Source organism: Tachyglossus aculeatus, chromosome 1 (genome assembly GCF_015852505.1).
Source record: "Tachyglossus aculeatus isolate mTacAcu1 chromosome 1, mTacAcu1.pri, whole genome shotgun sequence".
NCBI lineage: Eukaryota > Metazoa > Chordata > Mammalia > Monotremata > Tachyglossidae > Tachyglossus > Tachyglossus aculeatus.
The window spans coordinates 89,012,728-89,860,227 of NC_052066.1; the positions used below are offsets into that span (position 1 = coordinate 89,012,728).

The 847,500-nt window shown below is 44.5% G+C and overlaps 5 protein-coding genes and 4 non-coding genes across 10 annotated transcripts; 3 read left to right on the forward strand and 6 right to left on the reverse strand.

Annotated features, from left to right (window-relative positions):
* Positions 1-22,334: 22,334 nt before the first annotated feature.
* Positions 22,335-517,642, reverse strand: LOC119927003 (voltage-gated potassium channel subunit beta-1-like). The gene is made up of 10 exons (XM_038745523.1): positions 517,365-517,642; positions 131,081-131,124; positions 80,648-80,685; positions 75,208-75,287; positions 71,888-71,932; positions 69,607-69,651; positions 67,624-67,667; positions 39,443-39,529; positions 27,104-27,129; positions 22,335-22,358 (listed from the first exon to the last, which is right to left on the reverse strand). The coding sequence occupies exons 1-10, from the start codon at positions 517,640-517,642 to the stop codon at positions 22,335-22,337; spliced, it is 711 nt and encodes a 236-aa protein (XP_038601451.1).
* LOC119936557 lies at positions 350,161-350,298 on the reverse strand. The gene has a single exon (XR_005453803.1). It is a non-coding gene; the product is annotated as a small nucleolar RNA SNORA7 (small nucleolar RNA).
* On the forward strand, positions 371,223-371,360 carry LOC119936307. The gene has a single exon (XR_005453700.1). It is a non-coding gene; the product is annotated as a small nucleolar RNA SNORA7 (small nucleolar RNA).
* On the reverse strand, positions 495,814-495,951 carry LOC119935803. The gene has a single exon (XR_005453448.1). It is a non-coding gene; the product is annotated as a small nucleolar RNA SNORA7 (small nucleolar RNA).
* Positions 517,643-567,750: 50,108 nt separating the features above from the next.
* Positions 567,751-567,890, reverse strand: LOC119937950. The gene has a single exon (XR_005454298.1). It is a non-coding gene; the product is annotated as a small nucleolar RNA SNORA7 (small nucleolar RNA).
* Positions 567,891-599,008: 31,118 nt separating this feature from the next.
* LOC119927009 (vomeronasal type-2 receptor 1-like) lies at positions 599,009-653,942 on the reverse strand. The gene is made up of 9 exons (XM_038745533.1): positions 653,913-653,942; positions 650,809-650,915; positions 650,399-650,441; positions 635,785-635,954; positions 626,779-627,070; positions 614,095-614,970; positions 610,982-611,206; positions 608,345-608,468; positions 599,009-599,994 (listed from the first exon to the last, which is right to left on the reverse strand). The coding sequence occupies exons 1-9, from the start codon at positions 653,940-653,942 to the stop codon at positions 599,009-599,011; spliced, it is 2,853 nt and encodes a 950-aa protein (XP_038601461.1).
* Positions 653,943-680,776: 26,834 nt separating this feature from the next.
* Positions 680,777-755,417, reverse strand: GMPS (guanine monophosphate synthase). The gene is made up of 16 exons (XM_038752736.1): positions 755,351-755,417; positions 739,472-739,653; positions 728,462-728,576; positions 724,508-724,605; positions 714,343-714,446; positions 713,067-713,260; positions 712,579-712,744; positions 711,898-712,049; positions 707,500-707,673; positions 705,749-705,854; positions 704,588-704,703; positions 703,719-703,844; positions 698,020-698,135; positions 694,304-694,434; positions 689,044-689,216; positions 680,777-687,698 (listed from the first exon to the last, which is right to left on the reverse strand). Exons 1-16 carry the CDS (start codon positions 755,375-755,377, stop codon positions 687,597-687,599), a joined length of 2,082 nt encoding a protein of 693 aa, XP_038608664.1. The 5' UTR covers positions 755,378-755,417; the 3' UTR covers positions 680,777-687,596.
* LOC119927017 (basic proline-rich protein-like) lies at positions 755,376-780,557 on the forward strand. Its single transcript, XM_038745546.1, has 3 exons — positions 755,376-756,933; positions 757,499-758,180; positions 780,500-780,557. Exons 1-3 carry the CDS (start codon positions 755,376-755,378, stop codon positions 780,555-780,557), a joined length of 2,298 nt encoding a protein of 765 aa, XP_038601474.1.
* A 32,614-nt stretch (positions 780,558-813,171) lies between these two features.
* On the forward strand, positions 813,172-837,196 carry SLC33A1 (solute carrier family 33 member 1). Of its 2 annotated transcripts, XM_038765706.1 has the most exons (7): positions 814,079-814,092; positions 814,148-815,098; positions 822,198-822,388; positions 828,800-828,984; positions 829,516-829,633; positions 834,553-834,768; positions 836,299-837,196. In XM_038765706.1, exons 2-7 carry the CDS (start codon positions 814,390-814,392, stop codon positions 836,464-836,466), a joined length of 1,587 nt encoding a protein of 528 aa, XP_038621634.1. In that variant the 5' UTR covers positions 814,079-814,092; positions 814,148-814,389; the 3' UTR covers positions 836,467-837,196. The 2 variants fall into 2 exon arrangements, with proteins under 2 accessions (XP_038621716.1, XP_038621634.1); XM_038765788.1 differs by lacking the exons at positions 822,198-822,388; positions 829,516-829,633 and having other exon boundaries at positions 813,172-815,098.
* Positions 837,197-847,500: the final 10,304 nt, after the last annotated feature.

The window sequence follows — 847,500 nt, forward strand, 5'->3', positions numbered from 1 at the left end:
AGGGCTCATGATCTAATAATGGTGTTTTCTTAAGTACTTGCAATGTACCGGGCACTGTCCTAAGCGCTGGGGTCGATACGAGATAATCCAGTTGGACACGATTCCTGTCCCACACAGGGTCCACGGTTCCTGTCCCCATTTTCCAGATGAGGGAACTAAGGCCCAGGGAAGGGACAGGACTTGCCCAAGGTCACAGAAAATAAGTGGTGGAGCCGGGATTAGAACCCAGGTCCTCCTGGCTCCCAAGCCTGTGCTCTATCTACTAGACCATGCTAAGATCAAGAACACTGCGTCTCATATCTGTCCACAGACTTTCATTTGTTAGTACGTTAACATGTCGGTATGTTAGTATGTTGTGTGAAGTTAGCATTTAAAATAATTTCTGTGATACTTGGTGTCTGTCACCTGGACATCTCAAAGTACTAAATTAGATTAGGGAGCAAATTCTTACCGCCCTCCACTGAGACACTCAGGCAACAAATATTACTGTCCCCAAATCACCCAGGATGGAATCACCTCCTCCAGGAGGCCTTCCCAGACTGAGCCCCCTCCTTCCTCTTCCCCTCCTCCCCCTCCATATCTCCCCCGTCTTACCTCCTTCCCCTCCCCACAGCACCTGTATATATGTATATATGTTTGTACATATTTATTACTCTATTTTATTTGTACATATTTATTCTATTTAGTTTATTTTGTTAATATGTTTTGTTTTGTTGTCTGTCTCCCCCTTTTAGACTGTGAGCCCGCTATCGGGTAGGGACCGTCTCTAGATGTTGCTAATGTGGACTTCCCAAGCGCTTAGTACAGTCATCCCCCGGGGCCTGGAATGCCCTCCCTCTGCCCATCCGCCAAGCTCGCTCTCTTCCTCCCTTCAAGGCCCTGCTGAGAGCTCACCTCCTCCAGGAGGCCTTCCCAGACTGAGCCCCTTCCTTCCTCTCCCCCTCGTCCCCCTCTCCATCCCCCCATCTTACCTCCTTCCCTTCCCCACAGCACCTGTATATATGTATATATGTTTGCACATATTTATTACTCTATTTATTTATTTATTTTACTTGTACATATCTATTCTATTTATTTTATTTTGTTAGTATGTTTGGTTTTGTTCTCTGTCTCCCCCTTTTAGACTGTGAGCCCACTGTTGGGTAGGGACTGTCTCTATATGTTGCCAACTTGTACTTCCCAAGTGCTCAGTACAGTGCTCTGCACACAGTAAGCGCTCAATAAATACAATTGATGATGATGATGATGATGACTCAGGCCCGTGCTCTTTCCAGGCCATGCCGCTGCTTCTCTCTCTTTTTCTCTCAGGGAACGTGTCATTTATTTTAACTGACTTCTCCCAAGCTTTAAATGCACTGCACACAGCGGTGTTTCATAAATACCATTACCACTTTTTCTCCCTCTTCCCCTCTCTCCTTCCCTTCCCACTTCCCTACTTATCAGCCATGCCATAGTCCCATCCAGTAGTAAACCAAGCCATAAGCCTCTGAGGGACCACTATGTCCTTCTCAACCTAGTGACTTGGAAAGCTCAGCGCAATCCTGTCACAGGGTTTAGAGTTCATTCATTCATTCATTCATTCAATTGTATTTATTGAGCGCTTACTGTGTGCAGAGCACTGTACTAAGTGCTTGGGAAGTACAAGTCGGCAACATAGAGAGACGGTCCCTACCCAACAACGGGCTCACAGTCTAGAAGTACAGCCGCCCCCGTGACTCCAGGGGGGATTAGGAGGGATTTGGGGGATTTCTGTCCAGATTTGATACACTCTTACCCGCTCACATACCTCCTTTTATGCCCACCTCTACACAACCACACCCCCTTTCAATAATAATAATAATAATGGCATTTGTTGAGCACTTACTATGCGCAAAGCACTGTTCTAAGCACTGGGGAGGATACAAGGTGATCAGGCTGTCCCACGGGGGGCTCACAGTCTTCATCCAATTGTCAGCTGCGTGACTTTGGGCAAATCACTTAACTTCTCTAAGTCGACGGGACTAAGACAGATGGTGTATTCCAGGTTCTTTGCGAACTAATGAAAAACCAACCCCAACCCCCAAATCCCACCTGCTAACAGAAATCAGCGAATTATAACTATGTTGGCTCTTAAATCTGAGACTTTAGTAGGCAAGAGGGGTTTCAAAGTTAGATGGGCGAAACAGCATTTGACTTAACCTGACTTCCAGCCAACTCGGAGGTTCTTTGAGATCTTGGCTTTCTAGAGTGAGCCCGTTGTTGAGTAGGGACCATCTCTATAGGTTGCCAACTTGTACTTCCCAAGCGCTTAGTACAGTGCTCTGCACACAGTAAGCGCTCAATAAATACGACTGCATGAATGAAATGAATGATGATGATGAAGGTAAACCCTCAAGCTGCCCTGAGCAGACATTGCCAGCCAAGATTCGTTCATTCATACAAGTACCAAACGTACTTCCCAAGCACTTAGTACAGTGCTCTGCACACAGTAAGCGCTCAATAAATATGACTGAATGAATGAAATGAATGATGATGATGAAGGTAAACCCTCAAGCTGCCCTGAGCAGACATTGCCAGCCAAGATTCATTCATTCATACAAGTACCAAACTTGTACTTCCCAAGCACTTAGTCCAGTGCTCTGCACACAGTAAGCGCTCAATAAATATGATTGAATGAATGAAATGAATGATGATGATGAAGGTAAACCCTCAAGCTGCCCTGAGCAGACATTGCCAGCCAAGATTCATTCATTCATTCAATCGTATTTATTGAGCGCTTACTGTGTGCAGAGCACTATACTAAGTGCTTGGGAAGTACAAGTTTGGTCATCCTTCTCTTCAGTCTCCTGCAATCCCAAGGCTTTGGAATGGAGTTCTGCTAAAATCATATCTTCTCCAGGAGACCACCCCGGACTAATTTCTCGTCTCCCCAATTTATCTCCCCCTCCCCACACTGAGCCCCCTTTTTCCTCTCCCCCTCCCCATCCCCCCTGCCCTACCTCCTTCCCCTCCCCACAGCACCTGTATATGTTTGTACAGATTTATTTTTACTTGTACATATTTACTATTCTATTTATTTTGTCAATGATGTGCATCTAGATTAACTTCTATTTATTCTGATGACTTGACACCTGTCCCCATGTTTTGTTTTGTGGTCTGTCTCCCCCTTCTAGACTGTGAGCCCGCTGTTGGGTAGGGACCGTCTCTAGATGTTGCCAACCTGTACTTCCCAAGACAGTGTTCTGCACACAGTAAGCGCTCAATAAATACGACTGAATGAATGAATGCTGCAGCACTTGCATCCTTACCCATGTGGAACTTAGATACTCCCCTCTGCCCACTATTTATACACATAGCTTTAAATTAAGCTCATCTTCTAGACTCTCCCAAGCACTTAGTACGGTGTTCTGCACACAGTAAGCACTCAATAAGTACCAGAGATTGATTGACTGGTGCTTCCCCCTCTCCTTCCCTCCCCATTAGCCCACCTTTCCCGCAAGATGGTAAATTCCTTGAGGGCAGGGATCTTGCCAAATGATACTTCCCAAGCGCTTAGTACAGTGCTCTGCACACAGTAAGCACTCAATAAATACGACTGAATGAATGAATGAATAATTCTACTAAACTCTCTCAAGGACCTAGTACAGTGCTCTGCACAGAGTAAGTGCTCAATATATACCACTGATTAATCATAGACATTGACCAGACCTTAATAGCCTGTCATTTTCTTGTTGGTGCATCCAGGTTATGATAATGATGGTAATAATAATTATATAAACTATACATAACATACAAAAATAATAATAACAATAATAAGCACTTAGTTCAGTGCTCTGCACGCAGCAGCATGGCATAGTGGATAGAGCCCGGTCTTGGGAGTCAGAGGGTCATGGGTTCCAATCCCGGCTTGGCCGCTTGTCTGCTGTGTGACCTTGGGCAAGTCACTTCACTTCTCTGGGCCTCAGTTACCTCATCTGTAAAATGGGGATAGAGACTGTGAGCCCCACATGGGACAGGGACTGTGTCCAACCTGATTTGCTTGTATTCATTCACTCATTCAATTGTATTTATTGAGCGCTTACTGTGTGCACAGCACTGTACTAAGCACTTAGTATAATTCAGCAACAAATAGAGACAATCCCTGCCCAACAACGGGTTCACAGTCTAGAAGGGGGGAGACAGACATCCAAACAAGTAAACAGGCATCAATATAAATAAATAGAATTATAGATATAACATTTCAAGACTTTGTCCTTTGATTTGCTTTCTGTTTACCAGTCACCGTAATTTCAAGCTTTTTTCTTGCTTTTTTATGTAATATCATGGCACACTCACTCAAATATTTTAGCAGCTTCATCCAGGTCATCACAAGCAAGAATTTTAAGACCACTAGCTGTAGTCAGGGCTTTGGCATCATCAACTCGAGTACCTTGTAACCCTACCACAATAGGTATTGTAATATCCAAATCTTTCACTGCCATGATTATACCTTGGGCAACAACATCACATCGCATGATCCCACCAGAAATGCTTACCAATCAATAATAATAATAATAATAATAATGGCATTTATTAAGCGCTTACTATGTGCAAAGCACTGTTCTAAGCGCTGGAGAGTTTACAAGGTGATCAGGTTGTCCTGATCAATCAATCAATCATTCGTATTTATTGAGCACTTACTGTGTGCAGAGAACTGTACTAAGCGCTGCTTACCAGAATAGCCAGCACCTTTTTATCTGAAGTGATCAACTTTTGTATCAACCCCAGCACTTAGTACAGTGCCTGGCACAAAGTTAAGCGTTTAACAAATACCATCATCATTATTGTTATTAATAAATGATTAAAATGATAATAATGGCATTTGGTAAGTACTTACTATGTGCTAAGCACTGTTCTAAGCACGGGGGTAGATTCAAGGTAATCAGGTTGTCCCACATGGGGTTCCTAGACTTAATCCCCATTCCACAGATGAGGTAAATGAGGCACAGAGAAGTTAAGTGTCTTGTGCAAGGTCACACAGCTGGTACATGGCAGAGCTAGGATTAGAACCCATGACCTTTGACTCCTAAACCCGTGCTCTTTCATTCATTCATTCATTCATTCATTCATTCATTCATTCATTTCATTCATTCATTCAATCGTTCATTCATTCATTCAATCGTATTTATTGAGCGCTTCATTCATTCATTCAATCGTATTTATTGAGCGCTTACAGTGTGCTGAGCACTATACTAAGCGCTTGGGAAGTACAAGGTGGCAACATATAGAGACGGTCCCTACCCAAAAGTGGGTTCACAGTCTAGAAGCGCTTACTGTGTACAGAGCACTGTACTAAGCGCTTGGGAAATACAAGTTGGCAACATATAGAGACGGTCCCTACCCAACAACGGGCTCACAGTCTAGAAGGGGGAGACAGACAACAAAACAAAACACGTGGACAGGTGTCAAGTCATCAGAACACATAGAAATAAAGCTAGATGCACATCATTAACAAAATAAATAGAATAGTAAATATGTACAAGTAAAATAAATAGAGTAATAAATCTGTACCATTAAGTCTTTCCATTAAGCCACGCTAAAATTAAGGGAGCAGCATGGCCTAGTGGAAAGAGCATAGGACTGTCAGTCAGAGGCCCTGGGTTCTAATCCCTGCTCTGTCAGCCATCTTCTGGGTGATTTTGGGCAAGTCACTTCACTTCTCTGTGCCTCAGTTACCTCACCTGTACAATGGGGATTAAGACTCTGAGCTCTATGTGGGCCAGGGAATGGGACCAACCTGACTAGCTTGTATCTACCCTAGTGCTTAGTACAGTGTCTGGCACATAGTGAGTTCTTAACAAATATAATAAAAAAGTGCTGAGAGTATAATGAGTATCAAAGCACTACAGGGGTGCAGACCCTAGTGCTTAGGCGATGCGGAAGAGAGGATAAATGAGAGTTTAGTCAGAGGAGATGTAATTTCTGGAGAAATTTGTTCTCTGTCTCCCTCTTCTAGACTGTGAGCCCACTGTTGGGTAGGGACCATCTCTATATGTTGCCAACTTGTACTTCCCAAGCGTTTAGTACAGTGCTCTGCACACAGTAAGTGCTCAATAAACACGATTGAATGAATGAATGAATGCGTGGCAGGATTTTCACCTGTACATATTTATTACTCTATTTATTTATTTATTTTACTTGTACATATCTATTCTATTTATTTTCTGTTGTTAATATGTTTGGTTTTCTTCTCTGTCTCCTCCTTCTAGACTGTGAGCCCACTGTTGGGTAGGGACCGTCTCTATATGTTGCCAACTTGTACTTCCCAAGCGCTTAGGACAGTGCTCTGCACACAGTAAGTGCTCAATAAACACGATTGAATGAATGAATGAATGCGTGGCAGGATTTTCACCTGTACATATTTATTACTCTATTTATTTATTTATTTATTTTACTTGTACATATCTATTCTATTTATTTTCTGTTGTTAGTATGTTTGGTTTTGTTCTCTGTCTCCCCCTTCTAGACTGTGAGCCCACTGTTGGGTAGGGACCGTCTCTGTATGTTGCCAACTTGTACTTCCCAAGCGCTTAGTACAGTGCTCTGCACACAGTAAGCGCTCAATAAACACGATTGAATGAATGCGTGGCAGGATTTTCACCTGTACATATTTATTACTCTATTTATTTATTTATTTATTTTACTTGTACATATCTATTTATTTTCTGCTGTTAGTATGTTTGGTTTTGTTGTCTGTCTCCCCCTTCTAGACTGTGAGCCCGCTGTTGGGTAGGGACCGTCTCTATATGTTGCCAACTTGTACTTCCCAAGCGCTTAGGACAGTGCTCTGCACACAGTAAGCGCTCAATAAATATGATTGATTGATTGATTGATTGATTGGAGAAGGGTGGTCTCTAGGGGATGAAGTGGGAAGGGCTTCCAGGCTGGAGGGAGAACATGAGAAAGCCACATTGCCACACACAGGAAATAAATACTCCACCGAGGGGGAGGCAAGGGGGGTGTGATGGGTTTATTGTCACAGATGCCCAAATCCACTGCTACATTAGCGGCCTTACCACTCCCAGGCCCTTGTCCCTTCTGTTGGTCAGTAAGTAGCCTCAGGAGCAGAGGCCAAAAGCAAGCAGACAAACAGGGGAGGAAGGGTATGTTGACGGGGAAAGGGGAAATGTTAGCGAAGGGGGAGAGACTTTGCCCCAGTTGCGGGTAGGATGGGGCTCATCCCTGTGAGAAACTCTCCCTATCATCTCGACTGTTTCGATCTTCGTTATCGGTAACACGCTGGGCGCTTCGCACTCCATAAGAGCTGTCATCTTCCTGTAGATACTTGCAGGTGGAAAGAAGCTGTCTGACAAGTTTACACTTGCACTGATTTTGTGACTTATTAAACTGCAATCAACTTAATGAGAACCATCAATCATTTAGATGGACTTAGACCACCATTCAGCCACTTATTCACTCAGGAGAAGCAGCGGGGCTCGGTGGAAAGAGCCTGGGCTTCGGAGTCAGAGGTCATGGGTTCTAATCCTGGCTCTGCCACTTGTCAGCTGTGTGCTTTTGGGCAAGTCACTTCACTTCTCTGTGCCCCAGTTCCCTCATCTGTAAAATGGGGATTAAGACTGTGAGCCCACCATGTAACAACCTGATTACCTTGTAACCTCCCCAGCACTTCGAACAGTGCTTTGCACATAGTAAGCGCTTAAGAAATACCATTATTATTACTTATTCAATTATGCAGCCTAGTTTTTGTTACATGGGGAACTGCCTGTGGTATCAACTCTTCTGGTCGGGCTTTTCTTTAGATGATGAAGGAGTTTAGACTCTGCCTTGACGGATAAAGAAAGCAGCTTGGAGGAGGGTAGGTGAAAATGACCATCAGGAGATATTTCTGTAGGTGAACTCATCATCATCATCATCATCAATCGTATTTATTGAGCACTTACTATGTGCAGAGCACTGTACTAAGCGCTTGGGAAGTACAAATTGGCAACTCCCTTCCAGGCTTTCTACAGGAAGAGACAATTGCTATTTTTTCTTAAACTCCAGTCTATTTTATTTCCTATTTATCTGGGGGAGTAGACCTTTTTATTTCACCTTAGCATCTCCGTGGGCAAGGACCACGTCCACCAACTCTGTTGTAGAAAACCCTCCCAAGCACTCAATTCAGTGCTCTGCAATCAATCAATTGATCAATTAATCCTATTTATTGAGTGCTTACTGTGTGCAGAGCACTGTACTAAGCACTTGGGAGAGTATGCTATAAAAGAGTAGGTGGACACATAGAGAAGCAGCGTGGCACAATGGAAAGAGCCCGGGCTTTGGAGTCAGAGGTCATGGGTTCAAAACCTGGCTCCGCCAATTGTCAGCTGTGTGACTCTGGGCAAGTCACTTAATTTCTCTGTGCCTCAGTTATCAGCGCTTAGAACAGTGCTTTGCACATAGTAAGTGCTTAATAAATGCCATTATTATTATTTCCTGACACATTGAGCTTACAGTCTAGAGGGAGAGACAGACATTAATGTGAAAAATTAATAACAGATATGTACATAAAGCACTGTGATGCTGAGGGAGGGTGAATAAAGGGTGCAAATCCCAGTGCCAAATTGTACTTTCCAATCAATCAATCAATCAATCATATTTATTGAGCGCTTACTATGTGCAGAGCACTGTACTAAGCACTTGGGAAGTGCTCTGCACACAGTAAGCGCTCAATAAATACGATTGAATGAATGAATAATGTACAATAATAATAATAATAATAATGGCATTTGTTAAATGCTTACTATGTGCAGAGCACTGTTCTAAGCGTTGAGGGGGAATACAAGGTGATCAAGTTGTCCCACGTGGGGCTCACAGTCTTAATCCTCATTTTACAGATGAGGTAACTGAGGCTCAGAGAAGTTAAATGACTTGCCCAAGGTCACACAGCAGACATGTGGCGGAGTCGTCGAGGGTGCTGCGGTACGAAGGAGTGGGAGAAGAGAAAATGAGGGCTTCGTTGGGGAAGGCCTCTTGGAGAAGATGTGCTTTTCTTATGGCTTTGAAGGTAGAGAGTGTGATCATTCATTCAATCATATTTATTGAGCACTTACTGTGTGCAGAGCACTGTACTAAGCGCTTGGGAAGTACAAGTTGGCAACATATAGAGACGATCCCTACCCAACAGCGGGCTCACAGTCGAGAAGGGGGAGACAGAGAACAAAACTAAACATATTAACAAAATAAAATGAATAGAATATGTACAAGTAAAATAAATAGAGTAATAAATACGTACAAACATAAATACATGTTTATTTATTATTTATTTAAATAATAAATTATTTATTTAACATCCATCATCTATTGGATATGAAGAAGGAGGGGGAGAAGGAGGAGGATATGAAGAAGTTTTCTAGACTGTGAGCCCACTGTTGAGTTGGGACCGTCTCTGTATGTTGTCAGCTTGTACTTCCCAAGCGCTTAGTACAGTGCTCTGCACACAGTAAGTGCTCAATAAATACGATTGATTGATTGAAGGAGGGTGTCCCAGGCCAGAGGCAGGACATGGGAGATGGGTCAGAAGGGAGATAGATGATATCAAAGTCAGAGAGTAGGTTGGCATTGGCGGAGCAAAGTGTGCAGGCTGGTTTGTTGGAGGAAAATAGCAAAGTAAGGTAGAAAGGGGTACGGGGTACCTCTGTTTGATGCAGAGGTGGATGGGCAACCACTGGAGGTTCTCGAGGAGTGGGGAAATACGGACTGAATGGTTTTATGGAAAAGTGATACGGGCAGCAAAGGAAAGTATGGACTGAAGTGGGGAGAGCCAGGAGACGGGGAGGTCAGCAAGGAGGCTGATGCAGTAATCGAGGTGGGCTAGGGTAATTACTTGGATTAACATGGTAGCAGTTTGGGTGGAGAGAAAAGGGTGGATTTTACACACGTTGTAGAGGTTTAACCCAGCAGGATTTGGTGACAGACTGAGTGGGTGTGTTGAATGAGAGATGAGTGGAGGATATTACCAAAGTTATCTGCACACAGAAGTACTCAATCCATTCATTCATTCATTCATTCATTCATTCATTCAATCGTATTTATTGAGCGCTTACTGTGTACAGAGCACTATACTAAGTGTTTGGGAAGTACAAGTCGGCAACATGGAGAGACGGTCCCTACCCAACAGCGGGCTCACAGTCTAGAAGGGGGAGACAGACAACAAAACATATTAACAAAATAAAATCAAGTAAATATGTACAAGTAAAATAGAGTAATAAATACGTACAATCCACTAATCAATCCAATTTATTGGTGCTCACTGCATGCAGAGCATTGTACTACCGTGGCTCAGTGGAAAGAGCCCGGGCTTTGGAGTCAGAGGTCATGGGTTCAAACCCCGGCTCCGCCAATTGTCAGCTGTGTGACTTTGGGCAAGTCACTTCACTTCTCTGGGCCTCAGTTACCTCATCTGTAAAATGGGGATTAAGACTGTGAGCCCCCCGAGGGACAACCTGATCACCTTGTAACCTCCCCAGCACTTAGAACAGTGCTTTGCAGATAGTAAGCACTTAATAAATGCCATTATTATTATTATTATTACTAAGCACTTTGGAGAGTACAATACAACACATTCCCTGCCCATAGCAAATTTACAATATAGACGGGGAGACAGATATTAATATGGATAAATAAGTAATCATATACCATTGATTGAGTGATTGATTGAAATGTTATAGATTGTAAGCTGTACACTAGGATTGTAGTCTTCTAGACTGTGAGCCCGCTGTGGGGTAGGGACCGTCTCGATATGTTGCCAACTTGTACTTCCCAAGCGCTTAGTTCAGTGCTCTGCACACGGTAAGCACTCAGTAAATACGATTGAATGATTTGTAAGATCCCTGAGGGCAGGGATCATGTCAGCCAACTCTAGTATTGTACTCTCCCAAATGCTTAGTACAGTGCTCTGCAGGGCTGGGTTATCATTCATTCATTCAATCGTATTTATTGAGCGCTTACTGTGTGCAGAGCAGGGCTCAGGATTGTTTGATTTTATGGGGCTCCCACATGATGAATAGCATCATTATGTCACTTGGAACGTGGCCTAATATGATGATGTTTCTGTGCTGTGCAGTTGCTGCTAATGAGAGGGAGAGGGGAGGGAGAGGGATGAGGAGGGAAGGGAAGGGAAGGGATAGGAAGGAAACGGGACAAGGGAGGGAAGTTGGGGAGGAGAGGAGGGGAAGATGAGGTCGATGGGGAGAGGAGGAGAGGAGTCAATAAGGAGAGGAAAAAATGGAAGAGAGGAGGAAAAGTGAAGGGAATGGGGAGAGAAGAAGAGGAAAAACAGGAAGGGGAGAAAGGAGGGGAAGGGAAGGAAAAAGAAGAGAAGGGAGTGAAGAGGGGGGAGAGGTGGTCAATAGGCTGGCACTGGCAGAGGTTAGTTTCTTTCCCCTTTCCTCTCCTCCTCTCCCTTCCTCTCCCTCTCCCTGCCTCAAGGTTCAAGGGGGAGATGCCCACACAGTCAGGCATAGACTGTACTGTTGTGATCCTTCAACTTTCCGAGGAGGAAAGGAGTCCCTCTCCTCCCTCCCCTCACACTTGGGGGCTACAGCAAGGTCTTGGGGGATGGCAGGGTCCTGCCTGATCTCCCCCAGCTTAGACCTGACATCAGCCCCGCCTACCCCATGGCCAGTGAGAGGGTGGGCTTCCTGGGGCTGGGTGGCAGGACTCTAAGCCCTTGCTGCTGCTCTGAGTCATCATCGTCATCATCATCAATCGTATTTATTGAGCGCTTACTGTGTGCAGAGCACTATACTAAGCGCTTGGGAAGTACAAGTTGGCAACATATAGAGACGGTCCCTACCCAACAGTGGGGCCCACTGAGTCCTGCCTGTCATCCCTGCCCGAGTCCTTCCCTCCCGGCTCTGCTAGTTTTTCCAAGACTGAAGTAGTCCCTGAAAGCTCACCTCCTCCAGGAGGCCTTCCCAGACTAAGCCCCCTTTCCCCTGCTTCTCCTCCCCTCCCCATCGCCCCGACTCCCGCCCTCTGCTCTACACCCCTCCCCACCCCACAACACTTGTGTATATATGTACATATTTATTATTCTATTTATTTTCTTAATATATATATCATTCTATTTCTTTATGTCGATGCTACTGATTCCTGTTTACTTGTTTTGTTTTGTTTTGGTGTCTGTTTCCCCCCCTTCTAGACTATGAGCCTGTTGTTGGGTAGGGATTGCCTTTATTTATCATTGAATTGTACTTTCCAGGTGCTTAGTACAGTGCTCTGCACACAGTAAGTGCTCGATAAATACAACTGAATGAATGAATGAATGGGTGAGGGTCGCTGTTCACAGAGGGGAGGGAATCCCTTCCCTGGGTGGAGACAAGGACAAGGATTCCCCAGCTTGAACAGTGCAGGGAGGGCCAACTCAAGGGTGAGTGAGTCCATCTTCACTGGGATGGCCTTCTAGACTGTGAGCCCACTGTTGGGTAGGGACCGTCTCTATATGTTGCCAACTTGTACTTCCCAAGCACTTAGTACAGTGCTCTGCACACAGGAAGTGCTCAATAAATACGATTGAATGAATGAATGAGTGGCCCAGTGGGTCTGGAAAGGGTCCAGAGCTTTCTGGGGCCTGGTGCCACCTGGAGATTAGGAGGTCGGGGGGCTTCCTGTTACTGACTCTCCATGCCCCCAGCAGCAATTGGATGAATGGGATTCATTAGTACTATGTTGGTCAGTCAGTTAGTCAGTGATGCTTATTAATAATAATAATAATAATAATAATAATAATAATGGCATTTATTAAACACTTACTATGTGCAAAGCACTGTTCTAAGCACTCGGGAGGTTACAAGGTGATCAGGCTGTCCCACAGGGGGCTCACAGTCTTAATCCTCATTTTATAGATGAGGGAACTGAGGCACAGAGAAGAGACCTGCCCAAAGTCACACAGCTGACAATCGGCAGAGCCGGGATTTGAACCCATGACCTCTGACTCCAAAGCCCGGGCTCTTTCCACTGAGCCACGCTGCTTCTCTATTGAGCATCTGTTGCGTGCAGAGTGCTTTACTAAGCGCTTGGGAGAGTACAGTATCATGGCTTTTTAGATAGGTGGTGGTAACAGGATTGGGCCCAACAGTAGAATCACCCATTGTTGTGATAGGGCTCACAGCTCCCCCTTTTAGACTGTGAGCCCACTGTTGGGTAGGGACTGTCTCTATATGTTGCCAACTTGTACTTCCCAAGTGCTTAGTACAGTGCTCTGCACACAGTAAGCGCTCAATAAATACGATTGATGATGATGATGATAGGGGGGCGGTTAGGTGGGGGTCCCCTCCTTAGCCCAAGGCCCCGGTCTGCGGTTTTAAATGCTTCCTCCTCCCCATCTCGGGAGGGAGAAGTGGAGGTAGCCCCTGACCCTGCACACAAGTAGTTGTGTCAACGGACAAATGTGCAATGTGGCCATCAATCAATCAATCAATCGTATTTATTGAGCACTTACTGTGTGCAGAGCACCGTACTAAGCGCTTGGGAAGTACAAGTTGGCAACATATAGAGACAGTCCCACTGTGTCAAGTCTGCCAGTCTACCGGGAGCTACGGACTGATTGAATGAAAACCGAATTGATATGGTGGGCTACGCCCAGGAAATGTTACTCACACTCAAAGATTTACATGAGCAACACAGAGCAAGATGCTGACAGAGAACTCTGGTCTCTGGCAGGACACTTTGCAAAGGTGCCACGATAGACAAGAAAGTCAAACGGCAAGTCCGGAAGGCCGGCACGATGTTTGGGAGACTGTGATACAGAGTTATTTTATTTTGTTAGTATGTTTGGTTTTGTTCTCTGTCTCCCCCATTTAGACTGTGAGCCCACTGTTGGGTAGGGACTGTCTCTAGATGTTGCCATCTTGTACTTCCCAAGCGCTTAGTACAGTGCTCTGCAGACAGTAAGCGCTCAATAAATACGATTGATTGATACAGAGTGCGGTGGCAGTGAGGTATTAGGCTTCTCGCTAAGGTGAGATGATATTCAATGATATTTGTTAAGTACTTATTATATGCCAGTCTATAGAGCTGTAATACTGTGAAACAAGGACTTCAACCGTGACCTCTTGAACAGTTCCATCAGCACCACTACAGGACCATAATTAACATAAGATGGCAAGTCGGGTTTGAAAAAAAAGAAAGAAAATCTGTGTCCTAATCTCCTGGGTTGCTCAGTGGCACTGGATGGAACATGTATGGAGAATGGGAGAGGACAGGATTCCCAAACAGCTATTTTAAGGTTAACTGAAATCTGATCAAAAATAAGGGGACTGTACTAATTTCAAACAAAATTATAACACAACTGAACCTTTCCTCATTGAGGATATTTTAAAGGCTTTCCCCTCATAGCCAGATCCGTCTGAGGCAGTAAAGGTGAAGGGCCGTTTGGTCTAATATTAACAATTGTTACCGTTAAATGCTTACTGTGTGCTAATCTAATCTCCTGGGTTGTTCAGTGGCACTGGATGGAACGTGTATGGAGAATGGGAGAGGACAGGATTCCCAAACAGCTATTTTAAGGTTAACTGAAATCTGATCAAAAACGAGGCGACCAAGGAAACATTTGAAAGGTGCAATAAAACAGTCTCAGACAATACTACATCCCAGCGGAAACCTGGGAGACACCTGTGGGGAGCTGGCCCACAGACCAACGGGGCACACTGCAGTTCAACAAAGAAATGTCTCCTTTTGAGCTTCGAGAGAACCAGGAGACAAAGAAGTAAAAGCCAAAAGAGAACTAGCCATCGCAAACAACAAATGTGGCAGCACAAAGAAGGATGGTCTTTGTATGCCTGAATGGTGGGTTTGGGAATGAGGGGGCCACGTTGGCCTATTTAGCCTTTTGCATATCCGTTTAACCATTAGAGGCATCTTTGAGTCCTAAGGACACCTATATATACATTTCTATACCTATAGATCTATACATAATTATATATAAATATGGGCACATATATAGGCAACACGTAACAGCCACATAATAATAATAATGATATGGCATTTGTTAAGCGCTTACTATGTGCAAAGCACTGTTCTAAGCGCTGGGGGGGGGATACAAGGTGATCAAGTTGTCCCACGTGGGGCTCACAGTCTTAATCTTCATTTTACAGAAGAGGGAACTGAGGCTCAGAGAAGTTAAGTGACTTGTCCAAGGTCACACAGCAGACATGTGGGGGAGCCGGGATTAGAACCCATGACCTCTGGCTCCCAAGCCCGTGCTCTTTTGTTATATATGTGCCCTCCGTGCCTTTCATTCGGTTGCATTTACTGAGCGCTTTCTGCGCACAGAGCATAGTGTGGTGCTCTGCACACAGTAAGCGCTCAATAAATACGATTGAATGAATGAATGAATGGTTGCCGATAGGGGGGTGGTCATCATCAATATCATCATCATAATAAATGATAATCATAATCCAATGGGGTATTTGTTAAGGGCTTGGTTTCCAATAGGGGGGTGGTCATCATCATCATCATAAATAATAATCATAATCCAATGGGGTATTTGGTAATCGCTTGATTATGTTGCCAAATTGTAATAATAATCATAATCAAACGGGGTATTTGTTAAGTGCTTGGTTTCCATTAGGGGGATGGTCATCATCATCATCATCATTATCATAAATAATAATCATAATCCAATGGGATATTTGGTAATCGCTTGGTTATGTTGCCAAATTGTAATAATAATCATAATCAAACGGGGTATTTGTTAAGTGCTTGGTTTCCATTAGGGGGATGGTCATCATCATCATCATCATTATCATAAATAATAATCATAATCCAATGGGATATTTGGTAATCGCTTGGTTATGTTGCCAAATTGTAATAATAATCATAATCCAATGGGGTATTTGTTAAGCGCTTGGTTTCCGTTAGGGGGATGGTCATCATCCTCATCATTATCATTATCGTAAATACTAATCATAATCCAATGGGGCATTTGGTAATCGCTTGGTTATGTTGCCAAATTGTAATAATAATCATAATCCAATGGGGTATTTGTTAAGCGCTTGGTTTCCGTTAGGGGGATGGTCATCATCCTCATCATTATCATTATCGTAAATAATAATCATAACCCAATGGGGTATTTGGTAAACGCTTGGTTATGTTGCCAAATTGTACTTTCCCAAGCGCTTAGTACAGTGCTCTGCACACAGTAAGCACTCAATAAATACAATTGAATGAATTGAATGAATATGTGCATATGTATTTTTAGTGGTATTTGTTAAGTACTTATTATATGCCAGGCACTGTACCTTGCGCTGGGGTAGATATTAGCTAATCAGGTTAGTTGCAGTCCCTATTCCATATGTGGCTCACCGTCTTCATGCCCATTTGACAGATGAGGTAACAGAGGCACAGAGAAATGAGGTGACTTGTCCAAGGTCACACAGCAGAAAAGCAATGGAACTGGGATTAGAACCCAGGCCCTTCTGACTCCCACACTGCTTCTTAGATATGCATCATATATAAATTTGAACTCTCATGGGCAGAAAGTGAAATTTCAAACAAAATTATAACACAACTGAACCTTTCCTCACCTCCTTCCTTTCCCCACAGCACCTGTATATATATATATGTTTGTACATATATATTACTCTATTTATTTATTTATTTTACTTGTATATATTCATTCTATTTATTTTATTTTGTTAATATGTTTGGTTTTGTTCTCTGTCTCCCCCTTCTAGACTGTGAGCCCACTGTTGGGTAGGGACCGTCTCTATATGTTGCCAACTTGTACTTCCCAAGCGCTTAGTACAGTGCTCTGCACACAGTAAGCGCTCAATAAATATGATTGAATGAATGAATGAGGATATTTTAAAAGGCTTTCCCTCATAGCCAGATCTGTCTGTGGCAGTAAAGGTGAGGGGCCATTTGGTCTAATATAAACAATTGTTACTGTTAAATGCTTACTATGTGCTAAGCACTGCGCTAAACACTGGGGTCGACACAAGATGATCAGACCGGACAGTTTCCAATCCTCAAGGGTCTCACAGACTAAGTAGGAGGGAGAACAGATGTTAAAGTGTGGCTCAGTGGAAAAGAGCCCGGGCTTTGGAGTCAGAGGTCAAGGGTTCATCATCATCATCATCATCATCATCATCAATCGTATTTATTGAGCGCTTACTATGTGCAGAGCACTGTACTAAGCGCTTGGGAAGTACAAATTGGCAACATATAGAGACAGTCCCTACCCACCAGTGGGCTCACAGTCTAAAAGGGGGAAACAGAGAACAAAACCAAACATACTAACAAAATAAAATAAATAGAATGGATATGTACAAATAAAACAAATAAATAAATAAATAGAGTAAAAAAATATGTACAAACATATATACATATATACAGGTGCTGTGGGGAAGGGAAGGAGGTAAGATGGGGGGGATGGAGAGGAAGGAAATCCCGGCTCTGCCAAAATGTCAGCTGTGTGACTTTGGGCAAGTCACTTGACTTCTCTGGGCCTCAGTGACCTCATCTGTAAAATGGGGATGAAGACTGTGAGCCCCCCGTGGGACAACCTGATCACCTTGTAACCTCCCCAGTGCTTTGCACATAGTAAGTGCTTAATAAATGCCATTATTATTTTACAGCTGAGGAAACGGTGGTTCAGAGAATTTAAGTGACTTGTCCAAGGTCACATTCCTGGCTAGCAAGGAATCTTTTGGTCAAACTGAAATAACGTTTCTCGATGTGTGATGATCCGGGGTCACCTTAAGGAGAAACTCCGGCCCGGTGACCAGCCTTCCTTCAGGGCCAGTTGACCCAACAGTACTGTTGGCCCCTGAAATGCCCCAAGCCCACAGTCATCTTGATGTTAGCCTCATTTTGGGGGCAGCGGTACCATCTGTTCTGCTCTTCTGGGAAACCCCAAAGCTTATTCCTCCTGTGACATAAGGAGGATTTTAGTCTGGGCCTCAAGAGCTGGCGGTCATTCTAGGTACGAACATCACCTCTCCGATCTATATTTAGCATTGCTAATCTTACTATTTCAGTCTTGGGGGGAAGGAGGGAGAGAGAAGCTACTTACCTTGAAAACAGGCCAGAGGATTATTCACTAGGGTCCGTGGGAGAGTTTCTTACATTCAAAGTGTGAAACAGAGATAAGCTTCAACCTGAAAAGTGATTCATTCGGGCTCAAGTGCCAACAACAAATCCCAGAGTTAGATACAGCTGGAGCAGGATCCCAGCTGGCTGGGATGGCCATCTCCATGCCGGAAACAGGTTGGCTGAGGGCACCGTGGTGCTTTTTTTGTTTTTTTCAGTGGTATTTGTTAAGCTCTTACTATGTACTGGGTTAGATACAAGAGGTTGGACACAATCTGTGTCCCACGTGGGGCTCACAGTCTTAATCCCCATTTTACACATTACGGTAACTGAGACCCAGAGAAGTGAAGTGACTTCCCCAAGATCATTCATTCATTCAATCGTAGTTATTGAGCGCTTACTGTGTGCAGAGCACTGTAATAAGCGCTTGGGAAGTCCAAGTTGGCAACATACAGAGACGGTCCCTACCCAACAGCGGGCTCACAGTCTAGAAGCGGGACACAGACAACAAAACAAAGCATATTAGCAAAATAAAATAGAGTAATAAATCTGTACAAACATATATACAGGTGCTGTGGGGAGGAGAATCAATCAATCAATCAATAGTATTTATTAAGCGCTTACTGTGTGCAGAGCACTGTGCTAAGCTCTTGGGAAGTACAAGTTGGCAACATACAGAGACAGTCCCTACCCAACAGTGGGCTCACAGTCTAGAAGGGGGAGACAGAGAACAAAACCAAACATACTAACAAAATAAAATAAATAGAATAGATATGTACAGGTAAAATAAATAAACAAATAGAGTAATAAATACGCACAAACATATATACATATATACAGGTGCTGTGGGGAAGGGAAGGAGGTAAGATGGGGGGATGGAGAGGGGGACGAGGGGGAGAGGAAGGAAGGGGCTCAGTCTGGGAAGCCCTCCTGGAGGAGGTGAGCTCTCAGTAGGGCCTTGAGAGCTAGCTTGGCGGATAGGCAGAAGGGGCAGATGGGGAAGGCACTAGGCCCAGCTGCTTCTCTATGCGTCTCTGAGGGGAAGCAGCGTGGCTCAGTGGAAAAGAGCCTGGGTTTTGCAGTCAGAGGTCATGGGTCCAAATCCCAGCTCCGCCAATTGCCAGCTGTGTGACTATGGGCAAGTCACTTCACTTCTCTGGGCCTCAGTTCCCTCATCTGTAAAATGGGGATGAAGACTGTGAGCCCCACATGGGACAACCTGATCACCTTGTATCTACCCCAGCGCTTAGAACGGTGCTTTGCACATAGTAAGCGCTTAACAGATACCAACATTATTATTATTATTATTATTATTACCTCAGCGCTTAACAATCAATCAATCAATCGTATTTATTGAGCGCTTACTGTGTGCAGAGCACTGTACTAAAGACCATCATCATTATTATTATTATGTAGGTAGTGCTCAGGATGGAGCGGGGCCCGCCATTCAGCTTGGAGGGGCTTCCACAGGCTTTCGCACAGCAGACAAGTGGCCAAGCCGGAATTAGAACCCAGGTCCTTCTGACTCCCGGGCCCCCTGTTCCACTAAGCCACGATGCTTCCCACACACAGGCACATGAGCAGAAGCAGCGTGGCTCAGTGGAAAGAGCCCGGGCTTTGGAGTCAGAGGTCATGGGTTCAAATTCCGGCTCCGCCAACTGTCAGCTGTGTGACTTTGGGCAAGTCACTTCACTTCTCTGGGCCTCAGTTTCCTCATCTGTAAAATGGGGATTAACACTGCGAGCCACCCTGTGGGACAACCTGATCACCTTGTAAGCTCCCCAGCGCTTAGAACAGTGCTTTGCACATAGTAAGCGCTTAACAAATACCATCATCATTATTATTATTATGTGCAAAAAGCGAATTCCCCTGATGCCGAGTCATCACCTTAGGAAGTGACGTTCACAGGTCGTCACCACCGGAGCTACAAGGGTACTTGACAACACACACACAGCCTGCCATGGTTCAGAACACCACCATCCCACAAAACTCATAATAATAATAATTATTATTATTATGGTATTTGTTAAGTGTTTACTCTATGCCAGGCACTGTACTAAGCGCTGGGGTGGATACAAGCAAATCGGGTTAGACACAGTCCCTGTCCCATGTGGGGCTCACAGTCTCAATCCCTATTTTAAAGATGAGGTAACTGAGACAAAGGGAAGTAAAGTGACTCGCCCAGAGTCACACAGTAGATAAGTGTAAAACAGTTACCTCATCTGTCAAATGGGGATTAAGACTGTGAGCCCCACGTGGGACAACCTGATCACCCTGTATCCTCCCCAGCGCTTAGAACAGTGCTTTGCACATAGTAAGCGCTTAACAAATGCCAGTTATTATTATTATTATTATTATTATTATTATTATTATTAAGTGGCAGAGCTGGGGGATTAGAAACCATGACCTTCGGACTCCCAGCCCCATAGAGAAGCAGTGTGGCTCAGTGGAAAGAGCCCGGGCTTTGGAGTCAGAGGTCATGGGTTCAAATCCCGGCTCTGCCAATTGTCAGCTGTGTGACTGTGGGCAAGTCACTTCACTTCTCTAGGCCTCAGTTCCCTCATCTGTCAAATGGGGATTAAGACTGTGAGCCCCCCCGTGGGACAACCTGATCACCTTGTAACCTCCCCAGCGCTTAGAACAATCAATCAATCAATCAATCGTATTTATTGAGCGCTTACTATGTGCAGAGCACTGTACTAAGCGCTTGGGAAGTACAAATTGGCATCACATAGAGACAGTCCCTACCCAACAGTGGGCTCACAGTCTAAAAGGGGGAGACAGAGAACAGAACCAAACATACCAACAAAATAAAATAAGTAGGATAGAAATGTACAAGTAAAATAAATAAATAAATAGATAGAGTAATAAATATGTACAACCATATATACATATATACAGGTGCTGTGGGGAAGGGAAGGAGGTAAGACGGGAGGATGGAGAGGGGGACGAGGGGGAGAGGAAAGAAGGGGCTCAGTCTGGGAAGGCCTCCTGGAGGAGGTGAGCTCTCAGCAGGGCCTTGAAGGGAGGAAGAGAGCTAGCTTGGCGGAGGGGCAGAGGGAGGGCATTCCAGGCCCGGGGGAGGACGTGGGCCGGGGGTCGATGGCGGGACAGGCGAGAGCGAGGTACAGTGAGGAGATTAGTGGTGGAGGAGCGGAGGGTGCGGGCTGGGCAGTAGAAGGAGAGAAGGGAGGTGAGGTAGGAGGGGGCGAGGTGATGGACAGCCTTGAAGCCCAGGGTGAGGAGTTTCTGCTTGATGCGCAGATTGATCGGTAGCCATTGGAGGTTTTTTGAGGAGGGGAGTAATATGTCCAGGGCGTTTCTGGACAAAGATAAGCCGGGCAGCAGCATGAAGTATGGATTGAAGTGGAGAGAGACACGAGGATGGGAGATCAGAGAGAAGGCTAGTGCAGTAGTCCAGACGGGATAGGATGAGAGCTTGAATTAGCAGGGGTAGCGGTTTGGATGGAGAGGAAAGGGCGGATCTTGGCAATGTTGCGGAGCTGAGACCGGCAGGTTTTGGTGACGGCTTGGATGTGAGGGGTGAATGAGAGAGCGGAGTCGAGGATGACACCAAGGTTGCGGGCTTGTGAGACGGGAAGGATGGTAGTGCCGTCAACAGAGATGGGAAAGTCAGGGAGAGGACAAGGTTTGGGAGGGAAGACAAGGAGCTCAGTCTTCGACATGTTGAGCTTTAGGTGGCGGGCGGACATCCAGATGGAGATGTCCTGAAGGCAGGAGGAGATGCGAGCCTGGAGGGAAGGGGAGAGAGCAGGGGCAGAGATGTAGATCTGCATGTCATCAGCGTAGAGATGATAGTTGAAGCCGTGGGAGCGAATGAGGTCACCAAGGGAGTGAGTGTAGATTGAGAACAGAAGGGGACCAAGCACTGAACCTTGGGGAACCCCCACAGTAAGAGGATGGGAGGGGGAGGAGGAGCCTGCAAAAGAGACTGAGAAAGAACGACCGGAGAGATAAGAGGAGAACCAGGAGAGGACGGAGTCTGTGAAGCCAAGGTCAGATAACGTGTTGAGGAGAAGGGGGTGGTCCACAGTGTCAAAGGCAGCTGAGAGGTCGAGGAGGATTAGGACAGAGTATGAGCCGTTGGATTTGGCAAGCAGGAGGTCATTGGTGACCAGCAGGAGGTGGAGGTGACCAGCAGGGGAACAGTGCTTTGCACATAGTAAGCACTTAATAAATGCCCTCATTATAATTATTATGCTCTATCCACTGAGCGCTGTTTTCATCTGGCAGCCAGGCTGAGCCAAAGGACTTGCCTATCTTTACTTCTCGTCAACTGGAAACAACTTAAAAAACAAACAAAAAAAGAAACGTCTTTTCTGCCGTTTGGGAAGAACAGGAACTGCGCTGGAAAAACAATGGGTTCGGGGATATAATAAGGATAAAAAAAAGCCCACGTGGTGGGGTTGCTCCGCTTCCTCTTTTGTGTGGACTAATGATAGGGGATGTATTTCCAGAACCCCTGCTCTTGACTCCCTGAAGATGTGCAAATAAAGGGAGGAAAGAGGAGCAATGCTGAGAAAGATTAACTGTGAGCCACCCCCATTTTATTAATGCGGCCCTGTGGTTCTTGTCCCAGACCATCTCCTCTATCTTCTCCTTCTTTCGAGCTAGGGAGTTTCGAGAATGTGGCTGGAAATATTCAAACTGTAAAGCAAGTCCATAAAAATGAAAGATCAGATGAATGCCTTGGGTTGAGTTTGTTTTTTCTGCTTTAAAAGATTCATTGTCCTTCTTTCGTGTCTACTCACTGAGTTGCTCCAGGGGTCCAAGGTGCTTTGGTACCCAATGCTCTAAAGTTTCAATTTCCCCATAATGGATCCTTTGTGTAGAGTGCGATTACGTTGACACCAATCAATCATTTCAGGACTAGGTCGGGTCATAAGATTACACATGCCATTGAGTCAGAGGTCAGAGGTTCAAATCCCGGCTCCGCCAATTGTCAGCTGGGTGACTTTGGGCAAGTCACTTCACTTCTCTGGGCCTCAGTGACCTCATCTGTAAAATGGGGATTAAGACTGTGAAACCCCCTGTGGGACAACCTAATCACCTTGTAACCTCCCCAGCGCTTAGAACAGTGCTTTTCCGTGGTCACCTGCTTCACCAGGAAGCAGCCTGGCCTAGTGGAAAGAGCACGGGAGTGGGAATCAGAGGACCTGGGTTCTAATGCCAGTGCATACACACATTTCCAGAATCCCAGCTCCTCTTTGGGATGCCGCAGGAATCAAGCTGTCCAGGATTCCTCAGCTTGAGCGCAGTCCCGCAGAGGAGCGGGAATCTGAGGGACCTGAAGACAGCTCACAGTCTTGGCAGAATTGGCACAACCTCCGGGGGAAGGAAGCTCTTCAGGGGCTTCATCCATACATTCATTCGTTCAATCGTATTTACTCAGTGCTTACTGTGTGCAGAGCACTGTACTAAGCGCTTGGAAAGTACAATACAGCAATAAAGAGAGACAATCCCAGCCCATAATGGGCTTACAGTCCTTATCCCACATTACCGTCTCAATCCCCATTTTACAGATGAGGTAACCGAGACACAGAGAAGTGAGGCGACTTGCCCAAGGTCACACGACAGACAAATGGCAGAACCAGGATTAGAATCCATGACCTAACTACTCCCAGGCCCGTGCTCTATCCAACCACGTCATCTTGCTTCTCGAGTTAAGTGACTTTCCCAGGCCCCACATCAGGTAATGATGGAGGCAGCATTAGAACCTCTGACTCCAAAGCCCGGGCTCTTTCCATTGAGCCAGCGGGATGGCAGCACGGAGGAGGTGTTAATAAGCATTATTAAGGCCACATCTTCCAGAGGCCTTCCCCAATTAAGCCCTCTTTCCCCCAGCTCTCTCTCCCTTCTGCATTTTCTAAACACTTAAATCCGTGACTTCTGGGCATTTGATATTTGCTCCACCCTCTACCCCACAGCACTTTCATTCATTCAATCGTATTTATTGAACGCTTACTGTGTGCAGAGCACTGTACTAAGCACTTGGGAAGTACAAGTTGGCAACATATAGAGACGGTCCCCTACCCAGCAGTGGGCTTATGTACATAGAAGCAGAGTGGCTCAGTGGAAAGAGCCCGGGCTTAGGAGTCAGAGGTCATGGGTTCTAATCCCGGCTCTGCCACATGTCTGCCGCATATGTTGCCCACTTGTACTTCCCAAGCACTTACTACAGTGCTCTGCACACAGTAAACTCTTAATAAATATGATTGAATGAATCATCATCATCATCAATCGTATTTATTGAGCGCTTACTGTGTGCAGAGCACTGTACTAAGCACTTGGGAAGTACAAATTGGCAACATATAGAGACAGTCCCTACCCAACAGAGGGCTCACAGTCTAAAAGGGGGAGACAAAACCAAACATACTAACAAAATAAAATAAATAGAATAGATATATACAAGTAAAATAAATAAATAAATAAATAAACACTTAAATAAATAAATAAATAGAGTAATAAATATGTACAAACATATATACATATATACAGGTGCTGTGGGGAAGGGAAGGAGGTAAGATGGGGGGATGGAGAGGGGGACGAGGGGGAGAGGAAGGAAGGGGCTCAGTCTGGGAAGGCCTCCTGGAGGAGGTGAGCTCTCAGCTGTGTGACCTTGGGCAAGTCACTTAACTTCTCTGAGCCTCAGTTACCTCATCTGTAAAATGAGGATGAAGACTGTGAGTCCCACGTGGGGCAACCTGATCACCTTGTATCCCCCCAGCGCTTAGAACACATAGTAAGCACTTAACAAATGCCATCATTATTATTATTACGAATCTTTTAATTATATACTATAAATTATTTATTCAGACGAACGTCTGCCTCCCCGTTTACATTGTAAACTCATTGCATTCTGTTGTATTGTTCCCTCCCAAATGCTTAGCACAGTGCTCTGCACATAATAAACCCTCAATAAATACCATCGATTGATTGATTGAATGAGGCTATGCAGTCTCCTTTTTCTCCTCGTCTCCCAACTGTCCTCTTCCTTCCTCTTCTGTCCTCTTCCTTTGTCCTTCTCCTCTTTAGCAGCAACAGACACCACCAATGCTAACCCACCTTTATTGGTTTAGTTTTCTTTGGAAAAAGTTCAGGCCTGGGAGATGGAAGAATTGGCCTCTAATCCCAGCTCTGTCTGCTATGTGACCTTGGGCAAGTCCCTTAGGCTCTCCGTGCCTCTGTTCCCACAAATGTGAAATGGAGAGAAATGATCACATCTCCCTCCCTCTTAAATGGTAAACTCTACGTAGGACAGAGAGAGTATTTGATCTGATTATCTTGTACCTATCCCAGAACTTAGCACAGTATTCAGCACATAGTAAGCCCTTAATAAATTCCATGAATGAAACCCCAAACCCTGTGTAATGGGAGATTCTGGCATGGCCAGGACTTTACATTTCTTATATCAATCAAATAATAAAAATATTAATAATAATAATGGCATGTATTAAGCACTTATTATGTGCAAAGCTCTGTTCTAAGCACTGGGAAGGTTACAAGGTGATCAGGTTGTCCCTCGGGGGGGCTCACAGTCTTAATCTCCATTTTACAAATGAGGTAACTGAGGTACAGAGAAGTTAAGTGAATTGCCCAAAGTCACACAGCTGACAATTGGCGGAGCCGGGATTTGAACCCATGACCTCTGACTCCAAAGCCTGGGCTCTTTTCCACTGAGCCACACTACTTCTATCCCAGCACTGAGCACAGTATTCAGCACATGGTAAGTCCTTAATAAATACCATGAATGAAACCCCAAACCCTGTGTAATGGGAGATACTGGCATGGCCAGGACTGCATATTTCGTATAGCAATCGAATGTATTTATTGAGTGCTTACTGTGTGCAGAGCACTGTGCAGAGCACTGTACAGAGCACTTGGGAGAGTACGATGTAACAAAGTTGGTAGACCTGTTTCTTGTCTTTAGAGGCAGGTTATAAGATGTCTGTAAAACGGGGATTGAGACTGTGAACCCCACGTGCGACAGGGACTGTGTCCAACCGATTTGCTTGTATCCACCCAAGCGGTCAGTACAGTGCCTGGCACATAATAAGTGCTTAACAAATACCACGATGATTATTATTCCGAACCAGACTGCCGCCACTTGGGTGGTGACAGCAGTGGCTGTACTTCAGCAGCAAGGGCTCGCAGTCTAAAAGGGCTGAGCCGCTTACATTTTTCAGATTTTGCCTGTTACAAAAACCATTTTACAGATGAGGAAACTGAGGCCTAGAGAGGTTGAGTGACTAGTACGGGATTACCCAGCAAGTCAGTGGCAGAACTGGGAATAATCTCTTACTCCCGGGCCCACGTCATTATTTAATAATAATAATAGTAATAATAATAATAATCATGGCATTTGTTAAGGGCTTACTATGTGTGAAGCACTGTTCTAAGCGCTGGGGGAGAATAAAAGGTGATCAGGTCATCCCACGTGGGGCTCACAGTCTTAATCCCCATTTTACAGATGAGGTAACTGAGGCTCAGAGAAGTTAAGTGACTTGCCCAAGGTCACTCAGTAGACATGTGGCGGAGCAGGGATTAGAACCCATGACCTCTGACTCCCAAGCCCGGGCTCCTTCCACTGAGCCACGCTGCTTCTCATATTATTTGTATTAATGATTTATTTATTTGCATTTTTATACAAATGCATCATTTATTATTTGTTATGATGCATTAAAATGCAAATACATTGTTATAATGCAAATATATTATTTATACAAATAAATACAAATTTATTTGTATTAATATCTGTCTCTCCCTCTAGATTGTAAGCTTGCTGTTGACAGTGTGTGTCTCTGTTCATTCATTCAATCATATTTACTGAGCGCTTACTGTGTGCAGAGCACTGTACTAAGCGCTTGGGAAGTACAAGTTGGCAACACACAGAGACAGTCCCTACCCAACAGCGGGCTCACAGTCTAGAAGGGGGAGACAGAGAACAAAACATATTAACAAAATAAAATAAATAGAATATGTACAAGTAAAATAAATACATTGTTATATTGTACTCACCCAAGCTCTCAGTACACTGCTCTGCACACGGTAAGCGCTCTGTAAATACGATTGAATGAATGAAGAATGAATGCACTCTCCACTAGGGCCACACTACTTCTCTGTCCCTTGATAGAAGAGGCTCTTAACGTTTGTGAATAACAATTAGGATAATTATTATTATAAAAGTATTTGTTAAGTGCCTCCTATGTGCCAATCAAATCAGACACAGTCCTTATCCCATATGGGGCTCACAGTCTAAGACGGAGGGAGAATCCCCAGTTTTACAGATGAGGAAACTGGGGCACAGGGAGGTGAAGTGATTTGCCCAAGGCCTCCCAACAGACAAGTGGAGGAGCCGGGATGAGAACCCAGGTTTCCTCCCTTCCCATCCTGTGCTCTTTCTTCTGGATCATGATGGAAACCCACCAAGTCCCCTATGGCAGCCCCTCACTTGCGAAAGAGAACCGTGACATTCCTGATTTTTTGGAGCGAGTCTGTCAACAGGGGACTGGGAACCAGGAACGTCACCTGAACAAGAAACCGATGGAGAAATAAATTGAATATAGATTTTTTTTTTAAGAGTTTTGGCTACAGGCACTTCTCATTAGAGGTCGAAACAATCTTTCCAACTAATTGTTCTCGAAATTCATCCATCCCGGCTTTCTAAGCAAAGAGGTTAAATTGATCCGATCGATGTTAGAGGGCCTGGGGATGAAACCAATTAGATCTTCCTAATGTACTTTAATCTTCAGAGGACACTGCAGCAATGATACTCTCCCTGCATTTCGGCCCACAGATTTATTAATTACTCTCCTGCGAGAAACTCCAGTACCTGGATAACCCTCAGGCAGCAGGGTAGGAGGGAGGAGATGAAGAAGCTCGGGTTAGATTGGGGAGGGCTTCTCACAGATAGAGTTACCATTTTACCTTGAACCTGTTAGGGGGAAACCCAGACACAAGGATTATCATAATAATCGTGAGCACCGGGAAAGGCACAGTCAGATCCAAACTTCTTCATTCATTCAATGGGGGAGTCTCCCACAAACCTTATTTCAGAGATTTCCCCCATCCAGTCCTCACCCGTTTTCCATGGTCACCTGCTTCACTGGGAAGCAGCCTGGCCTAGTGGAAAGAGCACGGGAGTGGGAATCAGAGGCTCTGGGTTCTAATGCTGCCTCCACCATTACCTGATGTGGGGCCTGGGGAAAGTCACTTAACTCGAGAAGCAAGATGACGTGGTTGGATAGAGCACGGGCCTGGGAGTAGTTAGGTCATGGATTCTAATCCTGGTTCTGCCATTCGTCTGTCGTGTGAACTTGGGCAAGTCGCCTCACTTCTCTGTGTCTCGGTTACCTCATCTGTAAAATGGGGATTGAGACGGTAATGTGGGATAAGGACTGTGTCCAATCCGATTTGCTAGTACCCATCCCAGCACTAAGTATAGTGCCCGGCTCAAAGTAAGCACTTAACAAGTACCAAAATTATTATGATTATCCTTGCCTCAGTTTTCTACATTCTGTAAAACGAGGATGAAATTTCCTGTTCTCCTATCCTCTTAGACCATAAGCCCCACATGGAAGGGGGACTGTGTCTGAACTGCTTGGGTGATATTACCCCAGCGTTTAGTACAGTGCTTGGCACATAGGAGGTGCTTCGCAAATACCACTATTATAAGAAGTTTCAGGAAAAGGGGTAGTGTAAGGTGAGAGGAACATAAGGACACAACCTCAAGGAATAATCTCTTCCAGATGCCTCCACCAGTCAAACTAAGGCTTCTGAGCTTGGCTGTGTTGAAAGTACTAGCCCCAAATCTTCCAACATGTGGGATAAACAGGCTACATCACTGGGTCATTCAGACGCACTTGGGGCTCCATAAAATGGTTTCAAACCGCCATTAGGCTTGCCCTGCTCAGTCACGACCGCATCATTTTCTGGGCTTCTTGCCCACACTCTTATCTCCTTCCAAACTCCCCCCAAAACACAGAATGAAGCGGAGCAAATCAGAGCGAGCCCGAAGAAAGGCAGCAGAAAAGCCAGGAACAAATATCCCTGAAAGGGAACATGACAGGAGACAAAACGAGCTTTGTGAAGTTGGCTTTCCTTGTGCTGCATTTTACCATGCCTTTCCAAACTTCGTTAATTTAAAGAGGAGGGTTGACACTTCGGTCATTCCATTTGACAGATTCTACTGGCAGTGCCCTCTCATTCAACTCGTCCCCACAGCACTTATGTACATATCTGCAATTTATTAATTTATATTTCTGTTGGCCTCCCCCTCTAGACCGTGAGCTCCGCGTGGGCAGATAATGTGTCTGTTATATTTTTATATTATACTCTCGCAAGAGTTTAGTACAGTACTCCGCTCAACATCTATGACTGATTGATTGATTATTGCTCCTGCATCATCATCATTGTCGTGACAATCAATGCCACTACCATTAACATCATTCTTCTCAACTCCCCTCCCCATATCACCTTCATCACCAACATCATCATCATCATGAGTGCTTACAAGGTGGGAAGTGCAAAACCACTACTTTTCCTCTCCTCCCTTTCTCTAGCCACCATGAAAGTAATAGTGATGATAAGGACATTTAATTTAGTGCTTGTTAATTATAATAATAATGGCATCTATTAATTGCTTACTATGTGCAAAGCACTGTTCTAAGTGCTGGTGAGGTTACAAGGTGATCAGGTTGTCCCACGGGGGGCTCATAGTCTTAATCCCAATTTTACAGATGAGGTAACTGAGGTACAGAGAAGTTAAGTGACTTGCCCAAAGTCACACAGCTGACGTGTCAGAGCGGGGATTTGAACCCATGACCTCTTACTCCAAAGCCCGTGCTCTTTTCCACTGAGCCACGCTGCTTCTCTTATGTCTCAAATATTGTGATAAAAAATGATGGTATTTGTTCAGCACTTGCTATGTATTCTAAGTGCTGGGGAAGATACAAGGTTATGGGTATTTTATCCCCATTCTGCAGATGAGGAAACTGAGGCACAGAGAAGCTAGGTGACTTGTCTAAGGTCACACAGAGGCAAGAGGCAGAGCTGGGATGAGAAACAATCCCACGTTCTTTCCACTAGTCCAAGCTGCCCTCATAAACTGCCATGCTGTCCAGCCCTCTCTCCTCCTCAACCCACAGTTCCTCTCATTTTTACGTTTTCATTTCATTCATTCATTCAATCATATTTATTGAGTGTTTACTGTGTGCAGAGCACTGTACTAAGCGCTTGGGAAGTACAAGTTGGCAACATATAGAGACGGTCCCTACCCAACAATGGGCTCACAGTCTAGAAGGGGGAGACAGACAACAAAACAAAACATGTGGACAGGTGTCAAGTCGTCAGAACAAATAGAATTAAAGCTAAATGCACATCATTAACAAAATAAATAGAATAGTAAATATGTACAAGTAAAATAGAGTAATAAATCTGTACAAACATATCTACAGGTGCTGTGTGGAGGGGAAGAAGGTAGGGCCGGGGGGATGGGGAGGGGGAGAGGAAAAAGGGGGCTCAGTCTGGGAAGGCCTCTTGGAGGAGGTGAGCTCTCAGTAGGGCTTTGAAGGGAGGAAGAGAACTAAATAGGTGGAGGTGTGGAGGGAGGGTATTCCAGGCCAATGGAAGGACATGGGCCTCATTGTCGTAGTCATTACAAGCTCACAGAGGAATCTGGGCAGGATTTTGGAATGATGGAGAAAACCAAATTCAATATCTGAGATAGTTCCCTCAGGGCAATTCAGGCCATGTGAAGCAGCCTGGCCTAGTGGACAGAGAACAGGCCTGGGAGTAAGAAGGACCGGGGTCCTAACCTCAGCTCTGCCACTTGTGTGCCAAGTGACCTTGGGCAAGTCACTTCACTTCTCAGGGCCTCAGTTACCTCGTCTATAAAATGGGGATTAAGACTGTGAGCCCCAGGTGGGGAAGTGGACTTTGTCCAACATGATAATTTACACCAGTGACTGGCACATAGTAAGCACTTAACAAATACCATTAAAAAAACCCAAAAAACTCATGCCACACACCCTGACATCCCTCTTGACACCCACCCCGCTGAAATTTTTATAAAGGGTTCCTTTGTCACTGAAAGAAGCTGTGTGTATGTGTGTGATCCCATGGAAACTAGCTGAAAAAGAATGATAGCACTGTACAGCAGGAGGTACAGTCATTGGCTCAACCCAGAGGAGCATGACCTCGAAAGGAATAAGAAACGGAATGTGGGTTGATTTTTTCCAGAGAGTTTGAAAACATTTTGTGGATGCCAGATAGTGTAGGACTGGCAGATGGCATGACAGATGCTGTGAGATAAAAGTGACTTACTACTAGGTGAACCATAAAAAAACAAACAAGAGGACAGGGAAAAAGAAAACACTCCATCCGTTGTGGTGGCCATTTCTCTTTGACGCTAAAATTCTGCTATAGCAGAATTCCAAAGGATTATGGGATGCAATTGAAGTTTGCCAATTCCTTTTCACTGATCATTGGCATTCTAAATTTAATGAGCAGAGTGGATACACTTTTCTGTTTGTCAATGGACCAGAAACTCTAAGTTAAATTAAAAACTAAAGTGAAGAAAAAAACATCAAAGCTGTGCTGCTATACTGCAGGCTACGATGATTCGCATCCGCTGGCCAAGTTCTCTGCTGAATAGCGAGCATAAGCTAATTGGAATCTGACCTCTAATTTTAGAAACACTTCCAAAATAATTTTAAAAGGCAATTACAAGAACATCCAACGTTTACACAGCACCTTATCCATGTTGCTAAGAAGGCTTTCAACCTTTCAATAATTCAGCATTCTATCACCACTAGGTATTGGGGCAGGGGACCGATATTGTCACCTCATTTTAGGGGACAGTGGGGGGACTGAGGAATATGAGAATTAAGTGACTTGCTCAAGACTTCACAGCAGAGCATTCAGCTCAGTGAGTGTCTAATTGGACTCGAGAGCTGTGTATGAAATGAAAGAGGTTAATTGACGAAAAGCAGCATGACCTAATGAATAGAGCATGGGCCTGGGACTCAGAAGAACCTGAGTTCTAATCCCAGCTCCACCGCTTGTCTTCTGTGTGACCTTGGGCAAGTCACTTCACTTCTCTGAGCCTCATCTGTAAAATGGGGTTTAAGACCGGAGCCCCATGAGGGACACGCTTCTCACCCTGCCTTGATCTCAGCTATCTCACCACCAACCCCAGGCTTACGTCCTGCCTCTGTCCTGGAATGCCCTCCTTCTTCAAATCCGACAGACAATTACTCTCCCCCCACCTCAAAAGCCTTATTGTGCTTTGCACATAGTAAGCGCTTAATAAATGCCATCATTATTATTGAAGGCCCATCTCCTCCAAGAGGCCTTGCCTGACTAAGCCCCTCTTTCCTCTTCTCTCACTCCCTTCTGCGTCACCCTGACTTGCTCCCTTTGGTCATCCCCCCTTCCAGCCCTCCAGCACCTAGGTACATATCTGTAATTTATTTATTTATATTAATGTCTGCCTCCCCTCCATAGATGGTAAGCTTGTTGTGGGCGGGGAATGTGTCTGTTTATTGTTGTACTCTCCCAAACAATAGAGTACAGTTTATTGCTGTACTCTCCCAAACACTTAGTACAGTGCTCGCCACAGAGTTAATGCTCAATAATTACAACTGAATGAATGAATATGGACGGCGTTGAACCTGATTACTTTATACCTGCTCCACTGCTTAGAACAGGTCCTGGCACATAGTAAGTGCTTAACAAATACCATAAAAACAAAAACAAAAACAGAGGAACTAGAAAGTGGGCTTACAAGTGCTGGCTTTCATCTCCAGTGCCTCGCTAGTTCAACGTGGGACCAGTGAGCTCAACAGTATTAGGTGCGTAGTGTGGAAAGCAGAGGGGATCACCAATGTATAAACTAGGTTTGGTAAATCTGAAAGGGTCACAACAGATCAGCTGCAGAGTGGGTAAGCAGAGCAGTTGTTCTTTCTTTGACTACCACCATGCTGAGCCAACCTCCAAGGCTGGTGGCCTCTTCAGCCAGTAAGCGACTCATGTTTCCCTCTCAGGATGGGTTTCCTTTTGAGAAGATCCAAGAAAATCTCTATTTTAGCCTTTTCCCCTGCCTCCTTCTCAGTCAGTCTGTCAATCGTTCTTATTGAGCGCTTACTGTGCTTAGTACTTGGGAGAATACGTTATAACAGACACATTCCCTGCCCACATCGAGCTTACGGTTTAGAGGGGGTGGCAGATATTAATGTAAATCAGTATGTTACAGATATGTATGTAAGTGTCGTGGGGTTGGGAGGGGGGAGAAATAAAGGGAGCAAGTCAGGGTGACACAGAAGAGAGAGGGAGAAGAGGAAAGGAAGGCTTAGTTAGGGAAGGCCTCTTGGAGATGTGCCTTCAAGGCTGCGAAGCAGGGGAAATATGAGGAGGGAGGACCTTTCAGGTCAGAGGCCTCCTCACATCTCCTATTTCCACATACCTCCTCTGATCCCAGTGGTAAAGGAGCACGCTGAGGCCAGGGCCGGTTTCAGACACTGGGACTGTCTGGAGGAGGAAAATTTACCCTCCCCATCTCTAGAGTGGCCAGCCCACTGACCACGGCCTTGCATGCTTTACACTAGGTACTCAAGGTAATCTTACCTTCAAGACATGTTTTCTTGGGTGTCCCACCCACACCTCATACTTAACATGTCCAAAAGCAAACTCCTTATTTTCCCACCCAAACCTTGTCCTCCTGGTGATTTTCCCATCACTGTTGACAGCACCACTATCCTTCCTGTTTCACAAGCCAGGATAACCTTGGTGTTATCCTTGACTCATCTTTCTCAATCAACCCGCATTTTCAATTTGTCACTGAATCCTGTTGGTTCAACCTTCATAACATCATTAATATCCATCATTTCCTATCCATCCAAACTGCTACCACATTAATCCAAGGATTTATCCTATTCCGCCTTGATTAATGCGCCAGCCTCCTTGGGGATCTCCGTGCCTCTGTCTCTCCCCTCTCTAGTCCATACTTCACTCTGCTGCCAGACTATTTTCCTAAAAAAACGTTCAGACCTTGTTTCCCCACTCTTCAAAAACCTTCCGTGGTTGCCCAGCAACTTCCACATTCATTCATTCATTCATTCATTCAATCATATTTACTGAGCGCTTACTGTGTGCAGAGCACTGTACTAAGCACTTGGGAAGTACAAGTTGGCAACATATAGAGACGGTCCCTACCCAACAACGGGCTCACAGTCTAGAAGGGGGAGACAGACAACAAAACAAAACAAGCGGACAGGTGTCAAGTCATCAGAATAAATAGAAATAAAGCTAGATGCACATCATTAACAAAATAAAGAGAATAGTGAATATGTACAAGTATAATAGAGTAATAAATCTGTACAAACATATATACAGGTGCTGTGGGGAGGGGAAGGAGGTAGGGCAGGGGGGATGGGGAGGAGGTGAGGAAAAAGGGGGCTCAGTCTGGGAAGGCCTCCTACAACATTGGCTTTAAAGCAGTCAATCACCTTGCCCCTCCTACCTCACCTCACTGTTCTCCTCCTACAACTCAGCCCGCATACTTCACTCCTCTAATGCCAAACTACTCACTGTACCTCAAGCTCGTCTATCTCACTCCCGACCTCTCAACCACATTCTGGCCTGGAAAACCATCCCTCTTCATATCCAACCGACAATCACTCTCCCCACTTTTAAAGCCTCACTGAAGGCACATCTCCAAGAAACCTTCCCAGTCTAAGCCCTCATTTCTTCTTCTTCTCCCATTCCCTTCTATGTTGTCCTTCCACTTGGATTCACTCCTTTTATTCAATTGTATTTATTGAGCTCTTACTGTGTGCAGAGCACTGTACTAAGCACTAGGAAAGTACAAGTTGGCAACATGTAGAGACGGTCCCTACCCAACAGCCGGCTCACAGTCTAGAAATCATCCCTCCCTCAGCCCCACAGCACTTATATACATATCCACAATTTATTTATTTATATTAATGTCTGTCTCCCCCACTAGACGTTAAGCCCACTGTGGGCAGGGAGCATGTCTACCAACTCTGTTACATTGTACCCTCCCAAGAGCTTAATACAAGGCTCTGCCCACAATAAATGCTCAATATTTACTATTCTATTTATTTTATTTTGTTACAATATTTTGTTTTGTTGTCTGTCTCCCCCTTCTAGACTGTGAGCCCGTTGTTGGGTAGGGACTGTCTCTCTATGTTGCCAACTTGTACTTCCCAAGCGCTTAGTACAGTGCACTGCACACAGTAAGTGCTCAATAAATATGATTGAATGAATATGTTGCTAACTTGTACTTCCCAAGGGCTTAGTACAGTGCACTGCACACAGTAAGTGCTCAATAAATACGATTGAATGAAATGAGTGAAGAAGTACAACTGGCTAATTGATTGATGTAATGATGTCATATGGAACAGTATGCACAAGTCTACCTGAGCTAGTTTGATTGATTGAAACTTTATGAATATAATAATGGTAAAAAGCAATGGTAAGGTAATCTACTAACCATTTTAATCTTTAATTAGTGAATCATAAGCAGCATGGCCTGGATAGAGCATGGGATTGGGAGTCAGAAGGATCTGGGTTTTAATTCTGGTTCTGCCAGTTGTCTGCTGCATGACCTTGAGAATATCATTTCCCTTCTCTGTGACTCAGTTATTTTCTCTCAAAAATGGGGATGAAGACTGTGAACCGTGTAGGACCTGATTAGCTATGTGCAAAGGACTGTTCTAAGAACTGGGGTTGATCCAGGATATGCAGGGCAAACATTGTCCGTGACGTGACCTATGAAGGACTCATCTCCTAAGGGGAAGAGAGAATGGGTATTGAGCCCCCATTTTGCTGAAATGTAGAGCAGTTAAGTGACTTTATTTCTATTTATTCTGATGACTTGACACCTGTCCACATGTTTTGTTTTGTTTGTCTCCCCCTTCTAGACTGTAAGCCCGTTGTTGGGTGGGGACCGTCTCTATATGTTGCCAACTTGTACTTCTCAAGCGCTTAGTACAGTGCTCTGCACACAGTAAGCACTCAATAAATACGATTGAATGAATGAATGAATCTATTCTAGTGCTTGTAACAGTGCCTGGAACATAGTAAGTGCTTAACAAACACCATAAAAGATTTGCCGAGCTTTCTAATTTAGGAATAGAAAATCCTTGCAGAGTTGCCAGGCTGCCCTGCTGCCATGCCAACTGCTGCTAGCCCTTTTGACGTTTGCCTGGAATTAACTGTCTTCACTGTCTGAAGCCACCCCTGAATGCTGCCCGTTTGGTAATGACTAGTTTGTGAGGCGTGTTTCTGACAAAATCCCTCTCTCCTACACTTATTCCTCTAGCGGGACGCCATCCCATGGTCTTGTTTCCCCTGACCTGGATCTTAAAAGCACATCACTGCCTTCCTGGGCTTGCAGACCATTTTAGATTAGTAAATCCACTGGTTACAAATCCCAGACACTCAAAACAGCCCCAGAGACCCACGATCCAGGACACAGAGTAACTGGGCCAGGGACAAGTCCCAACTGAAATTCTGATTTCCCTCATAATAATAATAATAATAGTATTTGTTAAGCACTTACTATGTGCAAAGCACTGTTCTAAGCACTGGGGAGGTTACAAGGTGATCAGGTTGTCCCATGTGTGGGGGGGCTCACAGTTTTAATCCCCATTTTACAGATGAGGTAACTGAGGCCCAGAGAAGTTAAGTGACTTGCCCAAAGTCACACAGCTGACAGTTGGCAGAGGCAGGATTTGAACCCATGACCTCTGACTCCAAAGCCCATGCTCTTTCCACTGAGACACGCTGCTTCTCATTGGACATCAAAAGAATAGGGAGACCCTTCAAGGTGATGTTTTATTTGGCTTTTCTGTTGACTAGATTGCTTTAGGTGTACTATTTTTATACGTGTTTGAGAATAGTGTGACATTGGTCACACCTGAAACTAACACCTCTGGCATTTCTGAAGTGTCTAAAATTTGCTTTCACCACATAACCATCCTCAATATTTGCCTTTCCTTCTCACCCTCCTCCTCACCTCATACTGTCATTTCAACTCCATAAAGCTTTAGACTCCATGAAACTTTAGAGAAGCAGCGTGGCTCAGTGGAAAGAGCCTGGGCTTTGGAGTCAGAGGTCACGGGTTCAAATCCTGACTCCGCCAATTGTCAGCTATGTGGCTTTGTGCAAGTCACTTCACTTCTCTGGGCCTCAGTTCCCTCATCTGGAAAATGGGGATGAAGACTGTGAGCCCCCCGTGAGACAACCTGATCACCTTGTAACCTCCCCAGTGCTTAGAATAGTGCTTTGCACATAATAAGTGCTTAATAAATGCCATTATTATTATGAAGATTATCTCATTACATTTCGATCTTATGGATCTGCTGTCTCAACGCAATAGGGCACATCTTGTGAATAAATATTAATTGGAGAAACCTCACCTTTGATTCTCCTGTCTCCATCCTCTTGCTCAGGATGTTTCTTAAAATGGGTACACCTTCCCTCCCTACATCAGGCCACAGCCCTCCCTACATTCAAAACCCTCCTAAAATTCCACATTCCAGAACCAGGACCGTCTCTATATGTTGCCGACTTGTACTTCCCAAGCGCTTAGTACAGTGCTCTGCACACAGTAAGTGCTCAATAAATGCGATTGAATGAATGAATGAACCTTACGCTGTGTAATTACATCAACCACCTTTAGTACATATGCAGTCATTTACACCAATCCTCAGCATTCATAAGCAGTATAGTATAGTGGGAAGCAGTATGGCATAATGGATAGAGTGTGAGCCGGGAGCCAGAAGGTCATGGATTCTAATCCCGATTCTGCCACTTATCTGCCGTATGTCCTTGGGCAAGTCACTTCATTTCTCTGGGCCTCAGTTACCTAATCTGTAAAGTGGGGATTGAGACTGTGAGCCCCACGTGGGACAGTACTTTTTTACTTCTATTTATTCTGATGACGACACCTGTCCACATGTTTCGTTTTGTTGTCTGTCTCCCCCCTCTAAACTGTGAGCCTGTTGTTGTAGGGACCGCCTCTATATGTTGCCAACTTGTACTTCCCAAGTGCTTAGTACAGTGCTCTGCACACAGTAAGCGCTCAATAAATACGATTGAATGAATGAATGAATGAATGACAGGGACTGTGTCCAACCTGATTTCCTTGTATCCACCTCTGTGCTTAGTACAGTGCCTGGAACTTAGTAAGTGCTTAAGAAATACCATTATCATTATTATTATTATTATTATATGTGGACACGTTAATTTCTATTCAACACTAATTGGAAAGTTAGTCTTCCCTATGAGAAAGTAAACTTCTTGTGGGCAGGCATCATGTCACTTCTTCATTCTGTACTTCCTTCAGGTGCCTAGTACAGTGCACTGCACCAAGTGAGTGGTCAAGGCAACAGACTACCTTAAAAAACCAGATAAATAATTTCCCTGAGTTATCCCTTGGAACAAAAATCTCTTTACAAGTTTGTCCTACTGTTGTGAGAGAACTTCTGGCTATAGGAAAACAAATGCCATTCTTGCATTCCGACAACAACCAAAGAAACCGTGAAGAAGGGTAAAACATTTTCTCAGCTTTCATTCATTCATTCCTTCAATTGTATCGAGTGATTACTGTGTGCAGAATACTGTACTAAGCGCTTGGAAAGTACAATTCAGCAATAGAGAGAGACAATCCCGGCCCATACCGGCTTACAGTCTAGAAGGGGGAAGACAGACATCGAAATAAGTAAACAGGCATCAATACAAATAAATAGAAGTATAGATATATACATATCAAAACAAGTAAACAGGCATTAATTTAAATAAATAGAATTATAGATATGTACATATATATGCAAGTGCTGTGGGGCAGGGGGTAAAGAAAAGGGAGTGAGTCAGGGAGAAGCAGAGGGGAGGAGGAGCTGAGGAAAGGGGGGGCTTTCTGTCCTGATTAAAGCTTGATATTGTACACAGATATCCTAACAGATTAGATGATGTAGTATACTAAGAAGATTGTCAAAAGATTACATTGGACATCATGAGAACTCTATTGTAAAGACATCTCACCAATTGATGCAAATGTTTGCTTGAACAGTATCCAAAATTGAAATGAACTTAGTAAACCTAACACTGTCAGGTGAAACTCTAAGCTATTTTCTTAGTTTTTTCCTCCCAAATTCATTTTCTTTTAGGGAAACTTCCAAGGATTTCAAGTTTTTCTTTAGAGTGCTAAAAATATAATACATATATGTACATTCAATGCTTCCCTTCCAAATACACTTGAGTAGGTTTTGATTTCCCACAGGGAGTAAGATAAGTCTGTGAGCCAAAATCAATAACTTGAAAGTTTTTCATTAAAGCTCTCACTAACCTTCCATGGGGGTATTGTTGTCTGGTCGATTTGCAAAGACAACATCCACGTACTCAAGCTGCAGTCTCTGGAGGGAACTCTTTAATCCTAGAAGCAGGAGCAGGAAAAAGACAAGGAAGGAGAAAATCATTAGAAACAACTGGGGTGAAGATTGGATCACAACTGGAAATACACTGTTATCCTGTGGACTTGCTTAACATTAAGAGGAGACAATTAATCTCATTTCCACAGGTCTCCTGGCTTCTCCCAAATGAGCCCCACTTGGATGATATGCAACTTGGATTTGTACCTCTTAAGCACTTGATCTTCACCCCACTGCCAGCTCCACAGCACATAATAATAATAATAATAATAACGTTGGTATTTGTTGAGCGCTTACTATGTGCAAAGCACTATTCTAAGTGCCGGGGAGGATACAAGGTGATCAGGTTGTCCCACGTGGGGCTCACAGTCTTAATCCCCATTTTACAGATGAGGTAACTGAGGCACAGAGAAGTTAAGTGGCTTGCCCAAGGTCACACTGCTGACAGGTGGCTGAGTGGGGATTCGAACCCATGATCTCTGACTCTGAAGCCCGCGCTCTTTACACTGAGCCACGCTGCTTCTCATGTATACATCTTTGCAATTCACCACTTATCACATCTGTAATTTTATTTTAACATCTCTTCCTCTAACATGTAAGCTCCTTGTGGGCAGGGATCGTGCCCACCAACTCTACTGAATTGTACTTTCCCAAGAGCTTAGTACAGTGCTCTGCACATAGTAAGTGCTCAATAAATAAAATTGATCGATTGATTGTCATCATAACAGCTTTTATTGAATTCTGCTCTTTGCATTTCACTACAATTGGCATTTAAGAACAAGCAGTAGAAGGGAAAAATGTGCTTCCTCACTTTGTAGAAACATTCATTCATTCATTCAATCGTATTTATTGAGCGCTTACTGTGTGCAGAGCACTGTACTAAGCGCTTGGGAAGTACAAGTTGGCAACATATAGAGACGGTCCCTACCCAACAGCGGGCTCACAGTCTAGAAACAGGTGAATATAAAGAGAAAAATATACAAAAAGAAGTAACTATCATTCATTCGATCATATTTATTGAGTGCCCACTGTGTGCAAAGCACTATATTAAGCACTTGGGAAAGTACACTATAACAACAAACGGACACATTCCCTGTCCCCAAGAAGCTCACAGCCTAGAGGGTGAGACAGACATTAATACAAATAAACAAGCAGATAAGTAAAATCATTAAATGAACAGGTCTATACCTCCAAGGCTAAGGTGGCTAAAAGGATGACATGATCAGGAAGGTGGGGATTAGTAGTAGTAGCAGTCTTTACTAAGTGCCTATTGTGTGCAGAGCACTGTACTAAGCACTGGATTAGTCAAGGAAAGCCTTTGGAAAGAGGTGACTTTTTAGTAAGGGGAAATGAGAGGGGAGAGAGGCCCCGGCTGGTGAAAGGTCAGAGATAATAATAATAATAATAATGGCATTTATTAAGCGCTTACTACATGCAAAGCACTGTTGTAAGTGCTGGGGAGGTTACAAGTGATCAGGTTGTCCCTCGTGGGGCTCACAGTATTAATCCCCATTTTACAGATGAGGGAACTGAGGCCTCACCTGCTCCAGGAGGCCTTCCCAGACTGAGCCCCTTCCTTCCTCTCGCCCTCGTCCCCCTCTCCATCCCCCCATCTTACCTCCTTCCCTTCCCCACAGCACCTGTATATAAGTATACATGTTTGTACATATTTATTACTCTATTTATTTATTTATTTTACTTGTACATATCTATTCTATTTATTTTATTTTGTTAGTATGTTTGTTTTTATTCTCCGTCTCCCCCTTTTAGACTGTGAGCCCACTGTTGGGTAGGGACTGCCTCTATAGGTTGCCAACTTGTACTTCCCAAGCGCTTAGTACAGTGCTCTGCACACAGTAAGCGCTCAATAAATACGATTGATGATGATGATAGAGAAGTTAAGTGACTTGCCCAAAGTCACACAGCTGACAATTGGTGGAGTCGGGATTTGAACCCATGACCTCTGACTCCAAAGCCCGTGCTCTTTCCACTGAGCCGCGCTGCTTCTCTGTCAGTGAGGTGTAGATAGAAGGTTAACCACAGTTATCTCCTCTCCACAATAAGCAGGGACCCCTGACCACTGAATTTAAAGAACTTCATTTCTTTTCTCCCTCCTACTTACTCTACTCCTCTCCCACTACAACTCAACTCATGCACTGGTCTCCTCTCCAGCCAACTTACTCACTGTGCCTTGTTCTTGCTTTTCTCACTGTTGACGTCTTGTTCACAGCCTCCCATCTGCCTGAAACTCCCTTCCCCTTCCCATCTGGCAGATCATTGCTCTCCCCATCTTCCAAGCCCTTCCAAAAATCACACCTCCTCCAGGAGGTCTTCTCGGATTACTCATCTCCCCAGCCTATTTCCCCCTCTACTTCCACTCCAGTATTTCCCTGTCCTCCTTGCTTACTCACTCCTCCTACGCCATCCACAGAAGTTATATATTTGACCTTTATTTTTAATTCATTTACAATGTATTTTAGCGTATGTCTCCCCTGTTAGAGTGTAAGTTCCTTGAGGACAGGATTGTGTCTACTAAATCGATTGTACCGTTCCAAACACTTAGTACAGTACTCTGCAAAGAGTAAGTGCTCAATAAATACTATTGATCGATCGATTGATTACATGAAGAGCACAAATTGGGATCTGCTTCTCTCCCTTCTCTCCTTCTCCAGCCCAGCCCGCACCCTCCGCTCCTCTGTCGCTAGCCTCCTCACCGTGCCTCGTTCTCGCCTGTCCCGCCATCGACTCCTGGCCAACGTCCTCCCCCTGGCCTGGAATGTCCTCCCTCCTCACATCCGCCAAACTAACTCTCTTCCTCCCTTCAAAGCCCTACTGAGAGCTCACCCCCTCCAGGAGGCCTTCCCAGACTGAGCCCCCTTTTTCCTCTCCTCCTTCGTACAGTGCCTGGCACATAGTAAGTGTGTAACAAATACCGTAATAAAAAAACTCATTAGTAATAGCATTAAAGAGTCACTCAGAGAAGCACAAGCCTAGTGAAGGCAGAATACACAGGGCCCTTCCTCTCTCCTCCACAATGAAACTTAGTTTTTCTTTGGAAAATGAAAATTTTAACCCCAAAGAATAATAATCTTGGCTCACAAGGAGTTGAGATGTGCTTAGTATAGCACTCTGCACACTTTATGTGCTCAGTAAATACCCCATTGATTTATTGATTGATTGATCAGGAATGTTCTGAGTGGATGGCCTGGGAATTGGGAGCCAAATTGGAGGGGAGGAAATTACAAAATGGTTTAGGGGAAAGACAAGGGCCTCCCATGGTAAGTGTTATCCATTCCCAATCCAATTGGGCACCCATATATGAAGGCCAGGATTGAGTAAAATATGATCTCAAATCTCCACCTCCACCCTGTCTCTGGCTTGTGTTTGAATATATCTACCCCGGTGTTTAAGTAGAGTGCCTGGCACATAGAAAGCACTTAACAAATACCATTATTATTATTATTATTAATAAGTACTGAAAACCAAGTTTGCTCCAAGACTTATTTTTCTTTTGAATCTCATCTGCTTCATGTTGATCACTTCTTGGCCAGATGATAGAAAGCAATTTTCGTTTTGTTCCACAATAGCTCACTTCTCTCTTCCCTGGAGAATTGAACACCATTTCAGATTTAATTGCAGTATTAAATACAATGCTCCATCTTTTCCATGGCTTTCCTTCAGCTTAGAAAATTATCTTTCCTGAGAAGTGAAGAGGGAAACCAGGTCTAAGTCTCTGCCTCTTTACCATGTGTCAGAAGAGGTTTGCTCATTCAGCAGTTTGAATCGACAGGTACTGCTTAAACACACTTGGGAGAATAAATCCAAATTAAAACAGTCCAGGGTTAATGGGTTAATAAATAACGGTCATGGCAAATCCTGGTTTAGGTCTTTCAGGAAGAAATCCCCCTGAGCTAAGAGCTTATTTGTCAAATATCACCTGATATTCTAATTTATGGTTCATCTCATAAATTACATACAAATGCTACAAATTCAAAGGCACACAGTGCCATAAACATCTTATTCTACAAAAGAACCTAGGTTTATCCTTCAAATATGGGAAAAATTCAAGCAATTGCATTTTCCCTTAAGATCTGGAAGTTCAGCAAGCATCCCAAAGTGTCTTGTTTCGCTGAAAGATAGTATTGTACCGCATACTTTGTATTTAAAAGTATTGACAATGTTTGTAGCTGAATGTAATAAGCTATAGATTGCTACCTTTAAGTATGCTGGGTCAACTCTTCATGGCTGTGAATTTCCACCAAGGAAATCTGCCAGGATACTCATCACTCTGCTACTGCATCAGCCTCCTTGTTGACATCCCTACCTCATGAATCTCCCCTCTCCAGTCTTTACTTCACTCTTTCAGAAAAATGATCCAGGATCATTTTTCTAAAAAAAAGTTCGGCCCACGTCCCCCCATTCCTCAAAACCCATCTCCACTTCAAACAGAAACTCCTCAGTGTCGACTTTAAGGCACTCGATCAGCTCTCCCACTCCTACCTTTATCTCGCTTACTATGTGGCAGGGACTGTTTTAAATGCTGGAAGAGTTACAGGCAAATCGGATTGAACACAGTCCCTGTCCCACAAGGGGCTCACAGTCTCAGTCCCCATTTTACAGATAAGGTAACAGAGGCACAGAGAAAGTAAGCGACTTGCCCAAGGTCACACAGCAGACAAGTTGCAGAGCTGGGATTGGAACCTAGATCCTTCTGACTATCCATTAGGCCACACTACTTCTCTGCCTCCTTAAGTACTAAACACATGGGAAAGAACAATTCCTGCCCTCAAGTAGCTTACAGTCTACAGGGGGAGACAGACATTAAAATAAATTATAATAAAATAAATAGGGGAATAATAATAATAATGATGGCATTTATTAAGCGCTTACTATGTGCAAAGCACTGTTCTAAGCGCTGGGGTAGATACAAGGTAATCAAGTTGTCCCACGTGGGGCTCACAGACTTAGTCCCCATTTTCCAGATGAGGTAACTGAGGCACAGAGACGTGAAGCAACTTGCCCAAAGTCACACAGCTGACAAGTGGCGGAGTCCGGATTTGAACCTGTGACCTCTGACTCCAAAGCCGGGGCTCTTTCCACTGAGCCATTCTGCTTCTCTGGGAATTAACAGAGATAAGGATTTTCAGCATGGCGTAGTGGATACAGCATGGGATTGGGAGTCAGAAGGTCATGGGTTCTAATCCCGGCTCCGCCACTTGTCTGCTGTGTGACCTTGGACAAGTCACTTCACTTCTCTGTGCTTCAGCTACCTCATCTGCAAAATGGGGATTGAGACTCTGAGCCCCACATGGGACAGGAGCTGTGTACAACCCAATCTGCCTGTATCCACCCCCTCGGGCTTAGTACAGTGCCTGGCACATAGTTAAGCGCTTAACAAATACTATAATTATCATAATTATTATCATTATTATTATTATTACAAGTGCTGTGGGGCTGGGTTTGGGCAAGTATCAAAGCACTTAAGGGGAACAGTACAGTACAGTGCTAAGCGCTTAGTACAGTGCTCTGCACACAGTAAGCGTTCAATAAATATGATTGAATGAATGAATGAACAGATCCAAGTGCATAGGCAATTCATTCATTCATGTTTATTGAGCACTTACTGTGTGCAGAGCACTGTACTAAGCGCTTGGGAAGTACAAGTTGGCAACATATAGAGATGGTCCCTACCCAACAGTGGGCTAGGCAATGCATAAGGAAGGGCAAATGGGGTGGGAAATGAGGGATTAGTCAGGGAAGGCCTTTTGGAGGAGACAGGATTTTCGTAGGTTTTGAAGCAGGGGAGAGTGGTGGTCCAACACATATGAAGAGGGAGGGAGTTCCAGGTCAGAGGGAATATGTGGACAAGGGATCGGTAGTGAGATAGACGAGATCGAGGTACAGTAAGTTGGTGTGATAAGTGAAATGTGTGGGCTGGGTTGTAGTAGGAGAAAAGCGAGATGAGGTAGGAGGGGGCAAGGTGGTTGAATGCTTTAAAGTTTCTGTTTGATACAGAAGTGAATGGGCAACTATTGGAGAGAGCAAAAACTCCTCACCCTGGGCTTCAAGGCTGTCCATCACCTTGCCCCCTCCCACCTCACCTCCCTTCTCTCCTTCTCCAGCCCAGCCCGCACCCTCCGCTCCCCTGCCACTAACCTCCTCACCGTGCCTCATTCTCGCCTGTCCCACCGTCAACCCCCGGCCCACGTCCTTCCCCTATCCTGGAATGCCCTCCCTCCACACATCCACCAAACTAGCTCTCTTCCTCCCTTCAAAGCCCTACTGAAAGGACATTTCCTGTTGTGTGTTCTTGGGCAAGTCACTTCACTTCTCTGTGCCTCAGTTACCTCATCTGTAAAATGGGGATTGAGACTGGGAGCCCCACCAAAGCCAAGGACTGCTATTATTATTATCAAGTGGCGTCGAGTCGTTTCCGATTAATAGCAACTCTATGGATCTATTTTCTCCAGAACATCCTGTCTTCTGCTGTAATCCGTAACCTTGCTAACGGTTCTTCCTTTGTCGTTGTTATGGTTTCTATCTATCTAGCTCCTGGTCTGCCTCTTCCACATTTTCCCTGGAATGTTCCTAGCATCAGTCTTCTCCAGAGAATTAGTCCTCTTGATTATGTGTCCAAAATATACTAATCTAAATCGACAAGGATTGTGTCCAACCCAATTTGCTTGTATTCACCCTAGTGCTTGGATCATAGTAAGCGCTTAACAAAATGCCGTTATTATTATTATTATTAAATACTATTATTATTATTATTATTAATTAAGAAAACAGTAAGGAACTGGCTTAAGCGCAATAGCCAACAGACAGGGAGGGGCTGCTTTGTCTCCCCTCTCCCCTTTCCTCCCAGAATTGAGGCAGAGCAGGGGTAGGGTTAGTTGGGCAATGAAGAACACAAGCAGGAGGGAGTGGGGAATTCACAATCTTTTTATCTGCAAAGGTTTCTCATCCTTTCTTGCTGTGTGTCTGAACATTCACCCCCACCACACAACCTTTCAGTGACCGAAGGCAGAAAACTTTCATCAGCCTCACATCCTAGCTCACTCTTTCTCCCTTATCAGCTCTGCTTTGCTCAGCAGTTCTCACTTCCCAAATATACTCTCCCAAGTGCTTAAGACAGGGTTCTACACACAGTAAATGCTCAATAAATACCATTGATTAGTTGATGGACCTCCAGTTGACATTCATAATATAAAATAAAGAATAAATATTTTCACCTTCAGCCCCACTTCTGTTTTGCCTGCCCTGCCGCATTCCCCCACCATCCTATATCTCTCCCCTCTCCTCCCCAGCGGCAGTTATTTTCTTTGGATGTAAGCACTGCATTAAAAGTATTATGCCATTAAATTGATTGGGATTATTGGGCAGCCTGAATTGACATCCAAATTTGTGAGGTTTTACTGAATTTTCATATACAGCACAGTATTGCAGTCATGTGTACACTGCCATGCTGCTTTAAAATTCCATTAGATGATTTTCCAGCTAAAAATAATGGAGAAGATTCATGTTTTCATTACACAGTGAGCATATTGGGTTATTGAAAAGTGGGGAAAAAAAGGGATTAAATGCCTTTGCATTGTTGATGAAAATGTCAATCAATTCCCCTTTATACTTTACATTACTAAATTATTCATATTCTTTTATGTTAGGAACACATTGGGGCAGACCTCAAAATTCCACTATTGGGCTAAGAATGTCTCTGAACTAGTGTAATGAAAATGTTTATGAAGATTTGTTTTTTTATTTATAAATCAAGCTGTATCAAAGGAAGATACCTTTATGTATACCTATATATATGTATGTATATATATGTATATGTATATATATTCCTATATATATATATGTATATATACCTGCATATGTGTATATAAGTTTGTGCATATTTATTACTCTATTTATTTATTTTATTTGTACATATCTATTCTATTTATTTTATTTTGTTCGTAAGTTTGGTTTTGTTCTCTGTCTCCCCCTTTTAGACTGTGAGCCCACTGTTGGGTAGGGACTGTCTCTATATGTTGCCAACTTGTACTTCCCAAGCGCTTAGTACAGTGCTCTGCACACAGTAAGCGCTCAATAAATACGATTGATTGATTGATTGATTGATTGATTGAAGAAGGTTTTGTACATTCAGGATGGGTGTGACCAGATAAGGCCTGCATATTCCTTTTGAGCTATAATTTTTCTTCAGCCTCTGAAATAGTTGTTTCTAACTGTGCAATGAAATTGAAGCAAGATAGAAACAGTTTGCTTGATTTGGCCATTTTTCCTTCCTAAACAGGTCTGTGACATTTGCACAAAACTCATCCAGTGTTGTTACAACTGGGATCTGTGACCTGACTGATTAAGTTTTGGGGTCCTCTTTGCCAGACAAATGGATGAAATCACAGAATCCTGGAATCATAGAAATGATGTGGCCTAGTGGAAAAAGCACAGAATTGAGTGTCAAGAGACCCGGATTTTAATCCTGGCTCTGCCATTTGCCTGCTGTGTGACCTTCAGCAAGTCACAACTTCTTTGTGCCTCAGTTTCCTCATCTTTTAAATGGGGATTAAATACCTGTTCGCTGTCCTTGCTAGACTGGAATCCTCGTGTGACACAGGGACGGTCTCCGATCTGATTTTATTGTCTCTACTCCAGTGCTTAAAGGATATCACAGTTACTATTATTATTACGTACATATCTGTAATTTATTTATTTATATGAATTTATGTCTCCCCTTTAGACTGTAAGCTCAATGTGGGAAGGGAATGTGTCCATTTATATAATAATAATACTAATAATGATGGTATTTGTTAAGCGCTTACTATATGCCAAGCCCTGTTCTAAGCACTGAAATTAACTGTTATACTGTTTAAGTTTATTGTTATACCATACTCTCCCAAGTGTTCTGCACACAGTGAGCACTCAATAAATATGATTGAATGAAGTAATAATAATAATATCTTTACTATTATTATTATCATTGGGCTGGAAGGGACCTTGATGTCCAAACTCCTCCTGCAGGAGATGAATAACTAAATTATTCAAGACAACTGGATGCTTATCTTGTCAGGACGGCGGCTCCACAGTTACCTCAGTAGTCTGTTCCAGTCAAGAAGATTTTCCTTATGACCAGCCAAACTCTGCTGCTGCAATATACGTGAACCAGTTTTCTCCTATACTAGAATACTTGCTGGAGAGGCAAGGCGCTACCCTTCCCGAATCGGATCATGGAAGAGCGACTGAACATCCACAAGTGCTTCTAAAACACACTGTTCCCAAAGAACTGGAGTTGTAATTTCAGAATCACTTACAGAGAACCAAGATAATAATGACAACAATAATAATAATGGTATTTGTTAAGCGCTTACTTTGTGCACTGGGGAGGTTACAAGGTGATCAGGTTGTTCCACGGGGGCTCACAGTTTTAATCCCCATTTTACAGATGAGGTAACTGAGGCCCAGAGAAGTTAAATTACTTGCCCAAAGTCACACAGCTGACAGTGGAGGAGCCGGGATTTGAACCCACGACCTCTGACTCCAAAGCCCATCCTCTTTCCACTGAGCCAAATGAGCATTTACTATATACAGAGCCTGGAAGAGTGCAATACAATGGAGTTGGGAGTCGTGTTCCCTGCCCACAAGGAGGTTACCATGTAGAGGGCAAGACAGACATTAATATAAATTTTGGATATGCACAATAGTTCTGTGGAGTTGAGAGAGGGGTAAATACAGGGTGAAAACGCAAGTGTGACACAGAAGGGAGAAGAGGAAATGAAGGGGAAGGCTCCTAGGAGATATACCTTAAATAACACTTTGAAAGTGGGTAGAGCAATGGTCTGTTTGATATGAATGGGGCAGGACGTCCAGGCCAGAGGAAGGATGGGGAAAAGGGGTTGGAGGTGAGATAGATGCCAAGCACTGTTCTAAGCACGGGAATAATATTTTTTCTTATGCATCTTTCACGTGCGAGGCAGTGTACTAAGCCCTGGAAAGAATACAAGGAAATCAGGTTGGACACAGTCCATGTTCCACATGGGGCTCACAGTCTTAGTCCCCATTTTACAGATGAGGTAACTGAGACACAGAGAAATCAGTGGACTTGCCCGGGTCACACAGCAGACAAGTGGTGGAGCTGGAATTAGAACCTGGGACCTTCTGCCTCCAAGCTCTTTCCACTAGGCAACACCGCTTCTCTATGGCCCCTGTGCATTTCTTGGCACTTTCAGAGTCCATTCTGGACTACGTTTGCAAGAGACCCTTGCTCTTCAAAGCAATCAGTAACACTAATCAGAGTCATATTTGGAATATTCAGAAAGCACTCATTTTGGGGACTCTCCTGGGAAATCTTGATCAACGCTTTCATCATTTTTCTTTCTTTTGTCTGGATACTGGAGTGTTCCGAAATTATAATAATTCCCTGTTAAAGGTCAAACCAGTGCTGAGTTTGAGAAGGATTATTTGCTTGTTCTTTTTTATGGTGTCTTTTAAGCACTTACTACATGCCAGGCACTGTTCTAAGCATTTGAGTAGACACGGTCCCTGTCCCACATAGGGCTCACAGTCTTCATCCCCATTTTGCAGGTGAGATAACTGAGGCACAGAGAAGTTAAGTGACTTGCCCAAGGTCACACAACAGACAAGTTATGGAGCCAGAATTAGAACCCAGATCTTCTGGCCCTCAGACAGTGCTCTTCCCACTAGACCACACTGCTACTCCCTTTAATAGTACCACGTTAGCTTTGACTCACTCAATTTGTGGCTGACTGTGACCCCTAGGCCGTTTCCTACTGTTCTCATTCCTAGATGGCATTACCATTGCTGGATTTAGTCGTTCCTACTGTTTTTAAATGAAACCCCTTCTAGACTTTTAAGCTCATTGTGGATAGGGAACACGCCTACCAACTCTGTTATATTGTACTCTCCCAAGTGCTTTGTACAGTGCTCTGCATACAGTAAGTGCTCAATAAATCTGATTGATTGATTGATTACTTTCACTGTCACTGTCCTCTCCTGGTTCTCCTCCTATCTCCCCGGCAGCTCATTCTCAGTCTCTTTTGTGGGCTCCTCCTCTGCCTCCCATCCCCTAACTGTAGAGGGTCCCTCAAGGTTCAGTTCTCGGTCCCCTTCTATTCTCCATCTATGCTCCTTCCCTTGGAGAACTCATTTCCCTCCTATGGCTTCAACTACCACTTCTGTGCTCATGAAACTCAAAGCTGGACATGATCCATGTCCCACAAGGGGCTCACAGTAATAATAATAATGATGGCATTTATTATGCGCTTACTATGCGCAAAGCACCATTCTAAGCGCTGGGGAAGTTACAAGGTGATCAGGTTGTCCCTCGTGGGGCTCACAGTCTTAATCCCCATTTTACAGATGAGGTAACTGAGGCCCAGAGAAGTGAAGTGACTTGCCCAAAGTCACACAGCTGACAAGTGTCGGAGCCTGGATTTGAACCCGTGACCTCTGACTCCAAAGCCCGGGCTCTTTCCACTGAGCCACGCTGCATTAATTCTCATTTTACAGATGAGGTAACTGAGGCACAGAGAAGGCAAGTGACTTACCCAAGGTCACACAGCCGACAAGTGGCAGAACCAGTCCATGCTCTATCCACTAGATCACACTGCTTTATATCTTCTGGCCAAATCCAATGGTCTGTACTGCATCCTAATCATCCTCCACCTCTCTGTTGCCTTTGACACTGTTGACCACCTCCTTCTCCTAGAAACATTATCCAGCCTCAGCTTCACTGACACTGTCCTCTCCTGGTTCTCCTATCTCTCTGGTCTCTCATTCTCAGTCTCTTTAGCGGGCTCCTCCTCTGCCTTCCATCCTCTAACTGTAGGGATCCCTCAGTGTTCAGTTCTGGATCCCCGTCTATTCTCCACCCACACCTATTCCCTTGGAGAACTCATTTCCTCACACGGCTTCAACTACCACCAATATGCTGGTGATGCCCAAATCTCCATCTCCAGCCCTGATCACTCTCCCTCTCTGCAATCTCACATTTCCTCCTGCCTTCAAGACATCTCTACTTGGATGTCCTCCCTTCACCTCCAACTTAATATGGCTAAAACTGAGCTTAATTATCTTCCCACCCAAACCCTGTCTTCCTGCTCACTTTCCTATCACTGTTGATGACATCACCACATCCTGCCTGTCTCACAAGCCTGTAACCTTGGCATTATCCTTGACTTCTCATAGTCATTCGACCTACATATTCAAGCCATCACTAAATCCTGTCAGTTCTGCCTTCACAACATAGCTAAAACCTGCCCTTTCCTCTCCATCCAAACTGCTATCACATTAATGCAAGTACTTATCCTATCCCACCTTGATTATTCTATCAGCCTCCTCGCTGACCTTCCCGCCTCCTCCCTCTCCCCACTCCAGTCCATACTCTACTCTGCTGCCAGGATCATTTTCCTTCAAAAACATTCAGATCATGTTTCCCCATTCCTTAGGAAACTCCAGTGGTTGCCCATCCACCTCCACATCAAATAAAAACTCCTCACCATTGGCTTTAAAGCAGTCCACCACCTTGCCCCCTCCTATTTCACCTCGCTACTCTCCTACTACAACCTGGCCTACAAACTTCGTTCTTCTAACGCCAACCTTCACTGTACCTTGATCTCCTCCACCTCACTGCCAACCTTTTGCCCCCATCCTATTTCTGTCCTGGAATGCCGTCCCTCCTCTTACCAGGGAAATAATTGTTCTCCCCCACTTTAAAGCCTTATTAAAGGCACAGCTCCTCCAAGAAGCCTTCCCTAAGCCCTACCCTTCTCTCACTCCCTTCTGCATTGCCCTGACTTGCTTCCTTCATTCAATCTCCCTCCCATCCCCATAGTACATATAATATATGTATCATAAAATATATCACATATATATATTTATTTATTTATGTCTATTAATGTCTGTCTCTCCCTCTAGATTGAGCTCTTTGTGGGTGGGGAATGTGTCTATTGTTGCACTGTACTCTCCCCAGAGCTTAGAACAGTGCTTTGCACACAGTAAGCTTCAATAAATATGATTGAATAAATAAATGAATTTTACAACCCTGTCTGATGATGGACTGACGGATGAACCTCCAGATTTGTGACCACAGGACTGAGAACCTGTGTGAAGGAGTTGATTCCAGTGCTAGTTGCTGAAGTGGTTCCATTCAACTTTCCCGCTTCTTAAGAGAAGCAGCATGGCTCAGTGGAAAGAGCATGGACTTGGGAGCCAGAGGTCATGAGTTCTAATCCCAACTCTGCCACTTGTCAGATGGATGACTTTGGGCAGGCCACTTAGCTTCTCTGTGCCTCAGTTACCTCATCTGTAAATTGGGGATTAAGACTGCGAGCCCCACATGTGAAAACCTGATCACCTTGTATCCCCCCAGTGCTTAGCTTCACATATAGTAAATGCTTAACAAATGTCGTGATTATTATTATTCCCTCTTGTTCCTGTCTCATCACTTGATAGTCTCCCCAGCCCTAACCCCACAACACTTAAGTACCTATCTTTAAATTATATATTATAAATCATTTATTTATTCATATTAATCTCTAGACTGTAAACTCGTTATGGACAGGGTACGTGTCTGCTAATTCTGTTGTACTCTCCCAAGCACTTAGTACAGGGCTCTGTATATAGTAAGTGCTAAATAAATACAATTGATTGATTGGTTAATAATAATAATTGAGGCATTTAATAATTATGGTATTTGTTAAGTGCTTACTATGTGCCACACACTGTACCAAGTACTGGGGTGGATACAAGCAAATCAGGTTGGATACAGTCCCTGTCCCATGTATTCATTAACTGCTTACTGTATGCACACAGAAGTGCTTATGTTGCCGACTTGTATTTCCCAAGTGCTTAGTACAGTGCTCTGCACACAGTAAGCGCTCAATAAATACGATTGAATGAATGAATATATGCCACTGTACTAAACACTGGGGTAGACAAGAAAGTCAGGTCCAACATGAGGCTCACAGTCCAAGTAGGAGGGAGCACGTACTCCCCAGTTCTGTGCAAAATCCCCATTTTTCAGATGAGGAAACTGAGGCCCAGAGACATTAAGTGATTTATCCAAGGTCACACAGCAGAGGTGAGATTAGAATCCAGATCCTCTTACTCCCAGGTCTATGCTCTTTCCATTAGGCCATGTTGTTTCCCTATGGCACAGAGTACCTCCTTCTTCTCCAAAATGCAGTGGACCAGGCAGACTGTGAAATGCACAAAATAAATGCCATTGATTGTTTGATTGCTTCCCCTAAACTTTCAACCTTTTTAATCCCTTATTCCAGTGACAATATATGGACCCAAAAGCTGTGCAGTGAAAAAACAGGATAGAAGGAGTATCAGTTTCTTTTGAAATGTGGTGTTGGAAATGGCTTTTGTGAATACAATGATCTGCCTGAAAAACAAGCAAATAGATTTTGGAGAAAATTAAACCAAAGTGGTCTTTGGAAGGACAAATGACTTGACTTGGATTAGCACATTTTGGACACATAATCAGGAGGACTAGTTCTCTGGAAAAGACACTAATGCTAAGAAAAGTCCAGGGAAAATGTGGAAGAGGCAGACCAGCAGCCAGGTTGATAGCAACCATAACAACGATAACAGAAGAACCATTAGAAAGGTTGCAGATTATGGCAGAGGACAGGACCTTCTGGAGAAAATATATCCATGGAGTCGCTGTGAATCAGAAACGACTCAATGGCACTTAATAAAAATCTGCACACTACTTTAAACCTGGCCTTTAGGGGTACTTGGACAAAACATGGGGGGCCAGGGAGGGGATAGAAGAGTGATCCTGAGGTCAGCAATGGAGATCTCTGGTCTCTGCTTTGGAATGGCCTGTACTTTTAACCATCATTACATACAAACTGGTTAGAGGTGACAGTTTTGAGGCAGGTGAGATTCTCTCAAGCTGCTGGCCAAAAGGAACAAACATAGCCAGGAGTGGAAGTCTCAGAAAATAAGCTATTGCGGCTGTCCTGATTCACCACTGAGGTTGGAAACATTTGTCAAATTCTGTGCAGAACAGTCAGCCGTAAGTAAATGCTTTCCTTGAGTCGATCCAGCTTGGCTGTTCGGAAATCCCTGTCTTAGACCACGTTCGTTGGTTTATTACTTCTTGCTGTCATCCTTGACTCCGCTCTCTCGCTCACCCCTCACATCCAATCCGTCACCAAAACCTGCCGGTCTCACCTCCACAACATCGGCAAGATCCACCGTTTCCTCTCCATCCAAACCGCTACCTTGCTGGTTCAATCTCTCATCCTATCCCGACTGGATTACTGCATCAGTCTGCTCTCTGATCTCCCATCCTCCTGTCTCTCCCCACTTCAGTCTATATTTCACTCTGCTGCCCGGATCATCTTAGTGAAGAAACACTATGGGCATGTTACTCACCTCCTCAAAAATCTCCAGTGGCTGCCTGTCAACCTATGAATCAAGCAAAAACTCCTCGGTCTTGGCTTCAAGGCTCTCCATCACTTCGCCCCCTCCTACCTCACCTCCCTTCTTTTCTTCTCCAGCCCAGCCCGCACCCTCCACTCCTCTGCCGCTAACCTCCTCACTGGGCCTCATTCTCGTCTGTCTGGCCATCGACACCCGGCCAACGTCCTCCCCCTAGCCTGGAATGTCCTCCCTCTCCACATCTGCCAAGCTAGCTCTCTTTCTCCCTTCAAAGCCCTACTGAGAGCTCACCTCCTCCAGGAGGCCTTCCCAGACTGAGCCCCCCTTTTCCTCTCCTCCTCCCCATCCCCCCGCCCTTCCTCCTTCCCCTCCCCACAGCACTTGTACATATTTGTACAGATTTATTACTCTATTTATTTTACTTGTACATGTTTACTATTCTATTTTGTTAATAAAGTAAATACCATTGTATTTTGTGAAGCAGCCTGGCTTAATGTGAAGCAACCTGGCTCAATGGAAAAGGCACGGGCTTTGGAGTCATATGTCATGGGTTCAAATCCCTGCTCCGCCAATTGTCAGCTGTGTGACTTTGGGTAAGTCACTTAACTTCTCTGGGCCTCAGTTACCTCATCTGTAAAATGCGGATTAAGACTGCGAGGCCCCCGTGGGACAACCTGATCACCTTGTAACCTCCCCAGCTCTCAGAGCAGTGCTTTGCACATAGTAAGTGCTTAATAAATGTCATAATAATAATTATTATTAATGATGTTCATATAGCTTTAATTCTTTAATTCTATTTGTTCTGACGATTTTGACACCTGTCTACATGTTTTGTTTTGTTGTCTGTCTCCCCCTTCTAGACTGTGAGCCTGTTCTTGGGTAGGGACCGTCTCTGTATGTTGCTGACTTGTACTTCCCAAGTGCTTAGTACAGTGCTCTGCACACAGTAAGTGCTCAATAAATATGATTGAATGAATGAATGAAAAATGTCCTATGTCTTTGTTGCTGGTGACCCACAGTCTCTGTTATACCTCCTGCCTCAGAAAACAAAAATGCACTGTGGCCATATTGCCAATGTCAATTTAACAGATTCACCCAAGGTGGTAAAGAGCCACACACCTGACTCCAGGACACTTTTTCACCCTCTAAAAATAACTCCTCTCCTTTGGGGGATTTATGCAGAATAGGTGAGGTGACTTAGAAATGTAAATGTGGATGTTAGGATGGGAAAAAATAAACTTGAAGAGAAAATTCCTTGAGGAAATCAATAGGGACAGGGAAGCTGTGGGAAATTTGGAGATTTTATTTGACTGAGGACCCAAACATAGTAAAAAAAAATACATTAAGGCTGGTTGGGTTATTCTAGTAGATGAATCGGTGCAAATCGAATAGAATCATGAGAAAAGGAAGCAAAGGGGATTGGGAACAACACTAAGCCTCCAGAATTTTTACTTGGGTTTGGTTAAAGCAAAAGACTTTATTCATCATCTATTTTCAGAGATAATTTCCAAAATCCAGGCATTGTTACTTCCAATACTGACACAGAGCCAGGGGCAGGGAGAAGTCAGAATGCTTGTCTTGAAATCCTTCCAAACCTCTTTTACTCTAAATATCCTATGATTTAGTTTTCCTGCGAGGTTTCCATTCTTTTCATTCAGGAATATTCTTAGAATTGCCTCTTTTTTTTTTGATACTTTACACTCCTGCCCTTGCCTGGATCTGCTGTCTGCAAAGGAACAAAAATAAATGAAACCAATTTTTCTTGAATCTGGAAAGTTCTAAGGTTTTGTGTGAAAGTTTGGATCTGGGTCAGTTCTCATTTCAACTAACCTGATTTACTTTTCCTGAGAGATTAGCTCCTAAGAGAAAAACACATGTATCAAGGGAAGAGTTTTGAGGTATTTCTGTCTAGCTGCATGAATCCTGAAAAAGAAAGACTCCAAAATTAAGGGCAAAACGTGCTAGAGAAAATTAAAGGAAGGAAAATTCAATATAATTTTGTCTCCAGCATCCTGTTCATTTTTTTTCTTTCACTTCAACTTCTTGTTTTCCTGCTGATTTCCAATCAATTATTTTTCCTGAAATATGTTTCTTTTTTCTTGGTATATAGCTTCAATAACACAACTTACCCTGTTCTTTTTTTGGGGATATCTGGGCCCCTTCTTCACAATCTTAATTTACAGATTAAAGCAAAGTGCAATGGAGGTTTGAGAGATCAGTGACAAATGGTGAGAGTGAGAGATTGAGTCCACCAGCAAGTTACGCTCTGTATCACTGGTCATTAAGATCTTATATAATTCATTCCTTCCTTCAATCATATTTATTGAGCGCTTACTGTGTTCAGAGCACTGTACTAAGCACTTGGGAAGTACAAATCGGCAACATGTAGAGACATTCCCTACCCAACAACAGGCTCACAGTCTAGAAGGGGAACAAGTAAATACCAAGCTAACACAGTGAAAACTGAAAGACGGCCAAATAATTTACAGTGCTAATTTAATAATAATAATAATGATAATAGTGCTATTTATTAACTGCTTGCTACGTCCACAGTCCAGGGATAAATATAGCAAAATCAGATCAGGCATAAGGCTCCAGTCAACAGAGTGAGGGAGAACTGGTATTTAATTCCTATTTAACAGATGAGGAAACTACAGTCCAGAAATGCCTAATACCTTCAGTGGCTCAGTAGAAAGAACACAGGCTTTGGAGTCAGAGGTCATGGGTTCAAATCCCGTCTCTGCCAATTGTCAGCTGTGTGACTTGGGACAAGTCACTTCACTTCTCTGGGCCTCAGTTACCTCATCTGTAAAATGGGGATTAAGACTGTGAGCCCCCCGTGGGACAACCTGATCACCTTGTAACCTCCCCAGTGCCTAGAACAGTGCTTTACACATAGTAAGTGCTTAATAAATGCCATCATCATTATTATTATTATTACCTTGACCGAGGTCACACAGCAGGCAAAATTGATTCATTTTATTCATAGTGCACTTACTGTGTGCAGAGCATTGTACTAAGCATTTGGGAGAGAGCAATAATAATAATAATAATAATAAAGGCATTTATTAAGCGCTTACTATGTGCAAAGCACTGTTCTAAGCACTGGGGGGAAAATACAAGGTGATCAGGTTGTCCCACGTGGGGCTCACAGTCGTCATCCCCATTTTACAGATGAGGTAACGGAGGCCCAGAGAAGTTAAGTGGCTTGCCCAAGGTCACACAGCAGACATGTGGCGGAGCCGGGATTCGAACCCATGACCTCTGACTCCAAAGCCCGGGCTTTTTCTGCTGAGCAACGCTGCTTCATGAGCTAGCTGTGGGTAGAACAGAAGGTCGAATGGGAGGTGTTGGAGAAGAGACACCTGGAAAGAGACAGCAGACCAGCAAGGAAGTGAAGAGACATGTAACCCAGTGGAGATTTTAAAGGCAAAAAAGTGAATATGTGAAATATTAAAAATGAATTACCTGGCAGATTTAGAGACAGATTGAAAGTGGGAGATAAATTTATTCATTTAATTTAATCATATTTACTACGCACTTACTGTGTGCAGAGCACTGTAGTAAGCTCTTGGGAGAGTACAATACAAGAATAAACACATTCCCTGCCCACAGTGAGCTTGAGATGGGGAGACAGACATTAATATAAATGTAAATAAATCAATTACAGATGAGTGCTGTGGGGCTGGGAGGCGGGGTGGGTTGGGGGGGGACAAAGGGAGCAAGCCAGGGCAATGCAGAAGGGAGTAGGAGAAGAGGAAAGGAGGGCTTAGTCAGGGAAGGCTTCTCAGAGGAGGTGTGTCTTCAATAAGGCTTTGAAGGATGGGAAAGTGTCAGATTTGAGGAGGCAAAATGAGGGATCGGCGGCAAAGATGAGATCGAGGGACAGTGCAAAGGTTGGCATTAGAGAAGTGTCTAGAACTCCTTATATATTCAATATATATATTTGAATTCTTTAGCCAGTGTTGTTCTTCGAACTCCTCATGGTGATTTGGGAGTATCCATACAGTCAACTTGGATTCTTTGGTAGACATGAGTGGAAGAATAGGAGTTAGAACCCAGGTTTCCTGGCTCTCAGTCCCCATGCTCTTTTCACTAAGCTATGGTGCTTCTCCGCATTTGAAAATCGAGCTTCTATAGGTAAAGAATAAGTAGGATGATTTTAACCCATCTTTTCCTCTCATCTCAAGGTTAACCATTATCTTGTGTTGGTCCAGGATCATTCAGTCATTCATTCAATCGTATTTGAAGCCAATAGTGAGGAGTTTTTGCTTGATATGGTGGTTGCTAGGCAACCAGGGGAGAGTTCCATCCCTCCCAAACCACCGAGTCTGTGTTTTGATGCTCTATCACTCAATCAATCAATCATATTTATTGAGCACTTACTGTGTGCAGAGCACTGTGCTAAGTGCTTGGGAAGTACAAGTTGGCAACATATAGAGACAGTCCCTACCCAACAGTGGGTTCACAGTCTAGAAGGGGGAGACAGAGAACAAAACCAAACATACTAACAAAATAAAATAAATAGAATAGATATGTACAAGTAAAATAAATAAATAAATAAATAGAGTAACTGATACTTTAGTTAACTCTGCAGGGATACTCCGCCTCACATAATCCTAATGCATCCTACGGTACATTAAATTTACATCTCATTAAGTTGAAGCGCATGAGAAGGAAATGTACGTAGCACAGCTACATGAAGGGACAGCAATTATTCGGGAATTAAAGCCATACAAGCCAGACTGGACCAAAAAAAGCCACTTGTGTCCAAGCTATCCAAATTATTCCTTTTCTATTATTTGCTAAGCACTTATTGCATGGCAGCTACTAAGCTAATCAGGTTGGACACAGTCCATTGTCTTACATGGGACTGCCTTAATCCCCATTTTATAGATGAGGAAACTGAGGTATAGAAAAGTTAAATTACTTGCCCACGGTCACACAGCAGAGAAATGGCAAGCCAGGATTAGAACCCAGGTCCTCTGACTCCTAAGCCAATCGATCAGTCAGTGATATATAGTGAGTGCTCACTGGGTACAGAGCACTGTACTTCACTGTTAGAGAAGCAGGTTGGCTCAGTGGAAAGAGTCCAGGTTTTTGAGTCATAGGTCATGGGTTCAAATCCCATCTCTGCCAATTGTCAGCTGTGTGACTTTGGGCAACTCACTTTTTCACTTCTCTGGGCCTCAGTTACCTCATCTGGAAAATGGGGATTAAGACTGTGAGCCCCCCCGGAACAGCCTGATCACCTTGTAACCTCCCCAGTGCTTAGAACAGTGCTCTGCACATAGTAAGTGCTTAATAAATGCCATCATTATTATTATTAATATTACTAAGTGCTTAGGAAAGTATTATAAAAGAGAGGTGGTAGACCCATTCCCTTGGCATGGCCAAGTGGGTAGAGCACAGGTCTAGGACTCAGCAGGACCTGGGTTCTAATCCTGGCTCTACCATTTCTCTGTTGTGTGACCTTGGGCAAGTTACTTCACTTCTCTGTGTCTCAGTTCCCTTATCTGTAAAATAGGGATGAAGACTGTCAGCTCTACGTGGGACAGGGATTGTATTCAACCCACTTACCTTGTCTCTACCTCAGTGCTTAGTACAGTGGCTGGCACATAGTAAGCTCTTAACAAATACCACACATTATTATTATTACTAGTATTACACACAAGGAGCTTAAAGTCGAGAGGCGCTTACAGCCTAGAACAGAGCAGAAACAGGAGATTGACTCGGGAGGACACATTGTCAAATTCAATAAGACAAGTGAACCAAATTTTCCCATATAACTGGGATTTCTTCAATTTTTAAGATGTACCATCATTGAGAACAGTGATACAGTGATACTTACTCCTTGTATACTATTTCCAGTGCCCCCTGCTTTGTATGCCATAGGTCAATCAATCAACATGTGACTCAGTGGCATTTATTGAGCACTCACTATGTGCAGAACACTGTCCTAAGCACTTGGGAGAGTAGAATACAATAGAATTGATAGACACTATCCCTGCCCTCAAGGAGCTTACGTATATTGGTATGCAAACATTAAAATAAATTACAGGGAGGGTAAGTTACATGGCATAAGAATTTATAGGCACTCAAAAATTCTGCAACTGCTAGATGTAAGTAAACAATTACAAACTCCTGGGGAAAAAGCCTGTGTTGTGTACTTAGACTGCTTTTACACAGTACTCTGTTCTAGACTGTTGAGCCAGCTGTTGGGTAGGGACCATCTCAATATGTTGCCAACTTGTACTTCCCAAGCACTTAGTACAGTGCTCTGCACACAGTAAGAGCTCAATAAATACGATTGAATGGATGAATGAATGCACAAAGTAGGTACTGAAAAATCTGACTGAAGAAAGACCTTCTGAAGCTCAAATAGTTTATCACTAATGAAATTTCATCGTTACCAACTGAAAACATTTTAACAGTGATTTTGTCTCTTTGTAAGAGACACAGGGCACACACATCTTGCTATGAATGAGCAGGCTAAATTTCTACTTGGAAATCTACTTCTGAAATCTTTCAAAAGCCCTTCCCAATCAAAGACCAATGAAGAAATTTCTTCCAGCTTCCAAATTTGAAAGCACATTCATTTGAAAATGTTTCCAATTCTAGTATTCTCTCTCAGTGTTCATTCATATTAATAATTTGGTAGACTATATGATCCAGATCTATCCACTGAAAATCCTTGGCAAACTGTGATGGCAAGAAACAACTGAATTGATTTTTTTATGAATTTACGAATTTCAGTGATCTAAGCACACATAATCAATTAATCGTATTGAGCGTTTACTGTGCACGGAGCACTGTACTAAATGCTTGGGAGAGTTCATTCATTCATTCAATCATATTTATTGAGCGCTTATTGTGTGCAGAGCACTGTACTAAGAGTTCAATATAACAGAGTTGGTAGACATGTTCTCTGCTCACAAGGACTTACAGTCTAGAAGGGGAGACTGACATTAATATAAATAACTAAATTATGGAAATGGACCTAAGTGCTATGGGGCTGAGAGTGAATAAACGGTACCAATCAAAGTGGAAGGACAACACAGTTGGAGAAGAGTAAATGAAGGCTTGGTTGGGGAAAGCCTCTTGGAGATGTGCTTTTAATAGGGCTTTGAAAGTGGGGAGAGTCATAGTCTGTCAAGCGCTTAGTACAGTGCTCTGCACACAGTAAGTGCTCAATAAATACGATTGATGATATGAAGGGGGAGGGAGATCCAGGCCAGAGGCAGGAAGAGGGTGATCGGCCGGTGGCAAGAGAAATGAGACTGAGGCATAGTGAGTAGGTTGGTATCAGAGGAGTGAAGTGTATAATCAGGGAGGTAAGATGATTAGTTGCTTTAAAGTCTATGGTAAAGAGTTTCTGTTTGATGCAGAGGAGGTTGGACAACCACTGGAGGTTCTTGAGGAGTGGGGAAACATGAAATGGAACGGTTTTTATAGCAAAATGATCTGGTGAACAGAATGAAGTACAGACTGGAGTGGGACAGATGGGAGGTGAGAAAAGGGGCTGATGCAGTCATCGAGGTGGGATAGAATAAGTGCTTGGATTAACATGGTAGCAGTTTGGACATGCTGTGAAGGTTGAATTGATAGGATCTGGTCACAGATTGAATATGTGGGTTGAATGAGAGAGACGAGTCAAGGTTGTGGGCTTGCGAGACAGGGAAGATGGTGGTGCTGTCAACAGTGATGGGAAAGGCAGGGGGAAGGTGGGTTTGGGTGGGAATAGGAGGAGTTTATGAGGAGTCCTGTTTTGGATGTGATAATTTTGAGGTGTTGGCTGAACAATGTTAGAGAAGCAGCGTGGCTCAGTGGAAAGAGACCAGGCTTTAGAGTCAGAGGTCATGGGTTCAAATCCCAGCTCCAACAATTGTCAGCTGTGTGACTTTGGGCAAGTCACTTAACTTCTCTGGGTCTCAGTTACTTCATCTGTAAAACGGGGACTGAGACTGTGAGCCCCCTGTGGGACAACCTGATCACTTTGTAACCTCCCCGATGCTTAGAACAGTGCTTTGCACATAGTAAGCACTTAATAAATGCTATTATTATGATTATTATTAACACCATAGTAGAAATGTCCTGAAGGCAGAAGGAAGAAAGAAACTGAAGAGAAGGAGAGAGACCAGGCCTGGAGATGTTGGGAATCATCTTAATAGAGATGATAGTTGAAGCCATGGGAACCAGTGAATTCTATCTGTGAACCAATCTTGGAAATTTACAGAGCAAAGATGCTACTATCCCTAGAGTGCACTGAAATGGATCAGATAAACTACAGAAGTTTAATGATTCCATCATTAGGGAACAGTTCACACCAAGATGTGTAATCTTGCTTAACTTAACCTTGTCATAAACTTCAAAAAGGTTGTTAGGAAATACTGGATGTATGTATGAGTGGGTTTTTTATGGTATTTGTTAAGCACTTACTATGTGTCTAACACTTTTCTAAGCACTGGTGTTGGTACAAGTTAATTAGGTTGGACATAGTCCCTGTCCCACATAATAATAATAACAATAATAGTATTTGTTAAGCACTTACTATGTGCCGAGCACTGTTCTAAGCCCTGATGGGTCTCACAGCCTAAGTAGGAGGGAGGACAGGTATTTAATCCCTAATTTACGATTGAGGAAATTGAGGCACAAAGAAGTGAAGTGATTTGCCCAAGGTCATGCAGCAAACAATTGGCAGAACAATTGGAAGAGCTGGGATTAGAACCCATGCCCCTTGATTCCCAGGCCCCTGCTCTTTCCACTAGGCCATGCTGCTTCTCAGCGTATATTGAAGAAAATGACTGTGCTCTTGATAAAATGGGGCAGAAAACTACGGAAAGGACTGGAAAGAAACCCAGGGATACATCTCACTTATGGAACTGTATGTGCTGCCTGGAGTGTCCCTGGATAATAATAACAATAATAATAATAATAATGGCATTAATTAAGCACTTACTATGTGCAAAGCACTGTTCTAAGCACTGATATGCACCCAGAGAAGCAATTTGGATAATGGGATGGTCTGGGTAGCATTCCCGGATATTTGGAGACTGGCAAACTCCCAGAAGAGATGACAGTATCTGCAGGTCAGCAGAATCTGTGCCAGGCAGTTCCAGAGAAAGATTAGAAAAGAAAAGATAGATAGATGGCCCAGTGGGAAGAGCATAAACCTGGGAGTCAGAGGACAACTCTCTCCTCGACCCCCTCCAGTCTGGCTTCCGTCACCTACATTCCACGGAAACTGCCCTCTCAAAGGTCACCAATGACTCTATCCTCATCCTCCTCAACCTCTCAGCTGCCTTCGACACTGTGGACCACCCCCTTCTCCTCAACACGCTACCCAACCTTGACTTCACAGACTCCATCCTCTCCTGGTTCTCCTCTTAGGTCTCCGGTCATTCATTCTCAGTCTCTTTTGCAGGCTCCTCCTCCCCCTCCCATCCTCTTACTGTGGGGGTTCCCCAAGGTTCAGTTCTTGGTCCCCTTCTGTTCTCATTCTACACTCATTCCCTTGGTGACCTCATTCGCTCCCACGGCTTCAACTATCATCTCTATGCTGATGACACCCAGATCTACATCTCTGCCCCTGCTCTCTCCCCCTCTCTCCAGGCTCGCATCTCCTCCTGCCTTCAGGACATCTCCATCTGGATGTCTGCCTGCCACCTAAAGCTCAGCATGTCGAAGACTGAACTCCTTGTCTTCCCTCCCAAACCCTGCCCTCTCCCTGACTTTCCCATCACTGTTGACAGCACTACCATCCTTTCCATCTCACAAGCCCGCAATCTTGGTGTCATCCTCGATTCCGCTCTCTCATTCACCCCTCACATCCAAGCCATCACCAAAACCTGCTGATCTCAGCTCCGCAACATTGCCAAGATCCGCCCTTTCCTCTCCATCCAAACCACTACCCTGCTTATTCAAGCTCTCCTCCTATCCCGTCTGGACTACTGCATCAGCCTCCTCTCTGATCTCCCATCCTCATGTCTCTCCCCACTTCAATCCATACTTCAAGCCGCTGCCCGGATTGTCTTTGTCCAGAAACGCTCTGGGCATGTTACTCCCCTCCTCAAAAATCTCTAGTGGCTACCAATCAACCTGTGCATCAGGCAGAAAATCCTCACCCCTCCTACCTCACCTCTCTTCTCTCCTTCTCCAGCCCAGCCCATAACCTCCGCTCCTCTGCCACTAATCTCCTCACCATGCCTCATTCTCGTCTGTCCCTCCGTCGACCCCCGGCCCACATCCTCCCCCTGGCCTGGAATGCCCTCCCTCTGCCCATCCGCCAAGCTAGCTCTCTTCCTCCCTTCAAGGCCCTACTGAGAACTCTCCTCCTCCAGGAGGCCTTCCCAGACTGAGGCCCCTCCTTCCTCTCCCCTCGTCCCCCTTTCCATCCCCACCATCTTACCTCCTTCCCTTCCCCACAGCACCTGTATATATGTATATATGTTTGTACATATTTATTACTCTATTTATTTATTTATTTGACTTGTACATATCTATTCTATTTATTTTATTTTGTTAATATGTTTGGTTTTGTTCTCTGTCTCCCCCTTCTAGACTGTGAGCCCACTGTTGGGTAGGGACTGTCTCTATATGTTGCCAACTTGTACTTCCCAAGTGCTTAGTACAGTGCTCTGTACACAGTAAGCGCTCAATAAATACGATTGATTGATTGATTCACCTTGGTTCTAATCCCAGCTCCAGCATTTATCTCCCGTGTGATCTTGGGCAAGCCACTTAACATTTCTGGGACTCAGTTTCCTAACCTGTAAAATGGGGATTAAATGCCCGTTCTCCCTTTTACTTAAGAACAATAATGATAATAATTATGGTATTTGCTAAGTACTTATGGTGTATCAGGCACTGTACTAAGCACTGGGGTGGGTACAAGAAAATCTGGTTGGACACAGTCTCCTTCCCACATGGAGCTCAGAGTCTTAATCCCCATTTTACAGGAAACTGAGGCACGGAGAGATGAAGTGACTTGCTCAAGTTCTTATAGCAGACAAGTGGCACAGCCAGGATTAGAACCCATGACCTTCTGACTCCTGGGCCCGTGCTCTATCCACTTCGCCATGCTGCTTCCCACTATGTCATGGTGCTTCCCGAGACTGTGCTTCCCATGTGGAAGGGACTCTGCCCAACTTGATTAACTTAGAACGGTGCTTGACACATAGTAATCAATTAACCAATACCATTATTATTATCATATCTGGTACAGAAGCAACGTGAATGTTCACCGACAAGAACAGTATAAAAAGAGTGCATTTCTAGACTGTAAACTCACTGTGGGCAAGGATCGCGTCTACCAACTTTGTTGCATCATATTCTCCCAAATGCTTAGTACAGTGCTCTGCACACAGTAAGTGCTCAATATATGCGATTGGTTGATTGATAGATATGGGCTGAGACTTTCAAACTGCTCCATTGTCTGAAGTTCTGTGCACGGTGGTTTTCTACCCAGTTTTGGATCAACATCTTGCTCTTACCCTGGCCAGGCTGAAGTGTGAGGATGTATGTTTGTGTGAATGAGAGTGAGGAGGTACGTATGTATGCTTGGGTATGAATACGAGGAGATATTTTTGGGTGTGTGTGTTGGGGAACCATATGTCAGTAGATAAGAATGATGCAATAAAGTGATGACTTGCTTACAGAAACATGGGTGAGTTCCTTGACACTATTAGGCTTAGCTCACTGTAGGCAAGGAATGTGTCTGTTATAGTGTTGTATTGTACTCTCCCAAGCACTTAGTACAGTGCTCTGCACACATTAAGCTCTCATTAAATACGATTGATTGACTGACTGACTAATATACCTGATTCTGCATAAATCTCTGAGTGCCACAAGATCCAAATGGCAGTACTGGAAAACTGTAACAGTCTTGACCATAAACCTTTATTAATAATAAATGTTGAATGCAAGTTTCTAGCCTGAAAGTTCCTTGTGGGGAAGGAATGTGTCCATCAACTCAGTTATATTGTACTCTCCCAAGAACTTAGTGCAGAGGACAAGGTGAGCGCTCAGTAATACCACTGATTGATTGCTTGATCGACCTGTTTGAGGAGAAGAGGTGATGATGCTTTTGGCATTGTTTCTGTTACATCAGGAGGAAACCGTGATGAGAAGTCGAGCCACACACAACGTGAGTATTTATGATATGATTCAGTTCTTTTCACACAGATGCAGACGTGGGTATAATTGAAGCTTTCCTCACTACGCTTTATGTTTACTCATTTTTTTCTTTTTTAGGAACCGTCTCTAGATGTTGCCGACTCGTACTTCCCAAGTGTTTAGTACAGTGCTCTGCACACAGTAACCGCTCAATAAATACGATTGAATGAATGAATTGGAATGTGTCAGGCTCACTCTTAGCTAGGTGTCTGGCCAAACCCTCTTTTGAATCCCCAATTCGCTCTTGTCTTGTCTTATGCCGTCGAGTCGTCTCTGACCCACGGCAACGCCATGGACACATCTCTCCCAGGATGCCCCACCTCCATCTGCAATCGTTCTAGTAGTGTATCCATAGAGTTTTCTTGGCAAAAATATGGAAATAGTTTACCACTGTCTCCTTCCACGCAGTAAACTTTCTTCTCCACCCTCGACCTCTCCCACGCTGCTGCTGCCCAGCACGGGTGAGTTTTGACTAGAGGAAGTGAAATGAGAAGAAACAGTACACACCTACCTTCAATGATATGTTTTCTTGACAGTCCTCTTTCTGTTTCAGCTCTGCAAAGATAAAAGAGGTAAAAGATTTTGAGAGGGGCAGTTTTCTCTGCTGTTCCAAGAGCGTAGAAGAATAGCATTTTCCCTTTGATGTTGTTGCTAATTTTATCCTGTGTTCTCAGTAAGCACTGTGCTGCAGAGAGTCAGGTAACTCAAGCCCCTTAGAAAGATCTGGGAAGCAGACTCAAATATGGTGAGTCACAAGAAAAACACCAACTGGTCACCCCAGTGCTCACGTAAATGACAATCTTAATGTGGTTGATGCTCATGGCAATAATTGAATGCACATTTTGTTTTTTTCAGCACATTCTTCTCACAATGAGTGAATGAAGGGCCTACTTCCTGGCAAATGAATGCACAAGACCCAAACAGTGACTTCCATGGGCTCACCAGTCCTAAACTGTCCAAAACTTTGGGGGTTTCAGAGGAAAATGACTTTTGAAATCCCTCCCCCCTCAACCAAAGGGAGAAATTAGAAATACATTTCCTGGTAAAGTAAGGGAAGACATGTCTGCCTTAATTAGCCTACTGCAACAGATTGTGAGCCCATTGTTGGGTAGGGATTGTCTCTATTCGTTGCCAAATTGTACTTTCCAAGCACTTAGTACAGTGCTGTGCACACAGTAAGTGCTCAATAAATACGATTGAATGAACAGGACTAATTACAATAGGTTCTCAATGAGGGTTTTCTCCTGTTCATGAAGTGTCTAGCTCTGGTGCGTTAGTAAGGAATTTGGTTTGTAAATTGAGGAAGTGATTTAATCGGCTTTCCCCATTCATTTTTTTTTTCCCCTTTGGGAAGTCTTTACTGCAAGGCACAACAAGAAACTCGGCAGCTTCTATTGTCCTACATAATTCATATTTAAACTAGCTCATTTTGAAATTTCCTTCATAAACATTCTTTGGACTGGTTGATTTTTCTATGCACTACTAAAATAGAAGCTTGGTTCTGAATATACAATAGAAGATAAAACAATGGCCCAAGGAAATAAAACAAAAAAAACAGCCACGATAAATCTGTGCTCTTCATATGCCCGACACGGCCTAATTTATGATTCGGACCCTTCTCAGGGGCAATATTCCAAATCCCATCATCCCAGCTTTTCACCCATTTTAGCAGCTTCAAAGAATCGACAGAAATAATTTCATTTTTTAAATGCAACGTGTTAGAGCAAAACCTACTTTCTAGAGTTCCATACATATTCATCATCATCAGTTATACAAAGGGAATTTGGGTCTTTTTTCAGATTCTCCGGTAGTGTCTGACTAGGGCCACCACTTGTACTGGCAGATGGAGTAGTTTACCCAATTCTTACACATTTTTCAAAAAGCCAAACCTGCTAAATCCTGTTGAATAATGTAGCCACTTGTTCAAAGGCAGGCAACGCTCATCAGAAGTCAATTCACCCTGGGAAATTTGTACCATGTCCCCACAACAAAGAGAAGAATTATCTTTCATTCAGTCTGACAGTGAGAGCTACAGATATGCTCATTTTTACGGCCACTGAGATGGTCTTTTTATTGGAGCTGAGTGTAGGAAGTGATCACAGCTCAAACCTATGGGCCGGGCGAGATATTTTTACATTGTTCATTTTGGCAGGTTTGAAGTTTCCTTTCTCCTGTGGAGTCCTATGCTCCTCTGATTTCACTGAAATATGAACACAGTTTTGGAACTTGGACTATGGGAGAAATGTCAGGTTGAAAATCTATGCATAAGTGGGACATCCTCAGTCTCATTTCTTTTGAGGTTTGTGGCCAGATTTCAAGGCTTATTTTACTTTCCCAACATCTCCTTAGAATGAAAAGATAAAATCACCCCCTGGATTTCATTAACTCAGACGTATCTTGGCTGAGGTGAGTAGAAAAGAATATGCTGCTAACGATAGTTGCTGCAGGAGCAGGAAAATTGTACATAAAATTGAATATTTGATATAAAACTTACTTTCCACCCCAGTAGAGTTTGGTAGTGATGACCAGGCTGGACCTCCTATATAAGCACACAGACACACAGACACACACACAGACACACACAACACACAATACATTAGTTAGTTAACAGGATTCAGAATTTGATGCTTAGAGCCTTATTAGAGACACGAAGCTCACTGCTCCACACGACTGAAATTTGAAGATAAAGGAAACATTAATATGAGAATCAGCGTGGCCTAGTGAATAGAGCATGCTCTGGGAGTCAGAAGGTCATGGGTTCTAATCCTGGCCCCGGCATTTGTCTTCTGTGTGACCTTGGGTAAGTCATTTCACTTTTCTGCGCCTCAGTTACCTCATCTGTAAAATGGGGATTAAGACTGTGAGCCCCATATGGGTAAGGGACTGTGTCTAACCTGATTAGCTTGGATCTACCCCAGTGCTTAGTACAGTGTCTAGCGCATAGTAAGTGCTCAAAAAATACAAGTTTTTATAAAAAGTCTTCCAGGAAATCAAATAATAATAATGGCATTTATTAAGCGCTTACTATGTGCAAAGCACTGTTCTAAGCGCTGGGGAGTTTACAAAGTGATCGGGGTGTCCCACATGGGGCTCACAGTCTTAATCCCCATTTTACAGATGAGGGAACTGAGGCCCAGAGAAGTTAAGTGACCTGCCCAAAGCTGACAAGCGGTGGAGCCGAGATTTGAACAGATGACCTCTGACTCCAAAGCCCGTGCCCTTTCCACTGAGCCACGCTGCTTCCCCATGAAGCATGATTCATGAAATCATGAATCATGGTTAAAAAGAATTCAAATTGAATTCACAGATGTTCGAAGTTGGGATATTTAAGATTCTATCTGCAATGCGAGGATGGCACACAGGCAGTTTGGGATTAACGTACTTTAGGAGCCCATTCTCGTTGGTGATAACAAACAGTGAACTACACTGACACTTCGGACAATTCAGCTGCATCAAGCAAAAGGGGGAAAACATTTCACAGTCTGATCCTACAGAAACTGAGAATTGCTCATGAATCACCGTTGCCTGGAGCACTTGTAAACATTAGGTAAGCAAAAGAATTATGCATTTTCTAAGGGACTCCATCAAAGTTGGTATAGTATTCAAATTGTGACATATCTGGTGAAAAATAGGCCTCTGTTTGGACCATCTTTGCCACAGATATCTTTTCAAAAATCATTTTCTTTGCACCTCAATAAAGGTATAACTGAAAAGCAGTGTGGCCTAGTGAAAAGACCATAGGCTTATGAGTCAGAGGATCAGGGTTTTAAATCCCAGCTCTGCCATTTATCCGTCGTGTGACCTTGGATAAGTCACTCAACTTCTCTGTGCCTCAGTTACTTCACCTGTAAAACGGGGATTAACCCACGTGGGACATGGACTGTGTCCAACCCGATTATCTTATATCTACCCCAGGACATAGTACAGTGCCTGGCATATAATAAGCCCTTAAGAAATACTGTTTAAATAAAAAGGATGCAGTTCTCAGGATTTCTTAGAACTTCACCTATTTTTTTAATGGAATGTTTTAAGTGCTTACTAGGTGTCAAGCACTGTTCTAAGCACTGGGGTAGACACAAATTTATTTGTCTGGACACAGTCCCTGTCCCACATAAGCCTCGCAGTCTAAGTAGCCGGGAGTAGGATTTACTCCCCATATTACAGTTGAGGAAAATAAGGCACAGAGAAGGTAAGTGATTTGCCCAAGTTCACACAGCAAGCAATTGGCAGAACTGTTATTAGAACCCAGGTCCTCTGACTCCCAAACCCGTATTCTTTTCATTAGGCCACGATGCTTTTCATGGTGTCTAAAACCCATGAACTAATAGTTTGAAACTTTGAAAAGTTCCTTGACTCTGTGAATCCTTGACTTTCTTCCCTATGTTTCTGAATAAGGTTCCCATGTAACTTTTTTCCCTTCAAAGTACTGAAAAGTGCCATGACTCATATGTGATTATCTACCGCAGTGCTGCAAATTGCTCTTCACCCAGGGTGAAAATGAGGGAAATGTTGATTTGACTTATTTTGTTATTTTACCAGTAATTCTCCTGAGACAAAGATGGGCTGGCCACTTGCACATACTTTTTGGTAAAATGGATATATGGTATACAAATGATGAATCATTAGGTGCATCAATTAATTCCAAAATCCAGACATGGAGAAACTGAGAAATTATTAGCCACCTAATGGTTGACCATTGAAATCAGCTTTTCTTCTAGCTGCCGTGCTATGCTCTCTAGCCCCTTTTAAAAGAAGTAAAGTTCCTGAGCACTTACCTCCAACCTTTCTTTTTGATGATGTTTCCAAGAATCACCTCTGCTCTAAGGTGGAAAAAAACAGTTGTTATTATAAGCAGCAACAGTGAACCCCCTTGGTGGAATGAGGATGCGTTTTATTCAGATGAAGACCACTTGTGTGTTTGCATCTGTGTCCCATGTGTTCTGTTAGAACTTGGAGCAAGCATTTCTATGGGAAGAGGGAGGAACACTGGTTCCTGATTTCCCAATTCATTCATTCATTCATTCATTCAATTGTATTTATTGAGCGCTTACTGTGAGAAGAGCACCGTACTAAGCACTTGGGAAGTACAAGTTGGCAACATATAGAGATGGTCCCTACCCAACAGCGGGCTCACAGTCTAGAAAGGGGAGAAAGACAACAAAAGCAGCATGAGAAGCCACATGGATCAGTGGAAAGAGCCCGGGCTTTGGAGTCAGAGGTAATGGGTTCAAACCCCGGCTCCGCCAATTGTCAGCTGTGTGACTTTGGGCAAGTCACTTCACTTCTCTGGGCCTCAGTTACCTCATCTGTGAAACGGGGATGAAGACTGTGAGTCCCCCGTGGGACAACCTGATCACCTTGTAACCTCCCCAGCGCTTAGAACAGTGCTTTGCACATAGTAAGCCCTTAATAAATGCCATCATTATTATTATTATTAACAAAACAAAACATATTAACAAAATAAAATAAATAGAATATATACAATAAAATAGAGTAATAAATACGTACAAACTCTACCCCATCATTCATTCATTCAGCCACATTTATTGGGTGCTCACTGTGTGCGGAGCACCATACTAAGTGTTTGGGAGAGTACAACACCACAACAAACAGACATATTCCCTGTCCACAATCAATGAGCTTAAAATCCAGAGGATAAGCTTACATTCTTCGGTAGTGGGAGGTTTAAAGGAGTTGGGCTTTCTGAGTTTCCTACCTCCTCCAGGGAAACTGGGCTTGGATTCCCAAGATACCCTGTGCACTTTGTATTTTTCAACATTAGATCCAAGGACATCCCTAAAATGTTTCTGTAGTCCCCCTCTCGGCCGCCTCCGTAGGGTTAATTGGAGGGGAGGGGAGCATTAGGTCATTAGCAATGCATACTCGGTCAGCCCCGTGATCCATCTGTCCTCCAAATGGTAACAGGATGCTCAGAGAACCGTGTGATGGCCGTCCTTCCTGACAGCCACCCTGATGGTTTGGGCTGGACTGGTTTGCACACCTAATATTCCCCTCCACATCCCTAACTTTCCCTCTCATAACCTATTCCAGATTTCAAGTCCGTGAATTTATTCAAATTCCCCCTGAACCTGCCGATATTTTTAGCCCGCGGAAGCATATTCCATGTGCTTGCCACCTGCGGGGGGAAAGGAACAGCATTGTGGTAGGAATGCTGGAAAGGGAAGAGTCTATCTAAATTCAAATCAAATTGCACACCCACTACTTTTTGCAGTGCCCGGTTGGAAATTTCCAAAAGGGCCTTCCGCTCAGTTTGATTCCCGCATTTCCACTGTTTCTGCTTTGTGCCTGGAAATCCTTACGATGGATTTGCTGCCTGTTTTCACAAACTCCATAGATCCCGGGGATGCCAGTTGCCATTTGACAGTACGGCACTTCTGCGGAACAGATCCCACAGAAACATCGTGCTTTTGAGACCAAGGGAAGGCAGCAACCTTCTTTTTCAATTGTAGCATTCCTGTGGACACAAAATGTTAATACCACCAGAGAGGAAGGGAGGGGGTCTTGGTAGACTTTAACAGATTCTGGGCTTGGAGAGGAAGGGGAAGGAAGAAGAGGTGACAATAAAGGAGGAGAATATCCAGAAGAAGTCAGTCTGTATCAGCTTTGTGCCTTCGGAAATCTCTGGGAAGGGAAGACCCAGCTGTTATACTATTATTTTCTCCTTGTGAACACGAATGTATCCCAACAGGGGAAATAATTAGGCAAATCTATTCACAGCACCCTTCCTGGCTCTTTGCAAGAGCCCAAGCCCTCCAACAAAAAGCAGAACAAACGAAATGAAAAGGCAATTCGAGTAGGCACTGATGAATCTGAAATAGTTTGACTGTGTTTTCCATTCTCTCCTAGGAATTAGAACTGCATCAGTGATGCAGTACAGCAAAGAGGATGCTAAATAGCCTTTTTCTGTCCAGCGTCTTTCATTCCAGACAACCAGAAAACCCAGTCTGAAGAAAGCGCTTAGTACAGTGCTCTGCACACAGTAAGTGCTCAATAAATACGATTGATTGATTGATTGATTGAAGAAAAAGCACGTGGCCACCGGGGCGGTTGTTCTTGGGGCTGGACCAATGTGAACCACCCTAACCATCTCACCAGGTGCAGGTTTCAGGTAATACTAATGATAATACTGATGGTATTTGTTAAGCGCTTACTATGTGCCAAGCCCTGTTCGAAGCACTGGGGTAGATACTAGGTAATCAGGTTGTCCCACGTGGGGCTCACAGTTTTCATCCCCATTTTACAGATGAGGTAACTGAGGCACGGAGAAGTTGAGTGACTTGCCCAAGGTCACACAGCTGACAAGTGGCAGGGCTGGAATTAGAACCCACGGCCTCTGAATCCCAAGCACACTCTTTCCACTGAGCCACGCTGCTTCAACTGTATGTACTGAATCTCCACCTTCGCACATGGAACGACACGGACAAGAGCTGTGCCCTGGTGGCTGGGTGTCCCGAGGTGGACCCACCCAGATGGAATTTAGGAATCTGTCCAGGGGCTGTAGGATTAGTTGTAATTTTCCAGACCTTTGCCTGACCAGTTTGCAGTAAGCGGTCCATCCCTCCCTGCCTGTCCCTATTGGGAGACAAAGAGGAGGAGCTCTCTGTGAATCCTTTGCTCTCCGTTTGTCCCCCTACCCCTCTTGCCATAAGAAGTGTTGTAAATGAAGTGTTATAAATGAAATAAAAAAGTGTTGTAAATAAGAAGAATATGGTAAAAACTATCTTACCATAAAGATTCCAGCCTTACACTGATCCTGAGAAATGCCCAACACTCTATTCATCCATCCACACGTGTACTCACTGGGGTTGTGGTGAAGACACCAACAAGCACACGTGTTTTCTCTTGCACTACCCCACTTGGGGTACAGCCACTGACCATGCCCTGGCACCGTAGGGTGACAGAAAAGAGGCCCAGACCGGACCCCTTTGGGCAGAAGACTAAGCCTGATCATTGCTCCTGTGTATTAAACCCTGGGGTGTAGGCTAACCTTATCCCCCTCCCAGAGTCTGCAAAAGATAACAAGGAAGCTTTGGTTCCTCTCAATATTTCTCGGCAGGCATCTAAAGATACTTACTTCCCAGCTGCATATACCTCTGCAGTATCAAAGAGATTCACTCCGCTCTCATAGGCGATTGTCATCAGTTGTTCCGCAACCTTCAAGGAACAAAGACACAGATCAGAGGAGGGAACTTGAGTCACGCTTCCTCCTACAAAATTCTCCATTGTAAATTCCGCTGTGGATTTTCAGAACTTTGGGATTTCACTGGCGCCTCACTCTAATAGTCTTAATTAGGGGAAATAGAGGTGGAATAACTATTTCTTATCCAGTGGAGTAGAGGATGAACACCATGGCTTCTTTGGGTGTTTTTGGAGTCAATGAAGCTACTTAAGCTCGACTCTCTTGCAAACTTTCCAATGCGGAGAGTGGGTAGATCTAAGTGAAAAACCTATGCGCTGTACTAAGTGGTTGGGAGAATACAGTACAACTGAGTCGGTAGACAAGGAGCTTACATTCTAGAGAGGGAGGTATGTTTGCACATTTTTCTCTTACTGGTGCTCTGTTTCTATTTCTGCACTTATATGGTCAAGAAATTCTTAAGGTTTCGTGAAATTCTAGATGAATCAGTCCATGTTTCCCCACTCCTCAAGGACCACTAGTGGTTGCCTATCCACCTCTGCATCAAATAGTAACTCTTCTTTCACTTTAAAGCCTTTAACCACCTTTCCCACTCCCATCTTATGTCACTGATTTCCTACTACAACCCAGCACACTCACTTACCTCCCGTAATACCAACCTACTCACTGAACCTCAGTCTCGCCTGTCTCGCCACCAATCTCCTGCCCATGTCCTGCCTCTGGTCTGAAGTCCCCCTCGTCCTCATCCCCCTCTCCATCCCCCCCATCTTACCTCCTTCCCTTCCCCTCAGCACCTGTATATATGTATATATGTTTGTACATATTTATTTATTTATTTTATTTGTACCTACCTATTCTATTTATTTTATTTTGTTAGTATGTTTGGTTTTGTTCTCTGTCTCCCCCTTTTAGACTGTGAGCCCACTGTTGGGTAGGGACTGTCTCTATATGTTGCCAATTTGTACTTCCCAAGCGCTTAGTACAGTGCTCTGCACATAGTAAGCGCTCAATAAATACAATTGATGATGATAATGGGATACTCAGATTTTCCATTTCTAAGAACTCTTCGAGGCTTTCAGAAACAAGATTCCCCTAGGGGCTACAAAACGGGGGCTGGGGGGGGGGCGGGGGGTGCATACACTTGTTTTCCTTTTTCTGCAAGACACCTCACTCCTCAGTTAACGTGGCTAATTTCCACTTCATTTGCGGCAAAATCCAGATCATCACTGCTATTTACAATAGTTTCTCAACAGATGCCATGTGGTGTGCGTGTTCAGTTGCTTTGCCAGAAGGGAGCATTTGCTGCAGGGATGAACTCCATGCTGCCCATCGGTCCTTTCCCCAGTAGGGTCCGGGACTGTGGCTCCGGGCTGCCTGGGCTTTTGGGACGGCTCGTTTCAGATGAAGGCTCTAGAGAGGATCTGGGAATCGAGTGACGCTGGGCTAGAGAAGAGGACATCTTTTCAGAGTCTGCTTCTGGGGCCACGAGCCTGGCGGCGGTTCTGCCACAGTCTTGGGGTGAGAGACAGATCGGCCTCCAGAGACCACTCGGATGGTCTGAAAAGATTTCTTGTGGGCCTGCTGCTCTAGCTTGGCTGAAGTCCTGAGCATGCTGTGCTCACTGGAATGGGGCACAGCCATAACAGAACAGAAAGCCCAGGGGAGAGAAGCCAGGCAAGCTGACCCCTGCTGATTCCGTGTTCCTACAGAAAGTCAGTCAGTCAATCAACCATACTTATTTAGGGCTTACTGTGTGCCGGGCATTTGGGAGAGTACAGAATAACAATAAACAGATACATTCCCTGCCCACAATGTGCTTACAGTCTAGAAGGGGAGACGGACATTAATATAAGTAAATCAATGAATTACAGATATGTAAATAAGTGTTGTTGGGAGTGAATGAAGGGAGCAAATCAAGGAGATGCGGAGGGGAGAGGGAGAAGAGGAAAGGAGGTTTTAGTTAGGGAAAGCCTCTTGAAGGAGATGCGCCTTCAATAAAGTTTTGAAGGGGGTTGGGGGGCGGGGGAGTAGTTGCTTGTCAGATATGAGGAGGAGGGCAATATAGGCCAGAGATGGGATGTGGGCTAGAGGTTGGCAGTGAGATAGACAGGATCAAGGAACAGTGAGAAGGTTAGCATTAGAGTAGTGAAGTGTGTGTCCTGGGTTATAATAGGAGAGTAGTGAGGTGAGGTAGGAGGGGGCAAGATGATTTAGACATCTCACCAAACCCATCCTCTCACCTCACCTTCATTTCCAGTCTCCTGGACCCTTTTAAACCCATTCGGCACCTGACCCTAGATTATTACTCGTGTTCACGTGACTTAGTAGTCTGGGGTCCACCAGGGGACTCCTGGCTCTTGGAAGCTCTCCATAACGTCCAAGATTTGAGCCTCCAGGAAGACAGTTTTCTATGTGGTTAGCAGAGCATTTGCCCTTTCCCCTCTAAGTGGTGGGGTGCCAGAGGGAGGTCGAAGGGGAGGAAGGATGGGGAGGGGCATATACTGCTGTTTCTCTTCCTCAAGGAGAGGAAGAATGAGGCAGGGCATATTCTGCTGTCTCTCTTCCTCTCCTGAAATCCCCCATCTTCCACCTGTCAGGCTGCAATGGCAGAACAGGAGGATTTCTCAAACCTCACTCTGGCTCCTGACCTGAGTGGCCAAAGGGGCCTCCAGCCAGGATCTAGTATTCAGGAAGAGCAACAGGCCAACTGGTTTGTCAGTCAGCTCTTCTGGCTCTTCCATCTCTGATCACCCATGAGCCTATTATTGATGAGTCCCTCCCTCTCACACTCTGCCAGGCGGGACTACCTCAACTGTTCTCATAACGGCCTGCTGGCTTCCAACCGTCTTCTTTCATCTTAAATCCACATTGTCTGCCCACCTGCCCTCCCTAGGGCTGAAAAACAGGTGTGAATTTGAATCAAAAAGAACACCAATGACAGCTGTTGGCTTGGCAGCTCGGGGAGATTGGTCTGTTTGGTCTGGAACAGGAGTCAGAAACAGCAAGTTTCATTCTTTTCCCTCAATAAATTCCCAAGTGGCCACAGAGAATGACTTAACTGGCCAAGCCTCAGTTTCCCTAATTGTAGGGTTCCACCACCATGTCCCCACCCCGCCTCACAGGAAGACAGGAAGAGCAATTAGAATTTGTGAAACCCCTTGAGCTCTTTAGAGAGGTGCTTTCAGAGTGTTGTGAATTGTTCCGCTTATTATCTAGAAGGGGAACATAACCACTCACTAAAAATGTGGTTTTAATTATTCTCTGAAGACTTAGCCTAAAGGTGTCCAGTGAACAATTATAGGAGATCAAAATGAACATTACTTTTTCTGCTTCCAATATCCTTAGCTGAATGTTCCAGAATAATTCTGAAACCAGGCATGTGGTCTGTCAAACGGTGGGAGGAGGGAGAGGTGGAATGGGTGGGTGGGTAGTGGAGGCAACCCCAGGAGAGCTTAATGTAGGGCTGCTCTAAAGGACTGTGGGGGAGTGAGGAGGAGTGTGCTCCCTTTTTCTCATCCTCCTCGCTCAATTTTATTTAATGGTATTTGTTAAGCACTTACTACATGTCAAACATTGTTCTAAGCACTGGGGCAGGTACAAATCAATCGGGTTGGACACAGTCCCTGTCCCACATGGGATTTACAGTCTAAGTATGAGGGAGAACTCATACTGAATCCCCATTTTACATCGAGGAAACTGAGGCACAGAGAAGTGAAGTAACTTGCCCCAGATCACACAGTAGGCAAAAGTTAGAGACAGGATTAGAACCCAGGTCCTCTGACCCCCAAGTTCGCGCTCTTTCCACTAGGTCATGATTCTTCCCAGTTGGGGAGAGACCAAACTGGGTAGATTTGATGGGAAGCTAGCAACTAACTGAGGGTTTGTTTCTACTACTTGGGTCTTTACCTGGCTAGATCAGACTCCTGCTTGCTTGTGGCTTCTCCCCTAGACTCCTCCAGCTGATGCACTTCCATGATTCTAGGCAGGGAGGATGTAGACTGAGCCCCAGACTGAGCTCCCTCCTTCCTCTCCCCCTCCTCCCCATCCCCATCCCCTCCGCCTTACCTCCTTCCCCTCCTCACAGCACCAATATATATGTATATATGTATATAATAATAATACTAATGATGTTATTTGTTAAGCGCTTACTACATGCAAAGCACTGTTCTAAGCGCTGGGGAGGTTATAAGGTGATCAGGTTGTCCCACGGGGGGCTCACAGTTTTAATCCCCATTTTACAGATGAGGGAACTGAGGCCCAAAGAACTTAAGTGAGTTGCCCAGAGTCACACAGCTGACAGTTGGCAGAGCCGGAATTTGAACCTATGACCGCTGACTCCAAAGCCCGGGCTCTTTCCACTGAGCCACGCTGCTTCTCCTAAGTTTGTACATATTTATTACTCTATTTATTTATTTATTTTACTTGTACATATTTATTCTATTTATTTTATTTTGTTAATATGTTTTGTTTTGTTGTCTGTCTCCCCCTTATAGACTGTGAACCCGCTGTTGGGTAGGGACCGTCTCTATATGTTGCCAGCTCATACTTCCCAAGCGCTTAGTACAGTGCTCTGCACACAGTAAGCGTTCAATAAATACGATTGAATGAATGAATGAATGAATTGGTGAGAAACTTTTGAGGCAGGCCATGGGAGTTTCTGATAACCAGCGAACGACCTTGCTGCGGTCATAGAGCAGACGTCAATGGGACTACTGAGCTACGCTCTCATTTATTGCCATATTTCCCTCTTCACGCCTCTTTAGAAATGAAGCACTCGACATCACTGCCTTTGCCATTGAATTGCAAGTGGGGCTGCTGAAAGGATGACTCATGTCTGTGAAATTCATAAATGCTTAGTTAAAAAAGAAAAGAAAATAGAAAAAGAATAACCCAATATCCCCCAGGGGCTAGTAGTGATGAAACATTATCACGAATACCCAAGATTCACATTCGAATGTGTCAAAACCAAGGATAATTTCACTTGTTTCATCTCTATTTCTTATGTCAGAAATCACTAGGAGCTCATTAAAAGATAGGACTCTCACGATTTCTAACTGTAGCAGTCTTCATAAATTATACATAAAAATCTCCAAACTTCAGCACGGTTGTCAGTGCCCAGGACTGAATCCCTGGATTGTGTTATTTCTGCAACTTTGTGAAATGTCATGGGGAAGGGTAGTCTAATGCTGAAAAATTAATGAAAGTTTTCTCACTATCCTTGGCTCCACCTGAGTCAGTTTCCCGTTTATTAAAACCTTTTCAGACTTTGGAGTTCCGGCACCAGAAAAGTCATACTTGACTGAAGTTTAATGGACATTTAATACTCAACAGATGGTCTTCGGATTTATCTCATGAAAGGAAAGCAGAAGTGACTTACCTCATCTGAAATTTGACCTCCAAATGTGACCCATGTCCCTAGAAAAGAAGTTAATTGTATGTTAATTTTCAAACCATTCTTTGCCCTCCTGCTTGCACAGTGTAATGGGAAAATGTACTCTCCCCACACAAGGTTTGGATGATGTTGACAGTGATTGACAGTGATTGTTATGCTCAGCTCAGTATGCAGAGCCCTGCAACCCATTTTTGTTTCCTTTGATTGGATAATGAGGAGCTAAGCCTGAAAAGGGCATCAAGAACCCAGTGGCTCAGTGGAAAGAGCACGGTCATGGGTTCAAATCCCAGCTTCGCCAGCTCTCAACTGTGTGACTTTGGGCAAGTTACTTAACTTCTCTGGGCCTCAGTTCCCTCATCTGTAAAATGGGGATTAAAACTGTGAGCCCCCCGTGGGACAACCTGATCACCTTGTAACCTCCCCAGCGCCGAGAACAGTGCTTTACACATAGTAAGCGCTAAACAAATACCATTATTATTATGTTTGTGCCATCTTGTTGCTCTCTCTTGGCCCATACTGAGTGCTCCATTCTCATTTCTCCCTTCTCTGAAAATCCTGCCACAGGATCAAAGTTCAGGCTTAGGGTATACAAAGGCTTTGGTGGTTGGCACTGAGTGATTTAAGATGGCAGAGCTGCACACTTCTCTTCATGACGGTCTGGGGAGGAAGGGGAGTTGAGGGAAATAGGGGAATGGTGATATCACCAGGGCAAAATGGCTAGTGGGAGGCATTAATTTTCAGAGAAAGGTCTAGAAATACAAGGGGCTGTGGATGTGCTGGAAGGAGGGGCCCCAAGGGGCAGGGGAAATGACTGAGTTGATGTAACTAGTCGCATGGTATAGTTCATAGAGCACAAGCTTGGGAGTCAGAGGGTCATGGGTTCCAGTCCCGGCTCCACCACCAGCGTCGGCTCTGTGACCCTGGGGAAGACACTTCATTTATCCGTGCCTCAGTTAAAACTCATCTGTAAAATGGGGATTAAGATTGTGAGCTCCATATGGGACACAGACTGCATCCAACCTTATTTGCCTGTATCCATTCATTCATTCAATCATATTTATTGAGTGCTTACTGAATGCAGAGCACTGTACTAAGCACTTGGGAAGTACAAATCGGCAACATATAGAGACTGTCCCTACCCAACAGCGGGGCTCACAGTCTAGAAGGGGGAGACAGACAACAAAACAAAACAAGTAGACAGGTGTCAATACCATCAGAATAAATAGAATTATAGCTGTACACACATCATTAATAAAATATAGTAATAAATATGTACAAATATACGGAAGTGTTGTGGGGAGGGGAAGGGGATAGGACGGGGGGGTGATAGGGAGGGGAGGAGGAGGAGAGGGAAAGGGGGGCTCAATCTGGGAAGACCTCCTGGAGGAGATGAGCTCTCAGTAGGGCTTTGAAGGGAGGAAGAGAGCTAGCTTGGCGGATGTGCGGAGGGAGGGCATTCCAGGCCAGGGGAAGGACGTGGGCCGGGGGATGATGGCGGGACAGGTGAGAACGAGGCACAGTGTGGAGGTTAGCGGCGGCAGAGGAGCAGAGGGTGAGGGCTGGGCTGGAGAAGGAGAGAAGGGAGGTGAGGTAGGAGCGGGTGAGGTGATGGACAGCCTTGAAGCCAAGAGTGAGGAGATCAAGGAGATCCCATCTGGACCTGCTTTCCACCACCCCAGTGGGAAAGAGAAGATCACCCACAGCATGAGGGCTCCTTAAAGCCTCCGGAAGACTAGTGGCTGTCATAGCCGACACTGTGGCTGGCTACCCCCTCTGGACCATAAGCTCATTGTGGGTAGGGAATGTGTCCGTTTATTGTTATTTTGGACTCTTCCAAGTGCTTAGAATGGTGCTCAGCACACAATAAGTGTATGATTGATTGACTGTGGCTTCAAATATGAGGTGGGCTCTGAATTGTGAAGAGCCTGAAATCCTGCTCCTCCGGGCACAGCTCCCTACTAACCTGGGCTTTTTGTTGTGTGTGGGTATTAATAATGATGGCATTTATTAAGCGCTTACTATGTGCAAAGCACTGTTCTAAGCACTGGGGAGGTTCCAAGGTGATCAGATTGTCCCACGGGGGGCTCACAGTTTTAATTCCCATTTTACAGCTGAGGTAACTGAGGCCCAGAGAAGTTAAGTGACTTGCCCAAAGTCACACAGCTGACAATTGGCGGAGCCGGGATTTGGACCTGTGACCTCCGACTCCAAAGCCCGGGCTCTTTTCACTGAGCCATGCTGGGTATTGTGTATTTGAGTTGTCTCTTAGGTTGCTTTAAAGTTCTATTGTTATATTGCTCCCAACAAATCCTGCCCCATTTGGTCTCCGTACCCAAGCTACCATCTTCTGATGCCCAAATCAATGAATTCAACTCCACCCCTTCACTGCACTCAACTCCCTTGCTCCTCTGCCCCTAATGTGCAATTCTGGGTCAGTCTGCTTCCTATGCTTCCTCTATTCCTGTGCTCGAGCTGCGGAGCGCTGTTGGGGGAAATCCAGATATCTCTCTGGCATTGTCCCCTTAAATTCATTCTTATCAGCTTCAATTCAGCCCACTCCACTGTCTGATAACAATATTTTTCCTTCCTAATCCACTCCCATTCCCACTGCTGCCACCAGGTTTCAAACATTTAACTCCTTCCTCAAACCTCTTACGCCCCACCCCCACTCTTCCTTTCCCCTAATGACCTGGCCAAATATTTCAGCAACAAAATTGAAAACATCAGGTTGATCTACCCACCTCCTCCCCCACCCTCATTGACTCTCCCTATTCCCTGCAGTAACTCAAGATGAGATCTCTCACCTTCTTTCTTAGTCTACTCCTCCATCTGTGCTTCTGACCCCATCCCTTCTAACCTTTTTAAAACACGCCTCCCTTCCCTTCTTCCCTCATTGACTGCCATCTTCAACAGGTCAGCTTCCAACAGCTTCTTCCCCACTGCTTTCAAACATGCTGACGTAACCCCAATTCTAAAAACAAACCTCCTTGACCCCATGGCTTCCTCAAGTTATTACCTCATCTCCCTCCTACCATCTCTCTCCAAACTTTTTGAGAGTTGTTGACACCCTGCTGTCTCCACTTCTCCAATTTCTGTCCATATTCCCTCGAATCTGGCTTCCACTCCCTTCACTCCACAGAATCAGCCTTCTCTGAGGTAACCAATGACTTTCTCACCAAATCTGATGGCATCTATTCTTTCCTAATCCTCCTAGACCTTTCAGCTGGCTTCAGCAATGTATGCACCCCCTTCTCCTAGAAACTTTAACCAATCTTGGCTTCACTGATATTGCCCACCCTTGGTTCTCCTCTTATCTCTCTAACCGTTCATTTCCAGTCTCCTTCGTGGGTTCCTCCTCTCCCTCCCATCCCCTAACTGTGGGTGTCTCTCAAGGTTCAGTTCTGGGTCCCCTTCTACTCTCCATCTACACCCACTCCCTTGGACAACTCATTTTATCTCATGGCTGCAAATACCACCTCTGTGCAGATGATTCAGAAATCTATATCTCCAGTCCTGATCTCTAACCCTCTCTGCAGACTCCTATTTCCTCCTGCCTTCAAGACATCTCTACTTGGATGTCCTCCGAAAACCCTGCCCTCTCCATGACTTTCCCCAAACTGTAGACAGCACCGTGATCCATCCTGTCTCACAAGCTGGTATTCTTTGCATTATCCTTGACTCCTCTCTCTCATTCAACCCACATATTCAATCTATTACTAAATCCTGTCTGTTCAACCTTCACAGCATCGCTAAAAATCTGCCCTTTCCTCTCCATCCAAACTGCAACCATGTTAAACCAAGCACTTATCTTAGTCCTCTTTGATTACAGCATCAGCCTCCTTACCTCATTCAATCGTATTTATTGAGCACTTACTGTGTTCAGAGCCCTGTACTAAGCACTTGGGAACTACAAGTCGGCAACATATAGAGACGGTCCCTACCCAACAATGGGCTTACAGTCTAGAAGGGGGAGACAGACAATAAAACAAAACATGGAGACAGGTGTCAAAACTGACATCTCTCCTCACTCCAGTCCATACTTCTTTCTGCTGGCCAGATCATTTTTCTACAAAAACGTTCAGTCCACGTTTCCCCACACCTCAAGAACCTCCATTGGTTGACCACCCACCTCCAGATCAAACAGAAACTCCTTACTTTAAAGCACTAAATCACCTTGTTCCCTCCTACCTCACCTCGCTACTCACCTACTAAAACCCAATCCACGCACTTCACTCGTCTGATGTTAACCTACTCACTGTACCTTGATCTCATCTATCTCACTGCCCACCTCTCGCTCATGTCCAGTCTCTGACCTGAAACACCCTCCCTCTTCCTATCAGACAGAAAATTACTCTCCCTACCTTCAAAGCCTGATTAAAGGCCTTCCCTGACTAAGCCCTCATGTCTTTTTCTTCCACTCCCTGCTCCCTCCATTCATCCCCCCTCTCAGCCCCACAGCACTTGTGTACATATTCGTAATTTATTTATTTATATTAATGTCTTTCTCCCCCTCTGGACTGTAAACTTGTTGTGGGCAGGGAATGGGTCTGTTACACTTTTGTATTGTCTTCTCCCCGGCGCTTAATACAGTATACTGCACACAGTAAGGGCTCAATAAATATAATTGAATGATTGATAACTACCAGTCAATCATATTTATTGAGTGCTTACTGTATGCAGAGCACTGTGCTAAGCATATGGGAGAGTACAATATAACACTGATTGATTGATTAATGAAGGAATTTTACTGGGTGACGTAGGAATCCTGTGATTAGAAAGTACCTGGGAATATCTCAATCAATCAATCAACCAGTTGTATTTACTGAGGTCTACTGTGTGCAGAACACTGAACTAAGTATTTGTAAAAGCACAGTAGAGGAAGAACCCACACTTCCTGCACATAAGGAGCTTACAATGTTGCAGGGGAAGCAATCATAAAATAATTTTAAATAGGAGAAAGTCCTCAAATAGTAATAATAATGATGGTATTTGTTAAGCACCTACTATGTGTCAAGCACTGTTCTAAGCACTGGGGTAGATACAAGGTACTTGGGTCCCACATGGGGCTCACAGTCTCAATCATCATTTTCAAAATGAGGGTACTGAGACCCGGACAAGTTAAGTGACTTGCCCGAAGTCGCGGAGCAGACAACTGGCAGAGCTGGGATTAGAACCCATGACCTTCTGACTCCCAGGTTAAAGCTCTATCCACTAGACGTTGCTGCTTCTCAATGGAAAGCAATAGGTAGAAAAGCACACCAGAAGCAGGGAATACATAAGTGCTAAGACTGTAGTAAGGAGAACGTGACCCAAGGAGAGGAAAAATTCAACAGGGAAAGCCTCTGAGAGTAGGTAGGATAGGGAATGGTTCCATCTCACTACCGACCCCTCACCCTCATCCTGCCTCTGACCTGGAACTCCCTCCCTCTTTCATTCATTCAATCGTATTTATTGAGCGCTTACTGTGTGCAGAGCACTGTACTAACCGCTTGGGAAGTACAAGTCCCTCTTCAGATCTGGCTTACGATTTCTTATCCCACATCTCCAAGCACTTCTCCAAAAGGTCTTCCCCAACTAAACTCTTACTTCCACCTCTTCCGTTCCCTTCTGCATTGCCCTGCATGGGAATTTGCACCCTTTGTTCATCCCAACCTCAGTCACACAACACATCAATCGGTCAATGGTATTTATTGAGTTCTTACGATGTGCTTAACACTACACTAAGTTCTTGGGAGAGTACAATCCAAAAGAGTTGGTAGATACATTCCCTGGTGACAGTGAGTTTACAGACTAGAGAGGGATAAGATTCCAGAACACTTATATCCATATTTGTAATTTACTTATTTATATTATCATCTATCTCCCCGTCTAGACTGTAAACTCCTTTTGGGCAGGGAACATGCTTATTAGCTCTGTTATATTGTACTCTCCCAAGTGCTTAGTGCTTAGTAAGCACCCTATAAATACAATTGATTAACTGAAATGGGGGAGAGCTGAATAAATGATAATGTTTGAATCTCCTGCTGCATCTAAGTACCGGGAAAGAGATCTTACATGCTCGCAACCAGAGGAGTTTCATTCATTTTAAAGTCAGTGGCAGCCTTCCAGACGTTAGGTAATTTGGTGAGCAAAAACACTTTTGACAATTTTCTTAATCATTTCTCTGACGCTAATGAGGATGTGCTTCAGGGAAAATAGACATTCTTTACATTTATTTGGCAGTTAAAATTCAAATCTGGGCAGCGTTGCTCGGGAGATCGCTCCATGATCGAAGACTTGTTATTTCCAAATTCTCTCAAGTCTAACATTTAATGAGCTCTAAGGGGTTACAGTGCCTGGGGAAAGACTGCCCACCTTGGTTGGCAAAGGCTTTTAATTAAACAACCGGTACATGATTCGACATTCTCAGCCCTTAATATTCGAACCCACACAACAGGGCCCTGAGAAGTAAGCGGCGAAACAGGGAAAAATGCAGAGCTGCACGAAACCACCTTTTGTTCTTTGTTACCTAGTTACCATGTCTTAGGAGTACATGCAATTAATTTTTTGGTGTGTGAAGTCATTCAGAGAGCTCATGTTTATTGTTCAAAGAAATTACTTGCTAAATCTTGCCCCACTCTCCCTACCCCCGGGCCCCAAACTGGGAATGGAAACAGTTTAAATGTAATTTTTTTATTTTTTTTTACTCAAGTCACTTTCAGGTTAAGGATTGTGTCATCCTGTTAACCAGATCAGGAGAAAATTTGCTTAGAGTTTTAATATTCCTTTACCAAAGCCTGCTGCCGGTAAGTGAAGCTATTGAAAAACTCTTCACCCAGAAAGGCTGCAGATCCACAAGGGGCCAAGAGTGTTCTGGCAGGAGACGAGCCTACCAACTGCATTGTACTCTACTCTCCCCAGTGCTTAGTACAGTGTTACTGCGCACAATAAGCGCTCAATTAATACCACTGATCAAAAGAATGTACTGTGTGCTCAGAAATAGGGCTTCATTAAAAGTGGGGAGACTTGGATTCCCATCCCGGCTCTGCCGCTTGCCTATTATGTGAACTTGGGCAAATCACTTAACTTCTCTGGGCCCCAGTTTCCTCATCTGTAAAGTGAGGATTAAATTTCTTCCCCTCAGGTCTCACGTGGAACAGGGACTGTACCTAATTGGACTGGATTGTAACTGTGAGCCCGCTGTTGGGTAGGGACCGTCTCTGTATGTTGCCAACTTGTACTTCCCAAGCGCTTAGTACAGTGCTCTGCACACAGTAAGTGCTCAATAGATACGATTGAATAATAATAATAATAATGGCATTTATTAAGCGCTTACTATGTGCAAAGCACTGTTCTAAGCACTGGGGAGGTTACAAGGTGATCAGGTTGTCCCACATGGGGCTCACAGTCTTCATCCCCATTTTACAGATGAGGTAACTGAGGCCCAGAGAAGTGAAGTGACTTGCCCAAAGTCACACAGCTGACAATTGGTGGAGCTGGGATTCGAACCCGTGACCTCTGACTCCAAAGCCCGGTCTCTTTCCACTGAGCCACGCTGCTTCTCTAACAAGTTGTTGCCAACTTGTACTTCCCAAGCGCTTAGTACTGTGTTCTGCACACAGTAAGTGCTCAATAAATACAATTGAATGAATGAATGAATGAATGAAACAGTATATAGGTGGAAATTAGAAATGTACTCTGTCCTTCAAGGGACTCACAATCTATGAATGATAATGATGATGATGATAAACAACAATAATAATAATTCATTAATTCAATCATATTTATTGAGTGCTTACTGTGGGCAGAGCACAGTACTAAGCACTTGGAAAGTACAATTTAGCAGCAGATAGAGACACTCCCTACCCAACAATGAGCTCACAATAATGATAATGATAAAATGTCCCAGGCTAAAGGAGTCTGCATCTACATATAAGGGGGCTACTCTGGCCTCAAACTTCTGCCATCAATCTAATGCTAGTATGTGGAAGGTACAGTGAGTGCATAGTAATAATGATAATAATAATGATGCTATTTACAATGTGCTTACTATTTGCCAGACACTGTACTAAGCATTGAGGTAGATAGAAGCTCTGGAGTGGGTACAAGCGCTGGGGTGGATACAAGTAAGTCTCTGTCCCAAGTGGGGCTCACAGTCTCAATCTCCATTTTACACATGGGGTAACTGAGGCACAGAGAAGTGAAGTGCCTTTCCCAAGGTCACACAGCAGACAAGTGGAGGATCTGGATTAGAACTCATGACCTTCTGTCTTTCAGGCTGTGCTCTATCCACTATGCCATTCAGTGGGATGGGAGCCTGTTCCCTCCTTCCGGGAACTGGAAATATGGTCTCAACAGCCCCAAATCAAGACATTGCTCATGCTTATATATAAAGCGATTGTCTCTGGGAGAAGCAATTCTATCTATTATGGTATTTATTAAATATTTAATAAGTACCAGGAACTATGCTAAGCACAGGAGCAGATACAACACTACAGAATCAGCATGGGAAGCAGCCTGGTTTAGTGAGTAGGGCATGAACCTGGGAATCATAAGGTCCTGGGTTCCAATCCTGTCTGCTGTGTGACTTTGGGCAAGTCACTACACTTCTGTGTCTCAGATCCCTCGTCTGTAAGCTGGGGATCAAGATCATGAGCCCCATGTGGGACATGGACTATGTCAAACCTGATTATCTTGTTTCTAAACCAGTTGCTACAACAGTGCTTGGCACATAGCAAATGCTTAACAAACACCATAAAAACACATGAACGAACAAACAAGAAAACTCCTAATCCACCATGAAGCATGACCTTGGATCAGGCGGGGATTGTGGGATTAGATTTCCCAATTTGGCTCCCCTTGTTTACAGATGGAGCCCTGATGTTGGAAATTAGCTCTCTGTCCTCTTTTTGCATCTCCCTGTGTTTCCACTAGCAGCAGTTCTTTCATTTGGGAAGTCAAGCTATCAGGGTTGGAGGCTTTTTCATGTTTTCTTTCGCTTCCAGTTCACTGCTAACGAGCATCTGGCCAGAGTTAACAAAGGAGATAACAACTCCAAGGAGTGTGAGGCTGGGGTGGTTTGGCCGGGCAGTTCATCTACTCTGGGGTCTGTGTCTTTTAGGGAGCGTGGAATTACAAACCCCGAGTTCTAACTGGCCTTTGTCCTTGACTCTCCCGTCTCTGATCTCCTTACCACCTTTCCGCTATCTCCCCTATCCAAGAAGTCCGTCCTTGTGTTTGGTCACGGTTTGTACTGATGCCTAAAGGAGGAAATGAGGCAGAATATGCTCTATAATTCCCTCCCTTCCCAGGCTGGTAGCCAAAGCTAGAAGTTTTTCTGCCTCTAGAGTAGCAAAACTTAACCACATCTTAATTTTGAGAGCTTGAAGAAAATACATTCTGATGACATGTCACTTAGGTTTAGATCAGCATGGCATAGTGGATAGAGCTGTCAGAAGGTCATGGGTTCTAATCCACCACTTGTCTGCTCTGTGACCTTGGGCAAGTCACTTCACTTCTCTGGGCCTCAGTTACCTCATCTGTAAAATGGGGATTGAGATTGTGAGCCCCACATAGGACAAGGACTGTGTCCAACACAATTTGCCTGGAACCACACCGGCATTTAGTACAGTGCTTGGCACATAGTAGCAGACTGTGAGCCCGTTGTTGGGTAGGGACTGTCTCTATAAGTTGCTAACTTGCACTTCTCAAGTGCTTAGTACAGTGCTCTGCACACAGTAAGTGCTCAATAAATACAATTGAATGAATGAATGAATAGTAAGCCCTTAACAAATACCATTATTATGATTATTAGTATGATAAAAAAGTAAAGCAGAGTGAACCCTTAGATTGGCACTATGGAACTGCAAACACATGATGGTTGGATTTGGTGAGTTATGTGGGCAGAGTAAGCTGCTTTCTCCAGCTCCTGGATCTTCCTTCAATCCTTTAAAATCCAGGGTTAAGCTGGAGGGAGACCAGTGGTGCGCTGCTTCATATTAATTCAGAAAAGTTCCTTCAGAGAAGCAGTGTGGTCTAGTGGAAAGAGCACAGATCTGGGAATCAGAGGACTGGGGTTCCGATGCCACCGCCGCCACTTGCCTTCTTTGTGACCTTGGGCTAGTCACTTTAGTTCTCTGTGCATCCGTTTCTTCATCAGATTCATTCTCCTTCCTACCTAGACGGTGAGCTCCAAGTGGGACCTAATGATCTTCTATCTACCCCAGTGTTCGGAACAGTGCTGGGCACATGGAAAGCATTTAACAAATACCACGGTTATTATCCACCAAGCCACATTCCTCCCTGCCTTTTGAAAAGCCACCTCCTCCTGGAAGCATTCCCTGACTAATCTTGTCCCCGGTCATATGATTCCATCAACCCCTTTGGCAGTCCTCTAGACTGTAAGCTTGTTGTGGACAGGGAATGTGTCTGCTTATTGTCGTATTGTACTCCCCAAGTGCTTAGTACAGTGCTCTGCTCGCAGTAAGTGGTCAATAAATGCGATTGAGTGAATGAATTTATGTGTATCTCTGTTTATTCAATCCATGTCTTTCATTTTAGGATGCTTTGGTTTTTATCTACTGGATCTATGCTCTTACTCTTATTTGCATGTATATCTGTTTATCTCCCCTCAAAAGACTGCCAGCTTCTCAAGGATAGGAACTGAATCTTTTATTCTGTAGCATGTTGCATTATCTCCCTACCTCCTCTTTATCCCCATTCCTTACTTTATTCTGCTGCACAGATTTTTTTTTTTTATAATGCTTGCTATGCTCCTAGCATTGGAACTGATGCAAGATAATCAGGTTAGACACAGTCCCTGTCCTTGTCCCATGGGGCTCACAATCTAAGTAGGAGCGGGTAAGATTTAATCCCCTTTTACAGATGAGGAAAATGGACACAGAGAAGTTGAGTGACTTGCCCAAGATCACCCAGATAATGGCTGGTGGAACCAAGACTAAAACCTGGGTCCCATGCTCTTTCTTTTAGTCCACGGTGCTTCTAAAAAGACATTCATTCCATGTCTTCCCTCTCCTCAAAAGCCTCCAGTGGTTGCCCATCCACCTCTGCACCAAACAGAAACCCCTTATTTTAGGCCCTTATTTTATCTTATTTTATTTTAAGCACTCAATCAGTTTGCCCATTCCTTCCTTACCTCACTGATTTCCTTCTACAACACACTTCACCACTCTGACATCAATTTACTCACTGTACCTCAAGCTTGCTGAGCTCATCTCTTGCCCATATCCTCCCTCTGACCTTCATAAATGACAGATCAGCGTGGCTCAGTGGAAAGAGCCCGGGCTTGGGAGTCAGAGATCCTGGGTTCTAATCCTGGCTCCGCCACTTGTCTGCTGTGTGACTTTGGGCAAGTCACTTCACTTCTCTGGGCCTCAGTTTCCTTATCTGTAAAACGGGGATTAAGTCTGTTAGCCCCACGTGGGACAACCTGATTACCTTGGGCCTACCCCAGCGCTTAGGACAGTGCTTAGCACTTAGTAAGTGCTTAGCAAATACCATTATTATTATTATTCAATTCATTCAATCATTCATTCATTCATTCAATCGTATTTATTGAGCGCTTACTGTGTGCAGAGCACTGTACTAAGCACTTGGGAAGTACAAGTTGGCAACATACAGAGACGGTCCCTACCCAACAACGGGCTCACAGTCTAGAAGAGGGAGACAGACAACAAAACAAAACATGTGGACAGGGGTCAAGTCATCAGAATAAATAGAAGTAAAGCTAGATGCACATCATTAACAAAATAAATGGAATAGTAAATACGTACAAGTAAAATAAATAGAGTAATAAATCTGCACAAACATATCTACAGGTGCTGTGGGGAGGGGAAGGAGGTAGGGCGGGGGGAATGGGGAGGAGGAGAGGAAGGAGGGGCTCAGTCTGGGAAGGCCTCCTGGAGGAGGTGAGCTCTCAGTAGGGATTTGAAGGGAGGAAGAGAGTTAGCTGGGTGGGATGTGAGGAGGGAGGGCATTCCAGGCCAGGGGGAGGACGTGGTTGGGGGTCGACAGCGGCAAGAACGAGGCATATGTACAGAGCACTGTACTAAGCCCTTGAGAGAGCACAAAATAACAATGAACAGACAAATTCCCTTCCCACAACTAGCTTACAAGCTTACAGTCTAGAAGAGACGACAGACACTAATATAAATAAATTACAGATACGGACGTAAGTGCTCACTTTTGAAGGCTTATTAAAATCACATTTCCTCCAAGAGCAGAATGACCTAGTGGAAAGCACACAGGGCTGGGAGTCAGAGGAACGGGGTTCAAATCCCAGCTCTAATACCTGCGAGCTGTGTGACCTTGGGCAAGTAGCTTCACTGCTCTGGGCCTCACTTTCCTCACTGGTAAAATGGGCATTCAATAACTCTTCTGCCACCTACTTAGGCGGTGTGGAAGTATGGTGGTCAGAGCCTTACATTCTTTTTTCCTTTCTCTCTATAACCTTTCCCTCTGAGCTGTTTGATTTTAGGCCCGCTTGACTGTCTCATAACAAGAAAACCAAGTAGTTCGGAGTATGCCACGCAAAGCAAGTACATTGCATACCCTCCCCTTCTTGACTAGCCTTTCTGTCTTATCAGAGAGATTGGCATATTAAAAATTAAGGTAGGATGGAGCTATTCCGTCTTTGCCGAGGCCGATTTACTCTTTGTCTACCCCCAGTCAATCAGAAGCAGTGGCCTCCCCTGTCTCAGCCTTCCTTTCCTCTTCTCCCTTCCTCTTCCTCCTTTCTGAGTCCCCCTGACTTGCTTCCTTTATTCATAATAATAATAATAATAACAATAATGGCATTTGTTAAGTGCTTACTATGTGCCAAGCACTGTTGTGAGCGCTGGGGGGGATACAAGGTAATCAGGTTGTCCCACATGGGCTTCACAGTCTTCATCCCCATTTTACAGATGAGGTAACTGAGGCACAGAGAAATTAAGTGACTTGCCCAAAGTCACACAGCTGACAAGTGGCAGAGCGGGATTAGAACCCCTGACCTCCGACTCACAAGCCCGTGCTCTTTCCACTGAGCATGCTGCTTCTGTAATCCCCCCCCAGCCCCACAGCACTTATGTACATATCTGTAATTTATTCACTCATGTAAGATCATTGAGGGCAGGGAATATGTCTGCTTATTCAATCAATCGTATTTATTGAGCGTTTACTGTGTGCAGAGCACTGTACTAAGCGCTTGGGAAGTACAAGTTGGCAACATAATTGTTGTATTGTACTCTTATTGTTACTGTACTCTTATTGTTGTATTGTACTCTCCCAAGCACTTAATACAGTGCTCCACACATAGTAAGCACTCAATTACATATGAATGAATGAATTATTTTTAAATACAAGAGAATGTTGGTTCTGAGGTAAAATTCCCAGGCACACATTAACTCTGCGGTGAGGTGAGGGTAAAGAGGTTGGGGCTTTTTCCTTTTAATCAATTCTCCGTTCAGTAGACTAAAGAAGCAGTGTAGCCTAATGGAAAGACCACGGGCCCAAGAGTCAGACAGCCTAGGTTCTAATCCCCGCTGTGCCATGTATTATTCTATTTATTTTATTTTGTTAATATCCTTTGTTTTGTTGTCTGTCTCCCCCTTCTAGACTGTGAGCCCACTGTTGGGTAGGGACCATCTCTATTTGTTGCCAACTTGTACTTCCCAAGCGCTTAGTACAGTGCTCTGCACACAGTAAGCGCTCAATAAATACGATTGAATGAATGAATGAATCTGTCACTTAACTTCTTTTGTCTCAGTTACCTTATCTATAAAGTGGGGAATAAATCCTACTCCCTCCTACTTTGACTGTAAACCCTGTGTAGGACAGGGACTGTGGCCAGCCAGAGTAACTTGTATCTACCCCAGCCGTTCGAACAGTGCTTGACACATAGTAAGTGCTTAACAAGTACCACAATTATTAATTATAGTAATTAATCATGATTATTGAAAAGCTCTGGCAAAAAAGCTTCTCCTCAACAGCTCAGCTACTCAAACACTCTCCTGTAGTGCAGATGAATATCCTAGAACCCAAATCACCCTCTAAATGTGGGTGAAAAGTTCTGCATTCTTTTGAGTACTTTAATCATTTAGTCTGAATTAGGACTAATTCTCAGTTTCCTCAGCTGTAAAATGGGGAGGCAATACCTGTTCTCCCTCCTATTTATACTGTGAGCCCCATGTGGGACAGGGACTTCATTAAGTGAGTCCGTTGTTGGGTAGGGATCGTCTCTATATGTTGCCGACTTGTACTTCCCAAGTGCTTAGTACAGTGCTCTGCACACAGTAAGAGCCCGTTGTTGGGTTGGGACCGTCTCTATATGTTGCCAACGTGTACTTCCCAAGCGCTTAGTACAGTGCTCTGCACACAGTAAGCGTTCAATAAATATGATTGAATGAATGAATGAAATACGATTGAATGAATGAATGAATGAAATACGATTGAATGAATGAATTAACCTGTTTCAACCCCAGCCCTTAGAACAGAGTTTGACACACAGTAAGCACCTAAATACCATAATAACCATCATGCAGACTCAGAACAGGATGGGAAAGGAAGGTAATCTCAAAAGAAGTGTGAACAGCCTGATTTGTAGAAGTATTTTTTTTTTTAAATCCCAAAGGGGTCTCCACTCGTGTTCTGAGCTAAACCTTTCATTCTTGGTGTTGTCACCTTTCTGCCTCTTTCTCTGATTATATTTTCAAATCAGTCTATACAGAAGCTGGGCTGACTACCTATATACAGGTATATATACCTGTATATATGTTGGCATGCATTTATTACTTTATTACTGCATCAGCCTATTTATTTTATTTTGTTAGTATGTTTGGTTTCGTTCTCTGTCTCCCCCTTCTAGACTGTGAGCCCGCTCTTGGGTAGGGACTGTCTCTATGTGTTGCCGACTTGTACTTCCCAAGCGCTTAGTACAGTGCTCTGCACACAGTAAGCGCTCAATAAATACGATTGATTGATTGATTTTATTTGTACATATTTATTTCATTTATTTTATTTTGTCAATATGTTTTGTTTTGTTGTCTGTCTCCCCCTTCTAGACTGTGAGCCCGCTGTTGGGTAGGGACCGTCTCTATATGTTGCCAACTTGTACTTCCCAAGCGCTTAGTACAGTGCTCCGCACACAGTAAGTGCTCAATAAATACGATTGAATGAATGAATGAATGAATGGTAGCATTCTCAGCCTCTATTTGCTTCTGCCCCTGCCTCTGCTCTTGACACGGATTAACCGAGTTTTAAGAGTCCCTACTCCAGCACCTAGCCTATCTGCTTGCCTGTCTGCCTGTCTGTGGCAGGGTTAGAGAAGGTGAAAGGATGAAATACCTTGAATCTGGATAACACATTTAGTTTTCAAAGCCCTTGATCATTAGTGGTGACATTCCCCTCATATCATCACCGTGAGGTACAAAGGAGAGGAGATTTTACGTGCCCTTGTTTATCCTAAAATGTTGGGACTGCATTCTTATAAAACCACGTGGTAACAAAAGCTCATGGTGTAATACTAACCCATCCTGATGTCATGCACATCTGCATGAATGATTTCTTCCTACCCAGCAGGGTGCTGTATCCAAACAAGTTTATAGTGCCAGTCGTGTGGGGATTGTATTTTGGAGAAACCCTGCTATGGAAAACTTGTTTTGCAGTACGTGCACCTCAACTGACACTGTAAACATTAGCATAACGCTGTCTTCTGTCATTGTATCAAGTCTTGTAGGGGTGAAAGACTCCATGGCATCACCAGGGCTGATCTTCCGCTTAATGACCAAGGAGCAGAAAGGTCTCAGCATGGTGCCACCCCCCCACCCAAAACTGTAGTAGGGAGAAGCGGGCATTACTAACCCCAGTTTAAAGATTAGTAAAGTGAGGCCCAAAGCGTTAGGTGATTTGCCTTAATTCACAAAGCGGGTCAGAGACAGAATGGGAACTGGAAGCCAGGTATCCTGAATCCTAGAGCCCCATTCTTTCTACTAGACTATATGCATTGGCTCCCACATTCTGGAGCCCTCATGATCAAGGGACATACTACTACTACTACTACTACTACTACTACTACTACTACTACTACTACTACTACTACTAATAATAATAACATTTATTAAGCGCTTACTATGTGCAAAGCACTGTGAGCCCACTTTTAGACTGTGAGCCCACTGTTGGGTAGGGACTGTCTCTATATGTTGCCAACTTGTACTTCCCAAGTGCTTAGTACAGTGCTCTGCACACAGTAAGCGCTCAATAAATACGATTGATGATGTTCTAAGCATTGGGGAGGTTACAAGGTGATCAGGTTGTCCCACGTGGGGCTCACGGTCTTAATCCCCATTTTGCAGATGAGGGAACTGAGGCACAGAGAAGTGAAGTGACTTACCCAAAATCCCACTGCTGACAAGTGGCGGAGCAGGGATTTGAACCCGTGACCTCTGACTCTAAAGCCAGGGCTCCTTCCACTGAGCCACGACATCTATCTTTGCCCATTTCCTCCGGAAAATCTCTTTTCTCAGACGGTGTCCTTCTGTACTGCCCAGAACCAGCTGAAGTCCTACCACTAATGATGGGGATTCTGGGATTCTTAGACTGTGAGCCCACTGTTGGGTAGGGATGTCTCTAAATGTTGCCAACTTGTACTTCCCAAGCGCTTAGTACAGTGCTCTGCACACAGTAAGCGCTCAATAAATACGATTGATTGATTGATTGATTGGGTATCATGCAACTGACCCGGAGAAAAGAGACTCGGATAAATCAAATAATAATAATAATAATAATGGCATTTATTAAGTGTTTACTAGAAGCAGTGTGGCTCAGTGGAAAAAGCCAGGCTTGGGAGTCAGAGGTCATGGGTTCTAGTCCAGGCTCCACCACTGGTCAGCTATGTGACCTTGGGCAAGTCACTTAACTTCTCTGTGCCTCAATTACCTCATCTGTAAAATGGGGATTAAGACTGTGAGCCCCGAGTGGGGCAACCTGATTACCTTGTATCTCCCCAGTGCTTAGAACAGTGCTTGGCACATAGTAAGTGCTTAACAAAGACCATTATTGTTATTATTACATGACAGGAAATGTACCAAGGTGAGCCCACTGTTGGGTAGGGACCGTCTCTATATGTTGCCAACTTGTACTTCCCAAGCGCTTAGTACAGTGCTCTGCACACAGTAAGTGCTCAATAAATGCGATTTAATGAATGAATGAAAGGGCTGGAGCGGATACTAGCAAATCCAGTTAGACACAGTCCCTGTCCCATGTGGGACTCAACTTTTCAATCCCCATTTTCCAGATGAAGTAATAATAATAGTGATAATTATTATTCTTACTATTGTACTTGTTAAGTGCTTATTTTGTGCCAAGCACTGTTCTAAACTCTGGGGTAGATTCAAGTTAATCAGGTTGGACACAGACCCTGTCCCACATGGGGCTCGCACTCTTAATTCCCATTTTACAGATGAGGTAACTGAGGCCCAGAGAAGTGAAGTGACTTGCTCAAGGTCACACAGCAGACATGCGGCAGAGCCAGGATTAGAACCCAGGCCCTTCTTACTCCCAGATTCATGTTATATCCACAATGGTATGGTGCTTCTCAATCGCTCAGTGATATTTACTGAACATTGCACTAAGGACTTGGGAGAGGACAATCTGGGTTCTGGTTGTACAAACTGCACAATCATTCCATCACTCACTGTGTGCAAAGTACTAGACTGAGTGTTTAAGAGAACATAATAGAAGTAAAAGTCAAATTCACGGCCTTCTAGGAGCTCACAGTCTCACAGCTGAGTCAGTTACAAAAATATTTACAATTAGGAGGGAAAGGAGGAAAGACAGAAGAATAACTCATCACTAGTGTTTTTTACTCAGTGCTGACTGTGCGAAGAACACTGTGCTAAGTACCGCTAAGTACAAAGAGTTTGCAGTCTAGAGGGGGTGAAAGAAGGATAAATGGATCAGTAAGTGCCTAGAGAGCAGAGCATATAAACCGGCGTGTTCAAAAGTGCTCTGGGTGACAGTGAGTGCATAGGCGGAAGTGATAATTGGGAAGAAATGTCCCAGGGAGAAGAAAATTAATTAGAAAATGCTTTCTGGAGAAGGTGGGCTTTCAGAATGGTTTGAAGAAGGAGAGAAGATGGAGTTGAAGTGGGAGGGAGTTTTAGGTGGGGAGCATAGAGGTAGAGGTAGGAGAAGTGATGACTGACAATAGTGAGGAATAATAATAATAATAATTATAGTAATAATAATAGTATAGTATAATAATATACTATAATATATATATAATATAATATATATAATAGTATAATAATAATAGTATGTGTTAAGCACTCACTAGCTGCCAAGAAATGTACTAAGTGCTGGGGTAGAAATGAGATAATCATTAATTATAGTAATAATAATAATAGTATAGTATAATAATATACTATAATATATAATAACATAATATATATAATAGTATAATAATAATAGTATGTGTTAAGCACTCACTAGCTGCCAAGAAATGTACTAAGTGCTGGGGTAGAAATGAGATAATCAGGTCAGGCACAGTTCCTGTCCCATTTGGGGCTCACGGCATCTGTAGGAGAGAGTAGGAGTTAATCCCCATTTTATAGAAGGGGAAATGGAGGCACAGAGATGTCAAGTGACTTTCCCAATGTCACAAAGCAGACAAGTGGCAGAGCTGGGATTAGAAACCAGGTTGTCTGACACTCTGGCCCATTCCGTTAGGTCTCGCTGCTTTTAGAACACCTCAGGAAGGTGATCTGGTTTGCCAAGAAAGACTGAAAAGCAGACAGGTTTAGAAGCAGGGTGGCAAATAAGGACCCTGATATAATAATCTGATCAGGAGTTGGCAAGGGGGTTGAACCAGTGTGATAATAATCATAATAACAATAATGATGATGGTATTTGTTAAGCACTTACTCTGTGCCAAGCAGTCTTAATTCCCATTTTACAGATGAGGTGACTGAGGCACAGAGAAGTTAAGTGACTTGCCCAAAGTCAAAAAACTGATAAGTGGCAGGGCCAGGATTAGAACCCACATCCTCTGACTCCCAAGCCTGTGCTCTTTCCCTAAGCCATTTGAGTGAAAATCAAGGGCAGGATCTGCTGGAAGGGCAGAATTAACTGCTCGGAGACTCAGTATCCCACTCTCGCTCTCAGGCAAGGGAGGCTAAATGTATAGTCCATTCTATACTATACTATAAATTATATATATATGTATGTATGTATGTATGTATGTATATAGATGTATATACTATATATACTATATATAGTGTAATATATATAGTATACATACGTATATGCTATATATACTATATACTATAAATATATAGTCTTTCATCCATAGATGCCAGACCTCAACATAAGTATTTCCCTTATTCTACTGATTTTACCTACTCAACTATCTTATCTGATTTTCTGGAATGAGATCGTTTTATTGAGTTCTTCTTCCAGAAAGGGCTCATTGGATTAAGAATGAAGCATTCTGATGGGTATTTTCCAGAAGGGAATCAGCGTTTATATTACGAGGGCTCAGGGAGACAATGAGAACGTGGCATTTTTCCATATTGTCCGAAAAAATATGGCAGATCTTCCTCTCCTTTCAGATCTGAAGATGTTTTTGGAGTTGGTTGAATTGGTGACTTGGGTTAATGACATCTCTTTGTGCCAAGATGATTCTGTGGTTGTTTCAAGAACATCTGGTACCATCTAATTCAGTTTTTCTGTGCATCAGATGGGTGATATTTGAAGACAAAGGACCAGTGCTGTAAGGCGTGAGGAAAATGCTAATATGTCATCTGGAAGTAGAGTGACTTGAATAAAAAATTTGGCAGGCTGGCTCAGAGAAAGAAACAACAATTCACTATTATGCTCCTTACTTTTGCGCATGTGGCATTCTCCCCCATTCAATTATGTTCCTTGAAGGCAGAAATTCTATCTTTACTTCTTTTGAATGCTCTCCAAGAGTCTAAATTAGTGCTCTGAGCATAGTCAGCCCTTGACAGATGCTACTCATCAATCACTCAATCACTGGTATTTATTGAGCACTTACTGTGCGCAGAGCACTACACTGAGCACTTGGGAAGGTACGACACAATAAAGTTGGTAGACACAGTTCCAGCCCATGAGGAGCCTACAATCTACAGGACTATTGACACGGGTACATCCTTGGCCCAAAATTGTAATGTACCACAATAGGAAGACTCCTTTCAGTTGAGATAGAAACATAAGCTCATCCTCAGTGCCATACTAGGTCAATCATTCATTCATTCAATCGTATTTATTGAGCGCTTACTGTGTGCAGAGCACTGTACTAAGCGCTTGGGAAGTACAAGTTGGCAACATATAGAGGCAACATGAATGAATGAATCAATCAATCTACTGTGTGCAGAGAACAGTACTAAGCGCTTGGGAGAGCAAAATATAACAGTTTGTAGGCACATTTCCTGTCCGCAACATACCATTTCTCCATCAGGTTCAGAAATCCGTCTCTGACAATAACAACAAGGGTAATTAGTGGAAGAGTAAGAGAATTTTTCTCTTTGACATCTTCACGGTTAGGGTGGTACCTTCTCAACCCCCTCACTTTTTTCTATGGATTTACCTAAACCCTTGAGTCTACTGAACTGAACTCCTTACCTTCCAACTCAAACTTTGTCCTCCCCATATTTTTCCATCACTGTAGACAGCACCACCCTCCTTCCTGTCTCGCAAGCCATAACCTTGAAATGATCCTTGACTCATCCCTCGTACTCAGCCCACATATTCAATCTATCAGCAAATCTTGTCAGTTCAACCTTCCCTCAATCACCTTTCCACTAGGCAATACTCCTTTCTCTGACAATGAGCCATATTGGCACCTCCTCCATGTAATTACATTTACTCTGGCTCAGTGGAAAGAGCACGGGCTTGGGAGTCAGAGGTCATGGGTTCTAATCCCGACTCCCCCGCTGCTGCGTGACTTTGGGCCACTTAACTTCTCTGTTATTTCATCTGTAAAATGGGGATTGAGACTGGGAGCCCCACGTGGGACAACCTAATCACCTTGTATCCCCCCCAATGCTTTGAACAGTGCTTTGCACATAGTAAGCACTTAACAAATACCATTACTATTACTATTATTATTATTTACTGAGTGCCTACTTGTTGGGAAACCCTATACTAGACATTTAGGAAGTACAGAATAACCAAGCGCTACAGAATAAGCATGTGATAGGTGCCCTATCCACAAGGAGCTGACAATCCACTGGAGGAGACAAACATCATTAACTCATTAAGTCAGTAATATTTATTGAGGGCTTACTGTGTGCAGAGCACTGTACTTGGGAAATAATATGATAGAAAGTATAATAAAGAAATAAAGAGAAACAATCCCTGCCCACAGTGAGCTCACAGTCTAGAGTGGGAGAGGCAGACATCAATACAAGGGAACAGACATCACAGCATTTATCACTAGGGTAGTTAAAAGAAATGATTGAGGACATATATCTATAATTATTTCTATCTCTATATCTAGCATGGCTCAGTGGAAAGAGCAGGGGCTCAGGAGCCAGAGGTCATGGGTTCTAATCCCGGCTCCACCACTTGTCAGCTGTGTGACTTTGGGCAAGTCACTTAACTTCTCTGGGCCTCAGTTACCTCAACTTGTACTTCCCAAGCGCTTAGTACAGTGCTCTGAACACAGTCAGTGCTCAATAAATACAAATGAATGAATGAATGAATGAATGAAAGTCACTTCACTTCTGTGTGCCTCAGTTACCTCATCTGGAAAATGGGGATTAAGACTGTAAGCCCCACGTGGGACAACCTGATCACCTTGTATCACCCCCAGCACTTAGAACAGTGCTTTGCACAGAGTAAGCACTTAACAAATGCCATTGTTATTATTATTATTATTATAACTACATCTCTATCTAGAGATATTCTTTATCTATACGTTGATGATAATAATAATAATAATGATGGCATTTATTAAGCACTTACTATGTGCAAAGCACTGTTTGAAGCGCTGGGGTAGATACAAGGTAATCACATTGTCCCACGTGGGGCTCACAGACTTAATCCCCATTTTACAGATGAGGTAACTGAGGCACAGAGAAGTGAAGTGACTTCCCCAAAGTCACACAGCTGACAAGTGGCGGAGCTGGGATAAATAGTTATATAGATATCTGTCTTCACTATATATCTAGATCTATAGATACTTAGATCTATAGATACTTAGATACTATAGATCTATATACTATAGATCTAGATATATTCCTGAGTACTGAAAATGAGTATCAATAAGTTCCTAAGGGCTCCAGGAGTCAGTGGTGGCAACATAAATGCAGCATTGAAAGGGACGGTGGGTAAAGATTTCAAATTGGCCCATCCTGATCAGAAGTGGCTCCTGGGTTAGTGTGGACGGGGAAGGGCAATGCAGTGACTCTGGAGCCAGGGTGGGGATTCAGGAATTCCTCTGCCTGCACCCCAGAGAATCCACTTAAAATGCCTACAGACAGCTGTGCGATGTCACTGTGTGTCATTTCATGCACACGCAGACATAATAACATCATGGGGAATGGGAGGGGAGGGCTAATTTTTCCCTGGGTCAGAGGGTCTAGAGGTCTGAGACCGTCTCTGGGCCCACCCCCTCCACTCCCAATTATGAGTCCCTGATCTCGGTTTACAGACTCCAAGTTTTCTGGAAAGGTAGACGATCCCTCTGGTTTGAGTTCCACGCCTTTTTTTAGGCTGTAGGGTTGCCTACAAGTTTTTTAGGCAGAGAAAAATATCACTAATACCATATAAAAGTACTGGCAAAGCTATCTGTTTTTTGAGAGAGAGAGACACTGTGGCCTACTAGAAAAAGCATGGGCCTGGAAATCAGGAGATCTAGGTTCTAATCCCGGCTCGCCACTTGTCTGCTGGGTGACCTTGGGCAAGTCATTTAATCCCTCTGTGCCTCAGTTTTTTTACCAGAAAAATAAGAACAAAATATCTATTCTCCCTCTCTTTTAGGTGGCGAGTCCAGTAGTGTGGGACAGGGTCTGTGTCCGATCTGATGTACTTGAATCCACCTCAGTGTTTAACATGTAATAAGCACTTAATGCCATCATCGTTTTTAGAGATTTGGTGACTAAAGGTGAAGACTAACCAGAGGGAACCTAGAAGACTGGCTCACCAACCTCGTTTTTACAGGATAATTACCAAATAGATTCACAACCAGCGAGTATGACCCAGGGTGAAATGAACTTCTTTTTATAATTGAGGTAAATTAAACTTCTAACCTGGGGTTCTCTTCTGATCTTAAATGGTGGAAGTTCAGCCAAGATCGGGTACAGAACCTACTTCCAGAATCTGATCTGGAATAAACGTCAAAAATACTGTTTCTCGCTCATGAGAGGGGGCTACTTTGGTCTCTGACCTTCCTACAGTGCTAAAGCATAGGAATTTGGCTCTCAACTCAGGATAAGAACACTTTCAAGATATTTGGCAGGGAATGTGACCTCTTTTACACCTTCATCTCTTTTAAAAAAATGCATGTCAACTTTTTTTTGTTCTTGCGCAGGCACTGTTTTCTTTTTGATGGTTCGGTGATCTGTTTTCGACAAAACAATAATCTGTGCCAGTCACTTGTGTGCAGTGGTACATAAAAAACACCGCACGTGTTCATGATGCAGTCAGAGTCGGCCGGGAAACGGATTTCGGCTTCAAGCAAGAACGAGGCGCTGTTATTCTTAGCAAGAGCGGAGGAAAGGATAACATTTAGGAAAAACAAAAAACGATGAAAATACCTTGGGACAGCTCTTTGACGCTGAAGGTTCTAAAGAGAGAATTTCTGTGTTGTAATTTCAGAGGAGGACAAAAATTACCTGTGTGGGAGAAATGAGCCTAGAAACTAAAGATGTGCACAGAGCTCATACTACCAACTCTTAAGTATTTAGAACTGTGGAGATTGACTTGAGTGATAAATGTTTCCTGTGAATGGTTCTAACAATAATGATAATAATGGTATTTGTTAAGCGCTTACTGTGTGTCAAGCATGTTCTAAGCACTGGAATGAACCCTGCCCTTCTCCCTGCCCTTGATGGTGAACATCTACTCTAGAAATGGAGGCTACCTTGAGGGGACATTCATAGCACTGAAATGCATATATACATTTGCTTCCTCCGATATTTCAGGAAGATTCTGGGCTTCAAAAGCATAAAAATCAAAATTCACAAATTGTTTCTGCATCTTTTAGGCCTTTCTCTTTGTGTATGTTCTGTGCACATCTCCCCATTCCTCAGTAACCTCGAATGGTTGCCCATCCATCTCCACATCAAAGAGAAAATATTATCCCTTTAAGGCACTCGATCAGTTTTCCTGCGTATCCCTGTTCCTCTCCCACCATAATCCAACCCACACACTTCACTCCTCAGACACCAACCCACTCACTGTACCTTGATCTCATCTCTTCTCTCCGCTGATTCCTTGCTCGCATCCTCCCTCCTGGAACTTCCTCCCATTTCATATCAGACAGAGAACCCCTCTCTCCAGAGGCCTACTAAGCCCTATCTCCTCCAGGAAGCCTTCCCTGACTAACCTCTTATCTCCCCATCATCAATCAATTAATCAGTTGTATTTATTGAGTGCATACTATGGGCAGAGCACTGCATTAAGCACTTGGGAGAGTACAATACAACAAAATTAGCAGACATGTTCCCTGTCCTTTACGAGTTTACAGTCCATCATCAATCATACTCTCCCAAGCACTTCATACAGTGCTTTGCACATAGTAAGCACTCAATAAATATGATTGAATGAATGAATCATCAGTGGTATTTATTGAGTGCTTACAGTGTGTAGAGCCCTGTCCCTACACTAGTCTCCCCAACTTCTGTGTTGTCTATGCAGTTGCATTCAGATCTCCAAGCACTTTAATTTTCACCCCACTCCTACCCTTAGAGCATTTATGTAGTATCCTTAAACTTTGTTGCTTCCCTTAACTGTAATTTATTTTAATGCCTGCATCCCCCAGTAGATCTTAAGTGACTTGCAGGCAGGGATTGTGTCTACCAACCGTATTATACCGGACTCTCACAAGTGCTTAGTACAGTCTTCTGCACACAGTAAGCACTCAATAAGTGCAACTGATTGATTGATTGATTTGTGCCTCAGATCTAAACCAAGAGAACCAGTTCTGCAGAAGGAAGGGTCTAGATCTGACCTTTGAAGTCCATGGCTAAAGCAAGACTGTTTCTCATCCAAACTTCGAACTGAACTGGCCAATTTGCCAAGCTGCAGATACCCCTTAAACTTAGAGACTCAGGACCATTACCAATAGACCATTCCCACTGGACAGAGCAGGAGATGGGGTGGTGAGGCACTTGTAGTTAAGGAGAGCAACTTTAGGAAGGTCTGTGCCTAATAATAATAATAGTGGCATTTGTTAAGTGCTTACTAGTTAAGTGTTCAAGTGCTTAGTACAGTGTAAGTGCTTAGTACAGTGCTCTGCACACAGTAAGTGCTCAATAAATACGATTGAAAGAATACTATGTGCCAGGTACAGCCCTAAGCAATGGGGTGGATATGAGGAAATTGGGTTGGACACAGTCTCTGCCCCAAATGGGGCTCACAGCGTCAATCCCCATTTTACAGATTAGGGAACTGAGGGCCAGAGAAGTGTAGTGACTTGTCCAAGGTCATGCAGCAGACAAGTGGAGAGGCAGGGATTAGAATCCAGGAACATTTAATTCCCAGACCCGTGCTCTATCCACTAAACCATGCTGCTAAGTTTCCCCAGTGGTAGAAAGGGGAAAGAAAGAGAGTGATGGAGAGGGAGAGAAAGACAAAGAGAGAAAGAGAGAAAGAGGGTGCGCATGTGACTGTGTGTGTGTGTGTGTGGGGGGGTGTATGTATGTGTAGAGCTAGGAAGTAAAGACTCAGCAGCTAAAGTATTGTCTTGTCTTATCCTGTCAAGTCATCTCTGACCCACAGTGATGCCGTGACACATCTCTCCCAGAATGCCCAATCTCCATCTGGAATCGTTGTGGTAGCATATCCACAATTTTTGCTATGTCAAAAATGGATAGCGAGTTCTCCCATAGCTCCAGGGGATGAGAGTGAAAAGAGGGCTCCACAAATTGTTATCTTTCGAACCAGTTCCTCTCAGCGGGTCCTGAAATCTCAGCATTTAGGGTGAGCTGCCAGTCTCAGTGGGAATGATGAGAAGCAGCATGGCCTAATGGATTAGAGGTCAGAGCTAGCAGGCAGGAGGACTGAGGCAGAGAGCCTAGGTTGAATTCAGTCAGATCTGCCATCACAAGGGGCTGCACTATAACCTTTGGCTAGAAGCAGCATGGCCTAGTGGAAAAAGCACGGCCTTGGGACCCAGAAGGACCTGGATTCTAATTCCGGCACTACCATTTGTCTACTATGGGACCTTGGTCAAGTCACTTCATTTTTCTGTGCCTCAGTTACCTCATCTGTAAAATGGGGATTAAGATTGTGAGCCCCATGCAGGACAGGGACTGTGACCAACCCAATATCCTTGTATCTACCTTGGTACTTAGTACAGTGTCTGGCACTTAGTAAGCACTTAGCAAATGCCATTAAAAAAAAATGTGAGGCTCTCCCCACCACCACCGTCAGTTACATATGCAACCACAGCACAGGTGCACAAACCATTCCTTCTAATAATAATGATAATAATAATAATAATGAGGATGGTATTTGTTAAGTGCTTACTCTATGCCAAGCACTGCTTTAAGTGCTGGGGTAGATAGAAGGTAAACAGGTTGTCCCACGTGGGGCTCACAGTCTTAATCCTCATTTTACAGATGAAGTAACTGAGGCACAGAGAAGTCAACTGACTTGCCCAAAGTCACACAGCTGATAAGTGGTGGAGCCTGGAGCAGAACCCACGACCTCTGACGCCCAAGCCCGGGCTCTTTCCACTAAACCAGGCTGCTCCTTCGGCCTCCACATACTCTGTGTCTTAACAGACTCACCTGTTGTCAGATGAAGGTTCGTTAATTCCTGAACAATGATGATGATGACTGTGGTATTTTTTAAACGTTTACTACGTGCCAGGCACTGTACTAAGCGCTGGGGTGGATACAAGTATATAGGGTTGGACACAGTCCCTGTCCCACATGGGGCTCACGGTCTTAATCCCAACTTTATAGTTGAGGGAACTGAGGCACGAAGAAGTCAGGTGACTTGCCCAAGGTCACACAGCAGACACGTGACAGAGTTGGGATTAGAATCCAGGTCCTTCTGTCTCCCACGCCCGTGCTTTTTCCACTAAGCCATGCTGCTTCTAGCCAAAGGTTATAACGCAGCCCCTCGTGACGGCAGAGCTGACTGTGTTCAACCTAGGCTCTCTCACAAGAGAAAGATAATATGACCCTGGAGACTCTGAATATGACGGCCTGTCATTTAATCTCATCTCTGTTACTGAAGAGCTTTTTGACCCTGGGCAAAGCACTTAGCCTCAAATCTTCGGCAAGAACAGGGTATTGATTCGTCATTGTACTTCAAGTTTACCCAGGAGAGCCTGGCCCTGAGACTGAAAGAACGGCAAAATTCTCACCTCCAGTCAATTCTTGATCTTTATAATTAGTTTCTGTCTCCCACTCTATATTTTCAGATGTTTGAGGGCAGGGTTCAAGTTTACCAATTCTACTCTACCTTCGCAAGAGCGTTCTGCCTCCTCCTTAGACTGTGAGCCCCATGAGGGACAGGGACTGTGTCCAACCTAATTAACTTGTATCTATCCCAGGACTTAGAACAGTGTTTGAAACATAGCAAACACTTAAAAGAATCATTTTAAAAAAGCAGAGTGCTCTGTTCTCAGCAAGAGCTCAATAAACACCACTAATTGATCGATTGATTAATGAGGGGGATGGCCTCTCTGGGAAGATCCCAGGCTTTGGAGTCAGAGGTCATGGGTTCGTATCCCGACTCCGCCACTTGTCAGCTGTGTGACTTTGGGCAAGTCACTTCACTTCTCTGTGCCTCAGTTTCCTCATCTGTAAAATGGGGATTAAGACTGTGAGACCCCTGTGGGACGACCTGATTGCCTTGTAACCTCCCCAGCACTTAGAACAGTGTTTTGTACATAGTAAGTGCTTAATAAATGCTATCATTAAGATCAACTTTGAGATACAATGTCTTCCTCTGCCCTAGGCACCCAAGAGCCATAGAGTAGCCCCGGCCTTTCTGCAGAAGAGACGGGATGCGGAAGCCCAGTGGGGAATTTTGTGGGGGATCGCATTGAATTGTCGGTTAAAAAATCAAGGGCAGGACAGCCAGTAACTTGTATATGTGGTGAAAGGGCTGGGAAGCCATTAACTTGTGCCATCCACCCCAAACTACATGGAGTAAAGAGAAGGGCAATGAAGTCAGGCAAAGAGACACTTCATCTAAGTCCAATTCTCAATTTTTTTTATCTTTCTCCCAGACTGCAGTAATTACAAGCATCATTGCCAAAGCAACTGAGTCTGTGCCCGGCAAAAACGTCTGCATAACAAAGAGGAAAGCAGAGGATAACCTGCAGGAGGAGGGAAATAGACGCATTCTATAAGAATAATGAAGCACATTCAGACGTGTCTTCGGCTGCAGGAAAACGAAACAAGGTCAGAAAACAGAGCAAAGTCACGTTAGTTCCCCTTGTTCTTTTCTGCCCTGCAGTTAAAAGGTAATCTTCTGTCTGAAATGGCACATCGAATCTCATCTCCTGAGTCTGCCACTCATTACCGTGTCCCCCATTTTTGCTAATTATACGCTTATTCACCTTTCCTAATTAGTTATCAGAAATGAGATTTTGATAATATTTCTGCTTTGTTCTCCCCCAGTCATCCCATTACCTAGTGTACTGTTACAAATGTTAGAAGTTCCGGAATTGATCACTATTGTTATTTGGGGCTGGAAAATATATCTCCAGTAGAAATTGATCTTTGGAAGTTGCGGAAAATCTTCTGAAGAGGCTTCATGAAGGAAAGAGCTTCCTGTTAGTCCTGACCTGTTTTCTTGCCACTCAGCCGGCAGTGTGGAAGTACTGTGGCCTGGAGGAGATCAATCAATCATAATTATTGAGCATTTATTGTGTGCAGAACACTGTACTAAGCACTCAGAAGAGTAAAATGCAACAGAATTAGCACTAACATTCCCTGCCCCTAACGAGCTTACGGTCTCTAGGGAAGAGCACACAACTGGGGTTAGAGGACCTTGGTTTTCATTCTGCCTTTGCCACTTGCCTGATGAGTGACCCTGGACAAGTCATTTAACTTCTCTGTGCCTCAGTTTCCTCATCTGTAAAATGGGGATGAAATACTTGTCTCTTTACCCATTAGACTGTGAGCCCCATACAGGACAGGATCTATGTTAAAGAAATAGCATGGCTTAGTTACAAAAGCATGGGCTTTTCAAAGCCCTGCTGAAAGCTCACCTCCTCCAGGAGGCCTTCCCAGATTGATCCCCCTCTTTCCTCTCCCTTTTCCCATCCCCCCACCTCCTTCCCCTCCCCATAGCACCTGTATATGTGTTTGTACAGACTTCTTACTCTATTTCAGTTGTACATATTTACTATTCTATTTATTTTGTTAATGATGTGCATCTATCATCAGCTATCATCTCTACGCTGATGACACCCAAATCTTCATCTCTGCCCCTGCTCTCTCCCCCTCCCTCCAGGCTCGCATCTCCTCCTGCCTTCAGGACATCTCCATCTGGATTTCTGCCCGCCACCTAAAATTCAACATGTCCAAGACAACTCCTTGTCTTTCCTCCCAAACCCTGCCCTCTCCCTGACTTTCCCATCACTGTTGACAGCACTACTACCCTTCCCGTCTCACAAGCCCGCAACCGTGGTGTCATCCTCGACTCCACTCTCTCGTTCACCCCTCACATCCAAGCCGTCACCAAAACCTGCCGGTCTCAACTCCGTAACATTGCCAAGATCTGCCCTTTCCTCTCCATCCAAACCGCTACCCTGCTCATTCAAGCTCTCATCCTATCCCGTCTGGACTACTGCACTAGCCTTCTCTCTGATCTCCCATCCTCCTGTCTCTCCCCTCTTCAATCCATACTTCATGCTGCTGCCCAGATTATCTTTGTCCAGAAACGCTCTGGGCATATCACTCCCCTCCTCAAAAATCTTGGGAGTCAGAAGACGTGAGTTCTAAACCCACTTCCGCAACGTGTCTCCTGTGTGACCTTGGGCAAGCCACTTAACTTCTCTGTGCCTCAGTTACCTCATCTGTAAAATGGGGATTAAGACTGAGAGCCCCACGTGGGACAACCTGATTACCTGGTATCTACCCCAGTGCTTAGAACAGTGCTTGGCACATAGTAAATGCTTAACAAATACCATTATTATTATTATTATCATTATTATTATTATGTCTGACCTGATTATTTTGTATCTACTACAGTGCTTGGCACATAGTAGCAAACACCACAATTATTATTATTAGCCAAACAAGCTGAAGTGGTTCTGGAGGACTCCCAAATAAAGCAGTGGGTCTTGGTGGATAAAGCCCAGGTCTGAGGGTCAGAGGACCTAGGTTCTAATCCCAGCTCCACTACTTGTCTTCTTTGTGACCCAGGGCAAATCGCTTAACTTCTCTGTGCCTCAGTTACATCATCTCTAAAACGGGGATTAAGGCTGTGAGCTCCACGTGGGACAGGGACTGTGTCTAGCCTAATTAGCCTGTTTCTACACCAGAGCTTAGAACGGTGACTGGCGTGTAGTAAATGCTTAACAAAAAGCCCCCCAAAAGAGAACAGGATAAAACAGGGTAGTTTCTATTTAGGGAATCCTTTCAAGGAAAAGAGAAAACTGACATATACCCTCACTGATCCTCTAGGCCTCAGGACACCCTACTCCTCTCTCTGACTCACTCATGGCAAATACTGAAATGGAGCTGGGCTTTGGGCCCTCTCCCAACTGAAAAGTATTGCTGATTAGCAACTTTCCCAGCTGAACCACAAACATAGGTGACAACAATAATAATAATAATATAATAATGGCATTTATTAAGAGCTTACTATGTGCAAAGCACTGTTCTAAGTGCTGGGGAGGCTACAGGGTGCTCAGGTTGTCCCACGGTGGGCTCACAGTCTTAATCCCCATTTTACAGATGAGATAACCGAGGCACAGAGAAGTTAAGTGACTTGCCCAAAGTCACACAGCTGACAATTGGCGGAGCCGGGATTTGAACCTGTGACCACTGACTCCAAAGCCTGTGCTCTTTCCACTGAGCCACGCTGCTTCAAGAGAAGCAGAGTGGTACTTCATGACGGGCCAGGGCAGAGAAATCAATCAATCAATCAATTGTATTTATTGAGTGCTTACTGTGTGCAGAGCACTGTACTAAGCGCTTGGGAAGTACTAGTTGGCAACATATAGAGACAGTCCCTACCCAACAGTGGGCTCACAGTCTAGAAGAGGGAGACAGAGAACAAAACCAAACATATTAACAAAATAAAATAAATAGAATAGGTATGTACAAGTAAAATAAATGAATAGAGTAATAAATATGTACAAACATATATACATACGATTGATTGATTGATTGAAGTGACTTGCCCAACGTCACCCAGCTGACAAGTGGTGGAATCGGGATTAGAACCCACGTCCTCTGACTTCCAAGCCCGAGCTCTTTCCACTAAGCTACGCTGCTCTTCACTTGTCTGATGTGTGACCCTGGGCAAGTCACTTCATTCATTTATTCATTCAATCGTATTTATTGAGCGCTTACTGTGTGCAGAGCACTGGACTAAGTGCTTGGAAAGTACAATTTGGCAACAGAGAGGGTCTCTACCCAACAACGGGCTCATGGACCGTCTCTATATGTTGCCAACTTGTACTTCCCAAGCACTTAGTACAGTGCTCTGCACACAGGAAGCGCTCAATAAATGCGATTGAATGAATGAATGGTTTGTTTTGTTGTCTATCTCCCCCTTCTAGACTGTGAGCCCGCTGTTGGGTAGGGACAGTCTCTGTATGTTGCCAACTTGTACTTCCCAAGCGCTTAGTACAGTGCTCTGCACACAGTAAGCGCTCAATAAACATGATTGAATGGTCTAGAGGTGGGAGACAGACGACAAAACCAAACAAGTAGACAGGTGGCAGAGGGAGGGAGACGGGATGATGGGGAGGGGAGGAGGAGCAGAGGAAAATGGGGTGCTCAGTCTGGGAAGGCCTCCGGTGGAGGGAGAGAATGAGCACCAGGAAGAAGCCAGTTGAGGATAATAATAATAATAACCATGGTATTTGTTAAGCTTTTACTGTGTACTGTTCTAAGCGCTGGGGTAGATACAAGGTAATCAGATTGTCCCACAGGGGCCTCACAGTCTTAATCTCCATTTTACAGATGAGGCAACTGAGGCACAGAGAAGTGAAGAGACTTACCCAAGGTCACACAGCAGACAAGTGACAGAGCCAGAATTAGAACCCCCGACCTCTGACTCCTCTGCCTGGGAGATGTGGTCAATCAGTCAATCAACCACATTTATTGAGCACTTAATGTGTTCAGAGCACTGTATTAAGTGCTTGGGAGAGTACAATGTAACAGAGTTGGTAGACACATTCCCAGCCCACACGAACAGAGACGGTTTTCCAAACTGGCTGAAAAGAAGCAGGCCCAGTGTAATTTTCTCTCATTGTTCAGGATAGCGCTCTACACACAGTAAGCACTTAATAAATACTATTACTATTCATTCATTCAATCGTGTTTATTGAGTGCTTACTGTGTGCAGAACACTGTACTAAGTGCTTGGGAAGTACAAGCTGGCAACATATAGAGATGGTCCCTACCCAACAGTGGGCTCACAGTCTAGAAGGATACTACTATAAGGTGATCATTGATGACAGTCACACCCCTTTGAGGCTGAAAATTGGACTGTCTACTTCCCAAGTGCTTAGTACAGTGCTCTGCACACAGTAAGCACTCAATAAATATGATTGAATGAATGAATGAATGATCTCCCTACGGTTACTCAACGATTGACTCCTCACCATTATGCCTGGCAAGTTTTGGTACATAGGAGGGAGCTACAGCTGAAGTAATATGAATGAATGAATGAATGAACGAATGAACGAATGAACGAATGAACAAATGAACTACAGCTCGGGCTCTGTGATGGGAGAGGGTTTGGCATGACTGATTCTCAGACACCAGGCCAGTTAGCATCATTTTCCATCCTTACCCAGACAAGGTTCTGGATGACATGACAAGTAGGTCGGCCTAGTGAGAAGCAGAGTGGCCTAATGGAAAGATCCCTTGTCTGGGAATTAGAGGACTTGGGTTCTAATCCGGGCTCTTCCGCTTGCCTGCTGCATGACTGTGGACAAGTCACTTAAGCTCTATGTGCTTCAGTTCCCTCATCTATAAAATGGGGATTCAATACCTGTTCTCCCTCTTTCTTCGACTCTGAGTCCCAAGACGGATCTGATTATCTTGTATCTACCCTAGTGTTTAGTACAATGGTTAACACATACTGAGCACTTAAATATAATTATGATCATTTTTATATTATTAATAATTATTATGATGATGAAACTTTAGGACGGAGCATAAGATGCAGCAGTGAAATGACTCAGAGTGGGCTGAGAAGGGGATCTGAACCTTTAGAAAAAGCATATCTACGGAACCCCAGGGCCTCCTACATACTCCCTCTTCCTTTCCCATTCACTCAATCAATTAATTATATTGATTGAGTGCTTACTGTGTGCAGAGCACTGTACTAAGCACTTGGGAGAGTGTAATATAACAGAGTTGGTAGATGTGTTCCCTGCTCACGGCGAGCTTACAGTCCAGAGGGGGAAACAAACATTAATATAAATAAATTAATATTGATATGTACATATTTGTATATCCCTATATACGTTTGCCTTTTCCCCTAAGCGACCTGAGAGATGACTTTGCCTTTTGAAACGTCATGAGATTCTGAATTGGATTTCAATAGGACCAAGAGTTTAGGTAAAATCTTGTTTCCTTCTGAAATGACAAAGTGCTGATGGTAAAGCCCCCAAGAAAGCTAGTTGAGCACTCTCAGCCCAAGTGGCCAGCAAGCTAGTCTCTTTACCCTCTATGCTTGCCACCCCCAATAGTGGACAGATGCTGCTGATGTTTTGTTTTCCCATTCATCAGAAAGATGAAACTATCTGTTAAATTGTTGTTTCCAACAAGAGAAGGCTTGAGGCGGCCAATGTAAGGGCTTGGAGACTCATAGGTGAGATTCACTGTAATGATGATGATGATGGTATTAAGTGCTTACTATGTGTCAATCACTGATTTAAGCACTCGGGTAGATACAAGCTAATCAGGTTGGGCACCTTCCCTGTCCCGCATGGTGCTCACAGTCTTAATCCCCGTTTACAGATGAGGTAACTGAGGCACAGAGAAATCAAGTGACTTGCTCAAGGTCACATAGCAAACAAGTGGTGGAGCTGGGATTAGAACCCAGGTCTTTCTCCTAGGCCTGTGTTCTATCCACTGGGCTATGCTGCTTCCTTACTAGGCCACGCTGCTTTCCTGTGGTGTCTTCAAACACAAAGGACAACTACATGTAGTTTGTAGGGCACAAAGTGCCACTGAACAGGGCTCATCTAGGTTCCTTATGTTATTAACATCACAGTATTTTCTTGTTTTTTTTCTCCAGCTGAAGAGTTGCCACCCGCCCAAGAAAATATTTGTCACTCCAGACCAGGGCCACTAAGACTTCTTGGGAAATCTGCTGTGGGTGAATGACAGAGGGGAAGAAAAATCTCATCTGTAGTGGAAAGGATCACTTCCAGGGGAATTGAAGCCTTTCAGATCCCTCCTGTCCCTCAGAGCTCTGAAATGATATCCAAGAAGGCATGTTTCTAGAGAGCCTTGTGTGTAGTTTGGCTTACAGATAGATCACCAAGAGGCAGGAAGAGGTAGGTTCTTTTTCTTATTCCCACTAGCCCTGGCCACGTCACTTCCCGCTCTTCATTTCCCTTCGGTTTCACCATCTGCAGTGGCCTAATGGAAAGGTCCCAAGGCTGGGCGTCACAGGATCTGGGTTCAAATCTCAGCTCTGCCACCAGCCTGCATGACCGTGGGCCCATCACCTATCTTCTCTGTACCTCAGTTTTGTCACTGGTAAAATGGGGATTCATTTTGTGTTCTCTTTCTTACTTAGACTATAAGCCCCAAGTGGGACAGGGGCCTTATAATAATAATAATGGCATTTATTAAGCGCTTACTATGTGCAAAGCACTGTTCTAAGCAACGGGGAGGTTACAAGGTGATCAGATTGTTCCATGGGGGGGCTCACAGTCTTAGTCCCCATTTTACAGAAGAGGTAACTGAGGCACAGAGAAGTGAAGTGATTTGCCCAAAGTCACACAGCTGACAATTGGTGGAGCAGGGATTTGAACCCATGACCTCTGACTCCAAAGCCCGTGCTCTTTTCCACTGAGCCACGCTGCCTCTCTGATATCAGACCTGATTATCTAGGGCAGTTCTTGGCACATAGTGAGCACTTAATAAATGCCACTATTTTTTGTAGCTGAATTCACGAAATGGAAACCATGATAACGCAAGAGCTTCCGTCATTCTAGGTGTTTGGGCTGAACTAGAAATGTTTCCCTTGCTGATGGCTACATTCTGGCCAATTACTTCTCATGACACCAGACTTGCTAATAGCATGAGCACCTGTCTGCACTTTCCAACTTTATCCAGCCTCATAATGGGACCGATTTCAAAGACTAATGGGTCAGAGACCAAGCAGTCTGGAATTCATGGGAAGAGATTCTTTTGAGAGAACAGGGACGTGGTAGGAATTCCGAATTTTCTTCAGATACTTATGGTTTTCACTGAGACCTGCACCAGCGGAATCTATTCAGATCAAATGGAAACCAAGAGAAGGGATTAGAATTTTTTTCTTTTTTAATGTTCACAAAATATTAAGCTACAGTGAGTGCTCTCGTCTTAAAGCATTGAAGAGACAGATTCCACTAGACTTCGCTTGTGCTGGATTAAAAGAGATGGAAACTCTCTGAGGGAAGGAAATACGTGCTTTCTTAGATTGACCAATCAATCAAACAGTGGTATTTACTGAGCACTTACTGTGCACAGAGCACTGTACTAAGTGCTCGGGAGACTATAACAGAGTCGATAGACATGAATACTATTTACAAGTTCTGATTATTATTATTATCATTATTATTAGATTTGTACAGCAATTATTTTGTTTCAAGCACTATTCTAAGTGCCGGGGTAGGTACAAGTTAATCAGAAAGGACACAGTCCCTGTCCTACCTGGGGCTCACCTGTATATATGTATATCACCTGTATATATGTATATATGTTCGTACGTATTTATTACTCTATTTATTTTATTTGTACACGTTTATTCTATTTATTTTATTTTGTTAATATGTTTTGTTTTATTGTCTGTCTCCCCTTTCTAGACTGTGAGCCCACTGTTGGGTAGGGACCGTCTCTATATGTTGCCAATTTATACTTCCCAAGTGCTTAGTACAGTGTTCTGCACACAGTAAGTGCTCAATAAATACGGTTGAATGAATGAATGAATGAACAGACTCTGAATCCCTATTTTACAGAGGAGGAAACAGGCCCAGAGAAGTTAAGCGACTTGCTCAAGGTCACCCAGCAGACAAGTGGCAGGCCTGGAATTAGAACCCAGGTCCTCTGACTTCCAGACTTCTGTTCTTTCCACTAGGCCACACTGCTTCCCCACAGAGTCTAAAATAGTGTCTAGCTTCCTGCGACTGTAGAATAAAGGCTCGTTGCTGTTGTCGGGCATAAGCGTAATTAACAATAAAGCTTCCTTGCCGGCTCCATAATACCCAGAATCCCAGTTAGTGCGGGTGATTCACAAACTTTGTGGCATTTGTTTGACATAAGGGCTGCCTCACATCCTCGGTGCCCTGGGACACAGTGCAGGTTAATAATCGTGGCAGCAGAGCGAGGAGAACCAGGATTACATTCAGCACATGTTCCCAAAGCCCATTTAAAATGAGGTCCGCTTGCTCTTTACAGGTAATTCAAGTTCACGTCATCATCATCATCATCAATCGTATTTATTGAGCGCTTACTGTGTGTAGAGCACTGTACTAAGCGCTTGGGAAGTACAAGTTGGCAACATATAGAGACAGTCCCCACCCAACAGTGGGCTCACAGTCTAAAATGGGGAGACAGAGAACAAAACCAAACATATTAACAAAATAAAATCAGTGAACGGCTGTCCAGAACCTGTAGGCGAGAGACCCTCCATCAGCAGAGGCTCTGGGGAGGGAATGTCATGTTTTTCTGCTGTCATCTTACCACCATAGAGTGCTTGGGGGGTCGGGGAACATTTTAGGGATCAGGTTCTAGCAAGGGCAGGTATGGGGGAATCAGAGCACCTGGATTTTAATCCTGTCACTTGCCTGCTGGCATGCCACTTAAATCCCTGATGCCTCAGTATCCTCATAAATTAAAGGAGGATTAAATACCTGTTCTCCTTCCCCCTTAGACTGTGAGCCCCTTGTGGGACAGGGACTGGGTCTGACCTTCATTCAATCAATCTGATTATCTTGTATCTCTCCCAGCACTTAATCAATCAATCAATCATATTTATTGAGTGCTTACTGTGTGCAGAGCACTGTACTAAGCCCTTGGGAAGTACAAGTCGGCAACATATAGAGACAGTCCCTACCCAACAGTGGGCTCACAGTCTAAAAAGGGGAGACAGAGAACAAAACCAAACATACTAACAGAATAAAATAAATAGAATAGATATGTACAAGTAAAATAAATAAATAGAGTAATAAATATGTACAAAGATATATACATATATGCAGGTGCTGTGGGGAAGGGAAGGAGGTAAGATGGGGGGATGGAAAAGGGGACGAGGGGGAGAGGAAAGAAGGGGCTCAGTCTGGGAAGGCCTCCTGGAGGAGGTGAGCTCTCAGTAGGGCCTTGAAGGGAGGAAGAGAGGTAGCTAGTATATAGTACTGGGTACATAGTAAGCGTTTAACGATTACCACAATTGTCATTATTACTACTATTAAAAGAGAAATGAATTCTGGAGAAGGTACAGACAACAGGGGAACCTAAATAGCAAAAATCAGAAGCAAGGGGAATAGCAAGGTAGATGAAGCACTCAAGCAGTCCTCAGAGGGAGCAGTTCTGATGATCCTTCCTGACTGCAGCCGTAGTCCTAGGCTTGATTGACTCGTTTGTGTGTTTGTGAGCTGTATATCAATCAATTGTATTTATTGAGCACTTACTGTGTGCAGAGCACTGTACTAAGCGCTTGGGAAGTACAAGTTGGCAAGATATAGAGACGGTCCCTACCCAACAGTGGGCTCACAGTCTAGAACGGGGAGACAGAGAACAAAACCAAACATATTAACAAAATAAAATAAATAGAATAGATATGTACAAGTAAAATAAATAGAGTAATAAATATGTACAAACATATACACATATATACATGTATATGCATTTGTGTGTGTGAGGGGGGGTATCTGTATACATGTGTGGTTCACAAACCTATACGGCCGCCCTTTGCGTTTGGAGGCGATGCTATCCAAAAAAGGATTTTGTCAGTATGCTGACTATGTGCATGGGATTGCAAACACCAACTCGATTGCGTTGTATTCTCCCAAACGCTTAGTCCAGTACTAAGGATAGAGCCTGGGGCTGGGAGGCATGTGGTCACGGGTTCTAATTCCAGCTCAGCCATTTCATTCATTCATTCATTCATTCAATGGTATTTATTAAGCGCTTGTCTGCTGTGGCTGCTTGAACTTGGGCAGGCCACTTCACTTCTCTGTGCCTCAGTTGCCTCATCTGTAAAATGGGGATTGAGGCTGTGAGCCTCACGTTGTACAGGCATCGTGTCCAACCTGATTTGCCCGTATCCACCCCAGTGCTTAGTGTAGTGCCTGGCACATGGTAAGCACATAATAAATACCATTATTATTATTTATTATTATTACAGTGCTCTGAAAACAATAAGTGCTCAATAAATACTACTGTCTCTATATAAAGACTGTCTCTATTTGTGACTGTCTCTATATGTTGCCAGATTGTACTTCCCAAGCGCTTAGTACAGTGCTCTGCACACAGTAAGTGCTCAATAAATACGATTGATGATGATGATGAAATACCACTGAATGATTGACAATGCTTTGCATATCCTGTGCATGGGAGATGGCCCCTTGCAACACTGTTGCATTGTTTACTCATGTTGCCCGGCAATATTTTCTTTCATTCATTCATTCATTCAAAGGTATTTATTGAGCGCTTCTTGTGTACAGAGCACTGTACTAAGCGCTTGGGAAGTACAAGTTGGCAACATATAGAGCGGTCCCTACCCAACAGCGGGCTTCCTTCCTCAGGCAGGAAAGCCTTCGCTTTGTGTCAATCATTCCATCTCTGCTTATCAAACACCAGGCTGTCTCCAAGCTGGCCACTCCTCAGCCACATTATTTAAAGTTTCTCTTTGCTGGGTCTTCAGAGTGTTTCTTTTCATTCAATCGTATTTATTGAGCGCTTACTGTGTGCAGAGCACATTTCAACTCACCGAAGAGCAGTTGTTTGAGTGTTCTGTAGTCTGGTCTCCTTGTGTCCAGCCCAGCATCAGGATCATCATCAGGGGTATTTATTGAGCACTTACTATGTGCAGACCACTGTACTGGGCACTTGGGAGAGTACAGTATAAAGTTGGCAGACACATTCCCTGCCCACAACAACCTTATAGCCTACAGCATGGCTTAGTGGAAAGAGCCTGGGTTTAGGAGTCAGAGGTCGTGGGTTCTAATCCCTCCTCCGCCACTTGTCAGCAGTGTGACTTTGGGCAAGTCACTTACCTTCTTGGTGCCTCAGTTACCTCATCTGTAAAATGGGGATTGAGACTGTGAGCCCTACGTGAGACAATCTGGTTACCCTGTATCTACCCCAGTGCTTAGAACAGTGCTCAGCACATAGTAAGCGCTTAAATACCAACATTACTGTTAATGTTATCACAAGAGGAGACAGACATTAAAATAAATAAATAATTTATAATATATAATTTAAAGATAGTCATTCAATCGTATTTATTGAGCACTTACTGTGTGCAGAGCACTGTATTAAGTGCTTGGGAAGTACAAGTCAGCAGCATATAGAGATGGTCCCTACCCAACAATGGGCTATGAACATAAGCACTGTGGCATTGAGGATGGGGAGAATATCAAGTGCCCAAATAATAATGATGGCATTTATTAAGCGGTTACTATGTGCAAAGCACTGTTCTAAGTGCTGGGGAGGTTACAAGGTGATCAGGCTGCCCCATGGGGGCTCACAGTCTTAATCCCCATTTTATAGATGAGGGAACTGAGGCACAGAGAAGTGAAATGACTTGCCCAAAGTCACACAGCTGACAATTGGCAGAGCTGGGATTCGAACCCATGACCTCGAACTCCAAAGCCCAGGCTCTTTCCACTGAGCTATGGGCTGTCACAGATCCAAATGCACAGATGAGAGGGAGCTGGGGAAAAGAGGGTTTAATCAGGAAAGGCCTCTTGGAGGCCAGGTGGCCTCAGTAATGCTGCTGGCAGTCTGATTGTATTAATAATAATAATGAATAATGATGGCATTTGTCAAGCGCTTACTGTGTGCCAGGCACTGTACTAAGTCCTGGGGGGGATACAAGCAAATTCATTCATTCAATCATATTTATTGAGCGCTTACTGTGTGCAGAGCACCGTACTAAGCGCTTGGGAAGTCCAAGTTGGCAACATCTAGAGACGGTCCCTACCCAACAGCGGGCAAGCAAATCAAGTTGGACACAGTCCCTGTCCTATGTGGGGCTCACAATCTCAACCCCCATTTTACAGATAAGGTAACCAAGGCCCTGAGAAGTGAAGTGACTTGCCCAAGGTCACACAAGTGGAGGAGCCACGTTTAGAACCCATTACCTTCTTACACCCAGGCCTGTTCTCTTTCCACTAGGCCACACTGGTTCAGGATCCAATTGTTTTTGATCCTGTCTTGTCACTTTACGCTAATTATTCTATTGAGGTGTTGTTGGGTGGATTGCTCTAGATGTCAAATGTGGCGCCCTGGAATCCCAGTCTCACGGCCATACTGATGGCTGGTTATTACAACTGACCTGTAAAACTCTGCTATTTCCCCTATTCCTAATCTATTTTAATGTCTGTCTCCCCCTCTTGACTCTAAGCTCCTTTTTTCTAATGGTGTTTTTTCAGCCCTTACTGTGTGCCAGACATTGGAACTAAAGTGTTGGGGTAGATACAATGTACTCAGGTTGGACGCAGTCCATGTCCCATGTAGGGCTCATGGATTTAGACTCCATTTTGCAGATGAGGTAACTGAGGCCCAGAGAAGTTAAGGGACTTGTCCAAGGTCATACAGCAGACATGTGGTGGAGCTGGGGTTAATAATAATAATAATAATATAATAGCATTTGTTAAGTGCTTACTATGTGCAAAGCACTGTTCTAAGCGCTGGGGGGATACAAGGCGATCAGGTTGTCCCACATGGGGCTCACAATCTTAATCCCCATTTTACAGATGAGGTAACTGAGGCCCAGAGAAGTGAGTGACTTGCCCATACAGCAGACATGTGGCAGAGTCAGGATTCGAACCCATGACCTCTGACTCCAAAGGCTGGGCTTTTTCCACTGAGCCATGCTGCTTCTACTTGTGGGGAAGGATCGCATTTATCACCTCTGTTATATTGTATTCTCCAAAGTGCTTAGTACAGTATTCTGCACACAGTAAGCGTTCAATAAATACCATTGATTGACTGCACACAGTATGTGTTCTATAAATAAAATTGAGTGACCTGAACACCTCTGACTTGTCTAAAAGCTGGCATCATATTCTCCCAGAGGTCACGTTCACCATCTTTATTCGGGTTACTAGCTCCTTACCCACCCTTGCACGACTGGATAGTATTTTAAAAGACGTCAGTAAGCACATTCAAGCACCGTGGCCTTGTGGAAAGAGCTCAGGCCTGGGAATCAGAAGACCTGGGTTCTAATCCAGACTCTGACATTTGCCTGCAGTATGATCCGGGGCAAATCATTTCACTTCTTCATACCTCACTTTCCTCATTTGTAAAGCGGGAATTCATTGCCCGTTCTCCCTCCTACTTAGACTGCGAGCCCCATGTGAGTCAGGGACTGGCTCTGACCTGATTATAGCATCATCATCATCAGTCGTATTTATTGAGCGCTTACTGTGTGCAGAGCACTGTACTAAGCACTTGGGAAGTACAAGTTGGCAACATATAGAGACAGTCCCTACCCAACAGTGGGCTCACAGTCTCCTTGCACTTAATATATTGCTTAGCACATAGTAAGTGCTTAGTGAACATCACAACTGTTAGTACTGATATTGATGGTTGAGAAGCAGCGTGGCTCAGTGGAAAGAGCCCGGGCTTTGGAGTCAGAGGACATGGGCTCAAATCCCGGCTCCGCCAGTTGTCAGCTGTGTGACTTTGAGCAAGTCACTTCACTTCTCTGAGCCTCAGTTACCTCATCTGTAAAATGGGGATGAAGACCGTGAGCCCCCCATGGGACAACCTGATCAGCTTGTAACCTCCCCAGCACTTAGAACAGTGCTTTACACATAGTAAGCGCTTAAATGCCATTATTATTATTTTATTATTATTATTATGTTGTATAAACAGTTGGCCAGGTGCAGGCTGGCAAATCACCTTAATCTTTTCAGACTGAAAGATCACAGTACGGTGGTGAGCCCACAACAAGCTGCCTTGTTGGTGACTTTTGGTGACCCTGAGAACAACAACAAGGAAGAGACATCGCAAAGTCACCGATCAATCAATTAATCAATCACATTTATTGAGCGCTTACTGTGTGCAGAGCACTGTACTAAGCACTGATGGGCTCTACCTGAGGCAGGTGATTGTCGGCCTGTTCGGGGCAGAGCACGGAGGGAGCTGGGGGTTTCTCTCCCTGCTCTACCTAGTACTGGGCCTGGACCAGTCAATAACTGCCACATAGAGCCACAGCTGCCATGCCTTAGGCAGGGTTTTTTTTTGAGGGTCATGAGGAGCCATGTAGAGGAGCAGAAGCATGCAGAGAAGCAAGCAGGAAGCACGCTGAGAGCAGCAGAAGCAGCAGGAGAGCAGCACTTGAAAGCAGAAAGAAGAAGCATCGGCAGAACGGGCTCCTTTGACCACAGACTGGTGTTGGACCCTTGGTGGAGTGGAGGGAGTGAGTGTGTGGATGTGTCAGTCCCTTGCACGGTGGTAAAACTAAGTAAAAATTTTACTTAGCAACCTTGGTGATCACATGTGTGATCTGAACTCTTCACTGAGGTTCCCCCGGTCCTGGAAGGTCCTGGTTGGTACTAACCGGGGGGCTGGCGACAAGATAAGAGAAGCAGTGTGGCTCAGTGGAAAGAGCAAGGGCTTGGGAGCCAGAGGTCATGGGTTCTAATCCTGACTCTGCCGCTTGTCAGCTGTGTGACTTTGGGTAATTCACTCAACTTCTCTGTGCCTCAGTTACCTCATCTGTAAAATGGGGATTAAGACTGTGAGCCCCACGTGGGACAACCTGATCACCTTGTATCCCGCTCAGCACTTAGAACAGTGCTTCACAAATAGTAAGCGCTTAACAAACACCATTATCATCATCAGCAGCAGCATCATCAAGTTCCTTGCTGATCCTGAGAAGCACTTCGTAATCATCTGTCTGTCTTTTTGTGTATGAGCTTTCCAAAGTATAGCACTCAGAACAGTGCTCCAGTGCTTAGAACAGTGCTTTGCACATAGTAAGCGCTTAATAAATGTCATTAAAAAAACTGTTAATGTATAGGAGCAACAGTGCCCTAGTGGAAAGAACATGGGCCTAGGATCTAGGTTCTAATCCTGGCTCTGACACTTGTCTGCTCTGTTATCTTGGGCAAGTCACTTTATTTTGCTGTGCCTGTTATCTCACTGATAAAATGGGGACTCAGCACCACATTAATCCAATCACTCATCCTATCCTGTCTTGATTACTGTGTCAGCCTCCTCACTGACCCCCCCAGCCTGCTCTCTCTCCCCCCTCCAGTTCATACTTCATTCTGCTGCCCGGATCATTTTTCTACAAAAAAGTTCAGGTTGTGTTTCCCAATTCCTCGAGAGCCTCCAGTGGTTGCCCATCCACCTCCATAACAAACAGAAACTCTTCACCATTGGCTTTAAAGCACTTAATCATCTTTCCCCTCCTACTTCACCTCGCTACTTTCCTACTACAACCCAGCCTGCGCACTTGGCTCCTCTAATGCTTACCTTCTCACTGTGCCTCAATCTCACCTGTCTCACCACCAACCCCTAGCTCATGTCCTGCCTCTGGCCTGGGGTGTCCTCCCTCCTCATATTCATTCATTCAATCCATTCAATTGTATTTATTGAGTGCTTACTGTGTGCAGAGCACTGTACTAAGCACTTGGGAAGTACAAGTCGGCAACATATAGAGACGGTCCTTACCCAACAATGGGCTTACAGTCTAGAAGGGGGAGATGGACAACAAAACAAAACATGTAGACAGGTGTCAAAACCATCAGAATAAATAGAATTACAGCTATATGCACATCATTAACAAAATAGAGTAGTAAATACGTACAAGTATAATAAATAGAGTAATAAATTTGTACAAATAGAGACAAGTGCTGTGGGGAGGGGAAGTGGGTAGGGCGGGGGGGGTGGGGAGGAGGAGAGGAAAAAGGGGGCTCAGTCTGGGAAGGCTTCCTGGAGGAGGTGAGCTCTCAGTAGGGCTTTGAAGGGAGGAAGAGAGCTGGCTTGGCGGATGTGCGGAGGGAGGGCATTCCAGGCCAGGGGAAGGACGTGGGCCAGGGGTTGATGGCAGGACAGGCAAGAATGAGGCACAGTGAGGAGGTTAGCGGCAGAGGAGCGGAGGGTGCGGGCTGGGCTGTAGAGGGAGAGAAGGGAGGTGAGGTAGAAGGGGGTGAGGTGATGAACAGCCTTGAAGCCCAGAGTGAGGAGCTTTTGCCTGATGCATAGGTTGACTGGAAGCCACTGGAGATTTTTGAGGAGGGGAGTAACAAGCCCAGTGCGTTTCTGCACAAAGATGATCTGGGCAGCAGCGTGAAGTATAGACTGAAGTGGGGAGAGACAGGAGGATGGGAGATTAGAGAGGAGGCTGATGCAGTAATCCAGTCAGGATAGGATGAGAGATTGAACCAGCAAGGTAGTGGTTTGGATGGAGAGGAAAGGGCGGATCTTGGTGATGTTGCAGAGGTGAGACCAGTTTTGATGTGAGGGGTGAACGAGAGAGTGGAGTCAAGGATAACACCAAGGTTGCAGGCTTGTGAGACAGGAAGGATAGTAGTGCTGTCTACAGTGATGGGAAAGTCAGGGAGAGAGCAGAGTTTGGGAGGGAAGATAAGGAATTCAGTCTTGGACATACTGAGTTTTATATGGCGGGCAGACACCCAGATGGAGATGTCCTGAAGGCAGGGGAGGCCCAAGACTGAAGGGAGGGAGAGAGAGCAGGGGCAGAGATGTAGACTTGGTGTCTTCAGCATAGAGATGAGAGTTGAAGCCATGGGAGCGAATCAGTTCACCAAGGGAGTGAGTGTAGATAGAGAACAGAAGGGGACCAAGAACTGACCCCCGAGGAACCCCTACAGTTAGGGGATGGGAGGGGGAGGAAAAGCCGGCAAAGGAGAATGAGAATGAATGGCCGGAGAGATGAGAAAAACTAGGAGAAGATGGAGTCTGTGAAGCCAAGGTGGGATAGCATGTTGTACCAGAGACCAGATGTACTCTGCTGTTGAGAGAGAAATGATCTGATATCACCACACCAAATTATAGCCACCCATGTCATAAGAGGACCTTAGGACCTAGATAAAGTTTTCAGGCCAGACAAATTTTTCCAGTGATTGCCAGAGAACAGTTCTGATGGTGTCGAGTGGTTTGGTAAAGTGTCTAGTACCATGGGGAGGTCTGGGTGACATCCCCTGTATTTCTCCTGAATCTGAGGTTCAGTGAAATGCCTAAAGAGCCCCTAAAAGGGGTTTATTGACAATCATCTAGTGTAATAGGCCTGGCCTGGCTTGAACAGAAAACAGGGGTGTTCTTACAGCTACTAGGTTGAACCCAGTGGAGGTTCCATTCAATTCAGAGTTTTGGAAAGCAGTGCAGGTAGGAGCTAATGACCTGTTATCTGACTACAAATTGTCTCACAATGATAACAATGATAATGATAGTATTTGTTAAACACTATGTGCCAGGCCCTGATGATAGAAAATTATCAGGTCAGACACACTCCCTATTTCACATCAAGTTATTCATTCATGTAGGAAGGAGGACAGGTATTTAGTCCCCATTTCACAGACAAGGAAACTGAAGCACAGAGAAGTTAAGTGACTTGTTCAATATCACACATCAGGCAAGTGACAGAGCCAGGATTAGAAGTCAAGTCCTCTGATTCCCACAATACATAAGTATTGTGGGGCTCGAGCGAATTGCAAAGTGCTTAAGTGCTTTATCGACAGGGCTTTTCTCTTCCCATTAGGCCACACTGTTTCTCAAAGGATTGGTTTCCCCAGCCACTGGTTTCCATTACTCAAATGGGATCCCTGTTCCTCCTTAAGAGTCTATCCATCTGTTGAAGAACAGGGACAGAGGCACTGGGGATGGGAGGGTTTTGAAGTGAGTCAGGTGGAAGTTAGATTTTGTAGGGAGAATAATAGAACCTAAGGGAGAGGAGACACAGAAATACTGCCTTGCAAGGACAAATAAATGCCTGGCCCAGGCCCTGGAGCAATGGCATTAAATGTTCCATTTTATAACAGCTCAGGAGACTCTAATATGTGACTTGGGTGTTCCACTCCAGGATCCTGCTTTCCCCATTATATCTCCCCAAACATCTAATAGTTCATCTTCACCCCGCAGCAGATGTTCTTGCATTGAAAAAGCAGCCAAAAGTTTTTTTTTTTTTTCCCTGGAGGGCAGGGACAGTAATCCATTAAGCAATCAATCAACCAGTGGTATTTAATGAGCACTTACTAAGTGAAGAACTCTGTACTAAATGCTTGGGAAAGCACAATGTAACAGAGTGGGCAGACACAATCCCTGCTCATAAGGCACTTACAGACATTTAAAGAGGATTAGATAGGGGAAATAGTAGAGTATAAGAATATTTCCTAAGTATTGTGGGACAGGAGTGAATAGCAAAGTGTTTAAGTGCTTTATCTATTGGGCTTTCTCACTGATTATTGAAGCAAGCCTGACCTGTTAAGGATGCTTGGGGCGCAAAGAGAAAGAGCCCAGAGCAACTGAATGACTAGTTGTATCGACATGCTTCTTTCTTTGGGAGTAAGTCCTCCAATACCAGCCCCTTTGTCACATTAATTGCTCTGGGATCGTTTTGATAGCTTCTAGCTCAGCACGCTAAAAGCAGCATCAAAAGTCTTTGAGACGGTCATTCAGGAACTGCTGTATGCAGACAACTGTGCCCCTGAGGTATACTCATAAGAAGACACGCCAACAATTATGAAATCGCTTTGCAGATTTGGCGCAGTGCTACAGACGAGCAATGAAACGGAAGAAAATCAAAGTTAGGTGCTAATCAACAATCCCTCAGCAACCATGGCTGCAAGAAGAAAAGGGAGGAAGGGGGTATAGAGTAGCAGAGGTGGGGGTGGCAGTGTTGTCAGGATGGTTGCGGGAAACCCACAGATCATGAGTTCTAATCCCGGCTCTGCTACTAGTCTCTTATGTGACTTTGGGCAAGTTACTTAACTTCTCTGTGCCTCAGTTAGTTCATCTGTAAAATGGAGATTAAGCCTGTGAGCCCCAGGTGGGGCAATCTGATCACCTTGTATCTACCCCAGTGCTTAGAACAGGGCTTGGTATTTAGAAAGAGCTTAACAAATACCATCATTATTATTATCATAAGGTGTGGGGCTGGCTAAAAGATATGTGCTTCAGAAAACTATCCCTTCTGCGCCAAGGTTAAAATGACCTGCCTGCTCTTTATTAACTCTCCTCTTTCCACTTCCCTCTCAGTGGCATTGGGTTAGCTATTCTAGGCCCTTCCCTTTGGTTTTGGTTACTGTTGACATTTATTGAGTGCCTACTGGATGCTTACAATCAACTGCAGCATAAAAGAAGGTCCACTGTTCTGGGCAGCCTGACTGCCTGCTGGAAAGCTCCCAGAAAAAGACATATGCGTTTCTTTTTTTTTTTATGGTATTTGTTAAGTGCTTACTATGTGCCAGGCACTGTTCTAAGTGCTGGGTTATATATGACGTAATCAGATTGGATACCGTCCATGTCCCACAGTCTTAATTCCCATTTAACAAATGAGGTAAATGAGGCACAAATGAGGAAGTGAAGTGACTTGCCCAAGGTCACCCAGCAGACAAATGATAGAGCCGGAAGCAGAACCCAGGTCCTTTTAACTCCCAGGCACAGAGAAGTTAAGTGACTTGCCCAAAGTCACACAAGGGGACTAGTAGCGGAGCCGGGATTAGAACCCATGATCTGCGGGTTCCCTGCAACCATCCATTAGGCCATGCTGCTTCCCTTCTTGATGACCTTAATGCTTTTAATTCTTCTTTCCTGAAACTCCAACCTGAATAGAATATAAATGGGATGAAGCTAGCACTCCATGCCTACAGCAGTTAGAACAGTGCTTTGCACATGGTAAGCACTTAATAAATACCATAAAAAACAATTGTACTAAGAGTAGTAGTAGTATTAATAATAATAATAATAATAATGGCATTTATTAAGCGCTTACTATGTGCAAAGCACTGTTCTGAAAATATCATTTTTCAGCAGTTGACTGTGTGCACAGCACTATAGTAAATGCTGGGAAAGAGTTCACAGCTGAGAAATAGATATGGTCCCTGACCCTTGGGGTGGGGGGCTAACAATCTAAGAGATTGTGTCTGCACTGGACTCTGGGTTCGGGTGCCTAGATAGATAAAATTCCCCAAGATTGGTGAATTCCTTTCACTCAGTTTCTCTTCTCTGGCTCACAGAGACAACTCAAAACTTAGTTCTGAAGAAAAACTGTAAGCTGGATGACTTAGTTCTGCATGAACCCAGGGAGCTGGGTGAACTTGCGTCTTTCTTCCTGGTCTTTCTCCAAGCCTTATCACGAGTTTTCAAATGTGCAGAAACCCAGAATTCAGGGCTCATGAGACTTTCTGAATCAAACCTGCTTTGGATGTTTCTGGACTGTTCCTGGAGGAGAGGTATGCGGAGAGGAATAAAGATGACATTCACATGTAGCACTGCACCATTCATTCATTCATTCATTCAATCGTATTTATTGAGCGCTTACTGTGTGCAGAGCACTGTACTAAGGGTTTAGGAAGTACAAGTTGGCAACATATAGAGATTCCTACCCAACAGGGGTCTCACAGTGTAGAAGAGGGAGACAGACGACAAAACAAAACATATTAACAAAATAAAATAAATAAATAGTAAATATGTACAGGTAAAATAGAGTAATAAATCTGTACAAACATATATACAGGTGCTGTGGGGAGGGGAAAGAGGTAGGGCCGGGGGGATGGGGAGGGGAAGAGGAAGGAGGGGGCTCAGTCTGGCAAGGCCTCCTGGAGGAGTTGAGCTCTCAATAGGGCTTTGAAGGGAGGAAGAGAGCTAGCTTGGCAGATGTGCAGAGGGAGGGCATTCCAGGACAGGGGGAGGATGTGGGCTGGGGGTCGACGGCGGGACAGGGAACAAGACACAGTGAGGAGGTTTGCGGCAGAGGAGCGGAAGGTATGGGCTGGGCTGGAGAAGGAAAGAAGGGAGGTGAGATAGGAGGGGGCGAGGTGATGGACAGCCTTGAAGCCGAGAGAAGGGGTAGTCTGAATGGAGCTTATTTGCTTGGTATCTTCAGGAAAGATTGTGAATTTGCTTTTACTTATGGACCCTTGTGACTACTGACTTTCAGTGTGGCTGACCCAATGGCTATATTCACTTCCTTTCCTACCTGTAATTGGCAGCAAGTACTTATTCAGTAAGTACTTACTCTCCATCCTTTCCATCCCCCCGGACTTACCTCCTTCCCTTGCCCACAGCACCTGTATATATGTTTGTATGTATTTATTACTCTATTTTTTTACTTGTACATTTTTATTCTACTTATTTTATTTTGTTTATATGTTTTGTTTTGTTCTCTGTCTCCCCCTTCTAGACTGTGAGCCCACTGTTGGGTAGGGACCGTCTCTATATGTTGCCAACTTGTACTTCCCAAGCACTTAGTACAGTGCTCTGCACACAGTAAGCACTCAATAAATACGATTGAATGAATGAAGTCTGTTTTTGCCTATTTTTGTTTACTGTTGGCAAACCTTTGAATAATTCAGTTTTCATAGGTGAATGAAAATTTTCCAATAAGCAATTTTGTAAAGCCTTGTTCTTGGTGAATATTGAAGAGCAGAGAGCCACACATCCAACTACATTTAAACGAACACAAAGTACTTACCAAGACCCAAGCAAGAGACTCTGAGTCCTGATTTTCCAAGATTCCTGAAATGGAAAAAAATACGATTTAGTAAACACATTTCCAAATGAAATTCAGGTAATTATTATACTAGGAAAATAGCCAATCGAGAATACCAAGATTAGCCCAAACCATGCTTCACAAGGATCGAAAAATCTTGTTGACCTGTGCCTCTCAGTTTTGCCTCTTGGCTTTAAGTCAGTAGGTAAGAGACCACTGAGCAGTGAATGAGATTTCATGGAAGCCTCTCTGGTTCTCACTGTCAGAATCTGGTCCCGTTAAAAACACTTCTACCCCAGATTAAGTAAAATGGTGCCAAACCTTAAAATTAGAATAATAATGATAATAATTCTATTTGTTAAGTGCTTATTATGTGCCAGACACTGTACTAGAAGCTGGGGTAGGTACAAGCAAATATGGTTGGACACAGTCCCTGTCACGCATAGGGCTCGCAGACTTAATCCCCATTTTACAGATGAAGTAACTGAGGTACAGAGAAGTGAAGTGACTTGCCCAAGACCATGCAGCAGACAAGTGGCAGAGCTGGGATTAGAATCCATGACCTTCGGACTCCAAAGCCATGCTCTATCCATTACACTTGTGCTGCTTCCCAAATATCCACCCCTCACATGGGGCATGGGGCCATTTATATTTTGGCCATTACAGCTTAGAAATCTTTAGTCTTAAACCAGAGGGTGAAAATTAAATAGAATTTTTAGGAGAGGGATTGAAATGTTCAGCACTCCAGGAGATTCTCAGCACTTGCTTTTAGCTCTGAAAGGTATTTTGTTGGTTGGACCTGCACTGGTGTGGTTATAATTGTGGTGTGAATTGGTAAAGTGAATGTCAAAAGTATTATGCAATTCCCAAGGCTTTTCTAGAGGAGAAATCTCATCTTTTTCAGTCAAAGACACGATGAAAGAATTGAAACCAGGTGTCAGTTAGTCAAGCTTGAATTGAACCCCAATGTTTTGTTTTGTTGTCTGTCTCCCTTCTAGGCTGTGAGCCCATTGTTGGGTAGGGACCGTCTCTATATGTTGCCAACTTGTACTTCCCAAGCGCTTAGTACAGTGCTCTGCACACAGTAAGCGCTCAATAAATATGATTGAATGAATGAATGAATGAATCGATGTTGCTTTAGAAGCAGAAAGATATTGGGAACCTCAAACAACTGGCTCACACTGTTGTGTTTAAATTGCTTGCTTCCTGGCTGCACATATTAGATTAGATTAACACATTTCTGCTTTCAGCCTCTGTGGGTAACTCTCAGGGGAAAGAATCAAACTGTTAGTATAAATAAACTCGTTTTTTAAAAAATGCACAGTGTACGGGACACACTCCACAATATGCACGCTTACAAGGAAATTAGAATGAAAAGTGCATGAAGATCTCAGGTCAGAATTTCCAGCTCTGGATCTCTATCAAAGCTGAAAGTCTTGAACTATTAACTAACTCTTCATTTTTACCCATCCATTCCCTTTTTACATCGTACCCCAGTTCCCATGTTTTTCTCCTCTCAACCTGCTCTTGTGCCTCGTTTTTGTCTTTTCCTCTGCTAACCCCTTGCCCACCCTTTCCATCTGCCTAGAGGTCCCTTTGCCTTCAAATCCAATAGACCACTGCTCTCCCCATCCCCAAAACCCTTTTGAAGTCTCATCTTTTCAAGAAGGCCTTCTGGATTAATGTTGAATCTCCCCTGTTTCTGTCTCCCAACTGCCTGTTTCATACTTCAGAATGGTGCAAGTAAGCACTCAAGCTGTTACTTGGACTCAGTATGTCCAAGACTGAGCTCCTTATCTTCCCTCCCAAACCCTGCCTGCTCCCTGACTTTCCCATCACTGTTGACGGCACTACCATCCTTCCCGTTTCACAAGCCCGCAACCTTGGTGTCATCCTCGACTCTGCTCTCTCGTTCACCCCTCACATCCAATCTGTCACCAAAAACTGCCAGTCTCACCTCCGCAACATTGCCAAGATCCGCCCTTTCCTCTCCATCCAAACCACTACCCTGCTCGTTCAAGCGCTCATCCTATCCCGTCTGGACTACTGCATCAGCCTTCTCTCTGATCTCCCATCCTCCTGTCTCTCCCCACTTCAATCCATACTTCATGCTGCTGCCCGGATTATCTTTGTCCAGAAACTCTCTGGGCATGTTACTCCCCTCCTCAAAAATCTCCAGTGGCTACCAGTCAACCTGCGCATCAGGCAGAAACTCCTCACCCTGGGCTTCCAGGCTGTCCATCCCCTCGCCCCCTCCTACCTCACCTCCCTTCTCTCCTTCTCCAGCCCAGCCCCTCCGCTCCTCTGCCGCTAATCTCCTCACCATGCCTCGTTCTCGCCTGTCCCGCCGTCGACCCCGGCCCACGTCCTTCCCCTGGCCTGGAATGCCCTCCCTCCGCACATCCACCAAGCCAGCTCTCTTCCTCCCTTCAAAGCCCTACTGAGAGCTCACCTCCTCCAGGAGGCCTTCCCAGACTGAGCCCCCTCCTTCCTCTCCCCCTCCCCATCCCTCCCCACCCTACCTCCTTCCCCTCCCCACAGCAGCTGTATATATGTTTGTACAGATTTATTACTCTATTTATTTACTTGTACATATTTACATATTCTATTTCTTTTATTTTGTTAATATGTTTTGTTTTGTTTTCTGTCTCCCCCTTCTAGACTGTGAGCTTGCTGTTGGGTAGGGACCATCTCTATATGTTGCCAACTTGTACTTCCCAAGCGCTTAGTACAGGGCTCTGCACACAGTAAGCACTCAATAAATATGATTGAATGAATGAATGAATGCAAGCACTGAAGTACTAGAACCTCTTGAAGTACTTCTCTATAATGCACGCACTGATTTAGGTACCTAGCTCCCTTTTTCTTATTCCTCCTATGTATAATTTCAGTGTTTGTACCCCTGACTAGAACGCAAACTCCTTGAGTCCACTAACTCTTCTGCACTCTCCCAAGCCTTTAATACAATGCTCTGCCTGCAGTAAATTGGTTGATCAATACTATGCTTTGTACACCTACTATTACTACTCCTACCACTAAACATGATATTAAGTGCTTACTCTCTGCAATGCTCTGGTCTAAGTTCTGGGGTAGGTACAAGATAATCAGGTTGGAGACAGTCCCTGTCCCACATTGGACTCACATGAAATGGAGAACAGGCATGTCATCCCCTCTTTTATAGATGAGGAAACTGAGGCACAGACAAGTTCATTCATTCATTCATTCATTCAATCCTATTCATTGAATGCTTACTGTGGGCAGAGCACTGTACTAAGTGCTTGGAAAGTACAATTTGGCAACAGAGACAATCCCTACCCAACAATGGGCTCACAGTCTGGAAGTTAAGTGACTTGCCCAAGGTCACATGGCAGACAAGTGGCAGGACTGAGATTAGAACCCAGGTCTCCCAACTTCCCAGTCTGAGCTCTTTTCTCATGGCTACACTACTCATCAGTTGATTGACTGATTGATTGGGCTCTAGACTGTGAGCCCGTTGTTGGGTAGGGATCGTCTCTATATGTTGCCAACTTGTACTTCCCAAGCGCTTAGTACAGTGCTCTGCACACAGTAAGCTCTCAATAAATATGATTGAATGGATGAATGACTGGGTTTGAATTCAGTTTGGCATTATTTTATGATCTTGTCTTCCTGGTAACTTCCCGGATACATCTAAATTGCACTCTACAGAGATTCCCTTCTCAGCAGGGAATAGCTATCCAAATTTCTGGCATTTAGAATATTAAAAGTTGTACCCACTGAATGTTTTTTAAACTCTTTTTACCTTTGTTGCTTCCACCTTTCATGGCTGTTTTGACAAGCCTGAAGGTGACTACAGATGATAAGAACATTTTCCTATGAGGGACCATTAATCAGTATTAATATAATGAAGCCTGGATCATTTGGAAACATATTTTGGAAACATTTGATCAGGAAAATTAAGAGAAGCAGTGCGGCTTAGTGGAAAGAGCCCGGGCTTGGGAGTCAGCGAACATGGGATCTAATCCCGGTTCCGCCACTTGTCTGCTGTGTGACCTTGGGCCAGCTACTTAATTTCTCTGTGCCTTAGTTACCTCATCTGTAAAATGGGGATTAAGACTGTGAGCCCCATGTGGGACAACCTGCTTACCTTGTCTCTATCCCAGTGCTTAGAATAGTGCTTGGCATTCATTCATTCAATCATATTTATTGAGCGCTTACTGTGTGCCTCCCCCTCCTCCCCCGCCTTACCTCCCTCCCTTCCCCACAGCTCCTGTATATATGTTTGTACGTATTTATTACTCTATTTATTTATTTCACTTGTACATATCTATCCTATTTATTTTATTTTGTTAATATGTTTTGTTTTGTTCTCTGTCTCCCCCTTCTAGACTGTGAGCCCACTGTTGGGTACGGACCATCTCTATATGTTGCCAACTTGTACTTCCCAAGCGCTTAGTACTGTGCTCCGCACATAGTAAACGCTCAATAAATACGATTGAATGAATAATGTGCAGAGCACTGTACTAAGCACTTGGGAAGTACAGGTTGGCAACATATAGAGACGGTCCCTACCCAACAGTGGGCTCAATAACAAATACTGTAATAATAATAACTATTATTTTTGATTATTATACATTCTTAACAAGAGGCTCAGTGTTCTTTCAGAATATATATGTATATATATGTATGTATGTATATATATATACATATATATGGAATGAGGTGTTGAAGTTTCATACACACACACACACACACACACACACACGTATATATATATATATATATATATATATATATATATATATATATATATATATACATGAAACTTCATGAGTTAGGGTCCTGACCCAACAGTGGGGAAATGATGGGTGAATTGGCTGATGGGAGTAATAATAATAATGGCATTTATTAGGTGCTTACTATGTGCAAAGCACTGTTCTATGCGCTGAGCACCATTCTAAGCGCTAGTGGCAGCAAACGCAAAGGTAAGTAGGGGAGTGAAAGAGGGATGATCAAACTTTCTTTTCCTGTGCTGATGCTGCTGCAGTTGTGGCAGTGCTGACCCTTTCTGAGTTATTTTCTAGAAGTTTCCGATGAGACCTGAACTGCCTCAAGACGATCCTGAATGAAACCTCCAGGAAGTCATCCACGGCCGATGCAGCGGAAACTATGGTGGTGGTATGCGTTAAGTGCTTACTATGTGCCAAGCACTGAGCTAAATCCTGAGGGTAAATGCAAGATAATTAGGTTGCATATAGTCCCTGACTCTCATCAGGATCACAGGATACAGGAGGTGATGAGCCAGGGACTGATAAGTCAGGGGCAATAATAGCAGAAGCAGTGGCTGGTTGCTTGTGTATTTTTGAGTTTGAGTATATGTATGTATGTGTAGGTTTGCATGTGTTCTGTCACTTCTCTCTCCCTTTTCCTTTTCTTTCTCTGCCTTTCTTTTTCTTCCCTTTTTGGTTGGTCTCCATCTCTGTCTCCCGACTCTGCCACTTCTCAGCTGGGTGACTTTGGGGAAGTCACTTGCCTTCTCTGTGCTTCAGCTACCTCATCTGGAAAATGGGGATTAAGACTGTGAGCCCCACTTGGGTCAACCTAATCACCCCCAGTGCATAGAACAGTGCTTCACACATAGTAAGTGCTTAACAAATACCATCATCATCATCCTTCTAAGAGTTTGTCTCTGCTTCTGCATTACCCCCCTGGTTCTTTCTTTTTGTATCTTGCTGGCTTTCTTTGGGTTTTGGTCTTCTTTGCCTGCCCTCCTTGAGGAAAACATGGTGACTTATTGAAGCTGGAAATCCCCATACTATCTCTTTGAATGACTAGCAACAAGTGAGATGGCTAATGAATATCTGGATCATCTTACAAAACAGGACAGGGAAGGCAAACCTGCACTGCACACCTTTTCTTTCTTGGCTACCTCAGGATCTGTGCAGTATGGTGGATCTGCACCATATTAGGATGGTAGTTTGAACCTGTTTATTATTATTAATATTTTCTTTAGGAAGAAATGTACCATATATTGAGAATGTGTCTAAACAGGGCAAGAGTGTTTTAACCATATTTTTTTTGTTAGAAAAATTCGTTTGCAACCCAAAGTTCTCCAGAGCAAGTCTGAAATTAAGTGAGGATGATGGAATCTCCAATTAGGAACAACAAAAGAGGCTCAGTCCTGGGACTTCAGAACCAAGAATCTAAGCAGAAGAATTGATTGCAATGGTAGTTCTTTGATCAGCAATATTATCACTGTCTGTCAGTCCCATTTTTATAATCTTGAGGTATTGTGTGTTTACTCATCCTCCCTGTGTTGAATAGCAGCTACAGCAATAGTAGCAAATCCCCCCTAATAAATCAGGTACATTTGCGGATACTGCGAACTTGGGTACACTAGAGTGTAAACTCCTTGAGACCAGGGATTGTGTCTATCAACTCTACTGTTCTCTCCTAAGAAATTAGTAAAGTGATCTGCACATAGTAAGTGCCCAATAAATACCAGTGATTGATTGTTTGACTTATTGATTGGGCAATGCTAGATTTCACTAGATTGTACAAGTATTTCCATGTCTGATACACATTTGCCATATTAACAACCATGAGTTTTTGTGGCTGAGCAACTTGTTTCTGAGGAAGATAGATTTTTTTTATGGCATTGGTTAAGCACTTACTACGTGTCAAGCACTATACTAAGTCCTGGGGTAGACACGAGCTAATCAGGTTAGACAGAGTCCATGGGGCTCAGAGAAGCAGCGTGGCTCAGTGGAAAGAGCACGGGCTTGGGAGTCAGAGGTCATGGGTTCGAATCCCAGCACTGCCACTTGTCAGCTGTGTGATCTTGGGCAAGTCACTTAACTTCTTGGTGCCTCAGTTTCCTCATCTGTAAAACGGGGATTAAGACTGTGAGCCCCACGTGGGACAACCTGATCACCCTGTATCCCTCCCCTGCACTTAGAACAGTGCTTTCCACATAGAAAGCACTTAACAAATACCAACAAAAAAGTCTTAATACCCATTTTACAGATGAGGAAACTGTAGCACAAACAAGTTAAGTGACCCGTTCAAGATCACATAGCAAAGTGGAAGAGCCAGAATTAGACTCAGCTTCTCTGACTTCCAGGACCATGCTCAATAAACTGGACCCCACTGCTTCAGCACTGGAGAAGGGGTGGGCTTTATTTCATTTTTTTTACTCATGACACAGAGGAGTATGCCACAGTGCTTGCTGGGAGGTGTGATACTAAAAAGATGAAGGCTCCTCTGGCTGAAGACTACACTGGGGAAAGAGTGGAGAAGTTTGAGGGAAGGATTTTATAATTACGAGGAGTAACCTACTTTACAACCAGATTACTTTCTTTAGAAATGTGATTGCATTCTGGAGTACTTTTTTCCCACAGACTTATCTATAACGAATTAGGACGCATTCCAGAACTAATCTGAACTCCTTTCTCCCTCCTGTTTCTCCAGCCCTCCTCACAGTAGCATTTGTATTTTATAATAAAATTTACTCAGACCCCACTGACAACTCCTTATGTTTCCCCATGCCATCCCTTCATACCTCACTGGGCTCTCCTAGCTTACATAACCAGGCTCCCTTCTTTTATTTTTCCATTTTTAACTTTAACTTTTACCTTAATGCCAGAAGCCACTGCCATTCCCCTTTCCCAGCTGGCAACCTCTCTTCCCCAACTCATCCAAAGCCGCAGGGGCAGTGAGGGACCAGAGCTGGATGAGGAAAGTGAAGGAAGAAAAGTGGGGTGGCTTTAGGAAAAACCATGGCCCTAACTCACCCGGGGTACTTTGTAGGTGGCAGCTGATGCTTTTTCACAGTAATAATAATAATGATGATGGTCTTATTATGTACCAGGCACTGTACTAAGCGCTGGGGTGGATACAAGCAAATCAAGTTGGACACAGTCCCTATCCCGTGTGGGGCTCACAGTCTCAATCCCCATTTTACACATGAGATAGCTGAGGCATAGAGAGGTAAAGTGACTTGCCCAAGGCCACACAGCAGACAAGTGGTGGAGCTGGGATTAGAACTCATGACCTTCTGATTCCCAGGCCTATTCATTCTCTATCCACTATGCCACTGAACACAGCTGACCTTACCCGTTTCACACCTGGCACCAGGAAGACTGTAATCTCACCATAGGCAGGGAATGGGTCTGTTTCTTGTTATATTGTACTCTCCCAAGCACTTAGTACAGTGCTTTGCACACAGTAAGCACTCAGTAGATACGACTGAATGGATAAATGAGCCTGATGTCCCTGGCTCCTGGAACCGAAGGATACAGTTGGTTGAAGTAAGGAGGGGCAGATATCCAGTTTAACTTGCTTACCTACCCCTTTCTTCTTATTCCTCCTATCTGTAATTTATTTCAGTGTCTGTCTCCCTTACTAGAGTATAAACTCCTTGAGGAAAGGGACTACCATGTTTCCTAACCTTTTTGTACGCCTCTAAGCATTTAGCACAGTGCTCTGCCCAGAGTAGGCACTCAATCAATGTTTCCTTAGTCGATTAGACAGTTCCATTGCAACTCTCTAAAGCAGCCAGCGAGTAGGAACTCAGCACAGAGTAGGTTTTCGATACACAGCAGTGACTCAATGAGTGAATGAATGAATGATTTTGTCACCATTTAGCCACATTTGAAAAACCTGGTATCCCTTGAAAACCAGACACTTACTTACTCTGTCCGCCACTTGAGAGTAAGAACCATTATCAGCTATCATAGGAATGATTTGTGATGTTTGCAAAGGCAAAATAAAAATAAAAGGGGTCCAAATAGAAGTTTCATGCTTCACATCTTTCCAATTTCATTTACTTTGGGCGATGCGTGTACTTTCCTCCTCTGACTGCTTAGTCAGCAGCCTGTCAGGAAACTGAGGAATGGGTCTACATACATTCTTGAATTTACATTCTGCATCCGGAGTAAATCCCTGCTGCAAGATTCAGCATCTGCTTTTGTACTGCCCTTGAGAGGCCACTTGATGAGCAAGGCTAAAAAAGTCCGCTTTCCTGGTCCTTACTGGTGAAGGGAGATTTTGTGCTGGCAGCAGAAAAGACCGCTGGATGGGATTCTCTTCATCCTGGGCTCTGCTCCTCCCAAAAAGAAATGGCTCAAAATGGTTCCCAGGGGTTACTTGGCTTTGTGCAACAGATCAGCTTATCCTCTCCCCATGAATCATTGGAGAAGTTTGCTGGGGTTTGTAAGCCAGAAGGAAAATCATTTGGTTCCTTGTTCTTCTCACCCAAGCCCCAATCAGATGTCTTTCCTTACAATGCCCTGTACAGGGGACAATATATATATATATATATATATATATATATATATATATATATAAATTTAAAAAAACTCAATTTTTCTAATGCTGCCAATATTATCAGCCTTAATTTCAGCCTAGTGAAAGGGACTTGGGAACTAGAACATTACAATAAAATCATTTATTTATTCATATTACTGTCCATCTCCCCCTCTGTAAGCTCATTATGAGCAGGGAACATGTCTGCTAATTCTGTTGTACTCTGCCAAGTGCTTTGACAATGCTCTGCACATAGTACTTGCTCAATAAATACCATTAATTGATTGATTGATTTGTGACCATCTTGTACGGTAGAACTAGAGAGCCCTAGGCTGGGCTTCCACAGGCAGAGTAATAAACCTTGTGAGATTACCTTCTCACAGGATTAGGATTCAGAGGACCTGGATTCTAATCCCACCTGCCTGTAATGTGACTTTGGGCAAGTCATCTAACATTTCTGTGCCTCAGTTTTCTCATCTGTAAAAATTGGAATTCAATCCCATGCTCCCCCACATCCCTCCTCCAAGGAGAGGGACTGGGTCTAACTTGTGCTTAGTTCACTACTAGGCACATACTAAGCATATGACGGCTAGCATATGATGACTACCACCATAATGATGCATGTTTCCCAACTGGTCCAGAGTAGGCACGATTTGCAGCTGATTCCAAGAGATTGAGACTGCCCTGTCCTTCTCTCTCTTCTCCCTCGGGTTGCAACCTGGACACTGGGGACTGCCCTAATGCCACACATCCAGGCTGTGGGAAAGGCTTGTGAGCAGATGGAAAAGCCCAAGTTGCTCCCTAAAAATCAGGTCATTGTGCTGACAATATTCAAGGGAGGCTTGATATGTAGCTCTATTAATGAAAGTTTTGTTTATCTGGCTCAGGCCCTGGGGGCATTTGTTAGAGATTACATAGATGCTGGGGATCTTGAAGGGATCTGTTAACTGTATAAAGATTGCTTTGTCATTCCTCTGCTTGGAAACGGGAGATTGGGACTCTTGGGGTCCCTTTCTACGCTATGATGCATATGGGGATCAATAAATCAAACATTTATTGAGTACTTGCTGTGTGCAGAGCACTGTACTAAGCACTTGGGAGAGTACAATATAGCAGAATTGGCAGGCACGGTCCCTGCCCACAAAGACTTTACGGTCCAGAGAGGGACACGAACATTAAAATACATTACGGACATGTACATAAATGCTGAGGGGTTGATGGTGGGGTGAATAAAAGGTACAAATTCTAGTGTAAGGGTGATGCAGAAGGGAGAGGGAGTTACAAAGTCAAGGTTAAGGGAAAGGTGAATAGGGGAAACGAGGGCTTAGATGGGAAGACCTTTTGGAGATGTGATTTTTTAATGGTTTTGAAAGTGGGAAGAGTGATGGTCTGTCAGATATGAAGAGGGGAGGGAATTCCACGCCAGAGGCATGATGTGGGAGAGAGGTCAGCAGTGAGACAGATAATAATAATAACAATAATAATGACATTTATTAAGCGCTTACTGTGTGCCAAGCACTGTTCAAAGTGCTGGGGAGTTTACAAGGTGATCAGGTTGTCCCACGGGGGCTCACAGTCTTAATCCCTACTTGACAGATGCGGGAACTGGGGCACAGAGAAGTGAAGTGACTTGCCCAAAGTCACACAGCTGACAATTGGCAGCGGGATTTGAACCCATGACCTCTGACTCCAAAGCCCGGGCTCTTTCCACTGAGCCACGCTGCTTCCCCTAGGTACAGTGAGTAGGTTGGGGATGACGTCTAGCTACCCCAAAATATCTGTTGCAAGCTATTTCCCCTTCTAGACTCCAATCTATCAGTGGTATTTATTGAGTGCTTATTGTGAGCAGAACACAGTACTAAGTGCCTAGAAGAGTACAGTACAATGGAGTTTAAACACCTTCCCTGCCCACATGAAACATTGTTTCTGTCAAACACTCATATCCACCCTAGAATTTTAGTCATCTTCTGTTCTCCCAGGCTGTACCTCTTTGGACCACGGACCTGACCGCTCCATCTTGATGCTGTGCAAATTACTTAAAATGATCTGTAGCAACTCCCACTCCCAAATGCACAAACCCAGCCCTAGCCAGAATATAGAGGTCAAAGAGAAGGAAATTGGCCATTTCTCCTGTCACTGATGCCTTAATGAAAGCTACGTTTCACACAGCTTACTAGAAAAAAATTTCACTGGTCCTCAGCTCTTTAAAAACTGTTTTTTCCCCCCAGCAGGATCTAAACCTGTAAATGGGCTCAGTCTAGAATCTTGATTTTAACTTTCTTCCACAGCCATATTTCATGTTTGTCTTGGCTTCTCGTCTTGTCTGTTCTTTGACTCAGGTTCCTAACAAAGATAATAAAAATATTGTTCTAGAAGAGGGTGGAAAGATTTGTAGAGAGTGACTATGAGGGAGGTAGAAGAGAGAAAAAGAGAGTGGAAAGGCTAGAAGGTGCTGAAGGGATCTCCTCGGGCTTGACTGAGTCCTTAGCTCACCACCACTACCACCTCCTCCTCCTGCTCAATCAATCAATCAAGGCATTTACTGAGCACTTACTAAATGCAGAGAACTGTATTAACCACTCAGAAGGGTGCAATAGAGTTTATAGACACAAACCCAGCCAATATGGAGCTTACAGTCAGATACTTAAATAAATTACACATAGAGGAAATGGCCGAGTATAAGGATATGTACACCAGTGCTGTTGGGTTGGGGACGGGGTAAATATTAAGTACTTAGGGTTACAGATTCAAGTGCAGAGGTTCTAGTTCCAGTTTGTCCACTTGGTCTGCTGTGTGATCTTGGGCAAGTAACTTAAATTATCTGGGCCTCGGTTACCTCATCTGTAAAATGGGATTAAGACTGGGAGCCCCCTGGGGGATAGGGACTGTGTTCAACCTGACTACAGAGAAGCAGCATGGCTCGGTGGAAAGAACCCTTGCTTTGGAGTCACAGGTCATGGGTTCAAATCCCGGCTCTGCCACTTGTCAGCTGTGTGACTTCAGGCAAGTCACTTAACTTATCTGTACCTCAGTTCCCTCATCTGTCAAATGGGGATTAAGACTGTGAGCCCCACGTGGGACAACCTGATTCATTCACTCATTCAATCGTATTTATTGAGTGCTTACTGTGTGCAGAGCACTGTACTAAGCACTTGGGAAGTATAAGTTTGATCACCTTGTAACCTCCCCAGTGCTTAAAACAGTACTTTGCACATAGAAACCGCTTAATAAATGCCATTATTATTATTATTATTATTACTACTTTGCATCTACTCCAGCACTTAGAACAGTTCCTGGCACATAGTAATCGCTTAACAAATACCATATTTTTTTAAAGTGTGTAGGCAATGCAGACAGGAGAGTGAAAAGGGGAAATAACAGCTTAGTCAGGAAAGGCCTCTTGGAGGAGATATGATTTTAAGAGGATATTGAAGGTGGGGAGAGTGATGTTCTGTAGTATGTTAAGGAAGAGGTAGTCCCAGGCCAGAGGGGGGGACACAGGAAAGAGGTCAGCAGAGAGATAGACAAGATCCATCGCTTAGAACAGTGCTTTGCACATAGTAAGCGTTAAATAAATGCCATTATTATTATTATTATTATTATTATTATTATTATTATTATCGAGGTACAGTGCAGATGTTGGTATTAGAAGAACGAAGCACACCGAGTGGGTTGTAGTAAGAAATCAGAGAAGGGGAGGGAAGAGGGATCAGGAGTGCAAATTGAGAAGCACTAAGGTGTAATGGATAGAGCACTGCTCTGGGAATCAGATGGTCATGGGTTCTAATCCCAGCTCTGCCACCTGTCTGCTGTGTGATCTTGGGCAAGTCACTTCACTTCTCTGGGCCTCAGTTACCTCACTTGGAAAATGGGGATTGAGACTGTGAGCTCCACATGGGACAGGGACTATGTCCAACCTGATTTGCTTGTATCCACCCCAGCTCTTAGTACGGTGCCTAGAACATAGTAATCACTTAACAAATGCCAGTATTGTCATTGTTATTATTAATGTCTTAAAGCTTAAAGCTGACAGTAAGAAGTTTCATTTGATGCCAAGTGGATGGGCAACCATTGGAGGGTTTTGGGGAGGGGCAGAAGGTGAAGATAATTTTTTTCTTTTTCAGAAAAATAACTTGGATAGCTGAGTGAAGGACTGAAATGGGGAGAGACAGGAGGCAGGGAGTTCAGCGAGGAGGAGGATGCAATAGTCAAGTATTCTGATAACCACTGATGTAAGCATTTATCAGTGTTGTAGCAGTTTTGTTCTCCATGAGAACAGATCAGGGATGATAAATAGTCACAAATGTAAGCCCCAGAAAAAGAGAGATTGGAATTTTACAAAGCTGTATCTGGAAACTTCTCTGGCTAAATTTTGTTAATTTACTACTCAAAATTAAAAGCTTCAAACATTTTATCGATATGAATCCAAACAGGGGTCCAGAGAGAGGTTTCTCTTCCTCGGGGGTCAACTGTCTTGGTTTTATTCGGACTGAAGGAAAAATGAATATTTAGCACTGATAAATCAGGGAAGAGAGAAATAACCCTGACCTAGCCCAGAAGCAAATCACAGGACTTTAGAATATTCTTGACTAATATAATGAATTTTAAACCTGGATGCAAAAGTGACCCAACTGTGCTCTTTGTGCCTGCATGAAGCATTAATACTGTACATCCAACTGAGGCTGCAAAGTTTCATCATCTGGGGCTTTGGCAGGTGGTGTCAGAGGTAAAAAGGGATTGGGAAAGAGAGGGAGAGAAGGGAAGGATAAAAGGGAAAGGGAAAAAGGTGTGTTTTTCCTAGGGGAATCTTATTTGCTTTTAATTGAAAGTTGTTTATTTGGGATTTCTGAATAGATTTTTCCGGGGGCAATAGTTCTTTCGGGTAAATCTCCAAGAAGCAACTTTTGCTTTTCCAGTGAACCACAGAATGGCATTTTTTTAAGTGCCTAGTTCAGTGCTCTGCATAAGAGCTCAATAAATATGATTAACTGACTGACTGACTGCTCCCCTCTGTTCCCGGGCTGCCCTGGTTTTCCTTCTGCCTGCAGAAAATGGAGACCAGGCTGCTGTACTCCCAGCAGTGAGTTGACAGGGAACCAATCCAACAGTTCAAAAATTGGCTCCTGGCATTTAAAATTAATTACCACTGGGGCACCGTATGCCAACTTCAGAGCCTCTGTAAAACAACATTTTTTATGCTCTCATGTGTTACTTCATCCCCCCCAAATTAAAGCTATTAATTTCAGTCAATATCACCACTAGTATTTACAAACAAGGCAGGATTAACGACTTCCAGCTAATATACAAATTACCTGATCACTGGCTAGGCCTTGGTTGATGTTGTGTTGTTAGGAATAGAAAAGCTGACTCGTTGAGTTCCACTTTTCATTTGTGTTTGACCTTGAAGAAGCCACTTGATTTAGTGTTGTCATTGGCCATGGTTCTTCCAGCATCCAAGCACTTAGTACAGTACCAGAGTAGCTACAAGCTAACCAGCTGGACACAGTCTCTTTCATTCATTCATTCAATCACATTTATTGAGTGCTTACTGTGTGCAGAGCACTGTACTAAGCACTTGGGAGAATACTATACAACAATAAACAGATACATTCCCTGCCCTCAGTGAGCTTGTCTAGAGCGGGGGAACAGACATCAATACAAATAAATAAATTACAGATATGTACATAAGTGTCGTGGGGCTGGTAGAGGGGAAGGACAAAGGGAGAAAGTCAGGACAATGCAGAAGAGAGCGGGAGAAGAGGAAAGGGTGGAGTGCTTAGTCTAGGAAGGCCTCTTGGAGGAGAAATCAATCAATCGTATTTATTGAGCGCTTACTGTGTGCAGAGCACTGTACTAAGTGCTTGAAATTGAAGAAATGTCTTCAATAAGACTTTGGAGTAGGGAAGAATTACTGTCTGTTGGATTTGAGGAGGGAGGTTGTTCCAGGCCAGAGGCAGGATATGGGCTAGGGTTTTGCGGTGAGCATGAGATGGAGTCACAGTGAGAAGATTAGCACTAGAGAAGCAGCGTGGCTCAGTGGAAAGAGCCCGGGCTTTGGAGTCAGAGGTCATGGGTTCGAATCCTGGCTCCACCTCATGTCTGCTGTGTGACCTTGGGCAAGTCACTTCTCTGAGCCTCAGTTACCTCATCTGTAAAATGGGGATTAAGACTGTGAGCCCTACGTAGGACAACTTGATCACCTTGTATCCCCCCAGCGCTTAGAACAGTGCTCTGCACATAGTAAGCGCTTAACAAATGCCATTATTATTATTATTATCATTATTATTATTAGAGGTGCTAAGTGTGTGGGCTGAGTTGTAGAAGGAGAGTAGTGAGGTAAGGTAGGAGGAGGCAAGGTGTTGGAGTGATTTAAAGCCAGTGGTGAGTTTTTGTTTGTGGAGGTGGCTGGGAAACCACTGTGGTGTTTTGAAGAATGAGGGGACATGTCCTGAATGTTTCTGTAGAAAAATGATCTGGACAGCAGAATGAAGTATGGACTGGAGTGGGGAGAGATAGGATGCTGGGAGGTCAGCAAGGAGGCTGATGCAGTAATCCAGTTGGGATAGGATGAGTGATTGCAGTAACGTGGTAGCAGTTTGGATGTGAGCCCGTTGTTGGGTAGGGACCGTCTCTATATGTTGCTGACTTGTACTTCCCAAGTGCTTAGTACAGTGCTCTGCACACTGTAAGCGCTCAATAAATGCAATTGAACGAATGAATGAATGGAGAGAAAAGGGTGGATTTTAGCGATGTTGTGAAGGTGGGACTGACAGGATTTAGTGAAGGGTTGAATTTGCTCGTACGGCTTCAACTATCATCTCTATGCAGATGACACCCAAATCTATATCTCTTCCCCGTTCTCTCTCCCTCCCTCCGGGCTCGCATCTCCTGCCTTCAGGACACCTCTGCTTGAATATCCTCCTGCCAAGATCTGCCCTTTCCTCTCCATCCAAACCGCTACCACACTTCTAGACTGTGAGCCCGCTGTTGGGTAGGGACCGTCTCTATATGTTGCCAACTTGTACTTCCCAAGTGCTTAGCTCAGTGCTCTGCACACAGTAAGCACTCAATAAATACGATTGAATGAATAAATACGATTGAATGAATTAGTAGCTATCACTCATCCTATCCCAACTGGATTACTGCATCAGCCTCCGTTGCAACCTCCTAACCTCCTGACTCTCCGCACTCCATTCACTCTGCTGCCTGGATTATCTTTCTACAGAAACGTTCAGGGCATATCACCCGCCTTCCTCAAAAATCTCCAGTGATTGCCTATCCACCTCCGTATCAAACAAAAACTCCTCACTATTGGCTTTAAAGCTCTCCATCATCTTGCTCCTTCCTACCTCACCTCCCTTCTCTCCTTCTACAACCCAGCCTGCACAATTAGGTCCTCTGGTGCTAACCTTCTCATTGTGCCTCGATTTCACCCGCCTCACTGCTGATCCTTGGCCCAAGTTCTACCTCTGGCTTGGAATGCCCTCCCTCCTCAAATCTGCCAGACAATTACTCTCCTTCCCTTCAAACCCTTACTAAAGGCCCGTCTACTCCCAGAAGCCTTCCCAGACTAAGCTCCACTTTTCCTCATCTCCCACTCCCTTCCATGTCCCTCTGACTCTCTCCCTTTGCTCTTCCCCCATCTCCCCACCCCACAGCTCTTATGTATATATATAATATATATATGTAATTTTATTTATTTATACTGTTGTCCGTTTACTAGTACTGATGTCTGTCTCCCCCTTCTAGACTATGAGTTCCCTGTGGGCAGAGATTGTCTCTCTTTATTGCTGTACTGTACTTTCCCAAGCACTTGGTACACTGCTCTGAACATAGTAAGTGATCAATAAATATGATTGATGTGTCAAACACTGTTCTAACCACTGGAGTACAAATAAATGAATTAGTTTAGACACAGTCCCTGTCCCCCATGGGGCTCACAGTCTAATTAGAGGAAGAAAAGGTATTTAATCCACATTTTGCAGCTGAGGAAACTGAAGCACAGGGAAGTGAAGTGACTTGCCCAAAGTTACACAGCAAGCAATTGGCAGAGCTGGGATTAGAACCCAGGAACTCTGATTCCCAGGCCCATGCTTTTTCCACTAGACTACACTGCTTCTCCGAGGCTAGAGGCTGTGTTGGTCCCATGTTGACATACATCTTATTACAGCCAAGAGGCAAAAAACCTCTGAAATCATTCAAGCTTCCTTATTTCTTATACCTAGCGGGAAGCAGCATGGCCTAGTGGATAAAATACAGTCCTGGGACCGTTCGAATCCCTGTTCTGCCATTCGTCTGCTATGTGACCTTGGGCAAGTCACTTCACTTCTCTAGGCCTCAGTTACCTCATTTGTCAAATGGGGATTAAGACTGTGAGCCCCATGTGGGACGGGGACTGTATCCAACTTGATTAGCTTGTATTTACTTCAGGGCTTGGAACAATGCTTGACACATAGTAAGCACTTAACAAATACCTTATTACTATTATAGGAAAGTACACTGTAGTTTCCCTGATAAGAAAAGGGGAGGGAATGTACCATGGTCATTCTAATTAATGATCGGGGTCAGTCTTGGGCTAAATCGGGGCCTGTGCAAACTCATTTTCTCTCCCTAAGAAAACCACCAACCCCCAGTTCTCTTGGCTACCTCCCATCAGCTTAATGACATGACTGAGACTTCCTGAAACATGGACCCAACTTCCAAGTGCTTGAGGAAACAACTTGAAACAGTCAGGAAAACAAATAATTTGTCTCCAAGGCTTCCCAAGAGAATTCTGGAACTGCAAACGTAGCCAGTCAATCCCATTACTACCTGGAAATCTAGTACCTCCTTCCTTTTTGCAATTCTCTCTCCAACTTTCGACACTGCGCTGATTGCATGATTTAAAGACAATGCTTTCAAAGACAAACCATAAGACAGCACAGTCTAATAATGGAAATGAATGCGAAATACCACAAATTTACTTTTGTGTCTGTAAGTGGTTCATTGTGGGTAGGGACTGTGTCTATTATTTTAAAGAATAAAATAAGATAGAATAAAATAAAATTAGAGAAGCAGTGTGGCTCAGTGGAAAGAGCACAGGCTTTGGAGTCAGAGGTCATGGGTTCAAATCCAGGCTCCACCACTTGTCAGCTATGTGACTTTGGGCAAGTCACTTAACTTCTCTGTGCCTCAGTTACCTCATCTGTAAAATGGGGATTAAGACTGTGAGCCCCAGGTGGGACAACCTGATCACCTTGTACCCTCCCCAGTGCTTAGAACAGTGCTTTGCACATAGTAAGTGCTTAATAAGTGCCATTATTATTATTATTAATAAAGGTCATACATGATGCACAATAAACATCTCACCATTGTCCCCAGACAAATGCCTCATCTGCTCAGAAGTAGCCAGCGTTTTATTTTATTTTTTTTTATTTTTGAGGAAAAAAATATCTAGGACTATAATATGCCTACTACAGGATAATAGAGTACAGGGATCATCGTCTAATGATAATAATAATAATGGTGGTATTTGTTAAGCACTTATTATGTGCCAAGAACTGTTCTAAACTCTGGGGTAGATACAAGGTAATCAGGTTGTCCCACATGGGGCTCACAGTCTTAATCCCCGTTTTACAGATGAGGGAACTGAGGCACAGAGAATTTAAGTGATTTTCCCAAGGTCACACAGCAGACAAGTGGCAGAGCGAGGATTAGAACCCACGACCTCTGACTCCTAAACCCGTGCTCTTTCCACTAATGAAAAGAGCATGCAACCAGGACACCTGGGTTCTAAGCCTAGCTGTGCTACTTGTACCTGTTGTGTGACCTTGGGCAAGCCATTTAACTGTTCTGGGCCTCAATCCCCTCATCTGTAGAATGGGGATAAAACTCATTTGCCTTCCCTGTTATATTGTGAGCCCTATATGACACAGTTAAATGAAATTACCTCGTGTCTACCATTGCTTTTGGGAAATAGTAAACACTTAATGTAAACACTTGATCACCTTGTATCCCCCTCAGTGCTTAAAACAGTGCTTTGCACATTGTAAGGGCTTAACAAATGCCATCATTATTATTATTATTATTACTTAATGAATATAATAATAATATTTGTTAGCAGTGTTTGCCAAGCACTGTTCTTAGCGCTGGAGTAGATACAAGGTTATCAGTTTGTCCCATGTGGGGCTCACAGTCTTAATCCCCACTTTGCAGATGAAGTAACTAAAGCACAGAGAAGCTAAGTGGATTGTCCAAGGTCACACAGGAGACAAGTGGCAGAGCGGGGATTAGAACCCACATCCTCTGATTCCCAAGCCTGTGCTCTTTCCACTAAGCCATGCTGTGTTAAGTGCTTATTATGTGCCAAGCAGTGTACTAAGCGCTGGGGTGAATACAAACGTATCAGGTTGGACACAGTCCCTGTCCCACGTGGGGCTCACAGTCTAAATCCTATTTTACAGATGAGGTTACTGAGGGCCAGAGAAGTGAAGTGACTTGCCTAAGGTCACACGGCAGAGACGGGATTAGAACTAGTGACCTTTTGATTCCCAGGCCTGTGCTCTCTCCACTAAGCCATGCTGATTCTCTTCATCATTGTTATTATTCATTCAACCTAAACATAATTTCCCCTCCAAAATGGAAATGGGAAATGACCTAACTGCTAAATCAGTTTGGTATCCTAGGGACCCATGAATATAATCAACAGCATTCCTTGAGCACCTACTGGATGCAGAGCAATCAATCCATCGAGCGCTGGACTAGGCTCTTGGGAATAATAATAATAATAATGGCATTTGTTAAGCGCTTACTATGTGCAAAGCACTGTTCTAAGTGCTGGGAGGGATACAAGATGATTAGGTTGTCCCACTTGGTAGCTCAATGGAAAGAGCACGGGCTTGGGAGTCAGAGGTCATGGGTTCTAATCCCGGCTTCCGCACATGTCTGCTGTGTGTCTTTGGGCAAGTAACTTCACTTCTCTGTGCCTCAGTTCCCTCATCTGTAAAATGGGGATTAAGACTGTGAGCCCCACATGGGACAACCTGATCACCTTGTATCCCTCCCCAGCGCTTAGAACAGGGCTTTGCACATAGTAAGTGCTTAACAAATAGCCATCATTATTACTATTATCCCCATTTTCCAGATGAGGTAGCTGAGGCATAGAGAAGTGAAGTGACTTGCCCAAAGCCACACAGCCGACAAACGGTGGAGCCGGGATTAGAACCCACGACCTCCGACTCCCGAGCCCAGGCTCTTTCCACTGAGCCACGCCGCTTCTCAGTAGACAATAGATGTAAAAGATGGCACCTACCCTTGAGGAGTCTACACCCTAATGGAAGCTGCCCTCTTCAGAAATTTGATCTACCCCTTCTGCCCACCTCAGATTACCTGGGCAGACACATCGCCCCACTGACATTTACCCTCCCCACTTTTCAAAGCCTTATTGAAAGCATATAATAATAATAATGATGGCATTTGTTAAGCACTTACTATGTGCAAAGCACTGTTCTAAGCACTGGGGGGGGGAAACAAGGTGATCAGGTTGTCCAGCATGGGGCTCACAGGCTTCATCCCCATTTTACAGATGAGATAACTGATGAAAGAAATCATATCTCCTCCAAGAGGCCTTCCCTGGCTAAGCCCTCCTTTCTTCTTCTCCCACTCCCTTCTGCATCACCCTGACTTGCTCCCTTTATTCATCCCCCATCCCGGCCCCTCAGCATTTATATATATATATATATATATATATATATATATATATATATATATATATATATAACAAATATATAATACATATAACAAATTGCAGATCTATCTATCTATCTATATATATATATATATATCTGCAATTTGTTTATTTATATTAATGTCTACCTCCCTCTCTAGACTGGGGTAGGCTTAGTACAGTGCTCTGCACACAGTAAGTGCTCAATAAATTGATTGTCTACCTCCCTCTTTAGACTGGGGTAGGCTTAGTACAGTGCTCTGCACACAGTAAGCACTCAATAAATACGACTGAATGAATGAATGAGCTCAGAAATCAATGTTTACTGTGGAAACATAGGGAAGTCACAAGACCTAGTGGAAAGAGCATGGGCTTGCGAGTCAGAGGACCTGGATTCTAATCTTGGCTCTGCCACGTGTCTGCTGTGCGACTGAACTCCTCTGCGCCTCAGTTACCTCATCTATAAAATGGAGATTAAGATTGTTAGCCCCCGTGGGACCGGGACTGTGTCCAACCTTATGATGCTGTGCCTATCCTACAGAGCCTGGAACGTGGTCAGCACTTAATAAATACCATTACAAAAAAGTTACTCGTGGCCAGACGGAATAAATTCAGAAAGAGCACCACTGAAGTGAACTTTGAAGAGACTGTTTCTGCTTTTTTTTTTGAGCAGATAATGTGCCCCTTACAATTAAAATGTAAATACACTATCTCTATATATAGATAAATAAAAGATTTCTAGTAGCAGTGCTTAATATTGGCCTCAGGGGATTATAAAACACTATGATTACTGCATTTCTTCCCAACAGGTTCCACCCACAGGAGATTTTTCTTTCTTTCTTTCTTCTTTATTTGAGAAAGTCAAACTAGACTTTGCCTTTACAAATACATCCCCCGGCAAGCGTTGAAAAGAAAGGGAAAATCACTTTCTCCTTGCCTTGCAACCTTTTAAAAAACATCAGGAGAACAAATCTTCTGAAATAACTTCACATTTAATTTGGCCCATCTTTGAGAATGGCTTTGAAAAGCTCGCTGCCTGCTTCTCTTGCCGTTACCCAAACAAAGCAGATGTCGTGGGCTGTGGGGGAACTTTATGTGTCTCATCGCCTTGCGATCAGCCTGCCCTGGTGGAAAGACCTCAGTCAACAAGTCCTTGGCATTTATTGGGAAAATAGAACCCAGGTCCTCTGACTCCCCTGCATATAAGTTATAAAAGTTCCTTTTCTGTTGGACACCGCAACTTCGACCGTCCACTCGCGGTTCTCTGAAGTTGTTTTCTGGTTGCCCAAGGCTTAAGGCAGAAGAATGACGTATCCAGCCGGATCTTAAATCCAGAAGGACTCCAATTGCTAGGATCAGGGCTGGGAACACACCCACACCCTCTGTTAGCCAGGAGAAAGTGGTACCTTTTTAATCCTCGAAGTCCTTTCTCAGATCTAGTAAGCAATCAGCTGACATTCGCCTGGAGCCAATTGAAAACCCACAAATTTGTCTCCCACTTATGGATAACTAGGATGGCCTAGTTATTGCCAGAACTAGCTGCTTGAAGTGGACCATTTCCCCTTTCGCTAAAGTTTGTGAACTTTGTCCATGAGTTCACATTGCAGGCCCCACACTGCATAGTCGTCCTGGCCATGCTGGGAAAAATCTCACTCTTGTGGAACTGACGGGAGGCCCACATAAAGTGGCCTTTCCACCAATTTCTTCCCTTCAACTTGGGGCACTCTCAAAGAGGGCAAATTGAAAACTAAGTCCTCATTTCCCCAATTCGCTCTCCCTTCCGCTTCAACTTTCTCAGTCTCCTTTGCGGGATCCTCTTCTGTCTCCTACCCCTTTATTGTAGGGGTTCCTCAAGGGTCAGTTCTCGGTCCCCTTCTGTTCTCTATCTACACTCACTCCCTTGGTGAACTCATTTGCTTCCACGGCTTCAACTCTCATCTCTACGCTGATGACACCCAAATCTATATCACTGCCTCTGCTCTCTCTCCCTCTCTTCAGGCTCGTGCCTCCTCCTGCCTTCAGGACATTTCCATTTGGATGTCTGCCCGCCATCTAAAACTCAATATGTCCAAGACTGAACTCCTTATCCTCCCTCCCAAACCCTGCCCTCTCCCTGAATTCCCATCACTGTAGACAGCACTATCATCCTCTCTGTCTCACAAGCCCGCAACCTTGGTGTCATCCTTGACTCTACTCTCTCGTTCACCCCTCACATCCAATCCACCACCAAAACCTGCCGGTCTCACCTCCACAACATCTCCAAGATCCGCTCTTTCCTCTCCATCCAAACCGCTACCTTGCTGGTTCAGTCTCTCATTTTATCCCGACTGGATTACGGCATCAGCCTCCTCTCTGACCTCCCATCCTCCTGTCTCTCCCCACTTCAGTCTATACTTCACACTACTGCCCGGATCATCTTTGTGCAGAAACATTCTGGGCATGTTACTCCCCTCCTCAAAAATCTCCAGTGGCTGCCTGTCAACCTATGCATCAAGCAAAAACTCCTCACTCTTGGCTTCAAGGTTGTCCATCACCTCGCCCCATCGTACCTCACCTCCCTTCTCTCTTTCTACAGCCCAGCCCACACCCACCGCTCCTCTGCCACTAACCTCCTCACTGTACCTCATTCTCGCCTGTCCCGCCGTTGATCCCCAGCCCACATCCCCCCCTGACCTGGAATGCCCTCCCTCCACGCATCCGCCAGGCTAGCTCTCTTCCTCCCTTCAAAGCCCTACTGAGAGCTCACCTCCTCCAAGAGGCCTTCTCAGACTGAGCCCCCCCTTTTCCTCTCCTCCTCCCCATCCACCCCATCTGCCCTACCTGCTTCCCCTCCCCACAGCACCTGTACATATGTTTGTACAGATTTATCACTCTATTTATTTTACTTGTACATATTTACTATTCTATTTATTTTGTTAATGATGTGCATTTAGCTTTAATTCTATTTGTTCTGATGACTTGACACCTGTCTACATGCTTTGTTTTGTTGTCTGTCTCCCCCTTCTAGACTGAGAGCCCATTGTTAGGTAGGGACCATCTCTATATGTCACTAATTTCTCTAATTTCTGTCTTCCCCTCTAGATTGTAAGTTCCTTGTGGGCCAGGAACTTATTTACCAACTCTGTTGCATTATACTCTCCCAAGCATTTAGTACTGTGCTCTGCACATACTGAGCACTCAAATACCACTAATTGATTTCCATTATGTATTTTAATGTCTGTCTTCCCCTCTGGACTGTAAACCCCTTGTGGGCAGGGAGCGTTTCTGCTAATTCGGTTGTACTGTACTCTCCTAAACAGTACAGTGCTCTGCACACAGTAAGACTTCAATAAATAAGATCGATAGATTGACTGAGTGGTGGTGGTTCTTAGCTAATGTAAGCCTCCCCCAGCATAAGCGTTTATTCTCCAGGATTTCTGATATTTTCCAGTGCAGCTATTTTGCATTTTTTATTGTATTTGTTAAGTGGTTACAATGTTCCAGGCACTACACTGCACTATAATGAGTGCTGGTGGAAGGTACAAGATAACCAGGATGGACACAGTCCACAGTCTTAATCCCCATTTTACAGACGAAGTAACTGAGGTACAGAGAATTTAAGTGACTTTCCCAAAGTCACCCAACAGACAAGTGGCACAGCTGTAATTAGAACCCAGGAGCTTCTTTCAGTCCACAATTATTTTTATTATTATGATAATATGAAAGAGTTGGAAGACACATTCCCTGCCCACAACAAACTTAAGGCAGTCTAGTTCTGTTTTTGAAACCAAAGATTTTCTTCACCAGCCCGTTGGTCAGGCATCTCAGTTATTTTCTGAAAGGTGACCAAACTCTTGGACAGCTTCTGTCCCCTTAACACTCATTAGCCTTGGTACGTCACCTACTTAAAAAGAGAATGGTGGGGGAAAAGAAAGGGAAGCAGAAAAGTGCACCTTTTCATCCAGAAAATATAATAATAGAAAGTGAGAGCAGGTGAAAAAGTCAGTGAAAGAAATTAGTAACCAAAATCTTCCGGAGTCAACTGGAAAGCCCTCATATGCCTGAGGGTGGAAAGTACTGTGGCCCAGTGGAGAGAAAACAGGACAAGGAATCAGGGAACCTGGGTTTTAGTCCCCACACTTGCCTATGTGTGCCTTGGGGAAGACACACTTAACTTTTCTGTGCCTCAGTTTTCCCATCTGTAAAATGGGAATTAAATGGGGACTATAAACCCCACATGCAACAAGGACTGTGTTTGTTCCAATTGCATCCATCCATTCATTCATCCATTCATTCAATCACATTTATTGAGTGCTTACTGTGTGCAAGAGCACTGTACTAAGTACTCGGGAGACTACAGTACAACAATAAACAGACACATTCCCTGTCCACAATGAGCTCACAGTCTAGAAGGGATAATAATAATGGTATTTGTTAAGTGCTTACTTTGTGCCAGTCGCTGTGTTAAGTGCTGGGGTTGGACAGAGTCCCTGTCCCACCTTGTGGCCCCCAGTCTTAATTCCATTTTACAGATGAGGTAACTGAGGCCCAGAGAGGTGAAGTGACTTGCATCTACCCCGGTATTAAAAAAAATATGACTAACACTGATATTATCTTACTGTGGAGCTGAAAGAGAGGTCAGGCAGGACATATAGGTCTGGTTTCTGACTGAGTAGGATGATACCGGCCAGGGCAGTGAAGACTCAAACCAAACAAAGGGGGAATAGGGGACTGTAGAAAGAAGATTTAAGAGCCACCATCAGTGCTGCCATTTTTTTCTGTTTCATAAGATGATGGATTCCTGGGCGTGGAGGCTGTTATTCAGTGAGTGGGCGAGTTTCTTAGCACAGCTAGGAGGGAGTTGTTTTTCAAGACTTTGTGAAGGGAATTATGAAGGCAACACAGCCATCTTCATTTCATTTGTCACGAATGAGGCAATGGCCCATTCTAGAAAGGCAGGGAATATTGCAGGAGGTGTCTCAGGCTGTGTGGAGACAAAGAGCTAAATTGTTGCAGAGATCCCCCACCCACTCGTGAATCTATATGTGGGCTTAAAATGTTTAGTAAAAGTCTCCCCCATGGTCAGTGGAAAAGTTTTCAGGCAGTTTGACAATTTTCACAACACAGAAGAAGTTAATGGTGTTTGAAAATGCATCCAAATGTTTGCTTGTGATTATCCAGGCCAATTTCCAGGAGTCAGAATTTTTTTTTTCTTTTGCCTCGAGCCACAGTGGCGCTTCCTGCAGCCTGGCACAATATTTTTACATGTGCACATAAATACACTCTAGTAAATACCACAAGATCAGCAGCCAGCAGCCATTCCAAATGTTTTATAATTCTACCATATGTGTTTGATTATGTCACTACATCGCCTGTCCTAATTAAGACGAAACTAATACGAACTGAAGTGGCTGAGCATAAGAACCTCAGAATCATAGAAACAGAACCCAACAAAACTGTGTCTGTGAGCATGATCACGTTAACGCTGAATTGTTTCCTTGTTTAATGGTTCCCATACTTTCCGTGTGGGCTTCTTGCCCCTTTCTTAGAGCTGTGCTTTGTCCTGAACATGGAGCCCTAAGTCTTCCTGTAAAACACATTCACACAAACGCATGCACGCAGTCCAAAATAAGACAACTTGAGGAAACAGAATCCATCTGCTAAAATAAACTGTGTGCTTTAGGCGGTTGAAACGTATGCCATCCATAAGGTACCTAAGAGGCTGCAGGATAAGGAAATGCTGAGGAGGCCATAGAGAAATCAGAGGATATAAGAGAAGGCTTCCTGGATGTCATCTTATGCCATCGAGTCATCTCCGACCCATAGTGACATCAGGGACACATCTCTCCCAGAACGCCCCACCTCCATCTGCAATCGTTCTGGTAGTGAATCCGTAGAATTTTCTTGGTAAAAATCCAGAAATGGTTTACCACTGCCTCCTTCAGCAGAGTCAACTTGAGTCTCCGCCCTCAACTCTCTCCCATTCTGCTGCTGCCCAGATGAGTTTTGACTTGTAGAAGATTGCCTTCCACTCTCTAGCCACTGCCCAAGCTAGGAACAGAATGGACAGACCTCTGTTTGACTCTCCCTCCCATAGTCGAGGCTGGTAGAGTACTGGAAACTCTCCAGGTGAAATCTGAGACGGGACTATGCTATTAGAAGAGCCTTAAAGATGGAGAGAGTCAGTCAGTCAATCGTACGTATTGAGTGCTTACTGCGAGCACAGCACTATACTGAGCACTTGGGAGAGTGCAACGTAACAATAAACCGATATGTTCCCTGCCCATAACGAGCTTATAGTCTAGAGAGAGTTGTGGCCTGATGGAAATGAAGAGAGGAGGTCTCTCACAGCTTTGCAGGGACTAGAAATGAACCACAACAAAAATTAAATAATCATTTCAGGCCCTCAGTGATCAGCTTCAGTGATGTTTCTGGGATTACATGGGATTGTGATCCAGGCTCTTTGGCTACTGATGGAAACCTTTATTCAAATCATGTCTCCTCTAAGAGGCCTCCCCTGATTAAGATCTATTTTCCCCTAGTCCCTTCTGCATTACCTATGCTTTTGGAACCCAAAAGTATTCGATATTCACTCCTCCCTCAGCCCCACAGCATTAACGTACATGTTAGACTTGGGAATCAGAGGACATGGGTTATAATCCCAGCTCTGCCACTTGTCTGCTGTGTGACCTTGGGTGAGTCTTTTAACTTCTCTGTGCCTCAGTTACCTCATCTGTAAAATGGGGATTAAGACTGTGAGCCCAAGTGGGACAGGGAATGTGTCCAACCTGAATACCTCATATCTACCTCAGCACTTAGAACAGGGCTTGGCACATAGTAAGCACTTAATACCATAATTATTCTCTCCTGTATTGTACACTCCCCAGAGTTTAGTATAGTGCTATACTTATTTAAGTGAAATAAGTGATTATTTATTTATTTTTAATTAATTATTTATAAATAATATAATTATTATTAATTATTTATTTATATTACTGCCTGTCTCCCTCTCTGAGTTCCTTGTGTGTGGGGAACATGTCTACTAATTCTGTTTTATTGCACTGTCCCAAGCACTTAATATCGTGTGCTGCCCATGGTAAGCATTCAATAAATACAATTGATTGATCGAATGATGGATAGAGAGGAACATTACAATATCACAAATGGAACTTGCTGATGAGGAATGTTTAACCTACCTAGGGTGAAGGTATACTCTTCAAATATGCTAATATCAAAGACTTAGCACCACCCTAACTAGGGTCATTAATTTTGATTGCTTTAAAGAGGAATCTGACAGAACGCAATATTAATATGCATTTTCAGTTTTTTCTTTAGAGTTGCTTGTGTGTACTTTTATAGCTGCTGAATATAGATATTCACCCAGATTAAAAGATCTTGTATAGTGTTAGCAATTGAGAAACACAGAGAGAGCTGCATCTAGTAAACACTCTAATAATGATAATAATAATAATAACAGTGATTATATTTGTTAAGCACTTACTATGCACTAAGACTGTATTAAGTGCTGGGGTAGATACAAAATAATCCCATCCCATGTGGGGCTCACAGTTTAAGCAAGAGGAAAATGAGTATTGAATCCTCATTTTGCAGATGAGGGAACTGAGGAACAGAGAAGTGAAGTGACTTGCCCAAGGTCACACAGCAGGTACACAGCGAAGCTGGGATTAGAACCCAGGTCCTCAGATTCCCAGACCCGTGCTCTTTCCACTAAGCCATGGCACTTCCTTAGGCCACGCTCTAGGAACATTCATTGTAAATCAACATTTATCCTCTAATGCAAGTTTTATACTGTGTCCTAGGAGAGGAGATTAATAAACATAATAAGTCATGCTTGCCTTTTGAAAAAAAAAAGTTAAAAGTTGGGCTTTGAGCATTCGGGTCTACAGCCTCAGAGGTTTATAACTGTTTGTTAGTCTAATATTAAAGATATTTTCATGTATCACAATCTTTAGTTATTTAAGAACATCCTCCTTTTGGCAATAAACCGCTTTCTATAACACCAGGCGATAGACATTTGATTATTACATTCATTTATTGCCTCAGCCATTTCCAAGTTTCATTTGAACCCTGAATCAGCAATTCCTACTGCATCCCTTCAGTTCATGCCCTTGAACAAAAAAAAGAAATAAATAAAAATATCAAGCAAGAAATTAGCAGGTGCCTGCAAAAAAATATAGTGTTCATAGCAAGCAAGAAATTAGCAGGTGCCTGCAAAAAATATAGTGTTCATACTTCTTAGCAAAGTAGTGAAACCCCATTATCACTCTGTGAAACACTTACCCAACAAAAAGCCTATTCATATAATGCTGATTTTACTTTTGAAATGAACAGTAATGTCAGCTGGTTGTGTTAGTATTCATATATAAATGGGCAGAGATCCCCCCGGCCAAGCAACAGATCGGGAGTAAGAGGACCGTATGTCCCGATTTGAGTGTGATGATCACAATTTCGGTACTGCCCTGCCACCCAAAAGACTTAAGGCAGGATTCACTGTTACGGTCCTGCTTTGATTCGGGGATGAGAAAGAGAACTTTTTATCAGCGGCAGCCATAGGAACGGCAGGGCAGTAGAGAAAGAGTGGATTGCCTGATTTCCTCATCTTCTTCCTCCTACTTCTTTATAATGAAAGAAATGACAAATCCTGTTGCCATTCCCACTGCCACCATTGCTGCTGAAGCTGAACTGGAAGTTTGAACTGGAACTTGGATGGAAGTTTCTGTGGGTCTAGAACACATCATCAAACCTCGTTGGAAACTCCCATTGATGGTTTCAGAAGGCCTGATTCCGGGGTGTCACTGTCTATCGCTCACTGCTCTGGCTCCTTAATAATAATTATTGCATTTATTAAGCGCTTACTATGTGAAAAGCACTGTTGCAAGCGCTGGCACTGTTCTAAGTGCTCTCCTTAGCTCTAGCAAAACTACTAGGGAAGCGGTGAAGGGCTGTGGGGAACAGCAGAAGTGGTAGTGAAGGAAGAAGATGGCAGTAGATTGGAATCTCCATCCCCTCCCTGTCTCTCTCTCTCTCCATGTTTTTCTTCTCTTTCCCTATCTCCATCTATCCCTCTTTTCCCCTCTTTCTCCTTTTGTTCATTCATTCATTCAATCATATTTTTTGAGTGCTTACTGTGGGCAGAGCACTGTACTAGCCTCTACAGCTTCTATAGCTATCATCTTTCCCTGCCTCGATTAATCAATGGTATTTATTGGGCACTTACTATGTGCAGAGCACTATACTAAACTCTGGGGAGTGTACAGTACAAGAGAGAATAATTATGGTATTAAGTGTTACTATGTGCCAAGCCCTGTTCTAAGTGCTGAGGTAGATATGAGGTATTCAGGTTGGACACATTCCCTGTCCCACTTGGGCTCACAGTCTTATTCCCCATTTTACAGATGAGGTAACTGAGGCACAGAGAAGTTAAAAGACTCATCCAAGGTCACACAGCAGACAAGTGGCAGAGCTGGGATTATAACCCATGTCCTCTGATTCCCAAGTCTAAGCTCTTGCCACTAGGCTACACCCTCTCTGTCCTAGTGGAGGAGTTCTCTCTGATGCTATCTTTTCTAATCAATCAACCACATTTTAATCAATCAATCATATTTATTGATGATGGCAATTTTTAAATGCTCACTATGTGCGAAGCCCTGTTCTAAGCACTGGGGGGATACAAGGTGATCAGGTTGTCCCACGTGGGGCTCGCAGTCTTAATCCCCATTTAACAGATGAGGTAACTGCGGCACAGAGAAGTTAAGTGACTTGCCCAAAGTCACACAGCTGACAAGTGACGGAGTCGGGATTAGAACCCATTAAATCTGCCTCCCAAGCCCGTGCTCTTTCCACTGAGCCACGCTGCTTCTCTTATTGCGCACTTACTGTGTGCAGAACACTCTACTAAGCACTTGAAATAGTGCAATATCGCAGAATTGGTAGACATGTTCCCAGCCCATAAAGAGCTTACTGTCTAGAGGGGGAGACTGTCGTTAATACAAATAAAAAAATTACAGATCTGGGCGTATGCGCTTTGGGGCTGAGGGAGGGGTGAATACAGGGAACAAATGTAAGTTCAAGAGTGACTCAGAAGGGAGTGGGAGAAGAGGAAATGAGGGCTTAGTCTGGGAAGGTGTCTTGGAGGAGATGTGCCTTCAATAAAGCTTTGGAAGTGGGGAGAGTGATCGTTTGTTGGATGTAAAGAGGTAGGTCATTCCAGGCCAGAGACAGGATGTAGTCAAGGGGTTAGTGGGGAGATAAATGAGATTGAAGTACAGCAAGTAGGATGGTAGTAGAGGAGCAAAGTGTGCAGACTGTATTGTAGTAATAAAGCAATGAGGTGAGGTAAGAGGGGACAAGGTGATTGACAGCTTTAAAGTCTACATTAAGGAGTTTCTGTTTGATGTGGAGGTGGGTGGACAACCACCAGAAGTTCTTGAGGAGTAAACAATAATAATAATAATGGCATTTGGTAAGCGCTTACTATGTGCAAAGCACTGTTCTAAGTGCTGGGGAGCTTACAAGGTGATTAGTTGTCCCACGGGGGGGCTCACAGTCTTCATCCCCATTTTACAGATGAGGTAACTGAGGCACAGAGAAGTTAAGTGACTTCCCCAAAGTCACATAGCTGACAAGTGGTGGAGCCGGGATTTGAACCTATGACCTCTGACTCCAAAGCCCAGGTTCTTTCCACTGAGCCATGCATGCACAGAATTTCTGTGTAGAAAAATGATCCAGGCAGCAGAGTGAAGTATGGACTGGAGTGGGGAGAGACAGGAGGCCGGGAGGTCAGCAAGGAGGCTGATGCAGTAATCCAGGTGGGATCAGGTAAATGCTTGGATTAATACGGTAGCGGCTTGGTTGGAGAGGAAAGGGTGGATTGTAGTGAAGTTTTGAAGGTTGAACCGACGGAATCCCCACCCTCTTTCCTCTTTCTGCCTCATCTCTTTCTCTGTATCTCTTTTCTCTGTTTCTCTTCCTAGACTGTGAGCCCACTGTTGGGTAGGGACCGTCTCTATATGTTGCCAACTTGTACTTCCCAAGCGCTTAGTACAGTGCTCTGCACACAGTAAGCGCTCAATAAATACGATTGATTGATTGATTTCTTCATTTTGTTGGCCTCCTATCATCCTATTTCCTTCCCACCTCCTAGACCCTAGAAAACCTGACCACCTTAAATGGGAAGACAGACGTTTATCAATCGATTGTTATTGAGCACTTACTAGTCATTCATTCATTCATTCAATAGTACTTATTGAGCGCTTACTGTGTGCAGAGCACTGTACTAAGCACTTGGGAAGTACAAGTTGGCAACATATAGAGACAGTCCCTACCCAACAGTGGGCTCACAGTCTAGAAGGGGGAGACAGAGAACAAAACAAAACATATTAACAAAATAAAATAAATAAATAAATAAACAAATAAATAAATAAATAAATAAATAGAGTAATAAATATGTACAAACATATATACATATATACAGGTGTTGTGGGGAGGGGAAGGAGGTAAAGCGAGGGGATGGGGAGGGGGAAGAGGGGGAGAGGAAGGAAGGGGCTCAGTCTGGGAAGGCCTCCTAATGTAGAGCACTGTACTAAGTGTTTGGGAGACTAAAATACTAGCAGACACTTTCCCTGCCCCTAATGAGCTTACAGTCTAGGGATGAATTTACAGTCTAGCAATATCTTCCTGTCTAAAGAGACTTGTCCATCCGTCTGTCCATAACTGTAGACTACAAAATACCAGGATCTTTCATGGCTGTGGAAACTTTGAGAGGAGGTGAGCTGAATTTAATGCGAGCTTAGCCAATCACAGAACAGCTAGAAACTAGAATTTTAAGATTTTTGAGGAACATTTTGGAGTTCTTTTTAGGTCTTGCTTTCTTGTCTCTGTCCTCACCATATGGCCTGGACAAGCAGTATTTGGGCCAAGACTTGAGAACCCCTGTAATTCATTAAATTTAGCATTTCTGCTGGGATGACTTACATGTAGGGTCATTTAGTACGGTGCTCAGTACATAGTAAGCACTCAATGAATACAATTGATTGATTTAATCCAAGACAGTTACAATTTGGGGCAGGGAAGGTGGCTGATCTGGCACCCCAGAAATTACATCAAATGTTTCATTCACTCATTCATTCAATCATATTTATTGAGCACTCACTGTGTGCAGAACACTGTACCAAGTGCTTGGGAAGTACAAGTTGGCAACATATAGAGACGGTCCCTACCCAACAACGGGCTCACAGTCTAGAAGGGGGAGACAGATAACAAAACAAAACATGTGGACAGGTATCAAGTCATCAGAATAAATAGAAGTAAAGCTAGAATAGCCAATAGAAAGTTTCAGAATAGCCAAGACCGTAGTCCCAGAAATATTTCCTTGTTTTTAAATGATATTTGTTAAGCACCTACTATATGCCCGACACTGTACTAAGGGATGGGAGAGGTAAAAGCTAATCAAATTGGAAACAGTCCAGGTCCCAGATAGGACTCACAGTCTTTATCCCCATTTTACAGATGAGGTAACTGAGGCACAGAGAGGTGAAGGTCACAAGCAGACAAGAGGCAGAACTGGAATTAGAACTCAGGCCCTTTTAACTCCCAGGCTGATGCTCTTTCCACTAGGTTAAACTCCTTGCCTTGCGCTCTGAGCTTTCTCAGGGTCCTGGGGTCTTCTAGACTGTGAGCCCACTGTTGGGTAGGGACTGTCTCTATATGTTGCCAAATTGTCCTTCCCAAGCGCTTAGTACAGTGCTCTGCACACAGTAAGCGCTCAATAAATACGATTGATTGATTATGGTACGAAGTTCCATTATTATCACTTGCCTACTTGAAAGGAAGAAGCATTGATTTTGGGATGCTGAGTTGCTCAGTGTACCATTAAGATAAGATCTTTTATTAATCTCAGCTTTGGCTCTTTAACTACTTGGTTCCATGAAAAATGGTGTACAATGCTGTATGATTAGATATTTCCTCTTTCTAAAAGAGAAAAAGTTTAGTTGGAATATCAGTGTAAGTGCAAAACCATGAAGCTAGAATCCTCCCCACCCCCCCGCCCTACCTCCTTCCCATCCCACAGCACTTGTATATATTTGTATAAATTTATTACTCTATTTATTTTACCTATTAACTATTCTATTTATTTTGTTAATGATGTGCATATAGCTTTAATTCTATTTGTTCTGACGATTTTGACACCTGTCTACATGTTTTGTTTTGTGGTCTGCCTGCCCCTTCTAGACTGTGAGTACTTCCCAAGTGCTTAGTACAGTGCTCTGCACACAGTAAGTGCTCAATACATACAATTGAATGAATGAATGAATGTGAGCCCGTTGTTGGATAGGGACCATCTTCATATGTTGCTAACTTGTACTTCCCAAGCGCTTAGTACAGTGCTCTGCACACAGTAAGCCCTCAATAAATACAATTGAATGAATGAATGAATGAATGTGAGCCCGTTGTTGGGTAGGGACCGTCTCTATATGTTGCCAACTTGTACTTCCCAAGCGCTTAGTAGAGGGCTCTGCACACAGTAAGTGCTCAATAAATACAATTGAATGAATGAATGAATGAATGTGAGCCCGTTGTTGGGTAGGGACCGTCTCTATATGTTGCCGACTTGTACTTCCCAAGCGCTTAGTACAGTGCTCTGCACACAGTAAGCACACAATAAATACGATTGAAAGAATGAATGAATGAATATGTATATGCGTGTGTGTGGTGGGGGCGGGGGGAATGATCACTCTACATTTTTAACCTTTCCAGATTTTTCTTGTCCTAGAGGAATTTTCATCTGGGAAGTTGAAAGAGAATGCTTTCAATCATTGCCGAGTATCCGATCCTGAGAAATGGTTTTGCAGCTGTCGAGAAGTGTTCAGATGCTGCGTTTTGGGGCCTGAAAGCAAACCACTTATGGCTCTGATCTAAATTGCTGCCCTGTGTGTGATCCCCGTTGATCACAGCAGCAGCAGGATGGCTCAGTGGAAAGAGCCCGGGCTTGGGAGTCCGAGGTCATGCGTTCTAATCCTGACTCCGCCACTTATCAGCTGTGTGACTTTGGGCAAGTCGCTTAACTTCTCTGGGCCTCACAGTTACCTCATCTGTAAAATAGAGATTAAGACTGTGACCTCCATGTGGGAACAGTATGTGCTTAACAAATGCCATTATTATTATTATTATTATTATTATCCAAATGAGGAATGTATGTTAAGTTGTTCTTAATGGTTTTCAAACAAAGATCATGGACATCAGGGGCACATAGTAAGTGCTCAATAAATACCACTGACTGATTAAATACTACTTATTGATACAGTATCACCTACTGAACTCACCCAGCCAGGGCTCGGGGGCAATCAGCCCTGCCATTGACCAACAGGTCTTGTACATGTCCAGTGTTGGGGCTGAAAAGCAGAATGGACGGCCTTCCCTGAGTTTGTTTTGGGACTACAAAGGCAGGTTGATTTTGCAGGCTGAGAGGAAACAGCACATGTGTCTAGTACTTCTCTAGGGGCTTAAAGATGAGCCGGGACTTTAGGACAAGAGGAAAAGGAAACGGCTGAAATCCCCATCATGGATCTTCAAAATCCTGGGAGACAGGGAAGTGCTCAAAGGTAGGGGAGAACTAAACCAACAGCATCTTTGGGAAATGGGGAAAGGAGACAAGGCGATAAAGGCAAAAAAGACAATAGTACCAAGAACTGCAGACAGCAAACGTATCGACACAGCACAACATGTGACAATATTTTTCTGTGTGCAATAATAATAATAATAACAGTTATTAAGTGCTTACTATGTGCAAAGCACTGTTCTAAGCACTGGGGAGGTTACAAGGTGATCAGGTTGTCCCACAGGGGGCTTGCAGTCTTAATCCCCCATTTTACAGATGAGGTAACTGAGGCTCAGAGAAGTGAAGTGACTTGCCCAAAGTCACACAGCTGACAATTGGTGGAGTCGGGATTTGAACCCATGACCACTGACTCCAAAGCCCGGGCTCTTTCCACAGAGCCATGCTGCAATGTGGCTGGGCCTGTCCATCTCTATTTGCTACTTCAGCTTCATATGTGCTCATAGGTGAATTTCACTGAGAGCGGTCTCGTCTTTGAATATGAAAGCAATTATACATATATGTATAATATAATAATGATAATAATTATGGTATTTGTTAAGCACTTATTATGATCCAAGCACTGTTCTAAGCACTGGGATAGACCCAAGGTAATCAGGTTGTCCCATGTGGGGCTCACGGTCTTAATCCCCATTTTACGGATGAGGTAACAGAGGCACAGAGAAGGTAAGTGACTTGCCCATAGTCACACAGCTGACAAGTGACGGAGCCTTATATATCATAGTACGGTATATATACATACGCCAGTCAATCACTCATTTGTACTTGCTGAGCGCTTACTGTGTTCAGAGCACTGTCCTGAGCACTTGGGAGAGTACAACACAATGATATAACAGTCACATTCCCTGCCCACAGTGACAGTTTAGAGGGGAAGACAGATAGTAAGACAGGTCGTTTATACTTAAACCGTATGACGGAAGTTTCTCAAATGCTGATTGCTGACGGTTAGGAGCTGATGGAGATTTGGATCAAGGCATATGCTCTTCAGAGGGAATTAAACCCAATTATGTTGGTGCCCTTGGTAATCAGACAGAAACTGAGCTTGTACACTCATTCCCATTAACAGCGTAGCCAAGAAATAGCTTTTCTCGGCATCGAACTTTGCTGTCACCAAAGATTCTTTTATATTTAATTTGCACCAAACAAATACAGTTTCAGTTCAATCTTTTCATTGGGAAGACTTGACACGGCATCCCAAGGGGTAATAGTTTCAAAGTGAAGTAAAAGTAGCTGGCTAGATTCTCACTGTCTCTTCTGTAAAACATAGAAAGAATGTGTTTCTCTAACACTCCAGTGCTGATACAATTCTGTAAGATTTCTGTTTCTCAGCATAGAAATAGACAAGTCCGTGAAGTAATTCCTGACAGCTACTGTCACTCCTCCGCTCCCTTTGCTCAAGTCCTGCTATTTTCCTCCTCCATGACCCTCATTCAATCATATTTATTGAGCACTTCCTACATATAGAGCACTGTTCTAAGAGCTTGGGAGAGTACATTATAACAATAAACAGGTGCATCCCCTTAGCACAGTGAGCTTGGCGTTTAGAGGGGGAGACAGAAGCAGTGTGGCCAAATGGAAAGAACAGGGCACAGCAGTCAGATGACCTGGGTTCTCATCTCAGCTCTAACACAGGTCTGCTGTGTGACCTTGGGCAAGTCGCTTAAGTTCTCTGTGACTCAGTTTCCTCATTTGTAAAATGGGGATTCAATATCATTTTTCTCTCCTTCTTAGACTGTGAGCCCCATGTGGGGCAGAGACACTGTCCAACTGGATTATTTTGTATTTCCCACAGTGCTTGACACATAGTTCCTTCTACAGCCCAGCCCACACCCTCCGTTCCTCTGCCGCTAACCTCCTCACTATGCCTCATTCTCACCTGTCCCGCCGTCATCCCCCGACCCACATCCTCCCCCTGTCCTGGAATGCCCTCCCTCCGCACATCCGCCAAGCTAGCTCTCTTCCTCCCTTCAAAGCCCTACTGAGAGCTCACCTCCTCCAGGAGGCCTTCCCACACTGAGCCCCCTCCTTCCTCTCCCCGCCCCATCCCCCCATCCTACCTCCTTCCCCTCCCCACAGCACCTGTATATATGTTTGTACAGATTTATTACTCTATTTTTCTTGTACAAATTTACTATTCTATTTATTTTATTTTGTTAATATATTTTGTTTTGTTGTCTGTCTCCCCCTTCAAGACGGTGAGCCCATTGTTGGGTAGGGATCGTCTCTATATGTTGCCAACTTGTACTTCCCAAGTGCTTAGTACAGTACTCTGCACACAGTAAGCGCTCAATAAATACGATTGAATGAATGAATGAATGGTTAATGCTTAACAGGTACCGTTATTATTAAAATTCCATCACCTGCTGGAGCCTTTCACAGTCATCATCATTAACATCACCATCAAATCTTTTTGATGCATACAATGCAAATAATACATCGTACTACCTACTAGTCAACTTTCTGGTTGCGTACCTTTCAAGCACGCTCAGCCCCTCCAGCACTTACATAGCCATAATTTATTTTAATACCTCTTTTCCTCTAGACTGTAAGCTCCATGTGGGCAGGGCGCATGTCTACCAACTCTGCCATATTGTACTCTCCCAAGCACTCAATAGAGTGCTCCTCACACAGTAATTGCTCAATAAATATCATTTATTGATTGATTAATAATGTAATAGCAGGTGCTTGGACATATATCCCGATACACCAGAGGAGGAGGAGTTAGTTTGCCCCTTGCCCCGACTCACAGGGCTTCCCAATGCTGCAGACCTCCTACTTTACCCCACCTCACCCACTCCCCAACCTGGATCTCATCATTGCTTGTCATTGTACCATCTCTATCCTCACCAAATCTGAAATCTCTGACCGCAACCTCCTAACCAGCCTTCTCTCCCACCTTCCCCGCCTCCCCACAGACCTGTTCTCTCCCACACAGGGACTTCTCATCTCCATATCACCTGCCCCACTTCACTTATCCCAGACAATGATACCCCATTTGGTCTTGACCCTTCTCTGGTTGCAGAAATCCACCTTCTCAATATTGCCCTCCAACCCCACTCCACTCCCTCCTCATCCTGTCTCTGCATTGATTTCACACCTCCAAGCCCAAATACTAGGTGACCTCCACAGTATGCTCCCTCTGTTTGTACCACAGGAGCACTGTCGGTATGCACATAATCCATAATTTATTTATACTACTGCCCGTCTCCCCCTCTAGAACCCTAGGCTTGCTGTGGCCAGGGAATGTGTCTGTTATATGGTTGTATCATACTCTTCCAAGCCCTTAGTGCAAGGCTCTGCACACAGTAAGCACTCAATAAATATGATCGATCGATTGATTGTTGGTGGAAATAGAGGCCCCAGGGCAAACTTGGCCACTTCAAATTCATCCTTACTGTCACTCTGCCCCCCCTTCCTCTCAGCAGCATTACTTCTCTTCCCTCATCTACTCTCCTGCCTACTTTTTAAAATGGTATTCGTTAAGCATTTAATATGTGCCAGGGGCTGTACTAAATGCTGAGGTAGATAGATCCAAGCTAATCAGGCTGGACGCAGCCCAATTCCTACCTGGGGTTCATGGTCTTCATCCTCATTTTACAGATGAGGTAACTCAGGCACAGAGAAGTTAAGTGACTTGGCGAAGATCACAAAGCAGAAAAGTGGCAGAACAGGGGTCCTCCAATCCCTGCTGTGCTTTTTCCACTAGGCTACATTTTTCCCCTATTGCCCTCACAAAACCTTTAACTTCTGAAAGCCCCTGGGCCCTCATCTCTCCCCTCTCTCACTCAGATGACCTTCTGAATACTTTGTTAACGAAAGCAAAACCATGCAGTGTGAGCTCCATAAATTATTCCCTCCCATTCCATCATCCACCCTCTCAATCGACTAGGTCACTTCCCAAAAGGAGATGTGCCTGCCTGCTTTCAAAATCTACTCTCTCTACCTGTGACTCCAAATCCACTGATCAAGGATACTCACTGAGTCTTCATTGTGTGCAGGGCATTGAACCAAGTGCTTGGTTGAAAACAATACAATGGAGTTGGTAGATATGATCCCTGTCTTCAAGGAGCTTACAATCTAGTGGGGGAGGCCGAAATTAAAATAAATTACAGGTAATAATAATAATAATGGCATTTATTAAGTGCTTCCTATGTGCAAAGCACTGTTCTAAGTGCTGGGTAGGGGAAATGGCAGGAAATATGGATATGTACATAAGTGCTGCGGGGTTGGGAGTGGGGTGAATATCAAATAATAATAACAATGAGAATGATAATGATGCTATTTGCTAAGCACTTACTATGTGCCAAGCACTGTTCTAAGCATTCATTCATTCAATCGTATTTATTGAGCACTTACTGTGTGCAGAGCACTGTACTAAGCGCTTGGGAAGAACAAGTCGGCAACATATAGAGACGGTCCCTACCCAACAACAGGCTCACAGTCTAGAAGGGGGAGACAGACAACAAATCAAAATGTGGACAGGTGTCAAGTCATCAGAACAAATAGAATTAAAGCTAAATTCATTCATTCAATCGTATTTATTGAGCGCTTACTGTGTGCAGAGCACTGTACTAAGCACTTGGGAAGTACAAGTTGACAACATATCGAGACGGTCCCTACCCAACAACGGGCTCTTGGTCAGTCAGATATGAATGGAATAGGAGTTCCTTATCTGTAAAATGGGGATCTAGACTGTGAGCCCCACATGGAACAGGGACTGTGTCCAACTTGATTTGCTTGTATCCATCCCAGCGATTAAGTACAGTGTCTAGAACATAGTGAGCACTTAACAAATACTATTATGTATTCCAGGCTAGAGGGAGGAAGTGAGCAAGGGGTGGGTGGAAAGACATGTGAGATGGAGGTAGAATGAGTAATTTAGTGTTAGAGGAGGGAAGTGTACAGACTGGGTTGTAGTAATAATAATAAAAATGATGGCATTTATTAAGCGCTTACTACATGCAAATCACTGTTCTAAGTACTGGGGCGGTTACAAGGTGATCAGGTTGTCCCACAGGGGGCTCACAGTCTTAATCCCCATTTTACAGATGAGGTCACTGAGGCCCAGAGAAGTGAAGTGACTTGCCCAAAGTCACACACCTGAGAATTGGCAGAGCTGGGATTTGAACCCATGACCTCTGACTCCAAAGCCCGGGCTCTTTCCACTGAGCCACGCTGCTTCTCCTTAGTAAGAGATAAGCAAGGCAAGGTAGGAGGAGAGAGATGAATGAATGCATTAAAACTGATGGTAAGAAGTTTTTGTTTGTTGTGGAGAGGGATAGGTAAAGATTGGAGGTTTTTAAGGAGTGGCAAGGCATGTTCAGAAAACTGTTTTTCGAAGCTGGCAGGGAAGGTGTCCACTTATTCTGCTGCATTGTACTCCCCCAAACACTTAGTACAGTGCTCTGCATGTAGTATGAGCTCAGTAAATACAATTGATTGACAAACATTGGAGGCAGGGTGGTCAGCGATGTGGCTGATGTGTAGTCAAAGTGATATATGATAAGTCCTCAGATCAGAGCGTTAGCAGTTTTAGGGGGTTGGGGGTGGCAAATTCTAGAGATGTTCACACATTCATTCAATCGTATTTATTGAGCTCTTACTGTATGCAGAGCACTATACTAAGTGCTTGGAAAGTACAATTGTGAAGGACGAACCAAGAGGATTTGAAGACAGGCTGAATATACAAATTGAATGAGAAAGATGAGTCAAGGATAATGCCAAGGTTATAGACTGGTGTTGCCTTCTACAGTCAAGGGAAAGCCAGTGGGAGGGCAGGGCTTGGGTGGGAGGATGAGGAGTTCTGTTTTGGACATTTTAAGCTTGAGTTGTTGGTGGGATAAGCAAATAGAGATGTGCTGAAGGCAGCGTGGCTCAGTGGAAAGAGACCGGGCTTTGGAGTCAGAGGTCATGGGCTCAAATCCCGGCTCTGCCAATTGTCAGCTGTGTGACTTTGGGCAAGTCACTTCACTTCTCGGTGCCTCGGTTACCTCATGACTGTGAGCCCGTTGTTGGGTAGGGACCGTCTCTATATGTTGCCAACTTGTACTTCCCAAGTGCTTAGTACAGTGTTCTGCACACAATAAGCGCTCAATAAATACGATTGAATGAATGAATGAATAAAATGGAGATGAAGACTGTGAGCCCCCCTGTGGGACAACCTGATCAATCAATCAATCAATCAATCAATCGTATTTATTGAGCGCTTACTATGTGCAGAGCACTGTACTAAGCGCTTGGGAAGTACAAATTGGCAACACATAGAGACAGTCCCTACCCAACAGTGGGCTCACAGTCTAAAAGGGGGAGACAGAGAACAGAACCAAACATACCAACAGAATAAAATAAATAGGATAGAAATGTACAAGTAAAATAAATAAATAAATAAATAAATAGAGTAATAAATATGTACAACCATATATACATATATGCAGGTGCTGTGGGGAAGGGAAGGAGGTAAGATGGGGGGATGGAGAGGGGGACGAGGGGGAGAGGAAGGAAGGGGCTCAGTCTGGGAAGGCCTCCTGGAGGAGGTGAGCTCTCAGCAGGGCCTTGAAGGGAGGAAGTGAGCTAGCTTGGTGGAGGGGCAGATCACCTTGTAACCCCCCCCGGTGCTTAGAACAGTGCTAGACTGTGAGCCCACTGTTGGGTAGGGACCGTCTCTATATGTTGCCAACCTGTACTTCCCAAGCACTTAGTACAGTGGTCTGCACACAGTAAGCGCTCAATAAATATGATTGATTGATTAATAAATGCCATTATTATTATTATTATATTATTACACGTCATGTGAGACTACAGAGAAGGAGATATCAGGGCTGAGAGGTGGAATTAGGAACTATCTACGTCGGGCTGGTAGTTGAAACTATGAGAGCAAAAGAGTTCTCCAAGAGAGTGGGAGTTTCAGGGCCAAAGGAGAACTTGATTTATTTTGTTAATATGTTTTGTTTTGTTGTCCGTCTCCCCCTTCTAGACCGTGAGCCTGCTTTTGGGTAGGGACTGTCTCTCTATGTTGCCAACTTGTACTTCCCAAGTGCTTAGTACAGTGCTCTGCACACAGTAAGCACTCAGTAAATGCGATTGATTGATTGATTGATTAGACAAGAGTGAGGTACAGAGAGTAGGGTGTTTTTAGATGAACAGCGTGAGTGAGATGGATTTTAATAGGAGATTATCAAGGTTAGGTAGAAGGGAGACTTTGAGTGTCTTAAAGCTGATGGCAAGGGGTTTTCTTTGATGCGGAGAGGGATAACCAACCATTGGAGACCCTTGAGGAGTGAGGAGGGGTGTATAGAATATTTTTCTAGAAAAATGATCTGGCAGCAGAGTGAAGTAGAGACTGGAGTGGGGAGAGACAGGAGGCAGGGACGTCACCAATTTGGTAAATAGGAGGTCATTGGTGACCTTGGCAAACGTAGTCCCTATAGAGTGCAGGTGTCAAGGAGAAAATTAGAGGAGAGGAAATGGAGGCAGAGCATGTGAAGCACTCACTCGAGGAGTTTGGAGAGGAATGGTAGGTGACCCCATCCCTTCTCACCTTCTAAAAATACTTGTACCCATACTTCCTTCACTTGAACCACGCACTCTCTGATGCCTCTTTCTCCTCTCCCTCCAAACACTGCCATTTCTCCCTTTAGTGAGAGATTTTTTTTCTGGTACTGGTTCATCTCCCTCCTCCCATTCGTGTCAACTTCTCAGGGGGATTGGTTACACCCACTGTGTCCACTTCCACTCCTTTAAGTGACCTTTCTTATTCTCTTCTGGCTCTTGGACTCTGCAGTTTAAGATGGAAGATTCAGGAAAACAGGAAGCTCGCCTTGGCAGGCATGACTTTTGGGAAGCAAATAAATGTTATAGAGGTAATGAGATGTGCAGTTAGTTCAATACTGTAGCTGAAGGCAACCAAGTTAATAAGTGTTATTCATTATAGGGCAGTTTCTGCTCACACAAACACATTTTGATCAGTGTTACTCTGAAACTCTCCAAGCCTTCAATTTTCTTGCAATTTCAACAAAATGTTATACACAGTCATATTAATTTTGTGTTGTAAGTATTTCTCTTCAGTCTTCTTCTTTGTCCTGGCAGTTATATCTTTATCTTGCTTGACAGGGAAATTTTACAAGAAAAACAAGCCTTTATCGTACTCTTACTTAGGCTTTTGGGTTCTGGCATTAAATCGTCAGCTTTGTGTAGTTTCCTCTACTTTCAATCATTGTTTCTATCTGTTCAAGGAGGACTGAGGTAGAATTCCAGAGAATGCAAGAGGCACTATTTCATTCATTCATTCATTCAATCGTATTTATTGAGCGCTTACTGTGTGCAGAGCACTGTACTAAGCGCTTGGGAGGTACAAGTTGGCAACATATAGAAACAGTCCCTACCCAACAGTGGGCTCACAGTCAAGAAGGGGGAGACAGAGAACAAAATAAAACATATTAACAAAATAAGTAGAATAAATATGTACAAGTAAAATAAATAAATTTTATTTATTTGGGACAGGACTGTGTCCAACCTGATTCTCGTGCATCTAACCCAATGCTTAGTATGGTTCTTGGCACATAGTAAGGGATTTAAAAATATCACATTTATTATAACCTACCTATTGTGACTCAATCTCACCTGTCCCACTGCCAACCCATTGTTCGCATCCTCCCTCTGACCTGGAACTCCCTCCCATTTCATATCCAACAGATTACCACTCTCTCCATTTCCAAAACCCTCCTAAAATCACATCTCCTCTAAGAGGTCTTCCCAGACTAACCTCTCTTTCCCCACCCTGTTTGCTATTCTGTCTGTGTCACCTATGAATTTGGGTCTAAGCACTTTGCTATTCATCCCACCCCAGTCCCACAGCACTTACAGTGCTTAGAACAGTGCCCAGCACTTAGAACAGTTCTTTGCACATCGTGAGCACTTAATAAATGCCATTCTTATTATATTATTATTAAGTACATATCCTTATAAGGTGCCACTTCCTCAATCTAACATCCTTCAATGTGTGTCTCCCCTACCTAGATTCCTCCAGGGCAGGAATTATGTCTACCAGCCCTATTTTATGTGCCCAAGCGCCTAACAGAGTGCTCTGCACACAGCAAGTACTCGATAAATACCATTGATTGATTGAAGGAATAATTCAGCCCATATCCATCACTTTCAGATCATTCTGCTATTTTTTCATCACTTTCCTCTCCTCCCAAATTAGGTTGTCTCCACACCTATCATCTCAAATCTTTTCAAGATACCCAGGATTTTAATCAATCAATCAATCATTCATTCATTCAATCGTATTTATTGATCACTTAGCGTGTGCAGAGCACTACACTAAGAGCATATTTATTGAGTGCTTACTGTGTGCACATCACTATACTAAGAGCTTGGGAGAGTACATTATAATAATATAACAGATACGTCCTCTGCTCACAACGAGCGAACAGTCTAGAGGACTTTGTAACTTTCCAGTCATACAATATCTATTCTTCACCGTGATTTTTCAGGGAAAAATTGAGGAACGTGTTCAACTAGAGTCCTGAAAGAGCTTCAGCATCAGAGGCTGTCAAAACACCATCTAGAGACTGGGCACATCACCTCTAATCATCCATCAGGAGCCAAAGCTTTCAACCCAGGCTATTCGACTGTGAAAAACAAGCACGCGGCGGCTCGAGTCCCCAACCAAAGCCGTCTTGTTTAGCTGTCAGGAACAGGAAAAGTCAAAGCGGTCTGAGGATGACTGACTGCGGTGTCACCGCAGGCGTCCAGCAGTATGACTCCTGCCAATCAAAACAGCCGGCGGGATTGAAACCCACGCCCGGGTTGCGACACGCTGTTGGAAACCTCTTGCCCGTCAGCTGGTGACTGAATAAGGGTGAGCCGTTTCTGACTGATGGATTCAAATCGGTAAACGCTTATGCTGCTAAAAGCAGTGTGGCTTAGTGCAGAGAGCACAGGCCTGGGTGCCAGAGGACCCGGGTTCTAATTCCAGCTCTGCCACTTGCCTGCTGAGTGACCTTGGGCAAATCGCTTCACTTCTCTGTGCTTCAGTTCTCTCATCTGCAAGATGGGGATTCAATACCTGTTCTCCCTCCTACATAGACTGTGAGTCCCATGTCGGACCTGATGATCATGTATCCACCCCAGCACTTCATACAGCCTCCAATGGCTACCGATCAATCTGCGCATCAAGCAGAAACTCCTCACCCTGGGCTTCAAGGCTCTCCATCACCTCGCCCCCTCCTACCTCACCTCCCTTCTCTCCTTCTACTGCCCAGCCCGCACCCTCCGCTCCTCCACCACTAATCTCCTCACTGTACCTCGCTCTCGCCTGTCCCGCCATCGACCCCCGGCCCACGTCATCCCCCGGGCCTGGAATGCCCTCCCTCTGCCCATCCGCCAAGCTAGCTCTCTTCCTCCCTTCAAGGCCCTGCTGAGAGCTCACCTCCTCCAGGAGGCCTTCCCAGACTGAGCCCCTTCTTTCCTCTCCCCCTCGTCCCCCTCTCCATCCCCCCGTCTTACCTCCTTCCCTTCCCCACAGCACCTGTATATATGTATATATGGTTGTACATATTTATTACTCTATTTATCTATTTATTTATTTATTTTACTTGTACATTTCTATCCTACTTATTTTATTTTGTTGGTATGTTTGGTTCTGTTCTCTGTCTCCCCCTTTTAGACTGTGAGCCCACTGTTGGGTAGGGACTGTCTCTATGTGATGCCAATTTGTACTTCCCAAGCGCTTAGTACAGTGCTCTGCACATAGTAAGCGCTCAATAAATACGATTGATTGATTGATTGATTGATAGTACTTTCGTTCATTCAATCGTATTTATTGAGCACTTACTGTGTGCAGAGCACTGTACTAAGCACTTGGGAAACACAAATTGGCAACATATGGAGACGGTCCCTACCCAACAATGGGCTCACAGTCTAGAAAGGGGAGACAGACAACAAAACAAGTAGACAGGTGTCAATACCATCAGAATACAGTGCTCTGCACACAGTAAGCACTCAATAAATGCGACTGAATGAAAATAAATAGAATTTGTAGCTACTGTGACATAACCTGGATCCATACCTAATCAGAATAAACAATTCCTTTTTTGTACGGAATAGCATAAACTAATCATGTTACATTAATTTGGGGAGAACGTCATTACATTTAAAAACGCACAACTTGGAGTAAAATTGAAATTTTGACTAGCAGGAACAACTAAGCTTAGGCAGACCTAGCTCTGTCCACTAAAGTTAACAAAAAATAATCAAAGGTTCCATAAGGAGCAATTTGAAAAAGTCCAAGCATTTGCTTCAACTACTTACATCCTACAATTTAACTGGATAGTACTCACCTATCCATTGAGTAGAGGTTGTGGTGTGGAGAAGCACTACAGAGGGAAGAGGCATTGCACAGTGCCCTTTCCCCTTCTCCCACCGGCCCCACGTCCAATCCAGCTTGCTCCAGGTGGGAGGCTATTCCGACAACGACGGCAATGAACACCTGCTCTCCCACACTTCTCTCCAATCACCACTGATTCACTTTCCCTGAGCCCAGGGTCCTCCTTTGTTTTTCTTTATGGTATTTGTTAAGCGCTCGCTACGTGCTAGGCACTGTGCTATAAGCTGGGGTACAATCGAGCTAGTCACATTGGACACAGTCCATGTCCCACATGGCACTCACCATATTAATCCCCATTTTGCAGATGAGGTAACTGAGGCACAGAAAAGTTAAGTGACTTGCCTAAAGACACAGCAGACATGTGGCAGAGATGGGATTAGAACCCAGGTCCTTCTGATTCCCAGGGCTGTTCTCTGTCCACTGGCCATGTTGCTTCTCTATTTCCCACAGTTCAGGACTGGCCAAGCTGGTAATTACCTTCTGTTTCTCAGAACTGTTTGAGCAAGATGAGTAATTCTTTAATTTTCCCTCACAAACACCACTGGGGGTAATTGTGATTTTTCCTCAAGATGTGTTTCCTTGGTGCTCTCTGTGAAGAATGACATGGGCCCTCTGGATGGAAAGTTCCCCTCTTAAAGCTAAGAGAATTGGGAAAGGGAATTCTTCTCAACAGGATGAGCAGTTTAGTTACCTCAGAGATGGCAGTTATATGGCTACCCACAGGCACTGTTTTCCACATCTCCTGCCGAATTACAACAGACTAGGGACTGTCTGGGGGAGATGAATGCCATCCTCTGCAGACTTCTCTCGGGTTTGGGGGCTCTCCATTAGTGGATTTCATCATTATTCTGGTAATCATTAAATGTGTACTTTGCGCCAAGCAATATACTAAGCTCTGGTGTAGGAACGAGTTAATCATTTGGGGCAAAGTCCCTGTACCACATGGTGCCGACAATCTAAGTAGAAGGGAGTAGGATTTAATGTACATTTTACAGATGAGGTTACTGAGGAATGGAAAAGTGAAGTGACTTGTCCAAGGTCACACAGCAGGCAGGTGATAGAGCCAGGTTTAGAATCCAGCTCTTCTGATTCCCGGAACCAAGCTCTTTCAATCAATCAATCAATCAATCGTATTTATTGAACACTTACTGTGTGCAGAGCACTGTACTAAGCGCTTGGGAAGTACAAGTTGGCAACATATAGAGACAGTCCCTACAGGACTTCATTCATTCATTCATTCATTCATTCAGTTGTATTTATTGAGTGCTTACAGTGTGCAGAGCACTGTACTAAGCACTTGGTAGAGTACAATATAACAACAAACAGCCATATCCCTTACCAAAATTTAAGCCTGTTCACCTGGCCAACCGAGGCTTCCTGTTTCTGGGGGAAAGAGTGGCTCCCGGCCAACAAATGAGCCTTGCTGGTCACTAAAGATCTTTCCTCTTACATCCTTTAGAGAGTGATGGGTACTGAATCCTAAAGGCAGGGGTCACATTTTCTGTATCGTGTGACCTGAGATTACAAATTAAAGGGAAAAAGGCTCAGGGCCAATGCCACCTGCATTTTTACAACCTTAACATGTTTGAATATGTGTTTATTGTGTTTAAAGGACTATTTTATTCATTAATTGCTAGTCTAATTCCAAGAACTGGATTGATCAGTCAATCAACTGAGTACTGACTGTGGGCAGAATGCCGTACTAAGTGCTTGGGAGAGTTGGTAGACTCAATCCCTGTCCACAAGGCCCTTACAGACTAGATGAGGAGACAGGCATTAAAATACATTCCAGATGGATATGGGGCTGGGGTGAATAAAGGCTACATACTTGAGTTCATATGTGACACAGAAAGGAAGGCTTAGATAGGGAAGTGAGGGTTTAGTCAGGGAAAGTTTCTTGGAGGAGGTGTGATTTTAGGAGGGTTTTGAAGGTGGGGAGAGTGGTGGTCTGTAGGATATGAAAGGGAAGGGAGTTTCAGGCCAGAAGGAGGATGGAGTTAGGGGGTCAGCAGCAAAAAAGTGAGATTGAGTTAAAGGGATTATGTTGGTGTTAGAGGAATGAAGTGTGAGGGTTGGGCTATAATAAGAAGTCAGGAGTAGTAGAAATATAGGAGGGAGAGAGCTTAGAGACTGCCTTAAAGCCACTTATTGGGAGGGAGTTTCTAGAGGTGGATGGGCAATGACTGGAGGTTTTTGAGGAGGGGAAAGGCATGGACTGAGAATGGACTGGAGTCAGCAATCCTTGCATACTGGCTTCATTGCTTGGGAGTTGAGACCTACTGAAATGTTATACAGCAAATATTCCTGAAACTGCAAACCTCTAAAAGCTACAGCAAGTCAAGTGAAATCCCCTTTTGGATCCTTACTTTCTAAATTCCATTACTATGCGCAGAGTGAGACTTTGGAGAACTGGAGAGGACAGCTTTGCTTCTTCGATCATCAGGTGGGAGTTTACTGAGTTGCCCATTTTTCATTTTCTCTCGGATGTGATGTCTTCTTCACTCCATCAACTTATTTACTTTGGTGGTGGTGATCAACAGGCACATCAAAACTTAAAACTGTGTTTCTTTAAGACTGTATAAACAACCACATCCAGTTTAATGAAATAGGAGAACACATTTTAATTTAAGAATTCCCAAGCTGGGTTTATGTGGAGTGATAGACTTGGGTGTGCCATCTACTGGGTAATTTTCAAGGAGGTTTTTTATTGTTACCTTGAACTGTATCCCTTTTTGATGTTTCTATTTCTTCTCTTTCTTTTTATTTCTCCCATTGTCTTCTGTCATCCTTCCCGCCCTTTCCTCTCTTACTATCACTGGCCCAGCTCTCCCTTACAGCAGAAGTGAATAGCAGCAATCGAGGCTAAACTAGAGCCAGAGGAAGAGTAAAGAGGGGAGAAAGATCAGCCACAAACTTTATCGAGCCGAATGATATTATTAAAATAATTCTTCTGAGCTTAAAATAACAAGGCCAACTCAAACACTTATAAGACCAGAAAGGCTGTCTGAAGCCCCATGCATTATCCTGAAAGGAGGTTCAGGGGAGAAAAAGATCAAACATGATCTCTGAAAATAAATAGTAGAGAGCCACACAAATGTCTATTAAAAAGATACCACTGGGAAAACCACAGGGGGTTATTTCTATAGGAATAAGTAGGTCAAGACCTTAAGCCATCATATATATATTGTCAAACTGTTCGTTCTTGCAATATCTAAGGTCATATGGGACAATGCTGGAGAATGTGAAAAGAGAGGTTTGGTTTTTTATGTCTCATCTGACCCAAGTAATTTCCTAATGTGGGAATCCCCAAATCCAGTCCACTTCGCAGCTTTTACAAACTAGCTGTTGGCACTGCTCTATGACTGATTCTTGTGGTGAAAAGTGACTTGCCATGAAAGAGCGGAACTCCACCATGGGCAATTAAGAAAGAGCATTCCTCAGCACAATTACTCAAAGTTCTTATATGATGACCATGGTTGAAGACTCCAGAAGACATTCATAGTCTCTTTTCTGTAGGTGTTCAGGGAAGAATTAGCATTTTTTTAATTATTTGTGCTCATTCTTACTTTAGAACAGTGTCTGACCTAATTATATTCTATCTAACCCAGTGCTTAGTGCCGGACTAAACACGCATCATCCAATCTCTCTCCTACTATTCTTCTCCAAACTCCTTGAGATGGTTTTCTATGCCTGCTGCCTCCACTTACTGTTCTCCAATTCTCTCCCTGAGGCTCCCCAGTCTGGTTTCTGCCTCCTTCACTCCACAGAAACTACCCTCTCCAAGGTCACCTTTTTTTTTTTTTGTCAAATCTGACAACCTCTACTTCATCCTTGTCCTCGTCGGTCTCTCAGATGTTTCAATACTGTGGACTGCCACCTTCTCCTTGAAACATTACCCAACTTTAGCTTCACTGATACTGTCCTCTCTTGGTTCTCCTCCTATCTCTCTGACCATTCCTTCCTAGTCTCGTTGCTGGCTCAATCAGTCAGTTGTCTTTATTGAGCACTTACCATGTGGCAGAGCACTGTACTAAATGCTTGGGAGAGTAGAATATAATGATATAATAGAGACATTCCCTGCTCTCAACGATTTTACAAACTGGAGGTGGAGGGAGACATTAATATAAGTAAACAAATTACAAATATGTACATATGTACATAAGTGCTATTGGGTTGGAAAGGTGGATGAATAAAGGGAGCAAGTAAGGGCAACGCAGAAGGGATTGGAAGAAAAAGAAAAGAGGGCTTATTCAGGGAAGACCTCTTGGAGGAGATGTGCCTTCAGAAAGGCTTTGAAGAGGAGGAGAGGATCATCTGTAGGATATAAAGAGGGAGGGAGTTCCAGGCCAGAGGCAAGATGTGGGCGAGAGGTCAGCAGTGAGATAGAAGAGATTGAGGTGGAAGAGATTGGGATTGAGTAGGTTGGAATTAGAGCAGCAAAGTATGTGGGCTGGGTTTTACTAGGAGATTAACTAGATGAGGTAGAAGGGAGCAAGGGGATTGAGTGGTTTACGACTGATGGTAAGGAGTTTCTGTTTGATGTGGGGATGGATGGGAGACCACTGGAGCTTCTTGAGGAGTGGGAAAACATGGACTGAAAGCTTTTGTAGAAAAATGATCCGGGTAAGCAGAGTGAAGTATGGACTGGAGTGGGGAGAGACAGGAGGCAGGGAGATCAGCAATGAGGCTGATACAGTAACCAAGGAGGGAAACAATACATGCTTGGATTAATGTGGTGGCAGTTTGGATGGAGAGGAGAGGACAGATTTTAGTGGTATTGTGGAGGTTGAACTGATAGGATTTAGTGAGAGATTAAACATGCAAGTTGAATGAGAGAGAGGAGTCAAGGTTAATGCCAAGGTTACGGGCTTGTGAGACAGGGAGGATGGTGGTGCAGTCTACAGTGATTGGAAAGTCCAGAGAAGGACAGGGCTTGTGTGGGCAGTGTTGCTCAGTGGAAAGAGCCTGGGCTTGCGAGTCAGAGGTCTTGAGTTCTAATCCCGGGTCCACCAATTGTCAGCTGTGTGACTTTGGGCAAGTCACTTCACTTCTCTAGGCCTCAGTTACCTCATCTGTAAAATGGGGATTAAGATTCTGAGCTCCCCGTGGGACAGCCAAATCACCTTGTAACCTCTCAGCACTTAGCACAGTGCTTTGCACATAGTAAGAACTTAATAAATGCCATTATTATTATTATTCTTATTACTATTATTATTATTATTATGAGTTCTGTTTTAGACATGTTAAATTTGAGGTGACAGCGGTACATTCAGCGCTTATAACAGTGCTTTGCACATAGTAAGCGCTTAACAAATACCATCATTATTAGGGATGTCTTGAAGGTAGGAGGAAATGTGAGACTGGAGAGAGGGAGAGAGATCAGGACTGGAGATGAAGATTTGGGAATCATCTGCATAGTGGTTGAAGTCGCGTGACCAAATGAGCTCTCCAAGGGAGTGGGTGAAGATGGAGAATAGAAGGAGACCTAGAACTGATATTTGAGGGACACCCATAGTTGGGGGCTGGGAGGCAGAAGAGGAACCCGCAAAACAGTTTGAAAAGGAGGGGTCAGAAGGATAGGAGGAGAACCAGGAGAGGATAGTAACAGTGAAGCCAAGTTTGGATAATATTTTCAGGAGAAGGAGGTGGGTGATGGTGTGGATGTCAGCTGAGAGGTAGAGGAGGATTAGGATGGAGTAGAGGCCATTGGATTGGCCAAAAAGAAGAGCATATGCGATTTTTGAGAAGGCGGTTTCTGTGGAGTAATGGGGATGGAAGCCAGATTGGAAGAGGTCAAGAAGAGAATTGAAGGAGAGGAATTTGAGACAAACTCTCTCAAAGAGTTTGGAGAGGAATGGTAGTAGGGGAAATGGGGAGATAACTGGAAGGAAAGGTGGGGTCAAGGGAGGGTTTCTTTTTAGGGCAGGGGAGACATGTGAATGTTTGAAAGTAGCTGGGAAAAAGTGTTTGGAGAGCAAACAATTGAAGATGGCATTTAGGGAAGGAAGAAAAGAAGGGATGGGGTCAGATGTGCTGGTGGAGGGGGTGAATTTTGAGAGAAGGCAGGAAATCTCCTATTGAGATACTGCTGGGAAAGTCGAAGGAGAGGCAAGGGAGATTTTAGGAAGATCATGCCTGACAGTTTCAATTTTCTCAGGAAAGCAGGTGTCCAGGTCATTAGGAGCAAGAGATGGGGGAGGTGGGGAGTTAAATGTCTGGAACAACTAGAGAGGGTGATGAGTATGGGTGTCAATAAGGGTGGAGAAATAATTTTTCCGGGTAGATGAGAGGTCCGAGTTAAAGCATGTAAGGATAAACTTACAGTGGACCAAGCTAATCTGATGTCTAGATTTCTGACAGCAGTGCCTTGCAGCTCATACACAAGAGTGAAGGATGCGGAATGTAGAGGTCATCTATGTTGATCTTATCCTTTCCTGCTTTGACTACTGCATCTGTCTCCTCGTTGACCTCCCTCATTCTTCTATCTCCCCACTTCAGTCCATAGTTCACTCTGCTGCTAGGATAATTTTTCTTGAAAAATGCACCGTCCATGCCGCCCACTTTTCAAGAACCCCCAGTGGTTTCCCACCCTCTTCTGCATCAAATAGAAACTCCTTTCCCTTAAAGTACTCAATCAGCTCCATCTCCACTACCTTAACCCACCTGATTTTCTACTACAGCCCAGCCCACAAACTTCACTTCTCTAGTGCCAGCCTACTCACTGTACCTCCAGCTCATCTATATCGCCATCCACCCCTTTCCCACATCCTCCCTCTGGCCTGGACCTCCCTTCCTCTCCATAAAACCCAGGCCACCACCCTCCCCACATTCCAAGCCTCATTCACTTCACATCTCCTCCAAAAAGCCTCCCCGATAAGCCCTCTTTCCCCGTCTCTCCTTATTATGTCACCTATGCACTGGTATTTATATACCCTTTAAGCACTTGATATTCACCCCACCTTCAACCCCACAGTACTTATGTACATATCATTAATATATTGATTTATATTAATGTCTGTCTCCACCTCTAGACTGTGAGCTTGTTGTGGGAAGGGAACATTTCTACCAACTCTGTTGTATTGTTCCCTTCTAAGTGCTTAGCATAGTGCTCTGTTGGCTTCTTCCCTATGGCTTGCCAACATGCTAGGCCTCTATCTTAAAAAATACCCTCCCTTATTCCCATGACTTCATCCAGTTATCCCATCTCCCTCCTACCTTTTCCTCCAAGCCTCTTGAGGGAGTTGTTTACACTTGCTGCCTCTGTTTCCTCACTTCTGATTCTGTTTTTGTCCCTCTCCAATCTGGCTTCTGCCCCCCTTCACTCCACAGAAACATCCTTCTCTAAGGTAACCGATGATCTTCTTCTCACCAAATATGATGGCCTCTTACACAGCTGATAAGTGGCAGAGCCAGGATTAGAACACATGACCTCTGACTCCCAACCCGTTCTCTTTCTAGGAAGCAGCGTGGCTCAGTGGAAAGAGCCCAGGCTTTGGAGTCAGAGGTCAGGGGTTCAAATCCCGGCTCCGCCAATTGTCAGCTGTGTGACTTTGGGCAAGTCACTTCACTTCTCTGGGCCTCAGTTATCTCATCTGTAAAATGGGGATTAAGACTGTGAGCCCCCCGAGGGACAACCTGATCACCTTGTAACCTCCCCAGCGCTTAGAACAGTGTTTTGCACATAGTAAGTGCTTAATAAATGCCATTATTACTATTATTATTTCCACTAAGCCATGCTGTTTCTCTCAGTCAGACAGATATTAATGTCTGTCTCCCCCACTCTAGACTGTAAGCTCATTGTGGACAGGGAATGCGTCTGCTTATTGTTCGATTGCACTCTCCCAAGTGCTTAGCATAGTGCTCTGCACACAGTAAGCACTCAATAAATATGATTAAATTAATGAATAATAATAATAATAATGGTATTTATTCAGTATACTTACTATGTGCCAGGCACTGTCTAAGCACTGGGGTGGATACAAGCAAATCAGAATGGACACAGACCCTGTCCCACACTGGGCTAACAGTCTCAATCCCCATTTTACAGATTAGGTAACTAAGTAAAATGACTTGCCCAAGGACACATCGCATGGCCCATTCTCTCTCCACCAGGCCATGCTGCTTCTTCCTTCCTTCTGTTCTGCATTTTGTGGCAGTTGAGACCCAAACCCTGGCCTTGTAAGATCTGAAATCATTGACCAAGTTATTTAGTTGTCCAGGTTTACACAGCTAACTAAACTCATCCTAGTCAGATTGTTTTTTAGTGCACTTACTCATATCTTTCCCTGTTCTTATTGTTGGCTAATCGTAAAGAATCCCCACAACTTAGTTACTTAGACAAAACCAGAAGACTTAATTTCTCTTTAGCTTCAGACATATGTTCTGCTTGAAAGGAACTTTCCTTGAATGTGTTCACACAAATTCATCATTTTGTTGAAATGTTTAGACAGGCTAATTTTATTTTTACCTCATAGTCATACTTTTTAGCAGTCTGTCCCCATAATGATGAACTTTTACGAGGAAAATTTGTATCTCCATTTATCCTCCTTGGCACTTCTACTGTTTGTGGCATGGCGGTTTAAGTTATAAAAACCGGGGAGAAACCTTGAAAGTAAATCAATACCTTTCTTGAGGTCACACTGTCCTCCTGGAGCCTTACCAGAAACTTTTTTTTTTCCCCAAATGAAAGCCATTTCCTAAGCAGCCCTCCCAGAACCCCTTTCTGGAATAAAATCAGAGGTTTCTCTTTCCATCAGGTTATGTACCTAGAACTGGCAGTTTAAATTAAGATCATTATTTTGGTTTCTGGCTCTGCCACCTTCCAGTGGTCTTAACTTCCTGAGGATAAAGATAATGTTGGGCAGGGCAATCTGCTGAAATGACAGTTTTTTCAGCAGGGAGAATGAACTAGATTCAGCCACTGGCAATGAAAAGGGACACTTTTTCTTTCTCTGAGTCCCAGAGCCAAAGGGCCAAAAGAAATGCCTGTGTTCTGGACTCTGGCTACCAAAAGTCTCCCTCCAGTTAGCTTCCATAACTCTCTCGGCCCGACTCTATCCCTTGTGTACTGCCAGAGTTTTTTCCCAAGAGACCTAATTTATTATCATTATTATTATTTTTAATGGCACTTGTTAAGTCCCTACTTTGTGTCAAGTTTGTGCTACGTACTGGAGTAATAATAATAATAATAATGATGATATTTGTTAAGCATTTACTATGTGCAAAGCACCGTTGTAAGCACTGGGGGGATACAAGGTGATCAGGTTGTCCCACGTGGGGCTCACAGTCTTAATCCCCACTTTACAGATGAGGTAACTGAGGCACAGAGAAGTTAAGTGACTTGCCCAAGCTAGTCAGGTTGGACACAGTCCATGTCCCGATTTGGGGCTCCCTGTCAATTCCCATTTTACAAATGAGGCAACTGAGGCACAGAAAAGTTAAGTAACTTGCCCAAGGTCACCTGGCAGACAAGTGGCAGAGCCGAGATTAGAACCCAGGTCCTTCTGACTCCCAGCTCATTATCATAATAATAATAATAATTATTATTATTATTATTAGCCAGACAGTCTTACAGGGGATATGGGATTAGTGATTTTAGTTGTGGATCAATACTACAGATAATAATATAATAATGATGGCATTTATTATTATTATTAATAATAATAATAAGGCCCTTAATTAATAATAATTAAGTAATACTTCTAGATTGTGAGCCCACTGTTGGGTAGGGACTGTCTCTATATGTTGCCTACTTGTACTTCCCAAGCACTTAGTACATGCTTTGCACACAGTAAGCGCTCAATAAATACGATTGATGATGATGAGGTCACGCTGCTCCTCTCAGGATTAGGTATTTCATTCATTCATTCCATCGTATTTATTGAGCACTTGTTGTGTGCACAGCACTGTATTAAGTGCTTGGGAAGTACAAGTCGGCAACATATAGAGACGGTCCCTACCCAACAACGGGCTCACAGTCTAGAGAAGGGAGACAGACAACAAAACATGTAGACAGGTGTCAAAACTGTCAGAATAAATAGAATGCCTTGCAGGTTGGGGTAATAGAGGAGCGATCGATGCCTCCTGGAGAGTGTGAAGACCAGACTAAAGGGAACACAGGGACCAAGCAGGGTTAGTGTTGGCCTGAGCCTAACTTGGCACATATCTCACAGCTCTTACATGGAAATGATAATAATAATAATAATAACAATAATAATAATAATAATAATAATAATAATTGTAGAATTTGCTAAGCACAGGCATTGTACTAAGAGCTGGGGTAGATACAAGTCAGTTGGATCGGACACAGCCCCTGCCCCCCATGGGGCTCACAGTCTTCATCCCCATTTTGCAGATGAAGTAACTGAGGCACAGAGAAGTGAAGTGATTTGCCCAAGGTCACACAGCAGACAAGTGGCAGAGCCGGGATTAGGACCTATGACTTTCTGACTCCTGGGTTCATGCTCTAAGCATTAGGTCATGCTGCTTCACTAATGATGCTCCCTGAGACTTTGGGAGAAGCTAAATTTATAATAATAATAATGATGATGCTATTTGTTAAGCACTTACTATGTGCAAAGCACTGTTCTAAGTGCTGGGGGGATACAAGGTGATCAGATTGTCCCATGTGGGGCTCACAGTCTTCATCCCCACTTTACAGATGAGGGAACTGAGGCCCAGAGAAGTTAAGTGACTTGCCCAAAGTCACACAGCTGACATTTGGCAGAGCTGGAATTTGAACCCGTGACCTCTGACTCCAAAGCCCGGGCTCTTTCCACTGAGCCACGCTGCTTCTCTGAGCAGCTGCGACTTGTTATCTGTGGGGTCTATTTTCAAAGGATTCAGTGGGCGCTTCCTAGGGAAAGTTTATAAGCACAATCCCACTCATCCTAACCGAGAAGAAGAAGACCTATGGGACTTCAGTGTTATCGATCAGGAAGTCGATGCTTAGAAGAGCAAAAAGTTTGCCTCAACCTTCTGAGCTCATTTTGAGCTTCTAGACTGTGAGCCCGCTGTTGGGTAGGGACCGTCTCTATATGTTGCCAGCTTGTACTTCCCAAGCGCTTAGTACAGTGCTCTGCACACAGTAAGCACTCAATAAATGCGATTGAATGAATGAATGAATTGTGAGTGGGGGAACATTTCTTTCATTCAATCTTATTTATTGAGTGCTTACTGTATGCAAAGCACTGTACTAAGCACTTGGGAGAGTACAATATAACAATTAACAGACACATTCCGTGCCCGCAATGAGCTTACAGTCTAGAGGAGGAGACAGACATTAATATCAATAAATTACACAAACTCTGTTACACTGTACTCTTCCAGGCACTTAGTACAGTGCTCTGCACACAATAATCACTCAGTAAGTATCACTCAAATCTGCTTGGCCAAGTGTTTGGAAGGCCAGGTAAAGCAGAGGTTGGAGAGAGGTAAATACAAAAGTTGGGGACAGTGCTATCTACCCTACTCTTCAATTCATTGATTCAGTCGTATTTATTGAGCGCTTACTGTGTGCAGAGCACTGTACTAAGCGCTTGGGAAGTACAAGTTGGTAACATATAGAGACGGTCCCTACCCGACAATGGACTCACAATCTAGAAGGGGGAGACAGACAATGAAACAAAACATGTGGACAGGTGTCAAGTTATCAGAATAAATAGAAGTAAAGCTAGATGTACATCATTAACAAAATCAATCAATCAATTGTATTTACTGAGCACTTACTGTGTGCAGAGCACTGTACTAAGCATTTGGGAAGTACAAGTTGGCAACATATAGAGACGGTCCCTACCCAACAGTGGGCTCACAGTCTAGAAGGGGGAGACAGAGAACAAAACAAAACATATTAACAAAATAAAATAAATAGAATAGATATGTACAAGTAAAATAAATAGAGTAATAAATTTTTACAAACATATATACATATAAACAGGTGCTGAGGGGAAGGGAAGTAGTTAAGGTGGGGGGAATAAATAAAAATAAATAGAATAAAATAAATAGAATAGTAAATATGCACAGGTAAAATAAATAGAGTAATAAATCTATACAAACATATATAGAAAAGCAGCATGGCTCAATGGAAAGAGCCCGGGCTTAGGAGTCAGAAGTCATGGGTTCTAATCCCAGCTCCGCCACTTGTCAGCTGTGAGACTTTGGGCAAGTCCCTTAACTTCTCTGGGCCTCAGTTCCCTCATCTGTAAAATGAAGTTTGAGACTGTGAGCCCCACGTGGGACAATCTGATTACCTTGTATCCCCCCAGTGCATTGAACAGTGCTTTGCACATAGTAAGTGCTTAGCAAATACCATTACTTAAAACAGTGTGCTGTTCAGAGTAAGCACTCAATAAATATGACTGATTGATGGAATGACTGATTGAGAAGGTTAATTCCTGGAACTTCAGGGCCATGAACCGACACAGAGGAATTTGTTTGTATTCTAGTGGTTGTGCAGTATGTGTTGCACACTCTCTTCCCAGCCTGGCATGTCCCCCTTAAGACACTGTGAGCAACTAGATCGGCAGGGATGCAACACACCACAAAGGTATGCAAAGGTCTTTTACATGCAGGACCATCTTAGGATCCAAGAGACTACAACATCCTGCTGATCCTGTGCCAAAAGGGAATGTCACTGTTTACTGTCATTTTGTACTTTCCCAAGCACTTAGTACAGTGCTCTGCACACAGGAAGCTCTTAATAAATGCAATTGAATGAATAAATGAATGAATGAAAATTCATTCAATCGTATTTATCGAGCGCTTACTGTGTGCAGAGCACTGTACTAAGCGCTTAATGAATGAAAATGTCACGAGCTGGCCCGGTAACTGCTCTGGACTGTAAACTCATAAGCGCTTAGTACAGTGCTTTGCACAGAGGAAGCGCTCAATTAATATGATTGAATGAATGAGAGAATTATGGGCAGGGAACACGTCTGCTCATTTTTCTTTGTGGTACTCCCCCAAGCACTGAGAACAGTGCTATGCTCATAATAAGCACTTAATAAATATCACTGATTGAGTACTCCAGTCTTCCATGACCACATTAGCTGTCATTTTTCAGGATTCCTGCTGGGCCTATCCACTGTACTGAATGCCCTCCACGGTTCTTCACTCGGCAATCTTCCCCACTGCATGATAGGGCTCCGATAAGCAGAACCGGGGCTAGAAACCAGATCGCTTGAGTTGTCGAGCCTTGCTCTTTCCATTTCCACTGGGCTAACAATAGCCTTCAACTGTTTAGCTGGAGTTCCAGGACAAGCAGACAGAGAAGGGGCTGATTTAACACTTCCCACAACTGAAAATCCTTTGAACTATGTAGGGCAATGGGTGAATGGGAAGAGGCTCAACAAAGAGCACAAGCAGCCACTAGAAATATCTGTTTTTCACAGACAAGAAATCCTCCTTTCTTTCTCCGAGGCACAGTGAAAGGGCAGAAAACATCATGCAAAAATACAGAAAAGGAGAAACAAGGTGGTAGATACCATTCCGGTATTTCACATTTCGTCATTTTCTTCCTTTTTTCTCTTCTTTTGAAAGGTATTTAAGACAGTCCTTGGGTATGGGCTTTTGAAGGAGAAACATTTCTCAAGTCGGGAGAGTCAAAGGTGGATTTCATGAAGAGTGATTCAGTGACAATCGAAGGGAGTGAAGGACGGGGGAACAAAATGCAACGATCATGTTTACAGTCCTTGGACGGCACACCCCACACTTCTCCTACACGATGGCGAATATCTCAGCATGGTGATCCAACTGACCTGTGTAATTTAGTACATTCAGCAGCAGCTACTAATCACCTGCTTTTTACCTACCACCCACAGCATCATATTGGCAGGCCAGGTGGGTGGAGATTTATATGCAACATTGCTTTGGACTCATTTAATCATTCTGTCATACGACCTTGGATGTGGCTATTAATCCTTAGAGTCTGGCTCCTTTTTGGAGAAACTGGAAGGAGAAAACACTCATGCTCTCAAGTAAGAGATTTCTTGATGAAGCAGCTAGTACTGTTAGCTGAAAAACAAAAAAGTTCTAAACCAACTCATCATTAGAATCTGATTTTATTTGCAAAGAATGGGGTAACCTTTCTAAGAGAAAATTAACATACGCATCAGCTACAGAATGTACAATATACGATCCTGGATTCTGACATCTATGAATTTAAACAATCCATTCTGCTTCCTCAGGGCAGTGTTATCATGCACTGAGCAGAAGACCAAGACTCAGAATGTCACCAAGCTATCTCTACACCTAAATTAAATGCTTTCATGAATTTCCTTAAAAAATGGTAAAGTCTAATTCATTTATTTACGGCCCTTCCACTCTTCTCTGCCTCCTTAACGTGGGTAAGCCTAATGAGAACAAAAATCCAGAAAGGTGTTAAAAGATGAAAATGATCTAAGGCTGAATCCTCTATTAGATGAAGTGTTTTCTGTCCTTTAGAGTTGGATTCTACTCTTGATAATAATAATAATAATAATGATGGGATTTCTTAAGTGCTTACTATGTGCAAAGCACTGTTCTAAGCACTGGGGAGGTTACAAGCTGATCAGGATGTCCCACGGGGGGCTCACAGTCTTAATCCCTATTTTACAGATGAGGTAACTGAGGCACAGAGAAGTTAAGTGACTTGCCCAAAGTCACACAGCTGACAACTGGCAGTCAGGATTTGAACCCATGACCTCTGACTCCAAAGCCCGTGCTCTTTCCACTGAGCCACGCTGCTTCTCTTACTGAATCATATTGCAATGCCACAGGTAGCCAATGTTTAGAGAACAAAAGCAGCATTTCAGAGACCCTGCACTCAAACGTGAATGCAGTTTGAATTTAATAGTACTTCTTTCCTCACAAAATTAGTTCTCCTGAATAGCATTATTCCTTCACACAACCAATTGCCCTACAATCAACTCATCAGTGGCATTTTTTGAGCACTACTGAGTGCAGAAGCACTCTACTAAGTTCTTGAGAAAATACATAATCTCTGCCCTCAAGGAGCTGAAAATCTAGTTGAACTCAAAACAAAATTCATTCTGAACAATCTTAGTTCCCCTGCACATAGTGCTGTACAAAACTTGTTCCCCTGAACATTAAGGAAAAACGATTTGTTCCACATTAGTTGCAACTGTTTCCTCAGTTATCTGCTAATAGTACTATTTCACCGATCATGGAAATTTGCTGGAATTGACCTGGCAAGGTTTATGGCTATATTTTACTGTCCCCTTCCAAGGGGACTGAGAATGTGAGCTCTGATCCCTATTTTGTTAGTGAGTTTTGCGAGGCACTGACTCCCATTTTGTTCTCTGCATTTTCTCAACTGGAAAAGGAGACAGGGAAGGAAGTCTGTAGAGGAACTCTCATCCCAGAAGTTTAATGATGAATTTGATTCTATTGTGGTTTGATGGATGATATTCTAAGCCCTCCTTTCCTCTTCTCCCACTCCCTTCTGCATCACCCTGACTTGCTCCCTTTATTTATTTCCCCTCCCAGTCCCACAGCCCTTATATATGTATCTGTAATTTATTTATTAATGTCTGACTCCCCCTCCAAACTGTAAGCTCACTGTGGGCAGGGAATGTGTCTGTTGTTATACTGTACTCTCCCAATCGCTTAGTACAGGCCTCTGCACACATAAGTGCTCAATAAATGTGATTGAATAAATATTATTTCTTAGGAGGGTCTTCCACATTCTCTTCTGCCCTCAGGCTTGTGAAAGTTAGACATGGGTCCAGGGCAAGCAAACCATAGAGAAAATGTAGCGAGGTGCATGAATTCTCCATAGATAGCACTCTTGGAACTTGAAACTACAAGTCATTTGCTAAATGACACAGTTCCATGATTGACTGGCGAATTTTGAGCTATGATATGTTAATCAGGCAAAATCATTCAAGATGATCCAATGAGTGGGTGGTTTATGGTGGCTTCTGATCGATCATCTTCAGAGTTTAAAATATGAAGTCCCGATCTTCTGGCCCCGGGAAAGAGGAAGGTGGAAATCTCCTTGAAACTCTGAGGAAGGAGCCCAGGCCAACCGTGGGTGCACGGATTTGGGGGTGCTCTGTATCTGGAAGGGGCTGTGCATGGGGAGAGGGGTTCCACGAGGTACATGCATGCACGATTCCTTCAGATAACTGGTGAGCGCTTAGAACAGTGCTTTGCACATAGTAAGTGCTTAACAAATGCCATCATTATTCGTTCATTCAATCATATTTGTTGAGCGCTTACTGTGTGCAGAGCACAGTACTAAGTGCTTGGGAAGTATAAGTTGGCAATTATTATTATTATTCCGGAGGTGCACAAATGCCATCATTATTCATTCATTCAGTCATATTTATTGAGCGCTTACTGTGTGCAGAGCACAGTACTAAGCGCTTGGGAAGTATAAGTTGGCAATTATTATTATTATTATTATTATTATTATTATTTTACTGTTATTCTGGAGGTGCACAAATGCCATCATTATTCATTCATTCAATCGTATTTACTGAGCGCTTACTGTGTGCAGAGCACAGTACTAAGTGCTTGGGAAGTATAAGATGGCAATTATTATTATTATTATTATTATTTTATTCCAGAGGTGCACAAATGCCATCATTATTCATTCATTCAATCACATTTATTGAGCACTTACTGTGTGCAGAGCACAGTACTACGCGCTTGGGAAGTACAAGTTGGCAATTATTATTATTATTATTATTATTATTCCGGGGTTGGTGTGGAAAGCACAGGGGCCAGGCTGCCCACCAGGGACACACGTGTCTGATTCCTCCTGGGCAGAATGGGAAGCCCTCCGCATCTGGGTGGGATTGTATGCAGAGAGAGCGGACTGTCCACTCAGGATATTCATTCAATCATATTTATTGAGCGCTTACTGTGTGCAGAGCACTGTACTAAGAACTTGGAGAGTACAATGGGATATGCCACACTGGTCTCCTCTCCTGGACCAGGGGGTGGGCGCCAACCAAAGTGACTTTGTCTCGGTTCGGTGGGAGGGATCGTGTCCAGCTGGGGGCATTTCCCTCTGGATCCCCTAGCCCCGGGGGGAAGAGAGGGGAATTCTGACAGGGGCAAGGGGATGGAGTCTCTGGTGTGGAGCGGACCACAGGCTGGGCCCGTGCCCAGAGAAGGGTGCCAGGCCAGAGTCAGGTTGTGACTGGTCGATATCAATCACAGGGGAGGCGGGCTAGGTTGGGTTGTACTTCAACCCCTTCTACTAAGGATGGTGGATTTTTTAGCCCCATGTGGGACGTGGACTCTGTCCCTTTTAGACTGTGAGCCCACTGTTGGGTAGGGACTGTCTCCATATGTTACCAATATGTACTTCCCAAGCGCTTAGTACAGTGCTCTGCACATAGTAAGCGCTCAATAAATACGATTGATGATGATGATGATTAGTTTGTACCAACCCCAGTGCTTAGTACGGTGCCTGGCACATAGTAAGCACTTAAAAAAATACTATCAACAAACAACAAATGTGTAATCCAAACAAACTCCTCCTATGCACACGGCACCCTCATGTTGGCCCCAATATCGCTATAATGTCATGGAAGACCGTCTTCACCTCTGAATGTTCCCAACTTTCAACCCAGGATTCGTTTCCTCTCATAGCCTGGTCTGAACACTCCTACTATTGAACTTGACTTTTCAATCCAGGTGCTTTTTTTCCTGTTAAAAAGCAGAGATTTCCCATTTTGTTTGTTGTTGCTCAGATTGAGCAAGATCATTTTGAATTCTGGCTTAATTAACCAAGATGATAATAATAATAATAATAAAGCATTTGTTAAGTGCTTACTATGTGCCAAGCACTGTTCTAAGCGCTGGGGGGATACAAAGTAATCAGATTGTCCCAGATAGGGCTCACAGTCTTAATCCCCATTTTCCAGATGAGGGAATTGAGGCACAGAGAAGTGAAGTGACTAGCCCAAAGTCACACAGCTGACAAGTGGCGGAGCCAGGATTAGAACCCATGACCTCTGATTCCCAAGCCCGGGCTCGTTCCACTGAGCTACGCTGCTTTTCCAGTAATGGCTTTGGCCAGTACCAGATGTGCTTCTGCCATCCCAAATTGGCAGACACAGGCCATGCCCTGGGCTTTCCGTGGGTTTTGCAACGTAAGCCAATGTTGTCACCTGGACTCTTTTATGGAAATCAGCAGACCCCAGAGTGGATCCCCAGGAGATTCCCAATCTCCTTCCCATTCCAGAAACAATGCATTCCCTTCCTAAGTACCCTATTAACCCAGGAGCTGCTTCTCAGCAGTAAGAGCCCTGGTGGTGTGAGCCAAATATTGAAGAAAAAATACCACACATGAAGGCATCCATGCTGTATTAGTTTCAGGAAGGGAAAAGCTAGTTGAAAAAATTGACCAATGACCACCCTATTAACCATCACATACTTCCCAAGCATCTCTCTATTACATGATCCAAGGATGGGAGGGTGTGAGGCCTTGGGGCCCACTGACATAACTCTGTATATGTATATATGTTTGTACATATTTATTACTCTATTTATTTATTTATTTATTTATTTTACTTGTACATATCTATTCTATTTATTTTATTTTGTTAGTATGTTTGGTTTTGTTCTCTGTCTCCCCCTTTTAGACTGTGAGCCCACTGTTGGGTAGGGACTGTCTCTATATGTTGCCAATTTGTACTTCCCAAGCGCTTAGTACAGTGCTCTGCACATAGTAAGCGCTCAATAAATACGATTGATGATGACGATGATAACTCATGGGTTTTAATCCCAGCTCCACCACTTGTCTGCTGGGTGACCCTGGGCAAGTCATTTCACTTCTCTGGGCCTCAGTTACCCGGTCTGTAAAAGGGGGATCGAGACTGTGAGCCCCACGTGGGACAGGGATTGGGTCCAACCCGATTTGCTTGTACCCACTCCAGTGCTTAGTACAGGACCTGGCACATGGTAAGAGCTTAATAAATACCATAATCATTATTATTATTAAGTCCCCTCTGAAAAAGGGCCCCTAACATGGTCAGGGAATTACGGACTGTCAAGTTTCGCTTTTATACTTGGCAATTTTGAAGAGTCAACATTCATTCATTCAATCGTATTTATTGAGCACTTACTGTGTGAAAAGCACTGTACTAAGCACTTGGAAGAGTACAATATAATATAATATAATATAATATAATTAGAATAGAATAGAATAGAATAGAATATTCTATGAGTCAATCCATTCAATACACTTCTATTCTATTCTATTCTATTCTATTCTATTCTATTAATAATAATATGATAATAATATAACAGTAATAATATAATAATAAACAGGCACATTCCCTGCCCACAGTGAGCTTAAAGTCTAGAATTTACAGTCTAAACAATTAAATTAAGGTTCAGTGACCTCTTGGAAAAACCCTGCCTAACCAGAAGAGATGACACGTTTTCTGTAAGGGGAAAGCGTGCCTCAGTAATCAGTTGGCGCTCACTGTTAAGGTCAACAGGCATGTGAATAGACGGGCAGAATATATTTTGATCGTAGAAAAAGGCTTTACAAGGTTCCATAACAAAGACATTTAAAAAAGCCAAATAATCAAAGGATTGATGGGAATGTTCTATCATGAATGGAAAACTGGCTGAAAAATAGGAGGAAACCGAAGGTCAGGCTAAATGGCCATCTTGCCGGATAGAGAAGTATAAATAATGGGGTCTCCCAGGGATCTGTTTTAAGTCTGGTTTTCCTTAACATTTTCATAAACACTATGGATGAGGGAGTTTGGGCTGAAAAATCCAAACTTGCAGATGACACTGGGTTCTTCTGGATAATGAAATGCCAAGGCAGCAGAGAAAAACTGCAGGAAGACTGCATAAAACTGAATGAGTGGGCTGAAGAGTGGCAGATGAGCTTCAGTGTAGGCAAGAACCTGGGGAAAAATAATTACAGCTATATAATAATGACCTTGGAGCCATCACTCAAAACTTAAGAGTTATTAGAGTCATTGGTGACTATTCTTTGGCTAAAGAGGTCAACAGAATGCAGGTATGATCAGCAAGGGCCAGGGAAATAAACCAGAGCTATATTGCTGCCACTCTGTAATACTATCAATCAATCAATCAATCAGTCACATTTATTGGGTACTTACCATGTGCAGAGCACTGTACCAAGTAATAATAATAATAATAGTAATTATGGTATTTGTTAAGCACTTATTATGTGCTGAGTACTGTTCTGAGGGGAAACAAGGTAATCAGGTTATCCCACATGGGGCTCACAGTCTTAATCCCCATTTTACAGCTGAGGTAACTGAGGCACAGAGAAGTTAAGTGACTTTGCAAAGGTCACACAGCTGATGGCTGGCGGAGCCGGGATTAGAACCCATGACCTCTGCCTCTCAAGCCCAGGCTCTTGCCACTGTTTCCTGCCTACAAAGGGCTTACTGTCTACAACATATGTGTACTGGGAGGAGCAGGGGGAGGGGTGGCTTGCACAGTTGGGAGGCTCAGTGGAAAGTGCATGGGCTTTGGAGTCAGAGGTCATGGGTTCAAATCCCGGCTCTGCCAACTGTCAGCTGTGTGACTTTGGGAAAGTCACTTAACTTCTCTGGGCCTCAGTTACCTCATCTGTAAAATGGGGATTAAAAAAAACTGTGAGCTCCCCATGGGACAACCTGATCACCTTGTAGCCACCCCAGCCCTTAGAACAGTGTTTTGCACATAGTAAGGGCTTAGCAAATACCATCCTCATCATCATCATCACAGTCCTCTTTTTCCATTTGTAAATGTGTGAATAAATGAGTATATTTTCTCCTGGCAGCTTTTTTGGCCTCTCCCCTTTAGACCACAGTGTCTGCCTTCAGGGGCTTCTCCCATTGTAGATCTCCTTAGAGCTCCTTGAATAGCACTAGAGATTCAAGACATATTTTCTTATAGTGGTAATAATGGTTAAAAATATTAATGTATACTGGGCTCATGACAGTCTACTGTGGAATGTTACTTAGTAAATTTCTCTAGGTTGCCACTGATAAGACTGTCGAGGAAAAAGAGAAATCATTAATGCTCATTGTGGTACAGTAATAATAATAATTGTGGTATAATAAAGTGGTATTTGTTAAGCGCTTACTATATGTACAATTCCCCTCTCAGTAATGGAGAGTTTCCAGTACTCTACCAGTCTTGGCGACGGGACGGAGAGTCAAACGGAGTCAATCCATTCAATTCTTAGCTTGGCCAGTGGCTAGCGAGTGGAAAACAATCTGCTACAAGTCAAAACTCACCCATGCTGGGCTGCAGGAGCATGGGAGAGAGTCGAGGACGGAGACTCGAGTTTACTGCGTGGAAGGAGGCAATGGTAAACCACTTCCTTATTTTTAAAAAGAAAACTCTATGGATCCACTGCCAGAACGATTGCAGATGGAGAGAGGGGCGTTCTGGGAGTGATGTGTCCTTAGTGTTGTTATGGGTCAGAAATGACTCGACAGCCTAAGACAAGATACGTACAATACTGAAGTCAATCAATCAATCAATCAATTGTATTTACTGAGCACTTACTGTGTACAGAGTACTGTACTAAGCGCTTGGGAAGTACAAGTTGGCAACATATAGAGACAGTCCCTACCCAAGTCTTCCTTCAGGGAATTAAAATGAGTAAACATCTTAACAGAAAAGCAGAGAAGGTGGGCAACGCTAACCAACCTCAGACAAAGGACCAATTGGTCAATTACCAAAGGAATCAGGGCGATAGAGCTTCATCTGTGTAAGGAAAATTCATTCATTCATTCATTCATTCAATCGTATTTATTGAGCGCTTACTGTGTGCAGAGCACCGTACTAAGTTCTTGGGAAGTACAAGTTGGAAAATTGCCCATATGCCCTCCCCTGCAGAAGACACCTATGTGTAACGTGTTTGAACTTCTTAAAGTTTCTTTGGTTTCCCCTAAAATTCATGCTCCCCAACGTTAGGTTTCTTTAAAACATGTCTATAGAGGCAGTTAATGGAAATAACCATTCTTTCTCATTCTGAAAGTCATGGAAAAATGATGAAACCTTAAGTTTTCTCCTCTCTTGAGTTAAAAGCAGCCAAATCCATCAAGGCAATGAATATATTGTCTCCTCTTAGTTATTAAAGAATGTTCAAATATTGAAGGGAAGGTTCGAGTTTAATTGCAGACTCAAATTCATTGAAGAAGACATTTCCTAGCCCTGAGCTTCAATAACAATTGGGTCTGTGATGGGGGGAAGGGATTTTACTAGTTTTCAGGTATCTGTCTCTACCATCTAGTACTTTGGGGGTCCTTTGGGAGATAGCAAAGGGAAGTCCAGTATTCCCAGACTGAGCCCCCTCCTTCCTCTCCCCCTCCTCCCCCTCCCCATCCCTCCGGCCTTACCTCCTTTCCTTCCCCACAGCACCTGTATATATGTATATATGTTTGCATGTATTTATTACTCTATTTATTTTACTTGTACATATTCTATTTATTTTATTCTGTTAATATGTTTTGTTTTGTTCTCTGTCTCCCCTTCTAGACTGTGAGCCCACTGTTGGGTAGAGACCATCTCTATGTGTTGCCACTTGTACTTCCCAAGCACTTAGTACAGTGTTCTGCACACAGTAAGCACTCAATAAATACGATTGAATAAATGAATGAATGAATGAATGGTTCCCCTTTGATTCTCCATCTTCATTCACTGCCTTAGAGAACTCATTCACTTCCACACTTCAACTACCCTCTCTATACAGGTGATTCCCAAATCCATCTGTCCAGCTCTGACCTCTCTCTTTTTATTTTATTTCAATTTACTACTACTAATAATAATGATGGCATTTATTAAGCGCTCACTATGTGCAAAGCACTGTACTAAGCGCTGCGGTAACTGAGGCACAGAGAAGTGAAGTCACTTGTCCAAAGTCACACAGCTGACAATTGGCGGAGCCGGGGTTTGAACCCATGACCTCTGACTCCAAAGCCCGGGCTCTTTTCCACTGAGCCACTTCCTTTGGATTCATGTGCCGGACACTGTACTAAGCACTGGGTTAGACGCAAGATAATCTGCATGGATGCAGTTCATGTCCCACATGGGGCTCAAAGTCTTAATCCCCATTTTACAAATGAGACATGAGGCACAGAGAAGGTAAGTGATTTGCCCAAGGTCATGCAGCAGACAAGTGGCAGAGCCGGAAATGGAACCCAGGTCTACTGATTCCCAGGCCCGTGCTCTATCCACCAGGCTGCAATGCTTCTCAAACTGACATTTCTGTTTGATGCAGAGGTAGAACTCTTGGGGAGTGGGGACATGTGGACTGAACGTCTTTTTTTAGGAAATTGGTTCAGATGGCAAAGTATCGACCTGAGTGGGGAGAGGCAGGAAGTGGGGAGGGAGGTGACTAATGTAACTAGCACAGTCTAATCCCGGCTCTGCCTCTTGTCTGCTCTGTGACCTTGGGCAAGTCGCTGAAGTCCTTCGGGCCTCAGGTTCCCTCATCTGTAAAATGGGGATTAAGACTGTGAGCCCCAAATGGGACAGGGACTGTGTCCAACCCGATTAGCTTGATTCCACCCCAGCACTTAATACAGTGCCTGTCATATCGTAAGCACTTAACAAATACCAAAATTATTATTATTATTTGTCTTACCATTGGCTATAAAGCACTTAATCAGCTCACCTCCTCCTACCTTACCTCCCTGATTTCTTACTACAATCCCGTCCACTCACTTTGCTTCTCTAATACCAACTTACATGACATACCTCAGCTTCATCTATCTCACCACCAACTCCTTGACTATGTCCTTCCTCCGGCCTGTAACTCCCTCCCCCACTAAATATGACAGACCACCATTCTCCCAACTTTCAAAACTTTACTGAAATCACATTGCCTCCAAGAAGTCTTCTCTGACTAAGCCCGACAAAGCCCTCTTTTCCCTCACTCCTTCTCCCTTCTGCCTCACTTATGTATTTGAATCTGTACCCCCCCTTCTCCCCCCTATTCCCCCGCCTTACCTCCTTCCCCTCCCTACAGCACCTGTATATATGTATATATGTTTGTACGTATTTATTACTTTTTTTATTTATTTATTTTGTACAAATTTATTCTAATTATTTTATTTTGTTAATATGTTTTGTTTTGTTCTCTGTCTCCCCCTTCTAGACTGTGAGCCCACTGTTGGGTAGGGACCGTCTCTATATGTTGCCAACTTGTACTTCCCAAGTGCTTAGTACAGTGCTCTGCACACAGTAAGCGCTCAATAAATACAATTGAATGAATGAATGAATGAATGAATACCCCTTAATTACTTGATATTCACCCCATCCTCAGCCCTACAACACTTATGTACAAGTCCAGAATGTATTTATTCATATTTATTTATATTAATATCTGTCTCCCCCTCTAGTCTTTAAGCTCTCTGTAGGCAGGGATCACGTCTACCTAGTCTACTGTACCAACCAGTTGATATAGTGCCCTGCATACATTAAGGGCTCAAGAAATACCACTGAGGCATTTTTCTTTCCTTTGACATTACTACGCTCTTTGCCAGAGACCGTCTTGGTCTACTAGAAGTGAGAAATGAGAAATCTGGGTCTAGTGGCTGAAGTTAACCTTGGATATCAGAGACAGACCCCTCTCAGGGTCACACCTGGGGAGTTACCCGTACTCTACCAGTCTCGACTACAGGAGGGAGAGCCGGGCAGAGGCCTAACCATCATCATCATCAATCGCATTTATTGAGTGCTTACTATGTGCAGAGCACTGTACTAAGAGCTTGGGAAGTACAAATTGGTAACATATAGAGACAGTCCCTACCCAACAGTGGGTTCACAGTCTAAAAGGGGGAGACAGAGAACAAAACCAAACATACTAACAAAATAAAATAAACAGAATAGATATGTACAAGTAAAATAAATAAATAAATAAATAAATAGAGTAACCATTCCTAGCTTGGACAGTGGTTAGCGAGTGGAAGGCCATCCACTACAAGTCAAAAGTCACCCATGCTGGGCAGCAGGAGCACGGGAGAGAGTCGAGGCGGAGGCTCAAGTTTACTACACGGAAGGAGGCAATGGTAAACCACTTCTGCATTTTTACCAAGAAAACTCTATGGCTACACTACCAGAATAACTGCAGATAGAAGTGGGGTGTTTGGGGAAAAATGCGTCCATGGCGTCGCTATGGGTCGAATACGACAAAACGGCAACAGACATCAGAGACGGAAGTGAGAACAGAACACTAAGTTCTCCCCACTAAGCAAGTCGGAGACAATCCATCCAGGAGATTTACCAAGGAGTAAACACTGACCCAGCATCGTTACTCTTGAGCCTTCCAGTTGCAGAGAATATAATTCTTGTCTTGAGGGAATCAGAAACAGATCGGATTAGTGTTTTCTCCATCACTAGCAAATGTGAATTTCAAAATATTTTGAAGGCCAAATATCTTCCAGTGCATTCGCTGAGTGCCTCAGGACAAATTATATCATTATTATTATTATTAATCAGCGGGATGGGTCCACAGCCAGAAAGGTCGCTTGCCAATTTCTGGCCAGCCGCCTCTCCCTTCGGTCTGAAATTTCAGGATCAGAAAAGTGTGTCTGTGTATGTCCTGCCCGTGGCCGTAAGGCCCTTTTCCTGTTACCGGCTAGCGCCCAGAGACCATAGAGTCTGTGGGCGGGGATGGGTTGCAGTAGCATGTGAGTTTAAAGAAAGGTTGCTTTGCTGCAAAGTTTACTGTTGTACCCTCAATTTGGGGGGGAAAAAATCCACTCAGTGTACTGTCTCTTCACAACGGAGCTAGTGGACAATGTGGCTTGGCGCAATGTTACCTCATCTGTAAAATGGGGATTAAGACTGTGAGCCCCCTATGGGACAACCTGATTGCCTTGTAACCTGCTCAGCGCTTAGAACACTGCTCTGCACATAGTAAGTGCTTAATAAATGCCATTATTATTATTATTATTATTAAATTGGTCACTTGGTCTCCCTGTTCTTAAATGGAGGTAATAACAGCTTCTGCCTTCTTCTTTTCCATGGATGGTTGGAGTGTTAATTAGCTCATTTGCCAACTACTTGGACCACATTCCTCTTGCATCTCCCTCTCCATTGCCTAGAGACCCAGGGCAATAAATCTCAGTATTTCAAAACTCCTGATATGTTAATTAACCATTAAAGCATGTATCATTGATTTCCTCAGTGGAACTGGTTGGAAATGATTGATCTGAGTGTAGTTTACAGCCACACAGGTCTTTAGTATCAGTTTGTTGGCTCGAGAAGATGGAAATTAGCTTTGAACCATCATGAGACGCCATGGGAGAGGGACAAAAGGAGCCTCCGTATGAAACCTCCACACAACTCAGGATGTTGCAAAGGTGGCCCAGGTTGAAGAGAATGGGCCTGGGACTCTGAAGAACCAGGGCTCCAATCCGGGCTCCACTGCCTGTCTGCTGTGTGACGCTGGACAAGTCACGTCACTTCTCTGTGCCTCACTTACCTCATCTGTAAAATGAGGATTAAGACTGTGAGCCCGATGTGGAAGAGAGATTGTGTACCACAACTCAATTAATTTATATCTACCCCAGTGTTTAATGACGTGGCTGTAGAAGCAGCATGGCTTAGTGGAAGGAACATGGGCTTGCGAGTCAGAGATCGTAGGTTCTAATCCCGGCTCTGCTATTTGTCTGCTGTTTGACCTTCGGCAAGTCACTTCACTTCTCTGTGCCTCAGTTAACTCATCTGTAAAATGGGGATTGAGGCTGTGAGCCCCCCGTAGGACAACCCAATTACCTTGTATCTCCACCAGTGCTTAGAACAGTGCTTGGCATATAGTAAGCACTTAACAAATACCATAATTATAGAGAAGCAGAGAGACTTAGTGGAAAGAGCATGGGCTTGGGAGTCAGAGTTTGTGATTTCTAATCCCAGCTCTGCAACTTGTCAGCTGTGTGACTTTAGGCAAGTCACTTCACTTCTCTGTGCCTCAGTGATCTCATCTTTAAAACGGGGATGAAAACTGTGAACCCCACGTGGGACAACCTGATAGCCTTGTATCTATCCCAGCTCTTAGAACAGAGCTTGGCACATAGTAAGCACTTAACAAATACCATGCCCATTGTTGGGTAGGGACTGTCTCTATATGTTGCCAACTTGTACTTCCCAAGCACTTAGTACAGTGCTCTGCACACAGTAAGCGCTCAATAAATACGATTGATTGACTGATTGATTAATACAGTGCTTGGCACATAGAAAGTGCTCAACAAATAGCATTAAAACAGTAGGTCATGGCACTTCTGCTACAGTTATGTCACTAACTGTAGCTTTGGTTGAGTCTGTTGGACTTTAAGCTGCGAGGAACACAAGTTCTGCTCCTATGGACACAGTGTCCTATTGCTTTTTTAATTTTTACTGCATTTTTCCTTGTTCTTGTGTTTTAGACTGTCTGGCTATTTTTACTGTTTCAGGTTTTGTTATCTGTCTATTTGCCAATCCCTCTCCCCTGTTTTTTTTTTCTTAAATAGGGAGCCTGCCTTGGAAGCCACAGACCATGAGTAATAATAATAATAATAACAATTGAAATAATAATAACAGTATTTTTTCAGTGCTTACTATGCAACAAGAGCTGGAGTACATGCAAGTTTGTGGTTTAATGGAAAGAGCATGGGCTTGGGAGTCAAAAGGTCGTGGGTTCTAATCCCAGCTCTGCCACATCAGCTGTGTGACTTTGGGCAAGTCACTTAACTTCTCTGTGTCTCAATTCCCTCGTCTGTAAACTGGAGATGAATACTGGGAGTCCCAACGTGGGTCAACCTGATTACCTTGTATCTCCTCCAGTGCTTAGAACAGTGCTTGGCACATGGTAAGTGCTTAACAAACACCATCATTTTTAAAAAAAAAATCAGATGAGACACAGTCCCTGTCTCACATAGGGCTCACAATCTAAGTAGGAAGGAGAACGGGTATTTAATCCCCATTAAATGAGTTGCCCAAGGTCACAGGGCAGGAATGTTGTGAGGCTGTTGTTGGGTAGGGACCGTCTCTATATGTTGTCGATTTGTAATAATAATAATAATAATGGTTTTTGTTAAGTGCTTACTATGTGCCAAGCACTGTTCTAAGCGCTGAAGTAGATACAAGGTAATCAAGTTGTCCCACATGGGGCTCGCAGCCTTAATCCCCATTTTACAGATGAGGTAACTGAGGCACAGAGAAGTTAAGTGACTTGCCCAAAGTCACACAGCTGACAAGTGGCAGAGGCAGGATTAGAACTCATGACCTCTGACTCCTAAGCCTGTGTTCTTTCCTCTAAGCCATGCTGCTTCTCTTGTACTTCCCAAGCGCTTAGTACAATGTTCTGCACACAGTAAGCACTCAATAAATATGATTGAATGAATGAAGGAGTGGTGTTAAGATTTGAACCCAGGTCTGAGTAGGTTTAAGTAGGCCAAGGGGGAAAACGGAGGCTTTCAGCACATAACCTGACCAAACAAGGCTCCAACTAATGCTGAGGACACTGAATCAGACATCCAGTAGCCCACTGGGCTTCTGGTCTCTCCTCCATTGGAATCAGACACCTTCATTCATTCATTCATTCAATCACATTTATTGATGCTTACTGTGTGCAGAGCACTGTACTAAGCGCTTGGGAAGAACAAGTTGGCAACATATAGAGACGGTCCCCACCCAACAGTGGGCTCACAGTCTAGAAGGGGGAGACAGAGAACAAAACAAAACATATTAACGGAATAAAATAAATAGAATAAATATGTACAAGTAAAATAAATAGAGTAATAAATACATACATACATGTATACATATATACAGGAATGAATCAGCTATGAGTCAATCAATCAATCATTTACTATGTGCAGAGCACTGTACTAAGCACTTGGGAGAGTAAAATGCAACAGAATTAGCAGAAACTTTCCCTGCCCACAACGAACTTACTGTTTAGAGGGGGAGACAGACATTAATGTGAATAAATAATCTCTAATTATCACTGCTATCCTGTCTTTTCAGGCACCTCTGGCTCAGACCCGGATCTAACCTTTCTTGGAACTTCTCTCTAAGCAGTCAACGCCTGCTCCCATCTCTTGCCGAAGTCAGGGAGTTTGGGGAGCTAGCTGGGTGGGGGCTACGGCTTGCAAAAGTGAGTCGATTAGGGAGGAATACTGGGAAAGCTTGGAAGAAAAATATATACTTTGCCTCTTCCAAGTCCCATCCCCTCAAAGCTCAAACTTCTCTTAAAACATCACCTCCATAAAGCCCATTCCTAACCTTCTCAGCTCTCATTGGCACCATTTCTCCATCTTTGCTCCAAGAAAGCTGTATGATCCCGGTGCTGAGCCTGATTGGAACCTAATTCTGGAGCTTTGTTTTGAATTCAGTGATTAGAACATCTTACAAAATCTGATGTTCGCTCTAGATTGCCTAGTTTTGAGAGCCTTCCCGATGGATTGCATCAGTCATTTTCAGCAGAAACTGCACCTGGCGTTCATCGTCCAAGCATTAAAGGGAAGCACCCCTGGCCAGGCTGTGTGCTGAATCCTCACTCTCTTAATCCTTTGTACCAGACTGCAGCAAAACCCAGTGAAAGCCCTGAAACTCTTGAGGGTCTTATAGTTTTCCACCCTCATTTTCAGGAATAATAATAATAATATATTAATTATATGCTAATATTATTATATTGTAACAATAATAATAATAATAATGAATATGGTACTTGTTAAGCTCTTACTATGTGCCAACCGCTATTCAAAGTGCTGGGGTAGATACAAGTTAATCAGGCTGGACACAGTCCCTGTGCCACATAGGTCTCGCACCCTTAATCCCTATTTTACAGATAAGATAACTGAGGCCCAGAGATGTTAAATGACTTTCTCAAGGTCACCCAGCAGACGGGTGGCAGAGCTGGGATTAGAAACCAGGTCCTTCTGACCCCCAGGCCTATACTTTAATCATTAATTCATTCAGTCGCATTTATTGTGCGCTTACTTTGTGCAGAACACCATACTACTACTACTGCTACTAATAACGATGACATTTATTAAGTGCTAACTATGTGCAAAGCACTGTTCTAAGAGCTGGGGAGGTTACAAGGTGATCAGGCTGTCCTACATGGGGCTCACAGTCTTAATCCCCATTTTACAGATGAGGGAACTGAGGCACAGAGAAGTTAAGTGACTTGCCCAATGTCACACAGCTGACAATGATGATGACGGCATTTATTAAGTGCCTACTATGTGCAAAGCACTGTTCTAAGTGCTGGGGAAGTTACAAGGTGATCAGGTTGTCCCATGGGGGGCTTACATTCTTAATCCCCATTTTACAGATGAGGGAACTGAGGCCCAGAGAAGTTAAGTGACTCGCCCAAAGTCACACAGCTGACGATTGGCGGGGCTGGGATTTGAACCCATAACCTCTGACTCCAAAGCCTGGGCTCTTTCCACTGAGCCACGCTGCTTTATACTAAGCACTTGGAAAGTGCAATTCACTAATATAGACAATCCCTCCCCACAGAGGGTCACAGTCTAGAGAGGGGGAGGCAGACATCAATACAAGTAAACAGGCATCAATAGAAATAAACAGAATTATAGATGTATACATATATATGTAAGTGCTATGGGGTGGGGAGAAGTGGGAAGGGCAAAGCCACCCAGCCACGCTGCTTCATGAGTAAAATGATGATAGGGAATTTTTTTTTTCTTGCATCACAACATGTCCAAAGATAATTTTTTAAAGGATTCTCCATTCTAAAGAAGGTTTCATTTCTTTCTATAATCAGAGCTTGCTTTCCTAAGCAACTGAATTAGTCTTTGCTTTCTAAAGCCGACGGAGTTATGGAGCGTTTATTTCTTCTTCTTCGTGTTTTAAATAGTAATCCTCTCTGAAGAGATAAATAGCAAACTTAACGGTGACATGTAAATGCTCCCCAGATCAATATCAGGTAAATGAATGAGGTGGTTTGATTATAAATACAAAATGAAAATAAACCACCCTCTCCTTTCTCCTCCTTTCGATTTTCGGTACTGGCAGCTGATAGTACCAAGGGCCACAAGGCTGGTCCTTTTCCTATTTATTTAGTAATATCGATCTAGAGTCTGCCATTCCAGGAAATCAAAACGGCTGAGCCCATAAGCTCCCACCCGCTAGTGGAAGGGTCCCTTTAACCACAGGACAAAAGAGTTCACTGCCCCAGACCCATCATCATCATCAATCATCTTCAATCATATTTATTGAGTGCTTACTGTGTGCAGAGCACTGTACTAAGCGCTTGGGAAGTTCAAGTTGGCAACATATAGAGACAGTCCCTACCCAACAGTGGGCTCACAGTCTAAAAGGGGGAGACAGAGAACAAAACCAAACATACTAACAAAATAAAATAAATAGAATAGATATGTACAAGTAAAATAAATAAATAAATAGAGTAACAAATATGTACAAACATATACACATATATACAGTTGCTGTGGGGAAGGGAAGGAGGTAAGATGGGGGTAGAGAGGGGGATGAGGGGGAGAGGAAGGAAGGGGCTCAGTCTGGGAAGGCCTCCTGGAGTAGGTGAGCTCTCAGTAGGGCCTTGAAGGGCCCATCACTCCCAGGGAGAGGCCCACAGCCTTCAAAGGAGTCACCCAGCTGCCTTAGATCAGGGCTGATCAGGGCTATCAGTCAGTCATATTTACTAAGTGCTTACTATGTGCAGAGCACTGTACTAAGCACTTGGGAGAGTGCGATGCAACAATAAACAGACACATTAATAATAATAATTATGGTCGCATTAGGCACTTACTATGTGCCAAACACTGTTCTAAGCACTGGGGGGAGATACAAGGTAATCAGGTTTTCCCACATGGGGCTCACAGTCTCAATCCCCATTTTACAGATGAGGGAACTGAGGCCCAGAGAAATGAAGTGACTTGCCCAAGGTCACACAGAAGACAAGTGGCGGAGCTGGAATTAGAACCCATGCTCCTTCTGCTAAGCCACGCTGCTTTTCTGCTCACATAACCTGCCCACAAGGAGTTCACAGTCTAGAGGGACCCACCCTAGCCAGTGTTAGCTCGTCGTGGGCAGAGAGCATGTCTACCAACTCTGTTGCACTGTACTCTCTCAAGCGCTTAGTGTTCTGTACATGGTAAGCACTTAATAAATACCATTTATTGATTGAATCCAAAAGCATGCTGAACCTCTTTCTGCTATAACCTCTAAATGGATAAAAATAGCCCTGGCAGGAATAATAATAATAATGGCATTTGTTAAGTGCTTACTATGTGCCAAGCACTGTTCTAAGCACTGAAGGCATGAGTCTGGCTGCAGGGCCTCCACTTGGCTTCTGGTTCATTCATTCATTCATTCATTCATTCATTCATTCATTCAATCGTATTAATTGAGTGCTTACTGTGAGCCTCGGAAGTACAAGTTGGCAACATATAGAGACGGTCCCTACCCAACAGTGGGCTCACAGTCTAGAAGGGGGAGACAGAGAACAAAACAAAACATATTAACAAAATAAAATAAATAGAATAAATATGTACAAATAAAATAAATAGAGTAATAAATCTGTACAAACATATATACATATATACAGGTGCTGTGGGGAGGGGAAGGAGGTAAGGTGGGGCGGATGGAGAGGGGGAGGAGGGGGAGAGGAAGAAGGGGGACATGGGGGACCACCTCGCTTCTACCTTAAGTCCCCCAAATTCAATATGGTCCCACAGAAAGAACACAGGGGTGGGAGTCAGAGGCCCAGTGCTCTAACCATGGCTAACTTGTGTGACCCTGTGTGACTCTGTGCTTCAATTTCCTCATCTGTAAAATGGAGTTTCGATGCCAGTTTTCCCTCCTACTTAGACTATGAGCCCATGTGGAACAGGGACTGTGTCCAACCTGAATGTTTTATATTTAATACCGCTTATTAAAGTGTTTGGCACATGGCAAGCTCTTGAAAGAACACCACAATTATTCGTAATTATTATCTCCACTTGAGGTTCCACATAAAATTGGCACATTTTGCATTCCAGGTTAATCAGGTGAAATCCTTCAAGTTGATCCAATGAACGAGTGGCTTATTTCAACTCCTGATCAATTGTTTTCATAGTTTAAATGATGAAGTTGCCAGATCTTGTGATCAGGGGCAAAGCTGGGGGAAGAGAGAGGTGGGTCTTTTTGTGATCCTGGGCGGCCAGTGAATTGAAGGTGGGGTGGATGGGAGGGGGTGGCCAGGGAAGAGAAGTAGCATGTCCTGGAAGTCAAAAGGAGCTGGGTTCTAATCTGAGTTCCTGCACTTGTCTGCTGGGTGACCTTGCTCAAGTCACTTTGCTTCTCTGTGCCTCAGTTCCCTCATCTGTCAAATGGGGATTAATACTGTGAGCCCCATGTTAGGTATGGACTGTGCCCAACCTGATTATCTTGTACCTACCCCAGCATTTAGTACAGTGCCTAGCACATTGTAGGCACTGAACAAACACCATTAACAACAACAAAGAGAATCGAAGAATATCTAAATTATATTCTTCTCCCATTTTCAATGGCTTAGTAATTAATAGGAAGCTGCCCTCCTTTTTGATTATGTTTTTCATCTCTCTTGAGAGTCCCTTCCTATTATGCTGACCAGGGAGCAGATTTCCCACCGGGAAAACAACTATGTGGTTTTCTTCACCGGACTGAGGGATGTACATAAGACAAAGCAGCTCTGGCCCTGCTACTTGGGAGGGATCGTGCCCACCTGGGGCCACTCGTTGTGGTCAGGGAATGTGACCTTTAATTGTTATATTCTCCTCTCCCAAATGCTTGGTACAGTGCTTTGCAGAGAGTAAACACTCTATAAATACAATTGAATGAATAAATTTCCCTCTGTGTTCCCCAGCCTCCAGGGCTGCCACCCTGCCAGGGAACAAAGAAGAGGCACAGGGGAAATGTGGGGGAAGAGGGGCACACGTGAACACAATGCTTTTTCTGCTGGACCAGGGGGCAGGAGTAAACTGAAGTGACTCTGTCATGCTACAACTTGTATCATCAATCGTATTTATTGAGCGCTTACTGTGTGCAGAGCACTGTACTAAGCACTTGGGAAGTACAAGTTGGCAACATATAGAGACAGTCCCTACCCAACAGTGGGCTCACAGTCTAAAAGGGGGAGACAGAGAACAAAACCAAACATACTAACAAAATAAAATAAATAGAATAGATATGTACAAGTAAAATAAATAAATAAATAAATAGAGTAACAAATATGTACAAACATATATACATATAAACAGGTGCTGTGGGGAAGGGAAGGAGGTAAGATGGGGGGATGGAGAGGCGGACAAGGGGGAGAGGAAGGAAGGGGCTCAGTCTGGGAAGGCCTCCTGGAGTAGGTGAGCTCTCATTAGGGCCAAGAACTTGTACTTCCCAAGTGCTTAGTACAGTGCTCTGCACACAGTAAGTGCTCAATAAATACGATTGAATAAATGAATGAAATCTTCCTCAGTTTTGTTTTGTTGTCTTTCTCCCCCTTCTAGACTGTGAGCCCATTGTTGGGTAGGGACTGTCTCTATACGTTGCCAACTTATGTTGCCCAAGCCCTTAGTACAATGCTATGCACACAATAAGCGCTCAATAAATACAACTGAATGAATGAATGAGGCACTGTATCCAACCTGGGCATTTCCTTCCACATCCCCCTCCAGGGGAAAAAGGAGGCTGCCATGTCTTGGGAGTGGATTGCCTGCTGGGAACTTGCGCGGGGTAAAATAGCATTATATTAGTCAGTCATATTTATTGAGCACTTACTGTGTGGAGGGCATTGTACTAAGTGCTTGGGAGAGTGCAACACAATAATATAACGGACACATCTGTTGCCCACAGTGAACTTGCAGTCTAGAGAGGGAGGCAGACATTAATATAAATAAATTGCAGATATGTACTGGGGCACTGAGAGGGTGGGTGGTGAATTCATTCATTCAATCGTATTTATTGAGCACTTACTGTGTGCAGAGCACTTTACTAAGCGCTTGGGAAGTACAGTCAGCAACATACAGAGACGGTCCCTACCCAACAACGGACTCACAGTCTAGAAGGGGGAGACAGACAGCGAAACAAAACATGTAGACAGGTGTCAAAATCGTCAGAACAAATAGAATTAAAGCTATATGCACATCATTGACAAAATAAATAGAATAGTAAAGAGCGAGTTATGGTGATGCAGAGGGAGTAGGAAAAGAAGAAATGAGGGTTTAGTCAGGGAAGGCCTCTTGGAAGAGACGTGCCTTCAGTAAGTCTTTTGAGGGGGGGAGAGTAATTTTCTGTCGAATATGAGGAGCGGGGGCATTCCAGGCCAGAGGCAGAATGTGAGTGAGCGGTCAGCGGCAAGACAGGCGAGATCGAGGTACAGTGAGAAGGTTAGCATGAGAGGAGTGAAGTGTGCAGGCTGAATAGTAGTAGGAGGGTAGTGAAGTGAGGTAGGAGAGGGCAAGGTGATTGAGTGCTTTAAAGCCCAAGGTGAGAAGTTTCTGTTTGATGCGGAGGTGGGTGGGCAACCACTAGAGGCTCTTGAGGAGTGGGGAAACACGGACTGAACGTTTTTGTAGAAAAATGATTCCGGCAGCTGAGTGAACTATGGACTGGAGTGCGGAGAGAAAGGCTAATGTTAATCGTGTTATTGGTGGGTCATGCTGGGTCATAGTTCTACCCCTCGTGCTAAGGATTGGTAGATTTGTTAGGATGCCCAGACCCATCTGTAGCCCACTGTTGGGTAGGGACTGTCTCTATATGTTGCCAATTTGTACTTCCCAAGCGCTTAGTACAGTGCTCTGCACATAGTAAGCACTCAATAAATACGATTGATGATGATGATGATCTGTAATCCAAACAAATGCCTTTATGAAATTGCAAACCCATGGCCCCCGATTGGGGAAGGGGATCCATCCATTCTCCTTAATGGGAGTAAGAGACTGTGCTTCACTTATTTGGACCTGTCTCTACTCCTACATAAAATGGGGAAGATACTGAGAGTCGTTGAGGACAAGATGTGTAGCACCTATAGACCTACAAGATTTGAACATAGGACATTTAGGCTGTCGTTGGTCCAGAAAGATGCCATTGTCTCCTCTGCCACTGTGTCCTCTCAGTGACTGGAATATACATTACTTTTCTCCAGAGGCCAAGGCACAGGCTTCGCCACTCCTAAATCATTCTTGATTTTCACTTTCAATTTCCTTTTTTTTTAATACCATCTTTTCCCTGCGATAATTTACTAGGGCACTTTTAATTTAATTCCTGTTTCTTCGTTGCCTCCTTTCCATTCAAACCTTTAATGCCTACTTATGAAGCTTTTTAAAGTAACCCTGAGACATCACTTTTTCAGTGAAGACATACCATCTGTTTCTCTGATTAACTCATAACGTGCAATATCGGGAGCTAGTAATCATTTGCAGTTCATTAAAGGTCCCTTGTTCGGGCTCAGGAAAGAATTTTAGAGAAAATTTCTGACAAGAAAAATGGACTACTCAACCAAAATTAAAGGCTTTTACCCTGGTGTTCCCACAAACTTCATTTATCACAGAGGCATTACTGAATACCGTTAAGACCTTATAAGAATGTCTGCCTTGGCAGAAACTGCCCCCAGTGTGTTTTGGGCTAAGCCTTAGAATATCAAATTAGTTAAGAAAACAATTTTGTGACGTCTCAGGAATGGTTTCCTATAGAACATTAAAATGATGGAGTATGGTCATATCTTTACAGGGAAAACGCATTTTGGGATGGGTGTTTTCTAGTAGAAAATGAACAAGCCAAAGTAAAACTTACTGTGTGTTGAGCACTGTATTGAGCTTGTGACTTGCCCAAGATCACACAGCAGCTAGGGGGAATACAATAAAATGGAGTTGACAGAGGTGCTCCCTGCGCACAAGTCTAGAGGAGGAGTGGACATTAAAATGACCTGTCCTGCCTCAAAGCCCACCCTAGGAACCCTGCCATCTGTACAGCTGCCTGATGGACAGATGGTATTTTGGGCTTGTCTAGCCTAAAACCTGTGCCTCTCTACCCTGGTTGCCACCCTAGGAGAGTTCAGATTTTAAAAAAAGGTACTTGTTAAGCATTTACTGTATGCCAAGCACTGTTCTAAGCACTGGGGTAGATACAAATTAGTGAGGTCGGACACAGTCCCTGTCCCACAAAGGGCTCACCCTCTTAATTCCCATTTTACAGATGAGGTAACTGAGTCCCAGAGAAGTGAAGTGACTTGCCTGAGGTCACGCAGGAGACAAGTGGAAGAGCCAGGATTAGAACCCATGACCTTCTGATTCCCAGGTCCACGCTTTATCCATTAAGGCATATTGCTTCTCCAAAGTGAGGTAACTGAGGCACAGAGAAGTTAAGTTCATTCATTCATTCATTTAATCATATTTATTGAGCACTTACTGTGTGCAGAGCACTGTGCTAAGCACTTGGGAAGTATAAGTTGGCAATATGTAGAGGCAGTCCCTACCCAACAATGGGCTCAAAGTCTAGAAGTGACTTGCCCAAGGTCGCACAGCAGCTACGTGGTGGAGGTGGGATTAGACCCCCTCCAGTCTGGCTTCTGGATTAGAGCCCCCTCCAGTCTGGCTTCTGTCCCCTACATTCCACGGAAACTGCCCTCTCAAAGGTCACCAATGACCTCCTGCTTGCCAAATCCAATGGCTCATACTCTGTCCTAATCCTCCTCGACCTCTCAGCTGCCTTTGACACTGTGGACCACCCCCTTCTCCTCAACACGCTATCTGACCTTGGCTTCACAGACTCCGTCCTCTCCTGGTTCCCCTCTTATCTCTCCGGTCGTTCTTTCTCAGTCTCTTTTGCAGGCTCCTCCTCCCCCTCCCATCCTCTTATTGTGGGGGTTCCCCAAGGTTCAGTGCTTGGTACCTTCTGTTCTCAATCTACACGCACTCCTTCGGTGACCTCATTCGCTCCCACGGCTTCAACTATCATCTCTACGCTGATGACACCCAGATCTACATCTCTGCCCCTGCTCTCTCCCCCTCTCTCCAGGCTTGCATCTCCTCCTGCCTTCAGGACATCTCCATCTGAATGTCTGCCTGCCACCTAAAGCTCAACTTGTCGAAGACTGAACTCCTTGTCTTCCCTCCCAAACCTTGCCCTCTCCCTGACTTTCCCATCTCTGTTGATGGCACTACCATCCTTCCCATCTCACAAGCCCGCAACCTTGGTGTCATCCTCGACTCTGCTCTCTCATTCACCCCTCACATCCAAGCCGTCACCAAAACCTGCCGGTCTCAGCTCCGCAACATTGCCAAGATCCGCCCTTTCCTCTCCATCCCAACCGCTCCCCTGCTCATTCAAGCTCTCATCCTATCCCGTCTGGACTACTGCATCAGCCTTCTCTCTGATCTCCCATCCTCGTGTCTCTCTCCACTTCAATCCATACTTCATGCTGCTGCCCAGATTATCTTTGTCCAGAAACGCTCTGGGCATGTTACTCCCCTCCTCAAAAATCTCCAGTGGCTACCAATCAATCTGCGCATCAGGCAGAAACTCCTCACCCTGGGCTTCAAGGCTGTCCATCACCTTGCCCCCTCCTACCTCCCCTCCCTTCTCTCCTTCTCCAACCCAGCCCGCACCCTCCGCTCCTCCGCCGCTAATCTCCTCACCGTGCCTCGTTCTCGCCGATCCCACCATCGACCCCCTGCCCACGTCATCCCCCGGGCCTGGAATGGCCTCCCTCTGCCCATCCACCAAGCTAGCTCTCTTCCTCCCTTCAAGGCCCTGCTGAGAGCTCACCTCCTCCAGGAGGCCTTCCCAGACTGAGCCCCTTCCTTTCTCTCCCCCTCGTCCCCCTCTCCATCCCCCCCATCTTACCTCCTTCCCTTCCCCACAGCACCTGTATATATGTATATATGTTTGTACATATTTATTACTCTATTTATTTATTTATTTATTTATTTTACTTGTACATATCTATTCTGTTTATTTTATTTTGTTAGTATGTTTGGTTTTGTTCTCTGTCTCCCCCTTTTAGACTGTGAGCCCACTGTTGGGTAGGGACTGTCTCTATATGTTGCCAATTTGTACTTCCCAAGCGCTTAGTACAGTGCTCTGCACATAGTAAGTGCTCAATAAATACGATTGATGATGATTAGAACGCAGGTCTTTCTGACTCCCGGGCCTGTACTCTATCCATTAGGTCATGAGATTTCCAAGTGCTTAGTACAGTGCTCTGCACACAGTAAGTGCTCAATAAATACGATTGAATGAATGAGATCAGTCCCAAGTCAAGACAGGCTGGCAGAACGGAGTGGAAAGTAGTGCTAACTGCTCAACAACCTGGGACAGCACCTGTCAACTGGTGAACTCTTGAATCAATGGAGCGGCCTGTGTGAGGATATATAATTGAGGACATATACTCTTAGAGGGAAAAAAAAAACCTGTCTATTCCACGTCCTCAACTTATCCTATTGCTTTTCAGACCCGGGCTGAATGATACGCAAAATGCCAATAGCCCATCCTTCTTTTATTAACGTGCTTACAAATCAGAAGTTGCAACCTCCCTAGGAAATGTGTGAATCCTGTAGGATTGTAGGTGGATAGATTTTCCCTGGCCTTGGTATGAAGGAAGGACTGAGCTTTCTTCTGATCTGATGATTCAGTGATTACCTTCTTCGACACTAGAAGCAGGATGGTGAATAATTAAGGATCGACCTCGTTCATTAGGGGAATTTTAGGAGACTGACTGAGTTTGGCCCATTAACTTAAAGACCTGCCTCTGGTCAAATCTGCAGAGTTGGTAGGCGCTCTACAGCTCCTACTGATTCCTGAGGCCAGATTCTTTGTGGAGAGAAACTTTTTTGGAGAGAAAAAAAACTTGCCCTTTCCAGATATACTGGTCCTCTAAATGTAGGACACCGAATAGGCCATAGCCCAGCATAAGGAGATTGAGTATCTTTTTGGATATGCCTTTTACGCTTGGGGCCAATGGATTGATGAAGGATTTACAAAGTTTGCTTTACCTCCGAAGCCATTTCATGGAATTTCATTAATGATACTCCCTAATGTTACCTGCTCTATTATTAGACTTGTGTGTAACATGGCTTACCCCAGCAAGGATCACTAACTACTGTCCCATCTGTTTGAGGGACACCCAAGGACAGAGAGGAAGGAAAGCTGTGAATTTGTAGATGGATGTTTGCTTACTTTTGTGGTTTTGTTATGAATGAACTCTAATTATAAACCTTTATAATTAATATTTTCATCACTGCTTTCGAGGAGTGACAATAGAGCCAGAGATGGAACACAATGTGATAAGGGAGACACTGTGTGAGATTCATTTTTACAGCTACAAAACCTAAATGAGTGTTTCAGACACCCAAACGGATTTACCTAATAAATAATGGCTTTATCATGTCCAACTGTGAGCTTAGGCGAAATGAAGTAGTTTGGTGAGACCCTGAAATTTAGTCTTCTCTCTAGTTGGAAAATTATTAAGCTCCTATATAGCCTAAAGCATTCAACTAGAGGGTCAATTAGATGGATTAATTTTGATCGCTCTTTCTGCACTGTCTTTATGCAACACTTTCCTGATCTGTTGGAAGAACTCTGACTTGAGAAATGATGTCTGACGAAATCCTGGAACATGTTTCATTTGTGCAATTCCTGCCTATCAGGTTTGCCAGTCAAAATTTTCCAATTGTACTTGGGTTGCTAGAAAAACTTAACAAAAGATGACGTACTGTAAATGGAGTGTCCCATTGTGTGACAAAGAGTGCAAAATTACAAGTAGAATTAGGTCTTATAACCCTGTAGAACATGTAATTAAAAAGAACAAGCAGCAGAAACATGAGCTTTTCCTTTCTCCCTTCTATGACATCTGGAAAGCAGAAACTGAGTGCATTTCATAGTTAATTGTACATCTTGGGATGATTGTGCATCTACACCAAATGAGTCCAAATATGGGCCAAATTTCTCCTTTCATTGTGTCAAATTTCTTCACAGCTGCTTTTCCTACAGATTATCAAGAAAACTTACTCAAACTTCCTGCTCCACTGAACTGGGGTTATAGCAAATCTATAGAAAATGCAGTATGATTTCATGCCAGTTAAGTACCTCTTTTTATGTGAAAAACACCTATAAATCACATTTTCTTCGTGAGACTTCAGCACAGTCTGTACACATTGCCATGAATAGCAACAATGAGTACCCTTTCTCTCTTTTGCCCATCTGCAGATCCAAAAAATTCAAAAAGCACTGTGTAGCACATTTTTTCCTCATTATATATCACTTCAATTCCCCTCTTTTCTCATACCTCTTGGACCCTGCATTCCAATTATCTTTAGAGCACCTGACTTCATAACCCATGGGGACAAAATCGAATCTCAGTTAATGAACTGGAACTAAATCCCCACCTGCTTATTTCTGATTATTTCTGATTTGTTTCTGCTTATTTCTGATATGATTTAATGAATAAATGAACGAATGAAGCCCCTCGAAATCCAGTTCCTATGGGAGGTGAGGATGAGAAGAGAAGCAAGCCAGATGTACTTTTATCCATAATCTCTCTGGAAGCAGATTCAGTTCTCAACTGAACACATAAGGCAATAAGCATCTTGTCCAGGGGAACTGCCCAAACTTTCTTAATGAAGCAGGGCCAGGAATCTCTCCCAGTCCAAGATCTGGCCATTCTTCTCCTACCCATGGCATTTAACAGGACTATTTTGAGCTCTTCGGCAGCACTGGTGGAGCTCTTGAAATTGTGGAGACTGAAATTACTGACCTTTCTGACCTCTGTCTTTTGACCTGTGGCCCCTGTTGCGAATTGGGACGTTTGGGGAGACTGTAGGGTTAAAAAGAACAGGGAAAATAGGTTTATGGAGAATGTAGGTCAGTCTCTCACACACACAGCCTTTGTGTTTTAATTGTTAGATCTTTCCTTGTATGTCTGCTGCCAACTCTCGCTCCTTCCATTATTCTTAGATCATGAGCCCCTTAGAAGCTAGGAACTGTGTCTGATTTTCTTCTGCATTACCCACACTGACATACACATACCTGGCTGGAAGGGCTTGCTCGAAGCATCCACTGGACTGTAAGCTCCTTTTTTATGGTATTTGTTACGCACTTTTAAGTCAGGCACTGTTCTAAGCACCGGGGTCAATACAAGATAATCAGGTTGTACACAGATAACTGGATGTTGTATCGTCCTTGGGTGGGGCGCACTTCTACCAAACAAAAAGGCCATTTTTTTCCAGCACGCTGCATTGGGTTTCAAACAGAATCAATCCCAATTTACATTCAGTAGACAGGACTGCATTGATCCTCCCAGGACACATCTCACAATCATCCTTTCAAATTTGCACTATTGCTTCTTCCTACCTGTAATTTATTTTTGTGTCTATCTCCCCTGCTAGATTCTTGCCAAATTTAATGGCCTCTACTCCTAATCCTCCTTGACCTCTCAGCTGCCTTCAACACTGCTGACTACCCATGTATACTGGAAGCATTATCCAATCTCAGCTTCACTGACACTGTCCTCTCCCAGTTCTCCTCATCCCTCTGACTTCTCCTTCTCAGTTTCTCTTGAGGGCTCCTCCTCTGCCTGTCACCCCCTAAATTTGGGGGTTCCCTCAAGGTTCAGTTCTGGATCCCCTTCTCCATCTCCACCAGTCCCTTGGAGAACTCAGTTGCTCCCATTGCTTCAACTATGACCTCTCTGCATATGATCCCCAGATCTAAATCTCCAGCCCTGCTCTTGCTCCCTCTCTGCAGTCTTGCATTTCCTCCTGCTTTCAAGACATCACTACTTGGATGTCCTCACATCACCTCAAATTTAACATGTCTAAATAGAACTCCTTATCTTCCCACCCAAACCCTGTGCTCCCCTGACTTTCCCATCACTGTAGATGGCACCACCATCCTTCCTGTCTCACAAACCCATAACCTTAGTGTTATTCTTGACTCCTCTCTCTCATTCAACTCACATATTCAATCTATCACTAAATCCCGTCGGTTCAACCTTCACGACATCACTAAAATCCACCCTTTCCTCTCCATCCACACTGCTACTTAGAACAGTGCTTGGCACATAGTAAGCGCCTAACAAAAGTGCTTAGTACAGTGCTCTGCACACAGTAAGTGCTCAATAAATATGATTGTTGATGATGATGATAACAAATGCCATCATTATTATTATTATGCTACCACACTAATACAGTCATTTATCCTATCTATCCTTGATTATTGTCTCAGCCTCCTTGTTGACCTCTCAACTTCCCATTTCTCCCCACACAAGTCCATACTTCACTCTGTTGCCTGGATCATTTTTCTATATAAACATTCAGTCCATGTTTCCCCACTTCTCAAGAAATTCCAGCTGTTGCCCATCCACCTCTTCATCAAAAAAAAACTCCTCACCATTGGCTTAAAAGCAGTCAATCACCTTGCCGCCTCCTATCTCACCTCACTACTCTCCTACTACAACCCAGCCTGCACGCTTCAATCCTCCAATGCTAACTTTCTCACTGTACCTCAATCTCACCTATCTTGCCACTGACCTCTCGCCCACATCGTGCCTCTGGCCTAGAATGCCCTCTCTCCTCATTTTCAACAGACAGTTACTTTCCCCCACCTGCCCACCCTTCAAAGCCTTATTGAAGGCACATTTCCTCCAAGAGGCCTTCCCTGACTAAGCCCTCTTTTTTTCCTTTTCTTCAACTCCCTGCTATGTCACCTTGACTTGCACCCTTTATTCATCCCCCCTCCCAGACCCACAGCACTTATGTACATATCTGCAAATTTTTTATTTATATTAATGTCTAGCTCCCTCTCTAAACTGTAGACTCACTGTGGGCAGGGAATGTGTCCATTAGATTGCTGCACTGTACTCTCCCAAGTGCTTAGTACAGTACTCTGCACACAGTAAATGCTCAACAAATACTATTGACTGATTGATTGGCTGTTCTCCAACCTCCTTAGACTGAGCCCCTGTGGGACAGGGACTGCATCCAACCTGATTAACTTGTATCTACCTCAGCGCTTAGATCAGTGCTTGACACAGAAAGTGCTTAACAAATACCAAAGTAATAATAATGACAGTTATTATTGTTGTTGTTATTACTGATATTATTATTATTATTAAGCTCTTGTAGGAATGGTTCAAAGACTTTTGATGATGCTCTCAGCTCTCAGGGGGAAAACCCTGTGCTACAGAACCATTCCCCCCCTAGACTGTCAGCTCACTGTGGGCGGGAAAATTATCGTACAAATATGATTGAATGAATGAATAAATGAATCTACCAACTCAGTTATATTGTGCTCCCAAATACTTACTACAGTGCTTGGGAGATTTATTGATTGATTGATTGATTGATTGTTCTCTCTCACCTCTTCACCCCCCCAAAAATCCCTGCAAACCCAGATGCTGCTTCTGATTTGACAGAAAGAGAGACTGGTCACATTCACATACAGAAGCAGTGTGGCTTAGTGGAAAATGGTAATTAAAACTGTGAGCTCCAAATGGGACAACCTCATTACTTTGTATCTCCCTCAGTGCTTAGAAGTGCTTGGCACATAGTAAGTGCTTAACAAATACCATGAGAAGCAGCACAGCTTAGTGGAAAGAGCACAGACTCGGGAGTCAGAGGTCATAGGTTCTAATCCTGACTCCACCACTTGTCTGCTGTGTCACCTTGGGCAAACCACTTACCTTCTCTGGGCTTCGGTTCCCTTATCTGCAAAATAGGGATTGAGACTTTGAGCCCCATGTGGAACAACCTGCTGACCTTGTATCTACCCCAGCACTTGGAACAGTGCTTGGCACTTAGTAAGCACTTAACAAATACCATAATCATCAATCATCATCACTCAAATTTTCACCTGCTTCCACCCTGACTGACAGAGTGCCCTGAGGCACTCCTTTGCTCGTTGTCTGAAGAGTGTCTGGCTGATTCTAAGGAACACAGGTATTTGTTGCCAAATTGTACTTCCCAAGCACTTAGTACAGTGTTCTGCACACAGTAAGCGCTCAATAAATGCGATTGAATGAAAGGTATCCATTGAGGATATGTCAACATTTCAGAGGGGCCCGACCATTGAGCCAGGAGCAATGACTGCTGAATGCTTAGCCTCTTCCTGTCCATTGAGGAGATGAAAACTCCTGGGATCAATCAATCAATCAATCAATCAATGGGATGGCGGAACTGAGGCAGCAGCAGCAGCCGGTAAGAAGAGGTTGCCACCTGCTTCTCAGAGTTGGAGCCTCCAACATAGCAAGAAGCAGACCAGGAGGCCCGGAAGCTGGAATTCTTGGGAGTCTCCATCCAGAAGCAGCAGTTTCCCTTCCCATTTGCCCTGGTTGCCTTCCACTCTGGGGCATATTCCTTGATGGGTGTGGCAGAGGGTGGCCGTGAGAAGAGAGTGATGGGGGTCTGAAAGATGCCTCAGAGTTGCAGTTGGCAAAAATAGTTGAAAACCCCTGGGCTAACATATTGGGGATGAAGACTGTGAGCCCCACGTGGGACAACCAGATCACCTTTTATCCCCCCGGCGCTTAGAACAGTGCACATAGTAACTTCTAAACAAATTATTATTATTATTATTATTATTATTATTATTATTATTATTATTATTATTATTATTATTAGCTCTTTCATCTGGAAAAATGAGCCATTACAGTTTTTTTGGTTTGGAGGTGGGGGATTAATTGCATTTTTAAGCACTTACTATGTACCAGGCACTATTCTAAGTGCTGGGATAGATACAAAGCAATCAGGTTGGACACAGTCCATGTCCCACATAGGGCTCACAGTCTCAATCCCCAATTTACAAATGAGGTCACTGAGGCACAGAAAAAGGAAGTGACTTGCCTGAGGTTACACAGCAGACCACAGCAGATACATGCATTCATTCATTCAATTATATTTATAGAGCACTTACTGTGTGCAGAGCACTGTACTAAGTGCTTGGGAAGTACAAGTTGGCAACACATAGAGACGGTCCCTACCCAACAGCGGGCTCACAGTCTAGAAGGGGGAGACAGACAACAAAACAAAACATATAAACCAAATCATCAATCATATTTATTGAGCGCTTACTGTGTGCAAAGCACTGTACTAAGCGCTTGCACTGTACTAAGCGCTTGCACTGTATGTACAAAATAAATAAATAGAGTAATAAATATGTACAAACATATATACATATATACAGGTGCTGTGGGGAGGGGAAGGAGGTAAGGTAGGGGGATGGGAAGGGGAGGAGGGGGAGAGGAAGGGGGGCTCAGTTCGGGAAGGCCTCCTGGAGGAGGTGAGCTCTCAGTAGGGATTTGAAGGGAGTAAGAGAGCTAGCTTGGTGGATGTGCAGAGGGAGGGCATTCCAGGCCCGGGGGAGGACGTGGGCCGGGGGTCGACAACGGGACAGGAGAGAACAAGGCACGGTGAGGAGATTAGCGGCAGAGGAGCAGAGGGTGCAGGCTAGGCTGGAGAAGGAGAGAAGGGAGGTGAGGTAGGAGGGGGCGAGGTGATGGACAGCCTTGAAGTCGAGGGTGAGGAGTTTTTGCTTGATGTGTAGGTTGATTGGTAGCCACTGGAGATTTTTGAGGAGGGGAGTAACATGCCCAGAGCATTTCTGCACAAAGACGACCTGGGCAGCGGCATGAAGTATGGATAGAAGTGGGGAGAGACAGGAGGATGGGAGAATGGAGAGGAGGCTGATACAGTAATCTAGTCGGGATAGGATGAGAGATTGAATGAGTAGGGTAGCAGTTTGGATGGAGAGGAAATGGTGGATCTTGGCAATGTTGCAGAGGTGAGACTGGCAGGTTTTGGTAACGGATTGGATATGGGGGTGGATGAGAGAGTGGAGTCGAGGATGACACCAAGGTTGTGGGCTTGGGAGAAGGGAAGGATGGTAGTGCCGTCAACAGTGATGGGAAAGTCAGGGAGCGGGCAGGGTTTGGGAGGGAAGATAAGGAGTTCAGTCGGGACTGGAACCCAAGTACTTTTGACTCTCACACCCATGCTCTACCTACTAGTCCATTTTGCAGATGAAGGAGCTGAGGCACGGACAAGTTAAGTGACTTGCCCAAGGTTACACAGCAGGTAGGTGGCAGAGTCAAAATTAGAACCCAGGTCATCTGTCTCCCAGGCTCTTGTGCCGGCCAATAGGCAATGATATGTCTCAAAAATTACTGAGGGTATGGGTTGCGACTGCATTCCAGAAGCCAAAAAGCCACAGTGATTTTCTTGGTCTCTGTAACAACAGACCTCTTTTCTCCAATTTGGTCTCCCTTCTGCCTCATCTACGCACTTGAATCTTTAGAGAAGTAGCAGGGCCTAGTGGATAGAGCAGGGGACAGGCAATCAGAGGTCATAGGTTCTAATCCTGACTCTGCCACTTGTCTGCTGGGTGACCTTAGGCAAATCACTTAACTTCTCTGTACCTCAGTTACCTCCTATGTACAATGGGGAGTGAGATTGTGAGCCCCACATGGGACAGAAACTGGGCCCATCCCAATTTACTTTTGTCCACCCCAGTTTTACAGTGCCTCGCACATAATAAGTACTTAAATACCATAATAATAATAATAACTATTACTATTATTACTATTATTAATAATAATCTCTGGGCATTTAATAATCACCCCACCCCAATCCCACAGCATGTAAGGACAGATCTTTAAATTATATATCATAATTTGTTGCCGACTTGTAATAATGATGATAATAATAATAATAATAATAATAATAATAATAATAATAATGGCATTTGTTAAGCACTTACTATGCACAGAGCACTGTTCTAAGCACTGGGGAGGATGCAAGGTGATCAGATTGTCCCACGTGGGGCTCAAAGTATTCATCCCCATTTTACGGATGAGGGAATTGAGGGTCAAAGAAGTTAAGTGACTTGGCCAAAGTCACACAGCTGACAAGTGGCGGAGCTGGGATTAGAACCCATGACCCCTGACTCCAAAGCCCGGCCTCTTTCCACTGAGCCACGCTGCTTCTCAGTGTGGCTCAGTGGAAAGAGCCCCCAGGAGCTTAGTACAGTGCTCTGCACACAGTAAGCGCTCAATAAATACGATTGAATGAATGAATACATTACTTATTCATATTATTTTTTGTCTACCCCTTCAGACTGTAAGCTTATTATGGGGAGGGAATTTGCTAATTTTTGTTGTATTGTAGTCCTCCCAAGCCCCTAGTACAGTGCTCTGCACATAGTAAGTGCTCAAATATCATTGATTTAATGAATGATTCTTTATCATGATAAAGGTAGTATGGCAGTAGGTAGTATGATCACTAACTAGCAAAATCAGCCTGGAAGAGAAACACTTAGAAAAAAAATCTTGCTCTGAGAACAATGCTAGATGGATACAGACAATAACAATGATAACGGAAGAACTGTTAGAAAGGTTACTGATTATGAAAGAAGTCAGGATGTTCTAGAGAAAATATGTGCATAGAGTTGCTATGAATAGGAAATGATTCAACGGCACTTGATAATAATAATAAGTACAATGCATAATCATTAAGATTATGAAACATTATGCTGTTATTAAAAGCAATACATATTCCACAGTGTCACCAAGGAAGAAATTACTTTTTTCTACAGACAAAGCTCATATATTACGAGTTCCCTTTTCTCTGGGCTGACTCAGTCAAAAGGTCTCTAGATGTCAAGCTTTGACCGAAGCAGCAAAACTGAACCACACCAATGCTCAGGACATGATGATAATTAATATTACTACTACTAATAATAATGATTGTGGAATTTGTTACTACTTACTATGTGCCAGGCACCATAGAAGAAAATTGTGTTGGACACCGTCCCTGTCCCATGTGGGGCTCACAGTCTCGAGCCCCATCATTTTTAAATGTGAAGGACAATGCATATAAACACACAAGAAGGAAGATACAATGGTCATCGTCGTCATCATCAATCGTATTTATTGAGCGCTTACTGTGTGCAGAGCACTGTACTAAGCGCTTGGGAAGTACAAGTTGGCAACACATAGAGACAGTCCCTACCCAACAGTGGGCTCACGGTCTAAAAGGGGGAGACAGAGAACAAAACCAAACATACTAACAAAATAAAATAAATAGAATAGATATGTACAAGTAAAATAAATAAATAAATAGAGTAATAAATATGTACAAACATATATACATATATACAGGTTCTGTGGGGAAGGGAAGGAGGTAAGATGGGGGGGATGGAGAGGGGGACGAAGGGGAGAGGAAGGAAGGGGCTCAGTATGGGAAGGCCTCCTGGAGGAGGTGAGCTCTCAGTAGGACATTTTACTATACAATTCTGTTTCTTTTTGTCCAAATCTATAATGTTATAATAAAATCAAGACTTCACTGAACATCTTAGTTCAGCTGTGGCTAGTGCCTAGGGCGTGGGATTTGACGGTAGGAGACTTGGATTTTAGCCCCAGTTCTACCACTAAAGTGCTGAATGATCCTTGGCAAGTCATTTAACTTCTCAGTGCCACAGTTTCCACATCTGTAAAATGTGTAGAAAATTCCCGTATTTCCCTCTGTAGGCAATGAGTCCTGTGAGAGATTCAGACTGTGTTTGATCTGAAGACCTTGTACCAATCCCAGCACTTGAGAAAAAACCATCATCACCATCAACTTCAAGCATCTCCTGATGCGTTTCTTCTGAAAATACTTCTCTGTGGTGTTATCGAAGTTCTCTCTCTCTGTCTCACACACCAGCGCACCTTCATACACTCTTACTCCACAGGTAATCAAGGCAGGCTTTTCCCGTATAACCCTAGGTGACCTACTTTAAGCATCTAAATAGTCAATGCTCTGAAATTCCAGCCCACAGACAGAATGGCTGTCTGAGTCGATGCTGCGAACTAAAGGAGCTGAGATTCCGTTTCTGAAGGCTAGAGATGTAAAACTAGATTCCCTAGACATGAGCAGGAAGAGGATGTCTAGCAAATATGTCACTGTTTATTATTATACCTTACTTTCCCAAGTGCTCAGTATAGCGCTCTGTACACAGTAACCGCCTAATAAATATGACTGAATGATATACACACCCTGAATGAGGGGACAATTATCTCACAGATTAATGTATTTCATTCATTCATTCATTCAATCGTATTTATTGAGCGCTTACTGTGTGCAAAGCACTGTACTAAGCACTTGGGAAGTACACGTTGGCAACATATAGAGACGGTCCCTACCCAACAGTGGACTTACAGTCTAGAAGGCGGAGACAAAGAACAAAACAAAACATATTAACAAAATAAAATAAATAGAATAAATATGTTCAAATAAAATAAACAGAGTAATAAAGAGCAGCCTCTCCCACCCCTTGCACCAGGTACAGGGCTACTGGTCCAAGACGTGACTGCAGGACTAATAGCCAAGGGGTGGGTTTGTGGGTGTAGCCTTTAAATAGCTGAATGTGAGGGAAAGGAGCCCAGACTGGAGGAGAGCAGAGCTGAAGATTAATTAGTGACCGATGATCATCAATAAATTGTAAATTCATCAAGGGGAAGGACCACAGATTGAAAGGCAAGGATTGTGTTTACATTTTTGTCGCAATTATCATTGTTATTTATATTAATGTCTGTCTCCCTCTTTAGACTGTAGCTCATTGTATTCATTCATTCATTCAATCGTATTTATGGAGCACTTACTGTGTGCAGAGCACTGTACTAAGCGCTTGGGAAGTACAAGTTGGCGACATATAGAGATGGATTGTAGGCAGGGAACGTGTCTGTTATTAGTTGTGGTATTTGTTAAACGCTTACTATGTGGTAAGCACTGTCCTAAACGCTAGGGTAGATACAAGGTAATCGGGTTGGACCCAGTCCCTGTCCCACATGGGCTCAGAATCTTAATCCCCATTTTACAGATAAGGTAACCGAGGCACAGAGAAGTTAAGTGACTTGCCCAAGGTCACACAGCAGACATACGGCAGATCTGGGATTAGAACTCCTGTCCTCTCACTCCAGGCCCATGCTCCTTTCACTAGACCATGCTGCTTCCTCTAATCTTGTTGAATTGTACTCTCTCAAGTGCTTACAGTGCTCTGCATACAGTAAGCACTCAATAAACATGATTGACCGACTGACTGACTACCGTTTATGGTATTAGTTCCTTCCTTCAATCATATTTATTGAGCACTTCCTGTGCATAGAGCACTGTTAAGTGCTTACTATGTGCCTGTCCCTGTTTTATGCCCTGGGGTAGATCCAAGTTCATTCATCCATTCAATCATATTTATTGAGCACTTACTGTGTACAGAGCACTGTGCTAAGTGCCTGGGAGAGTACAATACAACAATAAACTGACACATTCCCTGCTCACTGTTAGGTAGGGACCGTCTCTAGATGTTGCCAACTTGTACTTCCCAAGAGCTTAGTACAGTGCTCTGCACACAGTAAGTGCTCAATAAATACGATTGATTGAATGAATGAATGAATGAATGAAAGCTCACAACGTGCTTCAGGTTGGACACAGTCCCTGTCCCACGTGGGACTCACAGGCTTAATCCCCATTTTCAAGATGACATAACTGAGGCACAGAGAAGCTAAGTGACTTGCCCAAGGTTACACATCAGATAAGTGGCGGTGCTGGGATTAGAACCCAGGTCCTTCTGACTCCCAAACCCATGTTCTATCCACTAGGCCACACTGCTTCTCTACTAACTCTATTGAACTCTGCCAAGAATTAGTAAAGCGCTCTGAAAACAGCAAACCCTCAATAAATGCCATTGATTAATTGGAGATACGTGTGGCCTAGTGGAAAGAGTGTAGGACTGGAAGTCCAGAGACCCAGATCCTCAACCCATCTCTTCCATTTGCCTGCTGTGCAACCTTGGGCAAGTCGCCTAACTGCTCTGGGCCCCAGTTTCCTCATCTACACAGTGAGGCTTAATCTCAATCAATCAATCAGTGCCATCATTTATTGAGTGCTTGCTGTGTGCAGAACACTGAACTAAGCACTTTGAGAAAGTATCAGAAAGTAGAGCTGGTAGACATGAGTGAAGTGCCTGGCACAGAGTAAGGACTTTTAACCAATGCCATAAAAAAGGATCATGCAGTGCACAGAAGACAGACGCTAGAATAAATTAAATGTGGGGGAAATAATAGTATATGTAGTAGTATATGTACATTCATTCATTCAATTGTATTTATTGAGCGCTTACTGTGTGCAAAGCACTGTACTAAGTGCTTGGGAAGTACATACATGCTATGCAGTTGCTATTCATTCAATCGTATTTATTAAGCGCTTACTGTGTGCAGAGCACTGTACTAAGTGCTGGTTGCTATGCAGTATCGAAGTGTTTAAGGAATACACAGCCTGTTCTCTCTGTCCCCCTTACACTGGAAACATGTGGGATAGGGACTTTTTGATTATAGTTTATCTACCCAGTAAGCATTTAATAAATACTACTGAATGAATGAATAATGCCAGGATTTGGCTTATAGAAAGCACTTACAAAAATTATTATTATTATTATTATTATTATATCACTTTGGTGTTCCCAAGTGCCTAGTACAGTGCTCTATACACAGTGGTACTCAGTAAATGTTCTTGGCAAGTTCTTGCCAACTTGTACTTCCCAAGCCCTTAGTACAGTGCTCTGCACGCAGTAAGCACTCAATAAATATGATTGAATGAATGAATGAATGAATTGATGATAGTGTTGGCAAATTTGCACCACAGAATGGTCAAATTCAAATATGCTGAACCCCAGGTGGAGGATAGGGAATGGATATTGGATTAGATAGAACTGATGGCTTGCTTTCAATTTGGTTCCAAAAAAATAAAATCCATCAAGGAGTCATGAGACATAGTCATTCAGTTTAACAATACCTTTTAAAGAGGATTAATGCTCAGGGCTAATTGTCTTGCCAAAGGAAAGGTGGTGGATGGAACTGGGAGTGTTTGGAGCCAGGTATTTAACAACAGGTATGTCATACCTCCTCTGGGATCTTAAACCACCTCTCTGTCCCCACCCAACTCCATTTGCTCCACAGGTGAAATGCCTTTGCTTGCCTGACGTTTCAGCTCCTGGGATTCTCTGAGGAGATCAATAACTATCAAAATCACAAACTTTAAATTGAAAAAAAAATCTCTTTGGGTCATATCACTCCCCAGTCTACAAATGACGACATAATTGCCTCTTAGTCCTATCACATAAATTTGTTTTCTTCAAAATAATGGCACAACATGAGTCTTTCCCCTGAAAAAATCCAATTAAACAAATTGTAATTTGAAGTTCGTTTAGATGATGCTTTCTTAATTCCTCAACATGAGACATGAGCTCCCTATAAATCACTTTTAGCTTTGACCTTCTCCAGTAACTGAAATACCAATAAAGTTCTTTAAAAATGAGCTATCCAAGGGTGGCCAATTAAGCATACTCTCATTTTCTTGCTTACTGACATTATGAATGCATAATGATCAGTTTGTAGAATATTCTTGGACAAACTCCTCTTATCTGGACATTAGGAGATTTCTATCCTGGTTTTCAGAAATATAATCAAAATAATTACTGTGTGCCAAGCACTGTACTAAGTGCTTGGGTAGATAGGGAAGCAGCGTAGCTCAGTGGAAAGAGCACGGGCTTTGGAGTCAGAGGTCATGGATTCAAATCCTGCCTCCGCCAATTGTCAGCTGTGTGACTTTGGGCAAGTCACTTAACTTCTCTGGGCCTCAGTTACCTCATCTGCAAAATGGGGATTAAGACTGTGAGCCCTCCGTGGCACAACCTGATCACCTTGTAACCTCCCCAGTGCTTAGAACAGTGTGGTTTGTGCATAGTAAGTACTTAACAAATGCCATCATTATTGTTATTATTATTATAGAAAATAATCTGGCTGGACACAATCTCTATCCCCCATGGAAATCATAGTCACAGCCCTAAAGAGGAATAACAGGTATTGTTCCCCTTTTAATAATAATAATAATAACAATAATAATAATAACAGCATTTATTAAGTGCTTGCTATATGCAATGCACTGTTCTAAGCACTGGTAGATGAAGAAACTGAGGCACAGATATGTTAAGTGGCTTGTCCAAGGTCACACAGCAGACAGGTAGCCAAGCTAGAACTAGAACCCAAGTCCTCTTACTCCCTGACCCATGGTCTTTCCACTAGGCCATGCTGCCTCTCCCTTATGTTTCAATCAATCGATCATACTATTGAGTGCTGTGTGCAGAGCACTGTACTAAGTGCTTGGGAGAGTACAATATAGCAAAGTTGATAGACAAGTTCCTTAATGACTTGGTTTTTAATCCCAGCTCTGCCACTTTTCAGCTGTGTGACCTTGGGCAAGTCACTCGACTTCTCTGTGCCTCTCTTCCGTCACCTGAAAAATGGGGATTTGACAGCTGTTCTCCCTCCTATTTAGACTGTGAGCCCAACGTGGGACCTGTTTCTACCCCAGCATTTAGTACAGTGCTTGGCACATAGTAAGTGCTTAACGAATACCACAATTATTATTCTTATGGTTAAATGGAAGCAGGGTGATAACCTTATTAACATTTCTCTGAGTGAATTTGCAAGTTGGGGAATTGGAGGGGTGCAAAATTCTAGTCTCCTTCCCTTTGGGCTTTACACCAAACATCATTCAGACACAAGTGACAGTGCGTGTGTTATGTCAAGCAGGGAGTGTAAGCAACCCTGGATCGCTGGGCCTCAATACCGAGGTGGGTCCCATTGCTCTCCCACAACATCATCCTGGGCTCCACGCCTATCCTGCCTTGCCTGAGCAGGGTGGGAAAGACCCCAGCTTTGCCTGAGCAGGATGAGGAAGACCCCAGCTAATAATAATAACAATAATAATAATGATAATTTCTTAAGCACTTACCATGTGCCAGGCACTGTGGTGGGCACAAGCAAATAGGGTTGGACACAGTCCCTGTCCCGTATGGGGCTCACAGTCTCAATCCCCATTTTACAGATGAGGTAAATGAGGCACAGAGATGTTAAGTGACTTTCCCAAGGTCACAAAGCAGATCTTCACTGACTCCGTCCTCTTCTGTTCTCCTCATCCCTTTGTCCATTTATTCTCAGTCTCCTTCATGGGCTCATCTATCTCCTCCCAACCTCTAAATATAGGAGTTCCTCAAGCATCAGTTCTTGGTCCCCTTCTATTCTCCATCTATACTCACTCTCTTGGTGAACTCATTCGCTCCCATGGCTTCAACTATCATCTCTACGCTGATGATACCCAAATCTATATCTCCTCCCCTGTTCTCTCTCTCTCTCACTCCAGGCTCACATCTCCTCCTGCCTTCAGGACAGCTCCACCTGGATGTCTGCCCGCCACCCAAAACTCAACATGTCGAAGACTGAGCTCCTTATCTTCCCTCCCAAACCCTGCCCTCTCCCTGACTTTCCCATCACTGTAGATGGCACTACCATCCTTCCTGTCTCACAGGCCCGCAACCTTGGTGCATTGCTTGACTCTGATCTCTCATTCACCCCACATATCCAATCCGTCACCAAAACCTGCCAGTCTCACCTTCATGACATTGCCAAGATCTGCCTTTTCTTCTCCATCCAAACTAATACCACGTTAGCACAATCACTCATTCTATTCTGACTGGATTACTTCATTAGCCTTTCTGATCTCCCAACTTCCTGTCTCTCCCCTCTTCAGTCTATACTTCACTTGCTGCCCATATTATCTTTCTACAGAAATTTTCTGGGCATATCACCCCCCTCCTCAAAAATCTCCAGTGTTACCTATCAACCTCCGTATCAAGCAAAAACTCCTCACTATTGGCTTCAAAGCTCTCCATCACCCTGCTCCTTCCTACCTCACCTCCCTTCTCTCCTTCTCCAGCCCAGCCTGCACACTCCACTCCTCTGCCATCACTAACCTGCTCACTGGGCCTCGTTCTCGCCTGTCCCACCTTCGACCCCTGGTTCACGTGCTACCTCTGGCCTGGAATGCCCTCCCTCCACACATCTGCCAATCATACTTCTCCCATTCAAAGCCCTACTGAAGGCTCACCTCCTCCAGCAGGCCTTCCCAGACAAAGCCTCTCTTTTCCTCAGCTCCCTCTCCCCTCTCCATCGCCCAAACTCACTCCCTTTGCTCTACCCCCCTCCCACCCCACAGCACTTGTATATATATATGTACATATCTATAATTCTATTTATTTATATTAATGCCTGTTTACTTGTTTTGATGTGTATATATCTATAATTCTATTTATTTATATTGATGCTATTGATGCCTGTTTACTTGTTTCAATGTCTGTCTCCCCCCTTCTCGACTGTGAGCCTGTTGTGGGTAGGGATCATCTCTCTTTGTTACTGAATAGTACTTTCCAAGCACTTAGTACAGTGCTCTGCACACAGTATGTGTTCAATAAATACAATTGAAGTAATGGATGAATGAATGAAAGTGATGGAACTGGGATTAGAACCCGTGATCTTGTGATGACCAGGCCCATGCTCTATCCATTACGCCATGATGCTTCCCACAACTTTCCACAGCTTTCCCTGAGCAGGGAGAGGAAGACCCCAGCTTTTCCTGAGGAAGGAGAGGAAGACCCCGGCTTTGCCTTAACAGGGTGGGGAAGAACTCAGCTTTTCCTGAGCAGGGCAGAGAAGAACCCAGCTTCTCTTCCTGAGAAGAACTGGGAAGAAGGCTTCTAGACTGTGAGCCCGCTGTTGGGTAGGGACCGTCTCTACGTGTTGCCAACTTGTACTTCCCAAGCGCTTAGAACAGTGCTCTGCACACAGTAAGTGCTCAATAAATACAATTGAATGAATGAAAGAAGCCCCCTTTACTTGAATAGGGAGGGGAAGGCCCCAGCTTTGCCTTAACAGGGCGAGAAAGAATCCAGCTTTGCCTGAATCAGATGGGGAAGAACCAAGCTTTGGTGGGCTGGCTGTCACAAGATTTAGAGAATTAGGGTTGTGGCTGTTGGAATGATTTGGATTCTGGACAGCCTTGCCTGTTCACTAAGGATCCTGAAAGAGACTCCTCCAACCAAAATGTTCATAAGCAATTACTGTGTTCATTGCGGTTCTTGTGTCCTTTGCTGGTTTGGTTTAACACATTTGCACTTGAATTCTGCACTTGAATCTGTGACCTTTGGACATGTGACATTTGTCCCACCTCCAACCCCATAGCACTGTTGCATATGTCTTTGAATTATTTATTACAAATTATTTAGTAATATTAATGTCTGTCTTCCTCTCTAGTTTGTAAACTCATTATGAACAGGGACAATGTCTGTTAATTCTCTTGTATCGTACTCTCCTAAGCACTTAGAACAGTGCTCCACATATAGTAAGTGCTCAATAAATACCATTGATTGATTTGTTGCTTGACTTCCAATTCTCTCCACTTGCCTTTCACCAGCCCCTTCCAACCCCCACTCCTCTATGGTGAGCCTCCTGAGGGCCAGGGGCCGAGTCTTATTTATTCTTTTCTGTATTCTTCCCTAGTACTTAGTACAGTGTGTAGCCCACATTAGCTGTGTAATAAATGCCACTGAATGAATGAATGATGACATCATGTAGAGTGTGCTAAAGCCTCCCAGAATCTAGTGCATTCCTTTAGGGAGACTTTTGACCTACACATTACCCCAAGCCATTTCTCCCTACGTTCCCCCATGATCTAGTTCCCTGTGAATATTGATGTCCCTTCCGAGCCATAGTAACAATCATAATCATATTTATTAAGTGCTTAGTAGGTGCCAAGCTTTGTGCCAAGTTATGGTGTAAATACAATACAATCAGGTCAGACACAGTCCATAACCGTCATGGAACTAATGATCTAAGCGGGATGGCGAACAGAGAAGAAACTGAGGCACAGAGCACTGAAGGGTCCCATCCAAGATAGCACAGCCTGAAACTCAGTGGAATGAGTTGAAACAGAGGAAGGCTAGCTGCTAATAATAAAAATAGTGGACATAAAGGTGTTGGGTCGGCAATCTGGTATTTTTAAGTGCAGTCTGTAATCACTGCAGACACAAGGTGGGAGACATGGTAGTGGGAAGAAGGCAGAATGGGAAACCGGGAGAAGAAGGAAAACAGAATCGGATTTAGGTTCCCACTTCCCTTCCTGGGGCACTGAAGGGGAGAAAAAGGGACACAGCCCATCTGCTGGCAAGTGACAAAGGAAACTACTAAAAACAGCATGGTGTAGTGGATAGAGCATGCGCCTGGGATGCAGAAGGTCATGAGTTCTCATCCTGGCTCTGCCACTTGTCTGTTGTGTAACCTTGGGCAAGTCATGTATATATGTTTGTACATATTTATTACTCTATTTATTTATTTATTTATTTTACTTGTACATATCTATTCTATTTATTTCATTTTGTTAATAAGTTTGGTTTTGTTCTCTGTCTACCCCTTCTAGACTGTGAGCCCACTGTTGGGTAGGGACTGTCTCTATATGTTGCCGACTTGTACTTCCCAAGCGCTTAGTACAGTGCTCTGCATACAGTAAGCACTCAATAAATACAATTGATTGATTGATTGATTGATTTCAATTTTCTGCGCCTCAGTTCCCTCATCTGTAAAATGGGGATTAAGACCGTGAGTCCTATGTGGGACAGGGACTGTGTCCAACCCAATTTGTTTGTATCACCCCAGCACTTATTGCAGTACCTGGCACATAGTAAGCACTTAACAAATACCATAATTACTATTATTATTATTATTACAAAGAAGGAACCAGTTGTCTGCCTAACTCTGCACGCCTTATACAGATCATATTGCCTCACATCAGATTAAACCAGAGCCTCATGGAGCACTGAGGGCTGGACTTGGAAAATTAAACATTTTTGGTGGAAAGGGAGGCTTTGTCTCCATGCCACTCGCCTCCCTCCAAGCTGACTGGTTTATCATTTGGGTCCTGTTATTGGGCACCTCAAAACCAAACTTAGAACTGAACTTTCTCCCCCTCTAGGCTGTAAACTCCTCGTAGGCAGGGAATGTATCTACCAACTCCGTCGTATTGTTATCATGGCCTAGTGGATGGACCATGGTCCTGGGAGCCAGAAGGACCTGGGTTCTAATCCCGGCTCCACCACTTGACTGCTGTGTGACCTTGGGCAACTCACTTAACTTCTCTGGCCCTCAGTTCCCTCATCTGTAAAATGGGGATTGAGACTGAGCCCCATGTGGACAGGGACTGTGTCCAACCTGATTAGCTTATATCTACCCCAGAGTTTAGAACAGTGCTTGACACGTAGTAAGCATTTACCAAATACCGTCATTATTAATATTATTATTGTACTCTTCCAAGTTCTTAATATAATAATAATAATGGCAATTATTAAGCGCTTACTATGTGCAAAGCACTGTTATAAGTGCTGCAGAGGTTACAAAGTGATCAATTTGTCCAACGGGGGTCTCACACTCTTAATCCCCATTTTACAGATGAGGTAACTGAGGCACAGAGAAGTGAAGTGACTTGCCCAAAGTCACCCAGCTGACAATTGGCAGAGCCGGGATTTGAACTCCTGACCTCTAACTCCAAAGCCCGTGCTCTTTCCACTGAGCGACACTGCTTGCCATATGCTCTCACGTAGTAAGTGCTCAATAAATATGATTGATTGATTGATTGACTGAAGGGTCACAGACTAGAGAATGGTAAGGAGGCCAGGTTGTCCCGGGGGGGCTCACAGTCAATCCCCATTTTACAGATGAGGTAACTGAGGCACAGAGAAGTGAAGTGACTTGCCCAAAGTCACACAGCTGACAATTGGTGGAGCCGGGATTTGAACCCCTGATCTCTGACTCCAAAGCCCGGGCTCTTTCCACTGAGCCACGCTGCTTCTCATACGCTCCCACACAGTAAGTACTCAATAAATATGATTGATTGATTGATTTACTGAAGGGTCACAGACTAGAGAATGGTAAGGAGGCAGTAAATTAGGGACAAATTGGGGTTTTAATTAACCCAGCGAATGATCATTCCAGATTACACCTGAGACTAATGCCAAGTGCCAGGTAGCCTATCTCGACATTACAATTCCTCAGACTGCCTTTTGCTTGTTTGCTTCTTTGTTAGATGTCCCGTTAGAGGAGCAGCATGGCCTAGTGGCAAGAGCCCAGTCTTGTGAGTCAGAGGTCACGGGTTCTAATCCCGGCTCTACCACTTGTCTGCTGTGTGACCTTGGGTAAGTCACTTAACTTCTCTGGACCTCAGTTCCCTCATCTGTAAAATGGGGATTGAGACTCTGAGCCCCACGTGGGGCAATCCGATTACCTTGTATTTACCCCAGCGCTTAGAACAGTGGTTGGCACATAGTAAGTGCTTAACAAATACCATAATTATTATTATTTTTATTACCACATTAGCCTCCTCGCTAACCTCACTGCTTCCCATACATCCCCTCTCCAGTTCAGAATTCATTCTGCTGCCCAAATCATTTTTCTTAAGTGTCACTCCGCACCGATCTCTCCACACCTCAAAACACACCAAGTTGTCTATGCCTCTCTGCATCAAACAGAAACTACTGACCTTTGGCTTTAAAGCTCGCAATCAGCTCTCTCCATTCTTTTTATTTGCTACTCTCGTCCCTCAATACATCCTAGATAATAATAATAATAATGGCATTTATTAAGCGCTTACTATGTGCAAAGCACTGTTCTAAGCACTAGGGAGGTTACAAGGTGATCAGGTTGTCCCACAGGGGGCTCACAGTCAATCCCCATTTTACAGATGAGGGAACTGAGGTCCAGAGAAGTGAAGTGACTTGCCCAAAGTCACACAGCTGACAATTGGTGGAGCCTGGATTTGAACCCATGACCACTGACTCCAAAGCCCGGGCTCTTTCCACTAAGCCACGTTGCTTCTCACAGATGCATAGATGGCACTCTTCATTCCTTTCAATCTATCCTATTTGCTGTGCCTCATTCTCCTTGCTCCCACCAACAACCTCAAACTCAAACTCCCTCCCTGCTTATATCCAACAGAGCACAGCTCTCCTTATCTTCAAAGCCCTTCTAAAATCATATCTCCTCCAAAAGATGTTCCCCAATTAATCTTTAAGCTCATCTCTTTGCGTTCCCCCACAACCATTTTCAGGCTTTCCAAGTTACTTAAGTGATGAAGTACTCATAGCCCCCATCTCAACAACTACGTACTACTACTACTACAAAAGCAGCATAACCTAATGGAAAGACACAGTCCCGGGACCTGCATTCTAATTCTGCCTCTGCCATTTACCTGCTCTTTGACCTCGGGCAAATAACTTCTCGGTCCTAATTTCCCTCATCTGCAAAATGGGCATTCAATACCTGTTCTTCCTCCACTTAGAATGAGAGCCCCATGTGAGACATTATTAGTATTATTAATTATAATAAATGTACTCATTCATTCATTCATTCAATCGTATTTATTGAATGCTTACTCCATGCAGAGCACTTACTAAGGGCTTGGGAGAGTACATTATATCATCAGAAGCATTCCCTGCCCACAGTGAGCTTAGAGTTTAGAGGAGGAGACAGGCATTAATATAAATAAATAAATTACAGATATATACATATGTGTTTAGGGGAGGGAGGGAGGTTGAATGAAGGAGCAAGTAAGAGTGGCCCAGAAGGGAGTGGGAGAAGAGGAGAAGAGGGCTCAGACAGGGAAGGCTTTCTGGAGATAATGTGCCTTCAGTAAGGCTTTGAAGTGAGGGGAGAGCAATTATCTGTCTGATATGAGGAAGGAGGGCATTCCAGTACAGAGAGGTAGGATGAGGGCATGATTTTGGCAGTGAGATAGATGAGATCAAGAAACAGTAAGAAGGTTAGGACCAGAGGAACAAAGTGTGCTGGCTGGGTTGTAGTAGGAGAGTAGTAAACTGAGGTAGGAGGGGGCAAGGTGATGAAGTGCTTTAAAGCCAATGGTGAGGAGTTTTTGTTTGATACGGAGGCAGCTTCGTATGGAATGGGGAAACATGATCTGAACATTTTTAAAGGAAAATGATTCAAGAAGCAGAGTGGAGTAGACACCATGGTGGGGCCGGGAAACCCAGGACCAGAGGAAGAAGCCTCTGCCCAGCCGCCAGTATCCATTCATCCTCCTCTTGCATCGCCGCTGCTGTGGCACCACAATCTCAGTTGAAATGGCCAAGCCATTTCCTAATAGGTTCCAACGTGATTATTCTGGTGGATTTTCTTCAGAAAACCTCCAGGATAGCAAGGGTGGCCTCTGATATACCTCAAGGATAATGATAATAATAATTGCGGCATTTGTTGATCACTTACTGTGTGCCAGGCACTGTACTGAGTGCGGGAGGAGAATAAAAGAAAATAGGGTTGGGCACAGTACCTGCCCCACATGGGGCTCACAATCTTAATCCCCATTTTGCAGATGAGGTAACTGAGGCCCAGAGAAGTGAAGTGGCTTGCCCAAGTTCACACAGCGGATGAGTGGCAGAGCTGGGATTAGAACATATGGTCTTTTGACTCCCAAGTGCATCCACTAGGCCAAGTTGTTTCTTATACCAGACACATAGCACAGCATGCAACATTTTATGCTCTTCCCTGGGTCTGTTGGGTGTATGCTGGTATCACCAGCACCATTCTGTGGAAATCCACCCGAGACCACCCCAATTTAACATATTTCTCTTGATCTCCTAACCTACTCCAGGGCCTTTGCTTTCTCTTTCTTGGTCCTTCTCTACACGGTTGCTGCTTTCAAGCTACAGAATCTGGCATCAGGAGCTAAGGAGTGAGGCTGGACATTTACATGAAAATACAGGCCATCATGTTGTCAATGCTATAGCTCTCTCAGACTGTCCAGTATAAAACAAGACAAATGGCCACCCTAAGAATATCCCAGGAGAGAGCCACTTGGAGGGGAAGTACCATGAACTATTTTATTGCAAGTTCCCGGGTGCCTAGGTCACTGCTTTGTGTGATGATCTTTTTGTGACGGTGGGAAGGAGAGGAAGAGCAATCCAATGGCATTTATTAAGCGCTTACTATGTGCAAAGCACTGTTCTAAGCTCTGGGGAGGTTACATGGTGATCAGGTTGTCCCACAGGGTGTTCGCAGTTTTAATCCCCATTTTACAGATGAGGTAACTGAGGCACAGAGAAGTTAAGTGACTTGCCCAAAGTCACACAGCTGACAATTGGCAGAGCTGGGATTTGAACCCATGACCTCTGACTCCAAAGCCCGTGCTCTTTCCACTGGGCCACGCTGCTTCTCAGCCACGCTGCTTCACAAATAGCTCAGAAGTGGCTATGGGGGTCTTATCTGCATCCCCTCTGTTTCTGAATAATAATGAATAATAATGGTATTTGTTAAGCCCTTGTTATATGCCAGGCACTGTACTAAGTACTGGGGTGGATACAAGCAAATCAGGTTGCGCACAGTCCCTGTCCCACATGGGGCTCACAGTCTCAATCCCTATTTTACTGGTCTGGTAACTGAGGCCCAGAGTGGTGAAGTGACTTGTCCAAGGTCACACAGCAGACAAGTGGCAGAGCCAGGATTAGGGCCCATGACTTTCTGAATCCCAAGCCCATGCTGTTTCCCCTTTACCATGCTGCTTTCTGAAGCTGCAGTCGCAGGGGTGATCTGTCTTCCATATTCTCCATCCTAGGCAGCAATGACACTCCAAAACACCGGACCCTGGGGTACATGTGATGTCTCGTGACTGTCATTTTTCAGAAGTAAACCCAAACAGGCTTAGACCTAGAATGTTTCTCTTTTTTAATCAATGGGATTTACTGAGGGTTTACTATATGCAGAGCATCGGACTAAGTACTTTCTCTGCAGATCCCTGACCCTGCCAATTGCTTTAGAGCCTTTTTGTTCCCCTCTCATGTCCTTGTGATGTCTGATGCACCATCTGTAGAACTTGGCTGTACTAAGCGCTTAGTACAGTGCTCTGCACACAGTAAGTGCTCAATAAATACGATTGAATGAATGAATGAATGCAACAGGTGGGAGGGTCTCGATGCCAAACCCCCCTCCCCAAATAAAAAACAACCCAAAACAGACTCTAAAGTATCTGGTGCCATTTCAGAACTGGTCAGGAGACAGGCTTGCTGAAAGCCAGGCAGTCTGATAGTAATAACAATAATAATAATAATAATAATAATAGTAATAATAATAATAACAACGTGATAATAACAATGATAATAATAATAATAATAATAATAATAGTGTTTATTAAGCGCTTACTATGTGACCAGCACTGTTCTAAGCACTGGGGTAGATACAAGGTAATCAGGTTGTCCCATATGGGGCTCAAAATCTTAATCCCCATTTTACAGATGAGGTAATTGAATCCCAGAGAAGTGAAGTGACTTGCCCAAAGTCACACATCTGACAAGTGCCGGAGCCAGGATTAGAACCCACGACTTCTGACTCCTTAGCCCATGCTTTTTCCACTAAGCCATGCTGCTTCTCCTAGCCATGCTGATACAATGCATTGCACCGTATATATGTATATATAATATATAATGTATATAATACATATAATGTATATAATGTATATAAAACATATAATGTATATATGTTTGTACATATTTATTACTGTATTTATTTATTTATTTATTTTGCTTGTACCTATCTATTCTATTTATTTTATTTTGTTAGTATGTTTGGTTTTGTTCTCTGTCTCCCCCTTCTAGACTGTGAGCCCACTGTTGGGTAGGGACTGTCTCTATATATTGCCAGCTTGTACTTCCCAAGTGCTTAGTACAATGCTCTGCACACAGTAAGCGCTCAATAAATGCGATTGATTGATTGATTGATTGCACCCAATATTTTGTCAGTGGTATTTATTGAGTACTTACTGGGTGCAGAGCAGTGTAATATAGTGAACTGCCTCCATATTTTATCAGTGGTAGTTATTGAGTGCTTACTGGGTGCAGAGCACTGTAATATAGTGAACTGCATCTGTATTTTATCAGTGGTAGTTATTGAGCTCTTACTGTGTGCGGAGCACTGTACTAAGCTCTCCAGAGAGTTCACAAGAGTTGCTAGATATGGTCCCTGCCTACAAGGAGCTTACAGTAGGAGCTCAATAAATACTATTAAGTGGAGGCCCCGCCTTGCCTCAAGTCTGCCTCCTATTCCTGAAATAGCAATCAATGGTATTTACTGAGCACATACTTTGTGAAGAGCATCGCACTAAACACTTGAGAGAGTCCAATTCATTCAGTCATTCAATCCTGTAATCATATTACTTGAGCATTTACTGTGTGCAGAGCACTGTACTAAGCACTTAGGAGAGTACAATACAACAGCAGACGCATGCCCTGTCTTCAACAAGCTTACAGTCGGGAGCCGGGGAAATACAAAAGAGTTGGTAGACATGTTCCCTTTCCACAAAGATCTTTCAGTGGGGCTCAATAAATACTATTGATTGATTGGCGGCCCCACCCTGCTTCAATCCTTCCTCCTATTCCTGCAATATCAATCAATGGTATTTATTGAGCACTTTCTGCATGCAGAGCAGTGTACTAAGCACTGGGAGAATACAGTACAACAGAAATTAAGTTAGCAGAGACAGAAGAGGAAGGAGGGTGATGATGCTGGGATGATGACCCCTTTGGTGAAAGTGTCCTGGTTACCCAGCATCTCCTACAAATTCATTCATTCAATCGTATTTATTGAGCGTTTACTGTGTGCAGAGCACTGTACTAAGCGCCTGGGAAGTACAAGTTGGCAACATCTAGAGACGGTCCCTCAATTTGGTATAGTGGTTAGAGCACAGGCCCGGGAGTCAGAAGGTCATGGGTTCTAATCCTGCCTCTGCCACTTCCATGCTGGGTGAACTTGGGCAAGTCACTTCACTTCTCTAGACCTCAGTTACCTCATCTCTAAATGGGAATTGAAACTATAAGCCCAGTGTGGGACAGGGACTGCAGCCAACCCAGTTTGCTTGTATCCCCCCCAGTGCTTACTACAGTGACCGGCACATAGAAAGTGCTTAAAAAATACCAGAGCTATCATTATTATTACCCTTATTAATGTGATTTTCCATGAAAAACTCCCAGTGAGATCAGTGAGATCAGTTCTTTAGCCAAATTCTCATCCAAGGTAAGCTCATGGGTGAATGTGGAACTGGCCCCATATTTCCTAGCTCAAAAAGGGTTCAGTGAAGGCTTTATGTGAGGAAGATTACTCTCTGCTCAATATAACTGGTGAGAGTGTCATCCCTTTTTCATTAAGGACAGTCTCCCTCTTTCCAGTTCTGGCCTCAGGCAGACTCTTCCACAGTTATCATTGAAACATATTTCTCCAGAAGCTAATTTAAATGTGTCCATTTTCCCCTCAAGTTCCTTAACTCTTGTCTTCAATCACTGCTGAGGGTGCATAGCTCCTTTTCCTTTTCTGGGCCATTTCCCTGGACGCAGGGAGACCAGTTTTTGAGGGTAACCAGATGATTTCCTCAGTCCTTCCTGGTCTATTAGGCCTGCAATCAATTTTCCTCAAGGTGCAGAAATAGTAACAATTTTGGCATTCTTTCCTTTCATTTTTTTCCCTCCCAGATACTATATTTTGTTAATATGTTTTGTTTTGTTGTCTGTCTCCCCCTTCTAGACTGTGAGCCCGTTGTTGGGTAGGGACCATCTCTATATGTTGCCAACTTGTACTTCCCAAGCGCTTAGTACAATGCTCTGCACACAGTAAGTGCTCAATAAATGCAACTGAATGAATGAATGAATAAGTAGACATTATTTAGGATGCAAATATTGACCCTTGTAAAGAGAAATTGATAACCAGTTTAGCTATCGTAGCTCTGGCCTTAATGTGCTACCCAGAAGGTCCTGTATCTGAAACTCAGTACCCAAAATATAAAACCACAATTTAAGCTAGCTAGGAGAACAGGTCCAGCTCTTTGTTTTGAAGTCCATTGCCTTATTTAAAAACCATCAGAAAACCATCTTTCATGCAACAGTAACCATTTTTTGTTTAATCTTCATGAATCCGTATGATTAGGGTGAAATCTGTGAAATTAGTCTTCTAGACTGTGAGCCCACTGTTGGGTAGGGACTGACTATATGTTGCCAACTTGTACTTCCCAAGCGCTTAGTACAGTGCTCTGAATACAGTAAGCGCTCAATAAATATGAATGAATGAATGAAAATGCAGCTTTTCATTCTTACTAAGGTTCTTGCTTATTCTTTTCCTAAATACATTAACTGGTGGGTAGGGTAGCGCATATAAACATTTGATCCCATCCATAGTGTATTTTAATGTATGTCTCTTCCTCTAGGTTGCAACCTCCTTTTGTCTACCAACAATATTGCACTGTACTCTCCCAAACAGTACAGTGCTCTGCACAAAATAAACTCCCCATAAATGCAATTGATTTGACTGATCATTGAACAGTCATTGATCGATAGTATTTCTTGAGCCGTGCTGATTCTGTGTGTAGCATTGTATTAGTGCTTAGGAAAGTACAATAGTATAATAGACACTGCCCTCAAGGAATTTACAATCTAGAGGGGGAGATAGATATTAAAATAAATTACAGGATAGGGAAGCCACTGCAAATAAAGTTATATGCATAAGCGTTGTGAGGAGGGGGTGCAGTGAGGGCAAAGTGACTGGGAGTTCAGACTGAAGTGCAGAAATGCTGCAAAAGGGAGGAAAAATAGGGTGGGGAGATGAGAGCTATATAATAATTACATTTGTATCAGATTACAAACATGATTACTGATACTGAACCACTCTGAAGGAAAGAATGTTTGAGGAGTTAGTTGAGAAGGGAAAGGAAAATGGAGAGGGAAGGAATGGGAAATAAATTATATCCAATTGTTTTCTTTATTTACTTCCCTGGATCTCATTTCCTCTTCTGAAAAATAGGGATTCAATACCTTTTGTCCCTTCTCTTAAACTGTGAGCCCTGTGTGGTACAGTGACTCTGATCTGACTGTTTTGTATCTACCCCAATACTTAGCACAATACTCAGCACATAGCAAGTGCTGAATAATAACAGTAATTACTATTATTAGGTACAGATTACCCCTAATCTCACACAAAATGCACATACATGTATATATATATATATATATCTATATATATACATATGTGTATATATATATATATATAGCATTCTTTTTTATTAAATGAGTTAAAAGCTTTCAAAGAAATCCTAACTAAATTTTCATTTTGATTTCATTTCAAGTCATCCCCCTGCTTGCTTAGGGAACAAAATGTCTGTTCCAAAGGGCAGACTCAATAAAATTGGATTTCTCTCGATTCATTGAGCTTTGTGGCAAGCGGCCCTAGGTACACACCACACAATATTGCCCTCATCCACATTCTTTATCTTTTCAAACAAAGACCAGTTTCTCTGATTACATTACCCTCTTCTCCCGTTCCCACTTTCGGTGGAATCTGTCTCACCCAATATCATGACTTTCCACTTCTCTTCTGCTTTAGTTCCAGGAATCTCAAACAGCCTGCCGAGCAAATTGGCCAATCTTACTTTACAGATTGGCGCTTCTCATTTAACTACCACTTCCCTGGTTCAAGTCCTCTCACTTCATTGATTTGATATAGTTTCCTTCTGATTCAAAGAAGGCACCACTGAAGGAGAATTTCATGTAGGAAGAGTGTGTGTTAAACTTAACGCTCTTTGCAGAACCCTAGAAAATCTCTATTACATAGCAAACTCCTCGAGGCCAGGGTTTGCGTCTACTAACTCTATTCTACTCTCCCATTATACCTCCTTCAGGAAGCCTTCCCTGACTAACCTCATCTCTCCATTTTATTCTCCCTCCCCTCTTCTTCGCCTGTACCCTTGGTCTATATTAAGCACTTTGGTACTCACCTTACTGCCACACACCCCACAGCATTTATGTCCTTATCCTCCGCTAGACTGTAAGGTCCTTCTCCCAAGCGTTTAGTACAGTACTCCGCCCACAGTAAGCACTCAGTAAATACCATTAAATACTAGCTCCTTTCCCCCCTTCAAAGCCCTACTGAGAGCTCACCTCCTCCAGGAGGCCTTCCCAGGCTGAGACCCCTTTTTCCTCTGCTCCTCCTCCACCCCCCAAAGACCCTACTCCCTCATTCTGCTTTACCCCCTTCCCTGCCCCACAGCACTTGTGCATATTTGTACATATTTATTATTCTATTTATTTTATTCATGATGTGTATACATCTACAATTTTATTTATCTATTTTGATGCTATGATATGATATGTATACATCTATAATTTTATTTATCTATTTTGTTTTGTTGTCTGTCTCCCCCCTTCTAGACTGTGAGCCCCTTGTTGGGTAGGGACTGTCTCTACCTGTTGCCGAATTGTACTTTCCATGTGCTTATTACAGTGCTCTGCACACAGTAAGCACTCCACAAACACGATTGAATGAATGAATGAAAGAATCGATTCTTATGCTCCACTGCTTCCCTTATTTGTAATTCATTTTAATGCCTGTCTTCTGCTACTAGATTGCAAGCTCCTTGATGGCAGGAGTGTGTCAACCAACTTTATCGAACTTCCCCAAGAGCTTAGTCCAGTGCTCTGTGCAAAGGATGTTGTCAATAAGTACTGCTGATTGATTGATCCCAAGCACTTAGTACAGTTCTCTTTACAAAGTAAATGCTCATTCAATAACACTGATTTACCCACAATCCTGGCCATGTGCTGTGCACAAAAAGTTGCCCCTTGTGTTGTCATGTTTAATGTTGGCAGCACCTGTTTTTGTTTCTGTCTTCGTGTCTCATCCCTTTTTAGGCTTTTGCTTCTTAAGAACTATTCCTTTCTTGATAGCTCCTACCCTGCTTGCTGATCCTCTGTCACAACTCCGATTTTCGGCTGGGATGCAGCACTGGCTGAGTCTCTGTTTTATCGTTTCCTTCAAATATTCCCCCTGTCTTGCTTGTTTTCAGTTTAATAATAATTATTATGGTATTTGTTAAGTGCTTACTATGTGCTCAGCACTGTTGTAAGCGCTGGGGTAGATACAGGGTAATCAGGTTGTCCCACTTGGGGCTCATACTTTTAATCCCCATTTTACAGATGAGGTAACTGAGGCACAGAGAAGTTAAGTGACTTGCCCAAGGCCACACAGCAGGCAAGTGGCAGAGGAGAGACGACTCCAAATCCCGTGCTCTTGCTACTAAGCCACACTGCTTCTCTGTTAATTCAACAGTTGCTCTCCATTCAACAGTTGCGCTGTTGCTCATTCTCTTCTCATGTCCACTTGCTTTGTTTTGTTCTGTTGCCTATCTCCCCCCATCTAAACTGTGAACCTTTTGTTGGGTAGGGATTGTTTCTATCTGTTGCTGAATTGTACTTTCCAAGCGCTTAGTACAGTGCTCTGCACACAGTAAGTGCTCAATGAATACTATTGAATGAATGAATGAATGAATGTCCCACTTGGCTCCATCATAGTGACTACCTTCCAGAAATCCATTGTTTTTTATACTGATTTGCTTGTGGATGTTGAGTGTAGGCTGGGAATGACACAGATGGAGCTGCTCAGGGAACTAGATATGGTACCTTTGTGGGGTGCGGGTCTTACAACTGAAAAAAAAGGCAGACTGAGCCCCCTCTTTCCTCTCCTCCTCCCCATCCCCCCTCCCTACCTCCTTCCCTTCCCCACAGCACCTGTATATATGTTTGTACAGATTTATTACTCTATTTAGTTTACTTGTACATATTTACTATTCTATTTATTTTGTTAATGATGTGCATCTAGCTTTACTTCTATTTATTCTGATGACTTGACACTTGTCCACACGTTTTGTTTTGTTGTCTGTCTCCTCCTTCTAGTCTGTGAGCCTGCTGTTGGGTAGGGACCGTCTCTACATGTTGCCAGCTTGTACTTCCCAAGCGCTCAGTCTAGTGCTCTGCACACAGTAAGCGCTCAATAAATACAACTGAATGAATGAATGAATGAACAGCTCTGTAGATATTTAGGTTGGTGTGAATCAATCATATTTGTTGAGCGCTTACTGTGTGCAGAGCACTGTACTAAGCACTTGGGAAGTACAAGTTGGCAACATATAGAGATGGTCCCTACCCAACAGTGGGCTCACAGTCTAGAACACAGGTCCTTTTGACTCCCAGGACTGTGCTCTATCCTTTGGGCCATGCTGCTTCCTGTGGCCTAGTGGATAGAGCTCCACTACTGCACCACACTCTGTTTGACAGTCTCCCAAAAGGATGCACTGACTTTCTTGATGTAGTTTCCTCCTTCCTTGTCCATCATTGCATCTTTGATCATCATCATCATCATCAATCGTATTTATTGAGCGCTAACTGTGTGCAGAGATAAAACTGCTTCCTAGGTAACAGGATTAGGTGCTGCGTCTGACTTCTCTGTTGCAGACTGAGCCATCGTATTGATTTGCTTTACACTTATCAGCCCATAATGCCTAGGTGATTCATTGAACTGGCTGTGTAGTAGTAAGAGTATTTCGTAGGTGCTTACTGTGTTCAGAGCACTGTGTTAAGTGCCAGGAGAGACTACATAGGTGGGAACTGGATGGCCCACCCTCTCTGAGCCCACCCATGGAGATATCCCAAGGGGACGCATAGAGAGATGACCAGAATCCCAAACAAGTACCCCACAGCTCACCGACTTGTACTTCCCAAGCGCTTAGTACAGTGCTCTGCACACAGTAAGCGCTCAATAAATACGATTGATTGATTGATTGATTGATCTGCCCATCCTCTGCAGGGGAGCAGCTAACACGGTCAGTGGAGGGCGGACAAGGAGATCGTGGGCCAGGAGATGAGCTTTAGTCCAGGCATCATCACTCCAATGGGTGGCCTGTAGAAGGCTGCCAATGGAGACTTCGAGATGTGCCTGGAGCCAGGGACTGCCAGGTGTGTCCCTCCAGGGTGTCACAGTGTATTCACAACCATTCTTGAATGACTGTTTAGGTCTTCAGGTGATGCTCCAAGACGCTGATTTGTAAATAAATTCCCAAAGGGGCATGTTTTGTTTTGTCGTCTGTCTCCCCTTTCTAGACTGTGAGCCCATTGTTGGGTAGGGACCGTCTCTATATGTCACCGACTTGTACTTCCCAAGCACTTAGTACAGTGCTCTGCAAACAGTAAGGACTCAATAAATACAATTGAATGAATGAATGAATGAATCCCGATCTTTTCCTGCATCTTCCAGCATGGTGGCATAGAAGGCATCAATCAGTAGAGTCTACTGAACACTATACTAATAGCTTGGGAGAGTACAAGATGAGAGAAGTAGCAGACACATTCCCTGCCTATAATGAGCTTACAATCTAGAGGGGGAGGCTGACATTATAATGAATAGATAAGTAATTTATAATATATAATTTAAAGATATGTACAGAAGTGCTGTGGGGGGTGGGGTAAATATCAAATGGCCAAAGGTCACAGACTCAAGTGTATAGATAACGGAGATGGGAGAGCAAGCAGGGCAAAAGAAAGCTTAATCAGGGAAGGCCTCTTGGAGGAGATGTGACCTTAATTATGCTTGAAGGTGGAGAGAATGGTGGTCTGGAGTATATTGAGGGGGAGGGAGTTACAGGCTAGGGCAGGGACTTGGGAAAGGGATCGGCAATGAGCTAGATGAGATGGGGGCAGAGTGAAAATGACATATGAAATAACTACATAAATATCTAGATAAAGGTAACTGTACCTCACGTTTTTGTCCAGCTCGGACCTCTGGTCAGTCTAGCTGATGCATCCTTACAAATGTAGGTACACACACATAGACGACTTTTGCTTTTGAAGCTGATGCTACTGAAATGAGAGCAATGAGAGCCTTTTCAGGCGTGGGAGGTGAAAAAGGCTGATGACCGTCTAACACTCTCTTATGCACTGTTTGCACTTAAAGATAGATTCTCGCTGCACGTAGCTTCTTAAATTAGCATTTGGAACAAATCACTCTTGGAGGAACCTCCACTAACTATCCATTTCTTCTTGCATAAAACAAAAACTCTCAGTTATTCATAAGACGCTTCTTCTCTCTTAGCCACTCTCTTCTCCTCCTAAATCCCTACTTATATTCTTTCCTCCTCCCTAGTAAATCTTCTCCTACCTTGTTTGTAATTCTCCCATCTCTGTCCCACAGTACCCACTTTCCCTCTCCATCAATCCCCTCCTGACCCCAAGTCTCTGCCTCCAAAATGTGTGTCCTAACTTCATCAATCATATTTATTGAGCGCTTACTGCGTGCAGAGCACTGTACTAAGTGCTTGGGAAGTACAAGCCCTCCGTGGGACAACCTGATCACCTTGTAACCTCCCCAGCACTTAGAACGGTGCTTTGCACACAGTAACATATAGAGCAACATATAGAGACGGTCCCTACCCAACAGTGGGCTCACAGTCTAGAATCAATCATTCAATGGTATTTATTTTGTGCTTACTGTGTGCCGAGCACTGTGGTGAGCCTTGGGAAAGTACAATCCAGTGGAGTTGGTAGACAAGATCCTTACCCACAAAGAGCTTACAGTCTAACAGGAGAGCCAGACAATAAAAGTGTTTAGGGGGTTGGGGAAATGGTAGAGTTTAAGAATATTTACTGCTGATCATGACCCCCACACACACCCTTAACACTTGGACTTATAGCTGTTTTATTGATTTATTTATCAAACTTCTTATTTGTAGCTTTTATCACTTGAATTTATTCTCTTCCTCCTTTATAATAATAATAATAACAATGGCATTTATTAAGCGCTTACTATGTGCAAAGCATTATACAAAGCACTGGGGAGGTTCCAAGGCAATCAGTCTTAATCTCCATTTTACAGATGAGGTAACTGAGGCACAGAGAAGCTAAGTGACTTGCCCAAAGTCACACGCTGACAATTGGCGGAGCCGGGATTTGAACCCATGACCTCTGACTCCAAAGCCCATGCTCTTTCCACTGAGCCATGCTGCTTCTCTATTTATTACTTTACTTATTGCATATTTGTTTTTTTGTTTACTGCTTGCTGCCTTAACTCCTCCTCAGCAGGGATCCTCTTACCTAGTAAGATGCTCTTCACACAATAGGCAACATGGCCTAGTGAAACGAGTACAGGTCTAGGAGTTACGGGACCTTGGTCCTAATCCCAGCTCTGCCATTTGCCAGCTGTGTGACACTGGGCTAGTCATTTAACTTCTCTGGGCCTCAGTTCCCTCATCTGCAAAATGGGAATTTAATTTGCCTTTGTCTCTCCTACTTAGACTGCGAGCCTCATACGGGATAGGGTCTGTGCCCTTCCTGGTTCACTCATATCTACCCCAGTGCTTAGAACAGTGCTCAACACATAGGAAGCACTTAACAAATACCAAAATCATTTTTATAATTATTATTAGTAGTAGGCACTTAATGCGAGAATGAGGGTTATGAAAAGAAGGCTCTACATTGTAGAAGCTAAGAATCTGGCATAAGAGTTTGATACAGATAGGTGGGTATCGACTCTTCTCACACATCCCGGCCCTGCCAATTGCCAGCTGTGTGACTTTGGGCAAGTCACTTCACTTCTCTGGGCCTCAGTTCCCTCATCTGTAATATGGGGATGAAGACTGGGAGCCCCCCGTGGGACAACCTGATCACCTTGTAACCTTCCCAGTGCTTAGAACGGTGCTTTGCACACAGTAAGCACTTAATAAATGCTAACATTATTATGATTATTATGTCCCATTCATCCAGAGTGATGTGGCCAGAGGATACCTGAATGATGCTTACTGATGGAGGTATAGAAAAGAAAACCTAGATCCCAATTCAACATCCTCCTGAGGATACTCAAAAAGTATCAGTTTAATCCCAATTCAACATGCAGGAATTCCTTTCATTCATTCAATTGTATTTATTGAGCACTTACAGTGTGCAGAGCACTGTACTAAGTGCTTGGAAAGTACAATTCAGCAACAGAGACAATCCCTACCCAACAACAGGCTCACAGTCTAGAAGGGGGATAATGATGGCATTTATGAAGTGCTTACTATGTGCCAAGCGCTGTTCTAAGTGCTGGGGTAATTACAAGGTAATCAAGTTGTCCTTCGTGGGGCTGATAGTCAGTGCTCTGCACACAGTAAGCGCTCAATAAATACGATTGATTGATTGATTGAATCCCCATTTTACAGATGAGGTAACTGAGGCACAGAGAAGTCAAGTGACTTGCCCAGAGTCACACAGCTGATCAGTGGTGGAACTGGGAATAGAATCGATGACCTCTTACTCCCAAGTCTATGCTCTTTCCACTAAGCCAAACTGCTTTCTTGGATAATGCTGAAATTGCTCAGATTATGTTTTCCTTTTTTCCAAAAAAAGGTGCTACAAGGAGGGTGATGCAGGTGGCACCAAACATCAAGCCAACGATCGGACTGGCAAAAACGAAACACAGAGTCCTGTTATTAAGAACTAGGAAACGTGCAAAGATCGTGTTGCCAGCAGCGGAGGCAAAGATGGCCGATACAGAAATAGCAAGAGGGGCCTGGGCGGGTACTCAAATGATAAAAGCATAAAATGATGAGAAGCAGCATGGCTTAATAGAAAGAACACTGGTTTGGGAGTCAGAGGTCATGGGTTCTAATCCTAATCTAATTCTAATCCTGGCTCCACTGCTTGTCAGCTGTGTGACCTTGGGCAAGTCACTTAACTTCTCTGGGCCTCAGTTCCCTCATCTGTACAATGGGGAGGAAGACTGTGGGCCCCACATGGGACAGCCTGATTACCTTGTACCTACCCCAGTGCTTAGAACAGTGCTTGGCACATTGGTTTTGTTCTCTGTCTCCCCCTTTCAGACCGTGAGCCCAATGTTGGGTAGGGACTATATATGTTGCCAATTTGTACTTCCCAAGCGCTTAGTACAGTGCTCTGCACATAGTAAGCGCTCAATAAATATGATTGATTGATTGATTGATAGTAAGCGCTTACCAAATACCAACACTGTTATTATTATTATAAAAGCCACTTCCACCCGGCACACAACTTCCTGATCGGCTGGGAAAATCATGGGGCTCCCTGGGGATGGAGCGCCAATTCTGCCCGCCCCATCCTAGGGTTTTGTGTTGAGGGCAAGGACGGATGAGTCACAGGAGATGGTTCAGAATGGAGTAGAAAAGGCAATGCAGAAGGAACCGGCGAAAGCAACGGAAGCACGGGGAGAGACAGCTCTGCCGTCGCACCGGAGTTTTTCATCAGAGTCCACGTCAGGGCAAGATTAATGTTGGTGCAGCACTGCGTCCAGCATAACAACTCAGTTGTAGACTGCTTTTATCTCAGCTGATGCTTGCTTTTGCAGCAAGCACCACATATTTTCAAACTCACCGGGAAGTGATTATAAATGGAGAAAGCTGGGATTAGGACTGGTCCCGGAATATCATGGACCTGGACATTTTCCCGGGGGAATCTAAATAGTTATCCACCAATTTTTCTTCTTTCTTTTTATTCCACTGGATTTCTTTTCCTGCTGTTTAGAAGAACCTGATTCCAGCCAAACTGATCTGGCTTCTCCAGTGTGGGGAACAGAGTATTAAGATGCAGTCTCCGGGCAAGGGACCATGGGCCTCATGCTGTATTATTCATTCATTCAATCGTATTTATTGAGCACTCACGGTGTGCAGAGCTCTGTACTAAGCGCTTGGGAAGTACAAGTTGGCAACATATAGAGATGGTTCCTACCCAACAGCAGGCTCACAGTCTAGTATTATACCGCTCAGGGGTCAGTAGACCAACTTCAGAGCCAATGGTTGAACAATACTACTACTAATAATAATAATAATGGCATTTATTAAGCACTTAAGCACTGTTCTAAGCACTGGGGAGGTTACAAGGTGATCAGGTTGTCCCATGGGGGGCTCACAGTCTTCATCCCCATTTTACAGATGAGGGAACTGAGGCCCAGAGAAGTGAAGTGACTTGCCCAAAGTCACACAGCTGACAAGTGGCAGAGCCGGCATTTGAACCCATGTCCTCTGACTCCAAAGCTGGGGCTCTTTCCACTGAGCCACGCTGCTGAAGAGAAGGGAGGTTCTCTCAGGACTCTATCTTGGACACAGGTGAGCAGGCTGAAACCACAGCCAGCTAGGATGGTCGTAGAATAGACCGAATTTGTTTGTCGAGACAACTGGGCTGGAAGCAACGGTCATAGGAGCTATTTTAGCCTGTGTGTTGCTTACCTGCTTTTCTTTACCCATTCCTCTACAGCATTTCTCCTCTGAAACTTCTGGATTCCCACTCTATGCATCTGTTCCCAAGTGGAAAACCTAATAGTAAATTGAGGAGAGTTCACACAGTTCTGCTTCTGCATAGCATTAATGGTTTCTGACTCGGCTGCCCTCCGGAATTTCTTCTGCTTGGCCTTCAGCTAAACAACAACAGGCTAGAACTGCGCAGAAAGGGCAGGTCGGTGTGGGACTGAATCCTCCTGATTGTCCCAGGAGTCTGCTGATTAACGGCTACTACCCAAGGGTGATGAAGACTGTTTTCTTCCTTTCACCTCACCGCCTGCCTACCTAGATCGTAAAAACACAGGGTGACCCGGAGACAGGCTGCGAGGCAGCAAAGAGGCAGGACTAGGGAGCATGAAAAGCTTGAAAGGTTCTGCCATTAGGATGAATATTCCATCTGAAAGTCTAAACGTTTTTCAGAATGATCTTCCCAAGAAGGCTTGTGAATGCAGATACGTCCAACAAGTTAGCTCTCTTCCTCCCTTCAAAGCCCTACTGAGAGCTCACCTCCTCCAGGAGGCCTTCCCAGACTGAGCCCCCTCCTTCCCCTCCCCATCCCCCAGCCTTACCTCCTTTCCCTCCCCACAGCACATGTATATATGTTTGGACATATTTATTACTCATATTTATTTTACTTGTACATATTTATTCTATTTATTTTATTTTGTTAAAATGTTTAGCTTTGCTGTCCATCTCCCCCTTCTAGACTGTGAGCCCGCTGTTGGGTAGGGACCATCTCTATATGCTGCCAACTTGTACTTCCCAAGCGCTTACTACAGTGCTCTGCACGCAGTAAGTGCTCAATAAATACGATTGAATGAATGAGTGAATGAATCCCCTGGAGGACAGGAAAAAAATACCACATTCTGGAAGTAATACCTGTTCCCCTAGTTTGCTTGGCCAGCGTTTTCTATGGGATACGCTTGGATCTGTGACCTTTGGGCATTTGATATTCTCTCCAGTTTCAGCTCCATACCACTTAGGTATATATCTATAAATCATGTTATAAATCATTTATTTATATTAATGTCTGCCTCCCCATACATACTTCAAGCTCCTTGTGGGCAGGGAATATGTCTCATTCATTCATTCAATAATATTTATTGAGCACTTACTGTGTGCAGAGCACTGTACTAGGCGCTTGGGAAGTACAAGTTGGCAACATATAGAGATGGTCCCTACCCAACAGTGGGCTCACAGTCTAGAAGGGGGAGACAGACAACAAAACAAAACATATTAACAAAATAAAATAAATAGAATAAATATGTACAAATAAAATAAATAGAGTAATTAATACGTACAAACATATATACATATATACAGGTCTCCCAACTCTGTTGTATTGTACTCCTCTCAAGCACTTAGTACAGTGCTCTGCACACAGTGAGCACTCACTAAGTACCATGGATGATGATGCATTCAACTTCCTCAGTGTACTTGGTTTTCATTATTTTGCCCATCTTCAATTGTTTTGGGGAAAACGTGCCTGCCTCATTACACAGACTAAATCAGAGCAGCAGAACGAAATTTAGACATTGTCTCAGAGTTCCTTGCTGCTACCCAGTGCCATCTAGAAGAGCCAGCCAGAAGAGGCCCTGAAAATGACCAGCAGGCACTGCCAAAATCATTTAATCATATTTATTGGGCACTTACTGTGTGTAGAACACTGTACTAAGCACTTGGGAGGGTACAATATAACAGACTTGGTAGATACATTCTCTACCCACAACAAGATTAAAGCCTAGAGTGGAAGATAGCCATTAATATGAATAAATTACTGATAGGTACATAAATGCTGTGGGGCTGAGGAAGGGGTGAATAAAGGGTGCAAATCCAAGTGCAAGGATGATGTAGAAGGGAGTGGGAGAAGAAGAAATGATGGCCTATTTGGGGAAGGCCTCTTGGAGGAGACGTGCCTTCAGTAAAGCCTTGAGAGTGGGTAGAGTTATCGTCTGTTGGCTATGAGGGCATTCCAGGCCAGAGGCAGGATGTGGGCAGGTGGTGGGTGGCGAGATAAAGATCCAGGTACAGTGAGTAGGTTGGCATTAGAGGGAAGCCTGTGTGCTGGGTTGTAGTACAACAGCAGAGAGATAAGATACGAAGGGTCAAGGTGATTGATCCAGGCCTTTCTGTAGGAACGGTTTTTCCCCTAAGCCTCTTCTAGTTTTCAAAATCACATTAGACAAACACTCATGGTTCCTTAAGATGGTAAGTAATGCTTCTGTCACTTTCTCCCCACAAAAGACGCCTGCAAAATTAGTCTTACCAAAAGTGACATCTCCCAGTAGAATGCGAGCATGTAAAGTGCCTGCCAAGAGGAAATTAAACTGTTATTTTCATATCTGTGGGAGGCAACAAAGCTCCTCGGCATACAGAGTTTGACAGACTTTGCTCTATCTGGTTTTCTTTAGAGGCATTTGTGCTCTTTTCATGTCTAAACCTGGATTCCATCCATTAGCTAATGTTTCCTAATGGACTCGGTACTTACAAGACAGAACAAAGGGTGCAACTGAGAAAGGGGGAAGGGGAAAAAAAGCACTTCTTCTTTAGCGGTCTCTCAGAGGTAGCTGAAAGGAAAGGATGCGCTTAAAATAGAGGAAAACAATAGATCCACCGTTGTCATATAGCAGAGCACAACTCAAAGCCCCCTATGGCATTTGGGAAGAAACTGGTGATGGAACTGTCCTTTGGCCTCCTGATTTTCTCTTTGGTCTGGTGCCCCTTCCTTCATCTCCCCCTCATCCCCCTCTCCATCCCCCCCATCTTACCTCCTTCCCTTCCCCACAGCACCTGTATATATGTATATATGTTTGTACATATTTATTATTCTATTTATTTATTTATTTTACTTGTACGTAGCTATTCTATTTATTTCATTTTGTTAGTATGTTTGGTTTTGTTCTCTGTCTCCCCCTTTTAGACCGTGAGCCCACTGTTGGGTAGGGACTGTCTCTATCTGTTGCCAATTTGTACTTCCCAAGCGCTTAGTACAGTGCTCTGCACACAGTAAGCGCTCAATAAATACGATTGATGATGATGATGATGGTGATCTCAGATGAGGGCAAAACAGTTTCCTGGCAGTGTTTCAAACCTAACTCAGTAAAGCTGGGGGTTTAACACTAAGCTTGTTGTGGACAGGGAAAGTGTCTGTTAACCCCACTGTGCAGTACTCTCCCCCAAATGCTTAGTACAGTGCTCTGCATCTAGGACACGGCCAATAAATTCCATCAGTTGGAGGGTGTTGTGTGGGGACATGGCGGGGATGAGGGGTTAGCCCTATGGTGACTGCAATGGGAATTAGAAATTTCTGCTTACACCTATTTCTGCTCCTTCCCCCCTAAATATTATACTGTTTAGGGTCTAGGGGGCTGAAGAAGGCCTTGCATGGGGTCGTGAGCAGTTTTCCCCAGACGCCCAATATGTAACCCCACATCCGCCACCCAGCATGGGGCCAAACAGGTTGAACCCCCTATCCTTGCAAGAAGAGAATTGGCTGGAACTTACTGAGCATAATAATAATACATGATAATTAAGGTACTTGTTAAGCGCTCACTGTGTGCCAAGCACTGTTCTAAATGCTGGTTCATCAGGTTGGACACAGTCCCTGTCCCACACGGGGCTCACACTCTAAACCCCCATTTTACAGATGAGGTAACTGAGGCCCAGAGAGGTGAAATGACTTGTCCAAGATCACACAGCAGACATGTGGCAAGGCTGGGATTAGAACCCAGGTCCTTCGTACTCCCAGGCCTGGAGCTCTATCCATTAAGCCTACATGTTTTGTTTTGTTCCTTGTCTCCCCCTTCTAGACTGTGAACTCACTGTTGGGTAGGGACCATCTCTATATGTTGCCAACTTGTACTTCCCAAGTGCTTAGTACAGTGCTCTGCACACAGTAAGCGCTCAATAAATATGATTGAATGAATGAATGAGCTCATTGTTGGGTAGGGACCATCTCTATATATTGCCGACTTGTACTTCCCAAGCGCTTAGTACAGTGCTCTGCACACGGTAAGTGCTCAATAAATACGATTGAATGAATGAATGAATGAAGCCACACTGCTTCAGTGCTTATGAACACTTACAATGTTCGGAGCACTGTGCCAAGCACAGGAGGAAATATAGGATTCTGAGATCAGACATGGTCACTGTCCTACATGAGGCTCCCAGACTTTGTAGGGATAGTCAACCTAGTCACTGGATCTTGATGTCGTTTAGCCCACTATTTATTCCTTTCCCACACCCTCCCTCTGCTCTGGAACTCTCTCCCCCTTCATATCTGACAGACCACCACTCTCCCCACCGTCACAATCTTATTAAAATCACATCTCCTCCAGGATGCCTCCCTGCCACTAAGCCTTCATTTCCCCTACTCCCTCTCCCTTCTTCTCCCTTGGATTTGTACCCTTTTTTTGCCCCTCTGTCAGCCCAACACATACAACACTTATGTACCTATATGCAATTTAATGTCTGTCTTCTCTATTAGACTGTAAGCTCTTTGTGGGCAGGGGACCTATCTACCAAATCGGCTGTATTGAACTCTCCCAAGTGCTTCATATGGTGCTCTGCACACAGTGCTCAGTTAATAATAATAATAATGATGGCATTTATTAAGCACTTACTATGTGCAGAGCACTGTTCTAAGCACTGGGGAGGTTACAAAGTGATCAGGTTGTCCCACGGGGGGCTCACAGTCTTAATTCCCATTTTACAGATGAGGTAATTGAGGTCCAGAGAAGTTAAGTGACTTGGCCAAAGTCACACAGCTGGCAATTGGCGGAGCGGGATTTGAACCTGTGACCTCTGACTCCAATGCCCATGCTCTTTCCACTAGACTGTGAGCTCACTGTTGGGTAGGGACTGTCTCTATATGTTGCCAACTTGTACTTCCCAAGCACTTAGTACAGTGCTCTGCACACAGTAAGCGCTCAATAAATACGATTGATTGATTGATTGATTGACTGAGCCATGCTGCTTCTCTTAAATCATTGATTTAAGTATCATTGATTGACTGACCCTTAGATACACACACAGATTCTGGAAAACTACAACCTAAAAAACCAAGTTTGGGGCTAGGTTTCCAATAGTTCATACTCAAAGAAGCCAATACAGAACACAATAAATTTTAACATAATGGTTGCATAATGAAGAAGCAGAATGGCCTAATGGCAAGAGAACGGGCTTGCGAGCCAGAGGATACGGGCTTGCGAGCCAGAGGATGCGGGTTCAAATTCTAGCTCTACTGCTTGTCGGTTGTGTGATTTTGGGTAAGTCACTTCACTCCTCTGGGCCTCAGTTACCTCATCTGTAAACTGGGAATTGAGACAGGGGGCCTCATGTGGGACATGAACTGTGTCCAACCTGATTACCTTGTATCTAAATCAGCACTTAGTGTCTGGCACGTAGTAAGTGCTTAACAAATGCCATTATTATTATTGTTGTTATTATTTACTAAACCTTCCACTTGAGTGTCTGATTTCAGGTGAAGCTATATAAGGTCAGGCAGCAAGCAGCAGCAAAATAGAACCTGGAAATACTACACTGTTATTTAGTGAGGGATCAGTCTGTTCTTATCCTTTCGGTAGATCTTCTGGCCTCTGCTATTCAGTGGACCAAATCCGTCTAGTTAAGGGCCTAGCTAGACTAAATATCAGGCTGAAGGGCTGAAGGGGAGGGCTGGATTCAAGCTTTCTCTCTGCAACAGAGAGAAGAACGAGAAAGCAAAGATCGGGAGAGGAGATCTCTCCTGTTAAAAATAGGGACAGTCAAGCCAACTAGCTAGCTCCAGAAATACATATTTTATACCGCATTAGTCCTTCCTTTAAGCCTAGGTTAGAGTCATTTGATTTCACACAGTGCTCCTCAACCGCTTAATTATTTGTTGCTGAAATTTCTAGATCAGGGTCACAAGGAGTGTGTTGTGTCACAGGGGTGGACAGTTGCAGCACTCGTGGCTACCATCCAGCTAGACGTGCTTCATGTTACTGACTTTGTGCTGGACTCACAGCACAATAGAACTTGGGGGAAGTCTTGACAGAATCTACAGTGCTCTCCAACGGGGAGCCCTGACTAAGGGGAGCTACTGATGAACTTCCCAAATAATCAACCAGTGCATCACTATCAACCTAGTGGATTGAGCCTAGTGGGCTGAACATGGATTTAGAAGTCAGAGGAATTGGGTTCCAATCCCAGCTCCTCCATTTGTCCGCTGTATGACCTTGGGCCACTCCACTTCTCTAAGCCTCGGTTACCTTATCTGTAAAATGGGGATTAAGACTGTGAGCCCTATATGGGATAGGGACTGTTTACAACCTGATTAGCTTGTAACTACCCCTGCACTTAGTACTGTGCCTGGCACATAGTAAACACCTACCATAAAAAAACCCACAATTGTATTTATTGTGCACTCACTGTCTGCAGAGCACTGTACTTGGGAGAGTACAATAAAATAGAGTTGGTAGACATATTTCCTGTCCACAAGGAGCTTAACAATCTAGAGGGGGAAGACAGGCATTAAAATAAATTACGTATAGGTACATAAGTGCTGTTTTGCTGAAAGTGGGGTGAATGATGGGGAATAATAATAATAATAAGAATAATAATAATGGCATTTATTAAGTGCTTACTATGTGCAATGCATCATCATCATCATCAATCGTATTTATTGAGCACTTACTATGTGCAGAGCACTGTACTAAGCGCTTGGGAAGTACAAATTGGCAACATATAGAGACAGTCCCTACCCAACAGTGGGCTCACAGTCTAAAAGGGGGAGTCACAGTCTAAAAGGGGGAATGCACTGTTCTAAGCACTGGGGAGGTTACAAGGTGATCAGGTTGTCCCACGTGGGGCTCACAGTCTTAATCCCCATTTTACAGATGAGGGAACTGAGGCACAGAGAAGTTAAGTGACTTGCCCAAAGTCACACAGCTGACAATTGGCGGAGCTGGGATTTGAACCCGTGACCTCTGACTCCAAAGCCCGGGCTCTTTTCCACTGAGCCATGCTGCTTCTCTGCTTGGGTACAAATCCAAGAACGAGGGTGACAGAAGGGAGAGGGAGTAAGGGAAATGAAGCCTTTGTCGGGGAAGGCCTCTTGGAAGAGATGTCATTTTAATAAGGCTTTGAAGGTGGAGAGAGTGACGGGCTGCCACTTATGAAGGGGAGGAGACGAGACAAGATCAAGGTACAGTGAGTACACTGAGTAGGTTGGCATTAGAGGAGTGAAGTGAGCATGCTGGGCTAAAGAAGGAAATCAGCAAGGTAAGATTGGAGGAGGCAAGGTGATTGAGTGTTTTACAGTCTATTATAAAGATTCTCTATTTGATGCAGAAGTGATTGAACAACTACTGGAGGCTCTTAAGGAGCGGGGAAACATGGACTAAATCATTTTTTTAGAAAAATGATCTGGGCAGAAGAGTGAAGTATGGACTGAAGTGGAGAGTGACAGGTGGAAGGGAAGTCAGCCAGGAGGCTGATGCAGTAATCAAGGTGAGATAGAATAATTTCTTGGATTAACATGGTAAAAGTTTGGATGGAGAAGAAAGGGAGGATTTAGTGATGGTGAGACGGTAGAACAGACAGGATTTGGTGGCAGAGATGATGTCACAGAAAATATTTTGCAAACTACACTGATTTAACATAGTTTTGTCTTGGGGACCCCTGAATTCCCCACTCGCTCCAGATTACCCTTCCCTCCTGGGTCATCTATGCACTTGGATTTGTATCCTTAAAATGCTTTGATAATACTTTGATAAATGCTCTGCACACAGTAAGCGCTCAATAAATACGATTGATTGATACTCATCCCACAGACCTTAGGTGCCTAGCCTTACGCTTTGCCGCTTCCCCTATTTGTAATTGATTTTAATGTTTGTCTCTCCCCTGGATTGTAAGATTATTATTACTATTATTATTAATAGTATTATTTAAGCACTTACTATGTGTCAAGCACCGTTCTAAGCGCTGGGGTAAATACAAACTACTCAGGTCGGCCACAGGCCCCATCCTGTATGGGGCTTACAGTTTAAGTAAGAGGGAGAACAGGTATTGGATCCCCATTTTATAGTTGAAGAAACTGAGACACAGAGACGTTTAGTGACTTACCCAAGGTCACACAGCAGGCAAGTGATGGAGCTGGGATTAGAATCCAGATCCTCTGGATTTCCAGGCCCATGTTCTTTTGACTAAGCCACCCTGCTTCCCACTTCCTTGAAAGCAGGTATCTTGTCTACCTGCTCCACTGTATTGTACTCTCCCAAGTGCTTAATATAGTACTCTATACACAATAAGTGCTCCATAAATACCATTAATTTATTGACTGAATTATGGTCAGCGTGAAGCATCCAAATTATGGAATTCTGCAGCAGAAAGTGTGGCAGAGGGAGGCTGGGGTGGAAATGCCAAAAATAGATATATAAGTATCCTATACTGAATCAAAACTGAGTAGGAGGCAAGCCAGCTAAAAACCAGGCTGTCTGATATAAAACCAGGTGACCGGTTACTCCCTTGCCTCCACTCTGGCTCAAGAGGTGTTGTGTTCCCTTGCCACAGTCTTCTGAACTCCAGTGTCATTTCCAGCAGCTAGAGCCAAGGCAAGAAGGGCTTAAAGTACAAATCCCAGTCACATCTGTACTGGACTGACCTGAGGGAAGCCAACCCAGACTGTCAGGTATAAAATCAGTCAAGTGACCACTCTCTGGTAAAAGTCAGACAAATGGGAGGGAAAGAAGGAAGGAAGCGGAGAAAGAGCTAGAGATAGAATGGCACTACCATTCTTCCCATCTCACAAGCCCGCAACCTTGGTGTCATCCTTGACTCTGCTCTGCCATTCACCCCTCACAACCAATCTGTCACCAAAACCTGCCGGTCTCACCTCCGCAACATCACCAAGATCCGCCCTTTCCTCTCCATTCAAACCGCTACCTTGCTGGTTCAATCTCTCATCCTATCCCCACTGGATTACTGCATCAGCCTCCTCTCTGACCTCCCACCCTCCTGTCTCTCCCCACTTCAGTCTATACTTCACACTGCTGCCCAGATCATCTTTGTGAAGAAATGCTCTGGGCATGTTACTCCCCTCCTCAAAAATCTCCAGTGGCTGCCAGTCAACCTACGCATCAAGCAAAAACTCCTCACTCTCAGCTTCAAGGCTTTCCATCACTTCGCCCCCTCCTACCTCATCTCCCTACTCTCCTCTCCAGCCCAGCCTGCACCCTCCGCTCCCCTGCCACTAACCTCCTCACTATACCTCGTTCTCGCCTGTCCAGCCATCGACCCCTGGCACACGTCCTCTCCCTGTCCTGGAATGCCCTCCCTCCACACATGCACCAAGCTAGCTCTCTTCCTCACTTCAAAACCCTACTGAGAGCTCACCTCCTCCAAGAGGCCTTCCCAAAATAAGCCCCCTTTTTCCTCTCCTCCTCTCCATGCCCCCCCCCTCCTCCCCCTCCCCACAACACCTGTATATATGTTTGTACAGATCTATTACTCTATTTATTTTACTTGTGCATATTTACTATTCTATTTATTTTGTTAATGATGTGCATCTAGCTCTATCTCTATTTATTCTAATGACTTGACACCTGTCCACATGTTTTGTTGTCTGTCTCCCCCTTCTAGTCTGTCAGCCCGTTGTTGGGTAGGGACCGTCTCTATATGTTGCTAACTTGTACTTCCCAAGAACTTAGTACAGTACTCTGCACACAGTAAGCACTCAATAAATACGATTGAATGAATGAATGAAAGAGAGATAATATAAATTATATTCTTTATGGCAAGCTCTAACAACCCAAATCTTTGAAATATTTTCTTTGGGAATTAGCTGTTTTTGGAGTAAAGCTCCTGGGCCTTTTAATGGGACCACTGGAAACAGGTTCTAAAGAAGGGAAAAGAATTTATTGTAGAAATATAACATAGAACTTATGTTAATTTATAGCACAGGAATACGGTTAACTGTGGAACATAGCACAGAGAAGCATTATGGAGAATTAAATTAAGGAAGTGGAAGACTTAGAGAGCAAAGGAGCTCTTTCAGTGACTACGAAAAGGCTAGCTATCCAGTTTCAGATGTGTCCAAAGGGTTGGGAAAACAAGCAAAGAACCTGGATCCAACTGTTTAACCCGGAATCTGAGAAATAAACCCTGGGTTGTTTAATCTCTTGCCCTTATTTTTCCTTATTTTATCAAGTTTAGTGTTTGCTCTATAGGGCTGGCCTCCCAGCCTCCCCAACAGTTTCCTGTTTCTCTGTAGAAGAGCCATGGCATGGAAAGTAGCAATCATTCAAACAGTGGTATTTATCTTTATTGAGTACTTACTGTGTGCAGAGCACTATACTGAGCACTCGAGAGGGTACAATATAATGGAGTTGGTAGATAGGTACCCTGCCCACGGGGAGCTGCAAGCCTCCCAAATTGATGTGGCCGCTTTTGCACGATTTCACCTCTCCCATCCTTTTTTTTCTCTTCCTTCAAAGCCCATATCCTCCACCTCTGCCACCTGCTCCAGATTCTAGTAATGGTCATCTACTACACCCGAGGTCCCACTTCCAACTTTTTAAACCATTTTGATACCTTTATCGCATTCCTTCTCTCTTTCTCCATCCCTATATTAGTCCTTGGGGACTTCAATATCCACCCAGATGTTCCCCACGACCCTTCCACCGCCCACTTTCTAGCACTTCTGAACTCCACTGACCTCCTGCTCCACCCCAGATTGCCCACTCACCAACTTTGACACACACTCAATCTTGTGACCTCTAGCCACTGTTGTCTACCCTCAACAACTCTGAAATCCCTCTATCAGACCACAACCTGCCTTCTCTCCCACACTTCCTCCTCACAAATCTGTCTGTTCCTCGAGAGACCTACGACCTGTTGACTCCATCCAACTTCCTCAAGTCATCACGTCCCATTTAGCCTCCATACCCAAACTACCTTCTCTTAGTGGAACGCTTACTACAGTGCCTGACACATAGTAAGCGCTTAGCAAATACCATTATTATGGTATTATAATACCATAATAATATATATTATTATACCATAATATAATAATATTATTATTATTGATGACCAAATTGACTCTCTCAGCACCACCCTCTCTACTGACTATCCCTTTGTCAATCCCATACCAGCAACCCTCAGCCCTGGATCACCGCCACAGTTCATCCCCTTCACTCTTTTAATAATAATAATAATAATAATAATGGCATTTTTTAAGCACTTACTATGTGCAAAGCACTGTTCTAAGCGTTGGGGTAGATACAAAGTAATCAAGTTGTCCCACGTGGGGCTCACAGACTTAATCCCCATTTTACAGATGAGGTAACTGAGGCCCAGAGGAGTTAAGTGACTTGCCCAAAGTAACACAGCTGACAAGCCCCCTCCTCCCCCTCCCCATCCCCCTACCTTACCACCTTCTCCTCCCCACAGCACCTGTATATATGTATATATGTTTGTACATATTTATTACTCTATTTATTTGTACATATTTATTCTATTTATTTTATTAATATGTTTTGTTTTGTTCTCTGTCTCCCCCTTCTAGACTGTGAGCCCGCTGTTGGGTAGGGACCGTCTCTATATGTTGCCAACATGTACTTCCCAAGCACTTAGTACAGTGCTCTGCACACAGTAAGAGCTCAATAAGTATGACTGAATGAATGAATGAATGAATGAAAAGTGGCGGAGCCGGGATTTGAACCCATGGCATCTGACTCCAAAGCCCTGGCTCTTTCCACAGAGCCACGCTGCTTCTCTTGCACGAGCCCCAGAGTGCTGCTGGCGGAAATCTCGGCGCAGGAGATTTCAGTGGAAAGAGCCCGGGCTTTGGAGTCAGAGGTCATGGGTTCAAATCCTGACTCTGCCAACTGTCAGCTGTGTGACTTTGGGCAAGTCACTTAACTTCTCTGTGCCTCAGTTACCTCATCTGTAAAATGGGGATTAAGACTGTGAGCCCCCTGTGGGACAACCTGATCACCTTGTAACCTCCTCAGCACTTAGAACAGTGCTTTGCACATAGTAAGTGCTTAATAAAATGCCATTATTATTATTATTGTTATTATAGATAGCAGGCTGACCTCGTTTACTTCAAGTTTATCCTTGTGTGCTTCAACTCTGCCCTCACCTCTGCCTGCCTGCAAAATTATTTTTCCATCCTTATTGAAACCCATGCCCATTGCCCTTCCCAGTTGTTCCAGATTTTAACTCCCTCTTCAAATCCCCTTTCCCCCATCTCTCCCATTCCTCTCGCCTAATAATAATAATAATAATAATGGTAATCGTTAACTTACTATGTGCCAAGCACTTTTCTAAGCACTGGGGTAGATACAAGGTAATCAGGTTGTCCCACATGGGGCTCACAGTCTTAATCCCCATACAGATGAGGTAACTGAGGCACAGAGAGGTTAAGTGGCTTGCCCAAGGTCATACAACAGACAAGTGGTGCAGCCGGGATTAGAATCCACGACCTCTGACTCCCAAGACTGAGTTCTTGTCACTAAGCCACGATCTGGCCTCCTATTTTATTAGGAAAAATGAAACCATCAGGCGTCATTGCCCTAAAGTCTCTTCTTCTCCTCCCCAACACCTCCCTCATTCTGCCTTTCCTTCAACTCTCCCATCTTCCTCAGCAGTATCTCAAGAGGAGATCTCCTGCCTTCTCCCTTCTCTCAAATCCACCCCCTCCGCCTGCACAACCAACCCCATTTCTTCTCACCTTATCAAACACTTGCTCCCTCCCTTCTTCCCTCCCTAACAGCTATTTTCAACTGGGTTCTTCCCCACTGCTTTCAAACATATTCTTGTTTTCCTTATCCTTAAAAAAAAATCCCTTGACCGCAAGATTCCTGTAGTTATTACCTCATCTCCCGTCTACCATTACTCTACAGACTCCTTGAGTGATTCGTCTACACCCACTGACTCAAGTTCTTCTCTAATTCTCTCCTTGACCCCCTCCAATCTGGCTTTCACCCTCTTCACTTCGCAGAAATCACCTTCTCAAAGGTCACCAGTGATCTCTTTCTTGCCAAATTCAATGGCCTCTACTTCATCTTAATCCTCCTTGACCTCTCAGCTGTCTTCGACACTGTCTACCATCCCTTTCTCCTGGAAACATTACCACTTCACTGTCCTCTCCTGGTTCTCCTCCTTTCTCTCTGACAACTCATTCTGAGCTTCTTTCATGGGCTCTTCCTCTGCCTCCCACCCCCTAACTCCGGGTGTCCCTCAAGGTTCAGTTCTGGGTCCCCTTCTATTCTCCTTCTCTGCCCACTCCCTCAGAAAACTCATTTGCTCAAATGCCTTCAACTACCATCTCTATAAGGATGATTCTTGATGATACCTGAAGCAGCGTGGCTCAGTGGATAGAGTACGGACTTTGGAGTCCGAGGTCACAGGTTCAAATCCTGGCTCCACCAATTGTCAGCTGCGTGACTTTGGGCAAGTCACTTAACTTCTCTGGGCCTCAGTTACCTCATCTGTAAAATGGGGATTAAGACTGTGAGCCCCCTGTGGGACAACCTGATCACCTTGTAACCTCCCCAGCACTTAGAACAGTGCTTTGTACATAGTAAGCACTAAATAAATGCCATCATTATTATGAGAAGCAAGATTCTCATAATGGAAAGAGCACGGGCTTTGGAGTCAGAGGTCATGGGTTCAAATCCCGGGTCCGCCAATTGTCAGCTGTGTGACTTTGGGCAAGTCACTTCACTTCTCTGTGTCTCAATTACCTCATCTGTAAAATGGGGATTAAGACTGTGAGCCCCCTGTGGGACAACCTGATCACCTTGTAACCTCTCCAGCACTGTGAACAGTGCTTTGCACATAGTAAGCACTTAATAAATGCCATCATTATTATTATTATTCCCAAATCTCTATTTCTAGCCCTGATCTATTTACCACTCTGCAGACTATCTACCTGCCCTCAAGACATCTCACCTCAAACTTAACATGCCTTAAACAGAACTCTCAAATCCTATCTTTCCCCAGACTTTCCCATCACTGTAGGTAGCACCACCATTCTGCTTGGGAAGCAGCATGGCTCAGTGGAAAGAGCACGGGCTTTGGAGTCAGAGGTCATGGGTTCAAATCCCTGTTCTGCCAATTGTCAATGGCTATGTGACTTTGGGAAAGTCACTTCAATTCAATTCTCTGTGCCTCAGTTCCCTCATCTGTAAAATGGGGATTAAAATTGTGAGCCCCCGTGGGACAATATTCAATCTACTGAGTGCTTACTGTGTTCAGAGCACTGTACTAAGCACTTGGGAAGTACAGTTGGCAACATATAGAAACAGTCCCTACCCAACAGCGGGCTCACAGTCTAGACAATATGATCACCTTGTAATCTCCCCAGTGCTTAGAACAGTGCTTTGCACATAGTAAGCACTTAATAAATACCATCATTATTATTATTATTATAAGCCCATAACCTTGGTGTCACACTTGACTCCTCTCTCATTCAAACCACATATTCAGTCCATCACTAAATCCTTTCAGTTCGAACTTTACAAATTGTTAAAATCCACCCCTTCATTTCCATCCCAACTGCTACCACGTTAATCCAAGCACTTATCTTTTCCCACCTTGATTATCATATCAGCCTCCTTCCTGACCTCCCTGTCTTCCGGCTCTACCCACCTCAGTCCATACCGTACTCTGCTGCCCAGATTATTTTTCTACAAAAACGTTCAGGCCACGTTTTCCAACTCCGCAAAACTCCACCGATTGCTCATCCACCTCCATCGCAAACAGAAACTCCTTACCATCGGCTTTAAAGCACTCAATCACCTTGCCCCATCCTACCTCAACTCACTACTCTACTACTACAACCCAGCCCACACACTTCGCTAATAAAAACCTTATTGAAGTCATGTCTCCTCCAAGAGGCCTTCCCTGACTAAGCCCTCCGTTCCTCTTCTTCCACTCTTTTCTGCTCCACCTTGACTTGCTCCCTTTATTCATCCCCCATTCTAGCCCCAGAGTTCTTATGTACATATCTGTAATTTTATTTATTTGTATTAATGTCTATCTCCCCCTCTAGACCGTTAGCTCATTGTAGGCCGGGAATGTCTGTTGTAGTGTACTCGCCCCATTACTTAGTACATTGCTCTGTATTCAGTAATCACTCAATAAATAAGACTGACTGCTGACTAATTCCTAAGGACTCAGGGACCGTCTCTATATGTTGCCAACTTGTACTTCCCAAGCACTTAGTACAGTGCTCTGCACACAGGAAGTGCTCAATAAATACGATTGAATGAATGAATAATTTAGTACTTTCTTTTCCTGCAATAACCTCTGGCTTAAAACTACACTTTGGCTAACTCCCGTCTTAATGACAGCAATCTCTTTCCTGGTTTCACTACTTCTACCATGACTACTATACAGTCTGGAGAATCCATCCAACAAAATAATCATTGTGGATGGGCATAATGGCTGCATTGCCAGTCTCCTAAAGTACCTGTATTTGCTGCCCAATCCAACCTAAAATGACATCCTCATTTCAGTGATGTTCAGTGTTCTGCCTTGTCTTCAGTTTCATTATGCTCTTCCTCTCCTTCTCCTCTCCAATGTCACACATCCTCTTGGGGAATTCAAACATTTGCACCCTGATTCTCAGGAAACGGATGAGGGAGTGTTGGTACCAGAAATTTAGACTTGAAAGTCTTAGGAGGAGCAGTTGGAAATAGAAGTGGGATTTGCTCTTTGGAATCCCCCACAATTAAGAGATATTTTTAAGATTTCCCCAATTCCTTCTCTCTGTTTCGTCCATGAACTTGGATCTGACAAATCGGGAGAAGAATATTCCTGGTTCTGGCCCTCTCCCCAAAGCACAGCTCTTTTTTTCCCCCGGGAAAGAGGGAGGCTAGTCTGGGATCTCAGCCATCAGTGAGGCCCCACATTAATACAATGCTAAAAGTAGTACAGGGCTAAGCCTTCCCTGACTAACTTTGGTCACTTGGTGTTCACCTCACTTTCAGCACTATTGCCACCATTTGATAATTGATCTTTCTTCTTGAAGATGGTCATGATGGTGGCTTCTTGGAGGAGCCTGTAGCATTTCCTCAGGTTTCCATATGTTGAGGAACAGCTTGTGTAAGTGTTTAAGCAGGGTCTCCCTTCCATGTTTACAGATCTCAGCTGGTAGGTTCCTCTTCTGTTTGCATGTCTCAGTGTATGTATCTGAAAAACCTCACTTCCAGCAAAATTCTAGAGGGCTGTAAAATGCTGTTGGTGTGCAACAAATGCTTCTATTAAAAAGAAGTAGGCTTTTTTACCACCAAGACTTTTTACCATCAAACCAATCTTAATGAATTCTCTTGGGCATCCCAGAGAAACGCCCATTCATTATTCATGTTGGCAATTGCAGTTTGATTTTGTTGTTTCAGCGGAGCTGTGGTGAGGCTACTGCAGAGCTGGTTGCAGATGCTATTAATTCCCAGGAGCTTAATGTTCAGCTGCTTTACTACCTTGGAGGCCAGTTTTTGACACAGTGGTTTCAAGGGTGCTGGGAAATTGGCTCGCCCCACTCTAGTCCATATTTCACTCTGCTGCCCAGATCATTTTTTTACGGAAGTGTTCTGGTCATGTTTCTCCACTGTTCAAGAATCTCTGGTGGTTACCCATCCACCTCCACATGAAACAGAAACTCCTTACCACCGGCTTTAAAGCATTCAGTCACCTGCCCACCACAACCTCATCTTGCTACTCTCCTTCTAAAACCCAGCCCACACACTTCACTCCTCTAGTGCTAACCTTTTCAGTGTACCTGGATCTCATCCTCCTCCCCATCGACCTCTCGCCCACATCTTGCCTCTGTCCTGGAACTCCCTCCCTCTTTATATCTTTTCGACAATCCTCTCCTCCTCTTCAAAGCCTTATTCAAGGCACGTCTCCTCCAAGAAGTCTTCCCTGACTAAGCTCTCCTTTCCTTTTCTCCCATTCCCTTCTGTGTCACCCTGCTTACATCCTTCATTCATCTCCCCTCCCAGACCCACAGTACTTATGTGTATATCTGTAATGTATTTATTTATATAAATATTTGTCTCCCCTTCTAGACTGTAAGCTTATTATGGGCAGGGTTTGTGTCTGTGACATTGTACTCTCCCAAGAGCTTAGTATAATGCTCTGCAAACAGTAAGCACTCAGTAAATATGATTGACTGACTTACTACTTACTTACAACTACTGCATGAGACATCAGGGGGTGTGCTCCACCCATGGCTTCTGTGATCCATGTATCTCTGAGGTCCCTCTGATGAGCTCTGACAAATTAGAAAAAGAATATTCTGGCCCTGGTTCTGGCCCTCTCCCCAAAGCACAGCTCTTTTTTCCCCCAGGAAAGAGGGAGGCTACTCTGGGATCATTTAAAGTGTTTTAATCGAGAAGATTAGGCTAATTTTGTTGTGTTATTTTTGATGCCCATTGTCTGCCAGTATGAATGGTGGTAAAATGTAGATGAACTAGTTATCTAGTTATATTGTACAAGATTTATATATACAGTCCCTTCTAGACTGTGAGCCCGTTGTTGGGTAGGGACCATCTCTATATGTTGCCAACTTGTACTTCCCAAGCGCTTAGTACAGTGCCCTGCACACAGTAAGCGCTCAATTAATACGATTGAATGAATGAATGAATGAATGAATGGGATCTCAGCCATCAGTGAGGCCCCACATTAATACAATGCTAAGTAGTACAGGGCTAAGCGCTTAGTACAGTGGTCTGCACACAGTAAGCTTCGATACAATTGAATGACATCATGGGAGGCAGTGTACACTTAATACAGTGCTCTGTAAAAAGTAAGTGCTCAATAAATATCACTGATTGATTGATGGAAAGAGCTCAGACTGGGAATTGGGAAAACTGGGGTCCTGTCCCCCCCACTGCCACGTTATTAATTCATTCATTCATTCAATCGTATTTATTGAGCACTTACTGTGTGCAGAGCACTGTACTAAGCGCTTGGGAAGTACAAGTTGGCAACATATAAAGACGGTCCCTACCCAACAGTGGGCTCACACTCTAGAAGGGGGAGCCAGAGAACAAAATAAAACATATTAACAGAATAAAATAAATATGTCCAAGTAAAATAAATAGAGTAATAAATAAATAAATAGAGTAATAGTTATGTTACAACCTCAGGATGTCTCCATTTCCTCCTGTGTTTTTTTGTGTGTGTATATGGTAGCTCTTAAGCACTTACTATGTGCTAGGCATGGTACTAAGAGCTGGGGTAAACACAGGATAATAGGGTTGGTCACAGTGCATTTTCTTTATGGGGCTCTTAGTCTTAATCCCCATTTTACAGATGAGGTAACTGAGGCCCATAGAAGTGACTTGCCCAGGGTCACACAGCAGACGAGTAGCGGGGCCGGGATTGGAATCCAGGCCCTCTGTCTCCAAGGCTCTTGCACTTTCCAATAGGTCATGCTATTTCTCTAGAAAAATGGGTTTGTATGGATCGCTCCCTGCCTCGCAGGGATGTGGTAAGAAGAGATAATTGGTGTTGAAGGAAGGGCTTTGGAAAAGTAAAAGTGCTCTATAGAATTCAAGATGTGGATGTAGATTGCAGTAATTTGGGGGCTGGCTTTGGCCATGCCAATACTTATTTTTCTCCTATTACCACTCAGGTAGGGCAGCTACTATTCATTCTTGGCAACTGTCTTAGAGAAAAATATGTCCCCAGGTGAGGCCCAGAGGGGTTCAGTCAGTCAGTCATACTTATTGAGAGCTTACTGTGAGCAGAGCACCCTGCTAAGTGCTTGGGAGAGTACAATATGAGAAGCAGCGTGGCTCAGTGGGAAGAGCCCGGGCTTTGGAGTCAGAGGTCATGGGCTCAAATCCCAGCTCCGCCAACTGTCAGCTGTGTGACTTTGGGCAAGTCACGTCACTTCTCTGGGCCTCAGTTACCTCATCTGTAAAATGGGGATTAAGACCGTGAGCCCCCTGTGGGACAACCTGATCACCTTGTAACCTCCCCAGCGCTTAGAACAGTGCTTTGCACATAGTAAGCACTTAATAAATGCCATTATTATTATTATTATTACAATATCACAATATAGCAGGTTAGACAATGTAATCAGGTTAGACACAGTCCCTCTAACACACAGGACACACTATCTATGTAGAAGGGAGATGTGGTTTTGACTCCCCATTTTACAGATGAGGTAAATGAGGATCAGAGAAGTGAAGTGATTTGTCCAAGGTCACACAGCAGGTATGTGGTGGAGCCAGGATTAGAACCCAGGTTTTCTGACTCCCAAGTCTGTGCTCTTTCCACTAGGCCACACTGCTTCCCTAGTGCAGGGCTGCTGCTGCTACCAGGTGGTCCTGTGCCCCTCATCCTCACCTAACATGGGGGATAATAATAATAATAATAATAATAATAATAATAATAATAATAATAATGATGGTATTTGTTAAGCACTTACTATGTGCAAAGCACTGCTCTAAGCACTGGGGAGGTTACAAGGTGATCAGGTTGTCCCACGTGGGGCTCACAGTCTTAATCCCCATTTTACAGATGAGGTAACTGAGGCACAGAGAAGTTAAGCGACTTGCCCAAAGTCACACAGCTGACAATTGGCGGAGCTGGGATTCAAACCCATGGCCTCTGACTCCCAAGCCCGGGCTCTTACCACTGAGCCACACTGCTTCTCTGTGTGGGTTGCTACTGCACCCCCCAGCAAAACCAATGGCATCGGCAACATTAGAACTGCGTGACAGCTAATGATTAAGTGCCGTGAAAATGCAAAAAAAGCCCACCACTCATTTACGCAACCCATCCTTTCATTTCAACCTTCCGGCCCCTTCCTGCTTCCGGATTCCTTTCGTCTGTTAAAAATAATTCGAAGAGAATATTTTTTTAACGAATTCATATTCAGTGAGGGATCGGTATCGCTCTGAAGACTGGAAACCGAGGTGTCTCTTTCATGTCACCGAGGGGGCTGTTGTCATGGGAATGACTCATTTTGGAGACATTAGGATAATTGTCTTAGGAAAGTTGTGCACAGAAATTCCATATCAGCTCCCCCAAATTGCAGCCTGAATAGGCGTGTGATTTCCAACAACCTGTCCCCACACTCACAAGGAAAAGAGTTTGCCTCCTTTGCCTGAAGCTGACTTCCCTACCTAAAAAGAGTTACTTTGGGGACTAAGAGTTGGTAAAATCAAGCATTTGAGAAATGGGAGGGTCCAAAAATTGAGGAGACAGCATGGCCAAATAGAAAGCAAATGGGAATAGGAGTCAAGAGACTTGGGTTCTAATCCTAATTTGGGCAGTCATTCAGTCAATAGTATTTATCCAGTGCTTACTGTGTGCAGAGCACTGTACAAAGCACTTGGAAGAGTATAATGTTACAACTGATGCAATCCCTACCCATAACAAGCTTACAGTCTAGCAAGGGAGACAGACGTGGATATAAATAAATAAATGACTGATATGTACATTAGTGTTGGGGGGCTGGGCGGGGTCGAACGAATAAAGGGAGTAATTCAGGGCAACACGGAAGGGAGACGGAGAAGAGGAAAGGAGGGCCTTGGAGGTGGTGGGCCTTCAATAAGGCTTTGAAGGGAGCAGCGGATAGAGTAATTTTCTGCTGTCTATGAGGGAGGTAGGACGTGGGCAGGCCAGAGGCAGAACGTGGGCGAGAGGTCGGTGGTGAGATAGATGAGATTGAGGTACAGTGAGAAGGCTAACATTATCACCCTGACTATCAGGATGACCTTAGGCAAGTGACTAAACCTCCCTTAGCCTCAGCTTCTTTTCATTAATTCATTCAATCGTATTCATTGAGCGCTTACTGTGGGCAAGGCACCAGACTAAGCACTTGGAAGAATACAATATAGTATCAGGCACATTCCCTGCCCACAACGAGCTCACAGTCTAGAGGGGGAGAGAGACATTAATATAAATACATAAATGAATATATAAATAAATTACATATGTGCTGTGGGGAAGGGAGTGAGGATGAATAATCAATCAATCAATCAATCGTATTTATTGAGCACTTACTGTGTGCAGAGCACTGTACTAAGTGCTTGGGAAGTACCAGTTGGCATCATACAGAGATGGTCCCTACCCAACAGTGGGCTCACAGTCTAGAAGGGGGAGACAGAGAACAAAACAAAGCATATTAACAAAATAAAATCAATAGAATATGTACAAGTAAAATAAATAGAGTAATAAATACATACAAACATATATACATATATACAGGAACATGTATAAAGGAACATTTATGAGCAGCACAGAAGGGAGTGGGAGAAGAGGAGAGGAAGGCTCAGTCAGGGAAGTCTTCCCGGAGGAGATGTGTCTTCAATAAGGCTTTGAAGTGGGGGAGAGCAACTATCTGTCTAATATGAGGAGGGCGGCTATTCCAGGCCAGAGGTAGGACGTGGGGAAGAGGTCTGCGATGAGATAGCTGAGATTGAGGTTAGCACCAGAGGAACAAAGTGCGCAGGTTGGTTTGTAGTAGGAGAACAGTTTGAGGCGATCTCTGCTCTCCCTACCTCTGAAGATATGAGCCTTGTGTGGGACAGGACTGAGTCCAAAATGCATACGTACGTTTACCCCAGACCTTAGCACAGTTCACTGGCAAGGTTTTAGACCACCACCATAATTATCAAAAGAGCCACCAATTTGGGGGGGGGGGGGGGTCTTCTGATGCCATTTAAAACACTTGCTCTCTTTAGTTCTGATCGTCCCTTTAGCTACGCAAATCTCCTTCTGTTCAGGGATAGGAAACATGCATAAAACATGGGCCAAGAATGGCAGCCAATTATTTAACATCCTTGACTTTAACTCTCCTTTCTTTTGGGCAAGTGTATTCAATGGAAATCCATTAATGCCTTCAGCTTTCAGATCTCAAATGCCAGCTGGAACTAATAGGCAGAGGAATTCCAGAATTCAGATTCTGCAATGACAGCATCATTTTGAGTCAACTGGTCAGGTGCATTTCCTGCCAGTTAAAGAATCCAGGTTCATTCTGTTCTTGGCAGAAATCTATCATGCCCCTTTTCTCTAGCACACTAGTTGAATTACTCAGTTAGCAATCCCTACTCTTATCCCTTTCCCTGTCAGGCTACTACTCAGGGCTGGACTGGGCCAACCAGATAGCATAAACATACTGTTGAACTGCGTGTAATTCTCAGTGGCTCACATTCGACATGTCATTCTGCAAGCAGAAAGCCATTGCAAGTCGGTTCAAAACAGTGGAGACAGCACGGGCCTGGGAATCAGAAGGACCTGGTTCTACTTTTGGCTTTGCCACTTGTCTGCTGTGTGACCTCGGGCAAGTCACTTCACTTCTCTGGGCCTCAGTTACCTCCTCTGCAAAATGGGGATTAAGACTGTGAGCCTCTTGTGGGACGGGGACTGTGTCCAACCTGATTATCTTGTATCTACCCCAGTGCTTAGATCAGTACCTGGCCCATAATAAGCACCTCAAAAACAAAAAAAACCTTTCTAGACTGGGAGCTTTTTGTGGGTATGGAATGTGTCTGCCAACTCTGTTGCACTGTAATAATATAATAATGGTACTTGGTAAGCGCTTACTATATGCCAAGCACTGTTCAAAGCACTGATGTAGATACAAGTTAATCAGGTTGGACACAGTTCCTGTCCCACGTTAGGCTCACACTCGCGATCCCCATTTTCCAGATGAGGTAACTGAGGCCCAGAGAAGTGAAATGACTTGCCCTAGGTCACGCAGCAGACATGTGACCGAGCTGGAATTAGAACCTAAGTCTTTCTGCCTTTCAGGCCTGAGCTCTATCCACTAGACCATGCTGCTTCTCCAAACTCTCAGTACAGTGCTTTGCCCACAGTAAGCACTCAATAAATGTCACCGATTGCTCTGTACATGGTAAGAACTCACATACCATTGGTTATGATGATGAGGATGATGACAAATGCCAGAGAAAAGTAAAGGAGTTTCTGTTCCTCAACCCCATCTTTCAACCCTGCTCCTGCTTCCCCCGAAGTTCCTGCTCCTACTCCCTCAACAGCCAGATTATTATTATTATTATTATTATTATTATCATCATCATTATATATGATTGAATGAATGATCTCTCCAGGGGTCAGTTCTACTGCTCTGCTTTAAACAGCCATGTTGAAGGCTTCAGATATGAAAGCACCAGTCCTGGTAATCTGCCATCCACTTCTTCCCCACTTTTCTTCCTCCTCCTTCCTCCTCCTTTCCACTCCTTCCTCCTGCTCAGATTCCATTCCCTTCCACTGCCTAGCTCTCCTGCCACCCAACTGCTGCCTGGAAGCTATGTTCAAATCATTCAGCGAGCTCAGCAGTGACCCAAAAGAGACAACATCAAGGTTAACTGCCGATACTACATTTTCCAAATTAATTTATATGCCAATACAGTAAAGCAACTTAAGTACATTAAATAAGCACCCAGAGATTTCATTAAGATCTAGGCTTGTAAAGCTCATTCAGACGGGTCTTTAAGAGGAGAATCTCCATTAGCACGCCCCAGAGGTTTGACTGTTAAAAGCCCCAGGATGTAGTGAACATTTTTCAATGCAACATGGTGGCTGAATCATAAAAATAATCATGAAACTCCCAGCTGCCTCTGCAGGATCACAGAAAGGATACCTACTCACACATCTCCCATTCAAGAAGTCTATAGTGCCCACAATATTGAGACTTTTGCCATCCTCTAGGGAACTGATTTCCAAAGCTATTACAAAAACTCTGTTGCTTGAATTCCCATGTGCCTAAGAAGCTGAAACCAACAGAAGTAAAGGAAGAAATAGCTCCAGACAGTTAAAATCATCTACACCATCTGCAATCCAACTAACACATTTTAATGAGGATTCCCGTACCATTTCCTTCCTTTCAGAATATTTCTTTCTGTCCATATTGCTGCTACATTTCAATAGTATCTTCTCCTCTCTGGGATTCCTCAGAATCAAACATTAGCCCACTTCTAGTGGCTCAGCGGAAAGAGCCCGGGCTTTGGAGTCAGAGGTCATGGGTTTGAATTCCGCCTCCGCCACATGTCTGCTGTGTGACCTTGGGCAAGGCACTTAACTTCTCTGAGCCTCAATTACCTCATCTGTCAAATGGGGATTAAGACTGTGAGCCCCCGTGGGACAACTTGATCACCTTGTATCCCCCACCAGCGCTTAGAACAGTGCTCTGCACCTGTAAGTGCTTAACAAATGCCATTATTATTATTATTATTATTATTATTCTAGAAGATTGGGCTCCCTCTCAGGGCCACACCTGGAGAGTTTCCAGTACCCTACCAGTCTTGACTTTGACTGGGAGGGGGAGTCAAGCAGAGGCCTACCCATTCATAGTTTGGGCAGTGGCTAGCAAGTGGAAGGCAATCTGCTATAAGTCAAAACTCACCTGTGCTGGGCAGCAGCGGCACAGGAGAGAGTCAAGGGGAGAGACTCAAGTTTACTGTGCAGAAGGAGGCAAAGATAAACCAATTCTGTATTTTTACCAAAAAAAGTCTATGTATACACTATCAGAACGATTGCAGGTGGAAGTGAGGAGCTCTGGGAGAGATGTGTCCGTAGTGTTGCTATGGGTCAGAGACGACTTGACGACACAAGACAAGAAGATTGGGAACCACAATTTGAGAAGCAGTGTTCTCCCTCTAGACTGTAAGCTTGTTATAAGCAGGGAATGTGTCTGTTACATTATTGTAATGTACTCTCCCAAAAGCTTAGTACAGTGCTAATAGTAAGCACTAAATAAATTCCACTGATTGATAGTACTTAATGAGCACTTACTGCGCTTTCAGTGTGGTACTAAGCACTCCTAGAGAGTACAAAGCGACAGAGTTGGTAGACACATTCCCTGACCACAAGGAGCTTAAAGTCTACAGTATCATTAACTTATTTAAATAATAAGATTTGACAATACTAAAAAGACACGACATGACCCTGTTCATGCCACCACAGAACATCTGAAGAGTGAAGATATTTAAAGTCTCAACACAGTCAGGGAAAAAATCCTGAAGAGAAGCCTTGGACTTTTCAGTTTCTCAGCATCAAGGTGCTGAAGGGAAATTTCATGAAATGAAATGAAATTTTGCTACTGAAAATGAGGCCCTCAAAAACCTATCCAACCAACATGTGAGGACACGGCATCTGTCCCAGCTATTAGGGAACTTCATTCATTCATTCATTCAATCGTATTTATTGAGTGCTTACTGTGTGCAGAGCACTGTACTAAGCGCTTGGGAAGTACCAGTTGGCAACATACAGGGACGGACCCTGCCCAACAACAGGCTCACAGTCTAGAAAGGGGAAACAGACAACAAAACATGTAGACAGGTGTCAAAACCATCAGAATAAATTGAATTATAGCTATATGCACATCATTAACAAAATAGAGTAGTAAATATGTACAAGTAAAATAGGGTAATAAATCTATACAAATATTTACAAGTGCTGTGGGGAGAGGAAGGAGGAACTTCCCACAGCAGTTAGAGCCACAGTAGATCAACTTGTACTTCTCAAGCGCTTAGTACAGTGCTCTGCACACAGTAAGCGCTCAATAAATACGATTGAATGAATGAATGAATGAATGAATGGAAAAGCCCTTGGACTTGGAGGCTGTTCTAAGGTGAACTGGGTCACCTCATTCAATCACCTGTCATCTCAAGATCAAAATGCTATCTCATGATTGCTGGAGACAGCAAAGAGGAACACAGAAGGGCGGGAGGGAAACTGCCACTGCAACTGAATTTATTTATGTATTTATTTTATTTATTTTTCAATTTATTATTGTTATTAATAATTTATTCTACTTGTACATATTTACTATTCTATTTTGTTAATGATGTGCATCTAGCTTTAATTCTATTTGTTCTGATGACACCTGTCCACATGTTTTGTTTTGTTGTCTGTCTCCCCCTTCTAGACTGTGAGCCCGTTGTTGGGTAGGGACTGTCTCTGTATGTTGCTGACTTGGACTTCCCAAGCACTAGTACAGTGCTCTGCACACAGTAAGTGCTCAATCAATCGTATTTATTGAGCGCTTACTGTGTACAGAGCACTGTATTAAATACGACTGAATGAATGAATGAACTGAAACCACCAAATACCCCAGGCCAGGAATGCAGAAGAAAATGTCCCTCTCCCCCATGCCAACTAAATAAGGTAAGGAGGAGTGGCGAACAGGGAAGGACATAGATTAGACAAGCGGAATCTGGAAGCCCAAACAGTCCAGAAGGACAGGATACCTGTCATCTCTGATGTTCTGTGCAGCAGATGAAGACCTGCTGCGTGTCACCTCTGCCCAGAGCATGGGATGCCCGCTCTGTCTGCACCAAGTGAGGGATGGTGGGACAGGTGACTGTCCTGCTGAGCTCTCATGGGGCTGGAAGTGAAGAGGGTATTTTGCCACATACGTGTAAGGTGTAAGTGAATACCTCCTGAGTGGGAAGCATTCATGGGAGGGGGCTAGATGCTTTGCGAGTCACGCATAAGTGTATTCCCCTCCGAGAGGGAAGTTCAATTTGCTGCATGTAAATAACTAAAAATTAGGTTATTCCTCCCAAGAAGGAAGTTCAATTCATCACATAGAAAAAATTCAGCATGGCTGAGCATGACTTCATTCTCTCACTCTCGTCGTGCAATCCTTGAACCCTTCCCCACGTGAGAGGTGACAGTGGCCTACCTGCTGACATCTCCAAGCATGAAGGGGACCCCAGATTAAGGATTTGCACAAATTCTTCCTCAACAAATGGAATCCTGAAGAAATGCTTCAGGATCTCAACTATGTCACCACCATGACCATCTTCGAGAAGAAGGGCCAAGGATCAAATTGTGGCAATTATTGAAGCACCTCATGACTACCCACTGGAGGCAAGATCCTAGCCAGAGTACTTCCAGATCAGCTTCTAAAGAATATCAGCAACTAAATGCTCCCAGAATCACAACGTGGCACATAGGACATGATCTTGCTTACATGTCAGATGCAGAAAAAGTGCAGGAAATTGCCCAGAACTGTAGCACAGTTATCATAGACCTTAACAGTGCATTTGTTACTATTAGTACATCAGGACTCCGAAATTATCAAATTTGGTTGTCACAAAAAGTTCATTAAGTTTTTGAGGTTACATAGGTTATATAGCTGCCCAGGTCAAAGCTGAAGAAGTTATGTCCGATCTAATCATCATTACCAATCAGAGGTATTTATTGAGCGCTTACTGTACACAGAGCTCTGTTCCAAGTGTTTGGGAGAGTAAAATGCAACATAGATAGTAGTCACATTCCCTAGCCACTAGCAGCATGGCTTAGTGGAAAGAGGATGGTCCTGAGAGCCAAAAGACCTCAGTTCTAATCCCAGCTCTGCAACTTCTCTACTGTGTGACCTTGGACAAGTCACTCAGCTTCTCTGTGCCTTGGTTACCTCATCTATAAAATGGGGATGAAGACTGTGAGCCCTATGTGAGACATGGCCTGTGTCCAACCTGAGTAGCTTGTAGCTATCCCAGCACTTGGAAGAGAGCTTGAAAGATAGTAAGCACTTAACAAATATCAATTACTGTTATTATTTTTATTGCAGTGTTGGAATAAAACAGGAATGGAAAATTAGCGTGGTCCTGTTCGAATTTATTCCTTGCAGTCACGCTGGAAGATGCAACAAGGGATTTGTATGCAGGGGTCAGAAAATGCTTCAGCATCTTTGAGAAACTGCTGCTCCTCAACAGACTTTGAACTTCATCCAAGGTCCTAGAGACAGCCACTTAGGAATTGCCGTATGCAGATGACTGTCCCCTTGAAGTCCTCACTGAAAAATCAAGCAATCGATCAGTGGTATTTATTGAGTGTTCACTTTGTGCACAGCACTGTGCTAAGCGCTTGGGAGAGTACAAGACAACAGAATTAGCAATCAATCAATCGTATTTATTGAATGTTTCCCATTGCAAGTGCATTCCCTGCCAATAATGAGCATCTGTCTAGAGAAGGTACGCAAATGACTGCAAACTGTTTCAGAGAAACCTCCTGGTGCTAAAGTCTGCCCATAAGTCTAACAAAAACAGAAATAAGGTATCAGCCTCCATCAGATTAGGTGTCTGTGTCAAGCACTGTTCTAAGCACTGTTTGAGCCGGTGGTACACCTCAAGGTGAGCTACTGCTTGTCCCCAGCCTGCCCTCTCAGTTCCCCCTCGTGCTCTTAGCTGAGTATCCCACGGGGCCCCAAAGCGTTCGATCTTACCTGTCCAGCCGTCGACCCCTGGTCCACGTCCTACTTCTGGCCTGGAATGCCCTCCCTCCTCAAATCTGCCATACAATCACTCTCCCTGCCACTTCAAAGCCCTACTGAAGGCTCACCTCTTCCATGAGGAGCCCACTGTCGGGTAGGGACTGTCTCTATTTGTTGCCAATTTGTACTTCCCAAGCGCTTAGTACAGTGCTCTGCACATAGTAAGCGCTCAATAAATACGATTGATGATGATGATGATGAGGCCTTCCCAGAATAAGCCCCACCTTTTCTTCAGCTCCCCCTCCCATCTGCATCACCTCTTCTCACTCCCTTTGCTCCCCCCTACCCGCCGCCCCACCGAACTTATGTATATGCATATATCTATAATTCTATTTATTTATATTGATACCTGTTTGCTTGTTTTGATATTTGTCTCCCCCCTTCTAGACTGAAAGTCTAGTGTGGGCAGGGATTGCCTCTCTTTACTGTTGAATTGTACTTTCTAAGTGCTTAGTACAGTGCTCTGCACACGGCAAGTGCTCAATAAATAAGTACTCCCTGACTGAGCCCCATCCTTCCTCTCCCCCTCTTTCCCCTCCCCATCCCCCCTGCCTTACCTCCTTCCCCTCCCCACAGCACCTATATATATGTATATATGTTTGTACGTATTTATTACTCTATTTTATTTGTACATATTTATTCTATTTATTTTATTTTGTTAATATGTTTTGTTTTCTGTCTCCCCCTTCTAGACTGTGAGCCCACTGTTGGGTAGGGACCGTCTCTGTATGTTGCCAACTTGTACTTCCCAAGCACTTAGTCCAGTGCTCTGCACACAGCAAGCGCTCAATAAATACGATTGAGTGAATGAATGAATAAATACAATTGAATGAATGAGTGAATGAATAAGCACTGTGGTAGATAGAAGTTAATCAGGTCGGACACAGTCCCTGTTCCACATGGGGCTCACAGTTGAAGTAGGAGGTTCTGAATCACCATTTTACATATGATGAAACTGAGGCACAGAGAAGGTAAGTGACTTGCCCAAAGTCACATAGCAGGCAACTGTGAGAGCCAGGATTAGAATTCAGGTCCTCTGATTCCCAGGCCTATGCTCTTTCCACTAAGTCATGCTGCTTCCCATCATAGGAAGCCATTCACACAACCAAAAATTTACATTGGAAACACAGAGCCAAATACTATCGCAAAATTCTGTTCCTTATGCAGCACACTAACCGAGGCAATGAAAGACAAGAAAGTAATAATAATAATAATCATGGTACTTATTATGTGCTAAACACAGTTCTAAGTGCTGGGGTAGATACAAGTTAATCAGGCAGAACACAGTTCCTGTCCCACATGGGGGTCACACTCTTTATCCCCATTTTCCAGATGAGGTAACTGAAGCCCAGAGAAGTGAAGTGACCTGCCCAAGGTCACATGGCACACAAGTGACAGAGCCGGGATTAGAACCCAGGCCCTTCTGACTCCCAGGTGTGAGCTTTATCCACTAAGCCACGCTGCTTAGGCCAGCAAATCCTTTGGGAGATTGCCGAGCAGAGTGTGGTGGCAGTGTAGTTGTGCACTCTAGATCAAATTAAAGAGCTACAGCTTTGGTGCTACCCAACCTTCTCCACAATTGTGAGTCCTGGATATCACACAGGCACTAAACCCGGCTCCTTGAGCTGTTCCATGATGATGATGATGGCATTTATTAAGCGCTTACTACATGAAAAGCACTGTTCTAAGCGCTGGGGAGGCTACAAGGTGATCAGGTTGTGCCACTGGGGGCTCACAGTCTTAATCCCCATTTGACAGATGAGGGAACTGAGGCCCAGAGAAGTTAAGTGACCTGCCCAAAGTCACAGAGCTGACAATTGGCAGAGCCAGGATTTGAACCCATGACCTCTGACTCCAAAGCCCGGGCTCTTTCCATTGAGCCACACTCCTTCCCTAAGATGAGCATCTTTAAGGAACTCAACATCAAATGGCAGCACCGGTTCACAAACAAGGACATTTTGGAATGTCGTCAGTCTCCTAGCCTTGAGGCTGTCTATGCTCACCGTGACACTGCTACGCTGGATGGGAAACGTGAGGAGGAGGAAATGACAGCAAGACCCCCGCACAGCTGCTGTACAGAGAGCTAAAATTGAGAAGTCAAAAGCAAAGAGGGCAAGTCAAAGTTTTAAGGCCATGGTAAGACAAAGCTGAGACGATGCGGCCTCCCACTTGAAAACTGAGCGTCACTGGCTAAGGATAGCTCGGCATAGTGTCTTCCCATCAAGAAATGAGTGGTTCTGTTTGAGCAAAAGCCACGCAAGGAACCAGAGACAAGGAGGAAGAAGCAAAAACTGTGAAAAGATCAGCTTGGTGGCATTTTATCACAGGATCCCCACTGTGGGGAAAATATTCCCTAATAGAAACAGCGTGGTCTAACGGATAGAGCCCGGGCTTGGGAGTCATAAGGACCTGGATTCTTATCCCACCTTATCCCAGTTCCCACCACTTGTCTGCTGTATGACCTTGGGCAAGTCATTTCACTCATCTGGGCCTCAGTTACCTCATCTGTAAAATGGGGACTGAGACTGTGAGCCCCATTTGGGACAGGGACTGTGTCCAACTTGATTTGCTTGTATCCACCCCAGCACTTAGTACAGTGCCGGGCACATAGTAAGTGCTTAACAAATACCGTCATTATCATTATTATTAATATTATGGGGATTAAGAGTGAGAGCCCCATGTGGGACAGTAACTGTGTCCAACTTTATTTGCTCGAATGCATCCCAACATTTAGTATAGTGCCTGGCACATAGTCAGTGCTTAACATATACCCAAATTATTACCGTTCAATAGCATTCAATCCAAAGCTTGCAACAAAAATATGCATTATGGAAGAACTGTCTGTGCCTAGGTGCACACAATTCAGTCAGAGCATTATTTTCTGGGTGGCCAATGAAAAAATCCTGGGGAAGATGTAGAGCCTTCAAGTAAAGACTGATACATGACCTCGTTGCTTTTCAAGTTGTCGGCCTGGAACATTATGCTGACTATGAAAAATGATTCCCAATATTCTACATATCTTGTTATATATATGCCTCAAGAGTGCAGTAATCAGCATATAACAGTTCCCAGGTGACTGTCTCCAAGGCTTCTGCTGATGCTTAGAAACTGCTAAGTCGGAAGAATCTCCCAGTAGATCAGAAATGTATTCTGATGCCAGCTGCCAGACCCCTGGGGGGTTTCTCCAAGGGTGATGGCACAGGATATATCCTGATTTACACTGATGGTGACTGGGGACCCGCTCAAGTCTGACTCCATCAAACACACAATCATCCCAGAAAACTAACTTAGAGAGCTTTTCCAATCTAATGTGGCTAGGTTTTGACACTTTCATTATCATGTTTCAAGTTTGATTCCCAGACAGGGAATATCAGGGAATATTCAACATCCAGAGTGATTCTCCATATAGCTATAATATATATATATATATATGTATCTTTTATATATGTATTATAAATTATTTTTTCATATCAATACCTCTCTCCCTCTCTATCCTGTAACCTTGTTGTAGGAAGGGAATTTGCCAGTCTGGCCTAGTGGAAAGAGCACAGACTTGGGAGTCAGAGGACCTGGGTTCTAATCCTGGCTCTACCACTTGACTGCTGTGTGACCTTGGGCAAGTCACTCTGCTTCTCTGTGCCTCAGCTGCCTCATCTGTAAAATGTGTATTAAGACTGTGAGTCCCACGTGGGACACGGACTGTGTCCAACCTGATTATCTTGTACCTACCCCAGTGCTTCGTACAATGCCTGGTACATAGGAAGAGATGAACAAATACAACATTTGTTATTATTCTCCCAAGCGCTTAGTACAGTGATCTGCACACAGTAAACTCTCACTAGATTACTAGACCAGATTACTTGATTACTAGACCAGAGTTCTTTTCATAAAGTGTTGAGAATGTCTCCCTAAATACTGAATAGACTCTCATTCTACTGAGTTTTTTTCAAAATCTCATGCAACACAATATAATAAACTCAAGCACCAATTTCAACAATGAGGAATTTAAATACAATCCATATGGTAGTGTAGACACACCCATGGACTAAGGTTTGAGATAATAACTGTGCTATTTGTTAAGCACTTACTATGTGTACTAAGCACCGGGGTGGAGATGAGCAAAATCAAGTTGGACACAGTCCCTGTCCCATGTGGGGCTCACGGTCTTAATCCCCATTTTACAGATGAGGTAACTGAGGCACAGAGAAGTGAAATAACTTGTCCTTGGTTACACAGTAGACAGGCAGGAGAGTCTGGATTAGAACCCATGTCCTTCTGACTTCCAGACATGTGCTCTATCCACTAGGCCACTCTCTATATGTTGCCAACTTGTACTTCCCAAGCGCTTAGTGCAGTGCTCTGCACACAGTAAGCGCTCAATAAATACGACTGATTGATTGATTGATAGGCCAAGCCGCCCCACATCAAGGGTTTTCATTTAAACAATTCAGTTTGTCTTTAAGGGACCATGGAAGAGAACTGCTTCTTCCAGATCTAGAAATGAGGGCTTTTTTTGTTCTTTTTTTAAATAGTATCTGTTAAGCACTTACTATGTGCCAGGCACTATACTAGGTGGCTGGCATAGATACGAGGGTACAAGATTTTCATGTTGGACACAGTCCATGTCTTACATGCTTAGAGAAGCAGCGTGGCTCAGTGGAAAGAGCACAGGCTTTGAAGTCAGAGGTCATGGGTTCAAATCCCAGCTCTGCCAATTGTCAGCTGTGTGACTTTGGGCAAGTCACTTAGCTTCTCTGGGCCTCAGTTACCTCATCTGTAAAATAGGGATTAAGAATGTGTGCCCCCCCGTGGGACAACCTGATCACCTTGTAACCTCCCCAGCGCTTAGAACAGTGCTTTGTACATAGTAAGCACTTAATAAATGCTATCATTATTATTATTATTGCATGGGATTCACAGTCTTACTCCCCATTTTACGGATGAGGGAATTGAGGTCAGAGAAATGAAGTGACTTGCCCAAGATCACTCAACACCTGAGTGATGGAGCCAGGATCAGAACCCAGATCCTTCTGACTTCCAATCTCATTTACTGTCTGCCTTGATTACTGTATCAGCCTCCTTTCTGACCTTCCAGCCTCCTGTCTCTCCCCCGACTCCAGTTCATACTTCACTCTGCTGCCCAGGGCATTTTTCTATTAAAATGCTCAAGACCTGTTTGCCCACTCAAGAACCTCCAGTGATTGCCCATCCACCCCTGAATCAAACAGAAACTCCTCACCATTGGCTTTAAAGCACACAACCATCTTGCCCCCTCCTACCTCACCTTGCTACTCTCCTATTACAACCCAGCCCGTACGTTTTGTTCCTCTAATACTAACCTTCTCACTATACCTTGATCTCCTCTATCTCGCCGCTGACCTCTCACCCACATCCTACATCTGACCGGGAATGCCCTCTCTCCTCATATCTGACAGAAAATTACTTCTCCCCTGCTTCAAAATCTTATTGAAGGCACATCTCCAAGAGGTCTTCCCTGGTTAAGGCTCTTTTCCTTTTCTTCAACTCCTTTTTGTGTCACCCTGATTTGCTCCCTTTATTCATCCCCACTCCCAGCCCCACAGCACGTACGTACATATCTATAATTTATGCATTTATATTAATGTCTTTCTCCCCCTCTAAACTGTAAACTCAGTATGGGCAGGGAATGTCTGTTACACTGTACCCTCCCAAGTGCTTAGTGCAGTGCTCTGAACACAATAAGCACTCAATAAATACGATTGACTGACTGACTGACTATCCACTAGGCTACACAACTTTTTAATGCCATAATGATGGAAACACCCATCCAAAGCAATGGATGAACCTCGGTCCTGTCACTTTCTGTGTGTTTTGAGACACACGAGGAGGTCAAAGAGTGAGGTGCACGACTGACCACAGACTGTGAACAGGAGGGTCAGCGTTGGTTGTTGCTCCATTGAGCTTGAAGCCGCTTTTTGCCCAGCACATTTCTCCTTCACTGTTCTCCTCTCCCCCACCTCCACAGAATTTATATGCATTTCTATCATTAATTTAATTTATTTTAATATGTTTCTTCCTCCAGTCTGTAAGCTTCTGGGTGGGCAGGGATCATGTAGACTGGTGGAAAGTACACAGGCCTGGGGGCCAGAGGACCTGCGTTCTAATCCTACCTTCATCACTTGTCTGCTGAGAGGCGTTGGGCAAGTCACTTAACTTCTCTGTGGCTCAGCTTCCTCATCTGTAAAATGAGGATTTAATACCTGTTCTCCCTCCTACTTAGACTGTGAGTTCCATGTGGGACTGTTATCCAATCAGTTATCCTTTAATTACTCCAGCACTTACTACAGTGCTTGGCACATAGTAAGTGCTTAAAAAATACCACTATTATACCTATCTTTTGAGCTGACCTAACAGTAAGCAGTCAACAAATGTCACTGGTTGATTGATTCCTACTCCTTTGCATTGTATTCTCCCAAGCATTTAGTAGAGTGTCCTTAATACAGTAAGCTCTCAATAAATATCAATGATTGATTTGTCAAATTTATCAGTCACATACAGAGCACTGTACTAAGCACTTGGGAGAGTACAATATAACAGAGTTGGGAGACACCTAAATGGACCAAATGGTAGATTTTATGTCATCTTGGGTTGCCAGTTCTCAAGCACTGAGGTCAACAGAGCATGTCTAAAGATTAGCTTTCAATAAATCTTTGCTCCTCAGCCTCTGGATAGCTCTAGAGCATGATCCAATGTTTAGCTCTCCAGAAAAGATTATGTTGGAAATCCTTAGATCAGTCATTCATATCCGATTGCAAGCTCCTCAGGGGCAGGGATAATGTCCATCAACTCTATTTCATTCCTCCAAGCACTTGGCACAGTGCTCTATATACAGAAATTATACACTAAATACCACTGATTGATCAGATGAACAGACCATTATATAGTCACCTCAATCAATCAATCAAATTTGTTGAGTGCTTTCTGTGTGCAAAGCACTGTACTAAGCGCTTGGGAAGTACAAGTTGGCTACATATGGAGATGGTCCCTACCCAACAGTGGGCTCACAGTCTAGAAGACTGTGACTGTGACTGAGGGCATTGCCCTCAGTGCCCTCAATGCCTCGATGCGGGCATTCAGGATGAGATCTTGGCATTTATGCTGGCTCTCTGGCTCAGACTGAAGAGATCAAGTGGTTGAGTTGTTTCATATGCCATCTATACGATTTCCATGCCTCACAGCTCTGCAACAATGCTGTGACAACAGTAGCCTGTTCCAATGACAACATAATAAAGTTTCACCCCAATTCTCCTTCTGCAAGTCCACTGAAGACAAAGCACTCACTGGACAACCACCCTCATCCTTCCACTCCACAGGCATTGGTGATGCGACTCTCCAGAGTCAAAGGGCAGAATGAGCCAGAATTTGTCCTGTGAGGCAACGTGGCCTAATGGCCAGAGCTCGGACCTGAGAGTCAGAAGGGCCCAGGTTCTAATCCAAAATCTGTCTAATCCTGGGGATTGACAGTGAGTCCTATGTGGGACAGAGACTGCGTCAATCCCAACTATCTTGTACCAACCCCAGCACTTAGAACAGTGCCTGGCACATAGTAAGAGCCTAAGAAATGCCACAATTATTATTATTATTATTATTAGTGACACTGTAATAACAAAAATTGCCTAAACCTACCGAAGGCTTCTATCCTTGGGTCTGGTTCAGCCTCAACTCCGAATGAAGGCTCAGGACCCCTTGAAGCCTACCACACTTTCTACTCTTCATTCTAGAATTTCTACCAGCACTCTGAGTTCTGTGCAGTCTAGGTGTTTTCTGGAAAATAGGTTGGATAAACCTTCAGATTCTACATAATCACAGCAGAGCTAGAAGGAAAGTGGGGCCTGGAAGTTAAAGGACCTAGTTTCTAATCCCAGCTCCACCATATGTCTTCTGTGTGACCTTGGGCAAGTCACTTAATTTCCCTGTGCCTCAGTTACCTCATCTGTAACATGGGGATTATGAGTGTGAGTCCCATGTGGGGCAGGGACAGTCTGCTTGAATTTACCCCTGCTTTTAGTACAGTGCTTGGCACACAGTAAATGCTTAACAAATACAATTAAAAGAAAGGAAAATCATGTCTCATGATTCCTAGATCCTGGACCCATCCATTACTCTACCCTACCTTTTGGTGAAATCAAAAATCAACTTTTATTCACTCAATCGTATTTGAGAACTTACTGCCTGCAGAGCACTGTACTAAGCGCTTGGGAAGGTACAATACAACAATAAACAGTGAAATTCCCTGCCCACAATGAGCTTATAATCTAGAGGGGCCACATCTAATGCTGTCTACCAGGATTTTTTTTCCACATGCCTTACACTATAACAACTTCTGAAATTTCTCTTTGAAGTTCTCCTTCATCAACTCGAACTGGAAGCATAAAAATAATTAGCAAAAGTACAGTTTAATTAGAACTCTCATAGCTATCTAAGCACTTTTTAAATTTTCTCATTTAGTGCTGGCTCCTTCTTTACCAGTAACCCTCCAGTTGTGAAATGTTTTTGTTTTCTTTTAAACCCCTGAAATATAGTCATCTTATCAGTACCAAGTAGGTAGCAGTGTGAAGGAAGTTTGCTCCCAGGAATCAGGAGTTCCCCATGTGAACATGGTTCTGAATCAGCTCTCGGACTTTGAGAAAACCATTTGACTATTTTATGTCTCAGTTTTCATCTGTAAAATAGGAAGAATGCTATTGCCCCAACCCCCATCCCTTGTCACAGAATATAAAGAGCAGTAAAAAGGAATGAGGGTATTTAGTTCCCACTCCCCACTCCAGACCCAGTCACAGGGAGAAATGATTTTATACCATTTGTGTTTTATTTATTGATAGATGTATTTACCAATTTCTGGATTAAGATAGAATAGACCTAATCCAAGTCATTGAAAGATGCTTTCTCGTTTGTGGAATCCTTATCACCATGGTATCCAAAAAGCAAAAAAGATAATAATAATGTTAATGATGCTAATGTCAAGCAATTACTATTTTTATGATATTTGTTAATTATTTATTATGCACCAGGCACTGTACTAAGTGCTGGGGCAGATACAAAATAATCATGTTGGACACAGTCCATGTCCTACATGGGACTCACAGTCCTAATCTGTATTAGGATGAGGTAACTGAAGCACAGACAAGTGAAGTGACTTGTCCAAGGTCACATAGCAGACCAGTGGCAGATTAGGAATTCAAACCCAAGTCCTCTAACTACCAGGTTTGATGTTATTGATGCCTGTCTACATGTATTGTTTTGTTGTCTGTCTCCCCCTTCTAGACTGTGAGCCCATTGTTGGGTAGGGATTGTCTCTATCTGTTGCCGAATTATACTTTCCAAGCACTTAATACAGTGCTCTGCACACCACAAGCGCTCAATAAATACGATCAAATGAATGAATGACAGATATTATTGAGAATTTGCTTAATGCACCCCCTAATACGATTTAATCAACAGTACTTAGCTATCAAATGAGCTTCAGTAGCATGATGCTGATGCTATGATAATTTAGTATCATTCAATATTTTCTGAGGAATAGGCAACCAACATGTTTAATACTATTTTAATTTGTTCAGGCTGGTTGCTAAGTTGCAATTTGTTTTTCGGGGTTTTTCAGTGGGATGGATTGCTTTCTCCTCTAATATGGCTCAAACTGCCAGCTTTGAAATGTTGCTCTTCAGCTCCATTACTACTAAATTCTGGGATTCTGTGCTCCAAAAAAGGGTATAGAGTTGATGAAGAAGGAATATAGGGGTACTGTTCTCTGCTGCCATTCGCCTACATGGAAAAAAGAATGAAAAGTAAACTAGTTCACAGAAGTATAGAAGCACCAGCAAAATTCTGTCTTTATCCAAATGCCTTCAACCTTAAATATCATGCCCCCCCTTAATAATAATAATAATTATTATTATGGTATTTGTTGAGTGCTTACTATGGCACCAGGCACTGTTCTAAGCTTTGGGGTGGACCCCAGAAAATTGGGTTGGACATAGTCCCTGTCCCACGTGGGGCTCACAGACTCAATCCCCATTTTACAGATGTGGTAACTGAGGCCCAGTGAAGTGAAATGCCTTGCCCAAGGTCACACAGTAGACAAGTGGCAGAACCGGAATTAGAACTCATGACCTTCTGACTCCAGGTCCCCTCCCTATCCACTGTGTCACGCTGCTTACAAGACAGGTATTCTATATTTTGACTTCCAAGTGGGAAAAACAGGAAAACAGTGCAAGTGGAGAAGCTGATTTCTTCAGGCTCAGCCTTAGGGGAAGTTACTCAGTCTGACTTAAGTTGGCAGAGCTCCCTTAAATTCCACCCAAATCCCCCTAACTTTGCTCCTGAAACAAGCATGTATCCCTCTGACCACCAGCAAGGAGAAGGGCAGGCCCTGCGCCACCAATTGTCCGCTGTGTGACTTTGGGCAAGTCACTTAACTTCTCTGGGCCTCAGTTCCCTCATCTGTAAAATGGAGATTAAGACTGTGAGCCCGCCGTGGGACAACCTGAGCACCTTGTAACCTCCCCAGTGCTTAGAACAGTGCTTTTCACATAGTAAGTGCTTAATAAATGCCATTATTATTATTATTATTATTCATTCATTCAATCATATTTATTGAGCACTTACTGTGTGCAGAGCACTGTACTAAGTGCTTGGGAAGTACAAGTTGGCTAGATATAGAGACGGTCCCTACCCAACAGCTGGCTCACAGTCTACTATTATTATTATTTTTGTTATTGAAAGTAGAGCACTGCACCAAGACCTTGGGAAAACACAACACAACATAGTTAGTCAACATTACCCCCGCCAACAGGGAGCTTACAGTCTACACAGGGAGAAAAACGTTAAAATAAGTTACAGTAGAGGAAATAAAAGAGTATAATCTATGAACATAAATGCTCAAATGCTCATAAACAGATGGGGCTGCGGTGATTATCAAAGTGCTTAAGGAGTACACAGCGAAGTGCTGAGTTGATGCAGAGGGGAGGGCAGATGGGAGAAATGAGGGCTTAGTCAGGGAAGGCCTCTTGAAAGAGATGTGATTTTGAGGAAGGTTTTGAAGATAATAATAATAATAATAATAATAATAATAATGGCATTTATTAGGCACTTACTATGTGCAAAGCACCGTTCTAAGTGCTGGGGAGGTTACAAGGTGATCAGTTGTCCCACGGGGGGCTCACAGTCTTCATCCCCGTTTTACAGGTAGAGGTAACTGAGGCCCAGAGAAGTGAAGTGACTTGCCCAAAGTCACACAGCTGACAGTTGGCAGAGCCGAGATTTGAACCCATGATCTCTGACTCCAAAGCCCGGGCTCTTTCCACCGAGCCACGCTGCTTCTCATGGGAAGATGGGGAGAGTGGTGGTCTATTGGCTGTGACTTCTAGACTGTGACTTCTAGACTGTGAGCCCATTGTTGGGTACGGACCCTCTTTGTTGCCAATTTGTACTTCCCAAGCGCTTAGTACAGTGCTCTGCACACAGTAAGTGCTCAGTAAATACGATTGAATGAATGAATGAAGGGGGAGGAAGTTCCAGGCTAGAGAGCAAAGGGTCAGAGGCAGGATAGATGAGATCGATGACTGTCAGGGGTCAGTGAGATCAGGTGAAATTTGGGCACAGTGGTCATGGAGCTAGGGTTGTTAGTGCAATAGAGTTCACAATTACCAAAGGACCGGGCTTTGCTTGCTTGGGACCTGCAAATTTCCGGGGCTGCTGCTCAGGGAAAATCCTCATGTGGACCACTGGATGAGAGCTGCTGTCCTGACCCAGTCTATCTAAGGGCAGGAATGTGTTCTCTTGTTGCTGTTGTCTTCTCCCACACCCTAGTATAGTGTTGTCAGTCAATCAATCATATTTATTGAGCACTTACTGTGTGCGGACCACTGTATTACACACCCAGGAGAGTACTGTGTAACAATAAACAGACACATTCCCTGCCTACAATGAGCTAGTTCTCTGTGGTAATCACAGTCCTAAGCACTGGGGTAATAATAATAATAATGGCATTTATTAAGTGCTTACTATGTGCAAAGCACTGTTCTAAGCACTGGGGAGGTTACAAGGTGATCAGGTTGTCCCACGGGGGGCTCACAGTCTTCATCCCCATTTTGCAGATGGGTCACTGAGGCACAGAGAAATGAAGTGACTTGCCCAAAGTCACACAGCTGACAATTGGTAGAGCCGGGATTTGAACCCGTGACCTCTGACTCCAAAGCCCATGCTCTTTCCACTGAGCCACGCTGCTTCTCCAAGTAGCTACAAGATAGTGCAGTTGGACATAGTCCCTATCCCACAGGGGGCTCATAATCTGTGAGCCCCTCGTTGTGTAGGGACCGGCTCTATATGTTGTCGACTTGTACTTCCCAAGTGCTTAGTACAGTGCTCTGCACACAGGAAGCGCTCAATAAATACGATTGAATGAATTGAATAAGTAACTGCTAACCCTCTTCCATTATCTATCTCCAACTCATGACATTCCTGCCACCTGGAAAGCCTCCCCACTCTGCTTTACCACGTTTATTGCTATATTGTACTCTCCCAAGCACTTAATACAGTCCTCTGCACACAGTAAGCACTCAACAACTACGACTGAAAGAATACATGAATGAACTATAACCAAAGCTCTTAATGAGTTGTGCACTTATTAAGTGCTCAGCACATTCCCTGGATTGATTGATTAATTAATTTACTAGCAAATGGTTTCACTCCTCTCCTCCCGGTCGGGAATGTTGGCACATAGTAAGTGCTTAACAAGTTTCATCAGCATTGATTTGTTATAGCAAAGTTGTTCCTCCTGGAATCTCCACTTGTCTCAAGCCAGACGTGACTGAACTTTTTTTTTTGTATATTTTTAAAATGGTATTTGTGAAGCACATTCTATGTGCCAGGCACTGTACTAAGCACTGGGGTAGATACCAGACAATCAGGATGGACACTATCCATGGGGTTCACAGCCTTATTCCCCATTTTACAGGTGATGCAACTGAGGCACGCAAAGAAGCCAAGTGACTTACGCAAGGTCACACAGCTACAGGCGATGGAGTCGGGATTTAACCCAGTTATTCTCCAGACTCCCAAGCCTGTGGTCTTTCCATTAGGCCGTGCTGCTTCTCACACACTGCGTTTCCTTACACGTTGTGGTCGGGAGCAGGTTCCAGGACAACCGTGATGTAGCTTATTTCCTCAAGTCTACAACTGGGGGTAAAGAGACCCCTTTTACCACCACACTCAAAAAGCACCTTTCCCCCAAAAAAGCCAGAATCAGCCGTTTTTAAGCAATCAAGCTTGGCCATTCAAATGATCATATAGCTTTGCTCTTTTTTGCGGAAGATTTGCCACCTTTAATGGGGGATTTTGAAATAATAATAATAATAATAGCATTTATTAAGCACTTACTATGTGCAAAGCACCGTTCTAAGTGCTGGGGAGGTTACAAGGTGATCAGGATGTCCCACCAGGGGCTCACAGTCTTCATCCCCATTTTCCAGATGAGGTAACTGAGGCCCAGAGAAGTGAAGTGACTTGCCCAAAGTCACACAGCTGACAATTGGCAGAGCCGGGGTTTGAACCTACGGCCTCTGACTCCAAAGCCCACGCTCTTTCCACTGAGCCACACTGAAATGTAAATACTTGGAGAAAATGTGATTTATTTCCAAAATTTCCTCCTTTCTGGCACTTTCATGTAAATGCTATGATTTACCTCCCATGCTGTGCTTAATCCTTAGATGAAATAGTGGTTTTTTTTCCAGAAAAAAAAAGATAAACCTGTTGTCTTTGTTCAAGTTCAATGTCCATTTCTCTTACTGTTGATAAAGAATTTACCACACGAATGTGGTCATAGTAACTGCCACATACTGTCACCTCCCCGGTTCCCGCACAATAGCTTTCACTTTTCCAACCTCGTTATGACCTAACTTCAAACTGCAATTGTGTATTTCACCAAATTCCCCATTCTAATAACATCATTGTTCCCATAGTAACTAATGCACTTCAAAAGAGAGAAAGGCAAAGAGATTTAAAAATATTACAGCTACAAAAAAGTTGCATAAATAAAATATGTGATCGTGTAAGGGTGCTGAAAAGTTTTTCAATGCAGGTGGTTAGAGACCTTGGATAACTCTACTTTTGACTATGCACTGTTGATTGTAACAACTTTTCCAAGATCCAACCTACCTGTTCTGGCTAACAAGGTGTTTGCAGAGTTTCTAATTTTTTAAATGGTAATTGTTAAGCATTTACTATGTGCCAGGCACTATACTACCAGGTTAATTATTCATTCATTCAATCGTATTTATTGAGCGCTTTCTGTGTGCAGAGCACTGTATTAAGCGCTTGGGACGTACAAGTCAGCGACATGTAGAGACAGTCCCTACCCAGCAACGGGCTCACAGTCTAGAAGGGGGAGACAGACAACAAAACCAAACAGGTAGACGGGTAGCAAAATCGTCAGAATAAATAGAATTATAGCTAGATGCACATCATTAATAAAATAGAGTAGGAAATATGTACAAGTAAAATAAATAGAGTAATAAATCTGCACAAAGATATACAAGTGCTGTGGGGAAGGGAAGGAGGTAGGGCAGAGGAGGAATGGGGAGGAGGAGAGGAAAAAGGGGGCTCAGTCTGGGAAGGCCTCCTGGAGGAGGTGAGCTCTCAGTAGGGCTTTGAAGGGAGGAAGAGAGATAGTTTGGTGGATAATTAGTTGAGATCTGGTTCATATCCCACATGGGGCTCACGGTCTTAGCCCACATTTTACAGATGAGATAACTGAGGCACAGAGAAGTTAAATGACTTGTGAAAGGTCACACGGCAAACAAATGGCAGAGCCAGGAGAAGCAGCGTGGCTTAGTGGAAAGAGCACGGGCTTGGGAGTCCGAGGTCATGGGTTCTAATCCCGGCTCCATCGCTTATAAGCTGTGTGACTTTGGGCAAGTCACTTAACTTCTCTGTCCCTCAGTTCCCTCATCTGTCAAATCGGGATTAAGACTGGGAGACCCAGGTGGGACAACCTGATCACCTTATCCCTTCTAAACTATGCACCCGTTGTTGGGTAGGGACCGTCTCTATATGTTGCCAACTTGTACTTCCCAAGCGCTTAGTGCTCTGCACACAGTAAGTGCTCAATAAATATGATTGAATGAATGAATGAATCCAGATCTCTATGACTTCCAGGACCGTTGTTGTATCCACTAGGCAACGCAGCTTCTCAATCAGTCAATCATATTTATTGAGCGCTTACTGTGAGCAGAGCACTATATTAAGCACCTGGGAGGGTAGAATATTACAGTTGGTAGACACGTTCCCTGCTCATAAGGAATTTACAGTTTATATGGGGGATTGCAGTAGATGCCCCATTTGGAACAGAAGATGGATTGTGGTCACCACTGTGAGCCCACTGTTGGGTAGGGACCATCTCTATATGTTGCCAACTTGTACTTCCCAAGAGCTTAGTACACTGCTCTGCACACAGTAAGCGCTCAATAAATATGATTGATTGATTGATTGGCCATGTGCAGAGAGAATCACTGTAGGGGAGAAAAAATACACCTAGTTCTCCATTTCGTTGACACACTGCAGTGTGTTATATCCAAACAGCCTTATATTGCCAGATAACCATTCTCTGACTCCCAAACAGTGTTCTACCCAAAGTGCAGAGTGAAAGCAAGCATATGCACGGAACTGAGGATATCCACAAACAGGCTCTTGTACAGAAGACAGAACAAATAATAATAATAATAATAATAATAATAATAATAATAATAATATTGGTGTTAAGTGCTTACTGTGGACCACCTCCCCATAGAGGTCACATTGCTTTTGGGAGAGATGGAGCAATCTAAACTGTGAGCCCACTGTTGGGTAGGGGCTGTCCCTATACGTTGCCAACTTGTACTTCCCAAGCGTTTAGTACAGTGCTCTGCACACAGTAAGCGCTCAATAAATATGATTGATTGATTGATTGATTGACCAGGCATTGTACCAAGCACTGGGGGAGATTCAAGTTCATCAGGTTGCACACAGTCCCTGTCCCACACAGGGTTCAGAGTTTCAATTCCCATTGGACAGGTGAGGTAACCGAGGCGCAGTGAAGTGAAGTGACTTGTCCAAGGTCACACAGCTGAAATGCAGTGGAGCCGGGACCCAGTTCCTTCTGACTCCCAAGTCCATGCTCTATCTATTAGGCCATGCTGGACTAACTGGTATCGTGATCTTCCCATCTGGGAGGGGAATCCAGATGAGCATGGGAATGGCCCTCCTTATTTAGTGTCTTCCCAACATTCTGAGGAAGGCATTCAAATCCATCCTCTTCTCCCCCTGCAGTGTATTTTTTGCAGAGCCCAGAGCATGAATAACCAGTCGGAGATGGGGCAGTGGGAAAACTCAAAATCTCATGACTACCTTTCCTTTAGGAATGTTCTAAACCCTACGGGGAAAGGATATAAAGACTCATAATTAGTGACTTCTTATTTTCTGCATTCTCTCTCCTATACTCCACGTTTTAGCTTATGGCATCTATCCTAGGACCCTGACTTTACTTCTTAAATCAACCACTGAGGAAAAACTTGAAGTCTACAGTGAGCTTTCCCAAAAATCCAACCTGAGAAAAGTTCAGGTACTTTGAAAGAGAAACAAATGTGGGAAAGAGGGAAGCAATACACACATACCCTGGCTTTCTATTTCTAAAAGTCTGAGCCATTTTTAGCAGCCAGAAGTTGGTTTCCGGATTGGGTGATTCAGCCTCAAACTTGGAATTGCCACAAATCCTTGGGAATATTTGCTCTAAACTGAAATGCTGCACCGTAACTACTATTACCATATCCCACTAGACTGTAATCTTGTTGCGGAAAGGGAATGTGTCTGTTGACTGTTATACTGTATTCTCCCAAGCACTTAGTACAGTGCTCTGCACACAGTAAGCACTCAATAAATACAACTGAATAAATGAATATCCTTCTACTCCTGAAAATGATGAATAATCAGCCAGGCAGTTTTAATATTCTAGGAAGTCAGATGAGAGTGAAAAAGAAGGCTTGATAATTGCTTCAAGCAGTGTGAACTAGTGGATAGAGCTTTTTTTTTGTTTTGATTTTTATGGTATTTGTTAAGTGCTTACTATGTACCAGGCACTGTACTAAGCTCTGTGGTAGATACAAGCAAATCGGCTTGGGTACGGTCCCTGTCCCATATTCATTCATTCAATCATTCAATCGCATTTATTGAGTGCTTACTCTGTGCAGAGCACTCTACTAAGCGCTTGGGAAGTACAATTTGGCAACATATAGAGATGGTTCCTACCCAACAGTGGGCTCACAGTCTAGAAGGGGGAATGGGGCTTACAGTCTCAATCACCATTTTACAGATGAGGTAATGGAGGCACAGAGAAGTGAAGTGGCTTTCCCAAGGTCACACAGCAAATAAGTGAAGTCAGGATTAGAACCCATGATCTTCCGATTCCCAGGCCTAGGCTCTATCTGTTACGCCAAGAAAGAAGGGGGACTCTAAGAGAGTAAGAAGCTCCAAGGGGATGGTATGACTTGGCGTCACTCCCAGATCAGTGTAGTTCTTTGTGGCAGGGCAGGGCTCCCACCTAAGGCCTTGGGGAAGAGACATCACTCATTAGCTGGGCCTGGGAATCAGAAGGAGCTGGGTTCTAATTCCAGCTCTGCCGGAATTATTGTCTGCTGTGGGGCCTTGGGTAAGTCACTTCATTTCTCTGTGCCTCATTGCCCTCATCTGGAAAATGGGGAGTAAAACTGAGATTCCCATGTGTGACAGGGACTATATCCACCTTGATTAGCTTGAATCTACCCCAGAGCCTGGCATATAGTAAATTCTTGAATGCCATAAAAAGGTTGTTGACTGCGACACTGGGACTAAGTGCAGTATGAACAGTAACACCATTGCACAGGGGGACCCGGGACTTAAGGTAGGATGAGAACGAAGAACCAGGAGTCCCTGGAAATTAATCAACTGATGGTATTTATTGAACACCGTCTCTATATGTTGCCAACTTGTACTTCCCAAGCGCTTAGTACAGTGCTCTGCACACAGTAAGCGCTCAGTAAATATGATTGAATGAATGAATGAATGAACACTTACTGTGGATGAGAAATAGTCTTGCTTAGTGGAAAGAGTACGCCTGGGAGTCAGAGAATCTGGGTTCTAATCCCAGCTCTGCCACTTAATAATAATAATAATAATAATGGCATTTATTAAGCACTTACCATGTGCAAAGCACTGTTCTAAGTGCTGGGGAGGTTACAAAGTGATCAGGTTGTCCCACTCAGAGCTCACACTCTTAATCCCCATTTTATAGATGAGGTTACTGAGGCACAGAGAAGTTAAGTGACTTGCCCAAAGACACACAGCTGACAAGTGGCAGAGCCGGGATTTAAACTGATGACCTCTGACTCCAAAGCCCGTGCTCTTTCCACCGAGCCACTCTGCTTCCCAAGATGAGAACCAAGAACCAGGAGACCCTGGAAATTAATCAATTGATGGTATTTATTGAGTGCTTACTATGGATGCGAAACAGTCTTGCCTAGTGGAAAGGGCACTATCCTGGGTGTCAGAGAATCTGGGTTCTAATTCCAGCTCCACCACTTGTCCCCTGGGTGACCTTGGACAGATCACTGAAATTGTCTGCACCTCAGTTTTCTCATCTGTAAAATGAGGACTAGACTGTCTAGAGGACTATGACGACTAGAAAATGAGGACTAGAGTACTAGACTAGTCTAGACTTCTAGACTGTGAGCCCACTGTTGGGTAGGAACCGTCTCTATATGTTGCCAACTTGTACTTCCCAAGTGCTTAGTACAGTGCTCTGCACACAGTAAGTGCTCAATAAATATGATTGATTGATTGATTGAGGAGTAAATCTGGTTCCTTCCTACTGTGACTGTTATCTCCATCCATATGGACAGGGACTACTGTCCAACCTGATTATTTTCTATCTACGCCAGTGCTAAATACAGTACTTGACACATAGTAAGCGCTTAAGAAATACCGCCATTATCATTATTAAGTAGAAAGCATTGTCCTGAGCAGTTGGGAGATTACAATTAAAATGGAATTGGTGGACATGATCCCTGACCAGAAATGCTCTCCTCTGCTGTAGGATGGGAAGTCAGAAATAAACAGCATGTGCCTACATCTCTCTGTATAGAAAGGAGAAACAGCAATAAAACTGGACACTATCCCATCCTATTACATTGTCTTGGAGAAGGAGAAGCCCACACTGAAAAGGCCCTTTGACGTTCCTGGGTGAAATACATTTATGGATCGCATTAATGCAAAATATCATAATGGTGATAATAAATGCCTGAATTGATAACTGACAATGTATATGATTAGAACAGTGCTTTGTACATAGTAAGTACTTAACAAATACCATCATTAATCATATGCTGCCTGGAGGGAGCCCGTGAAACTAAACAGCAATTCATACTTAGCCCCCCCGACAAAATGTGACTGTCTCTGAGGTGACCACATTGCATTAGGTCATTGCTCACTTTAGGTGAAGAAAGCCAGTCACTGAATCCTTGCTGGGGAAATCTGATTTTTCTCAGATTTGTTCTCTTATATCTATATTCTGATTCCCTGAATTAGAGTAATATCATGCATTCAGTAAGGTCCCTGAATCAGAAACAACAGTCCCAGGTGTGATCTGATGGCTTTCTCTCCTTCCTCCCTGTTGCTATGTGTGTATAGATATATATCTATACACACACACTGGCCCTGGGAAAGAGTATCTGGGTGTTACGGATGAAGTGAAAATGATTTCAGCTCTAACTTCTTTGTATTTTACCCAGGCCCATCAGGTAGCATTGAAAGTACTATTTTGATTCACCATTACTAATTGTATTGGTCCATGAGAATAAAAAAAAGTCACTTTACCAATGGAAACAATTTACAAAGCCATGAAATTCAAGAATGCAGGCTACAATCTACATGATAGGAACCTGTGAATGTTTATCCTTTCGCAGTAGATGTGGAGGGCCAAACTGCTCTCAGCTTTCCATGAAAGCTGCTTTGAGAAAAACCTGCTAAGAGAAAAGTGTGTCAGATTTATGTATTTAGTACTGCTGAGCTGGTTGGGTCAATATTTTGCCTAGGATGTATTGGGCAGCTATAGAGCGGCTCTCTGTTCAAGATCCACCCTTTCCTCTCCATCCAAACCGCTACCTTGCTGGTTCAGTCTTTCATCCTATTCCGACCGGATTTCTGCATCGGCCTCCTTTCTGATCTCCCATCCTCCTGCCGCTCTCCACTTCAGTCTATACTTCACTCTGCTGCCCGGATTATGTTTCTACAGAAACACTCTGGGCATGCCACCCCACTCTTCAAAAATCTCCAGTGGTTGCCTATCAACCTCCATATGAAACAAAAACTCCTCACTATTGGCTTCAAAGCACTCCATCACCTTGCTCCCTCTTACCTCACTTTCCTTCTCTCCTTCTACAGCCCAGCCTACACACTCAACTCCTCTGCCACTAATCTCCTCATTGAGCCTCATTCTCACCTGTCCCATGGTCAACACCTGGCCCACGAGCTACTTTTGGCCAGGAATGCCCTCCCTCCACACATCCACCAAACTAGCTCTCTTCATCCCTTCAAGGCCCTACTGAGAGCTCACCTCCTCCAAGAGGCCTTCCCAGACTGAGCCTTCCCCCCTTTTCCTCTCCTACTCCTCCCCTCCCCATCACCCCTATTCCCTCCCTCTGCACTACCCCCTTCTCTGTCCCACAGCACTTGTGTATATTTGTACATATTTATTACTCTATTTTACTAATGATGTGTATATACCTATAATTCTATTTATCTATTTTGATGCTATTGTTGCCTATCTACTTATTTTGTTGTCTGTCTCCCCCTTCTAGACTTTGAGCCTGTTGTTGGGTAGGGATTGTCTCTGTTGCCGAATTGTACTTTCCAAGCACTTAGTACAGTGCTCTGCACACAGTAAGTGCTCAGTAAATATGACTGAATGACTGACTGACCGAATGAATGTTCAGTGCTGCTCCTTGCCTATTTGCTTTTTTTCTAATCTAGCACTCTGCTACTCTTCTATTAATGAGAGAAGTGATATGCTCTCAAACTGTGCTCATTTAACAACTAAATGGAACTGAGAGAGTGACTCACACTCTTTTATCCAATGAGCAAATTAGACATTTACTCTGAGCCCACTGCTGACGAGGAACAGGTACACATGCCCCTTCGAGTGGGCGGAAAATATGTTTATTGTTATTTTGCACTCTCCCAAGTGCTTAGTACAATGCTTGGCACACAATAAATGCTCAATAAATACAATTGAACTCATATTTTTAGAGGGACCCCGTGGCCTTCAGGAGATCCTTCTCCTCCTCCCCCTCAAAATAGACTCGACTTCATGAGTGATACATTGGTATTAATCCGTGTGACCTTGGGCAAGCCATTTAACTTCTCTGAGCCTCAGTTACCTCATCTGTGAAATGGGGATTGACTGTGAGCCCCACGTGGGACAACCTGATCATGTTGTATCCCCCCCGATCGCTTAGAACAGTGCTTTGCACATAGTAAGCGCTTAGTAAATGCCATCATTATTATTATTATTATTATTATTATTATTATTATTATCATTATTAGCTTCTCTGTGCCTCAGTTCCCTCATCTGTAAAATGGGGATTAAGACTGTGAGCCCCACATGGGACAACCTGATTACCGTGTATCTACTCCAGTGCTTAGAACAATACTTGGCACATAGTAAGGGCTTAAATACCCTTATTATTATCATCATTATTTTTATTACTCTCTGGGCCTCAGTTACCTCATCTGCATAATGGGGATTAAGATTGTGAGCCTCATGTGGGACAGGGGCTGATTTGTTTGTATCTACCCCAGCACTTAGTACAGTGCCTGGCACATAGTAAGTACTTAATACCACAATTATGATTATTATTTATCCCACTCCTCCAGGGCAAATCCTGAGGCACTGAAGCATTTGCAGATGTTTAAGAGTTACTCAGAATGCTTTTGGGGAAACACTGAGTCCCAGAAAACATCTCAGAGAGGGGTAAGTAGCCCCCACATGATTTTAATTCAGAGGACAGAAATTAACAAAGAAAAGGGAAAACTTACAGAAATATCTGTTCTCTATGCCCTTTAAATGAGACAGGAACTATGTCCAAACTGATCATCTTGTATAATAATGATGGTATTTGTTACGTGCTTACTATGTGCAAAGCACTGTTCTAAGTGCTGGCACTGCTCTAGCACTTGTATCTACCCAAGCACTCAGTACAGTGCTTGACATACAGTAAGTGCTAAACAAATACCACCATTTTCAGACAGTTTCAAATCTCCCATCCATCCAGTTATTAATACTGGACAGTCCAATTTTCAATTGGTCTATCCCCTACTCAATTATTCAATTGTATTTAATCAATCAATCGTATTTACTGAGCGCTTACTGTGTGCAGAGCACTGTACTATGCGCTTGGGAAGTACAAGTTGTCAACATATAGAGATGGTCCCTACCCAACAGTGGGCTCACTTACTATGTGCAGTGCACTGTATTAAGTGTTTGGGAGAGTATAATATAACAACAGACACATCTATCCAATACAGCTGTGCTACCAGACACTTACATGGACCACGAGGCAATACAATATGTCTAAAGAAAGAGATTACATCAGGGGTCACCCTAATGACCCAATCTAGGGTCTGCTGATTTCCTTAACGAACCCTTTCGTGATTCTTTATGATGCCATTTTTGTTTTGACGCCTAAGCTATATAATAAAACAAGCATCTGTCTCTTCCATGCCTACAAAGGAGTAGACCCTGTTCTTTAGTGCCATTACTGGCCACCCTATATAAGCTTCTTCCACAAAAGTTACAAATCGAGCAAGGTGATAGAAGAGATTAACACACAGCTCTGGAGGCTTTCCTCAGGAGACTATGGCATCATGGTTTACAGCAAACTCACCCATTAGGTATCAGGGGAAGAGGGGCAGGAGAAGAGAGGAAAACAAGCGTGCTCCTTCTCCTCACTTTAAAGATACTGCTTCTAGAGCACCTGAGTAAGGAGGATATGTTGCCAACTTGTACATCGCAAGTGCTTAGTACAGTGCTCTGCACACAGTAAATGCTCAATAAATACGATTGATTGATTAATTGAGGAAGTGAAGTCTCTGAAGAAGGCCTTCCTATTTCTAGCTCCTGTATAGGAGGAAGACATTTCCTTTGCCTTCTGGGAAATATAGCCTCCCTAGGAAGGTTTCTCCACTCAAGATTATTCCTTGAGTTCTGCCTCCAGTAGAGGTTTGAGTTTTTGCTGTGAGATTAAGCACCCCAAAAGCTCCATTCTGGCCCAAGTGAAAGTCGAGGAGGGTTGCTAGGGAGGGGAAAAACTTGAACCAGGGCCCTCCTACCTTCCGCTCCATAACCACTAGATTCTTAAACTTGTCTAGTAGGTAAGTGATGGGAGAAGAAGTGTTTTTCTGTCTGGCCATATTTACCAACACATAGCTGCTCAGATAATGCCTTATTGTACTCTCCCAAACTCTTAGTACAGTACACTTAGTACAAATATGTAAGTAAATTACTTGTTCATATTAACATCTGCCTCCCCCTCGAGACTCGTTATAAGCAGGGACCAAGTTTACTCATTCTATTGTATTGTACTCTCCCAAGTGTTGAGTGCAGTGCCCTGCATATAGTAAGCACTCAGTAAATACAATTGATTGATTGGCTGATTGATAACCTGTTCTTGGAATGGGGAACCAAGACATCTTCTGCTTTTTTCCTTCCCAGACAACTCTTAGCCAAACTTAGACCTGAAAGTTGACATTCGACACTTTGATAGTGGTTTGAGCAGAGTAAGCATTCAATAAATACCATTGATTGATTTTAAATCGACAGAAGAAGTGATTCTCGTCCTCACCCCACCCGATCGCAGTCAGTTCTATAAGTCTGACATTAAAGGCCCCACTTGCTCTCTCATCAGTGGTATTTATTGAGTGCTTACTATGTGCAGAGCACTGTACTGAGTGCTTGGGAGAATACAACAGAGTTGGTAGACACGCTCTCTGCTTAAAACAAATAAATTCCAGCGGTACTAAATTATTGTCTTTTGCAAAGACTGGAAGACAACTAAAATGTTCAGGAATGAAAACCTTTTTCTTCTCCCCAGCACTTACACATTAAGTTTTGCAGTGTTTTCCTACATTAATGTTTTGTCCATCAGAGTGCATTGTCACAAGCATTTTCAAGGCCTTGGTTGTAGGACAAGTATGTATTAGCTCAGGAATTAATTTCTACTATGTACAGAAAAAGCAACGCTTACCCTCCAGCTATTACGAAGAGATTAGATTCTGTTATTATTCAGATTAAAATGGGGAAATGGAGAGACAACCTTCGAAGGGCGGATTTTCCACTTCCTGCTTGATTCTTTTGGATGTACAGTAGTTTCAGTGCACTTTCTCAAAGTCCCCTAAGGATGCTTAAGAACCCGCTGATGTAATGAAAAGAAAGAGATCATGGCAAGTACGGCATGAGGGGAACTGGGGTTGAGGAGCTGGATAAAGCACGGGCCTGGCAGACAGAAGGACCTGGTTTCTAATCCTGGCTCCACTACTTGACTGCTGTGTGACCTTGGGTAAGTCATTTCACTTCTCTGTGCCTCAATTACCTAATCTGTATAAGGGGAATTAAGACTATGAGCTTTGTGTGAGACCTTATTAGCCTAACAAATACCATAAAAAAATACCCAAAAACCTTTATTGCACTGGGAATAGCACAAAGTGGAAGATATTTTCTATTCCTGTCCTGGAAAGGGTCTTCATAATAATAACAATTGTAGCATTTGTTAAGTGCTTATCAAGTACTGTTCTAAGCACAGGGTAGAAGAGCAGTGTGGTATTTATTGAGCTTTTACTGTGTGCAGAGCACTGTGATGCCCTCCAATCTGGCTTTCATTCCCTTCATGCCTCAGAAAGCACCCTCTCAAAGGTCACTAATGAACTCCTTGCCAAATCCAATGGCCTGTACTCCATCTTAATCCTCTTCAACCTCTCAGATGCATTTGATGCTGTCAACCACCCGCTTCTCCTGGAAATGGTATCCAACCTCAGCGTCACTGACACTGTCCTCTCTTGGTTCTCCTCTTATCTCTCTGGCTGTTCATTCTCAGCCTCCTTCGTGGGCTCCTCCTCTGCCTCCCACCCCCTAACTGTGGGGGTCCCTCAAGGTTCAGTTCTGGTTCCTCTTCTACTCTCTATCTAGACCCACTTCCTTGGAGAACTCATTCACTCCTATCACTTCCACTACCACCTCTATGCTGATGATACCCAAAGCTACATCTCTAGTCCTGATCTCTCTCTCTCTCTCTCTGCAGTCTCACATTTCCTCCTACCTTCAAGGTATCTCTGCTTGGATGTCTTTCCATCACTTCAAGCTTAACATGTCCAAAACAGAACTTATATTTCCACCCAACCCCTGTCCTCCCACTGAGTTTCCCATCACTATAGACAGCATCACCATCCTTCCTGTCTCACAAGCCAATAACCTCAGGCTTGTGAGTTTTCATTGACTCCTTTCTCTCATTCAACCCACATGTTCAATCCATCATCAAATCCTGTCGGTCCCATCTTCACAACACCGCTAAAATCTGCCCTCTCCTTCCCATCCAAATGGTTACCATGTTAATACAATCACTCATCCTAACCTGCCTGGATTACTGCATCAGCCTCCTTGCTGACCTCCCAGCATCCTGCCTCTCACCACTCCAGTCCATACTTCACTCTGCTGCCCAGATCATTTTCGTACAAAGACATTCAGGACACGTCACCGTCTCCTCAAAAAAAAACTCAAGTGGTTGCCCATCCACCTCCGCATCAAACTGAAACTCCTCACCAGCAGCCTTAAAGCACTCAATCATCTTGCCTGCTCCTACCTCACCATGCTACTTTCCTACTACAACCTAGCCACCATGCTTCGCTCCTCTAATGCAAACCTATTCACTGTTCCTGGATCTATTCTATCTCACCGCTGACCCCCACTCCCCCCGCCCACATCCTGCCTCTGGAACACCCTCCCTCCTCAAATCTGAAATAATAATAATAATAATATTAAGCACTTACTATGTGCAAAGCACTGTTCTAAGCACTGGGGAGGTTACAAGGTGATCAGGTTGTCCTACGTGGGGCTCACAGTCTTAAAATCCATTTTACAGAGGGAGGGAACTGAGACATAGAGAAGTGAAGTGACTCGCCCAAAGTCACACAGCTGACAACTGGAGGAGCCGGGATTTGAACCCATGACCTCTGACACCAAAGCCCGTGCTCTTTCCACTGAGCCACGCTGCTTCTCTAGCAGATAGCTTGTCTATCTGAAAGGCAATTACTATCCTATTAAAAGCCTTATTGAAGGCACATCTCCTCTGAGAGGCCTTCCCAGCGTAAGCCTCCCTTTTCTCTTCTCCCACTCCTTTCTGCATCACCCTGACTAGAGCTCTTTGTTCATCCCCACACCCTCCAAGCCCTACAACACTTATGTACATATCTGTAACTTATTTATAGTAATGTGTGTCTCCTTCTCTAAACTGTAACCTCACTGTGGGCTGGGAATATGTCTGTTCATTGTTATATTATACTCTCCCAAGTGTTTAATACAGTGTTCTGCACACAGCAAACACTCATTAAATACGATTGAAGGAATGAATCACACACTGGGAAGGGTACAATTTCACCAAGTTGGTAGACATTTCCTGCCCACAATGAATTTACAGTCCAGAGGACTAGGTTACCCTCCTTTATCCTCTTAGTTATATCTAGTATCTGAAGGCTATTATAACAGTGCTTTTGCAATATTAGTTCATAAAGGAGAAGCAGGGAGGCCTAGTGGATGGACCCGGGTGTCAGAGGACCCAGATTCTAATTCCAGCTCTGCCACTCATCTGCCCTGTCACTTTGGGCAAATCACTTCACTTCTCTGCACCTCAGTTTCCTCATCTGCAAAATGGGGATTAAATCTACCTCCCTCCTACCTACACTGTGAGCCCAATGTGGAACAGGGGCCGCGTCCAACCTGATAACCTTGTTTTTATCCCAGTGCTTAAAACAATACTTTTCACATGGTAAGTGCTTAACATATACCATAAAAAAGCTGCTGTTTAAAAGCAAATGCCATCAAGATTTAGAAATAGAAGTTTGGCAGGGTGGAACTGTTGGGTAGTATTCCCATAACCTTTAGAACTTGTCAGTCTTTAACTCAGGTATTGTGTTCGGTTCTCTATACTGTATGTTCCTTGAGGGAAGGGATAGTATCTACCAACTCTATTGTATTGTACTTTCCCAAGTCCTTAGTACAGTGCTTTCACAGTAAGAATGCAATAAATGCTATTGATTGAATGATTGATTGGTTGCCATGTGACATTAACTGCTGTGGACGTCTTGGACTGAGTGCAAAATAGAGCTCTAAATATAACTAAAGAATGATAAATTGGGGTCTCCGAGTGAAGGGTTATTTAATGAGTTAGCTCTCATTTCTTCCCTGGAAACCGGTAGTTGGAAACTGGTAGATGTCAATACAGGCTTAGCCAATCTCAGAGTCCTCTCCTCGCTATATGTGACAAACCTGCTCCCTCTTTCCAGTATCCACATCCATAGCTCCTGGAAAAGCATTCCCATACTGGGCTAAGCCAGTGAGGAAGCGCGTTTCTATAGTAAATTGTCTCTGTTGGAAAGTCTGTGTCCTTACCCTACCCTGCAAAATGTTCCTATTTATTTCAATATACATCTGGCCAGGTGAAACTTAAGGCCCTCATCCCTGCTGGTTATGCTGTGACTGGGTGGTTGCCAAAGGAGGTGGTGAAGTCTCTTTTGACAGATTTTCAATTCGGTTCAATTAATACTTATTGCGGATTCAGATGCGATGAAATTCACCCCCTGGGCTGGTTCAGATGGATTTCTGCCCAAACGTCAATTGTCTTCCTGTTTTATGATTCTGTGAAAAACCTACCCAAAATGAGTTGCTACTGGTCTTTGGTTTTGAACCTGAAATGCTAACAATCAACTGGAACCGGGACACAAATATATTTGTCTTTAAAAGTGTAGTTCCTGCCTTAATAAGCCTTACAGATCAAATATTCACAAAAGCTTATCAACATAAATAGGCAAATTCTGCATGTTCACACAACTGGCATGTTTAAAATGCATATTTTTTCGTGCATAAGTGAACATTTCCATATCCAAATGAAGCACTTAGCACTTACCCAGTTGGCTGTGTGCATCATCTGGCAGACACAATTTCAGACACCAGATCCTTTGAAAATGAGGCTCTTTTTAACAAGTTACAGCTGGAAGTGAATTGACACTCAAGTTCTGGATTCTTGAAAGCAGAGAGCTAGCAAACCCCTTTCCAGATTCACACTGATAAGAGCATGTCAAACAGCAGACTCCAGGTAAAAATCTCTATTTCAATCTCATCTTTCTCAGAGTAAAGGTGTTCCTTTCTACATCACTGTCCTAGCCGGAACATAACCGGCAGGGACAAGAGCCTTAAGTTTCCCCTGGCCAGATGTATACTGAAATAATTAGGGACATTTTGCAGGGTAGAGTTAAGGACAGGAAATTTCCAACAGAGACAGTTTACTATAGAAATGTGCATCCTCACTGGCTTAGCCCAGTATGGGAATGCTTTTCCAGGAGCTATGGATGTGGATACTGGAAAGAGGGAGCAGCTTTGTCACGTATAGCGAGGAGAGGACTGTGGGATTGGCTAAGCCTGTATTGACACCTACCAGTTTCCAACTACCGATTTCCAAGGAAGATGCGAGAGCTCACTCAACAACTGTAAAAAACACAGATGAGGGTATAGTAGTATCTGCTCCTGAGGAATATGCAGAAATAATCTGTTTCCCAATCAAACCTTCAGTAAGGGGTGCTGTTAATTTCAGCAGGATCAGACAAGAGAGTGTACATTCCTAAAAAAGTAACTCCAAGCACATGTCCTACTGATGACATGTCCTATTAATCATCATAATCATCAATCGTATTTATTGAGCGCTTACTGTGTGCAGAGCACTGTACTAAGCACTTGGGAAGTACAAGTTGGCAACATATAGAGACAGTCCCTACCCAACAGTGGGCTCACAGTCTAAAAGGGGGAGACAGAGAACAAAATCAAACATACTAACAAAATAAAATAGAATAGATATGTACAAGTAAAATAAATAAATAAATAGAGTAACAAATATGTACAAACATATGTACATATATACAGGTGCAGTGGGGAAGGGAAGGAGGTAAAATGGGGGGGATGGAGAGGGGGACGAGGGGGAGAGGAAGGAAGGGGCTCAGTCTGGGAAGGCCTCCTGGAGGAGGTGAGCTCTCAGTAGGTCCTTGAAGGGAGGAAGAGAGCTAGCTTGGCGGATGGGCAGAGGGAGGGCATTCCAGGCCCGGGGGATGACGTGGGCCGGGGGTCGATGGCGGGACAGGCGAGGACGAGGTACGGTGAGGAGATTAGCGGCGGAGGAGAGGAGGGTGCGGGCTGGGCTGGAGAAGGAGAGAAGGGAGGTGAGGTAGGAGGGGGAGAGGTGATGGAGAGCCTTGAAGCCCAGGGTGAGGAGTTTCTGCCTGATGCACAGATTGATTGGTGGCCACTGGAGATTTTTGAGGAGGGGTGCAACATGCCCAGAGAGTTTCTGTACAAAGACAATCCGGGCAGCAGCATGAAGTATGGATTGAAGTGGGGAGAGATACGAGGATGGGAGATCAGAGAGAAGGCTGATGCAGTAGTCCAGACGGGATAGGATGAGAGCTTGAACGAGAAGGGTACCGGTGTGGATGGAGAGGAAAGGGAGGATCTTGGCAATGTTGCGGAGCTGAGACCGGCAGGTTTTGGTGACGGCTTGGATGTGAGGGGTGAACGAGAGAGCGGAGTTGAGGATGACACCAAGGTTGTGGGCTTGTGAGACGGGAAGGATGGTAGTGCCGTCAACAGAGATGGGAAAATCAGGGAGAGGGCAGGGTTTGGGAAGGAATACAAGGAGTTCAGTCTTGGACATTAATCTACTCTACTCTAGATGGTAGCCTCCTTGAACAAAGAGATCATATCTAGTAATTCTACTGTACTCCCCCAAGGGTTAAAAGTAGTGTTCTGCACAATGAATACTACTGAGTAACTCACTGATTACCCAAAAATGAAACTCTACTCAATTTGGCACCCCAGAATATTGGTTGTCTGTCTGACTGAATAGTCCTATTTAGGAATACATTCATGCATTCATCCATAATAGGTAAGGGGCACTAGAAAAGGTTCCTGAAAATTGCTTGCTTCAGTCCACACCCCAAGGTGCAATCTGTGCATCTGCACAGTATATTTGGAACTGATCCATATTGGCCTTTACAGCGTCACTCAAATTCAGAAGTCAATGAAACCATCAGAGGCATCATTTTCAAATATAGAAAGATATATGTACATATGTGTATGTGTGTATGTATCTGTGAGAATGTGTGCGTGTATGTGTGTAACATTTTTATCATTTCCAAAAGGTGCTGCCTCTGATTTCTTTTATGAAGTATTTTGGGGGTGGGGGGTGGAGGAGATGGAGAATAAAACAGATTGCTGTTTCCCAATCTATTCCTCCCAGCTATATTGGTTTTCCAGGAGAAACATACAGCTCCAGAGTCACGTCTGAGCATATGCACACATGCCAAAGCCTAGCCAAACGATACTATTAATGGCACTTTGAAACAAATTTTCTGGCATTCCTGGTGGGCTGTTTTCTCCTTTGTGGACCCAAAGCAAGCCTTTCTGTATTGTGACGTGGTTCCAACGGGATTATTTTAAAACACTTTGACTCCTCCATAATGAGTAGGCTTCTGCCTAAGGGTTATTGATTGAATGGGGGGACTGGGCTGAAGCAATGTGCAGTGCCCGTATGCCTGTACCCACAGCAACTGAGTAGAATGCCTGCAACCAGAAGAGAAATCATGCTGTAAGGTCCTGGCTGGGCTCCATCACATACTTCTAAAGCAATGGAACTGGAAGACAGTTGCTATCCCGACTTCCGTCCTGCACTCCTCCCACCTGCTTCTCACCACCCCAAGGATGCCAGCCTTCTGCCTCTGATAGAGTGCACGAAAATGCAAAGAGCTCTCAGAAAATGAATCAGAAGTTAATGTGGGAAAAGACTTCTCTGCCTCTCTGACCAATCTCCCGGCTCTCTGGAGGAGGGCAGAGGCTGTGCCTGGGAGAGAAGTGAGAGAGGGCGATGGAAATGTCCTCATGGCATCAACCAGGCATTTAACAATCCCAACGGCCCTCTGATCTGGACTGGATTCAGGTATTTTTGCTTAGTTCAGAGCTCGGGCCCCACCACCTCCCCAGCTCACCCACTTCCTCCTATTTTTTTTCCAGTACAGAATCTTACACACATACACAAACTCATGTACTCCCTCTATGATTTATATAATCCACTGACAAGATCGATCATCCTCTTCAAATACTTCAGTTCAAAATCTGCCTCACAGTTGTGGGAGGCAAAGAACAAGTTTTAAAAATGATTCTTGAAAGGGCCAAAGTAATGTCATCCCCATGCCAGTATTTCAGTTTCAGAGGAAAAGTAGAGAGTACTGTCAAGTCAAAGCAGACACCTAGTTCTGAGCCTAAAAGGACTGTGTTGTTTTTCTGATAGGGATGAGGTATACTTTCATTCTACCTTTCAAACCGTACGCATTCCTCATCAAACTTGAAATATCAAGAAGCTGGGGAGAACTCAAGTTAAATGAATTCACATTAATTTGTAACATTATTTAAGTCTTCTAACATATTTTATTTGAGGATTGCATGATTGCAGTTGGAAAACTCTATACTGTAGGGAATAAGTCAATGACGTGACTATATATTAAGAGTTGTTAGCTGTGCTATCAAACTTTGAGGCATAATAGATAATCAATTTTAGATTTTATTCCAAAGGTATTTTCCTATTTGCTCCTGAAATATTAAGTTTATATATAGAAAGTTCCACTCAATTTTAGATGACCTGAGTCTCCAAATTACAAAGGAAACACTCCAAATGATAAGGTCCAAATTTGAAACAGCAGAATCTGAAGTGAAATGAAGCAATTCGTTACCAGAGTACAGTAACAAAGCATAACTTTTTAAATTCAGAAAATGAAGAATTTCATAATATACATCCAAAATATACTTACATGGAATCTTAAATAACCCCCTGGGATCTTGGATCCACAGGAACATTTAAATAGAGCATTGTTTGAAGTTTCACATGGAAATAATAGCACATTATAGCAATATTAATAGCAATATACAAGATTGTGAGACTGGCAAAAACCAAGATTAGGCTCAGTGATGAATTTTGGATGGAGGTGGCCTTATTCCTTAAAGAATGCTAAAGATGATTAAGGAATTGTGTCATTCTTTTCTTCTTAGAAGCCCAGGGGCTATATAAACTCATTATTAATGTCTAAAATCCTGGAGACTCATCTGCGAGTTAGGTAGGAAGCCAATGGATATAAAGATCATCAGTCTATTTTCAGAATATTGCTACTACCTTTCATAAAACAACAAGGACAATGATTAAGTCTAGGGGTCAGAATGATTTTAATAACCTACCCACACTATGCTCCCATTCAACTTCCATCAAAACTCTCTTCCAACTTAACACCTTCTCTACCTTTAAATTCAATTCCAGCTTTGAACAGGGTAGAATGAATCAGAAAATTGTTTCCCATTGTTTTGGAGGCTGGTGATATCTTCTGACCAACTCTGATCAAAAGTTGATGGGAAATGGGACAGGATAAACTTATGTTCATTCAGACAAGCTTTCTGAGGAGCAGTAAAAGTAGAACCTCAAGAATCATTTCTCAAATCAATTAGTGATATTTGATTTAGCACCCACTTTTTGCAGAACACTGTAATGAGTGTTTGAGAGAGTGTAAAAGAATAAATAGACTCCCTGCTATCAAGGAGTTTCCAGTCTAGCAGGGGAAGTGGACTCGAAAATGATTTATAAACAACAAGAATAAGGAAACTGGTTATAAAATATTTTTGTGTCTGCCTCCCCAGCTGGGCTGGAAACTCCTTGATTGATTCATTCAATCGTATTTATTGAGCGCTTACTGTGTGCAGAGCACTGTACTAAATGTTTGGGAAGTACAAGTTGGCAACATACACACACACACACACACACACACATTGGGTAACTGAGTTGTAAACACAGTCCTTAGTACAGTGTTCTGCACACAGTAAGAGCTCAATAAGTACCACTGATTGATGTATGATATGTACAGAAGTGCTATGGAAGGGTGTGTGTACCTAAATGCTCAGGGAATGCTTAAATGCTGTAGTGGAAGTTGCGGGGATATGACCTTGGGAGAGAATAAATTCAATGGGAAAGTCCTTTTGGAAAAGATGCAATTTCAGCAGAGTTTTGAAAATGTAGAGAGACAATAAAAAGGAATAGTAATAGTAGGCTTAAGAAATGTTTCATGTAGTTAGCATGAACAGAAACCCAAAAGGTATGACTAAGGTAAAAACTACTGAATGATACCATTACCTGCTGATGAAAAACACTCAGGTGAACTTATTAGATTGTTGCGCTTCTGGAAAATACCAAACTAAATATGACGCAGAGGGATGCGAGTGAAAGTCCACAGACCACTCAGACATCTCCTATACTCTGGCAACTCAAAAATCCCAAACTAAATCACCACTGATGCGCAAACAACTATGAAACATTCTTACTGAAAGATATATACACATAATTTCACAAAACTCTATTGCTACTATAATATAAAAATTAGACATGTATCAATGAAAACAACCACTGCCTTGATTACCATTTGGGCTTCTGAGGGTAGTGGGCTTGGATACATGTCTTGACAGCAACTAATCTGAATGCTTGCTTGTCTCTGCAGGACCATTTAATAAAAATAATGAGGATGATATTTGTTAAGTGCTTACTATGGGCAAAGCACTGTTCTAAGCGCTGGGGGAATATAAGGTGATCAGGTTGTCCCACGTGGGGCTCACAATCTTAATCCCCATTTTACAGATGAAGTAACTGAGGTACAGAGAAGTGAAGTGACTTGGCCAAAGTCACACCGCTGACAAGTGGCGGAGCCAGGATTAGAACCCATGACCTCTGACTCCCAAGCCTGGGCTTTTTCCACTGAGCCACGCTGCTTCTCTAGAAGCAGATTTTAGAGAAATATCATTCAACATCACTATTATTCAAAAGGCCACTGGAGCTCATTTCTTATTTGGAAGTGGAAAGCAGGAATTTAAGGGGAAAACAGCAATTAGCTCATGATGGCATGCATTGCTGCTGATTAGAAGAGCACCCAAGCACGTTCAATCCACTTTCCATGTTATTTCTACACAGCTCCAAACATGTTGAATTGGGTGATGGTCATGTGTTTCTGCATCAAGAAACTTTTTACCTGGTAACTTGAACACCAGTTTAGCTCAATGACATTTCCATAGTTGTCAGCTGAGAAAGAATTGCTTCACAAAATATTCTGTTCATTAACATACATTCTCTCTCCTAGTCAAGAAATGACCACAGAACTTGGAAACACATCTAGAAAACCATCCCGCTAACTAAAGCAGCCTGTCTTTCCTTTTCCTTTAAAGCATTCCTCCCCACTTCACTGCTCTCCTCCTCCCTTCCCCACCTTCTGGGAATAGAACCATATTTTAGCACCAAAAAAACAAGAGAGGCCAAGTTTTGGCCAAAAACATATTACTACTAACATGCTAGTAGAATGATTGCATCATAAAATGCTCAGATTTTGCACATAAAATAACAGAATGAGCAACCACAAAAACTCCCAACTTGGACAGACTGAGGATTAGAATAACTCACCAGAATATCATTGAAGTGACACTCTCACACACATAAGTTCCTAGATTTTTAATTTACAAAGTAAATAATCATTTGCCAGAAGCCTAACGCTAGAGTTTCTAGTATGGTGCGCAACATTTTGATCTACTTTTCATATGTAATACTCTGTTTTCCTCAACTCAGTTAATCAGAGGAAAGAGTGAAAGAGAAACATACACCTGCTTATGAGATGATACATATCTCATTCATTCAATTGTTATTTATTGAGCGCTTACTGTGTGCAAAGCACTGTACTAAGTGGTTGATGCATGCATCTTATGCGTCAGAGATCTTTCGCTTTCCTGCAAAAGTTTTCCGAGAGCTTTACATTATTTATTTTCCCGGGAGGTCTAACTGTAGTCACCAAGCACTATATTAAAAATTATATTCAACAGTGACCTAGTTAACTAATAATACTATATGCTGCGTATGTTATTCTATGAATATTCTTGTCATATATACAGCTGCTAAGTAACTCACACATTCTTAGCTACAGAGTCTCAGATTCAAACACCAGTTTCCAGCAGTAGATGTTATTTCCCGGGAATATAACTGATACAACTTCTTAGGTGTTCATGACACTTGAAAATATTCAAAACAATATCCAAGAGAAATTTTCCCCACTCTTGTTTCTTAAAATAAGAAACTTGAAAACAGATTTCCAAAAAAGGTTAAATCCACCAATAAGAAAGTCAGTCTCCCTAAGCAATGAGATCTCTCACCGAAACAGAACCCGGAAACCCCAAGAACAATGAATATCATATCCATACCTATATTTCATGCCAGTTTGTTTCGCAGTTGATTCTTTCAGAGAAATATGATGTTGAGGGGTAAATGTTCCCAAACTGCGAGCGATAATAGCGACTGTCCGGAATTTTGCCCGGGCTGCATTCACTGCGTTAGGGGTAGTGGTGTTCTGTTTGCTGATAAGTCTGTCTTCACCATTTCGACTCTTCAAATTATGCTCCGTACAAGCTATGGAGACTTGCATTGCTCTCTCAAATTAACCTATATTCGTAGTCCAAGTCCCAGGCAATACACCACCAAGCTTTATAGGATCCACCAAACCAGGCAGAGGATATTGGAGGGGACAAGGTTTATCTAGTTTTTCTTTCCCTTTTTTGTTGTCCAAAGAGTCTTCAAATCCACACCTCAAAGGCGTCTGAAAGTACTGGAAGCAGAAGTATTTGGTGGTGTCTGACAGTGTCCCTGGGATAGAAGTAAACAGATAGGCACGGGACCTGAAGAACAGATAGGGTTTTCAAATCTTCCTTGGCAATAATCTCTACTGCTTACACAGAGAAATCCTTGCAGTCAGATGTTTTCGGAGACATAAAGCTGGGTCTTCATGATTAACGGAAAGAAGCAACGTCCGCTTGGTCTTAATGCAGGCTTGCCTCTGGTTGCTGATTTTAAAATCAATGCAGGCGTACTGCAAGACGTCTCTTGAACGCTCTCTGGACCGCAAAATGCTGAACAGGCAAGCTTTGGAACTGAGGAAACATCTAATCACGAGCAAGTCCCTAAGGACCAGGAATATCCATCTATTCCTTCCGTCAGCTTCCGCAGAATACTGCACTTCATCAGGACCTGTTCCTACACGTTCCCGGTTTAAATCCCGGGAAGATGAAGACCGGAGACTGGACCAAAACAGTTTTGCAGCGGCACTAAGGGACAAGCGGAGCCCTTTAAGGAGCTAGCCAGAAAGCATGAAAAGGATTGCTTTCCTTTGTGTGCAGGAAAAAGAAAAATATCACATTAACCAGATTCTTGCTGGAGAATAATTGGCAGGACTGCAAAAGGAAGGGTGGACTCTTACAATGACTGCATACATATCAGTGAAACAGGCTAAGTAGAAACACAAGAGATTCAGGGATGGGGGTGGCGGTTGGAGGGAGGGGGGCAAAATGGTGTATTTTGACAAATTAACACATTAATCTCTCGGGAGACTGGAGAGCTCTGACATTCTGCGATTCCTTTCTTTTTGGGACCGTCCGGTTAATCTCTTCCTTGCAAATTAGGTTTAGGAATATGAGCTCAAAATTGCCTTCAGAGCTACCCTGCAGACTTTTATTGAACACTAGCTCAAAAGTTGGGGACGGTTGTAGTCGGGCAGTATGTAAGGAGAGCGCATGGCAGAGATGAATGAGGAATCGACTGCACAGCGGGTTTCCAGCCGGAGTTAACCCCCAGCAGATTAGAGTCAGGTCCACGGTAAAGCACACGTGTGTTGCCATGAACTGTCGAAGCAGCACACGCTGAGGAAAGTTTTTCCTCTTGCCGCTGGGTGACAAACGTGTGCTTCTTTGTGTGTTCTAGCAGGTTGGGGTCACCAATGGAGATCCAAAAAGTAGTCGTGGTGCACACCGGCTTTGGAAGGCGTGAATTGACTCTACGCTGAGGAAATGATTAGGCCATCTCTATTGCATTTTACTCTCCTTAGCATTTAGTACAGCGTGGCTCTGTGGAAAGAGCCCGGGCTTGGGAGTCGGAGGTCATGGGTTCAAATCCCTCCTCTGCCAATTGTCAGCTGTGTGACTTTGGGCAAGTCACTTAACTTCTCTGGGCCTCAGTTACCTCATCTGTAAAATGGGGATTAAGACTGTGAGACAACCGGATCACCTTGTATCCTCCCCAGTGCTTAGGACATATTTACTACTCTATTTATTTATTTATTTATTTTACTTGTACATATCTATTCTATTTATTTTATTTTGTTAGTACGTTTGGTTTTGTTCTCTGTCTTCCCCTTTTAGACTGTGAGCCCACTGTTGGGTAGGGACTGTCTCTACATGTTGCCAATTTGTACTTCCCAAGCGCTTAGTACAGTGCTCTGCACATAGTAAGCGCTCAATAAATACGATTGATGATGATGATGATGATGACAGTGCTTGGCATGTAGTAAGTGCTTAACAAATGCCATCATTATCATTATTACAGTGCCCACACACAATAATCACTCAACAAATACCACTGATTGATCAGTGATCACTGATTGATTGATCGATTGATTAAGTCAACTAGAGAGGACATTTTTTTTAATATTGAGACAAATCCCCCTCTTGGGCTCACTAACCAAAACACTAAAATGCTTAGGCCAATCTAGTTTCTAAATCTCAAATGATTCCATATTGCTTCCCTTCACAACTGCAGCTGTTGTAAGAGTTGCTGAAGAACTGAGGAAAAATAACTCAGAAATATTTGTTCAACAAGGCAAGGCTGGAAGTGGGGGGATTCGGGTTGGGGGGGACAGCCTGATACTGTGCATCCATATCGGGAAGCAGCGTCATTCCTTGAGGATATGTAGCAGTGGTCCATTCCCTGCATCCCGCCTGGAAGTGTTGTGGTGTGTCATTGGTGGGAAGCAACTACTTCGGAGACTAACCCACCGACAGAGACAAGGTGTCCAGACTCGATTCATTCATTCATTTAATCGTATTTATTGAGCACTTTCTCTGTGCAAAGCACTGTACTAAGCGCTTGGGAGCATACAGTATAACAACAACAAAAATCCTTCCCTAAAAGAGCTGCACAGCCTAGTGGAAAGAGCACGGACCCAGGAGTCAGAGGACCTGGGTTCTAATCCCTGTTTCACCACATCCCTACTGAGTAACCTTGGGCAAGTCACTTTACTTCTCTGGACCTCAGTTCCTTCACCTGCAAAATGGGCATTCAACAGCTGCTCTCCCTCCTACTTACACTGTGAACCCCATGTGGGACCCAATTATCTCGCATCTACCCCAGCACTTAGTAAGGTGCTTGGCACACAATAAGCGTTTAACAAATACCATTATTATCATTAGAAGGGGTTTCAGCGAGGTCACCTGTCCATGCTAGAGTGGTCATTTATTTGGTCTCGTACTGGTCATTTAGGCTATCAACCGGCCTGCCTGTTGTCCAATGCGGACTTGTACTTCCCAAGCGCTTAGTACAGTGCTCTGCACACAGTAAGCACTCAATAAATACAATTGAATGAATGAATGAATGAATACAGCACTGGCACCTTTATGCTCAGAAGGTGTTTTCACCACCAAATCCCCCTGTTCCGAGGCCTGAAACGGGTGGCCATGTCCAGAAAGACTTGGGAACTGGACACAGTGGTTCTGGAGCAAATGATGGAATTCTGGGCATCCTCAGAGAAATGCTCTGGGCCTGGATGCACATATTCAATTAGTCAATCAGTCAATCATATTATTGAGCACTTACTGTGCACAGATGACTGTATTCATTCATTCATTCAGCATGGCTCAGTGGAAAGAGCACGGGCTTTGGAGTCAGAGGTCATGGGTTCAAACCCCTGCTCCGCCAAATGTCAGCTGTGTGACTTTGGGCAAGTCACTTAACTTCTCTGGGCCTCAGTTACCTCATCAGTAAAATGGGGATTAAGACTGTGAGCCCCCCGTGGGACAAACCGATCACCTTGTAACCTCCCCAGCGTTTAGAACAGTGCTTTGCACATAGTAAGCACTTAATAAATGCCATCATAATTATTATTATTCATTCAATCATATTTATTGAGCACTTACTGTGTGCAGAGCACTGTACTGTACTAAGCGCTTGGGAGAGTACAATACAACAGACACATTCCCTGCCCAAAACAAGCTTACATGCACAGGTACTTACGTTTCTAGACTCTTTAGGCACTTGATATTCACCCCTCCTTCAGCACCCCAGCACTTACCTACATATCCTTCATTAACTTACTTGTATTATTCCCGGTCTCCCCTTCTAGGGTACAAATGCATCATGAGCAGGGAACGTGTCTACCGACTTTATCGTGTTCCCAAGTGTTCAATACAGTACTCTGCACACAGTCAGGACTCAATAAATACCACTGATTGACTGATGGATGGACTCAGTATAATTCCACCGAAGAGTACACATGATGTCATCCCTCTGTGCTGTGTGCTTGGCATAATGGACACGATGACCTGGGAATGTCTGTATCCAGGTTTTTTGAATGCTGGCCATGTCCAGGGGAAAGTGTAACCATGGAGAGAGATTGCCTGTGAAGAGAGAAGTCCCAAGAGATGTACTGGAAACCCCTAGTGTGTGGGGACTTTTACTTCTGGGTATTAAGCCAAGCACTTAATGTGGCTTTGTGTTCACGGCAGATGCTCAGTAAATAGCACTGATTGACTGCCTAATTGGCACTAGGGCACTCTGTAGTAGGGGAGGGAGTACTCCTTGTGACAGTGGGCCTGTCAACTCCCTCCACCCTATGTATAGGCAAAAATCAAGCCAACGCTCTCCTTTCTAGTCCTGTCCTGAGCACTTGATTTGGAGGTTGGGTGTCTCAAGAGCCAGCTTTACTCATTTGCACTCTCTTCCATCACAGCTAAGCAAAATGCCCAACTGCTCACCTCAGCCCTATCACAGCAGCTGAGGAACTCTCTACTGAGCGCCCCCAGCATGGGTGCTTGTGTTTGTGTGTGTGTGTTGTGTACCAGGCCTGTGATAAAAGCTGCTGCTCTGCCTTCTAGCCTTTCTTCACCTCCAGAGCCGAATGAAACATGGGCATTTGCGGCCTCACCTCCCTGGCTGCTCTCAGCTCCCCTCAACATGGCCAGACAAACTGCCTTCCCTCTCCGACATCACGTCCCCTCCACCCCATCGAGGAGACCCTGGTCCTGTCTTGCTTTCCCGACCCGGGAGTCAGAAGGACCTAGATTCTAATCCTGGCTCCACCCCTTGTCTGCTGTGTGACCTTAGGCTAGTCACTCCACTTCTCTGTACCTCAGTTTCCTCAACTGTAAAATGAGGATTAAGACTGAGAGCCCCATGTGGAACATGGACTGTATCCAACCTGATTATTTTGTATTTACCCAGCACTTAGTATAGAGCCTGGCACATCATATCATTAAAAAAGCATTATAGGCAGGCACTGCATTCTGTCAGTAGATGGCTCAACACCAGAGCAATCCAAAGATCTCTTTTCTAGAAAAGCTGCTCAAATCAAAGGCTTTTGACATTTTTCTTGCATTGGGGGAAGGTACATCATGATGGCATTTGTTAAGCACTAGCCTGGCGGGAATGAGCACAGCACCTGCTGCACGAGGCCTCAGGGAACCTCCAAAAAGCTAGTGGCCACAGGAATGGTTCCTGAGGACTCTGAGTCATGAGGAGAAGTACTTACGTGCAATGTGGGTGAAAATCAAGTGCTTAATGGTTACGGATTCAAGTGCATAGGTGATGCAGAATGCCATGGAAGTCCTCGTGGAGGGTTTCGAAGAAGAAACTCAGAAGACTGCTTAAGTATATGTTTTTTGGGGATTACAAATCTAAGATTGCCAAAGGGATAGAAGATTATGATCTTCTAAAAGGAGGAAGATGCCAGGAAACGAATTCCGTGTCCCCTTGATCCGAAACACACAGTATATGAAGATCAGATCGAGAAGCATTTGAAAATATGTAACTCAAGGGAAAAGCCCAAACTCCCTTCAAAGCCCTACTGAGAGCTCACCTCCTCCAGGAGGCCTTCCCAGACTGAGCCCCCTCCTTCCTCTCTCCCGCCTTACCTCCTTCCCCTCCCCACAGCACCTGTATATATGTATGTATGTTTGTATGTATTCATTACTCTATTTTGTTTGTACATATTTATTCTATCTATTTTATTTTGTTAGTATGTTTTGTTTTGTTGTCTGTCTCCCCCTTCTAGACTGTGAGCCCACTGTTGGGTAGGGTCCGTCTCTATATGTTGCCAACTTGTACTTCCCAAGCACACAGTAAGTGCTCAATAAATATGATTGAATCAATGAGAAGTTCAGTTCCTCTAGCCACAGCTCCCTACTGACTTTTGTTTTGCAAACTGCATATCGTACCTTATGTTGTTTTAATGTTTCAGTATTTGTTGCTACACATGTGCCTGTCTCCAGTCCTTCACTCATAGATTGCTCGGCACACAGGAAGCGCTCAATAAATATGATTGAATGAATGAATAGGTTGAGAGCAACTCAAGAGACCATCATCTGTGTCTAAGAAGCAGCATGACTTAGTGGTCAGAGCTCAGGCCTGGGAGTATGAAGGTCATGGGTTCTAATCCTGCCTCAGCCACTTTTCTGCTCTGTGTCCTTAGGCAAGTCACTTCACTTCTCTGTGCCTCAGTTACCTCATCCATAAAATAGGGATTGAGACTGTAAGCCCCACGTAGGACAGGGACTGTGTCCAACCCAATTTGCTTGCATCCACCCCAGAGCTTAGTACAGTGCCTGGCACATAGTAAGTGCTTTACAAATACCATAATTATTATTATTATCCTTATTATTACTATTTATTCCCACCTGCATTCTCTTTCCCAGCAAAGAGTGCAGTGCTCTGCACCCAGTAAGCATTTAATAAACACTATTACTACTACTACTAATAGTTACATATTCACTCTCACTCTGTATTTCCCCAAATACAGTTCTCATTCATGAGCATGAGAAGACTCTGGATATATACCCTGGCTTGGGGAGATAGCCAGGAGGCCCTCTCCTTAATGCAACTAAATAGAAATAATAATAATAATAATGCTTGTATTATTAAGCATTAACTATGTGCCAAACACTGTGCTAAATGTTGGTGTAGATACAAAATAATCATATTGGACACAGTCTCTGTCTCAAACAAGTCTCACAGTCTTAGAGTGAGGAAGAACAGGTATTTTAGCCCCATTTTACAGAGGAAACTGAAGCACTAAGGGATTAAATTACTTGCAAAAGGTAACACAGGAAGAGAGGAAGAGAAGCGGTGTGGCCAAGTGGATAAAGCTTGGACCTGGGATTCCTAGATTCTAATCCTGACTCCACCACTTGTCCGCTGTGTGACCTTAGGCTAGTCACTTCACTTCTCTGTGCCTCAGTTTCCTCAACGGAATTAAGATTGTGAGCCCCAGGTGGAACACGGACTGTGTTCAACCTGATTATTTTATATTTACCCAGCACTTAGTATAGAGCCTGGCACATCATACCATGAAAAAAAAAGGGAAAACAAAAGCATTATGGCCGGCACTTCACTCTTTCAATAGGAGGCTCAGCACCAGAGCAATCCAAAGATCTCTTTTCTAGAAAAGCTGCTAAAATCAAAGGGCTTTGCCATTTTTCTTGCACTGAGGGAAGGTACATTGTGGTGGCATTTGTTAAGCACTTACTATGTGCAAAGCACTATTCTAAGTGCTGGGGGTATACAAGGTGATCAGGTTGTCCCATGTGGGGCTCACAATCTTAATCCCCATTTTACAGATGAGGTAACCGAGGCCCAGAGAAGTGAAGTGACTTGCCCAAAGTCGCACAGCTGACAAGTGGCAGAGCCGGGAGTAGAACCCAGCTCCCAAGCCTGGGCTCTTGCCACTGAGCCACACTTACATGAGATCGTGATCCACCTTCACTTAGAAATCCAGAGGCAGGTTGATTTTTTTTTAATATTTTAGACTGTGAGCCCATTGTTGGGTAAGGACTGTCTCTATTTGTTGCCAACTTGTACTTCCCAAGTGCTTAGTACAGTACTCTGCACACAGTAAGCGCTCAATAAATACGATTGATTGATTGATTGATTGATTAATTGTATTTGTGAAGTGCTTACTGTGTGCCAGGCACTGTACTAAATGCTGGAGTAGAAACAAATTAATCAGTTTGGGCACCGTCTCTGTCCCACATGGGGCTGACAGTCTTAATCCCCATTTTATAAATGAGGTAACTGAAGTCCAGAGAAGTGAAGTTACTTGCCCAAGGTCACAAAGCAGACAAGTGGCAGAGCTGGGATTAGAACCCAGGTGTTTCTGACCCCAAGACCTGTGCTCTATCCATTAGGCCATGCTGCTTCTCTGTTGGAGAGGAAGCATGGGATATGTGGGTTGCTCTTATTGGAAACTATCAAAATAGATCCAGTGTTTCCTCTGGCATCCGGGGTAGGATTCACCAGCTATTTTACAGAGAATTCAGCAGGAAAGAGAATTGTATTATTGATTATTATTATTGCTGATTTGATTGAGAAACAAATATCATTATCATCATTATTAATAATAATGATTGTGCTATTTGGGAAACAATCAACCACTGGTATTTATTGAGCTCTTACTGTGTGCAGAGCATGCTACTATCATCTAGGTAGAGTACAGTGCAATAGATTTGGTAGGCATGATCCTTGACCTCAAAGGGTTTCCAGTTTGCTGGGGGAGACAGATGTCAAAATAAATTGCTGACAGGAGAAATGGCAGATTTAGGTGCTTACTCTGTGCCGAGCACTGTGCCGAGCGCTGCAGGAGATATAATACAACCGCACACAGTCTCTGTTCCACCTGGGTCTCACAGTCTAAGGGGAAGGATTTTCAATGTTTTAGGATGAAAAACTGATTGGCAGGTGCCTAATACCTGAAACCACTTTCTAAAATAGCCATGATTATAAAAAAAATACCCAGCGCCTTCCTCATTATAGCTATGCAGCAAAGAAAAAGTGAAAAGTAGCTCCTCACCCATGCTGGGACATCTTGTTTAGAGAGATTTTCAAGTCTTTAAAGTGTTTCTAAAAGAGAATCAAAGACCGGGAACAGAGGAACCTTCTCAGGACATGTTTCTTGATGGAGGACAGTGGAGTTCTGCCACAGACCCTATAAAAGAGATTTGGGGAGCAAGCCAGAAGCTCTGATGTCTTATCCTAAACATGTTCACCTTTTACAGGATAAATAGAGCAACCGCTCTCTTGGGCAGCAAAATTAGATAACAGTTGATGTTAAGAGCTCTCATTCTAATCATTCTGTGCCAACAGGCCACATGCTAATTAAATTTGAGAAAATTAGATTTGAACTACAGTGTGTTTTGATTATAACACCAACAGGAGGGTAAGGAATGTATTTAGATTTACTAAACACTCCTACCAAAAATTTGAAAAGTTATCCTATTAAAAAAATGGGGGAGGTTATTAGACTTGGAATTTTTGAAACCCATACTTTTTCTAAAGTGAGAAAATGCAATAATTCCCAACTTATTCTCAAAAGGGTATTATCACACAAAAGTCGTCTCATTTCAGTGAAAGGTGCTTTCACATAGTAGATGCTCAATAAATGCTGTTGGTGGTGATGATGATGATAATGAAAACAGTGGAGGTAAAGTGCATACCTGTCTCATAAAGATGGTAATCCAGGTAAGAACACTACTGGAGGCTTTTGGGGTATTTTATTTGACAATTCCATTTCCTAAAGACCATCTTCTTTTGACGATTCAGTTTTCTGAGGACCATTACCCTGTTTATCTTTCAATTTGCTGTTGCTGCTTGGGTCTGATTTCAGAATGAAACATTCAAGAAACTGAAACTTCAGAATCAGGGCTACGAGCAGATATGACTAGAGGAATCTATTCATTTACAGAAAGCAGAGATTTACCAGAGGACAATGAAATTTGCCCTGAATTTTTGTGTTTTCAGTCCTAGCATCAGGTTGTTACGTGGTAGAGTACCTAACCTCGGGGTTGACTGAGTTATTTCGGGCTCTCTGGGATCGTAACAATCAGTCAACCGATCGACGGTATTTATTGAGTTCTTACTGTGTGCAGAGCATTCATTCATTCATTCAATTGTATTTATTGAGCACTTACTGTGTGCAGAGTACTAAGCACTTGAGAGAGTACAATGCAATAGACTTGAGGTACATAATTTCTGTCCTCAAGGTGCTTATAGTCCAATTACGGAGACAGACAGATAGGGAAATGATGGAGTAAAGGGATCTGTATTTTAAGTGCTGTGGGACTGAGGGTAGGGTGAGTATCAAAGCATAAATGTTGTTAAGCGTGATGTGGGCTGGAGTGGGGAGAGACTCAAAGTGCTTAAGGGATACAGACCCAATGCATAGGCGATGCAGAAGGGAGGGTGAACAACTAGGAATTGAATGTGTTAGTCAAGGAAGGCTTCTTGGAAGAGATGTGATTTTAGTAGGCCATTGAAGGAGGTGAGAGTGGTGGTCTGCTGAATATGAATGGGGCAGAGCTACAAGCTTTGGCAGAATGAGGTAGCTTTTTCCCTACTTCAACCTACTGGAGAAGGGCACTGATCTGAATTCTGGCCACATTCAGTCAGTGAGTGGTATTTATTTATGCAAAGCACTTGGGAGAGGACATTACACAGAGTTGATAGACAATTCCCCACCGATAATGCTCTTATTCCCTGCTCAGTTGGGCCATGAGTGGTGAACACAAACAAAATTCTCCATTCTACTTGTAAATCATCCACAATAGCCTTCCACTGTTTATTCTATCTGTGGTCGACTCTGCTAAATCAATCAATCAATCAATCGTATTTATTGAGCGCTTACTATGTGCCGAGCACTGTACTAAGCGCTTGGGAAGTACAAATTGGCAACATATAGAGACAGTCCCTACCCAACAGTGGGATCACAGTCTAAAAGGGGGAGACAGAGAACAACACAAAAACATACTAACAAAATAAAATAAATAGAATAGATATGTACAAATAAAATAAATAAATAAATAAATAGAGTAAAAAATATGTACAAACATATATACATATATACAGGTGCTGTGGGGAAGGGAAGGAGGTAAGATGGGGGGGATGGAGAGGGGGACGAGGGGGAGAGGAAGGAAGGGGCTCAGTCTGGGAAGGCCTCCTGGAGCAGGTGAGCTCTCAGCAGGGCCTTGAAGGGAGGAAGAGAGCTAGCTTGGCAGATGGGCAGAGGGAGGGCATTCCAGGCCCGGGGGATGACGTGGGCCGGGGGTCGATGGCGGGACAGACGAGAGCGAGGTACTGTGAGGAGATCAGCGGTGGAGGAGCGGAGGGTGCGGACTGGGCTGTAGAAGGAGAGAAGGGAGGTGAGGTAGGAGGGGGCGAGGTGATGGACAGCCTTGGGGCCTCAGTTTCCTCACTCACCAAGTCTGTCCCCTGACACATCACTAAGGTGCAGGAAATGTTAATTAGGTAATATCAGAAAAAAAAAATGTGGGTTACTGTACAAGGAAAATAGGCATGATAAACCCAAGGGATAATTACTTAGCAGCAGCCTCACTTAAACTAGGTCTAGATTGATGTTGCTTAAAAATGTAGGACTGTAAACTTTCTGTCTGGAGATTCCATCTGGATAATGAATATATCCTTGCCCTGATTGATGGCATTTATAGGTTTGAAAAATTGATAGACTAATTTTGTTGTGTGGGGGTAATATGTCCCCCAACTCTGTTACACTGTACTCTCCCAAATGCTTAGTACAGTGCTCTACATACACAGTAAGTGCTCAATAAATACCATTGGTTGATTTCTCTATACACATTTTAAAATATTTTTTACTTGTTAGGTTTTTAGGATTCCCATCTAATTAGTAGTCAAACCTCTTGACTTTTGTTCCTGGGGAAGAAAATCCAAATAAGATTTTGAAAATACTACATTAAGTATTTTTGCATTAATATTCCTTGAGAACTGATGACAAGTATTAAACTCTGTTTCATAGATGGTGATTCTAAAGCAAGTGATCTATCTGAATGTGTGTCTTCACAGATGTGTTTCAGTGCAGGAAAAAATGAAGGAAAGGGAAGGATAGCAATTATCCAGTTCATTTAGACTAGATAGACAGATAATTTAGGAGAGTAATCCATTCGAGCTCTAATGATTCAGATTCTAGCTCAGCTGTTAATAGTGAATCTGATGAATTCTAAAAAGACTTGTATCCTTCACTTCTCAGATACTCTACAGACAATGGCAAAGTCAGACTTAAGGAAGGGAAGTTATGGACGCAGAAAGTATCAACCGACTTGAGAGTTTATGCAAATTCATGGGTGATGATAGGTTATTTTAGAAGGAAAAATTAGAGATGTTGGAAGGAAATTTGTAAATTTGAGGGCCTGTCTCCCACTAGATTGTAAGCTCCATGAAGGAAGATTTGATGAAAGTATAGAAGTACTTTATTGAACTTTCCCAAGTGCTTAGTTAAGTAATAAATTATATTTATTGAGCAGCACTTATTCTGTGCCAAGCAGAGTACTAATCACTGAGAAGCAGCGAGGTCTAGTGAGATGAGCTTGGGCCTGGAGTCCAAAGGATGTGGGTTCTAATCCCAGCTCTGCCACTTGCCCGCTGTGTGACTGTGGGCAAGTCACTTAACTTCTTTGTGCTTCAATTACATCATCTGTAAAATGGGGATTAAGGCTGTGAGTCCCTTGTGGGATGTGGACTGGCCAACCAAAATAGCTTATATCTATAATAATAAAAATAATGATGGCATTTGTTAAGCACTTACTATGTGCCAAGCACTGTTCTATGTGCTGGGAGGATACAAGGTAATCATGTTCTCCCACATGGGGCTCACAGTCTTCATCCTCATTTTACAGATGAGGTAACTGAGGAACAGAGAAGTTAAGTGACTTGCCCAAAGTCATACAGCTGACAAGTGGCAGAGCCGGAATTAGAACCCATAGCCTCTGACTCCAAAGCCCCTGCTCTTTCCATTGCGCCATGCAGCTTCTCATTTATCCCAGTGCTTAGTACAGTGCTTGGCACATAATAAGCACTTAATAAATACCATAAAAAAGGCAATTAGAAGAGTAAAGTTGAGTTGGGAGGCCTGATCCTGACCTCAGAGAGTTTACAGTCTAGAAGGGGAAACAAAAACTAAAAATCAATTACAAGTAGGGGAAAGCCATGGTTGTTAAAGATATTCATTCATTCAATCGTATTTATTGAGCGTTTACTGTGTGCAGAGCACTGTACTAAGCACTTGGGAAGTACAAGTTGGTAACATATAGAGACGGTCCCAACCCAACAGTGGGCTCACAGTCTAGAAGGGGGAGACAGAGAACAAAACAAAACATATTAACATGTTTAATTTATATGTATATAAGTGCTACCAGGTAGGATAACCAGGGGCTTAGAAGTCAAGGAAGGGCTAGAGTGGCAGTAGTGGGGAGATTAGAGTGCAGAGACCTCCCAGAAGAGATGTGATTTCAGAAGGACTTGAAATATGGGGAGACCAGTGGTCTGCTGGATGTGAATGGGGAGGAAGTCCAGGCAGTAGGAAGGGTGCAAACAAGAGGTCAATGGCAAGAGAAATGAGATGGAGGCACAGTTGACTTGAGAGGAGAGAAGCACAAGAGATGGGGTCACCTCCACAACATCGCCAAGATCCACTCTTTCCTCTCCATCCAAACTGCTACCTTGCTGGTTGAATCTCTGATCTTATCCCGACTGGATTACTGCCTCAGTCTCCTCTCTGATCTCCCATCCTCCTGTCTCTCCCCACTTCAGTCTATAATTCACTCTGCTGCCTGGATTATCTTTGTACAGAAACGCTCTGGGCATGTCACTCCCCTCCTCAAAAATCTCCAGTTGCCTGTCAATCTACGAATCAAGCAAAAACTCCTCACTCTCTGCTTCAAGGCTCTCCATCACCTCGCCCCCTCCTACCTCACCTCCCTTCTCTCCTTCTCCAGCCCAGCCTGCACCCTCCGCTCCTCTGCTGCTAACCTCCTCACTGTGCCTCGTTCTCACCTGTCCCACCGTCGACCCCTGGCCCACGTCCTTCCCCTGGCCTGGAATGCCCTCCCTCTACACATCTGCCAAACTAGCTCTCTTCCTCCCTTCAAAGCCCTACTGAGAGCTCACCTCCTCCAGGAGGCCTTCCCAGACAGACCCCCCCTTTTTCTACTCCTCCTCTCCAACTCCTGCTTCTGCCCTACCTCCTTCCCCTCCCCACAGCACTTGGATATAATTGTACAGATTTATTACTCTATTTTACCTATATGTATTTATTTTTCTATTTATTTTGTTAATGATGTGCATATAGCTACAATTCTATTTATTCTGACAATTTTGACACCTGTCTACATGTTTTGTTTTGTTGTCCGTCTCCCCCTTCTAGACCGGGAGCCTGTTGTTGGGCAGGGACCGTCTCTATATGTTGCTGACTTGTACTTCCCAAATGCTTAGTATAGTGCTCTGCACACAGTAAGCGCCTCTTTTGCAGACTCCTCCTCCTCCTCCCATCCCCTTACCGTGGGGGTTCCCCAAGGTTCAGTGCTTGGCCCCCTTCTGTTCTCAATCTACACTCACTCCCTTGGTGACCTCATTCGCTCCCACGGCTTCAACTATCATCTCTATGCTGATGACACCCAGATCTACATCTCTGCCCCTGCTCTCTCCCCCTCTCTCCAGGCTCACATCTCCTCCTGCCTTCAGGACATCTCCATCTGGATGTCTGCCCATCACCTAAAACTCAACATGTCCAAGACTGAACTCCTTGTCTTCCCTCCCAAACCCTGCCCTCTCCCCTACTTTCCCATCTCTGTTGACGGCACTACCATCCTTCCCGTCTCACAAGCCCGCAACCTTGGTGTCACCCTCGACTCTGCTCTCTCATTCACCCCTCACATCCAAGCCGTCACCAAAACCTGCCGGTCTCAGCTCTGCAACGTTGCCGAGATCCGCCCTTTCCTCTCCATCCAAACCGCTACCCTGCTCGTTCAAGCTCTCATCCTATCCCGTCTGGACTACTGCATCAGCCTTCTCTCCGATCTCCCATCCTCATGTCTCTTCCCACTTCGATCCATACTTCATGCTGCTGCCCGGATTGTCTCTGTCCAGAAACGCTCTGGGCATGTTACTCCCCTCCTCAAAAATCTCCAGTGACTACCAATCAATCTGCGCATCAGGCAGAAACTCCTCACCCTCGGCTTCAAAGCTTTCCATCACCTCACCCCCTCCTACCTCACCTCCCTTCTCTCCTTCTCCAGCCCAGCCCGCACCCTCCACTCCTCTGCTACTAATTTCCTCACCGTATCTCGTTCTCGCCTGTCCCGCCATCGACCCCTGGCCCACGTCATGCCCCGGGCCTGGAATGCCCTCCCTCTGCCCATCCGCCAAGCTAGCCCTCTTCCTCCCTTCAAGGCCCTACTGAGAGCTCACCTCCTCCAGGAGGCCTTCCCAGACTGAGCCCCTTCCTTCCTCTCCCCCTCGTCCCCCTCTCCATCCCCCCATCTTACCTCCATCCCTTCCCCACAGCACCTGTATATATGTATATATGTTCGTACATATTTATTACTCTATTTATTTATTTATTTTACTTATACATATCTATTCTATTTATTTTACTTTGTTACTATTTTTGGTTTGTTCTCTGTCTCCCCCTTTTAGACTGTGAGCCCACTGTTGGGTAGGGACTGTCTCTATATGTTGCCAACTTGTACTTCCCTAGCACTTAGTACAGTGCTCTGCACACAGTAAGCACTCAATAAATACGATTGATTGATTGAATGAATACGATCGAATGAATGGTGTGTAGTCAGAGAGGATCTAGAATAAGATACAAGGGAGAGAGCTGACTAGTTACTTACAGTAAATGGCCAGGAATTTCTGTTTGATACAGAGAGAAATTGGCAACTATTAGAAGTCTTTGAGGAGAGGGGAGACGTGCAAAATGATGTTTAGAGAAATGATTTGGGCAGAAGTATGGACTGGAGATGGGAAAGATTGGAGGCTGGAGGTCTGCAAGAAGGCTCATGCAGTTATCAAGCTGAAATATGACAAATCAATCAATTGTATTTATTGAGAGCTTATTGTGTGCAGAGCACTATACAAACTACTTGTAAAAAGACAACACAAAATAACATAATACTAATGGTATTTGTCAAGAGCTATGTACCAAGCACTGTTCTAAGCGCTGGGGTAAATACAAGGCCATCAAGTTGTCCCATGTGGGGCTCACAGTCTTCATCCCCATTTTACAGACGAGGTAACTGAGGCACAGAGAAGTTAAGTGTCTTGCCCAAAGTCACACAGCTGTTAAGTGGCAGAGCTGGGATTAGAACCCACAACCTCTGACTCCAAACCCGGGCTCTTTCCATTAAGCCACGCTGCTTCAAAAGAGTTACTAGACGAGATTCCTGCCCACAGGGTGCTTATTCTATAGGGGGACACAGACGATGAAATAATAGAGACTAAGGATATGTACGCAGGTATTGTGGGGATGGGATGACTATCAAAGTGTTTAAAGGTATATATTGAAGTGCATCGTCGATGGAGAAGGAGAGGTTGGATAGGGGAGATAAGGGCTTAGTCAGGAAAGACCTTCTGGAGGAGATGTGATTTTAAGAGAGTTTCAAAGGCAAAAAGAGTAGTGAATTTGTCAGATACCTCAATTTTGTTTATCCCACCACCTACCCCTGGCCCATTTTCTTCCTCTGGCCTGGAGCGCCTAACCCCTTCATATGAGCAAGTACACCATTCTGCCTTTAAGCCTCTCCTGCTAAAATTATTTATTGATTTTAAGTTATTTATTCCCCTCTCCCCACTATGTCATCTATGACCTTTGTATTCACTCAAGTCCTGAACATTCATGTAAACGGTCTTATACTCTCTTATTTCCCATATTTATAATTTATCGCAACGTGTCCTCCTCTCGCATTGTTTATAAGCTCCTTGTGGTCAGAGATCACTTTTACCAAGTTTGTTCTATTGCTCTTTCCTTTCCTATGTTTCATCTTGCACACAGGAAGTGCTCAATAAATACTATTGATTGATTCATCAATTGATATTAAGTTTTGAATAAGGCTGGTTTTCCTTGACTGTTGTTAACGCTTCAGGTCATATGCCTGGGCCAAAGTGGCAGTAGTTTGGATGAACAGGGAAGGAAGGATTTTAGAGATGTTGGGAAAATAGAACAAGCATGATTTGATGACTGCCTGAATATGGGGCTTAAAATAGAGGGGAGTTAGGAAAATGCCAAAGTTATACGCATGAAAGCTGGTGAAGACGATGGTTTTGTCAACAGTGATAGAAAAGGTAGATGGAGGAGAGGATTTGGGAGGAAAGAGGAGATTCCAAGGAGACATCCTGGTGGAGATTTTCTGGAGGAAGGAAAAGATACAAGATCAGATGAAAGGAGAGAGGCCAGGTCTAGGGAGGTACAGTTGGGAGCCATCTGGTTAGAGGTGGTTGTTGAAGTCCTAAGAGGAGGTGAACTCCCCAAGAGACTGAGCGTAGATGGGAAAAGTAGGGACCCAGGCCTGAGCCTTAGGGATACCCACAGTAGGGAAGTGTGAGGCAGAAGAAGAGTCAGCAAAAGAGTCTGAGAAGAAGTTCCCAACGAGGGCGTAGAGGAGACAGAAAAGGATTGTGTCAGAAATCAAGGTTAGATAGTGTTTTCAGAAGCGGGAGAGTCCACAGTGCCAAAGGCTGCTGAGAGGTCAAGGACGATTAAGATGGAGTACAATCCATTAGATGTGGCAAGCAGTAGGTTGCTGACAACCTTAGAGAGAGTAATTTTAGTGGAGTGGAGTGGGGGGCTGGTCAAAGAGGAAGTGGAGAAGAGGAAATGGAAATTAAAGGAAATTAGTGTCTGTCTCTCCCATTATATTGTAGCTTCTTGAGGGCAGGAATCATAACTATAAATTATATCGTACTTTCCTAAGTCAAAAAATGATCTGTATTTAGTCCTTGCTCTGTGTAGAGCACTATATTAAATGCTTTGCTTAATACAGTGCCCTGCACAGAGTAGGCACCCAATAAATTTTACTGATGGTGTTGATTATGTTGCCAACTTGTACTTCCCAAGTGCTTAGTACAGTGCTTTGCACACAGTAAGCACTCAATAAATATTATTGATTGATTGATTAAAAGATTAGAGGGCAGCAGTGTTAGGGGGCAGAGAAAGAGACCCTTCCTTGGGAAAATGATTTCCAAATGACCATAGTCCTCTTCACCCTCCGATACAAATAACTGAAAAGAAATTTACAAAGAGCAAGTCCTATCCAAATGGGAAATGATTTTAGTTAAATTACAGCAATAAAACAGTTTGATGAAAGGAGCATATTCTGTATAGCTCTGTGTGGCTTTAGTTTGTGTGTTTCTTCTGAGCTGAGGAACAGCCTAAACCAGGGATTTTCAAATTTATTTTAGAATTCATTCCTTTGGACTATTAGCTTTTTTACCTGAAGTACCCTAGTCCCCTTCACAAACCACCCCCTCACATCCAGACTCTCCTCTTTCTCAGGTCCTCCTCAGGGACACCACAGAGCTTCTGTGAACTTATGTTTCAAGGAATCAAGGGGCGGATAAGGTGGGCATTGGGAAAAGGGCAAAGAGAAGCGGGGTGGATACCTGTGTATGACAGGTGTGAGTGGTTGGGGATGTAGGTATCCGCCTCTGGCACCATGTCAAACTTGTTTTGCCTCTGAGTGAAATTTGCCACGTTAATGTGTACCCAAGTGGAAGACTGACAGTTAGAAAATTCCACCAGTCTCCGTTTTACTTGTAGAACTCCAATCTCTGGATTCCTAAAGTCTCCAAGCAGCTGGTCACATTAGAGCTCTGAGCCCAGAAAATAATATTATTTTTAGATTTGCACTGTTTTATCTTCAGTTGTAGCTTGCCAAATCCCCTGCAGGACATGCAGTGTCAGTACTTTCTAAAGATAAACCAAATGTGACCCGTGGCTTGAAGTGGGTTTAATACACACTGATTTTGTCTAATGCTGTCTCATTGCCAAGTGTCATTAAAAGGTCTTAGGAGAGATTAATCAAGATGCAAATGCTCCTGTTACCAAGAATGCTGCACAATTACAACCAGATAATTTAGCAAGTCAATTGGTTATCTGAACAGAAACAAAGTTGTTCTACATCCTTCACCAAACAGGGAATTGTCAACTACAAAGTCTCTCTTATCCTTGATAATTGGGAGCAATCTGAGGCCACAGAGAGAACAAAAGTTTAAAACCTCAATTTAGCTCACTCTAAACACCTCTCCCGAAGAAAACCTGTATCTGGGCTGCTAATAGTGGCAAATGGCAAAATATGTCACTGGAACATGTTTGATGAACAATGAAATATATAAGAAACAGCCAGGGGATGAGGAAAAGCACAGATTCAATGGACCTGGATAAATAAGAGTCCCCACTCCAGTCTATGCTTCATTCTGCTGCCCATATCATTTTTCTAAAAAACCATTCAGTGGATATCTCCCTACTCCCCCAAAGCTCCCGGGGATTTCCCATCCACCTCTACATAATTATAATAATAGTGGTATTTGTTAAGTGGTTATTATGTGTCAGGCACAGTACTAAGCGCTGGGGTACTAAACAAGTTGGGATTCAAGCAAATCTGAATCAAACAGAAATTCCTTAGGTTGTAAGGCATTCAATCAGCCACGTTCCTCATACATTACCTTTGTAACCTCCTGCTACAGTCCAACCCACACACTCCACTCCTGTAACACCTACCTACTCTCCGTACCTCCATCTCATTTATTCCACCATCTACCCCTTGCCCAGATTCTCCTTCAGGCCTAGAATCCCCTTCCCCACCATATCTGACTGTCCACCGTTACCCATTTTCAAAACCCTCCTAAAAATCACATCTTCTCCAATGAGACTTCCCAGACTGACTCTTTATTTTGCCAACTGCTTTCCCCTCTGTGTCAACTCTGCACTTGGCTATGTAACCTTAAAGCACTTTGTTAGTCAGTCAATGGAATTTATTGAGCACTTTCCACATGCAGAGCACTGTACTAAGCACTTGGGAGAGTACAATATAACAACAGACATATCCCTGCCCACAATGAGCTGACGACTTAGGAGACACACATTAATAGAAGGCAACTGTTCATGCAGATACAACTGGTCACCATAATCAATCATTGCGATCAATCAATCAATCAATCGTATTTATTGAGCGCTTACTGTGTGCAGAGCACTGTACTAAGCACTTGGGAAGTACAAATTGGCAACATATAGAGACACGGTGGGCTCACAGTGATGGCACCAGACAATAGGAGGGCCAGGTGGTGGCTAGGTGGTATTGAATGTTCATGGAGCTGAGGGCTGCAGTGAAGCAGCATGGCTCAGTGGAAAGAGCCCGGGCTTTGGAGTCAGAGGTCATGGGTTCAAAGCCCAACTCCGCCAATTGTCAGCTGTGTGACTTTGGGCAAGTCACTTAACTTCTCTGTGCCTCAGTTCCCTCATCTGTAAAATGGGGATTAAGACTGTGAGCCCCACGTGGGACAACCTGATCACCTCGTATCCCCCCAGCGCTTAGAACAGTGCTTTACACATAATAAGTGCTTAACAAATACCATCATTATTATTATTATTCGGAGACTGACAAGATACAATCCCTGCCCTCAAGAGGCTTCCAGTCTAGTAGTCCCTGAAGGGTGGACTCTGATGCTGACAACCCATTCCACTCTTCCATTGATGCTGCACCTCTGCTAGGCCAAGTCTCATGTTTTTGACCATCTGCGACACACAGATGTGGCGGCCCTGCCCTCGGGGAGCAGGCAATGGGGCAGGACCGCCCTGCTCTCGGTGGGCTCCAAACATCAGACAGGTCCACGGTCACAGCAGCCCCGCCCTTGGGGGGCTCATAGCATCAGACAAGCCCATAGTTGTGGCGGCCCTGTCTTTGGGGTAGCTCAAGCACCATCCAGGCACAAGGCTGTGGCAGCCCTGCCCTCGGAGGGTTCCCAATGCCCCACAGTCCCACAGTCATGGTGGGTCTGTCCTCAGGGGCTTATGCTATCACAGGCCCAAAGTCACGGTCCCCCTGCCCTCAAGGAGCTCACGCTGTCATACAAGGGTCAGGTCATGGTGGCCTTACAGTGTCAGACAGCCCCATGTTTGTGGCAGCCTTGCCTTCTGGGGTGTAAAGTCACAGAGGCCCTGGCTTCACAGCGGAGGGTCCCTATGTCAGACAGGCCCAAGGTCTGACCTTAGGGGCTCACAGCATCAAACAACCCCATGATCACGGTGGCCCTGCCTTCAGAGGCCTCACAATATCATTCATTCAATCGTATTTATTGAGCGCTTACTGTGTGCAGAGCACTGTACCAAGCACTTGGGAAGTACAAGCTGGCAACATATAGAGAACGGTCCCTACCCAACAACGGGCTCATGGTCTAGAAGGGGGAGACAGACAACAAAACATGTGGAGGGGTGTCAAGTCGTCAGAACAAATAGAATTAAAGCTGTATGCACATCATTAACAAAATAAATGGAATAGTAAATATGTACAAGTAAAATAGAGTAATAAATCTGTACAAACATATATACAGGTGCTGTGGGGAGGGGAAGGAGGTAGGGTGGGGGGATGGGGAGGAGGAGAGGAAAAAGGGGGCTTGGAAAGGTTGCAATGGTCCTTCCCTCAGGGGGCTCGCCATGTCAGACAGGCCCAAGGTTTTGGTATCCCTCCCCTCAAGGGCTCTGCACACAGTAAGCGCTCAATAAATATGATTGATTGATTGATTGATCACAGTATCAGACAGCCCCATGGTCCCGGTAGCCTAGCCCTCAGTGGGCTCGTTGTGTTGGACTGGCCCCATGGACCAACCTGCAATCTGTCATTCACTGTGCAGAGCAGTTGAGTGAGCACAATTTCATCCTAAGGGCATTTGATGAGCTCAGTTGCCTGCTAAACTTTTGGGAGGATTCAGCAGAGACAAAAAACTATCACTGATCATCAGGAGTTCACGATATGACCGCCGGGCAGTGGTCTAGCTCACAGCAAGTGCTCAATTCATTCATTTATTCAATCATATTTATTGAGGACTTACTGTGTGCTGTACTAAGAACTGTTTGCTGAACTAAGAGCTTGGGAGATTACAAAATAGCAACAAATAGACACATTTCCGCCCACAACAAGCTCACAGTCCAGATGGGGGAGACAGACATTAATATAAATTAATAAATAGATAAATAAGTAAATAAATTACAGATATATGCATAGGTGCTGTGGGGAAGGGAGAGAGGATGAATGAAGGAGCAAGTAAGAGTGGCGCAGAATGGAGCGGGACAAGAGGAGAGGAGGGTTCAGTCAGGGAAGGCTTCTTGGAGATGTGCCTTCAGTGAGGTTTTGAAGTGAGGGAGAGCAATTATCTGTCTGATATGAGGAGGGGAGTCATTCCAGGCCAGAGGTAGGATGTGGGCGAGAGGTCAGCGGCGAGACAGATGAGATCAAGATACATTGAGAAGGTTAGCATTAAAGAGGAATGAAGTGTGTGGGCTAGGTTGTAATGGAGAGTAGTATGGTAATTAAGTGTTTTAAGGCTTTCATTTGATGTGGAGGTGGATGGGCAGCCACTACACTTTTTTGAGGAATGGTGAAACTTGGTCTGAATGTTTTTGAAGGAAAGTGATTTGGGCAGCAGAGTAGAGTATGGACTGAAGTGGAAAGAGACAAGAGGCAGGGAGGTCATCAAGGAGGCTGATATAATAATCAAGGCAAAATAGGATGAGAAGCAGCAAGGCTCAGTGGAAAGAGCCCGGGCTTGGGAGCCAGAGGTCATGGGTTCTAATCCCGGCTCCGCCACTTGTCAGCTGTGTGACTGTGGGCAACCCACTTAACTTCTCTGAGCCTCAGTTACCTCACCTGGAAAATGAGGATTAGGACTGTGAGCCCCACGTGGGACACAGTGATTACCTTGTATCAACTCCAGAGCTTAGAACAGTGCTTTGCACATAGTAAGTGCTTAACAAATGCCATCATCATCATCATCATAAGTACCATCGATTGATTCGGATGGAGATGAGATCATTCCTTACAACTAGCTGGGGAGATGAAGGAGAAGAGAGATAAAGCATTCATTCATTCTTTTATTCCATCATATTCATTGAGCGCTTACTGTGTGCAGAGCACTGTACTAAGCGCTTGGAAAGTACAATTCGGCAACCGATAAAGACAATCCCTACCCAGCAATGGGCTCACGGTTTAGAAGCAACCCCTTGAGGGGCTGCATTGGATCCTTGCCCGCTGTCCTGCCGGGGTAGGTAGGTACAGTGGGCAGAGCACTGCAGCAGCAGGGGCAGCCCTTCCCCCACCATGACCAGTACATGCTGGACATCAAGCATGTACTGAGCTCTGGGGGGATGGAGAGAAACTGTCCCTGTCCTCGAACTAGTGGAAGCAGGGGGCACAAAGAGACGGGAAGGCCCACAGAGACGGACAGGCAAACAGAGCGTGCCCCAACTCATGTACACCCCACATGTCCCGTGCAGCGTGGCTCAGTGGACAGAGCCCGGGCTTTGGAGTCAGAGATCATGGGTTTAAATCCCGGCTCTGCCAACTGTCAGCTGTGTGACTTTGGGCAAAACACTTCACTTCTCTGGGCCTCAGTTCCCTCATCTGTAAAATGGGGATTAAAACTGTGAGCCACCTGTGGGACAACCTGATCACCTGATCTGAGGGGGCCCCAGACTGAGGCCCCTCGTTCCTCTCCCCATCCTCCCCCTCCCCACCCCCCCTCCTTACCTCCTTCCCCTCCCCACAGCACCTGTATATATGTGTATATGTTTGTACGTATTTATTACTCTATTTATTTATTTATTTTATTTGTACATATTTATTCTATTTCTTTTATTTTATTAATATGCTTTGCTTTGTTCTCTGTCTCCCCCTTCTAGACTGTGAGCCCACTGTTGGGTAGGGACTCTATATGTTGCCAACTTGTACTTCCCAAGCGCTTAGTACAGTGCTCTGCTCACAGTAAGCGCTCAATAAATGCGATTGAATGAATGAATGAATCACCTTGTAATCTCCCCTGCGCTTAGAACAGTGCTTTGCACATAGTTAGTGCTTAACAAATACCATTATTATTATTATTATTATCTGTCCCAGCCTTCCGGGACTCTCAACCCCAAGTCTAGCAGTCACCCCCAAACCAAGTGTGGTCTTCCCAAAGATCCCAGTTTTCTGCCCAACTCCTTCCCACCTGATTTTGCCCTCCACCCCCAGTCTGAATAAACAAGGACAGCTTTCAGCCTCCACCCGCTCCTCCCTCCACCCTTCCCCGGGGTCCCAGCCCAGCAGTATTATCAGAAACATAATCAGAATGTCCAACACAATCATCACCACCCCAACCCCTTCTAGACAGTGAGCCTGTTGTTGGGTAGGGACCATCTCTATATGTTGCCAACTTGCACTTCCCAAGCGCTTAGTACAGTGCTCTGCACACAGTAAGCGCTCAATAAATACGATTGAATGAATGAATGATCGAAAGAATGAATGATCCCCTCCCCACTTTTCTTAGTGTCCCCTAACCAAGCACTACAGAATATACACATATCATCATCTCTGTCACAACCCAACAGTATCAAGCACCCCAGCATCTCCCCCTTGCCCTCCTACCCAGAGTTGCCTCAACACCCACAGTTCAACAATATTTACATCTAAATCATTTCTGAAACCCGGGAATTCACACCTCCTCCAAAGCTCTCACCACCCAACCAGCCCCACACTGAAAACCCTCATTCTTCCCCTTCATCATCACCAATGCAATAAGTATCAACAATCCCAGCAACCCCAGGCCAAGATCCACCCTAAATAATAATAATAATAATAATGATAATAATGATGATAGCATTTATTAAACACTTACTATGTGCAAAGCAGCGTGGCTCAGTGGAAAGAGCACGGGCTTTGGAGTCAGGGGTCAGGGGTTCAAATCCCAGCTCCGCCAATTGTCAGCTGAGTGACTTTGGGCAAGTCACTTCACTTCTCTGTGCCTCAGTTACCTCATCTGTAAAATGGGGATTAAGACTGTGAGCCCCCCGTGGGACAACCTGATCACCTTGTAACCTCCCCAGTGCTTAGAACAGTGCTTTGCACATAGTAAGTGCTTAATAAATGTCATTATTCATTTATTTATTTTACTTGTACGTATCTATTCTATTTATTTTATTTTGTTAGTATGTTTGGTTTTGTTCTCTGTCTCCCCCTTTTAGACTGTGAGCCCGCTATTGGGTAGGGACCGTCTCTATATGTTGCCAACCTGTACTTCCCAAGCGCTTAGTACAATGCTGTGCACACAGTAAGCGCTCAATAAATACGATTGATTGATTGATTGATTGGAGGGATACAAAGTGACCAGGTTGTCCCATGGGGGACTCACAGTCTTAATCCCCATTTTACAGATGAGGTCACTGAGGCCCAGAGAAGTTAAGTGACTAGCCCAAAGTCACACAGCTGGCAATTGGCGGAGCTGGGATTTGAATCCATGACCTCGGACTCCAAAGCCCGGTATCTTTCCACTGAGCCACGCTGCTTCTCTAAACAAAAAGGTGGTGGGTAGCTGAAGTAGCCAGAACCCCTTACTCACCAAAACCCTGGGCAGGTCACGCTCTGTCTCCTTTCCACTTGCAAACTAGGGGAGGCTGGTTCAGGAACCTTATTTAGGGCAGGGAAAGGCCCAGCAGCCTCTGGAGCCTTAAAGGGGCAGGGCTTCCTGGCCCCACTTAGAGATACCATCAAGCTATTCAATCCATTTATTACTCAAATAAATATTCTTATACTCTACTATTTCCCCTATCCTTACCCTTTAACCTCCCCCTCTGGACTATAAACTCCTTGTAAGCAGAGATCACATCTCCTAACTTGATTGTACTGTACTTCATAAATTATTTATTTATGTTCGTGTCTGCTTTCCATGTCTACCAACCCTGTTGTACTGTGCTCTCCCAAACACTTAGTACAGTGCTCTGCACAGTTAACACTTAATAAATACCATCGATTGATTGATTGATTTCCCAAGCACTTAGTACAGTGCTCTGCACAGTAAACACTTAATAAATATCATTGATTGATTGATTGATTGATTTCCCAAGCACTTAGAACAGTGCTCTGCACAGTAAACACTTAATACCATTGATTGATTGATTTCCCAAGCACTTAGTACAGTGCTCTGCACAGTAAACACTTAATAAATATCATTGATTGATTGATTTCCCAAGCACTTAGTACAGTGCTCTGCACAGTAAACACTTAATAAATACCATTGATTGATTGATTGATTTCCCAAGCACTTAGTACAGTGCTCTGCACAGTAAACACTTAATGAATACCATTGATTGATTGATTTCCCAAGCACTTAGTACAGTGCTCTGCACAGTAAACACTTAATAAATACCATTGATTGATTGATTGATCGGTTGATTTCCCAAGCACTTAGTACAGTGCTCTGCACAGTAAACACTTAATACCAATTGATTGATTGCTTGATCGATTGATTTTCCAAGCACTTAGTACAGTGCTCTGCACAGTAAACACTTAATAAATACCATCGATTGATTGATTGATTGATTTCCCAAGCACTTAGTACAGTGCTCTGCACAGTAAACACTTAATAAATACCATTGATTGATTGATTTCCCAAGCACTTAGTACAGTGCTCTGCACAGTAAACACTTAAGAAATACCATTGATTAATTGATTGATTGATTTCCCAAGCACTTAGTACAGTGCTCTGCACAGTAAACACTTAATAAATACCATTGATTGATTGATTGATTTCCCAAACACTTAGTACAGTGCTCTGTGCAACAAACACTCCATAAACAACCTTGCCTGATCAGTGGATTGAGAGTAGGTGATGTGTTGGGTTCCTTTTCCCTTGGAAAAGATGTAGGGTCTCGAGCGTGACTTAAATTTAAGTATCTACCAAGGTCTCTTCTTGGAGATCATGAGGCTCAATAAACACGATTGAATGAATGAGAAAAAGAGAATGGAAAATGCACCTGCAAGTGGCAAAAGGGGAGAATAGATTAGACATTTTTTTCTATATCTATTCCAGTGAATAAAGGGTATAAATATAATAATAATAATAATGGCATTTATTAAGAGCTTACTATGTGCAAAGCACTGTTCTAAGCACTGGGGGAGATCCAAGGTGATCAGGTTGTCCCATGGGGGGCTCACAGTCATTTTACAGATGAGGGAACTGAGGCACAGAGAAGTTAACTGACTTGCCCAAAGTCACACAGCTGACAAGTGGCAGAGCCGGGATTTGAACCCATGACCTCTGACTCCAAAACCCAGGCTCTTTGCGCTGAGCCACGCTGCTTCTCAATATATAGAAGTGCAAGGGCGATGCAGAGGGGAGAGGGAAATGAAGACTTAGTTGGGGAAGGCCTCATGGAGATGTGACTTAAATAAGGCTTTGAAGGTGGGAAGAGTGGTGATCTGTCGTATGAGAAGGGAAATGGAGTCCCAGGCCAGGGGTGAGACACCAGGGGTTGGCAGCGAGATAGAAGGGATTGAGGTACAGTGAGTTGGATGGTGTTAAGTGGAATGAAGAAGGAAGTTCTCACATTCTAATTCCCACCTCTACATCTTTTCCCATAACTTAGTACAGTGCTTTGCATGCACTAATAATAATAATAATAATAATAATAATAATAATAATAATGGCATTTGCTAAGCACCTACTATGTGCTTTGTTCTAAGCATTGGGGAGGATACAAGGTGATCAGATTGCCCCACATGGGGCTCACATCCCCATTTTACAGGTGAGGTAACTGAGGCACAGAGAAGCTAAGTGACTTGCCCAAAGTCATCATCAGTCATATTTATTGAGCACTTACTATGTGCAGAGCACTGTACTAAGCACTTGGGAAGCACAAGTTGGCAACATATAGAGACAGTCCCTACCCCACAGTGGGCTCACAGTCTAAAAGGGGGAGACAGAGAACAAAACCAAACATACTAACAAAATAAAATAAATAGAATAGATATGTACAAGTAAAATAAATAAATAAATAAATGAGTAATAAATATGTACAAATATATATACGTATATACAGGTGCTGTGGGGAAGGGAAGGAGGTAAGATGGGGGGATGGAGAGGGGGACGAGGGGGAGACGAAGGAAGGGGCTCAGTCTGGGAAGGCCTCCTGGAGGAGGTGAGCTCTCAGCAGGGCCTTGAAGGGAGGAAGAGAGCTAGCTTGGTGGATGGGCAGAGGGAGGGCATTCCAGGCCCACAGCGGACAACGGGCGGAGCCGGGATTTGAACACATGACCAGCAAGCACGTAATGAATTCTACCACTACTACTTCTACAGCAACGTGGATAAAAAATCTCAGGGTTTGTTTGTTTTTTCCATCCACTTATCTCCCTCATTAGATTGTAAATTCCGTATGGGCAGAGTGAAGTATGAATTGGAGAGTGCTTTGTGCATATATTCATTCAATCATATTTACTGAGCACTTACTGTGTGTAGAGCACCGTACTAAGCGCTTGGAAAGTACAATTCAGCAACAGAGACAATCCCTGCCAACAACATAACAAAGTAGTAAGCGCTCAATAAATACGATTGATTGATTGAGGGGGAGAAACGGGAGACAGGGAGGTCATTTCAGAAATCAAGCAGCAAATGATGAGTGCTTAAATCAGGGTTGTAGCAGTTTGGACAAAGAGGAAAAGACAGATTTCTAGAGATGCTGTATTGATAGAACCAACAGGTTTTGGTAACAGATTGAATATGTAGGTTGAATGAGAGAGCTGATTCAAAGATCAATCAATCAATCAATCATATTTATTGAGCGCTTACTGTGTGCAGAGCACTGTACTAAGTGCTTGGGAAGTACAAGTTGGCAACATATAGAGACAGTCCCTATCCAACAGTGGGCTCACAGTCTAAAAGGGCTCACAGCCTAAAAAGATGACTATGTTACAGGTTTTACTTCTGTTAAATAACATTTCCAAGAGTTTAGTACAGTGCTCTGTACACAATAGATGCTTAATAAATGTGGTCGATGAGGATTATTAGAGTTGCTTTGAAAGAAAATATGGAACCTGAAAAATTAGGCAAAGAAAGCATCCTCACTTCAGTCCATCCACTCTGTTGCTTGGATCATTTTTTTTTACAAAATCATTCAGTCCATGTTTCCCCACTCCTTTAGAACATCCAACTCCGCATCAAACAGAAACTTCTCACCCGTGGCTTTCGAGACCTCAATCACTATGCTCCCTCCTTCCTTACCTCTCTGATTTCTTACTCCAACCCTGCCTGTACACATCACTCCTCTAATGCCGTCTTACTCACTGAACCTCAGTTTTTTTTATGGTATTTGTTAAGCACTACTTTGTGCCAGGCACTGTACTAAGTGCTGGGGTAGAAACAAGCTAATTAAGTTAGACATGTCCCATGTGGGGCTCTCACTGGGGGCAGGGAATTTGTCTCTGTGTTGTTGTATTGTACTCTCCCAAGGGCTTAGTACAGTGCTTTGCATAGAACAGCGCTCAATAAATACAATTGAATAAATGAATGAATCCTAATCTTATACATTCATTCATTCAATCGTATTTATTGAGTGCTTACTGTGCACAGAGCACTGTGCTGAGCACTTGGGAAGTACAAGTTGGCAACATATAAAGACGGTCCCTACCCAAAAATGGGCTCACGGTCTAGAAAAACAATTTCCAATACTGTCAGAGAGAAAGTTTGAGAGGTATTTGAACCTGGCATTTCTTTAACATAAACACCATCCACTTGGTAGGAAGAAAGTACTTGCTATTTTATTGAACAACAAATTAACCTCCGGAGACTGCAGCTTGAAAGGTGACTTTGCTTGAGTTAAAAAAAAAAATACCCTTCAGGAGAAGAAAGAGAAATTACTTAAGTGACTTACCCAAGGTCACAAGGCAGGCAAGTGGCAGAGATGGGATTAGAAACCAGGTCTTTCTGATTCCCGGGTCCTTACTCTATCTACTAGGTCACTCTGCTTCTTATCCTGTCGCTGACACCCAGCCTACGTCCTGCCTCTGGCCTGGAATGCCCTCCTTCCTCATATCCATCAGACAACTACTCTCCCCACCTCCACAGCCTTAGTAAAAACACATCTCCTCCATTAAACCTTCCCTAAGTCCTTATTTCCTCTCCTCCCACACCCTTGTCCACTAAATTTGCCCTTGGATTTGCACGACTTGACACCTGTCCACATGTTTTGTTGTCTGTCTCCCCCTTCTAGACTGTGAGCCCGTTGTTGGGTAGGGACCCTCTCTATATGTTGCCAACTTGTACTTACCAAGCGCTTAGTACGGTGCTCTGCACACAGTAAGCGCTCAATAAATACAAAAAATAAAAATAATAGAGACCGTCTCTATATGTTGCCAACTTGTACTACCCAAGGGCTTAGTACGGTGCTCTGCACACAGTAAGCGCTCAATAAATACGATTGAATGAATGAATGCACCCTTTATTCATCCCACCCTCAGCCTCACAGCACTTAAATACATATCTGTAATTAATTTATTCATATTAATTTCTGCCTCCTACTCTACTCTGTAAGCTCCTAGTGGGCAGGAAATGGGTCTAACAACTCTGTTATATTGTAGTCTCCCAAGCACTTAATAGAGGGGTCTGCACATAGTAAGCTTTCAATAAATAGGATTGATTCCTTGCTTGTTTGTTTTAATTGATTGATAAAGCTGTGGGCAAGTCACTTAACTTCTCTGTGCCTCAGTGACCTCATCTATAAAATGGGGATGAAGACTGTGAGCCCCACGTGGGACAATCTGATCACCTTGTATCCTCCCCAGCGCTTAGACCAGTGCTTTGCATAAAGTAAGTCCTTAACAAAAGCCATCATCATCATCATAACGCAGCAATTAGTATGTTTGAGTTTATTGAAACTCTTGCCAACTGCTGTTCTCCACCTATCTTTTGTATTTTCTATTTATCCACCATGTCCTTGAAGTTGATGGTTCTTTAATTAAGTCCAGAGTGTATTTGCCTTTTGGGCCATTCCGGGTAGAAAGTTTAATGTACAAAAATTCTCCACAGATTGTTGGAGTTACATTCATACTCTCTGTCATGACAAAAACCTTAGTGATGTCAAGCAATTCAACCATCCTGTGAGAGTCACAATAGTACTGATGGAGAGTCTGCTTGGAGCAATGTTCTCGGGAAATACAAAACAAAGAAGTGACACATTCCCTGCCTGCAAGCAGCTTACCCTGTAATAGGGGAGACTGATATTGGAACATTTCTTGTCTCGTGTTATGCCGTCGAGTTATTTCCTACCCATAAAGACACCATGGACACATCTCTCCCAGAATGGCCCGCTCTCCATCTGCGATCATACTGGTAGTATATTTGTAGAGTTTTCTTGGTAAAAATATGGAAATGGTTTACCATTGCCACCTTCCATACAGTAAACACGAGTCTCTGCCCTCAACTCTCTCCCATGCTGCCGCTGCTGGATGAGATTTGATTTGTAGCAGATTGCCTTCCACTCGCTAGCCACTGTCCCAGCTAGGAGTGGAATGGCCAGGCCTCTGCTTGACTCTCCCTCCCATAGCCGAGACTGATAGAGTACTAGAAACTCTCCAGGTGCGACCCTGAGAGGGGTTGGAACATTTACAAATAGAGTAATCAAGTAGTAAGGCCTAGGGGAAAGGACCTGAGTTCTATTCCTGGCTCTCCCACTTGTCAGCTGCATGTCCTAGGGAAAGTTGCTTCACTTCTGTATGCCTCAGTTACCTCATTTGTAAAATAGAGATTAAGACTGAGCGCTATGTGGTGCACAGATTGTGTCCAACCTGACTAGTTTTACGCTACTACAGTACTTAGCACAGTGCCTGGCGCCTAGCAAGTGGTTAACACATATCATAGGAAAAGATAATAATAAAAGGTTTAATTAAAGAAACATAAAAATCAAAGTGCTATGGATGGGTATAAATAAGTTGCCAAGTTCTATAGATGGCTAATCGGTTTATAAAACTTAGGCTGCTTGGAATTAATCGGGAAAGGCTTGTTGGAGCACACGGGATTTTCAGAGGGCTTTGAATAAGATTTAGCAGATTTATGAAGGGAAAGAGTTTCAATTCAGAGGAATAGCGTGAGGGAAGGGAAGAGCAAGGAGACAGAGGTGGAAAAGTCATGAGGAAGGCACAGGTGGAGAAGAGTTTAGAACTCTCATCTTTCCACCCAAACCCTGTCCTCCCCTAGTCTTTCCTAGGATTGTAGACAACACCATCATCCTCCTTATTTCCTGTAATCTTGGCATTATCCTCTGTTCATCTATCTCATCCCTGTGGGCAGGGAATGTGTCTACCAATCCTGTTTTATTGTACCTTCCCAAGAACTTAGTACGCTGCTCTTCACAAAGTTTGTGCTCAACAAATATGATTAATTGATTGATTGCTTCCATATACACATTCAGACTGCCCCAAAATCCTGTCGGTTCTATCTTCAGAACATCTCTAGACTCTGTCCTTCCCTCTCCATCCTAACTGCCGCCTTGCTGTCACCTTGACTAGGACTTTAAACTCCTCTCTGACCTCCCTGCCACATGTAGCTCCACTATCTTGTTCATAGTTCACTCTGCTGCCCAAGTTATTTTTCTAAAAAAACCCCAAAACCTTGAGGTCCATGTCTAATTTGCCCCACTGTATACTTTCCCACCACTTAGTACAGTGTTCTGCACATAGTAAGTGCTTAATAAATACAACTACTATTCCTAGTACTGAGAAGCAGCAGTGCAGACTAATGGATAGAGCACAGGCCCGGGAATCAGAAGGACCTGGGTTCTAATCCAAGCAGCAACACTCGTCTATAGTGTGAACTTGGGCAAGTCACTTAACTTCTCTGTGCCTCAGTTACCTCATCTGTAAAATGGGGATTAAGACTGTGAGCCTAAAGTGGCATAGGGAATTGTGTCCAATTCAATTACCGTTGATCTAGTACAGTTCTTGGCAAATAGTAAGCGCTTAACAAATACTACAAACATCATTTTTATTACTACTACTATACTCCCCACACCTCAAAAATTTCCAATGCTTGCCCATCCAACATAATAATACAATAATAATGGTATTCGTTAAGCGCTTACTGTGTGCCAAGCACTGTTCTAAGCGCTGGATTCAAACAGAAATTCCTTAAGACACTCAATTGGCTCTTCTTCTCCTACCTTAGCTGATCACGTATTAATCAATCAATCATATTTATTGAATGCTTACTGTGTGCAGAGCACTATACTAAGCACTTGGGAGAGTACACAATAACAAGAGTTGCCAGACATGTTCCCATACCACAAGGAGCTTACAGTCTAGATGGGGAGACAGACATTAAAATGAATTACAGATATGTACATAAAAGTCCACATACTTGGGGTTCAGGGAGTGGTAGAAAAAGGGTAATAATAGTAATTCTGGTACTTGTTAAGTGCTTACTAAGTGCTGGGGTGGAACATAGTCCCTGTCCCATGTGGGGTTCACAGTCTCAATCCTCATTTTACAGATGAAGGAACTGAGGCACAGAAAAGCGAAGTGATCTGTCCAAGGCCACACTGCAAGGAAGTGGTGGAGCCGGAATTAGAACCCATGACCTTCTTACTCTCTGGTCTGTGCTCTATCTACTACTCCAAGCTGCTTCTCGGGGTACAAATACGGATTAAGATACAAACACCAGGGTGCAAAAAAAGGGTACAAATAAAGGTGCAAGGGTGACACAGAAGGGAGAGGGGAATAGGACAAATGAGGACTCAGTGGGAAAGGCATCTTGGAGGAGCTGTGATTTTAATAGGGCATGGGGTTTGTGTAACTGCAACACTTCTACAACTGACTGCACCCCAATCTGCACACTTTGCTCCTCTAACGCCATCCTACTCACCTTGATAATAATAATAATAATAATGGCATTTATTAAGCGCTTACTATGTGCAAAGCACTGTTCTAAGCGCTGGGGAGGTTACAAAGTGATCAGGTTGTCCCACGGGGGGCTCACAGTCTTCATCCTCATTTTACAGATGAGGGAAGTGAGGCACGGAGAAGTGAAGTGACTTGCCCAAAGTCACACAGCTGACTAGTGGAGGAGCCGGGATTTGAACCCATGACCTCTGACTCCAAAGCCCGGGCTCTTTCCACTGAGCCACGCTGCTTCTCTGATCTCATCTTTCTCACTGCTGACTCCTTCCCCCTGTCCTCACTTTGGACTGGAACTCATTCCCTCTTCATATCCAACAGATCGCCACTTCCCATATCTTCAAAATTGTATTTTCCAAGCGTTTAGTACAGTGCTCTGCATACAGTGAGCGCTCAATAAATATGATTGAATGAACGAATGATCGAAAACGCTATTCAAATCATATACGATGGCATTTATTAAGCACTTACTATGTTCAAAGCACTGTACTGAGCGCTGGATCATATCTCCTCTAAGTGGCCTCCTCCAAGCCTCCACATCACCTACCTATCCTCCCTTCTGTGTCACCTATGCACGTGGGTTTGTAACACCTAAGCGTGGCTCAGTGGAAAGAGCCCAGGCTTTGGAGTCAGAGGTCAGGGGTTCAAATTCCACCTCCGCCACTTGTCAGCTGTGTAACTTTGGGCAAGTCACTTCACATCTCTGTGCCTCAGTTACCTCATCTGTAAAATGGGAATTAAGACTGTTAGCCCCCTGTGGGACAACCTGATCACCTTGTAACTTCCCCAGCGCTTAGAACAGTGCTTTGCACATAGTAAGTGCTTAATAAATGCCATTATTATTATTATTATTTGATTTTCATCCCAACTCCCTGGACTTCTGTACCTATCTATCTGTCATCTATTTTTATATCAGTCTCACTTTCTAGTCTGTAAACTCCTTGTGGGCAGGGATCAAGTGTACCTATGCTATTGTATTGCACTTTCCCTAATAATAATAATAATTCATAATTATGGTATTTAAGCACTTCAATGTGCCAGGTACTGTACTAAGCGCTTGTGCTTAGTACAGTGCTCTGTACATTATAAGTGCTCAGTAAATACTATTGAATGATTGATATGAAGGGACCCAGGAGGTCAGTGGAGCATTTTGAGGAGGGAAGATATCTGGGTGAAGCGATAATTTAAGATGACCAGTGCAGTAATCCCCTTGGGAACTGGGAAACACAAGTCAGGAATCTGATAGATTGATATGCCATGACAGAAAGAGCCCTGGTTTGGGTGTCAGAGGTTGTGGGTTCTAATCCCGGCTCTGCCACTTGTCAGCTGTGTGACTTTGGGCAAGTCACTTCACTTCTGTAAAATGACCTCATGTCATGGCTCAATGGAAAGAGCACGGCCTTTGGAATCAGAGGTCCAGAGTGCACAAAGTAAGCAGTCAATAAATATGACTGAATGAATGAATGAAAAGGTCATGGGTTCAAATCCAGCTCCACCACTTGTCAGCTGTGTGACTTTGGGCAAGTTGCTTCACTTCTTTGGGCCTCAGTTACCTCAGCTGCAAAATGGGGATTAAGACTGTGAGCCCCACGTTGGACAACCTGATCACCTTGTATCCCCACAGTGCTTAGAACAGTGCTTTGCACATAGTAAGCACTTAATAAATGCCATCATTACTATTATTATTAAGACTGTAAACCCCACGTGGGACAACCTGATAACCTTGTGTCTACCCCAGTGCTCAGAACAGTGCTTGGCACATAGTAAGCACTTAACAAATACCATCATCATTATTATTATTGTACCAGGGTGATAGCTGTTTGAATGCTCCAGGGGACCAGCAGTGGATCCAGGGGATTTGTTTTGGAAGACCACCACGGTCTCCCTCTAGATTGTAAACTCCTTGAAGGCAGGGAATCATGTCTATTAATAGTATCTTAACTTCCCAAGTAGTTAGGAGAAGCAGCGTGGCCTAATGGATAGAGCACAGGAGTGGGAGTCAGAAGGAACTAGGTTCCAATCCCATCTGTCTGCTGTGTGACCCTGGACAAGTCACTTTACTTCTCTGTGCCTCAGCTACCTCATCTGTAAAATGAGGATGAAGACTGTGAGCCCCATGTGGGACAGGGACTGTGTCCCACCCAATTACGTTGTATCTACCCCAGCACTTAGTACAGTGCCTAGCACATCATAAGTGCTTAACAAATACCATAGTTATTATTAATAATACTAATGATATCTGCACACAGTAAATGCTCAATAAATATGACTGATCTGGAAGTAGAAATAATTTGAAATTAAGTAGGGATAAGTCAAAGATGACACCAAAGTTGGGGGTTTTGGGGGCAGGGAGGTTGGTGGCATTGTCAACTGAGATGGAAAAGTTGGAAAGAAGAGTGGATTTAAAGGGAAAGAGGAGTAGATCTGCTTTAATCTTATTTAATTCGAGGTACCACTGGTGCATTGCCAGTCTCTGGGTATCTCTGCCACCATCATCATCAATCATATTTATTGAGCGCTTACTGTGTGCAGAGCACTGTACTAAGCGCTAAGACACCATCTGTGTCTTCCATGTCTCCCTGCAATCTCCGTGTTCAGAGATCCATAAAGGCGATCTGGACCTTATTGGCATTGGAAGTGGCTTGTACTTGTATTTCCCAAGCGCTTAGTACAGTGCTCTGCACACAGTAAGCGCTCAATAAATACGATTGATTGATTGATTGATTGGCTGGGAACAGCAGCAGTGGTACTGGAGGATATGGACTCTGCAAAAACGCAGAATTCTCTGCCACTGTGGCTTTGAGGTTTACTTGTGTTGTGACCTGTAACATCCAGGTATCCAGACTAAGGGAAACCTGAAAACAGTTATTTTTAACTTCATCCCTTTTTCTCCTCTTAATATTCTTGGAAGCCATCAATAGAATTCTCCTCTTTTTATAGTGTTTCATTTATTTTTGTGTCAGAGACAAGCATTTTCTATTCGAACTTAAATTTACTTTGATTTTTATTTTCTTTAACCCTCATTTTGGATTTAAACTGGCTCACAGATTGAGAGAGTAGTTGTCGTCCTTGTCCATCTTGGAAATTCCCCTTGAAAAGTCAATTTTCTATAAATTAAATTATTTAGACAGCTGCTTGAACAATCTTCCACTCAAAAACATCATCAGTCAACCACAACAGAGTGCCTTCAGAGTTCCTGTCATTCGTTTCACACCCTAGTTGTAATGAAAATTGTGAAATACTTAGCATTAGCAAAATCATATCTAATATCTAATCTGTCCCTCATATACCAAGATGACACTATTGAGAGTGAAGGTTTTCATGAAAGTAGCAGTAGCCAAAGAGATATAGAAGCAGCATGGCCTAACACTAATAATTATTATTATAATCATTATTATAGTATTATTATATTATTATAATAATTGTGGTATTTGTTAAGTGCTTACTATGTGCCAGGCTCTGTACTAAGCACTAAGGTGGATACAAAGTAATCAGCTAGGACACAGTCCATGTCCCACGTGACACTCACAGTTTTCATTCCCATTTTCCAGATGAGATAACTGAGACTCAGGGAAGTGAAGCGACTTGCCCAAGGTCACACAACGGACCAATGGCAGGGGCGGGATTAGAACCCAGGTCCTTCTGACTCCCTTCTGAAGCCACTCTACTTCTCTAGTGGATAGAGCACAGGCCTGGGAGACAGAAGGTCATGTGTTCTAATCCTGGCGCTGCCACCTATCTGCTTTGTGACCTTGGGCAATTTGCTTCACTTCTCTGTGCCCCAGTTACCTCATCTGTAAAATGGGGTTTAAGGCTGTGAGCCCAATGTGGATCAGGGACTGCATCCAACCCAATTACCTTGTATCTACCCCAGCACTTAGTACAATGCCTGGCACATAGTAAGCGCTTAACAAATGCCACAGTTAGATAGGAAGGGTGTTGGAGTGTAAACTCCTTGTGGGCAGGGAATGTGTTTTTTTCTTGATTTTGTACTTTCCAGATGCCTATTGTCCATCCAGGGTAAGGAGTTTCTAACTTACATTCTGAGATTTCTCCTCAAAGGTGCTGCTCTCTCATTAGCAACTGAGAGGCCTTAAATTCATAAGATTTTAGTTCAGTGGTGAAATCTGTCCCCAGACGGTTGGCTTCCAAAATCTGAAAAGCTGGACCTAGGAGAGTGTTTATTCTCTCACCACATGGGTTCCCTCACTAAGCAGCATCAGTGGAAAGAGCATGGGATTTGGAGTCAGAGGTCATGGGTTCAAATCCCCGCTCCGCCAACTGTCGGCTGTGTGACTTCGGGCAAGTCACTTAACTTCTCTGTGCCTCAGTTACCTCATCTGTAAAATGGGGATTAAAACTGTGAGCCCCCCATGGGACAACCTGATCACCTTGTAACCTCCTCAGCGCTTAAAACAGTGCTTCGCGCCTAGCCAGCACTTAACAAATACCATCATCATTTTTATTATTATGACTTCAAGTCTGACTGTCCCTCACCTGATCTCTCAGCATCTCAAGTTCCCTCAACAAGTAAGCCCTTGATGATTTATGGGACTGGTTCAGTGAGTCATGAATGAAAAACGATTCTCTCTAGACCTGAGTGGTGAAGATTTCAAACGCAGGGCAGAATTTCTTTTTCCGTAATAAATGGTAAGCTCAAGGACGGGTTGGCCATCTGTACATTTGCATGTGAACCGTCAGCCTTCTTTTCAAAGAATTGGATTCATCTCAAGAATGAAAATGGGTTCGTTTGGGTTTCCAGCTGTGGAGGCAAAGATACGCCTTTATCCTCCAGCTGGTTTGAGTGCAAACTCCCAGAGGGTCGGTGTAAAGGGTACCATTTGAATAAGAGGCATTTGGTAGGATGACAGATCTGTCTGGGCATCTTATCAAATCTACCAATCCTTCTGGAAAGGGTTGAACAGCATGGTGACACCTCCTCCTGTCAGTTATATGATGAAATCTGATGGTGGCCTGGTTCCCTAAAATTGTCACCACTCACCTCCCTTCTCCCTGTTTGTTATGCCTCCTCCACAAATCCTGGAGTGGAAGCCATAAGGTCCAGGGGTTGTCAAGGAGCTGAAGGTGGTTACCTGCTTTTCCTGTTCCTGCCCCTACTCCAGAGCCTGGATTGATGATGATGTTAAGTGCTTACTATGTGCCAGGCACTGCACTAAGCACTGGGGAAGATACAAGCAACTCAAGTTGGACACAGTCCCTGTCCCATGTGGGGCTCACAGCCTCAAGCCCCGTTTTCCAGATGAGGGAACTGAGGCATAAAAAAGAGAAGTGACTTGTCCAGGGTCACACAGTGGACAAGTGGCAGAGCTGGAATTAGAATCCATGACCTTCTTTCTCCCAGCCCTGTCCCCTATCCACTATGCCATGCTACTTCTCTAGGTGGGGAGGTAGAATCAGGTGGCACAAACCCGCCCAAGGAACTGGGAAAGGGGTACTTCCCTTTGAGACGTTTCCTTCCTTTGTGCATATTTGCTATTATTTAGTTAATGATGTGCATGTAGCACATATTTGCTACTCTATTTATTTTGTTAATGATGTGCATATAGCTATAATTCGATTTATTCTGATGGTTTTTGACACCTGTCTACATGCTTTGTTTAGTTGTCTGTCTCCCCCTTCTAGACTGTGAGCCCGTAGTTGGGTAGGGACCATCTCTATATGTTGCCGACTTGTACTTCCCTAGCGCCTAGTACAGTGCTCTGCACACAGTAAGTGCTCAATAAATATGATTGAATGAATGAATAAATGAGGGGAGGGAAAAGGCCTTCCCCGGTCCAGCTGTTGCTCTGGAGCCCAGGCTGACGATTGGGAAGGCAGACGTTCTTCCTCCATGGCCCTAATGAAGTGGCCTCTCTGAACCCTGCTGTAGTGGAAACCACGCTTCAGCCGACCAGCCCCACCGCTGCCTCTCCATCTCTTGTAATAATAATAATAATAATAATAATAATAATAATAATAATATTTGTAAAGCACTTACTATGTGCAAAACACTGTTCAAAGCGCTGGCACTGTTCTAAGCGCTGTAGGGGTGGTAAGCCCAGAGGCTGAGGGATACCAAGGGAAACCCAGTTGATCAGTCTAGACTGTAAGCCCACTGTTGGGTAGGGACCATCTCTATGTGTTGCCAACTTGTACTTCCCCAGGGCTTAGTACAGTGCTCTACACACAGTAAGCACTCAATAAATCCGATTGAATTAATTAATGAATGAATCAGTCAGTCAATTGTATTTATTGAGCACTTATGTGTGCAGTGCACTGTACTAAGTGCTTGGGAGAGTACAATATAACCAACATAGTCCCTGCCCACAATGAGCCTACTGTCTAGAGGGGGAGACAGGCATTAATAGAAATGAATAAAATTACATATATGTTCATAAGTGCTGTGGGGCTCAGAGGGGAGATGAATAAAGGGAGTAAGTCGGGGCGAGGCAGACAGAGCCCCTTTGGTCTTGGTCCTTCCCCTCCCCACAACACCTGTATATATGTTTATACATATTTATTACTCTATTAATTTTATTTGTACATATTTATTCTATTTATTTTATTTTGTCAATATGTTTTGTTTTGTTCTCTGTCTCCCCCTTCTAGACTGTGAGCCCACTGTTGGGTAGGGACCGTCTCTACATGTTGCCAACTTGTACTTCCCAAGCGCTTAGTACAGTGCTCTGCACACAGTAAGTGCTCAGTAAATACAATTGAATGAATAAATGCAAGTCCCCAGTGGACAGTCTGTTCCACACACCCACAGCCCCTCCCCTATCCATACTTCCAGAGTCGACCTGATTCCCTCCGTCCTCTCTCCCAGCACTGTACCCTGCTCAAATATTGAGCAACTGGAAATTTTTGCCCAATATTTTGATCAGTAGTAATTATAAAGTACTAGTTATCATACCATCTTGAAGGAAGCAGCATGGCATAGTGGATAGTACACAGGCGTGGGAGTCGGGAGGTCATGAGTTCTCGTTCCGGCTCTGCTGCCTGTCTGCTGTGTGGCCTTGGGCAAGGCACTTCACTTCTCTGTGCCTCAGCTAACTCATCTGTAAAATGGCGATTGAGACTGCAAGCTCCATGTGGGACAGGGACTCTATCCAACCCAATTTTTGTGTATCCACCTCAGAGCTTAGACAGTGCCTGACACATAGTAAACACTTAACAAATTCCAGATTTATAATAATAATGTTAAGGATTTCACCTGATGAATAGGTAGCAGCACAAAATGTGCCGATCTGTCATGGAACCCTCTTTCTTTGCTGGTTTGTTAGCTCTTTGAGCTCCGTCCCACTTACATAAGTTTCATTACCTAAGCAACTATAAAAATTTAAACCTATGCTAGTTGGTTATAAGAAACACCTATGCACATGACAGGAATTTCACACCAATTAACCACCCCCTAACTATTTCACTCCCCCTCTCAGGCTGACACATGGAGAGTTTCTTGTAGTCTACCAGTCTCAACTACGGGAAGGAGAGTCAAGGAGGGCCATACTTATTCTAGTCCTAGATTGGGCAGTGACTAATGAGTGGAAGACAATCTGCCCCAAGTCAAAACTCAGCTGTGCTGGGCGGGAGTGGCAGTTTACTACATGGAAAAAGTCAACGGTAAACCACTTCCATATTTTTACCAGAATTTTTAGAGAAGCAATGTGCTCAGTGGAAAGAGCCAGGGATTGGGAGTTAGAGGTCAAGGATTTGAATCCTGGCTCTGCCCCTTGTCAGCTGTGTGACCTTGGGCAAGCCAGTTAACTTCTCTGGGCCTCAGTTCCCTCATCTGTAAAATGGGGATAATTCATTCATTCAGTCATTTATTAAGCACTTACTGTGTGCAGAGCATTATACTAAGCACTTGGGAAGTATGACTGTGAGCCCCACGTGGGACAACCTGATCACCTTGTATCCTCCCCAGAGCTTAGAACAGTGTTTTGCACATAGTAAGTGCTTAACAAATGCTATCATTTTTACCAAGAAAACTCTATGGACACAGTACTAGAGAAGCAGCATGGCTCAGTGGAAAGAGCACGGGCTTTGGAGTCAGACGTCAGGGGTTCGAATCCCAGCTCCACCACAAGTCTGCTGTGTGACGTTGGGCAAGTCACTTAACTTCTCTAAGCCTCAGTTCCCTCATCTGTAAAAATGGGGATTAAGACTGTGATCACACTGTATCCCCCCAGTGCTTAGAACAGTGCTTTGCACATAGTAAGCGCTTAACAAATGCCATCATTATTATTATTAGTAGTAGTATTAGAACAATTGCAGATGGAGGCAGGATATTCTGGGAGAGATGTGTCTATGGAGTTGTTATGTGTCACAGACGATTCGACAGCATAAGACAACACTTTCACTCAGGAAAGCAGAAAATCAGGGAGGTGTGTGGAGTGGGGAACTGGCAGTGTGGTTCCCCTTAGCTCAATATCTCATTGATCCTCCAGTGACTCCTCCCTCAACTCTCTATGGACCCCTCCACCACCTCCAAGCCTGGCACTAATCTTGCCATAGTTCCTACAATTGCCACCACTCATCTCCCTTCTCCTGCCTCATTCTCCCTGTCAATAGAGAAGCAGCATGATCTAGTGGCTAGAGCACAGGCCTTGGAGGGACGTGAGTTCTAAGGCAGGATTAGTTCTAATTCAGGCTCCACCACTCGTCTCCTGTGCAGGTCACTTAACTTCTCTGTACCTCAGTTCCCTCATCAGGAAAATGAGGATTAAAACTGTTATCCTCATGTGGGGCAAGGACTGTGTCCAACCTGATCAGCTTGTATCTACCCCGGAGCTTAGAACAGTGCTTGATACAGAGTAAGTGACTAACAAACACCATCATTATTACTATTGTTATTGTGTGTCTTCTAGAGGAGCAGCATATAACCATCAAGGAGATAGCACCGTCAAGGACGGTTGTGCCCTGGTTTTCCTTGAAGAGAATTGCATTGATTATGCACTGATCTTACCTCATATTACCTCCTTCCCTTCCCCACAGCACCCGTATATATGTATATATGTTTGTACGTATTTATTACTCTATTTATTTATTTATTTATTTTACTTGTACATATCTATCCTATTTTATTTTGTTAGTATGTTTGGTTTTGTTCTCTGTCTCCCCCTTTTAGACTGTGAGCCCACTGTTGGGTAGGGACTGTCTCTATATGTTGCCAATTTGTACTTCCCAAGCGCTTAGTACAGTGCTCTGCACATAGTTAGCGCTCAATAAATACGATTGATGATGATGATGATGATGATGCACTGGACAAATAATCAAAAGAATGGTTGTTTCAAATAAAAAAGAGAAAATATGTGAGGTGCATTCAAGATGTAAACAGGAGCTCTCGAAAGGTTTATAAGGATTAACCTCCAAACCATTCATACCAGGAGAATCAATAGATGATAACTGTGGGGTTATCTTCTTGAATATTTCATAGTTTTCTCCTAGATTTCCTTTATTTACTCATTCAAAAGTGCTTTTCACACAGACTCATCAGTTGTCATGAATGCAATGACACATATTGGTTGTGTCTAGAACAGGTGGGCCGCATGCCGGTCTTTAAAGAAAAAGTCTGTGCCGATTATACCAACTGTTGCTTTTTGACTGTCCCAGACCCAATCTCATTGTCCAACTAACTGAGGGGGAACAGGGAACTAGTATTGTGCTGTAGTTGTGGTGATCCAGTGTGTTTCATCTCGGGAACAGTAGGTGGGCAAAATGTAGAAAATGTTAACCATGGTATTTGGTAAGCACTCACTATGTGCCAGGCATCATTCTAGATACAAGATAATTAGGTTAGATGAAAGTCCCTGCGCCACATAGGGCTCCCAATTTGAGGAAGCAGCTTGGCTCAGTGAAAAGAGCATGGATCTGGGAATCAGAAGGACCTGGAGTCTAATCTCAGCTCTGCCAGATGTCTGCTATGTGACCTTTGGCAAGTCACTTAACTTCTCTCTGCTTCAGTTCCCTCATCTGTAAAATGGGGTTAAGAATGTGAGCCCCATGTGGGACAGGGACTGCGTTCAACCTCATCAACTTGTATTATCCCCATTGCTTAGAACAGTGCTTGGCACACAGTAAGAGCTTAACAAGTATCTCATAATTATTATTATTATTATTAAGTAAAAGCAGTCATTTTAGAGCACATGTTTTCTTGAGGGACCATCCTTATTGGTATATGTGAGGATTAATATATATTAATATAATAATAATATATAATATAATATATGTTAATATACATTGGACTCTGGACTGTAAGATCATTGTGGGCAGGGAACATGTCTACCACCTATAATGATAAGAATAATGATGGCATTTATTAAGCACTTACTATGTGCCAAGAACTGTTCTAAGCGCTGGGGAGGTTACAAGGTGATCAGGTTGTCCCACGGGGGGCTCACAGTCTTAATCCCCAGTTTACAGATGAGGTAACTGAGGCACAGAGAAGTGAAGTGACTTGCCCAAAGTCACACAGCTGACAACTGGTGGAGCTGGGATTAGAACCCATGACCTCTGACTCCCAAACCCATGCTCTTTCCACTGAGCCACATTGCTTCTCTATGTCATACTGTACTCTTCCAAGTGCTTAGTATAGTGCTCTGCACACAGTAAGTGCTCAGTAAATTGTTGATGATGACAATGATACACAGGGGAGCTGTTGTACAGGAGAACTGCCATTCATTTAATTCCTTTATATTTATTGAGTGCTTACTGTGTGCAGAGCACTGTTTTGTCATTCTTTCCAAACCAAGTCACTTGTCTGCCTGAGTTCTGGGGACCGACTTGAAGCTTCTTGATAAAGTCAGCAGATAACCTGATATTTTCCCTCTGCCAGGTGGCAAGTTCAAAGGCGAGATTTAGTGGGAAGATAGATTTCCTCAGACCCAACCCTGTGAGGGTGAGCTGTAGACTAGAAATAAATCTCCCTTCACATTGCCTGAACCTAAAATGGAAGTTGGGTAGACACCACTTGGGTAGACACCAATTTAGCCCTGTTAGCTTCTTATATTGGGTTCCAATCTCAGCTCCACCACTTGTCTGCTGTGTGACCTTAAGCAAGAAAAGCAGCTTGGCCAAGTAGATAGAGCCCGGGTCTGGGAGACCTTGGGCAACTCACTTCACTTCTCTGAGTCTCAGTTACCTCATCTGTAAAATGGGGATTAGAATTGTGAGCTCCATTAAGGACATGGATTGTGTCCAACCTGATTTAATTTTATCTACCCACCAGTTTCTCCAACCTGAGTGTTCCTGGGATATTTCATTCTAGACTGTGAGCCCACTGTTGGGTAGGGACCGTCTCTATATGTTGCCAACTTGTACTTCCCAAGCGCTTAGTACAGTGCTCTGCACACAGTAAGCGCTCAATAAATACAATTGAATGAATGAATGAATGAATTCTGCCATCTGCTTTCCAGGAAGTTTTAAATTAGGAACAAATGTCCCAAGAACTCTTTGGATATAGTGATCCCTCTCTGGTCCTACTGCCAGGCCCTTTTTGAGCCCATGCCCTCCTGGAAGACCAGGATGTCTTCCATCCTGCCAGTATGTCAAAGAAAGTGGGGGAGAATTACAAGCAGAATGTGTCTCTGGGCAAACAAAAAATGGGGACATTCTAGGAGACACCTCCTCAAATGATCAGAAGTGTAGCCCAAATGCTAGATATCTCTTGTTACAACTAATCAATCAATGCTATGTACTGAATGGTAACTGTGTAGAGAACCATATTAAGAGCTTGGGAAAGGAGAATATAATTGTTGGTAGATGTGATCCCTGCCCACAAGGAGCTTACAGTCCATAAGCTTTTGTTACCTGGAGGAGTTGTTCTTCTTTAGATGCTACTCAATGCTGTTCTCCCTTTGGGGTCTACCAATGCTGTTCAGCCTCATTAATGACCATGGTGGCAGTGACCATCCATTTCTTGCCAAACGTGTGATACTACAGGGTATAACATGAAATATAAACATTCACCTGCTTTGACGTGAGACTTTTCTATGGTATTTGTTAAATGCTTGCTATGTTCCAGGGACTATTCTATGGGTTGGGGAAGATGCGAGGTAATCAGGGTGGATACGGTTCCTGTCCCACTTGGGGCTCACGATCTTCATCACCATTTTAAGAATGAGGTACTGAGGCACAGAGAAATTAAGTGACTTGTCCAAGGTCATACAGCAGACAAGTGGTGGACCCAGGACTAAAATCTTGGTCCTTCTGACTCCCAAGGCTGTGCACTATCCATTAGGCAATATTGCTTCTCATTCTGACATTACTAAAAAACAAAACTGCTGTAATTAGCACCAACGTTGGATACTGGGCTAATTATCAATTAATCAATGTTATTTATTGAGCATTTATTGCGTGTCGAGCTCTGTACTAAGCTCTTGAGAAAATACAATACAACAAAGTTGGTAGATGCATTCCCAGCCCACAGCAAACATACAGTCTAGGTGGGTTAGACAAACATTAATGTCAATAAACATTTTATAAATGTATACATAAGTACTGTGGGGGGGAGGGTGGGGTGAATATCAAATGTCCAAAGGTCACAGATCCAAACGCATAGGGGATGCAGAAGGGACAGGGAATTGGGGAAAAGAGGCTTTAATTCATTCATTCATTCATTCATTGAATCGTATTTATTGAGCGCTAACTGTGTGCAGAGCACTGTACTAAGCGCTTGGGAAGTACAAGTTGGGCAAGACCTCTTAGAGGAGATGAGACCTTAAGGAAGACCTTAAGGTGGTTTGATGTACAGGGAGCGGGAGGGAATTCCAGACCAGGGGGAGGACATGGGAAAGGTGTCTTTGCCGAGATAAAAATGATCAAGGTACAGTTGGCTCTAGAGGAGCAAAGAGTGTGGTGTGGGCTGAAGCAGGAGGTCAGTGATAATTCTACTCGTCTATTGGGATTTATTGAACAGGACCCTTCTATTCTTGAAACTGAAACCTTTCCCTTTCAAAGCCATGAGAGAAGTTGGGGAGTGGTTTTGTTTTTCTGTTTTTTTAAATGGTATTTGTTTATCACTTACAATGTGCCAGGCACCGTACTAAGCGCTGGAGTAGTTACAAGGTTGGACAGAGTCCATAACCCCACGGGGCTCGCAGTCTTAATTCCCATTTTACAGGTAAGGTAACTGAGGCACGGAGAAGTTAAGTAACTTGCCCAAGATCACACAGCAGACAAGTGATGGAGCCTGGATTAGAACCTAGGTCCTTCTGATTCCCAGGCCCATGCTCTAGCCACAAGACCACACTGCTTCTCATGGGAGTTGATAGAGAGATTTCATGAAACTCAAAATAATTGAAATACACAGCTAGATTCTTATGTATTTTGAAGGGCACATTAAATTCACATTAGTGTTCACTCCACAATTATATAAAACCTGAAAATTCTGAGTATTTCCTCTAGTGTATTCAAACTCACACTTCTAACCATAAACAAACAAAAATTAGGTTAATTACTACTTTTTCAAAAGGAAATTTTCAGTCGAGGAATTTGTTTCTTTTTTAAAGTTTCATGTGTTTCTGCATCATTATTTTTTTTTCATTCTAACAGTTCCTGTAGGATTATTTTATACACTAATTACTCATCTCCCATACAAATGTTTCTCATCTCAGATCATATTTACCTAAAAATATTTAGAGCCTCAAACTGTAAGTAATAATCTCTATTACAGCACCCTCACAGATATTGAATAGTTCACAGTCAGCAATTTTAGACTGAGGAGTTAAAATGAAAGTAGTTTGTTGGAATATTGAAAAGACTGGATATTTCTGTGCCAGGTTACATAGGTGATGCTAATAAAAGCATTTTCAATTAATGGGTGGAATGTTCCAAGATCGGAATACATTTTCCAGGGGTGTCCATGCTATTCAGATGGAAGGAGCCCTCCATTATAATAATAATACTAATTTTAGTATTTGTTAAGCACTTACTATGAGCAAAGCACTGTTCTAAGTGTTAGGGAGGATACAAGGTGATCAGGTTGTCTCATATGGGGCTCACAGTCTTAATCCCTATTTTACAGATGAGGTAACTGAGGCACAGAGAAGTTAAGTGACTTGCCCAAAGTCACACAGCAGCAGAGCTGGGATTTGAGCCCTTGACCTCTGACTCCCAAGCCCAGGCTCTTTCCACCAAGCCACACTGCTTCTCATTCAATCAATCAATCAATCCATCAATCAGTCGTATTTATTGAGCGCTTACTGTGTGCAGAGCACTGTACTAAGCGCTTGGGAAGTACAAGTTGGCAACATATAGAGACAGTCCCTACCCAACAGTGGGCTCACAGTCTCATTCAATTACTGAATTGAATTGTACTTTCTTAAACACTTTGCACACCACTCTGCACACAGTAAGCATAGAAAGTAGCATGGCCTAGTGGATAGAGCACAGGCCTAGAAGCCAAGGGATCTGGGTTCTAATTCCAGTTCTACTGCTTGCCAGCTGTGTGACTTTGAGCAAGTCACTTAACTTGTCTGTGCTTCAGTTTCCTCATCTGTAAAGTGGGGATTCAATGCTTGTTCTCCCTCTTACTTGACTGTGAGCCCCATGTAAGAAAGGGACTTTGTCCGACCTGAGTAACTCGTATTTTCCTCAGCGCTTAGAACAGTGCTTGATGCATAGTGAACACTGAACAAATGCCATATAAACAAAAAAATCACTCGATAAATGCCAGTTATTGACTAATTGATCTTGCCAGGTTTACAAAGATTACCATGTTCAATTTTTTACTAATCCTTTTAAAATCAATGTTTAAAGTCACAACAGTCTCGGGTTGACTCCTTGAGTGTTGCTGCTTAATAAAAGCTCCATAGTTTGGATTAGAAAATAAATTTGGGGGCAGAGAGCGGACAAAGGGATTGGGCAAAGGGAAACAATTAGATCTCTGCATTACAAGGCTAAAACTCTGCGACAGGAATGGGAAGAAAGCCAAAACCCGCAGCCAAGCTCTGAGCAACTAATTCTCCATCTGCTTTAGGGCTTAGTTAGGAAAACAGACCCAAATGAAAGGTCATATTTTCAGGGACAAGCCTTTGTACCTAAATATCAAATATTACAAAACTCCTCCACCAGATTCAAGATGAGTCCCTGAATAAGCCCACAAAGAACTGCAAATAGATTTTTTATGAAAAATAGCCAAGCTGGGCAAACATTGTTCAAAGCTGGGATTTTTAAGCACTTTGAGGATTTAAAAAAAGTTAACTTTTAGTGACCTGAATCACTGATTTTGGCCTTGGAGTGTCATTTCACGGTACTTATAAGGAAGGATGAAGACGAGTGTGGTGGGAAACCCCATTTTCTCCCCCATCTATGCCTCTGTTCAATAGCCAGATGTGGAGGACACAGGGAAAGGGTCAGGGCTCTGAAGTTTGTAGGGGATGCAAGAGTGATGAGGGAGGATGGAGGCCAGAGACTTTCTGAGTTGGGTTGTGCTTTGGTGGCTTCACTGTTCCCATAGTGACAGAGAGAAGGGCCAGAGGGAGTTGGTGGGGCCAGACCCAGAGGTTTAGTTGGAATCTAAGTGAGGGACATGCGCAGAACAAGGTGGTAATAATAATAATAATAATAATAACAATAATAATAATAATAATAATAATTTTGGTATTTGTTAAGTACTTACTATGTGCCAAGCACCATTCTAAGCCCTGGGGTAGATACAAGGTAATCAGGTTGGCCCACGTGGGGCTCACAGTCTTCATCCCCATTTTACAGATGAGGGAACTGAGGCCCAGAGAAGTGAAGTGACTTGCCCAAAGTCACACAGCTGACAGTTGGCGGAGCCAGGATTTGAACCCACAACCTCTGAATCCAAAGCCTGGGCTCTTTCCACTGAGCCACGGTAGTCCCAAGAACATTAGATTTCAGGAGCTGCCAATCCAGGCCCAAGTTTTTGTTCTCTCCTTACCCTCGGGAATGTTCTTGTACCTAAGAACACCCTTCTTTCCTCAGTAGTCCAGAAAAGGGAGATGCCATTCTGATAACTATGGAGGCTCTCCGATGACTTCAGAAAGCCTTCCAATGCCTCCCAAGGACCACTTCAAAGTGCAGTAGATGCCGCCAAATGCCCTGTGGATCAAACGGTCCTGGCACCATCATGTGAACCTTGTCCTCCCCATGACTTTCCCATCACTGTAGCCAACACCACAATCCTCCCTGTCTCACAAGTCCCAAACCTTGGCATTATTCTCGACTCATCGACTCCCTCATTCAACCCACACGTTCAATCTGTCACTAAATCCTGTCGGTTCTACCTTCACAACAACTCTAGAATCCGCACTTTCCTCTCCATGCAAACTGCTGCTCTATGCTGATCCAAGCATTTATCTTATCCCTACTCGACTTCTGCTGCTGCTTCCTTGTTGGTGACTCTGCCTCCTGTCTCTCCCCTCTCCAGTCCCTTCATCTTTCTGTTGTCCAGGTCACTTTTCTACAAATAAAAAAATGAAAAAAAGCTTGTTCCACATCTCCTCTCTCCTCCAAAACCTCTAATGGTTGCCTATACATCTCCATGTCAAACAGATATTCCTTACTATCATCTTTAAGGCACTCCATCAGTTCTTTCAATCCTACCTTACCTTGCTGATCTCCTAATATAAACCATCTTGCCCATTTCACACCCCTATTGACAACCTACTCACTATACCATAGACTACAAGCTCTTTGTGGGCAGGAAATGTGTCTGTTTATTGTTTTATTGCACTCTCCTAAGTGTTAAGTACAGTGCTCTGCACATGATAAGTGCTCAATAAATACGATTGAATAAATAAATGTGATTGAATGAATGTACCTCAATCTCACTCTCACTTCCTATCCTACAGACCACCACCACCCTACCCACCCTCCTAAAATCACATCTCTTCTAAGAGGCCTTTCCCAGCTAAGTCTTCATTTCCCTGACTCATTCTCCCTTCTGAGTTGTCTATTCAGTCAGATCTGTACACCTGATATTCACCCGTTCCCCCAGCCCAGCAGTTCCTATGTATAATACATATCCTTATGCACTGCCATTTCCCCTCTCTGTCATATATTTTAATGTCTGTCTCCTTCCCTAAACTGTAGGCTTCTTGAGGGCAAGGATAGCATCTACTAACTCTATTGTATTATAATAATAATAATGGTGTTGGTTAAGCACTTACTATGTGCCAAGCACTGTTCTTAGCACTAGAGTAGATACAAGATAATCAGCTTGTCCCATGTGGGGCTCACAATCTTAATTTCCATTTTACAGATGAGGTAACCGAGGCACAGAGAAGTCGTGACTTGCTCAGAGTCACACAGCTGATCAGTGGTGGAGCTGGGATTAGAATAGACGACCTCGGACTCCCAAGTCCGTGCTGTACTCTCCCAAACTTTAAGTACAGTTCTCTACACACAGTGAGCATCTCAATATACAGCCCTGATTGATTGATTGATTGATATAAGAAAATTCTATAGGCACTCAAGAGCAAAGAGCTAAAGGACTGAATAGTGACGCATATGGGCTATGAACCCAAAGATGAGCCACATCCCTGCTGCTAGAGAAACAGCATGGCCTAGAGGAAAGCGGACAGACTTGGGAGTCAGATGTCTTGGGTTCTACTCTGAGCTCGGCCACTTGTCTGGCCTGTGTCACAACTTTTTTGTGCCTCAGTTTTCTCATCTGCCAAATGGGGAGCCAAAACCTTGTTCTCCCCTCTACTTAGATTTTGAGCCTGCTTTGGGACAGTGACTGCTTCTAATCTGATTGTCTCGTATCTGTACTAGTACTTAGAACATATAGTAAGTGCTTAACAAATACCACAGTGATTACTATTATTAGCATCAGTAATAATAGGAGTGGGAGCAGCATGGAAGGCAGTGGTGGAGCGGCTTAGGGGAAGGATTAAAAGGGGAAATTCTGGAAGGGACCTCCATCCATAGACAGTTCCACCCAGTTCCTATTTCCATCCCATTGTATAGGACCTTCAGCTTCCTATTGTTCGACACGGACAGCTATGCTCTGATCCTTTGGGAGAGGTTCCAGTCCATCAATCGTATTTACTGAGCACTTACTGTGTGCAGAGCACTGTACTAAGCTCTGGGGAGAGGACAAAATAATAATAAACAAGCACATTGCCTGTCCACAACAAGGTTACAGTCTAGATGGGGGAGAATGCTGTCCTCTGGGATGTGTGAACTCTTACCCCACGGTATTAGCTATTAGTTTTGCTCTCATGACTACCTTTTTTATGATATTTGTTCATTCATTCAATCGTATTTATTGAGCACTTACTGTGTGCAGAGCACTGTACTAAGCGTCAAGTGCTAGAGTAGATACAAGTAAATGAGATTGGACACAGTCCATATCCCAACATAGGGCACCAAATCTAAGTATCTCAAAGCAAGTAGAGAAACAGATGGCTCATGAGATTCACATTACGAGTTATTGATTGTAAGCTCCTTGAGAGCATGGACCATGTCTACCAAGTCTAGTGTATTGTACTCTCCCCAGTGCTTAGTACAGTGCTCTGCACAAATATAATTGATCAATTGGTCGATGTATAAGTTGAGTTCCTAGAGAATTATAATGGGAATCACTGACCAGAGGAAAGAGTCTAACTCTTGTTGAAAGGTTCAAGGAGAGATGAGGTGGAACCACAGGTTGATTATTTTAAACCCTAAGGGTCACATCTGGAGAGTTTCCAGTACTCTGCCAGTCTTGGCTATGGGAGGGAAAGTCAAGCAGAGGTTTACCCATTCCATTCCTAGCTTGGGCAGTGGCTGGCGAGTGGAAGGCAATCTGCTACAAGTCAAAACTCAACCATGCTGGGCAACAGTGTCATGGGAGAGAGTCGAGGGCAGAGACTTGAGTTTACTGGGTGGAAGGTGGCAATGGTAAACCACATCCATATTTTTACCAAGAAAACTCTATGGATACACTACCAGAATGATTGCAGATGGAGAGCGGGGTGTTCTGGGAGAGTTGTATCCGTTGTGTCGCTATGGGTCAGAAATGATTCGACGGCAAAAGACAAGATAAGACAAGGAGGTCTTAGTAACCAAGTCGAGGCAATACCACAAAAGGAATTAAACAGTGACACCAGTTTCTGAATAGCAAGCCAACATCCATGATCTCTTCTGGGAGAGCATTCTAGGGTGAGGAAAAAGAAGAAAGCCCCTTTTATTATCATTACTATTATTATCATTATTATTAGGCATTTACTATATATCAAGCACTGTTCGAAGCACTAGGGTCGATAATCAGGTCGGTCACAATTCTGTCACTCAAGGGATTCACAGCCTAAGTAGGAGGGAGAACAGATATTTAAGGTCAGAGTCAATGACAGAGAAAGTACCGATTGAATCTCCAAAATTTTCGAGTTGGGATTTGCTATTCATATGGAATAGGATTTCTTAAATCTCCATAAGACCCTGGGGAAATAAGTAGAGAACAGCTGTCCTGCATATTTAGTGATTCAAGGGCCTGGAGGTCCTGAAGTTTCTTCCAACTCTGGAACTCTATGACAGCTATTATTTCCACTCTGTAGAGGTGAAAGCGAGGCTTGGGTATCCTCAAGTGCTAGCAAAAAGGAGTAAATTCAAGTTGTCTGTGAGTGTCATACATTTCATTTTCTGCCCAGAAAAAAAATGTATAAAACAAAAAGAGGAAGGCACATTTCCAAAAAGGTAAAAATGTAGATGAAATTTCACTCATTCAGTCATATTTATTGAGCACTTAACTGTGTGCAGAGCACTGCGTTAAGTGCTTTGAGAACACAAGTGCTTGGGAAAGTTTAAAGACATTCAACACGCGGAATTCAGCCAGCAGATATCATGGCTCAAAGGTCCTCAGAAATAATGCTTCATTTCTATCAATCAATCAGTGGTATTTGTTGAGCATTTACTGTGTGCAGAGCACTGTACTAAGTGCTTGGGAGAGTACTCAGCAACAGAGTTAAGCCATTGGTGAAGAGGCATAAGGGAAGGAGTAAAGGGGGAAGCTTTGGAAGGGACCTTCCTCCAAGAGAAGCAGAATGGCATAGTGGATAGGTCATGGGTTCTAATCCCAGCTCCACCACTTCTCTGCTGTGTAATCTTGGGCAAATCACTTTACTTCTCTGTGCCTCAGTTACCTCATTTGTAAAATGGGGATTGAGACTGTGAGCCCTATGTGGGACAGAGACTGTGTCCAACCCAATTTTCTAGTTTATACCCCAAAACGTAGTACAGTGCCTGGCACAAAGTAAGCACTTTACAAATACCAAAGTTATTATTATTATTATTGTTGTTGTTGTTATTATTACTATTATGGAGCACTCCACCAAGATAAGCAGCCACTTCTCCCAGAGTTGTGCTATATATCCCTTGCCCACAAAGAGCTTTTACCTCCTGCAAAGATCCCCGCCCCACCCAGCCCAACTCTCAGAGGACTAAAGAGCTTCAAGAAAGGAGATGGCTCAACAGGCTTCTCCTAGCCTCAAGGAAGAGGGAGAGGGTGGGGAGGAAGGGAATCAGAAAGGAGCAGAGAAAGGGGCAGGAATTATTGACTTTTTACTGTCCAATAACATCAGCACTCATTTGCCTTAGCAGCCAAAGTAGGATTGAAAGTATCTAAATCTCAATCTTGGAGATTATTGATCTCAGGGTAAAAAGCTTAGCCGTTTACAGGGATTAGATGGTAAATGACAAATGATCCAAACCATTACTCTAAATTGCGCCGTGTCAATCCCTCTGAAAGGCCTGACAACCCTAATGGCCTTTTATGTGTCTTTCATGGTTGGGCAAAATTGCAAACATTTAGGTGATCATTACGATGATGTTATGTGTCATGCCAAATTATTCCTGTTGCACCAGCACTCCACGGTTCTGTGTGCCATTAAATAATTCATCTGGGCAGTTCCTTCTCCATCTACACAATGCTCTTCTCCTCGAGGTGACACTTCCCTACTTAAGCTGTGATCCCAAAGTGACTTGGATTCGCATTATGTTGGAGTTTAATTACAGCATTTCTCAGGAAGGAAATTTCAGGGTCATTTAATGCTTTGTTCAGAAAACACAAGAGCGCAGTGTGCTATATACATAGCTGGTAAAATCACAGCCCCGCATAGCCACGTCCGGGCATCGGAAGCATCAACTCCACTGTCCAGAGATCCCAGGACCCCTCTGTGGCACGGAGGGAAAAAAAAGGAGACTTGGAGTTTAGTTTCCTAACAAACAGCACTCTATTCATTTGCACAATATAGCCAGACTTTAAGTCTTGCACTGTCTTTCACCCACACAGGATTGAGAAGCAGTGAGGCCTGGTGAATACAGCATAGTCCTGGGGGTCAGAAAGAGCTGGGTTCTAATTCTGGCTGCTGAGTGACCTTGGGCAAGTCACTTCACTTCCTTGTGCCTCAGTTACTTCATTGGTAAAATGGGAATTAAGACTGTGAACCTCATAATCAATCAATCGTATTTATTGAACACTTACTGTGTGCAGAGCACTGTACTAAGCGCTTGGGAAGTACAAGTTGGCAACATATAGAGACAGTCCCTACCCAACAGTGGGCTTGAGACTATGTCCAACATGATTAGCTTGTATCTACCCCAGTAAATAGTATATTTCCTAACACATAGTAAGGACTTAACAAATGCCATAAGAAAAAAGACACACACACGCACACACACACACACACACACACACACACACACACATATGCATGGACACGGACACCCCTCACCTTCAATGTCTTCTGCAAATACAGGGAACAACCACCACCAGTGCATTACAATTATTAAGTAAATGTTCCTGTGGGTACTTAATGATAATGATGGTATCTGTTAAGTGCCTACTTTGTGCCAGGCAGTGTACTAAGCGCTGGGGTGGATATGAGCAAATCAAGGCGGACACAGTCCCTTGTCCCATGTGGGGCTCACAGCCTCAATCCCCATTTTATGGATGAGGTAACTAAGGCACAGAGAAGTGAAGTGACTTGCCGACGGTCACACAGCCGACAAGTGGCAGAGCCGGGATTAGAACCCGTGACCTTCTGATTCCCAGGCCTGTGGTCTGTCCACTACACCATGCTGTGATGGAACTACGGCCCCAGCAGGCATTGCTGTGGGTAACACAAGGCATCTCTGGCTGGCTCTAGATAGGGAATGGTTCAGAAACCAGAACCTCTGTGGGAGCGGTAGAACAGTGCTTTGCACATAGTAAGCGCTTAACAAATGCCATCATCATCACCATCATCAACTGCATTTAGGAGGCAGGTAACGGCACTCTCACTGTGCCTCCTGGCCACAAAATACAGACGCATTGGGGTTACCTTCCATGCAGTTGTGGCAGGGGAGAATGTAAAGAGGATCTCTGCCCTTGGGGGTTCTGCTACAAGAGGGAAGGGGTAAGGCCAGGACCCCTGGGGGGCTTCTGGATCCAGCCATGTTGGTGACTCAGTCCAGTATCTAAACTCCTTAGCTTTTAACCTCGGTGGGGAGTAGAGCCAAATGGGTTCGGTTTGTGTCTGGTGAAGATTTGCCTAAGCGTTGTCACGGCTGTCTTCATTCAGCATGCAGTGAACTCTTCAGGGTCAAATGTACACTCATCCATTCATTAGTCATATTTATTGAGCACCTACTTTATGGACAAGACTGTACTAGCCACTAGGATACATTTCAAAGGAACATACACACTGCTGATAGGCCCTGACTCGGAGAAGCAGCGTGGCTCAGTGGAAAGAGCGCGGGCTTTGGACTCAAAGGTCACTCAGTCATTCATTCAATCATATTTATTGAGTGCTTACTGTGTGCAGAGCACTATACTAAGCGCTAGGGAAGTACAAGTTGGCAACATATAGAGACGGTCCCTACCCAATCAATCAATCAATCAATCAATCAATCAATCGTATTTATTGAGCGCTTACTATGTGCAGAGCACTGTACTAAGCGCTTGGGAAGTACAAATTGGCAACATATAGAGACAGTCCCTACCCAACAGTGGGCTCACAGTCTAAAAGGGGGAGACAGAGAACAAAACCAAACATACCAACAAAATAAAATAAATAGGATAGATATGTACAAGTAAAATAAATAAATAAATAAATAAATAAATAGAGTAATAAATATGTACAACCATATATACATATATACGAGTGCTGTGGGGAAGGGAAGGAGGTAAGATGTGGGGGATGGAGAGGGGGACGAGGGGGAGAGGAAGGAAGGGGCTCAGTCTGGGAAGGCCTCCTGGAGGAGGTGAGCTCTCAGTAGGGCCTTGAAGGGAGGAAGAGAGCTAGCTTGGTGGATGGGCAGAGGGAGGCCATTCCAGGCCCAGGGGAGGACGTGGGCCGGGGGTCGATGGCGGGACAGGCGAGAACGAGGAACGGTGAGGAGATTAGTGGTGGAGGAGCGGAGGGTGCGGGCTGGGAAGTAGAAGGAGAGAAGGGAGGTGAGGTAGGAGGGGGCGAGGTGATGGACAGCCTTGAAGCCCAGGGTGAGGAGTTTCTGACTGATGCGCAGATTGATTGGTAGCCATTGGAGGTTTTTGAGGAGGGGAGTGATATGCCCAGAGCGTTTCTGGACAAAGATAATCCAGGCAGCAGAATGAAGTATGGATTGAAGTGGAGAGAGACACGAGGATGGGAGATCAGAGAGAAGGCTGGTGCAGTAGTCCAGACGGGATAGGATGAGAGCTTGAATGAGCAGGGTAGCAGTTAGGATGGAGAGGAAAGGGCAGATCTTGGCAATGTTGCGGAGCTGAGACCGGCAGGTTTTGGTGACGGCTTGGCCGTGAGGGGTGAATGAGAGAGCGGAGTCGAGGATGACACCAAGTTTGCGGGCTTGTGAGACGGGAAGGATGGTAGTGCCGTCAACAGAGATGGGAAAGTCAGGGAGAGGACAAGGTTTGGGAGGGAAGACAAGGAGTTCAGTCTTCAACATGTTGAGCTTTAGGTGGCGAGCAGACATCCAGATGGAGATTTCCTGAAGGCAGGAGGAGATGCAAGCCTGGAGAGAGGGGGAGAGAGCAGGGGCAGAGATGTAGATCTGGGTGTCATCAGCGTAGAGATGATAGTTGAAGCCATGGGAGCGAATGAGGTCACCAAGGGAGTGCGTGTAGATTGAGAACAGAAGGGGACCAAGCACTGAACTTTGGGGAACCCCCACAGTAAGAGGATGGGAGGGGGAGGAGGAGCCTGCAAAAGAGACTGAGAAAGAACGACTGGAGAGATAAGAGGAGAACCAGGAGAGGACGGAGTCTGTGAAGCCAAGGTCAGATAGCGTGTTGAGGAGAAGGGGGTGGTCCACAGTGTCAAAGGCAGCTGAGAGGACGAGGAGGATTAGTATAGAGTATGAGCCGTTGGATTTGGCAAGCAGGAGGTCATTGGTGACCTTTGAGAGGGCAGTTTCCGTGGAATGAAGGGGACGGAAGCCAGACTGGAGGGGGTTGAGGAGAGAGTTGGCGCTGAGAAATTCTAGGCAGCGCGTGTAGACAACTCGTTCAAGGAGTTTGGAAAGGAATGGTTGGAGGGATATGGGACGATAACTATAAGGTGAGGTGGGGTCAAGAGAGGGTTTTTTTAGGATGGGAGAGACATGGGCATGTTTGAAGGCAGAGGGGAAGGAACCAGTGGAGAGTGAGCGGTTGAAGATGGAAGTTAAGGAGGGGAGAAGGGATGGAGCGAGAGATTTCATGAGATGAGAGGGAATGGGGTCAGAAGCACAGGTGGCCGGAGTAGCACTTGAGAGGAGGGAGGAGAGTTCCTCTGAGGATACTGCTGGGAAGGATGGGAGAGTAGCAGAGAGTGCTGAGAGCCGGGGGGTTGGAGAAAGGGGGGAAGAGACTTTGGGGAGGTCGGACCTGATGGATTTAATTTTGTTAATGAAGTAGGAGGCCAGATCATTGGGGGTGTTGGAAGGAGGAGGGGGAGGAACCGGGGGCTTGAGAAGGGAGTTGAATGTACAGAAGAGCTGGCGGGGGTGATGGGCATGGGTGTCGATAAGGGAGGAGAAATAGTTTTGTCTGGCAGAAGAGAGGGCTGAGTTAAGGCAGGAAAGGATAAACTTGAAGAGAACGAGGTTGGCATGGTGTTTAGACTTTCGCCAGCAGCGTTCGGCAGCTCGAGCATAAGAGCGAAGGAGGCGGACAGTGGCAGTGATCCAGGGCTGTGGGTTAGTGGTACGAGAGCGGCGAAGGGAAAGGGGAGTGAGTGAGTCTAGCTGAGTAGAAAGGGTAAAGTTGAGAGCAGTAATCTGATCATCAAGACTGGGTAGAGAGGAGAGGGCGGCAAGGTGGGGTGTGAGGCGCTCCGAAAGATGGGTGGGGTCCAGAGAGCGGAGATCTCTGTGAGGGAGTAATACAGATTTACAGGGGAAAGGAGTGTGAGTGAGGAGGCAGGTGAGAAGATTATGATCAGAGAGAGGGATTACAGAGTTGGTGAGGGTGGACACAGTGCAGCGGTAGGAGATGATGAGGTCGAGGGCATGACCAAGTCGGTGAGTGGGTGAGGTGGGGTGGAGGAAGAGGTTGGCAGCGTCAAGGAGAGATAGAAGGCGGGCGGCAGAGGAGTCGTTAGGGATATCCATGTGGATATTGAAGTCTCCGAGGATTAGAGTGGGCAGGGAGAAGGAGAGAAGGAATGTGAGGAAGGGGTCAAAGTCGTTAAAGAAGTTGGAAGTGGGGCCGGGAGGGCGGTAGATGACGGCTACAAGAATCTGGAGGGGGTGGTAGAGGCGAATAATGTGGGCTCCAAAGGAAGGGAAGGAAAGGGAAGGGGGAGGAGGGATAGTGCGAAACCCAACAGTGTGCTCACAGTCTAGAAGGGGGAGACAGAGAACAAAACAAAACATTAACAAGATAAAATAAATTGAATATGTACAAATAAAATAGAGTAATAAATACATACAAACATATATACATATATACAGGTGCTGTGGGGAGGGGAAGGAGGTAAGGTGGGGGGGTTGGAAAGGGGGAGGAGGGGGAGAGGAAGGAGGAGGCTCAGTCTGGGAAGGCCTCCTGAAGGAGGTGAGCTCTCAGTAGGGCCTTGAAGGGAGGAAAAGAGCTAGCTTGGCGGATGTGTGGAGGGAGGGCATTCCAGGCCAGGGGGATGACGTGGGCCAGGGGTCGACGGCAGGACAGGCGAGAACGAGGCACGGTGAGGAGATTAGTGGCACAGGAGTGGAGGGTGCGGGCCGGGCTGGAGAAGGAGAGAAGAGAGGTGAGGTAGGAGGGGGCAAGGTGATGGACAGCTTTGAAGCCCAGGGTGAGGAGTTTCTGCCTGATGCGCAGATTGATTGGTAGCCACTGGAGATTTTTGAGGAGGGGAGTAACATGCCCAGAGCATTTCTGGACAAAGACAATCCAAGCAGCAGGGTGAAGTATGGATTGAAGAGGGGAGAGACAGGAGAATGGGAGATCGGAGAGGAGGCTGATACAGTAATCCAGACGGGATAGGATGAGAGCTTGAATGAGTGGGGTAGCGGTTTGGATGGAGAGGAAAGGGCAGATCTTGGCAATGTTGCAGAGGTGAGACTGGCAGGTTTTGGTGACGGCTTGGATGTGAGGGGTGAACAAGAGAGCCGAGTCGAGGATGACACCAAGGTTGCGGGCTTGTGAGACGGGAAGGATGGTAGTGCCGTCAACAGAGATGGGAAAGTCAGGGAGAGGGCAGGGTTTGGGAGGGAAGACAAGGAGTTCAGTCTTGGACATGTTGAGTTTTAGGTGGTGGGCAGACATCCAGATGGAGATGTCCTGAAGGTAGGAGGAGATGCAAGCCTGAAGGGAGGGAGAGAGAGCAGGGGCAGAGATGTAGGTTTGGGTGTCATCAGCATAGAGATTATAGTTGAAGGTCATGGGTTCAAATCCCAGCTCCACCAATTGTCAGCTGTGTGACCTTGGGCAAGCCACTTAACTTTTCTGGGCCTCAGTTACCTCATCTGTAAAATGGGGATTAAAACTGTGAGCCCCCCATGGGACAACCTGATCACCTTGCAATGTCCCCGGCGCTTAGAACAGTGTTTTGCACATAGTAAGCACTTAATAAATGTCATTATTATTATTATTATTAAGAGTTTGCCAAGACAAGCCCAGAAAAGAGCCCTTAACAATCAAACATCAAAATGAATTTTCCCTTCCCTCCCTCATCAACAGCTCAGCAACAAGAATATGTCCAGCAACCTTAGATTTTACAGAGGGACTTGCTGTTTCTCTTGCCTGCAGCAGGGCTTGGGCAACAGAAAGGGCAGGTCTCTCCCCTCAGAGCTGAGGTGGACAGGCAGAAGCAGTGGTGCTTAATGGATAGAACACAGGTCTGGGAATCAGAAGGTCTTGGGTTTTAATCCTGGATCTTCCACTTGTCTGCTGTGTGACCTTGAGCAAGACACTTCACTTCTCTGTGCCTCAGTTACCTCATCTGTAAAATGGGGACTTAAGATTTTGAGCCACACGCGGGACAGGAACTGTGTCCAACCCGGTTTGCTTGCATCCACCTCAGCTCTTAGTACAGTGCCTGGCACATCGTAAGCGCCTAACGAGTACCACAAATATTATTATGATTATTAAGTCGAGGGCATGAGCCGTCTCCCTGATTTGCCTGCTCCCCTTCCCCCTAGACTCCCGAGAAAGGTCAGGTCTCTGGAACCAAATGGGAGGGAGAGCTTGAACATTCATTGGTGATTTATTTCATTTTCGTCTGTCTCACCTCATCCTTGGTAAGTTGATCATTTCTTGAGTAGAGTTAAGGAGCCCAAGGCTCAGTTAGCGCACTCGATCGAAGCCAGATGGAAGGCTGGGAGAGGCAGGTCTAAATCTCCCAAACTCCTAATTCTTGTTCAGTTTCTTCTTCCATCAAGCTGCCTTAGGGTGCTGCGTGTATCTGAAAACCCAAGCTCTGAATCTGTAATACAGTTTTAACTAACAGATATTTTGACAAACTCTCACAGGGTTCCACCAGCAAAGTAATTAAATCAGTCAAAATTTATGAATCCTCCAGGACAGATTAAAATATGCTTAACAGCCCAACTTTCACAGTTCTTTTCTTCTTAAAATCCACACCAGTAGAAAGATAAGGTTCCCCATTAGTGTTCTTCAGCTCAGAAGTCATATTTCACAACAAATGGAAATAGGTATTGCTTTTTTTTAAGCAGGGACCATCTATATCCTGTTTCCTAATCCTGTTTTTTCATTTTAACCATACTCTCTATGTTAAAGGGTAGGTCGTTTGTGGTTTATTGTGACTAAAGAATAGGAGGATTATAGGAAAACAAAGGATATATCTATCAACTGAATTAAAATTATATAACACTTGTATCAGGGTTCATCACAAGTATTCAATTATTATGGCTAATGGGCTAAAATAAAAGATTTCAGATTTAGAATTAATATTTTAAGTTTAAACACTATGATTACTGGTAAAATAGTTTGGTTATTGTAATGTACATTTTTTCTAATGGAGAAAGTGTTAACTGGCATCATGGTAGTACTCTATGTGGGTGTTCTCATGGGTAATGTTTCAGGATCAGACTCTGAGTTGGCATTATAAAATATTTCCTAATAATAATGATGGCATTTGTTAAGAGGCAGTGTGACCTAATAGGCAGAGCTTGGGTCTGAGAGTCAGAAGATCTGGGTTCTAAGACTTGTTCCACCACTTGTCTGCTCGGGGACCCTGGGAAAGTTACTTCACTTCTCTGTGCCTTGGTTCCCTCATCGGTAAAATGGGGATTAAGCTTGTGGGCTCCACGTGAGACATAGACTGTGTCCAACCTGATTACCTTGTGTCTGCCTCAGCACTTAATACAGTGTCTGGCACAGAGTTTAAAAAATACCCTTAAAACAAAAAATAAAACAAATTAAGTACCACGCTTAGGGTAAAATGAGGATTAATTTTGAGCTTCAATCAATCAATCAATCATATTTATTGAGCGCTTACTGTGTGCAGAGCACTGCACTAAGTGCTTGGGAAGTACAAGTTGGCAACATATAGAGACAGTCCCTACCCAACAGTGGGCTCACAGTCTAGCTTCATGTGGGACAGGGATGGTGTCCAACCCAATTTACTTGTATCCACCCCAGCACTTAGTGCAGTGCCTGGCACAGAATAAACATTTAGCAAATACCATTATTATTATTATTATTAACTTGGAGATCCACGCTAAGCATGGTTACCAGATCAGACACAATCTCTGCCCCAAATCAGCCTCTCAACTTATTTTACAGGTGAGAAAAACTGAGACCCAGACAGGTTAGGTGACTTGCCCAGGGTCAGTAGAAGATTTGGGACTATAATCCATGTCTCCTGCCTCCCAGTCCTAACCTTCATGGCCCTTCAAAAGCAGACAGCTTTAGCCACAGTAAACCCAGGCTGCAAGCAACTTTCCCTTCAAGCAACTTGAGAAGCAGCAGGGCCTAGTGGATGGAATAAGGGCTGGGAACATCATGAGTTCCAATTCCGGCTCTGCCACTTGTCTGCTGTTTGACCTTGGGCAAAGCACTTCACTTCTCTGGACCTCAGTTAGGTCATGTGTAAAATGGGGATTAATTTTGAGCTTCATGTAGGACAGGGACTGCGTCCAACAAAATTAACTTGTATCCACCCCAGCACTTAGTACAGTGCCTGGCACAGAATAAACATTTAAGCGCTTAGTACAGTGCTCTGCACACAGTAAGCACTCTATAAATACGATTGATTGAATGAATGAATGAACAAATACCATTAGTATTAACTTGGAGATCCACGCTAAGCACAGTTATATAGGTTGGAGCCTGTCGGAGGAAAAGTCTTTGAGACCTTGACTTCATCACTTGATTGCCTTGCAAAGTATCGTTTTCAGGAAGGGAGTGGGATTTGGAAAGAAGGGTCCCAAAATTACAGAAAAAGGAGAAAGCTCCCAACCGAGTGCCTTCATATGTGGGTAGAACCTTTCGAACTGATAATAGTAATAATAATAATAATAATGATGATAATAATAATAATTCTGGTACTTATTAATGCTTACTATGTACCAAGCACTGCTCTAAGCAGTGGTGTAGATACAAGTTGGGTTGAACACAGTCTCTGTCCTACATAGAGCTCACACTCTTAATCCCCATTTTACAGATGAGGTGACTGAGGCCCAGAAAAGTGAAGTGACTTGCCCATGGGTGAGTGACTTGCCCATGGACACAGAGCAGAGTGTGGCAGAGCCCCATGACCTTCTGACTCGCAGGCCAGTGCTCTATCCACTAAGTCACAATGCTCCTTCTCTATACTATAGACTGCTTAGGGTCGGAGACAGGATCTAAGGGGTCTCTGTGCAATGGGCAACTCACTTCCTGTCTAACCCCACCTTTTCATTCATTCATTCATTCATTCATTCAGTTGTATTTATTGAGCGCTTACTGAGTGCAGAGAACTGTACTAAGCACTTGGGAAGTACAAGTTGGCAACATATAGAGACAGTCCCTACCCAACAACGGGCTCACAGTCAAGAAGGGGGAGACAGAGAACAAAACAAAACATATTAACAAAATAAAATAGAATAGTAAATGTGTACAAGTAAAATAAATAGAGTAATAAATCTGTACAAACATATATACAGGTGCTGTAGGGAGGGGAAGGAGGTAGGACGGGGGGATGGGGAGGGGAAGAGGAAGGAAGAGGCTCAGTCTGGGAAGGCCTCCTGGAGGAGGTGAGCTCTCAGTAGGGCTTTGAAGGAAGGAAGAGAGCTAGCTTGGCGGATGTGCGGAGGGAGGGCATTCCAGTCCGGGGGATGACGTGGGCCGGGGGTCGATGGGGGACAGACGAGAATGAGACACAGTGAGGAGATTAGCGGCAGAGGAGCGGAGGGTGCAGGCTGGGCTGGAGAAGGAGAGAAGAGAAGTGAGGTAGGAGGGGCCGAGGTGATGGACAGCCTTGAAGCCGAGAGTGAGGAGTTTTTGCCTGATGCCTAAGTTGACTGGTAGCCACTGGAGATTTTTGAGGAGGGGAGTAACATGCCCAGAATATTTCTGCACAAAGATGATCCGGGCAGCAGCGTGAAGTATAGATTGAAGTGGGGAGAGACAGGAGGATGGGAGATCAGAGAGGAGGCTGATGCAGTAACCCAGTCGGGATAGGATGAGAGATTGAACCAGCAAGGTAGTGGTTTGGATGGAGAGGAAAGGGTAGATCTTGGTGATGTTGTGGACGTGAGACCGGCAGATTTTGGTGATGGATTGGATGTATGGGGTGAACTGCAGAGCGGAGTCGAGGATGACACCAAGTTTGTGGGCTTGTGAGATGGGAAGGATGGTGTTGATGTCTACAGTGATGGAAAAGTCAGGAAGAGGACAGGGTTGGGGAGGGAAGATAAGGAGCTCAGTTTTGGACATGTTGAGTTTTAGATGGTGGGCAGACATCCAGATGGAGATATCCTGAAGGCAGGAGGAGATACAAGCCTGGAAGGAGGAAAAGAGAATAAGGATGGAGATTTAGATTTGGATGTCATCAGCGTAGAGATGATAGTTGAAGCTGTGGGAGCGAATGAGTTCACCAAGGGAGTGAGTATAGATGGAGAACAGAAGGGGACCAAGAACTGACCTTTGAGGAACCCTTACAGTAAGGGGATGGGAGGGGGAGAATGAGCCTATGAAGGGGACTGATAATGAATGGCCAGAGAGATAAGAGGAGAACCAGGAGAGGACAGAGTCTGTGAAGCCAAGGTTGGATAGCATGTTGAGGAGAAGGGGGTGGTCCACAGTGTTGAAGGCAGCTGAGAGGTCGAGGAGGAATAGGATAGATTAGGAGCCATTTTACTGAGTAATCGCCACAGTCAAATCCAGGAAAAATGAAAAAATGTTCAGACCTGATAGCATCCCTATAGAAATTTACAAATAGGGAGGGAACCCCATCCTCAGTAGTCTCCATGAGTTTTCCCTCAATATTAGGAACAATAAGGAAATGCCACAAGACTACTTAGACTGTAAACCCCACGCAGGATAGGGACTGTGCTCAATCTAATTAACTTTTATCTACCCCAGCACTCAAGAACAGTGTTTGACACATAGTAGGAACTTTACAAACACCATTAAAAAAGACTTCAAAGATATCTCCTCAGGCATCATCTGGAAGAAGAAAGGAAAGGAGAGGAATCTTCTTGCTTTCCATTTCAGTCAGGGTTCACCCAGAATTTGTCTGAACAGGCTGCTGCAGGCTATAATCAATTGGACACACTTTAAATTGTAATCAATCAATCAGTCAATCAATGAAGCACTTATTTTGCACACAGCATTGTACTAAGCACCTGGGAGAGAACAATATAAGATCTGGTAGACACGTCCCCTGCCCATAAAGGGTTTACAGTCTAGAGGACCCAGACTGTGGCCTCAGATCAAAATCAACAAAAAAGGTGTGCCCTTTCCAGATCAGGATTTGGAAAAAGTGTGCATGAAAACACTCAGACTCTGTCCATTAATCTAACAAAATCATATTACCCTATCAACGGACCAGAGCTCTGGAAATTAAGGAAATGTGGTTGTCCTGTGAAATTCACAAAATTCACTAAGATCTTTAGAGAATGGTACCACTCCTCCATGACCACCAGAGTCAAGCAGAGCTGGGTGACAATCTCAGTCCTCTTTACCCTATTCAGTGTTGCTGTACTTGAGGATACAATGAGAGCTCTGGAAGCCAAAGTCCAAGTCACCGGGAAACTTTTTCTGCCAACAGGCTTTGAGCATCATGCAGTTAATCAATCAGCTTTCTCCCTCCTACTTCTCCTTATTCTGATCCCACCACATCCCAGCTCACACACTTCACTCCTCTCAAGCTAACTTCCTCAAAGTGCCTTGTTCTCCTTTCTCTCACCACCAACCTCTTGCTCACTCCCTCCCTTCCATCTAGAACTTCATCCCCTTTCACTCCAGCCGACCAGTGCTATTCCCATCTTCTCAGCCCTTCTAAAATCACATCTTCTCTGATCGTCCCTGACCAATATCTAACTTCCCCACCCTATTTATAACCCCCACTTCTGCTGCTCCAGCACTTCGCAATCACTTAAGCATTTGGGATACTCTCCCCCTCCCCACCCGCCTTCCAGCATTAACATCAATATATTTTATACTCCTAGAGCTTCCCCCTGGAGTTTATTTTAGTGTCTATCCCTAATATTAGATTGTAAGCTCCTTGAGGACAGGGACCATTTCTACTGTTCTACAATCTCTATTGTAATAATAATGATAATAACAATAATGATGGTTTTTGTTAAGCACCTACTATGTGCCAAGCACTATTTTAAGCACTGGGGTAGATACAAGGTCATCAGGTTGCCCCACGTGGGCTCACAATCTTAATTCCCATTTTACAGATGAGGTAACTGAGGTCCAGAGAAGTTAAGTCACTTACCCAAAGTCACACAGCTGACAAGTGACAGAGCCAGAATTAGAACCCATGACCTCTGACTCCCAAACCCAGGCTTTTTCCACTAAGCCACACTGCTTCTCTTCCCAGCACTTAATATAGTGCTCTGCATAGAGTAAGCCTCTCATTAAATAGCATATATTAATCGATTAATCAATTAAAACTACTTGAAACAATGGAAGAACTATGGAAGACACAGGCAAAGACTATGAGTAGCTTTGCAGATCCAGCCCAGCACCAATGAACTGATGGTCACCATGAAGAAAACCTCAGTTAGGTGTCAGCCTGCATCCATACAATTTACAAACAACCCAAGATTTTCTTCGGCAGTATGGAATTTGAAGCGTTCACCAGATTCTGTTCCTTGGGCAGTATATTAACCCATAACGCATCAATCAATGAATCGATTGTATTTATTGAGTACTTGCCAAATGCAGAGCACTGTTCAATACAATAAAACAGAGTTGGTAGACATGGTCCCTGCCCACCAGGCATTTACAGTCTAGAGGGGAAGACAGACATTAAAATAAACTATGGCTCTGTACATAGGTACCATGGAATTGAGGGTGGGTGAATAATCCAGAGTACTAATCCAACTGCAAGGGAGATGCAGAAGGGAGAGAAAGTAGTGGAAATGAGGGCTTAATGAGGAGAGACGTCTTGGAGGAGATGTGATTTTAATAATTTTAATTTTAACTGGGGATTGAGACTGTGAGCCCCACATGAGACAGGGACTCTGCCCAACCCAATTTGCTTCTATCCACCCCAGCACTTAGTACAGTGCCTGGCACATAGTAAGTGCTTAACAAATGTCATTATTATTACTATTATTATATTGTTAAGGCTTTGAAGGTGGGGAGAGTAGTGACCTGTCAGATATGGAGGGAAAGGAAGTGCCCAAGCAAAAAACTCCTCACTCTCGACTTCAAGGGTCTCCATCACCTCGCCCCCTCCTACTTCAGTTCCCTTCTCTCCTTCTCCAGCCCAGCCCGCACCCTCAGCTCCTCTGTCGCCACTCACCTCCTCACTGGGCCTCATTGTCGCCTGTCCCGCTGTTGACCCCCAGCCCATGTCCTTCCCCTGGACTGGAATGCCCTCCCTCCACACATCCGCCAAACTAGCTCTCTTTCTCCCTTTAAAACCCTACTGAGAGCTCACTTCCTCCAGGATACCTTCCCAGACTGAGCCCCCTTTTTCCTCTCCTCCTCCCCATCCCCCAATCCTACCTCCTTCCCCTCCCCACAGCACTTGTATATATTTGTACATATTTACTACTCTATTTATTTTGTTAATGATGTGCATATAGCTATAATTCTATTTATTCTGACGATTTTGACACCTGTCTCCACGTTTTGTTTTGTTGTCTGTCTCCGCCTTCTAGACTGTGAGCCTGTTGTTGGGTCGGGACCGTCTCTATATGTTCCCGACTTGTACTTCCCAAGCACTTAGTACAGTGCTCTGCACACAGTAAGTGCTCAATAAATACGATTGAACGAATTCATTCAATTCGAAACGAACGAAAGAATGAAGTGCCAGGTCAAAAACAGGATGTGAATAGGGGGTCAGTGGTGAGATGGATGAAGTTGAGGTACAGTGAATAGGCCAACCTAATGTGCTGGATTGTATAAGGAAATTGGTGAGGTAAGATAGGATGGGGGAAAGTGATTGAGTGTTTTAAAGCCAAAATTAAGGCGTCTATGGAGGTGAGTGGGCAACCGTGGAAGGTTCTTAAGGAATGAGCAAATATGGGCTGAACGTATTTTTAGAAAAATGATCAGGGCAACAGAGTGAATGATGGACTCGAGTGGGGAGAGACAGGAGGCAGAGAGGTCAACAAGGAGGACAATTAAATAGTCAAGGGAGGATAAGATAATTGCTTGGATTAACATGGGTGCAGTTTTGATGGAAAGGAAAGGGTGAATTTTAGTGCTGTTAGAACCAACAGGATTTAGTCATAGATTAAATATGTGGGTTGAATGAAAGATGAATTGAGGCTAGGCAAAGAAATAGATATGTCAGTCAGTCGATAGTATTTACTGAGTGCTTACAGTGGGCCATTCTAAGTGCATGGGAGAGTACAATACAACAATAAACAGATGCATTCCCTGCCCACCACGAGCTTACAGTCTAGAGAGGGGGGAGACAGACATTAACATAAATAAATACATTAAAGATATGTACATAAATGCTGTGGGGCTGGGATGGGGGATGATTAAAGGGAGCAAGTCAGGATGATGCAGATGGGAGTGCTGTGGCTCCTGGGGAAGGTAAATCATTTACAAACCATACCCAACATCAAAACGGCAGGATAAGATTACCCACAGTGGGGACCCGGTACACAATTAGTTCAACATCTTAGAAGTTATGCTCACTGCAACACAGCTCCACTGGGCAAGATGTGAAAAGAATAAATGACAGCAAGAGACCCAAACAGCTGTTGTATAGTGAGTTAACAGGGGACCCACAGAAGTAAGGTGGGTGAGAACCAGTCAATGACAATCATTGAGCACTCACCGCAGACAGAGCACTGTACTAAGTGCTCGGGAGGGTACAATACAATGGAGTTCATGCAGATGATCCCTACCCACAAGGAGCTTCCAGTTTACTAGAGGAGACAGATGTTAAAATAAATTACAGATAGGGGAAACCAGGAGTTTAAGAACATGATGAAAGATAGTGTCAAACAATATGACCTAACGATGGATGGTTGGGAGATCACTGCAGGGCCTAGTGGATACAGCACGGGCCTGTGAGTCAGAAGGACCTGGGTTCTAATCCTGGCATCACCCCTTGTCTGCTGTGTGGCCTTGGGTAAATCACTTAACTTCTCTGGGCCTCAGTCACCTTATCTGTAAAATGGGAATTAAGACTGTGAGCCCCATGTGGGACAGGGACTGTGTTCAACCTGATTAGCTTGTATCTACCTCAGTGCTTAGTACAGTGCCTGGCACATAGTAAACATTTAACAAAAACCACAATTATTATTATTATTATTATTATTATTATTGTGGTTAGCCACTAAGAGACAACTGGCTTCCCTTGAGCAAATACTTCATGAAGATTGGGAATCTGAAGAGCAGGAGATAATGCAGAAACAATCTCTGAATGGAAAACATGCTTTCCTTCAGCAAGGGTCGATCCCTCCATGCAAATAATGCAGGAGGGTGTGTCAATCACACATCCATCTTTCGAGCCCACTCGCAAATGTGGCCAGGATCTCACCACCAGGAGCGTTGCCTTCAGAAGTGAAGGACAGATATAACATGCACAAATATACTTGTGAGCCAAATGAATTTGCAGGGGGAGAAACTGAACCACGATTTCATGCGGAATCATTTTGGCAACACGGGGATGCTATAATTAGTCATTTGAACATATCCTGCCATGTGGGTACCATCCAGCGCAACCATCTGGATGAAAACAGAGAGCAGGGAGGAAAAAATACGTAATTTAATTGTTTTCTTCTGTCATTCTTTGTGATTGAGTTTGCAATGATCTCTGGCCAGATACACAAGAAATCTAAACAGCTGAATATTATATAATGACCTAGACACCAGAAAATCCTATCTTTACAGTCATCCATTTGGATACGTGGAATATCTTCCAAAGAAAATCACCACCTACAGCGTGTGAAGTTCGAGAGCATCTCAGCATTAGGGTTTAGCAGATCAGACTCCTCTTGAATTACACCGAGAAGCAAATGAATGGGTTCAAATCAGGGCTACAGCTAAGTCCACTGCAACCCCAGGAGGTGAGGAATTTCTGCGTATCGACAGCATTTCCCCAAGTCACCACAAGTACTATAACTTGGGAAAGAAACACGGTGTAGTGGATGGATTTGGGAGGCAGCAGGTCATAAATTATAATCCCTAATCTCTCTAATAATCTCTGATCTCCCATCCTCCTGTCTCTCACCACTTCAGTCTATACTTCATGATGCTGCCCGGGTCATCTCTGTGCAGAAACGCTCTGAGCATGTTACTCACCTCCTCAAAAATCTCCAGTGGCTGCCTGTCAACCTACGCATCAAGCAAAAACTCCTCACTCTCGGCTTCAAGGCTGTCCATCACCTCGCCCCCTCCTACCTCAGCTCCCTTTTCTCCTTCTTCAGCCCAGCCCACACCCTCTGCTCCCTGCCATTGCTAACCTCCCCACGGTACCTTGTTCTCGCCTGTCCCACCGTCGAACCCTGGCCCACGTCCTCTCCCTGGCCTGGAATGCCCTCCCTCCACACATCCGCCAAACTAGCTCTCTTCCTCCCTTCAAAGCCCTACTGAGAGCTCACCTCCTCCAGGAGGCCTTCCCAGACTGAGCCCCCTTTTTCCTCTCCTCTTCCCCATCCCCCCCACCCTACCTCCTTCCCCTCCCCACAGCACTTATATATATTTAGACAGATTTATTACTCTATTTATTTTATTTGTACATATTTACTATTCTAATTATTTTGTTAATGATGTGCATTTAGCTTTAATTCTATTTGTTTGGATGACTTGACACCTGTCCACATTTTTTGTTTTGTTGTCTGTCTCCCCCTTCTAGACTGTGAGCCCATTGTTGGGTAGGGACCATCTCTATATGTTGCCAACTTGTACTTCCCAAGCGCTTAGTACAGTGCTCTGCACAAAATAAGCACTCAATAAATATGATTGAATGAATGAATGAATGAATCCCAGTTCTGCCAGTTATCTGCTGTGTGGCCATGGGCAAGTCACTTCACTTCTCTGTGCCTCGTTAGCTCATCTGTAAAATAGGGATTGAGACTGTGAGCCCCACGTGGGACAGAGATTGTGTCCAGCCTGATTTTCTTGTATCCCCCCCAGTGCTTACTACAGGGCCTGGTACATAGTAAGAACTTACAAATACTAGCTATCATTGTTAACTCAAACTGGAACTCTCACTGATGGTTTGTGTCTCGCTTCTCTTTACAATAGACGTAGAACAAAAACTTCATGAAGACTTGGAATCTGAGCAGCAGGAGGTAACGTGAAGACAATCTCTGAAAGGAACACCTGCTTTGGTCAGCAAAGATCAATCCCTCCATGCAAATAATGCAGGAGGGCATGTCAGAAAGAGAAACTCAGAAATCTCAAACTCCAGGTCTTCTCACTGTTCTTTCTTCTTCTACCCCTTTTCCTCTCTAATCTCTCTCCCCCTGTTTGATCCTCTCTTCTTCTCCACATCTCCTCACAAAGTCTCCTCTCATCTCATCTGTACAGAAACCCCAAAGTCCCCAACCCCTCCCCATTCCCCACCTATACGGCCCTATAGGGCCCAATCTCAGACTCAGCTCTAGTCTTGATTCAAAAACAGGGTGAGTGATTTCCCCAGCTTTGGCAGAGAATGTATTTAGAAGTCCCCTATCAATCAATCACAGTACTAAACGCTTAGGAGAGTATAATACAATGGAGTTGGTAGACATGTTCCCTGCCCACAAGGAGCTTCCAGTCTGGATGCAGACCAGAATATTAAATAAATTATGGATATGTGCATAAGTACTGTGGGGCTGAGAGTAGGGTGAATATCTAGTTCTTAAAGAGTACAGATCCAAGTACAGAGGTGATGGAGAAGAGAGAAGGAGTAATGAGGGCTTAGTCAGGGAAGAACTCTTGGAGGATATGTCTTATTAATAAAGTTTTGACGGTGGAGAGAGGGGTGGTCTGTCATATATAAATGGGGAATGGAATCCAGCCCAGAAGGAAGATATACACAAGGGGTCGGTGGCAAAATAAACAAGATCAAGGTATAGTGACTAGGTCAGCATTAAATGAGTGAAGTATGCAGACTGGGTTGTCATAGGAAATCAGCAATTGAGGGCTTAGACTGATGGAGTGCTTTAAAGACAATGGTGAGGAGTTTCTGTTTGATGCGGAGGTTGTTGGACAACCACTGGAGGTTCTGGAGGAGTGTAGAAAAATGACCTGGAAAGCAGAGTGAAATAGAGGCAGGAAGGTCTTTCAGGAAACTGATCCAGTAATCAAGGTGGGATATGGTAAGTGGTAGGATCATTACAGTAGTAGCTTGAATGAAGAGGAGAGAGATGTTTGGAGATGTTGTTCACAGAGCAGCAGTGTGGCTCAGTGGAAAGAGCATGGGCTATGGAGTCAGAGGTCATGGGTTCAAATCCTGGCCCCGCCAACTGTCAGCTGTGTGACCTTGGGCTAGTCACTTAACTTCTCTGTGCCTCAGTTACCTCATCTGTAAAATGGGGATTAAAACTGTGAGCCCCCCATGGGACAACCTGATCACCTTGTAACCTCCCAGGTGCTTAGAACAGTGCTCTGTACATAGTAAGCGCTTAACAAATATTATTAGAACTAACAGGTTTTGGTGACATTGAATATGTGGGTTGAATGAGGATGATGAGTTGAAGATAATGCCAGAGTTATAGATTGGGGAGTAAGGATGGATTAGTGGTGTTGGTTACAGTGATGGGAAAGACAGGGTGAGGACAGGGTTTGTGAGGAAAAATGATTTGTCTTTCGGACGTGTTCAATTTGAGGTGTCGGTGGGACAACGAAGAAGAGATGTACTAAAAGCAGGAGGAAATGTGAGACTACAGAGAATGAGAGACATCAGTACTGGGGAGGTAGATTCAGGAATCATCTGTGTAGAGATGGTAGTTGGAGAAGCAATATGACGTAGCTGGGAAAGCACGGGCTTGGAATTCAGAAGGTTATGGATTCTGATCCTGGCTCTGCCACTTTGCTGTGTGGCCTTGGGTAAGTCACTTCACTTCTGTGTGCCTCAGTTACCTCATCTGGAAAGTAGGGATTATGACTGCGAGCCTTACACGGTACAGGGACTGTGTCCAACCCAGTTTCCTTGTATCCATCCCAGCACTTAGTACAGTGACTGGCATACAGTAAGTGCTTAACAAATACCACAGTAATTATTAATTTAAGGTACAGGAAAGATTTAGTTCTCCAAGGGAGTGGATGAATATGGAGAAAACATAAAGGGACTCAGAACTGAGCCTTGAGGGGCTCCCACATTTCGAGGGTGAGAGGCAAATTAGGAGCCACAAAAGAAATAGAGAAAGAGCTGCCAGAGAGATAGGAGGAGAACCTGGAGAGGACAGTGTCACTGAAGCCAGGGTTAGATAATGTTTCAAGGAGAAAGGGACGTCCATGGTGTGAAAAGAGCTGAAAGATACAGAAAGATTAAGATGGAGTAGAGGTCATTGTATCTGGCAAGAAGATCTTCAGTGACTTTAGAGAGGGCAGTTTCCCTGGAGTGAAGGAGCCAAAAGCTAGATTGGAGGGGGTCAAGGAGAGAATTGGAGTAGAGAAAGTGGAGGCACCAGGTGTAGACAACTCACTCAAGGAGTTTGGAGATCCGCCCTTTCCTCTCCATCCAAACCGCTACCTTGCTGGTTCAATCTCTCATCCTATCCTGACTGGATTACTGCGTCAGCCTCCTCTCTGATCTCCCAACCTCCTGTCTCTCCCTGCTTCAGTCTATACTTCACTCTGCTGCCCGGATTATCTTTGTACAGAACGCTCTAGGCATGTCTCTCCCCTCCTCAAAAATCTCCAGTGGTTGCCTGTCAACCTATGAATCAAGCAAAAATTCCTCAACTCCTCACTCTCAGCTTCAAGGCTCTCCATCACCTTGCCCCCTCCACCCTCACCTTCCTTCTCTCCTTCTACAGCCCAGATCGCACTCTCCACTCTTCTGCTACTAACCTTCTCACTGTGCCCTGTTCTCACCTGTCCCACCATCGACCCCCAGCCCACATCCTTTCCATGGCCTGGAATGCCCTCCCTCCACATATCTGCCAAGCTAGCTTTCTTCCTCCCCTCAAAGCCCTACTGAGAGATCACTTCCTCCAGGAGGCCTTCCCAAACTGAGCCCCCTTTATCCTCTCCTCCTCTCCATCCCACCCCCTGCCCTACCTCCTTCTCCTCCCTAAGCCCTTGTATATATTTGTACAGATTTATTACTCTATTTATTTTACTTGTACGTATTTACTATTCTATTTATTTTGTTAATGATGTGCATATGGCTATAATTCTATTTGTTCTGATGATTTTGACACCTGTCTACGTGTTTTGTTTTGCTGTCTGTCTTCCCCTTCTAGGCTGTGAGCCTGTTGTTCGGTAGGGGCCGTCTCTATATGTTGCCAGCTTGTACTTCCCAAGAGCTTAGTACAGTGCTCTGCACACAGTAAGTGCTCAATAAATACAATTGAATGAATGAATGAATGGTAGGAGGTAGATAGGTTGATAACTGGAGGGAGCTGATAGGGGATACATCAGCATATTTGAACACAGTGAGAAAGAAGCCATTAGAGAGTGAACAATTGAAGATGGTGGTCAGGGATTGAAGAAGAGAGGAGGCAACTGTTTTGATAAGGTGCAAAGAATGTGGTCAGAGGAACAGGTGGATGAGGTAGATATTGAGAGAAGGCAAAGATCTCCACTTGAGATACTGCAGGGAAAGATGGGAGTATTGAAGAGGGGACAGTCAGAGTGAAGGATTGATGGAGGAAGATAACACCTGATGGTTTCAATTGCATCAATAAAATACATGGCCAGGTCATTAGGGAAAAGAGATCTGGGGAGGGGACTTGAGGAGGAGTTAAACTTCTGGAAACAGTTGGCACAGGCAATAGGGATAGGTGTCAATTAGGATCAAGAAGTGCTGTTGTTGGGTCGAAGAAAGGGCAGAATTAAAGCAGGAGAGGATGATTTTGAGGTGGACAAGCTTGGCCTGGTGTCTGGATTTCCTCGAGCAGCACTCGGCAGCTCAAGCAAAGGAGTGGAGGAAATGGATTGTGGAGGTGATCCAGGGCAGCTGGTTAGTGGTACGAGATGGGTGGAAGGACAGGGGAGTGAAGGAGTTGAGTTCAGAGGAGGAGATGGTGTTCACGGTGTCAATTTGTGCACCAAGTCAGAGGTGATGGGTTCAAATTCCGGCTCCACCAACTGTCAGCTGTGTGACTTTGGGCAAGTCACTTAACTTCTCTGTGCCTCAGTTACCTCATCTGTAAAATGGGGATTAAAACTGTGAGCCCCCCTTGGGACAACCTGATCACCTTGTAACCTCCCCAGTGCTTAGAACAGTGCTTTGCACATAGTAAGCGCTTAGCAAATACCATCATTAGTAGTAGTAGTAGTAGTAGTAGTAGTAGTAGTAGTAGTAGTAGTAGTATCAAGAGAAGGCAATTTGGGTTTGAAGACCAAATGGAGCATTATGACTTTAGAAAACTAGAGAGGGACGTAAGAGTGGAGGTCACTTTGGGGACTCTTCTCTCTTAACTGAGGCTCTCAAACTCCAAGGTGAAGCTTCCAGGGAAGTCACTTCTGGGAACTGGTGTTGTCCTGGGTGACACCATAAAGGGGGTGGGAGGGCAAGGAGTAGACCTTAATAATAATAATAGTGATGGTATTTGTTAAGCACTTACTATGTGCAAAGCACTGTTCTAAGCACTGGAGAGGTTACAAGGTGATCAGGTTGTCCCACATGGGGCTCACAGTTTTAATCTCCATTTTTTACAAATGAGGTAGCTGAAGCCCAGAGAAGTTAAGAGACTTGCCCAAAGTCACACAGCTGGCAGTTGGCGGAGCCTATATTTGAACCCATGACCTCTGACTCCAAAGCCCAAGCTCTTTCCACTGACCCACACTGCTTCTCTCTTCTTTCCTTCTCCTTCCCCCAGGGAAAAAGACAAGCTAAGCTTATTAGGTAAGCCTTATCTTCTAATTTCCTCTGGAGTAGTTTTAACCTGATTATTCCCTTAGCCCCTTTTCCCTTCCCTATTCCAAATATAACCAGGCAGGGTGTGGATTGGACTTCTCTGAGGCCAGAGTAGCCTCTGACAACACTCAAGAATGTAGGACACCCCTTTACTGGTCCTCCACCACACACGTAATTCTGTTTAAATTATTACTCCTAGTAAAGAATCTCTTCTTTTTAAGTGTTTATGGCTCACAAGGTATCATCCAGCAAATAATGGTAATAGTAACAAAGTGATAACAATAAATAATAATAACTATTTAAAATAAAAGGAATGAAAACAAGTATGCGTTTACCTCATCGGAACAACCAGTGCTTGTACTTTCGTCTATTCCTGGCAGCAGTAATTAAGCTTTTTGTTCCCCATGAATTCAGAATAATTGACATTTAGGGTGTGATTTTGAAACTGTTGAAAAGACAAACCACTCTCATTAATTCCGATATAAGCAATAGGCATAAGGTAACTTAAGGATCCCATAAAGACGGGTCCCTGAAAAAGGTTCTTTGCAGAAATTTGTGGAACCTATTTTGGAGAGATTCAATATTAATAATATTAATAATAAACATGATCTTAAAGACTGGACGTTTGCTTGCTTATCAATAGTAGTTATTGAGCCAAGAATGGGTAGCAGGAGTAAGTAGTAATAGTCATAACAGCAGTAATAATAATTGTAATGATATTACTACTGAGCAGCATGGCTCAGTGGAAAGAGCCCGGGATTTGGAATCAGAGGTCAGGGGTTCAAATCCCGGCTCCGCCACTTGTCAGCTGTGTGACTTTGGGCAAGTCACTTCACTTCTCTGTGCCTCAGTTCCTTCATCTGTAAAATGGGGATGAAGACTGTGAGCCCCCCGGGGGACAACCTGATCACCTTGTAACCTCCCCAGCGCTTAGAACAGTGCTTTGCACATAGTATGCATTTAATAAATGCCATCATTATTATTATTATTATTATCATTTATTGTGTGTATTATTTTGTGCTTAGCACAATGCCAAACGCTGGGATAGATACAAGATAATCAGATCTCCCTCTGACCATTCCTCTCTGAACTCCTTGAGCAAGTTGTCTACACTCACTGTTTCAAATTCCTCTCCTCCAATTCTCTCATTGATCCACTCCATTCCATTCCACCTAGATTACTGCATAAGCCTCTTTGCTGACCCCTCAGCCTCCTGCCTCTCCCAACTCCATTCCAAACTTCACATTGCTGCTTGGCTAATTTTTTTACAAAAACATTCAGAACATGTCACCCCACACCTCAAAAAACTCCAGTGGTTGCCCATCCACCTCAGTACCAAACAAAAATTCCTCACCATTTGCTTTCAAGCACTCCATCACCTCGCCCCCTCCTACCTCACCTCACTTCTCTCCTTCTACAACCCAACTTGCACACTTCAGTCCTCTTGTGCTAACCTTCTCACTGTGCCTCAATCTTGCCTGTCTCACCGCCGACCTCTGGCCCACGTCCTGCCTTTGGCCTGGAACACCCTCCCTCCTCAAATCCGCCATTCAATTACACTCCCCCTCTTCAAAGCCTTACAGAAGGCACATCTCCTCCAAGAGGCCTTCCCAGAGTAAGAGTAAGCCCCACTTTTCCTCATCTCCCACTCCCTTCTGCATCAACCTGACTTACTCCCTTTTCTCTTCCTCTCTCTCAGCCCCACAGCACTTATGTACATATCTGGAACTATTTTCATTTGTATTTATGTCCATCTCCCCGACTCAAGACTTTAAGCTCATTGTGGGCAGGGGATGTCACTGTTAATTGTTGTACTGTACTTTCCCAAGTGCTTAGTAGAGTGCTCGGTACACCGCAAGCACTCAGTAAACATGATTGAATGAATGAATGAATGAAGCGCTCAATAAATGACTGACTGACTGAATGAATGAGATCAGACAGTTCCTAACAATCATTCATTCATTCATTCAATCGTATTTATTAAGCGCTTACTGTGTGCAGAGCATTATACTAAGTGCTTGGGAAGTACAAGTTGGCAACATATAATAATAATTCTAATAATGATGGCATTTGTTAAGCGCTTACTATGTGCAAAGCAAGACAGTCCCTACCTAATTAGTGTGTGCAGAGCACTGTACTAAGAGCTTGGAAGAATATAACATGAGTTGGTTGAAGTAAACTCATAAAACAATAAAATTACTAACAGCAAAAAATTACAGATGGGACAAACTGAGATAGTGTTGCAACATATGGCGAGGGGGGCAGTGGCTCAGACGTTTCACAAGTAGTGTGGCCTAGTGGCAAGATAATGGGACTTGAGTCAGAGGCCTTGAGTTCTAACCCCGGCTCTGCCTCGGACCTGCCAGGTGCCCCTGGGCAAGTCACTTAACTTCTCTGTGCCTCAGTTACCTCATCTGCAAAATAAAGATTCAATACCTGTTCTCCTTCATACTTAGACTGTGAGCCCCATGTGGGACCCTACAAGTGCTTGGCACATAGTAAGTGCTTAACAAATATCACAATTATTATTATCTTGTATCTACCCCATCACATGGTACAATGCTTGGCACCTAGTAAATGCTTAAGAAATACCACAATTGTTATCATAATTATTATTATAAGTAAGGCAACAGAGCCAAATCCCTGTGACATTACCAAGGCCCTAGTTGTTTATGAACAGCCACTACAGTAGTTGGTGGATTCTAGAAAGCCATTTCTGCCTACTCTCCTGGTCCCTTGGAGAATCTATTCATTAATTCATTCATTCAATTGTATTTATTGAGCACTTACTGTGTGCAGAGCACTGTACTAAGCGCTTGGGAAGTACAATTTGGCAACATATAGAGACGGTCCCTACCCAACAATGGACTCACAGTCTAGAAGCAGGAGAGCTGTCAGGAACTACATCAGTACCAGAATGCTAATTTTCCTGGTCATTCACTGAACTGGGAACAGTCAATATATTTTTCTTCTCCCATAATAAGAGATGCCATTTTTCCTTAGCCTGAGCATAACAATAACATTACATTTTGTAACATTTCTTGAAATGGGATATTTCAGAATTCAAAACATTTCAGTTTCACAGAAAGACCAGAAGCAAGACCAAACACATGATGACCTCCACCTCAACAAATAATGATGAAAGGGAAAAGGAAATGCACAGGAGGATGAAAGAAAATTTAAAAGGACCTCACACCTTAAAACCTCTGTCTTTTCCAACTGCATCAGACACAGAATTAAAAGAGTGAGTAGAGGAGCCCTGGCCCCCTCCATCTTCACTTACAGCACCTATTAGGGGATAGCTTGGGAGACTAACTAATGCATACAGTGCTCTGCACACAGTAAGCGCTCAATAAATACAATTGAACGAATGAATGAATACCATGATTAATCAATTGAGAGTAGCAAGAGGACAATTAAAGGAGAGATTAGGGGAGTCCTAGGCTATCACCACATCCATCACCATCACCAGGAGCTAAATAGTGATTAAAGGAGAGGTTAATTAATGTCATAATGAATTAAGTGGTCATAGCTTAAGGAGACCTAAAGGAGGAACTTGAATTGACCTAATCTATCACCACCCATTTCTCCACCAAAAGCAGCTGAAGAGGAATTAAATGTCATTGGGGAGAAGTGATCTACCCACTACCACAAACGGTGGCTAAATAATAAAGATGGGATGAGACTCTTGGTCCAATACCTCCAGTAGATAAAGGAGAATTAAATGATTGTAGGCAGGGAATATGTCTGTTTATTGTTATATTATACTTTCCCAAGCACTTAGTACAGTGCTCTGCACACAGTAAACACTCAATAAGCATGACTGAATGAATGAATGATATAGGGGAGGGATCTGATCCCCCAACAACTTGTCTCTATCAACAATGGCTATAGGGAAATTAAAGAACAGCTCAATCAATGGTATCAACGGTATCAATGGTATCAATGGTACAAGAAGCAGAGTGGCTCAGTGGAAAGAGCTCGGGCTTTGGAGTCAGAGGTCAAGGGTTCAAATCCTGGCTCTGCCAATTGTCAGCTGTGTGACTTTGGGCAAGTCACTTAACTTCTCTGTGCTTCAGTTACTCATCTGTAAAATGGGGATTAAGACTGTAAGCCCCACATGGGACAACCTGATCACCTTGTATCCCTCCAGTGCTTAGAACAGTGCTTTGCACATAGTAAGTGCTTAACAAAATACCATCATTATTATTATTATTATTATTCACTGTGCAGAGAACTGCATTAAGCACTTGGGAGAGTACAAGATGGCTCACAAGAAATTTACAATCAAATGGGGGAGAAAGACAACAAAATAAACAGGCTCCTGTCCCCCATGGGGCTCACAGTCTAATCACATCTAATCAATCAATCAGTTGTATTAATTCATTCGTTCATTCAATCACATTTATTGAGTGCTTATTTCATGTAGGGCACTGTACTAAGTGCTTGGGAGAGTACCACTGTTCATTCTCAGTCTCTTTTGCGGGCTCCTCCACCCCCTCCCATCCCCTTACTGTAGGGGTTCCTCAAGGGTCAGTTCTTGGTCCCCTTCTGTTTTCTATCTACATTCACTCCCTTAGTACAGTGCCCTACATGAAATAAGCACTCAATAAATGTGATTGAATGAACGAATGAATTAATACAACTGATTGATTGATTCACAGGACAATACCCTTTCTACTAAATGGTACTGCTTCTCCTCTTGAATATTTCCTTAAACATGTATGGATGCTCTCACCCATTCCCCTACATTAATAATAATTGTGGTATTTGTTAAGTGCTTAGTATGTGCCAGTCACTATAGTGATCACAGGGGTAAATACAAGGTAATTTACCTTGTTGGATACAGCCCCTATCCCACAATGGGCTCACAGTCTTAATCCCCATTTTAGAGATGAGGGAAATGAGGCCCAGAGAAGTGAAGTGACTTGCCCAAGGTCACACAGCAGACAAGTGACAGAACTGGGATTAGAGCCCGGGTCCTTCTGTCTCCCGTGCTTTATCCATTAGGCTATGTTGCTTCCCTCCACATCCTCTCACTTCTCAGCAGGCCTCAGCTCAGTCTGAGTCTTTCTATGCTTCCATCACCACCAGGAAGCTGTAGTCAGTCAGACTTGACCAGATATTTTCTAGGAAACTAGAATTTAGGCAGGTATTATTATGCCTATTTTGCCTTAGACCACCCTTCTTAGGTCAGGAGCAGAGCTGGGATTAGAACCCAGGTCTCCTGACCCCCAATCTGCACAGCCTCTCTATAGAATGTCAGTTTAAAACAATTATCAAGCAATCTGAAAATATGAAGGGCAATGTAGCACCTCTAGTAGTCTCGTACAGTATCATCCTAAGTGACTTTAGGCAATGCCGTTCAACCTAAACCCTAAAATACTACAATAAAAGGCAAGTCCCTTTCTCCTGAGAAGCAGTGTGGCCTAGCGGAAAGAGCACTGTCCTGGGAGTCACGGTACCTAAATTCTAATCCTAGCTCCACCGTTTGCCTGCTGTGTGACCTTGGACAAGTCACTTGACTTCTCTGTGCCTCAGTTACCTCATCTGTAAACTGAGGAAGAAGACTGTGGGCTCCATATGAGACTTGGACTGTACCCTGCCTGATTATCTTGTAGCTACCCCTGGCACATAATAAATGCTTAACAAATACCATAAAAATAAAAATTAAAAATTAAAAAAGAAAGCCTCTCTCCAAGCTGTTCAGAACTGGCATATTCAGAACTTTGTTGCAATCAGAAAAGCTGTAAAAATGCACCCAAACTTAACTCTTTCAATGTTCCCTCAGCAACGCTGTCTTTAGAGTTGTAATTGTCTGGACTGGAGACTGACTTAGCACGTCAGCCCCAAATCTCCTTAGTTATTGCCTTTTATAAAGACTAATAGAGACAACTTCACTTGAAATAGCTACTGATGAAAGGATTAATGACCGTAATCATTCATAGACAAAAATTGAATGGAGATTTAAAAATAATCTTGCAACTATTCAAGTTAAGCAATGCCTAGATTTTTCAATCCATTAAAAATTGGAAAGGGAAAAGCATAAAATGAGACTCAAGCATCCATATCGCTTTCATAGATATGGAGGGACTCAAACCCCTTGTTTCAGTCTGTTTGTTTCTTTTCAGCCATCTCCAGCTCAAGGTTTATGGCTCTAAAATGGAGCTATGGTATATCCTTTATGTGAGTTCAGTACTTCAGAATCTGCCAAAGCTTGTTTGGCTCCAGAGTCAAAATATTTTCATAATCATTTTATGCATATAATCCATCATAACTGACAGCTTTGTTAATAGAGGGTGTCATATAGAATGGCATAATAGATCATGTCCAGGCAACTGGGCCAAGCTCATTTTTATCGTCAAAATCCGGTGTGAAAGATCACCTGTACATGTTGAGCCTGGTTTGTACGTACCTGGCAAAAAATAAAAAAAAGCTTTTCATATTCAGATCTTAACACCAACCGTAACTTGAAAAACACCCACATTTCTAGGTCAATCAGTGGTATTTACTGAGTGCACACTGTGAAGAGCATTTCAGTTAACTATGGTTAGTTAACTCATGGTTCTCTGCAAAACATATACATTATGGGGGTCTTGGGATTAATTTAGTAACTGGAGCTAAAAAAGAAATAAGGGAGGATGGAGTGAATATTAAGTGCTTAAAGGTCACAGATCCAAGTGCATAGAAGATGCAGAAGGAAGAGCGAGTAGGGGAAAAGGGAGCAGTCTTTGAGCCATCCAAAAGACACACTAGCCTTCTTGATTCAATGCTTTAAGCAGCCAGAGTAGCAGAAGTTGGTGACAGCCTTTAGGGCTGGGCTTCCAAAACTGATCCTTGGTCGTGGGAGCAGAGGTTGGCTGTAAATTAGTACTAACTCAGTCTTCTTCAGATCCACTGTGCATCTGTAATACTTTGCTGGTTCTGAGAAGCACTTATCCACCTGTTTGAGCACAGTCATTAGCATAAGAGAGCTGTGGTCTGAGTGATTCAAAGTCCATTGATGTGCTCTCAGTGCAATGAGTTGGGTAACTGCATAGCCTAGTGGAAAGAGCACGGGACTGGGCATCAGAAGGACAAGGATTCTAATCCCCGCCCCACCACTTGTCTTCCATGTGACCTTGGGCAACTCACTTAACTTCAAGCGCTTAGTACAGTGCCAAACACTTAGTACAGTGCTCTGCACACAGTAAGCGCTCAATAAATATGATTGATGACTTAACTTCTCTGTACTTCAGTTCCCTCATCTAGATCTTTTTTCTACCACAGTGGTTAGTACAGTGCTTGGCATACAGTAATCGCCAAACAGATATCACAGTTATTAAAAGAGTTTCCCAGCGGAACAAAACTGGATTCAGATTATAGCTTCCAGATTCAAAAATGTTGCCCCCTCAATAATAATAATAATAATGATGGCATTTGTTAATAATAATAATAATGATAGCATTTATTAAGTGCTTTAAAGCACTGTTCTAAGCGCTGGGGAGGTTACAAGGTGATCAGATTGTCCCACGGGGGGCTCACAATCTTAATCCCCATTTTACAGATGAGATAACTGAGGCCCAGAGAAGTGAAGTGACTTGCCCAAAGTCACACAGCTGACAATTGGCAGAGACAGGATTTGAACCCATGACCTCTGACTTCAAAGCCCATGCTCTTTTCCACTGAGCTACGCTGCTTCTCTAGCTATGCTGCTTCTCTGTGCAAAGCACTATGTGCAAAGCACTGTTCTAAGTGCTGGGGGGATACAAGGTGATCTGGTTGTCTCACGTGGGGTTCACAATCAATTCCCAATCATCTCAATCATTCATTCATTCATAAAATCGTATATATTGACCACTTACTGTGTGTAGGGCACTGTTCTAAGTGCCTAGGAGACCATGTGGGACAACCTGATCACCTTGTAACTTCCCCAGCACTTAGAACAGAGCTTTGCACATAGTAAGTGCTTAATAAATGCCATTATTATTATTACAATACAGCAATCAACAGACACATTCCCTGCCCATGATGAGCTTACGGTCTAGAGTGGGGGAGACAGACATGAATACAAATAAATAAAATTACATATTTGTGCATAAGTACTGTGGGGCTAGGAGGGGAAAGAGCAAAGAAAACAAGTCAGAGAGACGCAGATGGGAGTGGGAGATGAGGAAAGGTGTGGCTTGGTCTGGGAAGGCCTCTTGGAAGAGATGTCCCTTCATATAAGGCTCTGAAGCAGGGGAGAGTCATTGTCAAATTTGAGAAAGGAGGGTGTTTCAAGCCAGAGGCAGAATGAGGGCTAAGGGTAAGTGGTAAGATAAGAGAAATGGAGACATGTTGAGAAGGTTATCACTAGAGGAGTGAAGAATGAGGCCTGGGTTCTTTCATTCATTCATTCAATCATATTTATTGAGCGCTTACTAAGCACTTGGGAAGTACAAGTTGGCACCATATAGAGACGGTCCCTACCCAACAGTGGGCTCGCAGTCTAGAAGGGGTTGACAGAGAACAAAACAAAACATATCAACAAAATAAAATAAATAGAATAAGTATGTACAAGTAAAATAAATAGAGTAATAAATATGTACAAATATATATACATATATACAGATTGTATAAGGAGAGAAGCAAGGTGAGGCAGGAGGGAGCAAGATGATGGGGCCAAAGCTGAGGAGTTTTTGTTTGAGGAGGAGGTGGATGGGCAACCACGGGAGTTTTTTGAGGCATGGGGTGACATGTCCTGAGTGTTTTTGTTAAAAAATGATCCGGCCAGCAGAGTGAAGTGTGGATTGGCGTGAGGAGAAACAGGATTCTGGGAGGTCAGTAAGGAGGCTGCTGAGAGTAATCCCTCCAACATGACTACATGGAAGAATTTGATCTATACTGGACCTGTTATCCAGCCCCTTTACTCTGTTGGTGATAGGGTAGATCAGCGTGGACTAAGAGGAGCAGCATGGACTACTTGCAAGAGCAGGGGCTTGGGAGTCCAAAGTCGTGGGTTCTAATCCTGCTCTGCCATTTGTTTGCTGTGTGACCTTGGGCAAGTCACTTAACTTTTCTGTACCTCATTTACCTCATCTGTAAAATGGGGATTGAGAGTGTGAGCCCCACGTGGGACAATCTGATTACGTTGTACTTACTCCAGCACTTAGAACAGTGCTTGGCACATAGTGAAAGCTTAACAAATATCATTATTGTTATTATATCCTCATAGAATAAGCCTGAGATCTTGATTCACTTACTGGGGCTGCTGAACTATTTCAGCAGTAGCCAGAGCCCAGCTTTATGGAAGGTGTCAAGTGATTCTGTGAGATCAAAGAACATCATATGTTCCCTGCATTCCTACTGTGTCATGATGTGTAGCAAAGATCATGAACCAGGCAAAGCCTCGCTCCAATTCTGGGATAACATGATTAACAATAGTATCCGACATCTGGTCCAAGCGGAGCCTGGCTAGGATCTTGCCAACGACGGAGAGCCGTGAATCATTCCTATATTAAAATCATAACTCCTTCAAGAGGCTTTCTCCAACTAATAATAATAACGATGGCATTTGTTAAGCACTCACCATGTGCCTGGCACTGTAGTAAGCACTGGGGTGGATACAGGCAAGTCAAGTTGAACACAGTCCCTGTCTCATGTGGGGTTCACAGCCTCAATCCCTATTTTAAAGATGAAGTAATGGAAGCACAGGGAAGTGAAGTGTCCCTCCTACCTCACCTGACTTCTCTCCTTCTACAACCCAGCCACACGTTTTCCTCCTTTAGTGTTAACCTTCTCACTGTGCCTCCATCTCACCTGTCTCACCGCCTAACCCTCGTCCACATCCCGTCTCTGACCTGGAATGCCCCCCTCCTCAAATCCAACAGACAGTTGCTCTCCTCCAACCCCTCAAAGCCTTATTGAAGGCACATCTCCTCCAAGAGGCCTTCCCAGACTAAGCCCCTATTTTCCTCATCTCTCACTCCCTTCTGCATCACCCTGACTGGTTCCCTTTGTTCTTCCCCGCCACCCCCCAGCCATACAACACTTACAAACACGTCTGTAATTTTATTCAAGTGCTTTGTACAGTGCTCTGCACACAGTAAGCACTCAATAAAGATGATTGAATGAATGAATTTATTTCTATTGACGTCTGTCTCCACTCCCCTAGACTGTGAGCACGTTGTGGGCAGAGATTGTCACTCTTTATTTCTGTATTATACTTTCCCAAGCACGTAATGCAGTGCTCAGCATACAGTAAGTGCTCAATAAACACATTTGAATGAACGAATGAATGAACTTGCCCAAGATCACACAGCAGACAAGTGGCGGAGCCAGGATTAGACTAAACCCTATTCCTCTTCCCTTCTGTGCCACCCTTGTACTGGTACTTTATTTACCCCACCCTCGCCCCATGGCACTTAAGCATATTTAAGTGCTTAGCACAGTGCTCTGCACACAGTAAGCGCTCAGTAAATATGATTGAATGAATGAATGAATGTTTCCATCATTTATGAGAGAAGCATCATGGTTTAGTGGAAAGAGCACAGGCTTGGGAGTCAGAGGACGCGGGTTCTAGTCCCAGCTCTGCCATCTTTCTGCTTTGGGACCATAGGCAAGCCACTTAACTTCTCTGTGCCTCAGTTACCTCATCTGTAAAGTGGGGATTAAGACTTTGGGCCCCAAGTGGGGCAAGCTGATTACCTTCTGTCTGCCCCAGTGCTTAGAACAGTGATTGGCACATAGTAAACTGTTAACAAATGTGATTATTATTATTATTATTTATTTTTACTCACTTATTGTTGTATTTGCAGAGAAACAGTGTTGTCTAGTGGATAGAGCACAGGCTTGGGAGTCAGAAGAGGCTGGGTTCTAAGCCCAGCTCTACCCCTTGTCTGTTGTGTGATCCTCGACAAATCACTTTATTTTTCTGTGCTTCAGTTCCCTCATCTGTAAAATGGTGATTAAGACTGTGAGCCCCATGTGGGACAGGGACTGTGTCCAAATTGATTAGCTTGTATTTACCCCAGCTCTTAGTCTAATGGCTGGCCCATACTAAGCACTTAACAAATTCCACAATTATTACATTAATGCCTGTCTCCCTTTCTAGTCTGTAACCTCCTTGTGGGCAGAGAACATACCTGTCAACTCTGTTATAATATAGCCTCCCAAGCACTTCGTACTGTGCTCTGCACACAGTAAGTGCTCAATAAATATATAATGAGTTCTAGTGGCAACTTCTGCTGTCAGGTCTCTCCCTTTTTCTTCTGGAAGTGGCAAAGCTGCCTCTGAAATATTTGGGATTGTGGCATGGGTCTTAGAGAGCCCTTGAGGAAGATGGAAGTATAATAATAATGATAATAAAGGTATTTATTAAGCACTTACTGTGGTCAAACATTGTTCTGAGCACTAGGGTAGCTACAAGCTCATCAGGTTGGACACAGTCCGTGTCCCACATGGGACTCACAGTCAGAATACCCATTTTACAGGTGAGGCAAATGAGACACAGAAAAGTGAAGTGACTTCCCCAGATTACACAGCAGACAAGTGGTGGAGCTGGAATTAGAACCCAGGTCCTTCTGATTCCCTGCTTCTTTAAGAAAGAAACAAGGGGAGACTCAAGGCTCCCAGCTTGAAGAATAAGAAGAAGCAGCCAAAAGACAATTGAGAGGATAACTGGGCCTGTGGCCCGGAGCTTCAGAGAAGCACCCAGAACCCTGGAGCTCAGGCAAAGAGCATGACATGGGTAAGACCCCACTGACTGAGCATTAAGAAAACTCAGAACTTCCTTGAATCAGTAACAGACAACATCTAAACCTGCCAGAGAAACCAGGACAACACCCTTGTAGGGGACTTAAGGGAAAACTGCCAACCCTTTGCAGGCCAAAAAAGATTTGGATAAGATATCTGTGCCGGGCATTGACATCTGAATCACTCATTTTAAGCAACACGCAGTATAGCGTTACTGAAAATATCAATTTTCTCTTCATCTGTAGTTTTTTTCAAATCTGGATTTAATTATTCATCCTTTATCGCTATCAATTAGTGTAAGCCCATCAGGTGTTATTCTGGGTCAGATGGTTTTAGAATCCTGACAGTTACATTAGGTCCAGTAAGCATTTATCTAGACCATTTTAGCTTATCCAGCTGTTGTAATTGCTGATAACGTAGAAGAAGACCCATTTCATGGACCAATTGGTGAAAGTTAATTTATGTTGAAGATATTTAGTGAACGAATCAAAAAATTTCATTTTGCTGAGATTCATTATATATTAAGTTGAACCTTGGAGACAATTTCCAGTCAGTGACTCATATCATCAGGGTTTCCTCCCCTTTGATTTTCAGTTCCTGGTTTAGAGATGTAAAAAAGCATTCATTCATTCATTCATTCATTCCATCATATTTATTGAGCGCTTACTATGTGCAGAGCACTGTACTTGGGAAGTACAAGTCGGCAACATATAGAGGCGGTCCCTACCCAACAACGGGCTCACAGTCTAGAAGGGGGAGACAGACAACAAAACAAAACATGTGGACAGGTGTCAAGTCATCAGAATAAATAGAAATAAAGCTAGATGCACATCATTAACAAAATAAATAGAATAGTAAATATGTACAAATAAAATAGAGTAATAAATCTGTACAAGCATATATACAAGTGATGTGGGGAGAGGAATGAGGTAGGGCAGGGGGGATGGGGAGGAGGAGAGGAAAAAGGGGGCTCAGTCTGGGAAGGCCTCCAGGAGGAGGTGAGCTCTCAGTAGGGCTCACCTACCTTTTTTGTAAAAAAGCAGAATTGTAATTATTATGATTTAGCACTCTCTCTCTTTCTCTTTCTCTCTCTCTCTTTTTTCCCTCCCTTCATAATTCAGGTCTGCTGTTGGAAGAAAAAATGCGTCTTTCTGTCTTAGGGAACTGGTTGGCCAACCTTTCAACTGACTTTGTGTAATGACTCAATTAGGACAAGTGTTTGGCTTTCATTGCTCATTGTCACAAGAGTCTTTTCACTTCTCATAATCATTATTTTGGTGGGTTTAGCATAGTTTCAGCCTCCTGGGTAGGAGGTTCAATCACAGGTGGGTATACATGCCAGCAGAATGATGCAAAAACATCATTCACCATTAGTATCTGTTGAACATCTACTGTGTGCAGAGCACTCTAATAAGCCCTAGAGAGAGTAAAATTCAATTTGTGGACATCAGTCAATAAATGGTATTTATGGAGCGCTTGCTGGATGCAGATCATTGCACTAAGTGCTTAGGAGAGTACAATGTAACAGAGTTGGTAGACATGTTCCTTGCCCACAGCAAGGTTACATTGCAGATGGGGAGAAAGGAATTAATATAAATAAATAATTTATAAGTATGTAATTAAGTGATGTGAGACCGAAGGTGGGGCAAACACCAAATGCCCAAAGGTCACAGATCCAAGTGCATAAATTTCACAGAAAGGAGAGGGAGCAGGTTAAAAGAAGGCATAAATTCATTCTTTCATTCATTCAATTGTATTTATTGAGCACTTACTGTGTGCAGAGCACTGTACTAAGCACTTGGGAAGTACAAGTTGGCAACATATAGAGATGGTCCCTACCCAGAAGGCTCCTTGGAGGAGAATTGGACATGATCCCTGTCTTCTAAGATATAAAATCTAGTGGGAGAAGGGGAATGCCTGAAGAGCGTTAGTACTGATTATGTTCTGGGACTCATCTAAAAACTTTTTAGACAGAACAGAGCATAGAATGGTATTAACTGTGTGCTTACTGTGCTAAGCCCTTGGGACAGTACATTACAACAGAGTTGGTAGGCACATTCCCTGCCCACAATAAGCTTACAGTCTTGGGGGGAACAGATGCACACAAAGTAAGCCATTTCTTTCCTAGATGAAGGTGAAAAAGGAGACCCAGAGGAACAAGGCACAAAAAATAATACTAAGTAAAAAAGCAAAAGGGAGGCAAGATTACTCACTGTCAGGACTCAGAGTGTAAGCCAGCTGTGGGCAGGGCACATACCTAATGAATTTTGTTATAATTTCTGAAGTATTTAGAGCCAAGCATTGCATCTGGTGGGTGCTCAATAAATACCACTGCCACCATCACAATCAGTGGTATTAAATGAACACTAAATTCTTGGTAGAGTACAACAGAGTTAGTAGACACATTCCTTGTCTACATTCTCTTTCCACAACCAGATTCCCTTTCTAAAACCTTCAAATATGTGGCCGCTGAACTCCTGAGTAGGGAGCACACATCTTTATGGTCACGATGGTTTGGGGGAGAGTCTGTTGTCCCCTGTTAACTTGAGAAGATGTGGAGGTTTCCATGAGCAGGGTTGCTCAGTGGAAAGAGCACGGGCTTGAGAGCCAGAGATCATGGGTTCTAATCCCGGCTCTGCCACTTGTCAGCTGTGTGGCCTCGGGCAAGTCACTTGACTTCTCTGGGCCTCAGTTCCCTCACCTGTAAAATGAGGATGAAGACTGTGAGCCCCACGTGGGATAACCTGATTATCTTGTATCTACCCCAATGCTTAGAATGGTGCTTGGAACTTAGTAAGCGCTTAACAAATACCAACATTATTAGTAGTAGTATTATTATGTGTGCTTCAGACCAGATGGTGAGGAGTATCTAGGCAACCACGGAGGTTCTTGAGGAGTGGGGAAACATGGACTTAACATTTTTGTAGAAAAATGATGCTGGCTGCAGAGTGTAGTATGGACTGGAGTGGGGAGAGACAGAAGGCAGGGAGGTCAGTAAGGGCAGCACGGAGGCTGAAACAGAGAACAATCTTGGCCCTTCTCCAGCAGTCTTGACCTACAAGTGGAGCAGGGTAAACTTTGGAGTCTCAGTGAAGAGACTGGGTAAACGCTGGCAAATATTTCAGCCTCCGTTTTCATTCTCCATATCCCCTTTCCTTTCCCCAAAGTGGTGGTCTCTGGAAATTCAGCACTTGTCAAGGATGGGGTGGTGTGACAGTGATTGGAGGGAAGCCTGAACCTCTTTAACCAGATAGCTGGTAGGTTGGCAATTGGAAACATGGGCAATTTGCCATAGGAAATGCATCAGGCCCCTTTCTGGACTTGGACTCTCCCTACAGTGCTCTGGAGCCAGGCTGCTCAAAAGCCTGTTCCGACTTGAGGAAGGCCAAGACAGAAGGATAGTCTCTCCCCGTCGGCTAAGGCTCTGGACGGACTCTCATTTGGTCTGTCATCTGTAGCCTGTGGGGAGAATATCCTTCTGTAAAGGTCTAGAGTAGGCAAAGCATTCAATTGCCTGAGAGACCAAGCTTGTAAGAAAACATTCACTATTCAAGGTTTTAGGTAAAAATCTATTGCCGCAGCAACGGCAACAGAATTTGTTCAGTGTCTATACTGTGCATATTATTGTACTAAACACTTGGGGAGATTCAAAAAAGAAAAGGACTTCATCTCTTGACCTTGATGAACTACAATGGATGGCAGAGAAAGGAGGACACTGATGACCAAATACTGAGTAGGGAAAAGTGTCAGAGCATAGATCCAACTGAGAAGCAGTGTGGCCTAGTGGAAAGAGAACAGGACTGGGAGTCAGAAGGACCTGAGTTCTCGTCCTGACTCCACAACTTGTTTTCTATGTGACCTTGGGCAAGTCACTTAACTAGTTTGTACTTCAGTAAAATGGGGATTAAGACTGAAAGCCCGTATGGAACACAGGCTCTGCTCAACCTATCCTGATCTCCTTGTAACCTCCCCAGCATTTAGAACAATCAATCAATCAATAGTATTTATTGAGTGCTTACTGTGTGCAGATCACTGTACTAAGCACTTGGGAAGTACAAGTCGGCAACATATAGAGACAGTCCCTACCCAACAGTGGGCTCACAGTCTAGAACACTGCTTTGCACATAGTAAGCGCTTAATAAATGTCATCATTATTATTACCCCAGTTCTTAGAATGATGCCTGGCACATAGCACTTAACAAATACCATTAAAAGAAAAATAGGCAATAAAATGAAAAAATAAATAATGACCAACATATCCATGAGTGGTAACGTGGCTGAAGAGGGGCTTGATAAGAAGGTGGGTGATTAGTCTAAAAGGGTGATTCCCCCTTTTAGACTGTGAGCCCACTGTTGGGTAGGGACTGTCTCTATATGTTGCCAACTTGTACTTCCCAAGTGCTTAGTACAGTGCTCTGCACACAGTAAGCGCTCAATAAATACGATTGATGATGATGATGATGATAGTCATGGATTTCTTAAAAAGAAAGTTACTCCACAAAAAGCTTATGTAAGCATTTCCAGCTTTATCTATGTGGCCCAGAGCTCTCATGACTTCTACCATTCCACAGACTGTGAGCCCAGGGACTGTGTCCTATAGGCTTATGGGCGGCAGACTGTGAGCCCACTGTTGGGTAGGGACCGTCTCTCTATGTTGCCAACCTGTACTTCCCAAGCGCTTAGTACAGTGCTCTGCACACAGTAAGCGCTCAATAAATGCGATTGAATGAATGAATGAATGAATGCCCCTGCCCCTGTGCTAACTACAGTGTTTGGCACATAACAAGCACTTGACAAATTCCATTATTATCATTATTACCAAGCCACTGGGACTCTTATGACTGTTAGTGGGATCGAGTAGCCTAGAGCTGGGATCCCGGGGAAGGGGAAAGTGAAGATGTCAGGTAACTCCCAAGTATGTCAGTCAGTCAGTTGGTAATATTTATTGAGAGCTTACTGTGTGCAGATCACTGTACTAAGCACTTGGTACTAAGCACTTGGGAGAGTACAATATAACAATGAACAGTCACATTCCCAGCCCACAGAGAGCTTACAGTCTAGAGGGAGAGATAGACATTAGTATAAATTAATACTTCATGCTTCTGTCCAGATTATCTTTGTCCAGAAACGCTCTGGGCATGTTACTCCCCTCCTCAAAAATCTCCAGTGGCTACCAATCAATCTGCGCATCAGGCAGAAACTCCTCACCCTGGGCTTCAAGGCTGTCCATCCCCTCGCCCCCTCCTACCTCACCTCCCTTCTCTCTTTCTACAGCCCAGTCCGCACCCTCATGTTTTGTTTTGTTGTCCGTCTCCCCCTTCTAGACCGGGAGCCTGTTGTTGGGCAGGGACCGTCTCTATATGTTGCTGACTTGTACTTCCCAAATGCTTAGTATAGTGCTCTGCACACAGTAAGCGCCTCTTTTGCAGACTCCTCCTCCTCCTCCCATCCCCTTACCGTGGGGGTTCCCCAAGGTTCAGTGCTTGGCCCCCTTCTGTTCTCAATCTACACTCACTCCCTTGGTGACCTCATTCGCTCCCACGGCTTCAACTATCATCTCTATGCTGATGACACCCAGATCTACATCTCTGCCCCTGCTCTCTCCCCCTCTCTCCAGGCTCACATCTCCTCCTGCCTTCAGGACATCTCCATCTGGATGTCTGCCCATCACCTAAAACTCAACATGTCCAAGACTGAACTCCTTGTCTTCCCTCCCAAACCCTGCCCTCTCCCCTACTTTCCCATCTCTGTTGACGGCACTACCATCCTTCCCGTCTCACAAGCCCGCAACCTTGGTGTCATCCTCGACTCTGCTCTCTCATTCACCCCTCACATCCAAGCCGTCACCAAAACCTGCCGGTCTCAGCTCTGCAACGTTGCCGAGATCCGCCCTTTCCTCTCCATCCAAACCGCTACCCTGCTCGTTCAAGCTCTCATCCTATCCCGTCTGGACTACTGCATCAGCCTTCTCTCCGATCTCCCATCCTCATGTCTCTTCCCACTTCGATCCATACTTCATGCTGCTGCCCGGATTGTCTCTGTCCAGAAACGCTCTGGGCATGTTACTCCCCTCCTCAAAAATCTCCAGTGACTACCAATCAATCTGCGCATCAGGCAGAAACTCCTCACCCTCGGCTTCAAAGCTTTCCATCACCTCACCCCCTCCTACCTCACCTCCCTTCTCTCCTTCTCCAGCCCAGCCCGCACCCTCCACTCCTCTGCTACTAATTTCCTCACCGTATCTCGTTCTCGCCTGTCCAGCCATCGACCCCTGGCCCACGTCATGCCCCGGGCCTGGAATGCCCTCCCTCTGCCCATCCGCCAAGCTAGCCCTCTTCCTCCCTTCAAGGCCCTACTGAGAGCTCACCTCCTCCAGGAGGCCTTCCCAGACTGAGCCCCTTCCTTCCTCTCCCCCTCATCCCCCTCTCCATCCCCCCCATCTTACCTCCTTCCCTTCCCCACAGCACCTGTATATATGTATATATGTTTGTATATATTTTTTTACTCTATTTATTTATTTATTTATTTTATTTGTGCATATCTATTCTATTTATTTTATTTTGTTAGTATGTTTGGTTTTGTTCTCTGTCTCCCCCTTTTAGACTGTGAGCCCACTGTTGGGTAGGGACTGTCTCTATATGTTGCCAATTTGTACTTCCCAAGCGCTTAGTACAGTGCTCTGCACATAGTAAGCGCTCAATAAATACGATTGATGATGATGATGATGATTAGTATAAATTAATAAATTAAAGATGATGATGATGATGATGATGATGGTATTTGTTAAGCACTTACTATGTGCCAAGCACTGTTCTATGTGCTGGGGTAGCTACAAGGTAATCAGGTTGTCCCACGTGGGGCTCACAGTCTCAATCCCCATTTTACAGATGAGGTAACTGAGGCCCAGAGAAGTTAAGTGGCTTGCCCAAAGTCACACAGCTGACAAGTGGCGGAGCCGGGATTAGAACCCACGACTCCGACTCCCAAGCCCGTGCTCTTCCCACTAGGCCATGCTGCTTCTACATTCATTCATTCAATCATATTTATTGAGCGCTTACTGTGTGCAGAGCACTGTACTAAGTGCTTGGGAAGTACAAGTCGGCAACATATACAGACGGTCCCTACCCAACAACGGGCTCATCAGAAGGTCTTTAAGAAACAAATGATGCAATGGCGGCCAAAGCCTACCAAGTCAGAGGTCTGTGGTTCTGAGCTGGACAGCAAGGCCCAACGAGGCAAAGCGTTGGGTACCTTCCTCATTTCAGAACATTTCCCCAACTTCCACCGAAGCTGTTGATCTCTACTCCTCTTTCCCCAGAATCAGAAGAATCTTTCCAATAGATTAAAAGCTACTTAGGGGCAGGGATCATATCTACCAATTCTACTGTACTCTTCCAAGCACTTAGGAGTATTCTGCCCAGAGTAAGCATTCAATAAATATCATTGCTTGCTTGTTTGATTGATTGATTGACCAAGACGGCCTTCTCCCTCTGGCCAATACCATGAGAGAGCAACTTTTGAAATCTTGCCTGGAACCATCGGCAGTCAGAGGACTAAGCAATAATGAAGTTACAGCCTTTCCCTTATTGACTTTTTAATAAATAACATCCCCTTGTTATCTTCCATTTTCTCTGGACTTGTCTGTATTGTCCCCACCTTAGATTGTGTCTCCTTAAGGGTTAGAACCTAATTAATTACTATGTGTTGAACCCGACCCTTAATGTAGTACTGGGCTTTTTACATTGTTAGTGCTTAATTAATGTTATTTTTATTTGCAGCATTGCTGTATAGGGAGAAACCCTGGTGTAGTGTATAGAGGATGGATCTGAGATTCAGAAGACCTGGATCCTACTCCAGGCTTACTACTGGTTTGCTCGCTATGCCTCAATTTCCTCATCAGCAGAATGGAATCAGTCAGTCAATCAATCAGTCATATTTACTGAGCTCTGACTACGTGGAAAGCACTGTATTAACCACTGGGGAGAGTACAACATAACAGTATAACAGACACATTCCCTTGTCCACAAAGGGCTTACATTCTAGAGGGAAGTAGAAGCAGCGTGGCTTAGTGGAAAGAGCCCGGGCTTTGGAGTCGGAGGTCATGGGTTCAAATCCCGGCTCCGCCAATCGTCAGCTGTGTGACTTTGGGCAAGTCGCTTTAACTTCTCTGTGCCTCAGTGACCTCATCTGTCAAATGGGGATTAAGACTGTGAGCCCCCCGTGGGACAACCTGATCACTTTGTAACCTCCCCAGTGCTTAGAACAGGGCTTTGCACATAGTAAGCATTTAATAAATGCCATTATTATTATTATTACTAAGTAATGGAAGGAATAATATCTGCCTTTCCCTACTGCGTAATAGTGACGTGAGGGAAAAATGACCTAGGTAATTGAGAAGAGAAGCATCTTGGCCTTGTGGAAAGACAAGCCTAAGGGGGAACTCCTTTCCTGTGTCAGTCCTGGATTGTAATAATGGTAATAATTCTGCCATTTACTCTCCTCAGGCATCTTCCTAGGTCTTCCAGACTGAGCCCCCTCCTTCCTCTCTCCCTTCTCCTCCTCCCCATCCCCCCCGCCTTACCTCCTTTCCCTCCCCACAGCACCTGTATATATGTTTGTACGTATTTACTACTCTATTTTATTTGTACATATTTATTCTATTTATTTTATTTTGTTCATATGTTTCGTTTTGTTGTCTGTCTCCCCCTTCTAGACTGTGAGCCCGCTGTTGGGTAGGGACCGTTTCTACATGTCGCCAACTTGTACTTCCCAAGCGCTTAGTACAGTGCTCTGCACACAGTAAGCGTTCAATAAATACGAGTGAATGAATGAATGAACACGAGCCTGGGAGTCAGATGATGTGGGTTCTAATCCCAATTCCACCCTTGTCTGCTGTTTGGCCTTGGAAAAGTCACTTAACTTCTCTGTGCTTTGGTTACCTCATTCCTAAAATGGGGATTAAGACTGGGAGTCCCATGTGGAGCATGGACTGTGTCCAACCTGATTACCTTGTATCTACCCCAGCACTTAGTACAGTGCCTGGCACATCATAAGCCCTTAACAAATACCATTAAAAAAGCACTTTGAAAACAGAAACGCTATAGAAAATCAAGATACCATTGAGGCCTGAGTAGGAATGATGTTACCCGAAAATGGCCCTTATAGCAGCCCTCAGATTTAAGAGAAACCTCAACCATTTTTGGTTACTACAATGTGGGAGATAAATTGTCAAACAGTAGTAACGGTAGAAGTGGTACCATTTATTGAGCACCCACTTGGAGAGTTATGCTGTATGAGGCACCTGGAAAGTACAAAGTAGTGTCACATTACTGCCTGTTGTTGCCAACTTGTTGTCAACTTGTACTTCCCAAGCGCTTAGTACAGTGCTCTGGACACAGTAAGCGCTCAATAAATACGATTGATTGATTGATTGATTGCCTGCAAAATGTTTACACTTAATTGTATTTATTGAGCTCTTACTGTGTGCAGAACACTGTGCTCAGGAGAATATTATCTCAATGGGGCAAGCAGACATAATGATATTCTCAACTAGAGTAATCAAAATAAATATCAGAATGTTGAGTAGGATGCCAACGTGTACTTCCTGAGCGCTTAGTACAGTGCTCTGCACACAGCAAGTGCTCAATAAATATGATTGAATGAATGAATGAATGTAAATAAAACCAAGTTGAGAGTAAGAGAAGAGATATTGTTGACAAGGCAATCGATCAGTAATATTTAATGGGCACTTACTCCATGTAGGATGCTGAAATAAGGGCGATAGAGTTAGTAGACAAGAACACTACCCCTAAGGGACACACACACACACACACACACACACACACACACACACACACGGGAGGCAGACACTATGATAAATTACAGATAGAGCTTACAGTGCTCTGCACAAAGTAAGCGCTCAATAAATACAACTGAATGAATGAATGAAGATATGGGCATAATAATATTAATAAGAAGAATAATCATTGTGGCATATTAAGCACCTACTATGCACTAGGCATTATACTAAGCGCTTGGGTGGACACGAGCAAATCAGGTTGGACACAGTCCCTGTCCCACATGGGGCTCACAGTCTTAACACCCATTTTACAGATGAGGTAACTGAGGCACAGAGAAATGAAGTGACTTGTCCAAAGTCACGCAGCTGATAAGTGGCAGAGCTGGGATTAGAACCCATGACCTTCTGATTCCCAGGCCTATGCTCTATCCACTATGCCATGCTGCTGCTCCACATGCTATAATGGAAAAGGAGAGGGAGATTTTTTTTAATTCTTAAGGGTGGGGATTCAAATACATAGATTTCACAGTAATTGGAGGAACAGGGTGGTGAGATAGAGATTAATTATAATAATAATAATGGTATTTGTTAAGCGCTTACTACATGCAAAGCACTGTTCTAAGTGCTGGGGAGGTTACAAGGTGATCAGGTTGTCCCATGGGGGACTCACAGTGTTAATCCCCATTTTACAGATGAGGTAACAGAGAAATTAAGTGACCTGCCCAAAGTCACACAGCTGACAGCTGGTGGAGCTGGGATTTGAACCCCTGACCTCTGACTCCAAAACCCATGCTCTTTTCACTGAGCCATGCTGCTTCTCGTCAGGGAAGGCCTCCTGGAGCAAATATGATTTTAGTGGGGCTTTTAAGATGGGGAGGGTAGTGGGATGCCTGATGCAAAGAAAAGAAAAAAATAAAAGAAAAGAAAAGAAGAGAAAAGAAAAGAAGAGAAGAGAAGAGAAGAGAAGAGAAAAGAAGAGAAGAGAAGAGAAAAGAGAAGAGAAGAGAAGAGAAAAGAAGCGAAAAGAAGAGAAAAGAAAAGAAGAGAAAAGAAGAGAAGAGAAAAGAAGAGAAGAGAAAAGAAAAATCACAAATTCCTCCTCTGGATTTTAAGTTTTTTGCAGTCAGGGATCATGAGATTGAATGGTATTGTAGTCTTCCAAACAGTTAGTACAGTACTTTGCACACAGAAAGCACTCAATAAATGCCACTGATTGAAACAATCGGATATTTGTGTGAGTGCTAATGAAAGCGATGGAGTAGCATGATGAGGTATGTCTCTGTTAACAGTTTACTCCACTAGTTGCAATGACCATCGGAGAGCATATAAAGGATGAATGTTCATGAGTTCCTCTTGATCATTTAGAGCTCCCGTTAGACCACAAACAAGCCAGCAAGCTACTAGTGACTGTAAGGAATGATAAATTCTATCACATTAAGCTTACAGGAGGAAGTGGATCTGTCAGTTCAGTATTACATGAGGGCTATTTATGATACTGCAGGTGATAAAGGCAAAAAGCAAAAACAAATATGTCTCGATATTTTAATCAAGGAAGGAGTTTATTTTTGTTTCTCACACCATGGGCTATAACAGGAAGCTCCATTTGGAAAATTATCATCTTTAAGTCTAAACACCTATTCTGAGGGTACATGGGGACAGGGTATGTCTCCTAGAATTCCCCTTGCTACTTTCCCCCTCCTCCCTTTTCCACCTTCATTTACTTCTTCGTGCTTTAGTTTCGAATCTATAAAATGAGGATTCAATACCCATTTTCTCTTCTCCATTGTCCAACCTGGTTATCTTGAATCTACCCCAGTGGTTAGTACAGGGCTTGGCATATAATAAGTCCTTAACAATTATTATTATTATTCCTACCCTTTCTCCCCTCCATCCACCTCCAAACTAGATCTGCCTTACTGGAAATCTCTGGTCCTTCAGGGCTCCCCTCTTCCTCATCCTCCTCCTTTTCCTCTCCCCAAACATTTTGACTTTCCTCACCCTTCTGTCCCTCCCCTGTGCCCTGACCTTTAATTTCCCCTTTTATATTTTTCATCCATTCTAAGTCTTCTCTCTGTCTTCTGCTGTATGTCTCCCTACTCCGGCACAAAGCCAGTAATGACTAATTCATCATCATTATCGTCAGAAGCAGCATGGCTCAGTGGAAAGAGCCCGGGCTTGGGAGTCAGAGGTCAGGGGTTCAAATCCCGGCTCTGCCAATTGTCAGCTGTGTGACTTTGGGCAAGTCACTTAACTTCTCTGTGCCTCAGTTACCTCATCAGTAAATTGGGGATAAAGACTATGAGCCCCCCGTGGGACAACCTGATCACTTTGTAACCTCCCCAGTGCTTAGAATGGTGCTTTGCACATAGTAAGTGCTTAATAAATGCCATAATTGTTATTATTATTATCATCGTCGTCGTGAATGGTATTTATTGAGTAATGTCTGTGTCCCCCTTCTGAACTGTTAGCTCGTTGTGGGCAGGGACTGTCACGGTTTATTGTATTGTTCTTTCCCAAGCACTTAGTACAGTGCTCTGCACACAGTAAGCACTTAATAAATTCCTCTCCTGGTTCTCCTCTTATCTCTCCGGTTCTTCATTCTCAGTCTCTTTTGCAGGCTCCTCCTCCCCCTCCCATCCCCTTACTGTGGGGGTTCCCCAAGGTTCAGTGTTTGGTCCCCTTCTGGTCTCGATCTACACGCACGCCCTTGGTGACCTCATTCGCTCCCACGGCTTCAACTATCATCTCTACGCTGATGACACCCAGATCTACATCTCTGCCCCTGCTCTCGCCCCCTCTCTCCAGGCTCGCATCTCCTCCTGCCTTCAGGACACCTCCATATGGATGTCTGCCCGCCACCTAAAACTCAACACGTCCAAGACTGAACTCCTTGTCTTCCCTCCCAAACCCTGCCCTCTCCCTGACTTTCCCATCTCTGTTGACGGCACTACCATTCTTCCTGTCTCACAAGCCTGCAACCTTGGTGTCCTCCTCGACTCCGCTCTCTCATTCACCCCTCACATCCAAGCCGTCACCAAAACCTGCCGGTCTCAGCTCCGCAACATTGCCAAGATCTGCGATTTCCACTCCATCCAAACCGCTACCCTGCTCGTTCAAGCTCCCATCCTATCCCGTCTGGACTACTGTATCAGCCTTCTTTCTGATCTCCCATCCTCATGTCTCTCCCCACTTCAATCCATACTTCATGCTGCTGCCCAGATTGTCTTTGTCCAGAAACGCCCTGGGCATGTTACTCCCCTCCTCAAAAATCTCCAGTGGCTACCAATCAATCTGCGGATCAGGCAGAAACTCCTCACCCTGGGCTTCAAGGCTGTCCATCACCTCACCCCCTCCTACCTCACCTCCCTTCTCTCCTTCTCCAGCCCACCCCGCACCCTCCGCTCCTCTGCCGCTAATCTCCTCACCGTGCCTCGTTCTCGCCTGTCCTGCCATCGACCCCCGGCCCATGTCCTCCCCCGGGCCTGGAATGCCCTCCCTCTGCCCATCCGCCAAGCTAGTTCTCTTCCTATCTTCAAGGCCCTACTGAGAGCTCACCTCCTCCAGGAGGCCTTCCCAGACTGAGCCCCTTCCTTCCTCTCCCCCTCGTTCCCCTCTCATCCCCCTCATCTTACCTCCTTCCCTTCCCCACAGCACCTGTATATATGTATATATGTTTGTACATATTTATTACTCTATTTATTTATTTATTTCACTTGTGCATATCTATTCTATTGATTTTATTTTGTTAGTATGTTTGATTTTGTTCTCTGACTCCCCCTTTTAGACTGTGAGCCCACTGTTGGGTAGGGACTGTCTCTATATGTTGCCAACTTGTACTTCCCAAGCACTTAGTACAGTGCTCTGCACACAGTAAGTGTTCAATAAATATGATTGATTGATTGATTGGATGAATGAATGTGTACTTACTGTTTGAATAATACTGTACTAAGCACTTTCAATCAATTAGTCTTCTTCTCCTCCCTCCCCATCCACCCCCTGATGGTAAAACAAGTGAAATGAATCATAACAGCAGAAGATTAACTTTAGAGTTTGTCTTCCCTCCCAAAGTTGAAAACTACACCTTTATGGGCAGAGCTGTGGGTTTTTTTTTTTGTTTCTTTCTGGCTGCTCCCTGACCTGTTGCTGTCTACTTGGTCCCCACTAGAATGGCCCCTGCTTTTCTCTGACACGTGGTAATTTTTTCTCTCTACGTTCAACCAATTAGTATAGTGAAGTAGGCCAGGGACATAAAGACCTACTTTTTTTATTTGTGATTACAACTTTTCTCCAAGCAAAAGCCTTAGAGTGAAGGGTATTTGTAGCCTGAACACATGATGTGTAACTCTAAACCCATGTGATTGTACATCTCCATTGGACCCTCTGCATTCTTTCCAGTTGTAGTATTGATTAAACACTCATTTTGACCACCATTCTGTTGGTGAATCTATTTCAGTTATTGGTTAACAGACCTCTATTAGAACTTCTTTTTAGTTTGGGGTTCTGTTGAAATATTGAATAATTACTTGAGTTGTTATCTCTAGGGCTGGCAGAGAGTACCTCCAGTTCTCTAATTTTTTTTTCATTTAAATTAGCAATCAGTCATATATATTCAGCACCTACTGTGTGCAGAGCACTGCTACTAATTGTATGGGACCATACAATATAGCAATATAGAAGTTAGTAGACAAGTCTCCTGCCCACAGTGAGCTTACAGTCTAGAAGGGAAGACTGACATCCACATAAAGAAATTTCAGATATGTACATAAGTGCTTTGGGGCTGCAGAAAGGGTGAGAAAGGGAGCAAATCCAAGTGTAATGGCAATGCAGAAAGGAGTGGGAGAAGATGAAATGCAAGCTTAATCAGGGAAAGTCTCTTGGAGAAGATGTGCCTTCAGTAAGTCTTTGAAGATGAGAAGATTTGAAAATTAAAGCTGATTTTGTTGCATTTTTTCCATGTTGATAAGTATACTATCCTGTGGTGAATGTAGTACTCTATCCACACTAGTGAAAACAATTCCTCTCTTAAGGTCCCAGTGATTCTGGGAAATGTACTGTTTTTTCTTATGTCTCATCTTCCCTTCTCTCTGTCTCAGTCAGAATGCATGCTGCTGCTCCTTCTGCACCCTGATACCCTCTCCCTTTCTCTCACTCTCTCTCCAGGGGCCAACTCTGCTGCTTTCTCTCCCATACCTGCACTAAGAGCTCCAGGCTCTCAGTCCTGCCCTCTTGCTTCCCTAGCTGCCTCTTCTTCCCGCTGATCTTCCACTTCCTTTCCCTCCATCCCCGCTTCAATTCCAGCTTTTGCCCTTCCATGGCCCAGCCCAGCCATGGGGAGCTGGCCCTGGGCCTGTTGGAATGTTCGGCAGCGACCCAGTTGGAAACAACTTCTTTTTTACATAGAGATGATCATTTTGAGTCACTTTGCCGCTGTGCTTTATTTTAGGTATTTTAATTAAAATGTTTTCATTTTTTAAACTAATACCCAGGGGCAATTTTATAAAGGTCACAGTTTGAAAAATGGATCAAACAAATAACTATTAAAGCAGTGCAGAATGGTTAATTAAAGCGTTTCTTGTGCTGCTTCATTTCCCTCTGTGTTTAATGAAATTCTGCCCTATTCTGAAAGGTTTTCCTAAGAAGTAGACGTCTAGATGAAAAGGCCAGAAGGGCAAGGTCCCTCAGGGAGCACTCGTTTAATAAATCCACATGAACGGGAGGAGGATATTTAAACGTGCCAACATCTATTGTACAGTGCTCTGCACACAGTAAGCGCTCAATAAATACGATGGATTGATCTATTGCTGTCGGTCTAGTGGAAAGATGGTCAAGAAACCTGGTTTTGCCGGTAGTTGGCACAAGACCAAACATGAACTTTACCATGTACTGCACTCTTACCCACTGAATCATGCGTTGTCCTCTATGCATTAGTAAGAACTTGACTGGGAGGGACCAGAGAGTGTGATTGGTGCTGTGCAGACCACCAGGACTGTAATGAATTCTTTTGTAAAGATTCTCGGTCCTGAGAGGCAGCGTGGCCTAATAAAAACGCATGAACCTGGGAGTCAAAAGACCTGAGTTCTAATCCCAGCTCTGCCACTGGCTACCTGTGTGACCTTGGACAACTCACTAAACTTCATCAGTTTCCTCATCCATAAAATGGGGATCCAATACCCGGTCCCCCCCGACCACCACCTGTGAGCCCCTTGTGGGGTGGGGACTGTGTCCAAATTGATTATCTCATACGTACCCCAGCACTTAATACAGTGCCTGGCATAGAGTATGTGTTTACAAAATACCTCAATTATTATTATTATTATTATTATTATTATTATCATTATTGTTATTATTATTATTATTATTATTCAATCCCAAATTGTCAGAAGTGTGGCTTATCCACCATCCCCCAAGGAAGCCTCTATCTTGTATTTGTCTGTAACTTATTAAAGTTCTATCTCCCTCTCTAGGTTGCAAGTTCCTTCTGAAAAGGGAATAATAATGATGATATTTGTTGAGTGATTACTATGTGCTAAGCACTGTTCTAAGCGCTGTGGTAGATACAAAGTGATCAGGTTGTCCCACTTGTGGCTCACAGGCTTAATCCCCATTTTACAGATGAGGTAACTGAGGCACAGAGAAGTGAAGTGACCTGCCCAAAGTCTCACAGCTGATAAGCGGCAGAGCCGGGATTTGAACCTTATCTACCAACTCTGTTTGAATTGTACTCTCCAAAGTGTTTGGAAGAGTGCTCTGCAAAAAGAGAGTGCTCAATAAATACCACTAATTGATTGATGGATGCACATAGTGTGGATATAGTAGAAGCTGTTTCTGTCTGGGTACCAGGTCGAACCCAGTCCCAGACTGAGCTCCCTTTTTCCTCTCCTCCTCCCCATCCCCTCCGCCCTACCTCCTTCCCCTCCCTCAGCACCTGTATATATGTTTGTACTGATTTATTACTCTATTTATTTTACTTGTACATATTTACTATTCTATTTATTTTTTTAATGATGTGCATCTAGTTTTATTTCTATTTATTCTGATGACTTGACACCTGTCCACACGTTTTGTTTTGTTGTCTGTCTCCCCCTTCTAGACTGTGAGCCCGTTGTTGGGTAGGGATCGTCTCTCTATGTTGCCGACTTGTACTTCCCAAGCGCTTAGTACAGTGCTCTGCACACAGTAAGCGCTCAATAAATACGATTGAATGAATGAATGAATGAATGGTTGTTGAAAGAGCTGGGTCAAGAGGCTGTGGGGGAACAAGGGAAAGGAATAGGGGGAAGAGGGGAGGAAGAGCTGTCAAGAAGTGGGAGAGAAGCTGGAGAAGCGGGTGGTCTGGAGTCTGAGAGAGTGGAGCCATTGGGACAGCCGGAGAGAGAAGAGCAGTGTGGCCTAATGGAAAGAACAGGGGCCTGAGAGTCAGAAGATCTGGTTCTAATCCTGGCTCTGCCACTTGTCTGCTGTGTGAGTTTGGGGAAGTCACTTTGCTTCTGTGTGCCTCAGTTGCCTCATCCATAAAGCCCCCTGAGCCCCCTCCTTCCTCTCCCCCTCACCCCCTCCCCATCCCCACCGCCTTACCTCCTTCCCTTCCCCACAGCACCTGTATATATGTATATATGTTTGTACGTATTTATTACTCTGTTTATTTATTTTGCTTGTATGTATTTATTCTATTTATTTTATTCCGTTAATATGTTTTGTTTTGTTGTCTGTCTCCCCCTTCTAGACAGTGAGCCTGCTGTTGGGTAGGGACCGTCTCTATATGTTGCCAACTTGTACTTCCCAAGCACTTAGTACAGTGCTCTGCACACAGTAAGTGCTCAATAAATACAATTGAATGAATGAATGAATGAATGAATAAAAAGGGAATGAAAGAGTTTGACCACCATGTGGGAGATGGGATGTGTTCAACCTGATTAGCTTGTATCTATCCCAGGGCTTAGTATAGTGCCTGGCATATAGTAAACACTTCCCAAGTACCATTTAAAGAAAAAAGAGATAGAGAGAGGAAGAGCTAGTCCCTGGGAAGAGAATCTGTCTCCCGGAGGAATGGGACAGGTTCATGACCCTCCTAAAAATCCACCTCTTACAGGAGGCGTTCTCTAATTCCATTCTCCCTGTCATCAGTGGTTTTTACTGCATGCCTTCTGAGGGCATTCATGCATTTATCTCTTTATACAACTCTCTTGTATTTCAGTGCTCGGGTACAGTGCTCTGTGCGCAGTAAGTGCTCAATAAATATCCTGATTGATTGAATATTTAATCTACCCTCCCATCCTTGAAGCAGCGTGGCCCAGTGGAAAGAGCCCGGGCTTTGGAGTCAGAGGTCATGGGTTCAAATCCCGACTCTGCCACATGTCAGCTCTGTGACCTTGGGCAAGTCACTTAACTTCTCTGGGCCTCAGTTCCCTCATCTGTAAAATGGGGATGAAGACTGTGAGCCCCACATGGGACAACCTGATTACCTTGTATTCACCCGAGCTCTTAGAACAGTGCTTGGCACATAGTAAGTGCTTAACAAATACCAACATTATTATTATTATTATTATCCTGAACTAACAATCCAATCGTTCATGTGTAGTCATCTTCCCCATTATATTGAAAACCCTTTGAAGGAAGGGTTACAGCTTTTATTTCTTTTATCTGTCTACGTGGTTAGAACTCCATCCATGCTGTTGATACTGATATTGATGCCAATACTGGATGGGGGCCGGGGATAGGTTTAGTAAAACCAGGTTTGGACTTGTTATTACAGCACATAATTGACTGTATATTGATCTATTTTGTGACAGCATTCAAGTCAAAGAATTATAGCCAGAATATATTAAAAAGATTTCATTTTATTTTTTATGGTATCTGTTAAACACTTACTGTGTGCCAGGCACTATACTAGAGAAGCAGCATGGCTCACTGGAAAGAGCATGGGCTTTGGAGTCAGAGGTAAGGGGTTCGAATCCCGGCTCCACCACATGATGATAATGATGATGACGGCATTTATTAAGCGCTTACTATGTGCAAAGCACTGTTCTAAGCGCTGGGGGGATACAAAGTGATGAGGTTGTCCCACGTGGGGCTCACAGTCTTCATTCCCATTTTACAGATGAGGGAACTGAGGCCCAGAGAAGTGAAGTGACTTGCCCAAAGTCACACAGCTGACAAGTGGCAGAGCCAGGATTTGAACCCATGACCTCTGACTCCAAAACCCGTGCTCTTTCCCACTGAGCTATGCTGCTTCTCACTTGTCTACTGTGTAACCTTGGGCAAGTCACTTAACTTCTCTGAGCCTCAGTTACCTCATCTGTAAAATGGGGATTAAGACTGTGAGCCCCACGTGGGGCAACGTGACCACCTTGTATTCCCCCGCAGTGCTTAGAACAGTGTTTTGCACATAGTAAGCGCTTAATAAATGCCATCATTATTAAGTGCTGAGGTAGATACAGGCTAATCAGGTTGGACACAGTCCATGTCCCACGTGGGGCTCACTGTCCTAATCCCCATTTTACAGAAGAGGTAACTGAGGCCCAGAGAAGTGAAATAATAATAATTAATAATAATAATAATAATAATAATGGCATTTATTAAGCGCTTACTATGTGCAAAGCACATGAAATGACTCACTCAGGGTCACAAAACAGACAAGTGACAGAGATGGTACTAGAACTCAGGTCCTTATGATTCCCAGGCCCATGTTCTATTCATTAGACCACACTGCCTAATGGATTGTAGGCCAGACTTCCCACAGTCTCTTTAATCTGGCCTACCGGAAGGGCATGTAAATAAATCATATCCTAGTCTTCCCCTTGCCTGGCTTCAGGACTTTAGATATGAGCTCTCTCCGGCTCTCAACTCTCATATTCAAGCTTTGCATTTTATCTCTCACCCTGGTGGTACAATCCATCCCCGGGCTCCTCCACGTTTGCTGAATATTTCCGTTAGATTTCCATAAAGACCTGGAATTTTCCCTTCAGTAATCTTTGAACATGGAGATAGTGCTGAGGTCGATGTGGGAGGAGGAGAAGTAAAATAGAAGAGATGCCAAACCTTATCAGCCCCCACCAGTACCTCAGGGCTATAAAGAAGGTTAAAGAAAAAAAAACTAGTTTTAAAGTCATTTCCCTTAAACTTTCAATATGCCGCGTAGTTATTAGCTTTATGTCTACATTCTCTGAAACACTGATGTCTTTCTAAGGAGGTTTTCCCTGCCTTATGGCGACAAGTAGCATTGTGCATGTATGTAATTCCATTCTGAAGAACGTGAGGAGAATTAATTCTTGCTTCATGGGTCATAAGAAAATACTCTGGGAAATGAAATGAAAAAAATGTCTCACAAATCAGTGCAAACAATCAATCCCGTTAAGTCACTTCGTCGAATGAGATTTATGTAGGACCCTAGAGGAGATGGGGGTTAATGCTAATGATAACAATTGTGGTTTTTTTTACTGAGCACTTACTTTAAGTCAAGCATCGTATTAAGTGCTGGAGTAGATGCAAGATAATCAGGTCGGACCCAATCCCCATCAGGGGGCTCACAGTCTAAGAAGAATAGGTGAAGCAGCATGGCATAGTGGAAAGGGCACGCGATTGGGAGTCCGAGGTCATGAGTTCTAATCCTGGCTCTGCCACTTGTCAGCTGTGTGACTTTGGGCGGGTCACTTAACTTCTCTGTGCCTCAGTTACCTCATCTGTAAAATGGGGATTAAGACTGTGAGCCCCACGTGGGACAACCTGATTACCTCGTATCTGCCCCAGTGCTTAGAACGGTGCTTGGCACATAGTAAGCACTTAACAAATACCATCGTTATTATTATTAGGTATTGAATTCCCACAGAGAAGTCAAAAGACTTGTCCAAGATCACCCATAAGGCAAGTGGCAGGGGTGGTATTAATAATGATGGTATTTGTTAAGCACTTACTATGTGCAAAGCACTGTTCTAAGCGCTGGGGAGGTTACAAGGTGATCAGGTTGTCTCACGGGGGGCTCACAATTTTAATCCCCATTTTCCAGATGAGGTAACTGAGGCACAGAGAAATTAAGTGACTTGCCCAAAGTCACACACTTTCAGTTGGCGGAGCCGGGATTTGAATCCATGACCTTTGATTCCAAAGCCCGTGCTCTTTCCAATGAGCCACGCTGCTTCTCCAGATCCCAGGTCCTTTAACCACCCCCAGCCCCAGGCTCTTTCCACTAGCCCATGTTGCCTCAAGCTCTGAGGCATCTTCCTGGACAACAATCTAAGCCAAAGGATGGAGTAAGGGGTTTATTTAGGATTGAGTGCCTTGAGGACTGGTGTCATGTTTACTTACTTTATTAATAATAATAATTTTGGCTTTTGTTAAGCACTTACTATGTGCCAGGCACTGTACTAAGCACTAATAATAATTTTGGTATTTGTTAAGCACTTACTATGTACCAGACACTTTACTGAGCACTTGGGTGGATACAAGCAAACACAATCCCTATCCCACGTGGGACTGACAGCCTCAATCTCCACCTTATAGATGAAGGTGACTGTGAGCCCACTGTTGGGTAGGGACCGTCTCTATATGTTGCCAACTTGTACTTCCCAAGCGCTTAGTACAGTGCTCTGCACACAGTAAGCACTCAATAAATATGATTGAATGAATGAAAGGAACTGAGGCCCAGAGAAGTGAAGTGACTTGCTCGAGGTCACACAGCACGCAAGTGGCAGAACCAGCATTAGAACCCAAGACCTTCTGATTCCCAGGCCCATACTCTACACCATGGACTCTCTAGCACTCAGTACAGTGGTATGCACACTCCTCCCCACAGCCTTGTGTATATTTGTACATATTTATTACTCTATTTTATTAATGATGTGTATATAGCTATAATTCTATTTATTCTGTTGGTATTGACACCTTTCTGCTTGTTTTGGGGTTTTTTTGTTGTTTGTTTTTTGCCTGTTTCCCCCTTCTAGACTGTGAGCCCATTGTTAGGTAGGGACCGTCTCTCTACGCTGTCTATTTGTACTTCACAAGAACTTAGTACAGTGCTCTGCACAGAGTAAGCGCTCGATAAATACAATTGAATGAATGAATGAATGAATAAATGCTCAATAAGTACCACTGACTGATCACAGCTGAAAAACCATTAATAATAATGATAGTAATGGTATTTTGTTAAGTGTTTATTATGTGCCAAGCACTGTTCTAAGAGAAGCAGCTTAGCCCAGTGGAAAGAGCCCAGGCTTTGGAGTCAGAGGTCATGGATTCAAATCCTACCTCCGCCAATTGTCAGCTGTGTGACTTTGGGCAAGTCACTTAACTTCTCTGTGCCTCAGTTACCTCATCTGTAAAATGGGGATGAAGACTGTCAGCCCCCCGTGGGACAACCTGATCACCTTGTAACCTCCCCAGTGCTTAGAACAGTGCTTTGCACATAGTAAGAGCTTAATAAATGCCATTATTATTATTATTATTATACAAGGTAATCAGGTTGTCCCATGTGGGGCTCACAGTCTTAATCCCCATTTTACAGATCAGGGAACTGAGGCACAAGGGAAGTTAAGTGGCTTGCCCAAAGTCACACAGCTGATAAGTGGCAGAGCCGGGATTAAAACCACAACCTCTAACGCCCAAGCCCGGGCTCTTGCCATGAAGCCACACTGCTTCTCTATCTCTGCTGTTCTCAATCATCTGCAGGATACGGGTGGAGGGAATCTGTTGATTGAACTGGCTCGTTTCAGTAAGAGTAGTCTCCGACAGGGAATGTCTCTACCAACTCTGTTATATTGTACTTTACCAAGTGCTTAGTACAGTCCTCTGCACACAGTAAGCACTCAATAAATACCTTTGACTGATTGATTGATTTCTTTAGCACACTCAAACTGAGAGTGGTATAACTACATCCTTAGGTTTTGGAGGATACATGCTTTATTTTGTACTTTTTAAATGGATATTTTCATGTGTAAGGACGGATGGCATAATATAAGCTCATTTACTCTTTGTTTTAGACCGTTTATCCCTCTACCCTCTAAGATCTGAAGAGCAGTAACATTCATAAGTCCCCATTAAGAATACGTTGAGGTTCTGAGTTTTTCTCTTGATCAGATGAGAATAAAAGCAATTCAGAGGGCCTGAAGGAGGACAAAAGTGAGGAAGAGTGTTAGGCAATATGCTTCCTGATAATGCCAAGAGGTAGGGAAGGAGGAGGGCATGCTTTTTCAAAAGTCCAAAACCTTCCCTGGAAACCCATCAGCTTTCTCAAAGCTACAGAAATTCATGGGTGTTTCTAAGCAGAGAACAGGTGACCTGATGGTTGAAAGTGCTTGCTGTTAAACATCTAAACTTGGACATGTTTATAGATATATCATTTTCTTAGACATCGTATGAGTCTTTTGAGTTTTCTTTTATTTGAAACCTGGACATGACTGAGGATTTCATTTTTTATGGCATTTTTTAAGTGCTTACTTTGTGTCGGGCACTGTACTAAATGCTGAGTTAGAGACAAGCTAATCAGCGGGGACACAGTCCATGTCTCACGTGAGGCTCGTAGTTTTAATCTCCGTTTTACAGCAGACAAGTAGCAGAGGCAGAATTAGAACACAAGTGTTCCTGATTTCCGGCCTGTGTGCTCTCCATTCATTCATTCAATCACATTTATTGAGCACTTATTGTGACCACTGCACTAAATGCTTGGGAGAGTACAATATAACGGACACATTCCCTTTGCACAACAAGATTACAGTCTAGAGGGTAAGACAGACGTTAATATAAGTAAATAAATGACAGATATGTTCCCTTTGCACAACAAGATTACAGTCTAGAGGGTAAGACAGACATTAATATAAGTAAATAAATTACAATGCTGTGAGGCTGGGAATGGGGGGGGGATGAAGGAAGGGAGCAAGTCAGAACAGTGTAGAAGGGAATAGGAGAAGAGGAAAGGGGAGCTCACTCCTTTCCCCATGGACTTCTGCTAATATGGGCAGGGCAAATAATGATGGTGATGATGATGCTAATAACAATCATCCTAGCAATTGTGGTATCCGCGCTTAGAACGGTGCTTTGCACAGAGTAAGTGCTTAACAAATGCCATCATTATTATTGGAGTAGGTACAATACAATCAGATCAATCCCTGCCTATATGGGGCTTACAGTCTGAAGGGGAGGGGAAAGGGGTATTTTATCTTCATTTTATAGATGAAAACACAGGGTCAGAAAAGATAAGTGTTTTAGAACCTAGGTCTCTGACTCCCAGCCTTGTGCTCTTTCCGCCAAAGGGGAGCAGGTCTCTAGTTTGTTTTCCTTTCCATATGGCAGTGAAGCAGAAGCTCAGCTAATAGAACTGGGATAGTCAATCAATCAGTGGTATTTATTGAGCACCTTCTGAGTGCAGAGCACTGTACTAATTGTTTGGGAAAGTGAAACAGAAGTGAAAGGCCCAGTCCCTGCCCCCAAGGAAATTAAATCCTAATGGCAGGAATGGGCAGTTATAAATTATTTACCAATAATGGGAGTAGTTCAAGCATGCCAGGATGAAATCACTGAATAAATAATTGCAGTTAAAATGAATATATTCAAGTGCTGAAGATGGGTGTCAAGGTATTACTGCATCAGCCTCCTCTCTGATCTCTCATCCTCCTGTCTCTCCCCACTTCAGTCTATACTTCACGCTTCTGCCCAGATCATCTTTGTGCAGAAATGCTCTGGGCACACTACTCCCTTCTTCAAAAATCTCCAGTGGCTGCCAGTCAACCTACGCATCAAGCAAATCTCCTCACTCTCGGCTTCAAGACTTTCTATCACCTCGCCCCCTCCTACCTTATCTCTCTTCTCTCCTTCTACAGCCCAGCCTGCACCCTCCGCTCCTCTGCCGCTAACCTCCTCACTGTACCTCGTTCTCGCCTGTCCCGCCGTCATCCCCCGGCCCACGTCCTTCCCCTGGCCTGGAATGCCCTCCCTCCACACATCCGTCAAGTTAGCTCTCTTCCTCCCTTCAAGGCCCTACTGAGAGCTCACCTCCTCCAAGAGGCCTTCCCAGACTGAGCCCCCTTTGCCTCTCCTCCTCCCGATCCCCCTGCCCTACCTCCTTTTTCTCCCCACAGCACCTGTATATATGTTTGTACAGATTTTTACTCTATTTAGTTTACTTGTACATATTTACTATTCTATTTATTTTGTTAATGATGTGCATCTAGCTTTATTTCTATTTATTCTGATGACTTGATGCCTGCCCACATGTTTTGTTTTGTTGTCTGTCTCCCCCTTCTAGACTGTGAGTCCGTTGTTGGGTAGGGACTGTCTCTGTATGCTGCCAACATGTACTTCCCAAGCGTTTAGTAAAGTACTCTGCACACAGTAAGCACTCAATAAATATGATTGAATGAATGAATGGTAATGATTTCTGTTCACTTGACATCAGTTAGCATGTTGAGAATTCATCTTGGAAGGCTTCTTGGAGGAGGCGAGACTGTAGGACGACTTGGAAGTTGGGAAGAGCTGTGTGGATTTGCAGAGGGAGAGAGTTCCAGGGAGGAGAAATAGAGGAGGCGAAAGGGTGGGGGCGGGAGAGGAGAGAGCAAGATATAATTAGAAGGGAAGGTTGAGTGTGAGCTGGGGAACTCCGGCAGGATTGGGTGGTAGATCGATGGTGGGAGGTGAAAAAGTGTGAGGAGTCAGGGATGACATCAATTCTGCAGGCTTCTGGGACAGGGAGGATGGGAGTGTTGTCAACTGCAGATGGGAAAGTTAGGAGGATGAGTGCGTGGGTTGAGGAGGGAAGAGGCATAGTTTTGTACTAGGCATGTTGAATTGGAGGTGCTGGTGGGATATACTACTGGAGCTGTCCTGGAGACAAGAGGAGATGGGAGACTGAGGTTAGAGGAAGGGTAGATTTTGGAGTCATCCACACAGAGTGGTAGTTGAAGCCATGTGAACAGATGAGAGATAGCCTTATCAGATAATTCCCTTCTAGACTATGAGCCCATTGTTGGGTAGGCATTGTCTCCATTTGTTGCCGAATTGTACTTTCCAAGCACTTAGTATTGTGCTCTGAACATAGTTAGCACTCAATAAACATGAATAAATGAATGTGAGTATAGTGTGAGAAAGGAAGAGGCACCCAAACAGAGCCTTCTGGTAGGCCCACAGTAAGGGGATAGGAGGCCCAAGAGGAGCTGGTGAAAAAACTACAGCACGACCAGAGGAGCTGAAGAGGGCCAGGTCACTACCTGATTAATTTGTATCTACCCCAGCACTTAGAGCAGTGCTTGACAAAGTGCTTAACTAATAATCTAGACTGTAAGCTCCTCCTCCGAACTGTAAATTCTCTGTGGGCAGATACCATATCTACCAACGCTGCTGTATTGTACTCTTGTAAGCACTTAGTACAGTCAGTCAGTCAATCATATTTATTGAGCACTTACTGTGTCTCAGAGCACTGTATATAACATAAAATATAAACAGATACATTACCTGCCCACAATGAGCTTACAATGGAGAGTGCTCTACACAACATAAGCTCTCAAATATGATTGACTCATCATACGGTCATATTTATTGAGCGCTTACCATGTGCCAAACACTGTTCTAAGCACTGGAGTAGATACAACGTAATCAGTTTGGCCCACATGGGGCTCACAGTCTTAATACCTGTTTTACAGATGAGGTAATTGAGGAGCAGAGAACTGAAGCGACTTGCCCAAAGTCACACAGCTGACAAGTCGTGGAGTCGGGATTAGAACCCACGTCCTCTGACTCCCAAGCCCGTGCTCTTTCCACTAAGCCACACTGCTTCTGACTAATTATTATTATATCAGCAAAACTGAGGCTTAACAATGTGTCAAGGAGGAGCTGGTGATCCTCAGTGTCAAAGACAGCTGAGAGAATTGGGCAGGATTAGAAAAGAGTATGGCACATCCATCAGTCAAGAACATTTACTACATATCTACTGTACACAAACCACCAAATTAAGCACTTAGGAGTGTACAGTAGAATCAGTAGACATGACACCTGCTCCCAAGAAGTTTACAATCCAGCCGGAGAGATAAGACACAAATGAGTTGCAGATTGGAAGACGTAATCAGGTAGAAAAATTCAGTCAACCAATAGTATTTATTGAGTAATTGATAAACTCTTGGAGAGTGAAACACAGAGTTTGTAGACATTATCCCTGCCCTCAGGAAGCTTGCAATCTAGTGTGGGTGACAGATATTAAAATAAATTAAAAATAGGGGACGCATCAGAGTATAAGGATATGTGCATGAATGTTATAGGATTTGTGAAGGGGTGAGTTTCATAGAACTTTAGGGGTACAGACCCAAGTGCCTAGGCAACACAAGAGGGAGAGAAAATAAGGTGGGAAAATGACAGACTATTCAGCGTGACTCAGTGGAAAGAGCACTGGCTTTGGAATCCTTCCTCTCCCCCTCTTCCCCCTTTCCATCCCCCCCACCTTACCTCCTTCCCTTCCCCACAGCACCTGTATATATGTATATATGTTTGTACATATTTATTACTTTATTTATTTATTTATTTTACTTGTACATATCTACTCTATTTATTTTATTGTGTTAGTATGTTCTGTTTTGTTCTCTGTCTCCCCCTTCTAGACTGTGAGCCCACTGCTGGGTAGGGACCGTCTCTATATGTTGCCAACTTGTACTTCCCAAGTGCTAAGTACAGTGCACTGCACACAGTAAGCGCTCAATAAATATGATTGATTGATTGATTGATTGGAGTCAGTGGTCATGGGTTCAAATCCCGGCTCAGCCAATTGTCAGCTGTGTGACTTTGGGCAAGTCAGTTAACTTCTCTGGGCCTCAGTTACCTCACCTGTAAAATGGGGATTGACTGTGAGCCCCCCGTGGGACAACCTGATCACCTTGTATCCCCCCAGTGCTTAGAACAGGGCTTTGCACATAGTAAGCACTTAATAAATGCCATCATTATTATTATTATTATTATTTTAATTATTATTGAGGAAAGGCTTGATTTTACTAGGGCTTTGAAGATGGAGAGAGTGGTTCTGTCTGATGTGAAGTTCGGAGGACATTTCAGGCCAGAGGGAGGATGTGAGCAAGAGGTCCGTGGAGAGAAAGATGAGATCATGGGACAGTGAGTAGGTTGACATTAGAAGAGCAAAGCGTGTGGTGGGTGGTAGCAGGAGATTAATAAGGTTTAGTAGGAAGGGGATTTCTGATTTAGGGCCTTAAAGTCAATGTTACGGAGTTTCTATATGATGTGAAGTTGGATGGAAGCCATTAGAGTTTTTTGAGATGGGGTGGAGAGGACATACACAGTGTGGTGATATGGAATCGTTGTCAAGTTAGGGAAAAATCAGAGTCCCTGAGTTAGAGCAAAATAGCATTTATTGAAGTTCAAGGTTTCCCACGGTCACTTATTCAGTCAGCACCCCGCACTGCCAGGCTCCAGCAATGGGACAGCCTGATTCCACCAAAAGGCTTACCCAGATGTTTACCCTGATGCAGTATTTGCCCACCCTTGGAGGATACAGATCTGGAACATCTCTCATTCCCAGGTGCCCTCCCTTATTCTTGCCCTCAGAATTGCCTCTACTTCCTCTTTTTCTGCACTGCTTAGAAGAACCTTGAAGTATATATAATTACACGTCGAAGTTTCCTCTAACTTAGTTTTGAAGTTATTTCCCTTTTTAGTCTACCTTTCGGGACCTACCAATCAGGACAGCTCAGTCTGTAGGTTGTGTTTCCCTGCAAACCATGACTCAGTTATGCTGATGCTGAATCCCCAGAGGGCAGGAAGCCTTATAGTGAAATTCCCTGAAGGTATGCGGAACCACAGCGGGCATGAAATTCTGAATACACAAGGCAGTGTGGTCTAGTGGATAGAGCAGGGCCCTGGAGTCAGAAGGAGCTGGGTTCTAATCCTGGTTCTGCTACTTGTCTGCTTTGTGACCTTGGGCAAGTCAGTCAACTTCTCTGTGCTTCAGTTACCTCTTTTGTTAAGTGGGGATTAAGACTGTAAGCCCCATGTAGAATGGGGACAGTCCAACCTGACTTGTTCCAGAGCTTAGTACAGTGCCTGGCACATAGTAAGCACTGAACAAATACCAGCAGAAAAGACTTTGAAAGTGGGAAGAGTAATCATCTGTCAGAACTGAAAAGGGAGGGTGTTCCAGGCCACAGGCAGGATGTGGCCGAGAGGTCAGCGGTGAGATAGACGAGATCGAGATATAATGTGAAGGTTAGCATTAAGAGGAGTGAAGTGTGTGGGCTGAGTTGTAATAGGAATGTAGTGAGGTGAGGTAGGAGAATGCTTTAAAGCCTATGGTAAGGAGTTTCTGTTTTATGTGGAGGTGGATGGGCAAACATTGGAGTCTTTTGCAGAGTGGGTAAATATAGACTGAACATTTTTGTAGAGAAAAGATCCAGGCAGGAGAGTGAAGTATGGACTGGAGTGGGGAGAGACAGGAGGCAGAGAGGTCAGCAAGGAGGTTAACACAGTAATCAAGTTGGAAGAGGATAATTGCTTGGATTAACGTGGTAGAAGTATGATTGGAGAGGAAAGGATGGATTTTAATGGGAGTTAAATGTGGTGCCAGTCCCTTGCGGGTACTCACAACCTGAGAGTTTAAGTGGGGAGAAGGGATTGGAGACAGACATATCGGGAGTGATTAAACATTAAAACAAAACAAAGACAAATACACACACTGGGTTCAAAGTCTCAGCAGGGGTGGAGGGGTCAGAGAGCAGATGAGAACAGCTTTTATCCAGGGCCTGGTGGCTGCAGAGCAGGAATCCTCAGGTTGTGGGAGTGAAGACGGCCATTACAACAGTGCTTTTCTTGGTGGTGATGGAGGAGTCCAAGAATGATCTGGTCCCCCTAACCACTTAGTATTCACCCCACCCTCAGTCCCTTAGATCTTATGTATGCATGTATCTTACACTCTGCTATTTCCCCTATCTGTAAGCTCCTTGAGAGCAGGGATCATGTCTACCGATTCTGTTGTACTCTCCCAAATGCTGAGTACAGTGTTCTGCACACATTAAGTGCTCAATTAATACCACAGATTGAGTGATCCTGTAGGATGTCCTGCTGACACCTCAAACTCAACATGTCCAAAACTGAATTCCTCATCTTCCCACCAAAACCCCTCCTCCTTGCAACTTTCCCATCGCTGTTGACACCACCACCATTCTCCCTATCTCAAAAGCCTGTAACGTTGGCATGATACTCGACTCATCTCTCTCTTTCAAACTGTCTATTCAGTCTGTCACCAAATCCTGTCAGTTTTCTCTTCACAGCAGCTCCAGAGTCCACCCTTTCATTTCTAGCCAAACCACCACAGTGCTAGTCTGAGCACTTGTCATATCCTGATTCAACTACTGCATCAGCCTCCTTGCTTTTTCTACCTCCAGCACCTCCCATCTCCATTTCATACTTTGCTCTGTGGCCAGTATTATTTTCCATTGGCTTTAAGGAACGTAATAATGATAGTAGTGGTATTGATTAAGCACCTGTAGGGGAGATGCAATCCTGTACATATTTACAACTTGATTACCTTGTATCTACCCCAGCGCTCAGCGCTTAGAACAGTGCTTTGCACATAGTAAGCACTTAACAAATACCATCATTATTATTATTATTACTATTCTATTTATTTTGTTAATGATGTGCATCCAGCTTTACTTCTATTTATTCTGATGACTTGACACCTGTCCACATGTTTTGTTTTGTTGTCTATCTCCCCCTTCTAGACTGTGAGCCCGTTGTTGGGTAGGGACCGTCTCTATATGTTGCCAACTTGTACGTCCCAAGCGCTTAGTACAGTGCTCTGCACACAGTAAGCGCTCAATAAATATGATTGAGTGAATGAATGAATGAATATCCTGATTCAACTACTAGATCAGCCTCCTTGCTTTCCTTTCTACCTCCAGCACCTCCCGTCTCCATTTCATACTGTGCTCTGTGGTCAGTATTATTTTCCACTGGCTTTAAGGAACATAATAATGATAGTAGTGGTATTGATTAAGCACTGCTATAGGGGAGATGCAATCCTGTACATATTTACTATTCTATTTATTTTGTTAATGATGTGCATCCAGCTTTACTTCAATTTATTCTGATGACTTGACACCTGTCCACATGTTTTGTTTTGTTGCCTGTCTCCCCCTTCTAGACTGTGAGCCCGTTGTTGGGTAGGGACCGTCTCTATACGTTGCCAATTTTTACTTCCCAAGCGCTTAGTACAGTGCTCTGCACACAGTAAGCGCTCAATAAATACGATTGAATGAATGAATGATATCCTGATTCAACTACTGCTTCAGCCTCCTTGTTTTCCTTTCTACCTCCAGCACCTCCCATCTCCATTTCATACTTTGCTCCGTGGCCAGTATTATTTTCCATTGGCTTTAAGGAACGTAATAATGATAGTAGTGGTATTGATTAAGCACTACTATGGGGGAGATGCAATCCTATCAGATCTAAGCCAGTTCCTGTCCCATATGGGGCTAACAGGCTTACTAGGGTGGCATTTAATCCTCATTTTACAGATAACGAACCTGAGGCAAAGAGAAATTTGCCCAAGGTCATAAAGCAGGCAAGTGGCAGAGTTGGATTTAGAACACTGGGCTTCCGACATCCAGATCTGTTCTCTTTCTCAGTCTGCTCTCTCCTCCATACCTACCCTTCTTTCTCTCATTTCAATCCAACCCACACACTCCTGCCCTCTAATGCCAATCTATGTCTCACTGTGTCACACTTTCATATCTCTCACAACTGATGCCTTGCTCACATCCTTCCTCCCACCCAGAACTACCTCCCCCTTCACATCAGGCAGACCACAGCTCTTTCCATCTTTCATTCATTCAATCAATCATATTTATTGAGCGCTTACTGTGTGCAGAGCACTGTACTAAGCGCTTGGGAAATACAAGTCGGCAACATATAGAGACGGTCCCTACCCAACAACGGGCTCACAGTCTAGAAGGGGGAGACGGACAACAAAACAAAACATGTGGACAGGTATCATCAGAATAAACAAAAGTAAAGCTAGATGCACATCATTAACAGAATAAATAGAATAGTAAATTTGTACATGTAAAATAAATAGAGTAATAAATCTGTACAAACATATACAGCGTGGCTCAGTGGAAAGAGCCTGGGCTTTGGAGTCAGAGGTCATGGGTTCAAATCCCGGCTCTGCTAATTGTCAGCTGTGTGACTTTGGGCAAGTCACTTCACTTCTCTGGGCCTCAGTTCCCTCATCTGTAAAATGGGGATTAAGACTGTGAGCCCCACGTGGGACAACCTGATCACCTTGTATCCCCCCAGCGCTTAGAACAGTGCTTTGCACATAGTAAGCGCTTAACAAATACCATTAAAAGAAAAGGGGAAGGAGGTAGGGCGGGGGGATGGGGATGAGGAGAGGAAAAAGGGGGCTCAGTCTGGAAAAAGCCCTACTTAAATCACACGTCTTCCAGGAAACCTTCTCTGACTAATCTCTCATCTCCTCATTCTATTTTCCCTCCCAAGTGTGTCACCTATGTACCTGAATCTGTAGCCCATAAGCATTTAGGTACCTAATCCACCTTCTCTTTAGACTGTGAGCCCACTGTTGGGTAGAGACCGTCTCTATATGTTGCCAACTTGTACTTCCCAAGCACTTAGTACAGTGCTCTGCACACAGTAAGCACTCAATAAATACAATTGAATGAATGAATGGGAGGACACTTATGCTTCTCCTTCCTCTAATGCATTTTAAATTCTTCCTCTCCTACTAGATTGTGAGCTCTTTGAGTGCAGGGGTTGTTTCTACTAACTGTATTGTACTCTCCCAAGCCATTATTACAGGACTGTGCACAGAGCAAACGCTTAACAAATACTATTGATTGACTGATAATGATGTGATTTCAAAAGTGTTCTGCCAGATGTGAGGTGTGGGGGAATTCCAGGCAGGAGGAAGGATGTGAACAAGAGGTCAGTCATGGGAGAAAGGAGAATGAAGCCCAGGGAGGAGGTTAGTTTGAAAAAAAATGAAGAGGTGTGTGGTGGGTTGTGGGAGAAGAGCTTAAATGAGTGGAGAGAGAGAGATGATCAAATGCCAAAAAGCCAATAGTCAGGAGTTTCTGATTGATGCTTAGAGGAATGGGTGGTCATTGGAGGATTTTGAGGAATGGGGAGATGAGGGTAAAAGGGTGTTATAGAAAAATGATCCAGGCAACAGAGTTGGAGAGGAGAGAAGCTGGAGGCAGGGAGACTAGTGAAGAGACTGATGCGGAAATCAAGCTGAGATATATGAAAGTGCCTGGACTGGTACGGTGACTGTTTGGTTGGAGAGTAAAGGGCAGATGCCATTCATTCATTCATTCATTCATTCATTCATTTCATTCATTCATTTCATTCATTCAATCATATTTATTGAGCACTTACTGTGTGCAGAGCACTGTACTAAGCACTTGGCAAGTACAAGTTGGCAACATATAGAGACGGTCCCTACCCAACAATGGGCTCACAGTCTAGTAGGGGGAGACAGACAACAAAACAAAACATTTGGACGGGTGTAAAGTTGTGAGAACGAATAGAATTAAAGCTAAATGCACATCATTATTGCACATCAAGGTGCACATCATTCACCTTATAACCTTCCCAGAGCTTAGAACAGTGCTTTGCATATAGTAAGTGCTTAATAAATGCCATCATTATTATTATTATCATTACTAAAATAAATAGAATAGTAAACATGTACAAGTAAAATAGAGTAATAAGTCTGTACAAACATATATACAGGTGCTGTGGCGAGGAGAAGGAGGTAGGGCTGTGGCGGGGATGTGGAACCATTCATTCATTCATTCATTTTTATATTTATTGAGCACTTACTGTGTGCAGAGCACTGTACTAAGCACTGGGGAAGTACACGTTGGCAACACATAGAGATGGTCCCTACCCAACAACGGGTTCACAGAAATGTTGTGGAAGAAAATCTAGCAGGATTTGGAGACTGGCTCAATTTGAAGTTTGATATTTGGAGATAATATCTCGATCTACATATGTGGTATATTTATATATGTATAAGATGTCCTTCATACTCAAGGAAGACACCCCTGATAGTGAAATTTACCAAGGGAGTGTGAGTGGCTGAAAAGGCTCATATGGGGTTGCACAGTCCTGTCCTCATTGTGACTGCACAAAGGCGATGCATGTTGTGTTGTCCCGTTTGGTGCTTGCAGGGTTGGGGGCTGTTTTCGCTTTGGTCTCCTTGTTTCACAATCGTTTTGGAGCTTCTGCTCCAACAGGCATTTCTTTCCTAACTGCAGGGCACCGTACCCAGTCTACCCACAGCAAATGACTCCTTTCATCCAGGATCCTGCACTGTCTAAGGCTTTGACTGTAAATAACAAACCCGAAAGGTAAGCAGTGTGGCCTGTTGGAAAAATCATAGGCCTAGGAGTCTAGAGCACCTGAGTTCTAATCCCAGCTCTGTCCTTTGTCTTCTGCATGACCTTGAAAAGTCACTTGACTTTTCTGTGTCCCAGTTTCCTCATCTGTAAAATAGGGATTAAATCCCCCACTCTCCTATCATGAGGGACAGCTCTGTGTCCAACAAGATTATCCTGTATCTTTTGCAGTGTTTAGTGCAGTGCTTAGTAGACAGGAAGCTCTTAAATAGTACCATAATAAGAATAACAATAATATTATGCACATAAAAATACTGGAGACCTGAGAGGATGGCGTGAACAGGAAGTTGGTGGGTTACATCCTTTGGAGCCCGGTCAGTCACTCAAGTTAGTGAAGTAGAATTCGTGGGAGAAGCCACGGAGATCACACCAGACACCCCCCAAAATAATAACAGTGTTTGTTAAACGCTTACCCTGGGCCAAGTGCTGTGCTAAGGGCTGGGGTAGTTACAATAAAATCAGATCAGACACAGTCTCTGACCCAAACTGGGATCACTCTCTGAAGGAGAGGGAGAACAGATATTTAATCCCCATTTTACAGATGAGGAGAGTGAGGCACAGAGCAGCCACTGAAGGTCTGCTGTCCATATTGTCCCTCCCCCTGCCTGGGGTCCAGAGAGGATACGAGAAGCAGCATAGTGTAGTGGATAAAGTACAGTCTTGGGAGTCAGAAGGTCATGGGTTCTAATTCGGGCTCTGCCCCTTGTCTGCTGGATGACCTTGGGCCAGTCACTTTACTTCTCTGTGGCTCAGTTAGCTCATGGGGATTGAGACTGTGAACCCCAAGCGGGGCAGAGACTGTGTCCAACCCGATTTGCTTATATCTTAATGCAGTGCCTGGCACATAGTAAATGCTTAACAATTACTACAATTATTATTATTATTATTAGAAGGGCAAGCACTAAAAGTCACTCACCTTAGATTGCAAGCCCCCTGAGGAACAGAGATCATGTCTCATTTCCATTTGTGTATTCTTTCCCAGCACTTAGTAAAGTGCTCTGCACGTAGTAAGCATTTAATAAATACCATTACTTCCTCTACCTAGAGAAGGAAGACAGCAAGTTTTTGGTTCCAAATTCCTGATAATCCAGCCCTGGGAGCAACACCGCCTCCCCCAGAAATAGACAGATGATTCCGTGGCAACGGATGAAATGCCATCGGAGCAAGAAGGATGCAACTCAGTTCGGATGACTATTTTGACACCCAGCATCTGGTGACGTTAGCTACAAGCAGGAGCTTCTGCCAGGCCCAGAAGGCATGAGAGAAAAACAGGAGCACACGGACAGCGCTTCAATGCCCAGGGGCACATCTCTGCTTCTGGGCTCTAGCCTGGAGGCTATAACTCTTTCCCATCTATATCCCTGTTTTCCACAGTCAGGTGCTTCCGGCAGAATTCTGCATTCTCCAAATTCTGTTTTTCGTTTGTTTGGTTGTTTTTTTAATGGTGCTCGTTAGGTGCTTACTATGTGTCGGCCATTGTACTAAGCACTGGGGTAGATCCAGACTAATCAGGTTGAATGCAGCCCATGCCCCACGTGGGGCTCACATTGTTAATCCCCATTTTACAAATGAGAGAATTGAGGTCCAAAGAACATGAATAATTTGCTCGAGGTCACACAGCAGACAAGTGGCAGAGCCCAGATGAGAACCCAGGTCCTTCTCATTCATTCATTTCATTCATTCAATCGTATTTATTGAGCACTTACTGTGTGCAGAGCACTGTACTAAGCGCTTGGGAAGTACAAGCCAGACCTGAGCTTTTTCCTCCAGGCCATGGTGCTTCCTAAAGAGGCTCCTCAGACACCATCTCTATGAGGCTTAGTGGAAAGAGCACGGGCTTAGGAGTAAGAGGACATGGGTTCTAATCCCGGCTCCGTGACTTGCAAGTTACTTAACTTCTCTGTGCCTCAGTTACCTCATCTGTTAAATGGGGATTAAGACTGTGAGCCCCACGTGGGATAACCTGATTACCTTGTAACTTCCCCATCGTGTAGAACAGAGCTTGGCACATAGTATATATGTTTGTACATATTTTTTACTCTATTTTACTTGTACATATTTACTATTCTATTTATTTTGTCAATGATGTGCATCTAGCTTTACTTCTATTTATTCTTATGATTTGACACCTGACCACATGTTTTGTTTTGTTGTCTGTCTCCCCCTTCTAGACTGTGAGCCCGTTGGTGGGTAGGAACCGTTTCTATATGTTGCCAACTTGTACTTCCCAAGCGCTTAGTACAGTGCTCTGCACACAGTAAGCGCTCAATAAATATGATTGAATGAATGAATGAATGAGTAGTAAGTACTTAACAAATACCATAATTATTATTATTCTTATCTGAACTCATAATGCTATGAGCCCTATTGCCATTCAGAGTGAGTTATCATACCCCAATTTGGGCAGGACCATCTTCTGGGCAATGGAAACCTTTGGAACTCTGTGATGCTAAGGGAAACTCCTTTTGTCCAGGAAGGTCGGACCTCAGTCCAGTCAAGGAAACAGGGATCGAGAACAGGAGTGAAGGAATTTTTTTTGATGGCATTTATTAAACACTTACTATGTGCAAGGCACTGTTCTAAGTGCTGGGGAGGCTACAAGGTGGGTCAGGTTGTCCCACGTGGGGCTCACAGTCTTAATCCCCATTTTACAGATGAGACTGAGGAGACTGAGGAATTAATTGTAGGGCTAGTGTTTTTCGCGGCACCTCTCGCATTCTCCTTCCCTTCCGGTTGTGTTACCACAGGGGTACGAAACACAACGAATGAACGGGCAGGCAGGCGTGCAGCACATTGTTTAGTTCCCATACCATTTTACGTACAAACCCTATCTGTGGCCAGAGATGACAGTATAATTCCCATGTTGTGTTACAGTGCTATGGACCACCCATGAACCTCTCAGGTTGGGGAGAGTGAAACAGATCGAAATAGAAGAGCTTGGGCTGGGGCTTTGCCTGGAGGTGACGAAGCATCTAGTCTATCAAAGAGCCATCTAGGATGTCTCATTTGGTGGGCAGACTCAGCGGGAATCCTGAGCAGAGCTGGCTAAGGTGGGCAAGGGAGGCCACCACAGCTCTGCCAACTATCTGCTGGGTCTTTGTGTTTTCCTATTGGACTCTGAGGGCTCTGGGATCCATGATTTAGGCTCCTGTGGTGGCATTAATGCTGATACCCCTAGAGCAGTTGTGTTCCCTTGCCTTTAGAGTACAGTGCTCTGCACATAGTAAGCGCTCAGTAAATACGATTGATTAAATACGATTGATTTAGAGCAGGGAGTCCTGCTGAATAGTTAATACAGTGCTCTGCACACAATAAGCGCTCAATAAATACGATTGATGATGATGATGACTTACTCTCCTGGCTATTCTACGCAGCTCCTGCTGAGAAAAAAGAATGGGATTCCCTAAGGCCCTTCCCACTGTGAGCCCCCCAGCAGGCGTGCCACAAAATGCTCATTCTAGTTTCTCACGTGGAACAAATGGTGAGAGTTGGTTCAACTGCGAAAGGGTTAAAGAGAGAAAATGACGTGGGTATTGCCTCCAATGGCTTTGGTTCACTAGAGTGAATAGAAATGGAAAGCCACACTGGGTTTCCCATATCAACAAACATACACACACACAAACACACTGGAAAGGGGAAAATCCTAGCACTGACAAAAGGGTTGGCGTGTCGGGAAAAAAATAAAATATAGCCTGCTTTCATTCATTCATTCAATTGTATTTATTGACTGCTTAGTGTGTGCAGTCACTGTAATAATAAATAATATTGATGGTATTTGTTAAGCGCTTACTATGTGCCAAGAACTGTTCATTCATTCATTCATTCAATTGTATTTATTGGGTGCTTACTGTGTGCAGAGCACTGTACTAAGCGCTTGGGAAGTACAAGTTGGCAACATGTAGAGACGGCCCCTACCCAACAGTTCTAAGCGTTGGGGTAAATACAAGGTAATGAGATTGCCCCACGTGGGGCTCACAGTCTTAATCCCCATTTTACAGATTAGGTAACTGAGGCACAGAGAGGTTAAGTGGCTTGCTCAAGGTATAACAGCAGACAAGTGGCAGACTGTACTAAGTGCCTGGGAGAGAACATTAAACAGACAGATTCCCTGAACTCAGCTGGTTTACAGTCTAGAGGGGGCTACAGACATTAATATAAATACAGAAATTACTGATATGTACGTAAGTGCTGTGGGGCTGGGAAGGGGATGAATAAAAGGAGCAAGGACACAGAAGGGAGTGGTAGAAGAGAAAAGAGAAAGGTCTCTTGGAGGAAATGTGCCTTCAATAAGGCTTTGTAGGATGGAGAATAATTGTCTTTTGGATTTGAGGAGGAAAGGCATTCCATGCCAGAGAGAGGATCAATCAATCGTATTTATTGAGTGCTTACTGGGTGCAGAGCACTGTACTAAGCGCCTGAGGATGTGGGCAAGGGGTTGGCAGTGAGATAGATGAGATCGAGGTACAGTGAGAAGGTTGGCAGTAGAAGAGCAGAATGTGTGGGCCGGATTGTCGTAGGAGAGTAGTGAGGTGAGGTAGATTCAGGAAGCACAGACCACAGGTAAGAGGAAGATTGCGCAGAGGGCAAATGGGTGAAATCCGTTTGAGCGAAGAGAACAGGGAAATAGATGAGAGTAGTTCAAGAAGGCCAATTCAAAACTCTTGAGATAATCAAGTTGCTGGTCACCAGTATGCTGGTGAGGCCCAGTACTGACTTGCAATAGGCGATGGAATCATTCTGAGATCTGTGTGAAGGACATCATTTGTCTTTCACTAAGGGTGGAGAGACCTAAAGAAATGCTAAGGGAGAATTGCAGCACTTTACCCATCAGGAAGAACTGGTTTGGCAATGGCTCCAACTGCCTGAAATGTGAAGTGATAATTGCAATTATAATAATAACAATGGTATTTCTCATGTAATAATAATAATGATGATGATGGTATTTGTTAAGCACTTACTATGTGCCAAGCACTGCTGTAAGCGCTGGGAAAGATACAAGATAATCAGGTTGTCCCAGGTGGCTTAGTGGAAAGAGCACAGGCTTTGGAGTCAGAGGTCATGGGTTCAAACCCCGGCTCCGCCATTTCAATCAATCAATCAATCGTATTTACTAAGCGCTTACTGTCTTACTGACTTACTTGTCAGCTGTGTGACTTTGGGCAAGTCACTTCACTTCTCTGGGCCTCAGTTACCTCTTCTGTAAAATGGGGATAAGACCGTGAGCCCCAGGTGGGACAACCTGATCACCTTGTATCCCCCTCCAGCGCTTAGAACAGTGTTTTGCACATAGTAAGTGCTTAACAAATGCCATTATTATTATTATTAATCCCCATTTTGCAGATGAGGTAACTGAGGTACAGAAAAGTAAAGCGACTTGTCCAAAGTCACACAGCTGACAAGTGGCGGAGCCAGGATTAGAACCCATGACCTAGGACTCCCAAGCCTCCTCTTTCCACTAAGCCACGCTACTTCTAAGTGCCAAGCATTGTATTAACCACTGAGGTAGGTACATAATAATCAGGTTTGACAGAGTCCCTGTCCCTCGGGGGACTCACTGTCTAAGTAGGAGGAAGTAGGATTTAATGTACATTTTACAGATGAGGAAACTGAAGTACAGAGAAGTTAAGTGACTTGTCCAAGGTCACACAGCAGGCAGGTAATAGAGGCAGAATTAGAACTTAGGTCTTCTGACTTTCAGGTCCATACTCTTTCCACTAGGCCTTGCTGCTTCAGACTTTAAACAAATATAATACCTCTGAAACCCAAATAAAAGGAGCAAACACTGGGGAAAGGTCAAGGGCTGTCTTTGGAGAACATATTTTATCCTAGAATTGCACGTTTTAGTCCTTCAATGGCCCTATTGGTGGAAAGCTGCATAAAATAAACATTGGCCCTGAATGAAAAACATAAATATTCTTTTTTCCTGTTGCTCTCCTCTTGTGCCTGGCACTGATTCTTTCGAATTTGATTTTTTTTTCATTCCCAATTATTAAAATAACTTTTACCTTAGCAAAAGGATCGTGGCCATCCAATTTGATATGAAAAGGAGTCATGCCTCTCTGTGGTATCTGAATAAGAAATTCTTTAGCAATGTTATCTTTCTAAACATTTCTATGCCAGGTCAGAGGTCCATAGCCTGACCATGAATATTAATTTATTTGGGACATCCTTAGATTTTTCTAGGCTGTCCTGAGAAATTAAGGAAAAACAAATATCCTGAATTGGGACTGCGCTCCCTAAAATCGTCCCCTATCTCTCACCAAACCTCAGGTGCTCTTGCTCATTTAAAGGCTCAAACTGCTATTTCCAGAATGGAGCTTGCTCAGTTTATGCTCAGGTTCAGATGCACAGCTTTCTGGGACTTTTTTTTTGGTATTCGTTAAGTGCTTACTATGTTGGTATTTGTTAAGCACTTACTATGTGCAAAGCACTGTTCTAAGTGCTGGGGTGGATACAAGGTGATCAGGTTGTCCTGCGTGGGGCTCACAGTCTTCATCCCCATTTTACAGATGAGGGAACTGAGGCCCAGATAAGTGAAGTGGCTTGCCCACAGCGGATAAGAGGCAGAGCCGGGATTAGAACCCATGACCTGTGACTGCCAAGCCTGGGCTCCTTAATAATAATAATGATGTTGGTATTTGTTAAGCGCTTACTATGTGCAAAGCACAGTTCTAAGCGCTGGGGTGGATACAAGGTGATCAGGTTGTCTCACGTGGGGCTCACAGTCTTCATCCCCATTTTACAGATGAGGGAACTGAGGCCCAGAGAAGTGAAGTGGCTTGCCCAAAGTCACACAGCTGATAAGAGGTAGAGCTGGGATTAGAACCCATGAACTGTGACTTCCAAGCCCGAGCTCCTTAATAATAATAATGATGTTGGTATTTGTTAAGCACTTACTATCTGCAAAGCACTGTTCTAAGCGCTGGGGTGGATACAAGTTGATCAGGTCGTCCCACATGGGGCTCACAGTCTTAATCCCCATTTTACAGATGAGGGAACTGAGGCCCAGAGAAGTGAAGTGACTTGCCCAAAGTCACACAGCTGACAAGCGGTGGAGCTGGGATTTGAACCCATGACCTCTGACTCCCAAGCCTGTGCTCTTTCCACTGAGCCACACTGCTATATGCCAGGGACTGTCCTAAGTGCTAGGGAAGATCCAAAGTAACACAAGGATACAAAGTAATCAGGTTAGATACAGTCCTACATGGGGCTCATAGTCATAAACCCCATTTTCCAGATGAGGTAACTGAGGCATAGGGAAGTGAAGTGACTTGCTCAAGGTCACACAGCAGACAAGAGGCGGAGCAGGGACTAGAACCCAGATCCTTCTGAGTCCCAAGCCCAGGCTCTATCCTCAGCTTGCTTAAACCCTACACTCCTACACTCCTTTTAAACTGTGAGCCCACTGTTGGGTAGGGACCGTCTCTATATGTTGCCAACTTGTACTTCCTAAGCGCTTAGTACAGTGCTCTGCACACAGTAAGCGCTCAATAAATACGATTGAATGAATGAATAAATGTGATTGAATGAATTGAATGAATCCTACTTAGATGGAAAGCCCCATGTCAGGCAGGGACTGTGTCCTAACTAACTTGTATCAACCCCAGAGCTTAGAAGAATACTTGACCTATAGTTCCTCCTCCCTCCTATTCTCCCTCCTACGCTTAGTACAGTGCTCTGCACACAGTAGGTGCTCAATAAATACGATTGAATGGATTGAATGAATCCTACTTAGATGGAAAGCCCCATGTGGGGCAGGGACTGTGTCCTTACTAACTTGTATCAACCCCAGAGCTTAGAACAATACTTGACCTATAGTTCCTCCTCCCTCCTATTCTCCCTCCTACGCTTAGTACAGTGCTCTGCACACGGTAGGCGCTCAATAAATACTATTGAATGGGTTGAATGAATCCTACTTAGATGGAAAGCCCCATGTGGGGCAGAGACTGTGTCCTAACTAACTTGACCTATAGTAAGGACTTAACAGATACCATAAAAAAGTAATGCCACATACCCTTAGTGTCTCCCTGGAGTCCATCACCCCTGCCCAATGGCACAGCAGGCTTTTCCACCCCCGCTCCTCCCCTTTCGAGACTGTATCAGTGGTATTTATTGAGCCCTTACTATGTGCAGAGCACTGTACTAAGCGCTTGGGAGAGTACGGTACAACAGAATTAGCAGACACATTCCCTGTCCATAAGAAGGAGAAGCAGCGTGCTCAGTGTAAAGAGCACACGGGCTTTGGAGTCAGAGGTCATGGGTTCAAATCCCAGCTCTGCCAGTTGTCTGCTGTGTGACCTTTGGCAAGTCACTTAACTTTTCTGTGCCTCAGTTCCCTCATCTGTAAAATGGGGATGAAGACTGCAAGCCCCCTGTGGGACATCCTGATTACCTTGTAACCGCCCCAGTGATTAGAACAGTGCTCTGTACATAGTAAGCGCTTAATAAATGTCATTATTATTATTATTATTGTTATAATGAGCATGGAGCACTGGAGGGATCATTCTCTCACATTCCCAAGTGCTTAGGACAGCACTCCACACAGAGTAAGTGCTTACTAAATACCAATGATGGATTATCTCAGTCAGGTACCATTCCCTGGTACCATTCCCATACCATCCGCCACATGCCTGCTGTGTGACCTTGGGCAAGTCACTTCACTTCTCTGAGCCTCAGTTACCTCATCTGTAAAATGGGGATTAAGATTGTGAACCCCGCATGGGACAACCCGATCACCTTGTATCCCCCCAGCGCTTAGAACAGTGCTTTGCACATAGTAAGCGCTTAACAAATGCCATCATCATCATCATTCCCTGTTTTTGCTATAGGTCTTTGGAATCGACTGAAGACCTTTTGTCCCCCAGTTTGTTCAATCAATCAATCAATCGTATTTATTGAGCGCTTACTGTGTGCAGAGCGCTGTACTAAGCGCTTGGGAAGTACAAGTTGGCAACATATAGAGACAGTCCCTACCCAACAGTGGGCTCACAGCCTAAAAGGGGGAGACGTGGGATGCCCCCTGATTGACCCCTAAGTCTGACAGGCTGAAAGCGTTGGTATTGGGACACCAGTAGCTCATGTTTGCTCCACTCGTGTGTCAGCCACGTGATATCAGAGGAGACCGTGATGGGACTGGAGACTGTCTCTGGTCAGAAACTCCGAAATCCCCAGATGAATAGGCTCCCTTTTCGCCGTCGAGGTTCACTTCAGATTGGCAGGGGATCCGATTGAGAGATTGACTCCTGTCAGAGACCTGCTCCACATGGGCTAGGGCCAATCCTGGTGCCGCGGGGATGGATAAGGAAAGATTTCCCATTGTCTCGGTCGAGAGTCTCTAGTTGGTCTCAGGCAGCCTCTTATGATGATGATGGCATTTCATTCATTTATTCAATCATAGTTATTGAGTGCTTACTGTGTGCAGAGCACTGTACTAAGCGCTTGGGAAGTACAAGTTGGCAACATATAGAGACGTGGTCCCTACCCAACAGCGGGCTCATTTGTGCAAAGCACTGTTCTAAGCGCTGGGGGGTTACAAAGTGATCACATTGTCCCACGTGGGGCTCACAGTCTTAGGTAACTGAGGCTCAGAGAAGTTAAGTGACTTGCCCAAGGTCATACAGCCGACATGTGGGGGAGCCGGGATTAGAACCCATGACCTCTGACCCCCAAGCCCGTGCTCTTTCCACTGAGCCCCACTGCTTCTCAGTGATTGTTCTCTTCTGCCATCAGAACAGGGCTGGAATTATGTTGAAGGGAGAAATTGCAGAATCACCAGTTACTCTAAGCAGCGTCGCTCAGTGGGAAGAGCACGGGCTTCGGAGTCAGAGGTCGTGGGTTCAAATTCCGGCTCCACCACTTAGCTGTGTGACCTTGGGCAAGTCACTTCACTTCTGTGGGCCTCAGTTCCCTCATCTGAAAAATGGGAATGAAGACTTTGAGCCCCACGTGGGACAACCTGATTACCTTGTATCTACCCCAGTGTTTAGAACAGTGCTTGGCACATAGTAAGCTCTTAACAAATACCAACATTATTATTATTATTACTCTATGCATCGGCTGCCAATCAGGTGCCATCTGACAGCTACTCCAGGCAACAGAGGCCAATTTGATGCCATCTGGCAGCTGTTGCAGGCCGTAGCTGCCAATCAACTGCCATCTGAAACAGCCAGGAGTCTAGGAGGAGGGCTCGGTCTCGAGGGTGAACCAAAAACTCTGTCACTCCCCCAAATTTTAATTTCAAGAAACCATTTCAAATCCCCCTTCCATGCTCCTTTCATTGTAGCATGGCTCAGTGGAAGGAGCCCGGGCTTTGGAGTCAGAGGTCATGGGTTCAACTCCCAGCTCTGCCAATTGTCAGCTGGGTGACCGTGGGCAAGTCACTTAACTTCTCTGTGCCTCAGTTACCTTATCTGTAAAATGGAGATTAAGACTGTGAGACCCCCTGTGGGACAACCTGGTCACCTTGTAACCACCACAGATCTTAGAACAGTGCTTTGCACATAGTAAGTGCTTAATAAGTGCCATCATTATTAGTATTATTATTATTATTAATACTAAGACATATTGGCTTGGGTTTGGTTTTGAATGAACATTAATCGGTTTTGGCTTGTTCCTTCAGTTTTTCTATATTAAATCACTTTGGTAGATCATAACAAACCAAAGACTCCTATAATCAGGGTCTGAATTATTTTGTTTTTGGACCAAATTGTCTGAAGTCCTACCCTCTGATTATTTTTTATCAAAAGGAAGCAACATAGCCTAGTGGGAAGAGCACAGGTCTGGGAGTAAGGATATCTGGGTTCTAACCCTGGCTCTCTCACTTCTCTGCTTTTTGACTGTGGACAAGTCACTTAACTTATCTGTGCCTTGGTTTCCTCTCTGTAAAATGGGCATTAAATACTATTCTCCTTCTTATTTGGATTGGGAGCACTATGGGGATAAGGACTGTTTGTGACCTGATTATCTTGTACCTATCTACCCCAGCGCTTAGTACAGTCTTTGGCACACATACGCCAAAGCACTTAGTACAGCGCTCTGCAGACCATAAGTGCTCAATAAATATAATTGAATGAATATGCACTTAATAAATGCCCCAATTATTATTACTATAAAATCAACTTTAACTGAAAACACTCACGTTCCAATGGTTTCTTCCCCTCTGCCTTCAAACATGCCCATGTCTCCCCATCCTAAAATAAAAACCCTCTCTTGACCCCACTGCCCCCTGTAGTTATTGCCCTATATCCCTCCTACCCTTCCTTTCCAAACTTCTAGAATGAGTCGTCTACACTCTCCGCCTCAAATTCCTCAATGCCTACTCTCTCCTTGACCCCCTCCAATCTGGCTTCTGTCCCCTACAGTCCACCAAAACTGCCCTCTCAAAGGTCACCAGTGACCTACTTCTTGCCAAATCCAACAGCTCCTACTCTACTCTAATCTTCCTCGACCTCTCAGCTGCCTTCGACACTGTGGATCCCCTTCTCCTCAACACACTATCCAACCTTGGCTTCACAGACTCTGTCCTCTCCTGGTTCTCCTCTTATCTCTCTGGCCATTCATTCTCAGTCTCCTCTGTGGGCTCCTCCTCCACCTCCCATCCCCTTACTGCATGGGTTCCTCAAGGGTTAGTTCTTGATCCCTTTCTGTTCTCTACCTACACTCACTCCCTTGGTGAACTCATTCACTCCCAAGGCTTCAAATGTCATCTCTACACTGATGACACCCAAATCTACATCTCTGCCCCTGCTCTCTCTTCCTCCCTTCAGGCTCGGGTCTTCTCCTGCCTTCAGGACATCTCCATCTGGATGACTGCCCGCCATCTAAAACTCAATGTGTCCAAGACTGAACTCCTTATCTTCCCTCCCAAACCCTGTCCTCTCCCTGACTTTCTCATCACTGTAGATGGCACTACCATCCTTCCCATCTCACAAGCCCACAACCTTGATGTCATCCTCGACTCTGCTCTCTCATTCACCCCACACATTCAATCAGTCACCAAAACCCGCCGGTCTCACCTCCACAACATCGCCAAGTTTCATCCTTTCTTCTCCATCCAAACTACTACCTTGCTGGTTCAATCTCTCATCCTATCCTGACTGGATTACTGCATCAGCCTCCTCTCTGATCTCCCATCCTCCTGTCTCTCCCCACTTCAGTCTATACTTCACACTGCTTCCCGGATCATCTTTGTGCAGAAACACTCTGGGAATGTTACTCCCCTCCTCAAAAATACCCAGTGGTTGCCTGTCAACCTACGAATCAAGCAAAAACTCCTCACTCTCGGCTTCGAGGCTCTCCATCACCTCGCCCCCTCCTACCTCACCTCCCTTCTTTCCTTCTACAGCCCAGCCCACACCCTCAGCTCCTCTGCCGCTAACCTCCTCACCGTGCCTCGTTCTCGCCTGTCCCACTGTCGACCCCCGGCCCACGTCCTTCCCCTGGCCTGGAATGCCCTCTCTCCACACATCCACCAAACTAGCTCTCTTCTTCCCTTCAAAGCCCTACTGAGAGCTCACCTCCTCCAGGGGCCTTCCCAGACTGAGCCCCCTTTTTCCTCTCCTCCTCCCCATCTGCCCCGCTCTGCCCTACCTCCTTCCCCTCCCCACAGCACTTGTATATATTTGTACAGAATTCTTACTCTATTTTACTTGTACATATTTACTATTCTATTTATTTTGTTAATGATGTGCCTATAGCTATAATTCTATTTATTCTGATGATTTTGACACCTGTCAACATGTTTTGTTTTGTTGTCTGTTTCCCCCTTCTTGACTGTGAGCCTGTTGTTGGATAGGGACCATCTCTATATGTTGCTGACTTGTACTTCCCAAGTGCTTAGTACAGTGCTCTGCACACAGTAAGCGCTCAATGAATATGATTGAATGAATGAATGAATGAAACTAACCGGATTACATCTCTGCCCACACAGCTCCTTTTCACTTTGTCACGTAACAATTTTTAATGGTATTTATTAAGGACTTACTATGTGCCAGGTACTGAACTAAGCACTGGGGTAGATACAAAGTAATCAGATTGAACACAGTCCTTGTCAATTAACCAATCAAACAGCAGCATTTATTGAGGACTTATATGCAGAGCGTTGTACTAAGCACTGGGGAGAGTATAATACAGCAGAATTAGTAGACCCATTCCCTGGCCCATAATGAGTTTCCCCACATGAGGCTCACAGTCTTAATCCCCATTTTACAGATGAGGCAACTGAGACACAGAGAACTGAAGTGACTTGCCCAAGGTCACACAGTATTATGATTAGGAGAAGCAGCATGTCTCAGTGGAAAGAGCATGGGTTTTGGAGACAGAGGTCATGGGTTCAAATCCCGGCTCTGCCAATTGTCAGCTGTGTGACTTTGGGCAAGTCACTTAACTTCTCTAAGCCTCAGATACCTCATATGTAAAATGGGGATTGAAACTGTGAGCCCCCCGTGGGACAACCTGATCACCTTGTAACCTCCCCAGCACTTAGAACAGTGCTTTGCCATAGTAAGCACTTAATAAATGCCATCATTATTAGGTGGGTTCAAATCCAGGCTCCGCCAATTGTCAGCTGTGTGACTTTGGGCAAGTCACTTCACTAAGCCTCAGATACCTCATCTGTAAAATGGGGATGAAGACTGTGAGGCCCCCCGTGGGACAACCTGATCACCTTTTAACCTCCCCAGCACTTAGAACAATGCTTTGCATATAGTAAGCGCTTAATAAATGCCATCATTATTAGGATTAGTATTATTATTATAAAGTGGCAGATTCTGGACTTGAACCCAGGACCTCTGATTCCCAGGCCCGGGGCCCTTTCCACTAGGCTATGCTGCTCCTCACTTGCTGCCTGCTTCCTTCTCCTCCGCCCTCCACCTCCAGTCTCCTTACTGTTTCTCTTCTCTTTTCCTTCTTTGATTTTCCTGCCTTCTCTCCAACCGAGAGGCTGAACCAAGGGGAGCAGCTCCTCAGAGCAGGAAGATGAAGAAAAAGAGCAGCAGCAGTGCTCCAAAGAGATTTGTTCCTTCTCCCACCCACATGGCTCCCATCCACGGTATTAACAAATACCAGCACAGCTCCTCTCTGCGGGACATCTCCAGCCACAGACCAGTCCCGCCCAACCCCTCCACCTCCTTCAGCACCTCTTTTCACTCCCTCTTCAGGAAAGTAGCCTTGTCCCGTCCCCTCCCCTGGCTCCCTGTGACTAAGGAATCATTTTTACAAGGCTCAAAGGAAACTCAGATTTTACATTTGAACTTGATTTTCACCTCATTTGAAAAAAAAAAGGCAACAATTTTCCTCTGAATCATGTTTGTTTGTTTTTTAACCTGAAAACTCCACATCTTATCTATAACCCAGAAGGCGTGGAGGCTTTTGCTTTGGACTGTCTTGAGTCCTTGTTCACGTTTCTCAGGATCATTTTGCTTTCTGGTTGAGTTGAGTGAGAAGGAATCCACAGAGAGGCAAGAAAAGCACTCTGCATTGTGCTCTTTCCCCACTCTGTCTACCATGTTTAAAGGAGGTTTTCTTCCTCCAGCTCTCCAACCCAGCTAGCAACCAAAGAATGCCACCCGGGGACTCCAAAGAGGGGCAAACATGTGTTTAATTATTATTCATTCCAAATAATTCATCCCTGATAATATTTACTGACTAGAAGGAGTTCTGAGAGTGCAAACAGAAAATCTTGATTAAACTAGACCCAAAAGATCTCCCGGAGTAGTTGAGCTCCAGAAATTTGGAAATGAATAATATATTGGAGCAAACCCATAGAGGATCAAATTAACACCGGCGATTGTTTTTCAAAGGAGTTTCTGTTTTTATTCTGAATCTGCCCAGATAATAATAATTATAATAATAGCATTTGTTAAGCACTTACTATGTTCCAAACACTGTTCTAAGAGTTGGGGGGATACAAAATAATCAGGTTGTCCCACATGGGGCTCACAGTCTTACTCCCCATTTTACAGGTGAGGGAACTGAGGCCCAGAGAAGTGAAGTGACTTGCCTGAAGTCACACAGCAGACAAGTGGCGAAGTCGGGATTAGGACCTCTGACTCCCAAGCCCGGGCTCTTTCCACTGAGCCACACAGCTTCTCAAGCCCTACGACTAGGGCCATGTGGCAAACTCAACATTTTGACAACACGTACCTCCATTCCACTGCCAAATCTCCTCCGGGAACCCTGGCCAGGGCCTTACTTAATAAAAGTATGGTATTTGAGTCTTTCCTCCTCCTCTCCATTTAATCCTGCCAGCATCCTCCCCACCATACACACAAACCAGCTCTATTCCTCGTGCAAAGATTCCTCTGAGTAGTTTCAGGACAATCCCTTAAATGCATAGGAGGCAGGTCAGGGATCTTTGGCCACCCATTTTTGGCAAAAACTAGACAGGATGGGGTAGATAGGTGGTTCTCCCCCTCTAGACTGTAAGCTTGTTGTGGGTAGGGAATGAGTCTACCAACTCTGTTGTAGTATACTCTCCCAAGCACTTAGTACAGTGCTCTGCACACAGTAAGCACTCAATAAAGATGAATGATTGAAAGTAGGGTAGGTTAGTGAGCGGTTGTTGCTGCATATTCTCTCAAGCCAGAGGAGAGTAGGCAGTTCCCTGGACAGTTATGCAAGATGGCAGAGGTTGGAAAGGGAAATTACACTTATTAAGACCACATTCCTGATCCTGCCTAGCTTTGTAGTTCGCACCGGGTTCGTATTCACTGAGTGCTTACTGTGTGCACAACACTCTACGACATCCTTGGGAGAGTGCTTGGGGAGAAGCAGCTCAGGAGTCAGAAGGACCTGAATTCTAACCCCAGTTCCACCACTTATAATAATAATAATAATAATTTTGGTATCTGTTAAGTGCTTACTATGTGCAAAGCACTGTTCTAAGCACTGGGGAGGATACAAGGTGATCAGGTTGTCCCTTGTGGGGCTCACAATCAATCCCCATTTTACAGATGAGGTAACTGAGGTCCAGAGAAGTTAAATGACTTGCCCAAAGTCACACAGCTGACAAGCGGCAGAGCCGGGATTTGAACCCATGACCTCTGACTCCCAAGCCTAGGCTCTTTCCACTGAGCCACTCTGCGGTCACTTCACTTCTCTGTGCCTCAGTTACCACCTCTGTAAAATGGGGTTAAAGACAGTAAGCCCCATGAAGGACATGGGCTGTGTTCAACTGACTTAGCTTGTACCCCAGAACTTAGTAAAGTACCTGACAATCAATCAAATAATGGCATTTATTGAATGCTTACTATGTGTGGAGCACCGTTCCAAGAGCTTAGTAAACCATTCATTCAATTGTATGTATTGAGCGCTTACTGTGTGCAGAGGACTGTACTAAGCACTTAACAAATACCATAAAAAACCATTCAACAAATACCATAAGAAGCCCAATACAATAGAGTTGGTAGATGTGATTCCTGCCCTTAAAGAGCAGTCTAGAGGGGGATATCATAGATAGGGAAATTGGCTAAGTGTAAGGATATGCACTTATGTTCTAGGGGGGCTGAAAGTGAGGTAAATATCAAGTTCTTAAGAGGTACAGAGTCACGTGCATAGGTGGCACAGTTGGGAAAGGAAACAATTTCTGTAGTCTTTTCTTTTTCTTTTCTTGCTTTAAGAATTTTAAGGCATCAGCTCTTCAGAAAATGCTTGGAGGGAAGACCCTTTATAAAAACAAACCAAGAGAACCTGTAGTATATTTTCGGCACTCCTAACATCATCCAATCAAAACTGCAAGGTATAGTAAACCGGTCTCTGTGGAATATGAATACAGCTACATTTGCTTGGGATGATGAAATGAAAAACAGCTTCTCATTCAAATCATATTTTCATTGCATCACTGGCTTTGTGTATGCCATTTCAGTTTTAAACAATCTAGTAACTGATCCAGAAATGTGGCGCTGCTGTCAAATACACCGCTGAGACAAATAGACTCAAATATAAACATATTCATGGCCTTCAAGCTCAAAACAATATAGTGCTTTAGAGAGATGCGGGTGATTGTCAGCGTCTAAATTTTCTATTGGCTGTAGCTGAATCGCCAGTCATCTCCCACCAAGATGGTGGCGTCAATAAATGAATTTTCACATCTGATTGCCATCCTACCGATTAATAAGTAGTACTTATTAATCTCCCACTGCGTACACAGCATTGGAGCAAGCGATTGCTCAAGATGTGGGATTTTTACCCAGGTTTCACTAGTGCCGTACTGGGAGATGGCCTGGTGAGACAAAACCAGAATTTAAAAAGCAAATAGATCCTCGGGCTATTGCATGTAAGAGGAGAAGTTGCCAAAAAGGCTAAGACTGGAGCACAACTGGGGCCAGATTCAAAACTAGTTTTATTTATCCACACTGACCTTCCTTTGCTCTGCCAATTGTCAGCTGTGTGACTTTGGGCAAGTCTTTAGAGAAGCAGCATGGCTCAGTGGAAAAGAGTCAGGGCTTTGGAGTCAGAGGTCATGGGTTCAAATTCCAGCTCTGCCAATTGTCTGCTGTGTGACTTTGGGCAAGTCACTTAACTTCTCTGGGCCTCAGTTACCTCATCTGGAAAATGGGGATTAAGACTGTGAGCCCCCCGTGAGACAACCTGATCACCTTGTAACCTCCCCAGTGCTTAGAACAGTGCTTTGCACATAGTAAGCGCGTAATAAATGCCATTATTATTATTATTATTATTATTATCATTATTATTATTACCTGAGTCTGGTGAGGCAGGTTTTGGAGGGGAAGAGGGATCCGAAGCAAGGAAGTAGGGAAGCAGCGTGGCTCAGTGGAAAGAACCCGGGCTTGGGAGCCAGAGGTCATGGGTTCAAATCCCAGCTCCGCCACTCATCAGGTGTGTGACTTTGGGCGAGGCACTTCACTTCTCCGGGCCTCAGTTCCCTCATCTGGGAAATGGGGATTGAGACTGTGAGCCCCACGAGGGACAACCTGATCATCTTGTAACCACCCCCCCAGCACTTAGAACAGTGCTTTGCACATAGTAAGCGCTTAACAAATGCCATCATCATCATCATCACAAAACCTCAATCCCAACTTGCCCTGTGCCACCCTGAGGGAAACTGAGCTATGGTTGTGAGCTCATTGTGGACAGGGAATGTGTTTGTTTGTTGTTATAGTGTACTCTCCCAAGTGCTTAGTACAGTGCTTTGTACATAGCGAGCTTTCAATAAATACGACTGAATGAATGAATCAACCACAGCTGGGTGCCGCCTCCACAAAACCTTGGAAGGACCGTGGAACTCCTGCTGTAGCAGTCACTGGGGCTGCCGTTGGAACTGTAAAAAAATAATAATGATGGCATTTATTAAGCACTTACTATGTACAAAGCACTGTTCTAAGTGCTGAGGAGGTTACAAGGTGATGAGGTTGTCCCACGGGGGGCTCACAGTCTTCATCCCCATTTTACAGATGAGGTAACTGAGGCCTAGAGAAGTTAAGTGACTTGTCCAAAGACACACGGCTGACAATTGGCAGAGCCGGGATTTGAACCCATGACCTCTGTCTCCAAAGCCCGGGCTCTTTCCACTGAGCCACGCTGCTTCTCTAGACTCTGACAGCCATGAGGCGGCTGAAATCTGCTCCTTTACCACAGTATCCAAATTTTAATTCGCTTTTAATTTGTCTAACTGTCCATGTCTTTGTCATCATAGCGTTTTGTTTTCCCTCTCTTTATGGGACCATCAACATCACCTCTCCCTATTTATGTTCTTAAATGGCAAGCCCCTTGAGGGCTAAGGACTGTGGCTAATTCGCACCCACGTGATCTTTCCCAGTGCTGAGGGTCAGAGGCCGAGGACAACCTGCTACAAAATAACTTTATCTGGTCTTGAGAAGCAGCACAGTGTGGTGGATAGAGCACAGGCTTGGAAGTCAGAAGGTCATGGTTTCTAATACTTGTCTGCTGTGTGACATTGGGCAAGTCACTTCGCTTCTCTGGGCTTCAGTTTACCTCATCTGTAAAATGGAGATTGAGAGTGTGAGCCCCATGGGGGACAGGGACTGTGTCTGACTCAAGAAGCAGCGTGGCTCAGTGGAAAGAGCCTGGGCTTTGGAGTCAGAGGTCACGGGTTCGAATCCCGGCTCCGCCTCATGTCTGCTGTGTGACCTTGGGCAAGTCACTTAACTTCTCTGAGCCTCAGTTACCTCGTCTGTAAAATGGGGATTAAGACTGTGAGCCCCACGTGGGACAAACTGATCACCTTGTATCCCCCCAGTGCTTAGAACAGTGCTTTGCACATAGTAAGTGCTTAACAAATGCCATCATTATCATTATTATTATCTGCCCCAGCGCTTAATACAGTGCCTGGCACATAGTAAGTGGTAAACAAATACCGTTATTATTATTTTTCCTGGTTTGCAATAGAGACCTGTGATCTAGATTTTCCTGATAAACAGCTTCAAGCTGATAAAAGGGGAACCTTCTCCTCCCCCCCCATCCCTCCCGCCTTACCTCCTTCCCCTCCCCACAGCACCTGTATATATGTATATATGTTTGTATGTATTCATTACTCTATTCATTTATTTTATTTGTACATATTTACTCTATTTTATTTTGTTAATACGTTTTGTCTTGTTCTCTGTCTCCCCCTTCTAGACTGTGAGCCCACTGTTGGGTAGGGACCATCTTTATATGTTGCCAACTTGTACTTCCCAAGCACTTTGTACAGTACTCTGCACACAGTAAGCACTCAATAAATACGATTGAATGAATGAATGAACCAAGTACTTGTTAACAGTTAAGCAAGCCGACAACAGGGGCATTCCTGTGGTCTGGGCTTTTTTATAAATGGGGCTTCAAGCCAATAAGCCTGTGGAAAGAGCACGGGCTTGGGAGTCAGAGGTCATGGGTTCTAATCCCGACTCTGCCCTTGTCAGCTGTGTGACTTTGGGCAAGTCACTTAACTTCTGTGGGCCTCAGTTACCTCATCTGGAAAATGGGGATTAAGACTGTGAGCCCCATAGGGGACAACCTCATCACCTTGTATCCCCCCAGTGCTTATAACAGTGCTTGGCACATAGTAAGTGCTTAACAAATGCCATTATTATTATTATTATTATTATTATTATTATTATTATTATTATTAAGCGGGAAGCCAAGCTAAATGAAACCACCCAATGCAAGCTAGCCACAAGTGAACACAGAGCAACCAAAGTGATGTTTTGGGGGATGGAGGGCTCGTGTGCAGGAAAAAAAAAACCATGATACTGAAATGATTCGCTGAACCCACTGTCCAACAGATCATACAGTGATTCAGCAATCGTGCATGAGCCATGGAAAGGGAGGAATGGGAGGTGGGGAAAAGGGGAACTAGGAACACTGTCACACCAGGAAGAAGGGGCAGAAATGGCCTATTGTCACACCGGGGAAAAGGGGCAGAAATGGCCTAAAAAGCAGAATGAGGTACCAATCCAGGCCTGCCTGTTGACATTGTCAGGTTGTCCCATTGCTTGTTTGATCAATGTGTGAGGTTTCAATAAGTGTTGATCGGCTTAGACAGTCTTCTTTGAGTTGCCATCAACTCAGCATCGCAACACTTACTACATTGCTCTGTACACGCTCCTCAAAGGTGGAGTATGGCTCAGTGGAAAGAGCCCGGGCTTTGGAGTCAGAGGTCATGGGTTCAAATCCCAGCTCTGCCAATTGTCAGCTGTGTGACTTTGGGCAAGTCACTTCACTTCTCTAGGCCTCAGTTGCCTCATCTGTAAAATGGGGATTAAGACTGTGAGCCCCGCGTGAGACAATCTGATCACCTTGTAACTTCCCCAGCGCTTAGAACAGTGCTTTGCACATAGTAAGCAATTAATAAATGCCATCATTATTATTATTATTACACAATAAATGCTTGATAAATATTATTACTACTACAGCAGTACGTATTATCTCCATGCATTTTTCTGACCAAACAGATGTTGGGGCAGGGCTTAAACTCTAGAAACTGAACATTTGATCGTACCAAAACTTTTCATTTCCCTTTGCCTCGCTTATGGCAGAGTGCCTATCTAAGATTACGTGGCCACTCAGTCCACCTGACAGCTGCATAGTCTCAAATAAAGTGCGTTTGTGTGGATAGTTCATTCATTCAATCATATTTATTGAGCGCTTACTGTGTGCAGAGCATGGTACTAAGTGCTTATTTGTATTGTCCATACTTGAAGGTCATGAAATTCCCCTTTGGATGTGTATGTGGCTGAATAGGCCAATGTGGGAGACCCATTCTCCACCACTCAGTGCACAACGAAGATGTGTATGTGTGCACATGTTGCTGTTGTGTTTGTTGTTTTCAGCCCCTATTACCGTTTTTAATGTTGCCTGTTTTCTTAAGCCTGAAACAGGATTGCATTTATGAGCTCAATTCCTTGACTCTCCACTGTCCCCAACCATTCCAAATTAAAACCCGTCCCCCAAATCTGTACTTAGGAGAAGTTGTGGGGCGTGGGAGAAGAAAGGAAGAAAGGAGAATTTCTTTTTCCCTGGGTTGACTACTGCACAAGATGGAACTGAGTGTGTAGGGAAAATAAAGTAAATTATGTGTTTTGGTTCCTCTCCAACTCTAGTAGTCTGAGAATCTCGCAAACACTATGCAATCCAAGAAATATCCTAGGGTAAGGTATGGGATTGTTAGTGTACCCAGAAAGTAGTCCCAGAAGGTTGCAACCATAATCAAGCCAAGTGAAGTATAACTCTTGGGTAATTTTAGTTACTCAACAGTTGATTGAACTGAAATGTATTTATCAGGGCAATGAAATGAAGATGAATCACCTTACAAATAAACCAGTTTATGAGTATTTAATGAGAATTCCTTATTAAAAATGCATGCCCTCCCAAACTAAATTACATAGCACTCTACAGAAGGGATTTTCTTCTTACTTTCCCTTAAATGACGTGAGTATTCTGTTCATTGTTGACTGGTAAAAGTGGAGCAAAAATCCCCATGGTAGACATTTAAAACGCACCATTCTGCAGCCTCAGTTCCATCTTTAAGGTCCCAGACACGAGACATATCTGGGCTGAGATTGCCAGCCCTGTGCATCCTTGGTGTTATTCATGAAGACCAGGAGTCTTGGCCTTCCAGGATATCTTTTTTAAATGGCTTTTCTATTAACAATGATGGATTGGGTGGGGTGAGGGAGGTCTGCAGGTTCTGCATGAATTGTCAGTCGATCAGTCAAGCAATAGTATCTATGAAGTGCTTATTGAATGAAGAAAAAATTCAAGTTGAGACCCATATCTGCAGACCAATATACAGGAAAGAGCTTCATTTCCCTCCCTAGCTACACTAGTGGAGGTTAGCTTGGATGTTTTTGGAGAAAGTCCAAAGTTTATGAAATTCAACTTGTGGGCCATTGTTTCGGGTAATACACTGTTGGATAAGAAATCTGATTATCCTTCAGGGGGCCCTTCAAGAATGATCTTGCAAAATGCCAAATTGGGGGCTACTAAGAGATATACATAAGTGGGGATTGTGCTATTTATTATTATAGTGGTGTTTATTGAATGCGTACTATGTGCCTGCTACTGTACTAAGTACGGGGTAGGTATAAACTAATCAGGTTGTACACAGTCATTCGTTCAGTCATATTTATTGAGCACTTACTGTGTGCAGAGCACTGTACTAAATGCTTGGGAACATACAATGCTACAATAAACAGACACATTCCCTGACCGCAGTGACTTTACAGTCTGTTTCCCCCAAGGGGCTCTTGGTCTTAATGTTGAAACCAAATTGAAGGTGCTTTGTCTAGTGGAAAGCAGAGTTATGTCTGGGGTTTGCAAGGTACAGGCTGGCCCGTAACCTTCTGGGTACTTGTCAGTGCTTTGCTGATTATTAAAAGCACCTACGAGCTTCTAGAGCTCTGTCAACGGAAGTCCCTCTGTGTAAGACTCAAGAACTGTTGAAGTGAGAGAGGCTCTCAGCTTCCTGTTCATCCCTTCAAGGTAGTCTTCCAGGAATAGGTTGAACAAAATTAAACCCAATAGAGTTCTTGAATTCTGCTACTTAGGCAGCATGCTGTCCAGTAATATAACCAAAAAGGAACTGGGAGAGAGTAAACTTGCTCATAATATCACAGAATGTATCTGCATTTTCCTGTTGCTTTTCCCTTGGATTGGAAGTCTGCCCAATAGATAGCTTTCCTCAGAAGTTCTGGGAGAACTCTGCTCCTTCCCTCACAGCACCACGAGGCTGACCAGAATCTGGAGGCTGCCAAGAGCCTTCCCCTAATTGTGGGGAGAAATAGAAGTAGGGCTGGAGGCAAGGAATGCCCAAATGTTCTCTTCCAGCCGGGGATTCTGAGGTAGAGTCTGGGATGGGACTAGAGAAATGTTGCTCTAGGAATTGTGTGAGAACTGTCCTGGCCTAGTGGATAGAGCATGGAGCTGGGAGACAGAAAGACCTGGGTTCTAATCCACACTATTCCACTAGTCTGCTGTGTGACCTTGGGCAAGTCACATAACTTCTCAGTCCCCTCATCTGTAAAATGAGGATTAAAACTGTGAGCACTACGCATCACAGGGACTGTGTCCAACGTAATTATCTTGCATCTACCCATCTGTGCCTCAGTTCCCTTGTCTGCAAAATGAGCATTAAAATTGTGAGCACTATACAGGACAAGGACTGTGTCCAACCCAATTATTTTGTATCTACTCCAGCTCTTAGAACAGTACCAGGCATATAGTAAGTGCCTAACAAATACAATATTATTATTATTACTATTATTGTTAATATTATTATTAGTGCCTCCTGTCAAGTGCTAGTGAGATCCTGAGGAAGAGGTTTTTCTCATGGACATTTGGATCCCAAGGGAAATTTTCTACTAGAAATACCCTTTTCCAAAGCAGTCCTACCTCTCCTTAAGGACAGAGACCCCTTGCATCTTACATTGATTGAAAGGTCCCAAGCATTTAGTGCAGTGCTCTGCACCCAGTAGGTTCTCAGTAATGTCTTTTAATGACTGAATGAATGACCCAGCTATTGGGAAGAGAGAGACCAGGAAACTATTCAAAGACATCGTAACTGAGAAGAGGAGGACTGTGCTGTACAAATACTTTTTACCAGAATCACCATCCAACTGGATTTCCTGTGCTAATTATTTAATAATAATATTTATTCAGCACTACTATATACCACCGTTCTGGGATAAGCCTGGGGAAATTACAAGATGATTAGATTAAACTCAGTCCCTGCCCGACCGAAGGCCCACAATCCAAGGAAAGGAAACTATGTTTTGTTGTCTGTCTCCCCCTTCTAGACTGTGAGCCCATTGTTGGGTAGGGACCGTCTCTATATGTTGCCAACTTGTACTTCCCAAGCGCTTAGTAGAGTGCTCTGCACACAGTGAGTGCTCAATAAATACAATTGAATGAATGAATGAATGAAACTGAAAAAGCCATCCACTATCTTGCCCCCTTCTACTTCACCTTGCTTTTCTCCTACAACCCAGCCCACACACTTCGCTCCTATAGAGCTAACCTTATCACTGTACCTCAATGTCACCTGTCTCAACACATAGCCCACATCCTGCCTCTGGCCTGGTACATCCTCCTTCCTCAAATCCTACGAACAACCACTCTCCCCGGCTACAAAGCCTTACTGAGGGCACATCTCCTCCAAGGGGTCTTCCCAGACTAAGCCCCCCACTCTCCTCATCTCCTACTCCTTTCTACATCACCCTGACATGCTCCCTTTGTTCCTCCCCACTCCCAGCCCCACAGCACTTATGTGCATATCTGTAATTTATTTATTTGTATTGATACCTATCTCCCTCCCCCCGTCTAGACTGCAAGCTCGCTGTAGGCAGGGAATGTGTCTGCTTATTGTTGTATTGTTCTCTCCCAAGAGCCTTATACAGTGCTCTGCATACAGTAAACACTCAATAAATGATTGAATAAATAAATGAACGAATAAAAGCAGTTAAATGCCCAAAGCCACTCATCAGTCCAGTTGTAAATCTAGGACTAGAACTAGAGTCTCCACTAAGACGTGTTGCCTCTCTGATTTCCATGGCCTTTCTACTGTGAGTTTCCTTGGAACTAGCTAACAAACCTGGATTAAAAAGCAAGGAAAAAAATAGCAAAAGGACAAGAAATTTCAACCAGCCAAATTAGACAGAATAGAACACTTCTCTCTGTGATCAAACAATTAGTCTGCATGATTTAAATCCTGTACATTTTCTGCAGGGTGGATACACATGTTCAGGGATTTATTGATTTCTCCAGCTGTCCTTAGATGGAAATGAAACAAAATTGCCATGGAAACAGTAAATTTCATTCGCTCACGTATGAGAGGGGGACCTAACCAGCTCGTCCTGGCTAAAGACTGCAATGGTTTCTGACCAAATTAGGGAGGCAAAGCAGCTTCCTCAAGACTTTTTCCAACGCCTCCTACAGTTCTAAAGTTCACCGGGTGAAACTAACGTATTACTTGATCTCTGTGGAAACAGGAATGGGTTTTGCAACTGTGAATCACGATGAGTGCTTCTGATCCCTTTTATTTATTCATTTTTTTCTGGTCTCTGGATGACTGAGTTCACTTAGCCTTTGTGGGTGGATGGGAAGGGGAGGGAATGTGGCTGCTGCCCCTCAGCTCCTCCCACCCACATCCTTCATATTTTTGTCCAAAAACCTATTTACTTTTTTGACAATCCAGTGGAAATTTCCCTTAGGTTCTCATAGAAATCAAGTCGTTCAATGAGAAAGGGAAATAAAAGCCTCAAGATCTAGGATTAGTTGTTTGGACGTCAAAAAACAGGTGAGGGGAAGGGAAACACCTACGCAGAGAGCTCTCCAAGATCTATCCCAGTCCACCAGGAAAGGGTAGCGTGTGGTCTTGGACCCTCACTGACAACCATGAATCTGGGTTTAATCATTACAGGCACAAACACAGAGGAAATTGGTACTTGACCAAAACTTGCATGCTGTGTGATCTTGGGCAAGTCACTTAACCTTCCTGTGTCTCAGTTTCCTCACCTGTAAAAATGGGCATGATACCTGTTCTCCCTCCCATTTGGACTGTGAGCCCCACATGGGACAGGGACTGTGCCTGATTGTCTTGTGTCTACCTTACTCTGAGAAGCAGCATGGCTCAGTGGAAAGAGCCCAGGCTTTGGAGTCAGAGGTCATGGGTTCAAATCCACCAATTGTCAGCTGTGTGACTTGGGGCAAGTCACTTCACTTCTATGTGTCTCAGTTCCCTCATCTGGAAAATGACAGTTAAGACTGTGAGCCCCTCGTGGGACAACCTGATCACCTTGTAACCTCCCCAGTGCCTAGAACAGTGCTTTGCACATAGTAAGCGCTTAATAAATGCCATCATTATTACTATTATTTACTCTAGTGTTTGGCCCCGGGCTTGACACAAAGAAAGGGCTTAACAAATGCCATAATTATTAGCCATTAGGAATGGAGAGATGTACAAAAACTGGTTGTTCCCATAAAGTTAAAAACACATAGATTTTCAAGTTTAATATTTGTAATAGTTTTTATTGCTACTTTTATTAACACCATCACTATTATTGTCATTTTCTGAGTGACCATTTGCGAACCAAAGGGACTTTAGTAATAGAGATTATTTGCAGGAAAAAATCCCCCCCCCCCCCCCCCCCCCACTTCTCATGAAACAACACTCTTAAGCAAGTAGAGAGCTCGGGATATTGGTGGTTTAATTGCTGGTGAAGAAGCAGCGTCCTTCAGTGACTCCTGGATGTCTGAACAGCTTTATTTAATGATCTTCTCCTGCTCTTCCTGATGGGAAATTGGCCAGAGAAGAGGCCTTAACATTGTTGGGCTCCCCAAACTCAAGCCTGGCTCGCAAAGGACAATGCCTGGCTCACCATTAGATCACAGTGCAATCCGCTGCCCAGATGATTTTTCTACAAAAACGTTCAGCAAATGTTTCCCCACTCCTCAGGAAACTCCAGTGGCTGCCCATCCATCTCCACAATCAAACAAAAACTCCTCACCATTGGCTTAAAAACTCTCAATCACCCTTACCCCCTTCTACCTCACTTCACTATTCTCCTACTACAACCCAACCTGCACACTTTGCTCCTCTAATTCTAACTTTAGAGATTGTACCTCAGTCTCATCTGTCTCGCTGTTGGCCCCTCACCCATGTCCTGCCTCTGGCCTGGAACCCCCTCCCTCCTCAAATCCGACATACAATCAATACCAACTCCCACTGCAAAGTCACATCTCTTCCAAGAGGCCTTCCCTGACTAAGTCCTCCTTTCCTCTTCTCCTACTCCCTTATGAGTCTCCCTGATTTGCTCCCTTTGACCATCCCATCTCCCTGCCCCACAGCTCTGTTCAGCCCACAGTAAGAGCTCAATAAATACAACTGACTGAATGAATATCTGTAATTTATTTGTTGTATTGATGTCTGTCTCCCCGCCCGTAGGCTGTAAGCTCGCTGTGGGCAGGGAATATGTCCACTTATTGTTGTATTGCACTCCCCAAAGCACTTAGTACAGTGCTCTGCACACAGTAAATGCTCTATAAATGACATTGATTAAGTGACTACGTGAATGAATGAATAATGAAGATAAAGCCGATGAATTGCAGCAGGAGAGTCAAAGTTCTCCTTGAGACACAGCTTCATGGGGATCAAGAAGCCAAGAGGCAGGCTAGAAAACACCAAGGCCCTAGCTAGGACAGGTCCATTAGGGATTCATGCATTCATTCATTCAATCGTATATATTGAGCACTTACTTGTGCAGAGCACTGTACTAAGTGCTTAGGGATCTAAGTTAGGGGGTGGTCAAGGCATTAGAGCAGGTGAGTCGGTCACTCATTGGACTTTTCAGTCACACTTGCTCATAAGAGAGAAATCTCACCATTTTTAAAACAATCAACAAATCATATTTATTAGGCACTGTACTAAGCACTTGGGAGAGTACAATGTAACCGAGTTGGAAGATGTGTTCCCAGCTGACAAGGACCTCACAGTGTAGAGGGGGAGATGAACAATGAAATAGCCAGTCAATCATGTTTATTGAGCATTTACTGTGCCCAGAGGACTGTACTTTGTACTCTGTACACTTGGGAGGGGACAATATAATATATATTATGAATATGTATTGGAAGCATCGGGAAGCAGCATGGCCTAGTGAATAGAGCATGGGCCTGAGAGTCCTGCTGTGTGACCTTGGGCAAGTCACTTAACTTCTCTGTGCCTCAGTTACCTCATCTGTATAATGGGAATTGAAACTGTAAGCCCCTTGTGGGACAGGGACTGTGTCCAATCCAATTTGCTTGTATCCACCCCAGTGCTTGGCACACAGTAAGTGCTTAACAAATGCCAGAATTATTATTATTATTATTATTTTTATTTCTATGTACATAGTGCCATAGAGCTGAGGTGCAGTGAAAAAAGGGTAGAAATCCAAGTATAAGGGTGATGCAGAAGGGGGTGGGAGTAGGGGAAATGAGGGTTTAAGCAGAGTAGGTCTCTTGGAGATGTGATTTTAATAAGTCTTTGAAGGTGGGGAGAGTCACAGTTTGTTGGCTATGAAGGGAGAGAGATAGTTCCAGCTGAGAGGCAGGACATGAGCGAAGGCTCAGTGAGGAGATAGATGAGACTTTGGTACAGTAAATAGGTTTATATTAGAGGAATGAAATGGCTTGGTTGGATCGTAGTAGAATGTCAATGAGATAAGATAGGAGGGGTAAGGTGATTGAGTGTTATAAAGCCTATGGTAAGGAGTTTCTCCTTGATGCAGAGGTGGATGGGCAATCACAGGAGGTTCTTGAGGAATGGACTGAATGTTTTTGTAGAAAAATTATCTGGACAGCAAAGTGAAGTATGGACTGGAGGGGGGAGGGACAGGAGGTAAGGATGTCAGCAAGGAACCTGAGGGAGTAATAATAATGGTGGCATTTGTTAAGCGCTTACTATGTGCCAAGCACTGTTCTAAGCGCTCGGGTAGATACAAGGTAATCAGCTTGTCCCACGTGGGGTTCACAGTCTTAATCCCCATTTTACAGGTGAGGTAACTGAGGCACAGAGAAGTTAAGTGACTTGCCCAAACTCACACAACTGACAAGTGGCAGAGCCAGGACTAGAATCCACGACCTCTGACTTCTAAGTCCATGCTCTTTCCACTAAGCCATGCTGCTTCTCTCGTAGCCATCCTCATTCTCAGAAACAGAATTCAGTTATTCACGCTCATACTTAAACGCTTAGTTCAGTGCTCTGCACACTGTAAGTGCTCAATAAATATTGATTGATCAATTGATAATCATTTCTTCAGCAGTGCACTCCAGTGAACCCAGACAGAGGTGCTGTTGGAAGCATTAAGAAGCATTCATCAAAACGTGTCATAAAAACACATTGCAACAGAACTCTTTATTCATGTGTGTGTGTGTGTGTGTGTGTGTGTGTGTGTGTGTTACATAAACAGGCAGCATTCTGTCTGCTAAATTCCTACCTAGATTATATTTTGCCTAAACCAGTGTCAGCATAAATGGAAGGTCTAAACATCGCAGACTCTCCTCCCCATCTACGAGGAGGACCATGGAGGGAGCATTTCTCCCTTCTGCAATCCACCCAGAGACAAAACCAGGACCCACCCACCCCTTAGCCCCGGATGGGAGGCAGGAGGTGGGATCTATAAGTGGGAAGTGGAGGGTGGGAGTTGGAGGCTGGAAGTGGGAGTTTGGAGGAAAGAGGAGGGCGGCAGAGGATGCAGATACTTTTGCCAGCTCCTTTTCTGCCTCCCACCCCCAACTTTAGGAGCCTCTAAAGTCTCTGATCTGGGCCCCTTTTCCTTTTCCATGTACACTAACTTCCTTAAGGAGCCCATCTATTCAATTACCACTTCTATTCATATAATTCCAAATTTACTTCACCAGCCCTAAACGCTCTTCTCAAATCTCCTCCTGTCTCCAGGACATCTCAACACGGATACCCAACTGGCACCTCAAGCTCAATATGCATAAAACTGAACTCACTAATTTTCCCCACAAATCCTCTCCTCCCTCTAAACTTTCCCATCACAGTCAACACCATGACCATCCTCCCCAACTCTCAAGCTCACCATATTGGCATTACCCTTGACTCCTCCCTCCCTTTCAAATCCTGTTGGTCCTTCCTTCACAACGTTTCCAGAACCCATCCCTTCCTCTCCATCTGCACTGTCATCGGACTAGTTCATACTTGTCGTACTTGTCAAATGCTGGCGTGACTGTTGCATTGGCTTCCTTGTTTATTTCCCTGCCTCAAGTCTCCCCAGTCCATCTTTCACTCTGCTGCCAAAATTCTTTTTCTAAAACATGGTACTGCACACATCTCCTTACTCCTTAAATATCTCCAGCGACTTCTCATTCCCCTCAGTATCAAGCATCTAGTAGGAACTCCTGACCTTTAGCTTTAATATATTCAATCAGCTCTCTTCTTCCTTTTTATCACCACTCTTCTTTCCCATTACATTCATAATCTTCACTCCTCTCAAGATAATCTACCCATTGTGCTTCACTTTTATCTTTCATGTCTTGCCACCATACCCTTCCCACTGCCTGAAATTTCTTATCCCTTTGTATCCAACAGACCATAGTTCTCCCCCATTTTCAAAGCTCTTCTGAGATCCCATCTCCTCCAAGAACTCCTCCCTGAGTAATTGATAATCTTCCCTTCTTACATCCCCACAGCTGCCATGTTGGCCTTCACCAAGCACTGAAGCTACCTCGGCACTTCTGTACTGATTATCTACACTCTACTACTCTCTCTATGTCTGTCCCTAGACTGTAACCTCCCTGAGGACAGGAATGGTGACTTCTCACTCTTTTGAAATCTCCCAAGGGCTTAATTTAGTGATGTGCACAAAGTAGGTACTTGGTAAATACTATTGATGATGAAGGCCTATTTTTATATGGCATTTGTTAAGTGTTTACTATGTGCCAGACTCTGTTCTAAGCACTAGAAGATACAAAGTAATCAATCCGGACATGGATTGGCTCACAGTCTTAATCCCCATTTTACAGATGAGGGAACTGAGAGACAGAGAGGTGAAATGACTTGCCCAAGGTCACAGAGCAGACAAGTGGTGAAGCTGGGTTTAGAAACCAGGTCCTTCCAGCTTCCTGGCCCATGCTGTATCCCTAGACAATACCCGTGAGACCAAAGTCCTAAATACTCTGCTTTGATCTAGGAAAAGAGCCATGGTCTTCTTGAGCCTTCTCTATGCTGGCTTTGGATAGTAATTCAGTAATGGTTTGTTGAAATTGACAGCAATTACTCAACATGAACTCACACAAAACGTGTGAGCAGAGTTGAGAGGGAGACACTTAAAAAAAACCCGAAAAACAAATGAGATGAGATTCCCATTAGGCAACCATGCCTCAACCTCACATGTCACTGGCAGGCTTGGAATCAGGAGTAACTATTTATTTTCTCCTCAAATACTGACTTAGGGGAGTTCCACTCAAAATACAAATTCTACCTCGGTGGGCAGGGTTTGTTTTGCTGTCTGTCTCCTCCTTCTAGACTGTGAGCCCATTGTTGGGTAGGGACCATCTCTATATGTTGCCGACTTGTACTTCCCAAGCACTTGGTACAGTGCTCTACACACAGAAAGTGCTCAATAAATACAAATGAATGAATGAATGAATGAATGAATGAATGAATGAATGAATGAACACACCTCCCATCGGGCAATTGGGAAAGAGGAATGGAGGCCTGGCTACAGTATGGACTGGGGGCATTAGCGAACTCTCTTCAATAGAATGTGTAGTAAATAAAAGCCTTGATGTCCTGGACCAGCAAAATCTGTTGGTTCTACCAAGTCTGTTGCACTATTCTCTTCCAAGAACTTAGTAGAGCTCTCTGCACACAGGTAGCACCAAATAAATACCATTGATGGATTGATTAATTGACTGTCCTCCTGTCTAAGGGCAATAAATGGCCCAATCCCCAACATATACAACCAGCGAACATTTTTTCCATGATGCTGTATTACAGGCAGCTGTCAAGACAGTGGGTGAGGCCCAGGGAAGTTAAAATCAAATTTATTACTCTATTTATTTTACTTGTACATTTACTATTCTATTTATTCTGTTAATGATGTGCATTTAGCTTAAATTCTATTTGTTCTGACGACTTGACACCTGTCCACATGTTTTGTTTTGTTGTCTGTCTCCCCCTTCTAGACTGTGAGCCTGTTGTTGGGTAGGGACCGTCTCTATATGTTGCCAACTTGTACTTCCCAAGCGCTTAGTACAGTACTCTGAACACAGTAAGTGCTCAATAAATATGATTGATTGATTGATTGATTGATTGAATGAATGAATGAATGCAAATGACTTAGGGGCTTGCTGTGAAGCATGATAAAGGCATCCAGGAATCCAGAGAGGAGTAAGACTTTCAGAAAGCATGAAAATCCAAGTAAGGAACATGTTTGATAGGTGGCTGTATGCTGAAGTGGAAGGAATCCAGGACCAAGCAGATCGCCTCAAAGCCAAAGATGCCCATGCATCACTAAAGACGCCATATAGACCCCTGTGTGCCATTCTGGCACCTCCGAAGAGTGAGTATGGCTCCAGTTTCCTCATGGACAAAGAGAGAATGCTAAAATGGTGACCCGAGGCTCTCAATGTTCTCCTCAACACACCTTCCCCTTCTGAAGTTGAAGCTTTGAACAAACAGGGGGTCAATGGCTAAGGATAAACTAGTAAGGCACATCACATTCAAGAAAGGAGGGGCTCTATTTAAGAAAAATTCTGTGAGTCATAGGAACACAGCATTCATTCAATCATATTTATTGGGCACTTACTGTTTGCAGAGCACTGTACTTAGTGCGTGTATTGTTGCCTAGTGGTTATAGCATGAGCCTGGGAGTTATAAGGACTGGGGTCTCATCCCAACTCTGCCATCTCTCTGTTGTGTCACTTGGGCAAGTCACTTAACTTGTCTATGTCTCAACTCCCTCATCTTTAAAGTGGGGATTAAGCCTGTGAGCGCCATGTGGGACAGGGCATGGGAGAGAGTCAAGAATGGAGACTGAAGTTTTCTACATGGAAGAAGGCAATGGTAAACCACTTCCATATTTTTATCAAGAAAACTCTTTAGATATACTATCAAAACTATTGCAGACGGAGATGGGGCATTCTGGGTGAGATGTGTACATGAAGTCTCTATGGGTCGGAGATGACTCGAGAGCATAAAACTAGTGTGGCCAGGACTGTCAGTCTGTCATTAGCCTTTTCAATCATGGACGCCCTCTTAGATGAATTTCACCATAGATGGTATCTTCTTTGACTACAGAGAATAACTCTCTATTTGCAATAATAATTTTGGTATTTGTTAAGAGTTTACTATGTGAATAGCACTGTATCAGAAGCAGGGACAGAAACAAGTACAAGCCAACTTGTACTTCCCAAGCGCTTAGTACAGTGCTCTGCACACTGTAAGCGCTCAATAAATATGATTGAATGAATGAAACAAGATACTCAAGATCACACACAGTCCCTGTCTACATAGGGTTCAAAGTCTAAGGGGGACTTTATGAGGCAACATTCCCCAATTAATTCACAATTGTTCCAGCTGCATCAGAAAAACATCCAGGCTTGGCACATAGGTCTTTTAATTGCGTGCTCAGCACATCATTTCCTTCATGTATATATTAATATGGACATTCAGTGATCTTTTTGCTGGTTTCATTCTGCTGTTTTTATTGCTTTCTGCTCCAGCTCTCAGTCTCTGGAAAGAATTTTTGTTGCCTTCCACCATCATCATCATCATCAATCGTATTTATTGAGTGCTTACTATGTGCAGAGCACTGTACTAAGCCCTTGGGAAGTACAAATTGGCAACATATAGAGACAGTCCCTACCCAACAGTGGGCTCACAGTCTAAAAGGGGGAGACAGAGAACAAAACCAAAAGTTTGTAAACTTGGTGTGGAAGGAAACATGCATCCTGCTCATGCTGTACCCTGCCAGGGGCTTAGTACAGTGCCTGGCGTGCTGTAGGCATTCAGTAAATTCCACTGGTTAATTGACTGATTGGTTATTGACAGGATGCCGAGGGTACCCTGTTCTGAAGGCAGTGGGCCAGGGTTGCAACCTAAGTGAGGGAGACAATGAGTCTGGTCCTGTCAGGGAGATCCTACAGCAAATATCTCATTTGAGAAGGCTGCATGAAGTCTAAGCCATTTGAGCCCCGACCTCAGAAACCTGAGGCGGTACAGAGTGGCTCAATGGAAAGAGCATGGGCTTTGGAGTCAGAGGTCATGGGTTCAAGTCCTGGCTCCGCCAATTGTCAACTGTGTGACTTTGGGCAAGTCACTTAACTTCTCTGGGCCCCAGTTCCCTCATCTGTAAAATGGGGATTAAGACTTTGAGCCCCCCGTGGGACAACTTGATCACCTTGTAACCTCCCCAGGGCTTAGAACAGTGCTTTGCACATAGTAAGTGCTTAATAAATGCCATTATTATTATTATTATTAATAATATGGTGACAGGTTCCCCTTCAAACTAAAAATAATAATAATAATGATGGTAGTTGTTAAGCACTTAATATGTATCAAGCACTGTTCTAAGTGCTGGGGTAGATACAAGTAAAACAGGTTGGACACAGTCTCTGTCCCACATGGGGCTCACAGTCTTAATTCTCATTTTACAGATGAGGTAACTGAAAGTGAAGTGACTTGCCCAAGATCACACAGCTGGCAGGTGGCAGAGCCACTCCCAGGCCCAGGTTCTATCCATTAGGCCGTACTGTTACTTCCCTCTACCTGTAATTTATTACAAAGTCCATCTCCCCCACTAGACTGTAAGACCCTTGAGAGCAGGGATTGTGTCTACAAAATCTAATGTACTCTCCCAGTGTTCAGTCCAGTCTCTGCACAAAGGGTTCAAAAAATGATATTAATAGTTTGATTTGTTTACCTGATACCAGTAGCAACGACAGAGATGGGATGAGCCAACAATAGCAGCTAGGATATGTAAATTTCCCTACGTAGGTGTTTTCACGGTGATTCCTTTTAGCTGATATATGAGAAAGATAAGACTAGGAAGGCAGGAGAAAAGTAAGGAATGTTCTAGAATGCACTGTGCCACTGTGGGAACATCTTTCCTTGTTAGAAATAAAATGTCCCAGGTAAAGAGGACAGTAAAGTCCACACCCTGTAGAACAAACACTGATAACCCCACAGGTCTTCAAAATATTTCACCAAGGGCAAGCCCCCCATTGTTTTTAAGTATATTTACAATAAGGGCTTTCAAAAATATATTTGTTAAGCATTTTTCTATGTGGCAAGCAGTGTTCTAAGTGCCAGAATAAGTACAAGTTAATCAGGTCAGACATAGTCCCTGTCCCTCATGGGGCTCACAATCTAAACAGGAGAGAGAGCAGGTATTTCATCCCCATTTTACAGTTAAGGAAACTGAAGCACAGAGAAGTGAAGTGGCTTGCCCAGCGTCACACATCAGGCAAGTGGTGGAGCTTGGATTAGAACTCAGGTCCTCTAATTCCTAGTCTCATGCTCTTTCCACCAGACAACACGAGTTACCAACTCCTAACCTCTCTACCTCCTTAACGATCATAACGATAATTTGGATAGTAAGAATGAAAACGATAATTAGAGTATTTGTTAAGCATTTATGTGCCAAGCACTGGGTTAGATGTCAAATAATCAGAGCAGGTACAGTCCCTGTCGCACATGGGGCTTACAGTATAAGCAGGAGGAAGAATAAGTATTTAATCCCCATTTGATAGATGAGGAAATTGAGTCACAGAGAAGTTAAGAAACTTTCCCAGGTTCACACAATAGACAGGTGGTGGAGCTGGGATTAGAACCCAAGTCCTATTACTCCCCGCGCCCCGGCTATTTCTACTAGTCTACGCTACCTGCCAGAGTGATGGCACTTTCTGGAAGTGGGCAGTTTCTTTCACACAGACATTGGATAAAGTCCTTTCCTCTCCAGATAGAAATGCCATATAAACAAAGGAGGGACAGTATAGCTTGGTTTAGTAGTAGAATTTCAGACTAAATTAAAATTGACCTGATGAAACTACAGGAAAAATTATTTTTGTAATCCTAGTCATCGTTAATGAGTAGCAGAAAATTTTGGTTCAGACCTCAAAGTCCAGGGAATTCTCAATTAACCATATTACTGGTAGGGAATGGTGGACTTGGGAGTCAGTTACATGCTGTGTGACCTTGGGCAAGTCATTTCACTTCTCTGTGCCTCAGTTTCCTCATCTGTAAAGTGAGGTTATTAAGACTGTGAATCCCATGTCGTAAAGAGACTGTGTCTAACCTGATTAGCTTTTATCTACCCCAGTACTTAGTACAGTACCTGGCACATATTAAGTGTTTAACAAATGTCATTAAAAAAAAACCATGGATAATCCGAAATCATGTATCTGGTTTGGGATATTTGTATCTGAACTTCATACGATTCATAATCTGTGTTCTGCCTACAGTAAGCACTTAAAAAACATCATTGATTGATTCAAACTAAGCAATTCTGGGATAGTCTAACTCTAAGACATTCAGAGAATCATTGCACAGTTATTATAGGCTTGGATCTTTCTCTCCCAACTCTCTTCCGCGTGTAAGTAATGTGTCCCTGGGCTCAGGGAGGGCTGGGAAATAGATGAAATGAGGCTGCCAATAGTGTGATTCAGGAGATGGTAGGGCCCGGGGCCACTGGGGACAGGGAGAGATGAGCCAGGATAATTCAAAATGATGATGTTTCCCAGGCCATGTTGGTCCCTTTCCACCTATTTGTCTTCCCCCTTTCCTTCTCTCATTTGCCTTTTGTTTCTTACAGTCTTTTCCTTCCCTTTAAGCAATTTTCCCGCTCAGTTCCCCTGTTCGGCCTTGTGTTTTTCTGGCTACTTCCCTTCCTTGCTTCAGCTGTTTGTCTATCCTCAGGCATGGGTGACCTCTGCACTCCATGCAGTCTTCAGAGCATGTGGAGCAATGAAACTATTTCATTTTTAGGGTCTTCATGCATTGCCTGAGGGTGATATTTTGTGTTGAACAAAGATCTCAGAAAACCCCTTGAGCTTTCATGCCTTCCCTTTTCCTTTTGGGAACTAATGGGTCGGAGGGGCTGGGGGCCAGGGAATTGGAGGAGAGGGGGAGGAGCATTAAATGAATCCAGTATCAAGGAAGGCAGATTGTTCCCCAAGGCTACATCAGAGCCAGTCAGAGAAGCATTCATTCATTCATTCATTCAATCATATTTATTGAGCGCTTACTGTGTGCAGAGCACTGTACTAAGCGCTTGGGAAGTACAAGTTGGCAACATATAGAGATGGTCCCTACCCAACAACGGGCTCACAGTCTAGAAGGGGGAGACAGACAACAAAACAAAACATGTAGACAGGTGTCAAGTCATCAGAACAAATAGAATTAAAGCTAAATGCACATCATTAACAAAATAAATAGAATAGTAAATATGTACAAGTAAAATAAATAGGGTAATCAATCTGTACAAACATATAAACAGGTGCTGTGGGGAGGGGAAGGAAGTAGGGCTGGGGGGATGGGGAGGGGGAGAGGAAAAAGGGGAAGAGGAAAAAGCAGTGTGACCTAGTTGAAAGAGCACAGGCCTGAGGGTCAGAGGACCTGGGTTTGAATCCCACTCTGCCATGTGCCTGCTGTGTGACCTTGGGTAAGTCACTTAACTTCTGTGTCTCAGTTTCCTTAAACATAAAATGGAGATTCAATACCTGTTTTCCCTCCTACTTAGACTGTGTGCCCCATTCATTCATTCAATCATATTTATTGAGTGCTTACTGCGTGCAGAGCACTGTACTAAGCGCTTGGGAAGTACAAGTCGGCAGCATATAGAGACGGTCCCTACCCAATAATGGGCTCACAGTCATATGTGGAAAAGGGACTGTGTCTGACTTGATTGTCTTGTATCTACCCCAGCACTTAGAACAGTGCATGGCACAGAGCATGTACTTAACAATTACCATAAAAAATGGTGTACTTAGGGAAGGGAAGGTGGGGTAGACCCCATTGTATCTCCTTAGAATGATGTTAGTTCAGTTCTCTGAACACAGTAAGTGATCAATAAATACCACTGATTGTCTACTTTTGTTTTGTTTTGTTGTCTATCTCCCCCCCTCTAGACTGTGAGCCAGTTGCTGGGTAGGGATCGTCTCCATCTGTTGTCAAATTGTACTTTCCAAGTGCTTAGAACAGTGCACTGCACATAGTAAGCACTCAATAAATATGATTAAATGAATGAATTGATTGATTAAATAATAGTTGCTCTGAAACTAAATGCTGAGACCCTCCCTGCAAGGGTCTCAGCCAATCTATCAGTCATTTTTATTGAGCACTTACTGTGTGCAGAGCATTATAATAATAATAATGGCATTATTAGAAATAATACCAGTGGCAAAGCACTGTTCTAAGCGCTGGGAGTGCTTATACTAAGCACTTGGGAGAGTACAATAAAAGGGAGTCAGTACACGTTTCCTGCCCACTTGGAACTTACAGTCTAGAGAGCCAACAGTCTAGAGAGCTTCCATTCTGAGTTACACCTGGCCATGATCCAGAGTGACTCTAGTCACTCTCTTTCCTTATTCCAGAACAAGCCCTGGAGTTAAAAGCCCCTGTGCAAAGCTATCGACTGAGCTGAAACCCAGTTTGTTAACTTGGTGAACAGAGCTTGCATTTTGGCGAGCCCTTACCCCGTTTCATAGACTGCTGTTCCACGCCCGCTATGCGACGCTGCACGACTGAGGTACAGAAATGAATTGTCTTCAAAACACAAGAACAGCCAATTTAAATCTTTAGCTCTGCCTAAGAGGTGTGAGGTCTCAATTCCTGATTTGGGCGTGCGTTAACTCAGTGAGCTGCTGGATCTTGGTCCTGCCAGTGCCCACACATCTGAGGTAGTTTTTAAATTTTTTCAGAACCCAAAGTAACTCAGAAACTCTGATTGTAACTGACTTGCTTCCAGCTGAGGCAAGGGAAATTTGCCACCCAATACTGCCCTGAGGTGGATGTCTATCAATCAATCAGTGGTATTTACTGAGCATTTACTATGTGCAGATCACTGCGCTAAGTGCTTGCCTGGACCTAATCTGTAGGCTCCTTTTGGGCAGGAATAGTATCTATCTATCTATTCTATTATACTCTCCCAAATGCTTCTTAGTACAGTGCTCCCCTCACAGTAAGTGCTCGATAAATGCCACTGATTTATTAATTGATCGATCAATGAAATATGTGTAATCCAATTGCCCCAGGTAGGATTCAAGCAGGCTTCCAAACCATTGCTCTTCTCTACACAGTGCAATCCCAGTTTAGAGAAGCAGTGTGGTCTAGTGGATAGAGCATTGACCTGGGGGTCAGAAGGACCTGAGTCCTAATTCGGTTCTCCCCTTGTCTGTTGTGTGACCTTGGGTAAGTCACTTCACTTCTCTGTTCCTCAGTTCCCTCATCTGTAAAATGGCAATTAAGACTATGAGCTCCATGTGGGATGGGAGATTGTGTCCAACCCGATTTGCTGGCATCCACCCCAGCATTTAGTACAGTGTCTGACACATAGTAAGTGCTTAACAGATAACACAATTATCATTTTTTATTACTTGAGATTGCTGCTCTCTCATTCATCCCACACATTCAATCCATCACCAAAACCTGCCGGTTTCACCTCCACAACATCGCCAAGAGCTGCCCTTTCCTCTCCATCTCCAAAGATTGCTGGTTCAATCTTTCATCCTATCCCAACTGGATTACTGCATCAGCCTCCTTTCTGATCTCCCATCCTCCTGTCTCTCCCACTTCAGTCTATACTTCACTCTGCTGCCCAGATCATCTTTCCCCAGAAATGTTCTGGGCATGTCACTCCCCTCCTCAAAAATCTCCAGTGGTTGCCTATCAACCTTCTCATGGAACAAAAACTCCTCCCTACTGGCTTCAAAGCTCTCCATCACCTCGCCCCCTCTTACCTCACCTTTCTCTCGTTCTACAGCCCAGCCCGCACACTCCGCTCCCCTGCTGCTAATCTCCTCACTGAGCCTCATTCTTTCCTGTCCCACTGTCCACCCCTGGCTCACGTCCTACCTCTGGCCTGGAATGCCCTCCCTCCACACATCCGCCAAGCTAGCTCTCTTCCTCCCTTCAAGCCCTACTGAGAGCTCACCTCCTCCAGGAGGCCTTCAAAAACTGAGGCCCCCTCTTATCCTCTGCTCCTCCTCCCCTCCCCACTGCCCCCACTCCTTCCCTCTGCCCTACGCCCTTCCCCTCCTCACAGCAGTTGTGTATATTTGTACATATGTATCACTCTATTTTATTAATGATGAATATATATATATATGTATATATATATATATATGTATTTCTATTTATTTTGATGGTATTGGCACCTGTCTACTTGTTCTGTTTTGCTGTCTGTCTCCCCCTTCTAGATTGTGAGCCCACTGTTGGGTAGGAACTGTCTCTATATGTTGCTACATTGTATTTTCCAAATGCTTAGTAGAGTGCTCTGCACACAGTAAGCGCTCAATAAATACGACTGAATGAATGAATGAATTAAGCTGGCCTTGATCATACTGAGGGAAGAAGAGAGATTTTGCTATGAAAAATGTTCTTCCAAAACCCACCAGCTTCAGGCCAACAGGCTTAGAGCCCCTATCTACATAATGAGGGCATGGTGTAAGTCGTATTTTAGAAGCTGCTAGGAGCAGCCACAGAAGAAACGCTATACAGAAATGGTTCTCGATTTAATAAAAATTAGGATACTGCTTCTTTGACAAAGCCCTTCCACATCTCAGTAGTTAAAAGGCATTCAGTAACAGCACTATGTTGATTGAGTGTCTGCTCTGTTGGTTAAGACCCCCAAGCTACAGTCAGAACCAACCCAATGGCATCTCTGGACAAAGTACCTGAACATCATGCCCGTCCTCATCTTGGTCGACTCCTGCAAGGAGAGTCCATGGACCAGTAGAAACTTCTCCAGATTCTTCTGTTCTGCAGTTCCACTTAACCTGCCGGGCCGGCAGACTACTGGAGGGTGAACTTTGGCCAGCAGGTTGGAGCCCCTGCTCTTAAGAGATGATTCCCTGGATTTCTGAGTGCTCAGCCTGGAGCTGGGTATATCCCCACAGGCAGGTTTGTAGAGATGCATGATCCCCCACCAAAAAGCAAGAAGCACCTGCTACTGTCCCGGCACTCAAACCTTGGGCTGAGAGCACCTTGCTGTGAGGGGCTTCCAGTGGCGGCTTCTCAAAGGGAACAGTTTGCTCCCCTAAGATTCCACACGAGGGTAAGATGTTTGCCGGTCACGTAATGCTAAGAGTTACTTAGAAATAGAAAACATGTTTCTCCCGGTATTTATTTCTGCACCAAGGTGAACCCTGGTGGAGGTCGCTAGCCCTTTTCATTCCTTCAAACCTCTCATGGTCAAGTTCAGGCAAAAACATCATGCCTCAGCAAAGGGAAAACAAATTCAAAACGTGTTTCCCATATCTTTCTATTTAGGTAAAGAAAAATGTTTTTCCAGGACGCAGGCCAGCCCCCCAACCCCGGTTCTCACGCAGTCTATTTACGGCCTTGGGTTGGATCCATGAGTTAGCTTCCTCCAAATCAGTCAACCTCTCCACCATCCCCCTTTTTCCAAAGATTTCTGTGCTCAAATTGGGTGACATGCCCCAGGATAACTGATTTGAACATCTAGGCGGACTCAATCCATGACAATGGTCAAGTGCTTACTCTCTGCAGAGCAGTCAGTCAGTCATATTTATTGAGCACTTACTGTGTACAGAGCACCATACTAAGCACTTGGGAGAGTACGATACAACAATACAGCAAACACACTCTCTGTCCACAGCAAGCTTACAGTCCAAAGGGGGAGACAGACATTAATATAAATAGAATTGCAGATATGTATGTAATTTCTGTGAGGCTGGGAGGGTGGATGAATAAAACGGAGCAAGTCAAGGCTGCGCCAAAGGGAGTGGGAAGAGAGGAAAGGAGTTCCACCTGGGAGAATACAATATAACAGATTTGGTAGACATTCTCTGCCTGGAAGAAGCTTACAGTAGGGAATGTGCATGCTGATTTCGTTCTATTGTACTCTCCCAAACGCCTAGTGTGGGCTCTGCACATAGTAAGCACTCAATAAATACCATTGTTTGATTATTAGAGAAAATGCCCAGAAACTGTCTCAGCTTCTATAGATGCAACCGTTTCTACACTCAAACCAGCGACTCAAGTATCCACACTCAGTAGAGAAGCAAGAGGGAGAAGAGAGAATCCTCACTATGAGGAGGTTGAGGAGGCAAGAGACTGAAAAAGAACAACATTCCCTGCTTGGTCCCTTAATAAACTGCCAGGCAAACTAGAAATCTTTTGAACATCTATTCTAGCAAAACAAAATGGAGGCCAAAGACTGATATCTGGAAAAGTCTCAGAAAAGAGATAGGACCCAGTTTTATCTCAATCATCTCACCATCTGTGGCAAAAGTTTGCATTTACCCAGAATGTTGTGAGCAATCGGAAGTCAGATCCATCAGAAGTCAGAAGGACCTGGATTCTAATTCCTGCTCTGCTACTTACCGGCTCTGTGACCTTGGGCAAGTCACTTCACTTCTCTGGACCTCAGTTCCCTCATCTGTATAATGGGGATTGAAACTGGGAGCCCCACATGGGACAGGGAATGTGCCCAACCCAATTTGCTTGTATCCACCCCAGCACTTAGTACAGTGCCTGGCACATAATAAGCATGCGACGCCAACCATAAAAAAAAATTCATTTTTCTACTTCATGTTGCTAGCTGCTCACTCAGAGGGTTGTGATTTGTTCTGGAGCACAATGGATTTAAGAACTTACTTTACCAGCTTTCAGAGTTTCCAAATCTTAGGACACACTGTGCATTTATTATAGCTTAGGGCTTCTCATCATTCATAAAAGCAAGGGCCCTGCCTGTGTGGACTTGAGAGACTCTGGCAATGAATTATTGGTTCTTGTGAGACCTTTTCCCTGTTCGCTGATATTTTCAAATATTGCCAAATCACGCTTGCTTCCAGCTAGATAAATTGCTCAAGCATACAGTTGGCTTTGGAGCCTGACGTTATCACCCTGTCCCAGACATACAGAGTTGTTTGGGGCTCTAACCGAGATCGAGAACAGAGCCAGCCACAGCCTCTCTAGACGGGGAAGGAGCAGAGCACGTCCTGTTCCCAGGCCCTGGGCAAGAAGAGCATTTCAGCTGCCCAGCTGAATTTGGAACAGACACACCACAAGTCACATCAGACCTCTGACTCATTTCTATTTTGATGACTTTGGAGGCTGAAGGGTTCCTCTCATTAACTTGTCTAATCAATCACTGGTATTTATTGAGAACTTATTGTGTGCAGAGCATGGTACTAAGTGCTTGGGATGGAACAATACAATGCAGTTGGTAGACATGGTCCCTGCCCATAAGGACCTCACAGTTTAGAGGGAGAGACAGATATGAAAATAAATTACAGATAAGGTAGGAAAAAAGTAACTCAGGTAACAGGTAACAACTTAACTCAGTATAAGGCTGAGTAGGTAAGTGCTGAGGGACTGAAGATGGGGTGAATACCAAGTGTTTATAGTGTATAGAGTCAAGGGAGGGGAAAATGTTGGTTTAGTCAAGGAAGGCCTTCTTGTGGCAGACGTGATTTTAGGTTGGCTTTATAGATGGGGAGAGTGGCGATTTGTCCGATATGAAGGGGAAGGGAGTTCTAGGCCATCAGCAGGATAAATGAAATTGAGGTGCAGTGAGTAGGGGGGCCTTAAGTGTGTGGAATGAGTTATAGCAGGAGATCAGCAAGATAAGGTAGGAGAGGGAAAGCTGATTGAGTGCCTTAAAGCCGACTGTAAGAAGGTTTTGTTTGATGTGGAGGTGGATGGGCAACCACTGGAGGTTTTGAGGAGTGGGAAGACATACACTGAACCGTTTTTGAAAAATGATCCAGGCAGCAGAGTGAAGAATCAACTGGGGAAAGGGAGAGATGGAAGTCAGTCCTAGATCCCCATCTATTCTTTCATTCATTCATTCAATCGTATTTATTAAGTGCTTACTGTGTGCAGAGCACTGTACTAAGCACTTAGGAAGTACAAGTTGGCAACACATACAGATGGTCCCTACCCAACAGCGGGCTCACAGTCTAGAAGTCTATTCGCCATCTACACCACTCCCTTGGATAACTCATTTGCCCCCATGGCCTCACCTTCCACCTCTATGCGAATGATACCCAAATCTACACCTCCATCCCTGATCTCTTTCCCTCTCTGCAGTTTCACATTTCCCTCTGCATTCAAAACATGTCTACCTGGATGTCCTCCTGTCACCTCAAACTTAATACGTCAAAAATAGGACTCCTTATCTTCCCACCCAAACCCTGTCCTCCTCCTGACTTTCCCACCTCTGTAGATGGCACCCCCATCCTTCCTGTCTCACGATCCTATAACCTTGGCGCTATCCTTGACTCCTCTTTCTCATTCAACCCACATATTCAATCAATCACTAAATCATGTCTATTCCACCTTCACATTACTAAAATTATCCCTTTCCTCTCCATCCAAAATGTTACCACGTTAATCCAAGCACTTATTCTATCCCACCTTGATTACGGGAACAGCCTCCCTGCCTCCCTGCCTCCTCCCTGTCATGCTTCACTCTGCTGCCCAGATCATTTCCCTACAAAAATGTTCAGACCATGTTTCCTCACTCCTCACAAAACTCCAGTGGTTGTCCACCCACAACTGCATCAAACAAAAACTCCATCTTGCCCTCATATCCCACCTCACTACTCTCTTACTACAACCCAGCCCACACATTTCACTCCCTTAACACTAATCTTCTCACTGTACCTTGATCTCATCTCTCTCACCACTGACCTCTCGCTCACATCTTGCCTCTGGCCTGGAATGCTCTCCCTCCTCATATCCAAGAGACAATTACTCTACCACACTAAAAGAAGCCTTCCCTGACTAAGCCTTCCCTTTTCCTCTCCTTCTGCGTCACCATGACTTGTTCCCTTTATTAATCCCCCCTCCCAGTTCCACAGCATTTATGTACATATTTGTAATTTATTTTTTTATTCACTGTAAGGTCCATCTCTTCCTCTAGACTGCAATCTCGTTGTGGACAGGAAATGTAACTACTTATTGTTATATTGTACTCTCCTAAGTGCTTAGTACAGTGCTTTACACACAGTAAGCACTCAGTAAATACAATCGAATGAATGAATGAGAAGGCAGGGAGGTCAATGTGGAGTCTGATGCAGTAGTCAAGGCAGGAAATGATGATTGCTGAGTTCAGTGTGGTTGCAGTTTGGGCAGAGAGGAAAAGAAGGATTTAGCAATGGTTTGAAGGTACTACCGACTGGATTTTGTGAATAGGTGGGTTGAATGAGAGAGATAAATTGAGGTAAATGCCAAGGTTACGGGCTTGTAAAACAGGAAGGATTGTGGTTCTGTCTACAGTGATAGGAAAATCATGGAGAGGATAGAGTTTGGTGGGAAGATGAGGAATTCTGTATTGGATATGTTAAATTAGAGGTATGTATCCAAGTAGAGACATTCTGAAGGCAGGAGGGAATGCGAGGCTGCAAAGAAGGAGAGAGATAATATAATAAGAGATTGGGGCTGGAGATGTAGATTTGGAAATCATCCACCTAGAGATGGTATGAAGATGAAGCCATGAGTGAATGAGTCCTCCAAGGGAGTGGGTGTAGATGGACAGTAGAAGGGGACCCAGTATTGAGTCTTTAGGGATTCCCACATTTAGAGGAAGGAAAGCATAGGAGGAGCCCACAAAAGAGAATGTGAAGGAGCAACCAAAGAGGCAGGAGGAGAACCAGGAGAGGACCGTGTCAGTGAAGCCAAGGTTGGATAATGCTTCCAGGAAAAGGGAGTAGTCCACAATATCAAAGGCAGCTGAAAGGAGAATTAAGAAGAAGTAGAAGTTACTGGACTTAGCCAGAAGGAGATCATTGGTGACCATTGTGAGGATTGTTTCCATGGACTGAATTTTAGTTTTTCTTAACTTCATTATATTCTCTTCTTTACCCTTCTGTTCGCTTGAAGTTGTTATAACTGGCTATTTGCAATCTAGTTGCAAGAGCACAAATGTTGGTGTAAGGAAAATGGGATTCTAGTCCCAGCTCTGTCACTGGACAGCTGTGTGACAGTGGGCAGGTCATTGAATTTCTCTGGCCCTCAGTTTCCCCAATTATGAAATGGGGATTACGCCTATCTCAAGGGCAAGATTGAACTGTGGGAGGGATGGGGCTATTCAATATGGTTTGTCCCCCACATGATAGGTGCTACATTATTATCTAAGAAGCAGCATTGCTTAGTGGGTACAAAACAGATTTGGAAGTCAGAAGTTCTAATCCCAGCTCTGCCACCTGTCTGCTATGTGACTTTGAGTAAATCACTTCACTTCTGTGGGCCTCAGTTACCTCATCTGTAAAATGGGGATTGAGAGTGTGAGCCCCACATGGGACGGAGACTTTGTCCAAGCAGATCAACTTGTATCCGGCCCGGTGATTAGAGCAGTATTTGCCACATAGTAGGTACGTAACAAGTATCATAATTACTATTATTTTTATCTAAGAACCAGGAGGATCTTCCTGAGCTGAAGGGGAAAAGTAGAGGCTTTGATTTTGCCTCATCTCTATGGCCAAACAGTATGCTCTGTCACTCAGTCAGTCAATCATATTTATTGAGAGCTTACAGTGTGCAGAGCAGTATACTAAGCTCTTGCAAGAGTATACTACAATGTCCAGCAGCAGGCTTGCTTCCCCATACTTCCTCCTACCTCTTCATCCTTCTGTACACTTTGAGCACTTGATATTCACCTCCACCCTCAGCCCCACAGCCCTCAGGTACAGATCCATAGTTAATCTATTTATAGTAATGTCTTCCCCGCTAGACTGCAAGTTCCTTGTGAGCAGGGAACATGTCTGCCAATTCTGTTATATTGTGCTCTCTCCGAGCACTGTACCAAGCACTGGGGAGAGTACAATATAACAATAAACAGACAAATTCCCTGCCCACAGCAAGCTTACAAGTTGATCAGTTTCCACATGGGGTTCACAGTCTAAATAGGAGGGAGCACAGGTAATAAATTACCTTCTTTCAGCTGAGAGATCTGCGGCACCGAGAAGTGAAGTGGCTTGCCCACAAGGTCACACAGCAGACAAGTGACAGAGCTAGGATTAGAACCCACATTCTCCGACTCCCGAGCCCATGCTCTGTCCACTAGGCCATGCTCCTTCTATTATTCATTCATTCATTTAATTGTATTTATTGAGCACTTACTGTGTGCAGAGCACTGTACTAAGCACTTGGGAAGTACAAGTTTGCAACATATAGAGACAGTCCCTACCCAACAGTGGGCTCACAGTCTAGAAGGGGGAGACAGAGAACAGAACAAAACATATTAACAAAAATAAAATAAATAGAATAAATATGCACAAATAAAATAAAGTAATAAATATGTACAATTCTATTAGGCCTAGGGCTAATGTCCCTGGGTTAATCTGGCCTGCTCCAACACTCCCCATCCAAACCCCTCACATTTATGTGAAAGACCTTTGGAAAAATAGGCAGGTACTCCACAGAGTCAAAATGCTATTCCATTCACTAACAACTAGTTTCAACTATTTAGACCCGGCATTTCAGACAGATGGTTGACTGATGTTGCTTTTGAAGGGGGCCTGAAATGACTGGATATTTTAGACCACTGAATGTGGTTGGACTTCGATTAAACAGGTAATTTGCACTTGAAGACGTGCTGGATCACAAATGAGAATCTTAAAACACAGTCCAGTTTGCCATAGAATCACTACTGTAGAAGAATCCATTTAAAAGGCCCCTGTCATGAAACTGTAGAGGAAAATGAGTTAATACTTTCTCTTTGCCTATTGATTTTTGTGGAAAGCGCTATTTGCTGTGACAGTTGAGCTATATTACAAGCCTCAGGCAGTTATTTTGGAAAATAGAGCAAATTTCTAAAATAACTTAATGCCCAAGAATTATCATCACAAGGACCATTTCATCTGGATGTTCTGCAGAATAGAATGTGGCAATTTCTTTTTTTCCAAACACAAACCAATGTTACTTGAGATAAGTAGTTTCCTGCCCTGACAATACCATTTTGTGCCAGCATATACTCTCTTTCTAAAACCAATCCTACGCCCTCTCTTTCTCTCTCTCACTTTCCATTTAATTATCCTACCCGGATTTGGGTTCAGACTGATTTTTCAATTCTTTAGGAACATTTTGCTTCATCAGGGAACTTTCAGGGCTCCGTGTTCTTGGCAGTGTCTGAGGAAAATTGGGTTGCTGGCTTTGTTCAGCTCTGACTTCAAGCACCTGGCGCAAGACATTCTCCTGTCAAGTTATCTCTCTCCAGGACCAAACATTTTATGAACCCTCAGTTCCCTTCTAACACAGGGACCCATCCCATGCTCAGGAAAACTCACCCCAGAGGATGTGTGCCCCCACTAAAATCGGGTTTTTGACATTGCATCAGGTTCTATCAGGACAGACCTGTGATGCCAAGATTGCTAACAGCATTCTAGTCTTTTATTCATTCATTTAATTGTATTTATTGAGCACTTACTGTGTGCAAAGCATTGTACTAAACTCTTGTGAGAGTACACTATAACAATAACAATTCAACAGAAACAGACACATTCCCTGCCCACAGTGAGCTTACAGTCTAGAGGTGGGGGGAGAAAGACATCAATGCAAATAAATAAATTACAGGTATGTACATATGAGCAGTGGGGCTGGGAGGGGGGAAGAACAAAGGGAGCAAGTCAGAATGATGCAGAAGGGAGTGGGAAAAGAGGAAAGAGGGGCTTAGTCTGGCAAGGCCTCTTGGAGGAGATGTGCCTTCAATAAAGCTTTGAAAGCACAGAGAGTATGGTCTGTCCGATTTGAAGAGGGAGGGCGTTCCAAGCCAGAGGCAGGACATGGGCTAGGGGGTCGGTGGTGAGATAGGCCAGATCAAGGCACAGTGAGAAGGTTAGCATTAGAGGAGCCAAGTGTGCCAGCTGGATTGTAGTAGGGGAGTAGTGAGGTGAGAAAGGAAGAGGCAAGGTGGTGGACTGCTTTAAAGCCAATGGTGAGGAGTTTTGGTTTGATGAGGAGGTGGATGGGCAACCACTGGAGATTTTTTGAGGAGCAGGGTGACATGTCCTGAATGCTATTATAGAAAAATGATCCGGGCAGCAGAGGGAAGTACAGACTGGACTGGGGAGAGACAAGAGGTTAGGAGATCAGCAAAGAGGTTGATGCAGTAATTCAGGTGGGATAGGATGAGCGATTGCCTGAATATGGTAACAGTTTAGATGGAGAGGAAAGGGCAGATTTTAGCATTGTTGTGAGGTGGGAGTGATGAGGTTTAGTGATGGATTGAATATATGGATGAATGAGAGATAGGAGTCAAGGAGAACGTTAAAGTTACGGGCTCATGAGAGAGGAAGGATGGGGTGCCATCTACAGTGATGGGAAAGTCACGGGAAGGACAGGGTTTGGGTGGGAAAATGAGAAGTTCTGTTTTGGATGTGCTAAGCTTGAGGTGATGGGAGGACATCCAAGTAAAGATGTCTTAAAGGCAAGAGAAAATACAAGACTGCACAGAGGGCGAGAGATCAAGGCTGGAGATGTAGATTGGGGTATCATCCGCATAGAGAAGCAGTGTGGCTTAGTTGAAAGAGCAAGGGCTTTGGAGTCAGAGGTTGTGAGTTCTAATCTTGGCTCCGCCACTTGTCAACTGTGTGACTTTGGACAATTCACTTAACTTCTCTGTGCCTCAGTTACCTCATCTGTAAAATGGGGATTAAGACTGTGTGCCCCATGTGGAACAACCTAATAACCTTGAATCTACCCCAGTGCTTAGAACATTGTAAGCACTTAACAAGTTCCATCATTATTATTATTATTTATTATAGATGTGGTATTTAAAGTCATGGGGATGAATGTGTTCAGAAGAGCCAAAACATGTCTTGTGGGAGGACTGCAGAAATATGCAAAGGTTTTTCTGGACTGTAATCTCCTTGTGGGTAGGAATCACATATACCAAATCATTTGTACTGTGCTTTCCCGAGGGCTTAGTACAGTTTTCTGCCTGCAGTAAGCACTCAGTATATACTACTGATTGATAGGTTGGTTGAAAGAGAATAGCTGCATAACCAAGGCCACACTTCCACAGTGATTAATTCCCAGACTGCTACAAGCAAGCCAAGTCCTAAGAAGCGGCATGGCCTAGTGGATAGAGCACAGGCCTGAGAGTCAAGAGGACCTGGGTTCTAATCCCTGCCACTTGTCTGCTGTGTGACCTTGGGCAAGTCACTTCACTCCTCTGTGCCACACTTACCTCATCTGTAAAATGGGGATTAAGACTGTAAACCCCATGCAGGATTTGGACTGTGTCCAATCTGATCAACTTGTATCTACCCCATTGCTTAGTACAGTGTCTGGCACATAGTAAGTGCTAAACAAATACCATAAAAAAGGTCTTCTCATGGCCTTCAGTATTCCACAGCCGCTACCCCAAGACATCTCCAAACAGAACGTACAGATGGATTCATTCAATCATATATATTGAGTGCCGACTGTGTGCGGACCACTGCACAGAGCACTTGGGAGAGTACAATACAGCAATAAACAGACACATTCCCACCCCACAATGAGCTTACAGACTCCCTGGAACCTCCAAACACCTTGCTTGGGTTTCAGGGGTCTCAAGCAGATTGTAAACATGGGCAGTCTGTTCAATGGAAATGCCCAGGAACGTGGGTGGGATTAGCCCCCAAACTCCCATACCATAGCCAAACTGATGGTGAGCTCCCTGGATTTGCTGGGCTCCCCGTATTCAGAGCAGGCTGTTCATTCCCACAGCCTTTATGTACATTCATTTATTTATATTGATGTCTGTCTCTACCTCTAGACTGTAAGTTCACTGTGGTCAGGGAATGTGTCTGTTATATTGTTGTAGTGTACTCTGCCAAGCATTTAGTACAGTGCTCTTCACACTGTACATGCTCAGTAAATACAATTGATTGACTTGGCTCAGGCTTAAAGACACTAGGCAGGACTGCTTTCTGGCCGTGCTTAGGAGGGATATGAGGGTTTTAGAATCATGTCTCCTCCAGGAAGCATTCCCTGATTACCAATCGTCTCTCCACCATATTCTCCCTTCCTATATAGCATCACCTATGCACTCAGTCCTACCCCTAACCCCACAGCACTTATGTACATATCTTTTAATTATATATTAGGAATTACTTATTCATATAAATGTCTGTCTCCCCCTCTAGACTATAAGCTCATTATGGGCAGGGAACGTGTCCGCTAATTCTGTTGTATCGTACTCTCCCAAGTGCTTAGTACAGTTCCCGGCACATATTAAGTGCTCAAAAAATATGTTTGATTGCTTGATTGAAACACTTAGGCACTGATCCCATCCCCACACCACTTATCTAACGATCTTCTTTCCAAATCCAACGGCCTCTACTCCATCCTAATCCTTCTCGACCTCACAGCCAACTTCAACACTGTTGACTACCCCCTTCTCCTGGAAACATTTTCCAATTTTGGTTTCACTGACATGGTCCTCTCCTGGTTCTCCTCATCTCCAGAACAGTGCTTTGCACATAGTAAGCACTTACTATATGCCATTATTAGAGAAGCAGTGTGGCTCAGTGGAAAGAGCCAGGGCTTTGGAGTCAGAGGTCATGGGTTCAAATTCTGGCTCTGCCACTTGTCAGCTGTGTGACTTTGGGCAAGTCTCTGGGCCTCAGTTTCCTCATCTGTAAAATGGGGATTAAGACTGTGATCCCCCGGTGGGACAACCTGATCACCTTGTACCTCCCCAGCGCTTAGAACAGTGCTTTGCACATAGTAAGCACCAAACAAATACCATCATCATTATTATTATTGTTATTATCTCTCTGCCATTCATTCTCAGTCTCCTTCATGGGCTCCTCCTCTGCCTCCCACCTCCTAACTGAGGTTAGGGAGGGGGGTCCCTCAAGGGTCAGTTCTTGGTCCACTTCTATTCTCCATCTACACCCACTCCTTTGGAGAACTCATTCACTCCCATGGCTTCAACTACTATCTCTATGCAGACGATTCCCAAATCTCCATCTCCAGTCCTGATGTCTCTCCATTTCTGCAGTATCACATATCCTTCTGTCTTCAACACATCCCTTCTTGGATGTCCTCTCCTCACCTCAAGCTTAACATATCCAAAACAGAACTTAACTTCCCCGCCAAATCCTGACCTCTGACCTCCTCCGACTTTCCCATCAGTTTAAATGGCACTACCATCCTTCCCGACTCACAAGCCCATGACCTTGTTGTTATCCTTGACTCCTCTCTCTCATTTAACCCACATATACAATCACTAAATCCTGTCGGTCCCACCTTTACAATATAGCTAAAATCCACCCTTCTCTCTCCATCCAAACTGCTACCATGTTAATACCATCACGGCATCAGCCTCCTTGCCAACCTCCCAACCTCCAGTCTCTCCCCACTCCAGTCCTTACTTCACGCCACTGCCCAGATCATTTTCCTACAAAAACATTCAGGGCATGTTTCCCCCCCAGCCCCACAGTACTTATGTACATATCTCTAATTTATTTATCTTTATTAATGTATGTCTACCCCCCTCTTGGCTGTAATCTCATTGTTGGCAGGGAATGTGTCTGTTTATTGTTGCATTGTACCCTCTCAAGCATTTAATACAGTGCTCTGCACACAGCAAGTGCTCAATAAATTCGATTGAATGAATGAATGAATGAATCCACTTATATATGCATCCTTATTATACAGGGTTGCTTACTCTTCCTGCAATTTAAAGTCTGTCTTCCCCTGCTAGACTATAAGTTCCTTGAGTGTAGAGCTGTGTCATTTATTATACTCCCCCAAGCACTTAGTACAGTAACAATAGTAATAATGATGGTATTTGTTAAGCACTTACTATGTGTGAAGCACTGTTTTAAGCGCTGGGAGAGGATACAAGGTGATCATGTTGTCCCACGTGGGGCTCACAGTCTTAATCCCCATTTTACAGATCAGGTAACTGAGGCACAAAAAAGTTAAGTGACTTGCCCAAAGTCACACAGCTGACAAGTGGTGGAGCCGATATTAGAACCTATGACCCCTGACTCTCAAGCCCGTGCTCCTTCCACTAAGCCACGCTGCTTCTCTAAGTAGTCAATAAATGCCACCAATCAATTCACTCCCATTGGTTTAACCACCATCTCTAGTCAGATGGTTCCCTAATCTCCTTTGCTGCAGTTTTATATTTCCTTCTGCCTTCAGGATATGTCTACTTGGATGTCCCACCTATATCTTAAATTTAACTTGTCCAAAACCAACTCCTCATCTTTCCCCAAACTCTATTCTCTCCATGTCTTTCCCTTTACTGAAGACAACACCACTATCCTCCCTGTCTTACAGCTGGTAAAATAACCTTGACATAATCCCTGACTCTTTTCTCACATTCAACCCATCCTTAGTTTGTTCCCAAATCCTGTCTGTTCTACCTTCACAGTATCGCTAAAATCCATCCTTTCTCCCCATCCGAACTGCTACCACACTGATCCTAGCACTTACCCTATCCCGCCTTGCTTACCACATCAGCCTCTTCACTGATCTCCTTGTGTTCTGTTTCTCTCTCCCCCAACTCCAGCCCTTAATTCACTCTGCTGCCCAGATGAATCTTCTAAAAGACTATTCAGTCCACATCTCTCCACACCTCAAGAACATTCACCTCCAAACAGAAACTTACAGCAATCAGCTCAACTCCTACCTTACCTCTCTGATTTCCTATTACAGCCCAGTTCCTCTAACACCAGCCTACTCACTGTACGTCAATCTCCTCTATCTCACTGCCAACCTCTTGCCACGTCCTGTCTCTGGCCTATAATTCCCTCCCACTTCATGTGTGACAGACCATCAGTCTCCCTACCTTTAAAGTCCTATTAAAATCACATCTCCTCCAAGAAGCCTTTCCCAACTAAGCCCTCATTTTCCCTCTCTCTCCCCCTTCTGCATCTGAACCCTTGAGACACTTGATATTCACTTCATCTCAGCCCTCCAGGACTTATGTCTTCTCTTAGGCTGTGAAGTCATCTCCAACCCATAACGACTCCATGGACACATCTGTCCCAGAACACCCCGCTCTCCATCTGCAATCCTTCTGGTAGTGGATCCACAGAGTTTTCTTGGTCAAAATAGGGAATTGGCTTACCACTACCTCCTTCCATCCACTAAACTTGAGTCTCTGCCCTCGACTCTCTTCTGTGCTGCTGCTGCCCAGCACAGGTGAGTTTTGACTTATAGCAGATTGCCTTCCACTCGCTAGCCACTGCCCAAGCTAGGAATGGAATGGACAGGCCTCTGCTTGACTCTCCCTCCTGTAGTCAAGACTGGTAGAGTACTGAAAACTCTCCAGATGTGATCCTGAGAGGGGATAGGACTTATGTACATATCCAAAATTGATTTTAATGTCTTTCTCCCCCCTCTGGACTATAAGCTCCATGTGGGACAGGAACACATCTTCTAATTCTGTTTTATTGTATTCGCCCGAACACTTAGTACAGTGCTCTGCATACAGTAATCACTCAAAAAATGCCATTGATTGACTGTTTGATTAAGTGGCTTTAGCTCAGCCTAAAGGGGTTGGAATCTAAGTGAAAACCGGGTTCACATTACATGGATTCACATTGCTTTGTTGTCTAGAGGACATAGCATCATCAAAAAGCAGAGCAGATCAGCTTCTTCTGTGTTTATTGAACCTAAAACCATTTTTTTTTCTTTTTCATCCCCTGGTCCGGCTATTAGAAATTATTTTAACGTGAATACCCTTGCCACTTAGGTACAATAATGCATCAAATGCCCTGGGAGGTGAATCGGTGAAGAAATGTTTCATGATCATTCTAATCACCATTCTACCTGCATCCAAACTTCTGGCTTTTAAAAAATGTAATTAATTGAAAACACAGTATTTTTTTTAAAAGCCACTACCCCCTCAAAGTGGCTTTCTAAGAACTGAGGAAAGGTACCAATGATGAACAAAAAGTTCTTTTGGTAAATTTCTGTGTGTTTCTTATTTTGTTCAGCCGAGGGAAGGTTCTCATTTGCAGTCACATGGCTGACAGTGCTCTGCTCCAAAGCCAGAAATAGCAGCATTTTCTGAAGGCTTCTTCATTATTTCAACTACTTGTGTTGACTCTCACCTCCCCACCCCCGGCAGAAGGCTTAAAAAAGTTCAACAGCCCCAAATATACTTATTCTTCCCTCACATTGTTCTAATCTTGTAACCGCCACGCAAACCGTGTGATAGCTCTCTTGGCTCCAAATTTTAAGGGGACGTTCACACTGGGAAGAACTTGGAAGGGAAATGTTTATACAAAAACCAAATTAACTCGAGCAGCCGTTTCCCACATTCCTCACTGCCCAGTCGCAGATGTACATTTGCTTAGATTGAAAATGCAAGCATCCGAATACCAGTGTTCTGGCCCGTCTTCGCCATATGCCCAACTCTGCCCTCTGTGAAATCGGAGTACTGTGTTTGTCGTGTCACAGTCTGCGATTGTTGCCATGGAAAGAAATGTCCCATGGTGATTGCAGTCATGCCAGCTCACGGCTGTATCGAGCAGGGATGAAAGAGGAATTGGGCAGGACTCCAAACGAATGGCCAACGGATACACAGACACAGTCAGAAAGACAGGAGGAGAATGAGGATCGGTTGGATTCGTGGAGAAGCAGTGTGGTCTAGTGGAAAACGTATGGGAAGTCAGACGACCTAAGTTCTACTAGGTTCTACTAGAGAAGCAGCGTGGCTTAGTGGAAAGAGCCCGGGCTTGGGAGTCAGAGGTTGTGGGTTCGATTTCCGACTCAGGCCACATGTCCGCTGTGTGATCTTGGGCAAGTCACTTAACTTCTCTGGGCCTCAGTTACCTCATCTGTAAAATGGGGATTAAGACTGTGAGCCCCACGTGGGACAACCTGATCAACCTGTATTCTCCCCAGTGCTTAGAACAGTGCTTTGCACATAGTAAGCACTTAAATGCCAATTATTATTATTATTATTATAGTAAGCGCTTAACAAATACCATCATTTATGATTATTATTACTGCTGGCTCTGCCAATTGGTTGCTCTATGACCTCGAGCAAGTCACTTAACTTCTCTGTTCCTCAATGTCCTCAATTGTAAAATGGGGATTTAATAACTCTTCTCCCTTCTACTTCGACTGTAAGTCCCTTATGTCCCTGTGTCCAACCTCAGAACAGCGGTCAACACATAGCAAGCACTTGCACGGTCTTCGGAGTCAAAGATCGTGGGTTCTAATCCCAACTCCGCCACTTATCAGCTGTGTGACTTTGAGCAAGTCGCTTCACTTCTCTGGGTCTCCGTGACCTCACCTATAAAATGGGGATTAAGACTGTGAACCTCACATGGGACAACCTGATTACCTTGTTGTCAGGGCTTGGCACATAGTAAGTGCTTAACAAATACCATTATTATTATTATTCAAACCACAAACTGGAGGAGCCTTGCCCCCGCAATTTCAAGGTTCAGAACTCCTCAAGAGCTGGGATTCATCAAAGCTCTGCTGCCTCTACTGACAGCAGTGAAATGAGGCTAACCAGAATGGGGTTAAAGGCACTCTCTTCCCTTCCCTCATTATATCTTCAACTTCACACTCCTTGTTGGCTCCTTTCCTTTAGCTTTCAAATACATCCATGCCTCTCCCGTACCACAATAGCAAACTAAAATTCAGTGTAGTCTAGTGGAAAGGGCAGGGGCCAGGGACAGGGGCTGTGCCATTTTCCTGCTGTGTGCCCTTGGGCAAGTCACTTAATTTATATGGACCTCAGTTTCCTCATCTCTAAAATGGGGTTTCACCATTTGTTCTCCCTCCAGCTTGGATTGTAAAGACCCATATGCTTCAGTAAATATGCCTGATAAGTACAAAATGCATCTACCTCAGCATTTCGTATAGTCTTTGGCATAAAGCCCCTGCTCTCTCTCCCTCCCTCCAGGCTCATATCTCCTCCTGCCTTCAGGACATCTCCATCTGGATGTCTGCCTGCCATCTAAAACTCAATATGTCCAAGACTGAACTCCTTATCTTCCCTCCCAAACACTGCCCTCTCCCTGACTTTCCCATCACTGTAGACCGCACTACCATCTTTCCCGCCTCACAAGTCCACAACCTTGGTTTCATCTTCGATTCCACTCTCTCGTCCACCCCACACATCCAATCCATCACCAGAACCTGCCAGTCTCACCTCCACATCGCCAAGATCCTCTCTTTCCCCTCCATCCAAAACGCTACCTTGCTGGTTCAATCTCTCATCCCATCCTGACTGGATTACTGCATCAGCCTCCTCTCTGATCTCCTATCCTCCTGTCTCTCCCCACTTCAGTCTATACTTCACTCTGCTGCCCAGATTATCTTTGAACAGAAACACTCTGGGCATTTTACTCCCCTCCTCAAAAATCCTGTGGTTGCCTATCAACCTACGAATCAAGCAAAAACTCCTCATTCGTGTCTTCAAGGCTGTCCATCCCCTCGCCCCCTCCTACCCCACCTCCCTTCTCTCCTTCCCCAGCCCAGCCCACACCCTCCGCTCCTCTGCCGCTAACCTCCTCACTGTGCCTGGTTCTCACCTGTCCTGCTATTGACTGCTGGCCCACATCCTTCCCCTGGCCTGTAATGCCCTCCCTCCACACATCCACCAAGTTAGCTCTCTTCCTCCCTTCAAAGCCCTACTGAGAGCTCATCTCCTCCAGGAGGCCTTCCCAGACTGAGCCCCCTTTTTCTTCTCCTCCTCCCCATATCCCCCACCCTACGTCCTTCCCCTCCCCAACAGCCCTTGTATATATTTGTTCAGATTTTTCACTCTATTTATTTTACTTGTACTTATTTACTATTATATTTATTTTCTTAATGATGTGCATATAATAATGATGGCATTTGTTAAGCGCTTACTATGGGCAAAGCACTGTTCTAAGCGCTGGGGAAGATACAAGGTGATCAGGTTGTCCCATGTGGGGCTCAAAGTCTTAATCCCCATTTTATAGATGAAATAACTGAGGCACAGAGAAGTGAAGTGACTTGCCCGAAGTCACACAGCTGTCAAGCAGCAGAGCCAGGATTTGAACCCATGACCTCTGACTCCCAAGCCATTGCTCTTTCCACTGAGCCATGCTGCTTCTCTAAGCTTTGATTTGTTCTGATGATTTCAACACCTTGAAATCAGACACATGTTTTGTTTCATTGTCTGTTTCCCCCTTCTAGACTGTGAGCCCGTTGTTGGGTAGGGACCATCTCTATATGTTGTCAACTTGTACTTCCCAAGCTCTTAGTACAGTGCTCTGCACACAGTAAGCACTCAATAAATATGACTGACTGACTGAATGAATGAAGTAAGCTCTTAACAAATATCACAGTTATTTTTGTTTTTATGACACAATCCTCTTCTAATTCTCCTCTTACCTCTTGTTTCTATCCTCTTCAGCCTCTTTCACTAGTTCTTCCTCTGCTTCCCACTTGCTTACTCTGGTTGTCTTTCAAGGCTCTGTTCTGAATCCCCTTCTCTTCTTAATTTACACTCACTCCCTTGTAGAGCTTCTTCCGCACTATGGCCTTGATTATTCATTCATTCATTCATTCAATCGTATTTATTGAGTGCTTACTGTGTGCAGAACACAGTACTAAGCGCTTGGGAAGTACAAGTTCGCAACATATAGAGATGGTTCCTACCCAACAACGGGCTCACAGTCTAGAAGGGGGAGACAGACAACAAAACAAAACAAATAAACAAAATAAAATAAATAGAATAGTAAATATGTGTAAGTAAAATAAATAGAGCAATAAATCTGTACAAACATATTTGCAGGTGCCGTGGGGAGGGGAAGGAGGTAGGGCGGGGTGATGGGGAGGGGGAGAGGAAGGAGGGGGCTCAGTCTGGGAAGGCCTCCTGGAGGAGGTGAGTTCTCAGTAGGGCTTTGAAGGGAGGAAGAGAGCTAGCTTGGCAGATGTGTGGACGGAGGGCATTCCAGGCCAGGGGGAGGACGTGGGCCGGGGGTCATCATCATCATCATCAATCGCATTTATTGAGCGCTAACTATGTGCAGAGCACTGTACTAAGCGCTTGGGAAGTACAAATCGATGGCGGGACAGGTGAGACAGGTGAGACAGGCAAAATTATCACTTCGGCGTGGGTGCTTCTTAAAATATTTTGCCAACCCTCTCCTCTCCCCATCTCTGTAATCTTGCATTTCCTCCTGCCTCCAGGATATCCCTGGCACCAGCACTTCTCAATCAATATATCCAAAACTGAACTCTTTATCTTTCCTCCACCTGACTTTCCTTTTAAGCACTTCATTCATTCATTCAATTGTATTTATTGAGCACTTCCTGTGCACAGACCACTGTACTTAAATGGTCTGTACTGTACTGTACTTGAGAAGCAGCATGGCTCAGTGGAAAGAGCACGGGCTTATGAGTCAGAGGTCATGGGTTCCAATCCCGGCTCCACCACTTGTCTGCTGTGTGACTTCGGGCAAATCACTTAACTTCTCTGTGCCTCAGTTACCTCATCTGTAAAATGGGGATTAAGACTGTGAGCCCCATGCGGGACAACCTGATCACCTTGTATCACCCCAGTGCTTAGAACGGTGCTTTGCACATAGTAAGTGCTTAATTAATGCCATTATTATTATTATTATTACTAAGCACTTGGAAAGTACAATTTAGAAATAAAGAGAGACAATTCCTGCATGCACCTCAGTCTTGAAGGGTGAAGACAGACATCAGAACAACACCCTCAGCCACACAGCCCTTATAAATGTGTTTGTGTGTATTAATTTCTATCTCCCCTCTATACTGTAAGCTCCTTGTGAGCAGGGAACACATCTAACAACTCTGTTGTATTCTCCCAAGTTCTTAGTACAGTGCCCTGCACACCATTGACTGAATGATCACAGTCACCACCACCACCATTCTCCCACTCTCTCAAGCCCATAACCCTGTCATTTTTGTTGACAGATACTCTCTCTCTCTCTTTGTCTATCTATCTCTACTTACCTCTATCTCTGTCCCTCCCTCACTCCTCACTCCTCCATATTCAGTCTGTCACCAAGTTCTGTTGGGTTTTTCCTTCACAACATTTTCAGAATCTATCCCTTTCTCTACATTCGAATGGCTTCCACACTGGTCCAGGACCTAGTCAATATCCCCTCTAAACTAAACCAGCCTCCTCACTCATCTCTCTGGCTTCCAGGCCATTCTACACTCTGCTGCCCGAAACAACATGCTACCCCACATGATCCCTACTCCTCAAAACCCCCCAATGGTCATCCATTCCTCTCTACAGAAACTCCTAACAATTGGTTTTAAGGCATTCTATCAGCTCCTACTCATCTACTCTTCTCTCCCACTCCACTCCACCTCACACTCCTTGTTCCTCTCAAGATAACCTACTCCATGAGACTTGTTCTTGTCTCTCACAGGTGTCCTCTTGCTCAAGGTCTCCCTGCTGTCTTGTATTTATTCCCCTTTCACATCAAAGAGATCACAGCACTCCCCAGTGTCCAAGCCCTTCTGAAATCACATCTCCTACCCTGGTTAATTTTTAATATCCCCATTTTATATCCCCAATCCCTTAAATCAAAACATTGATACCCCCTAGCCTTTATGTACCCAACAACGGGCTCACTGTCTAGAAGTGGGGAGACAGACAACAAAACAAGTAGACAGGTATCAATAGCATCAATATAAATAAATAGAATTATAGATATGTACACATCATTAATAAAATAAATAGAATTATACATATGTGCATATATACACAAGTGCTGTGAGGTGGGGAGGGGGGTAGATCAGAGGGAGGGAGTTGGAGTGATGGGGAGGGGAGGAGGACCAGAGGAAAGGGGGGCTCAGTCTGGGATCATGTCTACTAATCATATCGTACTCTCCCAAGTGTTTATACAGTGCTCTGTGCACAGTAGGCCCTCAATAAATACTACTGATTTATACACTGACTGATTGACTATAGGCCTAATGCTTAATTTTCACCGGGAGAGGTACTGGGTTACAGAGCCCATATAATAATAATGATGGTATTTGTTAAGCACTTACTATGTACAAAGCACTGTTCTAAGTGCTGAGGAGGTTACAAGGTGATCAGGTTGTCCCACAGGGGGCTCACAGTTTCAATCCCCATTTAACAGATGAGGTAACTGAGGTACAGAGAAGTTAAGTGACTTGCCCAAAGTCACACAGCTGACAGTTGGCGGAGCTGGGATTTGAACCCGTGACCTCTGACTCCAAAGCCCGGGCTCTTTCCACTGAGCCATGCTGCTTCTCCATACAGGCTGCTCCCAGAGCCATGTAAAATTACTCTACTGGAATGCTTGAGATGGTGGGGAAAAGGGAGAGGGGTGGAGTGGGGAAGGATTTGAGGAGCATTCATTCATTCATTCAATCGTATTTATTGAGCACTTACTGTGTGCAGAACACTGTACTAAGCGCTTGGGAAGTACAAATTGGCAACATATAGAGACGGTCCCTACCCAACAGTGGGCTCAGGTGTTCCTCTATTTCTGGCCTGATGGGTCTCCACCATGGAGCTACTTAGACCCACTGTGGTCTCCCCACAGGTGGCTTGAAATTCTCCCCATAGAGGCAGAAGGCCAACCTAGAACTTAGGGCAGAACCCGGGCACAAATTAAGCCCTGCTTTAAGTGTGATCTAAATTCATGGGCAACATACAATTGGTTGGTAGTTTTCAGGGTACTAGAGAATCAACCAGAGAGGCGGTATGGCCTAGTGGAATGAGCTCAGTCAGAGGACCTGGGTTTTAATCCCATCTCTGTCACTTGCCAGTTATGTGACCTTGTTTCAATTGCACTTTCCGAAACATGAACGATCAGTAACTTTACTGATAAATAGAACATATCTATTCTATTTATTTTATTTTGTTAGTATGCTTGGTTTTGTTCTCCGTCTCCCCCTTTTAGACTGTGAGCCTACTGTTGGGTAGGGACTGTCTCTATATGTTGACAACTTGTACTTCCCAAGTACTTAGTACAGTGCTCTGCACACAGTAAGTGCTCAATAAATATTGATTGATTGATTGATTGATTTACCACTCTGACTGCTACATTCATTTTTGATTCTGGCTTTGCCTGCCAGTGCAGCAATACCACAAATCCTTGCACCACATCAGCATCTGTGTAGTGGGCAGGAAATGTGTCTGTTTATTGTTATACATTGTACTCTCCCAAGTGCTTAGTACACAGTAAGCGCTCAGTAAATATGACTGACTGACTTACTCACTCTTGGCTGGCTTGCCAATCTCAAGGATGTAGACAGGAACAGACAGGGGTGCGATGTTTAGGGTCCATAGTGATAATAATAGGAATTATAATAATCGTGGTATTTATTAAGTGCTTACTGTATGCCTAGCACTGTTCTAAGCACTGGGGTAATGACAAGGAGGGAATCACTGCACCTTCCATCCAGCTCCAGTGTGTCACTGGGTCTGCCCCAAAGCTGGGTCTGTCCCAGGGAGTTTCATGTGTGTATGTGTTGGGGGGGTTGGGGGGATGGCTATGACAATGGTGGTGACTGCTTTAATGGCCTCTGGGGATTGGCAAGGAGAGAGACAGTGGTTTGCACTCTACAGAACAGGTTGGCATCAGGCAAGATTAGTTCAAGATGCAGGAAGGAGGCAGAACAACTTCCAGGATCACTGGCAGCCCAGAGAGGGGAGGAGAAGGTAGATGAATGGTACTATTCCCTTCTACTTGTTTTGTTTTGTTGCCTGTCTCCCTCTTCTAGACTGTGAGCCCGTTGTTGGGTAGGGACTGTCTTTATATGTTGCTGACTTGTACTTCCAAAGCGCTTAGTACAGTGCTCTGCATGCAGTAAGCTCTCAATAAATGCATTTGAATCAATGAATGAATACTATTCACCTAGTCAGCCAGGGTTTATACCCTGAGCAGCAGGCTCGGTGAAAACTTCAAGGGAGCAAGAATGTTCAGAAGGGCGTACCCTGATGCAGCGTGCTCTAAGACGTAAAGAAGGCTGCTGTTCACCCTAAATTGGACAAATGCCTCTCTAAAGTTGAGAAAACATTATCACATTCAAAAGAACAAGCTTCTCCTTTTGAGACCTCCAGCAGAGACTTCTAATCAGAATACAACTCCTCTTTTAGTTAATATTGGGAAGTGATGCTTTGAATTATTTTAACCAAGATTAAACAGCAGTTTACTGAGTTTAACACCATAGCAAATAGCACATAAAGGCATTTCATCTTGTTTTTCCGGGGTTTTTGAAATGGATCCTAATTTCTAACATGTTCAGGAACTGAGATTTACAAGCCAATCAGTTCCCAAAAATTGCTTCTCAAGTTGAAATGTTGTAAATTGGAAACAATTTATCCAAAGGAATAATGTTATAAACGGGGAGATTGCTTCCTTAAGCAGGGTCCATTGCACCATTTTACCACAATTCCCCAGAAGTTTGTACATGAACAATTACAAATGAATAAATTAGCTACTCTCCCAAGCTCAGGTCCCAAGCTGCGGTCACTGATGTTGGCATGCACTGTGGGGGCTCTGGTTGACCCAAGTTCCTTCATTTTTAGACTGTCTCCTCCTCTCTTGTTCCTTAGTGGAAAGACCAGCAGCCTGGGAGTCAGAAGACTTGGGTTCTAATAATAATAATGATGATGGCATTTATTAAGCACTTACTATGTTACTATGTGCAAAGCACTGTTCTAAGCGCAGGGGAGTTTAAAAGGTGATTAGGTTGTCCCACGTGGGGCTCACAGTCTTCATCCTCATTTTACAGATGAGGGAACTGAGGCCCAGAGAAGTTAAGTGACTTGCCCAAGGTCACATGCTGATAAGTGGCAGAGCCAGGATTTGAACCCATGACCTCTGACTCCAAAGCCGGGGCTCTTTCCACTGAGCTATGCTGCTTCTCTAATACCAGCTCAGCCAACTGTCTGCTATTTGACCTGGGACACATCACTTAACTTCTCTGTGCCAGGTTTCCTCACCTCTATAATGGAGATTTAGTGCCTGTTCTCCCTCCTACATAGGCTGGGAACCCCATGTGGGACAGGGATTTTGTCCAAACTGAGTGATTTGTATCCATCCTAGTGCCTAAAAGAGTACACATAGAAGGCACTTAACAAATGCCATCATCAGCATCATAGTTTCACACTGAGAGGTTTCAAGCCTTTACTTCATTGGAAGTAAAATGGACATGTCGACCCTCCAGGCGATTCTGCCTGAAATATAATAACTAATTCTGTGGCTACCAAGCAATCTACATTTCCAGCCTTGATCTCTCTCCTTCTCCGCAGTCTTGTATTTCTTCTGGCATTCAGGCTCTCTCTACTTGGATGTCCTGCCGAAACCTCAAACTTAACATGTCCAAAACAGAACTCTTATATTGCCACCAAAACCCTGTCCTCTCTGTGACTTTCCCATCATTGTAGACAGCACAGCCATCCTCCCTGTCTCACAAGCCCATAACTGAAGGAGTGTGGCTTAATGGAAAGAGCACAGGCTTGGGAGCCAGAGGTCGTAAATTCTAATCCTGACTCTGCCACTTGTCAGCTGCGTGACTTTGGGCAAGCCACTTAACTTCTCTGTGCCTCAGTTACCTCATCTGTAAAATGGGGATGAAAGACTGTGAGCCCCATGTAGGACAACTGATTACCTTGCATCTACCTCAGTGCTTAGAACAGTGCTTGGCACATAGTGAGCAATTAATAAATACCATCATTATTATATCCTTGACTTATCTCTCTCATTCAACCCACATATTCAATCTGTCACCAAATCCTGTCAGTTCTGTGTGAGCATCTCTAAATCTGCCCTGTTCCTCTCCATCCAAACAGGCACAATGCTGATCCAAATCCTCCTCCTATCCCACCTTGATTACTGTATCAGCCTCCTTGCTGACCTCTCTGTCTCCTGTCTCTCCCCACTTCAGTCCATACTTCATTCTGCTGCCCAGATCATTTTTCTGCAGAACAGGTCAATCCATGCTTTCCCACTCCTCAAGAACTTCCAGTGGTTGCACACCTGCCTCAGCAAATAGAAACTCCTTACCATCAGCTTGAAAATACTCATTTATCTTGCCCCCTCCTACTTTACCACCCTGATTTTCTACTACAACTCATCCAGCCTACATCAATCCTCTAATACCAAGCTACTCACCAAACCTCTATCTCATCAATCTTGCTACCCACCCCTCTCCACGTCCTGCCTCTGGCCTGGACCGCTCTCCCTCTTCATATCCTACAGACATTCACTGTCCCCACCTTCAAAAGCTTTCTGAAAAGCATTTCTCCTCTAAAAGGCCTTCCCCACCTAAGCCATCATTTCCTCTTCCCTTCTGAGTTGCCCTTGAACCAGGATTTTCACCCTTTATTGACCCTTCCCTCTGCCCCACAGCATTTATGTAAATATCCTTAATTTATTTTATTAATACCTGTCTCCACTTCTATACTATTAATTCATCCAGAGTTTACCAACTGTACTCTCCCAAGCACTTAGTACAGTGCTCTGGACAGTAAGTGGTCAATAAATATTATTGATTGATTCACCTTCCCCATTCTCTTTCTACATACCCGCTTCTCTCTTCTTCCCCCTTTTTCTTTCCTCCTCTCCCTCCCCCTCTCTCCTTTTCCTCTCCCTCTTCTCTCTCCCCTTCCTTTCTCTTGCCCCTTTTTTCTCTCTTTCCTTGTAAGTCTCATTAGAAAAAGACAATGTCACTACAATATCAACTTTCAATTCTTACCATAATTTCAAAATTGTACTTCCACAATGAAATAAATTGCATTCATATGTGCTTAAGCTTTATGCACACCAACTCTACAAAAGTTTCATTTTGGTTGGTTCTTCTGTGCGAAAAGTTTGACAATTTCCTCATCTATTTGTCTCCTTGATTGAAACCTTCTCCACTAGTGAACTGAAACAGTTAACACTCTTTCCATAGGCTCTACCAGGGTATTAGGGAATACCTTTAAGCACTGGGGGAATCGTGCTCCCTGTCACCTGAGGATTACCATCCAGCCTTTCTAGAAAGCACCTTTTCTCTCCTGCCTTGGGTCTGCAGTCCAACTGAATAAAACAGTAAATGCATCGACACCTGTCCCTCAGCTGCGAGAACAAACTAATATTAGAAAATACAGGGCAGCTGTTGCTTCCTTAATCATCACCTCTTCTCCCTAACTCTGATGGATGGGGAGATGAGTTAGCCAAAGAAACTTAAATCTAATTTCAGAAAATGAAATGAATTTATATGAATAATGCCACTTTGGTTGCCTCCCATAGGGACAGCTCTCATCCAGCTGCTCCTCTCAGTGGCTCCTAGTGTTACTTGCTCCACAGACGTTATGGTTTTGTTCATTTATCTGCTCTTTTCTTCTTTAAATTTTATCAAGGAAGCATCAGAGTTGCATTTCAACTTTTGAAGCGCTGATCTGCCTATTTTCCTTTACAAAATCCCCTGATTCTTCCCTCTTCCTTGGCCCCTCTTTCCTCCTACTGCTCATTTGCAATGCAGGCAGTTTCCACAGTCTCTACCCACTGCAATGACCCACCATGCAATGTGAGATACTGGGCTCCCAAACTGAAAGGAAAGGGTATCCTCCAGGTGGACAGGACTAATCACTTTTGATTCTGTGGGGTTCACCCCACCCTTTTTATCCTGAGATTTAATTTCCAGCATGTCAACTGGGCATCCGGGTCGGCCAAATGGATGACAATCAGGCTACCATGACAACCACCCTAAAAAGTTCAAGTCAGAAGAAGAGCATAGTTTGTTGAGATTTACCAAATTCTGACAAAAAAGTGTTACTATGAACTTGCTTTAACCTTGGAGTGACAATCCCCCAAATATCTGAAGTCTCTGTCAATAGAACAAGGCTTTAGTAATATCATCATCATCACCAATGGTATTTATCGAGTGCTTACTAAGCGCAGAGCCCATGATTCATACACAGATATATGAATACATCAGCAAAGTCATCTTCCTCATCTACATGTGCAAATTTTATTTTTGTTTTGTGTTTTTTTAATGGTATTTGTTAAGCACTTGCTATGTGCCAGACACTGTTCTAAGCACCGAGGAAGATACAAGTTAATTAGGTTGGACACAGTCCATGCCCCTCTTGGACTTCAAAGTCTTAATCCTCATTTTGCAGATGAGGTAACTGAGGCACAGAGAGGTTAAATGACTTGCCCAAGGCCACACAGCAGATAAGTGGCAGAGCTGGGATTAAAACCAGGTCCTTCTGACTCCCAGGGCTGTGCTCTATCCATTAGGCCATGCTACTGCTTTCAGCAAGTGTTGCTGAAAGACAGTCTCTGCCCAGCTGTAGCCTTGAAAGTATAGAAAGGAACCTTTTCTAGCTCCTTTCCAAATCAGAGTGGACAGTACACACCTAAATAGAGCTATTCAGGCACCAAATTAGGAAGGATAGGTATCTAAACTTCCTCCATTGTCCCCCATGATCTAGTCAGTATGGGAAAATCACACCAAGATTTGGGTATAGCTTGATTTCACTGAAAGTATGCAGGAGCGAAAGTCAGATTCTTCCCTGGAACCCTGGGCACCAAGTGGGCCACTGGACAAGACACATGTAATGTCACCTGCATCACATGGGACACAGAGCATTAGAATGAATAAGTAATTTATAGTATATAATGTATAATTTAAAGATATGTATGTAAGTGCTGTGGGGTTGGGGTTTCAGATTGAAATGAATAGTTGGTGAAGAAGGGAGAGCGAGCTGGAGAAAAGCAGGTTAATCCGGGAAGGCCTCTTGTAGATGTGACCTTTAGTAATGCTTAGAAGGGGAAAAGAGGGTGATCTGGCATAAATGTGGGGGAAAGGAGTTCAAGGCTAGAGAGATGATGTAGGAATGGGGTCAGCGGCGAGATAGATATGAATGGGGCATATTGAGTAAACTGGGCTAGAAGAGCGGAGCCTGAGGGTTGGGCTGTAGTAGATTAGGCTGAGGAGCCGTGTGGCTTAGTGGAAAGAGCACAGGGTTGGGAGTCAGAGGTCATGGGTTCTAATCCCAGCTCCACCACTTGTCGGCTGTGTGACTTTGGGCAAGTCACTTCACTTTTCTGGGCCTCAGTTACCTCATCTGTAAAATGGGGATTAAGATTGTGAGTCCCACATGGGACAACCTGATCACCTTGTATCCCCCCCCCAGCACTTAGAACAGTGCTTGGCACATAATAAGCATTTATCAAATACATCATTGTTATTATTAGTGAGGTGAGGTAGGGTAGAGTAAACTGACTGAGTGCTTTAAAGCCAATGGTAAGGAGTTCCTGTTTGATGCGGATGTGGATGGGCATTCATTCAATTGTATTTATTGAGTGTTTACTGTGTGCAGAGCCCTGTACTAAGCACTTGACAGTCATTGGAGGTTCTTGGAGAGTGGGGTAACATGAACTGAACATTTTTGTTGATAAATGATCCATCTAATAGAATGAAGTATGGATTGGAGGGGGGAAAGACAGGAGGCCAGTAAGTCGGCGAGGAGCCAGATGCAGTAGTCAAGACCTGATAGGATAAGTGCTTGGGTCAGCATGGTAGCAGTTTGGATGGAGATTTGGATGCGGATTTTTAGCAATATTGTAAAGGTAGAATCCACAGAATTTGATGAGAGATCGAATATATGGGAGAATGAGAGAGGCAAGTCAAGGGTATTGCCAAGGTACAAGTAGGGAGGATAGTAGTGCTGTCTAGACTGAAGGACCTGCGTTCTAATCCCAGCTTCGCCACTTGCCTGCTGTCTGCTGTGTGACCCTGGGCAAGTCACTTCCTTCTCTGTGTCTCAGTTCCCTCCTCTGTAAAGTGGTGAGAGTAAGAATGTGAGCCCCGTGTGGAACAGGGTAGGTGTTTAACCTGATTACCTTGAAAAAGGAGCATGGCTCAGTGGAAAGAGCCCAGGCTTGGGTGTCAAAGGTAATGGGTTCTAATTCCGGCTCCCCCACATCTGCTGTGTGATCTTGGGCAAGTCACTTCACATCTCTGAGCCTCAGTTACCTCATCTGTAAAATGGGGATTAAGACTGTGAGCGCCACGTGGGACAACGTGATCACCTTGTATCCTCCCCATCGCTTAGAACAGTGCTTGCCACATAGTAAGTGCTTAACAAATGCCATTATTATTATTATTATTATTATTACTATGTGCCTGGCACACAGAAAGCAGTTAACAAATTCCATTAGAAAAAAAAAAAAAGAAGAAAGAAGCCTTCCAATCCCTGGCTACTCTCTCCTCTTTCTCAGGGAAGCCCGGCCTTCAGTGGCACTGATGAAGCCTGATCCTCCTGGAGATGGAGAGTGAATTGGGCAAGTGTGGGGCTGGATGCATCCAAAGAAATTTTGATAAGGTAACTATGATTTTTATTACGAATTTGGACAGTTGAATTAATTAACAGTATTTTAGGTTACAGTGAATTTAGAGGAGCCCAAATGATCTAACTGAAGCCTTTAATTTTGCATCCCATGAGTTTAGACCCAGGCTGTATGTGCCCAAATCATCACCTCAAAATCACTCTGAGGAATAACATTATATTTCTGACCCCATGTCCTGTGCAGAGTGGACCAGGGGTCATGGTTTCTTCCTTCAGTTAAATAATCTCACTGACCTCATATGACCTGCCTGAAAGAGGAGACATATTCGGGAGCTCATATGCTGTTTGTCCTTGGAAAGCGGCTCAACTCTCTGCATATATTTTTTTCCTTCCAGTCAATCAATGGTCCCTGGTGATATCTAATCAGATAAGGGAAATTGTGGCCTCCTGATCAAAACAATCCTCAAATCTCTCAGAGGAGATCAACGGGAATTAGTCGCAAATGAAGAGATCTGTCTTCAGTCTGAAGAGGCATAAATTCAATCTCCTGGCAAAAAGAGACTTGTCATAAGAGAGTAGGTTATATCCTTTCTCCACTACATTTGATTAACCAAAGACGAAAAGAATGCGATGGTCGTGTCAGCAGCAACCATTGTAGTCCTTGACAAGCACTGGAGGTTTGGGTTCAGGCATTGATTAACGCTTACAAAGCCAAAATGAATTTTTCGATTCTGCCATTAAGATCCCTTTACGAATTTGAGTCCCACTCTGACGGTCTCATCGGCAGGGCACGCAAAAGGGAAGGCAAGCTGATCAAGTGGCCCTTCATTTAGCTTCAGACTGTACAGTTTGGATTTCAGACGGCCTAACCCCTGTCCAGTATTGATATGGAACCAGACCATTTTATGTCTGATTTTTAAATTTTACATATCCAGTCTCCCTCCTGCATCCAGCCTCCCTCCTGCTGCAGATATCTGCAGCTGTGCCACAGGACTATAGTTCATTCAGTCCTGGAAGGAAACACGTAGTGGTTAGAGCACTAGGCTGGGAGACAGAAGACCATGGGTTCTAATTCCAGCTCCACTACTTGTCTGATGTGTGACCTTGGACAAGTCACTTCACTTCTCTGTGCATCTGTTATCTCTTTTGCAAAACGGGGATTGAGACTGTGAGCCCCTCTTGGGACAAGGACTGTGTTGGGACAGCAACCATGCTAACTGACTTACGATTTGAAAAATCAGGTCCCAATGGTATTTCCTCACAACAAATAACCTTCTCAAACCTTGCTTTGCTTTTATCCATTCCAGTGCTTAGTATCATACCTGGCACATAGTAAGCACTTAACAAATACCCAATTATTATGATTGTGATTATTATTATTATTATTATTATTATTATTATTATTATTATTATTATTCAATGCATCTGGAGCAAGAAGTGGGGCCCAGGGATTCAGCCCAAAGAAATATTCTTTGATTACATTCTTTGAATGAATATTCTTTGAGCAATCAGTGTGGCCTAGTAGAAAGAGCCCAGATCGGGAGCCAGAGAACCTGGGTTCTAATCCTGGATCTATCACGTACGCCGAGGGAGTCACTTAACTTTTTTTGTCTCAGTTCCCTCATCTGCAAAATGGAGATTCAATACTTGTTCTCCCTCCTACTTAGAACTGTGAGTCCCCTGTGGGACCTGATAATATTGTATCTACTCCAGCACTTAGTACAATGCTGAGCAGAGAGTTAAGCATCTAAAAAATACCCTAATTATTACATGGCATACAAGGTTATTTTGAATTAAGGATTGCAAGCACCGGCCAAGGAGGTTAGCATATGGAAGCCATCCATTCTGGATCATATCCAGTCTAACCTTTCCTCAATTCAGAAGGAATTCAACAATAAATTAAAAGGAAGGAGCAGAGGCTATGGGTTTCCCTAAACAATTTGTTGGTCAGCAGAGGAAGGATTCCTGCTAAAGCAGAGCTAGTTAACTTTATGACTATCCCAGATTAAATGAGATGTAAAGTATATGGCATGGCCATATTCAATATAAAAACATGTCTGAATATTAGGCCAGAGATTTAATGGCAATATGGTGAATTTTATTCATTTAAACTAATAGTAGTTTGTGTTAGTAGAGGATTTTAATTTTTCCCAAAGTACCATCACAACCATTATCACATTTTATCCTTTCAGTATCCCTTTGAGGTAGGGAGAAGCATGAATCATTTTCCCCATTTAACAAATGAGAAAATTGAGGCTCGGAGGGGTCAGTTTATGGGTAAGGAACGTGTCTACCAATTCTTTTTTTATGGTACTTTTTAAGAGCTTACTATGTGCCAAGCGCTGTACTAACCACTGGAGTAAATACAAGATAATGGTATTGGACACAGTCCATGTCCCATATTTTGCAGATGAGGCAACTGAGGCACAGAGAAGTTGAGTGACTTGCCCAAGGTCACACAGCAGACAAGTGGCAGAGTGGGGATTAGAACCCAGGTCCTTTGACGCCCAGGCCCATGCTCTTTCCATTAGGCCCCACTGCTCCTGTTATGGGTTCAAATCCCAGCTCTGTCAATTGTCAGCTGTGTGACTTTGGGCGAGTCACTTATCTTCTCTGTACCTCAGTTCTCTCATCTGTAAAATGGGGATTAAGGCTGTGAGCCCCATGTGGGACAACCTGATCACTTTGTATCTTCCCCAGCGCTTAGAACAGTGCTTTGCGCATAGTAAGCGCTTAACAAATGCCATCATTATTATTATTACTACTTTCCCAAGTGCTTAGTACCAAGCTCTACACCCACTAAGCACTCAATGAATATGACAGATTGATCAAGTGACTTTCCTGAGGTCATATGGCTGGCCTGTTGGAGAACTAGGATTAGAACCCAGATCTTCTATCTCCCAAACCCTGGTACTTATCACTAATCAATCATATTTACTGAGCACTTACTGTGTGCAGAGAGTGCAATATAATAGAGATGCAGCTTGGCCTAAAGGATAGAGCACAGGCCTGGGAGTTAAAGGGATCTGGGTTCTAATCCCACTTCCTCTACTTATCTGCTGTGTGACCTTGGGCAAGTCACTTCACTTCCCTGGGCCTCAGTCACCTCATCCGTTAAATGAGGATTAAGACTGTGAGCCCCCTGATTAGCTTGTATCTAAACCAGCACTTAGAACAGTTCCTGGCACATAATAAGCACTTAACAAATACGATTAAAAAAAATCCAGTATAACAGAATTGGTAGACATGTTCTCAGTGCACAACGAGCTTACACTCTAGACCTACACTCTAAATTCTAGAGAAGCAGTGTGGCTCAGTGGAAAGAGCCCGGGCTTTGGAGTCAGAGGTCATGGGTTCAAATCCCGGCTCTGTCAATTGTCAGCTGTATGACTTTGGGCAAGTCACTTAACTTCTCTGTGCCTCAGTTACCTCATCTGTAAAATGGGGATGAAGACTGTGAGCCCCACGTGGGACAACCTGATCACCTTGTATCCTCCCTAGAGTTTAGAACAGTGCTTTGCACATAGTAAGCACTTAACAAATGCCATCATAATTATAATTAGGCCAAATTGCCCCCTTCCAAGGCATTTGTCCAGTCTGTAGGAAATGAAAGGAAACAGGAATCCATTTTCTAAGATTCCATTACGTCACTTCCATTTTTTTCCACAGACTCTTTTGGGATGCCTCTATAAAGTGTGACTTTAATGCAAATTTCCAAATATTGACCAGCTCACTCAACCTTCCAACTGCAATCTATCTAATTTGTATCCCCTAACTTCTGTCTTGCCCAAAGCTTCCAGAAGTGCTTCATCTATTGGCAATCTATGAGTTTTGCCTCTGGACATTTGCAACTTCAATAACTTTTTAGACTACATTATGGAAAATAGTTTAAAAATAATGAGTAAAATCACTATTCTCTATGGATATAGCTCTCTAAAAATAGGATTTAGACCAGAAAACTCATCTGTTTTGTTACTTCTGTTTTTTAATAATAACAATGGTAATGGTGATGATCATGATGATGTTGGTATTTACCAAGAGCTTATCATGGGGTAGGCCCTGGGGTAGTTACAAAGTAATCAGATCAGATGGTCTCTGTTCCCCCTGGGGTTCACAGTCTAAGAAAAAAACTATTTCTATTTTAGAGGTGAGGAAACCAAGATATAGATAATTTAGGTGACTTGCCCAAGGTCACACTTCAGGCAAGTGACAGAGCCAGGATTAGAACTCAGGACTCTGGATCCTCAATCTCAATCAGTGGTATGTATTGAGTGCTTACTGTGTGCACAGTATTTTATTAAGCACTGGGGAGACTATAATACAACAGAGTTGATAGGTATGTTCCCTGCCCACAGTGAGCTTACAGTCCCATGCTCTTTCTGCAGTAGAACTCTATTTGTTCCGATCGACTGGGAATTGGCATGATCCAGATCATTTAGAGAGACAGATTTAATGGGAGTAATAAAGTAAAAATATCATCCCTTCGATGAGATTAATTGGAACTCTGCTTGACCAAACAAAGGCCTTCCTGTGGCTCTCAGTGAGGACTGGGTAAATTGAAAATAACCACTCAAATTTCCTCAAGAGCCAAATTGGAGTCAAAAGGAATCTCCAATTCAGCTGCTAAATAAAATCATGCTGCTTTTCACAACTGTCCACAATCAATGATAACCAACCAAGTTCAAACTTGTCTAAAACTCCACATTTTCTCAGAGGAACTCTGAACCAAGGCTGTGCTGAACCAGAAATGAGCCAGATAATCTACATATAACTGGCATGAAAAAGTTCCTTTACAAAAATCATGAAAGGTATGGGCAGAGTGAATTTGGAGTTAAAATCACACAACACCAAGATTGAGGGAGCCCGTTGTTGGGTAGGGACCGTCTCTATATGTTGCCAACTTGTACTTCCCAAGCACTTGGTACAGTGTTCTGCACACAGTAAGCGCTCAATAAATACAATTGAATGAATGAATGAATGAATGAGGGGCCATCCACTGAAAGTCAAAGGTGAGAGGATCAAAAGAATGAAAGGGAACCCTTCTCTGCCTGACTGATGGTCAGTTTAGGGAGAATTGTTAAAGTGCAGGACATGACACAAGATGAAAATATCATTAGATTCAAAAGAGGTTTGGAAGAATTCATAGACAAGTAGTCCATAATGGAAAGTTAGGAATGGAGGAAGGAAAGAGTAAGAGATGATGGATGACTCATCCTAAATGAATAAATAGAAAGGAGGGAAATGATGATACAAAGCCTCCAAACATCCTGTGGCTATTGTTGGCAACAGATTCCAGCTTGACTGCTCCACTGGTCTGACCGAGGAATAGCATTCTCCCTATCACTTTCAATAACTTTTTAGTATTACCTCATCAAACAGTTCAATTGCTAAAGAGCTGGAAAAGTACACATATAATATCACAAGAAATATGTGGGAAGGCTGAATCCAATCTTGAAACCTATTACCCTTCTGTTTTCATGAACTAATTTTCACTTAATTTACTTTTTACTTGGAGATTTCATGCCTCAGACATTCAATCACGGCCACATTTCATTTTTAATGCATTTTTGCTAACATTAATATGAAAATGCAATGCTCTTAGCCACTATTTCAAAAATGGTTTTCTTCACAAAATTCTATTATTCTATCCCTTAGGGAGACATCTACTGTCACGTGAATGACATACATCAAACTCCGGATTTCTCTCACAACCTTCTCCAAACACATTTTAATGGAAAATCCCATGCCCTTGGTTGAAGATACTCAGTTAGACTTGGGATCTGGGATATGTGAACTAAGCTTCATTCCTTGTAATTCCTTGCCAGGTTGGGAGAAGGACTGGAAAAACTCCTCAAGAGTATTATACCACAACACACGGAATAAAAAAATTCATTTTCCTGTCTCCATTTCTTGCTTTCTGTTAGGTTATCAGCAGAAGTCAAGCAGAAGCCACATCAATAGTTAATATGCATTACTTTTCACTGCACCGGTAAAGAACACTTGTTCTGAAAGCTGGAGGTCCATTTTCTGGCATATGTATCTGCAAGTTTTGGCCATCAGCTAATAACAGTAATGAACAAATAACAGTAAGAGTCACTAACATTCACTGAGTCCAAAATACTTCCTCCTTCAATTGTCCCCAAGAGCAAAGAAAGGATGGTGAAGATTGAAATAGCTCCTTTTTCAACTCACATACACAGATAATCAAATTGTTCTTGCAGGTGGTGAATTATGGCAAAGTGAAGTATTAAGGTAGTGTACTTATTATTTAACCTTCACCTCACTTCCTCTAAGGAGTATTTCCTGTGTATTGTCAGACTGAAAAAATAAAAGCACTTTTGGAAAGTTTCAGTTCCCTGAGGCAAGCGACAGACCCTTAAAGGATGAGCTCACAGACTGCTGTCAATTGCTCAAGCGTTTGCGGGAAAGGACATGTTTTTAAAAGCTAGAAACTGTTTGCTTACCTGTGGGGCATTCCAGTTACATAGGCCACGGTGTGTTCGCGGGAGAGTTCACATGCTTGCAAATACCAGTTCAGCTCCAGTTCGCTGAGGAGTGCCAGGCGTCTGGCCTGCAGCTGGTCTTGCCCCATGGGCTTAGCATGGACATCTTTTTCAGCCGTTTCTGAGGTGGTCTTCGGAAATTTGTCTCTGCTCCCTAAAGAGAGGACAGACGCCTTCCTCAACTTGGTGGTTTCGTCCGTCATCTTGGCTCCCATTGCCCCTGTCCGTGCCGCCAGCATGGTGGAAGGTCAGACCTCCCCCTGGCAAGGGAGCTCTCTAAGTCCCTGTCATCGAAGTAGTCGGCATTGATTTTCTGCCTCTATCTTCCTCCCACCTCCCTCTGACCTAACCCCGGGTACACAGCTGTAATCAGATCTAGGTCTGTAGGTCTCACCCTGAAAGAATAGCTGTAAGCTGTTCGGGGCAATATCTGTTGCGACTTCCAACCCAAGATGCTGCACAGAAACACCCCACCTGCCCTTCCTTCCAGCACCCCCAAAAGAAAACACCACCTCACTGCAAAACAGCTCTAAGTTTCATAATACCGTGCTGAAGTGTAAAACATATTAACTCATTTTAGACAATCACGTTGTGTGCTTCATTTGTTTCTATGGTTTTCATCAGGTAGGATGGTTAAGGTGCTACAGTTCAGGTATAATAATAATAATAATAATAATAATAATCCAGCACCCCCAAAAGAAAACACCACCTCACTGCAAAACAGCTCTGTTTCATAATACCGTGCTGAAGTTTAAAACATATTAGCTCATTTTAGACAATCGCGTTGTGTGCTCCATTTGTTTCTATGGTTTTCATCAGGTAGGATGGTTGAGGCACTACAGTTCAGGTTTAATAATAATAATAATAATAATGGCATTTATGAAGTGCTTACTATGTGCAAAGCGCTGTTCTAAGCACTGGGGAGGTTGCAAGGTGATCAGTTTGTCCCACCGGGGGCTCACAGTCAATCCCCATTTTACAGATGAGGTAACCGAGTCCCAGAGAAGTTAAGTGACTTGCCCAAAGTCACACAGCTGACAATTGGTGGAGCCGGGATTAGAACCCATGAACTCTGACTCCAAAGTCCGTGCTCTTTCCACTGAGCCATGCTGTAACAATAATAATAATAGTATTTAAGCTCTTACTACATGCACAGGAGTACACTAAGTGCTGGGGTAAATACAAGATAATCAGGTCCCACTTGGGGCTCACAGCCTAAGTAGGAAGGAGAATAGGCATTGAATTCCCATTTTGCAGATGAGAGAACTGAGGCAGAGAGAAGTTGTGACTTTCCCTTGTTGTGGTCAGAGAATGTGTCCATCAGCTCTGTTGTATTGTACTCTCCTAAGTGCTTAGTACAATGTTCTGCACAGTGTAAGCACTCAGTAAATAGGAGTGACTGATTGATTTCCTGAGGGCACACACCTGGTAAGTAATAATAATAATAATGGCATTTATATAATAATAATAATAATAATGGTATTTGTTAAGCACTTACTATGTGCAAAGCACTGTTCTAAGCACTGGGGAGGTTACAAGGTGATCTGGTTGTCCCATGGGGGGCTCACAGTTTTAATCCCCATTTCCAGATGAGGTAACTGAGGCCCAGAGAAGTGAAGTGACTTGCCCAAAGTCACACAACTGACAGTTGGCGGAGCCAGGATTTGAACCCACAACCTCTGACTCCAAAGCGCTTACTATGGTGGTGGAGCTGGTATTCGAACCCAGGCCCTATAACTCCCAGGCCTGTGCTTTTTCCATGTGACTGCACTGCTTCTTACATTTGATTTTAGTTATACTAGTCACTGAATACAACTGAGTGTTGGTTATGGGCAAACAACAGTAATGAACAGGTAGAGCTCTTAATTGGTTCCGTGGAAATCAGAGTGTTAAATGAAACAGTACTAAACCAAATATAATTTTCCATAGGAATTATAGGAGCATTGACGAGCTCCCAAAATGAAAAGAAATTGACTGAAAAAATATAAAATTTTTTTTTAATGATAAAAACACAGTAGGGTTACTCATCCTAAATGCAAATGAAGGATTTTGAATTCAATTTTATAAGTATACATGTCAGTGCAGTACTTCATTTTCAAAATGTAATCTTTCGCATCCTATTCACCAAAAAAAACCCACCCTGCACTAACAGATCTGTCATTCTCTATGCTAAGTAGATCTAAAACTAAATTGCAATACTTCTTTTGATTTATTTTGGCTTTTTATGTATCTGTTAAACACTTACTTTGATAAACACTAATAAACTTCAAAAACAGAACTCCTCATTTTCCCAACCAAACCCTGTCCTTCCCCTGATTTTGCTATCACTGTAGAGAGACCACCATCCTTCCTGTCTCACAAGTCCATAGCCTTGGCATTATCCTTGACTCCTCTCTCTCATTCAACCCACATATTCAGTCTATCACTAACTCCTGTCGATTCAACCTCCCCAACATTACAAAATCTGTCCTTTCCTTTCTGTCCAAACTTTCTCAATATTTTAAAAGCTTATTCAAATAGGGTTTTGCTACAAGAGCCTCCATAAAAAGCTTGCTCCCTCTGTATGTGTCTCGATGTTTAGCATAAAGCTTGGCACAAAGTATGTACTTAATAAATACTATAATTGCAATGATCCCTTACATAGATGCCCCTTCCATGGAGGCTACAGAGACAATGGGCTCCACAGTTTTTTGAATTTGACTCCCTCCATCACTGTTAACAAGGTACAGTGAGTGGGTGAGTGTTAGAGGAGAGAAGTGTACAGGCCGGGTTGAAGTTGGCAAGCAGAGATGTAAGGTAGGAGGGGACAAAGTGATTAAGTGTTTCAAAGCCAAAGCTGAGGAGTTTCTGTTTGCTGTGGAGGTAGATGGGCAATAATGACTGGAGATTATTGAGTGGGAAATAGCTTATCCTCTGGCCATTCATTCTCAGTCTCCTTTGCATGTTTCTTCTCTGCCTCCCACCCCCTAACTGCTGGGGGTCCCTCAAGGTTCCCATCTAATCTCCATTTACACCCACCCCCTTGGAGAACTCATTCGCTCCCACGTTTCAACTACCACCTCTATGTGGATGGTGCCCAAATCTACATCTCCAGCCCTGATCTCTCTCCACCTCTGCAGTCTCGCATTTCCTCTTGCTTTCAAGACATCTCAACTTGGATGTCCTCCCGACATCTCAAGCTTAACATGTTCAAAACAGAACTCCTCATCTTCCCACCCAAACCCTGTCCTCCTCCTGATTTTCCCATCACTGTAGACAGAACCACCATCCCTCCTGTCTCACAAGCCCAGAACCTTGATGTTATCCTAGACTCCTCTCTTTCATTAGTACAATGCTAAGCACTTAGTACAGTGCTCTGCACACAGTAAGCGCTCAATAAATATGATTGAATAAATGAATTCAACCCACATATTCAATCCATCACTAAATCCTGTCGGTCCCACCTCCACAACATCCCTAAAATCTTCTCTTTCCTCTCCATCCAAACTGCTACACATTAATAGAATCACACATCTATCCTGCCTGGATTACTGCATCAGCCTCCTTGTTGACTTCCCAGACCCCTGACGCTCCCCCCATCTCCAATCCATATTTCACTCTGCTGCCCAGGTTATTTTTTCTACAAAAACATTCAGGACACGTCACCCCAATCCTCAAAAAACTCCAGTGGTTGCCCATCCATCTCTGCATCAGACAAATACTCCTCACCTTTGGCTTTAAAGCATTTGATCACCTTGCCCCCTCCTACCTCAACTCACTACTCTCATACTACACCCCAGCCTGCATACTTCACTCCTCTAATTCTAAACTTTTCACTGTGCTTCAATCTCATTTATCTCCCCTTGCCCACATTCTGCCTCTGGCCTGGAATGTCCTCCCCTCCTCAAATCCAACAGACAATTCCTCTCCCCGACTCAAGGCCTTATTGAAGGCACATCCCTTCCAGGAGTCCTTCCCTGACTAAGCCCCCCTTTCCTCTTCTCCCACACCTTTCTGCATCACCCTGACTTGCTCCCTTTGTTCTTCTCACTCTCCCAGCCCCAGAGCACTTATGTACTAACTGTCATTTATTCATTTATATTAATGCCTGGCTCCCTGCCTCTAGTAATAATAATAATAATGACATTTATAAAGCGCTTACTATGTGCAAAGCACTGTTCTAAGTGCTGGGGAGGTTACAAGGTGAACAGGTTGTCCCACGGGGGGCTCACAGTCTTAATCCCCATTTTACAGATGAGGTCACTGAGGCACAGAGAAGTGAAGTGACTTGCCCAAAGTCACACAGCTGACAAGTGGTGGAGCCAGGATTTGAACCCATGATCTCTAACTCCAAAGCCCGGGCTCTTTCCACTGAGCTCTAGACTGTTAGCTCTTTGTGGGCAGGGAATGTGCCTGTTTATTATTGTGTTGTAGTCTCCCAAGTACTTATTACAGTGCTCTCAACACAGTAAGCACTCAATAAATTTGAATGAATAAATGGACTGATTTTTTTTTTTTAAAGAAAAATGACCTGGGCAGTAGGGTAAAGAATAGAGAGACGTGGGGAGAGACAGGAGGGAGGGAAGTTAGCAAGGAGGTTGATGCAATAATCAAGCCAGGATAAGATAACTGCTTAGATCAACATGGTAGCGTGTAGAGGATGTAGAGGAAAGGGTGGATTTTAGTGATGTTGTGAAGGTAGAACTGACATAATTTGGTGACATTGAATATGTGGGTTTAATGAGAGAAAAGAGTCAAGGATAATGCCTAGGTAGAAAGCAGCATGGATCAGTGGAAAGAGCCCAGGCTTGGGAGTCAGAGGTCATGGGTTCTAATCCCAGCTCTGCCACTTGTCAGCTGTGTGACTTAGGGCAGGTCACTTCACTTCTCTGTGCCTCAGTTACCTCATCTGGAAAATGGGGATTAAGACTGTGAGCCCTAGGTGGGACAACCTGATCACCTTGTCCCCCCCGTCCCCACCCAGAGCTTAGATCAGTGCTTGGCATGTAGTAAGCACTTAACAACTACCATCATCATCATTGAGAAGATGACGGTGCTATTCACAGTGATGGGAAAGTCAGAGCAAAGACAGGGTTTGGGTGGACAGTTAAGGAGTTCATTCATTCATTCAATCGTATTTATTGAGTGCTTTCTGTGTGTAGAGCACTGTACTAAGTGCTTGGAAAGTACAATTTGGCAATAGAGACAATCCCTACCCAACAACAGGCTCACGGTCTAGAAGAGGGAGACAGACAACAAAACAAAACAAGTAGACAGGCATCATTAGCATCAAAATAGATAAACAGAAATGTAGGTATATATACATCATTAATAAAATAAATAGAATAATAAACGAGTACAAATATACACAAGTGCATAGAGAAGCAGCATGGCTTAGTGGAAAGATCCGAAGCCTGGGAGTCAGAGGTCGTGGGTTCTAATCCCGGCTCCACTACTTGTCAGCTCTGTGATTTTGGGCAAGTCACTTAACTTCTCTGTGCCTCAGTTACCTTGTCAGTAAAATGGGGATTAAGACTATGAGCCCCCCGTGGGACAACCTGAATACCTTGTATCTACCTCAGCTCTTAGAACAGTGCTTTGCACATAGTAAGCACTTAACAAATACCATCATTATTATCATTAAGTGATGTGGAGTGGGGAGAGGGGTAGAGCAGAGGGAGGGAGTACGGATGATGGGGAGGGGAGGAGGAGGAGGAGAGAAAAAGGGGGGCTCAGTCTGGGAAGGCCTCCTGGAGGAGGTGAGCTCTCAGGGTTTTGAAGGGGGAAAGAGAGCTAGTTTGGCGGATGTGAGGAGGAAGGGCATTCCAGGCCAGGGGGAGGATGTGGGCCAGGGGTCGATGGTGGGACAGGTGAGAACGAGACACAGTGAGGAGGTTAGCGGCCGGGGAGTGGAGGGTGCGGGCTGGGCTGGAGAAGGAGAAAAGGGAGGTGAGGTAGGAGGGGATGAGGTGATGGAGAGCTTTGAAGCCAATAGTGAGGAGTTTTTGCTTCATATGAAGGTTGATGGGCAACCACTGGAGATTTTTGAGGAGGGGGGAGTGACATGCCCAGGGCGTTTCTGTACAAAGATAATCCAGGCAACAGAATGAAGTGTAGACTGAAGTTGGAAGAGACAGGAGTTTGGGAGATCAGAAAGGAGGCTGATGCAGTAATCCTGTCGGGATAGGATGAGAGACTGAACCAACAAGTTAGCGGTTTGGATGAAGAGGAAGCGTGGGTCTTGGCAGTGTTGTGAAGGTGAGACTGACAGATTTTGGTGATGGATTGGATGTGTGGGTGAATGAGAGAGCAGAGTCAAGGATGACACCAAGGTTGCAGGCTTGTGAGACAGAAAGGATGGAAGTGCCGTGCACAGTGATGAGAACATCAGGGAGAGGACAGGGTTGGGAGGGAAGATAAGGAGCTGAGTCTTGGACTTGTTAAATTTTAGGTGGTGGGCAGACATCCAGGTGGAGATGTCCTGAAGGCAGGAGGAGATATGAGCCTGGAGGGTGGGAGAGAGAGCAGTGGAGGAGATATAGATAAGTTCCATTTCAGACATTCATTCCATCATATTTATTGAGTGCTTACTGTGTGCAGAGCACTGTACTAAGACATGTTAAGTTTGGGGTATCGGCAGAACAACTAAGTGGAGATGTTCTGAACGCAGGAGAAAATAAGAGACTGCAAAGAAGGAGAAAGATAAATGATAGTGAGGTAAATTTGGGAATCACTTGCGCAAAGATGGTTGAAGCCATGTGAGTGAGCAAGTTCTCTAAGGGAGTGGAAATTCATTCATTCATTCATATTTATTGAGCACTTACTGTGTGCTGAGCACTGTACTAAGTTCTTGGAAAGCACAATACAGAAATAAAGAGACAATCCCTGCCCACAACGGACTCACAATCTAAAGGGGGTTTATAGATGGAGACTAGAAGGGGGTACAGAAATGAGTCTTGAGGGATTCAGTTAGTTGGTGGGAGGCAGAGGAGGAGCCTATGAAGAGACTGAGACTGAGTGGCCAGAGGGGTATGAGGAGAAACGGGAGAGGACAGTGTCAGTGAATCGCTCTGCACATAGTAAGTGCTCAATAAATACGATTGATGATGATGATGAATCCAAGATTATATAATTAGATAATTAGATTAGATAATGTTTCCATGAGAAAGGTGTGGCCCACAGTGCTGTAGTCATCTGAGAGGCTGAGGAGGATTAGGATGATGTAGAGTAGATTGGGATAGAGGCCATTAGGATTTGGCAAGAAGGAGATTATTGATGACCTTTGAGAGGGCTGCTTTGGTGGAGTGAAGGGGATGGAATCCAGAACTCAAGAATATAATTTGTTTATGGTATTTCTTAAACCCTTACTGTATGCCACACACTGGGGAAGAGACAAGCTAATCAGATTGGACATATTCCCTGTCCCACATGGGGCTCACACTCTTAATTCCCATTTTACAGATGAGGTAAATGAAGCCCAGAAAAGTTAAGTGATTTGCCCAAGGCCAGAGAGCAGACAAGTGGCAAAGCCAGAAACAGAACCTAGATCCTCTGATGCCCAGGCCCATGTTCTTTCCACTAGGCCACACTACTTCTCAAATCAGAGGGAGCAAGTATAGGCAACTTGCTCAAGGAGTTTGGAGAGGAATGGTAAGAGGGAGATGGGACCATAACTGGAGCGAGTTGTGGGGTCAAGGGAAGGTTTTGGGGTTGTTTTTTTTTTTAGGATAGGAGCTACATGAGTATGTATGATAGTAGTGCAGAAGAAGGCATTGGAGAGTGAACAGTTGGCTATCAGGGAGGGAATAAGAGAGGGGGCAAGTGTTTTGATAAGGTGCAAAGGTGTTGGAGATGCAGGTGGAGGAGAAAGATTCTGAGAGGAGGTGGAAGATATGCTCTTGAGATCTAATTGAGTGCTGATTGAGTGCTGGGGTGGGATGATTGAATGCTTTAAAGCAGTTGATAAAGAGTTTCTGTTAGGGGTAGATGGACAATTTAACTTTTTTTTTAGAAAAATGATCCAGACAACAGAGTGATGTAAGGACTGAAGAGGAGAATGACAGGAGTCAAATCATCAGTAATAATAATAATAATAATGGTATTTGTTACGTGCTTACTTTGTGCAAAGCACTGTTCTAAGCACTGGGGAGGTTACAAGGTGATCAGGTTGTCCCACGGGGAGCTCACAGTTTTAATCCCCATTTTACAGATGAGGTAACTGAGGCACAGAGAAGTTAAGTGACTTGCCCAAAGTCACACAGCTGACAATTGGCGGAGCTGGGATTTGGACCCATGACCTCTGACTCCAAAGCCCGTGCTCTTTCCACTGAGCCACACTGCTTCTCCTTGTGTATGTATCAATAGAGTTGACACATTTTCTGCCCACAGAGAGCTTATGGTCTAGAGGGGGAGACAGACATTTTTATAAATGAATTATGGATATGTACATGAGTGCTGTGGGACTGAAAGGTGAATAAAGAGTGTAAATCCAAGTGCAAGTGTGAGAATCAGCATGGCCTAGTGGAAAAAGTACAGGCCTGGGAATCAGATGACCTGGGTTCTAATTCCAGCTCTGCCAATTGCTTGCTCTGTGACCTTGGACAATTCACAGTTTCTCTGTGCCTCAGTTCTCCTTCCTACTTAGACTGTGAGCCCCATGCAGGACAGGGACTGTGTCCAAAGTAATTAATCTGTATCTGTCCCAGCCCTTAGAATGGTGTTGGACACTTAGTAAATTCTTACCTGGTAGCCATTTGGATGCAGAGGGAAGGGTGGATTTTAGTTGTGTTTTGAAGGTTAAACCAACAGAATCTGGTGACAGATTGAATATGTGGGTTGAAAGAGAGAAGAGTCAAGGATTACATCAAGGTTATGGGCTTGTGAGACAGGAAAGGTGATGGTACAGTTTACAGTGATGGGAAAGTCAGGGAGAGGATGAGGCCTGGGTAGGAAGATAAGGAGTTCTGCTTTGGACATGTTAAGTTTGAGGTGTCGGCAGGACACCCAAATAGAGATTGTCCTGAAGGCAAGAGGAAATGAGAGACTGCAGAGAAATTTATAGATATTTATTTATAGAGGTATACATATGTGCTGTGGGGCTGAGGGTGGGAGAATACAAATTCCCAAAGGGCACAGATCCAAGTACATAAATGATGCAGAATGGAGAGGGAGACAGGGAAAAGAGAACTTAATCGGGGAAGGCCTCTTGAAGGAGATGTGACCTTAATAAGGCTTTGAAAATGGGGAGTGTGGTGGGAAGAGTAGCAGTTTGGATAGAGAGAAAAGGAAGGATTTTAGTAATGTTGTGAAGGTAGAACTGACCGGATTTGGTGACAGATTGAATATGTGGACTATATAATAATAATAATGGCATTTGTTAAGCACTTACTATGTGCAAAGCACTGTTCTAAGTGCTGGGGAGGTTACAAGGTGATCAGGTTGTCCCACGGGGGACTCACAGTCTTAATTCCCATTTTACAGATGAGTTAACTGAAGCCCAGAGAAGTGAAGTGACTTGCCCAAAGTCACACAGCTGACAATTGGCATAGCCAGGATTTGAACCCATGACCACTGACTCCCAAGCCTGGGCTCTTTCCACTGAGCCACGCTGCTTTTCTGAGAGGGATGAGTCAGGGACAATGCCAAAGTTACAGGCTTGTGAGACAGGGAGGATGGTGGTGCTGTCTACAATGATGGGAAACTGAAGGAGAGAACAGGGTTTGGGTGAGAAGATGAGGAGTTCTGTTTGGACATGTTAGTTTGAGGTGTTTGGACATGTTTAGCTCAAGGTGTCAGCGGATGTTGGTGGGAAACTGCCTCAGTTTCCTCAACTACTAAATGGGATTCAATACCTGTTCTCTTTCTACTTGATGATGATGATGATGGCGGCATTTGTTAAATGCTTACTATGTGTGAAGCACTGTTTTAAGTTCTGGGGGGGTTACAAGGTAATCAGGTTGTCCCACGGGGGCTCACAGTGTTAATCCCCATTTTACAGATAGGGTAACTGAGGCCCAGAGAAATTAAGTGACCCGCCCAAAGTCACACAGCTGACAAGTTTCAGAGTCAGGATTAGAATCCATGACCTCTGGCTCCCAAGCCCATGCTCTTTCCATTGAGCCACACTGCTACTTGATCAGCTTGCATCTACCCCAGCACTTAGAACAGTGCTTGACACATAATGAGCACTTAAGAAACATCACCATTATTACTAGTATTATTATTACCCACAACTAAATAATTCTTTGTCACAGATCCTTAAACAGTCAGTTCCACTAACATGGCCTCGACTGAGAGAAGACATAATTTAGCTTACAAAATCAAGGAGGATGTGAGCAAGGTAAACACAAAATTGTTGTTTACCAAATTCTCCAATGACAAGACAAAGTCAGTCTTTGAAATTAGAAGGGATAGATTCAAAACGAATGAAAGGAACGCTTCATCTCATATGAGAAATAAGCACATGGAATTTGTTGCCTCTGAAAATTCTGCAAATACGAGTTTAATTATGCAGACTCGACCTTGAAAAGGTCGGGATGGATTTGCATAAATTCACAGATAGGAGGTTTATAATAATAATGGTATTTATTAAGTGCTCATAATTATGGTATTTGTTAAGCACTTACTGTGTGTCACAAGGACTGTTCTAGATACAAGTTAATCAGATCAGGCACAGTCCCCGTCCCACATGGGGCTCACAGTCTAAGGGGGAGGGAGAATAGGTACTCAATCCTTATTTTCCAACAGAGGAAATTGAGGTACAGAGACGTTAAGGTGACTTGGCGAAGGTCACACAAGAAGCAAGCGGCAGAACCAGGATTAGAACCCAGTTCCTCTGTCTCCCAAGTCTGTGCTCTTTCCACAAGACTGCACTGCCTACTATGTTCCGGGATAGGTACCAGATTATTTCATCCTACACAGTCTCTGCGAGGTTCACAGCTGATCTTATCCCCATCTTCCAGATGAGGAAACTGAGATTCAGAGAGATTAAGTGACTTCCCCAAGATCACTCCACAGGCCAGTTGTAGAACTAGAACCTGGCACTCCTCACTTTTAGTCCGGTGCCCTTTCCACTAGGCAACACTGCCAGTTAGGGATTTTAGAAGGAAAGGTTAGGGGCAACAAACATTTAAAAAGATTAAAGACAAGTAGATCCACGCTGGGCTATTAAAGAAAAAAATTAGGTTTGTGCCTTACCAGGAAAATGGATGTCAAACAACCTTTTTTTCTCCTGTAGGAGATGGTAAACTTTTCTTGGGTTAAGATCATACCTTTTAACTGCTCTGTTCCACTTTACAAGGTGATGATATGTTCCCAGATAAATTTACAGATAGCCTGGATCTACAGAAACAAAATGGAAACCGAGGATATTGTTTTTCAATATTGGAGGTTAAATGCATTCCCTGAAGTGTGCAGATATTTGAAGGAAAAGTTGATCTTTCAGGAAGGCAGAGGACCTGGATAATTACCTTCAAATCTTCTCTTTGCTGGGATGAATGAAGCAGCTGAGCCAGAAATATAAACAAGCCTTTTTGCATTTGACCTCTGGAACACAAAATCAAGTCTCTATAGGCACAGAACCACAAGCTTAGTGTGGGCAGTTGGATTACCTTAAAAGAATTCATCCAAAGCCTGTATTGCCATCTATGAGTCATTTTTAAATTGCACTCAGAGGGAGTACTTTGTATGTTTTTGTTAATATTTTAAAGACTTCTTTAGAAGGCTATGAAAGACTATTTCCCTTCATCAAAAACAATGCTTTTTTTTAAGAAATGTCTCAGACAATAGAACTAAAATTTAAAAATGCAGCTCAACTTTAAGAAATCAAATATCTATTTTTCCACCTTAGCCTTTTAACCTCTGCCTTGAATTTCAAAACCTCCTAGCGAGGAGGAGGTGGCTTTCCAAACATTCCATTGTCATCCAAAATGCACACGAGAGCCCTTTCTGAAATTCCAGCATAAAAAAGCTGAAGTGTATTAAGCCTCAAAGAATCAATCCACAGTCCTTGAAATATATCTTAAAAACAGCATTCCTCTGGAGCATTCTTGATGGTACAACAATCTATTATCCACATTTTTATTCTGTTTATAAAAACCCTGGGCTATTTCAGTCTTGAAGTAAATATCCCGTAATCTAAGTAATGGCATATCAGCCTATGAAAAATGAACAAGATAAACCCATTGGATAACTTGCTTCATAGAAAAGCAATACATTTAGACTTTTAAAGAGGGTAATCTCCCCCTCTAGGCTGTAAGCCCACTGTGGGCAGAGAGTGTGTCTGTTATATTGTTATATTGTACTCTCCCAAGCTCTTAGTACAGTGCACTGCATGCAGTAAGAAGAAGCATGACATAGTGGATAGACCACGGGCCTGAGAGTCAGAAGGTCACGGGTTCTAATCCCAGCTCCTCCATTTGTTGGCTGTGTGACCCTGGGCAAGTCACTTCACTTCTCTGTGCCTCATTTTACCTCATCTGGAAAATGGGGATTGAAACTGTGAACCCCGTGTGGGACAGGGACCGTGTCAACCCAATTTGCTTGTATCCACCCCAGCTCTTAGTACAGTGCCTGGCACATAGTAAGTGCTTAACAAATGCCATAATTAATGATAATTATTAGTAAGGGCTCAATTAATGCAATTGACTGACTGATTTAAACATTGCCTCAATCTGTAAAATGAGATTAAGACCATGAGCCCCATATGGAACATGGACTGTATCCAACCTGATTAGCTTGAATCTACCCTGGCACTTAGTCCAGTGCCCTGCACATATTAAATGCTCAATAAATATCACTGATTAAGCACTTAATAAATACCATTTTTAAAAATTATACCAAGATCCATTCGGGTTGGTCCTAATAGCACTGGGGTTCAATGCTGTTGGTGGAACCCACACAGCCACACAATCTGTGATGGAAAGTGTTGCTTAATGGAAAGATCATGAGTCTAGGAGCCAGTGGCCCTGGGTTCTAATCCCTGCTCCGCCACTTCCCTTTCTGCTAGACCACCCGGCTCATGGGGGGATTTCACCATGGGAGGGAATGGCTTAATTATTCAAAGAGGATCAACTTCTAGGAGGGTCCATGGTTACTAGACTTTAAACTCATTCTGGGTAGAGAATGTGTCTCCTAATTATGTTCTATTGTACTTTTCCAAGCACCCTTTAAACTGTAAGCTGGTTATGGGCAGGGAATGCGTCCGTTCATTTTTGTATTGTACTCTCCCAAAGTCTTAGTACAGTGCACTGCACACAGTAAGTACTCAATAAATGAACTTAGTACAGTGCCCTACTTATAGTACATTCTCAATAAATATCATTGATTAATTGATTACCTGCTGTGTGACCCTGGCAAGTCACTAAGCTCTCTGCCTCAGTTCCCTTATCTGCAAAATGGGGATTCAACATCTGTCCTCCCTCATATTTAGACTGTGAGCCCCATGTGGGATCTGATCATCTAGTATTTACCCCAATACTTGGTAGAGTGCGTGGCACCAAGCAGCATGGCTCAGTGGAAAGAGCCCAGGCTTGAGAGTCAGAGGTCATGGGTTCTAATCCCGGTTCTAATCTAATCTAATTCTAATCTAATCCACCACATGTCAACTGTGTGACTTTGGGCAAGTCACTTCACATCTCTGGGCCTCAGTTATCTCATCTGTAAAATGGGGGTTAAAACTGTGAGCCCCACGTGGGACAACCTGATCACCTTGTATCCCCCCCCCCCGGCATTTAGAACAGTGCTTTGCACATGGTAAGCGCTCAACAAATGCCATCATTATTATTATTTCATGCTTAGTGACTAACACAATTATTATTCTCTGCTGGGTGACCTTGGGCAAGTCACTCAACTTTTCTGTGCCTCAGCCACCTCATCTGTAAAATGGGGATTAAGTCTGAGCCCTCTGTGGGACAGGGAATGTGTCCAAGTTGTTGTCTTGTATGTACCCCAGTGCTTAGAACAGTGTCTGCCACATAGTAGGTGCTTAGCAAATGCTATTATTATTATTATTATTATTATTATTATTATTATTATTATTATTACTACTACTTGCTATTTTGTAGAAGAATGGCTGAGTGTTACTCCAGGAGGCCTTGACACACTGACCCCTGTTCCAAAACCATCCAGTTCCCATCCAGGAATTTCCAAATCCCAGTGCCATTTCTGACCTGCTGAACTGGGTGACGGGAGCTAAGGTGGAGGGCAGCTTGTAGCTGAAAAACTAAAAACCAAAAACAAAGACCACCGCGGCAGGGGACAGATCAACTGAAAAATGAACTGTACAGCATAAAACTGGAAGACTGTCCACCCTAGAAGGACACATGCTCATTGAAAACAGGAAAAGGGCTGGTGATGCTTTTGGTTAATAATAAACTGCATGTTTTACTCAGTTTCATGTAAGTTAAACGAATCTTTATCCCTCGATTCATTTTTAATGCAGATTAAATATGAAACACCCTCCTCACCTCCCATCATTAATTTTTTTTTAAAGTGTAAAGACCATTTAGGCAGGTTAAAATTTTAAGGAAAATCTAAATCAATTTGAAACAACTCATTGAATTTGTGTGATGAATGGTCAATATTTCCACTGTAATCAATAGAATCAGTAAGTATTTTGACATCTGATTTCTGAAAAGATTAATCTAAATGCATCATAAATTTTTTTCTGGGTTATCTATAAAATCTGAAGATTTCTTAATAATAGCATTTTTCCTACTATGTGCTGAGCACTTGGACTGATTTGAGATAATCAGTTCAGACACAACCCTGTCTCATATGAGGCTCACGATCTAACAGAAAGGGAGAGAAGGTATTTTCTTTCCACTTTAAGAGATATAGAAATGAAAGTTAAGTGACTTGCTCAAATTCATACAACAGGCCAGTGGCAACTAAAACTAAAACTCAAGTCTCCCAACTCTCAATCTCATGTTCTTTCCACTAGGCCTTCCTTGTTCCATCTCTAAACCTTTACTTTGGGCAATTGCTGCCCATGGTCAGCTTTGGCTACCCAAAGTGGTTTCTTTCCTTGAATGCCAATATAAAGCTTTCCCGCCCCCCTGATTTTTTTTTGAGATTTCTCGTTAATTTTACCTGAATTTAAAAATAAATAATAAAACCAAATCATTGCTGCCATTCATTCATTCATTTATTTAATCGTATTTATTGAGTGCTTACTGTGTGCAGAGCACTGCCAAACTGTCAAAAAAAATCTCCCTACTCTTGCTTTGCACATAGTAAGCACTTAATAAATGCCATTATTATTCTCTATTTGGGTGGATACCATCAATGTCTTTATCTGCTATAACTTCCAGTCGGGGTTGGGGCCTCCAACCTAAAGTCTCTTCATCAGTCAATCAATCAATGATATTTATTGAGCACTAACCATGAGCAGAGAACTATACTAAGTCCTTGGGAAGTACAATATAGCAGGGTTAGCAAACTCATTCCCTGCCCACGATGAGTTTAATCTAGAGCCAAACTTAGAGTCTAGAGTCCTCATGAAAGCGAGTTTGCTGTCAGCTTACTGCTTACAGTTTACAGCTAGAGTCAGCTACAGTCCTCATGAGCTCAATGTGGGCAAGGAATATGTCTACCAACTCCGTTATAGAGTACTCTCCCAAGTGCTTAGTAAATTGTTCTGCTTACAATAAGTGCTCAATAAGTTCCTTGTACAGTGACCGTGTCTATCAACTCTGTTATATTGTTATATTGTACTCTCCCGGGGGCTTAGTACACTGCTCTGCACACAGTAAACACTGAATAAATACCACTGATTAATAGGATTGAATGGTTGCCCACTATGTGCGATTATCTTGCCTATTATGTTCAATTCCTAGTCATTGCACCTCTGGTTTGGGTACCGATAATTGGGGACCCTCTTGTATGTCTCTTTTCTGAGACTTAGGGTCTCTATTCAAAAGCAGAATAACTTCAGTAGAAGAAAATAAGGGAGGAGAAACTTATCTCAGGAGATGGGGCATTGAAGCAGCAGCTACAGTGAACTGTGTGATCCAGTCTGGTGGATTTTAACACAAATGAGTGGAGGGAGGCTTTGTTTCAACCAGGATGAACAGTTGTCAAGATACGAGTACTCAAGTGCAAAATTTGATGGGAATGGTTGCCTATAAAGATACTATCGCAGTCTGTCTAATCTCTTTGTCTTTCAGTGAATGGTTCTTCCTATGCAGACATATCTTGAACATTCACTCACATGAAGGAATAAGATACATTCGCTCCTGGACGCTGAGCTTCCAATACTTGAAAGTGAGAGACACAATTATGAAGTTGTGAACCAGCTGCTAGAAGAAGTATTTGACTTCTCATGCATTTTCCATTTAGGGGGTTTTGTGGCTTGAGAGACCTCCCCTCTGGCCAGAATTCAGCACTATGACAGCAGTGAATCCTGCCAAGAACAGCCCAACAATTTCTGTCATGAGCTTTTCTTTTCCTTAGAGTAATCTAGACCATCCAGAAAATAATTATTACTGTATTTAATCATGTGTATATTGCTCATCCCCCTCTCCTATCATTCTTGTCAGTTCCTGAGAAACTGAGGATTTCCTCCTGCCCATGAGGCCCATTTGATTCTGACACAGTCAAGGCCTTGTTAGGCTGTTGATCCTGATTTATGGCTGGAACACATTCACTAGTTCCTTCTCTAATCCTTATCATGCCAGGAATTTGCAGGAATTTTGACAGCATTCTTGAGCATCTAACCATGCTGTTTCATGGGAATTCTAAAACCAAACTTTGGGTTCACAAACCACATGATCTCTGGGTAGCTTTTAACATAGTCCTAGAAAAGTGATGATAGTTTTCGTCACACCTCCTTCCCAACCTGGGTCCAACCTGATTATCTTGTATCCACCCCAGCGCTTAGTACAGTTCCTGCCAAATAATAAGTTCTTAACAAATACTATTTAAAAGAGCATATACAGACCCTCTCTTTGGGTAATGTCAAAGAGTTTTTCAAATGAACCTCAAAAGAGCCCTCTAAGATACATATCCCCATTTTAAAGTTGGACACGTTGAGGTATTCATTAGAGTCCTGAAAGGGCTTAGAAAGTTCATGGGTCCCAAGTCCAGCTGGCCCAGGGGCTGCATGAGACTGAACCAAAGGAAAACATAAATGAGATCAGGCCAGGCCTGGCAGGACCCCAAAATTCTCTAGAAAAATGGTGCAGTGTCATTTCAGCTGAATTTCAGGGGGGGTTTTGGCATTCGTTAAGCGCTTACTATGTGCAAAGCACTGTTCTAAGCGCTGGGGAGGATACAAGGTGATCAGATTGTCCCACATAGGGCTCACATCTCCATTTTACAGATGAGGTAACTGAGGCAGAGAGAAGTTAAGTGACTTGCCCAAAGTCAAACAGCGGACAATTGGCGGAGCCGGGGTTCTCACAAAGGTGGTGCTACAGCACATTCTTAGACATGCCCCTTAGAATTGGTATGGAGGGGTGGTAAGAAGCATTCCATTTCCTTGAATTACCTCCAATATGGCCATCTTGAGGGAGAGAATAAATACATGAAGTGGCAGAGTTTGGATCGTTTTTTAAATTGGGAATAGAGTTGATTTTGCTGTTGATGAGAATGACGATGGTATTTGTTAAGCACTTACTATGAGCCAAGCACTGTACTAAGTGCTGGGGTAGATGCAAGATAATTGGGTTAGACACAGTCTCTGTTCCACATGGGGCTCACAAACTAAGAGGGAGGGAGATCGGATATTAAATCCCCATTTTACAGATGAGGAAACTGAGGCACAGAGAAGTGAAGTGACCTGCGCAAGGTCACACGATAGACTGAGGCCACAACCAGGATTAGAATCCAGATCCTCTCACTCCCAGATCTGAGCTCTTTTCACTAGGTCATGTTATTTCTTTGAGCCCGCTGTTGGGTAGGGATCGTCTCTATATGTTGCCAACTTGTACTTCCCAAGCGCTTAGTACAGTGCTCTGCACACAGTAAGCGCTCAATAAATACGATTGAATGAATGAATACCTCCACCTAGTGGAGACGAGTTAAGGGATGAGGGAAAGGATGTTTCAGAAAAGGATAATTCGGACAATTTGTTTTTCTTAAGAAAAGTCTTTGAGACAGGCACGCAGCCAATATCAATTTCATCTGGTGATATTAAAGAAAATAGAACAGCTTATAGAGGATTAAACATACTCATAAACCTTTCTGATCCGTTCCCATATTTTTCTGACAATTGTTTGATGAGCATGGTTAGTTAAAAAGCAAATGTTCGCTCCCTTTGTAGCTTCAGATTCCTCTTCAAATATCTGCAGATGCACCATAGTGTGCACTTCATCAAAACAAGTTTGAGGGTCTTTTCTCTAAAATACTATGCAACCCACTCCAAAAGTTAACTCAGCCAATTGGTTTAGTTCCAGATCACATACAGCTGCTGCTCTGGTTTATTTCTTTTGCGTCAGTGACTAGCTCTAGAAGAGGCAAGCATGTTTTTGAAAGGATATTTTGGTATGAAATGTTGGTTTTTGACCTAGCTGTGCCCAGGACGAATCTATCCAACTGTGCCAGAGAAATATTCTTGGGACGAGCTCTATACAGACAGAAGGAATGAACTGGGGGCCACATACCCCAAACTGAGCCTCAGGGTCTAGCACAGGGTTAGGGTTAGGATTCTCCTAAACCCGGGGGTGTGAAGAGGTCTTGGGTAAATAATAATAATAATAAGGATGGTACATGTTAAGCGCCTACTATGTGTCAAGAACTGTTCTAAGTGCTGGGGTAGATGCAAGCTAATCAGATTGGACAGAGTCTTCGTCCCAAATTCATTCATTCATATATTCAATTGTATTTATTGAGCACTTACTGTGTGCAGAGCACTGTACTAAGCACTTGGGAAGTACAAGTCGGCAACATATAGAGACAGTCCTTACCCAACAATGGGCTCACAGTCTAGATGAGGGAGACAGATAACAAAACAAAAACATGTGGACAGGTGTCAAGTCATCAGAGCAAAAAGAATTAAAGCAAAATGCACATCATTAACAAAATAAATAGAATAGTAAATATGTACAAGTAAAATAAATACAGTAATAAATCTGTACAAACATACATTCATTCAATCGTATTTATTGAGTGCTTACTGTGTGCAGAGCACTGTACTAAGCGCTTGGGAAGTACAAGATGGCAACATATAGAGACAGTCCCTACCCAACAGTGGGCTCACAGTCTAGAAGGGAGAGACAGATAACAAAACATGTGGACAGGTGTCAAGTCATCGAGCAAAAAGAATTAAAGCAAAATGCACATCATTAACAAAATAAATAGAATAGTAAATATGTACAAGTAAAATAGAGTAATAAATCTGTACAAACATATATACAGGTGCTGTGGGGAGGGGAAGGAGGTAGGGCGGAGGGGATGGGGAGGAGGAGAGGCAAAAGGGGGCTCAGTCTGGGAAGGCCTCTTGGAGGAGGTGAGCTCTCAGTAGGGCTTTGAAGGGAGAAAGAGAGCTAGCTTGGCGGGTGTGTGGAGGATGTGGGATGGGATTCATAGTCTTAATCCCCATTTTAAGAAGAGATAATAGAGGCCCGGAAAAGTTAAGTGACTTGCCCAAGGTCACAATGCAAAAACGTGGAAGAGCCGGGATTAGAACCCAGGGCCTTTGAACTCCCAGGCTTATGCTGTTTCCACTGGGCCTCATTGCTTCTCCACTGATGGCTACTGATGAGGTTTGCAAATACCAGGCATGGGACCCAGAAGACAGTGCACGTATTTATGGCAAACACATTATGCCAAGTCTAAGGAGGGGTGGATACCAGAAAAAAATTCCATGTATAAAGGTAGTGACAGACCAACTCAAAGAAATGGGCTGCCCAGTAAGCTCACTGGGAACAGGGAAAGTGTCTACCAAGTCTATTACAGTGTATTCTCCCAAGCCATTAGTAAAGTGCCCTGCATACTATAAACATGCAATAAAAATAATTGAAATATGATTGATTAAAACAAGATGATTGGTCACCTTAGCCAGAAGCCCAAAGGGCCAGGAAGGATGGGTAATAATTGCCCGACACCTCATTCATTCAATTGTATTTATTGAACGCTTACTGTGTGCAGAGCACCTTACTAAGTGCTTGGGAAGTACAAATTGGCAACATATAGAGACGGTCCCTACCCGACAGTGGGCTCACAGTCTAGAAGGGGGAGACAGAGAACAAAACAAAACATATTAACAAAATAATATAGAATATGTACAAGTAAAATAGAGTAATAAATATGTACAAACATATATACATATGTACAGGTGCTGTGGGGAAGGGAAGGAGGTAAGGCAGGGGGGATGGAGAGGGGGAGGAGGGGGAGAGGAAGGAGAGGGCTCAGTCTGGGAAGGCCTCCTGGAGGAGGTGAGCTCTCAGTAGGGCCTTGAAGGGAGGAAGAGAGCTAGCTTGGCGGATGGGCAGAGGGAGGGCATTCCAGGCCCGGGGGATGATGTGGGCCGGGGGTCAATGGCGGGACAGGCGAGAATGAGGCCTAACGGTGAGGAGATTAGCGGCAGAGGAGCGGAGGGTGCGGGCTGGGCTGGAGAAGGAGAGAAGGGAAGTGAGGTAGGAGGGGGCGAGGTGATGGACAGCCTTGAAGCTGAGGGTGCCTGATGTGTAGGTTGATTGGTAGCTACTGGAGATTTTTGAGGAGACTGGAGACAGCTCTGACATTCTGGATGGTGGATCGAGACTTGCAGCAGCCAGCTGCCTTTCTCCCCTGCCCAGAGCGTGGGATGCCCTCTCTGACTCTGGAACCTGGGCACTAACCAAATAAGGGAATTCCTCCTGAGAGGGAAGCATCTGTGAGGCAGGAGCTAGGCGTTTCGCCACGTGTGGATAAATACGTAAATGTATTCTTCCCAAGAGGGTGACAGACACTAACCTTTAAACTTCTCCATGTTATATATTGCACTGCTTCTAAAAAATTACACCTCCCTTTCAAGTCTTTTCGTCATTATGGGAGAGGGTTTTATGCAAAGCCAAGGAAACCTGCATCCTTTGAATCCAAACAGTGCTCTTTCCTCATCTTTTTATTCTGAAAATCCCTCTGGCTTGACATCTGGTTGTGTTGAGGGAATTACCAGATGGAATTGTCCTTTTGGAAATTCTAACTCGAAATGGATTTCAATCGGGGCATCTGGACATGCCCAAAATTTGAGAGCTGAGTTGCTCATCTGAAAGAAATTAATTTCCATTTACTGACGTCATTGTTTCTCATGTTTCTTACTGCACTGATTCAAATAGCAGCTTAAAGTTTCAGGAACATAGTCGGAAAACTCACAAAGTGAAAGCTGCAATAGCTAGTCAGTGGGAGCAAGAAAGGATAAAGCGACATTTTCTGACGTTCAAAGTGAGATGGGGCAGAACTCCCAGGAAAAAGGCTTCTGGGAAGGGGAAGATGGTTAAAAAATAGGGAAAGAAGAAACCTGAGAGAAAGGCAGAGAAAGATACAGATCGGAGACTTAGGGGCAGAAAGAGGAAGAGGGAGAGTAAAGATACACAGGCAGGGGCAACAAATAGACAAACACACACACCTCTCACATACAGTCACCCAATAAAGGCCTCTGGCACAAGGCAGTCAACAACAACATCAGTAGATAAGCTACAAGGCCTTGGAAACAGGATGAATGATGATGCCTTTGTAATTATTGGACCAAGAGACACGCGGGACATCACACACTTTACTCCTGACCTTCATCATAATATGGTGATGTCCAAGCAGCCATTCTGTGGAAGTTTGCCATTTCCCAAAATCCTAGAGCATTTCTTAATGGGGCCTCTCAGTCCTGCCTTGTCTCAGACCCCTTGCGTTGCCCCCTCAAGTTGGAAGGAATTCCACCATGGCTCCTGAACCTCAGAACTTGGAAGCAAAAGCCGCAGCAGAGAGGGTTTTGGTTACACCGAAAACTTTGCAGTCCGATAATAGTAATAATGGCATGTATTGAGTGCTTACTATGTGCAAAGCACTGTTCTAAGCACTGGGGAGTTTACAAGGTGATCAGGTGATCCCACGGGGGGCTCACAGTCTTAATTCCCATTTTACAGATGAGGGAACTGATGCACAGAGAAGTTAAGTGACTTGCCCAAAGTCACACAGCCGACAATTGGTGGAGCCAGGATTTGAACCCATGACCTCTGACTCCAAAGCCCGGGCTCTTTTCACTGAGCCACGCTGCTTCTCCCATGTAATAGCACCTTGTCCCAAGTAGGATCTGGACAAGGGACAGGCCAGCTCAAGTAAAACCTGGAATGTCAGAATTGTAGAGAAGCAGCATGGCCTAGTGGATAGAGCACAGGTTTGGGAATCAGAAGAACCCGGGTTCTAACCCCTGCTCTGCGGCTTGTCAGCTGTGTGATCTTGGGCTCGTCACTTCCCTTCTCTGGGCTTCAGTTACCTCTTCTGTGGATTAAGACTGTGAGTCCCATGTGGGACAGGGACTGTGTCCAACCTGATTTGCTTGAATTCACCCAGTGCTTATTACAGTACCTGGCCCATAGTAAGTGCTTATCATATACCAAAATCATTGTTATTATTATTGATGTCACAACCACACAACTGGCCACCCTACTTGGGCCTGTAGGCAAATGGGCAACATTCCTCTTGCTTCTGCAGAGAAACAAACTCAAATTTGATACTCATGGATTTAAAATTCAAACTGAACTTTTCTCTCAATCAGTAAAGCAATCAATTATATGTACTGAACTTTTATGGTGTGCAGAGCACTGTACTAAGCGCTTAGGAATGTACAGTATGACAGAGTTGGTAGACACATTCCCTGCCCTCTATGCGCTTGCAGTATAGAGAATGTAATTCACTATGTAGCACTATATTTAATAACAATCAAGTTTTGGCTTCTTTTATTGCTTTTCCATCTAATCTGTAATCTCACTGTGGTCCAGGAACATGCCTACCAACTCTGTTACATTGTACTCTCCTAAGTGCTTAGTACAGTGCTCTGCACAAAGAAAGAGCTCAATAAATACAATGGACTGACTGATTAATTCTACTTCATGCATCAGGATATAACCTTCAGGCAAACCCTACTGCAAACCTCTGATCCACAGAGTGCAAGACCCCAAAATAGCTGCCCCCTCAGAAACACAAAATCAGGCAAGAAATAAAACATTGTGACCCACCCAAAGATCAACCACCTCATTCCCTTTGTGAGAGGAACACCAAGCATGGAGAACCGACTAACACTTAAGGTGCATTGGGAGGTCACCTGGAGATGGACCTCATTCCCAGAGCAATCTGCCTTTATTGTCCCACTCCAACCCGGAGATGATAACCTCTCTCAGAGAGATTTTAGGAGTCTAAGTTGATTTGAAAGATAATCCTGCCATCTCCTTGGCAAGAGCTGCATAGCATGCTGGATCAATATGACGAGGTTGAAAGTAAGGTCCAATTTGACCATATGTCTAGCTTCGGTGGGGCCCAGCTTCCCATCTCCTTTCTTTGACGGGATGGCTTATTTAGTCCAGAAGATAGGAAAACTAAGGGAGAACAAGGTTTTGTAATTAAAGTGTTCATTCATCTGATTTTATACTGGACAGTCTGGTTTTCAGCTGGTCTGACCCCGAGAGGGGCCCCAGACTTATTTGTGTCCAGTGTTTTTATTTCCAATGACCAGCCTCCATTTCATCTTATAACAGAGGTCTCTATTAACCTCCCACTTTGCGTATGCTCCTTGCTGAGCAATGGTGTTGAAAGAAAATAATAAGATGGGTCCTGCTCTTAGCTTCTGTGGATGAGTTCTGTGGCTTGACTTGGCTGCCACCTGGGAGGAAATGCAATGTCTCTGGAGAATGTCAGGTGGTTGTCAGCGGCCCCTCCAACTGAAGAGCTCTAGGTTTGGAGGAGCTCACACTACTGCCTGGAAAATAGAGCATTTGATGTAATATAATAATATAATGATAATGACGGCATTTATTAAGCATTTACTATGTGCAAAGCACTGTTCTAAGTGCTGGGGAGGTTAATAATGATGGCATTTGTTCAGCACTTACTATGTGCAAAGCACAGTTCTAAGTGCTGGGGAGGTTACAAGGTGATCAGGTTGTCCCACGGGGGCTCACAGTTTTAATCCCCATTTTACAGATGAGGTAACTGAGGCACAGAGAAGTTAAGTGACTTGCCCAAAGTCACACAGCTGACAACTGGCTGAGCCAGGATTTGAACCCATGACCTCTTACTCCAAAGCCCATGCTCTTTCCACTGAGCAACGCTGAGGTTACAAGGTGATCAGGTTGTCCCACGGAGGGCTCACAGTCTTAATCCCCATTTTACAGATGAGGGAACTGAGGCACAGAGAAGTGAAGTGACTTGCCCAAAGTCACACAGCTGACAAGTGACGGAGCCGGGATTTGAACCCATGACCTCTGACTCCCAAGCTCGGGCTCTTTCCACTGAGCCACGCTGCTTCAAGTACCTCCTCCTGCCTGCCTGTTGTAAAGCATGTCCATGTCATAAGCATCTGTGAATACCGTTACCACAAAAGCTATCAGTGGCCCTCCAGGTATACCATGTTTACTCACATTATTGCCTCTACGAGACAATCACCTCCACCTGGATTTTTGAAGAATGGACAGTTATTTTTGTAAGCAGTGATAGAGCATGTGTTTGGGTAGGAAGAGATGGGTCAAAACACTGTAACACCACAAATACAGGCTCCATGAGGGAGGGGGTTTATTCACTGAGATATGCTAACTCGGGGGTAGGAGGAAGAAAATAATAATTGTGGTATTTGTTAAGGGCTTACTATGTACCAAGCACTGGAGTAGATATAAAATAATCAGGTCAAACATAGCTCCTGCCCGACATGCAGCTTACAATCTAAATAGGATGATGATGATGGCATTTGTTAAGCGCTTACTATGTGCAAAGCACTGTCCTAAGTGCTGGGGGGATACAAGTTGATCAGGTTGTCCCTCTTGGGGCTCACAGTCTTAATTCCCATTTTGAAGAAGAGGTATTAATAATGATAATAATAATAACAATAATGGCATTGTTAAGCACTTACTATGTGCCAGGCACTGAACTAAGCCCTGGGGTGGATACAAGCAAATCCAGTTGAACACAGTCCCTTGTCCCACATGGGGCTCACAGTCTCAATCCCCATTTCACAGACGAGGTCACTGAAGCACAGAGAAGAAGTGACTTGCCCAAGGTCCAACAGCAGATGAGTGGCATAGGCAGGATTAGAACCCATGACCCTCTGACTCTATCCATTTCATCATGCTGCTTCCCATTTTACCATCGATCAGTGGTATTTATTGAACCCTTACTCTGTGTAGACCACTGAAATAAAACAACAGAATTAACAGACATTACAGATGAGGGAACTGAGTCACAGAGAAATTAAGAGACCTGTCCAAGTTTACATGGCAGGGAAGCAGTAGAGCTGGGATTCAAACCCGGGTCTTCAAACTCCCAGGTCCTCTGCTCATTCCACTAGGCCATGCTGCTTCAGGTGGAGGAGGGGTAGACTTACTGAACGCCTATAGTATACAGCACTTGAAAGAGTGAAATAGAAATGAGATGAAGTCTCAAGTGTCCTTTTACCTTTTTCTTTTTCCCCACCTTTACTCCCCCTTGTTTTCTTCTCTTTTATCTCCTGCTTCCCTATTGCTATATTTAATTCCTGTATGACCCACATAATAGCCTCTCCCCAGTTTTGGGGTTAAAAAACATGAAAAAAGAGGGGCAATTACATGAGTAAGCACTCTAATTAGGAGGACTTTGTCCAAGTGTCATTCATGTCCATAGAGGACAAAAGGACTCTCCTCCCTCCATAGAGGGATCTAGGATCTCCACCTTAGCCGAGCAAAACGTACATGGTGTCCCCTTCCTTCTTGCACTGAGGACCCTTCCTCCCAGAAAGTTCTTTACTCACGAAAACAGGAATAAAAGCGGCCGCAGTGCACTCTCGAACCCTTCCACCACTGCCGAAAACTTCACTCCTGTAATGCCAACCTTCTCACTTTACCTCATTCTCACTTTTCTTAGCTGCCAACCTCTCACCCACGCCCTGACTCTGGCCTGGAATGCCAACACATCTCCTGCAAGAGGTCATTCCCTGACTAAGAGAAGCAGCGTGGCTCAGTGGAAAGAGCACGGGCTTGGGAATCAGAGGTCATGGGCTCTAATCCCAACTCCACCGCTTGTCTGCTGTGTGACTTTGGGCAAGTCATTTAACTTCTCTGTGCCTCAGGTACCTCATCTGTAAAATGGGGATTAAGACCGTGAGCCCCATGTGGGACAACCTGATCACCTTGTATCCTCCCCAGCACTTAGAACAGTGCTTTGCACGTAGTAAGCGCTTAATACTTCCAGGTCCGTGCTCTTTCCACTAGGACATGCTGCAAATCCCCTTTAATATTAAAATGGGGATTAAGATTGTGAGCCCCATGTGGGACCTGGACTGTGTCCAACCTGATGAGCTTATCTCTATCCCAGCGCTTAGTTCAGTGCCTGGCACATAGTAAGTGCTTGACAAATATAGACGAGAAAAAAAAAAGATCACGCCACGGGATGGTAACAGAGAGTCGCAGCCTCAGAGAACGATGCCCTAGTACCACCTTGGAGTGGTAGAGAGGACCAGCCTCCCAGAACAAACTTCCTGCAGCGTGCCTCAGTGAAATGAGCCCGGGCTGTGGAGTCAGAGGTCATGGGTTCAAATCCCGGCTCTGCCAATTGTCAGCTGTGTGACTTTGGGCACGTCATTTCATTTCTCTGGGCCTCAGTGACCTCATCTGTAAAATGGGGATGAAGACTGTGAGCCCCCAGGGGGACAACCTCTCCAGCACTTAGAACAGTGCTTTGTACATAGTAAGCACTTAATAAATGCCATTATTAATTATTATTATTATCATTATTATTATACTATACTGCCACCAGGCGCAGCCTCCCTGGACAAGCCTGCTGTCACCAGAGGTGATAGGGAGGCATGACCTCCCAGAATAACAATTAGTGCCACCTCAAATCTGTCAAACTAGCTCTCTTCCCCACTTCAAAGCCCTACTGAGAGCTCACCTCCTCCAGGAGGCCTTCCCAGACTGAGCCCCCCTTTCCTCTGCTCCCCCTCCCCTCCCCAATGCCCCTACTCCCTCCCTCTGCTCTATCCCCTGCTCTGCCCCGCAGCACTCGTGTATATTTGTACATATTCATTATTCTGTCTATTTTATTAAAGATGTGTATATATTCATAATTCTATTTATCTATTTTGCTGTTATTGCTTTGTTGTCTGTCTCCCCCTTCTAGACTGTGAGCCCATTGTTGGGTAGGGATTATCTCTATCTGTTGCTGAACTGTACTTTTGAAGTGCTTTGTACAGTGCTGTGCACACAGTAAGTGCTCAATAAATACGATTGAATGAATGATTAAATGCCATTTTTATTATTATTATCGTTATTATTAAACCCTACTTTCCTCTTCTCTCACACCCTTCTGCATCACCCTGACTTGCTCCCTTTATTCATTTCCCCCTCAGCCCCACAGCACTTATGTACATATCTGTAATTTATTTATTTATATTAACATCCTTCTCCCCTGCTAGACTGTAAGTTCACTGTTAGCAGGGAATGTGTTTGTTGTATGGTTATACTGTTCTCTCCCAAGTGCTTAGTGCAGTGCTCTACACACAGTAAGTACTCAATAAATGCAATTGACTTTGATTGACTGACATTCACAGTAGTCTCGCCTTCCCTCCCAACCCTGAGGACACCTGCTCCAAGCATGATCTGTGAACACTGGACTGGGAATAAAAGCTGGTGCCATACACTCTCAGAGTTCCCCCACCCATCCATCAGACAGACAGCTGTGATGCCCCTCTGGGAACTGGCATCAGCTCTCCTCTGTGCCATCGAGGAGACTCTGTCCCGTCCTACCTTCTACTGCCCCAGGGTTGGGGGGGAGGGAGGGGAAATAAACACACCCGTAGCACAAGCCCTCCACAAAAGCAAGGGAAGCCTGGAAGCTGCTGTAGAAATTGTTGCAGCTGTTGTGTTTGGGTGTTCCCAGGACTTGGAGCCATGAGGAGACTCAAATTCTGCTCCTCTAGGTCCAGGACCCAACTGATTTTGTTTATTATCCCTCCTACCATTCCTTTCCAAACTCCTTGAATGAGTTGTCTACACGCTGCCTGGAATTCCTCAACACCAACTCTCTCCTCGACCCCCTCCAGTCTGGCTTCCGTCCCCTACATTCCACAGAAACTGCCCTCTCAAAGGACACCAATGACCTCCTGCTTGCCAAATCCAATGGCTCATACTCAGTCCTAATCCTCCTCGACCTCTCAGCTGCCTTTGACACTGTGGACCACCCCCTTCTCCTCAACACGCTATCTGACCTTGGCTTCACAGACTTCGTCCTCTCCTGGTTCTCCTCTTATCTCTCCGGTCATTCATTCTCAGTCTCTTTTGCAGGCTCCTCCTCCCCCTCCCATCCCCTTACTGTGGGGGTTCCCCAAGGTTCAGTGCTTGGTCCCCTTCTGTTCTCGATCTACACGCACTCCCTTGGTGACCTCATTCGCTCCCACGGCTTCAACTATCATCTCTACGCTGATGACACCCAGATCTACATCTCTGCCCCTGCTCTCTCCCCCTCTCTCCAGGCTCGCATCTCCTCCTGCCTTCAGGACATCTCCATCTGGATGTCTGCCCGCCACCTAAAACTCAGCATGTCCAAGACTGAACTCCCTGTCTTCCCTCCCAAACCCTGCCCTCTCCCTGACTTTCCCATCTCTGTTGACGGCACTACCACCCTTCCCGTCTCACAAGCCCGCAAACTTGGTGTCATCCTCAACTCCGCTCTCTCATTCACCCCTCACATCCAAGCCGTGACCAAAACCTGCTGGTCTCAGCTCCGCAACATTGCCAAGATCTGCCCTTTCCTCTCCATCCATACCGCTACCCTGCTCGTTCAAGCTGTCATCCTATCCCGTCTGGACTACTGCATCAGCCTTCTCTCTGATCTCCCATCCTCGTGTCTCTCCACACTTCAATCCATACTTCATGCTGCTGCCCTTATTGTCTTTGTCCAGAAACGCTCTGGGCATGTAACTCCCCTCCTCAAAAATCTCCAGTGGCTACCAATCAATCTGTGCATCAGGCAGAAACTCCTCACCCTGGGCCTCAAGGCTCTCCATCACCTCGCCCCCTCCTACCTCACCTCCCTTCTCTCCTTCTCCAGCCCACCCCACACCCTCCACTACTGTGTCGCTAATCTCCTCACCGTACCTCGTTCTCGCCTGTCCTGCCATCGACTCCCGGCCCACATCATCCCCCGGGCCTGGAATGCCCTCCCTCTGCCCATCTGCCAAGCTAGCTCTCTTCCTCCCTTCAAGGCCCTACTGAGAGCTCACCTCCTCCAGGAGGCCTTCCCAGACTGAGCCTCTTCCTTCCTCTCCCCCTCGTCCCCCTCTCCATCCCCCCCATCTTACCTCCTTCCCTTCCCCACAGCACCTGTATATATGTATATATGTTTGTACATATTTATTACTCTATTTATTTATTTATTTTACTTGTACATATCTATTCTATTTATTTTATTTTGTTAGTATGTTTGGTTTTGTTCTCTGTCTCCCCCTTTTAGACTGTGAGCCCACTGTTGGGTAGGGATTGTCTCTGTATGTTGCCAACTTGTACTTCCCAAGCACTTAGTACAGTGCTCTGCACACAGTAAGCGCTCAATAAATACGATTGATTGATTGATTTGCCTGTGTTGTGTTTTATGGTTTCATCTTTCCCAATGTGTCTACCTCCAGTCCTGAATAACACCTATGGCTAAACAAAGAAATATTAAGCAATAATTTGGAAGTGTGTGAATAAAAAATCCCTTTATTTCTGGAGAGCAGCTTGAGAAAGGCTTTAAGAAGTAAAACTACCTAATGTATGAAGTGAAGGGAATGAGACGAGAAGGTATTTTTATCATTTTTCAGTGACCTTTTTATTTAGGTGCTCCGAATGATTTATACTTTGGAATTTTTCAAGGAAAATGTGGGTATTGGCTGTCCCTGTCATTCTCATTTTCCTTTGGTGTGACTCCGTGCATCACATTTGTTGGCACCAAATTGGAAATTCCGGGCTACAAACACTTCTGCTGAAATCATTAACTTGGAATTGTATTTTTGGGGAGCTGGGTTGTAATCCTTGCTCTGTAGCTTCTTTACTGTGTGACCTTGGGCAAGTCACTTTACTTCTCTGTGGCTCAGTTCCCTCATCTGTAAAATGGGAATTATGACCATGAGTCTCATGTGGTACAGGGACTGTGTCTAACAATTATCTTGTATCTATCCCAGTGCTTAGTACAATGCCCGGCACATAGTAAGCATTTAACAAACGCCATTAAAAAAATAAATCAAAAACATGGTTGGTAGGGTCGGGGATTTGGGAGAAAGACATACTATCTGATGTAAATAGTTCAAGAAGAAGTGTTAAATCAAGAGGAAACTACCTAGTAAAATAGGAAACAAGTACTAGAGGGAGATTAGACTGTGTGATACTGTAAATCTTTATTTCTTCTATCCTACTTGGCCCTCTGCTGGAAAAGAACCCTGGTACCATTTCTTTCCGTAATAAATAAAACCATTTCTAAATTTGAGCCAACCAATGGGGAATGAAGAATAAACTCACCAGAACGAAAGTCACCGAGAATAGACTGACTTTAAACTTAAACTGATCTTGGTTGAAAGTGCTGACAAACCCAGGTAAAGAATCTGGCCTAGTGGAAAGAGTACAGACCTGGGAATCAGAGAACCCGGTTTCTAACCCTGCTTCTTCCACATGTCTGCTGTGTGACCTTGGACAACTTCTCACTACCACAGTTACCTCATCTATAAAATGGGATTAAATCCTTCTCCCTTTTACTTGGACTTCAAGCCCCATGTGGGAAAGGGACTGAGTCCAATCTGATTAATTTGTACCCATCTCAGTGCTTAGAACAGTGCTTGCCATATAGTAAGCACTTAAGTTCCATAACAACAAGTACCATAATAATAACTAGGCTCGGTCAAGCGTTTTGAAAAGGGAAAGGAGTTTCTTCAGGCAACAATCATTTCTGGAGCTTCTCATTCTTTATGGATCAAATAACAGTATTTTTACAGCAGAGGGGAACTCTACACTGACAGCCTAGAGAATTCATGGGGCCCAGTAGGGCTCTGCTGCATCAGAGGATGCTTGGGGATATTCTGCACATAGTAAGCGCTCAGTAAATACCATTGATTGATTGATACTCTGCTTTGTGGTATAGAATGCCCACTTAACCCTGGTCAGCTGTCTGGCAATATGTGCCGCTAGGCCCAGGAATAATGGGCCAGGGAGTGTGGATAGTTCAGTGTGATCCATCGCCATTACTATAAAGACAATTTAAGGGCATGTCTTGCTGATAGTGGGAAAAAGTGGCTGGCTAAAGGTTCTGCAGCTTTGTTCATTCATAGTCAAAGTGTCTGAACAGCCCTATTTGGGGGTACCCTACTAACTCCACACAGGGAGGAGGACTAGAAAGGAATCCCTCAACATTACCAAAACCCAAATCAGGTTCTCCAGAGGGCCTTGATGGATTAATCAATAAATCAATGGTATTTTTATGGTATTTGTTAAGCTCTTACTAGGTCCCTCTAGACTGTCAGCTCATAATGAACAGAGAATATGTATGTTACATTATTGTGTTGTACTCTCCCAACCAATTCATGAAGTGCCCTGCACACAATAAGCTCTCAATAAATATGATTGATCGATTGCCAGGCTTTGTTCTAAGCACTGGGGTAGATATAAGGTAATCAGGTTGGACACAGTCCATGTTCCACATGGGGCTCATAATCTTAATCACCATTTTATAGATGAGGTAGCGAAGGCACAGAGAAGTTAAGTAACTTGCCCAAGGTCATACAGCTGCCAAGTGGTGGAGCTGAGATTAGAACTCAGGTCCTTCTGATTCTCAAACCCGTGCTCTAGGCCATGCTGCTTTACTGAGCACATACCATGTGCAGAGCACTGTACTATGCACTTGGGAGAGTACAGTATATCAGAGTTGGTAGACATGCTCCCTGCCACAAGAAGATTAGAGTATAGACAGGGAGGCAGACATTAATATAGATAAATAAATTACAGATATGTACATAAATGCTGTGGAGCTGAGGAGGGGGTGAATAAAGGATGCAAATTCAAGTGCAAGTGAGACAGAAGGGAGAGGGAGAAAAGGAGATGAGGGCTTAATCAGGGAGGGCTTCTTGGAGGAGATGTGCTTTTAATGAGGCTTTGAGGGTAGGGAGAGTGATGTTCTGTTGAATATGAAGTGGGAAGGAGTTCCAGGCCAGAAGTAGGACACAGGAGATGGATCAGCAGTGAGTTTGATGAGATAAAGTTACAACAACCTGCCCAAAAAATTCTAACCTGCCCAATACAAAACAATTAGCATCTGTGTGCTACAAGATGATGAGAGCAACATTAGTCTAGTAAAGTGAAACTTTATGAGCATGAACTAGCCACCCCTGAACTAAATAAAATCTCCTAATGAAGGACAGCTAACAGAATACCCCTTATGTTGGAGAAGTTCTGGAAGCAGTGTGGCCTAGTGGATAGATCATGGGCCTGGGAGTAAGAGGACATGGGTTCTAATCCTGGCTCTGTTCCTTGTCTGCTGTGTGAACTTGGGCAGCTCACTTCACTTCTCTGGGCCTCAGTTACCTCATCTGTAAAGTGGTGATTAAGATTGTGAACCCCATATGGGACATGGACTGTGTCCAATTTGATAACCTGGTATCTACCGCAATGCTTAGAACAATACCTGGCACATAGTAAGCACCTAACAAATACCATAATAAATAAAAAGTGGATAACTCTTTTCAGGAGAGATCTTTCCACCTCAGAAGGAAGGGTAGCAGATAGGGCTCAACAATCAAACAATCACTAGACAATGATTAGGATTGTGATATCTGTATGTGCCAAGCACTGCCCTAAGGGCTGGGATGTATACAAGATAATCAGGTTGGACACAGTTCGGGTACCATATGGGGCTTGCAGTCTAAAGGACACAGTCCGGGTACCATATGGGGCTCGCAGTCTAAATATGAGGGAGAACAGACATTGAATCCCCATTTTACAGTTGAGGAAACCGAGGTATAGCAAAGGAAAGCGACTTGACCAAGGTCACACAGCAGGTAAGTGGCAGAGGCGGCAGAATCAAACCCAGGCCCTCTGACTCCCAGCCCAGCGATCTTTCCACCAGACTACACTGTTTCTCACTGCATTGGGAGGCATTAGTGAGCATCTAATGAACCCATGCTTATGTCTAAAACAGAAAGTTTACGCCATAGTCACCACTGCATATGCCTGCACCATGTCAGACTGATTCTACTGGACATGGGACTGTAGTGCTAATGTCTGATAAGCTGATTCTCATGCTAGATTTCAGGGCCCAGGTGGACCATGATACTGAAATATGAAGTCAAATCACTGTGCGGTGGGAGATTGGTTATTTAAACAGCAGTCAGGGCTAGATTGACCTCAGGGCAACCAGGGCTTCAGTCCAGTACGTGGATCTAAAGGGTGCACCTCCCCTTAGCCTTACCAACATAGCCCCAGTCTGGGACAGGATGAAGAAGCTGTCCTTTCCAAAGCAGCCAATGCTGGCAAGCCTGGCTGTTAAAGGGAGCACTGGTCTCTATACTGTCGGGAATCTGCAGCAGGAGAGAAGAGCCTGCATGACCTGAAGTTCACCCCAGGAGGTGAACTCTGGAGATCTGGAGATAGTTGGTTTAACAATTCCCTCCTCCTGTATTCACCTCTGAGACAATGGGCAGTGATTTCTCTAAATAGGTCTTATCCCTGTTCCCTCCCACCCTACCTCAGGCCCCCTTTTCTTCATCTCTGCCTTCAGGAAGAACCTTGAGTTGGCGAGGTCATTTAGCAGACAGTGCTTAGGAAGGAAAAACTTGGGTTTGTTGGTAAGAGGCAGTTTGGGGATGAGGTAGAATGGAATGTCAGAAGCCTTGGCTCTGATTAGGGTGCTACCTCATTACTGACTTCCTCCACCTCACAACTGACTTCGTCCCCCAACCTTTCTGCCCCACAGATGCCTTTGCTTTCAGAAGAACAGAACATGGGAGGAAGGAGAGGGGAGGGGAATCAATCAATCAATCAATCGTATTTATTGAGCGCTTACTGTGTGCAGAGCACCGTACTAAGCACTTGGGAAGTACAAGCTGGAAACATATAGAGACAGTCCCTATCCAACAGTGGGCTTACAGTCTAGAAGGGGGAGACAGAGAATAAAACCAAACATACTAATAGAATAAATAGAATAGATATGTACAAGTAAAATAAATAAATAAATAAATAGAGTAATAAATATGTACAAACATATATACATATATACAGGTTCTGTGGGGAAGGGAAGGAGGTAAGATGGGGGGAAGGAGAGGGGGATGAGGGGGAGAGGAAGCATATCAGGAAATTGCAGATGGTCATGTTGGGAGTCTTCGGAATTCTTCTCCCTTCACAGACACCCCCCTCCCACCCCAGACAAAAGATCATCCAGTCCTGGTTGCCCCTGGCCACCAAGTCCCTTCTTGGTCCCATCATCATCAATCGTATTTATTGAGCGCTTACTGTGTGCAGAGCACTGTACTAAGTGCTTGGGAAGTACAAATTGGCAACATATAGAGACAGTCCCTACCCAACAGTGGGCTCACAGTCCCAGACCCCAACTTCCGCACAGTCACAAAATGCAAGGTCTGAGGGGCCATGACTCATGAGTGGCCTCTGTGTGTGTGTGTGTGTGTGTGTGTGTGTGTGTGTGTGTGTGTGTGTTCAACAGGTTGCCATCCCACAATGCAAGGTGTCCTTCCTACTGGGCCGTTTGGAGGGGGGCTGGGAGAGCTCCCTGGATATCCCTGTCTCTCCCCCTCTCCCCCTCTCTCCCTACAAACCCTGCCCTACAGTCACCTTCACTTTTGGGGAAGCAGCATAGCCTAGCAGAAAGAGCTCAGGCCTAGGAGTCAGAGATCCTGGGTTCTGATCCCAGCTGGGTTTGCACAGTAAACTGAGGACACCCACAACTCCCTTTCATCTCTGTCACTTCGGCTTGTGGTGCTGTAATGATGTCATCATGCAGCATTACACATGATATCATGTGTCACAGATCATGCGAGGGGCCCCACTAGACTGTCAAGTTCCAGCCAAGGAGAAGGGGGAAGAGGACAAAGAGGAGGAAAAGGATAAGGAGGAGAGGAAGAACAGGAAGAGGAGGAGCAGAGGGAGGAGGAGGAGAAAGAAGAGGAGGAAAAGGAGAAGAGGGAGAAGAAGAAAAGCAATACAGAGATGAAGGCAAAGATGAAAATGAAGATGCTGAAGAAGACAAAGAAGAGTCTCCACAGATTCTTCTTCTTTAAATGAAAGACTGAGAGAACATCACTGGAATTCAAAGATATGACCATTTGCAGAAGAAAGAGATGCATTTGTAAATTAAGATTTATTCTCACAGCCCTCCACTGCTATCAGGATTCTATCCCGAATCTTCTCAGATCAAATACTGAATGCCATCACAAGCCATATACTCTGAGGATCACAGCGTGTCTCCAACCACAGGTGAGAAAACAGAACTGATCTTTATTGCTTGGCAGATCAATCCATCAATCTCCTTCTGTTCTCGATCTACACTCACTCCCTTGGTGACCTCATTCGCTCCCACGGCTTCAACTATCATCTCTACGCTGATGACACCCAGATCTACATCTCTGCCCCTGCTCTCTCCCCCTCCCTCCAGGCTCGCATCTCCTCCTGCCTTCAGGACATCTCCATCTGGAGATGCCACCTAAAACTCAACATGTCCAAGACTGAACTCCTTGTCTTCCCTCCCAAACCCTGCCCTCTCCCTGACTTTCCCATCACTGTTGACGGCACTACCATCCTTCCCGTCTCACAAGCCCGCAAACTTGGTGTCATCCTCGACTCCGCTCTCTCGTTCACCCCTCATATCCAAGCCATCACCAAAACCTGCCAGTCTCAGCTCCTCAGCATTGCCAAGATCCCTCCTTTCCTCTCCATCCAAACCACTACCCTGCTCGTTCAAGCTCTCATCCTATCCCGTCTGGACTACTGCATCAGCCTTCTCTCTGATCTCCCATCCTCGTGTCTCTCCCACCATCAATCCATACTTCATGCTGCTGCCCGGATTGTCTGTGTCCAGAAACGCTCTGGGCATGTTACTCCCCTCCTCAAAAATCTCCAGTGGCTACCAATCAATCAGCATCAGGCAGAAACTCCTCACCCTGGGCTTCAAAGCTGTCCATCACCTCACCCCCTCCTACCTCACCTCCCTTCTCTCCTTCTCCAGCCCAGCCCGCACCCTCCGCTCCTCTGCCGCTAATCTCCTCACTGTGCCTCATTCTCGCCTGTCCCGCCATCGACCCCCGGACCACGTCATCCCCCAGGCCTGGAAAGCCCTCCCTCCGCACATCTGCCAAGCTAGCTCTCTTCCTCCATTCAAGGCCCTACTGAGAGCTCACCTCCTCCAGGAGGCCTTCCCAGGCTACGCCCCTTCCTTCCTCTCCCCCTTGCCCCCCTCTCCATCCCCCCCATCTTACTGCCTTCCTTTCCCCTCAGCACCTGTATATATGTATATATGTTTGTATATATTTATTACTCTGTTTATTTATTTTACTTGTACAGATCTATTCTATTTATTTTATTTTGTTAAAATGTTTGGTTTTGTTCTCTGTCTCCCCCTTCTAGACTGTGAGCCCACTGTTGGGTAGGGACTGTCTCTATATGTTGCCAACTTGTACTTCCCAAGCGCTTAGTACAGAGCTCTGCACACAGTAAGCGCTCAATAAATACGATTGATTGGAGAGTTGAAAGTGGGAAGCAAAGCAAGGAGGACAGAGGAAGCATTTTAAGATCACAATGAAACAAAGCCTCAGACAATGCCGCCCTCAGGCTGGAAAATGGGAATCAGTTGATAAGGATAGACCAGTAAGAGTACCGCTATCAAGAAAGGAGAGGCTCTCTGTGTGCAAAAGCTTCCTGAGGAATTAGAGACAAGAAGAAGGCAAAAGAGAAAAGCAGTGTGGTGGATAGAGCACCGAACTGGGCATCAGAAGCACCTGGATTCTAATCCCACCTCTGTTGCTTGTCTGCTGTGTGACTCTAGGCAAGTCACTTCACTCCTCTGTGCTTCAGTTACCTCATCTGTAAATTAGGGATTAAAACTCTGAATCTCACGTGGGACATGGACTGTGCCAAACCTGATTAGTTTTTACCTTTTCCAGCATTTAGTACAGTGCCTCGCACACAGTAAGTCCTTAACAAATACCACTTAAAAAAAAGAAAAGAAAAAAGAAAACAGCATTAGGTGTTGCCTTCATTAACCACAACAAGGAAGACAGCTTTTTAATTTGCATACTGTGGTCAGGACTAAAAGATGTCTTCTACGAAGAAGATAACTTTGTAGATAAGTGTATGGGAGGGACTCCTCCTAGAAGCCTTCCATGGTTAAGCAGTTTTTCCCCCTGGCTTTTGTGTCACCTCTGCATTTAGATATGTGTCCTCTGAGCACTTGAAATTCACCTCATTTTCAGCCCCACAGCACTTGTACACATGTCCACATTAATGTCTTTCTCCCTCTTTAGAGTGTAAGCTCTTTGTGATCAGGGAAATTGTCTATCGACTCTGTTCTATTGTACTCTCCCTAGTGCTTTGTTCAGTGCTTTGTACACAGCAAGCAGTCGATAAATACAATTGATTATTGAGTGAGAAATAGAGAGAAATTGGGTGCAAAACATTCTGTATGCACTTGGGAGAGCACAATAGCAGTAAAAGATGCAATTTCTGCCCTTAAGGAGCTTTCAATTTCAGAGGAGAAACAGACACAAAATAATTTACAGATAGGAGGAAAAAGAAAATTGCAAGTTGATAGGTGAATCAATAAATGCTTAAATATTTAGACTGTGAGTCGCATGTGACTGTCCAACCTAACTCACTTGTATCTATCTCAGGCTTAGAGCAGTGTTTGATGATGATGGTATTTGTTAAGCACTTACTATGTGCCAAGCACTGTTCTGAGCACTAGTAAGTGCAGCGTGGTTCAGTGGAAAGAGCACGGGCTTGGGAGTCAGAGGTCATGGGTTCAAATCCCGGCTCCACCAAATTGTCAGCTTTGTGGCTTTGGGTAAGTCGCTTAACATCTCTGTGCTTCAGTTACGTCATCTGTGAAATGGGGATTAAGACTGTGAGCCCCACATGGGACAACCAGATCACCTTGTATCCTCCCCAGCACTTAGAACAGTGCACATAGTAAGTGCTTAACAAATGCCATCAGTATTAAATACTGTTAATTCTAACACTACTACTAATAATAATAATACTGTTAATTAATTATTTGTTAAATAACAGTTAATACTGTTAATTATTTGTTAAACAATTAACAAATACTTAAAAAAGGCAGTTTCACCAATTCCACGAATGACCAATATAGTCTGTTCTCTTCTGGAGCAAGAGTTGTATTTGCAGCAACCCTCGTTAAGGAAAGCATACACTGTACTACTTGACCCTGTGAACAACACCTCACACAAGCACACAACCATTTCTTCCAGCATCACACCTGGCTACATCCGGACAGGTGTGCACTGCCAAAACAACATTCCATAATTCCGCCATCAGGCGCTATTCAAAGCACAGAGAGAAAACACACATTATGGAAAAATTGGCTGGACTGAGAAGTGAGAAGGCAGGATCCTAAACAATGAAGGACTGAAATTCAGTCAGCCAACAACATCCAAGCGACGCTCTTCACAACACCCATTCTCTGAGCGGAACACATTCGGAGAATGGACGCGAGCAGGATACTTAAATGGCGGCTCTATAGACAGCCGAAAGGGAGCAATCCTAGAAAGGATGAGGAGAAGAAATTATTTAAAGGTACAACAAAAAATTCAAATAATCAGTCACAAGCAGCGTGGTTTAGTGAAGCAGTGTGGCTTAGAGGCAACAATAGCACGAGCTTGGGAGTCAGAAGAAGTGGGTTCTAATCCCGGCTCCATGGTACTTGTCTGCCGTGTGATCTTGGGCAAGTCACTTAACTTCTCTGTGCCTCAGTTACCTCACCTGTAAAAGGGAGATTAAGATTGTGAGCCCCACGTGGGACAACCTGATTACCTTGTATCTACCCCAGCACTTAGAACAGTGCTTGGCACATAGTAAGCACTTAACAAATACCATCATTATTATTTATTGAGTGCTTACTGGTGCAGAGCACTAAACTAAGTGCTTGGGAGAGTATAGTATAACAATGTAACAGAGTTGGTAGACCTGTTCCCTATCCACAATGAGCGTATATCTAGAGGAAAATAATGGAGCAGGCCAATGAACAGCTAGGAATGAGAAGCAGTGTGGCTCAGTGGAAAGAGCCCAGGCTTAGGAGTCAGAGGTCCTGGGTTCTAATTCCAACTCCGCCAATCAATCAATCGTATTTGAGTGCTTACTCTGTGCAGAGCACTGTACTAAGCACTTGGGAAGTACAAGCTGGCAACATATAGAGACGGTCCCTACCCAACAGTGGGCTCACAGTATAGAAGGGAGAGACAGACCACTTGTCAGCTGTGTGACTTTGGGCAAGTCATAACTTCTCAGTGCCTCAGTTACCTCAGCTGTAAAATGGGGATTGAGACTGTGAGCCCTACGTGGGACAACCTGATTACCCTGTATCTACCCCAGCGCTTAGAACAGAGCTCGGCACATAGTAAGTGCTTAACAAATACCAACATTAATTGATTACTTAGGAGCCAGCTACAGAATAATAATAATAATGATGGCATTTATTAAGCGCTTACTATGAGCAAAGCACTGTTCTAAGCGCTGGGGAGGTTACAAGGTGAACAGGTTGTTCCACGGGGGGGCTCACAGTCTTAATCCCCATTTTACAGATGAGGTAACTGAGGCCCAGAGAAGTGAAGTGACTTGCCCAAAGTCACACAGCTGACAGTTGGCGGAGCCGGGATTTGAACCCGTGACCTCTGACTCCAAAGCGCCGACTCTTTCCACTGAGCCACGCTGCTTCTCAAACAGGTCGACTTTGGGAACAGCAATCACAATTGGGCTAACAGAGGCTTTAGGAAGACTGCTGTACCAAGGGAAGGAAAAGAAAATCAACCCATCAGTGATAGTTATTGAGCACTTACTGTGTGCAGGGCATTGTACTAAGCACTTATGAGACAAATAATAATTATTATTATGGTATTTGTTAAATGCTTACTATGTGTCAGGCACTGTCCTAAGCGCTGGGGTGAATACAAACAAATTGGGTTGGACACAGCCCCTGTCCCGCATAGGGCTCATAATCTTAATCCCCATTTTATAGATGAGGGAACTGAGGCACAGAGAAGTGAAGCGACTTGCCCAAGATTTGGCAGACGTCATTCTTGCCCTTGAGAAGCTTACGATTTAGTAGAAAGCTCTATGCAAAGAACTGTAGATTGCAAATGCAACAGAGGAGGAAGGCTCAGTATTTACATGTACAAGGTGCAATGAGGGATTATAAATCATGGACTGATTTTACTAGCCGCACATGTCAATAAGATCTCACTGTCTGTGGTGTCCTCTTCAAATTCAAAGGACAGAAATATAGAAAGGCAGATAGATGTTGTTGTGTTGTCCTCTTCCAAGTGCCCTGCATACAGTAAGCTCTCAATAAATATGATTGATTGATAATGTGCTGATGACAAAGCAACCAGGATGGGTGTAAACGACTGGCAGTAGAGATTTTTAAGATTTATATTTCAAGACCATATCTACCAAGTGACAAAAATTGCTAATGCTGTTTTGCAAAAGCATATGAATGTGGGAGAGAATATCTCCTGTCGCAACCAGATCTCCCCAACAAAACATTTTATCAAAATGTTTATTTCTAACCACTGTGTTCTGCCAAGTGGAACGTAAACATCCAGTCAAAACATTTAATTAGTGCCTAAGCTGGATGGCTAGCCCCGCTTTTCCTCAGCTCCCCCTCTGCCCCACCATCACTCCGACTCCTTCCCTTTGATCTACCTCCCCACCCCACAGTACTTGTGCATTTATGTACCTATCTATAATTCTATTTATATTAATGCCTGTTTACTTGTTTTGTTGTGTATTTATCTAAAATTCTATATATTTAAATCAATATTATTGATGCCTGTTTGCTTGTTTTGATGTCTTTCTCCCCCCCGTCCAGACTGTGAGCCCATTGTGGGCAGGGATTATCTCTCTTTCATTCATTTAATCATATTTATTGAGCGCTTACTGTGTGCAGAGCACTGTACTAAGTGCTTGGGAAGTACGAATCGGCAATATAGAGAGATGGTCCCTATCCAACAAAGGGCTATGAAACTGCCACTCATATCTTTTTGGAAGTCCGCATATGTCAAATCAAGTCCGGGTTTTTATTTGACCACATTGAAAACAGGGTTCAATTCCACTTAGTTTAATGCTTTCTTGAACAAAAAGAACTCAAAGCCAACTGGAATTTGATCGTCTCGGCACCTTCTGTTAGTTGTGTTGCTGAACTGTACTTTCCAAGTCCTTAGTACGGTGCTCTGCACACAGTAAGCGCTCAATAAATATGACTGAGTTAATGAATGAATGAATAAAAGAACATGGACAGTGTCCAACTTGATAAATTTGTATCTATCGCAGGTCTTAGTTCAGTGACTGGTACATAGTAAGTGCTTAACAAGTACCTTTAAAAAAGTGCTGGGGTAGATGCAATATAGTCACTTTGGACACAACCCCTGTCTCACATGGGGCTTATAGTCTAAGTAGGAGGGAAATGTTGATGAGTGACTAGCTTTCATTTTTCTCTCCCCTTTGAAATGGCATGTAAATTGAGAGAGAAAACAAACAAAAGAGCTTTTTTGTTACTTCATCCTTTAAATAATAATGATTGTACTTGTTAAGTGCTTACTCTGTGCCGAGCACTGTTCTAAGCACTGGGGTAAATACAAGCTAATCAGGTTGGACATAGTCCATGTTCCTCACGGAGCACACAGTCTTAATCCCCATTTTGCAGGTGAGGTAACTGAGGCACAGAGAAGTGAAGTGACTTGCCCAAGGTCACACAGGAAACACTGAATCTGTTGACTAGGGCTTCTGTGCCCTGTTGGTGTGTCCTTGTATTAGCTTTTGTGCCCAGTGAGTTGCTCAAGCAAAACCCATCTGCCTGATACCTGGCTGGTGATAGAAAGATGCTGTTGTGATGTACTCTTCCAAGGGCTTAGCACAGTGCTTCGCACTACAGTGCTCTGCTCAGTAATTACCATTGATTAATGGGTAATAATAACGGTAATGGCTTTTGTTAAGTGCTTACCAGGTGCCAAGCACTGTTCTAAGCACTGGGATAGATACGAGGTTATGAGGTTGTCCCACGTGGGGCTCACAGTCTTCACCCCCATTTTACAGATGAGGGAACTGAGGCCCAGAGAAGTAAAGTGACTTGCCCAAGGTCACACAGCTGACAGGTGGAGGAGCCTGGATTAGAACCCATGACCTCTGACTCCTAAACCCGGGCTTTTCCACTAAGACATGCTGCTTCTCTAATGTCATTTGTTAAGCACTTATGTGCAAAGCACTGTTCTAAGCACTGGGGGGGATACAAGGTGATCAGGTTGTCCCACGTGGGGCTCACAGTCTGAATCCCCATTTTACATATGAGGTAACTGAGGCACAGAGAAGTTAAATGACTTGCCCAAAGTCACACAGCTTGTCAGCAAGCTGCTGAGCTGGGATTAGAACCCATGACCTCTGACTCCCAAGCCTGGGCTCTTTCCACTGAGCCACGCTGTCATAACTGCAGATAATGGACCACCTACCCATCCTTCCCAGATCCAATTTTTAAAACCAAGATGTTAAAGAGTTACTGTTGTGGCTAGAGAGAGGATTAGGAAGAAGGATCTCAGGGAAGGCAGGGTGTTGAAGAGGAGGCAAAAAATTTGTTCATTCATTCATTCATTCAATCGTATATATATTGAGCACTCTGTTTGTGCAGAGCACTGTACTAAGTGCTCAAGAGAGTATAATATAATAGTAAACAGACACGTCCCCTGAGACAACAAGCTTACAGTCAAGAGGGGGAGGCTGACATTAATATAAATAAATTACAGGTAAGTACACAAAGGATTACTGTTGGGTAGGGACTGTCTCTATATGTTGCCAACTTGTACTTCCCAAGCGCTTGCTACAGTGCTCTGCACACAGTAAGTGCTCAATAAATACGATTGATTGATTGATTAACTTCTCTTCCCAGGGCTAAATACCCTGTCAAACCCATAAGTATTACCATTATGATAATAATAATGATGGTATTTGTAAAGTACTTACTATGTGCCAGGACTTGTATTAATTTCTGGGGTGGATACAAGCAAATCGAGAAGGACACAGCCCCTGTCACATATGGGGCTCACAGTCTCAATCCCCATTTTACAGATGAGGTAACTGAGGCACAGAGAAGTTAAGTGACTTGCCCAAGATCACACAGCAGACAGGTGGCAGAGCCAGGATTAGAACCTATGACCTTCTGACTCCCAAATCCATGCTCTAACCACTACACATGCTGCTTCTACCCATCCCTCCTGCAAATCTATGCCTTCAACGCTGTTCTCTCCACTGAACTCAATGCCCTCATCCAACTTTGTGCGGTAAAATGGAAGTGATAGAAAACCAGCAATGCCCAGGCCTGGATTACTTCCACAATGTGCTTCTTTCTATATTTCCTCTGCTCCTGTGTTCCTGTTGCAGAGCTCTGTTCGTGGAAGTGCACCTGCTACTTTGAATTCACCCTTACTTGTTTTAATTGCAATTGAATGAATGAATGTATATGTTTGTACATATTTATTACTCTCTTTTACTTGTACATATTCTATTTATCTCATTTGGTTTACATGTTCTGTTTTGTTGTCCATTTCCCCATTCTACACTGTGAGCCCGCTGTTGGGTAGGGACCGTCTCTAGATGTTGCCAACTTGTACTTCCCAAGAGCTTAGCACAGTGCTCTGCACACAGTAAACGCTCAATAAATACGATTGAATGAATGAATGCATATGTTTGTACATATTTATTACGCTATTTTACTTGTACATATTTATTCTATTTATTTTATTTGGTTTACATGTTTTGTTTTGTTGTCTGTCTCCCCCTTCTAGACTGTGAGCCAGCTGCTGGGTAGGGACCGTGTCTACATGTTGCCAACTTGTGCTTCCCAATTGCTTCCTACAGTGCTCTGCACACAGTAAGCGCTCAATAAATACGATTGATTGATTGATAACTTTGACATTCTCCAGTTCAGCCACATTACTTTTCTCTCAATGATTCCCATGTCCATTGCCCACAACAATTATTCCAGACATTTAACTCTTTTCCACAATCCCAGCACCCTCTTCTCCACTCTCTCGCTACTGATGAACTCACCAACTACTTTGCCAAAATGGAAACCATTAACCACATGCTTCCCCAAATTCCCCCTTCACCTCCCTAACCCCCTCCTATCCATAATCACTCACTTATCCTTTTCAGCCACTCTCAAGAAATTTCCCCCAGCTATTTTAAAGAGCTACCTCCTCTACCTCTGCCTCTGAAATCATCCTTTCACCTAATAAAAGTACCTGCCCTCACTTTTGTTCCTTCCTTTACATCCATCTTCAATTGCTCACTCTGATGGCTCCTTTCCCTCCACCTTCAAACGTGTGAAGGTCTTCCCAATTCTAAAAAGGCTTTCGCTTGATGCCACTATGTCTTCCAGCTGTCATCCCATTTCCCTTTCCACATTCCTGTCCAAACTCCTTGAACAAGTTGAATACACCCGCTGCCTCCATTTACTCTATCAACTTCTCCTTTCTTATCCCACTACAGTCTGGTTCTGCACCCTTGACTCCACTGAGACTGCATTCTCAATAGCCTCCAAGGGCCACCACCTTGACAAATCTGGTGGTCTCTGCCCTAAACCTCCATGACCTCCTAGCAACCTGTGACCTCCTAGCAACCTGTGAAACAGTGGACCAAACTCTAATCCTAGAAACATAGTTCTCTTCTGGTTTCCCTCCTACCTTTCTTAGTCTCTTTTGCTGGCTCTAATTGCACCTTTCAGCCCCCAAATATAGTTGTCCTTCAAGACTGTTCTTTGTACCCTACTTTTATGACTTTGTCCACGTGGTAAACTTGAGTCTCCACCCTCGACTCTCTTCCATGCCGCCACTGCCCAGCACAGGTGAGTTTTGACTTGTAGCAAACTGCCTTCCACTTGCTAGCCACTGCCCAAGCTAGGAATGGAAATGCCTCCATTTGACTCTCCCTCCCATAGCCGAGACTGGTAAAGTACTGGAAACTCTCCAGTTGCAGTCCTGAGAGGGACTAAGTGCTTAGAGGAGTACACTATATCTGGGTAGACACATTCCCTGCACACAGCTAGCTTACTGTCTGGACAGTAAGTAAATAAATTACAAATATATACATAAATGTTGTAGGGCTGAGGGAGGAGTGAATAAGGATGCAAATTCATGTGCAAGGATGACACAGATGAGAGCCGGGAAAGTTTTCTTGGAAGAGATGTGCTTTTGATATGGCTTCGAAGGTGGGGAGAGTGATCATCTTTCAGATATGAAGAGGGAGGATATTCCAGGACAGAGGCAGGACATAGGTGATAGGTCAGTGGCAAGATGGACAGAACTGAGATACAGTGGCATTAGAGGAGCTAAGTGTGAGGGCTGAGTTATAGAAAGAAATCAGAGAGTTAAGCTAGGAGTGGGTAAACTGAGTGCTTTAAAGCCAATGGTGAGGAGTTTCTGTTTGATGCCAGGGTGGATGGGAAACCACTAGAGGTTCTTGAAGAGTGGGGAAACAGACTGAGCAGCTTGTATGTGTAAGTGTTTAATCTAATGCTCCCCTCACATGAGCAGGCCATAAGATCCAACTCATCCAGTTACCTGCCTTCCCTCTGCTTTCTTAGTGAAAGTTCCTAAGAAACTTTCCATTAGGTACTGCAATCTTAATCAATCAGTAGTATTTATTGAGCATTTATTGTGTATGGACACTGTACAAAGTGCTGGGGAGAGTACGATACAACAGACTTGGTAGACATGCTCCCGGCCCACAAAGCGCTTACTGTCTTGTTTTTACTAACTCCTAACAGCAATAAAAAATTTCACCAAATTGAAAATGAATTATAGTATTTATTATTACTATGGTATTTGTTAATTGTTTATTCTGCCAAGCACTGTTCTAAGTGCTGGGGTAGATATAAATTTATCAGGTTGGACACAGTCCCTTTGTCACATGGGGCTCACAGTCTAAGTAGGAGGGAGAATAAGAATCCTCATTTTACAGATGAGGACACTGAGGCACAAAAAGTTAAGTCACTTGCCCAAAGTTATACAGCAGGCAAGCCATGGAGCCTGGATTAGAACCCAGGTTCTCTCATTCCCAGGCCTGTGCTCTTTCCACTAGGCCACATTATCAGTAAGGGCAATTTCCAGATTTTCTATAAGAAATTTTGTTACACTACTATTTATGGTATTTGGTTAAGCAATGTTACTATGCTATGTGCCATGCACTGTTCTAAGTTCTGGGGTAGATACCAAGTAATCATGTTGGACATAGTCCACGTCCCACTTGGGGCTCACAGCCCATTTTACAGATGAGGAAACTGAGGCACAGAGAAGTGAAGTGGCTCTCTCTAGGTCACACAGCAGACAAGGGGCAGAGTCAGGATTTGAACCCAGGACCACGCTCTAGGACCATGGACCCAGGACATTACTCCCAGGTCCATGCTCTACACATTAGGCCACAGTATTTCTCTAAGATAGTTGAAGATTCTTTAAAATTTGGATTTTTACACTATACTCCAGAAAACCATTTGAGCCTGTGAAAGATAGAGAATTAAACATTGATCATTCAGTGGAGTCTCCTTAGGTTTTCCCTTAGTACATGAGGTTTGTTGACATTCCTAGAATCAAAATTGTCTATATCTAAATCACCCAGTAAATAAAGACCTAACTGGGACAGTTTTTAGACTCTGAGCCCGTTGTTGGGTAGGGACCACCTCTATATGTTGCCGATTTGTACTTCCCAAATGCTTAGTACAGTGCCCTGTACACGGTAAGTGCTCAATAAATACAATTGAGTGAATGGGACCAAGAAGAATATGCAACTTTTCATTATGAAGATGGAACATACCACCTTTTTCCTGCAGCAGTTCTCTCCTCAGAGGTTTGATGCTAATATATAATCACAGCTTGAACAAAGAGTCCTTAGTTCTCCTGGGAAAACAGACTCTTGTGATGTGTTATTCCCATTGCAAATTGCACAAAGCTAATTAGTCGCTCTGAAGCTGTCTTCCAGCTCCTAGCAGAACAACCAGTAATTCCAGTCTGTCTCCTGAGCTATCGTGACCCGTTGTGATTTTGAAGACATCGTAAGCCCACACCCTCTTCAGCAGGCTCGGGTCTTTGGCAAATTCAGATGGGTGACTCTAACAGGAACTTTCCTCCGAGCTTTTGTTTTGTTTTTATGGTACTTGTTAAGTGCTTACTATGTGCCAGACACTGTTCTAAATACCGGGGTAGACACAAGCTAATTACGTTGGATACAGTCCATGTTCCACATAGAGCTCACAGTCTTAATCTCCATTTTATAAATGAGGAAACTGAGGCCCAAGGTCACACAGAAGACAAGGGGTGGAGCCGGGATTAGAACCCACATTCTTCTGATTCCTAGATCTGTGCTCTAAACACTAAGCCATGCCACTTCTCAGAATAGGCCTCCCTCAACTCCAAGTATCTCCCCTCTTGGGGAGATTAGCAGCAATCTATCCCTTTTTATAGATGAAATAGATTCATCTTAAATCAATCAATCAATCGTATTTATTGAGCGCTTACTATGTGCAGAGCACTGCACTAAGATCTTAAATGTTTGGATCAAAGGGCTAGTGGGAGATGGGAAAAAAGGATTGGGTATTTCCTTGAACCCTAAGGCTTTGTTCCGACCATTATTTTATATTCCTCTGCTTTGACGAAGAACTCAATTTCAGTAGCAAAGCACTCGACCAAGATGCCTAAAGGGTTGTGTTAATTGGTACCTGATCCCACTAGGCTTTAGGATCCTTGAAGGCAGGGAAAATTGCCACCAATTCTATTGCACTGTACTCTCTCCACCGCTTAGCACAGTGTTCTGCAGACAGTAAGAACTGGGTAAATGCCACTAATTGATTGATTACCTTCAGCCTGTAGGCTGAGAGTTGGTCAGCAAGTAACCTAGTAAGAATCATGCCCCCTCCTCCCCCGACTCTCCTTCACACTATATTTTTTCCCCGTCTTAGTCTTCACACTCGCTTACTTCCATGCTCACAGACAGGGACACAGGACTGATAGGAACAAGAGGTTCATTTCTCTGTTTAACATCAATTAATCAATCAGTGGTATTTATTGGGTGCTTACTATGTGCAGCCCCTCTCAGGGTCGCACCTGGAGAGTTTCCAATACTCTACCGGGCTCGGCTACGGCAGGGTCAGTCAAGCAGAGGCCTGTCCATTCTATTTCTAGTTTGGGCAGTGGCTAGCGAGTAGAAGGCAATCTGCTAAAAGTCAAAAAACTTATCCATGCTGGGCAGCAGCAGCATGGGAGAGAATAAAGGGTGGAGACTCAAGTTTACTGGGCAGAAGGAGGCAATGGTAAACCACTCCAGTATTTTTACCAAGAAAACTCTATGAGCCCACTGTTGGGTAGGGACTGTCTCTATATGTTGCCAATTTGTACTTCCCAAGCGCTTAGTACAGTGCTCTGCACATAGTAAGCTCTCAATAAATACGATTGATGATGATGATGATGATACACTACCAGAACGATTGCAGATGGAGAGTGGGACATTCCGGGAGAGATAATAATGATGGTATTTGTTAAACGCTGACTACCAGAGAAGCAGCATGGCTCAGTGGAAAGAGCCCGGGCTTGGGAGTCAGAGGTCACGGGATCTAAACCTGGCTCTGCAGATTGACAGCTGTGTGACACTGGGCAAGTCACTGAACTTCTCTGTGCCTCAGTTATCTCATCTGTAAAATGGGGATTAAGACTGTGAGCCCCACGTGGGACAACCTCATCACCTTCTATCTCCCCAGTGCTTGGAACAGTGCTTTTCACATAGTAAGTGCTTAAATACCATTATTATTATTATTATTATTATTATGTGCAAAGCACTGTTCTAATCGCTGGGGATGATCAGGTTGTCCCACAGGGGGCTCACAGTCTTAATCCCCATTTTACAGATGAGGTAACTGAGGCACAGAGAAGTTAAATGACTCGCCCAAAATCACACAGCTGACAGGCCGTGGAGCCAGGATGAGAACTGTTGGTCAGTGGAAACAGCACGGTCTTGGGAGTTAGAGGTCATGGGTTCTAATTCCGGCTCCACCACTTGTCAGCTGTGTGACTTTGGGCAAGCCACTTAACTTCTCTTGGCCTCAGTTCCCTCATCTGTAAAATGGGGATTAAAACTGTAAACCCATGTGGAACAACCTGATTACCTTGTATCCCCCCTCCCAGCACTTAAAACAGTGCTTGGCACGTAGTAAGCTCTTAACAAATGCCATCATTATTATTATTAGAACCCGTGATGTCACTATGGGTCAGAAACGATTCGACAGCATACAATCGTATTTATTCAATCATATTTATTGAGCGCTTACTGTGTGCAGAGCACTGTACTAAGCACTTGGGAAGTACAAGTTGGCAACATATAGACACGGTCCCTACCCAACAGTGGGCTCACAGTCTAGAATGGGGACACAGAGAACAAAGCAAAACATATTAACAAAATAAAATAGAATAGATATGTACAAGTAAAATAAATAGAGTAATGAGTAAATAGAGTAATAATAGAGTAATAGATGGCATAAGACAAGACTTTTGTGCAGACCACTGAACTAAGCACTTGGAAGAGTACAGTAGAGTCAGTAGACATGATCCTTTCCCTCTAGGAAGCTTCAGTATGGTGGGAGAGACAGACATTGAAATAAATTACAGATTGGGGAAGCAACCAGAAATCAAGGTAAGTATATGAGTTCCATGGGAGAAGGGGAGGGATAGTGGTGCTGTGTTTTTCCCCCCTTCTTTCTCTTCCCTCTACTGTTTCTGCTTGTTTTGTGCTGCCAAGAAGACTCCGACCCATAGTGGTTCCATGGCCACATTTCTCCCAAAATGTCCCACCTCCGTCTGCAATCATTCTGGTAGTGTACCCATCTAGTTTCCTTGGTAAAAGTAAGGAAGTGACTTCCCATTGCCTTTTTCTGTGCAGTAAATTTGAGTCTCCGCCTTCGACACGCTGCTGCCCAGCACATGTGACTTTTGACTTGTAGCAGATTACCTTCCACTCACTAGTCACTGCTCAAGCTAGGAATGGAATGGGTAGGCCTCCGCTTGACTCTCCCTCCCATAGCTGAGACTGGGAGAGTACTGGAAACTCTCCAGGTGCAATCCTGTTGGGGGGAACTGTAACATCTGACCCAGCTGTTACAGTATTTACAGTTGCAGTCCCTGCACACAACAAGCTTACAGCTTAGAGGGGTAGATAGGCATTAATATAAATAAATAAATTACAGATATGTACTTAAGTGCTTTGGGGGTGGGAGTGGGGACGAATGAAGGGAGCAAGTCAGGAAGGGACCTAGGCACACAGAGCCAAGCTGGTTTCAGAGAGTGTAGAGGAGTAAAACTTCCCCAGCCTTTGGGCTCCTGTTGGGCTTAGAGAGAGCCAATCCTTAACAGTCACCACTCACAGAAGGGTGGGAGCATGGACAAGGTGGACCCGAAGGGACTTTGTGAATACCAGACAAGGACACCTCATCATCATCATCATCAATCGTATTTATTGAGCGCTTACTGTGTGCACAGCACTGTACTAAGCGCTTGGCAAGTACAAGTTGGAAACATATAGAGACAGTCCCTAAGTGACATCATATGCTTTAATGCTGGACACACAGTATAACATGATGATTCCATTTGCCCCATTTTGTGGAAGAAAACTGATTCTGCTTGAACTCTAAATCTTGCTAAAGAGTTTTCTCATTCTCCATCAGTGTGAAACTGTGTCGTTTCCAAGCCACAGAAGCTGGCAGAGGGAGCTGCAGGGCAAAGAGGCTCAGTTCTGAAAATTTTGAAAATCAGCTGAAAAAGCACCAGGCTCCATATTGGTTCAGACCAGCTGAAACTGGACTGCCCGTTGTAAAAATGGACAACTGACTATCCGAGACAGTGACCTGACTGGACAATGCCACCAAACAGCACCTGAAGAAAGATGAAGAGACAGTAATTCTGACCAGTACGATCGCTACAGGGCTTTCTGTTATGATCAATGGCATTTATGGAGTGCTTACTGTGTGCAGAGCACTGTCCTAAGTACTTGGGAGAGTATAATACAACAGAGTTGGCAGATATGTTCCCTGCCCACAACAAGCTCACATTTGCCGGTGGTTAGTATCTACCTGTTCTGCCATGTTTTGCCCGATTCCACCAGGGTGAATTGCAAACTGCATTCAAGAATGAGCCCAATTCCAACCAGTGGCCCTCCAAAGTCTCTGCTCTGCCACTGGCCTGCAGTGTGACCTTGGGCAAGTCACTCAATTTCTCTGTACCTCAGTCCTCTCATTTGTAAAATGGGGATTAAAACTGAGTCCCATGTGGTATATGGACTGTGTCCATCCTAATTATCTTATATCTGCCCCAGCATTTAGAACATTACCTAGCCCATATTAAGCACTTAACAAATACCATTAAAAAAAATTAAACCCAGTAATTAGGGGAATGGGGCAAAGCTTGTATGCTCCTAAGAAACAGAAGCTGTCCCTCACACTAAATATGGTTAATGTGTTGGCCACTATTCTGTTTGGAAAATGTGTTTCCATAGCACCCCACACTTCTCATTAAAAGGAGCACTGGATTACTATTAACATACTGGTCACCCAAGTCTAGATTCATAAAGAGTTATGATATGGAAATTTGATTCTGACTTTGGACACACTCCATCTTCACTGCAAGCACACAGCTATAGGTGTATATGGCTCCACTCTCTGACACTAAGCTAAATGTTTACTGAAGTTATAACTTCTGGGTTGGAAGTAGTTAACATCTTTGGGTGGATTGGTGTTCAGAAACAAATTCCAGATTAGAAATTTTACAATGGCTAGAAGGCGAAGTCTTGAAAATACGCACCGAAACCCTAGTAACAACAGGGTCAAGCTTGGCAAAATCCTATTTTAAAGGACCAAAATTGGGCTGACTCTTACTTCCAGTCTAATCCACAAGGGAAGTCAGGTTCCCTTCAGCCCAAGGGGGTTCTCCCAGAACCACAAGTGCACTCTGATAAAATTGGTGATGGAGAACAGGAGGCAGAAATATTCTAAGATTAGGTATTTGTCATACAGATTTTCAAAGTCAGGGCCACAACTGGGTATGGGAGTTCAGAAGGACCTGAGACTCAGAAGGACCTGGGTTCTAATCCCAGCTCTGCCACCTGTCTGCTATGTATGTGACCTTGGGCATGTCAATTCACTTCTCTGTGCCTCAGTTATCTCATCTGTCAAATGGGAGTTAAGGCCGTGAGTCTTATAATAACAATAATAATGATGGCATTTGTTAAGCACTTACTGAGCGTGAAGCACTGTTCTAAGTGCAGGTGGGGGGAAGCAAGGTGATCAGGTTGTCCCACGTGGGGCTCACAGTCTTAAGCCCCATTTTATAGATGAGGTAACTGAGGCACAGAGAAGTTAAGTGACTTGTGCAAAGTCTGTCAGCTGACAAGTGGCAGAGCCGGGATTAGAACCCATGACCACTGGCTCCCAAACCCATACTCTTTCCACTGAGCCACGCTGCTTCTCTTGTAGGGAAGGGACTGTGGCAAACCCAATTTGCTTAGAATCCCTCTCTCCCATCATCCCCAGCACTTAGTACAGTGCTTGGCACATAATAAGCATTTAAAAATACCATAATAATAATTATTATTATTATTATCATCATTATTATTATTATCCCCATCAAGTGTGTCTTAATGGTTAGAGCACCACCGTGGGAATCAGAAGGAGCTGGATTCTAATCCTGGCTCAGCTACTTGTCAGCTGTGTGACCGTGGGCAAGTTGTTTCATTTCTCTATGACTCAGTTCTCCCATCTGTGAAATGGGGATTAAGATTGTGAGCTCCATGCGGAACATGGACTGTCCAGCCTAATTAGCTTGTATCTACCCCAGTGCTAAGTGCAATGCCAAGCACACAGTAAGTGCTTTACAAATACTGGGGAAAAAAGCAATGAAATTTCACCTATTTGCCTATCAGTGGTATTTATTGAGCTCTTACTGTGTGCAGAGCACTGCATTGAGCACTTAGTACTCTTATTTGACCAAAGAGTAATTATTTTGTTGGCTAGTTGCCTCAGGATAATTAGTCCATGTTATTTTAGAAGTCATTCAATCATATTTATTACTAATAATAATAATAATAATGGCATTTATGAAGCGCTCACTTTGTGTGAAGCACTGTTCTAGGCACTGGAATAATAATAATAATTACAATATTTGTTAAGCGCTTACTACGTGCCAAGCACTGTTCTAAGCACTGGTGTAGATCCAAGATAATCAGGTTGTTCCATGTAGGGCTCAGTCTTAATCCCCATTTTCCAGTTGAGGTCACTGAGGCCCAGAGAAGTGAAGTGACTTGCCCAAAGTCACACAGCTGAAAAATGGCAGAGCCGGGATTAGAACCCACGATGTCTGACTCCCAAGCCTGGGCTCTTTCCACATAGCCAAGCTGCTATTTAGCGGAGCACTGTACTAAACACTTGGAAAGTACAATTCAGCAACAAAGAGAGACAATCCCTGCCCACACCAGGTTTACAGTCTAGAAGGTGGGAGACAGACATCAAAACAAGTAAACAGGCATCAATATAAATAGAATTATAGATATGTACATATATACATAAGTGCTGTGGGGCAGGGCGGGGAAGAGAACAGGGCAATGGGAGGGAGTGGAGGTGATGTGGAAGGGAGGGAGATTCAAAGCCCAAATCACTCTGCAACTTTAACCGCTAGATAAACCACAAGAAATTTGGAGGGATTGATCTACATCTTGGCAGGGTCTCAAATATTTCACTTCACTTTTAAAACTTGTTTAGTATTTGTGAGGGAACATTATGGACTTTTCTTGCTTGAAAAGAATTCTGATTTCTCTTTTGCAGATAAATTGGGAGACAGTCAAAGGAAGCCAATCTAGGATGCCACGGGTTAAAATGTTTCTGGGCCTCATTTACCTTATCTTACGTACATATCCTTCTATAATTGATTTTAATATCTTTCTCCCTCTTTAGTCTTTAAGCTTCTCATAGTCCAGGTGCATGTCTACTAACCCTGTTATTTAAAATGTTTCTGGGCCTCATTTACCTCATCTTATGTACATATCCTTCTGTAATTTATTTTAATATCTTTCTCCCTCTTTAGTCTTTAAGCTTCTCATAGTCCAAGTGCGTGTCTACCAACCCTGTTATACTCTCCCAAAAGCTTAGTACAGTGATCTGCACACAGTAAGTGCTCAATAAATCCCACTGATTGACTGACTCAACACTTCAACATTCATTCATATTTATTAAGCGCTTACTGTGTGAAGAACACTGTACTAAGCGCTTCACAAAAACCACAAGGCACCAACACACTCCCATTGCATTTTTGTGGATATCGTTAGCACTCTATCAGTTCCCCTTACCTAGTTTAGTGTCTGCCCCCCTTGCTAGATGGTAAACTCCTTGGTAGAGATTATGTCTACTGACTCTACTAAAATTTCCCTAATGCTTAGTTTAGTGTTCTGCACTTTGGAGGTTTTCAATGAATACTATTGATTGATTGATTTAGAACATAAATGTGATTGATAAAGAGAAGCAGTGGAAAGATTATGGGCCTGAGAGTCGGAGGACCAGGGTTCTAATCCCAGCTCTGTCACTTGTCTGCTGTGTGACTGCAGGCAAATCACAACTTCTCTGTACCTCAGTTACCTCATTTGTAAAAGGGGATTAAAGCTGAGACCCCCCTGTGAGATATATGAACACTTAGTACAGTGTTCTGCACACAGTAAGCACTCAATAAATACGATTGAATATAGACTGTGTCCAACTTGGTTATCTTGCCTACTGTGTGATCCTGGGCAAATCACTTCTGTGTCCCAGTTTCCTCATCTGTAAAATGAGGATTAAACTTTTGTCTCCTTCCTCCTTAGACTGTGAGTCTCATGTGGGGCAGGGACTGTGTCTGATCTGATTAATTTGTATCCACCCCAGTGCTTAGAACAACACCTGACACAAAGCAAGAGCTAAACAAATGCCATGATTATCATTATTATTATTTGTACTTACCCCAGTCCTTAGTAAAAGGTCCATAATAAGCACTTAAATACCATCAATAAATAAAAACAAAAATAACCAAATAATTAAATGTAACACAAATAGAGCATATACACACAGGTCCTAAGGTAGCTGATAAGCTAATTTTTCCAAGAAATTGAGAGTTATGCAGTGAGTGGGACTCCACCAACATATCTGCTTTTGTTAGTATGTTTGGTTTTGTTCTCTGTCTCCCCGTTTTAGACTGTGAGCCCACTGTTGGGTAGGGGCTCTCTGTATATGTTGCCAACTTGTACTTCCCAAGCTCTTAGTACAGTGCTCTGCACACAGTAAGCACTCAATAAATACAATTGATTGATTTGCTGATCGTAACTGCACAGTAGCAACTGCTACTCACTCAATTATCATTCCAAGCAGTTCTGCTACCCTCCCTGAATTGCCTCTTGGATAAAGTAGCTTTTAAGGGGATCTTGAAAGGATGTGATTTAGCATATTTGGCCAGGGAGAAAATTCCAAGTGGGGAGGAAGGGTGTACATAATGGGTCAGAGAGTAGAGAGGATTGTATTGTAGAGCGATAGTTGCTTTTAGGAGAAACGAAGACTATCAGAATCGTCAAGGTGGAGAACCTCAAAGCAAACGGTTGTGAGTTTTTGTCTGAGATTTTCTAGTGAGGCAGATTGGACGTTTATACATAGGTATAGAGGTGGACCTACATTGAACCAGCCAGACCAAATAAAACCAACTTTGTATAAGAACACCACAACGTGCTGAATTCCCAGCTAAGTTCTTTGCCCTTTGGGGGTGTCCATTCAACAATGTACTCACTGAGGGACTGCGTCTAACTGAATTTCTTTTACCTACCCCAGGGTTTAGCAGTGCTTGGAAAACAGTAAGCACTTAACAAACAACACCATATTATTAATGATAGCGGAGGTCATGTCACAAACACACGCCTTACATTATAAGAGAATGAAGTGTAAGGCCGTTTCACTTACCTGGCCTGGACACACACGCCCTGCCCCAGCAGGAGGACGCAGCACACGGGAGGGATGGCTGGATGGCTTTATCCAAGCATGTGGTCCTAGTCATCGGCTCTGCCGTGACTGACAGACAACACAGGGGCTTTCGGTGTGAGGGGCCTGGTGGTCCTGACGTGTCAGAGTCGGTGGCTAAAAGGCACAGACCCTGTAGAGAGAGAGATGGCATGGAGCTAAGTGGAGGGTGAGAGTCCGCTAACATATTAGCTGATTGTAACAGCACAGCAGCAACTGCTGCTCCCTTAATTGCGATCCTGAGCAGTTCCGCTACTCTCCTTGATAACGATGAGGAGACAAAATTGCCCCTTCCATTCATCAAATAACCATCTTCAAGCCCTCAGATATGGTGTACTCACTACAGTGCACCTTAAAAAAAAATGCCCTCAAGGGACTCACTACCTACTGCCTGACATACGGGCTGGGCCAGTGAACCTCAATTATATGAAGCATCTGCATGGATCACATGAGACCTTAACAAATTGGGAGATCCCAGATGTCAGTGTTGATTGCGAAGGGAAATGTGTTCACAGTAGCATCAATTTGATGCCAATTGCCTAATCACCTCAGTAGTTTCCAAGTCAAAAAATGGTTCTGCAAAATTTCTAGGACTGCTGACCGACAGACACAGCTCAATGTTCCACCCTCTCTAAGGCCAAAGAGCCTGAAGCCACATCTGGATTTTCAAGCAGTAGAGCGGATGGCGTGGCTTTTATTTACAAAGTAAAGCCCTTGGAAATTTTGTTTTTTATGGTTTCAATTTCAGGCCTCTTCCTCCTTCCCCTTAAGCCAACTGATTTTTACTTACTCTGGAAGACTAGAAAATAAATTCCTTAAAAAACTTCAAGGAAGAGTTGGAAATTCTGCACTTGCCTTCATTTTTGCATTCTCTTCCACACTTGGGGAGATGTTCTTATATCTCAAGATCTAAGATATGTGAGCCAAGATGAAAGGAAGAAAATGTCCTTAATAGTAATAATAGTATTTATTACTATGTGCCAAGCACTGCACCAAGTGCTGGGGTAGATACAAGCTAAGCAGGTGAGACATAGTCCTTGTCCCACATAGGGCTCACAGTTGCAATCCCCATTTTGCAAATGAGGCAACTGAGGCACAGAGAAGACAAGTGACTTCTCCAAGGTCACATAGCAGACTAGTGGCAAATCTGGGATTAGAACCCAAGTCCTTCTGATTCCTAGGCCCGTACACTCTCCACTAGGCCTCACTGCTTCTTTCCCTCTTCCCTCTTTCCATCTTCTAAGGTTATCTATGTCTTTAAATAGCCAGCAGGCTTCCTGGGTCCTCAGTCTTTAGCCCTAATAGTGAGAATATCTCTCAGCCCTCCCAGGCCCAGCATCATCATGATCATCAATTGTATTTATTGAGCGTTTACTGTGTGCAGAGCACTGTACTAAGCGCTTGGGAAGTACAAGTTGGCACCTCTCGGGGGCCAAGCCTGCTAGCATCCAGATGCCCAAGCCACCTTTCTGGGGCCCCAGAACCATACAGATGAACAGACTGGAGTTTATCTACACCTTGCTCAGGTTGGTGCCTGGCACATAATAAGTGCTAAACAAATATCACCATTATCATAGAAGAAATCCCATTTGAAATCTTCTCATCACAAAATCCAAGCACGGCTTCACTGTGCTTAGCCCCTACAGCCAGGAAACAGATCTGGTTCAGAGGTTCTAGATGATGCAGAATCACTTCCAGGAGAGTGAAGAACAGGAAGACAAGCAGCAGAGAGGAAGCTCTTCAGTTTCTCCTATCCTACATGGCACAACTGCCTCCAGCAACTCTGCCCGCTCAACCCCAAGCCCCGGGACAGCTGCAGGGAACAGACCATCGAGCCCCAGATGAGTCCAACGGTGTGGCCTCTCCATGAATTGTCCCTGATAGGACTAGACTATAGTTCATTATGGGCAGAGAACGTGTCTACCAACTCTGTTATATCGTACTCTCCCAAGTGCTTAGTACAATGTTCTGCACACCCAAGAAGTGCTCAATAAATACCACTGATTGATTAATTGATTGATAGAACAGAAGAACCAGCAACGTCTTTCCCAACAAGCCTGGGGTCACCAGGGGCCAGATTGACACCATGGGTTTTAATCTGCAGGGCTCAACGGCAATCGAACAATCAATAGTATTTAATGAGCTCTTACTGTGTGCTTGGGAGGCTTGGGAGAGTGCAATGCAACAGAGGCGGTTGACATGTTTGGGCTCAATGGCAATCGAACAATCAATGGTATTTAATGAGCTCTTACTGTGTGCTTGGGGACGCTTGGGAGAGTGCAATGCAACAGAGGCAGTTGATATGTTTCCTGTCCACCAATGAGTTTATAGGCTTGTGGGAAAGACATTTAAATAAATTACAGACGTGTACATAAATTCTGGGGGTGAATAGCAAGTGCTTAAAGATCCAAACACAAAGGTGAAACAGAAAGGAGAGGGAGTAGGAGAAACGAGAGCTTAGTCAGGGAAGGCTTCTTGGAGAAAAAATGGAGGTTTTGAGGATGGGGAGAGTGGTGGTCTGTAGTATATGAAGAGGGAGGGAATTTCAGCCTAGAGGGAGGATGTGAGCAAGGGGACCGTGGTGAGATAGCCAAGATCAAGTTTCAATGACTTTACACATCACCTCTGATGCTACATGTTAACACTGTCCTAGTCCCTTTAAAGACTCCCCCAGCTTGAAGCTGTTCACTCATTCCCATCCACCTGAAACATGCATTGATCGCCAAATACTCCAATTAGCTGCCACAGCTCCAGACTTCCTTTTTGAAACAATCATTCACTCAGTGGTATTTATTGAGCACTTACTGTTTGCAGAGCACTTGGGAAAGTACAAAACGAGAGTTAGGAGACACGTTTCCGGCCTACAGCATCTTGATCTCTCCGTATTCTCTCAATCTCCTCCTTCACTTCACCTCATCTCTGTCCCTCTCTCCCAGCTCTCTCCTCATCCCTCTTCCTCCCTCAGCCAGGACCCGCCTCATCCGCGGTCCTTTCCCAGCATTGTCCCTCACCACTTCCCCCGTCCCCCTGACCTGCTTTGGTCCCCTGCAGATGACTTCCGGGACCTCCTTGAGAACGTCAAGATCGTTCCTCCGAGCAGCCTCAGCCTGACCAGGTCATCGGTCATATGAACCACTTCCTACTTTCCTCCCACCTCCCTGCAGGGATTGTGGGACATTCCGTTCTTGACCTGATGTGGCCGAGAGGTGGACATTTTCCTCTCCTTCCCCCTTTCCCTGCAGTCCTATCAGGGTGTGGCTAATTAACTCTCAGGTGAGAAAAACCCTATTACATTTCAAATGTAAACGTAAATTCAAGTCCCTCCCCTTTCCGGTCCTCTCTTCAAGTCTCCCATCCTTCCCAGCAGTATCTCTAGAGGAGGTCTCCTGCCTCCTCTCAAAAGCCACCCCTTCCACCTGTGCATCAGACCACATTCCTTCACACCTTAACAAAACTCTTGCCCTCTCCCTTCTTCCATCCCTAACAGTCATCTTCAACTATTTGCTCTCCAATGGCTTCTTCCCCACTGCTTTCAAACATGCCCTATCCCCCCAAAAAAACCTCCATTGAGCAGTTACAGCCTCATCTCCCTCCTACCATTTCTCTCCAAAGTCCCTGAGCGAGTTGTCTACATCTGCAGTCTCAAATTCCTCTCCTCCAATTCTCTCCTTGACCTTCTCCAATCTGGCTTCCGTCCCTTTTACTCCACAAAAACAATCCTCTCAAAAGTCACCAATGACCTCCTTCTTACCAAATCTCTCCTCCATCCTAATCCTCCTTTCAGCTACCTTCAACACTGCGGACCACCCCCTTCTCCTGGAAACATTAACCAACTTTGGCTTCACTGACTCTGTCCTCTCCTGTCTTATATCTCTGGCCATTCATTCTCAGTCCCCTTTGTGGGCTCCTCCTCTGCCTCCTACCCCTTAACTGTGGGAGTCCCTCAACGTTCAGTTCTGGGTCCCCTTCTATTCTCCATTTACACCCACTCCTTTGGAGAACTCTTTCACTCCTATCACTTCAACTACACCTCTATGCAGATGATACCTAAATCTACATCTCCAGCCCTGATCTCTCCCCCTCTCTCCAGGCTCCCATCTCCCCCCACCTCAAATTTAACATGTCCATAACAGAGCTCCTTATCTTCCCACCCAAACCCTGAACTCCCCGTTACTTTCCCATCAGTGTAGATGGCACCACTATCCTTCCTCTCTCAAAGGCCCATACCCTCGGTGTTATCCTTGACTCCTCTCTCTCTTGCAACCCACATATTCAAACCATCACCAAATCCTGTTTGTCCCACCTTCACAACATCGCTAAAATCCACTCTTTCCTCTCCATCCCACCTGCTACCAAGTTAATGCAATCACTCATTCTATCCCACCTGGATTATTACATCAGCTTCCTTGCTGACCTCCCAGCTTCCTCTCTCTCCCCACTAGAGTCCATACTTTCCCCTTTGGCCCAAATCACTTTTGTACAAAAATGTTCAGGATATGTCACCCCCTCCTCAAAAAATCCTCACCATTGGCTTCAGAGCACTCCTTCACCTTGCCCCCTCCTACCTCACCTCACTACTCTCCTTCTACAACCCATCCATACACTTCACTCCTCTAATGCTAACCTTCTCACTATGCCTTGATCTTTCCTGTCTCACCCCCGACCACTAGCCCACATCCTGCCTCCTGCCTGGAATTCCCTTCCTCCTCAAATCTGACAGACAATTACTTTTCCCTCCTTCAAAGCCCTATTGAAGGCACATCACCTCCAAGAGGCCTTCCCAGAATTAGCTCCACTTTTCCTCATCTCCCACTCCCTTCTGTGTCACCCTGACTTGCTCTCTTTGCTCTTTCCCTCTTCCAGCCCCACAGTACATATCTGTAATTTTATTTATTTGTATTAATGTCTGTTTCCCCGCCTCTAAACTATAAGCTCATTGCGGGTAGGGACTGTCACTGTTTATTGTTGTGCTATACTTTCCCAAGTGCTTAGTACAATGCTCTGCACACAGTTAGCACTCAATAAGTATGACTGACTGAATGAATGAGCCCTTCCTCCACCCCCCCAGCCATGAATGAATTTTGAGTACATAAAAAGTACAGATCCAAGTGCAAGGGTGACACAGAAAGAAGAGGGGTTAGGTCAAATATTCTCCAAGAGGATTTGCCCAATTAAGCCTTCTTTCCCCCAGCTCCTTTTGAAGGTTATGGGTTCTAATCCCAGATCCACCACTTGTCTGCTGTGTAACCTTGGGTAAGTAGCTTTATTTGTATTTATTCTGATGACTTGACACCTGTCCACGTGTTTTGTTTTGTTGTCTGTCTCCCTCTTCTAGGCTGTGAGCCCCTTGTTAGGTAGGGACCACCTCTATATGTTGCCAACTTGTACTTCCCAAGCACTTAGTACAGTGCTCTGCATACAGTAAGCAGTCAATAAATATGATTGATTGAATGAATGAAAGTAACTTCATTTCTCTGTGCTACAGTTACCTCATTTATAAAATGGGTTTTGAGACTGTGAGCCCAATATGGGACAGAGACTGTGTCCAACCCAATTTGCTTGTATCCACCCCAGTGCTTAGTACAGTGCCTGGCACATATTAAACATTTAACAAATACTAGTATACTTATTATTTTACATTGCCTCTGTGCTTGGATCTGTGACCTTTGGACACTTGATAGTTGCCCCACCCACAGCACATGTGTACATAATTTAAAATTATATATTACAAATATATTCATTTATTCATATTAATGTCTGTCTCCCCCTCAAAACTGTAAGCTCGTTATAGGCCGAGGATGTGTTTGCTGATTTTGTTGTACTGTACTCTTCCAAGCATTTAATACAGCTCTCTGCACGTAGTATGTGCTCAATAACTACCAGTGAATAGGGGAAATGAGGGCTTAGTCAAGGATGGCCTCTTGAAGATGTTATTTTAATAGTGTTTTGATGTGAGAGAGAGAGAGAGAGAGAGAGAGAGAGGTGGTCTGTCATACAGATACAGGGAGGGAGTACTGGGCCAGAAAGAGGGTGTGTGAAAGGGGATCAGCAGTGAGATAAACAAACAGCAGCTAGAGAGCAGAGCATGAATTTATCTCCTTGCAGGGAGCGGAAATATCTCTTTCACTCTGAGTTTGGGAAAAAGCCCCGGCAGTGACTAACAAACAGGGCTACTTACATTTGTGAATTTGAGTTTTTCTTTCTGTCTCTTTCAGCCCTTCCTATTTAGTAGAAGAAGCTGTGTGGCTCAGTGGAAAGAGTACAGGCTTGAGAGTCAGAGGTCATGGGTTCTAATCCCACCGCAACCACTTGTTCATTCATTCAATCATATTTATTGAATGCTTACTGTGTGCAGAGCACTGTACTAAGCGCTTGTGAAGTACAAGTTGGTAACGTATAGAGACGGTCCCTACCCGATAGCGGGCTCACATGCTGGGTGACTTTGGGCAAGTCACTTAACTTCCCTGTGCCTTAGCTACCTCATCGGTAAAGTGAGGATTAAGACTGTGAGCCCACGTGGGACAACCTAATCCCCTTGTATCCCCCCCCCCAGTACTTAGAACAGTGCTTCACACATAGTAAGCACTTAACAAATACCATCATTATTATTATTAGTCCAAACAATCACTCCTGATTTCCCCAGTCCTCTCTTGCCACCAAACTGTACTTCAAATCCCCATACTAACTCCTATTCTGGGTTCATGCTCCTCCTCCAGCAACTTTAATCCACAGTGGTAGCACAAGTCTCAGGGAAAGCAGCGGAAGACTGGGCTGACTGGGTCTCCTCTGACAAGGGCCGTCTTAGAAGGCTCTCCCATCGCTGCCGCTGGCTAGAGATGGCATATAGGGGAGGTGGAGGTTGTGGAAGGAGAGCCACAGCCGAGGTTGCATCCCCACGGTGCACTGCTTAGGGACGTGTACCTCTGGGAGATGCTTCACTCATCAACCTCATCCTCAGTTTCAGGTTGGAACACAGGTCCTCGGCCTCCCAGCGTGGCGTAGTGGTTAGAGTACAGATCTAGGAGTCAGAAGATCATGGGTTCTAATTGTCTGCTGTATGGCCTTGGGCAAATCACTTCATTCCTCCGTGCCTTAGTTACTTCAACTGCAAAATGGGGATTGAAACTGTGAGCCCCACGTGGGACAAGGACTCTGTCCAACCCAATTCGCTTGTACCACCCCAGTGCTTAGTAAAGTGCTTGACACATAGTAAGCACTTAACAAATACCATCATTATTATTATTATTATTCCCATCAATAAACCATTGGTACCCATTGAGCACTTTCCATGTGCAGAACACTGTAATAAGCAGACTCCAGCCCCTTCCTTCTCCCAGGACTCCCCCAGTAAACATTTCTTCCCTTCCCCAGGGTCTCCTAAGTAATAATAATACTTGTGGTATTTGTTAAGCCCTTACTATGTGCCCGGCACTCTACTAAGCGCTGGGGTAGATACAAGGTGATTGAGTTAGACACAGTCCCTGTCACACATGGGGCTCACAGTTTTCATCCCCATTTTGCAGAAGAGGTAACTGAGGCACAGAGAAGTGAAACAATTTGCCCAAGGTCCCACAGAAGACAAGTGGCGGAGTCAGGATTAGAACCCAGGCCCGTGATTTGTCCATTAGGGCAGGCTGCTTCCTACTCCTTCCATCCCTGAATTTAAACCCAGGAAATTCATGTTAGGAAAGCCTCAGAACCTGCCTAGAGTTTTTCACCCTGTTTGTCTTTCATTGTAAGGTTTGAGGGTGTGCCTAAACCACTTTTTGTGTTCTCTCCATTGTGGGAGATTCAGCCAGTGCTCACACAAAGACTAGTCAATATCTGGCTTCATTTAACTAAATCACTGACTGTTCTGAGTCAGCAAGACCAGGTGACCCCATTAACCCCCAAGTACCTTCCTTGGCCTCCACTCCCATTGACCATTGATCAGCCATTTAAGAGGGCATGACCTCTTGTTTCTCAGTTAACTTCCAGAATTCCAATTGTTTCTTTCTGAGACCTAGAAAGACTCCAAATCATTTTCCAAGCAAACACTTCCCTGCTGTATGAACCCAATAGTTTCCCAGACCAGGGAGAACCACCGGGCAGGGGAAAGTTTGATCTTTCCTGTGATGATCAAATTCAAATCATTTGCTGCAAATGAGTAAGTGGCCACCCTAATAGTTGAAGTCACCGATGAAGAAAAGGATTCAGAGCAGCAGAGGAAGGAAGATTATTAGCATCATTCTGTTGATAACTACAATTTGACATTTATCGCGGGATTGCTCGAGATCAATTCAGGCTTTTGGAACAAAAGCTGTGAATAGCCCCTAGAGACATTAAAACAGACTTTGAGGTAGTGATTTACTCATGGTCAGAGCTGGATCTGAAACACATTGTAAACAGCCTCTAAAAACTGTTATCCTATACGAGAATTCCTCCAAGTTTTTCCCCTGCCAATTTGCTAGATGAAGACTAGAACTCTGCCCCAAATAAAATTAATCAGCTTTAATTAAAATAAAACGACTTACTCTGTGCCATGAGTTTTCATCATCATCACTGTGGGCAGCAGTCTAGCTGAAAGCCTGTCGGTGCCCCCTGCATCTCTCGTCCTCCTATCTTCCCTTTCAGGCCTCTTCTAAGATATTACAGAGAGGGTCATTCCATACCCATGGAGAGTGGATAGACTTCAAGCCCCCACAGATTTCATTCTGACAGAAGATAGGGTGTTACCGAATAACCACTAGTTCCTGCAGGATACCCAGTTTACACATCTAAAGCCAAATGTGTCAGCGAATCATGAATTTACAGCTGTTTCCCAGATTTACATCCATCCTTATAAATAGCACTGGCATGTCAGCTAAAAATCAAGGGATCAAATAGTCCCTCTGTTCTACGGAAAGACTTTTGTCACTGAACAAGCATTAACATCAGCATTAAACACAGATCAGCATATCTATTCCCTCGCCTCCTGAGAGGAGAATGGAGGCAAGAGTTGCCAGTCCCTGGCTGCAGAGCTCCAGAGGAGAAACCCCAACCTCCATTAGTAAGGCCTTTTCTCACTGGCAATTCTTTATTTTGTCTTACCTAACACCCTTAGGTTGCAGTTGAAGTCCATATTATCTTGTTGTAGCCTCAGTGGCTTTTAAAGCAGCATGTCCTAGTGGATAATCATGGGCCTGGGAGTTGGAAGGAGCTGTGTTCTAATACCCATTCTGCCACTTGTCTACTGTGTGACCTTGGGCAAGTCACTTCACTTCTCTGTGCCTCAGTTACCTCATCAGCAAAATGAGGATTAAGGTGGTGAGCCTCGTGTGGAATATGGACTGTGTCTGACCTGATTAGCTTGTATCTACCGCAGTGCTTAGAACAGTGCTTGGCACCTAGTAAGCACTTAAAAAATATGATGATTATTATTTAAAGGATGAAGTAGTAAGCAAGCTCTCATTTGTTTTCTCTCTCAATTTACATGCCACTTCAAAGGGGAGAAAAAAGTGAAAGCTAGCCATTAATCATCATTATCCTTCTACTTAGACTATGAGCCCCATGTGGACGGGGCTGAGTCCAAAGTGACTATACTGTATCTACCCCAGCATTTTTTTAAGGTATTTGTAAAGCACTTACTATGCACCAGGAACTGTACTAAGTGCTGGGATAGATACAAGTTTGTCAGATTGGACATTGTCCATGTTCCACATGGGGCTCACAGTCTTAATCCCCATTTAAAAGATGAGGTAACTGAGGCACACTGAAGGGAAATGATTTGCCCAAGGTCACTCAGCAGACAAGTGGCAGAGCCGGGATTAGAACCCAGATCCTACCAACTCCGAGATGTGGCCTGTATTTACAAGGCCAAGCTGGTTTTTCCATGCTTGGCATATAGGAAGCACTTAACAAGTGCCATAACCATTAAGCATCCTAATGCCATTCTCTAAAGAGTAATATTGTTAACTGCAGTTTTCTACTCCATTCCTTGCCATGAAGTGGGTGGATGTCAGTGGTGGATCTTGTATTCCCCTATGCTTAGACCTAATATAGTTAAGCTCATCTCTTAACTGTAAACCCGTGGGCAGAGAATGTGTCTATCAACTCTGTTGCATTGTTCTCTCACAAGTGCTTAATTCAGAGCTCTCCACAAAAACAAGCTCTCAATAAATACCATTGGTTGATTGATTTGGTTGAATAATTTGATTAATTTGGAGTTATAGGCTTTAGAAAAGGAGTGGAGGTGTTCCTTACTGGAGGGCAGGAATCATGTCTGCCAAATCTACTGGGCCCCTACTCCATCCTAATCTGCCTAGATATCTCAGCTGCCTTCAACACTGTGGACTATCCTCTTTTGTTAGAAACGTTATCCGACCTTGGCTACACACTGACACTGTCCTCTGCTGGTTTTCCTCCTAGCTTTTTGACTGCTCTCTCTAAGTCTCTTTCACTGACTCTTCCTCTGTCTCCCACCCCCTAACTGAGGGACTCCCTCAATGCCCAGTTTTAGGTTCCCCTCCACTCCCTTGGAGAACTCATTTGCTCCCGTAGCTTCAGTTACCATCTCTATGCAGATGATTCCCAAATCTATATCTCCAGACCTGACCTCTCTCCTTCTCTGCAGTCTCACATTCCCTCCTGCCTTCAGGTCATCTCTTCTTGAATGTCCAGCCAACATTTCAAACTTAACGTGTCTGAAACAGAACTTCTTATCTTCCCACTTAAACCCTTCCAGAGACATTCCTGTCACAGTAGACAGCTTCACCAATCCTTCCTGTTTCACAGGCCGGTAACTTTGGTATTATCCTTTACTCATGTCTCTCATTCAGTCCACGTATTCAGTGTGTCACCAAATCCCATCGGTTCTACTTTCACAGAATTGCTAAAATCCATCTTGTCCTCTCCAACCAAACTACTACCACAATGAATCAAGCACTTATCAATTTCCCATTTTTGCTTTTGCATTGGCCTCCTTGCTGACCTCCCTACGTACTGTCTCTCCCCTCACCAGTTTATAAATAACTCTGCTTCCCTGATCGGTTTTCTAAAAAAGTTCATTCAATGTTTCCCCACTCCTCAAAATCTTACAATGGTTGCCCATTCACCTTGGCATCAAACAGAAACTGCTTACCACAGGTTTAAGAACTCAATAAGCTCTCCCCATCATGCCTAACCTCACTGAACTCCAACTACAACCCAACATACATATTTCACTCCCCTAACGTCAACCTACTTCCTTTACCTCAGTCTCATCTGTTTCATGTACTCCTTGCCCACATTCTCCCTCTGGCCTGAAACTCCTTCTCTGCTTTATGTCCTACAGATCACAGCTATCCCCATCTTCTAAGCCTTATTAAAATCACATCTCTTCCAAGAGGCCTATTCCTAACTAAGCCCTCACTTTCCCTATTTGACCTCTCTTTGGTATCCCCTACATACTTGGATGTGTACCCCTTAAGCATTCGATATTCATTCCACCCTTAGCCCCACAGCACTTATGTACTTATATTCCTATATTCTCCCATTTCCTCTATGTGTAATTTATTTTTCTGTCCATCTTTCCCCTCTAGGCTGTATGTTCCTCGTGGGCAGATATGGTGTATACCAATTCTATTATATTGTATTCTACTAAGTGTTTAGCATAGTTCTCTGCAAACAGTAGGCAATCAATAAATTCCAAGGATGAATTGAATAACTGATAAAAAAAATTTCATTGTCCAACCCTGGCCAAGTAACCTGAAAATTAACTTCTGGATATGGAGAGAGGAAGTGAGGAAAGGAAAGAGGGAGAGGAAAAAGGAGAGTGAGATGGAAAGAAAGAGATAGCAGAAAAAATGGAGGGGGGAGAGAGAGGGAGAAAGGAAAGGAGGAAGAGAAGGGAGAGGTGAAATAATTTTTCAGACACTTTAGAGATCTGCAACCTATGACAATACTAAACCCTGGAAACAAACACCGGCTGGTGTTTATTGAAGATATATTGCATCTGATAAGTCCAAATCAGTTTTATTATTATTATTGTATTTGTTAAGCGCTTATTATGTATCAAACACTGTTCTAAGCACTGGAGTAGATTCAAGTTAATCACGTTGGACACAATCCCTGTCCCACTTGGGGCTCACGGTCTAGGTAGGCAGTAGAACAGGCACTGAGTCCCCATTTTACAAATGAGGACACTGAGGCCCAGAGAAGTGAAGTGACTTGCCCAAGGCCACACAGCAGACAAGTGGTAGAACAGGGATTAAAACACCGGGATTCTGACTCCTAGGCACATGCTCTTTCCATTAGGCCATCCTGATCCTCATGGTAACTACTGGACACTAAACGGCCCTTGCTCAGGTGACAAGGAGCATAAAACTGTAACTCCTATGGAATTTAGCTTTGTCTTTGCCTTTTCATGTGGTTTTCTTTGTATGTCTTCTGCATCCCCGCCCCCATCCCCTTTTTTTTCTTAGCTTCTGTGTCATTCATTCAGTCGTATTTATTGAGTGTTTTCTGTGTCCCTTGAATGCCAGTGATCTGGTCTGTTTCTAATCTGGATACTTTTTCCCAGTAGTGAAAAGATCAAGGGCTTGGGATTCAGAGGACGTGGGTTCTAATCCCGCCTCTGCCACTTGTCTGCTGTGTGATCTTGGGCAAGTCACCTAATTTTTCTGTGCCTCTGCTACCTTTTCTGTGAAATGAGGATTAAGACTGTGAGCCTCATGTGGGACAGGGACAGTGTCTAACCTGACTACCTAGTATCTACCCTAGTGCTTAGATCAGTGCTTGGCACATAGTAAGTGCTCAACAAATACTGTAATATATTATTATTACCCTTTGCAGATAGTATATGCTCAATAAATGCTACTATTCTACTACTTATTGAGTTCCTGTTGGTGCTTACTGAGTATGAGAACTAGTACGAATTTTAAATATATAATATATATAATTTATATATGTAATATATATTTAAAATTGATCTGATATTCCAAGAAGACAATGCTGCAGATAAAGCTTCTTCTCCCAGGAGCAAAACAAATGTACAGATCACGATATTTTTACTAAAGCCATTCAGGGTAGATAAATGTGGTAATACACAAAGTTTCACAGCTAGCAGGGTAGAATCCTGGGTACAGTGCACTAGAAAATGATTTCACGTGCTTTGTCTCAGGTAAAGGTCAAGGTGTGGGGTTAGGGTGGGCAAGGGAGGAAAATGTTGGAAAGGTATTGGTGGGATGGGATGGGATGGGATGAATAATAAGAATAATTAATAACCAGTACTTATTAAGTGCTTACTATGTGCCAGGCACTGTACTAAGTGCTAGGGGAGGAAACGCAAGAAAATTGAGTTGGACACGGTCTCTGTCCCACCTATGAGCCCGTTGTTGGGTAGGGACCGTCTCTATATGTTGCTGACTTGTAATAATAATAATGGCATTTATTAAGTGCTTACTATGTGCAAAGCACTGTTCTACTTGTACTTCCCATGTGCTTAGTACAGTGCTCTGCACACAGTAAGCACTCATTAAATACGATTGAATGAATTGGGATCATTGTCTTAATCCCCATTTTACAGATGAGGTAACTGAGGCCCAGAGAAGTGAAGTGACTTGCCAAGTGGCCAAAAAGACAAGTGGCAAAGCTGGAATTAGAACCCATGACCTGTTGACTCCTGGGCCTGTGCTCTTTCCACTAAGCCATGGCAGAGGGGGGCGGGGTGGGGGGAGGCACTGTTTGGAGGCTTCACTCCAAAGGTGATAAAATCATTATCTGCTATGGGCTTGTCTTCCAGTCGGAGCCAGGCAGAGCCATCACTGCCACTCTGGATAGTGGCTTCAAGCAAAATGGCCCATTCTGGGCTTACTATCCTTCTTCTTCTTCTGATTCTATTTCTTAAACACTTAGTAAGTGTCAGGCCCTGGGACAGATACAACACAATCAGATTGTACCCAGATCTCACAGTCTAAGAAGGAAAAACTGGTGTTTTAATCCATATTTTACAGATAAGGTAACTGAGGCGCAGGGAAGTTATGTGATTTGCCCAAGGTCACCCAGAGGGCAAGTGGGAAAAGCTGGTATTACAAGCCAAATCCTCTAATCCTTGGGCCTGTAGTTCTTCCACGGGGCCAAGTTGCTGGGATGGTTTTCTGCTCCGGTGGTGGCAGTTACCCACCCCCAGATCTACCCATCGGGAGGTCCCAAGCTCAAACCCGAACCTATTCCAGTCAGAGATCTCAGGGCTAGTAGGGGTGGCTGCTATTGCTCACCCCTGTCTTCCCCCTGCACAGCAAAGTAGCAGGGCAACAACGAGCACATCCTACAGAACCCCTCATGCCCTAATTATCCCTTCTGGAGGACTCAAAAGGGTCTCAAATAGCCAAAGGTGAATCAGAACCCAAAACCTTGGGACTATTCTGTCTAACTCTGGGCATCTGGTCACTTTAGGTACTTCCCTCCCCGTTTCGCCACCACTATCATAAGACAGAGCTTTTGGAGTTTTCTCATTTATTTATATTAATGTCTGTCTCCCCCTCTAGACTCTAAGTTCATTGTGGGCAGAGAATGTGACTATTTTTATATTGTATTCTCCCAGGGGCTTAGTATAGTGCTTTGCACACAATAAATGCTCAATAAATATGATGGAATAATGATTAATAATAATAATAATTCTGGTATTTGTTAAGAACTTACTATATGCCAGGCACTATATTAAGCAGTGGGGTGGATACAAGCAAATCAGGTCAGACACAGTCCCTGTCCCACGTGGGGCTCACAGTCTCAATCCTCATTTTACAGATGAGGCAACTGAGGCACAGAGAAGTGAAATGACTCACCCAAGGTCACACAGCAGACAAGAGGCAGAGCTGGGATTGGAACTCACGACCTGAATGAATCCCAATCAGTATTTCCCTGAGGGTGACCAGATGGTGGTTAATAATAATGATAGTAATGACGATGGAATTTGTTAAGCACTTACTATGTGCCAGGCACTTTTCCTAATCGCTGGGATGGACACAAACAAATGAAATTGGACACAGTCCCTGTCCCATGTGGGGCTCACAGTCTGAATCCCCAGTTTACAGATGAGGTAACTGAGTCACAGAGAAGAGAAGTGACTTGCCCAAAGTCACACAGCTGACAATTGGCAGAGCTGGGATTTGAATCCATGACCTTCTGACTCTCAGGCCTGTGTTTTATCCACTATGCCGTGCTGCTACTCAAAAGTTGTGTACCCCTTTCCAAGGCTGCCCAAAGGACGAACAGGACTTGGTGGTTCCCTAGCTCTCCAAAACACAGGGACATGAACTGTGAGTTAAACAGGGAGCATGGTATTGGGCAGCAATCGGAGTTTCTGAAATCCCTGGCAGGTTGAACTGTGGAATTTGAGAAGTGGCATATGAATCCCTACACCCTTCTCTCATGATTCATCACTAATGCAGTGAGGTCGAAGCCTTGTATCCATTACAAATGCCACGTAGAGGATTACGGAGAAGAGAAAGTCCTGAAACAGGGAAACAAATGGATCAGGGAAACAAATGGATCAGAGGCCAGGAGAGAAAAATCAGCCGGCCAGCCCTTGAAAGGCCTTCACTGGCTTGTTTTCTTCTGTGGAGCCTCTGTGGAGTTAGGTTTTGAAGTAATAACACAAAAATTCTGGGGGAAAAGCCTAAAGAGAGGAACAAAAATCAAGACTGGAAAGAAACCATTTGCCAGGACACAGACCACCACCAACCTTCTCCTTAAAATTAGGTGGCGAGTGACAGTGACAAAACCCGTCGATTCAAGGCAGCCCTTAGCCATCCCAGAAATAACAGACATACATTACCTTGTGAATGTTTTGCGGATTATGCAATGTAACACGATGATGTCATGTGGAACTACCTTGTGAGTGTTTTGCAGATTATGCAATGTAACATGATGATGTCATGTGGAACCTTTTACAGAAAGCAATAGAAGCAACACGGCCTGGTGGAAAGAGCACAGACATGGGAGTCCGAAGGACCTGGGTTCTTACACTGGCTTGGCCAATTGCCTGCTGCGTGATGCTGTGAAAGTCACTTGACTTCTCTATGCCTCAATTTCCTCATCTGCAAAATGGGAATTAGGACTGTGAACCCCATATGGGACAGGGACTGGGTCCAACCTGATTATCTTGTGTCTCCCCCAACTCTTAATACAGTGTTTGGCATGTAGTAAGTGCTTAACAAATACCAAGAAAACCCCCAAAAAACTAGGATATGTGATTGGTTTGAGAGTGTGGCCCCTAACTCCTTCCCTCTACAAAGAGCCTTGTCCTTCCCTCCTGACTCCCCTCAACTTGGGCACTTTTCAGAGCCACAAAACTCAGAGGGTAGAGGCTGATCACTAAATTTCATTCCAGACATATTGTTGCCCAGGGTCAGATCAGTACCCTACAGATTCCCTTACAGCAGCTTTCCTGTCCCTAGAAGCACCATGGAGCACCGTGGATAGAGCACAGGCCTGGGTTCTAATCTCAGCTCCACCACTTGTCTGCTGGGTGACCTTGGGCAAGTCACTTCACTTCTCTGTGCCTCAGTTACCACATCTGAAAGTGGGGATTGAGAGTGTGAGCCGGCTCCCACGTGGGACAGGAACCGTGTCCAACCTGATTTGCTTGTATCCACCCCAGGGTTGAGCACAGTGTCTGGTATATCGTAAGTTCTCAACAAATACCACAATTACTATTGTTATTATTCTTTGGGATGTTCCCCAAGTGCACCAGCAAAAACCTACAGCACTTGTGCTCTGCCCCTTGAAGCGGCTCCGTGCTTTCTATTCATGCTGTCACTGCCCGATTAGCATCTCCCCAGGCTGTGTACGAGTGTATTCATGATCGATTATTTTCTGGGATGACACCCAACGAGGCCTGTGAAGATAGACAATCAGATAAATCCCTCTCCTTAAGAAGAAACAGGAAACTGACACCAGGTTGCTGGAAAGAAAAGATAACTGTAAATTCACCGAGAGCAGGGAATGTGTTTGCCAACTCTACTGTATTGTACTGTTCTGACTGCTTAGCAATAATAATAATAATAATAATAATAATAATAATAAAGCACTGTTCTAAGCACTTGGGAGGTTGCAAGTTGATCAGGTTGTCCCACAGGGGGCTCACAGTCTTCACCCCCATTTTACAGATGAGGTAACAGAGGCCCAGAGAAGTGAAGTGACTTGCCCAAAGTCACACAGCTGACAAGTGGTGGAGGCGGGATTAGAACCCATGACCTCTGACTCCAAAGCCTGGGCTCTTTCCACTGACCCACGCTGCTTCTCTGTACAATGCTTTGCACATAGCAAATGCTCAATAAATACCTCTGATGATGGTGATGGTGATGATGATGATGATAACATCAGAAGGAAAATGCTACGTTTGGGTTTGTGGAAAATATTCCCTGCAGGGTAAAGAAAACACAGCAAAGGATATAATGAATCCTGACATTAATTTCCTTTGAATAGCCTTTATTTCAGAGGCAGTGCTTTAGAAATAGGTGAAATTCTCTACTCACAAACCCAGGAAGTGAACAAGGATTATTCGGACTCTCAGATTCGCTTGAAAATATTTCTATTTGCTGCAAGTAGTGAGAAAAATAAATCTACAACATTCAAGTTCATTTGACCATTTTAAATGTTTAACGAAATTTATGAAACTGACTTCCCTAAGGGAACGGTGGATCAAGCGAACAATGAATTGTGGCCAGATGACTTTGAGCTGGAAAACATTAGCGAGTCTTACGATACGACTGATAAAGAAGGGAAAGCTGTGGATCTTTTAGAATCGTTTAGAATCCTTTAGAATCCAAGCGCTTAGTACAGTGCTCTGCACACAGTAAGCGGTCAATAAATACGATTGAATGAATGAATGAATCATAGTGCTAAATACTGGCAATATCTGGTTACACCTGCCCAGCTGACCCCCCTGCATATTGATCATCAGTCGATCAAACAGTGATAGCTTTCCAGAGCTTACTGTGGGCAGAGCGCTGTAGTAAGCACTTGAGAAAGTACGATACGGCAGGTAAGTGCGATCCCTGCCTTCAGGGAGCTTACAATCTAGTGGGAGGTACAGACATTAAAATAAACAACAGGTTGGGAGGGCCACTGGGTATAAGGATAGGTACAAAAGTGCTATGGGGGTGGAGGATGGGATAAATGCCTAAAGACATTAAAATAAACAAGTTGGGAGGTCCACTGAGTATAACGATAGGTACAAAAGTGCTATGGGGGTGGAGGATGGGATAAATGCCTAAAGACATTAAAATAAACAACAAGTTGGGAGGTCCACTGAGTATAAGGATATGTACAAAAGTACTAAGGGGGTGGAGGATGGGATAAATGCCTAAATGTTTAGGGTTTACAGACTCAACTGCATAGAGAAGTGGTGTGGCCTAGGGGATTGAGCACAGGCCTGGGAGTTGGGAAGACCTGGGTTCTAATCCCTGCTCCACCACTTATTTGTTGCGTGACCTTGGACAGGTCAATTAACTTCTCTGTGCCTCAGTTACCTCACCTGTAAAAAAAAAAGGAGGATTAGGACTGTAAGCCCTGTGTGGGACAGAGACTGTGTCCAACCTGAGTAGCTTGTAAGTACCGCAGCACTTAACAAATACCATTTAAAAAACTAAAGTGATACAGTAGGGAGGCAAAAGAAGGTGGAGAGAGGGATTAGTCAGGGAAGACTTCCTGGAAGAGGTGTGATTTTCATTGTTAGTAGTAGTGGTAGTAGTAGGTCTTTGAAAAGGAGGAAAGCGGTGGTCTGCCAGATGTGAAGGGACAGAGGGTTCCCAGCAGGAGGGAGAGCTTGAACAAGAGGTCAATGGTGAGATAGATGAGTGCTTAGTACAGTGCTCTGCACACAGTAAGAGCTCAATAAATACGATTGAATGAATGAATGAATGAATGAGAGTGACACGCAATGAGCAAGTTGCTAGCTTTTCATTCATTCATTCATTCAATCGTATTTATTGAGCGCTTAATGTGTGCAGAGCACTGGACTAAGCGCTTGGGAAGTACAAGTTGGCAACATAAAGAGACGGTCCCTACCCAACAGCGGGCTCACAGTCTAGAAGGGGGGAGACAGAGAACAAAACAAAACATATTGACAAAATAAAATAAATAGAATACATATGTACAAATAAAATAGAGTAATAAATATGTACAAACATATATACATATATACAGGTGCTGTGGGGAGGGGAAGGAGGTAAAGTGGGGGGATGGGGGGGAAGGGAAGGAGGGGACTCAGTCTGGGAAGGCCTCCTGGAGGAGGTGAGCTTTCAGTAGGGCTTTGAAGGGAGGAAGCTTTATTAAGCTAGCTCTTCATATTCATTTGGATTTAATCAATCAATCAATTGTATTTATTGAGCACTTACTGTGTGCAGAGCACTGTACTAAGTGCTTGGGAAGTACAAGTTGGCAACATATAGAGACAGAACCTACCCAACAGTGGGCTCACAGTCTAGAAGGGGGAGATCACAGTCTAGAAGGGGGAGACTAGAAGGGGGAGCTATATTTAGCTAGCTCTTAATATTCATTTGGATTTTAACGTGAAGATCACTTACCACTCGGTTGGAGTCTCAAAAAAGGCAATCGAACTTCCAGGGTGCTATGAGGTGTTTGAAGAGGCCTAGGTGTGAGGGGCATTAAAACTGAGAGCCCCCCGTGGGACAACCTGATCACCTTGTAACCTCCCCAGAGCTTAGAACAGTGCTTTGCACATAGTAAGGGCTTAACAACTACTATTATTATTATTATTATTATTATTATTATTATTATTATTACCACAAACCATGGACGTGGAAGGTCAGCGAGGGTTGGTGTGCACCTCTCAAAAGCTGCTTCCTCCGGGAACATCCCTCCTCCGCTGCAGCAATGGGTTTGTCCCAGGAGATTGGTTAGCTGAAGGGCAGCTGTGACTCAAGCAGCTGGTTCTCCAGCCCTTGAGTCAGGGGAACAGGCTTACTTGGGGTTGGCGGGTCATTGTACATATTTATTACTCTATTTATTTATTTATTTATTTTACTTGTACATATCTATTCTATTTATTTTATTTTGTTAGTATGGTTTTGTTCTCTGTCTCCCCCTTTTAGATTGTGAGCCCACTGTTGGGTAGGGACTGTCTCTATATGTTGCCAATTTGTACTTCCCAAGCACTTAGTACAGTGCTCTGCACACAGTAAGCGCTCAATAAATACGATTGATGATGATGATGATTGGGGCAGGCCTTGTGTTTGGCCCCCGGGAGGGCTCAGACCTTTGCTTCTGGCCTGCTCTGGACTCTGCCCTGGTGCTAAATGCTCTAGTCACCTGGCTCTGGAACACTGCATATCCAGATATACTGAATATACTGTATATATTATATATGGTATACACCGTACATATATAATAATAATAATAATAGCATTTATTAAGCACTTACTATGTGCAAAGCACTGTTCTAAGCGCTGGGGAGGTTACAAGGAGATGAGGTTGTATATATATATATATATATATATATATATATATATATATGAATATGTATTCATATATAAATGAATATGATTGACTGACTTACTGTGTATATAGAGAAGCAGCCTGGCTCGGTGGAAAGAGCCCGGGCTTGGGAGTCAGAGGTCAGGGGTTCTAATCCCAGCTCTGCTGCTTGTCAGCTGCGTGACTTTGGGCAAGTCACTTCACTTCTCTGTGCCTCAGTTACCTCATCTGTAAAATGGGGATTAAGATTGTGAGCCCCCCCGTGGGACAACCCGATCACCTTGTATCCTCCCCAGTGCTTAGAATGGTGGTTTGCACATAGTAAGCACTTAATAAATGCCATCATTATTATCTATACAGTGTAAACAGTATATACAATATTTATATTGCATATAATACCTCAGTCAGTCAGTCAATCATATTTATTGAGAGCTGTGATGAGTACTGCAATAAGCACTTGGGAGAGTACAATGTAACAGTAAAGCAGATGCCTTCCCTGCCCACAAAGAGCTTACAGTCTAGAAGGACTCAAATTTGATCTCGGCTGTCTCGCCACCAACCTCCCACCCGTGTCCTGCCTCTGTCCTGGAACAACTTCCCTCTTCATATCTGACAGACAATTACTCTCTTCCCCCTTCAAAGCCTTATTGAAGGCACATCTCCTCCAAGAGGCCTTCCCCCCGCCTTACCTCCTTCCCTTCCCCACAGTACCTGTATATATGTATATATGTTTGTACGTGTTTATTACTCTATTTATTTATTTATTTATTTTACTTGTACATATCTATTCTATTTATTTTATTTTGCTAATATGTTTTGTTTTGTTCTCTGTCTCCCCCTTCTAGACAGTGAGCCCACGGTTGGGTAGGGACCGTCTCTATATCTTGCCAACTTGTACTTCTCAAGCGCTTAGTACAGTGCTCTGCACACAGTAAGTGCTCAATAAATACGACTGATTGATTGAATGATTGATTCCTTGACTAAGCCCCCCTTTCCTCTTTTCCCACTCTCTTCTGCATCACCCTTACTTCTTTCCTTTATTCATCCCCTCTCCCAACCCCACAGCACTTATATACATATCTGTAATTTATTTATTTATATTAATGTCTGTCTCCCCCTCCAGTCATTCATTCAGTAGTATTTATTGAGTGCTTACTGTGTGCACAGCACTGTGCTAAGCACTTGGGAGAGTACAATAAAACAATAAACACATATTCCCTGCCCACAGTGAGCCTACAGTGTAGAGGGGGAGACAGACATTAATATAAATAAATAAATAAATTACAGTTGTGTACATACGTGCTTAGGGTTGGGAGGACGGATGAATGAAGGGAGAAAGTCAGGGTGATGCAGAGGCTCACTGTGGGCAGGGAATATGTCTGTTTATTGTTCTAATGTCCTCTCCCAAGCGCCTAGTACAGTGCTCTGCATACAGTAAGCACTCAGTAAATACTATTGACTGACTGACTTACTATATAAAAACAAAATAGTGGTGGGGCCCCGGCAAAGGACATGCCAGCTTTTGTCTCTTTATTAAGAAGCCAACTAATCCCTTTTACCACAGGCACAATTTGGAAAGAAACTGGGAGTCTCAGTATCTTGTTTCCTATTTCCCCCAGACTGTAAGCTTGTCATCGGCCGAGAACACATCTACCAAATCTGTTGTATTGTATTGTGTTGCATTGAGAAACAGCATGGCTTAGTGGAAAGAGCACTGGCTTGAGAGTCAGAGGTTGCGGGTTCTAATCCCAGCTCTGCCACTTGTCAGCTGTGTGACTTTGGGCTAGTCACTTAACTTTTCTGTGCTTCAGTTACCTCATCTGTAAAATGGGGATTAAGACTGTGAGCCCCGCGTGGGACGGCCTCATTACCTTGTATCTACTCCAGGGCTTAGAACAGTGCTTGGCACATAGTAAGTGCTTAACTAGTACCATCATTATTATTATTATTCCCCAAAGCACTTAGTACAGTGCTCTGCACATGGTTAAGCACTCAATAAATATGAGTGAGTGAATAAATACCATGGATGATATGTCATGTGACAGATCCCTTTATCTCGCCAAAGCACAGTCCCCAGGGGGTATGAAGTGAAAGGAAGAAGGATTTACTACCTTTGTGTCTCTTTCTCTCCTGTGTTGTCATAAGGTGCTTCCCAACCTGAGCTTACGGATACACCATGGAAAGTCCCCAGAGGTTCACCAGAGTTTTTCTAGGCTGCCCTCTTTAATTTCACTATGCTGGTCAGCTGGGTTCATTCATTCATTCATTCAATCGTATTTATTGAGCGCTTACTGTGTGCAGAGCACTGTACTAAGCTCTCGGGAAGTACAAGTCGGCAACAAATAGCGACGGTCCCTACCCAACAATTCATTCATTCAATCGTATTTATTGAGCGCTTACTGTGTGCAGAGCACTGTACTAAGCTCTCGGGAAGTACAAGTCAGCAACATATTAAGACAGTCCCTACCCAACAACAGGCTCACAGACTAGAAGGTTCCTTCACCGAGAAAAATATCTGCACATTCATTGTGAAATCAATATTGCCACTCTTTGTGGCGTGTAGTCGACAAGCTCTGTGCCTCTTGACATTATGATGCTTTCATGTGGATTTTTTCAGGGGGATCTGGGGGCAACCCTCAAATCCTTAATCTGTTTTGGGAACACACCTGGTCACAGGATCAAGAAGCACTATTATCAATCAATCAGCGGTGCTGATTGAATGCTTAGTGTGTGCAGAGCACTGTATTAAGAGCTTGGGAAAGTACAATATGTTAGAGTTGGTGGACACAATCCCTGCTCAATCAATCAATCAGTCAATCGATTGTATTTACTGAGCACTTACTGTGTGCAGAGCCCTGTACTAAGAGCTTGGGAGGGTACAATGTAACCGAGTTGGTAGACACATTCCCTGCCCACAAGGAGCTTATAGTCTAAAAGAAGTTCACAAACAAAAGGGTATGGCCTGGCCCCAATCCCCAGGTGTTCTGGGAGAATTCAGATGGAAGCCCTCAGATGGCTAAATGGGTGGGGAAAAGGGATACGCTTATATTAATGTCTGTCTCCTCCTCTAGACTTCAAGTACATTGTTGGCAGCAAATGTGTCTGTTATATTGTACTCTCCCTAATGCTTAGTACAGTGTGCATTAAGTACTCAATAAATACAACTGACTGACTGATTGACTTCTCTAACCCCTCCTTTCTCAGCCAGTGTACCAGAGAACATAGTATGGAGCTTGAGGCACTGCCCCACTAATAAACTTGTGGGAAACTCATCTCCTTTCTCTAGCCCAGAATGAAGCCTCTTGGAAACAAAACAGCTGGCTCCTGGGCCCCATGTTGCTAAATTTGGCCCTCGGGATGACATAGCTGCCTTTTCTCCTCTTGGATTTGGAGAGGGGAGGCTGGTTATCACAAGTGAAATATTGAAGGATCCCGGGTCCCTTAGGTTTTCTGAAGTCATAAGCATTAGCTGAGCAAGTGTTTTACCAGAACTACAGGTACATTTTTATAACCAGGTTTTGCATCTGGAAGGGAGAGAAGGAGAGAAAAAACCATTCTATGTCTGTATGGCCTGTGGCAATGAGACTTTGTAACTCTCTATATATTAATCTATTGGAGAGAGGGAATTATACAAATCCATTTTGTGTCTCTCATAACATGTATTACCAAAGACCTGTTTCTTCTGGCAGAACAATTTCACTCGAGCACTTTTGCAGTTTGGTTACTAAATAGTGAAGTACTAAATACAACTTTATTATACTGGAAATGGAATTTTACTTTCCCCAACCTCATCATTCCTTCATTCATTCAATCATATTTATTGAGCGCTTACTGTGTGCAGAGGACCGTACTAAGTGCTTGGGAAGTACAAGTTGGCAATGTATAGAGATGGTCCCTACTCAGCAAGGGCTCACAGTCTAGAAGGGGGAGACAGACAACAAAACAAAACATGTAGATAGGTGTCTTCAGTGGCTTTATACATATACACACATATTATATATATATATATATATATCTACATATTATTATGCTACTTGTTAAGCTCTTATTATGTGCTGAGCACTGTACTAACCGCTTGGGCAGCTACAAGATAATCAGATGGGGCAAAGTCTCTGTCCCAGATAGGGCTCATAGCCTAAGTAGGGAGAAGTAGGATTTAATCCCCATTTTACAAGTGAGAGAATTGAGGCACAGAGAAGTTAAGTAACTTGCCCAATTTCACATGGCAACCAGTGGCAGAGGCAGGATGAGAGGCCAGGTCGTCTGGCTCCTAGGCCCATGACCTTTCCACTAGGCCACGCTGCTTCCCTACACATGTACTTACACAAACAGGTATCCTATAGCTATCCTATTCCCCCAGTTTAATCATCAATTGAGTCCTTATGCAAATAAAGAACATCAAAGCAGAAAGTCACCATGTTGAAATTCAGGGTTGAGATTGTGTGCTTTTTCCCCTCCGTGTCCATGGTGACATAGGGCTTTCTGGACGAGCTCTCAAGAACCAAAATCAGAAATCCCCATGAGACCTCGCGGCTGCCAGAAAATATCAGTGAAAGGTGAGAGGAGCACGCGGCACTCCTCGCGGCAAAGAAGAGAAAGTGGGTGGACACGGAGGTGATGCAGTCCTGGGGACCCCCTGGGCATACACCCTGGTCACCCGGGCTCAGTCATCCAGAGCGACGGGGGGCCCAGTGGAACTGAAGTCCCGGGACAACCTGGTCACGCATCCTGGTCGCCCGGGGTCAGTTGTCCCGAGCGATGGTGGACACAGTAGTGCTGTTGATCTCGCTGCTGATGGAGGCCGAGGTGAGGGCCACCCCCTTGTCGGTAGTGGGAACCTTCCCCCCGACTATCTCCTCCGTGTTCCTCTCCGGCCGCAGCAAGATAATGTAGCACTTGGGGACGAACAGGCAGCCAAGCAAGCCGAAGCTGGACGCCAGGATGGCAAAGATCTCCACGGCCACCTTGAACTTGCCTTTGGTGCTCAGATAGGCCGGGACAAAAGAGATCCAGACGATGAAGAACACCAACATCCCGAAGGTGATGAACTTAGCCTCGTTGAAGTTATCGGGCAGGGTGCGGGCCACAAAAGTCGTAAGGAAGCTCAGCAGGGCCAGAAACACGTCGATCCCAAACACGGAGCACAGAAATTCTATCGAGCCTTCGTTGCACTCCAGGATGATCTTGATGTTCTGCGATTCCATGTTTTTGAAAACCCAGGGGGGCATGATTACTAAATAGGCTATGCACACTCCAGTCTCGATGATAACAAAGACGAGCACAATGACTTTCTGGTAAGAGGGCCATCGGTGGCCAAAGTGGCTCTTCGATCCGCCTGCCCTGTAAGTTAAAAACAGGAAACTGGTCTTTCCTAAAACACAGGAGAGGCACAGGGAAAACCCAAGACTGAGGGTGACCTGGCGAGCCATGCAAGACCAGGTGTACGGCTTGCCGACGAAGAGGATGGACGTCAGTAGGGTGATGACGAGAGACAACAGGATGAGGAAGCTCAGCTCTCGGTCGTTGGCGTTCACCAGAGGCGTGCTCCTGTGAGTCACATAAACAGCCATGACGGCGAGGACAACGAAGGCCCCAAAGATGGACAGGGTCACCAGGGTGATTCCTAAGGCTTCGTCGTAAGCGAGGAATTCCACCTCCTTCAGCACACACTCGTTCTTGGGGGTATTGGACCAGTAATCTTCAAAGCACGCGGTGCATTCCCTTACATCTGTTGAGCCAATAGCCAAAAGTGATAAACAAAGGGAGAGGAAGGGAGGGCATCTTCTCTAGCTTGCGGGTGAGGAACGGTATATTCTTTGTGCATGCACAGATGATGGAAACCCTGCCATTTTCATCTTGGAGGATGGGAGGAGACAATAAGATTCTGAAATCCTTGGTCCTTGGAAAGACATTGGGAATTCGGTCTTAGTTGTCATCCTCTGATCCCTCCAGGGTTTAATTTGAGCCAGCATGTGCCTGGATTCAGCCCTCATAGCAATCAATCAATCAATCAAAGGTACTTATTGAGTGCCTACTGAGTGCAGAGCACTGTATTAAGCACTTGAGAGAATATCACAGAGGCAAAAGACTCAATCTCTACCCTGAAGGAACTTACCATCTTTTTTTATATTTTTAATGATATTTGTTAAGGGCTGACTATGTGCTAGGCACTAGACTAAGCTCTGCAGTAGATACAAGCTAATCAGGTTGGACAGGATCCGTGTCCTACATGGAGGTCACAGTCTGAATCCCCATTTTACAGATGAGGTAACTGAGGCACAGAGAAGTGAAGTGAAGTGAGGTCATATAGCAAGTCAATTAACTTCTCTGTGCCTCAGTTACCTCATCTGTAAAAATGGAGATTAAGACTGTGACACCCCCCCTGGGACAACCTGATCACCTTGTAACCTCCCCAGTGCTTAGAACAGTGCTTTGCACATAGTAAGCACTTAATAAATGCCATCAAAAAAAAAATAGCAGACAAGTGACGAGTCAGGATTAGAACCCAGGGCCTTCTGATGGGCTACTATTTAATGGTGGGCCTTACAATCATGGCCCTAGCCTCTCCAGCCTAACCATTGCTATTTGGATTGTAAATATCAACTCTAAGTATTGAATTGGCAGCTATCCTAGATTTAAAAATCGAACAATCTTACAGTACTGTAATAGTAGGCTGCTTTTTCTAATCAGCTTGCCATGGCTTAATGTGTTGTGGTACTGGCGTTTGTAGTAACGAGAATAGCATGGCTGCACAGTCAAAGAAAATTACAAAAAGAAAAGAAAAAAATAAAAATGGCCACCAACTCCTTTTTCATCACAAATTAAGCACTGGCCTGCCTGGCTTCTCAAAATATTTTCTCTGCCCTCTTCCATTAATCTTTTTAACCTTCTCTCCAAGCCTTTAACAGTCTAACAGTCTCCCCTTCTCCCATGTCCTTTTCTTCTCCCTCCTCTGATTTCCAACCTCTCCTTATGCCACGGAAATGGTGTGCGGATCTTTACCTCAACCCACTTTACCTCAGCAACTATCTCTCCACCCTAGATGAGCAGTGAGAAACAAATAGTGTCAGATGAGACTTTGTGTCTGTCAGTGACTCTTTAGAAAAACTCCAGCCATAGAAACTGCTTTTCTATATATTTCAGTTGTAAGCTCCTTGAGAGCAGGGATATTCTCAACCAAACTGCATTGGAACACTCCCAAATGCTTCATTCAGTGCCCTGCCCAAACCAAATCCTCGAATCATTGACACTGATTAATTGATTGCTATTAGCCCTGTATTTACCCCTCTTACCATATGTTCACTTAAAGATAAGCGCGGCATGGAGGCAGCAAGTCTTGCGGAAATCGGATGGGTCTGGGAGTGAGATCTGGCTCTGACACTGGCCCACAGGGAGGAAGTCATTTAAACTTCCTATTCCTCAGTTTCAATTCATCAATCAACCAGTGACATTTATTGAGCACTTACTGTGGGCAGAGCTCTGGACTAAGCACTTGGGAAAATATAATCAAGTTTCTCCACCTGTAAAGTGGACATGATATCTCTCACTACCTCACAGGGTTGTGGGAGGAAAAGATGAAATATAGGATGTGAATGTGCTCTGGAAAATAAAAGTGCTGTATAAATTCAAGGGCTTTATTATTATTATTATCATCATTTGATGATGGACAATTTAGCTGATGGAGAAGCACAAAGAGGACTGAACACTGCCCCTCTTGTCCCCAGAAACAAACTCCACCATCAGAGGCATAATCTTTTTATCTGAAGGATGTGTCTTACCCGTATATTTACTCTGAAAAACATATACAGCATGAAAGTCTTGATTAATCATATGTCCATATCCCTAGAACCCCAAAAGTTGTTGGAAGGCTAGGTTGAGATAAGTAACATCAGACTTGTCTTTTCCTGCATCTTCTCTTTTGTTTTCCCCTTTCCCTCTCTTTACTTACTTATTTACTTATTTTATGATTATGTACTAGTATGCTCATCTTTCCTTTCTCTTACTATTACGTTAGATCCTGGCTTTTCCTCCAACTCCATCTGCCAATAATTTGTGTCTATCTGCTTTCCCCATTTGATTGCATGTTCTTCAGAGAGCAAACACGTCTTTTGCTTCTGTTGAACTCTCTCCCAAGTGCCATTATGTAATTTTCTTTGCCTCTGTGGCTGTTTTATTGTCATTATTACAAATGCCATTACCTCCACACATTAAGCCATAGCAAATTGATTAGAAAGAACTGCCTAGTATTATAGTACAGCTGCTAGATTTTTTGTATCTAGGATGGCCACCAATCTAGAAGGTGATCATTAAACACCACTGGTTGATTGGATGCCAAGACTATTATATGACGAGTATATTTCAGTCAATCAATCAATTATATTTATTGAGTGCTTACAATGTACATTTGGGAGAATGCAATCTAACAGCGTTGGTAGACATGATCCCTGTTTGGATGTTTGCAAAGACTGAGAAAATGACTGTAAACTCGTTGTGGGCAAGGAATTTGTCGTTTATTGTTATATTCTCCCATGTGCTTAGTATAGTGTTCTGCACACAGTAAGCGCTCAATAAATGTGATTGAATGAATGAATGAATGGTTCATTCTATTTCAGAAAAACTGAGCAACAGCTCATCATTTTCTTCTTTGTTTTCTGTTTTTCTGGTGTTTTTGGTTTTTATTGGGAGGGTTGGGAGAAGAAGGAGCTTTGAGGGAGTTGATGGGAGAAATTTGGGCCCCAGCACCAAGGGACAGAGGAAGTAATAGCACCCCTGAGATTGAAACAAAGAAAGTGAAGTTAACAGTTCCAATCTCCTAACCCTACTCAGCTGCTAGGCAGCCTTTGGCACTAGGGATCACCCCTTTCTCCAGGAAACACTACTTAAACTTGGTTTTACTGACAGTATCCTTTTCTGGCTCTCTTACTCTCTTTCTGGTCAGTCCTTCCCAGTCTCTCGCTCCCATTCACTATGCACGTCCCTCCAGGCTCTGTTCTGAATCTCCTTCTCTTCCCCATCTACACCTACTCCCTTGGGAAGCTCACCTGCCCCACAGCTTCAACTTCCACCTCTTTGTGGAGAACTCCCAAATCTACCTCCATAACCCAAACTTTCTCCTTCTCCGTAATCTCACATGGATTTCCTCCAGGCTTCATGATAGTTCTACCTAAATATCTTGAGTACAAGTACCTCGAGTTCAATATGTCTATAACTCAACTTCTCATCTTCTCCTCCAAATCCTCTCATCTATTTCACTTTCCCGTTACAACTGACAACACCACAATTCTCTCTTTCTCTCAAGGCAAGCAGCATCACAGTGGAAAGAGCACTGGCTTGGGAGTCAAAGGTCATGGGTTCTAATCCCAGCTCCTCTACTTGTCAGCTGTGTGACCTTGGGTAAGTCACTTAACTACCCTGTGCCTCAGTTTCCTCATCTGTAAAATGGGGCTTTAGACTGTGAGCCCCATGTGGGACAACCTGATTACCTTGTATCTACCCCAGTGTTTAGAACAGTGCTTGGCACATACTAAACACTTAACAAATACCAACATTATTATTATTATTATTATTAATAAATGACAATCTTGGCATTACCCTTTACTCTTCCCTATCTCAATTTCCCCATATAAATCTTGCCAGTTTTTTCTCAAAAACATTTCCAGGTAGGGTTCCTTCCTCTTCATTGGAAGGGGTGCATTCATTCATTCAATTGTATTTATTGAGCGCTTACCGTGTGCACAGCACTGTACTAAGCACTTGGAAAGTACAATTCGGCAACAGATAGAGACAATCCCTACCCAACAACGGGCTCACAGTCCAGAAGGGGGAGACAGACAACAAAACAAAACAATAACATCAAAATAGATAAATAGAATTATAGATATATACCCATCATTAATAAAATAAATGCTGTTCCAGGTAATTGTCATATTCTGGCTTTACTACTACATCATCCTCATCACTCTTCCTGAATCCAAATTCTCCCCTCCAGTTCATAATTCTTTCTGCTGCTCAAGTTAATCTTCTAAGACTTTGTTCTGCACATGTCTCCCAGCTCCTCAGAAACCTCAGTGGTTACCCATTCCAGTCTGCATCAAGTAGAAACTCCTGACCATTTGCTTTAAGACCCTTTATTAGTTCTTGTCCTCCTACTTATATGCTCTTTTATCGTACTATATCCCAGATCATACTCTAGTTTCCTCTCAAACAAACTACTCAGTGAGCCCAGCTCTCATCTCTCCTGTTGATGATCTCTTGCTCCCTCCTCCTTCCTGCCTGAAATTCCCTACCCCTTCAAATCTCAGAATCTCAGCTCTCCTAATTTCCAAATTCCTTATGAAATGAGATTCCTTCAATTAGGTCTTGCCCGGTTAATTTCTAATCTTCCCAATTTATATGTCCCAACTGCTACTTCAGTCCTTCCGCTCCACCTAAGCACACATACCTAAAAATGCATATTTTACATACCTATAGCTTATGCATTAACTCATTCATCCCCTTTCCTTCTTCATTCTTATCTGCAATTAATTATAGAGTCAGTCTCCCCTGATAGACTGCAATGTCCTTGAGGTTAGGGATTATGTCTACTAATTCTACTGTACTCTCTCAAGTGTCTAGTACAGAGCTCTGCACACAGTTCTCAAGTGTCTAGTACAGAGTAGGAGATTGGTAAAGTTTCTCGACTGACTACCGTCTCACATTATCTCTTGCCTTCAGGACATCTCTACTTGGGTTTCCCGCTGACACTTCAAACTCAACATGTCCAAATCAGAACTCCTCATCTTCCCATCCAAACCCTATCCTCTCTGTCTTTCCTGTCACTATAGACAGTGCCAGCATGCTCTGTGTCACAGGAGCCCTTAACCTTGGCATAATCCTCAACTCACCTCTCTCATTCAACCCACATATTAAATTTGTCACCAAACCCTATCAGTTTTACCTACACACCATTGCTAAACCCTGACCTTTCTTCTCCATCCAAACTGCCTTTATACCAATCCAAGCCTCAACCAGGACTCTTCTGGAATCTTTCCCTATCCTCCTCTTTTCCCCTCCTACCCTGCTCCCTCAATGCCCTAACCACTTAAGGCTCTCCCCTCCCATCACAATTTCACACCAAACTCAGAGCAAAAAGTTTGCCTCTCTGGGGAGGAGCATCTGAAAGCTTTACTGAGCCCCTCCCTCAGTTCTGCTCAAACTAACAGCCAGCAGAGTAACCAGCTGTGGAGAAAGCTAGCAATTAGGAAGGCTTTCAAAAATAGAGCAGGAAGCTTGGTGTGCTGGGGGTGGGGGCAGATCACAGAATGTCTGGGTCTTCACAAGGCAAGGAAAATTTGGGGAGAGGATTTGTTCAGTGGAAAATTGCACTTGGAGCCTGAATCCATTCCGACATCTCCTTTGGAGCAGCTGGGAGAGGGCATTTTGTGACTTTGGGCAAGTCACTTAACTTCTCTGTGCTTCAGTTACCTCATCTGTCAAATGGAGATTAAGACTGTTAGCCCCGCGTGGGACAACCTGATCACCTTGTAACCTCTCCAGCGCTTAGAACAGTGCTTTGCACATAGTAAGTGCTTAATAAATGCTATATTATTATTTTTGGAAACTCATATCATGAGTCTGGCTCCAGGGCACAATGTAGGGACCATCACACCTGACTGCCCCCAAGTCCTGTCCCTCCACAACCCACTGTAGCCCGTGGCTCGTGGCAGATCTCAGAGGAAGGAGAGGTGAGTAGCAACAAGACCCTGGGCTAGGTGCTGCCACCACGGAGAGGCCCACATAAATTTGCCAACTTGTGGCCACCAATCCACATTTGCATGACCAGCCCCAATGGTTGTGAGCCAAATCCCCCTTTGGTTGGAGCTCAATGGGAATCAGACCCACTAACTGGGAATTTATCTAGGATAGAGTCTATCTCCCCTGCAAGATTTTAAATTCCTTAAATGTAGGGATTGTGTCTTCTCTTTAGTATTGTCACAAATGTTGAATACAAGGTTATGCTCAGTGTTCTGCTCTACTGTTAGACTAAGAGCCCTTTGAGGGCCAGAAATTGTGTCCAATTCTCCCCCCTCTATTTTTCCAAGTGTTTAATACATCGCTCTGCACACAGAAGGTGCTTGATTAATATCATTACTACTACATAGGGCGCTCATTAATGCTATTGCTTGATTAATAGATTGATTGATTGGGAATGAAATTTTTTTTGATGAGTATGGATTTTGCACACCTGAAGGTTCAATTTACAATGTTTCTCATCTCCACTTCTTCCTGTTTTTCTCCCATCCTCACCCCACGGTTTTAGCCCTGGGCATCCATAAAGCACTCCTAGCACAGAAGCTATCTACTGGCCATTATGGAGAGACTTACTGCAGTCCCCTAGACTGTAAGTTCATTATGGGCAGGGAAAGCGTCCACTAATTCTGTTGTATTATTTGTTCCTTCATTCATTCAATCGTATTTATTGAGCGCTTACTGTGTGTACAGCACTGTACTAAGCCCTTGGGAAGTACAAATTGGCAACATATAGAGAGGGTCCCTATCCAACAATGGGCTCATTCTCTTCCAAGCACTTAGTGCAGTGCTCTGCACATAGCAAGTGCATCCGCCAAGCTAGCTCTCTTCCTCCCTTCAAGGCCCTACTGAGCGTTCACCTCCTCCAAGAGGCCTTCCCAGACTGAGCCTCCTTTTTCCTCTCCTCCTCCCCATCCCCCTCACCCTACCTCCTTCCCCTCCCCACGGCACCTGTATATATGTTTGTACAGGTTTATTGCTCTATTTTACTTGCACATATTTACTATTCTATTTATTCTATTTATTTTGTCAATGATGTGCATTTAGCTTTAATTCTATTTGTTCTGACGACTTGACACCTGTCCACATGTTTTGTTTTGTTGTCTGTCTCCCCCTTCTAGACTGTGAGCCCATTGTTGGGTAGGGACCGTCTCTATATGTTGCCAACTTGTACCTTCCAAGTGCTTAGTACAGTGCTCTGCACAAAGTAAGCACTCAATAAATATGATTGAAGGAATGAATGAATAGCAAGTGCTCAATAAATACCACTGATTGATTGATTGATTGATTGAAGTGCCTATTCTTCCCAAATTCAGGTAAAGTGCTCCTCACACCTATCAAACGTGGACAGTTGTCTCCAGAAACCATTTTAAAGCAACTCTGACATACCGTTCTTCCACCCTGACCAAAGACATCTTAGACAGCAGAAGCAGGTAGTTTCACTGTCTTTTACAGCCTGAGGACCACCTGCAGAGAAGGTGGCCGACTGACCATCTGTGTGGGCTTTGAAGCTTGTTCAAAGGCTCAGAGGTGTTCCCATCACATCAGTTAGTTATGGAACGTTATTCTTTCCTTGGCCCCAGTTACACCCAGAAAAAGCAGCATGGCAGAGCGGATAGAGCAAAGTCCTGGGAGTCAGAAGGTCATTGATCCTAATCCCGGCTCCACCACTTGTCTGCTGTGTGACCTTGGGCAAGCCACTTCACTTCTCTGTGCCTCAGTTCCCTCATCTGTAAACTGGGGATTGAGGCTGCTAACCCCACATGGGACAGGGACTGTGTCCGACTTAATTTGCTTGTCTCTACCCCAGCACTCAGTACAGTGCCTGGCACATAGTAAGAGATTAACGAGAAGCAGCGTGGCTCAGTGGAAAGAGTGGCTTTGGAGTCAGTGGTCTTGGGTTCAAATCCCGGCTCCGCCAATTGCCAGCTGAGTGACTTTGGGCATGTCACTTCACTTCTCTGGGCCTCAGTTACCTCATCTGTAAACTGGGGATTGACTGTGAGCCCCCCGTGGGACAAGCTGATCACCTTATAGCTTCCCCAGAGCTTAGAACAGTGCTTTGCACGTAGTAAGAGCTTAATAAATGCCATCATTATTAAATACCATCATTGTTTATTATCATTATTATTGTTAAGACAGCTAGCCAGAATTAATTTGGAGTCAATGGCAAAACATTACGAAATGATGACGTGCCCTAACTTTATTTAACATCTTTTCCGGGCTCACCTGTACAAGATGAACATGGCACTCTTTCTGTCTTCAGGCAGTAAGAAGTCTTTCTATCGTACCTGTTTTATTTGAGATGTGTCCATCTGCGCACGGAATGCAGTCAAAACAGCAGATTGGCTCCCCTTGTCGAATTCCCTTTCTGGTTCCAGGCTGACAACTTTCTGTGCACACTGAATGGGGAGGCTATGGAATGCAAAATACAGCGTCAAGTTCAGGTTTTTCACTCCAACCTTGCGGAAGGGCTTGATTCTACATTTGAATTCAAGGCTAGAAGCTTGGTGATGGGAGGGGAAAGAGGAAAGTGGATGGTGCCGGCAAAGTGTTCTATGAGCAGCTGTCGGGAGAAGCTTGAGTCCCTGGGGCTTGGATAAATCCTGAGGCTGCTTTTCCGGAGGGCTACAAAGTCTTCCTTCTAACTAAGCCTAATGTGGTGACTTCTCCATGCGAATCCTTCTGGATTTCTCTACTGCCTTAGGACTTTTTAAATCCTCCTCTTTAAAACCCTTTCTAGCCTAAGTTGCAACAATGCTCAGAAGAGTATTCATCCTTTCTTTTTCAATGTGTCTTCTCAGTTTCCCTTGCCAGAGGTCGAAGGGCAATCTAGGCAAGGAGTATGGCAAAAGCAATGGATTTAGAGCACTATAGTAAGCACTTGGGAGAGTACGATATAACAATATAATGGACACAATCGTTGCCCACCATGAACTCACAGTCTAGAGGGGGAGACAGAAGCACTATAGTAAGCACTTGGGAGAGTATGATATAACAATATAATGGACACAATCGTTGCCCACCATGAACTCACAGTCTAGAGGGGGAGACAGAAATTAGTATAAATAATTACAGATATGGAAATAAATGCTGTGGGGCTGGGAAGGGGAATGAATAAAGGGAGCAAATCAGGGCAAAGCAGAAAGCCGTGGGAGAAGAGAAAAAGAGGGCTCAGTCAAGCAACACCTCTTGGAGGAAATGTGCCTTCAATAAGGCTCTGAAGCAGGGGAGAGTAAATGTCAGATATGAGGAGGGAGTGCATTCCAGGATAGAGGCAGGATGCGGGCAAGAGGTCAACGGCAAGATAAACATGGGCAAGGTACAGTGAGAAGGTCAGCATTAGTGGAGTGAAGTGTGAGAGCTGCTTTGTAGTAGGAAAATAGCAAGTTGAGATAAGAGGGGGAAAGGTGATTGAGTACTTTGAAGCAGATGGTGAGGAGTTTCTGTTTGATGCGGAGGTGGCTGGGCAACCACTGAAGGTTCTTGAGCAGTGGGGAGACCCTGCTCGATTGTTTCTGTAAGAAAATGATCCAGGCAGCAGAGTGAAGTAGGGGCTGGAGTGGGGAGAGAGAGGGAGGAGGCTGGGAGGTCAGCAAGGAGGCTGAGTCAGCAGGGCTGAGTCAAACCAGATAATAGGAAGCCCAATGAACAGAGTCTTAAAATGAATGGCCAAGAAATTTAATTTTATAAAAAGATGAAAGAGTCAGATGGTAGGCTTTTGCAAAAGGGGAAAGAATTCTTTTTATTGTACTCTCCGAACCACTTAGTACAGTGCTCTGCCTACAGTAAGTTCTCAATAAATATGCTTGACTGATTGATTGAATTGTCTGAAATGAGAAGCAACATTGCCTAGGGGAAAGAGCATTAGTCTAGGAACAAGGGGACTTGAGTTCAAATCCCACTCTGCCATTGGCCCAGTGTGTGACATCGAGCAAGTTACTAAACTTCCCTGGGCCTCAGCCTCAATCATAAAATGGGGGTATAATAACAACTCTCTCTCCCTCCTAGACTGCAACCCAGGCATGAGACAGAGACTGTTGCTGATTTAATTATCTGCACTCTATCTCAATGCTCAACGTAGTGCTTGGCACATAGTAAGCATTTAAAAAATACCATAAGTCTAGCCCACTGTTGGGTAGGGACTGTCTCTATATGTTGCCAATTTGTACTTCCCAAGCGCTTAGTACAGTGCTCTGCACATAGTAAGCACTCAATAAATACGATTGATGATGATGATGACATGAATATACAGGTATGGAGAATGAACAAGAGAGAGGTCAAAGTGTGCGCTTCGGCAGGAGGCCTGTGGCTCTGAGAATTGTGGAAAAATTGGGAAAAAGTAGGATTTAGAAGGGAAGAAAAGGAGTTTGAGGTGTATTGAGTTGGAGACGATGCAGGAAGTGTCTCAGAGACAGGATGAAATTCAAGAGTGGGAGTGGATGAGAGACCTGGATTGGAAAAAAATAGGGTTGGTGGGTAGGTAGATAGGTAGGTAGGTAGGGGCAACTGTCGGCCCAGCTATGCGTGCCATCTTTTTCCATTCCAGTGTCAGTTTCCTAGGATTAGATTATTTAGAGAGGGGACTAAGTTGTACCTCACTGAAAGACAGAGTGGGGTGAGACAGAAAGAGGCAGAAGAACAGGTTTGTGCAACACGGGAAGCAGTGTGTCTAAGGAATAAATACAGCACAGTCCTGGGAGTCAGAAGGACCTTTTTGTCACTTGTCTGCTTTGTGACCTTGGGCAAGTCAACTCGCTTCTCTGGGCCTCAGTTACCTCGTCTGAAAAATGGGTATTAAGACTGTGAGTCCTGTGTGGGAAAGGGACTATGTCCAACCCAATTATCTTTGATCTACCCCAGAGCTTAGTACAGTGCTTGGCACATAGTAAGCACTTAACAAATACCATTAAAAAAAAGGAACTAACCTCCAAATTTTCTGTATTCCAGAAGATTGAACTGTTCTTGATTATCATCTCAAAGTCATGAGAGTTAAATGAAAATTTTCCAACATTCACAAAGGCAATTTTCCCATCTTCATTCAACTGCCAATTTAAAATTTCATAAAATCCATCTACATCACCATCTATATTGAAGTTAATCTGCTGGCCATCATGAGATTCAAAGGAGAGAGTCTTCAAATAATACATCAACTAGAAAGTAAGCATCAAAAGCAGATTTTCTGTTAGTCCTCAAATTCCCCTGTCCCCACAAACATCTTTCTCAATATAAATTATTTTTCAAAGCATTTGCAGTCCAAGGAAACAAATTATGATTGGGGTATTTGCTAAGTACTTTCTCTGTACTGGGCACTATACCAGTGCTTAGAACAGTGCTCAACACTTAGAACAGTGCTCAGTGCTTAAAACAGTGCTTTGCACATAGTAAGCACTTAATAAATGCCATTATTATTATTATTATTATTACTAAACAGGAAGGTAGGTGCAAGACAATCAGGCTGGACACAATCCCTGTCCCACAAAGGACTCATAGTCTAAGTACAGTCTAATTATATATTATAAATTATTTATTTATATTAATGCCTGTCTCCCCCTGTAGACTGTTAACATGTTGTGGACAGGGAATGTGTCTGCTAACTCTGCTACATTGAATTCTCCCTGGTGCTTAGTTCAGCGCTCTGCACATAGTCAGCATTCAATAAATACCATTGATTGATTGATAGAGGGGATAACAGGTAATGAGTCACCATTTTACAGATGAGGTAACGGAGGCATGGAAAAGTTAGGTGACTTGCCCAAGGTCACCCAGCGGTTAAGGGCAGAGCCAGGATTAGAACCCAGGTCCTCTGACTCCCCAGCTCTAGCTGGGTCTACTAGGCCACACTGAGTCCCTTTTCTCCTGAGAAGGGCTGGAAAGGCAGTTTATTTGTACAGGGAGTAGCTGGGGCGGTTAGTTGGGGTGGTCTACTTATGGAAAACTTGACTATAATCTCGTCTCTAGACTGGAAGCTGGTTGTGGGCGGGGAATGTGTCTGTTCTTTGTTATATTGTACTCTCCCAAGTGCTAGTAGGGTGCTTTGCACACGGTAAGTGCTCAATAAATACGATTGAACAAATGAATGAATGAAGATTAGAAGGGGCACAGCTGCTGGACAAGTAAACACCACAACTTTCTCACCTTCCTGGGTGTGGCCAGCCTGGGACGGCCAATCTGTCGATCAATCGGTCGCTCGTATTTTTTGTTTACTGTGTGCAGAACACTGCACTAAGTGCTTGGGAAAATTTAAGATAAAACGGAGTTGGTAGACGTGTTCCCTACCCACAATGAGCGCACATTCTAGCAGGAGAGACAGCTATAAATATAAATAAATTAATTAAGGCTATGGACATAAGTGCTGTGGGGCTGAAAGAGGGGTGAAGAAAGGGAGCAACAATGTCTTCTTACCTCTCTAAGCAGCATCACTAGCGAAGCAGGAGCCCCGGCACATAACAAGTCACCTCAAGCCCGCGGGACTCCCCTATTCATGCAAGGAGAGCTCTTAATTCAGTGCAAAACCACTGAGAAGCAGTGTGGCCCAATAGAGCATGCGCCTGCAAGTCAAAAGGGCCGGGTTCGAATTCTGACTCTGCCACCTGTCTCCTGTGTGATCTCAGGTGAGTCACTTCACTTCTCTGTGCCTCAGTTACCTCAGCTGTAAAATGGGGATTAAGATTGTGTTTTTTAGACTGTGAGCCCACTGTTGGGTAGGGACTGTCTCTATATGTTGCCAACTTGCACTTCCCAAGCACTTAGTACAGTGTTCTGCACACAGTAAGCGCTCAATAAATACGATTGATTGATTGATTGAGCCCCAAGTGGGTCACGAGCTGTGCCCAACCTGATTGACTTGTCTCCATTCCAGTCTTAGACCAGTGTTTGAGACGTAGTAAGCGTGTAACAAATACCATTGAAAAAATACCCTAGAAAACCCCAAATTTCCAAGACCAGGTTCACTAAGGTATGGACGTCAGAAGGTTACACTTACACAGCGATCATTTTGGTCGTATAAACTTCAGGTGACAGAGCACTGTCAGGATTCAGAGGGCACTGGGAGAAGTGACCACATCACATAGTAAGATGAAGAACTGAGTTCTAATCCCAGCCCTGACACATGCCTGGCCTTGAACAAGTCATTTAACTCCTTGTTACAAGGAGTTTCCTTGTTAAAAGGAAAGCACCCAGAGCAGGCCACTTCCACAAAACTCCAGGAAGATGGAGGGGCTCCTGGAGCGGTCGATGTTGCTAGGAGTGTGTCCCAAACTCTGAACTGTTAACAAGGAGTCCTAAATTCTGCTCCTCTAGCCGAAACACACTGTGGACTTGGGATTCTATGTTTGTGTACTTGTCCATGTCTCTTATATTGTTTTAGTGGTTTATTGTTTCTTCACTTTTTATGTGTCCCTTCATTTAATCGTATTTATTTAGCTCTTACTGTGTGCAGAGCACTGTACTAAGCGCTTGGGAGAGTACACTACCACAATAAGCAGACACATTCTCTGCCCCCAACAAGCTTACAGTCTAGAGGGAAATGTGTCCATTTCCAGTCCCCTCTCCCCTATTGTATTCTTAGATGGCAAGCCCCCTCAGGGCCAGAGACTAGGTATTCTGTGTGTCCTTTCTCAGTGCTTAGTACAGTGCTCTGAGTGCAGTAAGCACTTAATAAATGCAACTACTACCACCGTTACTACTGGAACTGTCAAGTATCCATCACATTTATCATCAGTGCAGTGGCAGCATGGCTCACTGGAAAGAGCCCGGGCTTTGGAGTCAGAGGCCATGCGTTCAAATCCCGACTCCACCTATTGTCAGCTGTGTGACTTTGGGCAAGTCACTTAACTTCTCTGTGCCTCAGTTACCTCATATGGAAAATGGGGATTAAGACTGTGAGCCCCCCATGGGACAACCTGATTACCTTGTAACCTCCCCAGTGCTTAGAACAGTGCTTCGCACTTAATAAATGCCATCATTATTATTATTATTATCCCAATATCTTTTGCCTCTCCAAACCTGCTTTAGTAAGTAAGAACAAAACAACGCACACCTGCCATGGTTCAAAGTCATCTAAGTACGCACACGACTTCAGTGGCTCAAAGGGTCCCCTTGTTTCTTGACATCTACTTAGGTTATCCAGGGCATAGGCTAGAGTGTACACTGCTTGTTTAACATTGTTTGTTATCCTGAGTTCCGACACATCAAAGTAGGTATTGTTGCTAATATCCTCCAACTTCTCCTCTCCAGTGTAAAAGTGGTCAGACATAGCGTACACCCGATTGTCTTGTCCGGTTACATTTATCCTGTGGTCCGTGTTATAGGGCACGCTACGCTTGGGCCAAGTACAGTTGAACGCCGTCTGCCAGAACTCAATAACCAAGTCATCTTTAGGATCCTTATCAGGATGCAAGTCGTACAGGAAATCTTTTAATCCTCTTATCTCGGCTTTCCGGACGGCCAACCCTATGGTGCCCTTGAGAAATGGGTAAAATTCTGGCTTGGCGATGAGCGCTGAAGTAATCCAGGCCTCACTGGCAATCCAGGTTCTGTCCGTGATGTTGCTGTCCTGAATTTCTAATATAAAACCGATGAGGTCAATATCAGAAGAGTAGAGCACGATGACCTTGGCCAAGGAGGCTTTTACAACCTTGACCACGGCTTGAATTTTTTCCTTGGAATATATTTTGGGGAGGGTTTCGGAGAACGCGACGCAAACGTGAATGTCCTCCACCAGTTCCTTGAACGTTTTCACCCCGTATTTTCCATAATCGTCATCGGCGGCTACGGTGCCCACCCATTCCCAACCGAAATGCTTGATGAGTTGGACCATGCCCGTGGACTGGTACTTATCGTTTCCTATTGTTCGAAGAAAAGATGGAAACTGATATTTGTCGCTTAGGATTGAGCAGGAAGAGGCGTAGCCCACCTACGACAGAGCACATTCAAACGAGTACCATTATTAACAGACACCGCCAGTGATAGGCTGCAGCCATTTTGACCATCAAGCCCTTTACATTTAGCATTGGATTATCGCCGGGAAAGTTTTCCGTTTCGCCGTTGAAAGACAATGTTGGGATACAATGTTGAATCTTCCACTCCTTCCCCCGGTGGGAGGGTTTTAATGCCAGCTCTGCCGCTTGGTTAGCCAATCAATCATTTATAGAGTGCTTACTAGGTGCAGAGCCCTATACTAAGCATTTGGGAGGGTACAAGATAACAATAACGAGTTTACAGTCAAGAGAGGGATACAGGCATTAATATAAATAGATAAATTCCAGATATGGACATATAGACATGAATAAGGGGAGCCAGTCAGGGCAACACAGAAGAGAGAGGGAAAAGAGGAAAGGAGGGCTTAAGTCAGGGAAGGTCTTTTGGGGGGAGATATGGCTTCAGTAAGGCTTTGAAGTGAGGGGAGAGTAATTCCCTGGTTTTACTACAGACGAGTCACTTAACGTTTCTGTGCCTCAGTTTCCTCTCTTCCTTAGACTGTGAGCCCTGTATGAGCCTTCAAGTCCTGATCTGACTGTACTGTATCTCCCCCTGGGCTTAGTACAGTGCTTGGTACATAGCAAGTACTTAACAAATACCACAATGATCATTATTATTGTTATTACATTATTCGAATAATGGTACTATTATGACCATGTCCACACTGCAGACACCACCAGCACACAGTCTGCCTCCCATTGCCCTTTCTCTGTTATTCATTCATTCAATCGCATTTATTGAGCGCTTACTCTAGTGGTGGTAATAGTGTTATGGAGCATCTGCTGAGTGCAATGCATCACACTAAGCCTTGGAAAAGAAAAATAGGAGCACAAGACATATCCCCTGCCCTCAAGGATTTTATTTCTAATGTGGGGGGCTGAGAGAGACAAGACAAAAAAAGATTTACAAATAAACTAATCAATTAGTTACCTATTTACACAAGTGCTGAAGTGAATAACTTCAATGACTTGCCCAAAGTCACACAGCTGACAAGTGGCAGAGCCGGGATTAGAAGCCATGGCCTCTGACTCCAAAGCCTGGACTCTTTCCACTAAGCTACACTGAGAGCACCTGTATATATGTATATATGTTTGTACGTATTTATTACTCTATTTATTTATTTATTTATTTTATTTGTACACATTCATTCTATTTATTTTATTTTGTTAATACGTTTTGTTTCGTTGTCTGTCTCCCCCTTCTAGACTATGAGCCCGCTGTTGGGTAGGGACCGTCTTTAGATGTTGCCAACTTGGACTTCCCAAGTGCTTAGTACAGTGCTCTGCACGCAGTAAGCGCTCAATAAATACAAATGAATGAATGAATGAATGAATGAATAAATAACTATGTAATTGAAAGAGGTGACTGTTGGATTGTTTTACCCCTTCCCAAGCCAAGCAATACTAACATTGAAAAAGCACCTTTTTTGAGCACTTACCATGTGCAGAGAACTGTACTGAGCGCATGGGTGAGTACGATACAACAGAATGGTACTGGCATGCTCTTTCCCCGTGACACGATTACCTTTAATGTGAGAAGTCACTTAAATTCTTCATGCCTCAGTTACCTCACCTATTGCCTCACCTATAATAATAATAATGATGGCATTTATTAAGCGCTTACTGTGTGCAAAGTGCTGTTCAAAGCACTGGGGAGGTTACAAGGTGATCAAGTTGTCCCATGGGGGGCTCACAGTCTTAATCCCCATTTACAGATGAGGAAATTGAGGCCCAGAGAAGTTAAGTGACTTGCCCAAAGTCACACAGCTGACAATTGGCAGAGCTGGGATTTGAACCCATGACCTCCGACTCCAAAGCCAGGGCTCTTTCCACTGAGCCATGTTGTTTCTCATCGCCCCATCTCTTTTCCCTCTACACCCACCTCCTTGGAGACCTCCTTCACTCCCATGGCTTCGATTACCATCTACGTGTAGATGATTTCCAAATCTACATCTCCAGCCCTGACCTTTCCCCCTTCCCTGGAATCTCCCATTTCCTCCTGCCTTCAATACATATCTACTTGGATGTCCTGCCAACACCTCAAATTAAACGTCTAAAACTTAACTCCTCATATTCCCACTCAAACCCTGTCCTCTCCCTGTCTTTCCCAACACTGTAGACAATACTACCCTAACTCACAAGCCAGTAACCTTGGTGTAGACCTCACTCATCTCTCTCATTTCACCACATATTCCATCGGTCACCAAATCCTGCCAGTTCTACTTTCAAAGCATCGTTAAAATCTGCCCTTTCCTCTCCATCCAAGCTGCTACCATGCTGATCCGAGCAGTTCATTCATTCATTCAATCACATTTATTGCACGCTTACTGTGTGCAGAGCACTGTACTAAGCACTTGGGAAGTACAAATTGGCAACATATAGAGACGGTCCCTACCCAACAACGGGCTCACGGTCTAGAAGTGGGGAAACAGACAAAAAGACAAAACAAGTAGATAGGTGTCAATACCATCAGAATAAATAGAATTATAGCTATATACACATCATTAAAAAAATAAATATAGTAAATATGTACAAATAAAATAGAGTAATAAATATGTACAAATATATACAAGTGTTGTGGGGAGGGGAGGGGGGCAGGGCAGAGGGAGGGAGGGAGGGGGGTGATGGGCAGGGGAGGAGGAGGAGAGGATAAGGAAGGGCTCAGTTCAGGAAGGCCTCCTGGAGGAGGTGAGTGCTCATTAGGGCTTTGAAGGGAGGAAGAGAGCTAGTTTGGCAGATGTGGGGAGGGAGGGCATTCCAGGCCAGGGGAAGGACGTGGGCCGGGGGTCGATGGCGGGACAGGTGAGAACGAGGCCCAGTGAGGAGGTTAGCAGCAGAGGAGCAGAGGGTGCGGGCTGGGCTGGAGAAGGAGAGGAGGGAGGTGAGGTAGGAGGGGGCGAGGGGATGGGGAGCTTTGAAGCCAATAATGTGGAGTTTTTGCTTCATGCGAAGGTTGATAGGCAACCACTGGAGATTTTTGAGGAGGGGAGTGACATGCCCACAGCATTTCTGTAAAAAGATAACCTGGGCAGCAGATTGAAGTATAGACGGAAGCGGGGAGAGACAGGAGGATGGGAGATCAGAAAGGAGGCTGATGCAGTAATCCAGTCAGGATATGATGAGAGATTGAACCAGCAAGGTAGCGGTTTGGATAGAGAGGAAAGGGTGGAGCTTGGCGATGTTGTGGAGGTGAGACCGGCAGGTTTTGGTGATGGATTGGATTTGTGGGGTGAATAATAATAATAATGATAGCATTTATTAAGCACTTACTATGTGCAAGGCACTGTTCTAAGCACTGGGGAGGTTACAACGTGATCAGGTTGTCCCACGGGGGGCTCACAGTCAATCCACATTTTACAGATGAGGTAACTGAGGTGCAGAGAAGTTAAGTGATTTGCCCAAAGTCACATAGCTGACAGTCGGCGGAGCCGGGATTTGAACCCATGACCTCTGACTCCAAAGCCTGTGCACTTTCCAGTGAGCCACGCTGTTCTCTGTCTCCCCCTTCTAGACTGTAAGCCCACTATTGGGTAGGGACCGTCTCTATATGTTGCCAACTTGTACTTCCCAAGCGCTTAGTACAGTGCTCGGCACACAGTAAGCGCTCAATAAATACAATTGATTGTTTGATTGATTGATTCAGCGGAGTTGAGGATGACACCGAGGTTGCGGGCTTGTGAGATGAGAAGGATGGTAGTGCCATCTACAGTGATGGGAAAGTCAGGGAGAGGGCAGGGTTTAGGAGGGAAGATAAGGAGTTCAGTCTTGGACATATTGAGTTTTAGATGGCGGGCAGACATCCAGATGGAGGTGTCCTGAAGGCAGGAGGAGACACGAGCCTGGAGGGAGGGAGCGAGAATAAGGGTGGAGATGTAGATTTGGGTGTCCTATTGTCGACAACATGACACCCAATATTCCATACTGTTGCCTGAATTACCAGACACTGTAAAAGCCAAAGAAATATTCCCAGCTTCCAAGAGTCAAATACATCCAGGGAGAGTACTTGTCACTTTGTTCTGTACTTACCAAGCACCTAGTACAGTGCACTGCTCCAAGTAGACACTCAATAAATATCATTATTAATAATACTGATGATGGTATTTGTTAAGCACTTACTATGTGTCAAGTACTGTTCTAAGAGCTAGGGTAGACACAAGCTAATCCAGCTGGACACAGACCCTGTCCCACACAGTCTCACAGTCTTAATCCCCATTTTATAGATGAAGTAACTGAGACATAGAGAAGTGAAGTGACTTGACCAAAGTCACACAGTAGACAAGTGTCAGAGCTGGTGTTAGATCCCAAGTCCTTCTGATTCCCAGGCCTGTGCTCTGTTCACTAGGCCAGGCTGCTTCCCATATTAATAATAATAATAATAATAATAAGGGCATTTGTTAAGTGCTTACTAGGTGTCAAACACTGTTCTAAGCACTGGGGTAGATACAAGGTGATCAGGTTGTCCCATTTGGGGCTCACAGTCTTAATCCCCATTTTACAGATGAGGCCACTGAGGCCCAGAGAAGTGAAGTGACTCGCCCAAAGTCACACAGCTGACAAGTGGTGGAGCCAGGATTTGAACCCATGACCTCGGACTCCCAAGCCTGTGCTCTTTCCACTGAGCAATGCTGCTTCTGACTATGTCTTCCATTATTTCTTCTACTGCAGCCTTGCTGCTTCTGCTGCTGCTGTAACTACTGCTGCTATTATAAGGTTACCCTTTCTGCTACTGGTCTTACTACGAGCCCGCTGTTGGGTAGGGACCGTCTCTATATGTTGCCAACTTGTACTTCCCAAGCGCTTAGTACAGTGCTCTGCACACAGTAAGCGCTCAATAAATGCGCTTGAATGAATACTACTGCTGTAACCTCTACTCCTATTACTACTACTGTTATTAATGTCGGTATTTGTTAAGTGCTTACTATGTACCAAGCACTGTCCTAAGCACTGGGGTAGATGTAAGATCATCAGGTTGTCCCCATTTTGCAGATGAGGTAACTAAGGCCCAGAGAAGTTAATAGTAATAATAATAATGATGGCATTTGTTAAGCGCTTACTATGTACAATGCACTGTTCTAAGCACTGGGGCGATACAAGGTGATCAGGTTGTTCCACATGGGGCTCACAATCTTAATCCCCATTTTACAGATGAGGTAACTGAGGCCCGGAGAAGTTAAGTGACTTTCCCAAAGTCACACAGCAGACAAGTGGCGGAGCAGGGATTAGAACTCACAACCTCGGACTCCCAAGGCCATGCTCTTTCCACTAAGGCATGCTGCTTCTGACTATGTCTTCTATTACTTCTTCTACTGCAGCTCTTGCTGCTTCTGCTGTTGCTGTAACTACTACTGCAGCATGGTTCAGTGGAAAGGGTATGGGCTTTGGAGTCAGAGGTCATGGGTTCAAATCCTGGCTCCGCCAATTGTCAGCTGTGTGACTTTGGGCAAGTCACTTCACTTCTCTGTGCCTCAGTTACCTCATCTGTAAAATGGGGATGAAGACTGTGAGCCTGCCGTGGGACAACCCGATCACCTTGTAACCTCCCCAGCACTTAGAACAGTGCTTTACACATAGTAAGTGCTTAATAAATGCCACTATTATTATTATTATAATCAATCAATCAATCGTGTTTATTGAGCACTTACTGTGTGCAGAGCACTGTACTAAGCACTTGGGAAGTACAAGTTGGCAACATATAGAGACAGTCCCTACACAACAGTGGGCTCACAGTCTAGAAGGGGGAGACAGAGAACAAAACAAAACATATTAACAAAATAAAATAAATAGAATAGATATGTACAAGTAAAATAAATTAATCAATAAATAAATAGAGTAATAAATATGTACAAACATATATACATATATACAGGCGCTGTGGGGAAGGGAAGGAGATAAGACAGGGGGAATGGACAGGGGGACGAGGGGGAGAGGAAGGAGGGGGCTCAGTCTGGGAAGGCCTCCTGGAGGAGGTGAGCTCTCAGTAGGGCCTTGAAGGGAAGAAGAGAGCTAGCTTGGCGGATGGGCAGAGGGAGGGCATTCCAGGCCAGGGGGAGGACGTAGGCCGGGGGTTGATGGCGGGACAGGCGAGAACGAGGTACGGTGAGGAGATTAGCGGCAGAGGAGCGGAGGGTGCGGGCTGGGCAGTAGAAGGAGAGAAGGGAGGTGAGGTAGGAGGGGGCGAGGTGATGGACAGCCTTGAAGCCCAGGGTGAGGAGTTTCTGCCTGATGCGCAGATTGATTGGTAGCCACCGGAGAGTTTTGAGGAGGGGAGTAACATGCCCACAGCGTTTCTGGACAAAGACAATCCAGGCAGCGGCATGAAGTATGGATTGAAGTGGGGAGAGACACGAGGATGGGAGATCAGAGAGGAGGCTGATGCAGTAGTCCAGACGGGATAGGATGAGAGCTTGAACGAGCAGGGTAGCGGTTTGGATGGCGAGGAAAGGGCGGATCTTGGCAATGTTGCGGAGCTGAGACCAGCAGGTTTTGGTGACGGCTTGGATGTGAGGGGTGAATGAGAGAGCGGAGTCGAGGATGACACCAAGGTTGCGGGCTTGTGAGATGGGAAGGATGGAAGTGCCGTCAACAGTGATGGGAAAGTCAGGGAGAGGGCCACCTGTTTGGAAGGGAAGACAAGGAGTTCAGTCTTGGACATGTTGAGTTTTAGGTGGCAGGCAGACATCCAGATGGAGATGTCCTGAAGGCAGGAGGAGATGTGAGCCTGGAGAGAGGGGGAGAGAGCAGGGGCAGAGATGTAGATTTGGGTGTCATCAGCGTAGAGATGATAGTTGAAGCCGTGGGAGCAAATGAGGTCACCGAGGGAGTGCGTGTTGATCGAGAACAGAAGAGGACTGAGAACTGAACCTTGGGGAACCCCCACAGTAAGGGGATGGGAGGGGGAGGAGGAGCCTGCAAAAGTGACTGAGAATGAATGACCGGAGAGATAAGAGGAGAACCAGGAGAGGGCAGAGTCTGTGAAGCCAAGGTCGGATAGCGTGTTGAGGAGAAGGGGGTGGTCCACAGTGTCGAAGGCAGCTGAGAGGTCGAGGAGGATTAGGATAGAGTATGAGCCATTGGATTTGGCAAGCAGGAGGTCATTGGTGACCTTTGAGAGGGGAGTTTCCATGGAATGTAGGGGACGGAAGCCAGACTGGAGGGGGTCGAGGAGAGAGTTGGTGTTGAGGAATTCGAGGCAGCGTGTGTAGACAACTCGTTCAAGGAGTTTGGAAAGGAATAGTAGGAGGGAGATGGGGCGATAACTAGAAGGTGAGGTGGGGTCGAGAGAGGGGTTTTTTAGGATGGGAGAGACATGGGCATGTTTGAAGGCAGAGGGGAAGAAACCAATGGAGAGTGAGTGGTTGAAGATGGAAGTTAAGGAGGGAAGAAGGGATGGAGCAAGAGATTTCATGAGATGAGAGGGAATGGGGTCGGAAGCACAGGTGGCCGGAGTAGCACTTGAGAGGAGGGAGGAGAGCTCTTCTGAGGATACCGCTGGGAAGGATGGGAGAGTAGCAGAGAGTATTGAGAGCCGAGGGGTTGGAGAAGTGGGGGGAGTGACTTTGGGGAGGTCGGACCTGATGGATTTAATTTTGTTAATGAAGTAGGAGGCCAGATCATTGGGGTTGAGGGAAGGAGGAGGGGGAGAAACCGGGGGCCTGAGAAGGAAGTTAAATGTACAGAAGAGCTGGCAGGGATGATGGGCATGGGTGTCAATAAAGGAGGAGAAATAGTTTTGTCTGGCAGAGGAGAGGGCTGAGTTAAGGCAGGAAAGGATAAACTTGAAGTGAACGGGGTTGGCATGGTGTTTAGACTTTCGCCAGCAGCGTTCGGCAGCTCGAGCTTAAGAGTGAAGGAGGCGGATGGTGGCAGGGATCCAGGGCTGTGGGTTAGTGGTATGAGAGCGGTGAAGGGAAAGGGGAGTGAGGGAGTCTAGTTGAGTAGAAAGGGTAGAGTTGAGAGCAGTAATCTGATCATCAAGACTGGGTAGAGAGGAGAGGGAGGTGAGGTGGGGTGTGAGGTGCTCAGAAAGATGGATGGGGTCAAGAGAGAGGAGATCTCGATGAGGGAGTAATATGGATTTACAGGGGAAAGGAGTGTGAGTGAGGAGGCAGGTGAGAAGATTATGATCAGAGAGAAGGATTTCAGAGTTGGTGAGGGTGGACACAGTGTGGCGGTAGGAGATGATGAGGTCGAGGCTATGACCAAGTTGGTGAGTGGGTGAGGTGGGGTGGAGCTAGAGGTTGGCAGCATCAAGGAGAGATAGGAGGCGGGCGGCAGAGGAGTCATCAGGGATATCCACGTGGATGTTGAAGTCTCCGAGGATCAGAGTGGGCATGGAGAAGGAGAGAAGGAAGGTGAGGAAGGGGTCAAAGTCGTTAAAGAAGTTGGAGGTGGGGCCGGTAGATGAGGGCTACAGGAATCTGGAGGGGGTGGTAGAGGCGAATATGTGGGCTTCAAAGGAAGAAAAGGAAAGGGAAGGGGGAGGAGGGATAGTGCGAAAGTGACATGGGGGGGCGGGAAGGAAACCGACACCTCCTCCTTTTCCAGTGAGTCTGGGGGAATGGGAGAAGAAGAAGAGGCCTCCACTGGAGAGAGCAGCAGAAGAGACCGAGTCGTCCGGAGACAACCATGTTTCAGTTAGGGCAAGGAGGAGTAGAGAGCTGGAAAGGAATAGGTCCAGGATGAAAGGGAGCTTACTTAGAACGGAGCGGGGGTTCCAGAGACCACACTTGGCAGTAGCTGCCGAGGGGGGGAGGGAGGGGGAAGGGTGCGAGGGGTGGGGAGGGTTTGGATTGGGATGAGTTGGCGGGGGCCTGGGCGGGGAGAGTGGGAAGAGGTTACCATTACTGCTACTGGTCTTACTACTACTGCTGTAACTTCTACTCCTATTACTACTGTTAGTAGTACTACTGTTACCAAGAGAATCAATCAATCAATCAATCAATCAATCAATCGTATTTATTGAGCGCTTACTATGTGCAGAGCACTGTACTAAGCGCTTGGGAAGTACAAATTGGCATCACATAGAGACAGTCCCTACCCAACAGTGGGCTCACAGTCTAAAAGGGGGAGACAGAGAACAGAACCAAACATACCAACAAAATAAAATAAGTAGGATAGAAATGTACAAGTAAAATAAATAAATAAATAAATAGAGTAATAAATATGTACAACCGTATATACGTATATACAGGTGCTGTGGGGAAGGGAAGGAGGTAAGACGGGGGGATGGAGAGGGGGACGAGGGGGAGAGGAAAGAAGGGGCTCAGTCTGGGAAGGCCTCCTGGAGGAGGTGAGCTCTCAGCAGGGCCTTGAAGGGAGGAAGAGAGCTAGCTTGGCGGATGGGCAGAGGGAGGGCATTCCAGGCCCGGGGGATGACGTGGGCCGGGGGTCGATGGCGGGACAGGCGAGAGCGAGGTACAGTGAGGAGATTAGTGGTGGAGGAGCGGAGGGTGCGGGCTGGGCTGGAGAAGGACAGAAGGGAGGTGAGGTAGGAGGGGGCGAGGTGATGGACAGCCTTGAAGCCCAGGGTGAGAAGCAGCATGGCTCAGTGGAAAGAGCCCGGGCTTTGGAGTCAGAGGTCATGGGTTCAAATCCCGGCTCCGCCAATTGTCAGCCGTGTGACTTTGGGCAGGTCACTTCACTTCTCTGGGCCTCAGTTACCTCATCTGTCAAATGGGGATTAAGACTGTGCGCCCCACGTGGGACAACCTGATCAACTTGTAACCTCCCCAGCACTTAGAACAGTGCTTTGCACATAGTAAGTGCTTAATAAATGCCATCATTATTATTATTATTACTACAACCGCTACTTTTATTACTAGTACTATTGTTACTACTGCTACTGCTACTGCTGTAACTACTACTACTATTGTTATTACTAGTACTGCCCTTACTATTGCTATGATTAGTAGTGCTGTTGCTACTACTCCTGCTATTGCTATTACTAATACTACTGCTATTACTGTAACTAATCGTGGCATAGCGGAAAGAGCCCAGGCTTGGGAGTCAGAGGTCATGGGTTCTAATTCCCCCTCTGCCACTTGTCAGCTATGTGACTTTGGACAAGTCTTTGGGTAAGTCACTTAACTTCTCTGGGCCTCAGTTACCTCATCTGTAAAATGGGGATGAAGACTGTGAGCCCCACGTGGGACAACCTGATCACCTTGTATCCTCCCCAGCACTCAGAACAGTGCTTGGCACATAATAAGTGCTTAACAAATGCTATCATTATTATTATTATCATTACTACTACTGCTACTGCGTAACTACTACTACTACTGGGATGCAGCGTGGCTCAGTGGAAAGAGCCCGGGCTTGGGAGTCAGAGGTCATGGGTTCAAATCCCAGCCCTGCCAATTGTCAGCTGTGTGACTTTGGGCAAGTCGCTTAACTTCTCTGTGCCTCAGTTACCTCATCTGTAAAACGGGGATGAAGACTGTGAGCCCCACGTGGGACAACCTGATCACCTTGTACCGTCCCCAGTGCTTAGAACAGTGCTTTGCACATAGTAAACGCCTAATAAATGCCATTATTATTATTATTATTACTATTGTTATTACTAGTACTGCTCTTACTACTACTCCTGCCACTGTTATTACTAGTACTACTGCTATCACTGTAACTACTATTACTATTATTATTACTAGTACTACTGTTACTACTATCACTACTGCTATTAGAGAAGCAGCGTGGCTCAGTGGAAAGAGCACGGGCTTTGAAGTCTGAGGTCATGGGTTCAAATTCCGCCTCCGCCAATTGTCAGCTGTGTGACTTTGGGCAAGTCACTTAACTTCTCTGGGCCTCAGTTACCTCATCTGTAAAATGAGGATTAAGACTGTGAGCCCCCTGTGGGACAACCTGATCACCTTGTAACCTCCCCAGTGCTTAGAACAGTGCTTTGCACATAGTAAGCGCTTAATAAATGCCATTATTATTATTATTATTACTATTGTTATTACTAGTACTGCTCTTACTACTTCCTGCTACTGTTATTACTAGTACTACTGCTATTACTGTAACTACTATTACTATTATCATTACTAGTACTACTGTTACTACTATCACTACTGCTATTACAGAAGCAGTGTGGCTCACTGGAAAGAGCACGGGCTTTGAAGTCAGAGGTCATGGGTTCAAATTCCGGCTCCGCCAATTGTCAGCTGTGTGACTTTGGGCAAGTCACTTAACTTCTCTGTGCCTCAGTTCCCTCATCTGGAAAATGGGGATTAAGACTGTGAGCCCCCCCAGGGGACAACCTGATCACCTTGTAACCTCCCCAGCGCTTAGAACAGTGCTTTGCACATAGTAAGCACTTAATAAATGTCATCATCATCATTATTATTATATTACTAGCACTATTGTTACTACTGCTACTACTGCTGCTGTAATTACTACTACTATTGTTATTGCTAGTATTGCTCTTACTACTACTCCTGCTACTGTTATTACTAGTACTACAGCTACTACTGCAACTACTACTACTATTATTATTACTAGTACTATTCATTCATTCATTCAATCCTATTTATTGAGTGCTTACTATGTGCAGAGCACTGTACTAAGGGCTTGCAAAGTACAATTCAGCAACAGATGGAGACGGTCCCTACCCAACAACGGGCTCACAGTCTAAAAAGGGGAGACAGACAACAAAACAAAACATGCAGACCGGTGTCATAATCGTCAGAACTAATAGAATTAAAGCCCACTTTTGTGTTCCAACCTAAATCCATCAAACTTTGCAATACCTGAGCAAGGTAATAGAGGCCTAGGATTCGTGAAGAGGCCACCGAGAGCGCCGACCCTCCGGCCCCGACAATCCCGGCCAGAGGTGCCCCGGCGCTGCACCGAAAGTTGGGTTTTGTCTCATCCTGGCCCGTCAGGAACCACAGGGTCCCCTCCACCGTTTTGGGGATGGTGAAGCACGTGTCGAAGATCTGGTAACCCAGGGTGATGTTGGGAAGGATGTCCTTTCTCTCATTGATCTCATGGATCGTATGGATCATGGCCTTGGTCCAGCGGAAACCGCGGAAGTTAAACCTGAAAAGGAAAGAAATTGCTCCAGGCATGAGCTAATAATACTAATGATAATAAAAACTGCGGTATTTATCATCAATCGTATTTATTGAGCGCTTACTCTGTGCAGAGCACTGTACTAAGCGCTTATGAAGTTCTTACTATTCTCCAAGCGCTATAGTAAGTGCTGAGGGAGTGATACTGAGTTGTGGGGGAGATGCGTGCTGGGGAAGATGCAAAATAATCAAGACCCACAAGGGGCTCGCAGTTTAAATAGGAAGGAGAAGAGGTACTGAATCCCCGTTTTGCAGATGGAGGACTTGAGGCACAGAGAATTTAAGAGGCTTGCCCAGGGTCACACAGCAGGCAAGTGGCGGAGCTGAGATTAGAACTCAGGTCCTCTGATTCCCAGGCCTTTCCTTTCGATCTGGCCGATTCTCAAGAGCTGGGTAAATGGTCTGTTCTGAAAATGCAGTTTGTTTCTCTCTGTAGATCAAAAGCTCCCCCTGGAGAACGAAAGTGCCTTTCAGGCAAAGATCACATCTAATAACTCCATTATATTGTACCCAAGTGCTCCGTATATAATAAGGGCTCAGTACATTCTACCGATTCATTGATCGGTTGATTAATTGATTATTTGACTGTCAGTGTCATTTTATCTTTGGGCCAGGCTTGCTCCATAATATGGCCAGACCCTGCCATCCTAAAGATCATGGAGCAAAAGAGGGGCTTTCAGAAGAGAATAATAGCTGTGACATTAGTTAGGCACTTACTCTGTGCCAAGCATGCTACTGTGCCAAGCACGCACCTGCAAAATGGGGATTAAGACTGTGAGCCCCACATGGGACAATATCTGATTACCTTGTAACCTCCCCAGCACTTAGAACAGTGCTTTGCACATAGTAAGTGCTTAATAAATGCCATTATTACTAAGCACTGGGGTAGCTAAAAGACAATCAGAGCAGACATGATCCTTGTCTCACTTGGGACTCAAAGTATAAGTAGGAGGGAGAGCAGATATTGAATCCCCAATTTACAGGTGAGGAAACTGAGGCAGGACTTGCCAGGGTGTCTCACGGTAAGGGTGAGATAGAGCTGGGATGAGAACCTAGGTCTCTTGAGTCCCAGACCCATGCTTTTTCTACTAGGTCATTTTGCTTTGAAAAGAAACAGTCCCTGTTTCACTCCAATCCATCAATCAATCGTATTTATTGAGGACTTACTGTATGCAGAGCACTTTACTAAGTGTTTGGAAGAATACAATATAACAATAAACATACATATTCCCTGCCCACAACAAGCCTACGGTCTAGAGGCAGGGACAAACATTAATGTAAATAAATAAAATTCAGATATGTACATAAGTGCTGTTGGGCTGGGAGGGGGGATGAACAAAGGGAGCAGTTCAGGGAGACACAGAAGGAACTGGAAGAAAAGGAAAAGAGGGCAGAGTCGGGGAAAGCCTCTTGGAGGAGACGGGCCTTCAATAAGGCTTTGAAAGAGGGGAGAGTCATTGTCTGTCAGATATGAGGAAAGAGGGCATTTCAGGCCAGAGGCAGGATGGGTGAGAGAGGTTGGCAGCGAGAGAGAGGAGATGAGATATAGTGAGAAGGTGAAAATTAGAAGAGTGAAGTCTGTGGGCTGGGTTGTAGTAGGAGATTAGAGGTAGGTGGATATTTCCAGAGGCCCTGAGGCAGGGCTCCAGTCGGGAGTCCTTCTTTTTCCTGCTTCAGCTGCTGGAATACGGCTATTGGCAACTCCATCAGCCCCACGGCTACATCCTTCCTGTGGGAGGAGAACGGTCTCTTCCGTCCCACTCTGGGGAGACCCACCGGCTCCGGCCAGATCCCCTCAGACCAGCACAGTTTTGAGCATCATAGAGAAGCAGTGTGGCTTAGTGGCAAGAGCCCGGGCTTGGGAGTCAGGCGTCGTGGTTTCTAATCGCGGCTCGGCCACTCGTCAGCTGTGTGACTTTGGGCAAGTCACTTAACTTCTCTGGGCCTCAGTTACCTTATCTGTCAAATGGGGATTAAGACTGTGAGCCCCACGTGGGACAACCTGATCACCTTGAATCCCCCCACCCCACAGCACTTAGAACAGCACGTCGCACATAGTAAGCGCTTAACAAATACCATCATTATTATCCTGCACTTCTGGCCAGAAACATAAGCTAGTTGTGGGCAGGGAATGTGTCTGTTATATTGTTGTATTATATTTTCCAAGTGCTTAGTACACTGCTCTCCACACGGTAAGCACTCAATAAGTACAACTGACTGATTGATTTTGCCGAAGCTCGCTGGTTACAGTCTACGTCTTTTATGACCCCTCCCACACATGGATCGATGAGGCATAAAAAAGAGTTGGTTCCTGTCAGCGAAACTTCGGGTGTAAGCTCAGAAAGTCCACAAGAGAAGGGGTGGGGGTGAGATCTTCTCCCATGAGCAATTCTAGGGGATGATCTAGTGCACCCCTAAAAACTACAAAGGAAGAATTAAGATCAATACTCGTCGTTTCACTTTCCTGTATTCAAGGAGAAATATTTCAATCAGTTGATCAATCGTATTTATTGAGCGCTCACTGCATGCAGAGCACTGTACTGAGAGCGTGGGAGAGTACACTATAAAGATATAGCAGAACTGGTTGACACATTCCCTGCCCATAATGAGCTTACAGTCTAGACGAATATTTGATGGGGAACACCCACTGGGAAATAAAGATTATAGCAATAAAATCTAGAAAGACAGAGTTCCTTCTGGAGGTGAACCATGAGGAGAGGAGAGAAGCTGTCTTGAGCTATACAGGTACTGATTATGGTATTGACTCTCTCTGCCCATTATGGGATTTTAATGATTTCAGTGCTTAGAACAGTGCTTTGCACATAGTAAGCACTTAATAAATGCCATGATTATTATTATTTCCCTCCAAAAAGAGATTGCTGTCCAGCCTCTGGCAACAAGGTGTTCTTTGGTTATTTGCTATTTATTAACTGCTTACTATATGCTAAGCAATGTGCAAAGAATAGTTACAAAATGCAGTCACAGTTTCCGTCTTACTGGGGATTTACAATCTAAGCAATAGGAGGAGAGCAGGTAACATCCATATTTCGCAAGTGCCTGAGCCTGCTAATATTTCCAAAGTCATCCCATCCTGTAACTCGCAGTTTCATTGCTTGAAACTGAAGTTTCCAGCTTGTAACTCAGTGGTATAGAGGATGTATTCAGTTTTATTTTCCCTGAAAAAGAAGTAGGTTTTTTTTTGTGTGTGTATGGGGGGCGGGTGGGGAATTGGGGAAAAATGAAAGAGAACAATGGGAAAGAAAATTCTATTCTTAAGGTTTGGCATTCCTGATGCCCAGCATTGGGCAAGAATGCTAACTGAAATATATGAGTCAGGTGACAGGTTTCGGGTGGGGAATCTGAATGTGAATTGCAGACCCTACTAGCAGTAGGGATCGAAGGTAGTACAGTGCTCGACACACAATAAGTTCTCATTAAATGCCATTGATTGATTGATTGATTGACAGGGAAGGGCAGTCAATGATGGAGCAGTTCCCCTAGGCCCTGTCCCTTGCTCCATGATTATGACATCATTTGATCAGTGTGGCCTAGTGGTTAGAGCATGGGCCTGGGAATCCGAAGGATCTGAGTTCTAAACCCAGCTCTGCCACTGGCCAGCTGTGTGACCTTGGGCAAGTCACTTGACTTCTCTGTGCCTCAGTTACCTCATCTTTAAAATGGGGATTAAGACTGTGAGCCCCACATGGGACAGCCTGATTACCTTGTATCTACCCCAGCACTTAGAACAGTGCTCGGGACACAGAAAGTGCGTAACAAATGCCAAAATCATTATTATTGTTATTAGTAGTAATTATAATATTATAGTATATTATAGTATAGTAGTTAATTATACTATATTATTAGTAATTGATATTAGTAATTATAATATTATAAAACAGGGAGCCCCATGTGGGACAGAGTCTATGTCCAACCCAATCACCTTGGATCTACTCCAGCGCTTAGTACAGTGCCTGTCCCATAGTAAGCACTTAACAAATACCATTATTAATATCAAATCCCTTCACCTCCTTTTCCCAGCCTGTGAGGAGAGTCTGCCTGCCTGCCAGGGGTGGGACTACTTCGGTGGAGCCCTGAGGCAGAGCCGTGGCTTGGCAACTCTTCCTTCATTGAAGATCTGAGTGTGGCAGGAGGTGAAAGCTCTCAGGGGCTCCAGAGAGATAGCAAGCGCTCAGTAAATATGATTTAATGAATGACTATGCATGAGGGAGGGGCTGCAGTAAGAGGTGTATTCCAAGTCCCAAAGGTTTTTTCTGCCCGGAGCTGTGGGGGTTGACTTGGGGAATCTTTTTTTTTATGGTACTTGTTAAGCACTTACTATGTACTAGGCACTGTTCTGAAGTCCCTGTTTGGAGCTAGAGGCAACCAGACTCTTACCAGACCTTCTACTCTACACTTTTATCTTTTCCAAGAGGCGGGTTGACTCTCCTGGGACCCCTTTTAGTTGTTGATTGCTATTACCCCTCCACTTCCTCCTCCTCCTCAATATTATAACTATTTCCTCCTCTTCCTCCTCCTCAGTCCCTCATCATAGCCTCTGGATGTTCTAAAGAGATGAGGGGCTGTAAGCACTTTTCTCTTTCAGCAGCACGGAAACCTGGAAAAAATCAATCAATCAATCAGTGAGACCCCTTTTAGTTGTTGATTGCTATTACCCCTCCACTTCCTCCTCCTCCTCAATATTATAACTATTTCTTCCTCCTTCTCTTCCTCCTCCTCCTCAGTCCCTCATCATAGCCTCTGGGTGTTCTAAAGAGATGAGGGGCTGTGAGCACTTTTCTCTTTCAGCAGCACAGAAACCTGGAAAAAAACCAATCAATCAGTGGTATTTATTGAGCACTTACTGTATGCCCAGCACCGAACAACATGCTAGGGAAAGTAATAAGAATAAAGATAATTGGAGTATTTGTTAAGTGCTTACTATGTGTCAAGCTTTGGACTAAGTGGTGGGAGACAAGATACTTAAAACCCATATGAGCTCACCTTTTAAATAGGAGGGAGAATAGGTATTGAATCCCTTCCCCTCCCCACAGAACTTGTATATATTTGTACAGATTTATTGCTCTATTTATTTTACTTGTACATATTTAGTACTCTATTTTGTTAATGATGTGCATGTAGCTATAATTCTATTTGTTCTGATAATTTGACATCTGTCTATATGTTTTGTTTTGTTGTCTGTCTCCCCCTTCTAGACTGTGAGCCCGTTATTGGGTAGGGACTGTCTCTATATGTTGCCGACTTGTACTTCCCAAGCCCTTAGTACAGTGCTCTGCACACAGTAAGCGCACAATAAGTATGATTGAATGAGTGAATGAATGAATGAATCCTCATTATGCAGAGGAGGGAACTGAGGCAAAGAGGAAGGGAAATGACTTGCCCAAGGTCACACAGCAGACAGGTGACAGAGTCAGGATTAGAACCCCGGTCCTTCTGACTCCCAAGCCCTGTACTCTTCCCCAGAAGGGAAGTCTGGAAGTCAAAAGGACCGGGGCTCTAATCCTAGCTCTACCACTTGTCTGCTGTGTAAACCTCAGCCAAGTCACTTCACTTCTCTGTGCCTCAGTTCCCTCATCTGTAAAATGGGGATTAATACTGGGAGCACCATTTGGGACATGGACTGTGTCCAACCTGATTAGCTTGTACCTAACCTACTGCTTAGTACAGTGCTTGAACTTGGATTTGTGCCCATTATTCACCCTGCCCTCAAACTCACAGCACTTAAGTCCATATATGTACATTATTTTTTATTAATGTCTATCTCCTCCTCTAGGCTGTAAGCTCCTTGTGGGCAAGGAACATGTCAACGAACTCCTGTACTCTCCCAAGTTCATAGTACAGTGCTCTAGACACAGTAAGCACTCAATAAATGCCATTGATTGATTGATACAGTGCCTGGTACATAGAAAGGGCTTAACAAATGCCATTAAAAAAAATACAATATGATAGAGTTTGGTAGACATGATCTCTGCCCACAAGGAGTTTACAGTCAACAGGGGAAGACAGGCATTAAAATAAATCACAGAGAGAGCACGGGCTTTGGAGTCAGACTTCATGGGTTCAAATCCCAGCTCTGCCAACTGTCAGCTGTGTGACTTTGGGCAAATCACTTAACTTCTCTGGGCCTCAGTTACCTCTTCTGTAAAATGAGGATGAAGACTGTGAGCCTCCTGTGGGACAACCTGATCACCTTGTAACCTCCCCAGCACTTAGAACAGTGCTTTGCACATAGTAAGCGCTTAATAAATACCATTATTATTATTATTTTAGAGGAAATAGGAGAGTATAAAGATATTTCAATAAATGTTGTGGGGTTTACAGATATTTATATAAGTGCTATGGGGCTGGGGTGAATATCAAAGAGCTTCAGGAAAATAAAGGAAAAAAAGCATGGAAATTTTGTGTGTGTGTGTGTGCATGTATTTAAAAAAAATTGTGTCCTCTTGACTAAAAACATAAGAACATAAACAATGTCATGATCAGTCAGACCAATAGACCATCTGGCCTAGTATTTAGTTGCAGACCATGACACGAAAGAATAACCTTCATTACCTCCAGCTGCTGGAAATGAAGACATAGATATCGGCCTGGCCATTCTTTCTTTCGGAGAGGGAAATTCCACCACATTACGATACATGAATTAAGGAGAAATGGTAGAACAAACTTCTGCTTGGCCCCTCTAGACAGTAAGCTCCTTGTAGGCAGAGAACATATCTATAAAATCTTTTGTATTGTACTTCCCCAAGCACATAGTACAGTGGTCTGCACACAGTAAATGCTCAATAATTAGCATTGATTGATCGATTTCAGCGTTCTCCAGGGTCAACAAGATCCTCTCCCTTTCCAGCCCCCTTCTATTCCTGTCTGTGGGATTTCACCGACACTCAAAAACAGTAGAGTCAAGAAAAACAAAAGGAAATGCTTCATCAGAATAGCAGGTCTGTTTGGAAATCATGTGCACAGGAAGTCAAACAAGCAAAAAACATCAGTAGATTCAAGAAGGTTTTGGATAATCTCACACTGAGATGTTAGAGACAAATGTTTAGGGCTGTTGGAGGGAAGGAAGAGGGCTATTACAAGTCACTTCCCTAATTTACAAAGATGAATGTCAAAGAAGACAACTAACAGACTGTTTTGCCAAGTATCCTGAAGCGCTCTTGTCATAGACAGGCTACTAAGATGGAAGATCCACTGGTGTGATTCAGTAGGCTACTCATGACGTGTTTTAAGAACAGGTTGGGAAGGGGAGGAGGACGTCTTTGAATTGGCTGTGAAAGAAGGAACCCCAGTGAGATTGGGAAAGCTTCTCAAAGGCAGACCCTATAAACAACATTCACTATAAACAGGGTTTTGAATGGCCCTGACGTCCGGCCACTCTTGTAAATGTGAACGTAAAGCAGCCCCAAGACAGTCTGCTGATTTAGAAAAAAAAAAAAGGAAGACATGCCTAGAATCAGAATGTGTAGATAATAGTAGCCTGCCTATCCACTGAATGACCTTCCGAAGAAAAGGAAATATTGAGTCGCTGGACCGAAATATTAGGATAGTCAAGCAAGTCATTGCTCCAGTCACATAATTATTGAAAACTAAAAACTGAGCGTAGTACAATCCGTTCTGCCAGGTTCTACAAATTGTTTAGAATGGGTTTCTATCTGAAAGAGCAAATGTGCATTTATTCTTTCTCCCAGGAAAACCCTTCAGAATTTCCGGTAGGACATTTGAAAAGATTAGTATATTCATTTCATTTATACATGTTTAGAGTGTTTTGTTCTTTCACTGAATCTTTCCAGTAGGACAATTGAAAAGATTAATATATTCATTTCATTTATACACGTTTAGAGTGTTTTGTTCTGAATCTTTGTTTTTCATTTCAAGTGACTGAGGATTTGCAAACCTTAAAGGAACAACAAGAAGCCAGCACACCCTCAGGTGATCTTGGTTAATGATTTCATTCTTCCTTCTTGAGGCTAACTTCGCTTTGCCCAGGTGAAAAAGAAAATGAATAGAGACTCCAATAAAGTTTGAAAGAGGCTCGCTATAGCTACATCTATTAATCGATGTTTTGAAATATGCTTAGGAGGAATAGAATTTAAGCCATGTTTCTAAAATAAACTATAGGGGAGGAAAAGAAAAGGTCTTTACAGGGACCAAGACTCATCTCCTAAAATCCTTTAGAAAAGATGTTAATACAATTAAAATGCCATAGTGTGAAAACCTGTCGCATTTCAAGAAAATCATACTTTTGTTGTCTGAGTATAGAAAACAAGAAAATTCCATTTATCAATCAGTGAAAATTTACTGTGCTCAGAACACGATACTAAGCACTTGGGAAAGTATAATACAAATCGAGTAGGTAGACTCCATTCCTGCCCATTAGGAATTCAAATCAACAATATTAAGATAACCAAATTCTGAGCATGCTCTCTACTGTCAAACAAGGAATTGGATTTCCAGAATGAACCTTCTTTGATCATTGCCAAAGCTGTAAACTCAGAAAATCTCATCCAAACAAGATTTGCAGAAAAGACAGATTTTTCATTATTTTCATTCCAGGGAGAGCCGGAACGTTCAAGTTCAACGTGGCAGCACTGGCGTGAAGCAGGGCTATCCAATTTTCCAAGCAACCTGTGCTGTAGGAAGGCCATGAGAAAGAGAAAGTCTTACCCTTCACATTTTGCCGAAACTGGCTCCAAAATAGACTCGTTTTCTGGGATCGTCCTGGAGTGAATCGGGAACATTCCTCCAATAATGAGCGAGTGGTTGGTCGATTCTGTGTACCCTTGTAAATCAAACTTCTGCAGCAGCCTGCATGTCTCCTCTCCTTCCACGGGCTTCTGGGTGAGCAGTAAAAAAGGAAGGAGCCCCAGAATCAGATAGAATCTTTGATGATGATCCATTTGAGGAAAATCATTTATGTATTCTCTGCAAGGGTTTGTGAAGCTCTTTGATATAACCTTTTACTCAGTAGTCCGTGGATGGGGTGTGAACTCCCCAGAGATTCGGCTCGGCATAATTGTACACCTCAATCAATCACAAATCCTGTGGCTTTGTAAGTGGAACAGGCAGAGGAATCGAGTTAATGATTTGGAAGCTATCCCATGAAACTTTGATCCGTACTTAGCGATAGATGGGCAAAGATCATGGGGATTTTCAGGTTATTGATAGGAAATGCCTTCCTTGAATGGACATCTGCACAGAGTAAGTGCTCAATAAATATGACTGAATGAATCCATTCTCTACTCTGGCCGACTGAGGTTGCCCTCTGTGAGGAAAAAAGTCACCATCTCTTGAGTTTTCCTGCCGCAGAGGAGATGAGAACCTGATGTGGTATAATAATGTCACAAGACGCTGCCTCTGAGTGGCTTTCCCAAGCACAGTTTCCTTAGAGAGTCTTCAGGAATCCCTGGCCAACTATGTGAGGTTCGACAACTCCAACACAGGATGCTACTGTTCAGCCTGTGGCCCACTCTGTGCAACGTGTTTGCATTTACTTTGAAGAGAGATGTTGACAGCTTTTACTCAAGAAAAGGCTCTGATCCTCAGGGAATTTAGCCCCAGCTGCTCTCTAGGTACATTTCAGAATGTAGTAACATCAAAACAAAGAGAAGCAGCACGGCTCAATGGAGAGAGCACGGGCTTTGGAGTCAGAGGTCATGGGTTCAAATCCCGACTCCGCCAATTGCCAGCTGTGTGACTTTGGACAAGCCACTTAACTTCTCTGTGCCCTCATCTGTAAAATGGGGATTAAGACTGTGAGCCCCACGTGGAACAACCTGATCACCTTGTATCCCCCCAGCGCTTAGAACAGTGCTTTGCGCATAGTAAGTGCTTAACAAATACCATTATTATTATTATTATTTATTATTACAATGAACAAGAAAGCAAATCAGCTGGAGTAACAATGCTTTTCACAACTATCTGGGAAGGAGTTTCTCTATGCCTCAGTTACCTCATCTGTAAAATGGGGATTAAAACTGTGGGCCCTATGTGGGACCTAATTATTTTGTAGCTACCTCAATGGTAAGAGCAGTGCTGAGCATATCGTAAGCACTTAAATGCCCCAGACTGCTCAGTCAAGAAATAATAATTATAATAATAACTGTGGCATTTGTTAAGCGCTTACTATGTGCTCAGCACTGCTCTTACCATTGAGGTAGCTACAAAATAATTCGGTCCCACATAGGGCCCACAGTTTTAATCCCCATTTTACAGATGAGGTAACTGAGGCATAGAGAAGTGAAATGACTTGCCCAAGCAGACATGTGGGAGAGCTGGAATTAGAACATAAATCCTCTGACTTTCGGGTCTGTGCTGTTTCCACTTGGCCATGCTGCTGCTCTGATGGTTTTACTGAACAACTCTCCAGGACCCCAGACTTTAAACATTCCAGTCTTTACTGGCTTTCCAGAACAACTCTCTAGAAACCCAGTCTAAAAACCTTCCTATATATGACAGGCTTTCCAGAAAAGTTAACCAGAAAGCCAGTTTAGAAGCATCCCTGTTGTGAGGTTTTCCAAGGCAGCTCTCTGGAATTGATATGCAATAAGCGCTTAACAAATGCCACAGTACAGTGCTCTGCACACAGTAAGCACTCAATAAATACGATTGATGATGATGATATGCAACCACCTTCTGAATCTTTCTCTTTGGTCTCTGTGACATCCAGTAATCAATCAGTTAATAATAATAATACTATTATTAATAATAATAATGGCATTTATTAAGTGCTTACTATGTGCAAAGCACTGGTCTAATCACTGAGCACTGTTCTAAGCGCTGCTGATGATGATTGCATTTGTTAAGTGCTTACTATGTGCAAAGCACTGTTCTAAGCGCTGGGGAGGCTACAAGGTGATCAGGTTGTCCCATGTGGGACTCACAGTCTTAATCCCCATTTTACAGATGAGGGAACTGAGGCCCAGAGAAGTTAAGTGACTTGCCCAAAGTCACACAGCTGACAATTGGCAGAGCCAGGATTTGAACCTATGACCTCTAACTCCGAAGCCCAGGCTCTTTCCACTGAGCCATGCTGCTTCAATCGCTCAGTGGTATTTATTGACCACTTACTATGTGCAGAGCACTATACTTAGCACTTGGGAAAGAACAGTACAACTTTCAGACGCATTTCCTGCCCATAATGAGTTTACAGTCTAGATGCAATAATTGTGGTATTTGTTAAGGGCTTACTATATGCCAAGAACTACACTAAGCAGTGGAGTAGTTATAAAATAATCAGGTCTTACATGGGGCCCATTGTTCAAGTAGGTGGGAGAACATTTATTAAATCTCCATTCAAGCAGCATGGCCTAATAGAGAGAGCCTGGGCTTGGGAGTCAGAAGGATCTGGATTCTAATCCTGACACCCCACTTAATGATAATAATAATAATGATGGTATTTGTTAAGTGCTTACTATGTGCCAAGCACTGTTCTAAGCACTGGGGGGATACAAGGTGATCAGGTTGTGTCACGTGGGGCTCACAGTCTTAATCCCCATTTTACAGATGAAGTAACTGAGGTACAGAGAAGTTAAGTGACTTGCCCAAAGTCACACAGCTGTCAAATGGCAGAGCCGGCATTAGAACTCTGGACCTCTGACTTCCAAGCCCGTGCTCTTTCCATTAAGCCACGCTGCTTCACATGTCTGCTGTGGGACCTTGGGCAAGTCACTTCACTTTTCCGTGCCTCAGTTGCCTCATCTGTAAAAACTGGGGATTAAGACTGAGCCCCATATGGGGCAGGGACTGCATCCAACCTGATAAGTTTGTATCTACCCTTGCTCTTAGTGCTGTGCCTGGCACATAGTAAACACTTAACAAACATCATTTTTTTTTATTTCAAATGAGGAGACTAAGGCCCAGAGAATTGAAGTGACTTGCCAAACATCACACAGAAGACAAGGAGTAGAGGTGAGATTAGAACCCCGATCTTTTCTTCTCCATGCCCATGTTCTTTCTACTAGGCCACACTGCTTCTAATTAGGCCATACTGCCTCTTAATTCTAACTCTAAGAGGAATCAAGATTAGATTTCTGGCTCAGAAACACCCCATCTAGGCTCAGTCCTCCTTAAAGGTCTAACTGTAGAACTGGGTTGGAAGCCCACCTTTAAAAAACTTTTATTATTTTCCCCTCATCTTAGTCTTTCCCAGGGTGCATTTATTTATTTATATTAATGTCTGTCTCCCCCCTAAGCTCATTGTGGGCAGAGAATGTGTCCATTTATTTTTGTACTGTGCTCTCCCAAGCACTTAGTACCACGTTCTGCACACAGTAAGCCCTCAATAAATACGATTGAGTGAATGAATGAATGAATGGATTGATGAATGAATGAATGAATGAGACAAGAAATGGCTTGGTTTTGCAAGTGTCTGGTGCTCTTTTGATCATGTTTCTCAGAGCTAACTGGCTACCTCAGTGATATAATCAAAGGTATTTGTTGAGTGTTTACTCTGTGCAGAGCATTGTACTAAGCACCTGGGAGAGTATATTCACTTCCATGGCTTCAACTACCATCCACTACGTGGATGATTCCCAAATCTACATCTCCAGCCCAGACTTCTCCCCTTCTCTGCAGTCTGGCATCCCCTCCTGCCTCCAGCACATCTCTACTTGGATGCCCCATCGACACCTCAAATTTAGCGTGTCCAAAACAGAACTCCTCATCTTCCCAGACCCTGACCTCCCCATGACTTTCCCATAACTGTAGACAAAACCACTATCCTCCCTGTCTCCCATACTCATGACCTTGGTGCTCTCCTCAATTCATCTCTCTCATTCAACCCATATATTTAGTCTGCTACCAAACCCTGTCAGTTGTACCCTTATAACATTTCTAGAATCTACCCTTTCATCTCCCTCTGGCCTGGAATTCCCTCTTCTTCCATATCTGCCAGGCCACCACTTCCCCTATATTCCAAATCCTGCTCAAATCACATCTCCAAGAGAGTTAGTTCCCTGACTAAGCCCTCATATCCTCTATTTGTTCTCTCTTCTGTGTCGCTTATGCTCTTAGATCTTAAGCCCTTTGATTTTCACCCCATCCCAACAGCATTTCTGTTCATATCCATCTGTAATTTATTTTAATATCTGCCTCCCCCTCTAGTCTGTTGGTTCCTTGTGAGCAGATATTGTGTCTTTGTATTGTGTTCTCTCGATTGCTTAGTACAATGCTTTGCACACAGTAAGTACTCATTGATTGATTGATTATAATAGAATGAGTAGATTGACTCCTTGCCCTCGACATCCAAATCTAGCCTCTTGAAGTGAAGCAATAATGGAACATGAAAGGGAGGGCTTACCGAAGACATAATTTTAGACTCTTCAACCAATCAATCAATTCATTCATTCAATCATATTTATTGAGCGCTTACTGTGTGCAGAGCACTGTACTAAGCATTTGGGAAGTATAAGTTGGCAACATATAGAGACAGTCCCTACCCAACAGTGGGCTTACAGTCTAGAAGACTGAATCAATTGATTCGTAGTATTCATAGTGATTCATAGTGATTCATAGTATTTATTGAGCACCTACTGGGGGCAGAACACTGTACTAGGAGCAAACAAGAGAAATAAAAACCAAAATCCCTGACCTCAAGGACCTCCACCTCAACAGCAGACATAAGCAGCAGGTTGTTTCAAGTTCAGTTTTTTTATAATGAAATGCATTTGGTTTTCTTTTCTATATCAGCCCAAAAGTGTTTTTACTGTACCCTGGGGTTTAGGACAGTCTCCTATTTTTGATTCTCTGAGAATCAAAACAATATTCTATCCGTTCTCTTCTTTGCTTTATCTTCATTTTCCTCTCTCTAAGGGCATTAGAAACAGTTAACACGTTCTCCAAACATAATAATGTATTCTTGTCACTACTTGTTTTTCCCTTCAAGCAATCAAAACACCTGAGCCCAGAAGGTTATGAAAACCATTTTTAATTACTGAGAGGCCAAACAATATCTACATGTTTCCATGCTGGGTTCAGGACTAATTAACTCTTTCAATGCACTAAATATTTTCCTGGAAAAGCTTCTTATCGGTCATAATAATCAGAACTTAATCTTGCTGCTTGTAACTAAATAGCATGAATACTGAAGTAATTGCATCCTGCTTGATTGTTTGTGCTATTTTTTCTGATATTTCTTTAAACACTTACTATGGGCCATGCACTGTATTGAACTTGCTTCTGTATCACCCTGTACTTTCCAAACGCTTAGTACAGTGCTCTGTACACAGTAAGCGCTTAATAAATATGACTGAATGAATGAATGAATAATATAAATAAATAAATGACAGATATGTACATAAGTGCTGTGGGACTGGGAGAGGGAAAGAACAAAGGGAGCAAGATACTGAGAGAATCCTTGGTTAAATTCCATTAAATCCTACTAAACCATGGAGGGTCAGCTTGGCTCAGTAGAAAGAGCATGGGCTTTGGAGTCAGAGGTTATGGGTTCGAATCCCAGCCCCGCCATATGTCTGCTGCGTGACTTTGGGCAAGTCAGTTAACTTCTCTGGGCCTCAGTTCCCTCATCTGTAAAATGGGGATTAAGACTGTGAGCCCCCCGGGGGACAAACTGATCACCTTGTATCCTCCCAGGGCTTAGAACAGTGCTTTGCACATAGTAAGCACTTAACGAATGCCATCATTATTATCCCCGATCACAAGCGTAATTTGTTGTGCTCAATTTCCCAGTATTTTACTAAGGGCTGATGGATCCTTCAGTATCACATCAACCATGACCCATCGTGGAAGAACTATCTTGCCGTTAAGTTTTGAAAGAACATTTTTTTAATAAAACTGCGGCTGGTGATTTCAAAAGTTTAATTTCACAGACCATTGCCTTTATCAAGGGGATAATGAGTCTGGACAGCTTTGGAGAAGTGTCAAAGGGAGAAACAGTCTTTTATTTCATTCATTCTTTCAATCAGTCATATTTATTGAGTGCTTACTGTGTGCAGAGCGCCGTACTAGCACTTGGGAGAGTACGGCACAACAATAAACAGACACAACCCGTTCCCACAATGAGCTTACAGTCTAGAGTTGGGGAGACAGACATTAAGCCTGTTGTTGGGTAGGGATTGTCTCTCTCTGTTGCTGAATTGTACTTTCCAAGCACTTAGTACAGTGCTCTGAACAGAGTAAGCACTTAATACCGTGAGCTCATGGGCAGGGAATGTGTCTGTTGTAGTGTACGCTCCCAGGCGCTTGCTATAGTGCTCTGCACATGGTAAACGCTCAATAAATGAGATTGAATGGAGGGAGGATGGTGTCCAGTTGTGTTCATCAGGATGGGAAGCAGCGTGGCTCGGTGGAAAGAGCACGGGCTTGGGAGTCAGAGGTCATGGGTTCTCATCTCGGCTCTGCCGCTTGTCAGCTGTGTGACTTTGGGCAAGTCACTTAACATCTCTGGGCCTCAGTTCCCTCATCTGTAAAATGGGGATTAAGCCTGTGAGTCCCACGTGGGACAAGCTGATCACCTTGTACCCTCCCCAGCGCTTAGAACAGTGCTTTGCACATAGTAAGCGCTTAACAAATGCCATTATTATTATTAATAATAAATACTATTGAATGAATAATAATAATAATAATGGTATTTTTTAAGCACTTACTATGTGCAAAGCACTGTTCTAAGCCCTGGGATGAATGAATGATATAAATATATAAACGACAGATAAGTACATAAGTGCTTTGGGGCTGGGAGAGGGAAGGAACAAAGGGATCAAGTCAGGGTGACGCAGAAGCGGGTTTAGTCAGGGAAATCCTGACTAATTCTATTTAATTCTATTTGTTCTGACGACTTTGACACCTGTCTCCATGTTTTGTTTTGTTGTCTGTCTCCCCCTTCTAGACTGTGAGCCCGTTGTTGGGGAGGGACCGTCTCTATATGTTGCCGACTTGTACTTCCAAAGCGCTTAGTACAGTGCTCTGCACACAGTAAGCGCTCAATACGATTGAATGAATGAATGAAAGTCCTCCTGGAGGAGATGTGCCTTCAATAAGGCTTTGAAGGGGGGAGAGTAATCATCTTTCAGATTTGTTGCTTAGAGAAGCAGCGTGGCTCAGTGGAAATCAATCAGTCAATCAATCAATTGTATTTATTGAGCGCTTACTGTGTGCAGAGCACTGTACTAAGCACTTGGGAAGTACAAGTTGGCAACATATAGAGACAGTCCCTACCCAACAGTGGGCTCGCAGTCTAGAAGGGGGAAAGAGCACGGGCTTTGGAGTCAGAGGTCATGGGTTCAAATCCCAGCTCCGCCAATTGTCAGCTGTGTGACTTTGTGCAAGTCAATTTCTCTGGGCCTCAGTTACTCATCTGTAAAATGGGGATTAAGATTATGAGCCCCCCAGTGGGACAACCTGATCACCTTGTAACCTCCTCACCACTTAGAACAGTGCTTTGCACATAGTAAGTGCTTAATAAATGCCATTATTATTATTATTATTATTATCATTATTTGAGGATGGAGGGCATTCCAGGCCAGAGGCAAGACGTGGACAAGAGGTTGGCGGCAAGATAGGCGAGCTGGAGGCCCAGTGAGAAGGTTAGCATTGGAGGAGCGAAGTGTGAGGGCTGGGTTGTAATAGGAGAGTAAAGAGGTAAGGTAGGAGGGGGCAAGGTGATGGAGAGCTTTAAAGCCAATGGCTAGGAGTTTTTGTTTGATGCAGAGGTGGATGGGCAACCACTGGAGTATTTTGAGGAGTGGGGTGACAAGTCCTGAGTGGTTTTTTAGAAAAATGACCCAGGTAGCAGAGTGAAGTGTGGATTGGAGTGGGGACAGACAGGAGGCTGGGAGGTCAGCAAGGAGGCTGGTGCAGTAATCCAGGCGGGATAGGATGAGTGATTGTATTAACATGGTAGCAGTTTGGATGGCGAGGAAAGGGCAGATTTTAGCGACATTGTGTTCATTCAATCTTATTTATTGAGCACTTACTGTGTGCAAAGCACTGTATTACGTGCTTGGAAGAGTACAGTATAACAATAAACAGACGCATTCCATGCCCACAACAAGCTTACCACACCCACGTTTAAATTCTGGACTCGAACAGCTTTCCCGAATTAAATGAAGCCACTGTCACATGTGAAGCACTCCAAATCTTGTCTGTGAGGGCCTCTTAGTTCAGCAACTTCCAAACCGAGATCAGTCAATCAATCAATAATTGTTTTTATTGAGCGCTTACTGTGCTCAGAGCTTACTGAGCACCTGGGAGAGTACAATATAACACAGTTGGTAGACCCTTCCCCTGCTCACAATGGAAGTCACAACTTCTCTATGCCATAGTTTCCTCATCCATAAAATGGATACTAAGACTGTGAGCCCCATGTGGGATATGGACTGCATCTAATCTGATTAGCATGTATCTACCCCTGTGCTTTAGTACAGTGCCTGGCACATAGTATCAAACACCATAAAAATAATCAAAAACAAAAATAAAAGAGCCATCATGGACTCTATATATGTATATATGTATATGTATATATACAGATATACATACACATATACATATACACATATACACATATAGAGTCCATGATGGCTCTTTTATTTTTGTTTTTGATATATATGTATATACCTGTAGATGTGTATATATGTTTGTACATATTTATTACTCTATTTATTTATTTTACTTGTACATATCTATTCCATTTATTTTATTTTGTTAGTATGTTTGGTTTTGTTCTCTGTCTCCCCCTTTTAGACTGTGAGCCCACTGTTGGGTAGGGACTGTCTCTATATGTTGCCATTTTGTACTTCCCAAGCGCTTAGTACAGTGCTCTGCACATAGTAAGCGCTCAATAAATACGATTGATGATGATGATGATGACTCTGAAATTACCTTAATCTGTGGGCAGCAAGCCTATCACTGTCAGGCTTGTAGGTGAGAAAATGGAAGCCAAGAATCCTATGTGTCCAGCGTAAGCTTTTTGCCTGTAAGATCCTTCCAGGCAGGGAACATGTCTACTGGCTCTATTGTATTGTACTCTCCCAAGTGCTTAGTACAGTTCTCTGCACTCAGTAAGCGCTCAATAAATACGATTGAATGAATGAATGAATGAATGAAAGTAAGTGATCAATGAATACCATTCAATTCATTCATTCAATCACATTTATTGATTGTTGGGTAAGGATCATCTCTATATGTTGCCAACTTGTACTTCCCAAGCGCTTAGTACAGTGCTCTGCACACAGTAAGCTCTCAATAAATACGATTGATTGATTGATTGATTGATTGAGCGCTTACTGTGTGCAGAGCACTGTAGCAAGCGCTTGGTAAATACAAGTCGGCAACATATAGAGACAATCCCTACCCAACAACGGGCTCACGGTCTAGATGGGGGAGACAGAAAACAAAACAAAACATGTAGACAGGTGTCAAAATCGTCAGGACAATTCTATTGATTGACTGAATGATTGGCTAGCAGACTATCCCTGGAGCATCACCGGACAATTTGGGATGGGAATTTTAAGACACTAGAGTGTTAACCCACTGCTCAGCTCAAGGAAACTCCTGTCTCCGGGGATGGTCAAATCAAATTTTAAAGGATGCGTGCAGATCATCAATTCCTGTTGTTTGCGTCCCTGTACCACTGAGTCATTCATCTCAGACCATGACACTTTTCTGAGGCAGAGTGCAGGTAAGGTGATCACGGACCTCCCGTCAAGAATGACGGGTGCACCTCCGGCCTTATGATCCGGAGTGAGGAAATTGATCCCGGGTAAGGTGATTTGGGCAGCAAATCCCTGATTATCTCCCCCTCCATCCCCCCATTTTACCTCCTTCCCCTCCCCACAGCACCTGTATATATGTATATATGTTTGTACAGATTTATTACTCTATATTTATTTATTTTACTTGTACATATTTATTCTATTTATTTTATCTTAATATGTTTTGTTTTGTTGTCTGTCTCCCCCTTCTAGACTGTGAGCCCGCTGTTGGGTAGGGACCGTCTCTATATGTTGCCAACTTGTACTTCCCAAGCGCTTAGTACAGTTCTCTGCACACAGTAAGCGCTCAATAAATACGATCGAATGAATGAATGAATGCCTGCAGATCATGTTATCACTGGGGCTCAGAGTAAAACCACTGCCTCATGGAGATTGGAGGGGTTTTAACTCCCTCTAGGATTTTTTTTTTTTGTAAATGCTTTTCCACACCTATTCAGAATATATTCTCCTAGCCTGGACTCCAGTCTCTTTCAATTTTTCCAGTTTGGAGCTTCCTGGGATTGTCATATCGCACCCAGCCAACTAGTTTGGGAGTTTGAATTCTCAAAATTAATGATATCTTGAATTTGTAGAGTGTTTTATTTTTCCAAAGAATTTTCACATTCTCATCCAATTTATTTTTCCTCACAATATCATCAACATCTTTAATATTTGTTGAGCATCTAAGGTTTGCAAAACACTGTATTAAATGCTTGGAAAATAGCGTGGCCTATTAGAAAGAGCACAGGCCTGAGAGTCCGAAGACCTGGGTTTAAACCCAGCTCTGCCACTTGCTTGTTGTGTGATCTTGGGTATGTCACCTCACTTCTTCACTTCTGGCAACTTTTGTACTTCCCAAGTGCTTAGTACAGTGCTCTGCACATACTAAGCGCTCAATAAATACAATTGATTGATTGATTGATTCTCAATCCTCGGTTTCCTCACCTATAAAATGGGGATTAGATACCTGTTCTCCCTCCTACTTAGATTGGAGGCCTCTTGTGTGACAAGGACTAGGTCATCATCATCATCAATCGTATTTATTGAGCACTTACTATGTGCAGAGCACTGTACTAAGCACTTGGGAAGTACAAATTGGCAACATATAGAGACAGTCCCTACCCAACAGTGGGCTCACAGTCTAAAAGGGGCTCACAGTCTAAAAGTCTAAAAGGTCCAACCTGATCATCTTGTACTTTATCTTGGCACATAGTAAGCACTTAACCAATGCCACGTCATCACTATTATTGGGAGAATAAAGCAGAAATCAAAGACAGGGTCCCTGCCCTAAAGGAATTTATGATCTAAGAACATCCTTGAGAGACAGACATAAAGAAATGAGTAATAATAATGAGGGCATTTATTAAGCACTTACTATTTGCAAAGCACTGTTCTAAGCACTGGGGAGGATACAAGGTGATCAGGTTGTCCCACGGGGGGCTCACAATCTTAATCCCCATTTTACAGATGAGGTAACTGAGGCACAGAAAAGTTAAGCGACTTGCCCAAAGTCACACAGCTGACAACTGGAGGAGCTGGGATTTGAACCTAAGACCTCTGACTCCGAAGCCTGGCTCTTTCCACTGAGCCAAGAAGGACCATTCATTCATTCATTCATTCAATTGTATTTATTGAGTGCTCATTTGTGTGCAGAGCACTGTACTAAGCGCTTGGGAAGTACAAATCGGCGACATATATAGTCCCTACCCAGCAACGGGCTTACAGTCTAGACCAGAAAGGCTTCAGTCCTGACCAGAGGTTGCTCAGCAGGCCAGAGGCAGAGCCGGTACAGAATCCAAGGTTCATTCATTCAATCGTATTTATTGAGCGCTTACTGTGTGCAGGGCACTGTGCTAAGCGCTTGGGAAGTCCAAGTTGGCAACATATAGAGACGGTCCCTACCCAACAGTGGGCTCACTGTCTAGGAGGGGGAGACAGACAACCAAACCAAACATATTAACAAAATAGCGGTGTGACTTTGGGCAAGTCACTTAACTTCTCTGTGCCTCAGTTACCTCATCAGGTTCTGGAATCTCAGATCAGGATCCTTTCCAGTCAATCAGGCTGCCCTACGCTGACTACTGCTTAGCCTATCCGCAATGCTTCCTGATCACGTAGAACAGAGACTATGTCCAACCAGATTAGCTTGTTTCTACCCCAGCATTCAGTAGAGTGCGTGGCTCAGAGAAGCAGCGTGGCTCAGTGGAAAGAGCCCGGGCTTTGAAGTCAGAGGTCATGGGTTCAAATCCAGGCTCCGCCAATTGTCAGCTGTGTGACTTCTCTGGGCCTCAGTTACCTCATCTGTAAAATGGGGATTAAGATTATGAGCCCCCCCCCCCCCCCCGCCCCCACGTGGGACAACCTGATCACCTTGTAACCTCCCCACCGCTTAGAACAGTTCTTTGCACGTAGTAAGCGCTTAACAAATACCATCATCATTATTATTATTATCCAAGAGAGGCTCCATCTGTCACACACTCAGTTGGAGTTTGTCCTAAAAGGGACTCCGCAGAAATTGCCAAAATGAGACGGGGTCTAACCTGAAAATGAAGGCGGAAAAGTTGGTCCAGTGGATAGCGCAGGGGCGTGGAAGTCCGAAGGACCTGGTTACTAATCCCGGCTCTTCCACTTGTCTGCCGTGTGACCTTGGGCAAGTCACTTCACTTCTCTGGGCCTCAGTGACCTCATCTGTAAAACGGGGATTAAGACTGTGAGCCCCACGTGGGACAGGGACTGTGTCCAACCAGATTAGCTTGTTCTAGCCCAGCATTCAACAGAGTGCCTGGCTCAGAGTAAGCCAGAAAAAAATCTTTAAGAAAGGCCCGCTTGCTAAAATGAATTGGCAAGTTTAGCCAGAAAGGTGGAATCAATCAATCAATGGCATTTATTGAGTAATTACTGTTAAGCCAGAAAAAAATCTTTAAGAAAGGCCCGCTTGCTAAAATGAATTGGCAAGTTTAGCCAGAAAGGTAGAATCAATCAATCAATGGCATTTATTGAGTAATTACTGTTAAGCCAGAAAAAAATCTTTAAGAAGGGCCCGCTTGCTAATATGAATTGGCAAGTTTAGCCAGAAAGGTGGAATCAATCAATCAATGGCATTTACTGAGTAATTACTGTATGCAGAGCACTGTACTGAACACTTAGAAGCAGCGTGGCTCAGTGGAAAGGGCCCGGGCTTTGGAGTCAGAGGTCATGGGTTCAAATCCCGGCCCCGCCAATTGTCAGCTGTGTGAGTTTGGGCAAGTCACTTCACTTCTCTGGGCCTCAGTTACCGCATCTGGAAAATGGCGATTAAGACTGTGAGCCCCACGTGGGACAACCTGATCATCTTGTAACCTCCCCAGTGCTTAATACAGTGCTCTGCAAACAGTAAGCACTCAATAAATATGATTGAATGAATGAATGAACAGTGCTTTGCACATAGTAAGCACTTAACAAAATGCCATCATTATTATTATTATTACAATACAACAGAGTTGGTAGGCAGGATGATGCCCATGAGGAGCTTCAGGTTAGACTGAGCTCAAGATGACTACAACAGGGCAAAATCCTTGGGAACCTACCCCTGTCTAGGAACTCCCGTCGCTCCTGCTCTGGCAGGGCATGATCTGACCTTTGATGATGATGGTATTTGTTAAGCGCTTCCTATGAGAAGCAGCGTGGCTTAGTGGAAAGAGCCCGGGCTTGGGAGTCAGAAGTCTTCACTTCTCTGTGCCTCAGTTCCCTCATCTGTAAAATGGGGATGAAGACTGTGAGCCCCACGTGGGACAATCGGATCACCTTGTATCCTCCCCAGTGCTTAGAACAGTGCTTTGCACATAGTAAGCGCTTAACAAATGCCATTATTATTATTATTATTATTGTCATGGGTACTAATCCCGCCTCTGCCACTTGTCAGCTGTGTGACCTTGGGCAAATCACTTAACTTCTCTGTGCCTCAGCTATCTCATCTGTAAAATGGGGATGAAGATTGTGAGCCCCAGGTGGAACAGCCTGATTACCTTGTATCGACCCCAGCTCTTAGAATAGTGCTTGGCACATAGTAAGCACTTAACAAATGCCAATATTATTATTATGATTATTTGGTGCCAATCACTGTTTCTAAGCACTGGGGTAGATACAAGGTAACCAGGTTGTCCCTCGCGGGGCTCACAGTCTCAACACCCACTTTACAGATGAGGTAACTGAGGCGCAGAGAAGTGAAGCAACTTGTCCAAAGTCACAGAGCTGACAAGTGGCGGAGTGGGGATTAGAACCTACAGCCTCTGACTCCCAAGCCTGGGCTCTTTCCACTAAGCCATACTGCTCCTCTAATTGGGATGGACATAGTTCCTGTCCCACGTGACTTGCCCAAAGTCACACAGTTGGTATGTGGCGGAGCTGGGATTAGAACCCACAACCTGCAACTTCCAAGCCCGTGCACTTTCCACTAAGCCACGCTTGTGTCCCTTCTCCCAGTTCTGTATACTCGGATCTTTGCAGCTTTTAAATTCCCGTTATTTGGGTCCCTTGTACCCCTGAGTCATTCATCTCATTTACTTTTATGCATTTTATGAAACACGATGACCTACCAGCATAAGGGCCACTGATTCTTCATCTTCTAAATCCCCTCGTCTACAGAGAAATAAATTCCATTGATCGATGGATTGATTTAAGGCTATGGGCAGGGAATGTGTCTATTTGTTATATTGCACTCTTCCAAATGCTTGGTACGGTACTGTGCACACAGTAAGCACTCAAAAAATACGAATGAATGAATGAATAAATAATGGCATTTGTTAAGCGCTTACTATGTGCAAAACAAATGAATGAATTTAAGACGGCAGGACTCGGCCTGTCCCCTGAATCCTAGGCCTCCATTTAGTCTAGCTGGTGAGTCTTGGTCTAGGACTTTATTTGCACAAGGTGGCAGTGTTGTCTTCCCTTTCGGAATAAGAGTTTGGGTTTCCTGGAATACCGGGAGACCCTTTTCCTGGAATACCTGCCGGGAGACCCTTTTCCCGGAATACCGGGAGACCCTTTTCCTGGATCCAGAGGTGTCTCAATCTTGAAGAAAAATGGAGGAGGACAGAATAACCCAACTGGACACTGAGATATACGTAACATTACACGCGTTACACTGGCAGGCAATACGATTTGATGAGATCATATGGATCCCATTTCTGGGGTCGTATGGACCCCAATTCCACCTGATCCTAGATAACTTCTCTGGGCTTCCTGATACCTCTCCCCCTAGCCCCCCACAACACACACACACCCTTTGCCTCCTTTCCCAGAGCCCTCTGGGCACAGCCAAAAGTTCCATACAAGTGGATCTCAGCAACAGAAAACAATCACTGGTACATATTTATTACTCTATTTATTTATTTTACTTGTACATATCTATTCTATTTATTTTATTGTGTTAGTATGTTTGGTTTTGTTCTCTGTCTCCCCCTTTTAGACTGTGAGCCCACTGTTGGGTAGGGACCGTCTCTATATGTTGCCAACTTGTACTTCCCAAGCGCTTAGTACAGTGCTCTGCACACAGTAAGCGCTCAATAAATACGATTGATTGATTGATTGACGAGTGCTTCCTGTGTGTAGAGCAATGCACTAAGCACTTGGGAGAGTACAGTACAACACAGTTGGGAGAAATGTTCCCTGACCCTAAGGCGTTTACAATCTAGAGGAGGAGTTTATAGTCTGGGGGAACTGTCCGTACCAGCTGAACATTGGACTGTGAGGTATCTAGCTGGATAACTGGCCACTCCGTGGGAAGGACTCTAGAACAAATAATAATAATAATAATAATAATAATAATAATAATAATAATGGCATTTGTTAAGCGCTTACTATGTGCAAAGCACTGTTCTAAGCGCTGAGCACTGTTCTAAGCACTGGAATTTTACAGGACCAAAAAAAATCAGAAAACAGCTGCAAAAACACCTATTCAAAAAAATAACACATTGAAAGAACCCTTAATAACACTAATAGGCATTTAGTAGAGTACTCTGCATACAGTAATCACTCAGTAAATTCCTCTGATTGATATTGCATCTCTCAAGGCCCAAGACTTGACCTATAGCTCTACTAGGCCCCTCACAGAGCTTCAATTTATTGACCTCCCCAGCCGAAAACGCCAAAGGGGAGATTAGATAGCTCCCGGCTCCACTAATTGTCAGCTGTGTGACTTTGGGCAAGTCACTTCACTTCTCTGTGCCTCAGTTACCTCATCTGGAAAATGGGGATTAAGACTGTGAGCCCCCCATGGGACAACCTGATCACCTCGTAACCTTCCCAGTGCTTAGAACAGTGCTTTGCCCATAGTAAGTGCTTAATAAATGCCATCATGATTATTATTATTATTATTAGATAGAGTCCAGGCCTGGGGGTCAGAAGGACCTGGGTTCTAATCCCGGGTCCACGACTTGTCTACTGTGTGACCTTGGGCAAGTGTGCCTCAGTTACCTCATCTCTAAAAGGGGGATCATCATCATCATCATCATCAATCATCAATCGTATTTATTGAGCGCTTACTATGTGCAGAGCACTGTACTAAGCGCTTGGGAAGTACAAATTGGCAACATATAGAGACAGTCCCTACCCAACAGTGGGCTCACAGTCTAAAAGGAGAAGACAGAGAACAAAACCAAACATACTAACAAAATAAAATAAATAGAATAGATATGTACAAGTAAAATAAATAAATAAATAGAGTAATAAATATGTACCTACATATATACAGGTGCTGTGGGGAAGGGAAGGAGGTAAGAAGGGGGGGATGGAGAGGGGAACGAGGGGGAGAGGAAGGAAGGGGCTCAGTCTGGGAAGGCCTCCTGGAGGAGGTGAGCTCTCAATAGGGCCTTGAAGGGAGGAAGAGAGCTAGCTTGGCGGATGGGCAGAGGGAGGGCATTCCAGGCCCGGGGGATGATGTGGGCCGGGGGTCGATGGCGGGACAGGCGAGAATGAGGTACGGTGAGGAAATTAGCGACGGAGGAGTGGAGGGTGCGGGCTGGGCTGGAGAAGGACAGAAGGGAGGTGAGGTAGGAGGGGGCGAGGTGATGGACAGCCTTGAAGCCCAGGGTGAGGAGTTTCTGCCTGATGCGCAGATTGATTGGTAGCCACTGGAGATTATTGAGGAGGGGAGTAACATGCCCAGAGCGTTTCTGGACAAAGATAATTCGGGCAGCAGTATGAAGTATGGATTGAAGTGGAGAGAGACACGAGGATGGGAGATCAGAGAGAAGGCTGGTGCAGTAGTCCAGACGGGATAGGATGAGAGCTTGAATGAGCCGGGTAGCGGTTGGGATGGAGAGGAAAGGGCAGATCTTGGCAATGTTGTGGAGCTGAGACCGGCAGGTTTTGGTCACGGCTTGGATGTGAGGGGTGAATGAGAGAGCGGAGTCGAGGATGACACCAAGGTTGCGGGCTTGTGAGACGGGAAGGATGGTAGTGCCGTCAACAGAGATGGGAAAGTCAGGGAGAGGGCAAGGTTTGGGAGGGAAGACAAGGAGTTCAGTCTTGGACATGTTGAGCTTTGGGTGGCGGGCAGACATCCAGATGGAGATGTCCTGAAGGCAGGAGGAGATGCGAGCCTGGAGAGAGGGGGAGAGAGAAGTTGCAGAGATGTAGATCTGGGTGTCATCAGCGTAGAGATGATAGTTGAAGCCGTGGGAGCGAATTGAGAGCCCCATGTGGGACATGGACTGTGTCGAACCTAATCAGCGTGTATCTACTCCAGAGCTTAGTACAGTGCCTGGCACATAGTAAGTGCTTAACAAATGCCATAATAAAAAGATGCAATCGCCTGATGCATGCTGGGATCAAGTGGCTGAACAGACCAGATGAAGGTGGGGACGGGACAGAAAAAAAAAAGAGAAGGGAGTAGGGTTTGAAAAGGAAGGGGAGAGACTGGAGAGAGGCTAGAGAAGGAGAGAAGCTAGTGAAGAAGAGAAGAAGAAGAAGGGGGAGAAAACAGAGAGGAATGAGGAGGATTCCCTAGCTTTGCAAGTGCCACAGCTGAGAAACAGGCTGGTCTAGTGGAAAGAGCATGGGTCTGGGGAGTCAGAGGACCTGGGTTCTAATTCTGACTCTCCCACTTACCTGCCGTATGACCTGGGCAGGTTCCTTCATTGCTCTGTGCCTCAGTTTCCTTTATCTGAATGAGGATTCCATATCTGTTCTCCCTAGAATATGAGCCTGGGAGTCAGAAGTACCTTGGTTCTAATCCATTCTCCACCACTTGTCTGTTATTTGACCTTGGGCAAATCACTTCACTTCTCTGTGCCTCTTTTACCTCATATGTAAAATGGGGATTGAAACTCTGAGCCCTTTGAGGGACAGGGACTGTGTCCAACTCTATTTGCTTGTATTCACCCCAGTGCTTAGTAGAGTGTCTGGAACATAATAAGTGTTAACAAATACCATCATCATCATCAATCGTATTTATTGAGTGCTTACTATGTGCAGAGCACTGTACTTAGCCCTTGGAAAGTACAAATTGGCAACCTATACAGTCCCTACCCAACAGTGGGCTCACAGTCTAAAAGGGGGAGACAGAGAACAAAACCAAACTTATTATTATTGTTATTATTATTATTTTTATCCGGACTCTGCCACGTGTCTGCTATATGACCTTGGGCAAGTCACTTCACTTCTCTGGGTCTCAGTTACCTCATCTGTAAAATGGGGATTAAGACTGTAAGCCCCAAGTGGGACAGGGACTGTGTCCAACACAGTTTGCTTGTAGCCCCCCAGCATTCAGTACAGTGCCTGGCACATAGTAAGTGCTTAACAAATACCACCATTATTCATTTGTACTTCCCAAGCGCTTAGTACAGTGCTCTGCACACTGTAGGAGCTCAATAAATACGATTGAATGAATATGGGGAGCCCCGATGTGCAACAGCGGCAGATATGATTGTATCTACCCTAGCATTCATTCAATCATATTTACTGAACGCTTACTGTGTGCACAGCACTTAGTACTTAATACTTTTCTTGGATTTACCCCAGTGCACTTAGCACCACAATTATTCATTCAATCGTATTTATTGAGTGCTTACTTTGTGTAGAGCACTGTACTAAGCGTTTGGGAAGTACAAGTCAGCAACATATAGAGACTGTCCCTACACAACAACGGGCTCACAGTCTAGAAGGGGGAGACAGACAACAGAACAAAACATGTAGACAGGTGTCAAAACCATCAGAATATATAGAATTATAGCTATATGCATATCATTAATAAAATAGAGTAGTAAATATGTACAAGTAAAATAGAGTAATAAATGTGTACAAATGTATACAAGTGCTGTGGGGAGGGGGAGGAGGTAGGGTGTGGGGGCAATGGGGAGTAGGAGAGGAAAAAGGGGGCTCAGTCTGGGAAGGCTTCCTGGAGGAGGTGAGCTCTCAGTAGGGCTTTGAAGGGAGGAAGAGAGCTAGTTTGGCGGGTGTGTGGAGGGAGGGCAATCCAAGCCAAGGGGAAGGACATGGGTCAGGAGCCGACGGCGGGACAGGTGAGAATGAGGCACGGTGAGGAAGTTAGTGGCAGAGGAGCGGAGGGTGCGGGATGGGCTGGAGAAGGAGAGAAGGGAGGTGAGGTAGGAGGGGGCGAGGGGATGGACAGCCTTGAGGTCGAGAGTGAGGAGTTTTGGCTTGATTCGTAGGTTGACAGGCAACCACTGGAGATTTTTGAGGAGGGGAGTGACATGCCCAGAGCATTTCTGTACAAAGATAATCAGGGCAGCAGAGTGAAGTATAGACTGAAGTGGGGAGAGACAGGAGGATGGGAGATCAGAGAGGAGGCTGATGCAGTAATCCAGTAGGGATAGTATGAGAGATTGAACGAGCAAGGTAGTGGTTTGGATGGAGATGAAAGGGCGGATCTTGGCGATATTGTGGAGGTGAGACCGGCAGGTTTTGGTGACGGATTGGATGTGTGGGGTGAATGAGAGAGCAGAGTTGAGGACTTGTGAGACAGGAAGGATGGTATTGCCCTGTACAGTGACGGGAAAGTCAGGGAGAGGATAGGGTTTGGGAGGGAAGATAAGGAGCTCAGTCTTGGACATATTGAGTTTTAGATGGCAGGCAGACATCCAGATGGAGATGTCCTGAAGGCAGGTGGAGATGTGAGCCTGGAGGGAGGTACATAGAACAGGAGTGGGGATGTAGATTTGGGTGTCATCAATGTAGAGATGATAGTTGAAGCCATGGGAGTGAATGAGTTCACCAAGAGAGTGAGTATAGATAGAGAACAGAAGGGGACAGAACGAATAATGATAATTATTATCATTATTACGCCAGCCGACCTCCCGGGCTATAATGGGAGTATATGCCAATACTCCCCAGGTGGCCGAAGAATAGAGGAAAGGATGGGGTCAGGCAGCAGTGGAGACGGTAGCAAGAGCAGCCCCGATTACTGCCCTGACTGACCTGGGCCTGTTTCCAGCCTGGCCCGAAGCCTATCACTCAGGGTATGCCCCTGGGTGATCCTGAGATGGCTCTGTCAGTCTGAGACAGAGCTAGTCACAGCAGCAGTAATAATAACAATAAGACTAATATTTGTGGCATTTATTAAGTGCTTATTATGTGTTAAGCACTGTACTAAGCACTGGGGTAAACTACAAGGCTTGGGAGTCAGAGGATGTGGGTTCTAATTCCAGTTCCGCCACATGTCTGCTGTGTGACCTTGGAGAAGTCATTTCATTTCTCTGGGGCCTCAGTTACCTCACCTGTAAAATGGGGATTAAGACCGTGAGCCCCTCGTGGGACAACCTGATCACCTTGGATCTACCCCAGCGCTTAGAACAGTGCTTGGCACATAGTAAGTGCCAAACAAACACCATCATTATTATTATTACACTTATTAAGATAATCGGGTCCCATGTGGGGCTTACAACGTAACCTGGGAGGAGAACAGATATTGAATCCCCATTTTGCAGATGCGGAAACTGAAGCACAGAGAAGCAAAGGGAGCTCGTTGTGGGAATAGTAATAATAATGTTGGTATTTGTTAAGTGCTTACTATGTGCCAAATACTGTTCTAAGCGCTGGGGCAGATGCAAGGTGATCCGGATGTCCCACATGGGGCTCTCAGTCTTAATCCCCATTTTACAGATGAGGTCACTGAGGCACAGAGAAGTTAAGTGACTTGTCCAAGGTCACAAAGCTGACAAGTGGCAGAGCCAGGATTAGAACCCACGACCTCTGACTCCCAAGCCCAGGCTCTTTCCACTAATCCACGCTGCTTCTCCAATCTCGAGCACTCCCAAGAACTGAGTACAGTGCTCTGCACCCGGGAAGCACTCAGTAAATACCACTGATCAATTGTTTGATTGGCCAAGGTCACACTGCAGGCAAGTGGTGGAGATGGAATTGGAACCCAGGTCCTCTGATCCCAGGCTGTTGCTCTTTCCACTAGGCCATGCCGCAGTAGCAGATAATTTTGTGCCAAAGAGGAGGAAAGAGCAGAATAACCTCTCTTCTTTTCTTCCTGTCTTTCACTGTCCCACTCCTTCACTGCTGTGGGGTTCCCTGCTGCCCATGTTGTCTGAGGCCTTTCAGCCTATCGGGCAATAGCAAGTCCTTCTTGTTGAATTAGGGCCCATATTAATTGGTGAGGGGAAAGACAATTACATGGGGTCTTTGGCGTCAGGCGACCCCACTAGTTCTGCTCCTTAATCTCCCCTCCCCTCACCACCTCACCAGGGCTTTTGACCCAGAGTAAATCCTTCCTAATTAACAGAATAATAATAATGATGATAGACGATAGAAAGTGACTCATGATCTTCCATCCTGAACCCCTCTTGCCCTGTGTCAGCCCTGAATCTGATGGGGGGGAAAAGAGTGTCCAGGCTGGGGGTTCCCAGTGGGGAGTTTTCTAGTCACTCAAGGACCATTTTTCTTTCTGCATCAAGCAGAAACTCCTGACTATTGGTTGAAGGCACTCCATCAACCCTCTCCCTCTTAACTTATCCACTCTACTCCCACTCTACCCCAGCTCCCACCCTTCATTCCTCTCATCTGTGCCTCGTTCTCGTGTCTCCCTTCTCTGACCTCTCACTCAAACCCTCCCTTCTGCCTGAATCTCCCTTGGCCTTCATATGCAGTGGGCCATTGCTTTCCCTATTTTCACAGCCCTTCTGAAATCTGACTTCCTCCAGGAGGCCTCCCTGACTCATTTCTCTTCTCTCCAGTCCAGATCACCCACCTCAGCACTGACTCACAGCTACCTGTACTTCTTCTGTACACACGGATTAACCCTACTAATTAATCCTCTCTTTTTATCTACTTCCCTTCCCCACAGCACCTGTATATATGTATATATGTTTGTACATATGTATTACTCTATTTATTTATTTATTTTACTTGTACATATCTATTCTATTTTATTTTGTCAGTATGTTTGGTTTTGTCTCCCCCTTTTAGACTGTTAGCCCACTGTTGGGTAGGGACTGTCTCTATATGTTGCCAATTTGTACTTCCCAAGCGCTTAGTACAGTGCTCTGCACACAATAAATACGATTGATGATGATAATGATGATGATCTACTAATTATTTTCATTCATTCAATTTACTGAGCGCTTATTGTGTGCAAACCACTGTACTAAGCATTTGGGAGAGTACAATATAACAATAAAGCAATGTGAGAAGCAGCGTGGCTCAGTGGAAAGAGGACGGGCTTTGGAGTCAGAGGTCATGGGTTCGAATCCCTACTCTACCACAAGTCTGCTGTGTGACCTTGGGCAAGTCACTTAACTTCTCTGAGCCTCAGTTACCTCATCTGTAAAAATGGGGATTAAGACTGTGAGCCCCACGTGGGACAACTTGATCACATTGTATCCCCCCAGCGCTTAGAACAGTGCTTTGCACATAGCGCTTCACAAATACCATCATTATTATTATTATTATTAAATGGACACATTCCTTGTGTTTGTCTCCCCTACTAGACTGTAAGATTCCTGAGGACAGGCATTCTCCCAGATGCCTAGGTATAATAATAATGACTATTATAGTATTTGTTAAGTGCTTACTATGTGCTAAGTACTGTTCTAAGCGCTGGGGTAGATAACAAGGTAATCAGGTTGTCCCACGTGGGGCTCACAATCTTAATTCCCATTTTACAGATGAGGTAACTGAGGCACAGAGAGGTTAAGTGACTTGCCCAAGGTCACACAGCAGACAAGTGGCGGAGCTGGGATTAGAACCCACATCCTCTGACTCCAAGCCCATGATCTTGCCACTAGGCCTTGCTGTGAGCCATTCACAGTAGGCAACTCAATAAATATTATTGCTTGAATAATCGATTTAAATCTATGCCCCCTCTTGGTCCCACTCTCCCTTCCAAACTAAATTGCATTTTTATAGTCAGGAAAGATTTCCGATTCTTTTTCGCCCCCTTCACTTCCTGACCTGTGTCGCGTCCGACACTGACATGCAAACAGGGATCGAAAGAGCGACACGACAGTAATCAAGTGGAACAAATTCAGACCTCAACCCAAAGGCACCTCCAGGAACAAACCCTCTAAACTGCAAGCTCATCTTCCAGACTGTAAACTCAATCTGGGCAGGGAACGTTTCAGCTAATTCTCTTGCACTGTACTTTCCCAAGTGCTTAGAACAGTTCTCTGCACATAGGAAGCGCTCAATAAATAAGATTAATTGATTGATAGACTAAGCTCACAGTGGCAGGGAATGTCTGTTTGTTGTTATATTGTACTCTCCCAAGCTCTTAATACAGTGCTTTTGCATGCAAAATAAATATTATCGAATGAATGAGTGCTCTGCACACAGTGAGCACTCAATAAATACGTTTGAATGAATGAATGAATGGAAAGTGTCTAGCAACTCTGTTATACCGTCCTCTCTGAAGCGTTTAGCACAATGCTCCGCGTGCAATACGCACTCAATAAATACGATTGATTGAATGAAGAGCAGAACATCCCTGTATCCATGTGATCGACTGTTAGCTCCTCGAGAGCAGGGGTCGAGTCTACAAACTATGTCATACTCGAGCTCTTAGTACGGCGCTCTACACAAAAGAGCTGCTTCTCCCCAGTGGGCCTATCCGTTTTCAAATCCTCAAGAGCATCTATTTATCTTGGATTAAGTGCTTCGTTTGAGCCAGCCATCCATCACCTCAAATCTACCCCGCAGAGCTCAGTAAACCAGGCAGTGACAAACAGTCGGCCATTTAATGGGGTTGAGTCGACGGGGAACTGAACGCCCACGTCCTGACTCCAGGGTGGACTTGGCCTTTGCCAGCTGTAGCCGTGAGGAGCGTGGCTTTTGTTAGCGGACTCTCTGGAGGGTTGCAAACTCTGTGAGAGTTCCTCCAATCAATCAATCAATCAGTGGTTTCGATTCAACACTTACTGAATGCAGACCGTGTCCTAAGTCCTTGGAAGAGTACAATACCACGGAGTTGGTAGACACGTCCCCAGTCTACAATAATAATAAGAATGGCGTTTGTTAGTGCTTACTAGACGCATCAATAATAATAAGAATGGCATTTGTTAGTGCTTACTAGATGCATCAATAATAATAAGAATGGCATTTGTTAGTGCTTACTAGACGCATCAATAATAATAAGAATGGCATTTGTTAGTAATCAGTATGTGCTAAGCACTGGGGTAGATACCAGTTAATCAGGTTGGATGCAGTCTCTGTCCTGCATGGGGCTCACAGTCTTAGTCCCCATTTTCCAGATGAGGTAAGTGAGTCCCAGAAAAGTATGTGACTTGCCCAAGGTCATAGAGCAGACGTGGAGGAGCTGGAGATCCTTCTGATTCCCAGGCCCATGCTCTATCCATGAAGCTACGTTGCCTCTCTACGATGAGCTTACAGTGAGCTACAGTTTACTGCAACCCATCTGGGCAACCCACCCTGTGGTAACTGAGGCACAGAGAAATGAAGTGACTTGCTCAAGGTCACAAAGATTTGACTAGAAGCCGGCGTTAGAACCCAGAATCTGACTCCAGGCCTGTGTTCTTGGTCAAGAAGGGGCCTACTTGACTTTGCTCTGCTTTACATTCCAGCCCTGGGACCCCACAGTCCAGTGCTTCAACCCAGCCCCACATCTTCTGCTCCCTCTTTCCTGGCCCTGGGGTGACAATAATAGTAAAAATAATGGCATTTATTAAGTGCTTACTATGTGCAAAGCATTCATTCATTCATTCAATTGTATTTATTGAGCGCTTACTGTGTTCAGAGCACTGTACTAAGCGCTTGGGAAGTCCAAGTTGGCAACATATAGAGACGGTCCCTACCCAATAGTGGGCTCACAGTCTAAAAGGGGGAGACAGAGCACAAAACCAAACATACTAACAAAATAAAATAAATAGAATAGATATGTACAAGTAAAATAAATAAATAGAGTAATAAATATGTACAAACATATATACATATATACAGGTGCTGTGGGGAAGGGAAGGAGGTAAGATGAGGGGGATGGAGAGGGGGAAGATTGATTGATCGATAGGAAGCATTGCCCTTTCTTCTCCTTGGTCGTTTCCTTATGCTTCAAGTCTTCCCTGATTTTTCACTTGGGCTTTGGTGCAAACGTTGGCTGCCAAATAGGAAGCCTGCTAACTCGACATAATCTCGGGCACTAAGCAGCTGGGGCTTTTTGAGGGTGTGTTTATTGTAAATCCTGTTTAATGCATGCCTATTTGTGAAATGTCTCCCCAGGATTTTTACTGGCCATACTTTGAAACACCTTCAGGAGAGCCAGGGGTCGTTATTTCCATTTTTCCAAACCAAATGAGGCTCGGGCAGGAGAGAAAGGAATCGGGATCGGAACTTGTGATTTACGATTAGAATTTATCAGTCACCCATCTTGTCGTTTGGGTGACTGAGTGTCACCTGAAAACCCAAAAATCTGTAAAGCAGATGGGATGGTTTTCTTGCGTTTGTAGACATGTCCCTGCATTTATTTGGAGGCTCCAGTGGGAGAAGAAATGGCAGGGGTTATTTTGGGGCAGAAGGAGAATCTCACTGGGCTCGATAGGCCTCGGGATCGTAGTTTGCTCTTCTGTTTTGTTTCCCACTGCCAGGAGGGTAGTAGCGTTGCGTTCATTCATTCCACCGTATTTATTGAGTGTGTGTAGAGCACTCTACTGAACGCTTGGGAGAGGATAAGAGAACAACAAACCGACACACTCCCTGCCCATAAAGAGCTTACAGACTAGATATTTAAGCCAGGTCTGGGCCGCCGAAGTCCTGAATTTTGGTTCCGCTCTGTTTTCTGGTCGGCTAAGCGGGTAGCAGTTTTGAAAATTGCCCCCCAAATGTAATCCGATCTTGATTTTGGTCGGGATACCAAAATGATTTTCATGGGGCTCGGAGTCCTAGCCGTGTGCCCAGTTGGACCGATTCTTGTACGTGTCTGGTAATGGTAGGGGCAGGGATGGATTTAAACAGTCGGGGCATTTGTTAAGTGCTTACCGTGTGCCAAGCACTGCGCTAAGCGCTGGGGGAGATACAGGGCCGTCGGGACCCAGATGGGGCTCGCGGTCTAAGAAGGAAGGGAAAACAGATTTTGAATCTCCGTTCGGCAAGAGGAAGGAACTGAGGCACAGAGAAGTGAACAACTCGCCCGAGGTCACAGGGCAGACAGGTGCCGGAGGCGGGATTAGAACCCGGCTCCTCTGACTCCCGGGCCTTCAATCATTCATTCAGTCGTATTTATTGAGCGCTTACTATGTGCAGAGCACTGGACTAAGCGCTTGGCAACATCGAGAGACGGTCCCTACCCGACAGCGGGCTCACAGTCTAGAAGGGGGAGACAGATAGCAAAACAAAACATGTAGACAGGGTTCAAAATCGTCAGAACAAATCGAATGAAAGCTATACGCACCTCCTTAACAAAATAAAAAGAATAGTAAATATGTACTAAACGTCTTCCAATGGCTGTTAGCACTGTCCAGATATTTCCTAACGCAGTGTTGTGATGACTGTATATACCTGTATATATGTATATATGTTTGTACATATTTATTACTCTATTTATTTTACTTGTACATATCTATTCTATTTATTTTATTTTGTTAGTATGTTTGGTTTTGTTCTCTGTCTCCCCCTTTTAGACTGTGAGCCCACTGTTGGGTAGGGACTGTCTCTATATGTTGCCAACTTGTATTTCCCAAGCGCTTAGTACAGTGCTCTGCACACAGTAAGCGCTCAATAAATATGATTGATGATGATGATGATATTTACAAAATAAAATAATTAGAATAAATATGTACAAGTAAAATAGAGTAATAAATACGTACAAACATATATACATATATACAGGTGCTGTGGGGAAGGGAAGGAGGTAAGGTGGGGGGATGGAGAGGGGGAGGAGTGGGAGAAGAAGGAGGGGGCTCAGTCTGGGAAGGCCTCCTGGAGTAGGTGAGCTCTCAGTAGGGCCTTGAAGGGAGGAAGAGAGCTAGCTTGGCGGATGTGGGGAGGGAGGGCATTCCAGGCCAGGGGGATGATGTGGGCCGGGTGTCAATGGTGGGACAGTTGAGAATGAGGCATGGTGAGGAGATTAGCAGCAGAGGAGCAGAGGGTGCGGGCTGGGCTAGAGAAGGACAGAAGGGAGGTGAGGTTGGAGGGGGCGAGGGGATGGACAGCCTTGAAGCCCAGGGTGAGGAGTTTCTGCCTGATGCGTAGGTTGATTGGTAGCCACTGGAGATGATTGAGGAGGGGAGTAACATGCCCAGAGTGTTTCTGGAAAAAGACAACCCAGGCAGCGGCATGAAGTATGGATTGAAGTGGGGAGAGACAGGAGGATGGGAGATCAGAGAGGAGGCTGATACAGTAATCCAGATGGGATAGGATGAGAGCTTGAACGAGCAGGGTAGCTGTTTGGATGGAGAGGAAAGGGCAGATCTTGGCAATGTTGCGGAGCTGAGACCGGCAGGTTTTGGTGACGGCTTCGATGTGAGGGGTGAACGAGAGAGCGGAGTCGAGGATGACAGCAAGTTTGCGAGCTTGTGAGACGGGAAGGATGGTAGTGCCGTCAACAGTGATGGGAAAGTCAGGGAGAGGGCAGGGTTTGGGAGGGAAGACAAGGAGTTCATTCTTGGACATGTCTAGTTTTAGGTGGCGGGCAGACATCCAGATGAAGATGTACTGAAGTCAGGAGGAGATGCGAGCCTGGAGGGAGGGGGAGAGAGCAGGGGCAGAGATGTAGATTTGGGTGTCATCAGCGTAGAGATGATAGTTGAAGCTGTGGGAGCGAATGAGGTCACCAAGGGAGTGAGTGTAGATCGAGAACAGAAGGGGCCCAAGAACTGAACCTTGAGGAACCCCTACAGTAAGGAGATGGGAGGGGGAGGAGAAGCCTGCAAAAGAGGCTGTTCTAAGTGCCGGGAAGGTTACAAGGAGATCAGGTGGTCCCACAGGGGGCTCACAGTCTTAATCCCCAATTTACAGATGAGGGAACTGAAGCACAGAGAAGTTAAGTGACTTGCCCAAAGTCACACAGCTGACAGTTGGCAGAGCAGGAATTCAAACCCATAACCCCTGACTCCAAAGCCCGTGGTCTTTCCACTGAGCCATGCTGCTTCTCTAAGTAGAACTCTCAGACAAGAGTTCTGATCAGCACCGCGGTGTAGGCTGGGGTTAGGGTGAAAAGAAGGTTGGGGATAAGAGGGAGTCAGAGAGGCAGGAGAGCAGAGAGAGGGAAAAGGGAGACCATGTAGCACAGGCCTGGAGTCAGAAGGACCTGGGTTCTAATTCTAGTTCTGCCACTTGTCTGCTGTGTGACCTCGGGCAAGTCCCTTCACTTCTCTATGCCTCAGTTCCCTCATCTATAAAATGGGCATTCAGACTGTGAGCCCCATGTGGCACAGGGACTGTGTCCAAATCAACTATATCTTGTATCTACCCCAACACCTAGCATTACAGTGCCTGGAATATAGTGGTTAACAAATACCACAATTATTGCTATTAGCCCTTCTGTATTTAAATGCTTGCATTTTAGAGGTACCCGAATAGACCTGGGGGGCTCCATAAACAGTAGAACTACTGTTACTACTACTAATAATAACTGTGGTAGTAAGCACTTACCTACCATATGCTAAGCAGTGTGCTAAATGCTGGGGTAAATGCAAGATAATCGAGTCAGACACAGTCCCTGTCCCACACTAGCTCCACAGCTTTATCTAAAGGGAAGGGAGAATAGGTTTTAATCCCCGTTTTGCAGGTGAGGCCACTGAGGCTCAGAGAAATGAAATGGTTTGCCCAAGGTCACACATCAGGCAGGTGGTGGAGCCTGGGATTTGAAACCAGGTCTCCTGACTCTCAGACTTCGGCTCTTTCCACTAGACCACGCTGCTTCTCTCCTCTTTCAGGTAGGCAGTGAAGATGTGATAACGGTGGCATGAAAACAGGCAGTCAGGGAGAGTGTTGGGGTTTGTGGATTTGGGAGAGAGAGGAGGAAAGGCAGGCATCAGTTGGCATGGTGAGGAGACGGAGGAACCTTAGGGCAAGACCACTGGCAATGTTTGCGGCTCTTGCCTGCCTGTTGATCTGCTGTTCTGTCCTGTGTTCAGTTCAATTCAATTGTATTTGAGTGCTTACCATGTGCAGAGCACTATACTAAGCACTTGGGAGAGTGCAATATAACAATAAAGAGGCACATTCCCTGCCCCCAACAAGCTTACGGTCTGTGTCCCGCTGCTGCCCGGATCATCTTTGTCCAGAAACGTTCTGGGCATGTTACTTCCCTCCTCAAAAATCTCCAGTGGCTACCAATCAACCTACGCATCAGGCAAAAACTCCTCACCCTGGGCTTCCAGGCTGTCCATCCATCCCCTCGCCCCCTCCTACCTCACCTCCCTTCTTTCCTTCTCCAGCCCAGCCCGCACCCTCTGCTCCTCTGCCACTAACCTCCTCACTGGGCCTCGCTCTTGCCTGTCCCGCTGTCAACCCCCGGCCCACGTCCTCCCCCTGGCCTGGAATGCCCTCCCTCCGCACATCTGCCAAGCTAGCTCTCTTCCTCCCTTCAAAGCCTTATTGAGAGCTCACCTCCTCCAGGAGGCCTTCCCAGACTGAGCCCCTTCCTTCCTCTCCCTATCCCCTCTGCCCCACCTCCTTCCCCTCCCCACAGCACCTGTATATATGTTTGTACAGATTTATTTCTCTATTTTACTTGTACATATTTACTATTTATTTTATTTTGTTAATATGTTTTCTTTGTTGTCTGTCTCCCCCTTCTAGACTGTGAGCCCGCTGTTGGGTAAGGACCGTCTCTATGTGTTGCCAACTTGTACTTCCCAAGCGCTTAGTACAGTGCTCTGCACACAGTAAGCGCTCAATAAATGCGATTGATTGATTGATTGATTGATAGTCAAGACAACAGCTTATCCTGCTGAAGCAAAAACAGGCTGTGGGACAGGCCAGAAGTTTCGGGTCTACCCCACTAAAGTTGGGACACTTTGTCACCTTACATGGCTCCCAAGGAATTTCTACACTGTGAGCCCGTTGTTGGGTAGGGACCATCTCTATATGTTGCCAGCTTGTACTCCCCAAGCGCTTAGTACAGTGCTCTGCATGCAGTAAGAGCTCCATAAATATGATTGAATGAATGAATACTGAATAATAATGAATAATGAGTAATATTATTGGGGTATTTCTGAGAAGAAATGTGGCCCGGTGGAAAGCCACAGCCCTGCAAGTCAGAGAACCCAGTTCTGCCACTGGCCTTCTGTGTGACCTTGAGCAAGTCACTTCAGTTCTCTGTGCCTCCGTTTCCTTATCTGTAAAACGGGGATTCAATACCTGTTCTTCTTTCAAAAGGGACCGTGTCTAGCCTGTTATTACACCGATTCCAGTGCTTAGTACAGTGCTTTGCAAAAAGTGCTTCGCACATAGCGCTTAAAAGCCCTACCCCCTTCCCCTCCCCATAGCACATGTATATATTTGTACACATTTATTACTCTATTTTATTAATGATGTATATATATATCTATAATTCTATTTATTGTGATGGTATTGACACCTTTCTAATAATAATAATAATGGCATTTATTAAGTGCTTACTATGTGCAAAGCACTGTTCTAAGCACAGGGGAGGTTACAAGGTGATAAGATTGTCCCTCGGCGGGCTCACAGTCTTAATCCCCATTTTACAGATGAGGTAACTGAGGCCCAGAGAAGTTAAGTGACTTGCCCAAAGTCACATAGCTGACAGTTGGCAGAGCCAGGATTTGAACCCATGACCTCTGACTCCAAAGCCCGGGCTCTTTTCCACTGAGCCACGCTGCTTCTCTACTTGCTTTTCTACTTGTTTTGTTCTGCAGTCTGTCTCCCCCTTTTAGGCTGTGAGCCCGTTGTTGGGTAGGGACTGTATATGTTGCCGAATTGTACTTTCCAAGTGCTTAGTACAGTGCTCTACACATAGTGAGCACTCAATAACTATGACTGAATGAATGAATTTTAAAAATACCACTATTATTCTTATCATGATCATTATTACTACTATTATTATGTGCTTACTGTGTACCAAACATCACTTTAAGCCCAGGGGTAGATAGAGTACATGCAGATTGAACAAAGTCCCTGTCCCACATGGGGCTATTGTATTGTAGAATTGTATTGTATTGTCTATTGTAGAAAAGCACTGTGGTTCAGTGGAAAGAGCACAGACTTGGGAGTCAGAGGTCATGGGTTCTAATCCCGGCTCCGCCACTTATCAGCTGTGTGACTTTGGGCAAGCCACTTAACTTCTCTGGGCCACAGTTATCTCATCTGTAAAATGGGGATTAAGACTGTGAGCCCCACACGGGACAACCTGATAACCTTGTATCAACCCCAGCGCTTAGAACAGAGCTTTGCACATAGTAAGCGCTTAACAAATACCATCATTATTATTATTATTATTATGGGGGAAGGAGCAGAGGTATTGGATCACCATTTAACAGTTGAGGAAATTGAGGCACCTAGAAGTAAGGTGAATTGCCCAAGGTCACAGAGCAGGTAAATGACGTAGACAAAATTAGAAGCCAGGTCCGCTTTCCATTGGGAGATCACGCTGCTGCGAATGGCTTAAAATGGTCTCAAACGTGCTTAGTTGGAAAAAAAATCCCAACTGGAGTGACGGCGAGATTTTGAAGCAGTGTCTGGGGAAAATCGAGGGGAGGGACTGGAGGGGTGTAGTTTGTTGATTGCCTTTTGTGGGCTGTCCCTCATCCCTTCTGCCCCAAATCATCTCCCCTGGCCTGCCTGCCAGAGGAGGTTTCAGCTTCATTCTTCACTGGTTCAGGACTGCGCCATCTCGGAGAGGGGATTCTCCACCAGGCCGGATAGCTCCTCTCCCCACCTCCCCCGGGGCCAGCACCATCGCTGCAAGGGTAAAGCCCAAAGTTTGGGAGCTCATCCGTCCCCTTGGAAGTCAGGCCACATCCACACCCTCCACCGGGGCCTGGGGCCAGTTGGACTAACCTAACAACTTCCCTGCCCTCAAAAAAAGGAGCTACGGCCCACTAAAGCCCAGGCGCATCCACGCTGGGTTTTATATCTGCCGATTATTTATTAATCATCATCATCATCAATCGTATTTATTGAGCGCTTACTGTGTGCAGAGCACTGTACTAAGCGCTTGGGAAGTACAAATTGGCAACATATAGAGACAGTCCCTACCCAACAGTGGGCTCACAGTCTAAAAGGGGGAGACAAAACCAAACATACGAACAAAATAAAATAAATGGAATAGATATGTACAAGTAAAATAAATAAATAAATAGGGTAATAAATATGTACAAACATATATACATATATACAGGTGCTGTGGGGAAGGGAAGGAGGTAAGATGGGGGGATGGAGAAGGGGGCGAGGGGGAGAGGAAGGAAGAAGTTAATTGCCTGAGCCCTGTTATCTTAATTCATTTCTGCACTGGTTGATAAAGTTGCTTGACTCGGCCACTGAGGCGGGATTAGAGCATCCTCTGGGAGGTCTATTTAAATTTTTAAAGGCTTTAGAATAAAAATCCTAATGGTTTCTAAATTATTCAGGACTACTGTCACTTAATATTTTCAGTGTGATAATTGAGGGCCACTTACAAAAACAATACGCATGCAATCTGGGTGTGGGGCGGCGGAAATTTCCCTTCCTTCCAAGCACCGAAGATGGCACCAAACTTCCATCCCTTCCTTCCAGCACCAATGGTAAATCAGAAGTTCTGTTTTGACTAGAACCATGCCATCTACTAAATAGCATGGCTTAGTGGATAGAGCATGGGATCGGGAGTCAGAAGGTCTTGGGTTCCAATTCTGGCTCCGCCACATCAATCAATCAATCAGTCGTATTTATTGAGCGCTTACTGTGTGCAGAGCACTGTACTAAGCGCTTGGGAAGTACAAGTTGGCAACATATAGAGACAGTCCCTACCCTACAGTGGGCTCACAGTCTTATGTCTGCTGTGCGACACTGGTCAAGTCACTTCACTTCTCTGGGCCCCAGTTACCTAATCAGTAAAATGGGGATTAAGACTGTGAGCCCCAGGTGGGACAAGGACTGTGTCCAACCTGGTTAACTTTTATCTACCCCAGCACTTAGAACGGTGCTTGACACATAGTAAGCATTTCGCGAGAATCATTATTATTATTATTATTTTGCTGCCACAAGAGAGAGATGCAGAATATTAAACCACTTCCTAAACTTTCTGTAACTATTCCATAATTTTCTTAATCAAAGGGCATTAAAGGGAGTCAGTCCCTGCCTTCTAAGAACTGACGGATTAAGATGGACCGCACTTGATGCAAATCGCAAAAAAAGAGACAGATGACAGAACCTTGAACCCACCGCTGTCCCGGGAATTCTTGATGGAGGGGATATTGGGCACCTGAAGCTGCAGAGAAGATGCTTATCCCAAGGTGTAATTAGCTCCTATATGCCAGAATGACCAACTCGATAACACAGCTTGAAAAGCTGCCCAAGATACTCTGAGATGGAACTTCCCCCTTCCCTCCTTTCTCCTTTCCTCGCCCAATCGACCAGTCAGTCAATCATATTTTTTGAACGCTTACTGTTTGCAGAAGCCTATACTAGGCTCTAGGAGAGTAAGCAGCGTGGCTCAGTGGAAAAAGCCCGGGCTTCGGAGTCAGAGGTCCAGGGTTCAAATCCCAGCTCTGCCAATTGTCAGCTGGGTGACTTTGGGCAAGTCACTTCACTTCTCTGGGCCTCAGTTCCCTCATCTGTAAAATGGGGATTAAGACTGTGAGCCCCCCGTGGGACAACCTGATCACCTTGTAACCTCCCCAGCGCTTAGAACAGTGCTTCGCACATAGTAAGCACTTAAATGCCACCATTATTATTATTATTACAATATAACAGAGTTGGTAGACATGGTCCCTGCCCACTGGAACTTAAAGTCTAAAGGGGGAGAAAAACTTTACAATAAATTATGAATATGTACATATGTGCTGTGGGACTGAGGGTGGGGGTGAATAAAGGGAACAGACCGAAGTGCAAAGACGATGCAGAAGGAAGGGGGAATAGGGGAAATGACGGTTTAGATGGGGAAGGCCTCTTGGAGGAATGATTGTAATAAGGCTTTGAAGGAGGGGAGACTGGCAGGCTGTCATCATCATCATCAATCGTATTTATTGAGTGCTTACTGTGTGCAGAGCACTGTACTAAGTGCTTGGGAAGTACAAATTGGCAACATATAGAGACAGTCCCCACCCAACAGTGGGCTCACAGTCTAAAAGATATCTGTCATATCTGTCAGATATGAGCCCGTTCTCGGGTAGGGATTGTCTCTATCTGTTGCCGAATTGTACTTTCCAAGCACTTAGTACAGTGCTCTGCACACAGTAAGTGCTCAATAAATATGATTGAATGAATGAATATGAGGGGGGAAGGAGTTCCAAGCCAGAGGCAGAATGTGGGTGAGGGGTCAGTAGTGAGATAGACGAGATCAAGGTACAGTGAATAGGTTGGTGATAGAGGAGAGAACTGTGTGTGCAGAGTCATAGTAGGAAACCAGAGCAATAAGATGGGAAAGGGCATGGGAAATGAGTGCTTTGAGATCAGTGGTAAAGAGTTAATGGTAAGGGTAATGGTAAGAGTTTCTGTTTGATGTGGAGGGTAATGGTAAGAGTTTCTGTTTGATGTGGAGGTGGATGGAAACCCACTGGAGGTCCTTGAGGAGTGGGAAAATGTGGACTGACCTCTTTTTAGGAAAAATGATCCAGGCAGCGCGGTGAAGTATGGACTGGGGTGGGGAGAGACAGGGGGAAGGGAGTTCAAGAAGGAGGGTGATGCAGTAATCAAGGTGGAATAGGATAAGCGCTTGTGTCAGCGTGGTAGCAGTTTGGATGGAGAGGAAAGGGCAGATTTGAACGATGTTGTGAAGGTAAACTCGACAAGATTTGGTGCTGATTGAATATTCATTCATTCATTAGTATTTATTGAGCACTTACTGTGTGCAGAGCACTGTACTAAGCACTTGGGAAGTACAAGTTGGCAACATATAGAGATATAGAGACGGTCCCTACCCAACAGTTGGCTCACGGTCTAGAATATGTGGGTTGAATGAGAGAGATGAGTCTAGGATAAGGCCAAGATTAAGGGCTAGTGAGATAGGGAAGATGGTGGTGCTGTCTACAGTGATAGAAATAATAATAATAATGGCATTTATTAAGCGCTTACTATGTGCAAAGCACTGTTCTGAGCCTGGGGAAGGTTACAAGGTGATCAGGTTGTCCCAAGGGGGGCTCACAGTCTTAATCCCCATTTTACAGATGAGGTAACTGAGGCCCAGAGAAGTGAAGTGACTTGCCCAAAGTCACACAGCTGACAAGTGGCAGAGCCGGGGTTTGAACCCATGATCTCTGATTCCAAAGCCCGGGCTCTGTCCACTGAGCCTCACGGCTTCTCTAAAAGTCAGAGGGAGGACAGGGTTTGGGTGGGTAAATGAGGATTCTGTTCTCACCTGCTGCCAATCACTGACTCACCAATCACAGTAGACCCTTACCCCTTTGCTAAGACACAGTGTCTACCCCGACCTCACCCTTTTCTTTTCTAGAGGTTAGATTCACTCTGGACACATCGGGGAGGAACGCCATCATGGAGAAGGGAGAGTTCACGAGCTGCTTGAATTAAAGAAGAGAGGGAGAAGCTGGGACTTGTGCTTGTAGTGGTTAGAGCACGGGTCTGGGAATCAAGAGATCATGGGTTCTAATTCCCGCTCCGCCACTTGTCCGTTATGTGACCTTGGGAAAGTCACTTCACTTCTCTGGGCCTCAGTTGCCTCATTTGTAAAATTAGGACCATGACTGTGAGCCCCGCGTGGGACAGGACCTCTGTTCAACCTGATTTCCTTGTACCCACCCTAGAGCTTAGTACAATGCCTGGCACATAGTTAAGCGCTTAACAAATGTCATTATTATTATTGTTGTTATTATTATTATTATTGGAAGGATCCTCTAGGATTAGGGCCACAGCACATGGAGAACGGAGGATGGGAATGGGGTCCGTGTGGAGGGCGGAAGAGAGGGAAGAGGCTAAGAAGAGCAGACCGTGGGTTGGAGCAGGGAGAAGGATGGGAATCAGACAGCATAGCCTAATGGATAGAGCAGGGGCCTGGACACCAGGAGGACCTGGGGTCTAATCCCGGCTCTGCCACTTGTCTGCTGTGCCTCAGTGACCTCATCTGTAAAATAGGGATTAAGACAGTGAACCCCATGTGGAACAGGGATTGTGTCCAACCTGATTCACTTGCATCTACCCCAGTGCTTAGCACAGTGCCTGGCACACTGTAAGCCCTTAACAAATGCAATTATTATTTACGGAGCACTTACTGTGTGAGGAGCACTGTACTAAGCTCTTGAGAGAGAACACTTTAATACAAGAGACACACTCTCTGCCCACATTGAGCTTACAGTTTTGAGGGGGAGAGAGCCATTAATATACATAAATATTCAAATATTCAATCCGTCACCAGTCCCACCTTCACAACATGGCTAAAACCCGCACTTTCCCCTCCATCCAAACTGCTACTAGGTTAATCATCATCATCATCATCATCAATCGTATTTCTTGAGTGCTTACTGTGTGCAGAGCACTGTACTAAGCGCTTGGGAAGTACAAGTTGGCAACATATAGTGACAGTCCCTGCCGAACAGTGGGCTCACGGTCTAAAAGGGGGAGACAGAGAACAAAACCAAACATACTAACAAAATAAAATAAATAGAATAGATATGTACAAGTAAAATAGAGCAATAAATATGTACAAACATATATACATATATACAGGTGCTGTGGGGAAGGGAAGGAGGTAAGATGGCGGGGGATGGAGAGGGTGTTAATACAATGTCATCCTATCCCGCCTAGATTACTGCATCAGCCTCCTTGCTGATCTCCCAACCTCCTGTCTCTCCCCATGAAGTCCACACTTCACTTTGCTGCCCGGATCATCTTTCTACAAAAACGTTCAGGACGTGTCACTCCCCCTCCTCGAAAAATCTCCACTGATTGCCCATCCACCTCCGTATCAAACAAGAATTCCTCACTTTTGGCTTTAAAGCAGTGCATAACCTTGCCCCCTCCTACCTCATCTTGCTTCTCTCCTTCTATAACCCAGCCCATCCACTTTGCTTCTCTAGTGCTAACCTTCTCACTGTGCCCTGACCTTGTCTGTCTCGCCGCCGATCCCTGACCCACATCCTGCCTCTGGCCTGGAACACTCTCCCTCCTCAAATCTGACAGACAATGCCTCTCCCCCGACTTCAAAGCCTTACTGAAGGCACATCTCCTCCAAGAGGCCTTCCCAGACTAAGCCCCACTTTTCTTCATCTCCCACTCCCTTTTGAATCACCCCAACGCCCTCCCTTTGCTCTTCCCCCACCCCCAGCCCAACAGCACTTATGTACATACCTGTAATTGTATTTATTTGTTTCAATGTCCGACTCACCATCCCTCTAGACAGTGAGCTCATTGTGGGCAGATAAATGTCACTGTTCATTGTTGAGTTGTACTTTCCCAAGCACACAGGACAGTGCTCTGCATGCAATAAGCGCTTAATAAATACGATTGATTGAATGACAAATAAATTACAGATACATACATAAGTGCTGTGGGCTTGGAGGGGGGGATTCATTCATTCAATCGTGTTTATTGAGCACTTACAGTGTGTAGAGCACTGTACTGGCAACACACAGAGACGGTCCCTGCCCAACAGCGGGCTCACTGTCTAGAATGAATAAAGAGAGCAAGTCAAGGAGGCTCAGAAGCAAATGTGAGAGGAGGAAAGGAGAGCTTAATCAGGAATGGTCTCTTGGAGATGTGCCTTCAATAAGGCTTTGAAGGGGGGAAAGAAATTGATGGTTGGATATGAAGAGGGCAGGCATTCCAGGCCAGAGGCAGAATGTGAGTTAGGTGAGACTGAGGTACAGTGAGAAGATTGGCATTAGAAGAGTGAAGTGAGTGAAGAGTGAAAAGTGAAGAGTGAATAAATACGATTGATGATTGATGATGAAGTGTGCGGGCTAGGTTGTACTAGGGCAGAGCCAGCAGCTAAATGAGCAGTACAGTGCTCTGCACACAGTAAGCGCTCAATAAATACGATGGATTGAATGAATGAATGAATAGTACCAAATCACTAGGTCTGGGAGTTTGGGCAGACTTCCCTATGGTGTCATCCATGCGTGCCCAGCGTACCGCATACACCATAAACCACCAAAGTCTCAGCATATGGGGCAAATTTTTCTCCACTCATGACAGCCAAATGCTTAAAGTCAGTCCTGAGGAGGGGGGAGAAACCTGCAATTTTCCAAGACTGGCCAAATGATGATGCTATAAAAAATAACAGATTCCCAGAATATCCCTGCTTTAAATCAATCAATCAGTGGCATTTAATGAACACTTACTACAATAATAATAGTAATAATAATAATGGCATTTGCTAAGCACTTATTATGTGCCAAGCACTGTCCTAAGCATTGGGGTAATAATAATAATAATGATGGCATTTGTTAAGCGTTTACTATGTGCAGAGCACTGTTCTAAGTGCTGGGGAGGATACAAGGTGATCAGGTTGTCCCAAGTGGGGCTCACAGTCTTAATCCCCATTTTGCAGATGAGGGAACTGAGCCACAGTGAAGTTATGTGACTTGCCCAAAGTCACACAGCTAAGTGGCAGAGCCAGGATTTGAACCCATGACCTCTGACTCCAAAGCCCGTGCTCTTTCCACTGAGCCACGCTATACAAGGTCATCAGGGGGCCCCACATGGGGCTCACAGTCTTAATCCCCATTTCACAGGTGAGGTAACTGAGGCACGGAGAAGTTGTTTTTTTTAATGGCATTTATTAAGCGCTTACTATGTGCAAAGCACTGTTCTAAGTGTTAAGTGGCTTGTCTAAGGTCACACAGCGGACAAGTCATGGAGCCGGGATTAGAACCCAAGTCCTCTGACTCCTAAGCCACCCTGCTTCTCTTGTACTACGTGCAGGGCGTTGTACTAAGCACTCGAGAGGATAATAGTAAACACATTTTCTGCCCTCAAGGATCTTATAATATAGAGGAGGAAACAGATTAAAATAAATTACAGGTCGGGGAAGAAATGCTAGACAATGAGTTCATTGTGAGTAGGGTACTTCTCTACCAACTCTGTTCCATTGTACTCTCTGAAGCACTTAGCAAGTACTCTGCACACAGTAAGCACTCAATAAATTGGATTGCTTGATTGACTGGTCATAAATCGATCATAAATGGAGAAGCAATGTGGCCTCAGAAGGACCTGGGTTCTAATCCCGGCTCTTCCACTTGTCTGCTGTGATGTTGTGCAAGTCACTTCACTTCTCCGTGTTTCAGTTACCTCATCTGGAAAATGGGGATTGAGACTGGGAGCCCTCTGTGGGACCGGGACTGCGTCCAACCTAATTATCCTATATCTGCCCCGGCACTTAGTACATTCCTGGCACATAGTAAGCGCCTAAGAAACACCTCAATTATTATTATTAATAATAAATTCCGTGGGCAGGAAAATGAATAGCTAAGGACTGAAGGTGTATAGATCCAAGGGCAGAAGTGACACAACAGGGAGGGAGAATAAAGTGGGAAGATGAGGGATCAGTCAGAAAAGAAGTTCTGAAGGAGGTGTGATTTTAGTAGGGCTTTATAGAGGAAATGGTGATGATAATAATAACAATAATAATAATATTCATTCATTCATTCAATCAATCGTATTTATTGAGTTCTTACTGTGTGCAGAGCACTGTACTAAGTGCTTGGGAAGTACAAGTTGGCAACATATAGAGACGGTCCCTACCCAACAGTGGGCTCACAGTCTTGAAGAATGATTAATAATAATAATTGTGGTATTTGTTAAGCACTTTCTATGTGCCAGGCACTGTACTAAACACTGCGGTGAATACAAGCTAATGGGGTTGTACGTGGTCTCTGTCCCACACGGGGCTCAGAGTCTTAATCCCCATTTTACAGATGAGGTAACTGAGGCACAGAGAGGTGAAGTGACTTGCCCAAGGTCACACAGCAGACAATGGCAGATCCAGGATTAAAACCCGGGTTTTTCTGGCTCCCGGGCCCACGGTCTATCCACTAGGCCACGCTGCTTCTCTGATCTGTCAGAAATGACAGGGAAGGTAGTTCCAGGCTAGAAGGGTTGGCAACAATCAATCAATTGTATTTATTTATTACAAGAAATTTTATTGTATTGTATTGCATTTATTACAAGAAAATCAAGATTGAGGTGCAGTGAATAGGTTGCCATTGGAGGAGTGAAGTGTGCCACTGGGGCTGTAGTGCGAGGGAAGCAAAGGTAAATTGGATGGAGAGAGTTGATTGGGAAGCTAATGAGAAGGAATTTCTGCTTGATGCAGAGATGCGTGGGCAACCACTGGAGATTTTCGAGAAGTGGAGAAATGCGGGAAGAACCATTATTTAGAAAAATGATCCTTATAATAATAATAATAATAATAATAATGGAATTTATTAAGCACTGTTCTAAGCGCTGGGGAGGATACAAGGTGATCAGGTTGTCCCACGTGGGGCTCACAGTCTTCATCCCCATTTGACAGATGAGGGAACTGAGGCCCAGAGAAGAGAAGTGACTTGCCCAAAGTCACCCAGCTGACAAGTGGCGGAGCCGGGATTTGAACCCTTGACCTCTGACTCCAAAGCCCGGGCTCTTTCCACTGAGCCACGCTGCTTCTCTGCTGCTTATAGTCAAGTGAAAAATAATAATGACTGTGATAATTGTCAAGTACTTACTGTGGACCGAGCAATGTTCTAAGCACCGGTGTAGAAACACGACGATCAAGTCGGACACAGTCCCTGCTCCACAGGAGGCTCATAGTCTAACTAGGGAGGAAAACAGGTATTAAATCCCGATTTTGCTGATGAGGAAACTGAGGCTCAGGAAAGTTTAAGTGACTTCCCCACGGTCTCACAGCAGGCAGGTGGCAGAGTCTGGACTAGAACCCGGGTCCTCTGATTCCTAGGCCCGTGCTCTTTCCACTAGCCCACACTGCTGGCCTGGAATGGCTTAGTCCCAAGCGCTTAGTACAGTGCTCTGCACACAGTAAGCGCTCAATAAATACGATTGATTGATTGATTGAATGGGGAAGAGACAAGTCAGGCAAGTCAGCAAGGACGCTGATCAATCAATGGTATTTATTAAGCCCTTATCACGCGCCGTACACTGTACTAAGCACTAGGGAGGCAACAATACAACAGAGTTTGTAGACACATTCCCTCCTCGCAATGATGGGGGACGGGCACGTGTCCCACGTGGGGCTCACAATCTGAATCTCCGTTTTACCGAAGAGGTAACTGAGGCACGGAGAAGTTAAATGACTTGCTCAGGGTCACGCAGCCAATGAGTGGCGGAGCTGGGATTAGAACCCATGTCCTCTGACACCCAAGCCCGTGCTCTTTCCACTGAGCCACGCTGCTTCTCCATTGTCTGTGAAATGGTGATTGAGACAGGGAGCCCCATCTGGGACAGGAACTCCGTCCATCCCGATTTGCTTGTATCCACCCTAGTGTCTACTTGTTTTGTTGTGTGTCTCCCCACTTCTAGACCGTGAGCCCGTTGTTGGGTAGGGATTGTCCCTTCTGTTGCCGAATTGTACTTTCCAAGTGCTTAGTCCAGTGCTTGGCACACAGTAGGCGCTCAATAAATACGATTAAATGAAATACGATTGAATAGTTAGTACAGCACCTGGCACACATTAAGTGCTTAACAAATACCACAATTTTTATTATTACCAAGTGTTTAACAAGTATCACAATTACTATTAGTATTGTCAAGCTTTTCTGCCCTTAGCCCCACTGCTCCTACACCCTACTTTCCAACCAAGTCACCAACCCAAGATAGCAAGTCAGAGTGACACAAGGAAGAGAAAGTAGGTCATATGTTTAGCAATAATAACAATAATAATAATAATTATGGTATTTGTAAAGCACCTACTATGTGTCAATCACTGTTTTTTTTTTGTTTTCGGGTTTTTTTATAGCATTTATTAAGCGCTTAATATGTGCAAAGCACTGTTCTAAGCACTGGGGAGGATACAAGGTGATCAGGTTGTCCCACGGGGGGCTCACAGTCTTAGTCACCATTTTACAGATGAGGTAACTGAGGCACAGAGAAGTGAAGTGACTTGCCCAAAGTGCTAAGTGCTGTTCTAGGTACAAAGTACTCAGGTTGGACACAGTCTCTGTCCCACATTCATTCATTCATTCAATCGTATTTATTGAGCGCTTACTGTGTGCAGAGCACTGTATTAAGCGCTTGGGAAGTACAAGTTGGCAACATATAGAGACGGTCCCTACCCAACAATGGGCTCACCACACAGGGCTCACACTATTAATCCCCATTTTACAGACGAGGTAACTGAGGCCCAGAGAAGTGAAGTGACTTGTCCAAGGTCACACAGCAGACACGTGGCGGTGCTGGGATTAGAACCCATGACCTTCTGACTCCCAGGACCACCCATGCCCTATCCACTAAGCCACGCAGCTTGGCAGGAAATGTGTCTGGTTATTGTTGTATCGTACTCTCCCAAGCACTTAGTACAGTGCTCTGCTCACAGTAAGTGCTCAATAAATTGTCTCCAGAAATATGGCATCAGAGTCTAAGGATCTGAGCAGGCTTAGAGTCAGACATGCTTCCAGAGGCTGTAGATGGAGTACTGGACACCTCCTTCCTTTCAATCATCCGCTTATAAGCCTGAAATCAAACACCAAGATAGAGCACAGGACTGAGAGTCAGAAGGAAATGGGTTCGAATCCCGGCTCCTCCTCCTGTCGACTCTATGACCTTGGGCAAGTCACTTCATTTCTCTGTGCCTCAGTTCCCTCATCTGTAAAAATGGGGATTAAGACTGTGAGCCCTATGTGTGACAGGGACTGGGTCCAACCTATCTTGAATCTACCCCAGCGCTTAGAATAGTGTCTGGGACATATTAAGTGCTTGATAAATACCACAATTATTATTATTATTAACAGATAGAAATGTAAATAGTCACATCATCATAACTAGCCAGTAATAATAATGATGGCATTTATTAAGCGCTTACTATGTGCAAAGCACTGTTCTAAGCACTGGGGAGGTTACAAGCTGATCAGGTTGTCCCATGTGGGGCTCATAGCCTTAATCCCCATTTTACAGGTGAGGTAAGTGAGGCACAGAGAAGTTAAGTGACTTGCCCAAGGTCACACAGCAGGCACACGGCAGAGCCAGGATTAGAACCCAGGCCACGCAAGGAGGCAGGAGCCAGAGCAGGGCAAGGCTCTACCAACTACAAATGTGACAAAACCAGGGACGGCGCCTGTGGGCGTGCAATACATTCGGCTTGTTTTCATGCCCTCAGGTGGATTTCACCATTTTCTTCAGGTATGAAAGAGCAATAGGTTCTTCCTTGATTGATTTAAAAGAATTTCCTCGCTGAAGCAGCATGGGTTAGTGGAAAGAACACAAGCCTGGGAATCAGAGGACCTGGGTTTTAATCCAAGGCTCTGCCGCTTGCTGTGTGATCTTGGGCAAGTCACTTAACTTCTCTGGGCCTCGGTTACCCCATCTGTAAAAAGGGGATTAAATCCTCCTCCCTCCAATTTAGACTGTGAGCCCCATGTCGGGGACTGTGTCCAACCTGATAAACCTGCATCTACCCCAGCGCTTAGAACGGTGCTTGACGCAGAGTAGGTGCATAAATACCATAAAAAACCCTGAATATTGGGCAGCTTCTTCATCTGCTAATAAGGCCAAATGATCTCTTAACCAGGAAGGTATCTGTGGCAGAGAGTCAAGATCCTTTGTACCAGAGAATAGCTTGGAGATCAATTTGCAAGCATTGAAGCCCTAACAAAGTCAACTATTAGATCTAAAAGAGGAGTTAGCATTCTGGCAGGGTAATATAGATCGCTTGCCCAAGGGGCCCCTATTACAACAGAAAATGAAAGAATCGAACAATGGAACTGAAAATCACACATCTTTTGATGCATATGAAGGGAGAGGTCAAAGCAGGGACTTGGGAAGATTTGCCATTACGGTCTGACTTGGGGCCCCGAGAAGACGGAGAGACGGTTGGGTAAAGTTGGTAGTGAGGAGTGGAGAGGAGAGGGATTGGAAATAAGCCGCTCCCTTTAATTCATTCATTCAATCAATCGTATTTATTGAGCGCTTACTGTGTGCACAGCACTGTGCTGAGCGCTTGGGAATACAAGTTGGCAACATATAGAGAAGGTCCCTACCCAACAACGGGCTCACAGTTTGGAAGACACCCATTTAATAATGACACCCAGGGCTCTTCCACCTCCTTCAATCACGAACCAAGCTTTGAGGCTCCCCCGCCTCACAGAGCCAACAAAGGAAAGAGAGAAGAGAGGCAAAGAAAGAGGAGGAAAGAGGGAAAGGGAGAAGAGGAAGAGAGAAGATACGGTCCCCTTTAAATGTACTTTGCCGGTCCCCGAGAGAAAGAACACATCAGACAAAAATTAGTTCTGATAACATAATTTAATTTTTAAAATTTGTGGATAAAAATTAAGGCTCACAGTACTTTTATATTGTTTCACAAGCAGGAAAAAAATAAAAAAAATTGAAAATTGGGGGAAAAGACCCCAATACAATTTTTTTTTCCAGTAATGTTAACAAATATCTAAATGACTGAAGGTGAACATATTGTACAGGTCAATTATGCTCCTTTAATAGGCTAAAAGGTAAAGGAATTTCAAAAAGAATGGGAAAAGTGTTTTCTCACTGCGCTCACAAAATACATTCAAGGTTGTCTGGGATGGCATGAGGCGGATCCTCACCCTATAAGTTTCAAAAGTACCCAGCATTTCCCTAAATGCACACTATGCAAGTTGTCGACTCCTTCCCCCTCTGTTTTATACACTTGAAATAAAATAACAATTATGTACACGGGCTATTCTGCTTGTTCTACACCGTATGTTAAAATATTCACTGCTCTAGTAGAGCTTTTTCTAAAAAGCAAGGGCTCGTGATGTTAGGAAATTTTGTCAACCTAACAGAATTCGATCAAAGGCCAATGAATGTATACATCAAACTCTGATATACACATATCATATGATATGTTTGCTTGCACAACTCCTACCAAGATAACTTGAGAGACTTCAATATCAATTCTTGGCAAAATAATCCAACTGCTTATTATGTATGTCCAAATCAGGAAAATGCAATTCTCTCGATCGTCAATTCACTGCAGACAATACAAATTGGAAGTTGGGGCTCCACTATACTGAGGACAAACACCAAAGACACTTGTTTCTTTATTCAAATGCTCAGTACAGTGCTCTGCACACAGTAAGCACTCAATAAATATGATTGAATGCATATTACGCTCCTTTTGACTAAAGTCAAAATTTTTTAAAGTTAGAAGACGTTTCTACTTCGGTGACGGATCTTTTCATCCTCCCTTCAGCAACTGGAAATCAGGACCGTCTCAAACCCACTCTGACCCAAACAGGAGCATCAGCAATAATCACGTAAAATGGTCTACACTTCCTTTCCCCTAAAGTATTTCTCAGTGACATGCCAAACGGAAAATTCTTATTTCTTTTTTGAGTAAATTACATCTGCATACTACTAGATCAATGCAAATACAGAAAAATACTACTTTCCCTCAATATAGTTATGATAATCAATTCGTAGTACATGAAAGAGGTAAGCACCCTATTAGGATATATTTGATTCCCCGTGGGGGGAGTTGTCTGGTGACATTTCAACCTTCTAGGACACAACCACCTGTTTTCCGGTAGAGACAAAAGATGGAATTTTCTTGCTTTTCACCGAATACATTTTTGTCATTTTGAGTTTAAATTTTATATTTCAGGGATTTTATGTATGTTGTGAATATCAGTATGTCTAGGATGATTTCACAGAAGTTCAACAGCTATTGGGCATTAGGTTTTTCCCGATTTTAATGGCCATAAACTACATAAAATTTATTTTTATGGGGAGATGAGTTGATCTTAGAACACCCTAAATGTTAATTAGCCAAGGTAGTCACCCCCACCCCCACAAAAAAACACTGCATATATAAAGGTAGCAAAAATTGAAAAGGCCAACTTTAGTTCATTATTCCAGCACTACCGAAATACCCACTGTGGTTGGTTAAGGTGGTTACTCCCAGCTGACTGTCCTAACACTGCAAATAATCAACAGAATTAACTAAATTTCACCGTAAGGTACTAAAAATCAAGTTCCCAGTTTTCGGGTGACATATGGCTTTTTAGAAAATGGGTCTCACGGGGAAAACATCTGAGGATAACTTCAGTTTTTGATTTTGTGGACATTCAGGGTAACGGCTAGATTTGAGATGTCTAAAACAATAATGCTGAAAAAAAAGGACATCATAGCAAATACCCAAACTTCTCAGGTAGTCGAAGGCACGAGGCCTTTGGCCTCAAAAAAAAAACATACCAGAGATGTATAGTAACTTGGGGATTCTCCTTTCTGGGTATCATTAACAACTGGCTATGGTAATGCTGTATATTCTTGGGCCAAATCAATCCTGCCACAAGAGAGAACCAACCCCTCTTTAAATCGGACTTAAAACGTAAAAGCATTTCTTGAGACGAGACAAATCACAGAGAAACTACGACCGCCCAAAGGGGAAAGAAATATGCAACATCTGGAGAAGTGTTGCAGACATTTTCAAGATTTCTTCTGCAGAGAGAAGAAAGACACCCCTCATTATTGATTGATAAAACGCTACTCAGGTTTTAGGCTCAGTGTTGATAGGGTCGCAAGCCACTGTATCACTAGAACCATTCATTTTCCTATGACCCCCCACCCCACTTCTTCTCATTATGCCACGGACACTGAAGCTTCTTGAGAAAGGTAAATGTTATATACACTCACTCTCGCACGTACACGCACTTTTTTTTCCTGTGGATAAGAAAAGGATAGAAAACCACAAGGAGAGAGAGAAAGGGGGAAAGGTCATTTCACACTATTTTAGCAAAGAAGGTATTTTGATTTCAACCTTATTGCCAAGGGCTAATACTTCGAACAATATGGAACGGGCTTAACACCACACGGCCAACAAATGTACACATTAATTCCACAACTCAACACTATCTACTACTCCATTTGGCAAAATATTTATTTATAATAAATCTGTTCAAAAGCAGTTGGTCACATTAGTTTTCCATTTTACATTATTAGTTGTAAGAATGGTTTTGGTAAATAAACTGCCTCTTTTTACACAGTATACAAAAAAAAAACGACAACGTGGGTTACGTACCTGTAACCTGAGTTCTCTGTAAGTGTCTATTTCACGTCAAAGAGTCCCATGCAGGTGTTTACAGAACTTTGGGCTGCTCAGGATAGCAAGACTCCCAGAATTCGATGGGATTCCCTTCACCTTAATAATTCTACTTCTAAAGCGCACCTCTGCAATTAGGCTGTCCGACCTCTTGAACTTGACGAACAGAAAGCATCACTTGTATCTCTTCAATGTCTACTATGCGCAGAGCCCTACCTTAGGTGCTTGGAGATCATGCCATAGAAGTAAAACACACACTCCCGGCCTTCGAGGAGCTTGTGATCTAGTGGGGATAGTCTGCAGATTCGGCTAGCACCGTGACCCCAGCCTACAGAGAAAGGAAGGCTCGGTGTACCTTCAGTGAGTTTGGATTACCTGCTGAGGCTGATATGCCTTTCGGAAAACCTAGATAGGTGACCCTTAATTCTCCAGGGAGGGAATACGGCCACAGCAGGTGACCCCAGACGAGTGACAGATTTGACAACTAGAGAATGGTAGCCCGGTGAACACGGTTTCTAATCGCTGCCACGCTTAAAACTTTGGCCATCGTCCCCCTATCAGGTGGAGGTGAGAACACAGCAGACTGGAGAGGGGATTGTCAAAGAGCGTCGATGAACTCTTTAGGGAAGAGATATTGTACTGCTGATGACAAGGCTCCGCTTTGGCTTCATGGCGGCGAGACGGTAACAGGATTAAATGTCCGTCATGAGGACCCCAAGGCTGCTCTGCGAACCCCAACGACCGGATGATTTCTTAGCGGGTGTGGCGGCCTTGGTGAATGAGCCCCCGTCCCAACATGGGAGGGGTAAACCTGTCCACTGACAACTAACTGGACGGTAGTTTTGCCTGGTCCGCCTGATGGTTAGGGCCCTCTTGGAATTCCGAATGTGCTCCTAATGAGTTTGGGCCCCTAGATTGGGTCTGCCTGCCATTTCATCAGTTTGGAGTCACGACTACCTTAAAGACAGGAAAAACCATGCATCCTCTTTCACCCCAGATAGGGAAGAGTGGGGGAAAAGGATGCAGGGAAATGCATGGCACAACCTCAAAGAGAAAATATGCTGCCGCAGGGTCTGTATCGATGCCTGGTGCAGTGTTCTGAAGCCTTTGGCGTTCCACGTGCTCACAAGACTGTGTCCAAGTTGCTTCGTCTGCTGTAAGACCTTATTTGTGGTTATGTTTAGGTTCAGGGAGGGAGTACAGGGTGGGCTGTAATCACGCCCCCCACACTGCTGGGCAGAAGTGACTGAGTCAGAGGTCAAGGCTCTTCACCCCCAAGGCACCCGTCCATTAGAATGGAATTCCGGTGACACAGAAAATTTGTTAGGCTGGAATTGGGATCGGGACTCTATTTTATTTCTTATTAGCAACAGAGTGGTGTTTGGATTTGGGGAGTCCTTGAATTCTTTCACTAAATGCCCAGTTGTTCTCATTTCTACCTCATCTACGGGCAAGGCCCTTTCATGAAGAGTCTGGGACCAAAGACCCCTGAGTTTGTAGCCCACTCACCAAGGGAGCTGTACAAAACCAACAGAGGCAGGGGTCACTGCTACCTGATGAAGAAATTAGAAGCTCTTGAACGTATACCAAGATGGTGAATTTCAGAAGTTGTTGATCGCTCGAAATGGGAAAACCCTTACTGCCTAATGGTCCCCTGGACCATTTCATGTATAGACAGAGGCAGTTCTGGGACTGTTATGAGGCCCAGATACTGTGGTGTTTCTTTTATCTCCCTTCTTGACAGATCCTAGACTCTTTCAGAGACTGGGATGAGGCCACTTCCATAAGTACTCTAACTGATAACAGAAAATCAGCATATGGCTTTAAAGATTCACTACGAACCCTACGGCTGGGAGCAGGTTTTGGTGATACTCACTGAACTGCTAATCCTATTTAAAATGCTGGTTTGATCAGTTTCACTAGGGAAAGGAGACCCGCTTGACAGCAAAGAGGCACCTTAGAGACCTGTGATAAAACATGGAATAATAAAGTCAGCCCAAAAGACAATGCCTCGAGTTGGAAAAGTGGCCCCATCTTACCAGAAATGTGGGTATTTGTGGTGCAACTCTGAGTGAGTTAAAATCTTTCAGATTTGAGAACACACAGCTAATCAGCTACTGTTCTTCATCAAAGACACAGGCTTTGTGGGAAGACTGTATCTCCCCACAAGCAGGTAAGAGACTGAGTGGGTGGACACGACATTCTCCAGCTCCTTGGCCATTTCGGGTAATTCCCGGAGTGGAAAAAACACTGTGCCAACCTCACCTGAGGAAGCACTGCGCACTGCCCCTAAAACTGGCAAAGAGAGGGTGCTGTGCAAGGCCTCTACTATTGGGCTGCACTCCCTGTTTCCTGAAAGGGGTTGGCCCAGGCTAGGGCTTTAAAATGCTTTGGCATTTTCACCTGATGATGTTAAAGACCCAGGAATGAAATAACAATAATAATGACAGTGATACTGGTGGCATTTGCTAAGTACCTACTCTATGCAAGCACTGCACTAAGCACTGGGGTAAACACGGTATGATCGAGTTGGGCACAATCCCTGTCTCCTCTGGGACTCCCCTTAATCTCCCTTCGGGGTGGGTAGGAGCGTCTGGAGAGGGAAGGAGGAGAACAAGAGATGAGCAAGAGGTGTTACAGGATGACTAAATGCCCTCAACTTATAACCGTAAGAGCTTGTTGGTGGTAGGTTTGCAGGGGTGGGTAAGGTTTTTACATCCGTGTAGTCCTAAGGGACTCCTGGGAGCGAGCTGGGAGGAAGGATCCAGAATTGGAAAGACTTAGGTGGAGGGCTTTGCATGGCCACCTCAGGAGGGGTTGGCATGGTAACTAGGTGGCAACAGGATTTCGAAGACCTCCCTTCAGACAAAGGACACTAAGGTGAAGGGGCAACTGGAGTTACACAAATACAGCCTGGATTTACATGCTCCTTCTCTGAGCACCCATATGCCGCACGTGCTAGGGGTTAGGGCAGGCCTGGAAATCTTTGAGCTCCAAGAGTCAGTCCCAAGTTCCACATACCAAACCAACTAAGCTAATTCCCCTAATCCTGCTTCATTCTGCAAGGAGGCAACGGCACAGAGAATTCACCCTCTAGACAGAAGCAAGGTCTTTTCTGGAGTATAAGAGGGCAGGAGAAGAGAGGGTGCCCCTCCTCCGGCTGGTATATGGTTGGGAAAAACAAGGCCTGTTTTCTGGAGGAAAGTGGGACAACGCATTCTTCCTCCTCAGACTCACCAGGATGGAAGTTAGATAAGGAGGAGAGGAAAAATTCCCCAGAAGCCAAAAATTCCTTATTACCTCCTTTAGTCTAAGTGGAAAAGATGGCAAGAATGAGAACCTGGCAAATAAGGAACAGAAACGAGAGAGGGTCTTCTTCTTGAAGACATTACACTGCTTTGAATTTTAACCATGACTGCTAGGGTGTCCTCTAAGAAACGAGACAAGAAAACCCTGGGATTGCGAGAAATCCTACAGACTTTTCCATCCCGAATAAGTGCCAGATTCTAGAGCTCCAAGGTCGCGGGACTCACCTCCCTGGATATCACCTTGGGAGAAACGGGGGTTACGGACCAGAAACCTGGGTTTTCCATACCCCGTCGGCACACACCGGTGCCTCCAACCACTTCTGGAGGCTTGTGAAGCCATGTGCGCTTCTCTCCTCCTCGCCCCCGTCCCAGCCCCCCATTACATGGAAGCATCCCATGACAATAACACCTTGAGAGAACACAAAGACACTGAAATGAGAACAACGATAAAACACAGGCGAACAGAGAGCATCATTAAAATAAAGGCATAAGCAATATGAAACTGTCTGAGCACAAACAAGGGTGCCTTGAATATTTACCCGTACAGATTCTCAGCCCCAATTTGCAGTTATCCCCAACACGGCTCGGAACTGTAGATTTACGCTCCAGGAGAGGAATCAGATGTGATGTGGCAGCTCCAATCACTCTTTTCACAGTACTGCATGTCAACACTGGGAATGGTTTCGGATAAATTCATACTGCACACAGTACTTCCATTATTAGTAAAAAAGTTTATTACTCCCACTCAGTAGTTCCTGGAGGCTTGGATGTCAAATCGTACATTACCCGAGAAATGCCAGGAATCTTCTTAATCTCGGTGACCATCTTCAACACCACCTGCAGGAAAACGGATAAAGAATGGTAGTGATCGGGCCAGGATGTGCCGGTTGGAAAACTATCCCAGAAAACTGCTGTAGAGGATTTTTAAGATCCCCACAACGAAAATATTATTTTTTGGCCTCCGCTGAGGTGAGTCGAAACATCATCGAGCATCCTGTATCGCAGTCCCCCCAGTGGTAACAAGGTAAGTGTCAAACCAAATTCTCGCCCCTGCAGAGGCTGTCAAACTCTCTGCTCTGAGCAGGCCTAAGGGGAGGACCAGGAAGACGATTCTCCCTCCACACTACAGCAGGCAAAGACCCTCACACAGGTAAAGAACATCAACAGAATTTGCCATCCACTTCATTCAAGAGCTTTGGGGTAAGCTAATAGATGATTCTAAAATTCTCCACAAACACAAAATGCCAATGTAAACGCCAAATACCTATCTGCTGATGCAATTACTGGAACCTCATAATAATAATTATGAGATTTGTTAAGCGCTTTCTGTGTGCCAGGCACTCCCCCTGTGCAGGGGGAGAAGAGAACAAGCACAGTGAGACCTGTCCCACATGGGGCTCAAAGTCTCAATTCCCATTTTACGGATGAGGGAACTGAGGCACAGAGTGACTTATCCAAGGTCACACAGCAGACAAGTGGCGGAGTTGGGATCAGAACCAGGTCCTTCTGACTCTCAGTGCCATGCTCTCTCCACTTGGCCACACTGCTTCCCTAACTTTTGCACAATTTGTCATCTCTAAGGCTGGAGAAACTAAACAACTTTCCCTGTGTTTTTTTTTCCTTGTTTCAGTGGACAAAAACCTGGCTACAAAATAGCACCGCTCTCCATAAACTACAGGACCTTTGAATGATTCTGACATCTTTATTGGGTAAATACGAATCACTCCCAAATGCATTCAAGACAGAGATATCAAATAAGATGGGAAGCTACACAAACCTACCTATACTTAAAAATTCAGAAAGTTATCTCCCTTCCCCACTCAAAACAAAAAACCCCAATCAAAAAATATCACCATAAAAACTCAACTCTCCCTAGCTTCTTAAAGAAAATGATTTCAGGTAGATTCAGGGAATTCCAATCATGCCTCTTTCTCCTCGAAATAAAATCAAACATCTTATTTGGTATTTTTTCACATTCCTCAGTTTTTCAGCTCTCAAATGCTCATCTTCCCCTAAGAGTAGCTGACATATTGAAAGTGACACATACACACACACCCTCCCCCTGCCCCCCACCCAAAATGACAACTGGACATTCAAAGAGATGTGCCTGCCGAATTTTGATGTTCTTCAAGGCATTACCAAAATATGACGGCTATTTTAAAAATAGAAAAGACACCGGTACCTCTACAGGGATCTCATTTCCAGGTGTTGCTGCAATGCCAGTCATGAAGTCACTAGTAATGAAGGTTCGAATGACCACGGATCTCTGACAGGACGGCTGCTTCTGAAGAGGGTCCCGATCAAAATGCAGTGGGGTCAAGATCACTGGCATCTGACTGACTTTCCCAGCATAACCTGGAGAAGATAATAAATAAATCCTGTTAAAGTACGCTGAGACCACACATTTCATTCTAATTCGTAGAGAAAAGCATTTCCTTCCAGATGATAATAATAATGACAGTATTTGTTAAGCGCTATGTGCCAAGCACTGTTCTGAGCACTGAGGCAGATACAAGGTTACCAGTTAGTCCCACATGGTGCTCACAGTCTTCATCTCCATTTTACAGATGAAGGAACTGAGGCACAGAAAAGTTAAGTGACTGGCCCAAAGTCACACAGGTGGAGCCGGGACTAGAACCCACGACCGCTGACTCACAAGCCCGGGCTCTTTCCACAGAGCCACACCGCTTCTCTATGATGATAGATGATTCTCAATAGATGATACCCGTCTGCTCTTAAGCCATGCTGTTTTTCTAGCTTTCATGGATCAACAGTATTTACTGAATGCTTACTTTGTGCACAGCACTGTACTAAGCACTTGAGAGAATACCATGCAAAAATTGGTAGATGAGTGCACTGTCCACACGGAGCTGACTCCATGGTGAATATGTGGTGAGGACTGTACCAGCCTCCTTGCTGACCACCCCACTTTCCTTTCTCTCCCCACTCCACTCCATACTTCACTCTGCTGCCAGCATCATTTTTCTACAAAAACGATCAGGCCATGTTTCCCAACTCCTCAAGAACCACCAGTGGTTGCCCTTCCACCTCTGCACGGAACAGAAACTCTCCTTACCATCAGCTTCAGAGCACTCAATAAACTTGCCCCCTTCTACCTCACCTCGCTTCCCCTACTATAACCCAGCCCGCACACTCTGCTCCTCTAATGCTCACTTTCTATCTGTACTTAGATGTCATCAATCTCGCCGCCGAACTGTCGCCCACTTCCTGCCTCCGGCCTGGAACCCTCCCTCTTCATATCCGACAATTACTCTCCCTCACTTCAAAGCCTTACTGAAGGCACATCTCCTCCAAAAGGCTAATTATAATTATAATGACTAATTATAATAATGATGGTATTTGTTAAGTGCTTACCATGTGCCAAGCACTGTTCTAAGCACTAGGGTAATCAGGTTGTCCCAGGTGGGGCTTACACACTTATACCCCATTTTACAGATGAGGTAACTAGGCATAGAAAAGTTAAGTGATTTCCCCAAGGTCATACAGCTGATAAGTGGCGGAGCCAGGATTGGAACCCACGACCTCTGACTCCCAAGCCGGTGCTCTTTCCACTAAGTCACGCCGCTTCTCATAAACCCTCACAAGGTGGACTAAGCCCTCCTTTACTTTTCTCCCACTCCCTTCCACGTCACCCAGACTCGCTCCCTTTATTCATCCCCGCCCCCGCTCAGTCCCATAGCACTTATGTATATATCTATTATTTTATTTGTTTATATCAATGTCTGTCTCTCCTTCTAGACTGTAAGCTCGTTGTGGGCAGGGAATGTATCTGTTGCACTGTACTCCCCCAAGCGCTTAGTACAGTGCTCGGCACACAGTAAGCACTCAATAAATATGATGGACTGAGCATATAATTTGCAACGTAAAAAAACAGAAGATTCCACAAATTACCATACAATACCTAGAAAAATTTAAAGGAAACACAACACACTGTTTTCCAGCCCGGTAGTGGGAAATTTTGTGTCTTCTCATTTATAAAGTTGCAGCTGTCATGCCTTACCTCATGGTTCAATGAAAGTTACGGAGTTTAGAGTTTCCTGTCTTAAATGAGAGACAAGCTTCAGTCCAGTCAGAGACTTAAAAACTGAGAACCACATGAAGGAATGGAAATTAGAGCTAGTGATTCTCACGGCACCACTTGCTCTCCCTTGTCCCTGCCAATCATTCATTCAGTCATATTTACTGAGCGCTTACCGTGTGCCTTCAACGACCGATCATCCCCCGCCCACAACAAGCTGGCAATCAATATTCTTGTTGGGACGCTGGGTGCAACAAGTGACTGGCTGGCAGGGATCCCGTGCATAGGGCAGTGCCCACGATCATTACATGTATAAAATCCATTTCCAACCAAAATGTCCACAGCAGAGTCCCGACGCGGTACTGTTGTGCTACAGGTCAGAGGGCAGCAGTCTCTCTGGTCAGAAAACTTCACTCATCACCAATGGCCCTGTTTCTGCTACAGGCCTCCTTTCTCTGCACATCTCCCGGGACTTCAATAACTCCGCCTCCCCAAGAGCTAGGACTTATCTCACCTTAAGCTTCGCGTGTCTCTCGGATGAGCTGGTGGGATAAAACTTTAGAAAACAAAGAAGCCAGATGCTTCCCGTCGCCTTAGAGCCCAGCAAAGTCGAGGAGGGCTTTGGAAAAAGATATCCCTCACGAATATTAATCTTTACCATGTGGATGATTTTAATGCATCATGTGTAATCCAAATATGCTTCACACTTCAGGGACTGTGGCCTGCCCCTCAAGCTAACCTTTTTGGGGTTATGTTGGAGATTGAGGAATTCTGAGAGAGCACTCAAAATGGCTGGGTTTTCAGCCAGTGACATGAACTCCTGCTGGGCCACAAAAAAACTACCTCACTTAAAAAAGGAATGGAAACTCAATGTCTGCCCAACTGCGAGTTCCTGGTTATTGTCCAAACACAACTGAATTGCACTTCCCTAATCCATCAGAGAATTTATTGAGTGCGTATTCTTTGCAGGGCACTGTGCTAAGCGCTTGGGAGAGTACAAATGAGTTTGGAGACGAGACCTCTGCCCTAGAGGGAATTACAATCTAGCAAGGGAGACTGATGCTAAAATAAATTACACGTATCGGGGAAGCAACGGAGTTTAAAGATAAGTACAAAAATGCTAAGGGTGGATTAAGTGCCCAAGTGCTAAGGTGAAGCAGAAGTAGCAGCAGGGAGGGAAACAGGGCCCCTCCCTACCCCCACATCAAGAAACTCAACTCCTGCTTCCAAGAGGATGTATGTACTTGTCTGTCAGAAAACTGAGCTGTTTTTCCTCTCACAAGATTCATGTACTTCAGATACAGGCCATAGTCATGTCTAAAACAAAATCCTTATTCTTGATACTTGTGTTTTTAAACCTCAGTGGATAGCTACCCACTGCTGTTAGCCAACTCTGGGAAGAATTAAAACATTGCTGCCGATCTTCTCAAGTCAAATAAAATCGTAGCAACACTAAGTACCCGCTACTTTGCAAAACTATCAGTTCCACGCAAACCCATGTAAAAAGTCTCAAGGTAGAATGATAATTTAGCTCCTTATCTTCCCTCCCAAACCCTGCCCTCTCCCTGACTTTCCCATCCCATCCTTCCCATCTCACAAGCCCGCAACCTTGGTGTCATCCTCGACTCTGCTCTCTCGTTCACCACTCACATCCAATCCGTCACCAAAAACTGCCGGTCTCACCTCCGTAACATCACCAAGATCCACTCTTACCTCTCCATCCAAACCGCTACCCTGCTGGTTCAATCTCTCATCCTACCCCAACTGGATTACTGCATCAGCCTCCTCTCTGTTCTCCCATCCTCCTGTCTCTGCCCACTTCAATCTATACTTCACGCTGCTGCCCGGATCATCTTTGTGCAGAAACACTCTGGGCATGCTATTCCCTTCCTCAACATCTCCAGTGGCTGCCAGTCAACCTATGCATCAAGCAAAAACTCCTCACTCTCGGCTTCAAGGCTGTCCATCATCTCGACCCTCCTACCTCACCTCCCTTCTTTTCTTCTCCAGCCTAGCCCGCACCCTCCGCTCCTCTGCCGCTAATCTCCTCACCGTGCTTCGGTCTCGCCTGTCCCGCCGTCGACCCCCGGCCCGCGTCCTCCCCCGGGCCTGGAATGCCCTCCCTCCGCACATCCGCCAAGCTAGCTCTCTTCCTCCCTTCAAGGCCCCGCTGAGAACTCACCTCCTCAAGGAGGCCTTCCCAGATTGAGCCCCCTCCTTCCTCTCCTCCTCCCCATCCCCCCCGTCCTACCTCCTTCCCCTCCCCACAGCACCTGTATATATGTTTGTACAGATTTATTACTCTATTTATTTTACTTGTACATATTCACATATTCTATTTATTTTATTTTGTTAATATGTTTTGTTCTGTTGTCTGTCTCCCCATTCTAGACTGTGAGCCCACTGTTGGGTAGGGACCGTCTCTATATGTTGCCAACTTGTACTTCCCAAGCGCTTAGTACAGTGCTCTGCACACAGTAAGCACTCAATAAATACGATTGAATGAATGAATGAATGGTTTAGGAAAAGATACATATTCTTAATTAGCTGTATATAAACACCAATGGCCTTGTCTTTAATGGGGGGTTGCTGTTTTTCGTTTGTTTTTTTTTGCAGGGGTGGCACAAGACACTTATTTTAGGGCATCTGCCGTTTTAGACATTGAATCTCCTGTCAAGTGTTAAATCTTAATTTCACGTTAGCCTCAATGAAATGCTTACTGAGGCAAAAAGGCCAACATACCATCTGTTACAAAGCACTGCCTAATACCACAGCAGTTATTTTGAAACATCGTGAGGAAATCAAATTTCCAGGTAAATATTACTCAGACACCCCAATGATAAATTTACAATGTGGCATCATAGCAGAAACTATGGAGTTAATACGAGCCCAGAGATTTTTATGGTTAGTGAAGCAAATTATTGCATGGAAATTACCTGTGCCTTGTAAAATTCTTGGTTTGTGAACCTTTATAAATTTAGAAACAATGACTATTATTTTTGTACTGGGATCATACTGACCCTATGGAATCAACCACGAAATCACTAAATTATTTTAATGGTTACCAGCTGATGGCTGTGGTGTCTAGAAAGGTTTTCAGAGGTAATTTCTGCTTAAAAAGATCAACGCCACCCAAAATGATTTACCCAATTTTTATAGTCCTTAACCAATAAGTTCAAGTTAACTGAAAACCACCCCCCTACCCTTATTAAATACTGATATGAAAATGTTGGCATGGGTAACCATTTTGAAAAATCATCTCCCGGCAGGGTTGGGTAACAAATTGATTTGAGGACTGAAGTGATGCCTTGAGATGAACGAGGACCCCTTTCGTACTACAACCACATCCCAAATTCACAGAAAGGAATTCAGCCTCCAGGAATCAATACGGTGACGATCTTACCAGACTCCCTGAGAATGCTATGAGCCTCAAAATCCGCTTGACGTAAAGTGCTGAGCACCCCCGTCGTCAAGAAAGTGGGAGTAACATCTGTGGGCGGTTCCTTCACTGGAGGACCAAATACATAGACCACTCTAAGGGAGGAAAAAGAGAAAGGATTTAGAAAGTCACCTTTCAATTTCTGAAGCAGGACCCATACATTCATTATAAATGTTTTCTTGGGGAGAATATCGCTGTTACCTTTTGAGGATCGGGAAACACAGCAGAACTATTACAGAAAGAAAAATCCCTACCTCACCTCCATTATCATCTCTATCCAAGAAAGAAGCAATGATACGAACTTACTGTATATTTAGGGAATACTTTTTTATGGTATTTGTTAAGCCCTTCTTATATTCCTAACACTGTTCTAAGTACTGGAATTGATTAGTTTGGACACAGTCCATGTCCCGCATAAGCTCAAGGTCTAAGGAGGGAGAACAGGAGAATTGAGCCACAGCAGTTAAGTGACTTGTCCAAGGTCACACAGCCAGCAACTGGCAGAGGCCGAATGAGAACCCAGGTCCCTATTCTTTCCGCTAGGCCATGCTACTTCTTGAATTCTTTCTCCTGTGAAATACGGTATGGAAGCATACGAGCCCCTGGAACAGTGCTATACATTCTCTAGGCTGTCGAAATCCATTAATGAACAAATTCCTGAGGCTACAAGGAAGAGTGGAGAGAGTGGACCAAAGAGAGCTGGGATTAAGTGGGAAAAGTGTCCCTGGAAATCCCAATTCCTCTTGGTTAGGTCTCTTCAGCCACCTCTTCTCTTCCTTCCCCTATTAGCACTCTCTGAGGGAATGGGCAAGACAGGTATCAGTAATAATAATTACGGCATTTGTTAAGTGCTTATTATGTGCCAGATAATGTACTAAGCCCTGGGGTGGATACAAACAAACCTGGTTGGACACAGTCCCTGTCCCAGGTGGGGCTCATAATCTCAATCCCTATTAAAACAGATGAGGTAACTGAGGGCCAGAGAAGTGAAGTGACTTACCCAAGGTTACACAGCAGACAAGGGGCAGAGCCAGGATTAGAATCCATGACCTTTAGACTCGCAGGCCTGTGGCTCTATCCACTACACCATGCTGCTTCTGATCAACTGATCAGAAACTCCTGACCCATGCAATGAAATTTCTGGTAACACTTTAGCTGGGTCAAGAGAGTGGGCCATCTCCCTTCTTTCTCAGATGTGATGAAAAAACAAAACTATTAGTATGGTCTAATTATTGCACTCAAATGTCTAGCTTCCAAGACTTCTCTCAATAGCTTAACTACGGAGAGAAATGATGTGAATGAAAGAGTAAGTCATAAGCTCAGGATCCAAACATAAGACAACTTTAGTGCCGGGGAAAATAACCTTGCCGCTTATCCATTTTATATGCTGCCAAGAAACCAGCATTTTGCCTTTCCACAAAATTTACAAATAGGCTATTTCTAGGCAAGAAGGCAAAGCTGCAAAAATAGGGGTATACAATCTCAAATGAATAACCAAATGTCAACAACTTTTTAATGATAATAATAATGATATTTGTTAAGCACTATGTGCCAGCCACTGTCCTAAGCACTGAGATAGACAAAACGATTAGTTCTTTTTTTGTTTTGTTTTAAATGGTATTTGTTAAGAGCTTATTATGTGCCAGGCACTGTACTAAGCGCTGGGGTAAACACAGGGTAATCAGGTTGGACACAGTCCACGTCCCACATGGGCTCCCACTCTTAATTTCCATTTTACAGATGAGGTCACAAGCACAGAGAAGTGAAGTGACTTGCCTACAGTCCCACAGCAGACTAGTGACGGAGCTGGGATTAGAACCCAGGTTCTCTGACTCCCAAGTCCAAGCTCTTTCCACTAGGTCACACCGCTTCTCAACCCGTGAAAATTATGAAGTTAAATATATGATCTAGAACTTCATAGCTGAACCTTAAAATCCAACTGGTAAGATAATTAGGGAATGGCAGGAGCAGTAGGCTGGGTCAAAAGGTCATGGCTTCATCCCCATCTGTAAAATGGGGATGAAGACTGTGAGCCCCCCGTGGGACAACCTGATCTCCCTGTTAACCTCCCCAGCGCTTAGAACAGTGCTTTGCACATAGTAAGTGCTTAATAAATGCTATCATTATTATTATTATTATTATGGCTTTGTCCAAGGTGAGGGCATGTGTCGGCCGAGGGTCAGAGGAGTAAGTGCCCAAGATGGCAGCAGGGATCTGCTGAAGGCTCAAGGCAAGGGAGAAGTGAGAAAACAAGGTGGAAGAAGCCAGGAGAAGACCAGGCAGGGTATTCATTCATTCATTCAATCGTATTTATTGAGCGCTTACTGTGTACAGAGCACTGTACTAAGCGCTTGAGAAGTACAAGTTGGCAACATATAGAGACGGTCCCTACCCAACAGCGGGCTCACAATCTAGAAGGGGGAGACAGACAAAAAACAAACCATATTAACAAAGTAAAATAAATAGTAAATATGTACAAGTAAAATAGAGTAATAAATCTGTACGAACATATATACAGGTGCTGTTGGGAGGGGAAAGAGGTGGGGCAGAGGGGATGGGGAGAGGAAGGAGGGGGCTCAGTCTGGGGAGGCATCCTGGAGGAGGTGAGCTCTCAATAAGGCTTTGAAGGGAGGAAGAGAGCTAGCTTGGCGGATGTGCGGAGGGAGGGCATTCCAGGCTGGGGGTGGACATGGGCCGGGGGTCAATGGTGGCACAGGCGAGAGCAAGGCCCAGCGAGGAGGTTAGCGGTGGCAGAGGAGCGGAGGGTGCGGGCTGGGCTGGAGAAGGAGAGAAGGGAGGTGAGGTAGGAGGGGGTGAGGTGATGGACAGCCTTGAAGCCGAGAGTGAGGAGTTTTTGCCTGATGCGTAGGTTGATTGGTAGCCACTGGAGATTTCTGAGGAGGGGAGTAACATGCCCAGAGCGTTTCTGCACAAAGGTGATCCGGGCAGCAGCGGGACACAGACCGTAAGCTTGTTGGGGGCAGGGAATGTGTCTCTTTATTGTTATATTGTACTCTCCCAAGTGCTTAGTACAGTGCTCTGCACACAGTAAGCACTCAAATACAATTGAATTGAACTGAACACAGGACAGAACAGCACATCAACAGGCAGGCAAGAGCCGCAAACATTGCCAGTGGTCTTGCCCTAAGGGTCCTCTGTCTCCTCACCATGCCAACTGATGCCTGCCTTTCCTCCTCTCTCCCAAATCCACAAACCCCAACACTCTCCCTGACAGCCTATCTTCCTGCCACCGTTAGCACATCTTCACCGTCTAACTGAAAGAGGAGAGAAGCAGCGTGGTCTAGTGGAAAGAGCTGAGGTCAGAGAGTCAGGAAACCTGGTTTCAAATCCCAGGCTCCACCACCTGCCTGATGTGTGACCTTGGGCAAACCATTTCATTTCTCTGAGCCTCAGTAGCCTCACCTGCAAAACGGGGATTAAAACCTATTCTCCCTTCCCTTTAGATAAAGCTGTGGACCTAGTGTGGGGCAGGGACTGTGTCTGATTCGATTATCTTGCATTTACCCCAGCATTTAGCACACCGCTTAGCACACGGTAGGTAAGTGCTTACTACCACAGTTATTATTAGTAGTAGTAACAGTAGTTCTACTGTTTATGGAGCCCCCCAGGTCTATTCGGGTACCTCTAAAATGCAAGCATTTAAATACAAAAGGGCATACCTGTTAATGTTGTGACACATGCGTGGAATGAGCCTGGCCAGGAACATAAGAGACTCCCAGTCTGGATCATCTTTACTGGAAACTCCACATACATAGCTATATGAACGACAGTCACCCTGCAGACACAAATACAATTAAATCACTTGAAATCGCCTTGCACACAACATCCACCCGAAGCCATAGCTACATAGGCGGATGAATAGTGAGAAAAGATGGTTTTATTTCTATTCCTGCCTGGATGTAACCTGAGGGGGACGGGGTTGGAAACCCACTTAGGACTTGCTTGTAAGCGTGGAGTACAGGTCACGGTTGTGATTCTGTGAAATAGCGACAGAATAAAAACTGCAGATCTTAGAGTGTTCAAAGCAATGCAGGAAATTCAAAATTGAAGATGCCATATGCCTAGGTGCCAGCAGGGTCTGTCTCATTTCGTGGGATGATCAAGAGGCAAAATTCAAGTCCCCAATTTTACGGTTAACTTTATTATAGCTTTGTGCAAAAACCAAAGAGTGGTTAGGTGCTTATATTAAGTAACTGCCCACTCTACAAATTATATTTCCTCAAAATATCCACTCTAAAAAGCTAGTCATATACCGCAGTCCTTTTTTTAAACAGTTCAATTCACAGTTCAGTGAGGCATAGATGCAGGATTCTATTCTATTTCTAGATTCATCTCTAAATCTACTTAAGCAAATCAAGTAGGCTTTCCTGAGACAAAATTCCCACTTCTGCAAATATCTGGGACTATTCATTCAATTGTATTTACTGAGCGCTTACTGTGTGCAGAGTACTGTACTAAGTGCTTGGGAAATACAAGTTGGCAACATAGAGACGGTCCCTACCCAACAACGGACTATTCCTACATCATTCTACCGATGAGTGTGATGGTATTTTCGAAGCCCCACAAAGTTCCTTAGAACGAATGCAAACTCAAAATTCCTTTGTTCCACAAATAACAGGACATGTCATCTCCGCATCACCATTATCCTCCTCTCTTTTTTTGGAATTCAAAAATCCAAGGTCTCTAAAGACTGTAAAGCTACCCAGGGATTTCTCAGTCTTTTTTCTTTAAAAAAAACAAAATGGCATTAGGTTTGGTGCTCAAAAGCATTTGTCTTTCCACTGTGCTCAAAACCCAACAGGGCCAACACAATCCTTCACAAGCAGATAAACGAAGAAGTGTATTGTTGAGGGGAGAGTGGGTGAGAGTGAGACAGAGCATGTTGTTGGGAATGGGAGGGAGTATGAGAAGGGAAGAGAGAGAGCATGCATGTGTTTGTGTGAAGGATTCCTTCGAATGAGACCTTAAAAATAAAAGATGCGGTCTAATCTCCATTAACACGACGACTCGCTGTGATGGCCGGTCCCGCTGGGCCTTGCCATTGGGAGGGGGAAGAGGAAACCAAGGGAGCTGCTGCATGGTGCCTCTCCCTGAGGCAAGTATAAATATTTAGCTGAGCCAATTCTAGGGAAGCACTGGGTAGTTATTAGCAGGGCCAGGTAACTGGAGACCACCGTAGGGCCAGCTTGGGGTGAGAGGTTGCAAACTTGTGTGCCTGAGAGAGCCAGACACAAGAATATCTCGTGCTGTGACCCTGGAAAGACTCGGGGCACAGGAAGGGACAGGAGAGGATCCTCAGTTAGGATTGGGATAACCTGGGAGTTTACAGTCCAGAGTGAGGCTCCTGCCCCTGATGGGGAGAGAGGAAACCCTGCAAAGGACTCGGAGTGGGAGAGACTGGAATCTGGGACAACCTGGGGCAAGAGAGGAAGGACCAGAGGCACATGATCCCCAGAACACCTATAATAATAATAATTATGGCATTTATTAAGCGCTTACTATGTGCAAAGCACTGTTCTAAGCACTGGGGAGGTTACAAGGTGATCAGGTTGTCCCACGGGGGGCTCACAGTCTTCATCCCTGTTTTACAGATGAGGTAACTGAGGCCCAGAGAAGTCAAGTGACTTGCCCAAAGTCACACAGCTGACACGTGGCGGAGCCGGAATTTGAACCCACGACCTCCGACTCCAAAGCCCGGGCTCTTTTCCACTGAGCCACGCTGCCTCTCTATAGGGAAGTACACAGGAGGAAAGTATCTACGGGAAGGTGGCTTGAACTGGAATTGTTTTCACTGGTACTGAATTAAGACTCCACCAAACATTATTGAGATCTCAGGTCCTGGTATCTGCCTACGGTAGACACTTCAGGAGAAGCCATGGGAGAATTTTCTCTACGTTGGCTTTTTCCTAGGAAGCCAGGCCCAGGAAGGAGGTGGTAGGCTAGTCTCTGATGACTTCTTGGCCTTTGGGGAGACACCTGGGCTTCTGATGGGGGAGGTGGCAACAACAGGGGTGCAGGGACTTAAACGACACTGAGCAGAGGTTGCCAAACTGGCACCAAAATAGGAGAGTTGGATGGCTTTAGGACCCTGAAGAGGTTAACCAGGGTCTGGACCCTCCTAAACTGACCCCGAGGGCTTTGTTTTTTTTTTTTTTTTTAATGCTATTTGTTAAGCACTTTAACAGGACAGGATTTAGGACTAAGAATCTCAGGAAATGGCACATACGGTGTCCAGCAGTGGGATCGACTCACGCAGCTGCAGGAAGAGCGTAAGTCCCTGGGGGCCTGGTGGAGAAAGATGAGTGCATCTTACAGGAAGTTAGATGACAAATAATAATAATAATTGCGGTATTTATTACTTATTATGTGCCAGGCACTAAACTAAGCCAAGCAAATCAGGTTTGGACATAGTCCCTGTCCACATGGGGCTCCCAGTCTTAATCCCCATTTTGCATGTGAAGTAACTGAGGCCCAGAGAAGTGAAGTGACTTGCCCAAGGTCACACAGCAGACAAGTGGCAGAGGCGGCATTAGCGCTCAGGTCCTTCTGACTCCCATGCCCGGCCTCGATCCACTAGGCCACGCTATTTCTGACAAGGGTGGGAAAGGCCCCTCTTGTTCACCAGAGTCCAGCTGCATTGCCTCTCCCCCAGGCTGATGGTGGATAAACAAAAGGGTAAGGGGTGGTACTCTCTGGTGACCGGTGCCATTAGGGGCGACTTAAGTGTCTAGTGAGATGCCACCTCAGGATCCAGCGGGATGTCATTGCTGAAGACCTCAGGGTCCAGTGAGGTGCCAGTGACAGAGAGCTCAGTGTCCACGAAGTGAACCCTCTCACTCAACACTGATGGGTGGCGGAGGGGAAATGAAAGGACTACTGGGGGGATTTTTGAGCCTGTTTCCCCAGGCTTGGAGCAGCAGACAACCGCTGACCCTGGGGGAGGCGAGCAGCAACGGGAGCAGTTTGAAATCGAGACCTGTCGGGAGCGATCGGATGATTCCGGGGATCCGGCTGGGGGCCGGGGCAGGGGGTGGACAGGGAGAGGTCCTGAGACGTACGTTGAGGCTGTGCTCGGAGATGCCCTCGGGACGTGGGGTGAGCCCACCTGATGCCCAGAGCCCAGCACTTGTCCAGCTCTCTGATTCCTTAGAAGCCCCACCCCAGGGTCTCTCCTTGGGGGGCGCCTCCAGAGATGGGGGTACCCATGGGATCAGCTCTGCAAGGGGAAGGCTTGACTGGAAGCAGGGAACTAGAAACTGCCCAGCTCAAACAGCCAATAGTGGAAGGAAAAAGTGGGAAAGGCTGCCAGCAGCAATGAAGACTCCTGCTGTCCCACTCCTAACTTCCTCCTACCACGACAGACACCCCAAATTTTTCAGAAGTCCCTTCCAGCCACTTCCAGTAGGAAAACGAGAACGGTCCTTTACTTAAATAGTCACTCTGGCCTGATTTACAGGACAACTTTTCCACTGTAAACTTGTGAGTAGTTGTGCTCATGAGCATTTTTTAATGGCATTTATTAGGATTTACCTCAATTTGCGTCCTCCTATACAGATGCCTAAGGGCTCCACTTAGACAATCTTGCACATACTATGCTCTAGTATCTTCCAGCCTCTAGTCCCAAGATGCATATACACTGCTATCACTTTTAGTCCTGGGATTCAACTCATCTCTGCTCCTCCATCTTTCAATCTCTGCTCGTCTTGGGGGCAGCAAGGAGAAAGAACCAATTTTTGCTCTGTTTGAAATTCAAACGGAAGAGATGCTTTTGCCCCGCTAGACGGTCCCCAGAGTACCCTGGTTGGAAACCCCAAGTCTAGACAATAAATAGACGTGGGGCCTTTTCATTCAGTAAGGGATTTGGGCAGTATTCTCCAAGGAAAAATAGTAATCGCTGGGGCAAGTTCAATTAAACCTGATTGAACACTATCAATTATCCAAGAATGAATTTGTTGAAATGAATGGTCTATCTTCTGTCATGTTTATGGACCGGTCCAAATGCGTTTGAAAAGAAACTCTAAAACAGAATTTACCATTTAGTAGGTAGAGGAAGGGTGAAACACTTGACAGGATAGATTTGTTTGTTCAGTTGGGGAACAATAAGAGAAAACACCTCAAAAATAGAATTGTTTTACAAACAAGAGGCACAGCCTCGGGAGACCAAATTTTTCAAAGGAATACTTTTTTTGCACCTAATAGTAGTAACAATAGTATTAGGTCAGCGCTTACTATGAGCCATGCACTGTACTAAGCACTGGGATAATCTAGTCCCACATGGGGTTCACAGTCTAAGCATGAGGGATTACAGGTATTGAGCCGCCATTCTGCAGATGAGGAAACAGGCACAGAGAATCAATCTGTCAGTGGCAGAGATTGGGTACAATATAACTGAGTGCTTGGTACAGTGCTCTGCACACAGTAAGTGCTCAATAAATACGACTGCCCAAAATGAGCTTATAGACTAGAAGGGGAGAGGTCCATTAATATAAATAAGGCTGCTTCTCCATCCCATTCAAATCTATGAGACTAGTGATGAAAAACAGTCACCTGCACAGTTTTCTTATTCTTGGGAAGGGATTTGTTTCCCCTGGTTCTAAGGCCAGCAGCAGCTCCCTGATTGTCACCTAGTAGGGATCAGCGTGTGTGCTACAGTCAAGGAGAGACCCAATGAAAAGGGGTTTTGCAGGGAAAAGGTTTCTTTGCTATCCAGAGAAACAGCATGGCCGTGGTGGATACAGCACAGGCCTTGGGAGTCAGAAGGTCATGAGTTCTAATCCCGGCTATGCCACTTGTCTGCAGTGTGACTTTGGGAAAGTCATTTCACTTCTCTGTGCCTGTTACCTCACCTGTAAAATGGGGATTGAGACTGTGAGCCCCACATGGGACAGGAGCTCTACCTAACTTGATTTTCTTGCAACCATCCCAGAGCTTAGTACAGTGCCTGACACACAGTAAGCGATTAACAAATACCATCATCTTTCTATCCACAGGCCGGGTTCCTGCAGCCTCCTTTGTTGCACAAGCCCTAACTGGTCTTTTAAAGCTAATCTTGTTAGGTACAACAAAAACAGCACCAAACTTCCATTTCACTTATTTTGGAGACCTCCAAAATCTCAGTCATTATATTCCGTCCACCCGCAAGAGCGCTATCCCTTCAGTCTCAAAAATGCTCTCACTAGTTTTCTAAACAAGGAACTTACAATTTGTCTCTCCCCCACTCAACCATCGCACGAGTCAGTCACTATAATCAACTCAAAAATGTCAAATACGCATGCACGCACACATCAACTGCCTCCTGTCTTCTGAGTATGCCGTTCGCAAGAGAGCTCTCGGTAGGTAAGGTGGATGCCTTACTAACCTGCACTCCCACAGTTTTGATTGGCAGCAAGAAGGCATTCAGTGAATGTAGGCTTGTGATCTGCATCAACTTTTCCTGATCCTCCTCGGTCGTGCAAGCTTTGACCCTCTGCAATAATGTGTGTGGCTGTTCAAAGGGAGAAAAGAACACTTTCTGACAGACGGCATTTTAATCATCCTAGGGTATTCGAAACATCCAATGATTTACACTGTGGCGGGCATTTTACAGCATTAAAGCATTAGTTTTTACTTGATAAAATACGTGAAGCGTTACCGAGGGAGTTTGTGGGAAGAAGGCAATTTAAACGAGTGAGTATCGTTCGGGTCTTCGAGAAGGATTCTCAAGGCCCGGAAACAAGGCTTTCTTTCTTTCCACTACCACTCTGGGAAACAAGGAATTAAGCTTTCTATCTGTACTAACTCGGGCTCCGATCATAGGAACTGAACATTATGGACTTAGAGCAGTGCCCATCTTTTGAGTATAAACAAGCTCATAAGCCACCCCAACACTCCACTCTCTATGACAGCAGAACATATTTCCCCTTCTGTGGGCAGAAATCCCACCATCTCCAAAACAATTATAAGACTGGGAGATATAATTACTGTAATAACTGTAGCTTTTTTTAAATACTATCATTCCCCACTTAAAAGATACCTGACGTCAAACAATCAACAGTATTTACTAAGTGCTTACTGTGTGCAGAGCACTGTACTAAGCACTTGGAAATGAACAATACAACAGAGTTGGCAGATCTGTTCCCCGCTAGACTGAATTTACAGTCTAGAGTGGGGACAGACATTAAAATAAATGGTGGATTGGTAAATGAGCGCTGTGGGGATGAGGGTGGGATATCCAGAAAAAAGGATTACCTTTTTAACACTTGCAGAAAAGTCAGCTACTATTTTCAGGATGTTGTTGGTTTCGGGAAAATCTTTACAAACATAAGGCTCTTCAGCACAGATGACTCTAATTGCCAGGCCGGGACCTAAAAGACAGGATCAATCAATCAATCGTATTTATTGAGCGCTTACTGTGTGCAGAGCACTGTACTAACCACATGGGAAGTACAAGCTGGCAACATATAGAGGCAGTCCCTACCCAACAGTGGGCTCACAGTCTAGAAGAAATGAAAGGATGAAAACAGTGGGATAATACAAATATTAGTGATTGAATTTGTCAACCATCCACTTAAAAGTTAAAATACTCAAAACCCTCAGATTTCAAATGGAGGCTCAATCCAGTTGCCTTTATTTTATTTTCATGGTATGTATCGAGCACTTATTGTGTGCACAGCACTGTCTTAAGCACTTGGGAGAGTACAATAAAACAGAGTTGGTAGACCTGCTTCCTGCCCACATGAGCTTACAGTCTAAAAGGTCCGTGGTGGTTGGTGTATGAGTGTGTGTGTTTTTTCCCTTTGGGTGGTGGTGGTTGGGGACGGGGTTGGTTAATCATTTACTATGTGCCAGGCACCATACTAAGGTCTGGGGTAGATAAAAGCAAATTAGGTTTAACACAGTCCCTGTCCCATATGGAACTCGTAATATTAATTCCCCTTTTACAGATGAGATATTTGAGGCTCAGAGAAGTGAAGTGACTTGCCCAGGCTCCCACAGCACACAAGAGGCGAAGCCGGGATTAGAACCCAGGTCTTTGTGACTCCCAAGGCCCATGCTGGACCACTAGGTCACACTGTCTTTCTACAGTAGCTCTGCTACAAGCAAAGGGTGGTACTACTTAAATACAAAGTGGGCTCAAACAGTAGCTGTGTCATGAGAGGTATCCTGGGTAGTGATGCATTAAAGGTCTTGAGAATTGTTATCCCAGCTGATCTGAATTATAAACTTGGATAAACCCTGTCTGCAGTCTACCTCACTCATTTGCAGGATGTTTTGTGAAAATTAATGAGATAAGCTTACCTACTTGCAGTACTATTTTTCTATTGCCGTTACTACAAGCATTTGTAAATGCTGAAAGCATTCTCCTAGGCATCATTTTCCTAGGACAGGGAGGTCCAAACCTTTCTTTACCTGGAAATGGATGCCTGGACACCAGGTCTTCTGGCAAACCAAGTTCTCGGCCTAAAACTCGCACTTCGTCTTTGTGAAAGTCTTTGAGCGGTTCTATTACTTTGCCCTAAAGAAAGAGGAGATGGAAAAGAAACATTTGAGTAATAGTACTACCGGCATTAAAAAATGGGGGGCAATAAATCATAACACGGTATGACAGGACTTATGGATCTGCCCTTTATATAGAGAAAGCTGAGATCAGTGCTTGGCACATAGTAAGCGCTTAAATACCATCATTATTATTATTATTTTAAGGAGAAGGCTACAGAACTTGGAGTGCATTTGGATGCTAGGCACCAATCACACTCAGACAGGAAATATTTAGAGACAGTAACAGCACCAACAAAAGTAAAAAATATATACATATAACTAGTTTTAAACAGTGAATTATATTTCTAAAGCACCGGCTTTCAAACGCAGATACTTAATCATATTAAATGTTGTATGCGTCTGGAATTTTCGCTGGTTGACAATTTATGGATATGTACACACAGGTTTTTGGGATCTTAGATTCTAAAATATTATTTACATTAATGTTATCATTTTTGTTACAAAGGATTTGCTGGAGTTGAAAACATATAGATGGAATGGGTGTACAAACAAGTGCCATTATTACAAGAGGAATGAGCTACTAGGGCATGTAAACAGGATAATGGAATGCCAAAACTAGGAATTTATCCTCTTCCAAAACTGAGCGGCCTGCCAAATGGAGGCAATTAGAAGCACTCTCCATTGGCCATACTCCAAATGGACACCTACACTAGCTTCCCTCTGGCCACTGCAATGGCCAGATCTTTAGGAAACTGTCTGGGTTCGGTTACTTCATTTCAAAGAGGTCTGTGGAGAAGCAAAACAAAATTAAGATTAAAATATTTAAAAATAAGTCCCAATATGACAGTTGAACCAAATCAGGGCTCGTCTAGAGGCCTAGGCAAAGGAGTGACTCGGCTGCCTCCAAGAATATAAGCTGTTTTAATAAGGACGCTGACCAGCTGACCTCTACCTCTACAAAGGCCCATACAAGAGGAGACATGAATTGAAATGCAGTTTCATCTATGGCATAAAGAATAGCTTCTTAACTATAGGAGGGGTAAAGCAGAGAATGGCAAATAACGGAGGTTGGAAGCTCCTATCCCCAGAGTGTGTAAAAATAAAAAATGCTTTGTACACCTGCCTGGAGGCAAGGGGTTGGATTAAATAATCTTTGGCTGTCTCTTTCACCCTATTATTGTATCTTTTTAATTTAAGCATAAAAAGCATACTCAAAACTCACACACAACAACAGTTTATTCTAGAGATAACGATGATGATGCTAATAGTTTTAAGTGTCAATAGGTGTCAAGCACTGCACTAAGTATTAGACAGAAAAGCTAAGCCAGATGGACACAGTCCCTGTCCTCACAATCTAAGATGATCCTCTAGAACTTTAGTACCCAAAGCATGCAAAGTACCGAAAGTCAAACTTTAAACTTTCAGACTAGTGTGAAACGTTTGTCTATTTTGAAACACAACCTGCAGAACAGGGGAGTGAGGATTTTTCCTTTTGCTAAACCATTAAACTGCATGTTTATTGCAGTACTGCATATCCGGAGTATTTCAGCTAAGAAGTCTTACTTTGAAAATTGTGAACTGCATCCGTGACTGTCAAACTTTGCCCTGTTTGAGCTTCCCAACTGAAAGGCCCAGGTGCCCAAAGGTTACCATGCATTTACCTCTTCTCTCAACTTTCTGATGAGCTCCGTGTCATTGTGGTGAGTTTTGATGACCTCGGCCTTGCCACTTGCAACCAGGGAAGCACTTTCAATTAGATCTGGTCTCAGAGTTCCTTGAGCGAGGAAGACTTCCTCGGGTTTCAGGTTCATTTCTCCAATTACTTCATTGGCAATCTATAGAGGGGAACAATCCACTTGAACGATAAACGTTATTTTTTCTGCCAGAGCAGCCGTGCCCTCTGGACTGGAAAGCACTTCCACACCAGAGGAATCAAAAATAGTGTTTTTCATCTTCAACCTGCTCTGCACGCATTACCAATCACACTGAAAGGATCTGCGAAGGTGAAGACACTGAATTTCTACAGAAGACCAGCCAGGACAAGTAGCAACAATGCTTTCCCTGAATGACTTTCCCGTGATTGTTTCTCCAGGTGTTTTCAAATATTCCAAGACGCCATCAGCTTGCACTCGAAATCGGACGTTTCAATCCTTCAGCTGAGTCCCTCAAAGTATCTCTCTGACCCAAATACTCACAGCTAATTCAGAAGAGAACCAAATGCCCAATCAATCGACGGAATTTGAGCGCTTCCTCTGTGCAGAGCACTCCACTGTACCCTTTGTGTTAAGCCTATGTAAAAATCTAGGGAGGAGATGACCTTTCTAAATTGCCATGGGAGAAGGTAGTAAAGATGGGCTCTTTTACCTGTGTCAATCCCCTAAAAGGCTGTTTTTTTGAGCTCTTACAAGTAGTAGTAGTAACAGTGTTTACTGAGTGCCACTGGGTAGGTTCAGTGCACTGTACTAAGCGCTTTATTGCGGCCCAACCAAACCAGCTCCAATCACAACCTTCACCTTGGGCACCTGGGTGGAGGCCTAGGCCAGAAGTGGAACTGGCAAGGTTGTTTCACGTTGTTGGGTAGGGACTGTCTCTATTTGTTGCCAAACTGTACTTTCCAAGCGCTTAGTATAGTGCTCTGCACACAGTAAGCGCTCAATAAATGATTGAATGAATGGATGAATAGGCACGTACAGTAGGACTCTCGGGAGTTGGGCATCAGTCAAGTCAGTGGTATTAACTGAATGCTTGCTGTGTGCAGAGCACTGTACTAAGCAACTGGGAGAACACAATATAAGTTAACAGACACATTCCTTACCCACAGTGAGCTTGAACTCACTGCCCAGCCTTAGTGGTAGGTAGCTCCAGGGGAAACGGGGGGCAGGGAGAGAAAGAAAGGGAAAGGGCTTTCTGAACCTGCACAGTATTTGGTAAAGAGGTTCATTCATTCATTCAATCGTATTTATTGAGCGCTTACTGTGTGCAGAGCACTGTACTAAGCGCTTGGGAATTACAAGTTGGCAACATATAGAGACGATCCCTACCCAACAACGGGCTCACAGTCTAGAAGGGGGAGACAGACAACAAAACAAAACATCTGGACAGGTGTCAAGTCGTCAGAACAAAAGAGGTTGGAGAGAACCAGCACACAGACCAGCGGGACTTGGGAATTGTGAATACTCGACTCTATTAAGAGCCACTCGGAAACTGCCTGATAAGCAACACTTATCTTACAAGCTTCAGGTTGGAGACTACAGTAGGAAAAAATATGGACAGACCTGAGAGTCAAAAGATCTGAGTGCAAATCTCACAGGTTCCATTATTTCACTGCGTCTGGGGCAAGTTGCCTCACTTCTCGCAGCCTCATCTATAGCCACCTTTAGGAGAAACCACCTTGCCCCTAGCCACACAGATCACTCGATGAACAGCTCTCTACAGATTCAGATAATCTTTACACATAGTAAGCGCCTAATAAATGCCATCATCATTATTATTATTATTATTATTACAATGAGGGAATTGGTCCTCAAACAGACATGAATGACCCCTAGCAGTCTGTATTGTAGGGGAGGTGTGGGTAATCACGCCCTCAGTTGTCGAGGCTGGACTCTTACGCGTGCTTATCCCAAGTCTCTGACAAAATCTGAAAGCTTTCTGTCACGCTGTTACAAGTTTGGCCTAGTGGAAAGAGAACGGGTTTGGGAGTCACAGAACCTGGGTTCTAATCCCAGTTCTGCCACTTGCCTGCTATGTAACCTTGGGCAAGTCTTTTAACCTACCTGTGCCCATTTCCTCATCTGTAAAATGAGAATTAAATCCTACTCCCTTCTACTTAGACTGTGAGCCTCATGTGGGACAGGGACAGTATTCAACCTGATTATCTTGTAACTACCCCAGTGCTTAGTACAGTGCACACAGTGTTTAATAAATGCAATAATATTATATAATTGTATGCAATATATACATTATACAATACATAATGTATGATACATTGGCTTATAATAATTATATATTGTATTAAACACTAAATAAGAACTATCACTAATACTATTGTTATAAAAATAGCCAAAATGGTGGCTCCATGGGACAGTTGGCTCTTTGAAGCCTGCCCCTTCTTGGTTCCCACCCCATCAAAAAGCTCTACTCCCTTTCCCTTAACATTTCCCTTATACTATAAAAGCAAATTTTGCTTATTACTTTTCCTCACGTTGGATAGGAAACTAATTCATAATAGCATTATTATTAATGACAAATAGAAATACTACAACTAGAGCAGCATGGCTCAATGGAAAGAGCACGGGCTTGGAAGTCAGAGTTCATGGGTTCAAATCCCGACTCTGCCAATTGTCAGCTGGGTGACCTTGGGCAAGTCACTTAACTTCTCTGGGCCTCAGTTACCTCATCTGTAAAATGGGGATGAAGACTGTGAGCCCCACGAGGGACAACCTGATCACCTTGTATCCTCCCCAGCGCTTAGAACAGTGCTTTGCACATAGTAAGTGCTTAATAAATGCCATCATTATTATTACTATTACTATTATTACTACAACTTATTTTTCCTGAAATAAATTACTACAGGATTCCAAACCACTAAATTAGGGCAAATGAATGATGATCGGAAAGTAAACTTTGACTAATGAGGAATTTACGAACACTCTTTGCAGAGCTGCACTACAGATAAGGCAATTCTGTAAAAACATTCCACTGTGACGGGCTGAAATTATCTCCGGCGAAAGATATGTCAACTTTATCTCTGCTCAAAAATACGCCCCAAAATGTGGGAGTGAGGAGAACTTGAATTTACTTTTTCCTCTCTATACTCATGTATGAGATTAAAAGCTTTAGGATAAAAGTACTGTAGAGTTAAGATTAACACAGAGCAATATATAGTACTAACATCAATGAGCCCATTTATATCCACCACTAAATAATGAAAAACAAAACCTAAAATCCCGGTAATTCTACTTTGGTTCAGGAACTAGAAAAAAGGTACCAAATTATAACTCTGACTATTGCTTGTATCCACCCTAGTGCTTAGTGCAGTGCCTGGCACATAGTAAGCACTTAATACCAAAATTACATTATAGAGAAAGAAAAAGCCAAATAAGGCAGAGAACTAAGATTATTTTGAAAGATGCTTCAAAAAATGATAAAATTTAGTATTAAAAATCACAGTGAAAGACATCAGTGCTAGTGCAGCATTATTAACTTTGCAGCTAACTAGTTCAGGCATTTCTGCCAGAAAATAATGTTTGAGAGCACAATGTGGCAAGTAATTCAAAGAAAAATAGAAGAGTCTAAATTGTGCCTCGAAAACCGGCAAAACTGCAATGTGTTTCTGTGCCGGAAAATTCTTCCTAGCTTGAGTCAGGTAGAATTACAAAATCAAAGGATCAGCTAACGCTATCTGTAGCGCCTTAGCTGTTGCGTATGGAATCAATGGGCATGTTTCAAAAATTCATAATACTGTGAAATGGAACAATAATGTAATAAGTGTTGAGCACTGATTAAGTGCCAAACACTGAATAAGCACTGGGGTAGATACAAGATATTCAGGTCAGACAGTCCCTGCCCATACAGCCTCACAGCGTTAGAAGAAGTAGAATGGGTATTTAATCAGCATTTTACAGGTGAGGAAACTGGGGCTCAGAAATTTAAATGATTTGCACAAGGTCACACCATAGACAAGTGGCAAAGCCGGGACTAAACCAGGTCCTCTGCTCTCAGACCTGTGCTCTTTCCCCTGGAAGCAGTGAGTTTAAGATGACACTGAACTGGTTAAACCTGGTTACCTCTGCAGTGCTAATTAACTACAGGCAAAGTACCAGAGAAAGTGTCAGGTAGGGCAGTCTACCTGATATAATCTTGGTGTTTTCCACAACCTTCTTGAATTTCATCCAGGGTGGCAGAAACCACCGTGCACCACTTCAGTTGTTTTCGAGCCGTCTTTACCTTAACTCCTGATTTCCCGCTGGAACGGCGGCTGACCGCACAATTTTTGAACAACAGAAGGTTTGGCACGAGCACGTCGCTTGAGCTGTAGGAGGAATAAACGCCTGTACCTTCACGAAGGTGTCTCCGATGATTTTTCTTTTTTCCTCAGGACTTGTGGTCATGTTCAAAGTCTTGCTAATCCTTTTACGTGGAGTTCTGTCTTCATCTGAGATGGGCAGGGTTGTTGTGCCATTGTAGAAAGAATGGGCTGCGTTTACCACTGCAAAACAAACCCACACGTTTGGGGGTACCATTCTTCCATGGATTTCTATGGACTGCAGTAACTGGAAAACTGAGAGGGCCGTCTAAAAAAACACCCTCCCCAGATTGCCCTTCCCTTTTTGAGAGCAATTCACTGAAACGATTAAATCTGTCCTTTTTCTCCAATGATTTATAGTCAACCGATGGTAGTTACTGAACGCTTACTATATGCAGAACTCTGTACTAAGCACTTGGGAGAGTCCGCTACAGCAGCAGACACATTTCCTGCCCACCAGAAGCTTACAGCCTCGAGATGAGCTTGCAGTCTAGTTACAGTCTATAACTCTAACTACAAACTCTATAGCTATAAACTGACAATAGTTGATAGTCAATTTCCCATTCTACTTATTCTTATGTCAGGATCTTACCTAATTCTGAGCACACAATTTTTTCTTTCCCCTGAAATGAACTCTGATCTTCCATCTTTCCAGTAATTTAGAAAAGCGTCTGTTCCTCACATGCAAACAGAGCACATTGGCCATCAGTACCTTTGACGCGAATTCCTAGCTTTTTGAGTGCCTCTTCCACAGACTGGCTTTCCCTCTTCCTCATGAAGCCATTGTCGATATGCACCGCAATGACTTGATCCTGGTTCAGAGCCCGGTTCAGAAGAGCAGTACAGACCGTCGAGTCAACTCCGCCACTGAGCAAAACCTAAAGGTTAAAGGGAAGAGGGGAGGCGACAAGGGGGAAACAGATTTGATTACAGGGATCACGCAGGGAAGGGCGGGAGTCAGAACTGCAAGGACTCAACCTTAAACTTTATTGCAAACCAACTTCAGAAACGCTAGGTAACGAAGCATTTCAGATTTAGAAAGGAATTTAGAAATTTAGAAATCTAAAATTCCCTAAGATTGAATCGAAGCCCATTTCCTATATGGGCCTAGCTCCCGTAAATTAGCATTCATCATTACAAAAGCATCTAGCCTGATGAAAATGCATCAGTTCACTAACAGGAGAATTTGAAGTTAGTTACCAAAACTTTAGAAGTGCCGGCTCGCTCTTTGATCTCACGAATACACTCGAGCTCTCTGTTCTGCACCGTGAAGGTCCCACTGCACCCGGCGATATCGTAGAGGAAGTTCTTCAGGATCGCTTTCCCGTTTTTGGTTAGACCAACTTCAGGGTGGAACTGTGCTCCGTAGAGTTTTTTGGATTCATTTGCTATTCCTTCACAAACATAAGAATCACCATGTTAAATATTGCTTATTAATAATAATAATGATGATGGCATTTATTAAGCACTTACTACGTGCAAAGCACTGTTCTAAGCGCTAGGGAGGTTGCAAGGTAATCAGGTTGTCCCACGGGGGGCTCACAGTCTTAATCCCCATTTTACAGCTGAGGTAACTGAGGCCCAGAGAAGTTAAGTGACTTGCCCAAAGTCACACAGCTGACAATTGGTGGAGCCGGGATTTGAACCCATGACCTCTGACTCCATAGCCTGTGCTCTTTCCACTGAGCCACGCTGCTTCTCTATTTTTTGAAAAGGCTCACCTGCGTTCTTTTTGGACCTTTTGTTTCCCAGCAAAATGAAAACTGAGATGTGCTAGCAGATGTGCTACCACATCTAGACTGTGAGCCCACTGTTGGGTAGGGACCGTCTGTATATGTTGCCGACTTGTACTTCCCAAGCGCTTAGTACAGTGCTCTGCACACAGTAAGCGTTCAATAAATACGATTGAATGAATGAATGAATGTCATTAAACACTTCCCCTCTCTATTGCCACACAGCTGCATCGTCCCTTCAGAGAGAATTAGAAAGGCCTGGCAAAGATTTAAACAGCCCTGTGACTAGTTAATGACTTTAAGATCTGGATTCCAGTTAATTCTTTATAATCCACTGTCCTTTATCTATGGTCAGTTCCTCAATTTTAAATGATTAGAATTTATCAAAATGTTATCATTCATTTTAATCAAATTATTAAAACACGTTCAACTTAAAATAATGAAAACCACGTAGGATTATCACACTTTGGCAAAACTCAATCATCAGTGGCATTTATTGAGCACCTATTGTGTGTAGCGCATTAAACTATATTCTTGAGAGAGTACCATGGAATCAGTCAGTATACATGAGCCCTGCTCTCAAAGAGCTTACAAGCCTGCAAATATGAACATAGAAAATGTGTGATTTTAAGAATCTCCCACTGCGTCACTAAAAGTATGAAGAAGGAAGCCAAAATTGAATTCTTTCCCAACTACAGAAACATTGCTGACAGAAACACCGACAGGAGTTCTAAAATACCTACCGGCTATAATATTCCCAGACTGGGCCACCACCTTGAATCCATCGGCCACCTTGTCTACACTGTCTCCATGTGTAAGCAACACAATCTCCTCTTTCTGAAGGCCTCTGAAGGAAAAAAAAAAAATGAAACACAAAACAAGTTAAAACCAAACGTGAAACAAGATAATCATGAATGTTAGCTTCAAGCACAATTTTTGGTTTTGCATATTAACGCTGAAAATACAAGCTGAATCTTTGAATCAAGCTTTGGCACAGAGTGCTTACCGTGTGCAGAGCACTGTACTAAATGCTTGGGAAGTTCAATGAAGTTCACAGGCATGATACCTGTATAGATACTGTCTAGAAGGGGAGATACACATGGACATAAATTACACAGAGGGGAAATGGCAAGGTGTAGGGATATGAATGTAAATATTGTAGGGTTGAGGATGAAGTGAATATTAAGTGCTTAAAGGGAACGGATCAAAGAATATAAATGAGTAGCAAGTAGGGGAAATGAAGGCTTAGTTGAGGAGAGCCTCTTGAAGGTGATGTGATTTTCATAAGGCTCTGAAGGTGGACAGAGTAGTGATCTGTCATATATGAAGCAGGTAAAGAGAAGTTCTATGCCAGAGGGAAGATGTGGGCCTGAGATAGGTGGCAAGGTACACAAAATTGGGGTACTACAAGAAGATTGGCATTAGATCAAAGTATGTTGCCGAACTGTACTTTCCAAGTGCTTAGTACAGTGCTCTGCACACAGTAAGCACTCAATAAATACGACTGAATGAATGAATGAATGAATGTGGGCTGAGTTGTAGTAGGAAATCAGTAAGGTTACATATGAGAGAGAGAAACAGAGAGAGAGCTGATTTGAGTGCCTTATAACTGATGACGCAGAATTTGATGCAGAAATGGATGGGCAACCACTGGAAGTTCTTGAGGAGTGGGGTAACATGAACTGAATTTTTTTTTAAGAAAAATGATCTGGGCAGCAGAGAAAAGTAAGGGTTGGAGTGGGGAGAGAGAGGAGGCAGAGAGGTCAGTAAGGAAGTTGATGCAATAATCAAAGTGAGAGAGGCTAAATGCTTGGGTCAGTGTAGTACCCAAATCGATGGAGAGGAAGGGGCAGATTCTAGTGATGTCGCGAAGGTAAAACCGGCAGGATTTTGTGACAGACTGAAAATGTGGGTTGACCGACAGAGATGAGTCGAGGACAGTGCCAAGGTTATGGGCTTGTGAGACAGGCAGGATGGTAGGTACTGTTGTCTGCAGTGATGGGAAAGTCATGGAGAGGCCAGGACTTTTGGATGAGTTAAGTTTGAGGTGTCTGAGGGACATCCAGTAGAGATGTCCTGCAGGCAAGAGGAAATGGGAGACTGCAGAGGAGAAAGACTAGGGCTGGACAATCATCTGTAAACTCTAAGATTCTTGTGAGCAAGGATCATGTCTACCAACTCTGTAGCAATGCATTTTCCCAAGCACTTAATATAGAGCTCTGGACACAGTAAGCATTCAATAAATACCACTGATTGCTACATTAGCCAAGTACAGATGGTATTTGAAGCTGTGGGAGCAAACCAATCGTATTTATTGTGCACTTACTGTGGGAAGAGCATTGTACTAAGTGCTTGGGAGAGTACAACACAACAACAGGCATATTCCCCACCTACAATGAGCTTAAAGTCTAGAGGGGGAGACAGACGCTAATATAAATAAATAAATTACAGCTATGTACATAAGTGCTGTGGGGCCGGGAGGAAGACGAATGAAGGAAACATGTTGGGGCAATGCAGAAGGTAGTGAATAAAGAGGAAATGACGACTTATGAGGGAAGGACTCTTGGAGGAGATGTGCCTTCAATAATACTTCGAAGACGGGAAGAGTAATTGTCTGCCCCATTTGAAAACGGAGGGCACCCCAAGTCAGAAGCAGGACGTGGGCGAGAGGTTGGGGGCAGATAGTCGAGATCGAGGTACAATGAGAAGGGTGGCATTAGAGGAGCGAAGTGGGTGGGTGAAGATGGAGAATAGAAGGGGACCTAGAACTGACCCAAGAGGGACCCCAAGACTTAGAGGGTGGGAGGCGGAGGAGGAGCCTGCGAAAGGGATTGAAAATTAGTCATCAGATAGGAGGAGAACGAGGAGAGGACAATGTCAGTGACATTGCTTGTCGGCTGTGGGACTTTGGGCAAGTCACTTCACTTCTCTGGGCCTCAGTTACCCCATCTGTAAAGTGGGGATTACGACTGTGAGCCCCACGTGGAAACCTGATAACCTTGTGTCTACTAGCGCTTAGAACAGTGCTTGGCACATAGGAAGCGCTTAACAAATACCATTATTATTATTATTATATGTTGCCGATTTATACTTCCCAAGCACTTAGTCCAGTGCTCTGCACACAGTAAGCGCTCAATAAATACGATTGAATGAGTGAATCGAGAAGCAGCGTGGCTCAGTTGAAAGAGCCCGGGCTTTGGAGTCAGAGGTCATGGGTTCGAATCCCGGCTCCGCCGCTTGTCAGCTGTGGGACTTTGGGCAAGTCACTTCACTTACCCCATCTGTAAAATGGGGATTATGACTGTGAGCCCCACATGGGACAAACCTGATAACCCTGTATCTACTAGCGCTTAGAACAGTACTTGGCACATAGTGAGCGCTTAACAAATACCATAATAATAATAATAATTATTATTATTATATGTTGCCGATTTGCACTTCCCAAGCACTTAGTCCCGTGCTCTGCACACAATAAGCGCTCAATAAATACGATTGAATGAATGAATCGAGAAGCAGCATGGCTCAGTGGAAAGAGCCCGGGCTTTGGAGTCAGAGGTCATGGGTTCAAATCCCAGCTCTGCCGCTTGTCAGCTGTGGGACTTTGGGTAAGTCACTTCACTTCTCTGAGCCTCAGTTCCCTCATCTGTAAAATGGGGATGAAGACTGTGAGCCCCCCGTGGGACAATCTGATAACCTTGTTAACCTCCCCAGTGCTTAGAACAGTGCTTTGCACATAGTAAGCGCTTAATAAATGCTATCATTATTATTATTATTATCATTATTAATGACCTTAGAGAGAGTTGTTTCCTTGGAGGGGTCAGAAGTCAGACTGTGGACAGAGAACATCTCAACCAACTCTGCTGTACTGTTACTCTCAAGCACCTTGTATGGTGCTCTCCACACAAGAAGGGCTCAACTGATTGACTGTAGGGCATCAAGGAGAGTACAGCCATTTTATAAACAATGGCTTTATAAGTTTTGTGCAGTAAACATTTTTGTATCAAAAGTAAGAAATGTTGGTACTGTTTATAAATGGATCTTTGTTGAACTGCTGTTTAAGGAATCAGTCAATCAATCTGAGTATTGAGTATCTGAGTGCGTATGGTAGGCAAAATACTATATTAAGTGCTTGGGAAAGTACAATAAATACATAAATTTGGCAGACTCAATCCCTGCCCACAAGAGGTTTACAGTCTAGAAGGGGGGAAGGACATTACAAAACTACAGACAGGGGAAATGGGAATGTATAAGGATAATACACAAGTGTTGTGAGGCTGGGATAAATATCAAATGCTTAACGGGTACAGATCCAAGAGCACAGGTGACACAGACAGGGAGGTGAATAAGGAAAATGAGGGCGTAGTCAGGCCTCTTGGAGAGGACCATCATCATCATCATCATCATCAATCGTATTTATTGAGCGCTTACTATGTGCAGAGCACTGTACTAAGCGCTTGGGAAGTACAAATTGGCAACGCATAGAGACAGTCCCTACCCAACAGTGGGCTCACAGTCTAAAAGGGGGAGACAGAGAACAAAACCAAACATACCAACAAAATAAAATAAATAGGATAGATATGTACAAGTAAAATAGAGTAATAAATATGTATGGACCAGAAACATTCCTGCCACTGCAGCCTACTCCCGCTATCCTCCTCCTCACCTTCCTCAGGCTCCTTATTGTCCAAGCAGCTCTATGTCTCTGAGACTTCAAAACCTGCTCAAAACGGGTTTCCTGCAGGATGAGACTAAATGACTTCGGCTGCCATGGAAGTCCAAGCTGGCTTCGGAGTTCTCTTTCCACGACTCTTGGCTGCCACTAAATCCAGAGCTGTCCACGAGGAGCCAAGGCAATCCTGGCTATTCGGCACCATGAAAGTGTCATACTTGAGAGCTCCTCCTTTTACCCGCTTCTTTGAGAGGGGTGGGAGATGCCACGTTTAAAGCCTGAGCCCAGCCACCCTCACCCTACCCGGACAAAGACACAAGGGCAGGGAAGCGGGCAAGAAGCGGTGGAAGGAAAATAAGGGGGAAAGAGATAGTGCTGCCTTGCCACCCTTTAAGACTGAGGCGATGCTTGAGAGCAGGTTCCTCAGCTAGTGGGACTCAAGGGGCAGAATGGCAGGCCGCTAACGGCACTCCAAGCATCCAGGCCTCGTCGGCTGTTGCTGGGCAACCCAAGGTACCCGTAGTGTCGGCGGACACAGGGAACGCCGCAGGGCCGAACTGGCTTGCCTGCTGTACCCAGACCGCCACAGGCCAGGAGATAGCTAAGCCCAGAAATCCATTAATTCATTCAGTTAGTCAGCCGTATTTACTGAGCGCTTACTGTGTGCTTGGAAAGTACAATTCGGCAGTAGAGACAATCCCTACCCAACAATGGGTTCACAGTCTAGAAGGGGGAGACAAACAACAAAATAAAATATGTGTGTGTGTGTGTGTGTGTGTGTGTGTGTGTTTTGTCAGATGAAGGTGGGGTGGGGGGAAGTTAATGGAAGTAAAGGAAGAGGAGGCCAGCAGAGACGGGAATGCAAACACCTAAAAATTCCCCGCCCCTGGTTAGGATTAATTTCTCAGAGGCTCCCTACAGATAATACCTGTGCTGTTTTCAGCTTGTTCTCTACATTCACCTTCTTCACTATATTAAGCGCTTAGTAAAGTACAATACAACAGAGTTGTTTCAGTAGATGCGTTCCCTGCCCGCAACAAGCTTACAGTCAGTCTAGAGGAGGAGACAGACATTAGTATAAATAAGAAATCTTACTCCTAAAATTAGTGCAAGTCTACCAGTCCCTTCCACAACGTATACCTATTAAAAATGTCCTTTGCCACACTTTTGCATTTGTTCCTGCAGTACTTGACAACATTGGCAAATTTGCTTCTTGGTATCACTAACTCCCCCAAATCCCCCAAAGGACTGGACTATGGAGCTCACTTGTTTCTCAGCTACCAGCTAATACAGTATTTAGCGAACAGTAAGCACTTAAATACCATTATTACTGCTAATATTATCATTAGAGAAGCAGTGTTGCCTAAAGGAAAGAGCATGGGCCCAGGAGTCAGAGAACCTGGGTTCTAATCTAGACTCTGCCACTTGTCTGCTGTGTGACCCTGGGCAAGTTGCTTCACTTCTCTGTGCCTCAGTTACCTCATCTGGAAACTGGGGATTGACCCTGGGCCCCATGTGGGACACGGACTGTGACCAATCTGAGAGCTTAACAAGCACTATTATTGTTACTTTTCAAGTCTTGTTGCAGCTTTCAACCTCCATTACTCATTAAAATAATTTAAGCCTTATGCAAAAATCAACAGTACTCTCTCCAAGGAGCCCAAGGTGGAGCAGGAGCAGAGGAAGAGACAGCAATCCTTCTCTGGCCCCCTTCTCGCCCTGCAGCGGGGTAGCTGCAGTCCCCAGAGTCGCCTCCCTTTTCCTCCTCCATATCCAGAGTGGTTCCTATTGGCCCAGTGGGGTTTCAGACTGGGGCAGACTGGTCCACAAGCCTGAATTTTATTAATAATAGTAATAATAATAATGCTATTTGTTAAGAAATTGCTAAGTGCCGAGCACTGTTCTAAGTGCTGGGGTAGATACAAGACAATCAGGTTGTCCCATGTGAGGCTCACAGTCTTAATCTCCATTTTAGAGACGAGGTACCAGGCAAAGAGAAGTGACTTGCCCAAAGTCACACAGCTGATAAGTGGCAGAGCCAGGATTACAACCCATGACCTCTGCCTCCTAAGCTTGTGCTCTTTCCTCTAAGCCAAGCTGATCTTGCTCATGCGTAATTTTTACCCACATCTGAGTGCAGTTATATATGTGAGCCCACCGTTGGGTAGGGACTGACTCTATATGTTGCCAACTTGTACTTCCCAAATGCTTAGTACAGTGCTCTGCACACAGTAAGCGCTTAATAAATACTATTGATTGATTGATATGTGAAGGGGTGTATGTGAGATAGAGAGAGAGAAAGTGAGAGAGAGAGAGAGAGAGAGAGAGAGAGAGAGAGTGTTTGTGTGTATAGATTGATTAGCTACCTAGAACATTTCCATTCTGAAGTAGATTTGTTTTTTTAATGGTATTTGTTAAGCACTTACTATGTACCAGGCACCATACTAAGCTCTAGGGTAGATACAAGTCGATCAGGTTGGACCCAGTCCTTGTCCCACAAGGGGTTCAGTCTTGGCCCCCATTTTACAGTTGAGGTAACTGAGGCACCGAGAAGTGACTTGCTCGAGGTCAGACAAGTGCCAAAACCAGGGGTAGAACCTAGGTCCTTCCGACTCCCAGGCTCACTAAGCCAGGCTGTGTCTCTCCTCTTGTTTCAGAGCAATTCAAAGCGATTTTAAATCTTATACAGTTGTCACCAATCTGAAAACTAAGCAGCAGGATGAAGTTGCTTTAAAAAAATACATAGGAGAGACTATTTCCGTGAATGGACTAGCTAAAAATAATAATAATAATGGTATGTGTTAAGCACTTACTCTGTGCCAGGCGCTGAACTGAGCGCTGGGGTAGATACAAGCAAATCAGGTTGGACACAGTCTCTGTCCCACCTGGGGCTCACAATCTCAGATGAGGTAAACTGAGGCACAAAGTAAAAGTAGCCTGCCCAACGTCACACAACAGACAGGTGGCAGAGCCGGGATTAGAACCCATGACCTTCTGATCCTAGGCCGGTGCTCTACCCACTACACCATATTGCTTCTCAGACTTTCAAAGCATTTAAAAGGTAGAAATTTTTAACATATATTATTTTTAATGGCATTTATTAAGCGCTTACTATGTGCAAAGCACTGTTCTAAGCGCTGGGGAGGTTACAAGGTGATCAGGTTGTCCCACAGGGGGCTCATAGTCTTCATCCCCATTTTACAGCTGAGGTAACAGAGAAGTTAGGTGACTCGCCCAAAGTCACACAGCTGACAAGTGGCAGAGTCGGGATATGAACCCATGACCTCTGACTCCAAAGCCCGTGCTGTTTCCACTGAGCCACGCTGCTTCTCCAGCGTGAATGAATTGGGTACTGTTCATTTAGTACTAATATTCACATAGTACTACCCACCTCACATTGTGGGTCTAAAATTCTGGTGCCTATTTAAAATTCTGCTGTCTTTCTCTTCTAGATTTACCTTGGAAGCGACCTATGCCTAACACTAACCGAGACCAAGAAAGGAATTGTAGTTCTCTCAAGGACTAGTTATCTTGCATATACATTAGACAAAAATGCCCACGTCACAACCTAGAATGTCCACTTTAACGTTCTCTTCCTCTTCCGTCAGAGATCGGCATAAATCAAAACCTTTCTCCAGTAAGGTCAATGCCTTTCCCTGATTCCAAATGTGCAAGCTGGCCAAATTGCCATTAATCTTGAGACCTGCTTAACCTTTAAAGCAGCTTTCTGAAAATGAAAAATCTTTGAAGGCGTCTTGATTTTCTCTCCTTTACCCAATAATGTTCTAGCCACCAGAGAGTCAGGAACCTTAGAATCTCTACTTCACTTTCAGGAGAGTCAAAAGCAGAGACTTCTGGATTAATCTTTCACCTTTCCTGATAACTATCGCCCCACCTTACTTCCTCCCTCCCCAATCTGCCATAACCTGTGTGTCACCTAGGTACACGCACATTCCCAACCCTGCTCCAGAGCGCTTATGTACACATCTTTAAATTTTGTTGCTTCTCCCTCTTGTAGCTTATTCTAGTGTCTGTCCCTTCAGCTGGAATGTATGATCTCTGAAGAGAAGAAATCATGTCTACTAACTCCACAGTACGCTCCCAAATGCTCAGTTCAATGCTCTTCAGAGAGTAACCACTGAGTAGATACCACTGCTGCACTGAAACAATTGGAGTCACTTTACAAAATTAAAATGAGGAAAACATGGACCTCGTAAATGAATCTGATTAAGTGAGTAATGAAGTAAACAAATGACATCGACGAGCAGGTGTCTTTCCATTCTCTAGTCTGCAGCAACATCCGTAAAACAACAGGAGGAGGAAAAAACTAATCCAGAAAGAAATATAATTAAGCAGTTTTCCCACCAGGCCACCAAAATGGGTTTACCCAGAGGAAAGCTAAATTAAATAAAACATTACAATAACGTGAATCTGAAGCCTGGTTTCTCTGCCAGAAAAAAAAATATATATATCACTGTCTCTCCTCTGGGTATAATGAACCCTGAAAAATTATTCTAAGAAATAGGAATCCTGATCTATGTCGATGATAAATTATTTCAGCATGTTATTAAACAGCTCACCCGCCAACGGAAAAATGAGAAGGGACAAAATAATTATTATGTGGCATCAATTAGTAACGAAACAGATGGTTCGACAAGACAGAGGCACCATTTTCATGGACTAGGCAGGCTTCCCCAGTATTACTTTAGTATCGTAAATATAGGGGACTTGAAGAGGGAGGGAAAATGAGACATATTTAGAAATGATTTGAGGTGACAACATTAACAATAACAACAACAACGAGGACAACTGTGGTGTTTCCTATGTGCCAAGCACTGTACTGAGCACTGAGTTAGATGCCAGATAATAATAATAATAAAACTGTGGTATTTGTTAAGTGCTTACTATGTGCCAGGCAGCGTACTAAGCACTGGGGGTGGATAATAATAATAACAATAATAATAATAATGATGGCATTTATTAAGCGCTTACTATGTGCAAAGCACTGTTCTAAGCGCTGGGGAGGTAACAAGGCAATCAGGTTGTCCCACGGGGGGCTCACAGTCTTAATCCCCATTTTACAGATGAGGATACAAGCAAATAGGGTTGGACACAGCCCCTGTCCACTTGGGGCTCACAGTCGAAATAGGAGGAAAAACAGGTACTAATCCCCATTTTACAGATGATGAAACCGAGGCACTGAGAAGTTAAATGAGCTGCTCGAGGTCACCCAGCAGGGCAGGGGTCAAGCTCCTAAGACTCCCATGTCCATGTTCTTTCCACTAGGCCATGCTGCTTCTCTGAATCAAACATATGTTTGATTCAAACATATCAAATATATGTTGCCAATTTGTACTTCCCAAGTGCTTAGTACAGTGCTCTGCACATAGTAAGCGCTCAATAAATACGATTGATGATGATGATGATCAAACAGTACTGAAGACATAGATCCAGAACAAGACTGAAGATAAATGAATAGTGAGGAAAGGGGGCTGTGGCAACCTACTGTGGTGAGCCCACAATTTAAGCTGCTTTATTAGTGACTGTTTGTGATCCCACGAACAACAACAAGGAAGAGACTGGCCAAGGCACTGATGGGCTCTACCAGACACAGGTGACTGCCGGCCTGTGGGGATGGAGCACGGAGGGAGGCACGGACTTCTCTCCCTGCTCCACCTGGTAATGGGTTGGGACCAATCAATGACTGCGATGCCTAAGGAAGATAAAATGAGAAGGAGGCACGCAAGAAGCACGCAGAAAGCACACACTTGGGCATGTGCAGAGAAGCAGAGGGAAGCACCTGGAGCAGAAGCAGCACAGAGAAGCAGCAAGAGAGCAGCACTCGAAAGCAGCAGAAGGCAACAGCACTCGGGAGCAGAAAGAAGAAGCATTGGCAAAACAGGCTCCGTTGACCAGCAGACTGGTATCGGACCCTTGGTGGAGTGAAGTGTGTGGATGTGTCACTCCCCTGCACAGTGGTACAACTAAGTAAAAAACTTTTCATAGTAAGCTTGGTGATCAGAGGTGTGGTGTGACTCTACTAAGAGTCACTGAGGCGCCCCCGGTCCAGAAAGGTAAGAGCCAGCGGGGCTCGCAACACACAATATGTTACCTCAACAAATGTGGCATGACCTATGACTGTCAGTTCCAATACAGTTACTAAAAAGATCCAAACACTATCGTCATGACAGTGCTGGCAGCCTCCATCTGTTTACTTAGTAACAAAGAAATCTGAATACCTGAACAGTGAACATGTGTTATCCAGATTGATGCTGAAAACTCCATCTTCTCGAACATTTTTTTTGTGCACAGTTCCTCCAAACACCTTATTCATCATCTGTCAAAGCAGAAAAAAAAAATTAAAATTACATTACAGAAAGTGAAAGTTCTCAGCCAAGCAGGCAAAAGTAGTCGGTGTCTTCAGCCACGAATTCAGAGAGGATCTGGGCAGGAGGCGGGTGTTTGAGTAGCCTTCGGGATTGCAGGCTGAGTCCCCCATCCACACCCCTGAGCCCATGGACTGAGCAAGCTGCTGAGGCGGCGAGAGCTGCCAGCAGAGGTATATAATAATAATTATTATATTATTAATAATTAATATTAATTTGGTAATATTAATTATTACATTATATGCTGTCAGAGGTGCTTGACAGCATCAGGAGTAGACCTTGAACTTGACACCGGAGAGAGCAACAAGCAAAATGTGCTACTTCTGCATTTTCCACCACCATATCAGGATTCCTCATCCTCCTGCTACTACGCATAAGGCACGATTGAGATAACGTCTGATAATAATCTCTAATTATATGGCAAAATTTCTCCCCCAACGGCACCTTCACATCATACACCGCCCAAACAGCTCCGGGGGGAAGTGATGGCTATATTGTTGTTTGATCCTCATTTTCCATGGGGAAACTGACCGTCTAGTCCGCTGCAGATTCAAGACCCGTTTTAACCCCAGATCTCCCACCTCTCAATGATTTGGAGTTGACCCATCAACACACTGCTCTAAAAGACAAACTACAAGGTGATAAGGAGGAGCAGAAGGACTGGCTGACTCTGAGGCGCCAGGCATGTACTAATTTGTTTTGATGAAATATTTGGTATTAAAGCCTGTCCCCTTCACTTCCTCTAGTCTAAGTTCCTTGGGGGCAGGGAATGGTCTACCAAGGGTCTATCTTCCCATGCGCTTAGTACAGTGCTCAGCATGTAATAAACAATTAACAAGTACCATAGCTAAGAAATAGATGATGGGAAAGAAAAAATGTGTTTTTGTGAAATTCGGACGAGAATTGATGAAGCACTGAGTCCTCATCAAAATGGATACTGGGTTTTAAAATATTGGTTTACAACATTTAGTTTATTATATGAAATGCTTTAGCCTACTGTGTGCAAAGCATTGCGTAGCTGCGCTACACTGCAAGCTCTCTGTGGTCAGCTAATTGCATTTACTGCTAATCGTTGCTAATTTACTGATAATCGCTAATCCCCTTCTAGACTGTGAGCCCACTGTTGGGTAGGGACCGTCTCTATATGTTGCCAACTTGTACTTCCCATGCGCTTAGTACAGTGTTCTGCACACAGTAAGCGCTCAATAAATACGATTGAATGAATGAATGAATGAATACTGAGCGCTTACTGTGTGCAGAACACTGTACTAAGCGCTTGGGAAGCTTTGCACATAATAAGCGCTTAACAAATACCAACATTATTATTATTATTATTATTACTGCTTGGGGGAGTGCAATATAACAGACACATCCCCTGCCCTCAACGAGCTTACACTCTAGCAGAGGGAACACGTCCACCAACTCTGCTGTACTGTACTCTTCCAAGAGCTTAGTATGCTGCTCTACACAGTTACCGCTCAATAAATAATTAGTTAATTATGGTATTTGTTAAGTGCTTACTATGTATCAGGTGCTGTACTAAACATGGAATAGATAAGAGCAAATCGGGTTGGACACTGTCCCTGTCCCACGTGGGGCTCACGGTCTCAATCCCCATTTTACAGATGAGGTAACAGAGGCACAGGGAAGTGAAGTGACTTGCCCAAGGTCACACGGCAGACAAATGGCGGAGCTGGGATTAGAACCCATTACGTTCTGGTTCCCAGGCCCGTGTCTATTCACTATGCCTGGCTGATTCTCAGTCAATCAAATTCATACTGAATCAGTCAATCAAGTACCACTGATTGTCAAATTATGCAAATGCACTGGCCCATTTAAAAGAAAATATACAGATGGGCTTTATTCCTGCCTCTAAGAGACCTGATGATGCAATGGGGGAAAAAAAAACACTGCAACACCAATTTCCCGCTACAGATCTGACAACGTTTAAGTCAGTACACAGGCAGCTACAAATGGCCTCAAATTCACAAGGTAAGAAAAATAAGTGAATGTATTAACTAACATATTTTATACCGATAATCCTGGCATCAAATTTCATTCTTGACTTAATGAAGCTGCACAGCACCTTTTGAAAAGGAGGTCATTGTTCTCAAAGGATTAAATGGCAAGAGATGAGATGGCTAGCAAAAAAAGAATCAACTTCCTACATAACTCCATTCTAAAGCCAATTTAATTTATCTGACAGAAAAAACAAGCTCTCAGATGTTTACTATAAATTGCCTAAAGATACTCCACAGCATTTTTAAATGTTCCTTCTGAATTTCTGTTTCAAGCTATCCGTATTTCCCCCTAAATTAATCAAAGTAAAACCTACAGTCATTCAGGAAGAGGCCAAATTTTGATCTGGGCGTTTTCTGGTTAGGCGTATTGCCAAAGTCATGCACTGGCTCCAGTGACAAGAACACTGATTGTAATGGTATCTCTATCCAAGAATGAACATTGTTTTATATTTCCTTCATTCCCAGGGTAAGCTATGGAGAGTAAAGGGTATCTATCTGTGGACTTCCTGCTTTCAACAACTTGGAAAATGCTTAATAACGAAGCAAGAAGAGCGCGTCTCTTTAAAGTGGTTCACCCTAACAAAACATACCCTGCTCTGGTCATTTATAAGGACGGTATTCAGCAGTGGTCCAGCCATCCTCTCCCAAGAGTATTCTAAATTGCTCAACTGAGCAGGGAGGAAAGTTCAGCCTGGACAACTACTTCATGTTTCCATGAGACCGGATACTAAAATTACATAGCCTACTTTAAATTATCTGTGACAATATAAAAGGCACAGTTCGGGAAACTGAAATCAAACTGAGAATCCACAACTCTCATTTTTAAGCCTTTGCTCTGACCTCCTCCCCATCTAAACATTTAATTAGTGTCTGAAGGGCAACTGCTCACCAGAGAAGGGGATGGGCCAGCCACAGATTGGATAAGTTTCCTGCAACTAATCAAGGACTGGCCTCATGTCTGGATGCTTAGTCCGGCAGTTACGGAAGCAGAGTGACCTAGCTGAGAAAGCACAGATCTGGATGACCTGGGTTCTAATCCCGCCTCTGCCATTTGTCTGCCTTGTAACCTCGGGCAAGTCACTTCACGTCTCTGGGCCTCAGCTCCCTCATCTGCAAAATGGGGATTCACTAGTGGAATCTCCCACCTACTTCAACTGTGAGCTCCCATGTGGGACCTGAATATCTTGTATCTACCCCAGTGATTAGTACGATGCATAGCACATAGTAAGCACTTAAATATCACTATAAAATACTACTACTACTATTAAATAATATTACTATTACTATAATTATTATTATTATTATGACTTTCCCTCTGCTTTTTGTTTCGGGGGTGGCAGTGGAGGGAGTCAGGCGGGTATTTGTTGAAGCCTTTACTACATGCCTGGCACTGTTCGAAGTGCTGGGGTAGATATAAAGTAATCAGGTTGGACACAGTCCATGTCCCACGTGGGGCTCACAATCTTAACCCCCATTTTACAGATGAAATAACTGAGGCACCGAGAAGTTATATGACTTGCCCAAGGTCACATAGAAGAAAAGAAGAGGAGCTGAATTAGAACCCAGATCCGTTCTCTATCCACTACACTATGCTGCTTCTCAGTGTAGCCCTTCCAATATTCACAAGCAAAGACATGGAGTTTTAGGGCTGTTCCATTATCTTCTTTAAATAGATGTGCCCAATTCATGCTAGCCACTTAAATTACATCCCAAACATAGCATAGGTTCTTTTTCAATTACATGAAAAGCTAAACCACTGCTTTAAGATACAGTCTATGAGAAGTACCTGCATGCCATAGCAAATTCCAAGGACTGGCTTCCCAATGGTAAATATGGCAGGGTCAAACCAGGGAGCATCTTCCGCATACACAGAATTTGGCCCTCCGGAGATGATGATAGCTCTGTGAAAAGATCAAATGTCAAGTAATTTCTGGGGAGTTCTGATCAACCATATTTATTGAGCACTTCCTGTGTGCACAGTACTGTACTAAGCACTTGGGAGAGTACAAGATAACAGAGTTGGTAGACACGTTCCATGCCCCTGATGATCTCATGGTCTGGTGGGGGGGTGGGGATGGAGGGGCAGACATTAATATAAATAAATTTTGGCTATGTACGTAACTGTTGTGGGGCTGAGTGAGGAAAGAATAAACGAGGTATTTGTCCTGTGGTTTATTTTCTTTGCAGAGCCCACGGGGATGTAAATAAAATCGAGAGACTGCCCAATACTAAAAACTTAGATAGGAGACCTTGGAAAACAGGCTGCTATATACCTTATGTCAATTTTAAGGTGTCCCAAAGTAGCACAATGTTTATCATCACCCCTGTGGTCCATCCAACTGAGTCACAACAACAAAACTTTGGTAGTATGGCACTGGGGAATGTCACTGTTACACTGTACTTTCCCAAGCGCTTAGTACAGTGCTCTGCACACAGTAAGCGTTCAATACAATTAAATGGCAGAATGTTTTAGTTGCTCTTAGTACTTCACATTATTAATATTTTAATAATTATTATTATTTATTTTAATTATTGAATATAAATTAATTAATTATTGATTAATTGATTAATTATTAAATATTTATTATTTTAATAAATAATTATTTTGATATTGATTATTATTGCTAATTAATATGTATTTGACACCAATTCTAAGACTAATACGCTCTTCAATTTGTGTTAATACAAACATGCACATATTAATTGCTGTTTCCATTTCGGCCTGAAATAAGAGGCACAAGGATAACTAGAGATTCCTCATGTGAAACACACCAAGCATAATATGGCTCAAAAGAACTTTTACTTTCATTTTCCAAGACCCTTGACTCCAGCCTCCTAGATTTTATGTTACAGCAACAAGATTTTTCGATAAACAGTCAGTCTGAAATGCTGTATAAATCCCGTCACCTCATAGCAGGGATTTGATCCCTGTGTAAAATGAGGTTTTTGAGGAACATTCAGTCAAGACCAAAATAATTCTTTTTTTTTTTTTTCTAAATTAGAAAGGGAAAAAACCCCATCAGTGAGCAGAGCACTGTTCTAAACATTTTCGGGAGTACAACAGTATTAGGAAAATATGATTCTTGCCTTCAGGGAGCTTACAATTTACAGACAGAAGGAAGGAAAAATGGATATGCATGCCCGGAGGAGTTAAGGGAAGGTGTGTATAGATGTGTTAAACGTGTTAAGTGGGAGTTGGGGGATATAAGCTAAGAAGGAGAAGAATCAGGAAAGGGGAGACTTCAGAAGGGCTTTGAAGATAGGGAGAATTGAGACATAGAAGATCTGAAGTGGTAGGGAACTTCAAGTAGGAAGAAGGATATGAGCTCAGGGTCAGCGGTGGGAGACACAACAACAATGTACACTGAAATTAGCTTGTGAAGAAGGAAGATGGATACAGGAGGGAGAGAGCTGATGAATGTACTTCAAAAGAAATGGGCATTACTTTCTACTTGATTCAGAGGAGTGGGTACTATTGGAGGATTTAGAGGTGAAGGGAGTCATGTGCAGTGAGTGATATTTCAGAAAGATGACCTGGGCTGAAAACTGAAATATAGATAGGCAGAGAGACTGGAGACAGGAAGATCAAAGAATACATTCGATTATGATTATAATTTATTAAGCACTTACTATGTGCAAGGCACTGTACTAAGCCCTGGGGTGGATACAAGCAAATCAGACTAGACACAGGCCCTGTCCCAAGCGGGGCTCACAGCCTTAATCTCCATTTTACAGATGAGATAACTGAGGCCCAGAAAATGGAAGTGTCTTGCCCAAGGTCACACAGCAGACAAATGGCAGAGCCAGGATTAGAACCCATGACATTCTGACTCTCAAGCCCAGGCTCTATCCACTTCACCATGCTGCTTGATGTAGTAGATTATCAATCAATCAATGATATTTAAAGAGTGCTTACTATGTGCAGAGTACTTTGTCAAGTGCTTGGGAGAGTACAATCAGCGTTGGAAGACACATTACCTCCCCACAAGAAGCAGCGTGGCTCAGTGAAAAGAGCCAGGGCTTTGGAGTCAGAGGTCATGGGTTCAAATCCCGGCTCCGCCACTTGTCAGCTGTGTGACTTTGGGCAAGTCACTTAACTTCTCTGGGACTCAGTTACCACATCTGTAAAATGGGGATTAAGTCTGTGAGCCCCACGTGGGACAACCTGATTACTTTCTATCTACCCCAACGCTTAGAACAGTGCTTTGCACATAGTAAGCACTTAAAAAATGCCATTATCATTATTATTATTATTATTACCAAGCTTGCATCTAGGGGGGAGACAGACATTACAATAAAGTAACTGTGGCTATATACAGAAGTGCTATTCAGCTGAGGTGAATACCAGGTGCTTAAAGGGTACAATTCCAAGTGCACAGGCAACTTGGGGGAAGGGGGAAGGAGTTCCATGCCAGAGGGAGGATGTGGGCAAGGGGTTGAGATTGAAACAGAGTACAGACTGAGGTATAGCAAGTTGACTTTAGAGGAGTTAAGCGTGAGAACTGGGTTGGAGCAAGAAGTCAGCAAGGTGATTGAGAGCTTAAAAGTCAACAGTAAGGAGTTTCCCTTTGATGCGGAGGTGGATGGGCAACCACTGGAGGTTCCTGAGGAGTGAGGAGGTGGAGACTGAACGCTTTCTTAGAAAAACGACCCTGGAAGCAAAATGAAGTACGGACTGGAGTGGGGAGAGACAAGGGGCAGGGAGGTCAGCATGGAGACTGATGCAGTAAATCAAGACAGGATAGGATAAGTGCTTGGATTAATGTGGCAGCAGTTTGGATGGAGAGGAAAGGGTGGATTTTAGCAATGTTGTCAAGTTAAAAGCGACGTGGTTTAGAAACAGGCTGAATCTCTGAGTTGAATAAGTGAGATGAGTTGAGGAGAATGCCAACGTTGAGGGATCGTGAGATAGGGAGGGTAGTGGTTTTGTCCACAGTGATGGGAAAGACAGGGTCTGGGTGGGGAGATGAGGAGTTCTGTTTTGGACATATTTAGCTTGAGGCGTCAGCAGACCTCCAGATAGAGATGTTCTGCAGGGAGGAGGAAACGCAGGGCTGCAGAGGAAGATTTGGGAATCACCCATGTACAGTGGAAGCTGTGAAGAATAGACAGGAACCCAGAACTGAGCCTTGAGGAGGGTGAGAGGCAGAGGAGGAGCCCACGAAAGCACTTGAGAATGAGTGGCTACAGAGCTAGAACTAGGAGAGGATGATGTCAGCGAAGCTAAAGTCGGCTAAGGAGCCCACGAAAGTGTTTGAGAATGAGGGGCTACAGAGACAGAACTAGGAGAGGATGATGTCGGTGAAGCCAAGGTTGGCTAAGGTTTCAAGAAGTGGGTGGTCGGGTGTTGAAGGTAGCTGGGAGATAGAACAAGTAGCTCAACCGGGACAGTGATCCGTTAACTGAAAAAGAAGAGATGAGATTTAGCAACAGACTGAATATGAGTGTTGACAGAGAGGGAGGACTCAAGGAGAACGCTATGGTTGTGGGTTGAAGCTGCGTGGCTCGGTGGAAAGAGTGCGGGCTTGGGAGTTGGAGGTCATGGGTTTGAATCCCAACTCAGCCACTTGTCAGCTGTGTGATCTCGGGCAAGCCACTTAACTTCTCTGTGCCTCAGTTCCCTCATCCGTAAAATGGAGATTAAGACTGTGAGCCCCACGTGGGACAACCTGATCACCTTGTATCTCCCCAGCGCTTAAAACAGTGCTTTGCACATACTAAGCGCTTAACAAATACCACCATTATTATTATTTCATTCATGGAGAATGGTGACAGAGAAAGGAGAGTTAGGTGGAGGAGAGGATTCAGCAAAGAATATGAGTTTTGGACATTCTAAGTTTATGGGATTATTGGGGCATGGCTGTAAAAGTGTTCCGGAGGCAGGTGGAAATGTACAACTGCAGTAGGGGTGAGAATTTAGAGAAGGTGACGAAGTCACCCCATAGGTGAAAGTTGAAGCCTTGGGAGTTGGATGAGAGCTCCAAGGGAGTGACAGTTCATCTCTCACCCCTCAACTGCTGCTTCAACAGTCCCACATCCCCCAGGCTCTTGAGGACTCACACCCCACCGCTGAACTTGGTAAATATCTTTACACTCTTTTGCTTCCCCCTAACTGTAATTTATTTTAGTGTCTGTCTTCCCTGCTAGACAGGAGCAATAGCATTTACTGAACACGCACATGGTGTGACACGCTACTTTAGTTTGCACACAGTAAGCGCTCAATAAATACGACTGATTGATTTAGGTGCTTGGGAAGCACAGAATAACCAAGCGATACATTCCCTGCCCAAAAGGAGCTCTCTCTCTAATGGGGGAGACAAACACTCAGAGCTCTGTAAGGGCAGGGATCACGCCTCCTAACTCTGTGCACTCTCCCAAGTTCTTGGTACAGTTCTCTGCACGGAGAAAGTGCTCGACATAAATGCTATTGATTGATTGGTTGATTGCAGGAGACACAGAACAGAATTTGAAGGATATCCAGAGTTGGGGGATGGAAGGCAGAGGAAAAACTAGTCAAAGAGGCTGAGAAAGAGTAGTCAGAGGTAAGAGGCAGCAGGGCTTAGTAAAAAGAGCATGGGCCTAGAAGCCTGAGGATCTGGGCTCCACAATCCTGGTGCCGCCCCTTGTCTGCAACTCACTTAACTTCTCTGTGACTCGGTTATCTCATCTGTAAAATGGGGATTAAGACTGTGAGCCCTCCATGGGACGGGGACTGTGACCGACCCAGCGCTTAGTACGCTGCCTGGCATATAGTAAGTGCTTAACAAATATCATTAAAAAACCAAACAAAAAAAAAAGGAGAACCAGGAGAGAACTGTGTCAGTAGAATCAGTTAAACCACTTTGCCAGGAGAAGAGAGTGGAGCACAGTGTCAAAGGGAGCTGAGATGTCAGAAGGACTAAGGTATAAGGTATATTAGACTTTGTAAGGAGGTAGCCACTGGAGAATGAGTGGAGGGGCTGGAACCAAGCTGGAGAGGGTTGAGAAGGGAAAGCGAGGAGAGGAAGTGATGACAGCAAGGTCTATACAGTCAAATGGGAGCAGAGAGCTGGGACAAAAGCTGTGGGTGTAGTGAGATCCAAAGGCTTATTCATAATAACCATAATAATATTGATAGTAGCATTTGTTAAGTGCTTACTATGTGCCAGGCACTGTACTAAGCATTGGGGTAGATACAAGATCACTGGGTTGGACACATTTCTGGTCCCACACTGGGCTCACCATCAATCCCCACTTACACATGAGGTAACAGGCACAGAGAAGTAAAGTGACTAGCTCAAGGTCACACAGCAGACTCACAGCGGAGCCAGTATTAGAACCCAGGTCCTTCCGACTCCTAGGCCCATGCTCTATCGGGACAAGGGAGATGTATATATGTTTGTACATGTTTATTACTCTATTTATTTATTTATTTTATTTGTACATATCTATTCTATTTATTTTATTTTGTTAGTATGTTTGGTTTTGTTCTCTGTCTCCCCCTTTTAGACTGTGAGCCCACTGTTGGGTAGGGACTGTCTCTATATGTTGCCAATTTGTACTTCCCAAGCGCTTAGTACAGTGCTCTGCACATAGTAAGCGCTCAATAAATACGACTGATGATGATGATGATGCGAGCATGTAAGAAGGCCAACAAGCCCTTCCTAAAACAAAACCAGTGAAGAGGCACTCTGTCTCCAACCTGCAAGATCTAAAGCAGCGTGGCCTAGTGGATAGAGCCCGGACCGGGAGTCCGAAGGACCCGGGTTTTAATCCCCAGCTCTGCCACTCGTTTGCTGTGTGACCTCGGGCAAGTCACCTCACTGTGCTTCACTTACCTCATCTGTGAAATGGGGATTAAGATTCTGAGCCGCACGTGCAACAGGGATCTCTGTCCAATCTGATTTTCTTCTATCTGCCCCAGCGCTTAGAACAGTGCCTGGCACGTAGTAAGTTCTTAACAAGTGCCATTACCAAAAAAAAAAAAAAAAAAAAGTAGGAACCTCATCATCATCATCATCAATCGTATTTACTGAGTGCTTACTGTGTGCAGAACACTGTACTGAGCGCTTGGGTAGCACAAATTGGCAACATATAGAGACAGTCCCTACCCAACAGTGGGCTCACAGTCTAAAAACTTGAGTAGTTGCAACTGCGATTCCGAGAGCCAACTAATACCAGAATGTTTATTAGGGAAAGTGACAATACTTAAGGATCTAGTATAATAATATAATAATAATAATAATAATGATAATGGTATTTGTTTAGTGCTTATGTGCAAAGCACTGTTCTAAGCACTGGGGGGATACAAGGTGATCAGCTTGTCCCACGTGGGGCTCACAATCTTAATCCCCATTTCACAGTTGAGGTAACTGAGGCACAGAGAAGTTAACTGACTTGCCCAAAGTCACACAGCCGATAAATGGCGGAGCCGGCATTAGAACCCATGACCTCTACAACCAAGTGGCAGGCAACAGCCAAACCATGTTGCCCAGTCCTCCCTTTCCTGTCCCACAGTGCCATCATGCTTGACAGGAGTCAAAAGAGAGATCAACGATCAACGGTGCAGGAGTGAGAAACAAAGATTGTTTCTACCAATTATGGAAACTCTCAACTAAACAAATCAGAAAGAAGTAATCACTCTTCCTGAGAGATGTATTACCCTCTGCACCCGGCTATTTTGGAGCTAGCATCTAAAAGGCATTCAACCCCTGGCCCACGTCCTTCCCCTGACTGGAATGCCCTCCTCCCTCCGCACATCCGCCAAACTAGCCCTCTTCCTCCCTTCAAAGCCCCACTGAGAGCTCACCTCCTCCAGAAGGCCTTCCCAGACTGAGCCCCCTTTTTCCTCTGCTCCTCCCCATTGCCCCCCCACCTCCTTCCCCTCCCCACAGCACTTGTATTTATTTGTACAGATTTATTACTCTATTTATTTTACTTGTACATATTTATTCTATTTATTTTATTAATGACGTGCATACAGTTATAATTCTATTTATTCTAATGGTTTTGACACCTGTCTACATGTTTTGTTTTGTTGTCTGTCTCCCCCTTCTAGCCTGTGAGTCCGTTGTTGGGTAGGGACCGTCTCTGTACGTTGCTGACTTGTACTTCCCAAGCGCTTAATACCGTGCTCTGCACACAGTAAGTGCTCAATAAATAAGACTGAATAAATGAATGAACTCCAGATACTAAACATTTGCCTCAGGGCGGCTAAGTGTCTTACAAATGGACCTTAAAATGTCACTCTCTCAGGCTTAGAAACCCTAATGAGAGGACCTGACAGAAGCTGGCAAAGCTTCAGCAGGTGCCGGGGAAAGCGGAGAGGCCGTGGTCCGTTGTCATCAGTCAGCGTTCAATAAATACGATTGAATAAATGAATCAGTAGCTGAGGCCGCAGTCGTTCACAAACAAGGATGACGTTTCCCGCCGCATCTCCCTCAAGGGCTCCGCACGTGTTTGAGTACATCTAAGTCGGCCAATCCAACACCGGCAGCGTTTACCGAACCCCTTCCATCTCCCCAGAGGCAGGAGGGTTTAGCGTTCCCCCTTTGTTGCTTCCTCGTCCCTCTTCTGCCCGACACCTTTTGGGAGTAAGGGCTCAAAATACCGGACTTCTTGAATGAAAAGAAACCACTCCATGAGGAGCTATTCCAAGCCCCATGTAGCTGCCGGGACCTCCGGGAGGAGGGGGGTGGGGGAAAGGAAGGAGTGGTGGCAAGTGGAAGGGCCCAGGACCTCACCTGCAAACTAGGTGTGTGATAACGACAGTCCACGTTTTAGCCAAGATGCCACGTTCCCTTGCCACATACTTTACCTAAGCATCCCTTAAAATGTCTACCCCATTATTAAAAAAAAAAAAAAGAGAAGGAAGGTAGACACCTTAAAGTGGGGGCTGGTCTTCTGCTCAGGGGTGCTTGCGGATTTGGTTCAATGGGGAGTAACATCGGAGAGAACCAATGGTGATAATAGTTATGTTCAACTTTTTGGGCAGGTGAAGCATGCAGTTTGTGCCTCGCTTAATCTACGTATTAAACTTAATGCCCATCAGCCTATCGCCTCCCATGATCTCAACCAGCCAGACGGAGAGGCTCCGGGCAAAGACAAACCCTCGGGAGCCCCGGGCCAGATACCGTCTAAGAAGGTAACGCAAAGGAACTGGAATTGATTGATTATGATAATTAGGCGGAAGAAGCTCAATGTAATGGTCCATCTTGTATAGTATACAAGGCTGGGGGAAACATCCGTGGCTGCTGCTCACTGTCCTCTGAAGGGAAGGCGGAGACGGGCCGGGCCCAAAAGACCTCTTGGCCGGGGGACGTCCGTGCCGGTCCGGCCAGTTAAGGACCTGATCATCGAACGGGACTGATCATCCCGCGATAAGAAATTCTCAATGCCCCTAGGTTGAGGGCTTAAATAGTGTCAGAGATCTCACTGCCATTGGGTGGAGGGCTTCACAGAAGCAGCATCCATTGCGCTTGATGTTTTTCTGTATGTTAAAAAATGTTTTCTGACTGTAATACTGAATATCGTGGTTTATTCTGTCAGTAAAGCCGAGTCACGAACCCCTTTTTCCCTAATTGACTCTATTGGGACGTAACAGCAGTGCCACATATTGGTAAAAGCAGCATAATCTAATGGACAGAGCATGGGCCTGTAAATCAGAAGGACCTGGATCCTAATCCCTATTCCGCCACTTGTCCGCTGTGACACCCTTGGCAAGTCGCTCAACTTCTCTGTGCCCCCGTTTCCTCATCTATACAATGGGGATTAAGATTTTTGAGTCCCATGAGGCACGTGGACTGTATCCAACCTGATTCGCTTGTATCTATCCTATCGCCTAGTACACTGCCTGGAACATAGTAAGCACAACTACCATTCAAAAATAAAAAATAAAAATCTGTCACCATGTATAATGCCTGTAACTTACAGGGGAAGGATGATACATGACCCCAGTCTGCTTGTTCACTAGGAAAGTTTCATTAGACTGTTTCCTAGGTCTTTAGGCTTGAAACGCAATAGTGCCCACTTTAATATGCTGAGTAATGTGAGGTAGAGGCAGGAATGAAGACGGATGAGCAAGAGTAGCAATATCAGGACATCAAAAAGTTGGCTTGCAACTTGAATCCTTCTTTTCTGCTCTATTTACAGTGGACTCACAAAAGACAGAATTGTGTCAAAGCCACAGAGGGAGAAGGACTTACAAGTGGAAAGAAAGAAAAAACGGAAGCAATCGAGATGCTAGAAATTCTCCCAGTCCCCAGACTTGCTTCAGGAAGCTTCTCCTTGATAGAAGCTCTCAAAATGAGTGTATGCAATAATCAATCCAGGAGCTTTCAACCTCAAAATATCCAAAAACAGAGCAGAATCAACCAACATTAACCACATTTAGAAGTGTGTACTACTAATTGGCAAACGAAAGCACGATTGAGAGAAGTAAAAAAAGGAACAGGAGACCTTTCCTATACCTTCTAAGATAAAGTAGGACAACAAAATCAGAGCAAAAGCGGCACATCTGGAAATTAAAAATGTCACTTTCACAGCTTGTGCTCTGAAAAACTATTGCTAATTTTTAAGTCACTTTTATTTCTTCAAAGGTACGTAACAAGCAATTTAACCAATGGTATAAGCTTGCACGTGGACAATCTTACAAATGCATATATAACACATGCAGTAAAGATTGGATAGATTGCTACTGCCCAAGTCTGTTAACACACAGGGGGAGAAGAGAAACTTTTTCTAAGAACCTTAAGTTGTGGCATCCCTTTTCCAATCAAACCAAGACTCGGGTTTGCTGACCCTCAAAGCAAAGTGCAAGGCAGGGCACGTTAAACGCCCAAGCACTCGATAAAGCGAGCTCCACAGCTAAGGGATTCTCAAGGCAGGAGACAGATCTAAGCTGGCTGTGACTTATTGAATTCTTACTCATTCTTCCTTCAGAAGTGAGAGAGCACTATGTCACAACAACAATTTCTGCCAAGTTTTACAAAAAATATTTGTATTTGTTCTCTTGTCACATTTGCATTGAACTGTCTTCAGCTGCCTTGTAACTATACATCTTAAAAGTCCACCTGTATTTACCTTGGTAGAGGGGGGGTAAGGAAGGCAAAGAGTTGGGGCGAATGGAGAAGGAGGGGGGCATTTCCCACCAGAGATGCTCTAATAGCCAAAAAAAAGGCCTAACATAAAAAAGGGAGGCCTTTTAAGTCTTGGAAGACTCATATCAGTTATTCCCTCTTTTTTTTCTAATTGTATTTGTTAAGAGCTTATTATGTGCCAGGCACTGGACTAAGCACTGGGGTAGATAAGCTAATCAGGCTGGACACAGTCCATGTCCCACATGGGGCTCAGAGTCTTAATCCTCAATTGTATAGATGAAGCAACTGAGGCACAGAAGTGAAGTGACGCCCAAGGTCACACAGCAGACACTTGCAAGAGTTGCTCTGAACTGAAGCTGGGATGCAAGAAAAGAAACTGTGTTTACATTAAAAAACAACAAACAGCCATGGGAAATTTCTAGTGAAAGAGAACATGGTCTCTAATTTCCTTAGGAGCAGCAGTTCAGAGGCTTAAAAGGTAAAAATGAAAAGACATGAGATATGAACCGCGCAATCAGCAGGCCTTAGACAAGACCTGGTGGTCTCCTCGTGCCACTGATGAATGTATCTGTAATTTACTTATTTATATTCATGTTTGTCTCTCCCCCTAGACTGCGTTGTGGGCAGGGAATGTGTCATGCTGCACTCTCCCAAGAGCTTAGTACAGTGCTCTGCGCACAGTAAGCACTCCATTTAACTAATAAAGTAAAGGCACCTACCGGAATCCTTGCTCCTTGATGGCAAAGGCTGGGGTTTCCAAGGGGAAGATCTCGGACTGCACAAACAGCTCTCGGACTCTTCGGTCTATGACTTTTCCATACTGAGCTCCAGCATCCAAAATGACGACAGCTCCTTCATAGTGATGGCGGCCATCCTTCAGGTCTCCGCCAGCGTTTTCCAGCTGCGAAAATGTTTTACCAAAATCAGTTTTACAATCAAAAGGACTTCTCTGCCAGAAAGAAATCTGGGTACCAGCTCCAAAACTGAAAGGGAAACATAGTTGAAAAGACATTCTACTAAATCACTGGTATTAAGAAAAACACCCTCAATGAATTAATCATCAGGGGAAAAAAATGTATGCCCAATTTTGTATTATTATTATATTTGTTAAGCACTTATTCCTCTCTCAGGATCGCACCTGGAGAGCTTCCAGTACTCTACCAGTCTCACCTACGGGAGAGAGAGTCTAGCAGAGGCCTACCCATTCCATTCCTAGCTTGGGCAGCAGTGGAAAGCAATCTGCAACAAGTCAAAACTCACCTGTGCTGAGCAGCAGCAGCATGGGAGAGAGTCAAGGGAGGAGACTCAAGTTTACCGCGCAGAAGGCAGCAGTGGAAAACCACTTCCGTATTTTTATCAAGAAAACTACGGATACGCTACCAGAAAGATGCAGATGGAGAGTGGGGCGTTCTGGGGAAGATGTGTCCATGGAGTCGTGATGGGTTGGAAACAACTCGACGGCGTAAGACAAGACAAGAAGCACTCACTACAGCTCAAGCACTGTACTAAGTGCTGGGGTGGATACAAGATAATCAGGTCACCATCCCCATCCCACATAGGGGTCATTCAGGGGAATAAACTTAGATATTGAAATGGCCACCTCGCAGTCACTCACTCACTCCAAGGCATTTCCTTAGCTCCCAGAACTGTACTAAGTTCCATCCTAAAGAAGACAATCCTCTCAAAGGTCACCAATGATCTCCTGCTTGCCAAATCCAATGGCTCCTACTCTATCCTAATCCTCCTCGACCTCTCAGCTGCCTTCGACACTGTGGACCACCCCCTTCTCCTCAACACGCTATCCAACCTTGGCTTCACAGACTCCGTCCTCTCCTGGTTCTCCTCTTATCTCTCCGGCCGTTCATTCTCAGTCTCCTTTGCGGGCTCCTCCTCCCTCTGCCATCCCCTTACTGTAGGGGTTCCTCAAGGGTCAGTTCTCGGTCCCCTTCTGTTCTTTATCTACACTCACTCCCTTGGTAAACTCACTTGCTCCCACGGCTTCAACTATCATCTCTACGCTGATGACACCCAAATCTACATCTCTGCCCCTGCTCTCTCTCCCTCCCTTCAGGCTCGTGTCTCCTCCTGCCTTCAAGACATCTCCTTCTGGATGTCTGCCCGCCATCTAAAACTCAATATGTCCAAGACTGAACTCCTTATCTTCCCTCCCAAACCCTGCCCTCTCCCTGACTTTCCCATCTCTGTTGACGGCATACCACACTTCCCATCTCACAAGCCCACAACCTTGGTGTCATCCTCGACTCCGCTCTCTCGTTCACCCCTCATATCCAAGCCGTCACCAAACCTTACGGTCTTACCTCCGCAACATTGCCAAGACCCGCCCTTTCCTCTCCATCCGAACCGCTACCCTGCTCGTTCAAGCTCTCTCATCCTATCCCGTTTGGACTACTGTATCAGCCTCCTCTCCGATCTCCCATCCTCCTGTCTCTTCCCCACTTCAATCCATACTTCACGCCGCTGCCTGGATCATCTCTGTGCAGAAACACTCTGGGCACGTTACTCCCCTCCTCAAAAATCTCCAGTGGCTACCAGTCAACCTACGCATCAGGCAAAAACTCCTCACTCTCGGCTTCAAGGCTGTCCATCACCTCGCCCCCTCCTACCTCACCTCCCTTCTTTCCTTCTACAGCCCAGCCCGCACCCTCCGCTCCTCTGCCACTAACCTCCTCACCGTGCCTCATTCTCGCCTGTCCCGCCGTCAACCCCCGGCCCACGTTCTCCCCCGGCCTGGAATGCCCTCCCTCCCCACATCCGCCAAGCTAGCTCTCTTCTTCCCTTCAAAGCCCGAGAGCTCACCTCCACCAGGAGGCCTTCCCAGACTGAGCCCCCTCCCTCCTCTCCCCCTCCCCCGACCCTACCTCCTTCCCTTCCCCACTGCACCTGTATATGTTTGTACAGATTACTCTATTTTACTTGTACATATTTCCTATTCTATTTATTTTATTTTGTTGATATGTTTTGTTTTGTTGTTCGTCTCCCCCTTCCAGACTGTAAGCCCGTTGTTGGGTAGGGACCGTCTCTATATGCTGGCAACTTGTACTTCCCAAGCACTTAGTACAGTGCTCTGCATACAGTAAGTGCTCCATAAATAAGATTGAAAGAATGAATGAATCCTCTTCTTAAAGATTTCCATTTACTAAGCTCCTAACTTCCCAGTCTGATCTAAACTAAAGATGTCAATCCCCTTGTCAAAAGTTTTCATTTACAACCAACCTTGTTCACTGAAAAAAAGAGGTTTTCTACATCTCTCTTTCTGTGGAAGCTCACAAAATAGGCCAAGATTCAAACTTAAAGAGCAGAGATAGTGTAAATTGGCTATGCCAATAGCCCCTGAGCCCCAGGATTTTAAAGTAATACTAGCGGTATTTACTGAACACCTGCAGAGTCAATGCTCTATGCTAAGCATAGAGGAAAGAACACAGAAGCATGAGACATAAAAGGAACATACACTCTTAACAATGGGGGACAATCAGTCATAATAATAATAATAATGGCATTTCTTAAGCACCTACTATATGCAAAGCACTGTTCTAAGCACTTGGGTGGATACAAGTTAATCAGGTTGGACGCAGTCCTTAACCCACATGGGGCTCACGGTCTTAATCCCCATTTTACCAAAGACATAACCGAGGCGTAGAGAAGCTAAGCGACTTCTCTGAGGTCACAGAGCAGACATGTGGCAGAGCCAGGATTAGAACCCATGTCCACTGATTCCCAAGCCGGTGCTCTTGCCATTAGGCCATGCTGCTTATTTACTAAACACTTACTATGTGCAGAGCACTGCACTAAGTGCTTGGGACAGCACAGTACAACAGAGTTAGCAGACAAGTACCTTGCCCATAACAAGCTTAGAATCTACAGGAAAGACATAAAAATATAACCAGGGGCATCAGAATGAATATTCAAATATACACAAATGCTCTATTATTACTCTATGTATTTTACTTGTACATATTCTATTTATTTTATTTTGTTAATATGTTTTGTTCTCTGTCTCCCCCTTCTAGACTGTGAGCCCACTGTTGGGTAGGGACCGTCTCAATATGTTGCCAACTTGTACTTCCCAAGCGCTTAGTACAGTGCTCTGCACACAGTAAGCGCTCAATAAATATGACTGAATGAACGAATGAATGAGGATGGGTATAAATATGTAAATGCTAGCGGTGGCTGTTGGTTTGATTTAATTTGCAGTGATCGGCATTCTTTTAAGGTATTTGTTAAGCACTTACTACGTGCCAGGCCCCGAAGGTTGGACGCGGGCCACGTCCCACAGTCTTAATGCCCATTTTACAGATGAAATAACTGAGACACAGAGAAGTGACTTGCCCAAAGTCACTGGGCAGACAAGTGGCAGAGCCAAGATTAGAAACCGGGTCCTTCTGACTCCTGAGTCCGTGCTCTATCCAAAAAAGGCCAAATTAATCAGGGAAGGCTTTTTGGAGGAGGAGGGATTTTTAGGATGGCCACAAATTAACACAACTACCAGAAATTGAGTCAGAGCGTTGTCCAGGGACCCTCTGCTCTTCTGGCAATCCAGGTCCAGGAAGTACAGAGGCTTCAAAAGGAAAAGGTCTTTTTTCTTAGAAAGCCTAGTCGGAGTTCAGGTAGGCATTAAGCGTTGAGAGTGGCAAATGTCTTGCTTCATAAACGGTATAAATCGTACACCAGGGCAACAGTGATCCACACCAGATGTGTGGAACTGGCACATCCTTTGTATGCCTCCGGAGAACAAGAGGCTTCAAAAGTCTGCTGGGAATAAACTCTGAGAATTCAATAAGAATCAAGTTGAGACGGTAAGTCTTGTTTTCCCAGGTGGCTCCTACAGTTTCCCCCGAGTAGAGTTTAAGCTCCTGAGGAACAGGAACCACGTGTTATGAACAATTATTCTATTCTGCCAAGGGCTTAGTATAGGGTTTTGCACACAGTACTCAATCAGCAAATACTAGTTATGCTGGTGCTTCTCTACGTGCTTAGAAGCACTGAGCTAAACGCTGGAAAAAGACGATAATGCGGTCGGGCACAGTGCCTGCCTCTTATGGGGTTCCCAGTGCAAGGAGGAACAGGTATTTTAACTCCATTTTACAGATGAGAGACTGAGGCTTAGAGAAGTGACTTGCCCAAGGTCACGCAGAAGACAAGGAGCAGAGCAGGGACTCCCGACTAACCTAGCACTGACTAGGCCAAGCTGCTTCTTGACTGATTAGCAGATACAATCTGGCAGGTGACAGACTACAGTTAATAATAACAGCATTTATTAAGCGCTTACTATGTGCAAAGCACTGTTCTAAGCACTGGGGAGGTTACAAGGTGATGAGGTTGTCCCACGGGGGGCTCACAGTCTTCATCCCCATTTGACAGACGAGGGAACTGAGGCCCAGAGAAGTTAAGTAACATGCCCAAAGTCACACAGCTGGCAAGTGGTGGAGCCAGGATTTGAACCCATGACCTCTGACTCCAAAGCGCGGGCTCTTTCCACTGAGCCACGCTGCTTCTCTAAGCAGCAGTTGGTGAAGAGAAGGTATAATATTGGCACCAGTTCTGCTTTACTGTTTACTGCCTTCCTGCTTTTGCACCTGTACGTCTGTAAAAAGCACTTGGGACACCTGGGAAAGATGTAACTTGGGTGTCATTTTAAAACAAGGTAGAGGGTTACTTCACAAAACTAACAGTAAGACGTGACTGTGGAATAATAATGATGGTATTTGTTAAGCGCTTACTATGTGCCAAGCACTAGTCTAAGCGCTGGAATAGGTTAAGGGTTGGAATGAATGCTTCTACCTGCTCATGACCCCTCTCTGGATGGCACCTGGAGACTTTCCAGTTCTCTACCAGTCTCGGCGATGCGAGGGAGAGTCAAGCAGAGGCATACCCGTTCCATTCCTAGCTTGGGCAGAGGCTAATAACAACGATGGTAATAATAACAATAATCGTTATTATTATCATTATTATGGCATTTATTGAGCGCTACGTGCCAGGCACTGTACTAAGAGCTGGGGTGGATACAAGCAAATTGGGTTGGACACAGTCCCTGCCTCACATGGGGCTCAGTCTCAATCCCCACTTTACAGATAAGGTAACTGAGGCCCAGAGATGTAAAAGTGACTTGCCTAAGGTCACACAGCAGACTAGTGGTGGAGCCGGAATTAGAACCCATTACCTTGATTCCCAGGCCCATGCTCTATTCACTATGCCATGCTGCTTCTCTTAGGAGTGGCCAGCGAGTGGGAGGCAATCTGCTACACGTCCAACTCACCTGTGCTGGGCAGCAGCGTCATGGGAGAGAATTGAGGACAGAGACTCAGTTTACTGTGCAGAAGGCGGCAACTGCAAACCCCTTCTGTATTTCTACCCAAAAAACCCAGCGGATACGCTACCAGAACGACTGCAGATGGAGGTGGGGCGTTCTGGGAGAGACGTGCCCATGGAATCGCTTTAGGCCGGAGACGACTCGATAGCGTAAGACAAGATCAATCAATCAATCAATCGTATTTATTGAGCGCTTACTATGTGCAGAGCACTGTACTAAGCGCTTGGGAAGCACAAATTGGCAACATATAGAGACAGTCCCTACCCAACAGTGGGCTCGCAGTCTAAAAGATCCGTCCCTGAAGGGCCCTGGGGAATACTCTGACCAGTCTCCATCCGAAGAAAGCTGCTGAGGGAAGATGGGGTGGGGATAAGCCATCTTGGAGAGGGGGAGCAGTGACCTGAACAGCAGCTGGTGGTGGCCAGCTCAGGCTCTAGAAGGGGGTTGGGGGTGAGAGGAGGGAAGGCTGAAGTGTGGGGACATGACACTACCGTTTTCCATGTTCCTAAATAAAGTCCTCTGAGGCTTTCGCTCTGGGGCAAGGGGCTCAAGGGGGGGGGGAAATATTTAAATTAAGGAAAATCCCTGCACAAAGTCGCAATCCCACCTCCCTCTCACTCAAATTTCCTGTCACCTCGGGACCACAAAGAACAGATCGTTGTTGCCCAAGGGAAGAATTCCACGTGAAAACTTATGAGACAGTTTATGAAGGCCCCTCCTCCAGGAGGCCTTCCCAGACTGAGCCCCTTCCTTCCTCTCCCCCTCATCCCCCTCTCCATCTTTCCATCTTACCTCCTTCCCTTACCCACAGCACCTGTATATATGTATATATGTTTGTACATTATTTATTACTCTATTTATTTTACTTGTACATATCTATTCTATTTATTTTATTTTGTTAGTATGTTTGGTTTTGTTCTCTGTCTCCCCCTTTTAGACTGTGAGCCCACTATTGGGTAGGGACTGTCTCTATATGTTGCCAATTTGTACTTCCCAAGCGCTTAGTACAGTGCTCTGCACACAGTAAGCGCTCAATAAATACGATTGATGATGATGATGATGAAGGCCCAAAAGATGAACCAGAAGAGAAACATCCCGATCTCCAAGGAGCTATTAATGACCACGTTCCTGGGCTTAAAGTGATAGCCTAATTAAATAAAACTTGATTGTTCTATCTGCAACTAAGAGGAATTTAGAAAATCCATGTGCACAATTAAAAGCCCAGAAAACACACATCCGTCTCCCCTCCCAAAAGGCCGACTCATGCTGTTTCCCTTTCTCCTTTATGCGCCATCTTCTCCAGCCATTTCATTTTCACTCCTGTTCTCAAAGGAGGATTTGGAGCATTACTTAAAAAATTACTAGGAAGGGTTTTGCCCTCCCCTGGAAAAAGAGCGCTATGTAAATATAAACTTTTTCCTTTGCTCAGCATGTCACTTCCACCTTATCACAGCAATGACAATCTAGGTTATGAAAACCAGATAGCCAAGTTCCTAGATATATCTATCAATCAATCAATCGTATTTATTGAGCGCTTACTATGTGCAGAGCACTGTACTAAGCACTTGGGAAGTACAAATTGGCATCACATAGAGAAAGTCCCTACCCTAGTCCCTACCCTAGATATATAAAACAATATGGGCAATTATACGCCTTAAAATAGGAACCAAGATTAACCATAAGCACACTTACATCACTGATCTATAATAAGACACATTTCTATTAACATCTGATTCCCCCTCTAGAATGTAAGCTCGTTGTGGGCAGGGAATGTGCCTACCAACTCTGTTGTATTGGACTCTTTCAAGTGCATGGTACAGTGCTCTGCATACAGTAAGCGCTCAATAAATACCACTGATGTTGATGAATCTCTCAGGTCAACCTTCTAGGCTGAGAAAATAAACACCTGGATTGAAATGTAGTTATCTACTAAAACTGTATTTTCAGGTGGGTACAACTAACCTCATAAGGTTATTTCCTGCAGGTGGATTCTACCGTGCTTAATACTAGGCTGCAAGCAATGTAAGAAGTATCTCCTCAATCACCATTTCTCCCCAAGCACTGATATTAACATGGGCCCAACTAAGAAGTTATTTTTGCAGCTAAGACCAGAAGGAAGGGAGAAGTAAGGGGATCTGAGTAGTTTGCAAATTGGAAAAGGCTCTGTCTAATTGCAAGCTGACCAAACACCTCTCATTCCGTTCAACTCAGTGACCAAATATAAATCAAAGTGCAGCACCCACAAAAAAACTGAAGTGAGTCCACGGTTAGTAGATCTTGGGAGAACAGCTGTTGCAGCTTAGTGTTACAGAAAGTTACTATAAAATGCTCTGAGTGGTCAGGAAGTTAATGCTCTGCTGGACACTTCATTTGTTGACAAGTTTCCTTGAACCCAGAAATGTTTACAGGCAGAACTGCCATTTTTCCACTTTCCGAGAATCTCGGAGCCACTTTGAAAAAGAACCTCAAGAAATCATTTAGCTACTTCCACTGCCTCCAAGACAAGATTCTGAAACCTGCCAAAGTCAATCACTCGTATTTATTGAGAGCTTACTGTGTTTAGAGAAATATACTAAGCGCTTGGGAGAGTCCAATACAACAGAGTTGGTACACATAATAATAATAATAATAATAAGAATAATGGCATTTACTAAGCGCCTACTATGTGCAAAGCATGTACCCTGCCTACAATATGTTTACAGTCTAGAGGGGGGATAATATAAATAAATTGTGGATCTGTACCTAAGTGCTGTGGGACTGAGGTGGGGGGGTGAATAAAGAGAGCAAATCAGTGGGACGCAGAAGGGGTTGGGAGAAGAGGAAAAGAGGGCTTAGGGAAGATGAAAACTTACTGAAGTTCTCCAGAGAAGTTCTATGGTCAGTCTGGCCTACTAGCCTTTCCTTATGCCTAGACTAAATAGCCCTTGCAGAAATAGAGAAATGCAGTTCCTCTACCTTCAATTAAAAAAAAAAAATAAAAGTGCCCAGCTAACTGGCCATCTTCCTTCCCATAATCACCCTACTGAGCCTGAGGTGGGGACAGGCTGATGGCAGGGGAATTGCTTGTTTTTGCTAAGATTATAGACAAGTGAATATAGTGTGGCTCTATTATTATAATGGCATAATACTAAATTCTAAGATCATCAGTCTTGACACAGTTCCCATAATAATAATAAGGATGATGGCATTTGTTAAGTGCTTACTATGTGCAAAGCACTGTTCTACACGCTGGGGAGGATACAAGGTGATCAGGTTGTCCCACGGGGGGCTCACAGTCTTCATCCCCATTTTACAGATGAGGTAACTGAGGCACAGAGAAGTTAAGTGACTTGCCCAAAGTCACTCAGCCGACAAGCGGCTGAGCCAGAATTTGAACCTACGACCTCTGACTCCCAAGCCTGGGCTCTTTCCACTGAGCCACGCTGCTTCTATCCCTCACAGGGCTCACAATCTACCTTATTCCCATTTTACTGGTGAGGAAATGAGGCCCAGAGTGGTTAAGCAATTTCCCCGAGATCACATGGTAAGTCAGTGCCAGAACTGGGTTTTCTGTCTCCCAGCCCCATCCATCCATCCATAATATTTAGCATATGCTTACAGTGTACAGAACAATGTACTAAATCCTTGGGAACATACCCTGCAATAGGGTAGGCACATTTAAGGGCCGAGGGGCTACTTAAAGGGCACAGACCCAGAGTCCATGCTCTGAGCCACAATGCCTATCGATTTAATGGCTACAGATATTTGGATAAAAAAATAAATATTAAAGCTTGCTTTACTTGGGGGGGGGGAGAGGAGGAGGAGGAGGAGGAGGAGGATCATGGAAAGAAGTATCCTTGTTTCATGATAAAAATTTCAGGACCCAATGTAAGCTTCAAGAAGCTTACTGCCCATTGGTTTTCTTCAAGAAAATAATCATGATAAAGGAATTGGGTTTTTTCCCCCTCTATGTATTTATGCTCAGTTCCAGAAATGCAACAACTAAGCTTTTCTAATTCATTTACTTCAGACATTTAGGCTGTGCCGGCTGGCCTCAAATAATCCAAATATTTCAGGAGGAAGGTTAAAGGGGATTTTTAGAACTTAAACCTAAGTAGAGTGAATTGTACGTGTAAAACCGAGAGGACATCTCTCTTTTAGTGGAACACTGTAAATATTTAGCTTGAAGGCAGGTTATAATGTTCCTTTACCTTCTCAAGTTTTGGAAATTCTACAAGGCAACAGGAGCCTGCCCTCATTCAGAGTAAGCATTTGCCTTTACCAGGGGCCTGTTAAAATAACCCTCCAGCCGTATTCTTTGCCAAATTTTACAGGAAAATATGCTCCATAGGCTGAACGAAAAAGTTACTGGTTCATTTATCTTTGCTTAGCAGGCTTTAACCCCGTGTATATCTTCATAAATGAAGCTGGGTGGTCCTCGAGGGTGCATGACTGAGTGTGTCTGGTTTTACACTTGCAAAATGCGAAAACCAGTAACTTCCAATTCAATCACAAGACACGAGATGTTGGGCAAAACAACTCTTACCTCCTTCACTCAACCTCTAGCAGGGTCTCTTTCTTCAACCTCACTCCTGGCTAGAAAACGTGAGGCGCAGGATGGGGGTCTATTGTAAATTACTGCGGGCCTAATATCACTTCCGTATTTTTCAGATTTCCTTCCTCACTAATATAGTGGGAGGAAAATAAAAAGTTTTTTCCCCTACTACAGGTCACACAAATAGCTTATTTTTCATTTCCTTTACGCCACACCTTTCTCCTTCCCTCTCCCCTACTCCCCGCCACCCTCACCAAACAGATACTAATTCCTCAATGACTTTCATTTCAATTGTTCATGACTTAATAAAAACACATAACCTTTACGGAGGGACACCATCATTTGAAGTCAGAATTGTCAGGTTCTGGGAAGGAAATTTTTGTTCCATTTTTCAAGAGGTTATCACTCCAGAAACCCAGTCTGAAACATTTTTTTTTAAAACCAATCAAGCGATAAGTGCCGGAACTGTTACAGACTTGTTCAATAGGGGTAAAACTCTTTTCATCATCAGTGGCATTTATTGAGCGCTTACTATGTACAGAGTACTCTACCACTTCTAACAGGCTGTCAGCTTTTATTCGATGTTAGTTCACTTTTTCCAGGCCTTCTGAAATATCCCTTTCAAAACATTTGTTAAATGCCAATACCAAAGTAAAGCTATACTTCACTACCTAGTTAAGCTCAAAATAAAACCGACTTAACTGTACCTTCTCTTCAAAACTAGGCAAAATTGCAAGGGTAGCAACCCAACCATCAGCCTATCGAAGCTGTGCTACCATCGGTTCAACTGGTGGAAACACAACCACCACCACAGAATACACTGAAACGTCTCAGTTGAACAGAGGTCTGTAATTACTGATTAGCCACCCTGAGGGCTTTTGGGGAAAAAGGAGGAACACAAGATACGCCAATATTTTAATTACCAAAACATTAAGTGCTTAGTATAGTACTCTGCACACGGTAAGATCTTAATAAATGCCATTAATTGACTGGGTAATTTGTTTTAGTGGGCAATATCGTACCTAAAAACCCATGTGACAGTTACAGGCTGGATTTTGGGTTTAGTTTCATTCAAGCTGCCGTTTAAATGAAACAGCTGCTCAATTTTCTTCTGCGGTCTGTTGGTGAAGGGTTTTATGATTATGATGCCACCAGAAAACTGATACATTATTAACTTCTCTGCCCAAATGCATTGTCTATATCCCAGTTGTACTTGTATTGGTCTTGAATTTTACTGCATCACACTAGATGAAAGTAATTCCTGTGTCCCTACAAATCAGGCTCAAAAAAATAAAGTAAGATTAAATATTCACAACGAAGTCCACCATAAAAGGATTTTCTATTCAGTGCTTTCAACAAAGGGAAGGCACCAATTTTATGATTGTGAAAATATCATGCTTTACATGTTATTTTGCTAAAAAGAAACTGATTAAAGGCTCTTCTTCAAAACAAACAAAAAAATCCAAGTGTCAGCCAGAGCGAATATATTATTTTTCCTAAGCAGCACAAGGCACGTAATTCAAGTTGCCCTATTCTTCCAAATATTGGTGCTTCAATGCAAGTTCTTAAAAGATGCCAGGTTTTGATACTACTTTGGACCCAAAAGCCCTTGGTACTTCCCTTTAATACACGGTGGCCTTGTCACGGTAAAGGACCATCTTTCCAATTGGAGCAGCAGTAAAAACAGAACTACAGGAAAGAATGTCATGGTTTGAAATTAGAAAAAAAATTCTATGCATTTTAGCATATCGACTATTGGAAAAATGTTTATTCTTCAACCACGGGACTAATCCACTACCAGGAAAAATCTTTCAGGGCATCACCTATTGGGAAATTTCCTTCGGGAAGCGACATGGCTTTCTGAAAAGACCACAAGAGTCGAGAGGGTCAGATTCTGATCCCAGCTCCGCCACCTCCCACTTGTGCAATCTCGGTCAACTCCATGTAAATTTTCTACATCTCAGTTTCCTCATCTGTAAAATGGGGGCAAAACAGCTGTTCTACCTTCCTCTTACATTGTAAGCCCTGACTGTCTTGTATTTACTTCTGTGCTTACCACAGTGCTTGGTAAATATTAAGCGCTTTACAGATATCATTATCATTACTAATAATAAATTATCCATTCAGCAAGGATACGTCCTAAGAAATATATGTAATCAAAGGAAATGCAAATAATAAAAAATGAAGTAAAGTAAGCATATGCAATTATCCTCAACACTGACTTCCACCAGGGCTTCTTTCTCTGAGGACAGAGAGCGAAACCCAGCTGAAAGAGCACAGGTCTGGGAGCCAGAGGACCTGAGTTCAAATCCTGGCTCTGCCTCTCGCCAGTTGTTCATCCTTGGGCAAGTCACTTAATTTCTCTGGGCTTCAGCTGTGTCAACAGGTACTGGGGACTCAAACTCTGTCCTCCCTCCTTCTTTGGCTTTGAGCCCCCTCATGGGACAGGGAATGCACCCAACCTAATTGGTATGGAGCCCAGTGCTTAGAACAGTGCACGACACAACAGTAAGCCCTTAAAAAAATACCATTAAAAAAAATCTGGATCAGCGAAAGTCTGGGCTAGGCTGCTAAGAAACAGTTTCATCAGAATAATCTGCCTTCCACTAATATTTTCCACAGCTGGATTGTGGCTTAGTTGGCCTTTTTGGTGCTCCTTCTAGCAAGATTAGGCTGTTTTAGTAATTCTCTTCCTCCAGTGCAATACAATTCAGACCTTCAAAAAAAGACTTGAAGACTTCTAACTGGGCAAATTCCTGCCCTAGTTAACATCAAACAAGGTTCCCGGTGGGAAACATCATTGTAATAACAGCCTCTTATGAGAGCGCTAATATTAAAGATAATAAAACTGACAAGTATCTCTGAAAACTCCCCGAGTAATCCTTACATGTTAGGTTTGGCCCAAACCTGAACTCGGGCAGTGCAACATTACATTAAATTTTCAGTCTGCTACCTTTGGATCCCTTTTTTCTTATCAAAATGCTTCAGACCTCCAAGCCATCCACCAGCCACCAGGGTCAAATCCTAGAATGATCGCACCAGAAGGCAAAGGACAACCTTAATTGAAGAAAAAACCTTGGTCACTTTAAGTCTGAGGTTACAAGAAACTTACATCCCCTTACAAGCGAGGGTGGAAAACTGCAAGTCTACATGTTGAATTCCAAACCTCTCCCGGGATAGTGTTTTGTGAGAAAAATTCCGCTCCTTGAAGTCAAAATATTTCAGGTTGAAGTGAAAAAGGTCCCTAGGTACCAAATAACATAACACAGAAGAAAAATAAATTCCCATGGCAGGAGACCACTGGGAATGTGAACAAAACCGTGAGTTTCCTAACCCACCGGTTCTGTTAACTACGATCTACAGACGCACTTCTGAAAATAACATATTCTTGAATGGTACCATCACAGTTGATTTTCTCTATAGTTATATTCCACTAAATTGCAAAATCCTTGAGGGCAGGAACGTCTCCCAATTCTATTTTATGGTACTACCGCACTCTCCCCTGTGTTTTAAAGTTCACGTGATTCGCACCCAGTGAGCGCTCAAATCCATTTTCCAAATTTTCCAATAGCACTGAAAGGGTATGAGACTGTGACCTCATTGTGGGCAGGGACTGTCACTGTTTATTGTTGTACTGTACTTCCCCAAGTTCTTAGTACTGTGCTCTGCACACAGTTTAAGTGCTCGTTAAATATGATTGACGACGAATGAACGCTGCTTCCGTTGACGGGGCTTCTGGGATCTCTCCAAATATTGCCGCTGCTTCCCTTAAGGTGTTAATTCTGAGCCGGTCTTCAACCGTGAAAGTTCTCAGGAAGTATTTTTCAACTTAAATCATTGTTTGAGGTTTACTACTTTCAGGGAATGAGGTGTAAAGGTGAGGGAGAGGAAAGGGGAAGGAGGGGATAGGGCTGAGGGCAGAAGGGGCGGAGGGGAGAGCTGGGGGCACAGAGGGTGATAGGAAAGAGACCTGAGGGCTGAGGAGGGAGGGCTGAGGAGAGAAGGCTGAGGAGGGAGGGCTGAGGAGGGAGGGCTGAGGAGAGAGGGCTGAGGAGGGAGGGCTGAGGAGGGAGGGCAGAGGAGGGAGGGCTGAGGGCAGAGGGCTGAGGAGAGAGGGCTGAGGAGAGAGGGCTGAGGAGAGAGGTGATAGGACCGAAGAGAGAGGAAAGAGGGCTGAAGAGAGAGAAAAGAGGAAAGGGCTGAAAAGAGAGGAAAGAGGGCTGAGGAGGGAGGGCTGAGGGCAGAGGAGAGAGGGCAGAGAAGAGAGGGCAGAGGAGAGAGGGCTGAGGAGGGAGGGCTGAGGAGGGAGGGCTGAGGAGAGAGGGCTGAGGAGGGAGGGCTGAGGGCAGAGGGCTGAGGGGAGAGGGCTGAGGAGGGAGGGCTGAGGAGGGAGGGCTGAAGGCAGAGGAGGGAGGGCTGAGGGCAGAGGAGGGAGGGCTGAGGGCAGAGGGCTGAGGAGAGAGGGCTGAGGAGAGAGGTGATAGGACCGAAGAGAGAGGAAAGAGGGCTGAAGAGAGAGAAAAGAGGAAAGGGCTGAAAAGAGAGGAAAGAGGGCTGAAGAGAGAGGAAAGAGGGCTAGAGGAGGGAGGGGAAAGGACTGAAGAGAGAGGAAAGAGGGCTGAGGAGAGAGGTGAAAGGGCTGAAGAGAGAGGAGAAAGAGGGCTAGAGAGGAAAGAGGGCTGAGGAGAGAGGAAAGAGGGCTGAGGAGGGAGGTGAAAGGACTGGAGAGAGAGGAAAGAGGGCTGAGGAGAGAGAGCTGAGGAGAGAGGTGAAAGGACTGAAGAGAGAGGAAAGAGGGCTGGGGAGAGAGGAAAGACGGCTGGGGAGAGGGCTGAGGGGAGAGAAAAGAGGGCTGAGGAGAGAGGGCTGAGGGCTGAAGGCTGAGGAGAGAGGCCCGGGGGCCCAGAGGCCCAGCCGAGGGCAAGAAAGGGCGAGAGCTGAGGGTGGTGCGGGCGGAGGGGGCGGCCCCTCGGTGGGCCTGCTGCCCCTCGGGCTGGGCGGGGGGCGGGAGACGGGCAGGGAGGGAGGGAGGGAGGGAGGGAGCACGGTACGGCACGGCCCTGCCCGGCCGGGGCTGACGGAGGGTCGGGGGGATGGAGCGGGCCCCGACGGGGCGGGGGCGGGGGCGGGGACGGGGGGGGGGGGACAGGGACAGTCCTCCCGCCCGCCCCTCCGCACGGGGCCAAGCCGGGCCGCGCCGGAAGTAGGCCACCACGGAGCGGGAACGGGCGGGCGGGCGGACGAAGGGCCCGGCCCGGCCCGGCCCTTCCCGGCCTAGTGTGGGCGGCCCGCTCCGGGGGCCTACGGGGAGGGGGACGGGGGCTGGATGTGTCCGGGGATGGGGGGGCGCGCAGCACGTGTCGGGGACAGGGGGCAGCCGCCCGACCTCCCGCCGAAGGGGGGCGCTCCCCGGGGCCTCCCCGCCCGCCCGCCCGCCTAAAGACACACAGGCAGGCACACGGGAACGCGCGCACACATACACACACACACACACGCACGCACAGGCGCACGCACACAGACATATACACACACACACAGGCACAGGCGCGCGCGCACGCATATATACAGACACAGGCGCACGCGCGCACACACACACACGAACAGAGCGGGGGCGGGCAGGAAGGCCGGCCGTCCGCCCGCCCGTCCTTGCCCCCGCGTCCCCGGCGCGGGAGCCGTCCGGAAAACCCCGGGCAGGGGCAGGGGCAGGGAGGCCCCCTCGGGCCCGCCGTTGCTGACCTTGGAGTCTCCGTTGCAGAGAGCCATGGAGGCGGCAGGCGGCGGGCGCTGCTTCTGCTGCTGCTGCTGCTGCTACCGCTACCGCGGCCGCTGGGGCGGGCTGAGGGGCGGGCTCGGCTCCGCGTCTCCCGGCCGCAGGGGGACGGAGGGACGGAGGGAGGGAGGAGCGGGAAGAGGAGGCCTCCGGCACGGCCAATCGGCGGCCAGGAGCAGGCGCAGGCGCAGGCCCCAACCCCAACGCGGCCGCCCACAACAGCACTCTTCGCCGGGGTGCACGCCGCCGCCGCCGCCGCCGCCGGGGGGCGCCCCGGAGCAGCCGGACCAATCCGCGAACGGCTCTCTCCCACCCCCGCCGCCGGGGGGGCGTCCCAGAGCGGCCGGCCCTCTCCGGGAACGGCTCCTTCCCACCCCCGCCGCCCGGGGGCGCCCCCAAGCAGCCGGCCCTCGCCGGGACGGCTCCTTCCCACCCCCGCCGCAGGGGGGCGCCCCAGAGCAGTCGGCCCAATCCGCGAACAGCTCCCTTCCACCCCCGCCGCCGGGGGGCGCCTCAGAGCAGCCGGCCCTCGCCGGGAGCGGCTCCCTCCCACCCCCGCCGTCGGGGGGCGCCCCAGAGCAGCTGGCGCGCGCCGGGAACGTCCCGCCCAGGGCCGCCAGCTGGGGGCGCCCCCGAGCAGCCGGCCCTCGCCGGGAGCGGCTCCTTCCCACCCCCTCCACTCGGGGGCGCCCCAGAACAGCCGGCCCAATCCGCGAACAGTTCCTTCCCACCTCAGCCGCCAGGGGCGCCCCCGAGCAGCCGGCCCTCGCCGGGAGCGGCTCCTTCCCACCCTTCGCCGCCGGGGGGCGCCCCAGAGCAGCCGGCCCTCTCCGGGAGCGGCTCTCTCCCACCCCCGCCGTCGGGGGGCGCCCCAGAGCAGCAGGCGCGTGCCGGGAACGTCCCGCCCAGGGCCGCCACCGGGGGTCGCCCCCGAGCAGCCGGCCCTCGCCGGGAGCGGCTCCTTCCCACCCTTCTCCGCCGGGGGGCGCCCCAGAGCAGCCGGCCCAATCCGCGAACAGCTCCCTCCCACCCTTGCTGCCCGGGGGCGCCCCCAAGCAGCCGGCCCTCGCCGGGACGGCTCCTTCCCACCCCCGCCGCAGGGGGGCGCCCCAGAGCAGTCGGCCCAATCCGCGAACAGCTCCCTTCCACCCCCGCCGCCGGGGGGCGCCCCAGAGCAGCCGGCCCTCGCCGCGAGCGGCTCCCTCCCACCCCCGCCGTCGGGGGGCGCCCCAGAGCAGCAGGCGCGTGCCGGGAACGTCCCGCCCAGGGCCGCCAGCTGGGGGCGCCCCCGAGCAGCCGGCCCTCGCCGGGAGCGGCTCCTTCCCACCCCCTCCACAGGGGGGCGCCCCAGAGCAGCCGGCCCAATCCGCGAACGGCTCCCTCCCACCCCCGACGCCGGGGGGCGCCCCAGAGCAGCCGGCCCTCGCCGGGAGCGGCTCCTTCCCACCTTTCGCCGCCGGGGGGCGCCCCAGAGCAGCCGGCCCACTCGGCGAACAGTTCCTTCCCACCCCAGCCGCCGGGAGGCGCCCCAGAGCAGCCGGCCCACTCGGCGAACAGCTCCTTTCATTCATTCATTCATTCATTCATTCATTCACTCAATCGTATTTATTGAGCTCTTACTGTGTGCAGAGCACTGTACGAAGCGCTTGGGAAGTACAAGTTGGCAACATATAGAGACGGTCCCTACCCAACAGTGGGAAAGGGGGAGACAGACAACAAAACAAAACGTATTAACAAAATAAAATAGGATAAATATGTACAGGTTGGCAATATATAGAGACAGTCCCTACCCAACAGTGGGCTCACAGTCTAGAAGGGGGAGACAGACAACAAAACAAAACGTATTAACAAAATAAAATAGGATAAATATGTACAGGTTGGTAACATATAGAGACAGTCCCTACCCAACGGTGGTCTCACAGTCTAGAAGGGGGAGACAGACGACAAAACAAAACGTATTAACAAAATAAAATAGGATAGATATGTACAAATAAAATAAATAGAGTAATAAATGCGTACAAACGTATATACACATATGCAGATGCTGTGGGGAGGGGAAGAAGGGAAGGCAGGGCCCCAGAGCAGCAGGCGCATGCCGAGAACTCCCCGCCAAGGGCCGCCGCCGGGGGGCGCCCCCGAGCAGCCGGCCCAATCCGCGAACGGTTCCTTCCCCTCCCCGCCACCGGGGGGCGCCCCAGAGCAGCCGGCCCTCGCCGGGAGCGGCTCCTTCCCCCCTCCACCGCCGGGGGGCGCCCCAGAGCAGGCGATCCTCGCCGGGAGCGGCTCCTTCCCCCCTCCACCGCCGGGGGGCGCCCCCGAGCAGCCGGTTCCTTCCCCTCTCCGCCGCCGGGGGGCGCCCCCGAGCAGCCGGCCCAATCCACGAAGAGTTCCTTCCCCTCCCGCCACCGGGGGGCGCCCCAGAGCAGGCGATCCTCGCCGGGAGCGGCTTCTTCCCCCCTCCACCGCCGGGGGGCGCCCCCGAGCAGCCGGTTCCTTCCCCTCCCCGCCACCGGGGGGCGCCCCAGAGCAGCCGGCCCTCGCCGGGAGCGGCTCCTTCCCCCCTCCACCGCCGGGGGGGCGCCCCAGAGCAGGCGATCCTCGCCGGGAGCGGCTCCTTCCCCCCTCCACCGCCGGGGGGCGCCCCCGAGCAGCCGGTTCCTTCCCCTCTCCGCCGCCGGGGGGCGCCCCCGAGCAGCCGGCCCAATCCACGGAGAGTTCCTTCCCCTCCCGCCACCGGGGGGCGCCCCAGAGCAGCAGCATGCCGTGGGACAAGAGCCCCAGTTTGGGCGTCAAGTCGTGGGTTCTAATCCTGCCTCCGCCACTTAGCAGACCTTGGGCAAGTCACTTACACTTTCCTGGGCCTCAGTTACCTCATCTGGAAAATGGGGATTGACGCTGATCACCTTGAACCTACCCCAGCTCTCAGAACAGCGCTTGGCGCTTAGTAAGCGCTTAACAAATGCCATTATTATTATTGTTGGTGTCATCATCATTCTCCGGCCCTCTCCAGGGGAGCTGGGGACCAGGGAGCTGCTGCTGGAGCAACTGTTAGACTGTGAGCCCACTCTTGGGTAGGGACTGTCTCTATGTGTTGCCAACTTGTGCTTCCCAAGCGCTTAGCACAGTGCTCTGCACACAGTAAGCGCTCAATAAATACGACATTGATTGATTGATTGGGTGTTGGGGCAGCGGGGGTGATCAGCGTCAGGAGCTGGAGATGAGGGAGGCGGAGGAGAAGAATAATTATAATAATAACGGTATTTTCTTAAGCGCTTACTATGTGCCAAGCACTGCTCTAAGCACTGGGGTAGACACAAGCCATCACGTTGTCCCACTTGGGACTCACGCTCTTCATCCCCCTTTTCCAGACGAGGGAACTGAGGCCCAGTGAAGTGACTTGCCCAAAGTCCCACCAGCTGATAAATGGCGGAGGAGGGATTATATATGTATATATGTTTGTACATATTTATTACTCTATTTATTTATTTTCCTTGTACATATCTATTCTATTTATTTTATTTTGTTAGTATGTTTGGTTTTGTTCTCTGTCTCCCCCTTTTAGACTGTGAGCCCACTGTTGGGTAGGGACCGTCTCTGTATGTTGCCAACTTGTACTTCCCAAGCGCTTAGTACAGTGCTCTGCACACAGTAAGCGCTCAATAAATACGATTGATTGATTGATTGATTGATTGATTGACAAGTCCCCTCGGGCTGGGGAGGGGGTGATAAGGGGGGCTGGGGGGCTCCAGGAAAGCTTGCCATCCAAAAATTGATCAGTAAGTAGCTTGGTTCAGTGGAAACAGGCCGGGATTGGGAGTCAAAGGTCATGGATTACAATCCCAACTCTGCCGCTTGTCTGCTGTGTGACTTTGGGCGAGTCACGACTTCTCTGAGAAGCAGCGTGGCTCAATGGAAAAAGCCCAGGCTTTGGGGTCAGAGGTCATGGGTTCGAACACCAGCTCTGACAGTTGTCAGCTGTATGACTTTGGGCGAGTCACTTCACTTCTCTGGGCCTCAGTGACCTCATCTGTAAAATGGGGATCAAGACTGTGAGCCCCCCGAGGGACAACCTGATCACCTTGCAACCTCCCCAGTGCTTAGAACAGTGCTTTGCACACAGTAAATGCTTAATAAATGCCATCATTATTATTATTATTTGGAGTCAGTGGTCATGGGTTCAAATACTGGCTCCACCAATTGCCGGCTGTGTAACCTTGGGCAAGTCACTTAAGTCACTTAACTTCTCTTAACTTAACTTCACTTAACTTCGTGGAAGCAGCGTGGCTCAGTGGAAAGAGCCCGGGCTTTGGAGTCAGAGGTCGTGGGTTCAAATCCCGGCTCCACCACTTGTCAGCCGTGTGACTTTGGGCAGGTCAGTTCACTTCTCTGTGCCTCAGTGACCTCATCTGTAAAATGGGGATGAAGACTGTGAGCCCCCCGTGGGACAACCTATTCACCTTGTAACCTCCCCAGCGCTTAGAACAGTGCTTTGCACGTAGTAAGAGCTTTATAAATGCCATTATTATTATTCTTTTAGACTGTGAGCCCACTGTTGGGTAGGGACTGTCTCTATATGTTGCCAACTTGTACTTCCCAAGCGCTTAGTACAGTGCTCTGCACACAGTAAGTGCTCAATAAATGCGATTGATTGATTGATTATTATTATTCTTTTAGACTGTGAGCCCACTGTTGGGTAGGGACCGTCTCTATAATGTTGCCAACTTGTACTTCCCAAGCGCTTAGTACAGTGCTCTGCACACAGTAAGCGCTCAATAAATGCGATTGATTGATTGATTGATTCTCTGTGCCTGTTACCTCATCTGTAAAATGGGGATTGACTGTGAGCCCCCCATGGGGCAACCTGATCACCTTGTATCCCCCCCAGCGCTTAGAACAGTGCTTTGCACATAGTAAGTACTTAATAAATGCCATCATTATTATTATTATTATTCTCTGGGCCTCAGTTACCTCATCCGTCAAATGGGGATGAAGACTGTGAGCTCCATGTGGGACAACCTGATCACCTTGTATCCCCCCCAGCGCTTAGAATAACAATAATAATAATAACAGTATTTATTAAGCGCTTACTATGTGCAAAGCACTGTTCTAAGCACCAGGGAGGTTATGAGGTGATCAGGTTGTCCCTCGGGGGGCTCACAGTCTTCATCCCCCTTTTACAAATGAGGTAACTGAGGCACAGAGAAGTTATGTGACTTGCCCAAAGTCATGCAGCTGACAATTGGCAGAGCCAGGGTTTGAACCCATGACCTCTGACTCCAAAGCCCGGGCTCTTTCTACTGAGCCACGCTGCTTCACACATAGTAAGCGCTTAACAAATGCCATTATTATTATCATTATTATTATTATTATTATTATTATTATTATTATTGTTGTTATTGTTATTATTAATGTTATTATTATTATTGCTGTTGTTATTATTATTATTATTATTAAAGCTTGTGGTGGGGAGGGAATGTGTCTGCTTATTGTTACAGTGTGCCTTCCAAAGCGCTTAGTACAGTGCTCTGCACACTGTAAGCGCTCAGTAAATACAGTTGAATGAATTTTCAGGGTTTCTGTCAAAATCGGTGGGAGGGCGGTTGTGCCCTATTCCTTACTCTCCCCTGCCAAACAGGTGTCGGTGCCCAACATAATAATAATAATGATGGCATTTGTCAAGCGCTTACTGTGTAAGAATCAATCCATCAATGGTATTTATTGAGCGCTTACTATGTGCAGAGCACTGTACTAAGCCCTTGGGAGAGGACAAAACAATAGTCAGCAGATAAGTTCCCTGCCCAGAAGGAGCTTACATTTTTTTTTTTTTTGGTCCAGAATACAATTCACCATATTTCTGGCTGCGGGTAAAACCAATTCTGGCCTAGAGTGGGTCTCCCGGCTTTACTACTACTAATCATCAATCGTATTTATTGAGCGCTTACTATGTGCAGAGCACTGCTACATTACTACTAATGGTATTTGTGAAGCACTTACTGTGTGCAAAACACTGTTCTAAGCGCCGACTGCAATTCAGGAGACCCAAAGAGCATTTTTGTTCTCATCACAATGCCTCTACATTTTCACCCACTTATCCCCTTTTAGACTGTGAGCCCACTGTTGGGTAGGGACCGCCTCTCTATGTTGCCAACTTGGACTTCCCAAGCGCTTAGTACAGCGCTCTGCACACTGTAAGCGCTCAATAAATACGATTAATTGATTGATTGAATGATTAATCGATCCTTTCTTTTGAGAAAGGGAGTCAACGGATCTTTAAACAGTCCTTAATCGAAAAATGATTCAGTTGGAAGCACTGCTCTAAGCGCCTGGGTAGATACAAGGTAATCCGGTTGTCCCACGGGGGGCTCACAGTCGTTATCCCGGTTTTACGGATGAGGTAACAGGCACAGAGAAGTGAAGTGACTTGCCTAAGGACACACAGCAGACCCGTGGCGGAGCCCGGCTTAGATCCCCTGTCCCAGGGCCGGCCCCAGAGATGCCCTCACGCCGCCTCCGACTCCTGCGATTTTCACCCGGCTCCCGCGGCTCAGTGGAAAGAGCCCGGGCTTTGGAGTCCGAGGTCACGGGTTCAAATCCTGACCGCCACTTGCCTGCTATGTGACCTTGAGCAAGTCACTTCACTTCCCCGTGCCTCAGCTCCTTCATCTGTAAAATGGGGGTTAAGACTGTGAGCCCCCCCGTGGGATAACCTGATCACCTTGTAACCTCCCCAGCGCTTAGAACAGTGCTGTGCACATAGTAAGTGCTTAATAAATGCCATTATTATTATTATTATTATTATTACCCTCTGCAAGGGGAAATCCCTCCGGATTCATTTCTCGGTTCCCTTCTATTTTCCATCTACGCCCGCTCCTTTGGGGATCTCATTTGCTCCCATGGCTTCAACTGCCATCTCTATGTGGATGATTCTCAAATCTACATCATCAGCCCCCACCTCTCTCAACCAATCGATCAATCAATCGTATTTATTGAGCGCTTACTGTGTGCAGAGCACTGGACTAAGCGCTTGGGAAGTCCAAGTTGGCAACATATAGAGACGGTCCCTACCCAACAGTGGGCTCACAGGCTAAAAGGGGGAGACAGAGAACAAAACCAAACATACAACAACATAAAATAAATTTGCATACCCTCCTGGCTTCAGGACCACTCTATTTAGATGTCCTGCCAATACCTAGAACTTAATATATCCTTTCCTTCTTCCCTTCAAAGCCCTACTGAGAGCTCACCTCCTCCAGGAGGCCTTCCCAAACTGAGCCCCCTTTTTTCTCTCCTTCTCCTCATCCCCCCACCCTACCTCCTTCCTCTCCCCACAGCACTTGTATATCCATCAATCAATCAATCGTATTTATTGAGCGCTTACTGTGTGCAGAGCACTGTACTAAGCGCTTGGGAAGTCCAAGTTGGCAACATATAGAGACGGTCCCTACCCAACAGTGGGCTCACGGTGTAGAAGAGGGAGACAGAGAACAAAACAAAACATATTAACAAAATAAAATAAAGTGCTTAGTACAGTGCTCTGCACGCAATAAGCGCTCAGTAAATACGACTGAATGAGCTAACCTGGCTCCATTCGTTAACGATCCCTGCCCCAGATACGGTAGCTAGCCAGAGTGAGCCCATGGAAATCTTCATTCATTCATTCAATCGTATTTATTGAGCGCTTACTGTGTGCAGAGCACTGGACTAAGCGCTTGGGAAGTCCAAGTCGGCAACATATAGAGATGGTCCCTACCCAACATTGGGCTCACAGTCTAGAAGGGGGAGACAGACAACAAAACAAAACATATTAACAAAAATAAAATAAAATAAAGCGCTTAGTACAGTGCTCTGCACGCAGTAAGCACTCAATAAATACGATTGAATGAGCTAACCTGGCTCCATTCGTTAATGATCCCTGCTCCAGACACGGTAGCTAGCCAGAGTGAGCCCATGGAAATCTTCATTCAGTCATTCAATTGTATTTATTGAGCGCTTACTGTGTGCAGAGCACTGGACTAAGCGCTTGGGAAGTCCAAGTCGGCAACATATAGAGACGGTCCCTACCCAACAGTGGGCTCACGGTCTAGAAGGGGGAGAGAGACAACAAAACCAAACATATTAACAGAATAAAATAGAGTAAATATGTACAAGTAAAATAAATCGAGTAATAAATACGTACAAACATAATAAATACGTACAAACATATAAAAATATACAAAACATACAAAAACATAAATACATACATACATACATACATACATACATACAAAAATATACTTCCTTGTCTTGAGAAGCAGCGTGGCTCAGTGGAAAGAGCCCGGGCTTTGGAGTCAGAGGCCGTGGGTTCGAATACCGGCTCCGCTACGTGTCTGCTGTGTGACCTTGGGCAAGTCGCTTCACTTCTCAGAGCCCACTGTTGGGTAGGGACCGTCTCTATATGTTGTCAACTTGTACTTCCCAAGCGCTTAGTACAGTGCTCTGCACACAGTAAGCGCTCAATAAATGCGATTGACTGATTGATTGATTCTCAGAGCCTCAGTTACCTCATCTGCAAAGTGGGGATGACGGCTGTGAGCCCCGCGCGGGACAACTTGATCACTTGGTATCCCAACAGTGCTTTGCACATAGTAAGCGCTTAACAAATGCCATTATTATTATTATTGTTATTGTCTTATGCCGTCGAGTCGTCTCCGACCCATAGCGACGCCACAGACACAGCAAGCAGCGTGGCTAAATGGAAAGAGCCCGGGCTCGGGAGTCAGAGGTCGTGGGTTCGAATGCCGGCTCCGCCACTTGTCAGCTGGGTGACAAGTCACTTTACTTCTCCGGGCCTCCGTTCCCTCATCTGTAAAATGGGGATTAAAACGTGGGACAACCTGATTTCCTTGTATCAACCCCAGTGCTTAGAACAGGGCTTCGCACATAGTAAGCGCTTAACAAATGCCGTTATCATTATTATTATTATCTCCCTCAGAACACCCCACCTCCATCGGCAGTCGGTCTCGTAGTGCGGCCCATTTTTCTTGGTAAAATAATAATAGTGATGGTATTTGTTAAGCGCTTACTATGTGCAAAGCACTGTTCTAAGCGCTGGGGAGATTACGAGGTGATCAGGTTGTCCCACAGGGGACTCACAGTTTTAATCCCCATTTTCCAGATGAGGCAACTGAGGCACAGAGAAGCTAAGTGACTTGCCCCAAGTCACACAGCTGACAGCTGGCGGAGCCGGGATTTGAACCCATGACCTCTGACTCCAAAGCCCGGGCTCTTTCCACTGAGCCACGCTGCTTCTCCTAAAAATACAAAATGTACAAATGTAAAATACATATACAAAATGCAAAATGTAAAAATGCAAGAGCAGTTTACCATTGCCTCCTTCTGCACAGAAAACCCGAGTCTCCTCCCTTGACTTTTGACTTTTGAGTTTTGACTTTTGGCCGATGGCCTTCCACTCGCTAGCCACTGGCCAAGCGAGGAATGGAGTGGGCAGGCCTCTTCTTGACTCTCCCTCCTGTCATCAATCAATCAATCAATCGTATTTATTGAGCACTTACCGTGTGCAGAGCACTGTACTAAGCGCTTGGGAAGTACAAAATTGTCAACATATAGAGACAGTCCCTACCCAACAGTGGGCTCACAGTCTAAAAGGGGGAGACAGAGAACAGAACCAAACATACTAACAAAATAAAATAAATAGAATAGATATGTACAAGTAAAATAAATAAATAGAGTAATAAATATGTACAAACATATATACATGTATGCAGGTGCTGTGGGGAAGGGAAGGAGGTAAGATGGGGGGGATGGAGAGGGGGACGAGGGGGAGAGGAAGGAAGGGGCTCAGTCTGGGAAGGCCTCCTGGAGGAGGTGAGCTCTCAGCAGGGCCTTGACTGGTAAAGCTCTCAGCAGGGTCGAGACTGGTAAAGTACTGGAAACTCTCCAGGCGCGGCCCTGAGAGGGAAACATACTTCCCGATCAATCAATCAATCAATCAGTCGTATTTATTGAGCGCTTACTGAGTGCAGAGCACTGTACTAAGCGCTTGGGAAGTACAAGTTGGCAACATATAGAGACGGTCCCTACCCAACAGTGGGCTCATGGTCTAAAAGACGGCAGATGGCCCTTTCAGATGGCACCGGCTGGGGATTAGATAAAAAAACTTGGAAAGAGGACAAGGGGTTGAAAGAACAGTTGATCGATTTTTATCTAGAAGGACTGTGAGCCCACTGTTGGGTAGGGACCGTCTCTAGATGTTGCCAGCTTGTACTTCCCCAGCGCTTAGTACAGTGCTCTGCACACAGTAAGCACTCAATAAATACGATTGATTGATTGATTGATGCCTCGGGGGATGTTAAACTCAATAGTAATAATGATGATAATAATAATGGCAGCGGTTAAACGCTTTCCATGATGATGATGATGGCGTTTATTAAGCGCTTACTATGTGCAAAGCACTGTTCTAAGCGCTGGGGAGGTTACAAGGTGATCAGGCTGTCCCGGGGGGCTCACAGTCTTAATCCCCATTTTACAGATGAGGGAACTGAGGCCCAGAGAAGTGAAGTGACTTGCCCAAAGTCACACAGCTGACAAGTGGGGGAGTCGGGATTTGAACCCATGACCTCTGACTCCAAAGCCCGGGCTCTTTCCACTGAGCCACGCTGCTTCTCTACACACTGTACTAAAGGAAGAGTAAAAGAGAAGCAGCGTGGCGCAGTGGATAGAGCAAAGGCTTGGGAATCAGAAGGTCGTGAGTTGAAATCCCAACTCCGCCACTTAATAATGACAGCATTTATTAAGCGCTTACTATGTGCAAAGCACTGTTCTAAGCGCTGGGGAGGTTACATGGTAATCAGGTTGACCCATGTGGGGCTCACCGTCTTAATCCCCATTTTACAGACGAGGGAACTGAGGCGCAGAGAAGTGAAGTGACTTGCCCAAAGTCACACGGCTGACAAGTGGGGGAGTCGGGATTTGAACCCATGACCTCTGACTCCAAAGCCCGGGCACTTTGTCTGCTGTGTGACCTTGAGCAAGTGACTTCTCTGGGCCTCAGTTACCTCATCTGGAAAATGGGGAGCGAGACTGTGAGCCCCACGTGGGACGGGACTGTGTCCAACCCGATCTGCTCGTCTCCACCCCAGCACTTAGTACAGTGCCTGGCACATAGTTAAGCGCTTAACAAGTACCATTATTATTATCATTTAGCGTGGCTCAGTGGAAAGAGCCCGGGCTTTGGAATCAGACGTCATGGGTTCAAATCCCAGCTCCACCAACTGTCAGCTGTGTGACTTTGGGCAAGTCACTTAACTTCTCTGTGCCTCAGTTACCTCATCTGTAAAATGGGGATTGAAACTGTGAGCCCCCCCATGGGACAACCTGATCACCTTGTAACCTCTCCAGCACTTAGAACAGTGCTTTGAACATAGTAAGCACCTAACAAATACCATTATTATTATTATTATTATTATTATTATTATAATTAAAAGCTTGGGTAATTTCAAAGTAGCAGGCCAGAAGCAGTCCCTGTGACACTCCAGGGTCACAATCTAAGAGGGAGAAAGAACAGGTACTTTATTTATTCCTTCATTCATTAATTCAATCGTATTTATTGAGCACTTACTGTGTGCAGAGCACTGTACTAAGCGCTTGGGAAGTACAAGTTGGCAACATATAGAGACGCTCCCTACCCGACAACAGGCTCACAGTCTAGAAGGAGGGAGACAGACAACAAAAAAAAAAACCATGGAGACAGGTGTCAAAATCGTCAAAACAAGTAGAATTATGGCTTTATACACATCATTACCAAAATAAATAGAGTAATAAATCTGTACAAATCTATACAAGGGCTGTGGGGAGGCACTGTTCCACTTTGCAGTTGAAGAAACTGAGTCACACATATATGTTATCACTTGCTTAAGACCACACGGGAGTCAGGATTAGAACCCAGGTCTCCTGACTTCCAGTCTAGGGCTCTTTCCATTAGATCATGCCACTTTTCAACTCAAGGGCCCGGTGGCAAAGAATCAATCAATCAATCAATCAATCATATTTATTGAGTGCTTACTGTGTGCAGAGCACTGTATTAAGCGCTTGGGAAGTACAAGTTGGCAACATATAGAGACAGTCCCTACCCGACAGTGGGCTCACAGTCTAAAAGGGGAAGACAGAGAACAAAACCAAACATACTAACAAAATAAAATATATAGAATAGATAGGTACAAGTAAAATAAATAAATAAATAGAGTAATAAATATGTACAAACATATATACATATATACAGGTGCTGTGGGGAAGGGAAGGAGGTAAGATAAGGGGGATGGAGAGGGGGACGAGGGGGAGAGGAAGGAAGGGGCTCAAGCTTTATTCACTGAGCTTTCTGGAAATTTATGACCTTTTTAAATGGGATTTTGCTTTCATCATCAATTAATATTCGTTGATAAATAAACTGGGGAAAGCCTCTTGCGGAAGATGGGATTATAGGAGGGCTTGGAAAATGGGAAGAACGGTGGTCGGCGGGATTTGGAAGGAGAGGAAACTCCAGGAAAGGGGAAGGACGTGAACAAGAAGTCAGCAGTGGGATAAGTGAGTACTCTCCCAAGTGCTTAGTACAGTGCTTTGCACACAAAAGTGCTTAATAAATAAGATTAATAATAGTAATAAGAAGAAGGCACATTTGGGAGAAGCAAAGAATACTAGCCGGCGTGCTTTAGGGAAGAGAGTGGCAAAGAAGGGAGGTAGAGAGTAAACTGAGTGTCTTAAAACCCTCATTTTAGGAGTTTCTGTTTGATATGATATCCACTAATCCATAATAAATGCTATCATTATTATTATATGGAAAAGAATAGACAACCACTGTCGGTTTTTGAGGTGTGGAGAGATGTGTACGAAACGCCATTCGCGGAAACTGCTCCGGGCAGCAGAACGAAGTAGGCACTGGAAAGGAGAGGGAGTGGAAGCAGGGAAACCAGTGAGGAGCCTGGGGATTCAGTATTCATAATAATAATGAATAATAATGAATAATAATGGATAATAATAATAATAATAATAATAATGTTGGTATTTGTTAAGAATTTACTATGTGCCACAAGCACCCTTCTAAGCGCTGGGTGGGGGTACAAGGTAATCAAGGTTGTCCCACGGGGGGCTCGCAGTCTTAATCCCCATTTTCCAGATGAGGTAACCGAGGCTCGGAGAAGTGAAGTGACTTGCCCAAAGTCACACAGCAGACAAGTGATGGAGCAGGGATTTGAACCCATGACCTCCGGACTCCCAAGTCCAGGCTCTTTCCACTGAGCCCCGCTGTATTCAAGCTGACCCAAGGCCTTTTTGATGGAGAAGAAAGGGTGGATCCTGGAATTATTGGGGAGGGAAATCCAACAGGATTGGGCAATATACTACTACTGAATATGGGGGTTTAAATAATATAATAATGATAATAATAATAATGGCATTTGCTAAGCACTTACGATGTGCAAAGCACTGTTCTAAGCGCTGGGGAGGATACAAGGTGATCAGGTTGTCCCATGTGGGGCTCACAGTCTTAATCCCCATTTTACAGATGAGGTAACTGAGGCCCAGAGAAGTTAAAATGACTTGCCCAAAGTCACACAGCTGACAATTGGCAGAGCTGGGATTCGAACCCAGGACCTCTGACTCCCAAGCCGGTGATCTTTCCGCTGAGCCAGGGAGCTATCTGCAATTTCTTTGAACGTCTGCCACTCAATCCATCAGTCATATTTATTTGAGCTCTTACTGCGTGCAGCGTACTGTACTAAGCGCTTAGGAGGATACAATAAAACAGAATTTTATACATTGTGTATATATAGACACGTTCCCTGCCCACAAAAAGCTTACAGTCTAGAGGACCCCACTAGATTGTGTGCTTCTTGAGGGCAGGGATCATATCCACTAATTCTATGGTAGTAGTAGTAGTAGTGAAAGTAGTAATTGTAATAGCAGTAATAATAATAATGGCATTTATTAAGCGCTTACTATGTGCAAAGCACTGTTCTAAGCACTGGGGAGTTTACAAGGTGATCAGGTTGTCCCACAGGGGGCTCACAGTCTTCATCCCCATTTTACAGACGAGGTAACTGAGGCCCAGAGAAGTGAAGTGACTTGCCCAAAATCACACAGCTGACAATTGGCAGAGTCGGGTTCAAACCCATTCATTCATTCATTCAATGGTATTTATTGAGCGCTTACTGTGTGCAGAGCACTGTACTAAGTGCTTGGGAAGTACAAGTTGGCAACATACAGAGACGGTCCCTACCCAACACAGTCTAGAAGGGGGAGACAGACAACAAAACAAAACATATTAATAAAATAAAATAAATAGAATATGTACAAGTAGACTGCAGAGCCCGGGCTCTTTCCACTGAGCCACGCTGCTTCTCCGTGGAGTAGTGGAGAATCAGTGTGGCTTAATGGAAAGAGCCCGGGCTCTGGAGTCAGAGGATGTGAGTTCTAATCCTGGCTCCATCACTTGTTTGCTGGGTGACCTTGGGCAAGCTGCTTAACTTCTCTGTGCCTCAGTTACCTCATCCGTAAAATGGGGATTGCCTGTGAGCCCCACGTGGGACAACCTGATGACCTTATATCTACCCCAGTGCTTAGAACAGTGCTTGGCACATAGTAAGCGCTTAATACCATCATTATTACCATCATTAATACCATCATCATCACCTGTAAAATGGGGATTAAGACTGTGAGCCCCACGTGGGACAAACTGATCACCTTGTACCCCCCAGTGCTTAGAACAGTGCTTTGCACAGAGTAAGCGCTTAACAACAAATACCAAAATTATTATTATTAGAGAAGCAGCGTGGCTCAGTGGAAAGAGCACGGGCTTTGGAGTCAGAGGTCGTGGGTTCGAATCCCAGCTCCGCCACATGCCTGCTGTGGGAACTTGGGCAAGTCACTTCACTTCTCTGAGCCTCAGTTACCTCATCTGTAAAATGGGGATTAAGACTGTGAGCCTCACGTAGGACAACCTGATCACCTTGTATCCCCCCAGCACTTAGAACAGTGCTTTGCACATAGTAAGTGCTTAACAAATGCCATTATTATTATTAGTAGTAGTAGTAGTAGTGGTAGTAATAATAATAATAATGTTGGTATTTGTTAAGCGCTTACTACGCTTACTACCATGCTGTTTCTCTTAGTAGTAGTGGTAGTAGCAGTAATAGTAGTAAAATGGGGATTAAGACTGTGAACTCCAAATGGGACAGGGACTGCGGCCAACCCAATTATCTTGTATCAACCCCAGCGCTTAATACAGTGCTTGGCACACAGTAAGCGCTTAACAAATAATTACAATCATAATGATGGTATTTGTTAAGCACTTACTATGTGTCAAGCACTGTTCTAAGCGCTAGGATAGATACAAGGTCATCAGGTTGTCCTAAGTGGGGCTCACAGTCTTAATCCCCCTTTTGCAGATGAGGGAACCGAGGCCCAGAGAAGTGAAGTGACTCGCCCAAAGTCACACAGCTGAAAAGTGGCAGAGCTGGGATATTCATTCATTCACTCAATCGTATTTATTGAACGCTTACTTGTGCAGAGCACTGTACTAAGCGCTTGGGAAGTACAAGTTGGCAACATATAGAGACGGTCCCAACCCGACAACAGGCATCAAGTGCACATAATCAATCGTATTTATTGAGCGCTTACTGTGTGCAGAGCACTGTATTAAGCGCTTGGGAAGTACAAGTTGGCAACATATAGAGACGGTCCCTACCCAACAGTGGGCTCACAGTCTAGAAGACTGTACATAAATATTCTACATAAATAGAATTATAGAACCCACAACCTCGGACTCCCAAGCCTGGGCTCCTCCCACTAAGCCAGGCTCCTTCTCATGGTTTACCACAATTATTATTAATCAATCAATCAATCAATCAATCAATCTACTAACTATTGGTAGTAGCAGTGGTAGTAGTAGTAATGTTGCCGATTTGTACGTTCCAAGTGCTTAGTACAGTGCTCTGCACACAGTAAGTGCTCAATAAATCCCATTAAATGAATGAATAGTAACGGTAATAGCAGAAAAAGTAGTAGTAGTAGTAGTAGCAGCAGCAGCATTCCTGGAGCATCCACTTGTGCTAGGAGCTTGGGAGGTCCGGGATAAAGAAGTGACACATTCCCTGCCCACAGGGAGCTTACATTCTAACAAGGAAAGTGAGCACTTTGTACAGCGCTCTGTGGGCTCTGCCCACAGTAGAGGCTCAATCAATACTATTGATTAAGAAATGGATTTTACTCCTAAGGGCAACTTTCTATATCGGCATCATACTCTAGTTTAGAAAATATATTGGATTTGTTTTGGGGGTACACAAGAATAGAACCGGTAGTATCGTAGGTGAAATACCGTTACACCCTTTGCATAGGGCAGGGAATGTGTCTGTTTATTGTCGCATTATAATACTAATAATACTAATAATAATAATGGCATTTATTAAGCGCTTACTATGTGCAAATCACTGTTCTAATCACTACCTGCCAGGAACATAGTGATTAGCACTGGGTAGAGAGAAACTGGATTTACAGTCCACGTCCCAAATGGTGCTCGCAGTCTTAATCTCCATTTTACAGAGGAGGTGAGTGAGGTAATAATAATAATAATAATAATGGCATTTATTAAGCATTTACTATGTGCAAATCACTGTTCTAAGCACTGGGGAAGTTACAAGGTGATCAGGTGGCCCCACGGGGGGCTCTCAGTCTTAATCCCCATTTTACAGTAGAGGGAACTGAGGCACAGGGAAGTGAAGTGACTTGCCCAAAGTCACACAGCTGACAAGTGGCGGAGCCGAACTTTGAACCCATGACCTCCATACTCTTTCCACTGAGCCACGCTGCTTCTCTCCCGAGCTGCTGTACTCTCCCGAGCGCCTAGTACAGTGCTCTGCTTCCAGTAAGCACTCAATAAATGTGATTGAATGACTGGAGTTGGGAATGGGAGGTTCAGGAACGGTGTTCTCTGTGGTTCGTACCTTTATTTCTAGCTCTGTTCGGTCTTTATTTCCACCCGGCCCAAATTAAACCTCAAACAGATGTTGAAGCTCATTGTGGGCAGGGAACGTGTCATCATCATCATCATCAATCGTATTTATTGAGCGCTTACTGTGTGCAGAGCACTGTACTAAGCGCTTGGGAAGTACAAGTTGGCAACATACAGAGACAGTCCCTACCCAACAGTGGGCTCACAGTCTAAAAGGGGGAGACAGAGAACAAACATGCTAACAAAATAAAATAAATAGAATAGATATGTACAAATAAAATAAATAAATACAGTAATAAATATGTACAAACATATATACACACCAACTCTGTTGTATTGTTCTCTCCCAAGTGCTTTGTACAGTGCTCTGCACACTGCAAGGGCTCAGTAAATATCAATCAATCAATCAATCAATTGTATTTATTGAGCGCTTACTGTGTGCAGAGCACTGTACTAAGCGCTTGGGAAGTACAAGTTGGCAACATATAGAGACAGTCCCTATGCAACAGTGGGCTCACAGTCTAAAATATCATTGACTGATTATAATATAGAATTGCTAGGTCACTTCGATAAGCGAATTCACGCTTGGGAAGTCTCTGTACTAGGATTTCCTCCTACCTTTTCCTGACAGGCATCTTTACTCTTTTTTCTTTTTAGATTCATACAGAATGCTCATTAGAATCATACGTTCAACAGTGATTATAAAAAGGAAGTGTACTTATTAACTCTGTTTTTGTTTCACCAAAGCTGCCTGTGCTCAAGAATTTTTTAAAAGGGTATTCTCCTAACAAACTCGCCATAATGGGAAATATTAAAAGGTTTTTATTGTGAACTCAGAATTAACCAGATTAATGTTTTCATTTTGTTTTAATGGAGATTGGCTGATCCTTTTTTCTTCCCTTACAGCCCACTCAATCTCTCAAAGTAGTCACGAGCCATTACCCGTAGTCTGATCATTAGCAAAGCAGTGATACTTGGAGATACCAAGGAACGTACTTACAAAAAGCCACAGGAACAGAAAGGTGGAAAGGCAGGGGTATGATCTCCTATTAAAAAAAAAGCTGGTCTCTTCTCATAAACGTTTTGTAAGGAATATAGCTCATTGTAGAATGTAAATGATTAGGCACTATCTCACACTCTTCATTCATATTTATTGAGCGCTTACTGTGTGCAGAGCACTGTACTAAGCGCTTGGAAAAGTACAATACAGCAATCCCTGCCAACAACGGGCTCACAGTCTAGAGCTGGGGAGACAGACATCAAATTCTTCGCAATCTAACCCTATTCACTGGGCCTTCTCCTGCCTCTGATGAGTTGCCAACTTGTACTTCCCAAGCGTTAGTACAGTGCTCTGCACACAGTAAGCGCTCAATAAATATGATTGATGATGATGATGATGTTGCTTATTCCCTCTCCCCTATCAGGAACTTCTTCCCCCTTCACATCCCCACCCCAGACCACGGTTCTCCCCATCTTCAAAGCCCTCCTGAAATCACATCTCCTCGAGGTGGCCTTCCCGGATTAATCTCTCATCTTCTTATTTTATGTCCAGTCGCGTAGCCCTGCCGGGATGCCCGAGTACTCAGTTATTCACAATCCACAGAGCACTCGATGATGATAGTAAGTGCTTGGTGAATATTATTGATTGTAATCCTTAATAATAGTTCATTATAAATAGACTAATTAATAATGATCATATTTGCTAAGTGCTTTCTATGTGCTAAAGCACAGTCCCTGACCCATGCAGGGTTTACAGTCTAAGGAGGGGGGAGAGCAGGTATTTTTTTCCCCATCTTACACATGAGAAACTGAGGCTCAGAGAAGCAGATTGTAATAATTAATAATAGTTTGTTATAAATATATTGATTAATAATGATCCTATTTGCAGCTTGGCCTAGTGGATAGAGCACGGGCCTGGGAATCAGAAGGACATGGGTTCCAATTCCGGTTCCTCCACTTGTCTGCTCTGCGACCTTGGGCAAGTCACTTCACTTCTCTGAGCCTCAGTTACCTCATCCGTAAAATGACGATTAAGATTGTGAGCCCCACTTGGGCCAGGGTCTGTGTCCAGTCCCATCAATCAATCATCATCATCAATCGTATTTATTGAGCGCTTACTGTGTGCAGAGCACTGTACTAAACGCTTGGGAAGTACAAGTTACAAGTACAAGTTACAAATACAATCCCATCATCTAATATCTACCCCAGTACTTCGTAGAGTGGCTGGCACAGGGTAAGCGCTTAACAAATACCACCATTATTATGTTAAATTACTTGCCCGAGGTCACACAGCAAGAAAGGAGCAAAAAACCGCGACTGGAGCCAGGTTTCTTGACTCCTATTCTCAGACTTCTTTCATTCATTTATTCAATCGTATTTATTGAGCGCTTACTGTGTGCAGAGCACTGTACTAAGCGCTTGGGAAGTACACTTCAACTAGAACACACTGCTTCTTGGGAACACAGCTGCATACTTCAAGATGACTTGTGAACAAAAAACTGGGATTGGAGCTCAGGTTTCTTGACTCCTATTCTCAGACTTCTTTCATTCATTCATTCAATCGCATTTATTGAGCGCTTACTGTGTGCAGAGCACTGTACTAAGCGCTTGGGAAGTACACTTCAACTAGAACACACTGCTTCTTGGGAACACAATTGCACACTTCAAGATCACTTGTGAACCGCTATTCATTCATTCATTCAATCGTATTTATTGAGCGCTTACTGTGTGCAGAGCACTGTACTAACCGCTTGGGAAGTACAAGTTGGCAACATATAGAGACGGTCCCGACCCAACAGTGGGCTCACAGTCTAGAAGGGGGACTATAACTCCTCATTCATTCATTCATTCAATCGTATCTATTGAGCGCTTACTGTGTGCACAGCACTGTACTAAGCGCTTCGGAAGTACAAGTTGGCAACATAGAGAGACAGTCCCTACCCAACAGTGGGCTCACAGTCTAGAAGGGGGACTATAACTCCCTTCTACAAAAGTAAAGAAATGCAAGATAGAAGGAAAGCAAGTGTGTGAATCCTTGTGCAGCAACTGTAAACTACCTCATTTAATAACAATAATGATGGTTTTTGTTATTATTAATGATAATAATCACATTCATTGAGTCCTCACTGTAGGCAAAGCACTATACTAAGTGCTTGAGAGTGCATCACAACAACAAACACATTCCTGCCCACAACGAGCTCACAGTCTAGAGGCATTAATCAGTCAATCAATCAATCGTATTTATTGAGCGCTTACTGTGTGCAGAGCACTGTACTAAGCGCTTGGGAAGTCCAAATTGGTGACACATAGAGACAGTCCCTACCCAACAGTGGGCTCACAGTCTAGAAAGTGGACTCTACATCCCAAGCACTGTACTAAGCGCTGGAGTACACGCAAGATCATCGGGTCCCACATGAGGCTCACAGTCTAAGTAGGAGGGAGTGCAGGCATTGAATCCCCATTTTGCAGATGAGGGTACTGAGGCACAGAGAAGTGAAGTGATTTGCCCAAGATCACACAGCAGACAAGTGGCGCAGCCGGGATTAGAACCCAAGTCCTTTGACTCCGTGGCCATACTGCTTCTATGCTGCTCTAGACTGTGAGCCCACTGTTGGGTAGGGACCGTCTCTATATGTTGCCAACTTGTACTTCCCAAGTGCTTAGTACAGTGCTCTGCACACAGTAAGCGCTTAATAAATACGATTGATTGATTGATTGATTGATTGATTGGAGTGGACTCAAAATCAGTTTGGACTTAGTTCCCGTCTCACACAGAGCTCACGATCTAAGAGGGAGGGAGAGCAGACATCACCTCATTTTAATTAAGGATGGTTCATTAATTATTGATTTATTTATTACTCTATTTATTTTACTTGTACATATCTATTCTATTTTATTTTGTCGGTATGTTTGGTTTTGTTCTCTGTTTCCCCCTTTTAGACTGTGAGCCCACTGTTGGGTAGGGACTGTCTCTATGTGTTGCCGACTTGTACTTCCCAAGCGCTTAGTACAGTGCTCTGCACAAGTAAGCACTCAGTAAATATGACTGATTGATCGATTGATTTATTACTCTATTTATTTTACTTGTACATATCTATTCTATTTATTTTATTTTGTTGGTATGTTTGGTTTTGTTCTCTGTCTCCCCCTTTTAGACTGTGAGCCCACTGTTGGGTAGGGACTGTCTCTATGTGTTGCCATCTTGTACTTCCCAAGCGCTTAGTCCAGTGCTCTGCACACAGTAAGCGCTCAATAAATACGATTGATTGATTGATTGATTGACCATTTACTATTTGCCGAGCGCTGTGCTGATCACAGGGGTAGATACAAGATAATAAGTACGCAGGGAGGGAGGGCGGTTGTTTTATCCCCATTTTACAGATGTGTAAACTGAGACACAGAGAAGTTAGGGACTTGCCCAAGGTCACAGATCAGGAAAGTGGTAGCACTGACATTAGAACTATCACATACTCTTTCTGCGTGGTGGCACTGCTTCCATGAGGAAACTGAGGCAAAGCGAGGCAAAAATCACCAGATTATCGTGTACTGGAGAAGTAGTGTGGCTCAGTGGAAAGAGCCCAGGCTCTGGAGTCAGAGGTCATGGGTTCAAATCCCAGCTCCGCCAATTGTCAGCTGTGTGACTTTGGGCAAGTCACTTCACTTCTCTGGGCCTCAGTTCCCTCATCTGTAAAACGGGGATTAAGATTGTGAGCCCCCCGTGGGACAACCTGATCACCTTGTAACCTCCCCAGCACTTTTGCACATAGTAAGTGCTTAATAAATGCCATTATTATTATTATTATTATTATTATTATTATTACTACCCCAGCGCTTAGTACAGTGCCTGGCTTATAGTAAGCACTTAACGATTACCATTTTAAAAAAAAACTCACTTGAATTGCTCCCTGTGACCTAGCAGCTGGCCCGGTGCCCATCTTTCTTGGCAGAGCGGGCCCTTGGTAGGATATCACTGCAACATGGCTCAAAGGAAAGAGCCTGGGCTTTGGAGTCAGAGGTCATGGGTTCAAATCCCAGCCCTGCCAATTGTCAGCTGCGTGACTTTGGGCAAGTCACTTCACTTCTCTGGGCCTCGGTTACCTCATCTGTAAAACGGGGATGGTAAGCACTTAACAAATGCCATCATCAGAACAAGGGGTCACTGGTCCACGGGGTCGGCCTGGGGTGCCGACCATGCTGAATCCCTTGGAGGCAGGATGAGGGCAGGGGCAGAGATGGAAAAATGAGGAGAGTGGGGAAGGGACAGAGTAATAGTAGAAGTAATAGTAGTAATAGTAATAGTACTTAGCTGTGTGACCTTGAGCAAGTCACTTAATCAATCAATCAATCAATCGATTGTATTTACTGAACCCTTACTGTAGGCTGTGAGTCCACTGTTGGGTAGGGACCGTCTCTATATGTTACCAACTTGTACTTCCCAAGTGCCTAGTACAGTGCTCTGCACACAGTAAGCGCTCAATAAATGGGATTGAATGAATGAATGAATTACTGTATGCAGAGTACTATACTAAGCACTTGGGAGAGTACAAAATAATGGAATTGGGAGATGCATTCCCTGCCCACAACAAGCTTTACAGTCTTGGGGGAGGTTAATGTGGCTCAGTGGAAAGAGCCTGGGCTTTGGAGTCAGAGGTCATGGGTTCAAACGCCAGCTCCGCCAACTGTCAGCCGTGTGACTTTGGGCAAGTCACTTCACTTCTCTGTGCCTCAGTTCCCTCCTCTGTAAAAAGGGGATTAAGATTGTGAGCCCCACATGAGACAACCTGATCGCCTTGTATTCCCACAGCGTTTAGAACAGTGCTTTGCACATAGTAAGCGCTTAACAAATACCATTATTATTATTATTATTAAAGCTATGAGCCTCATGTATGATAGAGACCATACTTCCCAAGCGCTTAGCACAGTGCTCTGCACACAGTAAGTGCTCAACAAATACCATTATTATTATTATTATTATTAAAGCTATGAGCCTCATGTATGATAGAGACCATATCTGATGTGATTGTACTTCCCAAGCGCTTAGCACAGTGCTCTGCACACAGTAAGCGCTCAATAAATACAATTGAATGAATGAATGATTGTACTGTATTTACCTCAGAGCATAGTACAGTGGTTGACACCAAGTAAGCACTTAACAAATACCACAGTTCTTATTTGTTTTAACTGAATGCCCACTGGGTACATGGTACTGGTACTTGGCACTCAGGAAGTACAAAGAAACAAAGAAAGGACGCAGTCCCTGACCACACGGAGCTTACCCTTTAAAGGAAGAGACGGCCATAAAAAACATTTTTAAGCAATCAAAATAAGTAATCAAAACGTTCAGTTGAATAAGTATACATCTGTAATTTACCTACTTATCAATCAATCGTATTTATTGAGCACTTACTGTGTGCAGAGCACTGTACTAAGTGCTTGGGAAATACAAGTTGGCAACATATAGAGACAGTCCCTACCCAACAGTGGGCTCACAGTGTAGAAGGCTGTTTATACTTATATAAACCTGTCTCCCCCTCTAGACCATAAACTCGTTGTGGGCAGGGAATGTGTCTGTTGGTTATATTGTACTTTCCCATGCACTTAGTACAGTGCTCTGCTCACAGTAAAGCTCTCGGTAAAAAACGATTGAATGAAAAAAAATGACTGAATGAACAAATCTTGAACATGGGAACAAATGCTAGGAACTCCTCTAGACTGTAAGCTCGTTGTGGGCAGGGAATGCCACTGTTTATCATTGTATAGTACTCTCCCAAGCTCTTAGTACAGTGCTCTGCACACAGTAATAATAATAATAATGATGATGGCATTTATTAAGCGCTTACTATGTGCAAAGCACTGTTCTAAGCGCTAAGTACAAAGAAACAAAGAAAGGACACAGTCCCTGACGACAAGGAGCTTACCCTTTAAAGGAAGAGACGGCCATAAAAAACATTTTTAAGCAATCAAAATGAGTAATCAAAACGTTCAGTTGAATAAGCATATATCTGTAACAGTAAGCGTTCAACAAATACGATTGAATGAGCGAGTGCCCTTTCATTACTTCAGTCGTATTTATTGAGCACTTACTGTGTGCAGAGCACTGTACTAAGCACTTGGAAAGAACAATTCAGCAACATATAGAGACAGTCCCTATCCAACAACGGGCTCGCAGTCAAGAAGGGGGAGACAGACAGGAAAACAGAACAAATAGACAGGTGTCAATACCATCAAAATAAATGGAATTATCATCATCATCATCAATCGTATTTATTGAGCGCTTACTATGTGCAGAGCACTGTACTAAGCGCTTGGGAAGTACAAATTGGCAACATACAGAGACAGTCCCTACCCAACAGTGGGCTCACAGTCTAAAAGGGGGAGACAGGGAACAAAACCAAACATACTAACAAAATAAAATAAATAGAATAGATATGTACAAATAAATAAAATAAATAAATAAATAGAGTAAAAAAATATGTACAAACATATATACAGGTGCTGTGGGGAAGGGAAGGAGGTAAGATGGGGGGATGGAGAGGGGGACGAGGGGGAGATATATATAAATCATTAATAAAATAGAGTAATAAATATGTACAAATATACTCAAGTGCTGTGGGGAGGGGAAGGGCATAGGGCAGAGGGAGGGAGTGGGGACAATGGGAAGGGAAGGAGGAGAGGAAAAGTAGGGGTGCTCCATCTGGGAAGGCCTCCTGGAGGAGGTGACCTCTCAGTAGGGCTTTGAAGTGTTATCGACAAGTAGGGGGAAAAATAAGTTAACCGGTGTAAATCGGCCGCAGGGTTCGAGAACCCAAGGCAGTGACTCAGATAGGGAAAACGACTCAGAGACATGAGTTCAGATAGAGCAGGAGAGGTAGGAGAGGTGACTGCTCGCCCATTCACCTCCCGAGAGGTACGAGGGACGAACAGCCCCGATTCCAGCAGCTTCTTCCCTTTTCTTTGGTTCCCCATCGGCGCTACACAAAGGATTCCCGAGCACGCGCGCGAAACTCTGGCACGCTGTTGTGAGGAGATGTTAGCAGGAGACATCGCCCACACAGGATGGGGTCGTTCCATACAGGGCATAGCCGCTTTGATTAGTGTCAGCCCTCCTCGATTACAGGATGTTCCACCAGGCCGATGCCTATTCCTCACATACCCTGCCGTTGAGCCCTGCATAAAATGGAGTCGGTTATGCTAAGCCTTTAGGGAAAATGCAGTCAATGCCGCTTCCGCTTGTGTACGCAGCTAGGGTGGACAACATTCATTCATTCAATCGTATTTATTGAGCACTTACTGTGTGCAGAGCACTGTACTAAGCACTTGGGAAGTCTGAGTTGGCAACGTATAAAGACGGTCCCTACCCAACAGCGGGCTCACAGTCTAGAAACAGAACAACAGACAACAGAAGGGAGGAAGAGAGCTAGTTTGGCGGATGTGCGAAGGAAGGGCATTCCAGGCCAGGGGGAGGACGTGGGCCGGGGGACGATGGTGGGACAGGCGAGAATGAGGCACGGTGAGGAGATCAGCGGCAGAGGAGCGCGGGGTGTGGGCTGGGCTGGAGAAGGAGAGAAGGGAGGTGAGGTAGGAGGGGGCGAGGTGATGGACAGCCTTGAAGCCCAGGGTGAGGAGTTTCTGCTTGATTCGAAGGTTGATAGGCTACCACTGTCTTAAGGAATAATAATAATAATAATAATGATGGCATTTGTTAAGCGCTTACTATATGCAAAGCACTGTTCTAAGCGCTGGGGAGATATAACATGATCAGGTTGTCCCACGTGGGGCTCACAGTCAATCCCCATTTACAGATGAGGTAACTGAGGCTCAGAGAAGTTAAGTGACTTGCCCAAGGAAGGGATGAGGATCCTGAGGGGAGAGAAGACAATTAAAATGTGAGGAGGGAAACCGCATGCCTGTGAGCCCACTGTTGGGTAGGGACCGTCTCTATATGTTGCCAACTTGTACTTCCCAAGCGCTTAGTACAGTGCCCTGCACACAGTAGGCGCTCAATAAATACGACTGAATGAATGAATGCCTGTACCAACTTCTCCGGAGCCTAGAAAAGAGGCCAGATGTCACAGCCCTCTAGACTGTAAGGTCGTTGCGGCCAGGGAATTTGTCTGTATGTTGCTGTATTGAACTCTACCAAGCACTTAATACAGTGCTTTGCACACAGTCAGCGCTCAATAAATATGATTCGATGAATGAATGCAGGCCAGTAAGTTCACTGCAGGCAGGGAGCGTGTCTACCAACTCAGATTCTACTCTCCCAAGTGCTTAGTACGGTACAATGAGAGCTCAGTAATAGAGCTCACCGTCTCTGTATGTTGCCGACTTGTACTTCCCAAGCGCTTAGTACAGTGCTCTGCACACAGTAAGTGCTCAATAAATACGATTGAATGAGTGAATGAATGAATGAATGAATGAATGAATGAATGAATGAATGAATAGGCTCATCTCCTTCCCCTGGCCTGGAATGCCCTCCCTCCACACATCAGCCACTGAGAGCTCACCTCCTCCAGGAGGCCTTCCTAGACTGAGCCCCCTTTCTCCTCTCCTCCTCCCCATCTGCCCCCCTCTGCCCTACCTCCATCCCCTCCCCACAACACTTGTATATATTTGTACAGATGTATTACTCTATTTATTTTACTTGCACATATTTACTATTCTATTAATTTTGTTAATGATGTGCATATAGCTAAAAGTCTATCTGTCCGACGATTTTGACACCTGTCTCCATGTTTTGTTTTGTTGTCTGTCTCCCCCTTCTAGACTGTGAGCCCGTTGTTGGGTAGGGACCGTCTCTATATGTTGCCGACTTGTACTTCCCAAGCGCTTAGTACAGTGTTCTGCACACAGTAAGCGCTCAATAAATGCGATTGAATGAATGAATGAATAAATACAATTGATTGATTGATTGATTGATTGGGCAGGGCCTTAGACCCAGGTTGCCTGAGGTCCCTTTCGATCTGCTAGCTCTGGGGTTTTCACCCCACTGGGAGTCTAGACCAGCCCTCTTCACCTCTCCACCCCACCCCCAGGGACCAAGGGGTCTTTTTCTGGAGTGATGAGGGCAGTGAGGAGTCTGAGGACTTCCCCCTCCTCCGGCCCCACCCTGAAATCTCTTTGTTTACTAACCTTTAACACTGTCACTTGGTGTATTGACAGTGTGCTTACTGCTGTGCACTCTCCATTCTGAGCATTTTTCCTATCTGTCTAATTTCACTTAGGGTCTGAGCACCAACCCAGTTAGACTGTAAGCTCGCCGCGGGCGGGGAAGGCGCCTTTCAATTCTGTCGTGTTGTACTCGCCCAAATGCTTAGTAAAGTGCTTTGCACCCAGCTAGCGTTCAATAAGTAGTGATGATGATGATATAGATAAGGATAACCCCAATCCCATCCCTCCCTCACCCCAGGAATACACCCCCTCACTCCATCATCCCGTCCCCCTCTTACCTCATCCCCCCATCCCCTCCTCCAGGAACTTGCCCCCCTTGCCCTCTTCCCCAAGAACAAGCCCCCTCACCCCAACCCCCCTCTAGTAACATAATAATAATGCCATTGATTAAGCACTTACTATGTGCAAAGCACTGCTCTAAGCACTGGGGAGGTTACAAGGTGATCAGGTTGTCCCACAGGGGGCTCACAGTCATAATCCCCATTTTACAGATGAGGTCACTGAGGCCCGGAGAAGTGAAGTGACTTGCCCAAAGTCACACAGCTGACAATTTGTTTAGAAACTTTTCCCCCCTGGAAACTTAAAATCATTTTTCTTCCCTCACTTTGGTTCCCTCCACTGATTCTTTTTCATCTGGAGCAATAGCTAATATGGTACTGATCCGGCATTTGGTTTCTTCTCCCCCAAGTTAATGGAGCTTCTTTTCTGTAGAACCCAGTCCCCATGGGTTAGCAGCATCTTGTGAAACCACAGGGATTGACTACAGTTTTATATTGGTTATGATTCACTGAACAGAAAGGGAAAGACATGCACATAGCCAGCAAAATTGAGTGGGGTTATAGAGTGATGAGAAGGAGAACTGAGGCTAATAGGGAGTTGTTTTCTTTTGTTACTGTAACAGGAAAAATGTAGCATGTCAGGGTATCCTGTAGATCAGTTGACAATTGACCCTAAAGTTCAGGAATCGTGGTATTAGTATTGGGTTCACTTGGGAAGTGTAGGATGAAGAAATGATGCATCCTGTGCCCACAAGGAACTTAGACTCTAAGAGGGGAGACAAACCTAAAAATATTTACCAGGAAACAAGTTAAAATAAATAGAATGTACAGTAATTGCTCAATAAATACCATTGATTGAATAAACTTTTGAGAGACTGGTAAGGAAAGGTGTACGTAAGTGCCTAAATGCTAGAATTGGCAGATAGGCTCTTAGTTATGAGGAAATAATCAGGGAAGACTTGTTGGAGTAAGGTAGTAAAAATAATTTTGTCTGAAAGTATCCCCCTTCTAAACTGTGAGCCCGTTGTTGGGTAGGGACCGTCTCTATATGTTGCCAACTTGGACTTCCCAAGCGCTTAGTACAGTGCTCTGCACACAGTAAGCGCTAAATAAATATGATTGAATGAATTGGTGGAGGTGGGGTTTGAACCCATGACCTCTGACTCCAAAGCCAATGCTCTTTCCACTGAGCCAGGCTGCTTCTGTAACATAGCCCCCTCACCCCTTCCCCCAGGAACACACTTTCCTCGATCCCAAAAACAAACCTCCTCACCCTAACCACCCCTCAGAACACAACCCCATTTGATCTAATTATGTTGTACCTATGCTGCACTTAGTACAGTGCTCAGCACATAGTAGATAATGAATAGTACAATGAGCAACCCATCAGTCAAGTCACCACCACAATTCCATCAACCCCAGCCATACTTAACCTACATATTTACACCCGTTCCCAGTACTTCTGCACATATAAATATTTAGATCAGCTATATAGATGCACATGAGGTATTTATTCTCTCTGTTTAGCCTTACCAAACTCTAACTCCTATCAATTGCATCCTGGCTTTTCCTCCTCCTCCTATTTGTAAATAATCTGTGCCTTGCCTGTCTTAAAAACAGGGCAGGAAATGGGTCTTTGGCTGCTATTGTACTGTCCTAAGCATCTGTCACAGTGCTCCGCCTGGAGAAGGTGCTCAATAAAAACCACTGATTGATTGATGGTGTCTAGAGGACCACGCTTTTGGATTCTCTTTTCATTTAACCGCAGAATGAAAAAATTACAAATCCAATTTATGGGAAAGACGGACCAAATATTGTACCACAAAACGGCTACGTATCCCAATCCATTTCCCAGCACCCTGCACCGTCAACCAACTCTACCACGTAAGATGACCATTCTAGCTGTAAATACTTTCATTCATTCATTCAATCATATTTATTGAGTGCTTACTGCATGCAGAGGACTGTACTAAGCCCTTGGGGAAGTACAATATAACAGTAAGCAGACGCTTTTCATGTTCCTCTCCCCTTTAAACATGCAAATTTCTTTGGGGGCAGGGAACATGTCACTTCTTTATTCTCCACTTCCCAAGTGTATAGTACAGAGCATCACACCAAGTGGACACTTAATAAATGCTGCTACTGCTACTACGACTATTAACTACGACCACTACTACAAGTATTACTACTACTGCTCCTATTTTTTCATCTCTGAAGACTTTAGAGGGAAAGGACTTTTGAATATGGAGGCAAAAGGCTTAATACATTTTCCAGGATATGAAGTGATGTCACCTGAATTATGATGAGCAGTCTACTGAGAATGGAAGAGTGGTCTTGAATTGCAGAAGTGGAGATTTAGGTTAGTCATTGAATTGTCTTGCCTTATGCCGTTGAGTCGTTTCCGAACCATAGCAACTCCATGGAAACATCTCTCCCAGAACGCCCCACCTCCATCTGTGATCGTTCTTGTAGTGTAGCCATAGAGTTTTCTTGGTAAAATATGGAAGTGGTTTGCCATTACCTCCTTCAACGTCATAAACTCAACTCTCCACCCTCGACTTTCTCCCATGCCACTGCTGCCCGGCGCGGGTGAGTTTTGATTTGTAGCAGATTGCCTTCCACTCGCTAGCCACTGTCCAACCTAAGAATGGAATGGATAGGCCACTCCTCGACTCTCCCTCCCGTACTCTAGATTGGTAGTGTACTGGAAACTCTCCAGGTGCAACCCTGAGAGGGAGAGATTAGTCATTAGCAAGACATGATTCATTCATTCAATCGTATTTATTGAGAGCTTACTGTGTGCAGAGCACTGTACTAAGCACTTGGGAAGTACAAGTTGGCAATATAGAGAGACGGTCCCTACCCAACAGTGGGCTCACAGTCTAGAAGGGGGAGACAGAGAACAAAATAAAACATATTAACAAAATAAAATAAATAGAATAAATATGTACAAATAAAATAAATAAATAAATAGAGTAATAAATACATACAAACATATATACATATATACAGGTGCTGTGGGGAGGGGATGGTTGAAGACATGATAATAATTGTGGTATCTCACTATACCTGGACCTCGTCTATCTCGCCACCAACCATTTGCCCACGTCCTGCCTCTGGCCTGGGACGTCCTCGCTCCTCAAATCCTCTTACAATTACTCCCGCCCCTGACTTCAAAGTCTTATTGTAATAATAATAATAATAATAATAACGAAAGGCCTTCCCTGACTAAGCCCTCCTTCCCATTCCCTACTGCATCACTCTGACATTCCCTTTATTCATTCTCCCACCCAGCCCAACAGTACTTAAATGAATATTTGTAATTTATTTATTTTTCTTAATATTTGTCCCCCCACCAAAACCGTAAGCTTACTGTGGTCAGAGAACGTATCTGTTTATTGTTATATTGTACTCTCCCAAGTGCTTAGTACAGTGTTCTGCGCACAGTAAACACTCAAGAAATACAATTGAATGAATGGATGGATGGATGAATGAATGAATGTGTATATGCTTGTACATATTTATTACTCTATTTATTTATTTATTTATTTTAATTGTACATATCTATTCTATTTATTTTATTTTGTTAGCATGTTTGGTTTTGTTCTCTGTCTCCCCCTTTTAGACTGTGAGCCCACTGTTGGGTAGGGACTGTCTCTATGTGTTGCCAACTTGAACTTCCCAAGCGCTTAGTACAGTGCTCTGCACACAGTAAGCGCTCAATAAATACGATTGATTGATTGATTGATTGATGAATGAGTGAATGAATGAATGAATGAATGAAAAGTGTGTATTGTGTGCCAAACACTGAACTGAGCCCTGGGATAGATACAAGAACTTACACAGTCGCTATCCCACAGTCCAAGATGGAGGGAGGACAGATATTTAATTCCCGTTTTACAGATGAGGAAACTGAGGCACAGAGGAGTTAAGTGATTTGCCCACTGTCACAGAGCAGAGAGTCATCGGACTCATAGGCCCACTTTCTTTCCCCTGTTATTTCCCCTAATTGTTCCCAGAGAAAGTGATAACTGCAATAAAGAAAGTGCAGCTAGCCAGAGGACGAAGTGCACTGCGGTTGTTTTAATAATCAAATAATTTCACAGTTTCTCCGTGGTACATCAAAGAAAAGTTCGATATTTGAAGCAGGCACAGGAACTTTTTAAAATGGCAATTTCTTACCCTGAGTTTGTCCAGTGCAATCCCATATTTTTTTCAGTAGGGGTGGCTAGTACCTTAAAATTGCAGTAAAGCTTAAAAACGCAGTGTAACATTGCCTTTCAGGAATCAATGCATTACTAAAATTTGAAGTTTTGGGATGCTTTTGAACTAATTTAATACTGATCAATCAATCAATCAGTTGTGTTTATTGAGTGCTCACAGTCTATTGATGAATTGCACTTTTTCCCAGAGTGCAAAAGAACTGGACTTGGGAAAAAATGAATTTACGGTTAGGGTTGTCCAGTAGTATAGTGAGTTAACCAGTATTTAATGTTTGTAAACTGCAAAATGTTTTCCAATATTTTATGAATACTTGGAGCAGAATTTGTCAACCTCTTTTGCTCTGGATTGTTCCACGCATGTACTCTATTAATAATGATAGCATCTTGAATCATCTAGACTGTGAGCCCACTGTTGGGTAGGGACTGTCTCTATATGTTGGCGACTTGTACTTCCCAAGCGCTTAGTACAGTGCTCTGCACACAGTAAGCGCTTAAGAAATACAACTGAATGAATGAATGAATTTGTATGATCAATCGATGGTATTTATTGAGCGCTTACTTGTACTATGTGCTTCGGAGAGCACAATACAACAAAACTGGTAGATATGTTCCCTACCCATAAGGAGCTTACAGTCTAGAAGGGGAGGCAAACACTAATAAAAATAAGTAGATAAATGATGACTGTGAGCCCACTGTTGGGTAGGGACTGTCTCTACACGTTGCCAATTTGTATTTCCCAAACGCTTAGTACAGTGCTCTGCACATAGTAAGCACTCAATAAATCCGATTGATGTATATAATACTGTGGGGCTGAGGATAGTATATATAACCCATATTTACTACATGTAATATATGAGTTATAGCATATATATGGGTGGGTGGGTGTATAGACATATGGTATAATATGGTCAACTGTACTTTCCAAGCGCTTAGTACAGTGCTCTGCACACAGTAAGCATGCAATAAATACGATTGAATGAGTGAATATTATATGCTTTACTTATTCTAAGCACTGCAAGTCATTTCATATATATGATATTAATCACTAAGATGGCTTAGTGGATACAGCACAGGCCTGGGATTCAGAAAGACATCTGCTGTATGACCTTAGGTAAGTCACTTTCCTTCTCTGGGCCTCAGTTACTTCATCTGGAAAATGGGGATTAAGAGTGTGAGCCCCATGTGGGACAGGGACTGTGTCCAACCTGATTAAGTGGCATCTACCCCACTGTTTAGAACAGTGCTTGGCACGTAGTAAGTGCTTAACAATACTGTGAGCCCGCTGTTGGGTAGGGACTGTCTCTATGTGCTGTACTTCCCAAGCGCTTAGTGCAGTGCTCTGCACACAGAAAGCGCTCAAGAAATACGATTAATTGATTGATTGATTGATTGAAGTACCACAATTATTATTTTTAGAATTGGTAGGTGTGATCCCTGCCCACAAAGAGCTCATACCAATCAATCAGTCCAGGGAAGCAGCGTGGCTCAATGGAAAGAGCACGGGCTTGGGAGTGAGAGGTCATGGGTTCAAATCCCGGCTCCGCCAATTGTAAGCTGTGTGACTTTGGGCAAGTCACTTCACTTCTCTGGGCCTCAGTTACTCATCTGGAAAATGGGAATGAAGACTGTGAGCCCCACATGGGACAGTCTGATCACCTTGTATCCTCCCCAGCACTTAGAACAGTGCTTTGCACATAGTAAGTGCTTAACAAATGCCATTATTATTATTATTATTATTGAGCACTAACTATGTGCAGAGCACTGCACTAAGCATTTGGGAGAGTACAGTAAGCGCTCAATAAATATGACTGAATGAATGCAACATAGCACCTCATTTATTCGCACATCATGTCTGCTAAATAGGGCCTACTGAAATAGTTGCCGTAAAAAAAAGCGCAGAGGCTTAGGACTCAAAGCGTCATTGTTAGCTCACCACTTTCATCGACTTTTAGACCGTGAGCCCACTGTTGGGTAGGGACCGTCTCTATATGTTGCCAACTTGGACTTCCCAAGCGCTTAGTACAGTGCTCTGCATACAGTCAGCGCTCAATAAATATGATTGAATGAATGAACGAATAACGATGATAAAGGAAGAACCATTAGAAAGGTTGCAGATTATGGCAGAGGACAGGATGTTCTGGAGAGAGTGTGTCCATGGAGCCGTGAATCGGAAACGACTTGACAGCACTTGATAATAATAATAATAATAGCAATAATAATAATAAAATCGCAAACTGCAAGACTCTGTCACATGAACTTTTACTCATCCTTATGTGTTTATTGTATTGTACGTTTTGTTTCATATTAAGTATTCTGTTTTTATTCCCTTCTTGTGTTTGTATTCTCTGTTTGCAAGTATTCCCTTCTAGACTGTGAGCCTGTTGTTGGGTAGGGACAGCCTCTATATGTTGCCAACTTGAACTTCCCAAGTGCTCAGTACAGTGCTCTGCACACAGTAAGCGCCAATAAATGCAATTGAATGAATGAATGAATGAATGAATGAATGAATGACATCCTCCCCATCGCTACTCCTCTTTAAAGTCTCCTGAAAATGTGTCTTCTCCTGGAGGTCTTTCCCAAAGAATGTCCACTGCCCAGGGTCATGTCTTCCCAACGACTGTCATTAGCCTTTACATATATATCACTTTTATGTACTACAGTCGTTTTAATGATTCATCGTTGGATTTACTCCGACTCACTGTGTATGTCTGCCTAACCTTCTCCATTAGGATCCTTGTGCAGAGACCAAGTCTTCTACTCTCATTGAGTTCTCCTAAGCCCCTAATAGAGTGCTCTGCACAGAGTAGATGTCCAATAAATACCACTGAACGAATAAATCAATGAACAAACTGTCAAATTTTGCCAGAAAAAAATTTGCCATATAGAACTCATTAGCACACGTGTACATTTCACCTTTCTTAACTGTTTAACTTTCGTGTAAATATTTTTATGTTTATCTCCCCTGCTAGAGTTCAAGTTTCTTGGGAGCAGGGGATGTGTTACTCCATAATAATAAAAATAGTAATTGTGCTTTTTATTAAGTGCTTACTATGTGCTAAGCACTGTACTAAGCACTGGGGTAGATACAAGATAATCAGGTCCCTCACGCAACTCACCTTCTAAGTAAGAGGGTGAACGAGTATTGAATCCCCATTTTGCAGATGAGGTAACTGAGGCCCGGAGAAGTTAAGTGACTTGCCCGAGGTCACACAGCTGACACGTGGCGGAGTCAGGATTGGAACCCAGGTCCTCTGATTCCCAGGCTGTGCTCTTTCCACTAGGCCACACTACTTCTCTAAGTACCTATTTCTCAAGTGCCTATTACAGGACATTGCACCAAAATGGTACTCAAAAAATGCTGCTGCTATTAGTACTAGTACTGCTACTACTAATAATGCTGGTATTTGTTAAGCACTTACTATGCGCCGAGCACTGTTCTGAGCGCTGGGGTAGATACAAGGTCATCAGGTTGTCCCACGTGGGGCTCACAGTCTTCATCTCCCCTGTACAGGTGAGGTAACTGAGGCACAGAGAACTCAAATGACTTGCCCAAAGTCACACAGCTGACAAGTGGCAGAGGCAGGATTAGAACCCACGACCTCTGACTCCCAAGCCCAGGCTCTTTCCACTAAGCCACGCTGCTTTCCTACTACTGCTACTATTACAACTTACTATTTCTATTACTTCTACTGCTATTACTATTCATACTACTACTACGACTACTAATACTTCTATTATTACTACTATTTATTCATTCATTCATTCAATCGTATTTATTGAGCGCTTACTGTGTGCAGAGCACTGTACTAAGGGCTTGGGAAGTACAAGCTGGCAACATATATGAGAAGCAGTGTGGCTCAGTGGAAAGAGCCCGGGCTTTGGAGTCAGAGGTCATGGGTTCAAATCCCGACTCCGCCAATTGTCAGCTGTGTGACTTTGGGCAAGTCACTTCACTTCTCTGGGCCTCAGTTCCCTCGTCTGTAAAATGGGGATTAAGACTGTGAGCCCCCTGTGGGACAGCATGATAACAATAATAATAATAATGGTATTTGTTAAGCACCTACTATGTGCAAAGCACTGTTCTAAGTGCTAGGGAGAATACAAAGTGATCAGGTTGTCCCATGGGGGGGCTCACAGCTTTAATCCCCATTTTGCAGATGAGGTAACTGAGGCCCAGAGAAGTGAAGTGACTTGCCCAAAGTCACACAGCTGACAGTTGGCGGAGCCAGGATTTGAACCCATGACCTCTGACTCCAAAGCCCGGGCTCTTTCCACTGAGCCACACTGTGATCACCTTGTAACCCCCCTGGCGCTTAGAACAGTGCTTTGCACATGGTAAGCGCTTGATAAATGCAATTATTATTATTATTATTAACATATAGAGAATCATTACTGGATCCTGGAATGTGCTACCCAAGCATATTCCCATATTCATTCCACTTGGCACTTAGTTGGTGGGGTCCAAAGAGGAATGTGATACACTGCCTCTTCTATGTTGTTGTTAATAATAACAGCAATAATCATAATAATTCTGGCTTTCGTTAAGCACTTGCTGTGTTCCAGGGACTGTACTAAGCAGCATGGTTCGGTGGAAAGAGCACAAGCTTGGGAGTCAGAGGTCGTGAGTTCTAATCCTGGCTCTACCACTTGTCAGCTGTGTGACTTTGGGCCAGTCACTTAATTTCTCTGTGCCTCATCTGGAAAATGGGGATTAAGACTGTGAGCCCCACGGGGGACAACCTGATCACCTTCTATCTACCCCAGTGCTTAGAACAGCAGTTGGCACATAGTTAAGCACTTAACAAATATCATCATTATTATTATTATTATTACTAAGCGCTGGGGTGGACGCAAGCAAATCGGGTTGGACTCAGTCCCTGTTCCACGGGGAGCTCAAAGTTGTTCCTGGAGCAGGCGTGTCTCAGTTGGTAAATTGTAAGCGCTTAATACGTGCCATTGCCAGCGCTTAGAACGGTGCTTTGCACATAGTAAGCGCTTAATAAATGCCATTATTATTATTATTATTATTATTATTGTTGGATGGAGATGGGAGAGGCGAGAATGAGGCCCAGTCGGTAGGTTAGTTTGAGAAGATCGTAGCTTCAGGAGGGGTTGTAGTGAGAGAAGAGTGGTAAATAAGAGAGAAAGCAAGCCCTGTGTGGGACAGGGACTGTCTCCATCCCGTTAACCTCTTATCTACCTCATGTTTAGGAGAGTGCTTAGCACAGAGTAAGCGCTTAACAGATTCCATCATTTTTTTTAAAAAAAAGAGCTGATTGAGTGTCTTAAAGCAGAAAAGCAGCATGGCATAGAGGATAGAGCATAGGCCTGAAAGTCAAAAGGTCATGAGTTCTAATTCCGGCTCTACCACTTCATTCACTCATTCATTCAATCGTATTTGTTGAGCGCTTACTGTGTGCGGAGCACTGGACTAAGCGCTTGGGAAGTACAAGTTGGAAACATATAGAGACGGTCCCTACCCAACAGCGGGCTCACGGTCTAGAGGGGGAGACAGACATTACTACAAATAGATGAAACAATCAACCACTTGTCTACTGTGTGACCTTGGGCAGGTCGCTTCACTTCTCTGAGTCGGAGTTACCTCATCCGTAAAATGGGGATCGAGACTGTGAGCCCCACATGGGACAGAGACTGTGTCCAACCCAATTTGCTCCTAGTCACCCCAGCGCTTAGCATAGTGCCTGGCACATAGTAAATGCTTAATAAATACCAATCAATCAATCGTATTTATTGAGCGCTTCCTGTGTACTAAGTGCTTGGGAAGTACAAGTTGGCAACATATAGAGACGGTCCCCACCCAACAGTGGGCTCACAGTCTAAAACCATTATTATTATTAATGGTCAGACGTTTCTGCTGTTTGCAAAGAGGACTGAGTTATCTTTGGAGGTTTTGATTGATTGATTGATTGATTGATTTTTGAGTAGTGGGGAGATGTGTGTAAAACGCCATTTTTAGAAAAATGATCCGAGCAGCAGAACGAAGTATGGACTGGGCCGGTAAAAGAATGGAGGCAGGGAGGTCAACGAGGAGGCTGATGCAACAGTTGAGCCGCGATACGAAGTTTGTCGTACACTTAAATACCGTAAGTACTGTTTATAACGGCTTAACCTTTTAAACTATCTTTTGGAATTCCATTTCAAGCTGCAACTGAAAACGTGATGCATTCGTAGGAAGCTTGTCTTTTTCATATTTATTGGCTACGTTTTTGAGGCCTTTTCCATTTTATTTCAGGTTTTTTATTTTTATCCGTAAATATGACGGGTTCCAAAAGGCCGGAGAAGTGATGCCGAAAATTCAAGAAAACAGAAAATGATCTTGAGGTACATATATCAGAACGGTTTGTTCCGATTCAGGATGGAAGTTGTAATAAAACTACTGTGGCATCAAAAAATGCAGGCACGATTTTTTTCTTGTGCTCTCAATAGGAAAGAGACTGGAGAGGTCCAGCTGATTTGATAGTGTCCGTTTAAAAAAAGGGAAACTGAAGCCATTTGACTGTTTCCTTTCCTGTATTACTATGACTTTCCGATCTTCCAACCCAAGTCATATTTGCCTTGATCAGTCATTCAGTTTAAATCTCTTTTGTAAAGACAAGAGTGAAGGGAGAAAAGCGTTTAAGCCTTTACCTTTTCGTTACATCTTCTATCAACTTCTCCCTTTTGTCTCCCAAAGGGACTTTCCCCAGTTCCTCCCAAGGCACTTTAAAATTGTGTTTGTTCTCTCCTCCCTCTTGCTAGTTGTATCTCCTTTCCAATCTGCCCTTTTGAAATAATTGCCTACCATAATTTGGCTATTTCTTTATTCTCTTCGCTGCTCTGGCCTAATTTTCCATTTTTGAACCCTCTTTTGTTTTCTCTTCATATCCCTTAGGTCCTTCAGGCCCTCTTCAGATACTTGGATCTACCCCGCTTTGCTTCTTGTTACTTTTTGTCCTCCTTCTGTACTGGAGTGGTTCTTGTATCGGCCGAATCGTATTTTAAATTTGCCTATTTTTTTCAGAGCTATCGGAGAGAGAGCATTCTGCTAGATTCTCCTTGAGGGCAAAAATTCATTCATTCCTTCATTCGATCTTATTTATTGAGCATTTGCTTTGCACAGAACACTGTACTAAGCACTTGGGAAAGTACAATTAGAGAAGCAGCGTGGCTCAGTGGAAAGAGCACGGGCTTTGGAGTCAGAGGTCATGGGTTTGAATCCCGGCTCCACCACATGTCTGCTGTGTGACCTTGGGCAAGTCACTTAACTTCTCTGAGCCTCAGTTACCTCATCTGTAAAATGGGGATTAAGACTGTGAGCCCCACGTGGGACAACCTGATCACTTTGTATCCCCCCCAGCATTTAGAACAGTGCTTTGCACATAGTAAGCACTTAACAAATGCCAACATTATTATTATTATCATTACAATGCAACAATAAATGGACACATTCCCTGTCCACAACAAGCTTAGAGCCTAAACACTAATACATACATACGTTAAATATGAAGCATTCATATTTTCTTCACCTTTCACTGTATTAATAATAATGGTGGTATTTGTTAAGTGCTTACTATGTGCGAAGCACTGTTCTAAGCGCTGGGGGGGATACAAGGTGATCAGGTTGTCCCATGGGGGGCTCACAGTCTTAATCCCCATTTTACAGATGAGGTGACTGAGGCCCAGAGAAGTTAAGTGGCTTGACCAAGGTCACACAGCTGACAAGTGGCTGAGCCGGGATTCAAACCCATGACCTCTGACTCCCAAGCTCGTGCTCTTTCCACTGAGCCATGCTGCTTGCCCTCTATTCTAGGTGCTCTCTCTTCTTCTGGACTGTGAGCCCGCTGTTGGGTAGGGACCGTCTCTATGTGTTGCCAACTTGTACTTCCCAAGTGCTTAGTACAGTGCTCTGAACACAGTAAGCGCTCAATAAATACAATTGATTGATTGATTTACCTTTCACTCATTCATTCAATCATACTTACTGAGCACTTACTGTGGGCAGAGCACTATAGTAAGTGCTTGGGAGAGGGCAACATAACAATAAACAGACACATTCTCTGCCCACTACAAGCTTAAAGCCTAGAGGGGGAGACAGACATTAATATAAATACATAAATTACAGATAATAATAAATGTAATAATAATTACAGTATTTGTTAAGCACTTTTATGTGCCAGGCACTGTATGAAGTACTGGGGTGTAGAAGCAGCATGGCTCAGTAGAAGGAGCTCGGGTTTGGAAGCCAGAGGTCATGAGTTCTAATCCCGGCTCCGCCACTTGTCAGCTGTGTGACTTTGGGCAAGTCACTTCACTTCTCTGGGCCTCAGTTACCTCATCTGTAAAATGGGGATTAAGACTGTGAGCCCCCAGTGGGACAACCCGATCACCTTGTATCCCCCTTCCCAGCACTTAGAACAGTGCTTTGCACATGGTAAGCGCTTAACAAATGCCATCATTATTATTATTATTATTATTACAAGCAAATTGGGTGGACACAGTCCCTGTCCCCCCAGGGGCTCCCAGTCTTAATGCCCGTTTTACAGAAGAGGGAACTGAGGCACAGAGCAGCAAAGTGACTTGCCCAAGGCCACACAGCAGGCAAGTGGCAGAGGCTGGATTAGAACCCATGACCCCCTGAGTCCCAGATCCGTGCTCTATCCACTAGGCGTGATGCTGTGGGGCTGGGAGGGGGGTGAATCAATGAAGCATGTCAATTTGTACTTCCCAAGCACTTAGTACAGTGCTCTGCACATAGTAAGCGCTCAATAAATATGATTGATGATGATGATGATGTCAGGGTGATGCAGAAGGGAGTAGGAGAAGAGGAAAGGAGGGGTTAGTCAGGTAGGTGATCAATCAATCAATCAATCAATCAATTGTATTTATCGAGCACTTACTGTGTGCAGAGCACTGTACTAAGCGCTTGGGAAGTCCAAGTTGGCAACATATAGAGACGGTCCCTACCCAACAGTGGGCTCACAGTCTAGAAGGGGGAGACAGAGAACAAAACCAAACTTATTAACAAAATAAAACAAATAGAATAGATATGTACAAGTAAAATAAATAAATAAATAAATAAATAAATAAATAAATAAATAAATAAATAAATAAATAAAAGATGTGCCTTCAATAAGGCTTTAAAGGGGAGAGAATAATTACCTGTGGGATACGAGGTGGAAGGTCGTTCCAGGCCAGAGGCAGGATGTGGGCGAGGGGTCAGTGGCGAGAAAGACGAGATTGAGGTACAGTGAGAAGGTTAAGATTAGGAGACTGTGAGCCCATTGTTGGGAGGGACCGTCTCTATATGTTGCCAACTTGTACTTCCCAAGTGCTTAGTACAGTGCTCTGCACACAGTAAGCGCTCAATAAATATGATTGAATGAATGAATGAAGGAGCAAAGTGTGTGGGCTGGGTTGTGGTAGGAGAGTAGTGAAGTGAGGTGGGAGGGGGCAAGATGATTTTGTGCTTTAAAGACAATGGAGAGGAGTTTTTGTTTACTGCAGAAGTGGATGGGCAACGACTGGAGTTTCTTGACGAGTGGAGAAACGTGTCCTGAATGTTTTCGTGGAGAAATGATCGGGGCAACAGAGTGAAGTAAGGACTGGAGTGGGGAGAGACAAGAGGCAGGGAGGTCAACGAGGAGGCTGATGCAGTAATGGAGACGGCATAGGATAAGTGACTGGATTAACGTGGTGGCAGTTTGGATAGAGAGGAAAGGGCAGATTTTAGCAATGTTGTGAGGTGGAACCGACAGGATTTAGTGACAGATTAAATACGTGGGTCGAATGAGAGCGAGGAATCAAGGATAACTCAAGGTTACGGGCTCCTCCTGTTTTCAGGATGTTCTTATGTATGAGATAACACTGCCTTTCCTTTTTTTCATGCCTCTATTATTCACTCAATCACATTTATTGAGCTCTTACCGGGTGAAGAGCACCGTACTAAGTGTTTGGGAAAGTTATACTACAGCAATAAACAGACACACTCCCTGCCCACATTGAGCTTACTAATAATAATAATAATGATGATGATGGCATTTGTTAAGCGCTTACTATGTGCAAAGCACTGTTCTAAGCGCTGGGGGGATACAATGTGATCAAGTTTTCCCACGGGGGGCTCACAGTCTTAATCCCCAATTTTACAGATGAGGTAACTGAGGCTCAGAGAAGTGAAGTGACTTGCCCAAGGTCACACAGCAGACTTGTGGCGGAGCCAGGATTCGAACCCATGACCTCTGACTCCAAAGCCCGGGCGCTTCCCACTGAGCCATGCTACTATCTAAACAATTGATACCCTTCTAGTCCAGACCTCCTCCAGTGTCTGAGAAGTGGAAATATGGTGTTGACTGAAATTCTAACTGCTTGATTTCCTTTTGACCAATCTAGTTTCCTTCAGATACCATACCTGGGGGGACTGGTACTAATTTGCCTACTTTGTAAATGTTAACATTTTGATGCAAACTATATTCAGTGCAGTTGAGAAAGTTAGCCCCACTTCACTTCACCGAAGGCTGATGATGACTGTGGTGTTTGTTAAGCGCTTACTATGTGCCAGGCACTGTGATGACAAGCCTGTCTCTTGTGGCTTCCCACCATATGGACTACGCTTAGACTCTCTTTCCCTAATCTTCTTTAAAACTGCTTCATGAAAATAATAATAATAATCGGTATTTGTTAAGCGCTTACTATGTGCAAAGCACTGTTCTAAGCGCTGAAAATCAGTGACTACCGAATCATGTGGTTCCCAGCAGGGCTTTGGGAGTCGGAGGACGTGGGTTCTAGTCCGGGCTCTGCCACTTGCCTGCTGTGTGATCTTGGGCGAGTCACTTAACTTCTCTGTGCCTCGGTTACCTCATCAGTAAAATGGGGATTAAGACTGCAAGCCCCGTAGGACAACCTGATTACTCTATTTCTACCCCAGTGCTTGGAACAGTGCTTGGCACACAGTAAGAGCTTAACAAATGCTATAATTATCATTACTATTATTACTACCTGACAAGAGCTCGGCCATTGGTTTGGATGGGGACCAACTGATAGATACGACAGTTGGGGTGTACTTCCCAAGCGCTTAGTACAGTGCTCTGCACACAGTGAGCACTCAATAAATATGATTGATGATGATGATGATGATCAGGTTTTAGCACATATCATAACTTAGTTTTTTGGAGAAGTTTTCACTCTAGAGACCACAATATTATTAAGTATTAAATGGTGAGATGGGATTTCCTGAATCAAATTGTCTTCAACCTCTTCCTTCCCACCTCTCCCCTGACCCCCCCACATCCCCTGCAATCAATCAATCAATCAATTGTATTTATTGAGCGCTTACTGTGTGCAGAGCACTGTACTAAGCGCTTGGGAAGTCCAAGTTGGCAACATATAGAGGCGGTCCCTACCCAACAGTGGGCTCACAGTCTAGAAGGTGGGCTCACAGTCTGGAATTGTTAGCTCTTTCTGGGCAGAAAACATGCCACTTCCTTGTTTTAAACTTCCTGAGCACTTACTCCAGCTTAATACAGCTATTCATTGACTTCTTGGGCAAGTCACTTCCCTTCTCCAGGCCTCAGTTACCTCATCTGGAAAATGGGGATTGTGACTGTGAGCTTCATGTGGTACAGAGACTGTATCCAACCACATTTGCTTGTATCCACCCCAGTGCTTAGTACAGTAAGTGCTTAACAAATACCGCAGTCATTATTATTCCCGAAACACTAACATATGCTGAAAAGATCTTTGTTTTTAGATTTTGCTTCCTGACATTTTCTGGAATGTAGTGCCTGTAGTTTTCTGGAGTGTAGTGATCATAAGGCAGAAAGTTGCTTCCTTAATTTTGATTGAACTTATAAAACTCCATTCATCTACAAATGTTCATTCATTCAATCGTATTTATTGCGCGCTTACTGTGTGCAGAGCACCGTACTAAGCGCTTGGGAAGTCCAAGTTGGCAACATATAGAGACGGTCCCTACCTGACAACGGGCTCACAGTCTAGAAGGGGGAGACAGACAACAAAACAAAACATGTGGACAGGTGTCAGGTCATCAGAATAAATAAAAATACAGCTAGATGCCCATTATTAATAAATAGAACAGTAAATATGTAAAAGTAAAATAAATAGAGTAATAAATCTGTACAAACATATATACAGGTGCTGTGGGGAGGGGAAGGAGGTAGGGTTGGGGGGATGGGGAGGAGGAGAGAAAAAAAGGGGCTCAGTCTGGGAAGGTCTCCTGGAGGAGGTGAGCTCTCAGTAGGGCTTTGAAGGGAGGAAAGGAGCTAGCGTGGCGGATGTGCGGAGGGAGGAGGGCATTCCAGGCCAGGGGGAGGATGTGGGCCGGGGGTCGACGGCGGGACAGGTGAGAATGAGGTACAGCGAGGAAGTGCCTCATTTTCCATTGGATTGTATACTCCTTGAGGACAGGGAACCTATGTCTTGCTTCTCTTGTACTCTCCCCCACTTCAAACCCTTAATGAAGGCCCATCTCCTCCAAGAAGCCTTCTCTGACTAAGCCCTCCTTTCCTCTTCTCCCACTCCCTTCTGTGCCGCTCTAACTCCTTCTTTCATCCTCCCTCCCATCCCCACAGCACATAAGTATTATCTGTATCCATCTGTAATTTATTTATTTATATTAACGGCTGTCGACCCCTCTAGACTGTGAGCTCGCTGTGGGCAGGGACTGTGTCTGTTTGTTGTTACGTTGTACTCTCCCAAGAGCCTAGTATAGTGCTCTGTCTTGTCTGGTCAGATTTGAGGAGGGAGGGCGTTCCAGGCCAGAGGTAGGACGTGGGCCAGTGGTCTGTGGAGAGACAGACGAGATCATTAGCAATCAATCAATCAATCAATCGTATTTATTGAGCGCTTACTGTGTGCAGAGCACTGTACTAAGCGCTTGGGAAGTACAAGTTGGCAACATATAGAGACAGTCCTTACCCAACAGTGGGCTCACCATCTAAAAGGGCTCACAGTCTAAAAGAGCAGTCACATTTCCTACCCACAGTGACCTTAGAGTCTCCTGTGAGTAACCTAGTTAGTAAAATATACTCGGCAGAACAGTGGGATTTTTATCCTTCCTCCTTGTCTATCATCATCATCAATAGTATTTATTGAGTGCTTATTATGTGTAGAGCACGGTACTAAGTGCTAAGTACAATGCAACAGCTATCAGGCACGTACCCTGTCCACAACGAGTTTACTGTCTAGAGGCAGAGACAGACACTAACGTAAATAATCTAAAATATAAAATTTGAAGCGGCGGGGTTGAAGGTAGGCGTGTGAAATTTCTTCATGAAAACTCCAAAAGGCACTGCAGCCAGGCAGCCCTCAGCTTTGGATTTATTACGCAAATTTGTGAGAAAGGTATTTAAGGGTTCTGTTCTTCGTAATTTGGCCAACGCGGAGCGGCCGCCGTGAGAGGCCGAGGGCCACGGCCACACGCCACCGGAGGGGAGTTTTGACTTGTAGGGGATTGCCTTCCAATCAATCAATCGTATTTATTGAGCGCTTACTGTGTGCAGAACACTGTACTAAGCGCTTGGGAAGTATAAGTCTTCCACTCGCTAGCCGCTGCCCAAGTTAGGGTTGGAATGGGCAGGCCTCCGTTTGACTCTCCCTCCCATAGCCGAGACTGGTAGGATACTGGAAACTCTCCAGGTGCGACCCCGAGAGGGGAGACAGACATTACTATAAATACATTATGGATGTGTATGTAAGTGGTGGGTGTGAATAAAGGAAGCAAATCCAAATGCAAGATTTGGAAGGGATTGGGAGAAGAGGAAATGAGGGCTTAGTCAGGGAAGGCTAAGAGTTCCAAAGAGGAGAAGAGGGGCTATCATTATTTCTTTATTTGTATTTATTCGCTGTGGTATTTGTTAAGCGCTTACTCGGTGTCAAGCCGCATTTTACAGCGTGGCTCAGTGGAAAGAGCCCGGGCTTGGGAGTCAGAGGTCACGGGTTCGAATCCCGGCTCTGCCACATGTCTGCTGTGTGACCTCGGGCAAGTCACTTAACTTCACTGGGCCTCAGTTCCCTCATCTGTAAAATGGGGATTAAGACTGTGAGCCCCACGTGGAACAACCTGATCACCTTGTAGCCCCCCAGCGCTTAGAACAGTGCTTTGCACATAGTTAGCACTTAACAAATGCCATTATTACATTTTAAGCACTGGGGTAAATGCGAGTTAATCAGGTTGGGCACGGTCCCTATCCCACCTGGGGCTCCTCCCTACAGCCTGCCCATTCCCCCTCCCCATCCCCGCCGCCTTACCTCCTTCCCTTCCCCACAGCACCTGTATATATGTATATATGTTTGTACGTATTTATTACTCTATTTTTTTATTTGTACATATTTACTCTATTTTATTTTGTTAATATGTTTTGTTGTGTTCTCTGTCTCCCCCTTCTAGACTGTGAGCCCACTGTTGGGTAGGGACCGTCTCTATATGTTGCCAACTTGTACTTCCCAAGCGCTTAGTACAGTGCTCTGCACACAGTAAGTGCTAGATAAATACGATTGAATGAATGAATGCAGTGAGATGAGGAGTTCTGCATGGGCTCCAGATTACTGCCGCTCCCGCGATAGAGGGATGGAGCAACTAGCCTAATCAAGAACCAGAATGGATAGTAGAAAGAGCTCCAGGCTGGGAGTCAGAGGACCTGGGTTCTGATCCTGCCTCCGCCACTTTTCTGCTGTGTGACCTCAGGCAAATCACGACTTCTCTGTACCTCACTTACCTCATGTGGGTTAAGACTGTGAGCCCCTTATAATAATAATAATGATAATGATAGTATTTGTTAAGCGCTTACTATGTGACAAGCACTGTTCTAAGCACTGGGGGAGATGCAAGGTAGTCAGGTTGCCCCATGTGGGGCTCCCAGTCTTCATCCCCATTTTCTAGATGAGGGAACCGAGGCCCAGAGAAGTGAAGTGACTTGCCCAAAGTCACACAGCTGACAAGTGGCGGACGCGGGATTAGAATCACGACCTCTGACTCCCAAACGCAGGCTCTTGCAACCGAGCCACGCTGCGGACTGGGTCCAACCGGATTATGATGCATCTAGCCCCAGTGCTTCATACGAATATTGTAAGGGCTTAACAAATGATCATAATTATGGCATTTGTTAAGCGCTTACTAATGTGCCAAGCGCTGTTCTGAGCGCCGGGGTAGATACTGGGGTAGAACAGTGCTTTGCACATAGTAAGCGCTTAATAAATGCCATTATTATTATTATTATACCACTTTTAAAAAATCAGTTATTGGCATTTGTTGAGGGCTTACTGTGGTGCAGATGGCTATACTAAACCTTGGGAGAGTGCAGTCCAAGAGGGTTGGAAGAGATGTTTCCTGCCCACAGCAAGCTTAGAGGGGGGAGATAGACGTGAATATAAATGAGTGAATTACAGATCTGTACCTAATCTCCCTCCTCTTTCTGACTACAGGACTAGGCTGTTTTAAGACAATCAATTCCTTCCCCCCTACATTTCCTCCTTCTTCTCCCACTATACCCACTTGTACGTTTTGCTCCTCTCAAGCCAACCCGCTCACTGTGCCTCATTCTTATCTCCCTTCATTCATTCATTCACTTGTATTTATTGAGGGCTTACAAGCACTGTACTAAACACTTGGAAAGTACATTTCATCATCATTATCAATCGTATTTATTGAGCGCTTACTGTGTGCAGAGCACTGTACTAAGTGCTTAGGAAGTACAAGTTGGCAACATTTCGGCAACACGGCCCTCTGGATTCCTCCCTCTGCCCAACCAGCAGACCATTGTTCTCCCCATCTTCAAAGACCTTCTAAAACCACATCTCCACCAGGAGGTCTTCCCCGATTAATCAATCGTCTTCCGGCCTATCCCCCGACCGCTGGCACTTGAGCATGTCCCCGTCACCTCCGCACCTTTACAGTCATGTACTTGGGACACAGTGTGGCCTAGTGGAGAGAGCGCAGGGCTGGGAGTCAGAGGACCTGGGTTCTAATCCCGACTCTGCCACTTACCTGCTGTATGACCTCGGGCACCTCACTTACCCTTTCCTTGCTTCAGTTTCCTCATCTGTACCCCCAGACCTCAGTAACCTTCAGTGGTGGGTCATCTACCTTTTAGACTGTGAGCCCACTGTTGGGTAGGGACTGTCTCTATATGTTGCCAACTTGTATTTCCCAAGCGCTTAGTACAGTGCTCTGCACACAGTAAGTGATCCCGTGCCGCAAATGGTAGTTAAATTCATCTGGATTGTGTGAAATACGAAGGGATGCTGCCAATTTTCTCCTGAAGCAAAGGTATACATTATGAAATATGAAATTGATGAAGCTTTGTCAAGCTGAACTGGAATGCGAATATGCCTCCCAACTTCAAGAATTTACCAACGTGTATTCACGAATCAACTGGGGTCAGTTATGCATCTAGATTTATACAGCATATGTAAGAAAACAATTGCAAATAACCATGAACATTGGCATTAAAGAATATGTAGGTGCACAAGTAAAATGTGTAAAGCTGTGTGTCCAGGCTAATTTTATTTTCTTTTTTTTATCCATATGGTCTTAAACTAGGACGTGGCATTGTTTTGAGCCCACTGTTGGGTAGGGACTGTCTCTATATGTTGCCAATTTGTACTTCCCAAGCGCTTAGTACAGTGCTTTCCACATAGTAAGCTCTCAATAAATACGATTGATGATGATGATGATGAATAAATACGATTGATTGATTGATCTACCTTCACATCGAACAGAAACCCTTTACCATCAACTTTAAAGCCCTCAATCAGCTTGCCCCCTCCTACCTTACCGCACGGATTTCCCACTATAACCCAGTTCTCACACTTTGCCCCTCTAATACCGTAAGATGACCATCGTTCTTGTTTATCTCACTGCAGACCCCTTGTTCACATCATCCCCTCCCGCCTGGAAATTCACTTTTCTTACACAACGGAAGGCTACTCTCCCCACCTTCGAAGCCTTATTAAAATCACATCTTCTCCAAGAGACCTGCTCCAATCTAAGCCCTCTTTCTCCCTATTCCTTCTTCCTTACATGACACCTATGCACTTGGCTCTGTAGTCTTTAAGCACTTGATATTCACCCCAACTTCAGTGCCGTGGCATTTTCGTACATAGCCATAATTTCTTTATATTAAGGGCTATCTCCCCTTATAGACTGTACACTCTTTCTGGGCAGGGAACGTGTCTACCAAATTCTGTTGTACTTTCCCAAGTGATCAGTACAGTGCTCTGCACACAGTAAGCGCTCATTAAATCAACCAATCAATCAATCAGTCGTATTTATTGAGCGCTTACTGTGTGCAGAGCACTGTACTAAGCACTTGGGAAGTACAAGATGGCAACATATAGAGACAGTCCCCACCCAACAGTGGGCTCACAGTCTAAAAGTCTGGGGTGAATTAAATACCACTGATTGATTGTAAAATGGGGTTTCAATTCCTGTTCTCCCCCTCTTATTTAGACTGTGAGCCCCAGGTAGGGCAGGGATTGAGTGCAACCCGATTATCTTGCATCTATCCCAGTGTTTAGTACAGTGCTTGTCACATAGTAAGTGCTTAATAAATACCATAATTATTATGATTACTTGTAATGGTATTTAAGTGCTTACTATCTGGCAAGGACTGTTCTAAGCACTGGAGTAGATTCAAGTTGATCGCAGCCCCTGTCGCATAAAGGGGCTCACGGTCTAAGTAGGAGGAAGATCGGATCTTGAATCCCTATTTTACGGTTGGGGAAACTGAGGCACTGAGCAGTTAATTGACTTCCCCAAGGTCACACCCAGCAGGCATGTGGCCCAGCTTGCATTAGAACCGAAGTCCTCTGACTCCCGTGCTCGTGCTCTTTCCACTGGGCCATGCTGCTTCTCAATAATAATAATAATAATGATAATAATAATAATAATAATAATAACAATAATAACAATAATAATAACCATAATAATAATATATACTCTGTTGATTTCTCCTACCTGTAATTTAGTTTAGAGTCAGTCACTCTGGCTAGACTGCAAGTTCCTTGAAGTCAGGCTTGGTTTCTACGACAAGCAGTGTGGCTCAGTGGAAATGAACACGGGCTTTGGAATCAGAGGTCATGGGTTCAAATCCGGTTCTGCCAATTGCCGGCTGTGTGACTTTGAGCAAGTCACTTCACTTCTCTGGGCCTCCGTTCCCTCATCTGTAAAATGGGGATTAAGACTGTGAGCCCCCCGTGGGACAACCTGATCACCTTGTAACCTCCCCAGCGCTTAGAACAGTGCTTTGCACATAGTAAGCTCTTAATAAATGTCATTATTATTATTATTACTAATTTAGAACAGTGCTCTGCACATAGTAAACCCTCAATAAATATTATTTGATTGCCTTTGTTGAGATTGACCTAGGTTCTGACTCGACTACATGGAGGAGACATCGGAGGGAAAAGGAACAGAGTAATGGTGAGAATCCCCACCCTCCCTCCCCACCTCCACAACTGAGTTGACATACAGTGACCGATCAATCAATCAATCAATCAATCGTATTTATTGAGCGCTTACTGTGTGCAGAGCACCGTACTAAGTCGAAACCGTTGGTCAAGGCACTTCTGTGTCTTTTCTTCTTTGTTTTTAATAATGATGATAATAATAATAATGATGGCATTTGTTAAATGCTTACTATGTGCCAAGCACTGTTCTAAGCGCTAGGGTAGATACGAGGTAATCAGGTTCTGTGTCTTCTCTTTTTTGTTTTTAATAATGATGATAATAATAATAATTATGACATTTGTTAAATGCTTACTATGTGCCAAGCACTGTTCTAAGCGCTAGGGTAGATACGAGGTAATCAGGTTCTGTGTCTTTTCTTCTTTGTTTTTAATAATGATGATAATAATAATAATTATGGCATTTGTTAAATGCTTACTATGTGCCAAGCACTGTTCTAAGCGCTAGGGTATATACGAGGTAATCAGGTTGTCCCACGAGGGGCTCACGGTCTGCACCCCCATTTTACAGGTGAGGTAAATGAGGCCCAGAGAAGGTAAGTGGCTCGCCCAAGGTCACAAAGCAGACAAGTGGAGAAGCCGGGATGGGAACCCAGGTTCTCTGACTCCCAAGCCCCTGCTTTTTCCGCTAAGCTACTGAGTCTATGTGATGTGCACGTGTAGAATTGGTATCTTTTTTTCCCCACACATCAATCAGTGATATTTATTGAGCGCTTACTCTGAGCAGAGCACTGTTCTAAGTGCCCACAATGACCTTAGAGTCTCCTGCAAGTAATCTACTAAGTAAAATAGACCAGGAAGAGCAGTGGAAGTTTTGCCCTTCTTCCTTTTCTGTCTATCATCGTCATCATCATCATCATCATCGAGAAGCAGCATGGCATAGTGGATAGAGTCAGCGGGTCTTGGGTTCTAATCTCACCCCTTCCATGTGTCTGCCGTGTGACCTTGGGCAAGTCGGTTTGCCTCTTTGGGCCTCACCTGTAAAACGGGGCTTGAGACTCTGCGGCCCCCCTGGGACAGGGACAGTGTCCAACTCGAAATATTACTCTATTTATTTATTAATTTTACCTGTACCTATCTATTCTATTTATTTTATTTTGTTAATATGTTTGGTTTTGTTCTCTGTCTCCCCTTCCTAGACTGTGAGCCCGCTGTTGGGTAGGGACCGTCTCTATATGTTGCCAACTTGTACTTCCCAAGCGCTTAGTACAGTGCTCTGCACACAGTAAGCGCTCAATAAATAATAATAATAATAATGTCGGCATTTGTTAAGCACCTACTATGTGCAAAGCACCGTTCTAAGCGCTTGGGGGGATACAAAGTGATCAGGTTGTCCCACGTGGGGCTCACAGTCTTAATCCCCATTTTACAGATGAGGTAACTGAGGCACAGAGAAGTTAAGCGACTTGCCCAAGGTCACACAGCAGACATGTGGAGGAGCCAGGATTCGAACCTATGACCTCTGACTCCAAAGCCCGGGCTCTTTCCACTGAGCCACGCTGCTTCTCCAATAAATACGATTGATTGATTGATTGATTTGCTTCTAACCACCCCAGCACTTAGAACGGTGCCTGGCACACAGAAAGCGCTAAGCAGATGATACTGCTATTATTATTATTATTATTGTTGTTGTTATTATTATTATTATTATTATTATTATTATTATTATTTTGGACACGGTCCCTGTCCCACATGGGCTTCACAGTCTCAATCCCCATTTTACAGATGAGGGAACTGAGGCACGGAGAAGTGAAGTGGCTTGCCCAAGATCACACGGCAGACAGCGCTTACTGAGTGCTTGGGAGAGAAAAATACGACAGATTATGAGGCACGGACCCTGCCCGGGATGAGTTTACAGTCCAGAGGGGAGACAGATATTAACATAAATAACCTATAATAGATAATTGAAAGATGTCTACATCAAGTGCAGAGGGGTTGATGATGATGATGGCGCTTACTAAGCACTTAGTACAGTGCTCTGCACATAGTAAGCGCTCAATAAATACGATTGATGATGATGATACTATATATGTAGTATATATGCATATATGTTTGTACATATTTATCACTCTATTTATTTATTTATTTATTTTACTTGTACATATCTATTCTATTTATTTTATTTTGTTAGTATGTTTTGTTTTGTTCTCCGTCTCCCCCTTTTAGACTGTGAGCCCACTGTTGGGTAGTGACCGTGTCTACATGTTGCCAACTTGTACTTCCCAAGCGCTTAGTCCAGTGCTCTGCACACAGGAAGCGCTCAATAAATACGATTGATTGATTGATTGATTGATTACTATGTGTCAAGCACTGTTCTAAGCCCTGGGGGAGATGCAAGGTAACCAGGTTGTCCCACATGGGGCTCCTAGCCTTATTCCCCATTTGACAGATGAGGGAACGGAGGTCATCATCATCATCATCATCAATCGTATTTATTATTATAAATATTATTATTTACAAATAATCGTATTTATTTATATAACAGGTCCAGAGAAGTGAAGTGACCTGCCCAAAGTCACACAGCAGACAAGGGGGGGGAGGCTCTTGCCACTAAACCACTCCACTTCAGCGCGAGGGTGGGTGTGTGAAATTTCCTCATGAAAGCTGAGAAAGAAAAATAAAAAGCATTCGAGCCAGGCAGCCCTCAACCTCTGATTTATTAGGTCGATTTGTGAGACGGGTGTCAGCTGTGTGACCTTGGTCAAGTCATGAGCATCATGGCCTAGTGGATAGAGCGCAGGACTGGAAGTCAGAAGGTCATGGGTTCTAATCCCAGCTCCTCCACTTGTCTGCTGTGTGACCTTGGAAAGTCACTTAATCAATCAATCAATCAATCAATCGTATTTATTGAGCGCTTACTGTGTGCAGAGCACTGTACTAAGCGCTTGGGAAGTACAAGTTGGCAACATGTAGAGACAGTCCCTACCCAACAGTGGGCTCACAGTCTAAAAGACTGCTCTGGGCCTCAGTTCCCTCACCTGTAAAATGGGGATGGAGACCGTGAGCCCCACGTAGGACAGGGACTGTGTCCAACCTCGTTTGCTTGTATCCACCCCAGCGCTTACTACAGTGCCTGGCACATAGTGAATGCTTAGGGACTGTCTCTATATGTTGCCAACTTGTACTTCCCAAGCGCTTAGTACAGTGCTCTGCACACAGTAAGCGCTCAATAAATACGATTGATTGATTGACTGATTGATTGATTAATAAATACCATTATTATTATTATGTGTCAAATGGGGATGAAGACTGTGAGCCCCATTTGGGACAACCTGATGATACTAATGGCATTTTCTTAAGCGCTTACTATGTGCCGAGCACTATTCTAAGCGCTGGGATGATAGATACAAGGTCATCAGGTTGTCTCACAGTCTTAATCCCCATTTTACAGATGAGGGAACTGAGGCCCAGAGAAGTTAAGTGACTTGCCCAAAGTCACACAGCTGACAAGCGGCAGAGACAGAATTAGAACCCGTGACCTCTGACTCCAAAGCCCGTGTTCTTTCCACTAAGCCACGCTGCTGGTCTGATGATGGCATTTGCTAAAAGTGCTTACTATGTGCGAAGCACTGTTCTAAGCACTTGTGAGGGGGGGAAATACAAGGTGATCAGGTTGTCCCCCCTGGGGCTCACAGTCTTAATCCCCATTTGACAGATGAGGGAACTGAGGCCCGGAGAGGTTAAAAGCGACTTGCCCAAGGTCACACAGCTGACAAGTGGCAGAGGCAGGATTCGAACCCGTGACCTTGTATCTCCCCCAGCGCTTTGAACAGTGCTTGGCACCGAGTAAACACTTAACCAGTAGCAACGTTATTAGAGAAGCAACGTGGCTCAGTGGAAAGACCCAGCGCTTTGGAGTCAGTAGTCATGGGTTCGAATCCCGACTCCGCCCCATGTCTGCTTTGTGACTTTGGGCAAGTCACTTTACTACTTCTCTGGGCCTCAGTGACCCCATCTGTCAAATGGGGATGAAGACTGTGAGCCCCCCGTGGGACAGCCTGATCACCTTGTAACCTCCCCAGTGTTTAGAAGAGTGCTTTGCACACAGTAAGCGTTTAATAAAATGCCATTATTATAATCAGGTTGTCCCACATGGGGCTCGCAGTCTTCATCCCCACTTGACTAATAATAATTATCATTAATAATAATAATAATGGCATTTGTTAAGCATTTACTATGTGCCAGGCACTGTACTAAGCGCTGGGGTGGATACAAGCAAATCAGGTTGGACACAGTCCCTCGGGCTTTGGAGTCAGAGGTCGTGGGTTCTAATCCCGGCCCCGCCCCATGTCTGCTGTGTGACCTTGGGCAAGTCACTTTACTACTCTGGGCCTCAGTGACCTCAGGTTGGACACAGTCCCTTGGGCTTTGGAGTCAGAGGTCGTGGGTTCTAATCCCGGCCCCGCCCCATGTCTGCTGTGTGACCTTGGGCAAGTCACTTTACTACTCTGGGCCTCAGTGACCTCATCTGTCGAATGGGGATGAAGACTGTGAGGCCCCCGTGGGACAATCTCATCGCTTCGTATCCCCCCGGCCCCCCAGTGCTTAGAACAGTGCTTGGAGCCTAGGAAATGCTTAACCAGTACCAGTGTTAGACTGTGAGTTGTTGGGTAGGGACTGTCTCTCTATGTTGCCGACCTGCACTTCCCAAGTGCTAAGTACAGTGCTCTGCACACACTAAGCGCTCAATAAATAGGATTGAAGGAATGAGTGATTGAATGAATGAATGTTTGAATGAATGAAGAGCGAACAAATGAATGAATGAATGAAGAACGAATGAGCGATTGAATGAATAAATGAACGAATGATTGAATGAATGATGAACGAACGAATGAATGATGAACGAATGAATGAACGATTGAATGAATAAATGAACGAATGATTGAATGAATGATGAACGAACGAATGAATGAATGAATGATGAACGAATGAATGAACGAATGAATGATGAACGAATGAATGAACGAATGAATGATGAACGAACGAATGAATGAATGAATGATGAACGAATGAATGAACGATTGAATGAATAAATGAACGAATTATTGAATGAATGATGAACGAACGAATGAATGATTAGCGAACGAATGAATGAATGAATGATGAACGAATGAATGATTGAATGAATAAATGAACGAATGATTGAATGAATGATGAACGAACGAATGAATGATGAACGAACGAATGAATGAATGATGGACGAATGAATGAACGATTGAATGAATAAATGAACGAATGATTGAATGAATGATGAACGAACGAATGAATGATGAACGAACGAATGAATGAATGAATAATGAACGAGTGAATGAACGAATGAATGAATGATGAACGAATGAATGAACGATTGAATGAATAAATGAATGAATGATTGAATGAATGATGAACGAACGAATGAATGATGAACGAACGAATGAATGAATGAATGATGAACGAGTGAATGAACGAATGAATGAATGATGAACGAATGAATGACGATTGAATGAATGAGTTATGAATGAATGAATGAATGAATGATGATTGAATGAATGAATGATTGACTGTGAATGAATGAATGACCGTGAATGAATGAATGATTGAACGAAAGAATGACTCACTGATTGATTGATTGATTGAATGGATGATTGAATGAATGAATGATTGTGAATAAATGAATGATTGAACGAACGAATGCGCTCATTCAAGCTCTCATCCTATCCCGTCTGGACTACTGCATCAGCCTTCTCTCTGACCTCCCATCCTCGTGTCTCTCCCCACTTCAATCCATACTTCATGCTGCTGCATGGATCGTCTTTGTCCAGAAACACTCTGGGCATGTTACTCCCCTCCTCAAAACTCTCCAGTGGCTACCAATCAATCTGCGCATCAGGCAGAAACTCCTCACCCTGGGCTTCAAGGCTGTCCATCCCCTCGCCCCCTCCTACCTCACCTCCCTTCTCTCCTTCTCCAGCCCAGCCCGCACCCTCCGCTCCTCCACTGCTGATCTCCTCACCGTACCTCGCTCTCGCCTGTCCCGCCATCGACCCCCGGCCCACGTCCTCCCCCGGGCCTGGAATGCCCTCCCTCTGTCCATCCGCCAAGCTAGCTCTCTTCCTTCCTTCAAGGCCCTGCTGAGAGCTCACCTCCTCCAGGAGGCCTTCCCACACTGAGCCCCTTCCTTCCTCTCCCCCTCGTCCCCCTCTCCATCCCGCCGTCTTACCTCCTCCCCTTCCCCACAGCACCTGTATATATGTATATATGTTTGTACATATTTTTATACTCTATTTATTTATTTAATTTATTTGTACATATCTATTCTATTTATTTTATTTTGTTAGTATGTTTGGTTTTGTTCTCTGTCTCCCCCCTTTTAGACCGTAAGCCCACTGTTGGGTAGGGACCGTCTCTATATGTTGCCAATTTGTACTTCCCAAGCGCTTAGTACAGTGCTCTGCACATAGTAAGCGCTCAATAAATACAATTGATGATGGTGATGATGATGATTGAATGGATGACTACTGAATGAATGATTGTGAGTGAATGAATGCTTGAACGAATGAATGAACGAACAAATGAACGAATGAACGAATGATGAATGAACGAACGAATGATGAACGAATGAAGGAATGAACGAACGAACGAACGAATGAATGAATGAACGAATGATGAACGAATGATTGATTGATTTAATGAACGAATGAACGAATGATCAACGAATGAATGATTGATTGGATGAATGAATGAATGAAGGAAGGAAGGAAGGCTGAGGGCTGTTTAACGGTTGTGCTGGGGGTGAGTGGGGCAGGTGAGGCGGGCGGGGCGCGAGGCGGCGGGCCGCAGGGCGCAGGCGCGCGCGTGTGTGCGCTCCCCGCCCCGCCCCCCGGGCCCCGCCCCCCGGAGCCCACGTGACCACGGGTGGCCCAATGGCCGTTGCCCACGCTGCCCGGCGGCCCGGGTGTGCGGCCGCCTCAGCGCTCCCCGCCCGCCCTGCCGGCCGCCCGCTCGCTCGTCCGTCCGCCCGCCCGCCCGCCCCCCGGAACGTTTTTCCGGGGCGGCGGTTTCCGGGGGGGCGGTTTGAGCGCGGGACAGGCCGGGCCGGGCCGGGCGCCAACCACCGCTGCCCGACCGACCGACCGGCCGACCGGCGGACGGACGGACGGACGGACGCCCCCCCCCCCCCGCCCGCCCGGCCGCTGACTGAGCCCAGCCCCCCCCCCCCCACCTTCCTTCCCCGGGACGTCGGACTCCGTGTCCTGACGGAGACACGCGGACCCACCTCCCCCCCCACCCCCCCGGGAGGCCGGACCCCCCCCCCCCCCCGTCCCCACCAAGCCCTCGGGCCCGCCGGACTGACCCCCTAATCCCAGGGGGCCGGACCCCCCTCCGTCCCCACCAAGCCCCCCGGGCCCACCGGACCGACCCCCCCCCCCCGTCCCCACCAAGCCCCCGGCTCCACCGGCTGACCCTCCGCCTGCCCCAACAGGCCTGACCCCTGTCCTGTCCAAGCCCTCGGGTCCACCGGACTGACCCCCGCCCCAAAAGGCCAGTCCCTTGTTCCCACCAAGCCCCCGGGCCCACCGGACTGACCCCAACCCCTGGAGGAGGCCGGACCCCCTGTCCCCACCAAGCCCCCCCCCCCCCCAGGAGGCCGGACCCCCGTCCCCTCCAAGCCCTCGGGTCCACTGACCGACCTCCCCCAAGAGGCCAGGCCCCTGTCTCCTCCAAGCCCCCGGCTCCACCGGCTGACCCCCCACCTGCCCCAGGACGCCGGACCCCTGCCTCCTCCAAGCCCTCGGGGCCACCGACTGACCTCCCCCGAGAGGCCGGACCCCCGTCCCCTCCAAGCCCTCGGGTCCACTGACTGACCTCCCCCAAGAGGGCAGACCCTTGTCCCCTCCAAGCCCTCGGGTCCACCGACTGACCCTCCATCTGCCCCAGGAGGCCGGACCCCTGTCCCCTCCAAGCCCCCGGGTCCACCGACTGACCCTCCACTTCCCCGAAGAGGCCGGACCCTTGTCCCCTCCAAGCCCTCGGGTCCACCGACTGACTTCCCCCAAGAGGCCGGGCCCCTGTTCCCTCCAAGCCCCCGGGTCCACTGGCTGACCCTCCACTTCACCCAAGAGGCCGGACCCTTGTCCCCTCCAAGCCCTCGGGTCCACTGACCGACCTCCCCGAAGAGGCCGGACCCCTGTCCCCTCCAAGCCCTCGGGTCCACTGACCGACCTCCCCGAAGAGGCCGGACCCTTGTTCCCTCCAAGCCCTTGGGCCCACTCACTGACCCCCTCCCAAGAGGCCGGACCCTTGTCCCCTCCAAGCCCTCGGGCCCACTCACTGACCCCCTCCCAAGAGGCCGGACCCTTGTCCCCTCCAAGCCCTTGGGCCCACTCACTGACCCCCTCCCAAGAGGCCGGACCCTTGTCCCCTCCAAGCCCTTGGGCCCACTCACTGACCCCCTCCCAAGAGGCCGGACCCTTGTCCCCTCCAAGCCCTCGGGTCCACTCACTGACCCTCCATTTGCCCCAGGAGGCCGGACCCCTGTCCCCTCCAAGCCCTCGGGTCCACTGACCGACCTCCCCGAAGAGGCCGGACCCCTGTCCCCTCCAAGCCCTCGGGTCCACTGAACTGCCCCTGTAAGAGGCCGGACCCCTGTCCCCTCCAAGCCCTCGGGTCCGCTGAACTGCCCCCGTAGGAGGCCGGACCCCCCGTCCCCACCAAGCCCCCGGGTCCGCTGGACCGACCCCCGCCCGGAGAGGCCGGACCCCGTGTCCCGGTGGAGCCAGCCCCCCTCGATCCGCCGACAGACCAGAGTCCATGTGTCGGCGCCCCCCGGCCTGCTGAGCGACCTCCCCGTTGGCCCGGCCCCCCCCGTGCCGCGCGACATGTCCCCCACCATCTCCCCCAAGGACGGCGGCCGCCAGCGCCGCCCGGGCCCCCTGGCCCACTCCCCGGACCCGAAGAGCGAGGGCCCCGCCGGCCCCGGCCCGCCGGGCCCCGGCCCCGCGCCCCGCGGCTACCGGGAGGAGCTGGGCAGCATCCTCCTGCTGCTGTTCCTCTACGTGCTGCAGGGCATCCCCCTGGGCCTGGCGGGCAGCATCCCCTTCATCCTGCAGGGCCGGAACGTCAGCTACACCGACCAGGCCTTCTTCAGCTTCGTCTTCTGGCCCTTCAGCCTCAAGCTGCTCTGGGCCCCCTTGGTGGACGCCGTCTACTTCAGGGGCTTCGGCCGCCGCAAGTCCTGGCTGGTCCCCACGCAGTACGTCCTGGGGGTCTTCATGATCTACCTGTCCACCCAGGTGGACCTCCTGCTGGGGGGCCAGGACGGGAGGGCGGCCCCCGACGTGGTGGCCCTCACGGTGGCCTTCTTCCTCTTCGAGTTCCTGGCCGCCACCCAGGACATCGCCGTGGACGGCTGGGCGCTGACCATGCTGTCGCGGGAGAACGTCGGCTACGCCTCCACCTGCAACTCCGTGGGCCAGACGGCCGGCTACTTCTTGGGCAACGTCCTGTTCCTGGCCCTCGAGTCCACGGACTTCTGCAACAGATACCTGCGGTTCCAGCCTCAGCCCCGGGGGATCGTCACTCTCAAAGGTAGCCGGCCGAGCCGGGCGAGCGACCCGCGGTCGTTGGGTCGCCTCCGCCGAGCGCCTGCGGCGTGCGGAGCGCTCGGGGGGGTGCCGCGCTTCGGTGAACGGTGAAGCCCCCTGCCCGCCACGAGCTCCCCGTCTAGAGGCGGGCACGTTCCTCGCCCGGGGCCCGCGTTGCCTGGGCGCCTTAGGTGATGCTGGAAGGGAACGGTGCTCTGCACGCGGTAAGCGCCCGATAAATCCGACCGAATGGACGGACGGCCTAATTGGGACCGAATCGGTTCGGGCTGCCCGTCACCAAAAGGACCCTGCGGGACTCTCCGTAGTTCATGGCGGGCAAAGCGCTTCGCTGCGTGTCGCGTGAATGACCCGGCCCAGGGTAGAGCAAACCACCGTTTCTAGCAAAAGGCCCGAGCGGCCAGAGTCGAAAGTTTAATATTTTGCTTCTCGTGAGAGGGCGGGAGGCCTTTGAGTTCCCGGCCCCCGTGGGCGCGTTCGTTAAGGGCTTACTCTGTGCCGAGCACCGTCCTGAGCAGTGGGGTAGGTGCAAGGTGAGCAGGTTGTCCCGCGTGGCGTGCGGTGACTGGACGAAGGCGGGCTTGAAGAGGATAACGGCTTTCACGCGTTGTGACCCGGTGAAAAGGACGGGCCTGGGAGACCCTGGATCTGGGTTCTGATCCCAGCTCCGCTCGGTTGCCTGCTCCGTGACCTAGGATAAGTCGCTTCGCTTCTCTGTGCCTTAGTTTCCTCATCTGGAAAGAGGGGGTCCCATTTGAGTCAGGGACCGTGTCTGACCCGATGACCGTCTCTCTACCCAAGCGCCTAGCACTAGACTGTGAGCCCACTGTTGGGTAGGGACCGTCTCTATATGTTGCCAATTTGTACTTCCCAAGCGCTTAGTACAGTGCTCTGCACATAGTAAGCGCTCAATAAATACGATTGATGATGATGATGTGCTTGTCAGTTAGGCAGCCCCTGGTATCTGTTGAGCACTGTATTAAGCACTCGGGAGAGTACACTGCAACAGAGCCGGGAGGCATGTTCCCTGCCCACCAGGAGCTTACAATCTGAGGTGGGGAGGAAGATATTAAAATAGATTACGGATGCGTGCAAAAGTGCTGTGGGGCTGCGAGCGGGGTGACTATCGAAGGTTTAAAGGGGGTATGAATTCAAATGCTTAGGTGACCCCAAGGGGTCAGGGAGTAGGGGAAATGGGAGCGTAGCCGGGTGAGACGTCTTGGAGGAGATGTGACTTTAATAGGGCTTCGAAGTCAGGCGAATGGAACGCTTACCGAGCGCGGAGCATCGTACTTAATGGGAGAGGACGGTATGACGATGAACAGACACGTTCCCCGCCCACATCGAGCCTATAGTCGAGAGGTGGGGAGAATGGCGGTCTGTCTGACGCGAAGAGGGAGGGGGGTCGGCGGTGAAATAGACGAAATCAAGGAGCAGTGAGTAGGTCGGTGTTGGAGGAGCAAAGCGTCCGGACTGAGGTGTACTCGGAAATCAGCGAGTTAAGGTAGGAGAGGGAGACGTATGCCAATGGTGAAGAGTTTCTGTTGGATGAGAGGGTGGATAATAATAATGATGGCATTTGTTAAGCGCTTACTATGTGCAAAGCGCTCTTCTGAGCGCCGTTGGGCAACGACTGGAGGTTCTTGAGGAGTGGGGAGGCTTGACCCCAAAAGATTCTTAGAAAAGGGATCCGGGCAACGGGGTGAAGTAAAGGAGGCTAGAGCCGGACAGAGTCGGGGCTGAAACCTATATCACCATTATTGGTGATATTTATTATCGCTATTCTGGGGGCGACCCCGGGGTCTGCGTCTTCTCCCGAGGCACCCCTTCAGGAGCTAAGGGCCAGAATGGTTCGGATCGGGTGCCCGCGATGGTCCCACCTGCCCGCGAGATCGCCCCGGGACCGATGGGAGCGACTCCAGCCCTGCCCGCCCCGGGATGGACGTCCACGTCCCTAACCCTCAGGCCACTCTAGGAGCGGACCTGCTCTCCGCCCCGAGCGGCCGACGCCTACTGGCTCAAGAGAAGCAGCGTGGCTCAGTGGAAAGAGCCCAGGCTTTGGAGTCAGAGGTCACGGGTTCAAATCCCGGCTCCGCCAGTTGTCAGCTGGGTGACTGGGCAAGTCACTTCTCTGGGCCTCAGTTCCTTCATCTGTAAAATGGGGGTTTTAAGACCGTGAGCCCCCTGTGGGACAACCTGATCACCTCGTAACCTCCCCAGCGCTTAGAACAGTGCTTTGCACATAGTAAGCGCTTAATAAGTGCCATTATATATAGTAAGGCTTCACTCCCTCGGCCCCAGCGCCGACTGAGCTCCCGGACCCGCTAACGTCCACGTGAAAAGCGGTGACTCGGCGATAGGCTCGGAGAGCCTGATTTTGGCAGAAAGACGGAGATTGCAATGGATTTTACACACGGGGGGAGTGTGAGGAAACTCTGAAACGGAGCCAGAACTGTACCTACATTTCAGAGAACAAATAAGTAGCACCTAATCTCCCTCACCACCACTCCAGTCCCGGGTTGGTAATCGCCTAGGTGATTTCAAGCCCGTTGCTAATTGGATTCATCAATGGAGTTGGAGGGCATGGGCTAATAATAATAAGGATGGTATTCGTTAAGCGCTTCGTACGCGCCAGGCGCCGTTCTAAGCGCTGGGGGAGATGCAAGGTCATCAGGTTGTCCCACGTGGGGCTCACAGTCTCAATCCCCACTTTGCAGGTGAGGTAAGTGAGGCCCAGGGAAGTGAAGGGACTGGCCCAAAGTCGCACGGCTGAGAAGTGGCGGAGCTGGGATTAGAACCCACGACCTCTGATTCCCAAGCCCGGGCTCTTGCCACTAAGCGAGAGACAGGGTGCCCTAGTGAACAGAGCACGTGTTTGGGAGTCAGGACCCGATCTCTCGCCCCGGCTCCGCCTCTTGTCCGCTGTGTGGTTGGGGGCAAGTCGCTTCACTTCTCCGGGCCTCCGTTCCCTCATCCAAGTGGAGATTAATAATAATTGTGGTATTAAGTACTTTGTGCCTGGCACTGTACCAACCGCTGGGGCGGATGCGGGCCGATCGGATCGGGCACCCTCCCCTATCCCACGTGGGGATCACGATCTCGATCCGCATTTTCCAGATGAGGTTAACTGAGGCCCACAGAAGTGAGTGACTTGCCCAAGGTCACACAGCAGATGGAGTGGCGGAGCCAGGATGAGAACCCACGACCTTCCGACTCCCAAGTCCGTGCCCTGTCCACTAAAGCCATATAGACGGCGAGCCCTATGAGGGACAGGGACTATGTCCAACCTGATCATCTCAGATCTACCCCAGTGCTTAGAACAGTGCCTGACACACAGTAAGCGCTTATCAAACACCACTTTTAACTACGGCATTCGTTCCGCGCTGACTGTGTGCCGGGCACTGCACCGGGGTAGATCCAAGCTAATCGGATTGGACGCGGTCCACGCCCCGCAGTCCAAATCTCCATTTTACAGAGGAGGGAACCGAGGCCCAGAGAAGTTACGTAACTTGCCCAGTGTCACCCGGCAGATGGGTGGTGGAGCCGGGATTAGAACCCAGGTCCCCCTGACCCGCGGGCCCGGGCTCTGGCCCCCAGGCCTCGCTGTTGCCCGGGCACTCTGGATCCGGCCCTGCCCGGAGGCCGGGAGGGTGGGTCCCCGACTCGACCGACCTCGACGGACTCCCCGTCACCTTTATCGCTCATCGTCGATCAATCGATGATATGTATCGAGCGCCTACTGGGTGCAGGGAGTGTGCACTCGATTAAGCACCCGGGAGAGTAGAGGGTAACGGAGTTGGTAGACACGTTCCCTGAATGGGAAGGGACTGTATAGGTTGCCAATTTGTACTTCCCAAGCGCTTAGTACAGTGCTCCGCACACAGTGAGTGCTCAATAAATACGATTGATGATGGTGATGATGAATGTAGCTCGAATATTTTTATACCCGCTCATTCACAGAGGTAAGTCAGAGGAGCAGACGAACACCCCACCTTCTCCCCACCTTCCGTTCCTCCCTCAGGGAGCTGTCTCTTCCTTTCCTGGATAAAAAGTCGGACTTTCCGATGGCCCGTAAATCCGAGGAGCGCGCCTCTCCCTCGGAGATTGGGGTGGGGCGAATACGCACACAAGCTCCCGTCGTCTCGGTGGTCAACAAGAGATTCTGCTTGTCTGTTTGGCTCTCGGTCCCCTTTGCCTGCATCTGAATTTCCACGCCGTTGTCTTTTTCAGTGTTTTCACCCTTTCATTCATTCAGTCGTATTTATTGAGCGCTTACTGTGTGCAGAGCTTGGGAAGCACAAGTCGGCAACATATAGAGACAGTCCCTACCCAACAGTGGGCTCACAGTCTTTCATCATTTAGCTTTGGGGATTGTACAGTCCAACGACATTTAGGGAGGACTGTCTGTAATGAATTCAGACAATTCATTGGAATGTGCCCTTGCGCACCAAGGAGTTGAAGGTGATATTTTCCATAAACAGTCGCTAAGGCCATGTACCAACCTGTTAAACTCGTCTCTGCTCTTCCTTCGTGTTGTATTTTCTTGATAAATATTTCTAATAGGTTACAGACTCCTTCGCTAAACCAGTGACGAGGGCTCAGAAAGTGACACGTAAAGTTATGAATGTAAGGAAATCTATTCGACTTTGCACTGCTTAACCAGAATAGCCTCCTTTTCCATTTATTCATTTTTTAATTCTCTAAAGTGGAAGGTTAAGTTTCTTTGGGGTGAGCCAAGTGAAGCTTTGCACACAGTAAGCGTTCAGAAAGTACGATTGAATGCATGAATATTCGTGGCTTTGACAAACCGATTTGGTTGACACGTTCTTCTCAACTTGAATCTTGAAAAGAATAAGAACCGCGGTGTGATAATAGCAGCAGGACGCAGCGTGGCTTAGTGGACAACGCGGGAGTCAGAAAGACCTGGCTTCTAATGCCGCCTCGACCACATGCCTGCTTTGTGACCTTGGGCAAGTCATTTAACTTCTCTGTGCCTCAGTTCCCTCATCCGGAAAATGGGATTAAGAGTGTGAGCCGGACGGAGACCGTGTCAGCCTCATTAATCTGTATCATCCCCGGTGCTTAAACGGGGCTTGGCACATAGTAAGCATTTAAATGGTACCATAACTATTATTATGATGATCATGATTGTTAATAGTGCCGCCACCATTGTCATACAATGGCGGCATTAATCCCACACTGTACTGAGCACTGGGCCGGAGATCGGACACCACCCTGTCCCCCACGAGACTCACAGGAGAAGAACGTTATCCCCATTTTACAGATGAGGAAACCGAGGCCCAGAGAAGTTGGGGCTCGCCCTAGGTCATATAACAGGCAAGTGGCAGAGCCATGATTAGAACCCATTTCCTCCGGGTCCCCGGCCCGTGCTCTTTCCACCAGGCCTCACCGTTTCTCGTGAAACCCTGGTGATATAATCTGTGTATGAGAAAATCTTTCCTGCTGTGCGGTAATAGCTATTCTCAGCTCCTCGTGGGCAGACGTAAAGCTGTCTTATATAATCCTCTATAATGCTGTGCGTGGTGTTGGTTCTTAGATAATAATAATAATAATGATGGCATTTAGTAAGCGCTTGCTATGTGCAAAGCACTGTTCTGAGCGCTGGGGAGGTGACAAGGTGATCAGGTTATCCCACGGGGAACTCACGGTCAATCCCCTTTTGCAGATGAGGTAACTGAGGCACAGAGAAGTGAAGTCAATCAATCAATCAATCGTATTTATTGAGCACTTACTGTGTGCTGAGCACTGTACTAAGCGCTTGGGAAGTACAAGTTGGCAACATCTAGAGACAGTCCCTACCCAACAGCGGGCTCACAGTCTAAAAGGGGGAGACAGAGAACAAAACCAAACATACTAACAAAATAAAATAAATAGAATAGATATGTATAAGTAAAATAAATAAATTAATAGAGTAATAAATATGTACAAACATATATACAGGTGCTGTGGGGAAGGGAAGGAGGTAAGATGGGGGGGATGGAGAGGGGGACGAGAGGGAGAGGAACACAGCTGACAGCTGGCGGAACCGGGATTTGAACCCATGACCACCGATTCCAAAGTCTGGGCGCTTTCCGCTGAGCCACGCCCGAGGAAACGTGAGTGGGAGGGACGAGAGAGAGTGTGTGACATTGAAGAAACCACTGATGCTCCAACAAAACCGTTTGTGGGCGGGGAACCGTTGGACTGTACTCTCCCAAGCGCTTAGTACAGTGCTCCGCACAGGGCAAAATGCAGAATGGTGCTGTGGTGGCAGATATCGCACCTAGCTGTAGGTCTGAGGCAGGAGAGACCGGAGCGAGGCCCGGCGGCTAGTTGGGCTGGAGAAGAAAGAAGCGTGCCAGCTGGAGCACGTTGGCCGGTAAATCAGGGTTTTCCAAAGTCATCACGGCAAGTGCCCCAGATTTGCGCTCCGAGAGTCTTCAGATCTCAATCAGCGGTATAGAAATCTCTCGTCGCATAGTCAGGTAGATGTCAGTCGTAGTAATTGTACCTTTACTGTGTGCCGAGCACTGAACTAAGCGCTTGGGAGAGTACAGTAGAACAGTAAACAGACACATTCCCTGCCCGGATTGAGCTTGCAGTCTAGAGGGACGGTAGACGGCAAGATTAAACCCCATTTTTCAGAGGGACGGATTTTTTAAAAAAAAACGTTAATGTTTTAGGTCATGAGCTTTAGCTGTCTGTCGTCTCCCCTCCTCTCTCGGGGGAGAAAGACTCTGTGTTTCAGTTTTAAAGGAACTAAAATAAAAGCAACTCTCCAAGTCTCTGGCGACAAGGTTAAGCTGAAGGGGATTCTTGTGAATTTTGACTTCTGATAAACTCACGCAGATGCGCTTAAACCCGTTGTTGGGTCGGGATTGTCTATGTCTGTTGCCGAATTGTACTTTCCCAAGTGCTTAGTACAGTGCTGTGCACACAGTAAGTGCTCAATAGTTACGAATGAGTGAATGAAATACATTTGGGCAAGAGAGCTGAGATTCCGTATTGACACAGTAATTGTTCAGCTGATAGTCATGGAGTTTTTGAGGTCAATTAGAAAATAAAGCCTGTCCTTTTAATTTCAGATTTCCTGTTTTTCTGGGGCGCTGTATTTTTGATAACTACAACTCTAGTTGCTCTTCTGAAAAAGGAAAACAAGGAAGTAACACCAGCAAAAGAAGAAACCAAGGGGATCACAGACACGTACAAGCTGCTTTTCTCAATTATCAAAATGCCAGCAGTTCTGGCTTTCTGCCTCCTAATTTTAACCGCAAAGGTAAGCAGATAGGTTCAGTTAGAAACGTGGAGTTCATTTAGTGGTAGTCCCTTGGGGTTGTGTAGTGCTTTTCATCCTGAGAGGGACTCGATACGGAGTATTGTGTATGAATGTGTCCCCGCTCTTCAAGAACCTCCAGGTTGGCCATCCTCCACCGCATCAAACAGAAACTCCTTACCATCGGCTTTACCATCACCTTGCCCCCCAGCCCCAAACCTCACCTCACTACCCTCTTACTACAAACCAGCCCACACACTTTTTTCCACTAACGTCGACCTTCTCCCTGTCCCTCGATCTCATCTGTCTCGCCACTGACCTCTCACCCACGTCCTGGAACGCCCTCCCTCCTCAAATCTGCCAGACAATCGCTCTCCCCCGCTTTCAAAGCCTTGCAGAAGAGGCCTTCCCTGACTAAGGCCCACCTTCCCTCATCTCCCACTCCCTTCTCCGTCGTCCCTGCGGTTGGATTTGCAAGTGGAGAAGCAGCGTGGCTCAGTGGAAAGAGCCCGGGCTTTGGAGTCCGAGGTTGTGGGTTCAAGTCCCGGCTCCGCCACTTCAATCAATCAATCCATCAATCGTATTTATTGAGCGCTTACTTTGTGCAGAGCACTGTACTAAGCGCTTGGGAAGTACAAGTTGGCAACATATAGAGACAGTCCCTACCCAACAGTGGGCTCATGTCAGCTGTGTGACTTGGGGCAAGTCACTTAACCTCTGTGGGCCTCAGTTCCCTCATCTGTAAAATGGGGATGAAGACTGTGATCCCCCGTGGGACAACCTCATCACCTTGTGACCTCCCCAGCGCTTAGAACAGTGCTTTGCACATAGTAAGCGCTTAATAAATGCTGTAAAATGGGGATGAAGACTGTGAGCCCCCCGTGGGACAATCTCATCACCTAGTGACCTCCCCAGCGCTTAGAACAGTGCTTTGCACATAGTAAGCGCTTAATAAGTGCTGTAAAATGGGGATGAAGACCGTGAGCCCCCCGTGGGACAATCTCATCACCTTGTGACCTCCCCAGCGCTTAGAACAGTGCTTTGCACGTAGTAAGCACTTAATAAATGCTGTAAAATGGGGATGAAGACCGTGAGCCCCCCGTGGGACCACCTCATCACCTTGTAACCTCCCCAGCGCTTAGAACAGTGCTTTGCACCTAGTAAGCGCTTAATAAATGCTATCATTATTATTATTATTTGCACCCTTTATTCCCCCCCACCAGTCCCACGGCACTTATGTACCCAAGTGAGGGAAAAAAACAGCAAATTATTTTGCTCTCTCAAGTGCTTCGAACTGTGTGTTGTGCACACAGTAAATGTTCAGTAACTACGATGGACTGACCGATGAAGGCAGGAGAGTAGAGGGTAAGGTCCAACTGGAAAGATAGCTCGGGAGAAATGAGTGAGCAAGCCGGAGAATACCGACTTGATAGGGCTGCCATTGAATAATAATAATAATAATAATGGCATTTATTAAGCGCTTACTATGTGCAAAGCACCGTTCTAAGCGCCGAAGGTAGGGAGAGTTCTGAGGGGTGTTTGCTTGGAGCCGAAGGAAATGGGAAACCACCGGAGGGTTTGGGGGAGAGCAGTCGCTTCAACGAGATGATCTGTGCAGCAGCTTATTGTACAGATTGGAGAGGGGAGAGGGGTTGGAGACAGACCAGTGAGGAGGAGGAGGAGGATACAGCGTAGTCTTGATCTGCTAAGAGCTTGGACCTCGGTGGTAGCGGTCGTGATGGACGGGAAGTGTTTTGTGTGGGAAGGACCCACCGGATTTAGCAGGAACCTGAATGTGAGAGTTGAAAGATGGTGAGGAGTTGGGGATGTCTCTAAGACAGAGAAGCAGGGTGGCCTAATGCGAAGAGCACGTGCCTGTCAGGGAGAGGACCTGGGGTCGGGTCCCCGCTCTGCCACTTGTCTTCAGGGTGATCTCGGACTAGTCACTTCCCTGTGCCTCAGTTGCCTCATCCGTACAATGGGGATTAAGACTCTGAGCCCCATGTAGGACAGGGGCTGCATCCAACCCAATTGTCTCTTATCTATCCCGGCACTTAGTTCAGTGGCTGGCTCATCATCATCATCATCATCATCATCAATCGTATTTATTGAGCGCTTACTGTGTGCAGAGCACTGTACTAAGCGCTTGGGAAGTACAAGTTGGCAACATATAGAGACAGTCCCTACCCAACAGTGGGCTCACAGTCTGAAAGGGGGAGACAGAGAACAAAACCAAACATGCTAACAAAATAAAATAAATAGAATAGATATGGACAAGTAAAATAAATAAATAAATAAATAGAGTAACAAATACGTACAAACATATATACATATATACAGGTGCTGTGGGGAAGGGAAGGAGGTAAGATGGGGGGGATGGAGAGGGGGACGAGGGGGAGAGGAAGGAAGGGGCTCAGTCTGGGAAGGCCTCCTTTAGGAGGTGAGCTCTCAGTAGGGCGGTGAGCTCATAATGAGTGCTTAACAAATGTCACAGTTATTATTATTATTATTATTGGCTTTTTGGCTTCGGGGACAGGGAGGATGGCCATGACTTCGACAGAGACGGGGCAGTGAGGGAGTAGGAAGAGGAGGAGGAGGGGGTTTAGGGGGAAAGATGAGTTGGCTTTTGGGCATGTTGAGGTGCGCCAGGACGTCCAAACGGAGGTGTCTTAGAGGGATGGTTGGTTAGACGAGGCGTCCTGGGGCTGGAGAAGTCACCCTGAGAGTCGTCTGCCCAGAGGTGATGGCTGATGCCAGGGGAGCCCATGAGCTCTCTACGGGAAAAACCTTGAACGAGTAGAGTAGAAGACCCAGAACTGAGGAGCTCTGAGGTGGAGGAGCCACCGAAAGAGACTGAGGGGGACGTTTCTGGCCTCTCCACTTGGGTCAGTAATAATAATAATCATCATTGTGGTGTTAAGCGCTTACTGTGTGCCAGGCGCTGTACTAAGCACTGGGGTGGGTACAAGCAAATCGGGTTGGACACAATCCCTGTCCCACGTGGGGCTCACAGTGTCAATCCCCGTTTGACAGATGAGGGAACTGAGGCACAGAGAATCAGACCCCTAGGGTGGTTCTGGTAAACCACAAAGTTACCAAGGGATTTCGACACCCACAGCACTTCAGTATATTTTCATAATGTATTTTACTGTCTGTCTCCCCCTCCTTTCATTCATTCAGTTTTATTTATTGTGCACTTACCGTGTACAGAGCACTGTACTAAGCTCTTGGGAGAGTACAATAACAACAATAAACAGACACAGTCCCTGCCCAGAACAAGCTTACAGTCTCATGTGGGGGAGGCAGACATTAATATAAATAAATAATAACGGTAATAATATTATGGTATTTAGTAACTGCTTACTGTGTGCCAAGCACTGTTCTACGCGCTGGGGTAGAGACAAGCCAATCAGGTTGTCCCACGTGGGGTTCATAGTCTTAATCCCCATTTTACGGATGAGGTAACTGGGGCCCGGAGAAGTGAAGTGGCTTGCTGTGGGTCACACAGCGGACAAGTGGTGGGGCGGGATTCGAACCCACATCCTCCGACTCCCAAGTCCTTCTTGTTTCTATTAAGCCACGCTGCTACTCTGTAGCTCCTGGTGGGCAGGGAGTGTATCCAGCAACTCTGTTATATTGTACTCTCCCAAGGTTTTAGGGCAGTAAGTGCTCAATAAATACCACTGAATGATTTCCGTCTTAGGTGCATTTCTGTAAATTCTTTAGATTAATGTTTGTCTCCCCCTTTGGAATGTAAGCTTCTTATGGGCAGGGAACGTGTCTACCAACACTGTTGTATTGTACTCACCCAAGCGCCTAGTACATAGAGTCCTGCCCGCAGTAAGTTCTCAGGAAATAGTTTTGATTCTTTTCTAACAGAAGAAGCAGCCCTGGTAAATGCGATACCGCACATTTAGGCTACAGCAGTGCGGAATTTGGGGGTAGCATTCTGCAGAAACATTTCTCACCAAGGTTAAAGAGATTTGGAGAAGTTTGTGCTGGTTTTTTTTTTGTTGTTGTTTTTAGTGTTTTCCTATATGGTGTAAGCTCCTCGAGGGCAGGGGTTGCGTCGACCGCCTGGATTGTTATCTCCCAAGTTCAGGGCTCTGCACAAAGTAAACATTCAATAAATACCACTGATTGCGTGGCAGTGGAAAGATCATGGGACCGAGAGCCAGAATAAGGGTCCTAGTTCCGGCTCTGCTATTGGCCTGCTGAGTGACCTTGGGGAAACTACTTAACCTCTCTGGGCCCCAGTTTCCTCCCATGTAAAATGAGGATAAGTGTGGGACCGGGACCGTGTCTGATCTGACTATCGGGTTACCTTCCCAGCTAAAGGAATCTGGTACGTGCACTGCAAATGCCACAGAGAAAAACTTTTAGGAACCTGAACATGATCCGAAATACATAGAGAAAACTGATTAAGTCAGTATTTAGGTCCAAAGGCAAGTCTTTTAGTGCTTAATGTAATTTGATTGTTGTACTTAGGCCCTAAGCTCCTTGAAGACAGGGATCATGTCTCCTCATTCTGTTGTGCTCTCTCCCAAGTGCTTAGTACAATGTGCTGCACACAGAAGATGCATAGTAAATACTATATTGATTGATTGATTTGTACAAGATGGAAATTGAACTCTTTCCAGTGTGCCTTATGAAAAGCACCTCTCCTGCAAGAGGTCTTGCCTGACTAAGCCCTCATTTCCTCTTCTCCCACTCCCTTCTGTGTCACCTTTGCAGTTGGATTTGCACTCTATTCACCCCTCAGTTCCGTAGCATGCTCTTAGTACAGCGTTCTGCACACAGTAAGCGCTCAATAAATACGACCGAATGAAAGAATGAATCTGTAATTTATATTCACCTTCTGTGTCACCTTTGCACTTGGATTTGCACCCTTTATTCACCCTTCAGTTCTATAGCACGCACTCAGTACAGTGCTCTGCACACAGTAAGCGCTCAATAAATATGATCGAATGAAAGAATGAATTTGTAATGTATATTCACGTTTGTCTCTCCCTCTAGACTGAGCTCATTAAGCGCAGGGAACACGTCTACCACCTCAGTTATAGTGCAATCGATCTAGCATATTTATCGATCAGAAGTGCTTACCGTGTGCAGGGCACGGTGTGAAGTGCTTAATATAACAGGCACGTTCCCTGCCCACAACAAGCTTACAGTCTAGAAGGAGACGCAATAGTGAAAAAATAAATTACACACATGTATGTAAGTGCCGTGGGGCTGGGGGTGGAGGTGGTGAATAAAGGGAGCAAGTCAGGGCGATGCAGAAGGGAGGGAGAAAAGAAGAAATGAGGGCTCAGTCAGGGAAGGCCTCTTGGAGGAGATGTGCCTTCAACAAGTCTTTGAAAGTGGGGAGAGTAATTATCAGATACGAAAAGGGAAGGCGTTCCAGGCCAGAGGCGTGACACGGACTAGAGGTCGGCGGCAAGACAGATGAGATTCAAGTACAAGGAAAAGGTTGGCATTAGCAATAAAAATAATAATAATAATGGCATTTATTAAGCGCTTACTATGTGCAAAGCCCTGTTCTAAGCGCTGGGGAGGTTACAAGGTGATCAGGTTGTCCCTTGTGGGGCTCACAGTCTTAATCCCCATTGTACAGATGAGGTAACTGAGGCCCAGAGAAGTGAAGTGACTTGCCCAAAGTCACACAGCTGACAACCGGCAGAGCCGGGATTTGAACCCGTGACCTCTGACTCCAAAGCCCGGGTTCTTTCCACTGAGCCACGCTGCATTAGAGGAGCGGAGTATGCAGGCTGGGTTGTAGTAGGAGAGCAGCGAGGTGAAGTAGGAGGGGGGAAGTCGAGTGAGTGCTTTATAGCCGATGCTTAGTACAGCGCTCTGCACATAGGAAGAGCTCAATAAATACGATTGATGATGATGGTAAGGACTTTCTGTTTGTGATATGGAGGTGGATGGGCAACTCCAGCGCTTTGTAATCAGTTGTATTTATTGGGCATTTACTATTTGCAGAACATTCATTCATTCATTCAGTTGTATTTATTGAGCGCTTACTGTGTGCAGAGCACTGTACTAAGCGCTTGGGAAGTCCAAGTTGGGAACATATAGAGACGGTCCCTAGAACACTGTACTAAGCACTTGGCGGAGTACAATGCAACAGAATTAGCGGACACGTTCCCTGCCCCTAACGAGCTGACAGTGCTCTGCACGCATATTTTGTTAATATGTTTTGTTTTGTTCTCTGTCTCCCCCTTTTAGACTGTGAGCCCACTGTTGGGTAGGGACCGTCCCTATATGTTGCCAACTTGTACTTCCCAAGCGCTTAGTACAGTGCTCTGCACACAGTAAGCGCTCAATCAATACGATCGATGATGATGATGAGCAAGCGCTCAGGAAATACGACCGACGGAGATAACGATTTGTGCTCTTTCCATTTTCCAGATTGGTTTCTCAGCAGCGGATGCTGTAACGGGACTGAAGCTGGTAGAAGAAGGCGTGCCCAAGGAACATTTAGCTCTGTTGGCCGTGCCCATGGTTCCCTTACAGATCATACTGCCTCTGATCATCAGCAAGTATACCGCGGGGCCAAAGCCACTGAACACATTTTACAAAGCCATGCCCTACAGGTAGGCCGTCCTGTGCGTGGAGAGGATTCGCTTCCAACCACAAATCTATAGAAAATCCGATTTGCAGGTCTTGCTGTGGTTGATTTACACAAGATGCACCTTGCATCTGGGTATGAATAATAATAATAATAGTTGTGGAATTCATTATTGTACGTGCCAGTCACAGTACAAGGTAATCAGTCGGGTTGGACGCAGTCCCTGTCCCACAAGGGGCCCGCAGCCTTCATCCCCGTTTTACGGATGAGGTAACTGAGGCACAGAACAGTGAAGTGACTCGCCCCGAGTCACCCAGCAGAGCTCGGGTTCTTCCCACCAGACCGTGCTGCTTCTCGAGAAAATGTGGGATGGAAAAGTGAGGTCCTCAAAAGAGAACTTGAGCGTGCTCGGTTTTTTTAGGTGGTTAGTCTTCGGCAATCTCAGGACTGATTATAGAGGAAGAGTCCGGTCACAGACCCGGTCCTTTTTTTTTTGAAGATTTACCAAACGCGTAACATCGAAAGCACCCCCTTTGTCTTTCTCCCTTCTCTCCAGATTATTGCTCGGATTGGAGTATGCTTTACTGGTGTGGTGGACGCCCAGGGTGAAACACGAAGGAGGATTTCCTATCTATTACTACGCTGTAGTCCTGCTGAGCTATGCCTTGCATCAGGTAATAAAGTTGCTGTGGATTTCTCTCAAGGCTGCACCTTCACCTCTAGGTGCTCAATCCAAGCAGCGTAAGGTCCTAGGATCGCACCCCTTCGCTGACTGTTGCACCGAAGTATCGTTATTAGCATCGTATTTGTTTAGCGCTTACTGTGTGACAAACACCTGTCTAATCAATCAATCAATCAATCATATTTATTGAGCGCTTACTGTGTGCAGAGCTTGGGAAGTACAAATTGGCAACATCTAGAGCCGGTCCCTACCCAACAGTGGGCTCACAGTCTAGAAGGGGGAGACAGAGCACAAAACCAAACATATTAACAAAATAAAATAAATAGAATAGGTATGTACAAGTAAAATAAATAGAGTAATCAATATGTTCAAACATATATACATATATACAGGTGCTGTGGGGAAGGGAAGGAGATACTGGGGTCGACAGAGGTTAATCAGGTGGGACAGAGTCCCCGCCCCACATCAATCAATCAATCAATCAATCGTATTTATTGAGCGCTTACTATGTGCAGAGCACTGTACTAAGCGCTTGGGAAGTACAAATTGGCATCACATAGAGACAGTCCCTACCCGATAGTGGGCTCACAGTCTAAAAGGGGGAGACAGAGAACAGAACCAAACATACCAACAAAATAAAATAAGTAGGATAGAAATGTACAAGTAAAATAAATAAATAAATAAATAAACAGAGTAATAAATATGTACAACCATATATACCTATATACAGGTGCTGTGGGGAAGGGAAGGAGGTAAGACGGGGATGGAGAGGGGGACGAGGGGGAGAGGAAAGAAGGGGCTCAGTCTGGGAAGGCCTCCTGGAGGAGGTGAGCTCTCAGCAGGGCCTTGAAGGGAGGAAGAGAGCTAGCTTGGCAGATGGGCAGAGGGATTGGGGGCATTCCAGGCCCGGGGGAGGACGTGGGCCGGGGGTCGATGGCGGGACAGGCGAGAGCGAGGTACGGTGAGGAGATTAGTGGTGGAGGAGCGGAGGGTGCGGGCTGGGCAGTAGAAGGAGGGAAGGGAGGTGAGGTAGGAGGGGGCGAGGTGATGGACAGCCTTGAAGCCCAGGGTGTGGAGTTTCTGCCTGATGCGCAGATTGATCGGTAGCCATTGGAGGTTTTTGAGGAGGGGAGTGATATGTCCAGAGCGTTTCTGGACAAAGATAATCCGGGCAGCAGCATGAAGTATGGATTGAAGTGGAGAGAGACACGAGGATGGGAGATCAGAGAGAAGGCTAGTGCAGTAGTCCAGACGGGATAGGATGAGAGCTTGAATTAGCAGGGTAGCGGTTTGGATGGAGAGGAAAGGGCGGATCTCGGCAATGTTGCGGAGCTGAGACCGGCAGGTTTTGGTGACGGCTTGGATGTGAGGGGTGAATGAGAGAGCGGAGTCGAGGATGACACCAAGGTTGCGGGCTTGTGAGACGGGAAGGATGGTAGTGCCGTCAACAGAGATGGGAAAGTCAGGGAGAGGACAAGGTTTGGGAGGGAAGACAAGGAGCTCAGTCTTCGACATGTTGAGCTTTAGGTGGCGGGCGGACATCCAGATGGAGATGTCCTGAAGGCAGGAGGAGATGCGAGCCTGGAGGGAGGGGGAGAGAGCAGGGGCAGAGATGTAGATCTGGGTGTCATCAGCGTAGAGGTGATAGTTGAAGCCGTGGGAGCGAATGAGGTCACCAAGGGAGTGCGTGTAGATCGAGAACAGAAGGGGACCAAGCACTGAACCTTGGGGAACCCCCACAGTAAGGGGATGAGAGGGGGAGGAGGCGCCCGCAAAAGAGACTGAGAATGAACGACCGGAGAGATAAGAGGAGAACCAGGAGAGGACGGAGTCTGTGAAGCCAAAGTCGGATAGCGTGTTGAGGAGAAGGGGGTGGTCCACAGTGTCAAAGGCAGCTGAGAGGTCGAGGAGGATTAAGACAGAGTATGAGCCGTTGGATTTGGCAAGCAGGAGGTCATTGGTGACCTTTGAGAGGGCAGTTTCCGTGGAATGAAGGGGACGAAAGCCAGACTGGAGGGGGTCGAGGAGAGAGTTGTTGTTGAGGAATTCTAGGCAGCGCGTGTAGACAACTCGTTCAAGGAGTTTGGAAAGGAATGGTAGGAGGGATATGGGATGATAACTAGAAGGTGAGGTGGGGTCAAGAGAGGGTTTTTTTAGGATGGGAGAGACATGGGCATGTTTGAAGGCAGAGGGGAAGGAACCAGTGGAGAGTGAGCGGTTGAAGATGGAAGTTAAGGAGGGGAGAAGGGACGGAGCGAGAGATTTCATAAGATGAGAGGGAATGGGGTCAGAAGCACAGGTGGCCGGAGTTGCACTACAGAGGAGGGAGGAGAGCTCCTCTGAGGATACTGCTGGGAAGGATGGGAGAGTAGCAGAGAGTGTTGAGAGCCGGGAGGTTGGAGAAAGGGGGGAAGAGACTTTGGGGAGGTCGGACCTGATGGATTGAATTTTGTTAATGAAGTAGGAGGCCAGATCGTTGGGGGTGAGGGAAGGAGGAGGGCGAGGAACCGGGGGCCTGAGAAGGGAGTTGAATGTACGGAAGAGCTGGCGGGGGTGATGGGCATGGGTGTCAATAAGGGAGGAGAAATAGTTTTGTCTGGCAGAAGAGAGGGCTGAGTTAAGGCAGGAAAGGATTAACTTGAAGTGAACGAGGTTGGCATGGTGTTTAGACTTTCGCCAGCAGCGTTCGGCAGCTCGAGCATAAGAGCGAAGGAGGCGGACAGTGGCAGTGATCCAGGGCTGTGGGTTAGTGGTGCGAGAGCGGCGAAGGGAAAGGGGAGCGAGCGAGTCTAGCTGAGTAGAAAGGGTAGAGTTGAGAGCAGTAATCTGATCATCAAGACTGGGTAGAGAGGAGAGGGCGGCGAGGTGGGGTGTGAGGCGCTCCGAAAGATGGGTGGGGTCCAGAGAGCGGAGATCTCTGTGAGGGAGTAATACGGATTTACAGGGGAAAGGAGTGTGAGTGAGGAGGCAGGTGAGAAGATTATGATCAGAGAGAGGGATCACAGAGTTGGTGAGGGTGGACACAGGGCAGCGGTAGGAGATGATGAGGTCGAGGGTATGACCAAGTTGGTGAGTGGGTGAGGTGGGGTGGAGCAAGAGGTTGGCAGCGTCAAGGAGAGATAGAAGGCGGGCGGCAGAGGAGTCGTTAGGGATATCCATGTGGATATTGAAGTCTCCGAGGATCAGAGTGGGCATGGAGAAGGAGAGAAGGAAGGTGAGGAAGGGGTCAAAGTCGTTAAAGAAGTTGGAAGTGGGGCCCGGAAGGCGGTAGATGACGGCTACAAGAATCTGGAGGGGGTGGTAGAGGCGAATAATGTGGGCTTACAGCCACATGAGGCTCACAGTCCAGACGCGTCGTCTAAATCCACTTGGCAGCATTTAGAAGCAGCGTGGCTCAGTGGAAAGAGCCCGGGCTTTGGAGTCAGAGGTCACGGGTTCAAATCCCGGCCCCGCCAATCGTCAGCTGTGTGACTTTGGGCAAGTCACTTCACTTCTCTGGGCCTCAGTCCCCTCATCTGTAAATCGGGGATTAAGACTGTGAGCCCCCCGTGGGACAACCTGATCACCTTGGAACCTGCCCATTGCTTAGAACAGTGCTTTGCACATAGGAAGCGCTTAATAAATGCCATCATTATTATTATTGGTTGCTTAAAGAAGCCAAGTGTAAACTTGTGAGCAGGGACCACGTCTACCACCTCTTTTATATTGTACTCTCCCAAGCGCTTAGTACAGTGCTCTGCCCACAGTAAGGGCTCAGTAAATATGATCGATTGATCTATTGCAGCAAAATGGAGTGCGGTGATTAGGCATGCGATAAAGCGACTGCTGCCCATTGCGAGGCTTCCACAGTAATTGCAGCAGCAGTTAGCAGTTTGGGGTGGGCCAAGCGCGTATCCCCCAACACTATGGTGGTGTACTCTCCAGAAGTGCTTACTACAGTGCCCTGCCACACAGTAAGCACTCAGTAAACACCATTGATTGATTGGCGTGTGGGCCCGGTACTTAGTTCAGTGCTGTGCACGCGGTCAGCCATCAGTAAATACCACTGATTGACTAGTAACTGGGCCGGACCCCGGGACCACGCAGTAATCGCTCAGTGGAAAGAGCCCGGGCTTGGGAGTCGGAGGTCGTGGGTTCTAGTCCCAGCTCCGCCACTTGTCAGCTGTGTGACTCTGGGCAAGTCACTTAACTCCTCTGTGCCTCAGTGACGTCATCTGTAAAATGTGACCTCATCTGTGAGCCCCACGTGGGACAACCCGATCACCTTGTATCCCCCCAGCGCTTAGAACGGTGCTTGGCCCAAAGTAAGCGCTTTAACAAATGCTATTATTAATTCATCCTAATTCATGTTGTCCTGGTAGTGAGTTGCCTCGACTATGTCCTTTCTTTAGATACCAGCCGTTATTTCAGGATCTGCTTTGGCCCCATTTTCCAGGGCTGCTGGGAATCCTCCGATTCGGCGAGCTTCACTGAGGAAAGCTGCTGACTGACGTTAGTAGCTTTTGACGTACTGCATCTTCAGGGGTATCTAGGTCATAGCCGAACTAAGTTTGGCCTTTTGTAAAATGAATGGAAAAAAAAAAACCACGCATTTTTATGTGTTGTCACTCTTACGTAAGTGTTGACTTTTGTTTAGTCGTCTGTCTCCCCCTTCTAGACTGTGAGCCCGCTGTTGGGTAGGGACCGTCTCTATATGTTGCCAACTTGTCCTTCCCAAGCGCTTAGTGCAGTGCGCTGCACACAGTAAGCGCTCAATAAATACGATTGAATGAATGAATGAATGACTGCAGGATCTCTATAGCAGAGCTTCATGGTGAATCCAGTTCTATGAAGAAATTGGCTGTAAGATAAAACATAAGAAGGCTGATGGTTTTGAGTTTTTCTGTCCCCCCTCTCCCTTCTTCCCTGCAGGTTACGTTGTACAGCATGTACGTTGCCATAATGGCTTTCAACGCCAAAGTTAGCGATCCGCTAATCGGAGGCACGTACATGACCCTTCTGAACACCGTTTCCAATCTGGGCGGAAATTGGCCTTCCACAGTGGCTCTTTGGCTGGTGGATCCTCTTACAGTGAAAGAATGTGTGGGCGCATCAACTCAAAACTGTGGATCTTCTGATGCTGTTGAAGTAAGTATTCTTCCTTTGATGGTATTTGTTAATAATAATAATAATATGATAATAATAACAATTGTGGTATTTGTTAAGCGCTTACTCTGTGTCAGGCTCTGTACTAAGCACACTATGTGCCAGGCGCTATACTCAGGGCTGAGGTAGATACAGGTTCATCAGGTCGGACCCAGTCCACGTCGCACGTGGGACTCAGTCTTAATCCCCATTTTACAGGTGAGGCAACCGAGGCCCAGAGAAGTTAAATGACTTGCCCAAGGTCATACAGCAGACAAGTAGCGGAGCTGGGATTGAGGATTTAGCAATGCATCAATGCTAGTTTAATAGAATTAACACTTAAAATTACCCTTCTTCATATCGTCGAATCTTTCATAATTATTAAAACGAGAAGACAGTTGTATCGAAAGCACCACCGTCTGCCGTGACTGTTCAGATATTTGCGGCCAAGATTGTATTTGTCATTCTTCCACGGTGTATGATTTCAGGGCCTGTTGAATTATCCATTAGGCTAGCCACATAGTCGCCATGGGTTAGTGGCCATCGTGGTGTGGAAGGGGCCAATAATAATAATAATAATGGCATTTATTAAGCGCTTACTATGTGCAAAGCACTGTTCTGAGCACTGGGGTGGTTACAAGGTGATCAGGTTGTCCCTCGGGGAGCTCACAGTCTTAATCCCCATTTTACAGACGAGGTAACTGAGGCACAGGGAAGTTAAGTGACATGCCCAAAGTCACATAGCTGACAGTTGGCGGAGCCGGGATTTGAACCCATGACCTCCGACTCCAAATCCCGGGCTCTTCCCACTGAGCCACGCTGCTTCTCTTGTGAGTCAAGGAGTCCACCGGGCTGATCCAACAAGCCAGCTCAATTAAAAATAGCTCCAGCATTTCCGAGGTGGGAAAGACACAAATGGATTATTGAATGTTGGTGATCAAGGTTGGGGAGGGAAGCATCCCCACTGACCAGTCATCAATCGTATTTATTGAGCGCTTACTATGTGCAGAGCACTGTACTAAGCGTTTAAAGATAATTATTTAATTATCTTAATTATTTGGAGGACCAGTGTCCTCCAAAGCTTAATGCTGGCTCTAAACTCTGAGGTTTAGGTTTTTTTTTTTTTTTAAAAAAAGACCTGCTTAAGAGATGCATTGAATGCCTTCCCAGACTTGAAAGTGTATGCAATTAGAAAATGATCGTGGGGTCTTGCGGCACCCTCAAAAGAAGCAAAAAAGACCTCTATAAGATCTTGAGCCCTTAGGAATTAATTGCAAAGAATGAGGTGGAATGGCTGATAGCAAAGAGACATTTTCTCTTATGTTGCCAACTTGTACTTCCCAAGTGCTTAGTACAGGGCTCTGCACACAGTAAGTGCTCAATAAATGCGATTGATTGATTGATTGATTTTCTATTTAAATACTGTAGCATTTTCAGATTCAAACTGATTTTGCTGAATGAGAAAAATCTTATAAAGTATCCATCATTGAAAATTCACCAAACTTTCACCGGCTCATTTTTTGTCTCTTGCAGCTTTGCACAAAACTGGGTGGTTCTTGTGTTACTACTCTGGATGGCTACTATGTGGAATCTATTATCTGTGTCGTCATTGGATTCGGTTGGTGGTTCTTTCTTGGTCCCAAATTTAAGAAGTTGCAAGATGAAGCGCCGTCTTCGTGGAAGTGCAAGAGGGTCAATTAACACAACTTCAAACCTGGACATACTAGGAAGAGTCCAGTGGTTAATTTTTTTTTGTGCAGCACCTAGGATAATCAGTCCACAAGATATCCTTTAAAATTGGAGAACCGTTCACTTCTGAAAATGCCAAATGGTTGGAAGAACAGACCTCTATAAAAAGTTTCTTTTGTGTCTTACTGTTTCAGTGTATTTAAAGCCTAGTTAAGGTCAGAAAATTGGTTCTAAAAATAGCAACTTCATACTGGGAATTCAGCTTCTCTGCCCCTTTTCTCCAGTCATCTATCTTTCGTTTGCTTTTTTCCTGACGAAAAACACGTTTTAAGCTACGGAAGAGATCGTCACGCCCCAGGTATTGGTAGCAACAGTGTCTGCTAACGTGTAAATTCTGTTTTGGGTTTTTTGTTTCTGTTTCCTTTTTTTTTTTTTTCCATTTTAGTCAGGAGTAAGAGGACAGCGTAATATCCCAACCCTAGGTTGACTTAATGATGACCGCCGAGTCGTTTAGTTTTGATCGGTAAACAGTAAATTTATGGGGATGTTGATGAGAGAAGGCTAGAGGCAGAATAGTAAGATGCCATTTTAGTTGACACTTTTCTGACCATAACCACATTTTAAGTGGACTTGTGTATTCAAAAGACTCTTTAAAATGTATTTTCTGGCTTTTGTAAGCATTAAAGATTTATAAAAAGATGAAACAAATATTTTTTTATAAAATGAAAGTCATGCCTTTTAATTTATTGTCCTCACATTTTTTGGACAGCATTTTGATTTCCTGCTGATAACCTCTCAAAAACAAAAAGGCTGGATCCGTGGGGATTTGCGCACAGGCACCTCACAGTAAACGGAACGAGTAATTAAGGGTCAAATCTGGGTGTGTTGACGACGGCAAAGCTTCAAAATTAAAAACTAAAAGGTATCATTCGAGTAGTTTTCTCTTGATCCTCCCAAGGGACTGGGGTTTATTAGGCGACTCTCAAAGGGAAAAAAATCAGTGAGTTAAAGGTGACGGGTTCTTTCACGTTTGTTTCGAAGACCTTGTCGGGCAATCGGTGCCTTTGAAAGCGGTAATGGCAGAGGAGATGCTGCTATTAATAAAGCACTTTAGCTTGTAAGGAAAGGCCTTGCAATTAACTCACGCCAACAAGGTATGGGGGACACACAGAAAAAAACCCTCTTCTTTTCCCTGAAGTTGCTCCCTGCTCTGCACATAGTAAGTGCTCAATAAATATGATTGATGATGGAAGTAAATTAGGTTCTTTAGGAGAAACATTAGCCCGTGTCACTGTCGGACCGCAGAGGACATTATCGCGTCCCCCTCCCGAGGTCCCTAACCCAGTGTCGTAGAATACATTTCGGCCTTGGGAGAATCAGCTCGTTATTTCCACCTATTGCAACAGAAGCTCCTGCTCGCCGGCAGGCCAGTATACGCCCTCGGAGATTTGCTCGTCGTATTGTCATCCCAGGTGTGTGAAAGTCCTTGAGCGCCTTAGCAATCCCTGGTTTATTGTACACCCAGGGTGAGGCACTTTACACCTCTTTTTTATTTTTGCATCACTCATGGTTCAGGTTAGGGGAGATTAATATTTATTTTTTAGGGATGCGGGGGCTGTTGTTTTTGGTCCAGGATACTAAAATGTCATCGGGTACCGGGTTCCGGCTTGGCTCATTTGCTTTTATTTGGGCCCAAAAACCTCTATCGACTCCTAACTGTACTGATTTTGGTCATCCAGGAAATGGGTAGCGTCAGGGCTCCCCTATAGAAGTGAGTGATTTTTAGGAAGGTGATTCTTTTAAAACGCCCGTCGATGTCTGCAAAGGGGTGCGGGTCTTAACCTCAAGGGTGGGTGTCGCACCTCAGTCCTCTTGAAGTCTCGCTGGAGAGAAATTCATCCTAACAAACAGCAAGGAGTGGCAACCAAAAGCCCAATTCCCCATCACGGAGACAGTTCGTGAAATGGCTCAGCTGGTCTAGCATCTGCTTACTGTATTCAGAATAATTAGAATATTCAGAATATACAGTCTCTCTAGACCTTAAGCTCCTTGTGGGCAGGGAAAGTATCCTTTGTAGTCTCCCAAGTGCTTAGAACAGTGCCCTGCACACAATAAGCGCTCAATAAATACCATTGATTTGGAATATTGGGGAAAAAAAGCATAGCTCTCAAGTGCAAAGGTATTTTCATCTTCAATTCTCTTGAAGCTAAAGAGTTGAATGTTCAGAGAGAAATACCGTAATGGCATTCCACTTAGCCTTCTCCCCACTCAGAACAAAGTAATATATTAAAAACTATAATAAAGCATAGATTTAGTTATTAATTTAGGTCTTAAGATTTTTTTAATAATGATTGAAAATGTTCTCAGATTATTGTCTAATCTATTTTGACGGTAAAATCAGTGTCCCGTTCTGTCACGAGCTGCATCTAGAAAAGTTTCCTTCCATCAGGAAATGTTCCGTCCAGATCACAGGCGATACGAACTTCGGGTAATCGTCGCTCATTATTCTGCGAAAGTGTTTTGACGTGTGCCAAGGTTGCTGATTAGTAAGACCTCACATTTGAAGTTAGGTGTTAATGATAGGCTAGCGATTGATACTTCGGGGCATCTTTAAAATCAAATCTAAGGCCAGATTCACCGTAAATTTGAAGAAACATGGCACCTGCCTTTGTGTGGCCTGTGTCGGGCTGAGGAGGAGTGGGGAGAGCGGGAAAGAAGGCCGTTGGAGGAGAAAGAAAAGAATTACGACAGGAATATGACGTCTTGTACCCGAAACAGCTCCCCTGGGCCCCAGCCTAATCAATCAATCGTATTTATTGAGCACTTACTGTGTACAAAGCACTGTACTAAGCGCTTGAGAAACACGCACTCCTCCTTAGCGGGTTAATCTGATCCTGTGTGAAACGTGATTTCCAATTGTTGCTCATTCACATGTATTACTTTTCTCTTTCATTTTTTTTTTAAAAATGTTCATTTTTCTGTGTTACAGTTGCTAGTAGGAGGCACATTTGTTTCAAGGTTAGCCTTTTCACGTTACAGATGAGACCAAATGCCCATTCTTGGCACCTTTATATCGGAGCACATTACTGAAACGGGGTGGGGGGTAAAATCCACACCAATTCTGCTGTAAAGACCAATTGTGGGCAGGGAAAGTATCCATTGTAGCCTCCCAAGCGCTTAGAACAGTGCCCTGCACACAATAAGCACTCAATAAATATCATTGATTTGGAATATTGGGGAAAAAAAAGCATAGCTGTCAAGTTCGTGAAGAGCCTCTGCCCAGTGTTACAGACGTGTTAATTTTATTTGGAAATAAAATTTGAGAAGCAGCATGGCTCAGTGGAGAGAGCACGGGCTTTGGAGTCAGAGGTCATGGGTTTGAATCCCAGCTCCGCCACATGTCTGCTGCCTGACCTTGGGCAAGTCACTTAACTTCTCTGCGCCTCAGTTACCTCTTCTGTAAAATGGGGATTAAGACTGTGAGCCCCAAGTGGGACAACTTGATCACTTTGTATCCCCCCCACCAAGCGCTTAGAACAGTGCTCTGCACATAGTAAGCGCTTAACAAATGCCATTTTTATTATTATATTATTAAATAGACATTCTTATCAAGCAGTGAGGTAGACTGAGGCAGAAAAATAAGTTTTAGATTTAATGTCTCTAGCAATTTTTTTGTGGTATTCGGGAAGCAGTTACTATATACCAGGCACTGTACGAAGAACTGGGGTAGATACAAGATAATCAGATGAAATGCAGTCCGTTGTCCTAAGCGGGGCTCAAGTATTAATCCCCATTTTACAGGTGAAGTAACTGAGGCCCAGAGAAGTTCAGTGACTTGCCCAAGGTCACACAGCGGACAAGTGGCAGGGCTGGAATTAGAACCCAGGTCCTAACGGCTCCCAGGCCCTTGCTCTGTCCACAAGGCCGTTCATTCATTCAATCGTATTTATTGAGCGCTTACTGTGTGCAGAGCACTGTACTAAGCGCTTGGGAAGTATAAGTCGGTGACATATAGAGACGGTCCCGACCCAACAGCGGGCTCACGGTCTAGGCCATGCTGCTGGTCTAAGTCTTCATTGAGGGTGGTGAGCTTTTGGTAGAGACGGTATCTCTCAGATTTTGAATTGGAATCCAAAGAGTCGTCAAGCAACCGAATACCATGGTCTTCCAATCTGTGCAATGGCCTCAGGCCAGTACTTCTTACAGCCTATCCATTTTTTAGATGTATAGTACTTCTTACAGCCTATACATTTTTCAGATCGAGATACCGTGGCGCCAGAATTGATGGGGAATGTAAAAATCACCTCCTCCTCTAAATATCTTTGCTGTACCACTCGCGTGAATGGAGAAATTTCAATTTCAAAGCTTTCACGTCCCGTGTTGCATCTGCAGTTGAGTTTAGGATTTGGGGAAGATAGTCTTGTAAAATTCATCAGCCCTTCGCTGTTGAGAAGATGATAACTTTAATCTAATTTTTTGTTTGCTTGCTTTCTGGGGCTCTTTACAACTTTTTTAGCACACAGTTTCTGTCTTTTGTTATGTCCCCAGTGGTACCAAGATACTAGTTTAGAGAGACCAGTAAAAATGTGGATGCCTTTTAAAATGATATGTTTTTATTATGAGATTAGAATTATTAGACCTGAAACAGCGACAGCACTTGTATTTCAAAAGTTGACTGAAAGCTACTGCTGTTTCTGAAGTGCCAGTAGATGCGATTAAATGCATTCCATCGTATTTATTGAGCGCTCCCTGTGTGCAGAGCACTGTACTAAGCGCTTGGGAAGTACAAGTCGGCAACATATAGAGACGGTCCCTACCCAACGACGGGCTCCACATGCTGCTTGTGCAAAGGTTACTGTACATCTGGCAAGATACCAAATACCAGATTTTGAAAAGAAGCCACATGGTTAGTGAGGTGATTGTTTGGAAAAATTATCAGTTGCATTTGTATGTTCATGTTTTTTTTTCCTCTCAAAAATAATTCTCCTGAGCATCTTTCGATATAATTTTTGGGAGGAAGAGCTAATCTGGTTTTAGCCATAATACTCTTTCCACAAGATACCGTGATTAAATTCTCATATTTCTGTAACCTGCTGTTACAGACACGCTGCAATATTCTAAACACTGTTTTAAAAGAGTCCTTGAAATTTGTGTTACGTAGAAAAATAACTAAATTTAACAATCTCTTAGTCGAAAAAATACGCTATCGGTTACTGTTTTAAAAACTGAAATTACCTTCGTGTGTGTATTTTATTAAAATAAAGCACACCGTCAAAGTGGATCAGTTATTATATTGCTGTGAATGAAGTATGGGGAAGTTCTGTACAATTCTCATCAAGTATTTTTGAGTTTCAAAGTACAATACTGAAACAGTGGTTTTGATTTTTGATTAAGGCTTTTTAGTTATCGTAGGAAAAAGTTTTCATTGTTAAAGTGTAACACTGGCTGTTTGGTGTGATTAGTAAAGTCACTTCACATGAGTCTTCTTATTCAGAAGCTTCTGGATATCTGTTTCATTCATTTTTTATGATTTGTTATTTTTGAAACTAGTTAATTTGTGGGTCTATCAGTTTCTCTTTCTGCAAAAGCACCTTTCAGGGGTGCTGTTGTTTTCAAATAAAATACGATGTGTTTATTGAACTTGTCACGAGTGTCTAACCATCCGCCAAGCTAGCTCTCTTCCTCCCTTCAAGGCCCTACTGAGCGCTCACCTCCTCCAGGAGGCCTTCCCAGACTGAGCCCCTTCCTTCCTCTCCCCCTCGTCCCCCTCTCCATCCCCCCCCATCTCACCTCCTTCCCTTCCCCACAGCACCTGTATATATGTATATATGTTTGTACATATTTATTACTCTATTTATTTTACTTGTACATATCTATTCTATTTTATTTCGTTAGTATGTTTGGTTTTGTTCTCTGTCTCCCCCTTTTAGACTGTGAGCCCACTGTTGGGTAGGGACTGTCTCTAGATGTTGCCAACTTGTACTTCCCAAGCGCTTAGTACGGTGCTCTGCACATAGTAAGCGCTCAATAAATACGATTGATGATGATGATGACAGTTTTCTGTGCCATAGCATCTCTCATCTCTGGTGTCTATTGGATGAGGGGTTCTGGAGACCTGGGGGTTCAGAATGAGAAACGTGACTTGGGTCGTTTTCTAGTCAAAGAGGCTTTTTCCTTGGAGGGTGAAAATTGGGACCACTTGGCTGTACCCCACTCAATTACCTTGACCAATTAATCAATCAATCAATCAATTGTATTTATTGAGCACTTACTGTGTGCAGAGCACTGTGCTAAGTGCTTGGGAAGTACAAGTTGGCAACATATAGAGACAGTCCCTACCCAACAGTGGGCTCACAGTCTGAAAGGGGGAGACAGAGAACAAAACCAGACATACTAACAAAATAAAATAAATAGAATAGATATGTACACGTAAAATAAATAGAGTAATAAATATGTCCAAACATATATACATATATACAAGTGCTGTGGGGAAGGGAAGGATATTTGTGGCCGCCCTTTGTTCTATACGGTCCAAGGAAAATATGGGTTTAAAAGCTCAGGCCGAGAGTCCTGTGGAGGCTTGACCACCGTGGCGAACCAAATTCCCAAACATCCATTTCCGCATTTACAGAAATTCCTCTCCATCAGCTTTCAGGCCCTCAGTCAGATCCCGTCCTCCTACCTACCCTTGCTCCTTGCCCTCTGTAACCCAGCCAACACACTTCCTTCCGTCACCGATCTACTTACTGTGCCTCCATCTCACCATCTTCTTGCCATCAGCCCAGTAATAACAACAATAATAATGATGGTGTTTAAGTGCTTACTATGTGCCAAGCACTGTTCTAAGCACTAGGATAGATACAAGATTACCAGGTTGTCCCACGTGGGGCTCACGGTCTTAATCCCCGTTTTCCAGATGAGGTAACTGAGGCCCAGAGAAGTGAAGTGACTTGCCCAAAGTCACGCAGCTGACAAGTGGAGGGGCCGGGATTAGAACCCACGACCTCTGACTCCCAAACCCATGCTCTTCCCACTACGCTACGCTGCTCTCCAATCAATCAATCGTATTTATTGAGCGCTTACTGTGTGCAGAGCACTGTACTAAGCGCTTGGGAAGTACAAATTGGCAACATATAGAGACAGTCCCTACCCAACAGTGGGCTCACAGTCTAAAAGGGGGAGACAGAGAACAAAACCATACTAACAAAATAAAATAAATAGAATAGATATGTACAAGTAAAATAAATACATAGAGTAATAAATATGAACAAACATATACTAACCCACGTATTTGTTAAGCGCTTACTATCTGCCAGGCACTTTAGTAAGCGCTGGAGTAGGTACAAGCAAATCAGTCCCTGTCCCACATAGGGCTCACAGTCTTATTACCCATTTTACAGGTGAGGTAACTGAGGCCCAGAGAAGTGAAGTGACTTGCCTAGGGTCACACAGCAGACACGTGGCAGGGCCAGGATTAGAACTCATGACCTTCCGGCTCCCAGGCCTGTGCTCTGTCCCCTATGTCACGCTGCTTCCCTTTGCTCAAACACTCCCTCCTGCTTGGAAATCCCACTCCCTTCATTTCTGACAGACTGCCATCTTCTAGACTGTGAGCCCACTGTTGGGTAGGGACCGTCTCTATATGTTGCCAACTTGTACTTCCCAAGCGCTTAGTACAGTGCTCTGCACCCAGTAAGCGCTCAATAAATGCGTTTGATTGATTCAAAGCCCCACTAAAATCCTATCTCCTCCAAGAAGCCTTTCCTGATTAACCTTTCATCTTCCCATTTATTCTCCCCTTTCATTCATTCATTCACTCAATCGTATTTATTGAGCGCTTACTGTGTGCAGAGCACTGTGCTAAGCGCTTGGGAAGTACAAGTCGGCAACATATAGAGACGGTCCCTACCCAACAGCGGGCTCACAGCCTAGAAGGGGGAGACAGACAACAAAACAAAACATGTTGGACAGGTGTCAAGTCACCAGAATAAATAAAAGTAAAGGTAGATACACATCATTAACAAAATAAATAGAATAGTAAATATGTACAAGTAAAATAAACAGAGTAATAAATCTGTACAAACGTATACATATACATACAAACATCCCGGCTCCGCCAATTGCCGGCTGTGTGACTTTGGGCAAGTCCTTTCACTTCTCTGGGCCTCAGTTCCCTCAGCTGTAAAATGGGGATGAAGACTGGGAGCCCCAGGTGGGCCAACCTGATCACCTTGGAACCTCCCCAGCGCTTAGAACAGTGCTTTGCACATAGTAAGCGCTTAATAAATGCCATTATTATTATTATCATTATTATTATTAACCTCCCCAGCACTTAGAACAGTGCTTTGCACACAGTAAGTGCTTAATAAAAAGCTATCGTTATTATTATTATTATTATTATTATTATTATTATTATATATACAGGTGCTGTGGGGAGGGGAAGGAGGTGGGGATGGGGAGGAGGAGAGGAAAAGGGGGGCTCATTCATTCAATCGTATTTATTGAGGGCTTACTGTGTGCAGAATATCAATCAATCGTATTTATTGAGCACTTACTGTGTGCAGAGCACTGTACTAAGCGCTTGGGAAGTACAATCAATCAATCAATTGTATTTATTGAGCTCTTACTGTGTGCAGAGCACTGTACTAAGCGCTTGGGAAGTACAAGTTGGCAACATATAGAGACAGTCCCTACCCAACAACGGGCTCACAGTCTAGAAGGGGGAGACAGAGAACAAAACCAAACATATTAACAAAATAAAATAAATAGAATAGAGTACTGTACTAAGTGCTTGGAAAGTACAATTCAGCAATAGAGAGAGACAATCCCTGCCCACACCGGGCTTACAGTCTAGAAGGGAGTAGTAATTACGGTATTTAAGCGCTTAGTAGGTGCCAGGCACCCTTTTGTGTCACCTAGGCATTACTGTCTATATCCTCTAAGCACTCTGATACACCCCACTCAAACGCCAATGATCCAGTGGGGTCAGGATTTAATCGATATCTCAAATTGGAAAAGATAGCGACAGAAAATAGCCAAATCAAGGTTTACAGTAATATTTAAAGTCACCGTGATTCAGTAAACTGCCAGGGCCACCTGAGAAGCAGCGGGGCTCAGTGGAAAGAGCCCGGGCTTTGGAGCCAGAGGTCATCATCATCATCATCAATCGTATTTATTGAGCGCTTACTATGTGCAGAGCACTGTACTAAGCGCTTGGGAAGTACAAGTTGGCAACATATAGAGACGGTCCCTACCCAACACTGGGCTCACAGTCTAAAAGGGGGAGACAGAGCTAACAAAACCAAACATACTAACAAAATAAAATAAATAGAATAGATAGGTACAAGTAAAATAAATAAATAAATAGAGTAATAAATATGTACAAACATATATACATATATATAAATCCCGGCTCCACCACTTGTCGGCTGTGTGACTTTGGGCAAGGCACTTCACTTCTCTGGGCCTCAGTTACCCCATCTGTAAAATGGGGATTAAGACTGTGACCCCCCGTGGGACAACCTGATCACCTTGTAACCTCCCCCGCACGTTGGGTAGGGACCGTCTCTCTATGTTGCCAACTTGTACTTCCCAAGCGCTTAGTACAGTGCTCTGCACACAGTAAGCGCTCAATAAATACGATTGAATGAACGAATGAATGCTTTGCACATAGTAAGCGCTTAATAAATGCCATCACTATTATTATTATTTTTATTAGGGCCAAACTGATGATCCGATGACCAGAAACCCGACATCACGAATATTAGCCATGCGAGCTGCCTTACAGCTTGGTCGGGGAAATGGTGGGAAGGGGCACTTCTCTAAAAGTAGCCTTTTACCAGTGTGGCTCAGTGGCAAGATCCTGGGCTTGCGAGTCGGGTTGTGGGTTCTAATCCCGGCTCCGCCACTTGTCAGCTGGGTGACTTTGGGCAAGTCACTTCTCTGGGCCTCAGTTAGCTCATCTGTAAAATGGGAATTAAGACTGTGAGCCCCAAGTGGGACACCCTGACTACCTTGTATTCTCCCCTCCAGTGCTTAGAACAGTGCTTAGAACTTAAGTGCTTAAGTGCTCTGCACACAGTAAGCGCTCAATAAATGTGATTGATTGATTAGAACAGTGCTTGGCACATCATCATCATCATCAATTGTATTTATTGAGCGCTTACTGTGTGCAGAGCACTGTACTAAGCGCTTGGGAACTACAAGTTGGCAACACATAGAGGCGGTCCCTACCCAACAGTGGGCTCACAGTCTAAAAGGCACATCATAGTAAATGCTTAACAAATACCATCATTATTAAAAAGACCCCCCAGAACGTCACATTAGCACAGCGTGCTTCTCAAACAGAAGCAGCGTGGCCTAGTGGAAGGCGCTTGGGGCAGGGAGTGAGTGGACCTGGGTTTTAATCCTGGCTCCACTACCTGCCTGCCGGGTGACATTGGGCAAGTCATTTCTCTGTGCCTCAGTTCCCTCATCTGCAAAATGGGGGTTCAACGCCTAGGCTTCTGCCTGCTTAGACGGTGAGCTGAGCCTCTTGTGGGAGCTGTCTTGTACTTACCACAGCGCCCAGTACAGCGCTTGGCACATAGTAAGCACTTAAGAAATCCCGCAATTATTAGCTTCCCTTTTACCCCAGGTGTATTTTAAGGTGAGAGAAATACTTAATCATCTGGAAACCTCTTCCAAGCTGCAACTCAAGGGAGGAAGCAGACAGTGAGGGGAAAAAGCAAATCCCTTCCCCTAGTTCTCCCTGAGGAGAACTCGGGCCTGGTGAGATTTCTCTTTCTTTATTTTTTCTTTTTTGCCCCGCCGCTGTCGGCTGAGAAACCAGCCTCCCAGAATGGCACTAGGCAGTGTTGCCTAGTGGAAAGAGCCCGGGCCTGGTTTGTGTTTTGTCTCTTTGTCCTTGTTCCTTAGGCTGTTTTCACGCTTTATCCTTCCCGAACACACGGCCCAGTGATCCGCACCCAGTAAGCGCTCGATAAATACGATTGAATGAACGAAGACCGTCTCTATCGGTTGCCAACTCGTCCTTCCCGAGCGCTT

What these genes read in the sequence shown, in the direction of transcription:
- SLC33A1 (XM_038765706.1), top strand. Translation starts at nt 814,390, where the DNA reads ATGTCCCCCACCATCTCCCCCAAGGACGGCGGCCGCCAGCGCCGCCCG. An exon ending in GGGGATCGTCACTCTCAAAG is followed by an intron (nt 815,099 to 822,197) that starts GTAGCCGGCCGA and finishes TTTTAATTTCAG; the next exon opens with ATTTCCTGTTTTTCTGGGGC. An exon ending in TGAGCTATGCCTTGCATCAG is followed by an intron (nt 829,634 to 834,552) that starts GTAATAAAGTTG and finishes TCTTCCCTGCAG; the next exon opens with GTTACGTTGTACAGCATGTA.
- LOC119927003 (XM_038745523.1), bottom strand. Translation starts at nt 517,642, where the DNA reads ATGCTGGCGGCACGGACAGGGGCAATGGGAGCCAAGATGACGGACGAA. An exon ending in GAGGTATATGCAGCTGGGAA is followed by an intron (nt 71,933 to 75,207) that starts GTAAGTATCTTT and finishes TTTCCACCTTAG; the next exon opens with AGCAGAGGTGATTCTTGGAA. An exon ending in CAACAATACCCCCATGGAAG is followed by an intron (nt 27,130 to 39,442) that starts GTTAGTGAGAGC and finishes TCGTATTTACAG; the next exon opens with AGCGCTTACCGTGTGCAGAG.
- LOC119927009 (XM_038745533.1), bottom strand. Translation starts at nt 653,942, where the DNA reads ATGAAGGAACCTGCCCAGGTCATACGGCAG. An exon ending in GGAAAAGGGTCTCCCGGCAG is followed by an intron (nt 650,442 to 650,808) that starts GTATTCCAGGAA and finishes ATTTCTCTGTAG; the next exon opens with ACGAGGGGATTTAGAAGATG. An exon ending in GCCTCTATTACCTTGCTCAG is followed by an intron (nt 614,971 to 626,778) that starts GTATTGCAAAGT and finishes GCTCTGTCGTAG; the next exon opens with GTGGGCTACGCCTCTTCCTG.
- LOC119927017 (XM_038745546.1), top strand. Translation starts at nt 755,376, where the DNA reads ATGGAGGCGGCAGGCGGCGGGCGCTGCTTCTGCTGCTGCTGCTGCTGC. An exon ending in CAGAGCAGCCGGCCCACTCG is followed by an intron (nt 756,934 to 757,498) that starts GCGAACAGCTCC and finishes CTCCCCGCCAAG; the next exon opens with GGCCGCCGCCGGGGGGCGCC. An exon ending in CCCAGTTTGGGCGTCAAGTC is followed by an intron (nt 758,181 to 780,499) that starts GTGGGTTCTAAT and finishes CCTCGATTACAG; the next exon opens with GATGTTCCACCAGGCCGATG.
- GMPS (XM_038752736.1), bottom strand. Translation starts at nt 755,377, where the DNA reads ATGGCTCTCTGCAACGGAGACTCCAAG. An exon ending in AACACATGTTCACTGTTCAG is followed by an intron (nt 714,447 to 724,507) that starts GTATTCAGATTT and finishes TTTTTCCTTCAG; the next exon opens with AGGCCTTCAGAAAGAGGAGA. An exon ending in TTTCTGCAAGTGTTAAAAAG is followed by an intron (nt 703,845 to 704,587) that starts GTAATCCTTTTT and finishes CCCTTTGAACAG; the next exon opens with CCACACACATTATTGCAGAG.